The sequence below is a fragment of the Ambystoma mexicanum genome, chromosome 5q, assembly GCF_040938575.1.
Source record: "Ambystoma mexicanum isolate Mex_15411 chromosome 5q, UKY_AmexF1_1, whole genome shotgun sequence".
Classification (NCBI taxonomy): Eukaryota; Metazoa; Chordata; class Amphibia; order Caudata; family Ambystomatidae; genus Ambystoma; species Ambystoma mexicanum.
Window position 1 is genome coordinate 110,791,208 of NC_090933.1, and position 1,153,433 is coordinate 111,944,640.

Here is a 1,153,433-nt window from a genome sequence, read left to right on the forward strand (position 1 = left end):
ATATTTTTAACAACTGTATAGAATTGGTGACATCCAAGTACAAGAATATGGAGAAAGAAAGAATGGGGAGGAGGAGATCAGTAGGAGACTAGAATCTGAAGGAGTTGGATGTGCTGCAGCTGTACCTCCATATCCTTTACAAATAAAGAAGATAATTAAAAGGATGAGGCAAATCCAAACCCTTCAAGCTTCTAGTCTCCTACTGATCTCCGCCTCCCCATTCTATTCTTTCTCCATAATCTTGTACTTGGATGTCAACAATTCTATACATAACACCACATGTAGGATTCTGCAACTACCTCCATGTGCACTATAACCTTAACGTAATGAACTATACAGCAGCACACATGGTCAGTCTCTTCCAGAACTCTAGCAGTCTCCCGGCATCAGCTTTCCTGTGCTTGCTGGGCCTCATGGCATCCTGTATTTTCCTGGTGCCGCAGGCCAAGAGACTAGATGGGATCCCTTCAGTGACACATCAGGAGCCAGTGGTCGCAGTATTTATTTCACGTGCCACACTGGTGACTCTCTCCTTGGGAGGAAAAGCCTTCCCTTCCCGGGTGTCCAAGATTGCTCAGATGAACTGGAGCCTTTTCGTTGGGGATGTCTGATTTCTGTAAGTTCAGGGAGAACCCAAAGAGTCATGCAGTAGTGGACCGGTGTCCTTGAGATGGCTCAAAACCGGTTTTCCGGCAACTGTGCTTGGATCAGCCAATTGTGCAAGTATGAAAAACCAAAGCAGTTGGCTCTCCTGACGTAGGGCGCTACTACCATCAGCTTGCTTAGTAAAGATCCTGGGGCAGAGGTCAAGTCAAAAGGGAGCACTTTGAATTGGTAATGCGCTTCCTCAATGACAAACCTTGCGATTCCTGTGGATAGTCACTTGAAAATAGGTGTCCTGAAGGTCCAGTGTTAGGCAGAATCCTGTGCAGTGCCCTTAGGGACCACTACACACAATTAAGACTACAGGTGGCAATACAAGTTTTACCTTTGGTACAAGCCTGTACTACTATGTTAAAGTGGTAGCAGTAGCGGAGCAGCCAGGCTTATCTCAAGAGTATATGAGGAGTAGCAGAGATTACACAAAGGGACCACAATTACTGTGGCTCAAGCAAACACTGACTCAAGGTTTCAGGTAAAAAATATAAGTACATTTATTTTCAAACCATTTGTTATAACACGACACTTCTATTAATTCAAAAACCACACGTAAAATATACTACAACTAACCAATTCACTGTGTACGGTATAACTTCAAGGTAAGTACAATGTGTTTGAGCGGACCGGTGTTATGAAACAAACAACGTTACCGGGAGTACACTTGCGATCACTTTTTGACAGCAATGACAGTTTAGTCTTACTAAAGAAACGCGTACCCACGGCAAGAAATGTTACCGGGGCAAAAACACACTTAGCACCTGAGATACCCAGAGAGAGTTGGGGGCAAAAATCATAGGCAATACTTTTGTCAAGGCAGACAGAATCAGAGAACACTCAGACAGAAATTCAAAAGTCAATAGGCCGGAGCCAGTGTCAAGTTGAACCGGGTTCCTGTTGTCAAGAATCACACACTCGGATAGTTCACGATTCAACGTAGCCAGGAGTACTTAGATATTGTCAACAGAGGAAGCAAAAGTTTTAAGAAGGAGGGAAGACAAGGGCAAGCCTTGGAGGCGAAGAAAAGGGATTCACGCAAATTCCTCGGGCAAAACACAGTACCTTATTCAAGGAAGAAGCTGGTGCCACGGCCGTTGTTCCTGGTAGTTTCCTGCAGACCCTCGCTTCTTGGAGCTTCGATCCGAAGGAAGACGTCTGGAGGGGTCTGCCCCACACAGGGCTGAAGCCGGCAGCAGCGACGGTGAATAAAAGGTGCGCGCCTTAAAAACAGGAGAGGCTTTTCAGGTGGCTATCCGGACCACTACAGTAGTGTGCAGCGATTTCGACCACAAGGGGGATCCTCTGGCTCTAGACGACAAGCTGGTTATCCCCACCAAGCTCAAGGGAAGAAGACTCCAGACTGGATCTTCTCTGGTCGTTGAAGGGTAGATAGCTCAGGACTGCAGCAGGGCTTCACCGGGACGGATGGTTGCAGCAGTCGACTTCTTCTCCGCTTCTCGTCGGTTCCTTGTAGTTCCAGTGGCGGCTCTGACTTCTAGCCCAAGAGACCTGCCTTTTATGCGAAAATCCCCCATTCGCACAGCCTGGCTGTCAATCACGCAGCAGGGGGATTGTCCGGCCCAGACAACCACCTCAGCCAATCATGCAAAGGGCGACTTGAGTTTCCTAGGATACCCTGTGCAGGGGGTGACTAAACCCCTCCCTCACATTCAGCCCACCTAGACACAAAGGCACCTAGAGGAGGGCTTCTTGGCAGAAGCCCGCTAAAAGACAGTGAACAAAGAAGGCAAACCTGGTTTGTCGCTCAAAGTAAAACACAAGAAGGACTTTAACAAAAAGAAATGGCGAATAAACCCGACCGGAGCCAAAAGAAAAAGTATTTGGTCAAGCGGGTTTTAAGTTCGAGGCTAATATAATAGCCTAAAACAATACCACATTTATATAGTATAATCGCGGTAGAAATGTTACGGTAGATACCACTGCCACCAGCCAAGTCTAATTGTTAAAAGAGCGAAAATGCTCTAGGAGGTACAGATAAAAACGGCTAAGGATTAACCCTTTCCAGTACTCCATGTAAAATGGGGTGTACTGGATCTGTGGTTAAATGACTAAGTAAAGTTAATGGGAACTTTGCCCTTTTCTGGGGGACAGGAGTCAGCCCCAGAAATTGAGTTGGTGGGAAGTCTAAAAGACAACCCTGTGTCACTGTACTAAAGGTGCTGTGTAACACACAGTAGAAGGGGGCTACTGAAGTGGTGTACTCAAGAGCCCACAATCACAAAAACACAAGAAATACACATGGCAAAACATGGGTAGGAGTGGGGGAAAAGCTCACTCTCTTACCAAGTGGAAAAAATGAACTCCAGAAATCCAGCAAACCTGCTGAGGGACTCACTAGCTAAGGGAAATCAGCCATTGAATGAGAATTCTCTATAAGAATGATCAAACCTACAATTGCAATGTTATTTCAAAATTGCTATTACCAAAGTGGAAGCAATGTTACCCTTTTTTGGAGTCTAGAAAAAAACCAGAGAATACACATGAAAGTCATCAATTGAGGCAACACATGTGCCAATTTTTCCAAGTCAAACAAACAATAGTCTGATCAAACATTAAAACGCCAAAGATTTATTTACGTAGTAGAACATTTCAGATGTACAAAACTGTTCATTTAAAAGCTAACTGGTGCCTACGTTGTTGATTGAGATAAAAGTAAAATTATACATATGTTAAAATATAAAATATTAGACTAATGAATGGCTTGTCTTTTGTTAATATGTAGAGCAGTCTTTACGTAGCTTTCCATAATCTGAAGAAAGTTGATCACCCCCTTCGCTCAGTTGGTTCCTGAGCTTTTGGAAAACTCTGTTGGGTGAAAAAAAAGATCAATTGTTTACAATTGTTTTAGCGGACTAAATTAATCAGCATGACCAGTATCGAAGACGAACAAGTTACTTCTTACCTTGTAACGTTCTTTCGACGGGATGTTCCTCCGACGTATTCCTTATCTTTGATAATATGTTTCCAGCTTGCTGGCCTCGGAAATTTTTTCTGTAGAGGGCGCTGCGCGTCGATGTCCGCCGAGTCGATGTCCCTCGACGGCCACCGTATCGGCGCCGACGTCACCATGCCCATAAATAGCCAATGCGCTGCGTCCGTTGCTCAGTTCCGTTTTGTAGCATAAGAAAAGTCATGCCTGAATTGGTTATTGACCTTGGTTATTGACCTTAAACTGCAACCACAAGGAAAGTATTACTGCGGGGATGGATGGGAGGGGCGATAAGGAATACGTCGGAGGAACATCCCGTCGAAAGAACGTTACAAGGTAAGAAGTAAATTGTTCTTCGAAGGGATTGTGTCCTCCGACGTATTCCTTATCTTTGATAGACTCCGATAGCAGTGGCATGTAATTGGAGGTGGGAGTAAGAATGTTATGTATCCCTTTAGGGATGGACCGAATGTAATACGGCCTTGCCAAATCTGGTCTCTTGACTAGTGGAGGAATCCAGGTTGTAAAATTTTGTGAATGTATGTGCGGGCGACCATGTGGCAGCCGCACATATGCCTCTGACCGGTACCCCTCTTTGGAGAGCCAAAGAGGCTGCGATAACCCCGGTTGAATGAGCCCTAAGATTTTGGGGTGGCTCTTTCCCTGCCAGTTTGTAACATTCCAGAATGGCCAAAATAATCCACCTGGAAATGGTTTGTTTTTGTTATGGGTAGTCCCAACTTGTGACCTGAGTATCCTACAAACAGTTGGTCTGCTTGCCTGATCCTAGCCATTCTGCTGATGTAAAAGCTGAGAGCTCGCCTTGGGTCCAGCCTATGTAGCCTTTCTCCCTCTTTCCCCGAATGGGGAGGAGGGTAGAACGAAGGTAAGGTAATTTTCTGAGTAATATGAAATTCAGAAACCACCTTTGGGAGGAAATTAGGCTTCACCTGTAGGACAACTTTGTCCTTGTGGAAAATTGTATGTGGGGATTTACAGCAGAGAGCTTGTAGCTCGCTCACCCTCCTAGCAGATGTTAGTGCTACCAATAGGACAGTTTTAAGCGTGAGAAATCTCAGCGAACAAGAGTGAAGTGGTTCGAATGGAGTGCCCATTAGGAAGTTTAAGACTACATTTAAGTCCCATAAGGGAACCTGGAATGGTTTTGGAGGATAAACATTAGTTAATCCCTTGAGAAATTGTATCACTAGAGGTAATTTGAAATACGATGGTTCCTCCGCAGTGCGCTTGAAGATAGAAAGCGCTGCGAGATAGCCTTTTACACTGCCAACTTGAAGGCCTGAGTTTGCCAAGTAGAGTAGAAATGATAACACCGTTGGTGTACCACATGAAAAAGGGTCGATATTCTCTTCCCTACACCAGCTGCAAATTTTGTTCCAACGGCAGCGGTATAAAGACTTTGTTGCTGGCCTTCTGGCCGAAAGCAACACCTCCATGACGTCATCAGGGAGATCCCAATCCTTGTACCTCACCCTTTTAGAAGCCAAGCGTGAAGGTTGAGGGTTCTGGTGTCTGGATGGAGAAGATTCTCTCTGAGTGGAAGACGGATTGGAGGGCAGATGGACATATCTAGAAGGTCCAGGTACCACGTTCTCCTGGCCCAGTCCGGGGCAATTAGGATCATGGTTTTCCGGAATCTTCTCAACCTCCTGATCATTATTTGAGGAATAACAGGGACTGGTGAGAACGCGTAAAGGAGTGGAAACTCCCAGTCCACTACGAACGTGTCTCCTAGAGCTCCTCTCGGGGGAAATTCCCTTGGACAGAACAGATCGCACTTCCTGTTGGTGCTTGTGGCGAACATATCCACCTGAGGGGTTCCCCAAAAGGCGCAGATCTTTTGAAGGACTTCCTGAGCTAGCACCCACTCGTGGGAGACTGTGCTCTGCCTGCTCAGAGCGTCCGCTGTCAAGTTCTTCTCTCCGGCTAGGTGGACTGCCGATCGAGAGATTCCTTCCCGAATTGCCCAAAACCAAAGCTGCATTGCCTCTCTCCACAGTGGCAGTGATCCTACGCCTCCTCTTTTGTTGAGGTAGTGCCTGGCCACCGTGTTGTCTGTCATTATCAGGACACTTCTCCCCTGTACTGATGGCAGGAAAGCTCTCAGCGCTAGTCTGTTCGCTCTCAGCTCCAATAGGTTGATGTGTAGTTTGGACTCCGCTGGAGACCAACGACCGCTGAGGGTCAAGTCGTTGGCATGGGCTCCCCACCCCGTGAGTGAGGCGTCTGTGACTACTGTTATCTCTGGCCATGGTTGCCAAAACAGTTCTCCTTTCAAGATGTTCTCTGGATAGGCCCACCATTGAACGTTGCTGGCTACTTTGTCCGGAATCCGGAGGAGATCTGTCATTCTCCCTGAGAACTCCGACCACTGAGTTCTCAGTGCCCACTGAAGGGATCTCATTCTCAGGCGAGCCTCTGGCACAAGGAAGATGCAGGATGCCATGAGGCCTAGCAACCTCAAAAAGTCAAAGGCTGGGAGACGTTGGGCATTTTGAAACTTGTTGACCATCTGCAGAATATCTTGAGCCCTCACCTCTGGTGGCGAGGCTTTTCCCAGGGAAGTGTCCAAGACCGCTCCGATGAATTGGAGTCTCTGTGATGGTATCATCTGTGACTTCTTTAAATTGAGGGAGAAGCCCAGTTTGTGAAGGAAGTGGCAGACATAATCTAGCTGGATCTGAGCTTGGTCCGAAGATACAGCCCTGATCAGCCAATCGTCCAGGTAGGGATAGACGTGGATCCCTTCCCTCCTTAGACTCGCAGCCACTACCGCCATTAGCTTGGTGAAGACCCTCGGGCGGAGGTCAGCCCAAATGGCAGAACTCGAAATTGATAATGAGAGTCGCCAATTGCGAACCTCAGGTATTTCCTGTGTTTGAGATGGATAGGCAAATGAAAATAAGCATCCTGAAGGTCCAGGGATACCAGCCAGTCCTGGAGCTGGAGGGCCTGAAGGATCTGAGAGAGAGTTACCATCTTGAACTTGTCCTTCCTGAGGAACTTGTTCAATTCTCGTAAGTTCGGGATGGGTCTCAGTCCTCCGTCCTTCTTTGGTATGAGAAAGTAGGGGGGGGGGGGGGAGTACAAGCCCTTGTTCCTGTCCGCTACATGTACCGGTTCTATGGCACCTTTCTCTAGCAGGTCTATAATTTCCTGCAAGAGGAGCGGATCTGGAACTTTTAGAGGGCTGTGCCCCGGTGGATGACTCTGAGGGACGTGTAGAAAGCGTAGGCAGTAACCCTGCGCAACTGTCTCCAATGCCCAAGCATCTGACGTTATAGCCTGCAATTCCGTCAGATGGTGAGTTAACCTGCCCCCTACAGGTGTCTTGTGTGGAAAGACCTCAGAGTGCTTTGGGGGTGGCTGATGCAGATGCCGAGGATAAAGGGGCACCTGCTGCTGCGGCCTTAGTACCTTTGACCCGTCCACCTCGGGTGGATCTCCTTTGGCCTCTTTGAGCCGGCTGTCCTATGCCTTTCCCGAATGCGGAATAGCGAAAGGACTTTCCTCTTCCAGAAGTTCCTGAGGGGCGAAAATGAGTTTGGCGGATTGCACCTCCTAACGATTTTCCTGCTGCTTTAGATGTTTGCAATTTTTCCAGACTGTCATCAGCCTTCTTTCCGAATAATGAATAGCCGTCAAAGGGCATATTCAAAAGTCTGGCCTGTACATCTGGAGCAAAGCCAGACTTTCGCAACCACGCATGCCTGCGGATTGTTGTACTTGCCGCCATGGCCCTGCTGATACTGTCAGCGGAATCGATGCCAGTTTGAAGTGACTCGCAAATGGCATTCTTGCCATCTTTAATAATGTTAAGGAAGGCTTCCTTTTCCTCTCTTTCGGGTATGCAGTCAGCCGCTAATGAAGCACACTCCCACAGTGTGTGACTGAACCTGGCGAACGTACAGGTGGCGTTGATGGACTTCAACGCCATACAACAAGCAGAGAAGACTTTCTTCGCCATAAATCGTACCTCTTGTCATCTCTATCCTGTGGGACAGTAGGGTAAGCGTTCCTACTGCTAGATGAAGTTGCCGCTTGGACCACCAGTCTCTCTGGAGTCGGGTGTTTTGATAAGTATTCAGGGTCAGCAGCCGCTACCCTATACTTGGCTGGCAATCTTATTGACCGCAGCGATAACTTCAGGAGTTTCCTAATTAGATGTAATTTTCCTTGGTAAAGCTGCATGGAAGGGGACCACAGGATCCTCCTGTGGACCTTTGTCTAATATGTCTGTCAGGTCATCCTTTTGAAAAACAGGCAAAGGCGCAGACCAACCCATAAATTCAATAATTCTTGCCATAAGGGTTCTATAGGGTGTTTCGGCATATTCCCCTGGGTCTGGCTTAACAAATTCCACTTCTGGGGAAGTGTCCAGCCCACTTGCCTCATGTAGTGACTCCTGTAGGTCCTTCAACCTTCTTTCCTCAGTGGTGAAATCCTCTGAAACAGGCAGTGTGGTCCTCTGCAATCCAAAGGTTTCCTGGTCAGAATATTCCCCCTCTTCATAAATTGAAGATAGTCCAGGGTACTCTGACCTCTGAAATGGTGTAAAACCCATCTCTAAGGCAGAAGGAGCCAGACTTGTCATTATTGGGTGAGAAACAGTCGATGCCGATGTGACAGGCTTCGAAGGCGCCGAGAACGGTGTCGAGAAAACCGGAAGAGGTCTCGAAGAACTCGAGAGGATCGGGATCCTACTCAATGATGTTGACGACGGTCTCGGCATCGTCCCGGAGGCCCTTGGAATCACCGTTGGCGTAGCCTTGGTCTTTTCCACGACGATGGCGTTGGGTCGATCGACCGATGCGTCGAAGAACCCTTCGACAACGGTGTCGATGGCGCCGATCCATGCGTTGAAGGAATCTTTGACAACGGCGTCAAAGACGGTGCCTTCTTACCCGATGGCCCGTGGAGCTCTCGGGTGGAATGTTTTGCCGGGTGCTGCAACTCACGGCGTTTTGATTATTTGGGTTTTTCATCCAGGGTATCACCCTCAGCTGTCTTCGAGGGGGTCGAGGCGGCTTTCTCGAAGACGCTTAACATTTTCTTTCTGAATTCCTTCCACTCAGCCTGAGAGCTGTGTTTTGTGGGACAGGAGACCTTTTCTGGGGAAATAGAAGACGACGAGGAAGGGGATCTTCGACGTCTCTTCTTTGAGTGTCTTGATGAATGGTGGGAGCTACTTCGAGATCTAGAATGGAAATGTTTTAGACGGCGAGGAGACGAATGCCTCGACTCAGCCGAAGAAACCTTCGAGGAGGTTTTGACTGACTTACCTCTCTCGAGCTTCCCCTTGCGCTCCTTCAAGGCTTTCATCGTCATGGACATGCAGTCCTCACACTCCGAACAATGGTGCTCGGCTCCCAAGCACCACAAGCAGATCCTGTGTGGATCTGTTACCGACATTTTTTTATACTGCATTCTCGACATTTCTTGAAGCCGGATCGCGGCGTCGTCGGATCCGATGAAGATGCCATCGAGAACGAGTTGGTATTTATTCGAGTAGATATAGAGGGTTATCCTGACTGAACTGAGCAATGATGTTCCGAGGCCCCACGAAGCGCGGAAAAACAGAACTGAGCAACGGATGCAGCGCGTGGCTATTTATGGGCATGGTGACGTTGGTGCCGATACGGTGGCCGTCGAGGGAAATCGACTCGGCGGACGCCGATGCGCAGCGCACTCTACAGAAAAAATTTCTGAGGCCAGCAAGCTGGAAACGTATTATCAAAGATAAGGAATACGTCGGAGGACACAATCCCTTCGAAATTTGTTTACTTTATACAACACACTATACCTATTCAAAACTTTAAAAGGAAAGAATAAGTTAGCTATATTTGGTTATGTTGATTCGGATGCATAATTCATCTTCTGCAGACGTAAAATCTAAATAAGAGTGCCTTGAGTTTTTTCCTAAAAGATTTTCATAATTTCTTCAGTCTAATGGGAGGCCGTTAAATAATTTGGGGGTGAGGTAAAACAAAAAGGCTCAAACTCCTATGTTGGCCCTATTAAGAGAGAAATACTCAATGAGCAAGAAAGCTGAGACCCAAGTTGTTTTGTTGGATGGTAACAGTAAAGTTTCAGAGAATTAGTGGTCCTTTACTTACCATAAAAAGATTTAAGAAGTTAGGACATAGACGAGGATCAAATTATTTACCCCTCAGTAATATGTTTTCTGATGGATGGAACAAGTTACTTATCTGTAACTGTTGTTCTCCAGCATGGGTCTGGCATGGATTCACATGCTCAAGAATATTCCCCGTTGTCAGGCCGGGAATCCTCGGTATAGAAAAAAATCAGTATCAGTTTCATTTCTGATCTGTCTTTCTTAGTAGTAACCAATCACTGGTCTCTGGGTCATATTGCCCCCAGCCAATGACTGCCCTCTCCCTAAGCCCCGCCTCCGGCAGCCATCCTCAGATTTGGTAGCAGGTAAAGTGGCAGTTTGACCAAGTGAAGAGCCGCAGAGGGGTAGGCGGGAGGGTTCGCATGTGAATCCATGCCAGACCCATGCTGGAGAACAACAGTTAGAGGTAAGTAACTTGTTCCTTCTCCGGCATGGGGTCTGGCATGGATTCACATGCTCATGAATAAGACAATACATAGCAGTACACACATGCACAACCACGGGAGGTGGCAACAGGCTCAACATTAAGCAATACAACAACTCAACATTAAGTAACTCTCACCTCCTCACCAGGCTCACCTTAGGTGAACAGGTTGCGCAGCACTGCTTGGCCGATCTTGGACTCCTCCCTGGAGTCCCGATCGACCCAGTAGAATCTTGTGAAGGTGTGCGTCGACTTCCAAGTTGCAGCCCTGCAGATGTCCAGCAGGGGCACACCAGACAGGAACGCCGTGGTAGCAGTGATCGCTCTGGTCGAATGGGCTCTCGGACGCCCGGGCAGCTGTCGGTTTGCCAACTGATGACAGTGCATGATGCAGCCGGAGAGCCATCTGGAAATGGAATTCTTCGAGAGAGCCTTCCCTTGATTCACAGTCCCAAAGTTCACAAACAGCTGTGACGTATTCCGAAAACTCTTAGTGCGGTCCACGTAGAACTTCAGCGCTCTAGCTACATCCAGCGAGTGCAAAGTCCTCTCAGCCAGCGACGAAGACGACAGGAAGAAAACTGGCAACACGAAGGGCTCATTGAGGTTGAAGTCCGACGGCACCTTGGGCATAAAGGATGGGTGTGTCCTCAGCACCACCCTCGTGTCATGAAAAGTCAAGTATGGAGGCTTGCAAGATAAGGCCTGGATCTCTCCCACTCGTCGTGCGGAGGTGATGGCCACGAGGAAAGCTGTCTTCCATGAAAGGAACTTCAAAGGCGCCGAATGCATAGGCTCGAATGGGGCCCCCATGAGCTTGGTCAGCACCAAATTAAGCTCCCACGCCGGAGCAGGAGCATTCACCGGCGGGAATGATCGGAATAGTCCCTTCATTAATTCTTTCACCAGGCGATGAGACCACAAGGACGCCCGTCCCGTCGTCCTGGTATATCAGGAGATTGCAGCCAGATGTATTTTGATGGAGGTGTGAGCCAGTCCAGCTTTGGCCAGCGACAGTAGGTACGGCAGTACTTTAGGAGCCGTAATCCACAGAGGGTTAATCTTCGGTGCACGGCACCAGACAGAGAACCTCTTCCATATATGTCCGTAGCACTTAAGAGTTGAGGACGCCCTGGCCTTTGCAAGAATCTCTCTGCAGTCGGCCGGGATGTCGTACCCTCCAAACTCTAGTGCTGCAGGAGCCAGGCCTGCAAGTTCAGCGACTCCGGGTCGTGGTGAAGAATTGCGCCTCCTTCTCTGGAGAGAAGGTCTGCGTCCGTCGGCAGCTTGACTGGTGGGGACGTTGACAAGTCCAGAAGGTCCGGGAACCAGATCTGCCTCGGCCACGCCGGTGCAACGAGGATCATCCTGCACCAGGACCTCTTGAGCTGGTTGATGAGCCGGAGCAGCAACGGCAGCGGAGGGAACGCATAAAGAAATAGGCCGTCCCAGGGGTACGAGAAAGCATCGCCCATGCTCCTCGGCTGGGGGAACCTGCTGGCGAACCTCCGGTACTTGGAATTCGTCACCGTGGCGAAGAGATCGATTTGGGGTTCGCCCCATCGTTGGAAGAGTCGATCCACTTGATCCTGGTGTAGTTCCCACTCATGGCACGAGAGCAGCTCCCTGCTGAGTGAGTCGGCGATCGTGTTTTTTATTCCTGCCAGATGAAGAGGCACCAGAAACATCCCTTGGGCGACGGCCCAATGCCACAGATCCTGGGCTTCCTTGGACAGGGCCGGGGACCTGGTTCCGCCCTGCTTCCGGATGTAGAACATTGTGGTGGTGTTGTCGGTGAAGATCCTCACCACCTTGCCCTTGAGGGACGGAAGAAAGGACCTGAGGGCCCAGAACACCGCGCGGAACTCCAGTATGTTGATGTGGAGAGACTTCTCCTCCGGGAGCCAAAGGCCTCTCAGGGAGGCATCTGTCGTCATCATCACCTGGTGTGCTGGGGTCTGAAAGTCCGTGCCCACCACAAGATGCGCGCGGGTGCCCCACCACCGGATTGCTTGGCGGAAGACCTCGTTGAGCGAGATCCTGTCCTCGAAGGTGCCCGCTGCTAGCATCCAACAGGTGTCGAGGAACTCCTGTAGGGGACGCATCTGAAGCCTGCACAGGCGCACCAGATAGATGCTCGAGGACATCATTCCGAGAAGGGATTTGATGGACCTCACCCTAGCCATGTCCGTGGCCAGCAGACGTTGAACCTTGCCCAGGATGGCCTTCGTCCTTTCCTCCGACGGTGAGGCCAATCGCGCTACTGTGTCGAGCTTGGCTCCCAGAAACAGTGCGACCGGCGACGGAATCAGGTGGGATTTGGGGAAGTTGATGGAGAATCCCAGGTCCGTGAGCAGGCGGACGGTCTTCGCTGTGTGTTCGACGGCAAATTCCCTTGTCCTTGATTGGATGAGCCAGTCGTCCAGGTAGGGGTAGACGTGAATCCCTGCAGGCGCAGCCGCGCCGCCTCTGGTGCTAGGCACTTGGTGAATACCCTGGGCGCCGACTTCAATCCGAATGGGAGGGCCTTGAACTAGTAGTGCCGTCCTTGGACTACGAACCTGAGAAACCTTCGGTGACCATTTAGAATGGGGATTTGAATAACGCATCCACGAAAAATCAACGATGATAGGAAGTCGCCTTCCTCCAGCTGGAACAGCACGTGCTGGAGGGTAACCATCCCGAACTTCTGTGCCTTGATGCATTTGTTTAGTCGACGCAGGTCCAGGATGGGACGCCATCCTCCTGTCTTCTTTCTGACGAGGAAGTATCTTGAGTATACTCCGGAGCCTCCTTGGGACAAGCTTGATGGCTCCTTTCTTGAGCATCGCCCTTACCTCTAACAGCAGTTGAGGGACGTGGTTTCCCTTCAAGGCCACGGGAGGAATGCGGGGACACTTCTTTAGAAATTCGAGAGTGCGCCCGCGGGCCAGGGCATCCAGCACCCATCGGTCGGTGGAGATGGGCTCCCACACGCTGACGAACTTCGTCAGCTGGCATCCCACTGGGGTGCTCCAGTTGGGGCCCGACGCAACGGCCGGTTCAATCGTGCTTGGAAGCAGCCTTGTCGCCTTGGCCTCCCTGGCGACGACGGCGAGACCCACCTGACTTGCCTCGTCCCCTGTAGGCTTCCTGCGACGAGGAGCGGGCCGCATGACGGTATGTCGAGGAGCCGCCGCCGAATCCTTTGGAGGCACCTTGCTTGCCTCCGGAGTTCCGAAAGGGCGGCCATCGTTGCTGCAGAACTCCCAAAGCCCGAGCCGTCTGTCGATTCATCCACTGTCTTTCCAAACAGATTGTTCCCGTCAAAGGGCATGTCCAAAACCTTGGCTTGCAAGTCTTGACGGAAATCCGTCGCCTTGAGCCACCCCCGCCGTCGAAGGCAAACGCTGTTGCCCAACTGGCGGAAATCGGTGTCGGCAATGTCCGTGGCTACCGTTATGGCGTGGTCCGACGCCACCTCACCTTCCTCTAGGATCAACAGGGCCTCTGCCCACTTGGCGTCCAGTAGGAAGTCCAACAGGGGGGCGATCTTGTACCACAACTCCCTGTCGTAGTGGGCCACAATAGCTAGGGCGTTGGCCGCCTTGTCGTTGCCGCCGACGAGATGACTCGTCCCATGGCGTCTAGTTTCTTTCCCCTCGCCTTTCGGTGGGGAAGCAGAAGTTGAGGCCGACGCCCCTCATGCTTTCTTCTTGGCTTCTGCCGAGACGACCGAATCCGGGGTCGGTTGTGCCCTAAGGCACAAGGGGGCAGCCTCGGGGGCCCGGTACTTCTTCTCGTACTGGTCCCTCTTGGCAGGTGTCGTGGATGGGTTCTTCAGAAGAACAAGTCCCTCGTCCCTGATGTCATCCAGCAACGGCACCGCAAGGACCGTCTTCTTTTTGGCCTCACGCCGTTGGTAGAGGAATCCTTCCTTTTGTTCTTCAGGGCAGAGCTGGAAAAGCTCGGATTGCCCTGGCAATCATGGCATGAAAGGAGCCAATTGCGTCAGGCGGGGAGGCCCGAGGAGGTGGTGGTGGGAGGTCTGTCCCATCATCACCAACGTCGTCATCCGTCCCTGCTGTGTCTGTTCCTGTGTCATCCCTAGGGATGGAAAAGGAGAAAACGGCTGAGAAGGCCGTGAGGGCTGGAAGGGTAGGGGTGGATGAGCACTGTTGGGAGGGCTTCCCGACGGGCCCGGTTCCGCTGGGTCGTCCGTTGGGGGTAGGGGCAATCTCGTCCTCATCACCATGCATAAGGTTTGGATTGCCATCAAAATGGCCACCAAATTGTCTTGTGGCTCGGGTTGCGACGGGCGCGTTGGTTGCTCCTCCTCCACGGGAGCCTCGTCGGCGCCATCGTCACTTTCTGCACCCCCTGGCCGGGATTCTTCCCGTGGGACGGGGCCTCCCCAAACTTCTTGTTGAGGCCCTCCACGACTTATGTCCCTTCCTCGGAGGTTGTGTCCATAACGACCACCCCCCCTCTTTTTCCACCGGGGTCTTCACAGGGGTCTTCTCGATGGACTGAAAAGAGGATTCCCTCCGCGGTGGCAGGGAAACTCTGGGCCCCGAGGTCGCCTACACTGGGGTAGCCTCCACAGGCTTAGCCAGGGCCGTCGCGACTACCTCGGTAGAGGCCTTAGCCGGGTGAATCAAGGCCTTCACCACCCTGGGTGCGCTTGAGGCCTTCACGTGGGGGGGGGGTCACCACCTCGCTCACCGTCGGCTGGTTCCTTCGGGATCGACCGGGGCCTCTCCAGAAGCTTAGCCGGGTTCTCTGACTTTCTCTTCCCCGAGCCAGAGCGTTGGCTCGTGGTTGATGGCACCGGTGAAGGTGCGCCCTGCCTGGCAGCCGAGGAGCCTGAACGTTCGGCGCTCCCGGTGCCCGCAGACTCGCGGTGCTTTGCCTGCTGTTGGGCCCCCATCGCCAGAGCGCCCTCACAGGACTTAGAAGACCGCTCAGACTTCTTCTTCTCACCTGCTGGGCTTTTTCCTTCCAGCCAGCTGGCGAGACGGGTCCGACGATCCCTCATTTTCTGATCCGTCATGTTCATGCAAAACGCACAGACCTTCTCTACATGCGTTTTGTCTCCGTGAAGGCAGTAGAGGCATCTCGAATGCTCGGCCTCCTTGACACATTCTGTAATCCGCATCCAGGGCAGTTCATAAACAGCTTGGATCCGGGTATCGAGCTTCCTTTCTCCTGGGCAATGTCCACGAGGTAGGCCTCAGAAACTTCTGGAATCCTCCGAGAAGCGTAACTCGACGAAAACTTCGCCCTTGAGGGGCGTAGAAAATTCCGAAACGGGTCCCCCAGTCGATCGGAAGTAGAAACGGTGGAGCTTGAGGCTCGATTGACCGAAGAAAAATTAGATAAATCTCTTGAAAAAACGCAAAATGCAGTAAAAGCTCGAGAGCTATAGCACAAGGACTCCCAACACTTGAATGTGCGGTAAAAATCTGAGGATGGCTGCCAGGGGCGGGGCTTAGGGAGAGGGCAGTCATTGGCTGGATCATTCTGCACCTGGACTTCTTGAGCTGGTTGATGAGGCGGAGCAGCAACGGCAACAGAGGGAACGCGTATAGAAATAGGCCGTCCCAAGGGAACGAGAAAGCATCGCCCATGCTCCTCGGCTGCAGGAATCTGCTGGCGAACCTCTGGCACTTGGAGTTTGTCGCCGTAAGGTCGATCCGGGGTTTGCCCCTTGGTCGAAAGAGCCGATCCACCTGGTCCTGACGTAGTTCCCACTCGTGGCAGTCGGCGATGGTGTTTTATATTCCTGCCAAGTGGAAGGGAACCAGAAACATCCTCTGTGCGACGACCCAGTGCCACAGATCCTGGGCCTCCTTGGATAGGGTTGGGGATCTGGTGCCTCCCTGCTTCCGTATGTAGAACATCGTGGTGGTGTTGTCGGTGAAGATCCTCACCACCTTGTCCTTGAGGGACGGAAGGAACGACTTGAGCACCCAGAACACTGCTCGGAGCTCCAGACTGTTGATGTGGAGAGACCTCTCCTCCGGGAGCCAAAGGCCTCTTGCTTGGAGATCTCCGGTGTAGGCCCCCCAAGCCGCTAGAGAGGCGTCCGTCGTCACCGTCTCCTGAAACGCCGGGGTCTGAAAGCCTGTGCCTGTAGTGAGGTGCGCACGGGTACCCCGCCATAGGATCGCCCGACAGAACTCCTTGTCGAGAGGGATCCTGTCTTCGAAGCAGCCCGTTGCCTGAAACCAGCGGGCGTCGAGGAACTCCTGTAGCGGACGCATCCGAAGTCTGCAAAGGGGTACAAGATAGATGCATGAGGACATCATCCCGAGGAGGGACTTGATGGACCTCACCCTGGCCACGTCCGTGGCTAGCAGGCGTCGCACCTTGCCCAGAATGGCCTTCGTCCTCTCTTCCGACGGGGAGGCCAATTGCCCCACTGTATCGAGCTTCGCTCCCAGAAACAGTGCTACTTGCGACGGAACCAGGTGGGATTTGGGGTAGTTGATGACGAATCCCAGTTCCGTGAGCAGCCGGACGGTCCTCGCTGTGTGTTCGACGGCGAGTTCTCTTGTCCTTGCCCGGATTAGCCAGTCGTTCAGTTAGGGGTAGACGTGGATCCCCTGCAGGCGCAGCCGCGCCGCCACTTGCGCCAGGCACTTGGTGAATACCCTGGATGCCGACTTCAATCCGAACGGCAGGGCTCTGAATTGGTAGTGGCGTCCCTGAACCACGAACCTGAGGAACTTTGTGTCCTTTTAGAATGGGGATGTGGAAGTAAGCATCCTCCAGGTCCAACGACGATAGGAATTCGCCCTCCTCCAGCTGTCCCAGCACGTGCTGGAGGGTAACCATCCTGAATTTCTGCGCCTTGATATATTTGTTTAACCGACGCAGGTCCAGGTTGGGGCGCCAACCACCTGTCTTCTTCCTGATGAGGAAGTACCTTGAGTACACTCCGAGCCCCCTGGGGACGAGCTCGATGGCACCTTTCTTGAGCATTGCACTTACCTCCAACAGCAGTTGTGGGACGTGATTCTCCTTCCTGGCCACGGGAGGAATGCGAGGGCACTTCGTTTGGAATTCCAGCGAGTGCCCGTTGGCCAGGGTGTCCAGCACCTAACGGTCGGTGGAGATGGACTCCCACACGCTGACGAACTTCGTCAGCCGGCCTCCCTCCGGGGTGCTTCAGTGGGGGCCCGACGACACGGCCGGGTCAGTCTTGTTTGGAGGAGGCCTTGCCGCCTTGGCCTCCTGGACGACGACGGCGGGATCCCCCTTGCTTGCCGCGACCTCTGTAAGCCTCCTGGGAAGAGGAGCGGGCCGCCTGGTGGTATGTAGAAGAGCCACCGCTGGATCCCTTGGAGGCACCCTGTCTGCCTCCGGAGCTCCAAAAGGGCCGTCGTTGCTGAAGTACCCCTAGGGCCCGGGCCGTCTCCGAGTCGGTCTTGATGGCCTGGAGCGACTCATCCACCGCCTTACCAAAAAGGTTGTTACCATCGAACGGCATATCCAACACTCTGGTCTGGACATCCTGGCGAAAGTCCGTCGCCTTGAGTCATCCTCGTCGTCGGAGGCAAACTCGGTTGCCCAGTTGGCGAAAACCGGTTTCAGCAATGTCCGTTGCCACCGTTATGGCGTGATCCAACGCCACCTCGCCTTCCTGCAGAATTTGTAGGGCCTCCGCCCTCTTGTCATCCGGTAGGAAGTCTAGTAGGGGAGCTATCTTGAACCAAAGCACGATTGCTAAGCCATTGGCCGCCTTAATCGTCGTCGCCGACGAGATGTCTCGACGTCCCATGGAGTCCAACATCTTGCCCTCGCTGTCCAGCGGGGAAGTGGAAGTTGAAGCCACCGCACCCGCTGCTTTCTTCTTGGCCGCTGCCGAGACAACAGAGTCCGGCGTGGGCTGGGCCCTGAGGCACAAGGGGGCGGCATCGGGGACTCGGTATTTCTTCTCGTACCTGTCCCTCTTGGCGAGTATCGTGGAAGGGTTCTTGAGGATAGCAAGCCCCTCGTCCCAGATGTCGTCGAGCAACGGCACCGCGAGGACCGTCTTCCTCTTGGCCTCTTGTCGTTGGTAAAGAAACTGTTAGGCAGAAACCTGTGCAGTTCCCTTAGGGACCACTGCAAAATATTTAAGACTACAGGTGTTTGGCAGTAAACCCACTTGGTAGCAGTCTGTACCACACAGATTCACTTGGTAGCTGTGGCCGAGCAGTCAGACTTCCCTCAAGAAGAGTTGGGCAGTATACAGAGCATAAAAGATAGGTACAGAAATACAGTAGCACAAGCAAACACTGACCAGAGCTTGGGTGTAAAAGTATGTACTTATTTAACAAACTCTTATAAAACACACTAGCACTAAATTGGTAAGATAAGTTCAAAACACAATCACTATTATCATATGTACATCCCTGATTACTTGTTGGACAAGTCTTAGTTAACACCACTTATTTCCAGACAGAGGTGAGCGCTTAACGTTCGATGGCACTCCAACAAGTTAAATAAAAAGGGACGGAAAAGCAGAATTATGGAAGCATACACACTAAACACTTTTTAAAGAACCACGGCAAGTTTTAGGAAGGCACAGTCTACTGGTGAGCAAGGAAGTTTAGGCGCCAAGCCCACTTTCAATGGAGCCAGACGGAAGATGCCCAAGATCAGACAGTTACACAGAGTCTTCAAAGTTTGTGGAGGTAGTTCGAAAAAGGTTTAGTTCAGTGCAGAAAAGTTAGCTAAGGTGTCCCAGGCTAACCCAGGTTCGAGAGACGAGGATTTAATACACCCCGTTCAATTGGTTGCAAGCGAAGCCAGGCGGAACACGGTACCTTAAATGGAGAGGATCCTCCAGCGGGGGCAGTTGTTCCTGGCAGCGGGTGCAAGTGCAGCGTCGTCCAGAGGAAGAGAAGATCTCGTCGTGGAGGAAGAATGAAGGTCGTTGCACTGCCAAGGAAGAAACCAGCCGCGGAGTTCTCCGGTACAAAGGTACTACCCTTTCGGTTCGCGGTGGTGGTGAAAACGTGGTATCCCGGTTGCTAGGGTGCTTGGAACAGGCAAGGCAGCCACGAGATGCTCCAGGAAGGTGAAAAGAAGGTAGACTGATTATCCCCACCAGTCGAAGGAAGAAGACTCTCCGGGCTGGAGATCTCCTCTGTCGTTGGGAAAAGTGGTGAGACGGTTCAGCAGGGCTCCACCAGTGGTGTCGTCGTTGCAGGCCGGCTCAGCTTCTCCCTCCTCGGATTCTTAGGTCCTGTGGCGACTTCTGAAGTTCCAGTCCCCAAAGCCCTGCTTTTATGCAGCACATCCCAATTCACTCAGCCTAGCTGTCAATCAAACATGCTAAGTGGTGAGCCGGCCGGCTCACCACTTGGGCCAATTACACAAGAGTGCGACTTGAGTTACCAAGGTAACTCAGTCCAGGGTGCCTAAACCCCCTCCCACACCCCCTGTGGTACCCAGACAGAGTGGCACCACTTTTGGGGGCTTCTGTGGAGAAGCCCGCCAAAAAGTGGAACAAAGGGCTCGACTTGGGTTGGAGTCACAGAAGAGAACACAAACACCATTTTAGAATCGAGTCCTGGCAAAAAATACCAACCGGCGAATTAATATTAAATAAATAAATCGGCGGTATGTTCGAGGCTATGAGAATTAAATAATTAAAGTTGGTAGCCTCGAACAATGGGAAAATCCCATAGAGATATATTCGCGGTCGAATATAAAAAGTAGTATCCACTGCCACCAGCCAAAACTCGATCAGGGGGGACGGAGACGTGCCCCCTCGAACAAAAGACCCCGGGGCAATCGAATTGCCCCGACCAGTACGTCCACAATATGATGGTTTGTACTGGTTTCTCTTCATAATTTGGGACTAGCAAAGCCAATGGTGACTTTACATGCCTTGGGAGACAGTAGTCAGTCCCAGGGTATGGAGTCTATGTTGGGGGGTCGCTACGACACCCCTGGGTTACGGCACGGAGGGTGCTGTGTAACCCACATCAAAAAAAAAACATGAGACCCTATGGAGTAAAAGACTCCATACCCCATAAAACACATGGAAAGTTAAAGGAAGACCTCAAATCGTGTCTAAGAGTGGGAGCAAAAGAATCTCACTCTTAGCAGGAGAGAATAAAATAAACCCCAAAAATCCAACAAAGCTGCTGGGGGACTCACTAGGTTTGGGAAATTAACCTTACAGAGAATTCTCCCTAACAGAAACCCTTCCTTTTTCTGTTCTTCAGGGCAGAGCTGGAAGAGCTTGGTTGCCCTGGTTATCATGGCGTGAAAGGGGCCAATTTCGTCGGGTGGAGAAGCCCGAGAGGGGGGGGAGGGTGATGACGGGATGTCCGTTGTGTCATCGCCGCCGTCCGTCCCCGTCGCTGTATCCGTCGCCGTATCCTCTCCAGGGTCCGGCGAGGGGGATGAGGGGTCCACAGGCCTTGCAGGCACGAAGGGAGGAGCGGGGTGGACTCTCGCTTGTTCGGAGGGCTTCCGTCGGGGTCTGTGGTAATCTCGTCCTTATCTCAGTACATAAGGATTGGATCGCCAACAAAATGGCCACCAAGCTATCCTGGGGCTCGGGTAATGGCTGCGATGGACGGGATGGCCGCTCCACTGGGCCCTCTTCGTCGCCATCTTCGATCACATCAGCGGGGACCGTCCCCTGGGATCGAACCTTCTCGAACCTCTCGTTGAGGCCTATCAACCTCTAGTTGAGGCCCTTCTCGGTTTCCACCACATCCTCCTCAGAGGCTGATTCCGAGTCTGTAATGGCCACCGGCCCCCCCCCTCTTTTTCCGCCGGGGACTTCACGGGGGTCTTAACGATGGGCTGGAAAGAGGATTCACTCCGCGGTGGCAGGGATACTCTGGGCCCAGAGGCCGTTTCCAATGGCATAGTCTCAGCCGGCTTTGCCAGGGTCGCAGCGACCACTTCGATAGAGGTCTTTGCCAGCTGGATCAAAGCCCTCACCACCTTAGGTGCTTCCTGGGCCTTCGTCTTGGGTGGAGGGTCAGTGCCTCGCTCCCCCTTCAAGATCGACTGGGTCCGCTCCAGCAGCTTACCCGGGTTCTTGGACTTCCTCTTCCCCGAACCAGAGCGCTGGCTCGTGGTTGAACGTGCCGGGGAAGTAGCGCCCTGCCTGGCAGCCAAAGAGCCCAAACGTTCGGTGCCCGCGGTGCTTGGCCTTCTGTTGGGCCCCCGTCGCGCCATCACAGGACTTAGAAGCCCGCTCAGACTTTTTCTTCGCCTTCTCACCTGCTGTGCCCTTCTCCAGCCAGGCGGCGAGGCGGGAACAACGATGTTGTTTGGTCCGTTCCGAAAGGTTCTTGCAGAACGCACAGTCCTTCTCCACGTGCGTCTTGTCCTCATGAAGGCAGTAGAGACATCGCGAATGCTCGTCCTCCTTGAAAACGTTTTGCAATCCGCATCCATGGCATACAGCTTGGATCCGGGCGTCGAGCTTTCCTTGTCCTGGGCCATGTCCGTTGAGGTAGGCTGCGGATCTTCCGGAATCCTCCAAGAAGTGTAAACTCGACGAAAACTTGAGGGGTGTAGAAGAATTCCCAAATGGATCCCCGTTATCGGAAGTAGAAAAAATGAGAAAATCTCCTGAAAAAGCACGGAAACGCAGCAAAAACTCGAGAGCTAAAGCACGAGGACTCCCAACACTTGAGCGTGCGGAAAAAATCTGAGGATGGCTTCCAGGGGCGGGTCTTAGGGAGAGGGCAGTCATTGGCTGGGGGCAGTATGACCCAGAGATCAGTGATTGGTTACTACTAAGAAAGACAGATCAGAAACGAAACTGATAATGATTTTTTCTTTACCGAGGATTCCCAGCCTGACGACGGGGAATATTCATGAGCATGTGAATCCATGCCAGACCCCATGCTGGAGAACTGCGCTTTCTGCGATGGCGTTAAGCAGGCTGGCGGATAGTTGATGGAGAATCCCAGATCTGCCAATAGTCGGGACGGTCGCCTTCGTGTGTTCGTCGGCCAGCCCCTCGAATGGACGTGTATCAGCCAGTCATCCAGGTACGGGTATACGTGTGTACCCTGAAGATGGGCTGCCACTGGTGCCAGGCATTTTGCGAAAACTCTTTGGGCTGACTTCAAGTCGAATGCTAGGGCCTTGAACTGGTAGTGCTGGCCCTGCACCACGAAACAGACATTTTTGATGTTTCGTGTGAATGGGGACGTGGTAATAGGCATCCTCCAGGTCCAACAACATAAAGAAGACTCTTTTTTTCCCCAGTAGTCGGAGCACGTGTTGCAATGTGACCATCCTGAATTTTTGGGACTTTAAGTATTTGGTCAGATGCCGTAGATCCAGGATGGGTCTCCAGCCCCCTGTCTTCTTTCTGACAGGAAAGTATATGGAAATCACTCCAAAGCCCCAGAGCCTTTGGGGAACTAGCTTGATCGCCCCTTTTCGCAGCATGGCCCGTACCTCTTCCAGAAGCTGAGGGATGTGCTCCTCCTGACGGGTAACCGGCGGAATAAGAGGACACCTGCAATGGAACTCCAAGATGTGCCCCTGGCCGAGAGCATCCAGCACCCATCTGTCGTTCATGATCGTTCTCCACTTGCTGATGAACCACTTCAGCCGGCCTCCCACTGGGGTGCACCAAGTGGGGGCCCGATGTCTTGGCCGGTTCAGTCTTGCTTGGCCGCTGGCTTCCTGCCCTGCGCCGTCGTCGTCCTCCACGTCATCGTCCTCGTGGACAATATGCATCTGATCTTCGTTGTCCGTGGACGAGACCTCCATAGCTTTGGCGACAACCTGGGAGGGCGTCGGTGCCTCCTCGCCCCTACCCCCACATTTTTTCCTCCCCGAGGATTTTGAACTAGAGCTCGGGCCAGTATCTTCATCCCTTCTGGCGTGCCTGCAGACTTTGACAAAGTCTCTGCGGCGGTGTTGGCTGTGCGGGCAAGGACACTTTCTGCGCTATGGGAGCCACCCTCGTAGGATCAGCACCCGTAGCTGCTGTGGTAGTATTAGCCGTCGACAGGGTCGTAGACAAGGTCTTCACCTGTGCCGGTTGAGCCTGCTTGGGCTGTGCAGCCTTCTTGACCTCTGTCCTCGGCTTCTCGGATTTCTCCTGTAGCTTAGCTGTGGTAGATTTCCTCTTTGAAGAGGAGCTCGAAGGTAGGCTGACAATGGAGGCGGAAGGTGATGCTGATTGCGCCTATCCACTTAGGGACCTGCTTCCGCAGTGAACCCGGTGTACTTGGACTTGTGGATCTTGGCCTTATCTTGGCCCCCCCATGGGTGAGGTGCCCTCAAAGGACTTAGAAGACCACTTGGCCCTGGACGAGGCATGACCCTGCTCGAAGCACAGGTCAGAGGCCTTGTTCGTGTTAAGCCATGCCGCTAGCCTACTATGCCTGTCTTTTGTCGTCTTCTTAGAAAAACCTTGGAATATCTCACACTCTGCCTCCTTATGGTACGGGTGTAGGCAGTAGAGGCATTATAGGTGCTTGTCCTCCACAAACACATTCCATAGCCTGCATTTGGTGCAGGGCCTGAAGAGGGACCTTCCTCTCCTCCTCCTCCTCCTCCGTCATGGTCGGAGGGTGCGAAGTAGGCCGAAGATGGTCTTTAGAATCTTCGATGAATCTACGCCCCTGAGAGGCACAGAACTTAACCAACAATGGATCCCACTGTCAGCTGATGAAGAAAAGAGCAAACAGGCTCTTTGAAACAAAAATTGAACTTTTTCAGTCAAAAAAACATACAAATAGCTCTGAGAGCAACTCGAGGACTCCCAACAATGAAGCGTGTGGTAAAAATCTGAGGATGGCTGCCAGAGGCGGGGCTTAGGAAGAGGATTGTCATTGGATGGGGTCAGTATGACCCAGAGGACAGTGAGTGGTTTAGAGGAGGAATAAAGTTTTAAAGTGAAAGTGAAACAGTTTTTTCTTTTACCAAAGATTCACAGCCTGAAGACGGGGAATATTCATGAGCATGTGAATCCATGCCAGACCCCATGCTGGAGAAGGGGGAATTGATGCTGGACTCCTACTCACCACCAATAAAACCCAAGCTCTAGAGAGAAGTAAGAATCGTTACTGGGACACTATTACTCGTTCCTGGGGAGACCAATTGTAAAGATTGCAGGGTGTGTCTGTGGTACTACCCACTATAGGGTTGGGGTAGAGATACAGAGGCACTCTTGCCAAGGCTCTTAAAGGTTAGTAAAGGATAAGCAAGGAACAAGTTACTTACCTGTAACTGTTGTTCTCCAGCATGGGTCTGGCATGGATTCACATGCTCATGAATATTCCCCGTCGTCAGGCTGGGAATCCTCGGTAAAGAAAAAACCAGTATCAGTTTCGTTTCTGATCTGTCTGTCGTAGTAATAACCAATCACTGGTCTCTGCGTCATACTGACCACAGCCAATGACTGCCCTCTACCTAAGCACCGCCTCTGGCAGCCATCTTCAGATTTGGAAGCACGTGAAGTGGCAGTATGACCAAGTGAAGAGCCGCAGAGGGGTAGGCGGGAGGGTTCGCATGTGAATCCATGCCAGACCCATGCTGGAGAACAACAGTTACAGGTAAGTAACTTGTTCCTTCTCCAGCATGGGGTCTGGCATGGATTCACATGCTCATGAATAAAGAATACATAGCAGTATACACATGCACAACCACGGGAGGTGGCAAAGGCTCAACATTAAGCATAGCATCAAACTCAACATTAAGCATCTTACCTCCTCACCAGGCTCACCTCAGGCGAACAGGTTGCGCAGCACTGCTTGGCCGACCCTGGACTCCTCCCTGGAATCCCGATCGACGCAGTAGAACTTCGTGAAGGTGTGCGTCGACCTCCACGTAGCAGCCCTGCATATGTCCAGCAGGGGCACACCAGAAAGGAACGCCGTGGTAGCTGCGATCGCTCTGGTGGAATGGGCTCTCGGACGGCTGGGCAGAGGTCGGTTTGCCAACCGATGACAGTACATGATACAGCCGGAGAGCCATCTGGAAATGGAAGCCTTCGAGAGAGCCTTCCCCTGATTGACAGGTCCAAAGTTCACAAAGAGTTGTGACGTCTTCCGAAAACACTTCGTGCGGTCCACGTAGAACTTCAGCGCTCTAGCTACATCCAGCGAGTGCAAAGTCCTCTCAGCCGGCGACGAAGGCGACGGGAAGAATAAAGGCAACACCAAGGGTTCGTTGAGATGGAAGTCCGACGGTACCTTGGGCATGAAGGAGGGGTGCGTCCTGAGCACTACCCTCGTGTCGTGGAAAGTCAAGTACGGGGCCTTGCAGGAAAGGGCCTGGATCTCTCCCACTCGTCGTGCGGAGGTGATGGCCACAAGAAAAGCAGTTTTCCACGATAGAAACTTCAACGGAGCCGAGTGCAGAGGCTCGAACGGAGGTCCCATGAGCTTGGTCAGCACCACGTTGAGCTCCCACGCCGGGGCCGGAGCCTTCACCGGCGGGAACGATCTGAACAGTCCCTTCATGAACTCTTTCACCAGGCGATGAGACCACAAGGACGTCCGCCCCGTGGTTCTGGTGTATCGGGAGATCGCAGCAAGATGAATCTTGATGGACGCGTGTGCCAGGCCAGCTTTGGCCAGCGTCAGCAGGTACGGCAGTACTTGGGGAGCCGTAATCCGTAGAGGGTTAATCTTCTGTGCGTGGCACCAGACAGAGAACCTCTTCCATTTGTGTCCGTAGCATTTAAGAGTCGAGGACGCCCTGGCCTTTGCAAGAACCTCTCTGCAGTCGGCCGGTATGTCGTATCCTCCAAACTCTAGCGCTGCAGGAGCCAGGCCTGCAAGTTCAGCGACTTCGGGTCGTGGTGGAGGATGGCGCCTCCTTCCCTGGAGAGTAGATCCGCGTCCGCCGGCAGCTTGATCGGCGGGGACGCTGACAAGTCCAGAAGGTCCGGGAACCATATCTGCCTCGGCCACGAGGGTGCGACGAGGATCATCCTGCACCGTGACCTCTTGAGCAGGTTGACTAGCCGGATTAGCAGAGGCAAGGGAGGGAACGCGTAGAGGAACAGGCCCTCCCAGGGGAACGAGAAAGCATCGCCCATGCTCCTCGTCTGGGGAAACCTGCTGGCGAACCTCCGGCACTTGGTGTTCGTCGCCGTCGCGAACAGGTCGATCTGGGGTGTGCCCCACCGTCGGAAGAGGCGATCCACCAGATCCTGCCGTAGTTCCCACTCGTGGCACGAGCGCAGCTCCCTGCTGAGTGAGTCGGCGATGGTGTTTTTTATCCCTGCCAGATGAAACGGCACCAGAAAAATCCTTTGGGCGACGGCCCAATGCCACAGGTCCTGCGCCTCCTTGGACAGCGCTGGGGACCTGGTTCCTGATGTAAAACATGGTGGTGGTGTTGTCGGTGAAGATCCTCACCACCTTGCCCTTGAGGGACGGAAGGAAAGACCTGAGGGCCCAAAACACTGCACGGAGCTCCAGGACGTTGATATGCAGGGACTTCTCCGTCGGGAGCCAGAGTCCCTTTGCGTGCAGATTTTCGGTGTGCGCTCCCCACCCTTCCAGGGAGGCATCCGTAGTCACAGTCTCCTGGTGGGCTGGGGTCTGGAAGTCCATGCCCGCCGTCAGATGCGCGCGGGTGCCCCACCACCGTATCGCTCGTCGGAAGTTCTCGTCGAGCTTGATCCTTTCCTCGAAGCTGCCCGTCGTCTGGATCCAGCGCGCATCCAGGAATTCTTGCAACGGGCGCATCCGGAGCCTGCACATGGGAATGAGGTAGATGCAGGAAGACATCATCCCGAGGAGGGACTTGATGGACCTCACTTTGGCCGCGTCGGCCACCAACATCCGTTGCACCTTGCCCAAGATGGTCCTGGTCCTCTCCTCCGACGGGGAGGCCAGAAGGGACACTGTGTCGAGCCTCGCTCCCAGAAACAGTGCGACTTGCGCGGGCACCAGGTGGGATTTGGCGTAGTTCACGGAGAATCCCAGGTCCGTGAGGAGTTGGACGGTCCTTGCCGTGTGAACCACGGCGAGCTCCCTCGTCTTGGCGCGGATGAGCCAGTCGTCCAGGTAGGGGTAGACGTGGATCCCCTCGCGGCGCAGCTGCGCCGCCACCGGTGCGAGGCACTTGGTGAATACCCTGGGTGCCGACCGTAGTCCGAAGGGGAGGGCTCTGAACTGGTAATGACGCCCTTGGACCACGAACCTGAGGAATTTTCGGTGCCCCTTTAGGATGGGAATGTGGAAGTAGGCATCCTCCAAATCCAACGACGATAGGAAATCCCCTTCCTCCAGCTGGCCCAGGACGTGCTGGAGGGTGACCATCCGGAACTTCTGCGCCTTGATGAACTTGTTCAGACGTCGGAGGTCTAGGATGGGGCGCCATCCTCCCGTCTTCTTCTTCACGAGGAAGTATCTCGAGTAAACTCCGGAGCCCCGAAGCCTCTTTGGGACGATTTCGATGGCGCCCTTCCTGAGCATCGCCTTTACCTCCAGGAGAAGTTGAGGGACGTGAAGTTCTTTCCTGGCCACGGGGGGGGACACGCGGGCACCTTCTTTGAAACTCGAGCGCGTGGCCCCGGGCCAGGGCGTCCAGCACCCAACGGTCGGTGGAGATGGACTCCCACACGCTGACGAAGCCCGCCAGCCGGCCTCCCACCGGGGTGCTCCGGTGGGGGCCCGACCCCACAGCCGGTTCAATCCTGCTTGGACGCGGCCTTGCCGCCTTGACCTCCTGGGCGACGAACGGCGGGGTCCGCTAGACTTGCCTCGTCCTCTGTAGGCCTCTTGCGACGACGAGCGGGCCGCTTGACGGTAGGAAGCGAAACCGCCGCCGGAACCTCTGGAGGCGCCCTTGCCTCCGCTGCTCCGAAAGGGCGTCCGACGTTGCTGCAGAACTCCGAGGGCCCGGGCCGTCTCAGTATCCGCCTTGATGGCCTGAAGGGAATCGTCCACTGTCTTCCCAAACAGGTTGTTCCCGTCGAAGGGCATGTCCAGGACTCTGGTCTGGACGTCCTGCCGGAAGTCCGTAGCTTTGAGCCATCCACGACGTCGAAGGCAAACGCCGTTGCCCAGCTGGCGGAACCCAGTGTCGGCGATGTCCGTCGCCACGGTGATGGCGTGGTCCGAGGCCACCTCACCTTCCTGCAGGATCTCCAGGGCCTCCGCCCTCTTGTCGTCCGGCAGAAAATCCAGCAGGGGAGCTATCTTGTACCAGAGCTCCCTGTCGTAGCGAGCCACGATAGCCAAGGCGTTGGCCGCTTTAATCGTCGTCGCTGCCGACGAGATGACTCTACGTCCCATAGCATCCAATTTCTTTCCCTCGCCGTCCGGCGGGGAAGTCGATGTGGAGGCCGCACCCCCCCCGCTTTCTTCCTGGCTGCCGCGGAGACGACGGAATCCGGGGTAGGCTGCGCCCGGAGGCACAGGGGGGCCGTGTCCGGGACCCGGTACTTTTTCTCGTACCGGTCTCTTCTAGCTGGCGTCGTGGAAGGGTTCTTGAGGAGGGAAAGGCCCTCATCCCAAATGTCGTCCAACAGAGGCACTGCGAGGACCGTCTTCCTCTTGGCCTCGCGCCGCTGATAAAGGAAGCCTTCCTTTTTCTTCTCCTCAGGGCAGAGTTGGAAAAGCTCGGAAGCCCTGGAGATCATGGAGTGGAAAGATCCGATCTCGTCGGGCGGAGAAGCCCTGGCGGGAGGCGACGACGGAAAATCCTCGTCGTATGCCTCGTCGTCCGTACCCGTTGCTGCCGTGTCAGTCCCCGTATCATCCCCTCGGGTGGACGGGGAGGAGGGCTGGACGGGGCGCGACGGTTGAAAAGGAGGTGGTGGATGGATCCTTCTTTTCTTGGTAGGGGGAACACCAGAAGGTCCCGGTTCTGGATCCCCCGACAGGAGAGGTTCCTCCGTCGGTAACGGTAGCCTCGTCCTTATCTCGGAGCATAAGGACTGTATGGCCAACAAAATGGCCGCCGAGTTGTCTTGCGGCGCTGGCAGAGGGGAATCCGACGGGCGAGCAGGGGCCCCGTCGGTATCCTCGACGATGTCGTCGTCATCACCTGCGTCGGGGTCCATTCCGACGGGCTGGCCTTCTTCCACGCCTAGGCCGTGGCTTAAGACCTCGATCAGCTCCTCTTCTGAGGTTGAGGCCGAATCTACGACGACGCCCTGCCCCCCCTTCTTCTTCCCCACGGAGGGTTTCACGGGGGTCCTATCGATGGGCACAAAGGAAGACTCCCTCCGAGGAGGCAGGGAGATTCTGGGCCCTGAGGTCGCCACCACCGGTGCAGCCACCACAGGCTGAGCCAGGGCCGCCGCGACCGTTTCGATAGAGGGCTTGGTCGGATGGACCAAGGCCTTCACCACCTTAGGTGCGCTCACCGCCTTATCCTTGAGGGAGGGGGCACTGCCACGCTCCTCCTCTGCCTTAGAGCTCGACCGGGGCCTCTCCAGGAGCTTCGCCGGGTGCTCGGCCTTCCTCTTACCCGACCCAGAGCGTTGGCTCGTGGTTGATGGTGCCGGGGAGGGTGCGCCCTGCCTGGCGCCCGTAGAGCCCGACCGTTCGGCGCTCCCGGTGCCAGCGGACTCGCGGTGCTTGGCCTTATGTTGGGCCCCCGTCGCCGGGGCGCCCTCAAAGGTCTTAGAAGACCGCTCGGATTTCTTCTTCTTCTCGCCAGACGGGCTCTTACCCTCCAGCCAGTTGGCGAGACGTTGATGGCGGTCCTTCATGGTCCGTTCCGACATGTTGCCGCAAAACGCACAGTCCTTCTCCACGTGCGTCTTGTCCTCATGAAGGCAGTAAAGGCAGAAAGAGTGTTCGTCCTCCTTAAAGACGTTCTGCAGCTGGCATCCAGGGCAGACCCTGAACAGCTTTCCGGGCGTCGAGCTTCCCTTCTCCTGGGCCATCTCCGAGACCGGGCCTGAGAAGCTTCTGGAGTCCTCCGAAGTGTAGCTCGACGAAATCTTCACCCTTGAGGGGCGCAGACGAATCCGACACGGGTCCCCGTTGATCGGATGTAGGATCGGTGGAGCTTGAGGCTCTTTTGACCGAAAGAATCGAAGTTTTTGTGAAAAAAGCGCGAAAAATAGCACTAACGCTCGAGAGCAATAGCACGAGGATCCCAACACATGAACGTGCGGTAAAAATCTGAAGATGGCTGCCAGAGGCGGTGCTTAGGTAGAGGGCAGTCATTGGCTGTGGTCAGTATGACGCTGAGACCAGTGATTGGTTATTACTACGAAAGACAGATCAGAAACGAAACTGATACTGGTTTTTTTTCTTTACCGAGGATTCCCAGCCTGACGACGGGGAATATTCATGAGCATGTGAATCCATGCCAGACCCCATGCTGGAGAACAGTAGGGCCCATTCAGCCTGCAGTTCTTGGATGTGGATATCGGTCAAGTCGTACTGCAGAACGGCTTTGATGGTACGCCAAACCCCACAACATCCTTCTCGACCGCCTTACAGTACTGCGCATTAGGATGCATGTATGGGCTGCCTGTTGAAACTCGGTGCCCTGGGACATGTCCAGTCTGCTTACGTCGTGGAGACCCTCCTCCAGCTCCAGTAATCCCACCTGGTCCGCCATGAAATTAGGCAACAGGTCCAAGACTGAGCCCGCTAGTGGCTCCATCCCAAAAGGTATTGGGTTGCCTTCCTCGTTGAGGATAAATTTCATCAAAGCACTCAGCTTCGGTCCCGCAGTATATCCACTGGTTAAGGGGCTTCATGATCCGAGGTGAGTGTCAATGGTATCATCGTTGGTGCAGATCGAGCACAAGGGCATTTCACCTCCCCTGGCTGTCTTTGTGCCGTACAAACTCGGCGCAGACTGAGCTGAGTCCACCTGCATAATTTCTTTTTCACCTCACTGCCCTAAATCGACTTACTCGTCGCAGGGTAGGAATTTCCCCCTTTCATCTGACGAGTCGAAATCATATCTGCATCAGCACTTCTTTTTGTGCAACGATGAGTGGTGGGACTCAGTACGCAAGTGGAACTGTTTTTTTAAAATGTCTTCTGACACGTACCCTGCCGTTGTTTCTCACGAGTAGGCCAACAATGGCATGCCTTCAAGGATTTCGAGACTGAGTTAGCTGGAGATTTCAACAGGGGTCTACCGATAACCAGTTTTGCTTAGCGTTCCTTCACCACCTCCGTGTTCATGGCCAGACAAGAACCAAATTGCTCCATATCATGCCCGACACAGACACCACACAGGTAGTGCGTGGGCCCATAAGGAACATCTTGGAGTTGTGCTGTGCTTGCAGCGCTTTAAACTGGACGGTTTAGGCCCGACATTCGAGCATAGCAACAATTTTGAATCAAAGAATCGAGCCGTGTTCTGAATAGTGTTCGGAATGTGTAGAAAAATGGAATTGAGGCAAGGAGGGAGCGTAGTGCATCTCTTTAGTACATCGATCAACGTCATGTTCGGAGTCTGGGAGTGGCGCAGGAACAAAAAACGAGAGTTGAGAGAATGTCGAGTCACACCACCTGTCGAACATTTTATGAGCAGCTTACACTGGATGGGCATTTATCAAGATGTGGAATCTGTGGGAGAATGCAATCAATTGAACAGTATGTTCACAAACATATCCAGAAACAGCTGTTCAACATACACTGTACAAAATAAACTTAATTTGAGGGAAAATAACACTTACTTGGAAACAGAATTTTAGGATTTAGGGGTGTCTTGCAAATCGAAGTACATCTTTCACTCTGAAATAAAGATATTTTCAATAGAAAGAATATACATTAGGGTGAGTTTTTCACTTGTAAATGATAGTTAAGTCAACCCCATTTCTGGTTAGTTACCTATTGGTACTTTTCCAAAAATGTACTTCAAACTCTCTTGAAAATGGGACAGTTTATGAAACGACAAATGATTTATGATTTCTAAAGAAAAACACCACAAATCTTCTCCTTGTAATTGAGAGCAATCATTTTATTCTCATGGGGAAGTAGAGTTACAAGGTAAAATAGATATTTTTCTGTAGTTGCATAGTCTAAAATTCACACAACCAAAAAACAACCACATTGTAATTTAGAAGTGTTTGTTTAAAGTACAGTTAGAGAAAATACCCCCACAGCTAATACAACTTATAAACTATAATTTCTACCTAAAATGAAGACAATTAAAACTAAGAATGCACATTCATCACAGTGTTATTTTTGAAAAATTACTCTGGCTTAATGGGGTGAAAAGACCTATTTAAAAGGACATAAATCACATTGTAAAGAACATAAATTATAGGTAGGCAACAGGGTAAAAGCATCTGTTTACTATGCCTAAGTTAAGAGAAAGGACGCAGTTTAAAAGAAGGTAGCCAGTGTAAATACAAAAGTGCAAAAAAAATTGAAATGTCCAGTTGTTACTGTGGACATACATTAAACTTACTCACTATAGTGTAGTGACTAGGGCACTCAGTCTTTAGCCCCCTTTCCTCCATCCTTGTTGGCGTCCCCCAACATGGGGACGGTACTGGAACCTTTGGCAGCAAAAATGTAAGCTACCCCATGAAATTTAGTATAGCGCATGGGGCGTAGAAATGCCCCTGAGGCACCGCCCTGCGGCGCCTCGCCTCAGTCCCTTTTTGACATATCGGATGCTTGAATACCTAGCTATGCTGACAATTCTAGCCCCTGGCATATTACTCTCCACTAATCATTTTAGCAATATATAAATTAATTTTGAGGAAACAAACCAAGATCCTAATTTGTTAGAAATTTTAAAAAAGAAAACTAGAATCCCTAACATGATATCAAATCTTGACCTGTTAGTGCAAAATAAATTATACGATACATACAGTACACAGGGTTTTAAATTGAATTGCCCTAGATCATATTTGACTATATTATGCTCTGCCAAACTACAGCATTTTGTTAGATATTTACGTTTTAATATATTCCCATCAAGAGAGAACACAGGCAGATGGGTGAATGTGCCTTGAGGAGTGGACGTGCAGTCTTTGTAATTCGACAATTGAAACGACACTTCACCTGCTTACCAATTGCCCCAAATTGAAACCATATTTCTCGAGGAGCTACTCCAGACATGTACCTACCATCGATTGCATTACAAGGATTAAGTTACTTACCTTTAACTGTTGTTCTCCAGCATGGGTCTGGCATGGATTCACATGCTCATGAAAATTCTCCGTTGTCAGGCTGGGAATCCTCGGTAAAGAAAAAATCAGTTTCAGTTTAGTTTCTGAACTGTCTTTCTACTAGTAACCAATCACTGGTCTCTGGCTCATACTGCCCCCAGCCAATGACTGCCCTCTACCTAAGCCCCTCCTCTGGCAGCCATCTTCAGATTTGGTAGAACTTAAAGTGGCAGTAGGACCAACAGAAGAGCCACAGAGGGGTTGGAGGGAGGGTTCGCATGTGAATGCATGCCGGACCCATGCTGTAGAAGAACAAGTTACTTCTTACCCTGTAACGTTCTTTCGATGGGATGTTCCTCCGACTTATTCCTTATCTTGATAGATTACATTCCAGCTTGCTGGCCTCGGATATGTTTTCAGTAGAGGGCACTGCGCGTCGACGTCCCTCGAGCTGGTGTCCCTCGACAGCCAGTCTCGGTGCCGACGTCATCGTGCGTATAAATAGACTCGCATAGCGACCGTTGTTCAGTTCCGTTTTGAAGCTTGAAATTAGCTGTGCATGAATTGGTTAATGACCTTCAAGGAGCATAAGCTGCAACTATAAGGGAAGTTTTACTGCGGGGATGGATGGGAGGGGCGATAAGGAATACGTCGGAGGAACATCCCATTGAAAGAATGTTACAAGGTAAGAAGTAATTTGTTCTTCGAAGGGATTGTGTCCTCCGGCGTATTCCTCATCTTGCTAGACTCCCATAGCAGTGGTGTGAAAAAGGAGGTGGGAGTAAAATTGGAATATTTCCCTTTAAGAATGAACAGAATGTAACACAGCTTTGCCAAATCTTGTCTCCTGGCTAGAGAAGGAATCCAGACTGTAGAATTTTGTAAAAGGTATGTGCGGACGACCATGTGGCAGCCGCACATATGTCCCGAATCGGTACCCCTCTTTGGAGAGCCGAAAAGGCTTCCATACCCCTGGTGGAATGAGCCCTAAGATGTTGAGGGGGCTCTTTCCCTGCCAATTTGTAGCATTCTGGAATGGCTAAAACAATCCATCTTGAAATGGTCTGTTTTGTGATTGGCAATCCTAATTTGTGTCCTGCATAACCTATAAACAGTTGGTCTGCTTGCCTTATCCTAGCAAGTCTGTTGATATAAAAACTCAAGGCACGCCTTGGATCCACCCTATGTAGCCTCTCTTTCCCTTTTCCCTGGATGGGGAGTAGGATAGAATGAAGGTAAGGTTATTTTCTATGTGATGTGGAATTCAGAGACCACCTTTGGGAGGAAATTAGGCTTCACTTGCAAGACAACTTTGTCTTTTTGAAAAATTGTATGAGGAGGTTTGTAATTCGCTGACTGTTCTGGCAGACGTTCGAGCCACTAAGAACACTGGTTTAAGGGTGAGAAATCTTAATGAACAAGAATGGAGTGGTTCAAAAGGAGTACTCATCAGAAAATGTAAGACTAGATTTAAGTCCCACAAGGGAACAGCTTTGGGGGATAGACATTAGTTAACCCTTTCAGAAATTGGATTACTAGGGGTAATTTGAAATATGATGGCTCCTCCGCAGTGCGATTAAAGATTGACAGCGCTGCGAGGTAGCCCTTGATCGTACCAACTTGAAGACCTGAATTCGCCAAATAGAGCAAAAAAGATAACACCATTGGTGTACTGCATGAAAAGGGTTTGATATTCTTTTCTCTACACCAGCTGAAAAATCTGTTCCTACGGCAGCAGTATAAAGTCTTTGTTGCTGGCCTTCTAGCTGAAAGCAACACCTCCATGACGTCATCCGGGAGGTCCCAATCCTTGTATCTCAACCTTTCAGAAACCAAGCATGAAGGTTGAAGGTTCTGATGCCTGGATGGAGAACCTGACCTCCCTTCTGCGAGAGAAGATCCTCTCTTTGCGGAAGACGAATCAGAGGGCAGATGGACATGTCCAGAAGGTCTGGGTACGACGTTCTCCTGGCCCAATCCGGGGCAATTAGGATCAGTTTTCCGGAATCTTCTCAACCTCTTGATAATCTGAGGAATGACAGGGACTGGAGGAAACGCATATAGAAGTGGAAACTCCCAGTCTACTACGAACGCGTCCCCTAGAGCTTCTCTCGGGGGAAATTCCCTTGAAAAAAACGGATTGCATTTCCTGTTGATACTGGTGGCGAACAGATCCACTTGAGGGGTTCCCCAAAGGGCGAAGATCTCCTGAAGGACTTCCTGAGCTAGCTCCCACTCGTGGATGACTGTGCTCTGCCTGCTCAGAGCGTCTGCTGTCAAGTTCATCTCTCCGGCTAAGTGAACTGCCGATAGAGAGATTCCTTCTTGAATTGCCCAAAACCAGAGCTGCATCGCCTCTCTGCACAGTGGCAGTGATCCTACGCCTCATCTTTTGTTGAGGCAGTGCATGGCCACTTTGTTGTCCGTCATTATTAGGACATTTTCCCCCTGTAAAGATGGCAGAAAAGCATTCAGCGCTAGTCTGATTCCTCTCAGCTCCAATAGGTTGATATGTAGTCTGGACTCCAATGGAGACCAACGACCGCTGATGGTCAAGTCGTGGCATGGGCTCCCCAACCCTTGAGTGACACATCCGTGACTACTGTTATCTCCGGCCATGGTTGCCAAAACTGTTCTCCTTCCAAAATGTTCTCCCGACAGGCCCACCACTGAAGGTCTCGAGCCACTCTGTCCAGGACTTGAAGGAGATCTGTCATTCTTCCTGAGAATTGCAACCATTGAGTTCTCAGCGCTCACTGGAGAGATCTCATTCTCAGACGAGCCTCTGGCACTAGGAAGATGCAGGATGCCATGAGGCCTAGCAACCTCAAAAAGTCGAAGGCTGGAAAAAGTAGGGCATTTAGAAATTTGGTGACCATCTGCAGAATATCTTGGGCCCTCACCTCTGGTGGCGAGGCTCTCCCCAGGGAAGTGTCCAGGACCGCTCCAATAAACTGGAGTCTCTGTGATGGTATCATCTGTGACTTCTTAAAGTTGAGGGAGAAGCTCAGTTTGTGAAGAAAGTGGCAGACATAATATAGTTGGATCTGAGCTTGTTCCGATGATACTGCTCTGATCAACCAATCGTCTAAGTAGGGATACACATGGATCCCTTCCCTCCTTCAGCCCAAATGGCAGAACTCAAAATTGATAGTGAGAGTTGCCAATTGCGAACCGCAGGTATTTCTTGTGTTTGAGATGGATTGGCACATGGAAATAAGCATCCTGAAGGTCTAGAGCTGCCAACCAGTCCTGAAGCTGGAGGGCCTGGAGGATCTGAGAAAGAGTTATTATCTTGAACATGTCTTTCCTGAGGAATTTGTTCAATTCTCGCAAGTCCAAGATGGGTCTCAGTCCTCCGTCTTTCTTTGGAATGAGAAAGTAAGGGGAGTACCAGCCCTTGTTCCTCTTCGCTACGGGTACCGGCTCTAAGGCACCCTTCTGTAGCAGGTCTATAATTTCCTGCATAAGGAGCGGATCTGGAAACTTCAAAGAGTTGTTCCCCGGTGGATGACTCTGAGGGGTGTGTAGGAAGGGCAGGCAGTAACCATGGGCAACAGTCTCCAATGCCCAAGCATCTGACGTAATAGCCTGCCATTCTGCCAGATGTTGAGTTAACCTGCCCCCTACTGATGTCTTGTGAGGGGAGACACCAGAGGGGTTTTGAAGCGGCTGACACAGATGCCGAGGGTAGAGTGGCACCTGTTGCTGCGGCTTTTGTACCTTTTCCCCGTCCACCACGGGTGAATCGTTTCTGGCCCCTTTGAGCTGGCTGTCCTCTATCTTTTCCGAATGGGAAGTAAAAGTGAAAGGACCTACCCCTCCAGGAAGCTCCTCAGTGGTGATTCGGTGTCTGCCGGATTGCAGCCCCAAGAGATTTCGCCGCTGCCTTGGATATTTGTAATTTCTCCAGGCTGTCATCAGCCTTCTTACCAAACAAAGAAGTGCTGTCAAAGGGCATGTTCAAAAGTGTAGCTTGTACATCTGGAGCAAAACCAGACTTCCGCAAGCACGCAAATCTGCGGATTGTGGTACTTGCCGCCATGGCCCTGCTGATACTGTCTGCAGATTCAACGCCTGTTTGAAGGGACTCGCACATTGCATCTTTTCCATCTTTGATGATGTTTAAAAATGCTTCTCTTTCCTCTCCTTCTGGGAAACAGTCAGCCGCAGATGAAGCACACTCCCAAAGCGTATGGCTGAATCTTGCAAGCGTGCAAGTGCTGTTAATAGAGTTAAGCGATATGCTAAATGCCGAAAAGACTTTTTGACATAGCATTAAACCTTTTATCGTCCATGTCCTGTGGAATAGTAGGGTATGCAGATCTATTTGATGAAGTTGCGGCTTGTACAACCAAAGTCTCTGGAGTTGGATGTTTGCTCAAATATTCAGGATCTGTAGCAGATACCCTGTATTTGGTAGTTAATTTCTTGTTAACTGCAGGGATAACTTGAGGAGTTTCCCAAATAGCAGAGATCTTTCTTTGCAGAGCAGTATGAAAAGGAACAACAGGATCTTCGTGTGGACCTTTAACTAAAATGTCAGTAAGTTCATCCTGCTGAAAAGAAGATGTAGGTGTAGACCACCCCATGAATTCTATTATTCTAGCCATCAGAACCCTACAAGGGGTCTCAGCATGCACCCCAAGGTCTGGTTTAGCAAACTCTACTTCTGGAGAAGTATCTAAACTGCTTGCCTCATGTAAAGAGTCTTGAAGATCTTTTAACCTGTTCTCTTCAGAGATTAATTCCTCCGGTATGGGTGTTGTGGTCCTTTGTAAACCAAAAGGTCTCTCATGGTCGGAATCCTCCCCTTCCTCATATATAGAGGACAAAGCTCTAAAGTAATCAGTCTTATGGTAATGGTTTAAAACCCATTTCTAGAGCAGAAGGGGCCAAATTGGTTGTCGCTGGTTGAGAAAACGTCGAAGTTGTCGACGTGGAAGTCAAAGGCTTCGACAAACCCGAAAACTGCATCAAAAAAGTTTGAAGAGACCTCCAAGTACTCGAGAGGATCAGAATCCTACTCGGAGGCATCGAAGTTGTCAACGGCATCTTCGAGGTCATGGTCGAAGTCCTCGACACCTCTACTGTCTGAGATGTAGTGATAGTTGTAGGTGTGTCTTGTATCGCAGTCGACAGTGGCGTCGAAGACTGTGTTGATGCAACGGATTTATGCGTCGACAGACCCTTCGACAAAGGCGTTGATGATGCAGATTTATGAATCGAAGAAACCTTCGACGACGGCGTCGATGACGCGACCTTACTGCCTTTACTCGAGGGTTCATGACGCTCTCGGGTAGTTTCTTTCGCCGGGTGCAACGACTCGCGGCGTTTTGCTTTTTCGGGTGTTTCACCCAGGGTATCACCTTTAGCCGTCTTCGAGTGGGGGTCGAGGCCGCTTTCTCAAAGACGCTAAGCATTTTCTTACAGAATTCCTCCCACTTAGCTGGAGAGCTGTGTTTCGTGGGACAGGTACCCTTTCCGGGGAGACAGAAGACGAAGAAGAGGGAGAGCTACAACACCTCTTCTTAGAGTGTTTCTAACTCAAAGACTGATGGGAACCGCTTCGAGACCTTGAATGGGAATGTTTCCTGTGACGGCGAGGAGACGAATGTCTCGACTCTGCCGAAGAAACTTTCGAGGGAGTAGAAGTTTTAAGAGTCTTACCTCTTTCTAGCTTCCCCTTACGCTCCTTCAAGGCTTTCGCCGTCATGGACATACAGTCCTCGCATTCCGAACAGTGATGCTCCGATCCCAGGCACCACAAACAGATCCTGTGAGGCTCCGTCAGCGACATTTTCTTCCCACAATCACAACACTTTTTGAAGCCGGACCGTGGGGTTGACGGTTCGGATGAGGAAGCCATCGAATTAAGATGATATCTTCGAAGAATAAGTTGAATCGTCTTGAAGAAAGAACTGAGCAACACGATTCCAAGGCCCACAATACGTGGAAAAACAGAACTGAACAACGGTCGCTGCGCAAGTCTATTTATACGCACTATGACGTCAGCGCCGAGACGGAGACTGTCGAGGGACACCAGCTCGATGGACAGACGCACAGCGCCCTCTACTGAAAACATTTCCGAGGCCAGCAAGCTGGGATGTAATCTATCAAGATAAGGAATACGTCGAGGACACAATCCCTTCGAACAACAGTTACAGGTAAGTAACTTGGTCCTTCTCCAGAATGGGGTCTGGCATGGATTCACATGCTCATGAATGACAATGCCTTACTCACTGTAAAAGCATTTCTGATGGTTGTATCTGCTTATATTCACATGCTGTGCATAGTCCGACATCCAGTGGTCACTGCAGAGTATTGCATTTTGTTTTTCAAAGTCGAAAAGGGGACGTCAACAAGGCATGTCTGTAACACTATCCCTATAGTGACGTGCAGTGTACCCACAATCCCTCACTCGTCGAGGTTCCTCTGTATTTTTTCTGCCCTGAGGGATACTATTAGACGTGAGTGAGTACAGAAAAAAGAGAGAGATAAAGGATGTCTATGTTCCTTCCATCCGAGCGGGGAGGAAGGGTGGGCGCATGTGAATCTAAGAAGATACAACCATCAGAAATGCTTTTACGTTAAGTAATGGATTGTCTTCTGATGTTTGTTAATGTGCTTAGAATCACATGCTGTGCATAGACTAGTGAGCAGTACACGGAGTTGGAGGTGGGATGTGAGAAGGAACAGTAGAAAAGAGGTCTTAATACTGCTTTTCCCACCTGAGAATCAGATCTAGAGTGGGCATCTAGACAGTCGTGCTTTGTAAAGGTGTGTACAGAAATCCAGGTTGCCGCTTTGCAAATGGACTCAAGAGGGACATTTGTAATGAATGCTATGGAAGCCCCAGTGCCTCGAGTAGAATGTGCTCTCGGCTTGAAGGGTAGTTCTCTCTTAGCAAGAGGGTAACGGAGAGTGATGCATTGGACAATCCATCTAGATGAACAAGTTACTTTCTTACCTGGTAATGTTCTTTCGATGGGATGGTCCGACGACGTATTCCATATCTATGACAGGTAATGTCCACAGCTGTGCTGCTTTGGAAAATCTTCGGCGTCTGCGTCCTGCGCCGTCCCCGAGGACCTCCTCCGACGGCCAACGCCACCCGATGTGATAAGTAGGACGCACGACGCCCATAGCCTCAGTTGTAGTTTTTTCCCCCAGAACGTGTGCCACCAGTTTTCTGCCAGTCAGACACACAAGGCCTTGCGGAACACAAGCTGCAATCGCAAAAGAAATTCTGCAGCGGGGAAGGTAGGGAGGGAGCGATATGGAATACGTCGTCGGACCATCCCATCGAAAGAACGTTACCAGGTAAGAGAGTAACTTGTTCTTCGGGGGATTGGGTCCTCCGACGTATTCTATATCTATGACAGACTCCCAAAGCAGTACCAAGCAAGGCGGTGGGAAAAGAATTTAGAACACAAATTTAGTACGCCCAATCGAATTGTGGAATAAAGGACAGCCTTGCCAAAGGCCAGAATCTGCCCTCGGATGGAATCGAGGGAGTAGTGCCGTACAAAAGTATGTACTGAAGCCCAGGTGGCTGCATCACAGATGTGACGAATAGGAACACCCCTCTGCAGGGCAGTAGACGCAGTCACTCCCCTGGTAGAATGGGCCCACAAGCCAGCCGGAGGGTCCTTATCCGCCAAGCGGTAACACTCGGAGATAGCTAAAATAATCCAACGAGACAAAGTCTATTTCGTCACAGCTTGTCCCAAACGCTTTTCAGCGTAACCAATGAAAAGTTGATCGTCCACTCTGACCCAGGACATGCACGAAATATAAAAGCTCAACGCTCTCCTAGGACCGAGCCTATGGAGCCTCTCCTCTTCCTTACCAGAATGTGGAGGAGGATAGAACGCCGCAAGAACAACCTTCTGGCTCAAATGAAATTCTGAAACCACCTTTGGAAGAAAAGAAGGAAGAACTCTAAGGACAACCCTGTCCTTATGAAACACAGTGATGGGTGGCTTAACTGAAAGTGCCTGTAACTCACTCACTCTGCGAGCGGAAGTAACCGCAACCAAAAACACAGTTTTCAGAGTTAACAGTCTCAAAGGGCAAGAATGCAAAGGCTCAAACGGAGCACCCATAAGAAACTTAAGAACAAGGTTCAAATCCCAACCGGGCACCAGAAAAGGTGGCGGAGGGAACACATTAGTGAGCCCTTTCAAAAACTGAGAAATTAAAGGAATCTTAAAATAGGAACATTCTTCAGACGAGTGCTTAAATATGGACAGCGCAGCCAGGTAACCTTTAATGGTCCCCACTTGCCTGCCACTGTGGGCCAAGGAAAGCAAAAAAGACAGAACCATGGGAATGTCACATTCAAAAGGATCCACATTCTTAGCTCTGCACCAGTCGCAGAACTTTCTACAACGGCAATGGTACAGAGACTTTGTTGCCGGCCGCCTGGCCGAGAGCAACACCTACATGACGTCTTCAGGGAGGTCCCAATCCTTATACCTCAACCTTTCAGAAGCCAAGCGTGAAGGTTGAGGGATCTGCCCTCTGGATGGAGAACCTGACCCCCCCTCCCGTGAGAGCAGATTGTCTCGGTAAGGAAGACGACGTGGAGGGCAGATTGACAAGTCGAGAAGGTCCAGGTACTACGTCCTCCGGGCCCACGCCGGAGCAATGAGGATCATCCGGGAACCGAACCTCCATAACCTCTGCAGTACTTGCGGGATGACGGGGACTGGAGGAAACGCGTACAGCAGTGGGAATGACCACCCCACCACGAACGTGTCTCCTAAGGCTCCTTTTGGTGGAAATTCCTGCGAGCAGAACTTTTCGCACTTCCGGTTGACACTGGAGGCTAAGAGATCCACTTGAGGGGTCCCGCAAAGGGTGAAGATCTCCAAGAGAATCTCCTGAGCCAGCTCCCACTCGTGAGAGATCGTGCTCTGCCTGCTCAGAGCGTCCACCGTCTCGTTGTCGTCTCCGGCCAGATGAACAGCCGAGATCGAAACTTCCTGCTGGATGGCCCAGAACTCGAGCTGCATCGCCTCCCTGCACAGAGGAAGTGACCCTGCCCCCCCCTTTTGTTGAGGTAGTGCATGGCCACTGTGTTGTCCGTTAGAATCACGACACTCTTTCCTCGCACAGTCGGCAGAAAAGCCTTCAGGGCAAGCCTGACGGCCCTCAGCTCCAACAGATTGATATGGAGTCTGGACTCCGACGGAGACCAACGACCACTGACTGTCAACTCGTTGGCATGAGCTCCCCATCCCGTGAGGGATGCGTCTGTCACGATCGACACCTCCGGCCAGGGCAGCCAAAATGGGGCCCTGTTCATCAGATTGTCTTCGACGGCCCACCACAGAAGGTCCTGGGCGACCGAGGGCAGCACCTGAACAGGGTCCGACAGCCTGCCGGAGGACTGAGACCACTGGAGCTTGAGTGCCCACTGCAAAGATCTCATCCGCAGACGAGCCTCTGGCACCAGAAGAATGCAGGATGCCATGAGGCTGAGCAGTCTCAAGAACTCGGACGCTGGAAGATTCTGGGCAAGTTGAAACTTGTGCACCATCTGCTGAATATGAAGAGCCCTCACCTCGGGAGGAAAATACTGCCCCAGGGATGTGTCGAGCACTGCTCCGATGTACTGGAGCCGCTCCGTTGGTGTCAAACGGTACTTCTTTAAATTGAGGGAGAAGCCCAGCTTGTGAAGGGAGTGGCAGGTGACGGACAGATGATCCAGGACTTGCTCGGGAGAGCTCCCCCTGATAGACCAATCGTCCAGGTAGGGGTAGACGTGAATCCCCCCTTTCCTGAGACCACCACCATGAGCTTGGTGAAAACCCTCGGGCGGAGGTCAATCCGAACGGCAGGACCCGAAACTGAAAGTGCGAGTCGCCAACCGCAAACCGCAAACCTCAGGTACTTCTTGTGCTTGGGATGGATCGGCACATGGAAGTAAGCGTCCTTGAGGTCGAGAGACACCAACCAGTCCTGAAGTTGAAGGGCCTGGAGGACTTGAGAGAGAGTAACCATCTTGAACTTGTCCTTCCTGAAGAGTTTGTTAAAAACGCGCAAGTCCATGATGGGTCTCAATCTCCCGTCTTTCTTAGAAATCAAAAAATAAGGGGAATACCATCCCGTGTTCCTCTCCGCTACAGGCACCAGTTCTATGGCGCCTTTCTCCAGCAGGGCTTGAATTTCCTGCGCAAGGAGCGGATCCGGACTCTTCAAAGAGAGGTTCCCAGGTGGATTATCTTGAGGTCTCTGCCGAAAGGGAAGACAGCAGCCGTGGGGTATGATCTCCAGAACCCACACATCTGAGGTAATGGATCGCCACTCTACAAGATGCTGCGCCAGCCTTCCCCCAACCGGCGAACCATGGGACCTGGCCTCATGACTGAGTGGTAGCGGCTGCTGCGTTGCCTGAAGGCAAAGAGGCAACTGCCGCAGCGGCCTTGGCACCTCGAGTACCCTTGTTTCCACCTCTGGCACTCTTACGGTGGCCTCTTTGACTGCTAGCTCCTCTCGCTTTACTGAAGGACGAGTAATAGCGAAAGGAACCTCCCCTCCATTGCTGTCCCCTAGGACGAAAAGGCGGAGGTTGTCAAACTGCAGTGCCCAACGACTTCGCTGTGGCTTTGGAGGTCTGCAACCTCTCAAGGCTCTCGTCAGCCTTGCTGCCAAAAAGATGTTCACCGTCAAAGGGCCTGTTGAGGAGCCGGGACTGCACATCAGGAGTGAACCCAGACTTCCGCAACCACGCAAACCTGCATATTACGGTGCTCACCACCATGGACCGGCTGACACAATCTGCCATGTCCAAACCCGACTTAACTGCCTCACACATGGCATCCTTGCAATCCTGAACCATAGCAAGGAAACCATCCCGTTCGTCCCCTTCGGGAATATGTTCAGCCGCTAATGCAACACAGTTCCACAGAGTGTGTGTGAAACGAGACAAGGCACATATGGAGTTGGCCGCCTGAAGCGCCATACCCCCTGAAGAAAACACTTTCTTCGCCCAGCCGTCAAAACGTTTGTCGTCCCTATCCAGAGGGATGGTAGGATACGATGCCTGCTTTGCCAGGGCCGAAGCCGCCTGCATCACCAAACTCTCCGGAGTGGGGTGCCTGGACAAGTAGCAGGGGTCGCTACTGGCTGGGCGGTATTTTCGCGACAAAGACTTGCCCGCTGCCGGGAGACTCTCCAGAGCAGTCCAAGCCGCTGCCACCCTTCTCTGCAGAGCCATTTGAAACGGCAATGCCGGGTCAGTGGGGGGACCAAGATCAAGGATGTCCGTGAGATCATCCTGAACGAACTCCCCTGGGGGAGCCGACCAACCCAAGTACTCAGTGACCCGAGACATAAGGCGCCGATATGAAGAATCGGCATGAGTGCCAGGCTCCGGCCTACAAAACTCCACCTCCGGAGAGGTGACCAGTCTACTGGTATCATACAGTGACTGCCTCAGGTCATCAAACTGGCTACGGCCCGAGATAAGCTCATCTGGTACCGTAACCGGAACCAAGCCTTCATCAGAGCCTTCATCACCCTCTGAAATGTACTCCAGGCGGTGAGAGGAAGACATCTCGGGACCAAAGCTGTGCCTGACCTTAGCCAGAGCCTTTCTAGGGGCTAACACCGTGCCACGGGGCCCCTCCGACACCACCGCCTCGAAAGGCGGCGAGGGCGCCGAAAGAGTCAGCGTCGAGCGAATCGGCGTCGACGTCAGCTGCAGTGCCGCCAGCATTGACGGCGTCGATACAGGCCTCAAAGCCGGAGCTCCGAGCGTGTCTCGACGACCTAGGCGCAGACGACCCCCTCAGAGGCGGAGCCTCGAGAGAAATCGTCGACGACCTCGGCGCCACAGGCGTCGACGTCTTCTTTGAAGACGGCACAGGATCACGCGGTCTCGAGCACGTCGAGGACCGGGACCTGGAACGGGCATGGCGAGAACAGCTACCCTTGTCCGAGCGGGACCTCTCCCGCGAGCCGTGCCGACCACCCGAGCCCGAAGGCATATGAGCGGTGTCTCCCGACCGGTGCCGACCGACCCCACTCGGAGGCGCGGACGGACCAGTGCCCTGCGATTCAAGAATCGCTAGCATCTGCTTTCCGAAGGAAGCCCATTCCTCCGGTGTCGCTTGCATGGTGGGATAAGCGACCCCGAGTCCTCAGAAGAGGACGGGGAAGGCGACCGATGCTGCCGTTTCCCGGAATGCCTCGAAGAGGCAGAGGAGTGGCGAGACCGACTCCTGGAAGGAGACCCACTGGACTTCTGACAATGACGCGGAGAGTCGCCTCCCGAGTCATCCGGCGAAAGCCCCGTAGACCTCGACTTCCGGGGCTTAGACACCCGACCTACCGACAGCTTCTTCTTGCGTTCCCGCAAGGCCTTGGCTGTGAGCGATTGGCAGTCGACACAGTCGTCCGTATTGTGGGCCTCCCCGAGGCACCAGAGGCAGACGTCGTGCGAGTCTGTGACCGACATCTTGGACCCACAGTCCCTGCATTTCTTGAAGCCCGGACGCGGGGTTGAAGACGAAGTAGACATCGCCACGAACAGGTCTTCACAAAAAACCGAACAGGTTCAACGAACCGAGAAGAAAACAGCAAGGGTGCTGGGTTAGCTGTAGGAGGGTGTATCCTCTTTACTCCCTCCATGAAGGCTTTAATAACTGGGACTTTCCACCATGACACTTTGTGTTGAGAAGTGGTGTATGCGGAAAGTGCAGCTAGATGAACTTTAATAGAATTAAATACCAAACCTGAGTCTAATAAGTGAGTCAGGAAAAGAACAATCTGTGTGGGAGAGCAGTCAACGGGGTTGACGCTCTTATCTCTACACCAGATGACAAAGCTCTTCCACTTGCTAGAATAGCAGTAACGAGTGTTAGGTTTTCTAGTCCCCCTAAGAATGTCCATGCATCTTTGAGGGAGCTGTAAATGTTCAAATTCTATGACCTCAGGAGCCATGCTGCTAAGGTCATGGTCTGTGGGCATGGGTGTAGTGTCTTGCCCCTGTCCTGTGACAGTGACATGATATCTCCATTAGGTGAGCAAACCAGGGTTTGCCCGGGCCCACATTGGGGCCACTAGTATCATGGTAACTGGTTCCTGGTGCATCTTGTGCACTATTTTGTTGAGAAGGGGAGTCAGGGGAAAAGCGTAAACACATTTCCCTGACCATGTTATCCAGAGACCGTTCCCCTTGGATCGGTTCTGGGGGTACCTGGAGGCGTAATCTTGGCATTGGGAGTCCTCCAGAGTTGCAAACAGATCTATTTCTGGGAATCCCCATTGTGTTAAAACATTGAAGACTATGTCTTCTCGTAACCGCGATTCGTACTCTGAAGGCAGAGGAAAGTCTCTGCTGAGTTTGTCTGCTAGCAGATTGAGTTCCCCTGGTACATGTTGTGATAACAGGAATATGTTGTGTTTGAGAACCCACTTCCGTTCTGGGACAGCTTGGACAGTCCTGGAGAGTGAGTGCCCCTTGCTTGTTCAAGTAGTACATGGCTGTGGTGCTGTCTGTGAGGACCATCACCCTCTTCCTTAGCAGGTGTGTCTGGAATGCCTTCAGTGCCTTGAAGACCATTAGTAGTTCCAGCAAGTTTATGTGTTTGGACACTACACTCGGAGTCCAAAATCCATGTGCAGTCTGATGGGATAGGTGAACCCCCCCATCCTGTGAGGGATGCGTCTGTGGTTAGAGCGGCTTCCACTGCGTGGGTGGCGAATGGTTTCCCTATTACAAGGTTTTCCTTCGATCACCACCGCAGCGAGAGAACCAAGGTCTGCAAGACCACCACTAGATCGTCCCATTGCCCGCTGGCCTGACACCACTGGCTGTTGAGCCATTCTTGCATTGGGCGCATGCGCAGGCGTGCGTGAAGAACCAAATATATACATGACGCCATCATTCCTAGCAAGCGCATTGCATTGCGTACCGTCACCTCTGAACCGGCCACATATTGAGGGATCTGAAAGAGCATATTTTGGACCCTCTCATTGGAGGGGAAGAAGAGGCAGTCCTTTGTTCGAATTAGAGCCCCTAGGAATTGTTTGATCTGGCTGGGATCTAGACTGGACTTCTTCTCGTTGATGGATAAGCCCAGTTGGAACAAAAGGTCTACAGTCCTTTGGGTATTTGAGAAGCATGTTTTGTAAGAATCCCCTGTTATGAGCCAATCGTCGAGGTAAGGGTATATTGGGATGGACAACCTGCGCAGGTGGGCCGCTGCCACTGCCAGTACTTTCGTGAATACCCTCGGCGCTGACGATATGCCGAAGGGTAGCACGCTGAACTGGTAGTGTTTGCCCTCTATCATGAACCTGAGGTATTTCCTGTGCGCTGGCAACATTAAAATATGAAAGTATGCATCTTTCATGTCCAGTGTTGTCATGTAATCTCCCTGGGAAAGCAGGGTGATTACTTCCTGTAAGGTCACCATGCAAAATTTTTGAGGTTTGACAAATTTGTTCGCTGGGCGCAGATCTAATACAGGGCACATGGTTAGGTCCTTTTTGGGTACAAGGAAGTACACTGAATAAATACCTTCCGTTTCCTGTGATAGAGGCACGACCTCTATTGCTCCTTTTAGTAGCAGCAGTTCCACGTCTTGAAGGATGGCAAGGTGCTCCGGTGATAGGCGTCGTCTCCTTGGGGGTCTGTACGTGGGGGACCGACTCAATTCTATGCAGTAACCGCGGGCTATAGTTGACAATACCCAGCAGTCTGATGTTATTCCCTCCCATGCTGGTAGGAAAGATGTTAACTGTCCCCCGACCGGCGATGCATGGGAGGGGACCCGAACCTTCGGGTCATTTGGTGTTGGTAGCCGGGGAACCTCTGGGAGTGGGGCCCCGACCTCTACCCTTGCCACAGCGTTGACCTCTTTGATTGTTTTGGCCACTGGTTCCCTGAGTAGAGGACCAGTTGCCTGCAGTGTACTGCTGCTGCTGTTGTTGACGTTGGCCTCAAAAAAAGCGGTTGTTTCCGAATCCTCGCTTATTGGGAGACCTTGAGATCTGGTCTAAAGTCTTTAGGGTGTCGAAATCCTTCTTAGTGGTCTCCAGTGCGTCGTCCACTGCTTTCCCAAAGGGGTTAGACTCCTCGATTGGTTTGTTTATGAGGGACACCTGGCTCTCAGGCTTAAAAGCTGAGTTCCGGAGCCAGACACGACGCTTCAGAAGTATCCCCTGGACTAAAGAACGGCGAGCCGTTTCTGCAGCATCCAGTGTGTTTTTAATGATGCTCTGGTTAACCAGAGTTCCTTCTGTTACAGTAGTTAACAAGCAAGTTCGTAAGGGCTCAGGGACCTCCTCGAGGTCTTGGCGTAACTTTCCCCATTGGGCATCAGCATAACTTGCCAGTAAGGTATTGTTATTGCCAATTCTGGTGGAAAAAGCTGCCGAGGCTGTAATTCTCTTACCCAGGGCTTAGAGTTTCTTTCCTTCCTTGTCCGGGGGTGCTTCGCTAGTTGATAGCGGAACCTCTGCCCTTTTCCTTGTGGTAGTTACTACCAAGGAATCTGGTATTGAGTGGCCCCTAGTGAATAATGGGTCCGATGGAGAGGGAATAAATAGTTTTTCAATTCTTGGGTTGACCCCTCGAACCAACGCAGGTGTAGACAGCGATGGGATGATTCGTCTCTTAACTGAGGCGAGGACGGGAATGGTCTGAGTGAGAGGTTTCTCTTTTATGATTTTTTTCTACAAAATCAATATCGGGAGTAACTTCCCCAGTCTCAATTTCAAAGTGCGCTGCTGCTTTCCGTAGTAGTGCATTGAAAGTGGGTTGGTCGTCTATAGGTGACGGGTTCCTGACCGGTGTGGTTTGAGGAGCGGAAAGGTTCAGAATCTCAGGGTCTGTAGACGCTGTTGGGGACCTCCACAAAGCTGTGAGCCACCTTCATCTGGGTCTTCTTCGAAGCCCCCCCTCCCCTCCATGTCAGGGTTTTCCTCAAAACCTCCTTCTTCAAGGTTTTGTTGGTCTTCAGTATTTAAGAACTCCTCATCCTCTTGGAAGTGAGAGTCTTCTTCAGAGAGGTCATAAGTATTAACCTCCTCGTGAAGGGGGTTAAATAGTCTAGGATATTTAGCTCTGGGGTCCTCATGAAGTACCTCTCTTACCCTCTTGGGAGTTCTATGTTCAGGAGTGGACATACATCTATCCAGGTTGTCCATACATGATTGGAATCTTTCAAATGTCTAATGTGGTAACCAGAACGGTCTGGAGGCGTAAATGGAAGCTCCTCCGCCTGTAGCTGTCTACATCTGTCCCATAACGTTGAGGATAAACTCCCTTCGCCTTCTGAGAATCCTTCTCATAGGCTAAAGCCTTCCTTCGACGGAGGGAGCGGTCCCTGCCTCCCTTCTGGCATTCTCAGTGTATCCCTGGCCTTGTGAGCGGGGTTCGGCGTATCACTCGCCGTCCGTCTCTGGCCGTCAGTGGAAACTATACGAGCCAAGCTCTCGACGATTAATTTCTCCGTTGAGGGTTCGTCTGGCGTCGTGTTGGCCGGTGCCGAGTCTTTTTCAGCGACGGTCGCACTCTTACGAGGCGCGTCACCAGGCGTTTTGGTGGTAGCGCCCTTGTCTGCGGGTAGCCCAGTTGCTAGTCGAGTCTGCGGTGGCGGGGAGGGCTTGCGACCCTTACGGTCAGTGGAGGTTGCCGGTAGGCCCTGCATCTCCGTTGGCGCCAGGGCTTTCTTCGTCTTCGACGAAGAAGTGCCATGGATTGTGTGTTTATGTTTTCTGTGCTCGTCAGTGTCGTCGGGGTGTTCATCCCCATAAGTAGGGCGTGGGCGTGAGCTGAACTTGTCGGGGGCCGGGGACAGACCCAGAGGAGCGGGTACGCTCCCTAGAGAGGTCTACAACCTCGAAATGGAGGTCGGGTTATCACTGTCCTCGTCACACTCGGCGGCAGCGGGTGAGGAATCAGCTCTAGACGTAGCGTAGGCTGCCCACCTCTTGACCCTGCAGTCCTTTAAAGTCTTTGGGCAAAGAAGTTTACAGGCCGCACAGCTGTCCTCATTGTGGTCGATGGGGCAAGCAATGGTTACACCCCTTGTGCTTATCCTTCCATGTGAATTTGCCCTTACAGCGCAGGCAAAATCTAAAAGGAGTCCTCTCCATAGCTGAGGATACAATTAAAAGTGATAACTACCCTGAAGGAAAGGGGGTTGAAATCGAAAGGCATTCTTAGAAGAAAAAGAAATGTCCCATGGCCCTCACTCTCCGCTATTTTAGGCCGGCGAGGCCGGGCCACGTGATCGGCAGCGCTGAAGGATCTCCCCGTCTAAGTAACCACCGTCGAAGTTCTTAATCGGCGGTGAAACAGCTTCGCCTGCAAAGGAGGAATCCGATGTAATGTATAAGAAATAACGACCAAAGGGTCAAATAAATGTTTTGAAATTTCACTCTAACGAGCTCCGCGTTAAGGTGACCAATATCTGGGTGGAAAAAAACAATCCGAGGGACCTTGATGCGTGAGGGATTGTGGGTACACTGCACGTCACTATAGGGATAGTGTTACAGACACGCCTTGTCGACGTCCACTTTTCGACTACGAAAAACAAAATGCAATACTCCGCAGTGACCACTGGATGTCGTACTATGCACAGCATGTGATTCTAAGCAGATTAACAAACATCAGAAACAAGAATACATAGCAGTACGCACATGCACTACCACAGGAGGTGGCAAGGCTCAACATTAAGCATTTCAACAACTTGACATTAAGCATCTCTTATCTGTTCACCAGGCTCACCTTCAAGCGAACAGGTTGCACACACTGCTTGGCCGACTCTGGACTCCTCCCTGGAATCCCAGTTGACGCAGTAGAATCTCATGAAGGTGTGTGTCGACCTCCACGCAGCAGCCCTGCAGATGTCGTGGTAGCAGCGATCGCTCTGGTTGAATGGGCTCTCCGACGGCCGGGCAACGGTCGGTTTGCCAACCGGTGACAGTGCACGAAGCAGCCGGAGAGCCACCTGGAAATGGAAGCCTTCGAGAGGGCCTTCCCTTGGTTCACAGGTCCAAAGTTCACAAACAGTTGCGACGTCTTCCGAAGGCTCTTCGTGCGGTCCACGTAGAACTTCAGCGCTCTAGCTACATTCAGCGAGTGCAAAGTCCTCTCGGCTGGTGACAAAGGCGACGGGAAAAAAACAGGTAACACCAAGGGCTTTTTGAGATGGAAGTCCGACGGCACCTTGGGCATGAAGGAGGGGTGCGTCCTCAGCACCACCCTCGTCTCGTGGAATGTCAGGTATGGAGGCTTGCAGGAGAGGGCCCGGATATCCCCCACTCGTAGTGCTGAGGCGATCACCATAAGAAACGCTGCTTTCCACGACAGGAACTTCAACGGTGCTGAATGCAGTGGCTCGAATGGCGGCCCCATGAGCCTGGTCAGCACCACGTTGAGCTCCCACGCCGGGGCTGGAGCCTTCAACGGCGGGAACGATCGGAACAGTCCCTTCATGAACTCCTTCACCAAACTATGGAACCACAGAGATGAGCGCACCAGAGTTCTGGTGTAGCGGGAGATAGCCGCTAGATGGATCTTGATGGAGGCATGATCCAGCCCGGCCTTGGCCAGCAATAGCAAGTATGGCAGCACTTGAGGGGCCGTAATCCGCAGAGGGTTAAACTTCTGTGCAAGGCACCAGACAGAGAACCTCTTCCATTCCTGTCCATAGCACTTGAGGGTCGAGGACGCCCTGGCCTTTGCAAGCACCTCCTTGCAGTCCGCCGGGATATCGTACCCTCCAAATTCTAGTGCTGCAGGAGCCAGGCCTGCAAGTTCAGCGACCCCGGGTCGTGGTGGAAGATGGCACCTCCTTCTCTGGCGAGAAGATCCGTGTCCGTCGGCAGTTTCACTGGGGGGAACGCTGACATATCCAGAAGGTCAGGGAACCAGATCTGACTCAGCCACGCCAGTGCGACGAGCATCATCCTGCACCGGGACCGTCTGAATTGACTGATGAGTCGCAGCAGCAACGGCGGGAACGCATATAGAACAGGACGTCCCAGGGGAATGAGAAGGCATCGCCCATGCTCCCCGGCTGGGGAAGCCTGCTGGTGAACCTCGGGCACTTGGCGTTCGCCACCGTCGCAAATAGGTCGATCTGCGGATTGCCCCATCTTCAGAACAGGAGATCCACTTGATCCTACCACAGCTCCCACTCGTGGCACGTGCGCAGCTCCCTGCTGAGTGAGTCGGCGATGGTGTTCTTTATTCCTGCCAGATGGAAGGGTACCAGAAACATCCCTTGGCCGACGGCCCAGTGCCACAGACCCTGGGCTTCCTTGGATAGGGCTGGGGAACATCATGGTGGTGTTGTCGGTGAAGATCCTCCGGTGTGTGCTCCCCATCCCTCCAGGGAGGCATCCGTCGTCACCGTCTACTGATGCGCCGGGGTCTGGAAGTCCATGCCCGCTGCCAGATGCGCACGGGTGCCGCACCAGCGGATCGCTTGCGGGAAGTCTCGTTGAGCGAGATCCTGTCTTTGAAGTTGCCCGCCGCTTGCATCCAACGGCCGTTGTTAGGCAGAATCCTGTGCAGTGCCCTTAGGGACCACTATACACAGTTAAGACCACAGGTGGCAATACAAGTTTTACCTTTGGTACAAGCCTGTACTACTAAGTTATAGTGGTAGCAGTAGCAGAGCAGCCAGGCTTATCTCAAGGGTATATGAGCAGTAGCAGAGATTACACTGAGGGACCACAATTACTGTGGCTCAAGCAAACACTGACTCAAGGTTTCAGGTAAAAAATTATAAGTACATTTATTTTTCAACCATCAGTTATAAACACAACACTTCTATTAAACTTTAAACAAAACCACACGTTAAATATACTACAACTAACCAATTCACTTTGTACAGTATGTCTCAAGGTAAGTACCCTGTGTTTGAATGAACCGGTGTTATGAACAAAACAAGATACCGCGGATACGGTTGCGATCACTTTTTGACAGTTCGGTCTACTCAATAAACGTGTATCCGTGACATGAGATGCTACCGGGGAAAAAACACACTTAGCACCCGAGATACCAAGAGGGAGTTGGAGGCAAAAATCACAGGCAATATTTAGGTTAGGCAGACAGCATCGAGAAACACTCAGAAACAGGAGTTCAAAAGTGAAAGGGTCGGAGCCAGGGTTAAGTGACACCAGAGACCTGTTGCCAAAGATCACACCGTTAGACAGTTCACGATTCAGCGTAGCCCAAAAGTACTTTGATATTGTCAATGTTCGGAAGCAAAAGTTATAAGAAGGAGGGAAGACAAGGGCGAGCCTTGAGGATGAAGAAAAGGGATTCACCCAGTTTCCTCGAGTAGAGCACAGTACCTTATTCCAATGATGCAGCTGGTGCCCTGGCAGTTGTTCCTGTTGGTTTCCCGCAGACACACGATTCCTGGAGCTTCGTTGTGAAGGAAGACGTCTGAAGGGGGTCTGCACCACACAGGGGGATGAAGCCGGCCGCAGCGACAATGAAGAAAAGGTGCGCTCCTTAAAAAGACAGGAGAGGCTCGGCAGGTGGCTATCCGGACCACTACAGCAGTGTGCATCGAATCCGACCACAGCAGAGATCTCTAGCTGAAGAAGATGAGCTGGTTATCCCCACCAGGCTCAAGGGAAGAAGATTCCGGACTGGATCTCCTCTTAGTCATTGAAGGGTAGATAGCTCAGGACTGCAGCAGGGCTTCACCGGAACAGGGTAGTTGCAGCAGCCGTCGTTCTCTCCGCTTCTCTTCGGTTCCTTGTAGTTCAAGAGGCGACTGACTTCTAGCCCAAGAGACATGCCTTTTATACGCAAAACCCCCATTCACACAGCCTGGTTGTCAATCACGCAGCAGGGGGGTTGTCCAGCCGGGACAACCACCTCAGCCAATCATGGTAAAGTGCGACTTGGGTTTCCTAGGATACCCTGTGCAGGGGGTGACTACACCGCTTCCCCACATTCAGTCTACCTAGACACCCAGGCGCCAAGAGGAGGGCTTCTCTGCAGAAGCCCGCCAAAAGACGGTGAACAAAAAAGGCAAACCTAGTTTGCCGCGCAAAGTAAAACACAAGAAGGACTTTAACAAAAAGAAAAGGCGAATAAACCCAACCGGAGCCAAAATAAAGACGATTTGGTCAAGCAGGTTTATGCTTAAGGCTGCAAAAATAGCCAAAAGTATTACCACGTTTATCTAGTATAATCACGGTAGAAAAGTTAGGGTAGATACCACTGCCACAAGCCAAATCTAAATGTTAAACGAGCAAAACAATGCTCGGGGAGGTACAACCAGAAAAGGGGTACAGATTAGCCCTTTCCAGTACTCCATGAAAGATGGGGTGTACTGGGTCTGTGGTAAAAATGACTATGTAAAGTAAATGGCAACTTTACCTTTCTCTGGGGGACAGTAGTCAGCCCCAGCAAAATGGAGTCAGAGGGAAGTCTTAAAGACAACCAAGGGTTACTGCACTAAAGGTGCAGTGTAACCCCTACAAGAACAGGGGCATCTGGAGTGGTGTGCTCCAGTGCCCAAAATCACACAAGCAGTAAAAACACATAGGCCAAAACACACGTAAGAGTGAAAAAAGAATGTACACTCTTACCAGGTGGAAAACATACTCCAGAAATCCAGCAAAGCTGCTGGGGGACTCACTAGGTGATGGAAATTAGCCCTAGAAGGAGAATTCTCCCTAGCAGGCGTCGAGGAACTCCTGCAGGGGTCGCATCCGCAGTCTGCACAGGCGCACGAGGTTGATGCAGGTGGACATCATGCCGAGCAGGGACTTGATGGACCTCACCCTGGACACCTTCATGGTCGACATTCATTGTACCTTGCCCAGGATTGCCTTCGTCCTTTCCTCCGACGGAGAGGCCAAATATGCCACTGTGTCGAGTCTGGCTCCCAGGAACAGAGCGACGTGCGACGGCACCAAATGGGATTTCGCGAAGTTGATCGAGAATCCCAGATCCGTGAGCAGTTGGACGGTCTTCGCTGTGTGGTCGACGGCAAGTTCTCTTGACTTTGCTTGGATGAGCCATTGTCCAGGTAGGGGTAGACGTGGATCCCCTGCAGGCGCAGCTAGGCCGCCACCGGTGCAAGGCACTTGGTGAACACCCTGGGCGCCGACTTTAATCCGAAGGGCCTTGAACTGGTAGTGGCGCCCTTGGACCACGAAACGCAGGAACTTTCGATGTCCTTTTAGAATGGGGATGAAGTAGGCATCCTCCAAGTCCAGCGACAATAGGAAGTGCCCTTCCTCCAGCTGCCAGAGTACGTGCTGGAGGGTGACCATCCTGAACTTCTGGGACTTGATGTACTTGTTTAGACGATGAAGGTCCAGGGTGGGTCGCCAACCGCCGTTTTTCTTTCTTATGAGGAAGTAACGCAAGTACACTCTGGAGCCCCAGAGCCTCTTTGGGACAAACTCGATGGCTCGTTTCTTCAGCATCGCCCGCACGTCCAGCAGCAGTTGAGGGACGTTGTTTTCCTTCCTGGCCACCAGTGGAATGCGGGGGCACTTCTTTAGAAATTCTAGAGTGTTCCCGCGGGCCAGGTGATCCAGCACCCAACTGCCGGTGGAGATGGACTCCCACATGCTGATGAATTTTGCCAGCCGGCCTCCCACAGGGGTGCTCAGGTGGGGGCCCGATGCTACGGCCGGTTCAGTCCTGCTTGGAAGCGGCCTTTCCGCCTTGGCCACCTTGGCGACGATGAGATCCTCCTGTCTTGCTGCGTCCTCTGTAGGCCTCCTGCGACGAGGAACAGGCCGTCTGGCGGTACGACGAAGACCCGCCGCCGAATCCTTTGGAGGCACCTTGCTTGCCTCCGGAGTTCCGAAAGGGCGGCCGTCACTGTTGAACACCCAAGGCCCGAGCCGTCTCCGTCTTGATGGCCTGCAGTGACTCATCCACTGTCTTACCGAATATGTTGTTCCTGTCGGAAATCAATTGCCTTGAGCCAGCCGCGCCGACGAAGGCAAACGCTGTTGCCCATGTGGCAAAAACCGATGTCAGTAATGTCTGTGGCCACCTTTATGGCGTGGACCGACGCCACCTCGCCTTCCTGTAGGATCTCCAGGGCCTCAGCCCTCTTGTCATCCGGGATGAAGTCCAGCAGGGGAGCGATCTTAAACCACAGCTCCCCGTCGTAGCGTGACACAATCGCGAGGGCGTTGGCCACTTTAATCGTCATCGCCGCCGACGAGATGACCCGCCGTCCCATGGCATCCAGTTTCTTCCCCTCGCCGTCCAGCCGGGATGTTTGAAGTTGAAGTCGTCGCCCCCGCCGCCACCTCCCTGCCCGCCGCGGAGGCGACCGAATACGGGGACGGCTGTGCCCTAAGGTGCATGGGGGCGGAGTCAGGGACCCGGTACTTCTTCTCGTACCGGTCCCTCTTAGCAGCAGCCCTGGACGGGTTCTTCAGGAGCGTCAGCCTCTCGTCCCAGATGTCCCGCAGAGGAACTGAGAGGACAGTCTTCCTTTTGGCCTCACGCCGTTGGTAGAGGAACCCTTCCTTCTTCTGTTCTTCGGGGCAGAGCTGCAAAAGCTTGGATGCCATGGCAATCATGGCGTGGAAGGAGCCAATTTCGTCAGGTGGGGAGGCCCGAGAGGGTGGTGATGGAGGGTCCATTCCATCGTCACCACCGTCGTCATCCTTTCCTGTCGTAGCCGTCTCCGTTCCCGTATCATCCCTCGGTCCCGGGGAGGGGGATGACGGCTGTGAAGGCCGGAAGGGAGGAGGTTGATGAATTCTTCTCCGTTTGCCTGGAGAACTTTCCAACGGTCTGGGCTCCGTCAGGTCTCCGTACACAACGCCTGAATCGCCATCAAGAGTGCTCTAAAGTTGTCTTGTGGCATAGGCACCAGTTGCAACGGGAGCAACGGTTGGGGAGTAGAATCCTCTGTCACCTCCACGGCTCGTGGCTCCTCATCGGCACCGCCGTCGGTTTCTTCGTCCGCCTCGCCGGGATCCCTCCCGTGGGTCTGGACCTCCTCGAACTTCTTGTTCAGGATCCTTGCGATGCCAGCCAGCTCCTCTTCAGAGGCAGTATCTGTGTCTGTAATGGCCCGAGGTCACCTCCACTGGGGTAGCCTCCGCAGGCTTCGCCAGGGCCACCATGACTCCCTCGATTGAGGCATTAGCCGGGTAAATCAGGGCCTTCACGACCTTGGGTGCACCTGAGGCCTTCACTTTCGGGGAAGGGTCATTGCCTCACTCCCCCTCGGCTGTCTCCATCGGGATGGACCGGGACGTCTCCCGAAGTTTACCCGGGTTCTCAGATTTCCTCTTCCCCGAGCCAGAGCGTTGGCTCGTGGTTGATGGCGTCGGTGAAAGTGTGCCCTGCCTGGCAGCCTAGGAGCCCGACCGTTCGGGCGCTCCCGGTGCCCGCGGACTCGCGGTGCTTTGCCTTTTGTTGGGCACCCATCGCCAGAGCGCCCTCAAAGGTCTTAGAAGACCGCTCTGACTTCTTCTCACCTGCTGGGCTCTTTTCTTCCAGCCAGTTGGTGAGTCGGATCCGACGATCCCTCAGGAGTCCATTCCGACATGTTCTTGCAAAACGCACAGTCCTTTTTGACATGCGTTTTGTCCTCGTAAAGGCAGTAGAGGCATCGGGAATGCTCATCCTCCTTGAAAACATTCTGTAGTCCGCATCCAGGGCAGAGTTTCCTTTGTCCTGGGCCATGTCCACGCGGGGTAGGCCTCAAAGATCTTCCGGAATCCTCCAAGAAGCGAAACTTTGACGAAAACTTCGCCCTTGAGGGGCGTAGAAAATTCAGAATCGGGTCCCAGTTGATCAGAAGTAGAAACGGTGGAGCTTGAGGCTCGACTGACCGAAAAAATGAGGTTAAACTCTTTGAAAAATTTCAAAACGCAGTAAAAGCTCGAGAGCTATAGCACGAGGACTCCCAACACTTGAACGTGCGGCAAAAAATCTGAAGATGGCTGCCAGATGAGGGGCTTAGGTACAGGCAAGTCATTGGCTGGGGGCAGAATGACCCAGAGACCAGTGATTGGTTATTAGGAGAAAGACAGTTCAGAAAGGAAACTGAAACTGATTTTTTCTTTACCGAGGATTCCCAGCCTGACGACAGGGAATATTCATGAGCATTTGAATCCATGCCAGACCCCATGTTGGAGAATTGTGTTTTTTATTTTTTGCTGACATCGAAAGCCATACTTTTGGCATTGCAAAAATTGAATAAGCTTCTTCTTTGGTTTTATCATTCTCTGCCGATTGTTTTGGATCTTGAGGGAGCAAATGGATTTGTATTTCAAGCTTCCCCACTTCAGTTGACTTTCCAGCTACATTCTGTTTCATGTCGAGTGCAGAATGCTTACCTTTCCCTGTTCTTATTTCCTCTACCATTAGGACTTTCCTCTGTACTTTGTCCAATGGTTTTAGGTAAACTGGCGCCATTTTCACTTGTTCCCCTTGAATATCCAACCCCTGCACATTGATGGGTGGACTTGATGAGATCACTGGGCGTTTATTCATAAGGAAGATTGCTGCTACCGGAAGTTTAGTGACTTTTGATGACAAAGAGGGCTTTTGAAGCTTTTCCATTCCCACCTCGTTCTTGGGCAAATTCAACACTTTGCTTGAGTTTTTGCTGGGCTCTAAGTTAATGGTCTTCTTTTCCCACTCTTTACAGTCTGTTTGGAGACCCATGAAGATATTTCTGATTTCAATTTCCTGCCTTGAATCATCTTTGCGATCCAGACTTTTGGCTTTCCTGGTTTCTCCCTTTTTTTCTTGCCTCTTTTTTTGACACTGTCTCCTTGTCATTTCAACCAAAGGCAGCTGTTGAGTTCAGGGGTTCTTTTCCACCTGAATCAATCACTATTTAAGAAGGTATTTGTTTCTGACTTTTTGTGCTTTATGATATTTTGATTCTTTGTTTTCTTTCGCCCCTTCGATGTCTGAAGGGAATCTCTGTTCCTTCTCCTCTTCCTCACCTCTCCCTTTCTTTTCCTCTTTCTTCCCTTTTCACAGTAATGGTCAGTCTCTGTGCTGTCTTGCGGATCAGAGCCTGCGAGGGAACCTCCCCAGGGATTACTTCTAGATCATGTTCCTCCTCGAGGGCTCCTTCTACTACATTGGCCAATCTTCTGAATTCCTTGAGTACAGATTCCGAAAGAGGAGTATCATCGAAGGGGAAGTTTATATAATCTGCACTAACTTACCTTACCTCACCGTTTTGACCCTGCTGCACTGCTATCAGTAAATCCTGTAATATGAGTTTGTTTGCCTCCTCCTCTTTTCTCCTTGCAGCCATACTGAGTTGGATTGCTTATATATCCAACCCTTGTTTGGTCAACTCCATCCAAAGATCCTTCACTCCTGGCACGAGATCAGAATTAGTTATATTATTGAAACCCACTATAGATGAGTGCAGATTTGCAATTTCCTTAGTGAGTTCCAAAAGTATCCCTCTGCCTGTGATTGGACTTTGCTCTTTAATAGTTCTAATACAGAGACCAGTGAGTTCAGGATGTAATTTAGTGCCGGTAATGTGGCTTTGTTTGTATACGTCATTCCTTGCTGGGCATTGTCTGTCCTCGTGGAGGGTTTTCTAATGGACCATTTGACCTTTCTCTTCCCATTTCCACATCCTGAATGGGACTTCCAGGCCCCATTTCCTCCTACAGGGCGCCTGGAGCTTTCTTTTCCAATAACGCCTCAGGAAGACGTGCCGAAGCCCTTGGTTCCAGGCCAATTGAATTAACCTCCATTGCGGCCATGTGCTGTGATGTCGGGGCCTAGTCACCATACTTTAATTCCTGTTCATTTACACTTTTGATTCTTCTTTTACAAAAATGATCGTCAATTTTCTTTTGTATTTTTCTCTGTGTGACTGTGAACTCAAGCCCTAATTTCCAAGAACGTGTTATTGAGCTTTGCTCCATATCCAAAGGAGCTCCTCCCCCTGGGGTACATGGGGGAATTAAGTTCGTATGAATCTGAGCATGAGGCCTCCTTCAGCGGCCGACATAATTTTAGCAAATTGGACTACCTGAACCGACTGTTGTCCAGAAGCCTCCACACCATCAGTAGTCAATACAGATTCTGTATATGAGCCATCCTAATCAGGACAACCCAAATCATCCCTCATGATCGTACTCCTAAGTTTCATTTTGGTCTGTTCTCCTTGATGAATCCTTGAGGCTACTAGTTTATTAGGCAATCAGGTTCCAGCAAAGTGAACACTGCGTTCACACAGGGGAAAAGTACTGAAAATATAAGGTGGATAACGGAATGACTAGAACTTCTTTCTGTAGCAATCCACAATCCAGTGAATCCAAGTATTCAGCAGTCAGCAAAAACAACAGTGCGTGAAACAAAATGTACCACCTTTAACTTCGCTGCCGGGCTTCACCAACTCTCCCTTTTCTGCTCGTTGTGCCTCCAGTCACTCTTCCAGGCAGATTATCATCAAGGGGGAGACCTTACGCTTAACACTGTAAGCTCAAAAAATCTGCTCTGCTCAAAATGTAGTGAAGTTAATTCCGAGTAGCCGTGTGGCTCAAAGGCCCCAAGCCTGCAGTCGCCGCACTACAGGATTGCTTCATGGGAGGAAATAGCTTGGTGCTCCAAGTTCCAAAGACTCCAAAGACAGCGTTTTTCACAAAGCCGCTAAGTGATTCCAAAAATGCTGCCCTTATGTGGAGGCACTCTGAGTTTTGCTGACAGTAGGGTGTTAAGTTATGTGTAAAGAGCCCCCTCTAGTTGAAAATAGCAGTATCTTAATGGGTTATGATAAAGAAGAACAAGTTACTTTCCTACCAGGTAACGTTCTTTCGATGGGGTGTTCTGACGACATATTCCACATTTATTAAAGATAATCACCACAGCTGTGCTGCTTGGGAAAATGTTCGGCGTCTGCATCCTGCATCGATGATGTCAATACGCTGCCCTCGAGCCGACGACACCGGATGTGTTAGGGAGCATTCTCTGTTTAGACTGAATTTCCTAACCTAGTGAGTCCCCCAGCAGCTTTGCTGGATGTTTGGGGTTTATTTTTTTCTCCTGCCAAGAGTGAGACTCTTTTACCCTCACTCTTGGACATGATTTGAGGGTAACTCTTTGATTCTATATCTGTTTAATGGGCTATGGGGTCTTTTACTCCATAGGGCTTCATGTGTTTTTGTGATGTGTGTTACACAGCACCCTCAGTGCAGTAACACAGGAGTGTCATAGTGACACCCCAGTATAGACTCCATACCCTGGGACTGACTACTGTCTCCCAGGGCATGTAAAGTCACCAATGACCTTACTAGTCTCAAATTCTGAACAGAACCAGTACAAACCATCATATTGTGGATGTACTGGCCGGGCAATTCGATTGCCCCGGGGTCTGTTAGACGAGGGGGGCATGTCTCCGTCCCTCCTGATCGAGTTTTGGCTGGTAGCAGTGGATACTACTTTTTATATTCGACCGCGAATATATCCCTATGGGATTTCCCAATGTTCGAGGCTACCAACTTTAATTATTTAATTCCTATAGCCTCGAACATACCGCCTGTTTATTTATTTAATATGAATTCTCCGGTTGGTATTTTTTGCCAGAACTCGGTTCTAAAATGGCCTTTGTGTTCGCTTCTGTGACTCCAACCCAAGTTGAGCCCTTTGTTTCACTTTTTGGCGGGCTTCTCCACAGAAGCCCTCCAAAGTGGTGCCACTCTGTCTGGGGTACTTAGGAGGGGTGGAGGGGGATTTAGGCACCCTGGACTGAGTTGCCTAGGCAACTCAAGTCGCACTCCGTCCTGATTGGCCCAAGTGGTGAGCCGGCCGGCTCACCACTTAGCATGTTTGAGTGACAGCTAGGCTGAGTGAATGGGAGTTTTCTGCATAAAAGCAGGGCTTTTGGGGACTGAAACTTTAGAAGTCGCCACAAGCCCTAAGAATCCGACGAGGGAGAGGCTGAGCTGACCTGCTACGACGACACCACCGGTGGAGCCCTGCTGAACTGTCTCACCACTTTTCCCAACGACAGAGGAGATCTCCAGCCTGGAGAGTCTTCTTCCTTCGAATGGTGGGGATAACCAGTCTGCTTCCTTTTTCGCTTCCTGGAACATCTCGTGGCCGCCTTGCCTGTGCCAAGCACCCCAGCAACCGGGATACCACGTTTTACCACTACCGTGAATCAAAGGGTAGTACCTTTAACCGGAAAACTCTGCGGCTGGTTTCTTCCCTGGCAGTGCAACGACCTTCATCTTTCCTCCACGTCGAGATCTTCTCTTCCTCTGGACGACGCCGCGACTTGCACCCGCTGCCAGGAACAACTGCCCCCGCTGGAGGATCTTTTCCACATAAGGTACCGTGTTCCGCCTGGCTTCCCTTGCAAACGACTGTACGGGGTAGAATTAGCCCCCGGCTTTCGACCCTGGGTTAGCCTGGGACACCCTGGCTAAACTTTTTTGAGCCCAACTAAAACCTTTCTGAACTCCATGCAAGACTTTTTAAGCCTGTTGTCATTGTGTGATCTTGGGTGCATTTGAGCCCTGCTCTCTCCAAGAGTGGGCCCGGCCTATGGACTTTGGCTCACAAGTAACTTTTGACTTTCCTGCCTTGCTTAAGAGTTCCTAAGTATTAGTTTGGTGTATTTTCCTACATTCTGCCTTTTCCCCTCCCTTTTTCGTTAATTTATTGGAGTGCCATCTACAGTTAAGCGCTCACCTCTGTCTGGAAATAAGTGGTGTTAACTAAGACTTGTCTGATAAGGAATAAGGGGTGTATATATAATAATAGTAATTGTGTTTAGAGTGATTTACGATAATAGTGCTGGAGTGTTTCAAGAAGTGTGTTTTTAAATAAATAATGATATACTTTGATACCAAAGCTCTGGTCAGTGTTTTCTTGTGCTATTGTATCTGAATGCCTATTGTGTATACTTTGCATACTGCCTAACTCTTCTTGAGGGAAGTCTGACTGCTCAGCCACAGCTACCAGGTAAATCTGGGTGGTACAGACTGCTACCAAGTGGGTTAACACCTGTAGTCTTAAATCTTTTGCAGTGGTCCCCAAGGGAACTGCACAGGTTTCTGCCTAACAGGATGTTATAAGTAGGATGCACAACGTCCGTAGCCTCAGTTGTAGTTTTTTCCCCACAACGTGTTGCACCAATCTTCTGCCAGTATGACCACAGAAAGCCTTGCGGAAACGTAAGCTGCAATCGCATAAGAAATTCTGTAGCGGGGCAGGCTGGGAGGATACTATGGCATACGTTGTCAGAATATCCCATCGAAAGAACATTACCAGGTAAGAGGTTCCTCCGACGTATTCCACATCTATGACAGAGTCCCAAAGCAGTACCAACGTATCGAGGTGGGAAAAGAATTTAGAATTTTAGAAAGCCTAATTAAATTGCAGAATAGAGGACCGCCTTGCCAAAGGCCAAGTCCTGCCCATGGATAGAATCCAGGGAGTAGTGTTTTACAAAAGTATGGACAGAGGCCCATGTGGCTGCTTCACAAATGTTACGAATGGGAACACCCCTCTGCAGAGCAGTAGAGGCAGCCACACCTCTAGTAGATTGGGCCCGTAAACCTACCGGCGGGTCCTTACCCGCCAAGCGGTAACATTCAGAAATTGTCAAGATAATCCATCTAGACAGTCTGCTTAGTAACAGCGTGTCCCAAACGCCTTCCAGCGTATCCTACAAAGAGTTGATCGTCCACTCTGACCCGGGACATGCGTGAGATGTAGAAACTTAAAGCCCTCCTAGGATCCAACCTATGGAGTCTCTCCTCTTCCTTACCAGGATGTGGAGGAGGATAGAACGCTGGAAGAATGACCTTCTGGCTTAAATGAAATTCCGACAACTTCCGGAAGAAAAGAAGGACGAACCCTAAGGACAACCCTGTCCTTATGAAACACTGTGAAGGGTGGCTTAGCAGATAGTGCCTGAAACTGACTCACTCTGCCAGCGGAAGTAGCATCAACTAAAAATACAGTTTTAAAGGTCAACAGTCTCAAAGGACAAGAATGTAAATGCTCAAATGGAGCACCCATTAGGAATTTTAGAACCAGTTTCAAATCCCAACTGGGTACCTGGAAAGGTGACGGTGGGAACACAACACATTAGTGAGCCCTTTCAGAAACGGAGAAATCAAAAGGAATCTTAAAATAAGAACACTCCTCAGACGAGCACTTAAATATGGACAGCGCCGCCAGGTAACCTTTAATGGTACCTACTTGCAGGCCCTGGTGGGCTAACGAAAGCAAAAAGGACAGAACCATAGGAATGGCACATGAAAAAGGATCCACATTCTTAACCCTGCACCAGTCGCAGAACTTTCTCCAGCGGCAACAGTACAGGGACTTTGTTGCAGGCCTTCTGGCTGAAAGCAACACCTCCATCACATCTCCAGGGAGGTCCTGTTAGGCAGAATCCTGTGCAGTGCCCTTAGGGACCACTACACACGATTAAGACTACAGGTGGCAATACAAGTTTTACCTTTTTGCACAGGCCTGTACTACTATGTTAAAGTGGTAGCAGTAGCGGAGCAGCCAGGCTTATCTCAAGAGTATATGAGCAGCAGCAGAGATTACACAGAGGGACCACAATTGCTGTGGCTCAATGTCATGTCACGAGGTGGGTGGCGCTTGTGGAGCCGCTGGCGGAGCGGGAGATCATCGTCTTCCCGTTGCGCCGTGACGGTCTACCCGTCACGATCTTTCTATCACCGGTCTAGTTGTTGCACGTAGGCGCGGCCCGGAGTATTTATTCCACCTCTTCCGGGTTGCGGATGCGTCGCAACGCTTCCGGTTACTCCGCTTATTGCTATTGCTCCCTGTGTTTCCCGTCCTGCCTGCCGACTTTGTTTTCAGTGCCTTTTCTCTTGTTCCTGCTTTGTTTGGTTCATCTACACTTGTTTTCCTTTATTGATCTCTCTTCCTTTCCTTTCTTCTTGCCTTACCTCTCTTCCTGTCTTTCCTCCCTGTCCTCTTCCTTTTTCTGGCTTCGCCCAAGTTAGAATCTTCTTTCTACTTCTCGTGGGTTTTCTTTTCTCTGTTACTGCTCACACGTGTACCAGATCCCGACCTGCCTATTGGATTGCATTATTCTGCTCGTTCTACTTGCTGGTTGCCTGCTCCCCCGTGTACTGGGTCAAAGTTGCCTCTCTGACTTCACCCCTCCAGGATCTTAACCGCCATCTCTCCTTGGATTGATTTCTCCTTGCCCTGCATTCGTCACAAGAGTGTTCCGGCTGCGCATCTCTCCAGCTGACACCAAGGTCTCTCAGGGGTTTTTTGTGCCTTTGGGCTTTTTCCCCTCTCAGGAAGAAAGGAGACAAAGGGTTCCAGGAAGGAGGACGAAGGTGAGGAGCTAGGGGAGGGAGGAGATTCAGAGTCCACTTTGTCCAACGAGGATATCACTGATTCAGGTGACACTCAAGCAAACACTGACTCAAGGTTTCAGGTAAAAAAATTATAAGTACATTTATTTTTAAACCATTCTTATCAACACAACACTTCTATTAATTCAAAAACCACACGTAAAATATACTACAACTAACCAATTTACTTTGTACAGTAATATTCGAGGTAAGTACCCTGTGTTTGAATGGTCCGGTGTTATGAAACAGAACACGTTACCGTGAATACAATTGCGATCACTTTTTGACAGCTCGGTCTACTAGATAAACGCGTATCTGCGTCAAGAAATGCTACCGGGATAAAAACAGACTTAGCATCAAAAGTACCCAGAGAGAGAGTTTGGGGCAAAAATCACAGGCAATATGTTGGTTAGGCAGACAGAATCGAAGAACAGACAGGAATTCAAGAGTCAAAGGGCCGGAGCCAAGGTCAAGTGACACCGGGTGCCTGTTGTCGAGGATCACACAGTCGGACAGTTCGAGATTCAACGTTGCCAAGAGTACTTTGATATTGTCAAAGTTCGGAAGCACAAGTTATAAGAAGGAGGGAAAAGTAAAGACAAGCCTTAAAGTAGAGAAATAGGGATTTCACCCAAAATTCCTCAAACAGGACACAGCACCTTTCTCAAAGAACGAAGCTAGTGCGCAGCAGTTGTTCCTTTTGGTTTCCCGCAGACCCACGCTTTCCTGCAGCTTCAGCACGAAGGAGGACGATGAGGGGGTCTGCACCACACAGGGATGAGGCCGGCAGCAGCGATAATTAATAAAAGGTGCACTAAAAACAGGAGAGGTTCTTCAGGTGGCTATCCGGACCACTACAGCAGTGTGCAGCAATTTCGACCACAAAGGCGACCTCTGGCTGAAGATGAGCTGGTTATCCCCACCAGGCTCAAGGGAAGAAGACTCCGGACTGGACCTCCTCTTAGTCGTTGAAGGGTGGATCGCTCAAGACTGAAGCAGGGCTTCACCGGTACGGGGTAGTTGCAGCAGTCGACCTCTCCTCCATGTCTGATCAGTTCCTTGCAGTTCCAGTGGCGACTCTCTGACTTCCAGCCCAAGAGACCTGCCTTTTATGCGCAAAAACCCCATTCACATAGCCTGGCTGTCAATCACCCAGCAGGAGGGTTGTCCAGCCCAGACAACCACCTTGCCCAATCATGACAAAGTGCGACTTGGGTTTCCTAGGATACCCTGTGCAGGGGGTGGCTACACCCCTCCCTCACATTCAGCCCACCTAGACACCCAAGCAAGCCCAACAACCCCTGCTAGAGGCTATTTGGGTGCAGTCCTGGCGTCTATGGTGCCATGCTCATATGGAGAGTCAGTCCTGGCGCCAGAGGCGCCAGGCTCATAGATTAAAACTTACCTGATGCAGACCATGCTGCAAACTTACCTGATGCAGACCATGCTGCAAGAGCTCCAAGCCAAAAGAGGCTTGGAAGGGACTACTTTACCTAGGGACTATTTTTTACTCCGGTGGGGCTGGGGAGGAATACTTACCTGGGACTACTTTGGAGGCTATTTAAACCACTTCCGAAGAGCAGCACACGCTTCGCGTTATTCTGCATCCAGCATCGTAACGCTCACGGTGCCTGCAAGTCTGCATCCAGTCTTCTGCCACGCCCACCTCGAGCCTGGAGCTCCTAGAAAAAGGGAGAAAGAAGGAGAAAAGGTTAGAACAAGCAATACCTTTGATCCTTACCTGAATTCCCAATCCATCGCACCTTCAAGCTGGAAGAAAGAAGTTATTTTATGCGCGTCACCTCGCCTGCTGCAGCGCCGCGCTGAACTTACCGGCCTTTACAGCATCTTCACATTCCACCGCATCCTTCTGCATGTTCCCGCCGCACTCCGGCAACTAAGGGGAAGACAAGAACAGCAAGGTGAGCCAAGGGAATACACAGAGGCAATACAGATACCCCCGATAGACTTACCTGATTTTACCACCGGGGGTAATATTCCTCTTCACGGGTCGGCCCAGCTTCCACTGCATCCTCGCCGAATCCCGAGCCCCTAAGGGGAAACAAAAGGACAGCCAGGTGAAACAAAGGGACAAACAAGGGGAAACCTCCTCACCACAATAGACTTACCTGATTTTACCGCAAAAGGCATTATTCCCCGAGACTTCATACTTTCTCTCAGCGCCTGAATAAGGGAGAAAGCAACAGGTTACATATTGACATTTTATCGAACTGTGTTGGATAATACAAATCCTTACCTGAATATTACCGGTTGCCACGAGGAACTCTTCTCTAGGGTCAAGCTGCAACCTGCAAGGAATCGGACAAGAGTGAAAGTCAGACATTTGAACTCTTACGAACTACATACTTACGATGTCTTGACAGGAAGGAACAAGTTACTTACCTGTAACTGTTGTTCTCCAGCATGGGTCTGGCATGGATTCACATGCTGATGAATATTCCCCGTCGTCAGGCTGAGAATCCTAATCCTCGGTAAAGAAAAATCAGTATCAGTTTCGTTTCTGATCTGTCTTTCGTAGTAGTAACCAATCACTGATCTCTGCGTCATACTGACCACAGCCAATGATTGCCATCTCCCTAAGCCCCGCCTCTGGCAGCCATCTTCAGATTTGGTAGCACGTGAAGTGGCAGTATGACCAAGTGAAGAGCCGAGAGGGGTAGGCGGGAGGGTTCGCATGTGAATCCATGCCAGACCCATGCTGGAGAACAACAGTTACAGGTAAGTAACTTGTTCCTTCTCCAGCATGGGGTCTGGCATGGATTCACATGCTCATGAATAAAAGAATACATAGCAGTACACACATGCACAACCACAGAGGTGGCAACAGGCTCAACATTAAGCAATACAACAACTGAACATTAAGAATCTCTTACCTTCTCACCAGGCTCACCTTAGGCAAACAGGTTGCGCAGCACTGCTTGGCCGACCCTGGACTCCTCCCTGGAATCCCAGTCGACGCAGTAGAATTTCATGAAGGTGTGCGTCGACCTCTACGTAGCAGCCCTGCAGAAGTCCAGCAGGGCACACCAGATAGGAACGCCGTGGTAGCTGCAATCGCTCTGGTGGAATGGGCTCTCGGACAGCCGGGCAGCGGTCGGTTTTCCAACCGATGACAGTACATGATACAGCCGGAGAGCCATCTGGAAATGGAAGCCTTTGAGAGAGCCTTTCCCTGATTGACAGGTCCAAAGTTCACAAAAAGTTGTGACGTCTTCCGATAACTCTTTGCGCGGTCCACATAGAACGTCAGCGCTCTAGCCACATCCAGCGAGTGCAAAGTCCTTTCAGCCGGCGACGAAGGCGACGGGAAGAGAACAGGCAACACCAAGGGTTCGTTGAGGTGGAAGTCCGACGGCACCTTGGGCATGAAGGAGGGGTGCGTCCTGAGCACTACCCTCGTGTCGTGAAAAGTCAAGTACGGGGGCTTGCAGGAAAGGGCCTGGATCTCTCCCACCCGTCGTGCGGAGGTGATGGCCACAAGAAACGCTGTTTTCCATGACAAGAACTTCACGGAGTGCAGAGGCTCGAACAGAGGTCCCATGAGCTTGGTCAGCACCACGTTGAGCTCCCACGCCGGGGCCGGAGCCTTCACCGGCGGGAACGATCTGAACAGTCCCTTCAGGAATTCTTTCACCAGACGATGAGACCACAAAGACGTCCGTCCCGTGGTTCTGGTATATCGGGAGATCGCAGCAAGATGAATCTTGATGGAAGCGTGCACCAGTCCAGCCTTGGCCAGCGTCAGCAGGTACGGCAGTACTTGAGGACCCGTAATCCGTAGACAGAGAACCTCTTCCATTTGTGTCCATAGCATTTAAGAGTTGAGGATGCCCTGGCCTTTGCAAGAACCTCACTCGAGTCGGCCGGTATGTCGTAACCTCCAAACTAACGCTGCAGGAGCCAGGCCTGCAAGTTCAGCGACTTCGGGTCGTGATGGAGGATGGCGCCTCCTTCCATGGAGAGAAGATCCGCGTCCACTGGCAGCTTGATTGACGGGGACGCTGACAAGTCCAGAAGGTCCGGGAACCATATCTGCCTCGGCCACGCAGGTGCGACGAGGATCATCCTGCACCGTGACCTCTTGAGCTGGTTGATGAGCCGGATCAGCAACGGCAATGGAGGGAACGCGTAAAGAAACAGGCCCTCCCAGGGGAACGAGAAAGCATCGCCCATGCTCCTCGGCTGGGGAAACCTGCTGGCGAACCTCCGGCACTTGGAGTTCATCGCGAACAGATCGATCTGGGGAGTGCCCCACCATCGGAAGAGGCGGTCCACTAGATCCTGTCGTAGCTCCCACTCATGGCACGAGCGCAGCTCTCTGCTGAGAGAGTCGGCAATGGTGTTTTTTTATTCCTGCCAGATGAAACGGCACCAGAAACATCCCTTGGGCGACGGCCCAATGCCACAGCTCCGGCGCCTCCTTGGAAGGGCTGGGGATCTGGTACCGCCCTGCTTCCTGATGTAGAACATGGTGGTGGTGTTGTCGGTGAAGATCCTCACCACCTTGCCCTTTAGGGATGGAAGAAAGGACCTGAGGGCCCAAAACACTGCCCGGAGCTCCAGGACGTTGATATTGCCTCTCGCGTGCAGATTTTCGGTGTGCGCTCCCCACCCTTCCAGGGAGGCATCCGTGGTCACTGTCTTCTGGTGGCCCGTGGTCTGGAAGTCCATGCCCGCCGTCAGATGCGCGCGGGTGCCCCACCACCGGATCGCTCGTCGGAAGCCCTCGTCGAGTGTGATCCTGTCCTCGAAGCTACTCGTCGTCTGAATCCAGTGAGCGTCCAGGAACTCCGGTAACGGGCACATCCAATGCTTGCGCAGGCGGATGAGATAAATGCAGGAAGGCATAATTCCGAGGAGGGATTTGATGGACCTCACCCTGGCCGCGTCCGCAACCAGCATCCGCTGAACCTTGCCCAAGATGGCCCTCGTCCTTTCCTCCGACGGAGAGGCCAGAAGCGCCACTGTGTCGAGTTTTGCTCCCAGAAACAGCGCGTCTTGCGCGGGCACCAGGTGGGACTTGGCGTAGTTGATGGAGAATCCCAGTTCTGTGAGTAGTTGGACGGTCCTCGCCATGTGCTCCGCGGCGAGTTCCCTTGTCTTTGCTCGGATGAGCCAGTCGTCCAGGTAGGGGTAGACGTGGATCCCTCTAGACGCAGCCGCGCCGCCACCGGTGCAAGGCACTTGGTGAACACCCTGGGTGCCGACCTCAATCCGAAGGGAAGGGCTCTGAACTGGTAGTGACGCCCTTGGACCACGAATCTGAGAAACTCTCGGTGTCCCTTTAGGATGGGGATATGGAAGTAAGCATCCTCCAAATCCAACAACGTCAGGAAATTGCCCTCCTCCAGCTGACCCAGGACGTGCTGGAGGGTGACCATCTGGAACTTCTGTGCCTTGATGAATTTGTTCAGTCGTCGTAGGTCCAGGATGGGACGCCATCCTCCCGTCTTCTTCACGAGGAAGTATCTTGAGTAAACTCCAGAGCCCCGAAGCCTCTTTGGGACGAGCTCGATGGCGCCTTTCTTGAGCATCGCCTTTACCTCCAAGAGAAGTTGAGGGACGTGATGTTCCTTCCAGGCCACTGGGGGACGCGCGGGCACTTCTTTAGAAACCCGAGCGCTTGACCCTGGGCCAGGGCGTCCAGCACCCATCGGTCGGTGGAGATGGACTCCCACACGCTGACGAAGCTCGCCAGCCGGCCTCCCACCGGGGTGCTTCGGTGGGGGCCCGACCCCACGGCCGGTTCAGTCTTGCATAGATGAAGCTTTGCCGCCTTGTCCTCCCTGGCGACGACGGCGGTGTCCGCCCGACTTGCCTCGTCCCCTGTAGGCTTCCTGTGACGACGAACGGGCCGCTTGACGATAGGTGGAAAATCCACTGCTGGAACCTTTGGAGGCACCCTGCTTGCCTCCGCCTCTCCGAAAGGGCGGCCGTCGTTGCTGGAGAACACCAAGAGCCCGGGCCGTCTCTGTGTCCGTCTTGATTGCTTGTAGGGAATCGTTCACTGTTTTCCCAAACAGGTTGCTCCCGTCGAACGGCATGTCCAAGACTCTGGTCTGCACGTCCTGCCGGAAGTCCGTTGCCTTGAGCCATCCACGCAGTCTAAGGCACACGCCGTTGCCCAACTAGCGAAATCCAGTGTCAGCGATGTCCGTCGCTATCGTAATGGCGTGGTCCGACGCCACTTCTCCTCCCTGCAATATCTCTAGGGCCTCCGCCCTCTTGTCGTCTGGTAGGAAGTCCAGCAGGGGGGCGATTTTGTACCACAACTCCCTGTCGTAGCAGGCTACGATAGGCAAGGCGTTGGCAGCCTTAATCGTCGTCGCTGCCGATGAGATGACTCTGCGTCCCATCGTGTCCAATTTCTTTCCCTCGCCGTCCGGCGGGGAGGTTGACTTGGAGGCCGAGGCCCCCCCCCCGCTTTCTTCCTGGCCGCTGCCGAGACGACCGAGTCCGGGGTCGGCTGAGCCCGAAGGCACAAAGGGGCCGCATCCGGGACCCGGTACTTCTTCTCGTACCGATCCCTTCTCGCAGGCGCTGTGGATGGGTTCTTGAGGAGGGTGAGACCCTCATCCCAGATATCGTCCAGTAGAGGTACAGCGAGGACCGTCTTGCTCTTGGTCTCGCGCCGTTGATAAAGGAAACCTTCCTTCTTCTCTTCCGGGCAGAGCTGGAAAAGCTCGGATGCCCTGGCGATCATGGCATGAAACGATCCAATCTCGTCGGGCGGGGAAGACCGGGGAGGAGGTGACGACGGGAGATCCTCGTCGTAAACCTCGTTGTCTGTACCCGTTGCGGCCGTGTCCGTCCCCGTATCATCCCCACGGGTCGTGGACGGGGAGGAGGGCTGAGCAGGGCGCGAGGGCTGAAAAGGAGGTGGAGGATGAATCCTTCTTCTCTTAGGAGGAGGGCTCCCAGAAGGGCCTGGCTCCGGGTCCCCCGTCGGGAGCGGTTCCTCCGTTGGTGGTAACGGCAATCTTGTCCTTATCTCCGAGCATAAGGACTGTATAGCCAACAAAATGGCTGCCGAGTTGTCTTGCAGCACTGGTTGAGGGGATTCCGACGGGCGGTCAGGAGCCCCGTCGGCACCCTCGACGTCATCGTCATCTCCGACGTTGGGGTCCCTCCCGACGGGCTGGTCTTCTTCCACGCCAACGCCGTGGCTTAAGACTTCGATCAGCTCCTCTTCAGAGGCTGAGGCCGAATCCACGATGACCTGTTGCCCCCTCTTTTTCTTCTCCGTCGGAGGTTTCACGGGGGTCCTGTCGATGGGCATGAAAGTGGACTCCCTCCGCGGTGGCAGGGAGACTCTGGGCCCTGAGGTCGCCACCACTGGTGTAGCCTCCACAGGCTGAGCCAGGGCCGCCGCGACTGTCTCGATAGAGGCCTTGGCCGGGTGGATCAAGGCTTTCACCACCTTAGGTGCGCTCACCACCTTCTCCTTGGGGGGAGGGTCACCGTCTCGCCCCCCCCTCCAATGGGGCCTTCGAGCTCGACCGGGGTCCCTCCAGGAGCTTCGCCGGGTGCTCGGCCTTCCTCTTACCCGAGCCAGAGCGTTGGCTCGTGGTTGATGGCGCCGGGGAGGATGCGCCCTGCCTGGCACCCGTAGAGCCCGACCGTTCGGCGCTCCCGGTTCCAGCGGACTCGCAGTGCTTGGCCTTCTGTTGGGCCCCCGTCGCCGGGGCGCCCTCAAAGGTCTTAGAAGACCGCTCGGACGACTTCTTCTTTTTCTCGCCTGACGGGCTCTTCCCTTCCAGCCAGTTGGCGAGACGCAGATGGTGGTCCTTCATGCTCCGACATATTGCCGCAAAACGCACAGTCCTTCTCCACGTGCGTCTTGTCCTCATGCAGGCAGTAGAGGCAAAGGGAGTGTTCATCCTCCTTAAAGACATTCTGAAGCTGGCATCCAGGGCAGACCCTGAACAGCTTTCCGGGCGTCGAGCTTCCCTTCTCCTGGGCCATGTCCGAGATGGGCCTGAGAAACTTCTGGAGTCCTCCAAAAGCGTGGCTCGATGAAATCTTCACCCTTGAGGGGCGTAGAAGAATCTGACACGGGTCCCCGTTGATCGGATAAAGAAACAGTGGAGCTTGAGGCTCTTTTGACCGTAAAAAGAGAAAATGTTCCTATGAAAAAAGCGCGAAAAAAGCACTAAAGCTCGAGAGCAATAGCACAAGGATCCCAACACTTGAACTTGCGGTAAAAATCTGAAGATGGCTGCCAGAGGCGGGGCTTAGGGAGATGGCAGTCATTGGCTGTGGTCAGTATGACGCAGAGATCAGTGATTGGTTACTACTACGAAAGACAGATCAGAAACTAAACTGATACTGATTTTTCTTTACCAAGGATTCCCAGCCTGATGACGGGGAATATTCATGAGCATGTGAATCCATGCCAGACCCCATGCTGGAGAAACGCTTCTTTGCAAGGCCATATGGAATGGCAGTACCAGGTCAGTTGGTGGACCTTGCTCCAAGATATCTGTCAGGTCATTCTGCAGAAAATCCACTGGTGGCGCAGACCACCCCAAGTACTCCGTCACCTTCTACATGAGCCGCCGGTACGAGGACTCGGCGTGCGTGCCAGACTCAGGTCTACCGAACCCAACCTCCGGAGAGGTGTCCAGACCACTGGCATCGTGCAAAGACTGACGCAGGTCTTCCATCTGGCTATGACCAGATAATAGGTTGTCAGGACCCTCAAACCTTCCTCAGACCCTTCCTCCACCTCAGAAATATAATCCAGAGGCTAGAACAAATCCCTAGAAGAGAGCACAGAAAAAAGCTCAAATACAGGCCTCATTGACTTCTTCAGGGCCTTGCTCGGAGTTTCCACCAATGCATGGGGTACCTCTGGTAAAGCCTCCACAAAAGGCGCCGACAGAATCGGCATCGACATTGAGCGTGGCGCCGATGGCTTCGACACAGGCCTCGAGCGCGGTGCCCCGAGCGTGTCCTTCAATGGCCTCAGCGCCGATGACTTCCTCAAAGGCGGAGCCTCGAGAGAGTCCCTAGACGGACATGGCGCCGATGTCTTCTTCGAAGACCTCAAAGGCTCTGACGGTCTCGAGGGCATTGAGGACCGGGACCTGGAGCGGGCATGGCTAGAGCGATCCTCCTTGTCCGATCGGGACCTCGAAGGTTCCCGATGATCGCGCCGACCACCCGAGCCCCAAGGTGTGCGAGCGGTGGCCCTAGCACGTTCCCTGCAGGCTTCTTTCGAAAGTGCGGACGGAATGGAGCCCTGCGATTGGAAAATCGCCATCTCTGTACGAAATGCATCCCATTCCACGGGAGAAGAGTGCTTGTTGGGACAAGCAACCCTACCGACGGGCGGAGTCCTCGGACGGGGAAGGCGACCGGTGACGGTGCTTCCGCGAGTGCCTCGAAGAGGCAGAGGCATGGCAGGAACCACTCCGGGAACGAGACCCCTTGAACTTACGCCGATGACGCAGAGAGTCGCCCCTCGAATCTTCAGTCAAAAGCCCAGCGGATTTCCACTTTCGGGCTAGGAAACCCTACCGACAGAAAGCTGCTTCTTCCACTCCCGCAAGGCCTTCGATGTTAATGACTGGCAATCGTCACAGTCATCCGTGGCGTAGTCCTCACCGAGGCACCAGAGGCAGGCGTCGTACGGGTCCGTAAGTGACTTCTTAGAACCACAGTTCCGACACTTCTTGAATCCCGACCGCGGGGTAGAAGTAGACGAAGACACGATATCTTCACAAGCAAACACGTTCGAAGAACTGAAAGAATAACTCAGAACCGAGGCGCGCCGAGATCTCCGAACTGAATATGTTCGCAGAAAAAAGGGAACTGAGGCTAAGGGCGTCGTGCGTGCTACTTATAACATCCGGTGACGTCGGCTCAACGGAGGCCTTCGAGGACAGCGTATCGACGGCATCGACGCAGGACACCGAAAAGTTTCCGAAGCAGCACAGCTGTGGCGATTACCTGTCATACATGTGGAATACGTCGGAGGAACCAATCCCTTCCAACATATAATTAGTCAGTTTATATCAACAGTCTGTATCCACACCCCCTTTTTAGACCTGGGGAGGTCCAGAGTTAGGCACTGTATAGGCTTTGTGATGTCTGTAAAGTTTCCTGAGAGACCCTTTCGTGACACTTAACGTAATGAGGGTAATGGTAGTGTTGTATTGAAATAACTTCGGCATTCCAGATGATCCGTAGGTAAAGGACTTAAGCACACTTTCAAACGGGTCTCATTGTACCCAGCTTATGGGCAGACCCAACAACGTAACACAGTGCAAGCACAAGCAAGCAAAGCAGCGCCTGTGAAGTCCTTACCACAGTCAGGCTGTGGTTTATCGTCTATTTTCTCTAACCCCCCCAGTTCAGGCAGCCCGCTTTGCTCCAGTGGCTTGCCCCCCAGCGGCTGCCTTGCTCCTGGGGTCCTTGCGGGTTCACAGGAATCTCAAAACGAGCCGCCCAGGCTCCAAGGAAAGAACCTCAGTTCTCCAGAAACGCTTGACACGCTGCACTGACTCAAGCCGCACCTCGCACCTCAAAGGTAACCGGAAACAGAAAGAGGCTGCTTCTGATTCCTATTGTAAGGGTCTTATTTTCTTGTTTGAATTGAATTCTTTAAACATTTAATGTAGCATCCAATGCTTCCATACATTTAATCTATCTCCTAAGGATCATTTTTGCTGCTAATGAATATTATTTTGTTCATGATTTTTTCGGATACTGCCGTTGCCGTGTTGATGGTAAGTACTAGCCAATCCTGGGTTCACTTGTTGGCAATGTAGCTCCAGTCTTTTCTAAACTGGATCTGATCCAAAAAAATGTGCGTTCGATTTTGATAATGAGCCCATTAGGGGCAATATGCGACCTCATGTATTCGGTCATCATCGCTCCGTGGAGCTCAGTACTAATTAGTTTCTTACGCAGGACTTCTAGCTCATTCCACTCATCTCCTTTTGTCTGTAGGCCCACTTGTTGTTCCACTCCCAATATTAAGGGGTTGGCCAAGATGCCTTCCACCAACTCCTCTCCATATGCCAAATATGTCACCTCTGCAATGTTTTATATTCCAAGAGGTAGATTCTCAAGAGTCTAGTTCCTATCATGTTTTGCTTTAGAGTGTTGTCTTCGCTAAGTTGTAACCCGGACTAATGCTGTTGTGTTTGAGTCCTGAAGAAAGCTGACACATTGATATTGATTCCGCTGAAACCTGTCGACCTAAATAGCGGTTCTGGGTGATGACCAGAACCCCCAAGACTTCCAGATAGACTGCAAGCTCGGTTAAAACACAACAGTTCATTTAGCATATCAATTATGCGCAAGTTCCTGTGGAACTAGTCATATACTCAAAACTTCCCTTGTTTTTTTTAATTTTGGTTGGTTTGAATTTTATAAGACACACAAGAAGGAAGGATTAAAAATAGTATTGACTTCCCAACCTAACCTAGACAGGCAGCACAGCACCTCTGACTAGGGAGACTGCACTCAACTGACGGAGAGTTAGTCTCTTTTGCAGAAGGATATTCAGTAGGCTATAGGCTACTGTAGATATTGATAATAACTAACTCAAATCATTTCTGTCTGTGTTGTGTGAAAAAGTACTGAGCGTCAGGTAGAATTTGCAGCTCTTAGACTTCTGTGGTATTTAGATGGCTACAGTAGTGCCTGTCAGGAGCAGTACCAGCTTGCCTTTCGCACAGGGGAGGAAAGCCACCAGAGCCAGCCTGATTGCACCTACCCACTCCACCCCCCCAAGCTGTAGCATTGATGCACTCCTGTCACTCCGATTGGGGACCACAGTCCGCTCACCGAAAGGCCTTGGAGGGGAGCTCCCAACTCTTTAGGCATGCATCCGTGACTAGAGTCACTTGTAGCCAAGGTTGTCCAAAAAGCAACTCCCTTCAGAAGGCTGTCCTTCACGGACCACCACGGGACGTCTCCAGAATCTTCAAGATCAGAAGAATATCTTAAGTTCTTCCCTGAAATTGAGACCACTGCAAGCTCATGAACAACTGTAGTGACCTCATGCAGAGTCATGGCTCGGTTACCACCAAGATGCATGCAGCCAGAGGACATAGCAAGCACAGAAAAGCAGAGGCTGGAACTGTCATTTGCGGTTGGAAAACCTGGACCATCTTAAAGACGTCTGCTACTCTGTTTATGGGCCGGAAACCCCTGACCCAGACAAGTGTCCATGACCACACTGATAAATATGAGGGACTGGGACTGTGAAACACGAGACTTAGTGAAGTTCAGGTAGAAGCCCAAGCTGTATAATAGGCTGCACGTCCGGTACAGATGTGCTGACACTAGGTTTGGTGAGCGGGTTCGGACGAGCCAGTCATCCAGATGGAGAAAGACATTAATGCCTTCCCTCCTGAGCCAAGCCACCCCTACTACTAGCAGCTTGGTGAAACTGGAAATAACAGTTCCCCACTTTGAATCTCAGTTACTTCCTGTGTTTCCTGTGGATAGCCACAAGGAAATAGGCATCCGTAGGATACAGGGACACTTGTCCTTCATTTAAGTCAAGGGCATGCAGGATCTGGGTCAAAGTAACCATCTTCAACTTATCCTTTCTCAAGTACAGGTTTAGAAGCTGCAGACCCAGGATGGGTCTCAGACCGTGTTCCTTCTTCAGCACCAGACAGTATCTCGAGTACTAATCCCAACCTTGTTTGGAGCAGAGTACCATCTCTATGGCCTTTTTGCCAGAAGCGGACAGATCTCCTCCAGCAGGAAAGGTTCTGGAAGCAAGGGTTGTTGACGAGGAGGTTTGTCTGGAAGACGAGAGGCAAAAGGAAGGCAGTCTCCCAGCTGAACGACCTGTAATGCCCGGGCATGTGAGCTGGATTTTTTCCGTTCTTTGCCAAACAGAGCTATCCTTCCAACCACAAGGGATAAATGGCAGAAGTCTACTTCAGATGGGCTTCATGCTGGAGGCTGTGGAGGTGGAAGCATCTCCTCAAAGTGCACTGTACCCCTAACCTTGTAGGGATGACGTTCTTGCCTGCCCGATGGCCTCTACCTCTTCGCGTATAAGTGTCAAAGGGGCAAAAACCATGCCATTGAAGGCTGTGAACACGAGTCTCTTGGACATCAGTACCAAATCTTGACCTCCTTAGCCAAGAAAAAGACAGTGCTGGTGGCCATCATCCTTGTGACGCAGTCTGTGGTGGCCAAGACAGACAGAGAAATGACTTACCAGTAATGTTCTTTCTATGGATTCTTCTCCCACAGATTCCACATCTTGATAGATATTCATCCAGCATCAGCTGCTTGAAAAATCTGGACAGGGGAGGTAGTGCTTCTCGACATTGCAGCCGCGCTACTCGACAACAGATGTGACATCGATTACTGTATAAAAAGGAAGGAACAAGTTACTTACCTGTAACTGTTGTTCTCCAGCATGGGTCTGGCATGGATTCACATGCTCATGAATATTCCCCGTCGTCAGGCTGGGAATCCTCGGTAAAGAAAAAACTAGTATCAGTTTCGTTTCTGATCTGTCTTTCGTAGTAACAACCAATCACTGGTCTCTGCATCATACTGACCACAGCCAATGACTGCCCTCTACCTAAGCACCGCCTCTGGCAGCCATTTTCAGATTTGGAAGCACGAGAAGTGGCAGTATGACCAAGTGAAGAGCCGCAGAGGGGTAGGCGGGAGGGTTCGCATGTGAATCCATGCCAGACCCATGCTGGAGAACAACAGTTACAGGTAAGTAACTTGTTCCTTCTCCAGCATGGGGTCTGGCATGGATTCACATGCTCATGAATAAAGAATACATAGCAGTATACACATGCACAACCACGGGAGGTGGCAAAGGCTCAACATTAAGCATTACATCAAACCCAACATTAAGCATCTTACCTCCTCACCAGGCTCACCTCAGGCGAACAGGATGCGCAGCACTGCTTGGCCGACCCTGGACTCCTCCCTGGAATCCCGATCGACGCAGTAGAATTTCGTGAAGGTGTGCGTCGACCTCCACGTAGCAGCCCTGCATATGTCCAGCAGGGGCACACCAGAAAGGAACGCCGTGGTGGCTGCGATCGCTCTGGTGGAATGGGCTCTCGGACGGCCAAGCAGCGGTCGGTTTGCCAACCGATGACAGTACATGATACAGCCGGAGAGCCATCTGGAAATGGAAGCCTTCGAGAGAGCCTTCCCCTGATTGACAGGTCCAAAGTTCACAAAGAGTTGTGACGTCTTCCGAAAACACTTCGTGCGGTCCACGTAGAACTTCAGCGCTCTAGCCACATCCAGCGAGTGCAAAGTCCTCCCAGCCAGCGACGAAGGCGACGGGAAGAACACAGGCAACACCAAGGGTTCGTTGAGATGGAAGTCCGACGGTACCTTGGGCATGAAGGAGGGGTGCGTCCTGAGCACTACCCTCGTGTCGTGAAAAGTCAAGTACGGGGCCTTGCAGGAAAGGGCCTGGATCTCTCCCACCCGTCGTGCGGAGGTGATGGCCACAAGAAACGCTGTTTTCCACGACAGAAACTTCAACGGGGCCGAGTGCAGAGGCTCGAACGGGGGTCCCATGAGCTTGGTCAGCACCACGTTGAGCTCCCACGCCGGGGCCGGAGCCTTCACCGGCGGGAACGATCTGAACAGTCCCTTCATGAACTCTTTCACCAGACGATGAGATCACAAGGACGTCCGGCCCGTGGTCCTGGTGTAATCTTGATGGACGCGTGTGCCAGTCCAGCTTTGGCCAGCGTCAGCAGGTACGGCTGTAATCCGTAGAGGGTTAATCTTCTGTGCGTGGCACCAAACAGAGAACCTCTTCCATTTGTGTCCGTAACATTTAAGAGTCGAGGACGCCCTGGCCTTTGCAAGAACCTCTCTGCAGTCGGCGGTATGTTGTATCCTCCAAACTCTAGCGCTGCAGGAGCCAGGGCTGCAAGTTCAGCGATTTCGGGTCGTGGTGGAGGATGGCGCCTCCTTCCCTGGAGAGTAGATCCGCGTCCACCGGCAGCCTGATTGGCGGGGACGCTGATAAGTCCAGAAGGTCCGGGAACCATATCTGCCTCGGCCACGGAGGTGCAACGAGGATCATCCTGCACCGTGACCTCTTGAGCTGGTTGACGAGCCGGATTAGCAGTGGCAAAGGAGGGAACGCGTAGAGGAACAGGCCCTCCCAGGGGAACGAGAAAGCATCGCCCATGCTCCTCGCCTGGGGAAACCTGCTGGCGAACCTCCGGCACTTGGAGTTCGTCGCCGTCGCGAACAGGTCGATCTGGGGTGTGCCCCACTGTCGGAAGAGGCGATCCACTAGATCCTGCCGTAGTTCCCACTCGTGGCACGAGCGCAGCTCCCTGCTGAGTGAGTCGGCGATGGTGTTTTTTATCCCTGCCAGATGAAACGGCACCAGAAACATCCTTTGGGCGACGGCCCAATGCCACAGGTCCTGCGCCTCCTTGGACAGTGCTGGGGACCTGGTTCCGCCCTGTTTCCTGATGTAAAACATGGTGGTGGTGTTGTCGGTGAAGATCCTCACCACCTTGCCCTTGAGGGACGGAAGGAAGGACCTGAGGGCCCAGAACACTGCACGGAGCTCCAGGACGTTGATATGGAGGGACTTCTCCGTCGGGAGCCAGAGGCCTCTCGCGTGCAGATTTTCGGTGTGCGCTCCCCACCCTTCCAGGGAGGCATCCGTGGTCACTGTCTCCTGGTGGTCTGGGGTCTGGAAGTCCATGCCCGCCGTCAGATGCGCGCGGGTGCCCCACCACCGGACCGCTCGGCGGAAACTCTCGTCGAGTGTGATCCTCTCCTCGAAGCCGCCCGTCGTTTGGATCCAGCGCGCGTCCAGGAACTCCTGCAACGGGCGCATCCGGAGCCTGCACATGGGAATGAGGTAGATGCAAGAGGACATCATTCCGAGGAGGGACTTGATGGACCTCACCTTGGCCGCGTCGGAAACCAACATCCGCTGTACCTTGCCCAGGATGGACCTGGTCCTTTCCTCCGACGGGGAGGCCAGAAGGGACACTGTGTCGAGCTTCGCTCCCAGAAACAGTGCGTTTTGCGCGGGTACCAGGTGGGACTTGGCATAGTTCACAGAGAATCCCAGGTCCGTGAGAAGTTGGACGGTCCTTGCCGTGTGCTCCACGGCGAGCTCCCTCGTCTTGGCTCGGATGAGCCATTCACCCAGGTAGGGGTAGGCGTGGATCCCCTAGCGGCACAGCTGCGCCGCCACCGGTGCAAGGCACTTGGTAAATACCCTGGGTGCCGACCGTAGTCCGAAGGGGAGGGCTTTGAACTGGTAGTGACGCCCTTGGACCACAAACCTGAGGAATTTTCGGTGCCCCTTTAGGATGGGAATATGGAAGTAGGCATCCTCCAAATCCAACGACGACAGGAAGTCTCCTTCCTCCAGCTGACCCAGGACGTGCTGGAGGGTGACCATCCGGAACTTCTGCGCCTTGATGAACTGGTTCAGACATCGCAGGTCTAGGATGGGGCGCCATCCTCCCGTCTTCTTCTTCACGAGGAAGTATCTCGAGTAAACTCCGGAGCCCCGAAGCCTCTTTGGGACGAGTTCGATGGCGCCCTTCCTGAGCAACGCCTTTACCTCCAGGAGAAGCTGAGGGACGTGAAGCTCTTTCCTGGCCACGGGGGGGACGGCGGGCACCTTCTTTGAAACTCGAGCGCGTGGCCCCGGGCTAAGGCGTCCAGCACCCAACGGTCGGTGGAGATGGACTCCCACACGCTGACGAAGCTCGCCAGCCGGCCTCCCATCGGGGTGCTTCGGTGGGGGCCCGACCCCACGGCCGGTTCAATCCTGTTTCGTTGAGGCTTTGCCGCCTTGACCTCCTTGGCGACGACGGCGGGGTCCTCGCCTCGTCCTCTGTAGGCCTCCTGAGACGACAAGCGGGCCGCTTGACGGTAGGTAGAGAAACCGCCGCCGGAACCTTTGGAGGCGCCCTTGCCTCCGCTGCTCCGAAAGGGCATCCGTCGTAGCTGTAGAACCCCAAGGGCCCGGGCCGTCTCAGTGTCCGCTTTAATGGCCTGAAGGGAATCGTCCACTGTTTGTTCCCATCGAACGGCATGTCCAGGACTCTGGTCTGTACGTCTTGACGGAAGTCCGTAGCCTCGAGCCATCCACGCCGCCTAAGGCACACGCCGTTGCCCAACTGGCGAAACCCAGTGTCGGCGATGTCCGTCGCAATAGTGATGGCGTGGTCCGACGCCACCTCACCTTCCTGTAGGATCTCCAGGGCATCCGCCCTCTCGTCGTCCGGTAGGAAGTCCAGCAGGGGAGCCAGTTTGTACCATAGCACCCTGTCGTAGCGGGCCACGATAGCCAAAGCGTTGGCCGCTTTAATCGTCGTCGCTGCAGACGAGATGACCCTGCGTCCCATAGCGTCCAATTTCTTTCCCTCGCCGTCCGGTGGGGAAGTGGATGTGGAGGCCGCACCACCCCCGCTTTCTTCCTGGCCGCCGCGGAGACGACGGAGTCCGGGGTAGGCTGCGCCAGGAGGCACAGGGGGGCCGCGTCCGGGACCCGGTACTTCTTCTCGTACCGGTCTCTTCTAGCTGGCGTCGTGGAAGGGTTCTTGAGGAGGGCGAGGCCCTCATCCGAAATGTCGTACAGTAGAGGCACCGCGAGGACCGTCTTCCTCTTGGCCTCGCGCCGTTGATAAAGGAATCCTTCCTTTTTCTTCTCCTCAGGGCAGAGTTGGAAAAGCTCGGATGCCCTGGCGATCATGGAGTGGAACGATCCAATCTCGTAGGGCGGAGAAGCCCTGGTGGGAGGTGACGACGGGAGATCCTCGTCGTATACCTCGTCGTCTGTACCCGTCGCTGCCGTGTCAGTCCCCGTATCATCCCCTCGGGTGGACGGGGAGGAGGGCTGGACGGGTCGCGACGGCTGAAAAGGAGGTGGAGGGTGAATCCTTCTTTTCTTGGGAGGGGGAACACCAGAAGGTCCCGGTTCCGGATCCCCCGACGGGAGAGATTCCTCCGTCGGCAACGGTAGTCTCGTCCTTATCTCTGAGCATAAGGACTGTATAGCCAACAAAATGGCCGCCGAGTTGTCTTGCGGCGCTGGCAGAGGGGAATCCGACGGGCGATCAGGGGCCCCGTCGGCACCCTCGACGCTGTCGTCGTTACCTGCGTCGGGATCCATCCCGACGGGCCGGTCTTCATCCACGCCAAGGCCGTGGCTCAAGACCTCGATCAGCTCTTCCTCTGAAGCCGAATCTACGACAACGCCCTGCCCCCCCTTTTTCTTCCCCGCCGGGGATTTCACGGGGGTCCTATCGATGGGCACAAAAGAGGACTCCCTCCGAGGTGGCAGGGAGACTCTGAGCCCCGAGGTCGCCACCACTGGTGTAGCCTCCACAGGCTGAGCCAGAGCCGCCGCGACAGTATCGATAGAGGGCTTGGCCGGATGGATTAAGGCCTTCACCACCTTAGGTGCGCTCACCGCCTTATCCTTGAGGGGGGGGGACACTGCCTCGCTCCCCCTCCGATGGGGCCTTCGAGCTCGACCGGGGCCTCTCCAGGAGCTTCGCCGGGTGCTCGCCCTTCCTCTTACCTGACCCAGAGCGTTGGCTCGTGGCTGAAGGTGCCGGGGAGGGTGCGCCCTGCCTGGCGCCCGTGGAGCCCGACCGTTCGGCGCTCCCGGTGCCAGCGGACTCGCGGTGCTTGGCCTTGTGTTGGACCCCCGTCGCCGGGGCGTCCTCAAAGGTCTTAGAAGACCGCTCGGATTTCTTCCTTTTCTTCTCGCCTGACGGGCTCTTCCCTTCCAGCCAGTTGGCGAGGCGTTGGTGGCGGTCCTTCATGGTCCGCTCCGACATATTGCCGCAAAACGCACAGTCCTTCTCCACGTGCGTCTTGTCCTCATGTAAGCAGTAGAGACAAAAGGAGTGTTCGTCCTCCTTAAAGACGTTCTGCAGCTGGCATCCAGGGCAGACCCTGAAATGCTTTCCGGGCGTCGAGCTTCCCTTCTCCTGGGCCATGTCCGGGCCAGAGAAGCTTCTGGAGTCCTCCAAAACGTAGCTCGACGAAATCTTCACCCTTGAGGGGCGCAGACGAATCCGACACGGGTCCCCGTTGATCGGATGGAGAGTCGGTGGAGCTTGAGGCTCTTTTGACCGGAAAAAACGAAGTTTTGAGAAAAAAACGTGAAAAAATAGCACTAACGCCCAAGAGCAATAGCACGAGGATCCCAACACATGAATGTGCGGTAAAAATCTGAAGATGGCTGCCAGAGGCGGTGCTTAGGTAGAGGGCAGTCATTGGCTGTGGTCAGTATGACGCAGAGACCAGTGATTGGTTGTTACTACGAAATACAGATCAGAAACGAAACTGATACTGTTTTTTTCTTTACCGAGGATTCCCAGCCTGACGACGGGGAATATTCATGAGCATGTGAATCCATGCCAGACCCCATGCTGGAGAATGTACAGATTCCAATATGGCCGCCAGGGCAGGGAGACGTGTCTGAGTCTCCGTCCTGCCGGGCCGCTGCAAAGCACTGCAATAAATACGGATTAAACTTAAATGAAAAGACACACCAACCCATGGCTCCACCGATGTACCCAACGCATATGGCATGAAACCGCCGCCCCTGCAGGAGCGGACAAGAAAAGACACAGGAGCAGAGAAGTGTGGCCCGCCCCTCCGAAGAACACCGTAGGAGCCCGCTAGTGAGGAGGGCATCTGACGAGGAAGGCAGCGGACGTAGCAGGGAGCCCAGCATTGCGGAACACACGTGGCAGGCCTCGAGAGCACTGGAGCACCTCCCCTCCAGGCTGCGGAGAAGTCGCTTCCAAAGCGTAGTCCTGCAACGTGGCACAAATGGGGAGGAGAGAGGACACCGCATTGGAAGGAACGCAAGGCCCCACATCAAAGAGAGCAGAGCACTGGAGCCCGGACCGGGAGACAGAACGACAACAATCACCAGGCGGCGCAGAAGGTAAGTGGCTCCCCCCTCACAAAGAAGGCAAGGGGACATCCCCACGAGTGGCACCTCTCCCCCGCAATAACAAGGCTGCCCAACAACCAGTCCACACAGTGCGGGGGCAGGGCCGAAGGAGATCAAGTGAGGTACACCCCCCATTTCTCCCCAACACGGGCTGGGCGGGTCATACTGCTGCCCCCCGAACTCTATCACTGCCAAGGGGCAATAGAAACAGCACCTCTACCACCAAGACAAGGTCTCATCCCCCTCCCACCCTATTTTCATCAAACGGATGACAACAAACGGAGGGCACAGGCACAAAGGTGCCCCCTCCAACTGCAGAGCTACCCCACGGAGGCCATATCTAAGGCAAAGGGGAAAGGGAGGTCGACCCTAACTAACCCACAATCCACCAAACAAGACGCTAATCTAATGCAAATGTGGTCGTCGGATACCCCAGCAAACACTAGAGGAAGGGCACAAGAGGACCCTCCAGGTGACCGGAACCCACCCACTCCATATCAACGACCACCATCAAGGGATGACATGTATGCATGGTTCGTGGAGCTACAGGACAAGTTCATGTCAACGGTTCAGGACCAGTTTGCCACAATGAGGAATGATATGAAGCAGGTGGTCCAAGAGCTGAAGATGGATGTGGCCAAACTGGAAGAGAGGACCGATACGCTCGAGAGAATCCTCCAAAACACAGAAGAAGCAGCACAGCAAAACGCAGGAACACTTGGTGAGGTGTTGGGGAGAGTTCTCATTCTATGGCTAATTTCCCTTACCTATAGAGTCCCCAAGCAGCTTTGCTGGATTTGAAGGGTTTGTTTCTTTTTTCCTCCTAAGAGTGAGACTCTTTTTCCCACTCTTAGGCATTTTTGCTATGTGTGCTCTAGGCTAATTTTGTGTTCAATGTCTATGGGGTTTTCCTCACCTCCATAGGAACCATCTTTATTCACGTGTTAACCAGCACCCTCGGTGCAGTGACACGGGGGTGTCGTAGCGACCCCCAAACATAGACTCCATACCCTGGGACAGACTACTGTCTCCTAGGGCATGTAAAGTCCCAATTGACTTTACTAGTCAATTTTTATGAAATAAACCAGAACAACCTATCTTACTACAGAGGTACTGGAAAGGGTTGATAGTTTTTCCCTTATGTTCATTTTCGAGAGGGTGCCGTACAGTCCCTCTCTCAAATGTTTCTGGCTGGTGGCAGTGGTTACTACCGTAAATATTCGACCGCAAATATTTCCCTATGGGATTTTCCCATTGTTCGAGGCTACCACATTTTCTGACAGCCTCTAACATACCGCCGGTTTATTTTTATATTAACTTTACTCCGGTAGGTTTTATGTTCCAGAACTTTAATATAAATTCTTTCTCGTGTCTTCCTCTAAACTCCTAACCCAAGTCGGGGATCCTTTGTTTGCCCTTTTGGCGGGCTTCTGCCTGGGGTGGGCCCATTGTGTGGGAGGGGGAGTAGGACCCCTGGACAGGGTTGCCTCAGCAACCCATGTCGCACTCTATCCTGATAGGCTGGAGGGTCTCCCGCCAAGGATGACCACTCCACTGTGTGAGTGACAGCTAGGCTGTATGAATGGGGCTCTTTTTGCATAAAAGCAGGGTCCTGAGGACTGCAAGAGAAAGACATCGCCACTTGAACTAAGAAGCCGAAGAGGAGAGAAGCCAAAGACCCCTGCAACGACTGAACCACCGGTGAAGCCCTGCTGCAGAGTCTCACCATTTTTCTCCACACAGCAAGAGGAGATCTTCATCTAGAAGAGCCTTCTTCCCTTGAGCTGGTGGGGCTAACCAGGTTGCCAATCGCCTTCCTGGGCCTGCCTTGGTCGAATCGTCAGTACCCTGTACTCGGAGGCCGGATAGCCAGGCACCTGGCCACCCAGATCGCGATTTAAAGGAGAGTACTTTTTATTTGTCTGGCAGCACCGCGGCTGGTTTCCTCCATGGGTAGTGCAGTAACTCGAACCTTCCACCACGACGAGAGCCTCTCTTCCTCTGCTGGGTCCCCCGAACTGCAGGAACAACCGCCACCGCAGGAGCCACTTCTTCATTTTAAAGGTACATTGTTCCGCCAGGCTGCCCTTTGTTCGCGGTAGCACTGAAGGCGTTTTAAATCCGTTACCTGTCTGTTGGGTTGGCCGCCCCTTGTCTTTCATCTTCTGCATCCACCTTTTCTAAATCGTTAACCAAAGACTTGACTGCAGCTACAAGAACATTTTGCTCCTGGGCCCTTGCCCTGTGCCACTGACTGTGGCACAGGCCTACTGACTCTGGCTACATTTGTTAAAACAGCCTTCTTTAGATTGCTTCTCAACTAGAACTGTGTTGGTGCACCTACTTCTTATAACTAAACTTTTCTTCCCCTTTCTAAATCTTGTGAAATGCCATTTTGCTCAGTTTTCATTTAAGTATTTTCTATACTGATGCACTGTCTTGCTTACTCTGGTTCACAAACTTATGGGAAGTGTTGCTAGGGTGTGTAAGAAGATATTTCTGTATAACTTGTGCTTTCCCTCCCTTGTGAGAAATTGCTAGAGTATCCCCTGTGTGTGTTTTTTACTGTACCGTTTTGCTCAGTTTTCATGCTGGTTCACTTGGTCTACAATTTAACTAGGGAGTGTGCATATTTCTCCAGCATGGCGTCTGGCATGGATTCACATGCTCATGAATATTCCCCGTCGTCAGGCTGGGAATCCTCGGTAAAGAAAAAATCAGTATCAGTTTCTGATCTGTCTTTCTTAGTAGTAACTAATCACTTGTCTCTGGGTCATACTGCCCCCAGCCAATGACTCCCCTCTCCCTAAGCCCCGCCTCTGGCAGCCATCCTCAGAGTTTTACTGCACGTTCAAGTGTTGGGAGTCCTCGTGCTATAGCTCTCGAGCTTTTACTGCGTTTTGTCAGAGAGATTTATCTCATTTTTCGGGTCAAACGAGCCTCAAGCTCCACCGTTTCTACTTCTGATCAACGGGGACCCGTTTCGGATTTTCCTATGCCCCTCAAGGGCGAAGTTTTCGTCAAGTTTCGCTTCTTGGAGGATTCCAGAAGATCCGTGGCCTACCTCGTGGACATGGCCCAGGACAAGGGAAGCTCGACGCCCGGATCCAAGCTGTTCAGGAACTGCCCTGGATGCGGATTACAGAATGTTTTCAAGGAGGATGAGCATTAGAGATGCCTCTACTGCCTTCATGAGGACAAGACACACGTGGAGAAGGACTGTGCGTTCTGCAAGAACCTGTCGGAACGGACCATGAGGGATCATCGTTCCCGCCTCGCCAGCTGGCTGGAGAAGGGCCTAGCAGGTGAGAAGAAGAAAAGATCCGAGCGGTCTTTTAAGTCCTGTGAGGGTGCCCCGGCGACGGGGGTCCAACAGAAGGCTAAGCACCGCAAGTCCGCGGGCACCAGGAGCGCCGAAAGGTCGGGCTCTTCGGCTGCCAGGAAGGGCGCACCTTCCCCGGCACCATCAACCACGAGCCTACGCTCTGGTTCGGGGAAGAGGAAATCTGAGAACCCGGGTAAGCTTCTGGAGAGGCCCCGGTCGATCTCGAAAGGATCAGCCAATGGGGAGCGAGGCGGTGACCCTCCCCCCAAGCTGAAGGCCCCAAGCGCACCCAAGGTGGTGAGTGCTTTGATTCACCCGGCGAAGGCCTCTATTGAGGGAGTCGCAGCGGCCCTGGCGAAGCCTGTAGAGGCTATACCAGCGGAGGTGACCTCGGGGCCCAGAGTTTCCCTGCCACCGCAGAGGGAATCCTCTTTCCAGCCCATCGACACGACCCCCGTGAAGACCCCGGCGGAAAAAGAGGGGGTTGGGGGTGGTGGCCATTACGGACATAGATTCAGCCTCTGAGGAGGATGTGGTGGAAGCCGTGAAGAGCCTCAACGAGAGATTCGATTCCACTAGGGAGATCCCAGAGATGTAATCGAGGACAGCGATGGTGGCGCCGACGAGGCCCCAGTGGGGGAGCAGCCACCCCTCCCGTCGCAGCCATTGCCCGAGTCTCAGGACAGCTTGGTGGCCATTTTGATGGTGATCCAAACCTTGTGCACGGAGATAAGGACGAGATTGCCACAAACCCCGACTGACGATCCAGAACCGGGCCCGTCGGAAGTCCACCCCCCCCCCCGCTCTACATGCCCTCAAGGCCCGTGGTGCCTTCATCCCCCTCACCGAATCCCAGGGATGATAGGGCGACGGATACGATGGGGACGGATGACGACGGGACGGGCCTTCCATCACCACCCCCTCGGTCTTCCCCGCCCGACGAAATTGGCTCCTTCCACGCCATGAGCGCCAGGGCATCCGAGCTCTTCCAGCTCTGCCCTGAGGAACGGAAGAAGGAAGGCTTCCTCCATCAACGACGAGAGGTAAAGAGTACCGTTGCTCGACGATATCTGGGACAAAGGACTTGCTGTCCTGAAGAACCCGTCCACAACGCCTGCAAAAAGGGATCGGTACGAGAAGAAGTACCGAGTCCCCGATGCCGCCCCCTTGTGCCTCAGGGCCCAACAATCGCCGGACTCAGTCGTCTCCGCAGCGGGACTCAGTCGTCTCCGCAGCGGCCAAGAAGAAAGTGGCGGGAACGACGGCCTCAACCTCTACTTCCCCACCGGATGGCGAGGGAAAGAAGTTGGACGCCATGGGGCGACGGGTCATCTCGTCGGCGGCGACAATTAAGGCGGCCAACGCCTTAGAGATTGTGGCCCTTTACGACAGGGAGTTATGGTACAAGATAGCTCCCCCGCTGGACTTCCTACCAGATGACAAGAGGGCGGAGGCCCTAGAGATTCTGCAGGAAGGTGAGGTGGCGTCGGACAAGGCCATAACGGTGGCAACGGACATTGCCGACACCGGATATCGCCAGTTGGGCAACAGTGGTTGCCTTCGATGACGGGGCTGGCTGAAGGCGACAGACTTCCGTCAGGATGTACAGACTAGGGTGTTGGACATGCCGTTCGACGGCAACAACCTGTTTGGGAAGACGATAGATGAGTCGCTACAGGCCATCAAGGCCAACACGGAGACGGCCCGAGCCGTGAGAGTCCTTCAACAGCGACTGTCCTTTCGGAGCACCGGAGGCAGACAGGGGGCCTCCAAGGGATCCGGCAGAGACTCCTCCACGTGCCGCCAGGTGGCCCGCTCTTCATCCCAGAAGGCCTACAGAGGCTGTGGCAAGCAAGGAGGACCTCGTCGTCAAGGAGGCCAAGGCGGCAAGGACACTTCCAAGCAGGACTGAACCGGCCGTTGCGTCGGGCCCCCACCGAAGCGCCCCGGTGGGAGGCCGGCTGACGAAGTTCATCAGCGTGTGGGAGTCCATCTCCACTGACCGTTGGGTGCTGGATACCCCGGCCCACGGGCACACCCTCGAATTTCAAAGGAAGTTGTTAGGCAGAAACCCGTGCAGTTCCCTTGGGGACCACTGCAAAAGATTTAAGACTACAGGTATAGCAGTAAACCCACTTGGTAGCAGTCTGCACCACCCAGATTTACCTGGTAGCTGTGGCTGAGCAGTCAGACTTCCCTCAAGAAGAGTTAGGCAGTATGTAAAGTATACACAATATGTACCCAGGCACAATAGCACAAGCAAACACTGACCAGAGCTTGGTTTCAAAAGTATATAGTTATTTATTTATCAAACACACATAAGTTGAAATCACTCTAGCAAGATATAGTAAAAACACTTCAAACACAGTTATAATGAAAGCAGTTTCAACCCTTACTCCTATCTAGACAACTCTAGGTTAACACCACATAATTAAAACAGAGGTGAGCGCTTAACGTTAGATGACACTCTAGTAGGTTCAAGAAAGGGATAAAAAGAAACAGAAATGGGTTAAACACACCACTCTAAGGTCCAGAACACTTGCAATAGGCTCAAAGAAGCACAACGTCACAGGTGAGCAAAAGTCACTAGGCAGGGCCCACTCTTAGAGTAGCCGGAGCGAAAATGTGCCCAAGATCACACTGTTATTAGGGATTCAAAGTCTTGCAAAGAGTTAGAAAGAGTTTAGAGTGGCTTAGAAAGTTTAGCCAGGGTGTTCCAGGCACTCCCAGGTTCGAAAGCCGGGGGCTAAATCTACCCCGTACAGTCGGTGGCAAGGGAAGCCAGGCGGAACACGGTACCTTAAGCGGAAAGGATCCTCCAGCGGTGGCAGTTGTTCCAGGCAGTGGCAGCAAGGCTCGACTTCGGTCAGGGGAGAAGAAGTTCTCGCTGAAGAGCAGAAGAAGAGGGTCGTTGCACTGCCCGGGAAGAAACCAGCCGCGGAGTCCTCCGGTTAAAGGGTTGTACCGACTTTCGTGGTTGGGGTAAAAGTGGTGGGGTTCCGGTTGCCGGGGTGCTTGGCACTGGCAAGGCGGCCACGAGATACCTCGAGAAGCGGAAAGAAGGTGAAAACTGGTTGTCCCCACCAGTCAAGGGAAGGAGCCACTCCGTTAAGAGTTCTCCTCGGTCGCCGGGAAAAGTGGTGAGACGGTTCAGCAGGGCTCCACCGGGTGGTGTCGTCGAAGCAGGTCGGCTCAGCTCTTCCCTCGTCGGATTCTTGGTCCTGTGGCGACTTCTGAAGTTCCAGTCCCCAAAGCCCTGCTTTTATGCAGCAAACCCCCATTCACCCAGCCTAGCTGTCACTCAAACATGCTAAGTGGTGAGCCGGCCGGCTCACCACTTGGGCCAATCAGGACGGAGTGCTACTTGAGTTACCAAGGTAACTCAGTCCAGGGTGCCTAAATCCCCCTCCACCCCTCCTAAGTACCCCAGACAGAGTGGCACCACTTTGGAGGGCTTCTGTGGAGAAGCCCGCCAAAAGTGGAACAAAGGGCTCCACTTTGGGTCAGAGTTACAGAGGCGAACGCCAACGCCATTTTAGAATCAAGTTTTGGCAAAAAGTCCCAACCGGAGTTATAATAATAAATATATAAACCGGCGGTATGTTTAAGGCTACCGTAAATAAATAATTAAATGTGTTAGCCTAAAACAATGGGAAATCCCATAGGGAAATATTCGCGGTCGAATATAAAAAGTAGTTTCCACTGCCACCAGCCAAAACTCGATCAGGGGGGACGGAGACGTGCCCCCTCGACTAACAGACCCTGGGGCAATCGAATTGCCCCAGCCAGTACGTCCACAATATGATGGTTTGTACTGGTTCTGTTCAGGATTCAAGACTAGCAAAGTCTTTGGTGACTTTACATGCCCTGGGAGACAGTAGTCAGTCCCAGGGTATGGAGTCTATGTTGGGGAGTCCCTAGGACACCCCTGGGTCACGGCACAGAGGGTGCTGTGTAACCCACATCACAAAAATACATGAGGCCCTATGGAGTAAAAGACCCCATAGCCCATTCAACACAAGGTTTAACCAAGAAAACACACTTCAACATGTCCAAGAGTGAGGGTAAAAGAGTCTCACTCTTGGCAGGAGAAAAAAAGAAACCCCAGAAATCCAGCAAAGCTGCTGGGGGACTCACTAGGTAGGGAAATTCAGCCTAAACAGAGAATTCTCCCTAACAGAAGTGTCCCCACATTCCTCCCGTGGCCAGGAAGGAAAACCACGTCCCTCAGCCTCTGTTAGAGGTAAAGGCGATGCTCAAGAAAGGTGCCATCGAGCTGGTCCCCAAGAGGCTCCGGCGATCCGGAGCATACTCAAGATACTTCCTCGTCAGAAAGAAGACAGGTGGTTGGCGCCCCATCCTGGGCTTACGTCGGTTGAACAAATAAATCAAGGCACAGAAGTTCAGGATGGTCACCCTCCAGCACGTGCTGGGACAGCTGGAGGAAGGCGACTTCCTGTCGTCGTTGGATTTGCAGGATGCCTCTTCCACATCCCTATTCGAAAAGGACACCGAAAGTTCCTCAGATTCGTAGTCAAGGGACGACACTACCAATTCAGAGTTCTGCCTTTCGGATTAAGGTCGGCACCCAGGGTGTTCACCAAATGCCTAGCACCAGTGGCGGCGCGGTGCGCCTTCAGGGGATCCACGTCTACCCCTACCTGGATGACTGGCTCCGCCGGGCAAGGACAAGAGAACTCGCCGTCGAGCACACAGCGAGGACCGTCCACCTCCTCACGGAGCTGGGATTATCCATCAACTACCCGAAGTCCCATCTGGTCCCGTCGCAGGTGGCACTGTTTCTGGGAGCGAAGTTCGATACAGTGGAGCGATTGGCGTCCCCGTCGGGGACGTGGCCGAGTTGAGATCCATCAAGTCCCTACTCGGAATGATGTTGTCATGCATCTACCTGGTGCGCCTTTGCAGGCTGCGCATGCGTCCTCTACAAGAGTTCCTCGACGTCCGCTGGGTACAAGTGGCGGGCAACTTCGAAGACCTGATCCCGCTCGACGAGGAATTCCGTCGAGCCATTCGGTGGTGGGACACCCGCACGCATCTCGCGGCGGGCACGGATTTTCAGACCCTGGCACATCAGGAGCTGGGGACGACAGACTCCTCCCTGGAGGGATGGGGCGCACACACCAGAGATCTCCACGCAAGAGGCCTTTGGCTCCCAGAGGAGAGGTCTCTCCACATCAACATCCTGGAGCACCGAGCAGTGTTCTGGGCACTCAAGTCGTTCCACCCGTCCCTCAAGGGCAGGGCCGTGAGGATCTTCACCGACAACACCACCACGATGTTCTACATCCGGAAGCAGGGAGGTACCAGATCCCAGCCCTATCCAGGGAGGCCCAGGATCTGTGGCACTGGGTCGTCGCCCAGGGGATGTTTCTGGTTCCCTTCCATCTGGCAGGAATAAAGAACACCATCGCCGACTCACTCAGCAGGGAGCTGTGCTCGTGCCACAAGTGGGAGTTACGTCAGGATCAAGTGGATCAACTCTTCCAACGATGGGGCAGACCCCAGATCGACCTGTCCGCGACGGCGACGAACTCCAAATGCCAAAGGTTCGCCAGCAGGTTTCCCCAGCCGAGGAGCATGGGCGATGCCTTCTCGTTCCCCTGGGACAGCTTGTTCCTGTATGCGTTCCCCCCCGTTGCCGTTGCTGCTCCGACTCATCAACCAGCTCAAGAGGTCCCGGTGTAAGATGATCCTCGTCGCACCGAGGTGGCCGAGACAGATATGGTTCACAAACCTTCTGGACTTGTCAGAGTCCCCACCAGTCAAACTGTCGACAGACGCAGATCTTCTCTCCAGAGAAGGAGGCGCCATTCTTCATCATGACCCGGAGTCGCACAACTTGCAGGCCCGGCTCCTGCAGCACTAGAGTTTGGAGGGTACGATATCCCGGCTGATTGCAGAGAGGTTCTTGCAAAGGTCAGGGCGTCCTCAACTCTCAAGTGCTACGGACACAAGTTGAAGAGGTTCTCCGTTTGGTGCCGTGCACAAAAGATTAACCCTCTCCGGATTACAGCCCCTCAAGTGCAACCATACTTACTGTTGCAAGCCAAAGCCGGACTATCTCATGCTTCCATCAAGATACATCTGGCAGCGATCTCCCGATACACCAGAACTACAGGACGGTCGTCCCTGTGGTCTCATCGACTGGTGAAGGAGTTTATGAAAGGACTGTTTCGAACGTTCCCGCAGGTGAAGGCGCCAGCCCGTGGTGCTGACCAGGTTCATGGGCCCGCCATTCGAGCCTTTGCATTCGGCTCCGTTGAAGTTCCTGTCGTGGAAGACAGCGTTCCTTGTGGCCATCACCTCTGCACGACGCGTGGCAGAGATTCACAGGCCCTATCCTGCAAGCCTCCATACCTGACTTTTCACGATACGAGGGTAGTGCTGAGGACGCACCCCTCCTTCATGCCCAAGGTGCCGTCGGACTTCCATCTCAACGAGCCCTTGGTGTTACCTGTTTTTTTCCTGTCGCCTTCATCGCCGCCGAGAGGACTATGCACTCGCTGGATGTAGCTAGATCGCGGAAGTTCTACATGGACCGAACAAAGAGTTTTCGGAAGACATCACAGCTGTTTGTGAACTTTGGACCTGTGAACCAAGGAAAGGCTCTCTCAAAGGCTTCCATTTACAGATGGCTCTCCGGCTGCATCATGCACTGTCATCGGTTGGCAAACCGACCGTTGCCAGGCCGTCCGAGAGCCCATTCAACCAGAGCGATCGCTGCTACCACGGCGTTCTTGTCTGGTGTGCCCCTGCTGGACATCTGCAGGGCTGCTACTTGGAGGTCGACGCACACCTTCACGAGATTCTACTGCGTCGACCGGGATTCCATGGAGGAGTCCAGAGTCGGCCAAGCAGTGCTGCGCAACCTGTTCGCTTAAGTTGAGCCTGGCGAGGAGTTAAGAGATGCTTAATGTTGAGTTTTTGATGTAATGCTTAATGTTGCGCCTTTGCCACCTCCCGTGGTTGTACATGTGTGTACTTCTATGTATTCTTGTATTCATGAGCATGTGAATCCATGCCAGACCCCATGCTGGAGAAGGAACAAGTTACTTACCTGCGAACCCTCCCTCCTATCTCTCTGCGGCTCTTCACTTGGTCATACTGCCCCTTTCTGTGCTACCAAATCTGAGGATGGCTGCCAGAGGCGGGGCTTAGGGAGAGGGCAGTCATTGGCTGGGGGCAGTATGACCCAGAGATCAGTGATTGGTTACTACTAAGAAAGACAGATGAGAAACGATACTGATTTTTTCTTTACCGAGGATTTCCAGCCTGACGACAGAGAATATTCATGAGCATGTGAATCCATGCCAGACCCATGCTGGAGAAAAACAGTTATAGGTAAGTAACTTGTTCCTTTTCTTTGACTTATTTTAACTTGCTTGATGACTGTGATAAATGTGTTTTACTAGATGTGTATAAAATATATATATATATATATATATATATATATATATATATATATATATCTACTTTTTAATACAAAGCTTTCATCAGTGTTTCCTTGTGCCACAGTACTGTAGGCCTATTGTGTAAACCCTGAATACTGCTCATCTCACTCTTGAGATGATAAGTCTGACTGCTCAGCCACAGCTACCAACTAAATCTTTGTGGTACAGACTGATACCAAAGGGGATTTATTGCTCTCACCTGTAGTCCTAATCTTGTGTAGTGCTCCCTAAGGGAACTGCACAGGATTCTGTCTAACACCATGACACCCAAGATTGCGGGTCATGCACCCGAAGGCCTTCAGGAAAGGGTGGTGAAGAACTTCACTTTAGTCCACAAGGCGAAGGGTGAGGTTACGAGGTTGAGGTCTTGGTGCAGAATTTCACCCTGAGGAGGTGGCTCCGCAATAAGCAGCAGCAGCATTGGAAGAGGTCTCGTTCTCCGAATCAGTCCTGCGATGATTTGCTGGATTCAGTCACTTCTCCTCGGGGGAGCCTTTCCTTGTGAGGCTAGCGAGGTTAGCCTGCTACGCGATATTCCCCCTACGGGAGGCGGCAAGCTGGACCTCACAGGGAGAGAGACCTCCCTTGGCGACAAGGTCTCCAAAATCCCTCACTCTTGGACCAACAGTAACATCATGGCTTCAGAAAGGCCCAGTAGACCAAGCCACTGTTTACTACCTGCCTTTTATGCGCAAAGTGACCACTGGATGTCAGACTATGCACAGCATGTGATTCTAAGCAGATTAACAAACATCAGAAATGGCATACATTACTCACTGTAATCGTATTTCTGATGCTTGTATCTGCTTAGATTCACATGCTGTGTATAGGCCGACATCTAGTGGAAGCTGCAGAGTATTACAGTTTGTTTTTCGAAACTCGAAAATGGGTGTCGACACAGGACGTGCCAGTAATACTATCCCTAGTGTAACGTCCATTGTACCCATGATCCCTCACGCGTGTAGGACCCTCAGATTGTATTTTTTCTGACATGAGGTAGCATGAGGAGTAGCAGATAATCCAAACATGTGAGTGATGTATGCCTTCTGAGACTTGTGGAATCTGCTTAGATCACATGCTATGCATAGATTAGCGAGCAGTACCTGAAGAAGGAGGTGGGATGTGAGAAGGGTCATGAGCAAATAAATGTCTTAGAACCGCTTGTCCCACTTGTGTATCTGTCTTGGAATGTGTGTCAATGCAGTAGTGCTGAGTAAAAGTGTGAATAGAGCTCCAAGTAGCTGCTTTGCAAATGGTATCAAGGGGTACATTTGCAATGAAAGCCAGAGTGGCCCCAATGCCTCTTGTAGAGTGGGCTCTTGGCGTGAAAGGCAGAGTTTTTTCAGAAGTAAAAGTAACACAGCTGGATACAGTTAATAATCCACTTAGAGATGGCACCTTTAGAGACGTGATCCCTCTCTCTGCCTGTAGCTATGGAGACAAACAGTTGGTCTGTTTTCCTTAGCGGTCTGGTTTTGTTTACATAGTAGAGGACCGCCCTACGCACATCTAGGGTGTGTAGTTTCACCTCAGCCGAGCTTTGTGGGTTTTGGAAGAACGCCGGAAGCTCGATGGACTGGTTCACGTGGAATTTGGAAATAAACTTAGGTGAGAACCTAGGGTGTGTACGCAAAACCAGTTTATCCTTGTGAACTGTAAAGAAAGGATCTTGCACTGACATAGCCTGAATTTCACTAACCCTTCTTATGGATGTAATTGCTACTAAGAAGGCCGTTTTGTTAAGTCAGGTGTTTGAGACTGCTTTTATGCATGAGTTCGAATGGGGGGCCCATGAGTTTAGCTAGCACCACATTAAGGTCCCACCCTGGTGGTGGGTTTGAAATAGGAGGGTGAAGTCTCTTTACTCCTTCCATGAAGGCTTTAACCACTGGAAATTTCCACCACGACACCTTGTTATGTGAGGTGGTATATGCTGACAGAGCTGCCAGATGCACCTTCAGTGAGTTAAAAACCAGTCCTGCATCCAGCAGGTGGAGCATGTATGTAACAATAGTTGAAGGAGTGCAATCAACTGGGTTGATTTGTCTATTCTGGCACCAGATAACAAATCTCTTCCACTTGTCAAAGTAGCAGTGCCTCGTGTTAGGCTTCCTAGATTCTTTTAGGATGTCCATACATCTTTGAGGCAAATTTAGATGTCCAAACTCTATGACCTCAGGAGCCATGCTGCTAGGTTCATTGAGCTGGGTAGAGGATGTACTGTTTGACCTTGATGCTGGGACAATAGGTTGTACCAGCCCGGAGGTTTGATGGGCTCGCACGTCGCTAGTCTGCGTAAGTGTGGGAACCACGGTTGTCTCGCCCACATGGGAGCAACTAGGACGAGCGTCATCGATTCCCTGTTCATCTTGTTCACCACCTTCCTGATGAGGAGTTGGCGGAAAAGCGTATGCAAACATTCCTGACCAGTTCATCCACAGGGCGTTCCCCTGGGATCCTGGTTGTGGGAATCTGGACGCAATTCTTGGGCATTGTCTGTTTTCGCTTGTGGCGAATAGTTCTATGGTGTGGGAACCCCACTGAGAGAAAAGATCTTCTACGATTTCTCTGTGTAGACACCATTCGTGCTCCTCTGGGAGGGGATCTCTGCGTAGTGCATCTGCTAGAGAATTGAGATCCCCTGGAACATGTTGCGATGACAGGAAGATGTTCCGTTTGAGTGCACATGTCCACATTTTCTGGGCAAGCTTGGACAGATTTGTCGAACGAGTCCCTCCCTGCTTGTTTATGTAAAACATGGCTGTAGTGCTGTCCGTCCGGATCTGCACTGACAGATTTAGCAGGTAGGGTTCGAACGCCTGAAGCGCTCTGAATACTGCCAGAAGCTCTAGCAGGTTGATGTGATTCTTGGCCACTGAGTGAGACCAGAGCCCCTGAGCTCTTTGGTGGAGGAGGTGAGCGCCCCACCCTGTCAGGCATGCATCGGTTGTGACTACCGCCTGTATCTCTGGATCGTAAAAGGGTTTCCCCTTGGACAGATTTTCTCTTGTCCACCAGTGAAGGCTTTGTACTAGTGTTGGCGAAACGACCACTAGATCGTCCGACTGACCACTTGCCTGAGACCACTGTTTCGCCAACCATTCCTGCATGGGACGCATGCGCAGGCGCGCGTTGGGGACCAGGTAAATACATGACGCCATCATGCCTAGCAAACGCATTGCTTTGTGTACCGTTATCTGACGACCGGCCTGATATTGTGGAATTTGCAGTAGTATATTCCGAATTCTTTCCTCTGATGGAAAGGTCAACCCCTCTTGTGTGTCTAGGATAGCTCCTAGGAACTGTTTGGAGGTGCTTGGCACCAGACTTGACTTTTTCTCGTTTACTGAGAAACCCAATTCGAAGAGGAGGTTGATTGTTCTTTGAATGTTCGTTCTGCAAATCGCTGGGGTTTCCCCCAGGATGAGCCAGTCACCCAGGTAAGGGTACACTGGATTGCCTCCCTGTGTAGGTGTGCTGCCGCCATCGCCAGTACCTTGGTGAATACCCTTGGAGCCAAGGCTATTCCGAAGGGCAGTACTTTGAAATGGTAGTGTCGACTGTCCACCTTGAAGCGCAAGTACTTTCTGTGCGCTGGGAACATGGAAATATGAAAATAGGCATCTTTCATGTCCAATGTTGCCATGTAGTCCCCCTTTTTTAGGAGGAGGATTACCTCTTGGAGAGTAGTCATGCAAAACTTTTGGGGCTTGACATATTTGTTTGCAGGCCGTAAGTCTAATACTGGGTGCATTGTTAAATCTTTCTTTGGTACAAGGAAGTAAGTTGAATAAATACCCTTGTTTACCTGGTGTCCAGGGACGAGTTTGATTGCGTCCTTTGCTAAGAGATTGACGATCTCCTCGAGGAGGATTCTTTGGTGGTCTAGAGAATGTGTTCTTTGTCGTGGAGGGTGGTTCTGCGGACGCTCTAAAAGTTCTATGCAGTATCCTGCGGACACTGTTGACAGCACCCATCTGTCTGATGTGATCCCTTCCCAACCTTGGGTGAAGTTGGAAATGCGTCCTCCTACTGAGGATGCGTGAGAAGGGACCCTGAACGGAGTGTCACTGTTTTGGTGGAGGCGTGCCGCCGCGTCTACTGGGGCTGCCTCTACCTTTACCCCGTCCTCTCTTATTCCCTCTACTATAACCTTGGGTAGACTGTTGGTTATTGTTCCACTGCGTACCCTGGCCCTGGGAATAGTTAGAGCCTCTTTGGGAATTTTGTCCGCGTGTGCGGCGAAAATTGCCATCACCCCTTTGATTAGGGGGTTTGGTGGTTAGTTGACCTAAGGACTTGAGTGTTTCATACTCGTCCTTGGCATTATTTAGGGCGTCCTCGACCGCCTTACCGAACAATAGATCTGTCTCCACCGGTTTGTCTAACAATGATGCTTGTGTTTTGGCCTTGAATCCAGACTGCCGTAACCAAGCGTGTCTCTTGATAACAGTACCCTCTGCTATCAATCTACCAGCATTATCTGCGGCATCAAAGGTTGCCTTTAAAATGCAACCGGATACGGCTCTCCCTTCAACTGACACTCGTGCCAATTGGCTCTTTAGGGGCTCTGGGGCGGAATCTATGAGTGCCGCGACTTCTTCCCACTGGTGGCAGTTATAACTCGGCAGTAGGGTGGTGGAGTTGCCGATTCTTGCTTGGTAGGCGGAAGTGGAGGCAACCTTTCTGCCGAACCCATAGATTTTCTTGCTCTCCTTGTCGGGAGGAGCCTCCGATGATGACCAGGGGGTTCCCTGCCCTCTTGCGGGTGTTTGTAACGACTAGGGAGTCGTGTTTCAGATACCTCTTATATACAGTGGTTCTGATTGGGCTGCCCTGAATAGCTTCTCAATCCTGGGATTGAATGCCCTGTTGAGATTGGGGTTTACCAATGAAGGGTCTATTCTTCTTTGGATGGACTTGAGGATAGGGATGGCCTGCGCAACAGGTCTCCTTTTTCCCACCAACTCTTCGGCAAAATCTATTTCCTCTTGAGCACCCTGGGTGTCAATGTGGAAGTGGTTTGCTGCTCTAGAAAGGACCTCATTTAGGAGGGGTTGGTTGTCGACAGGGGAGTCGGTAACCGGTGGTTCCTTATCTACCGGGGAATCTACCCTGTATATTTCCGGGTCGTCCTCTTCCTCCTCTTGTTCCTCATTGTCCCGATAGTAGCCTGTCCCAGGCTGTTCCTCCAGCATGCCCAGATCTGTATCCTCACAAAGGGAAGGATCTTCTTGTTCCTGAGAATAAGGTTGCATGTGGAAGGGATCTGAAGACTGTGTTGTTTCGAGCCGGGACTTTTTACTTGGGGGGATAGGATCCTTGGAGCCTGAGGGTGCTGACCCATCGGGGTTATAAGTGAGAAAATGTTCGTGATTTTTAGAATAGAAATCTGCCAATTACGACATTCTTGACATGACTATGTGTCAGGAGTGGCACTCTATTAAGAGTGGCACAGGACACCCAGAAAGGATTTGGGTGGTTGTGCCAAATAAAGTGGACAGATAAGAACACACACAGCGGAAAGGAAAGAGAACGAAGAGTAAGCAAGAGTAGCTAGGGAAAAGATACAGAATGAATACCCTCTTGGGGTGTATGCAGATATAGGAAAAGAGTATTCCACGAACCTTGGAAATACTCTAGCCTTCTGCACAGTTTGCTATAACAGAGGCCCACGCCGATTGCTCATGACTTGGAACAGCAGCTCTGGGTGTCTGTAATGTAGAAACAAGGGAAGGGGCAGAGGTTGACTGATGGGAACCAACAGACAAGCTCTGTACAAAAGGGTCTACCAACAGTACAAGAGAAGATACTACAGACAAATCCAGTAAATGAGGTGATAGCAAACTAGCAGAAGGAAATTAAAGGAAAGTCGTGTAACAGGATAGGATAGCAGAGGACAGTAAGGAACAAGGTTGAGAGCTCAGAGGAGCAGGAAAGAAATGAGTAAGCCCACAGGGGTAGGACTGTAAGGTAGAACGCCCAGAGGAAAAGGGCTTAGGGCAGCAGAGTAAAGCAGACTGCCCGGCAAGGATCCCGTAAGGGCCGGGCAGTAAGGAGTGAACCCTGAGGGACAGGGCCGATGAACGTAGAAGGTAGCAGAGGACTGTAGAGAGCTGCTAGGCCGAGAATCCAGCGGAAAAGGTAGGTAGTAGGCAGCGAAGCGGGATAAGCTGCAAAGTAGGAAGGCCCAGAGGACAAGGGCTGTAGGTAGCCAGAGAGAGGTAGGCTGCAGAGCAGGGAGCCCCAGAGGACAAGGGCTGAAGGCAGCCGGAGTGAGGCAGGCTGCAGGGCAGGGAGCCCAGAGGGCAAGGGCGGAGGCTGGAAGGCAGCAGAGCGTGATCGGCTGCAATGTGGAGAGCCCGGCAGGGCAAGGGCGGAGGCTGGAAGGCAGCAGAGCGTGATCGGCTGCAATGTGGAGAGCCCGGCAGGGCAAGGGCGAAGGCTGGAAGGCAGCAGAGCGTGATCGGCTGCAATGTGGAGAGCCCGGCAGGGCAAGGGCGAAGGCTGGAAGGCAGCAGAGCGTGATCGGCTGCAATGTGGAGAGCCCGGCAGGGCAAGGGCGGAGAATGGAAGGCAGCAGAGCGTGATCGGCTGCAATGTGGAGAGCCCGGCAGGGCAAGGGCGAAGGCTGGAAGGCAGCAGAGTGTGATCCGCTGCAGTGTGGAGAGCCCGGCAGGGCAAGGGCGAAGGCTGGAAGGCAGCAGAGCATGATCCGCTGCAATGTGGAGAGCCCGGCAGGGCAAGGGCGAAGGCTGGAAGGCAGCAGAGCGTGATCCGCTGCAATGTGGAGAGCCCGGCAGGGCAAGGGCGGAGACTGGAAGGCAGCAGAGCGTGATCAGCTGCAGTGTGGAGAGCCCAGAGGAGCAGGGCTGTGAGGCAGGGAGCCTGGAAGGCTATGGCTGGAGGCAGCAGGGTGGAGCAAGCAACAAGGCAGGGTCCAAGCAGGAGTGAAGGTAAGCAGCATACAAGATCCGTAGGAAGATGCAAAAGGTGGAGGAAGGACTCTCAGATGCAAGAGGCTGAGCCACTGCAGGCAGCAGCCTTTATACTGCCTAGCCCAGCACAGAGGCAGGCTAATTGGTTGCACCTGGCTAAGCACACCTGCAGGCAATCGGCCACCTCCCTTTCTGTTCCTGGGCTGGTGGAAGCAGGGCAAGTCTCTAGGGCTTCTGGGGGGTGTAGTTCCATTGATAACCAATAGGAACAGCCAGGAATCAATGCTTGTAGCCAGGTGCATTATGGTATGCGTAGTTTGTTGGAAATAATTAAGCAGCAAAGTCTCGCAAATGGGAAATAAAGTTTCCAAAGTAAATATAGATAGATCCAAGAGTCTGTTGTAAATAAATGATAAACATATAGTCCAAATTGAGCGTAAATGGATGCGCCCATGGCGCAGGCATGACACTATGTCCTCACTGGACCACTCTTTTGAACTGGGAATGACTTTGCCTGGGGGATGTTTCCCTGACTCATCTATAATAGAGGAGTGGAACTTTGAGTGGAGTGGAATGTTTCTGAGGTGTGGAAGTAGGCTGAGACTGCTTCCTCTGTTGTTTTCCACCTTCCCCGTGGCTGGAAGAGTGTTTGCCCTGCTTCTTTGGGCCTTCGGAGCTTTTTGACGCCTGGCGTCGAGCTTCGGTAGTGGTGGTACTATCCTTCGACTGTGTAGGTTGGGATTCGGGAATGGGCGTAACTTGTACTGAAGCCGACTCCTGGAGTGCGGTCTGGGGGTAGAGGTCGGTTTCGTCTTCCGACGATCGAACCTCGGTTAACCTGGGGAGCAAGGCACTTTTGGCAATAGTGGATGATTGCCTGGCGCCATGCGGCGATCTAGATCGTGAACGCCCACAGGACGCCGATTCGAACCATTCCCTATATGCCTCTTTCCGAGAGCTCGACGTGCGCGTCGGGTCTCGGTGGGACTTTGTGTGTTTGGAAGTACTGTGGGTTGCGCTTATGTCGCCGGGGGTCTTCCCCGTAGCCGCCCTGCCGGACGATCTTCTGAGGTCGGGGACCTGCGCCTGGCTGTCTTTCGACGCCGTGTTGCCCTCGCGGTCCGAAAGTACGGCGTTGCTGCCGTCGCTGAAGGCATCCTCCGCGGCCATGGCCTCTTGACGCCGGGCGTGGTGGGCCCAACGCTTGTTGGAACAGTCTTTTAGTGTTTTAGGCTTGAACCTACTACACGCTCTGCAATTTGCCTCGGGGTGATCCCTCGGCAAGCAGAGATTGGACGTGGCATGTCTGTCAACCCAAGGATACTTGCGGTTGCACTTTGGGCAAAATTGGAAAGGGGTACCCTCCATACGCACCTTGAGGCAGCGGGCTGGTAAGTGTAGGAATATATATAAGGAACAAGTTACTTACCTGTAACTGTTGTTCTCCAGCATGGGTCTGGCATGGATTCACATGCTCATGAATATTCCCCGTCGTCAGGCTGGGAATCCTCGGTAAAGAAAAAACCAGTATCAGTTTCGTTTCTGATCTGTCTTTCGTAGTAATAACCAATCACTGGTCTCTGCGTCATACTGACCACAGCCAATGACTGCCCTCTACCTAAGCACCGCCTCTGGCAGCCATCTTCAGATTTGGAAGCACGTGAAGTGGCAGTATGACCAAGTGAAGAGCCGCAGAGGGGTAGGCGGGAGGGTTCGCATGTGAATCCATGCCAGACCCATGCTGGAGAACAACAGTTACAGGTAAGTAACTTGTTCCTTCTCCAGCATGGGGTCTGGCATGGATTCACATGCTCATGAATAAAGAATACATAGCAGTACACACATGCACAACCACGGGAGGTGGCAAAGGCTCAACATTAAGCATCACATCAACTCAACATTAAGCATCTTACCTCCTCACCAGGCTCACCTCAGGCGAACAGGTTGCGCAGCACTGCTTGGCCGACCCTGGACTCCTCCCTGGAATCCCGGTCGACGCAGTAGAATTTCGTGAAGGTGTGCGTCGACCTCCACGTAGCAGCCCTGCATATGTCCAGCAGGGGCACACCAGATAGGAACGCCGTGGTAGCTGCGATCGCTCTGGTGGAATGGGCTCTCGGACGGCCAGGCAGCGGTCGGTTTGCCAACCGGTGACAGCACATGATACAGCCGGAGAGCCATCTGGAGATGGAAGCCTTCGAGAGAGCCTTCCCCTGATTGACAGGTCCAAAGTTCACAAAGAGTTGTGATGTCTTCCGAAAACCCTTTGTGCGGTCCACGTAGAACTTCAGCGCTCTAGCTACATCCAGCGAGTGCAAAGTCCTTTCAGCCGGCGACGAAGGCGACGGGAAGAACACAGGTAACACCAAGGGTTCGTTGAGATGGAAGTCCGACGGTACCTTGGGCATGAAGGAGGGGTGCGTCCTGAGCACTACCCTCGTGTCGTGGAAAGTCAAGTACGGGGCCTTGCAGGAAAGGGCCTGGATCTCTCCCACTCGTCGTGCGGAGGTGATGGCCACAAGAAAAGCTGTTTTCCACGATAGAAACTTCAACGGGGCCGAGTGCAGAGGCTCGAACGGAGGTCCCATGAGCTTGGTCAGCACCACGTTGAGCTCCCACGCCGGGGCCGGAGCCTTCACCGGCGGGAACGATCTGAACAGTCCCTTCATGAACTCTTTCACCAGACGATGAGACCACAAGGACGTCCGCCCCGTGGTTCTGGTGTATCGGGAGATCGCAGCAAGATGAATCTTGATGGACGCGTGTGCCAGACCAGCTTTGGCCAGCGTCAGCAGGTACGGCAGTACTTGGGGAGCCGTAATCCTTAGAGGGTTAATCTTCTGTGCGCGGCACCAGACAGAGAACCTCTTCCATTTGTGACCGTAGCATTTAAGAGTCGAGGACGCCCTGGCCTTTGCAAGAACCTCTCTGCAATCGGCCGGTATGTCGTATCCTCCAAACTCTAGCGCTGCAGGAGCCAGGCCTGCAAGTTCAGCGACTTCGGGTCGTGGTGGAGGATGGCGCCTCCTTCCCTGGAGAGTAGATCCGCGTCCGCCGGCAGCTTGATCGGCGGGGGACGCTGACAAGTCCAGCAAGTCCGGGAACCATATCTGCCTCGGCCACGCAGGTGCGACGAGGATCATCCTGCACCGTGACCTCTTGAGCTGGTTGACGAGCCGGATTAGCAGAGGCAAGGGAGGGAACGCGTAGAGGAACAGGCCCTCCCAGGGGAACGAGAAAGCATCGCCCATGCTCCTCGTCTGGGGAAACCTGCTGGCGAACCTCCGGCACTTGGTGTTCGTCGCCGTCGCGAACAGGTCGATCTGGGGTGTGCCCCACCGTCGGAAGAGGCGATCCACCAGATCCTGCCGTAGTTCCCACTCGTGGCACGAGCGCAGCTCCCTGCTGAGTGAGTCGGCGATGGTGTTTTTTTATCCCTGCCAGATGAAACGGCACCAGAAAAAACCCTTGGGCGACGGCCCAATGCCACAGGTCCTGCGCCTCCTTGGACAGCGCTGGGGACCTGGTTCCGCCCTGTTTCCTGATGTAAAACATGGTGGTGGTGTTGTCGGTGAAGATCCTCACCACCTTGCCCTTGAGGGACGGAAGGAAGGACCGGAGGGCCCAAAACACTGCACGGAGCTCCAGGACGTTGATACGCAGGGACTTCTCCGTCGGGAGCCAGAGTCCCCTTGCGTGCAGATTTTCGGTGTGCGCTCCCCACCCTTCCAGGGAGGCATCCGTGGTCACAGTCTCCTGGTGGGCTGGGGTCTGGAAGTCCATGCCCGCCGTCAGATGCGCGCGGGTGCCCCACCACCGTATCGCTCGTCGGAAGCTCTCGTCGAGCTTGATCCTTTCCTCGAAGCTGCCCGTCGTCTGGATCCAGCGCGCATCCAGGAATTCTTGCAGCGGGCGCATCCGGAGCCTGCACATGGGAATGAGGTAGATGCAGGAAGACATCATCCCGAGGATGGACTTGATGGACCTCACTTTGGCCGCGTCGGCCACCAACATCCGTTGCACCTTGCCCAAGATGTTCCTGGTCCTCTCCTCCGACGGGGAGGCCAGAAGGGACACTGTGTCGAGCCTCGCTCCCAGAAACAGTGCGACTTGCGCGGGCACCAGGTGGGATTTGGCGTAGTTCACGGAGAATCCCAGGTCCGTGAGGAGTTGGACGGTCCTTGCCGTGTGGACCCCAGCGAGCTCCCTCGTCTTGGCGCGGATGAGCCAGTCGTCCAGGTAGGGGTAGACGTGAATCCCCTCGCGGCGCAGCTGCGCCGCCACCGGTGCGAGGCACTTGGTGAATACCCTGGGTGCCGACCGTAGTCCGAAGGGAAGGGCTTTGAACTGGTAATGACGCCCTTGGACCACGAACCTGAGGAATTTTCGGTGCCCCTTTAGGATGGGAATGTGGAAGTAGGCATCCTCCAAATCCAACGACGATAGGAAGTCTCCTTCCTCCAGCTGACCCAGGACGTGCTGGAGGGTGACCATCCGGAACTTCTGCGCCTTGATGAACTTGTTCAGACGTCGCAGGTCTAGGATGGGGCGCCATCCTCCCGTCTTCTTCTTCACGAGGAAGTATCTCGAGTAGACTCCGGAGCCCCGAAGCCTCTTTGGGACGAGTTCGATGGCGCCCTTCCTGAGCATCGCCTTTACCTCCAGGAGAAGTTGAGGGACGTGAAGTTCTTTCCTGGCCACGGGGGGGACGCGCGGACACCTTCTTTGAAACTCGAGCGCGTGGCCCCGGGCCAGGGCGTCCAGCACCCAGCGGTCGGTGGAGATGGACTCCCACACGCTGACGAAGCCCGCCAGCCGGCCTCCCACCGGGGTGCTTCGGTGGGGGCCCGACCCCGCGGCCGGTTCAATCCTGCTTGGACGCGGCCTTGCCGCCTTGACCTCCTTGGCGACGACGGCGGTGTCCGCTAGACTTGCCTCGTCCTCTGTAGGCCTCTTGCGACGACGAGCGGGCCGCTTGACGGTAGGAAGCGAAACCGCCGCCGGAACCTTCTGAGGCGCCCTTGCCTCCGCTGCTCCGAAAGGGCGTCCGTTGTTGCTGCAGAACTCCAAGGGCCCGGGCCGTCTCAGTATCCGCCTTGATGGCCTGAAGGGAATCGTCCACTGTCTTCCCAAACAGATTGTTCCCGTCGAAGGGCATGTCCAGGACTCTGGTCTGGACGTCCTGCCGGAAGTCCGTAGCTTTGAGCCATCCACGACGTCGAAGGCAAACGCTGTTGCCCAGCTGGCGGAACCCAGTGTCGGCGATGTCCGTCGCCACGGTGATGGCGTGGTCCGAGGCCACCTCACCTTCCTGCAGGATCTCCAGGGCCTCCGCCCTCTTGTCGTCCGGCAGAAAATCCAGCAGGGGAGCTATCTTGTACCAGCGCTCCCTGTCGTAGCGAGCCACGATAGCCAAGGCGTTGGCCGCTTTAATCGTCGTCACTGCCGACGAGATGACTCTACGTCCCATAGCATCCAATTTCTTTCCCTCGCCGTCCGGCGGGGAAGTCGATGTGGAGGCCGCACCCCCCCCCGCTTTCTTCCTGGCTGCCGCGGAGACGACGGAATCCGGGGTAGGCTGCGCCCGGAGGCACAGGGGGGCCGTGTCCGGGACCCGGTACTTTTTCTCGTACCGGTCTCTTCTAGCTGGCGTCGTGGAAGGGTTCTTGAGGAGGGAAAGGCCCTCATCCCAAATGTCGTCCAACAGAGGCACTGAGAGGACCGTCTTCCTCTTGGCCTCGCGCCGCTGATAAAGGAAGCCTTCCTTTTTCTTCTCCTCAGGGCAGAGTTGGAAAAGCTCGGAAGCCCTGGAGATCATGGAGTGGAAAGATCCGATCTCGTCGGGCGGAGAAGCCCTGGCGGGAGGCGACGACGGAAAATCCTCGTCGTATGCCTCGTCGTCCGTACCCGTCGCTGCCGTGTCAGTCCCCGTATCATCCCCTCGGGTGGACGGGGAGGAGGGCTGGACGGGGCGCGACGGTTGAAAAGGAGGTGGTGGATGGATCCTTCTTTTCTTGGTAGGGGGAACACCAGAAGGTCCCGGTTCTGGATCCCCCGACGGGAGAGGTTCCTCCTGTCTTGCGGCGCTGGCAGAGGGGAATCCGACGGGCGAGCAGGGGCCCCGTCGGTATCCTCGACGATGTCGTCGTCGTCACCTGCGTCGGGGTCCATTCCGACGGGCTGGCCTTCTTCCACGCCTAGGCCGTGGCTTAAGACCTCGATCAGCTCCTCTTCTGAGGTTGAGGCCGAATCTACGACGACGCCCTGCCCCCCCTTCTTCCCCACGGAGGGTTTCACGGGGGTCCTATCGATGGGCACAAAAGAAGACTCCCTCCGAGGAGGCAGGGAGATTCTGGGCCCCGAGGTCGCCACCACTGGTGCAGCCTCCACAGGCTGAGCCAGGGCCGCCGCGACCGTTTCGATAGAGGGCTTGGTCGGATGGATCAAGGCCTTCGCCACCCTAGGTGCGCTCACCGCCTTATCCTTGAGGGAGGGGGCACTGCCACGCTCCTCCTCTGCCTTAGAGATCGACCGGGGCCTTTCCAGGAGCTTCGCCGGGTGCTCGGCCTTCCTCTTACCCGACCCAGAGCGTTGGCTCGTGGTTGATGGTGCCGGGGAGGGTGCGCCCTGCCTGGCGCCCGTAGAGCCCGACCGTTCGGCGCTCCCGGTGCCAGCGGACTCGCGGTGCTTAGCCTTATGTTGGGCCCCCGTCGCCGGGGCGCCCTCAAAGGTCTTAGAAGACCGCTCGGATTTCTTCTTCTTCTCGCCAGACAGGCTCTTACCCTCCAGCCAGTTGGCGAGACGTTGATGGCGGTCCTTCATGGTCCGTTCCGACATGTTGCAGCAAAACGCACAGTCCTTCTCCACGTGCGTCTTGTCCTCATGAAGGCAGTAAAGGCAGAAAGAGTGTTCGTCCTCCTTAAAGACGTTCTGCAGCTGGCATCCAGGGCAGACCCTGAACAGCTTTCCGGGCGTCGAGCTTCCCTTCTCCTGGGCCATCTCCGAGACCGGGCCTGAGAAGCTTCTGGAGTCCTCCGAAGTGTAGCTCGACGAATCTTCACCCTTGAGGGGCGCAGACGAATCCGACACGGGTCCCCGTTGATCGGATGTAGGATCGGTGGAGCTTGAGGCTCTTTCGACCGAAAGAATAGAAGTTTTTTGTGAAAAAAGCGCGAAAAATAGCACTAACGCTCGAGAGCAATAGCACGAGGATCCCAACACATGAACGTGCGGTAAAAATCTGAAGATGGCTGCCAGAGGCGGTGCTTAGGTAGAGGGCAGTCATTGGCTGTGGTCAGTATGACGCAGAGACCAGTGATTGGTTATTACTACGAAAGACAGATCAGAAACGAAACTGATACTGGTTTTTTCTTTACCGAGGATTCCCAGCCTGACGACGGGGAATATTCATGAGCATGTGAATCCATGCCAGACCCCATGCTGGAGAAAAGAATATATAAGAGTGTAGAGTATGTCCACCCCCCACTCTCCCTATTTGTAGGGCCGAGGCCAGAGGCCTTCCTAGGCCCACTCCTTTGTGAAGCTCTCGATGGTCGCCTTCTTCTCCGGTTCGGTGTCTAGTGTCGAATCTCGGTGGCTCGACATTAGGATGGAGAAAAAGGGGGGTAAATATAACAATATTTTTACAAAGAATGGCTAATGCCAGGGGACTCCGCTGAATGCTTCCAACCAGTATGGCAGAAAAAACAATCTGAGGGTCCTACACGCGTGAGGGATCATGGGTACAGTGGACGTCACACTAGGGATAGTATTACTGACACGCCCTGTGTTGACGCCCATTTTTGAGTTTCGAAAAACAAACTGTAATACTTGCAACTTCCACTAGATGTCGGCCTATGCACAGCATGTGATCTAAGCAGATTCCACAAGCCTCAGAAATATATATATATATATATATATATATATATATATATATATATATATATATATATATGGATACATTACTCACCGTAATCGTATTTCTGATGCTTGTATCTGCTTACATTCACATGCTGTGCATAGGCCGTCATCTAGTGGAAGCTGCAGAGTATTACAGTTTGTTTTTCGAAATTCGCAAATGGGCGTCGACACAGGGCGTGCCAGTAATACTATCTCTAGTGTGACGTCCACTGTACCCAAGATCCCTCACGCGTCTAGGATCCTCAGATTGTATTTTTTCTGACATGAGGTAGCATGAGGAGTAGCGCGAGTACAGATAATCCAAGCAGATAGACAGAAAGGTAAGACTACAAGCAATCATGCGCCTTCTCTCGGAGGGGAGGAAGGGTGGGTCGCATGTGAATCTAAGCAGATACAAGCATCAGAAATACGATTACGGTGGGTAATGTATCCCTTCTGAGGCTTGTGGAATCTGCTTAAATCACATGCTGTGCATAGATTAGCGAGCAGTACCAGAAGAAGGAGGTGGGATGTGAGAAGGGTCATGAGCAAATAAGTGTCTTAGAACCGCTTGTCCCACTTGTGTATCTGCCTTGGAATGGGTGTCAATGCAGTAATGCTGAGTAAAAGTGTGAATAGAGCTCCAAGTAGCTGCTTTGCAAATGGTGTCAAGGGGTACATTTGCAATGAAAGCCAGAGTGGCCCCAATGCCTCTAGTAGAGTGGGCCCTTGGCGTAAAAGGCAGAGTCTTTTCAGAGAGTGAGTAACACAGCTGGATACAGTTAATAATCCACTTCGAGATGGCACCTTTAGAGACGTGATCCCTCTCTCTGCCTGTAGCTATGGAGACAAACAGTTGGTCTGTTTTCCTTAGCGGTCTGGTTTTGTTTACATAGTAGAGGACCGCCCTACGCACATCTAGGGTGTGTAGTTTCACCTCAGCCGAGCTTTGTGGGTTTTGGAAGAAAGCCGGAAGCTCGATGGACTGGTTCACGTGGAATTTGGAAATAAACTTAGGTGAGAACCTAGGGTGTGTACGCAAAACCAGTTTATCCTTGTGAACTGTAAAGAAAGGATCTTGCACTGACATAGCCTGAATTTCACTAACCCTTCTTATGGATGTAATTGCTACTAAGAAGGCCGTTTTGTTAAGTCAGGTGTTTGAGACTGCTTTTATGCATGGGTTCGAAAGGGGGGCCCAGGAGCTTGGCTAGCACCACATTAAGGTCCCATCCTGGTGGTGGGTTTGAAATAGGAGGGTGAAGTCTCTTTACTCCTTCCATGAAGGCTTTAACTACCGGTACTTTCCACCACGAAACCTTACTATGGGAAGTGGTGTAAACCGAGAGGGCTGCCAGGTGTACTTTCAGTGAGCTAAAAACCAATCCTGCATCTAGCAGGTGGAGCATGTATGTAACAATAGTGGAAGGAGTGCAATCAACTGGGTTGATTTGTCTACTCTGGCACCAGATAACGAACCTCTTCCACTTGTCAAAGTAACAGTGCCTTGTGTTTGGTTTCCTAGATTCCTTTAGGATGTCCATACACCTCTGTGGCAAATTGAGGTGTCCAAACTCTATGACCTCAGGAGCCATGCTGCCAGGTTCAATGAGTTGGGTTGCTGGTGCACTGTTTGACCTTGGTGCTGGGACAGTAGGTTGTACCAGGCTGGAAGTTTGATGGGCTCGCACACCGCCATCCTGCGTAAGTGTGGGAACCACGGTTGTCTTGCCCACATCGGAGCAACTAGGACGAGCGTCATTGATTCCCTGTTCATCTTGTTCACCACTTTCCTGATGAGAGGAGTTGGTGGAAAAGCGTACACAAACATCCCTGACCAGTTCATCCACAGGGCGTTCCCCTGGGAGTCTGGTTGGGGGAACCTGGATGCAAATTCTGGGCATTGTCGGTTTTCGCTTGTGGCGAACAAGTCTATAGTGGGGAAACCCCACTGAGAGAAGATATCTTCTACGACCTCTCTGTGCAGAACCCATTCGTGTTCCTCTGGGAGGGAGTCTCTGCTCAGAGCATCCGCTAGGGAATTGAGCTCTCCTGGAACATGTTGTGATGACAGGAAGATGTTCCGTCTGAGTGCCCATCTCCAGATTTTCTGGGCAAGCTTGGACAGATTTGGCGAGCGAGTCCCTCCGTGCTTGTTCAGGTAGAACATGGCCGTAGTGCTGTCCGTCCAGACTTGCACTGACAGGTTTAGTAGATGGGGCTCGAACGCCTGAAGCGCTCTGAATACTGCCAGGAGCTCTAGCAGGTTGATGTGGTTCTTGGCCACTGAGTGAGACCAGAGACCCTGAGCTGTGTGGTGGAGATGGTGAGCTCCCCACCCCGTCAGACATGCATCTGTAGTGACTACTGCCTGTACTTCAGGATCGTAAAAGGGTTTCCCCTGTGCAAGATTCGCTCTTGTCCACCAGTGAAGGCTTTGTACCAGTGTTGTTGAAACGACCACTAGATCGTCCCACTGACCAATTGCCTGAGACCACTGTTTCGCCAACCATTCCTGCATGGGACGCATGCGCAGGCGCGCGTGGGGGACCAGGTAAATGCATGACGCCATCATGCCCAGTAAACGCATTGCTTTGCGTACCGTTATTAGTTGACCGGACTGATAATGCGGAATTTGCAGTAGTATATTCCGAATTCTTTCTTCTGAAGGAAAGGTCAACCCCTCCTGGGTATCCAGGATTGCTCCTAGGAATTGTTTTGAGGTGTTTGGCGACTTTTTCTCATTGATTGAGAAGCCTCACTCGTGGAGGAGGTCGATAGTCGTTTGAATGTTTGTCCTGCAAATTCCTGGGGTTTCCCCCGTTATGAGCCAGTCGTCCAGATAAGGGTACACTGGGATTGCCTCCCTGCGTAGGTGTGCAGCCGCCACCGCCAGTATCTTGGTGAATACCCTTGGTGCTGAAGCTATCCCGAAGGGCAGTACCTTGAATTGGTAGTGGCGATTGTCCACCTTGAAGCGCAAGTACTTTCTGTGCGCTGGGAACATGGAAATATGAAAATAAGCATCTTTCATATCCAAGGTTGCCATGTAATCCCCCTTTTTTAGGAGGGGGATTACCTCTTGTAGCGTGGTCATACGAAATTTTTGGGGCTTGACATACTTGTTGGCAAGTCTTTCTTTGGCACAAGGAAGTAAGTTGAATAAATACCCTTGTTTACCTGGTGTCCCGGGACGAGTTCTATCGCGTCCTTTTGTAGAAGAATGGCGATCTCCTCGAGGAGAATCTTCTGATGTTCTAAGGAGTGTACTCTTTGTCGTGGAGGATGGTTCCGGGGACGCTGCAGTAGCTCTATACAATATCCTGTGGATACTGTTGACAGCATCCATCTGTCTGATGTGATCCCTTCCCAAGCCTGGGTGAAGTTTGAAATGCGCCCCCCTACTGGGGTTGCGTGAGAAGGGACCCTGAACTGAGCGTCACTGCTTTGGTGGAGGCGTGCCACCTCCCTTGCTGGGGCTGCCTCTGCCTTTACCATGACCTCTCCTATTACCTCTGCCGTAACCCTGGGTAGACTGTTGGTTGTTGTTCCATTGTGTACCCTGCCCCTGGGAATAGTTAGATCCTCTCTGAGAATTTTGGCCGTGTGGGCGACGAAAATTACTATTCCCTCTCTGGTTAGGGGGTTTATTGGTTAACTGGCCAAGGGATTTGAGTGTCTCGTATTCGTCCTTTGCATTTTTCAGTGCGTCTTCGACTGCCTTACCAAAAAACAGATCGGCTTCCACCGGTTTGTCCAACAATGATGCCTGTGTTTCTGCCTTAAAACCAGACTGCCGTAACCACGCATGTCTCTTGATAACAGTACCTTCTGCTATCAATCTGCCTGCGTTGTCCGCACCGTCGAAGGTTGCTTTCAAAATGCAACCAGACACGGCTCTACCCTCTGCGGAAATCCGAGCTAATTGGCCCTTTAACGGTTCAGGAGCAGAGGCTATGATAGCCGCAACTTCTTCCCACTGATGGCAGTTGTAGCTGGCCAACAGGGTGGTGGAGTTAGCAATCCTTGCTTGACAGGCGGACGTTGAGGCTACCTTCCTGCCGAAACCGTATAGTTTTTTGCTCTCCTTGTCAGGAGGAGCTTCTGACGAAGATAAGGGTGTCCCAGCCCTCTTACGAGTGTTGGTGACAACTAGGGAGTCTGGCTTCAGATGTCCTCTTATATAGAGAGGGTCAGACTGTGCCGCCCTGAAAAGTTTTTCAACCCTGGGATTGACTGCCCTGGTGAGGCTTGGGTTCAACAGGGACGGATCTATTCTCCGCTGAATGGATTTAAGGATAGGGATGGTCTGGGCAACAGGCCTCCTTTCTCCCACTAACTCTTCTGCGAAGTCCCTTTCCTCCTGTACACCGTGGGTGTCAATGTGGAAATGTTCTGCTGCGCGAGCGAGAACCTCATTTAGGAGGGGTTGGTTATCGACCGGGGAGTCGGTAACCGGGGCTTCATTCTCTACCAGGGAATCTACTCTGTATGTTTCCGGGTCATCCTCTTCTTCTTCCTGGTCCTCATCATCCCCATAGTAGCCCGTCCCGGTTTGCTCTTCTATAATACCAAATTCTTGGTCTTCACAAAAGGAAGCCTCACCTTGATACCGTGAGTATGGTCTTGCGTAAGGTTGTACCTCGAAGGGTTCAGACCTCATCGGAGTTTCAAACCGGGCCTTCTTACTCGGGGGGATAGGATCAGTAGAGCCTGAGGGTGTGGCCCCTTGTGGATCATACGAGAGGAAATGTTCTGGATTTTTATCATATAAATCCGCCAAAGAAGACATTCTTGACATGACCCTATCTATGTCTTCACTGGACCATTGTTTGGAACTGGGAATGACTCTCTCAGCAAGTCTATGGGATTTATCTTGAGTAGCTTTGCTGGTTGTGGACCTATCAGCAGACCTGGGCTTGTCTGTCTGTTTAGGAGGGGGGGGGGGGGGGGCGGAGTGTTTCACAGGTGTGGAAGAATGTACAGGTAGTTTCTTCTGCTGTTTCCCCCCCTCCCCGTGCGTAGAAAAATGTTTTCCCTGTCCCTTAGTGGCTCCGGAGTTTTTCGACGCCTGGCGTCGAGGATCGGGAGAGGTGTCCCTGTCCTTCGAGCGTGGGGCCTCGCTGGCTTTAATTGCGGGCTCCGACTCCTGGAGCGCGGCCTGGGGGTGGAAGTCGTCTTCCGACGATCGAACTTCTGTTAGCCTAGGGAGCGAGGCACTCTTGGCAAGAGTGGATGATTGCCTGGAGTCATGCGGCAATCTTGATCGAGAGCGCCCAGAGGACACCGAATCGGACCGTTCTGTCTGTGCCTCTTTCCGAGAACTCGACGTTGTCGAGTCTCGGTTGGACTTAGTGTGTTTAGTGTGTGTAGTATGTGAAGCGCTTGTGTCGCCGGGGGTCTTCCCCATAGCCACCCTGCCGGACGACCTTCCGAGGTCGGGGACCTGCGCTCGGCTGTCTTTCGACGCCGTAATGCCCTCGCCGTCCGAAAGTACGGCGTCGCTGCCATTGCTGAAGGCGCCCTCCGCTGCCATGGCCGCCTGCCTGGCGTGGTGGGCCCAACGCTTCGTCGAACGGTCCTTAAGTGTCTTAGGTTTAAACCTACTACACGCTCTGCAGTTCGCTTCGGGGTGGTCCCTCGGCAAGCAGAGATTGCATGTGGCGTGCCTGTCGACCCAAGGGTATTTGCGATTGCACTTGGGGCAGAATTGAAAAGGGGTACCCTCCATACGCACCTTGAGGCTGCGGGCTGGTAAGCGTAGGAAATGTATAAGGTGTACCTATATACCAAGAGTGTAGAGTATGTACCACCCCCCACTCTCCCTACTTGCAGGGCCGAGGCCAGCGGCCTACCAGGCCCGGGCCGAGGCCAGCAACCTTCCGAGGCCCAAATCCGTCGTGCAGCAGCCGACGGTCGATTTCTTCTCCAACCGGCGTCGAGTGTCCAAGTTCGACGTTGGGGTGGGGAAGGATGTCAATAGATTATTATTTTAAATTTTAGCAAAAGTATGGCTAAGGCCAGGGGACTCCGCAAAATGCTTCCGACGAGTATGGTGGAAAAAAACAATCTGAGGATCCTAGACGCGTGAGGGATCTTGGGTACAGTGGACGTCACACTAGGGATAGTATTACTGGCACGCCCTGTGTCGACGCCCATTTTCGAGTTTCGAAAAACAAACTGTAATACTCCGCAGCTTCCACTAGATGTCGGCCTATGCACAGCATGTGATCTAAGCAGATTCCACAAGCCTCAGAAATATATATACACACACACACACATATATATATATATATATATACACACACACTGGCCACGGCATTTTCAGTGCGGGGTGCGAAGAGGTCTCAGGCGGAGCCAATGTGGAGCTTAGGCAGAGCCACGCTGCGCTGCCTGGTGGTGAAGTTTCCAGGGAACAGCTGCACTTGGATAGGGATTTCATAGATGAGAAATCCGCGAGAGGAAACAATCCATTGGATTTATCAGTGGTGTTCAATTGTAACTGAAAATCAGAAAATACATGAATATGTACATATACCAATTGTAGTTCCATTAAAAAATAATGTTTAAAAACAGTTTTTAAGATGTTCCAAGCAGCAAAAGGTTGACCATCTAATGAAAGGAAGGGCAAAATGCAATAAAACACGGTGCTTAAATATGAATGACGTCAACAAACTTCATTGCATCAATTACTTGCAGTTTACAATCTCAAAGTACTCACCATTTTAAACAGCATATTTGGAGAGTTGCCAATGTAACATTCTTTTGAGGGACTTGCAGCATTCACAGGTAAACATTGCAGGATCTGTTTTTGAGGACACAAATGCGCTCCGTTGAACAAGTAGTCCTGTACATCAATAGAATTTAAATTGGAAGGCTCATTTTTCTGTCTTTTACAACTTGGCATCAAAGGGTCATCATCTTGATGAGCTTTATTTCGCTTTACTTTCTTATAGAAGGGAGAACTTATTAAAGGATTTGACTTTTCCAAGGAATTAAAGCTTTTTGAATTAAGAAATGTTCTTTCAAATTGAGGTTTTGCACTGTTTTCTAAACACAACCTCCTGTGAACTTCATTAAAAGCCCTTTCAGTATCAACTAATGGCATCTCTTTCAGATTTTCACAACTTGGCATCAAAGGGTCATCATCTTGATGAGCATTATTCCGCTTTACTTTCTTATAGAAGGGAGAACTTATTAGAGGATTTGACTTTTCCAAGGAATTAAAGCTTTTTGAATTAACAAATGTTCTTTCAAATTGAGGTTTTGCACTGTTTTCTAAACACAACCTCCTGTGAACTTCATCAAACGCTCTTTCAGTTTCAACTAATGGCATCTCTTTCAGAGGTTTCAAAGTTAATACTTTCCTTGTCTGTAAAGTACATCTCATTTTGAGGTCAGATGAGTCAACTTTATTATGCAGTTCTCCCCCAAGCAGGCCAGTTGGGCAACTTTGGTTATCTTCTCTTTGCCATTCCATTATGGAAGCAGCTTGATTGTCTTCTTTAGTTATGAAATCAGATTTGCAGGCCGAAAATGGCAGTTTTGTGAAGGTTTTGTTTAACACACTTTGCTGCAAAGATTTTAAGTACTTGCATCTCGGAATACCATTCCTTGAATTATCATAGAACTCTTTCCCTTCAAAAGCAACACTTGAAGTAATAGCAGCCATTTGGGATTTTTGGGTGACAGCAGAATTACATAGGGAGGACTGAACATTTGCAATCAGTGATTTTTCATTGTCCACCTTTTTACTTGCATACTGTAACCCAGACAACCCTTCTTCATATTTTTCCGTGGCTGCAAGACTTTGTACACTGTTGCAAAGTGTTACGCTTGAATCATCATTAGGGAATGTACAATTTTCTGTAAGAGAGACATCGTTGTTGACCAAACACGACCTTGATTCTTCAACTTTCTCTTTAATAGAATCACTGTGCGACACATCATTCACATTTTCAGTGTCACTAATGGAACTGCAAGACTTATTACGCAAACAATATCGTGAATATTTAAGCTTTTTTCTCCTTTTTATGTAACTATATTGAAAAGGAAGCCTATTGCGTGAAATATTTAATTTGGGTCTTTTACAGGACTGACCTTTTGTTTTATGAGTTTTTTCCCAAGTACTGGTTGTTTGCCTTGCAAACGAACTATGCAGTGAATTGTAGATTTGATCTACCAGTGCAGGATATAGATCCCCAAGTGAGCTCATGGATCTGTCAGATGCAGGTAAATCCTCATCTGCTGAATAAATAGAGTCATTTTCATTTTCCTCGACATTCAGAATCTCAAGGGACTTTTGGTCAGATGAACAGTATCCAGAAGAATTGCAAAGTGTTTCATGAAATCTAGTAGGTTTCTTTGTAGGTTTAGTTGGTGAAAAACTAAAGTAGAAGGCTCCGTTACTCTTTTGACAGTCAATATTATTCATAGTTTCATTCTGGAAATCTAAAAAAACAAGACATTTGGAATGTATTACCAATACACATCTAGCAAGTAACATGTTAATACTGCACGTTTTATACAAACCTACAAGGAAACTCTTACCTGACAGTTGTTTGGATAGAGAGAATTATATATGGGAAGAATTATGATTCAAACTTATAACAAAATAGCAACATAGTGTATTATGTCAGGAAACAGAAAACTGGTAAGGTGGTGGTACATTTTACCAGACCTTTAAACAAACTTTAGAATCAGAATAAAATAAAAAGATTGACATGATGATCAGGCACTTAATCGATCGCCCCTTCACAGAGGTTAAAAGGCACTGGTTTATTGTAGTGGTTTTATACGTGTGGGCCTGCAAGCACCCCAACATTAAAATTCTGTACAGTTAAAAGAATATTCTGTTCAAACTTCAACCTGAGGTTGCTGTTTTGTAACAGTTTTAAGAAGGTCAGTTACATTTGTATTCAGTAGAAACAAACATTTATTGAACACACAACACGTGCAGTTGGAAATGTTAATGTTAAAGGTATTCATATAGCGCACTGTCACCAACGGAGTTGGTCTCCAGGCGTTCAGGCAGATCTGTAAACAAAAAGGTGGGGGGGGGGTGGCTTGGTGGGTGAAGAGGGCGTAGGAAAGTGAGAGGTGGTGTACTGCTGGCAGCTTCAGTTCGGTTTTCACCATGCGCTGAGCTTGGGTGTGCATATAGGATCGAAGCGGGTCCTAGCGTGCTGTTGTTGCGATCTATGTTTTGATTGATTGTTGTTGAGGTGTCGTGAAGTCTGTGCTGTTTGCTGTGAGAGAAGGGAATAGTTTCTTACCTGTAACTCCATTTCTCCAGCATTGGCATCTTTCATGGATTCACATGCTTAGAATATTCCCCGTCGTCAGACTGGGACCCCTCGGTACACATATATAGCCTTTTCCAATCGGAAAACTTCTGACACTTTTGTGTCCTATCTATGTCCTTTTAGGACCCGCCTACGCATGCTCCGTAGAACGTCCCCGTATAAGAGGCCCGCCCCCGCGGTTCCCCTTCAGATTTCGGCCCCTCCAAAGTAGGAAGGGTTAAATTTATCAATTAAATACATTACATTCCGGGGAGGTTGGCGGGCGCATGTGAATCCATGAAAGATACCAATGCTGGAGAAATGGAGTTACAGGTAAGGACCTATTCCCTTCTCCAGCATTGGATCTTTCATGGATTCACATGCTTAGAATAGATTGTATAGCAGTAACACTTGAGACGGCGGTGAGAATGTAATGTAATATACCCTCAACATACTACACAATGCATATGTACAGTAGGAATAAGTTACCGCATATAACCTTACCCACCTAAAATAAACTGTCATTAAAAAAGGTAGACAACAGATTCTCCACAGCGTGGAGCTTACCTTACTGAAACAGATGGCGCAGGACAGCTCTTCCCACCTGCACCTCGTCAATCTACAGGATGCGACGATCCTCCAGGAAACTTCTTCCCTTGAGCTGGTGGGAACAACCAGTTCACCCAAACTGCAAGCCAGGACCCCTTGGGTTTTAAGGAGCGCACCTTTTATTTGTTGCTTTGCTGCTGGTTTCTTCCCTGGGTAGTGCAGGACCCTCCAGTCTTCCTACTTCTGATCAATCCGACAGTCGCTTCAGGAACCGCGAGCCTGCAGGAACTACCAGGAACTTCTGCCTCAGCTACAGCTCCCTCTCCGTTTTAAGGTACTGTGCAAATCCGGTTGTGCATTTCGTTCAGCCGTGTGAAAGTGTTTGAAATCTTTCTCCAATCCGGTGGCTTGTCCTTCTCTTCTCTTTGAACTAACTTTTCTACCAACCAATCTCATCTGGAAACCGTGCCACCAACTTTACCGCGAACTACCCTGAACTGTATTATCTTGAGCAAAAGACTTTTGAACCGTTGACTTTGGCCATAAGCCTTTTCTATCTGATTTTATTATTGTAGTCTCTTTTGTTCGCTTGCCTTGAGAATATACCTGTTAGTGTGGATCCATCTTTTAAATTGCTGGAGTGCCATTTTGCTACCACTTAATTTTGTGAGCTTAACTTGTCTGGAATTTCAGGGAAGTGGTGTGGTGTGGTGTATCAAGGGTGGCCTTGAGACTGTGGAACATATGTACGAGGGGAACGCGCCATGCACGTTCGAATGATGCAAGGAGAAGTTCCAACTTCAAGAAAAGGACAGATTTACCTACATACAGCTGCGCCACTGGTGCTCACAGCCCCAAATCCTACAAGCAGCAACGCGCGCCCCGACTTCACTGGAACTATCGCTCAAGGACCCCCCATCTCGAGGTAGGATATCTACCTTTTACAGACGCTTTTTGGGCGATTTCCTGGTCGAGAGAACCCGCTGCATGGCCCAGTGGGAGGCCAACCTGGGGCACCCGATAGAAGACCAAACATGGGTAGACATTTGGACCCGAGCACACTCCTCGTCCTCCTGTGTCACCAATAGGGAATGTGCATATAAAATCATGTTGAGGTGGTACTACCCCCCTCTTAGGCTCCATCACATGAATCCCAGGGTAGACCCCTCCTGCTGGAGAGGATGTGGCCACCCATGCTCCTTTTTCCACATGTGGTGGACATGCCCGAAAATCCAGCGATTTTGGAGACAATGCCTGGGGACAATTACACAAATCACGGGGGCAACGATTCCACTGGAGACGGGCCCCGTTCTGCTGGGGGTCTCAGTCCCGGCGATCTACCCACGCTTCGGGAATAAGGCGAAACTGTTGACCCAATGCCTTTTAGCCGGGAAATCGGTGCTGGCCCGCTACTGGAAGTCCCTGGACGGCCCCTGTTTAGCTCATTGGTGGACAAAACTATGGGACATACTGATAGCGGAAAAGATGACGGCAGCAAAGGCCGGGGTCCTTCACCGGTTCCAGAACATACTGTACTGGAATATGACCAGCGATTTCCCGCCCTGACCTATAAGCCTATCAATGCCCGATGGACCCTGGGAACCCGGGAGGAACCCAAAGGGGACACAAACTATGAGGCCGCAGAGAGGAGGGCACGGGGAGTGGAGGCCTGGCAGGGGAGTGGAGGGAGGGGGGACGGGCCCAAAGGGAGGGGGTTGGGGGTTAACACATCTTTGCTACCATTTACGATGTATGCTTGTCAACCTACCTTGATTTAAAATAAAAACATTTTTAAAAAGTGTGATTTTTAGAATGCTTATAATAGTGTAATAATATACAACTGAAGAGTGAAATAAATGTATATTCCTTTACTTGAAAACCTTGAGTCAGTGTTTGCCTGAATCATAGTAATTGCTGTCCTTTGTGTAACTATCTGATACTGCTCACTTACTTCTGAGATCAGTCTAGCTGCTCTGCTACTGCTACCACTTTAACTGTGTAGTACAGGCTTGTGCCAAAGGTGGAATTGTACTGTCAACTATAGTCTTAATTGTGTGTGGTGTTTCCAAAGGGTACTGCATATAATTCTGCCCAACACCCACGCCTCCAGCACAGGGGCTTCCACAGCCACATTGAAGGGCAGAAGCGTCTCATTTTTGGGTGCCTCATCCAGAATGTGACAGAGTTCATATTGCACTCTGGACGTGGATGCAGCAGACCAAAACCCAAATTACTGGCCACCTTTGCCATCAAGTGCTCGAACGCGGTTTGGGGCTTTCTCGGGGTGGAATCTGGCAAGAAATCTATTTCCGGGGAGGTGTCAACGACGCTTTTCTCCTTGAAGGTCCTCTGCCAGTGCCTACACATTCTCACCTTCCCTGTAAAATTGCTCTGGGAAATCCGTCACTTCCCTAAAGCCCAGAAGTTTCTGCCCAAAGGGGATCTGGTCCTCCTCAGTCATAGATCACATACATCTTAGACATAAAAGCTTCCATAGGGAGAGGGGCATATTCCTGTGGAACTGCAGTGTCCAAGGCACCAACGTCGGGCCGACAAAGTGACGCCCGAAGGCAAAGACTGTAGGCGATGAGCTATGACGGGTTCCTTTTGGGCCAGGCCCTAGCACCCATAGGCGTGCAAGGGTGGTCCCTTGAGGGTGCCCTGCCAGTCGCAACAGACGCAGTGGGCCCCTGCGGTGCTGCAGCCGAAGGCACCGTTGCCTGTGAGACCGGCGCTGAGGCTGTTTCTATCGGCGCCTGGGTGAAGCTGTCTAGCATCTTCAGGAGGACGTTTCCCCAATCCTCCGGAGTGGAGGATTTGGTTGGAAAAAGGTACCTCTGACGCACCCCTGGAGTGGGGTTTCCTCTTATTTTAAGACGACGAATACTGGTGCTTGAGACCCACTCAGGGAGCGTGACCTCTTGCAAATCTTTTTCTTGCGCGGAGCGTCTGATCTTCGGAGTGCAGATCTGCGCCTTGCGACCTTGACAAAGATCGCCGACATCTTCCTTTGCCTTGTGGATGAAGGTGAAAATCTTCACTGTCCTTTCCCAGAGGACATTCGGGTACATGGATTGGCACAACCCTCATACCTGGGTGTCGTGGTCCTTGCTCAAGCAGTATAGGCAGATATAGTGCCGATCTGAGAACGACATCTGTCAGCCGCATTCCACACACAGCTTAAAACTCATGGCCTTATTTGGATTAGGCATGGTGTTATTAGAAACATTCTATAAGCTTGACGAGCGTGTTCCCAATTATCAGAGTGCATGGAAAAAGGGAACTGAGGTCATGGGGCGCAGCGCTGCTATGTATACTGGCCCAGACGTCCTACCCGGCACAGGCACATAGAGGCGTCGTACGGAGCCGATGCAAACCAGCTTTGTGCCCCCTGTCGGTGGAAAAGTTTCCAGAAAGCAGCTGCTCTAAGGAGGTCATATATGTAGAATCCGTGGGAGGAAAGAATCCATTAGTAGCAGTCTTGAGGGATGCCCGATTTATGGTTCCCTGCATTAAGGCACTTATCACATCTAATTCAACTGTTGTCTAATTCATCCGTTGTGAAAAGGGGGCAACAGGGTGAACAGACAGACATTTCTTGTAACAAAGGGAGAAAGACGAGGCTGTGTAATTGCCTTGTATCTATTCTGTCCATTTATAAATGGACGAGACAAATCTTTATTGGGGATAAAAACAGATGATCCATTAATAAATAATTAATGTATTAACATCCTCTCATTTCCGGACGATGCAGTCCTCCGGTCTACGTCGCATCAAGAACTGCAAAATACCCTTTTCTGAATGTTTCTCTTTATGCAGTGAGAAACTTGTTATAAACGCTTCCAAAAGAACAAGTTACTTCTTACCTTGTAATATTCTTTCGAGGGGATGTTCTTCCGACGTATTCCTTATCTTTGATAATTCGTCTCCAGCTTGATGGCCTCGGAAAGTTTTTCTCTGTAGAGGGCGCTGCGCGTCGACGTCCGCCGAGTCGATGTCCCTCGACAGCCACCATATCGGCGCCGACGTCACCAGGCCCATAAATAGCCACGCGCGGCGTCCGTTGCTCAGTTCCGTTTTGTAGCATAAGATAACTCATGCCTGAATTGGTTATTAACTTTGAAGGAGCGAAAGCTGAAACCACAAGGGAAGTATTACTGCGGGGATGGAGGGGCGATAAGGAATACGTCAGAGGGACATCCCATCGAAAGAACGTTACAAGGTAAGAAGTAACTTGTTCTTCGAAGGGATTGTGTCCTCCGACGTATTCCTTATCTTTGATAGACTCCCATAGCAGTGGCATGTAATTGGAGGTGGGAGTAATGTCATGTATCCCTTTTAGGAATGAACCGAATGTAATACTGCTTTGCCAAATCTAGTCTCTTGACTAGTGGAGAAATCCAGGTTGTAAAATCTTGTGAATGTATGTGCGGACGACCATGTGGCAGCTGCACATATGTCTTGGACCGGTACCCCTCTTTGGTGGGCTGAAGAGGCTGCAATACCCCTGGTTGAATGAGCCCTAAGATTTTGGGGTGGCTCTTTCCCTGCCAGTTTGTAACATTCCAGAATGGCCAAAATAATGCACCTGGAAATGGTGTGTTTTGTTATGGGTAGTCCCAACTTGTGACCTAAGTATCCTACAAACAGTTGGTCCGTTTGCCTAATCCTAGCCAGTCTGCTGAAGTAAAAGCTTAGAGCTTGCCTTGGGTCCAACCTATGTAGCCTTTCTTCCTCTTTCCCCGGATGGGGAGGAGGGTAGAATGAAGGTAAGGTAATTTTCTGAGTGATGTGAAATTCAGAAACCACCTTTGGGAGGAAATTAGGCTTCACCTGTAGGAAAACTTTGTCCTTATGGAAAATTGTATGGGGGGGTTTACAAGAAAGAGCTTGTAATTCGCTCACCCTCCCAGCAGATGTTAGTGCTACCAATAGGACAGCTTTAAGTGTGAGAAATCTCAGCGAACAAGAGTGGAGTGGTTTGAAGGGAGTACCCACCCATTAGGAAATGTAAGACTAAATTTAAGTCCCATGAGGGAACTTGGAATGGTGTTGGAGGATAAACATTAGTTAATCCCTTGAGAAATTGTATTACTAGGGGTAGTTTGAAATACAATGGTTCCTCCGCAGTGCACTTGAAGATAGAAAGCGCTGCGAGATAGCCTTTTACAGTGCCAACTTGAAGGCCTGAGTTTGCCAAGTAGAGTAGAAACGATAGCACTGTTGGTGTACCGCATGAAAAAGGGTCAATATTCTCTTCCCTACACCAGCTGCAAAACTTGTTCCAACGGCAGCGGTATAAAGACTTTGTTGCTGGCCTTCTAGCCGAAAGCAACACCTCCATGACGTCATCAGGGAGGTCCCAATCCTTGTACCTCACCCTTTCAGAAGCCAAGCTTGAAGGTTGAGGGTTCTTATGTCTGGATGGAGAACCTGACCTCCCTTCTGTGAGAGAAGATTCTCTTTGAGTGGAAGACGGATGGGAGGGCAGACGGATATATCTAGAAGGTCCGGGTACCACATTCTCCTGGCCCAGCCCGGGGCAATTAGGATCATGGTTTTCCGGAATCTTTTCAACCTCCTGATCATTTGAGGAATAACAGGGACAGGTGGAAACGCGTAAAGGAGTGGGAACTCCCAGTCCACTACGAACGCGTCCCCTAGAGCTCCTCTCGGGGGAAATTCCCTTGAACAGAACAGATCGCACTTCCTGTTGGCACTGGTGGCGAACAGATCCACCTGTGGGGTTCCCCAAAGGACGAAGATCTCTTGAAGGACTTCCTGAGCTAGCTCCCACTCGTGGGAGACTGTGCTCTGCCTGCTCAGAGCGTCCGCTGTCAAGTTCTTCTCTCCGGCTAGGTGGACTGCCGATCGAGAGATTCCTTCCTGGATTGCCCAAAACCAGAGCTGCATTGCCTCTCTGCACAGTGGCAGTGACCCTACGCCTCCTCTTTTGTTGAGGTAGTGCATGGCCACCGTGTTGTCCGTCATTATCAGGACATTTCTCCCCTGTACTGATGGCAGGAAAGCTTTCAGCGCTAGTCTGCTCGCTCTCAGCTCCAATAGGTTTATGTGTAGTCTGGACTCCGATGGAGACCAACGACCGCTGATGGTCAAGTCGTTGGCATGGGCTCCCCACCCCGTGAGTGAGGCGTCTGTGACTACAGTTATCTCCGGCCATGGTTGCCAAAACAGTTCTCCTTTCAAGATGTTCTCTGGATAGGCCCACCATTGAAGGTCGTGGGCTACCTTGTCAGAAATCCGGAGGAGATCTGTCATTCTTCCTGAGTATTGTGACCACTGGGTCCTTAGTGCCCAATAGAGAGATCTCATTCTCAGGTGAGCCTCTGGCACAAGGAAGATGTAGAATATCTTGAGCCCTCACCTCTGGTGGCGAGGCTTTTCCCAGAGAAGTGTCCAGGACCGCTCCGATGAACTGGAGCCTCTGTGATGGTATCATCTGTGACTTCTTTAAATTGAGGGAGAAGCCCAGTTTGTGAAGGAAGTGACAGACATAATCTAGCTGGATCTGAGCTTGTTCCGAAGATACAGCCCTGATCAGCCAATCGTCCAGGTAGGGGTAGGAACAAGTTACTTACCTGTAACTGTTGTTCTCCAGCATGGGTCTGGCATGGATTCACATGCTCATGAATATTCCCCGTCGTCAGGCTGGGAATCCTCGGTAAAGAAAAAACCAGTATCAGTTTCGTTTCTGATCTGTCTTTCGTAGTAATAACCAATCACTGGTCTCTGCGTCATACTGACCACAGCCAAAGACTGCCCTCTACCTAAGCACCGCCTCTGGCAGCCATCTTCAGATTTGGAAGCACGTGAAGTGGCAGTATGACCAAGTGAAGAGCCGCAGAGGGGTAGGCGGGAGGGTTCGCATGTGAATCCATGCCAGACCCATGCTGGAGAACAACAGTTACAGGTAAGTAACTTGTTCCTTCTCCAGCATGGGGTCTGGCATGGATTCACATGCTCATGAATAAAGAATACATAGCAGTACACACATGCACAACCACGGGAGGTGGCAAAGGCTCAACATTAAGCATTACATCAAACTCAACATTAAGCATCTTACCTCCTCACCAGGCTCACCTCAGGCGAACAGGTTGCGCAGCACTGCTTGGCCGACCCTGGACTCCTCCCTGGAATCCCGGTCGACGCAGTAGAATTTCGTGAAGGTGTGCGTCGACCTCCACGTAGCAGCCCTGCATATGTCCAGCAGGGGCACACCAGATAGGAACGCCGTGGTAGCTGCGATCGCTCTGGTGGAATGGGCTCTCGGACGGCCAGGCAGCGGTCGGTTTGCCAACCGGTGACAGTACATGATACAGCCGGAGAGCCACCTGGAAATGGAAGCCTTCGAGAGAGCCTTCCCCTGATTGACAGGTCCAAAGTTCACAAAGAGTTGTGACGTCTTCCGAAAACACTTTGTGCGGTCTACGTAGAACTTCAGCGCTCTAGCCACATCCAGCGAGTGCAAAGTCCTCTCAGCCGGCGACGAAGGCGACGGGAAGAACACAGGCAACACCAAGGGTTCGTTGAGATGGAAGTCCAACGGTACCTTGGGCATGAAGGAGGGGTGCGTCCTGAGCACTACCCTCGTGTCGTGAAAAGTCAAGTACGGGGCCTTGCAGACAAGGGCCTGGATCTCTCCCACTCGTGCAGAGGTGATGGCCACAAGAAACGCTGTTTTCCACGACAGCAATTTCAACGGAGCCGAGTGCAGAGGCTTGAACGGAGGTCCCATGAGCTTGGTCAGCACCACGTTGAGCTCCCACGCCGGGGCCGGAGCCTTCACCGGCGGGAACGATCTGAACAGTCCCTTCATGAACTCTTTCACCAGACGATGAGACCACAGGGACGACCGGCCCGTGGTTCTGGTGTATCGGGAGATCGCAGCAAGATGAATCTTGATGGACGCGTGTGCCAGTCCAGCTTTGGCCAGCGTCAGCAGGTACGGCAGTACTTGGGGAGCCGTAATCCGTAGAGGGTTAATCTTCTGTGTGTGGCACCAGACAGAGAACCTCTTCCATTTGTGTCCGTAGCATTTAAGAGTCGAGGACGCCCTGGCCTTTGCAAGAACCTCTCTGCAGTCGGCCGGTATGTCGTATCCTCCAAACTCTAGCGCTGCAGGAGCCAGGCCTGCAAGTTCAGCGATTTCGGGTCGTGGTGGAGGATGGCGCCTCCTTCCCTGGAGAGTAGATCCGCGTCCACCGGCAGCTTGATTGGCGGGGACGCTGACAATTCCAGAGGGTCCGGGAACCATATCTGCCTCGGCCACGCAGGTGCGACGAGGATCATCCTGCACCGTGACCTCTTGAGCTGGTTGACGAGCCGGATTAGCAGTGGCAAAGGAGGGAACGCGTAGAGGAACAGGCCCTCCCAGGGGAACGAGAAAGCATCGCCCATGCTCCTCGCCTGGGGAAACCTGTTGGCGAACCTCAGGCACTTGGAGTTCGTCGCCGTCGCGAACAGGTCGATCTGGGGTGTGCCCCACCGTCGGAAGAGGCGATCCACTAGATCCTGCCGTAGTTCCCACTCGTGGCACGAGTGCAGCTCCCTGCTGAGTGAGTCGGCAATGGTGTTTTTTTATCCCTGCCAGATGAAACGGCACCAGAAACATCCTTTGGGCGACGGCCCAATGCCACAGGTCCTGCGCCTCCTTGGACAGTGCTGGGGACCTGGTTCCGCCCTGTTTCCTGATGTAAAACATGGTGGTGGTGTTGTCGGTGAAGATCCTCACCACCTTGCCCTTGAGGGACGGAAGGAAGGACCTGAGGGCCCAAAACACTGCACGGAGCTCCAGGACGTTGATATGTAGGGATTTCTCCGTCGGGAGCCAAAGGCCTCTTGCGTGCAGATTTTCGGTGTGCGCTCCCCACCCTTCCAGGGAGGCATCCGTGGTCACTGTCTCCTGGTGGGCTGGGGTCTGGAAGTCCATGCCCGCCGTCAGATGCGCGCGGGTGCCCCACCACCGGATCGCTCGTCGGAAACTCTCGTCGAGTATGATCCTTTCCTCGAAGCTGCCCGTCGTTTGGATCCAGCGCGCTTCCAGGAACTCCTGCAACGGGCGCATCCGGAGCCTGCACATGGGAATGAGGTAGATGCAGGAAGACATCATTCCGAGGAGGGACTTGATGGACCTCACCTTGGCCGCGTCGGCCACCAACATCCGCTGCACCTTGCCCAGGATGGTCCTGGTCCTCTCCTCCGACGGGGAGGCCAGAAGGGACACTGTGTTGAGCCTCGCTCCCAGAAACAGAGCGTCTTGCGCGGGTACCAGGTGGGATTTGGCATAGTTCACGGAGAATCCCAAGTCCGTGAGAAGTTGGACGGTCCTTGCCGTGTGAACCACGGCGAGCTCCCTCGTCTTGGCTCGGATGAGCCAGTCGTCCAGGTAGGGGTAGACGTGGATCCCCTCGCGGCGCAGCTGCGCCGCCACCGGTGCGAGGCACTTGGTGAACACCCTGGGTGCCGACCGTAGTCCGAAGGGGAGGGCTTTGAACTGGTAATGACGCCCTTGGACCACAAACCTGAGGAATTTTCGGTGCCCCTTTAGGATGGGAATATGGAAGTAGGCATCCTCCAAATCCAACGACGACAGGAAGTCTCCTTCCTCCAGCTGACCCAGGACGTGCTGGAGGGTGACCATCCGGAACTTTTGCGCCTTGATGAACTTGTTCAGACGTCGCAGGTCCAGGATGGGGCGCCATCCCCCCGTCTTCTTCTTCACGAGGAAGTATCTCGAGTAAACTCCGGAGCCCCGAAGCCTCTTTGGGACGAGTTCGATGGCGCCCTTCCTGAGCATCGCCTTTACCTCCAGGAGAAGTTGAGGGACGTGAAGTTCTTTCCTGGCCGCGGGGGGGACGCGCGGACACCTTCTTTGAAACTCGAGCGCGTGGCCCCGGGCCAAGGCGTCCAGCACCCAACGGTCGGTGGAGATGGACTCCCACACGTTGACGAAGCTCGCCAGCCGGCCTCCCACCGGGGTGCTTCGGTGGGGGCCCGACCCCACGGCCGGTTCAATCCTGCTTCGACGAGGCTTTGCCGCCTTGACCTCCTTGGCGACGACGGCGGGGTCCGCCAGACTTGCCTCGTCCTCTGTAGGCCTCCTGAGACGACGAGCGGGCCGCTTGACGGTAGGTGGAGAAACCGCCGCCGGAACCTTTGGAGGCGCCCTTGCCTCCGCTGCTCTGAAAGGGCGTCCGTCATTGTTGCAGAACTCCAAGGGCCCGGGCCGTCTCGGTGTCCGCTTTAATGGCCTGAAGGGAATCGTCCACTGTTTTCCCAAACAGGTTGTTCCCATCGAAGGGCATGTCCAGGACTCTGGTCTGAACGTCTTGACGGAAGTCCGTAGCCTTGAGCCATCCACGCCGCCTAAGGCAAACGCCGTTGCCCAACTGGCGGAACCCAGTGTCGGCGATGTCCGTCGCAATGGTAATGGCGTGGTCCGAAGCCACCTCACCTTCCTGCAGGATCTCCAGGGCCTCTGCCCTCTTGTCCGGCAAGAAGTCCAGCAGGGGAGCCAGTTTGTACCAGAGCTCCCTGTCGTAGCGGGCCACGATAGCCAAGGCGTTGGCCGCTTTAATCGTCGTCGCTGCAGACGAGATGAGACTGCGTCCCATAGCGTCCAATTTCTTTCCCTCGCCGTCCGGCGGGGAAGTCGATGTGGAGGCCGCACCCCCCCCCCTGCTTTTTTCCTGGCCGCCGCGGAGACGACGGAGTCCGGGGTAGGCTGCGCCCGGAGGCACAGGGGGGCCGTGTCCGGGACCCGGTACTTTTTCTCGTACCGGTCTCTTCTAGCTGGCGTCGTGGAAGGGTTCTTGAGGAGGGTGAGGCCCTCATCCCAAATGTCGTCCAATAGAGGCACTGCGAGGACCGTCTTCCTCTTGGCCTCGCGCCGCTGATAAAGGAAACCTTCTTCTTCTTCTCCTCAGGGCAGAGTTGGAAAAGCTCGGATGCCCTGGTGATCATGGAGTGGAACGATCCAATCTCGTCGGGCGGAGAAGCCCTGGTGGGAGGCGACGACGGTACATCCTCGTCGTCCGTACCCGTTGCTGCCGTGTCAGTCCCCGTATCATCCCCTCGGGCGGACGGGGAGGAGGGCTGGAAGGGGCGCGACGGCTGAAAAGGAGGCGGAGGGTGGATCCTGCTTTTCTTGGTAGGGGGAACACCAGAAGGTCCCGGTTCTGGGTCCCCCGACGGGAGAGGTTCCGTCGGCAACGGTAGTCTCGTCCTTATCTCTGAGCATAAGGACTGTATAGCCAACAAAATGGCCGCCGAGTTGTCTCGCGGCGCTGGCAGAGGGGAATCCGACGGGCGATCAGGGGCCCCGTCGGTACCCTCGACGATGTCGTCGTCACCTGCGTCGGGATCCATCCCGACGGGCCGGTCTTCTTCCACGCCGAGGCCGTGGCTTAAGACCTCGACCAGCTCCTCCTCCGAGGTTGAGGCCGAATCTACGACGACGCCCTGCCCCCCCTTTTTCTTCCCCACGGGTGTTAGGGAGAATTCTCTGTTTAGGCTGAATTTCCCTACCTAGTGAGTCCCCCAGCGGCTTTGCTGGATTTCTGGGGTTTCTTTTTTTCTCCTGCCAAGAGTGAGACTCTTTTACCCTCACTCTTGGACATGTTGAAGTGTGTTTTCTTGGTTAAACCTTGTGTTGAATGGGCTATGGGGTCTTTTACTCCATAGGGCCTCATGTATTTTTGTGATGTGGGTTACACAGCACCCTCTGTGCCGTGACCCAGGGGTGTCCTAGGGACTCCCCAACATAGACTCCATACCCTGGGACTGACTACTGTCTCCCAGGGCATGTAAAGTCACCAAAGACTTTGCTAGTCTTGAATCCTGAACAGAACCAGTACAAACCATCATATTGTGGACGTACTGGCTGGGGCAATTCGATTGCCCCAGGGTCTGTTAGTCGAGGGGGCACGTCTCCGTCCCCCCTGATCGAGTTTTGGCTGGTGGCAGTGGAAACTACTTTTTATATTCGACCGCGAATATTTCCCTATGGGATTTCCCATTGTTTTAGGCTAACACATTTAATTATTTATTTACGGTAGCCTTAAACATACCGCCGGTTTATATATTTATTATTATAAACTCCGGTTGGGACTTTTTGCCAAAACTTGATTCTAAAATGGCGTTGGCGTTCGCCTCTGTAACTCTGACCCAAAGTGGAGCCCTTTGTTCCACTTTTGGCGGGCTTCTCCACAGAAGCCCTCCAAAGTGGTGCCACTCTGTCTGGGGTACTTAGGAGGGGTGGAGGGGGATTTAGGCACCCTGGACTGAGTTACCTTGGTAACTCAAGTCGCACTCCGTCCTGATTGGCCCAAGTGGTGAGCCGGCCGGCTCACCACTTAGCATGTTTGAGTGACAGCTAGGCTGGGTGAATGGGGGTTTGCTGCATAAAAGCAGAGCTTTGGGGACTGGAACTTCAGAAGTCGCCACAGGACCAAGAATCCGACGAGGGAAGAGCTGAGCCGACCTGCTTCGACGACACCACCCGGTGGAGCCCTGCTGAACCGTCTCACCACTTTTCCCGACGACCGAGGAGAACTCTTAACGGAGTGGCTCCTTCCCTTGACTGGTGGGGACAACCAGTTTTCACCTTCTTTCCGCTTCTCGAGGTATCTCGTGGCCGCCTTGCCAGTGCCAAGCACCCCGGCAACCGGAACCCCACCACTTTTACCCCAACCACGAAAGTCGGTACAACCCTTTAACCGGAGGACTCCGCGGCTGGTTTCTTCCCGGGCAGTGCAACGACCCTCTTCTTCTGCTCTTCAGCGAGAACTTCTTCTCCCCTGACCGACGTCGAGCCTTGCTGCCACTGCCTGGAACAACTGCCACCGCTGGAGGATCCTTTCCGCTTAAGGTACCGTGTTCCGCCTGGCTTCCCTTGCCACCGACTGTACGGGGTAGATTTAGCCCCCGGCTTTCGAACCTGGGAGTGCCTGGAACACCCTGGCTAAACTTTCTAAGCCACTCTAAACTCTTTCTAACTCTTTGCAAGACTTTGAATCCCTAATAACAGTGTGATCTTGGGCACATTTTCGCTCCGGCTACTCTAAGAGTGGGCCCTGCCTAGTGACTTTTGCTCACCTGTGACGTTGTGCTTCTTTGAGCCTATTGCAAGTGTTCTGGACCTTAGAGTGGTGTGTTTAACCCATTTCTGTTTCTTTTTATCCCTTTCTTGAACCTACTAGAGTGTCATCTAACGTTAAGCGCTCACCTCTGTTTTAATTATGTGGTGTTAACCTAGAGTTGTCTAGATAGGAGTAAGGGTTGAAACTGCTTTCATTATAACTGTGTTTGAAGTGTTTTTACTATATCTTGCTAGAGTGATTTCAACTTATGTGTGTTTGATAAATAAATAACTATATACTTTTGAAACCAAGCTCTGGTCAGTGTTTGCTTGTGCTATTGTGCCTGGGTACATATTGTGTATACTTTGCATACTGCTTAACTCTTCTTGAGGGAAGTCTGACTGCTCAGCCACAGCTACCAGGTAAATCTGGGTGGTGCAGACTGCTACCAAGTGGGTTTACTGCTATACCTGTAGTCTTAAATCTTTTGCAGTGGTCCCCAAGGGAACTGCACAGGTTTCTGCCTAACAACGGGGGATTTCACGGGGGTCCTATCGATGGGCACAAAAGAGGACTCCCTCCGAGGTGGCAGGGAGACTCTGAGCCCCGAGGTCGCCACCACTGGTGTAGCCTCCACAGGCTGAGCCAGGGCCGCCGCGACAGTTTCGATAGAGGGCTTGGCCGGATGGATTAAGGCCTTCACCACCTTAGGTGCGCTCACCGCCTTATCCTTGAGGGGGGGGGACACTGCCTCGCTCCCCCTCCGCCTTCGAGCTCGACCGGGGCCTCTCCAGGAGCCTCGCCGGGTGCTCGCCCTTCCTCTTACCCGACCCAGAGCGTTGGCTTGTGGTTGATGGTGCCGGGGAGGGTGCGCCCAGCCTGGCGCCCGTAGAGCCCGACCATTCGGCGCTCCCGGTGCCAGCGGACTCGCGGTGCTTGGCCTTATGTTGGACCCCCCTCGCCGGGGCGTCCTCAAAGGTCTTAGAAGACCGCTCGGATTTCTTCCTCTTCTTCTCGCCAGACGGGCTCTTCCCTTCCAGCCAGTTGGCGAGACGTTGATGGCGGTCCTTCATGGTCCGCTCCGACATGTTGCCGCAAAACGCACAGTCCTTCTCCACGTGCGTCTTGTCCTCATGTAGGCAGTAAAGACAAAAAGAGTGTTCGTCCTCCTTGAAGACGTTCTGCAGCTGGCATCCAGGGCAGACCCTGAACAGCTTTCCGGGCGTCGAGCTTCCCTTCTCCTGGGCCATGACCGGGCCTGAGAAACTTCTGGAGTCCTCCAAAAGCGTAGCTCGACGAAATCTTCACCCCTGAGGGGCGCAGACGAATCCGACACGGGTCCCCGTTGATCGGATGGAGAGTCGGTGGAGCTTGAGGCTCTTTTGACCGAAAAAACGAAGTTTTTGAGAAAAAACGTGAAAAAAATAGCACTAACGCTCGAGAGCAATAGCACGAGGATCCCAACACATGAACGTGCGGTAAAAATCTGAAGATGGCTGCCAGAGGCGGTGCTTAGGTAGAGGGCAGTCATTGGCTGTGGTCAGTATGACGCAGAGACCAGTGATTGGTTATTACTACGAAAGACAGATCAGAAACGAAACTGATTTTTTCTTTACCGAGGATTCCCAGCCTGACGACGGGGAATATTCATGAGCATGTGAATCCATGCCAGACCCCATGCTGGAGAAGACGTGAATCCCTCCCTTCCTTAGACTTGCCGCCTAGACTAAGACTTTCTTAGACTAGACTAGCTTGGTGAAGACCCTCGGGGCCGAGGTCAGCCCAAATGGAAGAACTCGAAATTGATAATGAGAGCCGCCAATTACGAACCTCAGGTATTTCCTGTGCTTGAGATGGATTGGCACATGGAAATAAGCATACTGGAGGTCCAGAGATACCAGCCAGTCCTGGAGCTGGAGGGCCTGAAGGATCTGAGAGTTACCATCTTGAACTTGTCCTTCCTGTTCTTTCAATCCTCGTAAGTCCAAGATAGGTCTCAGTCCTCTGTCTTTCTTCGGGGTGAGAAAGTAGGGGAGGGGGGAGTACCAGCCCTTGTTCCTCTCCGCTACAGGTACCGGTTCTATGGCACCTTTCTCTAGCAGGTCTACAATTTCCTGCAAGAGGAGCGGATCTGGAACTTTTAGAGAGCTGTGCCCCGGTGGGTGACTCTGAGGGAGGGTGTCTTGTGTGGAAAGACCTCATAGTGGTTTGGGAGCGCTGATGCAGATGCCGAGGGTAAAGAGGCAACTGCTGCTGCTGCGGCCTTAGTACTTTTGACCCGTCCACCTCGGGCGGATCTCCTTTGGCCTCTTTGAGCAGGCTGTCCTTTGCCTTTCCCGAATGCGGAATAATAGCGAAAGGACTTTCCTCTCCCAGAGGTTCCTGAGGGGCGAAAAGGAGTTTGGCGGATTGCCGCTCCTAAAGATTTTGCTGCTGCTTTAGATGTTTGCTCCTTTTTCAGACTGTCATCAGCCTTTTTACCGGATAAAGAGCCGTCAAAGGGCATATTCAAAAGTCTGGCCTGTACATCTGGAGCAAAGCCAGACTTTCGCAACCACACATGCCTGCGGATTGTAGTACTTGCCGCCATGGCCCTGCTGATACTGTCAGCAGAATCAATGCCAATTTGGAGAGATTGGCACATGGCATCTTTGCCATCTTTAATGATATTAAGGAAGGCTTCCCTTTCCTCTCCTTCCGGTGATGAAGCACACTCCCACGGTGTGTGACTGAACCCGACGAGCGTACAAGTGGCGTGGATGGACTTTAACGCCATACTATAAGCAGAAAAGACTTTTTTGCCATAGAATCGTACCTTTTGTCATCTCTATCCTGTGGGACAGTAGGGTAAGCGGATCTGCTGCTTGATGAAGTTGCCGCTTGAACCACCAGGCTCTCTGGAGTCGGGTGTTTTGATAAATATTCAGGGTCTGCCACAGCTACCCTATACTTGGCTGACAATCTTTTATTGACTGCAGGGATAACCTCAGGAGTTTCCCAATTTGATGAAATCTTCCTTTGTAAGGCTGCATGGAAGGGGACCACAGGATCCTCCTGTGGACCTTTGTCTAGTAGGTCTGTAAGGTCATCCTGTTGAAAAACAGGTGAAGGCGCAGACCAACCCATGAATTCAATAATCCTTGCCATTAGGGTTCTACAGGGGGTTTCGGCATGTTCGCTTGGGTCTGGTTTGACAAATTCCACTTCTGGGGAAGTGTCCACCCCACTTGCCTCATGTAATGATTCCTGTAGGTCTTTCAACCTTCTCTCCTCAGAGGTAAAATCCTCTGAAACAGGTGGTGTGGTCCTCTGCAGCCCGAAAAGTCTTTCCTGGTCAGAATCCTCCGCTTCTTCATAGATAATCTGGGGTACTCGGACCTCGGAAATGGTGTAAAACCCATTTCTAAGGCAGAAGGATCCAAACTCGTCATTATTGGACGAGAAAACGTTGATGTCGTCGACGCCGATGTGAAAGGCTTTGAAGAACTAGAGAGGATCGGGATCCTACTCGAGGATGTCGACGACATTCTCTGCGTCGTGCCGGAGGCTCTTGGTATAACCGTTGGCTGTGAAGTAGCCGTGGTTTTCTCTTTTATCTGCGTCGATGTCGGCATCAACGATGGCGTCGATTCGATCGACCGATGCGTCGAAGAACCCTTCGACAACGGCGTCGAAGATGGTGCCTTCCTACCCGATGGCCCGTGGCGCTCTCAGGTTGACTCTTTCGCCGGGTGCAACGACTCGCGGCGTTTCGATTTTTTGGGTTTTTCACCCAGGGTATCACCCTCAGCTGTCTTCGAGGAGGTCGAGGCTGCTATCTCGAAGACGCTTAACATTTTCTTCCTGAATTCCTCCCACTCAGCCTGAGAGCTGTGTTTTGTGGGGCAGGAGACCCTTTCTGGGGAAGCAGAAGATGACGAGGAAGGGGATCTTCGACGTCTCTTATTTGAGTGTCTAGATCTCGACGAGTGGTGGGAGCTACTTCGAGATCTATAATGGGAATGCTTTCGACGGCGAGGAGACGAATGCCTCGACCGAAGAAACTTTCGAGGAGGTTTTGACTGACTTACCTTTCTCGAGCTTCCCCTTGCACTCCTTCAAGGCTTTCGCCGTCATGGACATGCAGTCCTCACACTCCGAACAATGGTGCTCGGCTCCCAAGCACCACAAGCAGATCTCCTGTGAGGATCCGTTATCAACATTTTCTTTCCGCAGTCGCGACATTTTTTGAAGACGGACCGCAGAGTCGTCGGTTCGGATGAAGAAGCCATCGAGACCGAGTTGGTTTAATCGAGTAAATATAAGAGGTTTATTCTGACTGAACTGAGCAACGATATTCCGTGGCCCCACGAAGCACGGAAAAACGGAACTGAGCAACGGACGCCGCGCATGGTTATTTATGGCCATGGTGACGTCGGCGCCGATACGGTGGCTGTCGAGGGACATCGACTTAGCGGACGTCGACACGCAGCGCCTTCTACAGAGAAAAAATTTCCGAGGCCAGCAAGCTGGAGACGGATTATCTAAATTACTGCCTTGTTGTAAAAAAAATTGCCTTTTTTATGATATGGAACTGGATGGCGTTCGAATAGAAAATGTCGATCACTATAATTATCAGGCAGTTTGCTTTAATAAGGAACAAGTTACTTACCTGTAACTGTTGTTCTCCAGCATTGGTCTGGCATGGATTCACATGCTCATGAATATTCCCCATCGTCAGGCTGGGAATCCTCGGTAAAGAAAAATCAGTATCAGTTTCGTTTCTGATCTGTCTTTCGTAGTAGTAACCAATCAACTGATCTCTGCGTCATAGTGACCACAGCCAATGACTGCCCTCTACCTAAGCCCCGCCTCTGGCAGCCATCTTCAGATTTGGTAGCACGTGAAGTGGCAGTATGACCAAGTGAAGAGCCGCAGAGGGGTAGGCGGGAGGGTTTGCATGTGAATCCAAGCCAGACCCATGCTGGAGAACAACAGTTACAGGTAAGTAACTTGTTCCTTCTCCAGCATGGGGTCTGGCATGGATTCACATGCTCATGAATATAAGAATAAATAGCAGTACACACATGCACAACCACGGGGGGGGGGGGGGTGGCAAAAGGCTCAACATTAAGCAATACAAAAAACTCAACATTAAGCATCTCTTACCTCCTCACCAGGCTCACCTTAAGCGAACAGGTTGCGCAGCACTGCTTGGCCGACCCTGGACTCCTCCCTGGAATCCCGATCGACGCAGTAGAATTTCGTGAAGGTGTGCGTCGACCTCCACGTAGCCGCCCTGCAGATGTCCAGCAGGGGCACACCAGATAGTAGCAACGATCGCTCTGGTCGAATGGGCTCTCGGACGGCCTGGCAGCGGTCGGTTAGCCAACCGGTGGCAGTGCATGATGCAGCCGGAGAGCCATCTGGAAATGGAAGACTTAGAGAGAGCCTTCCCTTGATTCACAGGTCCAAAGTTCACGAACAGCTGTGATGTCCTCCGGAAACTCTTCGTGCGGTCCACGTAGAACTTCAGGGCTCTAGCCACATCCAGCGAGTGCAAAGTCCTCTCGGCCGGCGACGAAGGAGACGGGAAGAAAACAGGTAACACCAGGGGCTTGTTAAGATGGAGGTCCGACGGCATCTTGGGCATAAAGGAGGGGTGCGTCCTAAGCACCACCCTCGAGGCATGGTAAGTCAAGTACGGTGCTTCGCAGGATAGGGCCTGGATCTCTCCCACTCGTCGTGCTGAGGTAATGGCCACCAGGAATGCAGTCTTCCACGACACAAACTTCATCGGTGCGGAGTGCATCGGCTCGAATGGGGGCCCCATGAGCCTGGTCAGCACCACGTTAAGTTCCCACGCCGGGGCCGGGCTTTCACCGGTGGGAACGACCGGAACAGTCCTTTCATAAACTCTTTTACCAGTCGATGGGACCACAGGGACGTCCTTCCTGTGGTTCTGGTATATCTGGAGATCGCCGCCAGATGAATCTTAATGGAGGCATGGGCTAGCCCAGCCTTTGCCAGCGATAGCAGGTACGGCAGCACTTGAGGGGCCGTAATCCGTAGGGGGTTGATCTTCTGTGCTCGGCACCAGATAGAGAACCTCTTCCACCTATGACCGTAGCATTTGAGAGTCGAGGACACCCTGGCCTTTGCAAGAACTTCTCTGCAATCGGCCGGTATATCGTAGCCTCCAAACATTAGCGCTGCAGGAGCCAAGCCTGCAGGTTCGGCGACGCCGGGTCGAGGTGGAAGATGGCGCCTTCTTCTCTGGAGAGAAAGTCCACGTCCGCCGACAGCTCGATGGGAGGGGACGTTGACAAGTCCAGAAGGTCCGGGAACCAGATCTGCCTCAGCCCCGCCGGTGCGACGAGGATCATCCTGCACCGGGACCTCTTGAGCTGGTTGATGAGTCGAAGCAGCAACGGCAACGGAGGGAACGCATACAGGTATAGGCCATCCCAGGGGAACGAGAACGCATCGCCCATGCTTCTCGGCTGGGGAAACCTGCTGGCGAACCTCTTGCACTTCGAGTTCGTCGCTGTTGCGAACAGGTCGATTTGGGGTTTGCCCCATCGTCGGAAGAGTTGATCCACCTGATCCTGGCGCAGTTCCCACTCGTGACACGCGCGCAGCTCCCTGCTGAGCGAGTCGGCGATGGTGTTTCTTTCTCCTGCCAGGTGGAAGGGAACCAGGAACATCCCCTGGGCGACCGCCCAGTGCCACAGATCCTGTGCCTCCTTGGATAGGGCTGGGGATCTGGTGCCTCCCTGCTTCCGTATGTAAAACATTGTCGTGGTGTTGTCCGTGAAGATCCGCACCACCTTGCCCTTGAGCGACGGGAGGAACGATTTGAGAGCCCAGAACACGGCTCGGAGTTCCAGGACGTTGATGTGCAGGAGCCTCTCCTCCGGGAGCCAGAGGCCTCTTGCGTGGAGATCTCCGGTGTGGGCGCCCCAACCTTCCAGGGAAGCGTCCGACGTCACCGTCTCCTGGTACGCCGGCGTCTGAAAGTCCTTGCCCGCCGTGAGGTGCGCTCGAATGCCCCACCACTGAATCGCCCGCCGGAACACCTCGTTGAGGGGGACCCTGTCTTCGAAGGTGCCCGTCGCCTGCATCCAACGGGCGTTGAGAAATTCTTGAAGAGGGCGCATCCGTAGTCTGCAGAGGCGCACCAAGTAGATGCAAGGGGACATCATCCCCAGGAGGGACTTGATGGACCTCACCCTGGCCACGTCCGTGACTAGCAGGCGCTGCACTTTGCCTAGAATGGTCTTCGTCCTTTCTTCCGACTGTGCCGCCAGGCGCCTCACTGTATCGAGCTTTGCTCCCAGAAACAGGGCCACCTGCGACGGCACCAGGTGGGACTTTGGGTAGTTTATGGCGAATCCCAGGTCTGAGTAGCTGGACGGTCCTCGCAGTGTGTTCGTCGGAGAGTTCCCTCGTCCTTGAGCGGATGAGCCAGTCGTCCAGGTAGGGGTAGACGTGAATCCCCTGCAGGCACAGCCGCGCCGCCACAGGTGCTAGGCACTTGGTAAAGACCCTGGGGGCCGACTTCAATCCGAACGGCAGTGCTCTGAATTGGTAGTGGCGTCCCTGGACGACAAACCTGAGGAACTTTCGGTGACTTTTGAGGATGGGAACGTGGAAGTATGCATCCTCCAGGTCCAACGAAGATAGAAAGTCGCCTTCCTCCAGCTGTCCCAGTACGTGCTGGAGGGTGACCATCCTGAACTTTTGTGACCTGATGTATTTGTTCAAACGACGAAGGTCCAGGATGGGGCGCCAGCCGCCCGTCTTCTTCCTGACGAGGAAGTACCTTGAGTACACCCCGGAGCCTCTTCGGGACAAGCTCAATGGCGCCTTTCCTGAGCATCACCTGTACTTCCAACAGCAGTTGCGGGACGTGATTTTCCTTCCTCGCCACAGGTGGAACGTGAGGGCACTTCTTCAGGAATTCGATAGTGTGTCCTCTTGCCAGGGTATCCAGCACCCAACGGTCGGTGGAGATGGACTTCGACACGCCGACGAAATTCGTCAGCCGGCCTCGGTGGGGGCCTGAGACCACGGCCGGTTCAGTCCTGCTTGGAGGTGGTGGCCTTGCCGCCCTGGCCACCTTGCCGACGGCGGCGAGGCGCACCCTGCTTGCCGCGACCCCTGTAGGCCTCCTGAGACGAGGAGCGTGCCGCCTGGCTGTATGTGGAGGAGCCACTGCCGGATCCCTTGGAGGCACCTTGTCTGCCGCCAGAGCTCCGAAAGGACGGCCGTCATTGTTGCAGCAAACACAGTGCCCGGGCAGTCTCCGTGTCTGTCTTGATGGCCTGAAGGGACTCATCAACCGCCTTCCCAAACAGGTTGTTCCCGTCGAAGGGCATGTCCAAAACCTTGGTTTGTACGTCCTGGCGGAAATCCGTCACCTTGAGCCATCCTCGTCGTCTCAGGCAAACGCCGTTGCCCAACTGACGGAAACCGGTGTCTGCGATGTCTGTTGCCACCGTGATGGCGTGGTCCGAAGCAATCTCACCTTCCTGTAGGATTTCAAGGGCCTCAGCCCTTTTGGCGTCCGGAAGGAAGCCCACAACTCCCTGTCGTAGTGGGCTACAATAGCCAGGGCGTTGGCTGCCTTGATAGTCGTCGCTGCGGATGAGATGAACCGCCGTCCCATCGTGTCCAGCTTCCTGCCATCGCCGTCCGGCGGGGAAGTTGATGTCGAGGCCGATGCCCCCCCGATTTCTTCTTTGCCGCCGCCGAAACAACCGAATCCGGGGTAGGTTGCGCCCGAAGGCACACTGGGGCAGCGTCGGGGACCCGGTACTTCTTCTCGTACCAGTCCCTCTTTGCCAGCGCCGTGGCAGGGTTCTTGAGGAGGGCAAGCCCCTCATCCCAGATGTCATCAAGAAGTGGTACGGCGAGGACCGTCTTCCTTTTAGCCTCGCGCCGTTGGTAAAGGAACCCTTCCTTCTTCTCTTCTGGGCAGAGCTCAAAGAGCTCGGATGCCCTGGAAATCATGGCATGAAAGGATCCAACCTCGTCGGGCGGGGACGCCCGGGCAGGGGGGTGACGGGGGACACGTCCCGTCGTCGCCTCCGTCGTCATCTGTACCTGTCGTAGCCGTGTCTGTGCCCGTATCATCCCTGTGGGTAGTAGACCGGGAGGAAGGCAGAGCCGGCCGCAGAGGTGGGAGAGGTGTCGTGGGATGCGTCCACCTTCTTTTATGCGGTGGACTTTGCGAAGGTCCTGGCTCCGGTTCCCCCGTCGGGTCTGGCTCAGGTACCTCTGTCGGGGGGAGGGGCAACCTTGTCCTTATCTACGAGCACAAGGACTTAATCGCTGACGAAATGGCCGGCGAAGTGTCCTGCGGAGCTGGAAACGACAGCGCGAGGGCTCTTGAGGAACCTCGTCGGCGACACCGTCGCTCTCGTCGTCGCCCTCACGGGATCCCTCCCGCAGGGACGACGAGCCACCGCTGGATCCCTTGGAGGCACCCTGTCTGCCTCCGGAGCTCCGAAAGGGCCGTCGTTGCTGAAGGGCTCTTAGGGCGCGGGACGTTTCCGTGTCCATCTTTATGGCTTGGAGGGATTCGTCCACCGCCTTCCCGAACAAGTTGCTGCCGTCGAACGGCATGTCCAACACCCTGGTCTGGACGTCCTGACGGAAGTCGGTCGCCCGGAGCCAACCCCGTCGTCGTAGGCAAACACCGTTGCCCAGCTGGCGGAACCCGGTATCGGCAATATCGTTTGCCACCGTTATGGCGTGGTCCGATGCCACCTCGCCTTCTTCAAGTATTTACAGGGCCTCAGACCTCTTGCCGTCCGGTAGGAAGTCCAATATGGGGGCCAGCTTAAACCAGAGCTCTCCCTGTCATAACGGGCCACGATCGCCAGGGCGTTGGCCGCTTTGATCGTCGTCGCCGAAATGACCCGCCGCCCCATGGCGTCCAACTTCTTTCCCTCGCCGTCCGAATTCGACGTTGAGGCTCCTGACCCCGCCGCTTTCTTCTTCGCCGCCGCCGAGACGACCAAGTCTGGCGTTGGCTGGGCCCTGAGGCACAGGGGAGCAGTTTCGGGGACCCGGTACTTCTTCTCGGTACCGTTTGGCTGGTGCCGTGGAGGGGTTCTTGAGAACCGACAGGCCCTCCTCTCAGATGTCATCGATTAGAGGCACCGCAATGACAGTCTTCCTCTTGGCCTCCCGGCGCTGATACAGGAAACCTTCCTTTTTCTGCTCCTCCGGGCAGAGCTGGAACAATTCGGACGCCCTGGCGATCATGGCGTGGAATGAGCCAATCTCGTTGAGCGGTGAGGCCTGTGCGACGGGAGACGGGAAACCCATTCCGTCGTCGTCACCCTCAGAACTCGTCGTCGAGCCCATCGCACCGTCATCTCCTGACTCGTGGGAGGATGAGGAGGGAACTGTAGGCCTTACGGGGGCGAGTGGAGGAGAGGGTTGGGTCCTCCGTCGTTTGTTCTGAGGACTTCCCGACGGGCCAGGTTGTGGGTCCTCCGGCCTGGGCCGTGGGAATCTCGTCCTTATCTCAGAGCAGAAGGACTGGATCTCAGACAAAATGGCCGCCAAGCCATCCTGAGGCCTAGGTTCCGGCTGCGCCGGAAGGGAAGGCTGCTCTTCCTCGCCATCGTCGTCTTCCTCGGTTATCTCCCGAGGATCTTCCTTATGGGATCGAACCTTCTCGAATTGGACTTCGAGGTTCCTCACGGCCTCGGTCAGGCTACCGTGCCCCCCCTCGCTTCTTCCATCATGGTGGCCATGACGATGGGCTGAAAAGAGGATTCCCTCCTTGGCGGCAGGGAAACTCTAGTCCCGGAGGCAGTCTCCGCTGGCGGGGTCTCTGCCGGCTTGGCCAGAGTCGCCGCGATCGCCTCGATAGAGGCCTTTGCCTGCTGGGTAGGGGCCTTCACCACCTTAGGTGCGTCCCGGGCCTTCTCCTTAGGGGGAGGGACGACGCCTCGCTCCCCCTCTTCCGAGATCGGACAGGGCTTCTCCCGAAGCTTACCCGGGGTCTCGGACTTCCTCTTCCCCGAACCGGAGCGCTGGCTCGTGGTTGACGGTCCCGGGGAAGGCGCACCCTGCCTGGACGCGCCCTGCCTCCCTGCCTGCCTGGACTCGTGCCGCTTGGCCTGGTGTTGGGCCCCCGTTGCCGGGGCGCCCGCACAGGACTTAGAAGCCCGCTCGGACCCTTTCTTCTTCTTCTCACCCGTTGAGCCCTTCTCCAACCAGCTGGCGCGATCGACAGTCCCTCATGGTCCGCTCCGACAAGTTCTTGCAGAACTGGCAGTCCTTCTCTACATGAGTCTTGTCCCCATGAAGACAATAGAGGCATCGCAAATGTTCGTCTTCCTTAAACACATTCTGCAGCCCGCATCCAGGGCAGCTGCGAAACAGCTTGGGTCCGGGTGATGAACTCGCGTCCTGGGCCATCTCGAAGTACGCCGCAAATCTTCTGGAATCCTCCAAGAAGTTGATTCGAGGAAATCTTCACCCTTGAGGGGCGTAGGAAAATCCCGTAACGGGTAGCCGTTAACGGGAGTAGAAACGGTGGAGCTTGAGGCTCGATTAAACGAAAAAATGTGAAAATTCTTCTGAAAAAGCGCGAAACACGCAGTAAAAGCTCGAGAGCTAAGCACGAGGACTCCCAACACTTGAACGTGCGGTAAAAATCTGAAGATGGCTGCCAGAGGTGGGGCTTAGGTAGAGGGCAGTCATTGGCTGGGGTCAGTATGACGCAGAGATCAGTGATTGGTTACTACTACGAAAGACAGATCAGAAACGAAACTGATACTGATTTTTCTTTACCGAGGATTCCCAGCTTGACGACGGGGAATATTCATGAGCATGTGAATCCATGCCAGACCCCATGCTGGAGAACAAAGGTGTTTGGAATTCACAACTGCAAAAGGGCAAATTGATTTTGAATAGACTAGCAGGAGCATTATTAAGCTTCTCTAACAAAAAAAGTTGAAAATGAAGCAATTGAAGCCGCTCTGGTGGTGTACAGGGCGCAAACCCTAACGGCGGCTCTGCATGCTGCCGAACTCAGGGGATGTTATGTAATTGCTGAACAAAGTAGGTGAAAAACACATTTTTCAAGAAGCTACTGCGGGGTTGCCACTTGGCACTCTAGGACTATGCAGTTAGGACAGACCAACACAGACTACCACGCCCAATTTAAAACCATTTTACTTTGGGTTAAGATATGGACATGCCCAGAACTGGATGTTTCTAAGGGGGCCATGTTGGAAGTTCTTGCTAATAATTATATCAAACCATGGGCATGGTTTAACCAGGTTTGAGCTGGAGGTAAATCTGTTGACTTTCTTCCAATTTTTGGTCGAAATACAGCGGCGGAAATACTGCCAGAGCCAAAAAATACCACATTGAGTCTTACGAACTAAAAAAAATGGGGCATTACAACACCACTTGTAATCCGGCGGTAATACCAGCAGACCAAGTGGCGGTAATGGTAGTGGTTTGGTGGCATCTGGTGGAATGAAAGTGCACAGGGGTGCAGGAGAGAGGGTTTTCTCTGTACATTAGCTGTTGCCATTTGTTGCTGCATAGCTGTGCACAGGTTGGGTAGGAGTGCTGGTGGCAGTGGAGTGTATGTGGATGGTCGTAGTTGGTGACATGGTGATATGCATGGTGGCATTACGTTGCTGTGGGTGTGTCAAGGCCTATGCTGTGTGCACATTTTTTGAAGTAGGCCTGTTAATGACTCCAATCAAGCATTCCCACTAAGTCAGTGCCTTGTCTGGGATTGCTCAAGGGAAGCCCTTATTTATATATTTTTATGACAAGTTATAATCTGGATGATGAACCCTTGTATAACGCCCCTCTCTTAGAATCCCCCTAACCCCACTGAGCCAAGAAGTAGGCTTGTTTTGGAAATTAAAAAGGTTTATTTGAAAAATTAAACAATAGATATATATCACACTTTTATAATAAATTAATATTTGATATCACACTTAGACATATGACAGTGATCAAGAATGGATGATGTTATACTAGCACACTGGTTTAATCACTTAGGAGTAGTATAGAGGATAAGGTAGCTGAGAATGCTTTATGGTTTCAAGGAGATGCAAAGATGAATAAAAGGCAGTACAGAAATAAACAGCTAAAGATAATATGATCACTTTTTCTCTGACAATTCACTCCCCCCGTATGCAATGTAAGGAGATGGAAGTAACACACAGAGTCTTCAGGAATACAATCACAGTACAATACAAATTCAGTTCCCCCCTAGCAAGCTAATAGCGCCAAGGATGATTTTGAAACACAGGCGAAAGACTTTGAGGTGATTTGCAAGGGAGTGAAATATGCTAAAATTGATTTTAATTCCCTCTAGAGGTTCAGGGTGAATGAGAGATACTTTAAATCAGTTCCGGTCCACACTAAAAATGATTAATGAGGGATTAACAGGTTGAAAACGGATTTTAGTAATGGAAGCAAAGGACAGATCTTTCTACACGTGGTTGAAATGAAGCAAAATGTCAAATCGCTGCACTTTTTTTCGAGTGCGTCAAGCGCAATTACAAAGGTGCTATAAGGAGTAGCAAGTCGGGTTAGAGCCTGTTTGAAAGCTTAGAATCTTAGCTTTCGAATAAAAGTTACATTTCGTTCCTAGGATGCACGGTTACAAAGATACGGGCGATTTTGTGAAGGTAGTTTTTCAGAAATGAAATTACAGTTTCAGAATGACAGATGCGCTTTGGAAGGTTTGAATCAACAGGATGGCCACATGATGCAGTTCTAAACAGGTTCAACTGTTTTGAATCAGATTATTTGAAGCTAAGAGATGGGTTCTGCACAGTTCTAGCTGGGCACTCACATTATTAATTTGAAAGGAATGGCCTCGTCACAGATCTGGTCAACAAGTTTAGCTGCGGTTCTCTCTGCTCGGCGGGTCAATCAGGCACCGGTTCTGTTCACAGCGGTCTGGTCTGGGTCTCTGGTTCTGCTGGTCTGGATCAAGTGGATTCTAGATACCACACTGCTTTCTGGGTACTAGTTCTGTTCTGGATACACAGGATTCTTAGCAAGCTTCAAACCGCACAGCCCGGCGGTTGAATAGTTTAGTTTGGTTGCTAGATTCTGAAGGCCTGCTGATGGGAGTTCAGCTTCTAGGTTCTGGAGTTCCTTGGAGTCTGATTCTGGAGTCAGACTGTATCTCTGGAGCTCTGGATTCTGGAGTTCTCTGTCAGAGTGCAGCGCAGGAATTCAGTTGAAGGTTGGAAAATGAATGTCCCTGTCTGGCTTCCAATGGCTCTTTTTATGTCTTTTGAAAATGGGTGTGGATGCTAACTTTCTATGCCAACCCACTCATGATTTGATAGGTCAAGGATTTCTCTTTGACCTGATTTGAGAAGGGAGCAATGAGTCATCCTATGTCATCAGGTGTCATGTTTATGGCTCCAAAGAAAGAACACTCCCCTTTGCTTTTACCTTAGAAAATCATTTTCATAACTAAACATATTTCCCAAATACACAAGTGGTTGACATTACATGTACATATCATATATTACTTCAGATAGGTCTCTGTTCCAACTCTGTTGTTTCTAAGAGCCAGGGTTATTTTCGTTTTTAGTTGGTTTACCAATATTGGATTTTTACCAAAAATTACACAGATGTACACCGTCTTTCTACATATATTCCAGTAAATTTTCATTTTTCTAGCGTGAACCCCGTGTCTGCAATATCCATAATTCATGGGGTTTTGCCTCAGAACATGGTACAGGGTCCTAACACCTCTTAAAAATGTGCACAGAGAAATCACAAGAATAGTTATATTAATTATATAATTTTGACAAGTCCGTACTATGAATTATCCATCTTTTTAAAATTATGCTCTGGCCCAGAGGGGTGTGGTTTCCCAAAGCACATGGTGGAATTTCTGGTTTGTCCACTTCCTCCAACTCAAGTTGCTCACAGACGCACTGCCCCTCCCAATTTCTCTCAAGAGGAAGCCATTTACGACCTCCTCACCCTAATTTAACATTTGCCTGAGCCAAGGAAGGCTCATTATTCTGTTTCCCTCCAGTCCTATGTGCTCCTCCCCTGATTCAATCAGGGAGGTGTCATCTCCTTTTGGTGGGGGCAGCAGAATGCAGCCAGGCCTGGGAAGAGTGGCTGAGCAAGTAAACTCCTGTCGGGGGTAGTTGCCGGGCAGAATTCACTCTCTTCAAGCCAGGCTTCAGCCAAATGTCACTTTTGTTCCCAGTTTTTCTTCATTCAAATCAAACTTACAATGTTAACACATGCAGCTAGAATGCTGATTATAAGTTCAAAACTGACATTTAACAGTTGCAAACTATGTGACACTCAACAGTAGGTCACTCATTTATTTTAAACATTTAGATTTTAGTGGCTTTCAGTCCAATTTAACTTAAGCTGCTGACATCCACAGCTCAGCCAGTTTCATTATGAACATTATTTTAGGCCCTTTCTTTTCCCAGATTTTGTATGCACACAAGAATACATTCTGCCAAATGTCTGCTGGTGTTCAGTGAGATTTTTGAATAGCTTGCAATGTTTAAAATAGGCATTTTTAGCTTGCATTTCAGAGAAACAAAGGTGATTTCAAAGCGCTTTCTGAGCTAACAGGCACTGCTGTTTTTTTCCTTTGGCACCACGTTTCACTCATGGCGCTTCTGGCCCATCACGCTCGCACTGGTGGGTGGCAGGTAAGGCAACCATTTTGGTGTGCGCAAAACTGCACAGTTTTCCTGGATTCTGACGCAAATGTGGGCTTTTTCGGCCATCTTGGATTTTCTGAGCCCACAGCCCCAAATGTTGCAGCATAATAACTTGAACATGGGTCAAAACCCCTGACAAGCCCCCCTGCCCGACTGCGCTTTGATTTCATGTCGAGGGGGAGTCGGGTGCAAAGGATGTTTTGGTCCACGCGCTGGGATGTCCGGTCCTGATGGGAGTATTCGGCGGTTCCCCGGGCCCCTCGGATCTTTGCTCCCTGTTTCCAGGTCGTCTTCCGTGGTCAGTCTCCGGGTTTTCTTTCTCCTAGGATGACAAAGCAAAGCGGCAATACACATTCCTAGACATTTTTCCACCACTATTAATGGTGTGGCGAACAGATACATTTTATACATCAGGATACATTTTGCAGTCTTATTTTAAAAACAGGATATAATTGGGAGACATTTACATTATGTTACTATATTTTTGATATGTGGAATATTTTAGGGTTGGAACCGAATTACTCTGGAGCAGCCCCCTCTGGTATTGCAGAGGACTCCTCCAGTTGTTGCAGAGCATGCTTGGGATAGCAACACTTTAGCTGATTAATATGGACCCACTTGTCTTCCCCCTCTACCAAACTACCTTTGGGGATGCAGATCTTGTAAGCGACTTGGGAGATCTTGTCCACGATTTCACAAGGTCCCTTCCATGTAGGCAAAAATGTTCGCTGTTTGGCCTGGTTCCTTTGGAAATTGTATAGATAGACCCGGTCTCCCACATTATATTCTTTCCTGGAAGTTTTCAAATTGTAATGGGTCTTCATGATATCAGCTGATCTTTCTAGATTTCGCTGAGCATAGGCAAAAGCATGTTGGAGGCGTTTCCTTAAATTCTCCACATACTCATGAGTTGTGGAGGCATTTATCAATGTTTGCTCTTGGGTTCTGTAGAGCAAATGCTGGGGAAGCACCATCTTGCGTCCAGTAATCAGCTCAAATGGTGACATTTTAGTTGCAGATGACGGGGTAGATCCGATGGCCATTAGGACCAGAGGTAATCGGATATCCCAATTTGGCCCAGAATCTGCCACAAACTTTTTTAATATGCTCACAATGGTCCGGTTGTAGCGTTCTACTGCCCCAGAAGAAGCTGGCTGGTAAGCAATATGTAGCTTCCTTTTGACCCCCAGTATCTCCCACATTTTAGTCATTACTTTGCTGGTAAAATGGCTACCTCTGTCTGACTCAATCCTTTGGGGTAGACCAAAACGCGAAAAGATGTGGTTGATCATCAGGGCGGCTGCTGTTTCTGCCTTGAAGTTTGGGGCCGGGAGACATTCCACCCACTTGGTAAACAAATATGTGACCGTCAACATGTACTTGTTTCCCCTAGAGGAGCGAATCTTCTGGAGCGGCGCACGGTGTGAGAGGGATGTTGGCTGAAATTGTGCACACACAAGACATCCCTTCAAGTATTGGTCGAGGTCCTGCCCCATGTGTGGCCAGTATGCAACCTCTCTTAAGATCTCAAGTGTTGTATGAAACCCCCTATGACCGGCGGAGGCCGCATCATGGGCGTGACTTAACATCAGGCTTCGGAATGAGGTAGGGACCACCCACTGATCATGGCCAGCTTGGTATTTCCTTACCAACAAACCGTCTTGGATTCAGAACATCTTTGGACATTTCATCAACACTCTAAGGTCCTCTTTCCCAATGTAATCGGTATCTGTCAGGGGAAAGTTCTCAGGGTCCTCAATGTGTTGGTAAAACTTACCAATTATTGGATCCCCCTTTTGAGCCGTAATAAAATCAGCAGCTGGGGTCTCCTTACTCCATTGTGCAGTTGAAAGATCATTGTGAGCATTTGTCTGGGACCTAGTAATAGCAGTGACCTGGATTTCCCCCAACAAGGACTCAATCTCTATTAGATTCCCTTGGATGGCCCCGGTTGTGTCGTTGTGGCAGGTCGGCTCAACTTCTCCCTCGTCGGATTCTTAGGTCCTGTGGCGACCTCTGAAGTTCCAATCCCCAAAGCCCTACTTTTATGTAGAAAACCCCCATTCACTCAGCCTAGCTGTCACTCAAACATGCTAAGTGGTGAGCCGGCCGGCTCACCACTTGGGCCAATCAGGACGGAGTGCGACTCGAGTTGCCTAGGCAACTCAGTCCAGGGTGCCTAAATCCCCCTCCACCCCTCATAAGTACCCCAGACAGAGTGGCACCACTTTGGAGGGCTTCTGTGGAGAAGCCTGCCAAAAAGTGGAACAAAGGGCTCGACTTGAGTCACAGAAGGGAACACAAACGCCATTTTAGAACCGAGTTTTGGCAAAAAATACCAACCGGAGAATTCATTTTAATTAAATAAACCAGCGGTATGTTCGAGGCTATCGTAATTAAATAAATAAAGATATTAGCCTCGAACAATGGTAAAATCCCATAGAGAAATATTCGTGGTTGAATATAAAAAGTAGTATCAACTGCCACCAGCCAAAACTCGATCAGGGGGGACGGAGACGTGCCCCCTCGACTAACAGACCCCGGGGCAATTGAATTGGCCCAGCCAGTACGTCCACAATATGATGGTTTGTACTGGTTCTGTTCAGAATTTAAGACTAGTAAAGTCAATGGTGACTTTACAGGCCCTGGGAGACAGTAGTCAGTCCCAGGGTATGGAGTCTATACTGGGGAGTCACTATGACACCCCTGTGTTACTGCACTGAGGGTGCTGTGTAACACGCATCACAAAAACCCATGAAGCCCTATGGAGTAAAATACCCCATAGCCCATTAAACACATCTAGAGTCAAAGAAAGACACTCAAATCATGTCCAAGAGTGAGGGTAAAAGAGTCTCACTCTTGGCAGGAGAAAAAAATAAACCCCAAAAATCCAGCAAAGCTGCTGGGGGACTCACTAGGTTAGGAAATTCAGCCTAAACAGAGAATTCTCCCTAACACTGGGGACTCCTTCACCCATGCATTCCCTACGGCGGCCACCAGTTCTTTCTCCCTATTGTTGTCAACATGGTAAGAGCATCCATCCCCATAGACAGTGGGCATTCCCTCACACTTGTCTTCTTCAAATACTTTGTGTGGGGGAATTGAGGTATGCCTCCATGTTGTCCTTGATTTTCTGAGTTTCGTCCTCGAGACAGTTTTCTCTGGCACAATCATGCAAGTCAGCCAGACCTTGCGCGAAGGGACTCTTCTTGTTTTGGCCATATTTGACCTCCACAGGAAAGCCTTGCATTGACAGAATCCAGGAAGTAATTCGGGAATTACTCACATTTCCGGCCCGGATTCTGTCACTTTGGAGGTATTGCAGAGGCTGGTGTGGAGTCTCCACTTTGATTTGTTCCCCCTGGATGAACGGGCGGTAATTCTTCAATGCCCACACCATTGCCAGGAGTGCCTTCTCACAATTGTTGAATTTTTCCTCCACAGAGGATAAAGTTTTGCTCGCATAAGAGATTACTTTATTGACCATGTCATGCTTTTGGTATAATACTGCCGTCAAGCACGTATTAAAGAACCCTGTCTCCAGGACGAACTCCCTGTTTCTGACAGGGTAAGCTAGGCAAGGCGCGTGAGAGGCTTCTTTTGAGTTGTCTTAATGCCTCAAATTGTTCTGGACCCCATTCCCACTTGACCCCCCCCCTTCAAAAGATGAATCTGGGGTCTAGTGATCTCTGCGTAGCCCTCAATGTACATTCTGCTGTCATTAGTCAGTCCAAGGAGGCTTCTTAGTTCCCGCAGAGTTGTGGGGTCTTTCAGTTTCGGAAGTGCTTCCACTTTCTTTTCTTGGGGACAGATCCCTGAGGAGTAATCTCATGCCCCAAGAAATTAACACGGGTTCTACACCACTGTGCTTTCTGAAAGGAAAGTTTTGCTCTGGCGGCCCTCAACTGGGTCAGAACATAATGGATCTCCGCTATATGTTCCTCCACAGTTGAACTTTTGATGAGGACATCATCTACATAAGCCAGGTTACCCCTCGCACCCAGGTCGGGCATGGCCTTGTGTAGGAAAATGTTGAACTCATTGCCGGAGTTGAGGTATCCGAAGGGAGTCCGGGTCCATGTGTACTGCTGGCCCCCAAAGGTAAAAGCCAGTTTGTATTGGTCCTCCCTACTGACAGGCACGGTCCAGTATCCATTGGTCAGGTCTATTGCAGTGAATACCTGTGACCCCTGAATCTGGGCCAGCCCTTGGTCAATGTAGGGCAGAGGCCATCGGGAAGTATGGACCCGTTTGTTGAGCTCCCTAAGGTCGGCGCACAGTCTCCACTGGCCGCTTGGCCTCAATATTCCCAGCACCGGATTATTGAAGGTGCTGTGTACTGGACGGATTATTCCCCGGGACTCAAAGTTCCTAATTATTTCAGTAAGGGACTCCATTGATGCAAGCTGCAAGCGATATTGCTTCACAAACACTGGAGTCATGCCAGGGTCCGTGAGAATTGTTGTTGTGTGGATGTCGGTGCGACCACAGTCATATGAGTCTACCGCAAAGAGATCTTGGAAATCCAAGAAAACTTGTTTCAACTTTTGCTTCTGTTCCAGAGTCACACAGGCATCAGCTAGGTTGACTCTCTCTTCCACCATCTGCCTGAAGCCTGGAAAGACTTCTGGTTTTGCTATCTCAGTGGCCTCCTCCAGCTGGGTGGAGAAGTCCCTGGTCAGAGTGCTGATTTAGACCGGATGCTTCAGGTGGGAAAGGCAGCCTTCATGGACCTGGAAAATCACCTCATCCCCTCTGAAGTCACAAGTCACATCTTCCTTACCATAAGGGCAAGAAGTGTACACCAGGAAGTTCCCCCCCATGCCGGGTAAAGATCCTGTCTGGTGTTGTATTGTTATCACTGTCACTGTCAAAACAGTCCTTGGGGATTGGTCCTAACAGTTCATTTCCTAAATCAATGGAGAAATGTCAGTCATCAACTGCCATTCCAATAATGGTGCCTGCGGCTAGAGTAATACTCTTTAAGTCGCATTTATCCACCTCTATTGGAATGGTTTCATGTTCTATGTTGACTAATGGTGTTGGGTTTACCCCTAACCCTTGCCGTTGGAAGGAAGCATTTAGATGAATATAAGCATCAGGGTTTTTCAATTTTTGCCCTCTCTTAACTTTCACTTCCAGGGAGAATTGTCGGGTCCTTTCTGGGATGGTGACTTCCTCTTTAATCTGAATTTCAAATGCATAAGGTAGCAATTGAGCTGACCTAAATGCTTTTTCTGGATCATCAAAGCCCATGGGATTATCCGCTAATCGGGACCAAGCTTTCAAGTTTAGTAGGTCCAAACTAATGGCAAAGCGATTGAGAATGTCACTGCCTAAGTAAAAGGCGGCAGTGACGTCTTGCACGACCCAACAATTATGGACTATGCTCTTGTTGCCAATGGATATTTTGAGCATACACCTGCTTGGCAGGAGATGTTTGGAATTGGGTGTTTCCAGATCCATTTCCCATTTGTCTATCAGTTTGAATGTGGGAATGGCTGGATCTTTTGAGAGTTGGCGGAACATGGCTTCGCTGATGAAGCTCTTACCGTTGTTCACACACACTCGGGTGAGAACAGAGTCCTTCCCATCATTTAACTGAACAGGGATGAACAACTGCTCTCCAATTTGCTGAATATCAGCCAAGCTCTGAGCTGATTTCACATCTTTCTGGACTATCAGAGTGGGACTGTCTGATTGTGGATTAGTAAAGAATTTCAGAGTGTTTCCTTCCAGTGTGGAATACCACCTTAAACTGGAAGGAAGGTTGATTTTCAGAAAGAGAGGACCCCCCATCTCCAGTCTGTTGTCCTACTGCTATTACTGTCACGCCTGGAATTTGGTTGTTCTGGAAGTGAAATTCTACTTGGTCAGATTTTTGTTCAACCATGTGGCAGGTGCCGTTTAAACTAATATGGTTGACACTCTGTTTTAATTTTATTGGTCGGCTAGTCTGAGTCCAGAGGACCTTGTTTATGCAATCTATTAGCGGTGACAACCTTCTCAGGAGGTCATTCCCTAGTAAACAAGGGGTGCCCTCTGGCGTCACTACTATGACCGGGTGTTTCACCTTGTGTCGCCCAATTTTAATGTCCAAATCTGCCGTCCCCAAGACGGGAATTTGCTTCCCGTCAAAGTTCTGAAGCTGTCCAGGAAGAGAGGTGAGAGGAATACGGTAATTCTCCCCCCTTCCTGCGTTTAGTTCGTCAAAGGCCTTTCTGGACAGAAGGGTAGCTTGGGATCCAGTGTCCACCAAGGCCAAACTTGTACCCTGCCCCTGTACTTGTACCGGGGCAAAATATCTTCCCTCCTTCTCCTCAAGGGGGCACAGATAATGCACATTTGTGGACAACTGGTGGGCCAACTTTCTGGTTTTGGACATTGAGAGAGAAGAAATTTGGGCAGAATTCTGTGGAGAGCCTTGGGGATCTGAAAGAAAAAGTTGGCAACTGGAAATGGTTTCAGGTTCCCCTGGTTCCGGCCCACCCCCCTCCCCTTTTGGAGGCAGTCATCAGGATGGGTTTGACCCATGGGATTTTGATGCTGTTGGATCTTCGATAGGATGATGGGTGGCGACAGCTCAATCCCCACATCTACCCAGTCTATTGATGCGGTTTTGGGTTCCCCTGGTTCCGGTCCCACGCCCCCCCCCCCCCATTTGGAGGCAGTCACGAGGATGGGTTTGAACCAGGGGCTTTCGGTATTGTTGGTTCTGGGATAGAATGATGGGCGGCGACAGCTCAATCCCCACATCTACCCAGTCTGGATTGGAATCCCTTGGGACCCATTTGTCTTTGGGAGGAGGTCCCCCATCTCTGAAGGCGCTCTAAGTGTGAAACACGCTCAGGCTGATACAGGGTTCTATTTTCTCCCCTGGGCTGATCCCGGGAAGGGTAGCTATCCCTTCTCTGGTAGTACCCCGGGTTGGGAAGATTTGGGTACCCCTCCACCCTTGGTCTCCCCTCTCCCGGATTCGGTTGTCTGGGCTCAGGGAATTGGGGAAAGGATGGATGATTTTGGGGCTGGAAGTTGGGTGGATACCTGGGGAACAAGTTCTGTCCAGGATTTGGTGAATTTCTGCCCCCCTGTGGGAAGTTCGCTGGGTCAGGTGCTTGGCTGGAACCCCCCCCCTTGGGCTGGAGGAGTCCACACGTAACCCAGGATGGGTCTGTTTCCCTTGCAGTGGGGGATTACCTCCTTGACTCCCTGTCTGTAACTGGCCCGAGGGCCTTCTGGGCTGTGAATTGTTCGGTGCAGGCAGGTTTTTAGGCCCCCCCCATATCCAAATCTAAAACGGGGGCAACCTTTACCAGTGCTGTTGGTTTTGGGGTGTTTGGGCTGATTCTTATTTTCCGCCGGTTTCTGCACCTCAGAGATGCGCGTGGCTTGATCAATGACCCAGTCTAAAGATCTTTTCTCGTGAAAATCTCTCACGAGCTGGGTCATTATGTATTTGGGTAAGGCATGGAAAAACGTATTAAATTCTTTACTGTCCGTGCACACCCTTTTTGTAGTCTGCGCAAAAGCATGCTTTAACTCCTGCACAAATTCTTGTGGGGCCTGATCCTCCCCACATTGCAAATTGTAGGCTGCCTTGAGAGCCTCTTGAGGATTTCTATGAACAGAAAAATGTTTTAAGATGGCCGCCCTATAGGTGGACCATCTTGAATGATTTTGGTCCTCCAGCCCCGCAAAGAAACTGGAGTATTCTGGGGAGAATGTCCATTTGACGTACTGGATGCAGCTACTGCTGTCCTTCAAATGGAAAGTCCCCATCATTTGCTCAAAGAGCTCCAAGTGTTCCCAAACAGAATACTTGCAGTTCTTGTGATAAGGAGTGATGACACTTCTGATTGCCTTAATCTGTTTTAAGGGGTCCTTAAGCAAGGCACTTTTTGCCTTATTGGCCTTTTTGGTTCTGGTAACCCTGGTCCATTCATCCTCTGACTCAGAAGCACTGCTCCCAGAGGTGCCCGTCTGGTCTTCCAGGTTTTCCCAGATTCTGCGAGCCTGGGAATGGCTGGCAGAATGTGGGGACCTAGTCTCCTGTGTCCTGGGCCGCTCAGAGGAGTCTCCAGATCCCTCCTTGCTGCCAGGATTTGATGGGTACCCCCCCCCCCCACTGACCTAGCTGGGCAGAGGTTTTCAGGATGCTCTTAGTGGGCCTACTCTCCTGGGGTTCCCCACTAAATTGCACTGTGCTTGGGTACCCATACCCGGATGCCCGCCCATCCATTCCTGGGAGGTACTGGCCTATGAACCCCATACTTTTGGCTGGATAGTAATCTGCCATCCCTGTGGCCCTGTGCTCATGTGTGCCAGGGGACATGGGGGTGGCAGAGTCCAAGGACAGAGAGATGAAGGCCTCTGGTACTAGGGCTCCTGAGGTTATGCTCAGGTGTTTCCCTTTCCCAGCGAACTTCATCTCTGTCAGCCCCTGCTCCATGTTGCAATGCAAGATCCTGCGCTTTCAGTTCCTCAGTTAAGGCCTTACTAGACTATCAGTCTCTCCTGCATGGCCACCTGTTGTTGGAGCCTATCATTGTGCTGACAGAGCGCCTCATTTTCTCTCTGCGCCTCCTGATTGGTCCTGGAATACTGGGCCAGTCTTTGCTGTAGGAGGGTTACCTCCTGAGTCCCATCCCTACTGGCCTGTTCCTTTCTTGCCAGAGCATCTTCCACCCTCCTGGTGTGCTTTAACAAGTTCTGGTGCTCTTTTTGGAGGTCACAAGCATGGGGTCTGGCATGGATTCACATGCTCATGAATATGAGAATACATAGCAGTATACACATGCACAACCACGGGAGGTGGCAACAGGCTCAACATTAAGCAATACAAAAAACTCAACATTAAGCATCTCTTACCTCCTCACCAGGCTCACCTTAAGCGAACAGGTTGCGCAGCACTGCTTGGCCGACATTAGACTCCTCCCTGGAGTCCCGATCGACGCAGTAGAATCTCGTGAAGGTGTGTGTCGACCTCCACGTCGCCGCCCTGCAGATGTCGAGCAGGGGCACACCAAAAAGGAACGCCGTGGTAGCAGCGATCGCTCTGGTCGAGTGGGCTCTCGGACGGCCGGGCAGCGGTCAGTTTGCCAACCGGTGATAGTGCATGATGCAGCCGGAGAGCCATCTGGAAATGGAAGCCTTCGAGAGAGCCTTCCCTTGATTCACAGGTCCAAAGTTTACAAACAGCTGTGATGTCTTCCGAAACCTCTTTGTGCGGTCCACGTAGAACTTCAGCGCTCTAGCTATGTCCAGCGAGTGCAGAGTCCTCTCAGCCGGCGACGAAGGCGACGGGAAGAAAACTGGCAACACCAAGGGTTCGTTGAGGTGGAAGTCCGACGGCACCTTGGGCATGAAGGAGGGGTGCGTCCTCAGCACCACCCTCGTGTCATGAAAAGTCAAGTATGGTGGCTTGCAAGATAGGGCCTGGATCTCTCCCACTCGTCGTGCGGAGGCGATGGCCACGAGAAAAGCTGTCTTCCACGACAGAAACGTCAACGGTGCCGAATGCATAGGCTCAAATGGGGCCTCCATGAGCCTGGTCAGCACCACGTTGAGCTCCCACGCTGCCTTCACCGGCGGGAATGATCGGAACAATCCTTTCATGAATTCCTTCACCAGCCGATGAGACCACAAGGACGCCCGTCCCGTAGTCCTGGTGTATCGTGAGATGGCAGCCAGATGTATTTTGATGGAAGCGTGAGCTAGTCCACCCTTGGCCAATGACAGTAGGTATGGCAATACTTGAGGGGCCATAATCCGCAGAGGGTTAATCTTCTGTGCACGGCACCAGACAGAGAACCTCTTCCGTTTATGTCCATAGCACTTGAGAGTTGAGGACGCCCTGGCCTTTGCAAGAACCTCTCTGCAGTCGGCTGGGATGTCGTACCCTCCAAACTCTACTGCTGCAGGAGCCAGGCCTGCAAGCTCAGCGACTCTGGGTTGTGATGAAGAATGGCGCCTCCTTCTCTGGAGAGAAGATCTGTGTCCGCTGGCAGCTTGACTGGTGTGGACACTGACTAGTCCAGAAGGTCCGGGAGCCAGATCTGTCTCGGCCACGCCGGTGCGACGAGGATCATCCTGCACCGGGACCTCTTGAGCTGGTTGATGAGCCGGAGCAGCAACGGCAACGGAGGGAACGCATAAAGAAATAGGCCGTCCCAGGGGAACAAGAAAGCATCGCCCATGCTCCTCGGCTGGGGGAACCTGCTGGTGAACCTCCGGCACTTGGAGTTTGTCGCAAAGAGATCGATCTGGGGTTCGCCCCATCGACGGAAGAGTCGATCCACTTGATCCTGGCGTAGTTCCCACTCGTGGTACGAGCGCAGCTCTCTGCTGAGTGAGTCGGCGATGGTGTTTTTTTATTCCTGCCAGATGAAAAGGCAACAAAAACATCCCTTGGGCGACGGGCCAATGCCACAGATCCTGGGCTTCCTTGGATAGGGCAGGGGATCTGGTTCCACCCTGCTTCCGGTTGCAGAACATCGTGGTGGTTTTGTCGGTGAAGATCCTCACCACCATGCTCTTTAGGGACGGAAGGAAAGACCTGAGGGCCCAAAACACTGCGCGGAGCTCCAAGATGTCGATGTGGAGTGACTTCTCCTCCGGGAGCCAAAGGCCTCTCGCGTGAAGATCTCCGGAGTGCGCTCCCCAACCTTCTAGGGAGGCATCCGTCGTCACTGTCACCTGGTGAGCTGGGGTCTGAAAGCCCGTGCCCACCGACAGATGAGTGGGTACCCCACCACCGGATCGCCTGACAGGACGTCTCGTTGAGTGGGATCCTGTCCTCGAAGCTGCCCGTCGACTGGACTCAGCGGGCGTCGAGGAACTCTTGTAAGGGGCGCATCCGAAGCCTGCAAAGACGCACCAGATAAATGCAGGAGGACATCATCCCGAGGAGGGACTTAATAGATCTTACCCTGGCCATGTCCGCGGCCAGCAGACGCTGCACCTTGCCCAGGATGGTCCTTTCCTCCGACAGCGAGGCCAGCCGCGCCACTGTGTCGAGCTTGGCTCCCAGAAACAGGGCGACTTGCGACGGGAACAGGTGGGATTTTGGAAAGTTGATGGAGAACCCCAGGTCCATGAGCAGCTGGACGGTCTTCGCAGTGTGCTCCACGGCGAGCTCCCTTCTCTTTGCCCGGATGAGCCAGTCCAGGTAGGGGTAGACGTGGATCCCCTGCAGGCGTAGCCGCTCCGCCACCGGTGCGAGGCACTTGGTGAACACCCTGGGTGCCGACTTCAATCCGAACGGGAGGGCCTTGAACTGGTAGTGCCGCCCTTGGACCACGAGCCTGAGGAACTTTCAGTGTTTTTTTAGAATGGGGATGTGGAAGTACGCTTCCTCCAAGTCCAACGACGACAGGAAATCGCCCTCCTCCAGCTGTCCCAGCACGTTCTGGAGGGTGACCATCCGGAACTTCTGAGCCTTGATGTACTTGTTCAGTCGTCGCAGGTCCAGGATGGGACACCATCCTCCTGTCTTCTTTACGAGGAAGTACCTTGAGTAAACTTCGGAGCCCCGAAGCCTCTTTGGGACGAGCTCGATGGCACTTTTCTTGAGCATCGCCCTTACTTCCAACAGTAGTTGAGGGACGTGATTTTCCTTCCTGGCCACGGGTCGAACGCGAGGGCACTTCTTCTGGAACTCGAGGGCGTGCCCTTGGGCCAGGCCGTCCAGCACCCAACGGTCGGTGTAGATGGACTCCCACACGCTGACGAACCTCGTCAGCCGGCCTCCCACCGGGGTGCTTCGGTGGGGGTCAGTTCAGTCTTGTTTGGAGGCCGCCGTGCCTCCTTGACCTCCCTGTCGACGACGACGGGCACCACCTGACTTGCTGCGTCCTCTGTAGGCCTCCTGAGACGAAGATCTTGCTGCTTGGCGGTACATCGAGAAGCCACTGCCGGATCCCTTGGATGCACCTTGTCTGCCTCCTGCGCTCTGAAAGGACGGCCGTCATTATTGGAGCACTCCCAGTGCCCGGGCAGTCTCCGTGTCTGTCTTGATAGCCTGAAGGGACTCATCAACCGCCTTTCCAAACAGGTTGTTCCCGTCGAAGGGCATGTCCAAAACTTTGGTTTGTACGTCCTGGCAGAAATCCGTCGCCTTGAGCAATCCTCGACGTCTCAGGCAAACTCTGTTGCACAACTGACGGAAACCGGTGTCGGCGATGTCCGATGCCACCGTGATGGCGTGGTCCGAAGCAATCTCACCTTCCTGTAAGATTTCAAGCATCTCAGCCCTTTTGGCGTCTGGAAGGACGTCCAATAGAGGGGCGATTTTGAACCACAACTCCCTGTCGTAGCGGGCTACGATAGCCAGGGCGTTGGCCGCCTTGATAGTCGTCGCTGCGGATGAGATGACCCGTCGTCCCATCGTGTCCAGCTTCCTGCCCTCGACGTCCGGCTGGGAAGTTGATGTCGAGGCCGATGCCCCCCAGCTTTCTTCTTTGCCGCTGCCGAGACGACCGAATCCGGGGTAGGTTGTGCCCGAAGGCAGAAGGGGGCAGTGTCGGGGACCCGGTACTTCTTCTCGTACCGGTCCCTCTTTGCAGGCGCCGTGGCAGGGTTCTTGAGGAGGGAGAGCCCCTCATCCCAGATGTCATCCAGAAGCGGTACGGCGAGCACCATCTTCCTTTTAGCCTCGCGCCGTTGGTAAAGGAACCCTTCCTTTTTCTTCTCTTCGGGGCAGAGCTGGAAGAGCTCGGATGCCCTGGAAATCATGGCATGGAAGGATCCAATCTCGTCAGGCGGGGAAGCCCGAGCAGGGGGCGACAAGGGACACTTCTCGTCGTCGCCTTCGTCGTCATCTGTACCTGTCGTAGCCTTGTCGGTGTCTGTATCATCCCCGTGGGTAGTTGACCGGGGGGGAAGGCAGAGCGGGCCGCAGAGGTGGCGGAGGATGCGTCCTCCTCTTGTTATGCGGTGGACTTTCCGAAGGTCCCGGCTCCGGTTCCCCCACCGGGTCTGGCTCAGGTACCTCCGTCGGGGGGAGGGGCAACCTTGTCCTTATCTCCGAGCATAAGGACTGAATTGCTGACAAAATGGCCGCCGAAGTGTCCTGCGGCACCGGAAACGACGGGCGCAAGGGCTCTTGAGGAACCTTGTCGGCGACACCGTCGCTCTAGTCATCGCCCATGTCGGGATCCCTCCCGATGGGCTGGGCCTCCTCCACGACTTCGATGAGCTCTTCTTCAGAGGTCGTGTGCTTATCCACGATGGCCACCTACCCCTCCCCCTCCTTTTCCAGCGGGGACTTCGTGGGGGTCTTCTCGATGGGCCTGAAAGATGACTCCCTCCGCGGTGGCAGGGAGACTCTGGATCCCGAGGTCGCCTCCACAGGCTGAGCCAGGGACGCTGGGACATCCTCAATAGAGGTCTTAGCAGGGTGAATTAAGGCCATCGTCACCTTCTGTACGCCTGGGGCCTTTACCTTGGGGCGAGGATCCGAGCCTTGCTCCCCCTCTGCCGGAATCTTCGAGATCGACCGGGGACTCTCCAGAAGCTTAGCCGGGTTCTCGGATTTCCTCTTACCTGAGCCAGAGCGTTCGCTCGTGGTTGATGGCGCCGGGGAGGATGCGCCCTGCCTGGCAGCCCAGGAGCCCGACCGTTCGGCGCTCCCGATGCCCGCGGACTCACGGTGCTTGGCCTTTTGTTGGGCCCCCATCGCCGGCGCGCCCTCACAGGACAAACAAGACCGCTCGGATTTCTTCTTCTTCTCGCCTGACAGGCTCCTACCTTCCAGCCAGTTGGCGAGACGGAGGTGGCGATCCTTCATGGTCCACTCCAACATGTTCCCACAAAACGCACAGTCCTTCTCCACGTGCGTCTTGTCCTCATGGAGACAGTAGAGGCATAACGAATGCTTGTCCTCCTTCAACAAATTCTGAAGCTGGCATCCAGGGCAGGTCCTGAACAGCTTCCCGGGCGTCGAGCTTCCTTTCTCCTGGGCCATGGCCGGGGTAGGTCTCGGAACTTCTGGAATCCTCCAAAAGCGTAACTCGACGAAATCTTCACCCTTGAGGGGTGTAGAAAACTCTGAAACGGGTCCCCATTGATCGGATGTAGAAACGGTGGAGTTGAGGCTCTTTTTAACCGAAAAATGAGAAAAAATCTCCTGAAAAAGCATGAAAACGCAGCAAAAGCTCGAGAGCTACAACACGAGGACTCCCAACACTTGAACGTGTGGTAAAAATCTGAGGATGGCTGCCAGAGGCGGGGCTTAGGGAGAGGGCAGTCATTGGCTGGGGGCAGTATGACCCAGAGACCAGTGATTGGTTACTACTAAGAAAGACAGATCAGAAACGAAACTGATACTGATTTTTTCTATACCGAGGATTCACGGCCTGACGATGGGGAATATTCATGAGCATGTCGGACCCCATGCTGGAGAAACTGTTGTACATCATACTCTGCGTACTGAGGATGGCTGACATGGCGAAACGCATTGTGTTGACTGTAGATGATCCCTGTCATAGATCTGTACAACTACGCCCTGCAAAGACACTTTGACAGCAATTTTGGTTTGGAAGGAGTGGACGCATTGTGGAGCGCTGTGTATGAGTGCAATTTCGCCAATATGCATGCACTTTGCAAAGACTTCGCCAGTTTTCCAGTAGTAGATGTCATTGTCATCCATTACGGCGGCATGCATATGGGTTACGTGGCTTGCTTAGATTTGTTCGGTAGACTGAGGAGTTTGCTGAATGTCGTGGGGGCGGTTTTTCCCACCACCAAGGTGCTTTTCTCATCCATAATACCACTAAGAGTATGGCCCACTGCTCATGGCTATTGTTCTGAGCCAGACGCAGGAAGGTGTCATCAACAGAAGCATGTATACTTTTTTGTCCGCTTGTGGAATGTTCTTCTGCAACAATGACCTCATTAGTTGTGGAAATGCAGAGTTTTTCCAAGAAAAAGGCATTTTGTTGTCACCCATTGGCAATGCAGTTTTGTTTGCTTGTCTACAGGATGCAGTGTACTAATGTACTAATGTGAGCACAAGAAAACACAAAAGCTAATAAAAACCTTAGAAAAAGTTACTCTCTTACCTGGCAACGTTCTTTCGATGGGATGGTCTGACAACGTATTCCATATCTATGACAGTAATCACCACAGCTGTGCTGCTTCGGAAAATCTTTCGGCGTCTGCGTTGATGACGTCGATATGCCGCCCTTGAGGGCCTTCGTCGAGCCGACAATCACTGGATGTTATAAGTAGGACGCACGACTCCCGTAGCCTCAGTTGTAGTTTTTTCCCAGAACGTGAGGCACCAATGTTCGTCCAGTAGGACCACAGAAAGCCTTGCGGAAACGTAAGCTGCAATCCCATAAGAAATTCTGTAGCGGAGAAAGCGATATGCAATACGTCGTCGGACCATCCCATCGAAAGAACGCTACCAGGTAAGAGAGTAACTTGTTCTTCTAGGGGATTGAGTCCTCCGACGTATTCCTTATCTATGACAGACTCCCAAAGCAGTACCAACGTAAGGAGGTGGGAAAAGGATTTAGAATATACAAATTTAGAATGCCTAATTGTTAGGGAGAATTCTCTGTTTAGGCTGAATTTCCTAACCTAGTGAGTCCCCCAGCAGCTTTGCTGGATTTTTGGGGTTTATTTTTTTCTCCTGCCAAGAGTGAGACTCTTTTACCCTCACTCTTGGACATGATTTGAGTGTATCTCTTTCATTTTATATGTGTTTAATGGGCTATGGGGTCTTTTACTCCATAGGGCTTCATGTGTTTTTGTGATGCGTGTTACACAGCACCCTCAGTGCAGTAACACAGGGGTGTCATAGTGACCCCCCAGTATAGACTCCATACCCTGGGACTGACTACTGTCTCCCAAAGCATGTAAAGTCACCATTGACTTTACTAGTCTCAAATTCTGAACAGAACCAGTACAAACCATCATATTGTGGACGTACTGGCCGGGGCAATTCGGTTGCCCCGGGGTCTGTTAGTCGAGGGGGTACGTCTCCGTCCCCCCTGATCGAGTTTTGGCTGGTGGCAGTGGATTCTACTTTTTATATTCGACCGCGAATATATCCCCATGGGATTTCCCATTGTTCGAGGCTACCAATTTTAATTATTTAATTCCCATAGCCTCGAACATACCGCCGGTTTATTTATTTAATATGAATTCTCCGGTTGGTATTTTTTGCCAGAACTCGGTTCTAAAATGGCGTTTGTGTTCGCTTCTGTGACTCCAACCCAAGTTGAGCCCTTTGTTCCACTTTTTGGTGGGCTTCTCCACAGAAGCCCTCCAAAGTGGTGCCACTCTGTCTGGGGTACTTAGGAGGGGTGGAGGGAGCTTTAGGCACCCTGGACTGAGTTGCCTAGGTAACTCAAGTCGCACTCCGTCCTGATTGGCCCAACTGGTGAGCCGGCCGGCTCACCACTTAGCATGTTTGCGTGACAGCTAGGCTGAGTGAATGGGGGTTTTCTGCATAAAAGCAGGGTTTTGGGGACTGGAACTTTAGAAGTCGCCACAGGACCTAAGAATCCGACGAGGGAGAAGCTGAGCCGACCTGCTATGACGACACCAACGGTGGAACCCTGCTGAACCGTCTCACCACTTTTCCCAATGACGGAGGAGATCTCCAGCCCGGAGAGTCTTCTTCCTTCGACTGGTGGGGATAACCAGTCTGCTTCCTTTTTCGCTTCCTGGAACATCTCGTGGCCGCCTTGCCTGTGCCAAGCACCCTGGCAACCGGGATACCACATTTTACCACTACCGTGAATCAAAGGGTAGTACCTTTAACCGGAAAACTCTGTGGCTGGTTTCTTCCCTGGCAGTGCAACGACCTTCATCTTTCCTCCAAGTCGAGATCTTCTCTTCCTCTGGACGACGCCGCGACTTGCACCCGCTGCCAGGAACAACTGCTCCCGCTGGAGGATCCTTTCCACATAAGGTACAGTTTTCCGCCTGGCTTCCCTTGCAACTGACTGTACGGGGTAGATTTAGCCCCCGGCTTTCGACCCTGGGTTAGCCTGGGACACCCTGGCGAAACTTTTCTGAGCCTAACTAAAACCTTTCCGAACTCCCTGCAAGACTTTTTAAGCCTGTTGTCATTGTGTGATCTTGGGTGCATTTGTGCCCTGCTCTCTCCAAGAGTGGGCCCGGCCTGTGGACTTTGGCTCACAAGTAACTTTTCACTTTCCTGCCTTGCTTAAGAGTTCCTAAGTATTACTGTAATGTATTTTCCTACATTCTGCCTTTTTCCCTCCCTTTTTCGTTAACTTATTGGAGGGCCATCTATAGTTAAGCGCTCACCTCTGTTTGGAAATAAGTGGTGTTAATTAAGACGTGTCTGATAAGGAATAAGGAGTGTATATATAATAATAGTAATTGTGTTTAGAGTGATTTACAATAATAGTGCTGGAGTGTTTCAATAAGTGTGTTTTTAAATAAATAATTATATACTTTGATACCAAAGCTCTGGTCAGGGTTTGCTTGTGCTATTGTAACTGAGTGCCTATTGTGTATACTTTGCATACTGCCTAACTCTTCTTGAGGGAAGTCTGACTGCTCAGCCACAGCTACCAGGTAAATCTGGGTGGTACAGACTGCTACCAAGTGGGTTTACTGCCAAAACCTGTAGTCTTAAATCTTTTGCAGTGGTCCCCAAGGGAACTGCACAGGTTTCTGCCTAACACTAATCAAATTGCAGAGTAAAGGACCGCCTTGCCAAAGGCCAGATCCTACCCATGGACAGAATCTAGGGAGTAGTGACGTACAAAGGTATGGACCGAAGCCCAAGTGGTTGCATCACAGATGTTGCGAATAGGAACACCCCTCTGCAGGGCAGTGGAGGCAGCCATACCCATAGTCTAATGGGCCCGTAAGCCTACAGGAGGGTCCTTACCCACCAGGCGGTACATTCAGCAATTTCCAAGATAATCCATCTAGACAAAGTCTGCTTAGTCACAGCTTGTCCCAAACGCCTTCCAGCGTAACCAATAAAGAGCTGATCGTCCACTCTGACCCAGGACATGCGTGAAATGTAGAAACTCAAAGCTCTCCTAGGATCTAACCTATGGAGCCTCTCCTCGTCCTTACCAGGCTGCAGAGGAGGATAAAATGCCGGAAGAACAACCTTCTGGCTTAAATGAAATTCCGACACCACCTTCGGAAGAAAGGAAGGACGAACTCGAAGGACAACCCTGTCCTTATGAAACACAGTGAAGGGTGGCTTAACTGAAAGTGCCTGTAACTCACTCACTCTGCGAGCGGAAGTGACCGCAATTAAAAATACAGTTTTAAGGGTTAACAGCCTCAAAGGACAAGAATGTAAAGGCTCAAAAGGAGCACCCATTAGAAACTTGAGAACAAGGTTTAAATCCCAACTGGGCACCTGGAAAGGTGACGGAGGGAACACATTAGTGAGCCCTTTCAGAAACTAAGAAATTAAAGGAATTTTAAAATAAGAACACTCTTCAGACGAGCGCTTAAATATGGACAGCGCCGCCAGGTATCCTTTAATGGTACCCACTTGCAAGCCCCTGTGGGCAAAAAAGACAGAACTACAGGAATGTTACATGAAAAAGGATCCACATTCTGAACCCTGCACCTGCGCAGAACTTTCTCCAACGGCAACGGTAGAGGGACTTAGTTGCCGGCTGTCTGGCCGAAAGCAACACCTCCATCACGTCTTCAGGGAGGTCCCAATCCTTGTACCTCAACCTTTCAGAAGCCAAGTGTGAAGGTTGAGGGATCTGACCTCTGGATGGAGAACCTGACCCCCCTCCCGAGAGAGCAGATCGTCTCGGTAGGGGAGAAGACTCAGAGGGCAGATGGACATGTCGAGAAGGTCCGGGTACCACGTCCTCCTGGCCCATGCCGGAGCAATGAGGATCATTCGGGAACCGAACCCCCGTAACCTCCGCAGCACTTGTGGGATGATGGGGACTAGAGGAAACGCGTACAGCACTTGGAATGACCACTCCACCACAAACGCGTCTCCTAAGACTCCTCTTGGAGGAAATTCCCACAAGCAGAACCTTTCGCACTTCCGGTTGACACTGGAGGTGAAGAGATCCACTTGAGGGGTCCCCCAAAGGGCGAAGATCTCCAGGAGAATCTCCTGAGCCAACTCCCACTCGCGAGAGATCGCGCTCTGCCTGCTCAGAGCCTCTGCCGTTTTGTTTTCGTCTCCGGCCAGATTAACTGCAGAGATCGAAATTCGCCGCTGGATGCCCAGAACCAGAGCTGCATTGCCTTCCTGCACAGAGGAAGTGACCCTGCCCCCCCTTTTTGTTGAGGTAGTGCATGGCCACTGTGTTGTCCGTCAGAATCGGGACATTCTCTCGCACAGTCGGTAGAAAAGCCTTAAGGGCAAGCCTGACGGCCCTCAGCTCCAACAGATTGATAAGGAATCTGGACTCCGACGGAGACCAACGACCGCTGACTGTCAACTCGTTGGCATGAGTTCCCCATCCCGTGAGGTATGCGTCCATCACGATCGTCACCTCCGGCCAGGGTAGCCAAAATGGAGCTCCCCTCATCAGATTGCCTTCGACGGCCCACCACAGAAGATCTTGGGCGACCGAGGGCGGCACCTGAACGGGGTCCGACATCCTGCCGGAGGACTGTGACCACTGCATTTTGAGAGCCCATTGCAGAGATCTCATCCGCAACCTGGCCTCTGGCACCAGAAGAATGCAGGATGCCATGAGGCCGAGTAACCTCAAGAACTCGAATGCTGGGAGACTCTGGGCAGGTTGAAACTTGTGCACCATCTGCTGAATGTGGTGAGCCCTCACCTGGGGAGGCAAACACTGCCCCAGGGTTGTGTTGAGCACCGCTCCGATGTACTGGAGCCGCTGTGTTGGCTTCAAGTGGGACTTCAAGTTGAGGGGAAGCCCAGCTTGTGAAGGGAGTGGCAGGTGACGGACGGATGATCCAAGACTTGCTCGGTAGAGTGTGCCCTGATCAACCAATCGTCCAGGTAGGGGTAGACGTGAATCCCCCCGTTCCTGAGATGCGCTGCCATAACCACCATGAGCTTGGTGAAGATCCTCAGGGCGGAGCAATCCGAACAGCAGGACCCGAAACTGAAAGTGTGAGTCGCCAACCGCGAACCTCAGGTACTTTTTGCGCTTTGGATGGATCGGCACATGAAAATAAGCGCCCTTGAGGTCGAGAGACACCAACCAATCCTGAAGTTGAAGGGCCTGGAGGACTTGAGAAAGAGTAACCATCTTGAACTTGTCCTTCCTGAGGAGCTTGTTCAAACCGCGCAAGTCCATGATGGGTCTCAATCCTCCGTCTTTCTTCGCAATCAAAAAATAATGGGAATACCAACCCTTTTCCTCTCCGCTACAGGCACCAGTTCTATAGCGCCTTTCTCCAGCAGGGATTGAATTTCCTGCGCAAGGAGCGGATCCAGACTCTTCAAAGAGAGGTTCCCTGGTGGATTGTGGTGAGGCCTCTGCCGGAAAGGAAGACAGTAGCCGTGGGCTATGATCTCCAGAACCCACACATCTGAAGTAATGGCACGCCATTCTACCAGATGCTGCACCAGCCTTCCCCCAACCGGAGAAGCATGGGCCTCATAAATGAGCTGAAGCCGCTGCGGCAGTGCCTGAGGGCAGAGGAAACTGCATGCGCGGCCTTGGCACCTCAAGTACCTTGTTTTCCACCTCTGGCACTGCTACGCCGCTCCTCTCGATTTACTAAAGGACGAGTAATATCAAAATGAACCACCCCTCCATTGCTGTCCCCTAGGACGAAAAGGCGGAGGTTGGCGAATTGCAGCGCCCAACGACTTTGCTGCAGCTTTGGAGGTCTGCAACTTCTCAAAACTCTCGTCAGCCTTGCTGCCAAAAAGATGGTCACCATCAAAGAGCATGTTGAGGAGCCTGGCTTGCACATCAGGAGCAAAACCCGACTTCCGCAACCACGCAAACCTGCGTATTACGGTGCTCGCCACCATGGACCGGCTGACACAATCAACCATGTCCAGATCCGACTGAACGGATTCACACATCGCATCCTTGCTATCCTGCACGATAGCAAGGAAACCATCCCGTTCCTCCCCTTCGGGGAAATGATCAGCCGCTACGGGAATACAGTTCCACAGAGTGTGCATTAAACGAGACAAGGCACAAACGGATTTGGCAGCCTGAAGCGCCATATCCCCAGAAGAAAATACCTTCTTCACCCAGCCGTCAAAACGTTTGTCGTCCCTATCAAGAGGGATGGTAGGATACAACGCCTGCTTTGCTGGGGCCGTAGCCGCCTGCACCACCAAACTCCCCGGAGTAGGGTGTGTATACAAGTAGCAGGGGTCACCACTGGCTGGGCGATATTTCCTCAGCAAGGACTTGCCCACTGCCGGCAGACTCTCCGGAGCAGTCCAAGCCGCAGCCACCCTTCTCTGCAAGGCCATATGGAATGGCAGCACCGGGTCAGTTGGAGGACCTTGGTCCAGGATATCAGTCAGGTCATCGTGCTGAAAATCCCTAGGGGGGTGAGGGGCAGACAACCCCAGGTAATCTGTGACCCTCAACCTCAGGCGTGATAAGAGGAGTCGGCATGCGTGCCAGGCTCAGGCCTACCAAATTCCACCTCCGGAGAGGTGTCGAGCCCACTGGCGTCATGCAATGACTGGCGCAGCTCCTCAAGCTGGCTATGACCAGAAACAATATCATCAGGGACCTCTGCAGGAACCACACCTTCCGCAGACCCCTCATCCACCTCAGAAATATAATCCAGAGGCTGGAAAGAAGGAACCGAAAAAGGAACAAAGACATGTTTTGCCTTAGCCAGAGCTTTTCTAGGGGGTTGCCCCGTACCACGAGGCATCCCCGACAAAACCGCCTCGAAAGGTGTCGAGGGCGTCGATGGAATCGGCGTCGAGCACGGCGCCGACAGTTTCGACAGGGTCGACACAGGCCTCGAGGGCGGAGCCCCGACCGTGTCTCTCGACAGCCTGGGCACCGATGGAGTCGACGACTTCCTTGGAGGTGGAGCCTCGAGAGAGTCAGTCGACGACCTTGGCGCCGCTGGCGTCGATGTCTTCCTCGAAGACTTCACAGGTTCACACGGTCTTGATGGCGTTGAGGCCCGGGACCTGGAACGGGCATGTCTAGAGCAATCATCCTTCTCTGACCGGAACCTCGAAGGCGCCTGCTGGTCGCAAACGACTGCTCGAGCCCAAAGGCGGACGAGCGGTGTCTCTAGCACGGCCACGACCGGCGTCAGACGGCGCGGACGGACTGGAGCCCATCGCCAACATCTCCTTTCGGAAGGAATCCCATTCCTCAGGAGTGGAATGCTTGTTGGGACAAGCAACACGCCGACGGGTGGAGTCCTCGGAAGAGGACGGGGAAGGCGACCGGTGACGGCACTTCCTGGAGTGCCTCGAAGAGGCAGAGGAATGGCGGGACTGACTCCCAGATGAGAACCCCCAGACTTCCTACGACGATGCGGAGAGTCGCCCCTCGAATCATCGGTAGAAAGACCAGTGGAACGTGACTTCCGGGGCTTGGCCACCTTACCGACTGCTTCTTCTTACGCTCCCGCAAGGCCTTCGATGTGAGCAATTGGCAGTCGACACAGTCGTCCGTATCTTGGTCCTCCCTGAGGCACTAGAGGCAAGCGTTGTGCGTATCCGTCAGCGACATCTTTGACCTGCACACCCGACACTTCTTAAACCCGGACCGCGGGGTGGAAGAAGCCGAAGACATCATATTCGATAGCAATGAAGAAACGGGTTTGAAGAACCGAAAGAACAGGATTCAGTAGAATAGAGGCACGCCGAGATCTCCGAAGCAAACACGTTCGTGGAAAAAACGGAACTGAGGCTACGGGCGTCGTGCGTCCTACATATAACATCCGGTGACGTCGGCTGGACGGAGGCCCTCGAGGACGGGGTATCGACGCAGGACGCCGAAAGATTTTCCGAAGCAGCACAGCTATGGTGATTACTGTCAGAGATATCGAATATGTCGGAGGACCCAATCCCCTAGAAAAAGTGTTTCTCTAGAAGCACCTAAACAAGAAACAAACAACAGGCTCTTTTAAGTGTCGCCCCTTACCACAAACTTCCCCCTACCCTGGTTGCAAGTTATTCCTCACATGCACACGCAGCAGGAAAGCCACATCCGGGCAGTTTGCGGGTGGCGGATACGAAAAAGGAACTGTGGGGATTGTCCAATCAGATGCTTAGGGTATGCAGCAATAGGAAGAGGGACTCCTGCTTCACTCCGGCCCAGCCCTCGACGTACTTGGGGACCTGCACGTGCCACATTCAGCGCTTCTCACCATGCTGGGCTATGTGAATGGGACTGTAGCGATTGTCATTTTAGGTGGTGATCAGGGTGTGCATCACAGTAAAGCGCGCCAATAGGAAGGAGGACTCCTCCTGCTTTACTGGGTCACGGCCCTTTCGGTTCTTGGAGAAAGGCACGTGCCACATTCTGCGCTTCTCAGCATGCTGGCCAATGGAAATGGGACTATGGCCTTTGGCTCAGGGTGTTCGTCATAGGAAAGAGCACCAATAGGGATAAGGAGCTGTTAGGGAGAATTCTCATTCTATGGCTATTTCCCTTACCTATAGAGTCCCCCAGCAGCTTTGCTGGATTTGAAGGGTTTCTTTTTTTCTCCCGCTAAGAGTGTGACTCTTTTTCCCACTCTTAGACATGTTTGCTATGTGTGTTCTAGGCTATTTTTTGTGTTTAATGTCTATGGGGTTTATCTCACCCTCATAGGAACCATCTTTATAAACATGTGTTACACAGCACCCTCCGTGCAGTGACACAGGGGTGTCGTAGCGACCCCCAAACACAGACTGCATACCCTGGGACTGACTACTGTCTCACAGGGCATGTAAAGTCCCCACTGACTTTACTAGTCAATTTTTATTAACTAAACCAGTACAACCCATCCTACTATGGAGGTACCTGGAAGGGTTAATAGTTTTTCCCTGGTGTTAATTTTCGAGAGGGTACCGTACAGTCCCTCTCGCAAAAGTTTCTGGCTGGTGGCAGTGGTTACTACCGAAAATATTCGACCGCAAATATTTCCCTATGGGATTTTCCCATTGTTCGAGGCTACCACTTCTTCTGACAGCCTCTAACATACCGCCGGTTTATTTTATTATTAACTTTACTGTGGTAGGTTTTATTTGCAAGAACTTTAATATAAATTCTTTCTCGTGTCTTTCTGCAAAACTCCTAACCCAGGCCGGGGATCCTTTGTTCGTCCTTTTGGCAGGCTTTTGCCAAGAAGCCCTCCTTTCGGCCTCATTAAGTCTGGGGTGAGTCCATTGTGTGGGAGGGGGAGTAAGACCCCTGGACAGGGTTGCCGCAGCAACCCATGTTGCACTCTAACCTGATAGGCTGGAGGGTCTCCCACCAAGATGACCACTCCACTGGGTGAGTGACAGCTAGGCTGTATGAATGGGGATCTTTTTGCATAAAAGCAGGGTCCTGAGGACTGGAAGAGCAAGACGTCGCCACTGGAACTGAGGAACCGAAGAGGAGAGAAGCCATAGACATCTGGAACGACTGAACCTTCGGTGAAGCCCTGCTGCAGCGTCTCACCACTTTTCTCCACACGACAAGAGGAGATCTTCATCTGAAAGAGCCTTCTTCCCTTGAGCTGGTGGGGCCAACCAGTTTGCCAATCGCCTTCTCAGACCTGCCTTGGTCGAATCGCCAGTGCCCAGCACTTGGAGGCTGGATAGCCAGGCAGCCATCCAACCGGACCGCGATTTAAAGGAGTGTACCTTTTATTCGTTTGGCAGCACCGCGGCAGGTTTCATCCCTGGGTAGTGCAGTCACTCGAACCTTCCTCCACGACGAGAGTCTCTCTTCCTCTGCTTGATCACCAGAACTGCAGGAACTACCAGGAACAACCGCCACGCAGGAGCCTCTTCTTCATTTTAAGGTACTTTGTTCCGCCAGGCCTCCCTTTTCGTGTGGTAGCGCTAAAGGTGTTTTAAATCCTTTACCTACCTGTTGGGTTGGCCGTCCCTTTCGTCTAACATTGTCTTTCGCCTTCTGCACCCACATTTTCGAATCATTAACCAAAGACTTGACTGCAGCTACAAGAACATTTTGCTCCTGGGCCCTTGCCCTGTACCATTGAATCTGGCACAGGCCTATTGACTCTAAATTTGTTAGAATTGCTTTCTCTAGATTGCTTCTCAACTAGAACTGTGTTGGTGCACCTACTTCTAATAACCACCTTTTCCTTCCCACTTTTAAAACTTGTGAAGTGCCATTTTGCTTGGTTTTCATTTAAGAATTCTCTATGCTAAAGTACTGCCTTGCCTAAACTTGTTCACAAACTTATTGGGAAGTGTTGCTAAGGTGCCTAAGAAGATATTCCTGTATGACTTGTCCTTTCCTTCCCTTGTGAGAAATTGCTAGAGTGCCATTTGTGTGTGGTTTTCACTGTGCCGTTTTGCTCAGTTTTCACTTTTGCTCAAACTTGTCTACAATTTAAGTAGCAAGTTGTGCATACTTTTCTTGACTGAATTTAACTTGCTTTATTAACTGTGATTAATGAGTTGAACTAGAAGTGTGTAAAATAAATATATATATATTCTTTTTAATACAAAGCTTTGGTCAGTGTTTCCTTGTGCCATAGCACTGTAGTCCTAGTGTAAAGCCTGAATACTGCTCATCTCCCTTTTGAGATAAGTCTGACTGCTTAGCCACAGCTACCAACTAAATTTTTGTGGTACAGACTGATACCAAAGGGGATTTATTGCTCATACCTGTAGTCTTAATCTTCTGTAGTGCTCCCTAGGGGAACTGCACAGGATTCTGCCTAACAGGAGGAGTCCTGCTTCACCGGGGCGCGGCCCTCGCGGTCATTGGGGAAGGCACATGGCACATTTTGCCTGTCTTACCATGGTGGCCAATGGGAATGGGACTATGGCCAATCGGGTGCTCTGGGTGTGCGTCACAGGAAAGGGCGGCATTCACTTTTTTTCATTACTTTGTGTACTGCGGCTGGCAAACATGGCGAGACGCACAGTTTTCGTTGTGGGTGATGGCTCTTTGGAAGATCTGTGCGTGTATGCCCTCCAAGAAGACTTGTCTGACATTTTTCAATTTTGGTTTGGAGGGAGTGGATGCTTTGTGGTGTAGTGTCGAATCGTGCTGTTTCGGCGGACTGTTTGTAGAATGTCGACACATGGCCTCTTCGGCAACTGTACATTTTCTGATTGTGCACTTTGGAGCCTTCTTTTTGGGTTACATGCCTTGTTTCCGTGTGTTCCGTCAAGATTATCATGAAAGCAGTGCAGCACATTTTTCCTACTGCCAAGGTGCTTTTCTCATGTATACCCCTGAGAATAGTGTGGAAGTATTCCAATGATTCCTGTCACCAGCCAGAGGTCGAAAGGGGTCTCATCAACAGAAGCATGTGCGACTTCTTGAGTGCTGCTGGGATGTTCTCCTGTGAGAATTAGAACATTGGTTTGCAATACATACACCTTTTCAAGGCAAACGGCATGTCTTTGTTGCAGTGGCAATTAAATGTTTCACAATCTACAAACTGTACTGAAGACCGTATTGTAAGAATGTGAGCTGACGTTCAAAACACACATTTACGTATGAAAACCGCACAAAATTATTTTCTAGGGAAACACCTAAAAAAAAAGAAAAAAAAGAAAAAAGAAAAAAAAGCCCCCCAAAGGCTCTTAAGAGCCGCCACAACTAACGACATCTGCCACAGCATGAAAAGTGCACGGATATTGCGATAGTTGCAGGGTGGCAGGTGTTACATAGGCCCCTTTTGAAGATGATGGCATAGAAATGGGCCTGCAGAGGCTACGGGTTTGGGCAATAAAGTTTGTGGGTGCGGTGTGTACGGACAGACTGTGCTACACAGTGTGTTTGTCGACAGAAATGCAGAGGGTGCAGTTATGGCTGTGTGTTTCACAAGGCAGAGCGTGCAGGTTTTAGGGGATTCCGACATACATTGACTGAAAGTGAATGGAAAACACTGGATGGTGGCTCATTTGCACTACTCATTTTGCAATTTATAATGTGCATCTGTAGTGCTATGGAGTAGCTACAATGAAGTGCCTGATTTTGGTTTCAGTGTGTGACTTTGGTGACAATCATTCCGATATTATAGTTGTACACTGTAGAGGGAAAATTGCACAACATGCTACAAGAGTTTCAGTACGTTTGCGATGGAGGAGGGACTTTCCCAGATAATGCTTTTGTTTCCGATCTCTTGCATAAGTTTCTATCGCATTATGCAGTCACCGATGTGGCAGTGTCATTTTCTATTTGGTCCGTGAATGCAGACAGCGCGGTACATTGCAAAGAAGTGTATTTGTGCCTTTGTTCGACATGTGCCTATGGCATACTTCGCCCATGGGAATAGGACATTTCACAGCACGAATACTTTTCCCCAGCTATAACGTTCATCTTACTAGGCCAGCCATCTCGATTTCTGCACACCCTATCTAAATTGCCTTGGTGCCCTTCTTGAAAATAGAGATAATTCTTTCTAGTACATGTTGCGCACTGACTCTCTTGAAAATGCTCTGCAACATGTAAAGAAAGGAACAAGTTACTTACCTGTAACTGTTGTTCTCCAGCATGGGTCTGGCATGGATTCACATGCTCATGAATATTCCCCGTCGTCAGGCTGGGAATCCTCGGTAAAGAAAAAACCAGTATCAGTTTCGTTTCTGATCTGTCTTTCGTAGTAATAACCAATCACTGGTCTCTGCGTCATACTGACCACAGCCAATGACTGCCCTCTACCTAAGCACCGCCTCTGGCAGCCATCTTCAGATTTGGAAGCACGTGAAGTGGCAGTATGACCAAGTGAAGAGCCGCAGAGGGGTAGGCGGGAGGGTTCGCATGTGAATCCATGCCAGACCCATGCTGGAGAACAACAGTTACAGGTAAGTAACTTGTTCCTTCTCCAGCATGGGGTCTGGCATGGATTCACATGCTCATGAATAAAGAATACATAGCAGTACACACATGCACAACCACGGGAGGTGGCAAAGGCTCAACATTAAGCATCACATCAACTCAACATTAAGCATCTTACCTCCTCACCAGGCTCACCTCAGGCGAACAGGTTGCGCAGCACTGCTTGGCCGACCCTGGACTCCTCCCTGGAATCCCGGTCGACGCAGTAGAATTTCGTGAAGGTGTGCGTCGACCTCCACGTAGCAGCCCTGCATATGTCCAGCAGGGGCACACCAGATAGGAACGCCGTGGTAGCTGCGATCGCTCTGGTGGAATGGGCTCTCGGACGGCCAGGCAGCGGTCGGTTTGCCAACTGGTGACAGTACATGATACAGCCGGAGAGCCATCTGGAGATGGAAGCCTTCGAGATAGCCTTCCCCTGATTGACAAGTCCAAAGTTCACAAAGAGTTGTGACGTCTTCCGAAAACCTTTCGTGCGGTCCACGTAGAACTTCAGCGCTCTAGCTACATCCAGCGAGTGCAAAGTCCTCTCAGCCGGCGACGAAGGCGACGGGAAGAACACAGGTAACACCAAGGGTTCGTTGAGATGAAAGTCCGACGGTACCTTGGGCATGAAGGAGGGGTGCGTCCTGAGCACTACCCTCGTGTCGTGGAAAGTCAAGTACGGGGCCTTGCAGGAAAGGGCCTGGATCTCTCCCACTCGTCGTGCGGAGGTGATGGCCACGAGAAAAGCTGTTTTCCACGATAGAAACTTCAACGGGGCCGAGTGCAGAGGCTCGAACGGAGGTCCCATAAGTTTGGTCAGCACCACGTTGAGCTCCCACGCCGGGGCCGGAGCCTTCACCGGCGGGAACGATCTGAACAGTCCCTTCATGAACTCTTTCACCAGACGATGAGACCACAAGGACGTCCGGCCCGTGGTTCTGGTGTATCGGGAGATCGCAGCAAGATGAATCTTGATGGACGCGTGTGCCAGACCAGCTTTGGCCAGCGTCAGCAGGTACGGCAGCACTTGGGGAGCCGTAATCCGTAGAGGGTTAATCTTCTGTGCGTGGCACCAGACAGAAAACCTCTTCCATTTGTGTCCGTAGCATTTAAGAGTCGAGGACGCCCTGGCCTTTGCAAGAACCTCTCTGCAATCGGCCGGTATGTCGTATCCTCCAAACTCTAGCGCTGCAGGAGCCAGGCCTGCAAGTTCAGCGACTTCGGGTCGTGGTGGAGGATGGCGCCTCCTTCCCTGGAGAGTAGAACCGCGTCCGCCGGCAGCTTGATTGGCGGGGACGCCGACAAGTCCAGAAGGTCCGGGAACCATATCTGCCTCGGCCACGCAGGTGCGACGAGGATCATCCTGCACCGTGACCTCTTGAGCTGGTTGACGAGCCGGATTAGCAGAGGCAAGGGAGGGAACGCGTAGAGGAACAGGCCCTCCCAGGGGAATGAGAAAGCATCGCCCATGCTCCTCGTCTGGGGAAACCTGCTGGCGAACCTCCGGCACTTGGTGTTCGTCGCCGTCGCGAACAGGTCGATCTGGGGTGTGCCCCACCGTCGGAAGAGGCGATCCACCAGATCCTGCCGTAGTTCCCACTCGTGGCACGAGCGCAGCTCCCTGCTGAGTGAGTCGGCGATGGTGTTTTTTATCCCTGCCAGATGAAACGGCACCAGAAGAATCCCTTGGGCGACGGCCCAATGCCACAGGTCCTGCGCCTCCTTGGACAGCGTTGGGGACCTGGTTCCGCCCTGTTTCCTGATGTAAAACATGGTGGTGGTGTTGTCGGTGAAGATCCTCACCACCTTGCCCTTGAGGGACGGAGGGAAGGACCTGAGGGCCCAAAACACTGCACGGAGCTCCAGGACGTTGATATGCAGGGACTTCTCCGTCGGGAGCCAGAGTCCCCTTGCGTGCAGGTTTTCGGTGTGCGCTCCCCACCCTTCTAGGGAGGCATCCGTGGTCACAGTCACCTGGTGGGCTGGGGTCTGGAAGTCCATGCCCGCCGTCAGATGCGCGCAGGTGCCCCACCACCGTATCGCTCGTCGGAAACTCTCGTCGAGCTTGATCCTTTCCTCGAAGCTGCCCGTCGTCTGGATCCAGCGCGCATCCAGGAACTCTTGCAACGGGCGCATCCGGAGCCTGCACATGGGAATGAGGTAGATGCAGGAAGACATCATCCCGAGGAGGGACTTGATGGACCTCACCTTGGCCGCGTCGGCCACCAACATCCGTTGCACCTTGCCCAGGATGGTCCTGGTCCTCTCCTCCGACGGGGAGGCCAGAAGGGACACTGTGTCGAGCCTCGCTCCCAGAAACAGTGCGACTTGCGCGGGCACCAGGTGGGATTTGGCGTAGTTCACGGAGAATCCCAGGTCCGTGAGGAGTTGGACGGTCCTTGCCGTGTGGACCACGGCGAGCTCCCTCGTCTTGGCGCGGATGAGCCAGTCGTCCAGGTAGGGGTAGACGTGAATCCCCTCGCGGCGCAGCTGCGCCGCCACCGGTGCGAGGCACTTGGTGAAAACCCTGGGTGCCGACCGCAGTCCGAAGGGAAGGGCTTTGAACTGGTAATGACGCCCTTGGACCACGAATCTGAGGAATTTTCGGTGCCCCTTTAGGATGGGAATGTGGAAGTAGGCATCCTCCAAATCCAACGACGATAGGAAGTCTCCTTCCTCCAGCTGACCCAGGACGTGCTGGAGGGTGACCATCCGGAACTTCTGCGCCTTGATGAACTTGTTCAGGCGTCGCAGGTCCAGGATGGGGCGCCATCCTCCCGTCTTCTTCTTCACGAGGAAGTAACGCGAGTAGACTCCGGAGCCCCGAAGCCTCTTTGGGACGAGTTCGATGGCGCCCTTTCTGAGCATCGCCTTTACCTCCAGGAGAAGTTGAGGGACGTGAAGTTCTTTCCTGGCCACGGGGGGGACGCGCGGGCACCTTCTTTGAAACTCGAGCGCGTGGCCCCGGGCCAGGGCGTCCAGCACCCAACGGTCGGTGGAGATGGACTCCCACACGCTGACGAAGCCCGCCAGCCGGCCTCCCACCGGGGTGCTTCGGTGGGGGCCCGACCCCACGGCCGGTTCAATCCTGCTTGGACGCGGCCTTGCCGCCTTGGCCTCCTTGGCGACGACGGCGGGGTCCGCCAGACTTGCCTCGTCCTCTGTAGGCCTCTTGCGACGACGAGCGGGCCGCTTGACGGTAGGAAGCGAAACCGCCGCCGGAACCTTTGGAGGCGCCCTTGCCTCCGCCGCTCCGAAAGGGCGTCCGCCGTTGCTGCAGTACTCCAAGGGCCCGGGCCGTCTCAGTATCCGCCTTGATGGCCTGAAGGGAATCGTCCACTGTCTTCCCAAACAGGTTGTTCCCGTCGAAGGGCATGTCCAGGACCCTGGTCTGGACGTCCTGCCGAAAGTCCGTAGCCTTGAGCCATCCGCGACGTCGAAGGCAAACGCCGTTGCCCATCTGGCGGAACCCAGTGTCGGCGATGTCCGTCGCCACGGTGATGGCGTGGTCCGAGGCCACCTCACCTTCCTGCAGGATCTCAAGGGCCTCCGCCCTCTTGTCGTCCGGCAGAAAATCCAGCAGGGGAGCTATCTTGTACCAGAGTTCCCTGTCGTAGCGGGCCACGATAGCCAAGGCGTTGGCCGCTTTAATCGTCGTCGCCGCCGACGAGATGACTCTGCGCCCCATGGCATCCAATTTCTTTCCCTCGCCGTCCGGCGGGGAAGTCGACGTGGAGGCCGCACCCCCCCCCGCTTTCTTCCTGGCTGCCGCGGAGACGACGGAGTCCGGGGTAGGCTGCGCCCGGAGGCATAGGGGGGCTGAGTCCGGGACCCGGTACTTTTTCTCGTACCGGTCTCTTTTCGCTGGCGTCGTGGAAGGGTTCTTGAGGAGGGAAAGGCCCTCATCCCAAATGTCGTCCAACAGAGGCACTGCGAGGACCGTCTTCCTCTTGGTCTCGCGCCGTTGGTAAAGGAAGCCTTCCTTTTTCTTCTCCTCAGGGCAGAGTTGGAAAAGCTCGGATGCCCTGGCGATCATTGAGTGGAACGATCCAATCTCGTCGGGCGGAGAAGCCCTGGTGGGAGGCGACGACGGAAAATCCTCGTCGTATGCCTCGTCGTCCGTACCCGTCGCTGCCGTGTCAGTCCCCGTATCATCCCCTCGGGTGGACGGGGAGGAGGGCTGGACGGGGCGCGACGGTTGAAAAGGAGGCGGTGGATGAATCCTTCTTTTCTTGGTAGGGGGAACACCAGAAGGTCCCGGTTCTGGATCCCCCGACGGGAGAGGTTCCTCCGTCGGTAACGGTAGTCTCGTCCTTATCTCGGAGCATAAGGACTGTATAGCCAACAAAATGGCCGCTGAGTTGTCTTGCGGCGCTGGCAGAGGGGAATCCGACGGGCGAGCAGGGGCCCCGTCGGTATCCTCGACGATGTCGTCGTCGTCACCTGCGTCGGGGCCCATTCCGACGGGCTGGTCTTGTTCCACGCCTAGGCCGTGGCTTAAGACCTCGATCAGTTCCTCTTCTGAGGTTGAGGCCGAATCTACGCCGACGCCCTGCCCCCCCTTCTTCCCCACGGAGGGTTTCACGGGGGTCCTATCGATGGGCACGAAAGAAGACTCCCTCCGAGGAGGCAGGGAGATTCTGGGCCCCGAGGCCGCCACCACTGGTGCAGCCTCCACAGGCTGGGCCAGGGCCGCCGCGACCGTTTCGATAGAGGGCTTGGTCGAATGGATCAAGGCCTTCACCACCTTAGGTGCGCTCACCGCCTTATCCTTGTGGGAGGGGGCACTGCCACGCTCCTCCTCTGCCTTAGAGCTCGACCGGGGTCTCTCCAGGAGCTTCGCCGGGTGCTCGGCCTTCCTCTTACCCGACCCAGAGCGTTGGCTCGTGGTTGATGGTGCCGGGGAGGGTGCGCCCTGCCTGGCGCCCGTAGAGCCCGACCGTTCGGCGCTCCCGGTGCCAGCGGACTCGCGGTGCTTGGCCTTATGTTGGGCCCCCGTCGCCGGGGCGCCCTCAAAGGTCTTAGAAGACCGCTCAGATTTCTTCTTCTTCTCGCCAGACGGGCTCTTACCCTCCAGCCAGCTGGCGAGACGTTGATGGCGGTCCTTCATGGTCCGTTCCGACATGTTGCCGCAAAACGCACAGTCCTTTTCCACGTGCGTCTTGTCCCCATGAAGGCAGTAAAGGCAGAAAGAGTGTTCGTCCTCCTTGAAGACGTTCTGCAGCTGGCATCCAGGGCAGGCCCTTAACAGCTTTCCGGGCGTCGAGCTTCCCTTCTCCTGGGCCATCTCCGAGACCGGGCCTGAGAAGCTTCTGGAGTCCTCCGAAGCGTAGCTCGACGAAATCTTCACCCTTGAGGGGCACAGATGAATCCGACACGGGTCCCCGTTGATCGGATGTAGGATCGGTGGAGCTTGAGGCTCTTTTGACCGAAAGAATCGAAGTTTTTGTGAAAAAGCGCGAAAAAATAGCACTAACGCTCGAGAGCAATAGCACGAGGATCCCAACACATGAACGTGCGGTAAAAATCTGAAGATGGCTGCCAGAGGCGGTGCTTAGGTAGAGGGCAGTCATTGGCTGTGGTCAGTATGACGCAGAGACCAGTGATTGGTTATTACTACGAAAGACAGATCAGAAACGAAACTGATACTGGTTTTTTCTTTACCGAGGATTCCCAGCCTGACGACGGGGAATATTCATGAGCATGTGAATCCATGCCAGACCCCATGCTGGAGAACCTCTTTGTACAGCGACCCCCTTTCTAACTGTTTACCACACTGCCACGCCTCCCGCCCTGCATGCGTGCATTGGCAATTCAGTTGTTGATCTGGGAAAGGTGCTTTCTTTATTTACCTTTTTTTCTTTCCCAGTTCATTTTCATTTATTATGGTGTTCTCACACAGGCCACAGGAGGAACGGAAGGAAAGGTCACGTACAGAAGGGGCAGCACCTGTAAGGATACTATAGGGGACGTGCCGGGAGACGGAATTATTGGGTGGTCCTCACCTACATAGGCGGCAGTCATTGTAATGCTCCTATAAGGAACGTTCTCACACATTTCCAAGTACCTTCCCTCTGCACAGAAGTTCCCTTTGCCGGGTAACGGTCTGTAGGGTGGCACATGGTTCGCAAAGGTTGCCCTACATGAGTGCCCCTCTTGTTGTGTGCAGCAGATGTGGCAAATTCTGTACATGAAAGTACCCTACGTAATTGTTTGAAGGGCGGTAACCTGCCACTGGTCCCTTGTGCTTTCATTTCAGTTGCCTTAACATGCAGTACAAACTGTTTATGCTACGCCATTAGTGTTAGGGGTAGCATTCATGGATATACATACATTGTGGAAGGAACAAGTTACTTACCTGTAACTGTTGTTCTCCAGCATGGGTCTGGCATGGATTCACATGCTCATGAATATTCCCCGTCATCAGGCTGGGAATCCTTGGTAAATAAAAAATCAGTTTGTTTTGTTTCTGAACTGTCTTCCTACTTATAACCAATCACTGGTCTCTGGGTCATACTGCCCCCAGCCAATGACTGCCCTCTACCTAGGCCCCTCCTCTGGCAGCCATCTTCAGATTTGGTCGCACGTAAAATGACAGTAGGACCAAGAGAAAAGCCGCAGAGTGATTGGAGGGAGGGTTCGCATGTGAATTCATGCCAGACCCATGCTGGAGAACAACAGTTACAGGTAAGTAACTTGTTCTTTCTCCAGCAAGGGGTCTGGCATGGATTCACATGCTCATTAATACAAGAATACATAGGAGTACACACATGCACAACCACAGGGGGTGGCAAGACTCAACATTAAGCATTTCAACAACTCAACATTAAGCATCTCTTACCTCCTCACCAGGCTCACCTTCAAACGAATAGGTGCGCAGCACTGCTTGGCCGACTCTGGACTCCTCCCTGGAATCCCGGTCGACGCAGTAGAATTTTATGAAGTTGTGAGTCGACCTCCACGTAGCAGCCCTGCAGAAGTCCAGCAGGGTACACCAGACAGGAACGCCGTAGTAGCAGTAATCGCTCTGGTCGAATGGGCTCTCAGACAGCCGTGCAACGGTCGGTTTGCCAACTGGTGACAGTGCATGATGCAGCCGAAGAGCCACCTGGAAATGGAAGCCTTGTAGAGGGCCTTCCATTGGTTTACAGCGGCTTAGTGCACAAATAGCTGCAATGTCTTCCGAAATCTCTTTGTGCGGTCCACGTAGAACTTCAGAGCTCTAGCCACATCAAGCGACTGCAAAGTCCTCTCAGCAGGCGACCAATGCCACAGGAAGAAAACGGGTAACACCAAGGGCTCGTTGAGATGGAAGTCCGACAGCACCTTGGGCATGAAGGAGGGGTGCGTCCTCAGCACTACCCTCGTCTTGTGGAATGTCAGATACACAGGCTTACAGGAGAGGGCCTGGATCTCTCCCACTCGTGGTGCGGTGGTGATGACCACATGAAACGCTGTCTTCCACGATAGAAATTTCAGCGGCGCTGAATGCAAAGGCTCGAATGTCGGCCCCATGAGCCTGGTGAGCACCACATTGAGCTCCCACGCCAAGGCCTGCACCGGCGGGAACGAGCGGAACAGTCCTTTCATGAACTCCTTCACTAGGCAGTGTGACCACATCGACGACCGCCCCGGAGTTCTGGTGTAGTGGGAGATAGCCGCCAGAAGAATTTTGATGGAGGCATGCGCCAGCCCCACCTTGGCTAGTGACAGCAAGTATGGCAGCACTTGAGGGGCCATAATCCGTAGAGGGTTGATCTTCTGTGCACGACACCAGACAGCGAACCTCTTCCATTTATGTCATAGCACTTAAGAGTCGAGGAAGCCCTGGCCTTGGCAAGCACCTCCTTGCAGTCCGTCGGGATATAATAGCCTCTGAACTCTAATGCTGCAGGGGCTAGGCTGTAGGTTCAGCAATCCAGGGTCGTGATGCAGGATCGCGCCGCCTTCCCTGGCGAGAAGATCTGTGTCCGGTGCGACTAGGATCATCCTGCCCCGGGACTGTCTGAATTGACGGATGAGTCGCCGAAGCAACGGAAGCGGTGGGAACACAGAGAAACAGGCCGTCCCAGGGGAAGGAGAATGCATCCCCCAAGCTCCCCAGGTGGGGAAACATGCTGGCGGACCTCCTGCACTTGGTGTTCGTCGCTGTCACGAACAGATCGACCTGGGGATTGCCCCATCTTCGGAATAGGAGATCTACTTGATCTTGTCGAAGCTCCCACTTGTGGCAAGAGTGCAGCTCCCTGCTGAGTGATTCAGCGATGGGGTTCTTCACTCCTGCCAGGTGAAAGGGTACCAGGAACATCTCCTGGGCGACGACCCAGTGCCACAGATGCTGCGCTTCCTTGGAGAGAGCCGGGGATATGGTGCCCCCCTGCTTCCAGATGTAGAACATCGTGGTGGTGTTGTCTGTGAAGACCTGTACCATTTTGCCCTTGAGGGACGGAAGGAAGGACTGGAGGGCTCAGAACAGGGCTCGGAGCTCCAGGACGTTGATGTGCAGCAACCTCTTCTCCAGGAGCCAGAGGCCTCTTGCGTGGAGATCTCTGATGTGTATGCCCCAACCCTCCAGGGAGGCGTCCGTCGTCGGCATTTCCTGATGCGTTGGGGTCGGGAAGGCCATGCCCGCCGCGAGGTGCGGGTGGGTGCCAGACCACCGGATCGCTTGTCGGAAAGCCACATTGAGGGAGAGCTTGTCTTCGAAGCTTCCCGCCACTTGTACCCACCGGGCAGCGAACTCCTGCAATGGCTGCATCCGCAACCTGCACAGACGCACAAGGTAGATGCAGGACAACATCATGCCGAGTAGGGACTTGATGGATCTCACCCTGGCAACTTCCATGGTCAACAGCCATTGTACCTTGCCCAGGATGGCTTTTATCCTCCCCTCTGACGGTGAAGGCAGCCGCGCCACCGTGTTGAGCCTGGCTCCCAGGAACAGGGCATCCTGCGATGGCACCAAGCAGGACTTTGCATAGTTTATCGAGAACCCCAGTTCCGTGAGCAGGACGACGGTCCTCGCTGTGTGGTCGACGTCGAGTTCACTTGACTTCACTCGGATGAGCCAATCGTCCAGATAGGGGTAGACGTGGATCCCCTGGAGGCGCAGCCGCGCCGCCACCGGTGCCAAGCACTTGGTGAAGATCCTTGGTGCAGACTTCAACCCGAAGGGCAGTGCCTTGAATTGACTGTGCCGTTGCTGGACCACGAAGAGCAGAAACTTTCGATGTCCTTTGTGTATGGTGAAGGGTGACCATCCGGAATTTTGAGATTTTATGTATTTGCTGAGGCAGCAGAGGTCTAAGATGGGTTGCCAGCCGCCGGTCTTCTTTCGGACGAGGAAGTACTGCGAGTATACTCGCGAGCCCTGGAGTCTCTTCGGGACGAGCTCTATCGCGCCCTTTTTCAGCATCGCTCGTACCTCTAGAAGTAGATGTGGAATGTAGTTTTCTTTCCTGGCCACCGGTGGAAAGTGTGGGCACTTCCTTTGGAACTCCAGAGAGTGCCTGTGGGCCAGGGCGTCCAGCACAAAACGGTCGGTGGAGATTGATTTCCACACGCTGATGAATTTCGCCAGCTGGCTTCCCACCGGGGTGCTCGGGTGGGGGCCCAATGTCACGGCCGGTTCAATCCTGCTTCGCCGAGGCCTTGCCACATTGGGCCCCTTGGTGACGACGCAAATGTCCACCGGCCCTGCTGCTGGCTCTGTAGGCTTCCTGCGACTGTTAGGCAGAATCATGTGCCGTGCCCTTAGGGACCACTACACACAATTAAGACCACAGGTGGCAATACAAGTTTTACCTTTGGTACAAGCCTGTACTACTAAGTTATAGTGGTAGCAGTAGCAGAGCAGCCAGGCTTATCTCAAGAGTATATGAGCAGTAGCAGAGATTACACAAAGGGACCACAATTACTGTGGCTCAAGCAAACACTGACTCGAGGTTTCAGGTAAAAAATATAAGTAAATTTATTTTTAAACCATCAGTTAGAAACACACACCTCTATTAAATTTTAAACAAAACCACACGTTAAATATACTACAAGTAACCAATTCACTTTGTACAGTACGTCTCAAGGTAAGTACCCTGTGTTTGAATGAACCGGTGTTATGAACAAAACAAGATACTGCGGATACGGTTGTGATCACTTTTTGACAGTTCGGTCTACTCAATAAACGTGTATCCGTGACATGAAATGCTACCGGGGCAAAAACACACTTAGCACCTGAGATACCCAGAGGGAGTTGGAGACAAAAATCACAGGCAATATTTTGGTTAGGCAGACAGCATCGAGAAACACTCAGAAACAGGGGTTCAAAAGTGAAAGGGTCAGAACCACGGTTAAAGTGACACCGGAGACCTGTTGCCGAAGATCACACCGTTAGACAGTTCAAGATTCAGTGTAGCCCAGAGTACTTTGATATTGTCAATGTTCGGAAGCAAAAGTTATAAGAAGGAGGGATGACAAGGACGAGCCTTAAAGATGAAGAAAAAAGGATTCACCCAGTTTCCTCAAGTAGAACACAGTACCTTATTCCAATGGTGCAGCTGGTGCCCTGGCAGTTGTTCCTGTTGGTTTCCCGCAGACCCACGACTCCTGGAGCTTCGTCGTGAAGGAGGACGCCTGAAGGGGGTCTGCACTACACAGGGATGAAGCCGGCAGCAGCGACAACGAATAAAAGGTGCGCTTCTTAAAAACAAGAGAGGCTCGGCAGGTGGCTATCCGGACCACTACAGCAGCGTGCAGCGATTTCGACCACGGCTGAGATCTCTGGCTGAAGAAGATGAGCTGGTTATCCCCACCAGGCTCAAGGGAGGAAGACTTCGGACTGGATCTCCTCTTAGTCATCGAAGGGTAGATAGCTCAGGACTGCAGCAGGGCTTCACCGGGACGGTGCAGCAGCTGTCTTTCTCTCCGCTTCTCTTCGGTTCTTTGTAGGTCCAGAGGCGACTCTGATTTCTAGCCCAAGAGACCTGCCTTTTATGCGCAAAACCCCCATTCACGCAGGCTGGCTGTCATTCACGCAGCAGGGGGGTTGTCCAGCTGGGGCAACTACCCTGGCCAATCATGACAAAGTGCGACTTGGGTTTCCTAGGATACCCTGTGCAGGGGGTGACTACACCCCTCCCTCACATTCAGCCCACCTAGACACCCAGGCGCCAAGAGGAGGGCTTCTCTGCAGAAGCTCGCCAAAAGACCTTGAACAAAGAAGGTGAACCTTGTTTGCCACGCAAAGTAAAACACAAGGAGGACTTTAACAAAAAGAAATGGCGAATAAACCCAACCGGAGCCAAAAGAAAGACGATTTGGTCAAGCGGGTTTATGTTCGAGGCTAATATAATAGCCAAGAACAGTACCACGTTCATCTAATATAATCGCGGTAGAAAAGTTAGGGTAGATACCACTGCCACCAGCCACGTCTAAATGTTAAAAGAGCGAAACAATGCTCAGGGAGGTACAGACAGAAAAGGGGTACAGATTAGCCCTATCCAGAACTCCATGTAAGATGGGGGTGTACTGGGTCTGTGGTAAAAATGAATATGTAAAGTAAATGGCAACTTTACCTTTCTCTGGGAGACAGTAGTCAGCCCCAGCGAAATGGAGTCAGAGGGAAGTCTTAAAGACTAAAGGTGCTGTGTAACCCATACAAGAACAGGGGTACCCGGAGTGGTGTGCTCCAGTGCCCAAGATCACACAATGAGTAAAAACACATAGGTCAAAACACATGTAAGAGTGGAAAAAGGATGTACACTCTTACCAGGTGGAAAAAATAAACTCCAGAAATACAGCAAAGCTGCTTGGGGACTCACTAGGTGAGGGAAATTAGCCCTAGAAGGAGAATTCTCCCTAACAGCGATGAAGAGCGGGGCGCTTAACGGTTCAACGAAGATCTGCCGCCGAATCCTTTGGAGGCACCTTGAGACTTGCCTCCGCAGGTCCGAAAGGACGGCTGTCACTGATGAAGCGTGCCCAAGGCACGGGCCGTCTTGGCGTATGCCTTGATAGCCTGCAGTGACTCGTCTACCGCCTTACCGAACATGTTGTTCCCGTCCAGTACCCTGGTCTGTACGTCCTGACGGAAGTCGGTGGCCCTGAGCTGACGCACCGGCAAAGGCAAACGCTGTTGCCCATCTGGCGAAACCCGGTGTCAGCGATGTCCGTGGCTACCATGATGCCGTGGTCCGAAGCCACCTCGCCCTCTTGTAGGATTTCAAGGGCTTGCGCCCTCTTGTCGTCTGGGAGGAAGTCCAGGAGAGGGCAATTTTAAACCACTGCTCACTATCGTAGTGGGCCACGATGGCGAGATCGCTGGCCGCCTTGATGGTCGTCGCTGCCGACGAGATGACAACGTCCCATGGCGTCTAGCTTCTTCCCCTCGACGTCCGGCAGGGAGGTGGAAGTCGATGCCATCGCCCCTGCTGATTTCTTCTTAGCCGCCGCAGAGACCACTGAGTCTGGGGACGGCTGTGCCTTTAGGCACATAAGAGCGGAGTCTGGGACCCAGTACTGGTCTCGCTTCACAGGGGCCATGGACGGGTTCTTCATCAAGGACAGTCCTTTGTCCCAAATATCATCCAACAGCGGCACTGAGAGTACGGTTTTCTTCTTGGCCTCTCGTCGTTGATAAAGGAATCAGTCCTCCTTCTGCACTTCGGGGCATTGCTGCTAAGGACGAGGACTCACCAAAACTTGAACGTGCGCTAAAAATCTGAAGATGGCTGCCAGAGGAGGAGCTTAGGTAGAGGACAGTCATTGGCTGGGGGCAGTATTACCCAGAGACCAGAGATTGGTTATTAGTAGAAAGACAGTTCAGAAACGAAACTGAAACTGATTTTCTTTCTTTACCGAGAATTACCAGCCTGACGACGGAGAATATTCATGAGCATGTGAATCCATGCCAGACCCCATGCTGGAGAATATAAGAATGTGTACAACAACACGAAACAGAGCTTCATTACGTGCAGCAGGAAGCCATTTATTGTGTGCAACCCATGCAGGTACAGCGCTTTTCTAACCACCACTAAGATTGTTTGTGCTCTGCATAACCTGCTGGTTCCTTACTTCTTACTTGCCTTTACATGCAATAGTTTGTGCCTGAGGAAGATGCACCAGCTTTGCCATTTTGTAGACTTACTACAAACTGTCCCACAAGCAGTTACATGTTTTCTTCAACTGTACGACCGGCAGGCGACCTCATGATACTTTCCGTTACACTGCTGAGTGCAGACAAAATGTATCTGTTAACGGTTCATGGAAAGGCAAACAGCAGATAAAGCAAAGTAATGTGACATTTAACACGCACACGTGACACTGCAGGTTGCTGTTCCCTGTGTAGCAGTGGCCGTTATACAGTTAGGCGTGCTTTAGCCACACATTGCTAAGCTTGCAGAGCCACCCACGAAGTCGGCAGCAGTTCTTTAAAAGCGATAGCCTAGGCGATTCCAAGATGGCCGCGATTCACTGAGGACTGCGGCTTCCGAGATCCCGACCTGCATAGCACCTGAAACGGCACTAAAACTGAAATAAGCCCTCCCCGGCTTTGGCAGGACCCAGCTAAAAGCACTGCAGCAGAGCGGGACAGCCAGGCCAGCGCTGAATGGCATTCTGAAGGGTGGCTGAAGAAAAACTGATTCCGGCGCAGGCACAGCACGACGTGACCCACAGCATGGAGCTCCCTGGGCACTTGGCCGGAGTAGGCACCGAGACGGATGCTCCTTCCTGCATCCTAAGAACGCCTGGCACCGGAGGTCGGGTCGCATAGGAAGAGGTTCAGGCATCATTGTTCGGAGCCCCGCAGGTACAGTGGGGGCAGACCCCGACGGGTAGGAGGAGCGGGGCCGGCGGGGAGCGCTCTCCCAGGCTTGAACATTGGATCTGCCCCCCGGCGGCTCCCATCTCGGCCCTGGGCGGGCACAGAGTTTAGTGGGGCAGAAGACCTGAGGGGGTGCCGCCGGGCCCCGTGCCATGGCCGGGTTGAAGAAGGCACCCGTTCACCTGCTCGGCCTGGGTCCGCCTGCATGCGGTGGCCATCCCCAGCAGCTTGACAAGTCGGGCAAGACCCCGGAACCAGGAATCCACCCCCCCGCAGTCAGGCACACCAGGGCCCGTTGGCACAGCCGGTCAAGTGGCACAGCGAGTAGAGCGCTTGCTTTGATATCTGTGCAGAGCTTGCTAACGCAGGTTCGAATCCCAGCAGGGCAAAACTCAGCCTTTCATCCTTCCGAAGTCGATAAATGAGCACCACACACCGTGGGTAATAATAAGCAGTGTTCAGATACCCGAGGGTTCGTAAGCGCTATATAAAATGCGAAATTATTATCATTAATTAAATTACTAACCGGGGCTTCCGTCCCTGGGGCTGCGTCAGAGTGCGCAGTCAAGTCCCCGGGCGTGAAGTCCGAGGGGCTGCCAAGCACGCACTGTGCCCGACCGGCAAAGGAGCATTTCGGGACCGCGTCTGCAAGACCGGACATTCAAGTCCCGAAGATGAGGGGGGGGGGCAGCGGCCCTCCGATCAGTAAGGGCCTCTCAGGAGAAGGAAATTGCGACCTGTACTGCCCGTGGGCGTAAGAGGGGCAGAGTAGAATGCGGGTTCCCAGCCCAGCTCCCATCGCCACAGGTGGACACAAGGGACAAGCCTCAAAAAGAGCCGGGCTAATGTAGAGATCCAGAAGCCAAACATCAGGCTGCACTAGGAGGCCCACCATTCCAGGGCGGGAACAAGCAGCTGGTCCCCGGGGCCACCGGGAAGATAAGTCCTCCAAGGCTAAATCCATATAAATGGGAAATTAGGGTCAGATCAATCAGAAGAATTCCCAAGACAGGCCTCACTCCATCTTGAGGGTCACAAGCAACACAGCCACCCAGGCACATCTGGTCCCCGGAGGGGCAGGAGGCACAGCAAGGTCAGTCTGGGGGCTACACAGAGAGAGAGCAAACTGGTACTCCCAGCATAGACACCATAACCAGACGCGGCGCAGGCCCCTCCAACTGGGACGCACCCTAGAAGAGCCATAACCGGTCGCCCAAGGATTCTCGGCCCCAGGCCAAACAAGGTTGCCTCGAGGAGAGAGTTAATACGGGCTGCTCGAGACTAAACTAATATAGGGGCCCCCTACCCTTCAACGGGAGGAGACTACTCACACCTCAATCACGATCCCGCTGGCAGCCAAATCGGCCCCAAAACGACAGTCTGCAGCGACCACCGGAAATGTCGAGAAACAGAGTGAAGGACACGCCGGCTGCCTTGAAAAGCACCAAAAAGGGAATGGAAGGCCCTCTACCAAAGATCTGGGCAAAGGATCCTGAGGTAACAGAGGATCAAGCGATGGGTGCCTGGTCCAACGAACAGGCCGCAGCCCCATGTCAGGAGGATCAAGACAGACCACTTTCTCAAGCCACTCTCAAACAATTCATGGGGGAATAGGTAGACAAGATTACAGCGGCTGGGCAGAAGCAGATGGACACGTTGCGAGACCACCTGGCAGAAGGAATAAGAGAAATGAAAAGGGATATCAACAAAATAGAAGAGAGTCGACACTAACGAGCAGGCCATCCAAGAGATGACGGAGGATGCAAGTCAACACTCTTCTGGAAACACTGGCCGTGGCTACACAAAATCTCGAGATGCAGGCCGAATTTTTAGAAAATAGTTCAAGGAGAGCAAATATAAGAGTCAAATCCCTCCCCAAGGACATACCATTTCAAGAGCTAACACGAACACTCAAATCAATATTTGTGGACCTCCTGGATTCAGATTCTGAGTCTGAGCTAGAATTCGACAGAATCCAGAGTGGGCACACGTACAGCAGAACCAGGATCGAGGCCGAGGGATGTCTTGGTGGCCTTCCACAACTACGCGATAAAAGAAAGTACTGGAAAATGTCAGGAAGGCCGAACGCATCACTTTCAGTGGCCACAAAATGTTCTTATACCAAGACCTGGCGCAAATAACTCTTGTCAAAAGGAGGCGAATGGGGCCCGTATTGACGTATCTGAGATCTCAACAAATTCGTTATAGATGGTGCCACCTGTTTGGTCTGACCTTTATCTGGCAAGGCACTCACCACAAGATCACAACATGCGACCAAGGGCTGGCCCGGCTGGGCCTGGAGTAACAGGCCGCAAAGGCTCCCACCGGCGCAGACTCACAACAATCATACGCGCGCAAACCGTGGGAATGGTTCACGGTAGGGTCCAAGCGAGCAAGGAAGGGGGAACCGGGTTCCACACCCAGGAAAGACCTCAACAAAGCGGCAACAGATCCCCAGGACCCCTGGAGGGGAACCCCCCCCCAACAGATCCGGAGGCAGTGAGGAGCATTTGAGTCCGTATACCGAGCCCGGAGGAGGGAACAACTACATATAGTGACATTTCAAGAGACCCACATACAAACCAGAGATAGGCATAGGATAAAATTCTGAGGATACTCAAGAATTAGCCAGGCCACACAAGCAAGCAAAAAAGGGGGAGTATTGATCGCCCTGAAAGATGGACTGGATTTGACAGTAACGGGGACGCAGTAAGATGACCAGGGGAGACATCTAGCCGTGACCTTAGAGGGAAGGGGGAGACCTCCACAATACAGACCCTCTATGCACCAAACCAAGCTCAGGACCCTTTCATTCAAAACACCCTCACGCAATTGGTGAAATTCGCTAGGGCCCATATTCTTTTAATGGGAGACTTCCACATGGCCTGGGACCCCTCGAAAGGTAGGAGCTCAATTACATGGGGCACACAGGGAAGACCCTCAGGAGACCTTTTAAAGAAAAGCCAAGATGTGGCCTTAGTTCCTCCAAGGAAACACAGAGGGCTACACCTTTTACTCGCACGCACATTCACAAATTGACTACATATGGTTGTCAAAACCCATGGTAGGTAGTGCAATGGACATGGCAATAGGGGATATCACTCTCTCCGATCACGCTCTATTAACCCTATCATCAGACCACAAGGTCCCCTGGGCATGTGGAGGTGGAGATATCCGGTTTCGCTTTTCAAAGATCCCATGCTTGCCCGGGAGATAGAGGGAGAGGTAGCGGACTAACAACTGGGACGACTCGGCACCGCAAGTATGGTGGGATGCCCTCTTTTTTTTTAAAGACTATTTATGCATTTTAATTTTACATTTACAAAACAAAAACTGGACTGCCCAACCATGGGTCAATCCACTTGCGCCGGTGTAGTCCATCATGTCCTCGCCCCACCCCGCCCTCGGATTGTGCGGAGTCTGTTTCCCCTGATGCTATACGTCGGTCTCCGTTTCTTGGTTTTGCACAGGTTTATGGTCTTTCTTGATCATCTGGATGCCTTGGGGTCGAGGAGGCGGAAGAGTCGCTCTTGCTGGAGATCAGATATGCTATGTAGGGGCCCCAAATGCAGGGGGAGGGGGCGTGCGTGTAGAGGCAATGCCTTAATAAACTCTGATTCCACGTCTTGGCAGTAGAGTACGTCTTTCTGCCATTTTGCTATTATCAGGACTGGGCCCTGACCCCATGACATGGCGGTTCTCTTGCGCACTAATACGAGTAACACATTTGCTAGTTTCCTTGTTGTGGGTGCTAGGTGTTTTGTCATTCCAAGTAAAGCTACTGTGGGGATGGGTCTTAGTTCTTCTCCGATTCTTGCTTCTATCTCTTGGAGTACCTGTGACAAGAACAGGGTTATTGCTGGGCAGCTCCAGGGGCAACATGGAGAAAGTCGGCTGCTGGCGTTCAGCATCTGTCGCACTTTGCCGCTGACTCTGGGCAATGCTTGGATCTTTTGGCTGGAGTGTAGTATGTTTGGTGCAAATAGTTAAAATGGATTTGCTTAAAGCACGAGTTCAATGCAACTTTTTGAGTCTGTTGTAGTATATACACCCATTCTTCATCTGGGATGAGGACCCATAGAGCTTTTTCCCCCACCTGTTTTGTGCATGCGTTTTCTGGTGCTGTGTCGGTTAGGAGAGATTTGTATATTGACGAGACCAGTCTTCCCTCTCCTTGAGCCTGTATCACTCCGTGAAGTATGTCACGTTGGTGGTTGTTGTGGGAATGAAGGGAAAAAAGCTTACATTGAATAGCGCAATCTAAGGAACAAGTTACTTACCTGTAACTGTTGTTCTCCAGCATGGGTCTGGCATGGATTCACATGCTCATGAATATTCCCCGTCGTCAGGCTGGGAATCCTCGGTAAAGAAAAAACCAGTATCAGTTTCGTTTCTGATCTGTCTTTCGTAGTAACAACCAATCACTGGTCTCTGCGTCATACTGACCACAGCCAATGACTGCCCTCTACCTAAGCACCGCCTCTGGCAGCCATCTTCAGATTTGGAAGCACGTGAAGTGGCAGTATGACCAAGTGAAGAGCCGCAGAAGGGTAGGCGGGAGGGTTCGCATGTGAATCCATGCCAGACCCATGCTGGAGAACAACAGTTACAGGTAAGTAACTTGTTCCTTCTCCAGCATGGGGTCTGGCATGGATTCACATGCTCATGAATAAAGAATACATAGCAGTACACACATGCACAACCACGGGAGGTGGCAAAGGCTCAACATTAAGCATTACATCAAACTCAACATTAAGCATCTTACCTCCTCACCAGGCTCACCTCAGGCGAACAGGTTGCGCAGCACTGCTTGGCCGACCCTGGACTCCTCCCTGGAATCCCGATCGACGCAGTAGAATTTCGTGAAGGTGTGCGTCGACCTCCACGTAGCAGCCCTGCATATGTCCAGCAGGGGCACACCAGAAAGGAACGCCGTGGTAGCTGCGATCGCTCTGGTGGAATGGGCTCTCGGACGGCCAGGCAGCGGTCGGTTTGCCAACCGATGACAGTACATGATACAGCCGGAGAGCCATCTGGAAATGGAAGCCTTCGAGAGAGCCTTCCCCTGATTGACAGGTCCAAAGTTCACAAAGAGTTGTGACGTCTTCCGAAAACACTTCGTGCGGTCCACGTAGAACTTCAGCGCTCTAACCACATCCAGCGAGTGCAAAGTCCTCTCAGCCGGCGACGAAGGCGACGGGAAGAACACAGGCAACACCAAGGGTTCGTTGAGATGGAAGTCCGACGGTACCTTGGGCATGAAGGAGGGGTGCGTCCTGAGCACTACCCTCGTGTCGTGAAAAGTCAAGTACGGGGCCTTGCAGGAAAGGGCCTGGATCTCTCCCACCCGTCGTGCGGAGGTGATGGCCACAAGAAACGCTGTTTTCCACGACAGAAACTTCAACGGGGCCGAGTGCAGAGGCTCGAACGGAGGTCCCATGAGCTTGGTCAGCACCACGTTGAGCTCCCACGCCGGGGCCGGCGCCTTCACCGGCGGGAACGATCTGAACAGTCCCTTCATGAACTCTTTCACCAGACGATGAGACCACAGGGACGACCGGCCCGTGGTTCTGGTGTATCGGGAGATCGCAGCAAGATGAATCTTGATGGACGCGTGTGCCAGTCCAGCTTTGGCCAGCGTCAGCAGGTACGGCAGTACCTGGGGAGCCGTAATCCGTAGAGGGTTAATCTTCTGTGCGTGGCACCAGACAGAAAACCTCTTCCATTTGTGTCCGTAGCATTTAAGAGTCGAGGACGCCCTGGCCTTTGCAAGAACCTCTCTGCAGTCGGCCGGTATGTCGTATCCTCCAAACTCTAGCGCTGCAGGAGCCAGGCCTGCAAGTTCAGCGATTTCGGGTCGTGGTGGAGGATGGCTCCTCCTTCCCTGGAGAGCAGATCCGCGGCCACCGGCAGCTTGATTGGCGGGGACGCTGACAAGTCCAGAAGGTCCGGGAACCATATCTGCCTCGGCCACGCAGGTGCGGCGAGGATCATCCTGCACCGTGACCTCTTGAGCTGGTTGACGAGCCGGATTAGCAGTGGCAAAGGAGGGAACGCGTAGAGGAACAGGCCCTCCCAGGGGAACGAGAAAGCATCGGCCATGCTCCTCGCCTGGGGAAACCTGCTGGCGAACCTCCGGCACTTGGAGTTCGTCGTCGTGAACAGGTCGATCTGGGGTGTGCCCCACCGTCGGAAGAGGCGATCCACTAGATCCTGCCGTAGTTCCCACTCGTGGCACGAGCGCAGCTCCCTGCTGATAGAGTCGGCGATGGTGTTTTTTATCCCTGCCAGATGAAACGGCACCAGAAACATCCCTTGGGCGACTGCCCAATGCCACAGGTCCTGCGCCTCCTTGGACAGTGCTGGGGACCTGGTTCCGCCCTGTTTCCTGATGTAAAACATGGTGGTGGTGTTGTCGGTGAAGATCCTCACCACCTTGCCCTTGAGGGACGGAAGGAAGGACCTGAGGGCCCAAAACACTGCACGGAGCTCCAGGACGTTGAAATGTAGGGATTTCTCCGTCGGGAGCCAAAGGCCTCTTGCGTGCAGATTTTCGGTGTGCGCTCCCCACCCTTCCAGGGAGGCATCCGTGGTCACTGTCTCCTGGTGGGCTGGGGTCTGGAAGTCCATGCCCGCCGTCAGATGCGCGCGGGTGCCCCACCACCGGATCGCTCGTCGGAAACTCTCATCGAGTGTGATCCTTTCCTCGAAGCTGCCCGTCGTTTGGATCCAGCGCGCGTCCAGGAACTCCTGCAACGGGCGCATCCGGAGCCTGCACATGGGAAGAGGTAGATGCAGGAAGACATCATTGCGAGGAGGGACTTGATGGACCTCACCTTGGCCGCGTCGGCCACCAACATCCGCTGCACCTTGCCCAGGATGGTCCTGGTCCTCTCCTCCGATGGGGAGGCCAGAAGGGACACTGTGTTGAGCCTCGCTCCCAGAAACAGAGCGTCTTGCGCGGGTACCATGTGGGATTTGGCGTAGTTCACGGAGAATCCCAAGTCCGTGAGAAGTTGGACGGTCCTTGCCGTGTGAACCACGGCGAGCTCCCTCGTCTTGGCTCAGATGAGCCAGTCGTCCAGGTAGGGGTAGACGTGGATCCCTTCGCGGCGCAGCTGCGCCGCCACCGGTGCGAGGCACTTGGTGAACACCCTGGGTGCCGACCGTAGTCCGAAGGGGAGGGCTTTGAACTGGTAATGACGCCCTTGGACCACAAACCTGAGGAATTTTCGGTGCCCCTTTAGGATGGGAATATGGAAGTAGGCATCCTCCAAATCCAACGACGACAGGAAGTCTCCTTCCTCCAGCTGACCCTTCTCCACGTGCGTCTTGTCCTCATGTAGGCAGTAAACACAAAAAGAGTGTTCGTCCTCCTTGAAGACGTTCTGCAGCTGGCATCCAGGGCAGACCCTGAACAGCTTTCCGGGCGTCGAGCTTCCCTTCTCCTGGGCCATGACCGGGCCTGAGAAACTTCTGGAGTCCTCCAAAAGCGTAGCTCGACGAAATCTTCAACCTTGAGGGGCGCAGACGAATCCGACACGGGTCCCCGTTGATCGGATGGAGAGTCGGTGGAGCTTGAGGCTCTTTTGACCGAAAAAACTAAGTTTTTGAGAAAAAACGTGAAAAAAATAGCACTAACGCTCGAGAGCAATAGCACGAGGATCCCAACACATGAACGTGCGGTAAAAATCTGAAGATGGCTGCCAGAGGCGGTGCTTAGGTAGAGGGCAGTCATTGGCTGTGGTCAGTATGACGCAGAGACCAGTGATTGGTTGTTACTACGAAAGACAGATCAGAAACGAAACTGATACTGGTTTTTTCTTTACCGAGGATTCCCAGCCTGACGACGGGGAATATTCATGAGCATGTGAATCCATGCCAGACCCCATGCTGGAGAAAGTATATAAATATGTCTAGGGACGTGGTGCTGCCTCTCTCTTTACCTTTCTGCAGTGTTATGAATGTCCCTTCGGCGAATAGATCACCTAGTGTGTGTATGTGTACTTTGTCAACCCACTGGTGAAAAACCTTTTCTGTAGTGAGGGGTAATCCAGTTATGAATTTAACGGGTAGGAGGGGAGAATATCTGGTTTGCACCCCGTATCTTTGGGCTATTTTTTTCCAGGTTACGTATATGGGGACAGCACCACATTTAGTGTGGTCAGGGGCACGGATTGTTGGCTAATGATGACCGCCCTGAGTAGGTTTGGTGATGCCAGAGCACGTTCTATTTGTGCACGTGGTCTGATAAAGTGGGTGCAATACCAGTAGCTCAAGAATTGTGCCTGAGCGGCCCAATCGTATCGCTCCAGCTCAGGCAGTGCCAGACCCCCCCTTGGACACCGGTAATATGAGTGTCGTGTAAGCTAGCCTCGCTGGTTTGCCGGCCCAAATTAATTCCAATATGAGGCTCTTTATTTTCCCTAGTTAACACTTTGGTATCGGAATTGGTATATTGGCGAACAGATAGGGGAGTTTAGGGAGGATAAACATCTTAAGCATTGATGCTCTCCCCCATAGAGTCAGTGGCAATGACTTCCATCTGTTCACTTTCTCCTGGAGCGATTTCAGTGCAGTCTTGTAGTTATCTTGGAAAATATCGTGGTAGCTCTGGGATAGTAGGATTCCCAAGGTACCGTACTTGAGAACTCTCCCACTTAAAGTTGTAGTCATCTGTGAATGTTCTGGTGTTGGAGGTTAGAGGAAATACAATCGATTTGGAGTGGTTAATTTTTAAGCCAGAGACCAAGCCAAATTTTAACTATTTCATGCATTTTTGGGTTCACATTTTTGTTGGGGTTTTGAATGAATAATACTACATCGTCGGCATAGAGAGATATAATCAATTTATGGGGCCCTATGGACAGACCTCTTTGGAGTTGTCAAGAACGCAAGCCTGATGCCAGGGGTTCCATCACTAGCGCGAAGATTTGGGCTGATAGTGGGCATCCCTGCCTGGTTCCACGTTGCAGATTTACATTTGCGGATTTCGTTGTGCCAAGACTAATGGCTGATTGGGGTTTATTATATAATAGGGACACTAATTTGACAAATTGGCTCCCTAGTCCGAGTTGCCTGAGTACAGCAAACAAAGGGCCATTCGACAGTCGAAGGCCTTCTCCGCGTCTAGAAGGACTGCGACTTCCTGGTGTGTGCGATCAAGTGCCTCCATGTCCCCAAACATTCTTCTTATGCCGAACGTCATGTTGCGGCCGGGCACAAAGCCTGCCTGGTCAGCGAGCACCAGCATCAGGTGAAGTAGTCTATTGGACAGGACTTTGGCTAGGATTTTATTACCTAGATTTATTAAGGAAATTGGTCTATATGATCCGCATTCCTCGGGAAGTTTGTCTTTTTTGTGCAGGAGGATTACGTTAGCTTCCCTTAGCGTTTGAGGGAGATTTCTGGCTTCAGACGCTTCCTCGTAGACTTTTAAAAGGAGGGGTGCCAGAATGGGGGTAAATGTTTTATAGAAATCCCCTATCAAGCCATCTGGCCCGGGGGCTTTGGTGTTAGGTAGACTCTTTATTGCTTGTAGGATCTACTCTAGTGTGATGGGGTCATGTAGGGGTTCACAGAGTTCTCTCTCTTACCCAGTACAATTTGGCATCAGCTAGGTAGTTGCGTAGGTTTCAGTGTCCATTGGGTGTTCTGCACTGTAAAGTTCTTGGTAGAAAGAACAAGTTACTTACCTGTAACTGTTGTTCTCCAGCATGGGTCTGGCATGGATTCACATGCTCATGAATATTCCCCGTTGTCAGGCTGGGAATCCTCTGTAAAGAAAAAATCAGTATCAGTTTCGTTTCTGATCTGTCTTTCATAGTAGTAACCAATCACTGATCTCTGGGTCATACTGCCCCCAGCCAATGACTCCCCTCTCCCGAAGCCCCGCCTCTGGCAGCCATCCTCAGATTTGGTAGCAAGCAAAGTGGCAGTATGACCAAGTGAAGAGCCGCAGAGGGGTAGGCGGGAGGGTTCGCATGTGAATTCATGCCAGACCCATGCTGGATAACAACAGTTACAGGTAAGTAACTTGTTCCTTCTCCAGCATGGGGTCTGGCATGGATTCACATGCTCATGAATAAAAGAATACATAGCAGTATACACATGCACAACCACGGGAGGTGGCAAAGGCTCAACATTAAGCATTACATCCAAAACTCAACATTAAGCAATTCTTACCTCCTCACCAGGCTCACCTTAGGCGAACAGGTTGCGCAGCACTGCTTGGCCGACCCTGGACTCCCGATCGACGCAGTAGAATCTTGTGAAGGTGTGCGTCGACCTCCACAGAGCAGCCCTGCAGATGACCAGCAGGGGCACACCAGACAGGAACGCCGTGGTAGCAGCGATCACTCTGGTCGAATGGGCTCTCGGACGGCCGGGCAGCAGTCAGTTTGCCATCCGGTGACAGTGCATGATGCAGCCGGAGAGCCATCGAGAGAGCATTCCCTTGATTCACAGACCCAAAGTTCACAAACAGCTGTGACATCTTCCGAAAACTCTTTGTGCGGTCCACGTAGAACTTCAGCGCTCTAGCTACATCCAGCGAGTGCAAAGTCCTCTCGGCCGGCGTCGAAGGCGACGGGAAGAAAACTGGTAACACCAAGGGCTCGTTGAGGTGGAAGTCCGACAGCACCTTGGGCATGAAGGAGGGGTGCGTCCTCAGCACCACCCTCGTGTCATGAAAAGTCAAGTATGGAGGCTTGCAAGTAGGGCCTGACTCTCTCCCACTCGTTGTGCGGAGGTGATGGCCACGAAGAATGCTGTCTTCCATGACAGGAACTTCAAAGGCGCCGAATGCCTAGGCTCGAATGAGGCCCCCATGAGCCTGGTCAGCACCACATTAAGCTCCCACGCCGGGGCAGGAGCCTTCACCGGCGGGAACGATCGGAATAGTCCCTTCATAATTTCCTTCACCAGGCGATGAGACCACAAGGACGCCCGTCCCGTAGTCCTGGTATATCGGGAGATGGCAGCCAGATGCATTTTGATGGAGGCGTGAGCCAGTCCAGCTTTAGCCAGCGACAGTAGGTACGGCACTACTTGAAGGGCCGTAATCCGCAGAGGGTTAATCTTCTGTGCACGGCACCAGACAGAGAACCTCTTCCACTTATGACCGTAACACTTGAGAGTTGACGACGCCCTGGCTTTTGCAAGAACCTCTCTGCAGTCTGCCGGGATATCGTACCCACCAAACTCTAGTGCTGCAGGAGCCAGGCCTGCAGGTTCAGCGACTCTGGGTCGTGATGAAGAATGGCGCCTCCTTCTCTGGAGAGAAGATCCGCGTCCGCCGGCAGCTTGATTGGTGGGGAGTTGACAAGTCCAGAAGGTCCGGGAACCAGATCTGCCTCGGTCACGCTGGCGCAACGAGGATCATTCTGTACCTGGACTTCTTGAGTTGGTTGATGAGGCGGAACAGCAACGGCGGGAATGCGTATAGAAACAGGCCGTCCCAAGGGAACGAGAAAGCATCGCCCATGCTCCTCGGCTGCGGGAACCTGCTGGGGAACCTCTGGCACTTAGAGTTTGTTGCCATCGCGAAAAGGTCGATCCGGGGTTTGCCCCATCGTCGAAAGGCGATGTTTTTTATTCCTGCCAAGTGGAAGGGAACCAGAAACATCCCCTGGGCAATCCTGGGCCTCCTTGGATAGGGCTGGGGATCTGGTGCCTCCCTGCTTCCGTATGTAGAACATCGTGGTGGTGTTGTCGGTGAAGATCCTCACCACTTTGTCCTTGAGGGACGGAAGGAACGACTTGAGCGCCCAGAACACTGCTCGGAGCTCCAGAATGTTGATGTGGAGGGACCTCTCCTCCGGGAGCCAAAGGCCTCTTGCGTGGAGATCTCCGGTGTGGGCCCCCCAACCCACCAGAGAGAAGTCCGTCATCACCGTCTCCTGAAACGCCGGAGTCTGAAGTCCGTGCCTGTAGTGAGGTGCGCACGGGTACCCCACCATAGGATCGCCCGACGGAACTCCTCGCCGAGAGGGATCCTGTCTTCGAAGCAGCCCGTCGCCTGAAACCAGCGGGCGTCGAGGAACTCCTGTAGCGGACGCATCCGAAGTCTGCAAAGGGGTACAAGATAGATGCATGAGGACAACATCCCGAGGAGGGACTTGATGGACCTCACCCTGGCCACGTCCGTGGCTAGCAGGCATCGCACCTTGCCCAGAATGGCCTTCGTCCTCTCCTCCGACGGGGAGGCCAATTGCCCCACTGTATCGAGCTTCGCTCCCAGAAACAGTGCTACTTGCGACGGAACCAGGTAGGATTTGGGGTAGTTGATGACGAATCCCAGTTTCGTGAGCAGCCGGACAGTCCTCGCTGTGTGTTCGACGGCGAGTTCTCTTGTCCTTGCCCGGATTAGCCAGTCGTCCAGGTGGGCGTAGACGTGGATCCCCTACAGGCGCAGCCGTGCCGCCACTGGTGCCAGGCACTTGGTGAATACCCTGGGTGCCGACTTTAATCCGAACTGCAGGGCTCTGAATTGGTAGTGGCATCCCTGAACCACGAACCTGAGAAACTTTGTGTCCTTTTAGAATGGGGATGTGGAAGTACGCATCCTCCAGGTCCAACGACGATAGGAAGTCGACCTCCTCCAGCTGTCCCAGCACGTGCTGGAGGGTGACCATCCTGAATTTCTGCGCCTTGATGTATTTGTTTAACCGACGCAGGTCCAGGATGGGGCGCCAACCGCCTGTCTTCTTTCGGACGAGGAAGTACCTCGAGTACACTCCTGAGCCCCAGAGCCTCCTGGGGACGTGCTCGATGACACCTTTCTTGAGCAGTTGAGGGACGCGATTCTCCTTCCTGGCCACGGGAGGAAGGCGAGGATACTTCTTTTGGAATTCCAGCGAGTGCCCGTTGGCCAGGGTGTCCAACACCCAACGGTCGGTGGAGATGGACTCCCACACGCTGACGAACTTTGTCAGCCGGCCTCCCACCGGGGTGCTTCGGTGGGGGCCCGACGCCACGGCCGGGTCAGTCTTGCTTGGAGGAGGCCTTGCCGCCTTGGCCTCCTTGACGACGACGGCGGGATCCCCCTTGCTTGCCGCAACCTCTGTAGGCCTCCCGGGACGAGGAGCGGGCCGCCTGGCGGTATGTAGAAGAGCCACCGCTGGATCCCTTGGAGGCCCCCTGTCTGCCTCTGGAGCTCCGAAAGGGCCGTCGTTGTTGAAGTACCCCTAGTGCCCGGGCCGTCTCCGAGTCAGTCTTGAGGGCCTGGAGCGACTCGTCCACTGTCTTCCCAAAAAGGTTGTTGCCGTCGAACGGCATATCCAACACTCTGGTCTGGACGTCCTGGCGAAAGCCCGTCGCCTTGAGCCATCCTCGTCGTCGGAGGCAAACCCTGTTGCCCAGTTGGCGAAATCCGGTATCGGCAATGTCCGTTGCTACCGTTATGGCGTGATCCGACGTCACCTCGCCTTCCTGCAGAATTTGTAGGGTCTCCGCCCTCTTGTCGTCCGGTAGGAAGTCTAGCAGGGGAGCCATCTTGAACCAAAGCTCCCTGTCGTAGCGGGCCACGATCGCTAAGGCACTGGCCGCCTTAATCGTCGTCGCCGCCGACGAGATGACTCGTCGTCCCATGGAGTCCAACTTCTTGCCCTCGCTGTCCGGCGGGGAAGTGGAAGCCGCCGCACCCGCTGCTTTCTTCTTGGCCGCTGCCGAGACGACAGAGTCCTGCGTGGGCTGGGTCCTGAGGCACAAGGGGGCGGCATCGGGGACTCAATACTTCTTCTCGTACCTGTCCCTCTTGGTGGGTGTCGTGGAAGGGTTCTTGAGGATAGCAAGCCCCTCGTCCCAGATGTCGTCAAGCAACGGCACCGCGAGGACCGTCTTCCTCTTGGCCTCTCGTCGTTGGTAAAGAAACCCTTCCCTTTTCTGTTCTTCAGGGCAGAGCTGGAAGAGCTCGGATGCCCTGGTTATCATGGCGTGAAAGGAGCCAATTTCGTCGGGTGGAGAAGCCCGAGAGGGGGGTGGTGACGGGATGTCCGTTGTGTCATCGCCGCCGTCGTCGTCCGTCCCCGTATCCTCTCTAGGGTCCGGCAAGGGGGATGAGGGGTCCACAGGCCTCGCGGGCACGAAGGGAGGAGCGGGGTGGACTCTCCTCCGCTTGTTCGGAGGGCTTCCCAACGGGCCTTGTTCTGGATGCTCCGTCGGGTCCGTGGTAATCTCGTCCTTTTCTCAGTACATAAGGATTGGATCACCAACAAAATGGCCGCCAAGCTATCCTGGGGCTCGGGTAATGGCTGCGACGGACGGGATGGCCGCTCCACTGGGCCCTCTTCGTCGCCATCGTCGCTATCTTCGATCACATCAGCGGGGAACGTCCCCTGGGATCAAACCATCTCTAACTTCTCGTTGAGGCCTATGAACCTCTCGTTGAGGCCCTTCCCGGTCTCCACCAGTTCCTCCTCAGAGGCTGATTCCGAGTCTGTAATGGCCACGCCCCCCCCCTCTTTTTCAGCCGGGGGCTTCACGGGGGTCTTAGCAATGAGCTGGAAAGAGGATTCCCTCCACGGCGGCAGGGATACTCTGGGCCCAGAGGCCGTTTCCATTGGCGTAGTCTCAGCCAGCTCCGCCAGGGACGCAGCGACCACTTCGGTAGAGGCCTTAGCCGGGTGGATCAGAGCCCTCACCACCTTAGGTGCGTCCTGGGCCTTCGCCTTGGGGGGAGGGTCAGTGCCTCGCTCCCCCTTCGAGATCGACCGGGTCCGCTCCAGTGTCCTACCCGGGTTCTCGGACTTCCTCTTCCCCGAACCAGAGCGCTGGCTGGGGAAGTCGCGCCCTGCCTGGCAGCCGAAGAGCCCGACCTTTCGGCGCTCCCGGAGCCCGCAGACTCGCGGTGCTTGGCCTTCTGTTGGGCCCCCGTCGCGCCCTCAAAGGACTTAGAAGCCCGCTCTGACTTCTTCTTCGCCTTCTCACTTGCTGTGCCCTTCTCCAGCCAGGTGGCGAGGCGGGAACGACGATCTTGTTTGGTCCGTTCCGAAAGGTTCTTGCAGAACGCACAGTCCTTCTCCACGTGCGTCTTGTCCCCATGGAGGCAGTAGAGGCATCGCGAATGCTCGTCCTCCTTAACAACGTTATATATTCCATATCCAGGGCAGCTCCTGAACAGCTTGGATCCGGGCGTCGAGCTCCCCTTGTCCTGGGCCATGTCCGTTGAGGTAGGCCGCAGATGTTCCAGAATCCTCCAAGAAGTGTAAATTCGACGAAAACTTCACCCTTAATGGGCGTAGAAGAATTCCGAAACAGGTCCCCCTTATCGGAAGCAGAAACGGTGGAGCTTGAGGCTCGATTAAACCGAAAAAATGAGAAATTCTCCTGAAAAAACATGAAAACGCAGTAAAAAACTCGAGAGCTAAACACGAGGACTCCCAACACTTGAGCGTGCGGTAAAAATCTGAGGATGGCTGCCAGAGGCGGGGCTTAGGGAGAGGACAGTCATTGGCTGGGGGCAGTATGACCCAGAGATCAGTGATTGGTTACTACTAAGAAAGACAGATCATAAACAAAACTGATACTGATTTTTTCTTTACCGAGGATTCCCAGCCTGACGACGGGGAATATTCATGAGCATGTGAATCCATGCCAGACCCCATGCTGGAGAATGAAGTTAATGTTGCTGGGCCTGGGGTGCTAGCGTTCTCCCAAGATTGGGGGCTCCTTTCTCAAACTGTGTATATTGTCCCGATGTTGGGCGTTGTTGAGCTGTGGTTCCGGTGGGTTGGTTATTTGTGGTTCATGGTGGTTTTCTTCCTGCTTGTTCTCTCTGGGGCGACACCAGGACATTATTAGGGGCCTTGCATCCATGTCGGTCGAGGAATAGATTGGCGTCCTTTGGTGAGTTGAAGAATTGGACTTTTCCTTCAAATTGGATTTGTAGTTTTGCGGGGAAGAGCATGGAGCATAGCATACTATTTGGTTGTCGCGTAGTCAGCATTTGACCGTTGCAAAGGATCTCCTTTGAGCCTGGATTGTTGGCGAGAAGTCTGGACATATTTGTATGGCGTCTGTCGTATTGAAGGCTGCCTTTGTCTCTAGCCAGTCTTAAAATTGTGTCCCGATCTTTGTAATTCATTAACTTGGCTATGATTGGGCGAGGGGGTGCTCCGAGGACGGGTCTGGTTGATGGGATCCTGTGTGCCCTCTCTACGACAAATCGTTGTGATAGCGCTGTGGCACTGAAGAGGTCTCTGCACATTTTTTCGATATGGTCCTCCACCTTGGTTTGCATTTGTTGTTCTCCGACTACCCTTATATTGTTTCGTTGGGAGCGCCCCTCTAAGTCCTCGTTCTTGGCAACAACTGCTTTTATTTGGCCTTCTAGCATTGACACTCTCAATGTTAGTGACGCTGTGCCATCGTGAAGGTCTGAGACCCTTTGTTCGACATTGTCCAGTCTATCTCTGCATTTGTCGAGGCGATGTTGGAGTAAGTCTACCTTAGACGATAGCGTGTCGATCTTGTTGTCAAGGTTGCCTATCCCTGTTTTTGGGTCCATTCGAATCTCTCGGATATCCATCTGTTGAGGATGTTCTTCCTCTAAGTATGCGTGATTTTGTGGGGAATCCGGGCGGCTTTCTATTCTTGGGGTTTTGGATGCAGGCCCTGCCTCGAAGTTGAGCTTCCGCTGTGACTTGTCGGATTTACCCATTTTGCTGCTTTGCTGCAGAGAGTCAATTTGGGTAGGTGTTGGAGGCCGCGGTGCGCTGAGTCTGGCACGCTCAAACTGGTGTGCCTTGTTACTCAGAGGGCCCAGAGTGGGCGGGCCGCCTGTGTTTTCTATGCGGCTCTGAGGAGTCGCTGGCAGCGCAGATTTGGGGTTCAGCCTCGTGGTCAGTTTGCCCAAGATGCTGTTCTGTGGGGAAATGTGCTAGTAGCAGTGTTGTCCAGCTACTTCCTCAGGGTCGGGTGTTATCTAGTACCACCTGTGAGGCTCAGGGTTGTGGGCAGTGTGAGCACTGTCCTTGCGTGGCGTTGTTTAAAGCGGGTCAATGCGGTATAATGTTGTCGTATAGGTGGTGCCTCTGACTTTCCCATGCGGCTACTGATCTATTTTCCCCCTAGTGGGTCGATCAGTTGCCCCCGACTACCTTGATGTGTGCTGTGAGCATACTGTGGGGTCTCAGACTTTGCTGGGTTGCCAGGTTTTTGTGGGGTTGGGGGATTTTGAGCGAACAGCGTCCGTGGCTTGCTCTGTTGTCCCGGTTCTCAGGAGCTTGCCTATGGTTGTTGCTTTCCGGGGAGGGTATCTTTATATTGGTCAACTGTTTATTGTGCAGTTCGCTTGTCCAACCTATTACTTTGGTTGTTGCGCCTTGGACAGGCTGGACTGTAGCCTACGCCGTGAGTGCCCCTCTTTCTGTTCGGGTGGGGGTCAAAACGCCCCGTGTCGTGGCGTTCCAGTCCCTACCGTCTGATAATGTTCTCCGGTTGTGGCTGGGGCTCCGTGAGAAGACCCCCGGGACCGGTCCCCCAACTGCAGTGCTTCTACGGCCCACTGAACCTATTCCCCTCGCCTCTCGGCGCCCAAACCGTGCCCCTCCGTGCACTGCTCACCTCACTGTTGTAGGCCTGGAGGGGGTCTGGCGCCGCGGGCTGGTACAATGTTCCTCCTCCTTCTGCCGCGTTGTTAATACGTCCGGGAGCCGTCTGCTAGCCTTGCGAGGCGCTGATGCAGAGACGCAGCCCCCACTCCCTGCACCTCTCCGGCTCTGCTGGTGAAGTGGACTCGCGGCTGTCACTGGGTCGTTGCTTCTGCGTGCTGGCCGGGGGACCACTCCAGCCTCGCGAACACGGCCCGCCAAGAGTCAGCCGTCTGTGCTGCGCGCCTCGTTGTCACGGGCCCTCAGATTCGATTTTCTCCAAGTTTTTGGGTGCCTTGTTAGTTCTAATTGTTAGCCGCTTTCCGCCTGCATACCAGGGTCAAATTAACATCGGGGTTGCTTAGACACGATCGATAAAGGAGCCTCCTGGGAGCTCGCATAGGAGCCGCCATCTTGGTTGGCCCTCCAGCGCCCTCTGGGATGCCCTCAAAGCCACGATTAGAGCAAGAATCATAGCCATCAAGGCTAGAAGAGATCGAGAGCTGAGGCTGGAAGAGCAACAACTAGAAGGTAAACTCAAAGTAATAATGTCCCAGATGAGCTCCAAACAGTCTGCAGCCATTAAAAGAGAATACAGGGCAGTAAGAGGGCAGTTGAATCTCATTCAGATGAGGGCAGCGAAGCATAACCTTCTCCGTCTACGCCAAAGATACTATATCAAAGCCAATAAATCCGACAGCGTTTGGGCAAGAATGCTGAGGAAGGAGGTAGACGACAAAACTATCCTAAAAATTAAGGTGGAGGGAGGCCAAATGTGCACCAACAACACGGACATAGAAAGGGAATTTCTTAAATTCTACACTACACTATATGGCTCTAATAATCCGGCTCTCTCCTATCAGGTGGCCTATCTAGACAAAATCAATCTCCAATAGATCTTGTTGGAGGACAGGGAGTTCCTGAAAGGCGAGATAACAACCGATGAGGTCAGAAGGTTAATTAACAACCTACCGCCTAATAAATCTCTGGGCCCAGGCGGGTTTGTGGCCGAATTTTACACTAAGTACACAAAGAAGTCATAATTCCCTACCTTACTAAACTATTTAACCATATTGGTACCACCAAGGCCCTTCCAAAATCAATGGAGGCGGCAAAGGTTATACTCATACAAGAAGGGCAGAGACCCGACTGAATGTGGGTCCTACCGCCCTATAGCCTTAATAAATATTGATGCCAAAATACATACCAAAATACTAGCTACTCGGCTCGACATGATTCTTCCCAAAATAATACAGCCAGACCAGTCAGGATTTATTAGAAGCAGACAAACATCAGATAATATAAGAAAAATAGCCCATCCTACCGAAAAGACCCAGAAAGAAAAATTCCGGCCCTCCTGCTAGCAATCAATGCAGAGAAGGCATTCGACCGGGTGGAGTGGGGCTTTCTTTTCGCCACCATGGTCAAGATGGGCTTCGGTCCCAACTGCTTCGATCGGGTGAAGGCCAACTACCAAAACCCGCTCATTCGACTAGCAATTAACGGCCGAATCTCAGCCCCGAAACACCTTATATATGCTCTTCACCTGGAATCATTTCTGGCAGCAATAAGGTCGGCTGAAGATATAAAGGTAATACCATTTGGAGGTTGCCGCCTTTGTAGATGACATGCTTCTGGCATTGACCTATCCCGTAACCTCTCTTAGGGCAGTGGACAGGGAACTGGACTGGTTCAGCCAGGTGGCAGGGCTACAAATTAACACGCACATAGTTCTCTCCCTCACCCTGTCAGAGAGTGCAGAGCAAGATCTTAGAAGGGCCTATAAATTTAGATGGGTCAACAAATCTATAAAGTACTTAGGGATACACCTGACTAAATCAGTAGGTGAGCTGTACATGGTAAGCTACACCCCTTTCTTAGAGAAGCTCAAACCAAAATGATCGACTGGGGTCCCCTTTCAATATCATGGCTGGGACGCATTAACGCCTTAAAGATGGCGATCTTACCTCAGCTGCTATATTACTTCACGGCTCTGCCCATAGCCATCCCAGCTTCCTTCTTTAGAGCCATCCAGAAAATAACCAACCGATTTGTCTGGAACCAGAAGCACCTGAGAGTAGCGGCTAAGCTAATGAGAACGCTGTCAGCCTGGGGGGGCATGGGAGAGCCGGATTTCAGGGCATATTATCTAGTGGCACAAATCCAGATCATCAGGGATTGGCAAAGGGACGATAGGGGGAAGGTTTGGAGGCCGATGGATAGAGCAGTGGTGGGAGGGAATTTAGAGGGGATGCCGTGGATACCGAGTTCTGACAGAACCAACCAAATGTATTGCAGCAAAATAACCTAGGCAACAGGAGATGCATGGGACCATGCAGTAAAAAGAGCGCACATCACCACCTATCCCACCCCGTACACTCCCGTTTGGCAACCCGCAGTTCACCCCAGGACACAAACAAGCAGCGGCTTTTGATCCCTGGCACCAAGGGGCGATGAAGTATGATACGAGACATGTTCGACGGAGATAAGGTCAAACAATTTGAGCAGTGCAAAAAATACTTCAATGTAGGGGAGATGCAGAGGTTTTCCTATGTCCAGATGAGGCACTGGCTCTCTCAACCATCAGCCGAGCAGAAACTACATGAAGAAATGGGAAGAGGACATGGGGAGCGAGATAAGGGAAGCAGAATGGGAAAAGCTGTGGGAACAGATCCCCAAACTAACAAGATCGATCCAAATTAGAGCGATGTGGCTGAAACTGATGCTCCAGTGGCACCTAACCCCCGATCAGGATAAACAAAATCTATACTAATACTTCGCGGCTATGCTGGAGAAACAAATCGAGCGGGCAGTCGCCCAAGTTCTGGGGATCACAGGGGGAAGTATGGAGGGGGGTGACAGAGGCCTAGAATTGATAGGTCTAAATGGGGTCCTGGAAAGCATCACAACTAAGCCAGGCTGAAAGTTAAACGTATTGATGATGTCGGCAGCTTTGGTTTTGGCATGTAAATGGAAATCGAAAGAACCACTTATGGAACACGAATGGATAGCTAAAATCTGGTTGTTAGTAGCCATGGCATGGCTCACTTACTCAATCCAAGGAGAACACTTGAGGTTCATTACCGACTGGTCCATCCTTCTGTCTTATCTAAAAGGTGGAGCTCGCTGGGCATGGTGCCCTAAGGCAATGGAAATTCAGGGAGTATTTGTGCCGCAGGATAAGTCTGATCTGTGAGGGGCATGCACAGCCGAAGTAACACTGCGGGCCTCCCAGGGAAATAGGCGAACAGAACATTACAGTAGTAGTGGCCGGACTAGACGCCACGGAACCAAGCAAGGATGGCTCTTGGATCAGGGGAGGGAGGGACGGGAGGAGGATTGGGGGTAGTCTCCGGAAAGGGAGGGTGGGGGGGGGTTGACTTTGTGTTCATGTTACCTGTTAAAAAATGCCAATAAAAAATACGGTAGCCTACTGCATGAATCCATAGGGATGGCGACAGGGGCAATGTTACCAGAATACAGTGGATGACCTATGCATGGGTCTAGGTGTGGAACAGAAACACGCACACTTCCACAACTACTTAAAAGTACATTTGAAGATGCAGACATGCAGTCACTAATGGAGTCCTACAGATACTTGCAGTGTGATTGTCCATACGACAACCAGGTGCAGTCTCCCTAGGAAACGTCCATATTGCTCATCTGTAGCGATTTCGGCCAGTAGTGCGTGGCACAGATTTATCATGCACTATTAACACTAAAAGAGAGCCTACTGACACACTAAACAACATTTACTATGTACATCTGTAATTGCTACGATACACCAAGAGTATTAGGAAAAGTAAGGGGTAGCGCAAATTGATAAATACACCAGACAATTTGCCCTTTCCATACATTTACCATGAGGGCAGCCAAGAAATCAGTAACAAACCGTTGTTAACGGGACAATATGGTTATGTTGCCATATTAAATACTTATCCTCTTTAAGGAAACGCTATGCTAAAGAACGTTCTGCTTACAGTGCCCTACCAAAGCAACCCAGAAGGGTGCCGAACACAAAACAAGAACCTTTTGAATGTTTGTTCACGACTATTAGCAAAGAAAAGCACCTGGCCTACTTATGGTAGTGAACAAAACAGAGAGAGCCACACATGTGATAGCATCAGTGATGACAAAAAAGAGATTTGTGAAGGCATTTTTGATGTCATGGGTGTTAGTCCTTGCAGTGCACACTGGTGGCACGAGTTATAGTTGCTTAGCTTACCATAACTGTTGAATTTCAAGGGGGGGGGGGGTGTTTTATATCACACGTATAAAATTCAACTTGCTTACCGGAGTATTTTTCTATCATTCTTTTTTTGTCCTGAAGTAACATCAAACCGTTCTGTTCTTCTTTAACTTGTAGCTAATATTGGGGAAAACATAGTAGAAAATATAATATACAAAAGAAACTGCAAGAGCACTTTTTTCTCTGGTTACAATTATTTTCATTTACCGGGTTCACAAATCCCTGAACACATGAATCAATCAGCACCGCAAAATACAGTTTATCACTTGCGCCTTCTCATCAACTCAATATTCTGTCAGAAGTTACTGGTCGATACCAATCCCTATGAAGGAGCATTAATAATCGGAAGGGTGGTGGCGCCAACTCCTCATTCCGTTACATTTTATCTGCAAACTGAATAGGAGCAGTCAGCAATCATAGTAACTCTGCTTCTTCTCCACATTACAAAAATATTGGAACCTTTATCTCAATTGTGAGGGTGAGAGAAATGAGGGTAGAGGGGGTCCATCCCCTGTTGCATAACTTCTCTCCTTAGTCAAACATCCTCTAACATGGTCAACACCTGGGAACATAGCCTCATTCCAGGCAGAACTGAAAATGGTGAGACACACTCTGCAGCACCTCCACCCTTTTGCAGACTCTCCAGAGGTTTAACTTCAAAATGTGCTGTTGATAAATACACTCAATTGCACCAGTCCCAAAAGTCATTTATTTGTGATTTTAAAAACACCAATAAGCATTTTTTTTTTAATTTTGATTTATAATTTTTACAATAGCAAGAAAAACGTCCTTGAATACATTGGATACTTCTTACACAAAAGAGAGGGATTCAGTCTAGTCTCTTACAGACTTTTGATGTCGTTTGTTTTTGCCTTCTTTGGAGTTGAGCAATTTGTCGAGCTCCTCATCCTTGTTTGTTTGTTGTCATCAATTTCTGTGGATCTTATTTATCTTCTCATGGGAAGATTTTAGTAAAAAACGAAACCACTGCTATCACAAAAGTTGCCCTGTCTCCGCTCATCAAAGCAGTGTACCAGTCTTCTGCGTTATGATTTGAACTTCCACAACTGCTGACCGAAGAAGGGTTTTCTCTCCTCCGTTAAGCCTGAACAGAAAAGTTATCTTAATGTTAAAGGATATTTGTACCACGTACTATCACCACAGGAGTGGTCCCCAGGCGCTCTGGCAGATCTGAAAGGGGGTGGGGAGTGAAGTTAGTGGGAACGAGCGGGATAAGTGCAAGAGAGCAGTGTTGTGCTGTTGGCAGCATCAGTCCGGTTAACACCGTTTGCTGAGCATGGGGGTGCTTTACTGGTCGGTAGCTGTTGCGTGCTGTTGTGCGAGGCTGTGCGTTTGTTTTGTTGTTGCGGTGTAGTGAGGTTTGCATGGTTTGTTGTGCTTTAGGGTTGTGGTTGGTTAGAGTTTGAGAGGTGTATGCAGAAGAACAAGTTACTTACCAACTGGTAACGTTCTTTCGATTGGATGTTCCTCCAACGTATTCCACATCTTTCACATGTAATGTCCACAGCTGTGTACTTAGGAAACATTTTCGGCAGAGGACGTCCTGCGTCGAGTCGATGTCCCTCGAAGGCCTCAGTCGAGGGCGACGTCACCAGATGTTATAAATAGGACGCACGGCGCCTGTAGCCTCAGTTTATGTTTTATCCTCCATAACGTGTGACAGGCACAGCCGAGCAGGGAAGGCCGTAAGGAAAGGCCTCCGGTGCTCTTTGCAGCTCCACTGCGAGCACAAATCATGCCGACCAGCTGAGCGCTGAATCAGCTGTTATCCTGCACTTCGGAGCGGCCGCGTGTTCCCCTTTGTCGACGCTACAAGCCGCGTGCACCGAAGCTCCAGACAAGATGGCCCCCGTTACCACGGCAGCAGAATCAACAAAATGTGCTCAGAAGCTCATTGCCGCGGGCCCGTGTCCCGATTCGCTGCCTCACCCCACCCGCCCCTCCCCTCATGCTTTATATGGAGGGGGAGAGGGCCGAGAGGCGAAGCCGAGCAGTGAAGGGCGTAAGGAAAGGCCTCCGGTGCTCTTTGCAGCTCTTTGCTGCTCGTCTGCCCAATGCCCTTGCAGCACCTACAAGGTAAGAAGCACTACCCGAGGAAGCTTCTTTCAGAACCATGTGCCTCTTCAAGGCTCCGCAGGCTGCGCGCCCGTACTCTGCAAGCCGCCTTCAGCTCACACCCCACACCCACGAGCACCCGTAATACACGGCTATGCTCACGTACTCTACACCCCTTTATATTTGCTGATAAGGACAGGCTCCCACGCACAACCTCAAAGGCTGCATCCACTACTAGTATTACCAACAGAGTACTTGACCCACCACATAACTGGCCTACCCCCATAACAAATGTGATTAATCATGTGTCCACTACTACCCCCAGTGTAAGATCTATGATGTGCAAATCTTCTACCGCCAGTTTGAATTCTATTGTGTCAAATGCTATGCCACATGTGTCCACCACCTGTGAAAATTAGCCCCCCAGTGGAAAATCTGTGATGTGCAAATCTTCTACCGCCATTTTGAATTCTATTGTGCCAAATGCTATGCCACATGTGTCCACCACTTCTGAAAATGAGCCCCCAGTGTAAAATCTGTGATGTGCAAATCTTCAACCGCCATTTTGAATTGTATTGTGGCAAATGCTATGCCACATGTGTCCACCACCTCTGAAAATGAGCCCCCCAGTGTAAAATCTGTGATGTGCAAATCTTCTACCGCCATTTTGAATTCTATTGTGCCAAATGCTATGCCACATGTGTCCACCACCTCAGAAAATTAGCCCCCCAGTGTAAAATCAGTGTTGTGCACCTCGCCCAACGCACCTAGCCCCTCCACACCACCGTCTCCCATCTCAAACCCCCCCACAGCCACTTCCGAACCCCACCTCAAATGCGCCATGATCAACACCAGGCCCATTAATGCTCACGCTCTAGACATCGACGATCTCCTAACCTCCCAAAACCTAGATCTACTCATGATCTCAGAAACTTGGCTACACCAGGCCTCAGGCCCTGCGCTCTCACTCGCCTTACCCCCTGGCTACTCCATCACTAGACAAGACCGCCTCTCCAAAGGTGGAGGTGTAGCAATCATCTCCAGAGACTGCCTCTCTGTCAGAAAGGTAGAGAAATCCCTTAATAACAACAGCGACTACCTCCAAGTCAAAATAACCCTCTCCCCCCACTGCACAATTACTGTGCACACTGTATATCGCCCACCAGGCCCAGCAGGAGACTTTCAGGCCTCTGTCATCCACCTCCTCTCTGACAACCTCAAAAAACAATCTAAAGCCATTCTCCTTGGGGATGTCAACCTAGGGCTCCGGGACAGTAAGGACGTAGCAACAAAATCCCTTGACTCTGCCCTTAATGCTCTAGGCTACAAGAACACCATACTTAGCTCAACTCACACCCAGGGCAGAACGCTTGACTGGATATCACAGCACAACTGTCCACTCATCATCACAGGAAACACTCCCACCCCATGGTCTGACCACCACATCATCACCTTTAGCATCCTCACCACTAGCTCCCCAGCTACCCCTTCACCTCAACCACTCCCTCCCTGCCTCGCCAGAAGCTCCCGCCAACTCACTAAGGAGAGACTACTGCCCTTCCTCCAGGGTCCAGCCTTCAGACAACCTTTCTCCTCAGACCCCGAAACACTCGCATCAACCTATGATACTGCCATCAAAGCAGCCATCAACGCCATTGCCCCGCTCAAACCTTGTAAATCCAAACCCACTACCCACTCCAACTCTTGGTTCACACCTGACCTCTTCGCACTCCGCATTGAGAAAAAAGCCTCACTCACACTGTGGCAAAAGTCCCACTCCGAAAAAGATAAGATGATCTTTAAAGCCCTCTCCACCAAATACAAAAGGGCAATCACCCAAGCCAAGGCCAAATCCTTTGAATCAAGAATCGCGGAAGCCCGATCTAGCACTAAAGAAATATTCGCCATTTTCAGAGAGCTCGAGACACCCACCCCCGCCCCCCAGAATTTCACCAAAGACAGACTGGTGTGATGAAATACAAAAGGCCATGCAATCCAAACTAAGTCTCCTCAAAAGTAAAATACTAGCCACTAAACACGCCCTACCGAACAAACAATCCCGGTCCCACCGCCTGCCCCTGATCCCCCCCCTACCCTTCTCCTTCAAACCCATTCAGCAAAAAGACATCATCAACATAATGAGGAACATCAAACCCTCTAACTGCAAAGGTGATGCATGCCCAGCCTCCATTATCAAAGACTGCGCGGAAACGCTAGCTCCCTTCCTAACAGCCTTTGTAAATTCCTCCTTCACCACAGGAAAAGTCCCTGCCTCCCTCAAGGAAGCCTGGGTCCGCCCTCTTCTAAAAAAGCCATCGCTCGATCCCACCTCCCCAACAACTACAGACCCATCCCCACTGTCCCCTTCCTCCTTAAAATACTGGACAGAGCAGCCTACCTGCAGGTCCAACACTTCATTGAAGAGATGAAGAGAACAAACTCCTTGGACTCCGCCAATCTGGCTTCCGCCCCAGACACGGAACCGAAACAGCCCTACTTGACTTGAAAAACCAGATGGACGATGCGAGAGACTTGGGTAAACCAGCACTTCTCCTACTCCTTGACCTCTCAGCGGCCTTTGATCTCGTGGATCATGGCGTCCTATGCCACCACCTCTCCACCACCGCCAAATTCTCCCCAGAAGCCACAGCGTGGATCACCTCCTTCCTACAAGACAGAACCATGCAAGTATTCTCGGACCTATCCGCCGCCTCACCAACCATTATACTCTGTGGGGTGCCCCAAGGCTCCTGCCTCTCCCCCACGCTATACAACATCTTTACACGTCCCCTCTTCCTCATCCTCGACGCCATGGGCATCTCCTACACCAATTATGCCGACGACACACAGATCCTCCACACTCTCACAGGCAACTACAACACTGACTCGCTGACCCTCAACAACCTCTACAACACCATCCAAGCCTGGATGGCAGACAACGGTCTATGCCTCAAGTCCGACAAGACGGAACTCCTCCTGGTAGGTTCTCCCGACACCCTAAAAAATCTAGATGCCCAATTCAGCCACTTCACCATTGACTCAAAATTCCAGTTTCCGACTCTGTCAAAACTCTGGGAGTTTACCTAGATTCCGGCCTATCCATGGACAGACAAATCAATGCAATAGCCTCTGCAGCTGCATATCATGCCAAACTTATCAATGCAGTCAGACCTTTTCTCTCCAAAGAGAACTGCACCAACATAGCCAGAGCCATCACCGGCTCTAGGCTAGACTACTGTAACGTACTCTTTCTAGGAACCTCCAACAAAAACTTAGAGATTACAAGTAATACAGAACAATGCGCTCCGGGCAGCCCAAGGCATTGCAAAAAGAGAACACATCTCAGAGGCCAGAAAGCTAGCCCACTGGCTCCCAATCAAAGAAAGGATCTTATTCAAAGCCCTGACACTGATCCACAAGTGCATCCACCTCACTGCTCCTGCATACCACTCACAAAGGATACACCCTGTCTCTTCCACAAGGCCAACAAGATCACCGTACACCAACATGCTCTTGGTGCCACTAGTTAAAAAAGCAAGAGCGGGCGGATCCAGCTTTCCTTACCTCGCACCCTCTCACTGGAATGCCCTACCACCCACTATTCATGGCGAGGCCTCCCTCACCACCTTCTGCAAAACGCTGAAGACTGCCCTCTTCACAGAAGACCTGACACACCAGCACGGTCACCTTCGTGTATACTGTACTATATGACCAAAATCAATAACTGTAACAACATTATGCTTCCCTGTAACATTCACAATATGTCAACAATCGCTATCCTGCCTGTACCATGTAACTAAGTTTATTGCAAGTAACAGCGCCTCAATGCCCCTGGGCTGCTTGTGCGCTATATAAATGTAAATAAATAAATAAATATCCAATGCCTGCTTGACTGCACATAGCCTTGCGGAAACGTAAGCTGCAATCGCATAGGAAATTCTCTAGAGGACAGGCTGGGAGGGCGATGTGGAATACGTTGGATGAGCATACAATTGAAAGAACGTTACCAGTTGGTAAGTAACCTGTTCTTCGAACGGATTGTGTCCTCCAACGTATTCCACATCTTTGACAGACTCCCAAAGCAGTACCAGACAATGGGGGAGGGAAAAGAATTTTAGAGTACCCAATCAGATGGCAGAATAAAGAACCGCCTTCCCAAAGGCCATATCTTGACCATGGATCATGTCCAGGGAGTAATGTTTAAGAAAGGTGTGGATAGAAGCCCATGTGGTTGTATCGTAAATATTCCGAATAGGAACTCCCCGCTGCAGGGCTGTGGAAGTAGCCACGCCCCTAGTGGAATGAGCTTGCAACCCTTCAGGAGGGTCCTTGCCCACCAAACGGTAACATTCAGTAATGGTGAGGATAATCGAACCGGACAAGGTCTGTTTTGTAACAGCCTGGCCCGGTGACCAGCATACCCCCACAAAGAGTTCACGGTCCACTCTAACCCTGGACATGTGTTAGGGAGAATTCTCATAAATGGCTGATTTCCCTTACCTAATGAGTCCCTCAGCAGCTTTGCCGGATTTCTAGTATTTATTTTTTTTCACCTTGTAAGATAGTGAGCCTTTTTGTCCCACTCTTACATGTGTTTTGCTGTGTGTGTTTTCACTTTTTGTGTGATCTTGAGCACTGGAGCCTCACCTACTCCAGGGCCTCATTTTTCAAGTGTGTTACACAGCACCTTCAATGCAGTTACACAGGGATGTCTTTGAGACTTCCCACTGAATCCATTTTTCTGGGGCTGACTACTGCCCCCCGTAAAGGTAAAGTTGCCATTAACTTTATTTTAGTCACTTTTAAGCCACAGACCCAGTACACCCCATCTTACATGGAAAATTGGAAAGGGTTAATTCTTATCCCTTTTTGTCTGTGTCTCTTGGAGCCTTGTTTGGCTGGTGGCAGTGGTAACTACCCTAACTTTTCTACCGCGGTTATCTTATATAAACGTGGTAATGTTTTAGGCTATTATATTAGCCTCGAACATAAACCCGCTTGAGCAAATACATTTTATTTTTGCTCCGGCTGGGTTTATTCACCATTTCTTTTTGTTAAAGTCTTTCTCGTGTTTTTCTCTGTGCACCAAACCGGGGACGATTCCTTTGTTCGCCGTCTTTTCGCGGGATTCTGCACAGAAGCCCTCCTTAAGGCATCTGAAAGTCTGGGTAGGCAGGATGTGAGGGAGGGATCTTCGGACCACTGCCATGGGTTCCCTTAGTAACCCAAGTCGCACTCATGTTTGAGTGGCTAAGGAGACTGTCCTTGCCAGGACAGCCATCCTGCTGTGTGATTGACTGCCAGGCTGTATGAATGGGGGAAAACTGCATAAAAAGCAGGACTCTGGGACTGGAAAGGCAGAGTCGCCACTGGAATGAAAGAACCAACAAAGAGCTGACAGAAGAGGACCCCTACAACGACTGAACCGCCCGGTGAAGCCCTGCTGCAGGTCCGAATATTCAGAATCCAACGACAGAGAAGATCCTTCAGGCAACTTCTTGCTTTGAGCTGGTGGGACCAACCAGTTCGCCCCAACTGTAAGCCAGGACCCCTCCTCTGGTCGAATTCGCTGTACAGAGCTACAGTGGGGCAGATAGCCAGAATAGCCAGGAAGGTCGGACCCTGCTTGGGTTTTAAGGAACGCATCTTTTATTTGTGGCTTTTCTCTGCTGCTGGTTTCTTCCCTGGGTTGTGCAGGACCCTCTAGTCTTCCTACTTCTTGTTAGTCCGACAGTTGCTTCAGGAACCGTGAGCCTGCAGGAACTACCAGGAACATCCGCCTCAGCTACAGCTCCCTCTCCATTTTAAGGTACTGCGCAAATTCGGTTGCTCGTTTCGTTCAACCGCGGTGAAAGTGTTTGAAATCTTTATCCAATCCGAGGGCTTGTCCTGCTCTTCTCTTTGAACTAACTTTTCTTTCAACCAACCTCGTCCCGAAACCGTGCCACGAACATGACCGCAAACTACCCTGAACTGTTTGATCTTGAGCAAAAGACTTTGGACCCATTGACTTTGGCCTTAAGTCTTTTCCAACTGATTTCATCACTGTAGTTCCTTTAGTTCAATTGCCCCGAGTACTTACCTCTTGGTTTGATTTAATTTCTAATAACTTTGTCTTTACCTCCCTTTTAAATTTTGCTCCCACTTCATTTTGTGAGCTTAACTTGTCTGGAATTTAAGGGAAGTGGTGTGGTGTATTAAGATTGTGATTTTTACCTTGCTTATAATAGTGTAATGTTATACAACTGAAGAGTGAAATAAATGTATATTCTTTTACTTGAAAACCTTGAGTCAGTGTTGGCCCGAATCATAGTAATTGCTGTCCTTTGTGTAACTATCTGATACTGCTCATTTACTCTTGAGATAAGTCTGGCTGCTCCGCTATTCCTACCACTTTAACTGTGTAGTACAGGCTTGTACCAAAGGTGAATTTGTACGGTAACTTGTAGTCTTATTTGTGGTGTTCCCAAAGGGTACTGCATATAAGGAACAAGTTACTTACCTGGAACTGTTGTTCTCCAGCATGGGTCTGGCATGGATTCACATGCTCATGAATATTCCCAGTCAGGCTGGGAATCCTCTGTAAAGAAAAAAATCAGTATCAGTTTCGTTTCTGATCTGTTGTTCTCAGTAGTAACCAATCACTGGTCTCTGGGTCATACTGTCCCCAGCCAATGACTGCCCTCTCCCTAAGCCCCGCCTCTGGCAGCCATCTTCAGATTTGGTAGCGCAAAGTGGCAGTATGACCAAATGAAAAGCCGTAGAGGGGCAGGAGGGAATCCATGCCAGACCCATGCTGGAGAACAACAGTTACAGGTAAGTAACTTGTTCCTTCTCCAGCATGGGGTCTGGCATGGATTCACATGCTCATGAATATAAGAATACATAGCAGTACACATGCACAACCACGGGAGGTGGCAAGGCTCAACATTAAGCATTACATAAAACTCAACATTAAGCATCTCTTACCTCCTCACCAGGCTCACCTTAAGCAAACAGGTTGGGCAGCACTGCCTGGCCGACTCTGGACTCCTCCCTGGAATCCCGGTCGACGCAGTAGAATCTCGTGAAGGTGTGCGTCGACCTCCACGTAGCAGCCCTGCAGATCTCCAGGAGAGGCACACCAGACAAGAACGCCGTGGTAGCAGCGATCGGTCAGGTCGAATGGGCTCTCGGACGGCCAGGCAACGGTCGGTTTGACAACCGATGACAATGCATGATGCATCTGGAGAGCCATCTGGAAATGGAAGCCTTCGAGAGAGCCTTCCCTTGGTTCACAGGTCCAAAGTTCACAAACAGCTGTGATGTCTTCCAAAAACTCTACGTTCGGTCCACGTAGAACTTCAGCGCTCTAGCCACATCCAGCGAGTGCAAAGTCCTCTCGGCCGGAGACGAAGGAAAGAAAACAGGTAGCACCAAGGGCTCGTTGAGGTGAAAGTCCGACGGCACCTTGGGCATAAACGAGGGGTGCGTCCTCAGCACCACCCTCGTGTCGTGAAAAGTCAAGTATGGAGGCTTGCAGGATAGGGCCTGGATCCCTCCCACTCACCGTGCGCAGGTGATGGACACAAGAAACGCAGTCTTCCACAACAGGAATTTCAGCGGTGCCGAATGCAGGGCCTCGAATGGCGCCCCCATGAGCCTGGTCAGCACCATGTTAAGTTTCCACGCCAGGGCGGGGGCCTTAACCGGCGGGAACGATCAGAACAGTCCCTTCATAAATTCCTTCACCAGGCGATGGGACCACAAGGACACCCGTCCTGTGGTTCTGGTGTATTGGGAGATCGCAGCCAGATGTATCTTGATGGAGGCGTGAGACAGTCCAGCCTTGGCCACCAACAGTAGGTACGGCAGCACTTGAGGGGCCGTAATCCGTAGAGGGTTAATCTTCTGTGCACGGCACCAGACAGAGAACCTCTTCCACTTATGTCCGTAGCACTTGAGAGTTGAGGACGCCCTGGCTTTTGCAAGGACCTCTCTGCAGTCAGCCGGGATATCGTACCCTCCAAATTCTAGCGCTGCAGGAGCCAGGCCTGCAAGTTCAGCGACTCCGGGTCGTGATGAAGTATGGCCCTTCCTTCTCTGGAGAGAAGATCTGTGTCCGTCGGCAGCTTGACTGGTGGGGACGCTGACAAGTCCAGAAGGTCCGGGAACCAGATCTGCCTCGTCCACGCCGGTGCGACCACGATCATCCTGCACCGGGACCTCTTGAGCTGGTTGACGAGTCGGAGCAGCAACGGCAACGTAGGGAACGCATAAAGGAACAGGCCTTCCCAGGGGCACGAGAAAGCATCGCCCATGCTCCTCGGCTGGGGAAACCTGCTGGCGAACCTCTGGCACTTGGAGTTCGTCGCGAACAGGTCGATCTGGGGTTTTCCCCATCGTCGGAAGAGTCGATCCACTTGATCCTGACGTAGTTCCCACTCGTGGCACGAGCGCAGCTCCCTGCTGAGTGAGTCAGCAATGGTGTTTTTTATCCTTGCCAGATGAAAGGGCACCAGAAACATCGCTTGGGCGACGGCCAATGCCACAGATCCTGGGATTCCTGGGCTGGGGATCTGGTTCCTCCCTGCTTCCGGATGTAGAACATCATGGTGGTATTGGCGGTGAAAACTCTCACCACCTTGCCCTTGAGGGACGGGAGAAAGGACCCAAGGGCCCAAAACACTGCTCGAAGCTCCAGGATGTTGATGTGGAGCTTCTTCTCCTCTGGGAGCCAAAGGCCTCTTGCGTGAAGATCTCCGGTGTGTGCTCCCCACCCTTACAAGGAGGCATCTGTCAGCACCGTTATCTGGTGGGATGGGGTCTGAAAGTCCGTGCCCGCCGTCAGATGAGCGCGGGAGCCCCACCACCAAGGTCTCGTCGAGCGGAATCCCGTCCTCGAAGCTGCCCGTCGATTGGATCCATCGGGAGTCGAGGAACTCTTGCAGAGGGCGCATCCGAAGCCTGCACAGGCGCATGAGATATATGCAGGAGGACATCTTCCCCAGGACGGACTTGATGGACCTCACCCTGGCCACATTCGTGGCCAGCAGGCGCTGCACCTTGCCCAGGATGGCCTTCGTCCTTTCTTCCGACGGTGAGGGCAGGTGCGCCACTGTGTCGAGCTTTGCTCCCAGAAACAGTGCGACTTGCAACGGGACCAGGTGGGATTTGGGAAAGTTGATGGAAAATCCCAGGTCCGAGAGCAGCTGGACGGTCTTTGCTGTGTGATCCACGGCGAGCTCCCTTGTCCCTGCTCGGATGAGCCAGTCCAGGTAGGGGTAGACGTGGATCCCCTGCAGGCGCAGCCGCGCCGCCACCGGTGCGAGGCACTTGGTGAACACCCTGGGTGCCGACTTCAATCCGAACGGGAGGGCCTTGAACTGGTAGTGCCGTCCTTGGACCACGAACCTGAGGAACTTTCGGTGACCTTTCAGAATGGGCATGTGGAAGTATGCATCCTCCAAATCCAACGACGACAGAAAATCACCCTCCTCCAGCTGTCCCAGCACGTGCTGGAGGGTGACCATCCGGAATTTCTGTGCCTTGATGTACTAGATCAGCCGTCGCAGGTCCAGGATGGGGCGCCATCCTCACTTCTTTTTTACTAGGAAGTACCTTGAGTGTACTCTTCGGGACGAGCTTGATGGCACCTTTTCTGAGCAACGCCCTCACCTCCAAGAGTAGTTGAGGGATGTGACTTTCCTAGCCGACCACGGGTGGAATGCGGGGGCACTTTTTTAGAAATTCGAGGGCGTGCCCCTGGGCCAGGGCGTCCAGCACCCAACGGTCGGTGGAGGTGGATTCCCACACGCTGGCGAACTTCGGCAGCCGGCCTCCCACCGGGGTGCTTCGGTGGGGGCCCGACCCCACTGTCGGTTCAATCTTGCTTGGCAGACGCCTTGCTGGCTTGGCCTACCTGGCGACGACGGTGGGCCCCCTCGACTTGCCTCGTCCTCTATAGGCTTCCTGCACCCAGGAGCGGGCCGCTTGGCGGTATGTAGAGGAGCCACCGCCAAATCCTTGGAAGCACTCTACTTGCCTCCGGCGCTCCGAAAGAACGGCCTCCGTTGCCGGAGAACGCCTAGGGCCCTAGCAGTCTCTGTGTCCGCCTTGATGGCTTGGAGGGACTCATCCACCGTTTTCCCAAACAGGTTGTTCCCGTCGAATGGCATGTCCAGTAACTTGGCTTGCACATCCTTGCGGAAATCTGTCGCCTTGAGCCAACCTCGTCGTCTAAGGCAAACGCTGTTGCCTAGCTGGCGGAAACCTGTGTCGGCAATGTCCGTTGCCACCGTAATGGCGTGGTCCGATGCCACTTCGACTTCTTGCAAGATCTCCAGGGCCTCCGCCCTCTTGTCATCCGGTAGGAAGTCCAACAGCGGGGCGATCTTGAACCATAACTCCCTGTCGCAGCGGGCCATGATCGCGAGGGCCTTGGCCGCCTTAATCGTTGTTGCCGCCGACGAGATAACTCGTTGTCCCATTGCGTCCAGCTTCTTCCCTTCGCTGTCCGACGGGGAAGTTGATGTTGAGACCGACGCACCCCCCCCGCTTTCTTCTTGGCCGCCGCTGAGACGACCGAGTCCGGGGTAGGTTGTGCCCTAAGGCAAGAGGGGCCGCGTCGGGGACCCGGTACTTCTTCTCGTACCGATCCTTCTTGGCAGGCGTCGTAGAAGGGTTCTTGAGAAGGGTGAGACCCTCGTCCCAGATGTCATCCAGCAGAGGCACGGCGAGGACTGACTTCCTCCTGGCCTCGCGTCGTTGGTAAAGGAAACCTTCCTCCTTCCCCTCGGGGCAGAGCTGAAAAAGCTTGGATGCCCTGGCGATCATTGCATGGAAAGATACGATCTCATCGGACGGGGAGGCCCAGGCTGGTGATGGTAGCTCCGTCCCATCATCACCGCCGTCGTCGTCGTCGGTACCCGTCGTGGCCGTGTCTGTTCCCGTGTCATCCCCAGGGACGGGGGACGTGGGTAAAGGCCGAGCAGGCCGCAAGATCTGAGAAGGCGGGGCTGGGTGGATCCGTCTTCTCTTGTTCGGGGGGGCTTCCTGCCGGCACCGGCTCTGGTTCCTCTGCCGGACCTGGCACCGGGTCCTCTGTCGGTGGTAAGGGCAATCTCGTCCTTATCTCTGAACATAAGGATTGTATCGCCAACAAAATGGCTGCTGAGTTATCCTGCGGCTCCGGAAGCGACGGCTGACTAGGACCCTCGCCAGTGCCGCCGTCACTCTCAACGTCAACCTCGTCGGGATCCCTCCCGTGGGGATGGGCCTCCTCAACGCCCTCGTCGAGGCCCTCTAGGACTTCTGCCAACTCCTCCTTGGATGTTGTGTCCGTATCCACAATGCCACCGCCCCCACCCCTCTTTTTCCTCGGGGTCTTCACGGGGGTCTTTTCGGTGGGTCTGAAAGAGGCTTCCCTCCGCGGAGGCAGGGAGACTCTGGGCCCTGAGGTCACCTCCACTGGTGTAGCCTCCACCTGGCTGCGCCAGGGCTGCCACGACTCCCTCGATAGAGGCCTTGGCCGGAAGAATCAAGGCCTTCACCGCCGTAGGCGCGCTTGAGGTCTTCACCTTGGGGGGAGGGTCACCGCCTCGCTCCCCCTCAGCCGAATCCTTCGAGATCGACCGAGGCCTCTCCAGAGGCTTACCCGGGTTCTCGGATTTCCTCTTCCCCGAACCAGAGCATTGGCTCGTGGCTGATGGTGCCGGGGAAGGGGTGCCCACCTGGCAGTCAAAGAGCCTGACCGTTCGGCGCTCCCAGTGCCCGCGGACTCGCAGTGCTTTGCCTTCTGTTGGGCCCCCGTCACCGGGGCGCCCTCACAGGACTTAGAAGACCGCTCGGACTTCTTCTACTTCTCACCTGATGGACTCCTTCCTTCCGGCCAGTTGGAGAGACGAAGGTGTCGGTCCCTGATGGTCCGTTCCAACATGTTCCTGCAAAACGCACAGTCCTTCTCCACGTGCATTTTGTCCTCCTGAAGGCAGTAGAGAAATTTTGAATGCTCGTCCTCCTTGAACACATTCTGTAGCTGGCACCCAGGGCACACCCTGAACAGCTTTCCGGACGTCGAGCTTCCTTTCTCCTGGGCCATGTTTGGGTAGGCCGCAGAAACTTCTGGAATCCTCCAAGTAGCGTAACTCGACAAAATCTTCACCCTTGAGGGGCGTAGAAAAATCCGACACGGATCCCCGTTAATCGGATGTAGAGACGGTGGGGCTTGAGGCTCTATTTGACCGAAAAATGAGAAATTCTCCTTGAAAAAGCGCAAAAACGCAGCAAAAGCTCGAGAGCTAAACATGAGGACTCCCAACACTTGAGCGTGCAGTAAAAATCTGAAGATGGTTGCCAGAGGCAGGGCTTAGGGAGAGGGCAGTCATTGGCTGGAGGCAGTATGACCCAGAGACCAGTGATTGGTTACTACTGAGAAAGACAGATCAGAATCGAAACTGATTTTTTCTTTACCGAAGATTCCCAGCCTGACGAAAGGGAATATTCATGAGCATTTGAATCCATGCCAGACCCCATGCTGGAGAATTCTGCCTAACAACATCCTAGAAATATAAAAGCTCAGAGCTCTCCTAGGGTCCAACCTATGGAGTCGCTCCTCTTCCTTACCAGGATGATGAGGAGGATAGAAAAAAGGAAGAACCACTTTCTGCTCAAATGAAAGTCACACACTACCTTAGTTAGAAAGGAAGGACGTACCCTCAGTACAATCCTATGCTTGTGGAACACAGAAAAGGGCGGCTTAGATGAAAGTGCCTGCAATTCACTCACTCTGTGAGTGGAAGTAACCGCAACCAAGAACACTGTCTTGAAGGACAATAATCTCAAAGGGCAAGAGTGCAAAGGTTCAAACGGAGCACCCATGAGGAATTTCAAAACCAAATTCAGATCCCAAACCGGCACCTGGAAAGGGGACAGCGGGAACACATTAGGGAGCCCTTTAAGAAACTGGGAAATCAAAGGAATCTTTAAGTAAGAACATTCTTCAGACGAGCGCTTGAAAAGGGACAGCGCAGCCAGGTAACTCTTAAAGGTTCTGTCACGCACTCACGGCTCCGTTCAAGTACGCCAGTCATACACCCCTCATCCTCACACAGCTCTCAGACACGCTCTCATGTCCGGGGGGTGTCACGTGAGCAGGCTCATCTCTGGGGTCGGAAGCACCAAACAACCAGGTACAATAGGAGCTTTCCATACCTCCACTGGCGGCTTCCATGGCGCTTACGGGACAGCAACTACAGACAAACGCCTCGGCATTCGTCAACACAGTTCCAGCGTGCACTTCCTGGTCCCGGGTCACGTGACACGCTCACTGGTCCCGCTCGCGGATCAGCTGACACAGGGACACACAGGATTTAAACGCTGGACTCCCGCGAAACAGCGCTTCACAGCTGTTCGCACCGGAGGACTCTGTTCAGCTATTCTGCTTCTTGGATTCACGGCTTTTGACACGGATTTCGACTCTGGACCTTGCTCTGCTCTTCTGCCCCTCCTGACTACTTGTTTGCTTTGGAACGTTATTCGGAATTGCCCCTTACGGATTTTGTGTCTCGGATCTGGCTTCTCGCCATTCCAGCTTGCGCATATATCTCTGCAGGTTGGTTGGGTGGACCCTCGCACGACATTGGTCTTGATACTACTGGGAGGCCAGCTCACTTGATCCACCCCCCCCCCTTCTCCACGAAGTACCCCAGCATAGGTATACGGCATACCACCTCTCCACATAGGTAAGACTCTGCCTTCTGTTTTCATCAGTGTGTTTTATTGTGCTCGCTTGGTAACTAATCAGACCTTTTTCTATAGCTGTCTGGGGTCAGCAGTTTCGTGGTACCAGACCGGCGAAGGAAACCCACCTGTGGCCCCAATAACCGCAGAGGGAGTGCTTTTACTCTTCCTCTGTGGTGCTTGGGGACGGAGGTTCCATACTCTGCACGACAATCAAGAACAGAACAGGTACCTACTTGAAGGCCCCTGTGGGCCAAAGAAAGAAAGAAAGAAAGAAAGAACCAATGGAATAAAACACTGAAAAGGATCAACATTTTGTCCTCTGCACCAGTCGCAAAACTTACGCCAAAAGGTACAGGGATTTCGTTGCTGGCCTCCTCGCCGATAGCAACAGCTCCATCACGTCATCCAGGAGGTCCCAATTCTTATACCTCAACCTTTCAGATACCAAGCGTGAAGGTTAAGAGTCCTGACCTCTGGATGGAGAACATCACACCCCACCCTCGCGTGCGAGAGCATATCCTCTCGGTAGGGAAGACAGCATGGAGGGAAGATGGACATTTCTAGAAGGTTCGGGAACCACACTCTCCTGGCCCAATCTTGAGCAATGAGGATCATGTGGGATCCGAACTTCCGCAACCTCCTTATCACTTGAGGAATGACGGGGACTGGAGGCAATGCGTACATCAGTGGGAATGACCGATTCAACAACAAACGCGCCTCCTAAGGCTTCTCTCAGAGGAAATTCCCTTGAGCAGAATCTCTAGCACTTCCTGTTGGCACTAGTGGCGAAGAGATCCGCTTGTGGGGTTCCCCAAAGAGCAAAGATCTCCAGAAGGACTTCCTGAGCCAACTCCCACTCGTGAGAGATCGTGCTCTGCCTACTCAGAGCGTCCGTCGCGACATTGTCATCTCCGGCCAGATGAACTGCTGAGAGCAAAATTCCCTGCTGGACTGCCCAGAACCAGAGCTGCATTGCCTCTCTGCACAACGGGAGTGAACCTACCCCCCACCTTTTTTGTTGAGGTAATGCATGGCCACTGTGTTGTCCGTCATGATCAGGACACTCTTCAACCGCACAGACGGCAGAAAAGCCTTCAGGGCCAGCCTGATGGCCCTCAGCTCTAACAGGTTGATGTGGAGTTTTGACTCCGAAGGAGACCAACGACCGCTGGCGGTCTAGTCTTCGGCATGAGCTCCCCATCCTGTGAGGGAAGCGTCCGTCACAAGTCACCTCCGGCCATGGTTGCCAAAACGGCTCCCACTTAATCAGGTTCCCCTCGTTGGCCCACCACAGAAAATCCTGGGAGACCGAGATTGGAATCAGAGGGGGATACGGCATCTTGCCTGAGAACTGCGACCACTGCATCTTGAGGACCCATCGCAGGGATCTCATCCTCAGCCTGGCCTCTGGCACCAGAAAAATGCAGGATGCCATGAGGCCGAGCAACCTTAAGAATTCGAAGGCCAGGAGACTATGGGCATGTTGAAACTTGTCCTCCACCTGCACAATGTGATGAGCCCTTACCTTGGGAGGCGAGCACTTCCGAGGACATGTCCAACACAGCCCCGATGTACTGGAGCTGTTGGGAAGGTGTCAGATGCGACTTCTTGAAATTGAGGGAGAAGCCCAGCCTGTGGAGGGAGCGGCAGGTGAGACCGAGGTGATCCAATGCTTGCTTGGGAGAATGCGCACAGATAAGCGAGTCGTCCAGGTAGGGGTAGACATGAACCCCCCCTCGCCTGAGATACGCTGCCGCCACCACCACCACCACCACCACCACCACCATTAGCTTGGTGAACACCCTCGAAGCGGAGATCAATCCGAATGGCAGGACCCGAAACTGAAAATGCGAATTCGCCAGCCGCAAACCTCAGGTACTTTCTGTGCTTGAGATGAATCGGCACATGAAAGTAAGCATCCTGTAGGTCCAGAGACCCCAACCAATCCTGAAGTTGAAGGGCCTGGAGGACTTGAGAAAGAGTGACCATCTTAAAATTGTCCTTCCTGAGAAGTTTGTTCAACCAACTCAAGTCCAGGATGGGTCTCAATCCCCAGTCTTTCTTTGGGATAAAAAAGGGGAATACCATCCCTTGTTCCTCTCCGCTACAGGCACCAGTTCTATAGCGCCTTTCTCTAGCAGGGTCAATATTTCCTGCAAAAGGAGCAGATCTGGAAGCTTCAAAGAGATTCCCATGTGGATTGTCGTGAGGCCGCTTTAGGAAGGGAAGGCAGTAGCCGTGGGCTATTGTATCCATAACCCACACATCCGAAGTAATAGCTCACCATTCTTCGAGATGCTGAGGCAGTCTGCCCCCAACCGGCAAACCATGGGACATGGCCTCATGACTGTTTTGGAGTGGCTGCGGCAGCGCCTGATGGCAAAAAGGCAGCTAGGAGTAGTAACGAGAAGAACCTCCCCTCCAATGCTGTCCCTTAGGACGAAAATGAGGAGGTTGACGCACAGCTACGCTTAAAGATTTCCCTGCAGATTTTAAGGTCTGAAACCTCTGAAGGCTCTCGTCAGCCTTGCTGCCAAACAAATGCATGCCATCAAAGGGCATGTTCAAAGACGGGCTTGCACATCCAGAGCAAAACCAGACTTCCGCAGCCACGCCAATCTGCGTATAACGGTGCTCACAGTCATGGACCGGCTAATACTGTTGGCCGTGTCCGAACTTGACTGAAGGGATTCACACATGGCATCCTTGCCATCTTGCAAGAGAGCAAGGAACCCATCCCTTTCTTCCCCTTCGGGTATATGCTCAGCCACAAGAGGAACCGTTCCACAGAGTGTATGAAAATCTTGCCAATGCACAAGCGGAGTTGGCAGATTTTAGCACCATAATCCCCTCAGAAAACACCTTGTGTGCCTAACTGTTGAACGATTTGTTAACTGCCGGAAGAGATTCCGGGGTCTGCCAAGCAGCCGCCACCCTTTTCTGTAAGGTCAAATGAAATGGCAACACCGGGTCAGAGGACGGACCTTGATCCAAAATATCTGTTAAGTCACCCTGAATAAAAGCTTCAGGAGGACTGGATCAACCAAGGTATTCAGTTACTCTAGCTATAAGTCTCCAGTATGACGACTCGGCATGAGCCCCAGGCCTGCCAAATTCCACCTCAGGAGAAGTATCCAAGCCACTAACATCATGAAGAGATTGTCTTAAATCTTCCAATTGGCTACCCCCTGAAAAGACATGTGTTCCATCAGGCTCAACAGAATACAGATCCAAATCTGACCTCTCCTCCTCCTCCTCATAGATATCATCCAGGGTGAGGTAAAAGTCCTTTCTTGGATCAGCCGAGGGTCTGGAGTCCATAACAGGCCGTACAGACTTGGAAGTAGCCTTCCTTGGAGGATCCACAGTACCAGGGATCTCTGACGAGAAATTTCCACGGAGGTCTTTGAGGGAAATCGACCCAACGCCATTGACGCAGGACGCCCTCTGCCGACAAAGTTTCCGAAGTACTCAGCTGTGAACATTACATGTCAAAGATGTGGAATACGCTGGAGGACACAATCCTTTTGAAGGGTGAGATTGTTAGTGGGTTGGTTATTGGCCTCGCTATCTAGAGGCGATATGTGCTAAATTTCCACGTTCTTTCCGAGTGTGGCTCGTGAATATCTTTGCATTTCTTATCTTGATCTGGCCCTGGTTAAATTCACAATCCTGTTTATATATGATGCATGTCAATATTCACTATTATATCTAGGTGTGGCACTGACCTACCTTCCAACCCGCAGGGTAATGTTCACGATTCTATCTAAATGTGGTACTTGCTATGATTCACAATTCTGTCTGGGTTTGGCGCAGAGTAACAGATGTTTCAAAGTTGCAGCCTTATCTAGTTCTTTACAGAATCAGCATTTATCTTTACGGAGTTCCCTCTTATTGCCATGATCTCGTTGGTGGGTATGTGGTTTAATCGCGTTAGGGATAACTCTCTGTTTAGGCTGAATTTCCTAACCTAGTGAGTCCCCCAGCAGCTTTGCTGGATTTTTGGGGTTTAATTTTTTTCTCCTGCCAAGAGTGAGACTCTTTTACCCTCACTCTTGGACATGATTTGAGTGTGTTCCTTTGACTCTAGATGTGTTTAATGGGCTATGGGGTCTTTTACTCCATAGGGCTTCATGTGTTTTTGTGATGTGTGTTACACAGCACCCTCAGTGCTGTAACACAGGGGTGTCATAGTGACCCCCAGTATAGAATCCATAACCTGGGACTGACTACTGTCTCCCAGGGCATGTAAAGTCACCATTGACTTTACTAGTCTTCAATTCTGAACAGAACCAGTACAAACCATCATATTGTGGACATACTGGCTGGGGCAATTCGATTGCCCCGGGGTCTGTTAATCGAGGGGGCACGTCTCCGTCCCCCCTGATCGAGTTTTGGCTGGTAGCAGTGGATACTACTTTTTATATTCAACCGCGAATATTTCTCTATGGGATTTTCCCATTGTTCGAGGCTACTATCTTTATTTATTTAATTACGATAGCCTCGAACATACCGCCGGTTTATTTAATTATTATTAATTCTCCGGTTGGTATTTTTTGCCAAAACTCGGTTCTAAAATGGCGTTTGTGTTCTCTTCTATGACTCCAACCCAAGTCGAGCCCTTTGTTCCACTTTTTGGCGGGCTTCTCCACAGAAGCCCCCCAAAGTGGTGCCACTCTGTCTGGGGTACTTAGGAGGGGTGGAGGGTAATTTAGGCACCCTGGACTGAGTTGCCTAGGCAACTCAAGTCGCACTCCGTCCTGATTGGCCCAAGTGGTGAGCCGGCCGGCTCACCACTTAGCATGTTTGAGTGACAGCTAGGCTGAGTGAATGGGGGTTTTCTGCATAAAAGCAGGGCTTTGGGAACTGGAACTTCAGAAGTCGCCACAGGACTCAAGAATCCGACGAGGGAGAAGCTGAGCCGACCTGCCACGACGACACCACCGGTGGAGCCCTGCTGGACCGCCTCACCACTTTTCCCAACGACAGAGGAGATCTCCCGCCAGAGAGTCTTCTTCCTTTGACTGGTGGGGATAACCAGTTTCACTGTCTTTTCGCCTTCCCGATGCATCTCGTGGCCGCCTTGTCTGTGCCAAGCACCCCGGCAACCTCAATACCACGTTTTACCACGACCGCGAAATAAAGGGTAATACCTTTAACCGGAAAACTCTGCGGCTGGTTTCTTCCCTGGCAGTGCAACGACCTTCATCTTTCCTCCAAGTCGAGATCTTCTCTTCCCCTGGACGACAACGAGACTTGCACCCGCTGCCAGGAACAACTGCCACTGCTGGAGGATCCTTCCCACTTAAGGTACCGTGTCCCGCCTGGCTTCCCTTGCCACCGACTGTACGGGGTAGATTTAGCCTGCGGCTTTTGAACCTGGGTAAGCCTGGGACACCCTGGCTAACCTTTTCTGAGCCTCTCTAAACTCTTTTCGAACTCTCTGCAAGACTTTCTAAGCCTAGTGTAACTGTGTGATCTTGGGCGCATTTGTGCTCTGCTCTCTCCAAGAGTGGGCCCAGCCTATGGACTTTGGCTCACCAGTGACTTTTGCTCTTCTGCCTTGCTAATAGTGTTCCTAAATCTTAGAGTGGTGTACCTGTCCATATTCTGTCTTTTCCCTCCCTTCTTCATAAACTTATTGGAGTGCCATCCATAGTTAAGCGCTCACCTCTGTATGGAAATAAGTGGTGTTAACTAAGACTTATCTGATAAGGAATAAGGGTTGTATATATTATAATAGTAACTTTGTTTAGAGTGTTTTACAATAAGAGTGCTGGAGTGTTTCAAACAGTGTGTTTTTAAATAAATAATTATATACTTTGATACCAAAGCTCTGGTCAGTGTTTGCTTGTATTATTGTGTCTGAGTGCCTATTGTGTATACTTTGCATACTGCCTAACTCTTCTTGAGGGACGTCTGACTGCTCAGCCACAGCTACCAGGTAAATCTGGGTGGTACAGACTGCTACCAAGTGGGTTTACTGCTAACACCTGTAGTCCTAAATCTTTTACAGTGTTCCCAAAGGGAACTGCACAGGTTTCTGCCTAACAAATCGCATCTTCAGAAACTTGATTCGATATGATCTGTTGGGGAACTTTATCAGGTAGCCTGGGGGTAGATTTAGTTTTCTTCAGATCGTTGGCAGGATCGCAGTGAGGTGATAGGTGGAAGCAACTCCAGATGTTTAACTTTAAACTGTGCCACTGGTAAATGCACTCAATCGCATCAGTACCAAAAGTCAGTTATTTGTGATTTAAAAAAAAAAACTAGTAAGCATTTTAATGTCTAACCGGACGGAGGGAATACCAAAATCGATATTTTTCAAAGTGAGGCCATGCTGGACAAAGAGCACAGAAGTAACAGCAACAGGTGATTGCAAACAGGTTATTTACATCTTTGGGGAAAAGTATCTGATGGATATAGTGTTCCTTCCACAGATTCATACTGTTTAGAAACAGGTAAATGCTGTGGCCACTCTTGGAGTCTTGGACCTTCAGCGCCCACTGGGTACCCTTACCCAGACATTGTCATCCATGCCAGCACCTTCAGCAGTATCCTACTACAATATGATAAGACTTGTGTTGCTTGGGAGAAGGAGCCGGAGAGACTAGTACTAGCAATGCAAAAGTAACTATGGTACTTGATCAGACGTCCAGTCCACATTCATCAATAATTGTGGAATGATTTCGGAGAAAGGAAAAAGAGGATGTAGGTCCAAACCTGCAAAAACAACCATGTTTTAAGCTTCTCTGGCCAAAATGCACACCAGCTACTAGCCTCATCTCTAATGCATAATGTTAGCAGAAAGTGTATAGAGTTGCCCACGTTGTTGAAGGAACAAGTTACTTACCTGTAACTGTTGTTCTCCAGCATGGGTCTGGCATGGATTCACACGCTCATGAATATTCCCCGTCGTCAGGCTGGGAATCCTCGGTAAAGAAAAAACCAGTATCAGTTTCGTTTCTGATCTGTCTTTCGTAGTAATAACCAATCACTGGTCTCTGCGTCATACTGACCACAGCCAATGACTGCCCTCTACCTAAGCACCGCCTCTGGCAGCCATCTTCAGATTTGGAAGCACGTGAAGTGGCAGTATGACCAAGTGAAGAGCCGCAGAGGGGTAGGCGGGAGGGTTCGCATGTGAATCCATGCCAGACCCATGCTGGAGAACAACAGTTACAGGTAAGTAACTTGTTCCTTCTCCAGCATGGGGTCTGGCATGGATTCACACGCTCATGAATAAAGAATACATAGCAGTACACACATGCACAACCACGGGAGGTGGCAAAGGCTCAACATTAAGCATCACATCAACTCAACATTAAGCATTTTACCTCCTCACCAGGCTCACCTCAGGCGAACAGGTTGCGCAGCACTGCTTGGCCGACCCTGGACTCCTCCCTGGAATCCCGGTCGACGCAGTAGAATTTCGTGAAGGTGTGCGTCGACCTCCACGTAGCAGCCCTGCACATGTCCAGCAGGGGCACACCAGATAGGAACGCCGTGGTAGCTGCGATCGCTCTGGTGGAATGGGCTCTCGGACGGCCAGGCAGCGGTCGGTTTGCCAACCGGTGACAGCACATGATACAGCCGGAGAGCCATCTGGAGATGGAAGCCTTCGAGAGAGCCTTCCCCTGATTGACAGGTCCAAAGTTCACAAAGAGTTGTGACGTCTTCCGAAAACCCTTCGTGCGGTCCACGTAGAACTTCAGCGCTCTAGCTACATCCAGCGAGTGCAAAGTCCTCTCAGCCGGCGACGAAGGCGACGGGAAGAACACAGGTAACACCAAGGGTTCGTTGAGATGGAAGTCCGACGGTACCTTGGGCATGAAGGAGGGGTGCGTCCTGAGCACTACCCTCGTGTCGTGGAAAGTCAAGTACGGGGCCTTGCAGGAAAGGGCCTGGATCTCTCCCACTCGTCGTGCGGAGGTGATGGCCACAAGAAAAGCTGTTTTCCACGATAGAAACTTCAACGGGGCCGAGTGCAGAGGCTCGAACGGAGGTCCCATGAGCTTGGTCAGCACCACGTTGAGCTCCCACGCCGGGGCCGGAGCCTTCACCGGCGGGAACGATCTGAACAGTCCCTTCATGAACTCTTTCACCAGACGATGAGACCACAAGGACGTCCGCCCCGTGGTTCTGGTGTATCGGGAGATCGCAGCAAGATGAATCTTGATGGACGCGTGTGCCAGACCAGCTTTGGCCAGCGTCAGCAGGTACGGCAGTACTTGGGGAGCCGTAATCCGTAGAGGGTTAATCTTCTGTGCGTGGCACCAGACAGAGAACCTCTTCCATTTGTGTCCGTAGCATTTAAGAGTCGAGGACGCCCTGGCCTTTGCAAGAACCTCTCTGCAATCGGCCGGTATGTCGTATCCTCCAAACTCTAGCGCTGCAGGAGCCAGGCCTGCAAGTTCAGCGACTTCGGGTCGTGGTGGAGGATGGCGCCTCCTTCCCTGGAGAGTAGATCCGCGTCCGCCGGCAGCTTGATCGGCGGGGACGCTGACAAGTCCAGAAGGTCCGGGAACCATATCTGCCTCGGCCACCCAGGTGCAACGAGGATCATCCTGCACCGTGACCTCTTGAGCTGGTTGACGAGCCGGATTAGCAGAGGCAAGGGAGGGAACGCGTAGAGGAACAGGCCCTCCCAGGGGAACGAGAAAGCATCGCCCATGCTCCTCGTCTGGGGAAACCTGCTGGCGAACCTCCGGCACTTGGTGTTCGTCGCCGTCGCGAACAGGTCGATCTGGGGTGTGCCCCACCGTCGGAAGAGGCGATCCACCAGATCCTGCCGTAGTTCCCACTCGTGGCACGAGCGCAGCTCCCTGCTGAGTGAGTCGGCGATGGTGTTTTTTATCCCTGCCAGATGAAACGGCACCAGAAAAATCCCTTGGGCGACGGCCCAATGCCACAGGTCCTGCGCCTCCTTGGACAGCGCTGGGGACCTGGTTCCGCCCTGTTTCCTGATGTAAAACATGGTGGTGGTGTTGTCGGTGAAGATCCTCACCACCTTGCCCTTGAGGGACGGAAGGAAGGACCTGAGGGCCCAAAACACTGCACGGAGCTCCAGGACGTTGATATGTAGGGACTTCTCCGTCGGGAGCCAGAGTCCCCTTGCGTGCAGATTTTCGGTGTGCGCTCCCCACCCTTCCAGGGAGGCATCCGTGGTCACAGTCTCCTGGTGGGCTGGGGTCTGGAAGTCCATGCCCGCCGTCAGATGCGCGCGGGTGCCCCACCACCGTATCGCTCGTCGGAAACTCTCGTCGAGCTTGATCCTTTCCTCGAAGCTGCCCGTCGTCTGGATCCAGCGCGCATCCAGGAATTCTTGCAACGGGCGCATCCGGAGCCTGCACATGGGAATGAGGTAGATGCAGGAAGACATCATCCCGAGGAGGGACTTGATGGACCTCACTTTGGCCGCGTCGGCCACCAACATCCGTTGCACCTTGCCCAAGATGGTCCTGGTCCTCTCCTCCGACGGGGAGGCCAGAAGGGACACTGTGTCGAGCCTCGCTCCCAGAAACAGTGCGACTTGCGCGGGCACCAGGTGGGATTTGGCGTAGTTCACGGAGAATCCCAGGTCCGTGAGGAGTTGGACGGTCCTTGCCGTGTGGACCACGGCGAGCTCCCTCATCTTGGCGCGGATGAGCCAGTCGTCCAGGTAGGGGTAGACGTGAATCCCCTCGCGGCGCAGCTGCGCCGCCACCGGTGCGAGGCACTTGGTGAATACCCTGGGTGCCGACCGTAGTCCGAAGGGAAGGGCTTTGAACTGGTAATGACGCCCTTGGACCACGAATCTGAGGAATTTGCGGTGCCCCTTTAGGATGGGAATGTGGAAGTAGGCATCCTCCAAATCCAACGACGATAGGAAGTCTCCTTCCTCCAGCTGACCCAGGACGTGCTGGAGGGTGACCATCCGGAACTTCTGCGCCTTGATGAACTTGTTCAGACGTCGCAGGTCTAGGATGGGGCGCCATCCTCCCGTCTTCTTCTTCACGAGGAAGTATCTCGAGTAGACTCCGGAGCCCCGAAGCCTCTTTGGGACGAGTTCGATGGCGCCCTTTCTGAGCATCGCCTTTACCTCCAGGAGAAGTTGAGGGACGTGAAGTTCTTTCCTGGCCACGGGGGGGACGCGCGGGCACCTTCTTTGAAACTCGAGCGCGTGGCCCCGGGCCAGGGCGTCCAGCACCCAACGGTCGGTGGAGATGGACTCCCACACGCTGACGAAGCCCGCCAGCCGGCCTCCCACCGGGGTGCTTCGGTGGGGGCCCGACCCCACGGCCGGTTCAATCCTGCTTGGACGCGGCCTTGCCGCCTTGACCTCCTTGGCGACGACGGCGGGGTCCGCTAGACTTGCCTCGTCCTCTGTAGGCCTCTTGCGACGACGAGCGGGCCGCTTGACGGTAGGAAGCGAAACCGCCGCCGGAACCTTTGGAGGCGCCCTTGCCTCCGCCGCTCCGAAAGGGCGTCCGTCGTTGCAGGACTCCAAGGGCCCGGGCCGTCTCAGTATCCGCCTTGATGGCCTGAAGGGAATCGTCCACTGTCTTCCCAAACAGGTTGTTCCCGTCGAAGGGCATGTCCAGGACTCTGGTCTGGACGTCCTGCCGGAAGTCCGTAGCTTTGAGCCATCCACGACGTCGAAGGCAAACGCCGTTGCCCAGCTGGCGGAACCCAGTGTCGGCGATGTCCGTCGCCACGGTGATGGCGTGGTCCGAGGCCACCTCACCTTCCTGCAGGATCTCAAGGGCCTCCGCCCTCTTGTCGTCCGGCAGAAAATCCAGCAGGGGAGCTATCTTGTACCAGAGCTCCCTGTCGTAGCGGGCCACGATAGCCAAGGCGTTGGCCGCTTTAATCGTCGTCGCTGCCGACGAGATGACTCTATGTCCCATAGTATCCAATTTCTTTCCCTCGCCATCCGGCGGGGAAGTCGATGTGGAGGCCGCACCCCCCCCCCCGCTTTCTTCCTGGCTGCCGCGGAGACGACGGAGTCCGGGGTAGGCTGCGCCCGGTGGCATAGGGGGGCCGTGTCCGGGACCCGGTACTTTTTCTCGTACCGGTCTCTTCTAGCTGGCGTCGTGGAAGGGTTCTTGAGGAGGGAAAGGCCCTCATCCCAAATGTCGTCCAACAGAGGCACTGCGAGGACCGTCTTCCTCTTGGCCTCGCGCCGCTGATAAAGGAAGCCTTCCTTTTTCTTCTCCTCAGGGCAGAGTTGGAAAAGCTCGGAAGCCCTGGAGATCATGGAGTGGAAAGATCCGATCTCGTCGGGCGGAGAGGCCCTGGTGGGAGGCGACGACGGAAAATCCTCGTCGTATGCCTCGTCGTCCGTACCCGTCGCTGCCGTGTCAGTCCCCGTATCATCCCCTCGGGTGGACGGGGAGGAGGGCTGGAAGGGGCGCGACGGTTGAAAAGGAGGTGGTGGATGGATCCTTCTTTTCTTGGTAGGGGGAACACCAGAAGGTCCCGGTTCTGGATCCCCCGACGGGAGAGGTTCCTCCGTCGGTAACGGTAGCCTCGTCCTTATCTCGGAGCATAAGGACTGTATGGCCAACAAAATGGCCGCCGAGTTGTCTTGCGGCGCTGGCAGAGGGGAATCCGACGGGCAAGCAGGGGCCCCGTCGGTATCCTCGACGATGTCGTCGTCGTCACCTGCGTCGGGGTCCATTCCGACGGGCTGGCCTTCTTCCACGCCTAGGCCGTGGCTTAAGACCTCGATCAGCTCCTCCTCTGAGGTTGAGGCCGACTCTACGACGACGCCCTGCCCCCCCTTCTTCCCCACGGAGGGTTTCACGGGGGTCCTATCGATGGGCACAAAGGAAGACTCCCTCCGAGGAGGCAGGGAGATTCTGGGCCCTGAGGTCGCCACCACTGGTGCAGCCACCACAGGCTGAGCCAGGGCCGCCGCGACCGTTTCGATAGAGGGCTTGGTCGGATGGATCAAGGCCTTCACCACCTTAGGTGCGCTCACCGCCTTATCCTTGAGGGAGGGGGCACTGCCACGCTCCTCCTCTGCCTTAGAGCTCGACCGGGGCCTCTCCAGGAGCTTCGCCGGGTGCTCGGCCTTCCTCTTACCCGACCCAGAGCGTTGGCTCGTGGTTGATGGTGCCGGGGAGGGTGCGCCCTGCCTGGCGCCCGTAGAGCCCGACCGTTCGGCGCTCCCGGTGCCAGCGGACTCGCGGTGCTTGGCCTTATGTTGGGCCCCCGTCGCCGGGGCGCCCTCAAAGGTCTTAGAAGACCGCTCGGATTTCTTCTTCTTCTCGCCAGACGGGCTCTTACCCTCCAGCCAGTTGGCGAGACGTTGATGGCGGTCCTTCATGGTCCGTTCCGACATGTTGCCGCAAAACGCACAGTCCTTCTCCACGTGCGTCTTGTCCTCATGAAGGCAGTAAAGGCAGAAAGAGTGTTCGTCCTCCTTGAAGACGTTCTGCAGCTGGCATCCAGGGCAGACCCTGAACAGCTTTCCGGGCGTCGAGCTTCCCTTCTCCTGGGCCATCTCCGAGACCGGGCCTGAGAAGCTTCTGGAGTCCTCCGAAGTGTAGCTCGACGAATCTTCACCCTTGAGGGGCACAGATGAATCCGACACGGGTCCCCGTTGATCGGATGTAGGATCGGTGGAGCTTGAGGCTCTTTTGACCGAAAGAATCGAAGTTTTTTGTGAAAAGCGCGAAAAAATAGCACTAACGCTCGAGAGCAATAGCACGAGGATCCCAACACATGAACGTGCGGTAAAAATCTGAAGATGGCTGCCAGAGGCGGTGCTTAGGTAGAGGGCAGTCATTGGCTGTGGTCAGTATGACGCAGAGACCAGTGATTGGTTATTACTACGAAAGACAGATCAGAAACGAAACTGATACTGGTTTTTTCTTTACAGAGGATTCCCAGCCTGACGACGGGGAATATTCATGAGCGTGTGAATCCATGCCAGACCCCATGCTGGAGAATTGCAGATGCAAATCGCAGATGCAGCTTTTCCTTGTAGAGCATTAAGTGACAGCCCAAAAATAAGTACATGCCTGGCCACCTAGTAAGCCTTCTCTAAGATGCAAGGCACCACACAGCAAGCTATTGACAGTATTGCTGCTGCGTTGCGACGGGAGGGAGCCCCCCTCGCCCCCTAAGTGCGCTCAAGGTAGTTGGCATGACAAGGCCATCCAACATGGCAGCTGCAAGGTGATGCAAATCTGTTGGGCCCCAAGTCGTCCCAGTTACCTGAGCGGTCCATCCTTAAAACATTTGACAAAAGGATGATACCCTGTGAATGGACGCATCAGGATAGGGCCTCAACACGTGGCGAGGGTCTTGGGCTTGCCCCTGGATGAAGTTCCAATGCTCCCTGATGTGATGGCGGCTGCCGCACTATTGCCCTTGGTTAAGTGAGCTAGTTCGGCACATTTTAACCGAATGTGGCAACAAGTGGACGCTAGCCAAGACCCCCAGGAGCAAATCAGCGTATTCGTCTGCACCTCCCCCAGTTGTATCTGGAGCAAGCCGTGCTGTGTTACACCGATGGATGAGAGCATAGGGTCGACCACGCGCCTTTCCCTCACATATTGAGTTTTGCTCTATGGCAAAACACAAGTACCCGCAACAGGGAATGCTGTGTCCAACTGGGGATGTTGGTCAAGCCTCTACACGATGCGGCTTGGAAAGGGTGAGGCTGGGGAGACAGCAGTGCTGACTGCCCTTTTCGCGTGAACATCAGATTCCCCCATCTCTGGAATCGCAAACTTGAGGGTGTGAAACCCGTACCTCTCATTAGCATTTTGTTAAAGACTGTGGGGCCCGCCATCACTCAAACAACAGCTGTTTGCTGTCAGCACTGATTACCGGGTCCTGATGCAGATATTATGGCTTCTGGGGGTGATGCCCAGTGGCACAAACTATGGCACAGGGAAATAATCGCAGTGGAGGCAGGGCAAGGGGGCAAGGGTACAGACAAGCGCTGCTGAGCAGCCCTTGCACACAGCAGGGAGGCAGCTCGGCACCACTACACCAACACCCCCTCCCACAACACTTGTCACATCACAGGGAGAAAGGGGTGGGGAGACAAAGGGATACCGTATGACAAAAGGCAGGCAGGAAGGGAGGCTAGGGACAGACACCTATGTGTAATGGCCGTCGGCGCCAGCCGGCCATGAGGCAGGAAGCCTCCAAGGTGCAATGCATGCCCGCAGGCAGGAAAAGGGAATATAAGGAGAGGACTGGCTGAGGAAGGCCAATTCGCCTTGATACTCTGTTTGGAGTACCAGCTGTCCTCTGCGCACGCAGAAGACTGATCTTCTTTGCCCCAAAACTCACCCACCCTAAGGAAAGGAAGAAGATAAGGAACACAGGGCAACGGACAGGGCCCACAAAGTCGTAGGAAGAAGGGGCGGCACAGGCCAGGTAGATGCACTTTGTTGCCCAAAAGATGACAGTTTTGTTTATCATTATGTTTGTATAAATAAATGTACCCAATTGTTATGATATTACTGTTCGCAATAAAACACCACAACCTTTTTATTGCCAACCACAAACATGACTCATTTCGTTTATTGCTTGCCACAGGGAACAGGTAGCCACCACAGCAAAAGGTAACAGGTCCAGACGGCTCTGCCTCCTCAGATTATGCTGAGCCTTCATTTATGATTTCCCAACAGAAATATCTCCTGGATTAAGCCATGCTTTACAACAATTATGATATGGCCTTCATAGCGCGCCTGTACACAAGTGTTTCTAGGCAACACAAGACAATACATAGGGAGGACAAGAAAAACTATCCTACTAGACCTTGCGTCATTCGGATCGTGTAAGTGCAAGCCCATGTTTTTTGCCTCTCAGGAAGGCAAGGGAAGAGGGCCCAAGGAGGGAGGCCAGAGTGAGAGGTAAAGCGGGAGCAAGGGTCCAATGAGAAGAATCTCTGTCTTACTGGCATTAAGGCAAAGATCGTTGGAGGCTTCCCAATCCTGAATTGCAGATAGACAGTCAGGAATGAGAAAAGGAGGAGAGGAGGCTGAGGAAAGTCTGAAAGAGAGCAGAGTGTAATCTGCATAACACTAAAAGTTAGAAGAGAAGGTGGAGATCAGGTGGGTCAAAGGGACCCGATAGACATTGAAGAGCCAGGGTGAGAGGATAGAGCCTTGGGGAACACCACATGTGGAGAGAAAGGTGGTAGAGAGAAAAGACCCAAGTTGGACCTGGGAGGGACGGTCCACGCCAGGGCCTGATCCGTGATGCCCAGGATCACACAGTGGATTGATCAGGGTGGTGTGATTGACCGTGTCGGACGAATTCTCATGACAGGGGCAAGGATGGCCAGAGTGTTGGAGATATAAAGATGCAGATTAGAGAGTGCTCTGTTAAGGTGCGAGTCAGCCACAGGAGTAGCAGAGAAAGTAGAGGCAAAGGTGTCCACTGACAATTGCTTCATGGGCCGAATGACAGAGAAGGAAGGTGGCAGTGCTGGGGTAGGCTTTGCTTGAGGTTCAAGACGTTTCAGGTGAGAGGAAAGCAGAGAGTGGTCAGTCCAAGAGAGAGGAGTGGTGAGAGGGTTAGAGAGGGGGATGTTTGAGGAGATGAGAACATCCAAGTGTGTCCAGCAGAGTGTGTTGGACCAGAGGGTAGCATGGAAACGGGGAGAGTCGCATAGGTTTCAGAATAGCTCAGAGGAGGGATTAGAAGCATACAAGCACCCAGGTGGATGTTGAGGTCTCGGAGGACGAGACATTGCGAGGTCGAGGCGAATAGAGATATGCCCATTCTGAGAGGAACAGGGTGGCCTGGCCAGATGGGCCTGTAGATGGTGGCCACGGTCAGAGAGAGGCCAGGAGAGATAGAGAGCATGCAGATTAGGCATTCAAATGAGGAGTAGGCCTGCGAATGAATGACAGAGGCAGGGAATCCCATTCCAAAAAGATCAGGGCCACACCACTCCCAGGCCAGTTTGTTCGGAGCTCGGAGAGGATCTTGTAGCCCTCTGGTAGGAGGGTGTAAAAATATGTGACTGAGCTGGACGTGAACCATGTCCCGGTGAGAGCGAGGAAATCCAGGTCAAGGTCTTCTAGGAGGTGGCAGATGTCAGAGAAATGTTGGACAGCAGAGCGAGAGTTGAGTGTAGCTATGTGGAGCAGGCTGCCACATTTGAAACACTTTCGGGGTGGGGTGCAGGGGTGAGGCAGTAGACAGAGGTGGCCTAGGTGCCAGAGAGGCATCAGAGGCGGAAGGAAGTGGCGGAGGGGCCAGAGGTGTTGGAGGGGAGTGGCAGGAAAAGGGAGGAAATTGATGAGACGCAGGAGATGGTTATCAAGAAGGAGATTTGGTCGAGAGCCCTGGGCCATGATGGTACCGTTTAGATAGAAAATTATAGTCTTGGGAGTGGAATGGGCCACGAGGACCGACCACCAGGAGACACCATTAATGGGGGATAAGGAGAAAGGAGAGCGAGAACAGAGACCATGGGGGGGGGGGTCCATAGGTCTGAAGAGGGAACTACAAAGAGTGTCAGTGAGATGGAGGAAGCGCTGATGAGGGTATCAGCGATAGGGAGGCCTGGGTTGGAGACCAGGATATACCTCTTGAACTCTTTCCTTCCAGACTTAATGAGGGGATATGAGTAGCAGATTGCGAATATGGGAGAGATTGAGAGCACCATAGGGGTGTGAGGAGGCAAGAGGGGAGAGCGAGGGAGGAGAAGAAGCACAGCCAACAGCCACACACCATAGGGAGCACAACCAAGAGGGGGAGGGTTCCAAGAGAAGGGTGGCACACAGGGCAACAGGCAGGTAACACCACAGGGGAATGCAGGAGCAGTATGGACAAAAACCCAGAGGGTTGGCGGGTGGCTTCAGTGGGAAGAGACAGCTCAAAAACACCCAGATTCGACTTTCCTAAAAGGAGGGAAAAAGTCCTAGTTTAAACAACAGCAATGCAAACACACCCAATTTCGACTTCCTAAAAGGAGGGGGAAAAGGCCTAGTTTTAACACAACAGCAATGCACGAAATGTGACTTTCCTGGCGAGACGCGGGAGATGGTTAAACAAACAGGTCACTGATAAGGGTGGTGTGATAGGAGAAATAAGAGTAATTGGAGGGGTGGGTCAGTTTAGTGGGGTGCAGTGATTGCTGCCCCGCCTGTCCGCACTGCTCCTACCTTATTAGTCACAGCAGGATGACGGCTGCAGGATTCATGCTTCTCCAGCTGTCCTTTGCCTCAGGGTCCTTCACCAAGGTGGCTGCCATGGCAGGGGCTGCCTAGCATAGATGTCTAGTAAGGGTCTGCTGTCCAATGGGAGGACGGTGGGCGGGAGGGAGGAGGGGAAGGAGAAAGCAGGGACGGGGAAGGAGGAAGAGCGGGTGAACACATGCTGGGGTGCCGACAAGGGATTCACATTTTAAGTTAAAAGTGCCTTAAGACCACGGCACAAACTCACCCCAGCATCAGAAAATGACAGATGGTGGTCAGGGTTGCAAGAGAGAAGACCCCCACTCGAGTCAGGCCTAATGGTCAATGGGAGCGCAGTGGGCGGGAAAGAGGAGGGGGATTATCGGGATAAACACCTGGTCGTGTGTTGAACCATCCCTGTTGGGTAATCCTTGTACAAAGAACCGCGTCTAACCAAATCCAGGGCCTTACAAGGTACGACAACACTGCCTAATCCCCCAGAAAATATATCAACTTTCCTACAACAAATATTTTGGGAGGGTTCTCTTCTGACAAAATGACAAAACACATCTAAGGTACCAAGAATGTGGACATAATGACAATGTGGTCACTAATAATGGGAGGTGTGTGGGGACAAGAGTGTTTTGTGTTAGAGTCAGAAGTGGAATTTTGGAGTTCCTGTTGATCGCTCGAGTTTGTCAGAAGCTGCTGATTTAATACAGAATACCTCACTGTGAAGACCTTGCTAGCCCTTAAACACTCAGAAGGAGGAATCTCTACATAACCTGAAGCACAGGTGTGAAGTGTGGGCACAAGTGTGTTTTGTGTTTGGTGTTCAGTTAGTGGTCACGGGTCGGCTGCGTCCTCACCCCTCCAGCTTCTACGGTGAGATAGTGAATGTAATTAATCTTTGCATTTCCTTTCCGGGGAAACATATGACGAGCAATTCCCACCGGGAGCTTATTGTAGAGGAAATTATTTTCATCTGAAAATACTGTAATTAATGTACAGCATATTGTAACAATATTGTTACAGCATATTAACATTTGTGACTGCTGCATATTGACGTGGGGACACACTGAAAAATCTGATACATATTATAAATCTGTGGTTTTCACAATGCCTCAGTTGCCATACAATACTGAGGTGCATTTTCTGTACTTTCTATGCAATTTTATTTTGAAAATGTAGTTTTTATTAAGGTTTTCATTTTCATAACAAATAATACAAGCTTGAGTTCAGCAAAGTATACATTACAGATGAAAGAAAAAGGAAAAATTTGTAATACAATTTATTCCCCTTTTGCTGCCTTTCTCCCCCCCCCCCACCCCCTCCCTCTCCCATACCATGGTTCGGAGAGCAGTAATAACAATGGAGTCTACTTCGGTGTCTGAAAAAGACGTGACACAGGCTTAGGGCGAAATCGGGATGGGCATGGGTGACTCAACACGTCAGGGCCCACACATCCGGAGGGCTGTTTCCAGTCTGGGCTATATCTTCACAGTTCTGGTGAGGTGGATGTTTTATGGTGTTTTCCCATACTTATCAAAAAAGGGAAGCCATAGGGACTCTATGTTCGACTTGGATTCATCGAGCAGATGGGTCAAAAATTCCATGTCATATATTGCCCGTGTTTTCGATACCCATTCCTTTTCCCCAGGGGGTTGGGGCGATTTCCACCTTTGGGCTCAGCAGCTTCTGGCGGCTACCAACATCACCTGTAGCATGTGGTCATGTTTAACGTTAGGACCCCCTTCCACTTCAATGCCAAACAACATTAGCTATGGGGATAGGGTCGTCTCCATCCCATCCACCTCCTTTATCGAGGACAGGACCTCATTCCAGTAAGTTTGTGCCACCCGACATTTCCACCACATATGTATATAGTCTCCCTTTTCGGTTTGACATTTCCAGCAGTGTGGGTTATATCCCTTTCTCATTTTGGCTATCCTCTGTGGGGGGTAGTGCCATCTATGGATTAGTTTGAGCGCCTTTTGGCGGTATTGAGGTGCAGTTGTGGAGTGGTTGGCCTGTCTACATATTTTGAGCCACCTTTTTTCGGTAATGGGTGCACCTAGGTCCCTCTCCCATTGGAGCTGGGCAGGCGTGAGGTCCCTGTTAGGGAGAATTCTCTGTTTAGGCTGAATTTCCTAACCTAGTGAGTCCCCCAGCAGCTTTGCTGGATTTTTGGGGTTTATTTTCTTCTCCTGCCAAGAGTGGGACTCTTTTACCCTCACTCTTGGACATGATTTGAGTGTATTCCTGTGACTTGGAATGTGCTTATGGGCTTTGGGGTATTTTTCCCCATAGGCTATCATTGGTTTTTGTATGTGTGTTACACAGCACCCCCAGTGCAGTAACACAGGGGTGTCAAAGTGACCCCCAAACATAGACTCCATACCCTGGAACTGACTACTGTCTCCCTGGGCATGTAAGTCACCATTGACTTTACTAGTCTTAAATTGTGAACAGAACCAGTACAAACCATCAGTACTGGTAGGGGCAATTAGATTGCCCCTGGGTTTGTTTGTCGAGGGGGTACTGTCCCGTCCCCCCTCGCCGAGTTTCTGGCTGGTGGCAGTGGATACCACAGAAATATTCCACCAGAATATTTCCCAATGGGATTTCCCATTGATTTTAATGCACCACTTTTTGGTGCAATGTTAAAGATACCGCTGGTTTATTTATTTAATATTAATTCACCGGTTGGGATTTTTTGCCAGAACTCGCTGCCAAATTGGCGTCTGGGTTCACTTCAGTAACTCTGAACCCGAGTCGAGCCTTTGTTCCACTTTTGGCGGGCTTCTGCACAGAAGCCCTCCAAAGTGGTGCCACTGTGTCTGGGTCTACAGGATGTGTGGGAGGGGGATTTAGGCACCCTGGACTGAGTTGCCTTGGCAACTCAAGTCGCACTCTTGTGTGATTGGCCTAGTGGTGAGCCCCCCGGCTCACCACTTAGCATGTTTGAGTGACAGCTAGGACTGGTGAATGGGGGTTTGCTGCATAAAAGCAGGGCTTTGGGGACTGGAACTTCAGAAGTCGCCACAGGACCTAAGAAGCCGAAGAGGGAGAAGCTGAGCCGACCTGCCACGACGACACCACCTGTGGAGCCCTGCGGAACCGTCTCACCACTTCCCAACGACATAGGAGATCTCCAGTCCGGAGAGCCTTCTTCCCTTGACTGGTGGGAACAACCAGTTTTTGCCTTCTTTTCGCCTCCCTGGAGCATCTCATGGCCGCCTTGCCTGTGTCAAGCACCCCGGCAACCGTAATACCACTTTTTACCTGTACCGCGAAAGAGGGGTAACATCCTTTTAACCGGAAAACTCCACGGCTGGTTTCTTCCCTGGTAGTGCAACGACCTTCAGCCTTCCTCCATGTCGAGATCTTCTCTTCCTCTGGACGACGCCGTGACTTGCACCCACTACCAGGAACAACTGCCACCGCTGGAGGATCCTTTCCATTTTGAAGGTACTGTGTTCCGCCCGGCTTCCCTTGCCATCGATTGTACGGGGTAGATTTAGCCCTCGGCTCTCGAACCTGGGTTAGCCTGGGACACCCTAACTAAACTTTTCTAAGCTTAACAGAACTTTCCTACTCACCTGTAAAGACTTTTGAGACTTTGTGACATTGTGTGATCTTGGGCATATTTGGCTCGGCTCTCCCTAAAGTGGGCCTGGCACTGAACTTCCTTGCTCCTCAATAGACTGCCTTCTGTAATACTTACTGTGGTTCTCTGAAAAGTGTTTTGCTGTATTGCTTTCTTAATTTTGCCTTTTTCCTCCCTTTTTAAACAACTTGTTGGAGTGCCATCTAACGTTAAGCGCTCACCTGTCTGGAAATAAGTGGTGTTAACTAAGACTTGTCCAACAAATAACTAGGGATGTACATATAGTAATTAGGACTGTGTTTTGAATTTACTTACCTTTTTCTGTGCTAGTGTAATTTTACAAGTGTGTCTTTTAAATAAATAATTATATACTTTTACACAAGCTCTGGTCAGTGTTTGCTTGTGCTACTGTGCCTCTGTACCTATTCTGTATGCTCTGTATACTGCCTAACCCTTCTTGAGGGAAGTCTGACTGCTCAGCCACAGCTACCAAGTGAATCTGTGTGGTACAGACTGCTACCAAGTGGGTTTACTGCCAAACACCTGTAGTCTTAAATCTTTTGCAGTGGTCCCAGAGGGAACTGCACAGGTTTCTGCCTAACACTGGTGTCAGCGGTGGGATTTGTATTGAGTATACACTTTAGTGTTCTTTTGAGATACCTTAGTGCAACTAACCACAAAGCTTAGCACTAAAGAAAAAGTTATTTTCTAACATGTCTACTATGGAAGTTTATAGTCAAGAGTCCCTTGCTACAAAAACTGCTGATTGTTTAAGAGTTCTCTGTAAGCATAAGAATCTCATGACTAAAGGCAAGACAATGGAGCTAATAGAAAGGTTGTTACAAAACCAAAGTCTGGATGATGGTTCAGAGGAACCTATCACTCCAGCAAATGTAGAGAACAGCAATGATATTGATACTGAACAAAGTATTGATGATCTCGCAAGAACAGACATGATAACCTGTTCAGTGGTTATTAACCACGAGAGTTCGCAGCCACTGCTTTTACTCACTGTGCCTTTCACAGATGGGAAATATCCATTTGCATATCAGTCTTTGTCCTGCCCAGGGGCAGTCCAGCACCGAAATACAATGGCAATTCCAATCTGAACGAGAGTACCACCAGCAACCCCATACACGTGTTTCACCCTTGTTGGGGATCATCAGTGAGGTGAAGCAGATGCCTCTCTAAGCACAGTGAGAGGGAGACCACGTCTGGTTGCCCCCAGGAGACCTAGGGTTACCAATCCCAGGTTCCTTAAAAAATAGTTTTACAAAGGTAGCGGGCGCCCCTCTCTCGCAAGAACAGACATGATAACCTGTTCAGTGGTTATTAACCACTTGAGAGTTCGCAGCCACTGCTTTTACTCACTGTGCCTTTCACAGATGGGAAATATCCATTTGCATATCAGTCTTTGTCCTGCCCAGGGGCAGTCCAGCACCGAAATACAATGGCAATTCCAATCTGATGATCTTGGGTCAGAACCAGAGGAGGAGGATGAAACTGTTGTAGATGTTCCCCTCTAGGCCTATGTCTGCTCTACCAGCTGTACCTACTGGGCCTTTGCCAGGTCCCACATTTAGTCCTCAATACTATGAACTGGAGAAAATGAAACTGGAATTAGAGTACAAGAAACTTAATGCTCAAACTGACAAAGAACTAAGGCTAAGAGAAATGGAGCTCAAGTATGAGCTAGAAATGAAGAAATTATCTGTTGAAAATGCTTCTCTCTCTGGCTCCTCTAGAAGTTCCAGTCCTAAAAGACCTTGGATGCCTAAAGAATTGATTGGTATGTATGAGCCTAGGTTGGATGTGTTGGATTGGTTGTCTATGTTTGAGTATAATCATGGGCTCCAGAACATCACAGGTAATAAGTTACTCACCTGGTTGTTCTCTAGGCTCCCCCCTGTTGCAAATGATGCGGTAATGGAGTTGGGGGAGGAGGATAGGAAAGAGTATGAATGTGTGAAACTAGCTTTAATAGCTAGGTTTGGGAAGACCCCTTCCCAGTATCTTAGGAGGTTTAGAAGCCTCAAAAAGCATGATGGTACCCCTTGGGCTACCTGGGTGTGTGAAGGGTTGAAAAACTTAGAGGGATGGATTAAGGGTTACAAAGTGAACACTTATGAAGGAATGAAGAATCTTGTAATGATGGAGTCAATTTATGATGCCTGCTCTCCTGAGCTCAGACAGCACTTGGCTGATTCACGGGAATTAGATCCTAGAAAGCTAGCTAAGGCTGCTGACTTGTGGGTTGCCAACCGGGCCACTCGCAAGGATTCTGGGGTAACTCAGAAGAAGGATGAGGGGAAGCAGCCTAAAAAGGACTCTAAAGAGAATTCTAATAATTCCAATTCCAAAGAGGGCCACAAACAAAACCATAAGGGTAAGCCACAAGGGAAACAAATCAGAGTAGTATACCTTCTGGTGCCAAACCAGAAGGAGGTCAGAACAAGCCTCCATTCCAAAAGGACCTTTGGATCCTGTTATGTTTGTAAGGCTACTGACCATGTGAAAGGAGATCCCAGATGTAAGGGTAAACCTTCAGGGATCCAACTTATCTCCTTAGCCTTCGCTCCAGAGGAGGAAGTCCCTATGGCAAGTGAAAACTTTCTACTACTGGCTGATGAACCCACTGGAGTCTCAGCCAGTGTTTCTTTAGTCTCTCTGGGGTTGTGGGAACAACAGAATTTAGATGTCTATAATTCTATCCCAGATAATACTCAAGAGTATTATAAGGACAGTGTCCAGGTGAATGGTCAGGAGACTCCTGCCATCCGGGACACTGGGGCCAGCATAACTGTGGTGGATGAATCATTTTTCAAGGCAGAGGATGTTGCTAAGGCACCCAAATGCCTCACCAAGTTAGCTGGAGGACCTGTGCAGATGTGTCCCCAGTTACCAGTTCTCATCCAGTGTGATGATATGGCTGTGAAGATACCCGTCAGTATACAATGTGAAGTACCAGGAAGGGTTCTGTTGGGTAATGATCTGAAAGCTCTTGGAGTTGTGTCACATACCCCCAGACCTCCTAGTAAAAGGTTACAGGAGCTCACCAAACCTGCAAGAGAGAAACCCTGCAAGGTTTATCTCAGGAGATGACAGAAATCACTCCTCCCCCACTGGAGCAACTTACTGCAGTCACTACCAGATCAGGAGAAAAGGGGCAACCCAAGACTCCTAGGAAAAAGCCTACAGCAAGCACTCCAGTGCTTCCAACAAGGACTTCCCCCAGGTTGTCCAAAGTTACACCTGTAACTCCACCTCCAGCTGAGGCTGAGAGGGAGGTGCCTCCCTGTATGGTTGAACTAGACTCTGAAGAAGAGCTAGTAGGAGGCTCAGAACTTCTTGGAGACCTGGACCCGGCTGACCATCCTGAGCTGCAGTCTTTACTGGCAGAAGGTGGACCCAGCAGGTCAGCTTTTCGTAAGGGACAAAGAGAATGTCCAACTCTGGAGGACCTTCGCCAACAGGCAGCTTCTCAGGCTGATGGGCAAGAGCCTGGGAAGTATAGGTTACACTGGGAAGATGGCCTCTTCTACAGTGAACCAACTGCATCTGAACCTAGAGACTACCAACGCCTGGTAGTACCCCAAGAGAACAGACAACAGTTCTTGCAACTAGCCCACGAGATTCCTTTGGCTGGTCACTTGAGTTTCAAGAAGACCAAGGAAAGGCTCTCTCTCTACTTTTATTGGCCAAAAATGGGGGCCGAAGTAGACAAGTATTGCAGGAGCTGCCATACCTGCCAGACTTCTGGTAAGGTTGGTTCCAAGAATGTGGCACCTTTAGTGCCTCTCCCAGTTGTGGGAGTCCCATTTGAGAGGGTAGGGATTGACATAGTTGGTCCCCTTGATCCCCCAACCTCCTCAGGCAACAGGTTTATCCTTGTTGTAGTAGACCATGCTACTAGGTACCTTGAGGCAATTCCTATGAGGACTGTTACTTCTCCGGCTGTAGCTAAGGCCCTCCTTGGTATTTTTACCAGGGTTGGGTTTCCTAAGGAAGTAATCTCTGACAGGGGGTCAAATGTCCCACTACATGAAGGCCATGTGGAAAACCTGCGGAGTTACTTACAAGTTCTCAACCGCATACCACCCCCAGACCAATGGGTTGGTAGAAAGGTTTAACAGAACCATGAAGAGCATGAAAGAAGTGGGACCTTCTACTGCCATGCCTTCTCTTTGCTTATAGAGAAGTCCCTCAGGAGGGAGTAGGTTATTCTCCCTTTGAACTTCTCTATGGCCATCCAGTCAGAGGCCCCTTGGCCCCGATTAAGGAGGGGGTTGGAGAGTGCTCCTTCCCCCAAGCCAGTCAGAGAGACTGACTATGTGATAGGTCTCCGGAGGAGAATGTCACACATGATGGCAGAAGCAAGTGACAACTTGAAAGCTGGACAAGCTCTGGTCAAGCATTGGCATGATCAGAAGGCTAACATGGTTGAGTTCACTCAAGACCAGCTAGTTCTTGTAATGCTTCCAACAAGGCAGAGGGCCTTGCAAGACAAATGGATGGGACCCTTCAAGGTTGTGGGAAAACTTGGAGAGGTCAACTATCTGGTGGATCTGGGCAAACCCAGGGAAGCTCCTAGAGTCTTCAACACCAACCGCCTCAAAGCCTATGTGTCTAGACCAGAAGCAGGAGCCTTACTTCTAGCTTCATCAGAAGAGGAGGAGGAGAGTGAAGCTCTACCTGATCTCCTGAGAGGCTTACCTTTGGACGAAAAGGTTGAAGGAGTTAATCTCTCTTCAGACCTGACACCTGAGCAACAGGAGGAGTGCAAATCTATGTTGAATCAGTTTGCCCCTGTTCTCACTTTCACCAGGCTTGACCCCTTGGGGACAGCATGACATACTCACTGGTGACTGCCTGCCAGTCAAAAGCAGAGGATACAGAACGTCGGAGAATGTCAGAACCCACATCAAAGGTGAGGTCAAGAAAATGCTTGATCTCGGGGTAATAGAGCCCTCTACTAGTCCATGGTCTAGCCCAGTTGTGTTAGTACCAAAGGCAGGATCCAAAGAATTGAGATTCTGCGTGGACTATAGAGCTCTTAATGCAGCCACCAAGACTGATGCCCACCCTTTGCCAAGGACAGATGAGTTGGTGGATAAACTTGGTGCAGCCAAGTACCTCAGCACCCTGGACCTTACGTCAGACTATTGGCAAATAGCCCTGACAGACCATGCCAAGGAGAAGAACTAGTTACTCTTACCTTGTAACGTTCTTTCGATGGGATGTTCCTCCGACGTATTCCTTATCTTAGATAGAAATCCTTCAGCTTTGCTGGCCTCGGAAAATTTTTTCGCCAGAGGGCGCTGCGCGTCGATGATCGCCGAGTCGATGACCCTCGACGGCCTCCGTGCCGACGTCGACGTCATCCTGCCTATAAAGGCCGCGCGCAGCGTCCGTTGCTCAGTTCCGTTTTGTAGTCCCCAGTAATGTTTTTGGATTAGACTAATCACCTTGAAGGAGCATAGGCTGCAAACCCACAGGAAGTCATACTGCGGGGATGGATGGGAGGGTCGATAAGGAATACGTCGGAGGAACATCCCATCGAAAGAACGTTACAAGGTAAGAGTAACTAGTTCTTCGAAGGGATTGTGTCCTCCGACGTATTCCTTATCTTAGATAGACTCCCATAGCAGTGGTATTGTGACTGGAGGCGGGAGTAATAAAAGTTATGTTACCCTTCCAGAATGGACAGAGTGTAACACAGCCTTGCCGAATCTAGTTTCTTGACTAGAGGAGGAATCCAGGCTATAGAATTTGGTAAATGTATGTGCGGACGACCATGTGGCAGCCGCACATATATCTCGAATTGGCACCCCTCTTTGAAGGGCTGAGGATGTTGCGATACCCCTGGTAGAATGAGCCCTTAGATTTTGAGGAGGCTCCTTTCCTGCCAATTTGTAGCACTCCAGAATGGCTAAAATAATCCATCTGGAGATGGTTTGTTTTGTTATTGGAAGGCCCAACTTATGTCCTGCATAACCTACAAAGAGTTGGTCTGCTTGTCTGATCTTAGCCAATCTGCTGATATAGAAGCTCAAGGCTCGCTTAGGGTCCAGCCTGTGCAGTCTCTCTTCCTCCTTCCCCGGATGAGGAGGAGGGTAGAAAGAAGGTAATATAATCTTCTGAGTGATGTGAAACTCCGAGACTACCTTCGGGAGGAAGTTAGGCTTCACCTGAAGAACAACTTTGTCCTTGTAAAAGATTGTATGTGGAGGTTTACACGATAAGGCTTGCAACTCGCTAACCCTTCTAGCAGATGTCAATGCTATTAGCAAAACAGTTTTGAGGGTGAGAAGCTTCAATGAACAAGAGTGTAGTGGTTCAAAAGGGGCACCCTTTAGGAAGTTTAAAATTAGGTTTAAATCCCATAAGGGAACTTGAAAAGGTTTCGGGGGATAAACATTAGTTAATCCTTTTAGGTATTGTATTACCAATGGAATTTTGAAGTATGAAGGCTCCTCTGCAGTGCGCTTAAAGATTGATAGCGCTGCGAGATAGCCCTTAATTGTGCCAACCTGTAGGCCTGAATTAGCCAGGTAAAGTAAGAATGACAACACCATAGGTGTACCACAAGAAAAGGGTTCAATATTCTTTTCTCTGCACCAGCTGCAAAATTTGTTCCAACGGCAGCGGTATAGAGTTTTAGTTGCCGGCCTTCTGGCCGAAAGCAACACCTCCATAACATCATCCGGAAGGTCCCAATCCTTGTACCTCAACCTTTCAGACACCAAGCGTGAAGGTTGAGGGTCTTGATGGCTGGATGGAGAACCTGACCTTCCTTCTGCGAGAGAAGATCCTCTCTGTATGGCAGTCGAATTGGAGGGCAGATGGACATGTCTAGAAGGTCCGGGTACCACGTTCTCCTGGCCCAATCCGGGGCAATTAGGATCATGGTCTTCCGAAACCTTCTCAACCTCCTGATCATTTGAGGAATGACAGGGACCGGAGGGAACGCGTACAGAAGTGGGAACTCCCAGTCCACTACGAACGCATCTCCTAGAGCTCCTCTCGGGGGAAATTCCCTTGAGCAAAATCTGTCGCACTTCCTGTTGATACTGGTGGCGAACAGATCCACTTGAGGGGTTCCCCAAAGGGCGAAGATCTCTTGAAGGACTTCCTGAGCTATCTCCCACTCGTGAGAGACTGTGCTCTGCCTGCTCAGAGCGTCCGCTGTCAAGTTCTTCTCTCCGGCTAGGTGAATTGCCGATAGAGAGATTCCTTCCTGAATTGCCCAAAACCAGAGCTGCATCGCCTCTCTGCACAGTGGTAGTGAGCCTACGCCTCCTCTTTTGTTGAGGTAGTGCATGGCCACTGTATTGTCCGTCATTATTAGGACGTTTCTTCCCCGTACAGACGGCAGAAAAGCCTTCAGCGCTAGTCTGATGGCTCTCAGCTCCAACAGGTTGATATGTAGTCTGGACTCCGATGGAGACCAACGACCGCTGATGGTCAAGTCGTTGGCGTGAGCTCCCCACCCCGTGAGTGAGGCATCCGTGACTACTGTTATCTCCGGCCATGGTTGCCAAAACATTTCTCCTTTCAGGATGTTCTCCCGACAGGCCCACCACTGAAGGTCTCGGGCTACTTTGACCGGGATCCGAAGGAGATCTGTCATCCTTCCTGAGAACTGTGACCACTGAGTTCTCAGTGCCCACTGGAGGGATCTCATTCTCAGGCGAGCCTCCGGCACGAGGAATATGCAGGATGCCATGAGGCCTAGCAACCTCAGAAAGTCGTAGGCTGGGAGATATTGGGCATTCTGAAATCTGATGACCATCTGCAGAATATCTCGAGCCCTCACCTCTGGTGGCAAGGCTTTTCCCAGGGAAGTGTCCAGGACTGCTCCAATGAATTGGAGTCTCTGTGATGGTATCATCTGTGACTTCTTTAAATTGAGGGAGAAGCCCAGCTTGTGAAGGAAGTGGCAAACATAATCTAGTTGTCTCTGAGCCTGTTCCGAAGATACAGCTCTGATCAACCAATCGTCTAGGTAAGGGTAGACATGAATCCCTTCCCTCCTTAGACTTGCAGCCACAACCGACATTAGCTTGGTAAAGACCCTCGGGGCGGAGGTTAGCCCAAATGGCAGAACTCGAAATTGATAATGAGAGCTGCCAATTGCGAACCTCAGGTATCTCCTGTGCCTGGGATGGATCGGCACATGGAAATAAGCGTCCTGGAGGTCTAGAGATACCAACCAGTCCTGAAGCTGGAGGGCCTGAAGGATCTGAGAGAGAGTCACCATCTTGAACTTGTCCTTTCGGAGGAATTTGTTCAATTCCCGTAAGTCTAAGATGGGTCTCAGTCCTCCGTCCTTCTTCGGTATTATGAAGTAGGGGGAGTACCAACCCTTGTTCCTTTCCGCTACAGGTACCAGTTCTATGGCACCTTTCTCTAGCAGGTCTAAAACCTCCTGCAAGAGGAGCGGATCTGGAAGCTTCAAAGGGTTGTTCCCCGGTGGATGACTCTGAGGGATATGTAGGAAGGGCAGGCAGTAACCTTGGGCCACTGTCTCCAGAGCCCAAGCATCTGACGTAATAGCCTGCCATTCCGTCAGATGGTGAGTTAACCTGCCCCCTACTGGTGTTCTGTGAGGGGAGACCTCAGAGTGGTTTTGAAGCGGCTGATGCAGTTGCCGAAGGTAAAGTGGCTCCTGCTCCTGCGGGTGCGGCTTTCTTTCCCCTACCCCGTCCACCACGGGTAAATCTTCCTTGGCCTCTTTGAGCCGGTCGTCCCCTGCCCCTTCCATATGAGGAATAGTAACGAAAGGACCGTCCTCTCCACGATGATCCCGAAGGACGAAAGGTATTCTGACGGATAGCAGCTCCCAATGACTTGGCTGCTGCCTTGGACGTTTGCAGTTTCTCCAAACTGTCATCCGCCTTCTTTCCAAAGAGGGTAGAACCGTCAAAGGGCATATTCAAAAGCCTGGTCTGCACGTCAGAGGCAAAACCAGACTTCCTCAACCACGCATGCCTGCGGATTGTGGTACTTGCCGCCATGGCCCTGCTGATACTGTCAGCAGAATCTAGGCCAGTTTGTAGGGTCTCGCACATCGCATCTTTACCATCCCTGATGATGTTTAAAAATGCGTCCCTTTCCTCTCCTTCTTGGAGGCAGTCAGCCGCTGATGAAGCGCACTCCCAAAGGGTGTGGCTGAACCTAGCGAGCGTACAGGTCGCGTTAATAGACTTTAACGCCATGCTACAGGCAGAAAAAACCTTCTTAGCCATGGCATCATACTTTTTGTCATCCCTATCCTGCGGAGCAGTGGGGTATGCAGATGTGCTGCCTGATGAGGTTGCAGCCTGTACAACCAAGCTCTCAGGAGTAGGGTGTTTTGACAAATATTCAGGGTCAGAACTAGCCACCCTGTATTTTGTTGACAGTTTTTTATTTACTGCCGGGATAATTTCTGGCGTTTCCCAGTTTGTCAAAATCCTTCTCTGTAGAGCAGAGTGAAATGGAACCACAGGATCCTCCTGTGGGCCCTTGTCCAGTATGTCAGTGAGGTCATCCTGCTGAAAGGCAGGAGAAGGTGCAGACCAACCCATAAATTCTATGATTCTAGACATCAGAGCTCTATATGGAGTCTCCGCATGTTCTCCTGGGTCTGGTTTGATAAATTCTGCTTCAGGAGAAGTGTCCAAGCCACTAGCTTCCTGAAGTGCATCCTGAAGATTTTTTAATCTTCCTTCCTCAGAGGCGAAAGTCTCTGGCTCTGGTGATGTGGTCCTCTGTAAATCAATATCTTGGTCTGAATCCTCCCTTTCCTCAAAAATCGAGGTTAAAGGGGGATACATTGGTTTTTGGAATGGTATAAACCCCATTTCCAATGCAGAAGGAGCCATCATCACAGGCCTTGAAAACGTCGATGTCGTCGACACCGACGTGAAAGTACTCGAAGGCGCCGTGAAAAGCGTCGAGAAATGTGTACTAGGCCTCGAAGAACTCGAAAGGATCGGAGTCCTGCTCGAGAACGACGTCGACGTTCTCGGCGTCGAGTCGGAGGTCTTTTGTCTAACCGTTGGCTGTGGAGTAGCCGTGGTTCTTTCCTTCACCGGCGTCGATATCGGCGTCGACGTCGGCGTCGACTCGATCGACTGATGCGCCGATGAATCCTTCGACAACGGCGTCGATGGCGCCGACCTCTGTTTCGAAGGAGTTTTCGACGATGGCGTCGATGATGCTTTATCTCCCGATGGCTCGAGGCGCTTTCGGGTTGACTTTTCCGCCGGGTACTGCGACTCGCGGCGTTTAGATTTTTTGGGTTTTTTACCCGGGGTATCACCCTCAGCTGTCTTCGAGGGGGACGAGGCCGCTTTCTCGAAGACGCTTAGCATCTTTTTCCTGAATTCCTCCCACTCAGCTTGCGAGCTGCGTTTTGTGGGGCAATGAACTCTCTCAGGAGAACTCGACGAAGATGACGAAGGGGATCTCCTACGTCTCTTCTTCGAGTGTCTCGATGTCGACGAGTGGTGGGAGCCACTTCGTGATCTAGATCGAGAGTGTTTTTTATGGTGAGGAGACGAACGTCTCGACTCTACCGAAGAAGCTTTCGAGGAAGTTAAAGTTGACCTACCTCTCTCGAGCTTCCCCCTACGCTCCTTCAAGGCTTTCGCCGTCATGGAAAGGCATTCCTCACACTCCGAACTCTGGTGCGTGATTCCCAGACACCACAAACAGACCCTGTGAGGGTCCGTCAACGACATTTTCTTCCCGCAGTCTCGGCACTTTTTGAAACCGGACCGAGGGGTCGTCGGGTCGGAGGAGGATGCCATCGATATCGAGGTAAATAGTAGTTATTATATACGTTATCTTGACGAGAACTGAGCAACGGTGTTCCGAGGCACAACGAAGCGCGGAAAAACGGAACTGAGCAACGGACGCTGCGCGCGGCCTTTATAGGCAGGATGACGTCGGCACGGAGGCCGTCGAGGGTCATCGACTCGGCGATCATCGACGCGCAGCGCCCTCTGGCGAAAAAATTTTCCGAGGCCAGCAAAGCTGAAGGATTTCTATCTAAGATAAGGAATACGTCGGAGGACACAATCCCTTCGAAAACTGCATTTTCTACCCCAGTTGGCTTATACCAATTCAAGGTTATGCCCTTTGGACTCAAAAATGTACCTGCTACATTCAAAAGGATGGTGAACCAAGTTCTAGCTGGGATGGAGGACTTCTGCATGGCATACTTGGATGACATTGCAGTCTTCAGTCAATCCTGGGAGGAACATGTGAACCACTTTGGACAGAGTAAAGTGGTCTACCTTGGGCATGAGGTAGGAGGTGGAGAAATAAGGCCTTTGCTCAGCAAGATTGAAGCTGTGCAAAATTGGACAACACCTACTACTCAAACCCAGGTGAGAGCCTTCCTAGGCCTCACTGGGTATTACAGGAATTTCATTGAGAACTATGGGAATATAGCTTCTCCACTGAATGTAATCTCCTCTCCAAAATTCCCCAAGAAGGTCAAATGGAATGAGGAATGCAATCAAACCTGAAGAAAGCTCTTTGCCAAGCTCCAGTACGCAGAGCCCCTGACTACCACCAAACTTTCATTGTACAAACTGATGCTTCCAATGCAGGTATAGGTGCAGTTCTTAGCCACCTGGATGAGAAGGAACAAGTTACTTATCTGTAACTGTTGTTTTCCAGCATGGGTCTGGCATGGATTCACATGCTCATGAATATTCCCCGTCGTCAGGCTGGGAATCCTCGGTAAAGAAAAAACCAGTATCAGTTTGGTTTCTGATCTGTCTTTCGTAGTAGTAACCAATCACTGATCTCTGCGTCATACTGACCACAGCCAATGACTGCCCTCTACCTAAGCCCCGCCTCTGGCAGCCATCTTCAGATTTGGTAGCACGTGAAGTGGCAGTATGACCAAGTGAAGAGCCGCAGAGGGGTAGGCGGGAGGGTTCGCATGTGAATCCATGCCAGACCCATGCTGGAGAACAACAGTTACAGGTAAGTAACTTGTTCCTTCTCCAGCATGGGGTCTGGCATGGATTCACATGCTCATGAATAAAGAATACATAGCAGTACACACATGCACAACCACGGGAGGTGGCAAAGGCTCAACATTAAGCATTACATCAAACTCAACATTAAGCAAATCTTACCTCCTCACCAGGCTCACCTTAGGCGAACAGGTTGCGCAGCACTGCTTGGCCGACCCTGGACTCCTCCCTGGAATCCCGATCGACGCAGTAGAATTTCGTGAAGGTGTGCGTCGACCTCCACGTAGCAGCCCTGCAGATGTCCAGCAAGGGCACACCAGATAGGAACGCCGTGGTAGCTGCGATCGCACTGGTGGAATGGGCTCTCGGACGGCCAGGCAGCGGTCGGTTTGCCAATCGATGACAGTACATGATACAGCCGGAGAGCCATCTGGAAATGGAAGTCTTCGAGAGAGCCTTCCCCTGATTGACAGGTCCAAAATTCACAAAGAGTTGTGACGTCTTCCGAAAACACTTTGTGCGGTCCACGTAGAACTTCAGCGCTCTATCCACATCCAGCGAGTGCAAAGTCCTTTCAGCCGGCGACAAAGGCGACGGGAAGAAAACAGGCAACACCAAGGGTTCGTTGAGGTGGAAGTCCGACGGCACCTTGGGCATGAAGGAGGGGTGCGTCCTGAGCACTACCCTCGTGTCGTGAAAAGTCAAGTACGGGGCTTGCAGGAAAGGGCCTGGATCTCTCCCACTCTTCGTGCGGAGGTGATGGCCACAAGAAACGCTGTTTTCCACAACAAGAACTTCAACGGAGCCGAGGGCAGAGGCTCGAACAGAGGTCCCATGAGCTTGGTCAGCACCACGTTGAGCTCCCACGCCGGGGCCAGAGCCTTCACCGGCAGGAACGATCTGAACAGTCCCTTCATGAATTCTTTCACCAGACGATGAGACCACAAAGACGTCCGCCCTGTGGTTCTGGTGTATCGGGAGATCGCAGCAAGATGAATCTAGATGGACGCGTGGGCCAGTCCAGCCTTGGCCAGCGTCAGAAGGTACAGCAGTACCTGGGGAGCCGTAATCCGTAGAGGGTTAATCTTCTGTGCGTGGCACCAGACAGAGAACCTCTTCCATTTGTGTCCATAGCATTTAAGAGTTGAGGACGCCCTGGCCTTTGCAAGAACCTCTCTGCAGTCGGCCGGTATGTCGTATCCTCCAAACTCTAACACTGCAGGAGCCAGGCCTGCAAGTTCAGCGACTTCGGGTCGTGATGGAGGATGGGCCTCCTTCCCTGGAGAGAAGATCCACGTCCACTGGCAGCTTGATTGATGGCGACGCTGACAAGTCCAGAAGGTCCGGGAACCATATCTGCCTCGGCCACGCAGGTGCGACGAGGATCATCCTGCACCGTGACCTCTTGAGCTGGTTGATGAGCCGGATCAGCAATGGCAATGGAGGGAACGCGTACAGAAACAGGCCCTCCCAGGGGAACGAGAAAGCATCGCCCATGCTCCTCGGCTGGGGAAACCTGCTGGCGAACCTCCGGCACTGGAGTTCGTCGCCGTCGCGAACAGATCGATCTGGGGTGTGCCCCACCGTCGGAAGAGGCGGTCCACTAGATCCTGTCGTAGTTCCCACTCGTGGCATGAGCGCAGCTCTCTGCTGAGCGAGTCGGCAATGGTGTTTTTTATCCCTGCCAGATGAAATGGCACCAGAAACATCCCTTGGGCGACGGCCCAATGCCACAGATCCTGCGCCTCCTTGGACAGGGCTGGGGATCTGGTACCGCCCTGCTTCCTGATGTAGAACATGGTGGTGGTTTTGTCGGTGAAGATCCTCACCACCGTGCCCTTGAGGGACGGAAGAAAGGACCTGAGGGCCCAAAACACTGCACGGAGCTCCAGGACGTTGATATGGAGGGACTTCTCAGTCGGAAGCCAAAGGCCTCTCGCGTGCAGATTTTCGGTGTGCGCTCCCCACCCTTACAGGGAGGAATCCGTGTTAACTGTCTCCTGGTGGCCGGGCGTCTGGAAGTCCATGCCCGCCGTCAGATGCGCGCGGGTGCCCCACCACCGGATCGCTCGTCGGAAACTCTGGTCGAGTGTGATCCTCTCCTCGAAGCTGCCCGTCGTCTGGATCCAACGCGCGTCCAGGAACTCCTGCAACGGGCGCATCCGGAGCCTGCACAGGCGAATGAGATAAATGCAAGAAGACATCATTCCGAGGAGGGACTTGATGGACCTCACCCTGGCCGCGTCCGCAGCCAGCATCCGCTGCACATTGCCCAAGATGGCCCTCGTCCTTTCCTCCGACGGAGAGGCCAGAAGCGACACTGTGTCGAGCTTCGCTCCCAGAAACAGTGCGTCTTGCGCGGGCACCAGGTGGGACTTGGCGTAGTTTATGGAGAATCCCAGGTCCGTGAGTAGTTGTGCCGTGTGCTCCACGGTGAGCTCCTTCGTCTTTGCTCGGATGAGCCAGTCGTCCAGGTAGGGGTAGACGTGGATCCCCTCTCGGCGCAGCTGCGCCGCCACCGGTGCAAGGCACTTGGTGAACACCCTGGGTGCCGACCTCAATCCGAAGGGAATGGCTTTGAACTGGTAGTGACGCCCTAGACCACGAACCTGAGAAACTTTCGGTGTCCCTTTAGGATGGGAATATGGAAGTAGGCATCCTCCAAATCCAACGACGACAGGAAATCGCCCTCCTCCAGTTGACCCAGGACGTGTTGGAGGGTGACCATCCGGAACTTCTGTGCCTTGATGAATTTGTTCAGTCGTCGTAGGTCCAGGATGGGACGCCATCCTCCCGTCTTATTCTTCACGAGGAAGTATCTTGAGTAAACTCCGGAGCCCCGAAGCCTCTTTGGGACGAGCTCGATGGCGCCCTTCTTGAGCATCGCCTTTACCTCCAAGAGAAGTTGAGGGACGTGACGTTCTTTCCTGGCCACAGGGGGGACGCGCGGGCACCTCTTTAGAAACTCGAGCGCGTGACCCTGAGCTAGGGCGTCCAGCACCCAACGGTCGGTGGAGATGGACTCCCACACGCTGACGAAGATCGCCAGCCGGCCTCCCACCGGGGTGCTTCGGTGGGAGCCCGACCCCACGGCCGGTTCAGTCCTGCTTCGACGAGGCTTTGCTGCCTTGTCCTCCTTGGCGACGACGGCGGGGTCCGCCTGACTTGCCTCGTCCCCTGTAAGCTTCCTGTGACGACGAACGGGCCGCTTGACGGTAGGTGGAAAATCCGCCGCTGGAACCTTTGGAGGCACCGTGTTTGCCTCCGCCGCTTCGAAAGGGCGGCCGCCGTTGCTGGAGAACCCCAAGAGCCCGGGCCGTCTCTGTGTCCGCCTTGATGGCTTGAAGGGAATCGTCCACTGTTTTCCCAAACAGGTTGTTTCCGTCGAACGGCATGTGCAAGACTCTGGTCTGCACGTCTTGACGGAAGTCAGTAGCCTTGAGCCATCCACGCCGCCTAAGGCACACGCCGTTGCCCAACTGGCGAAATCCAGTGTCAGCGATGTCCGTCGCAATCGTAATGGCGTGGTCCGACGCCACCTCTCCTTCCTGCAAGATCTCTAGGGCTTCCGCCCTCTTGTCGTCTGGTAGGAAGTCCAGCAGGGGGGCCAGTTTGTACCACAACTCCCTGTCGTAGCGGGCTACCATAGCCAAGGCGTTGGCCGCCTTAATCGTCGTCGCTGCCGACGAGATGACTCTGCGTCCCATCGTGTCTAATTTCTTTCCCTCGCCGTCCGGCGGGGAGGTCGACGTAGAGCCCCCCCCCCGCTTTCTTCCTGGCCGCCGCAGAGACGACCAAGTCCGGGGTCGGCTGTGCCAGAAGGCACAAGGGGGCCGTGTCCGGGACCCGGTACTTTTTCTCGTACCGATCCCTTCTAGCCGGCGTCGTGGATGGGTTCTTGAGGAGGGCGAGGCCCTCATCCCAAATATCGTCTAGTAGAGGTACAGCGAGGACCGTCTTCCTCTTGGTCTCACGCCGTTGATAAAGGAAATCTTCCTTCTTCTTTTAGGGGGAGGGCTCCCAGAAGGGCCTGGCTCCGGGTCCCCCGTGGGGAGCGGTTCATCCGTTGGTGGTAACAGCAGTCTCGTCCTTATCTCCGAGCATAAGGACTGTATAGCCAACAAAATGGCCGCCGAGTTGACTTGCGGCACTGGTTGAGGGGAGTCCGACGGGCGGTCAGGAGCCCCGTCGGTATCCTCGACGTTCTCGTCGTCTCCTACGTCGGGGTCCCTCCCGACGGGCTGGTCTTCTTCCACGCCAACACCGTGGCTTAAGACTTCGATCAGCTCCTCCTCAGAGGTTGAGGCCGAATCCACGACGACTTCCTGCCCCCCCTTTTTCTTCTCCGTCGGAGGTTTCACGGGGGTCCTGTCGATGGGCATAAAAGAGGACTCCCTCCGCGGTGGCAGGGAGACTCTGAGCCCTGAGGTCGCCACCACTGGTGTAGCCTCCACAGGCTGAGCCAGGGCCGCCGCGACTGTCTCGATAGAGGCCTTGGCCGGGTGGATTAAGGCTTTCACCACCTTAGGTGCGCTCACCGCCTTCTCCTTGGGGGAGGGTCACCGCCTCGCACCCCCTCCGATGGGGCCTTCGAGCTCGACCGGGGTCTCTCCAGGAGCTTCGCCGGGTGCTCGGCCTTCCTCTTACCCGAGCGTTGGCTCGTGGTTGATGGCGCCGGGGAGGATGTGCCCTACCTGGCGCCCGTAGAGCCCGACTGTTTGGCGCTCCCGGTGCCAGCGGACTCGCGGTGCTTGGCCTTCTGTTGGACCCCTGTCGCCGGGGCGCCCTCAAAGGTCTTAGAAGACCGCTCAGACTTCTTCTCGCCCGACGGGCTCTTTCCTTCCAGCCAGTTGGCGAGACGTTGATGGCGGTCCTTCATGGTCCGCTCCGACATATTGCCGCAAAACGAACAGTCCTTCTCCACGTGCGTCTTGTCCTCATGTAGGCAGTAAAGGCAAAGGGAGTGTTCGTCCTCCTTGAAGACATTCTGAAGCTGGCATCCAGGGCAGACCCTGAACAGCTTTCCGGGCGTCGAGCTTCCCTTCTCCTGGGCCATGTCCGAGATGGGCCTGAGAAACTTCTGGAGTCCTCCAAATGCGTGGCTCGACGTAATCCTCATCCTTGAGGGGCGTAGACGAATCCGACATGGGCCCCCGTTAATCGGATGAAGAAACGGTGGAGCTTGAGGCTCTTTTGACCGGAAAAAGAGAAATTTTTCTGAGAAAAAACGTGAAAAAAGCACTAACGCTCGAGAGCAATAGCACGAGGATCCCAACACTTGAACGTGCGGTAAAAATCTGAAGATGGCTGCCAGAGGCGGGGCTTAGGTAGAGGGCAGTCATTGGCTGTGGTCAGTATGACGCAGAGATCAGTGATTGGTTACTACTATGAAAGACAGATCAGAAACAAAACTGATACTGATTTTTTTCTTTACCGAGGATTCCCAGCCTGACGACAGGGAATATTCATGAGCATGTGAATCCATGCCAGACCCCATGCTGGAGAACATTGGTGATAATGTACAATCAAGTTTTTTTTTTTAAAAAGGGGTTGAAGTGGTCATGCAGAGGTTTATGTAAAATCCTTGCAGTTTCAAAAGTATTCAACAGTAAGAAGTTGGATAAAACAAAACGTGGGGCAGGGAACCCCACGAACTGAAAGTAGAGGGTTTAAGCCTGGCGTAGTGAGACCTATGTGAGAAATAAAATTTCAAACATATGTGAAAGGAAAGACCGGCTAAACCTTGGCGGAGGGAAACCAGTGCTGAACTGTGGTAAAGTAAAAGTCAATAGTAGAACTGTGTATTTGTGGCAAGACGAGCAAAGCCTAAAGAACTTATCAAACTGTCAAAAGCTTGAAGCCCAAGGCCTGAACTGTTGATTGTACCAGTAAGCCAAAGTGTGCAAGACTGATAGAACTGTGCCATCCACCTATCCTTTTAAGAAACCATCGAGACCCTGTGGTTCTGAACGTGGGGTAGGGAGTAGTTACCTGAGCCATTCTGACATTTCTTTTAAAACACCATTTTTCCTTTTTATATCCCCTTTGCACATTTGTCAAGTGAGGAGGGCATAGTTGGGTTTTTGTTAGTATAGGCCTTTTTATTTTGACTAGACTGACTTGGACTTGTTTGTTATTTGTTTAATGGTCGTGACTACTCCCATTCTAGAGTTAGGACCAGTTAGGAAATCTCAGAACCTAATCAAAATACAAAATCAAGGCTTTCGAAACTTGCATCTATTGCGTCTCTGTCTGCTATTGATACCATGCCTTCCTTACATGCATATATAAAAACATACATACTAGACAATATTTTGCTGACCACATACACTGCATTTAAAACCAATACATAAAATCATGGGTATAAAATCAAGCCTCTTCAGTGGTAGAGTGGGAGTACTGAGGATAGGGGGTGATGTAGCCTTTGGACGATCTTGAGACTCACCCCTTTGGGGAATGAAAGATAATCTTCTCTGCTGCAGGATCCCCACGGAGTGCGTAGTCTCTGTGTCGGTCTTAATGGACTGGAGAGTGACATGAACAGCTTTCACACATAGGTTGTCCCTCATCGAACTGCATGTGATGACCTTGGTCTGCACATCTGTGTGGAAATTCGTGGCCTTTAGCCAACCTTGGTGTCAGAGAGCCACACCATTCTCAAGCTGGTGGAAGCTTGAGTCTGCTATGTGGTGCGTGAGAGTGTTGGCCTGGTCCGAAGCTACTTCTCCTTCCTGGAATAGAGCCAAGGCTTCAGCCTTCTTGCCATCAGGGAGGAAATCATGGGCCCCAGCTTGTATCACAGGTCCTGTCTTACCTGGACAGGATGGCGAGGGCGTTGGTGGCCTTGATGTTGGAGGCTGTTGTGCTCTTTATGCGCTTGCCAGCCGCATTGAGCTACTTGCCTTCCTGGTCCAGAGGCACTATGGACGACGAAGAGGGGTTTGATGTCCTCTTGCTGGCGGCAGGCTGCTATCACTGAGTCCAGCGAAGGCTGAGACCTGAGACACTTGGCGGCCGAGACTGGAACCCGTTATTTCTTCTCGAGCCGCTCACGCTTAGCATGCATGGTATTTGGAGCCTTCATGATTGCCAAGCAATTTTCCACAATGGTATCCTTAGCTGACTCACTGCTGAAAAAGGAATCCTTCCATTTTCTCTTCTGGCATCAGGTTGAAGAGTTTAGCAGCTTTGGAGATAATGGAGTTGAAAGAGACAATTTTGCAACGGGGGATGGGGGGAACCCTGGCGGGCTTGTCGACATCCAAAGGTTCCTCATCCGTGGAAACCTAGTCATACTCATCTGTGTTAGTTCTGGTGGTGCCTGTGTCCGTGCCAGTATCTGTGTGAACTGAGTACTCTACCACAGAGAGCAGGCCCCTGCATTGGCCCAGGGGTAACGGGTGACTTATGAGGTGGTGTCGGCTGATGCCGAGGTGGCCTCGGATGACTCTTGGCTGGACAAGGCACAGCAGCAGTGAACAGCTGCTGCTGAATCTCCAATCAACCAAAGTAGCAGGGTGGTTAGGATGTCCAGGGGCGTCCTCAGTGCAGGAGCAGGTGCAGCAGGTGCCTGGCTTGAAGCTTTTGGAGGGCTAAAATGACTGGGAAGGCTCACAGGATGGTGACCCGCTTATGGTATGAGCCCATGGCCCCTTTCCTGATCCGAATATAAATCTTCAGGCTGACGGGGGAGCCGGATCCTTAGAAGATCTGCTCTCCGACAATCTCTGCTTGGACGGTGTCATCGATTGCCTCGTAGATGAGGTAGCCCTCCAGCCTGTAGGCTAACCGTCAACAGAGAAGAGACCAACCCTTTCCAGAACTTGGTCCCACAGAAGCAGAAACTGTTGACGAGGATGCCGATGGAGCGTGGGATCTCGCCTTCTTTTGGATCTTCGAAGAGGAAGCCTCCTCAAAGGACCTCAGCGACTTCTTAGAAGGACTACCCTCAGTGGACCTGCCAGCCCTGGAAGTAGCAGGACTGCGCACGGAGGGCATGTCAGGGACCTTCCCTTCTTCGATCCATGCCACTATACTCCAATGGCGGTTCTTCTTGTTCTTCGGCAAAAAGAATTGACAGATTGAGCATCTGTTCGCATTGCGGTTGCGATGAAGACAATAAAGGCAAGTGAGGTGCTGATCCTCGAGGAAGATGTTCTTCTGGCCGCAGCTTTCACAGGATGTGAAGAGGCTTTTCCTCAAAGCATCAGACGTGGCCGAGGTGTAGGCCAAGCCTGGGCCTGTAGGCTCCATGGGTTGTAGATCTTCACTAACAACTGTTTCCCGCTGCCGGTAGTCGCTGTCTGAAAGTCAACGATGAAGAGATGGAGGATTTCCTCCAAAAACATCAAAAAAACTACAATTTTCAAAGGAGCTTAAGCACGAGGACACCAACACTAGAAACGTGCAGTAAAATCTGAAGATGGCCACCAGGGATGGAGCTTAGGAATCTGTCAGGCATAAAGATTTGGCTGATGCATTAGAAGACAAGGTTGTGGAGAAACTCAGTAGCCTTTGCTTCTAGTAGTTGGCAGCCATCAAAGGGCATGTCCAGAAGCTTTCTTTGCACATGGGGCGAATCCAGAGTTCCTCATCTGTGTGTGCGTCCTAAGGACCAAATCAGCGTCCATCGCTGATGTCACACAATTGCCTGTATTGAGGCCAGACTGCAAAGCAGAAATGCTGCCTCCTTGTCACCCTTCACTAAGGGATTAAAGCCCTCCCTCATCTCCTAATTAGCAAACTCTCTGCTGCTCTGGAAAGGACACTCAAGAGCCAAAATGATTATTTGGCCAGGGTACAAGATGCATGAACGGCCCCTTAGGGTCTGGTTGCCTGATGGAAACACCTTGGTCAACAGGCATTCAGCTTTTTTGAAATCCCCGTCGGTCAGAAGGCGCTGGAGAAACAATATGAAAGGTTCAATATTCTGTTCGAGGAAAGAATCCATTAGAATCCAATTTTTAGTTACAACCAGTTAACTATACAAATCAGAATCATTGGTAAACAAAAAATGTATTTAAAACACTTTGTAACATTTCAGTAACTTACCTCATAGTATTGAGGCAGTGTCTCATCTTCAATCAGAAAATCCAGGTCTGCAGTGTACCTTTTACCGGTTTTCATTTCAAACAGGTTTTTTAGTGGATCACAGTCCTTTTAGATTGAAAGAAATTTGTTAGAATGCAAAATGTATCAATAAAATACAAAAATGTAAATACATGGGATATAGCACAGGCATATTGGGTAACTCTTTTTGAAGAAAAGCAGGAGAACAAATTGCTCATCTCTCGGTAATACTCTTTCTGATGGATGTTCCACCCATGGATTTATCTTCTATGAAACTATCTACAGCACAGCTGATCACTGGAAACCTTTGCACCACCTCGGGGGAGCAGTGTGGCCCTGCCTGACACCTCAATGCGACCCACCAGGAATGGATGTGAAGAGCAGTATATACATATATATTTTTTTTAAATGTTACTGTTCTGAAACATGTACAACAAAACTGGAGCACTTTACAAGGATAATGTCATAGGTCATAAAATACAACAAAAGCAGAGTTCTTCAACTTATCTAACCCCGCCCTCCTTCCTGAGTGGAGCACATGGAAGAAGGACCATATACCCCAACTTTTAAGGAGCAATATATATTGAGGCACTGCGCCCCTGATTCCACCCTTTTTCCCTAGCACTCTGACACTAAGGAACAGAAAATCCAAAGGTGTGCTAGCTATTCACCAAAAGGGGCAGGATGGGTGGTTGATGAAAAATCAATAGGAGGCAACATCCAACAGAACGAACATTACCGAGAGGTAAGTAATTTGTTCTTCTAATGGAATCCTTCCTCCAACGGATTCCTCATCCATGATAGACTTGTATGCCCAGTTTTCAAAGCAGCTACTTTATATGTTTGCATTTTAAACATGTAGTTTGCACTGCAGTCAAATTAAAAAAATATAAATGTGTGTCTGTGTTTGTGTGTGGGGGGGTAAGGTGAGGTGGTGGGGATGGGTTGGATAAGGGGTTGGAGGGTGCGGCGAGAGAGAATGCCCCCATAAAAAATTCACTGCAGTAAAAATTGCATGTTTAAAATGCAAACGTGTGAAGTGGCTGTAAAGAAAACGAGTGGAATCGATAGACTCCGATAGCAGTGAGCAGATCTGGAGGAAGAAGACAAATAAAGACAACACCTGTACCAGAAATCTATGGAGGACAATTCTATCAAAATGAGCACCCGGTCCTGACAGAGAATTGTGATGAATCCTGTGGAGTCATCACTGATCCCCAATCTAAAGTCTCCTCCCATGTGCCCAGGGAAAGGCAGTCGCTACCTGATCGTGACCCTGGTGGTTGTATTCTGAGAGCGGATCTTGTGGAAGCAGAAGGGTCGAAGCAGATGGTTTTCAGGGGAGAGTGGTGACTCCACAATGAGAGAGGCAGCATATTCTCTTCATTATGGGGAAGATCCCTTAATTTCAGAGTTTTTGATGGCTTGCTGCCATATTGAAAATCATCCGATTTTAAAACTCTGAGAACCACTTTGTATAGAGAAAAACCCTATTCAGTCTTCATGTGTATATGGTGAATCTAGAACATATGAAATATCTGATGTTTATGGGGATTGTAATTTTAATGCAACTGTTCAACAATGTAATTTAAAATCAATTGAAACATACTTGGACTCCAGTCCCAGAAAGCATCAAGTACTGTGACGAGGAAGAGGAGCAAGGAGTTCATGTGGAGGAAATGCGACCTTAGGAATAATATGCGGTTTGTTTTTCACAAACCTAATCATCTACACGGGACCTTTAAATATCCAAATCACCTGCAGCAAATGGAACGAAGGAGAGAGAAGGAACAAGTTACTTACCTGTAACTGTTGTTCTCCAGCATGGGTCTGGCATGGATTCACATGCTCATGAATATTCCCCGTCGTCAGGCTGGGAATCCTCGGTAAAGAAAAAACTCAGCATCAGTTTCGTTTCTGATCGGACTTTCGTAGTAGTAACCAATCACTGATTTCTGCGTCATACTGACCACAGCCAATGACTGCCCACTCCCTAAGCCCCGCCTCCGGCAGCCATCCTCAGATTTGGTAGCACGTGAAGTGGCAGTATGACCAAGTGAAGAGCCGCAGAGGGGTAGGAGGGAGGGTTCGCATGTGAATCCATGCCAGACCCATGCTGGAGAACAACAGTTACAGGCAAGTAACTTTTTCCTTCTCCAGCATGGGGTCTGGCATGGATTCACATGCTCATGAATAAGGGAATACATAGCAGTACACACATGCACAATCACGGGAGGTGGCAACAGGCTCAACATTAAGCAATACAAAAACTCAACATTAAGCGTCTCTTACCTCGTCACCAGGCTCACCTTAGACGAACAGGTTGCGCAGCACTGCTTGGCCGACCCTGGACTCCTCCCTGGAATCCCGGTCGACGCAGTAGAATTTCCTGAAGGTGTGCGTCGACCTCCACGTAGCTGCCCTCCAGATGTCCAGCAGGGGCACACCAGATAGGAACGCCGTGGTAGCTGCGATCGCTCTGGTGGAATGGGCTCTCGGACGGCCGGGCAGTGGTCGGTTTGCCAACCGATGACAGTACATGATACAGCCGGAGAGCCATCTGGAAATTGAAGCCTTTGAGAGCACATTCCCCTGATTGACAGGTCCAAAGTTCACAAAAAGTTGTGACGTCTTCCGAAAGCTCTTCGTGCGGTCCACGTAGAACTTCAGAGCTCTAGCCACATCCAGAGAGTGCAAAGTCCTTTCAGCCGGCGACGAAGGCGACGGGAAGAAAACAGGCAACACCAAGGGTTCGTTGAGGTGGAAGTCCGACGGTACCTTGGGCATGAAGGAGGGGTGCGTCAAGTACGGGGCCTTGCAGGAAAGGGCCTGGATCTCCCCCACTCGTCGTGCGGAGGTGATGGCCACAAGAAACTCTGTTTTCCACGACAGAAATTTCAACGGAGCCGAGTGCAGAGGCTCGAACGGAGGTCCCATGAGCTTGGTCAGCACCACGTTGAGCTCCCACGCCGGGGCCGGAGCCTTCACCGGCGGGAACGATCTGAACAGTCCCTTCATGAACTCTTTCACCAGACGATGAGACCACAAGGACGTCCGCCCCGTGGTTCTGGTGTATCGGGAGATCGCAGCAAGATGAATCTTGATGGACGCGTGTGCCAGTCCAGCTTTGGCCAGCGTCAGCAGGTACGGCAGTACTTGGAGAGCCGTAATCCGTAGAGGGTTAATCTTCTGTGCGTGGCACCAGACAGAGAACCTCTTCCATTTGTGTCCGTAGCATTTAAGAGTCGAGGACGCCCTGGCCTTTGCAAGAACCTCTCTGCAGTCGGCCGGTATGTCGTATCCTCCAAACTCTAGCGCTGCAGGAGCCAGGCCTGCAAGTTCAGCGATTTCGGGTCGTGGTGGAGGATGGCGCCTCCTTCCCTGGAGAGTAGATCCGCGTCCACCGGCAGCTTGATTGGCGGGGACGCTGACAAGTCCAGAAGGTCCGGGAACCATATCTGCCTCGGCCACGCAGGTGCGACGAGGATCATCCTGCACCGTGACCTCTTGAGCTGGTTGACGAGCCGGATTAGCAGTGGCAAAGGAGGGAACGCGTAGAGGAACAGGCCCTCCCAGGGGAACGAGAAAGCATCGCCCATGCTCCTCGCCTGGGGAAACCTGCTGGCGAACCTCCGGCACTTGGAGTTCGTCGCCGTCGCGAACAGGTCGATCTGGGGTGTGCCCCACCGTCGGAAGAGGCGATCCACTAGATCCTGCCGTAGCTCCCACTCGTGGCACGAGCGCAGCTCCCTGCTGAGTGAGTCGGCGATGGTGTTTTTTATCCCTGCCAGATGAAACGGCACCAGAAATATCCTTTGGGCGACGGCCCAATGCCACAGGTCCTGCGCCTCCTTGGACAGTGCTGGGGACCTGGTTCCGCCCTGTTTCCTGATGTAAAACATGGTGGTGGTGTTGTCGGTGAATATCCTCACCACCTTGCCCTTGAGGGATGGAAGGAAGGACCTGAGGGCCCAAAACACTGCACGGAGCTCCAGGACGTTGATATGTAGGGATTTCTCCGTCGGGAGCCAAAGGCCTCTTGCATGCAGATTTTGGGTATGCGCTCCCCACCCTTCCAGGGAGGCATCCGTGGTCACTGTCTCCTGGTGGGCTGGGGTCTGGAAGTCCATGCCCGCCGTCAGAGATGCGCGCGGGTGCCCCACCACCGGATCGCTCGTCGGAAACTCTCGTCGAGTGTGATCCTTTCCTCGAAGCTGCCCGTCGTTTGGATCCAGCTCGCGTCCAGGAACTCCTGCAACGGGCGCATTCGGAGCCTGCACATGGGAATGAGGTAGATGCAGGAAGACATCATTCCGAGGAGGGACTTGATGGACCTCACCTTGGCCGCGTCGGCCACCAACATCTGCTGCACCTTGCCCAGGATGGTCCTGGTCCTCTCCTCCGACGGGGAGGCCAGAAGGGACACTGTGTTGAGCCTCGCTCCCAGAAACAGAGCGTCTTGCGCGGGTACCAGGTGGGATTTGGCGTAGTTCACGGAGAATCCCAAGTCCGTGAGAAGTAGGACGGTCCTTGCCGTGTGAACCACGGCGAGCTCCCTCGTCTTGGCTCGGATGAGCCAGTCGTCCAGGTAGGGGTAGACGTGGATCCCCTCGCGGCGCAGCTGCGCCGCCACCGGCGCGATGCACTTGGTGAACACCCTGGGTGCCGACCGTAGTCCGAAGGGGAGGGCTTTGAACTGGTAATGACGCCCTTGGACCACAAACCTGAGGAATTTTCGGTGCCCCTTTAGGATGGGAATATGGAAGTAGGCATCCTCCAAATCCAACGACGACAGGAAGTCTCCTTCCTCCAGCTGACCCAGGACGTGCTGGAGGGTGACCATCCGGAACTTTTGCGCCTTGATGAACTTGTTCAGACGTCGCAGGTCCAGGATGGGGCGCCATCCCCCCGTCTTCTTCTTCACGGGGAAGTATCTCGAGTAAACTCCGGAGCCCCGAAGCCTCTTTGGGACGAGTTCGATGGCGCCTTTCCTGAGCATCGCCTTTACCTCCAGGAGAAGTTGAGGGACGTGAAGTTCTTTCCTGGCCACGGGGGGGACGCGCGGACACCTTCTTTGGAACTCGAGCGCGTGGCCCCGGGCCAAGGCGTCCAGCACCCAACGGTCGGTGGAGATGGACTCCCACACGCTGACGAAGCTCGCCAGCCGGCCTCCCACCGGGGTGCTTCGGTGGGGGCCCGACCCCACGGCCGGTTCAATCCTGCTTCGACGAGGCTTTGCCGCCTTGACCTCCTTGGCGACGACGGCGGGGTCCGCCAGACTTGCCTCGTCCTCTGTAGGCCTCCTGAGACGACGAGCGGGCCGCTTGACGGTAGGTGGAGAAACCGCCGCCGGAACCTTTGGAGGCGCCCTTGCCTCCGCTGCTCCGAAAGGGCGTCCGTCGTTGTTGCAGAACTCCAAGGGCATGGGCCGTCTCGGTGTCCGCTTTAATGGCCTGAAGGGAATCGTCCACTGTTTTCCCAAACAGGTTGTTCCCATCGAAGGGCATATCCAGGACTCTGGTCTGAACGTCTTGACGGAAGTCCGTAGCCTTGAGCCATCCACGCCACCTAAGGCAAACGCCGTTGCCCAACTGGCAGAACCCAGTGTCGGCGATGTCCGTCGCAACGGTAATGGCGTGGTCCGAAGCCACCTCACCTTCCTGCAGGATCTCCAGGGCCTCTGCCCTCTTGTCGTCCGGCAAGAAGTCCAGCAGGGGAGCCAGTTTGTACCAGAGCTCCCTGTCGTAGCGGGCCACGATAACCAAGGCGTTGGCCGCTTTAATCGTCGTCGCTGCAGACGAGATGACTCTGCGTCCCATAGCGTCCAATTTCTTTCCCTAGCCGTCCGGTGGGGAAGTCGATGTGGAGGCCGCACCCCCCCCCCGCTTTTTTCCTGGCCGCCGCGGAGACGACGGAGTCCGGGGTAGGCTGCGCCCAGAGGCACAGGGGGGCCGTGTCCGGGACCAGGTACTTTTTCTCGTACCGGTCTCTTCTGGCTGGCGTCGTGGAAGGGTTCTTGGGGAGGGTGAGGCCCTCATCCCAAATGTCGTCCAATAGAGGCACTGCGAGGACCGTCTTCCTCTTGGCCTCGCGCCGCTGATAAAGGAAACCTTCCTTCTTCTTCTCCTCAGGGCAGAGTTGGAAAAGCTCGGATGCCCTGGTGATCATGGAGTGGAACGATCCAATCTCGTCGGGCGGAGAAGCCCTGGTGGGAGGCGACGACGGTACATCCTCGTCGTATACCTCGTCGTCCGTTCCCGTCGCTGCCGTGTCAGTCCCCGTATCATCCCCACGGGTGGACGGGGAGGAGGGCTGGAAGGGGCGCGACGGCTGAAAAGGAGGCGGAGGGTGGATCCTTCTTTTCTTGGTAGGGGGAACACCAGAAGGTCCCGGTTCTGGGTCCCCCGACGGGAGAGGTTCCGTCGGCAACGGTAGTCTCGTCCTTATCTCTGAGCATAAGGACTGTATAGCCAACAAAATGGCCGCCGAGTTGTCTTGCGGCGCTGGCAGAGGGGAATCCGACGGGCGATCAGGGGCCCCGTCGGTACCCTCGACGATGTCGTCGTCACCTGCGTCGGGATCCATCCCGACGGGCCGGTCTTCTTCCACGCCGAGGCCGTGGCTTAAGACCTCGACCAGCTCCTCCTCCGAGGTTGAGGCCGAATCTACGACGACGCCCTACCCCCCCTTTTTCTTCCCCACGGGGGATTTCACGGGGGTCCTATCGATGGGCACAAAAGAGGACTCCCTCCGAGGTGGCAGGGAGACTCTGAGCCCCGAGGTCGCCACCACTGGTGTAGCCTCCACAGGCTGAGCCAGGGCCGCCGCGACAGTTTCGATAGAGGGCTTGGCCGGATGGATTAAGGCCTTCACCACCTTAGGTGCGCTCACCGCCTTATCCTTGAGGGGGGGGACACTGCCTCGCTCCCCCTCCGCCTTCGAGCTCGACCGGGGCCTCTCCAGGAGCTTCGCCGGGTGCTCAGCCTTCCTCTTACCCGACCCAGAGCGTTGGCTCGTGGTTGATGGTGCCGGGGAGGGTGCGCCCAGCCTGGCGCCCGTAGAGCCCGACCGTTCGGCGCTCCCGGTGCCAGCGGACTCGCGGTGCTTGGCATTATGTTGGACCCCCGTCGCCGGGGCGTCCTCAAAGGTCTTAGAAGACCGCTCGGATTTCTTCCTCTTCTTCTCGCCGGACGGGCTCTTCCCTTCCAGCCAGTTGGCGAGACGTTGATGGCGGTCCTTCATGGTCCGCTCCGACATGTTGCCGCAAAACGCACAGTCCTTCTCCACGTGCGTCTTGTCCTCATGTAGGCAGTAAAGACAAAAAGAGTGTTCGTCCTCCTTGAAGACGTTCTGCAGCTGGCATCCAGGGCAGACCCTGAACAGCTTTCCGGGCGTCGAGCTTCCCTTCTCCTGGGCCATGACCGGGCCTGAGAAACTTCTGGAGTCCTCCAAAAGCGTAGCTCGACGAAATCTTCACCCTTGAGGGGCGCAGACGAATCCGACACGGGTCCCCGTTGATCGGATCGAGAGTCGGTGGAGCTTGAGGCTCTTTTGACCGAAAAAACGATGTTTTTGAGAAAAAACGTGAAAAAAATAGCACTAACGCTCGAGAGCAATAGCACGAGGATCCCAACACATGAACGTGCGGTAAAAATCTGAAGATGGCTGCCAGAGGCGGGGCTTAGGTAGAGGGCAGTCATTGGCTGTGGTCAGTATGACGCAGAGATCAGTGATTGGTTATTACTACGAAATACAGATCAGAAACGAAACTGATACTGGTTTTTTCTTTACCGAGGATTCCCAGCCTGACGACGGGGAATATTCATGAGCATGTGAATCCATGCCAGACCCCATGCTGGAGAAATCCCACAAAGGGCCGTGGGGAAAACGAGAGACACTCGCCAGAAGCAGGTTGGCAGCATCGGGACCGGGGGAGAGGAACACTGGAAGAAAGAAAGCAGACAGTGTACAGCATGGCTGTGAGAGGAGAAGTGGTTTGTAGAGCTGAGCAGGTCTTGGCAGCGAAGGACAGGAGAAGCCGAAACAGAGACCTAAAGAAACTCTGCCCTGAAACGGAAGCTGGCCTCTCGCAAACACATCTCAGCAGCCGCACAGTGAACCAGTGAGTCAGCCCAGCATCGTAGGGGGCCCAGGGACGTGCAAATACGATTAAAATAATTTTTGAAGTATTTTTGAATACGGTCCAAATAGAACTGAAAGGAAAAGGCAAACATGGTGCAATTCTCCTGACATAAGTTGCCAGTTGGGAGAAACCTGGGACCTGTATTACCTAAGGCAAAAAACATCAACAAAAGAACCACAAGGGCAAAAATGGGATATTTCTCGTGACAGAACGGGCCAGTTGGGAGAAACCTAGAGCCAACATTGCCAAAAGAGGTTGTAAAAGAAATAAAGAGGCAACATTTCTACAATTCTCATGACATGAGACGTCAGTTGGGGGAAACCTAGAACAAGCATTGCCAAGATTCAAGCGAGATTGAAAGAATGTTTGACAGACTGGAACTTGAACAAGCCCTCTCAAGTGGGATGTCGGTATGGGGGGAAAGTGGCACAAGTAACAACTGAAGTCAACAAACGTGTGCTAGTTGTGAGAAGCCCGAGGGCGTCCTCACATCTTCTCCCTTTGGAGCCCCTTCTTAGGTGGCCAGGCAAAGGCCATCGCTTTTTTATATTGACCCTGGGGTTGGAGAAGCGAGGGAGGATCACCTGGGTGGCGGGTCCTCAGGGATTGGGAAGAGGACATCCCTGAGAGAGACCCGGTGTTCCCCCTTCCCATTCCATGATGAACCCATAATCTCAAAAGCTTTTGTAGGATGTTGTTACCCTTTTTCCTATGATCAGGGTAACATAAAAAAGAATAATAAAATGAGACAAAGAAGGGAGGTTAAGAGAAAGGAGGCGGCCCAAAGGTGAAACAAGGTATCCCCTTTCCCTGTTGAGAAACAACCTAGCCCTCCCTCTGCCTTTGTAGGCTACGGTAGAACAACTACCTGTCATGATCACTGCTTCCAAGGAGCCAGGACCAGCCCAACGTCCTTGGAAGCAGGCCCCTAACCCTAATCCTAGGCACCAGCCGGTCCCCACTGGGACCTTTTGGACCTTGTCCTGGCGCCGGTGGCACCAGGCTCATCAAAACCATTGGTCCCGGCACTGGAAGCGCCGGGCTCATAATAGGTGTAAGGATGCTTGGATGGACTTATCTGCAGCAGACCATGCTGCTTACTTACCAGTCACTTAGAAGCTATCTAAGAACAGGGACTACTTGCTTACCTGGGTGGGGCAGCTCCACTCCCTGGATACAGCACTGGAACTCTTCTGGAAACTGGAACTCTTTTCTTACCTAGGCGGGGCCGTGGAAGAAGACGCCTCATCACCCTAAGGCTATTTAAACCACACCCGATAGATGAAGCGTGCTTCGCGTTATTCTGCATCTGCAGCAGAACGCTCACCGAATCTGCTCTGGCTTTTCTTCTTCTGATCCTGGACCTGCAAGAATCTACTTACCATTTCAGTATCCAGACATCATCAGCACCTGCAAAGAAAAGAAACAACAGGTTAGCAAGGCGAACTTTACACGCAGCACTTACTCACCTGATCCATCGGCTGCGGCCGCTTCGTCACGACGCATCTCCACCTGCAAAGGCAAAAGTATTGCCATACTTACCGGCACGCTGTGGATTCCGGATTTCTTCATTCTGCATCGCCGCCTGTAAAGACAAAGCATCGTTAATAACTTACTGGCATTCCGCGGACTCCGGCGCTGCAAACCAACATCTGAAAGGCAAAAGAAAAGACATTAAGCAGGTATTTACTTACGTCCATCCCGCTCGCCGCAATAAAACGCCTGCAAATACTCCGGCGTCTCTTTAACACGAACTAAGCTGCAAGGAAAGAGACAATTAGAGCGCTTGCCATACTTACAAACTTCCAGGCGCTTTACTTCATCTTCCATCTCAAGAGCCCTGCAATACATAAGGGAAAAGCATTATATAGAGTCTGCAAAAAACGTGCCACGCATTTAAAGACTATACAGACAAAAGGTGTCCAGAAACTCACCGCTCGTGCAGTCAACGACGGTAACCATCCTCTGAATTCAAGAGGCCTATGTTTCACCAGTGAAGGAACTGGCAACGGCACCCTGCACCAGACGCAGATGGAGAGCCCAGCATTCACCTATATAAGGTGAGCACGTTGACCTGGGGGCTCTACGAAAAAGCTGGGAAGAGAGAGGGAGAGAGGGAGAGAGGGACATTCAACTACCCAGACCATTAACCCCCATATTCTTTCACCTGCAGAAACCTCACTCTTCGAGTCCGACACACAGTGCGAAGAGGTTCGACCCCAGAAGCCAATCGAGTCCTGCACATCACTTTTCGAGTCACAGACAGCTTCCTACCAAGACCCGCGCCTCCGTGGGAATCAGGTGAGCGTTACACTACCCTCACTTCCCCACATGTGACATTTTAAAGTATTGGGATGAAGAATAGGAGACAGAGTAATGTACACTACACCTTTATTTCACCACTTTGGTACTGGGACGAGGAAGGTGCCTGCAAAGAACTGTAAGGGTCAGGCATTTCCCTCCAACTATGGTCATGCAAGTCAGATGGTGAATCCACACCTGCAACCTGTTGCAGGGTTACAGGTGTATAATGAGACACCATTGAAACAACATGGAGAGAGACAGGGAGGCCTGTGTGGAAGCTGCCAGCAGAGAACCTGTGTTGTGAGGAGGCGGCCGTGGAGGGACCTGCGAGGAAGTCGGGACCCAAGCTGAATTCCAGGGAAGCTGGTGCCCCAGGCAAGATGAGTTGTTGGATTGCCACAAGAATGGGAGCCTCCATGCTGGGCTGCGTGTAGCAGCATCTGTGGGCGAGCAGGAAGAAAAGGACGCCGTCCGTGTCCAGGAAGCGGAGATGCCAGCGGGTGCTGCAGAAGCAAGAAGGCAGCCGGAGCTGCCAGACAGGAAGCAAGAGACCGGTGAGTGTCGGGGGAGTCACTCGGAGCCAGGGTGCCTCTAGAGTACTGTGTGCGAGAAACTTTGCCGGTTAAGACTTATTGAACGCTGAGCAGGGTGAAAACTTGAAAAAATGCTGAAACAAATATAATGAATTCCGAACTGAATGAAAATTGGAACTTAAGCCAAAGTAGGCATATTGAATACAGAACTTTATGTTTATCGGCAAAGCTAATGCTGTACAGAAGCCAAGAAGAAAGTACCCATTTGAAAAGCATTATGCAGAAAATAGTGCAAGTCTAAAGAAGTGTAACAAAAGGAGGGGTATGAACCAGGCCACCATAAAGTGAACTTTATAACTGAAAACAGTGCGACAAGGGCAAAGACGCAAGGGAGGTGCGACAAGTGGGGCCAGAGCCAAAAGGCTAACTGGGAGAAACCAGAAGTGTGAAGAAGGCCCTAAGCTCTATAGGCTGAGCCTTGGCAAATGAATGTGAATCTGTACACAGGAACAAGTGCAAATTAACTTGTGTGAACTGGGGAGCTTGGGGTTTCCTGGATGCGCGGCCTGTGATGGGTGGATGGTCCAACAACCGCATCTAGACCAATGAGCCCTAAATGAAGAAGACTAAAATACATTGTGAAAGAGACCAAGGAGAAGCACTATAAGCAGACTGGCAAGGCCAACCAGAGGATGCTACGTTGAAGTCTTGGGGAAGGGAACCCTGCGACTTGAGACTACAAGGGCTGTCTAGAGGACAAAGCCTCAAGGCCCCTTTGCCTTTAAACTGTGTTACTTGAGACTTGGGGAAGGGAACCCCGAGGATTGTGTGGAACTGTATTGTATTGAACTTAGAAAAGGGTAATCTTAAGATTTTGTGAACTTTCTTGCACTTCGGAAAGGGAAGCGGAAGAAGCAGCTAAGAGCTGGACAAAGCTCTGAACTTTATGTAGAACACTATATTTCTTGCATTATTGACATCCCAACACATTGTTTAGTTTTAGTTGTGAGGACAAGGATGGGTTTTGGATACAGACATACTTTTCAGTTTAACTCTTTGACTCAAGACTGTCCTTAGTTTTGTTCTGGTAGAGAATCCCACCTTAGCAGAGGGCAAGCTAGGCCTTCTACCATCCTGCCATTTCATTTAATACATTATCTTATTTTGAACTTTAAGTCTGTTGTATGCGTCTTATTTCATGTCATCTTCCCATAGTGAAGAAGCACATTTGTGATACGTAAGGAGAGTGAATGTTTCAGAGAAGACTGATAAAGGTACCACATAGTGAAATCTTTTTGGAAGAGATACCTGGCAGAAGAGTATACCAGGGGATCTATGTGAGTCAAAAGGGAGATATTCCTGGCAGGATGGTAAATCAGTATATCAATAGTTTTTCATTTGAGAAGTTTCCTGGCAGGAGAGTGTACCGGGAAACTTACTTTGAACTGGTTAGTTAGAAAGTGAATGTTGCAGAGAAGTCTGATAAGGTTATCAGGTAGCGAAACCTTTTTTGGGAAGAGATACCTGGCAGAAGAGTATACCAGGGGACCTATGTGAGACAAAAGTGGGATATTCCTGGCAGGCGAGTAAACCAGGATATCAAGGGTCTTCAGTTGAGAGGTTTTCTGGCACGAGAGCGTACTGGGAAACTCCCTTTGAATTGGTATGTTGAAGAAATACTTGGTCATATTAAGTTCTTGTTTCAAGTGGAAATTCTGTCAACCAGATGTTTTGAAAATACTTGCCTTTTGCTATACTTAAATCACGGTTATGGAAAAGCCATTTGCTTTGCCACCCTGAAAATTAGCATAGACTTTCCTCTGCCTTGTTTTAACCAGCGCTGTGGAAAAGACATTTTGTTTTAACAAATCTGAAAGACTAGGGGAAACTTCTTCTTTGTTACATTACAACGAGTCTTGTGGAGGAAATTGCTTTGCCACCCCGAGGAGAGTATTAGGTAAAAAAGACATTTGTAATGCCTTTAAGAGACTGGTCCTTGACATTGAAGACTGAACATTTATCTGAAGGAAGGGAACCAAACCCTGGATAACAAGGATTGTTTTGTTTTGGTTGAAGATATGTTAGAATTGTTGCACTTTTCTATTAAGTTGAAATTTGAAACTTTTACTTACGACCTTTTGCTTTGATATATTGGTGTGAGGGTCAGATTCAGTTTGGACACAAGACAGCCTACTTTAGTTTTAGTTACATAGAAAGGGATATTCATGTTAGGATAGGGTAAGGTAGGCCTCCATCCAAACCACTTTCTGTTAATTCAATTTATAACGTTGAGAATGTATCCTCTTTGAGTCCGCCCTCTCATTCCTGACCCCTCACAGATTCCAAGCAACAACGTTAAGAGAACATGTGCAGCAAGGCCCACTTAGCCACCTGGCAAATGTCCAGAACAGGAACTTTTCTCTGATGGACAGAGGTTGCTGCCAGTCCTCTGGTCGAATTAGCTCGGTGACCCTCACGCACATCCGTATTAGCCAGTCATAATATTCTGATTCATAGAGATGCAGAGGATGATCCACCTTGACAGGGTCAGTTTGGTCGTAGCCATCCCAGCACAGGCACCAGCATAACCAACAAAAAGATGGTAGTCTGTACCCGTTGCATATTGTCTGAGTGACTTAGTAGCTGAACGTCCGCACCGGATTCAACCAACAGAATCACTTCTCTGCGTTGGAAGGAAGTGGCAGAGGCAGAAAAACACTGGAAGATGGATCTTTAAAAAAAGAGAGATGAAAGTCTGAAACCACGTTCGGAATATTCAAAGCTCTCACTCTCAATATCACATTCTCTTGGGATAATACTAAATAGGGAGGTATAATTGAAGCACCTTAAGCTTACAAACAAGCAGTGCTGAAGTGATAGCGACCAGGAAATATCACATAAGGTTGAGCAATCTAAGAATATGAATGCAGAGGCTCAGAGTGCCCATAAGAAAGGTCAACGTTATCTTCAAATCCTGTTCTGCAACAACAAAATGGCACGGTGGAAGCTGATGCAGTCCCTGTAAAAATTGCATAACTGTGGAAAGTGTAAAGAAAGCACATTGCTCGTGAGTTCTTGAAAGAAAAAAATCCCAAACGGAGGATATGAAACAGGATAGGGGGTCCAGGTCCGTCTACAGGAACCAAGCAAAGAATGTATGCCATCTGCAGGCATTAAATAGACTTAGTGATGGGTCTCCAAGCTGAGAGGAGTACATTCAGGACATTGTCCTACAAGTATCACTCCTTGTATATCAGAAGTCAAGCATGAGGCTTTAGGCCACTGAGGTTTGTGTGGAGGAGCAGCTGCCGCTCTGTCTAAGAAAGCAGATCAACTCTCTTCGGGAAGGAGCCAGGGAAGGCAGATGGAGATGTCCACCAATTCCAGGTAACACTATCCGAGCCAAGCCATCTGCAGTCAAGATCAATATGGACCTGAATAGGTGCAGTCTCCTGAGAACCAGTGGAATCGCAGGGATCGTGGGTATGCATAGTGTAGGTTGACCGTCAAAGTGTCCCACAGAGGAGGGTTGCCACTCTTGGGAGGCCGAAGTGTCTGCTCAAAACATCCACTGCAATATTCTCCTTTCCGGCATGTATGATGATGCCAGACACTTCATTTTCCAGAGCCTTGAACTACAATCGCATTGCTTCTCAGCAGAGTGGCAAGTACCACATACCACCTCTCTTGTTGAGGTAGTCCACAGTCACTGTGTTTTACATTGGGACCACCACAGCCTAGCCTTGTACAGAGGAGGGCAAGGCAACCAGGGCTAGCCTGATTACCCTCAATTCTAGCAAGTTGATGTGTTTCTGGGACTCTGAGGGAGACCATAGTCTGCTCATTGTCAGGGCCCCAAATGTTCAGCGACAGATCACCGTTATTTGAGGCTAGAGATGCCGAAGCAAAGCACCCTTTAACAAGTTGTCTCCCATGGACCACTGTGCAAGGTCTCGAGAAACTTGGCTCGATATCTGCAAAAGATCCAACATGTTTCCCCAAATTGAAAGAGAAAACTGGCAACGGAGGAGCCACTAAACCTATGTCATGTGCAGTTGTGCCTCTTGGACCACCAGAATGCAGGAGCCCATCAGACCCAGCAAGCGCAGGAAGGCTGATACAGGAACGTATCCCTGGGGATGGAATACTTGTACCATCAAAGAGATATTCACCACTCAGTCTTCAGATGTAAAGTATCTACCCAGATGAGTGTTCAAGACTGCCTCAATAAACTGGAGGGACTGGGATGGCAACACATGAGACCTTTTGAAGTTCAGGGAAAAGCCCAAGCTGAGCAAAAGGCTAAATGTGCAAACAGATATGCCAACACCTGGTCTGGTGAGCAAGCTCGGAAGAGCCAGTCAACCAGGTAGTGAAAGACATGGACCCCTTTCGTACTGAGGTGAACCGCCACCATTGGCAGGCTGCTTGGTGAAAACCATGGGTTCTGAACAAAGAGAACGCAGGACACTGAACTGGTAACGACGTTGTCTCATGACTAATCTCAAGTACTACAACCAAAAAAAGTGGTGGGTGGAAGCTTTTTATTTTATAATTTCTTTTTATTATTTTAAATGGTTCATAATACAAAACTACTAACATTTCAACATAGATCACTTCACGCATTACAAATTTGGAGATTGTCATCGCTGGCACTTGTGCCCATCTCATACTCGTGTGACCCACTCATGAGTTCAGTTTGGCAGAACCACCAAATACTGCTCCCACTAGAGCTCAAATCGTTAGTTCGCATCTTGGGTAGTGAATCGCCTAGCAAACATTTACATCTGCCTCATCTTTGGGGGGTCAAGGGGGGGATCTACTGTTGTTCTCCCAAATGGGGGGGTGTCCGTCCCCGGTCCTTCGCTGCATCTCCCACTTCTCCATGCTGCACCTGTTGCTCTGTGTTGCATTCAGAGCTATCTGTGGCAAAGCCATTTCTGCTAAATGCCCCCCCTTACCACAATCTGACCAAATGTCCTAAGTCTCCCTCTCTGTTGGTGTCTGCCCTGGCTCATATCTCATGTGATTCTATAGGACTTATCTTACAACAAGAAACCATTACCCCTAACCTTCCCCCTCCCCCATCTACCCCTGCCTCTCCCACTCTCCCATGTCCACCTCCCATTTTTCCCTGGACCCCCTCCCGACCCTCAGTGCCTCCCTTTCCAAGTCACTTCCTGTTGCCTCCATCTCCCCATTCTTCCAGGTTAGGAACCCCTTTCCTCTAGTAAGGCCTATCCTTCCCCTCACCCCTTTATCTTGCGCTCTTGGCCCTGTTCAAGGAGGTTTTAGATGCTGGGTGGACGTCCGCTCACTCAACTGTCCCCAGTCTACCACTAACGTGCTTTCCCCATCCGTAGTGGATCTGGGCAGAAACTTTACAAACGTTGGCAGGGCGGAAGCTTTTGAATAAATCTGAACCACTGGCACTGCTCTGGGCAATCTTCAATACTACCGTTTTTTTAGCCCTTCTGTGCAATTGTAAAAGGAGTCCAGGCCACATGGTAATCATTCAGGCATTGCCACCAATGGTAGCAGCCCAGCCCAAACTGCGAGGCCAGGTCCCCTCTGCACTGAAACACAAGCAACCCTAGACATGTTTTGGTGATGCAAAATCTAAGGTACTTCCTGTGTTTCACATGAATAGGTACATGAAAGTAGGAATCCTGAAGGTCCAGTGACACCAACCAGTCGTGCAGGGACAGGGCTTGGAGCATCTGGGCTAGGGTTACCATCTTGAATTGGTCATTGCCGGGTACAAAAAATCCCCTCCCACCCGTTCTCCTTTGGAAACCAGAAAGTACCATCCTTTGAGTCATTCAGACCAGGGTCCGGAGGCAAAGCTGTGTTGGAAGAAGAATGGTCTACAGGCCATTGATTGAAAGTAAGACAATAACTGAACAATACGTTATAACCTAGCATTGGATGTAGTGTAGGGCCATTCCAAGCTGAAATCGGAAATTCTACCTCCAACTAGGTACTTGTGGAAAGAATACCCCTCACGGGTTTGGAGAGGGGACTGTGGATGTGGCTATTCCCCTCTCTGTAGTCTTCTGCCCAGAACCATGGGGAAGGAGAAATTACTCACCATAATGATTTTTTTATGAATTCTTCTCCCGCAGATTCCTCATCTTGATAGATATCCATCATCCAGCTCTGATGCTAGGTAACTTTCCACCAGGGGGCATAGTGGACCTCGAATCGGCCTGAGATCTGTCTTTTCTGGCTCTCGATCGTCAGCTCCGGAAGGGACGTCAGGCGTCGTATATATAGCACGTCTCTAAGCCCAATGCTTCAGTTCCTCCATTTATCCCCCCCTGTGCTTGAACGCTGCAGAAGGAACAACCACAGGAGGAGACTAATCAGCTAGTAAAAAACAAGGATAAATCAACAGGGTGATCCCACACAACAATCATTGAAAAACCTTTTTTTCTTTTCTTTTATGAAAGACGAAAGCAGTCATCTAAGAGCAATCACCGGGATGCCTTCTTGTTTGGACAGAAGCAACAAGCCACAGAACTTTCTGAGCGGGGATGGATAGGAGGGTCGATGAGGAATCTGCGGGAGAAGAATCCATAGAAAGATCATTACGGTGAGTAATTTCTGCTTCAATGGATTGCTTTTCTCCTGCAGATTCCTCATTCTGATAGACTCCCCTAGCAGTTAGAATAACAGGAGGAGCTTTAAACCAGTAGAATCTGTAGAACCGCCCTACCAAATCGTGCATCATCTCCCTGTGCAACATCCAAGGCATAGTGCTTGGTGAATGTATGCAAGGATGATCATGTGGATGCCCGATATTTGTCCCTAACAGGAAGCCCTCTTTGGGAGGCTGCAGAGGTCGAAACCCCTCGGGTTGAGTGAGCCCAAATACCCGCTGGAAGATCCCTGCCTGGCGATTGGTAACACTCAGATATGCACAAAACACTCCAACGAGACAGTTTGTTTTTTCATGGCAAGACCTTTTCGAGGTAAAGAATGGGCTACGAACAACTGGTCCGACGTCCGAAACTCAAATGTGCTCTCTTTGGGTTAAGGCGGTGGAACAGCTCTCCCTCTTTCGAGGGATGTGGAGGAGGGTAAAAGACAGGCAAATCGATAGACTGGGACAGGTGAACCTCAGAAACCACCTTAGGAAGGTACCCGGGCCTGACTTCGAGAGACTTTCTCACAAAAGAACCTTAGAAAATGAGGTTTGCAGCACAAAGTTTGCAGCTTGTTAACCCTAACAGAAAACAGCCGTAAAGAACATGAGTTCATAAACTGAGCCGCCATCAAGTAGGTCAAAACCAAATTAAGATCCCAATCTGGGACGACAAAGGCAGTTGGTGGAAACTTACTCAGAAGGCCCTTCAGGAATTGGGCCATGAACGGAATAGTAAAGAAGGAACCTTGATCTGGGGACCTCTTGAACAAAGACAGGGCCGCCAAATACCCTTTGACTGTGTTAACCTGAAGGCATGGTGAGGCCAGTGACAGAAGGAACTCCATCACTGTGGTGGTGGCGCAAGAGATCGGGTCAGTCACGCATTCCCTGCACCACGCCTCAAATCTTCTCCACCTGCACATGTACAGAGATCTTTGTGAAGGACTGCGTGCAGCCAGCAACACCTCAAGTACCTCCTCAGAGTTCCCAGTCATTATACCTCATCCTCTCAAGAGCCAAGCATGTAGGTTGAGGGATACCCGCTGGAAGATCCCTGTCTGGGTTGAGCACTTGACTCTCTGACTGGGTCAGGCAATTCAGACGCTGAGGCAACTGATGAGGCAGACAGATGGTCAGATCCAAGAGATTGCAGTACCACATCCTGCTCGCCCAATCTGGGGGGAGGATTAAGACTATGGTCGCTCGAAATCTCTTCAACCTCCTTAGAACCCATGGAATGACAGGAATCGAGCAGGGAATCATAGTGGAGAGGGAAGGTCCAATAAATCCACCAGAAACGTGTACCCCAATTCGCCGTTTGCTGGGGAGTCCCTCAAGCAAAACTGTTTCGCACTTCCTGTTGGATTCCGTGGTGAACAGATCCACTGCTGGGGTACCCCAAAGAGCGAAGACCTCCTCTGGCACACTTCTCACTTTTGTGAGACTGTACGCCAAGCTGTTTTCCGTCCCCACCAGATGAACTGCCAAGACCGTGATTTGGTTCTCCCGTAATCAGAACCCCAGCTTTATTGCCTCTGTGCAGAGGTGGTGGGAGTGTACACCACCCTGCTTTTTGAGTTAGTGCATGACCAGTGTTGTCTGTCAGGATGAGGACATGCTTTCCTCTGAGAGACGGGGCAAAGGCACTCAGGTCTAACATGACGGCCTGCAATTACAGCCTATGGATGGCCCACCTAACTTATGATGGAGACCAGAGGCCACTCACCTGCAAATCCTCCCAGCGAGCGCCCCAACCCTTCAGAGACACATCCTTAATCACTCTGGCCTGGGGCCAAGGAGGCCAGAAGGGTTACCCCACCATGAGATTGCTGCACGTGTTGTACCAGCTTAGTTGGCGGACTACCTGGCTCGACACAAAGGTGATCCGTGCATGCTCCCAGTTACTGAGACCATTGGTCCCTCAGGAGCCACTGAAGGGATATGATGCGCAGCCCGGCCTCTGACACCAGAAATATACAGGAGGCCATGAAACCCAAAAGGTGGAGGAAAGAAGCCGCTGGTAGGGTGGGATGGGTTCTGAAACAAATGCACCATCTGGGCTACATTGCTGACTCTCTCTTCGGGAGGAAATGCCTTCCCTACTCGAGCGTCTAGGACTGCTCCAATGAACTGGAGACGCTGCACTGGTGTCAAATAGGATTTCCTTAAGTTGAGGGAGAAGTCCAGCCTATGCAGTAGTAGACGGGTGTCTTCAAGATGAGAAAGAACTTGCCATGCTGACTTACCCTGGATCAGCTAGTTGTCCATGTACTGGGATACATGGACACCGGATATCGAGGTGAGCCACGACTACCACCATGAGCTGGGCGAATGACCTTAGAGCGGAGGTCAACCCAAAGGGCAGCACCTTGAATTGATAGCGGCTGTGCCCTATGAGGAGGAACTTCCTGTGCTTTTGGTGTATTGACACATGGAAATAATCGTCCTGCAGTTCTATCGACACCAGCCAGAAATGAAGAGAATTACTCTCAACGTCACCATCCTGAATTTGTCTTTCCTCAGAAACTTGTTTAGGGCTTCGCCGTCCAGAATAGGACAGAGACCTCCTTGCTTCTTAGATACCAGGAAATACCGGGAATAACAGCCCGATCCTCTCCGTTTGGGCGGTACCTCTTCCACAGCACCGTTTGACAACAGGGTTCTTCCTGGAGCTCCAGTCCTGGTTGGATTGGGGAAGGTGAGGGGGTGGGTCTGTCTGGTGGTCTCTTTAGAAAGGGCAAGCAATAACCCCACCTAATCAAGTACATGGCCCTCCGCTACATATCCGCTGTATAAATGCCTCGAGCCGGGCCCGTTGGCCTCAGTTCTGTTTTTTTGTAGATTGTAGCCAATGGATTGTAGATAATGGCATGCCTCTTTTGACCCAAGCTTTAAAGGAACTTTTGAGTGTAAACCACGTAAACTGTAATGTGGCGTAGGCTGGGAGGGTCGATGAGGAATACGTGGGAGGAGCATCCAATCGAAATAACGTTACAGTTGGTAGGTAACTTGTTCTTCAAATGGATTCTGTCCTCCCATGTATTCCTTATCTTGGATAGACTTGCAAAGCGGTTTTGTATTGGAGTATGGAGTACAGCGATATTAATCCGGTACATAACGAAGTACTGATTTAGCAAAGAGACCTACCTGTGAAGAAGTCGAATCTAGGGCATAGTGTTTTATAAATGTGTGCATGGATGACCAGTTGGCTGCTGCGCAAATAGCTTGAACTGGAACACCCCTTTGAAGTGCTGTTGAAGTCGCAATGCCCCTGGTTGAATGAGCTCAGCCCATCTGGAGGATCTTTCCCAGCTAGAACATTCAGTTATAGCCAAAATTATCCAACTGGACAATGTTTGCTTAGTCACTGCCAGCCCCAGTAATTTTGGCAGTCTTGAAATATAGAAACTAAGAGCCTTCCTAGGGTTTAATCTGTGTAGTCTTTCCTCCTCCTTATTTGCGTGAGGGGGAGGGTAAAAAGCAGGCAGTGCTATTTTTTGTGATAGGTGAAACTCTGAGACAACTTTTGGCAAAAAAGGGGTTTTTACCCTAAGAACAACCTTATCTTTGTAAAAGATGGTGTGAGGAGGTCTGCTAGAAAGTGCCTGTAACTCACTCATCCTGCGGACTGATGTAATTGCCATAGAAGTATGGTTTTTAAAGTAAGGAGCCTTAACGGACAAGAATGTAAAGGCTCAAACGGGATACATGTGAGGAACTTTAATACTAAGTTGAAGTCACACACAGGTATTTGAAAAGGTATTGGAGGAAACACATTATTAAGACCTGTTAAGAATTGTGTAATCAAGGGTATTTTGAAATAAGATTCTTCCTCTGAGGAGCACTTAAAAATGGATAGCGCTGCTAAATAACCCTTTATCGTGCCAACCTGGAGCCCCCGATTTGCCAAGTGTAGCACAAAAGACAATATTGTGGGAATATTACACTGAAAAGGGTCCACATTCTTATCTCTGCACCAGTTACTGAACTTGTTCCAACGACACTGGTACAGAGATTTAGTTGCTGGTCTTCTAGCCGAAAGCAAAATCTTCATAACGTCATCAGGAAGGTCCCAACCCTTGTATCTCAGCCCCTCAGAAGCCATGCGTGAAGGTGGAGTGTTTTGACCTCTGGATGGAGAACCCGACCTTCCTCTTTTGAGAGCACGTCCTCTCTTTGTGGAAGACGTGCTGGAGGGCAGATGGACATGTCCAGAAGATCTGGGTACCACGTTCTCCTGGCCCAATCGGGGGCAATTAGGATCATGGTTTTGCTGAACCTCCTTATCCTCCTGATTACTTGAAGGATCACAGGGACTAGAGGAAACGCGTACAGGAGTGGAAATTCCCAGTCCACCACAAACGCGTCTCCTAGAGCACCTCTCAGAGGAAATTTCCTTGAGCAGTACAGTTTGCACTTCCTGTTGACACTGGTCGCGAACAGATCCACTTGAGGGGTTCCCCGAAGGGCAAAGACCTCTTGAAGGACTTCCTGAGCTTGTTCCCACTCGTGGGAGACTGCTTTTCCTGCTCAGAGCGTCCGACGCTATGTTTTAATCTCCGGCTAGATGAACTGCCGACAGAGAGATCCCTTCTTGTATTGCCCAGAACCAGAGCTGCATTGCTTCTCTGCACAGTGGTAGTGACCCTACTCCTCCTCTCTTGTTGAGGTAGTACATGGCCCCTGTGTTGTCCGTCATTATCAGGACATTCTTTCCCCGTACAGAGGGTAGGAAGGCCTTCAGCGCTTATCTGATTGCCCTCAGCGCCAATAGGTTCATATGTAGTTTTTTACTCCGATGGAGATCAACGACCGCTGATTGTCAACTCGTTGGTGTGAGCTCTCCACCCTATGAGTGAGGCATCCGTCACTACCGTTATCTCCGGCCATAGTCGCTAAAAAGATTCTCCCTTGAGGATATGTTCTCTGCAAGCCCACCATCGAAGTTTCTGAGCTACTCTGGCTGGAACTTGCAAAAGGTATGACATATCCCCTGAAAATTGGGACCATTGAGTCCTGAGGGTTCAATGAAGGGATCTCATCCTCAATCTGGCACCAGAAAAATGCAGGATGCCATAAGACCGAGCAACCTGAGAAAATCGAAGGCCGGTAGATGCTGAGCATTCTGGATTTTTTTACCATCTGCAGAATGTGGTGAGCTCTCTTTGGGAGGAGAGGCTTTGCCCAAGCAAGTATCCAGGTCTGCTTCGATAAACTGGAGTTTCTGTGATGGTATCATGTTTTGACCTTTTTAAAATTCAGCGAAAAGTCCAGTCTGTGAAGGAAGTGGAAGGTCTTGGATAGATGCTCCTGGGCTTGTTCGGGAGAACGTGCCCTGGGTCATCCAATCGTCCAGGTAGGGGTAGATGTGAATTCCCTCTCTCCTGAGACTCGCTGCCACCACCGCCATCAACTTGGTGAAAACTCTCAGGGAGGAGGTCAACCCGAAAGGCAGAACTCGAAACTGATAGTGAGAATTGCCAATCACGAACCTCAGGTACTTCTGGTGTTTGAGATGTATTGCCACATGAAAGTTGGCATCCTGGAGGTCCAATGATACCAACTAGTCTTGGAGTTGAAGAGCCTGAAGGATCTGGTAGAGTGTGACCATCTTGAACTTGTCCTTCTTGAGGAACTTGTTCAAGTTTCTCAAGTCCAAGATGGGTCTCAATCCTCCATCCTTCTTTGGTATAAGGAAATATGGGGAATACCAACCCTTGTTCCTCTCCGCTACAGGTACATGTTCTATTGCAACTTTCTGTAGCAGGGTTAAGATTTACTGTAATAGGAACGGGTCTGGATGTTTGACAGAGTTGTATCCCGGCGTGTGATTCTGAGGATTCTTTTGAAAAGGAAGGCAGTAACCTTGGGATTCTGCCCAAGCATCTGAAGTAATGCCCCGCCATTCTCCCAGATGTTTCGAGATCCTGCCTCTCACCGGGGTCTTGTGGGTCAAAACCTCAGAGTGGCTTTGCGGCACCTGCAGCAGCGGCTGAAGGGACAGTTGCCATTGCTGGGGCAGATCTAGAAACTTTTGCTCGCCCCAGAGGAAATTTCCTTTGTCCCCTTTGGCTGGCCTGTCCCCTTCCCTTTCCAAATGAGGAATAAAATCGAAAGGGACGACCCCTCCAGGAAGATGAGCCTGTGTAGGGGCGTTGTTGAGGTTGTCGTATAGCGGCACTGAGTAATTTTGCTGCCGCTTTAGAGGTCTGCAGCCTCCCCAAACTTTCATCCGCCTTACTGCCGAACAACCTCGAGCCATCAAATGGCATATTGAGAAGACCTGCCTGCACATCTGGTGCAAAACCCAACATCCTCAGCCACGCAAGCCTACATATCACAATACTAGATGCCATGGACCTACTGATGCCGTCAGCCGTGTCCAAACCTGATTGAAGGCATTCCCCCGTAGCCTCCTTTCCATCCCTAAGGACGGGAAACCTTCCTGTTCCTCACCTACAGGGATGTGTTGAGCTGTCGCAGTCATACAGTAAATCTTGCAAGAGTGCTAGTTACATTTGTAGATTTTAATGCCATGTTCCCCGAAGAAAAAATCATCCTGGAAGATGCATCAATGTTCTTATCATCTCTATCTGGGGGAATTGTGGGATATGCCGCATTCCTAGTAGAAGTAGCCGCCTGAACTACAAGACTCTCAGGTGATGGGTGTTTACTCAAATATTCAGGATCTGAAGAACAGGGTCTGTATTTTCAAACATAGTTTTTTATTTACTGCCAGAGTAGACTCAGGGTTTTCCCATGTAGTGGTCACTTTACTTTGAAGAGCTATGTGAAAAGGAAATATGGGGGTCTTATTGAGGTCACCCCGGAAGGATGTCAGTCATATCCTCCAACTGATAAATAGGTGAATTTCTGTTGCACCCCATAAATTAATTTACCCTGTTCATTAACTTTCTGTATCCTGCATCAGCATGCTCAGCTTATCGAGTACTACTCCCGATTTTTGCACCGGTATGCGTTTTTTATGAGGTGTCGGGGAGGACTCCATGGACGACACCCTCGATGATTCCTTGCCGGATTTTCTTTTCTTACATCTTCCTCTGTCACTCTTTGTATGAGCAGGGGCATCTTAGCTAGACTTCTTTGAGGGGGTCTGGGTCCACATTCTCAAAGATCTTTAGCATAGATGTTCTGAAGGCTTCCCACTTTCTTGGGGAATCATGTTTCCACAGACATGTGATAACTTCCTCAGACGATGTCGAGGGAGAGGGAGACTGGTGTCGTCTTTTCTTCGCCTTATTTGGCGAAGAAGAAGAGGAGGACTTCCTGGATCTACTCCTCGACCTAGACTTTTTGGGTTTGTGGCATCTTAAAGAAGACTCGGCAGAGTCTCTTTTCCTCCAGAAGAAAACTTCGAGGACTCCTCCCCCACAGGCAGTTTACCTCTCTGATCCTTTAATAACTTTATGGGTCATCGGTTGACAGGAAATTCTAAGTTACTCACCGTAGTGACTAACGTACTCTTAGACCCCATTCCTCCATACTATATGGGCGTCCCTTCCAAGGGACAGGAGACGGAACCTTTTTCACCAGAAAAAACCTTCTTCCCCTTTAAATCTAGAGGCGCGTGGAGGTGTGGCCGAGGGAACATGCGCTGCTCTGACTCAACCCTCCTGCGCCACACCTCAGTCCCCATTGACGCGTCGACAATACATTTAACATTGCCAAATGACACGTATTATTAGGGGGGAGGTTGGTGGGACGTATGGAGGAAAGGGGACTAAGGACAAAGTATGTTAGTCACTACGGTGAGTAACTTCTAATTACTCTTACGTCCTGTCCACTTTCCTCCATACTGTATGAGCAATTACAACTGATTTCTGCCCCAGGGTGGAGAGGAGACCCTCCTTAAGCAAGACCTGACTATCAAACAGCCGCATCAGATCTGGAGCGGGCATACAAACAGTAATGCTTGCAGAAAGCCGAGGGAGAAGCCCAAGTGGCCGCCCTGCTTATGACTTGCCAAGGGACATGGCGTTGGAATGCGATGGCTGATGCCTTGGCCCTGACCGCGTGGGCATGCATGTTGGCCGGAAGCGGCTTGGTGCTGGCCGTCATATGCTTCTTTGATATTCTAAGGATTTCGGTGTGCCCAGGGTGACAGGTAGCAGACTCAGGCACAGAAAATACAAAAACAAAAGAAAGTAGAACTACTACCATCAAGGCTACTACCCAATTCTTGTCAGTGAGTGAAACAAAAATGGAAATCGGGGAGCCTGATTGGATTTTGCTAAGGGAATGAATCCCTAGGTTCGTAACCCAAGAGTATGTCCAGAAAGAAGAAAGATCGAATAAGGAGACTCACACGTGTCAAAAGTTGTGAATGTAAAAAGTTTGTATTGAAATCAAACTCAAAGGAACACATTTGGAAACAATATATATGAGACAAATTTGTAAGGGTTGTAAACATAGAAGGTTTAAGTCAAAGAAAAAAACATCAAGGAAATACATTTAAAGAAACAATGTGTCAGAGACAAATTTCAGTAATCTAGACAATGACTAACTAACTAGAATATTTGAGAATATCAGAATAACATCTGAAGACAATATGCGAAAATAAATTTCGATGATCTAGACAGCTAATGGTTCTAGATTTAGGTCATGCTCCATGTGTGGTGCATGTATGAGTCAAAAAAGTTTGTGGGACCTGTAAGTATCTAGGTCCTGGAGTTGCTTCTATTCATGGAAGCATCTCATCTTGCAGGTGCCGACAATATGCGAAAATAAATTTCGATGATCTAGACAGCTAATGGTTCTAGATTTAGGTCATGCTCCATGTGTGGTGCATGTATGAGTCAAAAAAGTTTGTGGGACCTGTAAGTATCTAGGTCCTGGAGTTGCTTCTATTCATGGAAGCATCTCATCTTGCAGGTGCCAACGTGACAGGGGGAACTCGGTCAGCTTATAAAGTCCAATTGCTGGCCTGTGAATGTCTGTTCAATAGATATTGGTCTAACATGTAAATCAATACAGCCCCCTTGCACATGGTACACGTTTCGGCGGGAGAGTTGTCCCATTAGGAAAAACTTCTGAGAGACACATTCTGTTCTACATGAACCGCCTTCATCAGGGCAAATAGAAGGCCCCACAGGCAACCTTGAAGAAAATCTCGCTGTAGGGCGGGCACTCCTTGTAGGTCGGGCCGGACAGGTCGCACTTGGGGTAGCCTGGTAAGGTGGAAGAGTGGCTGGATTCAGTTCACAATATTGAATTCTGCCAGAAACAAAATTCTGTGCAGTCTACAGTAACGCCCACAGCTGCCTGCAGCGAAGTCGTCTTGACCCGGTCAAACAAGCAATCTAGTCAGATCCGTACTCGGACGTTCTGGAGAAAAAAAAAAAAAAAAAAAAAAAAAAAAAATATGCTTCTTTGATGGCAGAGACCATCCAGCGGGATATGAAAGCCTTAGAAGCCTGATAGCCTGGTCTTGAGCCTCAAAATGTGACAAACAGGGCGTCCGATTTGCGGAAGCCCTCGGTCCTGTCCAAGTAGAATTTCAGAGCACGCCCGACATCCAGGCAGTGCAGCACTCTTTGTGCCTTGTCTTTAGGATCGGGAAAAACGTAGGAAGGAGTATTTCCTCGTACAGGTGGAAAGCAGACGGAACCTTGGGTAGAAATGCTGGGTGCGTCCGCATGACTACCTTGTCCTTGTGAAAGATGGTATACGGCTCAGAGGCAACCAGGGCCTGGATCTCGGTGACTCTACGAGCCAAGTTAAGGCCGACTAGTAAGGCTGTCTTGATGGTGACCAGCCTAATGTCCGCGGACGCCACTGGCTAGAATGGTTTGTGCGCCAGGGTGCCCAAGACTATGTTAAGGTCCCACAACGGGTGTGGTCTCTTGACGGGCGGGTAGAGCCTAGAGAGACCCGTCAGATGTTTCTTGACCATAGGGTTGGAGGAGGAGAAAATGCCTTCCTCCGAGTTCTTGTAAGCCCCAATGGCTGTGAGGTATGTGCGGCAGGTGTCAACCTGTACGCCTGAAAGAGCGAGGTGCGCCGAAAAGGAGAGCACGTCGTCCAAAGTGCATGCGAAGGGGTAAATTCCCTTGGAGTCTGCGCAGTGGCAGAACCTGGTCCATTTGCTCTTGTACTGGGCCCTGGTGGCTATGCTTCTGGCGCCTTGTATGATTTCCAGATTGGCCTGTGAGAGGCTAAGGTGCCGACACGTTACCTGCTCAGGTACCACGCTGTGAGGGCTAGTTTCCCTGTCACAGGATGGCAGACTCTGCCCCCCTGCTGCGCCAGAAGACGTGCTGGGCCCATCGACGGTGAATCGGGGGCACCTCTGAGAGGCTGAGTAGCTCCGGAAACCATTACCTGGCCGGCCACCATGGAGGTATCAGAATGATGAGGAGTCGGCGAGACTCCTTGATTTTGCAAATAACCCTGTGGATCAGCGGAGTGGATGGAAAGGCGTAGGCTTTCATGCCGGTCCACTGGAGGTGAAATGCGTCGCCCAGAGAGCCGAGGCCCTGACCTTGCCAGGATGCGCAACTGGGGGCACTTCTTGTTGTGCCAGGTGGCAAAGGAGATCCGCGTGGGGTTGACCCCACCTGTTGAAGATCTCCTGAACAACAAGGTCGTTTAGCTGCCACTCGTAATTGTCCGCTCCCAGCCTACTGAGCCTGTCCGCTTCCAGGTTAGATTCCACCAGGAGGAGGATTGCGGAGAGGTAAAATATTTTCCATACCATTGGCATCTTTGGGGAGGGGTCCCTTGCTTTCCTGTTTATCAGGTTGACAGGGTGTCTTCTAACCGCGGAAGACCATATCTCTTCACAAAAAAGAAATCAACAAAGAGAAGAGTGCGCAGACACAAAGCCTCATCGGAAGACAGAGGTGAGGAGGAGAGGGTTATGGAGACGGATATTGCTGATTTAGAGGTTTCCAGTGTTGAGTTTGACAGTGTGCTGGAAAGTATCAGCCCTACCTTGGGCCTTGTTCGATGCTTCACGAAGTTCTTGAGATTCTCTGGAGGCGACCTCTGGAAGAGCTCCCTCCACCTGGCTAGTCTGTTCTTCCGCGCCTTCGAGGACAGCGAGTCACACGCCGAACATGATTGCCAACGGTAGTCTGGGCCAAGGCAACGTAGGCAGAGGGTGTGGGGGTCAGAAGTTTGGAAGAGCCCATTGCAGGATTGACACCTGCTGAACCCTGTATAAGTCGACATGCGCCGGGGAGGAGCATGACACCGGAGGACCGAGTACCTGAATGATACATAAGACAAAAAAGACAATATCCACGCGTGGAATTACATGGCAGAAGCCAAACCCAGCGGCGCTGGTGAAATCGGCCCTTTCCCATCGACACGGAAAAGGGGACTGAGATGTGGCGCCGGAGGGCGGAGTCAGGGCAGCACATGCTCCTTGGGCCGCAACCCTTTCTGGTGAAAAAGGTTCCATCTACCGTCCCTTGGCAGGGAAGCCCATACAGTATGGAGGAAAGGGGACGGGACGTAAGAGTACCGCACTAGTCTATAGAGTGGTCGGAACCGAAGCACCAGAGGCAATTCCGATGGGGGTCAGTCAGTGACATCTTCCTACCACATTTCTGGCATTTTTTTAATCCAGTCCTCGGCGTGGAAGGATTTGATGATGACATTTTCACAAACTGACGCACTATTTTCTCGATCCGAAGCGAACGGAAAAACGGAACTGAGGCCAACGGGCGCAGCTCGAGGCAATTATACCGCGGATGATGTCGGCGCTCGACCGATGCCGCGAGAGACATAAGCGCTGCAGCCACGAACAGAGCACTCTCTGGGGGAGAGAAAAATGTTTTCCGAAGCAGCAAAGCTGAAGGTAAGGATATATCTAAGATGAGGAATATGTGGGAGGACACAATCCATTTGAAGCATAAGTTTTCAGGATCGGCCCGCTGCCTCATAACCACTACTGAATCCATTGGTCGGCCAACACAGTCAGCCATGTCCAGGCCCATCTGTAATGACTGCTTGGCCACCTCCTTCCCATCCTCTAACAGCTGTAAAAATCTGTCTTGCACGGCACCCTCAGGGACGTATTCAGCAGCATGTTCCACAGCTTTCCACAAGCCAAAAGGAGTATTTTGTGAATCCACAGGTTATTTTTGTTGCCTTGATCGCCATGCTACCAGAGGTGAACACCTTTCTGGCCAGAAGTCTGATTTCTTTCCCTCCCTGTCGGTAGGCTGATTGGAAGTGGATGCCTCTGGTCTGGTGGAAATAGTGGCAGCCTGTATAACCAAACCTTCTGGGGAAGGGTGCAGGCCTGCACTTCCCTGTAAAATTGGCGTTTACAGGGAGGATAGTGCAAGGGTGCTGCCATAAGGAGGAAAAAGTGTCCGCAGTAGCTGGGAATTGGCATGTTCTGCTCAAATGTGGGATCCTCGCCCAAGATATCAGTGAGCTCATACTCTGGAAGAGACGTGGTAGACGCCTTCAATCAAAGTGTGTCAATAACCCTGTCAACCAGTGCCCTGAACTTCATATTAGCAGGAGTATAGTGCTGGTTTTGCTGCAACTCAAGATCAGGAGAAGTATCCTGGCCACCAGCGTCCTGTAAACCTTGAGCCAAGGCCAATAAATCAGTCTGGTTTTCCAAATAATCGACGCCGCGAGATCTGGTGTAACCAGGGCCGACTTGCTCATCGGGGTCATCAATGCCAAAAATTGATTGCATCAAGTCAAAGAATCCCGATCTCGATAATGGCACAAAAGAACCATCGCCGGCTGTCGGCGCTGAGGGCTTGACCGTCGACGGAATATGCTTCAAAGCCAAAGTGGCCTTCAATGGCGATAGTTCCTTCAGCGCTGAGGCACACCTTGGGCCTTGGCCTTCTGGCGATTTATGCCTAGTAGGCGTGACGCCTGAAGGAGTTTTTTTTTATTTGTATATGGTTAAAAAGAATCTTTACAAAGAGATGATAAAAAAAATTATTCCCATTACAGTTCAAGTTCATTACTTCTAATTCAATAAACATTTTACACAACCAATGGTTAAAGCCGTTTCAAAAATAAAACACAATATACATTGATTACAAATACCATCTTCAAGTGATGGCCAGTTAACCCAACCTGAGCCCAAGGAGAACAGATGGAAAAAGAAAGAAGATGAAGATAAAGGGGCAGACAGAGAGGGATAACGATCTATCTTTAGGCGATAATTTTGATATTTTCAAGCACCTGTATCACTTATCGTCAGGCCAACCTCTCCCAAAAATGTCTGTTAGAATACCATCAAGTCTATCCACAAATCTTTGGAGGAGAGCTGCTCTTATGAGCCAGGTGCCCTCACATTCCATCAGAAGATGTATTAGTGTCTGCTTCTCTGGGTTCTCACATATCCTACACAGTTTATGGGCAGCCGCTCCCGTCTCCCATTTGAGAGAACCTCTCCAGTATGCACTAGATTTAAGCGGATTCTAAGAAAGTTTTTTCTGGCTCTCCAGTCGGGGAATTTCTCAAGATATCTTGAGATGCACCCCAATTACTTGTTTAACAGTAAGAATGAGTTAGCTAGGGCAGCGCCACACGTGGTTTCGATTGTAATAATCCAATCCATACGTTCTAATGCTCTTTTAGTCTTCAAGGAATTAGCCACCAGTGTCTCAAAATCCGTATCTGCCCTCGAGAGAATTTCAGTAACCCTCGAATTCAGATCAGAAAATATAATTGATTTAGAGAGTTTGTGTGGTCATTGATGTCTGCATACACGGTATGTGGTTTAGAGGTCTTGATCGACCGAAAGAGAGAAACCAACTTCCAATCCGCTAGGGATCACAAAGATTTCAGCCCCCATTTGTATCTTAAACAAATGGTAGAAAGGCTTTGCGTGAGTGCAAGGACACTCTTGCATATTAAACCCTCCCGATTTTGCCAGTTTGTCTTCCGGAGTAAGGGTTTAGGTTCTATCCCATACAGAATCACTGGGAGAACTTTGGCCACATAATATTTGATTAGGGGGTTGGGGAGGAGTGGTTATTGAGTTTTTACAGTATTTTGTAGAAACTTTTTTTCATTTGGAATACCAGCCACATGATCTTACCATCTACTTCCAATTCGACCTTCTCTATCGATGGTGATGCATACATTACATACCCCAGATAGACCACCTCCTCCACTCTTGGTATCATTCGGTCATCTAATGACCATTGCAGATTCTGCACCCTCCTTCTTGCTTGTCTCACCACCACTATTTTATTTTTGAAAACTTTTTTTATTGAATTTTGCAACATGCTTAACAGAAAAGCAAGAACCATTCCCTTCTCCATTCTACCCTCACTCACCCCCTCCCAGGCAACGAGCCTCCATCTCCCAAATCGCCATCCTGCTGTGTAGACGATCCATGTTCATTGTAGTTCCAACAGTCTAAGGCGCTGTGGGCACCTCATCACCCTAAAGTCATCTTTAAGAAACTCCAACATTTCGCCCCAGTCCGCCGCGAAGCTCTGCACTTTATTGTTCATGACATAAGTCGCCCACTCCATAGCTACTATTTCCCACATTTTCCGGAGCCAGTCCTGGCACATAGGGACCTCAGTGCGCTTCCATCCCTGTGCTATTAACATCATAGCTTCCAATGTCAGTATCGCTTTTGCTTTCTCCCTCCCTCTGGGTTCACCCGCCCCAGCTGTATTCCGAATGCCTAAGAGGATGTGCACCGGCGTTCTTTCATAACCCGGACCGAAGGCCTGATCTTGTGCTTTCCTTATCTCCCCCCAAAATGGTTTAATCTTTGGGCATGTCCACCATATATGTTCCGCTGTACCTACTAGTCCACATCCCCTCCAACACTTCCCCGAAATTGCTGGGTACATCCTATGGAGCCGGGCAGGGGTATAGTGCCACCCATACAATATCTTGTACCAGGTTGCTTGCAGTTGGGATGCCTTAGCCAATTTAGGTACTCTCCTCCATAGCCTCTCCCATTCTGCCCTATCAATCTCCCGCCCCAATACCCGTTCCCATTCCCGCATATAGGCCCATTTGGTGTCTGCGTTAGCACTATTCAGAATCATATATATATATATATATATATATATATATATATATATATATTCACATGCTGTGCATAGGTCCGACATCCAGTGGTCACTGCGGAGTATTGCATTTTGTTTTTCGTAGTCGAAAAGGGGACGTCGACAAGGCGTGTCTGTAACACTATCCCTATAGTGACGTGCGTTGTACCCACAATCCCTCACGCGTCGAGGTCCCTCCGTTTGTATTTTTTCTGCCCTGAGGGAGCCTTCTATACGTGAGTGAGTACAGAAAAGAGAGAGAGATGTAGAAAGGTGTCTATGTTCCTTCCATCCGAGCGGGGAGGAAGGGGGGGCGCATGTGAATCTAAGCAGATACAACCATCAGAAATGCTTTTACAGTAAGTAAGGAACAAGTTACTTACCTGTAACTGTTGTTCACCAGCATGGGTCTGGCATGGATTCACATGCTCATGAATATTCCCCGTCGTCAGGCTGGGAATCCTCGGTAAAGAAAAAACCAGTATCAGTTTTGTTTCTGATCTGTCTTTCGTAGTAGTAACCAATCACTGGTCTCTGCGTCATACTGACCACAGCCAATGACTGCCCTCTACCTAAGCACCGCCTCTGGCAGCCATCTTCAGATTTGGAAGCACGTGAAGTGGCAGTATGACCAAGTGAAGAGCCGCAGAGGGGTAGGCGGGAGGGTTCGCATGTGAATTCATGCCAGACCCATGCTGGAGAACAACAGTTACAGGTAAGTAACTTGTTCCTTCTCCAGCATGGGGTCTGGCATGGATTCGCATGCTCATGAATAAAGAATACATAGCAGTACACACATGCACAACCACGGGAGGTGGCAAAGGCTCAACATTAAGCATTACATCAAACTCAACATTAAGCATCTTACCTCCTCATCAGGCTCACCTCAGGCGAACAGGTTGCGCAGCACTGCTTGGCCGACCCTGGACTCCTCCCTGGAATCCCGATCGACGCAGTAGAATTTCGTGAAGGTGTGCGTCGACCTCCACGTAGCAGCCCTGCATATGTCCAGCAGGGGCACACCAGAAAGGAACGCTGTGGTAGCTGCGATCGCTCTGGTGGAATTGGCTCTCGGACGGCCAGGCAGCGGTCGGTTTGCCAACCGATGACAGTACATGATGCAGCCGGAGAGCCATCTGGAAATGGAAGCCTTCGAGAGCCTTCCCCTGATTGACAGGTCCAAAATTCACAAAGAGTTGTGACGTCTTCCGAAAACACTTTGTGCGGTCCACGTAGAACTTCAGCGCTCTAGCCACATCCAGCGAGTGCAAAGTCCTCTCAGCCGGCGACGAAGGCGACGGGAAGAACACAGGCAACACCAAGGGTTCGTTGAGATGGAAGTCCGACGGTACCTTGGGCATGAAGGAGGGGTGCGTCCTGAGCACTACCCTCGTGTCGTGAAAAGTCAAGTACAGGGCCTTGCAGGAAAGGGCCTGGATCTCTCCCACCCGTCGTGCGGAGGTGATGGCCACAAGAAACGCTGTTTTCCACGACAGAAACTTCAACGGGCCGAGTGCAGAGGCTCGAACGGAGGTCCCATGAGCTTGGTCAGCACCACGTTGAGCTCCCACGCCGGGGCCGGAGCCTTCACCGGCGGGAACGATCTGAACAGTCCCTTCATGAACTCTTTCACCAGACGATGAGACCACAAGGACGTCCGCCCTGTGGTTCTGGTGTATCGGGAGATCGCAGCAAGATGAATCTTGATGGATGCGTGTGCCAGTCCAGCTTTAGCCAGCGTCAGCAGGTACGGCAGTACCTGGGGAGCCGTAATCCGTAGAGGGTTAATCTTCTGTGCGTGGCACCAGACAGAGAACCTCTTCCATTTGTGTCCGTAGCATTTAAGAGTCGAGGACGCCCTGGCCTTTGCAAGAACCTCTCTGCAGTCGGCCGGTATGTCGTATCCTCCAAACTCTAGCGCTGCAGGAGCCAGGCCTGCAAGTTCAGCGATTTCGGATCGTGGTGGAGGATGGCGCCTCCTTCCCTGGAGAGTAGATCCGCCTCCACCGGCAGCTTGATTGGCGGGGACGTTGACAAGTCCAGAAGGTCCGGGAACCATATCTGCCTCGGCCACGCAGGTGCGACGAAGATCATCCTGCACCGTGACCTCTTGAGCTGGTTGACGAGCCGGATTAGCAGTGGCAAAGGAGGGAACGCGTAGAGGAACAGGCCCTCCCAGGGGAACGAGAAAGCATCGCCCATGCTCCTCGCCTGGGGAAACCTGCTGGCGAATCTCCGGCACTTGGAGTTCGTCGCCGTCGCGAACAGGTCGATCTGGGGTGTGCCCCACCGTCGGAAGAGGCGATCCACTAGATCCTGCCGTAGTTCCCACTCGTGGCACGAGCGCAGCTCCCTGCTGAGTGAGTCGGCGATGGTGTTTTTTATCCCTGCCAGATGAAACGGCACCAGAAACATCCTTTGGGCGACGGCCCAATGCCACAGGTCCTGCGCCTCCTTGGACAGTGCTGGGGACCTGGTTCCGCCCTGTTTCCTGATGTAAAACATGGTGGTGGTTTTGTCGGTGAAGATCCTCACCACCTTGCCCTTGAGGGACGGAAGGAAGGACCTTAGGGCCCAGAACACTGCACGGAGCTCCAGGACGTTGATATGGAGGGACTTCTCCGTCGGGAGCCAAAGGCCTCTCGCGTGCAGATTTTCGGTGTGCGCTCCCCACCCTTCCAGGGAGGCATCCGTGGTCACGGTCTCCTGGTGGTCTGGGGTCCGGAAGTCCTTGACCGCCGTCAGATGCGTGCGGGTGCCCCACCACCGGACCGCTTGGCAGAAACTCTCGTCGAGTGTGATCCTCTCCTCGAAGCCGCCCGTCGTTTGGATCCAGCGCGCGTCCAGGAACTCCTGCAACGGGCGCATCCGGAGCCTGCACATGGGAATGAGGTAGATGCAAGAAGACATCATTCCGAGGAGGGACTTAATGGACCTCACCTTGGCAGCGTCGGAAGCCAACATCCGCTGTACCTTGCCCAGGATGGACCTGGTCCTTTCCTCCGACGGGGAGGCCAGAAGGGACACTATGTCGAGCTTCGCTCCCAGAAACAGTGCGTTTTGCGTGGGTACCAGGTGGGACTTGGCGTAGTTCACGGAGAATCCCAGGTCCGTGAGAAGTTGGACGGTCCTTGCCGTGTGCTCCACGGCGAGCTCCCACGTCTTGGCTCGGATGAGCCAGTCGTCCAGGTAGGGGTAGACGTGGATCCCCTCACGGCGCAGCTGCGCCGCCACCGATGCAAGGCACTTGGTGAATACCCTGGGTGCCGACCGTAGTCCGAAGGGGAGGGCTTTGAACTGATAGTGACGCCCTTGGACCACAAACCTGAGGAATTTTCGGTGCCCCTTTAGGATGGGAATATGGAAGTAGGCATCCTCCAAATCCAACGACGACAGGAAGTCTCCTTCCTCCAGCTGACCCAGGACATGCTGGAGGGTGACCATCCGGAACTTCTGCGCCTTGATGAATTTGTTCAGACGTCGCAGGTCTAGGATGGGGCGCCATCCTCCCGTCTTCTTCTTCACGAGGAAGTATCTCGAGTAAACTCCGGAGCCCCGAAGCCTCTTTGGGACGAGTTCGATTGCGCCCTTCCTGAGCATCGCCCTTACCTCCAGGAGAAGCTGAGGGACGTGAAGCTCTTTCCTGGCCACGGGGGGGACGCGCGGGCACCTTCTTTGAAACTCTAGCGCGTGGCCCCGGGCTAAGGCGTCCAGCACCCAACGGTCGGTGGAGATGGACTCCCACACACAGACGAAGCTCGGCCTCCCACCGGGGTGCATCGGTGGGGGCCCGACCCCACGGTCGTTTCAATCCTGTTTCGACGAGGCTTTGCCGCCTTGACCTCCTTGGCGACGACGGCGGGGTCCGCCAGACTTGCCTCGTCCTCTGTAGGCCTCCTGAGACGACGAGCGGGCCGCTTGACGGTAGGTGGAGAAACCGCCGGCGGAACCTTTGGAGGCGCCCTTGCCTCCGCTACTCCGAAAGGGCGTCCGTCGTTGCTGCAGAACCCCAAGGGCCCGGGCCGTCTCAGTGTCCGCTTTAATGGCCTGAAGGGAATCGTCCACTTTTTTCCCAAACAGGTTGTTCCCATCGAACGGCATGTCCAGGACTCTGGTCTGTACGTCTTGACGGAAGTCCGTAGCCTTGAGCCATCCACGCCGCCTAAGGCACACGCCGTTGCCCAACTGGCGAAATCCAGTGTCGGCGATGTCCGTCGCAATAGTGATGGCGTGGTCCGACGCCACCTCACCTTCCTGTAGGATCTCCAGGGCATCCGCCCTCTTGTCGTCCGGTAGGAAGTCCAGCAGGGGAGCCAGTTTGTACCATAGCTCCCTGTCGTAGCGGGCCACGATAGCCAAGGCGTTGGCCGCTTTAATCGTCGTCGCTGCAGACGAGATGACCCTGCGTCCCTTAGTGTCCAATTTCTTTCCCTCGCCGTCCGGTGGGGAAGTCGATGTGGAGGCCGCACCCCCCCCCCGCTTTCTTCCTGGCCGCCGCGGAAACGACAGAGTCCGGGGTAGGCTGCGCCCGGAGGCACAGGGGGGCAGCGTCCGGGACCCGGTACTTCTTCTCGTAACGGTCTCTTCTAGCTGGCGTAGTGGAAGGGTTCTTGAGGAGGGCGAGGCCCTCATCCCAAATGTCGTCCACTAGAGGCACCGCGAGGACCGTCTTCCTCTTGGCCTCGCGCCGTTGATAAAGGAATCCTTCCTTTTTCTTCTCCTCAGGGCAGAGTTGGAAAAGCTCGGATGCCCTGGCGATCATGGAGTGGAACGAACCAATCTCGTCGGGCGGAGAAGCCCTGGTGGGAGGTGACGACGGTAGATCCTCGTCGTATACCTCGTCGTCCGTACCCGTCGCTGCCGTGTCAGCCCCCGTATCATCCCCTCAGGTGGACGGGGAGGAGGGCTGGACGGTGCGCGACGGCTGAAAAGGAGGTGGAGGGTGAATCCTTCTTTTCTTGGGCGGGGGAACGCCATAAGGTCCCGGTTCAGGATCCCCCGACAGGAGAGGTTCCTCCGTCGGCAACGGTAGTCTCGTCCTTATCTCTGAGCATAAGGACTGTATAGCCAACAAAATGGCCGCCGAGTTGTCCTGCGGCGCTGGCAGAGGGGAATCCGACGGGCGATCAGGGGCCCCGTCGGCACCCTCGACAATGTCGTCGTCACCCGCGTCGGGATCCATCCCGACGGGCCGGTCTTCTTCCACGCCAAGGCCGTGGCTTAAGACCTCGATCAGCTCTTCCTCCGAGGTTGAAGCCGAATCTACGACGATGCCCTGCCCCCCCTTTTTCTTCCCCGCCGGGGATTTCACGGGGGTCCTATCGATGGGCACAAAAGAGGACTCCTCCGAGGTGGCAGGGAGACTCTGAGCCCCGAGGTCGCCACCACTGGTGTAGCCTCCACAGGCTGAGCCAGGGTCGCCGCGACAGTATCGATAGAGGGCTTGGCCGGATGGATTAAGGCCTTCACCACCTTAGGTGCGCTCACCGCCTTATCCTTGAGGGGGGGGACACTGCCTCGCTCCCCCTCCGATGGGACCTTCGAGCTCGACCGGGGCCTCTCCAGGAGCTTTGCCGGGTGCTCGCCCTTCCTCTTACCCGACCCAGAGCGTTGGCTCGTGGTTGAAGGTGCCGGGGAGGGTGCGCCCTGCCTGGCGCCCGTAGAGCCCGACCGTTCGGCGCTCCCGGTGCCAGCGGACTCGCGGTGCTTGGCCTTGTGTTGGACCCCCGTCGCCGGGGCGTCCTCAAAGGTCTTAGAAGACCGCTCGGATTTCTTCCTCTTCTTCTCGCCTGACGGGCTCTTCCCTTCCAGCCAGTTGGCGAGACGTTGATGGCGGTCCTTCATGGTCCGCTCCGACATATTGCCGCAAAACGCAGTCCTTCTCCACGTGCGTCTTGTCCTCATGTAAGCAGTAGAGACAAAAGGAGTGATCGTCCTCCTTAAAGACGTTCTGCAGCTGGCATCCAGGGCAGACCCTGAACAGCTTTCCGGGCGTCGAGCTTCCCTTCTCCTGGGCCATGTCCGGGCCTGAGAAGCTTCTGGAGTCCTCCAAAGCGTAGCTCGACGAAATCTTCACCCTTGAGGGGCGCAGACGAATCCGACACGGGTCCCCGTTGATCGGATGGAGAGTCGGTGGAGCTTGAGGCTCTTTTGACCGAAAAAACGAAGTTTTTGAGCAAAAAACGTGAAAAAATAGCACTTACGCTCGAGAGCAATAGCACGAGGATCCCAACACATCAACGTGCGGTAAAAATCTGAAGATGGCTGCCAGAGGCGGTGCTTAGGTAGAGGGCAGTCATTGGCTGTGGTCAGTATGACGCAGAGACCAGTGATTGGTTACTACTACGAAAGACAGATCAGAAACGAAACTGATACTGTTTTTTTTCTTTACCGAGGATTCCCAGCCTGACGACGGGGAATATTCATGAGCATGTGAATCCATGCCAGACCCCATGCTGGAGAATGCATTGTCTTCTGATGTTTGTTAATCTGCTTAGAATCACATGCTGTGCATAGACTAGCGAGCAGTACCCAGAGTTGGCGGTGGGTTATGAGAAGGAACAGTAGAAAAAAGATCTCTTAATACTGCCTGTCCCACCTGGGAGTCAGATCTAGAGTGTGCATCTAGACAGTAGTGTTTTGTAAAGTTGTGCACAGAACTCCAGGTAGCCGCTTTGCAGATGGACTCAAGGGGAACATTTACAATGAACGCTATGGAAGCCCCAGTGCCTCGAGTAGAATGTGCTCTTGGCTTGAAGGGTAGTTCTCTCTTAGCAAGAGTGTAACAGAGAGTGATGCATTGAACAATCCATCTAGATATAGTGGACTTTGAGACTGCATCTCCTTCTCTTCCTGCTGCCACCGAGACAAAGAACCGATTAGCCTTTCTCAGTGGTCTGGTTCTTTCGATGTAGAACATGACAGCTCTGCGTACATCTAGTGTATGCAGACTTTTTTCTCCCAAGCTGGAAGGGTTTTGAAAGAACGTTGTTAGTTCTATTGACTGGTTTACATGGAATTTCGAGATGAATTTTGGTGCAAACCTTGGGTGTGTGCGTAGAACCACCTTATCCTTGTGAACTGTTACGAAGGGGTCTAGAACAGAAAGAGCCTGTAGTTCACTTACTCTCCTAATGGAGGTGATAGCTATTAGGAAAGCAGTCTTAAGAGTGAGGTCTTTAAGAGTTGCCTTGTGCATGGGTTCAAAAGGCGGGCCCATTAGTCTAGAAAGTACCACATTTAAGTCCCATCCGGGAGCTGGGTTAGCTATCGGAAGGTGTATTCTCTTTACCCCCTCCATGAAGGCCTTGATAACTGGTATCTTCCACACCGACACTTTAAGTTGGGAAGTGGTGTATGCAGAAAGTGCCGCCAGGTGGACTTTAATGGAATTGAACACTAGACCGGAATCCAGTAAATGGGTCAAGTACAGAACAATGTGTGTGGGAGAGCAGTCAACCGGGTTGATGCTCTTACCTCTACACCAGATGACAAATCTTTTCCACTTGCTAGAATAGCAGTGGCGAGTATTAGGTTTTCTGGCTTCCCTGAGGATGTCCATACATCTCTGCGGGAGTTGTAGATGTCCAAATTCTATGATCTCAGGAGCCAGGCTGCTAAGTTCATAGTCTGAGGGCATGGATGCAGTGTCCTGCCCTTGTCCTGTGACAGCACGTTGTACGGGCAGGGAAGTTTCACTGGGGGAGATAGGGACATCTCCATCAAGTGAGCGAACCATGGCTGCCGGGCCCACATTGGGGCCACTAGTATCATGGTAACCTGCTCCTGGTGCATCTTGTGCACCACTTTGTTGAGAAGGGGAGTCGGGGGAAAGGCGTAAACGAATTCCGTGGTTAGAGTGGCTTCTACCGCGGGTGTGGCAAAGGGTTTCCCTATTATCAGGTTTTCCTTTGTCCACCACCGTAGCGGGAGAACCAAGGCTTGCAAGACCACCACTAGATCGTCCCATTGTCCGCTGGCCTGACACCACTGGCTGTTGAGCCACTCTTGCATTGGGTGCATGCGCAGGCGCGCGTGAGGTACCAAATAAATACACGACACCATCATTCCGAGCAATCGCATTGCTTTGCGCACCGTCACCTCTCGACCTGCCACATATTGGGGGATCTGAAACAGCATGTTTTGGACCCTCTCGTTGGAGGGGAAGACGAGGCCGTCCTTTTTTCGAATTAGAGCCCCTAGGAATTGTTTGACTTGGCTGGGGTCTAAGCTGGACTTCTTCTCGTTGATGGAGAAGCCCAGTTGGAACAAAAGGTCTACAGTCTTTTGGGTGTTTGAGAAGCAGGTCTCGTAAGAATCCCCTGTTATGAGCCAGTCGTCGAGGTAAGGGTATACTGGGATGGATAACCTGCGCAGGTGGGCCGCTGCCACTGCCAGTACTTTCGTGAATACCCTTGGTGCAGATGCTATGCCGAAGGGTAGCACGCTGAACTGGTAGTGTTTGCCCTCTATCATGAACCTGAGGTATTTTCTGTGCGCTGGCAACATTAAAATATGAAAGTATGCATCTTTCATGTCCAGTGTTGTCATGTAATCTCCCTGTGATAGCAGTGGGATCACTTCCTGTAAGGTCACCATACGAAACTTTTGGGGTTTGACAAACTTGTTCGCTGGGCGCAGATCTAATACAGGGCGCATGATTAGATCCTTTTTGGGTACAAGGAAGTACACTGAATAAATACCTTCCATTACCTGAGATAGAGGCACGACCTCTATGGCTCCTTTTTCCAGCAGTTGGTCCACTTCTTGGAGAAGGATGGCGAGGTGTTCTGGTGTCATGCGGCGTCCCTTCGGGGGTCTGTATGTTGGGGAACTGTTGAACTCTATACAGTAGCCGCGGACTACGGTGGAAAGTACCCAGCGGTCTGATGTTATTCCCTCCCATGCTGGAAGAAAGGATGTTAACCGGCCCCCGACCGGCGTTGCATTGGAGGGGACGCGAATCTTCGCGTCACTTGGTGGTGTTGTTGGCTTGGGAGCCTCTGGGGGTGGAACCCCGGCCTTCGTCCCTTGCCACAACGTTGATTGTACTGGCCGCTATTACCCTGGTATTTGCTGGCAGAGTACTGTTGTTGTTGGTTTTGTTGCTGGCGTTGTCCACGAAAAAAGCGCTTATTACCAAATCCCCGCCTGTTAGGGGGGGTTTTGAAATTTGGTCTAAGGTCTTTAGTGTATCAAATTCTTTCTTTGCGTTCTCCAGCGTGTCATCCACTGCTCTCCCAAAGAGGTTGGACTCCTCTATGGGTTTATTAATAAGGGACGCTTGTGTTTCCGCCTTAAACACGGAATTGCGAAGCCAGACGTGACGCTTCAATAAAATTCCTTGTACCAAAGTGCGGCCAGCCGTCTCTGCTGCATCGAGGGTATTCTTGATGATGCTTTGATTGACCAGAGAGCCCTCGTTAACTGTAGCCAGTAAACGAGTCCTTAGGGGTTTCGGAACTTCTTTGATGTCCTGTTTGAGCTTAGCCCATTGAGCATCGGCGTAGCTTGCCAATAGGGTTTTATTGGCGATTCTGGTAGAGAATGCTGCAGAGGTGGTGATTCTCTTGGCTAGGGCGTACAGCTTCTTCCCCTCTTTATCTGGGGGTGCCTCGCTAGTAGATAGTGGGACTCCTGCCCTTTTCCTGGTGTTGGTCACGACCAGGGAGTCCGGGATTGAGTGACCCTTAATATATAATGGGTCTGATCGAGAGGGAGAGAACAGTTTCTCAATCCTCGGATTGACCCCTCTCACCAATGCAGGAGTGGAAAGAGAAGGTGTAATACGTCTCTTAACTGAGGCGAGGATAGGTATAATCTGGCTAGTAGGGGGTTTTTCTTTGATAATCCTCTCCACAAAATCGGTGTCTGGGGTGACCTCCCCAGTTTCGATTTCGAAATATGCTGCTGCCTTCTTCAGCAGTGCATTGAAGGTGGGTTGATCATCGACAGGCGAAGGGTTCCTCACTGGTGTAGTTTCAGTAGACCCGATGAATATACTGCTACTGCCTGTGTCAGTCGACCTAGCCGGTGACTGCCAGGGATTTGGGTCGCCCTCGCCTGTGTCTTCCTGGAATCCTTCCTCACATAGGTTAGTTTCCTCGTGAAAACCTTCCTCTTCTTGTTGGTCCTCAACATAGGTGAACTCATCTTCCTCTTGGAAGAAGGTGTCTTCCTCAGTGGGATTGTAAGAGTATATGTCCTCCTGTATGGGGTTATAAAACTTCTGGTACTTAGCCCTTGGACTCTCCAGGGGTGCCTCCCTTGGTCTCTTGGGTGCCCTGTCTTCTGGGATGGGCATGAACCTGTCTAGTTTGTCCATACAGGTCTGGAACCTTTCAAAGGTCCACTGAGGTCGGGCAGGACGGTCTGGGAAAGAAAAGGGGGTTTCATCCTCCTGTAACTGTCTGGTTCTGTCCCATAACGTCAAAGAAAGAGCCTTCGCCTTCTGAGTAGCCTTCTTGCTGGCTAGGGCCTTCTGTCGGCGTCGGGAACTGGCCTGATCTGTTTTCCGGCGCTTTCGGCGTATCTTTGGACTTGTGCGCGGTTTTTGGAGTTTCACTCGCCGTACGTCTCTGGCCGTCCTTAGATGCTATGCGCGCGAGGCTTTCGGCGATCATTCTCTCTTCCGAGAGATCGGTCGCCGTCGCGCAATGTAAAGTCGAGCCTTTGCTCGTCGAGTCCTTGCCCGTCGAATCCTTGTTGGCAACGTGAGCGCTCTTGCGATGCGTGTCGCCGGAAATTTTGGTGTTAGCGCACTTATTTTTAGAGTGCCCAGTCGCCTGTCGCGGAAGCGGTGGCGGGGAGGGCTGACGACCCTTACGGTCGGCGGAAGACGCTGGTGGGCCCGGCGTCCCCGTTGGCGCTATGGCTGCCTTCGTCTTCAACTAATGTGTGCCGGGGGGGTATGTGCTTTGGTGTTTTTCTGTGTGCGTCCTTGTCGCCGGGGTGTTCATCCCCATAAGCTGGGCGTGAGCCGGGCTTGACGGGGCCGGGGACGGACGACGAGGAGCGTGAACGCTCCTTTAAGAGGTCTACAGCCTCGGTTACGGGGGCCGTGTAGTCACTGTCCTCGTCACACTCGGCGGCTGCGGCAGCGGGCGAGCAGTCAGGCCCAGACATGGCATAGGCCGCCCACCTTTTGACCCTGCAGTCTTTTAGAGTTTTGGGCTTTAGTAATTTACAGGCCGCACAGCCGTCCTCCTGGTGATCGAGGGGTAAGCAACGGTTGCACCGTTTGTGCTTATCCTTCCAGGTATATTTACCCTTGCAAAGCGGGCAAAACCTAAATGGCGTCCTCTCCATAGCTGAGGGTAATAAGTGTGACTACGACCTCGAAAGAGGGAGGGGAAAGAGAAAGGCATTCTAAAAGAAAGAAAGACCACAAAACCCCACTCTCCCTACTGTGTATGGCCGGCGAGGCCAGGCCACGTGTTCGACAGCGCCGAAGGATCCCCTCCGCTCGTCCTTCCGTCGAAGATCTTGCTCGGCGGAGAAACGGCTCTGCGTCGAGGGAGGGATCTACGTTATTAATAACAAACTAACAAAGATCGAAGAAACTATTTGGCAATGTCTCAGGAGGAGCTCCGCATAAAGGCGACCAGTAGCTGGGCGGAAAAAAACAATCTGAGGGACCTTGACGCGTGAGCAATTGTGGGTACAACGCACTTCACTATAGGGATAGTGTTACAGACAAGCCTTGTCGACGTCCCCTTTTCGACTACGAAAAACAAAATGCAATACTCCGCAGTGACCACTGGATGTCGGACCTATACACAGCATGTGATTCTAAGCAGATTAACAAACATCAGAAATATATATATATTGGAAATTAGGCCTTTCGATCCATCATTAGTGAGGAGGAATCTCTCAAATTGCGTTGGGTCTCGAGTGGCCAGCTTTTTAACGCCTGGGTGAAGTACCCAATGCCGTATCTGCGCATACCGCAATCTCTCACTCTCATGGATTGCACATTCCCTCTTGCAGTCGTGAAATGACAATAATACCCCTCCCTGGAACATACAAGACATTTTCCTGCACCCCCCTACCTGCCATTTCACAAATGCCCCTTCTCCAAACCCGGGGTAAAATCCCCATTACCAAAAATGGGGATGAAGGGGGACGGAAATGTGGTTATTCCCCCAGGGCCAGTCAGCTTGTCCCAGGTATCAGCCATGCGTTTAGTAATAGCGCTCTCATAAAGATGCCGGGGCCTACTTGACTTGGGCAGCCATAATATTTCGGCTAGGTTACGGTGCGCCACCGTCCTATCCATCCTCACCCACAGTTTATCTTGCATGCTCTCCTCGCCCTTCAGCCATTCCCTGATGATGCGAAGCTGTGCAGCGTCATAATATCGCAGAAAATTCGGCAGTGCCAGCCCTCCCTATCCATTGGGAGCCATCAGGAGCCTAACAACCACCCTAGCCCTTTTCCCTTCCCAGATAAACCCCTTGGTCAGTGTTCCCAACTCTTTAAAGAAGCTTGACGGAACCGGCTGCAGGATCGCCTGGAATAGGTAAAGCAATCGTGGTAATATGACCATCTTGACCGCGGTTATCCGCCCGACCCAAGACACCCCTAGCCCTCTCCACCTTTGGAAGTCCTTTTTAACCGCCTTGAGAAGCGGGGGGAAGTTGGCTGCATACCACCCTGCCAAAGTTGCCGTAATTCTCACCCCCAAGTATCTAATCCCTGCCGGGCTCCACAAGAAACGAGTGCCCTCCTTTAGCCTGTCCCGTTCCTCTGCCCTTAACGTCAAATTCAGCACTTCTGACTTGTTAGTATTAATCTTTAGGCCCAACACTTCCCCTTATGTCTCCAACAGAGTCACACTCGCTTGTAGTGATTCCCTTGGTGCGGTCAACATCAGCAACATGTCGTCTGCGAAAGCAGCGACCTTCTGCTGCTCCCCTCCAAAGGGGATGCCCTGTATCTCCCCAGCCTCCCTTAGTGCTTGGAGCAGCGGTTCTAGGTAAATCGCATAGAGTATTGGGGAGAGTGGACAGCCTTGCTTAATTCCTCGTCGCAGATTTACTTGCCTCGTGGCCCTTCCGTTCACCATCATTCCGATGGTGGGGTCCCGGTAGTTAGCTCGAACCATCCTCATGAAGTCCCCCCCCAAAGCCCATCTTTTCCATTACCCGAAACAAAAAGGACCACTCCACGCGGTCAAAAGCCTTTTCCGTGTCCAGTGCCACCAAGACCGCAGGAGTGTTCGTTTTCTGCACTTTTTCAACTATATGGGCCACACCCCTGATATTATCAGCAGTTTGTCTACCCCTAATGAACCCGGCCTGATCGGGGTGGATCAAACCCGGGAGGAAGGTGTCGAGTCTGTTCGCCAGGATCTTTGTGAATATCTTCGCGTCAATATTAATCAAGGCTATAGGGCGTTAAGAAGATCTTTCCTCAGGGTTTTTATTAGGTTTGAGGATGAGGATGACCTTTGCCTCCTCCATGGATGGGGCGACTCTGCCCGTTTTCCTGATTGAGTTAAATAGTGATGTCATTTGCGGGGCCAGCTGCGTGATAAACAATTTATAAAATGCAGCAGTGTAGCCGTCTAGGCCGGGAGCTTTGTGAGCCGGGAGGGCCTTAATCACCCCTCGCACCTCCTCCTCCGAGATTTATTGGTTGAGGGCTTCCCTCGCGTCTCTACTAATTTCCCCCAGCTGCACCTTTTGTAGGAATTTCTCCTATGTGTCGATCCGGGGGTGCTGAGTGGCGTATAGGGAGTCATAATACTCCGCAATAGCCTCCTGTAAATCTTCTTGCCTTGTGACCTGAATACCCGATTCTGATTTAAACACCGCAATCGCGTTTCTCGCCCTTTTACCCATTAATAGGCGTGCGATGAGAGCGTCAGGTTTATTGGCTTTCGTGTAGTATGTTTGCCTCACAGCCAGCAGCGGTCCCTCTGCCTTTTTAGTGCGCAAAAGTTCCAGCTGACCCACCACTTTCCTATATTCCCGCATTACTACCGGGAGGTGGTACCACCCGCCACCTGTCTCGCTACTTCCACTTCGGCTTCTAACTGGGATTCCAATATTTTCAAATGCTTCATTCGGTGAGCAGACGCTGCAATCAGTTCCCCCCTAAGAGTGGCTTTTGAAAGCATCCCACCTTATACCCTTCTCCAGTGTCCTCCTTCCTATTGGTATTGAAAAAGAGCTTGAGCTTCTCCTCGATGTCCCCCCGTACCGCCGGGTCCCTCAATATGGCCTCTGAGAATTTCCAACCCCACACTCCCTTCACCCTCCGGCCTAGGGCTAGCACCATGGAAACCGTTTTATGGTCCGCTATTCCTATCGGTCCAGTATGTACCCTCCCGGATACCACCTACCAGACCTGCCGAGAACCATATATAATCAATTCTGGACTGCGATCCGTGGACCCCTGATAGAAACGTATGACCTTCCTCCTCTCCCTTTAATTCCCTCCAAACATCGCGCAGTCCCATCCTACCAATCTTATCTTTCAACTCTGCAGACATTACCAGTCCCCATCCCGCACGCCCGCTTTCCACCCCTGTCCCTTTCCCATTCTATATTGAGGTCGCCCATAAGGACGATCTGCCCCCATGCTTGGTCTTCTAGCACCTTCAGGACCCGACACAAAAATTGCTCCTGACCCGAGTTAGGGGCATACACTACTACAACTGTATAAGGCACCCCTCGGTACTTCCCCCTGGCCACTATATACCTTCCTTCTTTATCCCTAATGACATCGCAGATTTTGAAATCCACTGTATTTCGAATGGCCAGGGCCACCCCCCTTGCTTGACAAGGACCTGAGGCATGGAGGATTCGGTCAAAGCCACATAGTTTTAATCTGCCCTGGTTACTGTATACCAAGTGTGTTTCCTGAACACCCATAATGTCCGGCCCCTCCTTCTGCATAAAATGCTCCAACTTCTTCCTTTTAAGAGGGGTATTCAGCCCTCTTACGTTCTCATCGTGGTCGCCGCTACTTGGTAGCATCCTTTTGCCCCTCCCTCCAGTTGGTGCTCGTAGGCCGAACAGAAAGGTCCACTTGTATCGTATTGCTTTCTCATTCAGGACCTTCAGCAGCGGGCCCATTTGTCTACTCTTCAGAAGTGTACTGCTTGCCAGATCCTGAAATAGATCAATCTGTTGTCCCTGAAAAATAATGGGCTCACGTTGTCTCGCTGCTTTGAGGACCGTCTCTTTCTGGGCGTATCTAGCGAATGCTGCCAAAACATCTCTTGGCCTCGACGTCTGCCCTTTGGCCAATTGCCCTGTCCTGTGAACTCGATCTAGCTCTATCGCGTCGGGGCTACTCTCTTCCAGAATATCAGCGAAGATGCCTTGAAGTGCCGCTTTCCAGTCTTTATCAAGCACCGATTCCGGCAACATTTTCACCCCGATATTGATCCTGCGGGATCTATTTTCCAAATCTTCCATCTGGATTTTAAGATTCCTGGTAGCTGTATCCAACCTCTCTATTGCTTCGCGGTTAGCCGTTTATTTCTTGGAGGCCCCTCTCCAGGGTATCCGTTCTTTCCCCTAATTGCCGCATTTCTTGTTTCATCTCCCCTATAGCTTCATTTAGGTCTGCCTGCATCAGTTGGAACTGTTCCTGAAAAGTCTTTGCCAGGTTTGCTTGTAAGGCAAGCAATTCACCTAGGAATTCCTGTCTGGGCATTATCGCCAAGTTCTCTGATACCCCCTGGGCGCAGTCTTCTCCTGCCTTTCCCCCGGTGGCCCCAGGGTCTTCTTTCGGGTTTTGCGCCGGCCACATTGCGTGGAGGGTGCCCCGATTGTCCTCTGAAACTTGTGCCGCCTTTCCCCTTGAGTTTTGAAGACATGACGCTCACCCCCCTCCTCCTTGAGGTCGTTGGGGGCTGCCTGCGGCAGAGTTTTAGGTCCAGTGCGTTGATAAAAGCAGGGTTTGCCTTTTGCTTTCCCACTAGCCTCCACTGGTACCTCAGTGGAAGACTTGCGGCCCCTCAGTGCAGAGGATTGGCGCAATCCTTTCCATAGCCTTGGTGAAATTATTATGGTGGATGTGGTTACTAAAATCCAATAGCACTGCGCTCTGTGCACCCCTTTTCCAGTTGCCTCTACCTCCAAAGTGGTTGAGCCCCCCAGGGGCGATGGTATAGTCCGGGCCGGTGAGTGGGGGGGGGTGGTTTATCGGTAGGCTTCTCCCAGCCCGTCGGAACCCCCGCACCAATTGGGCCGCTCAGTCCGGCGAACCGGGGCCAAACGTGCTTCCTAACTTGTGTCCTGCTTGTAGCCACTCGACGCGTTGCTTCCCGCAAGCTGAGAGGGACCAACATGGAGCCGGCGCTTCTCTCCCGTAGCACCAGAGTGTCATCCGTCCCTCACAAATTCACTGATCCGCAGATCGCTTCACCGCAATGTGCCTCTTCCCTGCTGTAGGCTCCGTTACGACCCGCGTACGGGATGGGCTCCTGTGCGGCCCAGCAGCTTCCGGACCGCCTCCGTGGATCCTCTCTCCTCACCAGTGGGGAACCCAGTGTCTCCACTCCCCCACTCTCAGAAGGGCCTCACCATCGGGGGAGGTCAACTCACAGGGCCGCCTTCACTCGTGCACAGCTCCTGCACCTGGCAAATCCCGGTCTGCCACGACTCCTCCACTGCGGGGAGCCCTACGCCGACCGCACCCAGATCCGGTCACAAGCTTTGGCGGATCTTCGGTTTCTCCACCTCCGGGAACCGCGGCCTCACCCCCGCCAATGCCCCCGCTCTCATGATTGGCAGCTCGCAGTCTTCATAGATCCCAAGCCACGAAGCGCCCCACGCCAGCCGCCTGCCAGGTCACCTCTCCTTCCTCAGGGATTCTGTCGCACCGCATAGCCCTTCACTGCGGTGCGCCCCGTGCTGGCGGCGCACCAGGCCTCGGCTTCTTCGTCGGCAGTTTCTCTGCTCCGCACAGCCACAGACGTCGGGCAGCCCAAACTGCTTTTCGGGGTCCGAACAGCTCTCCCGGCACTCCGCCCTCTTCTCCTACCCCCTCGGGGGTTCCCGCGTAACCAATAGAGGGACCGCTGATGGGGTGGTGGGCACCTTTCACCAGTCGGGTCCAGGGAGCGCCGTCAGCACATCTAAACTGTGCCGGTGGCCATCATGGAATGAACACCACTATTTTTTACTTCTATGGGTTGATGGAAAGACGGTTGAGTTTTGCTTAGTCCCCTAGTCGATCCAATCGGCGTTGCAGCCCGACTGCTGTTTTATCAAGTAAGACAATGTCATCAGCATAGGCCAGCCAACAGATTTTACTATCATTCATTTTTGGGCTGGCCAATGCGTATGACTCTAGTGATGTTCCCATGTCTGCCAAATACAGATTGAGGAAAAGAGGAGCCCCATGCAGCCTTGTCTGACTCCTCTTTCCACCTTAATAAACTCTGACAAGTGGCCCTGCTCATCTAGTCTCACTCTCAATGATGCATCTCTGTGTAGGTTCTATCAGCATTGCCAGGAAGTGCTCTGGAACCCTCAGCTTGACAGTTTATTCCTTAGGCGATCTCTATTTACCTGATCAAATACCTTGGAGAGGTCGATCCAAGTCCCATACAATGGGGAATCTCCCTTTTCCCTGGCTTTCTCACTGATGAGATTTAGAGCTAACCCATTAAGCGCAGTTGAGAGACCACTCCTAAAGCCTGTGTGGAGCTTGGATAGAATGTTTGCCTCTTCAACCCAGCTTTCCAGTACTTTTAACAGCAGCTTCATGAACAGTTTGCTCTCACTATAGAGGAGGATTCACCCAATCGCACCCCTTGAAAAAAAGGGATAACTATAGCTGTTTTCGATGAGGGGGGAGGGGGTACGGGTGAGTCTTCCTTTTTAGGATATCGCTAAAGAGCCAGTTGAGAAGTCTGCCCCCAAAGGTCCACATTATTTTTCAGAACTTGGTAGGTCAGCCCATTTATAATGGTTGCTGGCAACAAGGATGATTTGGTAAAAAGATCTGCTATTTCGTATTCATCAAAATTCATTAGCCATGGACCATTTACACACTTGCTCAAAGTTCTGATATAGGGATTCTCGAAATGCTGTGAAAGATATTCTATACATTTAGATTCTGTGACAAGGTTGCAATGGACATTGCTATGATTTACTTATAGCCGATTGATAAGTGCCCAAAAGCACCCCGAATTATTCCTGCAAACTGTACTCCGCATCACCTCTCCATCTTTCTGAAGGTGCAGCATCTTTTGTTCCTTTGACCAGTACTTAAACCCATTTGGTAATTTCAAAGCCTCTATCCTATAGAGCTCAGGGCTCAAAGATGTTTTCCCCAGTTTTCTAAGACTTTGTATTGGGGTCTTCTTTTTTCTCCCAAGTTTCCTCGTCAAATACATGACAATGGGACTCACTGGACTTGGTGAGTTGATAAGACTATATAAACTATGAATGTGAGAGGTTGACACTTTTTTTCTAAACCCTTTTCATCAATAGTTCATAAATACTCATTTAAACAAATCCCTTTGTTTTTATATTTGGATAGCCTTTTTTAGATGTTATTACTTGTCTCGGTCTAGCCATTGGTGTAATGGTCAATCGGAGAACACCAGTTTTAACCGTGCCCAATCACTAGCGCCCCCATGTTTGACATTTAGCAAAGAAGAGCACAGAAATAAGTCCGGTGACAAGAAAATGTAGTCGATTGTGGAGGATGAGTCGCCTCGCTGCCAGGTTGTCGCTGGTGGAACATCCCCCGCAACCGAACCATTTGTCATTTTAAGGCCCCAATCATTTAGAAATTCCACCCATCTTCTTCCCTTATTAAAGAACCTTTGAATTTTCTTCACTTCCTCCCCAATTACATTCTAGACAGAGTTTTCGAAATCGACGCAGCGGCCGGCTAGGGGTCGGGAGCACCGGGTGCTGCTTTTGTCACCGGTAGGGGACCACAGGCACACCCTTTAAATATTTAGAGCATAGAAGTTTTAAAACGTTCCCACTCTTCCCGAGTGGTTGGGACCTCTGAAGGCTTACCTCGTTCCGACAACGAGCAGGACTCGCATCGATGGTGGTGGTGTTTTCCAGTTCTTCCACGAGGAAGACGTCAAGTAATTGCTCATGGAATGGGACCATTTCTTTGTCTTCTTGCAATGTTGTTTCAACAGGGGTGGGCTGCTCAGTCTCGCCTCTGAAGCCCGGATGAGAGACTGCGCCAGAGATTGGGGCGGACGGTCGGCCCAAAGCCAGTTCCTCTCATGTAGGGACTTCGGCTACATCTTTGCGCACAACGCGCAGACCTCTGTGTCATGACTAACACCCAGACACCACAGACAGATGTGGGGGTCGGTCACTGACATGGTGGACTTGCATTCGCGGCATTGTTTGGAGCCCAATATCCTGTCAGACGACATCACATCAAGGTTTTCGAGAATAAAACGTACAATTTGGTAAAAAAAAAAAAAATTGAGAAAACTTGAGTCTTGTTCCCGATGCAGCGTGGAAAAAAGGAACTGAAGCATGGGGCGTAGTGATGTGCTTTATATAGGACAACTGACGTCAATTCCGGAGTCAACGATCGAGAGCCAGACGAGACGGATCGCCGACAGCATCAAGGTTCACTACTCCCCCCCACCCCACCCCCAACACCCACCTCCCCACCCGCTATAAACCCACCCTACCCCCCCAAATCCCCCACACGCACCCCGCTTTCCCCTCCCACTCCACCCCCACCCCCCAGTTGAATTCTGTAGGAAAGGAAAGAGCATGAATTGAAGTCAGAGCAGGGCATTCCAAGAGTTTCAGATGACGACACTGTTACAAAAGTGACAGGTTAACTGAATCCTTTACATAGGAGCTCGCAACCAATGTTTGGTCCGTTCCTTGGTATGGATTTGATTCAGTTTGAATCGCAGATAGATGTTGTGAATCCGTCTACATGGAAAACACCTCAGGTACGCAGATAGGTAAGAATAATAAGCGGACATAGCTTCAAGAGTCACCCTCCAGTCATCCCTGAAAAGTTTGCCTTTGGTTGCCTCAAGGTTACCTATTAATTCTGGCTCCAGAAGACCATGCAGTGTCAGTGTATAGGCTGACTGATTTTACTGAAAGCTCTTCCCAAATCTGATGCAGATCTATGAACAGGGAGTTAGACATGGGAGACAGAATCCTGGAATAAATCAGTAATTGACACCATTGAAACCAAGCCTGCAGTGATGTCAGATTCAGTCCTTGGCGTATGATGGCATTAGGGATGGAACAGAGGACTGCAACACGTTCTTCCAAATGAGGTCCTGTAGAGAGTCAAGATATGGGCCCAGATTGACGGCCGCCATGTCTAGCCCATATAATAGTATGGACTCTATATTACCCAGGTAGTATTTAAGGGCAGGAAGGATTGAAAATATGCAAAGATTCCCAAAAATCTGCTTCATGTGCGCTAGAAGAAGTATAAGCTTGTCTTTTAAGGCTGCCTTCCACATACTTAACAAGGAGAAATTCATTAGATTGTAAACTAAGTATTGGAGAGACGCCACCAACTCAACCCATTCGGCTCCCAAATACGAACACATAGTTTTAAGGGTTTTTTTGTTTGGAAAAAAATAACCACCTTTGATTTACTGCCATTGGCAACCAAATTGTTACTTGCGGCGTAAGAATGAAATAGATTTTTATTGGAGGCCACAGGAGGTCCAAGCAAACAATATGATATCATCAACAAAGGCAACACAGTGCATCTTCAGGTGGCCCAACTTGACTGGTATCACATTGTAGATGTGATATATATGTTTTATGTCGCTTAAATATATGCTAAAAAGGGTTGGAGCCAAAATACAGCCCTGAAGGCCCAAGCTGAAAAGGATGGCTCTAGTAACCGCACCTTCACTAGTTGGCGGATTCGCAGTGTAGAATTTCGATACAGGAGGGCAATCAACTGAACTAGTTTCAGAGGGACATTGTCCCTAAACAGTGGCCCCCCATACATGTTCACGGAAGATGCAGTCAAATGCTGATGACATGTCCAGAGATGCCATATAGTTGCTGCCACCGTTGTTGCCCTTTGTATTTTGCATTACATGTTTTAGTAATGTGGCATTCAGGGAAGTGCCCATATTTTTACAAAAGTCCACCTGCTAGCGTGAAAAACATCTGTCTGACATCTTAAGTCTCTGAGCAACAGTGTGGCAAATACTTTGTTTACCTAATCTATTAAGGCAAAGGGTCTGTAACTGCCTAGGTCAGATGGATTTTTCCTTCTTGTGAATAGGGATAATGCTAGATTGGGATGTAATTATTAAACCCAAGTGAACCCAAAGTGAGATACCAGAAGTGTGGTGCGTCAGGTGGGTTAGATGGAACATTTGCGCATATGGAACAACATGGTAATACGGTACAATGGTCATTTTGATGTTCAATAGTATCAATTGGTATACATATTCAAGTGCTGGAGAAAAGGAGGTGAGATAAGGACCAGTATTGGTGTTAGTTAGCTGGTGAAAAAAGGGAGGCGGGAGGGGTTTTGTGGGACAGACCCGGTGTGCGACATGTGACAAACCAAAGGGTGTTAAGTTCACCTGGCTCCCACAGAGGCGTCGATCTGAACTGGACAGCTGCGGTCTCCACCAATGTGACACGTAGGGCCGAGATGACAGACTGGACTGGCCCACCCAGCTTCGTTTGCTTGTCCCGTAGGAATATTCTTCTGCAAATGGAAAAGGGAATTAACCAACCGTGGAGTTGAGCGTAAATCCCCCCCACCCCCGCTGTTCTCCCCACTGATCACCTTTGATGTCCCCTCTTATAGTCTCACCTGATGGTTTGAAAAGATGAGCTCTCCATCCTGCATTGAGCGCAGGGGCGCGTAGATAACCAGTTGCTTCACTGGCTCGAAGGAATTGGTGAGTTCCAGAACAATATTGACTCCGAGATTCCCGGCAAGACGCCGTAAGTATGTAGTTCATAAGAGTTCAAATGCCTGACTTTCACTCTTGTCAGATTCGTTGCAGGTTGCAGCTTGACCCTAGTGAAGAGTTCCTCGTGGCAACCGGTAATATTCTGGTAAGGATTTATATTATCCAACACAGTTCGAAAAAATAATGTCAATATGTTACCTGTTGCTTTCTCCCTTATTTAGGCGCTGAGAGAAAGTATGAAGTCTCGGGGAATAATACCTCCGGCGGTAAAATCAGGTAAGTCTATTGTGGTGAGGAGGGTTCCCCTTGTTAGTCCCTTTGTTTCACCTTGCTGTCCTTTTGTTTCCCCTTAGGGGCCGGGGTTCGGCAAAGATGCAGTGGAAGCTGCGCCGACCCGTGAAGAGGAATAGTACCCCCGGTGGTAAAATCAGGTAAGTCTATGGGGGGTAACTAATATTCCTCTGTGTATTCCCTTGGCTCACCTTGCTGTTCTTGTCTTCTCCTTAGGTGCCGGAGTGCGGAGGGAACATGCAGGAGGATGTGGTGGAATGTGAAGATGCTGCAAAGGCCGGTGAGTTCAGCGCGGCGCTGCAGCAGGCGAGGCAACGCGCATAAAATAACTTCTTTCTTCCAGCTCGAAGGCGCGATGGATTAGGAATTCAGGTTAGGATCAAAAGGTATTGCTCTTCTTCTAACCTTTTCTCCTTCTTTCTCCCTTTTTCTAGGAGCTCCAAACTCGAGGCGGGCGTGGCAGAAGGCTGGATGCAGACTTGCAGGCGCGGTGAGCGTTACGCTGCTGGATGCAGAATGACGCGAAGCGTGTGCTGCTCTTTGGGCGTGGTTTAAATAGCCTCCAAAGTAGTCCCAGGCAAGTATTCCTCCCCAGCCCTACCCGAGTAAAAAATAGTCCCTAGGTAAAGTAGTCCCTTCTAAGCCTCTTTTGGCTTGGAGCTCTTGCAGCATGGTCTGCATCAGGTAAGTTTGCAGCATGGTCTGCATCAGGTAAATTTTAATCTATGAGCCTGGCGCTGACTGCACCCAAATAGCCCCTAGCAGGGGTTGTTGGGCTTGCGTGGGATAACTTGATGCCTGCTTCCGGGGTTGCTGGACTTGGTCTGGGTCCCCGGGGGTAGGCATCATGACAAAGGGTGTCTCACCGGCTAGTCCACTGGGACTTGTCATCCAGGTCAACAGGACACAGCCATCGCTTTTTGACCCAGTTCCTGGGGGTGGGCCAGTGCGGGAGGATCACCTGGGTGAGGGGTCTTCGGGAAGTGGGGGTTAGGCAACCAATTGTGAGACATAGTATTCCCCCCCCTTTCCCGTACACATGACCCAATCTATTTTTTAGGATTCTCCAGTGTCCCAACCCCACCTCTTTTTTCCACAAACAATGGGCAGAGGAAAAGGGCGACAGACTAAAAGGGCTAACCTTACATAGCGCATTGGAAATGTCCCACTAATCAAGTCAGGCAAAGTCAGGCACTTGACTTTAAGTGCGAACATCTGATACCAATTAGCTCTCCTCACACGGATAAAAGGAGGAACATAGAGACACAATCTGAGCAAGGTGGAATACAAGTACTTCTGGGACGAGGGCGAACCTACTGGAGCAGAGTGACAGACGAAAGCAACGGGTCGAGGAACCCAAGAGTTCCCTGCAGGAGGTTGTTACCTCCAAAAGGCCACGAAAAAAATCCCAAACAAGAATGCTGCATTGTGTTTCAAAGTCTCCACAGACCCTCGCGGGTGAATGGCAGAGTTGGGGGGGGCGAGGCCAAGCCTGTGGTACTAACCTCAACTCCGAAATCGAAAATCTGTAAAGATAAGGAACCCCCACAGTCTGTGCGTAGGCAATAAATATGAAAGACGGGTGTGTATTAAGGGACTATTGAAGTTGCAACATTATATCGCACAAGTGAAGTCTGCACGCGTGTGGATGAGATGCGAAGAAAGGCAGACTTGTGAATGAACTTTGAAGTAAGGATAGATGTGGAACCAGCGATGCTGAGTAACAGAGTGGTCTGGCAGCAGGGAGTAGCCCAATTGAAGGTCTCTGTGAAAGGTGAAACGTTTGTAGCAATCAAGTGAATGAACTGTGTTAAGGTAAAGTGGACCTGTGGAGGTCTGTAGAGATAGCCACGCACATTCGAAAGTCTTCGACATCAGGGACCGGTCCGAGCCCAACCGAAGGAGGACAGAAGTGTAATAAGTTAGGGGAAGGGAACCCCAAAAGGATGTGAATTAAGCTTGGGCAAGGGAGCCCCTTTAAGTATTGTTGAACTTTTGCTTTCAAAAGTCTGAGCCCTAACAAGGGGGACCAACGAGAACTTTTGGTTTGAAAGGTCTGAGCACGACTGAAGGGGACCAACGTGAACTTTTTGGTCAACTGTGTTTTTTTTTATTTTTTCTTTCTTTATTAGATGGTCATGTCAAGTAACATTACATAGAAGTGAACATCAACAGCGTACAGCATTACTGATAGCAGTCATTTGGAACTTTGACATTAGGATGTAGGAGTTGGGGAAGTGTTATTGTCAGATTACATAAATAGCTTCTGAAGGGGGCCCAAATATCCTTAGGGCAGCTCGTAACAGACATTGACAGTACAAACTGTCCTTAACATTCATTTATTTATTTGCATTTTTAAAGCGCACAACTGCCGTTGGGCATCGTGGCGCTGTTACAGAAAGCTCACAGTATGATGACACAGTAGAAAAGACATTGGGTTAAAAAGGGACAGTGGTGTGGGTACAATATACAGTAAAGGATTGGTTACAGGATTGCTGTTGTTCCAAGGTTACATGGGAACAGTGGGGCAGATACAGGTTTACTTGAATAAGGTGGTTTTCAGTGCCTTTCTGAAGCCCATGAGGGATGTTTCAAATATCAATTTATCTGGCAGTGAGTTCCAGGATGTTGATGCTAGAACTTTAAAACTTGACCCTCCGGCTTTGGCTCTGTTGAAGGTAGCAATTGAGAGTTGGTGTGTGTACATGTCACGTTTGGGTCCGAGTGTCTATACTTGGTGCATTTGTTCAGTTAGATAGCTAGGAGCAGATTGGGATAGGCATCTATGGGTGATAGTAAGAGTTTATATATGTTAAATCTCAAAGAAAACCATCTATTTTGGGTGCATTTTTGGATTTCCAGCATTTCAATATACATCGCTTAGCCATGGCATTTGCCACATTGAAAAGCCTTCTCATGGTTTCAGCTGACTTACCAATATCATCGAACCGATACTTAAGGGGAGTGAGGAAGGCTGGGATCTGCGTAATATCTTGTTTATATCAGTAACATTGCCCCTGAAAACAGCTATCAAAGGGCAAGATCAATACATATGAAATGCATCTGCCTGAGGGCTGCCACACTTCCAAGATTCGCCAGTACAATTTTCAACAAATATAGCCATCTTTGCGGGTGTGTAATGCAGCGGATTCAGGATTTTAAACTGGATTAAACGTAACCCAGCATTTAAGGACACAGTGTTCATCAGTTGACAGCATTTGCGCCATTGTAGGTCTCCTATTGTAGCTCCCACATTTCTCTCCCATGTAGCTTTAATGGTGTTTTGGGATTGGGCATGTGATTGTATTAGACCATACAGTGTGGATATGCCTACTTTTGTGTCCCCGCAGGATGTTCCAGCCCGTATACACTCATGAGTATCTGGTTCTCTAGGAAATGTCGGCCATCTCCCGCTAAATGCAGCCCTCATGCAATGGTATGGGAAGAGTTTCAGCTGTCCGCCCCTGATAGTGTTAACAAAGGCCTCACGACTAACGTAGTTGCCTTCCGGGTACATGTCTTGCATTTTCAACTGCTTGTCTGGGTCCCAGGTTCTCTGTAATGCCTCAAAGATGGGGATGACTCAGGGGAAACACCATAACGGGGCTTCTGGGTCATATGGTGTCTATATATTAATACTTTCATAGATCTTTTCCCATGCATGCATAGTAACACTAACTGGGTCATATTTACAGGGGTCTTTGTGGCACACATTGAATATAACGGAGCGCAATTCAGTGGGGGAAGCTGCATATCGCTCCAGAGGTATGTGCGGGGCAGTGTCCCCTGGGTGATGCCAATGATTAGCGAATTGGGCCTGAGCTGCCAGATAATAGAGTTCGAAATTTGGTGGAGCAAGGCGTCCACTTGTGTACAGCTCTGTCAATTTATTCCAATTAATTCTTGCGGCTTCAGACCCCACACAAATGAAGTGACTAGGGATTGAAGCTTGGAGAAGAAAAATTTGCCCGACCACAGGGGGATTTTACAAAAGAAATCAAGAGTTTGGGAAGGACGACCATTTTCAAAAGTGATATCCACCCGTTCAGGGAGACAGGGAGTTTAGCCCCATAAGTGTAGTTTCACGGAAAGCTGCTGTAAGTATGTTTCGTGATTGTCAGCGTATAGCTTGGGTCGATCCCTCGAGGCAATGATACCCAAATATCAGACATGAACTGGTGCCCATCTGAACCCACTAATATTCAACGGGTATTCATTAGCTAGTGCAAGCGGGAATTACACTGTTTTGGATTTGTTTATTTTGTAACCAGAGTATTGTGAGAAGGAACAGGTTACTTACCTGTAACTGTTGTTCTCCAGCATGGGTCTGGCATGGATTCACATGCTCATGAATATTCCCCGTCGTCAGGCTGGGAATCCTCGGTAAAGAAAAAACCAGTATCAGTTTCGTTTCTGATCTGTTTTTCGTAGTAGTAACCAATCACTGGTCTCTGCGTCATACTGACCACAGCCAATGACTGCCCTCTACCTAAGCACCGCCTCCGGCAGCCATCTTCAGATTTGGAAGCACGTGAAGTGGCAGTATGACCAAGTGAAGAGCCGCAGAGGGGTAGGCGGGAGGGTTCGCATGTGAATCCATGCCAGACCCATGCTGGAGAACAACAGTTACAGGTAAGTAACTTGTTCCTTCTCCAGCATGGGGTCTGGCATGGATTCACATGATCATGAATAAAGAATACATAGCAGTACACACATGCACAACCACGGGAGGTGGCAAAGGCTCAACATTAAGCATTACATCAAACTCAACATTAAGCATCTTACCTCCTCACCGGCTCACCTCAGGCGAACAGGTTGCGCAGCACTGCTTGGCCGACCCTGGACTCCTCCCTGGAATCCCAATCGACGCAGTAGAATTTCGTGAAGGTGTGCGTCGACCTCCACGTAGCAGCCCTACATATGTCCAGCAGGGGCACACCAGAAAGGAACGCCGTGGTAGCTACGATCGCTCTGGTGGAATGGGCTCTCGGACGGCCAGGCAGCGGTCGGTTTGCCAACCGATGACAGTACATGATTCCAGCCATCTGGAAATGGAAGCCTTCGAGAGAGCCTTCCCCTGATTGACAGGTCCAAAGTTCACAAAGAGTTGACACGTTTCCGAAAACACTTCATGCGGTCCACGTAGAACTTCAGCGCTCTAGCCACATCCAGCGAGTGCAAAGTCCTCTCAGCCGGCGACGAAGGCGACGGGAAGAACACAGGCAACACCAAGGGTTCGTTGAGATGGAAGTCCGACGGTACCTTGGGCATGAAGGAGGGGTGCGTCCTGAGCACTACCCTCGTGTCGTGAAAAGTCAAGTACGGGGCCTTGCAGGAAAGGGCCTGGATCTCTCCCACCCGTCGTGCGGAGGTGATGGCCACAAGAAACGCTGTTTTCCACGACAGAAACTTCAACGGGCCGAGTGCAGAGGCTCGAACGGAGGTCCCATGAGCTTGGTCAGCACCAGGTTGAGCTCCCACGCCGGGGCCGGAGCCTTCACCGGCGGGAACGATCTGAACAGTCCCTTCATGAACTCTTTCACCAGACGATGAGATCACAAGGACGTCCGCCCCGTGGTTCTGGTGTATCGGGAGATCGCAGCAAGATGAATCTTGATGGACGTGTGTGCCAGTCCAGCTTTGGCCAGTGTCAGCAGGTACGGCAGTACCTGGGGAGCCGTAATCCGTAGAGGGTTAATCTTCTGTGCGTGGCACCAGACAGAGAACCTCTTCCATTTGTGTCCGTAGCATTTAAGAGTCGGACGCCCTGGCCTTTGCAAGAACCTCTCTGCAGTCGGCCGGTATGTCGTATCCTCCAAACTCTAGCGCTGCAGGAGCCAGGCCTGCAAGTTCAGCGATTTCGGGTCGTGGTGGAGGATGGCGCCTCCTTCCCTGGAGAGTAGATCTGCGTCCACCGGCAGCTTGATTGGCGAGGACGTTGACAAGTCCAGAAGGTCCGGGAACCATATCTGCCTCGGCCACGCAGGTGCGACGAGGATCATCCTGCACCGTGACCTCTTGAGCTGGTTGACGAGCCGGATTAGCAGTGGCAAATCCGGCTCCTCGCCTGGGGAAACCTGCTGGCGAACCTCCGGCACTTGGAGTTCGTCGCCGTCGCGAACAGGTCGATCTGGGGTGTGCCCCACCGTCGGAAGAGGCGATCCACTAGATGCTGCCGTAGTTCCCACTCGTGGCACGAGCGCAGCTCCCTGCTGAGTGAGTCGGCGATGGTGTTTTTTTATCCCTGCCAGATGAAACGGCACCAGAAACATCCTTTGGGCGACGGCCCAATGCCACAGGTCCTGCGCCTCCTTGGACAGTGCTGGGGACCTGGTTCCGCCCTGTTTCCTGATGTAAAACATGGTGGTGGTGTTGTCGGTGAAGATCCTCACCACCTTGCCCTTGAGGGACGGAAGGAAGGACCCGAAGGCCCAGAACACTGCACGGAGCTCCAGGACGTTGATATGGAGGGATTTCTCCGTCGGGAGCCAAAGGCCTCTCGCATGCAGATTTTCGGTGTGCGCTCCCCACCCTTCCAGGGAGGCATCCGTGGTCACTGTCTCCTGGTGGTCTGGGGTCTGAAGTCCATGCCCGCCGTCAGATGCGCGCGGGTGCCCCACCACCGGACCGCTCGGCGGAAACTCTCGTAGAGTGTGATCCTCTCCTCGAAGCCGCCCGTCGTTTGGATCCAGCGCGCGTCCAGGAACTCCTGCAACGGGCGCCTCCGGAGCCTGCACATGGGAATGAGGTAGATGCAAGAAGACATCATTCCGAGGAGGGACTTGATGGACCTCACCTTGGCCGCGTCAGAAGCCAACATCCGCTGTACCTTGCCCAGGATGGACCTGGTCCTTTCCTCCGACGGGGAGGCCAGAAGGGACACTGTGTCAAGCTTCGCTCCCAGAAACAGTGCGTTTTGCGCGGGTACCAGGTGGGACTTGGCATAGTTCACGGAGAATCCAAGGTCCGTGAGAAGTTGGACGGTCCTTGCCGTGTGCTCCACGGCGAGCTCCCTCGTCTTGGCTCGGATGAGCCAGTCGTCCAGGTAGGGGTAGACGTGGATCCCCTCGCGGCGCAGCTGCGCCGCCACCGGTGCAAGGCACTTGGTGAATACCCTGGGTGCCGACTGTAGTCCGAAGGGGAGGGCTTTGAACTGGTAGTGACGCCCTTGGACCACAAACCTGAGGAATTTTCGGTGCCCCTTTAGGATGGGAATATGGAAGTAGGCATCCTCCAAATCCAACGACGACAGGAAGTCTTCTTCCTCCAGCTGACCCAGGACGTGCTGGAGGGTGACCATCCGGAACTTCTGCGCCTTGATGAATTTGTTCAGACGTCGCAGGTCTAGGATGGGGCGCCATCCTCCCGTCTTCTTCTTCACGAGGAAGTATCTCGAGTAAACTCCGGAGCCCCGAAGCCTCTTTGGGACGAGTTCGATGGCGCCCTTCCTGAGCATCGCCCTTACCTCCAGGAGAAGCTGAGGGACGTGAAGCTCTTTCCTGGCCACGGGGGGGACGCGCGGGCACCTTCTTTGAAACTCGAGCACGTGGCCCCGGGCTAAGGCGTCCAGCACCCAACGGTCGGTGGAGATGGACTCCCACACGCTGACGAAGCTCGTCAGCCGGCCTCCCACCGGGGTGCATCGGTGGGGGCCCGACCCCCCGGTCGGTTCAATCCTGTTTCGACGAGGCTTTGCTGCCTTGACCTCCTTGGCGATGACGGCGGGGTCCGCCAGACTTGCCTCGTCCTCTGTAGGCCTCCTGAGACGACGAGCGGGCCGCTTGACGGTAGGTGGAGAAACCGCCGCCGGAACCTTTGGAGGCGCCCTTGCCTCCGCTGCTCCGAAAGGGCGTCCGTCGTTGCTGCAGAACTCCAAGGGCCCGGGCCGTCTCAGTGTCCGCTTTAATGGCCTGAAGGGAATTGTCCACGGTTTTCCCAAACAGGTTGTTCCCATCGAACGGCATGTCCAGGACTCTGGTCTGTACGTCTTGACGGAAGTCCGTAGCCTTGAGCCATCCACGCCGCCTAAGGCACACGCCGTTGCCCAACTGGCGAAATCCAGTGTCGGCGATGTCCGTCGCAATAGTGATGGCGTGGTCCGACGCCACCTCACCTTCCTGTAGGATCTCCAGGGCATCCGCCCTCTTGTCGTCCGGTAGGAAGTCCAGCAGGGGAGCCAGTTTGTACCATAGCTCCCTGTCGTAGCGGGCCACGATAGCCAAGGCGTTGGCCGCTTTAATCGTCGTCGCTGCAGACGAGATGACCCTGCGTCCCATAGTGTCCAATTTCTTTCCCTCGCCGTCCGGTGGGGAAGTCGATGTGGAGGCCGCACCCCCCCCGCTTTCTTCCTGGCCGCCGCGGAGACGACGGAGTCCGGGGTAGGCTGCGCCCGGAGGCACAGGGGGGCCGCGTCCGGGACCCGGTACTTCTTCTCGTACCGGTCTCTTCTAGCTGGCGTAGTGGAAGGGTTTTTGAGGAGGGCGAGTCCCTCATCCCAAATGTCGTCCAGTAGAGGCACCGCGAGGACCGTCTTCCTCTTGGCCTTGCGCCGTTGATAAAGGAATCCTTCCTTTTTCTTCTCCTCAGGGCAGAGTTGGAAAGGCTCGGATGCCCTGGCGATCATGGAGTGGAACGAACCAATCTCGTCGGGCGGAGAAGCCCTGGTGGGAGGTGACGACAGTAGATCCTCGTCGTATACCTCGTCGTCCGTGCCCGTCGCTGCCGTGTCAGTCCCCGTATCATCCCCTCGGGTGGACGGGGAGGAGGGCTGGACGGTGCGCGACGGCTGAAAAGGAGGTGGAGGGTGAATCCTTCTTTTCTTGGGCGGGTGAACGCCAGAAGGTCCCGGTTCAGGATCCCCCGACGGGAGAGGTTCCTCCGTCGGCAACGGTAGTCTCGTCCTTATCTCTGAGCATAAGGACTGTATAGCCAACAAAATGGCCGCCGAGTTGTCTTGCGGCGCTGGCAGAGGGGAATCCGACGGGCGATCAGGGGCCCCGTCGGCACCCTCGACGATGTCGTCGTCACCCGCGTCGGGATCCATCCCGACGGGCCGGTCTTCTTCCACGCCAAGGCCGTGGCTTAAGACCTCGATCAGCTCTTCCTCCGAGGTTGAAGCCGAATCTACGATGACGCCCTGCCCCCCCTTTTTCTTCCCCGCCGGGGATTTCACAGGGGTCCTATCGATGGGCACAAAAGAGGACTCCCTCCGAGGTGGCAGGGAGACTCTGAGCCCCGAGGTCGCCACCACTGGTGTAGCCTCCACAGGCTGAGCCAGGGCCGCCGCGACAGTATCGATAGAGGGCTTGGCCGGATGGATTAAGGCCTTCACCACCTTAGGTGCGCTCACCGCCTTATCCTTGAGGGGGGGGGGGAACACTGCCTCGCTCCCCCTCCGATGGGGCCTTCGAGCTCGACCGGGGCCTCTCCAGGAGCTTTGCCGGGTGCTCGCCCTTCCTCTTACCCGACCCAGAGCGTTGGCTCGTGGTTGAAGGTGCCGGGGAGGGTGCGCCCTGCCTGGCGCCCGTAGAGCCCGACCGTTCGGCGCTCCCGGTGCCAGCGGACTCGCGGTGCTTGGCCTTGTGTTGGACCCCCGTCGCCGGGGCGTCCTCAAAGGTCTTAGAAGACCGCTCGGATTTCTTCCTCTTCTTCTCGCCTGACGGGCTCTTCCCTTCCAGCCAGTTGGCGAGACGTTGATGGCGGTCCTTCATGGTCCGCTCCGACATATTGCCGCAAAACGCACAGTCCTTCTCCACGTGCGTCTTGTCCTCATGTAAGCAGTAGAGACAAAAGGAGTGTTCGTCCTCAAAGACGTTCTGCAGCTGGCATCCAGGGCAGACCCTGAACAGCTTTCCGGGCGTCGAGCTTCCCTTCTCCTGGGCCATGTCCGGGCCTGAGAAGCTTCTGGAGTCCTCCAAAGCGTAGCTCGACGAAATCTTCACCCTTGAGTGGCGCAGACGAATCCGACCCGGGTCCCCGTTGATCGGATGGAGAGTCGGTGGAGCTTGAGGCTCTTTTGACCGAAAAAACGAAGTTTTTGAGCAAAAAACGTGAAAAAATAGCACTAACGCTCGAGAGCAATAGCACGAGGATCCCAACACATGAACGTGCGGTAAAAATCTGAAGATGGCTGCCAGAGGCGGTGCTTAGGTAGAGGGCAGTCATTGGCTGTGGTCAGTATGACGCAGAGACCAGTGATTGGTTACTACTACGAAAGACAGATCAGAAACGAAACTGATACTGGTTTTTTCTTTACCGAGGATTCCCAGCCTGACGACGGGGAATATTCATGAGCATGTGAATCCATGCCAGACCCCATGCTGGAGAAGACATGGATATCCTTCATGATGGGCTTGAGGTTTTTATCAGGGTCACGGACACAAAGGAGTGTATCGTCCGCATATAGAGATTATTTGTGGCGGCCTGTCTTTCTATTGCTCCGGTGTCTGTGTACTTTACGTACAAAGGCGGCCATTGGTTCAATTGTTAGGGCGAAAAGTATTGGGGAGAAGGGCAGCCCTGTCTGGTTCCCCTACCAAAGAGAAATAATGTGGATAGCGTATGATTCGTGAGGACTCTCGCTCCCGGGTTGGTATAAAGGAGTCAAACACATTGTAGGAAGTATGGACCTATCCCAAAGCTGATTAGCACCAGGAAGAGGTATTCCCAGGATTCACCTGTGCCATCACCCCGAATAACTGCTGAAGATTGAGGGCTGTAGATCTTTTGGGATGAATCCAGATTGGTCTGTGTGTACTAATTTGGGCATGTGGGGGAGAAGCCTCGTCAGGAGGATTTTGGAAAATATGTTTGTGTCTGTGTTAATCAAGGACAGGGGCCTGTAACAGGCAACATCATGTGGGGGACATGTGGCTTCAGTAATCCTGATATGATGGCTTCTCGCATTGATTCAGGGAGTATACCACGCTCCAGTGCCTCCTTCCACACAGTCAATAGGATAGGGGCCAATTCCCATGGAATTCTTTTTACAACTCAATACCCAGGCCATCTAATCCCAGGGCTTTCTCAGATGTTAGTGATTTAATGGCGTCTACGATTTCCTCCTGCGTTATGGGTGAGTCTAGAGTCAGTTTAGCTTCTGGTGGGACCACAGGGAGACCCTGTCGGCTTAGGTATTCTGCAGTCTCATCCGCCGTCTTCTATTGTGATTGGAATACAACCTCGAATAGAACTGAGTGAATACATCGCTTATATCTATATTTTGGGTCACTACGGTGCTGTCTGGATCCCCGGTGATGGGGTTATGGCAATTTTCTGTTTTTAACAGATTAGCTACAGATTTGCCGGCTTTGTCTCCCGCACCTTATCGGTAGGCTCTTGCCGGGGCGGCCATGTATAACACTTCTCTATCCGCCAGCTTGTGAAATTCACTTAGTAGTTCATTAATATTCGCCTGGGTCTCTCTGCTATGTGTGTAACTGTAGCTATTTTTATAGTCATGTAGGCGGGATTCAACCTGGTCTAGTTCCCGCCAAGCGTTTTTAAGCAGTCCAATTACTGTATGCAGGGACTCAGTCACATTGGGGTCTCTCAGGATTGTGGAGGGCATCCTCAATCGTTTAGCATGTGCGGGGGAGTCTTGCAATTCTATGTGCAAGCAAACTAAGGAATGATCGGATAGTGTGCGTGGGAGTATGTCCCAGCTTTGTACCATGTTAGTAAGTGAGATGGTCACTAGCCAGTAATGTATGCGGGATTCTAAATCGTGCACCGTGGAGTAGTATGTATATTGCTTGTCTTGTGGGTGAAGAGTCCACCATACATTATTTAGGGATAGTTGCAGGATCATCTGGTGTAGGATATGAGCAGATTTCGTAAGCATCCGAGGGGCATCAGATGATCGATCCAATACAGTGTTTAGTATTGTGTTAAAGTCCCCTCCCCAGAACACTCATGTCTCATCCAGGGAAAAAAGCATATACACTATGGTCTGATAGAAGTCTGGGTCATCTATATTAGGCCTGTATGTGTTTACCAGTACAAACGGATGGCCTGTTATTTCACCCTATACCAGCACACATCTTCCCATCGGGACAACCTTGCTTTCCATATAGCGGAACCCCAGTGAAGGATGGATGAGTTTGAGGACCCCCTCTGGCCTGTGAGGCATACTCTTTGTAGTACCGCAGTGGTGCCTAACTAGTAAGGAGGTCTGCCGTCTTCAGTGCGTGAGTTTCTTGTAATATCAGGATTTGCGGGTTATGCCGAGACACACATGCACCCACGTTTTAAGCCTTGCCCGGGTTATTAAGACCCCTAATGTTCCAGGTCAATAGCTTAACTTTCAGCCCTTTTCTCATAGAGTCATATTTGCCATTTACAATTGTCCTGTTCACTTCTTCCATTATCTGTACTCTATTTCTCGCACCGTTTTTAGTGTCATGACCATGGTTTTCAAACTTTTCAACTTCCCAACCTTTGCTAGTCTCAATAAACTATACCTCCCGCCCTTCAGGTCCTTCGAGAGTTAATCATCGAACACCCTACTGCATCCCCCCCACCCGCACCATCAACCCCAACTTGATGAGGTTTACCCCAAAACTAAAGGAACCTTCCTGAGGTGCGTATGTTGGAGCTTCTTGACCACCACTGTTCGCCGCCGTCCAGGAGTTAATTTAGGTATATTCCGGTGCCACCCATTTATATTACCAAGCATCACATATAAAGGATATGATTGTCCACATCGTTCAGTCCGCCGGGTCTCCCCTCTCGTCGTTGAGTCGTGGGCTCCTATTCTGGTCTGCTTCACAGTCTCTGGGCGGAAGTAGGTTTGAGGCTTCAATACAGTCCATGGCAGCCACCGGGTTCTCAAAAAAGTGTGCTGTGCCGTTGTGTTGTTTATGCAGTTTGGCCAGGAAAATCAGTGTGCAAGGTATTTGGCGAATACAGAGTTGTCTTTTCACCTGTTCATAAGATCTTCTTTGGTCCTGCACGCCTGCAGCAAAGTCTGGATAAATGTGGGTGCTGTTTCCCACGTACTGTTGCGTTCCCCTTTCTCTGGACATTTTAAGGATTGCATCTCAGTCCCTATAATTGAGCAGCCTGGCTATGATGGTTTGGGTGGAGCCCCTAGTTTAGGCATCGGGGCCAGAGTGCGATGGCCCCTCTCCACCAAGAAGTGATCAGAAAATGATGCAGTGCCAAACAGGGATTTAAGAAGGGTCTCGGCAGACTTCCATGGGATCCTTGCATGAGGATTCCGAAACACCAACCATTCGCATGTTGTTCCTTCTGGATCTAGACTCCAGATCATCGCACTTGCCACGCTGCTTGGAGAGTTCTCCTTTAAGCTGAGTTCTATCGCGGCCGTGTTGCCCAATTGTATCTTCAGTCTCACTTATCATGGATTCGGTTTGTTATCTGGGCACTGATGTCATCCAACTTTACATTCACGGATAAAAATCCAGATTTCATAGTGGCCAGTAGATGGTCATCTGTGGGGTTCCCCGAGGATGTTGAGCGTGCTTCTCCAGCCGAAGACTATGCTATAGCTGCCGCTGCTGGTCTCTGAGCTTGCGAATGAGTCCACAGGGCCCTTCTTTTTGGCACCGGTGCCTTTTGTCATTATCGTTGAACCGGATCCCTGTGTGTGTCACACTGTGTGAGCCGCCCAAAGTGGGCAGTGGATCTCTGTGAGGGGAATTATAGCTCTCAGAGGGCGACTGTTTATCAAATGAGGCGATGTCGGTCCGTAGGTCTGTAATGGTAGTGTGTGCCACAGAGTGTTTGCTAGGTTCGCTCCTTCGTAAAGGGGGTGAAATCCTCCTGGTGCAGCAATCTGGGAGATTGGTATTGGAGAACCAGTGAATCCCGGTGGGAGGGTGCAAGGCGATTCTGCGTAGCCCGGCTATGCCTGTGTTGTCACCATCCACTGATGCAGTTCGGGGTGCTCTTACCGTGTGGGTCTGCTACTGCGTTGTGTATGTTCGCTGCATACTTTGGGGTGGATTTTGCTCTGCCTCGTAGCAGAGGAGGTGCCTCAAGCACATATGTCGTTCCTGGAATCTCTGCACTCCAAAATCGCTATAGATTGAGGTGTGACCTGAGCAGGCTGGTGTTTCTCACCCAGCATATTTATGGTGCCAGGGCTGTCCGGGTCGCGTGGACCACCCAGAGACCCTGGTGCCCGATGCGGCTTCTGTCCCCTTCACTCCGGCTGTCGAGGCAATTGGGTCGACTGCGTCAGGGCCGGACAAGCAACCGGCAACGGCTGTCAACCAGTGATGTTCGCAGGCAAAACGGGTTATGTTAGTCCGCTACAGGGTGCACTTCTGACGCTACGCCAGCTGAGCCCGTGTCGAGGCTCTAATGCCCCCCCAGAGCACTGGTGTCACTTGTTCAGTAAGGATACATATGAGGGGGCTTGATATTGTCACTGGCCCCAGTCAGAGCGTTGCCGATTGTTTCAATCTGCCCCCGCTGGCCCACTCTTACTGCGATTGCGGCCGCCTCCGAGCACGATGACCGAGCACAAGGAGGCGTCCGCGAATGTCGGGATTGCTCCGTGGCGTGGTCAGCCCAGTATCATTGCACAGCGGGAGCCAGACGCTGTTAAGCTGGGGCCGTGTGGGCTCTGAGAGGGTTATTTAGGTGCAGCGTTTAGCTGTGTTGGAGCTCTGGCGATGAGAGCTGGAGGCAGTAGTAAATTGATGGTGAAGCATATTGGGTGCTTGGGGTTGGAGATGTTCCGAAGGAGTGGCTGGTTTGGTTGATAAGGTCCAATGGTGGGTGGTTGTCTGGACCGATGGAGTGGGCAACTTGATAAGGTGAGTGGCAGTATTGAGCACCCAAGTGGGTAGCTGAGACCTGTTATTAGATAGTTGGGTTTGCGCGGCATGGCTGTTAGGGTGAATGGGCAAGCATTTGCCAGTTTGGATGTGATCCTTAATGACGAGAGAGGCCTGTGGCTGTCGTATGTGAAATTAGGAGTGTGGCCAATGTTAATGTGTAAGGCTTGGCGTCCTGTGTAGGAGCTGCTTAATTAAGATGAATAGGGGCAGATTAGCAATTTGAGCGAGGTAAGCTGTGTGGTTTATAAGGAGGCGGAGCATTCGCGCCTGCATGAGGAGCTGCCTTGTCATAATGGAAAAGGTGGATTGATGTGAGCCTGATTGAAGCAAGTCGTGATAATATACGGTGTTGCTTCGCGGGGCCTGACGGCAATATCGTAAGTGGAATTGGGCTGGGCCGTGCTGCTGCCTGGAAGCACTCAAATGTGAGGTTGCTGCCTGACTTCTTGATATCGTGTGCGGTCACAGCGATCTTTCGATTCTGGCCTCCCTGTTGGCCATACTAATCTATACGCGACATCCACGTCATGACATGTTAAGATAAGATGCAAGTATGACATTACGTTGACCTGGCTGGAGGCGCCATTGCTAATGCAGTCAATTGGCAAGAATATAGATAAGGTAGTAAGCATGAATGTAGGTTTGGTTAAATAAATAAAAGTATAAGCATGCTAGTGTCTCATTGCGTTGGCCTGGCTGTAGGCAACATGGGTCAGGCAATCATTGGCAGGAGATTAGGAATGGTTGTGAATATAAGTTCAGGGATGATGGGGTAGCTCTGAAGGGAGTTTTCATAGTCATTTTGAGCATAGATGCTGTGGTGTGATTGGTTGGATGGTCCCAGAGGGGCTGGGGTTAGGGGTGTGCTCCACCCTCGTATGTGTCATTGGGTGTGGCGCAACTGGGTTAGAGCGGTGTGTTCAATGGCTGCTTCTTCAGAGGATAGTTGCCGGCTGTGCAGGGGAGGTGAGAAGGATGTCCACATGTTCCTCTATGGGCATGGGGATCGGATAGTTGGAAATCATGCACATGAGTGTGGTCATGTGATTCTCCTTTACCAAGGCACTCACCTTGAGGAACATTCCAAGTCTTCTAATCAACTCTTTTGTTAGAGGAGTGGAAAAAATCCCCTCATTGGCAAGGGAGATCGAGGATGCACTCTGGACGTTTAGGTTACACTTCCTCATCCACGCGGAATGTCGTACATCCGTGACAATACAAATAGCTCTCCCCTAAGTGTCTATATGAAACACTGTTGACTCCATTATGTCCTGTGAGACCAACTTAGCCTCGGCTAAGCCCGACATCAAGGCTGCTTGCTTATGCACTGGCAGATCCGGCATGAATTCTGAAATCTTCATCTAATTCCCTTCGTTAGCTGCTGCAAGCATTGCATCAGCCTTAGCCTTCCTAAGGTGAAGTCCAGCATTTAAGTAAATCTTTTTGCTGTAGGCGTCGAGAATTCTGTTATCCTTGCCCAGCAATGTGGACGCTTGAGGAAGTGAAGATCTGTGGCATGAAATACATAGATGCAGCCGCTATGACAGAGGAATAGGGCTGCATATGAAAAAATAACAGCAAGCTTCTCTAGTACGGCACTGAGCTCTAACACGTTTATGTGTAGGAGTGACTCCGTTGGAGACCAGCGACCTTGCGTTTGGAGAGCACCCATGTGAGCTCCCCATCCGGTAAGGGATGCATCCGTGACTATGGTTCGCTGAAACTCCAGCTCCTGTAGGGGTACGCCGTTGTTCAGATTGTGGAAACTCTGCCACCACTGAAGGGTCCGAAGCAGCTTGTCGTCGTCGATGGTTATCTTGTCTGACCACGATCCTTGAGCCTGCGTCCATCGGTCCGCGAGGAATTCCTGGACTGGACTCATGAATAGGCAACAGTTTTCCACCAGATGGATGCAGGATGCCATGGCCCCTAGGACCGAAACATATTTTCTCACTGAGATCTTGGTGTTTCGCCGTAGTTGGCATGCTTGTTGATTGAGTCTTGAGGTTCTGTCGAGAGAAGGTTTCACTAGCCCTAACTGGGTCCCGAACTGTGCCCTCAGGAATACCAGCGATCTCGATGGCTGCAGAGAGGATTTTTCAAAGTTTATGGCGAATCCCAGCTGTTGTAGAAGCTGCATGGTGGCTTGTAAACTTGTGTTGGTCGACGCTGGGGAGGATCCCCTTACCAGCCAGTCGTCGAGGTATGGGTATACATGGTGGCCTTGCTTCCTTAGCCAGGCCGCTACTGGAGCCAGGCATTTCGTGAACGTTCTGGGGGGAGGTCTTGAGCCCAAAAGGAAGAACCGTGAATTGGTAGTGAGTCCGCCCTATTACAAATCTTAGGAATTTCCTGTGTTTCCGACACTTTGGAATATGGAAATATGCGTCCAGTAAATCCAGGGACGCTAGAAAATCCCCCTCTTGAACGGCGCAGATCACTTCCTGCAGAGTGAGCATCTTGAATTTTAGGCTCTTTAAAGACTTGTTGAGATCGCATAAGTCTAAAATGGGACGCCATTTGCCGTTCGGCTTTTTTACGACGAAATATCTTGAGTAGACTCCTTGACCTCTCTGTGATGTTGGAACTAATTCTATCACACCCTTTGCTAACATGAGTGTTACCTCTTGTTGCAGTATCTTCAGATGGGAATGAGCGGTGAACGCAGGTGGAATTTGCGGAGGGCTGTGTTTGAATTGTAGAGAGTGTCCGTTTCTTATAGTATCCAGCACCCACTGATCCGTCTTTATTCGTTCCCATTCGTCGACATATGCTGAAACTCTTCCCCCCAGAACGGTGTGTTGTATGTCACTACTGATCTTTATTTTGCTTGTCTCTAGACGACGACGGATATGATGGTCTCTTCCTGGAAGTCTGGAAGTTCCGGCGACGGTTTGCCGTTTGGGAGGCACGTCTGTATCCCTGGGAGGGGTAAGCTGATCTGCCAAAGGATCTGTCTCCAGATGCAGAGAATCTTGAATTACCTGAAGCCCCTCTAAAGGGACAAAAAGACTTGTAGTTTCTGCCACTCTGGAGGGCACCCAATGAACGTGCAGTGTCCGAGTCCTCTTTCATTCCCTTTAGGGCTTCGTCCACCTTCTCACCGAAAAGAAGGTCTCCCTTAAAGGGCATATCTAAAACTTTGTATTGTACATCTGGCCTGAAGTAGGTACACTTAAGCCATGACTGTCGACGTAATACGACCCCATTATTGACTTGCTTGAAGCCTGACTCAGCGAGGTCCACCGCAATGTTTATTACGTGATTTGATGCTTCCTCACCTTCTCGGACGAGTAACATCGCTGCCTTCCTATGCTCTTCCGGAAGATGATCAAGCAACGGAGCTAGCCTGTGCCACATCTCCCTATCGTATCTGGCAACAATTGCCAGAGAGTTTGCGGCCTTTACTGTGGTTGCTCCCATGGATAGCACTTTTTTTCCAAAGGCATCTTGGCGTCTCGCTTCGTTCTCAGGAGGAGTCGTGCACTTGTGCTGGGCCTTCACCTTCCTCGCCGCTGCCGCCGACACCACCGAGCATGGCGTTGGTTGGGAGGATAAACACTTGGGGGTAGACTCTGGAGCCTTAAACTTTTTTTCCAGGCGTCCTCTCACTGCCGGCTCTGAAAACGGGCGACGCATTGTCTGCAACCCCTCCTTCCATACATGGTCTCGTATTGGTATCGAGAACACCGACCTCCTTCTCTTGCCCATGTGGTCGAACAAAAAACAGTCCTTTTGCGGTTCTTTCTGGGACAAACTAAATTCTTTGCATGCCTTCTCCATCATAGAATGGAATGACGCAATGTCGTCCGGAGGGGACGGGTGAGCTGGACTTCTAGGGGTTTCCAACTCCACCTCTGACTCCCAGGTTGGATCCCTGGAGGGGGATGATGCGATATCCGACATGGCTCCCCTGTCAGACTCCGAATCTGGCAGCTCACCTTCCTCTTGTGCCAGTGCTGAGATTGGCGTGCGTAGGTGCGTCGGTTGACGGGACGGGCCCGGCTCGTCGACGGGTGACTGTGGCAGGTTTGCCTGAGGTAGTCTCTGGTCCAACGACTAACAACGATTGAAGCGTGGACAGAATTTCCAACGACAAAACAGATTGAGGATTGAGAAGAGGGGCAGACACCAGTATAACGGATCCCTTCGTCGACGACTTGTCAGCCATTCGCAGCCCTAGGTCTGCTGGGCCAGCTATTATCTCATTCTCGTCCTCTGAGGACAGCAACACAGCCTGTTCTTGTAGTAAAGTATCCGGGGGGGTCGGATCAAAAACTTCAGGCCTCCAGTAGAACCCCCGTCGACGAGGCCATCGTCGACGTCGTTGTCGGTGGGACGGTGGATGCCACCTGCGTAAGTGGCAGGGTGGAGGCCGATGACTGGGCTGCCGTTGAGGACGGTGACTTAGCAGGTGGTTTTGGCAGTCCCGCCTTTTCCACACTTGGCTTGCTTTTACTCGACTCTCGACTCATGGTCGATCTATGATGATCGCCCGAGGATGATTTCCTTTCCTTTTCATGCTTTTTTTATGAAGATGATTTCTTTGACGAGGAGTCTCTAGTTGAGTAACTTCCAGACAACTCTTTTTCCGTCGGTCGAGAAATCTTCGTCGGTGGTTCCAACGAGGTAGCGCGGCGTGATGTTTTCGCCGATTGTGTGGAGCCTACCTCCGAAGGGGGGTGTGCCCCCGCTCCATCATTCAGCCATGCCACCAGTCGTCGACTGCGGTCTTTGAGGGTTTTTTGAGAAAACCCTTTGCATATGTCGCAGTTATCCGCCGAATGATGAGGGTGGAGGCAATATACACAATCCATATGTCCGTCCCCCTCGTAAACTTTTTTCAAGCCACACGTCGCGCATGGGCGGAACAGCGCTTTTCCTGAAACGGAGGACATTTTCTGTACTCAAATTCCAGTAATGCAACCTTGTACAAAATAGTAAGACAACGCAAGGAGATCCCACTACTTTGGAGACGGTTGAAATCTGAAGGGGAACCGCGGGGGCGGGCCTCTTATACGGGGACGTCCTACGGAGCATGCGTAGGAGGGTCCTAAAAGGACATAGATAGGACACAAAAGTGTCGGAAGTTTTCCTATTGGAAAAGGCTATATATGTGTACCGAGGGGTCCCAGTCTGACGACGGGGAATATTCTAAGCATGTGAATCCATTCTAAGCATGTGAATCCATGAAAGATCTAATGCTGGAGAACTACAATGATAGAATCAGGTAAAAAAGCTTAGGGCCAAAGTCAATAGGTCAAAAGTCTTTTGCTTAAGAACACACGGTTCAGGGTAGTTCGCGGTAAAGTTTGTGCCACAGGTTCCCGACGAAGTTGGCGGCAGAAAAGTTAGTTCAAAGTGAAGAGTGTTAGGCAGAATCCTGTGCAGTGCCCTTAGGGACCACTACACACAATTAAGACCACAAGGGGTAATACAAGTTCACCTTTGGTACAAGCCTGTACTACTATGCTAAAGTGGTAGCAGTAGCGGAGCAGCCAGGCTTATCTCAAGCGTATATGAGCAGCAGCAGAGATTACACAAAGGGACAACAATTACTGTGACTCAAGCAAACAATGACTCAAGGTTTCAGGTAAAAAATTATAAGTACATTTATTTTTAAACCATCTGTTATAAAACACAACACTTCTATAGATTCAAAACCACACGTACAATACACTACAGACAACCAATTCTCTTGGCACAGAATAACCCAAGGTAAGTACCTTATGTTTTGGCAGACCAGTGTTGTGAAACAAAAGACGTTACAGAGAATACATATGCGATCACTTTTTTGACAGCTCGGTCGTATTAATGGAACGCGTATTCACGGCGAGAAATGTTACCGGGGCAAAAACGCACTTAGCACCTGGGCTAACCAGAGAGAGTTGGGGGGCAAAAATCATAGGTAATACTTTTGTCAGGGCAGACAGAATCAGAGAACACTTGTTGACAGAAATACAAGAGTTAACAGGACGGAGCCAGTGTCAAGTGGAACTGGGTTCCTGTTGTTGAGAATCACACAGTCGGACAGTTCAAGATTCAACGTTGCCAGGAGTACTTGGATATTGTCAACAGAGGAAGCAAAAGTTATAAGAAGGAGGGAAGACAAGGGCAAGCCTTGGATGAGGAGAAAAGTGAGTCACCCTAGTTCCTCGAAGCAGAACAATGTACCTTATTCACGGAAGAAGCTGGTGCCACAGCAGTTGTTCCTGGTAGTTTCCTGTAGACCCACAGTTCCTGGTGCTTCGGTCATGGTGACGAGAAGGAGGACGTCTGGAGGGGTCTGCACTACTCAGGGATGAAGCCAGCAGCAGCAAATGTGAATAAAAGGTGCGCTCCTTTAAAACAGGAGAGGCTCTTCAGATGGCTATCCGAACCACTACAGCAGTGTACAGCGATTTCGACCACGAAGAGGATCATCTGGGTGTGGAAGATGAGCTGGTTGACCCCACCAAGCTCAAGGGAAGAAGACTCCAGACTGGATCTCCTCTGGTCGTCGAAGGGTAGGTAGCTCAGGACTGCGGCAGGGCTTCACCGGGACGGGGTTGTTGCAGCAGCTGTCTTCTTCTCCACTTCGCTTCGGTTCCTTGTAGTTCCAGTGGCGACTGACTTCCAGCCCAAGAGTCCTGCCTTTTATGCAAAAATCCCCCATTCACACAGCCTGGCTGTCAATCACGCAGCAGGGGGGTTGTCAAGCCCAGACAACCACCTCAGCCAATCATGGCAAAGTGCGACTTGGTTTTCCTAGGATACCCTGTGCAGGGGGTGACTACACCCCTCCCTCACATTCAGCCCACCTAGACACCCAGGCGCCTAGAGGAGGGCTTCTTGGCAGAAGCCAGCCAAAAGACTGAACAAAGAAGGCAAACCTGGTTTGCCACGCGAAGTAAAACACAAGAAGGACTCTAACAAAAAGAAATGGTGAAAAAACCCGACCAGAGCCAAAAGAAAGTATTTGGTCAGGAGGGTTTATGTTCGAGGCTAATATAATAGCCTAAAACAGTACCACGTTTATGATAGTATAATCACGGTAGAAAAGTTAGGGTAGATACCACTGCCACCAGCCAAGTCTAAATGTCAAAAGAGCAAAACAAGGCTCTAGTAGGTACAGATAAAAAGGGCTAAGAATTAACCCTTTGCAATACTCCATGTAAGATGGAATGTACTGGATCTGTGGTTTAATGACTATGAAAAGTTAATGGCAACTTTACCCTTTTCTGGGGGACAGTAGTCAGCCCCAGAAACGGAGTCGGTGGGAAGTCTAAAAGACAACCCTGTGTCACTGCACTGACTGTGCTGTGTAACACACACAAGAGTGGGACTACTGAAGTGGTGTACTCCAGAGTCCACACTCACAAAAACAGATGAAATACACATGGCAAAACACAGGCAAGAGTGGGGGAAAAGCTCACACTCTTACCAAGTGAAAAAATAAACTCCAGAAATCCAGCAAAGCTGCTGGGGGCCTCACTAGGTAAAGGAAATTAGCCATTGAATGAGAAATCTCCCTAACAAAGAGAAGGACGAGTCCTCTGATTGTTGAAAGATTTCAGACACTTTCACGGCGGCTGAACGAAACGAACAACCGGATTTGCACAGTACCTTAAAACGGAGAGGGAGCTGTAGCCGAGGCGGACGTTCCTGGTAGTTCCTGCAGGCTCATGGTTCCTGAAGCGACTGTCGGACTGACAAGTAGTAGGAAGTCTGGAGGGTCCTGCACTACCCAGGTTGAGGAACCAGCAGCAGAGCAAGGCAACGAATTAAAGGTGCGCTCCTTAAAACCCAAGCAGGGTCCACATTCCTGGCTATCCGGACCACTGTAGCTCTGTACATCGAATTCGACCAGAGGAGGGGGTCCCGGCTTGAAGTTTGGGCGAACTGGTTGGTCCCACCAGCTCAAGGGAAGAAGATTCCTGGAGGATCTCGCTGTCGTCGGATTGTGAAGATTCGGACCGGCAGCAGGGCGTCACCGGGCGGTTCAGTAGTTGTAGGAGTCCGCTTCCGTCAGCTCCTCATCGGTTCGTTCATTCCAGTGGTGACTCTGCGTTTCCAGTGCCAGAGAACTGCTTTTTATGCAGTTTTCCCACATTCATACAGCCTTGCTGTCAATCACACATTAGGGCGGCTGTCCGGGCAAGGACAGTCACCCAGCCAAACAGGAGAGCAACTTGGGTTACCAAGGGAACCCATGGAAGGGGTCCTAAGACCCCTCCCTCACATCCTGCCTACCCAGACTTTCAGGCACCTTAAGGAGGGCTTCTGTGCAGAAGCCTGCGAAAAGACGGCAAACAAAGGAACCAAACAGAGTAAAACACGAGAAAGACTTTTACAAAAAGAAATGGCGAATAAACCCAGCCGGAGCCGAAATAAAATATATTTGGTCAAGCGGATTTATGTTCGAGGCGAAAATACCATGGTTATTTAAGATAACCGCACTATGAAAAATGGGGTAGTTACCACAGCCACCAGCCAAGTCTTGATGAAAAGGGAGCGAAACAGTGCTCCAAGAGAAACAGACAAAAAGAGATAAGAATTAACCCTTTCCAATACTCCATGTAAAATGGGGTGTACTGGGTCTGTGGTTTAAAGAGACCACTTAAAATTAATGGCAACTTTACATGTTTCTGGGAGACAGTAGTCAGTCCCAGGAAAACGGAGTCAGTGGCTGAAAGACAACCCTGTGTCACTGCACTGAAGGTGCTGTGTAACACACAAAAAGATGATGCCCATGGGGTAGGCGAGGCTCCAGAGCCCAAGATCACACAATTGGTAAAACCACACACAGCAAAATACATGTAAGAGTGGGGAAAAAGGCTCACACTCTTACCAGGTGAAAAACATAAACCCTAGAAATCCAGCAAAGCTGGTGAGGGACTCAGTAGGTAAAGGAAATTAGCCATTTTGGAGAATTCTCCATAACAATGGCCGAAACCATCCACCATGCTATGCAGGCCTTGAATGGCGAATAACCGGGCCTTGACCCCCCCCGAAGGTGACAAACAGAGCGTAAGAGTTGCGGAAGCCCTTAGTCCTATCCAGATAGAATTTTAACGTGCGTCTGACATCCAGACAGTGCAGGACCCTCTGAGCATCGTCCTTAGGGTCAGCAAAAAACATAGGTAGGACTATCTCCTCGTTCAGGTGAGAAGTGGAGGCTACCTTGGGTAGGAACGCAGGGTGTGTTCTCAGGGCCACCTTATCCTTGTGAAATGTAGTATAGAGTTCTGAAGCCACCAACGCCTGAATCTCGCTGGCTCTGCGAGGAGGGAAAATCAAGCTCGAGCCAAACTCAGTTCAGGTCTATTACTATCAAGAATGCTATCATCACCATCAATGAGAAAGTAAAAACACTTGGCCTGTTCTTAGAAGGCTCTCTGGGGACAGAATCACAGGTCGCGTATCTACACAGAAATTGCCAGTATTATCTCTGGTTACTCAAGAACATCCAACCCTACTTAAAAGAGGAAAAACAGTGCTACCATAGCTAGAGCACCAATCCTATCGCAATTGGATTATGGGAATGCACTGATGCTGGATGCAAGCCAATATCCAAAATAACGTGGTGAGAACCGTAAAGAGGAAATAAAATAGAGACCATATCACCAAAGATAGAATGGATCTCCACTGGCTCACCATCAAAGATAGGGTCTCTTTCAAAAGCCTGACATTGGCACACAGATGCTTGTTCGGACAGGCCCAAGCCTATCTTAAATAAAGGATCACCCTATATGTACCTTCAAGATCCATAAGATCAGAAACATTGACATGGCTTGGGCAGAGCTTTCCCTGTGAGAGTAACACGAAATTGGAATAACCTACCAACTGAGCGAAGGCTCGAAAGAAACCCTAACCGATTCAGGAGAAAGCCAAAAACTCACCTTTTTAAATCAATAGCACTAAGGGAACATCCTCGCATCCTTAGTTGAGCCTCTTTTTGTCTCGTTTTACATGTATAAATGTCTGTCATTTTGGGTGCCCTGATGCCTGCGGGCTGTGGCGCGGTACAATAAAAGAAATAGAATGGAAGGTCCAAGATGCATTCCTTGATGTCTTGGTTAAACTTAGTAGCCCGAAGCCAGGCAGTCCTTCTCATGTCCGTGGCGATGCAAATGGCCCGGTCAGAGGTGTCAATGTGGGCCACGGTGGACTCCATGATGTTTTGCGGCACCATTTCAGCCTCTGCCATTCCCGCTTTGAATTGTGACTGGCTCTGACCCTGAAGTTCTGGAAGGAAGTCGGCTATTTCCCATCAAAGCCTTCGATTAACGGCTGCCAGCATGGCATCCGCGTTGGATTGACGAAGATGCAGTGAAGCGCATCTTCCTGAAGCTTCTTCCTGTTCGCCTCCAAGATGATCTCCTCCTTGCCTAGCAGCGCCAAGGACGAGGTGGCAGAGGACAACTATGGCTTTGAATAGAGTGACGTTGCAGCAATAACTGAAGAGTGTGGTTGAGGGTGGGTTGACAGCAAGAGTGGATCCCCCCCCTTCATTTGCCTATACTTGGCGTCCAGGCGCAGATTGACAGGTTTGGCCGAATGGGGCTTGAGCCACCCTTTTTTGACGATGGGGTATCAGGGTCTTCTTCCTCGTCTGTGTCCACCAGGGCGTCCGGCTGGTGTGGTGCGGGTGGAGGGGTGCTGGGCGCAGAGGGCTGAGTTGTGGAGACCAGAGCCGGGGGCTGGTACGGGACTGCCTGAACTGTAGGAAGCAGGGGAGCCGGAATCGAAGGAGCTGGCGTGGGCAGCAGGGGCTGCACCTGTGCCGGCGGCGCTGGAGCCATAGAAGGAATGACTATACGTGCAGGCAGAGCGAGCATGTCCCTGATTCAATCCCTAAGGATGGACCCCATCTGAGGAGATCTCTTGAATGTGAGGAACTTTTCAAAGCACCTGTCCTGGCAGGCCGGTGGGGTGGCAAGTGATATTAATGGGGTAGCGGCCGGCTGATGGGGCAGGTGGGTACTCTGTCTAGCTGTTTGCGGTGTAAACCTGACCTGCACTGCTGATGGATAAGCTGTAGGCCACGTACCTGGTTGACACCAGTCCCACCTTGTAACTCGTTCACCCACCTACTTCGTTCCTCAGGGAGGTATCGGACGAGCAGCCATCTTGTTTGGCCCAGTGGCCATCTTGGCGAGCTGCATCCCACATGCCAAAGTCGTGGTGCTCGGCTCACTGGGACCGACCTCCTCCAGGACTCTTGGCGATGGAGCATGAGGTTAACCCTGCACCTCAGGCCGAGGCCTGGTAGGCGTGACGCCCTCGGCTGAGATGCCAGTGGTGCGGCGTGTAGGCACCCCCTCGGACATGTTGCCGGTACAAGGGCATAGCCCCTCGGGTGTACGTCTGGTAAAAGAACCTTGCGGCCCATCAGCACTGTCTCCGGTAGCTGAATTAGAGGTACCTCCCGTCTGTGCGTTTCCTTGGAAAGGAGTCGCCATTGCGGGGTGCGCTGGAAAAGAGTGGTCCTCCTTTGGGCCTTGACTTATGTCTGACAAAGTCCTTCAAGTCCTCTGTAGGCGACTTATGAAGAGGTCCCTCCACCTAGCTAGTATGTTCTTCAAAGTATGCGAAGAAAGTGCGTTGCATGCGGTGCAACCCTCCCACCCGTGGTCGGGGCCAAGGCAGCGGAGGCAAAGAGTGTAGGGATCAGATGTAGAGAAGAGCGCCTTGCAGGCTAGACACCTGCTGAAGCCCGCTAAAGTCGACATGCACCGGGGAGGAGCGTGGCGCCAGAGGACTGAGTACCTGAATGATAAAAGAAGACAAAAAAGACTGAAGAAAGTATCCGGGGAAGCATGTGGTATTACATGGCCGAAGCCAAACCCAAAATCGGCCCTTTCCCGTCAACACGGAAAAGGGGACTGGGGAGAGGTGCCGGTGGGCGGAGTCAGGGGAGCGCATGCAACCCCCTTTCCCGTACCCATGACCCACCCTATTTCATAGGATTCTCAGGAGGTCCCAACCCCCCCCCCCTTTCTACACAAACACTGGGCCGAGGAAGAGGGTGACAGAGTAACAAGACTAACCCTTACATATCTCATTGGACATTAATCGAGTCAGGCAAATTCAGCACTTGACTTTAATCACATACATCAGATATCCATTAGCTCTCACATGGATAAAAGGCGGAACATAGAGACACTCTGAGCAAGGTGGAACACGAGAAGCAGCAGAACTTCCGGGGTGAAGGCGGGCCTTCTTGAGCAGAGCGACCGATCGAAGGACGAGAACAAAAAGTAAAGGAAACCAGGAGCTCCCTGCAGGAGGTTGTTGCATCCAAAGAACCATAACAGATACATAAGGCGAAATCCAAGATAAGAAGAGTGCAATATGTTTCAAAGGCGTCCACAACCCTCCCGGGTGAACGACAGAGTTGGGGAGGCGAGGTCAAGCCTGTGGTATTAACCTTGACTCGGGAATTAAAACATCGAAGACAAGAAAGGAATGCGCACAGCCGATGAGTTGGCGAGCAAGATGAAAGACCAGTGTGTGTTAAGGAAAGACTGAAGTGACAACACTATACCTTACAATTGAAGGCTGCACGCTTGTGGATGAGATGTGAAGAAAGACAGATCTGAGGTGAACTTGAAAATTACCGATAACTGTGAATCCTGTGATACAGAGTAGAAGAGTGGTCCGGTGAAAGGAAGTAGACCAATCACAAGTCTCTGAGAAAGGTGAAATGTTTTGTTAGCCATGAAGTGAATAAACTTTAAAAAGTGTGATGATCAAGATTGAACCCTGCAAAAGGGGAAGTGGAAAGTGAACATCGAACTCTTGTGCTTATGATATTGAAATACGTAGACCAAGAAACACTGGGGCAAATAACACAAGAGTGTGGGCTGAAGGGAAAGTCGAAGCAGTCCTGCAGAGGTCGATAGTAAAATCCTTGCACAGTCGAAAGTCTTGGATGTCAGAGCCTGACTGAGGGAGACCGGAAGTGTGATAAGTTAGGGAAAGGGAACCCCTAACGAATGTGAAAAAAGCTTGGGGTTGGGAACCCCTACAAGTGCTGTGATCGAGTTCCGAGCTCGACAGAGACCTAACTCTGGAAAAGTGACTTTAACGTGGAAGCGCAGGCAGGCCTCGATCCACATTTTGAACTGCTTTGTTTTGAGAACCTGAGCCAGAGTATGTCATCCCGTCTACGGGGACCACCCTACTCCATGCTGTCCAACATGGGGAGGAGAGCTGACTCGCCCACTTTAATTCTTGATATTCTAACATTGATTTTACATTGCATACATATTGCCCTTTGCACACTATTTGTATACAAGATAGGGCAGGCATTACGTTTTGTTAGTATAGACCATTTTGATCTGACAGAGACTGACTAGGACTGGTATTCTTTATTATTTGACGGTAGAGCCTCCTCCCATCTTAGTTAACCCCGAGAATTGAATAAAGATTTTACAAACTACCTTTTCTTTCAGTGCATTTTCAAGGGTGCCTAGATACCTTTTGTATACAGTTGTGTCATTACAAAGGTTTGCCATTGTGCCCAATTACTTCCCATCAGCATACATGGAATGATTGTTCCTTTGTCATCAATAAGTGTCAGGATTCATGACCCAACAGCAAAAACTTACGGCCTTGTTGGTTAGTGGTTTCACCATTACTTCAGTATCACCTTGCTTGAGCTGGTCATCTGCAATTCCAATTAAGCACATTCAAAGTCATTATATAGGCAAAAGGAAACCATAGCCAGCAGAACACTACTTTCATTAAATGCAGATACACAAACTATTTTTTCTTTTTACTGGGCAACAAATGAGGTATCTTGATCCAGTTTTTGAAACAATAGATATTAAAATAGGACAATTTCGTTTCTGCTATTTTGCTGGGTAACCAGAATGTTTTGACATGTGTTTCAGAAAATGTAGTTTTCCTACATTACATTAGTTAAGTTGAACACTAGATTAGCCGTATTGTCAGATGCACATTATATGTGGTAGAACAAAGAATTAGCAATTGGCAGCAAATGTACAGTATTGCAACAAATAAACAAATTACTTACTTTAGATGGATTAATCTTTCCCGATACATATTCCTCATTTCAGAACAAAATTGTCCTTCTGACTTCGTACATTTCCTGCCACGTGGGGAGCGTGGGGGGGACACAATGCAGCCTCTGCACTGCGTTTTAAGTGCCCATGACTCAAACCAATGACAGTATACCCCCTCTGCAAAGCAGAAGTTGCCTCAGGCATCTGGTGGAATGACCCCCTCCACGACCTACAATCCCAACATTACTGGTCAGATCGTAGCATTCAGAAATCTAAAAGGACGATCTACCTAAACAGGGTCTGCTTATTAACAGCCCTGGCAGTCTGATCACCAGCAAAAGTGACAACAGCTGGTAATCTTTCCTGAGCCCACTTGGGGTCCAGACATTGAAACATCTCTCAATGGTCTCTGAGGGACAGAGACCTGTAGGCAGTCTGTCATGTTTGTCCAGAAACAGACTACAGACCGCACAGTAGCCACTGGAGCAACCGGGCCCTTTAGCACTAGGAACATGCATGAGGCTAGGAGATCCAGAATGCAGAGAAAGGCAGAGGCCGGGATGTAGCTCTTGGGTTGAAGTAGTTTTACCTTCTGAATGATGTGGAGGATGCAGTTCTCGTGGGGGAGACATGCCCAAACAGAAGACCAGGGACTGAAAGATCTGGAATAAAAGGACTATTTTGAACCTGTATTGTGGAGGAACAAGCTTAAATGCCTAAGAACCAAGATGGGCTGCAGGCTTCCATCCATCAGCACCAAAACATAATGGGAGTAAAAACCAACCCCCCCCTGCAGACTTAGGCACAAGTAAAATCTCTGCCTTTGCCAAGGGGTGGTTGATTTGTTCCAGGATTAAGGGCATCCAGGGGACGGCAACAAAGTGGCTTTGTTCGGAAGGGCAGTGCAACAAAGGAAACCGTAGCCCGAAGAAAAGACTTGAGACTCAGCAGTGTTGTGTAATCTGCACCCATTCCCCAACAACAGGGACAACCCCCACACAGCGCAGTGAAGAATTAAAGTGATAGTCGACCAGGGGTGGGTAGGGGGATGTGGAGGAACAATATTGCCTCTGGGTGCACCTCTGCCCAGTCTCTGATGGAGGAACCTTCTTCTAACCTATCTCAGAGGGGGGCTTAATCCTACCTCTGTGGACAGGGAGAGAGGCCTGCTGGTTTGCCAACCCAAGGATATTGGCCTTGGCGACTGACAACCCAAATGTTTTAAAGTGGCATCTGGTTTGGTGGCAAAAAGACTGGCACCATTAAAAGACATGTTGAGGAGATTTGACTGAACATCTGGAGCAAACTCGTGTGTATCCAGGAATGTTTCCAGAGCACAGTCCATGAGGCTATTAAGCAGGCTATATACATTGCAGTCTCCAGACACTTTTGAAGAATCTGCCTCAGAGGCAACATTCCGCCACAGGTGGGAGTATCTTGCTATAGCAAAAGACACACCAACAGTCCCACAGCCAGGTTTCCAAAGGTACCATAGAACATCAAGAGTTTTGCTCTTCCTGTCTGCGGGTAAGGAAGGAAAAGTAGCTGACTTTGGACCACCAAGGACTCTGGCGTGGGATAACATGAACAAGGCTAATAGGGAGCAGGATGGTGTGTTTTGACTGAGTCATTGTGCACGGGGGAGAGAGCGAGATGACCCCAACAGGGTTTGCAAGAGGTGGGTTAAAGGGGAGTAGTGCACTGATCTAGAATGTCCATGAGGTCATAGGGGAACTTGGATACTAAAGAAGCGTTCAAACACAGAAACTCAACAGCCCAGGCAATGGTCTTTTGAGGAGATGTGGTGGGCTCTACATTAGAAGATGCCTGCATGAATTCTAATTCAAGAAAAAAAGTGTCCAGGCCGGTGATGTCATGAAGTTCAGAAACGAAGGTGGCAAGAGTCTCACTCATCATAGAATATATCATGTGAAATCCTTCATATCGTTCCCTTGCATTTGCAACAAAAGGTTGGCCAATTCATGAGCATTTGACTGGTAGGCAGGGGCATAGCTCAGGTTTTCATGGATCTCTATATCACGGCCTGCGCCAAGTATAGAAAAAGCGCTGGTGCCAAAGCAACCGAAGGTGGAGCAATGAAGCATTTCGGAGGGACAGTCTTTGCCAGTAGTCTAAACCAAGCTGGCAAGATTGCGATTACCAGCCAATGAGGTTCCTCTACTGGTCTTAAAAAGGCACAATGGCACCACCAAGACTTGGCAAAAATCAAGCATTTCACACCTGAATTCCTTCCACTGTGACAACGTCGAAGGGTACCTAGACCAACACAGGGGGAGCTTACTCCAAGGAGTCAGCTTCCCTGGACCAGAAAAGGTAAGACTTCCTGGCAGAGCAAGAAACGTGACTCCTTCTGTAATTTTTCTCGTCTTTTTGTTGTTATCTACACAGGAGCGAGAATCCTCTTTATGTGGTTTCTCAGCTAGGTATGACCTCTCTAGGAGTGGAAGGTTTTTAATGATGCAGAGGATTGCAATGGAGTCTTGTGTAGAGCAGAGAAGAGCTAAGTGATATATTCCCATAAGGATTTACAGTGCATAGACATGCAGGACTCAACATGGTTGGTAACACTGTCAGGACCCAAGCATCAACGCAAGAATGGGTATGATAATAACATGTAACATAAGTTTGCGGCCCAGGGGGAAAAGAAGACAGGGCTGGAACCGCTTGTGGGTTTTAGTACTCCCCACAATGATAGCTCTGGGAAGGCAAGAGGGCCAGACGTGATGGACACCCCGTCTGAGCATTCATAGGAACCTGCTCCCTCCTCAGGTGACGGCAAGGGGGAGTTTGAGTTGGGTGTAGGGGGAACCAGAAGTGGTGTAAACTAATCAACGAACGGTAGATCGTAGGGGAGGGGACCAAGGTTTGCCAGATGAGGGATCTTAAAGTACTAACGTACAATGTGATGGGGCTCAATACCCCAGTCAAAAGGAAAAAGGGGATCCACCTCTAACAGGGCATGAAATCGGATATAATGATGTTCCAAGAAACGCACATAAAAAAGGCAGACAAATGGAAATACAAAATCAGGGGAAATACTCAAATATACCAAAGCGAACACGGGGGGAAAAAAGGTAGGATTGTTGATCGCATTACATGATAAGCTGGGAATACAAGTAAGGATGCCGATAAGGATGCAAGATGCATATTTCTGAATGCAGTCTTGAGGGGTCAAATAATTACTCTAGCGTCGTCTTGTGCGCCGAACACAGGACAAGATGGGTACCTAAGGGAAGACATGACAAAACTAGAGACCTTAGAGAAAGGGGCTATTATACTTCCTGGCAATTTCAATATATAATGTGTAATTACTATATTACATGACATGAGTGGTAACATATCACAGAAACACAAGCCCCATCCAAAGCGTTAAAAACGGAAGATGGCTACGCTGGCCTTCCATGATGTATGGCGAGTAGTGTTAGAACAGGGATTTGCACACTACTCCCACGTACACTCCTCCAATTCAAGGATAGACTACATCTGGACATCAACAGGGCTATTGGGGAAAAGCAGGGAAATTTAATTGGGAACAATGTCCCTATTGGACCATGCCCGACTGTGGATGAGGGTGGAGTGGGGAAATACGAAGGGGGGACTCTGGAATTGGGAACTCTCCAAAGGCCTCCTACACGAACCAGTTCTGAGTGTAACAAGAAGAGAAAAGATTGAGCTATACTTTAGAAAAAATGAATCAGAGGACGTCCCACAGGAAATAATATGGGATGCATTCAAGGCGGTAACGAGGGGGTACCTCATAGCACTCAAAAAAGGGAAAGAGAAATAGAGAAGATGGTGTGAAAAAGACCAGGGAGAGAAGTTAAGGGACATACAAGAGGAAATGGCAAAAACCACAAATAATAAGTTAAGAAAGGCCTTGAGACATACAGGGACAACTGAAGACATTTAGAACAAAGAGGGCTGAGAAAGCATTACTATACCTGAAAAAGTGGCACTATGTAAAAGCCAATAAAGCTGACAGACATTTAGCCAGACAATTAAAGGAAAAGAAAGGGACCCACACAATTATAAAACTTAAATAGCCAGGGTCAGGACAAAACAAAAAATGAAAATATAGGGGAAATCGTCAGGGAGCACTATCAGAGGTTGTATGCCTTAGATAATCCCTCAGAAGCACGACAAGAGGAATACATAGTGAGCCTCCCCATTCAGCAGATAACGAAAGAAGAACAGGCAGAACTAGATGAGGACATAAGGGAAAAAGATGTTAAAAAGGCAATAAAAGATCTACAAAAAAATTAAGTTACGGGTCTCGATGGACACCCGGCCAGCTTCTAAAAGAACTACAGTGATATACTGACCCTTATTCTTACAAGATTATTTAATATGTTTAAAACCAAGAGAAATATAATCCGCTCTATGAATGAAGCAAAACTAGTGGTATTCCACAAACAAGGGAAAGACCCAACACCACCAGGGTCATACCGACCAATAGCACTTATAAACTTAGATGCTAAACTATATACCAAAATACTCGCTAACAGACTGATTCATCTCCTGCCAAAGCTAATTGCCAAGTATCAATCAGGCTTCATACCATCCAGACAAACATTCGACAATACTCGAAGAATTTGTCATTTAATTAAAAGAAAATGTGAATAACCCAACGCACAGCAATCCTGGTGTTGCTAGATGCAGAAAAATCATTTGACAGTGTCGAGTGGTCAATGCTAATTAACATATGGAACAGGTTACTTACCTGTAACTGTTGTTCTCCAGCATGGATCTGGCATGGATTGACATGCTCATTAATATTCCCCGTCGTCAGGGAATCAGTATCAGTTTTGTTTCTGATCTGTCTTTCTCAGTAGTAACCAATCACTGGTCTCTGGGTCATACTGCCCCCAGCCAACGACTGCCCTCTCCCTAAGCCCCGCCTCTGGCAGCCATCTTCAGATTTGGTACCACCAAGTGGCAGTATGACCAAGTGAAGAGCCGTAGAGGGGCAGGAGGGAGGGTTCGCATGTGAATCCATGCCAGACCCATGCTGGAGAACAACAGTTACAGGCAAGTAACTTGTTCCTTCTCCAGCATGGGGTCTGGCATGGATTCACATTCTAATGAATACAAGAATACATAGAAGTACACATGCACAACCACAGGAGGTGGCAAGGCTCAACATTAAGCATTACATAAAACTCAACATTAAGCATCTCTTACCTCCTCACCAGGCTCACCTTAAGCGAACAGGTTCTGCAGCACTGCCTGGCCGACTCTGGACTCCTCCCTGGAATCCCAGTCGACGCAGTAGAATCTCGTAAAGGTCCACGTAGTAGCCCTGCATATGTCCAGCAGGGGCACACCAGACAAGAACGCCGTGGTAGCAGCGATCGCTCTGGTCGAGTGGGCTCTCGGACGGCCGGGCAACGGTCGGTTTGCCAACCGATGACAATGCATAATTCAGCCAGAGAGCCATCTGGAAATGGAAGCCTTCGAGAGAGCCTTCCCTTGGTTCACAGGTCCAAAGTTCACAAACAGCTGTAATGTCTTCCGAAAAATCTTTGTTCGGTCCACGTAGAACTCCAGCGCTCTAGCCACATCCAGCGAGTGCAAAGTCCTCTCAGCCGGAGACGAAGGCGACGGGAAGAAAACAGGTAACACCAAGGGCTCGTTGAGGTGGAAGTCCGACGGCACCTTGGGCATAAACGAGGGGTGCGTCCTCAGCACCACCCTCGTGTCGTGAAAAGTTAAGTATGGAGGCTTGCAGGATAGGGCCTGGATGTCTCCCATTCGCCGTGCGGAGGTGATGGCCACAAGAAACGCAGTCTTCCCTGACAGGAATTTCAGCGGCGCTGAATGCAGGGGCTCAAATGGCGCCCCCCATGAGCCTAGTCAGCACCACGTTGAGTTCCCACGCCGGGGCAGGGGCCTTCACCGGCGGGAACGATCGGAACAGTCCCTTCATAAATTCCTTCACCAGGCGATGGGACCACAAGGACGCCCGTCCTGTGGTTCTGGTGTATCGGGAGATCGCAGCCAGATGTACCTTGATGGAGGCGTGAGCCAGTCCAGCCTTGGCCAGCGACAGTAGGTACGGCAGCACTCGAGGGGCCGTAATCTGTAGAGGGTTAATCTTCTGTGCACGGCACCAGACAGAGACCCTCTTCCACTTATGCCCGTAGCACTTGAGAGTTGAGGATGCCCTGGCTTTTGCAAGTACCACTCTGCAGTCAGCTGGGATATCGTACCCTCCAAACTCTAGCGCTGCAGGAGCCAGGCCTGCAAGTTCAGCGACTCCGGGTCGTGATGAAGTATGGCGCCTCCTTCTCTGGAGAGAAGATCTGCATCCGTCGGCAGCTCGACTGCTGGGGACACTGACAAGTCCCGAAGGTCCGGGAACCAGATCTGCCTCGGCCACGCTGGTGCGACGAGGATCATCCTGCACCGGGACCTCTTGAGCTGGTTGACGAGTCGGAGCAGCAACGGCAACGGAGGGAACGCATAAAGGAACAGGCCTTCCCAGGGGAACGAGAAAGCATGGCCCATGCTCCTCTGGCAAACCTCTGGCACTTGGAGTTCGTTGCCGTCGCGAACATCGTCGGTACCCGTCGTGGCCGTGTCTGTTCCCGTGTCATCCCCAGGGACGTGGGATGTGGGTAAAGGCCGAGCAGGCCGCGAGGGCTGAGAAGGCGGGGCTGGGTGGATCCGTCTTCTCTTGTTCGGGGGGCTTCTGGTTCCTCCGTCGGATCTGGTACCGGGTCCTCTGTCGGTGGTAAGGGCAATCTCGTCCTTATCTCTGAACATAAAGATTGTATCGCCAACAAAATGGCCACCGAGTTATCCTGCGGCTCCGGAAGCGACAGCTGACTAGGAGCCTCGTGTCATGATGCCTAACCCCGGGCATCCGGATCAAGTCCATCAACCCCGGGAGCAGGCATCCAGATACTCATTAAAACCCCAACAGCCCCGGCTGGGGGCTGTTTGGATTCAGTCCTGGCGCCTTAGGCGCCAGGCTCATAGACTCTACTTACCTTATGCAGACTATGCTGTAAATGAGTCCAAGCCAACGTGAGGCCTGGATGGGAGTATTTTATTCCAGGGACTATTTTTTACTCAGGTGTGGTTCTGGAGAACTTCTTACCTGGGACTACTTTGCAGGCAATTTAAACCACCCAGGAACAGCAGCTCATGCTTCTTGTTATTCTGCATCCACCAGCGTAACACTCACCATGTCTGCAAGTCAGCATCCAGTCTTCTGCCACACCCGCCTCGAATCCGGAGCTCCTAGACAAAAGGAAAAGAAAGGAGAAGAGGTTAGATCATGGACATTATTTGATTCCTTACCCGATTCCGGACCCAGCACATCTCCGAGCCTGGAAAGGACATTATTTCAGCACGCGTTGCTTCGCCAGCAGCAGCGCCGCGCTATACTCACCAGTCCACTGCATCTTTCAACTCGGCGCTGCCTCCATCATTTATTTCGTCGAAACCCAGCACCTGGGGGGAAAACAAAAGGAATAACCAGGTGAGCTGAGAAAACCGACAAAGACAATCTCTTTGCCACCATAGGCTTACCTGCTTTACCACCGGAGGTATTATCCTTTAATTCGCTGTATCTTTCTATGCCGCACCTATAAAGGGAGAGAAAACAGCAAGTTAAACTCATGCAACTTTTACCGGACAGTGTTTGGCAGTACAGACTCTTACCGGAACGCCATCAGCTGCCTCCAGGCAATATTCTTTTGGACCCAGCTGCAACCTAACGAGGGAATGAAACAAGAGTGAACATCGGACATATTGAACTCTTTGAACTTAGATTAGGTGGGCCAGTCCAGACTGTCATCTCTTCACTACGCATCATGTTGGTGGAGACCGGAGCTGTCCGGGTCCGATCGACGCCCCTGTGGGAACCAGGTAAGTGTAACAGAACACAAAGCCTATCTACAAATCCCCACCCGGGCGTAATGGAGACCTCAGAAACCGACCAACTAGCCCAATTGTTAGGAGAACTTAGTGCAGAAGTGCACTCCGCGCGCCAAGAAACTAATGCCCTCAGGAGAGAACTGATTGTGTCAAAGGAGCGTACTGATGATCTTGCCAGACAACTGCTGCAAAACCAAGCCGGGCAAACACCACTACCTGGACTTGGGGAGAATTCAACCCCCGTTTCAACGAGCAGCCTTGGGCAAGTGGTTCTACCAGGGAGCATTCCTTTAGCTCCACCCGAACACTTTGCTGGGGACCCGAAAAGGTTTGCCGTGTTCATGAACCAATGTCGCTTGCACTTTTTATGCAGACCAGGAGCTTTTCCAAACGACCAAGCCAAAGTAGCCTTTCTACTGTCATACCTTAGTGGCAGTGCAGCGGATTGGTCAATTCCATTAGTCAACCAGGATGACCCTCTTCTTCGGAATTTTCAGGGTTTTCAATTGAGCATGGAAAGACTATTCGCCAGAAATTCACAGGGACAGGCCCTGGATAACGAACTTCTATGCCTACGACAAGGAAACCAGGACCTGCTAATTTATATCGCAACCTTCAATAGGTTGGTGGTGGAAACCGGATGGCCAGAGGTAAAGCGAATTACATTATTTCATCGTGGACTTCGGGGTGAACTCAAAGATGTTTTGGCCCAAGTTGTGAACCCACCTCAGGATTGCGCAGAATATATAGACTTAGTGGTCCAGCTAGACCACCGACTTTTGAATAGAAAAGCTGATCGAGCTAAATTCGAGAATCGGGTATTGGTTAAACCCAATGTTACTCCCAAAGGAACAGATGCATCAGAACCAATGCAGATGGGGGGGTTAAGGGACCCTTAATTCAAAAAGAAAGAGAAAGGAGACGACAGATGCAGTTGTGTCTGTACTGTGGGGCCGAAGGACATTTTCTACGGGATTGTCCTATAAAACCATCCAAGAAAGTAGTCGGAGTTGCTGATAGAAATCAAACAGAGCCCGATTCTGGAAACGACCACGCCCGACAAGCGTAGAGGTCCGCTTGCCGAGCTTAAAGAAGGACACTCAGACCTCGCACCTAATCATACCAATGGTCCTAATTGATCCAAGGCAGCCATCACGTATGCATGCAGTTAGGGCATACATTGATAGCGGGGCCGTAGGAAACTATGTGGACCACGAATTGGCTTCTAGGATGAATCTAACTCTCTGCAAAAAGACCACTTTGGATGTTATCACCACAGTCGATGGAACTGAAATGGCTTCTGGGCTGTAACTCATTCCACCACAGAGATGACACTGTTGGGTCAAGATGGGCATCGAGAGACTATTATGTTTGACTTAATCAAAGCCCCGCAGTTCCAAATAATACTGGGGATATCTTGGTTGGAAACACATAATCCTTGTATTGATTGGCGAGAGAAGAGAGTAAACTTCCCGGAGTATGCACACACCTGTTACCCGGAAAAAACCTTGAACAAAAGCCTGGCCACAGTCGCTAATCCAGTCATGCAGTTACCTCAGGAATATCAAGAATTCCAGGATGTTTTCCAAAAAGAACAGGCAAACACCTTACCACCTCATAGATCATATGATTGTCAAATCGACCTCATACCCGGTGCACAACCTCCATGCAGTAGGATCTACGCCCTTACGGAACCCGGAAAACCGTCACCTATGACAATACTAGGACCAATACCTTGCTAATGGCTTCATTCGTCTATCTAAGTCCCCCGCATCTTCAGCTTTATTCTTCGTGCCCAAAAAGGAAGGTGACCTCAGAACGTGCATAGACTACCGCGCATTAAACCAGATCACGGTGAAGAACCGATATCCATTGCCTCTGATCCCCGAACTACTAGACCAAGTAAAGGATGCTTGCATCTACACTAAATTAGATCTCTGAGGGGCATATCATCTGGTACGTGTAAAGAAGGGCGACGAATGGAAGACCGCTTTTCGCACCAATTACGGATTATTCGAATATCAGGTGATGCCCTTCGGGTTGTGCAATGCACCAGCAGCCTTCCAGTATTTTGTGAACGATGTCCTTCGTGAACTCATTGACGTCTGTGTTGTCGTATACATAGACGATATTCTAGTGTACTCCCCCTCAGAATCAGACCATGTTAAGCACGTTCATGCAGTCCTTGAGAAACTACGCCAGCACAAGTTATATGCAAAATTGGAAAAATTTGTTTTTCATGCTACAGAAGTTGAATTCCTTAGATTTATCCTGACTCCAAAAGGAGTCCGAATGGACTCTCGAAAGGTGGACGCAATTCTCAAGTGGCCATCACCCAGTTCAGTTAAAGGGGTGCAAAGCATGTTTGGATTTGCTAATTTCTACCGCAGATTTATTCCTGACTTCTCATATGTTGTACACCCCATCACAGCACTTTTGCGAAAAAACAAACGCTTCTTGTGGACCGAAGAGGCTGAAAAAGCCTTCCAAGAAATGAAATTGAAATTCACGTCGGCACCTGTCTTAAGCATCCACGCCCGAGCTCCCATACATAGTTGAAACCGATGCATCCAGTTTAGCCATGGGGGATGTCCTGTCCCAGAAGGATCCGGAAACGGGTCAACTTCATCCAGTAGCATTTTGGTCCAGAAAATTCTTGGCCCCCGAATTAAACTACGCAGTTACTGATAAAGAGTTGTTAGCCATCAAATCCGCCTTCAAGGCTTGGCGGCATTATCTTCTCGGTGCCAGGCATACCATTACTGTAATCACCGATCACAGGAACTTGCAGTATTTAAAAACAGCCAAGGCCCAATCATCGCGTCAACTTCGATGGGCATTATTCCTTGCCGAATTCGATTTCGTGATCACTTATCGACCAGGTTGTAAGAATGGTAAGGCAGACGCTTTATCGCAAATTGGGATGGGCGAAGCATATTCGAACCTGGAACCGGTACCTATAATTCCTGAACAAAGAATTCTTGGGAAAACTACTCTACAGACCATAGAAGATATTCATTTAAAGATCCAACAACTTTTCGATTCAGCAGCCCTGCAGGACTGGGTCAAAAAGGCCCGAGATTATTCAGTTGTCAATGACCTACCTTACTATCAAGGGCATCTATTTCTACCATACAAGGAACTACAAGAACAAGTCATCTCCAATTACCATGAAGCTCTGATGGAAGGGCACCCAGGTATTGCAAAAACTGAAGCTAAAATTAAAAGGCAATTCTGGTGGCCCACCTGGCGAAAAGATGTAAAGTCATTTGTACTGTCTTGTGGCATCTGCGCCCAGAACAAAAGTCAAAAGAAGAAACCAGCTGGTCTTTTACAACCCTTAGATATTCCACCCACACCATGGTACACTTTGTCTTTAGACTTTATTACAGATCTACCGCCATGTAATTAATTCAACACCATTCTAGTTATTGTGAATCTTTTTTCCAAGATGGCCCACTTTATTCCTTTAAAAGGATTACCTTCTGCTTCAATCTTGGCCAAGGAATTTCTCGAAAATATTGTTCGAATACATGGATTTCCTTCCGTATTGATCTCTGACCGAGGTAGTCAGTTCATTTCGCAATTTTGGCAGAAGTGTTGTCAATTAGCACAAATCGACGTAATGTTATCAACCAGTCACCATCCCCAAACCGATGGTCAGACGGAGAGAACCAACCAGACTCTTGAACAATACCTACATTGTATGCTCCAACTAACCGAAAGTAATTGGAAGGACATTTTATGGATTTATGAATACGCATACAATAACTCTGTACATTCAGGAACCGGACAAAGCCCCTTTTATACCATATATGGACATCATCCTCGAACCTCAGAATTCAATTCGCCCCAGCATTTATAAATGCCGGCAGTAACTCATCTGCATTCTACTATTACACAAGCTTTTAAAGAGGCAACAAAACATTTGAAACAAGCAAAAGAGAACTACAAGAAAAATGCTGATCAACATAGAAGTGAGACCCCACCATATCGAATCAGAGACCAGGTTTGGCTGGCTACCAGACATATACCTCTGAAAGGAACTCAGACTTTTAATCCTAGATATTTGGGACCTTACATCATTAAGGCCATTATCAACCCTGTGGCCGTCAAATTAGAATTACCCTATAATATGGGGCTTCATCCTGTCTTTCATGTTGCACTTCTAAAACCAGTTCAACCCGGGACAAGATTAACCAAACCACCTGACCCCATCCTAATAGATGGAGAACCTGAATTTGAGGTAAAAAACATCCTGGACTCTAAAATGGTCAAATCAGGACTTTATTTAATCGAATGGAAGGGTTACGGACCACAAGAAAGGTCATGGGAACCTAGTGACCACATTCATGCTCCTCGATTGGTGAAAAAGATTCCATCGGGACTTCCCAGACAAGCCAGGGCCAAGGGGAAGAACAACTTTAGGAGGGGCCTTGTGGGGGAGTGCTGCCTACCCCCGGGCATCCGGATCGAGTCCATCAGCCCCGGGAGCAGGCATCCAGATACTCATTAAAACCCCAACAGCCCCGGCTGGGGGCTGTTTGGATTCAGTCCTGGTGCCTTAGGCACCAGGCTCATAGACTTTACTTACCTTATACAGACCGTGCTGCAAATGAGTCCAAGCCAACGTGAGGCCTGGATGGGACTATTTTATTACAGGGACTATTTTTTTACTCGGGTGTGGTTCTGGAGAACTTCTTACCTGGGACTACTTTGCAGGCTATTTAAACCACGCCCGAACAGCAGCTCATGCTTCGTGTTATTCTGCATCCAGCAGCGTAACGCTCACCGTGTCTGCAAGTCAGCATCCAGTCTTCTGCCACGCCTGCCTCGAATCCGGAGCTCCTAGACAAAAGGAAAAGAAAGGAGAAGAGGTTAGATCACGGACATTATTTGATTCCTTACCCGATTCCAGACCCAGCACATCTCCGAGCCTGGAAAGGACATTATTTCAGCACGTGTCGCTTCGCCAGCAGCAGCGCCGCGTTATACTCACCAGTCCACTGCATCTTTCAACTCGGCGCTGCCTCCATCATTTTCTACGTCGAAACCCAGCACCTGGGGGGGAAAACAAAAGGAATAACAAGGTGAGCCGAGAAAACCGACAAAGACAATCTCTTTGCCACCATAGGCTTACCTGCTTTACCACCGGAGGTATTATCCTTTAATTCGCTGCATCTTTCAATGCCGCACCTATAAAGGGAGAGAAAACAGCATGTTAAACTCATGCAACTTTTACCAGACAGTGTTTGGTAGTACAGACTCTTACCTGAACACCATCAGCTGCCTCCAGGCAATATTCTTTTGGACCCAGCTGCAACCTAACGAGGGAATGGAACATGAGTGAACATCGGACATATTGAACTCTTTGAACTTTATAGACACTGGAGTAAATATTCCTCCAGAACTCCTCAAGTACCTTCAAACCAGTGAAGTAACTGGTATCTACGCGCCCCTGCATGCCATGCAGGATGGAGAGCTCATCATTTAAAAACATAAGGTGAGGTTACCAAGAGGGGATATCGGAGGTGATTATTGGGGAGAACGAGAACAGTTGGGGGGGCCATCACTAAAGTCCACGGGTGGCTAAATCCCTTTCTCCACTTGCAGGACAATACTTCTACGAGTCCAGCAGACAAGATTAGGCGGGCCAGTCCAGACTGTCATATCTTCACTACGCATCACGTTGGTGGAGACCGCAGCTGTCCGGCTCCGATCGACGCCCCTGTGGGAACCAGGTGAGCGTAACACCTGGCCAGCGCCGCCGTCACTTTCATCGTCACCCTCGTCGGGATCCCTCCCGTGGGGACGGGCCTCCTCGACGCCTTCGTCGAGGCCCTCTAGGACTTCTGCCAACTCCTCCTCGAATGTTGTGTCCGTGTCCACAATGGCCACCGCCCCCCCCCCCGTTTTTCTGCTGGGGTCTTCACGGGGGTCTTTTCGATGGGTCTGAAAGAGGCTTCCCTCCAGGGAGGCAGGGAGACTCTGGGCCCAGAGGTCACCTCCACTGGTGTAGCCTCCACAGGCTGCGCCAGGGCCGCCGCGACTCACTCGATAGAGGCCTTGGCCAGGTGAATCAAAGCCTTCACCGCCTTAGGCGCACTTGAGGCCTTCACCTTGGGGGGAGGTTCACCGCCTCGCTCCCCCTCGGCCGAATCCTTCGAGATCGACCGGGAACTCTCCAGAGGCTTAGTTCTCGGATTTCCTCTTCCCCGAACCAGAGCGTTTACTCGTGGTTGATGGTTCCGGAGAAGGCGCGGCCTGCCTGGCAGCCGAAGAGCCCGACCGTTCGGCACTCTCGGACTCGTGGTGCTTTGCCTTCTGTTGGGCCCCCGTCGCCGGGGCGCCCTCACAGGACTTAGAAGACTGCTCGGACTTCTTCTTTTTCTCACCTGACAGACTCCTTCCTTCCAGCCAGTTGGAGAGACGAAGGTGTCGGTCCCCGATGGTCCGTTCCGACATGTTCCTGCAAAACGCACAGTCCTTCTCCACATGCGTTTTGTCCTCATGAAGGCAGTAGAGACATTTCGAATGCTCGTCCTCCTTGAACACATTCTGTAGCATGCATCCAGGGCAGACCCTGAACAGCTTTCCGGGCGTCGAGCTTCCTTTCTCCTGGGCCATGTTCGGGTAGGCCGCAGAAACTTCTGGAATCCTCCAAGAAGCGTAACTCGACAAAATCTTCACCCTTGAGGGGCGTAGGAAAATCCGGCACGGTTCCCCGTTAATCGGATGTAGAGACGGTGGAGCTTGAGGCTCCATTTGACTGAAAAATGAGAAATTCTCTTTGAAAAAGCACGAAAAAGCAGCAAAAGCTCGAGAGCTAAACACGAGGACTCCCAACACTTGAGCGTGCAGTAAAAATCTGAAGATGGCTGCCAGAGGCGGGGCTTAGGGAGAGGGCAGTCATTGGCTGGGTGCAGTATGACCCAGAGACCAGCGATTGGTTACTACTGAGAAAGACAGATCAGAAACGAAACTGATACTGATTTTTCTTTACCGAGGATTCCCAGCCTGACGACGGGGAATATTCATGAGCATGTGAATCCATGCCAGACCCAATGCTGGAGAAGGAATTTGGGATAAAGTTTCTTAACATGATGCAGGTTAACTATGCAACACCTTTGATTTGTATAACTCTAAACAGCATCGTCTTTGGCAGAGTAGAACTGGGTCGAGGTACCAAACAAGGGTGCCCATTATCCCTGCTGCTCTACACCACATATTTAGAACCCTTGCTAAATTAAGATATGAACTAGATCAGCTGACGGGAATAGCAATGGCGGGAGAAGAACATAAAAAGATAGCATTCGCAGAGAATATGCTAGTAGCCCTATCAAATCAGTAAAGCTCACTGCCGTTATTAATGAGAGAACTGGAAGAAGGAACAAGTTACTTACCTGTAACTGTTGTTCTCCAGCATGGGTCTGGCATGGATTCACATGCTCATGAATATTCCCCGTCGTCAGGCTGGGAATCCTTGGTAAAGAAATATCAGTATCAGTTTCGTTTCTGATCTGTCTTTCGTAGTAGTAACCAATCACTGATCTCTGCGTCATACTGACCACAGCCAATGACTGCCCTCTCCCAAAGCCCCGCCTCTGGCAGCCATCCTCAGATTTGGTAGCACGTGAAGTGGCAGTATGACCAAGTGAAGAGCCGCAGAGGGGTAGGCGGGAGGGTTTGCATGTGAATCCATGCCAGACCCATTCTGGAGAACAACAGTTACAGGTAAGTAACTTGTTCCTTCTCCAGCATGGGGTCTGGCATGGATTCACATGCTCATGAATATAAGAATACATAGCAGTACACACATGCACAACCACGGGAGGTGGCAAAAGGCTCAACATTAAGCAATACAACGACTCAACATTAAGCATCTCTTACCTCCTCACCAGGCTCACTTTAAGCGAACAGGTTGCGCAGCACTGCTTGGCCGACCCTGGACTCCTCCCTGGAATCCCGATCGACGCAGTAGAATCTCGTGAAGGTGTGCGTCGACCTCCACGTAGCAGCCCTGCAGATGTCCAGCAGGGGCACACCAGATAGGAACGCCGTAGTAGCAGCGATCGCTCTGGTCGAATGGGCTCTCGGACGGCCTGGCAGTGGTCGGTTAGCCAACCGGTGGCAGTGCATGATGCAGCCGGAGAGCCATCTGGAAATAGAAGACTTCGAGAGAGCCTTCCCTTGATTGACAGGTCCAAAGTTCACAAACAGCTGTGATGTCCTCCGAAAACTCTCCGTGCGGTCCACGTAGAACTTCAGCGCTCTAGCCACATCCAGCGAGTGCAAAGTCCTCTCGGCCGGCGACGAAGGAGACGGGAAGAAAACAGGTAACACCAGGGGCTCGTTAAGATGGAAGTCAGATGGCACCTTGGGCATAAAGGAGGGGTGTGTCCTAAGCACCACCCTCGAGGCATGGAAAGTCAAGTACGGTGCTTTGCAGGATAGGGCCTGGATCTCTCCCAGTCGTCGTGCGGAGGTAATGGCCACCAGGAATGCAGTCTTCCACGACACAAACTTCATCAGTGCGGAGTGCATCGGCTCCAAGGGGGGCCCCATGAGCCTGGTCAGCACCACGTTAAGTTCCCACGCCGGGGCCGGGGCCTTCACCGGCGGGAACGACCGGAACAGTCCTTTCATAAACTTTTACCAGTCGATGGGACCACACGGACGTAAGTCCTGTGGTTCCGGTATATCTGGAGATCGCCGCCAGATGAATCTTAATGGAGGCATGGGCTAGCCCAGCCTTTGCCAGCGATAGCAGGTACGGCAGCACTCGAGGGGCCGTAATCCGTAGGGGGTGGATCTTCTGTGCTCGGCACCAGATAGAGAACCTCTTCCACTTGTGACCGTAGCATTTGAGAGACGAGGACGCCCTGGCCTTTGCAAGAACCTCTCTGCAGTCGGCCGGTATATCGTACCCTCCAAACTCTAGCGGTGCAGGAGCCAAGCCTGCAGGTTCAGCGACGCCGGGTCGTGGTGGAAGATGGCACCTCCTTCTCTGGAGAGAAGATCCGCGTCCGCCGACAGCTTGATGGATGGGGACGTTGACAAGTCCAGAAGGTCCAGGAACCAGATCTGCCTCGGCCACGCCGGTGCGACGAGGATCATCCTGCACCGGGACCTCTTGAGCTGGTTGATGAGTCGAAGCAGCAACGGCAACGGCGGGAATGCATACAGGTATAGGCCGTCCCAGTGGAACGAGAACGCATCGCCCATGCTTCTCGGCTGGGGAAACCTGCTGGCGAACCTCTGGCACTTCCGAGTTCGTCGCTGTTGCGAACAGGTCGATTTGGGGTTTGCCTCATCGTCGGAAGAGTTGATCCACCTGATCCTGGCGCAGCTCCCACTCGTTACACGCACGCAGCTCCCTGCTGAGCGAGTCGGCAATGGTGTTTTTTTCTCCTGCCAGGTGGAAGGGAACCACGAACATCCCCTGGGCGACCGCCCAGTGCCACAGATCCTGTGCCTCCTTGGATAGGGCTGGGGATCTGGTGCCTCCCTGCTTCCGTATGTAAAACATTGTCGTGGTGTTGTACGTGAAGCTCCGCACCACCTTGCCCTTGAGCGACGGGAGGAACGATTTGAGAGCCCAGAACACGGCTCGGAGTTCCAGGATGTTGATGTGCAGGAGCTTCTCCTCCGGGAGCCAGAGGCCTCTTGCGTGGAGATCTCCGGTGTGGGCGCCCCAACCTTCCAGGGAAGCGTCCGACGTCACCGTCTCCTGGTACGCCGGCGTCTGAAAGTCCTTGCCCGCCGTGAGGTGTGCTCGAATGCCCCACCACTGAATCGCCCGCCGGAACACCTCGTTGAGGGGGACCCTGTCTTCGAAGGTGCCCATCGCCTGCATCCAAGGGGCATTGAGAAATTCTTGAAGAGGGCGCATCAGTAGTCTGCATAGGCGCACCAGGTAGATGCAAGAGGACATCATCCCCAGGAGGGACTTGATGGACCTCACCCTGGCCACGTCCGTGGCTAGCAGGCGCTGCACTTTGCCCAGAATGGTCTTCGTCCGTTCTTCCGACGGTGCCGCCAGGCGCCTCACTGTATCGAGCTTCGCTCCCAGAAACAGGGCCACCTGCGACGGCACCAGGTGGACCTTTGGATAATTTATGGCGAATCCCAGGTCTGCGAGTAGCTGGACGGTCCTCACAGTGTGTTCGACGGCGAGTTCCCTCGTCCTTGAGCAGATGAGCCAGTCGTCCAGGTAGGGGTAGACGTGAATCCCCTGCAGGCGCAGCCACGCCGCCACAGGTGCTAGGCACTTGGTAAAGACCCTGGGGGCCGACTTCAATCCGAACGGCAGTGCTCTGAATTGGTAGTGGCGTCCCTGGACGACGAACCTGAGGAACTTTCGGTGACGTTTGAGGATGGGAACGTGGAAGTATGCATCCTCCAGGTCCAGCGACGATAGAAAGTCGCTTTCCTCCAGCTGTCCCAGCATGTGCTGGAGGGTGACCATCCTGAACTTTTGTGACCTGATGTATTTGTTCAAACGACGAAGGTCCAGGATGGGGCGCCAGCCGCCCCTCTTCTTCCTGACGAGGAAGTACCTTGAGTACACCCCGGAGCCTCTTCGGGACGGGCTCGATGGCGCCTTTCCTGAGCATCGCCCGTACTTCCAACAGCAGTTGCGGGACGTGATTTTCCTTCCTGGCCACAGGTGGAACGTGAGGGCACTTCTTCAGGAATTCGATAGTGTGTCCTCTTGCCAGGGTATCCAGCACCCATCGATCGGTGGAGATGGACTTCCACACGCCGACAAACTTCTTCAGCCGGCCTCCCACCGGAGTGCTTCGGAGGCCCCCCCCCTCCAATCCCCCCCCCCCCCCCCCCGAGTCCACGGCCGGTTCAGTCCTGCTTGGAGGGGGTGGCCTTGCCGTCCTGGCCACCTTGCCGACGGTGCCGAGGCGCTCCCTACTTGCCGCGACCCCTGTAGGCCTCCTGAGAGAATGAACGTGCCGCCTGGCAGTAGGACGACGAGCCACCGCTGGATCTCTTGGAGGCCCCCTGTCTGCCTTCGGAGCTCCGAAAGGGCCGTCATTGCTGAAGGGCTCCTAGGGCGCGGGCCGTCTCCGTGTCCGTCTTTATGTCTTGGAGGGATTCGTTCACCGCCTTCCCGAACAAGTTGCTGCCGTCGAACGGCATGTCCAACACCCTGGTCTGGACGTCCTGACGGAAATCAGTCGCCCGGAGCCAACCCCGTCGTCGTAGGCAAACTCTGTTGCCCTGCTGGCGGAACCCGGTATCGGCAATATCGGTTGCCACCGTTATGGCGTGGTCTGACGCCACCTCGCCTTCTTGAAGTATTTCCAGGGCCTCGGACATCTTGTTGTCCGGTAGGAAGTCCAATACCGGGGCCAGCTTAAACCAGAGTTCCCTGTTGTAGTGGGCCACGATCGCCAGGGCATTGGCCGCTTTGATCGTCGTCGCCGCCGACTAAATGACCTGTCGCCCCATGGCGTCCAACTTCTTTCCCTCGCCGTCCGGTGGGGAATTCGACGTTGAGGCTCCTGACCCCGCCGCTTTCTTCTTCGCCGAGACGACCGAGTCTGCGTTGGCTGGGCCCTGAGGCACAGAGGAGCGGTCTTGGTGACCCGGTACTTCTTCTCGTACCGGTCCCATTTGGCTGGTGCCGTGGAGGGGTTCTTGAGTACCGACAGGCCCGCCTCCCAGATGTCATCGATTAGAGGCACCGCGATGACAGTCTTCCTCTTGGCCTCCCGGCGCTGATAGAGGAAACCTTCCTTTTTCTGCTCCTCCGGGCAGAGCTGGAACAATTCGGACGCCCTGGCGATCATGGCGTGGAATGAGCCAATCTCGTCGGGTGGAGATGCCCGTGCGACGGGAGACAGGAGACCCGTTCCGTCGTCGTCGCCCTCAGAACCCGTCGTCGAGCCCACCGCACCATCATCTCCCGACTCGTGGGAGGATGAGGAGGGAACTGCAGGCCTTACGGGGGCGAGCGGAGGGGAGGGTTGGGTCCTCCGTCGTTTGTTCTGAGGACTTCCTGACGCGCCAGTTTGCGGGTCCTCCGGCCTGGGCCGTGGTAATCTCGTCCTTATCTCAGAGCACAAGGACTGGATCGCAAACAAAATGGCCGCCGAGCTATCCTTAGGCCTAGGTTCCGGCTGCGCCGGAAGGGAAGGCTGCTCTTCCTCACCATCGTCGTCTTCCTCGCGGGACTGAACCTTCTCAAATTGAACTTCGAGATTCCTCGCGACCTCGGTCAGTTCCCCCTCCGAGGCGGACTCCGAGCTCGAGGAGGCTACCGCCCCCCCCCTTTTTCCATCACGGGGGCCATGACGATGGGCTGAAAAGAGGATTCCCTCCTTGGCGGCAGGGAAACTCTAGTCCCGGAGGCAGTCTCCGCTGGCGGGGTCTCTGCCGTCTTGGCCAGAGTTGCCGCGATCGCCTCGATAGAGGTCTTTGCCTGCTGGGTAGGGGCCTTCACCACCTTAGGTGCGTCCTGGGCCTTCTCCTTAGGGGGAGGGGCGACGCCTCGCTCCCCCTCTCCCGAGATCGGACGGGGCTTCTCCCGAAGCTTACCCGGGGTCTCGGACTTCCTCTTCCCCGAACCGGAGCGCTGGCTTGTGGTTGACGGTGCCGGGGAAGGTGCGCCCTGCCTGGCGACCGAAGAGCCCGACCTTTCGGCGCTCCCGGAGCCAGTAGACTCGCGGCACTTGGCCTGGTGTTGAGCCCCCGTCGCCGGGGCGCCCGCACAGGACTTAGAAGCCCGCTCTGACTCTTTCTTCTTCTCCTCACCCGTTGAGCCCTTCTCCAACCAGCTGGCGAGACGGGATCGACGGTCCCTCATGGTCCGCTCCGACAAGTTCTTGCAGAACTGGCAGTCCTTCTCTACATGAGTTTTGTCCCCATGAAGACAGTAGAGGCATCGCAAATGTTCGCCCTCCTTAAACACATTCTGCAGCCCGCATCCAGGGCAGCTGCGAAACAGCTTGGGTCCGGGTGACGAACTCGCGTCCTGGGCCATCTCGAAGTAGGCCGCGAATCTTCTGGAATCCTCCAAGAGGTTGATATGACGAAATCTTCACCCTTGAGGGGCGTAGGAAAATCCCGCAACGGGTACCCGTTAACGGGAGTAGAAACGATGGAGCTTGAGGCTTGATAAACCAAAAAAATGTGAAAATTCACCTGAAAAAGCGCGAAACACGCAGCAAAAGCTCGAGAGCTAAGCACGAGGACTCCCAAAGCTTGAACGTGCGGTAAAAATCTGAGGATGGCTGCCAGAGGCGGGGCTTAGGGAGAGGGCAGTCATTGGCTGTGGTCAGTAGGATGCAGAGATCAGTGATTGGTTACTACTACGAAAGACAGATCAGAAACAAAACTGATACTGATTTTTCTTTACCGAGGATTCCCAGCCTGACGACGGGGAATATTCATGAGCATGTGAATCCATGCCAGACCCCATGCTGGAGAATTCGGGTTAATATCAGGATTAAAAATCAGTAGGCAAAAATCTGAGATGCTATATTTATCAGAGGTAATGAATATACTGGAATCCAGCACGCAGCTGAAACGAGATTGAAGGGCATAGCGTACCTGGGCATAACTCTTACAAAAAAGATAGAACATATGTATGGGGGGAATTATCCGCAGTAACTGGAAAAAATTATAACAGACCTGATGAAATGGAACCCGCTCACAATAACATGGTGGTGGAGAATGATGAGAGTAAAGATGGGAACACTACCATCACTAATGTATTACTTTCAGGCATTACCCATTACAGTCCCGAAAACCTTCTTTAGCTCCCTGAATAGGGCCATTATACATATGGAAGAGAAAGCCTCCAATGGTAGCACTTGCCACACTCACAGCGCTGAGGAATAAGGGGGGTCTTGGTATTCCTGCACTTCTCCAGATACTACGATGCAGCACAATTACGAGTCATGAGGGAATGGCTAAGTGGAGACCAACAATACATTAGGGCGGTTTCGGAACCCCCCCTCCAGGGAATCCTGTGGATCGACAAAAAGAAGAGATACCCGAATACCAGGATCAGTGAGATACTAGGGGTAGGAGTTCAGACCTGGGACAGGGCTATGGAAAGGAGAGCACTATTGGTAAAACCATCCCGTTTTGCCCAATGTTTGGAAACCCAGAATTCGACCAGGAATGGAAAAAGATGCGTTTTGGAAGTGGGAAAGAGTAGGATGCCAGAAAATAAGGGACATGTTCCAGGGCCAGTCTCTTAAAACAATCGGGGAATGCGTGCAGGAATTAGGTTTGAAAGAGGGAGACAGATTTAAATACACCCAATTGAAACACTGGCTAAGCTCTCCAACAATCATAGAGGCAGCCATAAGATGATTAATGCCATTTGAACAACATATAACCACAACCACAGGATCAAAAAGCATAGTATCCAATATTTACAAATGCTTGAACAATCAAGAAGAGTGGATTCAATGGAACTAACATGAGAAAATGGGGGAAAACACTGGGAGAAACAATACCAGGAAAACAGTGAGAATACTTCTGGGGATCTATCCCCAAACTAACCCGCTCCATACAACTAAGCGAGATGTGGATTACGTTTCTTCTGCAATGGCACTACACACCAGGGAGGATCCACGCAATGCATCCCCAAACATCCAACCAGTGTTGGAGGGGATGTAAGGCAGTGGGAGACTGGCGACACATATGGAAAGCCTGTCCAATAATACAACCATTCTGGGGGGAGGTCAAGAAGCAGATGCAAGAAATATACCAGATGACAGAACATATGGGAGACAAGATATGTTTGTTTGCAATGTGGGAACTGGGTTCAAAAACACCCAGAAAAATAAAGAAAAGAGGACTAACAACCCTGCTGATATAGCGGGTTGGCTGGTTATTGCACAGAAATGGAAACAGATCGCCCCCACGATACAGGACTGGCTAAAAAAAGTGTGGGACTGTGTGGCACTGGAATAGGTAACATACAAAATCTAAGGAGACAAGGAGAACTTCAAACAGGAATGGGGACCAGTCCTGACATACTTGAAGTGATTATATGGTACAATGGTGCCCGCACAAGATCAGAATCTTGACATATTGTGCTCTATCATACCCAAGCAAAGAAAGGGAAGAGACGGAAAGAGGAGAGGGTTTGTGAAATGAGCAGAGGGGATTGTGGGAACGTTAGTATGTTGACCAGGTAGACTGGGTGTTCGGGAATTAATTATCTGACGGAGAGGAATGATTGGGAGTATTCGGGTAAGAACCAGGACACAGGGATTCTGGGAGAGATGGTTTCTGAATGCAACAGGGTTTGAGATCCTAGGGGATTTGTTATAGATGGATGGGTCGGTATAGTTGGGCAACGGATATTCTTCAAGTGGAAGGGAGGTTGAGTTGGTGCAGCTTATAAAAGCTTCAAGAAGGTGGTCTTCCTCGTCCCAGTCTTCGGCAAAATGCCACGCCTCACCTTGCATATTCCCCCAAGCATAACCCTGGGATACCCTGCTCAGGTGATGGGATCTGAGAGCCTAAATAAGTGATTCTCGATGTCTACTTGGGAAAATACTCCCAGGTTTCTCACACCACCTCGAGATTTTCATACTGCTTTGGGATGAGGAATCAAGGGGAGGAAGGAATCCAATAGCACAGAATGTTCACCTCTCAATGGTCTTTCTATGGATTGAATTCTGCCACAGATTCCTCAACTTGATAGATGGCCATCAAGCATCTGTTGCTTTGAAAACATTTAGAAAGCGGCCATTGTCCCGCTCGATATTGTCATCGACTACTTCCTTGTTTACGCCCGCACCATTCCTCGATCGTACGTGATGTCTGACATTGTCTGAAATGATGCACTACATCCCCATACCTCAGTTCCTTTTATCTTCTTGCTCTGCACGCTATTCGGAACATGCTTGTTTTTCGACAACACAAAGCAGTGGTGGAATGCTGGTCGAAGTTGGCGCTTGATAAGAACGCAATCAAAATCCCCGGCAAAAGCGCTCCCGTGCTCATTGGAGCTAGGCACTAGGGGTCAGCATTAAAAATCAAATAAACATTCGTACTCTCGTAGCTAATCGCACCACTCGTCATTGTCACACAAGAAAAAGCACAGACGTGTTTTCGACTCATCAGACAACAATATTACACCGTACCCTGCGAAGGGTGGGTCTAGGGAGGAGTGGAAGGATTTTAAGTCTCAAATGCTTATTGCTGGTACCTCTGCTGGCCGTGATGGGAACCAACATGCCTGTCAAGGTGGTTCATCCTCTGCATCTTGGAATGCTACAATCTGGCTTGCAATGATGTGCCTGAATGTCTATGGGTTTATTGCACAGAGAGCTGGCTGCCACCTCGGCTCCGGAAAGTAAAGTCCATGTTATAGACATTTGCCTGGTGGCTACATGGGCTTCTCTGCACACACAAGCATAACTGCTTAATTTCTCTGCTGGGACAATATGCTCATTTAGGTAGAGCGGCCTTTAAGAGTTTATTGGTTTAAGTGTTTTTTTTGCCCTCCTCCTTCCACCAGATCAAAGTTCTGCTATGGGAGTCTATCATAGAAAGGAATCCCTGGGAGGAAGCAGTCCATTAGCAGAGCAGATTATTTAACTCTTACAAATGTTCTTTCTGGTGAATGTTTTTCCCACAGATTGCTCATCGCTCCCTCAACCTGCTTCTCTTGGCAAATAGCTAATACACTTTGGTTCTGCTGGTTTCAGTAGTGCATCAGTGTTATGTTGGGTTGATTTATGCCACACTCCGCTACCATTTGCATGGTCTCCAGGCGGAGACAACGTGGAACAGCTATGCACCCCTTGGCAGCAGAAAGGTTTCCGAAGAGCAGCTGTGCTGTGTGATAGATATCATAGATGAGGAATCCGTATGTAATTTGTTGAATGCCTACAAGATGTAGCATCGCCTGTGCTTTGCACCCTGCTATTTGTGAAATAGACACCTCCCTCTTAATTTCCTTTCACGATTTCTTTGCTACCTCTTACACATATTCACAAAGACTTACTTCATCCATCTGGTTTCTAATGATTTTCTTCTTCCGAGGGAATCTGCGTCTTAGAAATGCATCCTCTAGCTATTTCTATATTTGGAAATATTTCTGCTGCTAGGTGGTGCAATGAAGCTTCACTCACTGATGTTGGCATCCAGGACTCTGAATATGATGTCATGGCAGTTATGAACAGTGCTTGATGGGCCTCATGACCTTAGTTCCTTTTCTTTTAGCACGATCCTATCTCTCCTTTGCCACACCACTGCTAGTCAGCATTTTTGGCAACTGTCATGTCTCCCCACAGTCTTTTCGCATGGTTTATGGGAGGCCAATGTCAGTTTCGAGACTATTTTGTAAGCACTATTCTTCCTGGGTATTTTCAAAGTCCACATCTCCTCCTGTTCTTGTACCTTTTTGTCCTGCATGTTCGTGTTGTAACGGTCTTCTTCCACTCACTTCGATGCGTCTATGTCACACTTTTGCCTTTCCTTCTTAAAGTCTTCCATTCCCACGGTTTCCTGCGGGTTACCTCGCCTCTGTCGTTCTTTCATGTACCCTCCTTCTTTTCGCATTTTTAAGATCTGTTCGCCTTCCTCACATGTAATCCTGTGGGTTTGCCCCTCCCATGTGAACAGGGGGAAATTATAAGTTACTCACTGTAGTGACTGTCCTTAGTCCCCTTTCCTCCATACTGCATTGGCGTCCCTTCCTAGGGACGAGAGACGGAACCTTTTTCACCAGAAAAAACCCTCCCCATTAAATTTTAGCGGGGTGTTGCCCTGGGAGAAAGCGCTGCCCTGACTGCACCCTGCGGCGCCACACCTCAGTCCCCATAGACACGTAGCAAATAGATTCACATTGCCTAATGACACCAGTTTTATTAGGGGACTGGGGGGTGGTGGGATGTATGGAGGAAAGGGGACTAAGGACTACGTTAGTCACTGCGGTGAGTAACTTATAACTCTTATGTCCCGTCCCCTCCATACTGCATGGATGATTACAACTGAGTGTAACCCCAGGGTGGAGAGGAGACCCTCTTTAAGGAAATAGGTTTCTAAGAACCGTGTGTCCGAAAGCAGCGTCTGATTTAGAGCCGGCGTCCAAACAGTAGTGCTTGCAGAAAGCCGAAGGGGTGGCCCATGTGGCTGCCCTGCTTATGACTGCCAGGGGACATATCGCTGGAAGGCGGTGGCCATTGCCTTGGCTCGGACCTCGTATGCATGCATGTTGGCCGGCAGTGGCTTATGCTGTCCCTCGTAGCCTTTTTGATGGCAGAGACCATCCAAAAGGTTATGGAGACCTTGGAGGCCTGATACCCCAATCATGAGCCGCCAAAGGTGACAAACAATGCGTCCGACTTGCAGAAGCCAATGGTCCTGTCGAAGTAGAATTTCAGGGCACGCCCGACATCGAGGCAGTGCAGAACTCTCTGTGCCTCATCCATAGGCTCAGCAAAAAACGTAGGCAGCACTATTTGCTCATTCAGATGGAATGCGGAAGGCACCTTAGGTAGGAATGGTGGGTGTGTCAGCAGGACTACTTTATTCTTGTGAAACATAATATAGGGCTCCGAGGCGACCAGCACCTAGATTTCGCTGACGCTGCAAGCTGAGGTGAGGCCTACTATCAAGGCCGTCTTAATGGCGACCCGCCTAATGTCCGCGGACGCATTGGCTCCAATGGTTTGTGCGTCAGGGCCCCCAAAACTATGTTAAGGTCCCACACAGGGTGTGGCCTCTTGATGGGCGGGTAGAGTCTGGCGAGCCCGTCAAATGCTTCTTGACAATCGGGTTGGAAGAGGAGAACACCTTTTCCTCGGAGTTCCTGTAGGCCCCAATGGCTGCCAAGTACGTTCGGCAAGTGTCTACCTGTACGCACGAGTGGGCGAGGTGCACCAAGAAGGAGAGCACCATTGCCCTTCACCATTTTTGCCCCAAAGGGCAAATTGCGGTACCGTAATTAGCTCCCTGAGTCCCTTTGCGGGTTGGTTTTTAATGCCGGCAAAAAGCAGGCGTTAAATTCCCCAACCCGCAAAGGGACCTCGTAGTAAGGCGGTAAGGATTTACCGGTACCGGTAAAATCCCAGTACCGGTAAACCCTTACCGCCTACCGTGTAATGAGGCCCAGTGTCTTTAACAAAAAGAAATGGCAAATAAACCCAACCGGAGCCAAAAGAAAGACGATTTGGTCAAGCAGGTTTATGTTCGAGGCTAATATAATCGTAAGAACAGTACCACGTTAATCTAATATAATCGCGGTAGAAAAGTTAGGTTAGATACCACTGCCACCTGCCAAGTCTAAACGTTAAAAGAGCAAAACAATGCTCTAGGAGGTACAGATAAAAAAGGGATACGAGTTAACCCTTTGCAGTATTCCATGGAAGATGGGTTGCACTGGATCTGTGGTAGATTGACTAAGTAAAGTTAATGGTAACTTTACCCTTTTCTGGGGGACAGTAGTCGCCTCAGAAATGGAGTCGAGGAAAGTCTTAAAGACAACCCTGTGCCACGGCACTGAAGGTGCTGTGCGACACACAAAAAGAAGGGGGCTGCTTAAGTAGTGTGCTTTAGAGTCCACATTCACAAAAACAGATAGAAACACATAGCAAAACACAGGTAAGAGTGGGGGAAAAGCTCTCACTCTTACCAAGTGGTAACATTTAAACTCCAGAAGTCCAGCAAAACTGCTGGGGGACTCACTAGGTGAGGGAAATTAGCCAAAGATAAAAATTCTCCCCAACAGGTTCCATGATGCTGCGAAGTGCAGCTGTATCCTCCTCATCCTTAGTCTTGTGTGGGGGACGGCCAATAGGACCGCTGCAATGAGACCCAGTAGGTGTTGGTACCACCAGGCCGATGTCACTTCTCTGCTGAGGAAGTGCGCCATGGCCCTCTTGATGGCCGTGATCTTGTCCTCCAAAGGAAAAGCTTTCTCTGAGCACGTGTCTCAGATGAGGTCCAAGAAGGTCAGACTCTGCATGGGATGCAGCTGCGACTTCTTGAGATTGAGCGAAAAGCCCAGATTGTGCAGTGTGTTCATAAGAGCGTGGGAAGTGCGGTGCACTGCTTCCAGAGATGAAGCCCTGACGAGCCAGTCGTTAAGGTAAGGGTATATGTGGTAGCCCCGAGGAGGGACGCCACTGTATTCATCAGCCTGGTAAAGACCCTGGGGGCCGAATTGAGGCCAAAGGGAAGCACCCTGCATTGCAAATGGTAGCCCCATGAGGCTGTCAAATCGGGGAGTGTAAGTATGCGTCCTTCAGATCCAGGGAGCACATCCAATCTCCCTTGCACAATGTCTCTGCTATTAAAGCTGGCGTAAACATCTTCAATTTTTGTAAACTTAGGGAGAGGTTGAGGGTGGAAAGGTCCAACACAACTCTCAGGCCCGCCTGGTTCTCTTTCTGAATGGCGAAAATCCTGGAGTAGAAGCCAAAGCCTCGCTGTGAGCCTGGGACTTCCTCCACTGCCTGGCTCTCGACGAGCGACCGGATCTCCGCCAAAAGAGTTGCTGTCCCAATCTGTGGGAGTGGAGGGGAAGAGGGAGGAGAGGCTGGGATGGGTAGGCAGTACCCCGTGGATACTACAGAGAGGATCCAGGGGCCAGTGAAATTCTGGCACCAGAAGTGTGCATGGAGAGCCCGCCTGGCCCCCACTGAAGACACGTGGACCAGGAGGGAAGTGTCATCCCTTCTTTCCCCCTGAGGCTGTTGCGGAGGAGGGGGACTGGAAAAAGCCCTTACCCCCCGACCCCTTTTTGTTTCTTGCGCCAATGTTGGGTCAGCGAGCAGTCCGGCTGCTTGGACCTCTGCTCTTGAAAACCGAAGAACCCTCCGTATGTACGCCTCTTGTCAGAGCGCTGCTGTGACCGAGTATGTTTTGGGCGTGGTCTTTGTAAGGACGGATAAAGACTTGGCCGTTTGTGGGCTGTTTTTTTTTTTATACAGCTTCTAGTCTGTAGTGGAGTGGAAGAGGTCACCCCCTTCAAAACGGCAAGTCTAAGATACATTCCTGGACATCCGGGTTGAATTTCGTAGCACGGAGCCAGGCCGTTCCTTCTCATTTCCGTGGCGATGCAGATGGCCCGGCCAGAGGTGTCAATGCGGGCCACGGTGGACTCCATGATGTCTTGTGCCACCATCTTGGCCTCTGCCAGTCCCGCCTTGAATCGAGATTGGTTCTGCGCCGGAAGCTCTGGGAGGAAATCCGCAATTTCCCGCCAAAGCCTCTTGTTAACGGCAGCCAGCATGGCATCTGCGTTGGCATGATGAAGATGCAGGACACGTTGGAATACAGCTTCTTCCTATACACCTTCAAGATATTCTCCTTCTTGCCTAGCAGCGCCGCGGAGGAGGAGGACGAGGTTGACTGAGGCTTGGAGTATAGTGATGCCTCAGCGATCACCAAGGAATGTGGCTGAGGGTGGGCCGGTTGCTCGACCTCGGGTTCAGGAAGGCCCAAGTAGTCTGCCAGCCCTGCAAGGGTGTTCGTGGAAGGCCTTGGCTCACAACGGTGTGTCAGGGTCCTCTTCCTCATCTGTATCCACCTGAGGATCCGGTTGGTCCGGCACCGGTGGAGGGGTGCTGGGAGCTGAAGTCTGGGGTGTGGAGACTAGAGGTTGCAGCGGAGGCCAGTACAGAACCACCTGCACTATCGGTTGGGAGGCCGGAGCGGGCAGCAGAGGTTGAACAGGGGCTGTGGGTGCCTTTACTAGGGCCTGCGGCGCCAGAGCCATTGGCGGGACCATGTCCCTTATGGCGTCCCCGAGGATGACCGACGCCCATCCGAGGAGATTTTTTTAAAAAAAATCTGTCCGCACAGGCAAGAGGGGTGGTAGGTGATATGGACGGGGTAGCGGGCGGCTGGTAGAGCCGTTGCATACCATGTAGCGGGAACCTGCCCAGCGCAAATGAAGGGTAGGCTGTAGGCCACATACCTGGTTGGCACCAGTCCAACCTTGACACTCGTTCCTCCACCTGCTCCCTGCCTTGGTGCAGTATCGGGCGTGAGTCAGAAATGTCTGGCACAGCGGCCATCTTGTCAAGCTGCCTTCCACGTGCCTGCGTCGTGTTGCTTGGCTCACTAGGCCCAGCCTTGTCCAGGACTCGTGCATGTGGATCATGAGGCCTACCCTGTTCCTCAGGCCGGGACCTGGTAGAAGTTTTGCCCTCGTCGGATCTGCCGGTAGAACTGCATATGTGCACCCCCTCTGACATGTTGCTGGTACTAGGGTGTGGCCCCTCGGAGTATGTACTGACCCCTCGGTCTGCCGGCCGGTAGTTGACTTAGCCTCGGAGCTTGTGCTGGTATAAGAACCTGAGCAGTTCTTCCCACGCAGGCGAGTCCTTTGAAAGGAGTCTTCCTTGCGAGATGCACTGGAAAAGTGGCCCTACCTTGGGCCTGGATCGATGATTGACTAAGTCCTTCAGGTCCTCTGGAGGCGATCTCTGTAAGAGCTCCCTCCACCTGGATATTGTGTTCAGAGACCTCAGGGAAAGCGTGTTGCATGCAGTACAAGCTCGCCAGCCATGGTAGGGCCAAGGCAACGTAGGCAAAGGGCGTGGGAGTCTGCAGTTGGAAACAGTCTGTCGCAGGATGGACATCTTCTGAACCCTGTGGAAATTGACATGCGTCGGGGAAGAGCGTGACACCTGAAGACTGAGTACCTCAATGATAAAAAGACAAAGACAGAAGCGAAGAAGTATCTGCTCCTGGGATGACATAGCCAAAGCCAAACCCTGGAGCGCTGGTGAATTCGGCCCATTCCCGTTGACGCAGAAAAGGGGACTGGGGTGTAGATCCCAGGGTCGCACCCCCGCGAGCCTCTAAATTTAAAGGAGAAGGTTTTTTTCTGCTGAAAAAAAATTCCGTCTCCCGCCCATGCAGTATGGAGGAAAGGGGACAGGACGTAAGAGGGTGTCCAGTCATTTGGTCGACTGAAAACTGGTCGAATGACATTTGGTCGACGCAATTTGGTCGAAAACCAAATGGTCGAATTTTTTTTTATTCATATATTTATTTTTCGGGTTTTCGTTTTTTAAAAAAAGGGGTTTTTAGAGTAAAAAAGAGGGTTGGGGGGGACCCCCCCAAAAAAATAAAAAAAAGGGGTGAAAATAAAAAAAATAAAAAAATTCGACCATTTGGTTTTTCGACCAATTGTCTGGTCGACCAATTTTTTTCGACCAAATGTCTGGTAACCACGTAAGAGTACGTCCCTTTCTATTCTGACTTGAGTGTCGTGTAGACCGATGAGACCTCCGTCCCCAAGTGACGCACAGGGGAACAAATAGAAACCCGCTGTGCGACCCTTGAGGCCACAGGTGAGAGATGTCTTCCCAGATCCACGGAGCCTCTGGAACACCGATGCTGCTGTCAAGAAGGAAGGAGGTTAAGCACCAGGCAATCACAATACAGCAGGTAAACAAAAGAATCTAAAGGGTCTTACCTATCTGGTGTAAGGGAGACCCAGGTAACCTAGTAGGGAGGTTCGAGGCTCAACAGAATACAGCGGTCCCTGGAGTGGTAGAACCGCAGGTAAGCGTGGATACGGGTAGACCACCTGTAAGATAGGGCTTGACTTGGGCGTAGGAGTACAGCAAGATACTCAGGGATGATCCAAAGACAAGTCGATGTGCAGTCCAAAAATCCGGCAACAGGTAAACAGTTCCAAGCAAAGGTACAAAGGGGTGTCCAAGAGAGTCCAAGATAGAGTTCCGTGGTCGAGGTAGCAAGGAGCAAGTAGTAACACCAAACAGGGTCCGAAGCCAGCTGAGAAGCAATGATCGTCCTGCCTCTCAGTTCTTTATACTGTTAGTCCCTGGGTCATGTGACGTCTCTGGGTCATGTGACGTCCACCAAGATCACGTGAGGAACGCCACACTGTATCACATGACCGACGTGATGACGTAACGCCGCTCCTTCTGCGGTATATTCTCCAAGGCAGTTGCCAATGCAGGAAAGGTTGTAATCGAGCCCGTACACCAAAGGAGGTACGGTGTTTTCGGTTCTGTGGGTTCACCGAATCCCTTGAGCCTCGAAGCTGGGATGGAGAAGTTGGGGGAATGTGAGCAGTGTTCTGATGTGGGGAGGCCTGATGTGCCGAGGATCGCCTAACACTTTCTGCTTCAACATTGAGAATCTCACCACTGGCCCCATCTGTCTCCTTTTTTGGAGCGTGGTCTGTGCAAGGTCTTGGTAAAAGTGTACCTTGTTTACATTTATTCGCACCTGCCCCACCTCCCTTGCTTTCCTCAGGATCTGTTCCTTGTGGCATAACAAGTTAATGCTGCTAGGACATCTCCTGGGCAGGTTCCTGATTCTCCTATCCTTCTTGGTCCTACTCGATGAATTCTATCCACTAGGACTGGTTCCTCTTTGCCTATTTTCAGTACTTCTGCAAAGCGTTGTTGGGCTGTGCTTTTTAAGTCTTTGTCCTCCACCGCTTCTAAGAGATTTTTTATCCAAATGTTCGATCGCCTTGATCAGTTTTCCAGATCGTCGTTTTTGGATTTCAAGATTATATGTGTCAGGCGGTCCAGTGTTTCGTTATTTTTTTGTGCGTATTCCACTATGTTTTGTACAGCTTTTTCCAATGTGTTCATCCTTTCTTCTTGCTTGGCCACATCTAGTTTGAGTTCTTGTAGTGATTGTCTCATTTCATCTTTTAATGACTCAAGATTTTGTTTGAAAGGAAGACCTAAACAGAGTTTGAAATTCTTTGAACCCACCTAGCATATCTTCCTTAATTGCTATTGTGCCTTCTTCTCTTGTAGGCGGCATGGGTTGGCTTTGGGCGATTTCCCCTCTTCTGGGGTTTGTTATATTGCATGGGACCCACAGTTGTTTGATGCTTGGCTCTTGTCTTGGTTGGGGGGCTTTGTTAGGATATTTCAGCTGAGTTTGTCATTGTTTTGAAAACGTCGGTCTTTTATGCCTTCACTTTTTCCCCACCTTCGTGGCCAGTCTCCTCTTCCTCCTCCCTTGACACCCGGGGCGTCCCTTGTGGTTCACTCACTCACCAGTTACTTTATTCCCACCCCTCTCGGGCAGGGTTGGGGGACATAGTATCTTCTGAAGCTTTTGCTTCCCGGGCCTGGGGTTGTTCTTATGGTGCAGCAGCTGTGCCTCCAATCTGCTGGGCTTGTCCGCTCACCTTCAAGGCCCGCTGCGTATTACCGTTTTGCCTCTGGAATGCTCCCGCTTTCCCTCTGTGTTTTCGCTTCCCCTCCTGCTGCATCCGCTCCCCCGCCAAGCGTGCTTTTGTTGTGCCTCGGCTCCGGGGTCGCCTACTTCCCCTTCTGCTTACTTTTTACCAGCTTGTGTTGCCGCATTTCGCCGAGTTCCCTAGACCCGGGTTTGCTCCTTCCATGCTGCACCTCTGTGTGTTTCCTTATCAATCAGTGAGTTTCCTCCACCCTTACGAGCTTCCAATGTGCAGATGGGTGTGATGCTATATCACATAGCTTATATATTTTGCTTATGTTGCGGTCCGGTGCGGAGAGACGCTCACGCAAGTCCTCCTCTGCCAGACGCCATCTTGCAACTTCCCCCTCTCTTTCGACATGAACACTTTCCCATACAGTGAAAGACAACAGATTCACCACCAAGCCATTTAACTGACATGTCACAACACCAGAGTCAGGCAATTGAAAGGAATCACGCACACCTGACGGCCCTTTCTCTTCCCCACAGGGATAAAAAGTGGAGCAAGAGAGCATCCTATAAGCAAGGCAGACCGCGCGTCCAGGAAGCTAACTCAGCATGCCAGCTCAAGAGGAGGAGAAAGACGGCGCATATCGAGAGGGCGATAAGGAGAGAGGTGACCTTGCCCTTTTCGACCAAGGCCAGTGAAACCTCTGCAGAAGAAGGGAGTCGTTTCTTACCTGTAACTCCATTTTTGCAGCGTTGGTATCTTTCATGGATTCACATGCGAGTCAGTATCCCACGAAACATCTCTCCTGGGCGACAAGGAAACCGTTGACGTGTCTCAAGGCCTGCTCTCCCGATTCTTATCGACCAGCTCTCCTTCCTCTGGATGACTTATGGGAAAGCCCTACCCCACCAATGACTGCAATGTCAGCCGCACCAGAGGTGAATTCCTGGGGAGACTCGGGCGAGGGGCCTCAACAGGCACACTACGCATCATTGGAGGCACCGGGCTCGAATTCGCTGGAAGTCGTGCATCCAATTGTCCCAATAGCGACTGGAGCGTACTTAACACCTGCATAGACGGCAGAGAGTGAGGGTTCACCAACGGGTACAGGGGTGCCCTTGCCCCACTCAATGTAGACTGACCTGCCTCCTGCAGACCCAGGGCAGATGGATGGCCACCTAGCTCATGCTCCTCCTCCAGACCCGAGGAGAGTGAATACGAAGCCAGATCCTGTTTCAAAATGTCCACCGGAAGCAATGTCCCAAAACCAGCCCCAGATTGCAACGTGTCTCCCGTCAGCAACAAACCACCATCCGTCTCCAGCTGCATCGCCGACAGCAGTTGCGGAGCACTGACAGTCACGGCTATAGACAGAGCCGATGACACCCCCGTCGACGAAGGAAGAGAGGATTGTACCACAATCGTCGACGACTGAACCTCCGTCGACGACCTCGTTGACGACACCAAGGCCTCCACCAGCCTGGCCTTCTCCGGCAACACTGACCGCATGGTTGAAGTGCCGGAACGGTGTTTGGACGAGTCTCGGCTGGAAGAGGATCTATGCCTGTCCTTTGACGACAAGTGCTTCGAAGAGGACTCTCACCTTCTTCTCCAACGCGGACATAACTGCCGATTTCTCAGGCCTATCACTCGACCCTCGGACTTGGCCGGTCTTGCTGACCTGGAGAGCTTAGAGCTACTCGCACCACTAGACCGATGCAACTTGGATTCAGAGGAACCACCCCTCCCCACCTCTGATGCCGGCACCTCTGTGCGTTGCTTCTTGGCGGGGGATTCCATGGACATCGCCCTCCGCTGCGTGGACGTCTACATTGTCGGAGCCGAGGACTCGCTTCCCTGGGACGAAACCTCCCAACCTGGGTAAGTGCCCTCGTTTAGCCAAGCAATCGGCCAGCGGTCTTTCAGTGTTTTCTGCGAAAACCCACGACAGATTTCACAGTCATCCGCCGAATCGTTAGGGTAAAGACAATACAGGCAATCTGCATGGCCGTTCTCCTCGAAGACATTCTTTAGGCCGCAGGTAGAACAAGGCCTGAACAGCGATTTCTTCTGGTCCACAGATGACATACTGGCCTATCAGTAATGAAAAGGATGTGTAGAACACGAACAATAGACACAGGGTGATCCCAACTGTTTGGAGACGGTTGTAATCTGAAGGGAAGCTGCAGGGGAGGGGCAATTTATACCGTACTTCCCATTGGGTAGCCTAAAGTAGCCAAAAAGGATGTCGATAGGGCACCAAGGTGTCGAAGTTTTCCATAGGAAAATGCTAGGTTAAAGTTAACGAGGTTTCCCAGCCTGACGACGGGAAATATTCACAGCATGCGAATCCATGAAAGATTCAATGCTGGAGAAATAATAAGAACGCAAACAATAGCCAGCATGTGTTGCAACAGATGTGAATGGTACACAAGACCCTCCTCTGCTGATAACCAAGTGGGGGAGGGACGCTTGTCTCCGTGGTACCAACCTTGACCCCAAAGAGAAATTATAAGTTACTCACCGTAGTGACTAAAGTATTCTTAGTCCAAAGTCCCCTTTACGGGAGACGGAACCTTTTTCACCAGAAAAAACTTCTTCCCCTTTAAATTTAGAGGCGCGTGGGTGTGCAGCCAAGGGAGCATGAGCTGCCCTGACTCCGCCCTCCAGTGCCACCCCGCAGCCCCCATTGACACGTCGACAATAGATTTAACATTGCCTAATGACACCAGTATTATTAGGGGGGAGGTTGGTGGGACATATGGAGGAAAGGGACTATGGACTAAGAGTAGGTTAGTCACTACGGCGAGTAACTTATAATTACTATGACGTCCCGTCCCCTTTCCTCCATACTGGATGGGCGATTACAACTTAATGTAGCCCCAGGATGGAGGGCAAGTACGTTCCTGAGAACCGCCTGTCTGAAAGCCGCATCAGATCTAGAGCTGACATACAAACAGTAATGCTTGCAGAAAGTTTAAAGGGAGTGGCCTAAGTGGCCGCCCTACTTATGACTTGCCAAGGGACATGGCGCTGGAATGCAATGGCTGTTGTCTTGGCCCTGAAAGCGTGGATATGCATGTTGGCCGGCAGCGGCTTGTACTGGCCCTCTTATGCTTCTTGAATGGCCGCGACCCTCAAGCGGGATATGTAGGCCTTGGAGGACCGATAGCCTGGTCTTGAGCCCCCGAAATTGACGAACAGGGCGTCTGATTTCCCTAAGACCTTGATTCTGTCCAAGTAGAATTTCAAGGCACGCCTGACATTCAGGCAGTGCAGCACTCTGTGCATCGTTCTTAGGATCGGCAAAGAACGTAGGAAGGAACAAGTTACTTACCTGTAACTGTTGTTCTCCAGCATGGGTCTGGCATGGATTCACATGCTCATGAATATTCCCCGTCGTCAGGCTGGGAATCCTCGGTAAAGAAAAAACCAGTATCAGTTTCGTTTCTGATCTGTCTTTCGTAGTAATAACCAATCACTGGTCTCTGCGTCATACTGACCACAGCCAATGACTGCCCTCTACCTAAGCACCGCCTCTGGCAGCCATCTTCAGATTTGGAAGCACGTGAAGTGGCAGTATGACCAAGTGAAGAGCCGCAGAGGGGTAGGCGGGAGGGTTCGCATGTGAATCCATGCCAGACCCATGCTGGAGAACAACAGTTACAGGTAAGTAACTTGTTCCTTCTCCAGCATGGGGTCTGGCATGGATTCACATGCTCATGAATAAAGAATACATAGCAGTACACACATGCACAACCACGGGAGGTGGCAAAGGCTCAACATTAAGCATCACATAAACTCAACATTAAGCATCTTACCTCCTCACCAGGCTCACCTCAGGCGAACAGGTTGCGCAGCACTGCTTGGCCGACCCTGGACTCCTCCCTGGAATCCCGGTCGACGCAGTAGAATTTCGTGAAGGTGTGCGTCGACCTCCACGTAGCAGCCCTGCATATGTCCAGCAGGGGCACACCAGATAGGAACGCCGTGGTAGCTGCGATCGCTCTGGTGGAATGGGCTCTCGGACGGCCAGGCAGCGGTCGGTTTGCCAACCGGTGACAGCACATGATACAGCCGGAGAGCCATCTGGAGATGGAAGCCTTCGAGAGAGCCTTCCCCTGACTGACAGGTCCAAAGTTCACAAAGAGTTGTGACGTCTTCCGAAAACCCTTCGTGCGGTCCACGTAGAACTTCAGCGCTCTAGCTACATCCAGCGAGTGCAAAGTCCTCTCAGCCGGCGACGAAGGCGACGGGAAAAACACAGGTAACACCAAGGGTTCGTTGAGATGGAAGTCCGACGGTACCTTGGGCATGAAGGAGGGGTGCGTCCTGAGCACTACCCTCGTGTCGTGGAAAGTCAAGTACGGGGCCTTGCAGGAAAGGGCCTGGATCTCTCCCACTCGTCGTGCGGAGGTGATGGCCACAAGAAAAGCTGTTTTCCACGATAGAAACTTCAACGGGGCCGAGTGCAGAGGCTCGAACGGAGGTCCCATGAGCTTGGTCAGCACCACGTTGAGCTCCCACGCCGGGGCCGGAGCCCTCACCGGCGGGAACGATCTGAACAGTCCCTTCATGAACTCTTTCACCAGACGATGAGACCACAAGGACGTCCGGCCCGTGGTTCTGGTGTATCGGGAGATCGCAGCAAGATGAATCTTGATGGACGCGTGTGCCAGACCAGCTTTGGCCAGCGTCAGCAGGTACGGCAGTACTTGGGGAGCCGTAATCCGTAGAGGGTTAATCTTCTGTGCGTGGCACCAGACAGAGAACCTCTTCCATTTGTGTCCGTAGCATTTAAGAGTCGAGGACGCCCTGGCCTTTGCAAGAACCTCTCTGCAATCGGCCGGTATGTCGTATCCTCCAAACTCTAGCGCTGCAGGAGCCAGGCCTGCAAGTTCAGCGACTTCGGGTCGTGGTGGAGGATGGCGCCTCCTTCCCTGGAGAGTAGATCCGCGTCCGCCGGCAGCTTGATCGGCGGGGACGCTGACAAGTCCAGAAGGTCCGGGAACCATATCTGCCTCGGCCACGCAGGTGCGACGAGGATCATCCTGCACCGTGACCTCTTGAGCTGGTTGATGAGCCGGATTAGCAGAGGCAAGGGAGGGAACGCGTAGAGGAACAGGCCCTCCCAGGGGAACGAGAAAGCATCGCCCATGCTCCTCGTCTGGGGAAACCTGCTGGCGAACCTCCGGCACTTGGTGTTCGTCGCCGTCGCGAACAGGTCGATCTGGGGTGTGCCCCACCGTCGGAAGAGGCGATCCACCAGATCCTGCCGTAGCTCCCACTCGTGGCACGAGCGCAGCTCCCTGCTGAGTGAGTCGGCGATGGTGTTTTTTATCCCTGCCAGATGAAACGGCACCAGAAAAATCCGTTGGGCGACGGCCCAATGCCACAGGTCCTGCGCCTCCTTGGACAGCGCTGGGGACCTGGTTCCGCCCTGTTTCCTGATGTAAAACATGGTGGTGGTGTTGTCGGTGAAGATCCTCACCACCTTGCCCTTGAGGGACGGAAGGAAGGACCTGAGGGCCCAAAACACTGCACGGAGCTCCAGGACGTTGATATGTAGGGACTTCTCCGTCGGGAGCCAGAGTCCCCTTGCGTGCAGATTTTCGGTGTGCGCTCCCCACCCTTCCAGGGAGGCATCCGTGGTCACAGTCTCCTGGTGGGCTGGGGTCTGGAAGTCCATGCCCGCCGTCAGATGCGCGCGGGTGCCCCACCACCGTATCGCTCGTCGGAAACTCTCGTCGAGCTTGATCCTTTCCTCGAAGCTGCCCGTCGTCTGGATCCAGCGCGCATCCAGGAATTCTTGCAACGGGCGCATCCGGAGCCTGCACATGGGAATGAGGTAGATGCAGGAAGACATCATCCCGAGGAGGGACTTGATGGACCTCACTTTGGCCGCGTCGGCCACCAACATCCGTTGCACCTTGCCCAAGATGGTCCTGGTCCTCTCCTCCGACGGGGAGGCCAGAAGGGACACTGTGTCGAGCCTCGCTCCCAGAAACAGTGCGACTTGTGCGGGCACCAGGTGGGATTTGGCGTAGTTCACGGAGAATCCCAGGTCCGTGAGGAGTTGGACGGTCCTTGCCGTGTGGACCACGGCGAGCTCCCTCGTCTTGGCGCGGATGAGCCAGTCGTCCAGGTAGGGGTAGACGTGAATCCCCTCGCGGCGCAGCTGCGCCGCCACCGGTGCAAGGCACTTGGTGAATACCCTGGGTGCCGACCGTAGTCCGAAGGGAAGGGCTTTGAACTGGTAATGACGCCCTTGGACCACGAATCTGAGGAATTTGCGGTGCCCCTTTAGGATGGGAATGTGGAAGTAGGCATCCTCCAAATCCAACGACGATAGGAAGTCTCCTTCCTCCAGCTGACCCAGGACGTGCTGGAGGGTGACCATCCGGAACTTCTGCGCCTTGATGAACTTGTTCAGACGTCGCAGGTCTAGGATGGGGCGCCATCCTCCCGTCTTCTTCTTCACGAGGAAGTATCTCGAGTAGACTCCGGAGCCCCGAAGCCTCTTTGGGACGAGTTCGATGGCGCCCTTTCTGAGCATCGCCTTTACCTCCAGGAGAAGTTGAGGGACGTGAAGTTCTTTCCTGGCCACGGGGGGGGGACGCGCGGGCACCTTCTTTGAAACTCGAGCGCGTGGCCCCGGGCCAGGGCGTCCAGCACCCAACGGTCGGTGGAGATGGACTCCCACACGCTGACGAAGCCCGCCAGCCGGCCTCCCACCGGGGTGCTTCGGTGGGGGCCCGACCCCACGGCCGGTTCAATCCTGCTTGGACGCGGCCTTGCCGCCTTGACCTCCTTGGCGACGACGGCGGGGTCCGCTAGACTTGCCTCGTCCTCTGTAGGCCTCTTGCGACGACGAGCGGGCCGCTTGACGGTAGGAAGCGAAACCGCCGCCGGAACCTTTAGAGGCGCCCTTGCCTCCGCCGCTCCGAAAGGGCGTCCGTCGTTGCAGGACTCCAAGGGCCCGGGCCGTCTCCGTATCCGCCTTGATGGCCTGAAGGGAATCGTCCACCGTCTTCCCAAACAGGTTGTTCCCGTCGAAGGGCATGTCCAGGACTCTGGTCTGGACGTCCTGCCGGAAGTCCGTAGCTTTGAGCCATCCGCGACGTCGAAGGCAAACGCCGTTGCCCAGCTGGCGGAACCCAGTGTCGGCGATGTCCGTCGCCACGGTGATGGCGTGGTCCGAGGCCACCTCACCTTCCTGCAGGATCTCAAGGGCCTCCGCCCTCTTGTCGTCCGGCAGAAAATCCAGCAGGGGAGCCATCTTGTACCAGAGCTCCCTGTCGTAGCGGGCCACGATAGCCAAGGCGTTGGCCGCTTTAATCGCCGTCGCTGCCGACGAGATGACTCTACGCCCCATAGTATCCAATTTCTTTCCCTCGCCGTCCGGCGGGGAAGTCGATGTGGAGGCCGCACCCCCCCCCGCTTTCTTCCTGGCTGCCGCGGAGACGACGGAGTCCGGGGTAGGCTGCGCCCGGAGGCATAGGGGGGCCGTGTCCGGGACCCGGTACTTTTTCTCGTACCGGTCTCTTCTAGCTGGCGTCGTGGAAGGGTTCTTGAGGAGGGAAAGGCCCTCATCCCAAATGTCGTCCAACAGAGGCACTGCGAGGACCGTCTTCCTCTTGGCCTCGCGCCGCTGATAAAGGAAGCCTTCCTTTTTCTTCTCCTCAGGGCAGAGTTGGAAAAGCTCGGAAGCCCTGGAGATCATGGAGTGGAAAGATCCGATCTCGTCGGGCGGAGAGGCCCTGGTGGGAGGCGACGACGGAAAATCCTTGTCGTATGCCTCGACAGTACCCGTCGCTGCCGTGTCAGTCCCTGTATCATCCCCTCGGGTGGACGGGGAGGAGGGCTGGAAGGGGCGCGACGGTTGAAAAGGAGGTGGTGGATGGATCCTTCTTTTCTTGGTAGGGGGAACACCAGAAGGTCCCGGTTCTGGATCCCCCGACGGGAGAGGTTCCTCCGTCGGTAACGGTAGCCTCGTCCTTATCTCGGAGCATAAGGACTGTATGGCCAACAAAATGGCCGCCGAGTTGTCTTGCGGCGCTGGCAGAGGGGAATCCGACGGGCGAGCAGGGGCCCCGTCGGTATCCTCGACGATGTCGTCGTCGTCACCTGCGTCGGGGTCCATTCCGACGGGCTGGCCTTCTTCCACGCCTAAGCCGTGGCTTAAGACCTCGATCAGCTCCTCTTCTGAGGTTGAGGCCGACTCTACGACGACGCCCTGCCCCCCCTTCTTCCCCACGGGGGGTTTCACGGGGGTCCTATCGATGGGCACAAAGGAAGACTCCCTCCGAGGAGGCAGGGAGATTCTGGGCCCTGAGGTCGCCACCACTGGTGCAGCCACCACAGGCTGAGCCAGGGCCGCCGCGACCGTTTCGATAGAGGGCTTGGTCGGATGGATCAAGGCCTTCACCACCTTAGGTGCGCTCACCGCCTTATCCTTGAGGGAGGGGGCACTGCCACGCTCCTCCTCTGCCTTAGAGCTCGACCGGGGCCTCTCCAGGAGCTTCGCCGGGTGCTCGGCCTTCCTCTTACCCGACCCAGAGCGTTGGCTCGTGGTTGATGGTGCCGGGGAGGGTGCGCCCTGCCTGGCGCCCGTAGAGCCCGACCGTTCGGCGCTCCCGGTGCCAGCGGACTCGCGGTGCTTGGCCTTATGTTGGGCCCCCGTCGCCGGGGCGCCCTCAAAGGTCTTAGAAGACCGCTCGGATTTCTTCTTCTTCTCGCCAGACGGGCTCTTACCCTCCAGCCAGTTGGCGAGACGTTGATGGCGGTCCTTCATGGTCCGTTCCGACATGTTGCCGCAAAACGCACAGTCCTTCTCCACGTGCGTCTTGTCCTCATGAAGGCAGTAAAGGCAGAAAGAGTGTTCGTCCTCCTTGAAGACGTTCTGCAGCTGGCATCCAGGGCAGACCCTGAACAGCTTTCCGGGCGTCGAGCTTCCCTTCTCCTGGGCCATCTCCGAGACCGGGCCTGAGAAGCTTCTGGAGTCCTCCGAAGTGTAGCTCGACGAAATCTTCACCCTTGAGGGGCACAGATGAATCCGACACGGGTCCCCGTTGATCGGATGTAGAATCGGTGGAGCTTGAGGCTCTTTTGACCGAAAGAATCGAAGTTTTTTGTAAAAAGCGCGAAAAAATAGCACTAACGCTCGAGAGCAATAGCACGAGGATCCCAACACATGAACGTGCGGTAAAAATCTGAAGATGGCTGCCAGAGGCGGTGCTTAGGTAGAGGGCAGTCATTGGCTGTGGTCAGTATGACGCAGAGACCAGTGATTGGTTATTACTACGAAAGACAAATCAGAAACGAAACTGATACTGGTTTTTTCTTTACCGAGGATTCCCAGCCTGACGACGGGGAATATTCATGAGCATGTGAATCCATGCCAGACCCCATGCTGGAGAAGTACAATTTCTTCATTCAAGTGGAAAGCAGACGGCACCTTGGGCAGAAATGCTGGGTGTGTCCGCAGGACTACTGTTAGGTCTGCCATGTCTTCCTGCGGAAGTGACACTGGTCCACCAGACCCCCTAAGTCTGCCGGCCCAACAATCCCGTTTTAAAACAACTATCAAGCTGGCAAAACCAAGGGGGAAGGGGATGTGGAGACATTAAACGCAGAAATCTTCTACTGCATCTGCCTCCTGCTCTCTATATCGACTGGAATCTTCAGTAGAAGACCATGACAACAGATTACTCACGTATTTGCTGCTACTACCTCTTGAATCTAACTTTTAACCAGTTCCCCCTCAGTACCTGCTGCCTAAGCGGATATAGCTGTTAGGCTTGTATGAATATCCCAGACTGCTACACCTCTGAAGGAACGTGTGTTGCTGAGACTGCTCTGATCAGCTGCTTCTCCGCTGCTTCTTGCGGAAATAATTATGCCCGACTTCTCTCTTCGGTAAACGATAACTTAACTTTCGCTAGAAAAGTTTTCACAGCTGTTGGCAAGAAACTCAGCTCATTGCCGATCTTGTAAACTTACTTGCGTCACGCAATGAACTGCTGAGGTTCTTCTGCGGCCGCTACTTCCAACAAAAAAGAACGTTTCGGGTGGGCCGCCGGGGAAAAATGCATATTTCTGAATGCCCCAGTTGAAAGATTGTACGAGCGTGTGTTGCCTTCAGGAGACGCACACGCGACATCAGCAGGTGCCTTCCTCTAGCGTGCTCGGAATGCTGCACACTAAACGCGCAAGGCAGAACCGAAAAATCACTCGAAGTTCAGAGTGAATTTCTAGCGTTAGTTAGGTTAGTAACTGCCTCGATGCTACCGCCCACTAGTTAATGTTAATTAATTACACACGCAAAACAGAGCACGTTGACGTTTACTCATTAGTTACTACGAATATCCATAGGCTTCTAAACATGCACAATTAGCACTGTAGTACTTAACTTGTAACCTCTTCTTAGCACTTTTCTACTTTCTTTGAAGTCAATCTCTGATAACATTGGTTTAACTTCAGATTTAAAAATACTAAAGCACTTAGCTCAGTCTTTTGTTCTGCTTCCTTTCTCAGCAGACTGGATTCTTCTTTCTGTTTCAGTTCACAGGAAAGCCACTCTCTTATGACTCTTCACCGCCTTGAAGTTGAAAACTCTTCCTCACATAATAATTTCCTACAACTATGGGGATTTTTAGCTCTTTATTTTCAGGAACTACAAAAGGTGAGACCTGCTCAGCAACAAACTTTAATGAAAAATAGTTCAGAATTCTACTATGAATTCCAGGTTACATTATAAAGAGCCTTAACCAATCACTGCTGTAGATTCCCCCCTCCATCTTGGCCTGGGGAAACAAAGGCTTCCTGAGAAAGGAACATTAAGGAAACATTTTAGCAAACCAACTCAACCACCCATGTCCTACCTAAACCCTAGACCATTCCCCTTCCTAGACCTCCAAATAGAGAATGCTTAGAGCGCTGACTGTAACATGGACCCCTGACAGCCCTGAAATTATGGCAAAGGAAATGACAAACCGTGACAACTACTTTGTCCCTGTGAAAGGTAGTATATGGTGCTGAGGTGACCAGCGCCTCGATTTCGCTGACTCTACGAGGTAAGGCAGACCAGTAAGGTCGTCTCGATGGTGACCAGCCTGATGTTCGCGGACTCCATTGGCTCGAACCGTTTGTGCGCCAGGGCGCCCAAGACTATGTTGAGGTCCCATACAGGGTAAGGCCTCTTGACAGACGGATAGATCCTTGCAAGCCCAGTCAAATGTTTGACTATAGGATTGCAGGAGGAGAAGATCCCCTCCTCCGGGTTCCTGTAAGCTCCGATGGCTGCGAGATATGCACGCCAGAGTGGGCGAGGTGCGCCGAGAAGGACAGCACGTCGTCCAGAGTACATGCTAGGGGATCGATTCCCTTGGAGTGTGCCCAGTGGCAGAATCTGGTCCATTTGCTTTTATACTGGGCCCTGGTAGCCTTGCTCCTTGCACCCTGTATGATTTCCAGATTAGCCTGTGAAAGGCTGAGGTGCCGCAGCGTTACCTGCACAGGAACTACACTGTGAGGGCTAGTTTCTGTGGCGCGAAGTGGATGACCCTGCACCCCTGCTGCGCCAGAAGATGTGCTGGGCCCATCAGATCATCAAGCGGGGGCAGCTCCGAAAACCATGGCCTGGCCGGCCACCATGTATCTATCAGGATGATGTTGAGTTGGCCCTCCTGTCACACAGGGTCAAGAATAGGCATGGAAAAGACTGCATTCCTCCATATGATCGAATGGGAAGCAGTCCTTCGGATCCTCCTCTGGCACCAATCCAAACTCCACACATGCCTTAGCCATCATGGCGTGGAATACACCCATATCATCTGGTGGGGAAAGTTCTGCCGGACTCTGAGGTTGCTCCACCTCCACGTCCGTGTCCCACGCATCGTCCCTCGTTGGCGAAGACGAAACAGTAGACGAAGTGTCCGGCGGAACACACTCAGGCTCCAACTCTGGAAGCTCGCCTTCTTCCGGATGCGACTGTGGACGGCCTACCGGCAACGGAAATGACAATGCAACCGTGCCGTAGGAGACTTACTCAGTGTTACACCAGGCACTTCAACAACCGGCAGCGCCAGACTCACATTCGGAGGAGGCAACCTCACATCCAGCTGCCCCAACAACGACTGAAGCATGGACAGCACTTGTAATGACAAAAGAAACTGCGGGTTAACCAGCGGATAACCGGCCAGACAGGCTCCCATTCCACTTGACGTCGAGGGCCCCACACTTTTTACACCCAAAGCTGACGGGACCAGCAACTTTTCCTGGTCGTCTTCAACCTCTGATGAAACCGAAAAAGTCGCTGGATCTTGATGCAGAATGTTGTCAGGAAGAAGAGAATCGAAGGCGGCGGACTGCCACGCCCCCACGTCAACAACAACCCTTCCGTTTCCACTTGCATAGACAGGAACAGCATCGGTCGACTCTTAATCATTGTCGTGGACGGCGCCGACGACACCACCGTCAATGACAGGATCGGAGAATGCAGTCCAACCGTCCACGACGGAACCACTGTCGACAAGGTCATCGTCGGAAACACCTCCCTCTGCGTCGACTCCACCGGTGATCCGGATGTCTTGGAAGAACAGGACTGGTGTTTGGAAGACTCCCGGCTGGACGACGACAGGTGATGGTACCCAGATGACGAGCGCTTCGATGAAGATTCCTTCGGCTTGGCCAAGCCCTTCTCCTGCGCAGTCGACTTCTCTGGCCTACCACCAGACCCCCGGGAATGATCCGACCGACCATGCTTGGACAAAGAGGCAATTGCACCCTTCAATAGCTGCTTGCTCGAAGAAGACTTACTGCCTCTCCCCACCTCTGACGCTGGCAAAGCAGGACGATGTTTCTTTGCCAGAGGTTCGGCCGATGCAGCAAGGTGATGTTCCGCAGACTTCACAGCCTGCTCCGAAGACAGACTCTTGGCCGAACCCACCTCCGAAGCCGGGTACGTGCCCCTATTGAGCCAATATATCAGCCGCTGATTGGGTTCCATCAAAGTCTTCTGCAAGAACCCCTGACATATCTTGCAAGTCTCCGAGTGATGGGGGTAAAGGTATTAGAGGCAATCCATATGGCTGTCGCCCTCATACACCTTCAAGCCACAAGTAGCACAAGGCCGAAAAAGAGACTTCTTCCAAGCCCCCGATGCTATCGTAGCTCTCGATACCAAAAAAAGCATGTGCACAAACACGAAGAACACAAGGTGATCCCAACAGTTTGGAGACAGTTGAAATCTGAAGGGAAGCCGTGGGGGTGGGATTATTTACACCACACGTCCTATTGTGGGGGGCCTAAGGCACCCAAAAAGGACGTCGATTGCACACTAAAGCGTCAAAGTTTACCAGAGGAAAATGCCAAGTTAAAGTGACCGAGGTTTCCCAGCCTGATGACTAGAAATATTCACAGAATGTGAATTCATGAAAGATTCAATGCTGGAGAAGCTTGCCAACCGTGGTCTGGGCCAAGGCAACGTAGGTAGAGGGCGTGGGGGTCTGAAGTTGGGAAGAGCCCGTTGCAGGATGGACACCTGCTGAACCCTGTGGAAGACAACATGCGCCGGGGGCCTGGGGACCAAGTACCTGAATGATAAAAATACACAAAAGACAGAGAAGAAGGATCTGCGCGTGGAATTACATGGGAGACCTCAAGTATTGCATCCGGACTTGTCACTTGTGAACACTTCCTTGAGAATATTATCCAACACATCTTTTTTGTATTTAGCGTAAGGATTGGCAATAGGTGTTTCGAAGTATGGGCCCTTTTATTTGACATAACCCTAATTATTTGATGGTCGATGCTTGCTCCCATGTTAGATTTAGATTAGGTGTTTTTCCAACCTACCTTTGCAGTTTAATAAACACCCCTAAAGTGCGATCACTTGTGTCTGTCTTTACGGCTGCCACCATGAGTTCCTTACAGTGGGAAGAGAGGAAGGACACCACTTAGACCACAAAACTATGGAGAACCACCTGACCAAAGTGGCGTCCTGGCCTGAAAGGGAATCCAAACAGCAATGCTTAGCAAACGTATGCAAAGACAACCGAAATGCTGCCTGACCGATGTCTAGGACAGGGCCTCCTCTCTGCAGGGCCTGAGGTGGCAGCCTCTTCTCTGGTAGGCTGGACTATGAGACCTTCGGGAACATCCTTTCCAGCTAGATCATAGCATTCTGAGATGCAGAGAATGCTACACTTTGACAAGGTCTGTTAGATCACAGCCCTGCCAGCACGAGCACAAGTGTAACAAACAAAAAGCAAAAGTCTCTTGTCCAAGAGCATGTTCCGGGAACAGCCGATGGAATCGTTCTGCTGGCTTAGAACGATGAGGTGAAGGAAAAAACCCAGGAAGATAGATCTTTTGAGAAAGATGAAAGTCCTAGACCACATTTGGAAGAAAAGCAAGCTTCACTCTCAATGTAACCTTCTCTATGGAGAAAACCAAATGGGGGGGCTTGACAAAGCACAGAGCTCACTCACGGAAGGGCAGTCCACCAAGAAAATCACCTTCATAGTGAGGAATCAAATAGAACAGAAGGCGAAATTACTCACCATCATAATCTTTCTATGGATTCTTCTCCCACGGATTCCTCATGTTGATAGATATCCATCATCCAGCTCTGCTGTTTGGAAACATTTCGACATGGGGCGTGAGTGCAGCTAGACTCGGCTGTCGATCCGTCTTGTCAGGCTCTCTATCATCGGCTCCGGAAGCTCAGAGGTCCTGGAGATCGAGTGGAATGATCCTACCTCGTCCGGTGGAGAGGCTCTGTGAGGAACGTCTAGGTGCAGTGTTACGTCGTCCACCAGGACAAAGTCTTTGCCTTCGTCGGTCCCTGTGTCTGTACCAGTGTCTGTGTGTGCTTTGGGATCTACTGGCGGAGTCGGGTCACGACGTGGTGGAGGAGGCTGAAGCGGTGGTGTAGGATGATACTTCCTCTTCTTACGTGGAGGCTGGTCAGGGGCCTGCGGTACAACAGGTGCTGGTGTTGGAGGAAACCTTTGCTGAATTTCCCTTGGGTGGATGTGTCCCTCGGCTGGGGAGTGAATGAGGAGTGCTAGGTCCTGTGCCGTCTTCCTCTTATTGGACTGTATGAACGGAAGCTTGGTAGTCATCATCCGTGGAGTAGATGATCATTGGCTGATCATATGGAACCTTGGAGGGCTGCTTTGGGACCTCCTTACCCATCCACCCCTGTTTTCCCCTCCTGAAAGCCATGTAACGGGATATTAACCCGTGCCCCAGCCCCCCAGGGGTGCCCGCAGCCTTCGCTGCAGCTTTGGCGGCCGTGTCGCGCCTGGGAGGCAGGGCCACTCTTTGCACTGTAGGGACCACCCTCTCTGGTTCATTACCTCCCGCCAAAGCAGTCATTGCAGTGGATGTCGACAAAGTGGTCAACGGCGTCTTTGGTTGCGTCAAGTGAGCCTGCTTGGGCTGCAAGGCTTTTTTCTCTTCCTCCGGCCTTTGTTTCTATAATTTGTCCCATAACTTGGCCGGGGTGGAGGACTTCATCTTTGAGGAGGAACCTGTTGGCAGGCTGGCTGTGGTGGTGGACGGCGATTGAGATCTATCCGACCTGGGACCCGCATCAGCGGCGAACCAGGCAGAATCGGCCTTGCGGTTCTTGGCCTTATCTAAGACCCCCACGGATGGGGTGTCCTCAAAGGACTTAAACTTCCTTTTGGAGGGAGACCATTCCTCGGACCGACCAGTCCTGGGTGAGGCATGACCCTGCTCAGAGGAAGGGTCAGGGGCCTTGCTCTGCTTGAGCCATAATGCCAGCCTGCTATACCTGTCTTTCTTTGAGAAACTGAAGCATATCTCGCATCAATCCTCGCTGCGGTACGGGTGAAGGCAGTACAGACACATTTGATGCTTGTCCACCACGAAGACGTTCCTTAACCCGCATTAGGTTCAGGGTCTGTATTGGGTCTCTCCCTCCTTTTTCTCCTCGGTCATGGTCGGAGGACACTTATGAGGTTGTGGTTGGCCTTCCAGAAACTACGACGAACAACGGCCCTTGAGGGGCATGCAACTTCACCCGACAACGGATCCATGCTGTCGACCGATGTAGATAGGAGCAAAAGGGCTCTGATGGAACAAAAATAGAATTTTACTGTGAAAAACTTGGAAAAAGGTACAAAATAGATCAGAGAGCAACTTGCGGACTCCCAACACTGAAGCGTGCAGTAAAAATCTGAAGATGGCCGCCAGAGGCGGGGTTTAGGGAGAGGACTGTCATTGGATGGGGGCAGTATGACCCAGAGGCAGGCATTGGTTTAGAGGAGAAGGGAATAGTTCCTTACCTGTAACTCCATTTCTCCAGAATTGGTATCTTTCATGGATTCACATGCTTAGAATATTCCCCGTCGTCAGGCTGGGAATCCTCGGTAAATTATATAGACCTTTTCCATAGGAAAACTTCGACACTTTTGTGTCCTATCTACGTCGTTTTGGGCCACGTACGCCTGCGCCACTAGGACGTAGAGGTATAAGTAGCCCTGCCCCTGCGGCTCCCTCAGATTTCGACCCCTAAAGTAGTATGGGGGGACATCTGGTTTGCATGCCAGGAGAGGCCGGCAGGCGCATGTGAATCCATGAAAGATACCAATGCTGGAGAAATGGAGGTACAGGTAAGAAACTATTCCCTTCACCCGCATTGGATCTTTCATGGATTCACATGCTTAGAATAGATTGTACAGCAGTATCCCCCATAGATGGAGGTGTGTATGCAAACCAATATCACCATAACCATAATGCATATTTATCATGGCAAAACATCACCTTATAGTATGTTAACAGTGAAAACATCACACTTCAAAGTATGTTAGCCGAAGGATGTGACCCTTAATTGGGGCTTACCTTATTTAAATAGGTGCCATAGGACTGCACGACCCATCTGTGTATCCTCAGCATGTTGCTGTTCGAGGCAATAATGCCAGGTAAACGTGTGTGGTACCGACCAGGAAGCCGCCTGTCAGATGTCTCCCAGTGGAATTCCGGACCACAATGCCGTCGACGAAGAAGTGGATCTCGTCGAATGGGCCCTTGGATGCTTCTCCAGCGGTTTTCCGGCTTTTGAGTGACAAAAGCAAATAGTAGATGACACCCATCGGGCTAGTCCTTGTTTCGAGATCAGTTTACCTTTAGCCGAAGGGCCATAAGCCACAAGGAACAAGTTACTTACCTGTAACTGTTGTTCTCCAGCATGGGTCTGGCATGGATTCACATGCTCATGAATATTCCCCGTCGTCAGGCTGGGAATCCTCGGTAAAGAAAAAATCAGTATCAGTTTCGTTTCTGATCTGTCTTTCGTAGTAGTAACCAATCACTGATCTCTGCGTCCTACTGACCACAGCCAATGACTGCCCTCTACCTAAGCCCCGCCTCTGGCAGCCATCTTCAGATTTGGTAGCACGTGAAGTGGCAGTATGACCAAGTGAATAGCCGCAGAGGGGTAGACGGGAGGGTTCGCATGTGAATCCATGCCAGACCCATGCTGGAGAACAACAGTTACAGGTAAGTAACTTGTTCCTTCTCCAGCATGGGGTCTGGCATGGATTCACATGCTCATGAATAAAGAATACATAGCAGTACACACATGCACAACCACGGGAGGTGGCAAAGGCTCAACATTAAGCATTACATCAAACTCAACATTAAGCAATTCTTACCTCCTCACCCGGCTCACCTTAGGCGAACAGATTGCGCAGCACTGCTTGACCGACCCTGGACTCCTCCCTGGAATCCCGATCGACGCAGTAGAATTTCATGAAGGGGTGCGTCTACCTCCACGTAGCAGCCCTGCAGATGTCCAGCAAGGGCACACCAGATAGAAACGCCGTGGTAGCTGCGATCGCTCTGGTGGAATGGGCTCTCGGACGGCCAGACAGCGGTCGGTTTGCCAACCGATGACAGTACATGATAAAGCCGGAGAGCCATCTGGAAATGGAGGCCTTTGAGAGAGCCTTCCCCTGATTGACAGGTCCAAAGTTCACAAAAAGTTGTGACGTCTTCCGAAAACACTTTGTGCAGTCCACGTAAAACTTCAGCGCTCTAGCCACATCCAGCGAGTGCAAAGTCCTTTCGGCCGGCGACGAAGGCGACGGGAAGAAAACAGGCAACACCAAGGGTTCGTTGTGGTGGAAGTCCGACGGAACCTTGGGCATGAAGGAGGGGTGCGTCCTGAGCACTACCCTCGTGTCGTGAAAAGTCAAGTACGGGGGCTTGCAGGAAAGGGCCTGGATCTCTCCCACTCTTCGTGCGGAGGTGATGGCCACAAGAAACGCTGTTTTCCACGACAAGAACTTCAACGGAGCCGAGTGCAGAGGCTCGAACGGAGGTCCCATGAGCTTGGTCAGCACCACGTTGAGCTCCCACGCCGGGGCCGGAGCCTTCACCGGCGGGAACGATCTGAACAGTCCCTTCATGAATTCTTTCACCAGATGATGAGACCACAAAGACGTCCGCCCCGTGGTTCTGGTGTATCGGGAGATCGCAGCAAGATGAATCTTGAGGGACGCGTGCGCCAGTCCAGCCTTGGCCAGCGTCAGAAGGTACGGCAGTACCTGGGGAGCCGTAATCCGTAGAGGGTTAATCTTCTGTGCGTGGCACCAGACAGAGAACCTCTTCCATTTGTGTCCATAGCATTTAAGAGTTGAGGACGCCCTGGCCTTTGCAAGAACCTCTCTGCAGTCGGCCGGTATGTCGTATCCTCCAAACTCTAACGCTGCAGGAGCCAGGCCTGCAAGTTCAGCGACTTCGGGTCGTGATGGAGGATGGCGCCTCCTTCCCTGGAGAGAAGATCCGCGTCCACTGGCAGCTTGATTGACGGGGACGCTGACAAGTCCAGAAGGTCCGGGAACCATATCTGCCTCGGCCACGCAGGTGCGACGAGGATCATCCTGCACCGTGACCTCTTGAGCTGGTTGATGAGCCGGATCAGCAATGGCAATGGAGGGAACGCGTAAAGAAACAGGCCCACCCAGGGGAACGAGAAAGCATCGCCCATGGTCCTCGGCTGGGGAAACCTGCTGGCGAACCTCCGGCACTTGGAGTTTGTCGCCGTCGCGAACAGTTCGATCTGGGGTGTTCCCCACCGTCGGAAGAGGCGGTCCACTAGATCCTGTCGTAGTTCCCACTCGTGGCACGAGCGCAGCTCTCTGCTGAGCGAGTCGGCGATGGTGTTTTTTATCCCTGCCAGATGAAACGGCACCAGAAACATCCCTTGGGCGACAGCCCAATGCCACAGATCCTGCGCCTCCTTGGACAGGGCTGGGGATCTGGTACCGCCCTGCTTCCCGATGTAGAACATGGTGGTGGTGTTGTCGGTGAAGATCCTCACCACCTTGTCCTTGAGGGACGGAAGAAAAGACCGGAGGGCCCAAAACACTGCACAGAGCTCCAGGACGTTGATATGGAGGGACTTCTCCGTCGGAAGCCAAAGGCCTCTCGCGTGCAGATTTTCGGTGTGCGCTCCCCACCCTTCCAGGGAGGCATCCGTGGTCACTGTCTCCTGGTGGCCGGGGGTCTGGAAGTCTATGCCCGCCGTCAGATGCGCGCGGGTGCCCCACCACCGGATCGCTCGTCGGAAACTCTCGTCGAGTGTGATCCTCTCCTCGAAGCTGCCCGTCGTATGGATCCAACGCGCGTCCAGGAACTCCTGCAACAGGCGCATCCGGAGCCTGCACAGGCGGATGAGATAAATGCAAGAAGACATCATTCCGAGGAGGGACTTGATGGACCTCACCCTGGCCGCGTCCGCAGCCAGCATCCGCTGCACCTTGCCCAAGATGGCCCTCGTGCTTTCCTCCGACGGAGAGGCCAGAAGCGACACTGTGTCGAGCTTCGCTCCCAGAAACAGTGCCTCTTGCGCGGGCACCAGGTGGGACTTGGCGTAGTTTATGGAGAATCCCAGGTCCGTGAGTAGTTGGACGGTCCTTGCCGTGTGCTCCACGGCGAGCTCCTTCGTCTTTGCTCGGATGAGCCAGTCGTCCAGGTAGGGGTAGACGTGGATCCCCTCTCGGCGCAGCTGCGCCGCCACCGGTGCGAGGCACTTGGTGAACACCCTGGGTGCCGACCTCAATCCGAAGGGAAGGGCTTTGAACTGGTAGTGACGCCCTTGGACCACGAACCTGAGAAACTTTCGGTGTCCCTTTAGGATGGGAATATGGAAGTAGGCATCCTCCAAATCCAACGACGACAGGAAATCGCCCTCCTCCAGTTGACCCAGGACGTGTTGGAGGTGACCATCCGAAACTTCTGTGCCTTGATGAATTTGTTCAGTCATCGTAGGTCCAGGATGGGACGCCATTCTCCCGTCTTCTTCACGAGGAAGTATCTTGAGTAAACTCCGGAGCCCCGAAGGCTCTTTGGGACGACCTCGATGGCGCCCTTCTTGAGCATCGCCTTTACCTCCAAGAGAAGTTGAGGGACGTGATGTTCTTTCCTGGCCACAGGGGGGACGCGCGGGCACCTCTTTAGAAACTCGAGCGCGTGACCCTGAGCTAGGGCGTCCAGCACCCAACGGTCGGTGGAGATGGACTCCCACACGCTGACGAAGCTCGCCAGCCGGCCTCCCACCGGGGTGCTTCAGTGGGGGCCTGACCCCACGGCCGGTTCAGTCCTGCTTCGACGAGGCTTTGCCGCCTTGTCCTCCTTGCCGACGACGGCGGGGTCCGCCTGACTTGCCTCGTCCCCTGTAAGCTTCCTGTGACGACGAACGGGCCGCTTGACGGTAGGTGGAAAATCCGCCGCTGGAACCTTTGGAGGCACCCTGTTTGCCTCCGCCGCTCCGAAAGGGCGGCCGCCGTTGCTGGAGAACCCCAAGAGCCCGGTCCGTCTCCGTGTCCGCCTTGATGGCTTGAAGGGAATCGTCCACTGTTTTCCCAAACAGGTTGTTTTCATCGAACGGCATGTCCAAGACTCTGGTCTGCACGTCTTGACGGAAGTCAGTAGCCTTGAGCCATCCACGTCGCCTAAGGCACACACCGTTGCCCAACTGGCGAAATCCAGTGTCAGCGATGTCCGTCGCAATCGTAATGGCGTGGTCCGACGCCACCTCTCCTTCCTGCAAGATCTCTAGGGCTTCCGCCCTCTTGTCATCTGGTAGGAAGTCCAGCAGGGGGGCCAGTTTGTACCACAACTCCCTGTCGTAGCGGGCTACGATAGCCAAGGCGTTGGCCGCCTTAATCGTCGTCGCTGCCGACGAGATGACTCTGCGTCCCATCGTGTCTGATTTCTTTCCCCCTTGCCGTCAGGCGGGGAGGTCGCCGTAGAGGCCGTGCCCCCTCCCCCGCTTTCTTCCTGGCCGCCGCGGAGACGACCGAGTCCGGGGTCGGCTGTGCCCGATCCCTTCTAGCCGGCGTCGTGGATGGGTTCTTGAGGAGGGCGAGGCCCTGATCCCAAATATCGTCTAGTAGAGGTACAGCGAGGACCGTCTTCCTCTTGGTCTCGCGCCGTTGATAAAGGAAACATTCCTTCTTCTTCTCTTCCGGGCAGAGCTGGAAAAGCTCGGATGCCCTGGCGATCATGGAGTGAAATGATCCAATCTCGTCGGGAGGGGAAGCCCGGGTGGGAGGTGACGACGGGAGATCCTCGTCGCAAACCTCGTCGTCTGTACCCGTCGCGGCCGTGTCAGTCCCCGTATCATCCCCACGTGTCTTGGACGGGGAGGAGGGCTGAACAGGGCGCGATGGCTGAAAAGGAGGTGGAGGATGAATCCTTCTTCTCTTAGGGGGAGGGCTCCCAGAAGGGCCTGGCTCCGGGTCCCCTGTCGGGAGAGGTTCCTCCATTGGTGGTAACGGCAGTCTCGTCCTTATCTCCGAGCATAAGGACTGTATAGCCAACAAAATGGCCGCCGAGTTGTCTTGCGGCAGAGGTTGAGGGGAGTCCGACGGGCGGTCAGGAGCCCCGTCGGCACCTTCGACGTTCTCGTCGTCTCCTACGTCGGGGTCCCTCCCGACGGGCTGGTCTTCTTCCACAGCAACGCCGTGGCTTAAGACTTCGATCAGCTCCTCCTCAGAGGTTGAGGCCGAATCCACCACGACCTCCTGCCCCCCCTTTTTCTTCTCCGTCGGAGGTTTCACGGGGGTCCTGTCGATGGGCATGAAAGAGGACTCCCTCCGCGGTGGCAGGGAGACTCTGGGCCCTGAGGTCGCCACCACTGGTGTAGCCTCCACAGGCTGAGCCAGGGTTGCCGCGACTGTCTCGATAGAGGCCTTGGCCGGGTGGATTAAGGCTTTCACCACCTTAGGTGCGCTCACCGCCTTCTCCTTGGGGGGAGGGTCACCGCCTCGCTCCCCCTCCGATGGGGCCTTCGAGCTCGACCGGGGTCTCTCCAGGAGCTTCGCCGGGTGCTCGGCCTGCCTCTTACCCGAGCCAGAGCGTTGGCTCGTAGTTGATGGTGCCGGGGAGGATGCGACCTGCCTGGCGCCCATAGAGCCCGACCGTTCGGCGCTCCCGGTGCCAGCGGACTCGCAGTGCTTGGCCTTCTGTTGGACCCCCATCGCCGGGGCGCCCTTAAAGGTCTTAGAAGACCGCTCGGACTTCTTCTTCTCGCCTGACGGGCTCTTTCCTTCCAGCCAGTTGGCGAGACGTTGATTGCGGTCCTTCATGGTCCGCTCCGACATATTGCCGCAAAACGCACAGTCCTTCTCCACGTGCGTCTTGTCCTCATGTAGGCAGTAAAGGCAAAGGGAGTGTTCATCCTCCTTAAAGACATTCTGAAGCTGGCATCCAGGGCAGACCCTGAACAGCTTTCCGGGCGTCGAGCTTCCCTTCTCCTGGGCCATGTCCGAGATGGGCCTGAGAAACTTCTGGAGTCCACCAAAAGCATGGCTTGACAAAATCTTCACCCTTGAGGGGCGTAGACGAATCTGACACGGGTCCCCGTTAATCAGATGAAGAAACGGTGGAGCTTGAGGCTCTTTTGACCGAAAAAAAGAGAAATCTTTCTGAGAAAAAACGTGAAAAAAGCACTAACGCTCGAGAGCAATAGCACGAGGATCCCAACACTTGAACGTGCGGTAAAAATCTGAAGATGGCTGCCAGAGGCGGGGCTTAGGTAGAGGGCAGTCATTGGCTGTGGTCAGTATGACGCAGAGATCAGTGATTGGTTACTACTACGAAAGACAGATCAGAAACAAAACCGATACTAATTTTTTTTTTATCGAGGATTCCCAGCCTGACGACAGGGAATATTCATAAGCATGTGAATCCATGCCGGACCCCATGCTGGAGAAATAGCGGTCTCGTGTCTCTGAAGCTTTGAGTGTGATGGAGGTAAAGTTTTAAAGCTCTTTTCACGTCCAATGCATGGAGAGTCTTCTCCGCAACCGACGAACGTGTTGGAAAAAACGTCGGCAGCACTATAGAAGAGTGCTTATGGAACATGGTAAGTACTTTAGGAATGAAATGAGGATTAGTAGCCAACACGACTTTATTACTGAAAAATCTCAAGTACGGTGGATCGATCACTAAAGCTTGTATTTCTAACAGTCGTCAAGCTGAAGTAATAGCCACCAGAAAAGCCAATTTCCACGACAAAAATTTCAATGATGACGATTACATCGGCTCAAAAGTGGGCTTAATCAGCGCTGCCAGAACCAGGTTAAGACTCCAGCTTGGAGGAAACTTTTTCGCGGGAGGAAAGGTTCGGAACAATCCGTTAAGGAAATGTTTAATCAGCCGGTCACTAAATAACGGAGTTGAATGTCTCTTCCGAGTAAATCTCGAAATGGCAACCAGATGCACTTTTATGGATGAAACAGACCAGCCTTTTTGAGCTAGGAGTAGCAAGTATGGTAGAAGCTGTTCCGGTGTGATATCAAGCAGGACCAAACCTGGTTGGCCTGCGCACCATATACAGAATCTCTACCATTTGTATGAATATGAAGCGTTCGTGGACGGCGCCCTCGCCGCTTGCAAAATGCGACGACAGTCCGCTGGAATCTCCAACGTACCAAACTCGGAGAAATCAGGAGCCAGGCTGTCAGACTGAGGCTGTCGGGGTCGTGATGCCAAATAACCCCTTTCTCCTGAGACAGAAGGTTCGGGATTTTCTGGAACCTCATTGGTTCTGCTGCTGAAAGATGGAGTAGATCGGAGAACCACACTTGTCTGGCCCAGTACGGGCCACCAGGATCACCCGACATGGATATCTGTGGATCCATTGCAGCATCAGACGTATGAGCGGAAACGGGGGAAAGGCATACAGAAACTTGTCCGTCCACGGGAAAGAGAACGCTTCCCCTAGTGAGTCTTGCTGTGGCCACCTGCTCGCGTATTGTGGGCATTTCTTGTTGTCTCTCTTTGCAAAGAGATCGAGGGCCGGACGACCCCATTTCTCGAAGACACGGTATACTTGTTGGTCGTTCAGTTCCCATTCGTGTAGTCGGCTCATCTCCCTGCAGAGAGAGTCTGCTTGCACGTTTTTGACTCCTGGCAAGTGGAACGCCAATAGATATATCTTCTGCTGAAGGACCCAATGCCAGATTTCCTGGGCTTCGGTCGACAGAGTTCTGGAGCGAGTTCCTCCCTGTTTAAATAGATAAAACATTGTTGTTCTGTTGTCTGTCATAATCCGTACAACCGATCCCTTTATCCGTGGAAGAAAGGATTTCAGGGCCCAACGCACCGCCCTTAGTTCCAGCACACTGATATGAAGGCCGGACTCCTCCGATGACCAACGCCCCTGAACCTGTAGGGAATCCAGATGAGCTCCCCATCCAGTTAGGGAAGCATCCGTCACCACTGTCATCTGGAACACCGCTTCCAGCAAGGGCATTCCCTTTGTCAGATTTATGGAAACTCTCCACCATTGAAGTGCCTGCACGAGTTTGCTGTTGATGGTCAATTTGTCCGACCAACGCCCTTGACTCTGTGCCCATCGATCCGCCAGGAATTCCTGAATCAGTCTCATGAAGCGAAGACAATTGTTGATTAAGGGCATGCAGGACGACATGGTCCCGGGTAGGGACATGTACCTTCGCACTGACACTCTGGTGTTGACTTTCCAATCCGATGCTTTTTGCTGCAGTTTCAGAACCCTTTCGATGGATGGCTTTACCAGTCCTGACTGCGTCTGGAACTCTGCCCCCAGAAAGACCAAGGTCCTTGATGGCAGTAAGGAGGACTTTTCGAAGTTTATTGCGAAGCCCAAACGTTGTAGGAGGCACATGATGGCATTCAGACTTTCCTGCGCCCTTTCCGGAGACAATCCCTCACCAGCCAATCGTCTAGATAAGGGTACAAATGATGACCTTCTTTCCTTAACCAGGCTGCTACTGGAGCCAGACATTTCGTGAACGTCCTGGGAGACGATTTTAGTCCGAATGGGAGGACCTTGAACTGATAGTGGGTTCGTCCGACGACGAACCGTAGAAATGTTTTGTGTTGTCGACGCATCGGGATATGGACGTATGCGTCCTGAAGGTCTAGCGACGACAAATCTCCCGGTTGTATCGAACAGATCACTTCTTGGAGTGTAAGCATCTTGAATTTTAGATTCTTGAACAGTTTGTTGAGAGCTCGTAGATCTAGAATGGGATGCCATTTTCCATTGGGTTTCTTGACGACAAAGTAACGGGAGTACACTCCCTGTCTTCTCTCTGCCACCGGGACCAGTTCTATAGCCCCTTTCTTCAGCATAGGCATTACCTCTTGCATTAGTATTTGAAGGTGGGGCTGCGTCGAGAACACCGGTGGAATGCGTGGTGGCTTGTCCTTGAACTGCAGAGAATGGCCCAGATGTATCGTGTCCAAAACCCATTGGTCTGTTATGCGCGCCCACTCGTCGACGTGACAAGACACTCTGCCCCCCAGCACGCTCTGCAAGTTGTCATTGCTGGCTTTTGGCCTGTTTATCCTTCGTCGACGAGGATAGGCGCCTCGTCGTCTGGAGGTTTGGTAATCTCTGCATTTTCGAGTAGCTTGGGCTGCACGTCTGTAGCCTTGGGAAGAATAGGAGGGCCTGCTGTCTAGATGATCCAAACCGGGAGTTGCCTGATGCTCCTCTGAAGGGACGAAAGGAACGAAAATTCCTACCACTCTGGAGGGCTCCAAGGGAACGAACCGTGTCAGAATCTTCTTTCATGCCCTTCAAGGCTTCATCCACTTTCTCCCCAAACAGGTGTTCTCCTTTGCACGGCATATCCATTACCTTATATTGTACCTCTGGTCTGAACGTCGTGCACTTAAGCCAGGCTTGTCTTCGTAACACTACGCCATTGTTGATTTGCTTAAAGCCTGATTCCGCCAGGTCGACAGCAATGTTAATGGAATGATTGGAGGCCTCTTCTCCCTCAAGTACGAGCAGCATTGCAGACTTCCTGTGTTCCTCCGGCAGATGGTCCAAGATAGGAGCTAGTCGATGCCACATCTCCCTATCTTACCTGGCCATAATAGCCAGGGAGTTGGCTGCTTTAACTGTAGTCGCTCCAACCGATAGCATTTTCTTCCCAAAAGCATCTTGTCTCCTGGCTCCATTGTCTGGCGGGGTCGTGCATTTGTGTTGCGTGTTAGGGAGAATTCTCTGTTTAGGCTGAATTTCCTAACCTAGTGAGTCCCCCAGTAGCTTTGCTGGATTTTTGGGGTTTATTTTTTTCTCCTGCCAAGAGTGAGACTCTTTTACCCTCACTCTTGGGCATGATTTGAGTGTGTTTCTTTGAATCTAGATGTGTTTAATGGGCTATGGGGTCTTTTACCCCATAGGGCTTCATGTGTTTTTGTGATGTGTGTTACACAGCACCCTCAGTGCAGTGACACAGGGGTGTCATAGTGACCCCCCAGTATAGACTCCATACCCTGGGACTGACTACTGTCTCCCAGGGCATGTAAAGTCACCATTGACTTTACTAGTCTTAAATTCTGAAACAGAACCAGTACAAACCATCATAGTGTGGACGTATTGGCTGCGGCAATTCAATTGCCCCAGGGTCTGTTAGTCGAGGGGGCACGTCTCCGTCCCCCCTGATCGAGTTTTGGCTGGTGGCAGTGGATACTACTTTTTATATTCAACCGCAAATATTTTCCTATGGGATTTCCCATTGTTTTAGGCTACTATCTTTATTTAATTATTTACGGTAGCCTCGAACATACCGCCGGTTTATTTAATGAATATTAATTCTCCGGTTGGTATTTTTTTCCAAAACTTGATTCTAAAATGGCGGTTGTGTTCTCTTCTGTGACTCCAACCCAAGTCAAGCCCTTTGTTCCACTTTTTGGCAGGCTTCTCCACAGAAGCCCTCCAAAGTGGTGCCACTGTGTCTGGGGTACTTAGGAGGGGTGGAGGGGAATTTAGGCACCCTGGACTGAGTTGCCTAGGCAACTCAAGTCGCACTCCGTCCTGGTTGGCCCAAGTGGTGAGCCCGCCGGCTCACCACTTAGCATGTTTGAGTAACAGCTAGGCTGAGTGAATGGGGGTTTGCTGCATAAAAGCAGGGCTTTGGGGACTGGAACTTCAGAAGTTGCCACAGGACCTAAGAATCCGACGAGGGAGAAGCTGAGCCGACCTGCCACGACATCACCACCAGTGGAGCCCTGCTGGACTGCCTCACCACTTTTCCCAACGACAGAGATCTCCCGCCGGAGAGTCTTCTTCCTTTGACTGGTGGGGATAACCAGTTTCACCGTCTTTTCGCTTTCCAGACGTAACTCGTGGCCGCCTTGCCCGTACCAAGCACTCCGGCAACCGGGATACCACGTTTTACCACGACCGCGAAACAAAGGTACCACCTTTAACCGGAAAACTCTGTGGCTGGTTTCTGCTGTGGTAGTGCAACGACCTTCATCTTTCCTCCAAGTCGAGATCTTCTCTTCCCCTGGACGACGACGCAACTTGCACCCACTACCAGGAACAACTGCCACCGCTGGAGGATCCTTCCCACTTAAGGTACCGTGTCCCGCCTGGCTTCCCTTGCTACCGACTGTATGGGGTAGATTTAGTCCCCGGCTTTGGAACCTGGGTTAGCCTGGGACACCTTGGCTAAACTTTTCTAAGTCTCTCCCAACGCTTTTCTGAACCCTCTGCAAGACTTTCTAAGCCTAGTGTAACTGTGTGATCTTGGGCGAATTTGTGCTCTGCTCTCTCTAAGAGTGGGCCCAGCCTTTGGACATTGACTCACCAGTGACTTTTTGCTCTCTGCCTTGCTAACAGTGTTCTGGAATCGTAGAGTGGTGTGCCTCTTCCTATTCTGTCTTTTTCCCTCCCTTTTTCACAAACTTATTAGAGTGCCAGCTAGTTAAGCGCTCACCTCTGTATGAAAATAAGTGGTGTTTTACTGTGATTTTCTAATAGGGAAAAAGGGGTGTATATATCATAATAGTAACTGTGTTTAGAATATTTTACAATAAGAGTGCTGGAGTGTTTCAACTGTGTGTTTTTAAATAAATAATTATATACTTTGATACCAAAGCTCTGGTCAGTGTTTGCTTGTATTATTGTATCTGAGTGCCTATTGAGTATACTTTGCATACTGCCTAACTCTTGAGGGAAGTCTGACAGCTCAGCCACAGCGACCAGGTAAATCTGGGTGGTACAGACTGCTACCAAGTGGGTTTACTGCCAACACCTGTAGTCTTAAATCTTTTGCAGTGTTCCCTAAGGGAACTGCACAGGTTTCTGCCTAACATGGCGCCCTTGCCTTTCTGGCCGCCGTGGCGGATACCACTGATTCCGGCGAAGGTTGAGACGTCAAGCACTTGGGAGTCGATTCTGGAGCCTTGAATTTCTTTTCCAATTGACCTTTTACTGTCTGTTCTGAAAAAGGGTGACGCATGGTTTAGTCCCTCCTGCCAGACATGGTCTAAAATGGGGATAGCAAATATCGCCTTTCTTCTCTTGCCCATATGATCGAACAGAAAACAATCTTTTTTATCTTCTTCTGGGACTAGGCCAAACTCTGCACATGCCTTACCCATCATGGCATGTAAAGCACCCACATCATCAGGTGGTGATGGCTGCGCCGGACTCTTCGGAGTGTCCATCTCCGCTTCAGAGTCCCATGTAGGGTCCCTTGAGGGGGATAACGAGATGTCTGAACCCGACCCTTCACGTTCCGACTCTGACAGTTCTCCTTCTTCCTGTGGACGAGAACGATCTTCCTCAACCGGGTAAGCGGTAGGAATTCTGGATGGAGGGCGAGGAGCCGGGCATTGCTCGTACACGACTGGCGAGGCCTGTAACACTGTCGGGACAAGCCGAGGTAACCTAGTGTCCAACCGCTCCAACAGCTTCTGTAATGTGTTCAACACCTCCAGGGACAGAAAAGCCTGGGGATTCAGTAAGGAAGAGTTAACTGGAATGGCACTTCCACTAAAGAGCGACCCCGAACCAGTTGGTTGTATTCCCAGATCGGTTGGATGTGCGACCGGATCACGGTCGTCCTCTGCCGACGAGATGGAGAAAGCCGCTTCTGGTTGCAGCAAGGCCTCAGGCGGGATCGGGTCAAAAACCTCCATCGACGATGACATCTTTTCCATAGTAGCCGTTTGACCTGACGAAATAGCCGTTGGAAGAGCCGTCGCCGAAGACAGAGCAGGCGTCGATGACCGGATCGTCGTCGATGAAGTCTGTGGAGCAGGACCTTGAGGGACGAGGACTCTCGACTCGAGGTAGACTTATGACGGTCTCCTGAGGAGGATTTCAATGAGTCTTTTCTCTCCTTTTTAGATGAGGAGAAAGAAGACAAATCCTTATGTGAAGAGGACTTCGCAGGATGTTTCTCCGAGGGGTGTTTTTCAGATGAGCGCGATTTCTTCGCCGGAGGCTCTACCGACCCTGATCGACGAGGGGGGACCGGAGACTTAGATCTCGAGGCTGTAGAGCCTACCTCCGATACCGGGATCGCACCCGCTCCGTCATTGAGCCAAGTAACCAGGCGTCTGTTGCGGTCTTTTAGGGTCTTTTGTGAGAAGCCTTGACAGATCTCACATGTGTCCGCCGTATGAGGGTGAAGGCAGTAAATACAGTCCATATGCCGTCTCCTTCATATACTTTATGACCGCATGTAGCACACGGACGAAATAACGCCTTTCCAGACATTCTTCGAAAAGAAACAGTCGAAGAAGAAGAACGCACAACCTAATAAAATAGTAGATACTCGAGGTAATCCCGCTACTTTGGAAGACGGTTGAAATCTGAGGGAGGCGCGGGGGCGGGGCTACTTATACCTCTATGTCCTAGTGGCGCAGGCGTACGCGGCCCAAAACAACGTAGATAGGACACAAAAGTGTCAAAGTTTTCCCATGGAAAAGGTCTATATAATTTACCGAGGATTCCCAGCCTGACGACGGGGAATATTCTTGTGAATCCAATGCCAGACTCCATGCTGGAGAAGTGTGTTTAGTGCAAAATGCATGTGGCAACGCATATGCCTTTCCCATCGTTCATAGCAACAAGTTACAAACCTGTGCCAGATGACTTAAACACGGAGGCTCAATTAGAATAACCCATAAGGCATATCAGGTGCGAGATAACCTGCCATTCTGTACTCACTTTAATGTTCTTCATATTGGATTATGATATTTGTAGTCCTTCAGCTATAATTTGAACAAACTATAGGGACTATACAAAAAGGAAAAAATTAGACGTGCTTAAAGCTAGGACTGTGTAATATGGTGTGTACTCTTTTCTGCGCAATGTTGCATCACCATCTGCTTCCGTCTAGTGATGTTAAGTGAGAAATATGCGCAGTAGCTTTTTGCAATTACCAACTTTTGTGGACTTTTTCATTTTTATACTCAGAGGCTATGTTATGCTACTTCGTATGCAGATTACTGTGGCAAATTATGGAGATATGACATGCATTACTTACCGTGATAGCATTTCTGATGATTGTATCTGCTTAGATTCACATGCTGTGCATATGGTCCGACATCCTGTGGTAACCGCGGAGTATTGAATCGTGTCTTTCGGGGAACGAAAGGAGACGTCGGCATAGGCGTGTCTGTAACACTATCCCTATCGTGACGTGTAGTGTACCCAAAATCCCTCATGCGCCGAGGTCCCTCCGATTGTATTTTTTCTATCATGAGGGAGCCCAAGGCTATAGTGAGTGAGTACATAAAGAGAGAAAGTAATAAGACGTCTATGTTCCTTCCACCCCGAGCGGGGCGGTAGGCGGGCGCATGTGAATCTAAGCAGATACAATCATCAGAAATGCTATTACGGTAAGTAATTCATGTCTTAAAATGCTTGTTAATCTGCTTAGAATCACATGCTGTGCATAGACTAGCGAGCAGTATCCAGAGTTGGAGGTGGGTTGTGAGAAGGAACAGAAGAGAAAAGATGTCTTAGTACTGCTTGTCCCACCTGAAAAATCAGACCTAGAATGAGTGTCTAGGCAATAGTGTTTTGTAAAGGTGTGTAAAGAACTCCATGTTGCCGTTTTGCAAATGGACTCGAACGGAACGTTTGCAATGAATGCTATGGATGCCCCAGAGCCTCGAGTAGAGTGTGCTCTAGGCTTCAAGGGCAGTTCGCTCTTAGCAAGAGTAACATAGTGTGATGCATTTGACAATCCACCTTGGGATTGCTGATTTAGAGACAGGATACCCTTCTCTACAAGCTGCCAATGAGACAAAGAATTGCTTAGTCTTCCTTAGTGGTTTAGTTCTTTCCAGGTAAAACATGACTGCCATGCACACGTCTAGTGTGTGAAGGCTTCTTTCGGCCATGTTAGTAGGGTTCTGGAAGAAAGTGGGTAGTTCGATTGACTGGTTCACATGGAACTTTGAGATGATGTAGGCGCAAATCTGGGATGTGTGTGCAGAACTACCTTATCTTTGTGGACTGTAACAAAGGGGTCTAGAAGGAACAAGTTACTTACCTGTAACTGTTGTTCTCCAGCATGGGTCTGGCATGGATTCACATGCTCATGAATATTCCCCGTCGTCAGGCTGGGAATCCTCGGTAAAGAAAAAACCAGTATCAGTTTCGTTTCTGATCTGTCTTTCGTAGTAACAACCAATCACTGGTCTCTGCGTCATACTGACCACAGCCAATGACTGCCCTCTACCTAAGCACCGCCTCTGGCAGCCATCTTCAGATTTGGAAGCACGTGAAGTGGCAGTATGACCAAGTGAAGAGCCGCAGAGGGGTAGGCGGGAGGGTTCGCATGTGAATCCATGCCAGACCCATGCTGGAGAACAACAGTTACAGGTAAGGAACTTGTTCCTTCTCCAGCATGGGGTCTGGCATGGATTCACATGCTCATGAATAAAGAATACATAGCAGTACACACATGCACAACCACGGGAGGTGGCAAAGGCTCAACATTAAGCATTACATCAAACTCAACATTAAGCATCTTACCTCCTCACCAGGCTCACCTCAGGCGAACAGGTTGCGCAGCACTGCTTGGCCGACCCTGGACTCCTCCCTGGAATCCCGATCGACGCAGTAGAATTTCGTGAAGGTGTGCGTCGACCTCCACGTAGCAGCCCTGCATATGTCCAGCAGGGGCACACCAGAAAGGAACGCCGTGGTAGCTGCGATCGCTCTGGTGGAATGGGCTCTCGGACGGCCAGGCAGCGGTCGGTTTGCCAACCGATGACAGTACATGATACAGCCGGAGAGCCATCTGGAAATGGAAGCCTTCGAGAGAGCCTTCCCCTGATTGACAGGTCCAAAGTTCACAAAGAGTTGTGACGTCTTCCGAAAACACTTCGTGCGGTCCACGTAGAACTTCAGCGCTCTAGCCACATCCAGCGAATGCAAAGTCCTCTCAGCCAGCGACGAAGGCGACAGGAAGAACACAGGCAACACCAAGGGTTCGTTGAGATGGAAGTCCGACAGTACCTTGGGCATGAAGGAGGGGTGCGTCCTGAGCACTACCCTCGTGTCATGAAAAGTCAAGTACGGGGCCTTGCAGGAAAGGGCCTGGATCTCTCCCACCCGTCGTGCGGAGGTGATGGCCACAAGAAACGCTGTTTTCCACGACAGAAACTTCAACGGGGCCGAGTGCAGAGGCTCGAACGGAGGTCCCATGAGCTTGGTCAGCACCACGTTGAGCTCCCACGCCGGGGCCGGCGCCTTCACCGGCGGGAACGATCTGAACAGTCCCTTCATGAACTCTTTCACCAGACGATGAGACCACAGGGACGACCGGCCGTGGTTCTGGTGTATCGGGAGATCGCAGCAAGATGAATCTTGATGGAAGCGTGTGCCAGTCCAGCTTTGGCCAGCGTCAGCAGGTACGGCAGTACCTGGGGAGCCGTAATCCGTAGAGGGTTAATCTTCTGTGCGTGGCACCAGACAGAAAACCTCTTCCATTTGTGTCCGTAGCATTTAAGAGTCGAGGACGCCCTGACCTTTGCAAGAACCTCTCTGCAGTCGGCCGGTATGTCGTATCCTCCAAACTCTAGCGCTGCAGGAGCCAGGCCTGCAAGTTCAGCGATTTCGGGTCGTGGTGGAGGATGGCGCCTCCTTCCCTGGAGAGCAGATCCGCGTCCACCGGCAGCTTGATTGGCGGGGACGCTGACAAGTCCAGAAGGTCCGGGAACCATATCTGCCTCGGCCACGCAGGTGCGACGAGGATCATCCTGCACCGTGACCTCTTGAGCTGGTTGACGAGCCGGATTAGCAGTGGCAAAGGAGGGAACGCGTAGAGGAACAGGCCCTCCAAGGGGAACGAGAAAGCATCGCCCATGCTCCTCGCCTGGGGAAACCTGCTGGCGAACCTCCGGCACTTGGAGTTCGTCGCCGTCGCGAACAGGTCGATCTGGGGTGTGCCCCACCGTCGGAAGAGGCGATCCACTAGATCCTGCCGTAGTTCCCACTCGTGGCACAAGCGCAGCTCCCTGCTGAGTGAGTCGGCGATGGTGTTTTTTATCCCTGCCAGATGAAACGGCACCAGAAACATCCCTTGGGCGACTGCCCAATGCCACAGGTCCTGCGCCTCCTTGGACAGTGCTGGGGACCTGGTTCCGCCCTGTTTCCTGATGTAAAACATGGTGGTGGTGTTGTCGGTGAAGATCCTCACCACCTTGCCCTTGAGGGACGGAAGGAAAGACCTGAGGGCCCAAAACACTGCACGGAGCTCCAGGACGTTGATATGTAGGGATTTCTCCGTCGGGAGCCAAAGGCCTCTTGCGTGCAGATTTTCGGTGTGCGCTCCCCACCCTTCCAGGGAGGCATCCGTGGTCACTGTCTCCTGGTGGGCTGGGGTCTGGAAGTCCATGCCCGCCGTCAGATGCGCGCGGGTGCCCCACCACCGGATCGCTCGTCAGAAACTCTCGTCGAGTGTGATCCTTTCCTCGAAGCTGCCCGTCGTTTGGATCCAGCGCGCGTCCAGGAACTCCTGCAACGGGCGCATCCGGAGCCTGCACATGGGAATGAGGTAGATGCAGGAAGACGTCATTCCGAGGAGGGACTTGATGGACCTCACCATGGCCGCGTCGGCCACCAACATCCGCTGCACCTTGCCCAGGATGGTCCTGGTCCTCTCCTCCGACGGGGAGGCCAGAAGGGACACTGTGTTGAGCCTCGCTCCCAGAAACAGAGCGTCTTGCGCGGGTACCAGGTGGGATTTGGCGTAGTTCACGGAGAATCCCAAGTCCGTGAGAAGTTGGACGGTCCTTGCCGTGTGAACCACGGCGAGCTCCCTCGTCTTGGCTCAGATGAGCCAGTCGTCCAGGTAGGGGTAGACGTGGATCCCTTCACGGCGCAACTGCGCCGCCACCGGTGCGAGGCACTTGGTGAACACCCTGGGTGCCGACCGTAGTCCGAAGGGGAGGGCTTTGAACTGGTAATGACGCCCTTGGACCACAAACCTGAGGAATTTTCGCTGCCCCTTTAGGATGGGAATATGGAAGTAGGCATCCTCCAAATCCAACGACGACAGGAAGTCTCCTTCCTCCAGCTGACCCAGGACATGCTGGAGGGTGACCATCCGGAACTTCTGCGCCTTGATGAACTTGTTCAGACGTCGCAGGTCCAGGATGGGGCGCCATCCCCCCGTCTTCTTCTTCACGAGGAAGTATCTCGAGTAAACTCCGGAGCCCCGAAGCCTCTTTGGGACGAGTTCGATGGCGCCCTTCCTGAGCATCGCCTTTACCTCCAGGAGAAGTTGAGGGACGTGAAGTTCTTTCCTGGCCAAGGGGGGGACGCGCGGGCACCTTCTTTGAAACTCGAGCGCGTGGCCCCGGGCCAAGGCGTCCAGCACCCAACGGTCGGTGGAGATGGACTCCCACACGCTGACGAAGCTCGCCAGCCGGCCTCCCACCGGGGTGCTTCGGTGGGGGCCCGACCCCACGGCCGGTTCAATCCTGCTTCGACGAGGCTTTGCCGCCTTGACCTCCTTGGCGACGACGGCGGGGTCCGCCAGACTTGCCTCGTCCTCTGTAGGCCTCCTGAGACGACGAGCGGGCCGCTTGACGGTAGGTGGAGAAACCGCCGCCGGAACCTTTGGAGGCGCCCTTGCCTCCGCTGCTCCGAAAGGGCGTCCGTCGTTGTTGCAGAACTCCATGGGCATGGGCCGTCTCGGTGTCCGCTTTAATGGCCTGAAGGGAATCGTCCACTGTTTTACCAAACAGGTTGTTCCCATCAAAGGGCATGTCCAGGACTCTGGTCTGAACGTCTTGACGGAAGTCCGTAGCCTTGAGCCATCCACGCCGCCTAAGGCAAACGCCGTTGCCCAACTGGCGGAACCCAGTGTCGGCGATGTCCGTCGCAACGGTAATGGCGTGGTCCGAAGCCACCTCACCTTCCTGGAGGATCTCCAGGGCCTCTGCCCTCTTGTCGTCCGGCAAGAAGTCCAGCAGGGGAGCCAGTTTGTACCAGAGCTCCCTGTCGTAGCGGGCCACGATAGCCAAGGCGTTGGCCGCTTTAATCGTCGTCGCTGCAGACGAGATGAGACTGCGTCCCATAGCGTCCAATTTCTTTCCCTCGCCGTCCGGTGGGGAAATCGATGTGGAGGCCGCAACCCCCCCCGCTTTTTTCCTGGCCGCCGCGGAGACGACGGAGTCCGGGGTAGGCTGCGCCCGGAGGCACAGGGGGGCCGTATCCGGGACCCGGTACTTTTTCTCGTACCGGTCTCTTCTAGCTGGCGTCGTGGAAGGGTTCTTGAGGAGGGTGAGGCCCTCATCCCAAATGTCGTCCAATAGAGGCACTGCGAGGACCGTCTTCCTCTTGGCCTCGCGCCGCTGATAAAGGAAACCTTCCTTCTTCTTCTCCTCAGGGCAGAGTTGGAAAAGCTCGGATGCCCTGGCGATCATGGAGTGGAACGATCCAATCTCGTCGGGCGGAGAAGCCCTGGTGGGAGGCGACGACGGTACATCCTCGTCGTATACCTCGTCGTCCGTACCCGTCGCTGCCGTGTCAGTCCCCGTATCATCCCCTCGGGTGGACGGGGAGGAGGGCTGGAAGGGGCGCGACGGCTGAAAAGGAGGCGGAGGGTGGATCCTTCTTTTCTTGGTAGGGGGAACACCAGAAGGACCCGGTTCTGGGTCCCCCGACGGGAGAGGTTCCGTCGGCAACGGTAGTCTCGTCCTTATCTCTGAGCATAAGGACTGTATAGCCAACAAAATGGCCGCCGAGTTGTCTCGCGGCGCTGGCAGAGGGGAATCCGACGGGCGATCAGGGGCCCCATCGGTACCCTTGACGATGTCGTCGTCACCTGCGTCGGGATCCATCCCGACGGGCCGGTCTTCTTCCACGCCGAGGCCGTGGCTTAAGACCTCGACCAGCTCCTCCTCCGAGGTTGAGGCCGAATCTACGACGACGCCCTGCCCGCCCTTTTTCTTCCCCACGGGGGATTTCACAGGGGTCCTATCGATGGGCACAAAAGAGGACTCCCTCCGAGGTGGCAGGCAGACTCTGAGCCCCGAGGTCGCCACCACTGGTGTAGCCTCCACAGGCTGAGCCAGGGCCGCCGCGACAGTTTCGATAGAGGGCTTGGCCGGATGGATTAAGGCCTTCACCACCTTAGGTGCGCTCACCGCCTTATACTTGAGGGGGGGGACACTGCCTCGCTCCCCCTCCGTCTTCGAGCTCGACCGGGGCCTCTCCAGGAGCCTCGCCGGGTGCTCTGCCTTCCTCTTACCCGACCCAGAGCGTTGGCTCGTGGTTGATGGTGCCGGGGAGGGTGCGCCCAGCCTGGCGCCCGTAGAGCCCGACCGTTCGGCGCTCCCGGTGCCAGCGGACTCGCGGTGCTTGGCCTTATGTTGGACCCCCGTCGCCGGGGCGTCCTCAAAGGTCTTAGAAGACCGCTCGGATTTCCTCTTCTTCTCGCCGGACCGGCTGTTGTCTTCCAGCCAGTTGGCGAGACGTTGATGGCGGTCCTTCATGGTCCGCTCCGACATGTTGCCGCAAAACGCAGTCCTTCTCCACGTGCGTCTTGTCCTCATGTAGGCAGTAAAGACAAAAAGAGTGTTCATCCTCCTTGAAGACGTTCTGCAGCTGGCATCCAGGGCAGACCCTGAACAGCTTTCCGGGCGTCAAGCTTCCCTTCTCCTGGGCAATGACCGGGCCTGAGAAACTTCTGGAGTCCTCCAAAAGCGTAGCTCGACGAAATCTTCACCCTTGAGGGGCGCAGACGAATCCGACACGGCTCCCCGTTGATCGGATGGAGAGTCGGTGGAGCTTGAGGCTCTTTTGACCGAAAAAATGAAGTTTTTGAGAAAAAACGTGAAAAAAATAGCACTAACGCTCGAGAGCAATAGCACGAGGATCCCAACACATGAACGTGCGGTAAAAATCTGAAGATGGCTGCCAGAGGCGGTGCTTAGGTAGAGGGCAGTCATTGGCTGTGGTCAGTATGACGCAGAGACCAGTGATTGGTTGTTACTACGAAAGACAGATCAGAAACGAAACTGATACTGGTTTTTTCTTTACCGAGGATTCCCAGCCTGACGACGGGGAATATTCATGAGCATGTGAATCCATGCCAGACCCCATGCTGGAGAACAGAAAGTGCCTGCAGTTCGCTAACCCTTCTGATAGAAGTGATAGCCACTAGGAAGGCTGTCTTATAAGGCAGGTCTTTCAGACTTGCTTTATGCATAGGCTCAAAGGGAGCGCCCATGAGCCTGGTCAAAACCACATTCAGATCCCATCCAGGGGCTGGGTGAGTGATGGGAGGAATAATCCTCTTGACGCCTTCCATAAAGGCATTGATCACTGGTATTTTCCACCACAATATCTTTTGTTGTGATGTTGTGTAGGCTGACAGAGCAGCCAGAGGAACCCTTAGGGAATTGAAGACGAACCCAGTGTCCAACAGGTGGGTTAGATACAGCACAATGTGGGAGGGTGAGCATTCGATAGGATTGGTGCCCTTGGAATTGCACCAGATGACAAAACGTTTCCATTTGTTGGCATAGAAATCACGTGTAATAGGCTTTCTCGCTTCCCTGAGTATGTCCATGCATCTCTGAGGGAGTTGCAGGTGTCCAAACTCTATGATCTCAGGAGCCAGGCTGCTAAATTTAGAGTTTGTGGGCACGGGTGTAGGGTCTCCCCCCTGTCCTGAGGCAACAAGTTGTACGGGCAGGGTAGCTTGACTGGTGGGGAGAGGGACATTTCCATCCAGTGAGCGAACCAGGGTTGGCGGGCCCACATGGGGGCCACCAGTATCATGGTAATTGATTCCTGGTGCATCTTGTGCACTATCCTGTTGAGAAGTCAAGTCGGGGGGAAAAGCGTAGACAAATTTCCCCGACCATGTTATCCAGAGACAGTTCCCCTTGGATCGGTTCTGGGGGTACCTGGAGGCGTAGTCTTGGCATTGGACGTTCTCCTCAGTAGCGAACAGGTCGATCTCTGGGAAACCCCATTCTGGGAAGACATTGGACACAATGTCTTTGTGCAGTCGCCATTCGTATTCTTCGGGCAGAGGGAAGTCTCTGCTGAGTACATCTGCTAGAAGATTGAGTTTCCCTGGAGCATGTTGGGACAACAGAAACATCTTGTGTTTTAGAGCCCATATCCAAATGTTCTGGGACAGCTTGGATGGCCTTGGAGAGCGAGTTCTCCCGGTTGTTCAGGTAATACATAGCTGTAGTGCTGTCTTTTAGGATCAGCACTGTCTTTCCTTGCATTTGCACTTGAAAGGCTTTCAAAGCTTTGAACACTGGTAACAGCTCCAGTAAGTTTATATGGTTGGACACTACTTGTGGAGACCAAACTCTGTGTGCTGTCTGTTGAAGCAGATGAGCACCCCACCCTGAGAGATGCCTCTGTCGTGAGAGTGGCTTCCACTGCAGGGGTGGTGAAGGTCTTCCCCTTCAAGACGTTTTCTCTTGACCACCACTGCAGAGAGAGAACGAGGGCTGGCGAGACAACTACCAGATCTTCCCATTGTCCGCTGGCCTGACACCACTGGCTGTTGAGCCACTCTTGCATGGGAGGCATGCACAGCCGCGCGTGGGGAACCAAGAATATGCATGACGCCATCATACCTAGCAAACGCATGGCTTTGCGCACCGTCACCTCCCGACTGGCTACATACTAAGGAATCTAAGAAAGCATGTTCTGAACCCTCTCGTTGGAGGGGAAGACGACACCGTCTTCCGTCTGAATTAGAGCTCCCAGAAATTGTTTTACTTGGCTGGGGACTAAACTGGATTTCTTTTTGTTGATCGAAAAACCCAGGCTGAAGAGGAGATGTACTGTTTTTTGGGTGTTCGAAAAACAAGCCTTATAAGAGTCCCCCGTGATGAGCCAGTCGTCGAGATAGCGGTAAACTGGGAATGATAGCCTGGGCAGGTGTGCTGCTGCCACTGCCAGGACTTTGGTAAACACCCTTGTCACCGAGGCAATGCCGAAGGGGAGTACCTTGTATTGGTAATGTTTGTCCTGGATCATGAACCTTATATATTTCCTGTGCGCTGGCAACATTGAAATATGAAAGTATGCATCTTTCATGTCCAATGTTGCCACGAAGTCCCCCTGTTTCAGCAATGCGATCACCTCCTGCAGTGTTACCATGCGAAACTTCTGGGGTTTGATAAACCTGTACGCTGGATGCAGGTCTAGAACAGGGCGCATGGTGAGATCCTTTTTGGGTAAAAGGAAGTACACTGAATAAATACCCTTGTTTACCTTAAGAATAGGGATGGCTCTATGGCTACTTTGCCCAGCAGTGCTTCCACCTCTTGGATCAGGATCACAAGATGATCCGGTGAAAGGCGCCGTGAGCGCGGCGGTCTGAACTGTGGAGGTTGGGCGAATTCCACGGAGTAACCGTGAGCGACCGTCTTTAAGACCCACTGGTCGGACGTTATCCCCTCCCATGCCTTGAGGAAAGATGTTAATCGCCCCCTGACGTGGTGACATGGTAGGGGACCTGGACTTTGTGGTCATTTTTGACCAGAGGCTGTGGCTCCTCTGGGATTGGGGCCTCTGACTCTACCCTTGCCCCGTTTCTGACCACTTGAGGGGCAGTAAGTGGGGCTTCCAGATGTTTGATTTGTTTTGAAATTACCTGTGCCGTAGTTGTTTTGACCCGCACGGGCTTGCCCTCGAAAGGACCACCGAGAGTTATTACCCCTCTGGGAGGAGGGTTTCTGTGTAATTTGATGCAGAGACCTTACAGTCTCATGCTCCTTCTTGGCTGTTTCCAAAGCCTCATCCACTGCTTTCGCAAAGAGGTTAGTCTCTTCAATGGGTTTATTAATGAGGGAGGCCTGAGTCTCAGGTCTTTTCAGTAGGGTTCCTTGAGCAAGAGACCTGCCTGCAGTTTCCGCACTATCCAGGGTGTTCTTCACCACATTCTGGTTAACTATTCTTCCCTCCGTTACAATGGAGAGAAGCTTTGACTTGGCGGGTTCGGGAACCTCTTGGAGGCCTTGCTGGAGCAAATTCCATTGGGCATCAGCATATGTAGTATTTTTAGCAACCCGTATAGTGTATGCGGCTGCTGACGTGACACGTTTGCCCAGGGTATACAGCCACTTAGATTCCTTGTCCAGTGGTTATTCTCCCGTGGCAAGAGGTACCCCTGCCCTCTTTCGAGTGGTAGTCACTACCAGTGAATCTGGGATGGCGTGCCCTTTGATGTATAGAGGGTCGGAAGGGGAAGGGCAAAATAATTTTTCGACTCTCGGGTTCACTGCCTGTGTTTGAGCAGGTGACACCAATGAGGGAGCTACCCTTCTTTTAACAGAGTTAAGGAGGGGGATGGATTGACTCGCCGGAGGTTTTTCCTTAATGATATCCTCCATGAAATCCTGCTCATGGACTGCCTCTTGAGTGGCAATTTTAAGAATCCGGCTGCTTTTTCAACATGGAGTTGGAGTTGAATGCCATTTGATTATCCAGAGGAGAGGCCTGGCAAGCCGGGGTGGACGGAGGAGTGTCTAGGCACAAAACATCAGAGTCCTGATCTTGCTGTGTCCATGGGTCCTGACCTTCCTGCTGGGTTTCCTTCCCGTTGTCTGTAATATCCTGTTGGTCCTCCACATAGTTTTGCAGAAAATAAGCTTCGTCACTATAGGTGTCTCTATATGTGTCCATCTGGACCATGTCTTCCTGTTGGAAAACATGAGACTGATCTTCCTGAATTTGAAGGTTAGGGTCTACCCTTTGCGGGGGAGGATGACCAGAAGAACTGATAATCTGCTCTGGCCGATCCATACACCCATTGAATTTTTCTGTATTCCATTTAGAGGACCTAAACGGGCCTACGTGAGGGGAAACAACGTTCTCCGCACTGCGGTGTCTAAATGAGTCTCTCAGGGTGTCAGAAAGAGGCTCTCGACTATCCTAGTAAGCGTCATCAGGATCGGGAAACCAATCCGCCGAATTTTTTTTCTGCGGCTTGTCCCATAACCTTAGGCGGAACCGGTGCCCTAATCCTTCCGATGCTACTTTCGATAGTCGCCTAATCGTCGTGAGACAAAAGTTTCAATGATTTATCGGCAGGAGTAATACCTTCCGTGGCGCTAGAGGGCCTAGCGGTCGGTTTTACGGGCCTACTGAGGCCTTAGAGACCGTCGAAGCGTCGGATTCCCGCACTTCGACATGTGTAGATTTCGGAGTAGCGCCCTTAGCTGATTTGGATTGCCCAGTCGCAAAAGGCTGCTGCGGATGCGGGGAAGGCTTTGGATCTGAACGATCCAAGGGAACCGGCTAAGTTTTCGGCAGCCGTGTTGGCGCTTTTGCTTTTTTCGACAAAGACGGCGAAATTGGTGTAGGGGTTGTGTGCTTAGTGCGGTGCGCTTGTATGCCCCTTTGGCCGGGTGTGGTCCCTGTAGCAAGACCAGAGTCGAGCCTTAAAGGGTCGGGGATGGGTGTGGCGGACCTAGAAGCGTCTGCCTCAAGGTCTATAACATCCAAATCAGACGTTTGGTCATCCGAAGTACCCCCGTCAGTTTCAGCGGGTGTGGCGGTGGGGGATCCACGTGTGACATACCGTACGCGGCCCACGGCTTTAAACGGCGCTCCTTAAGGGTCTTAGGCCGAAGGAGTTTACACGTCGCACACCGCTTCTTGTCATGCTCTAGGCAGAGACAGGCATTCCACGTCCTGTGTTCGTCCTTCCAAGGATATCTGACCCTACACTTAGGGCAGAATCTAAAAGGAGTCCTTTCCATAGCCAAAGGAAAGGATGACCAGACCAACAGGGAAAAGAGGGTAAAGGAGGAAAGACATACTAAACAATATGGCCACCCCAACCCCACTCTCCCTACTGTATAGGTCGGCCAGAGGGCTCGACCACGTGGAAAATACAGCCGCCGGATCTTAGGCGCCGAAATCCACAGCTGCAGACGGATCCCCCGTAGTCTTCGTCGAAGATGTTCTTGTTGGGCGAAGTAACTTAACGTGGAATGAACCGACAATTCGTTAAAGATAAACAATGTCTCTAGTAAGAGCTCCGCTATAGGGCGAACAGTTATCTGGGCGGTAAAAAACAATCTGAGGGACCTCGGTGCGCGAAGGATTTTGGGTTCACTACACGTCACAATAGGGATAGTGTTACAGACACGCCTATGCCGACGTCCCCTGTGGGTCCCGAAAGACAAGATGCAATACTCTGCGGTTACCACTGGATGTCAGACCATATGCACAGCATGTGATTCTAAGCAGATTAACACGCATCAGAAATAGAGTATATGGCAATGCAAACATTAAAGACACTGAGGGGCACAAGGAGCAGTGTGATAACCCTTTCAAGTTGTCCTTTAAGCCCCCAAAATAGGTGACTGCCCCTTACTTGAATACAACACACACACCTCAAAATTTGCACTTGCCACAGGTTACTGATAATTCACTTTTGCAAGTAAGAAAGGGTGTGCTTTAAGAACTGAGGTGGCAAGTGACTTTTTTTATAGCTGGCTAGAAGGTTGAAACTTGAAATGTTTCCCCCTATATAGACATATGCACTGAACATCATGTTAAAACAGACCAATTGACTAAAGTGCTGTACTTACTTGATACAATAAAGGTTGTATTATTGATATCCGAAGCAGCAGGTTTCGTCTGTTCCTAAAAATGTGACAAAACAAATTGTGAAACACTAACATTGAAAGCAACATTAAAATACTGAGCATATTACAATGGTGAATGGCTGGGTGATGCCTAATTGAACTGGCTTTTGATGAAAACTAATGTGCAATTATCAGTCAGATTTACATTCCATCCACCTAGTCTACTGAGCCCCGGGCCCACTCTTAACCTTCGATGAGGACATATCACAATATCTCGAACCCTGACCCAACATCACATCTCCCCCTTCCTCCTACAGCTACCAGAAGCTCAAAAAACATCACTAAAGCCTGCATCCTGCCATTTCTGGACAAATTAGTCCAAGCCCCCACTGGCATTTTCAAACCAAACACACTATTGGATAACTATAATTACTCACGCCATCAACACCATGGCACCACTGACACAGAAGAAAGCTAAAGTAACCCTACATCACAAGGCATGGTTTTCCCCCAAACTCAAAACTCTCCACCTGATCAGGCAGAAAAGCAAGTGGACCATGATCGCACTGCTCTGAACAAAGCCAGCTTCTCGAAGGCAGCGAATGTGTACAAAAAGGCTGTCATTCTAGGGAATTAAACAGCCTACAATTGCAGGATTGAGAAAGCCAAATATGGCCCCAAAGAACTATTTGCCATCAAACCTCCCGATGCCAGGGAGACATCCCCGCCCCGGCACCCGTCATCAAGTAAAGTGCAGAAGCCCTTGCACCTTTCAGTGCAGCCGTAATCAACTCTTCGTTCTTCTCCTGCTCAGTCCCATCCAGGTTGGGGGGAGGGAAATGGAGAGGTCCGAGCCCGACAGAGGGAGACCTACATTAACATTTTGTTTATAGTTTTTGTTAGGGAGAATTCTCAGAAATGTGCTAATTCCCTTCTACCTCGGAGATCTCCAGGTCTTTTTGCTGGACTTTTAATTTTTATCCTGAAGAGAGAGACCTTTTTACCCACTCTCATATATACTTCTGTAATTTGGACACTGTTTCCTTTGGTTTTGGAGTCAGACAAACTCCATAGGCATCATCTTTTTTACATTGTGACACACAGCACCTTCAGTGCAGTGGCACGGGGTAGTCTTCCAGATTTCTCAAAGGTTAAAAAACCTTCTCTTGGTTAAACTACTGTTTCCAAGAGTAGTGAAGTGAAATTGACTTTACTTACATTTGTAACTTTCTAGCCGCAGCACAAACCATCTTACAATAGGGTGCTGGGAGGAGGGAGGGTTACTTAGTATCCCCTTTGCCTAGTTTCTCATGTAACATGTGTATGTTACCCTTTCTACAATTAATGGCTGGTGGCAGTGGTTTACTTTTTACTACCATTGTTTCTACCACAGGATGCAATTGCAGCTGCACCAAAGCACCCATGGGTGCCCATTAAGTCAAAATGGCCCGGTCTTTTTTCGCCATTTCTTGTTGTAAAAGGCCTTCTTGAGATTTACTCTGCACGCCAAACCAGGTTTGGTCCCTTTGTAAGTTTCGTCTTTGGCTGGAATCCCTGCTGAACCCAGCCTCTGGCTCCAGCGTGTCTGGCAAGGCAGGAAGCGAGGGAGGTGCCAGAAACTCCCTGTGCTTAGTCTCCTTGGTTACAGGAATGCACCCAAAGGTGATTGGCTGGCTGGCTGTCCTTGGAGGACAGTCACCCTGCTGCGTGAGTGATAGCTTGGATGCGAATGAATGGAGAAACCTGAATAAAAGGCGAGGTCTTTTGGACAGAAGGCAGAGTCGACCACTGGAATCCGAATAAGAACTTGGAAGAGACACGTGTTGCAATTCCTGGACCGTTGGTTTGCCGCGTGAAGCCCTGCAGCATTGCTGAAGCTCCAAATTCGCCTAGACTAGAGAAGCCCTGCAAAGGACAACTTCTTCTATCGGGTTGGTGGGACCAATGGACACCAAGCCAAACTCATCTGGAAATCCTCTCAGAGCTGGCTGTACTTCCATTGCTGCTGCAGGAACCGATTGCCAGGGAGAGTAACACCAGAGTAGAGTGCATCGTCTTTTAAGTCGGACACGAGCTCCAGGACGATCCTCCGGACTCCCATGAAGCAGGGCTGACCAACATGAGCAACCTCAACAGAGTGCTGGACCCCAGATGCAAGGAAAGTCCATAAGGTATCTGAGATCCACGGTGGTGCTATTCGCGAGAAGCTGAAACCGCGAAGTGCCGCTGATCCGAGGTTTGCCCATTGCTGCCGCCGACCTTCAAGCCCAGATGTCCTCCCTCTTGTCCCCACAACTGAGGCCTATGAACAACAAGAACTGCAGCACCTACAACAGGAACAGAAGCCAGCTCTAACCAATATCTTCAAACCTAAGGTACTGTGAACTAAGAGGTACTTACCTATTGTCGTGTAGCCTTGCTAGTTCTCAGTTGAGACTTGTCTTGGTTGCCTTTTGCAGAGCTGCTTGCAGCTTTGCCCTTCACAAGCCTCCCAGCTTGTGGCCCAACAGTGATTTCATTTTCTACAAAGATTTCTAAAACATTGTGCAAGACCTTTAACTTACCTTCAAGAAGTGCTTCAGCTCCCTTAGACTTTGCTCAAGTGGCACTGGCAGTCCGGGCTCCCTGAATGACTAACCTCTGACTTTGTGTTTTAACTATCCCTCCAAAAAGTCATACATTCTCCACTTGTATAGCTGGGAAAGGGTTAATCGACATTGCAATGGGAGGTTCAAAAGTACTTACCTGCTTAACAATATTTGTTAACCATTGTTGTATTCCCTAAACCTTTCCTTTTGACATAAAACTCAGTATTGCTCTGAATGTGCCAGTGATATACCAATGTCCAGTGTCCTAGTTATTTAAGTCACCTCACGGTGTAAAAGGTGTCTGTGTGCAATCCCAAATGGGTACATACTGATTTATTGAAACTGAGAGTGTGCATTTTTAAAGTATATTTTAAGTGTTACATATTTGCTCCCTTCTAAAGAAGACTTATTCAAACTGACAGTTAATTTAATTAATAAATAACTGTTTATCAAGAAACCTTGAGTGTAAGTGTTTATTTGGATACTTGTCACAGTGAAACTCTATGCTACAACTTTACAGCTCACATGGACCCCTCTTGAGATAAGCCTGGCTGCTCAGTCACTCCTAATTTGTGTAGTACATGTTTATACCAAAGGTTGGGTTAACTATTGCCAAGAGTACATGGCTGGTGCAGTCTCCCACAGGGTACTGCATACAATCTTGCTGAACACTTTGAGAGGTCCGAGTCCGACATAGCTAGACCTGCATGAACTTTTGATTGAACTGTGAACCCCTTTGATGAACTCTGAAAGAATTTTGTAATGCTGGAAAAGTGATTTTAACGTGGCAGGCCAGGCGGGCCTCGATCCAAGTTTTGAACTGCTCCAGAACTGCACCAGAAGTACGCCCGAAGTACAGGGCTGTTTGGCTGGGGACGTTGGATGCTTGTGACGACTTACTAAAAACCCAGTGTATGCTGCATACACAAGTGGAAGATACTGCACTTGACGAAACACGTTAAGGATTGGTGAAACAGAAATTAGCCCGCCTTCACTACCATCGCTCGGCCTGCCCTCCATTCCCAGCAATCTGTTTTACCATTGTGTGTGCGCACCAGAAGTACGCCCAAGTACAGAGCTGTTTGGCTGTTCGGGTGGGAGGGTGTCAGTGCTGCCTCAAAAGGGTGTTGTCAATCTGACACACACTAAAGGTATTTGTACTTACTGCTGCAATTTCACACACTATTGACGAATGTGCTGGCAAGCGCAGGTTATGATGTGGTAGTTTGGACAGATCTTGATGGTACTTCGTTATGCTCCATGTGGGCAAAATTGTAAGAAATTTGATTTATTAGCAGAAGGCGGGAATAGGAGGAAAGTAGAAAGGGAGGAAGGAGTAAGAGATTTTAAAAAACGGTGTTCCTTGTTCCGTGCTAGTCAAACACCATGTCCTCACACTTGTGCAGTGGGCAGTTGGATAATGAACCTCTGCAAAAATCAAAGCGGCATGCTTGAAGGACACTAAATTTGATGTACAGAAGCGGAACCTTCTTGGCTAAGTTAATACGGGAGAAATATTCCCTCTTATGGTTTCTGTTGATTCAAACACACATCCCAATTGGTCATCAAACCCAGAGACCATATGTCACGAAGTTGCTTTTGCCTGTGTGAAATTTTGCAACAACCAACATAGCCCATCAGTTAGACAGGCTTTGCCTTTCACTACTATAACTCTAAAGGAAACCGTAATCAATTCTGAGCATGCGAGAGTGTGGGGAGTTCGTGCAGACTGAAAACGCAGAGGATGTTTCCTTAAATTCTTCCTCTGATAGCTCCAACTTGAAAAGCAGGTTCAATTATCTGACGGTCCTTCCACTCCTGTTACGGTTCCTCTAGGGCGGATTGCTGATGTTCATTTACACAGTAGTGATCAAGTTTCCCCAACAAGATCCTCGAACGAGTCTTACGTGGTTGAAGAGATTCCAACAAAGGAACCAATTCCAATGGTTTGTGACAGTGATATGGATGATGAGAAATACACGACTAACGATACTGCACCGGTGAGGGCTACCAATTACAATCCATAAAAACATCCTACTGCAGATGGTATTCCTCCCCTGGGTGCTGATTTATTAAATCCAGCTGACAATTTGCATACGTTAGAATCCTGATATCCTGTTCTTTCTAGAATCCTTAATTTATTGGATAGGGGACATGATTACACACATTACGAACTCAGGGATTTGAAAGCTTTTCAAATACAAAAACTATCCAAATTAAATAAACTAGAAGGATATATTTTCTCTGAGAACTATAAACGTGAAGGTTGTTGTAAATTACCCTTGCTCAATGTTATGCACACCACTGCTGATGCAGGTACTCAAACGGGTATATGTAAATTAAATGAAAAACAGCTCTCTAATCAGGATGGTGCCCCCACCCACCATGTTTATTTTTCCGCAATCCTTTGCACAAACGGTAGCAGAATCAGGATCTGCTGAAACGATCCAAATTTTCCACCTATTCCCAACTGTGTCAAATGGTTTCTGCCAACGCTGAAAAAAAAGATCAGTTGCTATTTTTTACTCTGAATAATGATTCAGAGCAAAAGATGGTTTCCATCAAGGAACCAGTAAGCATCCAGTCAGGGGAAAACGATCACCCCGATAGTCCCTCAGCACTAACCGCTTTAACAGATGCTGAACCTACCATTAAAAATTACAACTGGAGTGTGAAGTACTTAATGAGAAAATTCAATCTAACGCCAATGAACAATACTTTACTTCCAGGGGGAAAAAAAAGGCTCTATATGCGGGCACTAAAAAGGAAGAATGACCGCCTAGCTGCTCAAACAGAAATAGACAATAAAACAAAAAAATGTGATAAAAAGAAACAAAACAATAAGAAGGAAATCTCCATCGTAACTTTGGAACAGACTAAGAAGGCACAAGCCAACCAAGGAGTTGTGCCTTCCCTCTCCACTGAACACAGAATTAATTTGGATGAACTTTCTGCGGAAAGTAAGTTGGCGCTGCACCTTTACCACAGGGTGATCCAAAACCTACCCCCTTTAGGGAATGCCCATACGCGTCATGATAATACTGATGTAATGGAGCTGATCCTTGTACCCAAAAACGTATACCGAAAAGGAGAGACTGAACTAATTCTAGAAAAGCAAAGTGAATTTACCTCCACTCTTAAATTGCCTCAACAAACTCTGTTATCAATGTACTATAAACCCATCGCGAACAACAGTTTATAAGTGTTAACAATGGGAACATTCTAATTCCTGGGTATGATTTGCGATGTCTTAACTCTGAGATGGAAGGGAACTCTGAGGGGAGTCTTGGTTTTGATGGGGAGGCTTCAATTTCCACGAGCTTTCGCTGTCGCTCCTCTAACGCCCTTTTCGGTGGCTGCTTTGAACCAGGCAAAGTCACCCAGGAAGCATTCCACCAAAGAGAATAGTTCACACCTACATGGTGAACAAGTGAACAGCAAATTTGCTATTAAATATAAATCTAAATTTGGCTTGCCAAAGGACAAGGTGGTCAAAGTACTAGAGGGTGTGGACTCCATCACCCGAGTGTTCCCATAATCTGTTAAGGACAGCTACCTTATAATATCTCTCTATCACAATCCACTCCAAAACCCGATTGAATCCATGTTTGTGAAAATTGCCAGAATGTTTGATGTTTGATGAGGTGATCACTCTGTGGACGAATTGTAAGATCTTATTGAGAGGTGATTTTAATGCAGAATGTATAATTACTCAAAAGTGTGGGTTATACTCTGACAGCATCTCTAAATCCACGTCCACGAGACGGCGAGGTGTAATTTTTTGGCTAATTGTTATTTTTTGTTATATCCTTTCAAGCTAGTGGACTTAACACGTTGAAGCGGGAGCATAAGAATTCTTGCATTGATTACTATGCTGCATCTGCTTTTCTTATTCAAAATTGTAGTGAGACTAATCATTTACCCGGGCTTTAGTGACCACTCGATGTAGGACTGTCAATAGAAGTCATGAGCTTACAGATGGAGAGATTTCACACAATGCCTATTGGAAAGTGACCGTCCGAGCATGTCCATGAGGTGGAGCATCTACTTATGTGACAAGATGAACTCCCTCATTGAAATCGAACTACATACAATTTGGTCTGATCGACCAATTTACAGTACTTTACATTTGAGAATAAGTCAAATCTCTATGATAATGCGCACTGCAATTGAAAAATTGGTAAAGTTCCAAAACTCTAAAAAAAGAAAATCATGTTCATTCTTACAGTAGACTAAACTGGCTAAAGCAAATAAAAACACCGAGTTAAGACATCTAAAAACAATGTCCCTGGGAAATGTGGAATTCCATAAACGTAAGACAATAATATGTGATTTATATAGAAACAAATGCAAAAACCATAGACTTTACTTACATCATATAACCAATCAGGTGATGTTGTTCAACTTGTGTCTCAATGATAGACACTCCACATGCGCTCCGCTACGTTCAAATGAACCAAGAGCTACCTTAGAACAGATTTCGGGTATTACAGCAGATGTGTGGATACAATTTTTAAGTCAAAAATTCGAACTACCTGAGTGATTTCGTAAACAACTCTAAATCTACAGCCATGACATCTGTGGACTTTGTTGGGTGGTCTAAAGAAGAAATTATGATAGCCATTGGGTCATTGATAATCTCAAAAGCGCCCGGGCCGGACTGTAATCATCCTTGTGTCATCAAGAGGAATCCTTCCTTGTGGGCTGCATTGCTAAAAGTTCAGTTTCACTACATCTTTGATACTGACAGAATCCCTGCTTCTTGGTTGAAATCAATAGTGGTCTCGATTTACAAAAAGGGCAATAAAACAGACCCTGAACATTTTAGGCCCATTGCATTGATTGATGCGGGAGCAAAGGTACTTGCAATCTTGCTATTACAAGATCTTCAAGCCCATATTGGTTTTCACAAAAGCTTGCCACGATTCCAAATTGGATTTCGTGCCCAAATGGGCAAGTGGATCTATTTTGGCCCACTTTCTTGTAAAAACTAAAAACGCTAATACGAGCCCGATTCACATGGCATCAGTCGATATTTCTGCAGCCTTCAATTGTGTGATCTGAGCAAAACTATGGGAGAAGTTGGAATGTTTGGGTGTTCCCGAATATCTTATTACCCTGATAGCAAAATTGCATCATAACACTTCATACCTGGTCAGGATCAACACTTCGGGTGCTACAACGCAGCAGAACAGAGCTGCAATTTGGCAGTAACCATGTTTAACCTCTACCTCTGTGACATTGATGAGATCTGGACAAAGGAGATCACTTATCCTGCAAGGCTGGGCCATTTAAAGATCGAATGGCTCGCCGTTTCGGACGACATTCTAATATTTGACCTACACCGTTTGGACTGCAAATAAAACTCAATATATTTGCTGATTATCTGTTCAACTATAATGTTCAATGTAATGTCCAAAAATCAAGGGTCTTTATATTTGGGAATTTGAAGAGAACTCCATTTATAGAATGGACTATAAATCGTATTTCTATTCCTAAAGCTATGACCCTAAAATATCTAGCTTACGATACTACGGACACCAATTAATTAAAAATGTGGAAGAGTGGGTTGAATGAAAAGGTCACTGTCTTGGCTACGAAAATGCAGATTGTGTATGCTAAGTTTTGTACATTTTCAAGGTCCCGTTGTTTGAATTTTATATGCTAATAGTGGAAGCGATTATTCTATATGGATTGGACATGTTCCTCTTAAACATTTACAAGGTCCTTGACCAGATACAGGGTGCTCTTTGGAAGGGCACTCTGCACCTGGCCAAGTCACTTCCCAACTCTGTTCTTCGCCAGGAATTGGGGCTGACTTCCTGGTCCACTAGGCTCCACTGGTGGTGTTTGACTAACTTATCAAAAATGCTGTATCCTCTGCCTAATTCATTATATGAAGAGCAGGGACGAATGATTATAGAGAGAAATCCACCATCAGTAGCAACGTTTTATGACTCCATGGTTAAACTGTTAGATGATTGCTCAATCACTCAAGCTGATTTGGAATTTCGCTTGCAACATGTGAAGAAATGTTTATTTGAAAATGATTGGTTGAGAACTTTCAAAGTGATTTTTGCAAGGAGACTGTATTGTGAAGCGGCTTTGTTTGAATCTAAGTAGATGCCCTGCAGAATGTATTTGTTGAAGTTTCCCTGCTGTCTATTGAAGGATGTTTACCTACGATTCAAGTTAAATCAGTTGTACACTCTAGAAAGAACTATGAAATGGGGTAATATACCTGTAATTGAGGGGAGTATGAGGTGTCGTTTTTGTAACAATGCAGTACAGAAAGAAACCTTAAAACATCTTGTAATCTACTACAAATATTTTGAGAACAAGCAGGTAGAATTTTTGGGGTGTAACATAGTGGGCTCAACAATGGGTGCTGGGGAATGGTGCTGGATGTCACTCATGTGGGGATAGTCAACATGTCCTTAACATTTTTGGTAGTGCTTTCTGCTGAATTAGAACAAATGCATGTTCAAAGCCAATAGTGATACTTGTATCTATTTAAATCTACAAAATAGGACTAACTTATGAAAATGTAAATAGTAATTGTTTTATGTAGGATTTGTGTTATTCTTATATTAGAGAGAAGAATTTTTTTGTTTTTTTGTTAATGAAGTCAGGGTGTGCTGGTAATACACCGCCTTTACGGTTTTTAAAGAACTTTTTTTGCTAGTATGGGGTGCTGAGTTAACTGTAATTAAGAATGATGAACATGGAAAGATTCTTTTTATATGTTATGTGAATGTTGTAAAAGTTTGAACAAACTAATAAACAACTTAATAATACAAAAATAAAAAAACTGCTTTGTTTTGAGAACCTGAGCCAGAGTGTGTCATCCTGTCTACGGGTGCCGCCTTACCTATTGCTGTCCAACGTGGGAAGGAGCCACTTTGATTCTCTATATTCTAACATAGATTTTCCTTTGCATACATATTCCCCTTTACACACTATTTGTATAAGAGATAGGGCAGGCATTAGGTTTTGTTAGTATAGGCCATTTCGATTTGACAGAGACGGACTAGGACTCTGTTTTCTTTATTATTTGAAGGAAGAGCCTACCCCCATCTTAGCCATAGGGCAAAGTAGGAGTTTTTCAAAACCCTGAGAATTGAATAAAGGTTTTACAAATTGTACCTTGTGTCAGTGTCATACTTGTGATAACATGCCTCACTTACAGCATCCTTTGTAATTGTAATTGCTTATTTGTAAAGCGTGTATGCACAGGTGAAGTGCTTCAAAGCGCTTCAGGGCATGAAAGGAAACAAGGTATTACAGTCACCATTCTTAAGCCTTGAAGATTCCGAATCAAACAACAACTAGCATACCAGGCCAGAGGCATATCTACTAGTGTAAGTGCATGGCAAAGAGTGAGGAGAAGGGGGAGATTTAAAGGAAAGTACAGTACAATAAGCAAGAGTACAAGGGCCTGGCTAGAGAGGGGAGACAGAGGGAAGAAAGGACAGACAGATTTGCAAGGTGTAGTACATTTAGGGTCGTGAAGTGCACAGGGACAGGAAGTGCAAGGTTGGGGGAGGAGTGAGGGAGTTTTCAGAAAAATCACTAACCTTTTTTCCCAGTTGCAGTCTAGCACATGGGGGTATTTCGACATATGAAATCTGTAGGGAAAGGTACCCAAAACAGTATAATTTTAAGATATTTACTTATTTGTGGAAGTCAAGTTTTCATTCATGTAACCGATATAAACCTAATTTTATTCCGTCAGTGCATTTTCAAGGGTGCCTAGATACCTTGTAGAGGAGGAGCCAAATAACCTTACTCCACCTGCCCCGCCTACATTACCTAAGAAGTATGAACCAAAGTATGTGACATATACTACACCAATCAGAAGGCAAGAAGAAGAGCAACAACTCTATGCAGTACCCATAAGAATGCCTATACCTAAGAGAATATGGGAAATAAAGTATCCATTAAGGAAATAATACCTACACCCAAGACATTAGGATGGTCATTTGAATGTGATTCCTGATGAAACAAAGAAACTGAATGACCAGCATGAATGGTGACATCATACGAAAACCGAATCGATTCTATAGATAGAAGATAATCTGACGTGAGAGGCAGACTATTTATGAAGACGAATGAAGAAGTACTATGCATCACTGACATTTTGGGATCAAGATGAATGTTAATGGATATTTGTAAAGCGCACTATTACCAACGGAGTGGAACCCTGGTGCTCTGGCGGCTCTGAAAAGAAGGGGGGGTTGAGTTAGTGGGAGGAAGCAGGAAAAGTGCAGGAGAGCAGTGATGTGCTGTTGGCGGCCTCAGCCTGGTGGTTCCGTTGGCTGCGCCTGGGTTGTTTTGCGGCCGGTAGTCGTCGTGTACTGTTGTGCGAGTCTGTGTCTTTTTTTTGTTTTTGTTGCAGTGTAGTGAAGTTTGTGCGGTTTGTTGTACTGTAGGTTTTGGTTGTATTGGTTTGGAATATGAGAGGTGTATGCAGAGCTGAAATTGTTAGTGGAGTTGGTTAGTTGGATTCTCTATCCTGAATTGAGGCGCTGGGCTTGTGTAGTCTCCCCTGATGTGCCAGTCCTGATCTGGGTCCCTCTGACATTCAAGGTTCCTTACTCCTCTGGTCCCCGCCTCCATCAGTCTTTCTCATAGCCCACCTGCCCTCCCTTCACACTCCTGTGGCCAGTGCACCTGCTAATGTCAACAAGTCAGGTTGTGTGCCGATTGCCAATATCTCAGCAATTCCACAACACTGTGGTACCTGGTGGTAACTAAGTGGCGGGTGGAGTAATTGGCTCGGTCTCTGTGCGTGTCGTCTGAGTTTGTCTATCCAGTGTCACCCGTCCCGGTGTCGTGGGCGCTTCCCCGTCATTTCTGGGGCTGTCTGTGTTTTTTCCTGTTTTGTCGTCCTATTCTCTGTTTCTGTTTTCAGTTGGAATAAGTGGTGTTGAAGAGCCAGGTTTTTAGTGATTTCCTGAATTTCAGGTGATCTTGGGTGTTTCTTATTTCTTTTGGGATGTTGTTCCAAGTTTTTGCGGCTGAGTGGTAGAAGGAGGTGCCTCCAAGTTTTTTCTTAAGGTATGGTTTGATTTCCAGGCGGATTTCGTTGCTTGATCGGAGGGGTCTGGTTGGTTTATAGATTGATATTTTCTTTTGTAAGAATTCTGCGCCTTGTCCACCGATTGCCCTGTGCATAATGCACATTGTTTTGAAGGTGATGCGATGTTTGACTGGGAGCCAGTGTAGTGTTTTTAGGGCTGGGGTGATGTGGTCTCTTCTGGATAGTTAGAGGACTAGTCTTGCTGCTGCATTTTGGATCCACTGCAGTTTCTTCAGGAGGTGTTCTGGTAGCCCGAGGTAGAGGCTGTTTGCATAGTCAATTATTGACATGATTAGTGTGTTGCCCCTTTGACTAGTTGTCGTGGTTTCATGGTGGTGAGTTGTTCAATCAGTGAGTTTTGGGAGTTGGCGTGATTGTCTTCAAACCAGATGTTGAAGTCCCCCCAGGATGATTAGGTGTTCGTGGTTGATGGCTAAGTTAGTGATGGCTTCTATGAAGTTGTCAACGAATGTTCCATCATATGTCGGGGGTCTGTACACCAGGATGAATGTGATGTTGGTTTTTGGGTTCGCCGTTAAGTGTATTACCATTGTTTCGCAGTTGAGGATGTCGAGTGGTTCATCGCTCTTTATTTTCAGGTGTTCGTTGAATGCTATTGCGATGCCTCCTCCTTTTTTGTTTTTCCTGCTTATTTGCAGGCATTTGAAGTTGGTTGGAAGGCAGCTTTGGAGTGTGATTTTGTAGTTGTGTCCAGCCATGTTTCTGTGATGAACAGGATGTCAATGCTGTTGTCGTCGAGTAGGTCGAAGATCTCTGTTGAGGGTTTTGACATGGATCTTGCGTTTATTAGATTGCAGTGAAGTTTGGAGGTGTTGTTTGGTTTGGACTTTCCTGTTGAGGTAGTCTCATGATCGGTGTTGAGGTTTCCTTCCTGGTCGATTTCTTGTTGATCTGTGGGTTTTGGAGTGTCAGCGTCTTCGAAGAGTTCTTCTAGGTTCTGTCTTGGGTTGTTTTTGTTTCCGTCGTGTTCATCTTCCAGATGTTTTGGTTGATGATTGGAATTTCCTTTTGCTTTGGTGATGTAGGGTGTTATCGCATAGGTCGTGTGCTGCTTGTTTTTTGTGTTCTTCATCCTTCTTCTGCTTGCATGTGTTAGGCCGTTTGATGTTGCTGATTCTAACATTGGGTTAGATTGCTGTGGTTGCCAGTTGTCAGCGAGGTATGGAGTTAGGTAGAGGGATTTGTCTCTTCTCTCAGTGTTGGTTCGATTTGTGTTCCTTTCTGTGGGGTTGTTAGGGAGAATTCTCCTTCTAGGGCTAATTTCCCTCACCTAGTGAGTCCCCCAGCAGCTTGGCTGGATTTCTGGAGTTTATTTTTTCCACCTGGTAAGAATGTACATCCTTTTTCCACTCTTACATGTGTTTTGGCCTATGTGTTGTTACTCATTGTGTGATCTTGGGCACTGGAGCACACCACTTAACCCAGGGTTGTCTTTAAGACTTCCCTTTGACTCCATTTCGCTGGGGCTGACTACAGTCCCCCAGAGAAAGGTAAAGTTGCCATTTACTTTACATAGTCATTTTTACCACAGACCCAGTACACCCCATCTTACATGGAGTACTGGAAAGGGCTAATCTGTACCGCTTTTCTGTCTGTACCTCCCAGAGCACTGTTTCACTCCTTTAACATTTAGACTTGGCTGGTGGCAGTGGTATCTACCCTAACTTTTCTACCGCGATCATATTAGATGAACGTGGTACTGTTCTTGGCTATTATATTAGCCTTGAACATAAACCCGCTTGACCAAATTGTCTTTCTTTTGGCTCCGGTTGGGTTTATTCGACATTTCTTTTTGTTAAAGTCCTTCTTGTGTTTTATTTTGCGCGGCAAACTAGGTTCGCCTTCTTTGTTCATCGTCTTTTGTAAGCCCTCCTCTTGGCGCCTGGGTGTCTAGGTGGGCTGAATGTGAGGGAGGGGTGTAGTCACCCCCTGCACACGGTATCCTAGGAAACCCAAGTCGGACTTTGCCATGATTGGCTGTGGTGGTTGTCCCGGCTGGACAACCCCCCCTGCTGCGTGATTGACAGCCAGGCTATGTGAATGGGGGTTTTGCGCATAAAAGGCAGGTCTCTTGGGCTAGAAGTCAGAGTCGCCTCTGGAACTACACGGAACCGAAGAGAAGCGGAGAGAACGATGGCTGCTGTAACTACCTCTTCCCGGTGAAGCCCTGCTGCAGTCCTGCGCTATCTACCCTTCGACGACTAAGAGGAGATCCAGTCCGGAGTCTTCTTCCCTTGAGCCTGGTGGGGATAACCAGCTCATCTTCTTCAGCCAGAGATCTCCGCCGTGGTCGAAATCGCTGCACACTGCTGTAGTGGTCCGGATAGCCACTTGCTGAGCCTCTCCCGTTTTTAAGGAGTGCACCTTTTATTCGTTGTCGCTGCTGCCGGCTTCATCACTGTGTGGTGCAGACCCCCTTTAGACGTCCTCCTTCACAACGAAGCTCCAGGAATCGTGGGTCTGCAGGAAACCAACAGGAACAACTGCCAGGGCACCAGCTGCACCATTGGAATAAGGTACTGTGTTCTACTCGAGGAAACTGGGTGAATCCCTTTTTCTTCATCTTCAAGGCTCGCCCTTTTCTTCCCTCCTTCTTATAACTTTTGCTTCCAAACATTGACAATATCAAAGTACTTTTGGCTACACTAAATCGTGAACTGTCTAACAGTGTGATCTTCGGCAAAAGGTCTCCGGTATCACTTAACCCTGGCTTCGAACCTTTGATTTTTGAACTTATGTTTCTGAGTGTTTCTCGATGCTGTCTGCCTAACCTAACTATTGCCTGTGATTTTTGCCACCAACTCCCTCTAGGTATCTCAGGTGCTAAGTGTGTTTTTGCCCGAGTAGCATTGCATGTCACGGACACACGTTTAGTTATTAGACCGAACTGTCAAAAAGTGATCGCAATCGTATTCACGGTAACATGTTTTGTTCGCAACACCGGTCCATTCAAACACAGGGTATTTATCTTGAGACTTACTATACAAAGTGATTTGGTTAGGTATATATTTTTCAGGTGGTTTTAATCTAATAGAAGTGTCGTGTTTACAGCAAATGGTTTAAAAATAAATGTACTTATATTTTTCTACCTGAAACCTTGAGTCAGTGTTTGCTTGAGTCACAGTAATTGTGGTCCCTTTGTGTAATCTCTGCTACTGCTCATAAACTCTTGAGATAAGCCTGGCTGCTCCGCCACTGCTACCAATCTGACATAGTAGTACAGGCTTGTACCAAAGGTAACACTTGTATTGCCACCTGTAGTCCTAATTGTGTGTAGTGGTCCCTAAGGGCACTGCACAGGATTCTGCCTAACACTGGTGTACAGCGGTGAGGATTTGGAAGTAGAGTGATTACACTTAGAGTGCTGCTATTGCTTGGGTTCAACTAACCCCAAGGCTAACACCACTAATTCTATTTAACTGAGAAATCATGTCAAATATGGAAAGCTACACTGAAGAGAGTATTTTACTCTATACTGCTGAGGTTCTCAGAACTATGTGTAGGGATAAGAATCTCTCTGGTAAAGGAAATAAATCTGAACTGGTTGCAAAGTTAATGGAAAAAAGTCTGGAGAGTGGGCCAGAAGGGCCTACCACTCCAGCCAATGTGGATTTTGAGGTTTCTGATTCTGAGAGTGTTACTTTATAAGAAGAAGATGAGTCCTTGTTAAGAAACCCTACAACTCCTTTGCCTGCTCAGAATGCACAACCTCTGTCCACAGGGACCCCCACAGGTCCTACACTTACTCCTGAGTTTATTGCACTGGAAGAAATGAGACTTGAATTGGAAGTGAAACGTATTGATGCACAAACTGCCATGAAACATCAGGAGTTAAGGCTCAGAGAAATGGAGCTGAACCATGAACTAGAAATGTAGAAACTGTCTCTAGAAAATGCTTCTCTCCCAGAGTCGTCTAGGTCTTCCAGCCCTAAGAGACCCCATCTGCCAAAGGAAATGATTGGTATGTATGAGCCTAAACTTGATGTTTTGGATTGGTTAGCAATGTTTGAGTACAATCATGGGATTCAAGGTATCTCAGGGAATCAGTTGATTCCTTGGTTTTTTTCTAGGCTCCCCCCTGTTGCAAGTGATGCTGTAATGGAGTTGGAGGATGAGGGTAAACAGGATTATGAGTGTGTGAAACTAGAATAGCTAGATTTGGGAAGACCCCTTTCAAGTATCTTAAGAGGTTTAGAACCCTCAAAAAGCATGATGGTACCCCTTGGGCTACCTGGGTGTGTGAATGTTTGAAAAACTTAGATGGTTGGGTTAAGTTACAAAGTGAACACTTATGAAGGTTTGAGGAATCTTGTAATGTTGGAGTCTATTTTTGATGTTTCCATCAAGATTCATCTTGCTGCGATCTCCCGATACACCAGAACCACGGGACGGACGTCTTTGTGGTCTCATCGTCTGGTGAAAGAATTCATGAAGGGACTATTCAGATCGGTCCCGCCGGTGAAGGCTCCGGCCCCGGCGTGGGAGCTCAACGTGGTGCTGACCAAGCTCATGGGACCTCCGTTCGAGCCTCTGCACTCAGCTCCGTTGAAGTTCTTGTCGTGGAAAACAGCATTTCTTGTGGCCATCACCTCCGCACGACGGGTGGGAGAGATCCAGGCCCTTTCCTGCAAGCCCCCGTACTTGACTTTTCACAACACGAGGGTAGTGCTCGGGACGCACCCCTCCTTCATGCCCAAGGTGCCGTCGGACTTCCACCTCAACGAACCCTTGGTGTTGCCTGTTTTCTTCCCGTCGCCTTCGTCGCCGGCTGAAAGGACTTTGCACTCGCTGGATGTGGCTAGAGCGCCGAAGTTCTACGTGGACTGCACAAAGAGTTTTCGGAAGACGTCACAGCTTTTTGTGAACTTTGGACCTGTCATTCAGGGGAAGGCTCTCTCAAGGGGCTTCCATTTCTAGATGGCTCTCCGGCTGTATCATGTACTGTCATCGGTTGGCAAACCGACTGCTGCGCGGCCGTCCGAGAGCCCATTCCAAAGAGCGATCGCAGCTACCAGGGCGTTCCTATCTGGTGTGCCCCTGCTGGACATCTGCAGGGCTGCTACGTGGAGGTCGACGCACACCTTCACGAAATTCTACTGCGCCGACCGGGATTCCAGGGAGGAGTCCAGGGTCGGCCAAGCAGTGCTGCGCAACCTGTACGCCTAAGGTGAGCCTGGTGAGAAGGTAAGAGATGCTTATGTTGAGTTGTTGTATTGCTTAATGTTGAGCCTGTTGCCACCTCCCGTGGTTGTGCATGTGTGTACTGCTACGTATTCTTTTATTCATGAGCATGTGAATCCATGCCAGACCCCATGCTGGAGAAGGAACAAGTTACTTACCTGTAACTGTTGTTCTCCAGCATGGGTCTGGCATGGATTCACATGCGAACCCTCCCGCCTACCCCTCTGCGGCTCTTCACTTGGTCATACTGCCACTTCACATGCTACCAAATCTGAAGATGGCTGCCAGAGGCGGGGCTTAGGGAGATGGCAGTCATTGGCTGTGGTCAGTATGACGCAGAGATCATTGATTAGTTACTACTACGAAAGACAGATCAGAAACGAAACTGATACTGATTTTTCTTTACCGAGGATTCCCAGCCTGACGACAGGAATATTCATGAGCATGTGAATCCATGCCAGACCCCATGCTGGAGAAACTAGCTAAGGCTGCTGATTTATGGGTTGCCAACAGGGCTACTCACAAGGCTTCTGGGGCTACTTGTCACGCCACTTACCTGAAGACCGGGATTCTCTGCACCCGCTTTCCCCTCCACCTCTTGGCATGTCTACCCACGCTTTCGCGCATGGGGATCCGCCACGGGGTGAGCTTCGGGGGTCCGCGCTGGAACTCCACTGCGCATGCGTGGGAGACCGCGGTCATGGTTCCGCGCATGCGCCGTGGATTGGGCCCTCGCGATCAGAAGGGCTTGCCTTTAAAGCCTCGCTCTGGGTCTGCCGGCGCCCGGCGACGGAACAGCTTGCGTTCCAAGCCTCGCGGGTGCCGGCGACCCATAAAAGGGAGCAGTGATCAGGAGCAAGTCGCGTCTCAACGCTGGTTTGTTCCGGATCGTGTTGCCCGCTCACTCGGCTTCCAAGTTACCTGCTTGCTCCTGCCTTCTGCCCTGGTCCGAGTTACCTGCTTGCTCCTGCCTTCTGCCCTGGTCCGAGTTACCTGCTTGCTCCTGCCTTCTGCCCTGACTCCAGTTACCTGCTTGCTCCTGCCTTCTGCCCTGGCCCCGTTTCTCCCCTCCTTAACCATTCTTCCTCTCCAGCGGGTCCCTGGGCCATTTTGCCAGTTTAGCTCTAGCTTTGCTGTGGGTTCCCCTGGGTTCCCATCCCAGTCCTTAGGTTCCCTCCTTGATACTTGGTTCTTCCTACTCCTGGATCAGTTCCCCTCCTCCAGTCTGAGTCCTCACCTGTTTGCTCTGGATTTTTTGGACTATCTGGTGTTCACCTGTCTGGCCAGTCTCTCCCAGACCAGTTTCCTATTGCCTGCAAGATCCTCGCCTTCCTGTGGACAGTGTTCTACCCGCCCCGTCTTCTCCTCGTAATCATCTTTGGCCAACCTTGGACTTGAATCTGCCACAGCATCAGTTTAATTTCTCCTGGGATTGGCTCTTTTGGATTTCACACTTTGGCAAGAATCTTCAGACTAAGGACTTTGAACTTCCGCCTCTCCTGCCTGTGCCTGCCCGCTCCCAACGTCACTCTAATCAGGAGAGTGCATCCCGTGACGTTGGGAGTCGGTCCATCTTCCACCCAGTATCAATCTTGGGTGGTGGAGAGGATGGTTCCTCGTGTCACTTGCTCATCTAGCAACTGGTGTCAGTCTGGCTGCCTCATCAAGATCAACTACCAAGCAGACAGGTACGCAGCATTCTCGTGATACACACTTTAACACTACTCAGAAGAAGGATGAGGGGAAGCAGCCAAAGAAAGACAACAAAGAGAATTCCTATAATTCCAATCCAAAAGAGGGCAACAAACATAACCAGGGTAAGCCACAAGGTAAACCGAATCAGGCTAGTGTACCACCTGGTTCCACACAAGATGGAGGTCAGAGCAAACCCCCATTCCAAAAAGCATTTGGAAAATGCTTTGTTTGTGGGTTACCTGGCCATGTGAAAGGAGATCCCAAGTGTAAGGGTAAACCTTCAGGGATCAACACTGTCTCCTTAGCCTTCTGACAGGTGGATGAAGTACCTATAGCCATTTTAAACTTTCAACTAATAGCTGATGAACCCATGAGAGTCTCAGCTAGTGTTTCTTTAGTGTCCTTGGGTCTTTGGGAACAACCGAATGTATATGTCTATAACTCAATCCCAGATAATACTAAAGAGTATTACAAAGATGGTGTTCTTGTGAAAGGTCAGGAAACCACTGCCATCAGAGACCCTGGAGACAGCATAACTGTGGTTGATGAATGTTTTTTCAAGGTACAGGATTGTTGCTAAGACACCCAAACACCTAACCAAGTTAGGTGGAGGCCCTGTGCAAATGGTTCCCCAGTTACCAGCTCTCATCCAGTGTAATGACATGACTGTCAGAATACCTGCAAGTGTGCAGAATAACGTACCTGGGAGGGTCCTGTTGGGTAATGACCTTAAACCTCTTGGAGTTGTGTCTAGTACCCCCAGCAGAAGGAAACAGGAGCTCAAAGGTAAAACTTATATTGCCACCTGTAGTCTTAATTGTGTGCGGTGGTCCCTAAGAGCACTGCAAAGGATTCTGCCTAACAGAAACGTAAACTGCAATCGCATAAGAAATTCTGTAGCGGGGTTTGCAGGGAGGGAGCGATATGGCATACGTTGTCGGACCATCCCATCGAAAGAACGTTACCAGGTAAGAGAGTAACTTGTTCTTCGAGCGGATTGGGTCCTCCGACGTATTCCATATCTATGACAGACTCCCAAAGCAGTACCAATGTAAGGAGGTGGGAAAATAATTTAGAATACAGAAATTTAGAATGCCCAATCAAATTGCAGAGTAAAGGACCGCCTTGCCAAAGGCCAGATCCTGCCTATGGATAGAATCTAGGGAGTAGTGTCGTACAAAAGTATGGACCGAAGCCCACGTGGCTGCTTCACAGATGTTGCGAATAGGAACACCCCTCTGCAGGGCAGTAGAGGCAGCCATACCCCTAGTAGAATGGGCCTGCAAGCCTACCAGAGGGTCCTTACCCGCCAAGCAGTAACATTCAGAAATTGCCAAGATAATCCATCTAGACAGTCTGCTTAGTAACAGCTTGTCCCAAACGCCTTCCAGCGTAACTAATAAAGAGCTGATCGTCCACTCTCACCCGGGACATGCGTGAAATGTAGAAGCTTAAAGCTCTCCTAGGATCCAACCTATGGAGCCTCTCCTCTTCCTTGCCAGGATGTGGAGGAGGATAAAATGCCGGAAGAATAACCTTCTGGCTTAAATGAAATTCTGACACCACCTTCGGAAGAAAGGAAGGATGAACTCTAGGACAACCCTGTCCTTATGAAACACAGTGAAGGGTGGCTTAACTGAAAGTGCCTGCAACTCACTCTGCGAGCGGAAGTGACCGCAACTAAAAATACAGTTTTAAGTGTTAACAGTCTCAAAGGACAAGAATGTAAAGGCTCAAACGGAGCACCCATTAGGAATTTTAGAATAAGGTTCAAATCCCAACCCGGCACCTATAAAGGTGACTGCGGGAACACGTTAGTGAGCCCTTTGAGAAACTGAGAAATTAAAGGAATTTTGAAATAAGAACACTCCTCAGACGAGCGCTTAAAGATGGACAGCACCGGCAAGTAACCTTTAATGGTACCCACTTGCAAGCCCTTGTGGGCTAACGAAAGCAAGAAAGACAAAACCACAGGAATGTCACATGAAAAAGGATCCACATTCTTAACCCTGCATCAGTCGCAGAACTTTCTCAAACGGCAACGGTACAGGGACTTTGTTGCCGGCCGTCTGGCTGAAAGCAACACCTCCATCACGTCTTCAGGGAGGTCCCAATATTTGTACCTCAACCTTTCAGAAGCCAAGCGTGAAGGTTGAGGGATCTGACCTCTGGATGGAGAACCTGACCCCGCCCCTCCCGTGAGAACAGATCGTCTCGGTAGGGAAGACGACGTGGAGGGCAGATGGACAAGTCGAGAAGGTCTGAGTACCACATCCTCCGGGCCCATGCCGGAGCAATGAGGATCATCCGGGAACCGAACCTCCGCAGCACTTGTGGGATGACGGGGACGGGAGGAAACGCGTACAGCAGTTTGAAGGAACACTCCACCACGAACGCGTCACCTAAGGCTCCTTTTGGAGGAAATTCCTGCGAGCATAACCTTTCGCACTTCCGGTTGACACTGGAGGTGAAGAGATCCACTTGAGGAGTCCCCCAAAGGGCAAAGATCTCCAGGAGAATCTCCTGAGCCAGCTCGCACTCGTGAGAGATTGCGCTCTGCCTGCTCAGAGCGCCCGCCGTCTTGTTTTCGTCTCCGGCCAGATGAACTGCTGAGATCGAAATTTCCTGCTGGATGGCCCAGAACCAGAGCTGCATCGCCTCCCTGCACAGAGGAAGTGACCCTGCCCCCCCCTTTTTGTTGAGGTACTGCATGGCCACTGTGTTGTCCGTCAGAATCAGTACATTCTTCCCTCTCACAGTCGGCATAAAAGCCTTCAGAGCAAGCCTGACGGCCCTCAGCTCCAACAGATTGATATGGGATCTGGACTCCGACGGAGACCAACGACCGCTGACTGTCAGCTCGTTGGCATGAGCTCCCCATCCCGTGAGGGACGCGTCCGTCACGATCGTCAAATCCGGCCAGGGTAGCCAAAATGGAGCCCCCCTCATCAGATTGCCTTCGATGGCCCACCACAGAAGGTCCTGGGTGACCGAGGTCGGCACCTGAACGGGGTCCGACATCCTGCCGGAGGACTGTGACCACTGCATCTTGAGAGCCCATTGCAGAGATATCATCCGCAACCTGGCCTCTGGCACCAGAAGAATGCAGGATGCAATGAGGCCGAGCAACCTCAACAACTCGAACGCTGGGAGAGACTGGGCATGTTGAAACTTGTGAACCATCTGCTGAATGTGACGAGCCCTCACCTGGGGAGGAAAACACTGCCCCAGGGACGTGTCGAGCACTGCTCCGATGTACTGGAGCCGCTGAGTTGGCGTCAAGTGGGACTTCTTTAAGATGAGGGAGAAGCCCAGCTTGTGAAGGGAGTGGCAGGTGACGGACAGATGATCCAGGACTTGCTCGGGAGAGCGCGCCCTTATCAACCAATCGTCCAGGTAGGGGTAGACGTGAATCCCCCCTTTCCTGAGATACGCTGCCACCACCACCATGAGCTTGGTGAAGACCCTCTGGGCGGAGGTCAATCCGAACGGCAAGACCCGAAACTGACTGAAAGTGCGAGTCACCAACCGAGAACCTCAGGTACTTCTTGTGCTTGGGATGGATAGACAAATGAAAATAAGCGTCCTTGAGGTCTAGAGACACCAACCAGTCCTGCAGTTGAAGGGCCTGGAGGACTTGAGAAAGAGTAACCATCTTGAACCTGTCCTTCCTGAAAAGCTTGTTCAAACCGCCCAGGTCCATGATGGGTCTCAATCCCCCGTCTTTCTTCGAAATCAAAAAATAAGGGAAAACCACCCCTTGTTCCTCTCCGCTATAGGGACCAGTTCTACGGCGCCTTTCTCCAGCAGGGATTGTATTTCCTGCGCAAGGAGCATATCCGGACTCTTCAAAGAGAGATTCCCTGGTGGATTGTCGTGAGGCCTCTGCCGGAAAGGAAGACAGTAGCCATGGGCTATGACCTCCAGAACCCACACATCTGAAGGGTTGCCAGACATTTGGTCGAAAAAAATTGGTCGACCAGACAAATGGTCGAACCAATTTGGTCGAATTTTTTTTTTTTATTTTAACCCTTTTTTTTGGGGGGTCCCCCCCAACCCCCTTTTTTTCTCTAAAAACCCTTTTTTTTACTAAACGAAAACCCGAAAAATAAATATATAAATAAAAAAAAATTCGACCATTTGGTTTTAGACCAAATTGCGTCGACCAAATTGCAGTCGACCAGTTTTTTTTCGACCAGTTGACTGGACACCCATCTGAAGTAATGGCACGCCACTCTACAAGATGCTGCGCCAGCCTTCCCCCCCAACCGGCGAACCATGGGACATGGCCTCATGACTGAGCTGAAGCGGCTGCGGCAGTGCCTGACGGCAAAGAGGCAACTGCCCGAGCGGCCTTGGCACCTCGAGTACCCTGTTTTCCACCTCTGGCACTCCTACGGTGGCCCCTTTGACTTGCAGCTCCTCTCGATTTACTAAAGGATGAGTGATATCGAGAGGAACCTCCCCTCCATTGCTATCCCCTAGGATGAAAAGGCAGAGGTTGGCGAACTGCAGCGCTCAATGACTTTGCTGCAGCTTTGGAGGTCTGCAAGCTCTCAAAGCTTGCGTCAGTTTTGCTGCCAACAAGATGTGCAACATCAAAGGGCATGTTGAGGAGCCGGGCTTGCACATCAGGAGCAAACCCCGACTTCCGCAACCACGCAAACCTGCGTATTACGGTGCTCGCCGCCATGGACCGGCTGACGCAATCTACCATGTCCAGACACGACTGAACGGACTCACACATGGCATCCTTGCCATCCTGCACGATAGCAAGAAAACCATCCCGTTCCTCCCCTTCGAGAATATGTTCAGCCACTAAGGAAATACAGTTCCACAGAGTGTGCGTGAAACGTGACAAGGCACATACGGATTTGGTTGCCTGAAGCGCCATACCCCCTGAAGAAAACACTTTCTTAGCCCAGCCGTCAAAACGTTTGTCGCCCCTATCAGGAGGAATGGTAGGGTACGATGCCTGCTCTGCTGGGGCCGTAGCTGCCTGCACCACCAAACTCTCCGGAGTGTGGGGCGTAGTCAAGTAGCATGGGTCGCCACTGGCTGGGCGGTATTTCTTCGGCAAGGACTTGCTCACTGCCAGGAGACTCTCTGGAGAAGTCCAAGCTGCAGCCACCCTTCTCTGCAAGGACATATGGAATGGCAACACCGGGTCAGTCGGTGGACCTTGGTCGAGGAGATCAGTCAGGTCATCCTGCTGAAAATCCCCAGGTGGCGCAGACCACCCCAAGTAATCCATCACCCTCGACATAAGGCGCCGGTACGATGACTCGGCGTGCGTGCCAGGCTCAGGCATACCGAACTCCACCTCCGGAGAGGCGTCCAGACCACTGGCGTTGTGCAAAGACTGACGCAGGTCTTCAAGCTGGCTATCACCAGAAAGGAGGTCATCAGGAACCTCTACAGGAACCTTACCTTCCTCAGACCCTTCATCCACCTCAGAAATATAATCCAGAGGCTGGAAAGAGGGCACAGAAAAAGGGACAAAGACATTTTTTGCCTTGGCCAGAACCTTTCTGGGGGTAGCACCGTGCCACGGGGTAAATCTGACAAAGGAGCCTCGGAAGGCGTCGACGGAATCGGCGTCGAGCGTGGCGCCGACAGCTTTGACTGCGTCTACACAGGCCTCGAGGGCAGAGCCCCGAGTGTGTCCTTTGACAGCCTGGGCACCGATGGCGTCGACTGCTTCCTCAGAGGCAGAGCCTCCGAGAGAGTCCCTCGAAGACCTCGGCGCCGAAGGCGTCGACGTCTTCCTCGAAGACTTCACAGGCTCTTGCAGTCTCGAGGGCGTCGAGGACCGGGACCTGGAACGGGCATGACTAGAGCAACCAACCTTGTCCGACCGGGAACTCGAAGGCGCCCGTTGGCCGGGACGACCGCTCGAGCCCGAAGGCATACGAGTGGCGTCTTTAGCACGGTCACGGTCGGCGTCTTTGGACGGAGGACGGACCGGAGCCCTGCGACTGAAAAATCGCCACCATCTCCTTTTCGGAAGGAATCCCATTCCTCAGGAGTGGATTGCTTGTTGGGACAAGCAACCCGCTGATGGGTGGAGGCCTCAGACGAGGACGGGGAAGGCGACCGGTGCCAGCGCTTCCGTGAGTGCCTCGAAGAGGCAGAAGAATGGTGGGACAGACTCCTGGACCGAGACTCTTCCCCCCCCCCCCGGATTTACGCTGACGATGTGGAGAGACACCCCTCGAATCGTCAGTCGAAAGGCTGGCGGATCTAGACTTCCTGGGCTTGGCCACCTTACCTACAGAAAGCTTCTTCTTACGCACCTGCAAGGCCTTTGAAGTAAGCGACTGGCAGTCCACACAGTCATCTGTATCGTGGTCCTCCCCGAGGCACCAGAGGCAAGCGGTGTGCGTGTCCGTCAGCGACATCTTGGACCCCAGTCCTGACACTTCTTAAAACCCGGCCGCGGGGTAGAAGAAGATGAAGACATGATGAGATATACTTCACAAACGAACAGGTTCGAGGAACTGAAAGAACAGAACTCAGAAGAGTCGAGTCGCGCTGAGATCTCCGAAGCGAACACGTTCGAGGAAAACACGGAACTGAGGCTACGGGCGTTGTCCGTCCTACTTATAGCACCCGGTGACGTCGGCTCGACGGAGGCCCTCAAGGACAGCGTATCAACGTCATCGATACAGGACGCAGAAAGATTTTCCGAAGCAGCACAGCTGTGGTGATTACTGTCATAGATATGGAATACGTCGGAGGACCCAAACCCTCGAAAAACTTTTTGCCAAGCTCTTTGTGTCGTAGCAATTATTGATGTTTGATTAAAATCTGCATCCCCATCCATCTCAAGGGTATTGCTACTCATCTTAAAAGAGCTGGTAGTCCCAATTTCAACTGTTTTTATACAATTGTGTCAATATAAAGGTTTGCTACTGTGACCAATTACTTCCCATCAGCATAAATGGACCACCTGTTCCTTTTTCATCAATAAGTGAAACGATTCATGCATCAACAGCTACACTTACGGCCTTGTTCGTTAGTGGTTTCACCATTACTTCAGTGCCACCTTGCTCGTGCTGGTCATCTGCAATTCCAAGTAACCAAATTCAACAGTTATTATATAGGTAAGAGGAATCCATAGCAAGCAGAACACTACTTTAATAAATGCAGATACAAAAAACATTTTTCCATTTTTTGCTGGACAACCAATAAGGTATCTTGATCTAGTTTTTGAAACGATAAATATCAAAATAGGACAATTTCCTTTCTGCAATGTTGCCTCAGTAACCAGAATGTTTTGTCAAACGCATTTAGGAAAAAGTTCTTTTCCGACATTACATTAGTTAAGTTGAACACTAGATCAGCCGCATGGTCAGATGCACATTATATGCGGAGAACAAGGAAATAGCAATTGGCACTGAAATAAAGTAAATGTACAGTATTGCAACAAATAAATTACTTTCTTCAATGTTCTGTTTGATGGATTACTCCTTCCCGACACATATTACTTATATCTTAGAACTACAATATCTCCTCTTCTGACTTCGTATATTTTCTGTCACTGGTAGTGGGGGGGCGCAATACAGCCTCTGCACTGCCTTATAAGTGCCCATGACTCAGATCTGGATGTCATGGGTGGTGAAGATAGATCGCATCAAACTGGGCTCCATGACCTGAGTTCCACCCAGTTTCACCCACACTCAACTGGTGAAGAACCACAGAACTACAAGACTTTACGATCCCACCACAAGGGGGTGGAGATGGTTGCAATGTAGAATTGGTAGGGGTGAAGGACTATGCCATCAAAAATTGCATTACTGAAAAGTAAACAATTTGTGCTTATAATGGATTCTTTCCTCCCACAAATTCCTGGTCTTAGAATGACTCACTAAGAAGTACAGAAATTGGAGGAGGGTGGAGATCGACGAACCATCAGCTACACCACAAACCTTTGGAACACTTCTGGGCAAAGCAAGCTTCCTGAACAAAGAAGCTGTTCATGCAGTAATGCTTGGAGAACATGTGCATGGTCGCCAATTTAGTGGCCTGACAGATCTCATGTTAAGTTATTGGGCATTTGTAAAGCACCTTTCACCATTGGCATGATCTTAACGCAATGTGGGTTGAACGTCCTTGTAAACCGTAAGCAAGGCCAGCAGAGAAAATATGAGTAGTATGCGTGTGCAATTAGTATATGTGCAGCTAGATCAAATTTCGTGTTGGGTAGCTGCATTCTATAGCTAGGAGTACTGTGAAGGTGTGAGAACAGGAATGTGTGTGCAGCTAGGCCGAACTGTCTTGAGGGAAGCTGCATTTTAGCAGAGGTTGTACTGTATGTTAGATTATGTGTGCAGCTAAAATGATTTTATCGTGGGGGATAGCTAAATTCTAAAGATTGCTGAGGTGTGAATGGTGGTGTAGAATTGTGTGAGGCTAGGCTGAAATTGATCATGAGGGATAACCACATTCTATTGTTTTATGGTGCAAAGGAGAGTCAGCATATTGGTAGGTTTGTGAGTATTTGTGCAGTTGGATGAGGTCCTCTGTTCCAGATTACTTCCTGTGAAGTTCCATCCAGTTCAGTGGGAAATAAGAGTACTTCCTAAATACGAGGTTGGTACTCAAAGACATGAAATGTCCAGCGTCAAAACCAAGCTGTTCTATCAATGACAGTGATACCCGCGCTGCAAAACAGAAGTTGCCACGCATCTGGTGGAATGAGCTTCTACTACCATTTCCGCGACCTACAACCGCAACATTACTGGCCAGATCCTAGCATTCCAAAATCTAAAAGGAGAATCTACCTAAACAGGGTCTACTTGGTAACAGCCCCGACAGTCTGAGCACGAGCAAAACTGACAACAGCTTGTCAACTTTCCTGATGTCGCACATCTGAGCGGTATAGTATCCCAGAGCCTGCTTGGGGTCCAGGCATTGACACATCTATCAAAGTTCTCTGAGGGATAGAGATGTACAGGCAGTCAGTCATGCTTGCCATAAAACAGACCACAGACAGCACAGCAGCCACTGGAGCAACCAGGAGCATTAGGAGCATGCATGAGGTTACAAGATGGAGAATGCAGAGAAAGGCAGAGGCCGGGATGTAGGTCTTGGGTTGAAAATGTTGTACCTTCTGAATTATGAGGAGGATGCAGCCCATGTGGGGAAGACATGCCCAAACAGGAGTCCAGAGACTGAAGGATCTTGGATAAAGGGACTATTTTGAACCTGTATTGTGGACGAACGAGGTTGCAAGCCTTGGAACCAAGATGGGCTGAAGGTTTCCATCCATCAGCACCAAAACATAACGGGAGTAAAAAGAAATCCCCCACTGCAGACGTAGGCACAAGTAAAATCTTTGACTTCGGCAGAAGGTGGTTGATTTGTTCCAGGATGAAGGGCATCCAGGAGACAGCAAAAAAGTGCCTTCGTTTGGAGGGGAGGTGCAACAAAGGAAACCATAGCACAGAGAAAAGACTTAAGACTCAGCAGTTTGGCATAATCTGCACCCATGCCCCGACAATTGGTACAATCCCTGCTCAGTGCAGTGAAGAATTTAAGTGGTATTCGACCTGGGGTGGGAGGGTGATGTGGAGGAACAATATTGCCTCTGGCTGCATCTCTACCCAGTCTCTGATGGAGGAACATTCTTCTGACCTATATCAGCGGGGGCTTAATCCTACCTCTGTGGACAAAGGAGGGGAAGTGACAAAAAGAAGGCTGCTTTGCAGAAGGGAAGAGAGGCCTGCTAGTTTGCCAACCCAAAGATATTGGCCTTGCAGAATGACACTTTAAATGTTTTAAAGTGGCGTCTGGTTTGTTGCCAAAAAGACTTGCGCCATTAAAAGACATATCGAGGAGATTTGACTGAACATCTGGGGCAAACTCATGTGTACATCCAGGAATATTTCCAGAGCACAGACCATGAGCCCATTAAGCAGGCTATATAAATTGCAGTCTCCAGACACTTTTGAAGGATCTGCCTCGGCGGCAACATTCCACCACAGATGGGCGTATCTTGCTAGAGCACAAGACACGCTGACAGTCCCACAGTCAGGCTACGAGATGCACTATAGGGCATCAAGAGTTTTGCTCCTCCCGTCTACAGGTAAGGAAGGAAAAGTCCTGACTTAGGACAACCAAGGTCTCTGGCATGGGATAGTACGAAGGAGGCTTAGAGGGAGCAGGGTGGTGCTTTTTGACTGAGTTATTGTCCACTGGCGGGGACAGAGCCAGATGACCCCGACAGGGTTTGTAAGAGGTGGGTTAAAAGGGAGTAGTGCACTGATCTAGAATGTCTGTGAGGTCATAGGGGACCTTGGACACTAAAGAAGCGTTCAAACCCAGAAACTCCAGGCGTTGTTCTTTTGAAGACATAAGGTGGGCTCCACATAAAATGCCTGCATGAATTATAATTCAGGAAAAGAGTACAGGCCGGTGATGTCATGAAAATCAGAAGTGAAGGTAGCAAGAGTCTCACTCATCATAGAATACCTTACGTGAAATCCTTCATATCATTCCCCGCAATTTGCAACAAAACGTTGGCCAATTCATGAGCGTTTGACTTGTAGGCAGAGGCAAACCTCAAGCTTTAGTGGATCTCCACATCACGGCCTGCGCCAAGTATAGAAAAAGCGCTGGTGCCAAAGTTACCTAAGGTTGAGCAATGAAGCATTTAGGAGGGACAGTCTTTGACATAAGTCTAAACCAAGCTGGCAAGACTGCAATTACCAGCCAATGAGGTTCCTCTGCTGGTCTTAAAAGCAACAGCACCAACAGGACTTGGCAAAACCCGAGCATTTTACACCTGAATTCCTTCCACTGTGACAACCTAGAAGGGTACCTAGACCAATGCAGGGGGGGGGATTCCTCCAAGAAGTCAGCTTCCCTGGACCAGAAATGGTAAGACTTCTTGGAGGAAGAAGAATTGTGACTCTTTCTGTCCTTTTTCTAGTCTTTTTGTCGTTATGCACATGGGCGCAAGAATCCTCTTTCTGTGGTTTCTAAACTGGGCATGACATCTCTCGAGGAGAGAAAGGTTTTAATGGTGTTGAGGACTACCTGTAAATCTTCTCCAGGATGGGTCTGGAATGGATTCACATGCTCATGAATATTCCCCGTCAGGCTGGGAATCCTCGGTAAAGAAAAAATCAGTTTCAGTTTAGTTTTTGAACTGTCTTTCTACTAATAACCAATACCTGGTCTCTGGGTCATACTGCCCCCAGCCAATGACTGCCCTCTACCTGAGCCCCCCCTCTGGCAGCCATCTTCAGATTTGGTAGCATGTCAAGTGGCAGTAGGACCAAGAGAAGAGCCGCAGATGGGTTGGAGGGAGGGTTTGCATGTGAATCCATGCCAGACCCATGCTGGAGAACAACAGTTACAGGTAAGTAACTTGTTCCTTCTCCAGCATGGGGTCTGGCATGGATTCACACGCTCATGAATATAAGAATACATAGCAGTACACACATGCACAACCAACAGGAGGTGGAAAAAAGGGTCAACATTAAGCATTACATCAAAACTCAACATTAAGCAGTTCTTAACTCCTCGCCAGGCTCACCTTAAGCAAACCAGCTGCGCAGCACTGCCTGGCCGACTCTAGACTCCTCCCTGGAATACCGGTCGACGCAGTAGAATCTCGTGAAGGTGTGCGTCGACCTCCACGTAGCAGCCCTGCAGATTTCCAGCAGCGGCACACCAGACAAGAACGCCGTGGTAGCAGCGATCACTCTGGTCGAGTGGGCTCTCGGACGGCCGGGCAACGGACTGTTTGCCAACCAATGACAATGCATGATGCAGCCGGAGTGTCATCTGGAAATGGAAGCCTTTGAGAGAGCCTTCCCTTGGTTCACAGGTCCAAAGTTCACAAACCGCTGTGATATCTTCCGAAAACTCTTCGTTCGGTCCATGTACAACTTCAGCGCTCTAGCCACATCCAGCGAGTGCAAAGTCCTCTCGGCCGGAGACGAAGGCGACGGGAAGAAAACAGGTAACACCAAGGGCTTGAGGTGGAAGTCCGAAGGCACCTTGGGCATAATAGAGGGGTGCGTCCTAAGCACCACCCTTGTGTTGTAAAAAGTCAAGTATGGAGGCTTGCAGGATAGGGCCTGGATCTCTCCCACTCGCCGTACGGAGGTGATGGCCACAAGAAACGCAGTCTTCTACGACAGGAATTTCAGCGGCGCCGAATGCAGGGGCTCGAATGGCACCCCATGAGTCTGGTCAGCACCACGTTGAGTTCCCACGCGGGGGCAGGGGCCTTCACCGGCGGGAACGATCGGAACCTTCCCTTCATAAATTCCTTCACCAGGCGATGGGACAACAAGGACGCCCGTCCTGTGGTTCTGGTGTATCAGGAGATCGTGAGCCGGTCCAGCCTTGGCCAGCGACAGTAGGTACGGCAGCACTTGAGGGGCCGTAATCCGTAGAGGGTTAATCTTCTGTGCACGGCACCAGACAGAGAACCTCTTCCACTTATGTCCGTAGCACTTATGAGTTGAGGACGCCCTGGCTTTTGCAAGGACCTCTCTGCAGTCAGCCGGGATATCATACCCTCCAAACTCTAGCTCTGCAGGAGCCAGGCCTGCAAGTTCAGCAACTCCGGGTCGTGATGAAGTATGGTGCCTCCTTCTCTGGAGAGAATATCTGCATCCGTCGGCAGCTTGACTGGTGGGGACGCTGACAAGTTCAGAAGGTCTGGGAACCAGATCTGCCTCGGCCACACCGGTGCGATCAGGATCATCCTGCACCTGGAGCTCTTGAGCTGGTTGACGAGTCGGAGCAGCAACGGCAATGGAGGGAACGCATAAAGGAACAGGCCTTCCCAAGGGAACGAGAAAGCATCGCCCATGCTCCTCGGCTGGGGAAACCTGCTGGTGAACCTCTGGCACTTGGAGTTCGTCGCCGTCGCGAACAGGTAGATCTGGGGTTTTCCCCATTGTCGGAGGAGTCGATCCACTTTATCCTGACGTAGTTCCCACTCGTGGCACGAACGCAGCTCACTGCTGAGTGAGTCGGCGATGGTGTTTTTTATCCCTACCAGATGAAAGGGCACCAGAAACATCCCTTGGGCGACGGCCCAATGCCACAGGCTTCCTTGGAGAGGGCTGGGGAACTGGTTCCTCCCTGCTTCCGGATGTAAAACATCGTGGTGGTGTTGTCAGTGAAAATTCTCACCATCTTGCCCTTGAGGGACAGGAGAAAGGACCTGAGGGCCCAGAACACTGCTCGGAGCTCCAGGATGTTGATGTGGAGCTTCTTCTCCTCTGGGAGCCAAAGGCCTCTTGTGTGAAGATCTCCGGTGTATGCTCCCCACCCTTCCAGGGAGGCATCCGTCGTCACCGTTATCTGGTGGGATGCGGTCTGAAAGTCTGTGCCTGCCGTCAGATGAGCGCGGATGCCCCACCACCGGATCGCTTGTCGGAAGGTCTCGTCGAGCGGAATCCTGTCCTCAAAGCTGCCCGTCGCTTGAATCCAGCGGGAGTCAAGGAACTCAGGCGCACGAGATATATGCAGGAGGACATCATCCCGACGAGGGACTTGATGGACCTCACCCTGGCCACGTCCGTGGCCAGCAGGCGCTGCACCTTGCCCAGGATGGCCTTCGTTCTTTCTTCCGACGGTGAGGCCAGGCGCGCCATTGTGTCGAGCTTTGCTCCCAGAAACAGTGCGACTTGCGACGGGACCAGGTGGGATTTGGGAAAGTTGATGGAGAATCCAAGGTCCGAGAGCAGCTGGACGGTCTTTGCTGTGTGATCCACGGCGAGCTCCCTTGTCCCTGCTCGGATGAGCCAGTCGTCCAGGTAGGGGTAGACGTGGATCCCCTGCAGGCGCAGCCGCGCCGCCACCGCTGCGAGGCACTTGGTGAACACCCTGGGTGCCGACTTCAATCCGAACGGGAGGGCCTTGAACTGGTAGTGTCCTTGGACCACGAACCTGAGGAACTCGGTGACCTTTCAGAATGGGGATGTGGAAGTACGCATCCTCCAAATCCAACGACGACAGGAAATCGTCCTCCTCCAGCTTTTCCAGCACGTGCCTTGATGTATTTGTTCAACCGTTGCAGGTCCAGGATGGGGCGCCATCCTCCTGTCTTCTTTTTTACTAGGAAGTACCTTGAGCATACTCCGGAGCCCCGAAGCCTCTTCGGGACGAGCTCGATGCCACTTTTTCTAAGCAACGCCCTCGCCTCAAAGAGTAGTTGAGGGACGTGATTTTCCTTCCTGACCACAGGTGGAATGCGGGGGCACTTTTTTAGAAATTCAAGGGCGTGCCCCTGGGCCAGGGCGTCCAGCACCCAACGGTCGGTGGAGATTGACTCCCACACGCTGATGAACTTCGTCAGCCGGCCTCCCACCGGGGTGCTTCGGTGGGGGCCCGACCCCGCTGTCGGTTCAATCTTGCTTGGCGGACGCCTTGCCGCCTTCGCCTCCCTGGCGACGACGGCGGGCCTCCCCCGACTTGCTTCGTCCTCTATAGGCTTCCTGCGACGAGGAGCGAGCCGCTTGGCGGTACGTAGAGGAGCCACCGCTGAATCCCTTGGAGGCACCCTGCTTGCCTCCGGCGCTCCGAAAGGACGGCCTCAGTTGTCGGAGAACGCCTAGGGCCCTAGCAGTCTCTGTGTCCGCCTTGATGGCTTGGAGGGACTTATCCACCGTTTTCCCAAACAGGTTGTTCCCGTCGAACGGCATGTCCAGCACCTTGAGGGGGGCGATCTTGAACCATAACTCCCTGTCGTAGCGGCCCACGATCGCGAGGGTGTTGGCCGCCTTAATCGTCGTCCCATTGCATCCAGCTTCTTCCCTTCGCTACCCGGCGGGGAAGTTGACGTTGAGACCGATGCGGCCCCCCCACACTCTCTCCCGCTTTCTTCTTGGCCACCGCTGAGATGACAGAGTCTGGGGTAGGTTGTGCCCTAAGGCACAGAGGGGCCGCCTCGGGACCCCATACTTCCTCTCGTACCGATCCTTCTCGGCAGGCGTCGTAGAAGGGTTCTTGAGAAGGGTGAGACCCTCGTCCCAGATGTCATCCAGCAGAGGCACGGCGAGGACTGACTTCCTCCTGGCCTTGCGCCGTTGGTAAAGGAAACCTTCCTTCTCCTTGGGGCTCAGCTGAAAAAGCTCGGATGCCCTGGCGATCATTGCGTGGAAAGATCCGATCTCATGGGACGGGGAGGCCCGGGAAGGTGATGGGAGCTCCGTCCCGCCGTCGGTACCCGTCGTGGCCATGTCTGTTCCCGTGTCATCACCAGGTACGGGGGACGTGGGTAAAGGCCGAGCAGGCCGCGAGGGCTGCTGAGAAGGCGGGGCTGGGTGGATCCGTCTTCTCTTGTTCGGGGGGCTTCGGGACCGGCTCTGGTTTCTCCGCCGGACCTGGTACCGGGTCCTCTGTCGGTGGTAAGGGCAATCTCGTCCTTATCTCTGAACATAAGGATTGTATCACCAACAAAATGGCCGCCGAGTTATCCTGAGGCTCCGGAAGCGACAGCTGACTAGGACCCTCGCCAGTGCCGCCGTCACTCTCATCGTCACCCTCGTCGAGGCCCTCTAGGACTTCTGCCAACTCCTCCTCGGATGTTGTGTCCGTGTCTACAATGGCCACCGGCCCCCACACTCTTTTTCCGCCGGGGTCTTTTCAATGGGTATGAAAGAGGCTTCCCTCCACGGAGGTAGGGAGACTCTGGGCCCTGAGGTCGCCTCCACTGGTGTAGCCTCCACAGGCTGCGCCAGGGCCGCCGTGTCAGGATTGCCTTCTTGGGTTGCCCTCGTAGTGTAGACGAAGAATTCTACCCTACAATGTAACCCTGTGTCTGGATATAAAATAAACCAGCACCAGGGATCTATTGTTTGGAAGAATGGACCCAAACGGCGCGTGGCAGCAGACTCCCTCGTGTGCGACAGTATGCCAGTTGAAAACAGAAAAGCCTTTTTGTGTCGATGTCACAAGGAGCAGAAATAGCTGTTATAACATACAAGAAAAACAATCCTTAACACTTATACCAGGGACATCAAGAAAAGAAACATGAAAATAGGACAGACACTCTTACCATGGGATTGTTGACAAGAATTCCATGGGCAACCAATGCTCCAGTAAGACCGCCAATGTACAGGGATGTAGGACTATTCCCGCCGGCACGCGTACGCCTAAGGGTCGGCAGTACAATCCCCGACGAAACAAAGACGCTCCTACCTCCGGCCCTGATGGTACCACGGCAGTCTCTATTCCGTACCGGGGAACGGGGAGGAGTAGTGTACCGGCAGTCTTCATGAGGAGCACTGGTCAGGTGGATCCAAAGCGGGAGGTATTCCTAATGTCCAGGCGCGAGGATAAACCAGGTGGATGAAATCGAGAGGCAGTGGCAATCCATAAGACAATCCAGGTCGGTAGTTGAGATAAGTTCCGAAGGCAAAAACATGAGACAAAGGCAAATCCTGGGCGAGGTCCGGTCCGGCAAAAAGTAGCAGTGAGGCAGAACGGGGTTAGTTCCGTAGGAGGGCTGGAAAGAAGACAGGAGCGGGTAAGCAGAAAGCGAGGGGGGATTGCCCCGACAAGAGGTACTCGGAGTGCAAGGTAGTAGGGCCAGACAGGAAAACAGGGGTACAGAGAACAGGGAGACAAGAATTTTCGCAAGGCACGTAGCAGACTCCAAATTCAAAATCAGAAGCAACGAGTTTACTGCAGGCTAGATTTTATCAAGTCGTGATCACATGACCTGTACGTGCGGCGGCCGTGGTGCGGGTCGACGTTGCTGCCCTAATCTCCATGATAACCGCCAATGCAAAAACCCTGGAGGACGAGGTTGTACCGAATTCTTGTGGCCCTGGATTAAGCCTTTAATACGAGGTAACCGAATGGATCGCGACCGCTGATGCAATGTAGCCTGGTACCGTTTTCTGTGAGACGGCGAGGGCGGCGCTAGCCTATTTAGACCCCTGCGGCTCCCGGGCCTATTCCTGACAGTACCCCACCTCAAAGAATGCCTCCCTCTACTGGAAGCCCAAAAATCCCGCAAACAGGCCGGAGCGTGTATATTCTCCAAAGGCTCCCAAGTCCGGTCTTCCGGCACATAACCCTTCCAATCAATAAGAAAGAGGCGGACACCCGGACGGACCTTGGTGTCCACAATCTGCTGAACCTCGTACTCGTCTGAGCCAATAGCAGGCCAGGGACGTTTCGGGGCTAGTAACCGTGAACCCCCTTGAACAGGTTTCAGGAGCGAAACATGGAAGACAGGATGGATTTTCCAAGTGGGGGGACGCTGTAAACGGACAGCCACTGGGTTAATTACTCCAGAGACCATGAAAGGGCCTGAGAACCGAGGCATGAGGGAACTGCGACCAGGTAAGCGCAAATTCCGTGTGGATAACCAGACCTGCATACCTGGGGAGAAAACTGGAGATGCCGAACGATGAACATCCACACGCTGTTTACTAAGCCTTTGAGCCTCCAACAGATGTTTTCTCACTTGGGTATGCAGAACCGTAGGCGACTGGAAACAGGAATTAGCAGCCGGGTTACTGGTTCCAACAGACAAAGGCAATGGCAAGGTACGTGGATGATGTCCATAAAGAGCAAAAAACGGGGTGACCCCTGTGGCAGTATGCAAGGAATTATTATACGCGAATTCAGCCATGGCCAAACAAGATATCCAAGAACCCTGATAATGGAGCAGAAGACAACGTAGGTATTGTTCTAAAGTTGCATTGATTCTCTCCGTTTGCCCGTCAGTCTGAGGGTGATAGGCGCTGGAATACCTGTCTTCTATGCCCAAAGACGTAGTGATAGCCCTCCAAAAACGTGAAGTGAATTGCGACCCCCGATCCGTGACAATGATACTGGGAAGACCAAAACGCCGAAACACATGGGAAATGAACAACTCAGCTAAGGCTGGGGCAGAAGGCAATCCCGAACAGGGTATAAACAGGGTAGACTTCGTCAAATAATCGACAACAACCCAGATGGTATTTTGGCCATCGATTGGAGGTAACTATACAATGAAATCCATAGATATCATAGTCCATGGTAACCTGGGAATGGGCAAGGGATGCAATAACCCCATGGGTTTTGCGTGAGATGATTTGCCCTGAGCACAGACAGCGCAGGTTTTGATGTACTGGGCAGTGTCGGACCTCATGGTAGGCCACCATGCCCATCTCTCTAGTAATTCCATGGTTTTTCTAATCCCCGGGTGAGCAGAAAACTTAGAAACATGGCATCAATTCAATGCCACGGAACGAGTTGTGTCGGTGGGAAGGAACAAGTTACTTACCTGTACCTGTTGTTCTCCAGCATGGGTCTGGCATGGATTCACATGCTCATGAATATTCCCCGTCGTCAGGCTGGGAATCCTCGGTAAAGAAAAAACCAGTATCAGTTTCGTTTCTGATCTGTCTTTCGTAGTAGTAACCAATCACTGGTCTCTGCGTCATACTGACCACAGCCAATGACTGCCCTCTACCTAAGCCCCGCCTCTGGCAGCCATCTTCAGATTTGGAAGCACGTGAAGTGGCAGTATGACCAAGTGAAGAGCCGCAGAGGTGTAGGCGGGAGGGTTCGCATGTGAATCCATGCCAGACCCATGCTGGAGAACAACAGTTACAGGTAAGTAACTTGTTCCTTCTCCAGCATGGGGTCTGGCATGGATTCACATGCTCATGAATAAAGAATACATAGCAGTACACACATGCACAACCACGGGAGGTGGCAAAGGCTCAACATTAAGCATTACATCAAACTCAACATTAAGCAATCTTACCTCCTCACCAGGCTCACCTCAGGCGAACAGGTTGCGCAGCACTGCTTGGCCGACCCTGGACTCCTCCCTGGAATCCCGATCGACGCAGTAGAATTTCGTGAAGGTGTGCGTCGACCTCCACGTAGCAGCCCTGCATATGTCCAGCAGGGGCACACCAGATAGGAACGCCGTGGTAGCTGCGATCGCTCTGGTGGAATGGGCTCTCGGACGGCCAGGCAGCGGTCGGTTTGCCAACCGATGAGAGTACATGATACAGCCGGAGAGCCATCTGGAAATGGAAGCCTTCGAGAGAGCCTTCCCCTGATTGACAGGTCCAAAGTTCACAAAGAGTTGTGACGTCTTCCGAAAACACTTAGTGCGGTCCACGTAGAACTTCAGCGCTCTAGCCACATCCAGCGAGTGCAAAGTCCTCTCAGCCGGCGACGAAGGCGACGGGAAGAACACAGGCAACACCAAGGGTTCGTTGAGATGGAAGTCCGACGGTACCTTGGGCATGAAGGAGGGGTGCGTCCTGAGCAATACCCTCGTGTCGTGAAAAGTCAAGTACGGGGCCTTGCAGGAAAGGGCCTGGATCTCTCCCACCCATCGTGCGGAGGTGATGGCCACAAGAAACGCTGTTTTCCATGACAGAAATTTCAACGGGGCCGAGTGCAGAGGCTCGAACGGAGGTCCCATGAGCTTGGTCAGCACCACGTTGAGCTCCCACGCCGGGGCCGGAGCCTTCACCGGCGGGAACGATCTGAACAGTCCCTTCAGGAACTCTTTCACCAGACGATGAGACCACAAGGAGGTCCGCCACGTGGTTCTGGTGTATCGGGAGATCGCAGCAAGATGAATCTTGATGGACACGTGTGCCAGTCCAGCTTTGGCCAGCGTCAGTAGGTACGGCAGTACCTGAGGAGCCGTAATCCTTAGAGGGTTAATCTTCTGTGCGTGGCACCAGACAGAGAACCTCTTCCATTTGTGTCCGTAGCATTTAAGAGTCGAGGACGCCCTGGCCTTTGCAAGAACCTCTCTGCAGTCGGCCGGTATGTCGTATCCTCCAAACTCTAGCGCTGCAGGAGCCAGGCCTGCAAGTTCAGCGATTTCGGGTCGTGGTGGAGGATGGCGCCTCCTTCCCTGGAGAGTAGATCCGCGTCCACCGGCAGCTTGATTGGCGGGGATGTTGACAAGTCCAGAAGGTCCGGGAACCATATCTGCCTCGGCCGGCACCGTGACCTCTTGAGCTGGTTGACGAGCCGGGTTAGCAGTGGCAAAGGAGGGAACGCGTAGAGGAACAGGCCCTCCCAGGGGAACGAGAAAGCATCGCCCATGCTCCTCGCCTGGGGAAACCTGCTGGCGAACCTCCGGCACTTGGAGTTCGTCGCCGTCGCGAACAGGTCGATCTGGGGTGTGCCCCACCGTCGGAAGAGGCGATCCATAAGATCCTGGCGTAGTTCCCACTCGTGGCACGAGCGCAGCTCCCTGCTGAGTGAGTCGGCGATGGTGTTTTTTATCCCTGCCAGATGAAACGGCACCAGAAACATCCTTTGGGCGAAGGCCCAATGCCACAGGTCCTGCGCCTCCTTGGCCAGTGCTGGGGACCTGGTTCCGCCCTGTTTCCTGATGTAAAACATGGTGGTGGTGTTGTCGGTGAAGATCCTCACCACCTTGCCCTTGAGGGACGGAAGGAAGGACCTAGGGCCCAGAACACTTCACGGAGCTCCAGGACATTGATATGGAGGGACTTCTCCGTCGGGAGCCAAAGGCCTCTAGCGTGCAGCTTTTTGGTGTGCGCTCCCCACCCTTCCAGGGAGGCATCCGTGGTCACTGTCTCCTGGTGGTCTGGGGTCTGGAAGTCCATGCCCGCCGTCAGATGCGCGCGGGTGCCCCACCACCGGACCGCTCGGCGGAAACTCTCGTCGAGTGTGATCCTCTCCTCGAAGCCGCCCGTCGTTTGGATCCAGCGCGCGTCCAGGAACTCCTGCAACGGGCGCATCCGGAGCCTGCACATGGGAATGAGGTAGATGCAAGAAGACATCATTCCGAGGAGGGACTTGATGGACCTCACCTTGGCCGCGTCGGAAGCCAACATCCGCTGTACCTTGCCCAGGATGGACCTGGTCCTTTCCTCCGACGGGGAGGCCAGAAGGGACACTGTGTCGAGCTTTGCTCCCAGAAACAGTGCGTTTTGCGCGGGTACCAGGTGGGACTTGGCGTAGTTCACGGATTATACCAGGTCCGTGAGAAGTTGGACGGTCTTTGCCGTGTGCTCCACGGCGAGCTCCCTCGTCTTGGCTCGGATGAGCCAGTCGTCCAGGTAGGGGTAGACGTGGATCCCCTCGCGGCGCAGCTGCGCCGCCACCGGTGCAAGGCATGGTGAATACCCTCGGTGCCGACCGTAGTCCGAAGGGGAGGGCTTTGAACTGGTAGTGACGCCCTTGGACCACAAACCTGAGGAATTTTCGGTGCCCCTTTAGGATGGGAATATGGAAGTAGGCATCCTCCAAATCCAACGAAGACAGGAAGTCTCCTTTCTCCAGCTGACCCAGGACGTGCTGGAGGGTGACCATCCGGAACTTCTGCGCCTTGATGAATTTGTTCAGACGTCGCAGGTCTAGGATGGGGCGCCATCCTCCCGTCTTCTTCTTCACGAGGAAGTATCTCGAGTAAACTCCGGAGCCCCGAAGCCTCTTTGGGACGAGTTCGATGGTGCCCTTCCTGAGCATCGCCCTTACCTCCAGGAGAAGCTGAGGGACATGAAGCTCTTTCCTGGCCACTGGGGGGACGCGCGGGCACCTTCTTTGAAACTCGAGCACGTGGCCCCGGGCTAAGGCGTCCAGCACCCAACGGTCTGTGGAGATGGACTCCCACACGCCGACGAAGCTCGCCAGCCGGCCTCCCACCGGGGTGCATCGGTGGGGGCCCGACCCCACGGTCGGTTCAATCCTGTTTCGACGAGGCTTTGCCGCCTTGACCTCCTTGGCGACGACGGCGGGGTCCGCCAGACTTGCCTCGTCCTCTGTAGGCCTCCTGAGACGAGGAGCGGGCCGCTTGACGGTAGGTGGAGAAACTGCCGCCGGAACCTTTGGAGGCGCCCTTGCCTCCGCTGCTCCGAAAGGGCGTCCGTCGTTGCTGCAGAACCCCAAGGGCCCGGGCCGTCTCAGTGTCCGCTCTAATGGCCTGAAGGGAATCGTCCACTGTTTTCCCAAACAGGTTGTTCCCATCGAACGGCATGTCCAGGACTCTGGTCTGTACGTCTTGATGAAAGTCCGTAGCCTTGAGCCATCCACGCCACCTAAGGCACACGCCGTTGCCCAACTGGCGAAACCCAGTTTCGGCGATGTCCGTCGCAATAGTGATGGCGTGGTCCGACGCCACCTCACCTTCCTGTAGGATCTCCAGGGCATCCGCCCTCTTGTCGTCCGGTAGGAAGTCCAGCAGGGGAGCCAGTTTGTACCATAGCTCCCTGTCGTAGCGGGCCACGATAGCCAAGGGGTTGGCCGCTTTAATCGTCGTCGCTGCAGACGAGAGGACCCTGCGTCCCATAGTGTCCAATTTCTTTCCCTCGCCGTCCGGTGGGGAAGTCGATGTGGGGGCCGCAGCCCCCCCGCTTTCTTCCTGGCCGCCGCCGAGATGACAGAGTCCGGGGTAGGCTGCGCCCGGAGGCACAGGGGGGCCGCGTCCGGGTCCCGGTACTTCTTCTTGTACCGGTCTCTTCTAGCTGGCGTAGTGGAAGGGTTCTTGAGGAGGGCGAGGCCCTCATCCCAAATGTCGTCCAGTAGAGGCACCGCGAGGACCGTCTTCCTCTTGGCCTCGCGCCGTTGATAAAGGAATCCTTCCTTTTTCTTCTCCTCAGGGCAGAGTTGGAAAAGCTCGGATGCCCTGGCGATCATGGAGTGGAACGAACCAATCTCTTCAGGCGGAGAAGCCCTGGTGGGAGGTCACGACGGTAGATCCTCGTCGTATACCTCGTCGTCCGTACCCGTCGCTGCCGTGTCAGTCCCCGTATCATCCCCTCGTGTGGACGGGGAGGAGGGCTGGACGGTGCGCGACGGCTGAAAAGGAGGTGGAGGATGAATCCTTCTTTTCTTGGGTGGGGGAACGCCAGAAGGTCCCGGTTCAGGATCCCCCGACGGGAGAGGTTCCTCCGTCGGCAACGGTAGTCTCGTCCTTATCTCTGAGCATAAGGACTGTATAGCCAACAAAATGGCCGCCGAGTTGTCTTGCGGCGCTGGCAGAGGGGAATCCGACGGGCGATCAGGAGCCCCGTCGGCACCCTCGACGATGTCGTCGTCACCTGCGTCGGGATCCATCCCGACGGGCCGGTCTTCTTCCACGCCAAGGCCGTGGCTTAAGACCTCGATCAGCTCTTCCTCCGAGGTTGAAGCCGAATCTACGACGACGCCCTGCCCCCCCCCTTTTTCTTCCCCGCCGGGGATTTCACGGGGGTCCTATCGATGGGCACAAAAGAGGACTCCCTCCTCCGAGGTGGCAGGGAGACTGAGCCCCGAGGTCGCCACCACTGGTGTAGCCTCCACAGGCTGAGCCAGGGTCGCCGCGACAGTATCGATAGAGGGCTTGTCCGGATGGATTAAGGCCTTCACCACCTTAGGTGCGCTCACCGCCTTATCCTTGAGGGGGGGAGACACTGCCTCGCTCCCCCTCCGATGGGGCCTTCGAGCTTGACCGGGGCCTCTCCAGGAGCTTTGCCGGGTGCTCACCCTTCCTCTTACCCGACCCAGAGCGTTGGCTCGTGGTTGAAGGTGCCGGGGAGGGTGCGCCCTGCCTGGCGCCCGTAGAGCCCGACCGTTCGGCGCTCCCGGTGCCAGCGGACTCGCGGTGCTTGGCCTTGTGTTGGACCCCCGTCGCCGGGGCGTCCTCAAAGGTCTTAGAAGACCGCTCGGATTTCTTCCTCTTCTTCTCGCCTGACGGGCTCTTCCCTTCCAGCCAGTTGGCGAGAAGTTGATGGCGGTCCTTCATGGTCCGCTCCGACATATTGCCGCAAAACGCACAGTCCTTCTCCACGTGCGTCTTGTCCTCATGTAAGCAGTAGAGACAAAAGGAGTGTTCGTCCTCCTTAAAGACGTTCTGCAGCTGGCATCCAGGGCAGACCCTGAACAGCTTTCCGGGCGTCGAGCTTCCGTTCTCCTGGGCCATGTCCGGGCCTGAGAAGCTTCTGGAGTCCTCCAAAGCTTAGCTCGACGAAATCTTCACCCTTGAGGGGCGCAGACGAATCCGACACGGGTCCCCGTTGAGCGGATGGAGAGTCGGTGGAGCTTGAGGCTCTTTTGACCGAAAAAACGAAGTTTTTGAGCAAAAAACGTGAAAAAATAGCACTAACGCTCGAGAGCAATAGCACGAGGATCCCAGCACATGAACGTGCGGTAAAAATCTGAAGATGGCTGCCAGAGGCGGGGCTTAGGTAGAGGGCAGTCATTGGCTGTGGTCAGTATGACGCAGAGACCAGTGATTGGTTACTACTACGAAAGACAGATCAGAAACGAAACTGATACTGGTTTTTTCTTTACCGAGGATTCCCAGCCTGACGACGGGGAATATTCATGAGCATGTGAATCCATGCCAGACCACATGCTGGAGAAGATACAGTTTTTCTTGAAGATAGGGTAGCATATTCATGACCCTGATTTTCCCATCCTTAATGACCTGTGGGTGTTGCTTAACCCAGTTCTCCAGGAGAGCCCTTAACATAGGATCGACCGTACAACCACAAATTACCTGAGTAGAGAGTAATACTGGAATAGGAACCGGTTTTGATACGTCGGTTCCCGGAATATGTGATAGAGCGTCTGCCTTGGTGTTACAAGAACCCGGCCGATAAGTGATTGTGAAATACAAAGCAGAAAAGAACTGCGGGCTAGTCTGGCCGTGGTACATTTCACAGAGCGAATGGCAACTAGATTGCGATGATCAGTGTATACCTGGACAGGGAGCTGGGTACCAAGCAAATGATGCCTCCAGACGGTGAACGCGTCTTTTACGGCCAAGAGTTCTCGCTCAGTGATAGTATAATTCCGTTCATGAACGGAGAGTTTCCTGGAGTGTTAGGCAACAGGATGTAAGGCCGTAGAGTCACGACAAGCTTGTGATAGAACGGCTCCTACTGCCGTATCAGAGGCATCCGCCTCGACCACAAACTGCTGAAGTGGGTTAGGATGTTGGAGTAGTGGGGCCATAGTGAAAGCTACTTTGAGGGAATCAAAAGCGTCTTGAGCCTTTTGATCCCAAGCAAAAACCTTTTTGTTGCTAGTCAAGGACGTCAATGGAGCGACGATTTCAGAGAATGATCGGACAAAGCGCCGGTAAAAATTGGCAAAACCCAAGAACGATTCTAACGTTTTAGATCTTTTGGAACCGGCCAATCCAAAACTGCTTTTACTTTGTTTCTACACATCTGTATTCCATGGTCTGTTATGCCATACCCAAGGAATTCCACAGATTTCACGTGAAAGATGCATTTTTCTCGTTTAGCATACAGGGAATGCTCCCTCAACCTTTGTAAAACTTGACGAACATGTTGTACAAGGTTTTCATAGGAGTCTGAATATATGAGAATATCCTCAAGATACAGAACAGGAAATCGATCACTCATATCTCTGAATATGTCGTTAACGAAATGTTGAAATGTAGCCGGAGCGTTACACAACCCAAAAGGCATTACGCAATATTCAAAAAGACCATACTTGGTCTTAAAAGCTGTTTTTCATTCGTCCCCATCCCTTATTCTGACTAAATTGTAAGCCCCTCGTAGGTCTAGTTTGGTAAAGATCTTAGAAGACCCGAGTTGGTCAAGAAGGACAGATATTAGGGGAATTGGATATTGATTTCTGATGGTAATGGCGTTAAGAGCACGATAGTCTATACATGGCCCGAGATCCCCTTCCTTTTTGGGTACAAAAAACATCCGAGAAGCAGCCGGTGAACGTGAGTGACGGATAAATCCATTTTTCAGGGATTTATCGATATATTCCTTTAGAATGCCCTCCTCCTTTTGCGTCAATGAGTAAATACGACCTACAGGTATTTTGGCCCCAGGAATCAGATCAATAGGACAATCATATGGCCTATGAGGAGAGAGAATGTCAGCTCCTTTTGCATCAAATACATCCCCAAAGGCAGCATATTCTTCGGGTAATGGTGTAGTAACAATGGCTCCGATAGTGGAAACGCCATGCAACAATGGTCGACACAGATTTTTTGACTCGGAATTCGAGGAAAACATGAGGACTCGCAATAGTCGGACACAAATTCCAGTTCCCCGGAGTTCCAATCTACCACCGGATTGTGACGTCTCAGCCAGGGTAGACCCAAGATTAGTCGATATTGTGGTGCAGCGATCAAATCGAAACTAATAGTCTCTTCATGACCTTGGCAGGTGGTTAGCACCAAATCCACCGTTTGTTCCGTGACTAATCCAGAAAGCAGTATCGAACCATCCACAGTATTAACCATTTCTGGTTGTGACTTGGTAACTACTGGAATGCCTAGTTTCTTAGAAAACGCCTCATCAACATAATTACCGGTGGCTCCAGAATCCAAAACCGCATCAATAAACCATTCCTGGTCCGAGTCAAGGGCGCAACGGGTAGGAACAAGGAAAGGTCTCTTAGTCATGGAGTCAAGGAACGGTGAGCTCGGCAGAGTGACTCCCTCTACTGCTGGGCTTTGGCGTTTCCCTGACGCTTGGGCTTGTTAGTGCAGCTTTTTAACAGATGTTCTGATGAACCACAATAGAAGCAAAGATTGTTCTTCTTTCGGATCTCCCTTTCTTCAGGAGTTAAAGGACCCCGGATAGCCCCAATCTGCATGGGTTCCGGTCCCCCCTGAACGGGAACTGGAGGTAACATAGCCAAGGGTGTAGAAGCCCTTTTCTCTCCTTTCCTTTCGGCTCTCCTTGAGTCAATCTGAAGAACCATATCTAAGAGTTCCGGAAAGGTTGTGGGTACAATAGGTACCGTAGACAAGGTATCTTTCAGGGAGTCGGATAATCCATGATAGAACATAGAGGCCTTCTTGTCCTCAGGCCACCCGGTTTCAGCCACGAGTTCATTAAACCGGGCCAAATATGCCAACAACGGGGAATCGCCCTGATGTAGCTTCAAAAGTTCAATATCAGTTGCTTGGGTCTTGTACCGGGTATCAAATACCCGACTCATTTCCGCAATCAAAGCATCACAGTCGAACAACAATGGACTACCCTGTTCAAGTAAAGGGTTAGCCCATGATGCAGCAGTCCCTCCAAGAGGAGACAAGAGAAAAGCCGCCTTGGTTTTGGAATCAGGAAACGAGGCAGGTCTACATAAAAAATGCAGACAACACTGATTCAAGAAGGTACGATAAGTACGGGGGTCTCCAGTGAACCTTTCTGGTTGGGCTAGAGGGAAATGAGCTGTCATAAACACAGGACCTGCTTCCTGTCCAGACCCAGCCATTCCTGAACCTGAGGGGACCATGGGGTCGACTACAGGAGGGGCGGTAGAAACCATTCCTGCCTGTATCTCATTGATGCGCTGTTGGGTAGCGGTATGAGCTGCAGTCATATCCGCCCTTAAATCAGTAACCATTTGCATAATCTGGGTCAGAGCATCATTTGGGTCCATGGGGGTGTTTTATTAGGCTTCTGATTATGTCAGGATTGCCTTCTTGGGTTGCCCTCGTAGTGTAGACGAAGAATTCTACCCTACAATGTAACCCTGTGTCTGGATATAAAATAAACCAGCATCAGGGATCTATTGTTTGGAAGAATGGACCCAAACGGCGCATGGCAGCAGACTCCCTCGTGTGCGACAGTATGCCAGTTGAAAACAGAAAAGCCTTTTTGTGTCGACGTCACAAGGAGCAGAAGAACAAGTCACTTTTTACCTTGTAACGTTCTTTCGACGGGATGTTCCTCCGACGTATTCCTCATCTTAGATATCTCCTTCCAGCTCTGCTGGCCTCGGAACATTTTTTCTCTCTCTAGAGGGCGCTGCGCGTCGACGTCCTCCGAGTCGATGTCCCTCGACAGCCGCCGTATCGACGTCGAAGTCATCCTGCCTATAAAGGCCGCGCGCAACGTCCGTTGCTCAGTTCCGTTTTGTAGCCCACAATAATACTTTCTGGACTAAACTAATCACCCTGAAGGAGCGTAAGCTGCAACAACAAGGGTAGTAGAACTGTGGGGATGGATGGGAGGGTCGATGAGGAATACGTCGGAGGAACATCCCCGTCGAAAGAACGTTACAAGGTAAGAAGTAACTTGTTCTTCGAAGGGATTGTGTCCTCCGACGTATTCCTCATCTTAGATAGGCTCCCATAGCAGTATTCTATTATCGGAGGAGGGAGTACTGACTTCACGCTGTCTTCTATTGATGAATAGAATGCAGAACAGCCCTTCCAAACCTAGTCTCTTGACTGGAGGAGGAATCCAAATTGTAAAAACGTGTAAAGGTATGGACAGACGACCATGTAGCGGCCGCACAGATGTCTTTAACCGGCACGCCTCTTTTGAGGGCCGATGAAGCTGCAATACCTCTGGTCGAATGAGCCCTAAGGTTTTGAGGGGGCTCTTTCCCTGCCAGTTTATAACATTCCAGAATGGCTAGAATGATCCATCTGGAAATGGTCTGCTTAGTTATTGGTAACCCCAGCTTGTGACCTGCGTAACCTACAAACAGCTGGTCTGCCTGTTTTATCCTGGCTAGTCTACTGATGTAAAAACTTAAAGCCCTCCTAGGGTCTAGCCTGTGTAACCTCTCTTCCTCTTTCCCCGGGTGAGGAGGAGGATAGAAAGATGGTAGGGTAATCTTCTCAGTGATATGTAATTCAGAAACCACCTTTGGGAGGAAATTAGGCTTCACTTGCAGGACAACTTTGTCTTTGTGAAATATTGTGTGAGGGGGTTTACAAGAAAGAGCTTGTAATTCGCTCACCCTTCTAGCAGATGTAAGTGCTATTAATAAAACAGTTTTAAGGGTAAGGAATCTTAACAAACAAGAATGGAGAGGTTCGAAAGGTGTGCCCATCAGGAAAGTTAGTACTAAGTTTAAATCCCATAGGGGAACTTGGAATGGTCTTGGGGGATAAACATTGGTTAACCCCTTTAGAAACTGAATTACCAAGGGTAATTTGAAATAGGATGGTTCTTCCGCAGTACGCTTAAAGATGGATAGCGCTGCGAGATAGCCCTTAATGGTGCCAACTTGAAGGCCTGAATTTGCCAAATATAGTAGGAAGGACAAAACCATTGGTGTACCACATGAAAAAGGGTCGATATTCTGTTCTCTACACCAGCTGCAAAATCTGTTCCAACGGCAGCGGTATAAAGACTTTGTTGCTGGCCTCCTTGCCGAAAGCAACACCTCCATAACATCAGGGAGGTCCCAATCCTTGTACCTCAGCCTTTCAGAAGCCAAGCGTGAAGGTTGAGGGTTTTGATGTCTGGATGGAGAACCTGACCTCCCTTCTGTGAGAGTAGGTTCTCTCTGAGTGGAAGTCGAATTGCAGGGCAAATGGACAAGTCTAGAAGGTCCGGGTACCACGTTCTCCTGGCCCAATCCGGGGCAATTAGGATCATGGTTCGCCGGAATCTACTTAACCTCCTGATCATTTGAGGAATGACAGGGACCGGTGGGAACGCGTACAGAAGCGGAAACTCCCAGTCCACTATGAACGCGTCTCCCAGAGCTCCTCTCGGGGGAAATCCCCTTGAGCAGAACAGGTCGCATTTCCTGTTTAGGCTGGTGGCGAACAGATCTACCTGAGGGGTTCCCCAAAAGGCGAAGATCTCTTGAAGGACTTTCTGAGCTAGCTCCCACTCGTGGGAGACTGTGTTCTGCCTGCTCAGAGCGTCCGCTGTCAAGTTCTTCTCTCCGGCTAGGTGAACTGCCGATAGAGAGATTCCTTCTTGGATTGCCCAAAACCAGAGCTGCATCGCCTCTCTGCACCGGGGTAGCGATCCTACGCCTCCTCTTTTGTTGAGGTAATGCATGGCCACCGTGTTGTCCGTCATTATCAGGACGTTCTTCCCTTGTACAGATGGCAGGAACGCCTTCAGCGCAAGTCTGATGGCTCTCAGCTCTAACAGGTTGATGTGTAGTCTGGACTCCGATGGAGACCAACGACCGCTGAGGGTCAAGTCGTTGGCGTGAGCTCCCCACCCCGTGAGTGAGGCATCCGTGACTACTGTTATCTCCGGCCAGAGTTGCCAAAACTGTTCTCCTTTCAGAATGTTCTCCTGACAGGCCCACCACTGAAGGTCTCGAGCCACCCTGCCAGGAACCTGAAGAAGATCTGTCATTCTCCCTGAGAATTGTGACCACTGAGTCCTCAGTGCCCACTGGAGGAATCTCATTCTCAGGCGAGCCTCTGGCACTAGGAAAATGCAGGATGCCATGAGGCCTAGCAACCTCAAAAAGTCGAAGGCTGGGAGACGTTGGGCATGTTGGAACTTGGTAACCATCTGTAGAATATCTTGAACCCTCACCTCTGGTGGCGAGGCTTTTCCCAGGGAAGTGTCCAGGATCGCTCCTTTGAACTGGAGTCTCTGCGATGGTATCATTTGTGACTTCTTTAAATTGAGGGAGAAGCCCAGTCTGTGAAGGAAGTGGCAAACGTGATTTAGCTGGATCTGAGCTTGTTCCGAAGAATCAGCCATGATCAACCAATCGTCCAGGTAGGGGTAGACGTGAATCCCTTCCCTCCTTAGACTTGCAGCCACTACCAACATTAACTTGGTGAAGACCCTCGGGGCGGAGGTCAGCCCAAATGGCAGCACTCGAAATTGATAGTGAGAGTTGCCAATTGCGAACCTCAGGTATTTCCTGTGTTTGAGATAGATAGGCACATGGAAATAAGCGTCCTGAAGGTCCAGAGATACCAACCAGTCCTGGAACTGAAGGGCCTGGAGGATCTGAGAAAGAGTGACCATCTTGAATTTGTCTTTTCTGAGGAATTTGTTCAATTCTCGCAAGTCCAAGATGGGTCTCAGTCCTCCGTCTTTCTTTGGAATGAGAAAGTAAGGGGAGTACCAGCCCCTGTTCCTCTCCGCTACAGGTACCGGTTTTATGGCACCTTTCTCTAGCAGGTCCAAAATTTCCTGCAAGAGGAGCGGATCTGGAGCTTTCTGAGAGCTGATCCCCGGTGGATGACTGAGGTATACGTAGGAAAGGCAGGCAGTAACCTTGGGCAACTGTTTCCAATGCCCAAGCATCTGACGTGATAGCCTGCCATACCGCCAGATGTTGAGTCAACCTGCCTCCTACAGGTGTCCTGTGAGGGAAGTCCTCAGAGTGGTTTTGGGGCGGCTGATGCAGATGCCGATGGTAAAGAGGCACCTGCTGTTGCTGCGGCTTTTGAATATCTACCCCGTCCACCTCGGGTAGTTCTTCTTTGTCCCCTTTGAGCCGGTCGTCCTCTACCTCTTCCGAATGCAGAGTAGAAGCGAAAGGACTTGCCCCTCATAGAGGTTCCTGTGGGACGAAAGGGAGTCTGACGGATTGCAGCCCCTAGGGATTTTGCTGCTGCTTTTGAAGTTTGCAGTTTCTCTAAACTGTCATCCGCCTTTTTCCCGAACAAAGAAGAGCCATCGAATGGCATGTTCAAGAGCCTGGCTTGCACATCTGGGGCAAAACCAGACTTTCTCAACCAAGCGAATCTCCTGGTTGATGTACTTGCCGCCATTGCTCTGCTGATACTGTCAGCCGAATCAATGCCCGTCTGGAGGGATTCGCACATAGCGTCTTTACCGTCCTGTATAATATTCAGGAACGCATCCCTTTCTTCTCCCTCCGGGATGCAGTCAGCCGCTGTAGAAGCACACTCCCAAAGTGTATGGCTGAACCTAGCAAGGGTGCAAGTAGCATTAACAGATTTTAACGCCATGCTACATGCTGAAAAGACTTTCTTTGCCATAGCATCATATTTTTTATCGTCCCTGTCCTGTGGGACGGTAGGATAAGCCGTCTTGACATCGGTAGAGGATGCTGCTTGTACCACCAGACTTTCTGGGGATGGGTGTTTAGACAAAAACTCCGGATCTGTAGAAGATACCCTGTACTTTGTAGACAGTTTTTTATTTAAAGCTGGTACGACATCTGAGGTTTCCCAGTTGTTAGGGAGAATTCTCTGTTTAGGCTGAATTTCCCTACCTAGTGAGTCCCCCAGCAGCTTTGCTGGATTTCTGGGGTTTAATTTTTTTTCTCCTGCCAAGAGTGAGACTCTTTTACCCTCACTCTTGGACATGTTGAAGTGTGTTTTCTTGGTTAAACCTTGTGTTGAATGGGCTATGGGGTCTCTTACTCCATAGGGCCTCATGTATTTTTGTGATGTGGGTCACACAGCACCCTCTGTGCCGTGACCCAGGGGTGTCCTAGGGACTCCCCAACATAGACTCCATACCCTGGGACTGACTACTGTCTCCCAGGGCATGTAAAGTCACCAAAGACTTTGCTAGTCTTGAATCCTGAACAGAACCAGTACAAACCATCATATTGTGGACGTACTGGCTGGGGCAATTCGATTGCCCCAGGGTCTGTTAGTCGAGGGGGCACGTCTCCGTCCCCCCTGATCGAGTTTTGGCTGGTGGCAGTGGAAACTACTTTTTATATTCGACCGCGAATATTTCCCTATGGGATTTCCCATTGTTTTAGGCTAACACATTTAATTATTTATTTACGGTAGCCTTAAACATACCGCCGGTTTATATATTTATTTTTATAACTCCGGTTGGGACTTTTTGCCAAAACTTGATTCTAAAATGGCGTTGGTGTTCGCCTCTGTAACTCTGACCCAAAGTGGAGCCCTTTGTTCCACTTTTGGCGGGCTTCTCCACAGAAGCCCTCCAAAGTGGTGCCACTCTGTCTGGGGTACTTAGGAGGGGTGGAGGGGGATTTAGGCACCCTGGACTGAGTTACCTTGGTAACTCAAGTCGCACTCCGTCCTGATTGGCCCAAGTGGTGAGCCGCCCGGCTCACCACTTAGCATGGTTGAGTGACAGCTAGGCTGGGTGAATGGGGGTTTGCTGCATAAAAGCAGGGCTTTGGGGACTGGGACTTCAGAAGTCGCCACAGGACCAAGAATCCGACGAGGGAAGAGCTGAGCCGACCTGCTTCGACGACACCACCCGGTGGAGCCCTGCTGAACCGTCTCACCACTTTTTTTCCCGACGACCGAGGAGAACTCTTAACGGAGTGGCTCCTTCCCTTGACTGGTGGGGACAACCAGTTTTCGCCTTCTTTCCGTTCTTTGAGGTATCTCGTGGCCGCCTTGCCTGTGCCAAGCACCCCGGCAACCGGAATACCACACTTTACCCCCATACCGCGAAAGTCGGTACCAACCCTTTAACCGGAGGACTCCGCGGCTGGTTTCTTCCCGGGCAGTGCAACGACCCTCTTCTTCTGCTCTTCAGCGAGAACTTCTTCTCCCCTGACCGACGTCGAGCCCTGCTGCCACTGCCTGGAACAACTGCCACCGCTGGAGGATCCTTTCCGCTTAAGGTACTGTGTTCTGCCTGGCTTCCCTTGCTACCGACTGTACGGGGTAGATTTAGTCCCCGGCTTTCGAACCTGGGAGTGCCTGGGACACTTTGGCTAAACTTTCTGAGCCACTCTAACCTCTTTTTGACTCTTTGCAAGACTTTGAATCTCTAACTAACAGTGTGATCTTGGGCACATTTTCGCTCCGGCTACTCTAAGAGTGGGCCCTGCCTAGTGACTTTTGCTCACCTGTGACTTTATTCTTCTTTAAGCCTATTGCAAGTGCTCTGGACCTTAGAGTGGTGTGTCTAACCCATTTCTGCTTTTTCTCTCCCTTTCTTGGAAACTACTAGAGTGTCATCTAACGTTAAGCACTCACCTCTGTTTTAATTAAGTGGTGTTTACTTAGAGTTGTCTAGATAGGAGAAAGGATTGAATCTACTTTCATTATAACTGTGTTGAAGTGCTTTTACTATATTTTTGCTAGAGTGTTTTTAACTTATGTGTATTTTAAATAAATAACTATATACTTTTGAAACCAAGCTCTGGTCAGTGTTTGCTTGTGCTATTGTGTTTTGGTACATATTGTGTATACTTTACATACTGCCTAACTCTTCTTGAGAGAAGTCTGACTGCTCAGCCACAGCTACCAGGTAAATCTGGGTGGTACAGACTGCTACCAAAGGGGTTTACTGCTCTACCTGTAGTCTTAAATCTTTTGCAGTGTTCCCCAAGGGAACTGCACAGGTTTCTGCCTAACACTGGTGTACAGCGGTGGGATTTGTATTGAGTATACATTTTATTGTGCTTTAGATACCTTAGTGCAACTAACCACAAAGCTTAGCACTGAAAAAGTAAAACCTCTAACATGTCAGTTATAGAAAGCTATAGTCAAGAGTCCCTTGCAGCCAAAACTGCTGATTGTTTAAGAGTGCTCTGTAAACATAAGGATCTCCTGACTAAGGGCAAGAAAATGGAGCTGATTGAAAGATTGTTAGCTAACCAAAGTCTGGGTGATGGTTCAGAGGAACCTACCACTCCAGCGACTGTAGATGACAGTGTTGAAGTTAACATGGAGCAAAATGTTGATGTTTCTGAGGAAGAGTCAGAAGAGGAGGGTGAGGCTGTTGTACCTGTCCCCCCTAGGCCTCTGCCTGCTCTACCTGCTGTGCCTACTGGACCTTTACCAGGTCCCACCTTTAGTCCTCAGTACTTTGAACTAGAGAAAATGAAGCTAGAATTGGAGTATAAGAAACTGAATGCTCAAACTGACAAAGAACTAAGGCTAAGGGAAATGGAGCTCAAGTATGACTTAGAAATGAAGAAATTATCTGTTGAGAATGTTTCTCTCTCTGGCTCCTCTAGAAGTTCCAGTCCTAAAAGACCCCGGATGCCTAAAGAATTGGTTGGTATGTATGAGCCTAAGTTGGATGTGTTGGATTGGTTGTCTCTGTTTGAATATAATCATGGGCTCCAGAACATCACAGGAAATGACTTACTCACCTGGTTGTTCTCTAGGCTTCCCCCTGTTGCAACTGATGTAGTAATGGAGATGGGGGAGGAGGATAGGAAGGACTATGAATGTGTGAAACTAGCTTTGATAGCTAGGTTTGGGAAGACCCCTTCCCAGTATCTTAAGAGGTTTAGGAGCCTCAAAAAGCATGATGGTACCCCTTGGGCTACCTGGGTGAGTGAATGTTTGAAAAACTTAGAGGGATGGATTAAGGGTTACAAGGTGAACACTTATGAAGGTATGAAGAATTTGTTTATGTTGGAGACTATTTATGATGCCTGCTCTCCTGAGCTCAGACAACACTTGGCTGATTCCAAGGAATTGGATTCCCGGAAGCTAGCTAAGGCTGCTGACTTGTGGGTTGCCAACAGGGCCACTCACAAGGATTCTGGGGTAACTCAGAAGAAGGATGGGGAGAAACAGCCAAAAAAAGACTCCAAAGAGAATTCTAATAATTCCTATCCCAAAGAGGGCCCCAAACCACAAAATAACCAGGGTAAGCCACATGGGAAACCTAGTCAGGCTACTGTACCTTCTGGCCACAAGCCAGAAGGAGGTCAGAACAAGCCACCCTTCCAGAGAGCATTTGGACAATGCTATGTCTGTCAGGGTACTGACCATATCAAAGGAGATCCCAAGTGCAAGGGTAAACCTGCAGGGATCAGCACAGTCTCCTTAGCCTTCACTCCTGAGGATGAAGTACAGATGGCTAGTGCCCACTTTGAACTCTTTGCTGAAGAACCCTTGGGTCTTCAAGCAACTGTAAACTTAGAGCCTATGGGTCTGGTTAGTCCCCAGAATAGGGTTGTGTATAACTCCCTACCTGTTAACTCTAAGGTGTATTATGTGGACAGTGTTCTTGTCAATGGCCAGGATACTCCTGCTAGGAGAGACACTGGGGCCAGCAGAACAGTAGTGGATGAAAGCTTCTTTCAACCTGAGGATGTGGCCAAAGCACCCAAAGGTCCCACTAAGATGTCTGGAGGCCCTGTCCAAATGGTTCCTATTCTACCAGCCCTCATTCAGTGTAACAACATGACAGTGAGGATCCCTGTCAGTGTTCAGACTGAGGTACCTGGGAAGGTCCTGTTGGGGAATGACCTAAGAACTCTAGGAGTAGTGTCACATACCCCCAGGCCTCCCAGTATGGAGAAGCAGAACTTAACCAAATTGGCTAGACAGGCTACCTTGAAGGACCCTTCTAAGCCTGTGGGACCCTCTACTGAGAACCCCACTACAAGCCCTGGTGTTAGTAAGTTGACCTCTAACCCAGGCACATTTCCGGATAGTATGCTAGGAACATGGGCGCCCCAACCAAGCTCCAACATTGTTCCCCTAGTCTCAGAGTCTCTGACTCCCCCTGCTTCTGAGGAAGAGGTGGATAGACCAACTAGGCCCCTATCTGGACCTGAGAGAACTGGTAATTCTCAGTGCTGGTGGAAAACCAGAAAAGAAAAGTCTAAGGCCAAAAACCTTCAGACTGTTGGACCTTCTACTGAAGACCCCAACTCAAATCCTAATATTAGGGGGGAAACTCCTAAAATAGGTAAGGGTAGATCTAAGAGGAAGGGGAAGCAGGTACATTGCCTAACCCCAACCCCTCCAACCAAGAGGCCTAAGACCCAACCTGCTCCCACAAGAGAGGTGGTGAGGAACCTTGGAGGCCCCTCTAGATCTAAGGGAATCCTTTATAAGGACCCCTTCAAAAAGCCTAACATAGGTTCAGAAGTTGTCCCAACTTCTGAGGGACTGGTCAACCAGATCCCCTATAACAAAAAGACTGATGTTCCTCAAAGGGTTTGTAGGTCCTTTAGCTTGCAAAAGAAAACCTTTGAGTTCTCCCTTAAGCATAGGTCAAGGTGTCACCATCAAAATGCTGATGGACTCTCTAGGATGTATATCATCGACTAGAGGTATGAGGTTCATCCAGGAGTGGATTAAATCCTCCTGTCCCTTAGTCTGGGGGGGGCGAGTGTTAGGGAGAATTCTCTGTTTAGGCTGAATTTCCCTACCTAGTGAGTCCCCCAGCAGCTTTGCTGGATTTCTGGGGTTTAATTTTTTTTCTCCTGCCAAGAGTGAGACTCTTTTACCCTCACTCTTGGACATGTTGAAGTGTGTTTTCTTGGTTAAACCTTGTGTTGAATGGGCTATGGGGTCTCTTACTCCATAGGGCCTCATGTATTTTTGTGATGTGGGTCACACAGCACCCTCTGTGCCGTGACCCAGGGGTGTCCTAGGGACTCCCCAACATAGACTCCATACCCTGGGACTGACTACTGTCTCCCAGGGCATGTAAAGTCACCAAAGACTTTGCTAGTCTTGAATCCTGAACAGAACCAGTACAAACCATCATATTGTGGACGTACTGGCTGGGGCAATTCGATTGCCCCAGGGTCTGTTAGTCGAGGGGGCACGTCTCCGTCCCCCCTGATCGAGTTTTGGCTGGTGGCAGTGGAAACTACTTTTTATATTCGACCGCGAATATTTCCCTATGGGATTTCCCATTGTTTTAGGCTAACACATTTAATTATTTATTTACGGTAGCCTTAAACATACCGCCGGTTTATATATTTATTTTTATAACTCCGGTTGGGACTTTTTGCCAAAACTTGATTCTAAAATGGCGTTGGTGTTCGCCTCTGTAACTCTGACCCAAAGTGGAGCCCTTTGTTCCACTTTTGGCGGGCTTCTCCACAGAAGCCCTCCAAAGTGGTGCCACTCTGTCTGGGGTACTTAGGAGGGGTGGAGGGGGATTTAGGCACCCTGGACTGAGTTACCTTGGTAACTCAAGTCGCACTCCGTCCTGATTGGCCCAAGTGGTGAGCCGCCCGGCTCACCACTTAGCATGGTTGAGTGACAGCTAGGCTGGGTGAATGGGGGTTTGCTGCATAAAAGCAGGGCTTTGGGGACTGGGACTTCAGAAGTCGCCACAGGACCAAGAATCCGACGAGGGAAGAGCTGAGCCGACCTGCTTCGACGACACCACCCGGTGGAGCCCTGCTGAACCGTCTCACCACTTTTTTTCCCGACGACCGAGGAGAACTCTTAACGGAGTGGCTCCTTCCCTTGACTGGTGGGGACAACCAGTTTTCGCCTTCTTTCCGTTCTTTGAGGTATCTCGTGGCCGCCTTGCCTGTGCCAAGCACCCCGGCAACCGGAATACCACACTTTACCCCCATACCGCGAAAGTCGGTACCAACCCTTTAACCGGAGGACTCCGCGGCTGGTTTCTTCCCGGGCAGTGCAACGACCCTCTTCTTCTGCTCTTCAGCGAGAACTTCTTCTCCCCTGACCGACGTCGAGCCCTGCTGCCACTGCCTGGAACAACTGCCACCGCTGGAGGATCCTTTCCGCTTAAGGTACTGTGTTCTGCCTGGCTTCCCTTGCTACCGACTGTACGGGGTAGATTTAGTCCCCGGCTTTCGAACCTGGGAGTGCCTGGGACACTTTGGCTAAACTTTCTGAGCCACTCTAACCTCTTTTTGACTCTTTGCAAGACTTTGAATCTCTAACTAACAGTGTGATCTTGGGCACATTTTCGCTCCGGCTACTCTAAGAGTGGGCCCTGCCTAGTGACTTTTGCTCACCTGTGACTTTATTCTTCTTTAAGCCTATTGCAAGTGCTCTGGACCTTAGAGTGGTGTGTCTAACCCATTTCTGCTTTTTCTCTCCCTTTCTTGGAAACTACTAGAGTGTCATCTAACGTTAAGCACTCACCTCTGTTTTAATTAAGTGGTGTTTACTTAGAGTTGTCTAGATAGGAGAAAGGATTGAATCTACTTTCATTATAACTGTGTTGAAGTGCTTTTACTATATTTTTGCTAGAGTGTTTTTAACTTATGTGTATTTTAAATAAATAACTATATACTTTTGAAACCAAGCTCTGGTCAGTGTTTGCTTGTGCTATTGTGTTTTGGTACATATTGTGTATACTTTACATACTGCCTAACTCTTCTTGAGAGAAGTCTGACTGCTCAGCCACAGCTACCAGGTAAATCTGGGTGGTACAGACTGCTACCAAAGGGGTTTACTGCTCTACCTGTAGTCTTAAATCTTTTGCAGTGTTCCCCAAGGGAACTGCACAGGTTTCTGCCTAACACCAGTTTGTCATGATCTTCCTCTGAAGAGCTTCATGAAAAGGCACCACAGGATCCTCCTGTGGGCCTTTGTCAAGAATATCCGTGAGGTCATCTTGTTGGAAAGATTGTGAAGGTGCAGACCACCCCATGAATTCTGTGATCCTGGCCATTAAGGCTCTATAGGGGGTTTCAGCATGCTCCCCCGGGTCTGGCCTAGCAATCTCCACCTCGGGGGAAGTGTCTAACCCACTTGCCTCATGTAAGGAATCATGAAGATCCTTTAACCTGCGTTCTTCAGAGGAAAATTCCTCTCTAATTGGGGTTACAGGTCCCTGCAACTCAAATGTGTCTTCCTGTTCAGACAATTCACCCTCTTCCAAAATGGAGGACATAGTTCTCAATTGTTCTGAACTCATAAAGGGAGTAAATCCCATTTCCAAGGCAGAGGGTGCCGAACTTGTCATTATCGGCCTCGAAAACATCGATGTCGTCGACGCCGACGTCGAAGGCTTCGAACGTGGCGTCGAAAACAAAGGCGGACTCTCGATAGAGGCCTTGGTCGCTCCCCCTCGGCCGAATCCTTCGAGATCGACGGGGCCTCTCCAGAGGCTTACTCGGGTTCTTGGATTTCCTCTTCCCCGAACCAGAGCGTTGGCTCGTGGTTGGTGGTGCCGGGGAAGGCGCGCCCTGCCTGGCAGCTGAAGAGCCCGACCGTTCACCGCTCCTGGTGCCCGCAGACTTGCAGTGCTTTGCCTTCTGTTGGGCCCCCGTCGCCGGGGCGCCCTCACAGGACTTAGAAGACCGCTCGGACTTCTTCTTCTTCTTCTCACCTGACGGACTCCTTCCTTCCAGCCAGTTGGAGAGACGAAGGTGTCGGTCCCTGATGGTCGTTTCCGACATGTTGCTGCAAAACGCACAGTCCTTCTCCACGTGCGTTTTGTCCTCATGAAGGCAGTAGACACATTTTGAATGCTCGTCCTCCTTGAACACATTCTGTAGCTGGCATCCAGGGCAAACCCTGAACAGCTTTCCGGGCGTCGAGCTTCCTTTCTCCTGGGCCATGTTCGGGTAGGCCGCAGAAACTTCTGGAATCCTCCAAGAAGCGTAACTCGACAAAATCTTCACCCTTGAGGGGCGTAGAAAAATCCGACACGGATCCCCGTTAATCGGATGTAGAGACAGTGGAGCTTGAGGATCTATTTGACCGAAAAATTAGAAATTCTCTTTGAGAAAGCGCAAAAACGGAGCAAAAGCTTGAGAGCTAAACACGAGGACTCCCAACACTTGAGCGTGCGGTAAAAATCTGAAGATGGCTGCCAAAGGCGGGGCTTAGGGAGAGGGCAGTCATTGGCTGGGGGCAGTATGACCCAGAGACCAGTGATTGGTTACTACTGAGAAAGACAGATCAGAAACAAAACGGATACTGATTTTTTCTTTACCGAGGATTCCCGGCCTGACGACGGGGAATATTCATGAGCATGTGAATCCATGCCAGACCCCATGCTGGAGAAGGGAGTAGTTTCTTACCTGTAACTCCATTTCTCCAGCGTTGGTATCTTTCATGGATTCACATGCTTAGAATATTCCCCGTCGTCAGACTGGGAACCCTCGGTACACATATATAGTTGTTTCCAATAGGAAAAAACTTCCGACAGTTGTGTGTCCTATCCCCGTCTACGTCCTCTCCGGGGCCGCCCACGCACGCCCCGTTGGACGCAATGGTATACAAGCCACGCCCCCGCGGGTCCCGTCAGATTTCGGCCCCTCCAAAGAGAAAAGGGGGGGGGGGGGGTGGCTTACATACATATCTTGCACATTGCATTCCGGGGAGGCCGGTGGGCGCATGTGAATCCATGAAAGATACCAACGCTGGAGAAATGGAGTTACAGGTAAGAAACTACTCCCTTCTCCAAGATTTGGATCGTTCATGGATTCACATGCTTAGAATAGATTGTATAGCAGTATCATCGAAGAAGGAGGTGAGAGTGCAATGTAATTTATATTCACAAAGACAAAAAAAACACCCCCAGTTCGAATATGTATGTAAGCCGCAACTTATTTTCTGATATAAGCATTTCCATAATACATAGTTATGCATCTATACACAATTATCTACCCACATATATATATATATATATATATATATATATATATAATAGGCAAAGTAAGCGACAACAGTTTCACCGTACTTGGCTTACCTCATTGAAACAGATGGCTTAGCACTGCCCGTCCCTTCTGTACCTCATCCGCGTGCTGCCTTTCCAGGCAGTAATGGCGTGTAAACGTGTGTGGGACAGACCATGCCGCCGCCTGGCAGATGTCTGTCAGAGGAATTCCTGCCCATAGAGCCGCGGAGGAGGCTGTCGATCTCGTGGAATGGGCTCTAGGGCGTCCTTGTAGGGGTCTCCCAGCCTTGGAGTGACTAAAAGTAATTGCCGAAGAGACCCAACGAGCCAGGCCTTGCTTGGAGATTGCCCTTCCTCTCGTCGACGGACCGTAGGCAATGAACAACTGTCTGGTAGTTCTGATATCTTGCGTCCTTTGCAGGTAAAATTTTAACGCCCTTTTGACATCCAGAGTATGAAGGGCTTTTTCTGCCGCCGCCGACGGGGACGCAAAGAAAGTAGGAAGGACCAGGGTCGAGTGCTTGTGATAGACTGTCGGTACTTTCGGGATGAAAGCAGGGTTAGTTCATAAAATTACTTTGTCCTTAAAGAATCTCATATATGGAGGATCTATGACCAATGCCTGTAATTCTGACATTCTTCTAGCCAATGTAATGGCAATTAAGAAAACCAGTTTCCAAGATAGGAACTGCATGGATGAAGAGGACATTGGCTCAAATGGAGGCTTCATTAAGGCAGCCAACACCACATTTAAACTCCACGACGGTGGGAACCGTTTCGTTGGGGGGAAAGTTCTAAAGAGACCCCTCATGAAATGTTTCACCAGTCTGTCACTGAATAATGGTGAAGACTGTCTCCTCCTCGTAAACCTTGAAATGGCCGCCAAGTGCACTTTGATGGACGATGACAGCCCACTCTCAGCTAGGTGAAGAAGATACGGAAGAATTTGCTCAGGGGTTACTTCTAAAGGCTGAATTTCGTGCTGTGTTTGACACCACATACAGAACCTTCGCCATTTGCATATGTATGATTTGTTAGTCGAAGGGGCCCTAGCCGCCTGCAGAATTCTCCGGCAATCCGACGAGACTTTCAAGCTGCCAAACTCTGAAAAGTCAGGAGCCATGCTGTTAAGTTGAGGCTGTCCGGATTGTGGTGCCACACCGTTCCCTTGTCCCTGGACAGTAGGTTCGGCACTTTCTGGAGAGTTATAGGCTGTTCCAACGACAGATGTAGGAGGTCGGAAAACCATGGTTGTCTCGGCCAATACGGTGCCACTAGAATGACCCGGCATTTGTACCTGCGAATCCCCTGGATTGTCCTCCATATAAGGGGGAACGGAGGGAAAGCGTACAGGAATTTGTCCGTCCAAGGAAACGAGAACGCTTCCCCCAGGGATCCTGCGAAGAGGTCGATTGAGGGGGTCCCCCACCTTTCGAAGATTATTTGAAGCTGACCGGTGTCCAGCTCCCACTCGTGTATTTGAGCCATTGTCCTGCTCAGGGAATCTGCTTGCACATTCTTCACACCCGGGAGATGGTAAGCCACTAAGGATATGTTGTGTTTCAACGCCCAGTGCCAGATCTTTTGAGCTTCCGCCGAAAGGGTCCTGGATCTGGTGCCGCCTTGCTTTATCAAGTAGAACATGGCTGTCGTGTTGTCTGTCAGCACTCTTACTTTTGATCCTTTGATATGTGGAAGGAATGATTTCAAGGCCCATCTCACTGCCCTCAGTTCCAGCACGTTGATGTGTAGGTGCGATTCGGTCGAAGACCATCTGCCCTGGGTTTGATGATCGTTCATGTGTGCTCCCCAGCCCGTCAGGGAGGCGTCCGTGATGATGGTGTTCTGAAATTCCGGCTCTTGTAGAGGAACCCCTCTGTCCAGGTTGAGAAAGATTTTTTCCACCATTGGAGGGATCTGATGACACCCTCGTCGTCGACGGTTATCCTGTCTGACCACCGGCCCGTGGCCTGCTTCCATCTGTCCGACAGGAACTCCTGTAGAGGCCTCATGAACAATCGGCAGTTTGCTACTAGGTGGATGCACAAAGCCATGGAACCCAGGATTGCCACATATTTTCTCACGGAAAATGTGCTCTGTAGGCGAAGTTGACTCGTCAGTTGTTCGATCTTCAATATTCTGTCTAGGGACGGTTTCACTATTCCCGAGTGGGTTTCGAATTGAGCTCCCAAGAACTTCAAGCTCCTTGAGGGCTTTAGAGAAGACTTTTCGAAGTTCACTGCGAACCCCAGTCGTTGCAGAAGTTGTAAGGTGGCTTGTACGTTGTCGTTGGTCGACGCTGGGGAGGATCCCCTCACAAGCCAGTCGTCGAGGTACGGGTATACATGATGCCCTCCCTTTCGCAGGCAGGCTGCCACAGGTGCCAAACATTTTGTAAACGTTCTTGGGGAGGACTTTAGACCAAATGGGAGCACTGCAAATTGGTAGTGTGTCTGACCTACCATGAACCTCAGAAACCTCCTGTGTTTTTGACACACCGGAATGTGGAAGTACGCGTCCTGTAGATCTAGTGTCGCCAAAAAATCGTCCCTTTGGACGGATCTGATCACCTCCTGCAGTGTAAGCATTTTGAATTTTTGACTCTGTAGGGTCTTGAGGTCTCGCAGGTCGAGAATAGGGCGCCATTTTCCGTTTGGCTTCTTTACCACAAAACACCGTGAGTATACCCCTAGGCCTTTCTGCGATGCAGGGACTAATTCGATGGCGCCTTTCTGTAACATGAGTGTTACTTCCTGCCGCAAGATGTTTAGATGTGGCTGGGATAGGTGTATTGGTGGACATTTTGGAGGTTTGCATTTGAATAGTAGGGAATGTCCGTACCTCACAGTGTCCAAAACCCACTGATCTGTTGTGATGGTCTCCCATTCCTCGATGCAGCTTGACACTCTTCCTCCCAGAACGGTACGCTTCCCGTCATTGCTGGTCTTTCTGTTTGCTCGTCGACGACGAATAAGTTGGTCGTCTCTTGGAAGACTGGAAGTTTCTGCGCCGGCTTGAGGTCTGAGAGGCGCGTCTATATCCTTGGGAAGGATACGCTGATCTACCAAAAGATCTATCCCTGGTTGCTGAGAATCTTGAGTTTCCAGATGCTCCTCTAAAGGGACGAAAAGAACGAAAGGGCTTACCACTCTGGAGAGAACCCAACGAGCGTGCTGTATCTGAGTCCTCCTTCATGCCCTTCAAGGCCTCGTCCACCTTTTCTCCGAAAAGAAGATCACCTTCGAAGGGCATGTCCAAAACTTTATACTGTACTTCGGGTCTGAAGTTGGTGCACTTAAGCCAAGCCTGGCGTCTTAGAACAACTCGTTATTTATTTGTTTAAAACCCGAATCTGCCAGGTCCACCGCTATGTTAATAGCATAATTCGATGCCTCTTCGCCTTCTCGAACCAGGGACATCGCCGTTCTTCTATGTTCTTCCAGGAGGTGGTCCAGGATAGGTGCCAGTCTGTGCCACATCTCCCTGTCATATCTGGCCACAATCGCCAGGGAGTTAGCTGCTTTCACCGTTGAGGCCCCCACAGAAAGAACCTTCTTACCAAACACGTCTTGGCGCCTCGCCTCATTATCTGGAGGGGTAGAGCATTTATGTTGGGCCTTTGCTTTTCTCGTTGCCGCCGACACCACCGAGTCCGGTGTAGGTTGAGCCGAAAGACACTTCGGTGTAGAGTCTGGTACTTTAAATTTCTTTTCAATGCGGCCTTTGACAGCCGGCTCAGAAAATGGGTGACGCATGGTTTGGACACCTTCTTTCCAGACATGGTCTAAAATGGGTATTGAGAATATTGAGCGTCTACTCTTGCCCATATGGTCAAAAAGAAAACAGTCCTTTTTCTCCTCCTGTTGGACCAGGCCAAACTCCTTGCACGCTTTTTCCATCATAGAATGAAAGGCACCTATATCGTCCGGTGGTGACGGGTGAGTGGGACTCTTTGGTGTTTCAATTTCCACATCCGACACCCAGGATGGATCCCTAGATGGTGAGAGGGATATATCTGACGCTGACCTGTGGTCAGATAGGGAGTCCGAAAGCTCACCTTCCTCCTGGACTGCTGGAGTAGTTGGAACACCGATCGATCTGGTCGGGCGGTGTGAAGGGCCGGGCTCGTCGACGGGGGGTGTCAACGGTACAGGTGGAAGCCTTTCGTCCAGCGATTTCAGCAGCGAGTGTAAGGAGGACAGTACCTCCATGGACAGGGTCGCCTGAGAGCTTGGAGGTTGGGTAAACACCTGAGAGCAGGTTGCTCCTGATGGAAACCTGGCTCGTAGACCGAGGTCCTCCGGGCTCACAATTCTGAAGCCGTCGTCTTCTTTCGAGGCAATTGACGCTGCCTGTTCCTGTAGCAATGTGTCATGCAACCCCATATCAAATACCTCCGGTCTCCAGGCCAGAACTTCCGTCGACGAGGACATCGTCGCCGAGGTCGTCGCTGGGTTGATGACGGGTGAAATCGACTGCGTCAGCGGCAGTGAGGACACCGACTGGTTTGTCGTCGTCGACGTTGGGCCTGCAGGTGGTTTAGGCGGTCCCGCCTTCAGAGCGCTCTCCCTGCGTTTATCCGAATCTCTACTCGTGGCTGATCTGTGTTGATCGCCCGAGGAGGATTTAGGCCTCTCCTTTCCTTTCTTCGACGAAGTGGACAAAGATGTCTTTCTTGCAGAGTCTTTAGAAGAGTCCTTAGAAGAGTGACTTCGTGGAACGTCCTTTTCCGCAGGTCGTGACTTCTTAGCCGGGGGTTCCGACGAAGTTGAGCGTCGAGGGGCTCCTGATGTTTTCGCAGAGGCCACGCTGCGCACAGAGCCCACCTCTGACTGAGGGTACGCTCCCGCACCGTCATTTAACCAGGATACCAGCCGTCGGTTTCGATCCTTCAGGGTTTTCTGGGAAAAACCTTTACATATTACACACTGGTCTGCCGAGTGGTGAGGGTGGAGGCAATAAATACAGTCTAAATGGCCGTCCCCCTCGTAAACCTTCAATCCACACGTGGCACACGGGCGAAATAGAGGTTTTCCCGACATTCCGATAAAATTAACTCACAGGAGTTCGACAATTCGAAAAATCTAGCAGTAGAGACTACGCGAGGAGATCCCACTATCTTTGGAGACGGTTGAAATCTGACGGGACCCGCGGGGGCGTGGCTTGTATACCATTGCGTCCAACGGGGCGTGCGTGGGCAGCCCCGGAGAGGACGTAGACGGGGATAGGACACACAAGTGTCGTAAGTTTTTTCCTATTGGAAACGACTATATATGTGTACCGAGGGTTCCCAGTCTGACGACGGGGAATATTCTAAGCATGTGAATCCATGAAAGATCCAATGCTGGAGAAATGTACTTATATTTTATACCTGAAACCTTGAGTCTGTGTTTACTTGAGTCACAGTAATTGTGGTCCTTTGTATAATCTCTACTACTGCTCATTTTCTCTTGAGATAAGTTTGGCTGCTCCGCTACTGCTACCACTTTAACGGTGTAATACAGGCTTGTACCAAAGGTGAACTTGTATTACCACTTGTAGTCTTAATTGTGTGTAGTGGTCCCTAAGGGCACTGCACAGGATTCTGCCTAACACTCTCCACTCCTCTCTCTTGGAGTGATCACTTTCTCCTCTCCTCCCACCTCACCCTCCCTACCCCTCAGGCAAAGCCACCTCCATCACTGCCACCCACCTTCTCGGTCATCCGACCGATGAATCGCGAGTCAGTTGATGCTTTCGCCGCCACTTTCTCTCCCCCTCCTCCACCTTTCGCAAGCTCTCACTCTGACACAGTCCTCTGTACGCTCCACTCTGCTATATCGGATACCCTTGATATCCTTGCTCCTGTCAAGAGAATCCGCCTGAAGTCCAAGGCCAAGTGCAACTCCTGGTACGACTCAGACCTCATCACCCTAAAACGCAAGTGCAGGGTGGCCAAGAGGAAATGGCTTGCTTCATGTACACCCTCTGACAAACTGGCCTGCCGCCTGCTCCAAAGGCAATACTGTCTCTGCCCTAACCAAGAAGAGAGCCCATATCCACACCCGCGTCTCAGCGGCATCCAACAACTCGGCTGAAATCTTTAAAATCTGCAAGGAACTGGACAATCCTGCCGCAGTCTCTACCTCTCCGGTCCCTTCGTAGGCCCTCTGCACAGCACTGGCTCCCCACTTCATTTCTATAACTCAGGACATCCTGTCCTCACTCTCCTCCCATCGCCCCACTCCCTCCATTTCCTGCTCTTCCTCTGGCCCTTCTGCAGCCCCCCCCCTCCGTCTCTGCCTTTCCCCATTTCTCTGCAGATGAGGTTCCTAGACAAGTCCGATCTATGAAAGTCTTGTCGAAACAGGTCCACCCCTGTTCCTCCAAAACTATCAAGGACCACATTGACTCCCTGGCTCCTGCCCGGGCTGATTTCTGCAATCACCCCTTCGCCACTGGAGTCTTCCCATCCCCCTGAAGCACTCCCTTGTGCACCCTCTTCTTAAGAAACCCTCTGCCGATCCCTCCTACCCGGCTAACTATCGCCCAATCTCCATCACTCCCTTTCTGGGTAAGCTCCTGGAAAACTTGCCATCTCCCAGCTTAATCTCCCCGCTGAATGTGCTGGGTGTCTTCATGATCATCATTCTGGCTTCAGAGCTGCCAGAAGCACGGAAACTACTCTCCTGAACATCTGTGAAGACCTGCTCTTCAACCTTGATTCCAACACCCCTTGCGTTTTCATCTTGCTTGATCTCGCTTCTCCCTTTGACACGGTCAACCATGCCATCCTGCTCAACCGTCTCCGTGATAACCTGGGTATCACTGGTCAGACTTTGGCGTGGCTGACTTCTTTCCACTCCGACCGACCCTCCCAGGTCCAACTTGGGTACTTCCTCTCTGATATCTTTTTCTCTACCGGTGGTGTCCTCCAGGGATCTAACCTCTCTCCCTGGCTGTTCAACTAGTACCTGGCACTCCTTGCCCACTGCATCGCCTCTCTGCCCCAACTTTCAGTGCTATGCGGATGATACCCAGCTCATTTTCAGGCTACCCTCGGCCTCCTCCTCTCCTTACCTCATCTCTGACTGTCTGCCATCCAGGAGTGGTGTGCCACCAATGACCTCTGCCTTAATGCCAGTAAAACAGATTCTACTCATCGGCGCACCTACTCCGTCCTTCCCTGCAGTTCTCTGGCTGGCTTGTCTTGGCCCAATTCCTGCTCCCACCTGCAAGGCCAAAAACCTTGGGGTCATCATCGACTCCACACACTCCTTCTCTCCTCACATCTCTGACGCCTCTTAGAAGTCACACTAGCAGCTGCACCTCCTCAGAGGTATTCTTCCTTTCCTCTCCTTCCCCCAGAAGCTCACTGTCTCCAGAGACCTGGTTCTCTCTAGGCTAGACTATTGTAACAGCCTCTATCTAAATGTGCCTGCCTCTACTCTCCGCCTCTGCAACCTATCCAGAACAGGACTGCAAGACTTGTCCTTGGCCTCAAGCCCAGGGATCGTATCTCTTCAGGACTGAAATCTCTGCACTGGCTCCCAGTTGCCTGCAAGGATTAAGTTCAAAATCCTCTGCATTGTCCACAAGGCCTTCTGGGACCGCAAACCCTTCAACTCTCTCTTCCTAAATATCTTCCTTCTCGAGCTCTTCGCTCATCCGCCTCTAACTTCCTCAGGGTCAGTCGCTTCTCCAAGCAATGAGTTGGTGGTAGATCTCTCTCTTTGGCAGGGGCCTCCCTCTGGAACAGCCTTCCTGCCTCCCTGAAACTTGAGGAGAACCATCTCTGGTTCCGGAAGCACCTCAAAACCTTCCTCTTTGCTTCTGCTTTCTCTCTCCCGCTCCCCTGCTGAATTCTTGACAGAAACTGCACTGGTTACCTGGCCACCCTTCTGATCCCGGGCTCAGGCCCCGCTTGTTGCCCACCTGCACTGCCTCACGGCAACCCCTGCACTTGGTGACTATTTTCTGTATCCCCACAGTCCCCCCACCAGCACCTATGTCTACACTTACCTTGCACTTGCCACCTGCTGGCCGTTTTATTATTTATTCTACGATACCATGTACTGCACTTTCCCCTCTCCCTTCCCCCTTACACTTTTCCCTTTCCCCCTTCCCATGCACGATCTGAATGACACCTGGCCTAGTAGGATCGTTGTCTGTTTTCCCTTGTTCCCCCTCCCTTGCCTCGTCGCGCCTTGCAACACTTGTGTATAGGTGCATTATAAATATCATATCATTGCAAGCCAGATTGTAGCATTCCAAAGATGCAGAGGATGATCCACCTTGACGGGGCTTGCTTGGTCACAGCTCTGCCACCATGGGTACCAGCATTTGAGACTTAAAATCCCTCTACTCCTCCCTAGATCCACCCTTCGCAGGGTATAGTGTAATATTATCATCCGACGAGTCGAAAACATGTCTGTGCCTTTTCTTGTGCGACAATGACGAGTGGTGAGATTTGCTACGAAAGTGCAGACGTTTCTTCGATTTTTAATGGCAACCCTTGAGTGTCTGCTTCGCCAAGCGTTCCCCCACCGCTTTTGGGTTCATTAAAAGGCAGGAAGCACATACCCTACTCAAAAACACCACACACATGTAGTGCATGGGTCCGTGAGGGACATTTTTGGAGTTGCACTCCATGCAACATTGGAACCCGGAGGGTTTAGGCCCTGCAACACTGCCATAGTTATTTAATTGAAATTGAAAACAAGCGTGTTCCGAATAGCATGCACAGCTAGCGGATAAAAGGAACTGAGGTGTGGGGATGTAATGCATCATTTCAGACAATACCAAATGTCACGTACGAGCGAGGAATGGTGCGGCCGGAAACAAGGAAGTAGTCGATTACAATATCGAGCAGGACTACGTGCGCTGTCTAAACGTTTTCAGAGAACTGATACTTGATAGACATCTATAAAGTTAAGGAATCTGTGGGAGAATGCACTCCAAAGAAAGAACATTAATGAGAGGTGAGCATTCTGTTCAATTGGATTCCTTCCTCCCATTGATTACCCATCTATGATAGACTCCCAAAGCAGTATGAAAATCTGAAGGCGGGAAGAGAGCAAGGACACCACTTAGACAAGACAATTATGCAGCACCACCCGACCAAAGTGGGCGTCCTGGCATGAAAGGGAATTCAAACAGCAACACTTAGCAAACGTGGGCAAAGACAACCACATTGCCGCCTGACAGATGTCTAGGACAGGGAACTCCTCTGTGCAGGGCAGGGGTGGCAGCCTCTTCTCTGGTAGAATGGGTTAGGACACCTTCAGGAACATCCTTTCCAGCTAGATAACAGCATTCTGAAATGCAGAGAATGATCCACTTTGACAAGGTCTGTTAGATGACAGCCCTGCCAGCACAAGCACAAGTGTAACTAACAAAAAGAGAGAGTCTCTCGTCCAAGAGCACGTACCGGGTCCAGCTGATGGAATCGTTCCGCTGCCTTAGAATGATGAAGTGGAGAAAAAACACAGGATCTTTTGAGAAAGATAAAAGTACTAGACCACATTTGGAAGAAAAGCAAGCATCAATCTCAATGTCACCCTGTCTTTGAAGAAAACCAAATTGGGCTGGGGAGTGACGGACAACGCCTGAAGCTCACTCACCCATCTCATGGAAGGGCAGTCCACCAGGAAAATCACCTTCATAGTGAGGAATCAAATAGAACAGAATGATCTTTCTATGGATTTGTCTACTGCAGAGTCCTCATCTTGATAGATATTAATCATCCAGATCTGCTGTTCTGAAGCTTTTCAACAGCGGGCGTTAGTGGACCTCGATACGGCAGTCGATCATCGATCCAGCCAGTCAGGATCTCGATCCTCAGCTCCAGAAAATCAAAGGCCCTGGAGATCGAGTGGAAGGATCCTACCTCGTCTGGTGGAGAGGCTCTGTGAGGAGCGTCCGGGTCCGGTGTTTTGTTGTCCTCCAGGACGACGTTTTTGTCGGTTCCCTTGGCTGTGTCCATACCAGTGTCTGTGTGTGCATCCGGATCTACTGGTGGAGTCGGGTCCAGACATGGTGGAGGAGGCTGAAGCGGTGGTGTCGGATGACACTTCCTCTTACGTGGAGGCCAGTCAGGGGCCTGCGGTACAACAGGAGCCTGAGTTGGAGGTAACCTTTGCTGTATCTCTGTCACTAGGGTGTGGAGTGTTGACAGAATGTCCATGTATGTGTCCATCGGATGGGGAGTGAATGATGAGTTCTAGGCCCTGCGCTGTCTTCCTTCTAGTGGCTTGTAAGAATGGATGCTTGGTCGTCGTCCATGGAGTAGATGTCCATTGGCTGATTGTATGGAACCTTGGAGGGTTGCTTTGGGGCCTCTTTGCCTCCCTCTTTTTCCCTCCTGAGGGCCATGTAACGGAATATTAACTGATGCCTCCACTCCCCCAGGGGTGCCTGCAGCCTTCTCTGCTGCATCTGCAGCTGTGTCACGCCTGGGAGGCAGGGTGACTCACTGCGCTGTAGGGACCACCCTCTCTGAATCGGAACCTCCGGCCATAGTGGACGTTGCAGAGGATGTCGACAAAGTAGTTGACAAGGTCTTTGTCTGCTTCGGGTGAGCCTGCTTGGGCTGTGAAGCTTTCTGATCTTCCTCCGGCCTTTGTTTCTACCATTTGTCCCGTAACTTGGCGATAGTGGAGGACTTCCTCTGAGGGGGAACCCATTGGCAGCCTGTCTAAGTGTGGACGGCAATGGCGATCTATCCAACCTGGGACCCACATCAGCGGCGAACCCGGCGGAATCGGCCTCGCCATTCTTGGCCTTATCTTGGACCCCCTCGGATGGAGCATCCTCAAAGAATTTTGACCTCCTCTTGGGAGACTAATTGTCGGACCGACCAGTCCTGGGTGAGACATGACCCTGCTCGGAGGAGGGGTCAGTGGCCTTGCTCTACTTGAGCAATGGCGCCAGCCTCCTATACCGGTCTTTCTTTGAGAAACTCTGGCATATCCCCCACCCATCCACGCTGTGCAGGCAGTACAGACACTTTTGATGCTTGTCCTCCACAAAGACGTTCTTTAGACTGCATTGGGTGCAGGGTCTGAATTGGGTTGCTCGATCCCTTTTCTCCTCCATTGTTAGGAAAGATTTCCATTTAATTTTCCCTCCAGTTGTGTACCCCCCCCAACTTTTTTGCTGCTGTTTAACACCATAGTCCAGAGGTCTTCAAGCGGTGGGGCGCCGGCGAAGCCGCATCCCAGGGCGGTGGTAAGGGAGGGGGGTGCGAGAGCCCAGCATGAAATGTGTTAAAACAAAAAAAATGTTTTCTTTTTTTTTTTAGATTGAAGGAAATGGGCAGGGTCGGCACACATGGTCAGACTGGACCATAAACTTTCTCAGGCACCAATGAAAAAGTGGGCCGCAGTTGAAAATGGATATTCATTCCTCAAGTCACAGACTGTTTGAATAGTACCCAAGGGGGAGTTTTTGGTTAAAATGTAAGCAAATTGTGATATTTAAAGAATATTTATTCAGCAATAATGGTCAAAACTATTAGCTGCATAGTGAAGTAACTCAACAAACTGGCCCACATTGGCCAAACAAGTGGCCCATTGGACAGTCCGAGCCTGGCGGCTCATCCATAATGGGCGAGGGGGTGTCCATCCAGTGGCCCCCTCACCCTCACCCATTATGCAGTGAGCTGAGGAGCCAGCCCAGTGAAACACTGAGCACTCTCTTGTTGAGCCAGAGCGGGTTCGAGCGGTCGCCCGTAGCCTCGTGTGCCTTGCTGCTGAGGCTGTCATCCTAGCCCCGTTGGGCTCCAGTCAGATTCCATTGTGTTTGCACTGAATTGTTGTGTTGAGCTCTGTGTGCGTTTGTGCGGCCCGCTGCCCCCTCCCTCCTCCTCACTTCCTGGTCCTCCTCTCCCCTCTCCCTTCCCGCCTCCATGCCCACCCACACCCCCCTCTGATTGGTTGTCCTCGCAGCCGCTCTGGGACTACGTGACGACTGCTCACCATGCTCGCTTCTTGTTGAGCCAGAGCGGGTTCGAGCTGTCGCCCGTAGCCTCGTGTGCCCTGCTGCTGAGGCTGCCATCCTAGCCCCGTTGGGCTCCAGTAAGATTCCATTGTGTTTGCACTGAATTGTTGTGTTGCGCTCCGTGCGTGTTTCTGCTGCCCCCTCCCTCCTCCTCATTTCCTGGTCCTCCTCTCCCCTCCTCCTTCTCGCCTCCCAGAGCGCCCACACCCCCCTCCCCTTCCTCTCCCCTGCCTTAAATTCCCACCCCCGTGGGCAGCCCCCGTGCCCGGCAGCCCCCTCGGCTAAGGGCCCCTTAGGCAAAGGGTGGCTCCTACGCTGCGGCTCCCTGTGTGTCTGCAGGTGTCCGCAGGGGACACCAGTTACCAGTTTTTTCACCTCAAACTCCACCTTCTGCCGGCCCACCCCCCCTACACCTGTTCACCTCATGCGCATGGTGCCTTCACCTCACTGTGTTCCACAGTTGTGGCTACTAGGGTTTTTTATCCCCTCGCAGGTCTCTCAAACTTAGGTGGCCTCTCCACTGGGTACCAAATACGCATTTACTGTTGTTCTCTAAAATGTGGTAAACTAGGGTTTTTCGTTTTTTTTCTCCCCTCGCAGGTCTCTCAAACTTAGGTGGCCTCTCCACTGGGTACGAAATACGCATTTACTGTTGTTCTCTAAAATGTGGTAAACTAGGGTTTTTCTCCCCTCGCAGGTCTCTCAAACTTAGGTGGCCTCTCCACTGGGTACCAAATACGCATTTACTGTTGTTTTCTGATATGTGGTAAACTTGGCGTTGCCACTCACTTCTGTCTGCGTGCTCTCGTATCGTCTGTCTTCCCCCCCACTCCCTCCTACTCCATGGTGCTCTCCATCTCGCCTATCTTCTCTAACTGCTTCTCTATTGACTATCCTGCTCTCCTCACTAAATCTGGTAGGAAAAAGTTTAAAAAGAACACCCTGGTCTCCAACCCAAGCCTCCCTATCGCTGACACCTACACTACTGCCTGCTCCAAGGAAACTCTTACTGACATCCTCTTTTTTGTGCCTTCGCCTGACCTATGGACCCTTCATATGGTCTCTGTGCTCTCTCCTTTTTCCTCATCTCCCATTAATGGTGGCACCCGTTGGGATTTCCTCTTGGCCCCCTTCCGCTCCTCTTTAATGGGACCGTCTTGGTCCAAGGCCCTCAGGCCAACCTTCACCTCTTTGATAGACGCTTCCCATGCCTCATCAACTTCCTTTCCTCTCCTGCTGTCCCCCCTCCTCTGTCCTCGGCTACCTTGCCTCGACCCTCCCTCCCTGCCCCCTCTCGTGCTCCTTCTTCACCTCCTTATTCTACACCTCCGCAGGGCGTACCTTTGATCTGTACCCCTCCCCGGAAGTCCTTCAAGGATGGCAACCTTCTCCACATTGCCACTCTTAACTCTCGCTCGGCCATCAAACATTCCTCTGATATCTGTCGCCTTCTTGAGGAACTGGACCTGGATGTCCTCAGTCTCACTGAGACATGGTTCACGGCCAACTCTGTCACCAGCTTTGACACACTCCTACCCGACGGTTACAAGATCCTCTCCGTGCCCAGGCCCAACCGTGCAGGGGGGTGTGGCCTTTATCTTCCCTGAGTGGATTCCTGAAACTGTCACTCCTACGCAGACCTACTCCTCTTTTGAGTGTCTTGTCTGCCGACTCTCTCTCTCTCTCTCTCTCTCTCTCTCTCTCCTAGCCATTCCCTTACAGTGGCTACTATCTATCGGCCACCTGGTCAAATTTCCTCCTTCCTCTATGAGTGGGCTGACCTCTCCTCCTCACTCCTGGCCTCAAACACTCAACTCCTCTTTCTTGGTGATTTCAACATCCACCTGGATGCCTCCTGCCCCCCCACCCCCCCTCTGGACTCTTTCGTGACCTCTGCGACTCTCCCTCACTCACTCTCTATTCTCCAGTCTGGGCCTACCCACTCTGCAGGGCACACTCTTGATGCTCTGATCTCTTCTGACCTTCCCCTCTCCATCCCGCTCTCCACTCCTCTCTCCTGGAGTGATCACTTTCTCCTATCATCCCACCTCACCCTCCCCACCCCACAGGCAAAGCCACCCTCATCACTGCAACCCACCTTCTCGGTCATCCGACCCATGAAGCGCGTGTCAGTTGAGGCTTTCGCTGCCACATTCTCGCCCCCTCCTCCCCCTTCGGCTGACTCCCCCTCTGACACAACCCTCTCCACGCTCCACTCTGCTATATTTGATACTCTTGATATCCTTGCCCATGTCATGAGAATCCGCCTGAAGACCAAAGCCAAATGCAACTCCTGGTATGACTCGGATCTCGTCACCCTAAAACGCAAGTGCAGGGTGGCAGAGAGGAAATGGCGTGCTTCATGTACATCCTCTGACAAACTGGCCTGCCGCCTGCTCCAAAGGCAATACCGTCTCTCCGTCCTCACCAAGAAGAGAGCCCTTATCCAAGCCTGCATCTCTGCGGCATCTAACAACTCGGCCGAACTCTTTAAAATCTGCAAGGAGCTAGCCAACCCTTCTGCAGTCTACCTCTCCTGTCCCCTCCCAGGCCCTCTGCACTGCACTGGCCTCTCACTTCATCTCTAAAACTCAGGACATCTCGTCTTCACTCTCCTCCTATCACCTCCCTCCCTCTCTTCCTGGCTCTTCCTCTGGCCCTTCTGCAGCCACCCCTCCTCCTGCCTTTTCTCTGCCTTTCCCCTCTTTTCCGTTGACGAGGTTTCCAGACAAGTCCGATCTATGAAAGTCTCATCTAAACAGGTTCACCCCTGCTCCTCCAAAACTATCAAGGACCACATCGACTCCCTGGCTCCTGCCTTGGCTGACTTTTGAAACCACTCCTTCGCTTCTGGAGTCTTCCCATCCCCCCTTAAGCACTCCCTTGTGCACCCTCTTTTTAAGAAACCCTATTCCGACCCCTCCTGCCCGACTATCGCTCAATCTCCATCACTCCCTTCCTGGGCAGGCTTCTGGAGAAAGTGGCCATCTCCCAGCTTAACCTCCATGCTGAATCTGTTGGTAGTCTTCATGACCATCAATCTGGCTTCAGGGCTGGCAGAAGCATGGAAACTGCTCCCCTGAACATCCATGAGGACCTGCTCTCGAACCTCGACTCCAACACTCTGTGTTCTCATTCTGCTCGATCTCTCTTCTGCCTTTGACACTGTCAACCATGCCATCCTGCTCAACCGTCTCTGTGATAACCTGGGTATCACTGGTCAGGCTCTGGCATGGCTGACCTCTTTCCTTTCCAATCGACCCTCCCAGGTCCAGCTGGGGTCCTTCCTCTCTGACATCTTTTTCTCTACCTGTGGTGTCCCCCAGGGATCTAATCTCTCTCCCTGGCTGTTCAACCAGTATCTGGCACTCCTTGCCCACCGCATCGCCACTCTCTGCCCCAACTTTCAGTGCTATGCGGACGATACCCAGCTCATTTTCAGGCTACCCTCGGCCTTCTCCTCACCTTCCCTCATCTCCGATTGTCTGCTATCCAGGAATGGTGTGCCGCCAATGACCTCTGCCTTAATGCCAGTAAGGCAGAGATTCTACTCATCGGCACACCCACTCCCTCCTTCCCTGCAGCTCTCTGGCCAGCCTCTCTTGGCCCACTTCCTGCTCCTACGTGCAAGGCAAAAAACCTCGGGGTCATCTTCGACTCCACACTCTCCTTCTCTCCTCATATATCTGACGTCTCTAAGAAGTCACAATACCAGCTGCACCTCCTCAGAGGTATTCTTCCCTTCCTCTCCTTCGCCCAGAAGCTCACGGTCTCCAGAGCCCTGGTTCTCTTGAAGCTGGACTACTGTAACAGCCTCTATCTTAATCTGCCTGCCTCCACTCTCCGCCCTCTGCAACTCATCCAGAACAGGACTGCGAGACTTGTCCTTGGCCTCAAGCCCAGGGACCGAATCTCTCCAGGACTGAAATCTCTACACTGGCTCCCAGTGGCTGCGAGGATTAAGTTCAAAACCCTCTGCATTGTCCACAAGGCCTTCTGGGGCCTGGGGCCTAAATACCTTCAACTCTCTCTTCCTAAATATCTTCCTTCCCGAGCCCTTTGCTCATCTGTCTCCAACTCCCTCAGGGTCAGCCGCTTCTCGAAGCAACGAGCTGGGGGTCGATTTCTCTCTGTGGCAGGGGCCTCCCTCTGGAACAGCCTTCCTGCCTCCCTGAAACTTGAGGAGAACCCTCTCCGGTTCCGGAAGCACCTCAAAACCTTCCTCTTTGCTTCTGCTTTCTCTCTCCCTCTCCCCTGCTAAATTCTTCACTGAAACTGCACCTGGGTCACTCTCACCGACCTCGGTCCTTGGCCCAGCCACTCTCCACTTGCACTGCCTCCCTGGCAACCCCTGCACTGCAGGACTGTCTCTTTATCCGTACAGCCCCCCCCCCCCTCCCTGCACTTGTTTGCACTTACCTTGCACTTGCCACCAGCTGGCCCTATTTATTTATTTTGTATTCTACTTACCCTGTTCTGCACTCCCCCCCCTCCCCCTTGCACTTTTCCCTTCCCCATACCCCTGCACTTGCGCAATCTGTATGACACCTGGCCTAGCAGGATCGTTGTCTGTCTTCCCCTTGTTCCCCCCCTCCCCGCCTCGTCACGCCTTGAAACCCCTGTGTATAGGCGCGTTACAAATGCCATATCTTATCATATCATATCCCTCAGCTGCTTTTTCCAACTGAGGGAGTGCTCCTGGGCTGGCTGAACTGTGAAAGGGAAACAACCCTTTGAGTGTTCACTTCCCCAGGCGCACATTCTCACTGAGCCATGCAAGGCTGGGGGCGTTTTGCTTTGCCAGCCTTTGCAAAGCTCATTGGAAATGCTGGCTGGGGCACTGCATGTCTGTATGTGCGAGGGGGAGCTCCTGCGCTTACTCACCATATGGACAGAGCAACCGGGAGCCTTTCAGCACCTATGTGCAGGCCCTTACCGAAGGTACATTTATGTTCATTTATTTTATATTTAAATATGTGTATGGATGTGTGTATGCTTGTGTTATGAGTGAGTGTATGGTGCTGGTGGGGGGGGTGTGTGTGTGTGTGTGTGTGTGTGTGTGTGTGTTTTAGTCCGTTGAGCGGATTTTGGGGGGTGGGGGGTACAGGAGGGAAGGATGGTTGTACAACAAAGGCATTTAAAAAATGCCTTTGTTGAACAATCCACCTGCCAAAAATCAGCTCTCCTTTTGAGGCGCTGTGGAGCCCAGAGGACAGAGATGGTAGCAGGTTGCGATGACAGCACGTAATAGTTCATAGCCATTTGTACATACTGTCCATTTTGCATTTTGGGGGGGGGGGGGCACAGCCTGCCAGATTTTGCTCAGGGGGGGCCCAGGCCAAAAAAGTTTGAAGACCACTGCCATAGTCTGACTTTGCCAGGGGAGCCCAGCCTTCTGCTGCACTCCTCTGGGCTTTCGCTCACTTTTTATGGGGAAACAGACATGCCCTTAAGACAGTCAGTACTGGCAGACTTTGTTTCCCTTAGTCCTTTTTCAATGTTGCAACTTTTCTGCAACATTTAACAAGTGCACAATGTATCTTCCAGTACAGTACACTTGAGTCTCTTAAGGCCCTAGATACTCTCGAAGGATTTTTTAGGAGATGTGCACGTGTCACGGACAGGGCTGGTGGCAGCTTATCTTTTCATGTAATTTGAACCCTTTCCTGCCAGTTAAACCTTGATTACCGCGTTTGGCACGAATAGGTGGCCTGGCTCCAAAATGGCCATGCCACAAGGTTCTTTGTCCTGTCCATTTTCCTGCGAAACGCCAAGCTTATGCAGGCTTCTGCATGCCTTGTGTGTGTGCCTCCAGGATGTGGGCTGGGGTGTCTGTCCCCAATACACCTTCTGGGTGCCAGAGAGTCTGGAGGGCTGAGAATGCCTGGGACCACCGTGGTCCGTGATTGGTCCACGTTTGGTTTGCCTGTATGCAAGCAGATCTCCCATTGGGTCTTCTTCGTTTTAGCTCAAAGGAGATTCTGGATAAGAGAAGCCCCAAATACCCATACCATGTCGATCTCTGGAGTTTTCACTAAACGCAGGATAGAATCCAAGTATCCTGAAGCTAAGAAGCTGAGTCAAGGAACCGCTGGTGACCCGCTGGAAGGTTTGGCACCCTGAGCCCGCTGTCGTCCAGTGGGACCACTCTGCATCTGGTTGTCCTAGAAGGTCTGCGAAGACGCTCCAACCCATTGGAATAGTGGGACCAACTTTTCTCGGCACCTTCAACAAACCCTTTAAGTAAGATTTCTCGGAAGAGTCCCTGGGCCAACCAGTGGGCTGACCAGCGTACGCAGGACCTTTGTTCTGTCTACACCGCCGTTTGGAGGAGGCCCTCAAAACTTGGTATATTGCTAGCTATGTTCGCGGCACCCACACACCGAATTACGTACACTTGGCGTTCCCAGGTCTGAAGTGAGACGATTTCGCCCGAACCGAAGCATACAGGGTTACCGTGTCGCCCAGCTGTGGTGACGACCTTTCCAAGTGCATTGCATTTGTGCGCCCCCCTATACCTGAAGCCTGCTGCAGTGGAACTGGCCTGATCCCGCCACCAGGAGCTAAGAAATCGCCACTGTCCAGTTTGGGAATCATCGCTGTATCTTCGTTGCTGAAAGCCGCAGAGCCAACAACTTGCTGCAACCGAAGTGGACTTGACTGACGAAGTTTGGACTTGAGTGCTCCGGGGGTCAGTGATTAATCGCAACTCTAGCCGGTGGCCTCTAGCGCCTCCATTAAATTTTACGCATGAGTGGCCCTGGGGGCCCCTCTCCTTTTCACTGCTAGTGCGAACTAGCGAACTATTCCCAACTCTTAGAATCGACTCTGCCCTCAAGTGGAGAGATCCTCCTCGAATAGTGGGAACCTATTCTTCATCGCCTCACCCACCTTCCTGAGCTGCAAGAGACCCTTCATGGAACTACAGCGTGCGCTTGCATTGCCTATACCTTTCAGCGTTAGGCTACCCTCTCTTCTTAGGGATCGGACTGCCTCTTAGTTAGGAGTATGTTGGATGTAGAAGGGGCTAAAGACTATTTGCACTGCCCGTTTCCTTCCCCTTTTAGGTTGTGGACCCATTTCGTGCATTAACCCTTTAAACCCCCATTGGTCTTGTATATATGTATTTAGATAGTATTGTGTTGGCTTCATAAGTATTACTGATTTGATGTGTGTGTTTGAAACTCAGAGGCCTTGAAATAAATGTATATGTATTTTTAATATATCTACACCTGACTGGGCGTGATTTGTAAGTGTCCCTTACTCTGTGTGCTCATTGAGGTCTTTCAGTCACCCTCACCCCTCCTGAGACCTAGTCTTGACCACCGCCAAGCTACCTTGATTGGTCTGGCTTGTCCAGAAGGTTACCCTGTTCCAAGAAACTAGGCTGGCCTCCTGAACCTCTGCCCACCAGGTCAGAGTTCAGAAAGGAACAAGTTACTTACCTGTAACTGTTGTTCTCCAGCATGGGTCTGGCATGGATTCACATGCTCATGAATATTGCCAGTCGTCAGGCTGGGAATCCTCGGTAAAGAAAAAATCAGTATCAGTTTCGTTTCTGATCTGTCTTTCGTAGTAGTAACCAATCACTGATCACTGCGTCATATTGACCACAGCCAATGACTGCCCTCTACCTAAGCCCCGCCTCTGGTAGCCATTTTCAGATTTGGTAGCACGTGAAGTGGCAGTATGACCAAGTGAAGAGCCGCAGAGGGGAAGGCGGGAGGGTTCGCATGTGAATCCATGCCAGACCCATGCTGGAGAACAACAGTTACAGGTAAGTAACTTGTTCCTTCTCCAGCATGGGGTCTGGCATGGATTCACATGCTCATGAATAAAGAATACATAGCAGTACACACATGCACAACCACGGGAGGTGGCAAAGGCTCAACATTAAGCATTACATCAAACTCAATATTAAGCAATTCTTACCTCCTCACCAGGCTCACCTTAGGCGAACAGGTTGCGCAGCACTGCTTGGCCGACCCTGGACTCCCGATCGACGCAGTAGAATTTCGTGAAGGTGTGCGTCAACCTCCACGTAGCAGCCCTGCAGATGTCCAGCAAGGGCACACCAGATAGGAACGCCGTGGTAACTGCGATCGCTCTGGTGGAATGGGCTCTCGGACGGCCAGGCAGCGGTCGGTTTGCCAACCGATGACAGTACATGATACAGCCGGAGAGCCATCTGGAAATGGAAGCCTTCGAGAGAGCCTTCCCCTGATTGACAGGTCCAAAGTTCACAAAGAGTTGTGACGTCTTCCGAAAACACTTTGTGCGGTCCACGTAGAACTTCAGCGCTCTAGCCACATCCAGCGAGTGCAAAGTCCTTTCAGCCGGCGACGAAGGCGACGGGAAGAAAACAGGCAACACCAAGGGTTCGTTGAGGTGGAAGTCCGACGGCACCTTGGGCATGAAGGATGGGTGCGTCCTGAGCACTACCCTCGTGTCGTGAAAAGTCAAGTATGGGGCCTAGCAGGAAAGGGCCTGGATCTCTCCCACCCGTCGTGCGGAGGTGATGGCCACAAGAAACGTTGTTTTCCACGACAAGAACTTCAACGGAGCCGAGTGCAGAGGCTCGAACGGAGGTCCCTTGAGCTTGGTCAGCACCACGTTGAGCTCCCACGCCGGGGCCGGAGCCTTCACCGGCGGGAACGATCTGTACAGTCCCTTCATGAACTCTTTCACCAGACGATGAGACCACAAAGACGTCCGCCCCGTGGTTCTGGTGTATCGGGAGATCGCAGCAAGATGAATCTTGATGGACACGTGCGCCAGTCCAGCCTTGGCCAGCGTCAGTAGGTACGGCAGTACTTGGGGAGCCGTAATCCGTAGAGGGTTAATCTTCTGTGCGTGGCACCATACAGAGAACCACTTCCATTTGTGTCCGTAGCATTTAAGAGTTGAGGACGCCCTGGCCTTTGCAAGAACCTCTCTGCAGTCGGCCGGTATGTCGTATCCTCCAAACTCTAGCGCTGCAGGAGCCAGGCCTGCAAGCTCAGCGACTTCGGGTCGTGATGGAGGATGGTGCCTCCTTCCCTGGAGAGAAGATCCGCGTCCACTGGCAGCTTGATTGACGGGGACGCTGACAAGTCCAGAAGGTCCGGGAACCATATCTGCCTCGGCCACGCAGGTGCGACGAGGATCATACTGCACCGTGACCTCTTGAGCTGGTTGATAAGCCGGATCAGCAATGGCAATGGAGGGAACGCGTATAGAAACAGGCCCTCCCAGGGGAACGAGAAAGCATCGCCCATGCTCCTCGGCTGGGGAAACCTGCTGGCGAACCTCCGGCACTTGGAGTTTGTCGCCGTCGCGAACAGATCGATCTGGGGTGTGCCCCACCGTCGGAAGAGGCAGTCCACTAGATCCTGTCGTAGTTCCCACTCGTGGCACGAGCGCAGCTCTCTGCTGAGCGAGTCGGCGATGGTGTTTTTTATCCCTGCCAAATGAAATGGCACCAGAAACATCCCTTGGGCGACGGCCCAATGCCACAGATCCTGCGCCTCCTTGGACAGGGCTGGGGACCTGGTTCCGCCCTGTTTCCTGATGTAGAACATGGTGGTGGTGTTGTCGGTGAAGATCCTCACCACCTTGTCCTTGAGGGACGGAAGAAAAGACCTGAGGGCCCAAAACACTGCACAGAGCTCCAGGACGTTGATATGGAGGGACTTCTCCGTCGGAAGCCAAAGGCCTCTCGCGTGCAGATTTTCGGTGTGCGCTCCCCACCCTTCCAGGGAGGCATCCGTGGTCACTGTCTCCTGGTGGCCGGGGGTCTGGAAGTCCATGCCCGCCGTCAGATGCGCGCAGGTGCCCCACCACCGGATCGCTCGTCGGAAACTCTCGTCGAGTGTGATCCTCTCCTCGAAGCTGCCCGTCGTCTGGATCCAGCGCGCGTCCAGGAACTCCTGCAACGGGTGCATCCGGAGCCTGCACAGGCGGATGAGGTAAATGCAAGAAGACATCATTCCGAGGAGGGACTTGATGGACCTCACTCTGGCCGCGTCCGCAACCAGCATCCGCTGCACCTTGTCCAAGATGGCCCTCGTCCTTTCCTCCGACGGAGAGGCCAGAAGCGACACTGTGTCGAGCTTCGCTCCCAGAAACAGTGCGTCTTGCGCGGGCACCAGGTGGGACTTGGTGTAGTTTATGGAGAATCCCAGGTCCGTGAGTAGTTGGACGGTCCTTGCCGTGTGCTCCACGGCGAGCTCCTTCGTCTTCGCTCGGATGAGGCAGTCATCCAGGTAGGGGTAGACGTGGATCCCCTGTCGGCGCAGCTGCGCCACCACCGGTGTGAGGCACTTGGTGAACACCCTGGGTGCCGACCTCAATCCGAAGGGAAGGGCTCTGAACTGGTAGTGACGCCCTTGGACCACGAACCTGAGAAACTTTCGGTGCCCCTTTAGGATGGGAATATGGAAGTAGGCATCCTCCAAATCCAACGACGACAGGAAATCGCCCTCCTCCAGCTGACCCAGGACGTGTTAGAGGGAGACCATCCGGAACTTCTGTGCCTTGATGAATTTGTTCAGTCGTCGTAGGACCAGGATGGGACGCCATCCTCCCATCTTCTTCTTCACGAGGAAGTATCTTGAGTAAACTCCGGAGCCCCGAAGCCTCTTTGGGACGACCTCGATGGCGCCCTTCTTGAGCATCGCCTTTACCACCAAGAGAAGTTGAGGGACGTGATGTTCTTTCCTGGCCACAGGGGGGACGCGCGGGCACCTCTTTAGAAACTTGAGCGCGTGGCCCTGAGCTAGGGCTTCCAGCACCCAACGGTCGGTGGAGATGGACTCCCACACACTGACGAAGCTCGCCAGCCGGCCTACCACCGGGGTGCTTTGGTGGGGGCCCGATCCCACGGCCGGTTCAGTCCTGCTTCGACGAAGCTTTGGCGCCTTGTCCTCCTTGGCGACGACGGCGGAGTCCGCCTGACTTGCCTCGTCCCCTGTAAGCTTCCTGTGACGACGAACAGGCCGCTTGACGGTAGGCTGAAAATCTGCCGCTGGAACCTTTGGAGGCACCCTGTTTGCCCCCGTCGCTCCGAAAGGGCGGCCGCCGTTGCTGGAGAACCCCAAGAGCCCGGGCCGTCTCCGTGTCTGCCTTGATGGCTTGAAGGGAATCATCCACTGTTTTCCCAAACAGGTTGTTTCCGTCGAACGGCATGTCCAAGACTCTGGTCTGCACGTCCTGACGGAAGTCAGTAGCCTTGAGCCATCCACGCCGCCTAAGGCACACGCCGTTGCCCAACTGGCGAAATCCAGTGTCAGCGATGTCGGTCGCAATCGTAATGGAGTGGTCCGACGCCACCTCTCCTTCCTGCAAGCTCTCTAGGGCTTCCGCCCTCTTGTCGTCTGGTAGGAAGTCCAGCAGGGGGGCCAGTTTGTACCAAAACTCCCTGTCGTAGTGGGCTACGATAGCCAAGGCGTTGGCCGCCTTAATCTGCGTCCCATCGTGTCTGATTTCTTTCCCTCGCCGTCCGGCGGGGAGGTCGACGTAGAGGCCGTGCCCCCTCCCCGCTTTCTTCCTGGCCGCCGTGGAGACGACCGAGTCCGGGGTCGGCTGTGCCCAAAGGCACAAGGGGGCCGCGTCCGGGACCCGGTACTTCTTCTCGTACCGATCCCTTCTAGCTGGCGTCGTGGATGGGTTCTTGAGGAGGGTGAGGCCCTCATCCCAAATATCGTCTAGTAGAGGTACAGCGAGGACCGTCTTCCTCTTGGTCTCGCGCCGTTGATAAAGGAAACTTCCTTCTTCTTCTCTTCCGGGCAGAGCTGGAAAAGCTCGGATGCCCTGGCGATCATGGAGTGAAATGATCCAATCTCGTTGGGCGGGGAAGCCCGGGTGGGAGGTGACGACGGGAGATCCTCGTCGTCTGTACCCGTCGCGGCCGTGTCAGTCCCCGTATCATCCCCACGTGTCGTGGACGGGGAGGAGGGCTGAATAGGGCGCGATGGCTGAAAAGGAGGTGGAGGATGAATCCTTCTTCTCTTAGGGGGAGGGCTCCCAGAAGGGCCTGGCCCTGGTCCCCCGTCGGGAGCGGTTCCTCTGTTGGTGGTAACGGCAGTCTTGTCCTTATCTCCGAGCATAAGGACTGTATAGCCAACAAAATGGCCTCCGAGTTGTCTTGCGGCACTGGTTGAGGGGAGTCCGACGGGCGGTCAGGAGCCCCGTCGGCACCCTCGACGTTATTGTCGTCTCCTACGTCGGGGTCCCTCCCGACGGGCTGGTCTTCTTCCACGCCAACGCCGTGGCTCAAGACTTCGATCAGCTCTTCCTCATAGGTTGAGGCCGAATCGACGACTACCTCCTGCCCCCCCTTTTTCTTCTCCATCGGAGGTTTCACGGGGGTCCTGTCGATGGGCATAAAAGAGGACTCCCTCCGCGGTGGCAGGGAGACTCTGAGCCCCGAGGTCGCCACCACAGGTGTAGCCTCCACAGGCTGAGCCAGGGCCGCCGGAACTGTCTCGATAGAGGCCTTGGCCGGATGGATTAAGGCTTTCACCACCTTAGGTGCGCTCACCGCCTTCTCCTTGGGGGGAGGGTCACTGCCTCGCTCCCCCTCCGATGGGGCCTTCGAGCTCGACCGGGGTCTCTCCAGGAGCTTCGCCGGGTGCTCGGCCTTCCTCTTACCAGAACCAGAGCGTTGGCTTGTGGTTGATGGCGCCGGGGAGGATGCGCCCTGCCTGGCGCCCATAGAGCCCGACTGTTCGGCGCTCCCGGTGCCAGCGGACTCGCGGTGCTTGGCCTTGTGTTGGACACCCGTCGCTGGGGCGTCCTCAAAGGTCTTAGAAGACCGCTCGCACTTCTTCTTCTTCTCGCCTGACGGGCTCTTCCCCTCCAGCCAGTTGGCGAGACGTTGATGGCGGTCCTTCATGGTCCGCTCCGACACATTGCCGCAAAACGCACAGTCCTTCTCCACGTGCGTCTTGTCCTCATGTAGGCAGTAAAGACAAAGGGAGTGTTCGTCCTCCTTAAAGACATTCTGAAGCTGGCATCCAGGGCAGTCGAGTTTCTCTTCTCCTGGGCCATGCCCGAGATGGGCCTGAGAAACTTCTGGAGTCCTCCAAAAGCGTGGCTCGAAGAAATCTTCACCCTTGGGGGGCGTAGACGAATCCGACACGGGTCCGCGTTGATCGGATGAAGAAACGGTGGAGCTTGAGGCTCTTTTGACCGAAAAAGAGAAATTTTTTGAGAAAAAACGTGAAAAAATAGCACTAACGCTCGAGAGCAATAGCACGAGGATCCCAACACTTGAACGTGCGGTAAAAATCTGAAGATGGCTGCCAGAGGCGGGGCTTAGGTAGAGGGCAGTCATTGGCTGTGGTCAGTATGACGCAGAGATCAGTGATTGGTTACTACTACGAAAGACAGATCAGAAACAAAACTGATACTGATTTTTTCTTTACCGAGGATTCCCAGCCTGACGGGGAATATTCATGAGCATGTGAATCCATGCCAGACCCCATGCTGGAGAATCCATCTTAACATCCATCATGGTCGGAGGGCGCGAAGTAGTCCGAAGTCGGCCTACCAGAAACTTCGGCGAACAACAGCACTTGAGGGGAGCCCTACTTCAACAATAGATCCCCGTTGCCGACCAATGAAGATAGGAGCAGAATAGCTATGATGGAACAAAAATGACAATGCATTACTTACCGTAAAAGCATTTCTGATGGTTGTATCTGCTTAGATTCACATGCTGTGCATAGGTCCGACATCCAGTGGTCACTGCGGAGTATTGCATTTTGTTTTTCGTAGTCGAAAAGGGGACGTCAACAAGGCGTGTCTGTAACACTATCCCTATAGTGACGTGCGGTGTACCCACAATCCCTCACGCGTTGAGGTCCCTCTGTATTTTTTCTGCCCTGAGGAAGCCTTCTAGATGAGAGTACAGAAAAGAGAGATATAAAAGGATGTCCATGTTCCTTCCATCCGAGTGGGCGCATATGAATCTAAGCAGATACAACCATCAGAAATGCTTTTACGATAAGTAATGCATTGTCTTCTGATGTTTGTTAATCTGCTTAGAATCACATGCTGTGCATAGACTAGCGAGCAGTACCCGGAGTTGGAGGTGGGTTGTGAGAAGGAACAGTAGAGAAAAGGTGTCTTAATACTGCTTGTCCCACCTGGGAATCAGCTCTAGAGTGGGCATCTAGACAGTAATGTTTTGTAAAGGTGTGTACAGAACTCCAGGTTGCCGCTTTGCAGATGGACTCAAGGGGAACATTTGCAATGAATGCTATGGATGCCCCAGTGCCACGAGTAGAGTGTGCTCTTGGCTTGAAGGGTAGTTCTCTCTTAGCAAGAGTATAACAGAGAGTGATGCATTGAACACTCAATCTAGATATAGTGGACTTTGATACTGCATCTCCTTCTCTTCCTGCTGCCACCGAGACAAAGAACTGATTAGTCTTTCTCAGTGGTCTAGTTCTTTCAATATAAAACATGACAGCTCTGCGCACATCAAGTGTATGCATGCTCTTTTCTCCTAGGTTTGAAGGATTTTGAAAGAACGTTGGTAGTTCTATTGACTGGTTGACATGGAATTTCGAGATGAATTTCGGTGCAAACCTTGGGTGTGTGCGTACAACCACCTTATCTCTGTGAACCGTTACAAAGGGGTCTAGAACAGAAAGAGCCTGTAGTTCACTTACTCTCCTAATGGAGGTGATAGCTATTAGAAAAGCAGTCTTAAGAGTGAGGTCTTTAAGAGTTGCCTTGTGCATGGGTTCAAAGGCTGAACCCATGAGCCTGGTGAGTACCACATTTAGGTCCCAGCCGGGAGCTGGGTTTGTTATTGGAGGGTGTATCCTTTTTACCCCTTCCATGAAGGCTTTGATCACTGGGACTTTCCACCATGACACTGAGTTGGGAAATGGTGTATGCAGAAAGTGCCGCTAGGTGGACTTTAATAGAATTGAATACTAGACCTGAGTCCAGCAAGTGGGTCAGGTACAGAACAATTTGTGTGGGAGAGCAGTCAACCGGGTTGATGCTTCTTCCTCTACACCAAATGACAAATCTCTTCCATTTGCTAGAATAACAGTGACGAGTGTTAGGTTTTCTAGCTTCCCTGGGGATGTCCATGCACCTTTGTGGAAGTTGTAAATGTCCAAATTCTATGACCTCAGGAGCCAGGCTGCTAAGTTCATGGTTTGAGGGCATGGATGCAGTGTCCTGCCCTTGTCCTATGACAGCATGTTGTATGGGCTGGGCGGTTTCACTGGTGGAGACAGAGACATCTCCATCAGATGAGCGAACCATGGATGCCGGGCCCACATAGGGGCCACTAGTATCATGGTGGCTTGTTCCCGGTGCATCTTGTGCACAATCCTGTTGAGAAGGGGAGTCGGGGGGGAAAAGCGTAAACAAATTTCCCTGACCATGGAATCGATAGACCGTTCCCCTTGGACTGGTTCTGAGGGTACCTGGAGGCGTAATCTTGGCATTGTGAGTCCTCCAGAGTTGCAAACAGTTCTATTTCTGGGAAACCCCACTGTGTGAAGACGTCGAAGACGATGTCTTTGTGTAACCGCCATTCGTACTCTGCAGGCAGGGGGAAATCTCTGCTGAGTTTGTCTGCTAGCAGATTGAGTTCCCCTGGTACATGTTGTGACAGTAGGAACATGTGTCTGAGAGCCCACTTCCAGATGTTCTGGGACAGCTTGGACAGTCCTGGAGAGTGGGTTCCCCCTTGCTTGTTGAGGTAGTACATGGCTGTGGTGCTGTCCGTGAGGACCATCACCGTCTTTGCTTGTAGGTGTTCCTGGAAGGCTTTCAGTGCCTTGAACACCACCAGTAACTCCAGTAGATTTATGTGCTTGGATGCTACGCTCGGAGTCCACACTCCGTGAGCAGTCTGGTGGGATAGGTGAGCCACCCATCCTGTGAGGGATGTGTCTGTGGTTAGAATGGCTTCCACTGCGGGTGTGGCAAAAGGTTTCCCTATTAGCAGGTTTTCCTTTGTCCACCACCGTAGTGAGAGAACCAAGGCCTGCGAGACCACCATTAGATCGTCCCATTGTCTGCTGGCCTGACACCACTGGCTGTTGAGCCACTCTTGGCGCGCGTGAGGTACCAAATAAATACATGACGCCATCATTCCTAGCAAGCGCATTGCTTTGCGTACCGTCACCTCTCGACCTGCCACATATTGGGGGATCTGAAACAGCATGTTTTGGACCCTCTCGTTGGAGGGGAAGATGAGACCGTCCTTTGTTCGAATTAGAGCCCTTAGGAATTCTTTGATCTGGCTGGGGTCTAAGCTGGACTTCTTCTCGTTGATGGAGAAGCCCAGTTGGAACAAAAGGTCTACAGTGTTTTGGGTATTGGAGAAGAATGTTTCGTAAGAATCCCCTGTTATGAGCCAATCGTCGAGGTAAGGGTATACTGGGATGGACAACCTGCGCAGATGGGCCGCTGCCACTGCCAGTACTTTCGTAAATACCCTTGGTGCTGATGCTATCCCGAAGGGTAGCACTCTGAACTGATAGTGTTTGTTCTCTATCATGAACCTGAGGTATTTTCTGTGCGCTAGCAAAATTAAAATATGAAAGTATGCATCTTTCATGTCCAGTGTCGTCATGTAATCCCCTTGTGATATAGCAAGGGGATTACTTCCTGTAAGGTTACCATGCAAAACGTTTTGGGGCTTGACAAATTTGTTCGCTGGGCGCAGATCTAATACAGGGCGCATGGTTAGGTCCTTTTTGGGTACAAGGAAGTACACTGAATAAATACCTTACGTTACCTGAGATAGAGGCACGACTTCTATAGCTCCTTTTTCCAGTAGTTGTTCCACTTCCCGTAGAAGGATGGCGAGGTGTTCTTGTGTCATGCGTGGTCCCCGTGGGGGTTTGTATGTTGGGGAACTGTTGAATTCTATACAGTAGCCACGGGCTATGGTTGATAGTACCCAACGGTCTGATGTTATTCCCTCCCATGCCCGAAGAAACAATGTTAACCGGCCCCCGACCGGCGATGCATGGGAGGGGTCCCGAATCTTCGGGTCATTTGCTGTTATTGGCCTAGGAGCCCCTAGGGGTAGAGACCCAACCTCTCCCCTTGCCACGGCGTTGGCCTCTCTGATTGTACTGGCCACCATTACCCTGGTTAGAGGACCAGTTGTTGGCAGAGTATTGTTGTTGTTGATTCTGCTGCTGGCATTGGCCACGAAAAAAGCGCTTATTGCCATAGCCGCGTCTGTTAGGGGGCCTAGAAATCTGGTAAAGGGTGTTAATTGTGTCAAACTCCTTTTTAGCATTTTCTAGAGCCTCATCAACTGCCTTACCAAAGAGATTGGTATCCTCTATAGGTTTGTTGATCAGGGAAGCCTGTGTTTCAGGTTAAAACCCCGAATTGCGCAGCCAGACATGGCGTTTGAGGAGTATCCCTTGGACTAGGGAACGTCCAGCAGTCTCTGCAGCATCTAAAGTGTTTTTAACGATGCTTTGGTTCACTAGTGTCCCTGCTGTGATTGTGGCCAGAAGGCGTGTACGCAGGGGTTCTGGTGCCTCTTCAGCGTCACTACGTAGCTTGCGCCACTATGCGTCTGCGTAGCTTGCTAGTAAAGAGTTGTTATTAGCGATCCTTGCTGAGAAAGCGGCGGAAGCTGTGATTCTTTTCCCCAGGGCATACAGCTTTTTCCCCTCCTTGTCTGGAGGTGCCTCGCTGGTGGACAGTGGCACCCCTGCCCTCTTCCTTGTATTTGTTACTACAAGGGAGTCTGGTACGGAGTGGCCCCTGACGTACAAAGGGTTAGAAGGAGATGGACTGAAGAGTTTTTCTATTCGAGGGTTGACCCCTCTGACCAAAGCAGGAGTGGATAGAGAAGGGGTGATTCTTCTTTTTACTGAGACAAGGAGTGGAATGGTTTGACTGACAGGGGGTTTCTCCTTAATTACTTTTTCCACAAAGTCAATGTCAGGAGAGGTCTCCCGTGTGTCCAATTCGGAATGCGCTGCTGCTTTGTGCAACAGTGCATTAAACGTAGGCTGGTCATCTATAGGAGATCTGTTCCTAATAGGCGAGTCTTTGGGAGGAGATGGGGTTACGGCATCAGGGTCAGAGTACGCTGATGGGGACTGCCAGGGGTGAGAGGTAACTACCTCTAGTTCTTCTCCGAAGCCCCCTGCACCTATATCTGGATCTTCTTGAAAACCCTCCTCCTCTAGGTTTCGTTCTTCCTCTACACCCAAAAAATCATCCTCTTCCTGAAAATGTTGTTACTCTTCAGTGAGGTCACACACATCTAATTCCTCATGTGAAGGATTAAACAGCCTAGGAAATTTGACCCTGGGGTCCTCCTGGGGTCCTTCCATTGGTCTTGGGTGTTGGTAGGTTTTGGTTTTCCATAAACCTTTCCATTTTCTCCATACAGAAATGGAGTCTCTCCAGAGTTTCATGGGGTACCCCTGGGTGGGGATGGGGGTTGGGGAATTAGTGTTTTGTTTTCTGCCTGGAAACGCTTTGACCTCTCCCACAACGTCGAAGAAAGGTTTCCGTCGCCGTCTGAAAAGCCTTCCGGTAGGCCAGGAGTCCCTCTAGATTAAGGGGGCAGTTCCTGGCTCCCCTCTGGCTTTTTCGGCGTGTCTTTAGCCCTTTGCTCGGTATTCGACGTGTCTTTCGTCGTCCGCTTATGGGTATCGGCGGAAACAATCCTCGCTAGGCTCTCGTCAAGTAAATTGTCTGTGGAGGTTTCTGGTCTCGACGTTACGGGCGTTGCGTGTTGTACTGCGACAGGCGCTCTTACATGGAGCGTTACGTTGGATGGTTTGGGGGTAGCGCCTTTATCTGTGGAAAGCCCAGTCGCTGGTCGCGGCTGCGTTTGCGAGTGGGGCTTTAGACTCTTACGGTCTGAGGTAGACGCCGGGGGTGCCCTGCGTCTCCTTTGGCGCTGATGGATTCTTCGTCTCCGTCCTTCTTTGGTATGAGAAAGTAGGGGGAGTACCAGCCCTTGTTCCTGTCCGCTACAGGTACCGGTTCTATGGCACCTTTCTCTAGCAGGTCTATAATTTCCTGCAAGAGGACCGGATCTGGAACTTTTAGAGAACTGTGCCCCGGTGGATGACTCTGAGGGACGTGTAGAAAGGGTAGGCAGTAACCCTGGGCAACTGTCTCCAATGCCCAAGCATCTGACGTTATAGCCTGCCATTCCGTCAGATGGCGAGTTAACCTGCCCCCTACAGGTGTCTTGTGTGGAAAAACCTCAGAGTGGTTTGTGGGCGACTGATGCAGATGCCGAGGGTAAAGAGGCACCTGCTGCTGCTGTGGCTTTAGTACTTTTGACCCATCTACCTCGGGCCTTTCCCGAATGCAGATAATAGCGAAAGGACTTTCCTCTTCCAGAGGTTCCTGAGGGGCGAAAAAAGGAGTTTGGCGGATTGCAGCTCCTAACGATTTTGCCACTGCTTCAGAGATCTGCAACTTTTCCAGACTGTCATCAGCCTTTTTTCCGAATAATGAAGAGCCGTCAAAGGGCATATTCAAAAGTCTGGCCTGTACATCTGGAGCAAAGCCAGACTTTCGCAACCACGCATGCCTGCGGATTGTTGTACTTGCCGCCATGACCCTGCTGATACTGTCAGCGGAATCGATGCACGTTTAAAGTGACTTGCACATGGCATCTTTGCCATCTTTAATAATGTTAAGGAAGAATTCCCTTTCCTCTCCTTCGGGTATGCAGTCAGCCGCTGATGAAGCACACTCCCACAGTGTGTGACTGAACCTGGCGAGCGTACAGTTGGGGTTGATGAACTTCAACGCCATACTACAAGCAGAGAAGACTTTCTTTGCCATAGAATCGTACCTCTTGTCATCTCTATCCTGTGGGACAGTAGGGTAAGCGGTCCTGCTGCTTGATGAAGTTGCCGCTTGGACCACCATGCTCTCTGGAGTCGGGTGTTTTGATAAGTGTTCAGGGTCAGCAGCAGCTACCCTATACTTGGCTGACAATCTTTTATTGACAGCAGGGATAACTTCAGGGGTTTCCCAATTAGATGTCATCTTTCTTTGTAAAGCTGCACGGAAGGGGATCACAGGATCCTCCTGTGGACCTTTGTTGAATACGTCTGTCAGGTCACCCTGTTGAAAAACAGGCAAAGGCGCAGACCAACCCATAAATTCAATAATTCTTGCCATCAGGGTTCTATAGGGTGTTTCGGCATGTTCCCCTGGGTCTGGCTTAACAAATTCCACTTCTGGGGAAGTGTCCAGCACACTTGCCTCATGTAATGACTCCTGTAGGTCTTTCAACCTTCTTTCCTCAGAGGTGAAATCCTCTGAAACAGGTAGTGTGGTCCTCTGCAACCCAAAGGTTTAATGGTCAGAATCTTCCCCTTCTTCATAAATTGAAGATAATCCAGGGTACTCTGACCTCTGAAATGGTGTAAAACCCATTTCTAAGGCAGAAGGAGCCAAACTCGTCATTATTGGGCGAGAAAACGTCGATGTCGTCGACGCCGATGTGACAGGATTCGAAGGCGCCGAGAACGGCGTCGAGAAAACTGGAAGAGGCCGGGAAGAACTCGAGAGGATCGGGATCCTACTCGAGGATGTCGACGACGGTCTCAGCGTCGTACCAGAGGCTCTTGGAATCACCGTTGGCTGCGGAGTAGCCGTGGTCTTCTCTTTCATCGGCGTGGAGTCGATCGACCAACCGATGCGTCGAAGACAATTCGACAACGGCGTCGATGGCGCCGTTCCATGCGTCGAAGGGATCTTCGACGACGGCGTTGAAGACGGTGCCTTCTTACCCAAAGGCCCGTGGCGCTCTCAGGTGTAATGTTTCGCCAGGTGCAGCGACTCGCAGTGTTTTGATTTTTTGGGTTTTTTACCCAGGGTATCACCCTCAGCTGTCTTCGAGGGGGTCGAGGCCGCTTTCTCAAAGACGCTTAACATTTTCTTCCTGAATTCCTCCCACTCAGCCTGAGAGCTGTGTTTTGTGGGGCAGGAGACCCTTTCTGGGGAAACAGAAGACGACGAGGAAGGGGATCTTCGACATCTCTTCTTTGAGTGCCTTGATCTCGACAAATGGTGGGAGCTACTTCGAGATCGAAAATGGGAATGTTTTTGACGGCGAGGAGACAAATGCCTCGACTCATCCGAAGAAACTTTCGAGGAGGTTTTGATTGACTTGCCTCTCTCGAGCTTCCCCTTGCGCTCCTACAAGGCTTTCGCCGTCATGGACATGCAGTCCTCACACTCCGAACAATGGTGCTCGGCTCCCAAGCACCACAAGCAGATCCTGTGTGGATCCGTTATCGACATTTTTTTACTGCAGTCTTGACATTTTTTTTAAGCCAGATCGCGGCGTAGTCGGTTCCAATGAAGATGCCATCGAGAACGAGTTGGTATATTCGAGTAGATGTAGAAAGTTTATCTGACTGAACTGAGCAACGATGTTCCGAGGCCCCACAAAGCGTGGAAAAACGGAACTGAGCAACGGACGCCGTGCGTGGCTATTTATGGACATGGTGACGTCGGCGCCGATATGGTAGCCGTCGAGGGACATCGACTCGGCAGACGTCGACGCGCAGCGCCCTCTACAGAAAAAATGTCCGAGGCCAGCAAGCTGGAGACGAATTATTAAAGATAAGGAATACATCGGAGGACACAATCCCTTCGAAATACAGTTTTAAATGTGAAACCGCTTTCTTTTACTGAGGAATCCCAGCCTGACGACGGGGAATATTCATGTGAATCCATGCCAGATTCCATGCTGGAGAATAGTGCGTTTAGCGCAAAATGCATGTGGCTATGCATATGCCTTTCCCATCATTCATAGTAACAGGTTACAAACCTTTGCCAGATTACGATAGGCTTAATTAGAATAACCCATAACGCAGTTTTTACAGCAATCGCAAGGCTTCCCATAACAGATGCGAGATAACATGACATTCTGTACTCCCTTTAAGGCTCTTCATACTGGATTATACTTCTAGTCCTGCAGCTATAATTTAAACAAACTATAGGGACTATACAAAAAAGGTAAAAATGAGACGTGCTTGATGCTAGGACTGTGTAATATGGTGTGTACTTTTTTTATGCATGCTGTTGCATCACCATCTGCTTCCGTCTAGTGATGTCGGGTGAGAAATATGGGCAGTAGTTTACTGAAATTACTAACTTTTATGGACTTTCATTTTTATACTCCGCAGTGAAGTTATGCTACTTTATATGCTGATTGCTGTGTGGCAAATTATGGAGATATTAAGGGGTATATGGGAATGCAGACATTAAAGACACAAAGGGGCACAAGGAGCAGTGTGATCACCCTTTAAAGTTGTCCTCTAAGTCCCCAAAATAGGTGACTGCCACTTATTTGTATACAACACACACACACGCCTTTTACTGAGGATTCACAGCCTGACGACAGGAAATATTCATCATGCTAGACTCCATGCTGGAGAATAGTGTTTAGTGCAAAATGCATGTGAAGATGTATATGCCTTTCCCATCATTCATAGCAACAAGTTACAAACCTGTGCCAGATCACTTAATCACGGGGGCTCACTTAGGATAACCCATAAGGCAGTTACAGCCATCTCAAGGTTTCCCATAACAGGTGCGGGATAACCTGCCATTGTGTACTCACTTTAAGGCTCTTCATATTGATTATGATACTTCTAGTCCTGCAACTAAAATTTGAACAAACTATAGGGACTATACAAAAAGGAAAAATTATGTGCTTGAAGCTGGGACCGTGTAATATGATGGGTACTCTTTTCCGCACACTGTTGCATCGCCATCTGCTTCCGTCTAGTGATGTTAGGTGAGAAATATGGACAGTAGTTTGTTGCAATTGCTAACTTTTGTAGACTTTTTCATTTTTATACTCCGAGGTTAGGTTATGATAATTCATATGCAGATTGCTGTGTAGCAAATTATGGAGATATTATGGGGTATATGTCAATGCAGACATTAACGACTTAGTGGCACAAGGAGCAGTCTGATCGCCTTTTAAAGTTGTCCTCTAAGCCCCCCAAAATAGGTGACTGCCCTTTATTTGTATACAACACACACGCCTCAAAATGTGCACTCGCCACAGGCTAATGATAATTCACTGTTGCAAGTAAGAAATGGTGTGCTTTAAGGATTGTGGTGGCGAGTGACTTTCTATAGCTGGTTAGTGGGTTGAAACTTGAAATGTTTCCCCCTACACATAGACATATACACTGAAAATCATGTTAAAACAGACCAATTAACTAAAGGGCTGTACTTACTTGATAAAATAAAGGTTGTATTATTGATATCTGAAGCAATAGGTTTCGTCTGTTCCTAAAAATGGGACAAAACAAACTGTGAAACACTAACAGTGAAAGCAATATTAAAATAAAAATACTGAGCATGTTACAATGGTGAATGACTGGGTGATGCCTAATCGAACTGGCTTTTGATGAAAACGAATGTGCAATTATCAGTCAGATGTACATTCCATCCTCCTAGTCTACCGAGCCCACTCCTATCCTTCGATGAGGACATCCTCCATCTTCTCTCGGACTCCAAGCCTAGATCTAAGACTCTTCTCGTGGGAGACCTTAATCTTGGTTTAAATGATCCAGATGATCTCAATGCACTATCCCTTCCCAACGCAATAACCGATTTTGGCCTTAACTAGCAAATTATTAACCCCACACTTATCAAAGGAAGAACCTTGTACTGGCTCGCTGATCTGAACAGCAACCTCACACTTACAGCCACTCACTACTGCCCTTGGACAGATCACACTCTCAAACCCTCACCCAACAGCACCTCTCCCCTCCCACAACAGCTACCAGAAGCTAAATAAACATCAATAAAGCCTGCATTCTGCCATCTCTGGATGAATGAATCCAAGCCCCCACTGGTATTTTTGACTCTAACACACTAGTGGATAACTATAATTTGACTTTGGCTCACACCATCAACACCATTGCACCACTGACACAGAGGAAAGCTCAAGTAACCCTACATCACTAGCCCTAAAGAACTCTTTGCCATCAAACCTCCCGATGCCAGAGGAGACATCTGCCTGGCACTTGTCATCAATGACTGTTCGGAAGCGCTTGCACCTTTCAGTGCAACCGGAATCAACTCTTCGTTCTCCGCCTGCTCGGTCCCATCCAGCTTGGGGAAGGGAATCGCTACAAGTGCTGTAATTGAGAGGTCCGAATCCGAAAGAGGAGACCTGTGTGATCTTTTGGTTAAACTGTGAAAGAATTTCAGAATGCTGGAAAAGTGACTAACATGGAAAGCCAGGCGGTCCTAGATTCACGTTTTGAAGTGCTTTGTTTTGAGAACCTAAGCCAGAGTGTGTCAGCCTGTCTACAGCGACTACCTTACTCAGTGCTGTCAAACGTGGGGAGTCGAGCTGACTCAGCCACTTGGATTCTTTATATTCTAACATTGATTTTCCTTTGCATACATATTCCCCTTTGCACACTATTTGTATAAGAGAGAGGGCAGGCATTAGGTTTTGTTAATATAGGCCCTATCGATTTGACAGAGACGGACTAAGACTGTTTTCTTTATTATTTGATGGTAGAGCCTACTCCCATCTTAGCTATAGAGCAAAGTAGGAGTTTTTCCAAACCGGAGAATTGAATGAAGGTTTTAGAAATTGTACCTTTTGTGTCAGTGTCATACTTGTGATACCATGCCTCCCTTACAGCATCCTTTCTGAAAAATCACTGACCTTTTGCCTCAGATGCAGTGTGGCACATGGGGGTATTTCGACATGTGAAATCTGTAAGGAAAGGTACCCAAGAGTATCATTAAGATATTTACTGATTTGTCGAAGCCAACTTTGCATTCATGTAACCAATATAAACCTCATTTTATTCAGTCAGTGCATTTTCAAGGGTGCCCAATTACTTTTTGTATACAGTTGTGTCAATATACAGGTTTGCTATTGTGCCCAATTACTTCCCATCAGCATAAATGGAACGATTATTCCCTTTTCATCAATATGTGTCACGATTGATGCCTCAACAGAAAAACTTACAGCCTTGTTTGGTAGTGGTTTCACCATTACTTCAGTGCCACCTTGCTTGTGCTGGTCATCTGAAATTCCAAGTAACCACATTCAATGGTTATTATACAGGTAAGAGTAAATCATATCAAGCGGAACACTAGTTTATTAAATGCAGATACACAAATTTCCTTTTTGCTGGGCAACCAATTAGGTAGCTTGATCCAGTTTTTGAAACGATAGATACACAAATAGGAGGATTTCCTTTCTGCAATTTTGCCTCAGTAACCAGATTGTTTTGACAAATGCATTTAGGAAAAAGTAGTTTTCCTACATTACATTAGTTAAATTGAACACTAGATTAGCCGCATGGTCAGATGCACATTATAAGTGGTAGAACATGGAAATAGAAATTGGCACCACAATACAGCAAATGTACAGTATTGCAACAAATGAACAAATTACTTACTTTAGACAATATTCTGTATCATGGATTAATCGTTCCTGATACATATTCCTCATCTTGGATTAATCCTTCCCAATACATATTCCTCATCTTAGAACTACAACATCTCCTCGTGTCCTTCCGACTTTGTATATTTTTTGCCACTGGTGGGGGGGCGCAATGCAGCCTCAAAAATGCATTGTAAGTGTCCATGGCTCAGATCGGGATGTCATGGGTGGTGAAGACAGAGCCTAGGAAGCTGGGCCTCATGACCTCGGTTCCACCTAGTTTCACCCGGACTCAACTGCTGAAGAACAAGAAGAATTTAAGATACCCTCCACAAGAGGGCAGAGATAGGTTGCAATGCAGATTTGGTGGGGGTGAAGGACTTTTCCATCAGAAATTGCGTTACTAAAAAAGTTTGTGTGTATTGTAATGGTTTCCTTCTACTCACAAATGCCTGGTTTTACAATGACTCACAAAGAAGTACAGAACCTGGAGGAGGGTGGAGATCGACGAACCATCACCTACATCACAAATCATTGGAACACAACGAGGCAAATCGGGCTTCCTGAACAAAGAAGCCGTCCATGCAGTAATGCTTGGTGAACATGTGCACGGTAGCCAACTTAGTGACCTGACAGATCTCAATGTTATGTTATTGGGCATTTGTATAGCACGTTTCACCATTGGTATGATCTCAACGCGTTGTGGGTTGAACGCCCTTGGGAACGGTAGTCCAGGTCACTAGAGAAAGTAGGGAAGTAAGTAGTGCGTGTGTGCACTCGGCATGTGTGCAGCTAGACTGAATTTTGTGTTGGGTAGCTGCATTCTAAAGTTAGGAATAGTGTCATGTCTCGGCGAGGGTGGCGGGTTTGGAACCGCTGGCGCTATGGTCCACCATAGCATTTCCATCACGTTCTCCCTCTTGCGGGTGTTACCGGTCTAGTTCTTGCACGCGCACGTAACCGGAGGTATTTATTCAGCCACTTCCGGGTTGCGGACGCGTTGCAACGTTGCCTGGTTACCCACCCGTGTTGCCGTCGCTCTCGCTGTGTGTTCCCGCTTTCAGACCTCGCATCCATCCTTCCCCTCTCCTCTCCCGTTTTCCTCCGGGAGCCCTTCCTAGCTTCTGTTCCGCCCGCTTGCTCCTTCTACTTTCTCGCCTTCTGACTCTCTCTCTCTCTCTCTCCTTCGTTCCTATTCTTCCTTCTCTCCCCTGTTAGCCTCCTTCTCCTTTTGTCCCTTCCCCTTTTCTCTTCCTATTTTTCAGCTTGCTTCTACCTTCTCTTCGGATTATTTTTCTTACTATCCTGTTTTATTATCTCGACCTTCCTTTTTGTTTGCCCATGTCTTTCGCCTTGTATTCCTCAGCCAGCCCGTCTACCAGACCTCTGCCTGCCTTTTCAGATTGTCTCCGCCACACGCCTTGTACTCAACAGCCCGCCAGTGAACCGGGGCTCAGCCTACCTTTCGGATTGCCTTTCCGCCTTGATACTACCGTCTGCTCCGCGTTCTCCACTTCTACCGGTCCACTCAAGCCTGCTCCACGATCACTGTGTGGAAGTCTCTCCGGGGTTTTTTTGTGCCGTTGGCTTTTTCCCCTATCTTGACGTTCACGGAGGGTTAACCCCCGTCAGACCTGTTACGGTGACACGGTGGCATCCTTCCGTGGATGTCTCTATCTTCACAAAAAAAAGGAGACCCAGAAGCAACGAGAAAAGGAAAACCAAGAAGAAGGACGAAGGTGAGGGAGCTTGGGGAGGGTGGTGAAACGGAGTCTTCTTGTGAAGAAGAGGATATTACCGACCCTAGTGACAAGTAGTGTGATGGTTGTGTGAGAACATGAATGTGTGTGCAGCTAAGCCGAACTGTTGAGGGAAGCTGCATTTTAGCAGAGGTTGTGCTGTATATTACATTTTGTGAGCAGCTAAGATGATTTTATCATGGGGGATAGCTGCGTTCTAAAGATTGCTGAGGTGTGCATGGTGGTGCATAATGGTGGGCAGCTAGGTCGAAATTGATCATGGGGGATAACAGCACTCTATTGTTTAATGGTGTAAAGGAGAGAGTCAGCAGGTTTGTGTGAGTATTCGTGCAGTTACAGGAGGTCCTCTGTTCCAGATTACCTTCCAGTGCCTGCCAAATTACGATGGTTAACACCTTCTCAATGACATGCATTACTTACTGTAATAGCATTTCTGATGATTGTATCTGCTTAGATTCCCATGCTGTGCATATGGTCCGACATCCAGTGGTAACCGCAGAGTATTGCATCTCGACATTCGGGGATCGAAAGGGGACGTCCGCATAGGCATGTCTGTAACACTATCCCTATTGTGATGTGCAGTGTACCCAAAACCCCTCATGTGCCGAGGTCCCACCAATTGTATTTTTCCTGCCATGAGGGAGCCCAAGGCTATAGTAAGTGAGTACATGAAGAGAGAAAGTAGTAAGATGTCTATGTTCCTTCCACTCCAAGCGGGGAGGTAGGGAGGGCGCATGTGAACCTAAGCAGATACAATCATCAGAAATGCTATTACGGTAAGTAATGCATGTCTTCTGATGCTTGTTAATCTGCTTAGAATCACATGCTGTGCATAGACTAGCGAGCAGTACCCGGAATTGGAGGTGGGTTGTGAGAAGAAACAGTAGAGAAAAGATGTCTTAGTACTGCTTGTCCCACCTGAGAATCAGACCTAGAATGAGTGTCTAGGCAATAATGTTTTGTAAAGATGTGTACAGAACTCCAGGTTGCTGCTTTGCAAATGGACTCAAGGGGACCATTTTCAATGAATGCTATGGATGCCCCAGTGCCTCGAGTAGAATGTGCTCTAGGCTTGAAGGGCAGTTCTCTCTTAGCAAGAGTGTAACATACTGTGATGCATTTGACAATCGACCTTGAGATAGCTGATTTAGAGACAGGATCCCCTTCTCTACCAGCTGCCACTGAAACGAAAAATTGGTTCGTTTTTCTCAGTGGTTTAGTTCTTTCCAGATAGAACAAGCCATCGGTTGGATTCAGTCGTTCCTGAGCAACAGATCTATGCATGTCTTTTCTACTTCAGCTTCCGCCAACCCCATGACATGTGGGGTCCCTCAGGGCTCATGCGTCATCCCCACACTGTATAACGTGTTCACGAAGCCCCCGTTTGATGATCTTGACAGACTGGGTATCACCTACACTAATTACGCCGATGATACCCAGATCCTCATCCCGTTGACGGGAGATTACAAGGATTTGGCCTTGGTGAACAGGGTATACCTCATCATCCAGGCATGGATGGCCTCCCACAGTCTATGCCTGAATGATGACACCCCTAATCTAAATAAACTGGACCACAACTACACCAGCTTCATTATAGACGGCAATCCCATCAAGGTAGCCAAAAAGTGAAAACCCTAGGAATCTACCTAGACTCCGCCCTCTCTTTCCATAAACAGGTTAGCTCCATGGCCACTTCCACAGCCTACACATGTAAGCTTATAAGAGCAGCCAAACTTTTCCTATCCACTCAGAACTGCATTACCCTAGCCAGAGCCCTTGTACTATCAAAACTGGACTATTGTAACTCTCTTTATGTAGGAGCCAAACAGGGTACCAATAAAATACAGACCATGCAAAACAATGCTCTCAGAGCAGCGCTCAGCATCCCCAAGAGAGAACACATCTCTAACATCAGGAGAATTCACAATTGGCTTACCACCACCGACAAAATCCTGCTCAAAGTAGCCTCCTTAACACACAAATGCCTCAATAATGCAGCCCCCCGCTACTTAGCCGACTGAATAAAAAGATACATCCCTAACAGGCCCACCAGATCCACCAATGCTAACCTACTTACAGTTCCCAGGTTCAATCGAACCAAAATGGGCGGCAACAGCTTCCAGGTGAAAGCAGCCCAACACTGGAACTCCTTACCACTCTCCCTTAGGACACCTCAAACCTATCCCCACTTTAGGCGTAGCAACATTCAATGGTTAAAGAATAATGACCAATAACTGACCTTGCCTTTGCTAATTATGTAAATATGTGTACCTGTAAACTGTATATCACTGTATCCATCGCAACTCAACTGTATCAACCTATGTACACACTGTAAATTACTGTACAGCACTGTAACCAAGCAGAGAATAACCTTGCTGCTCCTGCGCCCTCATACCTTCGGGTCTGGCGGGCAATATAAATGAATAAAAATAAACATGACTGCGCGGCGCAAATCTAGTGTGTGTAGGCTTCTTTCGGCCATGCTAGTGGGATTCTGGAAAAAAGTAGGTAGTTCAATCGATTGGTTCACATGGAACTTGGAGATGAATTTAAGTGCAAATCTGGGGTGAGTGCGCAGAACTACCTTATCCCTGTGGACTGTGACAAAAGGGACTAGAACAGAAAGAGCCTGTAGTTCGCTAACTCTTTGTCATGACCACAGGCCAGGCTTCAGGTTAAGTTCTATGGGAAAACCTTGAAGGGTTAATCTTGGTGGGGAATAATACCCAATTCCCCACCAAGCAATAGCTTTAGGTTAGACAGATTCCATAAATTCCCAGTGAACTAATAGGGATTCCTGGTTCTCTAATTGGCCGCCTGTATGTGCCTTTGAAAGACTAACCTTACAGGTCTAGTCATTTGCTTTGTTTACCTATATTAGCCCTGCCTTCCTGGAGACTCGTGCTTCGCGTCATAGACTGCTCTGCAGTGCTAACGCTTACTGCGGTAATAACGCTTACTACGGTCTTTCCGTTTCCACAGCTGATTCCTGTCAAAGCAAAATTAACCTACTTTGCCCTTTTTCTTTAGCCTATTATTGTTCCCATTTGCTGCCCCTTCCTGGAGTCTTAGTTCGTGTGCCCTTCCTTCCCATTTTCTCCTCAGTTTGTTTCATTTCATCATGGACAGTTTTCCCATCAGAGTTCATGAAAGAAGTTTTACAGCGCACACGCAAGTACCGTTTGGTGGCTTGTTGCCACATGTGTTTACATATTTTCTCAGTCTTATGTGAGGTTAGCTTAGAGTTGTAGAACACCGTTAGTGGCACTCTTCATGCCGCTGTTTTTGTTGGTGATTTCCAAAGAGTAGCCTTTTCCGCTTGTGCGTTGCTCTGTGATAATGTGTGACTAAGCGTTATACGGTCTTCGCTATTTTTTCTTGATAGGCGAATTGGGAATAACACACTACTACATTATATTCGTCAGTCCTCTTATTTGCTTCTTGAGGTGTTTGGGAAGTGAATGTTGTTCACCTTATACGACCGTCAGTTAGGGTTGTTATCTCATTTGGCCATTGATGCATTTTACATAGGTATTTATTCTGGTCAATTCACGTCAGTTCTTTCATACCCTATGCATTTCATTATAAACATATTTAAGAGAATTCTAATGCCAATCCATTTAATTGCAAGTCCCCTCATTTTCTTCATTAGTACCCTCTTGCATTAGTAGTCATATTTTTCTAAATTATTCCTTCCTCTATGAATACCACCATCTTCAGGAATAGCGCCGCTGGGTAGAATAGGATGGATAGCTCTCTAAATTAAAATATCAGGTGAGCTTACTGGGTTACAAGAGAATCATTCCCATATTGTCCTTGTGGAATAGAATTTACAAATGGACACTTTACTAAGGGTAGTTTTTTTTGTTGTTTTCTACAGAAACCACTTGCCACATTTAGTGAGGGGTTGAAATAGCAAGAGCTCCAGGGTGTCCCGGTAGAGTTCAGGTAAGCGTTACACTCTTCTAATAGAAGTGATAGCCACTAGGAAGGCTGTTTTATAAGTCATGTCTTTTAGACTTGCTTTATGCATAGGCTCAAAGGGAGCTCCCATGAGCCTGGTAAAAACCACATTTAGATCCCACCCAGGAGCTGGGTGAGAAATGGGAGGGTAAATTCTCTTAACCCTTTCCATAAAGGCCTTAATCACTGGTTTCCTCCACCACAACACTTTTTGGTGTGAAGTGGTGTAGGCTGACAAGAGCAGCCAGATGAACCTTCAGAGAATTGAAGACCAACCCTGTGTCCAACAAATGTGTTAGGTAAAGTACAATGTGTGTGGGTGAGCAATCCATGGGATTGACGCCTTGGTATTACACCAGATAACAAAATGTTTCCATTTGCTGGCATAGCAATAACGGGTGTTAGGTTTTCTAGCTTCCCTGAGTATGTCCATGCACATCTGAGGGAGCTGCAGTTGTCCAAACTCTATGACCACAGGAGCCAGGCTGCTAAATTCAGAGTTTGTGGGCATGGGTGTATAGTCCCCCCCCCTGTCCTGGGACAACATGTTGTACAGGCAGGGTAGTTTTACTGGTGGGGAGAGGGACATTTCCATCAGATGAGCGAACCAGGGTTGGCAAGCCCACATGGAGGCCACCAATATCATGGAAACTGGTTCCTGGTGCACCTTGTGCACTATTTTGTTGCAAAGCAGTATCGGGGGTGAGGGTGGGGGTCATTTAAGCGTAAACAAATTTCCCTGACCATGTTATCCAGAGACCGTTCCCCTTGGAGCAGTTCTCGGTTCTGGGGTTACCTGGAGGCGTAGTCTTGGCATTGGGCGTTCTGCTGAGTTGCAAACAGGTCGATCTCTGGGAAGCCCGATTCTGCAAAGACATTGGACACGAGGTCTTCGTGCAGACGCCATTCATATTCTTCGGGCAGAGGAAAATCTCTGCTGAGCACGTCTGCCAGAAGATTGAGTTCCCTTGGAACATGTTGGGACAGCAGAAACATCTTGTGTCTGAGAGCCCATATCCAAATGTTTTGGGACAGCTTGGATAGCCCTGGAGAGTGAGTGCCCCTGTTTGTTCAGGTAATACATGGCTCTAGTGCTGTCGGTTAGAATCAGCACTGTCTTCCTTGCAATTACATCTGAAAGGCCTTTAATGCCTTGAACACTGCTAATAGCTCCAGTAAATTTATATGGTTGGACGGTACTCGAGGGGACCACAATCCATGTGCTGTCTGCTGAAGCAAGTGAGCTCCCCACCCCGTGAGAGATGTGTCTGTTGTGAGAGTGGCTTCCACTACAGGGGTGGTGAAGGTTTTCCCCTTCAAGAGATTTTCTCTTGACCACCACTGCAGAGAGAGAACGAGGGTCGGCGAGACAACTACCAGATCTTCCCATTGTCCGCTGGCCTGACACCACTGGCTGTGGAGCCACTCTTGCATGGGACGCATGCGCAGCCGCGCGTGGGGAACCAAGTATATGCACAACGCCATCATTCCTAGCAAGCACATGGCCTTAGCACCGTCACCTCCCGACTGGCTACATATTGAGGAATCTGAAAAAGCATGTTCTGAACCCTCTGGTTGGAGGGGAAGACGAGATCGTCCTCCGTCCGAATTAGGGCCCCCAGAAATTGTTATGTTTGACTGGGGACTAGACTGGATTTCTTCTCGTCGATCGAGAAACCCAGGCTGAAGAGAAGATCTACTGTTTTTTGGGTGTTCAAAAATGTGTTGTAAGAGTCCCCTGTGATGAGCCAGTCGTCGAGGTAAGGGTAAACTGGGACGGATAGCCTGCGAAGGTGTGGTGCAGCCCCTGCCAGGACCTTGGTAAACACACTTGTTGCCGAGGCGATGCCGGAGGGGAGTACCTTGAATTGGTAATGCCTGTCCTCTATCATGAACCTTAGATATTTTCTGTGCGCTGGCAACATTGAAATATGAAAGTATGCATCTTTCATGTCCAATGTTGTCATATGGTCGCCCTGTTTCAACAGTAGGATCACCTCCTGTAGTGTTACCATGCAAAACTTTTGAGGTTTTATGAACTTGTTCGCTGGGCGCAGGTCTAGAACAGGGCGCATGATGAGGTCCTTTTTGAGTACAAGGAAGTACAGTGAATAAGGAACAAGTTACTTACCTGTAACTGTTGTTCTCCAGCATGGGTCTGGCATGGATTCACATGCTCATGAATATTCCCCGTCGTCAGGCTGGGAATCCTCGGTAAAGAAAAAACCAGTATCAGTTTCGTTTCTGATCTGTCTTTCGTAGTAATAACCAATCACTGGTCTCTGCGTCATACTGACCACAGCCAATGACTGCCCTCTACCTAAGCACCGCCTCTGGCAGCCATCTTCAGATTTGGAAGCACGTGAAGTGGCAGTATGACCAAGTGAAGAGCCGCAGAGGGGTAGGCGGGAGGGTTCGCATGTGAATCCATGCCAGACCCATGCTGGAGAACAACAGTTACAGGTAAGTAACTTGTTCCTTCTCCAGCATGGGGTCTGGCATGGATTCACATGCTCATGAATAAAGAATACATAGCAGTACACACATGCACAACCACGGGAGGTGGCAAAGGCTCAACATTAAGCATCACATCAACTCAACATTAAGCATCTTACCTCCTCACCAGGCTCACCTCAGGCGAACAGGTTGCGCAGCACTGCTTGGCCGACCCTGGACTCCTCCCTGGAATCCCGGTCGACGCAGTAGAATTTCGTGAAGGTGTGCGTCGACCTCCACGTAGCAGCCCTGCATATGTCCAGCAGGGGCACACCAGATAGGAACGCCGTGGTAGCTGCGATCGCTCTGGTGGAATGGGCTCTCGGACGGCCAGGCAGCGGTCGGTTTGCCAACCGGTGACAGTACATGACAGCCGGAGAGCCATCTGGAGATGGAAGCCTTCGAGAGAGCCTTCCCCTGATTGACAGGTCCAAAGTTCACAAAGAGTTGTGACGTCTTCCGAAAACCTTTCGTGCGGTCCACGTAGAACTTCAGCGCTCTAGCTACATCCAGCGAGTGCAAAGTCCTCTCAGCCGGCGACGAAGGCGACGGGAAGAACACAGGTAACACCAAGGGTTCGTTGAGATGAAAGTCCGACGGTACCTTGGGCATGAAGGAGGGGTGCGTCCTGAGCACTACCCTCGTGTCGTGGAAAGTCAAGTACGGGGCCTTGCAGGAAAGGGCCTGGATCTCTCCCACTCGTCGTGCGGAGGTGATGGCCACGAGAAAAGCTGTTTTCCACGATAGAAACTTCAACGGGGCCGAGTGCAGAGGCTCGAACGGAGGTCCCATAAGTTTGGTCAGCACCACGTTGAGCTCCCACGCCGGGGCCGGAGCCTTCACCGGCGGGAACGATCTGAACAGTCCCTTCATGAACTCTTTCACCAGACGATGAGACCACAAGGACGTCCGGCCCGTGGTTCTGGTGTATCAGGAGATCGCAGCAAGATGAATCTTGATGGACGCGTGTGCCAGACCAGCTTTGGCCAGCGTCAGCAGGTACGGCAGCACTTGGGGAGCCGTAATCCGTAGAGGGTTAATCTTCTGTGCGTGGCACCAGACAGAAAACCTCTTCCATTTGTGTCCGTAGCATTTAAGAGTCGAGGACGCCCTGGCCTTTGCAAGAACCTCTCTGCAATCGGCCGGTATGTCGTATCCTCCAAACTCTAGCGCTGCAGGAGCCAGGCCTGCAAGTTCAGCGACTTCGGGTCGTGGTGGAGGATCATCCTGCACCGTGACCTCTTGAGCTGGTTGACGAGCCGGATTAGCAGAGGCAAGGGAGGGAACGCGTAGAGGAACAGGCCCTCCCAGGGGAACGAGAAAGCATCGCCCATGCTCCTCGTCTGGGGAAACCTGCTGGCGAACCTCCGGCACTTGGTGTTCGTCGCCGTCGCGAACAGGTCGATCTGGGGTGTGCCCCACCGTCGGAAGAGGCGATCCACCAGATCCTGCCGTAGTTCCCACTCGGGGCACGAGCGCAGCTCCCTGCTGAGTGAGTCGGCGATGGTGTTTTTTATCCCTGCCAGATGAAACGGCACCAGAAGAATCCCTTGGGCGACGGCCCAATGCCACAGGTCCTGCGCCTCCTTGGACAGCGCTGGGGACCTGGTTCCGCCCTGTTTCCTGATGTAAAACATGGTGGTGGAGTTGTCGGTGAAGATCCTCACCACCTTGCCCTTGAGGGACGGAAGGAAGGACCTGAGGGCCCAAAACACTGCACGGAGCTCCAGGACGTTGATATGCAGGGACTTCTCCGTCGGGAGCCAGAGTCCCCTTGCGTGCAGATTTTCGGTGTGCGCTCCCCACCCTTCTAGGGAGGCATCCGTGGTCACAGTCACCTGGTGGGCTGGGGTCTGGAAGTCCATGCCCGCCGTCAGATGCGCGCGGGTGCCCCACCACCGTATCGCTCGTCGGAAACTCTCGTCGAGCTTGATCCTTTCCTCGAAGCTGCCCGTCGTCTGGATCCAGCGCGCATCCAGGAACTCTTGCAACGGGCGCATCCGGAGCCTGCACATGGGAATGAGGTAGATGCAGGAAGACATCATCCCGAGGAGGGACTTGATGGACCTCACCTTGGCCGCGTCGGCCACCAACATCCGTTGCACCTTGCCCAGGATGGTCCTGGTCCTCTCCTCCGACGGGGAGGCCAGAAGGGACACTGTCGAGCCTCGCTCCCAGAAACAGTGCGACTTGCGCGGGCACCGGGTGGGATTTGGCGTAGTTCACGGAGAATCCCAGGTCCGTGAGGAGTTGGACGGTCCTTGCCGTGTGGACCACGGCGAGCTCCCTCGTCTTGGCGCGGATGAGCCAGTCGTCCAGGTAGGGGTAGACGTGAATCCCCTCGCGGCGCAGCTGCGCCGCCACCGGTGCGAGGCACTTGGTGAAAACCCTGGGTGCCGACCGCAGTCCGAAGGGAAGGGCTTTGAACTGGTAATGACGCCCTTGGACCACGAATCTGAGGAATTTTCGGTGCCCCTTTAGGATGGGAATGTGGAAGTAGGCATCCTCCAAATCCAACGACGATAGGAAGTCTCCTTCCTCCAGCTGACCCAGGACGTGCTGGAGGGTGACCATCCGGAACTTCTGCGCCTTGATGAACTTGTTCAGGCGTCGCAGGTCCAGGATGGGGCGCCATCCTCCCGTCTTCTTCTTCACGAGGAAGTAACGGGAGTAGACTCCGGAGCCCCGAAGCCTCTTTGGGACGAGTTCGATGGCGCCCTTTCTGAGCATCGCCTTTACCTCCAGGAGAAGTTGAGGGACGTGAAGTTCTTTCCTGGCCACGGGGGCGACGCGCGGGCACCTTCTTTGAAACTCGAGCGCGTGGCCCCGGGCCAGGGCGTCCAGCACCCAACGGTCGGTGGAGATGGACTCCCACACGCTGACGAAGCCCGCCAGCCGGCCTCCCACCGGGGTGCTTCGGTGGGGGCCCGACCCCACGGCCGGTTCAATCCTGCTTGGACGCGGCCTTGCCGCCTTGGCCTCCTTGGCGACTACGGCGGGGTCCGCCAGACTTGCCTCGTCCTCTGTAGGCCTCTTGCGACGACGAGCGGGCCGCTTGACGGTAGGAAGCGAAACCGCCGCCGGAACCTTTGGAGGCGCCCTTGCCTCCGCCGCTCCGAAAGGGCGTCCGCCGTTGCTGCAGTACTCCAAGGGCCCGGGCCGTCTCAGTATCCGCCTTGATGGCCTGAAGGGAATCGTCCACTGTCTTCCCAAACAGGTTGTTCCCGTCGAAGGGCATGTCCAGGACCCTGGTCTGGACGTCCTGCCGAAAGTCCGTAGCCTTGAGCCATCCGCGACGTCGAAGGCAAACGCCGTTGCCCATCTGGCGGAACCCAGTGTCGGCGATGTCCGTCGCCACGGTGATGGCGTGGTCCGAGGCCACCTCACCTTCCTGCAGGATCTCAAGGGCCTCCGCCCTCTTGTCGTCCGGCAGAAAATCCAGCAGGGGCGCTATCTTGTACCAGAGTTCCCTGTCGTAGCGGGCCACGATAGCCAAGGCGTTGGCCGCTTTAATCGTCGTCGCCGCCGACGAGATGACTCTGCGCCCCATGGCATCCAATTTCTTTCCCTCGCCGTCCGGCGGGGAAGTCGACGTGGAGGCCGCACCCCCCCCCGCTTTCTTCCTGGCTGCCGCGGAGACGACGGAGTCCGGGGTAGGCTGCGCCCGGAGGCATAGGGGGGCCGAGTCCGGGACCCGGTACTTTTTCTCGTACCGGTCTCTTTTCGCTGGCGTCGTGGAAGGGTTCTTGAGGAGGGAAAGGCCCTCATCCCAAATGTCGTCCAACAGAGGCACTGCGAGGACCGTCTTCCTCTTGGTCTCGCGCCGTTGGTAAAGGAAGCCTTCCTTTTTCTTCTCCTCAGGGCAGAGTTGGAAAAGCTCGGATGCCCTGGCGATCATTGAGTGGAACGATCCAATCTCGTCGGGCGGAGAAGCCCTGGTGGGAGGCGACGACGGAAAATCCTCGTCGTATGCCTCGTCGTCCGTACCCGTCGCTGCCGTGTCAGTCCCCGTATCATCCCCTCGGGTGGACGGGGAGGAGGGCTGGACGGGGCGCGACGGTTGAAAAGGAGGCGGTGGATGAATCCTTCTTTTCTTGGTAGGGGGAACACCAGAAGGTCCCGGTTCTGGATCCCCCGACGGGAGAGGTTCCTCCGTCGGTAACGGTAGTCTCGTCCTTATCTCGGAGCATAAGGACTGTATAGCCAACAAAATGGCCGCTGAGTTGTCTTGCGGCGCTGGCAGAGGGGAATCCGACGGGCGAGCAGGGGCCCCGTCGGTATCCTCGACGATGTCGTCGTCGTCACCTGCGTCGGGGCCCATTCCGACGGGCTGGTCTTGTTCCACGCCTAGGCCGTGGCTTAAGACCTCGATCAGTTCCTCTTCTGAGGTTGAGGCCGAATCTACGACGACGCCCTGCCCCCCCTTCTTCCCCACGGAGGGTTTCACGGGGGTCCTATCGATGGGCACGAAAGAAGACTCCCTCCGAGGAGGCAGGGAGATTCTGGGCCCCGAGGCCGCCACCACTGGTGCAGCCTCCACAGGCTGGGCCAGGGCCGCCGCGACCGTTTCGATAGAGGGCTTGGTCGAATGGATCAAGGCCTTCACCACCTTAGGTGCGCTCACCGCCTTATCCTTGAGGGAGGGGGCACTGCCACGCTCCTCCTCTGCCTTAGAGCTCGACCGGGGTCTCTCCAGGAGCTTCGCCGGGTGCTCGGCCTTCCTCTTACCCGACCCAGAGCGTTGGCTCGTGGTTGATGGTGCCGGGGAGGGTGCGCCCTGCCTGGCGCCCGTAGAGCCCGACCGTTCGGCGCTCCCGGTGCCAGCGGACTCGCGGTGCTTGGCCTTATGTTGGGCCCCCGTCGCCGGGGCGCCCTCAAAGGTCTTAGAAGACCGCTCAGATTTCTTCTTCTTCTCGCCAGACGGGCTCTTACCCTCCAGCCAGCTGGCGAGACGTTGATGGCGGTCCTTCATGGTCCGTTCCGACATGTTGCCGCAAAACGCACAGTCCTTCTCCACGTGCGTCTTGTCCCCATGAAGGCAGTAAAGGCAGAAAGAGTGTTCGTCCTCCTTGAAGACGTTCTGCAGCTGGCATCCAGGGCAGGCCCTGAACAGCTTTCCGGGCGTCGAGCTTCCCTTCTCCTGGGCCATCTCCGAGACCGGGCCTGAGAAGCTTCTGGAGTCCTCCGAAGCGTAGCTCGACGAAATCTTCACCCTTGAGGGGCACAGATGAATCCGACACGGGTCCCCGTTGATCGGATGTAGGATCGGTGGAGCTTGAGGCTCTTTTGACCGAAAGAATCGAAGTTTTTGTGAAAAAGCGCGAAAAAATAGCACTAACGCTCGAGAGCAATAGCACGAGGATCCCAACACATGAACGTGCGGTAAAAATCTGAAGATGGCTGCCAGAGGCGGTGCTTAGGTAGAGGGCAGTCATTGGCTGTGGTCAGTATGACGCAGAGACCAGTGATTGGTTATTACTACGAAAGACAGATCAGAAACGAAACTGATACTGGTTTTTTCTTTACCGAGGATTCCCAGCCTGACGACGGGGAATATTCATGAGCATGTGAATCCATGCCAGACCCCATGCTGGAGAAATACCCTTGTTTACCTGAAGAATGGGGACGGCTTCTATGGCATCCTTTCCCAGCAGCGCTTCCACTTCTCTATTCAGGCTCTCCAGATGGTCCCTTGAAAGGCGCCATGAGCGCAGCGGTCCAAATTGTGGAGGTCGGGCAAATTCCAAGCAATACCCGTAGGCGACAGTCTTTATGACCCACCGGTCTGAAGTTATCCCCTCTCCTGCCGTGAGGAAAGATGTTTTTTGCCCCCCCCCTCGACCGGGTAACATGGGAGGGGACCTGGATGCAGTGGTCATTTCTGACCAGAGGCTGCAGCTCCTCTAGGATTGTGGCCTCTACCTCTGCCTTTGCCGCATCGCTGACCCCTTAAAGGGAAGTATGCGAGACTTCCTGAAGTTTGTCCTGTGTTGAAATTCCCCGTGCCATAGTTGTTTTGATTAGCACGGGCTTGCCCTCGAAAGGACCGCCGAGAGTTATTACCTCTCTGGGGGGAAGGTTTTTGTGTGATCTGCTGCAGAGACTTAAGAGTCTCATGCTCTTTTTTAGCTGTGTCCAAGGCCTCATCAAGGCCTCATCAACCGCTTTTCCGAAGAGGTTATACTCCTCAATGGGCTTATTGATTAGAGAGGTTTGGGTTTCAGGTTTAAGTAGGGTCCCTTGGGCCAGAGACCTGTCTGCTGTTTCTGCCGTGTCCAGGGTGTTCCTGATCACATTCTAGTTAACTTGTCTTCCCTCGATTACAATGGAGAGAAGCTTGGATTTGGCGGGTTCAGGAACCTCTTGGAGGCTTTCCTGGAGCAGGTTCCACTGCGCGTCAGCATAGATTGCCAATAGTGTGGTATTATTAGCAATTCGCCTAGTGTATGCGGCAGCAGAAGTGACTTGTTTGCCTAGAGAATACAGTCTTTTGGATTCCTTGTCCGGAGGTGCTTCTCCAGTGGCAAGGGGTACCCCCTTCCCTTTTCCAGGTGGTAATGACTACGAGGCTGGGTACTCTATGAACATTAAAGGTCCAACGTCAAAACCATGCTGTGCTTCAATGACAGTGATACCCCCTCTGCAAAGCAGAAGTAGCCCCAGGCATCTGGTGGATTGAGCCCCTCTGACCCCCTCCGCGACCTACAATCCAAGATCTGATCAGATCGAAGCATTCAGAAATTTAATCTACCTAAACAGGGTCTGCTTGGTAACAGCCCTGACAGTCTGAGTACCAGCAAAACTGACAACAGCTGGTAATCTTTCCTGATGTCCCAAATCTGAGAGATATAGTAGCAGAGAGACAACCTGGGGTCCAGGCATTTAAACATCTCTCAATGGTGTCTAGGCAGTCTGTCATGTGTGCCCTGAAACAGACCACCGACAGCAAAGTAGCCACTGGAGCAAACAGGCCCTTTAGCACTAGGAACATGGATGAGGCTAGGAGATCCAGAATGCAGAGAAAGGCAGAGGCTGGGATCTAGCTCTTGGGTTGGAAAAGTTGTACCTTCTGAATGATGTGGAGGATGTAGTCCACGTGGGGGAGACCTTGCCCAAACAGGAGTCCAGGGACTGAAGGATCTGGGATAAAGGGACTATTTTGAACCTGTATTGTGGAGGAACAAGGTTACAAGCCATAGATCCAAGATGGGCTGCAGGCTTCCATCCATCAGCACCAAAACATAATGGGAGTAAAAACCAATCCCCGACTGCAGACGTAGGCACAAGTAAAATCTCTGCTTTCGCCAAGAGGTGGTTGATTTGTTCCAGGATGAAGGGCATCCAGGGGACGGCAGCAAAGAGGCTTTGTTGGGAGGGGTGGTGCAACAAAGGAAACCGTAGCCCGGAGAATAGATTTGAGACTCAGCATTTTGGCATAATCTGCACCCATTCCCCCGACAACAGGGACAACCCCCGCAACAGCGCAGTGAACAATACAAGTGGTATTCAACCTGGTGTTTGTGCGGGGGCCGTGAAGGCACAATATTGATTCTAACTGCACCTCAGCCCAGTCTCTGATGGAGTAACATTCTTCTGACCTATATCAGAGGGGGCTTATCCTACCCTTGACAAATGAGGGGAAATGACAAAAGGAATGCTGTTTTGCTGAAGGGAAGACTGGTCTGCTGGTTTGCCCAACCAAGGATATTGGCCCTGGCGACTGACACCTTAAATGTTTTAAAGTGGCCTCTGGTTTGGTGCCAAAAAGAAGGATGCCATTAAAAGACATTGAGGAGATTTGACTGAACATCTGGAGCAAACCCATATGTGTGCATCCAGGAATGTCTCTAGAGCACTGTCCATGAGCCCATTAAGCAGGCTATATAAATTGCAGTCTCCAGACACCTTAGAAGGGTCTGCCTCAGAGGCAACATTTCACCACAGGTGGGAATATCTTGCTAGAGCACAAGGCACACTCACAGTCCCATAGCCAGGCTACAAGATGCAGTATAGGGCATCAAGAGGTTTGCTCTTCCTGTCTGTGCGTAAGGAAGGAAAAGTGGCGGACATTGGACCACCAAAGTCTGTGGCGTGGGATAACATTAAGGAGGCTCAGAGGGAGCAGGGTGGTGCTTTTTGACCGAGTCATTGTCCACTTGCAAAAACAGCCAGATAACCCTAAGAGGGTCTGCAAGAGGTGGGTTAAATGGGAGAAGTGCACTGACCTAATATGTCAGTGAGGTCATAGGGGACCTTGGACACTAAAGAAGCGTTCAAACCCAGAAACTCAACAGCCCAGGCGATGGTCTTGTGAAGAGATGTGGTGGGCTTCACATAAGAATTTATCCCTGCATGAATTCTAATTCAGGAAAAGTGGCCAGGCCAGCAGTGTCATGCAGATCAGAAATGAAGGTGGCAAGAGTCTCACTCATCATAGAATACCTCATGTGAAATCCTTCATATGGTTCCCTTGCATTTGCAACAAAAGGTTGGCCTATTCATGAGCATTTGACCTGTAGGCAGAGGCATAGCTCAAGCTTTAGTGGATCTCCATCTAGTCCATTTAGCCCATCTCCTGCGCCAAGTGTAGAAAAAGCACTGGTGCCAAAGTTACCGAAGGTGGAGCAATGAAGCATTTAGGAGGGACAGTCTTTGCCAGACGTCTAAACCAAGCTGGCAAGATTGCGATTACCAACCAATGAGGTTCCTATACTGGTCTTAAAAGGCACAACGGGACCAATGGGACTTGGCAAACCCTAAGCATTTTACACCTGAATTCCTTCCACTGTGACAACCTAGAAGGGTACCTAGACCAGCGCAAGGGGAGATTCCTCCAAGGAGTCAGCTTCCCTGGACCAGAAATGGTAAGACTTCCTAGGAGAAGGAAGAAACAGGACTATTTCTGTGCTTTTTCTAGTCTTTTTGTTGTTATATACATGGGAACGAGAATCCTCTTTATGTGGTTTCTCAGCTGGGCATGACATCTATCTAGGAGTGGTAGGTTTCAATCGTGTCAAGGAATGCAATGGAATCGTGGCGAGAGAAGAGCTAAGTGGTATATTCACATAGGGACTTCCAATGCACGGACTTAACATTGTTGGTAACACTGTCAGGACCCAAGCATCAACGTAAGCACTTATGAGAGCGAAACCGACATTGGTGTCACATAATCCATGCCAAAAGACTGTGGGGGAGCCATGACAGTTACCAAAAATGCTGACTAGCAGTGGTGTGGCATCCCAAAAAAAGAAATAAGGTTGTGGGGCCCAACCAGCCCTGTTTATATCAGCCATTACATTATATTCAGAGTCCTGGAGGCCACCATCAGTGAGTGAGGCCTCAGTGCACCACCTGGCAGCGGAAACATTTCCAAAGCCAGACTATCGCTAGAGGATGCATTTCTAAGACGAAGATTCCCTTGTGTTAGGGAGAATTCTCCGTTTAGGCTGAATTTCCTAACCTAGTGAGTCCCCCAGTAACTCTTTGATTCTATATGTGTTTAATGGGCTATGGGGTCTTTTACTCCATAGGGCTTCATGTGTTTTTGTGATGTGTGTTACACAGCACCCTCAGTGCAGTAACACAGGGGTGTCATAGTGACCCCCCAGTATAGACTCCATACCCTGGGACTGACTACTGTCTCCCAGGGCATGTAAAGTCACCATTGACTTTACTAGTCTCAAATTCTGAACAGAACCAGTACAAACCATCATATTGTGGACGTACTGGCCGGGGCAATTCGATTGCCCCGGGGTCTGTTAATCGAGGGGGCACGTCTCCGTCCCCCCTGATCGAGTTTTGGCTGGTGGCAATGGATACTACTTTTTATATTCAACCGCAAATATATCCCTATGGGATTTCCCATTGTTCGAGTCTACCAACTTTAATTATTTAATTCCTATAGCCTCGAACATACCGCCGGTTTATTTATTTAATATTAATTCTCCGGTTGGTATTTTTTGCCAGAACTCGGTCCTAAAATGGCGTTTGTGTTCGCTTCTGTGACTCCAACCCAAGTTGAGCCCTTTGTTTTTTGGCGGGCTTCTCCACAGAAGCCCCCCAAAGTGGTGCCACTCTGTCTGGGGTACTTAGGTGGGGTGGAGGGGGATTTAGGCACCCTGGACTGAGTTGCCTAGGCAACTCAAATCGAACTCCGTCCAGATTGGCCCCAAGTGGCGAGTGTTTGAGTGACAGCTAGGCTGAGTGAATGGGGGTTTTCTGCATAAAAGCAGGGCTTTTGGGGACTGGAACTTTATAAGCCGCCACAGGACCAAAGAATCTGACGAGGGAGAAGCTGAGCCGACCTGCTACGACGACACCACCGGTGGAGCCCTGCTGAACCGTCTCACCACTTTTCCCAACGACAGAGGAGATCTCCAGCCCGGAGAGTCTTCTTCCTTCGACTGCTGGGGATAACCAGTCTGCTTCCTTTTTCGCTTCCTGGAACATCTCGTGGCCGCCTTGCCTGTGCCAAGCACCGCGGCAACCGGGATACCACGTCTTACCACTACCGCGAATCAAAGGGTAGTACCTTTAACCGGAAAACTCTGTGGCTGGTTTCTTCCCTGGCAGTGCAACGACCTTCATCTTTCCTCCACATCGAGATCTTATCTTCCTCTGGATGACGCCGCGACTTGCACCCGCTGCCAGGAACAACTGCCCCCGCTGGAGTATCCTTTCCACATAAGGTACCGTGTTCGCCTGGCTTCCCTTGCAACCGAATGTACGGGGTAGATTTAGCCCCCTGCTTTCAACCCTGACTTAGCCTGGAACAGCCTGGCTAAACTTTTCTGAGCCTAACTAAAACCTTTCTGAACTCCCTGCAAGACTTTTTAAGCCTTTTGTCATTGTGTGATTAGGTGTATTTGTGCCCTGCTCTCTCCAAGAGTGGGCCCGGCCTATGGACTTTGGCTCACAAGTAACTTTTGACTTTCCAGCCTTGCTTAAGAGTTCCTAAGTATTAGTGTGGTGTATTTTCCTACATTCTGCCTTTTTCCCTCCCTTTTTCGTTAACTTATTGGAGTGCCATCTATAGTTCAGCGCTCACCTCTGTCTGGAAATAAGTGGTGTTAACTAAGAATTGTCTGATAAGGAATAAGGAGTGTATACATAATAATAGTAATTGTGTTTAGAGTGATTTACAATAATGCTGCAGTGTTTCAATAAGTGTGTTTTTAAATAAATAATTATATACTTTGATACCAAAGCTCTGGTCAGCGTTTGCTTGTGTTATTGTATCTGAGTGCCTATTGTGTATACTTTGCATACTGCCCAACTCTTCTCGAGGGAAGTCTGACAGCTACCAGGTAAATCTGGGTGGTACAGACTGCTACCAAGTGGGTTTACTGCCAACACCTGTAGTCTTAAATCTTTTGCAGTGGTCCCCAAGGGAACTGCACAGGTTTCTGACTAACACCTTGGAGGAAGATTAGAGGCCAGATGGATGAGGTAAATACTTGTGTAAGAGGTAGCAAAGAAACTGCAAACTGCTTGTGAAAGGAAATTAAGAGGCAGGTTCCTATGGTACAAAAAGAGTGCAAAGCACAGGCGATGCTATATCTTGCAAGCATTTAACAATTTGCTTACCGTAATGTCTGTTCTTTTCAATGCTCCTCCCACGGACTTCTCATCTAGGATATCTAGCTCCTAGCACAGCTATTCTTTGGAAACATTTCTGCTGCCAGGGGATGCAAAGCTCTTCCACGTTGGTTCCGCCTGACTCATCTATGAACCGGACAGGGCATGCAGGCCAAAATACATCGAGGCAATGCACCCCGTGCCCTTAGTGCCAACCCTTTTTCCTAGAACTCTAGTGCCGGGAGACCATGCAAATGGTAGCGCGGTGCGGTATGAATAAACTTAACATAGCACTCTGATGCTGAGGGAAACCAGCAGAACCAACGTGTATTAGCTATCTGCCAAGAGAAGCAGGTTGAGACAACGATAAGCAATCAGTGGGGACCACATTTACCAGAAAGAGTTAAATAATTTGCTCTGCTAATGGACTGCTTCCTTCCAGGGATTCCTATCTACGATAGACTCCCATAGCAGTACTTCGATCTGGTGGAAGGAGGACAGCAAGAAAAACCAGAAAAAAAAACCCAGAAAACTCTAAAGGGCCGCTCTACCAAAATGAGCATCCTATCCGACTGAGAATTTAAGCAGTTATGCTTTACAAGTGTGCGAGAGAAGCCCATTTAGCCACCAGGCAAATGTCTAGTACATGGATTTTATGTTGCAGAGTCAAGGTGACAGCCAGCCCTCTGTGGAATAAGCCCATAGACATTTAGGCACATCATTGCCAGCCAGATTGTGGCATTCCGAAGATACAGAGGAGGATCCACCTTGACAGGGCTTGTTTGGTCAGAGCCGGGCCAGCAAAGGTAGCATTTGAGACTTAAAATCCTCCCACTCCTCGCTAGATCCACCCTTCGCAGAGTATGGTGTAATCTTATCGTCCGACGAGTCGGAAACACATCTGTGCTTTTTCTTGTGCGACAATGACAAGTGGTGTGATTAGCTACGAGAGAGCTTACGTTTCTTCGATTTTTTAATTGCCATGCTCAGTGTACTGCTCTCCAATGAGCATGCAATCGCTTTTGCTGGGGATTTTGATGGCGGTCTGCAAAGCACCAGCTTCGCCGAGCATTCTCCCAACACTTTTGGGTTAATCTTTTGGGTTCATCAAAAGGCAGGAGGCACACTGCTTCGTGTCATGCCCCACAAGACACCACACACATATATGGTGCATGGGTTCGTGAGGGACATTCTTGTAGTTGCAATTCTTGCAATGTTTGAAAACGGATGGTTTGGGCCCTGCCATACTGACATTTGATTGAAATCGAAAACAAGCATGTTTCCGAATAGCATACAGATCGAGCGGATAAAAAGAATTGGAGGGAACAAGTTACTTACCTGTAACTGTTGTTCTCCAGCATGGGTCTGGCATGGATTCACATGCTCATGAATATTCCCCGTCGTCAGGCCGGGAATCCTCGGTATAGAAAAAAAAAAAAAATCAGTATCAGTTTTGTTTCTGATCTGTCTTTCTTAGTAGTAACCAATCACTGGTCTATGGGTCATACTGCCCCCAGCCAATGACTGCCCTCTCCCTAAGCCCCGCCTCTGGCAGCCATCCCCATATTTGGTAGCACGTAAAGTGGCAGTATGACCAAGTGAAGAGCCGCAGAGGGGTAGGCGGGAGGGTTCGAATGCGAATCCATGCCAGACCCATGCTGGAGAACAACAGTTAACTTGTTCCTTCTCGAGCATGGGGTCTGGCATGGATTCACATGCTCATGAATAAGAGAATACATAGCAGTACACACATGCACAACCACGGGAGGTGGCAAGGCTAAACATTAATAGGCCGATTCATGGAATAATTAGCGCGGCGCAAGTGGGCAAAAACGTGCGAATCGCAGTGGAATAGCGAAAATCGCAGTGCAAGTGCGAAAATCGCACGAAAAGCAGCGCACATCGATTCATGGAAGTCCGTGCGCGAGAAAACCAGCGGATGTGCGATAAAAAAGTGCGCGGCGCACGTTGGCGCACAGGCCATCTAACAGCGTGCGCCAGGTCACAGCGAAAATCGCACAGGCCACAGCGAAAATCTCACATAGCGTGGCGCACGCAACAAAAGTAGGCGGCACACGGGCGTAACACTCGGAATGGGGAACAACTTGCCAAAACGTGGGCGTCACGGGGGAAGTACAGGGCACAAGTGCGCGGAACGCCCAGACGCTCGCCTACAACACGTATTCATGGAAAAGAATAGGGCAAAAAAGCGCACGCTCAAACCAGAGCACAGGCACAAACACGACCGCCACAAGAAAGCAGGCGGTAGCGTCTCTGCGGCTGTAAGAAATGTGCGCCAAAAGGTGCGCCAACAAATAGCACCTATATACTGCCATGATGAATGTCCTATACTGTGGCCCTCCAGGACAAATGACATGCAATGGGGTAGCCACAAACACGGACCCGCTGACAAAAAATACGTGTGCGTGTATACCGGGGTGCGCGGGAAGTGTCACACGCGATTTGGCCGGGTATGTGGATTTCAGGGGTGCGCGGGAAGTTCCACACGCGATTTCAGCAGGGTACGTGTATTTCAGGGGTGCGCGGGAAGTTCCACACGCGAATTCTGCAGGGTACGTGTATTTCAGGGGTGCGCGGGAAGTTCCACACGCGAATTCTGCAGGGTACGTGCATTTCAGGGGTGCGCAGGAAGTTCCACATGCGAATGGGCCAGTGCGAGCAGGGTACGTGTATTACATGGGTGCGCGGGAAGTTCCACACGCGATTCCATCAGGGTACGTGTATTCCAGGGGTGCGCTGGAAGTTACACACGCGATAGTCCCAGTGCGAGCAGGGTACGTGTATTTCAGGGGTGCGCGGGAAGTTACACACGCGAATGGGCCAGTGCGAGCAGGGTACGTGTATTACATGGGTGCGCGGGAAATTCCACACGCGATTCCATCAGGGTACGTGTATTCCAGGGGTGCGCGGGAAGTTACACACGCGATAGTCCCAGTGCGAGCAGGGTACGTGTATTTCAGGGGTGCGCGGGAAGTTCCACACGCGATTCCATCAAGGTACGTGTATTTCAGGGGTGCGCGGGAAGTTACACACGCGAATGGGCCAGTGCGAGCAGGGTACGTGTATTACATGGGTGCGCGGGAAGTTCCACACGCTGTGAGGTCCCAGCTGCCCCTTCTGCTGCCGAGGAGTCCAACTGCAACCTCCGCCTCTTGGACCTCCCCCCGGCAGCTGCGGCCTGGGACGCGGCACCGGACTCCTCACTCCCCGACGAGATGACAACACGGGAGGGGAGCCGGGCCTTGCGTCTCCGGCTGGCGGTCGGATCCCCGCCGCTGTGCTCCACAGCACCTTCTCCGCCCTCTTCATCAGTTGACGCTTCAGACAGGGAGAAACAAAACACAGGCATCAGGGCACTGTACAATGGACACATACACGCATGACAGTTGCACATGAGTGGCATTGGCAAACCTCAGACATGTCATCACAATCCCCAACACACATGTCATTGCAACTGGCACACATGAGCCATACCACAGGCATATTGCAACTGCCACCACCATCCCTACACATACAACAGCATCAGCAGCCAAAGGGGAGCCAGACATCACATGCAACACAGGAAGTGCACCACACATGTACACACACCACCACACTTGCATGCATGTCTACACCTCTCCCAAGTGTCGCACTGTTCAGACGGGCATCCATGTCACATCTGCCAATCAGGCTTCCACATACCGCTGTCACATGCATCCATGTTGCATCACTGTTGCACCCTTGACAAATACACACACATGCACATGTACACAGTGCTCATACATGCAGCCGAAAAGAACATACATGCCTGACATCACGGACATGTCTACTTACATACACATTCATCCAAACATGTGTGCACGCACAACTGCATTTGCCATGCAAGCCCACACACACAAGCACCATCCATGTCTCACACATTACAGCCCTCGCATGTGTCAGCCCCACGGCCCTGTACACCCCGACCCATACTCGACCCCATACAAACAGATGTGCAACCGGCACAATGGCGAATGATCACCACACGCACTGCTCACAACCAGGATGCATGTACACTCACCGCTCGACTCCAGACGGGTCTGCTTCTCTAGGACCTGGACGTGGAGCGCTGGGGATATGCGTTCCAGGACCCCCATCTGTTCTTCCGACAAGTGGCCCCGGCGCCCCTTGGCATCCGCTGCCTCCAAGAGGCGCCAGGCCTTGTTCAGGGTCCTGGACCTGAAGTCCTCCCAGCGCTTCCTGACATGTAAGTCCCGGACTGCCACCCCCTCCGCGTTGATGGCAGTCACGATGTCAGTCCAGATCCGAGTCCGTCCTTCCTTGTCGGCGCGGGAACTTCCAAAGAGGGCATCATACTGCCCCAGGACTTGCGCCACCAGGACACCAACTTCGGTGGCACTGAAGCTGGTGCGCCTCTGCCTCTCTGGCCGGGGGTTGTCAGTGGTCACAGATGGTGTATGCCCCGACATGACAACCCCAGAGGCAGGAGTGTGTGGGCAACTGGGTCCTGGGGCTGGGCTGTTGAGCGATGGAATTCCAGTCGGGAGTCTTCGGTTCCAGCAGGGGTGGTCACAGCAACAGCACCCCTGGCTGATGTGCAGGCAGCAAATGGCAGTGCACGTGGGCAGCAGGCAGTCAGGCAGCAGCAGATGGCAGGTGGGAGCGTGCTCGGGGCTCTGGGGGGCAGTAGTTCGGCCTTCTGGGCAGGAGCGTGGTCTTCCGTGTGCTTACGCGTGGCCAGCTTGGTACGGAGTGATTTGGCACGTGAAAATCCTGCACGTCAGCGTGAAAACCGAGGAAAGGCCCTTAGTGCGTAAGCGCGTCAGCACGCATACGCGAATCCATTGGACCAAAGGCCCTCAGCGCGTAAGCGCGTCTGTGACGTGACCCGCACGGGTGTTTCCCACACAGCACGTGATGACAGAGCACACGTGGAAATACTGCACGTCAGAGTCTCATCGCGTGTTATTGGACGCACGTCAGAGTCTCATCGCGTGTAATTGGACAAAAGTGCGTGTACACGCGATTGGCCTATGTACGTGTATATCAGGTGTGCGCGGACACTTACACACGCAAGTACGTCAGCGCACCTGTATCCCGGTGTGCGCGCCAATTTCCACACGCTATTGGACTGGGCACTGGATTTGAGGGGTGCGCGGGTCACACGCTCGCCTACAACACGCGCAACGCATTAATTTGCGCGCTAACAAAATAACTAGCTCAGACCCAGGATGAACATACCGTTCCTAGCAGCAGTGGGCGTGGCCTACCAAAGGAGGAAGAGGAGGATAGTCAGGGCCAGAATATTCACACCCAGAACCAGCCTTTTCGGGATGCCTGATGACCAGGTGCATGGGAGGTACAGGTTTCCACCACACATCATACTGGACCTGGTGAGTGAGTGGGAGGACGACCTCACATCACCCACCCTGTGCTCCCAAGCACTCAGCCCCCTGGAGAAGGTCCTCAATGTACTGCACTTCTTAGCCACTGGATCATTTCAGCGGACAAGTGCCATTGTGGGTGGTGTATCACAGGCCACCCAGTCTCGCTGCCTACACCAGGTCTTGAACATCATCACTGCACGGCCATCAGTCCGCAGGCACATATACCTGCCCAGAACCCCTGCAGAAAGGCATGCTGCCGCCCTGGATTTCTACGCTGTGGCACGATTCCCCAAAGTGCTAGGTGCCATTGACTGCACCCATGTGGCTCTACGTCCCCCCAGGGCATCTGAGCACATCTATAGGAACCGCAAGCACTTGCATTCCATCAACGTGCAGGTAGTATGTGATGCCAAGGGAATCATCACCTCAGTATATGCCAACTATCCTGGGTCAACCCACGACAGCTTCATTTACCGAATGTCCACCCTAAGCCGGGACCTAGAAGCTGGCCGGCATGGCGATACATGGCTGCTTGGTGAGTATGAATGCCACTGCACATGCATGCATGTCAGATACTGAGCAAGGTCATAACCCCACCAATGATACCAATCACCACCTCCACAGGGGACAGTGCCTACCCTCTCAGTCCCCACATGATGACGCCAATCCGGAACCCCACCACGCCACCCCAGGTAAGATATAACGCAGCCCACATTACAACCCGGGGCATAGTGGAGCGCACATTTGGAGTGCTGAAGTCACGCTTTCGCTCCCTTGACCGTTCTGGCGGGCAGCTGTTCTACACTCCCCCAGTAGTGTGCAGGATCATAGTGGCAGCATGTGTCCTGCACAACGTTGCAACACACCGGGGCCTGGCCGTGGACATGGTGGTGCCCCCCCATCCCCAACCACATGCACAGCCGCTGTGCATGGGAGGGGAAAGGGCACGGGGGGAGGCAGCCCGTACACAGCTAGTGGCTAATTACTTCACATAGAAATCACACCCCTGTGGAGTGCACACTGCCCTGGCACATTCCATCTGACAATCAATGATGACTCAACCTGACACTGATCCTGAATGTCTGGAGAAAGAACCGTGAAAACCATATCAGCCTGAGATTGTTCACCTGGAAGTGTCACAATGTGTGCATCCCTACCCACACTGACACCACCAATGCAGTTTTGTGAAGTTACACATTCAAGCAGCTGAAATGAATACCCACTTGCAAAATGCAACAAGAGGACAGTGCCATGTCAGCCAACGCAACCCCAGCACCGCCACACGACACACCGTGCCATGTCATGCTATTTGCACGTAAACAAAGTAATCCCCACAACATGACACTAGTGTCACAATGTATAGTGTCCCTATTAGAAACTTGCAACACCTGAAATGCTCACATTAATGCCGGACCAACAACAAACTTGAGCACGTACTACCATTAACATGACATCACTAATGTATAATATTAGTAGTCTCACCACCTGGAAATGCCTGCACTCCCACCACTACCAACTGTGCAGTGTTGGCGCCTGTAGAGTTGTAGGTGCACTGCTGCCAACATGTACCACATCTTCAGACTAGAGGTCCTTGTGTAGACATGAGGAAGGGACCTGCAAATTGGGAGGTAGACACAGAAGATGAGTTACACATCAATGCAACATGCAGTGTACAACACAACAGCAATATGCACTAGGAATGTATACACAGTATTGACTACAGACTGCCCACACAGCTCATGGGAGTCCAACGTCACTGTGTAATTCACTGTCACTTGGGCACACCCTTAGCAAGCCCATGGAAACGGGAAGCAGGAGGGGTGTGTGTGACTCAAACCCAAGCATCTGAACCAAATACATTACAAGCCTGCATGTGCCCAGCCACAATGCAGCGTATGCCCACAGGAACCACGGAAGCCAACAAATCGTCCCAAAAAAATTGGGAATAAAAGAAATAAAAATAAAAAAAAATAAAAAATAAACAAAAATGGCCATTGAAGGGCCCGGGGGGGTTGGGGAGGCCACCCAGGAGGTCCGAGGACAGGATGCACACCAGAACCCACCTGCGTGGATCCTGGGAAAAAAAAAACACCTCTATGGGCTCATGGCCCACACGGCTACCCTATTGTGGGAGTATCACTGCTTTCGCTATTATCACCCTGTGCAGCTGCATCCGGAGGTGGTTGCACTATGGGAGGCAGCCCACGCAAGGCCCTAGTCTGCTCCTCCATGGCTGCAAGCATGCGGGTGTGGTAGGTCTGGTTCTGGAGGATGAGTGTGCGGAGGTCCCCATGCAACAACTCACGGGATGCCCGGATCTCCGCCCTCGTTGCCTGCATCTCAGCTGAGAGCGTACGGGTGAGACGCTCCAGCTGCTGTTCTGTCCTTTGGTGTGTAGAAGCCTCAAGCTCAACAAGAGTCGTCCTGAGGTGAAGGAGCTCCTGCCTCAGGGCTTCCCTGTGGCCCTGGGACTCAATGGCGACGGCCTCCTGCAGAGTCGCCAGTGCCGCCCGCCTGTCCCTGTTGGACCCCAACATGTCCTCCCTGTGTGACTGGCAGATGGTGTCGGTTGCCTGCTGTAGTCGCTCCATCAGCCTTTCAGTGGGGACAATGGAAGTGGCCACCCTATCCATGGCCTGAGCCATCATCTCGGATGATGCTGCCTGTTGGGTTGCCATACCGTAAATGGATTGCTCCCATGCAGTATTGCCAGGTGCCGTACGGCCACCACGTCGGCGGGCACCACACCTGTCTGGGGCAAGGCGAACTGCGCCTTGCTGTGCCGGCACTGCCTGAGGCTGCAGGACTGCATTCCCCCTCTGATCTGCTGGCCCAGGAACAGGATCAGATGTCGCGGAGTGTGACCCTGCATCCGTAACCACCAAAGGCGTAGCTGCCAACACTGACATCCCCATTGAGGGTTCTGACCCTGGTGCAGATGGGTGAGACAGAACAGAATCCCTCCCTGGAACACTCACCTGCGACGGCACGTAGGTCTCATCCGAATCAACACCTGAGTACAGCTCGGGGGAGGTGCAGCCAGAGACACCCCTTGAGAGCAGGACCTGCAGCACTTGTGGGTTCTAACCCCCACCACCCCACGTCCCTCACTGGTGGTTGGTCGGCCCTCGGGCCCCTCCTGGGTCTGCACCATCTCCACAACCCCAGCAGTATCAGGTGCGTCTTCCCCTGCAAAGACATAAAAACAAAGAAATGGAAACAGGCATTAGCACCATGGCACACAATGAGGGCTGAGAAGCAAGAGAAACAGTACTTGTTTGACACATGTCCCACATGACTAAAACCCTCCCATGCATGCACCCTCACTGCGTATGAAGGGCAGGCAAATGGCACACACTGATGACACCAAGATTGAAGATGAACACATTTTCTGCATGCTGCCTGGCAGTGGCATCACACATTGGCCTGTGATTGGCAGGTGAAACACACATGCCATCACACAGATGGCATCTACCATTGCTATTGAGTGAAGATGGAGAGGAGGGCAGCACCTATGCATACTGTCCAGTTCCCGCATGTAATAGCTTTTCTAATTCTAACAGGTCAGATTCTTCACCTGGAGCTGCCAGTCCGAAATGGTGCAATTGCACAGGGACATGTTTGAACAAATGATATCCAGGTAACAAAGTCACTCAACTTTACCATAGCCATGTCAGACATGCGACTAGAGGACTGCGACATGCCTAGTAAAAGTGGTGGAATGGAAAATATATGACTAAATGAACAGTGCTAAATTTTGCAACAATGTTGTGGCAAGGTGACACTTCAAGGGCAACTGGCGTGCAGTTGGACTACATGTCTACTGTTGGCAGAAGGGATACAGCTATGGCCAAATGCAGCTGCGCAGGATGTATTGCATGAAGCACATGGCTGACCCATACGACTCAGGCGCACACACTCTCACCTGGCACACAAACAGAAGCCTCACACACACCATGCACATGGATGACACACATGCATGTGCACTCACCGGACAATGCCTCGTAATCAGGGAGATCTCCCACGCCTTGGATCTGTTCCTCCGTGACGTAGGTCCCAGCGACTGACTCATGTGGAGTGAGTTCCATGTCTACTACTGGAGACCCACCTCCAGTCACTAGAGTTGCGGCATGACTTGAGGCCAGCTAACTCTTTGCCCTGCGCTTTAGGTCATTCCAGCGCTTATAGCAATCATTGGCTGTGCGCCTCACGATTCCAAGGGCACTTACGATGTCCGCAACGGTCGGCCAGTGTGCCTGGCGTTGTGCAGGTGTGGTCTTGGATCCTGCAACAATGACCATCTCGTTGTCATGTGCGGACACATACTCGACAAGTGCATTCAGTTCGTCATCCGTGAAGCTGGGCTTCCTGGACGGGCCGGACTGTGTAGCCGTGTCTGGGGCATCAGCCTGTGCCGGACGAGCACTCTTCCTCTTCCGCTTGGAAGGTGGTGGTGATCCTGAGTGTCCTGCGCCGCTCTGGACACTAGGGGCAGGAGCCCTGGTGGACTCTGTATCAGGAGTGTGGGATTGCACACTCAGCATGGGAGTTGGTGCAGGCATTGGCTCTAGTGTGATGGTGTCAGGGGGAATATCAGCAGCATGGACTAGGACCGACACTGTCCGGGCTGGGTGTGTGAGGGCTGGGGTGGATGGAGCCGCAGCTGCCCCTGCAGCCTCTCCGCCCTGCCTACTTGGTGCAGCAGATAACCTTGCTGCCCCAGATGCACGTGGCATGGTGACATCAACGTGCACCAGCGCACGTGTCATAGGCCTGCTGACCTGGAAGTCAGCCAGGTCTGGTGCCACAATGGGCTGGTCCAACAAGGGCTGAGCATGGATGGTGTCAGCCACATCAGCCTCAACCGGAGGGGCGCGGGGGGATAATGGGTGCCCTTGACTGGTCCTCCACACATGGGGGGACAGGCTCACCCTGCAAGTAACGACCACGTCCCCTACCGGATCCACCACGGCCACCACTTGTGGCTCTTCCACCTTTGCCACCCTTACGGAATCCTCGCCTCCCAACCATGGCACTGATGTTGATGTGCGTATGGGAGTGGCTGTAAAATATTGTCCTGGGCAATTGGGGGTCAAAGGGGTTGGGTACCAGATGGTAATTGTACCCTAGTGCTCTTGCAAGGCTCATTGTAACCCCTGGGGAAAGATGACGGGTCACGCTACGCACAGGAGCCCCAAAAAAGGGAGATGACGTGCACGCAACCCCTCCTAGACCACGTGTGCAGAAAGAAAAACCTGCACTACGCTGTGGCACCCAGTAACACAAGAATGAACGTATGCGTGTCACACGCAGCCTATAATGACCTCTGAAGGGGTAGGCTACACACGGGGCAAGCACAGATGTTAGATACGTGCGTGACTCACCGTCTGCCAGGTAAAAGAGCGTGAAAAAGGAGCGCGTTTGGTTGGCAACACCCCCGCCAAAAGATTTGTACGCTGTCTGAGACAGGACAACAGTAGAAGGGAACACTGTTTGAGGGAACAGGCCCAGGTAAACCAGTAAAAGAGAAAAAAGAGAAAAATCTGTCAGAGGTAACAGGGAATACGAACTTGAAACGCCGTGAAGTAAGTCGCGTGTGAACCGACAAGAAGTACAGAATTCACCCACTCGCTCTCCACGAAAAGCACGTACAAGAAAATGGTGTTCTACGCGTACCTTTTATACAGGCCCACACGTCCAACGTCACTTACGCGGCGTGTACGCGCTAGGGCCATTTCCACCAATTACACGCTTTGTGACTTCTGCGTGTACGGCCATTTCCACCAATTACACGCTTTGTGACTTCTGCGTGTACGGCCATTTCCACCAATTACACGCTTTGTCACTTCTGCGTGTACGGCCATTTCCACCAATCACACGCGATGAGACTCTGACGTGCAGTCTTTCCACGTGTGCTCTGTCATCACGTGCTGTGTGGGAAACACCCGTGCGGGTCACGTCACAAACGCGCTTACGCGCTGAGGGCCTTTGGTCCAATAGAATAGCTAAGGGACTTTCCTCGGTTTTCACGCTGACTTGCAGGATTTTCACGTGCCAAATCACTCCGTACCAAGCTGGCCACGCGTAAGCACACGGAAGACCACGCTCCTGCCCAGAAGGCCGAACTACTGCCCCCCCAGAGCCTCGAGCACGCTCCCACCTGCCATCTGCTGCTGCCTGACTGCCTGCTGCCCACGTGCACTGCCATTTGCTGCCTGCACATCAGCCAGGGGTGCTGTTGCTGTGACCACCCCTGCTGGAACCGAAGACTCCCGACTGGAATTCCATCGCTCCACAGCCCAGCCCCAGGAACCAGTTGCCCACCCACTCCTGCCTCTGGGGTTGTCATGTCGGGGCAAACACCATCTGTGACCACTGACAACCCCCGGCCAGAGAGGCAGAGGGGCACCAGCTTCAGTGCCACCGAAGTTGGTGTCCTGGTGGAGCAAGTCCTGGGGCAGTATGATACCCTCTTCGGAAGTTCCCGCGCCGACAAGGAAGGACGGACTCAGATCTGGACTGACATCGTGACTGCCATCAACACAGAGGGGGTGGCAGTCCGGGACTTACAACATGTCAGGAAGCGCTGGGAGGACTTCAGGTCCAGGACCCTGAACAAGGCCCGGCGCCTCTTTAAGGCAGCGGATGCCAAGGGGCGCCGGGGCCACTTGTCGGAAGAACAGATGGGGGTCCTGGAACGCATATCCCCAGCGCTCCACGTCCAGGTCCTAGAGAAGCAGACCCGTCTGGAGTCGAGCGGTGAGTGTACATGCATCCTGGTTGTGAGCAGTGCGTGTGGTGATCATTCGCCATTGTGCCGGTTGCACATCTGTTTGTATGGGGTCGAGTATGGGTGGGGGTGTACAGGGCCGTGGGGCTGACACATGCGAGGGTTGTAATGTGTGAGACATGGATGGTGCTTGTGTGTGTGGGCTTGCATGGCAAATGCAGTTGTGCGTGCACACGTTTGGATGAATGTGTATGTAAGTAGACATGTCTGTGATGTCAGGCATGTATGTTCTTTTCGGCTGCATGTATGAGCACTGTGTACATGTGCATGTGTATTTGACAAGGGTGCAACAGTGATGCAACATGGATGCAGGTGACAGCGGTATGTGGAAGCCTGATTGGCAGATGTGACATGGATGCCCGTCTGAACAGTGCGACACTTGGCAGAGGTGTAGACATGCATGCAAGTGTGGTGGTGTGTGTACATGTGTGGTGCACTTCCTGTGTTGCATGTGATGTCTGGCTCCCCTTTGGCTGCTGATGGGTTTGTATGTGTAGGGATGGTGCTGGCAGTTGCGATATGGCTGTGGTATGGCTCATGTGTGCCAGTTGCAATGACATGTGTGTTGGGGATTGTGATGACATGTCTGAGGTTTGCCAATGCCACTCATGTGCAACTGCCATGCGTGTATGTGTCCATTGTACAGTGCCCTGATGCCTGTGTTTTGTTTCTCCCTGTCTGCAGCGTCAACTGATGAAGAGGGCGGAGAAGGTGCTGTGGAGCACAGCGGCGGGGATCCGACCGCCAGCCGGAGACGCAAGGCCCGGCTCCCCTCCCGTGTTGTCATCTCGTCGGGGAGTGAGGAGTCCGGTGCCGCGTCCCAGGCCGCAGCTGCCGGGGGGAGGTCCAAGAGGCGGAGGTTGCAGTTGGACTCCTCGGCAGCAGAAGGGGCAGCTGGGACCCCACAGGGCCCAACAGGGGAAGATGGCACAGAGTCATCCAGGTTGGTGGGGGGTTTGGTGGAGGAGGGGGCCGCGCAAGCACCAGAGACGGGGTCTGGAGGTGGGGATCCCACTGGTGCTAGTGGTGCAGTGCAGGACCAGGGACAGGAGGCAGCACAGGCGGCCGCGGAGGTGCCTGTGTGCAATCCTGTCCCCGATCGTGTCCCTGCATCATCTTGCACCAGCAGGGATGCCTACGTCCAGACCCGTTTTCAGGCAGGGGATGAGCTGACGTCAACTGGCCTTCCTCTGCCTGCGGACGTGGCCATCCAGGTCCGGGTTGAGCCTGTCCTGGCTGGTGTGGCGTTGCGTCAACGGGCCATGCGAGGTGACCTGCAGTCTTTTCATGGAGAGACTGCACGTCATCTCGAATGGCTCGTTGACCACGTCAGCCTGCTGGGACAGGTCACCCAGGCCGGATTCCGCTGTCTGATGGGGCTTGCTCCGACCCCCTCCTCAACTGGACCCACTACGCGCCAGTCGTCCTCTGTGCCATCTTCCCACCCATCAGTCACCTGGGTGCCCTGTGGAGCTGCCTCTGACGGTGCGGCCAGGCTGGTGGAGGAGGCATCCCTGCCACAGTCGGGAGTCGGAGGTCCAGCAGGGGTGGCCACATCAACAAGTGCGCCCCAGCCGGCGGAGGATGTGCAGGCAGCAGGAGGCAGTGCACGGGCAGAGGCAGAGCAGCAGCAACATGGTGGGAGACATGAAGGCTCGGGGCTTTCGACATCGGAGGGGCAGGCATCGGCCGGAGGGCAGGGGGACCCAGGACAGAGTGTCTTCCGTGTGGCAGCGGTTGGGCCACGCCATAGGTGCGGAGCGGCGGCGGGCGGAAGAGGCGCGGCTCACAATGGTCAGGGTGGAGAACTCCATGCGGAGGGCCCTGAGGCGGGCCGAGTGCCTCGAGGCAATCCGCAGGGGGTTGGAGGAGGACACAGCGTCGTCCCTGCGGACCCTCGGGGCCATGGAACTGGACCGCCTCCGGGACATCGAACAGGAGTTCGATGATGCCCTGGCCCGGGACACCACAGAGTGAGCCGCTGGACTTGCCCGCCGCCTTTGTATATAGTTCTTTAGTTTTAGGTTTCCTTTCGTTCTTATTATGATTTGGAGTCGACGGACACCGCTCCACTTTTTGTATATAGTTGATATTTAGGTAGGTTTTTTAGGAGGTTTCCTTAGTTCAGTTGGGCTCATGGACCCTTGTTATTTTTGAACATAGTTCTTTGTTGCATGGAGATTTTTTTACATTTGACTTTGGACAAAATTTTTTAGGATTTGGATTTCCAGTTTTGTGTTTTTATGCGGACATGCAGCTTATTTTTTCACATTTACATTGTAGTTAGTTTTCTTTCTTTAGCATTCTTTATTTTTTTTCAATACAATTTTGTTGGCATAGTTCACTGTGTGGTATCATCTCATTGGTTTCATGCATGTCATATTGTGTGTTTTCCCATTCAATTGCAAAAAATGTGTGTGACGGACATGGGTTCATTAGCTTCATGAACATTGGGGGTGTAACATGTGATTTCCATTTCCATGTGGGTGAATGGGTTACTTGGTAGGGCTTTTTGGCTGTGGAGGCTGACCATTACGCACATGATTGGGGATTGTGAGGACCTGGTGGGGGCTGCCCATGGTGGCAGGGGGGTGGGGGTGGTGGGAGACATGAGTGGGGGCCTGGTGGAGGGTGACCCTGGATGCTGGGGGGTGGGGGTGCAGGGGGACATGAGTGGGGGCCTGGTGGAGGCTGCCCCTGCACTGCCGGGGGTTGGGGTGGTTGGAGACATGAGTGGGGGCCTGGTGGAGGCTGCCCATGGTGGCTGGGGGGTGGGGGTGGTGGGAGACATGAGTGGGGGCCTGGTGGAGGGTGACCCTGGATGCTGGGGTGTGGGGGTGCAGGGGGACATGAGTGGGGGCCTGGTGGAGGCTGCCCCTGCACTGCCGGGGGGTGGGGGGAGACATGAGTGGGGGCCTGGTGGAGGCTGCCCATGGTGGCTGGGGGGTGGGGGTGGTGGGAGACATGAGTGGGGGCCTGGTGGAGGGTGACCCTGGATGCTGGGGGTGCAGGGGAAATGAGTGGGGGCCTGGTGGGGGCTGCCCATGGTGGCAGGGGGGTGGGGGTGGTGCGAGACATGAGTGGGGGCCTGGTGGAGGGTGACCCTGGATGCTGGGGGGTGGGTGTGCAGGGGGACATGAGTGGGGGCCTGGTGGAGGGTGACCCTGGATGCTGGGGGGTGGGGGTGCAGGGGGACATGAGTGGGGGCCTGTTGGAGGCTGCCCCTGCACTGCCGGGGGGTGGGGGTGGTGGGAGACATGAGTGGGGGCCTGGTGGAGGGTGACCCTGCACTGCCAGGGGGTGGGGGTGGTGGGAGACATGAGTGGGGGCCTGGTGGGGGCTGCCCATGGTGGCAGGGGGGTGGGGGTGGTGGGAGACATGAGTGGGGGCCTGGTGGAGGGTGACCCTGGATGCTGGGGGGTGGGGGTGCAGGGGGACATGAGTGGGGGCCTGGTGGAGGCTGCCCCTGCACTGCCGGGGGTTGGGGTGGTGGGAGACATGAGTGGGGGCCTGGTGGAGGCTGCCCATGGTGGCTGGGGGGTGGTGGGAGACATGAGTGGGGGCCTGGTGGAGGGTGACCCTGGATGCTGGGGTGTGGGGGTGCAGGGGGACATGAGTGGGGGCCTGGTGGAGGCTGCCCCTGCACTGCCGGGGGGTGGGGGGAGACATGAGTGGGGGCCTGGTGGAGGCTGCCCATGGTGGCTGGGGGGTGGGGGTGGTGGGAGACATGAGTGGGGGCCTGGTGGAGGGTGACCCTGGATGCTGGGGGTGCAGGGGAAATGAGTGGGGGCCTGGTGGGGGCTGCCCATGGTGGCAGGGGGGTGGGGGTGGTGCGAGACATGAGTGGGGGCCTGGTGGAGGGCGACCCTGGATGCTGGGGGGTGGGTGTGCAGGGGGACATGAGTGGGGGCCTGGTGGAGGGTGACCCTGGATGCTGGGGGGTGGGGGTGCAGGGGGACATGAGTGGGGGCCTGTTGGAGGCTGCCCCTGCACTGCCGGGGGGTGGGGGTGGTGGGAGACATGAGTGGGGGCCTGGTGGAGGGTGACCCTGCACTGCCAGGGGGTGGGGGTGGTGGGAGACATGAGTGGGGGCCTGGTGGGGGCTGCCCATGGTGGCCGGGGGGTGGGGGTGGTGGGAGACATGAGTGGGGGCCTGGTGGAGGGTGACCCTGGATGCTGGGGGGTGGGGGTGCAGGGGGACATGAGTGGGGGCCTGGTGGAGGGTGACCCTGCACTGCCGGGGGTTGGGGTGGTGGGAGACATGAGTGGGGGCCTGGTGGAGGGTGACCATGGATGCTGGGGGGTGGGGGTGCAGGGGGACATGAGTGGGGGCCTGGTGGAGGGTGACCCTGCACTGCCGGGGAGTGGGGGTGGTGGGAGACATGAGTGGGGGCCTCGTGGGGGCTGCCCATGGTGGCTGGGGGGTGGGGGTGGTGGGAGACATGAGTGGGGGCCTGGTGGAGGCTGCCCCTGCACTGCCGGGGGGTGGGGGTGGTGGGAGACATGAGTGGGGGCCTGGTGGAGGCTGCCCATGGTGGCTGGGGGTGGTGGGAGACATGAGTGGGGGCCTGGTGGAGGGTGACCCTGGATGCTGGGGGGTGGGGGTGCAGGGGGACATGAGTGGGGGCCTGCCCATGGTGGCAGGGGGCTGGGGGTGGTGGGAGACATGAGTGGGGGTCTGGTGGAGGGTGACCCTGGATGCTGGGGGGTGGGGGTGCAGGGGGACATGAGTGGGGGCCTGGTGGGGGCTGCCCATGGTGGCAGAGGGGTGGGGGTGGTGGGAGACATGAGTGGGGGCCTGGTGGAGGCTGCCCCTGCACTGCCGGGGGTTGGGGTGGTGGGAGACATGAGTGGGGGCCTGGTGGGGGCTGCCCATGGTGGCTGGGGGTGGTGGGAGACATGAGTGGGGGCCTGGTGGAGGCTGCCCCTGCACTGCCGGGAGGGGGTGGTGGGAGACATGAGTGGGGGCCTGGTGGAGGCTGCCCCTGCACTGCCGGGGGGTGGGGGTGGTGGGAGACATGAGTGGGGGCCTGGTGGAGGCTGCCCATGGTGGCTGGGGGTGGGGGTGGTGGGAGACATGAGTGGGGGCCTGGTGGAGGGTGACCCTGGATGCTGGGGGGTGGGGGTGCAGGGGGACATGAGTGGGGGCCTGGTGGGGGCTGCCCATGGTGGCAGGGGGGTGGGGGTGGTGGGAGACATAAGTGGGGGCCTGGTGGAGGCTGCCCATGGTGGGTGGGGGTGGTGGGAGACATGAACGGGGGCCTAGTGGAGGGTGACCCTGGGGGGTGGGGGTACAGGGGGACATGAGTGGGGGCCTGGTGGGGGCTGCCCATGGTGGCAGGGGGGTGGGGGTGGTGGGAGACATGAGTGGGGGCCTGGTGGAGGCTGCCCATGGTGGCTGGGGGGTGGGGGTGGTGGGAGACATGAGTGGGGGCCTGGTGGAGGCTGCCCCTGCACTGCCGGGGGGTGGGGGTGGTGGGAGACATGAGTGGGGGCCTGGTGGAGGGTGACCCTGGATGCTGGGGGTGCAGGGGGGCATGAGTGGGGGCCTGGTGGGGGCTGCACATGGTGGCAGGGGGGTGGAGGTGGTGGGAGACATGAGTGGGGGCCTGGTGGAGGCTGCCCATGGTGGCTGGGGGGTGAGGGTGGTGGGAGACATGAGTGGGGGCCTGGTGGAGGGTGACCCTGGATGCTGGGGGGTGGGGTGCAGGGGGACATGAGTGGGGGCCTGGTGGAGGCTGCCCCTGCACTGCTGGGGGGTGGGGGTGGTGGGAGACATGCATTGTTGATCAGTAGTGCAAGGTGACATGTGGGTTGGCTGGGGGGCATGCCCATGGTGAATGGGCTGCCTGCGGGACATGGGCAGGGGTGCAGGGTAGTCCCCCGTGGTGTGGGCTGCCTGCAGAGGCCGTGGAGGTTGTGGAGCGTACACCTGGGAGGACCCACACGGCCAATTCACGTGTAGTACTCCCCAGAACCCCTGAAATACACATTCCCTGCTGGTATCGCGTGTGGAACTTCCCGCGCACCCCTGAAATACACGTACCCTGCTCGCACTGGGACTATCGCGTGTGGAACTTCCCGCACACCCCTGAAATACACGTACCCCGCTCGCACTGGGACAATCGCGTGTGCAACTTCACGCTAACCCCTGAAATACACGTAGGCCGCTCCCCCAGGCCCGATCGTGTGAGAAAGTTCACGCGAACCCCTGAAATACACGTAGCCCGCTCCCCCAGACCCGATCGCGTGAAAAAATTCACGCCAACACCTGAAATACACGTAGCCCGCTCCCCCAGGCCCGATCGCGTGAGAAAGTTCACGCGAACCCCTGTAATACACGTAGCCCGCTCCCCCAGGCCCGATCGCGTGAGTAAGTTCACGCGAACCCCTGTAATACACGTAGCCCGCTCCCCCAGGCCCGATCGCGTGAGAAAGTTCACGCGAACCCCTGTAATACACGTAGCCCGCTCCACCAGCCCCGATCGCGTGAGAAAGTTCACGCGAACCCCTGTAATACACGTAGCCCGCTCCCCTAGGCCCGATCGCGTGAGAAAGTTCACGCGAACCCCTGTAATACACGTAGCCCGCTCCCCCAGGCCCGATCGCGTGAGAAACTTCCCGCGAACCCCTGAAATACACGTACCCTGCTGAAATCGCGTGTGGAACTTCCCACGCACCCCTGAAATTCACATACTTTGCTCGCACTGGGCCAATCGCGTGTGGAACTTCCCGCGCACCCCTGAAATACACGTTCCCCGCTTGCCGTTTGCTGTTTGCCAGCCCGGTGAACTGGTCCAGTTTTAGCGCAGCCCTTTGCGATGATTTAGCGATTTTGATGGCTTTTCCTTGCGCGAGGGCGTTCTTCGGGGCGTTACTGGCGCTGCTGCAGGGTCGCTGCGATTCTCTGCGCCACGGCTGGTTTGGGAGCCTAAAATCCATGAATACGCTGTGCGCGGAAATCGGTTTTAGCGCACGTGCCTGGCGCAGACAATCGCACGCGGACACTCTGCGCCAGCCGCTTGCGACACTTTTCTGCGAATTTCTATGAATTACCCTCTAAGTATTACATAAAACTTAACATTAAGCATCTCTTACCTCCTCACCAGGCTCACCTTAAGCGAACAGGTTGCGCAGCACTGCTTGGCCGACCCTGGACTCCTCCCTGGAGTCCTGATCGACGCAGTAGAATCTCGTGAAGGTGTGTGTTGACCTCCACGTCGCAGCCCTGCATATGTCGAGCAGGGGCACACCAGACGGGAACGCCATGGTAGGAGCCATCGTTCTGGTCGAATGGGCTCTCGGACGGCCGGGCAGCGGTCGGTTTGCCAACCGGTGATAGTGCATGATGCAGCCAGAGAGCCATCTGGAAATGGAAGTCTTCGAGAGCCTTCCCTTGATTCACAGTCCCAAAGTTCACGAACAGCTGTGATGTCTTCTGAAAACTCTTTGTGCGGTCCACGTAGAACTTCAGCGCTCTAACTACGTCCAGCGAGTGCAGAGTCCTTTCAGCCGGCGACAAAGGAGACAGGAAGAAAACTGGCAACACCAAGGGTTCGTTAAGGTGGAAGTCCGACGGCACCTTGGGCATGAAGGAGGGGTGCGTCCTCAGCACCACACTCGTGTCGTGAAACGTCAAGTATGGCAGCTTGCAAGATAGGGCCTGGATCTCTCCCACTTGTCGTATGGAGGTGATGGCCACGAGAAACGCTGTCTCAACGGTGCCGAATGCATAGGCTCAAATGGGGGCCCCATGAGCCTGGTCAGCACCACGTTGAGCTCCCACGCCGGGGATGGGGCCTGCACCGGCGGGAATGATCGGAACAATCCTTTCATAAATTCCTTCACCAGTCGATGAGACCACAAGGACGCCCGTCCGGTAGTTCTGGTGTATCGTGAGATGGCGGCCAGATGAATCTTGATGGAAGCGCGAGTTAGTCCAGCCTTGGCCAATGACAGTAGGTAAGGCAATACTTGAGGGGCCGTAATCCGCAGAGGGTTAATCTTCTGTGCACGGCACCAGAGAGAACCTCTTCCATTTATGTCCGTAGCACTTGAGAGTTGAGGACGCCCTGGCCTTTGCAAGAACCTCTCTGCAGTCGGCCGGGATGTCGTACCCTCCAAACTCTAGTGCTGCAGGAGCCAGACCTGCAAGTTCAGCGACTCCGGGTTGTGGTGAAGAATGGCGCCTCCTTCTCTGGAGAGAAGATCTGCGCCCGTCGGCAGCTTGACTGGTGTGGACGTTGACAAGTCCAGAAGGCCGGGAACCAGATCTGTCACGGCCACGCCGGTGCGACGAGGATCATCCTGCACCAGGACCTCTTGAGCTGGTTGATAAGCCAGAGCAGCAACAGCAGCGGAGGGAACGCATAAAGAAATAGGCCGTCCCAAGGGAACGAGAAAGCATCGCCCATGCTCCTCGGCTGGAGGAACCTGCTGGCGAACCTCCGGCACTTGGAATTCGTCGCCGCCGCGAAGAGATCGATTTGGGGTTCGCCCCATCGTGGGAAGAGTCGATCCACTTGATCCTGGCGTAGTTCCCACTCATGGCACGAGCGCAGCTCTCTGCTGAGTGAGTCGGCGATCATGTTTTTTATTCCTGCCAGATGAAGAGGCACCAGAAACATCCCTTGGGCGACGGCCCAATGCCACAGATCCTGGGCTTCCTTGGATAGGGCAGGGGATCTGGTTCCGCCCTGCTTCCGGATGTAGAACATCGTGGTGGTGTTGTCGGTGAAGATCCTCACTACCTTGCCCCTAAGGGACGGAAGAAAAGACCTGAGGGCCCAGAACACTGCGCAGAGCTCCAAGATGTTGATGTGGAGTGACTTCTCTGGGAGCCAAAGGCCTCTCGCGTGTAGATCTCCGGAGTGCGCTCCCCAACCTTCCAGGGAGGCATCCGTCGTCACCGTCACCTGGTGAGCTGGGGTCTGAAAGTCTGTGCCCGCCGACAGATGAGCGGGTACCCCACCACCGGATCGCCTGACGGAAAGTCTCGTTGAGAGGGATCCTGTCCTCGAAGCTGCCCCTCGACTGGACCCAGCAGACGTCGAGGAACTCTTGTAAAGGGCGCATCCGAAGCCTGCAAAGGCGCACCAGATAAATGCAGGAGGACATCATCCTGAGGAGGGACTATATAGATCTTATCCTGGCCATGTCCATGGCCAGCAGACGCTGCACCTTGCCCAGAATGGTCCTGGTCCTTTCCTCCGACGGCGAGGCCAGCCGCGCCACTGTGTCGAGCTTGGCTCCCAGAAACAGGGCGACTTGCGACGGAACCAGGTGGGATTTTAGAAAGTTGATGGAGAATCCCAGGTCCGTGAGCAGCTGGACGGTCTTTGCAGTGTGCTCCACGGCGAGCTCGCTTGTCCTTGCCCGGATCAACCAGTCGTCCAGGTAGGGGTAGACGTGGATACCGTGTAGGCGCAGCCGCGCCGCCACCGGTGCGAGGCCCTTGGTGAACACCCTGGGTGCCGACTTCAATCCGAACGGGAGGGCCTTGAACTGGTAGTGCCGCCCTTGGACCACGAACCTGAGGAACTTTTGGTGTCTTTTTAGAATGGGGATGTGGAAGTACGCATCCTCCAAGTCCAACGACGACAGGAAATCGCCCTCCTCCAGCTGTCCCAGCACGTGCTGGAGGGTGACCATCCGGAACTTCTGACTCGAGGGCCTGCCCTTGGGCCAGGGCGTTCAGCACCCAACGGTCGGTGGAGATGGACTCCCACACGCGGACGAACCTCGCCAGCCAGCCTCCCACCGGGGTGCTTCGGCGGGGGCCCGACCCCACGGTCGGTTCAATCTTGTTTGGAGGCCGCCTTGCCTCTTTGACCTCCCCGTCGACGACGACGGGCACAACCTGACTTGCCGCGTCCCCTGTAGGCTTCCTGGGACGAAGATCTTGGCGCTTGGCTGTATGTGGAGGAGCCACTGCCGGATCCCTTGGAGGCACCTTGTCTGCCGCCAGAGCTCCGAAAGGACGGCCGTCGTTGTTGCAGCAAACACAGTGCCCGGGCAGTCTCCGTGTCTGTCTTGATGGCCTGAAGGGACTCATCAACCGCCTTCCCAAACAGGTTGTTCCCGTCGAAGGGCATGTCCAAAACCTTGGTTTGTACGTCCTGGCGGAAATCCGTCACCTTGAGCCATCCTCGTCGTCTCAGGCAAACGCCGTTGCCCAACTGACGGAAACCGGTGTCTGCGATGTCTGTTGCCACCTTGATGGCGTGGTCCGAAGCAATCTCACCTTCCTGTAGGATTTCAAGGGCCTCAGCCCTTTTGGCGTCCGGAAGGAAGTCCACAACTCCCTGTCGTAGCGGGCTACAATAGCCAGGGCGTTGGCTGCCTTGATAGTCGTCGCTGCGGATGAGATGAACCGCCGTCCCATCGTGTCCAGCTTCCTGCCATCGCCGTCCGGCGGGGAAGTTGATGTCGAGGCCGATGCCCCCCCGATTTCTTCTTTGCCGCCGCCGAAACAACCGAATCCGGGGTAGGTTGCGCCCGAAGGCACACGGGGGCAGCGTCGGGGACCCGGTAATTCTTCTCGTACCGGTCCCTCTTTGCCAGCGCCGTGGCAGGGTTCTTGAGGAGGGCAAGCCCCTCATCCCAGATGTCATCAAGAAGTGGTACGGCGAGGACCGTCTTCCTTTTAGCCTCGCGCCGTTGGTAAAGGAACACTTCCTTCTTCTCTTCTGGGCAGAGCTGAAAGAGCTCGGATGCCCTGGAAATCATGGCATGAAAGGATCCAACCTCGTCGGGCGGGGACGCCCGGGCAGGGGGGCGACGGGGGACACGTCCCGTCGTCGCCTCCGTCGTCATCTATACCTGTCGTAGCCGTGTCTGTGCCTGTATCATCCCTGTGGGTAGTAGACCGGGAGGAAGGCAGAGCCGGCCGCAGAGGTGGGAGAGGTGGCGTGGGATGCGTCCACCTTCTCTTATGCGGTGGACTTTGCGAAAGGTCCTGGCTCCGGTTCCCCCGTCGGGTCTGGCTCAGGTACCTCTGTCGGGGGGAGGGGCAACCTTGTCCTTATCTACGAGCACAAGGACTTAATCGCTGACGAAATGGCCGCCGAAGTGTCCTGCGGAGCTGGAAACGACAGCGCGAGGGCTCTTGAGGAACCTAGTCGGCGACACCGTCGCTCTCGTCGTCGCCCTCACGGGATCCCTCCCGATGGGCTAGGCCTCTTCCACGACTTCGATGAGCTCTTCTTCAGAGGTCGTGTCCGTATCCACGATGGCCACCTGCCCCTCCCCCACCTTTTCCAACAAGGACTTCGTGGGGGTCTTCTCAATGGGCCTGAAATTATGACTCCCTCTGCGGTGGCAGGGAGACTCTGGGTCCTGAGGTCGCCTCCACTGGCGTAGCCTCCACAGGCTGAGCCAGGGCCGCTGCGACATCCTCAATCGAGATCTTAGAAGGGTGAATTAAGGCCATCGTCACCTTCTGTACGCCTGGGGCCTTCACCTTGGAGGGAGGGTCCGAGCTTCGCTCCCCCCTCTGCCGGAATCTTCAAAATCGACCGGGGCCTCTCCAGGAGCTTCGCCGGGTTCTCGGACTTCCTCTTACCCGAGCCAGAGCGTTGGCGCGTGGCTGATGGCGCCGGGGAGGATGCGCCCTGCCTGGCAGCCAAGGAGCCTGGCCGTTCGGCACACCCGGTGCCCGCGGACTCGCGGTGCTTGGCCTTTTGTTGGGCCCCCGTCGCCGGAGCCCCCTCACAGGATTTAGAAGACCGCTCGGACTTTTTTCTTCTTCTCGCCTGACGGGCTCTTCCCTTCCAGCCAGTTGGCTAGACGGAGGTGGCGATCCTTCATGGTCCGCTCCGACATGTTCCCACAAAACGCACAGTCCTTCTCCGTGTGCGTCTTGTCCTCATGGAGACAGTAGAGGCATAACAAATGCTCGTCCTCCTTGAAAACATTCTGAAGCTGGCATCTAGGCCAGGTCCTGAACAACTTCTCAGGCATCGATCTTCCTTTCTCCTGGGCCATGTCCGGGGTAGGCCTCGGAACTTCTGGAATCCTCCAAAAGCACAACTTGACAAAATCCTCACCCTTGAGGGGTGTAGAAAACTCTGAAACGGATCCCTGTAGATCGGATGTAGAAACGGTGGAGCTTGAGGCTCTATTTAACCGAAAAATGAGAAAAATCTCCTGAAAAACGCGAAAACGCAGCAAAAGCTGGAGAGCTACAGCACGAGGACTCCCAACACTTGAACGTGCGGTGAACATCTGAGGATGGCTGCCAGAGGAGGGGCTTAAGGAGAGGGCAGTCATTGGCTGGGGGCAGTATAACCCAGAGACCAGTGATTGGTTACTACTAAGAAAGACAGATCAGAAACGAAACTGATACCGATTTCTTTTTTCTATACCGAGGATTCCCGGCCTGACGACAAGGAATATTCATGAGCATGTGAATCCATGCCAGACCCCATGCTGGAGAAGTATGGGGAAGTAGTGCATCATTTCAGACCATGTCAGACGTCACGTACGATCGAAGAGTAGTCTAGGACAATATTGAGCGGGACTCCGCCCGCCGTCTATAGGTTTTCAGAGCAACTTATGCTTGATAGCCATCTATCAAGTTGAGAAATCTCTGGGGGAATGCAATCCATAGAAAGAACATTAATGAGAGGTGAGCATTCTGTACTATTGAGTTCCTTCCTCCCATTGATTCCACATCTATGATAGACTCCCAAAGCAGTATGAACATCTGGAGGAGGGAAGTGTCAGGTTCCTGGGTACTGGAGGGTTTATGTTGTGGCTTTAGGTTGAGTGTAGGGTGCATTCACAATAATTTCCTTGACCTTCATCTTAGCCAGCTGTTATCCTCCCAGTTCAAGATGGTGAACTTCCTGATCAGCAATGATTGGCTAAAGACTATGAGGATGCAGTTTGGGACCTCAGGAGAGGTTCTAAACTGCCTTTCATTCCAGACCAGCTTTGGAGAGGTCACAGTGCTCAAGAGCTCCATAGAAGACTGAAGAAACCAAGTTTGAAAACTATTCAACTAAGAAGACAATCCAGCAGGAAAATGTCAGAGAGTGAAGTTCAGATAAGTGACCCTTAAAGAAATTGCTAATATAATTTGCCAAGAGAAATTTGCATGAAAATATATAAAAGGAGATCTGTAAATTGAAAGTCTGAAATGGGAGTCTGTAATTAATGGACTGCTAGTTAATTTGGAAACTAAATAAGTCATAAAAACTGTATGAGATTTAATGTTGCGCGTGATTACAGGAGTGCGTGTAAAGGAAACTTTTACCTTGGTGCGCGCGGGTGAGTTAATACGAGCATTGCAATGTCAGATTCCTCGCGTCATGAAGTAACACAAGCGCGTTAGAAAAGAGGACCCATCGGCATGAAGGAGAGCGTCGGTTGAGTGACGAAAGCGCCGCGTATTGCAATCGTGGAATCAGCTGTGTGGCGCAGAGAGTTTCAGTCAGCTGAGAAGTAAAACAAATTAACAGAGGAGCGCGGTACGAGAGATGAGCTGCATCGAGTCGTGTCCCCGAGTAAGAGCAGGTGCGGCTAGTCGGCTGTTCGCGAGTGCGCGTTTGGCGATGTTTTCAATAGTTCATGGCAAGTCAGTGAAAGCTGAAGTTTTGGTTTACTTTTTTCATTTTTAAAGACATCACATTCAATTGTGAAGCCGAATTTAATTTATATGAAAAGAAGCAGCAGACTGAAGTGGCAAGGAATTTACAAATACAGTAGAGCAGCAATTCAAAAGAGATCAGTAGTTTTAAGTGCAAGCTGCAGAAAGAGACATTGAAAGTCTACCAGTTCAGTGAGCAGTAATGCTTAAGTTGAACAGTTAGTTTGTGTTTTTAAAGTTGAAGTAGCAGATCAGAGAATGTATTACATACCATTGAAAGGAACAGAGAGTTATCAGTATTCAGCAAAAAAGACAGAAGAATAAAACCGTAAGGAATTCCATCCTCCAAAATTGCCTCTCAGCAGGGAACAGAAGCAGACAGGTAAAAGGGAGGTTGGGGAAAAAAATAAGAATAGTTCCGAGACCGAGTATAAGGAAGTGCTTTTGAAATACAAAATGATTGCTGAATTTTACAGGGTTTCCTATGTTCCGAGTCGTTGGAAGCAGAAGGAAACCAGAAGAACCTTATCCGTTTGTTATTTTCTCCACTTCCCCCTTTTCCCCTGGTCTGGTCAACTCAGTTGTTCAATTTGACTGTTGGGTGTACCGGTTGAGGGATCTGGTGGGCCATTCGTCAGCTCCTGCAGGATTCGGCGCTGGGACCTCACAGAATGAAAGGCCGACGTTAAATACCTGCCCGAGCAGAGATGGAGCCCGAAGCTGAGGTATCTTTGGGCTCATTAGCAAGGATGCTAGCAGAGGTGAGGGAAGAGATTTTGGAGTCTAGGAAAGAGGCATCCAAGCTGAGTGTAAGAAAAAAGGAGTTACGCTTGTTGGTATGTAGGGCAGGTGTGGAGGAGATATTGATATTAATATTTTATTTCTATTGTGCCTGTACACAAGTGTTTCAGAGTGCGACAAGGCAAGGGAGGGGAACAGGGGAGAACAAAACAGCATTCTTACTAGGCCCAGTGACATTAAGAACGTGCAAGTGCATGGGAGAGGGGGACGGGAAAAGTGTATGGAAGGGGGGAGAAGTGGTAAGTGTGAAGCAGAGGAGAAACAGATAAATAATAATAAATAAATAATAAAGGCAACAAACTGTGATAATGCAACCAGCAATTTGCAAGTGCTAGGTTTAAGGCAGCAAGCAGGCAGGGTAGGTCTGATAAGTGCAGGAAGAAAAGGGGGGTGGGGGTCGTCTGTATGGGTACAGATCAGTGGTCGAAGTGGGCGGGAGCGGTGCTCCTCTACTTCTTTTAATTAAGTTTGACAGTTCCTATACTTTTATTTAAAAAAGAAACCGTTCCGGAAAGGTTTAGTTTTAAAATAAAAAAGTGTAGAAAGAAGGTGAAACTTGTACTTTCAGTGCAGTGCACTGGACGTGCCCTTAAACAGCAGGTGCATGTTTTTTGGGGTTTGTATTGTGTATCGGAAAAGGCACGGAGATGGGTTTGTGGGGAGTGGTGCAGGCCAGTAGGGAACATAGTTACACTACTTCGACCACTGGTACAGATACAGACCCCAGTGCAAGGAGTGGCACGGAGGCAGTGCGGGAGGGTGGCAGGGATAGGCAAGTACCTGGGCCCGGAGGACAGAGGGTGGCAGGTGCACAGTGCCAAGAGAACAGATCAGCAGGGGAGAGGAGGAGCGAAAGCAGAAGAAAAGAGGAAGGTCTCGAGGTGCTTCCGGAACTGAAGATGGTTCTCCTCAAGTTTTAGAGTGGCTGGGAGGCTGTTCCAGAGGGAGGCCTCAGCCGAAGACAGATCTACCCCAAGCTCGTTTCTTTGAAAAAGGACTGACCCTGAGGGAGTTAGAGGTACAGTACCGAAGAGCTCGAGAGGCGAGGTATTTGCGGAGGGATAGCTGACTGTATCTTGGACACATGCCCCAGAAAGCCTTGTGGACAATGCAGACGTTTTGAATGTAATCCTTGCATTCACTGGGAGCCAATGGAGAGATTTCAGAGCTGGAGATATACGATCCCAGGGCTTGACGCCAATGACAGGTCTCGCAGTCCTGTTCTGGATTAGTTGCAGAGGGCGGAGAGTAGAGGCAGGTAGATTTAGAAAGAGGCTGTTACAAAAGTCCAACCTAGAGAACCAGAGCTTGGGATACCATGAGCTTCAGGAGGAAGGAGAGGAAAGGCAGAGTACCTCTGAGGAGGTGCAGTAGGAAGTTTGACTTTTTAGAGACCTCAGAAATGTGGGTGGAGAAGTAAAGGGTGGAGTCAAAGATGACCCCAAGGTTCTTAGCCAAGGTAAGCCAGCCAGAGAGTGAGGGCAAAGGATGTTGAAGGTGTGCCGATGAGGAGGATCTCAGTCTTGCTGGCATTTAGACAAAGATCATTGGCAGCACAGCAATCTTGAATGGCAGTTAGGCAATCAGAGAAGAGAGAGGAAGAGGTGGTGGCCGAGGGCAGCCTGAAAATTAGTTGAGTGTCATCAGCGTAGCACTGGAAATTTGAGCAGAAAGTGGCAATGCAGTGGGCGAGAGTTTCCAGGTATTGGTTGAAAAGCCTCACATATTTGAAAAGAAGTATCCAATGGAACATAAAGTGGGAGCTCTGGAATGATCTTTCGTCTCAACGCTAAAGAAATTAAACATGTGTAAACCCTTAGTAGTGAGAGGAGTAACGCTAAGCAGAGAGAAGAGAAGCAAAGTCTCTACTTACAACAAGTTAAAAAGTCCTGACGGACGGATCCATGCAAGATAAAGAGGGATCTTTCAAAAGATAACACTCAGTAGACGGTACTTCAAATGAGTAAAGTCATCTGAAAGAGGAGAGAAGGATAAGCAAAACTTATTAAGAAGAAGAGAACGTACTGGTAAGACTGACAGAATCTGTCATTGCACTTACTTGATACTGTTCAGAGAGTCCGTGCAAGCGATCATGGTGCGCCGCGTCCCACCGGAAATCTCCTACTTTACTCGTCATATTCCACGCATGAGCGGTGATTTTGTATACATAAATTCAGACGATAGCCTTGCCGTGTCGTCATATTCATGACGTATCACTATTTTTACGCATATTTTTATGTTGATTTACACGCATCTTCTCTCATTGTTAAAAATATGTCTTTACATTTTCCTTACTCCAAATTCAGTCTATTCTCCATCCCGCGCATGCGCGGTTATTTTGTTGTCATGGAATTCTGACGCCGACTTTTCCGTGTCGTCAGATCCATTACGTGGCCCAATCATTTAGTCTTGGTGTTACGCATGCGCGTAGAGACGGTTCCCTACGCGCATGTTTTGAGCATACGTCATTCAAGTATCAGGTACTTAAGAAGGCGCTCATTGAGTGTACGGCATCCTCCTCCGGTGGGACGCGGCGCACCATGATCGCTTGCATGGACTCTCTGAACAGTATCAAGTAAGTGCAATGACTGATTCTGTCAGTCTTACCAGTACGTTCTCTTCATCTTAATAAGCTTTGCTTATCCTTCTCTCCTCTTTTAGATGACTTTCATCATTTGAAGTTCCGTCTACTGAGTGTTATCTTTTGAAAGATCCCTCTTTATCTTGCATGGATCCGTTCGTCAGGACTTTTTCTGAACTTATTGTAAGTAGAGACTTTGCTTCTCTTCTCTCTCCTTAGCGGTACTCTCCCTACTTAGGGTTTACACAGGTTTCATTTCTTTAGCATTGAGACAAAAGATCATTCCAGAGCTTCCACTTTATGTTCCATTGGATACTTCTTTTCAACTAGGTGACCACTGTTAGGCAGAAACCTGTGCAGTTCCCTTAGGGACCACTGCAAAAGATTTAAGACTACAGGTGTTGGCAGTAAACCCACTTGGTAGCAGTCTGCACCACCCAGATTTACCTGGTAGCTGTGGCTGAGCAGTCAGATTTCCCTCAAGAAGAGTTAGGCAGTATGCAAAGTATACACAATAGGCACTCAGATACAATAATACAAGCAAACACTGACCAGAGCTTTGGTGTCAACGTATATAATTATTTATTTAAAAACACACAGTTTGAAACACTCCAGCACTCTTATTGTAAAATATTCTAGGCACAGTTACTATTGTAATATATACACCCCTTTTTCCTTATCAGATAAATCACACTAAAACACCACTTATTTTCATACAGAGGTGAGCGCTTAACTAGATAGCACTCCAATAAGTTTGTGAGAAAGGGAGGGAAAAAGGCAGAATATGGAAAGGTACACCACTCTAAGATTCAGGAACACTATAAGCAAGGCAGAAGAGCAAAAGTCACTGGTGAGCCAAAGTCCAAAGGCTGGGCCCACTCTTAGAGAGAGCAGAGCACAAATGCGCCCAAGATCGCTCAGTTACACTAGGCTTAGAAAGTCTTGCAGAGGGTTCAAAAAGAGTTTAGAGAGGCTTAGGAAAGTTTAGCCAGGGTGTCCCAGGCTAACCCAGGTTCGAAAGCCGGGGGCTAAATCTACCCCGTACAGTCGGTAGCAAGGGAAGCCAGGCGGGACACGGTACCTTAAGTGGGAAGGATCCTCCAGCGGTGGCAGTTGTTCCTGGTAGTGGGTGCAAGTTGCGTCGTCGTCCAGGGGAAGAGAAGATCTCAACTTGGAGGAAAGATGAAGGTTGTTGCACTACCAGGGCAGAAACCAGCCGCGGAGTTTTCCGGTTAAAGGTGGTACCTTGGTTTCGCGGTCGTGGTAAAACGTGGTATCCCGGTTGCCGGGGTGCTTGGCACAGGCATGGAGGCCACGAGGTACGTCGGGAAGGCGAAAAGACGGTGAAACTGGTTATCCCCACCAGTCAAAGGAAGAAGACTCTTCGGCGGGAGATCTCCTCTGTCGTTGGGAAAAGTGGTGAGGCAGTCCAGCAGGACTCCACCGGTGGTGGTGTCGTGGCAGGTCGGCTCATCTTCTCCCTCGTCGGATTCTTAGGTCCTGTGGCGACTTCTGAAGTTCCAGTCCCCAAAGCCCTGCTTTTATGCAGCAAACCCCCATTCACTCAGCCTAGCTGTCACTCAAACATGCTAAGTGGTGAGCCGGCCGGCTCACCACTTGGGCCAATCAGGACGGAGTGCGACTTGAGTTGCCTAGGCAACTCAGTCCAGGATGCCTAAATTCCCCTCCACCCCTCCTAAGTACCCCAGACAGAGTGGCACCACTTTGGAGGGCTTCTGTGGAGAAGCCCGCCAAAAAGTGGAACAAAGGGCTCGACTTGGGTTGGAGTCACAGAAGAGAACACAAACGCCATTTTAGAATCAAGTTTTGGCAAAAAATACCAACCGGAGAATTAATATTAATTAAATAAACCGGCGGTATGTTCGAGGCTACCGTAAATAATTAAATAAAGATAGTAGCCTAAAACAATGGGAAATCCCATAGGAAAATATTTGCGGTTGAATATAAAAAGTAGTATCCACTGCCACCAGCCAAAACTCGATCAGGGGGGACAGAGACGTGCCCCCTCGACTAACAGACCCCGGGGCAATTGAATTACCCCAGCCGGTGCATCCACAATATGATGGTTTGTACTGGTTCTGTTCAGAATTTAAGACTAGTAAAGTCAATGGTGACTTTACATGCCCTGGGAGACAGTAGTCAGTCCCAGGGTATGGAGTCTATACTGGGGGGTCACTAGGACACCCCTGTGTTACTGCACGGAGGGTGCTGTGTAACACACATCACAAAAACACATGAAGCCCTATGGAGTAAAAGACCCCATAGCCCATTAAACACATCTAGATTCAAAGAAACACACTCAAATCATGCCCAAGAGTGAGGGTGAAAGAGTCTCACTCTTGGCAGGAGAAAAAAATAAACCCCAAAAATCCAGCAAAGCTGCTGGGGGACTCACTAGGTTAGGAAATTCAGCCTAAACAGAGAATTCTCCCTAACAACCACTATAGTTGGTAAGTTACATTGTTCAATCTTTCCTCCATTTTGTCAAATTGCTCTTTCTGCCTTCCTAGGACCCCTCTTTTTTACAGACTAGATTGGTAAGAAGCCATGTCTAAAATCCTCTTAGCAGGATTATCTAATCCTACTGCAGTTAGAAATAGCTGACTATATCTCACTAGCTTTACCATACTTGTTGAATACATCTGACATTTAATTAGTTGTTGTTTTGTATTGAATAAATAATGATCGTAATTAAAATTGTAACGCACACTACATATGCAGCTATACTAAAATGCACTTTTTTCTATCTTTTTCTAGAATTTTGTGAAATACGATTCTGCCCCTGAAGAAGAGTTTATACTCGAAACGCCTTGGGCCTAAAAACACTGTATAAATAAATGTATGAATTGTTTTTTACATGAAATCTTGTGAGCTGGGTATTTACTCCTACTGCCCCACCAACTGAACTATGGACTGCATTTGATGCATCAAATTGTTAATGTGAAATTATATATAAAATAACACTGAATTACTGATCTGCTCCAAAGATACTAGATAGTGTGCAGGGGACGGGAGTTCCTACATCTATAGGAACAACCACTTTTGGTTCTCTCATTTATCCAACCTAGTTGCCAAGGTGGAGTTTTGCTCCCCCGCACCTCAAACAAACCCTAATCTCTAAAAGGTTACCATAAAAACCAATCTTGTGAGTTTTTTCCAAAACATTGGTGTGCCCTGGTGTTTGTGCTTATTTGCTTATTGAAAAGCCTAGTGTCTCAGGTTGGAATGCAGATAGGGAGCTGCCAGTGCTGTCTCCCGAAGTAGAAATGCGGAGACCAGCAGGAATTAGAGAAGTGGTGAAGGATGGAGGGAGTGGGCCAGAGATTTCTTTAGTCACTACTCCGTTGGCTCCACCTGAGCATTTCTCTGGAGACCAACAAAGGTTTAGGTCATTTCTCATGCAATGTGAATTGCATTATATGTACAGCCATGACTCGTTCCCTAATGAGAAGGTGTTAGGGAGAATTCTCGTTTATGGCTACTTTCCCTCACCTAGTGAGTCCCCCAGCAGCTTTGCTGGACTTCTGGAGTTTATTTCTTTCCACTTGGTAAGAGTGAGCTTTTCCCCCACTCTTACCTGTGTTTTGCTATGTGTTTCTATCCGTTTTTATGATTGTGGACTCTGAAGTACACCACTTCAGTAGCCCCGTTCTTGGTGTGTGTCACCCAGCACCTTCAGTGCCGTGGCACAGGGTTGTCTTTAAGACTTCCCTCGACTCCATTTCTGAGGAGATTAACTTTCCTTAGTCAATCTACCACAGATCAAGTACACCCCATCTTCCATGGAGTACTGGAAAGGGTTAACTCATATCCTTTTTTATCTGTACCTCCTAGAGCATTGTTTCGCTCTTTTAACATTTAGACTTGGCTGGTGGCAGTGGTATCTACCCTAACTTTTCTACCGCAATTATATTAGATAAAAGTGGTACTGTTCTTGGCTATTATATTAGCCTCGAACATAAACTTGCTTGACCAAATCTTCTTTCTTTTGGCCCCGGTTGGGTTTATTCGCCATTTCTTTTTGTTAATGTCCTTCGTGTGTTTTACTTTGCGCGGCAAACTAGGTACGCCTTCTTTGTTCACCGTCTTTTGGCGCGCTTTCTGTTCGGAAGCCCTTCACCAGGCGCTTGGGTGTCTAGATGGGCTGAATGTGAGGGAGGGGTGTAGTCACCCCCTGCACAGGATATCTTAGGAAACCCAAGTCGCACTTTGTCATGATTGGCCAGGGTAGTTGTCCGGACTGGACAACCTCCTTGCTGGGTGATTGACAGCCAGGCTGTGTGAATGGGGGTTTTTCGCATAAAAGGCAGGTCTCTTGGGCTAGAAGTCAGAGAGTCGCCACTGGAACTACAAGGAACCGAAGAGAAGCGGAGAGAACGTCGGCTGCTGTAACTACCCCGTCTCAGTGAAGCCCTGCTGCAGTCCCGAGCTATCTTCCCTTCAACGACTTAGAGAAGATCCAGTCCGGAGTCTATTTCCCTTCAGCGTGGTGGGGATAACCAGCTCATCTTCTACAGCCAGAGGATCCTCTTCCTTGGTAGAAATAGCTGCACACCGCTGTAGTGGTCCGGATAGCCACCTGAAGAGCCTCTCCTGTTTTTAAGGAGCGCACCTTTTATTCCTCATCGCTGCTGCCGGCTTCATCCCTGTGTGGTGCAGACCCCCTTCAGACGTCCTCCCTCACAACAAAGCTCCAGGAATCGTGGGTCTGCAGGAAACCAATAGGAACAACTGCCAGGGCACCAGCTGCACCACTGGAACAAGGTACTGTGTTCTGTTGAGGAAACTGGGTGAATCCCTTTTTCTTCATTCCCAAGGCTTGCCCTTGTCTTCACTCCTTCTTATAACTTTTGTTTCCGAACATTGACAATATCGAAGTACTTTTGGCTACGTTGAATCTTGAACTGTCTGACTGTGTGATCTTCGGCAACTGGCCCCGGTGTCTTTCGACCCTGGCTCCGGCCCTTTGACTTTTGAACTCCTGTCTTTCAGTGTTTCTGGATTCTGCCTGCCTAACTAAAATATTACCTGTGATTTTTGCCTCCAACTCCCTCTGGGTATCTCAAGTGCTAAGTGTGTTTTTGCCCCGGTCGCGTTTCATGTCACGGATACACGTTTGTTTATTAGACCGAACTGTCAAAAAGTGATCGCAATCGTATTCGCGGTAACGTGTTTTTGTGCCTAACACCGGTTCATTCCAACACAGGGTACTTACCTTGAGACTTACTGTACAAAGTGAATTGGTTAGTTGTAGTATATTTAACGTATGGTTTTTATTGAAGTTTCATAGAAGTGCTGTGTTTATAGCGAATGGCTTAAAAATAAATATACTTATATTTTTATACCTGAAACCTTGAGTCAGTGTTTGCTCGAGTCACAGTAATTGTGGTCCCTTTGTGTAATATCTGCTACTGCTCATATACTCTTGAGATAAGCCTGGCTGCTCCGCCACTGCTACCACTCTGACATAGTAGTACAGCCTTGTACCAAAGGTAAAACTTGTATTGCCACTTGTAGTCTTAATTGTGTGTAGTGGTCCCTAAGGGCACTGCACAGGATTCTGCCTAACACAAGGCTAAGGTGGCTTTCTTGATTTCTTATTTGTCTGGAGAAGCGGCTGCTTGGTCGGTACATTTAGTTGGAGCTGGGGCTAGGGAGCTAGAGAACTGGGAAGTATTCAAGGTCGAATAAAGTAAAATGTTTGACAGATGAACTCTGACCCAGAGTGTAGATAATGAGTTAATGGAATTGAAGCAAGGCAATAGGGATTTATCCGTCTATATAAAAATTCCGAGCACTGGTTTTGGAGTGCTTGGCCGGAGGAGAAGGAACAAGTTACTTACCTGTAACTGTTGTTCTCCAGCATGGGTCTGGCATGGATTCACATGCTCATGAATATTCCCTGTCGTCAGGCTGGGAATCCTCGGTAAAGAAAAAATCAATATCAGTTTCGTTTCTGATCTGTCTTTCGTAGTAGTAACCAATCACTGATCTCTGCGTCATACTGACCACAGCCAATGACTGCCCTCTACCTAAGCCCCGCCTCTGGCAGCCATCTTCAGATTTGGTAGCACGTGAAGTGGCAGTATGACCAAGTGAAGAGCCGCAGAGGGGAAGGCGGGAGGGTTCACATGTGAATCCATGCCAGACCCATGCTGGAGAACAACAGTTACAGGCAAGTAGCTTGTTCCTTCTCCAGCATGGGGTCTGGCATGGATTCACATGCTCATGAATAAAGAATACATAGCAGTACGCACATGCACAACCACGGGAGGTGGCAAAGGCTCAACATTAAGCATTACATCAAACTCAACATTAAGCAATTCTTACCTCCTCACCAGGCTCACCTTAGGCGAACAGGTTGCGCAGCATTGCTTGGCCGAGCCTGGACTCCTCCCTGGAATCCCGATCGACGCAGTAGAATTTCGTGAAGGTGTGCGCCGACCTCCACGTAGCAGCCCTGCAGATGTCCAGCAAGGGCACACCAGATAGGAACGTCATGGTAGCTGCGATCGCTCTGGTGGAATGGGCTCTCGGACGGCCAGGCAGAAGTCGGTTTGCCAACCGATGACAGTACATGATACAGCAGGAGAGCCATCTGGAAATGGAAGCCTTCGAGAGAGCCTTCCCCTGATTGACAGGTCCAAAGTTCACAAAGAGTTGTGACGTCTTCCGAAAACACTTCGTGCGGTCCACGCTCTAGCCACATCCAGCGAGTGCAAAGTCCTTTCAGCCGGCGACGAAGGCGACGGGAAGAAAACAGGCAACACCAAGGGTTCGTTGAGGTGGAAGTCCGACGGCACCTTGGGCATGAAGGAGGGGTGCGTCCTGAGCACTACCCTCGTGTCGTGAAAAGTCAAGTACGGGGCCTTGCAGGAAAGGGCCTGGATCTCTCCCACCCGTAGTGCGGAGGTGATGGCCACAAGAAACGCTGTTTTCCACGACAAGAACTTCAACGGAGCCGAGTGCAGAGGCTCGAACGGAGGTCGCATGAGCTTGGTCAGCACCACGTTGAGCTCCCACGCCGGAGCCTTCACCGGCGGGAACAATCTGAACAGTCCCTTCATGAACTCTTTCACCAGACGATGAGACCACAAAGACGTCCGCCCTGTGGTTCTGGTGTATCGGGAGATCGCAGCAAGATGAATCTTGATGGACGCGTGCGCCAGCCCAGCCTTGGCCAGCGTCAGTAGGTACGGCAGTACTTGGGGAGCCGTAATCCGTAGAGGGTTAATCTTCTGTGCGTGGCACCAGACAGAGAACCTCTTCCATTTATGTCCATAGCATTTAAGAGTTGAGGACCCCCCGGCCTTTGCAAGAACCTCTCTGCAGTCGGCCGGTATGTCGTATCCTCCAAACTCTAACGCTGCAGGAGCCAGCCCTGCAAGCTCAGCGACTTCGGGTCGTGATGGAGGATGGCGCCTCCTTCCCTGGAGAGAAGATCCGCATCCACTGGCAGCTTGATTGACGGGGACGCTGACAAGTCCAGAAGGTCCGGGAACCATATCTGCCTCGGCCACGCAGGTGCGACGAGGATCATCCTGCACCGTGACCTCTTGAGCTGGTTGCTGAGCCGGATCAGCAATGGCAATGGAGGGAACGCGTATAGAAACAGGCCCTCCCAGGGGAACGAGAAAGCATCGCCCATGCTCCTTGGCTGGGGAAACCTGCTGGCGAACCTCCGGCACTTGGAGTTCGTCGCCGTCGCGAACAGATCGATCTGGGGTGTGCCCCACCGTCGGAAGAGGCGGTCCTCTAGATCATGTCGTAGTTCCCACTCGTGGCACGAGCGCAGCTCGCTGCTGAGCGAGTCGGCGATGGTGTTTTTTTTATCCCTGCCAGATGAAACGGCACCAGAAACATCCCTTGGGCGACGGCCCAATGCCACAGATCCTGCGCCTCCTTGGACAGGGCTGGGGACCTGGTTCCGCCCTGTTTCCTGATGTAGAACATGGTGGTGGTGTTGTCGGCGAAGATCCTCACCACCTTGCCCTTGAGGGACGGAAGAAAGGACCTGAGGGCCCAAAACACTGCACGGAGCTCCAGGGCGTTGATACGGAGGGACTTCTCCGTCGGAAGCCAAAGGCCTCTCGCGTGCAGTTTTTTGGTGTGCGCTCCCCACCCTTCCAGGGAGGCATCCGTGGTCACGGTCTCCTGGTGGCCGGGGGTCTGGAAGTCCATGCCCGCCGTCAGGTGCACGCGGGTGCCGCACCACCGGATCACTCGTCGGAAACTCTCGTCGACTGTGATCCTCTCCTCGAAACTGCCGGTCATCTGGATCCAGCGGGCGTCCAGGAACTCCTGCAACGGGCGCATCCGGATGAGGTAAATGCAAGAAGACATCATTCCGAGGAGGGACTTGATGGACCTCACTCTGGCCGCGTCCGCAACCAGCATCCGCTGCACCTTGCCCAAGATGGCTCTCGTCCTTTCCTCCGACGCAGAGGCCAGAAGCGACACTGTGTCGAGCTTCGCTCCCAGAAACAGTGCGTCTTGCGCGGGCACCAGGTGGGACTTGGCGTAGTTTATGGAGAATCCCAGGTCCGTGAGTAGTTGGACGGTCCTTGCCGTGTGCTCCACGGCGAGCTCCTTCGTCTTCGCTCGGATGAGCCAGTCGTCCAGGTAGGGGTAGACGTGGATCCCCTCTCGGCGCAGCTGCGCCGCCACCGGTGCGAGGCACTTGAACACCCTGGGTGCCGACCTCAATCCGAAGGGAAGGGCTCTGAGCTGGTAGTGACGCCCTTGGACCACGAACCTGAGAAACTTTCGGTGTCCCTTTAGGATGGGAATATGGAAGTAGGCATCCTCCAAATCCAACGACGACAGGAAATCGCCCCCCTCCAGCTGACCCAGGACGTGTTGGAGGGTGACCATCCAGAACTTCTGTGCCTTGATGAATTTGCTCAGTCGTCGTAGGTCCAGGATGGGACGCCATCCTCCCGTCTTATTCTTCACGAGGAAGTATATTGAGTAAACTCCGGAGCCCCGGAGCCTCTTTGGGACGAGATCGATGGCGCCCTTCTTGAGAATCGCCTTTACCTCCAAGAGAAGTTGAGGGACGTGATGTTCTTTCCTGGCCACAGGGGGGACGCGCGGGCACCTCTTTAGAAACTCAAGCGCGTGACCCTGAGCTAGGGCGTCCAGCACCCAACGGTCGGTGGAGATGGACTCCCACACGCTGACGAAGCTCACCAGCCGGCCTCCCACCGGGGTGCTTCGGAGGGGGCCCGACCCACGGCCGGTTCAGTCCTGCTTCGACGAGGCTTTGCCGCTTTGTCCTCCTTGGCGACGACGGCGGGGTCCGCCTGACTTGCCTCGTCCCCTGTAAGCTTCCTATGACGACGAACGGGCCGCTTGACGGTAGGTGGAAAATCCGCCGCTGGAACCTTTGGAGGCACCCTGTTTGCCTCTGCTGCTCCGAAAGGGTGGTCACCGTTGCTGGAGAACCCCAAGAGCCCGGGCCGTCTCTGTGTCTGCCTTGATGGCTTGAAGGGAATCGTCCACTGTTTTCCCAAACAGGTTGTTTCCGTCGAACGGCATGTCCAAGACTCTGGTCTGCACGTCCTGACGGAAGTCAGTAGCCTTGAGCCATCCACGCCGCCTGAGGCCCACGCCGTTGCCCAACTGGTGAAATCCAGTGTCAGCTATGTCCGTCGCAATCGTAATGGCGTGGTCCGACGCCACCTCTCCTTCCTGCAAGATCTCTAGGGCATCCGCCCTCTTGTCGTCCGGTAGGAAGTCCAGCAGGGGGGCCAGTTTGTACCACAACTCCCTGTCGTAGCGGGCTACGATAGCCAAGGCATTGGCCGCCTTAATCGTCGTCGCTGCAGACGAGATGACTCTGCGTCCCATCGTATCTAATTTATTTCCTTCGCCGTCCGGCGGGGAGGTCGACGTAGAGGCCGCGCCCCCCCCACCGCTTTCTTCCTGGCCGCCGCGGAGACGACCGAGTCCGGGTTCGGCTGTGCCCGAAGGCACAAGGGGGCCGCGCCCGGGACCCGGTACTTCTTCACGTACCGATCCCTTCTAGCCGGCGTCGTGAATGGGTTCTTGAGGAGGGCGAGGCCCTCATCCCAAATATCGTCCAGTAGAGGAACAGAGAGGACCGTCTTCCTCTTGGCCTTGCGCCGTTGATAAAGCAAACCTTCCTTCTTCTCTTCCGGGCAGAGCTGGAAAAGCTTGGATGCCCTGGCGATCATGGAGTGAAACGATCATATCTCGTCGGGCGGGGAAGCCCGGGTGGGAGATGACAACGGCAGATCCTCGTCGTAAACCTCGTCGTCTGTACCTGTCGCGGCCGTGTCAGTCCCCGTATCATCCCCACGTGTCGTGGACGGGGAGGAGGGCTGAACAGGGCGCGAGGGCTGAAAAGGAGGTGGAGGATGAATCCTTCTTCTCTTAGGGGGAGGGCTCCCAGAAGGGCCTGGCTCCGGGTCCCCCGTCGGGAGCGGTTCCTCCGCTGGTGGTAACGGCAGTCTCGCCCTTATCTCCGAGCATAAGGACTGTATAGCCAACAAAATGGCCGCTGAGTTGTCTTGCGGCACTGGTTGAGGGGAGTCCGACGGGCGGTCAGGAGCCCCGTTGGCACCCTCGACGTTATCGTCGTCTCCTACGTCAGGGTCCCTCCCGACGGGCTGGTCTTCTTCCACGCCAACGCCGTGGCTTAAGACTTCGATCAGCTCTTCCTCAGAGGTTGAGGCCGAATCCACGACGACCTCCTGCCCCACTTTTTCTTCTCCGTCGGAGGTTTCTCGGGGGTCCTGTCGATGGGCATAAAAGAGGACTCCCTCTGCGGTGGCAGGGAGACTGAGCCCCGAGGTCGCCACCACTGGTGTAGCCTCCACAGGCTGAGCCAGGGCCGCCGCGACTGTCTCGATAGAGGCCTTGGCCGGATGGATTAAGGCTTTCACCACCTTAGGTGCGCTCACTGCCTTCTCCTTGGGGGGAGGGTCACTGCCTCGCTCCCCCACCGATGGGGCCTTCGAGCTCGACCGGGGTCTCTCCAGGAGCTTCGCCGGGTGCTCGGCCTTCCTCTTACCCGAACCAGAGCGTTGGCTCGTGGTTGATGGCGCCGGGGAGGATGCGCCCTGCCTGGCGCCCGTAGAGCCCGACCGTTCGGCGCTCCCGGTGCCAGCGGACTCGCGGTGCTTGGCCTTGTGTTGGACCCCCGTCGCCGGGGCGTCCTCAAAGGTCTTAGAAGACCGCTCGGACTTCTTCTTCTCGCCTGACGGGCTCTTCCCTTCCAGCCAGTTGGCGAGACGTTGATGGCGGTCCTTCATGGTCCGCTCCGACATATTGCTGCAAAACGCACAGTCCTTCTCCACGTGCGTCTTGTCCTCATGTAGGCAGTAAAGACAAAGGGAGTGTTCGTCCTCCTTAAAGACATTCTGAAGCTAGCATCCAGGGCAGACCCTGAACAGCTTTCCGGGCGTCAAGCTTCCCTTCTCCTGGGCCATGTCCGAGATGGGCCTGAGAAACTTCTGGAGTCCTCCAAAAGCATGGCTCGACGAAATCTTCACCCATGAGGGGCGTAGACGAATCCGACACGGGTCTCCGTTGATCGGATGAATAAACGGTGGAGCTTGAGGCTCTTTTGACCGAAAAAGAGAAATTTTTGTTTGAGAAAAAACGTGCAAAAATAGCACTAAGCTCGAAAGCAATAGCACGAAGATCCCAACACTTGAACGTGCAGTAAAAATCTGAAGATGGCTGCCAGAGGCGGGGCTTAGGTAGAGGGCCGTCATTGGCTGTGGTCAGTAAGACGCAGAGATCAGTGATTGGTTACTACTACGAAAGACAGATCAGAAACGAAACTGATACTGATTTTTTCTTTACCAAGGATTCCCAGCCTGACGATGGGAATATTCATGAGCATGTGAATCCATGCCAGACCCCATGCTGGAGAAAAGGTCCTTCCTTTTCTATAGGGGTTTACGAGAAGATTTAAAGGACGCAATGGCAACAGTAGTAGAGAGACCAGTCCTTTGTGAGGAGGTAATCACTTTGGTGTTGAAATTAGATGCCAGGTTGATTGAGAGATGTCAGGAGCGTAGGAGGTCAGTCTCTGAAGGAAGGCCTTGAGTTCGTAGTAAGTGACCTAGAGGGGATAGTGTTCAGAGTGACGTTAAGGGTTCGGTGAGAGAAAGACAGTTTAGACCCCCATTGATCAGACCCTCCAGCTTATAGCGATTTTGCAATCCCGTAAAATGCTGCGAAAAACTGCCGTTTTTGCAAAAAAGCGCAAAACAGCAATTTTTGCAAAAACACCAACAAAAATGTCTTGAAAATTATATTTTTTTTTTAAAAAAACTCAAGGGGCCCAACTCTTATATTTTGGACTCAAGAAGTGAAATACGCATGCATTTCATCAATTGAGCAAAAAATAAATAAAAAAAACACAAAAAGGAGCAGTCCGATCCACAAAGGACATCTGAATGGACGCTTCTTATATGCGCCGATTCAGTTGTCCTTTTTCATCCCTTTGCGCAAATCAGGGGGTGTTTCTGCGCATTTAGAAGCGCATCCCAAATTGACAAGCAAGATGCGCTTTTAAATTTACAGAAATTGTAGGCCACTCTATGCGCCACTTTAAATACGTGCACGAAGGGTGCCACTGCTTTACAGGGTCTTTACTGACTCTAGCGACTCATGCAAAACTTTTTAAAAAAAAAAATCATTTTTAAGTGTGACAACTGCTGTCTCACTTGCATTTCTGTTCCCCAAATGGGAAAGAAATGTGTTTTTTTGGGTTGCATTTTACAGTGGCGGGACCCTTAAAGGCCAGTCACAGTGAAATGCATGGGGAGCCTATAGACCATTGTCAGGAGAGTGTTTCCAACACAAACGTATTCAAGGTGGCTGGCCAGCGCATCATTTGCGCTTCAGCTCTGCCCCGTGGAAATGTGCTGGTCACCTTTTGAGATTAAGGTGGCCTGCTCATTTCCAAAAAAGGCTCATCTAAAAACAGCACGGCTTCTGCTCTATTTTTAGATGCCCCATTTTTTGAGGACAAAATCTACAGTTCTCTTCAAAAATTGAAAAATGGTCACAATATGTGAGAGAAAGGAGTGAGAGGGGAGTGATGGGTGAGCTGTGGCGTGGTAGGCAAGAAAGCGAAGGGAGATCAGAGGGACAGCAGTGGGCAGAGGGGGAAGCAGTGGGCAAGAGTGCAGAGCAGATGCAGTAGGGCGGTGGGTCAGAAATCAGAGAGTGGAGGTACAGAATGATGAAGGAACATGGGCGCAGGGGTAGTAGTGGGCTGCATATTGGGAGAAAGGATGAGGGAAGAGTGTGATAGAATGGGAGAAAGGATGAAAGATGCAGAAGTAGCATGCAAGCATGAAGGACTGTATACTGCGGGTGGAATTGTGGAGCGTACAGTGTGAGTTGGGAGTATGATTTGGAGTTTAGCAGGGACTAGAGAGCGCAAATTGTGAGTTGGCAGTGTGACAGAGCATGTGAGTATGTGTATGACTGAGCGTGAGGTTCAAAAATACAAGCTGTGATGGTGAATTGGTGAGACGTGTGAGGTGTGTTGGGTGAGAGAGGTGTGGGAGTGTTTGCGGGATTGGGGAACATAGAAGGGGAATATTTTCAGCATTACAACTGACAATGATTAATAATGTTAATATTAAATAGGCATGCACATTAAACCAAAAAACGTAGCCAAAACAAACACTTTTCTGCCAAACTAGAGACATCTAGGACTCTTCCCATTTGATATAAAATATACATATATTGACACTCTGGCTCTCTTGTAGCCTTGCACACAGCCTCTTTCCTGCAATGTACCAATCTTGCACCATCAAGTGAATAAAAATTGTGCTGCAAAAATGCAGCCATAAATAAAGGTTTGTGCCGCAAAATTTGACATTTCATGCCGCAGAATGCTGGAGGGTCCGATTGACCAAGGAAGAAAAGGAGATAGGACGAAAGGAGAATCTCTGTCTATACTGCGGGGATAGTGCCCATTTTGTCGGAAATTGCCGTACAACTCCCTGGAGATTTCAGAATTCAGCTGGAAGAGGTCAGATGGTGGCGAACACAATGCAAGCCTCGGTACCTCACATAGCAATTAACGTATCCTTATATTGGAAGGGTGGAATGAAATGTGGGGGTCCTAGTGTGCTTGACTCTGCAGGAATATCTAGATGTTTTCGTCATAGTTTACATCATAGATATTTTAATATTATCCCGAGAGGAGCATCAGCAGCATGTCCGAAAAGTACTATTGAAGTTACGAGAGAACCATCTATTTGACAAGCTGGAAAAGAGTCAATTTCACACGACAAAGGTGGAAGTTTTAGGATTTCACTGGCTGGCCTGGAGATGGATTCCAGTAAGATTAAGGCAGTATTGGATTGGCCAACTCCTTCCTGTCTGAAAGATGTGCAAAGTTTCATCGGGTTCGCAAATTTCTATCGGCGGTTCATTCAAGACTTCTCGTCCGTTTGATTGTGATTGTTTTTTGATGCCGAAAAGGCGTTTGATTGTGTCAATTGGTCTTTCCTAAATTACACGCTGATTCGGGTGGGTTTTGACCCACAATTTCTGAATATGGTAGGTGCTATACAATATAATATCACAGCTAGAATATGGGTTAATGGGGTAATGTCTAATTCCTTCAAATTGTTTAGGGGAACTTGACAGGGTTGTCCACTTTCCCCCTTCTTGTTCAACTTAGTGCTTGAGCCATTGTTGTCATATTAGGCAGGTAAGGAATATTCGTGGATGGAAATTAAACAATGGTGAGGTAAAGGTGTTAGCATATGCTGATGATTTAACAGTAGTGTTGTCGAATCCGGTAGAAGGGGGAACTTTACTTCGGAGTATGATACAAGAGGTGGAAAGGCTATCGGGTTATAAGGATAATTGGGGAAAATGAATCCACTAAGTAGAAAGTTGTTGGACTGGGATTGTCAATGGGCAGAGGTTTCGGTAAAGTATTTGGGTGTCTATTTGGTACGAGATATAAGAAGGACAGTGGATTTTAATGTAGATAAATTAAAGGAAACTATTGAAAGATATACGTAGATGGGATTGATTAACTTTGAATCTGTGGGTGAAAATAAATGCTGTTAAAATGGTGTTGCTTCCAAAAGTATTATATTATATACAATCACTTCCCCTAAAATTCACTAAAAAAGTGTTGAAACGCATTGCTAAGATTTTTATGGAATTTCTCTGGGGAGTGGGAAGAAAACCGAAGATACCAAGATTTATTTTGGCGCGCAGTGTTAGGGATGGGGGTTTTGGATACCCATTATTGGAAAATTACTACAAGGGGTTCCTTTTAAAAAAAAAGCTTATTCTTTTAAGAAAGATGGATATCCAGATCCATTTTGTCTTCGGATGGAAACGGAAAAGTTGAAGCCTTTACCCATTGATTGTTTATATTCGTATGTAAAGTTACGGAAACCCAAGTTAAAGATTGCGGCGTTAGAAGTTACACTTTGGTCTCGATGATTGAAGGATGTGGTGAGACTGTATTTCTTTATAGCACTGCTTTCATTTGGTTGAATCAGAGTTCGCAGTTTGAGAACAAAAAGTTGTATTGGAAAGGATGGGCTAACTAAGGAATTTTGAGGATAGGAGATGTGTGGGAGAATGATCGAATGGTTGCATTTGAGGTACTAGTACTCCGAGTTGGATTGAGTAATAGGGAAATTGAAAGGTATAAATGTTTGAAGCAGTTAATGTCATAAAGGTATCAAATGCTCAGTGAACCATTGAGTGTCAAACCACAAATGCGTATACTGTATGGTACTGCTCCAAATGTAGTTTCCACGTTTATTAAATTGATACCTGTACAGGAATGTATGCAGGTTCCTTGGGAGACTCTACGAATGGAATGGGTGACTGAATTGGGAAGTGATTTATCAGAGAAGGATTGGGATAATGCTTGGAGGGTGACTGTGAGAAATAAAATAGATTTGAATTCAAGATATGTTCATCAGCAAATCTTAGGGTGCATTTATTGGACTCCAATGAAGATGGAGGCGAGGGGCTTGATAGATTTGGATGAGGTTTCATTGCTACATGGTTGATGTGTTTGTATTTAAAAGAATTGTTAGTATATTGTTACTTCTGTGATTCTCACGAATATAATTACTGTTATATATGAATACCAATTAAATAAAGATGTTAAAAAATGTTTAAAAAAAACAACAAAAAAAAACATCTCGTCTGTGGTGACACCAATCACACGTTTATTGAAGAAGGGTGTAAAATTCTGCTGGGGAAAGGAAGCTGAGGAGGCCTTTCATTTCTTAAAGAAGAAGTTAATCACTGCACCAGTACTTTTGCAACCTGACGTGGAACAACAGTTTTTTGTCAAAGCAGATGCTTCAGATATGGCTTTAGGGGATGTGCTTTCTCAGACATTCAACTACAGGCCAATTACATCCGGTAGCCTTCTTTTCCAAGAAGTACTCAAGCGCGGAAAGGAATTAAACTATTTCGGACAGGATCTCCTGGCAATTAAGGGTGCTTTTGGGTAATGGAGGCATTATTTACTTGGAGCTCGACATAAAGTAACAGTACTCACAGATCACAGAAATGTGACGACCTTGCGCTCAGCCAAGACGTTAACGCTGCGTCAATTAAGATGGTCTCTCTTCCCCACCCCTCCCCCGAGTTTGACTTTGTGATTACTTTTAAACCCGGCCGACAGAACGGAAAAGCAGAGGCCTTGTCCCGATGCAATCCTGGAAGCCTTAAGGAGATTCTCTGACATCGGTGCCGCTGCTTAAGGATTCAAATTTTGTGATAGCAGAGGTGCAAAAGGGATTGAGTATGAGTGAACAGGTGCAGAAAGAAATGACTATTGAGCAGATGAATGAATGGGCAAGAGTGGATCCCGCTAGGGTGGTTAAGAAGGGTCTGCCGTTTATGGATGCAAAATTATTCTTGCCCACAGTAGAATTGAGGGAGGAGGCTCTGCGCCAAAGTCATGATTCTCCCTTAGCAGGACATCCAGGTTTCAGAAAAACCTTAGAACTTGTCACAGGAAATTTTGGTGGGACGGAATGCGTAAGGATGCATGGAATTATGTAAAAACGTGCGAGGTTTGTGCGAGAGCTAAATCTGAAAATCAGAGACCTGCAGGTTTGACTCCTTTGCCCATTCCTCCACGTCCATGGCATACCATCTCATTGGATTACATTGTAGATTTACCACTGGATCAAAGTTAGACCACAATTTTAGTGGTGGTAGATGTTCTTTCAAAGGCCAGTCATTTCATTCCAATAAAGGGTTCTGGAACAGCAACTAATTTAGCTCAAGCATTCCTTCAACATGTAGTCAGGTTACATGGCCTCCCTACACAAATAATTTCTGATTGGGGGTCTCAGTTTGTGTCCACATTTTGGCGGGCCTTTTGTAAAGAATTAAACATTGAGGTTAACCTAACTACCAGTTTTCACCCAGAAGCCAATGGCCAGACAGAGAGGGTGAATCAGGAGCTTGAGAAAAACCTGCATTGTTACCTAAAAGCTGATAAGCGTTGGGTGGAGTTGATTTGGCTAGCAGAGTTTTGATATAACGCATCTAAAGATTCCACTACAATGTCTCCTTTTTACTTAAATCAAGGGTTTCATCCTAGATTTCTCAGAGAAATTAATGTAGAGGAGGATGAGGTTCTGGATGTTGAAGGTAGATTGAGAGCAATGGTTGAAAATGTTAAAAAGGCAGTTAAGGCTCTGCAAGTGAGTGAAGCAAGATATAAGAGGTTTGCAGATCAAAGGGGTAGACATCCCCAAGATAGCAATAGTGATTTGGTTTTGTAGCAAATATATAGCTCTCAAAGACAAGAGTAATTTTAGTCCACATTTTTTGGGGCCATTTGAAGTTGAGAAGGTTGTATCCCCTTTGACAATAAAATTAAAGTTACCTTCTAGTCTAAAAGGTGCATCCCACTTTCCACGTTAATCTTCTAAAACCTTGCATAAAGGGAACTAGGCTGGGTAGGGCACCGGGTCCAGTCAGTGTTGAAGCCTCGGGAGTGGAATATGAGGTGAGCAGCAAAGCTTAAGTTGAACGGTTACTTTTTGTTTTTAAAGTTGAAGTAGCAGATCAGAGGAGTTAGGAATTTATTGCATACCATTGTAAGGAACAGAGAGAGAGAGTTCTTCGTATTCAGGAAGAGAGTAAGGACACCACTTAGACCACAAAACCATGGAGGACCACCCGACCAAAGCGAGTGTCCTGGCCTGAAAGGGAATCCAAACAGCAATGCTTAGCAAACGTGTGCAAAGTCAACCACATTGCCAACTGATAGATGTCTAGGACAGGTACTCCTCTCTGCAGGACAGGGGTGGCAGCCTCTTCTCTGGTAGAATGGGCTCCGAGACCTTCAGGAACATCCTTTCCAGCTAGATCATAGCATTCTGAGATGCAGAGACTGCATCCGTTAGAGGACAGCCCTGCCAGCACAAGTGTAACAAACAAAACGCAAGACTCTCTCGTCCAAGAGCACGTACCAGGTCCAGCCGATGGCCTGGTTCCGCTGCCTTAGAACGATGAGGTGGAGGAAAAAACACAGGAAGAAGGATCTTTTGAGAAAGATGAAGGCCCTAGACCACATTTGGGAGAAAAGCAGGCCCCACTCTCAATGTCACCGTCTCTTTGGAGAAAACCAAATGGGGGAACTTGACAGACAATGCCCGGAGCTCACTCAGCAGTCTCACGGAAGGGCAACCAACATGGAAAAATCACCTTCACAGTGAGGAACCAAATACAACTGAAGGAAAAATTAGTCACCGTAATGATCCTTCTATGGATTCAACTCCTGCAGATTCCTCATTTTGATAGATATCCATCACCCAGCTCGTCTGTTCGGAAACTTTGACAGGGGGGTGGGGGGGTGCGCCTTAGTGGACCTTGACTCGCCTGATTATCGTCGTCCGTCTCGTCAGACTCCCGATCGTCGGCTCCAGAATCTGGGAAGCCCTGCAGATAGAGTGTAATGTTCCTACCTCATCTGGTGGAGAGGCTCTGTTAGGAGCGTCCGAGGCTTTCTGATGTCCTCCGCGACGACGTTTTTGTCGGTTCCCATGGCCGTGTCCATACCAGTGTCCGTGTGTGCATCCGGATCTACTGGTGGAGTAGGTCCCGAAGTGAAGGAGGCTGAAACAGTGGTGTCAAATGACGCTTCCTTTTCTTAGGTGGAGACTGGTCAGGGGCCTGTGGTACAACAGGTGCCGTAGTTGGAGGCAACCTTTGTTGAATCTCCGTCACTAGGGTGTGGCGAGTTGACAGGATGTCCATGGATATGTCCCTCGGCTGGGGAGTGATTAATTGAGTGCTAGGTCCTGTGCAATCTTCTTCCTGTGAACTGTATGAGTGGACGCTTGGTTGACATCCGTGAAGTAGATGTCCATTGGCAGATCGTATCGAACCTTGGAGGGCTGCTTTGGGGCTTGTCCCCCCCCCCTTTTCCCTCTTAAGGGCTTTGTAACAGGATATTAACCAGCGCCTCCCTCATCCCTCCCACAAAGGTTCCCGGAGCTGTCACTTCTGCCTCGGCAGCCGTGTCGCGCCTGAGCGGCAGGGTCACTCTCTGAGCTGTAGGGACCACCCTTTCTGGGTCAGTACCTCCCGCCATAGCGGTCGTCACAGAGGATGTTGATGAAGTGTTCGACTGGGGCTTTGGATGCGTTGGGTGAGCCTGTTTGGGCTGTGAGGCTTTCTTCTCTCGATGATATGTACCGCAACTTGGCCGGGGTGGAGGACTTCCTCTTTGAGGAGAAACCCATTGGCAGGCTGACAGATAGTGGCCGGCAATAGCGATCTATCCGACCTGGTACCTGCACCTGCAGCGAACACAGCGGAATCAGCCTTGCTGTCCTTGGCCTTATCTTGGACCCCCACAGAAGGGGCGTCCTCAAAGGACTTTGACCTCCTCTTGGAGGGAGACCACTCCTCGGACTGACCAGTCCTGGGTGAGGAATAACCCTGCTCGGAGGAGCAGTGAGGGGCCTTGCTGTACTTGAGCAATGCCGCCAGCCTGCTTTTCTTGTCTTTCTTTGAGAAACTCGGGCATATCTCGCACCCATCCTCGCTGTCTTCCGGGTGCAGGCAGTACAGACAGGTTTGATGCTTGTCCTCCACGAAGACATTCCTTAGCCTGCACTGGCTGTAGGGTCTGAATTGGGTCCCTCCCTCCTTTTTCTCCTCCGTCATGGTCGAAGGGAATGAAGTAGGCCGAAGACAGCCTTCCAGAATCTTCTACGAACAACAGCCTTTGAGGGGCGCTCAACTTCACCCGACAATGGATCCCCTTTGCTGGCCGATTTAGATAGGAGCAAAAGGGCTCTGATGGAACAAAAATAGAACGTTACAGTGAAAAACTTTGAAGTACAAAATAGCTCAGAGAGCAACTCCAAGACTCGCAACACTGAGCCTGCGGTACAAATCTGAAGATGGCTGCCAGGGGAAGGGCTTACGGAGAAGACTGTCATTGGAAGGGGGGCAAGTATGACCCAGAAGACAGTGATTGGTTCAGAGGAGAAGAACAAGTTAGTTATCACTGTAACGTTCTTTCGACTGCATGTTCCTCCCACGTATTCCTCATCTTATGATAACTCGTCGTCCTCAGCTTTGCTGCTTCGGAAAAATGTTTTCTCTTGGCAGAGGGCACTGTGCTCGAGGTCATGGCGTCGATTGTCCCTCGACGGACTCCATACTCTGTCGACGTCACCTATGGTATAAATAGCTCGCGCATCGCCCGTTGCTTCAGTTCTGTTTTTTCCATGAAACATAGGAGGAAAACCCAGGCGTGCCCCATGACAGATACATTCTTCGTGAGAGGAAAGTGTAAGAAAACGTAAACTGTACTGTGGGGTAGGATGGGAGGATCGATGAGGAATACGTGGGAGGAACATCCAGTCGAAAGAACGTTATAGTTGGTAAGTAACTTCTTCTTCGAATGGATTGTGTCCTCCCATGTATTCCTCATCTTATGATAGACTCCCATAGCAGTGGCAATTTTGGAGGCGGGAGTACTAGTTTCAGTTTTCATGGACAGAATGCAGAACTGCCTTGGCAAATAATCCCTCATTGGAGGAGGCAGTATCCAAGCAGTAATGCTTGACAAAAGTATGCATTGTTTTCCAAGTTGCAGCTGCACAAATATCTGCTGCCGGGACTCCCCTCTTTAGAGCCGCAGAAGTAGCCATTCCCCTTGTAGAATGGGCACAAAGCCCATTTGGTGGGTCTTTTCCCGCTAATCTTTAGCATTCAATTATGGCTAAGATGATCCAGCGGGATATGGTCCGTTTTGTTACAGATAAGCCTAGTTTATGACCAGTATAACCCACGAATAATTGGTCATCTTGTCTCAATTTAGACATCTTCGAGATGTAAAAACTAAGAGCCCTCTTGGGATCTAGTCTGTGCAGTCTCTCCTCTTCCTTGCCCAAATGAGGAGGAGGATAAAAGTTGGTAGTACTATTTTTTGTGACAAATGGAAGTCCGAAACTACCTTTGGTAAGAATGAAGGTTTAACTTTAAGGACTACCTTATCCTTATAAAAAGTAGTATATGGTGGTTTGCATGAGAGAGCCTGAAGTTCACTAACCCTGAGGGCTGTTGATAGGGCCAAAAGGACAGTTTTTAGTGTTAAAAGCCTCAATGGACATGAGTGCAGAGGCTCAAAAGGTATGCAAGTCAAGAATTTTAATACTAAATTTAACTCCCAAGCTGGGACATGAAAAGGTATTAGAGGGTATACGTTAGTAAGTCCTTTTAAGAATTGAATTATTAGTGGTATTTTGAAATATGAAACCTCTTCCGAGGTGCGCTTGAAAATGGACAGCGCAGCAAGGTATCCTTTGATTGTTCCTATCTGGAGCACCAGATCGGCTAGATGTAATAGAAAAGAGAGCACTACTGGAGTGCCACATTGAAAAGGGTCCACATCCTTATCTTTGCACCAGTTACTAAACCTGTTCCAGCGACATTGATACAAAGATTTTGTTGCTGGCCCTCTGGCCGAAAGCAAGACTTCCATTACATCCGGAAGATCCCAATCCTTGTAATCCCAAACCTCTCAGAAACCAAGCGTGACGGTTGAGTGGCTTGACCTCTGATGGAGAACCCGACCTTCCTCTTGCGAGAGAAGATCCTCTCTTTGAGGAAGACATATTGGAGGGCAGATGGACATGTCTAGAAGGTCTGGGTACCACGTCCTCCTGACCCAATCCGGGGCAATTAGGATCATGGTTTTCCTGAACTTTCTCAACCTCCTGATTACTTGAGGAATCACGGGGACTGGGGGAAACGCATACAGCAGTGGAAACTTCCACTCCACTACGAATGCGTCTCCCAGAGCTCCTCTTTGAGGAAATTACCTTGAGCAGTATTGATCGCACTTCCGGTTGATCGCGGTGGCGAACAGATCCACTTGAGGGGTTCCCCAAAGGGTAAAGATCTCCAGAAGGACTTCCTGAGCCAGCTCCCACTCGTGAGAGACCGTGCTCTGCCTGCTCAGAGAGTCTGCTGCCGTGTTCTTCTCTCCGGCTCGGTGAATTGCCGATAGACAGATTCCTTCTCGTATTGCCCAGAACCATAGCTGCATCGCCTCTCTGCACAGTGGTAGTGACCCTACTCCTCCTCTTTTGTTGAGGTAGTACATGGCCACCATGTTGTCCGTCATTATCAGGACATTATTTCCCTGTACAGAGGGCAGAAAGGCCTTCAGTGCTAGTCTGATTGCCCTCAGCTCCAAAAGGTTGATGTGTAGTTTGGACTCCGATGGAGACCAACGACCGCTGATTGTCAGATCGGTGGTGTGTGTGCTCCCCACCCTGTGAGTGAGGCGTCCGTCACTACTGATATCTCCGGCCATGGTTGCCAAAAAGACTCTCCCTTGAGAATGTTGTCGTTGTAAGCCCACCATAGAAGATCCTGAGCAACTGCGCTCAGAACTTGCAGAAGATCCGACATATTCCCTTAGAACTGGGACCACTGAGTTCTGAGTGCCCATTGAAGGGATCTCATTCTCAACCTGGCCTCTGGTACTAGGAAAATTCAGGATGCCATGATGCCGAGCAACCTGAGAAAATCGAAGGCCGGTAGACGTTGGGCATTCTGGAATTTTGTTACCATCTGCTGGATGTGGAGAGCTCTCACTTCAGGCGAGGCTTTTCCCGAGGAAGTGTCCAAGACTGCTCCGATAAACTGGAGCTTCTGGGATGGTATCATGTGGGACTTCTTGAAATTGAGGGAGAAGCCCAATTTGTGGAGGAAGTGGCAGGTGATCGAAAGATGTTCCTGAGCTTGTTCTGGAGAACTTGCTCTGATCAACCAGTCGTCCAGGTAGGGATATATGTGAATACCTCCTCTCCTGAGACTCGCTGTCACAACCGCCAACAGTTTGGTGAAAACCCTCGGGCGGAGGTCAACCCGAATGGCAGAACTCGAAACTGATAATGAGAATTGCCAATCGCGAACCTCAGGTACTTTCTGTGGTTTGGATGGATTCGCACATGAAAGTAAGCATCCTGAAGGTCCAATGATACCAACCAATCTTAGAGTTGGAGAGCCTGAAGGATCTGAGAAAGAGTCGCCATCTTGAACTTGTCCTTCCTGAGAAACTTGTTCAAGGTTCTCAAGTCCAAGATGGGTCTCAGTCCTCCGTCCTTTTTTGGAACGAGAAAATATGGGGAGTACCAACCCCTGTTCCTCTCCGCTACAGGTACCAGTTCTATGGCACCTTTCTCTTGCAGGCTTAAAATTTCCTGCAACAGGAACGGATCTGGAATTTTGACGGAGTTGGCACCCGGTGGATGATTCTGAGGCCTTTTTAGAAAGGGGAGACAGTAACCTTGGGCTACTGTTTCCAGTGCCCAAGCATCTGAGGTAATGCCCCGCCATTCCTTCAGATGCTGAGAGATCCTGCCTCCCACTGGTGTTTTGTGCAACAAGGTCTCAGAGGGATTTGGAGGCGGCTGCAGGAGTGGCTGAGGGTACAGATGCCGCTGCTGAGGCTGATTTTGCACCTCTTCCTCATGCTCCACGACGGAAGTTTCTTTTGCCCCTTTGAGAAGCCTGTCCTCTTCCTCTACCAAAAGAGTAGTATCGAAAATAATGACCCCTCCAGGAAGATGAGCCGGAATAGGGTTTTAAAAGGCTGGCGCATAGAGGCGCTAAGCGATTTATTTGCCCCTTTCGAGGACTGAAGTTTTTCTAGGCTTTCATCAGCCTTGCTGCCAAACAGCTTCAAGCCATCAAAGGGCATGTTAAGGAGTCTGGCTTGCACATCTGGTGCAAACCCCGACTTCCTCAACCACGCAAATCTGCATAGCACAACGCTTGCAGCCATGGACCTGCTGATACTATCAGCAGTATCCAGTCCAGACTGGAGACATTCCCCCATTGCCTCCTTCCCATCTTGGACTATATTCAGGAAGCCTTCCCTTTCCTCGCCTTCCGGAATATGATCAGCCGCCGCCGAAATACAGTCCCACATGATATGGGTAAACCTGGCCAGGGTACAGGTGACATTTGTCGATTTAAGGGCCATACTGCCCGACGTGAAAACTTCACGTGCCCATGCGTCAACTTTTTTATCCTCTCTATCTGGAGGAATAGTGGGATATGCAGTTTGTTTTGATGTAGATGCTGCTTGAATGACTAGACTTTCTGGAGTCGGATGCTTATTTAAGTATTCAGGATCCGTTCCAGCTGGTCTACATTTTTTTGGAAAAGTGCTATCTGCAGCAGCAATACTCTCGGGTTTATCCCAGTTTTTCTCCACCCTCCTCTTAAGGTCCCTGTGAAAGGGGAGAACTGGATCTTTTTGAGGCGCTCTGACAATTATATCTGTCATGTCATCCTGTTCAGAAACGGGTGAAGTGTTACCCCAACCCATATAGTCTATTACTCTGGTCATAAGACCCCTGTACCGAGGATCTGCATGCTCTGCAGGATCAGGTCTGGCAAATTCTAATTCTGGGGAGGGGTCAATTCCACTGGCAGAATGTAGAGTATCACTCAAGTCTCTCATTCTAGATTCCTCGTCAATAAGTTCCTCAGGAGCTTGCTTTGTGCCATAAGAAACTCCAAAAGGAGTAACTTTGTCTTCTTCTGAGCCAGATTCCTCATAAATTGAGGACATGGACTTAAAAAAGTCTGACCTGGGCAAAGGAGTGAATCTCCTTTCTTCTTCTACCATACGCGTCGAAGGGATTGACACAGGCGTCGAGGACGTTTTTGGTTTTGGTGCCGAAATGGTCGATGCCAACAGCGTCGATGAAGTCGTCGAACCCTTCGACGACTTATTTTTTTGTATGGCACCGGAGAAGTGCTTGACTCCCGAAGACTCTTCGACGGCTTGGCGTCGACTCGAGTTTTTTTAGTATCCTCGACACTACTGGTCTTTACCATGGTAGTCTTGGACTTCCCTTTGTCGTCCAATGGAGCGACCTTAGGGGTATGGCTTTTTCGAGGTTCTTTCGAGGGGGTCGGGCCGCGTTCTCGAAAACCTCCATCTTTTTACGGAATTCTTCCCATTTACTGGGAGAATCAGATTTTGTCGGACATCGAATTTCTTCGGTCGACTCTGAAGATAATGATGAGGGAGATCCATGTCTCTTCTTCATTTTTTTAGGTGATGACGAAGAGTGTCTCGATCCACTCCTAGATCGAGATCTCTTGGAGTGCCTATGACGATCCAATTCCTTCGAATCAGTCGCTTTCTTATGTTTTTTAGACATAGCCTTCTTAGAGGCTTCCCTCCCCACCGACAGTTTACCTCTCCTCTCACGAGACACCAGAGACAAACCCGGTGGGGATCCGTGATCGACATTTTTGATCCACACTCTACACACTTCTTGAACCCAGTCTTGGGTGTCTAAGGAGTTGAAGATGACGACATTTTCTTCACAGAAAATCTGAAGCGCGCCGTTTTCGATAGCGAAGCGATCGGAAAAACGGAACTGAAGCAAAGGGCGCGGCTCGAGCTATTTATACCATCGGCGACTTCGACAGAGTACGGAGTCCGTCGAGGGACAATCGACGGCAAGACCTCGAGCACAGCGCCCTCTGCCGAGAGAAAATGTTTTTCCGAAGCAGCGAAGCGGAGGAAGACGAGTTATCATAAGATGAGGAATACGTGGGAGGACACAATCCATTCGAAATACAGTTTTAGAAGTGAAAGTGAACCTGCTTTCTTTTACTGAAAGAAACTATCGTACTACGCCTGACGACATTTCAGAGGAAGGAAGGAAGGAAGGAAGGAAGGAAGGAAGGAAGGAAGGAAGGAAGGAAGGAAGGAAGGAAGGAAGGAAGGAAGGAAGGAAGGAAGGAAGGAAGGAAGGAAGGAAGGAAGGAAGGAAGGAAGGAAAACAAACAACTATCCTACTAGGCCTGACGACATTTCTGAAAGGGCAAGGGCATAGACAATAGGTGAGGGGAGGGAGGGGGAGGAGAGGAACAAACAGTGACTATCGTACTAGGCAGATGACATTTCAGATAGTGCAAGAGCTTTGACAATGAATGCAGGGAGGGAGGCGGGTGGGAACGGAGAGGAACATGCAACGACTATCATACTAGGCCGATGACATTTTTGACAGTGCAAGGCAAGGGAATTGACAATAGGCGAGGGAGGGGAGGGGAAGTGACTTTTTATAGCTGGCTAGTAGGTTGAAAATTGAAATGTTTCTCCTCTACATAGACTTATACACAGAAAATCATGTTAAAACAAACCAATTAAATAAAGTGCTGTACTTACTTGATACAATAAAGGTTGTATTATTAATATCTGAAGCAGCAGGTTTCGTCTGTTCCTAAAAATGGGACAAAATAAATTGTCAAACACTAACAATGAAAGCAACATTAAAATATGGAGCATGTTACAATTTTGAATGGCTGGGTGATGCCTAATTGAACTGGCTTTTGATAAAAAAACAATTATGCAATTACCAGTCAGATGTACATTCCACCCATCTAGTCTACAGAGCCCCAGGACCATTCCTATCCTTAGATGAGGAAATAATCTTCTATCTGACTCAAAGCCTATATCCAAGACTCCTCTCCTGGGAGACCTTAATCTTGTTTTAAATGATCCAGATGATCTCAATGCACTATCCCTTGCCAACTCAACTGATTTTGGCCTTATACAGCAAATACTTAACCCCACACTTACCAAAGGAAGAACCTTGGCCTATGTCACTGTTCTTAATTGCAACATCACAGTTACAGCCACTCACTACTGCCCTTTTACAGATCACAATATCTCAAACTCTCACCCAACAACACCCCTCCCTCTGCCCCCTACAGCTACCAGAAGCTCAAAAAACACCACTAAAGTGTGCATCCTGCCATTTCTGGATGAACTAGTCCAAGCCCCACTGGAATTTTTGACCCAAACACACTACTGGATAAGACATGCATTACCTACCGTAATAGCATTTCTGATGACTGTATCTGCTTAGATTCACATGCTGTGCATATGGTCCGACATCCAGTGGTAACCGCGGAGTATTGTATCTGGTCTTTCGGGGACGTATAGTGTACGTAAAACCCCTCATGCGCCGAGGTACCTCCGATTGTATTTTATTCTGCCATGAGGGAGCCCAAGGCTATAGTGAGTGAGTACATAAAGAGAGAAAGTAGTAAGACGTCTATGTTCCTTCCACCCCGAGCGGGGAGGTAGGGAGGGCGCATGTGAATCTAAGCAGATACAATCATCAGAAATGCTATTACAGTAAGTAATGCATGTCTTATGATGCTTGTTAATCTGCTTAGAATCACATGCTGTGCATAGACTAGCGAGCAGTACCCACAGTTGGAGGTGGGTTGTGAGAAGGAACAGTAGAGAAAAGAGGTCTTAGTACTGCTTGTCCCACCTGAGAATCAGACCTAGAATGAGTGTCTAGGCAATGTTTTGTAAAGGTGTGTACAGAACTCCAGGTTGCCGCTTTGCAAATGGACTCAAGGGGAACATTTGCAATGAATGCTATGGAAGCCCTAGTGCCCCGAGTAGAATGTGCTCTAGGCTTGAAGGGCAGTTCTCTCTTAGCAAGAGAGAAACATAGTGTTGTGCATTTGACAATCCACCTTGAGATAGCCGATTTAGAGACAGGATCCCCTTCTCTACCAGCTGCCAGTGAGACCAAGAATTGCTTAGTCTTCCTTAGTGGTTTAGTTCTTTCCAGGTAAAAAAAAAAAAAGACTGCCCTGCACATGTCTAGTGTGTGAAGGCTTCTTTCGGCCATGTTATTAGGGTTCTGGAAGAAATTTGGTAGTTCGATTGACTGGTTCACATGGAACTTTGAGATGAATTTAGGCGTAAATCTGGGATGTGTGCGCAGAACTACCTTATCTTTGTGGACTGTATCAAAGGGGTCTAGAACAGAAAGTTCCTTTTTGATCAAAGTGATAGCCACTAGGAAGGCTGTCTTATAAGTCAGGTCTTTCAGACTTGCTTCATGCATAGACTCAAAGGGAGCTCCCATGAGCCTAGTCAAAACCACATTCAGATCCCATCCAGGGGCTGGGTGAGAGATGGGAGGGTAAATCCTCTTAAGCCCTTCCATAAAGGCTTTGATCACCGGTATTTTCCACCACGATACCTTTTGTTCTGATGTGGTGTAGGCTGACAGAGCAACCAGATGAACCTTTAGGGAATTGAAGACTAACCCAGTGTCCAACAGGTGGGTTAGATAAAGCACAATGTGTGAGAGTGAGCAATCGATGGGATTGACGCCCTTGGAATTGCACCAGATGACAAAACGTTTCCATTTGCTGGCATAGCAATAACGTGTATTAGGCTTTCTCGCTTCCCTGAGTGTGTCCATGCACCTCCGAGGGAGTTGCAGGTGTCCAAACTCTATGATCTCAGGAGCCAGGCTGCTAAATTCAGAGTTTGTGGGCACGGGTGTAGGATCTCCCCCCTGTCCCGAGGCATGTTGTACGGGCAGGGTAGCTTGACTGGTGGGGAGAGGGACATTTCCATCCAGTGAGCGAACCAGGGATGGCGGGCCCACATGGGGGGCCACCAGTATCATGGTAACTGGTTCCTGGTGCATCTTGTGCACTATCTTGATGAGAAGGAGAGTCAGGGGAAAAGCGCAGACAAATTTCCCCGACCAGGTTATCCAGAGACCGTTCCCCTTGGATCAGTTCTGGCGGTACCTGGAGGCATAGTCTTGGCATTGGGCGGTCTCCTGAGTAGCGAACAGGTCGATCTCTGGGAAACCCCATTCTGCGAAGAAGTTGGACACAATGTCTTCGAGTCGCCATTCATATTCTTCGGGCAGAGGGAAATCTCTGCTGAGTACGTCTGCTAGAAGATTGAGTTCCCCTGGAACATGTTGGGACAACAGAAACATCTTGTGTTTGAGAGCCCATATCCAAAAGTTCTGGGACAGCTTGGATAGCCCTGGAGAGTGAGTGCCTCCCTATTTGTTCAGGTAATACATAGCTGTAGTGCTGTCTGTTAGGATCAGCACTGTCTTCCCTTGCAGTTGTACTTGAAAGGCTTTCAAAGCTTTGAACACCACTACCAGCTCCAGCGAGTTTATAGGGTTGGACGGTACTTGAGACCAAACTCTGTGTGCTGTCTGTTCAAGCAGATGGGCTCCCCACCCTGTGAGAGATGTGTCTGTCGTGAGAGTGGCTTCCACTGTAGGGGTGGTGAAGGTCTTCCCCCTTCAAGAGGTTTTATCTTGACCACCACTGTAGACAGAGAATGAGGGCTGGCGAGACAACTACCAGAACTTCCCATTGTCCGCTGGCCTGACACCACTGGCTGTTGAGCCACTCTTGCATGGGAGGCATGTGCAGCCGCGTGTAGGGAACCAAATATATGCATGACACCATCATCCCTGGCAAACGCATGGCTTTGCGCATCGTCACCTCCCGTCTGGCTACATACTGAGGAATCTGAGAAAGCATGTTCTGAACCCTCTCGTTGAAGGGGAAGACGACCCTGTCTTCCGTCTGAATTAGAGCTCCCAGAAATTGTTTTACTTGGCTGGGGACTAAATTGGATTTCTTTTCGTTGATCGAGAAACTCAGGCTGAAGAGGAGATCTACCGTTTTTTGGGTGTTCAAAAAACAAGCCTCGATCGAGTCCACCGCGATGAAACAGTCTCCGAGGTAAGGGTAAACTGGGACTGATAGTCTGCACAGGTGTGCTGCTGCCACTGCCAGGACTTTGGTAAACACCTTTGGCGCCGAGGCGATGCCGAAGGGGAGTACCTTGAATTGGTAATGTTCGTCCTGGATCATGAACCATAGATATTTCCTGTGCGCTGGCAACATTGAAATATGAAAGTATGCATCTTTCATGTCCAATCTTGCCATGAAGTCCCCGTTTCAGCAATGGGATCCCCTCCTGCAGTGGTACCATGCAAAACTTCTGGAGTTTGATAAACATGTTTGCTGGTTGCAGGTCTAGAACAGGGCGCATGGCGAGATCCTTTTTGGGTACAAGGAAGTACACTGAAGAAATACCCTCGTTACCTGAAGAATAGGCACGGCTTCTATGGCTACCTTGCCCAGCAGTGCTTCCACCTCTTGGATCAGGATCGCCAGATCTGGTGAAAGGCGCCGTGAGCGCGGCGGTCTGAACTTTGGAGGTCGGGCGAATTCCAAGCAGTAACCGTGGGCGACCGTCTTTAAGACCCACTGGTCGGAAGTGATCCCCTCCCATGCCTCGAGGAAAGATGTTAATCGCCCCCCGACCGGGGTGACATGGGAGGGGACCTGGACTTTGTGGTCATTTCTGACCAGACGTTGTGGCTCTTCTGGTATTGGGGCCTTTGCCTCTACCCTTGCCCTGTTTGTGACCCCTTGAGGGGTAGTAAGTGGTGCTTCCAGATGTTTGATTTGTGTTGAAATGACCCGTGCCGTAGTTGTTTTGACCAGCAGGGGCTTTCCCTCGAAAGGACCGCCGAGAGTTATTACCCCTCTGGGAGGAGGGTTTCTGTGTAAATTGATGCAGAGACCTTATAGTCTCATGCTCCTTCTTGGCTGTTTCCAAAGCCTTGTCCACTGCTTTCCCAAAGAGGTTAGTCTCCTCAATGAGTTTTATTAATGAGGGAGGCCTGAGTCTCAGGTCTAAATCCAGAAGTGCGCAGCCAAGCGTATCTTTTCAGTAGGGTTCCTTGAGCAACAGAATTGCCTGAAGTTTCCGCAGTGTCCAGGGTGTTCTTCACCACATTCTGGTTAAGTAGTCTTCCCTCCATTACAATGGAGAGAAGCTTTGACTTGGCGGTTTCGGGAACCTCTTGGAGGCCTTCCTGGAGCAAATTCCATTGGGCGTCAGCATAGCTTGCTAATAGAGTAGTATTATTAGCGACCCGTATAGTGTATGCGGCTGCTGACGTGACACGTTTACCCAGGGCATACAGCCACTTTGATTCCTTGTCCGGTGGTGATTTTCCCGTGGCTGGCGAGCCGGGGTGGACGAGGGAGAGTCTAGGCACAAAACATCAGAGTCCTGATCTTGCCGTTTCCATGGGTCCTGACCTTCCTGCTGAGTTTCGTCCCAGTTGTCTGTAGTATCCTGTTGGTCATCCTCATGGTTTTGCGGAAAAGAAGCTTCTTCTTCACTATAGATGTCTCTATATGTGTCCATCTGGACAACGTCTTCCTGTTGGAAACCATGAGACTGGTATGCCTGAATTTGAAGGTTAGGGTCTACCCGAGCCCTTTTCGGGGGTGTATGACCAGAAGAACTGATAATCTGCTCCCGCCGATCCAAACACCCTTCAAATGTTTCTGTATTCCATTTAGAAGACCCAAATGGGCCTACGTAAGAGTAAACTACGTTCTCCGCACTGCAGCGTCGAAAGGAGTCTCTCAGGGTGTCGGAAAGAGGCTCTCGAATATCCTCATAAGCGTCATCAGAATCGGGAACCCAATCCGCTGAAATTCTTTTGGCGGCTTGTCCCATAACCTTAGGCGGAACAGGGGTAAGACCCACCACCGCCGTAATTCTCCCGATGCTACTTTCGATTGTCGCTGAATCGTCGTGAGACAAAGGCTCCGATGATCTATCGGCAAGTGTAATACCTTCTGCGGCGGTAGAGGGTCTAGCGGTCGGTTTTCCGGGTAGAGGCCTAGCCGTAGTTTTCGGGCCTACTGAGGCCTTAGAGACCGTTGAAGCGTCAGACTCCCGCACTTCGACGCATGTAGGTTTCTGAGTAGCTCCCTTAGCTGATTTGGCTTGCCCTGTCGCAAAACGCTGCTGCGGATGCGGGGGAAGGCTTTGCATCTTAACGATCCGAGGGTAGCGGCAAAGTTTTCGGCGGCCCGGTTGGTGCTTTTGCTTTTTTTGACGAAGATGTTGAAATTGGCATAGGGGTTGTGTGCTTAGTGCGAAGCGCTTGTACGCCCCCGTCGCCGGGTGTGGTCCCTGTAGCAAGACCATAGTCGAGCCTTAAATGGTCGTGGACGCGCGTGGCGGACATACAAGCATCCGCCTGAAGGTCTATAACATCCGAAATGGACGTTTGGTCATCCGAAGTACCCCCGTCACTTTCAGCGGGTGTGGCGGTGGGGGAAGGGGGTTCCGCACGTGACATACCGTACGCGGCCCACCGCTTTACACGGCGCTCATTAAGGGTCTTAGGCCAAAAGGAGTTTTCACGCTGCACACCGCTTCTCGTCGTGCTCTAGGAGGAGACAACGTTACACGTCCTGTGTTTGTCCTTCCAAGGATATCTGACCCTACACATAGGGCAGAATCTGTTAGGCAGAATCCTGTGCAGTGCCCTTAGGGAACACTACACACAATTAAGACTACAGGTGGCAATACAAGTTTTACCTTCGGTACAAGCCTGTACTGCTATGTTAAAGTGGTAGCAGTAGCAGAGAACCAGGCTTATCTCAACAGTATATGAGCAGTAGCAAAGATTACACAAAGGAACCACAATTACTGTGACTCAAGCAAACATTGACTCAAGGTTTCAGATAAAAAATAGAAGTACATTTATTTTTTAAACCATTTGTTATAAACACGACACTTGTATTAATTCAAAAACCACACGTAAAATACCCAACAAGTAACCAATTCACTTTGTACGGTATACTTCAAGGTAAGTACCCTGTGTTTTAGCGGACCGGTCTTATGAAACAAAAGATGTTACCGGGAATACACTTGCGATCACCTTTTGACAGTAATGACAGTTCAGTCTTACTAAAGAAACGCGTATCCGTGGCAAGAAATTTTACAGGGGCAAAAACACACTTAGCACCCGAGATACCCAGAGAGAGTTGGGGCAAAAATCATAGGCAATACTTTTGTCAAGGCAGACAGAATCAGAGAACACTCTTAGACCGAGATTTTAAAAAAGTCAATAGGCCGGAGCCAGTGTCAAATGGAACCGGGTTCCTGTTGTCGAGGATCACACAGTCAAGATAGTTAACGATTCAGCGTAGCCAGGAGTACTTCGATATTGTCAACAGAGGAAGCAAAAGTTATAAGAAGGAGGGAAGACCAGGGCAAGCCTTGGAGGCGAAGAAAAGGGATTCACCCAAATTCCTCGAGCAGAACACAGTACCATATTCAAGGAAGAAGCTAGTGCCACGGCACGTTTCCTGGTAGTTTCCTGCAGATCGTCGGTTCCTGGAGCTTCTATCCGAAGGAGGACGTCTGGAGGTGTCTGCACCACACAGGGCTGAAGCCGGCAGCAGCGATGGTGAATAAAAGGTGCACGCCTTAAAAACAGGAGAGGCTCTTCAGATGGATATCCGGACCACTACAGCAGGGTGCAGCGATTTCGACCACGGAGAGGATCCTCTGGCTGTAGAAGATGAGCTGGTTATCTCCACCAAGCTCAAGGGCAGAAGACTCCAGACTGTATGTTCTCTGGTTGTTGAAGGGGAGATAGCTCAGAACTGCAGCAGAGCTTCACCGGGACGGATAGTTGCAGCAGTCAACTTCTTCTCTGCTTCTCTTCGGTTCCTTGTAGTTCCAGTGGCGACTCTCTGACTTGCAGACCAAGAGACCTGCCTTTTATGCGAAAATCCCCCATTCACACAGCCTGGCTGTCAATCACGCAGCAGGGGGGTTGTCCGGTCCGGACAACCACCTCAGCCAATCATGGCAAAGTGCAACTTGGTTTTCCTAGGATACCCTGTGCAGGGGGTGACTACAACCTTCCCTCACATTCAGCCCACCTACACACCCAGGCGCCTAGAGGAGGGCTTCTGGGCAGAAGCCCGCCAAAAGACAGTGAACAAAGGAGGCAAACCTGGTTTGCGACGCAAAGTAAAAAACAAGAAGGATTTTAACAAAAAGAAATGGTGAATAAACCCAACCGGAGCCAAATGAAAAAGTATTTGGTCAAGCGGGTTTAAGTTTGAGGCTAATATAATAGCCTAAAACAATACCACAGTTATATAGTATAATCGTGGTAGAAAAGTTAGGGTAGATACCGCTGCCACCAGCCAAGTCTAAATGTTGAAAGAGCGAGACAATGCTCTAGGAGGTACAGATAAAAAAGGGCTAAGGATTAACCCTTTCCCGTACTCCATGTAAAATGAGGTGTACCGGATCTGTGTTTAAATGACTAAGGCCCTCATTACAAGTCAGGCGGTGGCCCATGGTGCTATTAGCACCATGGTCCATGTCGGATTCCGCCATGGTGGATGGCGGAATTACCGCCCCATTCCAAGGAGAGTGGGGCGGTAATTCCCCATTCACCATTTGCCCTTCCCCATTCCCATCTTTGCCCCATAGGGCATAATGGGGATGGGGAAGGCGCTAATTACGGCACTGTAAATTACGGTGCCGTAATTAGCACCAAGGTCGCTTAGCGCCTTGGACTTTAACGCCTGCAAAAAGCAGGCGTTAAAGTGTGAATCAGACGTTAAGGGTTAACGGCGCCGTTAAACCCTTAACGCCTGACTTGTAATGAGGGCCTAAGTAAAGTTAATGGCAACTTTACCCTTTTCTGGGGGACAGTAGTCAGCCTCAGAAATTGAGTCGGTGGGAAATCTAAAAGACAGCCCTGTGTCACTGCACTGAAGGTGCTGTGTAACACACAAAAGAAGGGGGCTCTGGTGTACTCCAGAGTCCACAATCACAAAAACAGCTGAAATACAAATGGCAAAACACAGGTAAGAGTGGAAAGAAAGGGGTACACTCTTACCAAGTGGAAAAATAAACTCCAGAGATCCAGCAAAGCTGCTGGGGGTCTCACTAGGTAAGGGAAATTAGCCACTGAATGAGAATTCTCCCTAAAAGAATCTAAAAGGAGTCCTTTCCATAGCCAAATGGAAGTATGACAAGACCAACAGGGAAAAGAGGGGAAAGGAAGAAAGACATACTAAACAATATGGCCACCCCGACCCCACTCTACTGTATAGGTCGGCCAGAGGGCCAGAGGGCCCGACCACGTGGAAAATCCAGCCGCCGGATTTTAGGCGCCGAAATCCACAGCCGTAGACGGATCCCCCGTAGTCTTCGTCGAAGATGTTCTTGTTGGGCGAAGTAACTTAACGTGGAATAAAGCGACAATTCGGTAAAGATGAACAATGTCTCTAGTAAGAGCTCTGCTATAGGGCGACCAGTTATCCGGGCGGAACAATCTGTCACGATAGGGATAGTGTTACAGAAACACCAATGCCGATGTCCTCTTTGGGTCCCCGAAAGACAAGATGCAATACTCTGCGGTTACCACTGGATGTCGGACCATATGCACACATGTGATTCTAAGCAGATTAACAAGCATCAGAACTATAATTAGACTTTGACGCACACCATCAATACCATGGTACCACTGAGAGGAAAGGTAAAGTAACCCTAATCACAACACATGGTTTTCGCTCGAACTCAAAACCCTCTGCCTTCTCAAACGTCAGGCAGAAGCAAGTTGAACTATGATCCCACCGCTCTGAATAAAGCCAGCTTCTCGCAGGCAGCCAATGCATACACAAAGGCTGTCATTCTAGGGGAAAAAAATAGCCTACAACTGCAGGATTGAGAAAGCCAGCCCTAAAGCACTCTTTTACATCAAACCTTCCGATGCCAGGGAGACATCTGCGGGCACCTGGCATCAAGGACTGTGTGGAAGCCCTTGCACCTTTCTGTGCAACCGTAATCAACTCTTCATTCTCCTCCTGCTCAGTCCCATCCAGTTTGAGGAAAGGAACCTCTACAAGGACTATGATGAGTGGTCCGAGCCAGACAGCAGGAGACCTCAGTGAATTTTTGGTTGAACTGTGAACCCTTTTGTTGAACTGTGAAAGCATGTTGGAATGCTGGAAAAGTGATTTTAATGTGGAAAGCCAGGCGGGCCTCGATCCACGTTTTGAACTGCTTTGTTTTGAGAACCTGAACCATCTACGGGGACTGCCTCACTCCATGCTGTCCAATGTGGGGAGGAGAGCTGACTAAGTCACTCTGATTCTTGATATTCTAACACTGATATTCCTTTGCATACATATTCCCCTTTGCACACTATTTGCATACGAGATAGGGTAGGCATTAGGTTTTGTTGGTATAGACCATTTTGATTTGACAGAGGCTGACTAGGACTGTGTTTACTTTATGGTAGAGCCTACTCCCATCTTAGCTATATGGCAAGATGGGAGTTTTTCCAAACCCTGAAAATTGAATAAAGATTTTACAAAATGTACCTTTTGTGTCAGTGTCATACTTGTTATACCATGCCTCCCTTACAGCATCCTTTCTGAAAAATCACTGACCTTTTTCCTCAGATGCAGACTGGCACATGGGGGTATTTCAACATGTGAAATCTTTAGGGAAAGGTAACCAAAAGAGTAGAATTTTAAGATAGTTACTAATTTGTTGAAGCCAAGATTCCACTCATGTTACCGATATAAACCTCATTTTATTCAGTCAGTGCATTTTCAAGGGTGCCTAGATACCTTTTGTATACAGTTGTGTCAATATGAAGGTTTGCTATTGTGCCCAATTACTTCCCATCAGCATAAACAGAATGATGGTTCCTTTTTCCATCAATAAGTATCACGATTCATGCTTCACCAGCAAAACTTACGGCCTTGTTGGTTAGTGGGTTCACCCTTACTTCAGTGTCGCATTGCATGTGCTGGTCATCTGCAATTCCAAATAACCAAATTCAAAGGTTATTATATAGGTAAGAGGAAACCATAGCAAGTGGAACACTACTTTCATTAAATGCAGATACACAAACATTTTTCCTTTTTGCTCGGCAACAAATTAGGTACCTTGATGCAGTTTTTCAGACGATAGCTAGAAAAATAGGACAACTTCCATTCTGCAATTTTGCCTACATAACCAGAATGTTTTGACAAATGTGTTTAGGAAAATGTGGTTTTCTACATTCCATTAGTTAAGTTGAACACTAAATGAGCCGCATGGTCAGATGCACATTATATGCGGAAGAACAAGGAAATAGCAATTGGCACCGGAATACAGCAAATGTACAGTATTGCAACAAATAAACAAATGACTTACTTTAGACAATGTTCTGCCTGATGGATTAATCCATCCATCCATCCTGATATATATTCCTCATCCTGGATTAATCCTTCCTGATACATATTCTTCATCTTCGAAATATATCGCCTCGTGTGCTTCTGACTTCGGATTAAATTCTGCCACAGGCTGGGGTGGAGGTGGGATGGTGTCGGCACTATGCAACAAACTCCGCACTGCGTTATCAGTTCCCATGACCCAGATTGGGATGTCAAGGGTGGTGAAGACACAGCATAGCAAACTGGGACCTCATGACCTCGATTCCACCCAGTTTCACCCACACTCAACTGCTGAAGAACCACAGAACTACAAGACTTTACGATCCCTCCACAAGGGGCAGAGAAAGGTTGCAATGCAGAATCGGTGGGGTTGAAGGACTATTCCATCAGAAGAAGAAGTTACTTACCAAGTTACTTAGTCATCGACGCAGGACGCCACCTCCCGAAAAAGTTTCCACACTGCACAGCTGTGGACATTACATGTCAAAGATGTGGAATACGTTGGAGGAACATCCAGTCGAAAGAACGTTACCACTAGGTAGGTAACTTGTTCATCGAATGGATTGGGTCCTCGAACGTATTCCACATGTTTGAAAGACTCACAAAGCAGTACCAGAACATGGAGGAATAAAGAACCGCCTTACCAAAGGCCATATCCCAACCATGGATCATATCCAGGGAGTAATGTTTAACAAAGATGTGGATAGAAGCCCATGTGGCTGCATCACAAATATTCCTAATAGGAACTCCCCGTTGAAGGCTGTTGCAGTAGCCACGCCACTAATCGAATGAGCTTGCAACCCTTCAGGAGGGTCCTAACCCGCCAATCGGTAACACTCCGTAATAGTGAGGATACTCCACCTGGACAGGGTCTGTTTGGTAACAGCCTGACCCCAATCAGTGTCCAGCATATCCCACAAAGAGTTGATCGTCCACTCTGACCCTGGACATCCTAGAAATATAAAAGCTCAAGAGCTCTCCTAGGATCCAACCTACGGAGCCGCTCCACTTCCTTACCATGATGAAGAGGAGGATAGAAAGAAGGGAGTAACCGTAACCAAGAACACGGTCTTGAATAAGAAAAATCTCAAAGGACAAGAGTGCAAAGGTTCAAATGGAGCACCCATTAGAAATTTCAAAAACAAATTCTAATCCAAAACCAGCACCTGGAAAGGGGACGACGGTAACACATTAGTCAGTGCTTTAAAAAAAAAGAGAAATCAAAGGAATCTTAAAGTAACAACATTCTTCAGACGAGCGCTTAAATATAGACAGCCCCGCCAGGTAACCCTTAATGGTACCTACTTGAAGGCCCCTGTGGGCCAAAGAAAGTAAGAAAGACAAAACCATAGGAGTGGAGCACTGAAAAGGACCAACATTTTGTCCTCGGCACCAGTCGCAAAACTTACGCCAATGGCAACGGTACAAGGATTTTGTTGCTGGCCTTCTGGCCGAAAGCAACACCTCCATTACATCATCCAGGAGGTCCCAATCCTTATAGCACAACCTTTCAGAATCCATGCATGAAGTTTGAGAGTTCTGACATCTGGATGGAGAACCGGACCCCTCTCTCTATAGAGCAGATCCTCTCGGCATGGAAGACGGCGTGGAGGGAAGATGGACATTTCGAGAAGGTGTTAGGGAGAATTCTCATTATCTGGCTAATTCATCATCACTGCACAGGAAGCAGGCCAAGGCGAATTTGCCCCCAGATGCCCTTACAACTATTCCAAACATTGTAAAAGTGTTTAAAATGGCATCTTTGCGCGCTCGGCGCTCCAGTCCCCTTCCTCCTTCCCCCCCGTCTTCTCCAGCCCAAACCCGCCTCCCAACCCTCCCCCTGCACCCTGATTGGTGTCTTGGCCACATATGAACCCTCCTAGGGCAGCCCTCTGCCCGGCAGCCCCTGTGGCTAAGGGCCCCAAGGCAAAGGGCGGCTCCAACAGAGATGGCCCCAAGACGTGTCTGCAGGGGAAGCCAAGGAAGTCAGCAGACACCAACAAAACTATGAGTGTGGCTTGGGTGGGGTGTAGAGAACTTACTCTACTCCAGAAAGCCACTGTCACTCTACCTTACCTTCCATAGCGCAGACTGCAATAGACTTAGACAATACATACTTACAGACTTGGTGACCCGAATGAAAATGTTTGCACTACAAGGAGCAAAATTGCATGCAGCTTACGGCAAATTTACTCTAAAACCGGTTTTATCATTTTACCTTCAAAAAGTAGTTCCCGCAATAACTTTTGGGAGTGAAACATGTTGGAATCTTCCAAAAGACCTATGGGACAAGCTCGAAGGTAGCTTTTGGCGTAAAGTGTTGAGACTACCAAATAACTCATCAATTGTGGCAATACGATATGAGCTATGTATTGAGGCCTTATATGGAACTGTTCTGTGGAAATCAATCTCCATGTTTAGGAAAATGCGGATGGAGACGGTAGTAAAACCTTATGAAATTCTACACACTGTTTCTGAACATTCATCTGCACTGTTAATAAAGGAGTGGGAGAAAAAACTACTTCTTGTATTAGAAGATGCTGGAGTTTCTGTAGAAACTGTACTACTTCGCCCCCAAATTGCGAAGAAAAAAATTCGTCATCATAATTGGCTAAGAAATGAAGAACGCCGGAACAAAATGATAACTTCCGTAGACCTTGGATCTGCGCTAAATAAACTGGATGCAATTCCAAGATACTTGGAGAAATTCCCATCACAATATCATCGTAACATGTTCCTGCGGATGAGACTTAACTTATACAAAACTAGGGAGTTACAGCTCCTGAGAAATGACCCACTGGTGCAGACGGCAAAATGTAGATTCTGCAAATTTGGCCAAGAATCGGTGAGACATCTAATATTGGACTGTGGTGCCATTGCAGCGCAGCGTAGTCTGCATTTGGATCGTTTTGCCCCCTCGTCAGGAAACATGGATTCCTGGTGGTGTTACCTGATCGCAGGTCTAAATACTCAGTTAACCTGCGCAATAATAAACTTTATGGACGCACTACAGTTAAACACTTGATACATAATTAGTGATTTTAGCCAGTAAAAGCCTTGAGGAGATGTGGCGCAAATGTAACAAAAAGTTTTTCTTTCTGTTGTAATAAAATAATGTTACAAAAAAAAAAAAAAAAAAAAATTACATACTTAGTAAGACCTGTGACCACTGAAAATGGATTGTAAATGTTGCCTTGTCATGCATATTAACTTACTTGTCAATTTTAGCTAGTGTCACACCTGTAAGGAACTGAACTTCCGCCTGCGTCGCACAGAGATAGAAATGTGACTCTTAACATGCACCACGGTTAGAATTCTGAACTTTAGCTTGCGTCGCATCTAGATAGAAATGTGATTGGTAGCATGGGCCACACTCGTATGGAATTCTGAACTTTAGCTTGTGCTGCATCTAGATAGAAATGTGATTACTAGCATACACCAAATTTAGAATTCTGAACTTTAGCTTGCGCCGTATCTAGATAGAAATGTGAATCTCGGCATGTGCCACACCTACACGGAATCATATAATTGCAATGACAGCAAAGCCAACTAACCAACCCACTAACAATTTCAACCCTCTGCATACACCTCTCAAACTCTAACCAAACAACCACAATCCTTTAAACGCAGCAATCCGCACAAACTTCACAACACCGCAACAACAAAACAAACCACACATAGACTTGCCCAACAGCACACGATGACTACCAACCGTAAAATGCCCAGCCAATGGACCCACCGGGATGAGGCTGCCAACAGCACATCACTGCTCTCTTGCACTTTTCCAGCTTGTTAACACTAACCCACCCCCCTTCCTCCCTTTTTTAAAGCCACCAGAGGACCACTCCAGTGGTGATAGTTCGCGGTACAAATATCCTTTAACTTTAACATGGAGTCCCCCAGCAGCTTTTCTGGATTTGAAGGCTTTGTTTTTTCTCCTGTTAAGAGTGAGGCTCTTCTTCCCCATTTTTGAGCATTTTTGCTATGTGTGTTCTAGGCTATTTTTCTGTGTTTAATGTCTGTGGGGTTTTTCTCACCCCCATAGGAACCATCTTTGTTCACATGTGTTACACAGCACCCTCCGTACAGTGACACAGGGGTGTCGTAGCGATCCCCAAACATAGACTCCATACTCTGGGAATGACTATTGTCTCCCAGGGCATGTAAATTCCCCATTGACTTTACTAGTCAATTTTTTGAACTAAACCAGTACAACCCATCTTACTATGGAGGTACTGGGAAAGATTAATAGTTTTTCCCTTATGTTCATTTTCAAGAGGGTACCGTACAGTCCATCTCTCCAAAGTTTCTGGCTGGTGGCAGTGGTTACTACCATAAATATTCGACAGCAAATATTTTCCTATGGGATTTTCCCATTGTTCGAGGCTACGAAATTTTCTGACAGCCTCTAACATACCGCCGGCGTATTTTAATATTACCTTACTCCGGTAGGTTTTATTTGCCAGAACTTTTATATAACTTCTTTCTCGTGTCTTTCTCTAAAACTCCTAACCCAGGTCGGGATTCTTTTTTTTGTCCTTTTGGCGAGTTTCTGCCAAGAAGCCCTCCTTTCGGCGCCACTGAGTCTGGGGTGTTTAGGCAGAATCCCGTGCAGTGCCCTTAGGGACCACTACACACAATTAAGACTACAGGAGGCAATACAAGTTTTACCTTTGGTACAAGCCTGTACTACTACTAAGTTATAGTGGTAGCAGTAGCAGAGCAGCCAGGCTTATCTCAACAGTATATGAGCAGTAGCAGAGATTACACAAAAGGACCACAATTACTGTGACTCAAGCAAACACTGACTCAAGGTTTCAGGTAAGAAATATAAGTACATTTATTTTTAAACCATCAGTTATAAACACAACACTTCAAGTAAACTTTAAACAATACCACACGTTAAATATACTACAACTAACCACTTCACTTTGTACAGTATGTCTCAAGGTAAGTACCCTGTGTTTCAATGAACCGTTTGTTATGAACAAAACACGCTACCGCGGATACGGTTGCAATCACTTTTTAACAGTTCGGTCTACTCAATAAATGTGTATCCGTGATATGAAATGCTACTGGGGCAAAAACACACTTAGCACCCGAGACACCCAGAGGGAGTTGGAGGAAAAAAACCACAGGCAATATTTAGGTTAGGTAGACAGTATCGAGAAACACTCAAACAGGAGTTCAAAAGTCAAAGGTTCGGAGCCAGGTTTAAGTGACACCGGAGACCTGTTGCCGAAGATCACACCGTTAGACAGTTCACGATCCAGCATAGCCCACAAGTACTTGAATATTGTCAATGTTCGGAAGCAAAAGTTATAAGAAGGAGGGAAGACTAGGACGAGCCTTGAAGATGAAGAAAAGGGATTCACCCAGTTTCCTCGAGTAGAACACAGTACCTTATTCTCACGATGCAGCTGGAGACCTGGCAGTTGTTCCTGTTGGTTTCCCACAGACCCACGATTCCTGGAGCTTCGTTGTGAAGGAGGACGTCTGAAGTAGGTCTGCACCACACAGGGATGAAGGCAGCAACAGCGACAATGAATAAAAGATGCACTGCTTAAAAGGAACAAGTTACTTACCTGTAACTGTTGTTCTCCAGCATGGGTCTGGCATGGATTCACATGCTCATGAATATTCCCCGTCGTCAGGCTGGGAATCCTCGGTAAAGAAAAAACCAGTATCAGTTTCGTTTCTGATCTGTATTTCGTAGTAATAACCAATCACTGATCTCTGCGTCATACTGACCACAGCCAATGACTGCCCTCTACCTAAGCCCCGCCTCTGGCAGCCATCTTCAGATTTGGAAGCACGTGAAGTGGCAGTATGACCAAGTGAAGAGCCGCAGAGGGGTAGGCGGGAGGGTTCGCATGTGAATCCATTCCAGACCCATGCTGGAGAACAACAGTTACAGGTAAGTAACTTGTTCCTTCTCCAGCATGGGGTCTGGCATGGATTCACATGCTCATGAATAAAGAATACATAGCAGTACACACATGCACAACCACGGGAGGTGGCAAAGGCTCAACATTAAGCATTACATCAAACTCAACATTAAGCATCTTACCTCCTCACCAGGCTCACCTCAGGCGAACAGGTTGCGCAGCACTGCTTGGCCGACCCTGGACTCCTCCCTGGAATCCCGAACGACGCAGTAGAATTTCGTGAAGGTGTGCGTCGACCTCCACGTAGCAGCCCTGCATATGTCCAGCAGGGGCACACCAGAAAGGAACGCCGTGGTAGCTGCGATCGCTCTGGTGGAATGGGCTCTCGGACGGCCAGGCAGCGGTCGGTTTGCCAACCGATGACAGTACATGATACAGCCGGAGAGCCATCTGGAAATGGAAGCCTTCGAGAGAGCCTTCCCCTGATTGACAGGTCCAAAGTTCACAAAGAGTTGTGACGTCTTCCGAAAACACTTTGTGCGGTCCACCTAGAACTTCAGCGCTCTAGCCACATCCAGCGAGTGCAAAGTCCTCTCAGCCGGCGACGAAGGCGACGGGAAGAACACAGGCAACACCAAGGGTTCGTTGAGATGGAAGTCCGACGGTACCTTGGGCATGAAGGAGGGGTGCGTCCTGAGCACTACCCTCGTGTCGTGAAAAGTCAAGTACGGGGCCTTGCAGGAAAGGGCCTGGATCTCTCCCACCCGTCGTGCGGAGGTGATGGCCACAAGAAACGCTGTTTTCCACGACAGAAACTTCAACGGGGCCGAGTGCAGAGGCTCGAACGGAGGTCCCATGAGCTTGGTCAGCACCACGTTGAGCTCCCACGCCGGGGCCGGAGCCTTCACCGGCGGGAACGATCTGAACAGTCCCTTCATGAACTCTTTCACCAGACGATGAGACCACAGGGACGTCCGCCCCGTGGTTCTGGTGTATCGGGAGATCGCCGCAAGATGAATCTTGATGGACGCGTGTGCCAGTCCAGCTTTGGCCAGCGTCAGCAGGTACGGCAGTACCTGGGGAGCCGTAATCCGTAGAGGGTTAATCTTCTAAGCGTGGCACCAGACAGAGAACCTCTTCCATTTGTGTCAGTAGCATTTAAGAGTCGAGGACGCCCTGGCCTTTGCAAGAACCTCTCTGCAGTCGGCCGGTATGTCGTATCCTCCAAACGTTAGCGCTGCAGGAGCCAGGCCTGCAAGTTCAGCGATTTCGGATCGTGGTGGAGGATGGCACCTCCTTCCCTGGAGAGTAGATCCGCGTCCACCGGCAGCTTGATTGGCGGGGACGTTGACAAGTCCAGAAGGTCCGGGAACCATATCTGCCTCGGCCACGCAGGTGCGACGAGGATCATCCTGCACCGTGACCTCTTGAGCTGGTTGACGAGCCGGATTAGCAGTGGCAAAGGAGGGAACGCGTAGAGGAACAGGCCCTCCCAGGGTAACGAGAAAGCATCGTCCATGCTCCTCGCCTGGGGAAACCTGCTGGCGAATCTCCGGCACTTGGAGTTCGTCGCCGTCGGGAACAGGTCGATCTGGGGTGTGCCCCACCGTCGGAAGAGGCGATCCAATAGATCCTGCCTTAGTTCCCACTCGTGGCACGAGCGCAGCTCCCTGCTGAGTGAGTCGGCGATGGTGTTTTTTATCCCTGCCAGATGAAACGGCACCAGAAACATCCTTTGGGCGACGGCCCAATGCCACAGGTCCTGCGCCTCCTTGGACAGTGCTGGGGACCTGGTTCCGCCCTGTTTCATGATGTAAAACATGGTGGTGGTGTTGTCGGTGAAGATCCTCACCACCTTGCCCTTGAGGGACGGAAGGAAGGACCTGAGGGCCCAGAACACTGCACGGGGCTCCAGGACGTTGATATGGAGGGACTTCTCCGTCGGGAGCCAGAGGCCTCTCGCGTGCAGATTTTCGGTGTGCGCTCCCCACCCTTCCAGGGAGGCATCCGTGGTCACTGTCTCCTGGTGGTCTGGGGTCCGGAAGTCCATGCCCGCCGTCAGATGCGCGCGAGTGCCCCACCACCGGACCGCTCGGCGGAAACTCTCGTCGAGTGTGATCCTCTCCTCGAAGCCGCCCGTCGTTTGGATCCAGCGCGCGTCCAGGAACTCGTGCAACGGGCGCATCCGGAGCCTGCACATGGGAATGAGGTAGATGCAAGAAGACATCATTCCGAGGAGGGACTTGATGGACCTCACCTTGGCCGCGTCGGAAGCCAACATCCGCTGTACCTTGCCCAGGATGGACCTGGTCCTTTCCTCCGACGGGGAGGCCAGAAGGGACACTGTTTCGAGCTTCGCTCCCAGAAACAGTGCGTTTTGCGCGGGTACCAGGTGGGACTTGGCGTAGTTCATGGAGAATCCCAGGTCCGTGAGAAGTTGGACGGTCCTTGCCGTGTGCTCCACGGCGAGCTCCCTCGTCTTGGCTCGGATGAGCCAGTCGTCCAGGTAGGGGTAGACGTGGACCCCCTCGCGGCGCAGCTGCGCCGCCACCGGTGCAAGGCACTTGGTAAATACCCTGGGTGCCGACCATAGTCCGAAGGGGAGGGCTTTGAACTGGTAGTGACGCCCTTGGACCACAAATCTGAGGAATTTTCGGTGCCCCTTTAGGATGGGAATATGGAAGTAGGCATCCTCCAAATCCAACGACGACAGGAAGTCTCCTTCCTCCAGCTGACCCAGGACGTGCTGGAGGGTGACCATCCGTAACTTCTGTGCCTTGATGAACTTGTTCAGACGTCGCAGGTCTAGGATGGGGCGCCATCCTCCCGTCTTCTTCTTCACGAGGAAGTATCTCGAGTAAACTCCGGAGCCCCGAATCCTCTTTGGGACGAGTTCGATGGCGCCCTTCCTGAGCAACGCCTTTACCTCCAGGAGAAGCTGAGGGACGTGAAGCTCTCTCCTGGCCACGGGGGGGGACGCGCGGGTACCTTCTTTGAAACTCGAGCGCGCGGCCCCGGGCAAAGGCGTCCAGCACCCAACGGTCGGTGGAGATGGACTCCCACACGCTGACGAAGCTCGCCAACCGGCCTCCCACCGGGGTGCTTCCGTGGGGGCCCGACCCCACGGCCGGTTCAATCCTGTTTCGACGAGGCTTTGCCGCCTTGACCTCCTTGGCGACGACGGCAGTGTCCTCCAGACTTGCCTCGTCCTCTGTAGGCCTCTTGAGACGATGAGCGGGCCGCTTGACGGTAGGTAGAGAAACCGCCGCCGGAACCTTTGGAGGCGCCCTTGCCTCCGCTGCTCCGAAAGGGCGTCCGTCGTTGCTGTAGAACCCCAAGGGTTCGGGCCGTCTCAGTGTCCGCTTTAATGGCCTGAAGGGAATCGTCCACTGTTTACACAAACAGGTTGTTCCCATCGAACGGCATGTCCAGGACTCTGGTCTGTACGTCTTGACGGAAGTCCGTAGCCTTGAGCCATCCACGCCGCCTAAGGCACACGCCGTTGCCCAACTGGCGAAACCCAGTGTCGGCGATGTCCGTCGCAATAGTGATGGCGTGGTCCGACGCCACCTCACCTTCCTGTAGGATCTCCAGGGCATCCGCCCTCTTGTCGTCCGGTAGGAAGTCCAGCAGGGGAGCCAGTTTGTACCATAGCTCCCTGTCGTAGCGGGCCACGATAGCCAAGGCGTTGGCCGCTTTAATCGTCGTCGCTGCAGACGAGATGACCCTGCGTCCCATAGCGTCCAATTTCTTTCCCTCGCCGTCCGGTGGGGAAGTCGAAGTGGAGGCCGCACCCCCCCCCGGCTTTCTTCCTGGCCGCCGCGGAGACGACGGAGTCCGGGGTAGGCTGCGCCCGGAGGCACAGGGGGGCCGCGTCCGGTACCCGGTACTTCTTTTCATACCGGTCTCTTCTAGCTGGCGTCGTGGAAGGGTTCTTGAGGAGGGCGAGGCCCTCATCCCAAATGTCGTCCAGTAGAGGCACCGCGAGGACCGTCTTCCTCTTGGCCTCGCGCCGTTGATAAAGGAATCCTTCCTTTTTCTTCTCCTCAGGGCAGAGTTGGAAAAGCTTGGATGCCCTGGCGATCATGGAGTGGAACGATCCAATCTCGTCGGGCGGAGAGGCCCTGGTGGGAGGTGACGACGGGAGATCCTCATCGTATACCTCGTCGTCCGTACCCGTCGCTGCCGTGTCAGTCCCCGTATCATCCCCTCGGGTGGACGGGGAGGAGGGCTGGACGAGTCGCGACGGCTGAAAAGGAGGTGGAGGGTGAATCCTTTTCTTGGGAGGGGGAACACCCGAAGGTCCCGGTTCAGGATCCCCCGACGGGAGAGGCTCCTCCGTCGGCAACGGTAGTCTCGTCCTTATCTCTGAGCATAAGGACTGTATAGCCAACAAAATGGCTGCGGAGTTGTCTTGCGGCGCTGGCAGAGGGGAATCCGACGGGCGATCAGGGGCCCCGTCGGCACCCTCGACGCTGTCGTCGTCACCTGCGTTGGGCTCCATCCCGACGGGCCGGTCTTCATCCACGCCAAGGCCGTGGCTTAAGACCTCGATCAGCTCTTCCTCTGAAGCCGAATCTACGACGACGCCCTGCCCCCCCTTTTTCTTCCCCGCCGGGGATTTCACGGGGGTCCTATCGATGGGCACAAAAGAGGACTCCCTCCGAGGTGGCAGGGAGACTCTGAGCCCCGAGGTCGCCACCACTGGTGTAGCCTCCACAGGCTGAGCCAGGGCCGCCGCGACAGTATCGATAGAGGGCTTGGCCGGATGGATTAAGGCCTTCACCACCTTAGGTGCACTCACCGCCTTATCCTTGAGGGGGGGGACACTGCCTCGCTCCCCCTCCGATGGGGCCTTCGAGCTCGACCGGGGCCTCTCCAGGAGCTTCGCCGGGTGCTCGCCCTTCCTCTTACCCGACCCAGAGCGTTGGCTCGTGGCTGAAGGTGCCGGGGAGGGTGCGCCCTGCCTGGCGCCCGTAGAGCCCGACCGTTCGGCGCTCCCGGTGCCAGCGGACTCGCGGTGCTTGGCCTTGTGTTGGACCCCCGTCGCCGGGGCGTCCTCAAAGGTCTTAGAAGACCGCTCGGATTTCTTCCTTTTCTTCTCGCCTGACGGGCTCTTCCCTTCCAGCCAGTTGGCGAGGCGTTGGTGGCGGTCCTTCATGGTCCGCTCCGACATATTGCCGCAAAACGCACAGTCCTTCTCCACATGCGTCTTGTCCTCATGTAAGCAGTAGAGACAAAAGGAGTGTTCGTCCTCCTTAAAGACGTTCTGCAGCTGGCATCCAGGGCAGACCCTGAACAGCTTTCCGGGCGTCGAGCTTACCTTCTCCTGGGCCATGTCCGGGCCTGAGAAGCTTCTGGAGTCCTCCAAAACGTAGCTCGACGAAATCTTCACCCTTGAGGGGCGCAGACGAATCCGACACAGGTCCCCGTTGATCGGATGGAGAGTCGGTGGAGCTTGAGGCTCTTTTGACCGGAAAAAACGAAGTTTTGAGAAAAAAACGTGAAAAATTAGCACCAACGCTCGAGAGCAATAGCACGAGGATCCCAACACATGAACGTGCGGTAAAAATCTGAAGATGGCTGCCAGAGGCGGTGCTTAGGTAGAGGGCAGTCATTGGCTGTGGTCAGTATGACGCAGAGACCAGTGATTGGTTATTACTACGAAAGACAGATCAGAAACGAAACTGATACTGGTTTTTTCTTTACCGAGGATTCCCAGCCTGACGACGGGGAATATTCATGAGCATGTGAATCCATGCCAGACCCCATGCTGGAGAACTCCTCTGTCGTTGGGAAAAGTGGTGAGACGGTTCAGCAGGGCTCCACCGATGGTGTCGTCGTTGCAGGCCGGCTCAGCTTCTCCCTCCTCAGATTCTTTGGGTCCAGTGGCGACGTCTGAAGTTACAGTCCCCAAAGCCCTGCTTTTATGCAGCACACCCCCAGTCACTCAGCCAAGCTGTTAATCAAACATGCTAAGTAGTGAGCCGGCCGGCTCACCACTTGGGCCAATCACACAAGAGTGCGACTTGAGTTACCAAGGTAACTCAGTCCAGGGTGCCTAAACCCCCTCACGCGCCCCCTGTGGTACCCAGACAGAGTGGCACCACTTTTGGGGGCTTCTGTGGAGAAGCCCACCAAAAAGTGGAACAAAGGGCTTGACTTGGGTTGGAGTCACAGAAGAGAACACAACCGCCATTTTAGACTCGAGTTCTGGCAAAAAATACCAACCGGAGAATTAATATTAAATAAATAAACCGGCGGTATTTTCGAGGCTATAAGAATTAAATAATTAAAGTTGATAGCCTCGAACAATGGGAAAATCCCATAGAGATATATTCGCGGTCGAATATAAAAAGGACTATCCACTGCCACCAGCCAAAACTCGATCAGGGGGGACGGAGACGTGCCCCCTCGAACAACAGACCCCGGGGCAATCAAACTGCCCCAACCAGTATGTCCACAATATGATGGTTTGTACTGGTTTCTGTTCATAATTTGGGACTAGCAAAGCCAATGGTGACTTTACATGCCCTGGGAGACAGTAGTCAGTCCCAGGGTATGGATTCTATGTTGGGGGGTCGCTACGACACCCCTGGGTTACGGCACGGAGGGTGCTGTGTAACCCACATCAAAAAAACACATGAGACCCTATGGAGTAAAAGACCCCATAGCCCATAAAACACATGGAAAGTTAAAGGAACACCTCAAATCATGTCTAAGAGTGGGAGCAAAAGAATCTCACTATTAGCAGGAGAGAAAAAAAATAAACCCCAAAAATCCAGCAAAGCTGCTGGGAGACTCACTAGGTTTGGGAAATTAGCCTTACAGAGAATTCTCCCCAACACTGGCAACTTTACCTTTCTCTGGGGGACAGTAGTCAGCCCCAGTGAAATGGAGTCAGGGGGAAGTCTTAAAGACAACCCTGGGTTACTACACTGAGGGTGCGGTGTAACCCATACTAGAACAGGGGCACCTGGAGGGTGTGCTCCAGTGCCTAAGATCACACAATGTGTAAAAACACATAGGCCAAAACACATGTAAGAGTGGAACAAGATGTACACTCTTACCAGGTGGAAAAATAAACTCCAGAAATCCAGCAAAGCTGCTGGGGGACTCACTAGGTGAGGGAAATTAGCCGTAGAAGGAAAATCTTACCTAATATGGGGTGGGTCCTTTGTGTGGGAGGGGGAGTAGGACCCCTGGACAGGGTTGCCTCAGCAACCCATGTCGCCCTCTATCATGATAGGCTGGAGGGTCTCCCGCCAAGATGACCACTCCACTGTGTGAGTGACTGTTAGGCAGAATCCTGTGCAGTTCCCTTAGGGAGCACTGCAAAAAGATTAAGACTACAGGTGTTGGCAGTAAACCCAACTGGTAGCAGTCTGCACCACCCAGATTTACCTGGTAGAAGTGGCTGAGCAGTCAGATCTCTCTCAAGAAGAGTTAGGCAGTATATAGAGTATACACTTTAGGTACACAAAGACAGTAGCACAAGCAAACACTGACCAGAGCTTTGGTATAAAAGTATATAATTATTTATTTAAAAACACACTTGTAAAAATACACTGGCACTAATATGTCAAGCAAGTTCAAACACAGTTACTGGAAGTATATACACCTCCCTAATTAAATTATTCGACAAGTCTAAGTTAAGACACCACTTATTTGCAAAACAGAGGTGAGCGTGTAACATTAGATGGCACTCCAATAATTCAGTTAAAAAGGGATAGAAAAGGCAGAATATGGAAATAACACAATACCAACACTTAAGAAACCCCCAGCAAGTCAAGAAAGGCAGGGTCTACTGTAGAGCAAAAAGTTCATAGGCCAGACCCACTCTTGGAGAGAGCCAGGCGGATGTGCCCAAGATCACACAGTGGAAATGCACTTAAAGTCTTTGCAGAAAAGACAAAAAGGAGTAGGCATAGTTCAGAAAGGCAAAGTTTAGCAGGTCTGGGGCCAACCCAGTATAGAGGAAAAGGATTTAGGGGGCAAATTGAGCACTCTGTAGAAAGGGAGGCCAGGCAGGACACAGTACCTTAAATGGGAAGAAAGCTCCAGCGGGGGCAGTTGTTCCTGGCAGTGGTTGCAGCTCGGTGTTCCAGTCAGAGGAAGAGAGGATCTCGTCGTAGAGGAAGTTTGGAGTCGTTGCACTGCCCAGAGATGAAACCAGCCGCGGAGTTCCCCATTAAAAGGTGCAGTCAAGAGTGGTGAGCTTGGTTATCCGGCCGCCGGGGTGCTTGGCACGGGCGATTCGACCAAGGAACGCTTCTGGGAGTGAAAAAAGGCAAACTGGTTATTCTTACCAGCTCAAAGGGGGACAGACTCTCCAGATGAAGATCTTCCCTGTCGTTGGAAAGTGGTGAGTTTGTGCAGCAGTGCTTCACCAGTGGTGTCGTCGGGTTGCAGGTGGCTCAGCTTCTTCCTCGTCGGATTTCTGGGTCCTGTGGCGACTTCTGAAGTTCCAGTCACAAAGGCCCTGCTTCTATGCAGCAAAATCCCCATTCATCAGCCTAGCTGTTAATCACACATGCTAAGTGCACTGGGCCAATCAGAAGAGAGTGCGACTTGGTTGCCGAGGCAACGCAGTCCAGGGTGCCTAATCCCCCCTCCACCCTCCTAAGGAACCCAGACAGAGTGGCACCTCTTGGAGGGCTTCTCTGGAGAAGCCCGCCAAAATAGTGGAACAAAGGGCTCGACCTTTGTTGGAGTCACAGAGACGGGCACAAACGCCATTTTAGAACAGAGTTCTGGAAAAAAGACCCAACTGGGGAATTAATATTAAATAAACAACCCGGCGGTATCTTTAACATTGCACCAAAAAGTGGTGCGTTTAAAATCAATGGGAAAATCCCATTGGAAATATTCCGGTGGAATATTTTGCGTGGTATCCACTGCCACCAGCCAGAAACTCGACAAGGGGGAACGGGACAGTGCCCCCTTGGAAAACAGACCCCGGGGCAATGGAATTACCCCTTCCAGTACTTCCACAATATGATGGTTTGTACTGGTTCTGTTAATAATTTAAGACTAGTAAAGCCAATGGTGACTTTACATGCCCTGGGAGACAGTAGTCAGTCCCAGGGTATGGAGTCTATGTTTGGGGGTCACTATGACACCCCTGTGTTAGTGCACTGAGGGTGCTGTGTAACACACATCAAAAACACATGAAGCCCTATGGAGTAAATGACCCCATAGCCCATAAAACACATTAACAGTCAAAACACACTCTCAAATCATGTCTAAGAGTGGGAGTAAAAGAGTCTCACTCTTAGCAGGAGAAAAAACAAACCCCAAAAATCCAGCAAAGCTGCTGGGGGACTCACTAGGTTTTGGGAAATTAGCCTTAACAGAGAATTCTCCCCAACAGTGACAGCTAAGCTGTATGAATGGGGATCTTTTTGCATAAAAGCAGGGTCCTGAGGACTGGAAGGGCAAGAAGTCGCCACTGGAACCAAGAAGCCGAAGAGGAGAGAAGCCAAAGACATCTGCAACAACTACCTACCAGTGAAGCCCTGCTGCAGCGTCCAACAACTTTTCTCCACACAACGAGAGAAGACCTTCATCTGCAAGAGTCTTCTTCCCTTGACCTGGTGGGGCCAACCAGTTTGCCAATCGCCTTCCCGGACCGGCCTTGGTCGAATCGCCAGTACCCTGTACTCGAAGGCCGGAGATCCAGGCCCCAGTCCACCCGGACTGCGATTTAAAGGAGCATACCTTTTATTCGTCAGGCAGCACCGCGGCTGGTTTCATCCCTGGGTAGTGCAGTAACTCGAACCTTCCTCCACGACGAGAGCCTCTCTTCCTCTGCTGGACCCCCCGAACTGCAGGAACTACCAGGAACAAAATCCACCACAGGAGCCACTTCTTCATTTTAAAGGTATTTTTTTACGCCAGCCCGCCCTTTCTGCGTGGTAGAGCTAAAGGTGTTTTAAATCCTTTACCTACCCGTTAGGTTGGCCGCCGCTCTCTTAACATTGTCTTTCACCTTCTGCATCCACCTTTTTGAATTGTTAACCAAAGACTTGACTGCAGCTATAAGAACATTTTGCTCCTGGGCCCTTGCCCTGTACCACTGACTCTGGGACAGGCCTATTGACTCTGGCTAAAATTTGTTATAACTGCCTTCTCTAGATTGCTTCTCAACTAGAACTGTATTGGTGCACCTTTTCCTTTGATTTTGATTTGATTTTGATGAATTTTTAACACGCACCAGACAGAATGAACAATATTCGGGCGCAGGTGGCAACTAAAGTTAGAATTAAACAGCCGGAAGAACGAATTAGCATTGCAGTTCTAAATCAGTCAGTTTCCTCCTTTATTTAAATAGGAACATTTTCAATTTCTTCCTGAAGATGTCAAGGGTTTCACACATTCTAATTTCCAATGGGAGTTTATTCCAAACTCTGGGGCCAGAGGCTACGGAGCTTCTGTCTCCTCTAGATACGAACTTAGTTCGTGGACTACAGATGAGGCATTTATCCTCGAGCGTAGGTTCGTTTTAGGATGATATGGTATAATCTTATCAGCAAAATACACGGGTGCTAGCCCCTTCAAGCATTTGAAAACCAGACATGCCATCTTGATTTTAACTCCACCCTCAACCAGTGGATGGATCTCCGCATTGATGAAACATGATCCTGTTTCCGAAGGTTCCCAATTACTCTGATTGCTGCATTCGGTGCTCTTTGCAGTCGGTCCATTTGTTTTTTTCGGATTCCTGCTAACAAACTGTTGCAGTAATCCAAATGGGGATTGGTCATTGCCCCCACCACAACCGCCCTGTCTTCCGTTGGAATGTAGGGTAATATACTCCATAGGGAGCGCAATTCGAAGTAAACTGTTTTTACCTTCACTCCCACCTGACTCTCGCTCCCCAGATTCTCCTGCCACCAGCAGCCTAGATTTTTTACTTTTTTGGCATACTGCAATTGTTCACTTAGAATCAGTGGTGGTGGATTTTGTCTTTCCTGTGACCTTTTACTTTTTGGATCAACAGTATGATTTTTGTTTTTGCAGGATTTAACTGTAAGTCAGTCATCCACTCCTTGACATCTTTCATACATTGATTTATTCGTTCAAAGGCATACTGACTATCCTGAAGTTCTATATATATCTGTGTGTCATCAGCGTATGAATGAAACAGGCCATACTTTTTAAATATTCTAAAAACTGGACGGAAGTACAGATTAAAGATGAGAGGGGATAGGGAGGAGCCCTGGGGAACCCCACATTCCAGCTCCACCATCTGGGAAGTAAATCCATCTAGTATAACCTTCGTGATCTGCCTTTGAGAAATGATTCAAACCATCTCACCACTTCCTTAGATGCTTTTCCCACTTCCCCAATACGTGGAGCCATTGTCTGGTGGTTCATAATATCAAAAGCCGCGGACACTTTTATAACCTGTGAAGTGCCATTTTGCTTGGTTTTCATTTAAGTATTCCTTATGCTAAATTACTGCCTTGCCTAAACTGATTCACAAACTTATGGGAAGTGTTGCTAGGGTTTGTAAGAAGATATTTCTCTACAACTTGTGCTTTCCCACCCTTGTGAGAAATTGTTAGAGTGCCGTTTGTGTTTGGTTTTCACTGTGCCGTTTTGCTCAGTTTTCACTCTTACACAAACTTGTCTAGAATTTAACTAGGGAGTTGTGTATACTTTCATCGACTAAATTTAACTTGCTTAATAACTGTGATAAATGTGTTTAACTGGAAGTGTGTAAAATAAATATATATATATTATTTTTAATACAAAGCTTTGTGCCATAGTACTGAAGGCCTATTGTGTAAACCCTGAATACTGCTCATCTACCTCTTGAGATAAGTCTGACTGCTTAACCACAGCTACCAACTAAAATCGTTGTGGTACAGACTGATACCAAAGGGGATTTATTGCTCATACCTGTAGTCTTAATCTTCTGTAGTGCTCCCGAAGGGAACTGCACATGATTCTGCCTAACAGAAGGTCCGGATCCCACGCTCTTCTGGCCCAATCCGGAGCAGTGAGGATAATGTGGGCACCGAACCTCCATAACCTCTGTAACACTTGAGGAATGACAGGGACTGGCGGAAACGCGTACAGCAGTGGGAATGACCAAACCACCATGAACCCACCCTAGGGCTCCTCTTGGAGGAAATTACCTTGAGCAGAATCTCTCGCACTTCCGGTTGGCACTGGTGGCGAAGAGATCCACTTGTGCGGTTACCCAAAGGGCGAAGATCTCCTGAAGGACTTCCTGAGCCAACTCCCACTCGTAAGAGACCGTACACTGCCTGCTCAGAGCGTCCGCCGTTGCATTTTTGTCTCCGGCCAGATGAACTGCCGAGATTGAAATTCCCTACTGGATGGCCCAGAACCAGAGCTGCATTAGCTCTCTGCACAACGGGAGTGACTCTACCCGCCCCCCCTTTTTTGTTGAGGTAATGCATGGCCACTGTGTTGTCCGTCATGATCAGGACACTCCTCCCCCGCACAGACGGCAGAAAAGCCTTCAGGGACAGCCTGGTGGCCCGGAGCTATAACAGATTGATGTGGAGTTTGGACTCCGATGGAGACCAACGACCATTGGCAGTCAAGTCGCTGGCATGAGCGCTCACCTGTGAGGAAAGTATCCGTCACTACAGTCACCTCCGGGCACGGTTGCCAAAACGGCTCCCCTCTCATCAAGTTCCCTTTGTTGGCCCACCACAGAAGATCCTGGGGGACCGAGAGTGGAATCTGAACGGGATCCAACATCTTGCCTGAGAACTGCGACCACTGCATCTTGAGGACCCATGGCAGGGATATCATCCTCTGCCTGGCCTCTGGCACCAGAAAAATGCAGGATGCCATGAGGCTGAGTGTTAGGGAGAATTCTCTCTTTAGGCTGAATTTCCTAACCTAGTGAGTCCCCCAGCGGATTTGCTGGATTTCTGGAGTTTGCTTTTTTCCTCCTGCCAAGAGTGAGACTCTTTTTCTTCCACTCTTGGACATGATGTATGGTATTCCTTTGACTGGTAATGTGTTTTATGGGCTATGGGGTCCTTTACTCCATAGGGTCTCATGTGTTTTTCCTATGTGTGTTACACAGAACCCTCCGTGCAGTAACACAAGGGTGTCATAGTGACACCCCAACATAGACTCCATACCCTGGGGCTGACTACTGTCTCCCAGGGCATGTAAAGTCACCATTGGCTTTACTAGTCCCAAATTATTAACAGAAACCAGTACAAACCATCATATTGTGGACGTACTGGTCGGGGCAATTCGATTGCCCCGGCGTCTGTTAGTCGAGGGGGTACGTCCCCGTCCCGCCTGATCGAGTTTTGGCTGGTGGCAGTGGAAACTACTTTTTATATTCGACCGCGAATATTTTCCTATGGGATTTTCCCATTGTTCGAGGCTACCAACTTTAATTATTTAATTCTCATAGCCTCGAACATACCGCCGGTTTATTTAATTAATATTAATTCTCTGGTTGAAATTTTTTGCCAAGACTCTATTCTAAAATGGCGTTTGAGTTCTCTTCTGTGACTCCAACCCAAGTCGAGCCCTTTGTTCCACTTTTTGGCGGGCTTGTCCACAGAAGCCTCCAAAAGTGGTGCCACTCTGTCTGGGTACCACGGGGGTGTGGCAGGGGGTTTAGGCACCCTGGACTGAGTTACCTTGGTAACTCAAGTCACACTCTTGTGTGATTGGCCCAAGTGGTGAGCCGGCCGGCTCACCACTTAGCATGTTTGAGTGACAGCTAGGCTGAGTGAATGGGGGTTTTCTGCATAAAAGCAGGGCTTTGGGGACTGGAACTTCAGAAGTCGCCACAAGACCTGAGAATCCAACGAGGGAGAAGCCGAGCCGACCTACCACGATGACACCACCGGTGGAGCCCTGCAGAACCGACTCACCACTTCCCGACGACAGAGAAGATCTCCCGGCTGGAGAGGCTTCTTCCCCTGACTGGTGGGCACAACCAGTTTACCTTCCTTTCTTCGCACCCCAGCCCGGTTTGTGGTCGAACTGCCCGTGCCAAGCACCCCGGCAGCCGGATAGCCACTCACCACTGAAACGCGAAACACCGGACCGCTCCTTGTACCTGAGAATCTCTGCGGCTGGTTTCTTCCCTGGCAGTGCAACGGGCTCCTGTCTTCCTCCACGACGAGATCCTCTCTTCCCCCGGACGAAGCACCAACTTGCATCCACTGCCAGGAACAACTGCCCCCGCTGGAGCGTTCTCACCACTTTAAGGTACCGTGTCCGCCAGGCCTCCCTTTCTAAAGATTGCTACAAGGTAATAATAACCCCTTAACCTTCTGGACTGGGCTGGCCCACCTTGACCCTCTGACTGGTCCCTTTCTTTGGTCCAACTCCTTTTTGAACCTTTACAAGACTTTTGTGCACTGCAACCGTGTGACCTTGGACACATTTCGTTTGGATCCTCTGAAAGTGGATCCGGGCTATTGAACTCTAACTTCACGGTTTTACTTTGCCTTCCACTCTTGTTATGTTCTGATAAAAGTGTTGGGATCTGTTTCAACTTGTTCTCTGCTCTTCTCTCCCTTTTTAAAACAAATTATTAGAGTGCCATCTACGTTAAGCGCTCGCCGCTGTCTGAAAATAAGTGGGGCTTTACTTAAGACTTGTCTAATATTCTTTTAAGGGAGTGTATATCATTTAGTGACCGTGTTTTTGAATTGCTTACTATTAGTGCCTGTGTGTTTTTCTAGATGTGGTTTTAAATAAATAATTATATCTCTTTTACACCAAGCCCTGGGCAGTGTTTACTTGTTCTACTGTGTTCTCTTGACCTATTGTGAATACTCTGTATACTGTCTAACTCTTCTTGAGGGAAGTCTGACTGCTCAGCCACAGCTACCAAGTGAATCTGTGTGGTACAGACTGCTACCAAGTGGGTTTACTGCCAAACACCTGTGGTCCTAAATCTTTTGCAGTGGTCCCAGAGGGAACTGCACAGGTTTCTGCCTAACACCGAGCAACCTTAAGAATTCAAAAGCAGGGAGACTCTGGGCACGTTGAAACCTGTCCACCATCTGCACAATGTGATAAGCCCTCATATTGGGAGGCGAGCACTCCCAAGGACGTGTCCAACACAGCCTGATGTACTGGAGCTGTTGGGAAGGTGTCAGATGCTACTTCTTGAAATTGAGGGAGAATCCCAGCCTGTGCAGGGAGCGGCAGGTGAGACCGAGGTGAGCCAATGCTTGCTCGGGAGAGCGCGCACGGATCAGCCAGTCGTCCAGGTAGGGGTAGACGTGACCGCCCCCCCCCCCTCGCCTGAGAAATGCTGCCACCACGACCATTAGCTTGGTGAAGACCCTCGGGCGGAGGTCAATCCTAAGGGCAGGACCTGAAACTGAGTGCGTATCTCCAGCTGCAAACCTCAGGTACTTCCTGTGCTTTGGATGAATCGGCACGTGAAAGTAAGCATGCTGTAGGTCCAGAGACACCAACCAATCCCGAAGTTGAAGGGCCTGGAGGACCTGAGAAAGAGTGACCATCTTGAACTTGTCCTTCCTGAGAAGTTTGTTCAACCAACGCAAGTCCAGAATGGGTCACAATACTCCGTCTTTCTTTTTGATCAATAAATAAGGGGAATACCAACCATTGTTCCTCTTCGCTACAGGGACCAGTTCTATAGCGCCTTTCTCTAGCAGGGTCAAGATTTCCTGCACAAGGAGCGGATCTGGAAGCTTCAAAGAGAGATTCCCCGGTGGATTGTCGTGAGGCCGCTTTAGGAAGAGAAGGCAGTAGCCGTGGGCTATTGTATCCAGAACATATGCAGCCGAAGTAATGGCTTGTCAATCTTCGAGATGCTGAGACAGTCTGCCCCCAACCGGCGAAACATGGGACATGGCCTCATGAATGTTTTGGAGGGGCTGTGGCAGCGCCTGAAGGCAAAGAGGCAGGTGCCTGAGCGGCTTTGGCATCTCTATTCCCTCGACCACGACAGGTACTTTTATGGTCACCCCTTTGACTGGCGGATCCCCTCGTTCTACCAACGGAGGAGTAGTAACGAAAAGAACCTCTCCTCCACTGCTGTCCCCTAGGACGAAAAGGCAGAGGTTGACGCAAGGCTGTGCTTAAAGATTTTGCTGCATTCTTTGAGGTCTGCAACCTCTCAAGGCTCTCGTCAACCTTGCTTCCAAACAAATGCGCGCCATCAAAGGGCATGTTCAAAAGACGGGCTTGCACATCGAGTGGCAAAACCCGACTTCCGCAACCAAGCAAACCTGCGTATAGCGGTGCTCGCAGCCATGGACCGGCTAACACTGTGGGTCGTGTCAAAACCCGACTGAAGGGATTCTCACATGGATCCTTGCCACCCTGCACGTGAGCAAGGAACCCATCCCTTTGTTCCCCCTCGGGAATATGCTTAGCCGCTAGAGAAACAGTTCCACAGAGTGTGTGAAAACTTTGCTAAGGCACAAGTGGAGTTGGCTGATTTCAACACCATACTCCCCGCAGAAAATATCTTGCGAGCCCAACCATCAAAGCGTTTGTCATCCCTATCAGGAGGGATGCTAGGGTACGCCGCCTGCCTCGAGGTGGCCGTGGCCGCCTGAACCACCAAACTCTCAGGAGTGGGGTGAGTTGATAAGTAATGGAAGGGCAGTACTTCTTTGTCAAAGATTTGTTAACAGCCGGAAGAGATTCCGGTGACTGCCAAGCAGCTGCCACCCTTTTCTGTAAAGTGAGATGAAAAGGTAACACCGGGTCAGAGGACGGACCTTGATCCAAAATGTCAGTTGGATCGTCTTGTACAAAATCTTCAGGAGGACTGAACCAGCCCAGATACTCTGTGACCCTAGCCATGAGCCACCTGTTTGACGACTCAGCATGAGCCCCAGGCCTGCCAAATTTCACTTCCAGGGAAGTGTCCAACCCACTGGCATCATGAAGGGTTTTGCCTCAACTCCTCCAATTGACTGTCTCCAGAAAAGACAAGAGCCACATCGTGCTCAATAGGCTCCTCAAAGTCAGACCTTTCTTCCCCCTCATATATGTCGTACAGAGGGAGGTGAAAACCAGGCCTGGGGACAGAAGAGGGCCTGGGGACAGAAGAGGGCCTGGAGTCCACCACTGGCCTCACAGACTTAGCAGTAGCCTTCCTTGGAGAATCCACCAGATCAAGGAACTCCAATGGTACATTTTGGGCAAAAATCCCTGAAGGCGTCGAGGGCGTCGACAGCTTCGGCGTCGAAAGCTCGACAATGGTGCCAACGGCGCCGTGGGCTGATAAGAAGGCAAAGCCTCGACGTCTGAGTCGGACAGACACTGCGCCGACCGAGTCGACGCAGGCTTCGAGCCCTTAGCAGGTTGCAGCTGTCTCGCTGGGGACGAGGACTGAGACCTGTAAACATGTCTCCTGCGACTATCCGAAGCCTTGTCGGAACGGGACTTCCAAGGTTCCCGATGCGAGTCGTGGACCCGAGCCCAAAGGCGTGTGAGCCACGGTACAATGGATTCCTTCCTCCCACAAATTCCTGCTTTTAGAATGACTGACCAAGAAGGAACAAGTTACTTAGCTGTAACTGTTCTCCAGCATGAGTGTGGCATGGATTCACATGCTCATGAATTTTCCCCGTCGTCAGGCTGGGAATCCTCGGTAAAGAAAAAATCAGTTTCGTTTCTGAACTGTCTTTCTTAGTAGTAACCAATCACTGGTCTCTGGGTCATACTGCCCCCAGCCAATGACTACTCTCTCCCTTAGCCCTTCCCCTGGCAGCCATCCTCAGATTTGGTAGCACGTAAAGTGGCAGTACGACCAAGTGAAGAGCTGCAGAGGAGTAGGAGGGAGGGTTCGCATGTGAATCCATGCCAGACCAATGCTGGAGAAGAACAGTTACAGGTAATTAACTTGTTCCTTCTCCAGCATGGGTTCTGGCATGGATTCACATGCTCATGAATATAAGAATACATAGCAGTACACACATGCACAACCACAGGAGGTGGCAAGGCTCAACATTAAGCATTTTAACAACTCAACATTAAGCATCTCTTACGTCCTCACCATGCCCACCTTCAGGAGAACAGATTGCGCAGCAGTGACACCACTTGGGCCAATCAGGATGGAGTGCGACTTGCGTTGTCTAGGCAACTCAGTCCAGGGTGCCTAAATTCCCCTCCACCCCTCCTAAGTACCCCAGACACAGTGGCACCACTTTGGAGGGCTTCTGTAGAGAAGCCCGCCAAAAAGTGAAACAAAGGGCTCGACTTGGGTTGGAGTCACAAAAGAGAACACAAACGCCATTTTAGAATCAAGTTTTGGCAAAAAATACCAACCGGAGAATTAATATTAATTAAATAAACCGGCGGTATGTTCGAGGCTACCGTAAATAATTAAATAAATAAAGTTAGTAGGCTAAAACAATGGGAAATCCCATAGGAAAATATTCGCGGTTGAATATAAAAAGTAGTATCCACTGCCACCAGCCAAAACTCGATCGGGGGGACGGAGACGTGCCCCCTCAACTAACAGACCCCGGGGCAATTGAATTGCCCCAGCCAGTACGTCCACAATATGATGGTTTGTACTGGTTCTGTTCAGAATTTAAGACTAGTAAAGTCAATGGTGACTTTACATGCCCTGGGAGACAGTAGTCAGTCCCAGGGTATGGAGTCTATACTGGGGCGTCACTATGACACCCCTGTGTCACTGCACTGAGGGTGCTGTGTAACACACATCACAAAAACACATGAAGCCCTATGGAGTAAAAGACCCCATAGCCCATTAAACACATCTAGATTCAAAGAAACACACTCAAATCATGCCCAAGAGTGAGGGTAAAAGAGTCTCACTCTTGGCAGGAGAAAAAAATAAACCCCAAAAATCCAGCAAAGCTGCTGGGGGACTCACTAGGTTAGGAAATTCAGCCTAAACAGAGAATTCTCCCTAACACCGACATGTTCTTGCAAAACACCCAGTCCTTCTCCACGTGCGTTTTGTCTTAGTTCAGGCAGTAAAGGCATCTAACATGCTCGTCCTCCTTGAAGACATTTTGGAATCCGCATCCAGGGCAGTTGCTGAACAGCTTGGATCCGCGCGTCTAGTTTCCTTTGTCCTGGGCCATGTCCACTGAGTAGGCCTCAAGGTCTTCTGGAATCCTCCAAGAAGCGTAACTCGACGAGAACTTCACCCTTGAGTAGAAAATTCTGAAACGGGTCCCTGTTGATCAGAAGTATAAACGGTGGAGCTTAAGGCTCGAGTGACTGAAAAAATTAGATTAAACTCTTTGAAAAATCACAAAACGCAGTAAAAGCTCGAGAGCTATAGCACGAGGACTCCCAACACTTAAACGTGCAGTAAAAATCTGAAGATGGCTGCCAGGGGAGGGGCTTAGGGAGAATGCAGTCATTGGCTGGGGGCAGTATGACCCAGAGACCAGTGATTGGTTACTACTAAGAAAGACAGTTCAGAAACGAAACTGAAACTGATTTTTCTTTACTGAGGATTCCCAGTCTGACGACGGGGAATATTCATGAGCATGTGACTCCATGCCAGACCCCATGCTGGAGAAGGGAATAGTTTCTTACCTGTAACTCAATTTCTCCAGCATTGGTATCTTTCATGGATTCACATGCTTAGAATATTCCCCGTCGTCAGACTGGGACCCCTCGGTACACATATATAGCCTTTTCCAATAGGAAAACTTCCGACACTTTTGTGTCCTATCTACGTCCTTTTAGGACCCGCCTAAGCATGCTCCGTAGGGCGTCCCCGTATAAGAGGCCCGCCCCCGCGGTTCCCCTTCAGATTTCGGCCCCTCCAAAGTAGGAAGGGTTAAACTTATCAATCAAATACATTACATTCCGGGGAGGTTGGCGGGCGCATGTGAATCCATGAAAGATACCAATGCTGGAGAAATGGAGTTACAGGTAAGAAACTATTCCCTTCTCCAGCATTGGATCTTTCATGGATTCACATGCTTAGAATAGATTGTATAGCAGTAACACTTGAGACGGCGGTGAGAATGTAATGTAATATACCCTCAACATACTACACAATGCATATGTACAGTAGGAATAAGTTACCTCATATAACCTTACCCACATAAAATAAACTGTCATTAAGAAGGTAGACAACAGATTCTCCACAGCGTGGAGCTTACCTTACTGAAACAGATGGCGCAGGACAGCTCTTTCCATCTGCACCTCGTCCGCATGCTGCCTGGCAAGGCAGTAGTGGCGGGTAAACGTGTGGGGCACTGACCATGCCGCAGCTTGGCATATGTCCGTCAACGGAATTCCTGCCAGTAAAGCTGTTGAGGAGGACATCGATCTTGTAGAATGGGCTCTAGGATGTCCTTGCAGTGGCCTTCCGGCCTTAGAGTGACAAAACGCAATCGTCGATGAGACCCATCGAGCCAATCCTTGTTTAGAGATTGCTTTTCCTCTCGTCGACGGACCATATGCGACGAACAGTTGTCTAGTAGACCTGAGTTCCTGTGTACGATGTAGGTATAATTTCAGAGCCCTCTTAACGTCCAGGGTATGAAGAGCTTTTTCTGCTGCCGATGATGGTGTGGCGAAGAAAGTAGGGAGAACAATGGACGAGTGTTTGTGATACACTGTCGGAACTTTTGGGACGAACATAGGATTAGTTGCCAGGACTACTTTATCCTTAAAGAATCTTAAGTATGGCGGGTCTCCGACCAGCGCTTGCAGTTCCGAGATTCTTCTAGCTGATGTGATAACAATCAAGAATGCCAACTTCCACGAAATTAATTTTATGTCGGACGTGGCCATAGGCTCAAAAGGCGGTTTCATTAAGCCTGCCAACACTGTGCTGAGACTCCAAGTCGGGGGGAAACGTTTTTCCGGGGGAAAAGCTCGAAATAAACCCCTCATGAAGTGTTTTACAAGTCTGTCGCTGAATAGAGGAGACGACTGCCTTTTCCTTGTGAACCTCGAGATGGCCGCCAGGTGCACCTTTATCGATGTGAAGGATAATCCCCTCTCCGCCAAGAGGAGCAGGTAAGGTAGAACTTGTTCCGGCATCACCGACAACGGTTGTAGGCCCTGTTGTCCCCTACACCATTCACAGAACCTCCACCACTTATAGGAGTAGGATTTGTTTGTAGAAGGGGCTCTAGCCGCCTGCAGAATGTTTTGACAATCCTCCGAAACGTCTAAAGCACCGAACTCCGAAAAGTCAGGAGCCAGGCTGTACGGTTGAGACTGTCCGGGTCGTGATGCCACACCGTGCCTTTGTCCCGGGATAGTAGGTTCGGGACTTTCGGAAACCCTATGGGGTGTTCCAGCGACAGGTGAAGCAGGTCGGAGAACCACGGTTGCCTTGGCCAGTATGGTGTCACTAGAATTACCCGGCAATTGTATCTGCGTATCCACTGTATTGTCCTCCGTATGAGGGGAAACTGGGGAAAAGCATAGAGGAACATGTCTGTCCATGGGAAGGAGAATGCCTCCCCCCTGGAGCCCTCTTGAGGCCATCTGCTTGCAAATTGCTCGCATTTCTTGTTGTCTTTGGTCACGAAGGTGTCCAGAGGGGGGTGACCCCATTTCTAGAACACTTTCATCAGGTGAACTGTGTCCATTTCCCACTCGTGTATCTGGGCCATGCTTCTGCTGAGGGAGTCTGCTTGGGAGTTCCTCACTCCTGGAAGTTGATGAGCCACGATGGAAATTTCGTGCTTTAATGCCTAATGCCATGTTTTCTGGGCTTCTATGGAAAGAGTTCTTGATCGCGTCCCTCCTTGTTTCCTCAGATAAAACATGGCCGTTGTATTGTCGGTCAGTATTCATACTCGCGAACCCTTGATGTGTGGTAGGAATGCCTTCAAGGCCCATCGTACTGCTCTGAGCTCTAACACGTTTATGTGTAGGAGTGACTCCGTTGGAGACCAGCGACCTTGCGTTTGGAGAGCACCCATGTGAGCTCCCCATCCGGTTAGGGACGCATCCGTGACTATGGTTCGCTGAAACTCCGGCTCCTGTAGGGGTACGCCGTTGTTCAGATTGTGGAAACTGCCACCACTGAAGGGTCCGAAGCAGCTTGTCATCGTCGATGGTTATCTTGTCTGACCACGATCCTTGAGCCTGCGTCCATCGGTCCGTGAGGAATTCCTGGACTGGCCTCATGAATAGGTGACAGTTTTCCACCAGATGGATGCAGGATGCCATTGCCCCTATGACTGAAACGTATTTTCTCACTGAGATCTTGGTGTTTCGCCGTAGTCGGCATGCTTGTTGATTGAGTCTTGAGGTTCTGTCGAGAGAAGGTTTCACTAGCCCTAACTGGGTCTAGAACTGTGCCCCCAGGAATACCAGCGATCTCGATGGCTGCAGAGAGGATTTTTCGAAGTTTATGGCGAATCCCAGCTGTTGTAGAAGCTGCATGGTGGCTTGTAAACTTGTGTTGGTCGACGCTGGGGAGGATCCCCTTACCAGCCAGTCGTCGAGGTATGGGTATACATGGTGGCCTTGCTTCCTTAGCCAGGCCGCTATTGGAGCCAGGCATTTTGTGAACGTTCTGGGGGAGGTCTTGAGCCCAAAAGGAAGAACCGTGAATTGGTAGTGAGTCCGCCCGATTACAAATCTTAGGAATTTCCTGTGTTTCCGACATATTGGAATATGGAAATACGCGTCCTGTAAATCCAGGGACGCTAGAAAACCCCCCTCTTGAACGGCGCGGATCACTTCCTGCAGAGTGAGCATCTTGAATTTTAGGCTCTTTAAAGACTTGAGATCGCGTAAGTCTAAAATGGGACGCCATTTGCCGTTCAGCTTTTTTACGACGAAATATCTTGAGTAGACTCCGTGACCTCTCTGTGATGTTGGAACTAATTCTATCACGCCCTTTGCTAACATGAGTGTTACCTCTTGTTGCAGTATCTTCAGATGGGAATGAGCGGTGAACGCAGGTGGAATTTGCGGAGGGCTGTGTTGAATTGTAGAGAGTGTCCGTTTCTTATAGTATCCAGCACCCATTGATCCGTCGTTATTCGTTCCCATTCGTCAACATATGCTGAAACTCTTCCCCCCAGAACGGTGTGTTGTATGTCACTGCTGATCTTTATTTTGCTTGTCTCTCGACGACGACGGATATGATGGTCTTTTCCTGGAAGTCTGGAAGTTCCGGCGACGGTTCGTCGTTTGGGAGGCACGTCTGTATCCCTGGGAGGGGTAAGCTGATCTGCCAAAGGATCTGTCTCCAGACGCAGAGAATCTTGAATTACCTGAAGCCCCTCTAAAGGGACGAAAAGACTTGTAGTTTCTGCCACTCTGGAGGGCACCCAATGAACGTGCCGTGTCCCCTTTCATTCCCTTTAGGGCTGGTCCACCTTCTCCCCGAAAAGAAGGTCTCCCTCAAAGGGCATATCTAAAACTTTGTATTGTACTTCTGGCCTGAAGTAGGTACACTTAAGCCACGACTGTCGACGTAATTCGACCCCATTATTGACTTGCTTGAAGCCTGACTCAGCGAGGTCCACCGCAATGTTTATTGCGTGATTTGAGGCTTCCTCACCTTCTCGGACGAGTAACATCGCTGCCTTCCTATGCTCTTCCGGAAGATGATCAAGCAACGGAGCTAGCCTGTGCCACATCTCCCTATCGTATCTGGCAACATTTGCCAGAGAGTTTGCGGCCTTTACTGTGGTCGCTCCCACGGATAGCACTTTTTTTTGCCAAAGGCATCTTGGCGTCTCGCTTCATTCTCAGGAGGAGTCGTGCACTTGTGCTGGGCCTTCGCCTTCCTCGCCGCTGCCGCCGACACCACCAAGTCTGGCTTTGTTTGGGAGGATAAACACTTGGGGGTAGACTCTGGAGCCTTAAACTTTTTTTCCAGGCGTCCTTTCACTGCCGGCTCTGAAAACGGGCGACGCATTGTCAGCAACCCCTCCTTCCACACATGGTCTAGTATTGGTATCGAGAACACAGACCTCCTTCTCTTACCCATGTGGTCGAACAAAAAAAAAAAGTCCTTTTTCTGTTCTTCCTGGGACAAAGAAATTCTTTGCATGCCGTCTCCATCATAGAATGGAATGACGCACTGTCGTCCGGAGGGGACGGGTGAGCTGGGCTTCTAGGGGTTTCCAACTCCACCTCTGACTCCCAGGTTGAATCCCTGGAGGCGGATGATGCGATATCCGACATGGCTCCCCTGTCAGACTCCGAATCTGGCAGCTCACCTTCCTCTTGTGCCAGTGCTGAGATTGGCGTGCGTAGGTGCGTCGGTTGACGGGACGGGCCCGGCTCGTCGACGGGTGACTGTGGCAGGTTTCTGGTCCAACGACTGTAACGACTGAAGCGTGGACAGAATTTCCAACGACAAAATAGATTGAGGATTGAGAAGAGGGGCAGATACCGGTATAACGGATCCCCTCGTCGACGACTTGTCAGCCACTCGTAGCCCTAGGTCTGCTGGGCCAGCTATTCTCTCATTCTCGTCCTCCGAGGACAGCAACACAGCCTGTTCTTGTAGTAAAGTATCCGGGGGGATCGGATCAAAAACTTCAGGCCTCCAGGCCTCCTGTACAACCCCCGTCGACGAGGCCATCGTCGACGTCGTTGTCGGTGGATGCCACCTGCGTAAGTGGCAGGGTGGAGGCCGATGACTGGACCGCCGTCGACGACGGTGACTTAGCAGGTGGTTTTGGCGGTCCCGCCTTTTCCACACTTGGTTTGCTTTTACTCGACTCTCGACTTGTGGTCGATCTATGATGATCGCCCGAGGAGGATTTCCTTTCCTTTTCATGCTTTTTTGATGAAGTTGATTTCTTTGACGAGGAGTCTCTAGTTGAGTGACTTCCAGACGACTCTTTTTCCGTCGGTCGAGATTTCTTCGCCGGTGTTTCCGACGAGGTAGCGCGGCGTGATGTTTTCGCCGATTGTGTGGAGCCTACCTCCGAAGGGGGGTATGCCCCCGCTCCATCATTCAGCCATGCCACCAGTCGTCAACTGTGGTCTTTGAGGGTTTTTTGAGAAAACCCTTTGCATATGTCGCAGTTATCCACTGAATGATGAGGGTGGAGGCAATATATACAATTCATATGTCCGTCCCCCTCGTAAACTTTTTTCAAGCCGCACGTTGCGCATGGGCGGAACAGCGCTTTTCCTGACACGGAGGACATTTTCTGTACTCAACTTCCAGTAATGCAACCTTGTACAAAATAGTAAGACAACGCGAGGAGATCCCGCTACTTTGGAGACGGTTGAAATCTGAAGGGGAACCGCGGGGGCGGGCCTCTTATACGGGGACGCCCTACGGAGCATGCATAGGCGGGTCCTAAAAGGACGTAGATAGGACACAAAAGTGTCGGAAGTTTTCCTATTGGAAAAGGCTATATATGTGTACCGAGGGGTCCCAGTCTGACGACGGGGAATATTCTAAGCATGTGAATCCATGAAAGATCCAATGCTGGAGAAGTACAGAACTTGGAGGAGGGTGAAGATCGACAAACCATCACCTACACCACAAATTTTTGGAACACTACTGGGCAAATTGGGCTTCCTAAACAAAGAAGCAGTCCACACAATAATACTTGGTGAACATGTGCATGGTAGCCAACTTAGTGACCTGACAGATCTCAATGTTATGTTATTGGGCATTTGTATAGTACCTTTCACCACTGGTATGATCTCAACGCGCTGTGTGTTGAACGCCCTTGGGAACAGTAGTCCAGATCAGTAGAGAAAGTAGGGTATTAAGTAGTGTGTGTGTGCACTCAGTATGTGTGCAGCTAGACTGAATTTTGCTTTGGGTAGCTGCATTCTAAAGCTAGGAGTAGTGTGAAGGTTGTGTGAGAACAGTAATGTGTGTGCAGCTAGGCCAAATTGCATTTCAATAAAGTTGCTGTATGGGAGATTATGTGTGCAGCTAAGATTATTTTATCGTGAGGGATGGCTGCGTTCTAAAGATTTTGGAGGGGTGCATGGTGGTGTATAACTCTGTGCGGCTCGGCCAGAATTGTTCATGGGGGATAAATTACAAGTTACTCACCATAGTGACTTACGTGCTCTTAGTCCTTAGTCCCCTTTCCTCCATACTGCATGGATGATTACAACTCAGTGTAGCCCCAGGGTGGAGAGGAGACCCACATTAAGCAAACAGGTTCCTAAGAACCGCCTGTCCGAGAGCCCGCGTCCAAACAGTAATGCTTTCAGAAAGCCGAAGGGGTGGCCCAGGTGCCCATCCTGCTGAGGATTTGCCAGGGGACATGCTGCTGGAATGTGATGGCCGTTGCCTTGGCTCTGAACGCGTGGGCGTGCATGTTGACCGGAAGCAGCTTATGCTGTCCCTCGTATGCTTCCTTGAGGGCTGAGACCATCCAACGGGCTATGGAGACCTTGAGGCCGGATATCCTGGACTTGGTCCGCCAAAGGTGACAAACAGTGCGTCCGACTTGCTGAAGCCCTTGGTCCTGTCCAAGTAGAATTTCATGGCACGCCTGACATTGAGGCAGTGCAGAACTCTCTGTGCCTCATCTTTAGGTTCGGCAAACAACGTAGGCAGCACTATTTATTTGTTTATTTATCATTTATTTCATTTTTATTTCTATAGCGCATCAAGACCCTGAGGCAACTGAGCGCTTGTTATACATGTTATAAGGTTCACAATTTACAGAAAGATTTGCAGAAAGATAAGTACAAAGAGACAATTTACAGTAGTATACAGTGGAAATACATAAACAATAGCAGTGAATATACAGATATACCAATGCAGGGGCGTATATACAATAATGTCCTTGCCGGTGGTGGATATATCACAACTCAGTTATGGTCCTGGTCCCAGAGCCAAGCTTTAACCTTATTACTGAATATCATGAACGAGGGCTCAGCTCCAATAGTGATAGGGAGCACATTCCATTTTTTAGCAGCAAGGACTGCAAAACTAACTCCACCCGCCCGTTGTTGGTTAAAGCACGGAATGATGACACAACGTGTTTGAGCTGTTCTGCTCGGTCATAGTGATTGAGTTCAATTCTATGCTTGATGTTTAGCAAGTTTAGATTCTGTCTAGCTGTAGAGATATGGTGTTTCCTTGGGATGTTACAAGCTGATCTAACTGCGTTATTCTGCATGACTTGCATTTTGTTTATATTCGGTTGGGACATTAGACAAAGAGCGTTAAAATAGTCAAGCTTAGATAACACTAAGGCTCTTGCTACTGATATGCAATTAGTTGTAGATAGATGAGGACGACAGGCTGTAATAAGCTTAAATGTGTAGGCTGTGGCCGATGCTAGGGCATTAGTTTGTCTCGTGAGAGATTGCGACAAGTCGATGTATATACCCAGTGTTTTCACATCATTTGCTACATTGATTGTGTTACCATTGATAATGAAGGTTTCAAAGGATGTATCTAGTTTAGTCTAGTTTAGTTTAGTCAATTGCGACATGTTGCCGCAAAACGCACAGTCCTTCTCCACGTGCGTCTTGTCCTCATGAAGGCAGTAAAGGCAGAAAGAGTGTTCGTCCTCCTTGAAGACGTTCTGCAGCTGGCATCCAGGGCAGACCCTGAACAGCTTTCCGGGCGTCGAGCTTCCCTTCTCCTGGGCCATCTCCGAGACCGGGCCTGAGAAGCTTCTGGAGTCCTCCGAAGTGTAGCTCGACGAAATCTTCACCCTTGAGGGGCACAGATGAATCCGACACGGGTCCCCGTTGATCGGATGTAGGATCGGTGGAGCTTGAGGCTCTTTTGACCGAAAGAATCGAAGTTTTTTGTGAAAAAGCGCGAAAAAATAGCACTAACGCTCGAGAGCAATAGCACGAGGATCCCAACACATGAATGTGCGGTAAAAATCTGAAGATGGCTGCCAGAGGCGGTGCTTAGGTAGAGGGCAGTCATTGGCTGTGGTCAGTATGACGCAGAGACCAGTGATTGGTTATTACTACGAAAGACAGATCAGAAACGAAACTGATACTGGTTTTTTCTTTACCGAGGATTCCCAGCCTGACGACGGGGAATATTCATGAGCATGTGAATCCATGCCAGACCCCATGCTGGAGAAACATAAACCGTATTTAGCTATCCATATTTGTATAACACTATAGATGTCATTCAACGTTTTACTATCTGCAGCGTAATCACCAGTGATAGGGATGAGTATCTGGGTGTCATCCGCATAATTAGTATACGCGACACCCAGATGGTCAAGTATATTGAATAAAGCCTTGGTGAATACGTTGTAGATGGTCGGTGACATGCATGATCCCTGTGGGACACCACAGGAAACTAGCGAGGGGAAGGCTGAGGCGGTAGGCGCAAAGACCCTCATGGATCTATTACTGAGGAACAATTTGATCCAAGAGTTAGCTTGGTCGGAGAAATGTCCAGCAGATGACAGATGCTTGCATAGTATATCATGGTTCAACAGGTCGAATGCCGCTGATAGGTCAAGTAGTAAAAGGAGGGCAGATTTACCTTTGTCTTATAAAGCCTGGATTTGGTTCTTTAGGTCAATAAGTGCTGTCTCTGTCCCGTGTCTGGGTCTGAAGCCTGACTTTCTTAGACCTAGTAAATTATTTGTTTCCAGATATTGCTGAATTTGGAGGTAGGCTGCTCAATCCAGTATTTTCAACAAGAAACGGACAGTAGTAATCGGGCGGTAGTTAGATGGGTTGTTAGGGTCCAGTGTAGTGATTTTTTTTTTTTTGGTAGTACCCATGCATCTTTCAAACTGGTGGGCACGGTACTAGAGGCAAATGAGGCATTAATGAATGCAGTAATAAATGGAGCGAGAGCAGTTGCAGCTTCTTTAACTTAATTGGGCAGACATCACCTTTGCAGTTGGATGGTTTGAGCTTGAGAATGATCAGCTCTACTTCTTTGGTAGATAATGGTTTAAAGTTGAATTGAGGCAATACCATGATGGGGGGAGATGGGAGATTCTGTGGTTTGGTATTATTAATGAGGTTTCTTTTAAAATTTATTTTATTGAGTAGCAGCGTAATTTTGTCTTGAAGCACATTTTGTATGTTGGGACACCATTGGATGTCCTTAATACACGGGTCATGTATAGCGACCGGGCGACTTAAGTTCTTTAAGAATGGTGGAACAATTCCTTAGTTTTCGAATTCGCTTTGGCTATACGGTCATTGAAGTTATCTTTTTTAGCTTGGACAATGGCTGTCGTATAAGTGAATGAAGCCGCAGTGAAAATATCTTTGTTTTGAATAGAAGGGGAGTTTTTCCAATTAGTTTCTGCTGTGCCTTTCTCTTTCCTAAGAGTCTTTAGGTGAGGTGTATACCATTTGTTGAAATGGGCACGTGGTTTGAATTTCTGTAGTCTGAGAGGGACTATTGTATTGATAGCATTAAGGATAGTCTCATGGTATAGATTCACCAAGTCTGAAGGGTCCGAAAGAGTAGTATTAGGATGAGTGATTGGGAGTAGTAAAGGTAACAGATTTTCTAAGGTAAGGTTACGTTTACTTCTTGTCATTGACGCCGGCGCTTTAATCGAAATGACAAAGGGCACGGCCTTGTCAATAGTGAATGTAATTAGGTGATGGTCAGTCCAGGCACATGGTGTATTGGCCAGTATCTTGATAGTACAGTTAAAGTCTGCTAACCAAAATAAAGTGCGGCCTTTGTTGTGTGTTGGGCTAGTTATGCTATGTGTAAACCCAAGCTCAGACAGGGTATCATTAAGGGTGGGAGCTTTCACATCTTTCGTATCATCAAGGCACAGGTTAAAGTCTCCTAGGATTATAACTTGGGACTTACATTTCATATTATTGGACAGTAGTTGAGATGACATGCATTACTTACCAAAATAGCATTTCTGATGATTGTATCTGCTTAGATTCACATGCTGTGTATATGGTCCGACATCCAGTGGTAACCGCAGAGGATTGCATCTTGTCTTCGGGGACCGAAAGGGGACGTCGGCATAGGCGTGTCTGTAACACTATCCCTATCGCGACGTATGTAGTAGCCAAAATCCCTCAAGCGCCGAGGTCCCTCCGATTGTATTTTTTCTGCCATGAGGGAGCCCAAGGCTATAGTGAGTGAGTACATAAAGGGAGAAAGTAGTAAGACATCTATGTTCTTTCCACACCGAGCGGGGAGATAGGGAGGGCGCATGTGAATCTAAGCAAATACAATAATCATAAATGCTATTACGGTAAGTAATGCATGTCTTATGATGCTTGTTAATCTGCTTGGAATCACATGCTGTGCATAGACTAGCGAGCAGTACCCGGAGTTGGAGGTGGGTTGTGAGAAGGAACAATAGAGAAAATATGTCTTTTTTACTGCTTGTCCCAACTGAGAATCAGACCTAGAATGAGTGTCCAGGCAATAGTGTTTTGTAAAGGTGTGTACAGAACACCAGGTTGCCGCTTTGCAAATGGACTCAAGAGGGACATTTGCAATGAATGCTATGGATGCCTCAGTGCCTCGAGTAGAGTGTGCTCTAGGCATGAAGGGCAGTTCTCTCTTCGCAAGTGTGTAACATAGTGTGATGCATTTCACAATCCACCTTGAAATCGCTGATTTAGAGACAGGATCCCCTTCTCTACCAGCTGCCACTGAAATGAAGAACTGTTTAGTCTTCCTTAGTGGTTTAGTTTTTTCCAGATAAAACATGACTGCCCTGCACACGTTTAGTGTGTAAAGGCTTCTTTCGGCCATGTTAGTGGGGTTCTGCAAGAAAGTGGGTAGTTCGATTGACTGGTTCACATGGAACTTTGAAATGAATTTAGGCGCAAACCTGGGATGTGTGCGCAGAACTACCTTATCTTTGTGGACTGTAACAAAGGGGTCTAATACAGACAGGGCCTGTAGTTCGCTAACTCTTGATAGAAGTGATAGCCAAAAGGAAGGCAGTTTTATAAGTCAGATCCTTCAGACTTGCTTTATGCATAGGCTCGAAGGGAGCTCCCATGAGCCTGGTCAAAACCACATTCAGGTCACACCCACAGGCTGGATGAGAGATTGGAGGATAAATCCTCATGACCCCTTCCATAAGGAACAAGTTAATTACCTGTAACTGTTGTTCTCCAGCATGGGTCTAGCATGGATTCACATGCTCATGAATATTCCCCGTCGTCAGGCTGGGATTCCTTGGTAAAGAAAAAATCAGCATCAGTTTCGTTTCTGATCTGTCTTTCTTAGTAGTAACCAATCACTGATCTCTGGGTCATATTGCCCCCAGCCAATGACTGCCCTCTGCCTAAGCCCCTCCCCTGGGAGCCATCCTCAGATTTGGTGGCACGTAAAGTGGCAGTATGACCAAGTGAAGAGCCGCAGAGGGGAAGGAGGGAGGGTTCGCATGTGAATCCATGCCAGACCCATGCTGGAGAACAGTTACAGGTAAGTAACTTGTTCCTTCTCCAGCATGGGGTCTGGCATGGATTCACATGCTCATGAATATAAGAATACATAGCAGTATACACATGCACAACCACGGGAGGTGGCAACAGGCTCAAAATTAAGCAATACAATAACTCAACATTAAGCATCTCTTACCTCCTCACCAGGATCACCTTAAGCGAACAGGTTGCGCAGCACTGCTTGGCCGTCCCTGGACTCCTCCCCGGAGTCCCGATCGACGCTGCAGAATCTTGTGAAGGTGTGCGTCGACCTCCACGTAGCAGCCCTGCAGATGTCCAGCAGGGGCACACCAGACAGGAACGCCGTGGTAGCAGCAATCGCTCTGGTCGAATGGACTCTCGGTCGGCCGGGCAGCGGTCGGTTTGCCAACCGGTAACAGTGCAGGATGCAGCCAGAGAGCCATCTGGAAATGGAAACCTTCGAGAGAGCCTTCCCTTGATTCACAGGTCCAAAGTTCACAAACAGCTGTGATGTCTTCCGAAAACTCTTTGTGCGGTCCACGTAGAACTTCAGCGCTCTAGCTACGTCCAGTGAGTGCAGAGTTCTCTCAGCCTGCGATGAAGGCGACGGGAAGAAAACAGGCAACACCAAGGGCTCGTTGAGGTGGAAGTCCAACGGCACCTTGGGCATAAAGGAGGGGTGCGTCCTCAACACCACCTTCGTGTCGTGAAAAGGCAAGTATGGAGGCTTGCAAGATAGGGCCTGGATCTCTCCCACTCGTCATGCAGAGGTGATGACCATGAGAAATGCTGTCTTCCACGACAGGAACTTCAACAGCGCCGAATGCATAGGCTCGAATGGGGCCCCCATGAGCCTGGTCAGCACCACGTTGAGCTCCCACGCCGGGGCAGGGGCCTTCACCGGCGGGAACGATCGTAATAGTCCCTTCATAAATTCCTTCACCAGGCGATGAGACCACAAGGACGCCCGTCCTGTAGTTCTGTTGTATCGGGAGATGGCAACCAGCTGTATCTTGAGGCGTGAGCCAGTCCAGCTTTGGCCAGCGACAGTAGGTGCAGCAATACTTGAGGGGCCGTAATTCGCAGAGGGCTAATCTGTGCACGGCACCAGACAGAGAACCTCTTCCACTTATGTCCATAGCACTTGAGGGTTGAGGACGCCCTGGCTTTTGCAAGAACCTCTCTGCAGTCAGCCGGGATACCGTATCCTCCAAACTCTAGTGCTGCAGGAGCCAAGCCTTCAAGTTCAGTGACTCTGGGTCGTGATGAAGAATGGCGCCTCCTTCTCTGGAGAGAAGATTGGCGTCCGTCGCCAGCTTGATAGGTGGGGACGTCGACAAGTCCAGAAGGTCCGGGAACCAGATCTGTCTCGGACAACTTTATTCCTGCCAAGTTGAAGGGAACCAGAAACATCCCCTGGGCGACGGCCCAGTGCCATAGATCCTGGGCCTCCTTGGATAGGGCTGGGGATCTGGTGGCTCCCTGCTTCCGGATGTAGAACATCGTGGTGGTGTTGTCGGTGAAGATCCTCACCACTTTGTCCTTGAGGGACGGAAGGAACGATTTGACTGCCCAGAATACGGCTCGTAGCTCCAGGGTGTTGACTTGGAGAGACCTCTCCTCCGGGGGCCAGAGGCCTCTTGCGTGAGATCTCCGGTGTGGGCCCCCCATCCCTCCAGGGAGGCGTCCGTCGTCACCGTCTCCTGATACGCCAGGGTATGAAAGTCTGTGCCTGCCCGAAGGTGCGCACAGGTACCCCACCACAGAATCGCCCAACGGAACTCCTCGAGCGGAATCCTGTCTTCGAAGCTGCCCGCCGCTTAAATCCAGCGGGCGTCGAGGAACTCTTGTAGCAGACGCATCCAAAGTCTGCAAAGGGGCACAAGGTATATGCATGAGGACATCATCCCGAGCAGGGACTTGATGGACCTCACTCTGGCCACATCCATGGCTAACAGGCGCTGCACCTTGCCCAAAATGGCCTTCGTCCTTTCTTCCGACGGAGATGCCAATCGCTCCACTGTATCGAGCTTCGCTCCCAGAAACAGTGCTACCTGCGACGGAACCAAGTGGGATTTGGGGTAGTTGATGGCAAATCCCAATTCCGTGGGCAGGCGGACGGTCCTCACTGTGTGTTCGACGGCGAGTTCTCTTGACCTTGCACGGATTAGCCAGTCGTCCAGGTAGAGGTAGACGTGGATCCCCTGCAGGGGCAGCCGCGCTGCCACTGGTGCGAGGCACTTGGTGAACGCCCTGGGTGCCGACTTTAATCCGAACGGCAGGGTTCTGAATTGGTAGTGACGCCCCGGGACTACAAATCTGAGGAACTTTGTGTCCTTTTAGAATGGGGATGTGGCAGTAAGCATCCTCCAGGTCCAACGACAATAGGAAGTCGCCCTCCTCCAACTGTCCCAGCACGTGCTGGAGGGTGACCATCCTGAATTTCTGTGCCTTGATGTACTTGTTTAACCGACGCAGGTCCAGGATGGGGCGCCAACCGCCTGTCTTCTTTCTGACGAGGAAGTACCTTGAATATACTCCGGAGCCTCTTGGGGACGAGCTTGATGGCACCTTTCTTGAGCATTGCCCTTACCTCCAACAGCAGTTGAGGGACTTGATCCTCCTTCCTGGCCACGGGAGGAATGCAAGGACACTTCTTTTGAATTTCTAGCGAGTGTCCGCGGGCCAGGGTGTCCAGCACCCAACGGTCGGTGGAGATGGACTCCCACACGCTGACAAACTTCATCAGCCGGCCTCCCACCGGGGTGCTTCGGTGGGGGCCCGACGCTATGGCCGATTCAGTCCTGCTTGGAAGAGGCCTTGCCGCCTTGGCCTCCTCGACGACGGCGGCGAGACCCTCCTTGTTTGCCGCAACCTCTGTAGGCCTCCTGGGACAAGGAACGTGCCCCTGGCGGTACGTAGAAGAGCCACCGCTGGATCCCTTGGAGGCTCCCTGTCTGCCTCCAGAGCTCCAAAAGGGCTGCCGTTGCTGAAGGACTCCTAGGGCTCGGGCTGTCTCTGTGTCGGTCTTGATGGCCTGGAGGGACTCATCAACCGTCTTCCCAAACAGGTTGTTGCCATCGAACGGCATATCCAACACTCTGGTCTGGACGTCCTGGCGAAAGTCCGTAGCCCGGAGCCATCCTCGTCGAAGACAAACCCTGTTGCCCAGCTGGCGAAATCCGGTATCGGCAATGACCGTTGCCACCGTTATGGCGTTATCTGACGCCACCTCACCATCCTGCAGAATCTGTAGGGCCTCCGCCCTCTTGTCGTCCGGTACGAAGTCTAGCAGGGGAGCTATCTTGAACCAAAGCTCCCTGTCGTAACAGGCCACAATCGCTAAGGCATTGGCCGCCTTAATCGTCATCGCCGCCGACGAGATGACTCGTCGTCCCATGGAGTCCAACTTCTTGCCCTCGCTGTGCGGCGGGGAAGTGGAAGCCGCCGCAGCCGCCGCTTTCTTCTTGGCCGCTGCCGAGACGACCGAATTCGGCGTAGGCTGGGCCATGAGGCACAAGGTGGCGGCGTCAGGGACCCGGTACTTCTTCTCGTACCTGTCCCTTTTGGCGGGTGTCGTGAAAGGGTTCTTCAGGATAGCCAGCTCTTCGTCCCAGATGTCGTTGAGCAACGGTACTGCGAGGACCGTCTTTCTCTTGGCCTCTGTCGTTGGTAAAGAAAGCCTTCCTTTTTCTGTTCCTCAGGACAGAGCTGCAACAGCTCGGATGCCCTGGCTATCCTGGGGTGGAAAGAGCCAATTTCGTCGGGTGGAGAGGCCCGAGGGAGGAGGGGGGTGATGAATGAATATCCGTTGTATCATCGCCACCGTCGTCGTCCGTCCCCGTCGCTGTATCCGTCGCTGTATCATCCCGAGGGTCCAGCGAGGGGGATGAGGGGTCCACAAGCCTTGTGGACACTAAGGGCGGTGCAGGGTGGACTCTTCTCTGCTTGTTTGGAGGGCTTCCCGACGGTCCAGGTTCTGGATCCTTTGTCGAGGTCCATGGTAACCTCGTCCTTATCTCAGTACATAAGGATTGGATCGCCAATTAAATGGCCGCTGAGCTATCCTGGGGTTTGGGCAATAGCTGCGACGGGCGGGATGGCTGCTCCACTGGGCCCTCGTCGTCGCCATCTTCGATCACCTCAGCAGGGTCCTTCCACCTTCTCAAACCTCTCGTTGAGGCCTTTCACGGTTTCCACCAGATCCTCCTCGGAGGATGAATCCGAGTCCGTAATGGCCACCGCCCCCCCCTCTTTTTCCACCGGGGTCTTCACAGGGGTCTTAACGATGGGCTGGAAAGAGGATTGCCTCCGCAGTGACAGGGAAACTCTGGGCCCTGAGGCCGCCTCCCCTGGCGTAATCTCTGCCGGCTTCGCCAGGGCCGCTGCGACAACCTCGATAGAGGCCTTTGCCGGGTGGATCAAGGCCCTCACCACCTTAGGTGCGTCCTGGGCCTTCGCTTTGGAGGGGAGGGGGGTCATCGCCTCGCTCCCCCTCGGCTCCCTTCGAGATCGACTGGGGTCTCTCCAGAAGCTTACCCGGGTTCTCGGACTTCCTCTTCCCCGAACCAGAGCGCTGGCTCGCGGTTGATCGTGCCGGGGAAGTCGCGCCCTGCTTGGCAGCCGAAGAGCCCGACCTTTCGGCACTCCCGGTGCCCTCGGTGCTTGGCCTTCTGTTGGGCCCCCGTAGCCGGGGCGCCCTCACAGGACTTAGAAGACCGCTCAGACTTTTTCTTCGCCTTCTCACCTGCTGTGCCCTTCAGCCAGGCGGCGAGACGGGAACGACGATCTTGCTTGGTCCATTCCGACAGGTTCTTGCAGAACGCACAGTCCTTGTCCACGTGCGTCTTGTCCTCATGAAGGCAGTAGAGACATCTCAAATGCTCGTCGTCCTTGAAAACAATTTTGCAATCGGCATCCCGGGCAACTCCTGAACAGCTTGGATCTGGGAGTCGAGCTTCCCTTGTCCTGGGCCATGTCCATTGAGGTAGGCCTCAGATCTTCTGGAACCTCCAAGAAGCGTAACTTGACGAAAACTTCACCCTTGAGGGGCGTAGAAGAATTCCGAAACGGGTTCCCGTTATCGGAAGTGGAAACGGTGGAGCTTGAGGCTCGATTAAAGCGAAATAATGAGAAAATCTCATGCAAAAGCGCGAAAACGCAGTAAAAGCTCGAGAGCTAAAGCACGAAGACTCCCAACACTTGAACGTGCGGTATAAATCTGAGGATGGCTGCCAGGGGAGGGGCTTAGGGAGAGGGCAGTATGACCCAGAGATCAGTGATTGGTTATTACTAAGAAAGACAGATCAGAAACTAATCTGATACTGATTCTTTCTTTACCGAGGATTCCCAGCCTGACGACGGGGAGTATTCATGAGCATGTGAATCAATGCCAGACCCCATGCTGGAGAAAGGCTTTAATTACTGGTATTTTCCACCACTACACTTTTTGTTGTGATGTGGTGTAGGCTGACAGAGCAGCCAGATGAACCTTTAGGGAATTGAAGACTAACCCCGAGTCCAGCAGGTGGGTTAGACACAACACAATGTGTGAGGGTGAGCAATCTATGGGATTGACGCCCTTGGAATTGCACCAGAAGACAAAACGTTTCCATTTGCTGGTATAGCAATAAAGTGTGTTAGGCTTTCTCGCTTCCCTGAGTGTGTCCATGCACCTCTGAAGGAGTTGCAGGTGTCCTAACTCCATGATCTCAGGAGCCAGGCTGCTAAATTCAGAGTTTGTGGGCATGGGTGTAGGGTCTCCCCTCTGTCCTGAGACAACATGTTGTACGGGCAGGCAGCTTGAGTGGTGGGAAGAGGGACATTTCCATCAGGTGAGCGAACCAGGGTTGGCGGGCCCACATGGGGGCCACCAGTATCATGGTAACTGGTTCCTGGTGCATCTTGTGCACTATCTTGATGAGAAGGGGAGTCTGGGGAAAAGCGTAGACAAATTTCCCCGACCAAGTTATCCAGAGACTGTTCCCCTTGGATCGGTTCTGGGGGTACCTGGAGGCGTACTCTTGGCATTGGGCGTTCTCCTGAGTAGCGAACAGGTCGATCTCTGGGAAACCCCATTCTGCAAAGACGCTGGACACAATGTCTTCATGCAGTCGCCATTTATATTCCTCTGGCAGAGGAAAATCTCTGCTGAGTACGTCTGCCAGAAGGAACAAGTTACTTACCTGTAACTGTTGTTCTCCAGCATGGGTCTGGCATGGATTCACATGCTCATGAATATTCCCCGTCGTCAGGCTGGGAATCCTCGGTAAAGAAAAAACCAGTATCAGTTTCGTTTCTGATCTGTCTTTCGTAGTAATAACCAATCACTGGTCTCTGCGTCATACTGACCACAGCCAATGACTGCCCTCTACCTAAGCACCGCCTCTGGCAGCCATCTTCAGATTTGGAAGCACGTGAAGTGGCAGTATGACCAAGTGAAGAGCCGCAGAGGGGTAGGCGGGAGGGTTCGCATGTGAATCCATGCCAGACCCATGCTGGAGAACAACAGTTACAGGTAAGTAACTTGTTCCTTCTCCAGCATGGGGTCTGGCATGGATTCACATGCTCATGAATAAAGAATACATAGCAGTACACACATGCACAACCACGGGAGGTGGCAAAGGCTCAACATTAAGCATCACATCAACTCAACATTAAGCATCTTACCTCCTCACCAGGCTCACCTCAGGCGAACAGGTTGCGCAGCACTGCTTGGCCGACCCTGGACTCCTCCCTGGAATCCCGGTCGACGCAGTAGAATTTCGTGAAGGTGTGCGTCGACCTCCACGTAGCAGCCCTGCATATGTCCAGCAGGGGCACACCAGATAGGAACGCCGTGGTAGCTGCGATCGCTCTGGTGGAATGGGCTCTCGGACGGCCAGGCAGCGGTCGGTTTGCCAACCGGTGACAGTACATGATACAGCCGGAGAGCCATCTGGAGATGGAAGCCTTCGAGAGAGCCTTCCCCTGATTGACAGGTCCAAAGTTCACAAAGAGTTGTGACGTCTTCCGAAACCCCTTCGTGCGGTCCACGTAGAACTTCAGCGCTCTAGCTACATCCAGCGAGTGCAAAGTCCTTTCAGCCGGCGACGAAGGCGACGTGAAGAACACAGGTAACACCAAGGGTTCGTTGAGATGGAAGTCCGACGGTACCTTGGGCATGAAGGAGGGGTGCGTCCTGAGCACTACCCTCGTGTCGTGGAAAGTCAAGTACGGGGCCTTGCAGGAAAGGGCCTGGATCTCTCCCACTCGTCGTGCGGAGGTGATGGCCACAAGAAAAGCTGTTTTCCACGATAGAAACTTCAACGGGGCCGAGTGCAGAGGCTCGAACGGAGGTCCCATGAGCTTGGTCAGCACCACGTTGAGCTCCCACGCCGGGGCCGGAGCCTTCACCGGCGGGAACGATCTGAACAGTCCCTTCATGAACTCTTTCACCAGACGATGAGACCACAAGGACGTCCGCCACGTGGTTCTGGTGTATCGGGAGATCGCAGCAAGATGAATCTTGATGGACGCGTGTGCCAAACCAGCTTTGGCCAGCGTCAGCAGGTACGGCAGTACTTGGGGAGCCGTAATCCGTAGAGGGTTAATCTTCTGTGCGTGGCACCAGACAGAGAACCTCTTCCATTTGTGTCCGTAGCATTTAAGAGTCGAGGACGCCCTGGCCTTTGCAAGAACCTCTCTGCAATCGGCCGGTATGTCGTATCCTCCAAACTCTAGCGCTGCAGGAGCCAGGCCTGCAAGTTCAGCGACTTCGGGTCGTGGTGGAGGATGGCGCCTCCTTCCCTGGAGAGTAGATCCGCGTCCGCCGGCAGCTTGATCGGCGGGGACGCTGACAAGTCCAGAAGGTCCGGGAACCATATCTGCCTCGGCCACGCAGGTGCGACGAGGATCATCCTGCACCGTGACCTCTTGAGCTGGTTGACGAGCCGGATTAGCAGAGGCAAGGGAGGGAACGCGTAGAGGAACAGGCCCTCCCAGGGGAACGAGAAAGCATCGCCCATGCTCCTCGTCTGGGGAAACCTGCTGGCGAACCTCCGGCACTTGGTGTTCGTCGCCGTCGCGAACAGGTCGATCTGGGGTGTGCCCCACCGTCGGAAGAGGCGATCCACCAGATCCTGCCGTAGTTCCCACTCGTGGCACGAGCGCAGCTCCCTGCTGAGTGAGTCGGCGATGGTGTTTTTTATCCCTGCCAGATGAAACGGCACCAGAAAAATCCCTTGGGCGACGGCCCAATGCCACAGGTCCTGCGCCTCCTTGGACAGCGCTGGGGACCTGGTTCCGCCCTGTTTCCTGATGTAAAACATGGTGGTGGTGTTGTCGGTGAAGATCCTCACCACCTTGCCCTTGAGGGACGGAAGGAAGGACCTGAGGGCCCAAAACACTGCACGGAGCTCCAGGACGTTGATATGCAGGGACTTCTCCGTCGGGAGCCAGAGTCCCCTCGCGTGCAGATTTTCGGTGTGCGCTCCCCACCCTTCCAGGGAGGCATCCGTGGTCACAGTCTCCTGGTGGGCTGGGGTCTGGAAGTCCATGCCCGCCGTCAGATGCGCGCGGGTGCCCCACCACCGTATCGCTCGTCGGAAACTCTCGTCGAGCTTGATCCTTTCCTCGAAGCTGCCCGTCGTCTGGATCCAGCGCGCATCCAGGAATTCTTGCAACGGGCGCATCCGGAGCCTGCACATGGGAATGAGGTAGATGCAGGAAGACATCATCCCGAGGAGGGACTTGATGGATCTCACTTTGGCCGCGTCGGCCACCAACATCCGTTGCACCTTGCCCAAGATGGTCCTGGTCCTCTCCTCCGACGGGGAGGCCAGAAGGGACACTGTGTCGAGCCTCGCTCCCAGAAACAGTGCGACTTGCGCGGGCACCAGGTGGGATTTGGCGTAGTTCACGGAGAATCCCAGGTCCGTGAGGAGTTGGACGGTCCTTGCCGTGTGGACCACGGCAAGCTCCTTCGTCTTGGCGCGGATGAGCCAGTCGTCCAGGTAGGGGTAGACGTGAATCCCATCGCGGCGCAGCTGCGCCGCCACCGGTGCGAGGCACTTGGTGAATACCCTGGGTGCCGACCGTAGTCCGAAGGGAAGGGCTTTGAACTGGTAATGACGCCCTTGGACCACGAACCTGAGGAATTTTCGGTGCCCCTTTAGGATGGGAATGTGGAAGTAGGCATCCTCCAAATCCAACGACGATAGGAAGTCTCCTTCCTCCAGTTGACCCAGGACGTGCTGGAGGGTGACCATCCGGAACTTCTGCGCCTTGATGAACTTGTTCAGCCGTCGCAGGTCCAGGATGGGGCGCCATCCTCCCGTCTTCTTCACGAGGAAGTATCGCGAGTAGACTCCGGAGCCCCGAAGCCTCTTTGGGACGAGTTCGATGGCGCCCTTTCTGAGCATCGCCTTTACCTCCAGGAGAAGTTGAGGGACGTGAAGTTCTTTCCTGGCCACGGGGGGGACGCGCGGGCACCTTCTTTGAAACTCGAGCGCGTGGCCCCGGGCCAGGGCGTCCAGCACCCAACGGTCGGTGGAGATGGACTCCCACACGCTGACGAAGCCCGCCAGCCGGCCTCCCACCGGGGTGCTTCGGTGGGGGCCCGACCCCACGGCCGGTTCAATCCTGCTTGGACGCGGCCTTGCCGCCTTGACCTCCTTGGCGACGACGGCGGGGTCCGCTAGACTTGCCTCGTCCTCTGTAGGCCTCTTGCGACGACGAGCGGGCCGCTTGACGGTAGGAAGCGAAACCGCCGCCGGAACCTTTGGAGGCGCCCTTGCCTCCGCCGCTCCGAAAGGGCGTCCGTCGTTGCTGCAGGACTCCAAGGGCCCGGGCCGTCTCAGTATCCGCCTTGATGGCCTGAAGGGAATCGTCCACTGTCTTCCCAAACAGGTTGTTCCCGTCGAAGGGCATGTCCAGGACTCTGGTCTGGACGTCCTGCCGAAAGTCCGTAGCTTTGAGCCATCCACGACGTCGAAGGCAAACGCCGTTGCCCAGCTGGCGGAACCCAGTGTCGGCGATGTCCGTCGCCACGGTGATGGCGTGGTCCGAAGCCACTTCACCTTCCTGGAGGATCTCAAGGGCCTCCGCCCTCTTGTCGTCCGGCAGAAAATCCAGCAGGGGAGCTATCTTGTACCAGAGCTCCCTGTCGTAGCGGGCCACGATAGCCAAGGCGTTGGCCGCTTTAATCGTCGTCGCTGCCGACGAGATGACACTACGTCCCATAGCATCCAATTTCTTTCCCTCGCCGTCCGGAGGGGAAGTCGATGTGGAGGCCGCACCCCCCCCCGCTTTCTTCCTGGCTGCCGCGGAGACGACGGAGTCCGGGGTAGGCTGCGCCCGGAGGCATAGGGGGGCCGTGTCCGGGACCCGGTACTTTTTCTCGTACCGGTCTCTTTTAGCTGGCGTAGTGGAAGGGTTCTTGAGGAGGGAAAGGCCCTCATCCCAAATGTCGTCCAACAGAGGCACTGCGAGGACCGTCTTCCTCTTGGCCTCGCGCCGCTGATAAAGGAAGCCTTCCTTTTTCTTCTCCTCAGGGCAGAGTTGGAAAAGCTCGGAAGCCCTGGAGATCATGGAGTGGAAAGATCCGATCTCGTCGGGCGGAGAAGCCCTGGTGGGGGGCGACGACGGAAAATCCTCGTCGTATGCCTCGTCGTCCGTACCCGTCGCTGCCGTGTCAGTCCCCGTATCATCCCCTCGGGTGGACGGGGAGGAGGGCTGGACGGGGCGCGACGGTTGAAAAGGAGGTGGAGGATGGATCCTTCTTTTCTTGGTAGGGGGAACACCAGAAGGTCCCGGTTCTGGATCCCCCGACGGGAGAGGTTCCTCCGTCGGTAACGGTAGCCTCGTCCTTATCTCGGTGCATAAGGACTGTATGGCCAACAAAATGGCCGCCGAGTTGTCTCGCGGCGCTGGCAGAGGGGAATCCGTCACCCGCGTCGGGGTCCATTCCGACGGGCTGGCCTTGTTCCACGCCTAGGCCGTGGCTTAAGACCTCGATCAGCTCCTCTTCTGAGGTAGAGGCCGACTCTACGACGACGCCCTGCCCCCCCTTCTTCTTCCCCACGGAGGGTTTCACGGGGGTCCTATCGATGGGCACAAAAGAAGACTCCCTCCGAGGAGGCAGGGAGATTCTGGGCCCTGAGGTCGCCACCACTGGCGCAGCCTCCACAGGCTGAGCCAGGGCCGCCGCGACCGTTTCGATAGAGGGCTTGGTCGGATGAATCAAGGCCTTCACCACCTTAGGTGCGCTCACCGCCTTATCCTTGAGGAAGGGGGCACTGCCACGCTCCTCCTCTGCCTTAGAGCTCGACCGGGGCCTCTCCAGGAGCTTCGCCGGGTGATCGGCCTTCCTCTTACCCGACCCAGAGCGTTGGCTCGTGGTTGATGGAGCCGGGGAGGGTGCGCCCTGCCTGGCGCCCGTAGAGCCCGACCGTTCGGCGCTCCCGGTGCCAGCGGACTCGCGGTGCTTGGCCTTATGTTGGGCCCCCGTCGCCGGGGCGCCCTCAAAGGTCTTAGAAGACCGCTCGGATTTCTTCTTCTTCTCGCCAGACGGGCTCTTACCCTCCAGCCAGTTGGCGAGACGTTGATGACGGTCCTTCATGGTCCGTTCCGACATGTTGCCGCAAAACGCACAGTCCTTCTCCACGTGCGTTTTGTCCTCATGAAGGCAGTAAAGGCAGAAAGAGTGTTCGTCTTCCTTAAAGACGTTCTGCAGCTGGCATCCAGGGCAGACCCTGAACAGCTTTCCGGGCGTCGAGCTTCCCTTCTCCTGGGCCATCTCCGAGACCGGGCCTGAGAAGCTTCTGGAGTCCTCCGAAGTGTAGCTCGACGAAATCTTCACCCTTGAGGGGCACAGACGAATCCGACACGGGTCCCCGTTGATCGGATGTAGGATCGGTGGAGCTTGAGGCTCTTTTGACCGAAAGAATTGAAGTTTTTTGAAAAAAGCGCGAAAAATAGCACTAACGCTCGAGAGCAATAGCACGAGGATCCCAACACATGAACGTGCGGTAAAAATCTGAAGATGGCTGCCAGAGGCGGTGCTTAGGTAGAGGGCAGTCATTGGCTGTGGTCAGTATGACGCAGAGACCAGTGATTGGTTATTACTACGAAAGACAGATCAGAAACGAAACTGATACTGGTTTTTTCTTTACCGAGGATTCCCAGCCTGACGACGGGGAATATTCATGAGCATGTGAATCCATGCCAGACCCCATGCTGGAGAAGATTGAGTTCCCCTGGAACATGTTGGAACAACAAAAACATCTTGTGTTTGAGAGCCCATATCCAAATGTTTTGGGACAGCTTGGATAGCCCTGGAGAGTGAGTACCCCCCGTTTGTTCAGGTAATACATTGCTGTAGTGCTGTCTGTTAGGATCAGTACTGTCTTCCCCTGTAGGTGCACCTGAAAGGCTTTCAATGATTTGAACACCACTAGTAGTTCCAGTAAGTTTATATGGTTGGACTCTACTTGAGGGGACCACACTCCGTGCGCTGTCTGCTGAAGCAGGTGAGCCCCCCAACCCGTGAGAGATGCATCTGTCGTGAGAGTGGCTTCCACTGCAGGGGTGGTGAAGGTTTACCCCTTCAAGAGGTTTTCTCTTGACCACCACTGCAGAGAGAGAACGAGGGCTGGCAAGACAACTAACAGATCTTCCCATTGTCCGCTGGCCTGACTCCAGTGGCTGTTGAGCCACTCTTGTGTGGGACGCATGCGCAGCCGGCGTGGGGACCAAGTATATACATGACGCCATCATCCTTAGCAAACACATCGCTTTGCGTGCCGTCACCTCACGACTGTCTATATATTGAGGAATCTGAGAGAGCAAGTTCTGAACCCTCTTGCTGGAGGGGAAGACAAGGCCGTCTTCCGTCCGAATTAGCGCTCCCAGAAATTGTTTTACTTGGCTGGGGACTAAGCTGGATTTCTTCTCGTTGATTGAAAAACCCAGGCTGAAGAGGAGATCTACTGTTTTTTGGGTGTTTGAAAAACAAGCGTTGAACGAGTCCCCCGTAATGAGCCAGTCGTCAAGGTAGGGGGTAACCTGGGACTGATAGTCTGCGCAGGTGTGCTGGTGCCACTGCCAGGACTTGGTAAACACCCTTGGCGCCGAGGCGATGCCCAAGGGGAGTACCTTGAACTGGTAGTGTTTGTCCTCGATCATGAACCTTAGGTATTTTCTGTGCGCTGGCAATATTGAAATATGAAAGTATGCATCTTTCATATCCAATGTCACCATGAAGTCCCCTTTTTCGCAATGGGATCACCTCCTGCAGTGTTACCATGCAAAACTTCTGGGGTTTTATAATTTGTTCACTGGGTGCAGATCCAGAACAGGACGCATGGTGAGATCCCTTTTGGGTAAAAGGAAGTAGACTGAATAAATACCCTTGTTTACCTGAAGAATAGGGACGGCTTCTATGGCGTCCTTTCCCAGCAGTGCTTCCACCTCTTGGATCAGGATCTCCAGATGGTCCGGTGAGAGGCGCGGTGAGCGTGGCGGTCTGAACTGTGGAGGTCGGGCGAATTCCATGCAATAACTGTGGGCGACCCTCTTTAAGACACACTGGTCAGAAGTTATCCCCTCCCATGCATGAGGAAAGATGTTAATCGCCCCCTGACCGGAGAGACATGGGAGGGGACCTGGACTTGGTGGTAATTTCTGACCCGAGGCTGTGGCTCCTCTGGGATTGGGGCCTCTGCCTCTACCTTTGCCGCGTTTCTGACCCCTTGAGGGGTAGTAAGTAGGGCTTCCGGATGTTTGATTCGTGTTGAAGTTACACGTGCCGAGTTGTTCTGACCGGCACAGGCTTGTCCTCTAAAGGATCGCCGAGAATTGTTCCCCCTCTGGGAGGAGGGTTTTTGCGTAATTTGGTGCAAAGACTTAATAGTCTTGTGCCTCTTCTTGGCCGTCTCCAACGCTTCATCAACTGTTTTCCCGAAGAGGTTAGTCTCCTCAATGGGTTTATTAATGAGGAAGAAGCGAGTCTCAGGTCTGAAGCCTGATGTACGCAGCCATGCATGTCTTTTCAGAAGAGTACCTTGTGCTACTGTTTCTGCAGTGTCCAGGGTGTTCTTCACCACATTCTGGATAACCAGTTTTCCCTCCGAAACAATGACGAGAAGCTTTGTTCTGGCGGGTTCAGGAACCTCCTGGAGGCCTTCTTGAAGTAAGTTCCATTGGACATCAGCATAGCTTGCTAATAACGTAGTATTATTAGCAACCCGAATGGTGTATGCAGCTGCTAATGTGACACGTTTGCCCGGGGGATACAACCTTTTAGACGCCTTGTCCGGTGGTGATTCTCCCGTGGCAAGGGGTACCTCTGCCCTCTTTCGCGTGGTAGTCACTACCGGTGAGTCCGGGATGGCGTGCCCTTTAATATATAGAGGGTCGGTAGGGGAAGGTCGAAATAATTTTTCGACTCTCGAGTTCACTGCCCGTCTATGAGCAGGTGTGACCAAAGAAGGAGCCACCCGTCTTTTAACAGAGTTAAGAAGGGGGATGGATTGACTTGCCAGAGGTTTTTCTTTAATAATATCCTTCACGAAATCCTGCTCCGGTACCGCCTCTAGAGTGGCTATTTTGAAGAATTCTGCTGCTTTTCTTAACATGGAGTTGAAAGACACTTGGTCATCCACAGGGGAGGCCTGGCGAGCAGGGGTGGACAGAGGAGAATCTAGGCACAAAATATCAGAGTCCTGATCTTGTTGTGTCCAAGGGTTTTCACCTTCCTGCTGGGTTTTCCTCTCAGTTGTCCGTCGTATCCTGTTGACCCTCCTCATAGTTTGAGAAAGGAAGCTTCCTCTTCTTCATTATAGATGTCTCTATAAGTATCCATATGGATCATGTCTTCTTGTTGGAAACACTGAGACAGATCTACCTGAATATGTGGGTTAGGGTCTACCCGAGCCCTATTCGGGGCGGAGGATCAGAAGAACGGATAATCGGCTCCAGCTGTCCATACAACCCTCGAATTGTTCTGTAGTCCATTTAGAGGACCCAAACGGGCATACGCGAGGAGAAGTGACATTCTCTGCGCGACGGGAACTTCTAAGGGTGTCGGAGAGAGGCTCTTGACTATCTACTTATGCCTAATCGGAATCGGGAAACCCATCCGCCGAAAACCTTTTCCGCGGATTGACCCATAACCTTAGGCGGAACCGCAATAAGGCCCACCGCCGCTGCGATTCTTCCGATGCTTCGTTGGATAGTAACCGAATCGTCGTGAGACAAAAGCTCGATGATTTGCCGGCAGTAGAAATACCGTCCGTGCCCCCAGGAGGCTTTACGGTCGGTTTTCCGGGTAGAGGCCTAGCCGTAGTTTTCGGGCCCACCGAGGCCTTGGCAATAGTCGAGACGTCGGGTTCCCGACTTTCGACGCGTGTAAGTTTTGGAGTAGCCCTTGGTTAGTTTTGATTGCCCAGTAGCAATATGCTGCTGCGGATGCGGGGAAGGCTTTGGATCAGATCGATCTGGGGGAACCGACGATGGCGTCGAAATTGGCGTAGGGGTTGTGTGCTTAGTGTGATGCACTTGTACGCCCCTGTCGCCGGGTGTGGTCCCTGTAGCAAGACCAGAATGGAGCCTGGAAGGGTAGCGGACGGGCGTGGCGGCTCTAGAAGTGTCCACCTCAAGGTCTATATCATCCGCGTTGGATGTTTGGTCTTCCGAAGTATCCCCGTAATTTTCGGCTGGTGTGGCGGTGGGGGAGGAGTGCTCCACGCGTGACATACCATACGCGGCACACCGCTTTACACGGCGCTCCTTAAAGGTCTTAGGCCGTAGGAGTTTGCACGCCGCATACCGCTTCTCTTCCTGCTGTATGGGGGAGACAGGCGTTACACGTCCTGTGTTCGTCCTTCCAAGGATATCTGACCCTACACTTAGGGCAGAATCTAAAAGGAGTCCTTTCCATAGCAAAAGGGAAGGATGACCAGACCGAAATGGAAAAGAGGGGAAAGGAGGAAAGACATACTAACAATATGGCCACCCCAACCCCACTCTCCCTACTGTATAGGTTGGCCAGAGGGCCGACCAGGTGGACAAACTGGCCGCCGGATCTAGGTGCCGAAATCCACAGCAGTAGGCGATTCCCCCGTAGTCTTCGTCGAAGATGTAGTTATCGGCGAAGTGACTTAAACGGGGACTAAACCGACAATTCGGTAAAGATAAACAATGTCTCTAGTAAGAGCTCCGCTATAGGCCGCCCAGTTATCTGGGCGGAAAAAACAATCTGAGGGACCTCGGCGCGTGAGGGATTTTGGGTACTACACACGTCACGATAGGGATAGTGTTACAGACACGCCTATGCCGACATGCCCTTTCGGTTCCCGAAAGACAAGATGCAATACTCCGCGGTTACCACTGGATGTCGGACCATATGCACAGCATGTGAGTCTAAGCAGATTAACAAGCATCAGAAGAACTAGTTACTCTTACCTTGTAACGTTCTTTCGATGGGATGTTCCTCCGACGTATTCCTTATCTTATCTTAGATAGAAATCCTTCAGCTTTGCTGGCCTCGGAAAATTTTTTCGCCAGAGGGCGCTGCGCGTCGATGATCGCCGAGTCGATGACCCTCGACGGCCTCCGTGCCGACGTCGACGTCATCCTGCCTATAAAGGCCGCGCGCAGCGTCCGTTGCTCAGTTCCGTTTTGTAGTCCCCAGTAATGTTTTTGGATTAGACTAATCACCTTGAAGGAGCATAGGCTGCAAACCCACAGGAAGTCATACTGCGGGGATGGATGGGAGGGTCGATAAGGAATACGTCGGAGGAACATCCCATCGAAAGAACGTTACAAGGTAAGAGTAACTAGTTCTTCGAAGGGATTGTGTCCTCCGACGTATTCCTTATCTTAGATAGACTCCCATAGCAGTGGTATTGTGACTGGAGGCGGGAGTAATAAAAGTTATGTTACCCTTCCAGAATGGACAGAGTGTAACACAGCCTTGCCGAATCTAGTTTCTTGACTAGAGGAGGAATCCAGGCTATAGAATTTGGTAAATGTATGTGCGGACGACCATGTGGCAGCCGCACATATATCTCGAATTGGCACCCCTCTTTGAAGGGCTGAGGATGTTGCGATACCCCTGGTAGAATGAGCCCTTAGATTTTGAGGAGGCTCCTTTCCTGCCAATTTGTAGCACTCCAGAATGGCTAAAATAATCCATCTGGAGATGGTTTGTTTTGTTATTGGAAGGCCCAACTTATGTCCTGCATAACCTACAAAGAGTTGGTCTGCTTGTCTGATCTTAGCCAATCTGCTGATATAGAAGCTCAAGGCTCGCTTAGGGTCCAGCCTGTGCAGTCTCTCTTCCTCCTTCCCCGGATGAGGAGGAGGGTAGAAAGAAGGTAATATAATCTTCTGAGTGATGTGAAACTCCGAGACTACCTTCGGGAGGAAGTTAGGCTTCACCTGAAGAACAACTTTGTCCTTGTAAAAGATTGTATGTGGAGGTTTACACGATAAGGCTTGCAACTTGCTAACCCTTCTAGCAGATGTCAATGCTATTAGCAAAACAGTTTTGAGGGTGAGAAGCTTCAATGAACAAGAGTGTAGTGGTTCAAAAGGGGCACCCTTTAGGAAGTTTAAAATTAGGTTTAAATCCCATAAGGGAACTTGAAAAGGTTTCGGGGGATAAACATTAGTTAATCCTTTTAGGTATTGTATTACCAATGGAATTTTGAAGTATGAAGGCTCCTCTGCAGTGCGCTTAAAGATTGATAGCGCTGCGAGATAGCCCTTAATTGTGCCAACCTGTAGGCCTGAATTAGCCAGGTAAAGTAAGAATGACAACACCATAGGTGTACCACAAGAAAAGGGTTCAATATTCTTTTCTCTGCACCAGCTGCAAAATTTGTTCCAACGGCAGCGGTATAGAGTTTTAGTTGCCGGCCTTCTGGCCGAAAGCAACACCTCCATAACATCATCCGGAAGGTCCCAATCCTTGTACCTCAACCTTTCAGACACGAAGCGTGAAGGTTGAGGGTCTTGATGGCTGGATGGAGAACCTGACCTTCCTTCTGCGAGAGAAGATCCTCTCTGTATGGCAGTCGAATTGGAGGGCAGATGGACATGTCTAGAAGGTCCGGGTACCACGTTCTCCTGGCCCAATCCGGGGCAATTAGGATCATGGTCTTCCGAAACCTTCTCAACCTCCTGATCATTTGAGGAATGACAGGGACCGGAGGGAACGCGTACAGAAGTGGGAACTCCCAGTCCACTACGAACGCATCTCCTAGAGCTCCTCTCGGGGGAAATTCCCTTGAGCAAAATCTGTCGCACTTCCTGTTGATACTGGTGGCGAACAGATCCACTTGAGGGGTTCCCCAAAGGGCGAAGATCTCTTGAAGGACTTCCTGAGCTATCTCCCACTCGTGAGAGACTGTGCTCTGCCTGCTCAGAGCGTCCGCTGTCAAGTTCTTCTCTCCGGCTAGGTGAATTGCCGATAGAGAGATTCCTTCCTGAATTGCCCAAAACCAGAGCTGCATCGCCTCTCTGCACAGTGGTAGTGAGCCTACGCCTCCTCTTTTGTTGAGGTAGTGCATGGCCACTGTATTGTCCGTCATTATTAGGACGTTTCTTCCCCGTACAGACGGCAGAAAAGCCTTCAGCGCTAGTCTGATGGCTCTCAGCTCCAACAGGTTGATATGTAGTCTGGACTCCGATGGAGACCAACGACCGCTGATGGTCAAGTCGTTGGCGTGAGCTCCCCACCCCGTGAGTGAGGCATCCGTGACTACTGTTATCTCCGGCCATGGTTGCCAAAACATTTCTCCTTTCAGGATGTTCTCCCGACAGGCCCACCACTGAAGGTCTCGGGCTACTTTGACCGGGATCCGAAGGAGATCTGTCATCCTTCCTGAGAACTGTGACCACTGAGTTCTCAGTGCCCACTGGAGGGATCTCATTCTCAGGCGAGCCTCCGGCACGAGGAATATGCAGGATGCCATGAGGCCTAGCAACCTCAGAAAGTCGTAGGCTGGGAGATATTGGGCATTCTGAAATCTGATGACCATCTGCAGAATATCTCGAGCCCTCACCTCTGGTGGCAAGGCTTTTCCCAGGGAAGTGTCCAGGACTGCTCCAATGAATTGGAGTCTCTGTGATGGTATCATCTGTGACTTCTTTAAATTGAGGGAGAAGCCCAGCTTGTGAAGGAAGTGGCAAACATAATCTAGTTGTCTCTGAGCCTGTTCCGAAGATACAGCTCTGATCAACCAATCGTCTAGGTAAGGGTAGACATGAATCCCTTCCCTCCTTAGACTTGCAGCCACAACCGACATTAGCTTGGTAAAGACCCTCGGGGCGGAGGTTAGCCCAAATGGCAGAACTCGAAATTGATAATGAGAGCTGCCAATTGCGAACCTCAGGTATCTCCTGTGCCTGGGATGGATCGGCACATGGAAATAAGCGTCCTGGAGGTCTAGAGATACCAACCAGTCCTGAAGCTGGAGGGCCTGAAGGATCTGAGAGAGAGTCACCATCTTGAACTTGTCCTTTCGGAGGAATTTGTTCAATTCCCGTAAGTCTAAGATGGGTCTCAGTCCTCCGTCCTTCTTCGGTATTATGAAGTAGGGGGAGTACCAACCCTTGTTCCTTTCCGCTACAGGTACCAGTTCTATGGCACCTTTCTCTAGCAGGTCTAAAACCTCCTGCAAGAGGAGCGGATCTGGAAGCTTCAAAGGGTTGTTCCCCGGTGGATGACTCTGAGGGATATGTAGGAAGGGCAGGCAGTAACCTTGGGCTACTGTCTCCAGAGCCCAAGCATCTGACGTAATAGCCTGCCATTCCGTCAGATGGTGAGTTAACCTGCCCCCTACTGGTGTTCTGTGAGGGGAGACCTCAGAGTGGTTTTGAAGCGGCTGATGCAGTTGCCGAAGGTAAAGTGGCTCCTGCTCCTGCGGGTGCGGCTTTCTTTCCCCTACCCCGTCCACCACGGGTAAATCTTCCTTGGCCTCTTTGAGCCGGTCGTCCCCTGCCCCTTCCATATGAGGAATAGTAACGAAAGGACCGTCCTCTCCACGATGATCCCGAAGGACGAAAGGTATTCTGACGGATAGCAGCTCCCAATGACTTGGCTGCTGCCTTGGACGTTTGCAGTTTCTCCAAACTGTCATCCGCCTTCTTTCCAAAGAGGGTAGAACCGTCAAAGGGCATATTCAAAAGCCTGGTCTGCACGTCAGAGGCAAAACCAGACTTCCTCAACCACGCATGCCTGCGGATTGTGGTACTTGCCGCCATGGCCCTGCTGATACTGTCAGCAGAATCTAGGCCAGTTTGTAGGGTCTCGCACATCGCATCTTTACCATCCCTGATGATGTTTAAAAATGCGTCCCTTTCTTCTCCTTCTTGGAGGCAGTCAGCCGCTGATGAAGCGCACTCCCAAAGGGTGTGGCTGAACCTAGCGAGCGTACAGGTCGCGTTAATAGACTTTAACGCCATGCTACAGGCAGAAAAAACCTTCTTAGCCATGGCATCATATTTTTTGTCATCCCTATCCTGCGGAGCAGTGGGGTATGCAGATGTGCTGCCTGATGAGGTTGCAGCCTGTACAACCAAGCTCTCAGGAGTAGGGTGTTTTGACAAATATTCAGGGTCAGAACTAGCCACCCTGTATTTTGTTGACAGTTTTTTATTTACTGCCGGGATAATTTCTGGCGTTTCCCAGTTTGTCAAAATCCTTCTCTGTAGAGCAGAGTGAAATGGAACCACAGGATCCTCCTGTGGGCCCTTGTCCAGTATGTCAGTGAGGTCATCCTGCTGAAAGGCAGGAGAAGGTGCAGACCAACCCATAAATTCTATGATTCTAGACATCAGAGCTCTATATGGAGTCTCCGCATGTTCTCCTGGGTCTGGTTTGATAAATTCTGCTTCAGGAGAAGTGTCCAAGCCACTAGCTTCCTGAAGTGCATCCTGAAGATTTTTTAATCTTCCTTCCTCAGAGGCGAAAGTCTCTGGCTCTGGTGATGTGGTCCTCTGTAAATCAATATCTTGGTCTGAATCCTCCCTTTCCTCAAAAATCGAGGTTAAAGGGGGATACATTGGTTTTTGGAATGGTATAAACCCCATTTCCAATGCAGAAGGAGCCATCATCACAGGCCTTGAAAACGTCGATGTCGTCGACACCGACGTGAAAGTACTCGAAGGCGCCGTGAAAAGCGTCGAGAAATGTGTACTAGGCCTCGAAGAACTCGAAAGGATCGGAGTCTTGCTCGAGAACGACGTCGACGTTCTCGGCGTCGAGTCGGAGGTCTTTTGTCTAACCGTTGGCTGTGGAGTAGCCGTGGTTCTTTCCTTCACCGGCGTCGATATCGGCGTCGACGTCGGCGTCGACTCGATCGACTGATGCGCCGATGAATCCTTCGACAACGGCGTCGATGGCGCCGACCTCTGTTTCGAAGGAGTTTTCGACGATGGCGTCGATGATGCTTTATCTCCCGATGGCTCGAGGCGCTTTCGGGTTGACTTTTCCGCCGGGTACTGCGACTCGCGGCGTTTAGATTTTTTGGGTTTTTTACCCGGGGTATCACCCTCAGCTGTCTTCGAGGGGGACGAGGCCGCTTTCTCGAAGACGCTTAGCATCTTTTTCCTGAATTCCTCCCACTCAGCTTGCGAGCTGCGTTTTGTGGGGCAATGAACTCTCTCAGGAGAACTCGACGAAGATGACGAAGGGGATCTCCTACGTCTCTTCTTCGAGTGTCTCGATGTCGACGAGTGGTGGGAGCCACTTCGTGATCTAGATCGAGAGTGTTTTTTATGGTGAGGAGACGAACGTCTCGACTCTACCGAAGAAGCTTTCGAGGAAGTTAAAGTTGACCTACCTCTCTCGAGCTTCCCCCTACGCTCCTTCAAGGCTTTCGCCGTCATGGAAAGGCATTCCTCACACTCCGAACTCTGGTGCGTGATTCCCAGACACCACAAACAGACCCTGTGAGGGTCCGTCAACGACATTTTCTTCCCGCAGTCTCGGCACTTTTTGAAACCGGACCGAGGGGTCGTCGGGTCGGAGGAGGATGCCATCGATATCGAGTTATCTTGACGAGAACTGAGCAACGGTGTTCCGAGGCACAACGAAGCGCGGAAAAACGGAACTGAGCAACGGACGCTGCGCGCGGCCTTTATAGGCAGGATGACGTCGACGTCGGCACGGAGGCCGTCGAGGGTCATCGACTCGGCGATCATCGACGCGCAGCGCCCTCTGGCGAAAAAATTTTCCGAGGCCAGCAAAGCTGAAGGATTTCTATCTAAGATAAGATAAGGAATACGTCGGAGGACACAATCCCTTCGAAATGTAATTTTCGAATGTGGTGGTGCCACCGGGAGGATGGTAGATCAAGCGCATGGTAATGGTGGTTGTGGCAGATGTAGATAATTTGACAGTGAGTATTTCAGCAGATGGTAGGTGGTGGTTGTTGATCATTCTTAATTCTAGCACCGTTTTATAGATGAGTGCTACGCCACTTCCTTTGGTTAGGTTAAAATCTCTGTCTGCACGTAAAATGGAATAGCTGTCAGGTAGGATTAAAGCTAGAGCATGGCCTGACTAGTATTCAACCAAGTTTCTGTTATAGCAATGATGTCCAGGTAATGGACTGTCAAGTATGTCCAAGGCATGTGCTTGGATAGACCTTGGGTTAATGAGCCCTACTTTAATACCATTAGGGGCGTTGTTAGCAGAAGGTGCTAACATTTTACATTTGTTTATAGTTTTGTGGATTTTGTCTGGGGCTGAGTTTGGCCCCGCCGGGATTCGATCCTGCGTTAACAGGCTCTGCACGGATGTCAAAGCTATCTCTCTACTCGCTGTGCCACTTGACCGGGATAACCAATCACTGGTCTCTGGGTCATACTGCCCACAGCCAATGACTGCCATCTACCTAAGCCTCTCCTCTGGCAGCCATCCTCAGATTTGGTAGCACGTACAGTGGCAGTAGGACCAAGTGAAGAGCCACAGAGGGGTAAGAGGGAGGGTTTGCATGTGAATCCATGCCAGACCCATGCTGGAGAACAACAGTTACAGGTATGTAACTTATTCCTTCTCCAGCATGGGATCTGGCATGGATTCATATGCTCATGAATACAAGAATACATAGCAGTACACACATGCACAACCACGGGAGGTGGCAAGGCTCAACATTAAGCATTTCATCAACTCAACATTAAGCATCTCTTACCTCCTCACCAGGCCCACCTTCAGGCGAACAGGTTGCGCAGCACTGCCTGGCCGACTCTGGACTCCTCCCGGGAATCCCAGTCGACGCAGTGGAATCTCGTGAAGGTGTGCGTCGACCTCCACGAAGCAGCCCTGCAGATGTCCAGCAGGGGCACACCAGATAGGAACGCCGTGGTAGCAGCGATCGCTCTGGTCAAGTGGGCTCTCGGACGGCCGGGCAACCGACGGTTTGCCAACCAATGACAATGCATGATGCAGCCGGAGAGCCATCTGGAAATGGAAGCCTTCAAGAGAGCCTTCCCTTGGTTCACAGGTCCAAAGTTCAAACAGCTGTGATGTCTTCCGAAAACTCTTCGATCGGTCCACGTAGAACGTCAGTGCTCTAGCCACATCCAGCGAGTGCCGGAGACAAAGGCGACGGGAAGAAAACAGGTAACACCAAGGGCTCGTTGAGGTGGAAGTCCAACTGCACCTTGGGCATAAACAAGAGGTGCGTCCTAAGCATCACCCTTGTGTCGTGAAAAGTCAAGTATGGAGGCTTGCAGGATAGGGCCTGGATCTCTCCCACTCGCCGTGCGGAGGTGATGGCCACAAGAAACGCAGTCTTCCACGACAGGAATTTCAGCGGCGCCGAATGCAGGGGCTCGAATGGAGCCCCCATGAGCCTGGTTAGCACCACGTTGAGTTCCCACGCCGGGGCAGGGGCCTTCACCGGCAGGAACGATCGGTACTGTCCCTTCATAAATTCCTTAACCAGGCGATGGGACCACAAGGACGCCTGTCCTGTGGTTCTGGTGCATCGGGAGATCGCAGCCAGATGTATCTTGATCGAGGCGTGAGCCAGTCCAGCCTTGGCCAGCGACAGTAGGTACGGAAGCAGTTGAGGGACCGTAATCCGTAGAGGGTTAATCTTCTGTGCACGGCACCAGACAGAGAACCTCTTCCACTTATGTCTGTAGCACTTGAGAGTTGAGGACGCCCTGGCTTTTGCAAGTACCACTCTGCAGTCAGCTGGGATATCGTACCCTCCAAACTCTAGCGCTGCAGGAGCCAGGCCTGCAAGTTCAGCGACTCCGGGTCGTGATGAAGTATGGCGCCTCCTTCTCTGGAGAGAAATCTGCGTCCGTCGGCAGCTTGACTGGTGGGGCTGCTGACAAGTCCAGAAGGTCCGGGAACCAGATCTGCCTCGGCCACACCGGTGCGACCAGGATCATCCTGCCCCGGGACCTCTTGAGCTGGTTGACGAGTCAGAGCAGCAACGGCAACGGAGGGAACGCATAAAGGAACAGGCCTTCCCAAGGGAACGAGAAAGCATCGCCCATGCTCCTCGGCTGGGGAAACCTGCTGGCGAACCTATGGCACTTGGAGTTCGTCGCCGCCGCGAACAGGTCGATCTGGGGTTTTCCCCATCGTCGGAAGAGTCGATCCACTTGATCCTGACGTAGTTCCCACTCGTAGCACGAGCGCAGCTCCCTGCTGAGTGAGTCGGCAATGGTGTTTTTTTTAATCCTGCCAGATGAAAGGGCACCAGAAACATCCCTTGGGCGACGGCCCAATGCCACAGATCCTGGGCTTCCTTGGAGAGGGCTGGGGATCTGGTTCCTCCCTGCTTCCGGATGTAGAACATTGTGGTGGTGTTGTCGGTGAAAATTCTCACCACCTTGCCCTTGAGGGACGGGAGAAAGGACCCGAGGGCCCAGAACACTGCTCGGAGCTCCAGGATGTTGATGTGGAGCTTCTTCTCCTCTGCGAGCCAAAGGCCTCTTGAGTGAAGATCTCCAGTGTGTGCTCCCCACCGTTCCAGGGAGGCATCCGTCGTCACGGTTATCTGGTGGGATGGGGTCTGAAAGTATGTGCCCGCCGTCAGATGAGCGCGGGTGCCCCACCACCGGATCGCTCGTCAGAAGGTCTCGTCGAGTGAAATCCCGTCGTCGAAGCTCCCCGTCGCTTGGATCCAGCGGAAGTCGAGGAACTCTTGCAGAGGGCGCATCCGAAGCCTGCACAGGCGCACAAGATATATGCAGGAGGATATCATCCCGAGGAGGGACTTGATGGACCTCACCCTGGCCACGTCCGTGGCCAGCAGGCGCTGCACCTTGCCCAGGATGTCCTTTCTTCCGACGGTGAGGCCAGGCGCCCACTGTGTCAAGCTTTGCTCCTAGAAACAGTGAGACTTGCGATGGAACCAGGTGGGATTTGGGAAAGTTGGAGAATCCCAGGTCCCAGAGCAGCTGGACGGTCTTTGCTGTGTGATCCACGGCGAGCTCCCTTGTCCCTGTTCGGATGAGCCAGTCGTCCACATAGGGGTAGACGTGGATCCCCTGCAGGCGCAGCCGCGCCGCCACCGGTGCGAGGCACTTGGTGAACACCCTGGGTGCCGACTTCAATCCGAACGGGAGGGCCTTGAACTGGTAGTGCCGTCCTTGGACCATAAACCTGAGGAACTTTCGGTGACCTTTCAGTATGGGGATGTGGAAGTACGCATCCTCCAAATACAACGACGACAGGAAATCGCCCTCCTCCAGCTGTCCCAGCACGTGCTGGAGGGTGACCATCCGGAATTTCTGTGCCTTGATGTATTTGTTCAGCCGTCGCAGGTCCAGGATGGGGCGCCATCCTCCTGTCTTCTTTTTTACTAGGAAGTACCTTGAGTATACTTCAGAGCCCCGGAGCCTCTTCAGGACGAGCTCAATGGCACGTTTACTGAGCAACGCCCTCACCTCCAAGAGTAGTTGAGGACGAATTTTTAGAAATTCGAGGGTGTGCCCCTGGGCCAGGGCATCCAGCACCCAAAGGTCGGTGGAGATAGACTCCCACACGCTGACGAACTCCGCCAGCCGGGCTCCCACCGGGATGCTTCGGTGGGGGCACGACCCCACTGTCGGTTCAATCTTGCTTGGCAGATGCCTTGCCGCCTTGGCCTCCCTGGCGACGACGGCAGGGCCCCCCGACTTGCCTCGTCCTCTATAGGCTTCCTGCGACGAGGAGCGGGCCGCTATGCGGTACGTAGATGAACCACCGCCGAATCCCTTGGAGGCACCCTGCTTGCCTCTGGCGCTCTGAAAGGACGGCCTCCGTTGCCGGAGAACGCCTAGGGTACTAGCAGTCTCTGTGTCCGCCTTGATGGCTTGGATGGAGTCATCCATCGTTTTCCCAAACAGGTTGTTCCCGTTGAGCGGCATGTCCAGCACCTTGGCTTGCACATCCTGGCGGAAATCTGTCGCCTTGAACCAACATCGTCGTCTAAGGCAAACACCGTTGCCTAGCTGGCGGAAACCGGTGTCGGCAATGTCCGTTGCCACCGTAATGGCGTGGTCCGACGCCACTTTGCCTTCTTGCAAGATCTCCAGGGCCTCGGCCCTCTTGTTATCTGGTAGGAAGTCCAGCAGGGGGCGATCTTGAACCATAACTCCCTGTCGTAGCGGGCCATGATCACAAGGGCGTTGGCCTTAATCGTTGATGCCACCGATGAGATAACTCGTCATCCCATTGCGTCCAGCTTCTTCCCTTCGCCATCCGGCGGGGAAGTTGACGTTGATACCAACGCTCCCACCCCCCCGCTTTCTTCTTGGTCGCCGCTGAGATGACCGAGTCAGGGGTAGGTTGTGCCCTAAGGCACAGAGGGGCCGCGTCGGGGACCCGGTACTTCTTCTCATACCGATCCTTCTTGGCAGGCGTCGTAGAAGGGTTCTTGAGAAGGGCGAGACCCTCGTCCCAGGTGTCATCCAGCAGAGGCACGGTGAGGACTGACTTCCTCCTGGCCTCGCGCTGTTGGTAAAGGAAACCGTCCTCCTTCTCCTCGGGGCAGAGCTGAAAAAGCTTGGATGCCCTGACAATCATTGCGTGGTAAGATCCGATCTCATCGGACGGGGAGGCCCGGGCTGGTGATGGGAGCTCCGTCCCGTCGTCACCACCGTCGTCGTCGGTATCCGTTGTGGCCGTGTCTGTTCCCGTGTCATCCCCAGGGACGGGGGACGTGGGTAAAGGCTGAGCAGGCCGCGAGGGCTGAGAAGGCGGGGCAGGGTGGATCCGTCTTCTCTTGTTTGGGGGGCTTCCTGCCGGGACCAGCTCTGGTTCCTCTGCCGGACCTGGTACCGGGTCCTGTCGGTGGTAAGGGCAATCACGTCCTTATCTCTGAACATAAGTATTGTACCGCCAACAAAATGGCCGCCGAGCTGTACTGCGGCTCTGGAAGCGACGGCTGACTAGTACCCTCGCCAGTGCCGCCGTCACTCTCATCGTCACCCTAGTCGGGATCCCTCCCTTGGGGACGGGCCTCCTCGACGCCCTTGTCGAGGCCTTCTAGGACTTCTGCCAACTTCTCCTCAGATGTTGTGTCCGTGTCCACAATGGCCACTGGCTCCCCCCTTTTTTTCCGCCGGGGTCTTCACGGGGGTCTTTTCGATGGGTCTGAAAGAGGCTTCCCTCTGCGGAGGCAGGGAGACTCTGGGCCCTGAGGTCGCCTCCACAGGCTGCACCAGGGACGCCGCGACTCCCTCGATAGAGGCCTTGGGTGGGAGAATGAAGACCTTTACCGCCTTAGGCACGCTTGAGGCCTTCACCTTGGTTGGAGGGTCACTGCCTCGCTCCCCCTCGGCCAAATCCTTTGAGATCGACCGGGGCCTCTCCAGAGGCTTACCCGGGTTCTCGAATTTCCTCTTCCCCGAACCAGAGCGTTGGCTCGTGGTTGATGGTGCCGGGGAAGGCGCGCCCTGCCTGGCAGCCGAAGAGCCCGACCGTTCGGCGCTTCCGGTGCCCGCAGACTCGCTGTGCTTTGCCTTCTGTTGGGCCCCCGTCGCCGGGGCGCCATCACAGGACTTAGAAGACCGCTCGGACTTCTTCTTCTTCTCACCAGACGGACTCCTTCCTTCCAGCCTGTTGGAGAGACGAAGGCGTCAGTCCCTGATGGTCCGTTCCAACATGTTTCTGCACAATGCACAGTCCTTCTCCACGTGCGTTTTGTCCTCATGAAGGCAGTATAGACATTTTGAATGCTCGTCCTACTTGAACACATTCTGTAGCTGGCATCCAGGGCAGACCCTGAACAGCTTTCCGAGGGTCGAGCTTCCTTTCTCCTGGGCCATGTTCGGGTAGGCCGCAGAAACTTCTGGAATCCTCCAAGAAGCGTAACTCGACAAAATCTTCACCCTTGAGGGGCGTAGAAAAATCCGACACGGATCCCCGTTAATCGGATGTAGAGACGGTGGACCTTGAGGCTCTATTTGACCGAAAAATGAGAAATTCTCTTTGAAAAAGCGCACAATTGCAGCAAAAGTTCGAGAGCTAAACACGAGGACTCCCAACACTTGAGCATGCGGTAAAAATCTAAAGATGGCTGCCAGAGGCGGGGCTTAGGGAGGGGGCAGTCATTGGCTGGGGGCAGTATGACCCAGAGACCAGTGATTGGTTACTACTGAGAAAGAGATCAGAAATGAAACTGATACTGATTTTTTCTTTACCGAGAATTCCCGGCCTGACGACAGGGAATATTCATGAGCATGTGAATCCATGCCAGACCCCATGCTGGAGAAGGACATTTTATCTGCTAATAGCAAGTATGTTATGCCCTAAGATTTAGGCATACATTGGAGAGCCTTAAAATGTGGTGAAGGCTGCTTAAATCACAACAGTTTAGAAGAACAAGTTACTTCTTACCTTGTAACGTTCTTTCGACGGGATGTTCCTCCGACGTATTCCTCATCTTAGATATCTCCTTCCAGCTCTGCTGGCCTCGGAAAAATTTTTCTCTAGAGGGCGCTGCGCGTCGACGTCCTCCGAGTCGATGTCCCTCGACAGCCGCCGTATCGACGTCATCCTGCCTATAAAGGCCGCGCGCAGCGTCCGTTGCTCAGTTCCGTTTGGTATTCCACAATAATACTTTCTGGACTAGACTAATCACCCTGAAGGAGCGTAAGCTGCAACAAAACGGAAAGTAGAACTGCGGGGATGGATGGGAGGGCCGATGAGGAATACGTCGGAGGAACATCCCGTCGAAAGAACGTTACAAGGTAAGAAGTAACTTGTTCTTCGAAGGGATTGTGTCCTCCGACGTATTCCTCATCTTAGATAGGCTCCCATAGCAGTATTCTATTATTGGAGGAGGGAGTACTGACTTCACACTGTCTTCTATTGATGAATAGAATGCAGTACAGCCCTTCCAAACCTAGTCTCTTGACTGGAGGAGGAATCCAAATTGTAAAACCGTGTAAAGGTATGGACAGACGACCATGTAGCGGCCGCACAGATGTCTTTAACCGGCACGCCTCTTTTGAGGGCCGATGAAGCTGCAATACCTCTGGTCGAAAGAGCCCTAAGGTTTTGATGGGGCTCTTTCCCTGCCAGTTTATAGCATTCCAGAATGGCTAGAATGATCCATCTGGAAATGGTCTGCTTAGTTATTGGTAACCCCAGCTTGTGACCTGTGTAACCTACAAACAGCTGGTCTGCCTGTCTTATCCTGGCTAGTCTACTGATGTAAAAACTTAAAGCCCTTCTAGGGTCTAGCCTGTGTAACCTCTCTTCCTCTTTCCCCGGGTGAGGAGGAGGATAGAAAGATGGTAGGGTAATCTTCTGAGTGATATGGAATTCAGAAACCACCTTTGGGAGGAAATTAGGCTTCACTTGCAGGACAACTTTGTCTTTGTGAAATATTGTGTGAGGGGGTTTACAAGAAAGAGCTTGTAATTCGCTCACCCTTCTAGCAGATGTAAGTGCTATTAATAAAACAGTTTTAAGGGTAAGGAATCGTAACGAACAAGAATGGAGTGGTTCGAAAGGTGTGCCCATCAGGAAAGTTAGTACTAAGTTTAAATCCCATAGGGGAACTTGGAATGGTCTTGGGGGATAAACATTGGTTAACCCCTTTAGAAACTGTATTACCAAGGGTAATTTGAAATAGGATGGTTCTTCCGCAGTGCGCTTAAAGATGGATAGCGCTGCGAGATAGCCCTTAATGGTGCCAACTTGAAGGCCTGAATTCGCCAAATATAGAAGGAAGGACAAAACCATTGGTGTACCACATGAAAAAGGGTTGATATTCTGTTCTCTACACCAGCTGCAAAATCTGTTCCAACGGCAGCGGTATAAAGACTTTGTTGCTGGCCTCCTTGCCGAAAGCAACACCTCCATAACATCATCAGGGAGGTCCCAATCCTTGTACCTCAACCTTTCAGAAGCTAAGCGTGAAGGTTGAGGGTTTTGATGTCTGGATGGAGAACCTGACCTCCCTTCTGTGAGAGTAGGTTCTCTCTGAGTGGAAGTCGAATTGGAGGGCAGATGGACAAGTCTAGAAGGTCCGGGTACCACCTTCTCCTGGCCCAATCCGGGGCAATTAGGATCATGGTTCTCCAGAATCTTCTCAACCTCCTGATCATTTGAGGAATGACAGGGACCGGTGGGAACGCGTACAGAAGCGGAAACTCCCAGTCCACTATGAACGCGTCTCCCAGAGCTCCTCTCGGGGGAAATTCCCTTGAGCAGAACAGATCGCATTTCCTGTTGACGCTGGTGGCGAACAGATCCACCTCAGGGGTTCCCCAAAGGGCGAAGATCTCTTGAAGGACTTCCTGAGCTAGTTCCCACTCGTGGGAGACTGTGCTCTGCCTGCTCAGAGCATCCGCTGTCAAGTTCTTCTCTCCGGCTAGGTGAACTGCCGATAGAGAGATTCCTTCTTGGATTGCCCAAAACCAGAGCTGCATCGCCTCTCTGCATAGGGGTAGTGATCCTACGCCTCCTCTTTTGTTGAGGTAATGCATGGGCACTGTGTTGTCCGTCATTATCAGGACGTTTTTCCCTTGTAAAGCTGGCAGGAACGCCTTCAGCGCAAGTCTGATGGCACTCAGCTCTAACAGGTTGATATGTACTCTGGACTCCGATGGAGACCAACGACCGCTGATGGTCAAGTCGTTGGCGTGGGCTCCCCACCCCGTGAGTGAGGCATCCGTGACTACTGTTATCTCCGGCCAGGGTTGCCAAAAATGTTCTCCTTTCAGAATGTTCTCCTGACAGGCCCACCACTGAAGATCTCGAGCCACCCTGTCGGGAACCTGAAGAAGATCTGTCATTCTCCCTGAGAATTGTGACCACTGAGTCCTCAGTGCCCACTGGAGGGATCTCATTCTCAGGCGAGCCTCTGGCACTAGGAAAATGCAGGATGCCATGAGGCCTAGCAACCTCAAAAAGTCGAAGGCTGGGAGACGTTGGGCATTTTGAAACTTGGTAACCATCTGTAGAATATCTTGAGCCCTCACCTCTGGTGGCGAGGCTTTTCCCAGGGAAGTGTCCAGGATCGCTCCTATGAACTGGAGTCTCTGCGATGGTATCATTTGTGACTTCTTTAAATTGAGGGAGAAGCCCAGTCTGTGAAGGGAGTGGCACACGTGATTTAGTTGGATCTGAGATTGTTCCGAAGAGACAGCCCTGATCAACCAATCGTCCAGGTGGGGGTAGACATGAATCCCTTCCCTCCTTAGACTTGCCGCCACTACCGACATTAACTTGGTGAAGACCCTCGGGGCGGAGGTCAGCCCAAATGGCAGCACTCGAAATTGATAGTGAGAGTTGCCAATTGCGAACCTCAGGTATTTCCTGTGTTTGAGATGGATAGGCACATGGAAATAAGCGTCCTGAAGGTCCAGAGATACCAACCAGTCCTGGAACTGAAGGGCATGGAGGATCTGAGAAAGAGTGACCATCTTGAATTTGTCTTTTCTGAGGAATTTGTTCAATTCTCACAAGTCCAAGATGGGTCTCAGTCCTCCGTCTTTCTTTGGAATGAGAAAGTAAGGGGAGTACCAGCCCTTGTTCCTCTCCGCTACAGGTACCGGTTCTATGGCACCTTTCTCTAGCAGGTCCAAAATTTCCTGCAAGAGGAGCGGATCTGGAGCTTTCTGAGAACTGATCCCCGGTGGATGACTCTGAGGTATGCGTAGGAGAGGCAGGCAGTAACCTTGGGCAACTGTTTCCAATGCCCAAGCATCTGACGTGATAGCCTGCCATTCCGCCAGATGTTGAGTCAACCTGCCTCCTACAGGTGTCCTGTGAGGGAAGTCCTCAGAGTGGTTTTGGGGCGGCTGATACAGATGCCGATGGTAAAGAGGCACCTGCTGTTGCTGCGGCCTTTGAATATCTACCCCGTCCACCTCGGGTAGTTCTTCTTTGTCCCCTTTGAGCCGGTCGTCCTCTACCTCTTCCGAATGCGGAGTAGAAGCGAAAGGACTTGCCTCTCGCAGAGGTTCCTGTGGGACGAAAAGGTGTCTGACGGATTGCAGCGCCTAGGGATTTTGCTGCTGCTTTTGAAGTTTGCAGTTTTTCTAAACTGTCATCCGCCTTTTTCCCAAACAAAGAAGAGCCATCGAATGGCATGTTCAAGAGCCTGGCTTGCACATCTGGGGCAAAACCAGACTTTCTCAACCAAGCAAATCTCCTGGTTGTTGTACTTGCCGCCATTGCTCTGCTGATACTGTCAGCCGAATCAATGCCCGTCTAGAGGGATTCGCACATAGCGTCTTTACCGTCCTGTATGATATTCAGGAACGCCTCCCTTTCTTCTCCCTCCGGGATGCAGTCAGCCGCTGTAGAAGTACACTCCCAAAGGGTATGGCTGAATCTAGCAAGGGTGCAAGTAGCATTCACAGATTTTAACACCATGCTACATGCCGAAAAAAACTTTCTTTGCCATAGCATCATATTTTTTATCGTCCCTGTCCTGTGGGACGGTAGGATAAGCCGTCTTGACATTGGTAGAAGATGCTGCCTGTACCACCAGACTTTCTGGGGATGGGTGTTTTGACAAAAACTCCGGGTCTGTAGAGGATACCCTGTATTTTGTAGACAGTTTTTTATTTACTGCCGGGACGACATCTGGGGTTTCCCAGTTCGTCATAATCTTCCTCTGAAGAGCTTTATGGAAAGGCACCGCAGGATCCTCCTGTGGGCCTTTATCAAGAATATCCGTGAGGCCATCTTGTTGGAAAGATTGTGAAGATGCAGACCACCCCATAAACTCTGTGATCCTGGCCATTAAGGCTCTATAGGGGGTTTCAGCATGCTCCCCCGGGTCTGGCCTAGCAAACTCCACCTCAGGGGAAGTGTCTAACCCACTTGCCTCATGTAAGGAATCATGAAGATCCTTTAACCTGCGTTCTTCAGAGGAAAATTCCTCTCTAATTGGGGTTACAGGTCCCTGCAACTCAAATTTGTCTTCCTGTTCAGACAATTCACCCTCTTCCAAAATTGAGGACTTAGTTCTCAATTGTTCTGAACTCATAAAGGGAGTAAATCCCATTTCCAAGGCAGAGGGTGCCGAACTTGTCATTATCGGCTTCGAGCGTGGCGTCGAAAACAAAGGCGGAGGCCTCGATGACCTCGACAGAATTGGGATTCTACTCGACAATCTCGAAGCCATCGTCATCGAGGACCTGGGGATAGTCACTGGGTGTGTCGGGACCGTGACTTTTCTTGGCGTCGACGCAGGTGTCGAAGTTGGCGTCGAGTCGACAGACCCGTGTGTCGAAGGTCCCTTCGACAACGGCGTCGAAGACACCGACCTCGGCGTCGACGGAACCTTCGAGGAAGGTTTGGAGGTCATAGTCCTACTCGAGGGTTCGAGACGCGCTCGAGAGGTTTCCTTCGCCGGGTATTGCGACTCGCGGCGTTTTTGACCTTCGGGTCTTTCGACCAGAGCATTGCTCTCGGCAGTCTTCGAGGGGGCGAGGCCGCTTTCTCGAAGACGCTCATCATATTTTTGCGGAATTCCTCCCATTCAGCCCGGGAACTATGTTTCGTGGGGCAAGGGATTCTTTTTGGCGAAACAGAGGAAGACGGAGAAGGGGGATCTTCGACGTCTCCTCTTCGAGTGCTTCGATCTCGAGGAGTGATGGGACCCACTCTTAGACCTGGAGCGCGAATGGTGACGAGGAGACGAGTGTCTCGACTTCGTCGACGAAGAAGCAGCTTTAAAAGTCTTACCTTTCTCCAGCTTCCCCCTACGCTCCTTCAGGGCCTTAGCTGTCATGGACATACAGTCCTCGCACTCCGAACAATGGTGTTCAGCTCCCAAACACCACAGACAAACTCTATGAGGGTCAGTCAGTGACATCTTTTTTCCACAATCTCGGCATTTTTTGAAGCCGGATCGAGGAGTTGTCGGTTCCGACGAGGAAGCCATCGAGTACGGATCGAATAACTTGAGGTAAATAGGTTTAATCTGACAAGAACTGAGCAACGGTATTCCGAGGCACTGAGTAAGCGCGGAAAAACGGAACTGAGCAACGGACGCTGCGGGCGGCCTTTATAGGCAGGATGACGTCGACGTCGATACGGCGGCTGTCGAGGGACATCGACTCGGAGGACGTCGACGCGCAGCCCCCTCTAGAGAAAAAAATTTCCGAGGCCAGCAGAGCTGGAAGGAGATATCTAAGATGAGGAATACGTCGGAGGACACAATCCCTTCGAAAGACTCAGTACTAATACCGATCTAGTGTACAATAATACTAACTAGTGCTGGTGTAGTATACAGCCCTAGGGTGAGGCCGTTGATTTAGAATGGTAGTACAGTACGTAAATTCAGATTACAGGGCTAGGGTGGCTAGGACTGTGAGGCAGTACCATAATGAGGATTATTATCAATGGACAATTTCACAATATAATGCTGCTATGGCTTAGTCGAGTTAACATAAGTTTGTGCTTGGTGGCGCAGTAGGCTAGACAGAAAGCCACATTAAAGATAAGTAGTCTGCAAATAATCTATGTATCATGATAAGCTAGTCCCAGGAGGGGAATCGTAAAATATTAAGGCAGATACCATTCATTGACACAGTAGGGTAGTCCAATAAACCAGCAGTGATGTGTGAGGCTAGTAGATTAAATCACGCAGTAGGCAGATCCAGTAAGCAGTAGTATACAACAGGACTGAAATGCGGCTTCATGACATGGTAGGCTAGTCCCAAAGGTAACATACTATATAGTAGAGGTATCACAAAAGTAGCTACCTAGGGTGTATGGGCTGATGGGGCATAGTAATACAAAAGGGCTAATGCAGTAGAGAGATAGCCAAATCTAACATGAATTAACTTGCATGCAAAGTATGCCAATTAAGCAAAATATTGCTCGTTAGTTCAACAAAGGCAAGCAAAGGCTGATATGTTCTTTAGATACATAGTGCGGTGTGGCTTGGAAGTGGAGTAGTGAGCAGAATAAGATAGGATTGGGGATAGAGGGCTCCTGGATCAATTAGACAAAGTTTTGGAGAATCGAGCTGGGAATTTAATGATGTCCATGGGTTGCTTACTAGCGGAGGTACTGATGACAAAGGGTCCGCGCTCTGCGGCTGCGATGCGGCAAGACAGGCGAAGACAGGATCCTTAGTGCGATCCCTTGTGTGCATCCGGCTATCGTCTTCCAGGTCAGAGGGAGCCCGTAAATCAGCTGGGAGGCTGTACAGGCAGCCAATCTCCTACTGAAATGTGGTTGCTAGGCAACAAGAAGCAGCGTTGCGAACGCTCGGGCCGCACCATTTTGGCGTGCACGAAACGCAGAGCCCGATTTCTGGGCAAATATTCAAGGTAAGGCGTCGGAATGAGGCACAGGTCATCTGAGGGCACTGTTCAGGGTGCGTGACGAGCAGGAGGGTTGTATTCTTACCCCAAGCAGGTCCATGGTGGGGGTATGGATCCGCTTCTCCTCCGGCGAGTTGGATGAGCAGCTGCAGGGGCTCCTGCCCTCATTTAGATGGAATGCGGAAGGCACCTTAGGTAGGAATGCTGGGTGTGTCCGGAGAACTACTTTATCCTTGTGAAAAGTAGTATAAGGCTCAGAGGCGACCAGCGCCTGGATTTCGCTGACTCTGCGAGCCGAGGTCAGGCAGACTAGCAAGGCCGTCTTAGTGACCAGCCCGATGTCCGCCGAAGCCATCGGTTCGAATGGCTTGCGCACCAGGGCCCACAAGACTATGTTGAGGTCCCATACCGGGTGTGGCCTCTTGATGGGTGGGTAAAGTCTGGAGAGTCCCATCAAAATCTTCTTGACAATCGGGTTGGAGGAGGAGAACACCTCCTCCTCCGAGTTTCTATAGGCCCCAATGGCTGCGAAGTACGTGCAGCAAGTATCTACCTGAACGCCCAAGAGGGCGAGGTGCGCTTAGAAGGAGAGCATGTCGTCCAACGTACATGCAAGGGGGGTCGAATCTGCCCAGTGACTGGACCTGGTCCACTTGCTCTTATACTGGGCCCTGGTAGCCTTGCTCCTTGCGCCCTGTATGATCTCTAGATTAGCCTGGGAAAGGCTGAGGTGCCCTAGCATGACCTGATCAGGAACCACGCTGTGAGGGCTAGTTTCTGTGGTGCGGGATGGATAACCCTGCCCCCCTGCTGCGCCAGAAGCTGTGCTGGGCCCGTCAGAAGGTGAATGGGTGGTCTCTCCGAGAGGCTGAACAGTTCCGAGAACCAAGGCCAGGCTGACTACCATGGAGCTATTAGAATGATGCTGATGTGGCAAGACTCCTTGATCATGCATATCACCCAGTGTACCAGCAGTGTGGTCGGGAAGGCATATGCTATCATGGAGTTCCACTGAATCTGAAATGTGTCACCCAGGGAGCCAGGGCTTTACCCCTGCCGAGAGGCTAACTGTTGGCACTTCTTGTTGTCCCAGGTGGCAAAGAGGTACACCTGTGGGTGTCCCCATCTGCAGAAGATCTTCTGTAGCACAAGGTTGTTCAGTTGCCACTCATAATTGTCTGCTCCCAGTCTGCTGAGCCTGTCCGCATCCAGGTGGCATTCCCCCGGGAGGTGGACGGCCCCGAGTAAGATGTTTTCCAGGGCCCATTCCCACATGTTGACTGTCAGTCAGCACAGTGGAGGGGATCTGGTGCCTCCCTGCTTGTTAACATAGAACATGCTGGTCGAGTTGTCCGTATGAATGAGTACGACCTTGCCCTCGATAACCGGAAGGAAGGCTCTGAGCGCCAGCCAGATGGCCTTCAGTTCCAACCAATTGATGTGGTTCTCTCCTGCCGGGTCCAGGTGTCATGGACGCAGTGGTTGTCCAGGCTGGGACCCCATCCCTCGAGGGAGGAGTCCGTAGTGATAGTGACTTGTGGGTACATTGCCGGAAGGCCTTGCCCCTCCGCAGGTTGCAGTCCCTGGACCACCATGTGAGGTCCGGATGAAGAGAAGGAGGAACGTTGATCATCTTCGCCTAAGAGCCCCGCTCCTGGTTCCACGATGCTGCAAAATGCAGCTGTATCCTCCTCATCCTGAGTCTCATGTGGGGGACGGCCAATCGGACCGCTGTCATGAGACCTAGTAGGTGTTGGTACCACCAGGCTGACGTCACTTCTCTGCTGAGAAAGGCGCAGTGACCCTCCTGATGGCCATGATCTTGTCCTCCGAAGGAAAAACTCTCTTGGAGCACATGTCCCAGATGAGCCCCAAGAAGGTCAGTCTCTGCGTGGGCAGCAGCTGTGACTTCTTGAGATTGAGCGAAAAGCCCAGATCGTGCAGTGTGGTCATAAGAGCATGGGAAGTGTGGCGCATAGCTTCCGGAGATGAAGCCCTGACGAGCCAGTCGTCGAGGTATGGGTAGACGTGATGCCCCTGAGGAGGGCTGCCACTGTGTTCATCGGCCTGGTAAAGACCCTGAGGTCGAAGGGGAGCACGTTGTATTGTAAATGGTAGCCCATGATCCTGAATCGTAGAAAAGAACCATGCAGCTGCCAAATCGGGACATGTAAGTAGGCGTTCTTCAGATCCAGGGAGCCCATCCAATCTTCCCTTGCACAATGTCTCCGCTATTAAAGCTGGCGTAACCATCTTGAATTTTTGTAGAGGAAGGGAGAGGTTGAGAGTGGAAAGGTCAAGCACAACTCTCAGGCCTGCCTAGTTCTTTTTCTGAATGGTGAAAATCCTGGAGTATAAGGCAAGGCTGGGACTTCCTCCACTGCCTGGCTGTCGATGAGCGACCGGATGGGTAAGTGGTACCCTGTGGATACTATGGAGAGGATCAAGGGGTCCGCAAAATTCTGGCACCAGAAGTGTGCATGGGGAGCAAGCCTGTCCCCCACTCGAGACGCGTGGACCCGGAGGGGCGTGTCATTCCTTCTCTCCCTCTGAGGCTTTTGCAAAGGAGGAGGACTGGAAGCCCTTACTCCCACCCCCCCCACACACTTTGTTGCTTGTGCCTTTGTCGGGTCTGCGAGCGATCCGACTGCATAGACCTTCGCTTTTGGAAGCCGCGGAACCCTCCGTATGTACGCTCTTTGTCCGAGCGCTGCTGTGACTGGTGTACGTTTTGGGTTTTGGCTTTGTAAGGATGGATAAAGACTTTGCTGTTTGCAAGCTGTTTTTCTTTTTATCCAGCTCCTTGTCCGTGGTGGAATGAAAGAGGTCACCCCTCTCGAACAGCAGGTCTGAATTTAGTAGCACAGAGCCAGGCTGTTCTTATGACCGTGGTAATGCAGATGGCCCGGCCAGAGGTGTCAATGTGGGACACGGTGGACTCCATGATGTCTTGCGCCACCATCTTGGCCTCTGTCAGTCCCGTCTTGAGTCAGGATTGTCTTGGCGCCGGAAGCTCTGGAAGGAAATACGCAGTTTCCCCGACAAAGCCTCTGGTTACGGCTGCCAACATGGCATCCGCATTATCTTGACGAAGATGCAGGGATGCGTTGGAATACAGCTTCTTCCTGTACGCCTCTAAGATCTTCTCCTCCTTGTCTAGCAGTGCCGCAGACGAAGAGGCCGAGGACGACTGAAGCTTGGAGTAGAGTGATGCCGCAGCAGTCACTGAGGAGTGCGGTTGAGGATGGGCCGATAGCAAGAGTGTATTCCCCTCCATTTGCCTGTACTTGGCATCCAGGCGTCGATTGACCGGCTGGATCCAAGTGGGGCTTGAGCCCCCCTTTTTGGCCAAGGCGACAACGTCCTTCTGCATTGGGATTCCCTGTTCTAATTGCGGGACGTAGCTTGAGGACTTCGGCGAGAACCCTCTCTGCTGGTTGCTCAACCTCGGGTTGAGAAAGGCCCAAGTACTCTGCCAGCCCTGCAAGATGCTTGTGGAAGGCCTTGGCTGATGACTGTGTGTCTGGGTCCTCTTCTTTGCACCTGGGCGTTCGGTTGGTCCGGCACCGATGGAGGAGTGCTGGGAGCCGAAGGCTGAGGTGTGGAGACCGGAGGCTGGTACGGAACCGCCTGCAAAATCAGTTGGGGGGCAGAGCGGTCTGCAGAGCCTGCACAGAAACCAGGGGTGCCTGTAGTGGGGCCTGTGGCACAGGGGCCATTGGCGGGAGCACATCCCTAATGGCGCCCCTGAGGATGACCCCCCCCCCCCCAATCCGAGGAGATTTCATGACCTGAGGAAATCTTAAAAAAAAACCTGCCCTCACAGGTCGGAGGGGTGGTAGGCGATATTGACGGGGTAGCGGGCGGCTGCTGAAGCCGTTGCATGCCCTGCCCATACGGACGCAGCGGGAACCTGCACCCCCGCAAATGAAGGATATGCTGTTGGCCACGTACCTGGTTGACACCAGTCCCACCTTGACACTCTTTCCTCCGCCCGCTCCCTTGTTTGGTGGGATATCGGACGGGTGTCCCTAATGTCTGGCACAGCGGCCATCTTGTCGAGTTGCCTTCCACGTGCCTACGTCGTGTTGCTTGGCTCACTGGGCCCAGCTTCGTCCAGGACTCTTGCGTGTGGGTCATGAGGTGTACCCTGTTCTCCAGGTCGAGGCCTGGTAGGCATTTCGCCCTCGGCGGATCTGCCAATAGTTTTGCGTATAGTCGCCCCCTATGACATGTTGCCGGTACTAGTGTGTGGCCCCTCGGCTAAAGACTCGGTAAAAGAATCTTCCAGGCCACCAGGGGGCGCACAGGCAATGGCTGCCTGAGTGCACAGCTCCCGCCGAAGCCCGGGAATCCGAGGGGATTGAGCCCCCCCCCCAGGACCCCCCTGCTAGTTCAACCCGAGAGATCGACTCGGCACCCCCCCGGCCCCACAACGAGCGAAAGAGCGGAGCTTGAGCTCCCCGGGGAGCCGGAGTTTGCAACCCGCAGCGCCTGGGCGGGTGACGCAGCAGGACCAGAACGGCCTCGGTGCCGCGAGTGAGGCGGTCTCTCCCCGGGCGCACACGGCATCCCCGCCCGACTAGCCCTCACTCCCCCTACAACCGCCCCCCCCCTCTCGGAGTGCGGGGAGCGACCCGGTCGGGGACGCGGACGCGGGACGGCTCTCTCCGCCCCTCCCCCCGCAGCCCGAACCAGAGCATACCGCGCCGGGATCACCAGCGCAGCGAGGAGGCGGCATCCGGGGGCCTGGAGCGGTGCGCCCGGGGACTCGGCGTCCTCCCCCCAGGGAGTGAGAGGAAGGAGCGGGGCGCCCCCCCCCCGGAGACATCATCGCGGGCGTTCGCAGCCCGCCGGAGCCCAGTGCAGCAGAGGAGGCGGCATCCGGGGGCCTGTAGCGGCGTCCCCGGGGACTCGGCGTCCCCCCCCCGGGATTGAGAGGAAGGAGCGGGGCGGTCCCCCCCCGGGAGACATCATCGCGGGCGTTCGCGGCCCGCCGGAGCCCAGTGCAGCAGAGTTGGCAGAGCCCCGGTGGGCCTGGGACTCGCCCCCCCACGGGTGAGCGGCTCGGAGCCCCAGGAGCAAGAGGGCCAATAGTGTGGACTATGGGCCAGGGGCTACAGACCCCCCCCTTTTTTTTTGGGACACAGACAGCACGGCCTGAAGCGGGGGTGACCCGGGTGCGAGGCCCCCGCCTGCCGCTGGTGGGGCGTGTGCCTGCCCAGAGGTGCCTCCCCCCCCCCCCCCCCAAGACCTGCGGCGTGAGCCACGACATCCCTTCCCCCCCCGGCTCTGCGGGAAGGGCCCCTTTGGCCTGGAAGGTCGGGCCCCCTTGAATCACCACCTCAAGGAGACCAGAGGAGGCCCCAGATTGCCACGAAGCGCTTGAAAAGGGTGAGAGGCCCCCGCCTGGGAACAGGTGGGGCGTGTGCCTGCCCCCCCGGACTGTGACACCCCATTCGGGACATCTGAGGAGTGCACAACCCAAGCAAGGAGGACTGGCCAGCTGGGGACCCCCCGCCCCCCGCCGGGGCCGCGGGGATCCGGACGACAGGAAAGAACCACATGAGCTGGAGGGAAGCCTTACAGAGATACCGCTTCCAGGAGGTTGTAAGAGGTGACAAAGGCTTAAACTGTGAAGGGACCATGGCCCAATCTGGGGATGCTACCCCCTCCTCGGCGGCAATGGAAACGGGCTTCACCTCGATCTTACAGGAAATCAGGGACATGCCCTCCAACATTGCCCAGAAATTTGAAAAAATTGACCAAAGGGTGGATAAGATCGAGGACAGACTGATACAGGTTGAAAACAGAAAGGCTAGGGAAATCACCTATAACAACGCCCAGGTCTTCATATACCAAGACCTCTCCGCCTACACGCTGGCTAGGCGTAGGATGTGCCGCCCTCTTACACAGGTGCTTAAGGAAAAGGGAGTGCGCTACAGATGGGGCTACCCTTTCTCCCTGACTTTCGAATACATGAGCCAAAGATCGACCCTGATCACGGAAGAGGACATAAGGGGAGCCATACAAGAGTATACAGTGGACACGAACCCCCGGAGGGGCCCGTCGGGGCCAGAGCATGGGAGACCCGGTGGCCCTGGACCGTCCGGTGAGAGGAGAAAGTGCACCGGCGCGAGGAAATTCAAGAAAATTAACACCCCCTCCCCATCAAAGGACGGAGAACGTAACGACTCCGAATACTGAGCAGGGGGGCACCCTGGTGTGCCCTGGTCGGGTGCGGTCCGCAGAGGGGTCACAGCCGCGGGGGATCTTAGGGGGCTCAAAGAGATGAGCTTCTTATGCAGATTGCCTGGCTGAGGTGGGCAGGCTGGTGGTTCGGCCAAAAGCCAGCGATGGCAGAACTACTTGGCTGGACGCCGGGGCAGGGGGTGGGGGGAACACGCAAGTTGGGGAAGTTCAGTTACGGTTCGGGGAGGGGGGGTAGTTGGGGTTTTGTTTTAGGCCCACCCGGGGGGAGGGGGCAGGGGGAGAAGGGGAACACAGAGCTGAAATAACGGAGCATGCGGAGAAGAGCCCTGGGAAGACGTTGACCGAGAGAGAGGAACATAGAGACCATGGCTGACAGGCTGCCCGCCCTGGGTGTGGGCTCATTTAATGTTCGTGGCTTAAATACCCGCACTAAGAGGTCCCTGGTCTGTAGGGAATTTAGAAGGGCACACCTGGATTTTCACTTCGTGCAAGAGACTCACTGGCCACGGGAGAAGGAGCCCAAACTGCGGGGAGGGGGAATTGGCGAGGTTTATAGTGAATCCCACAAGTGCAAAAAGAGAGGGGTTGCCATCGTAGTAGCGAAGCATGTGGGCTTCGAGAATGAAGCCACGCTGAAAGACCCAGGGGGACGCTACCTGCTGGTGCGGGGGTCCCTGCAGGGGGCCCCACTGACCCTAGCCGCCATTTATGGCCCAAACGAAGGCCAAGCCCAATTCTGGGAGGAGGTGGGGGACAAACTTAAGTACTTCATCCATGGCACGGTGGTTGTGGGGGGGGGACTTCAACATGGTTCTGGACCCCGCCCTGGACAGGAAACGTGCAGGTCTGCAGTCCTCTAGGGCAGCGGACGAGATCATGGCGCGCACTTTCCAAAAATTCAACCTAGAACTGGGTCTGCTGGACACGATCCCCGTCCCCAGAACAGACTCCCCCTCTTTTACATATTACTCAGCCATCCACACGTCGTTCTCCAGGATAGACTACATCCTGGTGGACGAGACCGTACACCCATTTACCTCAGGCCACAGGGTCGACCCCGCCCCTGGTCTGACCACGATTTGGTCCGAGTCACTATAGCAAGGGGAGGTCTATGCGAACGCAGAGGGAGATGGAAGTGCAACAACTCCCTGTTAAAGGACGAAGCCCTAGCCCAGGAGGTCCTCGAGGCCATCACGGAATTCTTTGAACTCAATGACAACGGGGAGGTGGGTTCACATACCCTCTGGGACGCCTTTAAGGCGACCTTACGGGGAATCTTGATCAAAATGGGAGCCCAGAAAAAAAGGGAAAGGGAGGCCCAGGAAAGGTATCTCAGGGAGAAAATCGCCCCACTCCAACCTGGGGGTCTTCCCACGGTTCCCCTAGACCGCGATCAGGTGACCGCACTGGACGACTATAGACTCCAATTGAAGGATCTCCTCCTCCACAAGACAGAGAGGAGTCTTCAACTGGTCAAACAGAAGTACTACGAAAAAGGGGACAGGGCGGATAGGATTCTGGCTTGGAAACTGAGGGAGGTGCAGAGAAGCCGATTAGTGAAAGCGGTTAAGAATGCGGCGGGAAAGGTAGGCTATGACAGACCCCACATTGGCGAGGCATTCCGCCGATATTATGAGAAACTATATTCGTCTGAATATAATGGGGAGGAGGCGGAGATGGAGGGGTTCCTGAATTCAATCCAGATCCCGGCCCTGACCATGGAGATGACGGAGGGGTTGGAGGGCCATGTGACCGAGGACGAGGTGGAGCGCGCGATTAGAGGGATGAAGGCGGCCACTTCCCCGGGCGAGGACGGTTACTCGGTTTACTTCTACAAAAGGTTCCGCTCGACCCTTTCCCCCCACTTGGTAAAAGTGTTCAACGTGTGGTGCTGGAGGGGGGGTCCCTCCCGGACTCCATGATGGAGGCAATTATTGTGGTGCTCCCCAAGGACGGCAGGGACCCCAGGGAATGCTCCTCCTACAGACCCATCTCCCTATTGAATGTCGATGTAAAGATTCTGGCCAAGGTGCTTGGGGGGCGGTTGGAGGGGGTCTTGCCGAAGCTGGTCCACGGCGACCAGGTGGGGTTCATTAGGGGGAGACAGGGCTCAGACAACATCCGGAAGACTATAGATCTGTTGCACTATGCCCAGGGGTCGGATTTGGACGCGAGCGTCCTGTCCCTAGATTCGGAAAAGGCGTTCAACAGGGTGGAGTGGAGATTCATGGAACTTACCCTCCAGAAAATGGGCTTTGGACCACACATCAAGGATTGGGTGGCGGCTTTATACAGGGCCCCTAAGGCCAGAGTCCAAGTGAATGGCGGGTTGTCGGAGCCCTTCCCCCTTTCGCAGGGGACAAGGCAGGGATGCCCACTCTCCCCTTTAATCTATGTCCTCTCCATGGAACCCCTGGCCATAGCAGTCAGAGCTCACTCAGAGATTAAGGGGATTAAGAGGGGGGAGGTGGAATTTAAGCTCTCCCTGTTCGCAGATGATATCCTGGCTTATTTGGTAGACCCGAGATCCTCGCTCCCCCCGCTCCTCTCCCCGATGACTGCCTTTTGGGCGCTTCTCTGGTCTCAAGATCAATGCGTCCAAATCAGCCCTGCTCCCCATGAGAACCCGGGACCCGGGCTTGGACCCTCTTGCCAGCCTGGAAGGAATAACAGTGGGGAAGGCCTCCATTCGATAACTGGGAGTCCTCCTCACCCGGGACTTATCCAATCTTGCCCCTGCCAACTACGACCCCGTTGTGTCAGGATTTACTGCAGATTTAAGGAGGTGGAGATCAATGATCCTGTCCTGGTACGGCCGCATGACGGCTGTGAAGATGAACATTCTCCCGCGACTATTATATCATTTCACCGCCCTCCCAACTGTAGTCCCCGACCGGACCTTCAGGGTCCTCCAGAATGTGATGCAGGAGTTCATATGGCAGGGCAAGACCCCGAGGACCGCAAATAGGGTCTTGACCTTACCGAGGGAGGAGGGAGGAGGGAGGGTTCGGGTTGCCAGACTCAACTTTACTTCCGGGCCGCCCAGCTGCGCGTCCTCCTAGAACACATGAAAGAGGGGATGGGCACTTACTGGTCATATCTGGAGGACATGGACGCTCACCCACTAAAGATTCGAGACCTCCTGTGGGCCCCTAGCAGGTTCATCCCGAACAGACTCAAATCTCACCCAACCTTGGGAGTCCTCTGGACAATCTGGAGGGAAAGCCCCCAGACGGCACACCTAACATCGTGGCCGTCACCGATGTCATCGCTCTGGGGTCACCCCCTCAAACTGGGAAGCAGGGGGTTCCGCAACGCCCAGTCGTGGTTCGACTTGGGAATGGAGTGGGCGGGGCAAATGTTTAGGGAGGGGGAATTCCGACCATATGAGGAACTGAGAGACGCCCTTGGTGAGGGGTCCCTCTCCATATTTGAATACATCCGCCTGAAGGGAATCCTATGTGACCAGGCCTGGGGCCAGAACCTGACAAGACAGCTGACCCCCTTCGAGAAACTCCTGGACTCTGCAACCTCCAGGAAGGGTGCGGCATCAGGGATGTATAGGCTACTGAACATGGTTAACTTGGGCGAGAGAAGGGGGTTCCGCACTTTCTGGAATGACTTAGCGGGGGATGAGATCTCGGAGGACGCCTGGTCGAGAATATTTAAAATAGCCTTCCATGGGAACTTATTCACGGCGGACATGGAACACAACTTCAAGATCCTACAGGGGTGGCATAGAGACCCTGTGAAGTTGGCTAAAATGTACACAGGAGTGTCCCCCGCATGCCCAAGGGGATGTGGCCAGGTCGGTACGAGAGGGCACATGTGGTGGCACTGCCCGAAAGCTCAGGCATACTGGGAGAAGGTGAGGGGCTGGATCGCCGAAGTTTCTGAAGAGCTTCTCCCCCAGAACCCCCTGACAATGCTGCTGGGCCTCCCTCCGGAGGACACGGACATACCCCGATACCCTAGAATGTGGGAAACAATTTTTGAGGGCGGGAAGGGTTGCACTGGCCCAGAAATGGAAGAGCCTGGAGACCCCTTCGAAGGAGGACTGGTTAAAAAAGGTAAAAAACATGTTCCTGATGGATAAATTGACGGCAATGATGAAGAATGACTTGGGCTCTTTCCAAGCAAACTGGTACGGGGTACAGCAGACATGGGTTTGGGATGTGCATTAATCCACAGGGGGGAACAAGGAGTGGACAGGGCCCACGGCCCAGGGGACGATGGTAGTTAATCAGCCATTCATGTAGTCAACGCTCTCGCTCTTTCTTGAGCTCCAGACTTTCGGAGCTTTCATAGCGGCTCCCCAGCAAAATGTTTCTATGGGGACTAAGTTTTTTGGGGGGGTGGGTGCGTTTGCGGAGGGTGAGGGGGGGGGAATCTTTGGGCCAGTTACTTGCACAATTCGTGAAAATGTCTTGCGCCTTTCTGTTATATTATGAAAATGCCAATAAAACAAAGTTTAAAAAAAAAGAAAAAATTCTTCCGATCCCTCAGCACTGTCACCGGGAGGATCCATTGACCCCTCTGCCTGCCGTCCGGTAGCTGAATTAGCCTCGGTACTCATGCTGGTATGAAAACGTGAGAGGATCCAACCACGCAGGCGAGTCCTTGGAAAGGAGTCTCCCTTCCGGGGTGCGCTGAAAAAGAGTGGTCTTTTCAGGACCTCTGGAGGTTATCTCTGGAAGAGCTCCCTCCACCTGGCTAGTCTGTTCTTCAGAGACCTCAAAGAAAGCGCGTCTCGCATAGTACAAGATTGCCAGCCGTGGTCTGGGCCAAGGCAAAGTAGGCACAGGGCGTGGGGGTCAAGTTGGAAAGAGTCCTTCGCAGGATGGACACCTTCTGAACCCTGTTGAAGTCAACATTCGCCGGGGAGGAGCGTGACGTCTGAGGACCGAGTACCTGAATGAAAAAAGACAAAAAGACAGAAGTATCCGTGCGTGGAATTACATGGCCGAAGCCAAACCCAGCAGCGCTGGTGAATTCAGCCCGTCCCCGTCGATGCAGAAAAGGGGACTGAGGTGTGGCAGCGGAGTCAGGGCAGCGCATGTTCCCAGGGCCGCACCCCCACGCGCCTCTAAATTTAAAAAAGGGGAAGAAGGTTTTTTCTGGTGAAAAAGGTTCCGTCACACATCCCTTGGAAGGGAAGCCCAGGCAGTACGGAGGAAAGGGGACGGGACGTAAGAGTACTGCATTCCATTTTTTTATGGTGCAAAGGAGAGTCAGCATATTAGTAGGTTTGTGTGAGTATTCGTACAGTTGGAGGACGTCTTCTGTTCCAGATCACCTTCCTGTGCGTGCCAAATTACATTGGTTAACACCTTCGAGAATCAGTTCAATCCAGTTCTGTGGGAAATACAAGTACTTCCTAAATACGAGGTAGGGTACTCTATGAACATGAAAGGTCCAGTGTCAAAAGCAGGCTGTGCTATCAATGACAGTGATTACCCCCCCCTGCAAAGCAGAAGTAGCCCCAGGCATCTGGTGGAATTAGCCCCTCCCACTCCCTCCACGATATACAATCCCAACATTACTGGTCAGATCGTAGCATTCAGAAATCTAAAGGACGATCTACCTAAACAGGGTCTGCTTGGTAACAGCCCCGACATTCTGAGCACCAGCAAAACTGACAACAGCTGGTAATCTTTCCTGATGTTCTACATCTGAGATATATAGTAGCGCAGAGCCCACTTGGGGTCCAGGCATTGAAACATCTCACAATTGTCTCTGAGGGACAGAGACCTGTCGGCAGTCTGTCATGTTTGCCCTGAAACAGACCACCGACCGCCTAGTAGCCACTGGAGCAACCAGGCCCTTTAGCACTAGGAACATGCATGAGTCTAGGAGATCCAGAAAACAGAGAAAGGCAGAGTCCGGGATCTAGCTCTTGGATTGAAACTGTTGTACCTTCTGAATGCTGTGGATTATCTAGTCATCGTGGGGCAGACCTTGCCCAAACAGAGTCCAAGGACTGAAGAATCTGGGACAAAGGGACTATTTTCTACTTATAATGTACAGGAACAAGGCTACAAGCCTTAGAACCAAGATGGGCTGCTGGCTTCCATCCATCAGCACTGTTAGGGATAATTCTCAGAAATGTGCCAATTCCTTCTACCTTATTCCCTCTACCTTACAGACCCCCCAGCAACTTTGCTGGATTTTGAAGACTTGACTTTTTTAACCTGGAGAGAATGAGACCCTTTTCCCCCACTCTCTAATGTATTTTTAGTGATTTAAAATGCATGCCGGTCTGATAGCACATCAGTGCAGACCCTGCTGATGCAGGTTTGAATCCCGGCAGGGTCAAACTCAGCCTTTCATCGTTCTGAGGTCGATAAATGAGCACCACACAGCGTCAGTAATAATAAGCAGCGCTCAGATACCTGAAGGTTCGTAGCACTATATAAATGCTAAATTATTATTATTATTATTATTATTATTATTATTTCTGAGCTTTGCATTTCTTTTTGGTTATGGAGCCTGACAAACTCCATAGGCATCATCTTTTACATTGTGTCACACAGCACCTTCAGTGCAGTGGCACAGGGAAGTCTTTCAGATTTCCCAAGGTTTAAATACCTTCTCTGGGATAAACTACTTTTTTCCAGAGCAGTAAAGTAAAATTGACTTTACTTACATTTGTAACTCTAGACCCAGCACACACTATCTTACAATAGGGTGCTGGAGAGGTTACCTAGTATTCCCTTTAGTCTAGCTTCTCATGTAATATTTTTATGTTACCCTTTCTTCACTGAATGACTGGTGGCAGTGGTTTTGTTTTTACTACCATGGTGTGCATTTACTGCGGGCTGCGTTCGCAGCTGCAGTAAAGCACCCAAGGGTGCCAATTTTGTCAAAATGGCCCAGTCTTCTTTTTTTACCATTTCTTTGTGCAAAGGTCCTTCTTGAAATGTACTCTCCGCACCAAACCAGGTTTGGCCCCTTTGTTATTTTTTTTTCTTTGGCTGGATTCACGAGTGAAGCCCGCCTCTGGCTCCAGGGTTTCTGGGGTAGGCAGGAAGTAAGGGAGGTGCTCGGAAATCCCTGCGCTTAGTCTCCTAGGAGACCCAAATGCACTCTGTGATGATTGGCTGGCTGACTGGTCAGCAAGGACAGCCACCCTGCTGGGTGACAGATAGGCTGGAATGAAGGGAGAGAACTGAATAAAAGGCAAGTCTCTTGGCTTGGTTTGCCCGGTGAAGCCCTGCTGCAGTGCCGAAACGCCAAATTCGCATTGACAGAGAAGCCCCTTCTGCCCTTGAGTTGGTGGGACCAATCAACTCCAAGGTAAGAACCTGGACATTCATCTCGGAGCTGGTTGAATTTCCACAAAGTTGCTGCTGGAAACCATACAGAAAGGGAGAGGAACACCAAATTGTGTGTGTTGCTTTTAAGTTGGCCAAGAGCTCCAGGAAGATCCTCAGGACTCCCAGGAAGCAGTACTGACCGAGCCTGAGTCCCCTCAACAGAGTGCAGGGCCCCAGAAGCAAGGAAAGTCCATCTCGACAGCCAGGAATCACGGTGTTGCTATTGGCGGTAGACACGAGTAGCTGAAACGCCGAACAGCCACTGAAAGTGAAGTTTGCTTGTTGCAAGTTTTGACCGTCCCAGCAGGAGTCCCCCGACGTCCTCCCTCTTGTCCCCACGACTGAGGCCCAGGAACAGTGAGATCTGCAGAGCTGCAGAGGAACAGGTGTCATATGCTGCATCTTTTCTTCCTTTTAAAGGTACTGTAGAAACTCTAAGAGAACTTAACTCTTGCTGTAGAGTTGCTTGCATCTTATACTACTCACAAGTCTAACAGCTTGTGGCCCTACATTGATTCATCTTTTTGTTCAAAGACTTCTAAAACATTATGCAAAGACTTTTCTACTTACCTGCAAAGAAGTGCTTCAGCTCATATAGACATCTGCCTATTGACTTTGGTTTAGCCTGTTTCACTGAATGACTCTTATTGGGGGGGAGGGGGATCTGCCTGCTTAAGAATACTTGTGATATCTTGTGTGCTCTAATAGCCTTTTCCTTTGACTTACTCTTACACCAATTCTGAATACCAGACAGTAATACATTAATGTCAACAGCACCCTAGCTATTGAAGTCACCTGTGGGTGTAGGTCTCTGCTGTATGTCATCGCAAATGCGTATTTATTGATTCTGAACGAGAGTGTATAGATTTAAAGTATAGTTGTGTGGTGTTTTACAGTGCTCCCTTCTGAAGGATTATATTAACTGACTGGGACATAAATTAATAATTGTTTTATACAGAAACCCTGTGTGTAAGTGTTTGCTTGGATACTTGTCACTGTGAATCTCTGTGTAACTCCCCTACAGCTCACATTGACCCCTCTTGAGAAAAGCCTGGCTACTCGTCCACACTACCAACCTGTATAGTACAGACCTATACCAAAGGTTGGGTTTCTATTGCCAGAAGGTCAGGGTTGTTGTAGTGCACCCTAATGGTACTGCATACAATCTTGCCTAACAAGCACCAAAACATAATGGAAATAAAAACCAATCCCCCAGTGCAGAAATAGGCACAAGTGAAATCTCTGCCTTCACCAAGCGGTGGTTGATTTGATCCAGGATAAAAGGCAGCCAGGGGACAGCAACAAAGGGGCTTTGTTTGGAGGGGTGGTGCAATAAAGGAACCCGTAGCCCGGAGAAAAGACTTAGACTCAGCAGTTTGGTGTGATCTGCACAGATTTCCCAACAGGGACAACCCCCACACAGCGCAGTGAACAATTAAAGTGGTATTCGACTTGGGGCTGGGAGGGGGGGATGTGGAGGAACAATATTGCCTCTGACTGCACCTCTGCACAGTCTCTGATGGAGGAAGATTCTTCTGACCTATATCAGAGGGGGCTTAATCCTACCTCTGTGGACAAAGGAGGTGAAGCGACAAAAAGAAGGCTGCTTTGCAGAAGGGGAGAGAGGGCTGCTGGTTTGCCAACCCAAGGATACTAGCCTTAGCGACTGACACCTTAAATGTTTTAAATTGGCCTCTGGTTTGGTGCCAAAAAGACTGGCACCATTAAAGACATATTGAGGCGATTCAACTGAACATCTGGAGCAAACTCATGTGTGCATCCAGGAATGTTTCCAGAGCACAGTCCATGAGCTCATTAAGCAGGCTTTTTAAATTGCAGTCTCTAGAAACTTTTGAAGGATCTGCCTCAGAGGCAACATTCCACCAAAGGTGGCAGTCTCTTGCTAGAGCACAAGACAAACTGACAGTCCCACAGTCAGGCTACAAGGTGCACGATAGGGCATCAAGAGTTTTGCTCTTCCTGTCTGCGGGTAAGGAAGGAAAAGTAGTTGACATTTGACCACCCAGCTCTCTAGTGTGGGATAACATGAAGGAGTTTTAGAGGGAGCAGGGTGGCACTTTTTTGAGTGAGTCATTGTCCACTGGCAGGGACAGAGCCAGATGAACCCTGCAGGGTCTGCAAGAGGTGAGTGAAAGGGGAGAAGTGCACTGATCTAGAATGTCCGTGAGGTCATGGGGACCTTGGACACTAAAGAAGCAGTCAAACCCAGAACAGCCCAGGCAATGATTTTTTTGAAGAGATGTGGTGGGCTTCACATAAGAAAATGTCTGCATGAATTCTAATTCAGGGAAAGTATCCAGGCCGGTGGTGCCATGAAGATCAAAAGTGAAGGATACCTCATGTGAAATCCTTCATATCGTTCCCCTGCATTAGTGTTAGGCAGAATTATATGCAGTACCCTTTGGGAACACCAGACACAATTAAGACTTCAAGTGACAGTACAAATTCACCTTTGGTACAAGCCTGTACTACACAGTAAAAGTGGTAGCGATGGCTGAGCAGCCAGACTTATCTCAAGAGCAAGTGAGCAGTATCAAATAGGACAGCAATTGCTATGATACAAACAAACACTGACTCAAGGTTTCCAAATAAAAGAATATACATTTGTTCACTCAGTTATATAACATTTCACTAAAGTAAAACAGTTTAAAAATCACACTCTTAATACACCACACCACTCCCAATAAGTTCCAGACAAGTTAAGCTCACAAAATGAAGTGAGAGCAAAATGGCACTCCAGCAATTTAAAAGGGAGGTAAAGAAAGTTAATAGAAATTGAACCACACCAACAGGTAAGTAATCCGGTCAATTGAGCAAGAGGAACTACAGTGATCGAATCAGACAGATAAGGCTTAGGGCCAAAGTCAATAGGACAAAAGCCTTTAGCTCAAGATCACACGGTTTAGGGTAGTTCGCAATAATGTTTGTGCCACGGGTTCCGGACGAGATTGGTTGGTAGAAAAGTTAGTTCAAAGAGAAGAGAAGGACAAGCCCTCGGAAACACTGTCACCGCGGCTGAACGAAACTAACAACCGGATTTGCACAGTACCTTAAAACGGAGATGGAGCTGTAGCTGAGGCGGACGTTCCTGGTAGTTCCTGAAGGCTCACGGTTCCTGAAGAGACGGTCGGACTGACAAGAAGTAGGAAGACTGGAGGGCCCTGCACTACCCAGAGAAGAAACCAGCAGCAGAGCAAAACAACGAATAAAAGGTGCGCACCTTAAAACCTCTGTACAGCAAATTCGACCAGAGGAGGGGTCCTGACTTGAAGTTTGGGCAAACTGGTTGGTCCCACCAGCTCAAGGGAAGAAGATTCCGGGAGGATCTTCTCAGTCGTGGGATTCTGAAGATTCAGACCTGGCGGTTCAGTCGTTGTCGGGGCCCTCTTCCATCAGCTCCTCTTTAGTTCTTTCGTTCCAGTGGCGACTCTGCCTTTCCAGTCCCAGAGACCTGCTTTTTATGCAGCTTTCCCCCATTCACACAGCCTGGCTGTCAATCACACAGCGGGGTGGCTGTCCTGGCAAGGACAGTCACCCAGCCAATCAAACAGAAGTGCGACTTGGGTTACCAAGGGAACCCATGGCAGGGTTCTGAGACCCCCTCCCCTCAAATCCTGCCTACCCAGACTTTCAGGCACCTTAAGGAGGGCTTCTGTGCAGAAGCCTGCGAAAAGGTGGCGAACAAAGGGACCAAACCTGGTTTGGCGCGCAGAGTAAAACACGAGAAACACGAGAAAGACTAACAAAAAGAAATGGCGAATAAACCCAGCCGGAGCCAAAAGAAAATATATTTGGTCAAGCTGGTTTATTGTTCGATGCTAATAAAATAGCCTAAAACAATACCATGGTTATATAAGATAACCGCGGTAAGAAAAATAGGGTAGTTACCACTCCCACCAGCCAAGTCTTGATGAAAAGGGAGCAAAACAGTGCTCCAAGAGAAACAGACAAAAAAGGGTTTAGAATTAACCCTTTCCAATACTCCATTTGAAATGGCTTGGCAACTTTACATGTTTCTGGGAGACAGTAGTCAGTCCCAGAAAAATTGAGTCAGTGGGAAGTCTAACAGACAATCCTGTGTCACTGCACTGAAGGTGCTGTGTAACACACAAAAATATGATGCAAATGGTAAAAATAAACACAGCAAAACACATGTACGAGTGGGGAAAAGGCTCACACTCTTACCAGGTGAAAAAAATAAACCATAGAAATCCAGTAAAGTTGCTGGGGGACTCATTAGGTAAGGGAAATTGCCCATTTATGAGAATTCTCCCTAACAATTAGCAAAAGGAACAGGTTACTTACCTGTAACTGTTGTTCTCCAGCATGGGTCTGGCATGGATTCACATGCTCATGAATATTCCCCGTCGTCAGGCTGGGAATCCTCGGTAAAGAAAAAATCAGTATCAGTTTCGTTTCTGATCTGACTTTCGTAGTAGTAACCAATCACTGATTTCTGCGTCATACTGACTACAGCCAATGACTGCCCTCTCTCTAAGCCCCGCCTCTGGCAACCATCCTCAGATTTGGTAGCACGTGAAGTGGCAGTATGACCAAGTGAAGAGCTGCAGAGGGGTAGGAGGGAGGGAGGGGTCGCATGTGAATCCATGCCAGACCCATGCTGGAGAACAACAGTTACAGGTAAGCAAATTGTTCCTTCTCCAGCATGGGGTCCGGCATGGATGCACATGCTCATGAATAAGAGAATACATAGCAGTACACACATGCACAACCACGGGAGGTGGCAACAGGCTCAACATTAAGCAATACAACAACTCAACATTAAGCATCTCTTACCTCCTCACCAGGCTCACCTTAGGCGAACAGGTTGCGCAGCACTGCTTGGCCGACCCTGGACTCCTCCCTGGAATCCCGGTCGACACAGTAGAATTTCGTGAATGTGTGCGTCGACCTCCACGTAGCAGCCCTGCAGATGTCCAGAAGAGGCACACCAGATAGTAACGCCATGGTAGCTGCGATCGCTCTGGTGGAATGGGCTCTCGGACGGCCGGGCAGCGGTCGGTTTGCCAACCGATGACAGTATATGATACAGCCGGAGAGCCATCTGGAAATGGAAGCCTTTGAGAGAGCCTTCCCCTGATTGACAGGTCCAAAGTTCACAAAAAGTTGTGACGTCTCCCGAAAGCTCTTTGTGCGGTCCACGTAGAACTTCAGCGCTCTAGCCACATCCAGTGAGTGCAAATTCCTTTCAGCCAGCGACGAAGGCGACGGGAAGAAAACAGGCAACACCAAGGGTTGAGGTGGAAGTCCGACGGCACCTTGGGCATGAAGGAGGGGTGCGTCCTGAGCACTACCCTCGTGTTGTGAAAAGTCAAGCATTGGGGCTTGCAGGAAAGGGCCTGGATCCCTCCCACTCGTCGTGCGGAGGTGATGGCCACAAGGAACGCTGTTTTCCACAAGAACTTCAACGAAGCTGAGTGCAGAGGCTCGAACGGAGGTCCCATAAGCTTGGTCAGCACCACGTTGAGCTCCCACGCCGGGGCCGGCGCCTTCACCGGCGGGAACGATCTGAACAGTCCCTTCATGAATTCCTTCACCAGACGATGAGACCACAAGGACGTCCGTCCCCTGGTTCAGGTGTATCGGGAGATCGCAGCAAGATGAATCTTGATGGAAGTGTGCGCTAGTCCAGCCTTTGCCAGCGTCAGTAGGTACGGCAGTACTTGCGGAGCCGTAATCCGTAGAGGGTTAATCTTCTGTGCGTGGCACCAGACAGAGAACCTCTTCCATTTGTGTCCGTAGCATTTAAGAGTTGAGGATGCCCTGGCCTTTGCAAGAACCTCTCTGCAGTCGGCCGGTATGTCGTAACCTCCAAACTCTAGCGCTGCAGGAGCCAGGCCTGCAAGTTCAGCGACTTTGGGTCGTGATGGAGGATGGCGCCTCCTTTCCTAGAGAGAAGATCCACGTCCACTGGCAGCTTGATTGACGGGGACGCCGACAAGTCGAGAGGTCCGGGCACCATATTTGCCTCGGCCACGCAGGTGCGACGAGTATCATCCTGCACCGTGACCTCTTGAGCTGGTTGATGAGCCAGATCAGCAACGGCAAAGGAGGGAACGCGTACAGAAATAGGCCCTCCCAGGGGAACGAGAAAGCATCGCCCATGCTCCCCAGCTGGGGAAACCTGCTGGCGAACCTCAGGCACTTGGCGTTCGCTGTCGTCGCGAATAGGTCGATCTGGGAATTGCACCATCGTTGGAAAAGGAGATCCACTTGATCCCGCCGCAGCTCCCACTCGTGGCACGAGCGTAGCTCCCTGCTGAGTGAGTTGGCGATGGTGTTCTTTATTCCTGCCAGATGGAAGGGTCCCAGAAACATCCCTTGGGCGACAGCCCAGAGCCACAGATCTTGCGCTTCCTTGGATAGGGCTGGGGATCTGGTGCCCCCCCTGCTTCCGGATGTAGAACATTGTGGTGCCAAAGGCCTCTTGCGTGGAGATCTCCGGTATGCGCTTCCCATCCTTCTAGGTAGGCGTCCGTCGTCGCCGTTTCCTGATGTGCCGGGGTCTGGAAGTCCATGCCCGCAGCTAGATGCGCGCGGGTGCTCCACCACCGGATCGCTTGGCGGAAAGTCTCGTTGAGCGAGATCCTGTCCTCGAAGTTGCCCGCCGCTTGCATCCAATGGGCGTCGAGGAACTCCTGCAGTGGTCGCATCCGCAGCCTGCATAGGCGCACGAGGTAGATGCACAATGACATCATGCTGAGTAGGTACTTAATGGACCTCTCCCTGGCCACGTCCATGGTCAACAGCCGTTGTACCTTGCCCAGGATGGCCTTTGTCCTTTCCTCCGACAGAGAAGCCAATCGCGCCACTGGGTCGAGTCTGGCTCCCGGGAACAGGGCAGGGCGACTTGCGACAGTACCAAGTGGGATTTTGCAAAGTGTATCGAGAATCCCAGATCCTTGAGCAGTTGGACAGTCTTTGCTGTGTGCTCGACGACGAGTTCTCTTGACTTTGCTCGGGTGAACCAGTCGTCCAAGTAGGGGTAGACATGGACCCCCAGCAGGCACAGCCGCACCGCCACTGGTGCCAGGCACTTGATGAACGCTATAACACTATGGGCTCCGACTTCAATCTGAAGGGAAGGGCTTTGAACTTGTAGTGCCGCCCCTGGACCACGAATAGTAGGAACTTGCAATGTCCCTTTAGAATGGGGATGTGGAAGTAGGCATCCTCCAAGTCCAGCGACGATAGGAAATCACCTCCCTTCAGCTGTCCCAGAATGTGCTGGAGGGTCACCATCTGGAATTTCTGAGACTTGATGTACTTGTTTAGACGACGAAGGTCCAGGATTGGTTGCCAACCGCTGGTTTTCTTCTGGACAAGGAAGTACTGCGAGTACACTCCGGAGCCTCGTAGCCTCTTTGGGATGAGTTCTATGGCTCCCTTTCTTAGCATCGCTCGTACCTCCAGAAGTAGTTGTGGGACGTGGTTTTCCTTCCTGCCACGGGTGGTACACGGGGACACCTGAAATTTCAGGGTGTGCCCGCGGGCCGGTGCATCCAGCACCCAACGGTCGGTGGAGACTCCCACACGCTGACGAATTTCGCCAGCCGGCCTCCCACCGGAGCTCTTGGGTGGGGGGCCCGACGCCACGGCCGGTTCAGTCCTGCTTGACCGCGGTCTTGCCGCCTTGTCCTCCTTGGCGACGACGACAAGATCCTCCTGTCTTACAGCGTTCTCTGTAGGCTTCCTGTGACGAAGAGCGGGCCGCTTAGCAGTACGATGAGGAACCGCTGCCGAATCCTTTGGCGGCACCTTGCTTGCCTCCGGAGTTCCAAAAGGACGGCCGTCGTTGTTGAAGAACACCCAAGGCCCGAGCCGTCTCGGTGTCCACCTTGATGGCCTGCAGTGACTCGTCCACTGTCTTGCCGGACAGGTTGTTCCCGTCGAAGGGCATGTCCAGAACCCTGGTCTGCACGTCCTGGTGGAAGTCGGTGGCCTTGACCCAGCCTTGCCGGAGAAGGCAAACGCTGTTGGCCCATCTGGCAAAAGCCGGTGTCAGTAATGTCTGTCGCCACTGTAATGGCGTGGTCCGAAGACACCTCGCCTTCCTGTAGGATTTCCAGGGCCTCAGCCCTCTTGTCGTCCGGGACGAAGTCCAGCAGGGGAGCGAACTTAAACCACAGATCCCTGTCGTAGCGTGCCGCAATCGCGAGGGCGTTGGCCGCTTCAATAGTCGTTGCCGCCGACGAGATGACCCGTTCTCCCATAGTGTCCAGTTTCTTCCCCTCACCGTCTGACGGGGAAGTTGAAGCCGCCGCCCCTGCCGCTTTCTTCTTGGCTGCCGCAGAGACGACTGAATCCGGGGACGGCTGTGCCGTGAGGCACATGGAGGCGGAGTACGGGACCCGGTAGTTCTTCTCATACCGGTCTCTCTTAGCAGGAGCCGTGGACGGGTTCTTTCTCGTCCCAGATGTCGTCCAGTAACGGGACTGAGAGGACAGTCTCTCTCTTGGCCTCCCGCCGTTGATAGAGGAAACCTTCCTTCTTCTGTTCTTCGGGGAAGAGCTGGAAGAGCTCAGATGCCCTGGCGATCATGGCGTGGAAGGAGCCAATTTCCTCGGGAGGGGAGGCCCGAGTGGATGGTGATGGAAAGTCCATTCCGTCACCACCGTCGTTATCTGCCCCAGTCGTCGCCGTCTCCGTTCCATCTCATACCTCGGAGAGGGGGAAGGAGATGAAGGCTGTGAAGGCTGTAAAGGCTGGAAGGGAGGAGGGGGACGAGTTCTCCGATTGCTCGGTGGGCTTCCAGACGGTCCAGGCTCCGCTGGATCGTCCGCTGGGGGTAAGGGCAACCTTGTCCTTATCTCTGTACACAAGGCCTGATTAGCCATCAAGATCGCTCCCGAGTTGTCTTGTGGCATAGGCACGGGTTGCGACGGTTGGGGAGTAGGATCCTCCGTCCCCTCCACGGCCCACCATTCCTCGTCGGCACCGCCGTCGCTTTCTTCATCCGCCTCGTCGGGATCCCTCCCGTAGGACTGGACCTCCTCGAACTTCTTGTCCAGGATCTTTGCGACGCCAGCCAGCTCATCTTCAGAGGTGGTATCTGTGTCTGTAATGGCTACCGCCCCCATCCCCCCTCTTTCTCCGCCCCGGGGTTTCACAGGGTCTTATCGATAGGCTGAAAGGAACAAGTTACTTACCTGTAACTGTTGTTCTCCGGCATGGGTCTGGCATGGATTCACATCCTCATGAATATTCCCCGTCGTCAGGCTGGGAATCCTCGGTAAAGAAAAAATCAGTATCAGTTTTGTTTCTGATCTGTCTTTCGTACTAGTAACCAATCACTGATCTCTGCGTCATACTGACCACAGCCAATGACTGATCTCTACCTAAGCCCCGCCTCTGGCAGCCATCTTCAGATTTGGTAGCACGTGAAGTGGCAGTATGACCAAGTGAAGAGCCTTAGAGGGGTAGGCGGGAGGGTTCGCATGTGAACCCATGCCAGACCCATGCTGGAGAACAACAGTTAGAGGTAAGTAACTTGTTCCTTCTCCAACATGGGGTCTGGCATGGATTCACATGCTCATGAATAAAGAATACATAGCAGTACACACATGCACAACCACGGGAGGTGGCAAAGGCTCAAGATTAAGCATTACATCAAACTCAACATTAAGCAATTCTTACCTCCGCACCCGGCTCACCTTAGGCGAACAGATCGCGCAGGAAAGGGCCTGGATCTCTCCCACTCGTCGTGCGGAGGTGATGGCCACATGAAACGCTGTTTTCCACGACAAGAACTTCAACGGAGCCGAGTGCAGAGGCTCGAACAGAGGTCCCATGAGCTTGGGCAGCACCACGTTGAGCTCCCACGCCGGGGCCGGAGCCTTCACTGGCTGGAACGATCTGAACAGTCCCTTCATGAATTCTTTCACCAGACGATGAGACCACAAAGACGTCCGCCCCGTGGTTCTGGTGTATCGGGAGATCGCAGCAATATGAATCTTGATGGACGCGTGCGCCAGTCCAGCCTTGGCCAGCGTCAGAAGGTACGGCAGTACCTTGGGAGCCGTAATCCGTAGAGGGTTAATCTTCTGTGCGTGGCACCAGACAGAGAACCTCTTCCATTTGTGTCCGTAGCATTTAAGAGTTGAGGATGCCCTGGCCTTTGCAAGAACCTCTGCAGTCGGCCGGTATGTCGTAACCTCCAAACTCTAGCGCTGCAGGAGCCAGGCCTGCAAGTTCAGCGACTTTGGGTCGTGATGGAGGATGGCGCCTCCTTCCCTAGAGAGAAGATCCGCGTCCACTGGCAGCTTGATTGACGGGGACGCCGACAAGTCCAGAGGTCCGGGCACCATATCTGCCTCGGCCACGCGGGTGCGACGAGTATCATCCTGCACCGTGACCTCTTGAGCTGGTTGATGAGCCGGATCAGCAACGGCAAAGGAGGGAACGCGTACAGAAATAGGCCCTCCCAGGGGAACGAGAAAGCATCGCCCATGCTCCACGGCTGGGGAAACCTGCTTTCGATCCTCTGGCATTTGGAGTTCGTCGCCAACAGATCGATATGGGGGGTGCCCCAGCATCGGAAGAGGCGGTCCACTAGATCCTGTCGTAGTTCCCACTCATGGCACGAGCGCAGCTCTCTGCTCAGCGAGTTGGCGATGGTGTTTTTTATTCCTGCCAGATGAAACGGCACCAGAAACATCCCTTGGGCGACGGCCCAATGCCACAGATCCTGCGCCTCCTTGGACAGGGCTGGGGATCTGGTACCGCCCTGCTTCCTGATGTAGAACATGGTGGTGGTGTTGTCGGTGAAGATCCTCACCACCTTGCCCTTGAGGGACGGAAGGAAGGGCCTGAGAGCCCAAAACACTGCACGGAGCTCCAGGACGTTGATATGGAGGGATTTCTCCATCGGAAGCCAAAGGCCTCTCGCGTGCAGATTTTCGGTGTGCGCTCCCCACCCTTTCAGGGAGGCATCCGTGGTCACTCTTCTGGTGGCCCGGAAGTCCATGCCCGCCGTCAGATGCGCGCGGGTGCCCCACCACTGTTTTCCCAAACAGCTTGTTTCCGTCAAACGGCATGTCCAAGACTCTGGTCTGCATGTCCTGACGGAAGTCAGTAGCCTTGAGCCATCCACGTCGCCCGAGGCACACGCCGTTGCCCAACTGGCGAAATCCAGTGTCAGCGATGTCCGTCGCAATCGTAATGGCGTGGTCCGACGCCACCTCTCCATCCTGCAAGATCTCTAGGGCTTCCGCCCTCTTGTCGTCCGGTAGGAAGTCCAGCAGGGGGGCCAGTTTGTACCACAACTCCCTGTCGTAGCGGGCTACGATAGCCAAGGCGTTGGCCGCCTTAATCATCGTCGCTGCAGACGAGATGACTCTGCGTCCCATCGTATCTAATTTCTTTCCTTCGCCGTCCGGCGGGGAGGTCGACGTAGAGGCCGCGCCCCCCCCCCGCTTTCTTCCTGGCCGCCGCGGAGACGACCGAGTCCGGGGTCGGCTGTGCCCGAAGGCACAAGGGGGCTGCGTCCGGGACCCGGCACTTCTTCTCGTACCAATCCCTTCTAGCCGGCGTCGTGGATGGGTTCTTGAGGAGGGCGAGGCCCTCATCCCAAATATCGTCCAGTAGAGGTACAGAGAGGACCGTCTTCCTCTTGGCCTCGCGCCGTTGATAAAGGAAACCTTCCTTCTTCTCTTCCGGGCAGAGCTGGAAAAGCTTGGATGCCCTGGCGATCAATCTCGTCGGCCGGGGAAGCCCGGGTGGGAGGTGACGACGGCAGATCCTCGTCGTAAACCTCGTCGTCTGTACCCGTCGCGGCCGTGTCAGTCCCTGTATCATCCCCACGTGTCGTGGACGGGGAGGAGGGCTGAATAGGGCGCGATGGCTGAAAAGGAGGTGGAGGATGAATCCTTCTTCTCTTAGGGGGAGGGCTTCCAGAAGGGCCTGGCTCCGGGTCCCCCGTCGGGAGCGGTTCCTCCGCTGGTGGTAATGGCAGTCTCGTCCTTATCTCCGAGCATAAGGACTGTATAGCCAACAAAATGGCCGCCGAGTTGTCTTGCGGCACTGGTTGAGGGGAGTCCGACTGGCGGTCAGGAGCCCCGTCGGCACCCTCTACGTTATCGTCGTCTCCTACGTCGGGGTCCCTCCCGACGGGCTGGTCTTCTTCTATGCCAACGCCGTGGCTTAAGACTTCGATCAGCTCTTCCTCAGAGGTTGAGGCCGAATCCACGACGACCTCCTGCCCCCCCCCCTTTTTCTTCTCCGTCGGAGGTTTCACGGGGGTCCCGTCGATGGGCATAAAAGAGGACTCCGTCCGCGGTGGCAGGGAGACTCTGAGCCCCGAGGTCGCCATCACTGGTGTAGCCTCCACAGGGTGAGCCAGGGCCGCCGCGACTGTCTCGATAGAGGCCTTGGCCGGATGGATTAAGGCTTTCACCACCTTAGGTGCGCTCACCGCCTTCTCCTTGGGGGGAGGGTCACTGCCTTGCTCCCCCTCCGATGGGGCCTTCGAGCTCGACCGGGGTCTCTCCAGGAGCTTCGCCGGGTGTTCGGCCTTCCTCTTACCCGAACCAGAGCGTTGACTCGTGGTTGATGGCACCGGGGAGGATGCGCCCTGCCTGGCGCCCGTAGAGCCCGACCGTTCGGCGCTCCCGGTGCCAGCGGACTCGCGGTGCTTGGCCTTGTGTTGGACCCCCGTCGCCGGGGCGTCCTCTAAGGTCTTAGAAGAACGCTCGGACTTCTTCTTCTTCTTCTCGCCGGACGGCTCTTCCCTTCCAGCCAGTTGGCGAGACGTTGATGGCGGTCCTTCATGGTCCGCTCCGACATATTGACGCAAAACGCACAGTCCTTCTCCACGTGCGTCTTGTCCTCATGTAGGCAGTAAAGACAAAGGGAGTGTTCGTCCTCCTTAAAGACATTCTGAAGCTGGCATCCAGGGCAGACCCTGAACAGCTTTCCGGGCGTCGAGCTTCCCTTCTCCTGGGCCATGTCCGAGATGGGCCTGAGAACTTCTGGAGTCCTCCAAAAGCGTGGCTCGATGAAATCTTCACCCTTGAGGGGCGTAGACGAATCCGACACGGGTCCCCGTTGATCGGATGAAGAAACGGTGGAGCTTGAGGCTCTTTTGACCGAAAAAGAGACATTTATTTTTTTGAGAAAAAACGTGAAAAAATAGCACTAACGCTCGAGAGCAATAGCACGAGGATCCCAACACTTGAACGTGCGGTAAAAATCTGAAGATGGCTGCCAGAGGCGGGGCTTAGGTAGAGGGCAGTCATTGGCTGTGGTCAGTATGACGCAGAGATCAGTGATTGGTTACTACTACGAAAGACAGATCAGAAACGAAACTGATACTGATTTTTTCTTTACCGATGATTCTCAGCCTGACGACGGGGAATATTCATGAGCATGTGAATCCATGCCAGACCCCATGCTGGAGAACTGTTGGTATCTCACCCGTCCGTTCTGTCTTCCACCATGGACTGCCACTTGTCCTTTCTTGTGGCCCTTCTTTATTCTCACCGTTGGTTACTGGCTGCTCTCGTGGTCACCACCATATGCTATGTGGTGCAGGTATGCGTTATCTCTCCTGGTCTCGGCTTACAAGGTCCGCACTGGGCTGCCCCGACCCAGGGGTGCTAACCAGCCATCACTGCCCCTGATACATGTGTACTCCTCCAAGGGTCAACTGGGGCCGTACAGCTACCAGGCGCCCACGCGCTACACCACCTTGCATGTATCCTGGCTTCCTGTATTGGTGTAATGTTACCGGCCATTTCCACAGAGTTAAAAGCGCTCCGGGTGTGAATGCGGCCAGTGCAGTTAAGTCAAATGATTGTGAGCTCTTATAGCTAGTCATATGGAGGTGTAGGCCCTAGCAGGTCCAGGTACCATTGTACAATATAAAAATCCCTTACTTCACCTAGGTGCATACAAAACGTTGCTTCGTTCCCTGTGCTGGCCGCACTCCAACTGCCTCAGGCCGTGCTGCTCTGTTCTGGAGCCGAGTGGTCGGTGTACCGTTTGCTGCACTTTCCTTTGTTGCTTACAACCTCACCAAAGTTCTTAGTTGCTTATCCGGCTTCTTCTACACATGATCTGGGCCCCCACGTTTCGCTCGACTCCTTTCCGCCCGCTCCTTGGTTCAGCTCCAGTCTGCTTTGAACCCACTATGCTTATAGTACCTTAGTAAACGTGCATCCAAGCGAGTGTCTGGTGTCTTCACAGGTCGCAAAGTATTCCTTTTATATGGCAGACCTGCCCGTGTTGTGCCGCCACGCTGTATCCGCCGTGTGCACAAATTCCTTTCGTTCTAATCCTCTGTCAGTTTCCTGTTTCGGAAGGCCTGATCACTGCCTTTCCAGCGCTTGCCATTGTATCCTCTCACTCAGCATCAGTTTTTCGGTTCTCAATGCTGTCTGTAGGGTTCCGCCTCAGCGCCGTATGCATTCACTGACACACGCTACTCCCCAGGTTGCCTTCGTTACTATTCTTTATTGCACCGGTCTCCGATTTCACGCAATTCACCTGTGCACAGGAGGCCGTACATGCAATTCCACCATCACTTTCTTCCGATTAGCTGTGTGGTATTGCAAATCCATCCCATCACTCATCTACTTAATTCCTTGTAATGGTCACCGTGCTCGATACTCCTGTGCGCCTGTTTTGATCTCCCAGACTTCCTGCACACTCGTTGCTACTTCGTAGCATTTAATCAGCTGTCCGCTGCGCTACTGCTGGGGATACGGTGCTCCAGAGCATCATACAATGCTGCTGCTTCTCTGTTCTCCCCTTCCAGTCCTTTGTACGCCGGTCGGGGTCCGCTCTTGTTGACCTGCGGCATAACCCTTCTGCCTTCGGTGTTGCTGTCCTATGGCGAATTCCTTTGTTCTCCATCAGCCGCCATCTTGTTTGTTGCCGCAGCTCAGGTCCTACACACTTCTACAGGTTGCGGCTTGAAACCCGTGCTTCGATCAGCTCCAGCATTTTGATCAAGGTGCAAACCCCTGCATTTATGCTTCTGCAGTTCTGGAATTGCGTCTTGCAATCGGCTCGGATCGCCTTTATTCGCCAGGAGCATTGAAGGATCTAAAGGAGCACCTCAGAAACACGTTTTATCCCGTGGCCATGTAGCCACGCCCCCACTCAGCAGTCATGTTATGCTACTTTATATGCAGATTGGTGTGTGGCAAATTATGGAGATATTATGGGGTATATGGTAATGCAGGTATTAAAGACACAAAGGGGCACAAGGAGCAGTGTGATCACCCTTTAAAGTTGTCTGTAAACCCCCTAAAATAGGTGACTGCACCTTATTTGTATACAACACAAACGCCTTATTATGTGCACTCGCCACAGGCTAGAGATAATTCACTCTTGCAAGTAAAAAATGGTGTGCTTTAAGAATTGTGGTGGCAAGTGACTTTTTCTTCAAATTCGTGTTTATTAAACATTTTGGTACAAGTGTCAGTTCAACTTTATGAAGCATACATTTAGACAGTTTTGACCCCACAAAGGAAAGTACCTGTACTCTGCCTCAACAATGAACAAACCCCGCTCCCCCTGACCCTCCCGGTACCATCCACCTCCATAAGACCCCTTATTTTACCCGTTATTCCCCTCCATTTAAAGCAATAACCATTGGCGTTTGTTCTCTGCCCTGGCATCCCTTATTCTCCTGCTTCCTCAGTACTGCTGGCTAAGGAACAAGTTACTTACCTGTAACTGCTGTTCTCGAGCATGGGTCTGGCATGGATTCACATGCTCATGAATATTCCCTGTCATCAGGCTGGGAATCCTCGGTAAAGAAAAAAAAAATCAGTTTCTGTTTCGTTTCTGAACTGTCTTTCTACTAGTAACCAATCACTGGTCTCTGGGTCATACTGCCCCCAGCCAATGACTGCCCTCTACCTAAGACCCTCCTCTGGCAGACATCTTCAGATTTGGTAGCACGTAAAGTGGCAGTAGGAGCAAGAGAAGAGTCAGAGGGGTACGAGGGAGGGTTCGCATGTGAATCCATGCCAGACCCATGCTGGAGAACAACTGCTACAGGTAAGGAACGTGTTCCTTCTACAGCATGGGGTCTGGCATAGATTCACATGCTCATGAATACAAGAATGCATAGCAGTACACAAATGCACAACCACGGGAGGTGGTAAGGCTCAACATTAGCATTTCATCAACTCAAAATTAAGCAACTCTTACCTCCTCACCAGGCCCACCTTCAGACGAACAGGTTGCGCAGCAATGCCTGGACGACCCTGGACTCCTCCCTGGAATCCCCTCCCTGGAATCCCAGTCGACGCAGTAGAATATCGTGAAGGTGCGCGTCGACCTCCACGTAGCAGCCCTGCAGATGTCCAGCAGGGGCACACCAGACAAGAACGCCGTTGTAGCAGCGATCGCTCTGGTCGAATGGGCTCTCGGCCGGACTGGCAACGGTCGGTTTGACAGTGCACGATGCAGCCGGAGAGTCATCTGGAAATGGAAGCCTTCGAGAGGGCCTTCCCTTGGTTTACAGGTCCAAAGTCCACAAACAGTTGTGATGTCTTCCAAAGGCTCTTTGTGCGGTCCACGTAGAACTTCAGGCTCTAGCTACATCCAGCGAGTGCAAAGTCTTCTCGGCCGGCGACGAAGGCAACAGGAAGAAAACGGGTAACACCAAGGGCTCGTTGAGATGGAAGTCCGATGGCACCTTAGGCATGAAGGAGGGGTGCATCCTCAGCACCACCCTTGTTTCATGGAATGTCAGGTATGGAGGTTTACATGAGAGGGCCTGGATCTCTCCCACTCGTCGTGCGGAGGTGATAGCCACAAGAAACGCTGTCTTCCACGACAGGAACTTCAACAGTGCCGAATGCAGCGGCTCGAATGGCGGCCCCATGAGCCTGGTCAGCACCACGTTCAGCTCCCACGCCGGGGCCGGGGACTTCACCGGCAGGAACGATCGGAACAGTCCTTTCATGAACTCCTTCAACAGGCGATGGGACCATAGCGACGAGCGCTCCGGAGTTCTGGTGTAGCGGGAGATAGCCGCCAGATGGATCTTGATGGAGGCATGAGCCAGCCCCGCCTTTGCTAGCGATAGAAAGTTCGGCAGCACTTGAGGGGCCGTAATCCGCAGAGGGTTAATCTTCTCTGCACGGCACCAGACAGAAAACCTCTGCCATTTGTGTCCATAACACTTGAGAGTCAAGGACACCCTGACCTTTGCATGCACCTCCTTGCAGTCCGCCGGGATATCATACCCTCCGAACCCTAGTGCTGCAGGAGCCAGGCCTGCAGGTTCAGCCACCCCGGGGCGTGATGGAGGATGGCACCTCCGTATCCGCCGAGAAGATCCGCGTCCGTCAGCAGTTTGACTGGGGGGGGACGCTGACATGTCCAGAAGGTCCGGGAACCAAATCTGCCTCGGCCACGCCAGTGCGACGAGGATCACCCTGCAAAGGGACCGTCTGAGTTTACTGATGAGTCGCAGCAGCAATGGCAACGGTGAGAACGCATACAGGAACAGGCCGTCCCAGGGTAATGAGAAGGCATCGCCCATGCTCCCCAGCTGGGGAAACCTGCTGGCGAACCTCAGGCACTTGGCGTTCGCTGTCGTCGCGAATAGGTCGATCTGGGAATTGCACCATCGTTGGAAAAGGAGAACCACTTGATCCCGCCGCAGCTCCCACTCGTGGCACGAGCGCAGCTCCCTGCTGAGTGAGTTGGCGATGGTGTTCTTTATTCCTGCCAGATGGAAGGGTACCAGAAACATCCCTTGGGCGACAGCCAAGAGCCACAGATCCTGCGCTTCCTTGGATAGGGCTGGGGATCTGGTGCCCCCCCTGCTTCCGGATGTAGAACATTGTGGTGCCAAAGGCCTCTTGCGTGGAGATCTCCGGTATGTGCTTCCCATCCTTCTAGGTAGGCGTCCGTCGTCGCCGTTTCCTGATGTGCCGGGGTCTGGAAGTCCATGCCCGCAGCTAGATGCGCGCGGGTGCTCCACCACTGGATCGCTTGGCGGAAAGTCTCGTTGAGCGAGATCCTGTCCTCGAAGTTGCCCGCCGCTTGCATCCAATGGGCGTCGAGGAACTCCTGCAGTGGTCGCATCCGCAGCCTGCATAGGCGCACGAGGTAGATGCACAATGACATCATGCTGAGTAGGTACTTAATGGACCTCTCCCTGGCCACGTCCATGGTCAACAGCCGTTGTACCTTGCCCAGGATGGCCTTTGTCCTTTCCTCCGACAGAGAAGCCAATCGCGCCACTGGGTCGAGTCTGGCTCCCGGGAACAGGGCGACTTGCGACAGTACCAAGTGGGATTTTGCAAAGTGTATCGAGAATCCCAGATCCGTGAGCAGTTAGACAGTCTTTGCTGTGTGCTCGACGACGAGTTCTCTTGACTTTGCTCGGGTGAACCGGTCGTCCAAGTAGGGGTAGACATGGACCCCCAGCAGGCACAGCCGCACCGCCACTGGTGCCAGGCACTTGATGAACACTAAAACACTATGGGCTCCGACTTCAATCTGAAGGGAAGGGCTTTGAACTTGTAGTGCCGTCCCTGGACCACGAATAGTAGGAACTTGCAATGTCCCTTTAGAATGGGGATGTGGAAGTAGGCATCCTCCAAGTCCAGCGACGATAGGAAATCACCTCCCTTCAGCTGTCCCAGAATGTGCTGGAGGGTCACCATCTGGAATTTCTTAGACTTGATGTACTTGTTTAGACGACGAAGGTCCAGGATTGGTTGCCAACCGCTGGTTTTCTTCTGGACAAGGAAGTACTGCGAGTACACTCCGGAGCCCCGTAGCCTCTTTGGGATGAGTTCTATGGCTCCCTTTCTTAGCATCGCTCGTACCTCCAAAAGTAGTTGTGGGACGTGGTTTTCCTTCCTGCCACGGGTGGTACACGGGGACACCTGAAATTTCAGGGTGTGCCCGCGGGCCGGTGCATCCAGCACCCAACGGTCAGTGGAGACTCCCACACGCTGACGAATTTCGCCAGCCGGCCTCCCACCGGAGCTCTTGGGTGGGGGGCCCGACGCCACGGCCGGTTCAGTCCTGCTTGACCGCGGTCTTGCCGCCTTGTCCTCCTTGGCGACGACGACAAGATCCTCTTGTCTTGCAGCGTTCTCTGTAGGCTTCCTGTGACGAAGAGCGGGCTGCTTAGCAGTACGATGAGGAACCGCTGCCGAATCCTTTGGCGGCACCTTGCTTGCCTCCGGAGTTCCAAAAGGACGGCCGTCGTTGTTGAAGAACACATAAGGCCCGAGCCGTCTCGGTGTCCACCTTGATGGCCTGCAGTGACTCGTCCACTGTCTTGCCGGACAGGTTGTTCCCGTCGAAGGGCATGTCCAGAACCCTGGTCTGCACGTCCTGGTGGAAGTCGGTGGCCTTGACCCAGCCTTGCCGGCGAAGGCAAACGCTGTTGGCCCATCTGGCAAAAGCCGGTGTCAGTAATGTCTGTCGCCACTGTAATGGCGTGGTCCGAAGACACCTCGCCTTCCTGTAGGATTTCCAGGGCCTCAGCCCTCTTGTCGTCCGGGACGAAGTCCAGCAGGGGAGCGATCTTAAACCACAGATCCCTGTCGTAGCGTGCCGCAATCGCGAGGGCGTTGGCCGCTTCAATAGTCGTTGCCGCCGACGAGATGACCCGTTCTCCCATAGTGTCCAGTTTCTTCCCCTCACCGTCTGACGGGGAAGTTGAAGCCGCCGCCCCTGCCGCTTTCTTCTTGGCTGCCGCAGAGACGACTGAATCCGGGGACGGCTGTGCCGTGAGGCACATGGAGGCGGAGTACGGGACCCGGTAGTTCTTCTCATACCGGTCTCTCTTAGCAGGAGCCGTGGAGAGGTTCTTTCTCGTCCCAGATGTCGTCCAGTAACGGGACTGAGAGGACAGTCTTCCTCTTGGCCTCCCGCCGTTGATAGAGGAAACCTTCCTTCTTCTGTTCTTCGGGGAAGAGCTGGAAGAGCTCAGATGCCCTGGCGATCATGGCATGGAAGGAGCCAATTTCCTCGGGAGGGGAGGCCCGAGTGGATGGTGATGGAAAGTCCATTCCGCCACCACCGTCGTTATCTGCCCCAGTCGTCGCCGTCTCCGTTCCATCTCATCCCTCGGAGAGGGGGAAGGAGATGAAGGCTGTGAAGGCTGTAAAGGCTGGAAGGGAGGAGGGGGACGAGTTCTCCGATTGCTCGGTGGGCTTCCAGACGGTCCAGGCTCCGCTGGATCGTCCGCTGGGGGTAAGGGCAACCTTGTCCTTATCTCTGTACACAAGGCCCGATTAGCCATCAAGATCGCTCCCGAGTTGTCTTGTGGCATAGGCACGGGTTGCGACGGTTGGGGAGTAGGATCCTCCGTCCCCTCCACGGCCCACCATTCCTCGTCGGCACCGCCGTCGCTTTCTTCATCCGCCTCGTCGGGATCCCTCCCGTAGGACTGGACCTCCTCGAACTTCTTGTCCAGGATCTTTGCGACGCCAGCCAGCTCATCTTCAGAGGTGGTATCTGTGTCTGTAATGGCTACCGCCCACCCCCCCTATTTCTCCGCCCCGGGGTTTCACAGGGTCTTATCGATAGGCTGAAAGGAACAAGTTACTTACCTGTAACTGTTGTTCTCCGGCATGGGTCTGGCATGGATTCACATGCTCATGAATATTCCCCGTCGTCAGGCTGGGAATCCTCGGTAAAGAAAAAAATCAGTATCAGTTTTGTTTCTGATCTGTCTTTCGTAGTAGTAACCAATCACTGATCTCTGCGTCATACTGACCACAGCCAATGACTGATCTCTACCTAAGCCCCGCCTCTGACAGCCATCTTCAGATTTGGTAGCACGTGAAGTGGCAGTATTACCAAGTGAAGAGCCGCAGAGGGGTAGGCGGGAGGGTTCGCATGTGAACCCATGCCAGACCCATTCTGGAGAACAACAGTTACAGGTAAGTAACTTGTTCCTTCTCCAGCATGGGGTCTGGCATGGATTCACATGCTCATGAATAAAGAATACATAGCAGTACACACATGCACAACCACGGGAGGTGGCAAAGGCTCAAGATTAAGCATTAAATCAAACTCAACATTAAGCAATTCTTACCTCCGCACCCGGCTCACCTTAGGCGAACAGATCGCGCAGGAAAGGGCCTGGATCTCTCCCACTCGTCGTGCGGAGGTGATGGCCACAAGAAACGCTGTTTTCCACGACAAGAACTTCAACGGAGCCGAGTGCAGAGGCTCGAATGGAGGTCCCATGAGCTTGGGCAGCACCACGTTGAGCTCCCACGCCGGGGCCGGAGCCTTCACTGGCGGGAACGATCTGAACAGTCCCTTCATGAATTCTTTCACCAGACGATGAGACCACAAAGACGTCCGCCCCGTGGTTCTGGTGTATCGGGAGATCGCAGCAATATGAATCTTGATGGACGCGTGCGCCAGTCCAGCCTTGGCCAGCGTCAGAAGGTACGGCAGTACCTGGGGAGCCGTAATCCGTAGAGGGTTAATCTTCTGTGCGTGGCACCAGACAGAGAACCTCTTCCATTTGTGTCCATAGCATTTAAGAGTTGAGGACGCCCTGGCCTTTGCAAGAACCTCTCTGCAGTCAGCCGGTATGCCGTATCCTCCAGACTCCAACGCTGCAGGAGCCAGGCCTGCAAGTTCAGCGACTTCGGGTCGTGATGGAGGATGGCGCCTCCTTCCCTGGAGAGAAGATCCGCGTCCACTGGCAGCTTGATTGACGGGGACGCTGACAAGTCCAGAAGATCCGGGAACCATATCTGCCTCGGCCACGCAGGTGCGACGAGGATCATCTTGCACTGTGACCTCTTGAGCTGGTTGATGAGCCGGATCAGCAATGGCAATGGAGGGAATGCGTATAGAAACAGGCCCTCCCAGGGGAACGAGAAAGCATCGCCCATACTCCTCGGCTGGGGAAACCTGCTGGCGAACCTCCGGCTCTTGGAGTTCGTCGCCGTCGCGAACAGATCGATCTGGGGTGTGCCCCTCCGTCGGAAGAGGCGGTCCACTAGATCCTGTCGTAGTTCCCACTCGTGGCACGAGCGCAGCTCTCTGCTGAGCGAGTCGGCGATGGTGTTTTTTATCCCTGCCAGATGAAACGGCACCAGAAACATCCCTTGGGCGACGGGCCAATGCCACAGATCCTGCGCCTCCTTGGACAGGGCTGGGGATCTGGTACCGCCCTGCTTCATGATGTAGAACATGGTGGTGGGGTTGTCGGTGAAGATCCTCACCACCTTGCCCTTGAGGGACGGAAGAAAGGACCGGAGGGCCCAAAACACTGCACAGAGCTCCAGGACGTTGATATGGAGGGACTTCTCCGTCGGAAGCCAAAGGCCTCTCGCGTACAGATTTTCGGTGTGCGCTCCCCACCCTTCCAGGGAGGCATCCGTGGTCACTGTCTCCTGGTGGCCGGGGATCTGGAAGTCCATGCGCGCGGGTACCCCACCACCGGATCGCTCGTCGGAAACTCTCTTCGAGTGTGATCCTCTCCTCGAAGCTGCCCGTCTGGATCCAACGCGCGTCCAGGAACTCCTGCAACGGGCGCATCCGGAGCCTGCACAGGCGGATGAGATAAATGCAAGAAGACATCATTCCGAGGAGGGACTTGATGGACTTCACCCTGGCCACGTCCGCAGCCAGCATCCGCTGCACCTTGCCCAAGATGGCCCTCGTCCTTTCCTCCGACGGAGAGGCCAGAAGCGACACTGTGTCGAGCTTCGCTCCCAGAAACAGTGCGTCTTGCGCGGGCACCAGGTGGGACTTGGCGTAGTTTATGGAGAATCCCAGGTCTGTGAGTAGTTGGACGGTCCTTGCCGTGTGCTCCACGGCGAGCTCCTTCGTCTTTGCTCGGATGAGCCAGTCGTCCAGGTAGGGGTAGACGTGGATCCCCTCTCGGCGCAGCTGCGCCGCCACCGGTGCGAGGCACTTGGTGAACACCCTGGGTGCCGACCTCAATCCGAAGGGAAGGGCTTTGAACTGGTAGTGACACCTTTGGACCACGAACCTGAGAAACTTTCGGTGTCCCTTTAGGATGGGAATATGGAAGTAGGCATCCTCCAAATCCAACGACGACAGGAAATCGCCCTCCTCCAGTTGACCGAGGACATGTCGGAGGGTGACCATCCGGAACTTCTGTGCCTTGATGAATTTGTTCAGTCGTCGTAGGTCCAGGATGGGACGCCAACCTCCCGTCTTCTTCACGAGGAAGTATCTCGAGTAGACTCCGGAGCCCCGAAGCCTCTTTGGGACGAGCTCGATGGCGCCCTTCTTGAGCATCGCCTTTACCTCCAAGAGAAGTTGAGGGACGTGATGTTCTTTCCTGGCCACAGGGGGGACGCGCAGGCACCTCTTTAGAAACACGAGCGCGTGACCCTGAGCTAGGGCATCCAGCACCCAACGGTCGGTGGAGATGGACTCCCACACGCTGACGAAGCTCGCCAGCCGGCCTCCCACCGGGGTGCTTCGGTGGGGGCCCGACCCCACGGCCGGTTCAGTCCTGCTTCGATGAGGCTTTGCCGCCTTGTCCTCCTTGGCGACGACGGCGGGGTCTGCCTGACTTGCCTCGTCCCCTGTAAGCTTCCTGTGACGACGAACGGGCCGCTTTACGGTAGGTGGAAAATCCGCCGCTGGAACCTTTGAAGGCACCCTGTTTGCCTCTGCCTCTCCGAAAGGGCGGCCGCCGTTGCTGGAGAACCGCAAGAGCCCGGGCCATGTCCGTGTCCGCCTTGATGGCTTGAAGGGAATCGTCCACTGTTTTCCCAAACAGAATGTTTCCGTCGAACGGCATGTCCAAGACTCTGGTCTGCACGTCCTGACGGAAGTCAGTAGCCTTGAGCCATCCATGTCGCCTAAGGCACACGCCGTTGCCCAACTGGCGAAATCCAGTGTCAGCGATGTCCATCGCAATCGTAATGGTGTGGTCCGGCGCCACCTCTCCTTCCTGCAAGATCTCTAGGGCTTCCGCCCTCATGTCGACTTGTAGGAAGTCCAGCAGGGGGGCCAGTTTGTACCACAACTCCCTGTCGTAACGGGCTACGATAGCCAAGACGTTGGCCGTCTTAATCGTCGTCGCTGCCGACGAGATGACTCTGCGTACCATCGGGTCTAATTTCTTTCCCTCGCCGTCCGGCGGGGAGGTCGACGTAGAGGCCACGCCCCCCCGCTTTCTTCCTGGCCGCCGCGGAGACGACCGAGTCCAGGGTTGGCTGTGCCCGAAGGCACAAGGGGGCCGCGTCCGGGACCCGGTACTACTTCTCGTACCGATCCTTTCTAGCCGGCGTCGTGGATGGGTTCTTGAGGAGGGCGAGGCCCTCATCCCAAATATCGTCTAGTAGAGGTATAGCGAGGACCGTCTTCCTCTTGGTCTCGCGCCGTTGATAAAGGAAACCTTCCTTCTTCTCTTCCGCGCAGAGCTGGAAAAGCTTGGATGCCCTGGCGATCATGGAGTGAAACAATCCAATCTCGTCGGGCGGGGAAGCCCGGGTGGGAGGTGACGACGGGAGATCCTCGTCGTAAACCTCGTCGTCTGTACCCGTCGCGGCCGTGTCAGTTCCCGTATCATCCCCACGTGTCTTGGACGGGGAGGAGGGCTGAACAGGGCGCGATGGCTGAAAAGGAGGTGGAGGATGAATCCTTCTTCTCTTAGGGGGAGGGCTCCCAGAAGGGCCTGGCTCCGGGTCCCCCGTCGGGAGCGGTTCCTCCGTTGGTGGTAACGGCAGTCTCGTCCTTATCTCCGAGCATAAGGACTGTATAGCCAACAAAATGGCCGCCGAGTTGTCTTGCGGCACTGGTTGAGGGGGAGTCCGACGGGAACCCTCGACGTTCTCGTCGTCTCCTACGTCGGGGTCCCTCCCGACGGGCTGGTCTTCTTCCACGCCAACGCCGTGGCTTAAGACTTCGATCAGCTCCTCCTCAGAGGTTGAGACCGAATCCACGACGACCTCCTGCCCCCCCTTTTTCTTCTCCGTCGGAGGTTTCACAGGGGTCCTGTCGATGGGCATGAAAGAGGACTCCCTCCGCGGTGGCAGGGAGACTCTGGGCCCCGAGGTCGCCACCACTGGTGTAGCCTCCACAGGCTGAGCCAGGGCCGCCGCGACTGTCTCGATAGAGGCCTTGGCCGTGTGGATCAAGACTTTCACCACCCTAGGTGCGCTCACCGCCTTCTCCTTGGGGGAAGGGGAGGGTCACCGCCTTGCTCCCCCTCCGATGGGGCCTTCGAGCTCGACCGGGGTCTCTCCAGGAGCTTCGCCGGATGCTCGGCCTTCCTCTCACCCGAGCCAGAGCGTTGGCTCGTGGTTGATGACGCCGGGGAGGATCTGCCCTGCCTGGCGCCCGTAGAGCCCGACCGTTCGGCGCTCCCGGTGCCAGCGGACTGGCGGTGCTTGGCCTTCTGTTGGACTCCCATCGCCGGGGCGCCCTCAAAGGTCTTAGAAGACTGCTCGGACTTCTTCTTCTCGCCTGACAGGCTCTTTCCTTCCAGCCAGTTGGTGAGACGTTGATGGCGGTCCTTCATGGTCCGCTCCGACATATTGCCGCAAAACGCAGTCCTTCTCCACGTGCGTCTTGTCCTCATGTAGGCAGTAAAGGCAAAGGGAGTGTTCGTCCTCCTTAAAGACATTCTGAAGCTGGCATCCAGGGCAGACCCTGAACAGCTTTCCGGGCGTCGAGCTTCCCTTCTCCTGGGCCATGTCTGAGATGGGCCTGAGAAACTTCTGGAGTCCTCCAAAAGCGTGGCTCGACGAAATCTTCACCCTTGAGGGGCGTAGACGAATCCGACACGGGTCCCCGTTAATCGGATGAAGAAACGGTGGAGCTTGAGGCTCTTTTGACCGAAAAAAGAGAAATTTTTCCTGAGAAAAACGTGAAAAAAGCACTAACGCTCGAGAGCAATAGCACGAGGATCCCAACACTTGAACGTGCGGTAAACATCTGAAGATGGCTGCCAGAGGCGGGGCTTAGGTAGAGGGCAGTCATTGGATGTGGTCAGTATGACGCAGAGATCAGTGATTGGTTACTACTACGAAAGACAGATCAGAAACGAAACTGATACGGATTTTTTCTTTACCGAGGATTCCCAGCCTGACGACGGGGAATATTCATGAGCATGTGAATCCATGCCAGACGACGCTCCCGGTGCCTGAGGACTCGCGGTGCTTTGCCTTATGTTGGGGCCACGTCGCCAGAGCGCCCTCAAAGGTCTTAGAAGACCGCTCCGACTTCTTCTTCTTCACACCTGCTGCTGGGCTCTTCCCCCTCCAGCCAGTTGGCGAGTCGAGTACGACAATCCCTCATTGTCCGTTCGGACATGTTCTTACAAAACGCAATCCTTCTCCACGTGCGATTTGTCGTCGTGAAGACAGTAGAGGCACAGAGAGTGCTCATCCTCCTTAAAGACGTTCTGTAGCCCACATCCAGGGCAGCTCCTGAAAAGCTTGGGTCCAACGGGCGTCATGCTTCCTTTGTCCTGGGCCATGACCACGCAGGGTAGGCCTCAAAGATCTTCTGGAATCCTCCGAGAAGTGGAAACTCGACGAAAAGATGCCCTTGAGGGGCGTAGAAAATTCTGAAAACGGGTCCCCGTTGATCGGAAGTAGAATCGGTGGAGCTTGAGGCTCGATTGGCTGAGAATATAAGAGTAAACTCTTTGAAAAAACACAAAATGCAGTAAAAGCTCGAGAGCTAAAGCAGGAGGACTCCCAACACTTGAACGTACGGTAAAAATCTGAAGATGGCTGCCAGAGGAGGGGCTTAGGTAGAGGGCAGTCATTGGCTGGGGGCAGTATGTCCCAGAGACCAGTGATTTGTTACTAGTAGACACTTCAGAAACGAAACTGAAACTAATTTTTTCTTTACCGAGGATTCCCAGCCTGACGACGGAATATTCATGAGCATGTGAATCCATGCCAGGCCCCATTCTGGAGAAACACACTGTTTAGTTTATTGGCATGTATGGTTCCTCATTCCATCTCCAGTGGGCCCGCCTGGCCATGCAATCCCGCTGTTATCCGTTCCATCACGTATAGATTATTTGCCACATTTGTCCACTCCTTTTTGTCCGGTGTTTGGGGGCTTTTCCATTTCGTGGCAAGGCATGCTCTCGCTGCCATTAGTAAGCCAGAGGACATCCCCGACAGTCTGCAGTATTCCCCTTCTTGCCCCTCTACACCAAACAAGACTAACAAGGGGGACTTGGCCTGGATGATCCCATTCACCTCCTTAATCCATCCCAAGACTTTATACCAGTAAAATTGCACCCTTGGGCAGCCCCACCACATGGGCCAGTAGTCGGCCCTATTTCCACACTCCTGCAAATAAAGTGGGTGGACATCTTGGTACATTTGGGCCACTCTGACTGGGTTGAGCTGCCACCTATGTAGGAGCTTGATCTTGTGTTGTTTATATTGACTTGAAATCGAGGTCTGGTAGGAACCATTACAGGGACATCCCCACAGTGTGAATTTTATTCTCCCATCCATATCCCGCTCGCACCTCTCCCTCAGTTGCTCTTTAGGCGCCCCCGGATTCAACAAGGGCCCCATACATCGCTGAGATCAGTCCCTTCATCTCCGTCCTAGTGTCCAGATGTCTTTCAAAGGGGGTCAGGCCGTGCTGTATTTGTTTGCTCCAGGCCCTATCGGTGAGGACCCCATTCAGTTGTAAGTACAGGAAAACAGATACTTTCCCTATGCCCAGGGCCTCCTCCAACTCCAAGGATATCTATGAACGTGTCCCCGCTCCATAGCTGGCCTATCCTCCCAAGTCCAGCTTCAAACCATGTCTGGAATCTGTGCGGATTCAGAATCGCATTTCTGACTCCTGGGACTCATTGGTGTTCCAGTGGGAAGGCCAGGTTGTGACTCCACTCATTTCTGCCCCTTTTCTCCAAATGGTCCAAATGGTCCCAAGTATAGGGTGTTCCCGGATTCTACAGGGGATTCAGTCTCCGAGTACCCATAAACATTTCCCCACCGTAGCTGGCCGAAGTTGATGGTTGTCCAATTCGATCCACTGGAGCTGCCCCTGGGCCCCAAGGTGATATGATATGATATGGCATTTGTAACGCGCCTATACACAAGTGTTTCAAGGCGCGACGAGGCAGGGAGGGGGAACAAGGGGCAGACAGACAACGATACTACTAGGCCAGGTCTCATTTAGATCGCGCAAGTGCAGCGGTAGGGGGGGAGGGAAAAGTGCAAGGGGGAGGGGGGAAGTGCAGTACAGGGTAAGTAGAATAAAAAATAAATAATAGGGCCAGCTGGTGGCAAATGCAAGGTAAGTGCAGACAAGTGCTGGGGGGGGAGGGGGGCTGTGGGGATACAGAGACAGTCCCGCAGTGCAGGGGTTGCCAGGGAGGTAGTGCAAGTGGAGAGTGGCTGGGCCAAGGACCGAGGTCGGAGAGAGTGGCCCAGTTGCAGATTCAGTGCAGTTTCAGTGAAGAATTTAGCAAGGGAGAGGGATAGAGAAAGCAGAAGCAAAGAGGAAGGTTTTGAGGTGCTTCGGGACCAGAGATGGTTCTCCTCAAGTTTCAGGGAGGCAGGAAGGCTGTTCCAGAGGGAGGCCCCTGCCGCGGAGAGAGATCTACCCCCAGCTTGTTGCTTCAAGAAGCGGCTGACCCTGAGGGAGTTGGGGACGGATGAGCGAAGGGCTCGGGAAGGAAGATATTTAGGAAGAGAGAGTTGAAGGTATTTAGGCCCCAGGCCCCAGAAGGCCTTGTGGACAATGCAGAGGGTTTTTAACTTAATCCTCGCAGCCACTGGGAGCCAGTGTAGAGATTTCAGTCCTGGAGAGATACGGTCCCTGGGCTTGAGGCCAAGGACAAGTTTCGCAGTCCTGTTCTGGATGAGTTGCAGAGGGCGGAGAGTGGAGGCAGGCAGATTAAGATAGAGGCTGTTACAGTAGTCCAGCTTCGAGAGAACCAGGGCTCGGGAGACAGTGAGCTTCTGGGGGAAGGAGAGGAAGGGAAGAATACCGCTGAGGAGGTGCAGCTGGTAGTGTGACTTCTTAGAGACGTCAGAGATATGAGGAGAGAAGGAGTGTGGAGTCGAAGATGACCCTGAGGTTTTTTGCCTTGCAGGTAGGAGCAGGAAGAGGGCCAAGAGAGGCTGGCCAGAGAGCTGCAGGGAAGGAGGGAGTGGGTGTGCCAATGAGTAGAATCTCAGTCTTACTGGCATTAAGGCAGAAGTCATTGGCGGCACACCATTCCTGGATAGCAGACAGACAGTCAGAGATGAGGGAAGGAGAGGAGGAGGCCGAGGGTAGCCTGAAAATGAGCTGGGTATCGTCCGCATAGCACTGAAAGTTGGGGCAGAGAGCGACGATGCGGTGGGCAAGGAGTTCCAGTTACTGGTTGAAAAGCCAGGGAGAGAGATTAGATCCCTGGGGGACACCACAGGTAGAGAAAAGGATGTCAGAGAGGAAGGACCCCAGTTGGACCTGGGAGGGACGATTGGAAAGGAAAGAGGTCAGCCACGCCAGAGCCTGACCAGTGATACCCAGGTTATCACGGAGACGGTTGAGCAGGATGGCATGGTTGACAGTGTTAAAGGCAGAAGAGAGATCGAGCAGAACGAGAACACACAGAGTGTTCGAGTCGAGGTTCGAGAGCAGGTCCTCACGGATTTTCAGGAGAGCAGGTTCTGTGCTTCTGGTAGCTCTGAAGCCGGATTGATGGTCATGAAGACTACCAACTGATTCAGCATGGAAGTTAAGCTGGGAGATGGCCAGTTTCTCCAGGAGCTTGCCCAGGAAGGGAGTGATGGAGATTGGGCGATAGTCGGGCAGGAGGGGTTGGTAGAGGGTTTCTTAAGAAGAGGGTGCACAAGGGAGTGCTTGTACCAGGACCCCAAGTTGGGCTGTCTTGTAATACCGTTTCACGTCTGGGAGACCCACCCCACCTGTTATGAGCCAATCATCGAGGTAAGGATATACTGGGATGGACAACTTGCGCAGGTGGGCCGCTGCCACTACCTTCGTGAATACTCTCGGTGCTGATGCTATGCCGAAGGGTAGCACTCTGAACTGGTAGTGTTTGCCCTCCATCATGAACCTGAGGTATTTTCTGTGAGCTGGCAACATTAAAATATGAAAGTATGCATCTTTCATGTCCAGTGTTGTCATGTAATCTCCCTGTGAAAGCAGGGGTACCTCCTGTAGAGTCACCAATACAAACCTTTGAGGTTTGACAAATTTGTTTGCTGGGTGCAGATCTAGTACAGGGCGCATGGTTAAGTCCTTTTTGGGTACAAGGAAGTACACTGAATAAAAACCTTCCATTACCCGAGATAGAAGCACAACCTCTACAGCTCCTTTTTCTAGTAGTTGGTCCACTTCTTGAAGAAGGATGGCAAGGTGCTCTGGTGACATGCGTCATCCCCCCTTGGGGTTCTGTACGTAGGGGGAACTGTTGAATTCTATACAGTAACCGCGGGCTATGGTTGATCGTGGCCAGCAGTCTGAGGTTATACCCTCCCATGCTGGAAGAAAGGATGTTAACCGGCCCCCGACCAGCGATGCATGGGAGCGGACCCGAATCTTCGCGTCATTTGGTGTTGGTGGCTTGGGAACCTCTAGGGGTGGGACCCCGACCTCTTCCCTTGCCACGACCTTGTCCTCTTTGGTTGTATTGTCCACTGGTGCCTTGGTTAGAGGACCAGTTACCTGCAGAGTATTGCTGCTGCTGTTGTTGTTGCTGCTGGCGTTGGCCTCGAAAAAAACGTCTGTTGCATAGCCACGTTTGTTGGGAGGCCTTGAAATTTGGTCTAGGGTTTTGATGGTGTCAAATTCCTTCTTTGCGGTCTCTAATGCCTCATCCACCGCCTTCCCAAAGAGGTTGCTATCCCCTATAGGTTTGTTAATTAGGGATGCTTGTGTTTCAGGTTTAAAACATGAATTACATAGCCATACATGGCGTTTGCGGAGGATTCCTTGGACTAGGGAACGGCCAGCCGTTTCTGCAGCATCCAGAGTATTTTTAATGATCCTCTGGTTGACTAAGGTCCCTTCAGTAACCGTGGCCAGAAGCCGAGTACGTAGGGGTTCCGGTACCTCCTCGATGTCCTTCCGTAGTTTGCTCCATTTTGCATCTGCGTAACTTGCCAGCAAAGAGTTGTTGTTGGCAATTCTTGCGGAAAAGGCAGCCGAGGCTGTAATCCTCTTTCCTAGGACATACAATTTTTTACCCTCTTTATCTGGTGGTGCCTCGCTGGTTGACGGCGGGACCCCTGCTCTTTTTCTTGTATTTGTCACCACTAAGGAGTCTGGTACCGAGTGGCCCCTGATGTATAACTGGTACGATGGGGAAGGACTAAATAATTTTTCTATCCTCGGGTTGACCCCTCTGACCAACGCGGATGTAGATAGTGAAGGAATAATTCGTCTCTTTACTGAGGCGAGGAGGGGAATGGTTTGGCTGACAGGGGGTTTCTCCTTGATGATCTTTTCTACAAAGTCTATGTCAGGAGAAATTTCCACGGTCTCAATTTCGAAATGTGCTGCTGCCTTGCGTAGTAGTGCATTAAAGGTAGGTTGATCATCTATAGGTGACGTATTCCTAATAGGTGAGTCCTTGGGGGGTGGGGGAAAGGGGACAGGTTTAGAGCGTCAGGGTCTGAAAACGCTGATGGGGACTGGCACGGCTGTGAAGCACCTTCTTCTGGGTCTTCTCCGAAGCCCCCACCACCCATATCTGGGTTATCTTCAAAATCTTCCACCTCTAGGTTTTGTGCCCCTTCGTTGCCTAAGAATTCGTCACCCTACTGAAAGTGGGTGGTCCTCTCCAGTGAGGTCATATAAATCTACATCCTCTTGGAGGGGATCAAAACAACCGAGGGTACTTGGCCCTGGGATCCTCCTGAGGTCCCTCTCTTAATCTCTTGGGTGTTGGAAGGTTCTGAATCTCCATAAACCTCTCCATTTTGCCCATACAAAACTGGAGTCTCTCTAGGGTTTCTTGAGATACCCCAGAGCAGTCAGGGGGGAAAAGGGAGGGCCTTCAGTTTGAAAACGCTTCAACCTATCCCATAACGAAGAAAGGTACCACTTGCCTTCTGAAAAGCCATCTGGTAGGCTAGGAGTCCCTCTCGACAGAGGGGGCAGTTCCTGCCTTCCTTCTGACCTTTTCGGCATCTCCCGGGCCTTGTGAGCGGTGATCGACGTTTCTTTCGCCGTCCGTCTCTGGCTATCGGTGGAAATAATCCACGCCAGGCTCTCGACAATTAAGCTGTCTGTCGAGGATACCTCTGGCGTCGACGTTACAGGCGTTGCTTGCTCTACGCCAACGGACGCTCTCTGACAGTGCGCATCGTCTGGCGATTTAGTGATAGCGCCCTTATCTGGGGGAAGCCCAGTCGCGTTTGCCGTTGCGAGGGGGGCTTAAGACTTACGGTCTGAGAAGGCCGCCAGTAGGACCTGCGTCTCCGTTGGCGCTAATGCTCTCTTCGTCTTCGACGAGGAAGAGCCGTGGGCCGTGTGTTTATGGGAGTGTTTTTTGTGTGCGTCAGTGTCGCCGGGGTGTTCATCCCCATAAGCAGGGCGTGAGCTGAGCTTGTCGGGGCTGGGGACAGACGACGAGGAGCGTGAACGCTCCTTAGAGAGGTCTACGACTTCCGAAACGGACGTCGGGTTATCGCATTCCTCGTCACTTTCGCCGGCGCGGGTGAGGAATCAGACCTAGACATGGCGTAGGCTGCCCACCTTTAGACCCTGCGGTCCTTTAAAGTCTTAGGCTTAAGAAGCTGACAGGCCGCACAGCCGTCTTCTTTGTGGTCGAGGGGCAAGCAACGGTTACACCGTTTATGCTGGTCTTTCCAGGTAAACTTGCGCATGCAACGCGGGCAAAACATAAAGGGTGTCCTCTCCATAGCTGAGGGAACGATTGCATATGACAAAAAACCCCGAAGGAAAGGGAGGGGAAAGGGAAAGGCATTCTCAAAGAGAAAATAATAAATGTCCCACGACCCCACTCTCCCTACTGTATTTGGCTGGCGAGACTAGGCCACGTGTTCGGCGAACGCCGAAACAGCCTCCACCGTCGAAGGCACCACTGTCGAAGATCTTGATAGGCGGTGAAACAACTTCGCAGCTACGACGCCGAAGGAGGGATTTAAAGTAATAATATATTTTATAAGTTAATAACGACCAACGGTCGATAAATGTTTTTGCAATGTCTCTCGAGGAGCTCGGCGTAAAGGCGACCAATATCTGGGTGGAAAAAAACAATCTGAGGGACCTCGACGCGTGAGGGATTGTGGGTACACTGCACGTCACTATAGGGATAGTGTTACAGACACGACTTGCCGACGTCCCCTTTTCGACTACGAAAAACAAAATGCAATACTCTGCAGTGACCACTGGATGTCAGACTATGCGCAGCATGTGATTCTAAGCAGATTAACAAACATCAGAAATGGATATTATTACCCGATACCTCATAGACTTCGTTAGGGGTGAACACAGACAACTCCTTGCGAGCATTAGCAAGGACAGGTCTTGAAGAATTAATACTCTGTCGTTATCATACATCACTGGGCCCTTCTTCCTCGCCTTCTCAAGGATCCTGTGCTTATCCGGGTAGTTATGAAATCAGACGAGTACCGATCTGGGACCTCCTGCTGGTCCCCCAGCCCTGTGGGTCCTTTCAATTTTGGCTTCATCAATGGTGTCCTCCTCGAAAATGAGCTTAGTGACAAGGTAGCGGATTCTCCTCATGTCTAACTCGTTTCCCCCTCATTCTCCGGGATCCCAAAGAGACTCTGATTTTTCTGCCTCCCTCTAATCTCAATGTCATCCATTTTCAGTGTGATCTCCCCCTCTCTCCTTTCCATCTCCGACATTCTCACGTCCATTTGAATCTCCATGGCATCCCGTTAGGATTGATTGTACTCCATTTTTTCGAGTCCATCTTCCATCTTGTCCATCCTCGAAGTTATTCTGTTGCCCCTTCCCCGATGTCGGCCCGCATGCTCTGGATCTCGTCCATCAATGCTGCAACGTGTTTTTTTGTCGCTGCCGATTCTCCCCCCCGCATCCTCTTCCTGGCCGCCATGGCAGAGCCGTCTCTCTCTCTGGTTCTCCCTCTGTGTCTACTCAAAGTCAGCTAGCTTAGGTTTTACGTTCATGTGATTTCCCTCACTGCCAGTCGTGTTGTCCCTTGTCTGATCGTACCCTATTGGGAGGAGCTGACCTGCTTCCAAGTATGATTCACAAGAGGCCCCACAAGCCCTATGGATTGTCCAGCGTGTCAGTGGGCCTCTTTCTAGAGACTCATCGTGGGAACCAATGCTCGCGGGAAGTCGGCCTGGAGGTGGTCAGCCGTTTCCAGCACATTGTGGCCCTCTTTCTGGTGCTCACATGTTCTTCTCTTCTCGGGGTGCAGATCCTAGTGGGCTGGGCGTAGTTAATGTGGTGCCTGAGAGGCAGGCACACGCCCCTGGGTAGAGGGCCCTCGCCACCAGCTGGTCTCCTTTAGCGTCACCACGTGGCCCCCAGGGTCTCCTATCCTTTGCACTCCAGCTCCCATGTTCTTCCCCCGCTGCTTAATGGGGGAGCAGGGAGTGGCCAAATCAGGGGCTGGCCCCACAAGATTCACCAGATCCCACAACCTCCAGGGGGTGGGGGGAACCCCTCTGTCCTTTCTGCTGCGGTGGGGAGAGGAGGCGGCCGGGTGGTATGGGCACACGCCCCAGAGATGGGGGTTCACACATCCACCTGGCCTTCACTGACTCCACGTGGTCCCCTCTGGGAACATTATGCTCAGCTCCTCCACTTCCCAGCACCCCCACCCCCACTGTTCCAGATGGGCTGGGATTGGGCTGCCCCTGATGTCGGTCCACCAAAAGATCTCTGGTCCCTCAGCCCCCTGGGGTCGCTGGAGCACTCCGTCGGCTCTGCGCGAGCGGAGGGGTTTAGGAGGGAACCAGACAACCACCATTGTGCTTCACGCCACACTGCGTGGGCCGTGGTCCTCCCCCGGCCTGGTGTTCCTCTCTTCTATGGACCCTTCGGGCCGCTCCTGCATGCCCCGGATCACTGGTGCCCCCCTCTCACACTGTCGGACCCTCTGCGATGTGGGGCGGGGGAGTATATGCCTCGACTGTAGGTGGGCCAAGCGCCCCTGGGTTCAAGTGGCGGCCTGGCCCGGCGTCACTGTCTGCAGCCGCGGGCCAACTGTCTTCAGCCTGAGGCCTCCTTCTTAAATCCCCGGGCTGCCACCTGTGCACCGTATCTCGGCTTCCAGGGGGCCCTTGCTCTCCCCATTTCTCTGGATTGTGCCCTGGGTGCTCCCACAAATGTTGCTCCTGCTTCAGTGAGTGACTAACTTTTTACAGCTGGCTAGTAGGTTGAAACTGGAAGTGTCTCCCCCATAAATAGACATACACACTGAAAATAATGTTAAAACAGACCAATTAACTAAAGTGATGTACTTACTTGATATAATAAAGGTTGTATTATGGATATCCGAAGCAGCAGGTTTTGTCAGTTCCTAAAAATGGGACAAAACAAATTGTGAAACACTAACATTGAAAGCAACATTAAAATACTGAGCATGTTACAATGGTGAATGGCTGGGTGATGCCTATTTGAACTGGCTTTTGATTAAAACGAATTTGCAATTATCAGTCAGGTGTACAATGCATTCACCTAGTCTACCAAGCCCCGGGCCCACTCCTATCCTTCAATGAGAACATCCTCCATCTTCTCTCTGACTCCAAGCTAATATCTAAGACTCTTCTCCTGGGAGACTTATCTTGGTTTAAATGATCCAGATGATCGCAATGCACTATCCGTTGCCAACTCAATAACTCATTTTGGCCTTATAAAGCAAATAATTAACCCCACACTTATCAAAGGAAAAACCTTGTACTGGCTCGCTGATCTGAACAACATCACAGTTACAGCCACTCACTACTGCCCTTGTACAGATCACAATATCTCGAACTCTCACCCAACAGCACCTCTCCCCCTTACAGCTACCAGTAGCTCAAATAAAATGACTAAAGCCTGCATCCTGCCATTTATGGACAAACTAGTCCAAGGCACCCCCCTAACTCCCTGGCATTTTTGACCCAAACACACTAGTGGATAAGGAACAAGTTACTTACCTGTAACTGTTGTTCTCCAGCATGGGTCTGGCATTGATTCACATGCTCATGAATATTCCCCGTCGTCAGGCTGGGAATCCTCGGTCAAGAAAAAACCAGTAAAACCAGTATCAGTTTCGTTTCTGATCTGTCTTTCGTAGTAATAACCAATCACTGGTCGTGTCGTGAAAAGTCAAGTACGGGGCCTTGCAAGAAAGGGCCTGGATCTCTCCCACCCGTCGTGCGGAGGTGATGGCCACAAGAAACGCTGTTTTCCACAACAGAAACTTCAACGGGGCCGAGTGCAGAGGCTCGAACGGAGGTCCCATGAGCTTGGTCAGCACCACCCGGCCCGTGGTTCTGGTGTATCGGGAGATCGCAGCAAGATGAATCTTGATGGACGCGTGTGCCAGTCCAGCTTTGGCCAGCGTCAGCAGGTACGGCAGTACCTGGGGAGCCGTAATCCGTAGAGGGTTAATCTTCTGTGCGTGGCACCAGACAGGCACCAGACAGAGAACCTCTTCCATTTGTGTCCATAGCATTTAAGAGTCGAGGACGCCCTGGCCTTTGCAAGAACCTCTCTGCAGTCGGCCGGTATGTCGTATCCTCCAAACTCTAGCGCTGCAGGAGCCAGGCCTGCAAGTTCAGCGATTTTGGGTCATGGTGGAGGATGGCGCCTCCTTCCCTGGAGAGTAGATCCGCGTCCACCGGCAGCTTGATTGGCGGGGACGCTGATAAATCCAGAAGGTCCGGGAACCATATCTGCCTCGGCCACGCAGGTGCGACGAGGATCATCTGCACCGTGACCTCATGAGCTGGTTGACGAGCCGGATTAGCAGTGGCAAAGGAGGGAACGCGTAGAGGAACAGGCCCTCCCAGGGGAACGAGAAAGCATCACCCATGCTCCTCGCCTGGGGAAACCTGCTGGCGAACCTCCGGCACTTGGAGTTCGTCGCCGTCGCGAACAGGTCGATCTGGGGTGTGCCCCACCGTCGGAAGAGGCGATCCACTAGATCCTGCCGTAGTTCCCACATCCCTTGGGCGGCGGCCCAATGCCACAGGTCCTGCGCCTCCTTGGACAGTGCTGGGGACCTGGGGACCTGGTTCCGCCCTGTTTCCTGATGTAAAACATGGTGGTGGTGTTGTCGGTGAAGATCCTCACCACCTTGCCCTTGAGGGACGGAAGGAAGGACCTGAGGGCCCAGAACACTGCACGGAGCTCCAGGACGTTGATATGGAGGGATTTCTCCGTCGGGAGCCAAAGGCCTCTTGCGTGCACATTTTCGGTGTGCGCTCCCCACCCTTCCAGGGAGGCATCCGTGGTCACTGTCACCTGGTGGTCTGGGGTCTGGAAGTCCATGCCCGCCGTCAGATGCGCGCGGGTGCCCCACGGACCGCTCGGCGGAAACTCTCGTCCAGTGTGATCCTCTCCTCGAAGCCGCCCGTCGTTTGGATCCAGCGCGCGTCCAGGAACTCCTGTAACGGGCACATCCGGAGCCTGCACATGGGAATGAGGTAGATGCAAGAAGACATCATTCCGAGGAGGGACTTCATGGACCTCACCTTGGCCGCGTCGGAAACCAACATCCGCTGTACCTTGCCCAGGATGGACCTGGTCCTTTCCTCCGACGGGGAGGCCAGAAGGGACACTGTGTCGAGCTTCGCTCCCAGAAACAGTGCATTTTGCGCGGGTACCAGGTGGGACTTGGCGTAGTTCACAGAGAATCCCAGGTCCGTGAGAAGTTGGACGGTCCTTGCCGTGTGCTCCACGGCGAGCTCCCTCGTCTTGGCTCGGATGAGCCAGTCGTCCAGGTAGGGGTAGACGTGGATCCCCTCGCGCCGCAGTTGCGCCGCCACCGGTGCCAGGCACTTGGTAAATACCCTGGGTGCCGACCGTAGTCCGAAGGGGAGGGCTTTGAACTGGTAGTGACGCCCTTGGACCACAAACCTGAGGAATTTTCGGTGCCCCTTTAGGATGGGAATATGGAAGTAGGCATCCTCCAAATCCAACGACGACAGGAAGTCTCCTTCCTCCAGCTGACCCAGGACGTGCTGGAGGGTGACCATCCGGAACTTCTGCGCCTTGATGAACTTGTTCAGACGTCGCAGGTCTAGGATGGGGCGCCATCCTCCCGTCTTCTTCTTCACGAGGAAGTATCTCGAGTAAACTCCGGACCCCCGAAGCCTCTTTGGGACGAGTTCGATGGCGCCCTTCCTGAGCATCGCCTTTACCTCCAGGAGAAGCTGAGGGACGTGAAGCTCTTTCCTGGCCACGGGGGGGACGCGCGGGCACTTTCTTTGAAACTCGAGCGCGTGGCCCCGGGCTAAGGCGTCCAGCACCCAACGGTCGGTGGAGATGGACTCCCACACGCTGACGAAGCTCGCCAGCCGGCCTCCCACCGGGGTGCTTCGGTGGGGGCCCGACCCCACGGCCGGTTCAATTCTGTTTCGACGAGGCTTTGCCGCCTTGACCTCCTTGGCGACGACGGCGGGGTCCGCCAGACTTGCCTCGTCCTCTGTAGGCCTCCTGAGACGACGAGCGGGCCGCTTGACGGTAGGAGGAGAAACCGCCGCCGGAACCTTTGGAGGCGCCCTTGCCTCCGCTGCTCCGAAAGGGCGTCCGTCGTTGCTGCAGAACCCCAAGGGCCCGGGCCGTCTCAGTGTCCGCTTTAATGGCCTGAAGGGAATCGTCCACTGTTTTCCCAAACAGGTTGTTCCCATCGAACGGCATGTCCAGGACTCTGGTCTGTACGTCTTGACGGAAGTCCGTAGCCTTGAGCCATCCATGCCGCCTAAGGCACACGCCGTTGCCCAACTGGCGAAACCCAGTGTCGGCGATGTCCGTCGCAATAGTGATGGCGTGGTCCGACGCCACCTCACCTTCCTGTAGGATCTCCAGGGCATCGGCCCTCTTGTCGTCCGGTAGGAAGTCCAGCAGGGGAGCCAGTTTGTACCACAGCTCCCTGTCGTAGCGGGCCACGATAGCCAAGGCGTTGGCCGCTTTAATCGTCGTCGCTGCAGACGAGATGACCCTGCGTCCCATAGCGTCCAATTTCTTTCCCTCGCCGTCCGGTGGGGAAGTCGATGTGGAGGCCGCACCCCCCCCCCCGCTTTCTTCATGGCCGCCGCGGAGACGACGGAGTCCGGGGTAGGCTGCGCCCAGAGGCACAGGGGGGCCGCGTCCGGGACCCGGTACTTCTTCTCGTACCGGTCTCTTCTAACTGGCATCGTGGAAGGGTTCTTGAGGAGGGAGAGGCCCTCATCCCAAATGTCGTCCAGTAGAGGCACCGCGAGGACCGTCTTCCTCTTGGCCTCGCGCCGTTGATAAAGGAATCCTTCCTTTTTCTTCTCCTCAGGGCAGAGTTGGAAAAGCTCGGATGCCCTGGCGATCATGGAGTGGAACGATCCAATCTCGTCGGGCGGAGAAGCCCTGGTGGGAGGTGACGACGGTAGATCCTCATCGTATACCTCGTCGTCCGTACCCGTCGCTGCCGTGTCAGTCCCCGTATCATCCCCTCGGGTGGACGGGGAGGAGGGCTGGACGGGGTGCGACGGCTGAAAAGGAGGTGGAGGGTGAATCCTTCTTTTCTTGGGCGGGGGAACACCAGAAGGTCCCGGTTCAGGATCCCCCGACGGGAGAGGTTCCTCCGTCGGCAACGGTAGTCTCGTCCTTATCTCTGAACGTAAGGACTGTATAGCCAACAAAATGGCCGCCGAGTTGTCTTGCGGCGCTGGCAGAGGGGGATCCGACGGGCGATCAGGGTCGTCGTCACCTGCGTCGGGATCCATCCCGACGGGCCGGTCTTCTTCCACGCCAAGGCCGTGGCTTAAGACCTCAATCAGCTCTTCCTCCGAGGCTGAGGCCGAATCTACGACGACGCCCTGCCCCCCTTTTTCTTCCCCGCCGGGGATTTCACGGGGGTCCTATCGATGGGCACAAAAGAGGACTCCCTCTGAGGTGGCAGGGAGACTCTGAGCCCCGAGGTCGCCACCACTGGTGTAGCCTCCACAGGCTGAGCCAGGGCTGCCGCGAAGGTATCGATAGAGGGCTTGGCAGGATGGATTAAGGCCTTCACCACCTTAGGTGCGCTCACGCCTTATCCTTGAGGGGGGGGGGACACTGCCTCGCTCCCCCTCCGATGGGGCCTTCGAGCTCGACCGGGGCCTCTCCAGGAGCTTCGCCGGGTGCTCGCCCTTCCTCTTACCCGACCCAGAGCGTTGGCTCGTGGCTGAAGGTGCCGGGGAGGGTGCGCCCTGCCTGGCGCCCGTAGAGCCCGACCGTTCGGCGCTCCCGGTTCCAGCGGACTCGCGGTGCTTGGCCTTGTGTTGGACCCCCGTCGCCGGGGCGTCCTCAAAGGTCTTAGAAGACCGCTCGGATTTCTTCCTCTTCTTCTCGCCTGACGGGCTCTTCCCTTCCAGCCAGTTGGCGAGACGTTGATGGCGGTCCTTCATGGTCCGCTCCGACATATTGCCGCAAAACGCACAGTCCTTCTCCACGTGCGTCTTGTCCTCATGTAAGCAGTAGAGACAAAAGGAGTGTTCGTCCTCCTTAAAGACGTTCTGCAGCTGGCATCCAGGGCAGATCCTGAACAGCTTTCCGGGCGTCGGGCTTCCCTTCTCCTGGGCCATGTCCGGGCCTGAGAAGCTTCTGGAGTCCTCCAAAAGCGTAGCTCGACGAAATCTTCACCCTTGAGGGGCGCAGCACGAATCCGACACGGGTCCCCGTTGATCGGATGGAGAGTCGGTGGAGCTTGAGGCTCTTTTGACCGAAAAAAACAAAGTTTTTGAGAAAAAACGTGAAAAAATAGCACTAACGCTCGAGAGCAATAGCAGGAGGATCCCAACACATGAACGTACGGTAAAAATCTGAAGATGGCTGCCAGAGGCGGTGCTAAGGTAGAGGGCAGTCATTGGCTGTGGTCAGTATGACGCAGAGACCAGTGATTGGTTATTACTACGAAAGACAGATCAGAAACGAAACGGATACTGGTTTTTTCTTTACCGAGGATTCCCAGCCTGACAACGGGGAATATTCATGAGCATGTGAATCCATGCCAGACCCCATGCTGGAGAACTATAATTCGACTTTGACTCACACCATCAACGCCATGCCACCACTGACACAGAGGAAAGCTAAAGTAACCCTACATCACAACGCATGGTTTTTGCCCGAACTCAAAACTCTGCCTTCTCAAAAGTCAGGCAGAAGCAAATTGAACCATGATCCCACTGCTCTGAACAAAGCCAGCTTCTCGCAAACGACAGCCAATGTATACAAAAACACTGTCATTCTAGGGAGAAAACAGCCTACAACTGCAGGATTGAGAAAGCCAAATCTAGCCCTAAAGAACTCTTTGCCATCAAACTTCCCGATGCCAAGGAGACATCTTCACGGCACCGGTCATCAAGGACTGTGCATAAGCCCTTGCAACTTCCCATGCAACCGTAATCAACTCTTCGTTCTCCTCCTGCTCAGTCCCATCCAGCCTCAATGACGCCTGGGTCCTTCCGCTCTTAAAAAAACCAACTCTAGACCCCAACATTACTACGGACTACTGGCCTATAACCACTGTCCCCTTACTGCTAAAAATCGTGCACCGGGCGGCATACCCCGAGATCCAGAACTTTCTGGAAACCCATAACCTTCTAGGCTTACGGCAATCCGGCTTACGCCCGGCCATGGCACTGAATCAGCCCTTCTGGACCTAAAGAGCCAATTAGATGATATCAAAGATGCTGGTAAATCAGCCCTCATCCTGCTACTTGACTTGTCCACTGCCTTTGACTGAGTGGATCACCAAACCTGTGCCATCATGTGATTTCAGTGGCACATTTTTCACCTGATGCCATCTCTTGGATACCTTCCTTCCTCTCCGAGAGAACTAGGAGGGTGTTGTCCTCAAGTGCTGCAGCCTCTGCCCCCGGACAAGAGACCCTGTTTTGCATATTAAAAAGTAACTTTGGGTCTCACCCTAAATTACTAGGGCAATCCAGACGTGGACCCCTTGTTCGCTGTTCTTAGAGAGGCAAAGGTTCACCTCACTGATGAGGCCCAGCCAGGCCGAAACATGTGTCTGGGGTTGCTGTTGGTACTCTTGTTCAGAAGTGAATTGCTTTGCATTTCTGTGCTGGACTGCCCTTGGGCAGGACAAAGACTGATATGTTGTGGATATTTCTCTTCTGTGAAAGGGATAATGTGCTAAAACATCTGGTTGACACTCCCCGTGACTGAGGTCGGTAGAGAGACTCCCAGAACCCCCCTGTTTTGCATATTTAAAAGTAACTTTGGGTCTCACTCTAAATTACAAGGGTAATCGAGATGTGGACTGCTTGCTCACCGTTCTTAGAAAGGCACAGCGTCCCAGCCAGGCCAAAACAAGTGTCTGGGGTTGCTGTTGGTACTCGTGTTCAGAAGAAAATTACCTGGCATTTTGGTGCCGGACTGCCCTCGGGCAGAACAAAGAATTATATGTTGTGGCTATTTCTCTTCTGTGAAAGGGATGGCGAGCTAAATCTGGTTGAGACTTCCCCGCGACTGAGGCCGGTAGAGAGACTCACAGATCCCCCATGTTTTGCACCACAAAGCTCATGCGTCTGACATTTTACCATATATTCAACACACTATTCGACATGCTTGACGATAAAGGAATTTCCTACACAAACTATGTTGATGATACGCAGATCATGCACCCCCTCAAAGGGAATTAAGACAAAGACTCTAGCAAACTTCACTCCATCTACCACACCGTCCAGGTTTGGATGGCCTCCCATCATCTCAGTCTTAATGGTAAAACAGAAATCCTGCTGGTAGGATCGCACACTTCTCCCAAGAAGCTTAAGCCTGCCTACAAATCCTTTTACCATTGACGGCATCTGTAATCCAAGTCTCCAGCTGCGTTAAGACCCTAGCCGTACACCGGAGTACTACGCTCTCCCTCTCTAGACAAGTAATTGGCTCCTCAGCAGCTCACACTTCGAAACGTATCAACGCATGCAGAGCCTTTTTGACTTCAGAAAGCTGTGTCACCATGACTAGAGCACTTATAGGATCCAGGTTTGACTATTGCAATGCCCTATTTGCGGGGACCTCCTCACCAAACATTAAAAACGTTGAATCGTCAAGAACAATGCACTCAGAACGGCTCTCAAAATATCTAAGCATGATGACATGTCTGCAGAAAGAAGAGAGTTCCACTGACTCCCCATCCAAGAGCGTATCAACTTTCAATCCGTTGCCCTCACGCACATGTGTCTTACTAACAAAGCTCCAATTTATCTCTCCCAACAATTCTCCAAACCTCGTTCGACAAGACCAATCCGAGTGGCCTACACCAATTTGCGGACCATCCCCAGATTCACAAGCAACAAAATCGGGTGGTTACATTCGCTAAGAGATCGGAACAATCCTACTGCACCTTCAGAAAACACCTTAATACTTTACTATTAGCTAGCTGATCGGGGTTGTTTTCATCCTGAGTACCTGATTTGCCTGTAACCTTTATGCTCTTACCTGTAACTAGCGCCTTCATGCCCCCGGGTTTAGTGCGCTTAATAAATGCAAAATAAATAAATAGAAACAGGATTTGAAATCCTCTTTGGCAGATCTTTCTGTTTACTTTTAAAATTGGCTTATGCAATTCTATGTCATGTTGATTTATACCATGCACTGCTACCACCCAGGTGCTCAGCAATCACACTGTTCTCATTTAACAATAAAAACATTAGCGCCAAGCAATGGTGACCAATATTTTACAAGTTAGTCACCATAATAACACAAATTCTTCGTCCTTTAGTCCTACTCATTTGATGCCTTTTTGCTTAAAGTGCAGAAAGCACATGCTTCACAATTAAAAAAAAAACCCTATCAAATTAGTTCCATTCGGTTCTGATAGACAGGAGCGTCAAGCCTGACGATGGAGCAGCAGAGGGAATTACAGGAAGGGGGAATTACTAAAGGAGGCAACAGACTAAGAGCATAGAATTAACTGTGATGCTGGACTTGTTAATTCTCCTACCCTAAATTCATCTTCAATGTAATGGGACTATTTCCAGGCATATGCCATCATGGGAAGAGGAAACTAACATTCAGAGATTTAGATTAAATGATTCTGCATTCTTGTAGCTATCGAACATTTGTTGACATTTAAACTGTGTTTTCAGAATAGGCTATTTTATATAATGTAGGTTTCAAATTTCAAGGATGTTTCATCGAGCATACTGGACAAACACAATGTTCTTCTAATGTTGGATTATGAAACTAATGGGTTGAGGGTGTGTGGAGTTAAAGATTAGTTTTCTAAACCAATAATACACCTTAAAACAAGATGAGCCTAATCAGAAGTGGAACGCTCACATAAATCCTATATTTACTATTCCGACTTGCACAGGAAGCGTGGCTACCCAATTTGCTAAGGTAATGCATTGGGTTGGTACTTTTCATCACAACCTGCAGGAGCATCCTGTGGATGCTCGGGAAGTAACAAGCAAGGGAAGGTTTGAAAGGCTCCTTAAACAGAAAGGTATGCCTATCACAAGTGTCGGCTGTTGCCATAGCTGACTTAATTGCGCTCTGTGATGAATGGATGGTGATGCCCACGGGAGTAGATTTAAATTTTCCCTCCAGGACCCTTCATCGTTCATGTAAAACTTAACTAAAGCTGGTACTGCCGCAAGCCATTTGCAGGAACCTTCTCCGCAGCTTCATGTCTGGTACAAGAAAGACTCAAAGGTAATAAGTCAGAGGAAGAGAGTCTAAATTGAACATTAGTCTCAAGACTCTCAAGAAGTGGTAAGGTCTTGCAAGCCAGACTGTCCAGGCCCACTCCTGTGAACTGATCCTGTTCAATGGACACTGTTAGGCAGAATCCAGGGCAGTTCCCTTAGGGAGCACTACCCCAGATTAGGACTACACCTGAGAGCAATAAATCCCCTTTGGTATCAGTATGTACCGCAAAGATTTAGTTGGTAGCTGTGGCTGAGCAGTCAGACTTATCTCAAGAGGGAGATAAGCAGTATTCAGGGTTGACACAATAGGTAGTACAGTACTATGGAGCAAGGAAACACTGACCAAAGTTTTGTATTAAAAAGAGAATATATATTTATTTTATACACTTTTAAGTCAACACATAGATCACAGTTAAGGAACATCATTAGCAGCAGCATCTTACCTGCAGTCTTCATCTTTTTGCAGCTACTGAGAACAGCTTCCTCGAATCTGCACGCCTACCGGACAGAACGACCTGAAAGAGGAAGAGAGGCAACATTAAAGAAAGCAGTAGAGACATTTACAAATTACGAACTGCTCAAAAGGCTTACCTGGCTGGTCGTCTGTCGGCTGGCACCACTCCGGACATTCCACTCGCGCTGAAGAACAATATGACCTACAAGGAAGGAAAACGCAGGTTAGAAAAAGGCAAGACTTTGCAGCGCTGCGCTTAGCGCTTACTTACAGCATCATAGCACTCTTAATGCGCCATCATTTACCAGCAGGGTTCAACCAAGCCAGTTTGCCGCGCTGAAGCTCCACATACCCAAGGGAGAAAAAAAAGAGACATTTTAAACAAAAAAAAGGCATGCAGGATAGCAACAAAACTAAAGAACAACAATAAGACCTACCTGAACAATATCAAACGGGCCGGCGTCAGTGAAGTAACTGGACCGCACTCACCCAAGAAAGACAACGTGCCCCTGCAATGAAGGCAAGACGGAGAGCACGCCTAATTCTACCACAAGGCAGAACCTTCCCCGCAGACCACATCAGGGCAAAGCTGAGAAGCATACCAGCGAGTAACCCGGCTGGGTGGCGTCCCTGTGGATACCAGGTAAGCGTAACAGAACGCAAAGCCTACCATAACAAATCCACCTGGGCGCCATGGAGACATCAGAAATGGACCAATTCTCCCATTTACTAGGAGAGCTTCGTGCTGAGGTTCATTCTGCCCGACAAGAGACTAATGCCCTCCGGAGAGACCCAATAGTGACCAAAGAACGCACTGAAGAGATTAGCAGGGAATACTTGCAATCACAGGCAGGACAGGCGCCTCTACCTGGAAGCAATCCAACGATGCAAAACCCCGCCATACCTCCCACTGCGGTACAGATAACGTTACCTGGAACAGTGCCCCTGGCACCACCAGAAAGGTTCTCGGGCGACCCACGGAAGTATGTGGCATTCATCAACAATGCCGCCTTCCTTTTCTTTGTAGGCCTGGAGCATTTCCAAACGACCAAGCTCGGGTAACTTTTGTCTTATACCCGAGTGGTAGTGCAGCAGATTGGTCGGTGCCATTGGTAACCCATGACGATCCTCTATTACATGACTTTGGGAGGTTCCAGAGAGAAATGGAAAAACTTTTTGCTCGCCATACCCAGGAACAAACAGTAGACAATTAACTCTTGTCCCTCCGACAGGGGAATCAGGACTTGTTAACGTACATTGCTACCTTCAACAGACTGGTTGCCGAAGCTAGGTGGCCAGAAAACAAAAGAACCACGTTATTCCATCGAGGCTTATGAGGCGAATTAAAGGACGTCTTAGCCCAGGTGGTTGATCCACCCAGAGACTGTGCAGAATTCATAAATCTGGTTGTGCAGCTAGACCACCGGCTGCAGGACAGAAAGGCAGCCCGGTCTAAGACGGACCCTCAGACCGTGTATGTTCGACCAAGGGAAAACACACCCCGTGTACCTGAAAATGCTGTAGAACCCATGCAGATTGGAGGGATACGGCCTCCATTAACAAAACAAGAGCCGGACAAAAGAAGACAACAGCAGCTTTGTTTGTATTGTGGGAAACCAGGACATTTCCTGAAGGACTGTCCAGTAAAACCCCCAAGAAGAACAGTCGGGGCCACAGAGAAGGATGAAGCTAAGGAATCGGAAAACTACCAAGCTTGACAAACGTAGAGGTCAGTTTGTCGAGTGAGAAGAAAGAGTTGCTGACCTCGCACTTTGCAATACCAGAGATCTTAATTAACCACCAACAGTCGTCAAGAATGCATGCCATTGAAGCATACATCGATAGCGGAGCAGTTGGAAATTATAATGATCAAGAACTGGCAGCAGAGATGGGGCTTCCTTTGTGTTCTAAGCCAACTATGGACAAGGTAACCACCGTGGATGGTACAGAAATCGCTTCCGGACCAGTAACCCAGTGCACATCCAGGGTCACCTTGCTGTGCCAGGACAGACATCGGGAGTCTATTTCATTCGATCTCATCAAGGCACCTCAGTTCAGGCTAACACTAGGGATGCCATGGTCGGTTGCTCACAAACCTTTGATAGACTGGCGGGCATGAAAATTAACCTTCCCCGGTGACTGCTCCCCTACCTGCTATTACCAAGAGGAGAAACCCGACATCTGTATCCCCATGACTCCCAGAGCGACAGTATCAACCCTGGGAGCAAATAATACCTTGCCAAGTGAATACCATGATTTCCAGGATGTTTTCCGAAAGGACCAAGCCAATACATTGCCACCGCACAGGCCCCATGACTGTTCCTGGTGCACAAATCCCTTGCGGCAGGATCTACGCTCTCACAGAACCAGAAAACCTTCATTTGAAATCCTATTTAGACCAGTACCTTGCAAACGGATTTATCCGTCCTTCGAAGTCCCCCGCAGCCAGTCCTTTGTTCTTCGTACGGAAAAAGGAAGGAGACTTGAGAACCTGTATTGACTACCGCGCATTGAACCAGATTTCTGTGAAGAACCGCTACCCCTTGCCACTTATCCCTGAGATGCTAGACCAAGTTAAAGATGCCCAGATTTACACCAAATTGGACCTTCGAGGAGCGTACCACCTGGTCCGAGTTAGAAAAGGAGTTGAATCGAAAACCTCCTTCCGTGCTAAGTACGGCTTGTTTGAATATCAAGGCATACCCTTCGGGTTATGCAACGCTCCTTCGGCATTCCAGTATTTCATGAATGACGTCTTAAGGGAGTTAATTGATGCGTGCGCCTTCGTGTACATAGACGACATCTTAGTATGCTCAGCCTCGGAACAAGATCATGTAATGCACGTTCGTTCAGTCCTCAGCAACATCGCTTGTTTGCAAAGCTTGAAAAATGCTTTTTTCATGTCACCGAAGTAGAATTTCTTGGTTTTATCCTTACTCCAGGAGAACCTGCAAGGAGACAAAAAGATCATCATTAGCAGCAGCATCTTACCTGCAGTCTTCATCTTTAAACACTCGCAGCTACTGAGAACATCTTCCTCAAATCTGCACGCCTCCCGGACAGAACGACCTGAAAGAGGAAGATAGAGGCAGCATTAAAGAAAGCAGTAGAGACATTTACAAATTACGAACTGCTCAAAAGGCTTTCCTGGCTGGTCGCCTCTCGGCTGGCACCACTCCTGACATTCCACTCGCGCTGAAGAACACCGCAACCTACAAGGAAGGGAAACACAGGTTAGCAAAGGCAAGACTTTGCAGCGCTGCACATAGCGCTTACTTACCGCATCATAGCGCTCTTAATGCGCCGTCATTTACCAGCGGGGCTCAACCAAGCCAGTTCGCTGCGCTGAAGCTCTGCATACCTAAGGGAGAAAAAAGAGACTTTTTAAATAAAGAAAGGCATGCAGGATAGCAACAAAACTAAACAACAGCAAGAAGAACTACCTGAACAATATCAAACAGGCCGGCGTCAGTGAACTAACTGGACCGCACTCGCCCAAGAAAGACAACGCGCCCCTGCAAAGAAGGCAGGACGGAGAGCACGCCTAATTCTACCACAAGGCAGAACCTTCCCCGCAGACCACATCAGGACAAAGCTGAGAAGCATACCAGCGAGTAAACCGGCTGGGTGGCGTCCCTGTGGATACCAGGTGAGCGTAACACCTACAGTGGGGAGGGTCCTCTGAGAAATGTTGAGGGCTCTACCAAAGGGCGTAATGTTGACAGGTAAATTAATGTGCCATTTATCATGTTGGCCCCTACCCAGTCCAGATGCTACAGAAACGGAAGGTGTAAATTGGTTATGGCATCTGACTCCTCCCCACCACCATACCGCAGGGGAGAGATGGTACTCACGGAGGCAACCCTACCGACCCTACCCCCGAGGGATTGCAGAAGAGCTGGATCTGCAAACTATCCCCAAAAGGAGGAAAGCAAATGACGTCACTGCTGAACGCTGACAAAAGTAGGTGCATTAGACACAAAACAAATACAAATCCACCACGAAGAAACACGAACAATAGATCATACTACACTTAGACATGAAGAATATGCTTGCATCCAATAGGCTAGAAAACATATACTCCAAATATATACGCTGAAACGCAAGAAGCTCAATATATATAAAGCTTCCTTAACGCAGAAACATAATAAGGATGAGTGGCCATTGTAAACAAGATGGACGGTATAGCCAGGTTCGAAGGAACAGAGGCATCACAAAACCTCGAACCTGCAGGGGGAACGGACCTGGCTTGCTGAGTCGGCAGAGCATTCAGACCTGGGCAGCCCAGACAATAGTCGCTAGTGCCAAGGTTATATTGGACAAGGAAGGTACAGATCAGCAAGCAATTGCACAAACAATAACCGTTCCCAGATGCGAGACACATTTCTATTAAATTAAGCAAAGAAACAAATAACGCTGGAAGGTCAGATTTCCATTAACCAAGACTTAATTTTGAGGGGAAAGTAGCTCGAACAAGTCTCTAGCAGTCAGGAAAGGTAAATAAACTCGCTTCATAAGGGCTAAAATCCTTGTAAATGCTGAGCCGAATAATCCAAACCGTGGTCTCCACACACCTGACCTGCAAGTGGAGAATAGCCATTTACTAGTTTCAGGGACAGACAAGCTAAGGCTTTCATTCCCATCGAGTCTTCAAGACAGATTCAAAATGTGCCAACTCCTGGCTTGGGGCCTAGGGAATCAGAGATGGTAACTTATTGTGAGAAGCAGCACCTTGGTACTGCTCCCCTAGCTACTATCTATTGTTGCTCATGTGCTGATAACCTTCCAAATTGACATGGCTGAGAAAGCCAACACTGACCAATCCCTGCCCACCAAGGCAGAGATTGGTCTCAGAAATGCTGTCCTATAAATGTTGAGGTGGATAATCATATTGTATTACGATGACATGCCTTCACCTGTTTAAATGTTATCTGACAGACCCTAACCAATGAATAGGCACCCCCACATAACCTATATCTAAATAATTCCCATAACCAAATCCCCACACACCGTAGGTTTTTGTGATACGGAAGACTAATGTGACATCAGTTATGACGCGTTTCTTGTTTATAACCCTTTGGCAAGCCTAAGACAAGTACACGCTTGGAGATTTTTTCTGTTCATTGTTGCCCCTGTTTTATATGGTTTGTTAATAAAAATAGATCTTTGTCAAATTGTTGGACTTGTCCGTTATTGGGCGTGGGATTTCCCGCAGCCTGTGCTGTTTGCTTACACAGGTTTTTCACCCAAGGTTTTTCACCCCACCTTAACACCTATAAAGGAAAGTCTTTTGATTTTATTCTTAAATTGGATTAGGTAGGGAGGGTGAGATCCAAAATCCCACTACCAGCTAGAATTTATCAAAACTACCAGAAGACTAGCCCTGCAGTACCTTTGCAAATGGTGGTCCGGGGACTCTCAATCTAGTTTGAATGATGGGAGTGGATGCTGCCCAAGGTTCAGCGTCTCTTAGTGCTTTATTACATGCATGCTTGTTGTGGGCGCCTGATCAGGTAACTGTGACCCGTAGATCCCTTTACTGGTTTAACTAAAAGTAAGTGAAATATGTTGTCTGGCTCATAACCGAAAATAACACAATGAGCAATGTACTGGGGTAATACAAGAGACAGACAGACAATCACTACACCAAAGACACAATGAGCAGACTGCCTCCTATGCCCAAGTCCAAAATAAAACCACTCTGAATCCAATGTTATCAAAGCCACTTATTCCGTTACAGACTGAGCTGTGCCTCACAAAGCAAACTGATATTGGCAACATCAGACTCAAAAACCTATCAAAATTGGGATCATTTCAAGGGATGTATTTCCCAAAATATAACAATGTGGTTTCGAATTGTTGGATTGTAATGTGCACAACATTTCAAGGAAACTTGCAGGACAGCAGCAGAACTGAGTTGATTGCCCAAGGGGCAGAAATAGTATAGCTCACCCAACACAGCCAAATTAAAAAGGTCTGAAGTTAGGATGTCTCCAATGTGACCAACCATGGATCCTGAATCCATCGATTACAGAGGGGGCATAGTCATTGGGGTACAAAGCATTTAGGTTTATAGTCCCCTATGAAATGAGGATCTTTTACCACACTCTTTTGATAAACCTTAGTGAGTGGACAAGTAAGGGGCCTAATGAATTTAGAGTGTAATGGCTTGTTATCTAATCTACCAACAATAGATCCTTTTTACATACTTCCTTCGGTGCACACCCCTCGGGCAACGTATTCTTTCATCTCTAGGGCCTATCACAAAGTAATCGGTTTACAGGTTAGGAAGGTCCTCACAGTCAGAAATTCATACTACAATCCGAAGAACTTAGATAACTCCAGCCCTAAATCATAAAATAGCTGTAGCCCACTCTGCCATCTGCCAAAGGGCCTTAAGGAGGAGGCATTATCTATACTTTTATATTGCCACGCTCAGTGGTTGCGACTCCCCCCTCACGTAGGCCTGAAGTGTGCTTCATAGCATCATACCTAGGGAAAAGGACAAAAATCGGTCAAGAGGTTTATATTGCTGTGTTGTTTAGTAGTGAAAAGACTAACTGTGATGCCTTGGCTATTCCCCACTGCCAAACGGCACACTACATAGTTAAGGCATGTGGAAGGATAGGCCTCTAGGTGGCATGTAGAGAATGATGGAGCATCGCTGGAATGGGGCACACTTTACAATTCCCTGTTTTCCCACCCAACACACCCCCTTGTGTATCACTTCACATGTGTGGGCTTGTTACTTTATATAAGGTTATTTCTGGTGCACACCAAGGTCATCACTAGGAATATTCTGTCTCTTAAAGTAGGGAATCATCAGACATTAATTTGGGGTATACACCCAGTCCCATTCTGCTGCAGCATAATAATATTAAGGAACAAGTTACTTACCTGTAACTGTTGTTCTCCAGCAAGGGTCTGGCATGGATTTGCATGCTCATGAATATTCCCTATCGTCAGGCTGGGAATCCTCGGTAAAGAAAAAAAATCAGTATCAGTTTCGTTTCTGTTCTGTCTTTCTTAGTAGTAACCAATCACTGGTCTCTGGGTCATACTGCCCCCTGCCAATGACTGCCCTCTCCCTAAGCCACGTCCCTGGCAGCCATCCTCAGATTTGGTAGCACGTAAAGTGGCAGTATGACCAAGTGAAGAGCCACAGAGGGGTAGGAGGGAGGGTTCGCATGTGAATCTATGCCAGACCCATGCTGGAGAACAACAGTTACAGGTAAGTAACTTGTTCCTTCTCCAGCATGGGGTCTGGCATGGATTCACATGCTCATGAATACAAGAATACATAGCAGTACACACATGCACAACCACGGGAGGTGGCAAGGCTCAACATTAAGCATTCCATAAACTCAACATTAAGCATCTCTTACCTCCTCACCAAGCTCACCTTAAGCGAACAGGTTGCGCAGCACTGCCTGGCCGACTCTGGACTCCTCCCTGGAATCCCAGTCGACGCAGTAGAATCTTGTGAAGGTGTGCGTCGACCTCCACGTAGCAGCCCTGCAAATGTACAGCAGGGGCAGACCAGACAAGAACGCCGTGGTAGCAGCGATCGCTCTGGTCGAATGGGCTCTCGACGGCCGGGCAACGGTCGGTTTGCCAACCGATGACGGTGCATGACGCAGCCGAAAAGCCATCTGGAAATGGAAGCCTTCGAGAGCCCTCCCTTGGCTCACAGGTTCAAAGTTCACAAACAGTTGTGAGGTATTCCAAAAACTCTTTGTTCGGTCCACTTAGAACTTCAGCGCTCTAGCTACATCCAGCAAGTGCAAAGTCCTCTCGGCCGGCGACGAAGGAGACGGGAAAAAGACTGGTAACATCAATGGCTCCTTGAGATGGAAGTCCGACGGAACCTTGGGCATGAAGGAGGGGTGCGTCATCAGCACCACCCTCGTCTCGTGGAAAGTCAAGCATGGAGGCTTGCAGGATAGGGCCTAAATCTCTCCCACGTGTCGTGCAGAGGTGATGGACATAAGGAACGCTGTCTTCCACGAAAGGAACTTCAACTGAGCCGAATGCAAAGGCTCCAATGGCGGGCCATTGAGCCTGGTCAGCACCACTTTGAGCTCCCACACCGGGGCTAGAGTCTTCACGGGCGGGAACCATCGGAACAGTCCTTTCATAAACTCCTTCACCAGGCGATGAGACTACAGGGACGACCGTCCTGCAGTTCTGGTGTATCGGGAAATCGCTGCCAGATGTATCTTGATGGAAGCATGAGCTAGTCCAGCTTTGGCCAGCGACATTAAGTACGGTAGCACTTGAGGGTCTGTAATCCTTAGAGGGTTAATCTTCTGTGCACGGCACCAGACAGAGAACCTCTTCCATTTGTGTCTGTAGCACTTGAGAGTTGAGGACGCCCTTTACAAGAACCTCTCTGCAGTCAGCCGGGATATCGTACCCTCCCAACTCTAGTGCTGCAGGAGCCAGGCCTGCAAGTTCAGCGACTCCGGGTCGTGATGAAGACTGGCGCCTCCTTTTCTGGAGAGAAGATATGCGTCGGTCGACAGTTTGACTGGTGGGAACGCTGACAAGTCCAGAAGGTCCGGGAACCATATCTGTCTCCGCCACGCCTGTGCGACGAGAATCATCCTGCACCGGGATCTCTTGAGTTGGTTGATGAGCCTGAGCAGCAACGGCAACGGAGGGAACGCATACAGGAACAGGCCGTCCCAGGGGAGCAAGAAAGCATCGTCCATGCTCTTCGGCTGGGAGAACCTGCTGGCGAATCTCTGGCACTTGGAGTTCGTCGCCGTCGCGAACAGGTCGATTTGGGGTTTGCCCCATCGCCGGAAGAGTTGATCCACTTGATCCTGGCGTAGTTCCTACTCGTGGCACGAGCGGAGCTCCCTGCTGAGTGAGTCGGAAATGGTGTTTTTTTTTTTTTTTATCCCTGCTAGATGAAAAGGCACCAAAACATCCCCTGGGCAACAGCCCAGTGCCACAGATCCTGGGCTTCCTTGGACGGGAGGAATGACTTGAGGGCCCAGAACACTGCTCGGAGCTCCAGTATATTGATGTGAAGCGGCCTCTCCTCCGGGAGCCACAGGCCTCTCACGTGAAGATCTCCAGTGCGCGCTCCCCACCTCTCCAGGGAGGCATCCGTCGTCACCGTCACCTGGTATGCTGGGGTCTGAAAGTCTGTGCCCGCTGCGAGATGCGCACGGGTGCCCCACCATCAAATTGCTTGGCGGAATACTTCGTTGAGCGAGATCTTGTCCTCGAAGCTGCCCGTCGCTTTCATCCAACGGGCGTCGAGGAACTCCTGCAGAGGACGCATCCGAAGCCTGCATAGGCGCACCAGATAGATGCAAGAGGACATCATCCCGAGAAGGGACTTGATGGACCTTACTCTGGCCACGTCCGTGGCCAGCAGACGCTGTACCTTACCCAGAATGGCCTGCGTCCTTTCCTCCGACGGCGAGGCCAACTGCGCTACTGTATAGAGTTTGGCTCCCAGAAACAGCGCGACCTGCGACGGAACCAGGTGGGATTTGGGGAGGTTGATGGAGAATCCCAGTTCCGTGAGCAGCCGGACGGTCTTCGCTGTGTGCTCGACGGAGAGTTCCCTTGTCCCTGCTCGGATAAGACAGTCGTCCAGGTAGGGGTAGACGTGGATCCCCTGCAGGTGCACCGCCACTGGTGCTAGACACTTGATGAACACCCTGGGCGCCGACTTCAATCCGAATGGGAGGGCATTGAACTGGTTGTGCCATCCTTGGACTACGAACCTGAGAAACTTTCGGTGTCCTTTTAGGATGGAGATGTGAAAGTATGCATCCTCCAAATCCAACGACGATAGGAAGTCGCCTTCCTCCAGCTGGCCCAGCACGTGCTGGAGGGCGACCATCCGGAACTTCTGTGCCTTGATGCATTTGTTTAGCCGACGCAAGTCCAGTATGGGACGCCAACCTCCCGGCTTCTTTCTGACGAGGAAGTATCTCGAGTATACTCCGGAGCCCCAGAGCCTCTTTTGGGACGAGCTGAATGGCTCCTTTCTTGAGCATCGCCCTTAGCTCTAACAGCAGTGGAGGGACATGGTTTTCCTTCCTGGCCATGGGAGGAATTCGGGGGCACTTCTTTAGAAATTCCAGAATTTGCCCGTGGGCCAGGGCATCCAGCACCCAACGGTCGGTGGAGATGGACTCCCACACACTGACGAACTTCGTCAGCCGGCCTCCCACCGGGTGCTTCGGTGGGGGCCCGACGCGACGGCCAGTTCAGTCTTGCTTGGAAGCGGTCTTACCGCATTGGCCTCCATGGCAACGACGGCGAGATCCACCTGGCTTGCCTCGTCCCCTGTAAGCTTCTTGCGACGAGGAGCGGGCCACCCGACGGAGCTGCCGCCGAATCCTTTGGAGGCACCTTGCTTACCTCCGGAGTTCCGAAAGGGCGGGCGCCGTTGCTGCAGAACTCCCAAGGCCCGAGCCGTGTCCGTGACGATCTTGATGGCCTGCAGTGACTCATCCACCGTCTTTCCAAACAGATTGTTCCCGTCGAAGGGCATGTCCAAAACCTTGGCTTGCGCGTCTTGGTGGAAATCCATCGCCTTGAGCCACCCCCGCCGTCGAAGGCAAATGCCGTTGCCCAACTGGCGGAAACCGGTGTCGGCAATGTCCATGGCCACTGTTATGGCGTGGTCCGACACCACCTCACCCTCCTGTAGGATCGCCAGGGCCACTGCCCTCTTGCCGTCCGGGAGGAAGTCCAACAGGGGGGTGATCTTGCACCACAACTCCCTGTCGTAGCGGGCCACAATCGCTAGGGCATTGGCTGCCTTAATCGTCGTCGCCACCGAGATGACTCGACGTCCCATGGCATCTAGTTTCTTTCCCTCGCCGTCCGGTCGAAGCCGAAGCCCCCCCCCCCTGCTTTCTTCTTGGCCGCTGCGGAGACGGCCGATTCCGGGGTCGGTTGTGCTCTAAGGCACAAAGGGCGCCGTCAGGGACCCAGTACTTCTTCGGTGGATGAGTTCTTCAAGAGAGCAAGTCCCTCGTCCCAGATGTCATCCAGCAACGGCACAGTCTTCCTCTTGACCTCGCGCCGTTGGTAGAGGAAGCCTTCCTTCTTTTCTTCGGAGCAGAGCTGAAAAAGCTCGGACGTCCTGGCAATCATGGCGTGGAAGGAGCCAATTTGGTCGGGCAGAGACGCCTGAGGAATCGGAGACGGGAGGTCAGACCCGTCATCGCCGCCGTCGTCATACGTCCCCGTCGTGGCCGTGTCTGGTCCCGTGTCATCCCTCAGGACCGGGGAAGGCGACAAAGGCTGAGAAGGCCGTGAGGGCTGAAGGGGAGCCGGATGAATTCTCCTCCTCTTGTTTGGAGGGCTTCCCGACGGACCCGGTTCAGCTGGGTCATCCGTCGGGGGTAGGGGCAGTCTCGACCTTATCTCCGTGCATAAGTCTTGGATTGCCATCAAAATGGCCGCCAAGTTGTCTTGTGGCTCGAGCTGTAACGGGCGTGCCGGGAGCAACGGTTGTTCCTCCTCCATGGGAATCTAGTCATCGCCACCCTCGCTCTCGTCGTCCCCCTCGTCGGGAGTCCACCCGTGGGACCCAGCCTCTTCCAAATTCTTGGTCAGTTCCTCCTCGGAGGTTGTGTCTGTGACCGTAACGGCCACAGGCCCCCCCCTCTTTTTCCACTGGGGTCTTCACGGGGGACTTCTCAATGCGCTTAAAAGAGGATTCCCTCCGCAGAGGCAGGGAAACTCTGGGCCCCGAGATCGCCTCCACTGGCCTTCACCAGGGCCGCAGCGACTCCCTCAATCGAGGCCTTGGCCGGGATCAAGGCCCTCACAACCTTGGGCGCGCTTGAGGCCTTCACCTTAGGGGGAGGGTCACCGCCTCGCTCCCCTTCGGACTGTTCCTTCGAGATCGAATGGGGCCTCTGCAGAATATTAGCCGGGTTCTCGGATTTTCTCTTTCCTGTGCCAGAGCGTTGGCTCGCAGTTGATGGCGTTGGTGAAGGTGCGACCTGCCTGGCAGCTGAGGAGCCCGACCGTTCGGCGCTCCCGGTGCCCGTGGACGTCACCGGGGTGCCCTCACAGGACTTAGAAGCCCGCTCAGACTTCTTCTTCTCACCTGCTGGGCTCTTGCCTTCCAGCACGTTGGAGAGACGGGTCCGACGATCCCTCATAGTCCGATCCGACATGTTCATGGAAAACGCACAGTCCTTCTCCACGTGCGTTTTGTCCTCGTGGAGGCAGTAAAGGCATTTCAAATGCTCGTCCTCCTTGAACACATTTTGTAGGTTGCATCCAGGGCAGATCCTGAACAGTTTGCCGGGAGTCGAGCTTCCCTTCGCCTGGGCCATTTTCCTCTCGTCCGCGAGGTAGGCCTCAGAAACTTCTGGAAGCCTCCAAGAAGCGAAACTCGCCGAAAACTTCACCATTGAGGGGCGTAGATAAATCTGAAATGGGTCCCTGTTGATCGGAAGTAGAAACGGTGGAGCTTGAGGCTCGATAAATCTCTTTGAAAAAGCGTAAAACGCAATAAAAGCTCGAGAGCTATAGCACGAGGACGCCCAACACTTGAACGTGCTGTAAAAATCTGAGGATGGCTGCCAGGGGTGGGGCTTAGGGAGAGGGCAGTCATTGGCTGGTGGCAGTATGACCCAGAGGCCAGTGATTGGTTAGTAAAAGAAAGACAGATCAGAAACGAAACTGATGTTTTCTTTACCGAGGATTCCCAGCCTGACGACTGGGAATATTCATGAGCATGTGAATCCATGCCAGACACCATATCTAGTTTTATATAGCCCAACTAACCCAGAGGTATCTACGCGCTGGAATAACATGTTTCATAACATGGCTTATCTTTCTCATTTGTTTCTAGACTGGTGGTTATTGCAATTGTCCTAAAGTTGGATGTACAATAAGGTATCTTTTTGTGAAATATTACATTATTCGGTGTAGTGAGCCACTACACAGAAGAGACACAAAGGCGACTGCAGTTAATTAACTTTGAGCACTAGATGTTCTGTTGTTTTGCTTTGCCGTCACACCTGAGAGCTCTCGACTGTAGCTCTTTGGAGGCTTTCCCGCTCCGTTGCTGGCACAGCCTATATCGCCTGTGCTTTGATGACGCCTTGCTCGATCCTTACCTCCTCCTCTTTCTGCTTTGAGCGGCTGGTGCGTAGCGCAGAGGAGTTTTGTGGCGCCTGGGACTTTGAACTAACATAGCGTCTTTCCCCAGTATCCTGCCGACCACATTCATTTACTTGCCATCTCCACGCCTGCATCTGTTGCATGTCTAAATAGCGCAGCAGGAGGAAGTGGGAGCGTGAATATTGTGGAGTGAGGAAAATGTATGAAAATCAACACATTTCCAAGAAACTTCCTTTAAGCTTGAACGCTAACGCAAGACCATATAACTAAGCCACAAAATATTTCAAAAATGTTACTAGATGGTATGAGTACTCAACTGAAGAATCTAGAGAACTCATACTTAATTGACGTTCTGGTTAACTCAGTATTAAGCAAGGAGAAAAGTCTGGCCATAAAAGGAGGGGATTGAGTATCTTTGTGGAAATGCAGATGCCAAATAGCATCTCTCCCCTGCAGAAAACTCATAACAATTGCCTAGAACCAGGCGGGGGACCAGATGAATACATTAAGCAATAAATTAAGCAGCAAAACCCGGTTGCCCAGCTCCTCATCTTCACCCAAGGGAACTGAATTAACGTTTGCTACACTAGAAAAGATGCGAGAGCCAGGTAAGAAAAACAGGACCTGAGAGCATATGCACCCTCGCCCTCAATGGATATTAACATTTCAAATGGTCTGAAAGTGGGCGCCACCATAGCCCAAGTATGCTCAGCACACATCTGCCCTCCCTCCTCCACCCCAGTGTGAACCTTGCATCTTTGGGAATAAATCAGAGGAATATGAAATACTTCTTTCTAACACTAGGGGCAAGATCTACAACTGAAATGAATGCTGTAAAGAAAAGAGCCAGTCCTAGTGTAATGGAAGCCTTCCTACTGATGGAAAAAGAAAGATCAACTGATAGACCAGAATATAAATGTAACTGTAGATCTTAGTGACATTAAGCTGTTGGAAGAGACATGATGGGTGACCTGGCTTCTTTTCTAACCAAACATTTCACTTTTCGACTCAGTGGAAGGACAGAGTAACCTACATATGGAGATACTGCATGAAACATTGAAAGATGGATGAAAAGGTAAAGCTCTAAGCACCATCGATATCCGCCCTGAACGTAGTACTGTGATCCTTTGTCAACGTATATGAAAATATAAAAAGGTAGTCTCTCAACAATAGTGTATCAATTGGGCAAAATAAAGTTGGTTGTAGAAATGGTGGGCGATTTGATTGGAAAACAGTGGAGTAAAAAATATTCTGCATGAAACCAAGACGTCAACCTCTGTAGAGAGCTTAAATAAAAAATGGAAAACCTTTCAAATATACTGGAAAAACAGTACTTCAGTCTCTAATAAATTGTCATCGCAGGAAACAAAAATAGATTTAATCAGTGACAAAATTAAAAACTTACTGGAGAATATCTTAGAAATGTCACAGGAAAAATACTAGAGAAAGACAAAATGATAATAAAGGACAGAAGCATTGCAATTACCCAAATTGAACAACGGTATAAGGATATCGGTTAAGTGTTGGGAAATGGGGATGATACTGATTTTATTATAAACATCCCTGAGATGGAAGTGACGGGATGTAACATTCTTAAGGCTATTGAGAGGAAATGGAGGGAGGGTGGGGGGGTTAAAAATAAGGAAAGGAATAATAAACAAGGGAAAAATCTTAAGGAATCGAGAAAGTATGAGATTTATGAATCTGTCAGAGGATATGAGATTGGAAGAGGAACCGCCACTCTAGGGAGAAGAAAATGAAATGATTGGAAAATGTGTGGAAAGAGTGACAAGTAACTGTAGTATCTTAAGGAAAAGCCTGGAGACAATTGCCTGCCTGGAGGTTGCAAATGGCGAAACTCCAGAGAATAACCGAGTATCTGAACCCAATCAACTCTGAAATAAATTAGACAGCAAGGGATGTCGAGAAAGTAAGGAGACCATAAGGAAAAAAGTCAAATACGATTAAAAAAGGAAGACCTGTGAAAAAGGTACAAATGCAGGAAGACTGTAAACAGTTGGATTCAGAGCAAGCACAGAAAGGACAGACATCGACAAAACGTACACTACCTCGAGAACAACAATGGGCCCTGATTTTTCTAATTTGGAACCATAAAGAAAATGCAAATTCAGCTAGAGATGGTCAATTGCCTCAAAATCAAAAAAAACTGTTGGTACCCGAGCAGACCCAGGCAGAGGCATTTTCGCTTCATACTAATGCAGTGCCAACAACAGTGCTGGAAAGTGAGACGGAAAGGATTGCGATGGACTCACCTGGAAATTAAGTCAGTCAAAAAGGAAAAGAAACAACTAGCATAGATGACTTTTTGAATTCCCTTTTTGAGCGCCCACATTTGTGGCTAGAACATACTATAATCACTGATGAACAAATTATATTGAATTGTGTGAGAAACCCGAAGGTGTCTCCGCGGATCTCTCAGATGGCCAGGGCGTGGCTGTCGCTGTTAGGGAGAATTCTCATTCAATGGCTAATTTCCCTTACCTAGTGAGTCCCCCAACAGCTTTGCTGGATCTCTGGAGTTTATTTTTCCACTTGGTAAGAGTGTACCCCTTTCTTTCCACTCTTACCTGTGTTTTGCCATGTGGATTTCACCTGTTTTTGTGATTGTGGACTCTGGAGTACACCACTTCAGTAGCCCCCTTCTTTTGTGTGTTACACAGCACCTTCAGTGCAGTGACACAGGGATGTCTTTTAGACTTCCCACCAACTCCATTTCTGAGGCTGACTACTGTCCCCCAGAAAAGAGTAAAGTTGCCATTAACTTTACTCACAGATCCGATACACCCCATCTTACATGGAGTACTGGAAAGGGTTAATCCTTAGCCCTTTTTATATCTGTACCTCCTAAAGCATTGTTTTGCTCTTTTAACATTTAGACTTGGCTGGTGGCAGTGCCATCTACCCTAACTTTTCTACCGCGATTATACTATAAAAACGTGGTATTGTTTTAGGCTATTATATTAGCCTCGGACTTAAACCCGCTTGACCAGATACTTTTTCTTTTGGCTCCGGTTGGGTTTATTCGCCATTTCTTCTTGTTAAAGTCCTTCTTGTGTTTTACTTTGAGCGGCAAACCAGGTTTGCCTCCTTTGTTCACTATCTTTTGAAGCCCTCCTATAGGCACCTGGGTGTCGTAGGTGGGCTGAATGCGAGGGAAGGGTGTAGTCACCCCCTGCACAGGGTATCCTAGGAAACCCAAGTCGCACTTTGCGATGATTGGCTGAGGTGGTTGTCCGGGCCGGACAACCCCCCTGCTGCGTGATTGACAGCCAGGCTGTGTGAATGGGGGATTTTCGCATAAAAGGCAGGTCTCTTGGTCTGGAAGTCACAGTCGCCACTGGAACTACAAGGAACCGAAGAGAAGCGGAGAAGAAGTCGACTGGTGCAACTATCCCGTCCCGGTGAAGCCTTGCTGCAGTCCTGAGCTATCTACTCTTCGACGACCAGAGAAGATCCAGTCCGGATTCTTCCCTTGAGCTTGGTGGGGATAACCAGCTCATCTTCTACAGCCAGAGGATCCTCTCCGTGGTCGAAATCCTGCACCCTGCTGTAGTGGTCCGGATAGCCATCTGAAGATCCTCTCCTGTTTTTAAGGAGCGCACCTTTTATTCACCGTCGCTGCTGCCGGCTTCAGCCCTGTGTGGTGCAGACCCCTCCAGACGTCCTCCTTCGGATCGAAGCTCCAGGAACCGAGGGTCTGCAGGAAACTACCAGGAACAACTGCTGTGGCACCAGCTTCTTCCTTGAATAAGGTACTGTGTTCTGACCGAAGAATTTGGGTGAATCCCTTTTCTCTGCCTCCAAGGCTTGCCCTGGTCTTCCCTCCTTCTTATAACTTTTGCTTCCTCTGTTGACAATATCTAAGTACTCCTGGCTACGCCGAATCGTGAACTATCTGACTGTGTGATCCTCAACAACAGGAACCCGGTTCCGACACTGGCTCCGACCTATTGACTTTTGAATTTATGTCTAAGAGTGGTCCCTGATTCTGTCTTCCTTGACAAAAAAGTATTGCCTATGATTTTTGGCCCCAACTCTCTCTGGGTATCTCAGGTGCTAAGTGTGTTTTTGCCCCGGTAACATTTCTTGCCGCGTATATGCGTTTCTTTAGTAATACCGAACGGTCATTACTGTCAAAAAGTGATCGCAAGTGTATTCCCGGTAACTTCTTTTGTTTCATAACACCGGTCCGCTAAAACACAGGGTACTTACCTTGAAGTATAGCGTAAAAAGTGAATTGGTTAGTTGTAGTGTACTTTACGTGTGGTTTTCTAATTAATATAAGTGTCGTGTTTATAATAAATGGTTTAAAAATAAATACTTTTTTTTACCTGAAACCTTGAGTCAGTGTTTGCTTGAGTCACAGTAATTGTGGTCCCTTTGTGTAATCTCTGCTACTACTCATATACTCTTGAGATAAGCCTGGCTGCTCCGCCACTGCTACCACTCTGACATAGTAGTACAGGCTTGTACCAAAGGTAAAACTTATATTGCCACCTGTAGTCTTAATTGTGTGTAGTGGTCCATAAGGGAACCGTACAGGATTCTGCCTAACAGTCGCCTTTGGATCCAGACCCTGGGGGTGGACCAGTGCGGGAAGATCACCTGGGTGAGGGGTCCTCATGGAGTGGCAGACCGGATGGTGAGACGCGGTATCCCTCTATTCCCTGTAACACCTTTATGCTTCCTCCCCATGGAATATTTTGAAACTGAACCCCTCTAGTCCCCCACTTTTAATTGCACAAATACATTTACAATGCAGCCCGCTCTGGGAGAAAAGGGACTCACATCCGAGCCGTGTACATGACATATCCAAATACTATGGTCAGGCGAGGTCAGGCAACTATTGACAATCACTCACACCTGACTTCCATTATGCTTTCCCGCATGGATAAAAGGCGGAGCACGAGAGCACACTCGAAGCGAGGCAAATCACACAAAGGAACAGCAGTTTGGCAGTTGAATGGGAGGAGAGAAAGACGTCCAGGCACGAGAGGTTCGTGAGAGGGGCAACACCCTTGACCTCGTGGGCAGAAAGCTGTTACTTTCAAGAAACCTTCAAGGCAGAAAACGCGAGACCAGGAAACAATGCTAAAGAATCCTGCATTGTGTGTCGATAACTGACCAGGGCAGGGAGGAGCAGTAGACGCTGTGGTAACGTCCTTGGCTCCAAAAACAAAGAAGCTACAGAGAACAACACAGCCTGTGAGTTGGGAAGACCGGTCTGTGTTGAAGACAAGATTGCAAGCGGCAACATTGTAAATTGAGCGCTGGAAGGAACATTGTTAAACGTGTGTGATGAAAGACGCGAGTGAAGCTAAATTGCTGGTGAATATTTTAACATTAGAAGAAAAGATACAATACCGTTGACAGAGTGTCCAGCACTGTTAATGTGCCCAATCGAAGGTCTCTGCACGGTATCTTGACGAAAGGAAAATAAAGCAGAAGATCGATGTGAAGTGTAAATTGTGTGAAGTAAATCAAAGGGGTCCTGCGACGGTTTAAGCAAAACCCACTGCACATTCGAAAGTCTTCGGTTCTGGTATCAAAAGGGGATCTGAGCCCGAACGAGGGGGATCTGTGGTCCGAGCCCCGAAGGAGGGAGACCAGTCTTGAACTTGTGAAAGTGAAACCCTGACAAAGGAAAGGAACTTTGCTGAATACAGCCCTCTGCAGAAAGAGTGTCATTGCAAAAGAGACTATCAGAAGGCCCTGATGCCTATGTGTTGAACTGTTACCTCGTGGCCAAGAAGCTAGAGTGCGCACAAAACCAGCACGCGTCACCTTGCCCCGTGCTGAAAACGTGTGGAAGGGAAGCCAACTGCTCAACTATCCCAACATATCATTTCTTGAACACTTTTTTTTTGCATAAATTTTTATCCCACGCCATTCTGTATTTAGAAGTAAGGATTGGAAATATGTTTATTAGTATAGGCCCTTTTATTTTGACAGGGATCTACTAGAACTGCATTATTATTATTTGATGGTCGTAGCTTGCTCCCATGCTTAGATTTAGGTTTAGATAGGCATTTTACCAACCCATTGAAGTTCAATAAACACCCATGAACTGCGATCACTTGCGTCTGTCTTCACTGTTTGATACCATGCCTTCCTTACAATGGGCAGTCCATTTTAAAAATTGTCCTTTCTCCACATATGGCAAACTATATACACTTCTCATACAAAAATATAACCGATATAGTGGAAAAGGGTTTACAGTCACGTTTGGGGTGAACGCTCTACTGTTGGCAGCAGGCTCCTTTTTGGAAAAAGTGCTTGAAGATCCCGACAATTAAACCTAAAGAGAGGAAAAATGTGATTAGGGGGATACTAGGTGGGAGTCAGAAAAGGTTGGAGAAAAAGACTGAGGGGCCAAGCCCAGAAGTAACACAAGTAAATGGGAGTGAAGAAGTTGTGACCTCCCGGAGAAGGATGTGGGTACTACTACCGGAATCCTGACACAAGTCTTCCAGAAAATGGATGAAAGTGAAGCTTTACTTTAACGAATAATGGATTTAAAGTATTGAGCTGGAACAAACAGGGATATAGAAGCTTCATGACAGAAAACGCTTGCGATGAAATCTTTAGTCGATATGATTTAATCCTATCACAAGAAACATGGTTGCTTTCGTAAGTTGTGATTGACGGCTTTACCACCACATGCAGTTGAAAACTACTTAAGTGGTGGACGTCCGTCTGGCGGACTACTAATTGTCAGCAGGAACTCAGGGATTGTGAAAGTAAAAACAATACCAAATTCGAATTATGGAAATCTTGCTAGAAAATTGGATCATCATATAATTAATATAAAGACGAGAATTTCTAGAGTTGATTTCAGAGGTCCTACCAAACTTTCTAAGTCAGGAGGGAGGTATGGATTATCTTAATAGCAAATGATTTAAACTCACATAGTCTGGCCCAGAAGGAGGATGCCACTGGCTGAAGTCCTGCGGAAGAAAGGGGTAGGAAGTGGCTAAGATTTTGCACTGTTTGGGACCTCAGTAATGGGAATTTAGAGGGCGATCTCCAACAGCGATACACTTGGGAAGGAAGTCAGGCAAAATCTGTTCAAGGAAGTAAGGCAAAATATGTTATGGACTATATAATTCTATCAAGAAACCTATTTGAATGTTGTACTGGGTTGTGGATAAAAGCAACAGAGAGAAGAGACCATAATATGTTAACCCTCAAAATGCTAGATGGGATGCATCCGGACAGAGGTGGGCATCACATAGATATGATTGTCAATGAGGGGAAAATCACCAAGTTAAATTCAATCGAAATGGGAAAGACTTGAATAAAAATGTGAAGAATTCAATAAAAGACATACCATGGGAAAAGTGAAATCTAGACTGCCAACCTAACAATTTTAGACACTTCTTGTGGAATCTGGACAAACCTCAATGGGGTGGGGAAAAAAATAAAAAAGGGAACATGCATAAATCTGATTTTGATGAAGCAACGTGGAATCACGAGAGAGAACCAACGAGAAAATTGTGATCTCAAGAATGCTATTGTTCCTAATAAAGAAAGAGGCATTGTTAGCTTCCTATCCAAATTGGAATAGATCGAATAGACATCTTAGATAACAAGGACAGTGGAGATAGTGGTGGAAACCCTTTTCACAAATAACAGCCGTAATCTTTGGTCACTGGTGAATGGTGGGAAGACAACACAAACTTCTATCGAAAGTAACTGTCGGAGGACTTGTGGTGCTCATTTTGGATCACTATTCAGTAGAGATCCGAAGGGAAGAGACCATCATACTGGATGTTCCTTGGGCTCGATGTGTTTCACCATATATCGTATGAAATCTGAGAAAGAAGGCATCCTGCTCAAGAGCAACATGCCTGAAAGGCCTATCAAACTCTATTCTAAAGGCTGACTTAGAGATTTGGACCACAGTACTATATCTGCTCTTTGAGAGTTGTATCAAGAGGAGACAGTGCCCTGTGAGTTGGAAGTCTGCGGTAGTAGTTCCGATCTTCAAGAAGGGGCGATCGAGCGAACCCCCACAACTATCGCCCAGTCGCCTGGCTTGAAGCAGACAGTAAAATCTTCGCTGGGGCAGTCCTGCGCGAGCTGGAAAGCTAGGCAGCTAGGAAGGCTATATTTGATAAAGCAAAGATTGACTTCAGACGCAGCCTGTCAACTTTAAATGGGCTGATAGTGAATGTGCTCAGGGACAAAGCATGTCAGGCTGCAACACTACACTCTATGTAGTCCTAATTGATCTCACAGAAGCCTTTGACACTGTGAATAGGACTTGGCTCGGGGAAAGCTAAAAGAATGGGGTATACCTCCTGGGCTTCTGGCTATCTTGATATATTTGCATCAAGATACGAATAAGGTGGTCAGATTGGATGGGCATGGCCACGTAACTAAATGAATACCCACAGAAAGAGGAGTGAGGCAGGCATGCATATTTGCTCCATGCCTCTTCAACCTATATCTGGCAGATCTAAAAATACACACTGAATAAGCATTCTCTGGCAAGTCCCAAGATTGGTAAGCAGAAGGTGAGCAGGCTTGCCTATGCCGATGACATCTTACTCATGGATTTTACCCATCAGGGAAACCAGCAATTGCTGGAAGCCATGAGTGAGTATGCATCGGCGAATGATTTGGAAATCAATCCTGGAAAGACCCACATACTGAGGATGGGTAATCGGACCAAAAAAGGAAATGCATATAGGTGGACTATGGAGATACAAATTATCAAGCCTGTCTTGGAAACTCAATACGTGAGTTTTAGATCAACAGTTTATGAAAATGTAGTCACAACAGAGTATAAGTTGCAAGCTAAAATAGATCAATTAGCCGCTCAAATGAAGAATATTAAAACTAACATTTGTAAATTCTCACTGTCACCTCTGATTAAATTGTATACGGGTAAAGTTATTTCCTATCTCTTATATGGTATGGACACTGGATCCCAAGTGTGGGAAGTTGATTGGGGCTACCTGGAGAGAAGGCTATGAAAAAGGTTTTGGCGCTACCGCTCTCCCTCCAGATAGTCTCAGTGTGATACGAGCTGGGACTAAAGTCACTTAACTAGCCTATATAGTTGCATGGCTTAAGTGACCTCAAGAAAACGCACTGTATGTAGACCTCTTTCAAGAAGAACTAAAAAATATGAATATCTTCATGAAAAGGCTAGTAGCAAAGGTGTCTTCCATTTTGTTGCATATTTTTTTAACAGCAGATGATTTAAAGACTAACATGAAGGAGTGTAGATGAACGTTAAATTAAATGGATTGGATAAGCACCATAGAGACAATGAGGAGACTAAAACTACACAGTAACCCGTCTATTCAGGATAAGTCCCTGGGAGACCTCCATCGATATTTGAAGTGGTTCCCGGATAGCAGTGAGAGAGACGGAACAAGTTACTTACCTGTAACTGTTGTTCTCCAGCATGGGTCTGGCATGGATTCACATGCTCATGAATATTCCCCGTCGTCAGGCTGGGAATCCTCGGTAAAGAAAAAACCAGTATCAGTTTCGTTCCTGATCTGTCTTTCGTAGTAATAACCAATCACTGGTCTCTGCGTCATACTGACCGCAGCCAATGACTGCCCTCTACCTAAGCACCGCCTCTGGCAGCCATCTTCAGATTTGGAAGCACGTGAAGTGGCAGTATGACCAAGTGAAGAGCCGCAGAGGGGTAGGCGGGAGGGTTCGCATGTGAATCCATGCCAGACCCATGCTGGAGAACAACAGTTACAGGTAAGTAACTTGTTCCTTCTCCAGCATGGGGTCTGGCATGGATTCACATGCTCATGAATAAAGAATACATAGCAGTACACACATGCACAACCACGGGAGGTGGCAAAGGCTCAACATTAAGCATCACATAAACTCAACATTAAGCATCTTACCTCCTCACCAGGCTCACCTCAGGCGAACAGGTTGCGCAGCACTGCTTGGCCGACCCTGGACTCCTCCCTGGAATCCCGGTCGACGCAGTAGAATTTCGTGAAGGTGTGCGTCGACCTCCATGTAGCAGCCCTGCATATGTCCAGCAGGGGCACACCAGATAGGAACGCCGTGGTAGCTGCGATCGCTCTGGTTGAATGGGCTCTCGGACGGCCAGGCAGCGGTCGGTTTGCCAACCGATGACAGTACATGATACAGCCGGAGAGCCATCTGGAAATGGAAGCCTTCGAGAGAGCCTTCCCCTGATTGACAGGTCCAAAGTTCACAAAGAGTTGTGACGTCTTCCGAAAACACTTTGTGCGGTCTACGTAGAACTTCAGCGCTCTAGCCACATCCAGCGAGTGCAAAGTCCTCTCAGCCGGCGACGAAGGCGACGGGAAGAACACAGGCAACACCAAGGGTTCGTTGAGATGGAAGTCCGACGGCACCTTGGGCATGAAGGAGGGGTGCGTCCTGAGCACTACCCTCGTGTCGTGGAAAGTCAAGTACGGGGCCTTGCAGGAAAGGGCCTGGATCTCTCCCACTCGTCGTGCGGAGGTGATGGCCACAAGAAAAGCTGTTTTCCACGATAGAAACTTCAACGGGGCCGAGTGCAGAGGCTCGAACGGAGGTCCCATGAGCTTGGTCAGCACCACGTTGAGCTCCCACGCCGGGGCCGGAGCCTTCACCGGCGGGAACGATCTGAACAGTCCCTTCATGAACTCTTTCACCAGACGATGAGACCACAAGGACGTCCGCCCCGTGGTTCTGGTGTATCGGGAGATCGCAGCAAGATGAATCTTGATGGACGCGTGTGCCAGACCAGCTTTGGCCAGCGTCAGCAGGTACGGCAGTACTTGGGGAGCCGTAATCCGTAGAGGGTTAATCTTCTGTGCGTGGCACCAGACAGAGAACCTCTTCCATTTGTGTCCGTAGCATTTAAGAGTCGAGGACGCCCTGGCCTTTGCAAGAACCTCTCTGCAATCGGCCGGTATGTCGTATCCTCCAAACTCTAGCGCTGCAGGAGCCAGGCCTGCAAGTTCAGCGACTTCGGGTCGTGGTGGAGGATGGCGCCTCCTTCCCTGGAGAGTAGATCCGCGTCCGCCGGCAGCTTGATCGGCGGGGACGCTGACAAGTCCAGAAGGTCCGGGAACCATATCTGCCTCGGCCACGAAGGTGCAACGAGGATCATCCTGCACCGTGACCTCTTGAGCTGGTTGACGAGCCGGATTAGCAGAGGCAAGGGAGGGAACGCGTAGAGGAACAGGCCCTCCCAGGGGAACGAGAAAGCATCGCCCATGCTCCTCGTCTGGGGAAACCTGCTGGCGAACCTCCGGCACTTGGTGTTCGTCGCCGTCGCGAACAGGTCGATCTGGGGTGTGCCCCACCGTCGGAAGAGGCGATCCACCAGATCCTGCCGTAGTTCCCACTCGTGGCACGAGCGCAGCTCCCTGCTGAGTGAGTCGGCGATGGTGTTTTTTATCCCTGCCAGATGAAACGGCACCAGAAAAATCCCTTGGGCGACGGCCCAATGCCACAGGTCCTGCGCCTCCTTGGACAGCGCTGGGGACCTGGTTCCGCCCTGTTTCCTGATGTAAAACATGGTGGTGGTGTTGTCGGTGAAGATCCTCACCACCTTGCCCTTGAGGGACGGAAGGAAGGACCTGAGGGCCCAAAACACTGCACGGAGCTCCAGGACGTTGATATGTAGGGACTTCTCCGTCGGGAGCCAGAGTCCCCTTGCGTGCAGATTTTCGGTGTGCGCTCCCCACCCTTCCAGGGAGGCATCCGTGGTCACAGTCTCCTGGTGGGCTGGGGTCTGGAAGTCCATGCCCGCCGTCAGATGCGCGCGGGTGCCCCACCACCGTATCGCTCGTCGGAAACTCTCGTCGAGCTTGATCCTTTCCTCGAAGCTGCCCGTCGTCTGGATCCAGCGCGCATCCAGGAATTCTTGCAACGGGCGCATCCGGAGCCTGCACATGGGAATGAGGTAGATGCAGGAAGACATCATCCCGAGGAGGGACTTGATGGACCTCACTTTGGCCGCGTCGGCTGTTAGGGAGAATTCTCTGGTTAGGCTGAATTTCCCTACCTAGTGAGTCCCCCAGCAGCTTTGCTGGATTTCTGGGGTTTAATTTTTTTTCTCCTGCCAAGAGTGAGACTCTTTTACCCTCACTCTTGGACATGTTGAAGTGTGTTTTCTTGGTTAAACCTTGTGTTGAATGGGCTATGGGGTCTTTTACTCCATAGGGCCTCATGTATTTTTGTGATGTGGGTCACACAGCACCCTCTGTGCCGTGACCCAGGGGTGTCCTAGGGACTCCCCAACATAGACTCCATACCCTGGGACTGACTACTGTCTCCCAGGGCATGTAAAGTCACCAAAGACTTTGCTAGTCTTGAATCCTGAACAGAACCAGTACAAACCATCATATTGTGGACGTACTGGCTGGGGCAATTCGATTGCCCCAGGGTCTGTTAGTCGAGGGGGCACGTCTCCGTCCCCCCTGATCGAGTTTTGGCTGGTGGCAGTGGAAACTACTTTTTATATTCGACCGCGAATATTTCCCTATGGGATTTCCCATTGTTTTAGGCTAACACATTTAATTATTTATTTACGGTAGCCTTAAACATACCGCCGGTTTATATATTTATTTTTATAACTCCGGTTGGGACTTTTTGCCAAAACTTGATTCTAAAATGGCGTTGGTGTTCGCCTCTGTAACTCTGACCCAAAGTGGAGCCCTTTGTTCCACTTTTGGCGGGCTTCTCCACAGAAGCCCTCCAAAGTGGTGCCACTCTGTCTGGGGTACTTAGGAGGGGTAGAGGGGGATTTAGGCACCCTGGACTGAGTTACCTTGGTAACTCAAGTCGCACTCCGTCCTGATTGGCCCAAGTGGTGAGCCGCCCGGCTCACCACTTAGCATGTTTGAGTGACAGCTAGGCTGGGTGAATGGGGGTTTGCTGCATAAAAGCAGGGCTTTGGGGACTGGGACTTCAGAAGTCGCCACAGGACCAAGAATCCGACGAGGGAAGAGCTGAGCCGACCTGCTTCGACGACACCACCCGGTGGAGCCCTGCTGAACCGTCTCACCACTTTTTCCCGACGACCGAGGAGAACTCTTAACGGAGTGGCTCCTTCCCTTGACTGGTGGGGACAACCAGTTTTCGCCTTCTTTCCGTCCTTTTGAGGTATCTCGTGGCCGCCTTGCCTGTGCCAAGCACCCCGGCATCCGGAATACCACACTTTACCCCCATACCGCGAAAGTCGGTACCAACCCTTTAACCGGAGGACTCCGCGGCTGGTTTCTTCCCGGGCAGTGCTACGACCTTTCTCTTCTGCTCTTCAGCGAGATATTCTTCTCCCCTGACCGACGTCGAGCCTTGCTGTCGCTGCCTGGAACAACTGCCCCCGCTGGAGGATCCGTTCCGCTTAAGGTACTGTGTTCCGCCTGGCTTCCCTTGCTACCGACTGTACGGGGTAGATTTAGTCCCCGGCTTTCGAACCTGGGAGTGCCTGGGACACTTTGGCTAAACTTTCTGAGCCACTCTAAACTCTTTTTGACTCTTTGCAAGACTTTGAATCTCTAACTAACAGTGTGATCTTGGGCACATTTTCGCTCCGGCTACTCTAAGAGTGGGCCCTGCCTAGTGACTTTTGCTCACCTGTGACTTTATTCTTCTTTAAGCCTATTGCAAGAGTTCTGGACCTTAGAGTGGTGTGTCTAACCTATTTCTGCTTTTTCTCTCCCTTTCTTGGAAACTACTAGAGTGTCATCTAACGTTAAGCACTCACCTCTGTTTTAATTAAGTGGTGTTAACCTAGAGTTGTCTAGATAGGAGAAAGGATTGAATTTACTTTCAGTATAACTGTGTTGAAGTGCTTTTACTATATCTTTGCTAGAGTGTTTTTAACTTATGTGTATTTTAAATAAATAACTATATACTTTTGAAACCAAGCTCTGGTCAGTGTTTGCTTGTGCTATTGTGTTTTGGTACATATTGTGTATACTTTACATACTGCCTAACTCTTCTTGAGAGAAGTCTGACTGCTCAGCCACAGCTACCAGGTAAATCTGGGTGGTACAGACTGCTACCAAAGGGGTTTACTGCTCTACCTGTAGTCTTAAATCTTTTGCAGTGTTCCCCAAGGGAACTGCACAGGTTTCTGCCTAACACTGGTGTACAGCGGTGGGATTTGTATTGAGTATACATTTTATTGTGCTTTAGATACCTTAGTGCAACTAACCACAAAGCTTAGCACTGAAAAAGTAAAACCTCTAACATGTCAGTTATAGAAAGCTATAGTCAAGAGTCCCTTGCAGCCAAAACTGCTGATCGTTTAAGAGTGCTCTGTAAACATAAGGATCTCCTGACTAAGGGCAAGAAAATGGAGCTGATTGAAAGATTGTTAGCTAACCAAAGTCTGGGTGATGGTTCAGAGGAGCCTACCACTCCAGCAACTGTAGATGACAGTATTGAAGTTAACATGGAGCAAAATGTTGATGTTTCTGAGGAAGAGTCAGAAGAGGAGGGTGAGGCTGTTGTAACTGTCCCCCCTAGGCCTCTGCCTGCTCTACCTGCTGTGCCTACTGGACCTTTACCAGGTCCCACATTTAGTCCTCAGTACTTTGAACTGGAGAAAATGAAGCTAGAATTGGAGTATAAGAAACTTAATGCTCAAACTGACAAAGAACTAAGGCTAAGGGAAATGGAGCTCAAGTATGACTTAGAAATGAAGAAATTATCTGTTGAGAATGTTTCTCTCTCTGGCTCCTCTAGAAGTTCCAGTCCTAAAAGACCCCGGATGCCTAAAGAATTGGTTGGTATGTATGAGCCTAAGTTGGATGTGTTGGATTGGTTGTCTCTGTTTGAATATAATCATGGGCTCCAGAACATCACAGGAAATGACTTACTCACCTGGTTGTTCTCTAGGCTTCCCCCTGTTGCAACTGATGTGGTAATGGAGATGGGGGAGGAGGATAGGAAGGACTATGAATGTGTGAAACTAGCTTTGATAGCTAGGTTTGGGAAGACCCCTTCCCAGTATCTTAAGAGGTTTAGGAGCCTCAAAAAGCATGATGGTACCCCTTGGGCTACCTGGGTGAATGAATGTTTGAAAAACTTAGAGGGATGGATTAAGGGTTACAAGGTGAACACTTATGAAGGTATGAAGAATTTGTTTATGTTGGAGACTATTTATGATGCCTGCTCTCCTGAGCTCAGACAACACTTGGCTGATTCCAGGGAATTAGATTCCCGGAAGCTAGCTAAGGCTGCTGACTTGTGGGTTGCCAACAGGGCCACTCACAAGGATTCTGGGGTAACTCAGAAGAAGGATGGGGAAAAACAGTCTAAGAAGGACTCCAAAGAGAATTCTAATACTACAAATTCCAAAGAGGGCCCCAAACAAAACTATAAGGGTAAGCCACAAGGGAAACCAAATCAGGCTAGTGTACCTTCTGGTCCCAGACCAGAAGGAGGTCAGAACAAGCCTCCATTCCAGCGAGCCTTTGGCTCATGCTTTGTTTGTAAGGCTACTGACCATGTGAAAGGAGATCCCAGATGTAAGGGTAAACCTTCAGGGGTCCAGCTTGCCTCCTTAGCCTTCGCTCCAGAAGAGGAAGTACATATGGCAAGTGGAAACTTTCTATTACTAGCTGATGAACCCACTGGAGTCTCAGCTAGTGTTTCTTTAGTCTCTCTGGGGTTGTGGGAGCAACAGAATTTAGATGTCTATAACTCTATCCCAGATAATACTAAAGAGTATTATAAGGACAGTGTCCAGGTGAATGGTCAGGAGACTCCTGCCATTAGGGACACTGGAGCCAGCATAACTGTGGTGGATGAATCATTTTTCAAGGCAGAGGATGTTGCTAAGGCACCCAAATGCCTCACCAAGTTAGCTGGTGGGCCTGTGCAGATGTGTCCCCAGTTACCAGTTCTCATCCAATGTAATGATATGGCTGTAAAAATACCTGTCAGTGTACAATGTGAAGTGCCAGGTAGGGTTCTGTTGGGTAATGACCTCAAAGCTCTTGGAGTTGTATCTCATACCCCCAGACCTCCTAGCAAAAGGTTTCAGGAACTCACAAAACCTGCAAGGGAGAAAACCCTGAGAGGGTTATCTCAGGAGATGATGACAGAAATCACTCCTCTACCACTGGAGCAACTTACTGCAGTAACTACCAGATCAGGAGCAAAGGGGCAACCCAAGACTCCTAGGAAAAAGCCAGCAGCAAGCACTCCAGTGCTTCCAACAAGGACTTCCCCTAGGTTGTCCAAAGTTACACCTGTAACTCCCCCTCCAGCTGAGGCTGAGAGAGAGGTACAACCCTGTGTGGTTGAGCTAGACTCTGAGGAAGAGCTAGAAGGAGGCCCCAACCTTATTGGAGATTTGGACCCTGAGGACCATCCTGAGCTGCAGTCTTTACTGGCAGAAGGTGGGCCTAGCAGGGCAGCTTTTCGTAAGGGGCAAAGAGAATGTCCAACTCTGGAGGGTCTCCGCCACCAGGCAGCTTCTCAAGCTGATGGGCAAGAGCCTGGGAAGTATAGGTTGCACTGGGAAGATGGCCTCTTCTACAGTGAACCCACTGAGTCTGAACCTGGAGACTACAAACGCCTTGTAGTCCCACAAGAAAACAGACAACAGTTCTTACAACTAGCCCATGAGATACCTTTGGCTGGCCACTTGAGTTTCAAGAAGACCAAGGAAAGGCTCTCACTCTACTTTTATTGGCCAAGGATGGGGGCTGAAGTAGATAGATATTGTAAGAGCTGCCATACCTGCCAGACTTCTGGTAAGGTTGGTTCCAAGAATGTGGCACCTTTAGTGCCTCTCCCAGTTGTGGGAGTCCCATTTGAGAGGGTAGGGATTGACATTGTTGGTCCCCTTGATCCTCCAACCTCCTCAGGCAACAGGTTTATCCTTGTTGTAGTAGACCATGCTACTAGATACCCTGAGGCCATTCCTATGAGGACTGTTACAGCTCCGGCTGTGGCTAAGGCCCTCCTTGGTATTTTTACCAGGGTTGGGTTTCCTAAGGAGGTAATCTCTGACAGGGGGTCAAACTTTATGTCCCACTACATGAAGGCCATGTGGAAAACCTGTGGAGTTACCTACAAGTTCTCAACCGCCTACCACCCTCAGACAAACGGGTTGGTTGAAAGGTTTAACAGAACCATGAAGAGCATGATAGGTGCTTTAGAAGAACCCCTTAAGAAAAAGTGGGACCTTCTACTGCCATGCCTTCTCTTTGCTTATAGAGAAGTCCCTCAGGAGGGAGTAGGTTATTCTCCCTTTGAGCTTCTCTATGGCCATCCAGTCAGAGGTCCATTGGCCCTGATTAAGGAGGGGTTGGAAGGTGCTCCTCCCCTCAAGCCAGTCAGAGTGACTGACTATGTGATAGGTCTCCGGAGGAGAATGTCACACATGATGGCAGAAGCAAGTGACAACTTGAAAGCTGGTCAAGCCCTGGTCAAACATTGGCACGACCAGAAGGCTAACATGGTTGAGTTTACTCAAGACCAGCTAGTTCTAGTTATGCTCCCAACAAGGCAGAGGGCCTTGCAAGACAAATGGATGGGACCCTTCAAGGTTGTGGGAAAACTTGGAGAGGTCAACTATCTGGTGGATCTGGGCAGACCCAGGGAAGCTCCTAGAGTCTTCCACACCAACCGACTAAAAGCCTACATCTCCAGACCTGATGTAGGAGCCTTGCTCCTAGCTTCAGCTGCAGAGGAGGAAGAGAGTGAATCTCTCCCTGATCTCCTCAGAGGTGTACCTTTAGATGAAAAAGTTGAAGGAGTCAATCTCTCTTCAGACCTGACACCTGAGCAACAAGAGGAGTGCAAATCTATGTTAAATCAGTTTGCCTCCCTGTTCTCACTGTCACCAGGCTTGACCCCTTGGGGCCAGCATGAGATACTCACTGGTGACTGTCTGCCAGTCAAAAGCAGAGGATACAGAATGTCGGAACATATCAGAGCCCACATCAAAGGAGAGGTCAAGAAGATGCTTGATCTCGGGGTAATAGAGCCCTCTACTAGTCCATGGTCTAGCCCAGTTGTGTTAGTACCAAAGGCAGGATCCAAAGACTTGAGATTCTGTGTGGACTATAGAGCTCTAAATGCAGTCACCAAGACTGATGCCCACCCTTTGCCCAGGACAGATGAGTTGGTGGATAAACTTGGTGCAGCCAAGTACCTCAGCACATTTGACCTGACGTCAGGCTATTGGCAAATAGCCCTGACAGACCATGCCAAGGAGAAAACTGCATTTTCGACCCCAGTTGGCTTGTACCAGTTTAAGGTCATGCCTTTTGGACTAAAAAATGCACCTGCCACATTCCAAAGGATGGTGAACCAGGTTCTGGCTGGGATGGAAGATTTCTGCATGGCATACTTGGATGACATTGCAGTCTTCAGCCACTCCTGGGAAGAACATGTGAACCACCTAGGACATGTGTTGCAGGCTCTGAAACAGGCCCATTTGACAATCAAAGCCAGTAAGTGCCAGATTGGTCAAAGTAAAGTGGTCTACCTTGGACATGAGGTAGGAGGTGGAGAAATAAGGCCTTTGCCCAGCAAGATTGAAGCTGTGCAAAATTGGACAACACCAACTACTCAAACCCAAGTGAGAGCTTTTCTAGGCCTCACTGGGTATTACAGGAATTTCATTGAGAACTATGGGACCATAGCTTCTCCACTGAATGTAATCTCCTCTCCCAAATTCCCTAAGAAGGTAAAATGGAATGAGGAGTGCAATCAGGCCTTTGAAAAACTGAAGAGAGCTCTTTGCCAGGCTCCAGTATTGAGAGCTCCTGACTACCACCAACCTTTCATTGTACAAACTGATGCTTCCAATGTAGGTATAGGTGCAGTTCTAAGCCAACTGGATGAGAAGGGTAGGGAGCACCCCATTTGCTTCATCAGTAGGAAACTGAAGGATCCTGAGACAAGGTGGGCAACTATCGAAAGAGAATGCTTTGCTATTGTGTGGGCACTGAAGAAGTTTAGGCCATACTTGTATGGTTCTACTTTTGTTATTCAGACTGACCACCAACCCTTGAGATGGTTAATGCAAATGAAAGGGGAAAATCCAAAACTATTGAGATGGTCAATCTGCCTGCAAGGGTTTGATTTCACCATTGAGCACAGGTCAGGGTGTCACCATCAAAATGCTGATGGACTCTCTAGGATGTATATCATCGACTAGAGGTATGAGGTTCATCCAGGAGTGGATTAAATCCTCCTGTCCCTTAGTCTGGGGGGGGCGAGTGTTAGGGAGAATTCTCTGGTTAGGCTGAATTTCCCTACCTAGTGAGTCCCCCAGCAGCTTTGCTGGATTTCTGGGGTTTAATTTTTTTTCTCCTGCCAAGAGTGAGACTCTTTTACCCTCACTCTTGGACATGTTGAAGTGTGTTTTCTTGGTTAAACCTTGTGTTGAATGGGCTATGGGGTCTTTTACTCCATAGGGCCTCATGTATTTTTGTGATGTGGGTCACACAGCACCCTCTGTGCCGTGACCCAGGGGTGTCCTAGGGACTCCCCAACATAGACTCCATACCCTGGGACTGACTACTGTCTCCCAGGGCATGTAAAGTCACCAAAGACTTTGCTAGTCTTGAATCCTGAACAGAACCAGTACAAACCATCATATTGTGGACGTACTGGCTGGGGCAATTCGATTGCCCCAGGGTCTGTTAGTCGAGGGGGCACGTCTCCGTCCCCCCTGATCGAGTTTTGGCTGGTGGCAGTGGAAACTACTTTTTATATTCGACCGCGAATATTTCCCTATGGGATTTCCCATTGTTTTAGGCTAACACATTTAATTATTTATTTACGGTAGCCTTAAACATACCGCCGGTTTATATATTTATTTTTATAACTCCGGTTGGGACTTTTTGCCAAAACTTGATTCTAAAATGGCGTTGGTGTTCGCCTCTGTAACTCTGACCCAAAGTGGAGCCCTTTGTTCCACTTTTGGCGGGCTTCTCCACAGAAGCCCTCCAAAGTGGTGCCACTCTGTCTGGGGTACTTAGGAGGGGTAGAGGGGGATTTAGGCACCCTGGACTGAGTTACCTTGGTAACTCAAGTCGCACTCCGTCCTGATTGGCCCAAGTGGTGAGCCGCCCGGCTCACCACTTAGCATGTTTGAGTGACAGCTAGGCTGGGTGAATGGGGGTTTGCTGCATAAAAGCAGGGCTTTGGGGACTGGGACTTCAGAAGTCGCCACAGGACCAAGAATCCGACGAGGGAAGAGCTGAGCCGACCTGCTTCGACGACACCACCCGGTGGAGCCCTGCTGAACCGTCTCACCACTTTTTCCCGACGACCGAGGAGAACTCTTAACGGAGTGGCTCCTTCCCTTGACTGGTGGGGACAACCAGTTTTCGCCTTCTTTCCGTCCTTTTGAGGTATCTCGTGGCCGCCTTGCCTGTGCCAAGCACCCCGGCATCCGGAATACCACACTTTACCCCCATACCGCGAAAGTCGGTACCAACCCTTTAACCGGAGGACTCCGCGGCTGGTTTCTTCCCGGGCAGTGCTACGACCTTTCTCTTCTGCTCTTCAGCGAGATATTCTTCTCCCCTGACCGACGTCGAGCCTTGCTGTCGCTGCCTGGAACAACTGCCCCCGCTGGAGGATCCGTTCCGCTTAAGGTACTGTGTTCCGCCTGGCTTCCCTTGCTACCGACTGTACGGGGTAGATTTAGTCCCCGGCTTTCGAACCTGGGAGTGCCTGGGACACTTTGGCTAAACTTTCTGAGCCACTCTAAACTCTTTTTGACTCTTTGCAAGACTTTGAATCTCTAACTAACAGTGTGATCTTGGGCACATTTTCGCTCCGGCTACTCTAAGAGTGGGCCCTGCCTAGTGACTTTTGCTCACCTGTGACTTTATTCTTCTTTAAGCCTATTGCAAGAGTTCTGGACCTTAGAGTGGTGTGTCTAACCTATTTCTGCTTTTTCTCTCCCTTTCTTGGAAACTACTAGAGTGTCATCTAACGTTAAGCACTCACCTCTGTTTTAATTAAGTGGTGTTAACCTAGAGTTGTCTAGATAGGAGAAAGGATTGAATTTACTTTCAGTATAACTGTGTTGAAGTGCTTTTACTATATCTTTGCTAGAGTGTTTTTAACTTATGTGTATTTTAAATAAATAACTATATACTTTTGAAACCAAGCTCTGGTCAGTGTTTGCTTGTGCTATTGTGTTTTGGTACATATTGTGTATACTTTACATACTGCCTAACTCTTCTTGAGAGAAGTCTGACTGCTCAGCCACAGCTACCAGGTAAATCTGGGTGGTACAGACTGCTACCAAAGGGGTTTACTGCTCTACCTGTAGTCTTAAATCTTTTGCAGTGTTCCCCAAGGGAACTGCACAGGTTTCTGCCTAACATCGGCCACCAACATCCGTTGCACCTTGCCCAAGATGGTCCTGGTCCTCTCCTCCGACGGGGAGGCCAGAAGGGACACTGTGTCGAGCCTCGCTCCCAGAAACAGTGCGACTTGCGCGGGCACCAGGTGGGATTTGGCGTAGTTCACGGAGAATCCCAGGTCCGTGAGGAGTTGGACGGTCCTTGCCGTGTGGACCACGGCGAGCTCCCTCATCTTGGCGCGGATGAGCCAGTCGTCCAGGTAGGGGTAGACGTGAATCCCCTCGCGGCGCAGCTGCGCCGCCACCGGTGCGAGGCACTTGGTGAATACCCTGGGTGCCGACCGTAGTCCGAAGGGAAGGGCTTTGAACTGGTAATGACGCCCTTGGACCACGAATCTGAGGAATTTTCGGTGCCCCTTTAGGATGGGAATGTGGAAGTAGGCATCCTCCAAATCCAACGACGATAGGAAGTCTCCTTCCTCCAGCTGACCCAGGACGTGCTGGAGGGTGACCATCCGGAACTTCTGCGCCTTGATGAACTTGTTCAGACGTCGCAGGTCTAGGATGGGGCGCCATCCTCCCGTCTTCTTCTTCACGAGGAAGTATCGCGAGTAGACTCCGGAGCCCCGAAGCCTCTTCGGGACGAGTTCGATGGCGCCCTTTCTGAGCATCGCCTTTACCTCCAGGAGAAGTTGAGGGACGTGAAGTTCTTTCCTGGCCACGGGGGGGACGCGCGGGCACCTTCTTTGAAACTCGAGCGCGTGGCCCCGGGCCAGGGCGTCCAGCACCCAACGGTCGGTGGAGATGGACTCCCACACGCTGACGAAGCCCGAGCCCGGCCTCCCACCGGGGTGCTTCGGTGGGGGCCCGACCCCACGGCCGGTTCAATCCTGCTTGGACGCGGCCTTGCCGCCTTGACCTCCTTGGCGACGACGGCGGGGTCCGCTAAACTTGCCTCGTCCTCTGTAGGCCTCTTGCGACGACGAGCGGGCCGCTTGACGGTAGGAAGCGAAACCGCCGCCGGAACCTTTGGAGGCGCCCTTGCCTCCGCCGCTCCGAAAGGGCGTTCGTCGTTGCTGCAGGACTCCAAGGGCCCTGGCCGTCTCAGTATCCGCCTTGATGGCCTGAAGGGAATCGTCCACTGTCTTCCCAAACAGGTTGTTCCCGTCGAAGGGCATGTCCAGGACTCTGGTCTGGACGTCCTGCCGAAAGTCCGTAGCTTTGAGCCATCCACGACGTCGAAGGCAAACGCCGTTGCCCAGCTGGCGGAACCCAGTGTCGGCGATGTCCGTCGCCACGGTGATGGCGTGGTCCGACGCCACCTCACCTTCCTGCAGGATCTCCAGGGCCTCCGCCCTCTTGTCGTCCGGCAGAAAATCCAGCAGGGGAGCTATCTTGTACCAGAGCTCCCTGTCGTAGCGGGCCACGATAGCCAAGGCGTTGGCCGCTTTAATCGTCGTCACTGCCGACGAGATGACTCTACGTCCCATAGCATCCAATTTCTTTCCCTCGCCGTCCGGCGGGGAAGTTGATGTGGAGGCCGCACCCCCCCCCCCCGCTTTCTTCCTGGCTGCCGCGGAGACGACGGAGTCCGGGGTAGGCTGCGCCCGGAGGCATAGGGGGGCCGTGTCCGGGACCCGGTACTTTTTCTCGTACCGGTCTCTTCTAGCTGGCGTCGTGGAAGGGTTCTTGAGGAGGGAAAGGCCCTCATCCCAAATGTCGTCCAACAGAGGCACTGCGAGGACCGTCTTCCTCTTGGCCTCGCGCCGCTGATAAGGAAAGCCTTCCTTTTTCTTCTCCTCAGGGCAGAGTTGGAAAAGCTCGGAAGCCCTGGAGATCATGGAGTGGAAAGATCCGATCTCGTCGGGCGGAGAAGCCCTGGTGGGAGGCGACGACGGAAAATCCTCGTCGTATGCCTCGTCGTCCGTACCCGTCGCTGCCGTGTCAGTCCCCGTATCATCCCCTCGGGTGGACGGGGAGGAGGGCTGGACGGGGCGCGACGGTTGAAAAGGAGGTGGTGGATGGATCCTCCTTCTCTTGGTGGGGGGGAACACCAGAAGGTCCCGGTTCTGGATCCCCCGACGGGAGAGGTTCCTCTGTCGGTAACGGTAGCCTTGTCCTTATCTCGGAGCATAAGGACTGTATGGCCAACAAAATGGCCGCCGAGTTGTCTTGCGGCGCTGGCAGAGGGGAATCCGACGGGCGAGCAGGGGCCCCGTCGGTATCCTCGACGATGTCGTCGTCGTCACCTGCGTCGGGGTCCATTCCGACGGGCAGGCCTTCTTCCACGCCTAGGCCGTGGCTTAAGACCTCGATCAGCTCCTCTTCTGAGGTTGAGGCCGAATCTACGACGACGCCCTGCCCCCCCTTCTTCTTCCCCACGGAGGGTTTCACGGGGGTCCTATCGATGGGCACAAAGGAAGACTCCCTCCGCGGAGGCAGGGAGATTCTGGGCCCTGAGGTCGCCACCACTGGTGTAGCCACCACAGGCTGAGCCAGGGCCGCCGCGACCGTTTCGATAGAGGGCTTGGTCGGATGGATCAAGGCCTTCACCACCTTCGGTGCGCTCACCGCCTTATCCTTGAGGGAGGGGGCACTGCCACGCTCCTCCTCTGCCTTAGAGCTCGACCGGGGCCTCTCCAGGAGCTTAGCCGGGTGCTCGGCCTTCCTCTTACCCGACCCAGAGCGTTGGCTCGTGGTTGATGGTGCCGGGGAGGGTGCGCCCTGCCTGGCGCCCGTAGAGCCCGACCGTTCGGCGCTCCCGGTGCCAGCGGACTCGCGGTGCTTGGCCTTATGTTGGGCCCCCGTCGCCGGGGCGCCCTCAAAGGTCTTAGAAGACCGCTCGGATTTCTTCTTCTTCTCGCCAGACGGGCTCTTACCCTCCAGCCAGTTGGCGAGACGTTGATGGCGGTCCTTCATGGTCCGTTCCGACATGTTGCCGCAAAACGCACAGTCCTTCTCCACGTGCGTCTTGTCCTCATGAAGGCAGTAAAGGCAGAAAGAGTGTTCGTCCTCCTTGAAGACGTTCTGCAGCTGGCATCCAGGGCAGACCCTGAACAGCTTTCCGGGCGTCGAGCTTCCCTTCTCCTGGGCCATCTCCGAGACCGGGCCTGAGAAGCTTCTGGAGTCCTCCGAAGTGTAGCTCGACGAAATCTTCACCCTTGAGGGGCACAGATGAATCCGACACGGGTCCCCGTTGATCGGATGTAGGATAGGTGGAGCTTGAGGCTCTTTTGACCGAAAGAATCGAAGTTTTTTGTGAAAAAGCGCGAAAAAATAGCACTAACGCTCGAGAGCAATAGCACGAGGATCCCAACACATGAACGTGCGGTAAAAATCTGAAGATGGCTGCCAGAGGCGGTGCTTAGGTAGAGGGCAGTCATTGGCTGTGGTCAGTATGACGCAGAGACCAGTGATTGGTTATTACTACGAAAGACAGATCAGGAACGAAACTGATACTGGTTTTTTCTTTACCGAGGATTCCCAGCCTGACGACGGGGAATATTCATGAGCATGTGAATCCATGCCAGACCCCATGCTGGAGAAACTCTAATATTCTGCTTAAATCTACTGCCTACTGGAGAAATTCTATCGAGTAGACTGGGGAGAAGACCAATGATAGAATTCTGCCCGCTATGCAAGCTGAAAATACAACAATCTCTGTTCCACATCTTGATTGAAGGCCGAGGGACAAGAGACTTAATAATTCATTCTCGCGATTTGTGAACAATCTGCAATGGCTGTAGACTATCGTCTGAGCATGAAGCTTTTCTATCCATATGACAAAAAGCCCAGAGTACTGGTTGGTAAAATTTGTAAATATATTTCTTACTTATTTTAACTAACATGTTTATATGATTTATTATTACTTTTAAATGCTTTGTATTACGTGAAAAGTCAAATAAATGACTAACAGAAAAAATTCAAACTAAGAAAAGGAACAAGCAAAAAATGTGTGGAACAGCCATGTTGGGACACTAGCCATGGTTAGTAGCCAAACACAGTAAATGCAGTAGGGCTAAAGAAAGGTATTGCAAAAATAGTCAAAATGCAACCCGCTGCCACCAGCTCGTCTTTTAGGCCCATCCAAAGGAACCAAAAATCCCTTTGAGTGTAGTCTAGGGTCATACAAAAATAAGCACTGCATTGGAAGATGCATTGTGCAATGATAAAAAGCTACTCAAAAGTAACAACACAGTCAAAAGACTAAGGGAAAATGTTCCCCAATACAGACAGCCTTAAGGGTTAGTCAGTTTCCCCATAACAATTGGCAAACGTGCAGTAAAGTGAAGCGAAAGGCTTCACTTCACAGTAAAAAGTTAGGAGTTCAAAAACAAAAGTACAAAGGTTGGTGGTCCAGAGAAATGGAGGGAAAGTTGCTAAATAAAAAAAAACGTGCCCAACAGTAGTCCCATCATATTTACTTTGAAACGACAGCTACATCTAAAAAGAAGGGATTCGAAAAGCTAAATTATAGGAGAACGTGTAAGAGTTTTATCCCTGGATAAAATCGAATTGCTGAAGAGAGAATATTTATTTTGAAACAAAGAACACCAGATAAAAAGGAAGTAAACATCTACTGAATTATGACATTTGATTCTGCTAGCACATAGGTCGGGTAAATAATAACCCAAAACTGGAATTATATTAGAACACCTTCGTATCTGCCAACGGGTCTCCATAATAAGTTCTCCATTACATTCAGCAGATGCAGGTATGCAAAGGACTCACTTACACACATCCTTACATAGAGTAATGTTGGTGTTAAATATGGAAATTTTAGTACCTGGTGTAAGGAAAACGTGTTTTCCTTTTGCTTGTGACAAGCATTTTATTTGTAATTTAGGTTTAAATAAGGCAGCAATGTAGAAAACGAATTATAAATAAAAGTACAAGTGCAGTGTCAAGATGACTACCCTCTCTTCATCCCTAAGGTGCTACATAATTCACAAACAAACTAGGCTTCCCAGTGGTTTATAAAGGAAGGTACCAACGCTGATATAGCACACTGAATCAACTACTTACATCCGGTGATGAATAGACTTTGTAGATGGCAGAGGGTAGTACTTACCAGGTTGTCATTTTGAGGCAGGGCTACTGACAAATGTGAATTATTCCCTTTTTCTGATGGATCCTTAAAGAAAGAAAATCCGAATAAGCATAAATGGTTCCATAGATTAGACTAAACTGGAAAATGTCATTAAATGTACTTATTCGTTATAGCAAAATCAGCTTTAAAACAATTATTTCTTACCACAACACTCCCCTATTTCACAATCTAATAGTTCCTAAAAGATGGTCACACATGGATGTATCTGGCACACATTTAAAATGGTAATTTACAAACTACTCACAATGACGACTTCTGGATAGGCAATCCGCGATTCCTCCTTAAATTCTGGATGTGTCTTCTGCAAAGAAAAACAGATCTATGCTGTTAAAGGTGTGGGAGAGGTGAATTATTTGAATACTGAAACCCCCTGAATGGAAACGGATACCAATTGACCACAAAATGACTAGCCCCTGATGTGTGTGTGTGTGTGTGTACACACACACACACACATCACATCACATGAACGGAGTGATTGATAAAACGCACATGAAATGTCCATGTATTTTGAAGATGTTAGTTTTGTTGCTGTGATATACACAAGTAGATTTGTTTATAGTTGGTCATCATTTGTGTACGTTAAGATTTGTATTTAGCGATGAACGTTTGATGATATACAATATATGTCAGTTTGGGGTACTCACATGTTTCATGGATTTTTATCAATTGATGTGTATTATTGGACAATTTAAATTACTATTACAAATGTCAAACGTTATGTATCCATACTTTATCTGTTTTCATTGGACATACCATTTCAAACTATCATTGAATGTGCATTCAATATCCTTTTATGACCTTTATCGTGTTGTCTAGATAAGGGAAAGGATAACAGCATCTTCTTTGCACAATTGCTGTTATTTCACCTCCATAACTGAAGACCAAGCAGACATGAAGGCCGTCCGCAAAATGCCAATCAATCAGCTTCCTAAATCTTCTGTCGTAGACGCCCTGTCTACACAAAAGACCTACTGTATCAATGGCCAGGCAAGGGCATGTTGGGGAAAGGGGAAACTACTGAATCCAAGTACAGTATTAGTTATGGTAAGTAACCTTTACTTACACTGATGTTCTGTCCCGGTTCATAGAGCTAGAAGTTAAAAAGAATGTCTGTTCACATTGGGAGCATGTAGCAAAATGAGGACAACTATATGGCCAGAGGCTGTTTAACATGTTTGCCAAACTATATATCCACCGTACAGTTTTCATCCAATACACATTGCACAAATAATGTGGGAATGCAAAAAAGTGGGTCCTCTGTAAGTCTGTAAAGTGGTGCTGAAATATCACAAAGCCAAGTTGACCCTTACTATTACGTCTGCCATTTATTTGGAGACGAAGGAAAAGCCAGACAGAGCAACAATCAAGGATGCATTAAATTACACACATTGAGGCTTTAAAGCGTGCTCGTCTGTGGTAGGGTCGATGTAACCATATCAAAGTATCTGGTGGCCTTCACTTGAACCAAGACAAAACTTCAGCATCTTCAATACTTCCAGGCCAGCATCAGGAGGATGTGAAAATATGGGAAAACATATCAGAAACCATCTTTAGTAAAGGTGAAAGGCTAATTCAAAGGAGAACCTAACGAGAAGACCTCCTTCAATAGCATGTGGCAAGTGTTTCAAAAACAATTATTGCACTGTGTATATCTGGTTCAAGCCACTTTGATATCAAAGATGTCTTTTCCAGTTAGCTATGCACCTTTTTTCAGCATCTATTGTTCAACTCATTTCACAGAAATTAATGGACTTTCTGCATCATCACTGGAGCATAATCCGCTACAGTTCGGATGACGAATCTGCTTTTCACAGTCACGCTTGCATGCCAGTCAGGTATATCGTGGTCTTGAATTATGCCCAGAGATTGAAACATGGGCAAGTGATCAGAGGTTGTCAGCCACTGAGTGTTCGGAGATAGTTATTCTCCTTAGTACATAGGTCCTGAAGTAGAAAGTTTGGTAGCAATCAGCCCTTTGCTCATCCAGTGCCAAAGATTTTCCAGTATTGTGCACAGAAATTAGGCATGTAACTTTCGAGAGATACAAGTGACAGTCCTGAATCTTGTTGTCTAAAGACACCAAATATGCAAAATATGACCTTAAGTGTTGACACTTGTGGCTTCGATGTACAGAGTCTGCAGCATGCCATTCCAGACTACAGCCGACACCTGCAGAATCGGTCTCGGTATGTCATTCCCACAGAGATGGACTCCCCATTAAGTTATTTTTGTATCTGGTGCTGGTTGTGTATTCCCAGATATTTGGCACACGCTGCTCCTGTGAAGACCCTGGCGTCACCAACAAGCATGCATGGTTCAGCAGTGACACTAGCAAAGGGTTCACATTGCATAAATAATTACCCCTGTGCCTGCTGTCCTCGTATGATATTCCATTAACCTACAGTGATCCACTGTTACTTAAGCTCACATAAAATGAGGAATTAACTTGACGGCATGCGGTTTGTCTGCGCCCTGTGGACTGTGCTAAGCAATGTGGAGGTTCAGCGTTTGCCCATCAGTGGCGCACCTGCGGATTTTCCCTCATGGCCAATGCTGCTGCTCTCTAGCCACCTGGTTGGCCTGCAAAGGAAGCAGAGAGGAGTATATTGCTTTCGTCATCACATTGCTGTGCCACCGTGTTTATCATTAACGTTCGGAGTGAGCTCACCTTACCGCAGAAACGTTTCTGGGCAAAATTACGCCAACATCTTATTTTTCAAAAGTGCTTGCTTCCAAGGCGCATGAACGGAGAACGTTTGTTGTCAATCCATGGAGGACATAGTGCATCATAGATGTCTGGTCCTCCCACGCGCTCACGAACAGAGGGATAAGGCGCCACGACAGCAAACAGTGCCTCTCGCCTGACAGCATTAAACAGTGAAAAAAGGTTCATCACGCACCAGTGAAAGAAAACAGACGAATAGGGAGGGTTGCGAAGGAGAGGCCTTCCGATGAACCGAAACACTTTTCACTGAGCCTTGCCCATGGCAGGCAAATTCATGTAACATAGTTTTTAAAAAGTAGTGTCAATAATTAGGCTTGTTGGGGGCAACGTTCCAACACATTTATATAGAATTACCAGATTCCTCCCACAGTGCTAAAACCTGCTCACTGGAGTGGCTCTGCTATTTCCTCTCAATAACACGTTCTTCCATAAATATGAGGGGGTCATCTGTGCAGCAAAGGATAAAAGGGACAGGATGGGGCCCATGCACGCTAGTACTAAAGCACAGCTACCCAGAATCCCCTTTAGAATCGACCTGAAAATCACTCTACACCGCAAAATAAAATGCTACTTGGCACCAGCAATTAAAAAAAAAATAGAGAAAAGTCAGGAGTTACACTTTGCTCAGCAGGGCAAACATGTTTTAAGCATTTATAGAAAGTCAAAAAGTTTGACACGGACCTAATGTCCATTGGCAGGGAATTTCACAGGCAGGTGGCTTAGACAACATCCTACTTCCTCGGGTGGCACATGTGATCTTAGCAAGAGTTAACAAATCAGGAGAAGCACGGCCAAGCTGTTGGGAACACGGGAAGCATTAATATGGAGCTAAAACGGCGCTGACCTATGAAGACACAAAAGTCAGATATAGGATTTGGAAATTAATACAATTAACAGGGAGCCAGTGGCAGGGGCATTGGAGATCGAATAAATGCCTCGACGACAAAAGACACAAATCAGACGGACTGCAGCGTTTTGAACGCCGAGCAGCTGTTTCTGCTGGTACGGGTCCACATCGTCCAGTCGGGAATTCACCAAGGTCCTGACAATCATACGGTGATGTTTGGGAATGAATGGTAAAATTCAGCGGTGCTGGACGAGTCAAATAGGCAAATCCTTCAGGGCCACTGACCTGCATGAATAACAGAGTATCATCCGCATATAAATGAAACAGCAGCCGACCCTTCTACTAAAAGTAGAAGTGGCCTAAGGTAGATGTTAAATTGAACCAGACAAAGCGGGGCTCCTTCGGGGGACCACAATTCAGGTTAACAGGAGCTTCCCAGCTTTACACTCTGCTACCCAACAAGAAAAGAAAAAGACCGAAACCATTTAAACACCAATTCCAATACCCTTGCAATAGGGGAAAGCTGCAGAAGAAGGAGCTGGTGATTAAGTTTCAAATACGGTGGACAAGTCTAAAATCATTCAAGTTAAAAGTTACCCTTTGTTGGCTACGTCCAACACGTCATTCCAGACGAAGGTCAAGGCAGACTCTTGACGGAGGTCATAGGGTGGCACCGTGCACCTGGCCACCCTCTGTCCTCCGGGCCCAGGTACCTGTTCACCCTGCCACCCTCTTCCATGCCACCTCTTGCACTGGGGTCTGTATCAATAGCCATACAGTACCCCCACCCCTTTTACTTACTGCACTTATGGAACAAGTTACTTACCTGTAACTGTTTTTCTCCAGCATGGGTCTGGCATGGATTCACATGCTCATGAATATTCCCCGTCGTCAGGCTGGGAATCCTTGGTAAAGAAAAAACCAGTATCAGTTTCGTTTCTGATCTGTCTTTCGTAGTAGTAACCAATCACTGATCTCTGCGTCATACTGACCACAGCCAATGACTGCCCTCTACCTAAGCCCCGCCTCTGACAGCCATCTTCAAATTTGGTAGCACGTGAAGTGGCAGTATGACCAAGTGAAGAGCCGCAGAGGGGTAGGCGGGAGGGTTCGCATGTGAATCCATGCCAGACCCATGCTGGAGAACAACAGTTACAGGTAAGTAACTTGTTCCTTCTCCAGCATGGGGCCTGGCATGGATTCACATGCTCATGAATAAAGAATACATAGCAGTACACACATGCACAACCACGGAAGGTGGCAAAGGCTCAACATTAAGCATTACATCAAACTCAACATTAAGCAAATCTTACCTCCTCACCAGGCTCACATTAGGCGAACAGGTTGCGCAGCACTGCTTGGCCGACTCTGGACTCCTCCCTGGAATCCCGATCGACGCAGTAGAATTTCGTGAAGGTGTGCGTCGACCTCCACGTAGCAGCCCTGCAGATGTCCAGCAAGGGCAAACCAGATAGGAACGCCGTGGTAGCTGCGATCGCTCTGGTGGAATGGGCTCTCGGACGGCCAGGCAGCGGTCCGTTTGCCAACCGATGACAGTACATGATACAGCCGGAGAGCCATCTAGAAATGGAAGCCTTCGAGAGAGCCTTCCCCTGATTGACAGGTCCAAAGTTCACAAAGAGTTGTGACGTCTTCCGAAAACACTTCGTGCAGTCCACGTAGAACTTCAGCGCTCTAGCCACATCCAGCGAGTGCAAAGTCCTTTCAGCCGGCGACGAAGGCGACGGGAAGAAAACAGGCAACACCAAGGTTTCGTTGAGGTGGAAGTCTGACGGCACCTTGGGCATGAAGGAGGGGTGCGTCCTGAGCACTACCCTCGTGTCGTGAAAAGTCAAGTACGGGGCCTTGCAGGAAAGGGCCTGGATCTCTCCCACCCGTCATGCAGAGGTGATGGCCACAAGAAACGCTGTTTTCCACGACAAGAACTTAAACGGAGCCGAGTGCAGAGGCTCGAACGGAGGTCCCATGAGCTTGGTCAGCACCACGTTGAGCTCCCACGCCGGGGCCGGAGCCTTCACCGGCGGGAACGATCTGAACAGTCCCTTCATGAACTCTTTCACCAGACGATGAGACCACAAAGACGTCCGCCCCGTGGTTCTGGTGTATCGGGAGATCGCAGCAAGATGAATCTTGATGGACGCGTGGGCCAGTCCAGCTTTGGCCAGCGTCAGTAGGTACGGCAGTACTTGGGGAGCCGTAATCTGTAGAGGATTATTCTTCTGTGCGTGGCACCAGACAGAGAACCTCTTCCATTTGTGTCCGTAGCATTTAAGAGTTGAGGACGCCCTGGCCTTTGCAAGAACCTCTCTGCAGTCGGCCGGTATGTCGTATCTTCCAAACTCTAACGCTGCAGGAGCCAGGCCTGCAAGTTCAGCGACTTCGGGTCGTGATGGAGGATGGCGCCTCCTTCCCTGGAGAGAAGATCCGCGTCCACTGGCAGCTTGATTGACGGGGACGCTGACAAGTCCAGAAGGTCCGGGAACCATATCTGCCTCGGACACGCAGGTGCGACGAGGATCATCCTGCACCGTGACCTCTTGAGCTGGTTGATGAGCCGGATCAGCAATGGCAATGGAGGGAACGCGTATAGAAACAGGCCCTCCCAGGGGAACGAGAAAGCATCGCCCATGCTCCTCGGCTGGGGAAACCTGCTGGCGAACCTCCGGCACTTGGCAAACGTCGCCGTCGCAAACAGATCCATCTGGGGTGTGCCCCACCGTCGGAAGAGGCGGTCCACTAGATCCTGTCGTAGTTCCCACTCGTGGCACGAGCGCAGCTCCCTGCTGAGTGAGTCGGCGGTGGTGTTTTTTATCCCTGCCAGATGAAACGGCACCAGAAACATCCCTTGGGCGACGACGCAATGCCACAGATCCTGCGCCTCCCTGGACAGGGCTGGGACCTGGTTCCGCCCCGTTTCCTGATGTAGAACATGGTGGTGGTGTTGTCGGTGAATATCCTCACCACCTTGCCCTTGAGGGACGGAAGGAAGGACCTGAGGGCCCAAAACACTGCACGGAGCTCCAGGACGTTGATATGGAGGGACTTCTCCGTCGGGAGCCAAAGGCCTCTCGCGTGCAGATTTTCGGTGTGCGCTCCCCACCCTTCCAGGGAGGCATCCGTGGTCACTGTCTCCTGGTGGTCGGGGGTCTGGAAGTCCATGCCCGCCGTCAGATGCGCGCAGGTGCCCCACCACCGTATCGTTCGTCGGAAACTCTCGTCGCGTGTGATCCTCTCCTCGAAGCTGCCCGTCGTCTGGATCCAGCGCGCGTCCAGGAACTCCTGTAACGGGCGCATCCGGAGCCTGCACAGGGGGATGAGGTAAATGCAAGAAGACATCATTCCGAGGAGGGACTTGATGGACCTCACTCTGGCCGCGTCCGCAACCAGCATCCGCTGCACCTTGCCCAAAATGGGCCTCGTCCTTTCCTCCGACGGAGAGGCCAGAAGCGACACTGTGTCGAGCTTCGCTCCCAGAAACAGTGCGTCTTGCGCGGGCACCAGGTGGGACTTGGCGTAGTTTATGGAGAATCCCAGATGCGTGAGAAGTTGGACGGTCCTTGCCGTGTGCTCCACGGCGAACTCCTTAGTCTTCGCTCGGATGAGCCAGTCGTCCAGGTAGGGGTAGACGTGGATCCCCTCTCGGCGCAGCTGCGCCGCGACCGGTGCGAGACACTTGGTGAACACCCTGGGTGCCGACCTCAGTCCGAAGGGAAGGGCTCTGAACTGATAGTGACGCCCTTGGACCACGAACCTGAGAAACTTTCGGTGTCCCTTTAGGATGGGAATATGGAAGTAGGCATCCTCCAAATCCAACAACGACAGGAAATCGCCCTCCTCCAGCTGACCCAGGACGTGTTGGAGGGTGACCATCCGGAACTTCTGTGCCTTGATGAATTTCTTCAGTCGTCGTAGGTCCAGGATGGGACGCCATCCTCCCGTCTTCTTCTTCACGAGGAAGTATCTAGAGTAAACTCCGGAGCCCCGAAGCCTCTTTGGGACGAGCTCGATGGCGCCCTTCTTGAGCATCGCCTTTACCTCCAAGAGAAGTTGAGGGACGTGATGTTCTTTCCTGGCCACAGGGGGGACCCGCGGGCACCTCTTTAGAAACTCGAGCGCGTGACCCTGAGCTAGGGCGTCCAGCACCCAACGGTTGGTGGAGATGGACTCCCACACGCTGACGAAGCTCGCCAGCCGGCCTCCCACCGGGGTGCTTCGGTGGGGGCCCGACCCCACGGCCGGTTCAGTCCTGCTTCGACGAGGCTTTGCCGCCTTGACCTCCTTGGCGACGACGGCGGGGTCCGCCTGACTTGCCTCGTCCCCTGTAAGCTTCCTGCGACGACGAACGGGCCGCTTAACGGTAGGTGGAAAATCCGCCGCCGGAACCTTTGGAGGCACCCTGTTTGCCTCTGCCGCTCCGAAAGGGCGGCCGCCGTTGCTGGAGAACCCCAAGAGCCCGGGCCGTCTCCGTGTCTGCCTTGATGGCTTGAAGGGAATCGTCCACTGTTTTCCCAAACAGGTTATTTCCGTCGAACGGCATGTCCAAGACTCTGGTCTGCACGTACTGACGGAAGTCAGTAGCCTTGAGCCATCCACGCCGCCTAAGGCACGCGCCGTTTCCCAACTGGCGAAATCCAGTGTCAGCGATGTCCGTCGCAATCGTAATGGTGTGGTCCGACGCCACCTCTCCTTCCTGCAAGATCTCTAGGGCATCCGCCCTCTTGTCGTCCGGTAGGAAGACCAGCAGGGGGGCCAGTTTGTACCACAACTCCCTGTCGTAGCGGGCTACGATAGCCAAGGTGTTGGCCGCCTTAATCGTCGTCGCTGCAGACGAGATGACCCTGCGTCCCATCGTATCCAATTTCTTTCCCTCGCCGTCCGGCGGGGAGGTTGACGTAGAGGCCGTGCTCCCCCCGCTTTCTTCCTGGCCGCCGCGGAGACGACCGAGTCCGGGGTCGGCTGTGCCCGAAGGCACAAGGGGGCCGCGTCCGGGACCTGGTACTTCTTCTCGTACCGATCCCTTCTAGCCGGCGTCGTGGATGGGTTCTTGAGGAAGGTGAGGCCCTCATCCCAAATATCGTCCAGTAGAGGTACGGAGAGGAAGACGTCTTCCTCTTGGCTTCGCGCCGTTGATAAAGGAAACCTTCCTTCTTCTTCTCTTCCGGGCACAGCTGGAAAAGCTCGGACGCCCTGGCGATCATGGAGTGAAACGATCCAATCTCGTCGGGCGGGGAAGCCCGGGTGGGAGGTGACGACGGCAGATCCTCGTCGTAAACCTCGTCGTCCGTACCAGTCGCGGCCGTGTCAGTCCCCGTATCATCCCCACGAGTCGTGGACGGGGAGGAGGGCTGAACAGGGCGCGATGGCTGAAAAGGAGGTGGAGGGTGAATCCTTCTTCTCTTAGGCAGAGGGCTCCCAGAAGGGCCTGGCTCCGGGTCCCCCGTCGGGAGCGGTTCCTCCGCTGGTGGTAATGGCAGTCTCGTCCTTATCTTCGAGCATAAGGATTGTATAGCCAACAAAATGGCCGCTGAGTTGTCTTGCGGCACTGGTTGAGGGGAGTCTGACGGGCGGTCAGGGGCCCCGTCGGCACCCTCGACGTTATCGTCGTCTCCTACGTCAGGGTCCCTCCCGACGGGCTGGTCTTCTTCCGCGCCAACGCCGTGGCTTAAGACTTCGATCAGCTCTTCCTCAGAGGTTGAGGCCGAATCCACGACGACCTCCTGCCCCCCTTTTTCTTCTCCGTCGGAGGTTTCACGCGGGTCCTGTCGATGGGCATAAAAGAGGACTCCCTCCGCGGTGGCAGGGAGACTCTGAGCCCCGAGGTCGCCACCACTGGTGTAGCCTCCACAGGCTGAGCCAGGGCCGCCGCGACTGTCTCGATAGAGGCCTTGGCCGGATGGATTAAGGCTTTCACCACCTTAGGTGCGCTCACCGCCTTCTCCTTGGGGGGAGGGTCACTGCCTCGCTCTCCCTCCGATGGGGCCTTAGAGCACGACCGGGGCCTCTCCAGGCGCTTCGCCGGGTGCTCGGCCTTCCTCTTACCCGAACCAGAGCGTTGGCTCATGGTTGATGGTGCCGGGGACGATGCGCCCTGCCTGGCGCCCGTAGAGCCCGACCGTTCGGCGCTCCCGGTGCCAGCGGACTCGCGGTGCTTGGCCTTGTGTTGGACCCCCGTTGCCGGGGCGTCCTCAAAGGTCTTAGAAGACCGCTCGGATTTCTTCTTCTTCTTCTCGCCTGACGGGCTCTTCCCTTCCAGCCAGTTGGCGAGACGTTGATGGTGGTCCTTGATGGTCCGCTCCGACATATTGACGCAAAACGCAGTCCTTCTCCACGTGCGTCTTGTCCTCATGTAGGCAGTAAAGACAAAAGGAGTGTTCGTCCTCCTTAAAGACATTCTGAAGCTGGCATCCAGGGCAGACCCTGAACAGCTTTCCGGGCGTCGAGGTTCCCTTCTCCTGGGCCATGTCCGAGATGGGTCTGAGAAACTTCTGGAGTCCTCCAAAAGCGTCGCTCGACGAAATCTTCACCCTTGAGGGGCGTAGACGAATCCGACACGGGTCCCCGTTGATCGGATGAAGAAACGGTGGAGCTTGAGGCTCTTTTGACCGAAAAATCGAAGTTTTTGAGGAAAAAACGTGAAAAAATAGCACTAACGCTCGAGAGCAATAGCACGAGGATCCCAACACTTGAACGTGCGGTAAAAATCTGAAGATGGCTGCCAGAGGCGGGGCTTAGGTAGAGGGCAGTCATTGGCTGTGGTCAGTATGACGCAGAGATCAGTGATTGGTTACTACTACGAAAGACAGATCAGAAACGAAACTGATACTGGTTTTTTTCTTTACCGAGGATTCCCAGCCTGACGACGGGGAATATTCATGAGCATGTGAATCCATGCCAGACCCCATGCTGGAGAACAAGACCTACCCCTGTCTGCTGCCTTAAACCCAGCACTTGCCGGCTGCACTACCACTGTCTGTTGCCTTTATTATTTATCTGTTTCTCCTTTGCTCCTCACTTTCCACTCCTCCCCCTTCCATGCACTTCCCCCCCCCCCTCTACCATGTACTTGCGCGTTCTCAATGTCACTGGGCCTAGTAAGATTATTGTTTTTTTCTCCCCAGTTCCCCTCTCTTGCCTTGTCTCGCTCTGAAAACACTTGTGTATGAGCACGATAGATATAAAATATCAATTCAATTCCATATCTGTAAAAGAGGGAGGGTTTGGGTACCCGGATCTGAGAAAATACTGTATTGGTTTTGTCCTGAAAAAATCAACTTTTTATCTCTCTGAAGCGAGCAGCTATGTACCTAATTGGCATGTCATTGAAAACTCAAGTTTCGCCTTATGCTCTAGGTACTGTCTACTCTATGTCAAAGCTGCCAACCTTGGGAGTGAAACTACCAACTATGGGTGCTACTAGGGAGGCATTGCAAAACTTTGTGATAAATAGTGGTGACGATGTTTGGATGCATTATGATGCTTCTCTGTGGCATAGTATGGGACTGCAATTAGCTAACAGGCCTTTGTGCTGGCAAAGTTGGATTAATAAGGGTATACTCAAAATCCGCGATGTATGGCACAATGATTCCCTTTGATCAACTGATGGTGTCTTTCGGGATTGGGGGTAGGGAACGGGAGCATTATAGGTCTTTGAAAGCTCTTTTGATTGAACAGACTGCTATGGTGAATGGTGCTATGATAGAGAGACCATCAGTGTGCGAGATTGTTCGCTCCTGCCAGTGTACTGTATCCACATATATAAAATTGATGCCAATGGATGATCGGGAGTTGGTAGCGTGGGATAAGCTTCGCGAGGTGTGGTAGAGGACCTTGATATCGATATACCTGTAAAGGAATGGGAGTATTTGCTCCGTGTAGAGGTGCAATCAAAATTGGATTTGGGGCTACGTTACATTAGGCAGCAGATCCTTAACAGATTGTATTGGACGCCGTCTAGGATGGCTAGGTTGGGTCTTTTATAAAATTATTCCTGTTGGGGTTGTGGATGTGGAGGGGGTACTTTAATGCATATGTTGTGGGTATGTTCGAGAGTGTCAGTTTTTTGGTCTGAGGTATTGGATACATTGGCCATTGTGGTGGAGGAGCAGCTTCCGCGTACCCTTTGCTCCACTATTCTGTTGTCGAACAGGGGAAGGGGATATAGGGCAAGGGACAAAGCTGATTGGATAAATAGAGTTTTGGTGTTGGCAACTAAGCAGATACTGCGGGTTTGGAAGTCAGAAACCAAAGGTGGAGGATTGGTTGTTGGATGTGAAAACTCTGTTCAATTATGAAAAGGTTATGTTTTTAAAACAGGAAAGAGAAGATTGTTATTCACGATTGTGGGGGTCCTTTAATGAATTGCATGTCTAGATTTCCTATATTTTATATACAATTGTTAGTGTACATTGGTCGGGGGGTTGGATTGAATGATTTATACATCATTGTTTGTTGAGGTTTTTCATGTGGTCTTGACTTGATGGTTGTGTGTTCGGAAATTGTTAACTGGTTAGGTTGTAAAATAGTATTTTATGATTCGCTTGATTTATCGGTTTTATTAATTGTTATGTATGTTTTATGGCTATTGTTAATGTTCTACATTTTATGATCTATACAATGTACTGATTTTGCACTTGTGTTTTGCTTTTGTTTTTTGTATGTTTCATTAAAATTGAAATAAAGTGATAAAAAAAAAAAAGGCATACTGAAGGTCTGAAGCCACACAGTTACCACCTTCGCCAACATTTTTGATAGCCAAGACAAGCCAGCAATGCTGGGTCAAATGCAAGTTTCTGCGAAAGGGGTTTCAGCGCTGTTTAAAAAAATACATTTATTATTATTATGTGTTCCAACCGTCTTATCACAGTACAGTATTCTGTTGAACATATTACATATCAATCATAAATTTCACCCTCCCTTCCCACCCTTTCCCAACATCCCATCTAACCCCCCCAACCAAACTAAAACTGTAACCACAGCCATGATCTACGGAGAGTCCACAGGCATTTCCTTCCCACTGATGATTAACTTCCTCAACTGAGTTCTTTACAACCCCTCCCATCTCCCAAATCCCTCCCCTCTGCCTTCTCATCTCGCAAAGTCAGGGAGGTTTGCCATTGGGTGAGGTGAAAAGAGTATGTACCAAGGCATTCCAGGATGTTATGTCATCTAAGCTTTCTCTTCCCCCTCCCCATTTGGATCGTGTCATACCACACTGCAGCTTCTGCCATAGACCACCATTTTAGATCCTCCAACCATCTGTCTATGTTTGGACCCTCATGCAACTTCAATGCCCATGCGATCCTTCTTTTTGCCAGTAACCAGGCTAGATCTATCATCATATTTCTTTCCGGCTTATCGCTCCTGGAGCGCACAAACATCCTGAGGAGGCAAGCTTCAGGCACCCATTTGTATCCTGTTATGCCTCCTTTTCTAAGCCTTAATTCCATGTCCTGCCAGAACACCCAGATAACCAAGCGGGACCAGAACATGTGTTCCATTCCCGCCCCACCTGCACCACACCTCGGGCACCCCCTGTCTTCCGAGCCCAGGCAGCACGATAATAGCTGTGGGGTCATGTATGCTCTGTGGAGTGTGTAAAATTGGTCAATTTCTTGTCTGCATTTCTTGGGATCTTCTTTGGGTACAACAGCGCTCTGGACGATACTGCTGTCGTAAGCTCTTTGCCCCCCTCTGATTCCCATGTGCTCTTCCCTCTGGTTAGTTCTTTGGGTAGCGCTAGTAACCCCTGGTACAGTCTGGACACCCCGTGCCCGTCATCCGACACATCATAGAACAACGCCAGTACCCCATGCTCTTCATACTGGCCTGGAAAGTCTGCCATTTCTTTTTAACCACATATATTACCCTGGAGCACGTAATGAACTCCCTTTGTGTATCCCAAATGCTTCCTGTAACTCCTGGAACGCCAAGAGCTTGTCTGAGGAGAGCAAATCTCCAATTGTCACTATGCCTTTCTCCTCCCAGTGTGACCTACTCTGTGCCAGGTCTTCCTTGTTCTCCCCATGAATGGCTGTGAAGAGTATCTGGGGGAGTGAAGGGGGGTGACAAGTAGGGTTCTTTAAGTTTTAGTATATGCTTGGTCCTGACCCATATCTACTTATGCAACTGCAACAGCCCCGGGGATCTATAATCCTATCTTTCCACAACCACAATACTTCTTTTAATAAGTACGGGGCTATTCTAGCACTCAGCAGAGCATGTTCAACCGTTTCCAAGTCCGCCAAGCACCTTGACACATGCTTCAACTCTCTAGCCAAGTAATTGAGCTTATTCTCTATACAACACCTCCAGAGTAACCCTTCCTCTAGCGCTTCCCCATATGAAACCGCCTATTATCGAAGTCAGCTCTCTGACGAAGGCTCTCAGGATGGGATACGGGATGTGCCCAAAGTGGTATAATAAGCAGGTGAGGGCGACCATCTTCAGGAGGGCTACCATGCCCATTACTGAGGGGCAGTTTCCCCCCCATAACTTGATAGAGCCTTCTAGACCAGACTTTCCCTTCAATGTATTGTGCTGATGACTATCCTTGGTATCATGATAACTATCGACCCCCTAGGTGCCCAAAAGTTTTGACTTTCCATTGCAATCCCAGACAAGGAAGTTGTTTCTCCTCTACTCCAGCCCACCCCGTGAGTGGAAATAAGTAGGACTTTGCCCTACTAATCGAGATCCCTGACAATTCAGCAAAATTCGCCATCACCTATGGGTATGATTCCAGGATTCCTCCGGGTGTTGCATATATAGCAGCACATCGGCTGCATAAAGCGATATCACATGGTGCACACCATCCACGCAAAGCCCTCTGTCTTTGAATTCCTTCCTTAGGAAAATCGCCAGAGGTTCTAAGGCCAACATATATGGCATACGGGATAAGGGGGATCCCCGTTTCATGCCTCTTCCTATCAGGAACTGCTCCGATATACATTTGCCAGTTTGCACCCTAGCGACTGTCTGGAATAGAACATCTGGACCCATCTCATGACCTTCTCTGCTATCCCAAAGCTTCTAAAATAGGCTGTTACACTTCAGGCTTCCCCGCCGGCCTCCTTGCAGAATACGACTTCTTTGCAGGCTCCTCTATGGTCCAGGTACAAGCTACCATGGCGTCTGTACAAACGTCGACGCACTCCGGTTCACCAGACACGTCTTGTACGTGGAAGACGTACAGCAAGCCACGCCCCACTTACGACTATAAAACCACCGTCTTCCAAGGGGCTCGTTGCTGCTAATTAGCGTTACCAGCTACACGTGGTTTCGTCCGTTTCCTCTTTGTGTCTCCCTACACAATTCCTCATCTGAACTCCTGGTTTTGACCTTTGCCTGACTTTTGGATTGCCTTGTCTCCTCCTTTGTTCCTGTCGTGCTTGTCTGGTTGTTGGACTCGGAACGCTACTGGATCCGGCTATCTTCTGTGTCTTGCGGTTCTTATTCCTGGTTGCCGCTCTGCACACCAAATTGCTGTCTACTATCCGGATCATCTCAACGGCTACTCAACTATAATCGTGACCTCAGGTACATATTTGATTGACAATCCTCATCTTTGCTATTTATTACCTTCACGACTAGTTTGGATATTTGTCTTCTGTTGGATTCTGGGACATTGAGTGACTTTCCTGTGAGATTGCTCTTACGTGCATATAAACGCTTTCCTGAACTGCACCAACCCGGCACTAGTGCGTCCCTCGTGCCGTTCGGGGTTACTTCCCCATTCTAACTTCCCTGTTTGTTATTTTCTCCTGTCGTCTTCAGAATCCTGGACTCCTCTTCCTCCATTTATCTTTACTCAGGTCAGTTGTTATCAATTCTATAGCTATAGTTGGAACCGATACTGATTTTGATCATTTCCACTCATTGGTGTTATTCTTTGTAGATCATCCCGGGGAACCTCCACTCCAATATCTATCTAGGTAGTTGCCCAATTATTTCAACTGTTCTAATCACTTGCATAATCTCAACACTGTCGAATATCTTTGTATTCCTTTGCAGCATTGGTATTGGCGGTGTGTGTTCTCCCCGCTCTTTTATTCAATTGACACCTCTGTCTGTCCCAACTGAAACAGCAGAGAGGTACATTGTGGAAAAGAGCCCCTCTTTGAGGAAGCCTGAGTCTTGTACTCAGGGGAGCTGGGATGCAAGGCTGAATTTTGAATCTTATACCACCAACACCTCCAAGGTCATTTCCTCTGCATCTTCGGCCTATTTCGGAGTGGTGAGTAACATAGGCAAACAGCCATTCCCACCTGACAATCAAAGGCTTTGATGACATTGAGTGCCAGTACCACACAGCCCTCTGGCCAGTTCTGCGTCTTATCTATTATTGCATGCACCTTTCTCAGGTTTTCAGTTGTCGCCCTCCCGGGGACATAGCCAGTTTGGTCCAGGTGTATCAGTGTACCAATCACCCTCTTCAGTCTTAAATTGAACCAGATAAAGCGGGGCTCCTTCTGGGGGCCCACAATTCAGGTTAACAGGAGCTTCCCAGCTTTACACTCTGCTACCTAACAAGAAAAGAAAAAGAGCGAAACCATTTAACTACCAATTCCAATACCTCTGCAATAGGGGAAAGCTGCACAAGAAGGAGCTGGTGATTAAGTTTCAAATACGGTGAAAAAGTCTAAAATCATTCAATTTAAAAGTTAGCCTTTGTCGGCTACGTCCAACGCGTCATTCCAGACGGAGGCCAAAGCAGTTTGATAGAGGACAGAGGGTGGCTCCTAGCCCCCACTTGACAAAATCCATTCAGACAGGAAAGTGTATATTAGATATCACTAATTTTTTTAGACCTATATTTTGGTTGTTTAAAACAAAAAAAACTACTGGACGGATTTTCACCAAATTACAAAAGCACGCTTTCGGAACCAGGCCGCGTCTCCTACCGCACATCTGGTGAAAATCCGTCCAGCGGTTTGGGCTGTAGGCGCGACAGACATTTTTTCTCCATTCAGTCTATCGGGAAAAAAAGACATTGTGGGAGCCCCCCTTATAACTTTGCCCCACCTTGACCAAACCACACCAAACAAAACAATTCAGAGTGGGCCATATACTTTGTTTGCAAAGTCTGGTGATTATTTGTCCAGGGGGAGCAAAGTTATAAGCCGCCCAAAAAGTGCTCTTCCTATGAGATGAGCAACTTAACCATAACTACATGGCCGCTATTGCAGGCCATGTAAAATTGTATATATATATATATCTTTCTTGAGTGCGTAGTAAATATTCAAGTCCTCTGGGAGTCTCTGTGGTCTGGCCCCTGTCCTTGCACGGCTGTCCCCTCGTAGCAGCCCTGCTGACCACCACAATATATGGTGCCCGCCACTCGCCAAACCCACCCTTTCAGTTCGCCACCGGCGTGCCGCACTTCCTGTTTGAAAGTTGAACCGGGCCAGTACCCAGCTCTCTCGTGAGCACAACGGGTCACCCAATCCCCTCCTCCCAAACTGTTGGGCGCCGTGCACGATCACGATGGGCTGCACGAACAACGTGAGCCAGCTTCTGCAAGGGCTACCGCAAATGTCTTCGTACTCAGCGAGTCTCACCGGCCATTTTGCCGGCAACGAGCACTGACTTTCCACTGCAGATTTCTCTCTGTACGGGCGCCTGTGGCTGTCGATTGCTGGTCAGAGGGCACCGCTGTGGGTGCACAATATTGGTGCTTGCGAATTGGAGCACTTCCAAGCAATTTGAAGCTTGGAAATATCTTGATTTTCAGTATCTGGTAGTGAACTCAAGAGGGACACGTCTTCCTCACTTTGGCGCTGGCAACGCCCCCCAGGGTTTCACTGCTTATCCCTTCATTTCTAGTGGAATCTCTTCAGCAGTTTAATAGATGGAAAGATGTTTGCAACTTATTCCTTAGCTACTAGCACAGCAAAGCCATCTTCCTGATAGCAGGTTGTGCTAGACGATAAAGGCAAAAAGAACATCAGTCTCCTCCACTTTGTGGAAAGCAAACCGTCTCAAAGCGGATGGGGACTGAGGTAGCAAGTCGAAATTGAAGGACCTTGGTTTTAATTTACTTTACCTTTTGGTACACTGTATTTAGTTTCAAAGAAATGGTTCAAATGCAAGCTAAAACAACCACTTCATTAAAATATCATACAATAATATCAATTTTTTACACTTACAACCTTCAATTCATTACATCATATTTTTCTAAAATTCTTCTAAAATTAATACACAGCAATAAAATTTGGATAGTTGTCCACTAAAACATTATCAAATCCATTTTATCCTAAAAAGAATGCAATACCTGAAAAACTGAAGATGAACAGCCCATTCTAGGCCGTGTGATCCCTGAACCAGGGTGCCCGGCCGTGCCCCAGTCGACCCGCCTCATGGCCAGCGAAGCGGGCCCCTTCTAAAAACTCCCTGGTCGGGCCAGCCAGTTGGCTGTAAAGGAGGTGAAGAACGTTAAGTCGGGCGAGCAGTGAAGTGGAAGGCCAAGGCTGTCTTGCAGGCCAGCCCAGTTGGGGAGCTGGATGCCTAGTCGTGGCAGCCCAGGTGTCAAGTCCTGGGTTGCTAGGAGGAGGTAAGCCCTGATGAAGATTCGGCGGCCCGCCCTCTCTGTCTCTGTGATGCATTGTAGATGAAGCAAGCCAGAAGAGGAGCGGGCCGCGCAAGGGAGGCAATCAATGGCAGTGTCCTCGTTGTCATGGGGATGACGCAGAACATAAAATGACGACCGGGGCGTGAAAGTGACATACAGAATCTAAATTCTTGTGTTGTGTCCCATTTGTTGAAGGTTTGTGCAATACCAGAAGCAAGATACAGCTCTTAAAAACCTTTAAGTAAGATTCTGTAAGTCAGATAGACATTTGTGAGCAATAACTCCTAATTTGAACATTTTGTTGAAATGTATGTATTTATAATACTAGCTAAAAGAATTCTGCAAGTCACATTTTTTTGGTAGCACAAGTCACTTTACAGAAACTATTTTTGTATTGTTACAATGAGTATATATATTTTTTACACTTGTTTTTTATCAAATTGTATATTAATAAAAATTGTTAATAGAAGAGGACTCTTCTGGTAAGGTCATCTTAATTGTTGAACGAGCCTAGAAATTATTTTCAGTCATCTAAACAGTGCATAGTTGTCTAGGGTTCCTTTTTCCAAATAGTTTGTATAATTCCAAGCGGACCCTTCTAGATTTTCAACCCTGGTGTCTCCCTTGTTTTGCTAGTGTGGACCGGGGCCACCCAGAAGAAAGAGGAAGTGGGCATCGGCCCCATATATCATCAGCGGACAGGACCCCAATCATATTACCACCAAGGACAGCACCAAAAGTACTGTGAAGGGGTTGATAGACTGCAGCAAGAATATATTCCATGTTTTAAATGTGGTATGTCAGTGTAAATATGTATGTATATTTATGTATGTAATAAATGTTAAATAGGGTAAATGCCAAGTATGGGAAAAATAGAGTGGAGGATCGTTTAGAGGGAATGGCAAGTATGACTGTTAAGTAGGTATAGGATGTTAAGTATACATAATGGGGCATAGGAGGGAGGTACCATGGTGTGAGGTAGCGGGATGATGTGGAAGCCTGCATACTTAGGTGGGACCACCCACAGAAGCAGTCCTCTGGCCTCCCACTTCAGGTGGCTTGTACTTTGAGTTAGGGAAGGATTGGTTGCGTCAGAGAGACACACACTAAAGGTCCCCAAGACCCCTCCAAGGAAGGGTGGGCTGACGTAGCAGATCCCCATTTAGATGGTACTCGCGTCAGGGGGTTGTTAGGGAGGGGATTATAAATGTTTAATAAAGTTAAGTGTTTTTTTTAGAAATAAAGAGGGGTCCCTGTTGGGATCCCTATAAAGTTCACCTTGGTGTCTGTCTATTAATGAGATAAGAACTATGGGTGTAGCCCATCTCCTTTTAGCAGCAATTTTATTTTACAGGTGCATCACCCCTCCCGATTCAGCTCGTCTGTAGGGTGGGGGTGGTTGTTTCCATGGGGACAGGCCCTGTTTAGGGGTAAGGAAGGTACAAACCCTTGCCTCGTGTGGTAGGTCAGAAGGATACAGACTCCGATTAGACATTTCACTGATATGTTTTTTAAAGAATATATATAAAACCCCTTTTTCCCCTATTCTACAAGACGTCCCAACCTAACAAAACTGGCTACGGTGTTCTTCTGTCAGACAGTGGACCGTTTCATTTATAGATATTCACTAACTCTAACAGTACCACTATTTTTAACAACTTAAAGTCAGCAAAATGTCTCTTCTCCTGAGGTTTTTTGAGCCACCACTCAGCCACTTTTCAATAGATGATCTTTAGTCTCTAATGATCACTCTTAAAAGTCCAAGGCAATAATAGATGAACTGTACAGACTGATGTCTTTTCTAGAAGGAATGATTCCCCCCCCTGTAAACTTATCTCACAAGTATTGTTTCCCTCTGTACTATTTCCTATTTTATTGAATAGATCAAAGTCCTTCACTTACCTTTTCTTCTGGTCTGGATATATTTTTACAACGTCCAGCTTGTTCTCAGGACTTTCTTTTATAACTTGCACTTTTACTTCTCATAATATTTCTCTTCACTTCTCTTTGTACTATCTTTGCAATACTTCCTTCTTGACTGAGATGAAGATGAGCATTCCAATAATGATTCTCATTCACTCTTGTTATGTTAACTCTCTTGATTGTGACCAACAATGCTTAGCATTCATTCTTGTGATAGTATCTATTCCATAACTTGGATGAGTAAGTGTGTTCCAATAATACTTCTCATTCACTGCCTTTTATGGATTTATAATCTTGTCTTTATCATAACTGTGACGAGTAGGAGTGACACAATAATACTTTGTATCCAGTCCGCTTTCTGATCTTGTCCTACGGTTTCTTATTCACTCGCCCGATGACCTTTACCCCAATTACCTTTCTTTCTTAGAGTTAAATGTGACCAGGGTATTCGTTTGTTGAGGATCATCTTTCTTTCCTCCTAATCTGGCACTTCATGTCCTTCCACCAACTTCTCGTTCCTCAGTCCACCTTGTATGGCACTCCGGTACCTTGGGTACTGGCTTGTTTCAGGTTTGCTGTAGGAGAATGGTTTCGGTGTCGTTATTAGGACCCTTGGACCACCACAAACCTCTCGTGGTCACGCCACCGGTCTCAAATTCATTCTTTCTCTCTCTCTCTCTCTCTCTCTAAGTCGTCTTCTTCGTACCACTGGAATGGGAACTTAGAAGGAGGTTTTCCAATTCGGTTTGACAAGAACACATATTGGCCTTCTCTTCAGGTAAATTGTCATCAATTAGGGGCTTCATATCATTTAGGCTGATCTGCTCTACAGCGTGTTTGAGGTTGTGGGGAACCATCTCCAGAAACCCATGCAGTGGCATAGAGATTGCACTATGTGTGCATTGACCTGCCTGTAGCAATCCCTTTTCTCCCACTCTCTTAAAAACGACAAAGTCTAGTACTAGGAGTGGCAACAGTCTGCCCGAATGTCCAGTACATACATGGGATACATTACTCACCGTAATCGTATTTCTGATGCTTGTATCTGCTTAGATTCACATGCTGTGCATAGGCCGACATCTAGTGGAAGCTGCAGAGTATTACAGTTTGTTTTTCGAAAATCGAAAATGGGCGTCGACACAGGGCGTGCCAGTAATACTATCCCTAGTGTGACGTCCCATGTACCCAAGATCCCTCACGCGTCTAGGATCCTCAGATTGTATTTTTTCTGACATGAGGTAGCATGAGGAGTAGCGTGAGTACAGATAATCCAAGCAGATAGATAGAAAGGTAAGACTACAAGCAACCATGCGCCTTCTCTCAGAGGGGAGGAAGGGTGGGTCGCATGTGAATCTAAGCAGATACAAGCATCAGAAATACGATTACGGTGAGTAATGTATCCCTTCTGAGGCTTGTGGAATCTGCTTAGATCACATGCTGTGCATAGATTAGCGAGCAGTACCTGAAGAAGGAGGTGGGATTTGAGAAGGGTCATGAGCAAATAAGTGTCTTAGAACCGCTTGTCCCACTTGTGTATCTGCCTTGGAATGGGTGTCAATGCAGTAATGCTGAGTAAAAGTGTGAATAGAGCTCCAAGTAGCTGCTTTGCAAATGGTGTCAAGGGGTACATTTGCAATGAAAGCCAGAGTGGCCCCAATGCCTCTAGTAGAGTGGGCTCTTGGCGTGAAAGGCAGAGTACTTTCAGAGAGTGAGTAACACAGCTGGATACAGTTAATAATCCACTTCGAGATGGCACTTTTAGAGACGCGATCCCCCTCTCTGCCTGTAGCTACGGAGACAAACAGTTGATCTGTTTTTCTTAGCGGTCTGGTCTTATTTACATAGTAGAGGACCGCCCTATGCACATCTAGGGTGTGTAGTTTCACCTCAGCCGAGCTTTGAGGGTCCTGGAAGAAAGCCGGACGCTCGAGGGACTGGTTTACATGGAATTTAGATATAAACTTAGGTGAGAACCTAGGGTGTGTGCGTTTGTTTGTTTGTTTATTTATTTGTATAGCGCTCTTGACCCAGGGGTATATGTGCGCTTTGAGCATCAGGTTACAGGCAACAATAGGGATCAATAGTACAACAATAGTGTGGCATAAAAGGTTGACAAGAAGGCAGTTAGTGCATAGATAGTGATAGGCAAACACAATAAGAAGCATTTGAACATTGGGTGTGCATACATACATGGTTAGTTATTTGTTGAGTAACCAGGTGATGACCTTAGTTCTGAAGGGTTGGAAGGTAGGTGTGGATTTGATATCCAGTGGAATGGTGTTCCAGAGTTGTGAGGACAGAACTGGGAAGCTGGATCCACCAGCTCTTTTGAGGGAGTATTTGGGCACCGTCAGTTGTAGTGTGTTAGATGATCTAGTGGTTCTAGTGTTCTGTCTTAATGTGAATTTGTTAGTGAGATAGGGCGGGGCTAAGTGGTTAAGAGCTTTGTATGTAAGGCATATGGTTTTTAAATCTATTTTTTGTTGGATGGAGAGCCATTTACAAGCAATTCTTGTGGTGGAGATATGTTCTCTTCTGGGAAGATTTAGGGCTGCACGGAGTGCGTTATTTTGTAAGACTTGCAATTTATTGATTACTGTTTTATTGGCACCTACATAGAGGCTATTACAGTAGTCCAGTTTGGATTGAATGAGTGCTCTGGCTAAAGTAAGGCAGTTGTTGGGGGAGATCAATGGTCTGCAGGCCCTAATTAATTTACCAGTATAGGCAGTGGCTGAGGCAGTCATATTAACTTGTTTGGCTAGGTTGGTATTCATGTCTAAGTGGAAACCGAGGGTTTTTACACTTTGGGCGATGGGTATGGTGTTGCCGTCGATGGTAATGCTGGTGTAACCGGGACAGAGTTTACGGATGGTGTTAGGTGAGCCGACCAGAAGCAGTTCAGTCTTATCATCATTCAGGCAGAGCCCATGTGTGGCCATCCACGCCTGAATGATGGAGAAGACATCATTGATCCATTTGGCGTCCGCGTTGTGGTTCCCGGATAGAGTGAGGAGTATCTGGGTGTCATCTGCGTAGTTCGTGTAGGTGACACCCAGATTGTCCAGCTTGTCAAATAGGGGCTTTGTAAATATATTATACAAAGTAGGTGAGACACAAGATCCTTGTGGGACACCGCAGGTAATAGGGATAGGGTCAGCCGCTGCTACGGGTGAGAAGACCCGCATAGTCCTATTGTCCAGGAAGGATTGGATCCATGTGACCGCAGAGTGGGAGAAGTGTGCTGCCGATGACAGATGGTTGCACAGGATTTTGTGGTCGACCAGGTCAAAGGCAGCGGAAAGGTCGAGGAGAAGAAGGATGGCAGCCTTACCTTTATCTTTGAGTTCGTCTATCTGGCATTTGAGGTCAACAAGGGCTGTTTCTGTCCCGTGTTGAGGTCGAAAGCCAGATTGGCGAGTTCCTAGTAAATGATTTGTCTCGAGGTAATCCTGGATTTGTAAATATGCCACTCTATCAAGAATTTTTAGTAAGAATGGGACGGTGGTGATGGGTCTGTATTTCGTGGGTATGTCAGGGTCGAGAGTTTTTTTTTTAGTAGTGGTAGGACCCAGGATTGTTTCAGATTACTAGGGACCAAGTTATTGGAGAAAGACAGGTTTATTAGTTTAGTGATGAAGGGGGAGAGATCCCTAGCTGCATCTTTTATGATCTGAGCGGGGCAGCTATCCCCCTTGCAGTTCGAGGGTTTCATGGATGCTATAATTTTCTGTACCTCCGGTATGGATACCTTTTTGAAGGTAAAGCCTGAGCTAGTGACGGTAGGTGGAGGGGGGGGGGGTGTGACTGGAGGTAGGAGCGTGAGTAAATTGTCGTCGTTTGTTGTCGATTTTAGTTTGGAGCCCTGAGATTTTATTAGCGAGGGCATTCTGGATCCCTGTGCACCAGGGTTTATCCTTAGTGTAAGCGTCCGTGGGAGGAGTGGGGTTTTCTAGTTCCTTTAGTATGTTAAAGAGCTCCTTAGTGCTGGAGCTTGCCTGGGAGATCCTGGAGTTGAGAGATTCTCTTTTAGCGCATGTGATCTCATTTTTGTAGAGAGTGGAGATGTTTGTAAGATTAGTTCTGTTATTTTCTGACGGCACCGATTTCCATAGTGCTTCGAGTTTACTTTTTTGTTGACTGAGAGTTTTAAGCTCCGGGGTGTACCATGTATTCAGGTGCGCTTTAGGTTTCCCTTTACGCAATTTCAGTGGGACAATGATGTCGATGGCTTTGGCCATGGAATCGTTGTAGACGTTGACCAGTTGGTTCAAGTCAGTTGTGGCTGGTAATGCGTTCAGAGTAGGGATCACCAAGGGTATTAAGGCTTCCGCTGTGATGTTAATCTTTTTCCTAGTTGCGCAGGTAGGTGCAATAATAGGTCTTTTATGCGCTAAGTTACTGGTATTAATGTCAAATGGGAGGAGGTAGTGGTCGGTCCAGATGAGCTGTGTGGGATCTTTCAAGGTAATGTTGCAGTTAAGGGCGGTGATCCAGTCAAGGATTCTGCCTTTCGAGTGGGTCGGTTTGGAGCAGAGTTGTTGGAGGCCATACTCCTATAATGCCATGGCCAGGGCAGTGGCTGGGGTGTCGAGAGGGTCATTAAACCCAAGGTTGATGTCTCCAAGTATAATCATTTGTGCTGATGGTTTGGAGCTTTCGGCAATTAGTGAGGTGATGTCTTCCTCAAACGAGCCGGGTGGGCCCAGGGGTCTGTAGATTAAATGCAGCGTGATAGTGCTTTTAGGGGATGTTTGTAGTTTGACTGTGAGATACTCACATGATTTAAGTGGCGGAGAGGAGGCTAGTCTGATATCAAGCGAGGACTTAAAAATAATAGCTACACCACCTCCTCGAGCGTTGGGTCTATCTGCTCTGAGGATGGTGTAGTTATCAGGTATGGCTAGGGTGAGAGATGGTCCTGCAGCATCATGCAACCAGGTTTCGGTTACAGTAAGGAAGTTCAGGTGGTTGGTTAGAATAATGTCTGCGACTTCTATGGAGTGGGCGACTAATGATCTAACATTTAGAAGAGCTCCTTTAGGAGTATGGGGGGTGGAGTTGATAGGTGTTACAGTACGAGTGTTAGTCATATTAGGTGTTTTGGCTGGGCAATTGCTGGATCTATGGTGGGTTCTGGCACTCAGTCTAATGTTTCGATCAGTAGGGGTGGGGGTAATGGTTCGAGAGACAGTAGGGTTGGCAGTTATGGAGGTGCTGTGGTCGAGGGTGGGGCATAATACTCTTGAGTCAGCGGGGTTCCACTTGGAGGCAGCTGAGTGCATAATAGTTGGGGAATCAGAAGAATGTGCATGGCTAAGGGTGGGAGAGGCGGATTGTGATACCGGGAGGAAGGCCGGTGTGGTAGGCAGGAATGGTGTGGGGCAGGTGATAGGGTAATGTCTTGGGCAGGCAGGTCTGACGAGACCATTATTATGGGCAATGTAGCTATTGCCAGTGCAGGGTGTGTAGCTTTGCATGACACAGAAAGGGAACATAATCGCGATAAGGCAGAGAAGCATGCTAAGGCTAGGGTGACGTGCAGAGCAGTGGCGCGTAGGGGGCATTGGTGACATAAGGTGGGCACAATACAGTTCAAATATGGACAGGTAGCGATCACGGGGCACAACACAAAATCAGATGTGGTCTGGAAGCAACCATAGGGCACCGCACAGTGTGTAAAACCAGATGTGGTCTGGAAGCAACCATAGGGCACCGCACACTGCGTAAAACCAGTTTGTCTTTATGGACAGTAAAGAAGGGATCCTGCACTGACAGAGCCTGAATTTCACTTTCACTTAGCGGCAGGGAAACTCTAGTCCCAGAGGCAGTCTCTGCTAGCAGGGTCTCTGCCGGCTTGGCCAGAGTCGCCACGATCGCCTCGATAGAGGCCTTTGCCTGCTGGGTAGGGGCCTTCACCACCTTAGGTGCGTCCCGGGCCTTCTCCTTAGGAGGAGGGTCGACGCCTCGCTCCCCCTCTCCCGAGATCGGACAGGGCTTCTCCCGAAGCTTACCCGGGGTCTCGGACTTCCTCTTCCCTTAACCGGAGCGCTGGCTCGTGGTTGACGGTCCCGAGAAAGGCGCGCCCTCCCTGGCGACCGAAGAGCCTGACCTTTCGGCGCTCCCGGAGCCAGCGGACTTGCGGCGCTTGGCCTGGTGTTGGGCCCCCGTTGCCGGGGCGCCCGCACAGGACTTAAAAGCCCGCTCGGACCCTTTCTTCTTCTTCTCACCCGTTGAACCCTTCTCCAACCAGCTGGCGAGACGGGATCGACGGTCCCTCATGGTCCGCTCCGACAAGTTCTTGCAGAACTGGCAGTCCTTCTCTACATGAGTCTTGTCCCCATGAAGACAGTAGAGGCATCGCGAATGTTCGTCCTCCTTAAACACATTCTGCAGCCCGCATCCAGGGCAGCTGCGAAACAGCTTGGGTCCGGGTGACGAACTCGCGTCCTGGGCCATCTCGAAGTAGGCCGCAAATCTTCTGGAATCCTCCAAAAGGTTGATTCGATGAAATCTTCACCCTTGAGGGGCGTAGGAAAATCCCGCAATGGGTACCTGTTAACGGGAGTAGAAACGGTGGAGCTTGAAGCTCGATTAACCGAAAAATGTGAAAATTCACCTGAAAAAGCACGAAAACGCAGCAAAAGCTCGAGAGCTAAGCAAGAGGACTCCCAACACTTGAACGTGCGGTAAAAATCTGAAGATGGCTGCCAGGGGCGGGGCTTAGGGAGAGGGCAGTCATTGGCTGTGGTCAGTATGACGCAGAGATCAGTGATTGGTTACTACTACGAAAGACAGATCAGAAACGAAACTGATACTGATTTTTTCTTTACCGAGGATTCCCAGCCCGACGACGGGGAATATTCATGAGCATGTGAATCCATGCCAGACCCCATGCTGGAGAAAGTGGTGTATGCCGACAGGGCCGCCAGGTGTACTTTCAGTGATTTAAAAACCAATCCTGCGTCTAGCAGGTGGAGCATGTATGTAACAATAGTGGAAGGAGTGCAATCAACTGGGTTGATTTGTCTACTCTGGCACCAGATAACGAATCTCTTCCACTTGTCAAAGTAACAGTGCCTTGTGTTTGGTTTCCTAGATTCCTTTAGGATGTCCATACACCTCTGTGGTAAATTGAGATGTCCAAACTCTATGACCTCAGGAGCCATGCTGCCAGGTTCATTGAGTTGGGTTGCTGATGCACTGTTTGACCTTGGTGCTGGGACAGTAGGTTGTACCAGGCTGGAAGTTTGATGGGCTCGCACACCGCCATCCTGCGTAGGTGTGGGAACCACGGTTGTCTTGCCCACATGGGAGCAACTAGGACGAGTGTCATCGACTCTCTGTTCATCTTGTTCACCACCTTCCTGATGAGAGGAGTTGGTGGAAAAGCGTACGCAAACATCCCTGACCAGTTCATCCACAGGGCGTTCCCTTGGGAGCCTGGTTGGGGGAACCTGGATGCAAATCCTGGGCATCGTTTGTTTTCGCTTGTGGCAAATGAGTCTATAGTGGGGAAACCCCACTGAGAGAAGATATTTTCTACGACCTCTCTGTGTAGAACCCATTCGTGTTCCTCTGGGAGGGAGTCTCTGCTCAGAGCATCCGCTAGGGAATTGAGCTCCCCTGGAACATGTTGTGATGACAGGAAGTCTGAGTGCCCATATCCAGATTTTCTGGGCAAGCTTGGACAGATTTGGCGAACGAGTCCCTCCTTGCTTGTTCAGGTAGAACATGGCTGTTGTGCTGTCCGTCCGGATCTGCACTGACAGGTTTAGTAGGTGGGGCTCGAACGCTTGAAGCGCTTTCAATACTGCCAGAAGCTCTAGCAGGTTGATGTGGTTCTTGGCCACTGAGGGAGACCATAGACCCTGAGCTGTGTGGTGGAGATGGTGAGCTCCCCACCCCGTCAGACATGCATCGGTAGCGACTACTGCCTGTACTTCTGGATCGTAAAAGGGTTTTCCCTGTGCAAGATTCTCTCTTGTCCACCAGTGAAGGCTTTGTACTAGTGTTGGCGAAACGACCACTAGATCGTCCCACTGACCACTTGCCTGAGACCACTGTTTCGCCAACCATTCCTGCATGGGACGCATGCGCAGGCGCGCGTGGGGGACCAGGTAAATACATGACGCCATCATGCCCAGTAAACGCATTGCTTTGCGTACCGTTATTTGGTGTCCGGACTGATATTGCGGAATTTGCAGTAGTATATTCCGAATTCTTTCCTCTGAAGGAAATGTCAACCCCTCTTGAGTATCTAGGATTGCTCCTAGGAACTGTTTGGAGGTGCTTGGCACCAGGCTTGACTTTTTCTCGTTGATTGAGAAGCCTAATTCGTGGAGGAGGTCGATAGTCCTTTGAATGTTTGTCCTGCAAATTACTGGGGTTTCCCCCGTTATGAGCCAGTCGCCCAGATAAGGGTACACCGGGATTGCCTCCCTGCGTAGGTGTGCAGCCGCCAGTACCTTGGTGAATACCCTTGGTGCCGAAGCTATCCCGAAGGGCAGTACCGACTGTCCACCTTGAAGCGCAAGTACCTTCTGTGCGCTGGGAACATGGAAATATGAAAATAGGCATCTTTCATATCCAAGGTTGCTATGTAATCCCCCTTTTTTAGGAGGGGGATTACCTCTTGTAGCGTAGTCATACAAAACATTTGGGGCTTGACATACTTGTTGGCAGGCCGTAAATCCAATACTGGGCGCATTGTCAAATCTTTCTTTGGCGCAAGGAAGTAAGTTGAATAAATACCCTTGTTTACCTGGTGTCCCGGGACGAGTTCCATCGCGTCCTTTCCTAGCAGAATGGCGATCTCCTCGAGGAGAATCTTCTGATGTTCTAAAGAGTGTACTCTCTGTCGTGGAGGATGGTTCCGGGGACGCTGCAGTAGTTCTATACAGTACCCTGTGGATACTGTTGACAGCACCCATCTGTCTGATGTGATCCCTTCCCAAGCCTGGGTGAAGTTGGAAATGCGTCCCCCTACTGGGGTTACGTGAGAAGGGACCCTGAACTGAGCGTCACTGCTTTGGTGGAGGCGTGCCGCCTCCTTTGCTGGGGCTGCCTCTGCCTTTACCACGACCTCTCCTATTACCCCTGCCGTAACCCTGGGTAGACTGTTGGCTGTTGTTCCACTGTGTACCCTCCCCCTGGGAATAGTTAGATCCTCTCTGGGAATTTTGGCCGCGTGGGCGACGAAAATTACTATTCCCTCTCTGGTTAGGGGGTTTATTGGTTAACTGGCCAATGGACTTGAGTGTCTCGTATTCGTCCTTGGCATTCTTCAGTGCGTCCTCGACCGCCTTAACAAACAACAGATCGGCTTCCACCGGTTTGTCCAACAATGATGCCTGGGTTTCTGCCTTAAAACCAGACTGCCGTAACCACGCATGTCTCTTGATAACAGTGCCTTCTGCTATCAATCTGCCTGCGTTGTCCGCGGCGTCAAAGGTTGCTTTCAAAATGCAACCAGACACGGTTCTACCCTCAGCGGAAATCCGAGCTAACTGGCCCTTTAAAGGTTCCGTGGCAGAGGCTACGAGTACCGCGACTTCTTCCCACTGATGGCAGTTGTAGCTGGCCAACAGGGTGGTGGAGTTGGCAATCCTTGCCCGATAGGCGGACGTTGAGGCTACTTTCCTGCCGAAACCATATAGTTTTTTGCTCTCCTTGTCTGGAGGAGCTTCGGACGATGACAAGGGTGTTCCAGCTCTCTTACGAGTGTTAGTGACAACTAGGGAGTCTGGCTTCAGATGTCCTCTTATATAGAGAGTCAGACTGGGCTGCCCTGAAAAGTTTTTCAACCCTGGGATTGACTGCTCTGGTGAGGTTCGGGTTCACCAGGGACGGGTCTATTCTTCGCTGAATGGACTTAAGGATAGGGATGGTCTGGGCAACAGGCCTCCTTTCTCCCACTAACTCCTCCTGGACACCATAGGTGTCAATATGGAAATGTTCTGCTGCACGTGCGAGAACCTCGTTTAGGAGGGGTTGGTTATCGACAGGGGAGTCAGTAACCGGGGCTTCGTTTTCTACCGGGGAATCTACTCTGTAGGTTTCAGTGTATTCCTCTTCTTGGTCCTCATCCCCATAGTAGCCCGTCCCGGTTTGCTCTTCTACCATGCCAAATTCTTGGTCCTCACCAAAGGAAGCCTCTCCTTGATACAGTGAGTATGGTCTTGAGTATGGTTGTACCTCGAAGGGGTCTGTAGACCTCATCGGTGTCTCAAACCGGGGCTTCTTACTCGGGGGGATAGGATCGCTAGAGCCTGAGGGTGTCGCCCCTTGTGGATCATACGAAAGGAAATGGTCTGGATTTTTATCGTAAAAGTCAGCCAAAGAAGACATCGTTGACATGACCCTATCTATGTCTTCACTCAACCACTTTTTGGAACTGGGAATGACTCTCTCAGCAAGTCTCGGAGATTTATCTTGAGTAGATTTGCTGGTTTAGGCATATCAGCAGACTTGGTCTTGTCTGTCTGTTTAGGGGAGTGGCGTGTTTTACAGGTGTGGAAGAGTGCAAAGGCTGCTTCTTCTGCTGTTTTCCCCCCCTCCCCGTGAGTGGAAAAGTGTTTTCCCTGTCCTTTTGTGGCTCCGGAGGTTTTCGATGCCTGGTGTCGAGGATCCGGGGTAGAGTCCCTGTCCTTCGAGCGTGGGGCCTCGCTGATCTTGTCTGCGGGCTCCGACTCCTGGAGCGCAGCCTGGGGGTGGAAGTCGTCTTCGTCCTCCGACGATTGAACTTCTGTTAGCCTAGGGAGCAAGGCACTCTTGGCAAGAGTGGATGATTGTCTGGAGTCATGCGGCGATCTCGATCGAGAACGCCCAGAGGACACCGAATCGGACCGTTCTGTTTGTGCCTCTTTCCGAGAACTCAACGTCGTCGAGTCTCGGTTGGACTTCGTGTGTTTAGTGTGAGTGGTGTGTGAAGCGCTTGTGTCGCCGGGGGTCTTCCCCATAGCCGCCCTGCCGGACGACCTTCAGAGGTCGGGGACCTGCGCTCGGCTGTCTTTCGACGCCGTAATGCCCTCGCCGTCCGAAAGTACGGCGTCGCTGCCGTCGCTGCAGGCGCGCTCCGCTGCCATGGCCGCCTGCCTGGCGTGGTGGGCCCAACGCTTCATCGAACGGTCCTTAAGTGTCTTAGGTTTAAACCTACTACACGCTCTGCAGTTCGCTTCGGGGTGGTCCCTCGGCAAGCAGAGATTGCACGTGGCGTGCCCGTCGACCCAAGGGTATTTGCGATTGCACTTGGGGCAGAATTGAAAAGGGGTACCCTCCATACACACCTTGAGGCAGCGGGCTGTTAAGTGTAGGAAATGTATAAGGTGTACCTATATACCAAGAGTGTAGAGTATGTCCAACCCCTCACTCTCCCTACTTGCAGGGCCGAGGCCAGAGGCCTTTTAAGGCCCGGGCCGAGGCCAGAGGCCTCGTGCAGCAGCCGACGGACGATTTCTTCTCCAGCCGGCGTCGAGTGTCGAAGTTCGACGTTGGGATGGGGAAGGATGTAAATAATTTAATATTTTAGCAAAAGTATGCCTAAGGCCAGGGGACTCCGCAAAATGCTTCCAACCAGTATGGCGGAAAAAAACAATCTGAGGATCCTAGACGCGCGAGGGATCTTGGGTACAGGAGATGTCACACTAGGGATAGTATTACTGGCACGCCCTGTGTCGACGCCCATTTTCGAGTTCAACTACCCCAAATCCCACCTGGTTCCCTCGCAAGTAGCACTGTTTCTGGGAGCGAAGTTCGATATAATGGGGCAATTGGCCTCCCCGTCGGAAGAGAGGACAAAGGCCATTCTGGGCAAGGTGCGGCGCCTGCTAGCCACAGACGTGGCCTGGGTGAGGTCCATCACATCCCTCCTCGGGATGATGTCCTCATGCATCTATCTTGTGCCCCTTTGCAGACTTCGGATGCGTCTGCTACAGGAGTTCCTCGACGCCCGCTGGTTTCAGGCGACGGGCTGCTTGGAAGACAGGATCCCTGACGTAGACAGGATCCCTCTCGACGAGGAGTTCCGTCGGGCGATCCTATGGTGGGGTACCCGTGCGCACCTCACTACAGGCACGGGCTTTCAGACCCCGGCGTTTCAGGAGACGGTGACGACGGACGCCTCTCTAGAGGGTTGGGGGGCCCACACCGGAGATCTCCACGCAAGAGGCCTTTGGCTCCCGGAGGAGAGGTCCCTCCACATCAACATTCTGGAGCTCCGAGCAGTGTTCTGGGCGCTCAAGTCGTTCCTTCCGTCCCTCAAGGACAAGGTGGTGAGGATCTTCACCGACAACACCACCACAATGTTCTACATACGGAAGCAGGGAGGCACCAGATCCCCAGCCCTATCCAAGGAGGCCCAGGATCTGTGGCACTGGGCCGTCGCCCAGAGGACGTTTCTGGTTCCCTTCCACTTGGCAGGAATAAAAAAACACCATTGCAGACTCACTCAGCAGGGAGCTGCGCTCTTGCCACGAGTGGGAACTACGTCAGGACATGGTGGATCGGCTCTTTCGACGATGGGGCAAACCCCGGATTGACCTTTTTGCGACGGCGACGACCTCCCAAGTGCCAGAGGTTCGCCAGCAGGTTCCCGCAGCCGAGGAGCATGGGCAATGCTTTCTCGTTCCCTTGGGACGGCCTGTTTCTATACGCGTTCCCTCCGTTGCCGTTGCTGCTCCGCCTCATCAACCAGCTCAAGAAGTCCAGGTGCAGAATGATCCTCTTCGCACTGGCGTGGCCGAGGCAGATCTGGTTCACGGACCTTCTGGACTTGTCAACATCCCCACCAGTCAAGCTGCCAGCAGACGCGGATCTTCTCTCCAGAGAAGGAGGCGCCCTTCTTCATCACGACCCAGAGTCGCTGAACTTGCAGGCCTGGCTCCTGCAGCACTAGAGTTTGGAGGGTACGATATCCCGGCTGACTGCAGAGAGGTTCTTGCAAAAGCCAGGCCGTCCTTAACTCTCAAGTGTTACGGTCATAAGTGGAAGAGGTTCTCTGTCTGGTGCTGTGCACAGAAGATTAACCCTCTGCGGATTACGGCCCCTCAAGTACTGCCGTACATACTGTCTCTGGCCAAAGCTGGACTGGCTTCATGCGTCCCATCAAAATACATCTGGCTGCCATCTCCCGATATACCAGGACTACGGGACGGGCGTCCTTGTGGTCTCATCGCCTGGTGAAGGAATTTATGAAGGGACTATTCCGATCGTTCCGCCGGTGAAGGCTCCTGCCCCAGCGTGGGAGCTTAATGTGGTGCTGACCAGGCTCATGGGGGCCCCCATTCGAGCCTATGCATTCGGCGCCTTTGAAGTTCCTGTCCTGGAAGACAGCGTTCCTCGTGGCCATCACCTACGCACGACGAGTGGGAGAAATCCAGGCCCTATCTTGCAAGCCTCCACACTTGACTTTTCATGACACGAAGGTGGTGCTGAGGATGCACCCCTCCTTCATGCCCAAGGTTCCGTTTGACTTCCACCTCAACGAGCCCTTGGTGTTACCAGTTTTCTTCCCGTTGCCTTCGACGCCGGCCGAGAGGACTTTGCACTCGCTGGATGTAGCTAGAGCGCTGAAGTTCTACGTGGACCGCACGAAGAGTTTTCGGAAGACGTCACAGCTGTTTGTGAACTTTGGGTCTGTGAATCAAGGGAAGGCTCTCTCGAAGACTTCCATTTCCAGATGGGTCTCCGGCTGCATCATGCACTGTCACCGGGTGGCAAACCTACCGCTGCCCGGCCGTCCGAGAGCCCATTCGACCAGAGTGATCGCTGCTAACACGGCGCTCCTGTCTGGTTTTCCCCTGCTGGACATCTGCAGGGCTGCTACGTGGAGGTCGACGCACACCTTCACAAGATTCTACTGCGTCGATCGGGACTCCAGTGAGGAGTCCAGGGTCGGCCAAGCAGTGCTGCGCAACCTGTTCGCCTAAGGTGAGCCTGGTGAGGAGGTAACAATTGCTTAATGTTGAGTTTTGGATGTAATGCTTAATGTTGAGCCTTTGCCACCTCCCGTGGTTGTGCATGTGTGTACTGCTATGTATTCTTTTATTCATGAGCATGTGAATCCATGCCCATGCTGGAGAAGGAACAAGTTACTTACCTGTAACTGTTGTTCTGCAGCATGGATCTGGCATGGATTCACATGCGAACCCTCCCGCCTACCCCTCTGCGGCTCTTCACTTGGTCATACTGCCACTTTGCGTGCTACCAAATCTGAGGATGGCTGCCAGAGGCGGGGCTTAGGGAGAGGGCAGTCATTGGCTGGGGGCAGTATGACCCAGAGATCAATGATTGGTTACTACTAAGAAAGACAGAAACGAAACTGATACTGATTTTTTCTTTACCGAGGATTCCCAGCCTGATGACGGGGAATATTCATGAGCATGTGAATCCATGCCAGACCCATGCTGGAGAACAGTTAAAGGTAAGTAACTTGTTCTTTCTATTAAAGGACGCCATAGACGTGGTCCCAGCCAACCAGGTAAACAGGGGTATTTATTCAACTTACTTCCTTGTGCCAAAGAAAGATCTAACCATGCGTCAAGTATTAGATTTATGCCCTGCAAACAATTATATCAAGCCACAAAAGTTCTGCATGACTACGCTATAAGAGTTAATCCCGATACTAAAAAAGGGGGATTACATGGCAACACTGGATATGAAAGATGCCTATTTTCATATTTCAGTGTTCCCAGAGCAGAGATTCTTTTGTTTCAAGATAGCGAACAAGCACTACCAATTCTCCAAGGGTATTCACAAAGGTACTGGCGGTAGTGGCAGCGCACCTGTTCAGGGAGGCATTCTAAGTGTACCCTTACCTGGACGACTGGCTCATAACGGGGAATCGCCTCTGATTTGCAGACAAAACATCCAAAGAACAACCTCCTCTTTCAATTGAGCTTCTCCTTCAACAATAAAAAATCAAGCCTAGTGCCAAGCACTTCAAGACAGTTCCTAGGAGCTGTTTTAAACACAGAGGAAGGATTGGTCTTTCCTTCAGAGGAAAGAGTAACAAATGTGTTAATGCAAATACAATATTATCAGGCCGGCAACCAGATAAGGGTGCGCAAAGCAATGCGTTTAATAGGCATGATGGCAACTTGCATTTACTTGGTTCCTCATGCGCACCTGTGCATGTGTCCCATACAGGAGTGGTTGGCGAAACAGTGGTCTCAGGCAAGCTGTCAGTGGGACGATCTAGTGGTCGTTTCGCCAACACTTATACAAAATCTTTGCTGGTGGACAAGAGAAAACCTAACGAAAGGGAAACCTTTCTGCAGCCCAGAGGTACAGGCAGTGGTCACAACGGACGCCTCACTGGCAGGGTGGGGGGGGGGGCTCACTACCTTCACCACACAGCTCAGAACCACATCAGTGTGCTGGAGCTTCTGGCAGTATTCAAAGCCCTTCAGGCATTCAAACCCCATTTAACAAACCTGATAAAACAGACAGCACTACAGCGTTGTTTTATATCAACAAACAAGGGGGGTACAAGTTCTCCAAACCTGTCCAGACTTGCACAAATAAATCTGGTAATGGGCATTCAAACGGAAGATGTTCTTGACATCACAACATGTTCCAGGGGAACTCAACCCTCTAGCAGACTCATTGAGCAGAGATCCCCTACCAGAGGAACACGAGTCGTGTCTACACGAAGGAGTCGTAGAACACCTCTTCTCTCAATGGGGTTTCCCAACTATAGACTTATTCGCGAAAATCGTCAATGCGCAGACTTCGCGTCCAGGTTCCCACAGCCAGGCTCCAAGGGGAACACCCTATGGATGAACTGGTCAGGGAAATTTGCTTACACCCCTCGCCAACTCCTCTCATGAGGAAGGTGGTGAAGAAGTTACCGATGACGCTTATCCTAGTTGCTTCTATGTGGGCAAGACAACCATGGTATCCACATCTGCTCAAAATGGCGATGTGCGATCCCATCAAACTCCCGTGTCAGTACAACCTACTCACCCAGCACGAGGGACTAACGGTGCACCCACAACCACACTCGAATTTGGCAGCATGGCTCCTGAGGTCATAGAGTTCGGGCATCTCAATCTACCCCAAAGATGCATGGATATCTTGAAAGAATCAAGAAAACCAAACACTAGGCCCTGTTATTTTGACAAATGGAGAAGATTCATCATTTGGTGCCAGACTAAGCAGATCAACCCTGTAGATTGTACTCCATATAACATTCTAACCTATATGCTCCATTTGCTAGATGCAAGGTTAGTGTTCAACTCCCTAAAAGTCCACCTGGCGGCCTTGTCTGCCTAAACCACTTCCCATAATAAGGTCTCATGGTGGAAGGTACCGGTCATCAAAGCATTTATGGAAGGGGTAAAGAGACTCCACCCTCCAATTTCTAACCCACCGCCAGGTTGGGACCTCGATGTGGTATTCGCTAAGCTCAGGGGACCCCCTTTAGAGCCTATGCACAAGTCTAGTCTCAAACACCTGACTTATAAGAATGCCTTCTTAGTAGCTATCACTTCCATAAGAAGGGTTAGTGAAATCCAAGCATTGTCAGTGCAGGATCCTTTTTACTATACATAAGGACAAGCTGGTTTTACGCACTCACCCTAGGTTCTCACCTAAATTAATCTCCAGATTTCATGTAAACCAGTCTATTGAGCTACGGGTTTTCTTCCAGGAGCCCAAGAGCTCTGCTGGGGTAAAACTCCACACACTAGATGTGAGGAGAGCGGTTCTCTACTACGTCGACAAGACAAGACCGCTAAGAAAGACAGATAAACTGTTTGTTTCCATAGCGCCAGGCAGAGAAGGTGACCGCATCTCTAAGAATACCATCTCTAGGTGGATAGTCGGATGTATCCAACTGAGCTATTCCCTATCAGATAAAACTCTGCCTTTTTTTAATTTTATTTTTATTGTTGTTTTTGATGTGAACATCTTTACAACACTTACATTACAAATTTTAAAAAAATTCTTAAAATAGCAGTTAATTCTTAAAATCGATGCAATTATTTACAACGTCAAAGAAGTCAACTGGTCTCTTTGCCAGCGTCCAGTATCTAGTGCGTTTACACGTCATTAGATCTCATGTCTTAGTTAATGCATCCTGGTCCCTGATTATTTTTATATTCCCCACTTCGAGGGGTTAGTTGAATGACAAACATTGTGTCCGTATAGCTGTTATATACATTATCTCGTACCAATCAAGAGCTCAACAAACCAGTCAATTTTCCACCATTTTACAATTTTAGACAACAAGGCTTCATTCCTCTAATCAGAACATTCTAAAGCTTCATTATTTCCCAAATTCCTATCTATGATTGACAAAAAGTGATACTCAAGGATTGCCTATAGCCCCCCATACATTGTATCCATAACAATTCTAGGTCATAAGCAACAGCAAGATTCACATACATTCCCATGTATTTTTGCCTATCATTGGAAAAAAAGCACAGTATAACAAGAGATGTTTCAAAGTTTTGTTTACAGAGTCTTTGCAAAATCTACGACGGTCATCTAATGTGTCACTAGCATTTTGCCAATGTTTTGTGCAGGCTCTATTTGCCAGAAGATTGAATTTAAAGTGCATGTATATTGTGCGCACATTCTGGCATGGAACTTGCCTGATGTATGGCAGATAGGGTTTCTGTTTGTGACGAAACTTCGCGTATTCCATATACGCTTTATAGTTCCCAATCATGTCGGCCATGCTTGCCCAATCATATTGATATAATTTCATTTTCACAATTAGGGGCCGCTTGATCAAGTCATCTGTCTCCATTGCAATCAGTCCAAGACTGTTTGCCCAGTTGGCCCGCTGAGTACAGTGATTTTGGGATGCCATTCTTTAACATGGTGGCCAGATCTTCATATAGAGAGTTGGGTGTTGGGTTTATCATTTTAGCATAATTGGCCATAAACATTTTGAAGTGAGTGATGAAAGCCCTAATTCATGGATGATAACGGAATTAAAGTCAATGTAATCAGTGAACTGCGCCAATTTACAATAATACATCAATCATTTGAGTTATATTTTTAATTCCATTCCACAGCCTGACACGTGTTTCGAGCAGAGCTCTTCTTCAAAGGCGTTGATGCTTGTCGAAGGCGAATAATCTAGGGTACAATTCCAGGACTTAATATAAATTGTAATTGCAACGACTAATTATAGTAGACAGCCTTCCGGCAACAACTGTATCCAAGGATAAATTGGCGCAGTTCACTGATTATATTGACTTTGTTTCTTAGAGAGGGCACTTGGTCTAGGTACCCTCAAAAATTCATGTTGAACGCTGCCTTTTATATTTATAACTATTGGCATTAGCGCTGGTCGTTCTTAGTGGCCTTCTGGACCACCTTGCTCTACTGATAACGGAATTAGGCAATGAAGTTGGTAAGTGCAAAACCTTTTTTCATATCCTACCTTGAATTATGTTCAAAACTAGCCCAATAGCCAAAGTGCATAAATCTAAGCCATAAAGAATAATTGCTTCCACCTTGAGAGTATGAAATAAATTCAATAAGTGGGATTAAGGAGAATCTGCAGACCTTCAAGTGTAATAGCTTCATTTGTGCAATCAATGGAGTAGTTTTGATGGAAATTGCCGACTGCCAATTCGCTATCGAGTCAGTGTTGGTCAGGTTGTAACCCAACTATAGCATCCCCAACGCACGAGGGATTGCCAACCCCTTGATGTACCATTGATAAGGGATGAACATTCTTTAGTTCGTAAACACGAGAATGTTTGATTTTGCTGGGTTTAACTTCAAATTGTGTTTGTCACAAAATTCAACAAGGTGCACCAATTTATTTTGAAAGCCAAACGGAGTCCGGTCAAACAGGATCAGATCGTCCGCAAAAGCTAACCAGTTAATAAGCAGGACTCCGGGTTTGACTGGAAAGGAATTACAATTGGGCCATAAATTGTCAATCTCAGTCAAATACAAATTAAATTGCATCCTTGTTTGACTCCTATAAAGGTAGGTGGAAATAGGGTCTGTTAATAGCCTAGTTTGGTCTATTCTTACCCTGTAATTTGTGTTGTTATGCAGGAGGGCTATCATGGCTATGAGATGTGCTGAGATATGGAGATATTGCATTCTCCGCCATAGAATTTCTCTAATAACGCTATTAAAGGCAGCAGAGAGGTCTAAAAGGGCCATATAAATTGGACCATGCTCTTTCTGCTGCGAGACCTGTAGTAGGTGCGCTAGGATGGTAGCATTCAGTTGTGTGCCCATTTCTTTCCGGAATCCTGTCAGTAACCGTGAAAGGATGTGCTGTGATGAAATAAATTCATTGAGTTCTATAAGAATTAATGCAGCAAAAATCTTCACAGACACTAAGTGCAATGGGTCTAAAATTGCCTAGGTCGCTGAGCGAGCCCTTTTTATGCAAGGGAATCACGGTTGCAGATAGCCAAGAAGATGGCAGAATTTTTGTTTGAAACAAGCAGTTGAAGCGATGTTTCAGTCAAGCTGCCCATAGCTTTGGATCGTCTTTTAAGACGCAGGGCGGGATGCCGTCTGGACCGGCAGCTTTTGAGGCTTTCAGGTTCCTTATTATTATCTCAATGTCATCTACCCCTCAGGGGCAACATGTTGGAAGGTCTGTCATTGTGACTTGGGTTTGACTAAACCTGAATTTCTGTGGCGGAGCATATTTATTCCAGACATCCCCGCTCACAGCAGAGCACAGTGCAGGGGGTGGGGCTTTCATTACGGGAACTCTTAATGTCGCCCAAACTTCCCGCTTGTTTTTGTATATTAAATCAGCGATCATTTTTTGATTGTTTTTGATGTAGTTACCAAATCTTAGAATTTTAATATCATTTTTATACTTTGTCAAGATTGCCTTTTTTTCCATTACATTTGCACTTCTGTCCATAGAGTTCCTTTGCATGGTACGAATTGCAATGTTTTTCTGATTTTTTTCTTCTCGTAATTGCTGCAATATATATTACAGGGAAATCGGTATATTGTTAGTTTATTTTTTTTTGAAACATTTTTTTGGAGCTGCCAGCATATCTAGATGCCCACGAATCATAATTAATTCATCCACCAGGTTGCATGACTTGCATTCGCTTGCAGACATCAGGCTAGGATTGATTTTTACAACATCTCGATTAACTAAAAAGTTCAGTTGCCTGCATAAACCTGGATTCCACCTGATGGATAGAGCATGCCTGTCAACTTCGGGTAATGACAATGATGTGATGGATTTGTACACCGGAAATATGATCTCAGTACAACACTCCAATAGGCAATGATCACTCAGGTGGGGAATCAAGATACTACACAAGGATGTCATATTAGCTAGGCTCCTTGACAACACAATATAATCGATTGTCGAAGATTTGGGTCCACGAGACCATGTGAATAATGGATCTTTACAGACAAAGGGTACTATTTGCATGTTCCATTGTTCCAAAAAATGTGCCCTAATTGACCTCTTTCATACGAAGACATGGCATATGCATAATTAGATGTTTCGTACCCAAGATTACTTGTCATTAGATTAGAATTAAAATTGCCACCTAGGATAATTTGCACATTTGGAGTTTCAACAACATCCATCAACAGATGATTTCGTTTCTCAATTATACCATCCATATGAATAGTAGAAGGATGTCAGTGTAAAGAGATGATTAATATGTGAGCACTCACAAGAGTGCATGGAGCCACTTCAATTGCAAGCATTTCAGGTGCAGAGTACACTTGATGCACTTTAACAATATACATTCTTGACAAGAATAGCAAGACCGCCCGATGGACGCCCAAGTGCGCCTCTCTCAGCGTGGGTAAAAAAAGAACAATACCCTTCAAAGTGAATATTCTGCATTGACATAGTTTCTTGTACCAAGATTATCGCGGGCTGCTTGTCATGAGGCAGTTTACTAAACCATAAACAAAGATTTTTAAATCCACAGCAGTTCCATGAATTTACCACAAAGACATTTTTTTATAGGTTTTGCTTAGCTGGTATATCATTAATTATTGATTTCATCAAAGGTTCCAACCATGAAAGACTTGATGCAGTTTGTACAACTGACTCTGATTGAACTCAAACTTGCCATTTGAGAGTCCCTCGAGTCAGCATTCAAATCATGTGAGAGCATTGGGGCCTGATATTCAATAAACTTTGTAGCCTCGTCCATTGAGTAACAGGCAGCTAAATTATAACCTAGCATCTCAAAGTCTTTCTGATTATTCCAAATTAGTGAGGCAATCATTGTGGTTTGAAATGTACAAATCATTCGAAAATTTGGTGCATGGGGGAAGTCTGATCCAGTCAATGTCATCAGACAGCAGATTGCGCAATGCTGGTATCTGATGAAAGACTTTCATCAGAGAGGCACGGTTTAACACTCTGGTCTGGACGTCCTGGCGGAAGTCCGTCGCCTTGAGCCATCCTCGTCGTCGGAGGCAAACTCCGTTGCCCAGTTGGCGAAAAGCGGTATCGGCAATGTCCGTTGCCACTGTTATGGCGTGATCCGACGCCACCTCGCCTTCCTGCAGAATTTGTAGGGCCTCCGCCCTCTTGTCATCCGGTAGGAAGTCTAGCAGGGGAGCTATCTTGAACCAAAGGCTCCCTGTCGTATCGGGCCACGATTGCTAAGGCATTGGCTGCCTTAATCGTCGTCGCCGCCGACGAGATGACTCGTCGTCCCATGGAGTCCAACTTCTTGCCCTCGCTGTCCGGCGGGGAAGTGGAAGTTGAAGCCGCCGCACCCGCTGCTTTCTTCTTGGCCGCTGGCGAGACTACAGAGTCCGGCGTGGGCTGGGCCCTGAGGCACAAGGGGGCGGCATCGGGGACTCGGTACTTCTTGTACCTGTCCCTCTTGGCGGGTGTCGTGGAAGGGTTCTTGAGGATAGCAAGACCCTCGTCCCAGATGTCGTCGAGCAACGGCACCGCGAGGACCGTCTTCCTCTTGGCCTCTCGTCGCTGGTAAAGAAACCCTTCCTTTTTTTGTTCTTCAGGGCAGACCTGGAAGAGCTCGGATGCCCTGGTTATCATCGCGTGGAAAGAGCCAATTTCGTCGGCTGGAGAAGCCCGAGGGGGGGAGGGGAGGGGTGGGTGGGTAATGACGAGATGTCCATTGAGTCATCGCTGCTGTCGTCATCCGTCCCCGTTGCTGTATCCGTTGCCGTATCCTCTCTAGGGTCCGGCGAGGGGGATGAGGGATCCACAGGCACGAATGGAGGCGAGGGGTGGACTCTCCTCCGCTTGAGCAGAGGGCTTCCCGACGGGCCTGGTTCCGGATCCTCCGTCGGGGTCCGTGGTAATCTCGTCCTTATCTCAGTACATAAGGATTGGATCGCCAACAAAATGGCCGCCAAGCTATCCTGGGGCTCGGTAATGGCTGCGACGGACGGGATGGCCGCTCCACTGGGCCCTCTTCGTCACCATCTTCGATCACATCAGCGGGGACCGTCCCCTGGGATCGAACCTTCTCGAACCTCTCCTTGAGGCCTATGAACCTCTCGTTGAGGCCCTTCTCGGTTTCCACCAGATCCTCCTCAGAGGCTCATTCCGAGTCTGTAATGGCCACCGCCCCCGCCCCCACCTCTTTTTCCACCGGGACTTCCGCGGTGGCAGGGATACTCTGGGCCCAGAGGCCGTTTCCACTGAGGTAGTCTCAGCCGGCTTCGCCAGGGTCGCAGCGACCACTTCGATAGAGGCCTTTGCCGGCTGGATCAAAGCACTCACCACCTTAGGTGCGTCCTGGGCCTTCGCCTTGGGGGGAGGGTCAGTGCCTTGCTCCCCCTTCGAGATCGACCGGGTCCGCTCCAGCAGCTTACCCGGGTTCGCAGACTTTCTACTTCCCCGAACCAGAGCGCTGGCTCGTGGTTGAACGTGCCGGGGAAGTAGCGCCCTGCCTGGCAGCCCAAGAGCCCGACCTTTCGGCGCTCCCGGTGCCCGCGGACTCGCGGTGCTTGGCCTTCTGTTGGGCCCCCGTCGCCGGGGCGCCCTCACAGGACTTAGAAGCCCGCTCAGACTTTTTCTTCACCTTCTCACCTGCTGTGCCCTTCTCCAGCCAGGCGGCGAGGCGGGAACGGCGATCTTGTTTGGTCCATTCCGAAAGGTTCTTGCAGAACGCACAGTCCTTCTCCAAGTGCGTCTTGTCCTCATGAAGGCAGTAGAGACATCGCGAATGCTCGTCCTCCTTGAAAACGTTTTGCTATCCGCATCCAGGGCAGCACCTTAACAGCTTGGATCCGGGCGTCGAGCTTCCCTTGTCCTGGGCAATGTCCGTTGAGGTAGGCCGCAGATCTTCCGGAATCCTCCAAGAAGTTTAAACTCGATGAAAACTTCCCCGCTTGAGGGGCGTAGAAGAATTCCGAAACGGGTCCCCGTTATCGTAAGTAGAAACGGTGGAGCTTGAGGCTCGATTAAACTGAAAAAATGAGAAAATCTCCTGAAAAAGCGCGAAAACGCAGAAAAAATTCGAGAGCTAAAGCACGAGGACTCCCAACACTTGAGCGTGCGGTAAAAATCTGAGGATGGCTGCCAGAGGCGGAGCTTAGGGAGAGGACAGTCATTGGCTGGGGGCAGTATGACCCAGAGATCAGTGATTGGTTACTACTAAGAAAGACAGATCAGAAACAAAACCGATACTGATTATTTCTTTACCGAGGATTCCCAGCCTGACGACGGGGAATATTCATGAGCATGTGAATCCATGCCAGACCCCATGCTGGAGAAGTGTAGTCATCTCTTCTAGAAGGATCTGCTGATGTTCTTCCGAGTGGATTTTCTGTCGTGGGGGGGTGGTTGCGAGGATGTTGAAGTAGTTCTATACAGTAGCCCACTGCTATCGTGGACAGCACCCATATGTCCGAGGTGATACCCTCCCATGCGTGGGTGAAGTTGGAAATGCGTCCTACTGTAGATGCATGGGAGGGTACCTGGAGTGGAACGTCACTTGCTCCTAGGTGGAGTGCCACCTCGAGCAGAACCTCCAAGTTGTCCTCTGGGATAGCCTTGGATGGCTTGTAATGGATAATTTCCTCAGGAGGAGCCTTGGCCCTGATTGTAGCCAGACACTCTGAGAATTCCGGCCCAGAAAAAGGCTAAAATTACAGTTACCTCTCTGACCAGTAGGCTGGATTGTCCCCCAGTATTTGTTTGGTTAAGTCTATATCCTCCTGTACCTCCTGTGTGTCAATTTGGAAGTGTTCCGACGCCTTGGTGAATACTTCATTGGGGAAGGGTTGATTATCGACAGAGGAATCGACAACTGGAGTGTCTTGATTAAGAGGGGAATCTATGGAGTACATGTTAGCCTCTTGGTCTGCCTCTGGGTCCTCGTCATCCCCATAATAAGTTTCATCTGCATCTTCTTCAATAAGCTGAGGGTCAGATGCCTCCACAAAGGAGAGATTTTCTTGGTGTTCCTGGTCTAATTCAGATTCATATAAATCTATAACCGTACTTTGTAAGGGGACATTAGAGCAAGACCTCTTAGAAGGGGGTTGAGTAGGTAAGGCAGAGGCTTGAGAGCCGGAAGGGGCTGTGGTGGGAGGAGTGGAGTGGAAACTCTGATAATCTGGGTTTTTCTCGTAAAAATTGCCCATGAAGGTCATTCTTCGCATTACTCAATATCTTGGGAAGACAATTGCTTGGAACCATTGCTTGGAACTTGGGATCACAATAGATTGTGGGGAAAGACCCAAGTCCTCATTAGTGGGAGGCATTACCTTAGGCCTAGAATCCTTAGGTTTTTCGATGGGCTTGGATAATATAGGCTTTCCCTTCTGTGGCGTCTTCTCCCTAGGAGGGCTCTTGTCCCTATGAGGGGTTTTGGAGGTCTTTTTGTGATATGTTTTCCCACACCCTGGGGCCCAGATGAGTGTTTTACAGACTTCTTGGGGTCTGCCGCTTTATCCGACGTCGAGCGTTTAATTTTGGATGTGGGAGCCGAGGCTTCGTCCGCGGACAATCGACCTTTGGAAGGAGTTTTTCGAGCAACATCCTTGCGTCCTTCGACGGTTGAACCCTGTCATGTGGCGATCTTGATCGAGATTGCCCAGAGGACCGGGACTCGGTAGACCTTTCTCGGGGTGTCGAACGTTGTCCAGTGTTCAACTCATTTGTTGTTACGCTCACCTGGTCTCTGCGGAGGCGTTGGGGCACAGTGCAGCCCTCCCAGGAATGTGATCACCCCCGTCGGATCTCTCCCCTTGCGGATAGGCTGTGGACTGTGATAATTGGCAGCTCTGCTCCTGCGGGGATATGAGAAAAGGTGAGTGCGCCTCTCAGTGATTATGGTACCTCTCAAACCCTTCTACCCAAGGTGCGACTTCTGTGGGCATGTACCTGCCCATAAGGCTCACCTGGTATTTATTGATGGTGAGCTCTCCGTCCTGCTGCTTCTGGCAGGGGCGCTTGTTGATGGGACCTAGTTCCTTCACTGATCCGTGGTGAGTAACGGTCCAGTCCAGCTGCGACTATCCTGCTCTTGATTGGTAGTAAGCAATTCTCAATGTCTCTTGTCTTTTCCTCTGTTTTTCCCCTTTCCACTTTGTCTTGTATTATTGCTCTCGGTTTTGTTATGTCCTGAATAACGTTTTCTCTTCTGCTTCCTTCCCAATACATGGAATTGCGGCTCAACAGCAGCTGTGGAGGTGCGGAACGCGGCCGGGAGTATGATAGATGAAACCGCAATGTCCGACAACAGGTGAGTGTTGGTTTAAGGGGAAGCGCGAGATGGGATGGAAGCGCAACCTTAAACTCATTGTCTTTTTAATGTCTAACCTTTTGGCTTTTTTCTTGCAGGTGCTGCGGTCACGGACGAAGCGCGTAGTGCTGCGGTGTCCAGAAGAATTCAGCGTCCCTGAAGTCATGAAGGTGAGCTGCGGTGCCAAGATGAAGAGTTTGATGCTCCGGAAGATGTGAAAACGTGCATAGGTGAGAGCCGATTCCCCAGATGGTAAGTATGGAGGCAGGAAGCAGGATTTTCAAGATAAGTTCAGATCCCAGGCGGCGGTGAGCGTTACGCTGCATGGATGTGCAGAATAACGCGAAGCGTCTGCCTTTGGATTGGAGAAGCTTATATAGCTGTGAGTGTGGGCGCACCCACTAGGCCTAGCTTGCCTGCTACATCCTGCCCCTCCTAGTGAGTCAGCACTTGCCAGGAAACCCAGTGAATAGCAGCCCCACCCCAGAGTACACATAGGGCTGCTTTAAGTGATGAAAGGGTCCATGTTAAATGCATTTTGCACCCAGAATGAGGTGCTATGCTTACAATAAAAGCATTTTGTCCCCAATAAATGTTTCTTGTTGTCTGTTATTTATGAGCCTGGCACCAAAGGCGCCAGGACTGTGTCCAAACAAGCCCTGTCTGTGTTCTTGCCCTGATGACCATGACATTTGTCGAATCTCGACTGGGACTTATGTGCTTGGTGGTGTGTGCTTTTGTAGCGCTGCTGCCACCAGGTGTTGTCCACACATGGCCGCCGGCCTGTCCTACGGGGTCGGGGTTCTGCGCTTGAGTAGCTGAATCTACTCAGTCGCCCTTGCCTTACGAAAGTACGGCGTCGCTGGCATCGCTAAAGGTTCCCTCTGCCTCCATGGCCTCGAGTTGCCTGGCATAGTGGGCCCAGCGTTTTGTGGAGCGGTCCTTCAAGCCAAAGACGTTAAAGAGCCTGCACGCTCGACACGACGTTTCAACGTTGTCTCTTGGAAGACACAAATTACAAACTAAGTGTTTTTCAAACCACAGGAATTTGCGGTTAGACTTGGGGCAAAATTTTAACTGTGTATGTTCCATAATTATAGGTTATGGGTATGGCAGCTGGGCGAATAAAGTGTAGAACGGGGAGAATATGCATTCTAAAATGGCCTCCCCCCCTCTCTCCCTTCTGTCTGGGCCGAGGCCTGGAGCGGCGGCCTTCCAAGGCTGAACGGTCTGATGCGGTGGTCTCCGATGGGCAGTTTTCTTTCCTCACCGGCGTGGTATATCGGAGGTCGACGAAAGGATAGAAAGAAATACTATCGTAATTGTGAAAAGTCAATGGATTAGCGCAGAAACGCCGCTATACACGTCCGTCTAGCATGACAGAAAAAAAATATCTGAGGGACCTCGACGCGTGAGGGATCATGGTTACAGTCAACGTCACACTGGGGATAGTATTACTGGCACGCCCTGTCAATGTCCCTTTCCGAGTTTCAAAAACAACTATAATACTCGCAGCTTCGACTAGATGTCGGCCTATGCACAGCATGTGACCTAAGCAGATTCCACAAGCCTCAGAAATATATACACACACACCCCTCTAAAGTTTTTGAACTTTGTGATTTGTGGGTAAACTTATACTGAAAAACTATGGTCTTTATTATACTGGTGTAGTGTCCTAATTTGTGTAATCTATAGGTCCTAACCGTGTCCAACCGCAGCCTTCTGCCCTCAATGGGCAGAGATTGGATTCCCTTTGATGGACATCCTGTATACACGAGAGTTGTTCCCACAACCTTCACCAGAAGGCTGTGTGAAAACCTCCTTGACAATGGCTATGGAGACTTTCTGTGGTTTCTGGAGAAAGCAGAGTATTCCGTTGTGGCAGCTTTGAGGTACTCATGGTGACACAAATGATCACAGTTCAAGGGTGTTTATTGAACAATGAAAATGGTGTGCGGGTGGTTGGAAAAATACCTAATCTAAACCTAAATCTAAGATGGGGACAGGTGCCAACCATCAAATGAAAATAAAGCAGCCCAGGTGGTGGCAAGTCAAATAAAAGGGCCTATACAAAGAAAGGAACAAGTTACTTACCTGTAACTGTTGCTCTCCAGCATGGGTCTGGCATGGATTCACATGCTCATGAATATTCCCCGTCGTCAGGCCGGGAATCCTCGGTATAGAAAAAATCTGTATCAGTTTTGTTTCTGATCTGTCTTTCTTAGTAGTAACCAATCACTGGTCTCTGGGTCACACTGCCCCCTCCCTAAGCCCCGCCTCTGGCAGCCATCCTCAGATTTGGTAGCACGTAAAGTGGCAGTATGACCAAGTGAAGAGCCGCAGAGGGGTAGGCGGGAGGGTTCGCATGTGAATCCATGCTAGACCCATGCTGGAGAACAACAGTTACAGGTAAGTAACTTGTTCCTTCTCCAGCATGGGGTCTGGCATGGATTCACGTGCTCATGAATATAAGAATACATAGCAGTATACACATGCACAACCACAGGAGATGGCAATAGGCTCAACATTAAGCAATACAAAAACTCAACATTAATCATCTCTTACCTCCTCACCAGGCTCACCTTAAGCGAACAGGTTGCGCAGCACTGCTTGGCCGACCCTGGAGTCCCGATCGATGCAGTAGAATCTCGTGAAGGTGTGTGTCGACCTCCACGTAGCAGCCCTGCAGATGTCGAGCAGGGGCACACCAGACAGGAACGCCGTGGTAGCAGCGATTGCTCCGGTCGAATGGGCTCTCGGACGGCCGGGCAGTGGTCGGTTTGCCAACTGGTGACAGTGCATGATGCAGCCGGAGAGTCATCTGGAAATCGAAGCCTTCGAGAGAGCTTTCACTTGATTCACAGGTCCAAAGTTTACAAACAGCTGTGATGTCTTCCGAAAAACTCTTTGTGCGGTCCACGTAGAACTTCAGCGCTCTAGCTACGTCCAGCGAGTGCAGAGTCCTCTCAGCCGGCGAAGAAGGCGACAGGAAGAAAACTGGCAACACCAAGGGCTCGTTGAGGTGCAAGTCCGACGGCACCTTGGGCATGAGGGAGGGGTGCATCCTCAGCCCCACCCTCGTGTCGTGAAACGTCAGTATGGGGGTTTGCAAGATAGGGCCTGGATCACTCCCACTCGTCGTGCGGAGTTGATGGCCACGAGAAATGCTGTCTTCCACGACAGAAACTTCAACAGTGCCGAATGCATAGGCTCAAATAGGGCCCCCATGAGCCTGGTCAGCACCACATTGAGCTTCCCACGCCGGGGTAGGGGCCTTCACCGGCGGGAACGATCGGAACAATCCTTTCATAAATTCCTTCACCAGCGGATGAGACCACAAGGACGCCCATCCTGTAGTTCTGGTGTATCGTGAGATGGCGGCCAGATGTATCTTGATGGAAGCGTGAGTTAGTCCAGCCTTGGCCAATGACAGTAGGCAATACTTGAGGGGCCGTAATCCACAGAGGGTTAATCTTCTGTGCACCGCACCAGAGAACCTCTTCCATTTATGTCCGTAGCACTTGAGAGTTGAGGACGCCCTTGCCTTTGCAAGAACGTCTCTGCAGTCAGCTGGGATGTCGTACCCTCCATACTCTAGTGCTGCAGGAGCCAGGCCTGCAAGTTCAGCGACTCTGGGTTATGATGAAGAATGGCGCCTCCATCTCTGGAGAGAAGATCTGCGTCCGTCGGCAGCTTGACTGGTGTGGACGCTGACAAGTCCAGATGGTCCGGGAACCAGATCTGTCTCGGCCACGCCGGTGCGACGAGGATCATCCTGCACCGGGACCTCTTGAGCTGGTTGAGGAGCCGGAGCAGCATGGGCTACTGAGGGAACGCATAAAGAAATAGGCCGTCCAAGGGGAACGAGAAAGCATCGCCCATGCTCCTCGGCTGGGGGAACCTGCTGGCGAACCTCCGGCACTTGGAGTTCGTCGCCGTCGCGAAGAGATCGATCTGGGGTTCGCCCCATCGTCAGAAGAGTCGATCCACTTGATCCTGGCGTAGTTCCCACTCGTGGCACGAGCGCAGCTCTCTGCTGAGTGAGTCGGCGATGGTGTTTTTTTATTCCAGCCAGATGAAAAGGCACCAGAAACATCCCTTGGGCGACGGCCCAATGCCACAGATCCTGGGCTTCCTTGGATAGGGCAGGGGATCTGGTTCCGCCCTGCTTCCGGATGTAGAACATCGTGGTGGTGTTGTCGGTGAAGATCCTCACCACCTTGCCCTTGAGGGACGGAAGAAAAGACCTGAGGGCCCAGAACACTGCACGCAGCTCCAAGATGTTGATGTGGAGTGGCTTCTCCTCCGGGAGCCAAAGGCCTCTCGCGTGAAGATCTCCGGAGTGCGCTCCCCAACCTTCCAAGGATCATCCGTCGTCACCGTCACCTGGTGAGCTGGGGTCTGAAAGTCCGTGCCCGCCGATAGATGAGAGCGGGTACCCCACCACTGGATCGCCTGACGGAACGTCTCGTTGAGTGGGATCCTGTCCTCAAAGCTGCCCGTCGACTGGATCCAGCGGACGTCGAGGAACTCTTGTAAGGGACGCATCCAAAGTCAGCAAAGGCGCACCAGATAAATGCAGGAGGACATCATCCCGAGGAGGGACTTCATAGATCTTACCCTGGCCATGTCCGCGGCCAGCAGACGCTGCACCTTGCCCAGGATGGTCCTGGTCCTTTCCTCTGACGGCGAGGCCAGCCGCGCCAATGTGTCGAGCTTGGCTCCCAGAAACAGGGCGACTTGCGACGGGACCAGATGGGATTTTGGAAAGTTGATGGAGAACCCCAGGTCCGTGAGCAGCTGGACGGTCTTTGCAGTGTGCTCCACGGCGAGCTCCCTTGTCTTTGCCTGGATGAGCCAGTCGTCCAGGTAGGGGTAGATGTGGATCCCCTGCAGGCGCAGCCGCGCCGCCACCGGTGCGAGGCACTTGGTGAACACCCTGGGTGCTGACTTCAATCCGAACGGAAGGGCCTTGAACTGGTAGTGCCGCCCTTGGACCACAAACCTGAGGAACTTTCGATGTCTTTTTAGAATGGGGATGTGGAAGTACGCATCCTCCAAGTCCAACGACGACAGGAAATCGCCCTCCTCCAGCTGTCCCAGCGCGTGCTGGAGGGGGACCATCCGGAACTTCTGTGCCTTGATGTACTTGTTCAGTCGTCGCAGGTCCAGGATGGGACGCCATCCTCCTGTCTTCTTTACGAGGAAGTACCTTGAGTAAACTCCAGAGCCCCGAAGCCTCTTTCTTGAGCATCGCCCTTACTTCCAACAGTAGTTGAGGGACGTGATTTTCCTTCCTGGCCACGGGTGGAACGCAAGGGCACTTCTTCTGGAACTCGAGGGCGTTCCCTTGGGCCAGGGCGTCCAGCACCCAACGGTCGGTGTAGATGGACTCCCACACGCTGACGAACCTCGTCAGCAGGCCTCCCACCGGGGTGCTTCGGCGGGGGCCCGACCCCACGGTCAGTTCAATCTTGTTTGAGGCCGCCTTGCCTCCTTGACCTCCCTGTCGACGACGATGGGCACCACCTGACTTGCCGCGTCCCCTGTAGGCCTCCTGAGACGAAGATCTTGTCGAGGAGCCACTGCCGGATCCCTTGGAGGCACCTTGTCTGCCTCCGAAGCTCCGAAAGGACGGCCGTCGTTGTTGGAGCACTCCCAGTGCCCGGGCAGTCTACGTGTCCATCTTGATAGCCTGAAGGGACTCATCAACCGCCTTCCCAAACAGGTTGTTCCCGTCGAAGGGCATGTCCAAAACCTTGGTTTGTACGTTCTGGCGGAAATCCATCGCCTTGAGCCATCCTCGTCGTCTCAGGCAAACGCCGTTGCCCAACTGACGGAAACTGGTGTTGGTGATGTCCTTTGCCACCGTTATGGCATGGTCCGAAGCAATCTCATCTTCCTGTAAGATTTCATGGGCCTCAGCCTTTTTGGCGCCCGGAAGGAAGTCCAATAGAGGGGCGATTTTGAAGCACAACTCCCTGTCGTAGCGGGCTACGATAGCCAGGGTGTTGGCCGCCGTGATAGTCATCGCTGCGGATGAGATGACCCGTCGTCCCATGGCATCCATCTTCCTGCCCTCGCCGTCCGGCGGGAAAGTTGATGTTGAGGCCGATACCCCCCAGCTTTCTTCTTGGCCGCCGCCGAGACGACCAAATCCGGGGTAGGTTGCGCCCGAAGGCACAAGGGGGCAACGTCGGGGACCCAGTACTTCTTCTCGTACCGGTCCCTCTTTGCAGGCGCCATGGCAGGGTTCTTGAGGAGGGAGAGCCCCTCATCCCAGATGTCATCAAGTAGTGGTACGGCGAGGACAGTCTTCCTTTTAGCCTCGCGCCATTGGTAAAGGAACCCTTCCTTCTTCTCTTCGGGGCAGAGCTGGAAGAGCTTGGATGCCCTGGAAATCATGGCTTGGAAGGATCCAATCTCGTCGGGCGGGGACGCCCGAGCAGGGGGCGACGGGGGACACGTCCCGTCGTCATCTGTACCTGTCGTAGCCGTATCCGTGCCTGTATCATCCCCGTGGGTAGTTGACCGGGGGGGAAGGCAGAGCAGGCCGCAGAGGTGGGAGAGGTGGCGTAGGATGCGCCCTCCTCTTCTTATGCGGTGGACTTTCCGAAGGTCCCGGCTCCGGTTCCCCCCGTCGGGTCTGGCTCAGGTACCTCTGTCTGGGGGAGGGGCAACCTTGTCCTTATCTCCGAGCATAAGGACTGAATCGCTGACAAAATGGCCAACGAAGTGTCCTGCGGCACCGGAAACGGCAGGCGCGAGGGCTCTTCCGGAACCTCGTCGGCGCCACAGTCGCTCTCGTCGTCGCCCTCGTCGGGATCCCTCCCAATGGGCTGGGATTCCTCCACGACTTCGATGAGCTCTTCTTCAGAGGTCGTGTCCATATCCACGATGGCCACCGCCCCCCTCTTTTTCCAACGGGGACTTCGTGGGGGTCTTCTTGATGGGCCTGAAAGACAACTCCCTCCGCGGTGGCAGGGAGACTCTGGATCCTGAGGTCGCCTCCACTGGCGTAGCCTCCACAGGCTGAGCCAGGGCCGCTCTGACATCCTCAATCGAGGTCTTAGCAGGGTGAATTAAGGCCATCGTCACCTTCTGCATGCCTGGGGCCTTCACCTTGGGGGGAGGGTCCGAGCCTCGCTCCCCCTCTGCCGGAATCTTTGAGATCGACCGGGGCCTCTCCAGAAGCTTCGCCGGGTTCTCAGACTTCCTCTTACCCGAGCCTGAGCGTTGGCTCGTGGTTGATGGCACCGGGGAGGATGCGCCCTGCCTGGCAGCCAAGGAGCCCGACCGTTCTGCGCTCCCGGTACCCGCGGACTCACGGTGCTTGGCCTTTTGTTGGGCCCCCGTCGCCAGGGTGCCCTCACAGGACTTAGAAGACCGCTCGGACTTCTTCTCGCCTGACGGGCTCTTCCCTGCCAGCCAGTTGGCGAGACGGAGGTGGCGATCCTTCATGGTCCGCTCTGACATGTTCCCACAAAACGCACAGTCCTTCTCTACGTGCGTCTTGTCCTCATGGAGACAGTAGAGGCATAATGAATGCTCGTCCTCCTTGAACACATTCTGAAGCTGGCATCCAGGGCAGGTCCTGAACAGCTTTCCGTGCGTCCAGCTTCCTTTTTCCTGGGCCATGTCCAGGGTAGGCCTCGGAACTTCTGGAATCCTCCAAAAGCGTAACTCGACAAAATCTTCACCCTTGAGGGGCGTAGAAAACTCCGAAACGAGTCCCCGTTGATCGGATGTAGAAACGGTGGAGCTTGAGGCTATTTAACCGAAAAATCTCCTGAAAAAGCGTGAAAACGCAGCAAAAGCTCGAGAGCTACAGCAAGTGTACTTCCAACACTTGAACGTGCGGTAAAAACCGAGGATGGCTGCCAGAGGCGGGGCTTAGGGAGAGGGCAGTCATTGGCTGGGGGCAGTATGACCCAGAGACCAGTGATTGGTTACTACTAAGAAAGACAGATCAGAAACGAAACCGATACTGATTTTTTCTATAAGGAACAAGTTACTTACCTGTAACTGTTGTTCTCCAGCATGGGTCTGGCATGGATTCACATGCTCATGAATATTCCCCGTCGTCAGGCTGGGAATCCTCGGTAAAGAAAAAAAAAAACAGTATCAGTTTCGTTTCTGATCTGTCTTTCGTAGTAATAGCCAATCACTGGTCTCTGCGTCATACTGACCACTGCCAATGACTGCCCTCTACCTAAGCACCGCCTCTGGCAGCCATCTTCAGATTTGGAAGCACGTGAAGTGACAGTATGACCAAGTGAAGAGCCGCAGAGGGGTAGGCGGGAGGGTTCGCATGTGAATCCATGCCAGACCCATGCTGGAAAACAACAGTTACAGGTAAGTAACTTGTTCCTTCTCCAGCATGGGGTCTGGCATGGATTCACATGCTCATGAATAAAGAATACATAGCAGTACACACATGCACAACCACGGGAGGTGGCAAAGGCTCAACATTAAGAATTACATCAAACTCAACATTAAGCATCTTACCTCCTCACCAGGCTCACCTCAGGCGAACAGGTTGCGCAGCACTGCTTGGCCGACCCTGGACTCCTCCCTGGAATCCCGATCGACGCAGTAGAATTTCGTGAAGGTGTGCGTCGACCTCCACGTAGCAGCCCTACTTATGTCCAGCAGGGGCACACCAGAAAGGAACGCCATGGTAGCTGCGATCGCTCTGGTGGAATGGGCTCTCAGACGGCCAGGCAGCGGTCGGTTTGCCAACCGATTACAGTAGATGATACAGCCTTCGAGAGAGCCTTCCCCTGATTGACAGGTCCAAAGTTCACAAAGAGTTGTGACGTCTTCCGAAAACACTTCGTGCGGTCCACGTAGAACTTCAGCGCTCTAGCCACATCCAGCGAGTGCAAAGTCCTCTCAGCCGGCGACGAAGGCGACGGGAAGAACACAGGCAACACCAAGGGTTCGTTGAGATGGAATTCCGACGGTACCTAGGGCATGAAGGAGGGGTGCGTCCTGAGCACTACCCTTGTGTCGTGAAAAGTCAAGTACGGGGCCTTGCAGGAAAGGGCCTGGATCTCTCCCACCCGTCGTGCGCAGGTGATAGCCACAAGAAACGCTGTTTTCCACGACAGAAACTTCAACGGGGCCGAGTGCAGAGGCTTGAACGGAGGTCCCATGAGCTTGGTCAGCACCACGTTGAGCTCCCACGGCGGGGCCGGAGCCTTCACCGGCGGGAACGATCTGAACAGTCCCTTCATGAACTCTTTCACCAGACGATGAGACAACAAGGACGTCCGCCCCGTGGTTCTGGTGTATCGGGAGATCGCAGCAAGATGAATCTTGATGGACGCGTGTGCCAGACCAGCTTTGGCCAGCGTCAGCAGGTACGGCAGTACCTGGGGAGCCGTAATCCGTAGAGGGTTAATCTTCTGTGCGTGGCACCAGACAGAGAACCTCTTCCATTTGTGTCCGTAGCATTTAAGAGTCGAGGACGCCCTGGCCTTTGCAAGAACCTCTCTGCAGTCGGCCGGTATGTCGTATCCCCCAAACTCTAGCGCTGCAGGAGCCAGGCCTGCAAGTTCAGCGATTTCGGGTCGTGGTGGAGGATGGCGCCTCCTTCCCTGGAGAGTAGATCCGCGTCCACCGCCAGCTTGATTGGCGGGGACGCTGACAAATCAGAAAGGTCCGGGAACCTTATCTGCCTCGGCCACGCAGGTGCGACGAGGATCATCCTGCACCGTGACCTCTTGAGCTGGTTGACGAGCCGGATTAGCAGTGGCAAAGGAGGGAACGCGTAGAGGAACAGGCCCTCCCAGGGGAACGAGAAAGCATCGCCCATGCTCCTCGCCTGGGGAAACCTGCTGGCGAACCTCCGGCACTTGGAGTTCGTCGCCGTCGCGAACAGGTCGATCTGGGGTGTGCCCCACCGTCGGAAGAGGCGATCCACTAGATCCTGCCGTAGTTCCCACTCGTGGCACGAGCGCAGCTCCCTGCCGAGTGAGTCGGCGATGGTGTTTTTTATCCCTGCCAGATGAAACGGCACCAGAAACATCCTTTGGGCGACGGCCCAATGCCACAGGTCCTGCGCCTCCTTGGACAGTGCTGGAGACCTGGTTCCGCCCCGTTTCCTGATGTAAAACATGGTGGTGGTGTTGTCGGTGAAGAACCTCACCACCTTGCCCTTGAGGGACGGAAGGAAGGACCTGAGGGCCCAGAACACTGCACGGAGCTCCAGGACGTTGATATGGAGGGACTTCTCCGTCGGGAGCCAAAGGCCTCTCGCGTGCAGATTTTCGGTGTGCGCTCCCCACCCTTCCAGGGAGGCATCCGTGGTCACTGTCTCCTGGTGGTCTGGGGTCTGGAAGTCCATGCCCGCCGTCAGATGCGCGCGAGTGCCCCACCACCGGACCGCTCGGCGGAAACTCTCGTCGAGTGTGATCCTCTCCTCGAAGCCGCCCGCCGTTTGGATCCAGCGCGCGTCCAGGAACTCCTGCAACGGGCGCATCCGGAGCCTGCACATGGGAATGAGGTAGATGCAAGAAGACATCATTCCGAGGGGGGACTTGATGGACCTCACCTTGGCCGCGTCGGAAACCAACATCCGCTGTACCTTGCCCAGGATGGACCTGGTCCTTTCCTCCGACGGGGAGGCCAGAAGGGACACTGTCGAGCTTCGCTCCCAGAAACAGTGCGTTTTGCGCGGGTACCAGGTGGGACTTGGCGTAGTTCACGGAGAATCCCAGGTCCGTGAGAAGGTGGACGGTCCTTGCCGTGTGCTCCACGGCGAGCTCCCTCGTCTTGGCTCGGATGAGCCAGTCGTCCAGGTAGGGGTAGACGTGGATCCCCTCGCGGCGCAGCTGCGCCGCCACCGGTGCAAGGCACTTGGTGAATACCCTGGGTGCCGACCGTAGTCCGAAGGGGAGGGCTTTGAACTGGTAGTGACGCCCTTGGACCACAAACCTGAGGAATTTTCGGTTCCCCTTTAGGATGGGAATATGGAAGTAGGCATCCTCCAATTCCAACGACGACAGGAAGTCTCCCTCCTCCAGCTGACCCAGGACGTGCTGGAGGGTGACCATCCAGAACTTCTGCGCCTTGATGAACTTGTTCAGACGTCGCAGGTCTAGGATGGGGCGCCATCCTCCCGTCTTCTTCTTCACGAGGAAGTATCTCGAGTAAACTCCGGAGCCCCGAAGCCTCTTTGGGACGAGTTCGATGGCGCCCTTCCTGAGCATCGCCCTTACCTCCAGGAGAAGCTGAGGGACGTGAAGCTCTTTCCTGGCCACGGGGGGGACGCGCGGGCACCTTCTTTGAAACTCGAGCGCGTGGCCCCGGGCTAAGGCGTCCAGCACCCAACGGTCGGTGGAGATGGACTCCCACACGCTGACGAAGCTCGCCAGCCAGCCTCCCACCGGGGTGCTTCGGTGGGGGCCCGACCCCACGGCCGGTTCAATCCTGTTTCGACGAGGCTTTGCCGCCTTGACCTCCTTGGCGACGACGGCGGGGTCCGCCAGACTTGCCTCGTCCTCTGTAGGCCTCCTGAGACGACGAGCGGGCCGCTTGACGGTAGGTGGAGAAACCGCCGCCGGAACCTTTGGAGGCGCCCTTGCCTCCGCTGCTCCGAAAGGGCATCCGTCGTTGCTGCAGAACCCCAAGGGCCCGGGCCGTCTCAGTGTCCGCTTTAATGGCCTGAAGGGAATCGTCCACTGTTTTCCCAAACAGGTTGTTCCCATCGAACGGCATGTCCAGGACTCTGGTCTGTACGTCTTAACGGAAGTCCGTAGCCTTGAGCCATCCACGCCGCCTAAGGCACACGCCGTTGCCCAACTGGCGAAACCCAGTGTCGGCGATGTCCGTCGCAATAGTGATGGCGTGGTCCGACGCCACCTCACCTTCCTGTAGGATCTCCAGGGCATCCGCCCTCTTGTCGTCCGGTAGGAAGACCAGCAGGGGAGCCAGTTTGTACCATCGCTGCAGACGAGATGACCCTGCGTCCCATAGCGTCCAATTTCTTTCCCTCGCCGTCCGGTGGGGAAGTCGATGTGGAGGCCGCACCCCCCCCCCCGCTTTCTTCCTGGCCGCCGCGGAGACGACGGAGTCCGGGGTAGGCTGCGCCCGGAGGCACAGGGGGGCCGCATCCGGGACCCGGTACTTCTTCTCGTACCGGTCTCTTCTAGCTGGCGTCGTGGAAGGGTTCTTGAGGAGGGCGAGGCCCTCATCCCAAATGTCGTCGAGTAGAGGCACCGCGAGGACCGTCTTCCTCTTGGCCTCGCGCCGTTGATAAAGGAATCCTTCCTTTTTCTTCTCCTCAGGGCAGAGTTGGAAAAGCTCAGATGCCCTGGTGATCATGGAGTGGAACGATCCAATCTCGTCGGGCGGAGAAGCCCTGGTGGGAGGTGACGACGGTAGATCCTCGTCGTATACCTCGTCGTCCGTGCCCGTCGCTGCCGTATCAGTCCCCGTATCATCCCCTCGGGTGGACGGGGAGGAGGGCTGGACGGGGCGCGACGGCTGAAAAGGAGGTGGAGGGTGAATACTTCTTTTCTTGGGCGGGGGAACACCAGAAGGTCCCGGTTCAGGATCCCCCGACGGGAGAGGTTCCTCCGTCGGCAACGGTAGTCTCGTCCTTATCTCTGAGCATAAGGACTGTATAGCCAACAAAATGGCCGCCGAGTTGTCTTGCGGTGCTGGCAGAGGGGAATCCGACGGGCGATCAGTGGCCCCTCGACGATGTCGTCGTCACCTGCGTCGGGATCCATCCCTACGGGCCGGTTTTCTTTCACGCCAAGGCCCTGGCTTAAGACCTCGATCAGCTCTTCCTCCGAGGTTGAAGCCGAATCTACGACGACGCCCTGCCCCCCCTTTTTCTTCCCCGCCGGGGATTTCACGGGGGTCCTATCGATGGGTACAAAAGAGGACTCCCTCCGAGGTGGCAGGGAGACTCTGAGCCCCGAGGTCGCCACCACTGGTGTAGCCTCCACAGGCTGAGCCAGGGCCGCCGTGACAGCTTCGATAGAGGGCTTGGCCGGATGGATTAAGGCCTTCACCACCTTAGGTGCGCTCACCGCCTTATCCTTGAGGGGGGGACACTGCCTCGCTCCCCCTCCGATGGGGCCTTCGAGCTCGACCGGGGCCTCTCCAGGAGCTTCGCCGGGTGCTCGCCCTTCCTCTTACCCGACCCAGAGCGTTGGCTCGTGGCTGAAGGTGCCGGGAAGGGTGCGCCCTGCCTGGCGCCCGTAGAGCCCGACCGTTCGGCGCTCCCGGTGCCAGCGGACTCGCGGTGCTTGGCCTTGTGTTGGACCCCCGTCGCCAGGGCGTCCTCAAAGGTCTTAGAAGACCGCTCGGATTTCTTCCTCTTCTTCTCGCCTGACGGGCTCTTGCCTTCCAGCCAGTTGGCGAGACGTTGATGGCGGTCCTTCATGGTCCGCTCCGACATATTGCCGCAAAACGCACAGTCCTTCTCCACGTGCGTCTTGTCCTCATGTAAGCAGTAGAGACAAAAGGAGTGTTCGTCCTCCTTAAAGACGTTCTGCAGCTGGCATCCAGGGCAGACCCTGAACAGCTTTCCGAGCGTCGAGCTTCCCTTCTCCTGGGCCATGTCCGGGCCTGAGAAGCTTCTGGAGTCCTCCAAAAGCGTAGCTCGACGAATTCTTCACCCTTGAGGGGCGCAGACGAATCCGACACGGGTCCCCGTTGATCGGATGGAGAGTCGGTGGAGCTTGAGGCTCTTTTGACCGAACAAAACGAAGTTTTTGAGAAAAAACGTGAAAAAAAAGCACTAACGCTCGAGAGCAATAGCACGAGGATCCCAACACATGAACGTGCGGTAAAAATCTGAAGATGGCTGCCAGAGGCGGTGCTTAGGTAGAGGGCAGTCATTGGCTGTGGTCAGTATGACGCAGAGACCAGTGATTGGTTATTACTACGAAAGACAGATCAGAAACGAAACTGATACTGTTTTTTTTTCTTTACAGAGGATTCCCAGCCTGACGACGGGGAATATTCATGAGTATGTGAATCCATGCCAGACCCCATGCTGGAGAACGAGGATTCCCGGCCTGACGACGGGAAATATTCCTGAGCATGTGAATCCATGCCAGACCCCATGCTGGAGAAAACCTATTTCCAATTCCTTACGCTAAATTCAAGGATGTGGGGGTTGAGTTTCAAAAAAAGAAAGAAGCCTTTTCATATGATAAGTCAGGAGGTGGTAGCCTGGGTCTCCCTTCCCCATATTTTGAGCACGGGCTAAGGTGGATTTGGTGGAGCACAATACAGTATCAGGCTTCTCTAACGCGAGACAACAGTTCCAATGGCAGTTCTCAGGACCATTAACGGCCAAGTCTCGTTTCCTTAGAAAGTCTCTTGCCTTCGGGCCGGACGTGTTCAGATTAACAAAAGTTCCTTTAACAAATGATAGTTTGTTCCCAATATTCGCTGGGTGATGGATTCATCCCAGGGTCCCCCTCTTCTGGGCTGACCCTTCTCAATTGTATCCACAAAATCTTAATGTCTTTTTAAACCATTCCAAAACGTGTGTGCGTGTGCGTGCGCGTGCGTTGTTTTCCCCATCAATTGCCTGATCCTGGTAATGGATCTGTCAGGTAAACGGCTCTAGTGTTACTCCCTTGTTTTGTGCGAAAGTGTGAGAGGCAGTGGTTTGGAATGTCCTACGTGAGAAGATGGGGAAAAGGGGATAAAAAGGTAGGGGGATACCACATCTCACCCGTCAGTGTCCTCCCACTCCCCGAGGACCACCCCCCCCCCCCCCCCCCAAGATGATCCTCCCACACTGGTCCACCCCCAGGAACTGGATCCAATCGCAATGGCTGTGTCCTGGCAACATGGATGACAGATCCCAGGGGACTAGCTAGGGAGACACCTTCAGGTTTCTCAAATAGCACAGATGAATGACAATTCTTAAAAAAATTCACTTGAGCGTCAAATTAGAGGTTGCTGTAAAATATCCATACCAAACTGCATACTATCTGGATGGGAGTGGCAAGTTTGCAAAATGGAACAAGCCAAACAAAGGATAGTAATGATGGATCAGTTTGGACCAAAGAGCAACGTTTACACTTTTTCCACGCTTTAGGTATAACCAGTTCTACTGCATCCAATGCTGCACTAGCATCAGACAATTTGGAATCCGATGTCAAATTCTTTGTCCTGTTTAAGGTGAAGGAGGGTCTACATGCACATGTGGGGGAAATAAAGTGTGCTTTATTGTGTGTAGCCACGTAGACCTTAAACGTACAGGACAGCAGGCTGATAATGGAACTGCATTGGTGAAATTTGAAGAACCGGAGAGTTATCACCAGTTTGACTTGAGTATGGTTTTAGAGAAAAGGATGCAAGCCCTTTTACAATCAAACAGTTATTTGTGATCAATGGAATAACATGCTGCTGAAAGGGCAATACATAGGAGGGATCGGATTTTGTTACAGAATGTAAGAGTAGCTAATGTGGCCAATCTGGTGGTCATTCAATTGGTCGCTTGATTCCACAAATGTAGATAGTTGCATGGTAACCACGGTTTCCAGAGCCTTGCAAAACAAGAGTTGGGATCCAACATAAGGAACAGTGATCTGGGCAGGAATTAAAGGGAAAATAAGCCAGCATTTTAGGGAAGGATCTAATCCATATAACATGGTTTATTTTTGCTCTGGGTGCCCGTTTCACTTCAGGATCTAGGCAAATGGCTGCAAAGATGTGGGCCAGTCTCAAAAGGACAGTGAGACTCCATGTCTGAACCATTTTCTCGCCCAGTGTCAGGGTCTACTGAGACCCCTTGTAGCCAATGGAACCAAAAGTATTCTGTGACGTATCTGTGGTTGTCGTTTCTTCACCCCTGGGGGGAGACCTTTCCCATGGTGCAAGGCGGTACATCCACAGTACAATAGTCCCCCGGGGGGGGGGGTGCACAGATGAAGATTACAAGATTACATGGGAGAGGAAGCCCCTTATGGGATTCGAGATGACCATCCCCCGAGAACTGCTTTGTTACACCATCCCTCTTTCCCAAAGCTAAACTCTCCGTCCCACTCTCCAAGCAGTGCCAATATTTTTTATTGTAAAGTCAGCCAATGTTAGACCTGACTAAGGCATCAGAGAACGCAATTTGCTTTCCATATAATTCCAAAGCAAGTACTGTGAAGAAGAGGACCAGGACTATGACGATCAATCCAGAGAACCGGAGTGAACGGTCTAGTCTGTCACCGCACTTGACTGGTCAAAGGCAATACAAAATGGCAGAGGGAAAGCAACATAGAGCGAGCTACCATAGAGGGGGAAAGCGGGGAGACACCAACCCGGCGAACAGGAGCGCAAATGTAGTCCAGGACAAAGGAACTACGCCGACCGCTTCCCAAGAAACCCTCTGGGAGTCCTAAAGTCTGGGGAGCTGCTAGCGACCAAAACCACAGCCCAAGGAGGAAGCAGCGGCCTGCGGAGCAACCACTGACAAGAGGGGAGCTGCTGGAGACCAACAGAGATGCTACAGATCTGGGAAGAACCGGGGAACAACTACAGAACCTGAGATAAGAGGGACTGTGAGTATGAGAGTAACGGGGAGAGAAAGAAAGAATTGTATGCTTTCCAGGAGAGTAAACCAAGCAGGCAAGATATTATTGAGAGTCTGGCACTGCATCTATATGAGAGGCGGAGAATAAGAAGGTCTGGGACCCTGAGAGAAAGACAGTCCAGAAAGAAATATATGCTTGGCAGTAGAGTAGGGACTCGCACCCAAATGAAGGTCTAAGAATAAGGTGAAGCTCATTCAAGAAGTAACGGGGTCTGGGACCCAAGGAGACAAAATAAATAGATTAACAGAGACTATCCATTTTAATATCCCGAGGTGTGAGTGAACCAGACATAAACCCTTTGTTAACAAAGAAGAGGCGTTCACAGGAAAGCTGAAAACATCTGTTGTGCATCTTTGGGAACGCTTGAAAAGTCCAGGAAAATGGAGGCAAGTCCCCTGGCTGAATGAATTCTGTGCTTTCCTTTTGTTATTTTTGCAAAGTAAAGGAAGCCACATAAGGAGGAAACCAGCTCCTAACGTGTCAAGTACAACAAGAAGGAATCCAGGGGAAAGAAGCCAATACCTGACATTGTGTAAAAGGAACTTTTGTTTTTTGACAACACGAAACATTGGGAACTTTCTGTTGGCAATAAATGTCATCATCACTTTAGTACTGAATATAGCCTCCTTGCACATTAGATTTAAATTAATAGTGTAGGTTCAGAAGCAAGTTTTTTTGGCATGACAGTGACTGACCATTTGATATCCTGGCATTTTCCTTTCTTTGAAGCAGGGAAACCCCCCTTAGCTTTAGGGACAGATGTTTTTCCATCCCTCTTACTGGTTAATAAAAGTGTATAACCAAAACGATGCACCTTTGTGTCCGAGCCTAAATTCTGCACCCTTACAATTCCTTAACTGGGCCTGATCTGCTCTACTGCTCAACCTGCAAAGTGATTTAGATGGGAAAGCATCGACAAAGAAGCAGCAAAGGGCAGATGAAAACAAGAGCTGTGTTTAAGCCCAACACCTGAAGCAGACAGGTACACACAGCCGGTTTAGTCTTTCAGGTTCCCACTAAGAGCCATGCCAGCCATCCTAACCGTTCAACAGCACAATATAGTTTATAAAGGAATGGCTCCTCTCAAACACCTAAGTCTACACAAACACTTAGGTCCACTCCCCACCCCACCCTACCCTACCCTACCCTACCCGAGACTGGGTGATCTGGTCTGATCCCCCACTGTTTCCTCCCCTGGCAGTTTGTAGATTCATTGCTGACAAATTGTCCACATTCCCCCTGCCCCCAATAGCTCCCCACTCCATTATTTCTCTGCTCCCCTCGCCTTCTTCTCGCCCCTCTGCTTGTAAATCGTGCCATTGTTTCTCGATGCTAGGTCTGCGCTCAATAAATACCCTAATGATAATAATAATATATATCTATTTCTGACTTGTGCAGTCACTCACTAGCGCACAGGGGAGCATCAGTTCTTCAGAAGCAAATCGCGCTTTATGAACTTGAGCCCACTCCCAGGAGCAAGGTAAAAAGAGTACTGTGGCATACAGGAAAAAACGAATCCACAAGCACCAAACCTTAAATGGCTTCCCCTTTTTGATAAACACTTACAGAGGATCCTTTGTATTTATATTTGACAAATCAAATGTGAAAAACAAGTGAGAAGAAAAAAACGAAATTATTCAAGAAAATATGGTCCATGTCTGGCACGTGGCCAAGCAGTAATATTACAAAACATACCATCGCCAATACATACCTTTATTGGTGGCATAATTTCTTGTCCTTTCCATTTTCTTGGTCCTTTGAAAGCAGAATGGAAAAGGATGAAAAGATTAAATAGGTTCATGGAAGAAAACCGCAAATACACAATCCTATTCTAATTAATGTACATTATATGCAATAATCTACGTGAAAGATCAAAAACCTCGAGAACATTTTATACAAGACATTTTTTAAAAGGTTTAAAAAAAATTTAGTTCTAGGTTTTTGTTTTAACCTTTTGATGGTTGACATTTGCGTGCCCCTCGGGGCCCACTGCAATGACTTTCACACACACAAAAAAAAACTAGATGGGTATATAAACACCCTAAGAGTAGTCAAAAGATGAAGTCTCACTGTGGGCAAATTGGTGCATGTAAAGATAATGCAATCAATTTAAAACATGTTTGAGAGACTCAAATATGGACTATGAAAAACCCATTTTAATTGGGATCACAACGAGATGCTGCAATGAAAATAGGGCAGATGCAGCCAATCAACGCACCTAGAACTACTGTCCATGGCTCACGCTGCTTTAAAACCTCTGTGTTGTCAATTTGTGTGACAGGGTCAGTATGCAGACCTCTTGCAGCCTGGAGTGGGAGACCTACCAGGGTGGAAGGCAGGTCTGTCCTACACCAGGAAGGTGGCAGTTGTCAGAGCCCCAGTCACGTCACTGTCTCTTCTTACAGTGCCACCCCCCAAGGAATTTTTGAACAGCTTGAAGGGAAGGCCCCCTGGATGATTTTTGCTGAAAGAAAGGTCGATTCTTTGTACGTCCGGTTCCATTGAAGGGAAAGGATGAGTAACTATCACCAGAGAAACTGGATTATACTGCTGTTATTTCACTGAAAGAGAATACAGAGTTTAACCTACGGGGACAGACAAAGCTGGAATGTTAAACAATGTGGTAAAGTGTTATGATTTTCAGTCCTGAGGGACATGCGGGGGTGTTGGAAAAAACCAGCTTAGATGATCCTGCTGGTGCCAGAACCCCTCTGGACCGTTTTGTGAGAAACCAAGTGACAGGCATCCTTTGAGTGGGCCAGACACAGACAGACAGACAGACAGACAGACAGACAGACACACACACACTTTAGTGTAACAGGAAGTGGTAGACACCAAGCAAGATATTTTAACAGTGCTCTTCAAATTAAAGCATTAAGGGCGGATGTCTGTCTATTAATGAGCTGGAAGGCAGGATTGAAATGGGGGGAAGACTATGTGGCGCAAGAGAGAGAGACTCAAAAGTAACAGTTTGAAAACCTTTATTATGAAGCTTGGCTGGATTGGTGTAATGCCCAACTGGCCCTAGCTCTAATGGGGTTGTTCCCTCAAGTGATGCTTCCAAGGTCCGTCTATGACCGTGAGTCCAAAACCATAGTCTGCCTGTGTCAAAACCTATGCTTGCCCTCACTCTTAAAAACAAATGTGATGTTAGGTCTTCTTAAAGAAAAATGGTGGTTAAAAAAGAAATGCAAACCAAGGCTTATCGTCAGGTTTAGTTCTGCCAGTTTAAGAGTCCAATGCAAAAGAAGTGCCCTTGGGATCTTCCAGGTAGGACTCTTGCAGCAGGACAATACAGTTTACAATATCTCTGGGTCTCTTGGGGTTCCCTTCCCCCAAGCTCTGACCACTCTTGTTCCCAAAATGAAGAGTCACAATTCTTGTAAGCGCTCTCAGCAGCCCCCCCATAAACCGCCCCCTCCCCTCCAAGCTCAGCCCTCTCTGGCTCAAAATGATTCACATTTTCTTGCTTTATAATTCCTTTGGGTTCCGTAGGGTTCGCTTCCCCCAAGCTTAGGCCCCTTCTCGTCTTAAATTAAGATGCACAGTTCCTTTTAAGCCTCTCTGGGTTCCCTTCCCCAAGCCTCAGCCTTTTCTACCTACAACAATGTCTTTCACAGTGTCCTTTGGGCCTCTCAGGGTGCCCTTCCTCAAGCATAGGCCCCTCTTGTATCAATAAGTTCACTTACAAGTTCACAAACACAAAAACACCAAAGGTTCACCTGGTCAGGATGCACCTCTCATAGCACAGTTCCTTCTGGTGAGGTTGCAACAGCATTCCCCACACTTTGGAAGATTTTGCTCCACTTCACTCAGTGTAGCTCCCCATTTTCCCACCTATCAAGTGGCGCTGTGCACCTCCTTTGGTCAACACCAGGGCAGTACCAGAGACTTTTGAGAACCCAGGACTTTTGCTCCTCCCCACACGCGACCACCGATACCTGGCTCCTTTCCTTACTCTATCTTGCACACTTACCTTTTTCACCTTCTGCCTTTCTGTGCCGCTAGCACACTTTCTTTGTCTTGCTGTGCCTCTTGCACTCTTTGTGTACCTTGCCATGCCACTTGCACTCTTCCTCTCTGCTTGCTTCGTGCTGCCCGCAACTTTCTCACTTTTCATTCTTTCTTTTGGGTCGCTTGCGCCCTCTTTTCTTTCTGTTCTTCACAACCCAATGTTTCTGCTTACGTGCCACTCGTGCACCTTTTTCCTCTTGCTTTCCAATTATCAAGCCGCTTGCACCATCCGCTGCTACTGCTCCCACTCTAGTCACGTGCACGCTTCACAGTTTCTCTCTCTCCCTCTCCCTCTCATGAAACTCACCAAGTAGCGCAGCACTGGCAGGCAGTTTCCTCAGGATGTGTGTATGTGTGTGGTTCGAGGTAAGGGTCTTACTACCTGCTCCTCAGTAGCCCTGGGACCTGCAAGCGTCCCGGGGGAACGAACACTGGCCTGGACTCGGCCAACGGGTCACAGCTTCCCCCAATCCGGCTCCATAGAGACACTGCTCCCTCACCACCCTGCAACCCCTCTGACACACCGGGTCAGCATCTTGGCATCAAGTGCCTGACGCTGCCGGACTCTATTAAGGGTAGAATGTAGGCGTTGCCATTCATCTTCCTCTTCACATTACTTTTCACACAAGTAATCTCTCCAACTCTCGGCTGCCTCTTCCTCGTCCCATTACAGGTTGGAAATGGGGAGGGGCAAGCAGGACAAAAAATGGAAACCGATTTATAGGCTCACTAATCATAGGGCGATTGAAAGATGAGAGAGGGGAAGCCCCTGGCCCAGTTTTTATACAACTGGGGGGGATTCCTCTTTTGTTAGGTTACTCTCTACCCCTGGTGCCCTGCCATAAAGTACTTGGTCTTGACAACACGCCCTGTGGTCTGAAATGGGGGGGAAGGTAAATAGGTGTGGAGATCAAAGGCATGCTTTTGTCTCATCTCACCCTCTTCCTGCTTGTGTTCTGGTACGATATTTCCACTTCCCTCTTGGATCAGGGACAGTGGGACCTGCATATCCCATTAAGTCTTCAGGGACTTCTTCCTCCTCACCCATCGTACCGTTGAGGTACCACGTCTCACCTGGGATTTTCCCATAGGCATAACCCCGGAATCCCCTACACAGGTGGTCCTCACTCGTCCACCACCAAGGTCGGGATCCAAGCACGGTGGCCCTATGCCAGGCCACCTGAGAGGGGGAAAATGTGAGGACGCCCTCTTGGTTCTCACAACTATCTAGAGGCTCTTGTAGCAAACTATCTACTGACAGAGTTCAAACATGATTCTAGAATAAAAAGGAGTTGGAAACAAAGGCTGCTGAACTAGAACTTTAGGTGGACCAAAATAAAAATAAAGTTTTTTTTTTTTTTAAACACAAGAATCCCTATGTAACCTGCGAATACTGGGAGTCCCGGAGAAGGAAGACTAATCCTTGACACAAGTGGAATTGCTGGTTAAAGACATTGATGGATCCATATTTCAAGAGGAAGAAAGGTCACTGGATAGAGCTTTTAACCAGCTGAGTTGGCTCAGGCCCTCGTTCCATTGTAGCAAGATGTCATTACTACAAAGACAGATTGAATTCTGGCAAAGCGCAGGGCAAGAGAACACAGAATATAAAAGTCACAAAGTATGTAGCTTTACCGCAGCGGAAAGGGAAGATGCTTACAATGTGTCTCAGAAAAATAATACACATTGATAGGGTTTCCCAAATTTGCCTTGATTTTTTAAGTCGATGAGGGCAAATATTGCCTAAAACATTTCAAACACATTGCAGACACTACTACGGCAAGAGGCAAGGGGGTGTAAGGGAATGATGCAAACAATGGAGGACAAGTGGAGTCCCACGTGTTTCTCAACAGTGGAAGATCAGACATGCAGAAAAATCACAGGTACCAGTAAATTCCATACACAGAATGCCATGCCTGGCGGAAGCAAGAAAGCAGGCAAATGGTTTACATAATGTCCAAAGACCAGTATGTTTCTCATCTTGAGATGATTGAATAATTTAATGAAATATCAGGTTACTGATGGGATTAAAAATATAAAATTGGTTCAATGGGAATTATTCTAAAACTGTAAAAATCAATTAAGGGAGTGAATGAGACTCAAGTCCCATTCATATTTTCTTTAGTTTGGGACTCCTCTACATTACATAAATGGGGGTACCAATGATTTGCCATACAGCTGCAATGATAAGCAACAGAAGTGAAGCAAGCAAAGAAAGAGTTGGTGAGTAAATCACATGGATGGTAACATTTAATAGTTAGAAGAGGAGGCGATGGAAGATAAACATTTGGTTTGCCCCCCCCCTTTTGTTTTCTGTTTTGGTGGGTATTGCATTGCAATATAGCAAGAAAGGTTATTGGCCATTTGTGAATCTTGGAGCAAGACCCATGGAAGTGAAAGGAGAAGTTTAATTTATTGCAGGAAAAATAATTTCAAAATTATGAGTTTTATCAAGCTGTGATGCACATAACATAGATCTAATATCCTAAAAAAAAGAAGAGAAACAATCTGACGAGATAAAGTGGTAAAAAGATTATATACTTTGAAGATGGAAGATGATTTCGAAGAGTGACCAGTAGCCATCCTAAATACTAAAGGTCTGAACGCCCCTTAAAAAACGCTCTTTAGTAATTAGACAGTTCAACAACTCTCATCTGAAGAGAACCTTCTTGCAAGAGTGGGGAGGAAATATATAGGTGAGGGAGTAACTCAAGTCATTTGAGCATCGGTGTATCTGAAAAAAATCTGGGGTACGGTTCCTGCTCTCTAAATAATTTAACATCGAGCAGGTAACTACCAAGAGGAATTTTGAGGGCCGATTGCTTATGATGAAGGGTATGAGAAATCATATATTGGTAAGGGATATGTGCATGTGCAAAAGGGCTTATTGTGGTAGGAGAAGCTCTGAATTGGGTACCCAATCCAAATTAAGAAAAGTGTGGAACCACTGACATTACAGAAGACGATGGGCGAGTTGCATCAATTCAAAAGGCTGTTAAAAACACATATGGATTTGACGACGGCTGAAGATTGGTTCATCCCAGACAAACAGCATATACCTTTTTTCATTCACACACACTCCCTTTTCTAGTTTAGATTATATTCTAGTAGACAATACTCCTGCCGCACTTATAACAAGATACCCTGGCCGGATCAAAAATGGTAGTCCGTGCTTCGGATGTGTCCTTGCCGTCCACGGGAAAGAGTCATTGTCAATGCAATGATACTTTGTTGAAGAATTTAGTTTTTAAAGTGTTTTAATTAAATAAAGCAATACTTTATAGATAGTTAAGGGAAAGGAGTGCCGCCTGCGATTGTACAGGGCGCAGCCAAGGTGACATTCTGAGGACTATAAATGAGGGAAGGAGGTACAAGGAAACAGGAAAACACCAGAATGGAAAATTATCTACAGCTAAATTAAGGATATGAAGAAAAAAACAAAAAGGAAGCCTAGTGGTGTAGATCATGATTTGTTAGATTAAATTAATCAAATCAGATTAATTTATAAACAAAGCAATTAAATGATCAGGTTCAAAAGAAGCTATGCTTCCTTAATATGACAAGGGGATAAACCAAGTAGTCTGATGGCGAAGAGGCTTTGGAAGCAAAGACAGGAATGTATAGTAATCCAAATAAAAGAGGAACCAGGAGAGTTGCAAAGGGACAACATGAAGATTGCTGAATCTTGTTACTATGAAAACGTTTATTCAAAAGGAGGACCAAAGGTTTACGGGAGTAAGAAGGCAATATTTAGCCAACTGAAGTCTTCCAAAAGTACTCACAAAAGATCTAGAAGCCCCAATAACTGGAAAAGAAGTTAGAATGACCATAATAAGACTGAAAATAGGTAAGTTCCCAGGAAACAAAGGATTCTCGATTGTATTTTATAGACGATTTGTCAAGGGGTTAGCCCCAACATTAGTGAAACTTTACAATAGTGTTTGTTTGAAGGTGAGTGTTAGGCAGAAACCTGTGCAGTTCCCTTAGGGACCACTGCAAAAGATTTAGGACTACAGGTGTTGGCAGTAAACCCACTCGGTAGCAGTCTGTACCACCGAGATTTACCTGGTAGCTGTGGCTGAGCAGTCAGACTTCCCTCAAGAAGAGTTAGACAGTATGCAAAGTATACACAATAGGTACCCAGATACAATAATACAAGCAAACACTGACCAGAGTTTTGGTATCAAAGTATATAATTATTTATTTAAAAACACACGGTTTGAAACACTCCTGCACTCTTATTGTAAAATATTCTAAACACAGTTACTATTGCAATATATATACTCATTTTCCTTATCAGATAAGTCACAGTAAAACACCACTTATTTTCATACAGAGGTGAGCGCTTAACTAGATGGCACTCCAATAAGTTTGTGAGAAAAGGGAGGGAAAAAGACAGAATATGGAAAGGTACACCACTCTAAGATTCAGGAACACTGTTAGCAAGGCAGAAGAGCAAAAAGTCACTGGTGAGCCAAAGTCCAAAGGCTGGGCCCACTCTTAGAGAGAGCAGAGCACGAATGCGCCCAAGATCACACAGTTAGACTAGGCTTAGAAAGTCTTGCAGAGGGTTCAAAAAGAGTTTAGAGAGGCTTAGGAAAGTTTAGCCAGGGTGTCCCAGGCTAACCCAGGTTCGAAAGCCGGGGGCTAAATCTACCCCGTACAGTCGGTAGCAAGGGAAGCCAGGCGGGACACGGTACCTTAAGTGGGAAGGATCCTCCAGCGGTGGCAGTTGTTCCTGGTAGTGGGTGCAAGTTGTGTCGTCGTCCAGGGGAAGAGAAGATCTCGACTTGGAGGAAAGATGAAGGTCGTTGCACTACCAGGGAAGAAACCAGCCGTGGAGTTTTCCAGTTAAAGGTGGTACCGTTTTTTCGCGGTCGTGGTAAAACGTGGTATCCCGGTTGACGGGCGGCTTGGCACAGGCAAGGCGGCCACGAGGTACATCGGGAAGGCGAAAAGACGGTGAAACTGGTTAACCCCACCAGTCAAAGGAAGAAGACTCTCCGGCGGGAGATCTCCTCTGTCGTTGGGAAAAGTGGTGAGGCAGTCCAGCAGGGCTCCACCGGTGGTGGTGTTGTGGCAGGTCGGCTCAGCTTCTCCCTCGTCAGATTCTTAGGTCCTGTGGCGACTTCTGAAGTTCCAGACCCCAAAGCCCTGCTTTTATGCAGCAAACCCCCATTCACTCAGCCTAGCTGTCACTCAAACATGCTAAGTGGTGAGCCGGCCGGCCAATCAGGATGGAGTGCCACTTGAGTTGCCTAGGCAACTCAGTCCAGGGTGCCTAAATTCCCCTCCACCCCTCCTAAGTACCCCAGACAGAGTGGCACCACTTTGGAGGGCTTCTGTGGAGAAGCCCGCCAAAAAGTGGAACAAAGGGCTCGACTTGGGTTGGAGTCACAGAAGAGACACAAACGCCATTTTAGAATCAAGTTTTGGCAAAAAATACCAACTGGAGAATTAATATTAATTAAATAAACCAGCGGTATATTCGAGGCTACCGTAAATAATTAAATAAAGATAGTAGCCTAAAACAATGGGAAATCCCATAGGAAAATATTCGCGGTTGAAAATAAAAACTAGTATCCACTGCCACCAGCCAAAACTCGATCAGGGGGGACGGAGACGTGCCCCCTCGACTAACAGACCCCGGGGCAATCGAATTGCCCCAGCCAGTACGTCCACAATATGATGGTTTATACTGGTTCTGTTCAAAATTTAAGACTAGTAAAGTCAATGGTGACTTTACATGCCCTGGGAGACAGTAGTCAGTCCCACGGTATGGAGTCTATACTGGGGGGTCACTATGACACCCCTGTGTTACTGCACTGAGGGTGCTGTGTAACACACATCACAAAAACACATGAAGCCCTATAGGGTAAAATACCCCATAGCCCATTAAACACATCTAGATCCAAAGAAACACACTCAAATCATGTCCAAGAGTGAGGGTAAAAGATTCTCACTCTTGGCAGGAGAAAAAAATAAACCCCAAAAATCCAGCAAAGCTGCTGGGGGACTCACTAGGTTAGGAAATTCAGCCTAAACAGAGAATTCTCCCTAACAGTGAGATCCTTCCAGCATCTTTATGGATGGTACCATCTTGGTGGTTTATAAAACAGGCAAATAAACATTGGAATGAGAGTCGTATAGACCAATTTCCCATGTTTCAAATGTTGATTTGAAGATTTCTAGTAGAGCATTGGCTTCCAGGTTGGATGTGCGTTTACCCTATTTGGCTCATCTTGATCAGGTAGGCTTTGTGATGAGCAGGCAAGGGACTGAGGACATCAGGAGAATGATAGATTTGACACATGCAGTGAGGGAACTCCCAACTGCCCCGAAGCTCGAAAAAAAGCTTTTGATCGGGTCAGTCGGAGGTTTCTTTTTGAAGTCCTAAGGGCCTATGAGTTTGGCCAACATTGGTTTCTCTGGCTTAGAAATTTTTATTCAGAGCCAAAGGCAGAAATGAGAGAAAAGGGAATTCTCTCTAGCCCAATCGGGCTACAAAGGGAAACTCGTCCGGTATGCTCACTTTCCTCTTTGATATTTGCGCTCATGGTGGAACCTTTAGTAGAACATACCAGCGAAGAAAGCGACTGTGCTGGGTCAGAAATGCAAGGCGGACAACTTGGTAAAGTTTTTTCACAAGAAGTCATTTTATTAAATGAAAAGGGTGTGATAAAAGCATCGCTTTCCCTAACCCAACATGGATGTCCCTGCCTATGAAACCAAGACTAAAGGAAAAAACCTCTAATATGCAAGGATATCTGACCCTCACACTTATTACATAGAACAAAAGCAATTCAGGTATGGCTGTTCAAGTTCACAAAATAACAGTTAGAACCAAATAGTCTTTTATCCAGGGTCAGATTTCCCTTCCCCAGAATTAAGGCAGAGTTCCAAAATTAATGTTCCACTGAATAAAGTTAATTCTAATAGTCAGATTCTTTCTCTCAAAAGTCAAGTAAGTTCTTTCACTTCTGTATATTTTCCCTTGGCATTGTGATAGTCTTGGAAGCAAGGAGAGTTCATTATACATCCAATGAATAGATCAATAGGATTTCTGTTCTCTTGAGAAAGACAACTAATACACACTCCTTTAGGTATACACAACAATGTTTTCCGCAGGATGGTTTTTGCACAGTACAATCCAGTCCCTGGTGCACTCTCGTGTCAGGATTCATCTTCTATTACTATAAGTACTCTACTTTGTGGTTCTTCATTACACACAACTAAGTTTTTGTTAGAATTGTTCCCGAACAATTTGTCAAACACACAGGTGGCGTTGCCACTTTCTTTCCACCTCAACCTTACATTACAATGGAGTACCTCATGCATTTTTCCTGGTTCACTAACCTGCCAGGACTACTACCAACAATCAATTCCTGGTGTACTCTCTTGCCAGGATAATTTTTCTACCACTACTACCAGTGCTCGGAAATGTAGGTTGAACATCGGTAAAGTCTTTGACTTTCAACAATATAATCCACAACCTCTTTCACAAGGCTGCAACACCGATTGGTGTGGTTTGTTCCAACAATTAATTGGCCACATGCAATTCAGGTTATGTTCCTCGACCCCTTGATCTTCTCCCCAAGATGGGTAACCTTCCAGCCCACTCTGGGTTTCCACCATTACATCTGGTAATGAATAATTCAAGTGTCCATCTCCAAGAAAGTTGTTCCCTTTTGCTTTCTAATGACTTTGTTTTGGTTGGGGCAATGCTGGTTATCTGATTTTCTCATTGCCTCTTCTTGTCTTTTGCACTGGTCACCTGGCTACCCTCTGATCTCGGGCCTAGGTCCCCTCCCCCACCAGCTGCACACCTGCACTGCCTCCCAGGCAACCCCTTCCCTTGGGGGCCATTTCTGTATACCTACAGTCCCCACCAGCTCTTGACTTTTGATGTCTGCACATGCCACTAGCTGGCCGCACTTTTACCTGCTGTTTTATTTATTCAATTGTTTTTTTTACTGTTGATCCTATGCCCCCTCCCCCTACATGCACTTTCCCTTCCCCCCCCCTCCCCTGCACTTGCGCAATCTCAATGTCACCTGGCCTAGTAAGATCGGTGTCACCGTCTTCCCTCTGTTGCCCCTCCCTTGCCTCGTCGCACTTTGAAACACTTGTGTATAAGCGCGTTATAAAAATGCCAAAGCATATCAATACTGGCTAAATTTTTGTTCGATTTCAGCGTCCTCTTTACTTTGCCAATGGTGGTCACTCTGTGGGTTTACAATTGTCCCCTCCTTTCTTGGGCAATGATAATTATAGCTTTCTTTAAATACGACTCCTTTAATTAGAAAATTACAGTTAAAAACCTTCTTGTTTCGATTTCTCTTAGTGTGTGAATTGCGCCAAAATTGCTTTTTTATTATTAGTTTGGTATTCAAAAGGTAATACGGTTCACAATGGAGCGCCCCGGGGTCACCTCTGCAAGGCCAACTCGATGGTCTCTCATAGTGCCTCTGCGTGTCCTGCTGCTGCCACTTCTGCTGCTCTTGCCAGACTGGAGTGTCCGACAGCTCCAGTTGCCGCGGAATGCCTCACGACTTCCTCAACAGAATCTTCTGTTGCTCCCGTCTCGGTACTCGCCAGCCACAAGAGACAAACATACTGTGCAGAGAGCTCCTCTCTCCCACAAGGCAGCCTGCAACCACAGCGTTTCCTGGTGCGCGACCTCCGCAGTCCTGACTCGTTCAGCTTCCGACCCTCTCAGCACAATTAAACACCAAAGGCACGGCGGTGGTCTGGTGTTTACGCTATGCCCCGGCTGCACACACGGCCACGTAAAACTACTTCTACTGTGACTGCTACTATTTCCCTCCATGCCCAGCATCTGCACCTTGGGGGATTTAAATATAAATAACCCAAATTCCAACTCAGGTCGAGATTGCTTAGGACACTAGACTGTGCATTGCATTTCTGTGCCTCTAAGCTTCTCTTCCTCGTCCCAGTACCTGTGGGATTATGGAAGTTGAAGTCCCCAACACCTTCATTCTTTATTTCCTTACATATTTCAGTTTTACTTACTTTGTCTGTACAAAATGTCTCTAGATAAGGACTGGAAGATATTGACATTTGTGTCTTATTTTCACAGTTTAAACCAGGGGAGAGATTATACTTCTACAAAGGAAGCATATTACTGCCATGATCCCTATATTGACCCTAATGGTTTTTCTTACTAACAGGTCGATTACCTTTAGGTAGGGAGTTTGTTTCTTACAACACGCCATTATATATTCTGGTATTTCATCCTTTATAGAAGATGAATACTACATCTCTCCTAGAGGAACCCTCCTGTTCCCTTGGGGGCCTTCTCCTCCCAGGTTATTCACCTGGCTAATACCACCCGCAGGGTTAGGATAAGTTATGTTATGTTATTTTGCATTTATATAGCGCCTTATATACCATTGGTATGGTCTGAAGGCGCTGGTAGGTTAAACGCCCTTGGGAACCGAAGTTCGGTCCAGTAGAGAGAGTAGAGAGAGTGTCAAAAGTGCGTGTGAGCACCGGGTATGTGTGCAGCTGGTGTGGTATTCGTGTAACAGCTGCTTCTTAGTGGTAGGTGTGGTGGTTGAGAGATCAGGAGTATGTGTTCGTTCTGGCAGGATTTATCCAGACCGAGTGTGGCTGCGTTAGGCCTGAGGAGAACACCTGGCTGGGGGTGTGTAACCAGCAGTGTTTACTTAGAATGATGGGAAGTGAGCGGGAGATGTTGATATGAGAACAGTTATACCGAATGGTGTCATGTATATCTGTGTTCTAGTTGAGTGGTGGTGTAAAGAAGAGAGTAAGCGTGGGGTGTGATATGTTGGGTTATATGCTCTTTCAAATGTTCCCTGCATTCCAAACCATACTATGTACGTCACGCAATTCTATGCGCTCTGGTCCGTTCTATGCACTTTTATTCATTCCATGCATCCCAGTTTGCCCTACACACTCTGGTCTGCTCGACACACTCACGCACTCCAGTCCGCCCCGCGTGCTCTAGTCCACCCCTCGCGCTCCAGTGTGCCCCAATCATGCACTCCTTTCCACCACACGCGCTCCATTCCGCCACACGTGCTCCATTCTGCCACACGCGCTCCTATCCGTCACACGCGCTCCTATCCGCCACATTTACTCCGATCCGTTTCGTGTATTCCAAGTTGTTTTATGCACTCCATCCACATGTTTCAATAGTAAAATTACGTGTATTCTGATTTGTTTTATGCACTCCGTCCACAAATTTCGCCCGTAACATCTTCATAATTCATCCGTTCCATCCACTTATTTCGCACGTTCCATCCACTTACGTCACCCGATTCATCCACATACGGCACGCGATCCATCCACCTACGGCACCAGTTCTATCCACATATGTCAGCCATTCTATCAACGTTCCATCCACGTCCGGCACCCGTTACATACATATATGTGATCGATTCCATTCACATATATCATTTGTTCTATCCTTATAGAATCCATCTACATTACTCTTTCCGTCCGCTCTACGCGTTCAGGAGCTCCACGTACTTATCCATTCTACGCACTCATTAATATTGCATGCAATATGCGCTCATTCGTTCTACATACTCGTCCGCTCTACGCAACATGTCTGTGCCACTCTAGGCACTCTTTCGCTCCCCTCTGCGCACTCATCCCCTCTGTGCACTCATCCCCTCTGCGCACTCATCCCCACCGCGCACTCATCCCCACCGCGCACTCGTCCCCACCGCGCACTCGTCCCCACCGCGCACTCGTCTGCTCTATATACTTGTCGGCTCTACCCAGTAGTCTGTTCTATGCAGTCCTCCACTCTACACATTCTTCCGCTCAGCTCATCAATCTCGCTCTGCTCATCCATCCGTTCCCCGCACTCATCCGTTCTACGATTTCATCAGCTCTGCATGCATTCCGTACTCATCCGTTCTTCATACTTATCCATTCTACGCACTCATCCGGTCTATGTAACTCATCCGCTCTCGGTTTTTGTCTGCCTTATGCCCTCCGATGCACTACGCAGTCACCCGCTCCCCGCACTCACCCGCTCCCCTCACTCCTCCGCTCCCCTCACTCCTCTGCTCTATGCACTCATCCGCTCTATGCACTCATGCTTTCCACGCATTCAACTCATCCGGTCTCCTGACTCATCTATTCCCCTTAATCATCTGCTCCCCGCACACATCCGCTTTATGCACTCATCCGCTCTATGCACTCGTGCTTTCCATGCATTCGACACGTCTGCTCCCCGCACTCATCACTCCACACAGTCATCCGTTCTATGCATTTGTGCTTGCCACGCATTCAACAGCAATATGCACTCATCAGCCCTATAAAGTCATTCGCTAATACGCAGTAATCCTGTACTATGTATTCATCTGCTCTCTACACTCATCCGCCCTCTACACTCATCCGCTCTGTGCGCTCATCCGATCTACACTCTCCGCACTTCCGTACTCATCCTCTCTACACGCTCGTCCCCTCTACACACCCAACCACTCTTCTCACACTCATCCGCTTCACATTTTCATCTATTCTATACACTCATCTGATCTACATACTCATTCGATCTAGTCATCTATTCTTCCACTCATGCATTCTTCCACTCAGTGCATTCATCTGTTCAACACGCTTCATCCATTCTAACTATTTCATCCACGCCATCCACTTCGTTCCCTCCTGATGCATTATGTCCATTTCAGCAGTTTAGATCTCCTTACTGTTTCCCTATGATTTATTCTTATTATCCACTTCACTGTTTTGATCTACTTTGCTCGTTTAATTTTGTTTGTCTTTCTAGTTTATATTCGGGGTTACTAGCTGTCAATTTCTCGCATCAGGTAATTTGTTGGATCGGTGTCATTGAGATGCTGTTGGTCTGTTTGGGTTTGTTTGGTACCGGTGGGTTTTTAGGGGAAGAGCCAGGTTTTCAGCAGTTTGCGGAAAGATGTTAAATCCTCAGGCGGATGTGGGGTGGGAGCGAGTTCCACAGGGTGGGGGCCAGGGCTGAGAATGATGATCCGCCTAACCTGACTGAGTTTGTCTTAGGTATTACTAGGTATAAGTAAGAGTCTGCCTTCCCCTGGCCACCTGGTAGACTTTATGCAGGCATTTTGTGAGGATTCATCACACAACGCAATGGGGACTCCAGTGGGAACGTAAACTAAAAACTAAAAGCGTTCAAGGAGATCTATGTTCCACATCAGAGGCATTCCTTGACAGTTTCGCTAACAATATCTTTGATAATTTTAGGTCCCCGTCGGGCTTTACGACAAATATACATACATCAATTATCCAGCCATCAGTCAATTCCCACCTACCGTAGTGAATAAACGTACAGCCTACCATTTAGGTTATCGAGGGAAACATTTAAACATCTGGAAGTGTGGTTAAGTGAATGAAGACTTAGACGCCCTTTTTCTGTTGAATTGACCATCCCTTTGGACAGAAGTACAGAGGGATTGAGAGATGATCTCCCCAGGATTGCCTCATCTGTGACTATCGGCAATAAAGATAAATGTATCACAAAGAATACTATTTTTAGTCTCTATGTTGCTGATCGTACTCCAGAGGAAATATTTGGGCGAGATTAAAAGTGCCCTCTTATAAACTTTATGGGAGAACAGGAAACCCAAAATCCATTGTCATCATCTCATTCTTCCTCCTGAAAGCAGAAGAGTTGGGTTCCCAGATTTAGAATCCCGTTATGTTGCGATTGAAATTAGAAGCCATTTAAGAACATTTGAAGTATAGAAAGGAAAAACAATGAGTTCAAATTGAAAACTACCTTTTCCATCCAGAACAATTTAGCAGAGTGGCTATGGGCCTGAAATCGGCCATCCCACGATCAGCATTAAAACATCCATATTTAGCCACAAAATGGGAGCCAAGTAAAAATCAGGGTATTGTGGCCAACTTGACATCTTGGCTATGCCCTTTGAGTTGCATTTTGTGTCCCCTTTTTGAGGTGATAAGGTGATATTAAAGAGTCGGAACAAGTTACTTACCTGTAACTCTTGTTCTCCAGCATGGGTCTGGTATGGATTCACATGCTCATGAATATTCCCCGTCGTCAGGCTGGGAATCCTCGTTAAAGAAAAAACCAGTATCAGTTTCGTTTCTGATCTGTCTTTCGTAGTAGTAACCAATCATTGATCTCTGCGTCATACTGACCACAGCCAATGACTGCCCTCTACCTAAGCCCCGCCTCTTGCAGCCATCTTCAGATTTGGTAGCACGTGAAGTGGCAGTATGACCAAGTGAAGAGCCGCAGAGGGGTAGGCGGGAGGGTTCGCATGTGAATCCATGCCAGACCCATGCTGGAGAACAACAGTTACAGGTAAGTAACTTGTTCCTTCTCCAGCATGGGGTCTGGCATGGATTCACATGCTCATGAATAAAGAATACATAGCAGTACACACATGCACAACCACGGGAGGTGGCAAAGGCTCAACATTAAGCATTACATCAAACTCAACATTAAGCAAATCTTACCTCCTCACCAGGCTCACCTTAGGCGAACAGGTTGCGCAGCACTGCTTGGCCGACCCTGGACTCCTCCCTGGAATCCCGATCGACGCAGTAGAATTTCGTGAAGGTGTGCGTCGACCTCCACGTAGCAGCCCTGCAGATGTCCAGCAAGGGCACACCAGATAGGAACGCCGTGGTAGCTGCGATCGCTCTGGTGGAATGGGCTCTCGGACGGCCAGGCAGCGGTCGGTTTGCCAACCGATGACAGTACATGATACAGCCGGAGAGCCATCTGGAAATGGAAGCCTTCGAGAGAGCCTTCCCCTGATTGACAGGTCCAAAATTCACAAAGAGTTGTGACGTCTTCCGAAAACACTTTGTGCGGTCCACGTAGAACTTCAGCGCTCTAGCCACATCCAGCGAGTGCAAAGTCCTTTCAGCCGGCGACGAAGGCGACGGGAAGAAAACAGGCAACACCAAGGGTTCGTTGAGGTGGAAGCCCGACGGCACCCTGGGCATGAAGGAGGGGTGCGTCCTGAGCACTACCCTTGTGTCGTGAAAAGTCAAGTACGGGGCCTTGCAGGAAAGGGCCTGGATCCCTCCCACCTGTCGTGCGGAGTTGATGGCCACAAGAAACGCTGTTTTCCACGACAAGAACTTCAACGGAGCCGAGTGCAGAGGCTCGAACGGAGGTCCCATGAGCTTGGTCAGCACCACGTTGAGCTCCCACGCCGGGGCCGGAGCCTTCACCGGCGGGAACGATCTGAACAGCCCCTTCATGAACTCTTTCACCAGACGATGAGACCACAAAGACGTCCGCCCCGTGGTTCTGGTGTATCGGGAGATCGCAGCAAGATGAATCTTGATGGACGCGTGCGCCAGTCCAGCTTTGGCCAGCGTCAGTAGGTACGGCAGTACTTGGGGGCCGTAATCCGTAGAGGGTTAATCTTCTGTGCGTGGCACCAGACAGAGAACCTCTTCCATTTGTGTCCGTAGCATTTAAGAGTTGAGGACGCCCTGGCCTTTGCAAGAACCTCTCTGTAGTCGGCCGGTATGTCGTATCCTCCAAACTCTAGCGCTGCAGGAGCCAGGCCTGCAAGTTCAGCGACTTCGGGTCGTGATGGAGGATGGCGCCTCCTTCCCTGGAGAGAAGATCCGCGTCCACTGGCAGCTTGATTGGCGGGGACGCTGACAAGTCCAGAAGGTCTGGGAACCATATCTGCCTCGGCCACGCAGGTGCGACGAGGATCATCCTACACTGTGACCTCTTGAGCTGGTTGATGAGCCGGATCAGTAATGGCAATGGAGGGAACGCGTATAGAAACAGGCCCTTCCAGGGGAACGAGAAAGCATTGCCCATGCTCCTCAGCTGGGGAAACCTGCTGGCGAACCTCCGGCACTTGGAGTTCGTCGCCGTCGCAAACAGATCGATCTGGGGTGTGCCCCACCGTCGGAAGAGGCGGTCCACTAGATCCTGTCATAGTTCCCACTCGTGGCACGAGCGCAGCTCCCTGCTGAGTGAGTCGGCGATGGTGTTTTTTATCCCTGCCAGATGAAACGGCACCAGAAACATCCCTTGGGCGACGGCCCAATGCCACAGATCCTGCGCCTCCCTGGACAGGGTTGGGGACCTGGTTCCGCCCCGTTTCCTGATGTAGAACATGGTGGTGGTGTTGTCGGTGAAGATCCTCACCACCTTGCCCTTGAGGGACGGAAGGAAGGACCTGAGGGCCCAAAATACTGCACGGAGCTCCAGGACGTTGATATGGAGGGACTTCTCCGTCGGGAGCCAAAGGCCTCTCGCGTGCAGATTTTCGGTGTGCGCTCCCCACCCTTCCAGGGAGGCATCCGTGGTCACTGTCTCCTGGTGGCCGGGGGTCTGGAAGTCCATGCCCGCCGTCAGATGCGCGCGGGCGCCCCACCACCAGATCGCTCATCAGAAACTCTCGTCGAGTGTGAACCTCTCCTCGAAGCTGCCGTTCGTCTGGATCCAGCGCGCGTCCAGGAACTCCTGCAACGGGCGCATCCGGAGCCTGCACAGGTGGATGAGGTAAATGCAAGAAGACATCATTCCGAGGAGGGACTTGATGGACCTCACTTTGGCCGCGTCCGCAACCAGCATCCGCTGCACCTTGCCCAGAATGGCCCTCGTCCTTTCCTCCGACGGGGAGGCCAGATGCGACACTGTGTTGAGCTTCGCTCCCAGAAACAGTGCGTCTTGCGCGGGCACCAGGTGGGACTTGGCGTAGTTTACGGAGAATCCAGGTCCGTGAGAAGTTGGACGGTCCTTGCCGTGTGCTCCACGGCGAGCTCCCTCGTCTTGGCTCGGATGAGCCAGTCGTCCAGGTAGGGGTAGACGTGGATCCCCTCTCGGCGCAGCTGCGCCGCCACCGGTGCGAGGCACTTGGTGAACACCCTGGGTGCCGACCTTAGTCCGAAGGGAAGGGCTCTGAACTGATAGTGAAGCCCTTGGACCACGAACCTGAGAAACTTTCGGTGTCCCTTTAGGATGGGAATATGGAAGTAGGCATCCTCCAAATCCAACGACGACAGGAAATCGCCCTCCTCCAGCTGACCCAGGACGTGTTGGAGGGTGACCATCCGCAACTTCTCTGCCTTGATGAATTTGTTCAGTCGTCGTAGGTCCAGGATAGGACGCCATCCTCCCGTCTTCTTCTTCACGAGGAAGTATCTTGAGTAAACTCCGGAGCCCCGAAGCCTCTTTGGGACGAGCTTGATGGCGCCCTTCCTGAGCATCGCCTTTACCTCTAAGAGAAGTTGAGGGACGTGAAGTTCTTTCCTGGCCACAGGGGGGACGCGCGGGCACCTTCTTTGAAACTCGAGCGCGTGACCCTGGGCTAGGGCGTCCAGCACCCAACGGTCGGTGGAGATGGACTCCCACACGCTGACAAAGCTCGCCAGCCGGCCTCCCACAGGGGTGCTTTGGTGGGGGCCCGACCCCACGGCCGGTTCAGTCCTGCTTCGATGAGGCTTTGCCGCCTTGACCTCCTTGGCGACGACAGCGGGGTCCGCCTGACTTGCCTCGTCCCCTGTAAGCTTCCTGCGATGACGAACGGGCCGCTTGACGGTAGGTGGAAAATCCGCCGCCGGAACCTTTGGAGGCACCCTTGCCTCCGCCGCTCCGAAAGGGCGGCCGCCGTTGCTGGAGAACCCCAAGAGCCCGGGCCGTCTCCGTGTCTGCTTTGATGGCTTGAAGGGAATCGTCCACTGTTTTCCCAAACAGGTTGTTTCCATCGAACGGCATGTCCAAGACTCTGGTCTGCACGTCTTTACGGAAGTCAGTAGCCTTGAGCCATCCACGCCGCCTAAGGCACACGCCGTGTCCCAACTGGCGGAATCCAGAGTCGGCGATGTCCGTCGCAATCGTAATGGCGTGGTCCAACGCCACCTCACCTTCCTGCAAGATCTCTAGGGCATCCGCCCTCTTGTCGTCCGGTAGGAAGTCCAGCAGGGGGGCCAGTTTGTACCACAGCTCCCTGTCGTAGCGGGCTACGATAGCCAAGGCGTTGGCCGCCTTAATCGTCGTCGCTGCAGACGAGATGACCCTGCGTCCCATCGTATCCAATTTCTTTCCCTCGCCGTCCGGCGGGGAAGTCGACGTGGAGGCCGCACCCCCCCCCCGCTTTCTTCCTGGCCGCCGCGGAGACGACGGAGTCCGGGGTCGGCTGTGCCCGGAGGCACAAGGGGGCCGCGTCCGGGACCCGGTACTTCTTCTCGTATCGATCCCTTCTAGCCGGCGTCGTGGATGGGTTCTTGAGGAGGGCAAGGCCCTCATCCCAAATATCGTCCAGTAGAGGCACGGAGAGGACCGTCTTCCTCTTGGCCTCGCGCCGTTGATAAAGGAAACCTTCCTTCTTCTTCTCCTCCGGGCAGAGCTGGAAGAGCTTGGATGCCCTGGCGATCATGGAGTGAAACGATCCAATCTCGTTGGGCGGGGAAGCCCGGGTGGGAGGTGACGACGGCAGATCCTCGTCGTAAACCTCGTCGTCCGTACCCGTCGCGGCCGTGTCAGGCCCATTATCATCCCCACGAGTCGTGGACGGGGAGGAGGGCTGAACAGGGCGCGATGGCTGAAAAGGGGGTGGAGGGTGAATCCTTCTTCTCTTAGGGGGAGGGCTCCCAGAAGGGCCTGGCTCCGGGTCCCTCGTCGGGAGCGGTTCCTCCGCTGGTGGTAACGGCAGTCTCGTCCTTATCTCCGAGCATAAGGACTGTATAGCCAACAAAATGGCCGCCGAGTTGTCTTGCGGCGCTGGTTGAGGGGAGTCCGACGGGCGGTCATGGCCCCCGTCGGCACCCTGGACGATATCGTTGTCTCCTACGTCGGGATCCCTCCCGACGGGCTGGTCTTTTTCCACGCCAACGCCGTGGCTTAAGACCTCGATCAGCTCTTCCTCAGAGGTTGAGGCCGAATCCACGACGACCTCCTGCCCCCACTTTTTCTTCTCCGTCGGAGGTTTCACGGGGGTCCTGTCGATGGGCATAAAAGAGGACTCCCTCCGCGGTGGCAGGGAGACTCTGAGCCCCGAGGTCGCCACCACTGGTGTAGCCTCCACAGGCTGAGCCAGGGCCGCCGCAACTGTCTCGATAGAGGCCTTGGCCAGATGGATTAAGGCTTTCACCACCTTAGGTGCGCTCACCGCCTTCTCCTGGGGGGGGGGGGGGGGGGGGGGGACACTGCCTCGCTCTCCCTCCGATGGGGCCTTCGAGCTCGACCGGGGCCTCTCCAGGAGCTTCGCCGGGTGCTCGGCCTTCCTCTTACCCGAACCAGAGCGTTGGCTCGTGGTTGATGGTGCCGGGGAGGATGCGCCCTGCCTGGCGCCCGTAGAGCCCGACCGTTCGACGCTCCCGGTGCCAGCGGACTCGCGGTGCTTGGCCTTGTGTTGGACCCCCGTCGCCGGGGCGTCCTCAAAGGTCTTAGAAGACTGCTCGGATTTCTTCCTCTTCTTCTCGCCTGATGGGCTCTTCCCTTCCAGCCAGTTGGCGAGACGTTGATGGCGGTCCTTCATGGTCCGCTCCGACATATTGCCGCAAAAAGCACAGTCCTTCTCCACGTGCGTCTTGTCCTCATGTAGGCAGTAAAGACAAAAGGAGTGTTCGTCCTCCTTAAAGACATTCTGAAGCTGGCATCCAGGGCAGACCCTGAACAGCTTTCCGGGCGTCGAGCTTCCCTTCTCCTGGGCCATGTCCGAGATGGGCCTGAGAACTTCTGGAGTCCTCCAAAAGCGTAGCTCGACGAAATCTTCACCCTTGAGGGGCGTAGACTAATCCGACACGGGTCCCCGTTGATCGGATGAAGAATCGGTGGAGCTTGAGGCTCTTTTTGACCGAAAAAATCGAAGTTTTTGAGAAAAAACGTGAAAAAATAGCACTAACGCTCGAGAGCAATAGCACGAGGATCCCAACACATGAACGTGCGGTAAAAATCTGAATGGCTGCCAGAGGCGGGGCTTAGGTAGAGGGCAGTCATTGGCTGTGGTCAGTATGACGCAGAGATCAGTGATTGGTTACTACTACGAAAGACAGATCAGAAACGAAACTGATACTGGTTTTTTCTTTACCGAGGATTCCCAGCCTGACGACGGGGAATATTCATGAGCATGTGAATCCATGCCAGACCCCATGCTGGAGAATTTAAGGTTTCTTAATCTCCCCACCGCCCCTCCAGCCCCTCCAACCCCCTCCGAGGTCTCCCGTTTGGCACCTCTAGACATCTCCCATTTTGCCACCTCGGGAGATCTTGTCTCCAGCCACTTCTGCTCTTCCATCTTTCTCAACAATCTCTTTGCAAAGCCTCCTTCCTGAATGGCTAACTTGCGTCAAACTCCTGCCCATTAGAGGACAGGCCCTGCAACGTGCTTACACACAACGCTGTGATGGTGAGAGGAATAGATCTCACGAGGACTACGAGATCTACACACACATGCGCACACACATCTGGTCCGGAAGCAGTGGGGAGCGGGCGTACGTGTGACGAGCAACCTGGCTGCTGATTGCCTGTCGAGTTCATGCTGCTCCGGGACGGTGTTGTGGAGGTGGAATCACGGTCTATTACAACAGAGGATGGCTCGCGATGTGCGTTTTCTTTGAATCGGTTAGTGAGGGACTTGGTAATGAGTACTCCTGTCGCACGTTTACACCGGGGCTTTTTCTGACCTTTGGCAAAGTTGAAATGAGCAGGAGGAATGGCATGCTTGGAAACATTTCTTGGCGTTCTCTGGATATGTATTGTATCAGGAGGATAGTAGAACTATGTGCCACTTTGAGTTAAGAATTTTCCAGTTTATTTTGTCCAAGTTGGCAATCACTTGCAACTTTCTTTTAGCCTCAAATTTGGAAATGACGGTGACGTGGTATAGGGTAATCCTAGAGCAATTGGTGATATTTGCCAATAGTGGAGGCAGTGGGCTGTACCCTGGGACAGCTGTGGGGCAATGAGAGTCTGGTTGGCAAATCTGAGAGCAAACAGCATGAGGAGGGTGTTGGGGCAGTTGAAGAAACAAAGGGTAATTTTAGGGTAGTGTACAAAGGCACGACATTGTTGAAATGGGCAGTGCAGGGTTATGGTGCCGATGTTGATCCGTCTACATTGGCACCAAATAAAGTCGATGCCTGTCCAAATAATGGTATGTAGCTGTTGCCTCACCTAACACGTGTAGATGTGATCATGTGCTTTATTGCAGACACTCGGTCACGGCTTTGTTGACTGAAACTTTTCTGGGGCAATTTAGAGGTCTCTTCATTGCCTAGAAAACTGTGACGCGTTTAAGAAATGCCATGCCATTTTTTTTGCACCAGTGAAATCCATGTTCACATATACATGATAACGTGGTTTACATTGGGAACATTACCATAGTTCTGATTAATCTGGTGTTGCAGTTTTGTAGATGCCTCTGGGATAATGTTACTGCAGCAACACTGGCGTGCATGGTCCCGTTGAAGCTGGCATGGCATTGAAAGGTGATTAAATGGGGCAGTTTGAAAAGGATGACTTGGGAATGTGGAAATTAACCTTGCGATGTGTAAACTAACAGGCTGACTAGTCCATGAGATGCCCTTGCCATATTTAGTAATGTGGCATTTGGGGGGAAATGCTTGCAGCTTAATTTGGTGTCATTACATACAGCCAGACTATTGTTAGGCGCAGGGTATACTATAGAAAGTATAGTGTATTTGTTTAAGATTATTACATGCAGCCAATTTCCTGCTAAGCGCACTCTGTGCTATGACATAATATATTCACTCAAGATTACTATGTAAAACCAGTTATTTGTTGAAAGCACTCTATTGCATAATGTATCCACCCAAGAATGTTACACATAACTAACCTCTTATTGTGGGCAGAACGTATCCTACAGCCTAATTTATATACTCAAGATCATTACATACAACCAGACGCTTGTTAAAAGGGATGACAGTAGAGTAAAAGGAAGGAGGTTGGATAACGATGGTTGTATTTTGTTGCACCTCTTCCTTATGACCCTACAGCATGGGCTCATGCTTCCATATGCACTGTTAAGTAATAACTTTTATACAAATACTGCTGTTGTTACGGACCTCTTTTTCTCTGAATTTTATGTCCAGGAAAATGCTGTCACGTGTAAAAAAGCATGAGTGAAAATTATTTGGAAATGTTTTATTAAAGGTACTTTAGTCTGGGCAAAGTAATTTTTACTGTTACTGTTATACAAACCAGCCCAATTACAAATGTATTGAATTGCTCCATCTTGCTAAATCTGCTTTGAGTTGGCAGCGGAAGGGTGGATATTGGCGTACAATAATGATTAACACTAGCAGTGTGGTTGGTGGGCTGGCTGTTCTTGAATACAATGCGTTTACTATGGGCCTCATCACGACCCAGGCGGTAAGTTACCGCCTGGGCCGTGACTTTACCACCATGGCGTAAACGTAGTTTACGCCATGGTGGTTGGCGGACTTACCGCCCCATTCGGACCTTGGCGGGGCAGTAAGTCCCCAATCCCCATTTACCCTTCCCCATTCCCATTTTTGCCCCATAGGGCATAATGGGAGTGGGGAAGGCGTTAATTACGCCACCGTAAATTACGGTGGCGTAATTAACTCCATGGTCCCTTAGCGCCATGGATTTTAACACCTGCTAAAAGCAGGTGTTAAATTCGCCATGGCGCTAAGGGACCTCGTACTCAGGCGGTAAGGGTCGGCGCTGTTTACGGCGCCGTAAACCCCTTACCGCCTGGGTCGTGATGAGGCCCTATGTGTTATTAGTATGGCTTTAGGCATGTTATCATATAGGGGGTTGCTCTATGTTACCTGGACTTGGTTTTTAGCGCATATTCAGTCGGGAAGTTTTTCTCTTTCACCGACCTAGGTTGATACATTTTCAGTCGCAGGGTCACGAGCAAGGTGCAGTACTGAGTTGTGCTCAGGCACCGAGTTCGCAGAATTATCGTGAGGGCATGGCCTTCATGCTTTATGGGGGATGTGATAAATGGTATGAACGGAAATGTAATTGCTAAAGCAATTGCTAAGATCTAACTACCTACAAGGGATTGAATGGACTGTTATAGTGTTGCATTGCTTTTGGTAAATGGGAAAGTGAAATAGACAATGGCTATGGCTGCAGATGTTTGGCTTAAGCAATGCTGTCATGACATGTTGGGGAGGATGACTTTTGGAGTCTTAGCGTCTAATTGGTTCTAATGCTGCTCTGCATACCCTAACTAAACGAATGATGTAGAGTGGTGACAGGTACTGTTGAAATGCGGAAATATAGGTGCAAACTTTGGAGTAACTATAGTTTGGAATAGCAACAATCTTGTACATACTGTGACTCAGAAGCACTTCGCTGGATTGCAGAGTGTTGTGCTTTATATACATTTGATGTGTCAATGTGGTTTGTGTGTTTGTTCTTGTTGTGTTTTGTCTTCTGTATGCCGTTTTGAGACATAGCCTCCCAATGGGTCAGTATTTGGTTAAGGTTGGACATGGCGGCATAGTTGCTCCTCTGTCTCAGTCTGGTATCTCTGAGAATGCAATTAAGGTAGGCCCTTCTGATCGTCATCTAGATTCTCGAATACTGGCTCGAATGATAAATATTGAAATGGAAGGTGGATTATGTTTGGTGTGTTGACACAAAATGGGCGATTTAACCATCTGTTCGTCGAATGTTAAGGGCCTTAATATCCCCAGAAAAAGGAGGGAAGGGCTGACTAAATTAACGAGGGAGAAAATTGCCATAGCTCTTTTACAAGTGACTAGAGGAGTCCAAGCACCTCCTTAAAAAGCAATCTTTTCAATAGGGTTTTATTAATTGCCATACTTCTAAATCAAGGGGCGTGGGTATATTATTACGCAGAGGACTTAAATAATTTCAGTATGGAGGACGTAGTAATAGATGAGGACGGGAGGGCGATTCTGATGAATGCCCGATTTGAAGGTAGATTAATAACAATAGGATCAGTTTATGGCCGATGTGGTGGGGGTAGAGAGTTCTTTTCGAAGATATTGTCACTTCTAAGTGAGATGAATGGGGAATATACAGTCCCAGGGGGTGATTTCAATTACGTTCTTGATGGTGGGATGGATCGCTCCGCCGATTGCAGGTACACAGCAGAAAGCGTGAGCAAAGTGTTCAATGAGTTCTTACACAGCTTTGCCTTGGTTGATGCTCGGAGGTTCATGCATCCAGGGGAGAGGGAATTTTCCTTCTACTCGCCAGTCCATGATTCGTATTCAAGGATTGATTTTCTAATAAGCTTGCTCAGAAGGTCTTTAGTGTAGACATTAAGGAGAGAGGTATTTCGGACCATTCCATGTTAAAAATGTGGCTAAATATAGGTTTCGAACAGACCGGAACTCCCAAGTGGCGTCTGAAAACGTATATATTACAGGAAAAGGGGAGGATTCGGTCTCTACAAGATTTCACAAAAAACTTCTTTGAGCTAAATGAGGGTTCTGCATCAGATATAATGGTCTGGGACAGCTTCAAAGCAACAGTTAGGGGTGTATTGATGAACATCACGGCCCGCATGAGGCAAAGGGAGCATCTGAGATGAGGAGATTTGAGAGTGCTTTGGGGACATGCCAGAAGAAGTATCAGATGACAAGAAGTAGTGAAGATAAAGAGGATATGGAGAGAATGAGGGAGCATTATAAGCACGAGATGGACATGCAATATGAGAAAGACATGCTTTTCATGAAACAGAAATTCTGGGAGCAGGGGGACAGAATGGCAGGTTGCTGGCAAATAGGCTACGTGATTTGATTGATAGCCCCTTTGTTAGGAGGGTAGAAGGTGAAGGTGGGGAATATAAAGTCAAGAAAGAGGAGATTTGTGAAAGTTTTAGGAAATTGTATTACTCATTATATAGGGAGGATCCGTTCCCAACGCCTGTGGATATGGATGGATTCTTTGATAAAATTACTTTACCAAGGTTGTCTGAGGACCAGGCTGTAGCTGTTGATAGACCCATTACAGCGGAAGAAATATTGGCTGCCATTGATCAGCTCAATGTGGTAAGTCGCCTGGTTTAGACGGTCTTCCGGTAGAGTTCTACAGAGCATTGGGTCCGCTATTAACACCAGTATTGTGCAACCTGTACAATAGTTTCATGTCAAATGGAGTGGCATGTCCTACGATGAAAGAGGCTTGCATTGTGGTGATCCCGAAGCCAGGTAAAGACCACAAAAAATGCGAAAACTATAGGCCAATATCGTTATTAAATGTTGATCTTAAAATGTTCACTAGAATTATGACTAATAGGTTGGATAGGTGTATTGGTGATCTGATTAGCCGTTCTCAGGTTGGCTTTATGCGGGGCAGATATGGGTATGACCATATCAGGACACAAATAGATATAAACGGGGCTTCCGAAGGAAAAGGTCTAGAATGCACTCCTAATTTTTAAGGACGCAGAAAAGGCTGTTGACCGTGTTAATTGGTCCTTCTTGGATCATACACTTAGAAAGATGGGTTTTGGGCATACCTTTTTAAGAGTTATTAGAATGCTTAACTCATCTATCTGTGCTAGAGTTTGGGTCAATTGCGTTTCGTTGCCCCATTTTTCCCTGTCAAGAGGTACAAAGCAAGGCTGTCCGTTGTCACCATACCTTTTTAATCTTGCAATAGAGCCATTGATTGCATACATAAAGCAGGAGCATAGTCTCCATGGACTAAAATTCGGGCATAGTGAAATTAAGATCCTGTGTTATGCGGATGATATGACTATTGTCTTGACCAATACACTGGAAAAGCTAATACGTATGTTCAATGGGGGGTATAGGGGGGCAGTTGTTGTCTGGACATAAGGTTAACTGGGAAAAGACGGTGGTCTTTCCTCTAGATGTTTCGCAACCGGGGGGGGATATGGGTTTGTGGGATTGCCAGTGGGAGACGGGAGCTATGAAATATTTGGGAATATACCTAGTCCGTGACCTGAGGAAAATGGCGGAGTTCAATGTTTCCAAAATTTTCGATAAGATACAGAGGGACATATTAAAATGGGGATGTTTACCGCTGGGGCTCTGGGCAAAAATAAATGGCATAAAGATTATTCTCCTACCAAATGGGCTCTACATTGTCCAATCTATTCCTTTGAAATTCACTAAGAAGATCATTTCAGGAGCTCCTTTGGGGGGGGGGGGCAGGCAACAGACCTAAGATTCCTAGGTATATTTTGATGCGGTCTGTGAAGAAAGGGGGCTTTGGCTATCCAAATTTAATGAATTATTGTGTGGTTTGTTATAAAGAAGTCAGCGTTCTATGTTTCAGATGTGGGTAGTGATGTGCGCCACTGACAGATTGTTCAAAGTGAGCAATTTTCGCCTTATGCTTTACGTGACATGTACTCGATATCTAAATTGACAAATTGGAAATCAAGGAAAAAGCTAGTTGTGGATGAATGGCCGATAGATGTCCGCACTTTGTCTGATAATGAGAAAATAATGCTGGGGGCGTGGCCAGCACGCATGCCACGAGCAAATACACCGCTGACACACCCCCTCACGGAAAGTGCAGGTCAAATGCCTACACACTACCCGCACCGAAAGGCCTGGAGAGGCCCAGAAGGCTCGGGAGCCCCCGAGCGCTGCAAGTTAGAAGCAACTGCTGGGGGCAGATTGCAGTTAAACGTTTTTGGTTATTCATTCGTTCGTTCGTTCGTTCGTTCGTTCGTTCGGATGAAAGTTATAACAGTTGGTAAGTCTCCAGAAAACATCGACACGGAAGAGGGGGAAAGGGCTGGGGAGGAAGACACTATGTGGGTAACCTCCCTACAGGACAGCGTAACCAGCAACTCACAACCTAAAGTAACATGGCAGGGGAAGTAAAAATAATGACATGGAATGTGAGGGGCCTCGGCATCTACCTTCGAAGGAATAGAATCAAGTCATACTTACACAGGAAAAAGGTGGGAATAGCGCTCTTACAAGAAACGCACTGCACGGCGATATCTATGGGCAAACTTCAGGAACATTGGGGGGGACAGGGGTTTGGAACTGCTTACTCGAAATATGCTAGAGGGGTATATACATGGATTCACCCCAACTCCCTTTCCGACTATCCAAATTTGTTAGCGATCCAGAGGGCAGATATGCGATTGTATGGGGTCACATCGAACAGCAAGAGCTATGCATAGTGAACACTTATCTACCTAACAACAGCATCCCCGCCTACTTGGCCTCGATGTACGACATAACCACTCCACACAGAGACAGCCTCTTCATCTGGGGTGGGGATTTCAATTGCATGCGAGACCCCACGCTGGACAGGTCGTTACCGCCGCCTACCACCACTATGGCTGCCACGACAGCGCTAAACACGCTGATAGACAGGCTAGACTTGGCTGATATATGGAGGGAGCTTCATCCCCAAATGGCCTCCATACGAGGCTAGAATACATCTTTGTTGGTAGAGAACACCTACCTCAGATGGAGGGAGCAGAATACCTGGGAAGGACAATCTCGGACCACTCCCCCCTAATAGTAAATTGGAACCACACTGGCCCCAAGCCCCCCATCCCTATGTGGCGCATGCCAACAACGGCCCCTTTTGACCAAGCATTCAGAGATGAGCTGCAGGACACGATAGACGACTACATAGAACTAAACAAAGGGAAGCGTAGACTATGTAAGCACGGTATGGGAGGCTTTAAAGATAGTGACCAGGGGAGAGGTCATGGCAAAAGCAGGGGGCATCAGAAGATCGCTACGCGAAGAATTAGAGCAGGGTGAGTCAGAGATTGAGAGGCTTAGTACGGAACTCACAGACCCACAAAGACAGACTTGGAGCACTCCGCGAGGAATGCTCGACCGCTTGGGGCAGGCTTGCTAAGTTTGATTTTGCCACCAGAACAAACAGGGAACACACAGAAGCAGACAGACCTAGTAGGCTCCTGGCCTGGCTCTGCAGGAAGGAACATCCCAGACACACCATTACCCTGATCCAAGAGGAACAGGGCAACACATACCAGACCCAACAGGAAATAAATGATACCTTTAAGAACTATTACAAGCACTTATACTCTCACGAAATAGAAATATCTGGGGACCAAATAGCGGATACCTTAGAAGAGATAGGGCTACCCAGGCTCTCTCCAACACAGGCCGAAAGCACAAGAGGCAGATATTACCACAGAAGACATTGCTGAAGCGATTAAAACACAAGCTACGGCCAAGGCTCCCGGGAGCGATGGGTTACCCTCGGAATTTTACAAAACTTATAGTTCCTCCCTGATACCACTCTTACATGAGGTCTTCCAGCAAATATACGAACGAGGCATCTTACCTGACATGATGAGGGAAACCCTAGTAATCCCAGTCCTTAAGCCAAACAAGCCGGCGGAGCAATGCGACTCATATCGCCCGCTGGCTATGCTCAATCATGATGTTAAATTGCTAACCACAATCCTAGCCCAGAGACTGTCCAGACAGATAGGGGATTTTATACACTCGGATCAATGTGGGTTTGTCCCAGGCCGGAACACGACCATGAACTTACGCAGACTTCAACACATCATTGCACAAACAGACTCGAGCACTGAACCCTACGCCCTGTTATCACTAGACGCATCAAGGCATTCGATTCCATATTTTGGGAGTGGCTATTAGCGGTCCTGAAAGAATTTGGGTTTGGCCCACGATTTATCAGGTGGATCCGAATACTCTACACTGAACCAAGGGCACAGGTAAAAACTGGGAGACACGCGTCAGAAGTTTGGGAGATATGCAGAGGTACCCGGCAAGGCTGCCCGCAATCCCCCATGCTTTATATATAGGGGCTAGAACCCATAGCTATTTATTTTCGTAAACAATTTTTTGATGCCGGAATAAGGCTAGGGGAGATCGACCACATAATTGCACTTTCCGCAGACAATGTGCTTCTGTACGTCAGAGACCCGCATCTCAATGTCAAAACTATGCTGGAGGTTCTTGACATCTTTTCCAAAGTCTCAGGCATAAAATTCAACAAGGCAAAGTCCTGCCTATTCCCACTAGCAGGCCTTGAAGACAGATGCTCGGAGGAGCTCCCAACACTAGAGATACAGTGGCAGACCACCAAGTTCCGCTATTTGGGCATCCAGATTATGCACACTCCCCAACTGATGCACGAGCATAACACAAATGCAGCAATACCCGCACTGCGCAGATCAATGTCCTTCTGGGCAAAACTTCCACTGTCTGCAATGGGGAGAATTTCGATAACCAAAATGATTGTCCTCCCTAGGCTCCTGTATAGGTTCCAAAATGTACAGTATTACATTAAGAGCCCGTTCTTCTGCCTATTAGGGTCAATAACTCGAGAATTCATTTGGGGGCAGGGCAGGCATAGAATAGCACACTCCACGCTAGTCCTACAATATACTCAGGGCGGAATCCAACTCCCACATTTCGAAAAATATTATCTAGCAGCCCAACTCAGCTTTGTGTCCAAATGGCTAACCGACGAGAACACATCTGAAACTCCCCTGCTACAGTCCCTGATCTCTCCACTGCAACTGAAAGAACGTATTTGGGCGCCACAACACCAAATGAGCGACACACCCTTTATAGCCTCCCTGGGGAAACAAATTTGGCAAAGAACGAAATCACTAAGAAACCTAACACACCTGTACTCCCCAGAAATACCAATGATTTGGGACCTGTGCAGGTCAGACACAGACTTGTTACACCTCAGGGTCTGGGAGGTGAAGGGAGTTTACATGTGGGGAGATCTATACGAAGAAGGCTCCTTTAAAGAGTTCAGCACACTACAGAGCATGGACGGGATACCCACTAGTCAATACTTGTGGTATCAGAAGGTACGTGAAATAGCAAGACACAAATGGGACACCTGGCCAGAACAACCCGAACCTGATCCCCTCACAACTCTATTATACAACCTGGGCGAGGGACAGAAACTGGTCGCCCAAATATACGGACATCTCAATGATAACCCCAATCCAAACGGAGAGACCCTGAAAAGTAAATGGGAAACAGACACTGGCAGAGAACTCTAGGAGGGAGAATGGAGCAGGGCGCTAGCATTTCCCAAGGCCGTATCAAGGAACCACAGATTCCGCTTTATACAACTAAACGTCCTGCACCGGACATACCTCACTCCACACAGGTTTGCGACATTTAACAAGAATGCAAGCCCTAACTGCCCGTGGGGCAAAGCGGACAGGGCTGATCTCATACATATGTTCTGGGAGTGCAACACAGTGCAATCCCTATGGGCAAAAGTCAAGTTGACATACGAGAAGGCGGGAACCTCCAATTACAGATGGACTCCCGAAGAATGCCTTTTAGGTACGTACCCCAGACCGGCCAAACTTAAACATCGGGTGAAATTAATGGACCCATTGTGCCTCCTGGCCAAAAGACATATCGCCATGTCCTGGAAAAAGTCAGCGGGGCCCAGACATTACGCCTGGCACAGCGAGCTTATCAGATGGATTAACGCAGAAACTAGGGCGTGGGAAGATAGCGTTGCCAGATCCACCGACGAGTCCAGCTCCACCCTAGAAGCATGGAGGGAGATAGTTAAAACAGTAATCTACCCCTCAGACGATAAACCCCCATGAGCAAACACTAACTGGACCATGCAGAACTGCAGAAACCTAGAAACCCACGAGGGAGGCCCCTAAACACCTAAGGAAATTGCTGCACTCAAGAATCCCCCCTTCCCTATAGCACCCCCTACTGCATACTCGGTAAATCGATGATGAAGACTGGATAAGGAGACAGTTTATGTTAATGTTATCAGGTTATTGTTTACTGTTCAGAAGTTCTTTCTTCTCCTATCTCTTACCTCCTCTCTCCCCCTCCACTCCTTCTTGCCCCCTCTTTTTTTCTTTCTTTTCTTCCCCTTCTTTCCTCTTCCTTTCCCTCTTCCTCTTTGTTTTCTCTCCCCCCTCACCTTTGTTCATTATTATACTATTCCAAAGAGTTTGCATTGTATGGCATGATTGACCTGCCAAGTGTCACTGTTTTTATGATAAATGCCAATAAACAAACTTGAAAATAATGCAAACCAAACAGAAGAGGTAGGAGCATTAGCTTAGAATTTGGGGCTCTTTCAATGAATTATACAGCAGATGTTCATTGACCGCATATATTATTTTCTGAATGGGATAAATGGGGGGTTATTATAATCGTACTTGATGTTGTGTGTCGTGGTTGTTAATGTCGTTTTATCTGTTTTGGGAGATTTGATTTCCTACTGTTGAATAGAGATTTCTGGTAGCGTGTTAAGGCTTTGAATCTGTAAATTCGAGTTTGTTAAGATTAGTTATTTAGTTATTATATGTATTACACTAATCTCTAATGTAATGGATACATACATACATGTTACCTTTCTTTGTATGTTTTACTTTCAAAATGATAAATAAAATGATAAAACATTTTTTTTTTAAATCCCATCTGAACACCAACATCTTTCTTTCCTGGGAGGTCCATTTTTCCTGGGAGGTCCATTTTTTATGTACAAGAGTGCGTCCCTTCTGCCAAACAAGTCATCAGGGCCTGCAGGTGTATGCCCTTATTGGGGATGCTGCATGATTGGTTGCTGTGGATCTACTTTCTCCCCCACAGGTATTTGTCTTTGTGTGGAAATTGAGCAGCAGCAGGACTGTGGCTTTAGGAAGCTGGTCTGCCATTGTGCATTTCTTGCCTGTATCAAACTGATCATATGTGCAGGCATTAGCAGACTGCAGGGGTGTTGAGGCCTGAATCTTGTTCAGAATTGTTTGTTTGGGGGTTCATTGCAAGGCTATGTGGGAGGTCCAGGTCTCCCAGCAAGGCCATTAAAGAGCCAGTATCAAACAAATGACTTACCTCTCGGTAATGTTCTTTCTGATGGATATTCCTGCCACACATTCCTCATCTAGGATAACCCAATCCCAGCACAGCTCTGGAATCTTTCCGCCACCAGGGGGAGCAGCGCAGCTCCACGTCGGTTCCATGTGGCGCCTCTACGCGCCCGTGCCGGATACGTCAGGGCCAGCATATTTAGCGGCGCAGAGCACCCAGGACCTCGGTTCAACCCTTTTCCCTAGCACTCTGAAGCAGAGGGACTGTCAAACCGGTGCTAGATTAGCTTGCTGCAAGAGGGGCAGGTAGGGAGGGGGATGAGGAATCAGTGGCAGGAACATCTATCAGAAATATGATTACTGCGATGTTAGTTATTTGTTCTTCTAATGGATTCTTTCCTGCCACAGATTCCTCATCTATGATAGACTCCTAAAGCAGCAGTGAGGAAGCAAGGACAAGACCTAAACCAGAAAACTCTGGAGGACTGCCCTAGCAAAATGGGCACCCTGGCCACCAAGGGAATCCAAGCAGTAATGCTTAGCCAACATGTGCAGTGATGCCCAAGTAGCGCCTGGTAAATGTCCTAGACAGGGACTCTTGCAGGGCATAGGGGACAGCCACTCCCCTGGTAGAATGAGCTCCGAGACCTTTTGGCATATCCTTCTCAGCCAGATCGTAGCATTCCGAGATGCAGAGAATTATCCACCTGGACAGAGTCTGTTTGGTTACTGCCCTGCCAGCATGAGCCCCAGCGTAACCAACGAAAAGCTGGTCATCCTTCATAGCCTCTCTAGTACAAGAGAAATAGAACTTCAGGGCCATTATGGGGTCCAGCCGATGGAATTGTTACTCGGCCTTGCGAGGGGGAAAATAAAAAAAAAACAGGAAGATTGATCTTCTGACAGGGATTGAAATCCAAAACCAACTTCGGCTGAAAGGAGGGCCGCACTCTCATTGTCCCCTTCTCTTTGGAGAAAAATAAATAGGGTGGTAAAACAGAAAATGCCTGGAGCTCACTCACTCGGCTCGCAGAATTGATGGCAAGCAGGGACATCACCTTAAGGGTGAGCAATCTAAGAACAGGAATGAAGGGCTCTAACTGAGCATCCATAAGAAATGGTAAAACTAAATGCAAATCCCACGCCAGAACTACAAACTCTCGGGGAGAAAATGTGTTACACAAATCCCTCAAGAACTGCATAACAGTGGAGATTCTGAAAAACAAGCCCTGTTCTGGGAACTTCTAACACAGAAAATATCAATATCCACAAGTTCACTGGTAGGGCTCACTTGTGATTCATGAGATGCTTTACGGTAGACCTTTGTTATGATGTATATAGTTATAACGTGTACATAGTTCTTTACTCTTGTGCACATGCATTTGTGTATGGTTCTGGAATGCTCATACCATTACCATACACAGAGACTAACAGCTGTGAGAGGTTGCCCTCCCGGGGACTTCTTTACTTAATAAACCAGCATGTAATACATTTCATTTGAAGCAATGAACTCCTTATTTATTACAATTGGCGACGAGAAGTTTACTTATCGAGAAGTCCCTGGCCGCGATCCTGCTTATCGGCCTTATGAACCCAGCTGGTGTGCAAAAAGAATCGAACTGAAGTATCAAATGTCGTGTTAACCTTACGGCACAGAAGACAGACACAAGTAAGTGCGGCAGCAGAAACTGAAAGGAAAAGAAAGTGGAAAAGTACCTTTACAGTACGTTTCATGGATGCTGCATCTTTTAGATGGTGCGCGAGCTGCAGGGGCCAACCGGCACAATATTAGAGTAAGGCACCCAGGAACGTGAGGTACGTGCCACCATGTTGTGATCAGTAACAATCAATGGGAATTTATTAAAGTAAAGCACCCGAGAAACATGCTATACGGCCGCCATTTTGAAGAGATACATCACACTGATGTTACCATGCCAACCTTATAAACAATGCAATGTCTACAATGTAACCAAGTATCAGTTGCGCGCAACGAGCAACCAACGAAAGTAGTAAGCGTATAGCAAAGCTGAATGTCTGTCAGTCAGACACGACGAAAGAGCAACATACCAAAAGGCTGGTGAACAATGTATTAAGTATATGCAACAAGGAAGTGAATGATAATAAAAAGGTCAGATAACAAAGCCGTGTTCATTATATTGGCAGCTTGTGTTCAATTCAAAAGGAAAAAGAAAACCACATTTAAAACATTATTGAAAGGATGATGACATTAATGTCACAATAAGGGATTCCAGCCACAGCAAGAGATTCCAAGAAAATTGAATTAATATAGACAGGAATTGTATAAATGCAACATGCAGAATATTACAGCCCCAATACAATTCTTAGCTCAACCTGGAAATCCCATCTGCTCATGGGAACAATGGCAGGACAGTTTCCAAGTGTTTTTGAGGGCAATTGGAGGTGCTAAATACAATGATTTAAAGGAGGCCACGTTGCTTAATTGTGTGGGTGTAGAAGCCCTAAGGATCTTCAGGACACTACCTGAGCTAACAGATAGAGAGGAAGGCTCTGGAGACTCTGCAGGCAATGTTAGAAAATATGAGACTGCAATGATAAAACTAACCAGACATTTTGATAATAAGACCAACATTGTTTTGGAACGATATAGGTTTTTCTCCAGAAAACAATGTAAGGGAGAAAGTGTTGACACCTATATAGCTGCATTGAGGGGTCTCACAGCATCATGCAATTTTACCGGAGTTGCAGATGAATATTTAAGGGATCAATTAGTTTTACATGTATCGGATCCCCGCATTCAACAACGCTTATGGCAGGCCAAAGATCCAACACTAGAACAAACTGTTGAAATAGCCACATCAATGGAACTCGGTGAGAAATGCATGAGAGAAATACAAAATAAGTCAGAGTGTGGTGAAGTGAAGTCTGTTCAAGATGTATATGTTGGGGAACATGATCAAGATGAAGAAGCTTTAATAGCTATTGTAAAACAAATGGTTAAATCTGACTTTAGCATAAGCAGCAGGAAAGATAAAGAAACCACGAACAGGATGCCAGGCAGGTGCTACAAATGTGGTTGGTACAGACACACGAATACAGAAAAGGAATGTGCTGCGGTTTTGCCGGAATGCTACAGATGTGGACAAATGGGTCATTTTGGCAAGGTTTGCCGGAACAACAGAGGAAGGGGAAAGTTCAACGCACGCTACATGAACAGTGCACAGAGGAATGGTGGATGTTTTGGAAGAGGCAAGATGACAAGCATAAAAGCATTAGAAGAGATAGGTGGTCCTAGTAGCTTACTGGCTGTTACTAATGGATTTGAAGAAGAAGTACACATCCCAGCTTTCACACCAACTGAAGGTATTGTGGGTCCATGGGTACCTATGTCCATCAATTGCATAACATTACAAGTAATGGTTGATACCAGTTCTCCTTATACTATGGTGGATGTGGAGACATTTCTTAAAGAGTTGAAAGGGAAAATGGAGGATTTACAATAAGAGCAACTGTGTATGGCAAGACACCCATTAATATTATAGGGTACACATGGGTGCATTTGGATTTTGAAGGTAGGAGAACTTACTGCAGGTTGTATGTGGCTGAAAATGGATTCTCCATTGTTGGATGGTGGGGACAGGCATCGCTGAGGATTAGGATACATCCTGGTGAAAGTGTCCCCATTTTAAGTATTATAGAAAAAAGTTGTGACACCTCTGAAAATTTGGCTAGAAGCTTCCCGAAAGTATTCAATAACAACATTGGCATGTTAAAATAATTTAAGCATTGCATTATACTTAAGAGAGGTGCCAAGCCTGTTGTTCATAAGCTAAGAAATATACAGATTGGTACCAGGGAGGCGTTATAAGAGGAGTTAACGAAGTTATGCGAACAAGACATAATAGAACCGATTGAGAGTTCTGAATGGTTATCCCCAATTGTCATTGTGCAAAAACCAAATGGATCGATCAGGATGTGTGTCGATTTAAGAGACCTGAACAGCAGTGTGTGGGGAGATCGTTATCCGCTGCCCAACATTGGAGAAATGCTCACCACGATGAAGCCAGCAAAGTTTTTTACGACATTAGACTTATCTTCTGCGTATCATCAAGTGGTATTGGATGAAGAATCCAGGCATCTAACATCATTTATTACACCATTAGGAGCATTTAGGTATAAAAGGAGACCATTTGGACTAGCATCAGCCACGGCTGTGTTTCAAAGACTGATGCATCATCTGTTTAATGGCCTTCAAGGGTTGCACTATTTTCAAGATGTCAGTCTTGTATCTGCGATGTCAGAAGATGAACATGACGCAAAATGACTGGGTGTTCTGCAAGTTATTCAACAGAAAGGCCTCACGCTCAAGATCGAGAAATGTAAAGTAAAAAGAAATTAGGTAACTTACCTCGGCCATTGTATAAATGCTGATGGCATAAAACCTAAGGAGACATTGGTGGACACCATCCTAAAGATACCAAACCCAATCAATAAAGATCATCTCCGGAGTTTCTTGGGCCTGACGGAGTACTATTCCAAGTTTGTAGATCATTATTCAGACAGGACAAAGCAGACGAGGGATTTGATGTGCAAAGGCACGACATTCTCATGGTCGGATGAATGCAGGAAAGAGTTCAGTATGATCAAAAAGTTGATAAACAAAGCACCAACTCTTAAAATGTTTGATTATAGTGCCAAGGCTATGATATCAGTAGATGGCAGCAACATCGGATTGGGAGGTGTTTTGGAGCAAGTACAGGGAAAAGGAAGCATTAGGTGTCAAATGGATACTGGAACATTTTAAATGACTTATTTGGGGTATCCCTGTAGCCCTCAAGGCGGTCATAAACCACTTATACATGTGTTGTATTTTAAAAACCCACATATGACATCACCACGTATAAGAAGATGAGCATCATGCAATACAATGTTAGAGGGAAGTATACCCCTGGAAGAACTAATGTTGTAGATGACTGTTTTTCTCGGTTACCATGTAGTTCTGATTGTGATGATTACATTAATACTGAGGAGCGGAATGTGTTATAGCACACATACATCCCAGTTTCTCAAAGGAAGAATGGATCAAGACTACGAAGGAGGAGGATGAGGAACAAGAACATCTGAGGAGAGCAATTGTGTAACGGTTGGAAAGATGTGGATGTGTGCGTTAAGTCATGGGAGAAGATAAAAGATGAGATTTCATGTGACAATACATGCATTTATCGAGGCGATCGCATAATCCCACCAGTTGTGTTGAGAGGGAGGATAATGGAAATTGCCGTTGAGGGCCATGTGGGAAGAGGTTTGACAAAGAGAAGGGTGAGAGAAGCGTATGGGTGGCCAAATATGTGGGGTGAGCTAGAAGATTTGATTAAAGAATGTTCTGCATGTGCAGTAAGTGATAAAGGAAAGCTGACTCGACACACCATTACATCCTGTAGAAATACCCAGTTCTGTATGGACTAAATTGGCCATTGATCTAACGGGTCCTTACGAAATGCTTGGATCTCAAAGAGTATATTTCATTGTATTAGTAGACTATACGTCCAAATGGTTAGAGTGTGGAGTGGTGGAAGGGACTGCGACGGCAGTTAAAGTGATGACGTTTTTAGAGGAAATATTAAATAGAGAAGGTGAACCACAAGAACTAATATCTGATAATGGAGTTCAATTTTTATCATTAGAAGTTCAGAATTTCTTGAAAGAGCGAGCTATCAAACACAGTACAACAGCTTTGTACCATCCAATGGGAAATGGTTTAGTAGAAAGAATGAACCGGTTTATAAAAGCAATCATCCATTTGGCGATTGTCAACAAATTACCTTGGAAAGAGACACTTAAAGAAGCACTCAACACATATAGAGTGACTCCACATTCTGTAACAGAGGAAGAGCCTTTTACCCTTATGAGAGGAAGAATAGCCACCAATAGACTCAGACCCATTTGGTTGATATTGAAAAAGAATAAGGAAATCAACTTGGAACAAATTTTAAGGAAAGTAAAAAAAAAAGACAAGAGGAGTATAATAAATATTATAAGCAGAAACATGTGTTGGAAAGCAGGATTGAGAAAGGAGATTGGATTAGGATAAAGGAACCCAAGAAAATAATGAAGGGAGAGTCAAAATATCAGGCTCCTCTTAGCATGTGTGTCTGCTGTAAACCTCTGCCAATAAAAATAAAAGTTTAAAAAAATAAAAATATCGGGCTCCTCAAAAAGTTCAGGCAAGTCAATAATTTTAGAAGATGACAAAAAGTGGTCTTGTGATGATTTTGTTCTTGCAAGGAATGGAGAAATACTGGAGACTGAAGTAAATAAAAGAACCAATGGAGATTTGATGAAGGACAATTTTCCATTTTCAAAAAATGTAAGAGATGACATTATAATTCCAAGAAGTGGTGATGCAGTAGAGGAAGAAACAACCCAAAAGTCTAAAGGGGAGATCTTTGGGAATGAATATGTGTCTTCTAGAAGCAGGAGAAGCGTGCAGAACTGCAAGCAAAATTTTATCACTGAACATTGAACATTAGCACCGTCAATGTAGCTGGGTGCGTCGAGTGAAAACCATCCACATCGTGAGAGTATCAACACACCGATAATATCCTTTAAAAAAAAAAATGTTGAGATTTTATCTTTAATGTTGGATTTTATATTATAAAACCAAATGTCACAGTTTCTTTTAATTTCTCAGCTCCTTAGGCTTTAATGAGATGAACGACGCGTTTCGCGGTATGCAAACTGCTTGATCACGTAGGTTTACAAACAACACAGATGATGGACTGCAATTAAACCCCTTACAACTCTCTGATTGCGCATAGAGAGTGTCTCCCTGCTAGAAGCCGCTGGTTCAGCATGTTTTGTCAGGCAGCCATCTTGGAACAATTGGATGGTATACATTTCTCATAGGAAAATGCAGACAACTTCCTCTAACATATACGACATGGATGACAGCACTACCATGATTTTAAATGAGTTCACAATTTCAAAATCCATGCCGAAAGAGCAAAAATAATGCCGCTTAGAATAAAGCAGCTACACAAAAAAAACATTTGTTTCTCAAATTCCGTTTTTTTGTGTGTCCATTATACGTTAACATTGCATGAAAGGAGAAAGTAATCAAATAATGCTCCTGGCTGCCTAGTGACAATCAGAGGCAGTGGTAGCCTTTGCAGAGTGCAGATCGGCTCTGATGCCTTTGACCTGCTGAAGCATGGATGTGCTTCGCTATATGTATGATACCCGATTGTTAAATGCTGTGATTGTGTATATCATGCAGCAGGCTAGGGTAATGCTTAAACGGAATGCATGTAGGGAATAATACCTATTTGTTGGGGCTTGTGCAAAAATGCAAAAGGTAAAGATTTTAGATATATGTGCAAATAGCATTTTAGCAGCAAAAATATGTATTTACATAGCAGCAATTGAATAAAGTGCATAGTGCTCTCTGTCCATGCATGTACCTCTCCTATGAATATAGGGCTCTGTAGTCAGTTGTTTAGTATCTGGATTTTAGTATCCTATTTGTATAAAATAAAGAATATCTCTATTAATTTATATTTCTCACAGAGTCCGGGGTAGATGCATGGGCTACTAATTTGTTTTAAAAAAAACTAGTGCGGAAAGAGTTTCCTTTTATAAAGTGAAAAGTGCGTACAAAATGTGCTTAATTGTAAAGTGCTAAGTGCATAAAGCTTTCAAATTCCTAAAATGACCTATAAGTCATATTAAGTTAGCCCATATACATGCATCCTAATGTTTAAAAGAAGGAAAGTATTACAAATGCAGTCTAAAACCCTAGCTATTCAGTCCATATAGAATGGTCACAGATTTAACACAGTGAAGCAGGTAAAATCCAGTCCAAAAGTCTCTGTGTTGTAAGAGCCACTTAAAATAAGTACCAAAACCTATACAGCTACAAGTTAAAAAAAATGGTTTAAAAACACACCAAAACTGTGAGAACAGAACCCCAGACCGTTATTATATAAATATACGTATAATAACACCATTATCATCAAAAAAAATTTGAGGAGTATAAAAGTGATAAGTATGTAATAATCAGAGACACATAGTACATTCCATTGCTCAGGGCATGGCACGTGCTGTTTATGTAACCTAGTCTGTACTTGGAAAGAAAAAGGTAAGCCTGTGAGACATACAAGACCTGGTCAGAGCAAATCTGAAACAATATCTGCTAAAACCTCATGTGCCCAGGAAGGTATATAGTTCCTCATCGAGGTTTTGACCCCGGGGCTTTTTTGTCTCTAGGTCTAAAATACATCTGGTTTCCAACTGTTGTAATGTTAATTCACGATTACCTCCTCTAAGTGGTTTGGTGATGGTATGTATACCAAAGAAGGTAAAACCCTCTAATTTGCCTCCATGTTGATTCTTAAAATGAAGGGCCATGGGGTAAGTCGGGTCGGCATTCTTGATTGCCCTAATGTGCTGTAGCACCCTTAATTTAAGTTTTCCTTTGGTGCTACCGACATACCACTTGTTGCATGGGCAGTTTAACACATATACCACATATTCAGTTTTCATATATATATTATAATGTTTTATAAAAAGGAAAATGGAGGGGAAGATGTTATGATGTGACAATGCATTACTTACCGTAAAAGCATTTCTGATGGTTGTATCTGCTTAGATTCACATGCTGTGCATAGGTCCGACATCCAGTGGTCACTGCGGAGTATTGCATTTTGTTTTTCGTAGTCGAAAAGGGGACGTCGACAAGGCGTGTCTGTAACACTATCCCTATAGTGACGTGCGTTGTACCCACAATCCCTCACGCGTCGAGGTCCCTCTGTTTGTATTTTTCTGCCCTGAGGGAGCCTTATAGACGTGAGTGAGTACAGAAAAGAGAGATATAAAAGGAAGTCTATGTTCCTTCCATCCGAGCGGGGAGGAAGGGTGGGCGCATGTGAATCTAAGCAGATACAACCATCAGAAATGCTTTTACGGTAAGTAATGCATTGTCTTCTGACGTTTGTTAATCTGCTTAGAATCACATGCTGTGCATAGACTAGCGAGCAGTACCCGGAGTTGGCGGTGGGTTATGAGATGGAACAGTAGAGAAAAGATGTCTTAATACTGCCTGTCCCACCTGGGAGTCAGATCTAGAGTGTGCATCTAGACAGTAGTGTTTTGTAAAGGTGTGCACAGAACTCCAGGTAGCCGCTTTGCAGATGGACTCAAGTGGAACATTTGCAATGAATGCTATGGAAGCCCCAGTGCCTCAAGTGGAATGTGCTCTTGGCTTGAAGGGTAGTTCTCTCTTAGCAAGAGTGTAACAGAGAGTGATGCATTGAACAATCCATCTAGATATAGTGGATTTTGAGACCGCATCTCCTTCTCTTCCTGCTGCCACCGAGACAAAGAACTGATTAGTCTTTCTCAGTGGTCTGGTTCTTTCCATGTAGAACATAACAGCTCTGCGTACATCTAGTGTATGCAGACTTTTTTCTCCCGAGCTGGAAGGGTTTTGAAAGAACGTTGGTAGTTCTATAGTTTGGTTTACATGAAATTTCAAGATGAATTTAGGTGCAAACCTTGGGTGTGTGCGTAGAACCACCTTATCTTTGTGAACTGTTACGAAGAGGTCTAGTACAGAAAGAGCCTGTAGTTCACTTACTCTCCTAATGGAGGTGATAGCTATTAGGAAAGCAGTCTTAAGGGTGATATCTTTAAGAGTTGCCTTGTGCATGGGTTCGAAGGGAGGGCCCATGAGTCTGGAAAGTACCACATTTAAGTCCCATCCGGGAGCTGGGTTAGCTATCGGAGGGTGTATCCTCTTTACCCCCTCCATGAAGGCTTTGATAACTGGTATCTTCCACCACGACACTTTAAGTTGGGAAGTGGTGTATGGAGAAAGTGCCGCTAGGTGGACTTTAATGGAATTGAACACTAAACCTGAATCCAGTAAATGGGTCAAGTATAGAATAATGTCAGTAGGAGAGCAGTCAACTGGGTTGATGCTAGTACCTCTACACCAGATAACGAATCTTTTCCATTTGCTAGAATAGCAGTGTCGAGTATTAGGTTTTCTGGCTTCCCTGAGGATGTCCATACATCTCTGTGGGAGTTGTAAATGTCCAAATTCTATGATCTCAGGAGCCAGGCTGCTAAGTTCATGGTCTGAGGGCATGGATGCAGTGTCCTGCCCTTGTCTTGTGACAGCATGTTGTACGGGCAGGGAAGTTTCATTGGGGGAGATAGGGACATCTCCATCAAGTGAGCGAACCATGGCTGCCGGGCCCACATTGGGGCCACTAGTATCATGGTAACCTGCTCCTGGTGCATCTTGTGCACCACTTTGTTGAGAAGGGGAGTCGGGGGAAAGGCGTAAACAAATTTCCCTGACCATTGAATCGACAGACCGTTCCCCTTGGACTGGTTCTGGGGGTACCTGGAGGCGTAACTTTGGCATTGTGAGTTCTCCAGGGTTGCGAACAGGTCTATTTCCGGGAATCCCCATTGCGTGAAGACGTCTAAGACGATGTCTTCGTGCAATTGCCATTCGTACTCTTCGGGCAGGGGGAAGCCTCTGCTGAGTTTGTCTGCTAGCAGATTGAGTTCCCCTGGTACATGTTGTGATAGTAGGAACATGTTGTGTTTGAGAGCCCACTTCCATATATTCTGGGACAGCTTGGACAGTCCTGGAGAGTGAGTGCCCCCTTGCTTGTTGAGGTAGTACATGGCTGTGGTGCTGTCTGTGAGGACCATCACTGTCTTTCCATGTAAGTGTTCCTGAAAGGCTTTCAGTGCTTTGAACACCGCTAGTAGTTCCAGCAGGTTTATATGCTTGGATGCTAAACTCGGAGTCCACACTCCGTGTGCCGTCTGATGGGATAGGTGAGCCCCCCATCCTGTAAGGGATGCGTCTGTGGTTAGAGTGGCTTCCACTGCGGGTGTGGCAAAAGTTTTCCCTAATAACAGGTTTTCTTTTGTCCACCACCGTAGCGAGAGAACCAAGGCCTGCGAGACCACCACTAGATCGTCCCATTGTCCGCTGGCCTGACACCACTGGCTGTAGAGCCACTCTTGCATTGGGCGCATGCGCAGGCGCGCGTGAGGTACCAAATAAATACATGACGCCATCATCCCTAGCAAGCGCATTGCTTTGCGTACCGTCACCTCTCGGCCTGGTACATAATGGGGAATTTGAAACAGCATGTTTTGGACCCTCTCGTTGGAGGGGAATACGAGGCCGTCCTTTGTTCGAATTAGAGCCCCTAGGAATTGTTTGGTTTGGCTGGGGTCTAAGCTGGACTTCTTTCCGTTGATGGAGAAGCCCAGTTGGGACAAAAGGTCTACGGTCTTTTGGGTATTGGAGAAGCATGTTTCGTAAGAATCCCCTGTTATGAGCCAGTCGTCGAGGTAAGGGTATACCGGGATGGATAATCTGCGCAGGTGGGCCGCTGCCACTGCCAGTACTTTCGTGAATACCCTTGGTGCAGATGCTATCCCGAAGGGTAGTACTCTGAACTGGTAGTGTTTGTCCTCTATTTTGAACCTGAGGTATTTTCTGTGCGATGTCAACATTAAAATATGAAAGTATGCATCTTTCATGTCCAGTGTTGTCATGTAATCCCCTTGTGATAACAGTGGGATTACCTCCTGTAAGGTCACCATACGAAACTTTTGGGGTTTGACAAATATGTTCGCTGGGCGCAGATCTAATACAGGGCGCATGGTTCAGTCCTTTTTGGGTACAAGGAAGTACACTGAATAAATACCTTCTGTTACCTGTGATAGGGGGACGGGCTCTATAGCTTCTTTCTTCAGTAGTTCTTCCACCTCTTGAAGAAGAATGGAGAGGTGTTGCGGTGTCATGCGCCGGTTCCGTGGGGGTTTGTACTTCGGGGAACCGTTGAACTCGATGCAGTATCCGTGGGCTATGGTGGATAATACCCAACGGTCTGACGTGATTCCCTCCCATGCTGAAAGGAACGATGTTAGCCGGCCCCCGACCGGTGATGCATGGGAGGGGACCCGAATTTTCGGGTCATTTGCTGGTATTGGGCGTGGAACCTCTGGGGCTGGAGCCACGACCTCTTCCTTTGCCACGGCGTTGGCCTCTTTGACTGAACTGGGTGTTACCCTGGTTAGTGGGCCAGTTGGAGCCAGAGTAATATTGTTGTTGTTGGTTCTGCTGCTGTCTTTGGCCACGAAAGGAGCGTTTATTACCATAGCCTCGCCTGTTAGGGGGCCTAGAAATTTGATCCAGAGTTTTGATGGTATCAAACTCTTTTTTAGCATGTTCTAGGGCCACATCTACTGCTTTCTTAAACAGATGTGTCTGTTCAATGGGTTTATTTATGAGGGAGGCTTGGGTTTCGGGCTTAAAACCTGAATTGCGTAGCCAAACGTGGCGCTTGAGAAGTATTCCCTGCACTAGGGAGCGGCCAGCAGTCTCAGCGGCATCTAGGGAGTTTTTAACGATGCCCTGGTTTACCAGTGTGCCCTCTGATATTATAGCTAGCAGGCGAGAACGCAGAGGTTCAGGTGCTTCCTCTGCTTCGCTGCGCAGCTTGCTCCACTGTGCATCTGCGTAGCTAGCTAAAAGTGAGTTGTTATTAGCAATTCTAGTAGAGAAGGCGGCGGAGGTCGTGATTCTCTTCCCCAGTGCGTAGAGTTTTTTGCCTTCTTTGTCTGGAGGTGCTTCACTAGTGGATAGTGGCACCCCTGCTCTTTTTCTTGTGTTGGTAACCACAAGGGAGTCCGGAATAGAGTGTCCTCTGATGTATAAAGGGTCAGGGGATGAAGGGCTGAAGAGCTTTTCTATTCTAGGGTTGACCCCTCTTACTAAAGCTGGGTTAGTAAGGGAAGGAGAAATTCTTCTTTTAATAGAAGCCAGGAGTGGAATAGATTGGCTAACAGGGGCTTTTTCTTTGATGACTTTTTCTACAAAGTCAATGTCTGGAAGCGTTTCCCCTGTATCAATCTCAAAATGCGCTGCTGCCTTGCGCAATAGTGCATTGAGGGAAGGTTGGTCATCTATGGGAGAGGAGTTCCCATGTGAATCCTTGAGAGGAGAAGGGAGAAAGGCATCAGGGTCTGAATGTACTGATGGGGATTGCCAAGGCTGCACTGACGGTGAATGCCAGGGCTGCGAGGTAGCTGTATCCTCTTCAAACCCTGTAGCAGTGGTGTAAGGATCTTCTTCGAACCCCTCTTCCTCAAGTTCTACCTCTTCTTCTCCACCCAAACACTCCTCATCTTCTTGGAGGTATTGCTCCTCCTCAGTGAGGTCAACCAGCCTAGGAAACTTGACTCTAGGGTCATCCTGTGGCCATTCTCTTTGTCTTTTGTGAGTGGGTGGGTCTTGGTTTCCTAGAAACCTTTCCATTTTCTCCATGCAAGAATGGAGTCTTTCAAGGGTCTCATGGGGTACCCCTGAATAGTCTAGAGGGGGGAAATTAGTGTTTTCGCCTTCGAATCGTTTCGAACGCTCCCACAACGTCGACGAGAGGTTCCCGTCTCCTTCTGAAAAGCCTTCAGGTAGTTCGGAAGCGTCCTTTGGAGAAAGGGGCAGTTCCTGGCTACTTTTGTGTTTTTTCAACGCGGTATTCGACGTTTGTTTCGTCGTCCGCGTACGTTTGTCCTCGGCGACAATTCTCGCTAGGCTCTCGGCCACGATTTTGTCCGTCGAGGGCTCTGGTGTCGTCGTTGTGTGCGTTGCGCGTTGTACCTCGACGGTCGCTCTATGGAGCGTTGCGTCGGATGTTTTTGGGGTAGCGCCCGTGTTAGATGGAAGCCCAATCGCTGGTCGCGGCTGCGTTTGCGGGTGGGGCTTGTGACCTTTACGGTCTGCGGTAGACGCCGGAGTGCCCTGCGTCCCCTTCGGCGCTGATGGATCCTTCGTTCTCAACGAAGAAGAGCCGTGGGTAGTGTGTTTAGCCTTATGGGGTTTGTGTGCGTCCTTGTCGCCGGGGTGTTCATCCCCATAAGCAGGGCGTGAGCCGAGCCCGTCGGGGCCGGGGACGGACGACGAGGAGCGGGAGCGCTCCTTCTGGGGGTTCATGACTTCCGTAACGGACGTCGAGTTATCGCACTCCTCGTCACTTTCAGTAACAGCGGCAGCGGGTGAGGAAACTGACTTCGACATCGCGTAGTCCGCCCACCTCTTAACCCTACGTTCTTGAAGAGTCCTGGGTTTTAAGAGCTTGCAGGCTGCGCAGCTGTTCTCTATGTGATCGAGGGGTAAGCAACGATTACAGAGCTTGTGCTTATCTTTCCAAGTATATTTGCCCCTGCAGCGCGGGCAAAACTTAAATGGTGTCCTCTCCATAGCTGAGGCAATAATAGCTGGCGATAACAACCCCAAGGGAAAGAAAAGGGAGAAAGAAAGACATTCTCAAAGAGAAGAGACAAAGTTCTAACCCCCACTCTCCCTACTGTAAGTTGGCCGTCGAGGCCAGGCCACGTGTTCGGCAGCGCCGAAGGATCTCCTCCGCTCTTCCTCTCCGTCGAAAATCAGTTCGGCGGAGAAACAGCTTCACAGCTAACGTCGAGGGGGAGGGATCGTTATCAGTATATTAAGTTATGACAAAAGGACCGAGGTCCGTGGTAAGTATAGCAATGTCTCTCTAGGAGCTCCGCGAAAGGCGACCAGAAACTGGGCGGAAAAAAACAATCTGAGGGACCTCGACGCGCGAGGGATTGTGGGTACAACGCACGTCACTATAGGGATAGTGTTACAGACACGCCTTGTCGACGTCCCCTTTTCGACTACGAAAAACAAAATGCAATACTCCGCAGTGACCACTGGATGTCAGACCTATGCACAGCATGTGATTCTAAGCAGATTAACAAACATCAGAAATATAGTTATGACGTGAACATAGTTCTTTACTCTTGTGCACATGCATTCGTGTATGGTTCTGGAATACTCATTCCATATCCATACACGGAGACTAACAGCTGTGAGAGGTTGGCCCTCCCGGGGACTTCTTTACTTAATAAAGCAGCATGTAATACATAAACCAGCATGTAATACATATCAACCTTTACCTTTTGCTTCTTTAGTTTTGTTATGATGATATGAAGAAATGGGCGAGCCTCCCCAGACGCCACCCTGCCTGGAGGATGCGCTCAGGCTGGGTGACCTCCTGAGAGACTGCCTAAGGTGCACAGGACAAAAAACCTTCGAGAAGGAAGAAAAAACCAGTGATCGGTTAACAGTTCAGCAAAGAAGCACCGGAACTAGTCACCACGCTGCAGCAGCAAAACGAACAAGGATTACCAAGGAACGTAGAGATATCACGTAAGGAAAACTACAGAAGGCAGCAGCAGGAAGAAAAGGCAAGCAAAGGGGAAGGAACAAGACCAGGGAGGGAGGACAAACAAGGAGCACAAGAAAGGTACATGCATACCAAGCGTTGAGACGCATAGCTGTAGCGCTTGGTCCATATAAGTAAACGTTATTCACCTACTGCAGCTACAGGGATTCCAAGCCGAACACTAGAACGTGCATGTCAGTCCTGAACGGAGTAACATTCCACCATGTTGGAAGGAAAAACGCTGCAGTCCAGGATGACAGCCTCCAAGAGGACGACAGGGACCAAGGTAGCCGTTCATGACAGAAATGGAAGCAAGGTAACCTTTCAAAGTGCTATCCGCAGGCCTGCTTGGGCCAAAGAAAGTAGACAATCCAGCACATGCGACAGAGGACAGGATAAAGGCTCCAGGTCCCTTTCCGGCACCAGATCAAAAAATGTACGTCACCTGCAGGCATAAATGGATTTTGTAGCGGGCATCTAAAAGAAGCACATTAGGAAGTCGTCCAACAAGTCCCATTCCATGCATCTCAGCCCCTCAGTAGCCAAGCATGAAGGTTCAGGCTGCTGGGTTTTGGATTGAGGACCCGCCTCCTTGTTTGGGAGAGCAAGTCCACTCTCTTGGAAGACGCCAGGGAGGGCAGATGACCATGTCCAGCAACTCCAGATACCACGTTCTACGGGCCCAGTCTGACGGGCGATCATGATCATCGAACAGTGGCAATCTTCTGAGAACCAGCGGGACGACAGATTGGCTGGCATGCATAAAAAAAGTCAAACTCGACCATCAGTGCATCCCCCAAAGCAACCTGATGAGGAAATTCCCTGGAGTAGAACAACTCGCACTTCCTGTTGGCACTGGAAGCGAAGAGGTTTACTTAAGGAGTTCCCCAAAGAGATGATCTCTTCCAGAACCTCCTGACATAACTCCCACTTGTGGCAGGCAGGAGCCAGTCTGCTCAAGGCATCTGCTGTGACATTCTCTCCTCCGGGCAGATGAGACGCCATCAGAGAGACCCTGTTCTCCAGATCCCAGAACCAAAGTCCCATTGCTTCTTGTAAGGAAGGCATGGATCGGAGGCAAGACAGACAAGTGACCACAGTTCAAGTGTGTTTATTGAACTTTCAACAAGGGTGTGATGAACGCTGTCCTAAACCTAAAACTAAGATGGGAGCAAGCTACGACAATCGAATAACAACAACGTAGTCCTAGTGGTGCCTTGTCAAAATAACAGGGCCTATACTAAAAAACCTATTGCCAAGACTTACCTCCAATTTCCATATAGTGTGGATTGATGTTCAAGAAAAATAAAGGAGTGTGCACAAAGAATAAGTCAGTTCATAGCCTTTGCACTCTCGGGTGAATACCTAGCAGAGACTTTCAAATGAGCACCCACGTGGTGCCGGACCACTCGGTTCAGTATTTGTTTCAGAAGTTCACTCACGCATTAAATATTCAATTACATTCACGTTGCTCATCACATGGATCTTATGCTTTACAGATTTCTTCGTGCAACGTTGTCACTTGCAACTTTGAGTTTTACAGAGTCCAGTCTGCTATCGGTCTTGTAAAGATGGCATGGTATCATAGTAAGACAGACACAAGTGATCAAGAGTTCAAGGGTTATTATTGAACGACATCAGGCGTGTGAAAATAGTCCATCTAAACCTAAATATTAGATGGGAACAAGCTAGGACCATTAAATAATAAGACTGTCCTAGTGGAGTCTAGTTTAGGGCCTATTCTAAAAACAAAACGGTTGCCAATCCTTACTGTTATGCTACAAAATAGTGTAGGATAATGTTCACAAAAAGAAATGTGTTCACAAAATGGTAAGTCAGGATGTTAGGCCGTTGGCATTGCTTCCCCATGTTTTTAGCATGGGACAAGGCGAGTCACTCCAGCACAGCACACTCCTGGGCTTAGCTGGCACGAGGTCACAGTTCCTTTCACCAATATCGGCCTTCTGTGCCCAAGTCTCTTTTGTGCAAAGACTCCTGCCTCAGAGGACCTTATGTATCACAAACAAAGAAAAGTTCCTTTCTCAATATTAACATTGGGCGATTTACTTTTCATCCTGGATCCCCCTCAGTCAGGCTCCGATCCTGCTTTCCCCTTTAGCCTCCCTCAGTAGGGTTCAGACCAACTTCAATTTTTAGGCATCCCTCAGTCGGGTTTACATTTACCATCACAATCTTCTCGGGTGTGTTACTTTTCACCCAGGATCCCCCTCTTCCCGGCTCAGACCCCTTTTCTACAATTGGTCCCACTATTCCGTGCTGAGACCCCTTTTCTATAATTAGTCCCATCCGCCAGGCTCAGACAAATTCCAGTTTACAAACAATCGAAGACTTTTGCATGTGCACAGGATTTCACAATACCACCTGGATTTCACAGTTCATTAATTCGTCCCCGTCTGGGGGAGGAAGGCAACAAACAGAGACCTTCTAGTGAGCACGCACATGGCCCCATACCTTGAGCATAAACACAGTCCGGTCAGCTATCAGTTTCTCCATCTCACCAGCTGTGCTGAACTCATTGGCGTTGCTTTGCTGTCCGAGTCAAGGACAGTACCACAGTGGCAATCACATCTCCCCGACTTGGCCATCAATGCAGGAGGGCCTTGTGTACCTTTGACACACTCTACACCGTTCGTCATCTGCAGTTCCCGGTCTTATGTTCCTTTGCCTAGAGGCTTCTTGAAAGGCGTGGTTCTGTGTGGAAAAGGGCGAGGGCATTTCCCTCCTTGTCGCCTTCTCCAATCTCGCCGCCTTTCTCCTCGGTTTGAACTGCCAATCCCAAATTGCTGCTTCCTCATGCATTTTGCCTTGCTCCGACAGTGCCTTCGTGCTCTGTCTTTTATCCGCGTGGGGAAGTGGGATGGAAGTCAAGTGTGTATAATTAGCAGAAATAGCCTGACTCTGCCTGATCCTTATGTTGAGACATATCAGGTATACGGTTCTAGTGTTAGCCCACTGTCGCTCACAATGAACTGCCCATGAGAAAGTGTTTGTGTTGGATAAAGGAGGGTTTGGGGGGCGGCAAGTTCCTAGGGATCGTACCTGGTAGGAGGGGGAAAGGTGTCATGAGGAAGGGAATACTGCGTCCCACCCTTCAGTGTCCCACTCCCACTCGCCAAAGACCCCCCAATCCAGGTGACCCTCCCGCACTGGTCCACACCCAGGAACTGGATCAAGCAGCGATGGCCGTGTCCTGGCCACCTGGATGACAGATCTATGGGGACAAGAGTGAGAAACCCTCAGGTTTCTCCATCTCCCCCGACTCACCAGCTGTGCTGACTTTACTGGAGCGGCTTTGTTGTAGGAGCCAATACAACGGTGGCAATCTCTCTTCCCCGTCTCTGCTATCAATGCAGGAGAGCCCTGTGTACCTTCGACACACAATGCACCCTTCTTCAGCATTAGTTCCTGGCCTTAGGTTTTCTATCTTTGAGGATTCTTGAAAGTAACGGTTTCCCTCTCTCAATGAAAAGGCCTAGGGCGATTCCCTCCTTGCAACCCTTTCTGGTTTCGCCGTCTCTCCTCGTGTTAAACTGCCATTTCGGTACTAAACCGCCTTTTTCCGGAACTGCTGCTTCCTCAGGTGTTTTGCCTCGCTCACAGTGTGCTTTCGTGCTCCGCCTTTTATCCGTGTGGGGAAGTGTGATGAAGTCAGGTGTGTGTAATAGTCAGTAATTGCCTGACCCTTGTGTTGGGATATGTCGAGTATACGGCTCGGGTGTTAGTCCGTTCTCTGTCTTGTTGGGCTGTCCGTGAAAAAGTGTTTGTGTCGGAAAGGGGGTCGGGGGTTTGAATCCCTAGGTATCGTAACTGGTAGGATACAGAAAGGTTGTTATTAGGAAGGGGATACTGTGTCTCAACCTTCGGTGTCCCACTTCCACTCCCCGAGGACCACTGATCGAGATGATCCTCCATCACTAATCCACCGCCAGGAACTGGATCCAAAAAGTGATGGCTGTGTCCTGGCCACCTGGATGACAGATCCCTGGGGACTTGTACGTGAGACACCTACAGGTTTCTCACATACCCTTCCCCTATGCAAGGGGGATATGCCTGTTCTTTGTCCAGGTTCTCAGTTGTTAAGTCCTTGGAGAGAACAGGGAGGAGCGATATCCAAGAACGCTCGCATATATCCATTGATTTTATTTGGCCGGGGTAAGTAGAGGTGAAGTGGTTTTATTGGTCTCTCTAAAGTAACCTATGAACTGGTCTTCGAGGGTTGCATTGGGCTTCATAGTTTCAGATTTTTCCCAGTCCCATATTAGATAGTTTTGGAAGTAGTAATTTGATTGCCAGCAATCCTGGGGTAGAAAATCTCCAAAGGGAGGTGGAGTTTCCTGTAAGAGATTAGAGAAGCTAGGGAAATCCCGACCAAAATAACTTTCTCGGGGAGTCCAGGAATGATGGCTGAAGATTTTAAACAGGACTCGCCACAGATGTTAATCTGTTCGGGTATTTTGGGGTATACTTCATTGTCCCCCATGTATGCAGGTAACTCCAACTAAAGGCAGCATTCTCTGAGTCCTTTGTTGTGACAAAGTCAGCTTGTATAGTGATTTGCTTACTACCAGAGTTGATTAATGTCTTTACTTGCTTTCCATTCACCCAAGCCTTTTCATGTGTGAAGTCAGCAGAAGACTGACATACACATATGCTGAAGGTCTTGAACTTTCTTCGGGTTCTTTCCAGTCTTCTCCCTTTAAACAGCCAATTTCCATAGGTTCGTCCCTTATATTCTTCGGGCAGCGTCTAGCTAAATGCCAAGTTTCCCTACAGGATAAGCAGATAAGAGGGGGTGGTCTGCTTCCTTTATTTTCCTCCCTTCTCCTTTCCTCTTTGGTTTTAGGGTCAGATCTTTTGATCTCTATTCTATCTTTTAGTATCCCTTCCTTGACTCTATACCCTCCCAACCCTTGATTGTCTACTCCCAGAGGTTGAGGTCGGTGGATAGGTTTGTAGCCTTTCCGTTCTTCCCCTCGATGTGCTGAGTGGAAGTATTTGGCTGCCTCCAAGTGGTTTTGTGCAGTTTCAATGGCACTGGTTAGGGTAGGTGGTCTTGTAAGACAGCATTTTGCAAAAAAGGGGATAGAGAATTGGTGAATTGTTCCAGGGTGATCACATTGCCGTCAGCTCTAAGGATTTGCCATTGATCCAAAGGGCTGCAGTGTTTCCGACACATTCACCCATTCCTGGGGGGGGGTGGGGGGGGGGTTTCTCCTTGGTTTAATCTAATGACCTCCAATTTCTGCCAATAAAAATTGCAGGTTTGCCTCACTCTTTCCAACTACCCTTTTTTGATGTATATAAAAGGTGGCTCCCTGGGCAAGATTAAGTAGTTGATAGGCGGTTTGTAGTTCACCTTTCAACAGAGGAGCCAAATAGCACCTTTTAAGGTTCTCTTCCCATCCTAGTTGTTCGGCTAGGCGTTCGAAATTCAAGAAGAAATGTACTAGATCTTCGCCTTCTAGGTATGGGTGGAGTACCCCCTGTGGTAGGAAGGGTCTAGCCTGCAACTCAACCAATTTAGTAAAACTTTCTTGGATTCTAACTTCAGCCTGTATTTGATGGACTGCGAACTAGGCTATGACATTGGCTAAGTCGGCCATTTCTTCCGGTGGGGGTAAGGGACCCTTTTGTGCGTTTTTCTGAATCAGAAAAACAGGTCTCAACTCCCTCGGATAAGGTTTCAAAGTTTGTCAGATGCTTCTAATTCCGTTTCTGCCGATGGAATTGATTTTGGTAGGTTGGTCTCCAACCCTGATGGCCTCGCGATGGATGCCAATTGGGTACCAACAAAAAAGAAAAAGTCGTAGATGGTTTAAGGCACTAGCTCTAATAAACGTAAAGTCTGGTCAAACTTTCAGTATTATTCGATCCCACTGTTGTATGTTATAATGGGAGAGAGGAAGGGTGTCTAATAGTACTTGAGTTTTGAAGAACAGATCTTGTTGACCAGTCGGGGTACATAGTTGAGAGAGCAAAACCTCTTTTAGCGTGCATATGCGGTCGGAGTCAAGGAGTTCAACGATTCTATTTTCCCCTTCTGGTGGTACATCAATTATCAGTGTCAGGCATAGGGGCTACAGTACAAAGAGGTGTGCTGTGCACTGTTAAAGCATGCTGAGTAAGGAAACAACCGTTCCTAGCAGCCCTTGCGCTAATCTGTAGTCATTACACTTTGCGCGCACAAACAACTGCGTCTCCATATGAAAGGACTATTTAACCACCAGCGCTCAGGTGTAGCTTATTAACGAATATGAGGCACGGGCGGACAGCAGTTCGCATGAAGAATTCTCAGCAACTCAGAGATGCCGGAGGAACGTTTCCCCACTCATCCCGTGCCCTGTGGATTCAAGGCTCTGCAGCATCTGGTCCGGGTCGTCCCTCGGGAGGCCCGGGCCCTCGGTTAAGTGCTTGGGGGGAAAACCTTTTTGGTACGTGTGGGCAGTTATCTGCATAGCGTTACTCGCACCGTAGCCCTGTGAGAAAATGGGACAATTACTGGGTGAAGCAAAACCCTAATTGCACACGCAACTTACTAATGGAGTATTTAAGAAACATTAATGCTCACAAGGAGATTACACACATGCTTGCCACGGGTGCAAAGCTCACAGAAATCAACTCCCATAGAAAAGACTACAAGTTCCATGTTCAGTTAGGCAGCATTACATGAATTCAAAGGTTGTCCTTTCAATGTCATGATTGTCAAGTTTACTTTTGCGTGCCCAACGGGCCATGTGTTTATGTCTTTCATGAAGGGGATAATTCCCATGCGTGTTACATTCCGCTTGCTCTTGGGCAGATATGTGTTTCATATGCTACAGTTCAATCTCCGATTTATATGCAAGTCAACAGAGGTTCAGCTATTAAGTGTTGTCATATGCTAAATGTACTGGTGGCAGGCTTCATGTTATGTATGTTTGCTGTGCTAGGTCTTTGGTCGAGTACCATTCTGCCACAGCTTACATGAGGACTCTCCCACATGGGAATAGGTAGGACACAGGTTAAGGTAGGAGATTATGAGCATGTCAGGTGCTAGGGTAAACAGGTTGGCAGGCAGGATTGTGTTAGGATATCAATTGCTATGTGTGCTCTACGTTTTCCCTGAGAATCCCCAATACCCATCCAAGTTACGTTTTCCTTACCCTCTTTCCGGTGTTCCTACTACCCCTTCACTATCCACAACCTCTCTCCCTCTTCCTCCCATTGGCTGCCACATGGTCACCTGTATTTCTAACATCAGGAACGCATGCCAACCATGGCAGGGGGGGGGGGGGCGATCCATTTACCTTCCGTGGTTCAGGGGAGGGGGTGGGGGGGTCGAACCCTCACCCTTTGTGTATTTCTGACAATCAGCATGGATATCAATTTTTATCAGTTGAATTACATCCCACCGCTGCCACCACATGTAAGTAAGGCATGGTATAGGAAGCAAGACTCACTCATTACATAGTCAATTACATTTGCGACGCTCATCACATGGATCTTATGCTTTGTTCTTTACAGGTTTCTTCGTACAATGTTGCTGCTTGCGACTTTGGGTCTAACAGAGCCCGGTCTTCTATCGGCCTCTGCCGACTCACCGGCTGTGCAGACTTAACTGGAACGGCTTTGTTGTAGGAGCCAAGTAGTACCACAGCGTTAATCTCTTGCCCGCCTCTACTATCAATGTGGGAGAGCCCGGTGTACCTTCGACACACAATGCACCTTTCTTCAGCATTAGTCCCTGGCCTTAGGTTTAGGTTTTCTATCTTTGAGGATTCTTGAAAGTACTGGTTTCCCTCTCTCAATGAAAAGGCCAAGGGCAATTCCCTCCTTGCAACCCTTTCTGGTCTCGCCGTCTTTCTCCTGGTGTTAAACCACCATTTCAGAACTGCTGCTTCCTCAGGTGTTTTGCCTCGCTCAGAGTGTGCTTTCATGCTCTGCCTTTTTGTGTGTGGGGCAGTGTGATGGAAGTCAGGTGTAATTGTCCCGACTCTGCCGGAACTTGTGTTGGGAGAGGTATATGGCTCGGTGTTAGTTTGTTCTGTCTTTTTTGGGCTGTCAGTGAAAATGTGTTTGTGTCGGAAAAGGAGTGGGTGGGTTTGAATCCCTAGGTATCCTACCTGATAGGATGTGGAAAGGTGTTATTAGGAAGGGGATACTGTGTCTCAACCTTCGGTGTCCCACTTCCACTCGCTAGCGACACCTCATCCAGGTGATCCTCCAGCACTAGGCCACCCCCAGGAACTAGATCCAAAAGCGATGGCCGTGTCCTGGTCAACTGGATGACAGATCCCCGGGGACTAGTACATGAGACATGTTTCTCATTCTCTGTACAGAAGCAAGAGCCCCATGCCATCATGTTTGATGAGTTAGTGCATGGTCACTGTGTTGTCCGTTGGATTCAGCAGTCTTGCGTTTCACAGTGAGAAGGAAAGCAACCAGGGTCAGCCTGATCGCCCTCAACTCCAGCAAGTTGTTATGTTCCCGAGACTCTGCAGGGTCTGACAGATGAGCACCCCAGCCAGCCAGAGATTCGCACGTGACTAGTCACCTGGGGCCAAAGTTGACAAAATGAAGCTCGTTTCAGCAAGTTGTCCCGCACTACCCACCATGTGAGATCCCGAGTCACCTGACTGGAGACCTGTAGACGGTACAACATGTGGCCTTGGAAATGCAACCATTGGCAATGGAGAAGCCACTGAAGCGACCTCATGCGCGTCGTCGTCTCCGGCACCACTTGTATTCAGAAAAGCAGAGGCATGGAATTGTTCCTATAATTGGTGCACATGTACCATCCGAAAGATATTCGCTACTCAATCCTCGGGCAGGAAAACCCTACTCAGGCGAATATCCAAGACTGCCCCGATAAGTCAGAGATATTGGGACCACATTACCTGAGACTTTTTGAAGTTATGGGAAAATCCCAAACTCTGCAAAAGAGAGCATGTGCGGAGCAGATGCTCTGACACTAGCTCGGCTGAGCGAGCGAGGACGAGCCAGTCGTCCTGGTATGGAAAGACATGGATGCCTTCCCACCTAAGGCGAGCTGTTACCACTGCTAGCAGTTTGCCGAAACTCCTGGGTACCTGTCACAAGTCTCTCCCCTTCTCACCTGTTTCTCTTTGCATGCGACCTTCTTGGAAGTGGCTTCCTTCTTTCGCACTGTCCAGGATTTATACAAGCCCATGCGCGGGTCTTCGGATTCCAGAGTGAGGTTTACGAGTGTCCTTTGCTGGGTAGCGTTCAAACATCCAGGACTGGGAACCAGGAAGGAAACAGTGTCTGGGCTCGTAGGTGCGGAAGCGTCGTAGGACCGAGCACAGAAAGGGTCCAGGAATGAAGCGCGTAAGTAGGTAAGGAAAGGAAAGGGAACGAACGGGAAATACAATTAGGAAGATGAGAACAAGGACTCGGAAGAGAGCACCGAGCGGACTCCGGCAACGCACGTCTAACTACTCCAAGCAGTAGCATTGAGACACGCAGAGCTGCCGGGGGCGTGGCTGTTTAGTAGCAAATTGAACGTAACACGCAAGGGCTGGTAAGCAGCGTTTCGAAATTGACGGCCATGTTGGAAGGATCACAGAGTTCAGACCAGGATGCATCATGGACCACGAAGTCCAGAATGGACGTAATCGGCGGTTCATGACAGCATGTCTCCTCCTAAGCCCCGGACCTCTGGGTTTGCCCGAGTGGATATGATGATATCTTCGTATCAATCGGGGGGCATTCATGTTTGAGACGGGTTCCCAGGTACGCTCACTGGGAGGATATCCTTTCCATTCGACCAAATACTTGGTCGAATACGAGGAGTTGACCTCGTCTGTATCTGGAGTTACGTATTCTGGAGACCTCGAATTCAAGTTGGTTATTGATAATTACTGGAGTAGGTCCTGGAGCGGTTCGAGTGGATTGTACAAATGGTTATAACAAAGAAGTGTGGAAGACTGGATGAATCCTTTTCCACGACTCAGGAAGTGGAGTCGAAAAGGCCATTGGATTAATAATTTCCTTTATGGAGAAAGGTCCATAATACCGGAGAGCATGTCGAGGAAGGAGTTTTGAAGACAGCCAAACCTTATCTCTAACAGCATAAGAAGGACTAGGCCTCCTTTTGGTGTCTGTATATTGTTTGACATCTTTTCTGGCCTTTTCCAGGCGTTCCTTGGCGTCCTTGTGTACGTTGATCAGTGTTTCAATCCAGGAATCGACCGCTGGAACTGGGGTAGGACGTGGAAGAACGGATGGTAGAACTGAAGGGTGAAATCTTTGACTGCAAAAGAATGGACTGGTCTTGTTAGCTGAATGATCCGAATGGTTGTAAACAAATTCAGCTACAGGAATCAAGAGCGAACAATCATCCTGGACTTTGGTGGCGAAGCAACAAAAGGTACTGTTCTAGAGTCTGATTGACTCGTTCAGTTGCTCCATTGGTCTGTGGATGATACCCTTAGGACAATGCGCACTGGTTTCCCAATATTTGACATAGTTGTTTCCAAAACTGGGATATGTACTGGGGCCCTCTGTCGGAAATGATTTAGGAAGGTAGTCCATGAAACCTGAATATATGTTCCAGAAAAATCCCTGCCAATTCAGATGATGATGGTAGCTTGAACAAAGGTGTAAAGTGAGCCATATGTTGTCAAATCCTGAGGGCCACGTGGATTAGTATACCTCCGTCCCCAAGCACCAGTACTTGCTGACCGGTTATTGGAGCCACAGATGGGGGGAAAACGGGAAACTCCAGGTTCCGGGTGGCTGCAAAGAAAATACCAGGTTAGCTAATGGCTACACGGTATTCACAACAAGCACAAACAAATAATAATTAAGACCTACCCTGGAGGTGAATGATTGTGAGTTTTCCCCCCAAGGGTCAGATGAGTAGTGCAGAAGGGATAACGGGACCACGGGATCTGAAGGGGAGAGGATTTGATTGAAGGTGCACAGTTCTTGACAAAGTTCCAAGAGTTCAAAAGTAACTGAAGTTGTATCAAGCGCCAAATCCAAAGGTCAATCCATAAACAATGCCAGAAAACAGTTCAAAGTTCAGATAATCCAGTTATACAGGTCAGAAGAAATCCAAGCGCCAGAGTTTTAAGGGCAATCCAGAAGAAAAACGAAGTCCAAAATCCAAGAAATTCGATAAGCATGAAGTTCAAAACACATGAAATCGCTACACGCCGAAAGATCAGCTGAGAAGCAATGTGTGCAAAGGCCAAGCCCCTTTTATTGCAGTCTTCCTGATTCGTTGGCCAATCGGGGACGATTTCCTGGTCACATGATCCATTTTCCTGGTCACGTTATCTTTCACTTGGTCACATGATCCAGTGGTTCATGTGATGCCTGTTTCCTGAAAGCCATGTCACATGACCCCTTCTTCGTGGCGATCCGCGTCGAGCGGAGGACCGCAGTATGGAATGGTGATCCCCTCTACGCTTGCAGTCTCCAATGCAATCCCCACTGCAGGCGTGGAAATCGACGCCAGGGATGCCGTAGAGTGTAGCGTCCCACTAACGATCGAGCAGAGGTGATCGCGGGAGGGTTCCATGTTTCTCTCCGCCGCCTGCATATCACCCGGTCTTGATTCGATGAGTCCGAAAGCATGACATATGTGTAAACAAATCGATGGTAACCATTATGGTCGTGTATCCTCTGGATGGGGGTAATTCCACGATAAAATCTGTGGCAATGGTTTCCCAAGGTCGTGTCGGTATTTCTGGTTGGTGTAAGAGACCCGCTGGTCTTCTGTTATCATATTTATTCCGATTGCTCACTGCACAGGATAGGACATAGGTTCTTACGTCGTCTTTCATCCTTGGCCACCAAAACTGCCTCTGTATAAGACGGAGGGTGTTGGTGATTCCTCGGTGTCCTGAATGGAGGGTATCATGGTATAGATTTGTGATCCTTTGTCTCAGCTCTTGTGTGGGAATAGCCAGCCGTGTTTCCTTGAACAGATATCCGTCCTTCATCAAGAGATTCCTTAGATTGCCTTCTTTATATTCCTTCCACAGTTCAGAAGGTGTCTTGGCTCGAATATCCTCCAGGAGAGTAATGGCTTGAGCTACGAACCCTGTGTTAGGAAACATCTTGGGGAAGATCCAGGCTTCAAGGGGTTCATAATCAGGACTTCTGGACAAGGCATCAGCTATGAGGTTATGTATTCCAGGAAAATGTTGGATTTGAAATTGATATTGGCCAAAAAAGAAGGCCCAACGGACCTGACGGCTATTTCTGCATTCCATGGACTGTAGGATTTGTAGGTTTCGGTGATCCGTGCGAACTTGTACTGGGTGTTTGGCACCCAAAAGGAGATGACGCCAGTCGGTGAAGGCTTGTCGGATAGCTAATGGTTCCTTCTCCAGGACGGAATAATGAGTCTCACTGGGAGTCAAGGTACGGGATAGGTATACAATAGGATGCTCCATCTTGTCCTCAAGTACCTGTTTTAACACTGCTCCAATGGCATAGTCGGATGCATCTGTCTCTACCAAAAAGGGTTGATCTATATCAGGTTGAGCTAGGATTGGAGCACGTGTGAATTCCAGTTTCAGTTGTTGGAAGGCCTTCTCTTGAGTCAGACCAATGGAATGGAGTGCCTTTCTTTAAGAGCGTTACAATGGGATGTACTATGTCAGAAAACGTGGGAATGAATTTCCTGTAAAAATTAGCAAGTCCCAGGAAGGATTGGATCCGTTTTATTGAAGTGGGAGCAGGCCAAGACAGGACAGAATAAACCTTGGATGGATCCATTCCGATACCTTTGGAACTAAGCACGAAGCCAAGATAATGAACGGTTGATACATGGAAAATGCATTTTTCAGGCTTGGCCAGGAGCTTGTGTTCACGTAGGCGTTGTAAAACTGCTTGTACATGTCCTTGATGGGCCTGAGTTTCTTTGGAGTAAATTAGAATATCGTCCAGATAGACTATGACAAAAGGGAACGAACAGCATGTCAGAAAAGACCCGATCCATGAAGTGTTGAAATACTGCAGGGGCATTGGCGAGACCAAAGGGCATCACCAGATACTCAAAGTGGCCAAAGGGAGTCCTGAAGGCAGTTTTCCACTCATTGCCTTTTCTTATGCGAATGAGATGGTAAGCACCCCGAGATCGAGTTTAGTGAAAATGACAGCACCTCTCACTGCCTCCAGAATGTCTGAAATAAGTGGTAATGGATAGCAGTCTTTGAGTGTGCATTGGCTAAGGCCACTGTAATCCAGACAAGGTTGAAGTTCCTTAGTGTCTTTTTTAGGAAGAAGAAGAGCGAAGCACCAGCTGGAGACTTGGAAGGTCGGATAGTGCCGTTTGTCAAATTGGTGTCCAGATACTCTCGAAGGGCTTTCTTCTCAGGTTCAGACAAAATGAACATTCTTCCGAAGGGAATTACCACAGCTGGGTCTGTATCAATGGCACAATCCTCGGGTCTATGAGGTGGAAGAGCTTGAACAATGGCTGTTGAAAACACATCTGAGTAAGCTTGGTATATCTGAGGAATCTTGATAATGTTGGATACAGTTATGACTGGTTGCTTGGGCTCCTGGAAGTCAGCTGAAGGACTTTGCAATGTGGCAAGAGATAAACAATGGGACATACAATGTTCTGAACCAAGAACAAAGACCCTGCTGACCAATTGATATATGGATTGTGTTTCTGTAACCAAGGCATGCCTAAAACCGTGGGGTAGTGGGCAGACTTTATGATGTGAAATCTAATCATTTCTTGATGGTTGTTTATCGAAAGTAGTATCTCCTTGGTTTGATGAGTAATGGGTCCAGAAGACAAAGGTCTGCCATAGATGGCTTCAACAGTTTGCATTATCTCTTTGGTTTCCCGGGGTATGTGATGGCTGACGGCCCAATCATGATCTATGAAAATGTCCATGGCTCTGTAGTCCACTAAAGCCAGGATGGGGTAGGATTCTTTTTTGGAAGGTGACAGAAATGTCTATAGAATCACGAGATTGTTCTGTCCTGGGGATTTCAAGGAAGGAATAGATGAGGAGCTGACATCTTTCTCCTGAAACTGTGCTCCACTTAGGATCGGGAGCTGGCGTTTCCCAAACGCCAAGGCGGCACTATAGGACACTCTCTCACAAGGTGTTTATCAGAGGCACAGTACATGCACAGTCCTGTATTAATCCGACGGATCCTTTCTTGGGGAGAAATTGGTCCTCGGAAGGCACATAGTTGCATGGGTTCTGGATCGGAGGCTTGAGATGCACGGTTTCTTTTTGGCAGGGGTAACCTGTTGCTGCCTTTGGGGATGTTGACTTATACTTCCTTTTCTCTGCTTTTCTTTCCTGGATCCGGAAATCCATCTGTAGGGAGAGGTCCATGAGAGCTTGGAAGGAGCTTGGGCGAGCTACCCTAGCTAATTCATGCTTCATCATCATTCAGACCTCTTCGAAAGAGGGTAAAGCTGGCTTCTTGGGACCAATCGCCTTCTTTTACTAGCTGTTTAAAGCGAGTCACATAAGTGAGCATATCCTGAGTTCCTTGTTGGAATTCGAGTAGTCTTTCTTGTGCACTGTAAACGAGTTCTGGGCGATCAAACATGGCCTTAAGGGCTTCCACAAAGCCATTGTAATCATCCAGGAGGGCATCACCCACATTGACTAAGGGGGTTGCCCAGGTTAAGGCATTGCCCGTGAGATGAGAGATCATAAATCCCACCTTTGCTCTTGGGGTGGAAAAATAGTGCGGTTTGAAGGTAAAATGTACCAAACAAGAATCAAGGAAGGCACGGAGGGTTTTTGATGAACCATCGTATTTGTCCACCACCCCTCCCAACAGGACAATTTCTTTGGCTGCAGAATCATGAGATAAGACTAACTGCTTTAATGCCGCGTTCTCAGCTTTGAGGTTCTGGACTTCATTAATTCTTGCATACCTCGCATGAGGTCTTGAACTGCGGCTTCCATATATGCCTTAGTATCAGGTTTGAGGTGTCTCAATCTGTCACAAGTCTATCCCCTTCTCACCTGTTTCTCTTTACTTGCGACCTTCTTGGAAGTGGCTTCCTACTTTCGCACTGTCCGGGATTTATACAAGCCCGTGCGCGGGTCTTCGGATTCCAGTGTGAGGTTTACAAGTGTCCTTTGCTGGGTAGCGTTCAAACATCCAGGACTGGGAACCAGGAAGCAAACAGTGTCCGGGCTCTGAGGTACGGAAGCGTCGTAGGACCGAGCACAGAAAGGATCCAGGAATGAAGCGCGGAAGTAGGTAAGGGAAGGAAAGGGAACGAATGGGAAATACAATTAGGAAGATGAGAACAAGGACTCGGAAGAGAGCACCGAGCTGACTCCGGCAACGCACGTCTAACTACTCCAAGCAGTAGCGTTGAGAGGCGCAGAGCCGCAGGGGTGTGGCTGTTTAGTAGGAAGTTGAACGGAAAGCGCAAGGGCTGTAAGCAGCGTTTCGAAACCGACGGCCATGTTGGAAGGATCACAGAGTTTAGACCACGATGCATCATGGACCACGATGTCCAGAATGGACGTAATCGGAGGTTCATGACAGTACTGACGAAAGACCGAACCGGAGGACCTTGAACTGGTAATGCAGTTGACCCACTATGAACCTCAGGTACTTCCTGTGCTTTAAAATCAATCTGCATATGGAAGTAGCTGTCCTGAAGATCAAGGGCAAACCAACCAGTCCTGCAAATCGAGCGCATGCAGGATCTGGGCTAGAGTAACCATCTTGAGCAGATTCAGTTCATTCAAGTTCAGCAGCCACAGATCCAGAATGGGGCACAAGCCTCCGTCCTCCTTTGGTACTAGAAAATATATGTAATTCCACCCCCTTCCACGCTCGAGCACGGAACCAGTTTGATCACGCTTTTCGATGGAAGGGGACAGACCTCCTCTAGATGGATGGGATCCGGAGACAAGGGGGTGGCCAGATGACCGTGAGTACTAGAGAAACGGGAGGGAATAACTCTGATGGATGGCCTGCAAGACACCAAGCATCGGACATGGTCGCCGACCATTCCGTGCTGAACAAGGAAAGCCACCCTCCCAGCAGTGAAGAGTGACGAAACCTGTAACGAAGGTTTGGCGCCCTGTGAAATGGAGGGGCCACCGGTCGTTGCAACACCTCCCCACTAGGTGCATCTTCCTCAATCTTCCCGGAAGCACCTGCCCTGCCCCCTTCCCGGGGCAGGTTATCCATGGTCCCTCTGGGCAAAGGCAGGAAAGGGGCGAAAACCCCAGTTTCAAGGAAAGGACTGTGTGGAAGGCTGCTGGATTGCAAGCCCGTAAGACTTAGCAGCTGCCTTAGACAACTGGGTCTTCTGGAGGCCATCTTCAGCCTTAGATCCAAAATGGTTTGGTCCGTCAAAAGGCAGATCTTAGAGCCTCAACTAAACATCGGCTGCAAAATCTGACATCTGTAGCTAAGAAGGACACCTGACCACCGTGCTATTGAACATGGGCTTGCCCATGAATGCTGTGTCCACTCCAGGTTGCAGCATCTGTTGTGCTGCCTCCTTGCCACCTGAGACCATGCACAAAAACCCATCCCTCAGCTCTTCCTCTGGGACGTACCTGACTGCACTGGCTACTGGTGACCAGAGGCCAAAGGAGAATTTCACCATGGCAGAAGAGGTGGTCACACTCCAGAGTGCTGGACTGGCTGACGCAAACACCTTTTTGCCGTACGCTTCAAACCTCTTATTCTCCCTGTCCGGTGGAAGAGACATAAAGGTAGAGGTCTTCAGACACGATGTCGTGGCCTGAGCCACCAAGCTTTCAGGTGAAGCGTGGGCGGAAAGGAAAGCTGGATCCGACGAAGCGGGGCAGTGCGTCCTCGCCAGGTCCTGGTCCACTGCCAAAACAGATGCAGGTTATTCCCACACTTCTAATATCGGGGGCCTCCACAGCCACATTCAACAGCAGGAGAGTTTCCTTCTTGGGGCATCGTCCAGAATGTCACAGAGCTGGATGAGAAGGGAGTCCCAGAGTATTAGCCACCTTAGCCATCAAACGCTGGAAGGCAGACTAAGGTTTAACTGGGTGGGAGCAGGTAAAACGTCCAATTCAGCAGAAAAGTGTCTAGGCCGCTGGCTCCTTGCAGGTCGGCTGCCAGGTCAAGCACGTCCTCACTTCCCCCATAAAATTCTTCCGGGAAGTCTTGCACATCCCTAGAACACAGGAGTTCAAGCCGAAAAGAGACCTGGTTGCGCTCCTCATCATAGAGGTCATACATCTTAGACATAAAGACATCCCTGGGGAATAAGACGTATTCCTGCAGAGCCACAGAGTCCACAATGCTGCTGCCGGCCCCATGGCTGCGTCACACGGGGGCAGGTCCTGACAGCACCGAAGACCTTGGTTTCGTTCTGAACCAGGTCAGAGCCCTTCGGCGTGTGGGAGTGGTCTTCTGAGTGCACCCTGCCTGTCGAGGAAGAAGCTGTGGGACCCACCACCACCACAGCCGAAGCAGACAGCAACGGTGCCAGTGCCTTTGGCGAAGATGTCAAGCATCTTCAGGCGGAGGCTCACACATTTGTTCTGCGTGGAGGAATGGGTTGGAAAAGGCTCATGTGCAGGCGCTCAGTGGTACCCTTAGAGCAGTGGCTCTATCTTTAAGGAGGAAGAAGTGCGACTGTGAGAGGACTCACTTTGGAGCATGACCTCTTACGATGCGTAGAGCCGCCTGCGTCACACCATGCGACCTAGACCGAGTAATTTCACCCTTTACCTTGTAGACAAACGTGAAGATCTTCGCTGACGGTTCCCAGAGGGTTTTCGGGTGCATGGACAGACATGACCCGCAATTGTGGGTGTTGTGGTCCTTGCACAAGCATATTCGGTGCAGATCAGAGACCAAAACATGCTGGCCGCAATCCGCACACGGCTTTAATCCAGAAGACTTCGACAGTCGGCATGCCATTTTCAAAAATAAGAAGCTCAACGAGCATGTTCCCACATAGCGAACAGAGTGCGCAGAAAAAAGGAACTGAGGTCATGGGCGCTGCACCATTATATATGCGGACCCCGACATCATATCCGGCGCAGGGTGCGTAGAGGCGTTGGACGGAACAGACGTGGATGTGAGCTGTGCCCCCCAGTGGCTGAAGGTTTCCAGAAAACAGCTGCGGTGGCATAGGAATATCATAGATGAGGAATCCCGGTGCATGAAGGGCGGTGTCCGTTACTGCGAGGTGCTTTGTGTGTCATGCCACATGCCTAATCCTGGGCCGATCGCTTCATAAAACAAAGTATCCCAACACAGCAGCAGTGAAGCCCGGTGCTTGAAGGGCGGTGTCTGTTACCGTGAGGTGTCCGTTAGCCGTGAGAAGGCCTTGCAGTTATCCCTGCACTATCGTTTATCACACCCTATTCCCTTCCTGGCTTTTACATCGAGACAGCTCGACCGGGTAACCCTGAACGGACTGAACGGCTTGAATGGCAGTGTGTCATTTTCTTGTTCGTAAAGTTAGATCAAGCTGAACCGATTCCTAGGAGGTGGAATTGACACAAGGTGGCTTCTGTATTTCAGGCACGTGGTGACATTTGACTGCGACTGTGTTGCTTATCGACTATTTGCTTCAATTATTTAAACACAAACAGTGCAGATCAGAGACACAGGCATGGGGGAGGAGACGGACTCTGGCTTCCTCTCCAGCAGTCGAGGCGGACGCTTTATAAGCGTGAATGGATTTATTTCTGCACAGGAGGCGGATTGCTACATTTTTGTTTCATTAGACTTCATTCAGCAGTATCTTTGGCAATTTGTCCTGGCAAAACGTAAGACTGAATCTCTATTTCACCTGTGGGCAAGAACAGAAAATTGTTAAGGATGATCAAGCCCATCACTGATATTAATCTTCTGATTTCAGAAATCCAAGGGTAATTATCAGATATTAAGGATATAGAGCCCCCAGCCGGGAGCATGTTGAGTACTACAGTGCATGGAAATTAAGAGCGGGCGGGTTTATATGCCCCACAGTGAGCATTTGCTGTCCTTAAAGCAACACACCAACCGTGCTGTGAATAGTATTACTGAGGACACTTTAGGTCCCCGTGAACCTCAGGCCCAAGCTCAGCACCCCCGTAATAAAATGACCCATATACACAAAAACGAAAATGCTGACCCATCTGCGCCCTTTGAACTAACTTAAGGTCAGACCAAGAAGGGGGGAAAAGAACTATGCTATTCCAGTTAATGGTGCAGGGGCCAATAAAGCCAAACATGGAATCGATACTGTGGACATATACGAGATGAATGATAGCAACAGGGGGGGGTCCCTTTCCAGCATTTCACCCCCCAATCGAGCATCCACCTGCAGATTCCACGTTCAACTAGTTTTGCAGCCTTGGCAGTAGCAGACGAGTTGGCTGACACATCTATGCCCCCAGATACAAATTACAAAGAACCTCTATTAAAAAAAAAAAACTCCCTTAAAAAAAAGGAAGTGGGTGTGATGCTGGAAATGCATCTGGGGGACAGGGCCTCTGAATCCTTGTCCTGTTTCTGTTTTTACCGTGTGTTCTGTCGTGTTTTCTGCCCAGGAGTCCATGTGGGACTCCTGGCAGTGCAGCTCTCTTTTGGTTTGGTGAACAGACCCATGGGATACCCTTATGGCACCCATGGGTAGGGGTACAACCCTGTGCCCCTAGTGCATGTTTTTGGGCACCCGTGGGTGGCCCACAGAGAGGGTATGGGCTGGTGGCAGCTCCATGCTGAATTTGACAGGTGCTCTGGGTGTCCTCCATTTTGGGATACCCAGGCCCTGCCATTGGGATCAGTTGATTCCTGATAGAAAACAAGGTGGCCCCTGTGGCCTCTTGCTTTCTATTGCCTGTTATCTTGTTTTCCCAAAGTCCTGGGAAGCCCTGCCTCTGTCCCTTCCCCCTGACTGGCTGTTGGGTGGAAGTTCCATATATGGTGTTGTGAAGGCCCAGCTAGACTGGCTGGAGCCTTCCCAGTGACTGTATGTTGTGGGTACCTCCTGTGGGTGGGACCTGGGTGAATGGAGTGTGTGACCAATATACACTTCTTGTTGTGGTTGTCTGGTTTCTGGCATGAGAGACAAAGACTGAGACAGCCCTGCCCGAAACTGGCCTGAATGCAGTGTGTAGTGTTGAATGGCTGGGTACTTGTCCCAATCCACATTCCTTGTTGTGAGTGTCTGAGAGGGAGGAGGATGGCCTGAATGCACTGTGTGCCTGATTGGCTGACTGACTGCATGAATGCCCTGCAGTATGATTGGCTGCTGAGTGTGTGCCAGCAGTGTGGATGAGAGAGAGGATAGTATATCTGGGGACCTCTCACCACTGTTCAGGGGTTCAGGAACGTTCAGAAGCATCCTGGAGCTGAGTCTCCACTCTACGAGTAACTGGAACTGCTGATCCTCGACGTCCAGCTGGAAGAAGAAGACTTGCTGTGGCATTTGCTTCGACCGATCTGAAGGCTGACGAAATCGTCGAGGGCTGACCCGAGAGAGGACCTGGTAAGGCGCCCTCTTCCCGTGCTCCGAGGGACCATCGAGCACCACTCCATCTTCGCCGAAGCGCCCTGGAAGACAGACCCTCGAAAGGCTGCCGACCCGAGACGGGACCGCTGAGGAGATCGAAGTGAAGCACCCGGACATCGACGCCGTCGACGTCCATTGCCGTCGACCAGGGTTCGCAGGTTTGTGAAACCACTGGAGGCCCGTCGAAGTTGTGTTGCCCAGCCGTGGGAACCACTTGACGCCGTGCCGCCGACGACCGGAGCCGTCCACTCCTTTGCCTAAGAACATTCAATCGAAGGACTCTCTCGACCGCATCGTCGACCGCTTATCCTGCCGGAGAAAGTCGAGGCCGACCAACGCGCCGAGGAGAAACCTGCCGGTGGGTTTCCCGCCACCCGACGACCTCAAAGACTCGGACGACTCGACGCCCTTGCTGGGCTTCCGTCTCTACAATCTTTGCGGTCCAGAACTATTGTCATCGTGGTGCCCCGCACACCTCCGCCTTGCAGGACGCCGACGCCCCGACGCCGACGAGCACCGCTCGGATGAAGCTGCCGCCTCTTCGACATCGTTCTACCTCGTTTGTCGACGGACGTTCGACGCCCCGTGCCTCCCGCTTGAAAGGGAAGGCATTCAAGAAGGGCCGTCGATTCCCCGTCGCCGAACAGCGAGTCCCTCGACGTTTGTCGACGCCTCTTCGAGGAACTCGACTCCACCAGGTACATTGGGGGGTAAAAACATTATAGGAGAGAATAAGACTTGCAGAGCAATATATGGACTGGGCTGGTACTATATCCTTCTTTACAGGTTGCCCAGGTGGGGGGATCTCCACACAGAACTGTGCCTAGTGGTAGGGGTCAGTATTCTGCCTATTGCTCAACCATCTTATTTTCTCTCCTCTCTCTATTGCTGGTTTCACTCTATTGGTCTGTGTGATATTGTACAGTATTGTTCATGCACTTCAATGAGATCTAGGGTGGTACCACTTTAGGATTGTAAATATTTGTCATTATAGATTTTGCCAGAGTACAAAGTGAGTTATCATGATAAATGTACATAACCTTAACTTTTGATTATATAAAGACTGTGTCCTAACCAATACAGAGTGTGGATATTCCTTTGTGGGGGCTTGGGGGATACACTGTACTTAAGAACCAGCCTGCATCACCTCCTGAGAAGCTAGGCCTTGATTGCTCGACCATTGCTACCGAATAGAGAATCTTGGCTGGGGTCTCCTGTGCCTCTCCTCCACCATATAGGGAGCGGAAGTACAGACACCCCCCACCGGTCGTTGAGGCCCGTCTCTCACAGTGGGTAATCGCCAAACATGGGAAACCAAAAAAAAAATAAAGGGTGGCATATATATCATGGTTACCGTTAGAAGATCTTGTGACGCTGATGTTCAAATTGAAGCACTTGGCATTATTGGATGATGAAAGTCAGGGATCCGCGGGTTTACTCATTACTCCTGCAATACTGGACATGGCAGCAAACGACAGTATTAAAGACTTGCTAAAAATTATTCTAGAAGGGATAACTGAAATCTAGGGGAGGGTTGTATCTTTGGGTTTGATTAATGGTGTAGGGAGCACAAGTGAAACTGAGGACATGTGTAGCTACGAGTAGTGAACGCCGATGCATCGCTCCCACTGGGTACATTTAAAATGACCGAAGGTGGGGTGAGGGTGGGAAGGTCTACTGCAACTGTCCTCATGAACAGCAGAGAATACGGGAAAGGAGCACAGGTTGGTTCCCTGGGCTCGAGTCGCCATGCCCAGCTATTACGTGGAGTAGAGCGACCTAGTTTACGAAATTAGGATTACGACTCTGGGCACCTGAACACCTTTAAACATGGTCCATATAGGGGTTCCAGCCGCCAATCAGACAGTAGTACATCCCAGCCCTTGTGTACCTATTCCTCTTGTTCCCCCCTAGGTAGAAGAGACCTCCCTTCTAAGAATTTTACATCCGCAGTAATACCAATTTTCCTAGTGGCCTGTTCTCATGGCCAATGTGCCCTGTCTAAAACCTAGTACATATGAACATCAAGACTCCCTGAAAAATAAATGTTTACATTGGTTGAGGGGGACCAAGGGATGCCTTTCGATAATCACAGACGATATCTCTACTTGTGTTCGGGGGCCGCAACTGAACTCCACTACCGATTATATACAGTTGGTTGATGGAATCTCGAGCATTGATCTCCGAGCTCTTCCATCTAATGACGTCAAGATCCCAGCAATTTTTTAAAGTTAATATTGGGTATACCCATCTAACACGGTATGGCCTGGTTTGTCAAAATGCCCAGGGGAACCTATGGGTGTGGAGGGAGAGCAGATCCAACAACAAGAACTGTGTCAATGTACTTACATCTGATTTGGACTTGGTGGACTGACTAGAGAACCAGGAGTGTGATTTTAGGGGTTCCACGTCATAAAATCCTTTGGAATATAGCAGGGCTAAATAGGTCACCAGCTGACCCCGAATGGCGCGCCTGTATTAGAAGGCACCATGCAATACCTCTCCAATAAACCTGGGCACTGGAACTAGTAGAATTCCAGGGCTATAGACATTTTTCAATTCCAGCAACAAACAAAAAAAAAGGGGACTCGAGGGAAGACCTATGGGAGGCCTTCAGGCCTGGTTTGATGTCACCCTGGGCTGGAGCTGATCTCCAGCTGCTATCTATGACTACCAACAGAGGAATACAATTCTTGCTGTTAAATCTTTATAATAGACCCCTGGGGACCACATGGATGAGCACATTTTGTCAATTACACCTTCCTCTAATGCTGATAACTCGATTTCAAAATCCCCCTCTTCCTCCTCACCCGATAAACTTGGGTCTGACGATGGGATCTTCTTTTTTCTCCTTGTCAGTATCTCCCTTTTTTTTATTTTTTTTTAAGGTAAGGTCTGCTACAGAAAGAAGCCACCGTGCCTGCTTTATCAGACAGGCAAGGTACTTCGCTCCCGGAACAACCGAATGCATAGGGGGGGGGGGGGGGGGGGGGGGGGAAGCCTTCCGGCATAAAAAAAAAACCAGGAGAGTAGTAGGATGGATAAGCTTGTGCACTGTCAAAAGTCCACCGCAAGACTGAGCCCAGAGGATAAGGGATGATACCAAAACTGTAGCAATCCGGGATCCAGAAACTATTGTTCCCAGAAATTCCTATATGGATGCAAGGAACACAGTACTAAAAAAAAAAAAGAGAATAGCCCTAGGATAGGACCAAAAACAATCCCAAGAGGTGGGAGAGTACACAAGGAGTACCGGAACACAGGACTCCACATCGTAGAAGGACCGGTGCATGGAGGAGAAAACCACCAGAAAAGTCCTGAGAAAGGGAGCGTGGACTGCCGCACTGGAAGTGGCAGAAAGCAGAGAGCCCACGAAAAGCATGCAAGAGAAGACAGAAAACCAGAGCGGATCTGAAGTAAGAGAGTGAAGGCTGAAGGCACTGAAAGCGAGGTGGAAAGCCGGGAGCCTGCAGGGAAGCAGAGGGTGAGAGATCGGAGCTAGGCAGGACAGAAAAGAAACCGGAGCGAGATCTGTAGCAAACTGAATAAAAGCTTTGAAAAGGAAATTAGCAATCTGTGGCAGGAAAGAATCCATTAGAAACTTTTATTCGGCATGTGGGTGCCCAGTAATTAGGCGTGTGGACGGGGTAAAAGCAGGGAGACCAGGGGGATCATCCTACCACAACCCCCAAACCCATTATCCACTATATCAGGAAGATCCCTGGCAACTGATCGCCCAACTAGAACCCCTCAGAATAAAGCTAGGGACTTTGTCACACTGGTTATAAACCATGTACATGTAAAGGATTTGTATTTAACATTAACACTTGAGCCCGGCTCCTCAGTTGTAGGTTGGACATCCCGTTATGCCTGCTGAGGTAGCCTGGGGTTCCTTTTATTTCTCAATTGTTGGGGTTTATGGGAAGAGAAAACACTGCAAAGTTAGCCATATTTCCGAGCTTTGGTTACTGTGTTCTGCTCACCTATTCTTGCTGTGCGCCTTTATCATTGCTCGGTTTAGATGGTGATGTACATATGGTCACTCTGCCTGTAAACTGCAGCTGCTCAGAGTCACTGGCCAGGACCAGGTACAGTTTGGTTTATCCTTGCAGCTTCACACTCTTTTCCTCTCCCAGTGGGTCCATACCTCTCCACAACCTATAGTGTGAATACAGTTTCCCTCAGTTTGCGGCCCCTAATTCAGATCAGGTATGTTCAGTTTAACTCACTCTGCCCACCCCGTTCACTGAAGAAACAATCCCTCTATTCCCCTCCCAGAGCAATTGAGTTAGCAAATGATACTTAGAGCCTGGTTGTGGGTGTGCAGCATGTGACCAAGGTGGTGGGTGCAGGAATGGGTAAGGTAGGGACATTTGCAGGTGACGGAACAGACAAGTGTAGGGTGCAAGTAAAGTATCTGTTATCCACAAGGCTCTTTTCAATGCCATATTAGGTGTGCTGGTTGATGTGGATGCTGGCTACTAAAAATACAACTCCAAACAGCATGGTTGTCTACCATTTTCAACTCTGATCTCATCAAATTAGAATATAAAGGCAAGCTAAGAGATGTTGTTACATATAATATTGGTTCTCAGAGAAGGGATCCAAGAACACACAAACCGCATTTCCTTTGCGGTTTGAAATAGTTTTCTTTAAGCTTTATTGCATCAATAAACTTGCGTACTAACATAAATCTTGGCTGATCAAATGCGATTCTTCCGATGAAACCATGGCAGCTACAAATTAGGACAATGTCTCATAACACCAATCAGCACTCTGCCATACTGTTCTCTTCCCCCTTCTGCCCTGGGACCAAACGGCTGTGGGTTTACATGCTGCTGGCATTTTTCTTTCTGTATGCTCTTTTCAGGGGGTTGGACGTAGCGGAGTTCCGATTCAAGTCCCTTTCCACCCCCTCACTAGTCTCCAGCTTTACTCTGCCACTGCCAGCTCAATGGCCGCTCCCCTTCCCAGCGGCACTTCAGAGTTTCATGTTCTCTGTGCCAGCACGCCACGCAATGCAGCATTAATACTGCCAACCTATTTGGTATCCATCATATTGACATCAGTGATTCACCAAATAAGTTATTGGCACCAAAGTAGAAAATGGTTAGTTATGGCACAATGAAATTAAAGAGAAGATGGCCCTGCTGGAGAAGAAATATTAGTAGACACTGCGACTTTATCAAATCAACAATACTTTGAAAGTAAAGTCTGGCCAGCACATGGAAAACGGCAAACTTGTGATCTTGTGGGGGACATCACTGGTGGGGGATGACTGGGGAACATAATGACAGGATGGAGCAAAAATACGATCTCTTAACATGCCTCAAGATCTTCCAACTTGTCTGCAGGTCAGATATTTTTCAAATTCTTTTAATTCTGCAGATTGTTGCTCATAACCAAAAAAAAACACACATTCCAGGGGCTTTGTGACAAGGCCAAAAAATGTCAAGGCGCTGCCTTGTCCACTTTTTCAGCAACCAACGTCTTGGCGGCAGGGTGGGGGTGCAAATGATACAGATGGCCGGTATTCTCTCCAGAGCCAGTCCATCGTGATAAAGAGAGAATCCTCTATCAGCAAGAGGTGGGGGAGAGGACTACCAGCCTTCACATGGCTCCTCTGCTCAAAAGGGAAAACTGAAGGACTAGGATCAGGAGGAGCCGCTCAGAGTGGGTGCATCCCTCGGAACAGGAAACACTAATATTTAGGGATTTTTCATTCAGCAATCAATTGATACTCTATTTCGCAGACTCTACTTCTGTGAAGACAATTTATGTTCTTTAAGAAAGAGCCAAATGTTTCACATACTAGTATTTTTAACATTTGCAAATACTAGATTTCTTTGGTGGGATGGCGGGGTCAGTACTTAACACCTTTCATAAATGAGCAGAGGCACTAATTTTGTATTTGTATTTTGTTGAATTTATATAGCCCTTTAATCCAAAGCGCTTTACATGAGAACAAGCAAAATACAACAAGCATAAGATGGCAATTGAATCACAACTCGAAAACAGTATAAAGAACAATTTACAATATTGCAGAGGTGAAGAGGTAGTAGGGAGGGGCAGAGGTGTGTGAGGGAATGGTAGGTGTTAGTGGAGGTAAGAGCGGGAATAAGAGGGAATGCAAGAATGTGTGAGGAAAAAGAGAGGAAAGAGTAGGACTAGATGAGAGCAGGGGGTGGGGAGGAAGGAGGTACAGAGGATGGAGAGGGTAAGGAAGCGCAGTAGTAGGAGGTTATGAATGAGGGGGAGGGAGAAGAACTAGAGGAAACAAAGGGTGCTAGGGAGGTGAGTGAAAAAGATAAGATTTTAGAGAAGAGCGAAAGGAAGGGTAGGAGGGGGAAGAGCAGATGTGAAGGGGGAGGTGGTTCCAGTGGAATGGGAGCAAGGAGTTTGAAAGAGCGGAAGCGGGAGGGGGTGCAGGGAGGTGGAGGAGAGAGTAGGAAATGATTAGCAGAGCGGAGAGAACGAGATAATTGCAATAGTGGAATCATTGCTTTTTTTTTTTAAAACTTCTCTTTAACACAGACAACAGAAACAACCCACCCCAATCCATGCCCCCGCCACCCTCTCCAGAAGAGCATGGAACGTCTAAAGGAAAGACACATTATAGCATTGCTGTATTGACTATCATACGATTGCCTAGTCCTCCCTAAACCCACCCCGCAAACAGCCTGCAAAGATTATCCCAAATCCCATAGCCATAGAGAAGAAAAGAATCAGCATTTCCGCATTCCTGCCCAGACCTCCCTCTCGACACCCACCATGTATCCTTAGCCCTCCCACCAAAAATTCCACTGCCACAACCGGGCAGACACATCTTCGCCCGACTTTCAGCTACTCCCCGTCAGTATCAGAATTCGGAAGGTCTCTGTGCATTAAAGAACGCAGAGGGGCCCATATGTCCAGTGGCCTGCTCCAGCTATGCAACGTAGAGGCAAACATTGTTCCACGTGTTTTGCAAAAGAGATCAAACAAGCCAACCATTCATGCACATTGGGCGCCCGGCACTTGACCCAGGTCTTTGCCACTAATGACTGTGTAACCATGGAAGCCATTCCCAACAGGTTCCTGTCCACCTTAGGAATATCCAACCAAGCCAGAAGCAAGGCTTCAGGGGAGCTTGAGGGTTAGCGGGCAGGCAATCGGGAAGCATCACACCCATCATCCCATGTATCTGTTCCCAGAAGGGCCGTTTGTGTACACATTCCCAGACTATATGCGTAGTCTGCAGGGTCAACAGGACATCTGTATCATGCAGACCTTTCTGTGTAGTACCTCTTCAATTGGGCCGGGGAATGGTATACCTGGTGCAGAAACTTGAAGTGTATCAACCAGTACCTGTTATTTAGAGAAACTGTCCGGGATAGCATACAGATCTGCCTCCACTGTGAATCTGATAGGACCTTCCGTAGAGATGAACTCCCGCTTTGCTCTGAACGTAGTGACTCACCCCGCGCCTTGGTGAGTTTGTATAGTGAAGACACTGCTTTGGTAAGCCCAGGTGGGTCAACTACAAGTGAACTATGGGAGAGTTTGCAGGGGTTTCCGGAAATTGCGGCCACAGGCTACGCAGTGTTTTCCTCAGGTCGGAAGTAGAGCATCACTGTCATTGCATCCCAGGGACCCTACCTTTCAGTACATCACATGAGGAATAATTGCTTTACTGATCTACACTTTCTTGCATGTGGAAAGGCTAGTTCAACTAATAGGCAATTTGTTTATATTGTGTTTTATGAGATTCATTTATGTAAAAAGGGAGGTGGTCTTGCATTTTGATTTTGTTCATAATTATAGCAAAAAGCCCTTGAAGAAACAAACTCTAGAAAAATAAGCTTTTAATGTAACGTCCTTTTACTCACAAAAAATACTTATAAACAGCACAATAAAACATATATCAATAGTGAATAACAGAAATTGAAAGTTAAAGCAATTGTTTTATTAAGCGTGATACAGTTTAACTTTCCACACTAGAGAAGTGCAATAACATTACAATTGCATATACTGAACATAACAAATCAATTAAATCATTCAATATAATATCCCATTTTAACATTTTACTTTGTAAGAAATGTATCCTCAATTAGTTCCCATAATTGCGTTATAGCAATCATTAGGGAGAGTTGCATGCCCAAAATACATGTTATCCAGAAATCAAAGGAATTAATACAATCATATGAATGACCAAGTTTCTCAAAATACAAACATTGAAAACTCACCAATTCATTATTCAGTTAAAAGATACCTAGCATTTTCCAATTCATCAACAGTATTACATATTCTACAATAATGCTGGTGTTCTGGCAGTGCTCCAGATAAGATTTGGAAGTGGGAGTATTTTACTCCCTCCTTTTTAAAGTTGGGAGTAAAATTATATATATATATGTTAAGTACAATTCCTAAGGGAAGTATTATAAGAGTGTAAACGTGTTTTAATTGGAAAACGGATATATTTTTGTAATAATTATTTCTTTGCACCTAGTTATTCATACACATTAAAAGATACAGGTTTACTTCTTTCGATCAGGCAGTTATAATAGTAGTTTGTTCCTTTGGTAGTACGTTCACTATTGGTCCAAACAGATCCATGGAGCTGCGCGAGTGAAAACAGGGCCTCATGGTTCCACGTGTTGGTTTTCTATTTTATGATGGCAGTAATTTTACTCCCCATTTTAATTTTTGGGGAGTTTTTGCCTATTTTTAGTAAGTAAAAGTGGCCGATACCCCTTATTTGCAGGGCTGTGTCTTGGTATTCCAAATCTAGCTCAATATGCAACACATGGCACTACATTTGTATGAAATAAAAATTTGTGGGTTAAGCTTTACTGAAGGAAAATTAAGTACATATTGTTGAAGATTCCCATATAAGGGACGGTAATCATTTCTTGCAGATTTTTTACTTCTTTTACACCCCACTGTTTAACTTTCCCCAAAAGTTATTTTTTTAAGAAATCAAACTGTACTTCTCACAATACTTGGGTGAATCAGTATAATCAGTATATCTTTAAGCCACTTCAAGCACTTCTAGTAACTGAATTCTGTTTTGTATTAATGATATCTTCCAAGAATGTAGTCTGTGGTTTCTCCATGTTAATAATTTTAGAAACAAAAAGCATTTAGCAAGTGTGCTCAGTGAGGCAATACCCATTTCCAGTCGTAAAACATTGAAAAAGGGACGCTGTTCGGTATACCATGGGTCGTTCGCCAGAATTGACCCTCAAATTTATCAAGCTACTCCAGTTTATCAGCAAACTTACTTTCCATACCATAGAGAAGAGACTATATAGAAATGTGTTTGTATATTAATAGCATTCTCTTGTACTATTTGTGGGGGGAAAGGTGTGATCCTTCGCTACAGCCTGTGGCATATTGGCAATTTATAGGTTATAAAGCAGGAGTGCAAGGACACCACCCTGCTTCAGACCCACGCTGGTCGATATTTCCTTCGACATATGTCCCATACAATCCACATTAATTTGGACCGTATTAGAATAGAGCTGATATATCGGGTTTAGTAGTCCGGAAGGGAATGCCCAATTTACAATTTTAGCCCATAACCGGCTTCAATCTACAGAATCAAAAGCAGAACCATAGTCAATAAAAGCTGCATAAAACCGTGCACTATCTTCTGCAGTTGCTCTATTGGTAAGTGTCCTTATGAATACTATGCAATGTGGAACAACGTTTCTGAGAGCCTGTTTGAAAAATATTCAATAAACTACTACTAGGGGGGCCTTGCAAACATTTATGGCTGCCAGAGGGGAAAACATCTGGATACACTATGATGCTTCTCTATGGCACAATGAGGGGGTGCAAATAGCGAATAAGACCTTATGCTGGCAAAGCTGGATCAAAAAAGGCGTTCTCAGTATACGTGATGTCTGGTAGGGTGACCATATGATATCTTTCGAACGCCTCAGAGAATCTTTCGGGATTGGGGCTAGGGAGCATGCACGTTATCGAGACCTGAAGTTTCTTTTGGCTGAACAGCTAGGAATGTTAGGGGATCCAATGAGAGAGAGACCCACGGTCTGAAGTTATCCGTTTTCTTCCATGTACAGTGTCAATTTACATGAAACTAATACCGATGGATAGCTTGCATGTAGAATCATGGGGGAAACTACGTTGGGCTTGGGTGGAGGAGCTTGGTATGGATATTCCCAATGAGGAATGGGAAAGCCTGCATCGTATAGGTGTACAGTCAAAAATTGATCTAGGACTAAGGTATATTAGACAGAGAATCCTCTGTAGATTGTATTGGACCCCTGCTCGAATGGCCAAGCTAAGACTGTTGGACAATGAGATCTGTTGGGGCTGTGGTCTTAACATAGGCAGCTTGCTCCATATGCTATGGACATGCTCAAGGGTATCTACCTATTGGAGTGACATCTTCAATAGTTTAAACTTTATGCTGGGGGACTCACTACCACATACACCTTACTCAACGATTTTGTTATCAAGCAGAGAGAGGAGACATGGCTAGCGTGAGAAAAGAATGGATAAACAGGGTATTGGTAGTAGCGGCTAAACAAATATTTAAAGTCTGGAAATCAAGGAAAAAGCTGACTGTCGATAATTGGCTGTTAGATGTCCGTACCTTGTCTGACTATGAGAAAATAACGCTGATGAAACAGAAGCGAGAAGAGCAGTCCCTTAGAATTTGGGGTTCCTTCAATTAATTATACAGCTGATTTTTATTTCGCCGCATGCATCATTTTCTGAAAGGGATGAATGGGGAGGGTTGTTGAGATTCTACTTGATGTTGTGTGTTGAGCTTGTTGGTGTTGTATTGTCTGTTGTTGGATGTTTGAATTTCCACTGTAGAATAGAGGTTGTAATAGTGAATTATGGCTCTATGGTTGTGAATTTTAGTTATTTTAGGAATGGTTAGCTACTATATGTCTTAGACAATTTGAATGCAATTCTCTGATGTAATGAATATGTATATGTTACCTTATTCTTTGTATATTTCATTTTTCAAATGGTAAATAAAGTGATCCATAAAAATAAAACTACATTTGGTAGCCTAGTTAGACAACTATGTGTAGAAAGGATGCAAATTTACTAGGAACATCTAGCAATGCCAATAAGCGATAAAACTATCTAATTCTTTGTGTATAGGAACGAGTATACATTTCTTCCAAGATACAGGAATAATACCTTTGTCTATCACTTTATTAAATAAATCCTCCAAAATTGGTGGGCACACACCAACATTGGCTTTTATCGCTGCGTTAAAGAGTGCATCAGGCCCAGGAGTCCTAGAATTTTTTTGACACATAATGCATCTTGCAGTGTTGGGGTTGACAATGTCTATTGTATGTGTCGATTCACAGCCAACTAATGCTTTGAGTAACTTTAGAACGTGACCTTCAAAAGAATTCAACCAGGTATTTTTAATTATAGAATTAAACTAAAATGTTTCGACATTAGTAAAATGTTTATTGGTTACATACCAACATGTTTGCCTTTCACTACTATTTAAGGTTTGAATCATAATCTGCAATCTACATTTAAAATAGATTGGCGGAAAGGCCACCAGGGGGCGCACAGGCAATGGCTGCCTGATTCGCGAGCTTGTCCCGAGACCAGGTCAAAATGGGGTCTGACCCCCCCCCCCCCCCAAAAGTCCCCCCCACGGTGCGAAAGTGGACCGGAGCGTGCTACGACCCCCCTGGGCCCCCATCGAGCGAAACAACAGGGTCGGAAGACCACGGGAAGGCAGAGAACCAGGGACGCGGCTGCCACAGCAGGAAGAAGGGACCGCGAGACCGGGGACAGGACCGCGGCCCGCACAGTGCGGGTGTCGGAGACGGGTGATCAGGACCGCCGGCGGGGGAGACAGCCTCCCTTCACTACCTGCTCAGGGCAGCACAGGCCACGGGAGAAGCGCGCCGCCACTGGGGGAGGAGACGCTCACCTGGAGCGGTCCCCGGAGAGGCGCCCCCCCCGCCACAGCAAGATCGCCGCAAGAGTCCGCGAGACCTGACACAGGGCCGCGGCCCGCCCAGTACAGGACTCGGAGCGGGGCGATCGGGCCCGCCCGGGCCGACGGAGGAAGCTAACTCCTTTCACTTCCCGCTCAGGACAGCACAGGCCGCGGGTGAAGCGCGCCACCACTGGGGGAGGAGACGCTCACCCGGAGCGTTCCCCGGAGAGGCCCCCCCGCCTGCAAGAGAGGTACTCACTCCCCCTCCTCCCCTGCCGGACCGCAGGGGGGGCGATTCCTGTGGGGGGGAAAGTGAGACCTGCCAAGAGGGGCCTTCAACAACACGAAAAGGACAGCAGTCCACCACCCCGTGGTGGCAAAAGCACCCCTCCCCACCCCAAAGGATAAAAGGGACACCGGAGGCACTGCAGTTGCCGCCCTGGGTGCGAGGACCCCCCCTGAGGCTGGCGGGGCGTGTGCCTGCCCGGGGGCAACCATTAACACCCAGCAGAGACACACTGAAGTGTTAGGGGGTGGCCACCGCTTCCCGCCTCCATCCCCTGAAGAGCCCTTCCACCGAAGTGTCACCAACGGACCCGCGAGGTGAGCTTGTAGCCCACTAGGAATTGAGGCACACCTGGCAGAGAGCCCGGGGGGCAACCTGATGGACTGGCAAAGGAATTTGCAAAAATATCGCTACCAAGACCCGCACCCCCCCGTAAAAGAACCGCCCCACGGTGAGGTAATGGCCCATCCAGAAACCTCAGCACCCTCAACGACCGCAATGGAACGGTGCTTTGCTACCATCTTGCAAGAAATACGAGATATGCGCGCGGACATTGACCAGAAATTTGAAAAAAATGGACCAACGGGTCGACAAAGTTGAGGACAGACTCCTTCAGGTCGAGTCCAATCAATCTTCATCGGCAACTTTTGAGGTACAGACAAACATGAGGTTAGTCGCCCTTGAAAAAAGCGAGGAGGAGAGGTCGAGACAGATGGATGATTTTGAGAACAGGGAGCGGAGAAACAACCTCAGGATTTTTGGGGTCCCGGAGACGGAGGGGGGAGACGGAGAGAGAGAGCTGACCCGAGTGGTGCGGAACATAATCACCTTCCTCTTTGAAGAAGAGATGACCACTGAACTCATATTTGATCGGGTCCATAGAGCGGGAGGACGGGCAGGGGGCCTCCGATCGATCCTAGTCCGGTTCCATTACTATCTGGAAAAGACACGGGTGTTGGAGGCCTCCAGGAAAACTCAGGAGATTACGTATAACAACTCCCAAATCTCCATTTTCCAGGACCTTTCGGCATACACCCTGGCCAAACGCAGGATGTGCCGCCCCCTCACACAGCTGCTGAAAGAGAAGGGAGTGCGATACAGATGGGGCTACCCCTTCTCCTTAACATTTGAATACTTAGGCCAACGAACGACACTGATCTCGGAGGAAGATATCAAGGGAGCCATCCAGGACTATGTGTCTGACCCAACTCCCTGACGGGAACCGTTGGGGCCGGCCAGGAGTGGATCGGGTGGCCCAGGCCCGTCGGGCGAAAGAAGGAAGAAATCAGGAGCAAGGAAATTTAGGAGGATGAACACGCCCTCCTCAGCAAAAGAGGGGGAACGGAATGACTCTGAGGGATGATCACCAGGGAGTCCCAGAGTGAGAATGGATTTTTGAGTTTACTAAGGATTATGGATCGCCCGCGGGGTGGTGAGTCGGCAAAGACAGGAGGTAAAGTTGAAGCCAGAATCCCCATGAATAGCAAACTTAGCGGGTTCAAATGCAGGGATGAGGTTGAGGGGGGGGCTCACGATAATGTGATTGGTAACGATCGCCTGGCCGAGAGGGGCAGGCTGGTGGTCCGGCCAAAGTGCCAGCGATGGCTGAACTATCTGGCTGGACGCCGGGGCAAGGGGCGGGGGGGCACGAACGAGTTGGGGATTGTTTGCTAGGGAAGGTGCTTGGGGGTCAGTTGGGGAAACGTTATAATAGAGTCCAAAAGTTGATTCAGGTGGAGCGCGAAGGGAGAATTGTTGCGATGATGTTGTTGACCATCAGACCGGGAAGCACAGACTATGGCTGATAGCTTGCCGGCCTTGGGCGTGGGTAACCTTAACGTGCGGGGGCTGAATACCCCTACGAAACGATCCCTGATCTGCAGGGAGTTTAGGAGGGCGAAACTAGACCTGCTGTTCGTGCAAGAAACACACTGGGCAAGGGGAAAGGAGCCCAGGTTGCGAGGAGGGGGAATCGAGGAGGTCTTTCATGCATCCCACAGGACCAAAAAACGAGGGGTGGCCATCCTGGTGGCAAGGGACATGGGGTTTGAGAAGGTAGACATCTTGAAAGACCCGGAGGGCCGATATTTGTTGGTGCGGGGCACCCTACAGGGCTCCCCCCTTACTCTTGCTGTAGTGTATGGCCCGAACGAAGGACAGGCCCATTTCTGGGAAGAAGTAAGAGATAGGCTCAGACTATTCATGCAAGGTCCGCTGGTGGCAGGGGGAGATTTCAACATGGTCCTCGACCCATCCATGGACAGGAAGAGGGTAGACCCCCCTTAATCCCAGATCCGCAGAAGCAGCCATGGCACAGTCTTTCCAGAGGGTAAACGAGGACCTGGGACTAATAGATACAATTCCTTCTCCCAGAGTGGGGATCCCATCCTTCACCCATTACTCAGCGATACACAACTCGTTCTCCAGAATAGACTATATCCTGGTAGACGAAACACTCGGACCATATGTGTCAGGCTATAGGATAGACCCAGTCCCCTGGTCAGACCACGACATGGCCCGAGTCACCATAGCGATGGGTTGGTGCAGGGAACGTAGAGGGCGCTGGAAATTTAACAATGCCCTATTAAAAGATGAGGTCCTTGCTCAGGAGGTCTTGGACTCCATAACAGAGTTCTTTGAGCTGAATGATAACGGGGAGGTGGCCACTCACACGCTCGGACGCCTTTAAGGCTACCCTATGAGGGGTCCTCATAAAAATAGGGGCCCAAAAGAAAAGGGAGAGGGAGATCCAGGAGAAAGCTCTGAGAGAAAGAATAGCCCGTCTCCATCCGGAGAGCTCCCCGGGGCAACCATTAGAGCGCGATCGGGTGGCCGGTCTGGAACACTGCAGGCTACAGCTAAAAGATCTACTTTTAAACAAAACAGAAAGGAGCCTCCAAATGGTAAACAAAAATATTATGAGAAAGGGGACAGGGCAGATCGGATCTTAGCCTGGAAGTTGAGGGAGGTCCAGAGAAGCAGGAGGGTGAAGGAGGTGAGGGACGCTCAGGGGCTCCTTGGCAATGACTCTCCCTATATCGGCGAGGTTTTCCGCCAATATTATAAAACCCTCTACTGTTCTGAATATGACAGAGATGACGCCCAGATAGAAAGCTTCTTGAACTCGATACAGATCCCATCCCTCTCGAGGGAAATGGCAGAGTGGATAGAGGGCCCGGTAACCGAAGATGAAGTGGACAGGGTGATTAGTGGAATGAAGGTGGGAACTTCCCCCGGGGAGGATGGCTTCACAGTCTTCTTTTACAAAACATTTCGCTCCTCCCTGGTCCCATACTTGGTAAGGGTCTTTAATGGGGTACTGGAGGGGGGCATACTCCCAGAGTCCATGCGGTCTTGCCCAAAGAGGGAAAGGATCCATCGGAATGTTCCTCCTATCGGCCCATATCATTGTTAAACATGGATGTTAAGATCCTGGCAAAGGTGGTGGGGAAGCGGCTGGAAGGAATAATGCCGAAATTAATCCATGGGGACCAGGTGGGCTTCATTAGCGGAAGACAGGGGTCTGATAATATCCGTAAAACACTAGACCTGCTCCACTTTTGCCCAAACATCAGAGCTCGACGCATGTGTCCTCTCACTGGACTCGGAGAAGGCCTTTGACAGGGTCGAGTGGCGCTACATGGAGCTTCTCCTTCAAAGAATGGGCTTTGGGACTCACATCACGAGCTGCGTAACTGCACTCTACAGAGCTCCCACGGCTAGGGTACAGGTGAACGGGACGCTGTCCGGGTCGTTCCCCCTCTCCCGAGGGACAAGGCAGGGGTGCCCACTCTCCCCCGATATATGTCCTCACAATGGAGGCTTTGGCAATAGCGGTCAGAGCTCACCCAGACATCAAGGGAATAAGGAAATCGAATTCAAGCTTTCCCTGTTTGCGGATGACATTCTGGCCTACCTGGTGGACCCGGGCTCCTCACTCCCCCCCACTCCTGACCCTTGTGTCATCATTTGGTCGCTTCTCTGGCCTGAAAATAAACACGGCAAAATCTGTCTTGCTCCCAATGCGAACAATAGACCCAGTGCTTGACCCTCTGAATAGGTTCCATGGGATTGAAGTGGAGAGGGTCGCCATACGATACTTAGGGGTACTCCTCACCAGAAACATTTCTAACTTGGGCCCCGCCAATTACGGCCCCATGATGGCGGAGATCACTTCTGATATGAGGAGATGGGGCAAAATGATCCTCTCGTGGTATGGACGAATGACGGCAGTCAAAATGAACATTCTGCCACGACTCCTGTACCTATTCAAGGCTCTCCCGTCCAGAGTCCCAGTGCAGAACTTCAGAGACTTACAAAATGGGGTCCGTGACTTTGTATGGCAAGGGAAAACCCCGAGAACTGGAAAGGCCACCTTGACCCTACCAAGGGAGGAGGGGGGATTTGGGCTGCCGGACTTTCACCTTTATTTCTGTGCTGCCCAACTGCGCGTCCTTCCTCCTGGAGCACATGAAAGAGGGCCTGAGAACATATTGGTCTTACCTGGAGGATATGGATGTCCACCCCCGGAAGGTCCGCAACCTCCTATGGGCGCCTCGCAGGGAGATCCCAACACACTTACGATCCCATCCGACCCTGGGAGTCCTCTGGGACATTTGGAAAGAAGGACCCCAAAACGCTCACCTCACCACATGGCCGTCTCCAATGTCATCTCTCTGGAGCCATCCCATCAACCTGGGAGGGAGAGGGTTCAGACACTCCCAGAACTGGTCAGACATGGGGATGGAGTCGGCTGGGCAGATGTTCAGGGAAGGCGAATTCCTATCTTACGAAGACCTCAAAGATGCTCTAGGTCGTGAATCTATATCCATCTTCAAATACCTCCACCTAAAGGGCATCCTTTGCGACCAATCATGGGGCACTAACCAGAGAAGACAGTTGACCCCGTTCGAGAAACTCCTCGACTCGGCGGCCTCCAGGAAAGGGGCGGTTTCAAGTATGTACAGTGTTCTAAATACTTACAACCTTCAAGGTAGGAGGAGCTTCCGCTTGTTCTGGGATGACCTGGCAGGTGCTGAAATCTCAGAGGATGACTGGGCCAGAATATTCAAAATCGCATTTCACGGAAACCTTTTTACCTCAGACATGAAGCACAACTTTAAGATATTACAGGGGTGGCACAGAGATCCCGTAAAACTGTCAAAGATGTTCCCGGGGGTGTCGCCAAGGTGCCCGAGAGGATGCGGGCAGATGGGATCCAGAGGCCACATGTGGTGGCACTGCCCGAAGGTGCAAGCATACTGGGAACTAGTGAGGGACTGGATAGCGGAAGTAACTGAAGACCGTTTACCACTTAATCCCTTGACGATGCTGTTGGGCCTCCCCCCGGAGGACGCGGAGTTGCACCGATATCCAAGGATGTGGGAAACCATGCTAAGGGCGGGCAGAGTAGCATTGGCCCAGAAATGGAAGAGTCCTGAGGCCCCCTCAAAGAAGGACTGGCTGAAAAAAGTGAAAAACATGTTTTTGATGGATAAATTGACAGCCATGGTGAATAACGATACTAGCTCTTTCCTCACAGATTGGTTTGGAGTACAGCAATCCTGGGGATGGGACATTCACTGAACCCACAGAATGAATCCCGCCCCGAAGATGACGGGATTAACCCCACTATGCAGGTCAGCCCGACCGGGGACCCCACGACCTGGGAAACGGCGGCAAGTCAACTGATGACACGGTCACGTATCGCAACATCTCCGAGACACGGGAGACAGAGGCAACATCGTGAGTCTCCCATGGTAGATACACTGAACTGGACACGGGGTAGGGGGGGTGGGACTCAGGGGGGGTGGGTATGTGGGGAGGGGGGCAAGGGGTTTCGCAGCTTTTTCTTATGTTTGTAAAGTTAAAAATGCCAATAAAAACTACAGTTAAAAAAAAAAATAGATTGGCAATATCTGTCATGCCTGTACCACTGGCGCACCCATTGGCAACCATCATGGACTATTTGGAACTCATTTATCTTCATAATACTCTTTGAACAATCCCTATTCACACTTTGATCCTTAATTTCCATTTGCACGACTTTGGTACTCTTATTTAATTCAGCTAACTACATGTGCCATAATGCACCTTGCTACAGTTATCAATTCCTGGCTATTCCCATTCATCAGTATTGGAACCACAATCCCCAGAAGCCCTAGCGATCAGTGTTGCTTCCACCTTCTCAGGACCAGAGAGGGAGGTGCCAGATTACCTTCAGGTGTGCTGCTCCAGGTGCTGCCAATTAGCCTGCCTCCGTACAGGGCAGGGCTGTATTTAAGCAGCTGCCTGCAGGGGCTCAGTCTCTTGCATTAAGAGTTCTCCCAGCACCTTTTTTTGCCTTGAGCCACAATTTGAATGCTGTTCCTGTTGCCGTATCATCCTGCTTCTGATTCCAGCGCTCCTTGCTGCCCTGCTCCTCTGGGCTTCCTGCCTTGCAGCCTGTTACACTCTTCTGCCTGCAGTACTGCTCCTCTGGGCTCCCTGCCCCGCTGCCCTGCTCCTGTAGGCTCGCTCCTTGCTGCCCTGCTCCTCTGGGCTCGCTGCCCTGCTCCTCTGGGCTCCCTGCCTCGCAGCCTGCTACACTCCTCTGCCTGCAGCCCTGGTCCTCTGGGCTCCCTGCCTCGCTGCCCTGCTCCTCTGGGCTCGCTCCTTGCTGCCCTGCTCCTCTGGGCTCGCTCCTTGCTGCCCTGCTCCTCTGGGCTCTCGGTCCGCAGCCTACTACAGCTCTCTGTCCTGCTCCTCTGGACTCCCTGCCTTGCAGCCTACTACAGTTCCCTGCAGTCCTCAACAGTTTGCCTGCACCTTGTGCCATCCGTTACTTCAGCCCTGCTTCCTTTTTTGCAACCCCCGTTTCCTGGCTACTGCTCCCTTACTCTCTTCCTTGTTTGCAACCCCCTGTTCTTGATCCCTGTCCATCTCTTCCTTGAGTCTTTGGTTCTCCCTTAAGTTATCCATTTCAGTTATACTGTTTCTGTACAGACACCCACAGCTGTTGTTCCCAGCCATGAGCATACAGAGTGGGCTCCTGTAATAGCAATCTGTGCAGAAGGCTGGAGTTTCCAAAGGTCCGTGGAACACTTTCCCATTTTCTGCATACACCCCAAGAGGGAATCCAGTTTGTTTGTACCATTGTATTCTCTGCCCCTTTTTGTTCACAGCTACCGTTACCTATTCTTTCTTGTTGAGCTTCCTGCTGTGTGTGCTTATCTGTCACCTTACATCAGCACAGCCACCCAAAACCTACCTGGGTGCCCGGTGCCACTCTTGACAGAGTGCCATCCTTGACAATCTCGTTTAAGACAATTTCTATATTCGGCTTTTGAGGTTCTTAATTTGAGTTTTGTTTGCATTTGCAAAAGTGTGCTTAGAAATACCTGAGCTTTTGCATTAGTATGCACGTTTTTACTGCAATCTCGGCATCATAAGTATTACAATTACCACAAAGAGTGTCCATACATACATTTTGAGCTCCAATCGGGCCAAAGGGTTGTGCAATGCATTATATCCATTCATATATACCTTTGATGGTCCCACTGTCATTTGGGCATTCCCTGTTCATACCGTAAGGGCAGTGTCAATGGATTGAGGGGGTTCTAGATGTTCCATTAGGAAAGGGGCATAACCTACTCTCCCTGCATTGACCATCGCTGACAGAGAAATGTGTTGTACTGTTTTACTGCTTCTGATGAGGAGCAGGCAGGGACAGCTAGAAGAGTTAAGAGGGTTAACAGTTTCCAGTGGCCCACATGACCGGATCTGCCAGAGGTGTGAATCACCAACGCATGTGTGAAGGGACTGGAAAGGGAAAGAACCCCTGGTTATAGTCAACATAGAAGCAATGAGAACCATCAAAGGAATAACTAAAGCCAAGGGCTGTCAGCAGCATGAGTGGATGCATGGGGACTCCATGAAAACAAAGTTGTTCCACACTGGCAGCAACAGCTTCCCTTTTACTACAAATGTAAACCAGGAGGAGACTGGCTTTAGAGCCAGAAATTAGGCAATGTACATGGCTAAAGAGGGTAACTATGTACAAATAATCCTATTATGGGTGGTGTCCCGGCCCCTTTTACAAAGGCAAAGGGTTAGTCCAGAATGTCAGTAACCTTCAGTGATGCACCTTACCACACCATCTTCCTACCACAGCACATAGCCAGCACACCACCACAGCAGATCTCCAATACCAGGTACACTTGGCTGTAATCTATTAATACACAATTTATTTCAAACACACCAAACATCAAAGAGTTCATATGAGAGGGGAGGAACAGGACATTGAGATGAAACGGCACACGTCCCACTTTATACCACCACATGTTCAGAGAATATTAAATTGATGCTCTTACCGTTTGGTGTGTCGTATTCCATAGTGTTCAGGTTCAATATTATGTCATTTGAAAATTCTCTTTCATACTGTTGAAAAAGTACATGTACAAGATATGAAAATAATTTTAGAATATCTGCAACAGTTTCAATTTAAAAACCGAAGCCAAGAATTGTTCAAGTGAAATCTACTACCAGGACATAACAGACAAGGCAACTAAAGACAACTATACCCGCCTATGAAAATGTACAGAAAAACATTAAAATCCAAAGTGAACATTTCTTGATTCTTTAATTCCTGACCAACCACAAACCCGTCCAGTGTGGTGCCCCACAAGGTTCTTCTCTACCTATGGATCTTTAAGGCTTCCATCCACCTCCTGGGCTTTGTGGAGGACCAGAAGAACACAGAGGCTGTGAAGAAATTTTAAGGTTGATATTTATACTAAAGTAAAATGATTGCCGAATGCAAATGTCAAAACCTATTCTTTAAAAGCCCACCCCTGAAAGCTATACTCGATCTGGCCACTGCCCAGTGCTCTCTGGTTTCAGCAGTCTCTCAGGTTTCTCATTGTGGCTTGGCTATGCAGACGGTTCCCAGTCTCGGATTCGACCCATGGCTCCTAAAACAGAATAGCTTCTCTCTCAGACACCTCTGTGGGTCAAGGATTATCTTCTTACAAATCTCTCACCACCCTATGCACACCCCTATGCCCCACTGTTCTAGCTTTCCTGAGTTTGTATGGTGCCTAGATGACAAGAGAAACACGCAATGACGTGTTTCAGAAACCCTGTGACGTATATATGGCATTCCTCCTGCCATCAACAAGAAATAAGATGGAGGATAACTTTGAACTATATATAGGCTCCATGAAGAGGACAGTAGCACTGGATATCCAACCCTCACCATCTCCGAGATGAAAAATGTTCAAGTCTGTAGCATATTTCACAGGACTTGAACTCCTGCTGTTACGTTTGTGCAGATCTCAGAGGCAGTGAGGATTTAGAGGAGCACCATCCGTAAAGCCAGCTAAACAGGCTTTCTCCACCATCACCATACGACAGAGAAACCGAGGGTGGAGGTAATCGGGGAAAGAATAAAGTCTATACTCAAAAATAATGGGGTCTTGCAGCTCTAGCCTGTGGTATAGTTGGTCAGACGGAATATATTATAAAAATGAAAGTTGGAATCCTGAGGTATACAATTTAATTGGGCGCTAATGCCCTCATCAAGTACGCTCAGACCCAGGTGTTTCAAGTGGAATGCTCTTCCAGGTACACTGCAGGAAGCTATTTGAGGAACTTCATTCTCCTCAGACGGGCTGGCACTGCGGGAGCTTCAGGCGTTTAGATGACTGCTGCAATGTTTTACAGGGTACTGGTGACTCACCAGCCAGACCAGTGTGGCCATACAAAGCACAATTCCTTGAGTAATAGTACTTGGATTGGACAGGCTACCTGCAGATACTTCCTCAAAGGGGAGTTGTCTGGTGGACGGCTGGACCCAGGTAGGGAGTTCAAGGAGGACCCTTGGCCTGTGAGGACTTCACATGGGCTGCACACTCCCATCAGTTTGCTGTGCCTCGATCACCAACTGTCACCTCGCGTGTTCTCAGAGAATTAGTCAGATTAGAACGTTCTATTAGCAACCATGTTAGAAATAGGGACTATAGCTTAAGCCCTTTCCCATACATATAGGATCAAATAATTTTCAGTAATATGCTTTGCCCATAATTCCAGAAAAACAGTATGCAATTTAATATTATAAATTCCCATTCTCCTAATCCCTCTTCACAGATTTTTGTAAACATGGTGTAAATTGCATTTAGTCCGCAACTGTGACAGCCCCTCTGGTTGGCTCGCTGAGGTGCTATATCCCTTTCTCATTATTTGCCTCACAACTTTATCCATAATTCTTACACAACTGGATTACACATTTGGTACCAACATGACATTATTATGCCTGCGCAGAGGCAGCTCTTCTGCTGTGGGTATCACATGCAGACTCGCTAGAGATTTTTGGCGACCACAGAATAAGGCAATTGACCAGGAGGTGTCATTGTGGTTGGTAAAGACTTATTAAATTAATAAATCTAGCTATCCTTAACTCCAAGACGGGTTCCCTGCCTCAAAATAAAAAATAAATTTAAAAAAAGAGTCCGTCAGAATGTCCTTAACTGTAAAAGCACCGTCCTGAATCAAAACCTTACCTCTGTCCCTTACACTACAACTAATGAGTCTTTAACAAAAGTAAAGTTCTCTCAACAGGACAATGACTCCCTTCTCCTGGAGTCTTTAATCGATACCAGGAGGAATGACTCCCTTCCCCTAGTCTTGGTTTACACACAATTAGCCAGGAGGGAGGATTCCCTTTCCCAGTCTTCATGGGTAACTTTCTCAACAGTTCCAGGCTCTTAGCCATCGAGTGGTATGTTCTGTACCGCTGTTGGAGGGTTCCACCCTCCGATATTTACCCTGTCCTTATTTGGGTTTCAGACCCTGTTCGCTCTCCCTTTCTTGTCAGGCCCACTTGTTTCACTCTCCTGTATGTCATGAACCACCAAATTCACCCCTTTTGGACTTCATGGTCCATGATGCACCGCGGTATGAATTCAGTGATCCTTCCAACATGGCCGACGGGCTTGAAACGCTGCGTTTTAGCCTTCGCGTGCAATACTAGACTTCCTAGAAAACAGACACGCCCCCGTAGCTCTGCGCATCTCAACGCAACTACTTGGAGTTGCTAGACTTGTGTTCCGAGTCCGCTTCCCGTGCTTTCTCCAGTTCCTTACCTTTCCCTTTTTTCTTTCGCTGGTTTCCTGGAATCCTGTCCGATTCTCTCCTTACCCGCTAGCCCGTATCCTCCATCCGGGTTCGTCTTGTGCTCGGTCCTGCGGGGTCCCGAACACTCTCAGAGCGTGGGACTCTCAATCCTTCCTGGATTCACGACTACATTTCCTGGATACTGAACGCCATCCGGCTAAGGACAGCCGGCAACCTCACGCTGGAACCCAAAGACTTGCGAGAGAGAAACTTGTGACACTGTCAAGCACTGCCACGAGGAGGCCAACTTATATGCTTGTATCGGTTTCTTTGGTTTGGGTTCCAGACCATGGTTTCTATTCTTCTTTCATTAGGCCAACTTGGTTCACTACATTGACAATTACGGCCATGAGGAAGATGACTCGTATCAATGTAGGCTTCATCTCGGTTCAGGTCCCAGACCCTTGGTTCTCTTCCTTTCTCACTAGGCCCTCTTGGTTGACTCTCTTCCAAAGTACTGCCACGAGGAAGATGCTCATCATCGCTATACCTGTTCGGTTTATCACTCTCCTGCACCTCCAAGACCCCATCATTCCCTGTGATGTGACCTTTGTTGACTCTGGGCCAGTTCTTCCTGGGTGCTTGCGTCTTCCCGCCGGGATGCATGGGCGCCTCTGGCTTCTGCTGCTCTCGCTCATCGTACCTTCTTCCTGGTCTCTTCATCAACGATGTAGGCTCTATTACTGGACCGCTCAGTCCACCTCTCAGAGACTGCGCCACCGTCTTCCAGGCTGCAGTCACATCCTTGACTTTCTCCACAACACTCCCTTTGGGAGTGAACTGCTCTTGGCTTTCCCACTGCGTCCTCCACGTCTCCTTTGAACTTCCTGGGCTGGACTGTCATTGTTGCTGGTCTGCAGCTCTCTGTCAGTTTTTATGTATTCCTCAGGATGTCTTACCGGCAGAAGTCTATACCGTTCCTGTAGCTTCTCTGTGCCATTCTTCAGGGCTCATGGTGGCCACCTTGTACCAATACCGGCCTTGCTGGTAATCTTAATGCAGTGTGTGATCTTTGAAGTGCCAGTAATGGAGTTAGTCATACCATCTGTATTGTTGGCAATCTTCTTCGTCTCAGTAGAAATAACAACTGGTATAATGTTACAATAATAGATAGAAGTGCTATCAAGGCGAGTTTGGTGGAAAGGTGATAACGGCCTTAAGAGGGTTAGGTTTGGGGTTTTGTGCCGACTTTTACCCAAGTGGTCGTCCTTCTCCCTCCTGCATTAAACCAGCCCTAGGGAGATATTTGGTAGAGGCATCACCTCTCTAGCCTCATGAGAAAGGGCATCCCCCTGGGGAGAGGTTACGACACCTAGTGAATCATCACACTGCAGATTAATATGGGGGTTACACTTAGGTCCCGGTTTGGATTCTGGTGAAGCTTCCCCCCTTGCATCAGGGTCTTGTACCAGACCTTCTTATGGATCTTCCAATGTAGCCCTTAAAATAAATAGTTCTTCTGATGTGGCATCAAGTACGACCTGGCCCCATCCTGCTGGTGATCAGCAGTATTCCTCGTGCCACTGACCTGTTTGTGCCGCTGGTGGCGGACAAAGTGTATTCCTTTACGCGAGATGTGGGTCTTGAGATTTTGCTTTCGGCCTCTTGCCAGGCCTCTACGTAAATAAGTTCCTCAACAGCTGTTCTCAGACATGGGCCAGGCTAGACTGCTTGTTTGGCATGTGGTCTTCCTTGAGGGTACCTCTGGATCAAATGAGCTGGACCCTCCAGCATTATCCCCTCACAGACCTAGTCTTCAATGGTGTTCCTTTATATCAGGGTCAACAGGCACAGAAGATGAGTTTCCTCCATAGCTCTGTCTTAGACTGAGCTTCTCTCACCCTGTTTCTAATTCAGGGAGACTCCATTCCTCTCCCTTTGTTTCACATAGGTTGCTGCCTAACCAAATCGAAAAATGGAGCTTTGATTGGCTTAGGGGTGAGCTCCCTTGATTAGGGTGCAGCGGTTTTAGCAAAATAAAGCTAGGTGTAAGGGTCAGCCCCATCTTGAATTGTTTGCCCGAGTGGATCACGAGCCCCTGCGGTTCTACTTCCTCATTGCGTGTTCCTGTGAGAACATTCTCCACTCTTCTCGGCAAAGTAATTGGTTTGACAGATGAATAGTCACAGACTATCCATCTCACTACGGTTGTGTGTGAAAACTGCAGCACTGCAAGGTCACATGGGTTCTCATGTACTGGAGTATGTGCGGGTCTGCAATCATGATTTTGGAGCTTTTCTCAAATCCATACAGTGTACCTAGAGTGGCAATTGCACACTAGTCTCTGCATCATGGATCCTATAGTCTGTTCTCCCAGATTGGACCTTACTTTGAAGAGGATGGGATGTACCGGGCTTGTGAGAATTTAATCTGCGGGATTCTTCATCTGCCACCCTCAAAGAGAAAATCGGAAGGTGGAGGGTGCTGCCCATTCCTAGAGGCACGCTACCCTCAAAACGTAAAGCTAGGAAGGGGTGATTATTCACCACATAGCATGGAGATTTAAAATTTTGTAAAATATGACAGAGCCTCCCTCAATGTTAAAGCCAAGCAATTCCTGGAGAGAGGAAAATTACTGTAGAAAATAAATCCCCTCGCAGCCCCGACTCCTGCCTCCCCACCCTAGGAAATACATGACTAGTTAAAACAGGGTTGTTCGTGTGGAAATCAGTCTCCTTATTTCCTTGGTCACTGGTCCCCCACCATATTGTAAATTGCAATTCATAAGCAGTAAGTGAACCAAAATCTCCAATGGGAGGAAACATTTCACCCAACCCACCTGGCGAGCTTGGAGAGAAAGTTGCATGAGCCACCAAATAAAATTCAAAGATCTGCTCTCGGTGCTATTAGCCCCTCCACATGCCCAAAAGACAGATTTCCCCAATAAACAAGGTCTGCCTCCTGGACCCCTACATCCACTCCACCGGTCTAACCTAGGAAGTGTGAGTTGTTTGTAAACTCCAAATGTCAAGACACCCGGAGGGGCAAAGGAAATGAATGTGGGGTGGTGAAAGCGCAAGAAACTTTCCCTATAAAATGTCAAGAAAGCTATTCACCAGTGGTAGAGTAACATATATGCTCAAAAATCACCTCCCCTGTCCCTGCCTGTGGGCATCACATATTCTCCATGTCTCTCTCTGAATGCATTGTCTATTAGAAACGTGGCATCCCGGGATCCTCACCAGAATCAATATGCCTATGTAGCACTTTGCTAGGCCAGCTTCAATTGCCTGAATTATTTGAAAAAATGATAATAATTTAATAATTTTTTTAACATAATTAAGCGTGACAACAGAGGTATACAATAAAAATCAAAGGTGAGACATGGAATTAGAAATGTAATTAATTGCAAAGCAGTCCTGAGCAATATAGTGAAGGTGCCATCTCCGCTAACTTGCATACAACTTGTCCCCCCTGTGCAAACTAGTTATCCTATTATGCTCCCAGTGGAGAGCAAGCAGATAAGGAGGATTGGCGTAACTAACCTAGTTCCAGTGTCAACCAAGTGGTGTTTATTAGAGAATATTCATGTGTGACGAGATATCATTAGGTGTCACGGAATGTAGAATAGTCTGATAATATGCATCAACCATCTGATTACAAAAATCAATCCCCTTTAACTAGGTTTGGACTGTTGGGGATTCGGGGTGGGTGAGGGGAAATACATCCCTGATCCATCAATGTTACCCTCCTCCTTGCAAGCACAAAAAGAGTGAACTGCAACACTATCATGATAGATTTCGGTATACCCATGTTCATTCACAGTAAACGCATTTGAGGGAAGAGCAGTACATTTTCAATAATTTGGATAATCGTTGTGAAAGCGCCTATACGGAAGATAGGAACTGAAGCAATAAGGAAAGTGTAAAATAAATCTGCAATTGAAGCTCCACATTACCAACACGCTTCAGAATGTTATGAAAATATTTTATGGAAATTGAAGAGAATACAGTATACTCAACGTACACTGTGCTTTTATCTAAGTAAATTACTCTGTGGCAATTTCCTTCGGCAATCATTCCATGGGGAAGTAAATATATATGTTAAGATTAAGAGGGTGTAGGGTTGGGTATGAAGGGGCACCATTCATTTTTTTAAAAATTATTATTATTTCTTTTTTTTTAAATCAAAGCAATTCTGGCGAACTAAATCACCGCGGAGAAATGTACTTTGATAAAAACAAGTAGAACGAGATTTGAAATGCTCCTGCTATTTTAGGGAGACCCTGCTCTTCCAATACCATTTATGCAGTCTCTAGTAGGAGAGCGAAATAGAAGCACGATGAGCATCATCAAATGCAAGAATAACTGACTGTAGAGACTGAGTCCAAGACCTCAATCCCCTTTTCTTTACACTTCTTGAATGCCCACCCAACAGGAATCTGACTGGGGTATTTTTTATACAAATAAAAACCTGCTAACTCAGTGAAACCAGTGTACATACACACTACTCCTGCCCACGGCGCCATTCGTTTCCCCATCTGCCCAGGTCCCTCCTTACGGGGGAAAACTGATTAGGGGTACAGTAGTCACTATGCTGAGTAACTTTTACATACAGATACGGCTTGTCCACTTTCCTCCATACATAAAGCAGATTCCAATCGAAGCTCTACACTGAAGTTTACCCTGAACCAAAAATATTTTGGGCATCAGCTTGGCCAAACTAGGCATCATCAGCACTTGCACCAACATCCATAGAGTAAGCAGAGGAGAAACTTGAGGAAATAACTCAATGCTAATTACATCAATGGGTACTTGCTTTTAAAAGGATAGATTGGATGCCGTAGTGCATGTGTGAACATGCATACTATTTAGAATTGGCAACCAATATACTTTGCAAGCCTCATTGCTTCAAAGCCCCTATAGAGGACTAACCACCTATAGAGGTCTGGAAGTATAGAGGTCTGTAGATCGAATGGACTTGGTCTTGTTTGAATAAAGCTTTAGGGTGTGGGTCGCGCAGGGTGCTCGAGAGCCTGAGCAAGATGGCAGTACTGTGCCGAGGCTCTGCAGAGGGCAGGAAGCATATCGATCAATCTAGCCGTTTCGCCCGTCGGTTATCAGATGGGGCTGTGGTGAGGGATAGCGTGTGCTCCGGTATCAGACACGTGTCCTCCCTGCAGCCTCTGCCGTTTCATGAGGCGAGAACGCTATCCATGCAGGGTTCGAGACAGCCCAGTCAGAGTGTAATGGCGGACGCAGGTCCTCAAGTGGGGTAGGTGCCGGATTGACTGGCGGCCCTAAGGCAGAGGCGAATCACCATTCCTGGGGAAATGGCTTGCGGAGCCAGCAATCCGAGACTAGACTGACAGCAAGAGACTGCAGAGGAGAGTTATACATTCCACCTTGCTCCCCCCCATAGTGCTTGTTGCCCAACAACTGCTGCACACGTAGGTCGCTGCACCGAGAAAGAACATGCTCCCCATTTGCATAGATCCTGGTCCCGCTGACACGTTGGACTGCTTGGCACCCATGAGGTGAGCGGCGCAGGAAGCAGGTTTCCTCCCCCTTATCTGGGGAACAGCGAGGGACCGCGCAGTACAGTGACGGACCGCAGCCACTGATCAGAATAATTAAGGGCCACTCACCTCCATACTGCGTAGGGTGCCATATATCGAGATAAGTGTGCTACGCAACTGGGATGATGGAGCATAACGCTGCCTGCCAACGTTCCGCAGACAAAGGTACAAGACAAGGCACAGCAACAGCCTAATAGCGCGGGATGCTCGTTTCAAAGGAATACCTATTGCCTGATTTAATAGCAGAGGTCTAAGAACATGTTGGGCGGACACCGGCTGAAGTGCCCTTTATATCTCCCTACTTCTGAGGCACATTACCAGGGGCCGCACACAGACTCTGCTATTCGGTGTGGGCACCACTCTAGGCGAAATGTCACCCTACCTGGGGCTGAGAACCACTCTACAGTTAAGCCTCTGACACCAGATGATGTAGGCACTGCACCCTGGGGTGCACCAGTAGCGGACACCTTCCCTTGCTGCCCGGTGGTGATCCCCATCGGGAGCCTGCACAAACAAGGCCACACATTTTCTTCCCTGCCACGCTCATACCGGCCCCATGTAGCGCAGCAGTGATGACCAAGAGAACTGCAAATCACATCCGGATGCAACACGAACGGGTCAACTATACCCTCGGCATGCGAAACAAGGCCAGTCTTCGCCACAATCTGCAAGCCTAACATTGTCTACCGCACCGGCGCCGGAAGGGGTGGTATCTAACAGGTGGTGCTGAAAGAACTTCTGTCCGCCCGGGAGACTCCCAATAACCAAGGGAACTGCAACCGCCTACCGACACATCAAACCCCATCGCCCTCTCAGTGGCCCGGAGTGGGGTATGGCAGAGAACCCCTCCGGCATCATCAACAACAAAAGCGATAGTGGGCCAAGCTCCACTAAACCACCCAAACGACAATCAACACGGCAGCACAAGAAAATGGATGTGCAAAATAATCTGCAGACACTCCTAACCGAAATGAGGGCAATTAGCCACAGCATGGAAGAAACCAATGTCACAGTGCTGGAGATTAAGCAGACATCCAGGACATGCAAACCCACCTCAACGCTCAAGCTGAATGCACTACAGACAAGGAGCAGAGAATGAGTGCACTCAAAGAGAACAGCGCAGTAGCCACAACCAACCTCGATGGCCTCATTAGAGAAGTGCAGCACCTCAGGGATAAGGTTGACTACCAAGAGAATCGCTCTCAACGTAATAACCTTCGAATCATCGGCCTCCCTGAGCATGCAGAGGGCGTGTACCTCGAGACGTTCGCATATCAACTGTTCCAAGACCACTTGCACATCCAGGACATTCAACAAATTCACACAGCACCAATTCGGAAGCCTGCAGCCGGAGACCGCCCAAGACCTATTACAATGAGACTTCTCAATCTCCAGCACAAAGTAGCCACACTCCATGCTTGCAGAACGGTGGGCACAATCCGTGTGGAGGGGTCCGAGAGCTGCATCTTCAACAACTACTCCGTGGAAGTATCCCGGCAAAGGACAAGTTTTTCTCCTCTTTTCACCGCGTTGAGAGGCACATCCCTCAAGTTTTATCTAAGATTCCCTGCAGTCTGGTGTATGCTCCTAGACAAGACATGGCATTCGTTCGACGACCCTGAAGACGCATGGCACCTCCTAAGACAACGTGGCCTGGTCTAAACAGACTTCCCCCACAGATATTGGAGGAAGGAGGACCTACCCACCAAAGAGTCAACCCACAACGGTGACTCCAATGAGGACGACCAAGGGGCAAAAGACAGCGTGCAGACAGACGGCCAAATGGCTCCGTTCGTAATGACCCCCTGCCCCATCACCAACCTGATGAGACCACTCCTTTACTGCCTGTTCCCAACGTGGGGTGCCCAGGTGCAGACGCCACAACCTACTCTACACTGCAGCTTCCCCCATCTCTGGAGAACTTTTTCAGCCATTAATTCTAACCTCCCTCCCAAAAAGCACCTCAACTCAACGACGGCAAGCGCACCATCCTGTCTGGATCCAGCCCATCCCTCATCCCCCACATCAGGGCCACCAGATTCACTGGTGGCCGCTGATGGGTTCTATCATCATGCCCAGGAGATGGAAGAGATATGTCTCTTCTCTTTCATATATCTCTGTGCATGGGCTGTTACAAGATGGTAGTGAGATACTGTTTGTTTGTCCCAATGTTAATGTTATGGTCTATGTGTTCACGGCCATGATTGTTATGATATGGTACTACTTATACACATATCATGCTTCGACTTGTTACAATCTTCCCTGACATGGCTACACCCCGATCTACCACATTTTGATCACAGTACATACCCACCCCATGCTTATGGCTGACCTACGCTTGGTAACTCTGAATCTCCAGGGCCTGGGGCACCCAGTCAAGAGACGGTGCGTTCTCAATCATTTGCGAGATACACCATGTGATATTGCATATCTCCAAGAGACCACCTAGATGCCCACGAATCAGAGAAATTAAATAAATAGAGGATGGGTTGGGGCATCAGCCCACTCACCCCACCAGGGTAATAGAGGCATCTCTATCATAATACACAAACGTGTCCAATTCCATACCTTACACGCCATCTCTGATGGAGATGGAAGATACGTTCTCATCCAGGATCTGATTCGCCAACAACCAATCACTCTCAACATCTATGCCCCGACGGGAGACACACCCATGTTTGTTTGTTTATTTTTTTTTATTTTTTTTTTTACACAGGTAATGGCAAAATGTACGCTCCTCATAGCGAAGTCCCTGATAGGTGGGGACTGGAACACAATCCTAGACATGGCATTAGACCGCCATGGTACAACACTATTGCCCCCCCCACCCTCGCAAATGTGCTGCCCTACTCACACTTATGGCGGATCTGAAATGTACCAATGTATGGCGACACCGCCGCCCCCCCCCCCCATACACCAAGACTGTACATTCTTCTCGAACTGACACAAATCATATTCGACTTGATTGCTGGTTGGCCCCCCGACTACCATTCTAACCTGCGTCAGTCAATGCACGATACTTCCTATGACAGGATCAGATCATGCACCTGTGCTTCTCCTTATTAGGATAGCAGGTACGCCCCAGGCCAGACCACCCTGGCGATTGAATTTAAGGGCACTTGCATACCCAGACAATGAAACTGGGCGAAGACATTGACCTGTTTTAGCGTACTAGCCTGACTAAAGGCTACTCCCCGGCCACCTGGTGGGATGCCTTCAAAGCTTTCCTTAGAGGACAGTGTATAGTGCTATGGGCCCATAAACTAAAGGGTTGGAGGGAGCGAGAAAAACAAATTGAGGCAGTTATCTCTGTTGCAGAATCCCAACATAAATAGACCCGTGACCCCACCATATACTAACGGCTCAAAATGCTTATGGAAGAACTTAAACAGGTTACTACCCAGAGGGTGCAAAACTCATTCTCTAGTTGGTCACAAGGCCTACTATCAGGACGCCGACAGACCCCTTCACCTAATGGCGCTTGCCCTTCGCACCAGATAGGCCTCTCAACAAACATGATATGGATGGCTTCTTTCATAGCATGCTCCCCGAGCCTTTGGATTGCCTCTCTCAATGTGTACCACCTTTTCTCCTCACTAGGCCAGTCCAATATAATTCGATACTTGTGATTACATCCTTGAGCAGCTAACTATAACAAAGACACTTGCAGATCTCTCCCTTGACCATCCGGAGGAGGCCCTGCACGTAATACTTCTTGCATATGGGTTTCATGGGACAATGGCAGGAACCTCTCAGAATCAGTCGATTCTTCCAAAAGACCTGCTGCACCTCCGTCAAATAATCTGACCATCCATGTTAACAGAGGCTCACCAGCCCTCGGTTTTAATCGATTAATTATCTCCCCAACTTCTTGTTGATAATAATCCTCCAACGTTGTTAAATCCATTAAACCACCCCCAGGATTATTCGGATGTGGCCCAGTTCGTCTATGCTCAACTGGTTGAATGGTCACCTCCTTCCTGTCAGGCTCTGGTTTGGACGGCATTTCCCTGTCCAAACCATTCTCTGAACTGGTACTGTTGAATACATCCCTGTCCCATTGGTCGGGGTCCCAATCAACCCCTGTGGAGGCAATTACTGTTGCCACCTTGCAGGTATTCACTCTCCCTCTTCTCTTTTGATATTTGCATCGGGAAACTCTCACAGCAGCTAGCTCGGCTACTGCTTGATACTTATCGGCCTGATCATGATACAATTTCATCTGAAGCTGCTGCATTAACACAACCTGTTTCTCGGCAGTCAGCTCCTTTTCCAATTTCAAGACACTCGCCGGCAATACTACCTTCTGCTGATGCACCTTTCGGAACGCATGCAACAAAATCCAACCTTGTCTGGCCAAAGCTGAGCACTCCTTCCCCTTTTCCACAAGCACCTGTTGCAACCAAGCCGCCATCTTGGTCGGCCTCGCCTTTCCTATACTCGTGTCTCAAGTCTCACTCAAACCTGCACCACACGCCCAAGTCTGTGCAAGTTTGTCATAAGAACTCTTTGTCCACCATGTGACCATCACTTCGGGACAATCTCTGCCTGCGGCGCTTCTCCTTTTCCTAAATAAGGAACTCATCTTATCGATGGATGTTTCACGTCCCTTCCCAAAAATACCTCAAACACAATTGTGCAATTCACAAATGTAGAGAAATTGCCTTTCTGTGTCCAAGCTTCAGATTTGTATGGTCTCTGGCATCAATTTCTGCACAAAGACTCTGCTAACAGCGCCATTATGCTTTGCTTTTCGGACACATGTAATAACCTCAGAAGTACTCACCCTATCACATGGACCAAAAGTTTTTGGACTCAGGAAGGCACTGAAGTACACTTAGACTGAGGGTTGAATTATAATAATGGGCTTGTTACAGGCCCCTTTATTCATAATCACACAGATAACTATGGTGATAACTATGGTTAAATGCAATTGGTTATACATAAGCACACAAACAAGAATAGCTACAAAGGATATACATCAATGTTAGTGTAGTTGCAGGAGACAACTTCATCTCAGCCATTACAACACTACCCAGTCCCGAGGCAGGTAGGCAGAGAGATCACATGTAGTAACGGGATCTGTAGGGGAGCATCCTCCCTCTCAGCGAGACTTCATCACAATGGGCTCCAATTCTGTCTCCTCATCGGGATAACTCTCTTCCTAAGGGGGACAAATCCCTGCCCCTCATAATTTGCAAACTGTCCCCAGCCAAAGGACAGACAGCAAGCATGGGAGGCAAAGAGTGGAAAGAAATCCAGACAGTAGTGGAAAAAACCAGCCTGTCTCTTGCGCGCTCGTTCCCAGCACCCTTTATCAATGCACCTGCACATCTCTGACTCCCCTCTCAGCCCGTCCTTGAGCGAACAATACAACTATCCTTCATAGTAAGCTCATCTACTTCATAATAGAATATTACAACCGTTGCAGAACTAGTGTCTGCCTTCTAACGGCGCTCACATGAAACAGACTTTCATTGCGGTTTGGAATTGAATGTCCAAAATGCTGCGCACCGGTGCCATGTTTTAGCTCATTTTGGCACACGCATTACACACCGACATCAGGGCCTTCTGTGCCCAAGTCTCTTTAGTGCAAAAAGTCTCTTGACAGAAAACCTGAGGGGGCACCAAACAAACAAAGACCTTTGAGTGAGCACCCATGCAGCGCCGGACTACTCTGTGTCTGGTACCAATCTTAGTTTCACAAAGTTCAATTATATTCAAGTTCTCTTTCTTCATACAATGTTGCCGCTTGCAACCTTGAGCATAACACAGTCCGGTCTGCTATCAGTTTCTCAAACTCACCGGCTGTGCTGAACTCATTGGCATTGCTTTGCGGTTGAAGTCAAGGATGGTACCACAGTGGCAATCACTTCTCCCCGCCCTGGCTATCAGGGCGGGAGGGCCCCGTGTACAAATGACACACTACACCATTCGTCAGCTGCAATTCCCAGCCCTATGTTTCTTTTCCTTGAGGCTTCTTGAAAGTTGCGGTTCTGGGTTGAAAAGGGCAAGGTTAATTCCCTTGTCATTCTCTCCGATCTCGGCGCCTTTCTCCTGTTTTAACTGCAGTCTCCGGATAGCTGCATCCTCGTGCGTTGGGCCTTGCTCAGAGTGTGCTTTCGTGCTCCGCCTTTTATCCATGTGGGGGAAGTGTAATGGGAGTCAGGTGTGTGTAGTTATCAGTAATTGCCTGACCGTTGTGTTGGGACATTTCAGGTATATAGCTCTGGTGTTAGTCCGTTGGCGCTCACAATGAACTATCTGTGAAAAGGTGTTTGTGTCGGAAAAGGGGGGCGGGGTTTGAGTTGCTAGATAGCCTACCTGGTAGGATGGGGGGGGAGGGTGCTATAAGGAAGGGCATACTGCATCTCACCTTTCTGTGTCCCACTTCCACTCCCCGAAGACCCCCCCCTTCCAGGTGATCCTTCAGCACTGGTCCACCCCCAGTAACTGGATCCAATAGCGATGACCATGTCCTGGCCACCTGGATGACAGGGAAAACCCTCAAGTATAGGGTGGATCTAACTAACAAAACTAACTAGGGTGCTCGTCGTCAGGGTAGTCTGTCCAAAGCAAAAACATCCGTCCTCGGTCCAAAAACGATCCTATTCTGGCCCTTACCACCAATAAAAAGGGATTCAGCAAAACAAAACAAAAAGGGGGCTCAGGAGAATTACTCCCTTCTCCTGGCCCGGCTTACTCAGCCTTTGTGACTGATCTTATAGTTTCTTGCAAGAGCTATGATTAGCCCCAGCAGCTCCTCAAGGAGGGTTCTTTATCAAGTGTCCAAGGATTATTTCTCGCTAATGTCCAACTAGACTCTTTCCCCCAATGGTGGGGCTATTATTCCATAAACGCAACCACTGTGATGAGGGCGACCACTCCCACACTCCTCTTGGCTTTTCTTAGGGTTTTCATGATCACTGGTACAAGGGGGATTACTCCTGTAGCATTCTTGGGTTTTCTTACAGTCACTGTTACTCCTGTGGCACTTTTGGACTTCTCTTATTCTGTTTGCAATCACTGTGATGAAGGAGATTACTCCTGTTGCTCTCTTGGCTTTTCTTATTCCCAGGACCTCTGCGGGGTCTCTGGCCACCTGTATCTTAGAGGGTGCGCGTCACCGGTTCATCTTGGGGTCGTGGGTTGACTCTGCTTCAGAAAATGTCCCTGGCGTCTTCCTTTCCACCTTATTCTTTCTCGACGCGGCTCCACTGAGCCCTTGCCTTAACGTTTCTGGTGTTTGCGGACCACCCTGTCCACCTCCTAGAGATCACGCCACCACCAGGGTTTCCCCATTGTTCAAGTGATTCGGTCCTGGTGGTTTGCTTCTTTGATCGTTCAAGGTCGTGCCTTCGACTAGGGACCAACTTCTCTGTACGGTGTTCTCTTTCCTAAGCTTGAAGTTTCCGGGGCTGTGCTGGCTTGACGCTGGTTTCTCTCCTCAGCAATTCTTTTGTTCGTTTTTATCGTCAGTAGCTGGATCCTGAGTCCTTCCTCTGTTTCCAATAGGTATTCTTTATGCATCCTTAAAGCTAACTGTTCCCAGTATTGTATCTCTAATGAAGGTGCAGTTGTTACTCCTTCACTTTTCTTCTTCTCAGTACTATTGGGTTTCCAGCTATTGCCATTCTGCATGCCTCTTTTACTCTTCCTATTTAGAGTAGATTTAGGACTTGGTTGAGTAAAAGAAGAGGTACTACAATAGCAAACAGTAGTGTGTTCAGGTTGAACTTCTGGGGACACTGAGTTTCTCAGGATCTCACAGAAAAAAGGACTAGAAGTTCCTTCATGGGAGTCCCTATCCCAAAGATGGGAGTCTGTCGCTGTGAGGTCCTGCATACCACCAGCCCTAGGGGGGAATGTGGCATAGCGCTAGTTAACATCGCTAGCCTCACAGGGAAGTGATCCACCCTGGGGAGACTTGAAGAGATCCCAGGAATTGTCACAATATGGTGGCTTGGGCTTCACTAGCTATCGGTCCCTGGTTAACCAGGTAATGTACAGTCTAGCCTGGTCATATTCCAATGAAGACCCACTTAGCTCCACCTACCACCCCCTGTTGCACCCTCTCTACAGGTTCTCCTTCCATTCTTCACCTCAGTCATCATCCTCCCTGCGTTTGCCCTCCTTCCTCTTCAACCTCTCCTTCTTTGGTCGTCTTTTGCTCTTCTCACACTTCACATCCACTTTTCACTGTACCTTCTTCATACCACTCACAGGTCGGTAATTGTGGCCTGTCCTGGGGAAGTGGGAGAACATGGCCAGGGAACTGGATCTGGACTTTATTGGCAGAGGCCCAATCAAACTACAGCTCTCTCATGTGTACCTAATCCTGTGGTTGGGCAGGTAGAGGGCCTTAAATGGCAATCCATCATCCTGGAATCAGGTGGTCCCGTCCTGCCGTCTGCCCAACTCCTAACAAGGCACCACAGATGGATAACTATGAGGTGGTTCACTGCCTGTATGTTACCACATCCCATGAGCCTCATCTTGTGAATGCATGCAAGTCTCACAGTCTGTTCACCAAACTGCCTGTCACAATATATCTTGCCTTCTTCTCTCTTACTATCTAATGTGAGAGTATATGATTATCACCAATATCTGCTGTACTATCTGATATATATTCAATTAATGTCTGAATTTCTGATTGTGATAGTGTGTGAAACAAATGACTTCTTGTAGCAAAAATGGGAAGTAGAATTTGGACACATGTAAGTACACCTATGTAATAAAAATGGTTCTGTTCATATGATTTTCAGGTTGCTTGTAATGCATGCAAACTATGGTTTCACTGTACCTATGTGGATGAAAAACAAAGGCCAGTAGATGTGGACAAGACAAAAGAAGTTGTCAAGCATCTGATTTTCATGACTTCACCACAGAGGAGCATTAAAATAAACTCTTGAATCATGTGTTATGTCTTAAACCAGTTACATTAATTTGACAATGCCTCTGCATTTAAAGTTTAATAGCTTTTTTTTTTTTTGTTAACAGTTTCTAATTAAAACAAATTCTGTATTTTCTCCCTCTCTCTCTTTGGCAATAATTTATGTAAAAACTGAAAACATGTGAAATGTAAACATTTTTTTTGTGCAGGCAAACCTATGCAGCTATCTGTTGCCTCCATGTCACTGTAGAACGGGACTTATGTAACTCTCTGGGGCGTCCCAGGGAGGAGCTGGATGTACATTGGTTGGGACCAGATTAAACAAAGAAAAGATGACCACTGGGGGGGGCGTGGCTTGGAGCCGACGCGATGCAGTCGCTCCTCTAAAACCGCCCGTGAACGGCCACTGCTTCAGCTAAAATTGCGCAGTTCCTGTGGCCTATACGATCCACCGACGCCAGCTATGTGGATCGGAACCGATGGAGCACTAGCGGCTCAAAGATGAAAGCTGGGAGAGGGAGCACTATGTCCGTAATCGTCGCCTGAATCCTGATCCCCCCCCTCTGCGGCTCAGAGAATCCAAGATGGCGGGCGCACGTATGATGGCGGCCGCAGTCACGAGTCGAGGGCGATCCTCCCCGTAACACTTGAGCCGGAGGGGACGGTCGGACATCCGGATATCCAGACAAACGGGGACCATTTCCATCAGCCGGCGAGGGCCCCCCCCTGGAACCGGCAGGGAGCCCCGCATACATCAGCCCCGTTTTGCGCACCCTCTCCCTTTTCTTCCTGGGGCGCCCAGGCCCACGCCGCCTACACACTTCCAGCAGACAGAGATCTACGCGGCTGCGTTAGTGGCCCACCTGGATGCTCGGTGGGGCCTACTTTCCGGCTCATGGACACAGATATCGGCCCCAAGAAGCGATTAAATTCCTGGAGCGAAGATGAGACCCTCCCCCCAACGGTTGGCGGCAGAAGCCTTCAGCGGGAGCCCCCTGTGAGATTTAAGGTGGGCCTAGCTTGCATGCGCTTCCTGGGGCGCCCCGGCCCACAGTCCGGCTCCTCCTCACCACTACATCGCTCCCGGCGGCCACTGTCCTGCCTCTAACAACTGGCGCGATGTCCAAGCAACAAAAGACCACCAAGTCTTCGGACATAGCAACTCTGCTGACCGCTTCTGACAAAGCTAAAAAACAAGATTCCGGCACCTCTATCCCACGGGAATCCCTAGATAGCAAGGGACCTTTGGCAACCAAAGAAGATATTCGTGAATTCATGGCGGATATCAAATCAGAATTCCGGTCTTGTATGGCAGAACTCACAACTAAACTGGAAAGCACAGACAAAAAGGTCTTGGAGGTTGAACAAAGAATAGGAGTTGTTGAGGATCATATCCAAGACCATGCCTCCGCGCTAACAGAGGTCCAAAGCTCAATCGGACTACTGCAGGACAGGTGCGACATCCTGGAATACAAGCAAGAAGACCTCGAAAATAGGGCCCGGCGCAACAACCTCCGCATTCGGGGGGGTTCCCACCGCGATCCCAGACAAGGGGTTAGCTGAATATGTGGGCCTCTTTTTCCAATCTCTTCTCCCCGACTTCGAAGATTCACTGCTTCTCCTGGATCACACTCACAGGCTGAACCCCCGACGCAGAGTGGAATCGGATGGCCCCCCCAACGTCATTACTAGGGTGCATTTCTTTACTATGAACGAAGCCATCTCGGCAATAAGCCGCTCCAAAGACGAAATTACATTTCAAGGGACTTCTCTCCAGATCTTCCAGGACCTTTCTCCGCTTACTCTTCAAAAGAGGAGAGCCCTTCGCCCTTTAACCGCCCTTCTTCAGGCTCAAAAAATCTGCTACAGATGGCGCTTTCCCACAGCTTTGCAATTTTCCTATAAGGGCTAGCTCAGGAAAATTAGCCACCTGGAAGATGCTACCGACATCCTACGTCCAGATGCTTCCAACCCCTCATCTCTCCCGCCCTCCGAAGCAGCGGCTGATTCAAACCTGGTGGCCTCCCCTAATCCCACACAAAACTCTTGGTCGAGGGTTCCCAGATTCCGGAAGAGGAAATAGCCAGATGCGGCCCCACGGTGGAGCTTCCACCTCGATCCCAGCTCACAGTCCGGCACCATGATCCGATCTACACCCTCAGGAACACAGATAAGCTTTATTCTTTAAGCAGCGGGCATTATTCCACGGCCCATGTCCGGTTCCAAGGCACAATCCATCTACGAGTCCTTGGAACAAACCACTACGATTGCTCATAAAAAGTTAGCCATGTTGGCTACACACTGTTCGATGGCCCCGTTGGCCAAGGGAGGCATTAGACCCGCAAAAGGTCAGCCACCCTCAGTTAAAACTCGGTCCCCCCGTTGGTGGCCTGAGAAAAAAACCCACAGGCAGGTTGGGGAATGGCTACACACTCCGCGACATGATGGCTGATTCCTCTATATCTCCCCCATGACTCGTCAACCTCCCCGGTCCTGGCCCCGGAGCATCGAACTTTAAGGTTCGTCTCCCTGAATGTCAAGGGACTAAATTCACCCCCCACACGCAAGTCTATCCTACAGAAGCTTCAGAACGACGGTGCAGCTGTGGCTATGCTACAAGAAACCCATCTGCTGCCGGCAGACCACAGCCGCCTGCGCTCCCGAGACTTTCCGAAGCAACTTTTCGCGTCTGGGAACTCCAAGAGGAGTGGCACAGCTATCCTATTCGGGAGGGGCCTGAACCCTCAGATTCTGGACTCTATAAGCTGCCCGGAGGGGCGATACATGGCGGTGAAATGCCTATTACTAGGACAACTCTACTCTATAATCTCTGTATACGCACCCAACTCAGGCCAGGGCGCCGTTCTATGAATCCCTGTGTACAACCCTCTCCCCGTTTTTGGAAGGCCAGATAGTGATCGGAAGGGACTTCAATGGGGTCCCGGACCCCTCGAAAGACAAGTCACACCCACCCAGCGCTGGAGACCTCGCCATAGCCCTGGCTCTCTTACAACTATTTAGAACCTTGGGGGTGGTGGATTCATGTAGAGTTCTCCACCCATCCGAAAGAGACGTTTCCTTTTATTCCTATGTCCACCGGACCTTCTCCAGGATAGATCTTCTCCTAGTGTCCCCACAAATCTTTACGTTTACAAACGATGTGACGATTGGCTCCAGAATCTTGTCTGATCATGCTCCGGTGACCCTGGAGATCCGAGTGCAGGAACCAGCTAACGCCCAACAGCGCAGATGGACCCTATATGATCCGATTCTCAACGAGATGCCACTCAGGGACGCAATCGCAACCACGATCTCCAACTTCTTTAAGGAAAACCCCAGTGAGGACACCTCTACCGCCAACACTTGGGACACAATGAAGGCAGTAGTGCGGGGTGAACTGATTGCGCAAGGAGCGGCCTATCATAGACACAAGCGTCAAACTCGCCAGAGACTTGAGGAAGATCTTAAAAATGCAGAAAGGACCCAGGCCCACTATGCTGAACACATTGCCCACCAAATGACAAAAGCAAAACAGTTTTATTATGCTAAAAACAACAAAGTAAATAAGCTACTAGTGGCCAAACTTGCCAAAGCAAAGAGAAACAATACAATTGTGGGCCTGCGGGACCAACGAGGCAAGGTCCATTACGCTGACCAGGACAAACTGCGGCTCGCTGCAGCCCACCTAACTCAGGTGATGACCGCTCCAGCGCGGGACATGGAGGAACAGAAGGAATACTTGCGGGGTGTGGCACTTCCCCGGCTAAAAAGAACAGCCCGTGACTCTCTGGAGGCGCCGATCACTGACGAAGAAGTGGACGAGGCAATAAAAACTCTCAAATCCAGAGCCCCTGGCACTGATGGCTATACAACCAGGTTCTACAAGATTTTTAAACCCCAGCTATTAGCTCCTTTGGAACAGTTGTTTAACTCGTTCAGGACCACGGGCACTGTAACATGCAGGAGTCAATTACGGTCTTACTACCTAAACCGGGGGGCGACCCGAAGAACCCTGCATCATATAGACCCATTGTCCTGCTCAATATAGATGCCAACATTTACTCTAAAATCCTGGCGTCTCGTCTGTCTCGATTCTTGCCGGAGATAATCAGTGCGGATCAGAGTGGCTTCCTCAGACACCGCTCCACGGCCGACAACATTCGCAGAGCCTTGGATCTGGTGGAACTCGCTTCCCGAGATTCTCAGGAGTTGGTGCTCCTGGCCCTGGACGCGACCAAGGCGTTTGACAAAGTGGATTGGACTTTCATGAGGCTTACCCTGGAGGCTTTTGGATTTGGCCCGGAGTTCTGCACCATGACGCTGGCAAATTCCAAAGCCCCCAAAACCCTTCTTAGAGTTAACGGCACCCTCTCCTCCCCCATCAACCTAACTTGCGGAACCCGACAGGGATGCCCGCTGTCGCCACTTCTCTTCGCTTTAATTATGGAACCGTTTGCCCAGCGGATCAGGTTGAATCCTGCAGTCGAAGGCTTTCAATCAGGCTTGGCGCACCACAAGCTGGCCCTCTATGCAGATGATGTCGTCCTGACTATCACAAAACCCCACTCCTCCCTCCCTCAAGCCCTGGCTGAGATAACGAGCTATGGCAGGGTCACAGGCTTCACAGTTAACTACCGGAAATCAGTCGCCATGGGAGTGGGCTTGACCCGAGAAGCCCTGGTTCCGCTGTGCCCAATACACTGGTCGACCAAAGAACTTAGCTACTTGGGAGTTCAGATCCCGGCCAGTCCAAGCGAAACGTATCGGGCTAATTTTCCCCCATTATTTACGAACTTGGAGGCAGATTTGAGACGCTGAGCAACAGAGGAGATATCGCCGATGGGCCGTATTACAGCCTGTTAGATGAACTTACTGCCGATATTTCTGTATGCATGCTCCACACTCACGGTGCCGGTCCCGGCGCCAGCCCTTCAATGCTTACAGAAGAAAATGCTGCAGTTTATTTGGAGGGGGAAAAAACCCAGGATCCCTAAATCCACAATGCTGGGCAACGCGGAACTGGGTGGGCTCGGGGTCCCTGACTTGCAGAAATACCAAATGGCGGCTCACCTGTCTTGTATCCAATCATGGCAAGTCCTTACCAACCGCCCTAGATGGGTAGACCTCGAACAAGCGCAGCTGCCCCTCCCACTACGCTTTCTCCCACATGTCCCCCCTCCGGAACGGCGACAGAGGGGGAATCTCCTGGCATCCACCAAACACACCATTTCGGTGTGGGACAAGGCATTGAAACAGAAGAAGATCCCGACGGGGCTCAGCCCCCTCTCCCCAGTGTTCATGAACCCGACCTTCTCTCCTGGTCTGTCTCCCCGGAATTTTAAGGCCTGGATTGCAGGAGGCCTAGAGACCCTGGGTCAACTTTTTGAAGGGGGCCAACCCTGCACCTTTGAGCGATGCAAAGAACTTTTTGGGATCCAGGAACGAGATAGGTTCACATATACCCAGCTACGCCCCTGGTGCACCCACCCTCAGACTCGCCAGGCGGCTTCTCGTCCCCCCACAGCCATCGAATTGACCCTTAAGGAGCTTCCGCCCCGAGGAAGAATCTGCACTCTGTACAAGCACCTCCAAACGGACTTCCTAATATCCAAGACCCGGTATATGGCCCTATGGGAGGCGGACTTGGGCCATCCGATTGAAGACCAACAGTGGGTCGGCATCTGGTCCCGGGCTCACACCTCCTCATCATGCATCACGAATAGAGAGTGCGCCTACAAGATCCTCCTCCGGTGGTACTACCCTCCCCTAAGACTCCACCACATGAACTCCACAATCAACCCTCAATGCTGGAGGCCGTGCGGCCAAATAGGCTCCTCCTTCCACATGTGGTGGTCCTGCCCCCAGGCCCAAGACTTTTGGAAACAATGCCTGGCGACGATAGCGGACATCACTCGGGTGCGACTGCCCTTGGCCCCCGAGCCTATCCTCCTTGGAGCACCGGTCCCCGGGATCTACCCCAGGTCTGGCCCCAAGGCCAAACTATTGTCACAATGCCTTCTTGCGGGTAGGAACGTGATAGCCCGCACCTGGAAAACGACAGAAGGCCCTCTCATGTCTTTCTGGTGGATGAAGGTCTGGGACATCCCGATCGCCGAGAAGGTGACGGCTGCTGGAGCAGGCACCTTGCATCGCTTTCGCAACATCTGGGGTCCGGTATTGGAGTTTGACCAAAGGTTCCCAGCCCTGACTTTCAATCCCCAACTGGCCAGGAGAACTATTTGGGATGGAGACCCCCTACAGGGAAGCGAAGAAGGAACTTGAGCCCGAGGGGTGGGGTGGGAGGCGCGTCAAATGGGATTACTGTATGCTACATGTCGCAAGTGATTAAGCTTTGTATTGCCATAACCTGCCTGTTTAAAATAAACACGTTTTAAAAAAAAAAGAAAGAAAAGATGACCACTCTTGTCAGTGGGGGCTAAACCCAGAAAAACAGTGAATGCGAATTACCATAAGCGTGTCCAAGCCATGATATCTTGAACCCCACAATCAAAGGGTATGGGGTGTCCAGGGAAGGGCTAGATGGTGCCTATACAAATCGGTTGGGAGCAAAGTAAATAGAAAACAGAATCACCACTTGTATTACTGCAAGGCCTCAGGCCCAGCTATTTCCCTAGCCCTCCTGGAGTGTTTCACCATACTTGACATGATAGAACTGAAGCCAGAGGCAGAGGGGTCTCCCTCATCTATAGGCTCCTTACAAATGAGACCCACTAAAACATCCATGGTAGCAAACTGTGAGTTCCTGTCAGCTAAGTTCACCTCCTGCCCTGCGGATTATGTTACCTTAAACAGTATCTACAGGCACCCTGGCCTACCCATGACCGTCGAGGAAAAATAAATTGGGAATCTTATCAAACCCTCCTCCAGAGTCCTACATCTGGGGGATGGGGAGGAGGGGGATTTCAACCCAGGCCTCCGTGACCCCTTAGACACAGCATTAGCGAATGCCCTCACAGAGCTAGGCTTCATACAGCGGGTCTCGGAACCTACCCATATCAAAGTAAGATCCTTGGACTGGGAAGCAGACCTGAATAGTCAGATCACTATCATGTCAGATCACTATCATGTCTAATGCCCCTTGGCATTGGTCAGACCATCACATCCTTTGCTTCACGCTCCCCTTGCAGAAAAACCAACTTTCAGCCACTCCAAGCCGACGACCTACACTCGCCCAGAGTTCCAGGAACTTATCGAAATAATCTATCTCTCCCCTTCTTGCACCTTTGGCCTCGGAACACCTAGCCTCAACAGACCTCAAGTTCTTAGCAGACCTTTACTCTTCTACCCTTATTAATACAGTGAACTTGGTAGTGTCTCTCCTCCCAAGAAAGGCTAAATAAATAGGCCACATTAACTTGTGGTTTACTGCAGACCTTCGGCCTTGTGCTCCAAAAAGAGACAGGCGGAAACCACTTGGAAGAAAAAACCCACACCCCGTACTAAATCTACCTTCACTACCATAGCTAAGGAATATAAACAGGTCATCACTGCAGTCTACAAATCAAGTATAGCCAAGGCCAATTCCAACTCGCAAGTTATTTAAAATTCTCAGAACTAGAGACCCTGTCATCACTGCTGAGTACTAGTACCAAGGGTGAGCCCTGGTGCACTAGCATTCAGAATGCAATGCAAGCTAAAATAACCTCCCTGCAGCAATAAATACATTTAAAAAAGGAAAATAAACGAGTCCTTCCAAGTTGCCTGCCTTTTCAACGACATCCCACTCCACCCCATCGTTTAAATTTAGAAAAGCATCTCAAGTAGAAACAGCCAATATTCTCAAAACCTTAAAACCATCTAGGTGCAAAGGGGAAATATGTCAGGTGACAATAATCAAAGGGTGCACACCAACAGAGGTTCCCATTCATAACTAGATTCATCGATGCCTCATTCACGCCCAGACTAGTCCCAATTAGTCTAAAAGAATCCTGGGTACTTCCACTGTTAAAAAAAAAACTTTTAAACATCCTTAGATCCACTATCTGCCAACAACTATAGACCTATCACTACAGTACAATTCCTCATAAAGAGTCTAGATAGGACAGCATACATCCAAATACAGTCCTACCTCGAAACTAATCACATCCAACAGATGCGTCAATCCGGCTTTCGCCCTGGTCACGGCACAGAATCTGCACTCAGACTTATAAATGCAACTTGGTGCATTTGAATACAAGGGTAAACCAGCGCTCCTCCTCCTCATGGACCTATCCGCTGCTTTTGACCTGGTGGACCACAACACACTATGCCCCCAGCTCATAGCATCAGCCAACTTCTGCCATGAAGCCACCTCGTGGTTAGCCTCCTTGGACAACAGGTCCATGAGAGTCTACTCGGACACCGCAAGCACCTCCCCATCCCCCTACCCTGCAGCGACCTCCAAAGTTCCTGTGTCTCTCACTCACTCTACAATATATTCACCAAACCCCTATTCGACCTCCTTGACACCATCAGCATCTCTTACGCCAACTACGCCGAAGACCTCCAAATCCTCCTCCCACTGATTGGCTCCTACCAAGAAGACACCCTGACCATCAACAAAATATACTCCACCATCCAGACCTGGATGGCTTCTAGCCACCTATGCTTGAACGATGAATGACAAGATGTAGTTTTTACTAGTGGGCTACCCTACTTTGCTTAAGAAACTCAGCAGTGAATTCACCTCCTCCACCATAGATGGAATCCAGATAACCGTCTCTTCCATTGTAAAAACAATGGGGTACATTTAGATGCCACCCTCTTATTTACCAAGCAAGTAAAGGCGATTGCCTCCTCTACGCATACACAACAAAACTGTCAGCGTGGGTAGACACTTCCTCTCACCGACAAGCTGCTTAACCCTTGCCACAGCAATTATTGAGCAAGACTGGACTATCGCAATGTCCTCTTCGAAGGAGCTTCTGAACAAAAACTTGACAAACTACAGGCCATTCAACACAATGCCCTGCGAGCAGACCTGAACATTTCTAAAAGAGAACACATCTCAGCCACAAGGAGAAAAGTTCAATGGCTTCCCATTCGTAAAAGGATCATTTTCAAAACTCTATCCATCACACACAAGTGTCTATCGAACCTACGCCCCCCCCAATACCTAACACAGAAAATTGAAAGAGCTAAGGCCACCAGACCGGTAAGATCCGCCCATGCACATGGCCTAGCCATACCTAAAGTGAAAAGAGTAAGAGGTGGAGGGACTAGCTTCCCCTCAGTAGCGGCTAACCACTGCAAAGCGCTCCCTCCCAGCCTAAAAGCGGAAACCTCCAACTGGCCCTTACGAAAGTCCCTAAAAACTTTGCTTTTTTCCCCCCAAGGTGGCTCTCAGGATACAACTCCAAACCAGAAGCAATAACAAACCTGCTGCCTCGACAACTCAGACAATGACTTTGACCATTACCACCATGAATGTAGGAGTCTGCAGCCTCTATGTTGTCCTCCTATTCTGTATATTTAACTTCAGTATAACCAGCGTTGCCCATGTTTGACAAAGTTCAGTGTAACCGGATTGCAACAGTGCCCTGATGCAATGGGGCTTGGGTGCTTTACAGATGTAAAAAATAAAAACAAATAAAATAAGTAAATAAATACAGAGGGGTGGTCAAAATTACCATGAGTGCGTTCAGGCCAAGATATCTTGCACCCCCACCCGCCCCCACAGTCAAAAGCTGTGGGTTGACCAGAGAGGGGCTAGCTGGTGCCTAAACATCGGTTGGGACCAGAGAAAATCTAAAACAGGATTACCACTTGCGTTAATGTGAATTACCCCCAGAAGAACAAGGGATGTGAATTATCATAGGTGCGTTCCGGCCATGATTTCTTGTATCCCCACAATCAAAAAGGTATAGGGGTGTCCAGGGAGAGGCTAGATTGTGCCTCTACATTGGTTGGGACCACATTAAACATAAAACAGGATGACCACTTGTGTTAGTGTGAATTTTCCCCAGCGAGGCAGGGAATGCCAATTACCATAGGTGCGTTCAGGCCATGATATCTTGCACCCCCACTATCAAAATTGTTTGTACTGTTTTTAGAAGTGTATGAATCCTGTACCTCTGGTACATGCATGTGCATAGTTTTCAACTATGTGACGTACAGTATGAGCCATGATTTGCCAGGGCACCATTTAGATTTAGTGGTGCATATAGGTCAGATACAATGTCCTCTCTAAACATAATGGAATGTCTCTGCAGTTCCTGGTGAAGATGTGTAGGGAACCATTTCAACATGATGGTTGGGGGCTCCCTTTGCTTAGAGCAGAAAGCTGTCTGAGGCACCTGCGGGGAGGAGGGCATACATTATAATGGAGATACGGTTAATAGCCACTAATTATCACGAGCTAGCAGGGAGCTGAAACACTGAATGCCTGCTGAAAAGTTGGGAATGGTCCTTTTTATAAGAAAATGACTGGCGTGGAGGAAACAGTGTTGAAAGTAGGTGATAATGTGTAGTTTAGTGCTTCCTCCGCTCCGGCACTACCGCGCGGGCACACTGTGCAGGCATCCTTCAGCTGACTACAGAGGATTCCAGGAGAGAACGGAGGGGGCGAGCGGAAACAGTTGGAGACGATGGGGAGAAGAGGCTGGCGGGACTCTGCACCACATTTACTTATTAAATTACTTATACATAACCATAACTAAGGCATCAGTGTTCCCCTCATTACATACATTGCTACGAGGATGGGATCTAAGGTTAAAAAATGTTTTTGCAGGGCCTATAGTCAATATAATCTCTTGAATGTTGGGTAATGGGCGTCCCTCCGGGATTATGCATTTATTGAGTGCTCTCATGTCACACAAATCATGAGTTTTCCTGAGCTCTTCCATAAAACAACCAAAGGCAATACCCAGTCCGCTGCATCTATGCTCTCTATGTCTTGGTCTTCTAATTTCTTTAGTTCTCGTTCAACTTCTTCTCTCTTAGACAAAAGGCATTGCGCATATACAGGTATACAGTAACAGGTATACAGTCTTTCATCTTTATATTATGCATAAAATCACAAAAGCAGACTATTTTATCCTGGAACACTTAGGGCCTCATTACATGGTAGGCAGTAAGGGTTTACCGGTACCAGTAAATCCTTACCGCCTTACTACGCGGTCCCTTTGCGGGTTGGGGAATTTAACGCCTGCTTTTTGCAGGCGTTAAAAACCAATCCGCAAAAGGGACCCAGGGAGCTAATTACGGTACCGCACTTTGCGGTACCGTAATTAGCGCCTTTCCCATTCCCATTATGCCCTATGGGGCAAAAATTGGGAAGGGCAATGGTGGAAGGGGGAATTACCGCCCCGCCAATCTTGGAATGGGGCGGTAATTCCCCTTTCCACCAAGGTGGTGCCGGTATTTTACCAGCATGAACCATGGCGCTAATAGCACCATGGTTCTCCGCCTACCGTGTAATGAGGCTCTTGATCTATTATTTTCTCCCCGTCTTTAACATTTTCAATGGCAAGTACTGTCTCCTCTGCATTGGGGTCTAATTTTACTTTAAGCTTTCTTTGGTGTGTCCAACTCAAAGCGGTTTTGCCCTTTTTTGTTACATATACTTTTCCTTTTGCTTCTCTATTTTAGAATTTTTAAGTGGCCCAGAACCACCCAATTAACTCAATTTTGGCTGCTCCTTATGCTCTGGGATTGATAACAACTTCATCAAGATAGTTGCGACCCATTCTCTCCCATTAATTCTGTGGTAGGAGTGTATATCTGGTATCGTGTCCTTTTGCCGACACCTGTTTTTCAAACAAGAGTTTTGCCGAAAATTCCCATTGAAATGTTTTGGGGGGGTGGTGAGGCGGAAGATAAATTTTAAAAAAAATTAAAAGGGGTGATGGGGGAAAACCCCACCAAAAATAAATGTTTTAAAGATTTTGAACTTTTTCAGCAAAACTCCTGTGGCAAAACAGTTGTATATTTATATTTAGCACTTTAGTCAATCATCACGGATGTTGAAACTGTCAATATGTAGAGGGGCTTTAGGACTGTCTATTTCTTCTTCATCTACTTCGGCTTTGTACCATATTTACTTATTAAATTACTCAATACATAACCGTAACTAAGCATTCTGTGTTCCCCTCATTACATAATACTTCTGTTTTCCTCAATGAAGTGACGCCAGGACAGGCTCCAGCGGCAGTTTGTAAGGCGAGCACTGCAAAGCGCACACTAAAACCCAGAAAGTGTCAAGCACTGCAAAGCGCACACTGCAAGACCCAGAAAGTAAGCAATATATAAAGGAATATATTGCTGTTATTACACTGCTGAGTGGCAATATGGGGCTGTTGCTGGGGGGGGGGGGCCTGAGGCCCCTTTCATTTTATGAGTTTAAAGGCCCTGCCGCCGTCCCCGATTCTCTGGTCATGTGCTGTCCTTAATGCTTACTATCAAAGTACACAGCAAACATGGCTGGGAAGACCTGTAGCAGCTAAGCACCAGGGCTATACAGCCGTAGAGCCCTGTTAACATAAAACAATTAGTTCGGAACTGTTTTATACACATGTACAAACTGAGCTAAATACAACTCTTCCATTGACCTGGGTGTGGGTGTTTGACAGTAGATTGTGTTGCAGAGCTTGCTTGGGGCCCCCATCTTTCCTCCAAGACTAGCTTGCAGAGTTTAAGTAAAAGGGTATGACGTGCAGATATAACGTTCTAGTCCCTGCACACTAGTTTTAGAAGGGCCATTCCCGGCACCTTTCCTCCCAATGCCTGGTCCAACTCTTAGAGGCAATTCATGTTTTAAACGGTCTCAAAGTACGCAGACTCAGATGTGTGTGCAAAAGCAGTTTAATGTTCACGTCAGCAGAGCAACAGGCTTGCAGTTCAGAGGTAGTGCAGCCATCTCCATATAGCGCAGCCTGCCGCCCTCCCGCCCTTAGCCTTGGGACAAGTGTGGTCCTGAAACTTACAACGGCAACGCATAGAAAAAGCAGTCACCAGTTCCCTCACTAACATGGGAAGCCCTATATTATACCATATGGCATGATATTCGGCTTCCTCTGACAGAGTGAAGGGCCTGAGGCCACACCCACCTGGTAGCTCCAAGGGCGGGCGTGACTCCGAAGATTGCTGAAAGCCCCACCATCACCAGTACCCCCGGATGCAACGGACCTACCCATACCTGCCTAACCTCCGGGTTTGTCCTGGAGACTCAGGGTTCTCACGCTCTTCTCTGGGTCTCCGGGGAAGAGCTTGGAGTCTACGGGTTTTTGCAGCAGGGCCAGAGTTGCTGCTGCTCTGAGGCTCGGAAAGACTGGAGCAGTCAACAATGAAGTGGCTATGGTAGCACTTGTTGCACCTGCATCCCTGAAAAGGGTGTTTTTTTTAAATTGTCCATGAATTTCTAATTATGGGTTACTTTTATTTGTTCCTGCCAGGGAAGCTCTGATCAAGGGCTTGCTAAAATGTTAATGAGATGTCTCAGCAGGACTATACAGGCTGCAGGCATTTCCCCATCATTCTCTTTGTTTCTTTTAAGTAACCCACTTGGCACGTCTAGTGTGTGGGAATGGCCATGGGATGGGCTGCTTAGCATTTAAAAGCCCCATAATCTGCATCTGTGCTAAAGTAAATACCAGACTAACAATGCATACTACTAGCCTGTGCCACGTGTGCTTGGTTGACATGAAAACAATGTTTTTACCCTTTATGAGGCATTGCACATTTCAATTACAACCTGCATAACAACATGCACGCCAGTGTAACATGACAACTGCATTCTGGGACTCGAAGTTATGCGGGGAAACCAGTGGTATATTCCCAGATTCAATTTAAAGAGGCTGGAAAGCCATCTGCGAATGGATTGGGTTGTGGGTGCGCATTTCAAAATGTTTGGAGGTCCCCTTGCTTACAGCTGAAAAGGCCTGCCTGCACATGTTAGAAAAAGTGCCTTTATCTGGATAAGTATTTTGCTTCAAAACTGTAAAAATGGTAATTGCGTTTTTGATGGCAGTTACATTTGGTGCAGTTTTGTGCACATAGCCGATCACACATTCAATACATTTCAAGTTTATGCCATGTGGGCGGAGCCTTGTGTAACTGGGCGGAGTCTTTTATGGCTATTGGCGTGGCATAATTCTCAGGGTTTTCGATTTTCAAATGTAGGCAGGCATCTATGGCCCCACCATGCCTGCCCAACGCAGTGCACAGTTACTGCGCCGCGCGGCCAAAATGGAAAGAAATGCCCATATATGAAAAACAATAAACACGACCTTGGGTGCCGAGAGGGCATCAGAGCCACATTTCTTTTTTCACAGTTGACCTTTTTTCCCCCCATTTTGCCTACGCCGCGCGGACAAAATGGAAAGAAATAGTTTTTTTTTTACATTTGACTATTTCTTTCCATTTTGCCTGCGACGCCCGTCAAAAATGCAAAGAAACGCCCATATATGAAAACAAAATAATCGTGGCCTTGATGGTGACTCGCCAGCTACGCGTTTTTCCCTTTTTTTCTGGGGGACCCGCCTACCCACGAAATCCCTGTCTCCCCCAGCTGTACTTTAAACTGAGAGTGCCACCGGGGCGTGCTCAAAAGTCGCTCATAAAAACGATTACAACAAGCCGGATGGAGGCGTTACTCTTCCCGCCCCTTTCCACCCCTTCAGCTGAACATTCTCGAGGAGTAGCATAACATTTAAAGCAACGCAGTTACTCCGTTACATTCGCCGCAGTAACCCGAATGACGGCACAGTACCGCTTCTTACCTTTTCAAAAATACTTGCCAATGCCCTTTGGAAACGTGCCATGTTCGCAGTCGGCGACAGGTCCTCGACTGAGAACGTCTCCATTGCGGGCGACTGTTTGAAAAGCAGTACAGGGGAGCAACCACGGGTGCTAACACACGACCCATTAACCATGTTGCAACATCGGACACTATTCGCAATATGAAGACCAGCCAGCTACCCCAATAATCTTTCGTTTTCGTGGCAATTAAATTCAAAGTTGGCAGAGCGCAGGTTCGGAGCATCCTATTGGTCAGCCTTTCGGTGACGACATCAGTGGGGCGTTTCATGGGCGTATACAGCTGCCAGACAGTTCTAGAATAGAAGAACGCCTGAGCCACACGTGGTAACCAACATTGGGCCGTTCTCTATAAACCGCGCACGGACTCTCGCCCCACTAGAGTTCTAACACATAATTGCGAAACCGCCGAGTTCTCATAGCTCAGTGTAGTTGCCTTTTGTTTACGACGAGTCGTAAAGAGATTCCAGGTAATTTAACTAACGTGTAAACACAATTCATTGAACTGGAAAACCTATTGAAGACAACTAAAAACAAGCACACCAAATTGTGTACGTTCACACCACCAAACAGCTGCTAAACCCAGCCTTGCTCTGAAACTTTTTTGAAGCACTCTTATTTTTGATTATTATTTTACGATTTACGTTCTTTCCCAATTCTTGTCTCGCGGCACTCCACATTTGCCTTCTGTCACATCTAAGTGTTGCATCAGTAGGGGTAGGAGCCGACTACCACGTGCCACTGACACGTGCTGCTGCATGTCACTACTACAAGCCTAGCTCTCAACTCCCACGTTTTTGGCGGGTGTCACCCGCCTTGTAAACAGCGGACTCACCCGCCAAGCCGCCACGCCCATTCGTTTCAATGGGCCCCTCACCCGCCAAAAATAAAATCGGGTGTTTTTACCCGCCTTTGCGACATAAATGGTTGATAGCTATGCTACAAATCACACCTGACGTTCCATGTCATAATTGGGAACAAATCTCAGATGCAAAGCTCCCAACCTTTTTTGTCACCAAGGCGGGTGAAAACACCCTATTTTCTTTTTGGCGGGTGAGAGGCCCATAGAAGTGAATGGGCGCATGAGGGACTTGGCGGGTGATTCATCTGCTTTCAAGGCGGGTGAGTTGCGAGACATGCCAGACAATGTCATAAAATAAAAGACAACCCAGATGTGTCATTTTAAAATGGATATGAAAAGCCTTAGTGGGTATTCGAAGAGTTGCTGGACGAGTCCCATTCTCCTTAACCACTCGGCTACCATAGTTTTTAAAGCAAATGATCTGTAAAAAGGCAAGTAGGTGCGTTGGGGATTATACTCTTGTTTATTCGCAGCAACCACGGACCCAGCAGGCAGCTCCCACCGGCAGCCTCATCAACCACCCCACAATAGAACCTGGAACCCTGGACGTAGGTAAACAGACTGAGCCCAAGGAACAAAAGAAAACGGAAACATTATGAAATGGAAGGCTAGATCCACACAGGCACACACTACGCACCCCACCCACACACACACACACACAGAACCGCTGTAGTAAAATGCAGTAGCATAAGACAGGAGACTTGCTGGTTAGCTGGAAGGGCTTTATTTACGAATTGCCAGCCAGTCCCAAATACACGCAAACTGCGTGTCTCTATGAATTAAGGCCAACGGGCCTGAAGTGGCTGGGGTTTGCTGAGTGCAGCTCACGTCCTCAACTGAGCTGCGGGCCCCGTTCTCAGAGGAGCCGGCAGGGCGCTTCTCTCCGTGTCCTCGGCCCGGCTCGTAATGCGCGCGGAGCGCGCGGGGGCGGGACTTCCGGTTCCGCGAGATCTCGCGAGAGCGGGGCTCTCGCGACTTCTCTACACACCTCCCTTTTTCCGACTGATAATAGAGTCACTGTATAACATAGTCATTGTATCTCACCGGTCTTCTGTGCTCTCTTCTGGGCCGCTCCCTGGTTCCAGCGCACTCTTCTTGCTGCTCTGGTTCCGGGTCCGCATCGAGTTCTTCCGGTTCGATCTCAGGTTCTAACCTTTCTCTGTCGTCTCCCTCGTGTTCACGTTCCTCGCTTCTCCCATAGTTCTTCTCAGTCTCTACTAGTGGTCTCTCCGGAGACCTCTCTCTTTCTTGCCTCCTCTGGTACAGTGCTACTCTTTCAACGTTCCATGTGCGCCCGTCTTCCGTGCGAATGTAGTTTGTTCCTTTGTGAATTACTTGGCAGGGTCGACTGTATCGGGACCCTGTGATTTGATCTTTCTTTGGTAGTCTGATCTTGACCAGGTCTCCCTTTCTTATGTCTGGCGCTTGTTTGGCCCTCCTTCTCTCATCACTCCATGACTTCATATGTGCCTTACTGCTTTGGATTCGCCACACTACTTCTGACATGTCCACAGCCTCATCTTCTCATACTTTTGATAGCCATGGTGGACTCAGCGTGGACGCCGCACTCCTCCCTCTCAACATTTTGAACGGGGAAACCTGCGTGATGCCGTTTGGAGTGAGTCTGTGGGCCGCTATGGCCTCTTTGGTGGTTTTGAGCGGGTCCATTCCTGAAGCTGTTGCCAATTGGATGGCGCCCTTTATGAACCTGTTTGCCCTTTCTACAAGCCCATTGGCCTGAGGGTGATACAGGGAAGCTTTCTTTTGAATGATATGATTTCTTTTCAGAAAATCTTCCATGTCTTTAGAGACCAATTGCACCCCATTGTCCGTAACCACCTCCTTGGGGAGGCCTTCCCTTTGAAACATTTCTGTGAGTACTTCTATGACCGTCTTGGTGGTTATATTAGGGACAAACTCTGCCTCCACCCATTTCGATAAGTAGTCCACCAGCACTATGCCATACCTGTGTTCCGGCGACATAGCCTCCAGGGGTCCCATGAAGTCGATGCCTATTTTGGACCATACTGCTTCGGGTATTTCTGTGGGTATCAGGGGTGCCTGGCGGACCTTAAGTCTTTTGTCGCTATTTAGGCATTCATGACACCGTTCTATCATGGTGCGAATTTCTTGGTCCATGGACGGACACCAGTAGGCCTCTCTCACTCTGCGGCGAGTCATCGTGTTTCCGAGGTGTCCCGCGTGAGCCCGGCAGAGAATGGTTTTTCTCATACCTATTGGGGGAATGATTTGATCATTTTTCATGACGATCCCTTCGATTTCGGACAGCTCATCCGACACTTTCCAATATGGCCTCATGCCTTCGGGCAGCACTTTTTCACTGGGCCAACCTTCTTTGATGCATTCTCGAATCCTGGTCATGGTGGGGTCTTTCCCGTCCTCTTCCTCCCAGTGCCTTTCACTGAGTTCCAGGTAGTCGGGTGCTCTTAAGTCCATGACGGATGCCACGATGCATTCCCCATGTAGGAATGTGGTTGCTTTGTCCTTATCTTCCGGCAGCCGCGACATGCAGTCGGCCTGCGTATTTTTCCAACCTGAAATGTGTTGGACTTCGAAAGTGTACTCTTGCAGTTTGGCTGCAATGCGTGCTAATCTGGGTGTGGATGTTTTGGTCCCTCCAGGGCTGAGCATGTGGATGAGCGGTTTATGGTCCGTCAGTAGCTTGAACTTTGTGCCCCACACGTATGTTCTGAAATGTTCCACTGCCCATGCACACGCCAGCATTTCCTTTTCAATGGTGGAGTAATTCTGTTCCGCTTCCGATAACGCCTTCGACGCAAAGGCTACCACATGTTCCGTGTCACCTTTCTTTTGAGTTAATACTGCTCCCAGTCCATACGCACTGGCGTCTGTGGTGATGACTGTCTCCCACGTTGGATTAAATGGTTGCAGACATGGGGCATCCATGATGTGCTGTTTTATGCTTCCCATCGCAATCTTTTGCGGTTCTTGCCACGTAAACTCCGACCCTTTTTTGAGTAAGTCGCGGAGGGGTGCTGTGGTTTCTGAGAACTTTGGTATGAATTTGGCATAGTACTCAGCGAGTCCAAGAAATGACCTCACTTCTTCTTTGCAGGTGGGTTCTGGAGCTCTACTGATGGCCTGCATGAGGTTCCGTTTTGGACTGATGCCTTTTTCCGAGATCAGGTACCCTAAGTATTCGACCTCTTTCACCTTGAACATGCATTTTTCATGGCGTAAGCGGATGCCTGCTTCTTGTAGCTTGTTGAGGACTTTTCTCAACGTGGAGTCGTGGGTCTGCTCATCCCCTGCATACACCAGGATGTCGTCCTGGAAATACACTACGTTTTTAACATTGCGTAGCAGGACATCCATCATCCTTTGGAAAGCCGATGCTGCTGATGACAACCCAAACGGCATTTTGGTGAATTGGTATGTCCCAAACGGAGTGATGAATGCCGTGAGGGGTTTTGAATCTTCATGGAGCTGTATTTGGTGGTATGCATTTCTCATGTCGAGTTTTGAAAATATCTTGGCCTCTTTCATTAGTAGAATGAGTTCGTTGATGCTTGGAAGAGGGTAATTGTCCGTGATGACTTCCAAGTTTAAGCTGCGCAGGTCTATGCAGACCCTCAATTCCTGGGATTGGGGCTTCTTTATGAGAACCACCGGGCTCAACCACTCGGATGCTTCGATTTCTTCTATGGCCCCCTCCCTCTTCATCTTGTCTAACTGTCCTCTGAGGGTATCTCTGGCTGTGGCAGGTACCGGCCTCACCCGATGCTTGACTGGGACAGCATTTCTTTTGAGCACAATTTTGTGGAGAAAACCCTTAATGTGCCCCGGCTCCTCTGAGAATAGTGTAGGATAATCGTTTTTGACCACAGGTCCGTCCTTTGCACTGACTGACAGTACCTGATCCTCTGTGCTGGGATCCAGTCTAATTTTCAGTTTGTCTTGGTCGTCCCAACCTAACACTGCTGGACCTTCATGGCTGAAGTAAACTCTAGTGATTGCCACTCTCCCTTTGAATTCGACTTTGCCCTTTATGTACCCCAAGAGTTCAATCAACGCTCCCCCAAAAACTGTGGGCTTGTGCCGCGTAGTCAGCACTTGTACTTTTTCTTTTCCCACCATTTCTTTGTAAGTCCTCAGGGGAATGATGGTTAGATCCGAACCTGAGTCTGCCATGACCCTAGTTTCATTGCCGTCTATTTTAATCGTGCAATGGGGCTTCTCTCTCCTGGCTCTTGTGCTGTTCACCATTATAACTGTGGGCCTACCTTCATCTTCTGAGGATGATTCTCTCTCCATGATGCGCTCTGCGTTGAGACTGGTGACTTTCCTGTTTCTCCATCGACACACGATTGAGAAGTGGCCAATGCGTTTGCATACGGAGCACTCCTTATCTCTGGCTGGGCACTCTCTGTCAAACGCTAAGTGCTTCGTACTGGTGCACCTGTGGCACTTGAGGGGTTCTTTCCTGTTTCCTTTCACATCCCTCATGTCCGATGTCGGCTTTTCTTTTTTTGAATGGAAGCCCACTGCCTGTATTTCAGCGGAGCTCTGGGCTCCTGTGAGCTCCTTCCGTCTTCCCGCCGTTTCTTCGACTGCTCTGGCAATTTCGATTGCTTTCTCCAGCTGCAGTTCCTTTTCGATGATAAATTTATCTTGGACTTTCCTGCTGTTCGTGTGAACGGTCAACATGTCACAAATGAGGTTTTCCGCATTGTTGCCAAAGTTACATAATGCCGTAGTTCCCTCAGCTTAGTGACGTAATCATCCACTGGTTCCGACATTTCCTGCTTCCGACCGTAGAACCGTATTCTGTGCAGCACTGTGTTTTCTTTGCTGGCAAACCTCTTAATGATTCTCCTCACCGCCTCCTTGAACACGTCGTCGTTGTCGCCAGCAACCGGGATCGGGGTCAGACTTTCGAAAATTCTTTGTCCCTCTACCCCCAGGGCATTGAGTAACATGGCCCTGCGCCTTGCCGCCGAGAACCCTGCCCCACCCAGTGCTTCCACGTAGGTCATGAATAGGGGCTGCCATTGTGGCCACGGAATGGCAGGCCAACCTGGAGTTTGGAGGAAGGGTGGCGGTGGCGTTGCTCCTTGCATGCTTCTTCGTGGGTTGTGGTGATCCTCGTCGCCAATTTATGTAGTAAAATGCAGTAACATAAGACAGGAGACTTGCTGGTTAGCTGGAAGGGCTTTATTTACGAATTGCCAGCCAGTCCCAAATACACGCAAACTGCGTGTCTCTATGAATTAAGGCCAACGGGCCTGAAGTGGCTGGGGTTTGCTGAGTGCAGCTCACGTCCTCAACTGAGCTGCGGGCCCCGTTCTCAGAGGAGCCGGCAGGGCGCTTCTCTCCGCGTCCTCGGCCCGGCTCGTAATGCGCGCGGAGCGCGCGGGGGCGGGACTTCCGGTTCCGCGAGATCTCGCGAGAGCGGGGCTCTCGCGACTTCTCTACAACCGCCAAGACAGTTCAAATCACGTAATCACTGAACTTGACAGGCATCCTCCTTCTATGCACAGGATAGCCCCCATCGCAAACGGGCACCTGTTCACCAGTCTCAGACCACGGCTGCACATCCATTCCCAAATCATCACCTCTCTCTGGCCCAGTTTGCCTCTCACTGCCACAGCCATCGCGCCTCCTCTCACTCTCACACTCAAACGTGTCAAGGATATTTTCCATGTTCCCCAAGCTACACGGCTTCACCTCCCTCTCCCTATCTACAACAACAACTCGCCTTTTGCTCCACCTGGACCCGTCATCCAACACCACATACCCCCGGCGCACCTTCACGACACACCGTGGAGCCATATACACACTGGCCCCCTTGGGCATATGTCTGGGATTTTTGATCTGCACACTGTCGCCCAAAGACACTGCGAGAGCTTTCCCACCTCCACACGCCTGACTGACTTTCCTGTCTCTGACGAACTCTTGTTAGCACCTTCTGCATGTCTACATCAGAACGTACGCCTCCACCCATATCAGGTACCCTCAATTTAGAACCCAGCTTCCTGCCCCTCATCAAAATTAATCATTGCAACTCAGGTCTACTTTTAGCTTAACCCAGTATTGTTATTTTTTTAAGTCCCCTGTATTTCCCTCCTGGGTCTTGGTTCTCTCTGAATGACACGTAAGGGACTGCGAAGTCAAACAGCTATGGAGGCCTCAATGGCTTCGACTCCGTCTGCTTTTGGTAATTTACCCTCTGCTTCATCAGTTACTACTCTGCTAGATGCCCCCTCCCCGGCTATACTGGGGAATCTACATCATGTTCCAGTAGATGCCCCATATAACCCTTTACTTCTCAAAACCCTGGCCCAGGCTCAAATTCATGTCAGCGATAGGTCTGAGGTACTTAATGCTATGGGTATTATTCCATGCAATACAGCTTGTAATAGCTGTATCTTTAACGGAACTTATGATATCTCGATAGATACACAGGAAGAACGTCTAGCAGCTACCTTAGCCTCTAATCTTGCGGAAGGTGCTACTCTTCAAAAGGATAAGGGCCATTTGGATTACTCTAACAACAATATGGTTAATACTGTCCTTTCAACACCTGCCTACCCTCATCCCAGGACGCCTATATTATCTGTTATTGCGGCTGACTCTGTAGCTAATGCCTCTGCATTACCAACGGTGACGGTCAATGGGAACACTGTTTCTCTTCCCACTGAACCTTCGCCAGAGGTTATCTCCGCAGCTAGGGGCATTAATCATACTTCGACTATTCATGTTAATCTGTCTACTAATGTGGCTGGAACTCCATACACTCCTACAGGGAAGTCTATACCTATTTTGTTCAAAACTCCATTCAACAAAACCCAAAATTCTACCCTTAAAGCAAAATCCAATCTGGGTACCCAAGGGAAACCAATTAAAGGGAAAAATATTTCACACTTTTTTGGAAAGAGGACTACATCCAGTACCCTTGTTAAATCTCTACACTCACTTCCAACAGTGTCTTCATTTGATCATACTAATCTAGTCGGTGTAGTTAAGAAATTGGAGATTGAAGACCCTTCAGCTCAGGATATTGACGACATCAGCATTATAGAATGTGCAGACAAGGCAATTGCTGATAGTCACCTGGGCCCCAATGGTAATAATACAAACAATGTAACCCAGCAAATCTGTGATGATTCCTTTACAGGCTCTCCTTCTGATCTCATCAACTTTATTGATGAATACACAGAGAAACAAAATTGGTTGAAAGAAAGGGGTCTACTCTCAGACTCAAAAAAGGATCAGGGCAGCAAATCTATCTTACATCATACTCTTAAAGAGGCAGATGAAAAAATTAAACTTTCTCAACCCACTATCTCGGCTCTGAATATGGTTCTGAGTTCCTTTGTGAGTTTGTATGACAATATATGGTCTGAGGTCAGATCTCACTCCTCCTATCGGAAATCTATTCTAGGTTAGAGGGCCTTGACAGATTTGAAGAGTTAGTTAAAATTATTAAGGAAGAACATCCACTTTTGTCCACACACGGTCCTGACCCAATCCCTCCTAATCAACTTCCGTCTGAAGCCCATACTGTACATAAAGGGCTTACAGCGACCATGCCAAGTATACAAGAGGTAGTTTTAGTTAAGGGCCAGGCTCATACGGTCCCTCAAGGTTCGGCTTTGGATTTATGTAGCCATCCTTCTATGATTTCGACAACTATTTCCGAGGGTCTGCGAGAGATCACAGGATCGAAGGCAGTACATCTTATCCCTCACACCAAACTTAATATGGTACTAATGGAGAAGAAAGTCCAAGAGGAATCGGTTGGTTCGCTTCCTAATCCTATTGTTCAAGGTCTTCCCCTTGTGGGAAGGTCTTTAGAACCGGTAGATACTTCTAAGGGTGCCCTTATCGCCTCTTCATTGGACTTTATATCCATTCCGACTTTAGGGAATCCATCTGTTTCCATTGAACCCGTCAAAGAAATTTTACATCAAAAAGTCTTGTCCTGTATAGGAAGGAAAAGGAAAATTACTCAGCAAATGAAGAAAACTAAAAATCAAAAGAACGTGAAAAATCTAAATCCATATACGAACCAATTTTTTAAAAATCTCTTCCTGGCAAATACTATAGCCTCTTCATCTACTACTCACGTTCCGAAGGGGACGGGAATTCTGTTGAACCAGTGGTTTCTCTGAGCCCTATTCCTACTACGGTGGCTACTGCAGCCACGGTTGACTTACTTCCCACTACAGTAGCTCTATCTCCCTTACCGGTTGGTTTGGTTGATGGTCCCTCGTCTAATAACATTCCTTCTTTAGTAATGGGACCTAATATTGAGGGGACAGTGGACTCTGTGGCTTCTAGTAACTTAATAACAGCTCCAACTCCATTAGAGCCGACCTCCATCAATGCCCCTACGGTGCTAACTACCAATATCATTGTTAAACCAAAGGATTCCTCTTCTGCTGCAGTATTCCCTATTATTCCATATAACTGCACATCAGGGATAGATCACAGCCATTCAGAAATTACTCTGCCAACGATTACAGCAAACTTGGTTAACATTGATATGGTTAAACACTTATTCCGGGAGATACTGGTTCCTAAAACTGTATGTGGGGCAGTGTCTAAGTCTAATATATGCCCGTCCCGGGATGGAGCTTCTTCTATCCCGCCCCTACCTTTGGACGCATCGCTCATTTCTGTTAGTGAGGGTCTTCCTGCTAATATTGAGCTTATAACGAGGGACGGTGATACGGGTGCTCGATTAGAGAGGGATTCGTCTGCCCCGCTCTCTTCTAACCCATCCTTTTCAAGTTTGCCTATTACTGGCCCGACTATGGGCCGTGAAGGTGTCCCCTCTGGGCCCGACTTGGCTCATTACAATACCTCTTTCAAATTAGGTGAAAGATTTCCTATGGGTCCAAATGTTATTCAAAATAAGACTATACTAAGAGGTGCTAGGGGCCCCGACTTGGCGGTCGATTCTTTAACTCAATTTACTAAAAAGATCTCTGATTCTCTATCTGATTTATCAGAATCGAAAGTTCCTCGTGACATTATACAGCTTACCAGCCTTTGGGGCCAAGATATGCCAATCTGTTTAAATCGTGGTAATATTTTAAAGATCTTTCATCAACTTCCTTCACTCTCGCTCATCTCTAGCTATGATATGGATAGCATTTTTTCCCCATTCAAGATCGGGTAGATGTAAGTAATATCATTCTTAAACCAAGAGTGGTTCTGGACCTGATCATGGGGCATAGGGAAGGGTTAAAGCAACTTGGCTTTGAAGCAAATTTACTGGAACCCACTCAGGTCTCCAGCAATACTGGAGGGGGTGCAGAATATAGGGGTATTCTCACTATGGTATTTCATCCGGAAAGAACCCCACAGCCCCTACGCAGGCAATTTATGCCCAAATCAAATGGAAACTTTCGCAATTGGGCACAGGTTACCGCAGGTCTGTGGAAATGAGTACCCTCTGATTAATTCAGAACTCTCTCCAGATGTTCTTCCCATGAATAGCTTTGGTTTCCTCTCCTGGAATTCTAGAGGTAATTCTCACCTCTTTACGAATTTAGACACTGTTACTCTGATTAGGACTTCACACTGTTTCTTTCTCCAAGAAACCTGGATGCTCTCAACCCCCGTTTTAGATGGGTTTGATACCTTTTCTCAAAATGCTAAACCCAGCTTGGGAGGGAGGCCGTCGGGCGGTCTTCTTATAGGATTAAGAACTTCTTTAGGTTTTAGGACTAAGGTGCTTTTAGACACGCCTTTTGGTATTCTGGCCCTTGAGGTGTTCTCTCTTGATCTAACGGTTATTCTACTTTTGGTTAATGTATACTGGCACAAGGGAATCTCCCTTCTTGAGCCGTTTTTGCAAAAGTTAACGGATATGCTTCTTTCTTGGAGATCTTTGTACCCTAGGGGTAAACTGATCCTGGCAGGGGATCTTAATTCGGATTGCTCTGTCTCTTCCGAATCCAAATATGACGACTTGGGATTGGCTATGGAGGATGATTCTCGCCTAGGCTTGAAATTCGTACGGGGTCGTCGTTGGAATTTCGCCTTGGATTCAGTGGGTCTAACTTGTCTCAATGGTTTTTATGACGCTATTAATTTACCTCGTCCCACATGGCGTAGATCCTCATCAATATCTACCTTAGACTACGTGTTTGTAGATCACTCTCTTATTCCTTTCTCGTCTAATGTTGAGGTTTCTTTCAATTCATGGAGTGAACATGGTATCCTCCGGGTCTCATTTCTCTGTCCCTTTCCTAGTAAGTTTTTGCCTGTGGGGGGTCCTACCCATCTCCAAACTGTGGGACAAGGGACAGGGGTATGTTGGACTCCTCTTAACATCAGTATACTTAATCGTAAACTGATTCTTTCTTTTAATCATACTTCTTTCTGTTGGAAACTAGCAGTTTTCAATACAGTTCATTTTGATAGTTTTCTTAATGCTCTTCAGTGTAGCATTCATGGCCAGCTTAGGAAAGGTGTTTGTCAAATATCTCACCCTCATAGATTTGACCAAGACTTTGCCAATGTAAAGAGTCTCACTAGGAAACTCATTAGAGATGTACAAGCCCTAGATATTGAATGGGCCGACAAAAAACAAAAATTAAAACTATCCGCCAAAAATATAAAAATTATTGTAAGTCTAGAAAAGCTATTATGCTACAAAATGACGCGGATCATATGCTTGCAGTGCTCATAAAACGAGATCTGAGGGCATTTTGGGTTACGGTATCCAGCTTAGACAATGCGGCGGTGTCATGCATGCTGGACGTGGTCCTACCTCCTACGCTCGTAGAACAGCTAGACCGTTCTATTCCAAATGGCGGTTGTTCGATACGTTGCCAGGAAAACGACGTTTGCACTTTTCACGTCGCTAACTTCACGTGTATTCTGCTTCGTCACGTGAACTACGGCATTACGTATTTAAGCAGCGTGGAAACATCACTCGCTGCTTCTGATCGAATCATTTGGCGTTGTGTAGCTGAACCTCCGGTCTGCATCCTTGCAGGTTACTACAGCTACTTTTTGGGCCTTCTATAGCGTGTTTTCCGCCACACGCTGATTCCTGGAGCTGTTTGGTTGCGTGTAAATCCACACGCGCACGTTGTCTTCAAACGCGGCTGGCCTGGGCTGCGTGAATCCTGTTCGCGTGTAAATCCACACGCGCACGCTATCTTCAAGCGCTGCTGGCCTGGGCTGCGTGAATCCTGTTCGCGTGTAAATCCACACGCGCACGTTGTCTTCAAACGCGGCTGGCCTGGGCTGCGTGAATCCTGCTCGCGTGTAAATCCACACGCGCACACTATCTTCAAGCGCTGCTGGCCTGGACTGCGTGAATCCTGCTCGCGTGTAAATCCACACGCGCACGCTATCTTCAAGCGCTGCTGGCCTGGACTGCGTGAATCCTGCTCGCGTGTAAATCCACACGCGCACACTATCTTCAAGCGCTGCTGGCCTGGACTGCGTGAATCCTGCTCGCGTGTAAATCCACACGCGCACGCTATCTTCAAGTACGGCTGGCCTGGACTGTGTGAATCCTGCTCGCGTGTAAATTCCACATGCATATATATTGTCTTCAAACGCTGCTGGCCTGGACTGCGTGAATCCTAATCGCGTGTAAATCCACACGCACACGCTCTTTTCTTCGCGGCTGTACAGAACCGCGTGTACTTGTTTCTACCTTAAAAGGAGCGCTATTTCCAACTCCTGCACCTGTGATATTAACAGGGGGATTGATTCATTTCTATACTTTACTCTACGTGGGAAGGAAGCTTTTCAAGGATAATTGGAAGGTGACAGTGAACAGTACTTTGGACGCTATCCTGTGGTGCATCAACCCGGTATCTAGCGTGAGCCTCGTTCCGTTCGGGATAAGTCTCCCTTACTAATCTTCCCTTCCTTGTCGTTTGTTCTACCTTGGATTCCTCAAGAGACTCTGCTGGATTCATCTGCCCTAGACTCAAGGTCAGTGTGTGCATTCATGACATTTTCTATTCCATCATACCCAGGTTGGGGCAGTTATTCATGATACTTTATTTTGTTCTAGGCTGACTTCCTATACCTTACCCACGCCCTTTCCAGTGATCCATCACTCTGCCTGTTTTACCAGTCAGAGAGTTGTATCATTTGGAAGGTCTTAACTTGACTTCACAACTATCAAAACGCGTGAACAGGGATCCGGAAGACCCTACCACCTGTATCCTTTTGAGTACCGTATCCTTTTCAGTTAATACTTTGGTGCTCTCTGACAGAATCAGAAGCCATGGAGGGTACGGATCCTTTAGCTGTTTTGACTCAGTTGATCAGCGATTTGAGAAATGAAATGGTTACGGCACAGGACATGTTACGGCATCGTATGGACGTTATGCAAGACGCCATGCACGGTAGTCCTCAGGGAGCACAGGTTCCAATGGCCACTGCATCTGGATCTGGAACTATGACACCCCCACAGGAAACTATTAATGTGGTTATGCCCACTCAGTTTCCCTTGGCCCCTCCGGAACGGTTCACTGGTGATCCCAAAACCTATAGAACCTTCGTTAATCAGTGACGACTCCATTTTCTTTGCCGTCCTACATCTTTTCCTGACCTAACCACAAAAGCAGCATTCGTGCTTTCCCATTTAGGGGGCACAGCTGCTGCTTGGGCTAACCCTTTGTTGGAAACAAATAGCCCTTTGTTGTACGACTGTGACGATCTCTTGGCTGCTATGAGTAAAGTCTTTGACATGCGTTATGATACTCAAGCCATGGATCTGGAGTTACTTAATCTACAACAAGGCAATCAGCCTCTTTTGCCTTACATTGCCCGGTTCAATCAACTAACAGCCGAAACTCAATGGCCTGACGGCAAGAAAACGGCTGTTTTCTACAAGGGTCTTTCAGAAGAACTGAAAGATGCCTTATCTACAGTTGTCAGATAAACTCTTACCTTCTTCTAGCTTCACTCCTGTCCCCTGTATTTCTTTACCTCCTTCCTGTTCACTTTGAGATGTCCCTTCCGGTTCTGCTCCGAATCTCCTTTTCCAGACAGCTTGCTCTCTGGTCTGATGACAAGATCTACCCCGAGAGGAAGCCACCCTGCCCCTCGAACTCAGGGCAAAGGGGGCCCCCGAACCGGGGTAAACCGTTGTAGAGGAAAAAGCCCAGAAGGCACAAAAAACCCCTCTTTTTGCAGGTCTCTGTAGAAGGATGTGGCAGGACTGCAGGGCAGGACAGAGGTAAGCCGGTAGCGAAGCTTGGAAGGTCCGCTAAACAGAACAAGGCAGGAGAGCCTGCATCGGAAGGTCGGAGCGACCAAGCAAATATGGAAGCCAGCAGGAAGCGAGGCACAATGGGAAAAGACACAAGTAGCTTAAGCGAGGAATAGGAAAACAAAGAGAAGGACTAGGAGGACAAAAACAGGAGCGGAAGGAAAGCACCAGGGAAGCGAATCGATGCACAAGGGGAAAATGTGGTGGCAGAAGCCACGGAAAGGAAACACTTCAGCGTACCAACCCGGAGCCTGACGCGAGGGTTGCAACGCGCGGGCTTCCGGGTTGGATGACGCTAAATAGGCTCCACAGAGGCGGGGCGAAAGAAACTAGACCGCTGCAAGCGGACGTCGGCAGCGTGACGGCCAAATCAATGGCCGTCCCATCGCCAGCGTCTCCACAGCCGCCAACGGCGGCCGAGCGTGACAGTATGCCCCCCTCCAAGGCTGAACCCCCCGGGCTTACCCGGATGAGCCCGGTGAAAACTCCTGACTAGCCTGGGAGCACGAATATAGGAGTTAGGCTCCCAAGAGTCCTCCGAACTGGAGTAGTTCTTCCAGGAAACCAGGTATTCCAACCTGAACCTGCCCTTGCGATATCTGGATCCCGGATAGCAGATACCTCATATTCTTCGGGCAGGGCCTTGGCTTTACTCGACAATCCAGAAGCCTTCTTAACTGAAACATGGGGATCAACAGGTCGAAGGAGGGAGGAGTGAAAAACCGGGTGTACCCGGTGCAGGGACTTAGGAAGCTGTAATTTATAAGCAACCGGATTGATCTTCTTGATGATCTTATAGGGCCCTACAAATCGGGGGGTCAATTTAGTCGAATGCACCCATCTGGGCAAGAATCGGGTTGATAACCAAACTCGATCACCCTCCTTCCAATCAGGGCAGGGCAAGCGAGACCGATCAGAAGAAACCTTATACTTATGCCTAGCGGAAGCCAAACTCCGTTGAGCTGTAGAGTGTGCGGCAGTTATGTGATCCAAGGTAGATTTAATAGTAGGTATATTTGAGGGTGAGGAAACTACAGGAAGTATACCACGAGGGTGAAACCCATAGGAACAGAAAAAAGGGCTAAGACTCGTCGCCGAATGCACTGCGTTGTTGTATGCAAACTCTGCTGTGGGCAGAAGGCCAACCCAATTGTCCTGATTCTTGTTGATGTAACACCTAAGGTATTGTTCGAGGGAGGCGTTAAGTCGCTCCGTCTGACCATTGGTCTGGGGGTGAAAGCCAGACGATAAGGCCCTTTCTATCCCTAGTCGATGGCACAGGGCTCCCCAAAATCGAGATGTATATTGAGTACCTCTGTCAGAGATGATTTTATCGGGAAGACCATGGAGTCTGAATATGTCCTTAAGAAAAACTTCCGACATCTGGGTGGCCGACGGTATTCCCGGTAATGCAGAAAAATGCGCCAATTTAGTAAATGTGTCTATGGTAACCATGAGACAAGTCGACCCCTGGGATACGGGCAAGTCTACAATGAAGTCTGTAGAGATTTGCGACCACGGTCTGTCGGGTAATTCCGGTTGTGTCAGTAACCCATATGGTTTGCAGGTTGTAGTCTTATTTTGTGCGCACACCATACATGTTCTGCAGTGATGTCTCACATCCTGAGAGAGCGATGGCCAAAAGAATGAGCGAGAGATCAATTCTGTGGTTCCTTTAACTCCTCTATGTCCAGCGGTCACGTGGTTATGGCCCCAGACCAGGACCTTCCGCTGTAGGGTCTTGGAGGGAACATATAAACGTTGTCCCACTAGCAAAAGTCCTTTCGACCAACTGATCTGTGGACGCAGACTCCCGGGTACTGAGGTGACTAAGTCCGGTCTGGTTACCATCTTGATTTCTTGCAGAAAGGAAGAAACTATTCCCACAATCCTGTTTCGGGGAAACAGAGGGCTACCGACAGGATGTATGAGGTACTCGGAAGACTGACTTCTGGATAAGGCATCGGCCAGGCGATTCTGAGTGCCTGGTATATATGTTATTCTGAAATCATACTGGCTAAAGAAATGTGCCCACCGGGCCTGCCTGGAGTTGACACAATCCATACTTCCGAGTACCTTCAGGTTTTTATGGTCAGTGCGTAACACAAAAGGATGGGTACCGCCTTGAAGTAGGTGTCTCCATTCTTCACAAGCGACCTTGAGAGCTAAAAGTTCTTTTTCTATTACCGAGTAATTCCTTTGGCTAGTTGAAAGGGTTTTAGAGAGATAGGCGATAGGATGTTCCTTGCCATCCTTAAGTTGAAGAAGAACCGCTCCCAATGCGTTGGCCGAAGCGTCGGCCTCAACAATGAAAGGCTGATCCTGATCCGGTTGAGACAGGATCGGCGCTGAACAAAATCTTCCTTTCAGATCCATAAAGGCGTGATTGGCCGATTCCGACCAAAAGAAAGGCTTGGCATCCTTCTTCAGGAGGGCGGTGATGGGAAGCACAATCTGAGAGAAGTGATTGATAAATTTTCTATAGAAATTGGCTAACCCCAGAAACCGTTGGACGTCCTTGAGGGATGCTGGAACTGGCCAATCCAAGATGGCAGATACCTTCCTTGGATCCATAGTGACCCCTTCCTGAGAGAGGATATATCCTAAGTATGGAATAGAAGGCTGGTAGAAGAGGCATTTCTCAAGCTTGACTAATAGCTGTTGCGACCGTAACCGCTGGAATACTGTCCGAAGATGCCACACATGTTCAGTGTGGGTCTTTGAAAACACCAAGATGTCATCCAAATATATTATGACACTACAATACAACAGATCGGAAAACATGCGATCCATAAAGCGTTGGAAAACAGCGGGTGCGTTTACCAGGCCGAATGGCATCACCCGATACTCAAAAAGGCCAAACGGGGTCCGAAAGGCAGTCTTCCATTCATCCCCATTCCTAATTCGTAGGAGATGATAGGCACTACGGAGGTCCAGCTTGGAAAATATTGTGGAACCCTGGACTGCTTCCAATATGTCTGCTATCAAGGGCATCGGGTATCGGTCTCGAACCGTGACCTTGTTCAGGCCACGGTAATCTATACAGGGTCTTAGCTCCGAGGAGTCCTTCTTAGGTATGAAGAAGAGAGAGGCACCGGCCGGGGATTTGGAATGTCGAATAAGGCCATTAACTAAGTGGGAATCCAAATATTTGCGAAGGGCCCTCTTTTCCATAAGAGACAAGGAGAACATGCGACTGAATGGCACCAGGGCAACAGGCAGCAACTCGATGGCACAGTCTTCCGGCCGATGTGGGGGTAGTTCCAAAACTGAGTTGTCCTTGAAGAGGTTTGAGAATTCGGCCAAATCGTGAGGAACCTTACAAATCTCGTTTACCCCTTCCTGTAGAGGAGTAAGGACCTGTACCGGCTCTTCTGCGGAATGGTTACCACACTTTTGTTTACAATACGAGGAAGTGAAGGCCAAAGTGTTCTGTGTCCAATCTATGAGCGGATTATGCATCCTCAGCCAGGAAATTCCAAGAATTATTGGAAAATGTGCTGCTCGGATTAAGTCGAACTGTAGCTGTTCCGAATGGTGAAAGATGCGAACCGTCATGGTTTCTGTGGAGTGGGTGATAGGACCTGATGAAAGCGGGGAACCATCGACTCCTTCCACCTTCTGGACTTCTTCCCTTTGTACAAGCGTGAGCCCTTGTTTGTGTGTCCACATAGTATCCATAAACACTCCTGCAGCGCCACAATCCAACAGGGCCATGGTGGTAAGGACCTCCTTCGAGGTAGTCAATTGGATGGGAACTGCCATCAGACGTGTGTCCAGCGTGGTTGGGTGAGAAGCCACCGTCACTGTAAGATAGGGACTAATAGTCCGACCTCGTTCACTCGTCCCCTTTAGTTCCGAGGTCGTTCGTTTCCCGACCGTCTCGGCGGTACTTCTGGACAATTTCGAAGCAGGTGGGAATCCGAGCCACAATACATACAAAGCCCCAATTCCCTACGGCGTCTTCTCTCTTCGGATGACAAAGGGGTTCTGGTAGACCCTACTTGCATTGGTTCTTCTTTGTTGCTGGAGTGAGCTAGAGAAGGTAAAGAATGGGTGCCTTGAGGCAGGGAGACAGGGAACTTATACTTCTTTCTTTCTGCCTTGCGTTCGCTCAAGCGGTAGTCAATCTGGGTGACAATGGAGAATAAATCCGACAGTGTTGTGGGACGAGCTATTCTTGCCAGTTCGTCCTTTATCTCCTCCTTGAGTCCACGACGGAATACAGTATACTGTGCCTGTTCGGGCCATCCTGCGGTGGAAGCCAAACGCTTAAAGGTGGATATGTATGTCAAAAGGTCGCTGGAACCCTGGTGAACGTCCAATAGCTCTTCTGCTGCCACATGAGTAATCTCAGCTTGTTCAAAGATCTGGCGCAATAAGGTCACAAATCCACCGTAATTATTTATCACAGGATCATTGTTTGACAGCAAGGGAGTGACCCATGCTAAGGCGTTCCCTGTCATGTTGGAAACCATAAACCCCACCTTGGTGTGATCAGTTGAAAACAAACTAGGTCTGAACGTGAAATACATCGAACATGCTTCCAGAAATTCTTTGAGGCGCTTTGGGGTCCCATCAAACTTGCCAGTAGACAAGGCCATGGGAGGCAAATCATGATCCCTGGGTTCACGAGAAGTGATCAATTGTCTCAATGTTAGAATATCAGCCTTAACGTTCTGTAGTTCGACGTTCAAGGTCTGGACTGCGGCCACTAACTCTTGTACTTGTTCAGGGGTGGCCATAGTTACTTTCGGGCGTTGCAATCTGTCAGATAAACTCTTACCTTCTTCTAGCTTCACTCCTGTCCCCCGTATTTCTTTACCTCCTTCCTGTTCACTTTGAGATGTCCCTTCCGGTTCTGCTCCGAATCTCCTTTTCCAGACAGCTTGCTCTCTGGTCTGATGACAAGATCTACCCCGAGAGGAAGCCACCCTGCCCCTCGAACTCGGGGCAAAGGGGGCCCCCGAACCGGGGTAAACCGGTGCAGGGGAAAAAGCCCAGAAGGCACAAAAAAACCCTCTTTTTGCAGGTCTCTGTAGAAGGATGTGGCAGGACTGCAGGGCAGGACAGAGGTAAGCCGGTAGCGAAGCTTGGAAGGTCCGCTAAACAGAACAAGGCAGGAGAGCCTGCATCGGAAGGTCGGAGCGACCAAGCAAATATGGAAGCCAGCAGGAAGCGAGGCACAATTGGAAAAGACACAAGTAGCTTAAGCGAGGAAGAGGAAAACAAAGAGAAGGACTAGGAGGACAAAAACAGGAGCGGAAGGAAAGCACCAGGGAAGCGAAGCGATGCACAAGGGGAAAATGTGGTGGCAGAAGCCACGGAAAGGAAACACTTCAGCGTACCAACCCGGAGCCTAACGCGAGGGTTGCAACGCGCGGGCTTCCGGGTTGGATGACGCTAAATAGGCTCCACAGAGGCGGGGCGAAAGAAACTAGACCGCTGCAAGCGGACGTCGGCAGCGTGACGGCCAAATCAATGGCCGCCCCATCGCCAGCGTCTCCACAGCCGCCAACGGCGGCCGAGCGTGACAACAGTTCCGGTGGTTCCTACGGGATTCACAGAGTTGCTCGATTTGGTTTTACAAATCGATGCCCGAAGGAATGCTCGGAAAGGAGAGAAAAAGCCTTTCATGCAAGCCTCGGGGCGTTCAGAGACACCGGCAGTCCTCTCGAACGACCCCGAACCCATGCAGATTGGCGCCGTGAGAGGCCGGTTGTCCAATGCAGAACGAGAGAACCGAAGAAAGAACCATTTATGTATGTATTGCGGTTCATCCGAGCATTTATTGGCGACATGTCCTAAAAAACCCATCAAGCGTTCGGGAAACGCCAAAACTCGACAATAGCAGGAGTCCCTATGTCGAGTGTTTCATCGGACTCCAGTACCATTCCTAAACACGCACCCGTAATTGTTGAGGTGACGTTACATTGTGGTGAACGAGAATTGGTTTCCAAGGCCATGGTTGATTCCGGAGACACCAACAATTACATAGACCTCACATATGCCAAGAACTGTTCCATACCCCTTGTAAACAAAAACAAACCTGAAACGGTTAATACCGTGGACGGATCTGTTTTGACTTCTGGTATGGTAACCCAGGAGACGGTATCTGTTCAGATGACATTATCGAATAATCATTCGGAAGAAATCATCTTCGATGTCATAGCTGCTCCGCAGTACGAGATCATACTTGGTCTTGCATGGTTAACCCTTCATAATCCCGCCGTTGACTGGGTTTCGGGATTGCTCCAGTATCCTTCGATTCACTGCAATGAACATTGCTTTACCAGTCAGGAGGTGTCAAACAAGCAACACATATTGGCCTCTATGGTGGGAGCTTCAACTATCAGCGTGGTACATCAAAGCGACACTACAATACCATGCGAATACGCTGAGTATGCTGATGTCTTTGACAAGGGCCAGGCAGAACAATTGCCTCCCCATCGACAGTACGACTGTCCTATTGAATTGATTCCTGGTGCCAAAATCCCTACAGGTCGTTTATATTCACTAACCCCAAAAGAAGACGTTGTGTTGAAAGAATACATCGACAAAGCTTTAGCGATGGGTTTCATACGGCCATCACAATCACCTGCTGCGTCTCCTCTATTCTTTGTTCCGAAGAAAGAGGGAGATCTAAGGCCTTGTATTGATTACAGGGCACTTAACGACATCACCATAAAAAACCAATACCCTTTACCACTGATAAACGTTCTATTGGATCAATTAGGCACTTCCAGTTACTTCACCAAATTGGACTTGCGAGGAGCATACAATTTAGTTCGCATTCGTGAAGGCGACGAATGGAAGACCGCTTTCAAGACACGGTATGGTCTTTACGAGTATTTGGTGATGCCTTTTGGTCTGTGCAACGCTCCCGCCACTTTTCAATTCTTCATGAATGATATATTCAGGGACATAATGGACCAGTTTGTGGTGATTTATCTGGATGACATTCTGATCTATTCATCATCTTTTTCAGAACACGTCAAACACGTTTCTACAGTCCTACAAAGACTCAGGGAGAACCTTCTTTATGTGAAAGCCGAGAAATGCGTCTTTCATTCACAGGAAGTGGAATTCCTGGGCTATGACATTACCAATCTAGGTGCTCGAATGAGCCGTTCCAAGGTGAAGGCCATATTGAATTGGCCGATTCCGCACAATGTCAAGTCATTACAGTCTTTCTTAGGCTTTGCGAATTTTTATCACAGATTTATTCATTCCTTCTCCAAAACAGTAGCTCCTTTGACGGCCTTAACTAGTTCTAAAGTTCCTTTCTGTTGGAACCCAAATGCCCAAGCATCATTCGAAAAGTTGAAAGAAGCATTTACCACTGCACCCGTGCTTCAACATCCAGATCCAGATCGCCAGTTTATCGTTGAAGCGGATGCATCCAGTGTCGCTACTGGAGCGGTACTCTCACAAGTTTGCACAGAAACCAAGGAGGAGCACCCAGTGGCTTTCTTCTCTCGCAAACTTACCCCATATGAACGAAACTACACCGTCACTGAGCGGGAACTGCTGGCTATCAAGGATGCTTTCCGAGAATGGCGTCATCATCTTCTTGGGGCCAAGCATCAGGTGTTAGTGTACTCTGACCATAGAAATCTTCAAGCATTCAAATCCATGAAATGCCTTACGGCCCGACAGGCCAGATGGCTTGTCTTTTTTGCCCAATACGATTTCCAGGTCACATACCGTCCTGCCCGAGAACACGTCAAGTCGGACGCGTTGTCCCGTATGAGTGAAGAGGCGAAGGAAGAAGCACAAGTACAGAATCAGTTGTTGGCAGATCATGTAATATGTAGTTGTTCTGTTCAACCATCCTTAAAAACCGAAGTACAAGAGTGGGTGACAAATCATCCACAAGTTATCCAGGATATGAATCTGGACGTACATAACGGTTTACCATTCACACAAGGAGTGCTCTATCTACCGACGTCTTCAACGCGGAATAAAGCCCTCAAGTGGAATCATGATTCCTTGATCGCAGCCCATCCTGGACGGAAGAAAACACTAGAACTACTCAAAACATGGTGCTGGTGGCCGTCCATGTCAAAAGATGTCATAGATCATGTATCAACTTGTTCTGTATGCATCCAATGTAAAAACACTCCTGGTAAACCAGTGGGCTTACTCCAGTCCCTACCTGTCCCTAACAAACCATGGGACATGATATCTATGGACTTTGTGGTAGAACTCCCACCAAACCAGGAGTACGATACCATATGGGTTGTAGTGGATTATTTCACTAAATTGGCTCTTTATATTCCCTGTATCGGTTTACCAACCGCTGCTGTTCTGGCTGACCTATTCATCCACCATGTATTTCGTTTCTTTGGTCTACCGTCAGTAATCATTACGGACAGGGGCTCACAGTTTGCGTCACGCTTTTGGAGAGCACTAACCTCTGCATTACTGATTGATGATAGAATGTCCAGTGCTTACCACCCTCAAACTGATGGACAGACCGAAAGAGTCAACTGCACTATGGAACAATATCTGCGGTGTCTGTGTCTGCAGTACCAATCGGATTGGCTTACGGTCCTGCCGGCAGCTGAATTCGCCTATAACAACTCCTATCATAGTGCCATAGGCACTTCACCGTTCTATGCGCTTTATGGACAGCACCCCCGATCAATACCTTTAGATTCCAGCTTGTCTTTGGATACTCCTGCCGCAGGCCGTACCTTTCGTGATCTGAAGAAATTACAGAGGAAAGTGAAGCAGCAATTAGAGCAGGCTAAAAGACGCGACAAGTTCTATGCCGATGCTCATAGAATACCCGCACCCGTCTACAAGGCTGGTATGAAAGTATGGCTGTCCACTAAGAACTTGAGAATTCCAGGCAAAAAGAAATTATTGGCTAAATACATTGGTCCGTATGTAGTGCTCCAAGTAATTAATCCGGCTGCTGTCCGTCTGGCTTTGCCACAACGATGGCGAGTGCATCCCGTATTCCACGTGTCACTCATTAAGCCATGTTCTGAAGCTACTAGATTGCCTGTACGGCCTGTTGCTATTTCTGTGCGGGGTTCAGATGAATACGAGGTACAGGACATACTGGATATGAGACTACGTTCTGGTAGGCCGTTTTATCTGGTGGACTGGAAGGGCTATGGGCCCGAAGATAGGTCCTGGGAACCTCTTTCTAATATTCATGCTCCTGCTTTATTGAAGCGTTTTCACACGAGAAGGGGAGAGGTTGCCCCTTTGGGGGATGGCACTGTCATGCATGCTGGACGTGGTCCTACCTCCTACGCTCGTAAAACAGCTAGACCGTTCTATTCCAAATGGCGGTTGTTCGATACGTTGCCCGGGAAAACGACGTTTGCACTTTTCACGTCGCTAACTTCACGTGTATTCTGCTTCGTCACGTGAACTACGGCATTACGTATTTAAGCAGCGTGGAAACATCACTCGCTGCTTCTGATCGAATCATTTGGCGTTGTGTAGCTGAACCTCCGGTCTGCATCCTTGCAGGTTACTACAGCTACTTTTGGGCCTTCTATAGCGTGTTTTCCGCCACACGCTGATTCCTGGAGCTGTTTGGTTGCGTGTAAATCCACACGCGCACGTTGTCTTCAAACGCGGCTGGCCTGGGCTGCGTGAATCCTGTTCGCGTGTAAATCCACACGCGCACGCTATCTTCAAGCGCTGCTGGCCTGGGCTGCGTGAATCCTGTTCGCGTGTAAATCCACACGCGCACGTTGTCTTCAAACGCGGCTGGCCTGGGCTGCGTGAATCCTGCTCGCGTGTAAATCCACACGCGCACACTATCTTCAAGCGCTGCTGGCCTGGACTGCGTGAATCCTGTTCGCGTGTAAATCCACACGCGCACGCTATCTTCAAGCGCTGCTGGCCTGGACTGCGTGAATCCTGCTCGCGTGTAAATCCACACGCGCACGCTATCTTCAAGCGCTGCTGGCCTGGACTGCGTGAATCCTGCTCGCGTGTAAATCCACACGCGCACGCTATCTTCAAGTACGGCTGGCCTGGACTGTGTGAATCTTGCTCGCGTGTAAATTCCACACGCATATATATTGTCTTCAAACGCTGCTGGCCTGGACTGCGTGAATCCTAATCGCGTGTAAATCCACACGCACACGCTCTTTTCTTCGCGGCTGTACAGAACCGCGTGTACTTGTTTCTACCTTAAAAGGAGCGCTATTTCCAACTCCTGCACCTGTGATATTAACAGGGGGATTGATTCATTTCTATACTTTACTCTACGTGGGAAGGAAGCTTTTCAAGGATAATTGGAAGGTGACAGTGAACAGTACTTTGGACGCTATCCTGTGTTGCATCAACCCGGTATCTAGCGTGAGCCTCGTTCCGTTCGGGATAAGTCTCCCTTACTAATATTCCCTTCCTTGTCGTTTGTTCTACCTTGGATTCCTCAAGAGACTCTGCTGGATTCATCTGCCCTAGACTCAAGGTCAGTGTGTGCATTCATGACATTTTCTATTCCATCATACCCAGGTTGGGGCAGTTATTCATGATACTTTATTTTGTTCTAGGCTGACTTCCTATACCTTACCCACACCCTTTCCAGTGATCCATCACTCTGCCTGTTTTACCAGTCAGAGAGTTGTATCATTTGGAAGGTCTTAACTTGACTTCACAACTATCAAAACGCGTGAACAGGGATCCGGAAGACCCTAGCACCTGTATCCTTTTGAGTACCGTATCCTTTTCAGTTAATACTTTGGTGCTCTCTGACAGGCGGTGGCCGACCAGTTGAATGCCATCCCTGAGGTTCAATGGGCTGAGCATTATACTAAACTCTTTGATATTGGGGATGAGGGATTAGTTTCCTGTCTTCTGGGGAACAACCCCTCTAAGGACTCATGGAAGCCTCCTACTGACTCCGAGACAGTACTAGGACTCATCTCCAAAGCCAAGAAATCTAGGGCTCCGGGGCCTAATGGCCTCACTAACAATACATTTAAAGCTGAGCCGGATCTCTGGGCCAACCTTCTTTCTTTGCTCTTTCAAGATGTTGTTAAGTTTGGGAAGGTACCCATTAGTTGGCAAACTGCTCATATTGTTCCAATTTTTAAAAGAGGCTTGCGTAACAAGGTCAAAAATTATAGGCCTATTTCACTTATTGATGCGGATTGTAAGATTTTTGCCTCTTTGTTGCTCTCCCATCTTAACGTTTGGATCGGGGAAAATCATATTCTCCCCAAACAACAAACAGGCTTTAGGACAGGCCACTCAACTAATCTCAATGGTCTTATTCTCAGCGCCCTGCAGACTTCTACTTGGGGTAAATATGATGGTCCTCTTTACGTTGCATCTATCGACCTGTGAAATGCTTTTGACCTGGTTATCAGGTCAAGACTATGGGAAACATTAGCCAAATGGGGCATTCCAGCCGGGCTTTTAACTCTTATTATGGCTATGTATGAAAACTCTGGGGTCCATATCAGGCTTGACTTGGCAGGAACCCTCTCCAGAAGGATAAGGACACGTATTGGGCTGAGAAAGGGTTGCTCGTTAGCTCCATGTCTCTTTATCCTCTATATGGCTGACGTTGATGACTATCTGAGAAATGCAGGCATGGTGAGTGCTAAACTAGGGGATTTGAGGCTCTCATGGCTGGCTTATGCTGACGATTTTCTTCTTTTCGATCAAACTAAAGTGGGCCTGCAGAGGCTCATCTGCAAATTTGAAGAATACGCCACTCTTAATGGGCTTAAGATTAACCCGAGCAAAACCCGTACTATGGTCTTCTCAAAGGGGAGAATGGGGAATAACAAAGTATGGAAAATAGGTGGTGAAAATATAATTAGAGCAAATAAAATCGTCTATCTTGGTTATCTGATTCTGGCCCAACCCTCGGCGATCAAACTTAGATGATTTCTTAGACACAAATTGCTCCCACTCATCTCCCAATCCCTTAGACTAGACAATGAATATGGCATGTTCTCCCTTAAGCCTGTAGTAGATTTATTTAAGGGTAAGGTTACTCCAAAGCTTATGTATGGAATGGAACTCCACTGCTCGGCACTTTTGATTTTCTGGGACTCTCTTGAGGGTATCTATTGGAGGAAAATTTTAAAACTGTCAAATTCCATTCCAACTGCGGCTATTAGGTATGAACTAGGGTTAGTCTCATTCCGAGCCAGGATTCTCTGGAGGGTTCTTTCACTTTTTTCAGCTCTGCTCTCTCCCAAACCTGATACCCTTTATGCTGATGTGGGCCATATGATTTCTTCTCAGGGACCTTTAGTCCAGAATCTATATCTTAACGCTTTTAGTGATCTCTGTGACAAGACCTTGTTGGATATTTCGTCTGATAGGGATACCCTACTAACGAATCCCAACAAGGTCAAGGAGTGTCTTCTCAGTCATGACTGGAGTAACACTATTGATAAACTACATTCGTATTCCTCCCTGAGAGATTTACAATTTGACCATAAGAAAAGAGGCCTGTTGTCTTTTATTCTGAATCAATTTCCCAACAGATATTATCGCTCCCTTCTCATTAAACTCAGATGGAATCTCCTTCCGACTCGAGACGTTCTACATAAAAGGAAGGAGTTTTCTGATGTGGATCCCATCTGTCGTTTTTGCAAAACTCTGGGGGTGATTGAAACTGCTCGGCATCTCTTTTTAGACTGTACTGCCTTGATATCTTTAAGGGACAAATATTTAGGTCGTTTTAATGTAATGGGGCAAATGGGGGCGGACAATCTGATCTGGTCACAGTGTCTCTCCATTTCAAATATTAAGGATGGACTTGCTGTGGCTGGTTTTATCAAAGCTTTAGATCTATATGCTCCATGGTTATGATTATGCCTGTTATGATTATGCCTGTTTTTTTATGAAATTATTTTTAGAACTACGAACATTTTAGAAAATTTTTTAATGTCGGTATATTCTCTAATGTTGCACTGTACTTTGCACTGAACCTTTCAAATCTAAATTTAAATCTGTCCCGTATTCTCTGGAAATTTTAACTGGAAATTGGATCTATGTTTTAATGTTTGTTAGTATAATTGAAAATTTAAATGTAATGAATGTCTTTTTACTTCTTAAAGTCTTTTATTTTGTAAAGGTTTCTTGTAAACCATATACAATAAAAAAAAATAAAAAAATGCAACCACGCCTAGGTGCGTCTCTAACCTTCACCAAAGTGACATCAGCAGCACACTGCTTATCACACTCCTGTTTATCTATAGCAGGAAACACACCAGCTATCATCGTACACTCTTCCTCCTCTACTTGTCCACCCTTCACTTTGCTCGCTGAGCTCCTTAAACGCGACAAACAGTCAGTGACAGAATTCTTGGTCCCTAGAATATACTCAACCCTAAAGTTGTACTCTTGCATGTCAACCACCCACCTCGAAATTCTTGGAGAGGCACTGGATAAACCCCTAGGGGTCAAAACATAGATAAGGGGTTTATGATCCATTCGCAATACGTAGGGAACACCCCACAAGAAGGTTCTGAAATGTTTGGAAGCCCATACCGCAGCCAATGCTTCCCTCTCAATCACTGCATACCTTTGTTCGGCATTCCCTCAACACTCTCGAGACGAATGCTATGGGATGATAACCTCCATTGTCCCATTGCTCAAGTACCGCCCCTATGCCCACCTCACTGGCATCCACAGTCAACACAGTCTTGCTCCTCTGTAAAAATGATCCCAAAGACGGAGTATGCCCTACTTCCTCCTTCAACCTCTCATACTCCTCCTGACAACTCTCAGACCACACGAAACTGACATTCTTCTTTAACAGAGCCCTCATATTTACCGTCTTCTCGGCATAGGAGGCGATAAACCAACCGTAATATTCGGTCAGACCCACAAAGGACCTAAGATGTTCCTTGTTAAGCTGTCATGTCCACTACCCCTATTCCTGGCAATCAGCCCCCCCGGGCCGCACGACCGTGTCTCATCATGGCCTCAAGGGTCCAGTCATGCCCCCCAAGACTCTCTTGGAGTCAGTCCTGGTGCCTTTGGTGCCAGGCTCATATGGCAGAAAGGGTAGCTGTAGCTCTCAACGGCAGTGGCACAACATGGATGCCCCCACATGGTTCAGTTCCAGAACTGAACCATAGGGTCTAGCACTTAGGGTGTGGTCTGGCCTGAAGGCTCCTGGGATACCTGCAGGCTATATAAACCACGCCCAAGCCGGAGAACACGCTTTGCATTGCTCTGCTCTCGCAGCGTGACGTTCACCACGACCTGTCAGATCATCTTCAGCATTCCGGGCCGACACCTGCAAGAAGAAGAAGATCATTAGTACTCTTACCTGTTAGCGAGCCAGCTCCTGTCATCTGCTCCTGTGTCCAGAACTTCCAGCTTCTGGGCGAATACTCGCTCTCTTCCTTGAAAGCCGTACCCTGGAGGGAAAATAGAAAAGCAACATTAGTAAGCGTTTATTCTTCACATTTCAACAATCATCGGCAGTCTCACGCTTACCTGAGTTAAACTTGCTTCTGGTTCAAGGCCATTTCGGTCTTCCGTCTACCTGCAAGAGAAAAGGCAAGACTTATTAACATGCATAATTACTCGTAGGCAATTCAAACAATACCTACTCACCGCTCCGGATCCTCGCAGCAGCTACCATCCGGAACATCACAGCGGCCTGCAAGAGAGGGACAACACAGGTCAGCAAACGGCAAGAAAAGCACAAAGCGCCGCGCTCCTCGCTTTCACATCTCGAGCACAGCCCCAGCCAGCATGGCTTCCTCAGAACTCCTTCTGCACCTGAAAGAGAAGGAAAGACATTAACAGGGGCAATTGCAATTAAAGACAAGCTGTCAAAACAGCAGACTTACCTGAAAAAGGAGTCGCAGCAGGACTGGACTCACAGGGCCCGCACCAGTGAAGCAACTCGATTGCGGCGCGCCCATTTACAAAGCACCCCTGCACGGAACAGCAGGACGGAGAGCGCACCATATCGAAAACTAGGGTGAGGAAAACACTCAGGGGGCCGTTGGGTCCACAAGGGAGGTGGGCTCAAGGGAAAAGAGACTATAAGCTAAAATCAGTACTCCTGTATTCCAGACTAGGTCCTCGGCAGAACAAGAACCTGAGGCAGTGGGTCCAGGCCAGAAGCAGTCAAGCCAGATTGGGTGGCGTCCCTGTGGATACCAGGTGAGCGTTACAGAATCGGAGCAGGTGCCTCCTTCACCACCTTTATTAGGCCTTCCTTAGGATGAATACCTTTCTCATCCAAAGTGTGTCCCAAATAGGCCACCCTCGGGACCCCTACATAACACTTGGCCCAATGCACTGTCAAACCACTCTCCTTCAAGATTTCCATTACCTTCAACACCCTTCCGTCATGCTCACTGCGGCCCTTTCCCCAGACTACGATGTCATCTTGAAAATATTCGACACCCGATATTCCCCCAAACAGTTTCTGCACGAGCCTTTGGAATACAGCTGATGCCGAGGCCAGGCCGAAGGGCATCCGACAGAAACGGAAAGCACCAAAAGGTGTCACAAATGATGTCAACGGCCGTGATTCCTCATGAAGCTCTATCTGGTGGTAAACTGAGGACAAGTCAAACGTGGAGAAGCATGTGGCCTTCCCCACATACGCCAGTAACTCATTTATGTTCGGCAAAGGGTGTCTGTCCACCCATATGTTGGCATTAAGGTCCCTTAAGTCCACACACATTCTCATGCCTCCATCTGCTTTGTGAGCCAACACTACAGGAGCCAAACACTTGGAACTTTCTACCTCCTCATTTATTCCAGGCGCTTGGAGCTTTACCAACTCATCCTTGAGCCACTCCCGGCCAGCACAGGCACCCTCCTCACCTTGTGCACACCCGGTACTGCAGCTCTCTTGAGTATAATTCTATGTGAAAATCCCTTTAACTTTTCTAGCTCTGTTGAGAATATGGTGGGAAAGGCCTCCTTAATATACTCAGCTGTTACCATCCCTTCCTTTGGCACGCTCTTCCCGGCGCCCACACTCAGAATGGGTACAGGCTTCCCTGGGCGTATTTCAATTTCGAGGGCCGCTTGCTCATCCCAACCTACCACAGAGTCCCCCTTGTGGGCAACATACAAATTACCCCGGGTGGAACGCCCCTCAAATTCAACTATGGCGTCTCATAACCTAACACTTTGATGGGGACGCAACCATATGCGCATGGGTTAATGTCGGGCTGTAAAAGAGTGGACACGTCCTTATGGTAACTCCTGTGTACAACTCCGGGGAAATCATGGTGTAGGGGGACCCGTGTCTACCATCATTTGCATTTGCACACCGTTCACTGATAACATGGCCCACGGACCTTTCTTCCTTTGTGCCGTACTCACACTCAACAACACCCCCTCACAAGTGCCCTTACACACTGGATAATGGGCCTCATAACCCACATAACCACAACCGTCACATTGTCTTCATCCGGTTCCACCATCTTGATGGTCTGTTTGTTCTCAATGGTGCTTCTACACACCCGGGCAAAATGCCCTCTCCCTCTGCATTTCCTGCACTCAGCATTGTTCATGGGACACTCCCTTGCCCCTGTGGTATGCCCCCGCCAACCACATCTTCTGCATGCTTCTCTTTGACTGAATGTCCCTCTGTTGTCCTTGACTCATCCCTTGTAGTCTCCCAGTTCATTCTTATCTACTATAGCATGCACAGTCTCACTTTTGTCGGTCATCTCCTGTACGCTCCTCTTGGACTCTTCAATAGCTCTCGCTATTTCAAGTACTTTATCTAGGGGAGGGTCCTTTTCAATCCAAAGTCTTTCCCTCACTCTGGAGTCACTGGTCTTCATCATTATTTGGTCACGGATATATTCATCCAACACGCTGGTAAACTTGCACGATGAGATGAGTGTACGCAACGCAGTTATGTAGGCATCGATTCCCTCCCCTACAGCCTGGGCTCGGGAAAAGAAGTGATATCTCTCCAACACTACGTTCGCCCTCTTTCCAAACCGTGCCTCCAGTTTCTTTAAGGCAGTCTCATACGCCCTCACCGCACCCTCGCCTCCTTCTCCATCGCCATCACCAGGCACGCGTACCTCTTCCTCCGGAAAGGTGCCTGAAGACTCTCAGACCCTCAGTGCCAAGGCAATTCAGCAGAGCTGCCTCTTTGTCGTCATCCGTGTACCTGGTGCCACCTCCGCCCTCTGGTAGACTTTGAATGTGTCTGCCCAAAGGTCCCATGGAATTGGGGGCTACCCAGGACTGGGGAGAAACGCTGGGGGTGGGCTGGCATTGTTCTGTTGCATTCCTGGTGGTTCCCCTTAAAGGTAGGGAAACAGATGTGTGGAAAAGTCTTGAGAGAGTTTATTTTCTTTTCTTGTTTTGGGGGTTGACCTTTTCTTCCCCCTCTGTGTGCTTTACCCTTGTTAACACCAATTGTACAGGATCATGTGTGTGTGCCTCCTCTTTAGCTTACTATTACCCTTATCCACCTCAGCCTGTACAAGGAAGATAAGAGAGGCGTGACTGTCTCTGCTCTGCAGATGAGAGAGGTGTGACTGTCTCTGCTCTCCCCTTATGCCATCAGACACTTCGTTGCCACTGTGTTGCTCTCTTCGATCCTAAGCATGTTGCTAGGCAGCACTTTCCTTCGATTTAGGTTGATGCCGCTCGGGGCCGCTAGGCCTCTCCCCCGGGAAGTCTCAAAAGCGGCAGTCCTTCCCTCTGTGGCGAGGCACGGGGAACATCCGCGGCAGCCCCTCTTACCTTTGGAGGCTCGCCGTTCTCCTTCATTGTTGCGCAGCCTGGGGCACGCAGGGCCGGCCCACCCGCAAATCAACCACTGGGGACACTGGGTAGGAATGCAGGCGGCCCTCCGTGTTGCTGGGCTGTACTTCCTTCAGCGGGTGCAGCCACAACAGAGCGCGTCCGCTGCCGGCTGCAGCATCGCCGCCGATGTCTTGCTGGGTCAATCTTCTCCCTCACCAGCTCCAAAGACATGCACGAATGTATGCACACGGGGTCTGCTGCCCGAAATCCTTGTTGCCACTGTAAAAAGGCAAGTAGGCGCGTTGGGAAATATACTCTGTTTATTCGCAGCAACCCCAGACCCAGCAGGCAGCTCCCACTGGCAGCCTCATCAAATGCCCCATAATAGAACCTGGAACCCTGGACGTAGGTAAACAGACTGAGCCCACGTCCAGGGTTCCACAGCAGAATTACAACATCATCCTTCAATTTTGTCTCAGCCGGCGAAGTTCTGATTGCATCCTTCCAGTTATACTAGTCACCTAAGCCTCAGCTACTCGATGTCCGCCCCACCTCTCCAGCACCCTGCTGCTTGAGAAGCCACAATCCTGTAACATCAACCTCCTCCCTACCAGCCCAGCCTGTCTACAAAGGTAAGCCCAACTGCTATACTGAAACTGTGCGAGAAGGCTATATTCGTATCTACCCTGTCTCTGGAACTGACAAAAGTTTTTGATAACCTCCCCTATCACCTTTCCTCCCTCCTCTGCACTTCCTCGGCTCACACAGCAGTCCGCTCTTGACAACCACCCCGCCTGCTTTCAGCCTGCCAGCCGCCCAACCTCTCCTTACCCTCCTCGCCAGTGCCCACAAACTCTCTCCAGCCTCCCACGGAGTCATGCCTTCGCTCATCCTAAAAGGCCCTGTCAACCCTATCCCGCCATGCCTCCTCAGCACCCTTCCACCACCTACATCCCTGCCACGGCGCAAACCCATGATAACAACAAGCCTCTCCACCAACACCTGCCTCCCTCAAGCAATGCCGTTCCTTCCCTCACTTAAGCCCCTCATACACACATAACTGCCACCACCATACCTGACCTAACGCCCGCAACCCCACCCTCCCCCACCAGAGATCAGTAACCCCCTGCCATGCACATCACCTTACACCCACCAGCCCCCACCAACCACCTGCCCGCATGCCAAACAATCCATCCTCCTGCACACACCACCGCACCCTCAGTGAGCGAGTCGCACACCTGGCTTCTCGCACCTCCCATCCCACCATTGATTCCTGGCCACCCACCACACTGAACCGCAAAACCCATCTCCAATATCGCACACGCCCAGGCAGCAAGCCACCACCTGATGCACCCACCCCCAACACTACCATCCCCCTGTCCACTACAGCCCCCTCAGCTACACATCTCCGCTGTGCCCTGCTGAACACCAAATGTCTCACTGCCCACGCTAACAAAATCCTCGACCTCATCATAGCAGAAGACTGTGACCATCTAGCTCTAACTGAAACCTGGCTCACCCCTGCTTCAAGACCTTCTATCCATAGCCATCCCAGATGGCTAGACCCTGGTTCGCTGCAATAGGACCTGCATAAAAGGTGGCAGAGTCACCATCATCCATGAGGTCTCCCTCCCACTGCACACCATCCAGCCCGCTCCCCTAGCAAATGGTGAACTGTTGTCTGCCAAGCTGAAACGCTTGACCACTATCCACCTCATCTACCGCCCACCAGGCCCTATTCTCACCTTTGAGGATGATCTGACACAAATCATCTCATCGAACCTCAAACCTTCCACGCAACTACTCCTCCTCAGCGACTTTAACCTGGGCTTCAAAGACTCTGCAGACACAGATGCCACCTCACTATCCAAGTCACTTAATGCCCTTGGATGCACCCAACTCAACAGCCAACCTGCTCATTCCCATGGTCACATCCTTGACTGGCTTGTGGACCACAACAGCAATATTACTACCATCTCCAACCACCCATGCCCCTGGTCAGGTCACCACACATGGCTCGCAACCACCGACACCTCACCAGTGATAAAACGATCCCCCTCCTCAACCACCCCCCCTCACTGGACACTACAGCCAATGTGGAGCAGTACAATACCCTGCTACGCAACACTGTCAACCACCTGGCCCCCCTTAAAGCTAAGAAAGCCAAAGATCTGAAACACCTGAACTCTTGGTTCACCACCAGCGTCCATTCCATTAGAGCCTCCAAAAGAGAAGCAGAAGCAGCTTGGTTCAAAACGCCATCAGCTGCCAACAAAGCCCTCCTTTCTAGTGCCTCACACCTCTACAAACAAGCCATCTTGACTTCCAAAGCATGCGCCTGTATCAAACAAATCACTAAAGCCTCCTACAACTCCCACAAACTCTTTGCCATACTCAAGGAACTTGAGTCCCCCAATGTCCCTTCTGTCTCCTACATAAAAGATGATGCCTGATGCAACACCATCCAAAACACCCTCTTAGGAAAAATCTCTCTCCTACAAGCCAAAATCAGAGCCAAACAGGCATCCGTATCTGTTCTGCCCCCTCCTCTCTCACCCACAAAGGACCCCTCCGCCATCCCTCCCTTCCAGTTCCAACCGGTCTCCACCTCTACCTTTGCTAACATCATCAACTGCCTCAAGCCCTCTCTCACAAAAGGAGACGTTTGCCCAGCTTCGCTGGTCAAAGAATGTGCAGAACCCCTTCTACTCCTCATAGCCGCCATCATTAACACCTTGTTCACCTCCTGTATGGTCCCTTCCTCCCTCAAAGAAATCTGTATTGCCCCGCTGCTAAAAAAAAACAATCTCGACCCAGCTATTCCTACCAACTACCAACCCATCACAACACTACACTTCCTCCTAAAAATCATGGACATAGTCGCCTACTTGCAGATCCAACCCCACCTCGAACAGTATCACGTCCTGGGCTCACTTCAATCAGGCTTCCACCCCAAACATGGGACATAAACAGCCCTGCTTGACCTCAAGAATTAGCTAGATGTCTCCATTGACCAAGACTCCCTCTCTATCCTCCTATTGCTCGACCTCTCAGCTGCCTTTGACCTTGTTGATCACAACATTCTCTGCCAAGCTCTCTCCTCCTCTGCCCACTTTTCCAAAGAGGCCTCCAAATGGATTTCCTCTTTCCTTTCTTGGCTGACAGACCTTTCAGAGTCTTCACCAGCGAGGCCACCGCCACTCCCACGCCCACCACCATCGGTCTCCCACAAATATCCTGCATCTTGCCTTCAATATACAAGGTATATCACAAACTCCTCTTCGACCTCCTGAATATTCTGGGCATCCCATACACCAACTATGTGGACAACATGCAGATCCTCACGCCCCTCACAGGCGACCACCCTACTGACACCCTCCGAATCAATGCCATCTACAAAAGCATCCAGTCCTGGATGGCCGCACACAGCCTATGCCTCAATGAGGAGAAAATAGAGCTCCTCCTCATTGGCCTCCCAGGCTGCCTACACAAACTTCACGATTCTTATAAAACCTTCATCATCAACAGTCACATAATACCTGTTGCTTCTTGCGTCAAAACCCTAGGTGTCTATCTGGACTCCTTGCTCTGCATGGAGCGTCATGTCAACCACATTGCCTCCTCCTATGGATATGCCACCAAACTCATCAATGCTAGCAAACCGTTCCTCACCATTGTAAGAAAGGCATTGTATCAAAGGAAGACGGACACAAGTGATCACAGTTCAAGGGTGTTTATTAAAGATCCTCCCGCAATGGTCCACCCCCACGAACTGGATCCAATAGCGTTGGCCGTGTCCTGGCCACCTGGATGACAGATCCCGGGGACTATTAAGTGAGACACCTTCAGTTTTCTCACATACCCTTCCCCTATGCGAGGTGGATATGCCTGTTCTTTGTCCAGGTTCTACTTTGTTAAGATCTGGAAGAGAACAGGGACGAGAGATGTCGCAGAACTCTTGCATATTCCATTGATTTGTCATGGCCGGTGTTGGTAGCGGTTTAGTGATTTTACTACTCTCTTTATAGTAGCCTACAAATTGGTTTTTAAGGGCTGTTTGAGGTTTCCTAGGCTCAGAGTTTTCGCAGTCCCATATTGGTGAGATTTGGGGGTAGTAGTCTGCTTGCCAACAACTATGGTGTAGAAAATCTCCAAATGGAGGTGGAGTTTCCTGTAAGAGAGTAGAGAATGTAGGAAAATCCCACCCCAGAATAACTTCTTTGGGGAGTCTATGAATTATGGCTGACGATATTTCACAGGATTCGCACCAGATATGAATGTGTACAGGTATTTTGGGGTACACTGCATTGTTCCCGTACACACATGTAACCCTAACTAGGGCTGCATTTTCCAGGTCCTTTGTTGTAACTAACCCAGCCTGTATAGCAGTTTGCTTAACATCGGAGTCAATTAAGGCTCTTACTTGCTTCCCATTTACCTAGGCCTTTTCATATGTAAAGTCAGTAGAAGTTTGACATACAGATACTAAAGGTCTCTAGTTCTTCTTCAGACTCTTCCCATTCGTCACCCTTTAAACAGCCTATTTCCATAGGTTTGTTCCTTTAATAATTTGGACAGTGTCTAGCTAAATGTCCTGTTTCTGTACAAGAAAAACAGACAGCAGGAGGTGGTCTGCTTCCTTTTACTTCCTCCCTTTTGCTTTCATCTTTGGTTTTAGGATCAGATCTTCTAATTTCTATTTTGTCTCATGGCATCCCTTCTTTAATTCTATACGACCCCCCCCCTGGTTTATCTATTCCCTGTGGTTGAGGTCGCCGTATAGGCTTATGATCCTTCCGTTCCTCCCAACGATGGGATGAGTGGAATTGTTTAGCTGCATCTGAGTGGTTTTGTGCAGTCTCAATGGTCGTGGCCAAGGTAGGTCAATTTAATTGTAGAATGGCTTTCTGCAAAAAAAGAGGTAAGGAATTAGTGAATTTTTCTAGGCTTAACATCTCTGTCAGTTCTTCTAAGGATTTGTTATTGATCCACAGGTCCACAGCGTTTTTGACACGTTCACCCATTTCTAAGCGGGTGTCTCCTGGATTTAATCTAATGGCTTTCAACTTCTGCTGATAAAAATTGCGGGTTTGCCCCACTCCTTTTAACAGCCCCTCTTTGATGGATAGAAAGGTGGCGCCCTGTGCAAGATTAAGTAGTTGATAGGAGGTTTGTAGTTTGCCTTTCAACAAAGGGCCCAAATAGCATCTTTTGAGGTTCTCTTCCCATCCTAGTTGGTCAGCTAGATGTTTGATGCTCAAGAAACATTTTCCTAAATCTTCACCTTCAAGATATGGCTGAAGTACTCTCTCTGGTAGTAGGGGTCTCCCTTGCAATTCAATCAATTTAGTTATATTTTCTTGGAGTTTAGCTTCAGCCTGCATTTGATAGGCTGCTAACTGAGTGATGACATTGGCTAGGTTGGCCATTTCTTCTGGGGGTGTAAGGTTCCCTCAGTAGAGGGTTCCGAATCAGAAAAGAAACAACTCTCGACTCCCTTGCATAAGGTCCCGAAGTCTTCCGATTCCTCTGATTTTAAGTCTGCCAAAGGAATGGGTTTTGGTCAATTAATCTCTCCCCCTGATGGCCCTGTGATGGATGACAATTGGGTACCAAAAAAAAGGACAGAAAGGCGAGTGTTCAGAGCACTAGGTCTAATAAAAGTAAAGATGGGTCAAATTTCAGTATTATTCAATCCCACTGTTGTATATTATAATGTGAGAGAGGAAGGGTGTCCAATAATACTTGAGTCTAAAAGAACAGATCCTGTTGACGAGTTGGGACCCGAAGATGGGAGAACAACACCTATTTTAGTGTGGATACGCGGTCAGAGTCAAGGAGTTCAACAATTCTTTTTTCCCCTTCTGTTGGTACAACAATTATTGGCATGGATTTCAATTTTTATCAGTTGAATCAAATCCTACTCCTGACACCAAATGTAAGAAAGGTATGGTATCAAAGTAAGACAGACAAAAGTGATCACAGTTCAAGGGTGTTTATTAAACTGTAAAATGGGGGAGATGAACACCTAATCTAAACCTAAATCTAAGAATGGAGCAAGCTATGACCATCTAATAATAATAATACAGTCCTAGTGGAGTCTAGTCAAATAAAAAGGGCCTATACTAAAAAAAAAAGGTTGCCAATCCTTACTGCTATGCTACAAAATAATGTGGGATAATGTTCACAAGAAAAGGAAGAAGTGTTCACAAAATGATAAGTCGGGATGTTATGGCCAGGGTCTTCCTTCTCCAAGTTTTTAGCATGGGACAAGGCAGGACTCTTTAGCAAGCACACTCTTGGGCTTCTCTGGAACAAGCTCACAGTTCCTTTTCTCTATATCAGGGCATTCTGGGCCCAAGTCTCTTCTCATGCAAAATCTATTGCTTCAGAGGGCCTGATGTGCCAGAACAACAAAACAAAAGTTCCTTCTGTTAACCTTCACATCAGGTGATTACGCTTCACCCTTGCATCCCCCTCATCCGGGCTCTGATCCTTCTCTAACTCGTTTGCCTCCCTCAATGGGGCTCAGACCAACTACTCACTGTGGACATCCCTCAGTCGGGTTCATACTTGCCACAATGTTGTTCACTTAGCTTCTTCACAACTTTTCTCTTGACATCCCTCAGTCGGGTTCACTACTGCCTTTCAATCACAATCTCCTTATTTGTAATATTCAAAAGTCTCAATGTCTTTTAAACAACCACCTGGGTTTAGTTAGGTCCCCCTCATTTGGGCTCAGGACTTCCACAGCATTTGCCATTTTTAAACAAAGACTTCCGAAGGGCTATCATGTCTTGCTGGATCACTCTGTTAGATTATGGCAAGTGTGTGTTTATTCACAAAATCACAATTTGTACAGGGTTCCCCTTCGTGGGCGCAAACGTCTGTTTCACAATTCCCTCAGCCGGGTTCACAATTTCACAATCGTCAAAACTTCTGCAACGTGTCAAGGACGTTCGATTGTACAAGGGGTTTGGCTTGACCCTTGTATGACCACCTTGACGCCTTACGCCAGCCTTCCCTATGGCGTCTTGGTGCTTGTAGTTTCAATACTCTTCGAGTTCAACACAGTCTCTTTGTTCAGGAGAGGGGTACCAGTCAGAGACCTCTGAACGAGCACCCACGTGGCACCGGACCACTCTTTCTCTGGTACCAAGTTAGTTCACAAAAAACCTCTGCATCTTAATCTTCTTAATGTTGCCACTGCAACCTTGAGCCTAACATAGTCCGGACCACTATCAGATTCTCCCGACTCACCGGCCATGCTGAACTTGCTGGCGTTTCTTTTGCCGCTGGAGTCAAGGATGGTACCACGATGGCAACCCGTCTCCCCACCCAGCCTATCAGTGGGAGAGGGTTCCATGTACCGCTGACATCCGTCCACAATTCACCAGCTGCGATTCTTGGTCTTATGTTTCTTTTGTCTGAGGCTTCGCGGGACTGGGTTGAAAAGGGCAAGGGCAACTCCCTCCTTGACGTTCTTCCAGGTCTCGTCGCCTTTCTCCTCCATTTGTATTTGTATTTGTATTTATTGTGTTTATATAGCGCTTTCATCCAAAGTGCTTTACATTATAAACTGTCATTATTTGAACTGTCGTCCTGGAATAGTTGCTTCCTCATGCTTTTGGCCTTTCTCAGAGTGTCTTCTTGTGCTCCGCCTTTTATCCCTATGGGGAAGGGAAAGGGCAGTCAGGTGTGTGTAGTTGTCAGCAATTGCCTGACTCTGCCTGACCCTTGCGTTGGGACATGTCAGGTAAACAGCTCTGGTATAAGTCCATTGTCGCTCACAGCATGAGAAAGTGTTCGTGTTGGAAACAGGGGGTGGTGGGGGGAAAGAGTTTCTAAATATCCTACTGGGCAGGATGGGGAAATGGTGTCATAAGGAAGGGGGTACTGTGTCTCAACCTTCGGTGTCCCACTTCCACTCCCCGAAGACCACTTATCCAGGTGATCCTCCCGCACTGGTACACCCCCAGGAACTGGATCCAATAACGATCGCCGTGTCCTGGCCACCTGGGTGACAGATGCGTGGGGACTAGTAAGTGAGACACCTTCAGGTTTCTCACAGTTGGTAATGGAGTAGTTTCTGTTGGAGGTATTCTGGGCCTGTCTTGTGGAGGGCACGGTGGCTGATGCACATGGCTCTGAAAGTGCTCCTTTGCCCGACAGGGAGCCAGTGGAGGACACGGTGGGTGGGTGTATTGTGCTCTCTGGGGCCAAGGTCCAGGAAGAGCCTAGTTTCAGTGTTTTGGACCCACTGTTGCTTTCTGAGTTGATATGCAGGAGCGCCCAGGTAACAGGAATTGCCCTAGTCAAGGCGGGAGAGGACAATGGCCATGATTGTGATGACTCTTTGAGGGTACGAGAGGTAAGGGAAGATGCATCTGAGAATGTGGAGGTGAAGATAGCAAGATTTGGGCACAGAGTTAATGTGGTGAGAGAGTGTCAGATCTGTGTCCATGGTGCATCGCACATTCTTTAGTGCATTGGAGGCAGCAGGGGGGGGGCCTAGGGAGGATGGCCACATAGGCGTCAACAGGGTAGGGCCTGAGTGGGCAAGGCCCACCTGAAATCTGTAAATGCCCACTCAGCAGCACTGTGTGAGCATTTACAGATGTTAATGCCACTGTGGTTGGCCCAACTACCTTAGCTTCAGTCCCCACTTGTTAGATAATCCTGGCTATGCCTTTGGATGGCCACGGGGTGGGATGGGGGAAGAGCTGTCTTCCCGCAGATCAATATTTCAGTTTTTCCAGGGTTGCAGAGGAGGTAGTTGCCGCGAGGTCTTTAGATGAATAAAAAGCTGTGGGTAAGAAATGGGTTGATAAGACATTTCACAAGGAACGATTCGAAGTCTGTGTTGAAGGCTTGTTCCTCGAAGTGTGAGATGGAGAGGGGTGATCTGTGGAGGATCATGATCCCGCCTGCTCTGCAAGTTCAGGGTTGGGTGATGAGTGTGTAGTCTGAGGGGAGTGCCTCGTGTGCAATGGGTCGGAAGTCATCAGAGAATATGGTTTTTGTGATGAAAGGGATGTCTGGGCTTTCTGAGGAAATTAGGTTGTATATGTTGTGTCGCTTTTTGGTGACAGATCCAATGTTAATGAAGATGCATGAGAGTAAGGAGGAGGGCAGTTTTGTTTTCTCTGGACAGCTGGGCGATGGAGGGCCTGTGGGGGTGGAGGTGGAGGTCAGGGAAGGGAAGGGGCTCCCCTGGTGGTGTCCCCATGGTGCGGTGCAGTGTGAATAAGGGAGCAGGTATGGAGTATGGGGAGGGTGAGAGAGGGCAGAAGTAGAAGGGGAGTGGTAGTTAGGGGAGGGTGAGGTGTATCTGATGTAAAGGTGGGATGGGGAGGCTCTGAGCATACTTTGAGTGTGAGAAAAGAGTGCTCATGATGTATGGTTCCTAAGCAGGAGGACTGGACTGGGGAGGGAGGAAGGTAAAGGGAAAGTATGAGAGGGGATTGCAGGTGTGGAGTCAGGAGGGTAGGGGGGCAGGAGAAGGTGAATAGGGTTGCTGGATAGGGTCCATCGATAATGAGGATGCATGAGAGTAAGGAGGGGGGCAGTTTTGTTTGCCCTGGACAGCTGGGCGAAGGAGGGCCTGTGGAGGTGGAAGAAAGTACGGGTCTGACATGAAGCTGTTTGCTGATTTCCAGGGGATTGTCGAGCGGGCTGGAGGGGGTTAGTGTTGAGGGAGTTGAAGGAAGTGTTGAAGATGGATTTCACTGGGTTGAGAGAGGTGGCGGAATTTGTAATAATGTAGGTGAGGGGTGCATGCAAGGAACTTGGGGAGAAATAGGGAGAGGTGTGCAGAGATGAGAGCATCTGGGTGTTGCAAATTCTATGTTTGATTGGGTTCTTGTGTACCTGTGGTGTGTGTGTGAAGGTTGGCGGGTGGCCGACCAATGGGTGTTGGTAAGGGAAGCATGAGCGGCGCTAAGGGATGCCAAGACTGAGTAGTGAAGTGCTTAGGGGGAGGGTGGTCACAAGGGGGTTAAAGGTCAGTGTGGGAATGTTAGGGCTACGGTTTGTGAGGGGGCAGAGGGAGGTCTCTGAGGGGGGCAATTCTCACAAGGGCTGGATGTGTGGAGGGTGCAGAAGGCTCGCAAAGTATTTGGCCATATTTTTGGTGCGCCAAAATGCCCCCCTGATCTGTGAGTTGGTTTTCATGGTGCATAGCATGTTGCGTCTGCCCTGGTGGCTAGAAAGGTTAATGGGGCGGAGTGGGGGGAACTTCCCCACTATCAGTGTAATCCAAGCAGGCTTGATTAGGGAAGGAGGCAACGCTTGAGGCATCGTTGCAATCAAGTTCATGGCTAAAGTCAGATTAAATGCAATGGCAATTCCCTGAACACACCTAGATTTAACACAGTGGCGTACTACAAAGCGCTACTAGTGTGGGAATGCTGGAGAAATTCAAGCATAGCTAGAGTTATACAGTGACTGCACTGAGAATGCAGCTAGCTTCAATGCAGCTTGGAGGCAATTAGGTTCAACACAGTCTCAGGGTCCAAGCACTGCTATAAATAAAGCAAAGGCTACCCTCAAATTAAAGCTAGCTTCAGTGCTGGGGCTATACCCAAAGAAAACCAGAAATAATGCAGTGGTAGATTGAAAGTGCAGCTGAATTCAATGCAGCTAAGGTCAACATAGTGGCAATACTAAAGAAATCAGTTCATATATTTCATACAGTGGCTATTGTAGATTCGGGACACAAAGGTGGCATGCTTGTTACTTTTATTGTACTGAAAATAAGGAAGAATCCTACCTGTTCCTATGACTAAGAGGGGTTTCCCTGCCTCAACCAAAACTAAGGATAATGTCAGAATGTCTGTCAAAAGTATAAAGTAGACTGTCCTGTGTCCTAAACCTATTTCTGTCCCTTACACTTCAACAGAAAACCTATAACTATACTACACCCTGTTTAGAACAGAATGAGTCCCTTCTTCGGGCCTGCTGGTTCTTTTTTAGATACTCTTGACACCTATTTGGGCTCTGAAGCAGTATTATGGGCCTCCATACCAGGTTCCAGGACCGGGTTCCTTCAATGAGGAATTACCGGGTCATTCTAACCTTGGAGGACTCGGTAATTCCTCATTGAAAAAACCCATCCCCATTTCCATTTGAGCCCCCATAGGGCTCAATGGGAATGGGGAGAGAGCTAATAACGGGCCGGTTAATAACAGGCCTATTATTAGCTCCCTGGTCCCCTTGAGGGACCCGCTAAGGACGTCTGGGGACCTCGTAATAGGGCGTCCCGTAATGAATGGTGCCGGTCCCGTACCAGCACCCTTCATTACGGGAGCGCCAGGGTCAGAATGAGGCCCAATGTCACTCAAAGTTGATTATTTTAGGCGGTTTTAATCATGGTGTAATGAACCTGGAGAAACAGATTTCAGACATCTTAATGATATCCAGCAATCCCATGATCTCCATTTACTTGCTAATTTATCAAAGCATATAGGTGGTCACTGTGTGGATCCCATATAATCCAGAGGTCTAAGTTTAACCCACTATGAAAACACGCCTGTCAGTTGGTCTGACAATTTAATGGTGCGCTTTACTGTGGCTCTTAATTGCACTCAATGTCAATAGAATATGAGTACTAATTCAGAGTTCCAACCCTGAAAGAAAGACCTTAATCACATATCCAGCAATTAATTATTGGGTGATCTAACAGTTACTTAACCTGCCATGACTTGTACTGCTTTGCACACTAAACTGAAGGCAATTGTGACACTATTGCCCCCTGCAAAATTGTCAATAAATCTCCCACAAGGAATAATCAGTGGTGCAATGATAAACTGAAAAAAAACTTTAAGGGTCTCTACCGAAAAATTGAAAAAAGATGGTTTAAGACTAGGAACACAAGTGATCATATTGAAGCTAAACTTGCCTTGAAGACATATAGGGATGAGATTTTGAAAGCTAAATACCTATGTCTTCGAAAGCAAATTAACCTAGCCAATAACATGCCTCAAGCCCTGTTCAAGGTTATTAGACACTTTACCAATCACTTGTGTGCATTAATGGCAGTCTTCGGCATCTCAAAAAATGGCCAACGATTTTACTGCATTTATTCGAGAGAAAACCGAACTGATCAGGGTCAATATAGATGCCCAACATGCTACTTTACAACCTAATGTGACTGTTAAGGCAGCATCTTTAGATAATCAATTGTTATCACCCAAATGTGTCTTCTCATTAGTTAGTTTAGAACGTATGACCAACCTGATCAACAATTTGAAACCAACCAATTTTAGTTACGACCCTGTTCCTGCTTTCCTTGCTAAACAGCATGCATCAGCCCTTAGCAGGATTATTGAGGCTTTGGTTAAGGCCTCGATAATGCATTGATGTGTCCCACTGGAATTGAAGAAATCTTACCTCACTCCTCTTTTAAAAAAGCCAACTCTGGACTATAAAATACTTTCTAACTATCACGGTATTGCGGGTCTTTTGTGGTCTGCAAAAATCCTGTAAAAAGCTGTGACTATTCAACTACAGAATATTTTGGAAGAAAATAATATCCTTGACTCATATTCAGTCAGGATTCAGACTGGGTTGTGGCATTGAGACAGCATTGACTGCTGTTAGGAAAGATTGCATCAATGTGTCATTTTCATTCCATTTGTGGACACCCGCCAAACTCTTTGCTTTTGTTTGGCTATCCTATCCTGACTTTTTACCAGTGGAGCACAGCCTTCAGTTGCGCACCACTGGGCTTTTGCTCACTTGTTATGGGGAAACTGACACGTCCTTCAGACTGTCAGTACTGGGAAACTATGTTTCCCTTAGTCTTTGACTATGTTGCCACTTCTTGGTAACTTTTTAATAGTGCACAATGTTCCTTCCAGTACCGTGCGCTGGGGTCCTTTTTGTTTTATGGCCCTAGACACCCTCAAAGGATTTTTTGGTGATTGTACGAGTGTGCCTGGGACGAACTGGTGGCAGCAGTTACTTTTTATAATTGTTTTACTTCTTTTTACGGCATCATATTGCGTTTACCGCGGTTGTTCAAGGCTCTGGCCAGGTCCGTAAAATGGCTGAGCCACAAAGTCTTTTGTTCTGTCCCATGGCCATTGTGTACAGGTTGAGTAACCTGGGTTTTCCTTATTTGGGCATGACCACTGCAGCGAAAACCGGTCTCTTTCGCAGGCTTCTGCCTGTTATGTGTGTGTGCCCAGGAAGCAGGTTTGGACTGTCTGGTCCCAATCCACACTACTGGTGTCAGAATGCCTGGAGTGCATGAATAACTGGGACCACTGTGGGCTGTGATTGGTCCACGACTGGGATGCCTGCATGACAGTAGATCTTCCATTGGAAATCCTCAATTTTGGCACAAAGCTAATCTTGGATAAGAGTAGGGGCTCTGCACCCATTTCAGGTGGATCACCAGAATTCTCCCCGAACTACAGAAGGAGCCAAGTATCCTACCTGAAAAAACAGACTTGTAAAATCGCTGGAGATGCATTGGAAGGTTTTGGCACCTTTCCCTCTCTGCTGTCCCATTGGACCCCTGTTTTCTTCATCGATCAAGAAGGCCTGCCAAGGCGCTTGGCCCCTTTGGAGAAGTGGGAACAACTACTCTCGGTGCCCCCTGCTTACCCACCAAATGAGCCCCTTCGGAAGTGTTCCTGGGCTATACAGTGAACTGTCCAGCTCTACCATAGGGTATCCCGCAGAACCGCCACCGTCTCAAGTTGAAACCCGAGACTTGGGACATCGCTTGCTTGTTGTCCCATGCCCTTTCCTGTCGAAATTCGCAGACCTAGCTCCTCTGGGTCCTGAATTAGGAGAGCGCATAATTCTGCCCGCATTTGTGATTCCCGTGTCACCACCTGTGGGTGACGGTCGCTGTAGGTGCCTTGCTGTTCTGCTCTCCTGTACCCTGAACCCTGCTGCACTGGAACATTCTTCATACCTCCTTCGGAAGCTGAGAAAAGGCAACTGTCCTGTCAAAGATGATCGTTCTATCCGGCAGCCGTTGAGAGCCAGAGCCCTGCGAAACTGCAGGACTCGAACCTACTAGCAACAGCGACTAACCTGGCAAAGTTTGGTCCAGACTGTGCTGAGGGTTGGTGAGTACTTACATCACTTACCGGTGGTCCCCTAGCACAACCAATCTGTTTTACGCACGAATATCCCTTAAAAGATATAAGATCTTGGCTGGGTTAGCCTGCGCTCCCTAGCTATTCTCACATTTTGAAAATTGCTCTGCCACCAAGGGCAGATCCTACTCGAATCGTGGGAACCAATTCTTCATTGCCTAAAGCTCCTTCCTGACTTGCTTCAACCCTCCCAAGAAGACCCACTTTTTGCTTTGCCTGCGCGATTGTGCGTCCTTATGCACAACTGTACTGTTGAGCACAAGGCTCCCCTCTTCTTAGGGCTGAACTCGAAAGTTAGGGAACAACTCCGAAGAATTGTCTAATGCTCCTAGTGTGTTAACTCAACCCTCTCTTTATAGGTTGTGGATTTGTTTTACAGCTGTGTCACATTAGGAAACGTAATGTATATATGTTATCTAGTATAAGGATTTTGTGTGATGACTGTTTTTGAGATAATTAAAGTTTACTTGTGTCTATTGGTCCGGCCGACAATAAATGTATATATATTTTTCATATACACTTATCTAAGAGTAATTTGTGGTTAATTGCTGTGTGTGCTCATTGTGGGCTTCCAATCACTCTCACCCCTCCTGAGACTTACAGGCCGATTCATGGAATTAATGTGCGCGGAAAATTCCCGCGCAAGCATGCAAAAGCGTGCGAATCGCAGCGCAAGTGTGAAAATCGCAGCGAAACCCGCGCATAGCGATTCATGGAAGTCCGTGCGCGTGTCAATCCCTGGATGTGCGCTAAAATCCTGCGTGGCACACGCTGGCGCACACGTCTCCAAACAGCGTGCGCTACGCGCACAGCGAAAGTGCACATAGCGCAGCGCACACAACTAAAGTAGGCGGATCAGGGGGCGTAACACGCGGAATGGGGAACAACGTAGTGAAAATGTGGGCGTCACGGGGGAAGTACACGAGCCAAATGCGCGGAACGCCCACACGCGCGTTTACAACACGTATTCATGGAATCGAACGGGGCCAATGCATGAAGCCAAAAAAAACGCGCTAATCCGGAAACACGTACGCCAGCACGAAGAAGGCGTACGTGGATCCGCGCAGCATAAAAGTGCGCGCAAACAACAAACAAGCTCAAACGCCAAGATGAATATACCGTTCCTCCCAGGAGTGGTCATGGGATACCGAAGGAGGAGGAGGAGGATAGTCAGGCCCAGAATTTTTACACCCAGAACCAACCTTTTTGGGATGCCTGATGACCAGGTGTATGGGAGGTACAGGTTTCCACCTCACATAATACTCGACCTGGTGAGTGAGTGGGAGGATGACCTCACATCACCCACCCTGTCCTCCCAAGCACTGAGCCCCTTGGAAAAGGTGCTCAATGTACTGCACTTCTTGGCCAATGGTTAATTCCAGCGGACAACTGCCATAGTGGGGGGGTCTCACAAGCCACGCAGTCACGCTGCCTGCACCAGGTTTTGGCCATCATGACTGCACGCCCATCAGTCCGCAGGCACATGTACCTGCCCAGAACACCTGCAGAAAGGCAGGCTGTCGTCCAGGATTTTTACGGGGTGGCACACTTCCCCAAAGTGCTAGGTGCCATTGACTGCACCCATGTGGCTCTACATCCTCCCAGGGCAACTGAGTACATCTACAGAAACCGCAAGCACTGGCATTCAATCAACGTGCAGGTAGTATGTGATGCCAAGGGAATCATCACCTCAGTATATGCCAACTATCCAGGGTCCACCCAAGATAGTTTCATTTACAGAATGTCAACCCTAAACCGGGACCTAGAAGCTGGGCGGCATGGTGATACATGGCTGCTTGGTGAGTATAAATGCCCCTGCACATGCATGTATGTCAGATACTGAGTAATGTCACAACCCCACTAATGATACCCATCATCACCTCCACAGGGGACAGTGCCTACCCACTGAGCACTCACATGATGATGCCAATTCGGAACCCCACCACACCACCCGAGGTAAGATACAACACAGCCCATATTGCAACCCTGGGCATAGTGGAGCGCACATTCGGAGTGCTCAGGTCACGCTTTGGCTCCCTTGACCGCTCTAGTGGGCAGCTGCTATACGTGCCCCCAGTAGTGTGCAGGATCATAGTGGCAGCATGTGTCCTGCACAATGTTGCAACACGCCGGGGCCTGCCCGTGGACATGGTGGTGCCCCCACATCCCCAACCACAAGCACGGCCTCTGCGCATTTGAGGGGAAAGGGCACATGGTGAGGCAACCCGTACTTAGCTGCTGGCTAATTACTTCACCTAAAATGACACCCCTGTGGAGTGCACACAGCCCTGTCACATACAAGCTGACAATCAATGATGATGACAAAAGGGACAGTCAACTGTCACAACCATACCAGCCTGAGATTGGTCACCTGGAATTGTTACATTGTGTGTATTCCTACCTGCTGAAAGACAACCAATGCTGTGTCACCAAAAAAACACACATTTATGCTGCATGAATGACTACCCCCTTGCAAAATACAACGTGAAAATAGCGCCATGTCACCCAAACCCTCCCCAGCTCCGCCACCCAACACACCATGGCATGTCATGCAATGTGAAAGCAAACAAAGCAATGCACAAGACCTGACACAAGTGTCACAAAGTGCACTCTCCCAAATGGAAACTACCCACAGACAATATGCTCCCAGTAATGAATAACAAACAGCATACACGAACAAATACTTACCACCAACACAATACAGCAACACACCATGAAACATTTAAAAAACATGACAGTTCTAAGTCAAAGTAGTGATAGCCTTACAACCTGAATAAGCCAGCACATTGACCCCTTCCAACTGTAGAGTGTTGCTGCCACGCAAATGTGTCAGTGTACTGCATACAACATGAACTCCATCTGCAAAGGAGACGGCCTTGTGAAGACATGAGGAAGGAACCTGCAAATTAGGAGGAAGACATGGATGCACAAGCACATATCAATACACCATGCAGTGTACAATACAACAACAATACCCACTAGGGATGTACACACAGTATTGACTACAGACTGCCCACACATCTCATGGGAGCCCAATGTCACTGTGTAAGTCACTGTCACTTGGTCACACCCTTTGCAAGCCCATGGAAACGGGAAGCAGGAGGGGTGTGTGTGTCACGAACTCAAGCATCTAACCCAAACTCAGGACAAGCCTGCATGTGCCCAGCCGGAATACAGTGAATGCCCAAGGGAGCCACACAAGGCAACACATTGGTGTAAAAAAAAAAAAATCAAAAATGGCCATGTGGGGGGAGAGGGGGGCACCAAGGAAGTTCGAGGACAGGGTGCACACCAACACCCACCTGCGTGGATATTGCGAGAAAAAAAAATACCTCCATGGGCTCATGGCCTGCACGGCTATGCCATTGTGGGAGAACTGCTGTTGCTCTCTTTACCCTCTGCTGCTGCATCAGGAGGTGGTGGCACTATGGGAGGCAGTCCACTCAAAACCCTGGTATGGTCCTCCATGGCAGCAAGCATGCAGGTCTGGAAGGTCTGATTCTGGAGGATTAAAGTGCGGAGATCCCCATGCAGCACGTCATGGGTTGCCTGCACTTCTGCACGCATGGCATCGCGGGATGCCCGGATCTCCTCACGTGTTGCCTGCAGCTCAGCTGAGAGCAAACGTGTGAGCTGCTCCAGCTACTGTTCTGCCCTAACATTTCGGGAAGCCTCAAGTTCAAGCAGACTCTGCCTGAGGTTATGGAGTTCCACCCTCAGGGCTTCCTTGTGGCCCTGTGAGTCTATTGATATGGATTCGCGCAGATTTTCCAGTGCCGCCCGTCGGTCCCTGTTGGACGCCAACATGTCTTCCCTGTGTGATTGGCAAATGGAGTCTGTTGCCTGCTGTTGTTGCTCCATCTGCCTTTCAGGGGGGATAATGGAAGTGGCCACCCTCTCCATTGCCTGAGCCATCATTTCTACTGATGCTGCCTGTTGGGTTGCCATACTGTACATGGAATTTTCCTATACAGTATTGCCTGGTGGCGCACGGCCACTGCTTCGGCGGGCACCACACCTGTTTGGGGCAAGGCGATCTGCACCTTGCTGTGCTGGCACTGCCTGAGGCTGCAGGACTGCATTCCCCCTCTGATCCCCTGGCCCAGGAACAGGATCAGATGCTGTGGAGTGTGACCCTGCATCCGTAACCGCCAAAGGCGGACTTACCAAGACTGACATCCCCATATAGGGTTCTACTCCTGCTCCAGGTGTTTGGACAGAACAGAATCGCTGCCAGAAGCACTGACCTGCGACAGCACATAAGTCTCATCATCCGACTCAGCACCTGAATAGATGTCTGGGGAGCTGCACCCAGAGGCACCCCTCAACAGTATGGTCTGCAGTACCAAAATGTTTTCACCCACCACCACACCACGTCCCCCACTGGTGCCTGGTCGTGGCTGATAATCCTCCTGGGTCTGCACCATCTCCTGAACCTCACCAGCATCAAGTGCGTTGTCACCTGCAAAAACATGAAACACAAGAAATGGAAACAGGCATGAGCACCATAGCATACACATAGGCCTGACAAGACAGAGATCCTGTACATGGTTAACACATGTCCCACATGACTATAACGCTGGCATGCATGCACTGTCAATGATTCTGAAGGGGAGTCAAAAAAGCAGACAATGAGTACACCACGTTGAAAAAGCAACACATTCGCAGCATGTCGTGTAGCACTGGTATCACACAACAGCCTGTGAGTGGCATGTCCAATACACATACATGACACATGCCAGCACACAGATGTCATGTCGCATAGCCATGGTAAATTAGACAACTACAGCGATAAGTCATTGAATGAGTACTGTCACACATCCATGTCACATGGACATGATGAGAAGATTAATGCAGAATAGTGTTGCAAAATATGCATGTGCGGCACACTGCAACACATCCAGTGTACAATTAGACAGTGATTGTAGGAAGATGTACACATCAATGGTTGCTCACTTCAAAATGACAGGAAACAAATACCATGTTCCACATGCAAACAGGCCCTAAAAATAAATTTCAGCAGGCCAATACTCCCTCGCCCTGAATGGTTTAAACAGTCACATAACCAGGTAACTAAAGTGGCACAATGTGGGGTGTAAACAATGACAGAAGCATGTCACATATGTGGCATTAGGGATGAAAAAAGCATATGAAAAATGGGATAATCTAAACAATCAGCCAGAATGAACACAGAAATAAATTCAGCACAATGTTGTTGCAAAATGATAGTTCAAGTGCAAAAGCAGTAATGTGGAGCTGATTGGCTACTGTGGGCAGAAGGGATACTGTCATACCCAAATCAAAGGCACATGAATGGATTGGAGGAAGCACATGGGTGACCCATTACACTCAGGAGTACACCCCCTCACCTGGCACTCAATCAGAACCCGTCACCCAAACAACATACACATGGATTACACACACATTCATGGGCACTCACCGGACAATGTCTCGAACTCACCGGACAATGTCTCTCCCACGCCTTGGATCTGTTCCTCTGTGACGAAGGTCCCAGCAACAGACTCATGTTCAGTGAGTTTGTTGTCCTCTGGTGGAGACCCACCGCCAGTCACCAGTCACCAGAGTAGCGGCATGATTTGGCATGATTTGAGGCCATCTTATTCTTTGCTCTGCGTTTCAGGTCATTCCAGCACTTGTAGCAATCATCAGCTGTGTGCCTCACAAATCCAAGGGCACTTATGCGGTCCGCGATGGTCTGCCAGTGTGCCCTACGTTGACCAGGTGCCGACACATAGGTCACAAGTACATCAAGTTCGGGGTCATTAAAGCTAGGCTTCCTTGACGTGCCGGACTGTGTAGCCGTGTCTGGGGTCTCAGCCTGTAGTGCCAGAGCACCCTTCTTCCTCTTCTTCAAAGGTGGAGCAGAGCCTGAGTGGCTTGCGCCGCTCTGGTCAGTAGTGGCAGAAGCGCAGATGGACTGGGTACTGGGAGTGTGCGAATGCACAACGACCATAGGTCTTGGTGCAGGCATTGGCTGAAGTGTGATGTTGGCAGGGGCAACGTCAGTTTGATGGACCAGGACCGACACTGTCCCGGCTGGGAGACTCAGAGCTGGGGTGGATAGAGCTGCAGCTGCCCCTGCAGCCTCCCCACCCTGCCTACTTGGGGCAGCAGATGACATTGCTGCCCCAGATCCACATGGCCTGGTGACACCAACTTGCACCGGCACACGTGGCTTAGACTTGCTGACCTGGAATTCAGCCTGGGAGCCATCCTGTGCTGGGTTAGGTGCCACAATGGGCTGGTCCAACAAGGGCTGAGCTGGGATGGTGTCAGCCACGTTTCCCTCAACCATGGGGGGGCATGGGTGTCCCTGATTGGTCCTCCACACATGGGAGTCTAGGGGCACCCTGCAAATCATGGCCACGTCCCCTACCCCGGCCACCACGCCCACCGTTTGGAGGTCGGCCATCTTTGCTTCCTTTACCGCTTGGTCGCCTCCCAACCATGGCACTGATGTTGTTGTGCGTATGGGAGTTGCAGTAAACAATTGTCCTGGGCAATTGGGGGTGAAAGGGGTAGGGTACTAGATGGAATTCCTGCCCTAGTGCTCTAGCAAGGCTGTCTGTGACCCCTGGGTGAAGATGATGGGTCACGCAACGCACAGGCACCCCAAAAACAAAAAGTAACTTGCACGCAACCTCTTGTAGACCACGTGCATGGAAAAAGGAACCCTCACTACGCTGTGGCACACAGAAACACAAAAACAAGCGTACGCGTGTTACACGCAGCCTACAATGACCTCTGAAGGGGTACGCAACACACGGGGCAAGCAGAGTTGGTAAATGCGTGCGCGACTCACCGTCTGCCTGGAAAAATAACGTGAAAAAAACGCACGTGTGCGCGTAGGCAACACCCCCGCCAAAAGAAGAACTGTACGCTGTCTGAGGAGACAGGACAAAATAAGAAGTGAACGCTGTTTGAGGAAACAGGCCCAAAAAAAATAAAGAACGCTGTCAGAGGTAACAGGGAGTACGAACTTGAAACGCTGTGAAGTAATCGCGTGTGAACTGACAAGAAGTACAGAATTCACCCACTCGCTCTCCACGAAAAAAGCACGTACAAGGGAATGGGGTCCTACACGTACCTTTTAAAGCGGCCCACACGTACAGCGTCACTTATGCGTGTATGCGCTAAGGCCTTTCCTCCAATTACACGAGGTGACACTTGGATGTGCAGTTTTTGGATGTGTACGATGAACATGTTGATGGAAACGCCTGCGCGCGTCACGTCACTTACGCACGTAGGCCCTTTCCTCGGATTACACGCATTCACACGCGGACATGCAGTTTTTTCACGCGCGCTGAACCACTATGCCCACGTCACGAGGAAAACGTCCGCGCGAGTTACGTCACAGAAGCGCTTACGCGCTAAGGGCCTTTGGTCCAATGAAACCGTGTACATGTGCTGACGCGCTTACGCGCGAAGGGCCTTTCCTCGAATTACACGCTGAGGTGCAAGATTTTCACGTGCCAAATCACTCCATATCAAGCTGGCCACGCAACAACACACAGAAGACCACGCTCCTGCCCAGAAGGCCGAATTACTGCCCCACAGAGCCCCGAGCACGCTCCCACCTGCCATCTGCTGCTGCGTGACTGCCTGCTGTCTATGTGCCCTGCTATTTGCTGCCTGCACGTCAGCCAGGGGTGCAGTTGCTGTGACCACCCCTGCTGGAACCGAAGACTCCCGACTGGGATACCATCGCTCCACAGCCCAGCCCCAGGACCCAGTTGCCCACCCACTCCTGCCTCTGGGGTTGCCATGTCGGGCACAACACCATCTGGCACCACTGGCAACCCCCAGCCAGAGAGGCAGAGGGCCACCAGCTTCAGTGCCAGGGAAGTTGGTGTCCTGGTGGAGCAAGTCCTGGGGCAGTATGATGCCCTCTTTGGAAGTTTGCGCGCTGACAATGAAGGACGGACCAGGAGCTGGATGGACATTGTGACTGCCATCAACGCGGAGGGATAGCAGTCCGTGACTTACAACATGTCAAGAAGCACTGGGAGGACTTCAGGTCCAGGACCCTCAACAAGGCCCGGCGCCTCTTGAAGGCAGCGGATGCCAAGGGGCGCCGGGGCCACCTGTCTGACCACCAAATGAGGGTCCTGGAACACATATACCCAGCGCTCCACGTCCATGTCCTTGAGAGGCAGACCCGTCTGGAGTCGAGCGGTAAGTGTACATGCATACTGATTGGACGCTGTGCGTGTGGTGGTGTGCCAGTAGTGTTCAGGTTGCACATGTGTTTTCATAGGGCCATGTAGGGATGTGTATGAACAGGGGCGTGAGTCTGCCACATGTGAGTCCTCTTAGGTGTGAGACACATCGATGGTGTATGTGTTGGTAAGTATGCTGTGCAAATGCAGGTGTGGGAGCACACATGTTTGAATTTCTGTGTATGTACGTTGGCATGGTTGTGGTGTCACACATGGATGGTGGTTCCTGCTGCATGTATGTGCACTGTGTACATGTGCATGTGTGTTTATTTGACAAGTGTGCAACTGTGATGCAACATGGATGCACGTGACACTGATATGTAGAAGGCTGAATGCCAGATGTGACATGTATGGCGATCGCATCACTGCGACAGTTGTAGGAGATGTAGACATGCATGTAAGTGTGGTGGCGTGTGTGCATGTCTAGTGCACTCCCTTTGTTTCATGTGATGTCAGGCTCACCTTCGGCTGTTCATGCTGTTGTATGTGTATGGATGGTGCTGCCTGGTGCAATATTGCTGTGGAAATGCTCATGTGTGTGAGTTGAAATGACATGTGTGTCGTGGAGTGTGATGCCATGTCTGAAGTTTGACACTGCCACTCATGTGCAACTGTCATGTGTGTATCAGTCCATTGTACAGTGCCCTGATGTCTGTGTTTTATCTCGCCCTGTCTGCAGCGTCAACTGATGAAGAGGGCGGAGAGGGTGCTGTGGAGCAGAGCGGCAGGGATCGCACCACCAGCCAGAGACGCAAGGCCCGGCTCCCCTCCCAGATTGTCATCTCATCGGGAAGTGAGGAGTCTGGTGCCGCGTCCCAAGCCGCAGCTGCCGAGGGTAGCCTGTGTGCAATCCTGTCCCTGATCCTGACACTGCATCATCGGGCACCAGCAGGGATGCCTACGTCCAGACCGGTTTTCAGGGAGGGGATGAGCACACAACAACTGGCCTTCCTCTCCCTGCGGACGTGGCTATTCGGGACCGTGTTGAGCCTGTCCTGGCCAGGATAGCGTTGCGTCAACGGGGCATGCGAGGTGACCTGCGGTCTTTTCGTGAAGAGACTGCACGTCATCTCGGATGCCTCTTTGACCATGTTGACCTGCTGGGACGGGTCACCGGTGCTGGATTCCTCCGTGTGCTGGACCTTCTTGCGACCCCCTACTCACCTGAACCCCCTACGCACCAGTCGTCCTCCATGCCATCTTCCTACCCATGTATCACCTGGGTACCCTGTGGAGCTGCCTCTGACCCAGCGGCCAGGCTGGTGGAGGACACATCCCTGCCACAGTCGGGAGTCGGACATCCAGCAGGGGTGGCCACTACAACAACTGCACCCCAGCCGAAGGAGGACGTGCAGGCAGCAAGAGCCAGGGCGCAGGCACAGGCACAGCAGCAGCAGCAACATGGTGGGAGCAATGATGGCTCTGGGCCTTCAACATCGGAGGGGCAGGCATCGGCCAGAGGGCAGGAGGACCCAGGATTCCAAGTGTCTTCCGTGTGGCAGCGGTTGGGCCATGCCATAGATGCGGAGCGGCAGCGGGCGGAAGAGGCACGGCTCACAATGGTCAGGGCATAGAACTCCATGCGGAGGGCACTGAGGCAGGCCCAGTGCCTCGAGGCAATTTGCAGGGAGTTGGAGGTGAACATGTCATTGTCCCTGCGAACCCTCTGGGCCATGAGCGGGAGTTCGATGATGCCCTGGCCCGGGACATCAAAAAGTGAGCCGTCGGACTAGCCCGCTGCCATTGTAAATAGTTTTTAGAGTTAGGTTTCCTTTTACTTTTTCTTTGATTTGTGGTGAATGGACTATGCCACACACATTTGTATATAGTTTTTTTATTAGATAGTTTATTAGGTAGGTTTCATTTCTTTCGTTGGGCTCATGGACCCTTGACAATGGATTGTACATAGTTGGACAATGGATTATTTTGACCTTTTTCATTTGATTTCACCATGGATCAATGGATTATTCTTTTTACGTTTCCTTTGGATTTGCGTTTTTGGAGGGAGAGTTTGGACTATTTTTCTTTCGGATTTGTTTGGATTGGTTATACTTTTCATTTACTCATCTTTTGCACATGCTTTTCATTTCATGTTTGCTGTTTTGTTGTGCTTTCATGTCATTGATTTTTTTTTTGTAAATAATACATTTTCATATTTTAGTTTCATGTGTGGGATTTGCTCATTGGGTTGATGCATGTGAAAATGTGGGTTTACACAATCAATGCCAACCAGTGTGTGTGTGTGACGGACATGTGTTGATGTACATAGTTGACTATTGGTTTGTGTCTTGAGATAGGCATGTCAGTGTGGGGTGGATTGGGAAATCATTGCGTCTCAAGAATGGGGTGGCGTGCTGTGGTATTTTGGTGTAGAAGTGGGACATGATTGTGTATCTGTATTTCATGTGGGGGGGACATGAGTGGGGGCCTGCTGGCAGGTGCCCCTGACTGCTGGGGGGTGGGGGTGCTGGGGGACATGAGTGGGACATGAGTGGGGGCCTGCTGGCAGGTGGCCCTGACTGCTGGGGGGTGGGGGTGCTGGGGACATGAGTGGGACATGAGTGGGGGCCTGCTGGCAGGTGCCCCTGACTGCTGGGGGGTGGGTGTGCTGGGGGACATGAGTGGGGGCCTGCTGGCAGGTGGCCCTGACTGCTGGGGGGTGGGGGTGCTGGGGGACATGAGTGGGGGCCTGCTGGCAGATGCCCCTGACTGCTGGGAGGTGGGGGTGCTGGGGGACATGAGTGGGACATGAGTGGGGGCCTGCTGGCAGGTGCCCCTGACTGCTGGGGAGTGGGGGTGCTGGAGGACATGAGCTGGGGCCTGCTGACAGGTGGCCCTGACTGCTGGGGGGTGGGGGTGCTTGGGGACATGAGTGGGGGCCTGCTGGCAGGTGCCCCTGACTGCTGGGGCGTGGGGGAGCTGGGGGACATGAGTGGGACATGAGTGGGGGCCTGCTGGCAGGTGCCCCTGACTGCTGGGGGGTGGAGGTGCTGAGGGACATGAGTGGGGGCCTGCTGGCAGGTGGCCCTGACTGCTGGGGGCTGGGGGTGCTGGGGGACATGAGTGGGGGCCTGCTGGCAGGTGCCCCTAACTGCTGGGGGGTGGGGGTGCTGGGGGACATGAGTGGGGGCCTGCTGGGAGGTGGCCCTGACTGCTGGGGGTGGGGGTGCTGGGGGACATGAGTGGGGCCTGCTGGCAGGTGCCCCTGACTGCTGGATGGTGGGGGTGCTGGGGGACATGAGTGGGACATGAGTGGGGGCCTGCTGGCAGGTGCCCCTGACTGCTTGGGGGTGGGGGTGCTGGGGGACATGAGTGAGGGCCTGCTGGCAGGTGCCCCTGACTGCTGGGGGTGCTCGGGGACATGAGTGGGGGCCTGCTGGCAGGTGACCCTGACTGCTGGGGAGTGGGGGTGCTGGGGGACATGAGTGGGACATGAGTGGGGGCCTGCTGGCAGGTGCCCCAGACTGCTGGGGGGTGGGGATGCTGGGGGACATGAGTGGGGGCCTGCTGGCAGGTGGCCCTGACTGCTAGGGGGTGGGGGTGCTGGGGGACATGAGTTGGTGGTCACTAGTGCAAGGTGACATGTGGCCTGGCTGGGGGGCATACCCATGGTGGATGGACTGGCTGCGGCACATGACCAGGGGTGCAGGGTGTGGGCTGCCTGCAGGGGCAGTGGAGTGGAGGGGGTAGAGGGAACACCTGGGAGGACCTACAGTGCTAATTCATGTGTGGGATTCCACGCGCACCCCACTGGATACAGGTACCCTGCTCTGACAGCGTAATCGCTTGTGAAACTTCCAGCGCACCCCCATAATACATGTACCCCGCTCGCACTGGGCCAATCGCGTGTGAAACTTCCTGCGCACCCCCGAAATACATGTACCCCGCTTGCACTGGGCCAATCGCATGTCAAACTTCCCGCGCACCCCCGAAATACACGTACCCCGCTCGCACTGGGCCAATCGCGTGTGAAACTTCCCGTGCACCCCCGAAATACACGTACCCCGCTCGCACTGTGCCAATCGCGTGTGAAACTTCCCACGCACCCCGTAATGCAAGCACCCCGCTCGCACTGGGCCAATCGCGTGTGAAACTTCCCACGCACCCCAGTAATACACGTACCCCGCTTGCACTGGGCCAATCGCATTTGACACTTCCCGTGCACCCCCGAAATACACGTACCCCGCTCGCACTGGGCCAATCGCGTGTGAAACTTCCCACGCACCCCGTAATGCAAGCACCCCGCTCGCACTGGGCCAATCGCGTGTGAAACTTCCCACGCACCCCAGTAATACACGTACCCCGCTTGCACTGGGCCAATCGCATTTGACACTTCCCGCGCACTGCCGTAATACACGTACCCGGCTCGCACTGGGCCAATCGCATGTGAAACTTCCCGCACACCCCCGAAATACACGTACCCCGCTCGCACTGGGCCAATCGTGTGTGACACTTCCCGCGCACCCCCGTAATACACGTACCCCGCTCGCACTGGGCCAATCGCGTGTGAAACTTCCCGCGCACCCCAGTAATACACATACCCCACTCGCACAGGGCCTATCGCGTGTGAAACTTCCAGCGCACCCACGAAATACATGTAGCCCAACTCCAATCTCGTGTGAGACTCCCCGTGCAGTGGGGTACGTGTATTCGGAGGGGTGCGCGGGGAGTTTTACATGCGTTTTCGTGTTTGGGGCCCTGTGCGCCATGTACGGGATTGGTGCACTGTGCATGGTGCACGGTGAGGGGTTGGGGCGTAACTGGCGCGGCTGCAGGGTTGCTGCGCCACTCTGTGCCACGGCTGGCTTTGGAAGCTAAAATCCATGAATACGCTGTGCGCGGAAATGGATTTTAGCGCACGCGGTTGGCGCAGAAAGTCGCACGCGCACACTGTGCGCCAGCCGCGTGCACCACTTGTGCGCTGAATTGTATGAATTACCCTGTTAGTCTTGACCGCCTGCCAAGCTACCTAGATTGGTCTGACTTGTCCAGAAGGTTCCCCAGTTTCAGTAATCTAAGGGTGGCCTCCTAAACCTTTGCCCACCAGGTCCGAGTTTAGAAATCCATCTTAACAACTGCCATCTGGACGATCTACTCGAGACTGCCGAAGATGGTAACATTAGCAAGCTTGTCATACTGGACCTGTCGGTAGCCTTCGATACAATCGATTTTGACATTCTTAGGTCAAGACTGTCACCAGTGGCACACGTATCTGATGATGCAATCAAATGGTTTACGTTCTATCTGCCGGACTGTGTCCAGCAGGTCAAAGGAGGCCCATATCTGTCTGATTCTTTCCTGTCAAATTCCGGAGAGCCAAGGCTCTCTGTCGCTGTTATTGTTTAACATGTACAGTCGCCCACTGCTTAACATCTTTACCCAGTTTGATATTTGCTATTACTCATATGCTGACAATAGTCAGATCTGTGTCCATTTAAAGCAACCACTGGAGGCAATGGAGCTAGTTCTAACATGTGCAGACAAAATCCAAAGCTGGATGCTGGAGAATAAGCTTCAGTTGAACCCGTCAAAAACAGAGATTATCGTCTTTGTTTCTAAAACAAAAGAAGCTAATGTTTTACATTCTGTTCCCTGCCCAACCACTGCATATGGCAGTCTAGCCTGAACTGTAATTTACATATCAACCAGATTGTAAAGTCTGTTTATTTTCAGGGAACTCTTCTGAAGCCTTTGCTGCCTCTTATCTCTGAGAAATACCGATCCATCGTGGTGGGAACATTAACCAATGCCAAGATAGACTATTGCAATGCCCTTTTGATGCGCATAATATTGTTGGGCTGTATCTTCTTAGACATAATTATTGAAACCTTTGACTTCCTACATTGTAGTGAGTTAGTATGTCTTAAGAACAGAGAAACATACATAATAAATCAATATAATGATCCTATTAGTACATTTCAGGTGACTACACCAAGTAATTATTTTGAAGTACCTGCAGTACTCAAGTGAGTGAGTGTTTTTTGATGTCTTCTTAAAAATATGGTTTGCTGCACATTGCCAAATTACTCTGTTACTTTTATGTGATTGTTTAATGAATATTTCTTTATACAGACTCCTTAAAATGAATTGTACGCTGAAGGAGTAATTGATGATGGATTGCAATTGTTTCTCCAACCTCAATTTAACATCCCAAAGTCTGCAGCCTTCTTTTGGACTGATCCTGTTTATTTTTTTTAACTATCCGGATTAGCCTTTGAGTGGCGGACCTAGATCTTGATATATTCATACATACTATAACCAAAATATGTGAGGGGTGGAATTTAGGAAATAATTTTAACCACTGACATTGCTCTTTGCAACCTTCCACACCATATTTTAAGCACGTGTTCACCGTTGCAAAAAGGAACAAGCCATGTTTACATCAGTTTTAGTCCTACCATCAATGTAAGCAGCCCAGCCTCAATTGCATACCACCCCTTCTGCATAGAAATACAAGCAATCCCACACAGGTTTCAGCCCAGATGTGGGTCCAGAACATGCCGTGCCTAGAGACCCATGCTATACTTTACTGTTGATGTAGAATGAGTCTGAAATATGTCTGTGTTTGCTTGTTGTCTAACGTAGAATGGATTTTAATAATGTGTCTGGGATGGACTTCCCCTTTTTTTTCAGGAGAAAGCTTTATTTGTACATTATTTCTTTCCCCTTCTGGAAAAGCTTGACAGATGAGGAATGAAGGCATAGAGTGTTGCCTAGAGCAATGCCAGAGGTTACAATTAATTCAATCACCTTCTAGCAAAAACATGATCATATTTTAACATAATGGTTGCTAGGGCTACACATGCATTTTGCACTAGCTGAAGTGTCCTTTGTAATATGTACTCCTAATTCTAACTAGCACTTGTCCACAAGGTTAAATGGCTAGAAACGTAGGCACATTCAATATGGGTCGTTTTTCTTTGGCACATAGTAGAACAATTATTACATTTCAAAATGGCAGTTTTCATGACAGAATCACTTTGGTATTCAACATTTAACCCTATTTCTGCTCTTTGTGCAGATGCAAAGTAGTGTTGCTACCGCATGACAAAATAACACCACCAAAGGTAAAGGTCTCTCTCCCTCTGTTTTTGAAAATGCTAATTCAATCCAACCAGGTGATGCAGATACACAGAAGCACAGGTTCGGTTGTTACACATACCATGCTCCTTGCTTCCTAAATCATCTATTTGTTATACAGAACATATGTGACTAGAGTATTTCTGTAGTTCATCTGAAAGAAAGGATAGCTTTATATAACTCCGTCCTAATGTGCTGTCGAGATTATAGAGGAACAGTCACAGAGTTTTTCAAGGCTAAACTGAGAACTTGACAATAGGCTAATTGTTTGTGGGAAGTAATTATTAATGAATGTCTCTCATAGGAGGATAGATGACACTAAATATCTCATACTATATTTCATACTTTTTATGTCTTTCTTTGCATGCCAAATGAGGCTTACAACACCATCAATGCCTCTATCAGTCTTCACAAGGCTGATTGTTGTTAATAATACAATGCTTCCTAGTGTGTTCCTTTTTGTGGTTTTGCAAAGGTAGAAAGGAAACGTCAGATCGGTATGCCATATGAACTCTGGTTTAAATGTTATTTAGATTTTCATTCATGGTGACTTTTTTCATTTGTTATTTCATTATATTTGAAAATCTACTCAATGAATTTACACATAACCATGATTTTATGTAATACATATTGCATGCCATTCACAGAACAACGGATGAACAAAATAAACATGAGGTTTGGATTTTCAGACCAACATGATTTCATCTTCATCTGTAGCAGAATAAACTTATGCACATTTTGGAAGAAGAAAGTACAATGCACTGAGCAAAATCTTTTTAGTAAACCTTGAAAATCAGCAGTCCTCTTTACTAATGGTTCAGAAGGCATAGCATTGCAACACAAAATGTTCTTAACTTTTATTGTGGCTCTGTTACTACATCACACTTTATTGACTATTACAGTTACTTTGAAAAAATAATACAGATCCATGGCTGACCTTCCTCTGCTCCTTCCACTCTTCCCCCCTCCTGGAGACTAAGCTCTGTAGATTCCAGACTTGTGTGCAGTACGCCATTTCGGATGAAGTCTTTAGCATTGTTTTATATCAGTACTTAGATCATTGTTGTAGTACATTGTTGTAGTACCAAAACTCTATAAATAACATAACACATTGAGCACAGGATCAAGATGTTTTCTTTATTACTGTTTGCATATTTGTATATCACATTATACCCTTTACTATCTCATGACGTCCACTGCTAAGTCTATGGGGGTATTGTTACCCCTCCCACTATGTGATGCTTAGCATGGAAGAGGTGTTTGGTGAATCTAATGCCCTAACCCACCACTCCCAAGCACCCTGGTATGACAGCAAATATCACAGCACCCTTGTGATATGGTAGTCCACATTAGGCATACCATACCTTCGTAATGGGTCACCTATCTCCCACAGAGTAGGACAGTCATAACTCTAGGCAAGATAGCACTAAACAATGTATCTCTTTCCAGGGCTCTCCAAATACCTTTTGTTCTCCAATAGACCTGCGATAGTGGGGCCTCTGCTGGACATCTGTCCGTCCGATTTTTCCTGGTACCTGTAACCGTTTAGGCTTTCCCAGCCTTGAATGCAGCTGTTTTCCCCTCTCAGAGGCATTACCTCATCAGGAAAATCTTCTTTCCTTGCTCTCCCCTGCTCGGCAGCTCATGCACCTCTCAGGCAGAGATTGGGGAACCAATCTCTGTGCTGCGGTCTGGTCTCAGCATCTGTAACGGTCTACAGGCCCACCACGGCTTCCGTGTGGTTGCCCTACCAGGCGAGACGGCTGCTTCAACATCTCCGTCCATCTCTCTCTCTACTTCAGCTTTATTTTCATTCAGGACGCAAGCTTTCCGGGATCTTGCTAGTGATCAGCTCACTTGCCACGCTACTGCTGGCTCAAGGATTATCTCTCTTTCCAATGTTCCTCATTGTTTTATGTATGTCATCACAAACAAAAGGGGTTTGTTGCTGCTCTTTCACTGTTGAGTTCATGCAAGATCCAGCATTACATGAAGCTAAAGAGATAAAAGAAATGTCACTATTTGGAGAGTCCAAAACAGAAGTAACAACAGTCTTTCCGATTCACATGTAGGCAGACAATGTTCTCTGGACAGGGAATTCCTTACAGTTATGGGAGTCCTTGTCGTCAAAAGGGGAGTCACTCTCAGTGTGAACCCACTTTCCCTGATCCCTAGAGAGGATCTTGCTAAGTGGGCTTGCCTCCCTAGCCCCAAAGGGGGTGGCTCCCCTCTGGAGAGAAGGGACAAATAGTCCAGATTTGTCACAGCAGGTGCTTTCTTTGATTTTGTCTTGTGTGTGTGTGTTTACATGTTGTGTCACAGTGGTATAATTCTGTTGTATATGTGCCTGACTGTTACTGTGTCCATGGTCATTTATGAATGACTAATTTCTGTATATATGCACATTTTGTGCCTGCATCAAGTAGACACCTTTGGCCTGTGTGCCATATATGCTGGCTTTTTGCCATGGGCTTGTCAACTGCATTTGTCGCACACACAAGTATCATGACCCCACCTCTAAGCCAGTCAAACGTTCCACTTCAATAATTGGCTGCACTTTTTCATCCTCTGCTATTAACATAATGGCTGGTTCCCGACTGGCATAATTCAGTTAGTTCAGTTAATCTTGGCCCATTTAAATATGCTATCCCATCGTGTCATGGTGCCACCACAGTTACAGCTGCTACAAGTTTGGCCGACATGTGCCTCTTCTGGAAAATGTGTATATAGGTGCATCCGACCCTATGAGCTGTGTCTCCACCGCTATCTTCTTCTCCAATATCATGCTAAGTGTTCAGTCTGCTAAATGTGGGGCATATCACCTGACATGATTTCTTGCTCTTGAACAATGCTCTGTATTCCGGTCCACTTGTTGACTGTCTCGTGACTTATCTGCTATTGCTCTGATGCAGGAAAATATGGTGATATGTGCAATTTTAAGGGTTTGCACAGACTTTTGCCAAGAAGGCATGAAGATAACATCAGAGGCAATAAGGACAAACATTGGCTCTATGCTGGAGCGCCCCCAGCAATATTAAGTAAAGACAGAGGAAGGACTAGATGTATTGTGGAGCTGGAAGAGCCCTGAGCGAAGCTGGTGTCTGTCCTGTGCAGCCCGGGAACGTCAAACCCGAGCCGTCAGAAACATTGAGAGAAAGTCAGTCTCTGCAGAAGGACCTGAGAGGAACTACGCAAGCAAGAACAGCTCAGACTCGCTGCTGAAACAGGAAGAGACTAGCGTTGGCATGTCTTCTCAAAGGAGGACCGGCTTGTCCATAAAACTTGCTGAGACCAATACAGCAACCGAGCTGCAGTGACAGAAGAGAACGAGAACAAGAATATGCAGTGAGCGCGTGTAGCCATATGAGACCCTGGGAAGAACCGGTAACACTCCCTAGTCAAGACGTAGGTAACAGGAGTTGCAGGAAAACCGGGTGGGGTCTTGGGACCATAAGAGTCATGTGTTCTTCGGGAGTGATCTCCCTCATCACAGTAGTGATACGCTAAGAATCAAGAGTCAAGCAGTCCTCAGGAGTTATCTACCTCATCACAGTGGTGACCTTCACACGATCAAGAGTCAAGTATTACTCATGAGTGATCTCCCTCATCACAGTGGTGACAACCCAGAGAACTAAGAGTCAATTCTCCCTTACTCCAGTGGTGATATCCAAAGAAACAAGAGTCAAGGAAGTTCTGACAATGGTCTCTGTGACTACAATAGTAACAATCCTTAAAACAAGAAGACTGGCGAAAGATGGCCACAGTGCTAGGCTCCGGGTACATGAGGAAGATATGGCAGGTACTGGGGGCGGCAGAAGAAAGCCTGGGTGATAAAATTATGAACCCTGTGAGCAAAGCTCAGTGGATTGCCCAGATTGAGACAACCCCAATGACACAGAACTATGCAGAGATAGGGAACTGGCAAGAGGGCCGATTTAAGATCCCCCAGGAAGCAATCTCTCTTAAGATTGCAAAGCTTAAATCATCTAAATCTCCTGGCCATGATGAGTTGGCTGCAGTGGTGTTAAAAAAAGCCCCTGAGTACTGTGCGACAAACCTTGAAATATTATTTGAAAAGGTGATGAAGGAAGGAAGGGTCCCGGCCTCATGGCTGTTGGCAATCCTTATCTCGGTGTTTAAGAAAGGAGATCAGATGCTCCCAGGTAACTGTCGCCTACTGGCCATGTTAGATGTTCCGGGAAAGCTGTTTGCCTCCTTCCTGTTAGATCGCTTACAGACATGGTCGGACGCCAATAAGATCGGGCACCGTTTTCAGACCGGTTTCCGCCCGGTTTCCTCCACCACCCATAATCTCAGAGCTATCAATTTTCTAATTGAGGGCACTAGAACCAAGGGCGGACACGGCCTGTATACGTAGTTTGTAGACTTTATGTCCACTTTCGACTTAGTCCCCGGGGAGAGACTATGGGCAAAACTTGCAGCCAGGGGCTGTCCACCGGTGCTACTACATTTTATAAAACTGCTCCACTCTGACAACATGGTGCACGTTAGGTTGGACTATGAGGGGACTCTGTCAAGGCCCGTGTTAGTTCTAAAGGGGCCAAACAGGGTTGCAGACTGGCATGGACTCATTCTCGTTCAATATGTACCTGGCAGACCCCCTGGAATATTTGGAGAAGTTGGTAGCTGTCCGCCTAGTATCGTCTCCGAGCACGTTAAATATCTTGCCTATGCTGATGACCTGGTCCTTATGGATGTGACTTTTTCAGGCTTGAGAAAGTTAGCAGAGGGGCTGTGGAGCTATGCAAGGGAGAACAAGCTTGTCATCAACAGGCAAAAGACCCAGGTCATGCTCTTTAACCAGAAAAGAGTGGCCAGCCCAGTCCTGCTGATGAGGGGACCAGAGTTGACTACACCGATAGCTACAGGTACCTGGGGGTGGAGCTGGAGAGTAGAGGGAACTAGCCCTCATGTCAAGCCTCCAGAGAAAGGAAAGCTATGCAATTAACCTCGCTGATTGCTGCCTTTAGTAAGAACTCTGCAGGGTTTAGCCTTAAAGGCATATTGAAACTGAATAAACAGTGTTTCTGCCCGGCTATCTTGTATGGCCTTCAATCTCTTACCCTGGTGGATCTGTCCTGGGTGGCCAGAGCAGAGGCGTGTTTCTGGCGCTGAATACTGGGACTTCCTCCATGTGACACGATGGAAATCATCTGCCTGGAACTGGGCATCTGCTCGATGGCCTCTATGCTCCTATTGAAACATGGCCTACTATATCCGAAGGCCATCACAAACCCACAGTGCAGACTATTAAGAGTATTGGGTACGGACATGACAAATAAAGTAAATGCTGGGTTTGTCGAGTCCACCCTTAGCCTATTCAGCTGTATTGATTGGTCGCTGACAGGGGTCTTGGCTATTGGGAGCTTCGGAGAGAACTTAAAGAAAAAATGCTGGACTGGGATAGGTAAAAAGACCATTCACACCTTCAGAGCCTGAAGTCATATATATTTACATCTTATGTGTTGTATACCCCAGGGAGAGTGCAGCTCTATTTATTTTAAATAAAATAAAAATGTTTAAACAGGTTTTATTATTGTACATATGCATAGTGAAAGCATCATGTACATTCGTGTGCATCTTCCTTAACAGTTACAGAGCTAACATAATAAAATAACAAACTGTTTATACTTAACCCCCAACATTTCCTCCCTCCCTTCCCTTGAACTCCCTCCCCCCAGTGTTGCCTGTTGTACTGGTATTTAGTTCACTACTTACATGTTGCACAAGGGTTGGTCTGTTTGTGTGGTCATTAGGGTTATGCGTGCTGACTCCGTTTCTTGCGTAGCTGGTGCAAACAGCAATTGAGTGAGTGTGTTCCATGCCGCTATATCCGCGTTAGCGTCAGAGGAGATTACGTGTGCTGCCTGCCGCCTGGCAGTTGTTTCGGCAAGTACCAATTTTATTTATTTTTTTTATTCAATTTTATTGGTTTTTAGAGACAACAGAGAGCATATTCAAATCAACAACTTTGGGCATATGCCCTCAATAACTCCAAAAGGAAGCCATAATTCCCTGATGTATTCACCCGCCCCCCCCCCCCAAACCCAAAGTCTCGGGACCCAGGATTCGCTTGTCCATGGTAAACCTCTTTGGGCAGCTCCGACCGGGCTCAAAACCGTCGGTGGCTGCCCGACTCCCCTAAATCAAGGGCAAAGTGTTCTGTAGTAAGGCGGGTGTCAGGCCGGGTCGAGGGCCCATGTGGTCCTCAGGGCGAGTCCTCAGTGTTGACAAACACCTCCATGAACTGTAGCCAACCAGTCTCTATCTGTACACTTGAGCCCTCTATTGCTGCTGTAAATCTTTCCATAAAGTAGATGTCCTTGGCCACTGCCACCCATTCTCTCCTCGTAGGAAGGGCGGCCCTCTTCCATGTTCTAGCCCGAGCGGCTCTGGCAGCCAAAAGTAATGAGTGTGTCAAGTCCGGGAGTTTTTCCCAGTGTTCATCCCTTTGTTGTAGCCCAAATATTAACAGGATTGGGTCTCATGGGTAAACCCCCTCTCCCGCCTCCTTGAGCCAGCTGAGCTCTTCTGATCAGTAAGCTTGGACTTTTTTGCATGACCACCACATGTGCCAATAAACAGGGACGACATCTGGGAACATCCTAGAGTGTGTGATCGGGTCGTACTGCCACGTGTGGAGGAGTTTGATGGCATGCGTCTTATATTGGCAAGAGATCGATGTCTTAAAAGCCCTGCTACAGAGTCACCCCCAAAGACTCTCACCAATACCACAGCCCAAGTCCCTCTCCCATTGTCTTCTAAGGCTTTTGGTTGTTCCCTCCCTGGGGATCATGAGCGCTCCATAAAGGAGGGAGATGAGTCCTTTCATTTCTACATGTGTGTCTAGGATTTTTTCGACCGGGGTGAGCTTTCTTTGTATGCATGACTTTAGTTTTGACTTCATTAGGACTCCCTTAAGCCGTAGATATAGGAGCGGAGAGAGCCTGCCAATTCCCAATGCCTCCTCGAACTCCTGGATGCTTATGAAGGTGACCTCCCTCACCAGCTGGCCGACCCTACTAAGTCCAGCGTCGAACCAGGACTGGTAATGTTCATGGCCTGGGATTTCTTCTAGCACTGGCGTGGATCAAATGTGGCTCAGTGGCGAGGGCCACATGGTCACCTTTTCTCTATTTCCCTTCCCTGCTAACGCTTTCCACATTGTTCCCAGTATTGGGTGGTCCCTGATTCTTTTTGGGAGCTTTTTCAATGGAACCCACAACCATTCGCCTACTGTGACTGGGCGCAGGTGAAAGTTTTCGAGGTAGACCCATTGTTTGTTGGGGTCCTCTCTAAGGTGGGGGGGCAGTGCCCTTAGTTGGGCCGCCCTGTGATAGGTCTGCAGATCTGGGAGGGTGACCCCCCCTCTTTCTTTGGGGAGGGTGAGAGTCTTGTATCCTATTCTGGGTCTTTGGCCTTGCCACATGAATTTCGTTATGCGATTTTTGGCTTCTCTAAGGTAGGTTTCTGGGGCCTCCAGTGGGTGCATCTGAAAGACGTATAGCACCCTGGGGAGAAGATTCATCTTTATGGTGTTTATCCTTCCCATCCATGATATTTGCCCCTTCCCCCAGCCCTCCATGTCCCTGAATAATTTTTCAAACAGTGGGGGGTAGTTTGCAAAGCTCAGATCCTTGTTGGGTCTAACAATGTTGATACCCAGGTATTTTATCCCCTCAGTGCAGATTTGAAGGCCCAAGGGAGTCAGTTCAGCAAGGTTTCTATCCGTATCTGGACCATTGACTTGCCTACGTTTACCCTGAAGCCTGAGAAACGTCCAAACTGTTCAATAACCTGCAAGGCGGCTGGGGCCGACCTAGAGGGCTCCCTCAGATGTAACAAAATATCATCTGCGTAAAGGCCAAGTTTAAAGGTACAGTCTCCCACTTCAATGCCCCTTACCATCGGGGATCCTCTAAGGTATTCTGTGAGTATATACATGGTCATGGCAAACAAGAGCGGGGAGACAGCCATGCCTAGTCCCTCTTTGAAGGCTTAAGTTGCGTGACAAGTGCCCATTCACCGTGACTCTGGTTGATGGGGCAGTGTATAGGGCCTTAATAGCTTGCCGGATCCCCTTTCCAAAACCCAGTTTCTCAAGTACCCCATGTAGGAACCCCCAGTCTACCCGATCGAACGCCTTTTCAGCATCGATAGACACCAGGACGAGGTTATCCCCCCTCGGTGTTGCCTCCCTCATAAGGTGCAGAGTTTTACGAAGGGTATCCGCCCCCTGCCTCCCCTGTATAAAACCCACCTGGTCAGAGTGGATAATCCCCAGCATATGGCCGCCCAGCCTCGTAGCAATGAACCTGTTGAATAGCTTTGCATCCACATTCAGGAGAGAGATTGTTCTGTAGGACCGGCAGTCTGCCGGGTCCTTCCCCTCCTTCGGGATCACCGTGATTAGTGCTTTGCCAAATGAAGGGGGAGCCCTTCCCATCGTCATTATGTTAGAAAATAGACTGGCTAGTAACCCCGCCAGTTGGCCCAAGAAGGCCTTCCTTGTAAAAGCCTGCAGTAAACCCATCCTCTCCTGGGGCCCTACCCAGCTTCAGACCCGATATTGCCTTAAGCACCTCCTCCTCTGTTATCGGGGCATCCAGGGCGGACGCCTCTGGGATTCCAAGGACGGGAAGGGTGACCCCATTGAGATATGCCTCTAGTGTTTCCTTCTCTGCCTCCCTTCCCTCCCGTATAAGGTCTCATAGAAACCGGCAAATTTCTCTGCTATGCCTTCCGGATCCGATCTTTCCCCCTCTGCCCCACTCACAATTTTTGCCACCCACCTGTCCGCTTGCTGGCCTCGAAGTTTAGCTGCCAGCATGGCGTCGGCTTTGTCACCTTTTTCGTAATATTTTTGACGCAGATGTTGGAGTCCCGCTACAATTTTGCCCATCTTCAATTCCCTCAGTTCTTGTCTCTTCCCTCTTGCAATGCCCAGGTCCCTCTCCTTCTCTTCCTCCTCTTTCCCTTCTGACCTCTCCAGTAAAAGTATCTCTGACCTCAACCTGTCAGCCAGGAGGGTCCTAACCCTCTTTTTGGATGCCCCTTCACTAATCAACCTACCCCTCCAGGTTGCCTTCGCCGCCTCCCATACTATCTCCCGATTAACTTCTCCAGTATCATTCAGTATCATTCAGCTCAAAATATTCTCTGATAGCCGTTGTCATCTCCTCCTTAAAAACCGCGTCCCTAAGTAGGAAATAATTGCATTTCCATAGGGATTCCCTGGGTTTCAGGCCTGATATGCTAATGTCTGACCAGAGAAGGTTGTGGTCCGACCAGCTGACCGGGCGGACCTCACAAGCGTCTATTCTACTCATATACTGGTTCTCTGTGAAAACATAATCTATTCTCGTCCTAGTGCCATGGACTGCAGAGTAGAAAGTGTAACCTTTTCTGATTGGGTGTAGCTCCCTCCATATGTCCACCAACCCATGCTCCCACATTAGGTCCCGGAACCCCCCCATGCAATCGTCCTCCTCTACTGCCTAGCGGGATGGAGTTCCCACTGTGGTCCAACTCCTGGTCAGCCCACATGTTGAAATCCCCACCCAAAAGAAGGAGCCCTTCCGCTTTGGCCATCACCTCTCCCAGGGCTTCTTGAATGAATTCCATCTGACCCACGTTGGGGCAGTATATGGCCGCCAGGGTGACTCTGGAGTTGTGCAAATTGCCCGATAGCACCATGGCCCTCCCATCCGCCCTTCCCCACCAAGTTACTTCAGTGAGCTTTTTGTTCCTGTGTAGTATGATTCCGACTCCACCTCTCTTTGTGAGGCCGGATGCCCAAAAGGTCTGGCCCACATGAGGTCCTGGGATGGCCCTCTCCTCCCCATTCACTGTTCTAGTTTCTTGCACGAAGAGAACATCTACTCCCGCATTCTTCACTTCCCTCCCCAGAAGGGAGCGCTTAGCTGGGGAGTTAACCCCCTTAACATTGAGAGAGCCCATCCTAAGTGTCGGCCCTTCCTCTCATTGTCTACCATTGGGTCTTTGCCTTGTGTTCATCATCCTCCTGGTCCTGTGGGAGCTGCTCTGTTCCCTTTTGAAGCTGGATCCATACCGAGCCAGAGAACCCCTACACCCAACTCCATACACTTCCCCCTTCCTCCCCCCTCCCTCCCATGTTCACGACGCTTGCCAATGGGCAAGCCAACAGGGTGGATGTACGTCCGTCCACTGCAGCTCCCCTGGTGAACTCTGTGTCCCCGGCCGGGATTGCTTGACTATTGCCCATGCACGCCCTGAGTGTCTTTATTCACCTAGTCCTCTCCTTCTTTCCAGGTTGGGGTGTTTGGTTTCTTGAATTTTCTCCTGCTCTTTGTATTCTTCTTTCTTCTCTCCTGGTTTCTGGTAATGCCTGTGTGCCCTCCTCATTTCCTTCCTCCGGGGCGTCTCCCTTGAGCACTTGCAGTACACTTGTGAGGCCTCCTTGCCACTAATCACTCTGTAGTCTACACCGGCTCGTTCGAAGGAAAGGGCAAATGGGAATGACCATCTGTATCTTATGTCCTGGCTGGTGAGCCACTGGGTGAGCGGGCGGCGCTCTCTTGTGCGGGTGAGCATGAGAGTGGACAGGTCTTGGTAGATCCTGATTGTATCCCCTTCAAAGATGAAGCTCCCCAGCCTTTTTTCCTTCTCCATAACCTCCATTTCTCTCTATAGCGAAGGAACCGCATCATAATGGTCCTAGGGCCTCCCCCTCCTCCACCTCGATGTGCTCTTTCCAGCTGGACTTCTTTGCCCCCCAGCAATGTGAACAGTTGATTTATCAGACCTTGGACTTTCCTCCCCACATCGGCCGCTGTTTCCCCTCTTTGCTGGGTCACGCCCATAATGCGCAGATTAATCCGGCTTTCCCTATTTTCAAGGTCGTCCATCTTCAGGATTATGTCCTCCTCCCTTATTTCTAAGTCTGTTAGCCTCGCCTCGTATTTCATGTCCAACAGGTCTGCCTGGAGGTGGTTGTTTTCCATATCTTCCATTTTTTCTTCCAGGGTATCCACTCTCCCTCTGAGGTCCACTATTGAGGCCTGTATATCGGTGCTGATTGCTTTGATCTCCTGGAGAATGTCCTTAAGGTCGTCCTTAGTGTGCGCTGCGGAGGGGGGGGGTCACTACCTGCGGGTATGGTGGCTCTGTGAGCCTCGCTCGGGGCCATGTGCGACCTGCGAAAGCGTTGGAGTGAGAGGATCGCTCCGGTGGATGGGGCCTGCTCCAGGATCTTGCTCTTTAGAAGCACCTTGGTGCGGCACTGCTATTGGGACCCTCTTGGCCGAGTCCCAATGGTCCACTTGGCGGCCCGGCCCCTTTTCGCTTTAAGGGTACGGTGTTCCCATTTGTGGGCCTTAATGTTAGCCCAAAGCTCTGTGACGGTTCCAAAACCTAGGCCCGGGGCCTGCTTTTCAGGATAGGCCTCTGCTGTCAGGGCCGGAGGAAACGTGGAGCTTTTAACAGAGACAAGGCTGCGTTGTCCCTCTTCTTGGGTGGGTGGTTCGCCGTGATATAGCCCTGTGGGGGTCGAGCGGAGGGGGAGGAAGGCCCTCACCGCCGTGTCCTCTCTGTCCCACTTCCTCCCCGCAGTCTCCTCACCTCTTCTTGGTTGCTGCCTCCATGTCGGGCCCCGCTGGGTGACTGCCGGGGCCTGGTGTGCGTATTTTGTGCCCGCAGAGCCGACGCTCTGGGCCCGGGCTCCTCCTCTGTGGACACTGCCATATGTGGGTCGCCGTTCGGGCTTTCCAGCTCTAGAGGCAGTGTAGGGGGCCCCTATCACAGCTCGGGGGGAGGGTTCATGATGACCTGTGGGGTGCACACCTCCACTCTCCTGCTCCGGCATGCTGTTCATAGTGGGGGCCCCCTGCTGGGCTCCTCTTCGCACCTGAGCCCGTGCGGCACTTCATCTTGGCTGGGTCTGTGTCACGGCGCCCTCTGCTCAGGATTACATGCGTTGGGACACCACCCCCCACGGCCGACTTCTGGATGTGTTCTGTGGGTGCGGGGGGGGGACCTCCGTATTTCAGGCATCTCTGAGGCCCTCAGGGGGTCCGATGGTGCCATGGAGCGAGTTGCCACCGCGATCCTGGGCACGTATTAAGCTCCATTGCGGGTGTCTTCCCGATAGCCCTCTTAGGGCGCTTCTCTACGAATCCGTGCAGGGGTGGGCCCCTGGGCCTGCTCCAATTGTGGGGCAGACTACGCGGGCATGGGTCTTCTTCAGCTCGGTTTCATACTCCCGGCCGGGGATTGAAATGGCACACTAGGCCCTGCGATGCTGGCGGAGCACGAGCTTCACATGCCCGTCATGCTCCGCGCCCCCTGGCGGTCTCTTTGTGCCAATTTTTAAGGTCCCACCACCAATCATCTATGTGGAGCCCCCGGGGGACTTCCATGTCATCGCTATCCTGCGTTTAGCTAGTATAAACACTAACTGCCTCATTACGACCCTGGCGGTATGGGTTTAACGGCGCCGGTAGAGCTGCCGGCGCCGTTAAACCCATACCGCCCTATTACGAGGTCCCCTTGCGGGACCCTCTCTGGACGTAACAACGGGCCCGTCATTAACGGGCCCGTTGTTAGCATGCTCCCCATTCCCATTGAGCCCTATGGGGGCTCCAATGGGAATGGGGATGGTCCGGGTTCCCTGAATGGAGAAATACCGGCCCTCCAAGGTCGGAATGGTCCGGTATTTCCCCATTCAGGGAACCCGGACCCGAGTTTGGAGGCAGCCATGTCCTTATGAAGGGCATGGCTGCCTCCAAACTCTTAATGAGGCCCTAAGTCTTTCATCTTGGAGACATGACGTAAGTGTTTGGGGCGTGTAAAGTGACCAAGCATGCAAGCTGCGGGTGATAGTAGGTATATATTAAGGATTCCTTTGTTCAATCTGTCTGCTATACCCTCCCAGTACTGCTGTATTTTAGGACAGGACCAGAACATGTGCAATATGCCAGCATCGGAGTCAGCACATCTAGGGCAGTATTGTGCAGCCGCTCCGGGGAATTTGGATATCGTTAGAGGAGTCAAGTATGCTCCATGCGTTACATACAGTTGGATCAATTGCAATCTCGCATTGCGGGAAACTTTCTTATGGTGTCCAGTATCTGTGTCCAGTGCGTATCTTAGAGCAGAGTTCCCAGTTCCTCCTCCCACCTAGCCCTAATGATTGCATCTGCGGAGGGTCTGCTCGTTAGGAGAAATCCATACAACCAGAGATTGTCTGTGTACCTTCAGCAATGTCATACAGGGTGTCAATAATGGAGTGTGCTTCTGCTATCTCTCCGTACGTTGGCCATCTCTGTACAATCATGTTTTTTATGGCCGTGATGTAGGCTCGTGTTATCAGCTAACTCTTGAAAGGGTGTGAAGGAGGTGTCTGTAAGCAGGTCCCCTACTGTGGCAATGCCCTTAGGTTCCCAATGTATCCAGATTTTCCCAGATCCGCCTGAGTCGCTTTTGGGGCTAGAGAGGCCTAGGGAATCTGTACGGAAAACAGGCCCTTCAGTTTAATTAATGCTAATGCCCTGTCCCACAATTGGATGCCCAGCATTACTAAGTATGAGTGACGGCCTGATTGTGGCTGTTTGCTCCACAACATTTCTTTCAGGAAGATGCGTGGCGCTGCAGGATGGAGTAGCTTTGTGTATGAGGTAGGTTCATCCGCTAACCATCCTACCTAAATTGCAGCTGCCTTGCAATGTAATACAGCTCAAAGTGGGGCCCCCTGATGCCTCCTTCTTCATAGGGTCTTTGTAGTGAAGCTACCACTATCCTGCATCTACCATTATGCCACAGGAATTCTCTGCACAAAGAGTCAATAGTTTTAAAGAAGGCTTTGGGTATGTTATATGGGACGTTTTCAAAGTAATGTAGGAGCCTTGGGAGGGAGACCATTTTTTACAGTGCAGCTTTTCCCATCAAAGAAAGGGGTAATTTGGTTCAGAATGTCATAGAGTTCTTTACCCCCTCTATGGCTTTTTGTGTGTTATTGTCATGTTCCTTAGACGGGTCATGGAATATGTCAACACCTAAGTAGCGAAATGTAATGGTGCTCCAGTTTAGGGCCAGCACTGCAAGTTTGTTTGGTTGTGTTTTAGTTAGTCTGGCCAATGGAAACAGGGATGACTTTTCCATACTGACTGTAATGCCCGAGATCTGAGCAAAGTTAGCGAGGGATTCAATTATAAGTTCTAAATTGTCTTCTGGGTTTTGCACATATATGAGTGTGTCATCAGCGTACATAGAGATCAGGTGGTGAGTCCCTAGGACCGGTATGCCCGCTGTCATGTATTCAGTTCGTAGATATGTGGCCACCGGCTCCATAGCCAAAATATACAGCAGTGGGGATAACGGGCAGCCTTGCCTAGTGCCTTTCTCTAGCACCTAGGGCTTTGAAAAGTGCTTTCCTGTCCTGACTCTCGCTACTTGGTCCTTGTATATTATTTCCACCCATCGTTGATAGTACGAGAGTACGGGCAGAAGCCTAACCTGCGTAAAGTGGTGTGCAGCTAGTCCCATTTAATAGAATCAAATGCTTTTATAGCGTCCAAAGCTGCTATGGTGCACGGTGTATCCCAAGAGGCTGTGCTGTACATCATATTTTGAGGGTAATTCATAGAAATTCGCACAAAAGTGGCGCACGGGGCTGGCACACAGCGTGCCCGTGCGAATGTCTGAGCCAGCCGCGTGCGCTAAAATCGATTTCCGCGCACAGCGTATTCATGGATTTTCGCATCCAAAACCAGCCGTGGCGCAGCGTGGCGCAGCGACCCTGCAGCAGCGCCAGTTACTCCCCCAAGAACGCCCTCGCGCAAGGAAAAGCCTCCAAAATCCCCAAATAATCGCAAAGGGCTGCGCTAACCCTGGACCAGTTCACAGGGCTGGCAAACAGCAAACGCCAAGCGGGGAACGTGTATTTCAGTGGTTCGCGGGAAGTTCCACACACGATTGTCCTGTGTACGTGTGCATCAGGGGTGCGTGGGAAGTAACACATGCAAAAGCAGCAGGGTACGTGTATTTCAGGGGTGTGCGGGAAGTATCACACGCAAAAGCAGCATGGTACGTGTATTTCAGGGGTGAGCGGGAAGTATCACACGCAAAAGCAGCAGGGTACGTGTATCTCAGGGGTGCGCGGGAAGTATCACACGCGATTCCATCAGGGTACGTGTATTCCAGGGGTGCGCGGGAAGTATCACACGCAAAAACAGCAGGCTACGTGTATTTCAGGGGTGCGCGGGAAGTATCACACGCAAAAGCAGCAGGGTACGTGTATCTCAGGGGTGCGCGGGAAGTATCACATGCGATTCCATCAGGGTACGTGTATTCCAGGGGTGCGTGGGAAGTATCACACGCAAAAACAGCAGGGTACGTGTATTCCAGGGGTGCGTGGGAAGTATCACACGCAAAAGCAGCAGGGTACATATATGTCAGGGGTGCGCGGGAAGTATCACACGCGATTCCATCAGGGTACGTGTATTCCAGGGGTGCGCGGGAAGTATCACACGCAAAAACAGCAGGGTACGTGTATTTCAGGGGTGCGCGGGAAGTATCACACGCAAAAGCAGCAGGGTACGTGTATCTTAGGGGTGCGCGGGAAGTATCACACGCGATTCCATCAGGGTACGTGTATTCCAGGGGTGCGTGGGAAGTATCACATGCAAACACAGCAGGGTACGTGTATTCCAGGGGTACACGGGAAGTATCACACGCAAAAGCAGCAGGGTACATGTATTTCAGGGGTGCGCGGGAAGTATCACACGTAAGATCAGCAGGCTACGCGATTCCATCAGGGCACGTGTATTACAGGGGTGCGCAGGGAGCACCACACGTGAATTGCACGTGTGGGTCCTCCCAGGTGTTCCCTCTACACCCTCCACGGCCCCTGCAGGTGGCCCACACCACAGGGGCCTACCCTGCACATGTCCTGCAGGCACCCCATCCACCATGGCCATGCCCCCCAGCCAACCCACATGTCACCTTGCACTACTGCCCACCAATGCATGTCCCCCTGCACCCCCAGCCACCAGGGGCAGCCTCCACCAGGCCCCCACTCATGTCTCCCATCACCCCCACCCCCAGCCACCAGGGGCAGCCTCCACCAGGCCACCACTCATGTCTCCCACCACCCCCACCCCCCAGCAGTGCAGGGGCAGCCTCCACCAGGCTCCCACACATGTCCCCCTGCACCCCCACCCCCCAGCAGTGCAGGGGCAGCCTCCACCAGGCCCCCACCCATGTCTACCACCACCCCCACCCCCCAGCAGTGCAGGGGCAGCCTCCACCAGGCCCCCACTCATGTCCAACTCATGTCCCCCTGCACCCCCACCCCCCAGCCACCAGGGGCAGCCTCCACCAGGCCCCCACTCATGTCTACCACCCCCCCCACCCCCCTGCAGTGCAGGGGCAGCCTCCACCAGGCCCCCATCCATGTCTACCACCACCCCCACCCCCCAGCCACCAGGGGCAGCCTCCACCAGGCCCCCACGCATGTCTCCCTGTACCCCCACCCCCCAGCAGTGCAGGGGCAGCCTCCACCAGGCCCCCACACATGTCCAACTCATGTCTCCCTGCACCCACACCCCCCAGCCACCAGGGGCAGCCTCCACCAGGCCCCCACTCATGTCTACCACCACCCCCACCCCCCTGCAGTGCAGGGGCAGCCTCCACCAGGCCCCCATCCATGTCTACACCACCCCCACCCCCCAGCCACCAGGGGCAGCCTCCACCAGGCCCCCACGCATGTCTCCCTGCACCCCCACCCCCCAGCAGTGCAGGGGCAGCCTCCACCAGGCCCCCACTCATGTCCAACTCATGTCTCCCTGCACCCCCACCCCCCAGCCACCAGGGGCAGTCTCCACCAGGCCCCCACTCATGTCTACCACCACCCCCACCCCCCAGCAGTGCAGGGGCAGCCTCCACCAGGCCCCCATCCATGTCTACCACCACCCCCACCCCCCAGCCACTAGGGGCAGCCTCCACCAGGCCCCCATGCATGTCTCCCTGCACCCCCACTCCCCAGCAGTGCAGGGGCAGCCTCCACCAGGCCCCCACTCATGTCCAACTCATGTCTCCCTGCACCCCCACCCCCAGCCACCAGGGGCAGCCTCCACCAGGCCCCCACTCATGTCTACCACCACCCCCACCCCCCAGCAGTGCAGGGGCAGCCTCCAACAGGCCCCCACTCATGTCTCCCATCACCCCCACCCCCAGCAGTGCAGGGGCAGCCTCCACCAGGCTCCCACACATGTCCCTCTGCAACCCCACCACCCAGCCACCAGGGGCAGCCTCCATCAGGCCCCCACTCATGTCTACCACCACCCCCACCCCCCAGCCACCAGGGGCAGCCTCCACCAGGCCCCCACCCATGTCTACCACCACCCCCACCCCAGCAGTGCAGGGGCAGCCTCCACCAGGCCCCCATTCATGTCTTGCTCATGTCTCCCTGCACCCCCACCCCCCAGCCACCAGGGGCAGCCTCCACCAGGCCCCCACGCATGTCTCCAATCACCCCCACCCCCCAGCAGTGCAGGGGCAGCCTCCACCAGGCTTCCACACATGTCCCCCTGCACCCCCACTCCCCAGCCACCAGGGGCAGCCTCCACCAGGCCCCCACCCATGTCTACCATCACCCCCACCCCCCAGCAGTGCAGGGGCAGCCTCCACCAGGCCCCCACTCATGTCTCCCATCACCCCCACCCCCCAGCAGTGCACGGGCAGCCTCCACCAGGCCCCCACTTATGTCTCCCTGCACCCCCACCCCCCAGCAGTGCAGGGGCAGCCTCCACCAGGCCCCCACTCATGTCCAACTCATGTTTTCCTGCACCCCCACCCCCCAGCCACCAGGGGCAGCCTCCACCAGGCCCCCACTCATGTCTACCACCACCCCACCCCCAGCAGTGCAGGGGCAGCCTCCACCAGGCCCCCACTCATGTCCAACTCATGTCTCCCTGTACCCCCACCCCCGGCCACCAGGGGCAGCCTCCACCAGGCCCCCACTCATGTCTACCACCACCCCCACCCTCCAGCAGTGCAGGGGCAGCCTCCACCAGGCCCCCACCGATGTCTACCACCACCCCACCCCCCAGCAGTTCAGGGGCAGCCTCCACCAGGCCCCCACTCATGTCTCCCATCACCCCCACCCCCAGCAGTGCAGGGGCAGCCTCCACCAGGCCCCCACTCATGTCCAACTCATGTCTCCCTGCACCCCACCCCCCAGCCACCAGGGGCAGCCTCCACCAGGCCCCCACCCATGTCTACCACCACCCCCACCCCCGAGCCACCAGGGGCAGCCTCCACCAGGCCCCCACTCATGTCTCCCTGCACCCCCACTCCCCAGCAGTGCAGGGGCAGCCTCCACCAGACCCCCACTCATGTCCAACTCATGCCTCCCTGCACCCCCACCCCCAGCCACCAGGGGCAGCCTCCACCAGGCCCCCACTCATGTCTACCACCACCCCCACCCCCCAGCAGTGCAGGGGCAGCCTCCACCAGGCCCCCACCCATGTCTACCACCACCCCCACCCCCCAGCAGTGCAGGGGCAGCCTCCACCAGGTCCCCACTCATGTCTCCCATCACCCCCACCCCCCAGCAGTGCAGGGGCAGCCTCCACCAGGCTCCCACACATGTCCCCCTGCACCCCCACCCCCCAGCCACCAGGGGCAGCCTCCACCAGGCCCCCACCCATGTCTACCACCACCCCCAACCCCCAGCAGTGCAGGGGCTGCCTCCACCAGGCCCCCACCCATGTCTACCACCACCCCCACCCCCAGCAGTGCAGGGGCAGCCTCCACCAGGCCCCCAATCATGTCTCCCATCACCCCCACCCCCCAGCAGTGCAGGGGCAGCCTCCACCAGGCCCCCACTCATGTCCCCTATCACCCCCACCCCCCAGCCACCAGGGGCAGCCTCCACCAGGCCCCCACTCATTTCTCCCTGCACCCCACCCCCCAGCAGTGCAGGGGCAGCCTCCACCAGGCCCCCACTCATGTCTCCCTGCACCCCCACCCCCCAGCCACCAGGGGCAGCCTCCACCAGTCCCCCACTCATGTCTACCACCACCCCTACCCCCCAGCAGTGCAGGGGCAGCCTCCACCAGGCCCCCACCCATGTCTACCACCACCCCTACCCCCAGCAGTGCAGGGGCAGCCTCCACCAGGCCCCCACCCATGTCTACCACCACCCCTACCCCCAGCAGTGCAGGGGCAGCCTCCACCAGGCCCCCACTGATGTCCAACTCATGTCTCCCTGCACCCCCACCCCCCAGCCACCAGGGGCAGCCTCCACCAGGCCCCCACTCATGTCTCCCATCACCCCCACCCCTCAGCAGTGCAGGGGCAGCCTCCACCAGGCTCCCACACATGTCCCCCTGCACCCCCACCCCCCAGCCACCAGGGGCAGCCTCCACCAGGCCCCCACTCATGTCTTCCATCACCCCACCCCCCAGCAGTGCAGGGGCAGCCTCCACCAGGCCCCCACTCATGTCTACCACCACCCCCACCCCCCAGCAGTGCAGGGGCAGCCTCCACCAGGCCCCCACCCATGTCTACCACCACCCCCACCCCCCAGCCACCAGGGGCAGCCTCCACCAGGCCCCCACTCATGTCTCCCTGCACCCCCACCCCCCAGCAGTGCAGGGGCAGCCTGCCCCCACTCATGTCCAACTCATGTCTCCCTGCACCCCCACCCCCCAGCCACCAGGGGCAGCCTCCACCAGGCCACCACTCATGTCTACCACCCCCCCACCCCCCAGCAGTGCAGGGGCAGCCTCCACCAGGCCCCCACCCATGTCTACCACCACCCCCACCCCCCAGCCACCAGGGCAGCCTCCAGCAGGCCCCCACTCATGTCTCCCTGCACCCCCACCCACCCAGCAGTGCAGGGGCAGCCTCCACCAGGCCCCCACTCATGTCTCCCATCACCCCACCCCCCAGCAGTGCAGGGGCAGCCTCCACCAGGCCCCCACTCATGTCCAACTCATGTCTCCCTGCACCCCCACCCCCAGCCACCAGGGGCAGCCTCCACCAGGCCCCCACTCATGTCTACCACCTCCCCCACCCCCCCAGCAGTGCAGGGGCAGCCTCCACCAGGCCCCCACCCATGTCTACCACCACCCCCACCCCCCAGCCACCAGGGGCAGCCTCCACCAGGCCCCCACTCATGTCTCCCTGCACCCCCACCCCCCAGCAGTGCAGGGGCAGCCTCCACCAGGCCCCCACTCATGTCTCCCATCACCCCCACCCCCCAGCAGTGCAGGGGCAGCCTCCACCAGGCCCCCACTCATGTCTACCACCACCCCCCAGCAGTGCAGGGGCAGCCTCCACCAGGCCCCCACCCATGTCTACCACCTCCCCCACCCCCCAGCCACCAGGGCCAGCCTCCACCAGGCCCCCACTCATGTCTCCCTGCACCCCCACCCCCCAGCAGTGCAGGGGCAGCCTCCACCAGGCCCCCACTCATGTCCAACTCATGTCTCCCTGCACCCCCACCCCCCAGCCACCAGGGGCAGCCTCCACCAGGCCCCCACTCATGTCTACCACCACCCCCACCCCCAGCAGTGCAGGGGCAGCCTCCACCAGGCCCCCACACATGTCTCCCATCACCCCCACCCCCCAGCAGTGCAGGGACAGCCTCCACCAGGCTCCCACACATATCCCCCTGCACCCCCACCCCCCAGCCACCAGGGGCAGCCTCCACCAGGTCCCCACTCATGTCTCCCAGCCAACATTTCACCACAATGTAGATCCCTGGCCCTTAAGGTCAGCCTCCAAATGGCAAACACCCACCCGAGTATTGCATCCACCCACTTGTCATTTCACCCACAGTGCAGTGACAGGATCAGGGACAGGATTGCACACAGGCACCTCAGCGGCGACCTGTGCTGCCTCCTGTCCCTGGTCCTGCACTGCACCACTAGCACCAGTGGAATCCCCACCTCCAGACCCCGTCTCTGTTGCTTGCACGGCCTCCTCCTCCACCAAACCCCCCACCAACCTGGATGACTCCGTGCCATCTTCCCCCGTTGGGCCCTGTGGGGTCCCAGCTGCCCCTTCTGCTGCCGAGGAATCCAACTCCGACCTCCGCCTCTTGGACCTCCCCCCGGCAGCTGCGGCCTGGGACGCGGCACTGGACTCCTCACTCCCCGATGAGATCACAACCTGGGAGGGGAGCCGGGCCTTGCATCTCCGGCTGGCGGTGCGATCCCCGCCGCTGTGCTCCACAGCACCTTCTCCGCCCTCTTCATCAGTTGATGCTGCAGACAGGGAGAAATAAAACACAGGCATCAGGGCACTGTACAATGGACACATACACACATGACAGTTGCACATGAGTGGCATTGGCAAACCTCAGACGTGACATCACAATCGGCAACACACATGTCATTTCAACTTGCACACATGAGCCATACCACAGCCTCATCGCAACTGCCAGCACCATCCATACACATACAACAGCATGAGCAGGCAAAGGTGAGCCAGACATCACATGCAACACAGGGAGTGCACTACACATGCACGAACACCACCACACTTGCATGCATGTGTACTCCTCAGCCAACTGTCGCAGTGTTCCGATGGGCATCCATGTCACATCTGCCAATCAGGCTTCCACATCCCGCTGTCACATGCAGCCATGTTGCCTCACTGTTGCACCCTTGTCAAATACACACACATGCACATGTACAGAGTGCTGATACATGCAGATGAAAACAACATACATGTGTGACATCACGAACATGCCCACTTGCATACACATTCATCCAAACATGTGTGCCCACACAACTGCATTTGGCATGCAAGCCTACACACAATAGCACCATCCATGTCTCACACATGACAGCCCTCGCATGTGTTAGCCTCACGGGCCTGTACACCCCCACCCATACTCGGCCCCATACAAACAGATGTTCAACCGGCACACTACTGGCACATCACCACACGCACAGCTTACAATCATGATGCATGTACACTTACCGCTCGACTCCAGATGGGTCTGCCTCTCAAGGACCTGGACGTGGAGCGCTGGGGATATGCGTTCCAGGACCCTCCTCTGATCTTCCGACAAGTGGCTCCGGCGCCCCTTAGCATCCGCTGCCTTCAAGAGGCGCCGGGCCTTGTTCAGGGTCCTGGACCTGAAGTCCTCCCAGCGCTTCTTGACATGTTGGAAGTCGCGGACTGCCACCCCCTCCGCGTTGATGGCAGTCACGATGTCCGTCCAGATCCGAGTCCGTCCTTCCTTGTCGGCGCGCACACTTCCGTAGAGGGCATCATACTGCCCCAGGACTTGCTCCACCAGGACACCAACTTCCCTGGCACTGAAGCTGGTGCCCCTCTGCCTCTCTGGCCGGGGGTTGTCAGTGGTGCCAGATGTTGCAGTGCCCGACATGACAACCCCAGAGGCAGGAGTGGGTGGGCAACTGGGTCCTGGGGCTGGGCTGTGGAGCGATGGAATCCCAGTCGGGAGTCTTCGGTTCCAGCAGGGGTGGTCACAGCAACAGCACCCCTGTCTGATGTGCAGGCAGCAAATGGCAGGGCACGTGGGCAGCAGGCAGTCAGGCAGCAGCAGATGGCAGGTGGGAGCGTGCTCGGGGCTCTGGGGGGCAGTAATTCGGCCTTCTGGGCAGGAGCGTGGTCTTCCGTGTGCTTACGCGTGGCCAGCTTGATACGGAGTGATTTGGCACGTGAAAATCCTGCATGTCTGCGTGTAAATCGAGGAAAGGCCCTTAGCGCGTATGCATGTCAGCACGCATATGCGATTTCATTGGACCAAAGGCCCTTAGGCGTAAGCGCGTCTGTGACGTGACGCGCGCGGGTGTTTCCCTCATTACATGTGATTACAGAGCACACGTGGATTTCCACCAATCACGTGTGAAACTTCCTGCGCACCCCAGGAAATACACGTACCCAGGCCAATCGCGTGTACGCTCAATTCCCTCCGATTACACGCGATGACACTCGGACGTGCAGTTTTACCACGTGTGCTCGCATATGCGATTTCATTGGCCCAAAGGCCACCATGCGCAGCTGTGACGTCACGCGCATGGCCGTAGAGAATGGCGCGTGTAAAAATGAAGTGATACACGTCCGAATGTCAAAGCGCGTAATTGGTGGAAATGGCCTCATCGCGTATGCGCGTCTGTGACGTGTGTATAAAAGATACGTGTAGAACGCCATTTCCTTGTACGTGCTTTTCGTGGAGAGCGAGTGGGTGAAATCTGTACTTCTTGTCGGTTCACACGCGATTTACTTCACAGCGTTTCCAGTTCATACTCCCTGTTACCTCTGACAGCTTTTTCTCTTTTCCTCTTTTTCCTGGGCCTGTTTCCTCAAACAGCGTTCCCTTCTACTGTTGTCCTGTCTCCTCAGACAGCGTACAATTCTTCTTTTGGCGGGGGTGTTGCCAACGCGCACACAGGCATATTTTGCACGCTTTTGTTCCTGGCAGACGGTGAGTCGCGCACGTATTTAACATCTGTGCTTGCCCTGTGTGTCGCGTACCCCTTCAGAGGTCATTCTAGGTTGTGTGTGGCACGCATACGTTCATTCTTGTGTTTCTGGGTGCCACAGCGTAGTGCAGGTTTATTTTTCCATGCACGTGGTCTAGGATGGGTTGCGTGCACCTTACTTCCCTTTTTTGGGGTGCCTGTCTGTTGCGTGACCCGTCATCTTTCCCCAGGGGTGACATACAGCCTTGCTAGAGCAGTAGGGTACGATTACCATCTGGTCCCCAACCCCTTTGACCCCCAATTGCCCAGGACAATAGTTCACATCGACTCCTATACGCACAATAACATCAGTGCCATGGCTGGGAGGCGACCAAGCCGTAAGGGTGGCAAAGGTGGCCGAGCCCCAAGTGGTGGCCGTGGCTTGCAGGGTGCCCTAGCCCCCCATGTGTGGAGGAGCAGTCAGGGACACCCATGCCCCCCCCCCCGGTTGAGGTTAACGTGGCTGACACCATCCATGCTCAGCCTTTGTTGGACCAGCCCACTCTGGAACCAGACCTGGCACAGGGTGACTCCATGGCTGACTTCCAGGTCAGCAGGTCTAGACCACGTGTATCAGGGGCAGCTAGGTCATCTGCTGCCCCACGTAGGCAGGCTGGGGAGGCTGCAGGGGCAGCTGCGGCTCCATCCATCCCACCTCTCACACACCCAGCCAGGACAGTGTCGGTCCAAGTCCATCATGCTGACATTCCCCCTGACACCATCACACTTGAGCTAATGCCTGCACCAACTCCCATGCTAAGTGCGCAATCCCACGCTCCTGCCCCTAGTGTCTAGAGAGGCGTAGGACACTCAGGATCCCCACCACCTTCCAAGCGGAAGAGGAAGAGTGCTCGTCCAGTAGAGGCTGATGCCCCAGACACGGCTACACAGTCCGGCCCGTCAAGGAAGCACAGCTTCAATGAGGCCGAACTGAATGCACTTGTAGAGTATGTGTCCGCACATGACCGCAAAATGGTGATTGTTGCAGGATCCAAGACCACACCTGCACAACGTCAGGCACACTGGCAGACCATTGCGGACATCATAAGTGCCCTTGGAATCGTGAGGCGCACAGCTAATGAATGCTACAAGCGCTGGAATGACCTGAAGCGCAGGGCAAAGAATAAGCTGGCCTCAAGTCATGCCGCAACTCTAGTGACTGGAGGTGGGTCTCCAGCAGACGACCTAGAACTCACTCCACATGAGCAGGTTGCTGAGACCTACGTCACAGAGGAACAGATCCAAGGCGTGGGAGAACTGGCAGATTACGAGGCATTGTCCGATGAGTGCACATGCATGTGTGTGTCATCCATGTGCATGGTGTGTGTGGGAGGGCTTTTGTTTGGGTGCCAGGTGAGGGTGTGTGTGCCTGAGTGGTTCGGGTCACCCATGTGCCTCTTCCTATACATTCTTGGCACCAGTATTTGGGTATAGCAGCATCCCTTCTGCCAACATTAGACATCCAGCCCAACACCACACCAGTTGCCCTTGGAGTGTCATCTTGCCACAACATTGTTGCTTATTTACCTCTGTTTATTCAGGCAGATTGTTTGCATACCACCACTTTTACTCAGGATTTCTCAGTCCTATTGTCACATGTATGACATGGCTATGGTACAGTGGACTGGCTTAGTTTCCTGAACATGATTAGTTTAGACATGTCCCTGTGCTATAGGACCATTTTGGACTGGCAGCTGCAGGTTAAACATTTGAACCATTTCAATGAAAAAATCAATTATATGAGCAAACTGGACTGAATGAACAATTGGTGACCTCCTCTCCCTCTTCACTTCATGGCTAGGGTACATGCCATCTGTGTGATGGCATGTGTATTTGACCTGCCAATCACTGGCCAATGTGTGATGCCACTACTAGGCAGCATGCAGCAAATGTGTTCATCTTCCATCTTGGTGTCATCAATGTGTGCCATCTGCCTCCCCATCACACGCAGTGACGATGCATGCATGGGAGGGTTTTAGTCATGTGGGACATGTGTCAATCAAGTACTGTTTCTGTAGCCTCTCAGCCCTAATTGTGTGCCATAGTGCTAATGCCTGTTTCCATTTGTTTTCTTTTATGTCTTTGCAGGGGATGACGCACTTGATACTGCTGGGGTTGTGGAGATGGGTCAGACCCAGGAGGGGTCTGAGGGCCGACCGACCACCAGTGAGGGACATGGTGTGGTGGGTGAGAACCCACAACTGCTGCAGGTCGTGCTCTCAAGGGGTGTCTCTGGCTGCACCTCCCCCGAGCTGTATTCAGGTGTCGATTCGGATGATGAGACCTATGTGCCGTCGCAGGTGAGTGTTCCTGGGAGGGATTCTGTTCTGTCCGACCCACCTGCACCAGGGTTAGAACCCTCAATGGGGATGTGTCATGCATGCTGGACGTGGTCCTACCTCCTACGCTCGTAGAACAGCTAGACCGTTCTATTCCAAATGGCGGTTGTTCGATACGTTGCCGGGAAAACGACATTTGCACTTTTCACGTTGCTAACTTCACGTGTATACTGCTTCGTCACGTGAACTACGGCATTACGTATTTAAGCAGCGTGGAAACTTCACTCGCTGCTTCTGATCGAATCATTTGGCGTTGTGTAGCTGAACCTCCGGTCTGCATCCTTGCAGGTAACTACAGCTACTTTTGGACCTTCTATAGCGTGTTTTCCGCCACACGCTGATTCCTGGAGCTGTTTGGTCGCGTGTAAATCCACACGCGCACGCTATCTTCAAACTCTGCGGGCCTGGACTGCGTGAATCCTACTCGCGTGTAAATCCACACGCGCACGCTATCTTCAAGCGCTGCTGGTCTGGGCTGCGTGAATCCTGCTCGCGTGTAAATCCACACGCGCACGCTATCATCAAGCACTGCTGGTCTGGGCTGCGTGAATCCTGTTCGCGTGTAAATCCACACGCGCACCCTATCATCAAGCACTGCTGGTCTGGGCTGCGTGAATCCTGTTCGCGTGTAAATCCACACGCGCACGCTATCTTCAAGCGCTGCTGGCCTGGACTGCGTGAATCCTGCTCGCGTGTAAATCCACACGCGCACAATATCTTCAAGCGCTGCTGGCCTGGACTGCGTGAATCCTGCTCGCGTGTAAATCCCACACGCACACGCTCTTTTCTTCGCGGCTGTACAGAACCGCGTGTACTTGTTTATACCTTAAAAGGAACGCTATTTCCAACTCCTGCACCTGTGATATTAACAGGGGATTGATTTCATTTCTATACTTTACTCTACGTGGGAAGGAAGCTTTTCAAGGATAACGGGAAGGTGACAGTGAACAGTACTTTGGACGCTATCCTGTGGTGATTCAACCCGGTATCTAGCGTGAGCCTCGTTCCGTTCGGGATAAGTCTCCCTTACTAATCTTCCCTTCCTTGTCGTTTGTTCTATCTTGGATTCCTCAAGAGACTCTGCTGGATTCATCTACCCTAGACTCAAGGTCAGTGTGTGCATTCATGACATTCTCTATTCCGTCATACCCAGGTTGGGGCAATTATTCATGATACTTTATTTTGTTCTAGGTTGACTTCCTATACCTTACCCACGCCCTTTCCAGTGATCCATCACTCTGCCTGTTTTACCAGTCAGAGAGTTGTATCATTTGGAAGGTCTTAACTTGACTTCACAACTATCAAAACGCGTGAACAGGGATCCGGAAGACCCTACCTCCTGTATCCTTTTAAGTACCGTATCCTTTTCAGTTAATACTTTGGTGCTTTCTGACAGAATCAGAAGCCATGGAGGGTACGGATCCTTTAGCTGTTTTGACTCAGTTGATCAGCGATTTGAGAAATGAAATGGTTACGGCACAGGACATGTTACGGCATCGTATGGATGTTATGCAAGACGCCATGCACGGTAGTCCTCAGGGAGCACAGGTTCCAATGGCCACTGCATCCGGATCTGGGACTATGACACCCCCGCAGGAAACTATTAATGTGGTTATGCCCACTCAGTTTCCCTTGGCCCCTCCGGAACGGCTCACTGGTGATCCCAAAACCTATAGAACCTTCGTTAATCAGTGCCGACTCCATTTCCTTTGCCATCCTACATCTTTTCCTGACCTAACCACAAAAGCAGCATTCGTGCTTTCCCATTTAGGGGGTACAGCTGCTGCTTGGGCTAACCCGTTGTTGGAAACAAATAGCCCTTTGTTGTACGACTGTGACGATCTCTTGGCTGCTATGAGTAAAGTCTTTGACATGCGTTATGCTACTCAAGCCATGGATCTGGAGTTACTCAATCTACAACAAGGCAATCAGCCTCTTTTGCCTTACATTGCCCGGTTCAATCAACTAACAGCCGAAACTCAATGGCCTGACGGCAAGAAAACGGCTGTTTTCTACAAGGGTCTTTCAGAAGAACTGAAAGATGCCTTATCTACAGTTCCGGTGGTTCCTATGGGATTCACAGAGTTGCTCGATTTGGTTTTACAAATCGATGCCCGAAGGAATGCTCGGAAAGGAGAGAAAAAGCCTTTCATGCAAGCCTCGGGGCGTTCAGAGACACCGGCAGTCCTCTCGAACGACCCCGAACCCATGCAGATTGGCGTCGTGAGAGGCCGGTTGTCCAATGCAGAACGAGAGAACCGAAGAAAGAACCATTTATGTATGTATTGCGGTTCATCCGAGCATTTATTGGCGACATGTCCTAAAAGACCTATCAAGCGTTCGGGAAACGCCAAAACTCGACAATAGCAGGAGTCCCTATGTCGAGTGTTTCATCGGACTCCAGTACCATTCCTAAACATGCACCCGTAATTGTTGAGGTGACGTTACGTTGTGGTGAACGAGAATTGGTTTCCAAGGCCATGGTTGATTCCGGAGCCACCAACAATTACATAGACATCACATATGCCAAGCATTGTTCCATACCCCTTGTAAACAAAAACAAACCTGAAACGGTTAATACCGTGGACGGATCTGTTTTGACTTCTGGTATGGTAACCCAGGAGACGGTATCTGTTCAGATGACATTATCGAATAATCATTCGGAAGAAATCATCTTCGATGTCATAGCTGCTCCGCAGTACGAGATCATACTTGGTCTTGCATGGTTAACCCTTCATAATCCCGCCGTTGACTGGGTTTCGGGATTGCTCCAGTATCCTTCGATTCATTGCAATGAACATTGCTTTACCAGTCAGGAGGTGTCAAACAAGCAACACATATTGGCCTCTATGGTGGGAGCTTCAACTATCAGCGTGGTACATCAAAGCAAAACCACCATACCATGCGAATACAATAAGTATGCTGATGTCTTTGACAAGGGCCAGGCAGAACAACTGCCTCCCCATCGACAGTACGACTGTCCTATTGAATTGATTCCTGGTGCCAAAATCCCTACAGGGCGTTTATATTCACTAACCCCAAAAGAAGACGTTGTGTTGAAAGAATACATTGACAAAGCTTTAGCGATGGGTTTCATCCGGCCTTCACAATCACCTGCTGCGTCTCCTCTATTCTTTGTTCCGAAGAAAGAGGGAGATCTAAGGCCTTGTATTGATTACAGGGCACTTAACGACATCACCATAAAAAAACAATACCCTTTACCACTGATAAACGTTCTATTGGATCAATTAGGTACTTCCAGTTACTTCACCAAATTGGACTTGCGAGGAGCATACAATTTAGTTCGCATTCGTGAAGGCGACGAATGGAAGACCGCTTTCAAGACACGGTATGGTCTTTACGAGTATTTGGTGATGCCTTTTGGTCTGTGCAACGCTCCCGCCACTTTTCAATTCTTCATGAATGATATATTCAGGGACATAATGGACCAGTTTGTGGTGATTTATCTGGATGACATTCTGATCTATTCATCATCTTTGTCGGAACACGTCAAACACGTTTCTACAGTCCTACAAAGACTCAGGGAGAACCTTCTATATGTGAAAGCCGAGAAATGCGTCTTTCATTCACAGGAAGTGGAATTCCTGGGCTATGACATTACCAATCTAGGTGCTCGAATGAGCCGTTCCAAGGTGAAGGCCATATTGAATTGGCCGATTCCGCACAATGTCAAGTCATTACAGTCTTTCTTAGGCTTTGCGAATTTTTATCGCAGATTTATTCATTCTTTCTCCAAAACAGTAGCTCCTTTGACGGCCTTAACTAGTGCTAAAGTTCCTTTCTGTTGGAACCCGAATACCCAAGCATCATTCGAAAAGTTGAAAGAAGCATTTACCACTGCACCCGTGCTTCAACATCCAGATCCAGATCGCCAGTTTATCGTTGAAGCGGATGCATCCAGTGTCGCTACTGGAGCGGTACTCTCACAAGTTTGCACAGAAACCAAGGAGGAGCACCCAGTGGCTTTCTTCTCTCGCAAACTTACCCCATATGAACGTAACTACACCGTCACTGAGCGGGAACTGCTGGCTATCAAGGATGCCTTCCGAGAATGGCGTCATCATCTTCTTGGGGCCAAACATCAGGTGTTAGTGTACTCTGACCATAGAAATCTTCAAGCATTCAAATCCATGAAATGCCTTACGGCCCGACAGGCCAGATGGCATGTCTTTTTTGCCCAATACGATTTCCGGGTCACATACCGTCCTGCCCGAGAACACGTTAAGTCGGACGCGTTGTCCCGTATGAGTGAAGAGGCGAAGGAAGAAGCACAAGTACAGAATCAGTTGTTGGCAGATCATGTAATATGTAGTTGTTCTGTTCAACCATCCTTAAAAACCGAAGTACAAGAGTGGGTGAGAAATCATCCACAAGCTATCCAGGATATGAATCTGGACGTACATAACGGTTTACCATTCACACAAGGAGTGTTCTACCTACCGACGTCTTCAACGCGGAATAAAGCCCTCAAGTGGAATCACGATTCCTTGATCGCAGCCCATCCTGGACGGAAGAAAACAATAGAACTACTCAAGAGATGGTGCTGGTGGCCGTCCATGTCAAAAGATGTCATAGATCATGTATCCACTTGTTCTGTCTGCATCCAATGTAAAAACACCCCTGGTAAACCAGTGGGCTTACTCCAGTCCCTACCTGTCCCTAACAAACCATGGGACATGATATCTATGGACTTTGTGGTAGAACTCCCACCAAACCAGGAGTACGATACCATATGGGTTGTAGTGGATTATTTCACTAAATTGGCTCTTTATATTCCCTGTATCGGTTTACCAACCGCTGCTGTTCTGGCCGACCTATTCATCCACCATGTATTTCGTTTCTTTGGTCTACCGTCAGTAATCATTACGGACAGGGGCTCACAGTTTGCGTCACGCTTTTGGAGAGCACTAACCTCTGCATTACTGATTGATGATAGAATGTCCAGTGCTTACCACCCTCAAACTGATGGACAGACCGAAAGAGTCAACTGCACTATGGAACAATATCTGCGGTGTCTGTGTCTGCAGTACCAATCGGATTGGCTCACGGTCCTGCCGGCAGCTGAATTCGCCTATAACAACTCCTTTCATAGTGCCATAGGCACTTCACCGTTCTATGCGCTTTATGGACAGCACCCCCGGTCTATACCTTTGGATTCCAGCTTGTCTTTGGATACTCCTGCCGCAGGCCGTACCTTTCGTGATCTGAAGAAATTACAGAGGAAAGTGAAGCAGCAATTAGAGCAGGCTAAAAGACGCGACAAGTTCTATGCTGATGCTCATAGAACACCCGCACCCATCTACAAGGCTGGCATGAAAGTATGGCTGTCCACTAAGAACTTGAGAATTCCAGGAAAAAAGAAATTATTGCCTAAATACATTGGTCCGTATGTAGTGCTCCAAGTAATTAATCCGGCTGCTGTCCGTCTGGCTTTGCCACAACGATGGCGAGTGCATCCCGTATTCCACGTGTCACTCATTAAGCCGTGTTCTGAAGCTACTAGATTGCCTGTACGGCCTGTTGCTATTTCTGTGCGGGGTTCAGATGAATACGAGGTACAGGACATACTGGATATGAGACTACGTTCTGGTAGGCCATTTTATCTGGTGGACTGGAAGGGTTATGGGCCCGAAGATAGGTCCTGGGAACCTCTTTCTAATATTCATGCTCCTGCTTTATTGAAGCGTTTTCACACGAGAAGGGGAGAGGTTGCCCCTTTGGGGGATGGCACTGTCATGCATGCTGGACGTGGTCCTACCTCCTACGCTCGTAGAACAGCTAGACCGTTCTATTCCAAATGGCGGTTGTTCGATAGGTTGCCTGGAAAACGACGTTTGCACTTTTCACGTCGCTAACTTCACGTGTATACTGCTTCGTCACGTGAACTACGGCATTACGTATTTAAGCAGCGTGGAAACTTCACTCGCTGCTTCTGATCGAATCATTTGGCGTTGTGTAGCTGAACCTCCGGTCTGCATCCTTGCAGGTTACTACAGCTACTTTTGGACCTTCTATAGCGTGTTTTCCGCCACACGCTGATTCCTGGAGCTGTTTGGTCGCGTGTAAATCCACACGCGCACGCTATCTTCAAACTCTGCGGGCCTGGACTGCGTGAATCCTACTCGCGTGTAAATCCACACGCGCACGCTATCTTCAAGCGCTGCTGGTCTGGGCTGCGTGAATCCTGCTCGCGTGTAAATCCACACGCGCACGCTATCATCAAGCACTGCTGGTCTGGGCTGCGTGAATCCTGTTCGCGTGTAAATCCACACGCGCACGCTATCATCAAGCACTGCTGGTCTGGGCTGTGTGAATCCTGTTCGCGTGTAAATCCACACGCGCACGCTATCTTCAAGCGCTGCTGGCCTGGACTGCGTGAATCCTGCTCGCGTGTAAATCCACACGCGCACAATATCTTCAAGCGCTGCTGGCCTGGACTGCGTGAATCCTGCTCGCGTGTAAATCCCACACGCACACGCTCTTTTCTTCGCGGCTGTACAGAACCGCGTGTACTTGTTTATACCTTAAAAGGAACGCTATTTCCAACTCCTGCACCTGTGATATTAACAGGGGATTGATTTCATTTCTATACTTTACTCTACGTGGGAAGGAAGCTTTTCAAGGATAACGGGAAGGTGACAGTGAACAGTACTTTGGACGCTATCCTGTGGTGATTCAACCCGGTATCTAGCGTGAGCCTCGTTCCGTTCGGGATAAGTCTCCCTTACTAATCTTCCCTTCCTTGTCGTTTGTTCTATCTTGGATTCCTCAAGAGACTCTGCTGGATTCATCTACCCTAGACTCAAGGTCAGTGTGTGCATTCATGACATTCTCTATTCCGTCATACCCAGGTTGGGGCAATTATTCATGATACTTTATTTTGTTCTAGGTTGACTTCCTATACCTTACCCACGCCCTTTCCAGTGATCCATCACTCTGCCTGTTTTACCAGTCAGAGAGTTGTATCATTTGGAAGGTCTTAACTTGACTTCACAACTATCAAAACGCGTGAACAGGGATCCGGAAGACCCTACCTCCTGTATCCTTTTAAGTACCGTATCCTTTTCAGTTAATACTTTGGTGCTTTCTGACAGGATGTCAGTGTTGGCAGGTACGCCTTTGGTGGTTACGGATGCAGGGTCACACTCCGCGAAATCTGATCCTGTTCCTGGGCCAGCAGATCAGAGGGGGAATGCAGTCCTGCAGCCTCAGGCAGTGCCGGCACAGCAAGGCGCAGTTCACCTTTCCCCAGACAGGTGTGGTGCCCGCCGACGTGGTGGCCGTCAGCCATGGGAGCAATCCATATACGGTATGGTAACCCAACAGGCAGCATCATCAGAGATGATGGCTCAGGCCATGGATAGGGTGGCCACTTCCATTGTCCCCCCCGAAAGGCTGATGGAGCGACTACAGCAGGCAACCGACTCCATCTGCCAGTCACACAGGGAGGACATGTTGGCGTCCGACAGGGACAGGCGGGCGGCACTGGCGACTCGGCAGGAAGCCATCTCCATAGAGTCCCAGGGCCACAGGGAAGCCCTGAGGTTGGAACTCCTTCACCTCAGGACGACTCTTGTTGAGCTTGAGGCTTCAACAAACAGAAGGACAGAACAGCAGCTGGAGCGTCTCACCCGTACGCTCTCAGCTGAGATGCAGGCAACTAGGGCGGAGGTCCGGGCATCCCGTGAGTTGTTGCATGGGGACCTCCGCACACTTATCCTCCAGAACGAGACCTACCACACCCGCATGCTTGCAGCCATGGAGGAACAGACTAGGGCTTTGCGTGGGCTGCCTCCCATAGTGCCACCACCTCCTGATGCAGCTGCAGAGGGTGAGGAGAGCGACAGCAGTGATACTCCCACAATAGGGTAGCCGTGTAGGCCATGAGCCCATGGAGGTGTTTTTTTTTCGCAAGATCCACACAGGTGGGTTTTGGTGTGCACCCTGTCCTCGGACCTCCTGGGTGGCCTCCCACACCCCCCGGGCCCATTAATGGCCATTTTTGATTTTTTTTTTTTTGTTGGGACAGTGTGTTGCCTTGTGTGGCTCCCGTGGGCATACGCTGCATTGTGGCTGGGCACATGCAGGCTTGTCATGGATTTGGTTCAGATGCTTGGGTTTTTGTCACACACACCCCTCCTGCTTCCCGTTTCCATGGGCTTGCAAAGGGTGTGCCCAAGTGACATTGACGTACATGGTGACATTGTACTCCCATGAGCTGTGTGGGCAGTCTGTAGTCAATACTGTGTATATATTCATAGTGCATATTGTTGTTGTATTGTACACTGCATGTTGTATTGATATGTGCCTCTGCATCCATCTCATCCTCCTAATTTGCAGGTCCATTCCTCATGTCTTCACAATGCGGTCCACCTTGGAACTGGAGTCCATGTTGTAAGCAGTGCACCTACACTCTTGCGTGGCGCTAATACTGTATACTTGGAAGTGTTCGGAGGGCTGTCATCATCAGGTAGTGAGGCTAGCAAATTTTTAGGTCTGTAATGTCATGTTTAAGGTAGGTTGGAGGTTGTGTAGGTGATTGGTATTCTTGGTAAGTATTTGGTAATGTGGGTTGTAGTTCCTGCATTACTGTGACCATTTCATGTGTGGACATGTTTCCATTAGGGACACTGTAGCTGGTGACACTTGGGGCATGTTGTGGGGATTAATTTCTTTCCTCTCACATTGCATGACATGCCATGGTGTGTTGTGTGGCCGTGCCGGGGAGGGGTTGGGTGACATGGCACTGTTTTCATGTAGTATTTTGCGAGTGGGTATTCATTTCTGCAGCATGGAAGTGTCTTTTGATGACACTGCATTGGTGGTGTTTGTGTAGGTAGGGATGCACACATTGTGACACTTCCACATGAACAATCTCAGGCTGCTATGGTTCTGACAGTTGACTGTCCCTTTGTTCGTCTTAATTGTCAGGTCGAGTCCCAAACATTCCCAAAAAGGCTGGTTCTGGGAGTGAAAATTCGGGCCCTCACTATCCTCCTCCTCCTCCTTTGGTAACCCACCTAGGAACGGTATATTCATCCTGGCGTATGAGCTTGTTTGTTGTTTGTGCGCACTTTTATGCTGCGCAGGTCGACGTACGCCTGCTTCATGCTGGCATACGTGTTTCAGGATTGGACCATTTATTTTTTGGCACGTCGTAGGCGAACGTGTAAATCTTCCCGCCCACCCCAGGAATACACGTAGCACGCTCTCCCAGGCCCAGTCGCGGGTAAATATTCCCGCCCACCCCTGGAATACATGTACCCCACTCTCACAGGCCCAGTCGCGTGTGGAACCTCCCGCGCACCCCGTAGTACACGTATCCAGGCCAATCGCGTGTGGAAGTTCACGCGCACCCCGAAGTACACGTACCCAGGCCAATCGCGTGTGGAACTTCCTGCGCACCCCGTAGTACACGTATCCAGGCCAATCGCGTGTGGAAGTTCACGCGCACCCCGAAGTACATGTACCCAGGCCATTCGCGTGTGGAACCTCCCGCACACCCCGTAGTACACGTACCCAGGCCAATCGCGTGTGGCACTTCCCGCGCACCCCGTAGTACACGTACCCATGCCAATCGCGTGTGGAAGTTCACGCGCACCCCGAAGTACACATACCCAGGCCATTCGCGTGTGGAACCTCCCGCGCACCCCGTAGTACACGTACCCAGGCCAATCGCGTGTGGAACCTCCCGCGCACCCCGTAGTACACGTACACAGGCCAATCGCGTGTGGAAGTTCCCGCGCACCCCGAAGTACACGTACCCAGGCAAATCGCACGTCTGGGGGGTGGGGGCGATGGGAGACATGAGTGGGGGCCTGGTGGAGGCTGCCCCTGCACTGCTGGGGGGTGGGGGTGGTGGTAGACATGGGTGGGGGCCTGGTGGAGGCTGCCCCTGGTGGCTGGGGGGTGGGGGTGATGGGAGACATGAGTGGGGGCCTGGTGGAGGCTGCCCCTGGTGGCTGGGGGTGGGGGTGCAGGGAGACATGAGTGGGGGCCTGGTGGGGGCTGCCCCTGGTGGCTGGGGGGTGGTGGTGATGGGAGGCATGAGTGGGGGCCTGGTGGATGCTGCCCCTGGACTGCTGGGGGGTGGGGTGCAGGGAGACATGAGTGGGGGCCTGGTGGAGGCTGCCCCTGCACTGCTGGGGGTGGGGGGTGATGGGAGACATGAGTGGGGGCCTGGTGGAGGCTGCCCCTGGTGGCTGGCGGGTGGGGGTGATGGGAGACATGAGTGGGGGCCTGGTGGAGGCTGCCCCTGGTGGCTGGGGGGTGGGGGTGATGGGAGACATGAGTGGGGGCCTGGTGGAGGCTGCCCCTGGTGGCCGGGGGTTGGGGGTGCAGGGGGACATGTGTGGGAGCCTGGTGGAGGCAACCCCTGCACTGCTGGGGGGTGGGGGTGATGGGAGACATGAGTGGGGGCCTGGTGGAGGCTGCCCCTGGTGGCTGGGGGGTGGGGGTGGTGGTAAACATGAGGGGGGGCTGGTGGAGGCTGCCCCTGCATTGCTGGGGGGTGGGGGTGATAGGGGACATGAGTGGGGGCCTGGTGGAGGCTGCCCCTGCACTGCTGGGGGGTGGGGGTAGTGGGAGACATGAGTGGGGGCCTGGTGGAGGCTGCCCCTGGTGGCTGGGGGTGGGGGTGATGGGAGACATGTGTTGGTGATCAGTAGTGCAAGGTGACATGTGGGTTGGCTGGTGGGCATGGCCATGGTGGATGGGTTGCCTGTGGGACATGAGCAGGGGTGCAGGGTAGTACCCTGTGGTGTGGGCTGCCTGCAGGGGCCGTGGAGGGTGTAGAGGGAACACCTGGGAGGACCCACATGGCCAAATCACGTGTAGCATTCCCCGGCACCGAAATACACGTACCCTGCTGAAATCGCGTGTGAATCTTCCCGCGCACCTCGGAATACACGTACCCAGGCCAATCGCGTGTGGAACTTCCCGCGCACCCCGAAGTACACGTACCCAGGCCTATCGTGTGTGGAACTTCCCGTGCACCCCGAAGTACACCTACCCAGGCCAATCGCGTGTGGAACTTCCCACGCACCCCGTAGTACACGTACCCAGGCTAATCGCGTGTGGAATTTCCCGCGCACCCCGAAGTGCACGTACCCAGGCCAATCGCGTGTGGAACTTCCAGTGCACCCAGGAACACGCGCACACGCTATTTTTCACACAGCGGGTGTCCGTGTTTGTCGGTGCCCCTTTGCACCTCATTTGTCCTAGAGGGCCACTGTATGGCCCATTCATCATGGCTGTATATGGGTGCTTTTTGTTAGCGCACATTTTGGTGCACATTTTTTTCAGTCGCAGGGGCGCTACCGCCTGCTTTCTTGTGGCGTACTTGTTTGGCCCTGTGCGCGTCTTTGACCGTGCGCTGGTTTGCCCTATTCAATTCCATGAATACGGGTTGTAGGAGAGCGTGTGGGCGTTCCGCGCACTTGCCTCCTGTACTTCCCCTGTGACGCCCATATTTTCACGCGTTGTTCCCCATTCCGAGTGTTACGCCCCGTGTTCCGCCTACTTTTGTGATGTGTGCCGCGCTATGTGCGATTTCGCAGTGGCCGTGGCGCACGCTGTTGGATGACCTGTGCGCCGGCATGCGCGGCGCACATTTTTAGCGCACATCCAATGTTTTTCTCACGCACGGACTTCCATGAATCGATGTGCGCTGGTTTCCCTGCGATTTTCGCACTTGCACTGCGATTTTTGCACTTTTACTGCGATTCGCACGTTTTGGCACCTCTGCGCGGGAATTTTCGGCGCACATTATTTCCATGAATCGACCCCTTAATCTTCTCAAGTTCCAGGACATATTTCTACCTGGCAGATATCCTGTTTGATAGGGGTGTACCAGTGTATGTATTACCTTTTTTAGTCTGTTGGCTAGCGTTGCCATTAGGATTTTGCTGTCCTGGTTAAGCATGGACAAAGGTCTGTCTATATGAGCTACATTCCTGTGGCGGCTTATTGGGTTTCAGCAGGGGTACTATTGTTGATTCTCTTAGGCTAAGCGGGAGGAGGCCGGAATCATACATCTTGGTCAGGGCATTCAGAAGTTGGGGGGCTAATTCAGTGGCAGATTCCTTATAGAACTCGCCAGGCAGACCATCTGAGCCTCGGGTTTTTCCCGTAGGTAGCAACCTTATTGTGTTTATCAATTACTCGGCCGTGATCGGGGTGTCTAGGTCGCCAACAGCAGCCTCATGCAATCTTGGGAGATCTATTTCGCTTAATACCTCTTCTGTAATTATGTGAGTGGTCCTGGGTGTTTCCTGATACAGACTGCAGTAAAAGTCATAAAAAACAGCATTGATGCCCTCTTGTGAGTTGCATGTGGTGCCCTGTTGTGTTTGTATTCAATAGATGGATGTGTATTGTTCTTTTTTTATACATAGCCATGCTAGTAGTCTGCCCGGCATGTCCCCTCTGCGCGTTGCCTCTTTATGTATTTGGTGTAGCTATGCCTGCCCAGACGTTCCGAGCAGCTCAGACATTGTTGACACAAAGCTGTTTCTTTTGCCACCCTGTCCCTCTGGTTGATGTGGGATTGTGTCAGTGCTTGCAGTGTGTCTTCAGCGGAAGACAGTTCCCTACAAAGCATGGCTTAAATGCCCCCTGACTTGGCAATTGCTTTGCCTCTAATGACCACTTTTAGGGCTTCCCATAGGGTACCCGCGCTGGTCACACTGCCGTTTTTATGCAGGAAGTATTCTGTGATGCTGTCTTTAATGTGGTCTGGGAAAGCAATGTCCAGTAAGGCCTCACTTCTCAGTTTCCAAGTTGGGATAGGGGGGCTCAAGGGTGCGTATTACCACTGCAGCAGCAGAGGGACGTGGTCGGACAGAACCATGCTCTTATATTTTGATGTCATTGATTTGTCCATCAGATCCTTGCCTGCAAAGAAATAATCGAGCCTGGTGTGGACTGCGTGTGAGGAGGAGGCATGGGAGTAATGTCTAGAGTGTGGGTGGAGCGTTCACCAAATATCGACCGGCTTGAATAATGTTAGTAGCGTCTGTAGGGACCTGGCTGGTGGGGCAGGTTTTAGAAACTTAGAGTCTGACCTGTCCATGCAAGGATTCATGACGCAATTAAAGTCACCACCCCATATGACGTTACCGTTTATGTATGGACCAATCCTTGGGTAAAATGTCTGAAAGAAAGCCGCCATGTTATGATTGGTGCGTATGTATTTACTAGGCAGGTGTCCACGTTCTATAAGAGCCCCTGTATGAGCACCATTCTGCCCTCATTGTCCGTCTTAAACTAGGTCACTTTAAAGGGTGTCAGTACTCCGCAAGCATACACTGAGCATGAGGAGTCTATAATTCGTCCTCCCCATTTTCTGGCAAGTAGTGCTTGCTTCTCTGTCATAAGGTGAGTCTCCCGTAGTAGGGCTATGTCAATGTTATGTCTACAGAGGTAAGTGTACACTCTATTCCTTTTCACATAATTATTCAGGCCCCAGACATTGCAGGTTAACAGTTTTATATCCCTAACAATCATCAAATACTTGCAGCAAATAAGACATGTCCTCAAGACCCCTCGACCATCTTTTCCCTTTACTCATGGAAAGTGTTCTGGCTCCATGGAAATGGTTTTCAATACAGTGGCTAATACAGGCAACACAAATTCCGGTGTTACCCATGCTCAGGCATGTCCGCTCTTTGCATCTGCCTCCGGGAGATCGTCCCGAGGTTTGTGCGCAGCAGTTGGGCGCAAAAACATGCGCCCAAGGAAGGAAAAAATAAAACTCTGTGTGTGGGTCAGCCATGGGAGGGGTCTCCTCATTCGGGATTACAAATTGCGTCTATGATGTAGATCATGCCGCTTGAGCAATGTAGGCAAAGACTATGGTCCCAAGGGAAGGTCAGCTACTACTGTTTACATTCTTGGTCCAGGGGTCGCTAGCCTGCATCTGCATTTGACGTGTCCTTGTGCTTAGTTGGGGTGGCACTGTCCTCTGTCCATGTGTTACTCACCACACTGGCCGGGGTGTCGGAAGAAGTAGCTGAAGACAGCCTGAGGCAATGACGACGATCAGCAATCCCTTGAGACTCCAACTATTAGTCTGGTTTCTCCCAGAACCACAGCCTCCTCAACTTGAGGGAACTCTTTACTATGATACACCCCTCTGCTGGATGGTATGGCCAGATAGAGGAGTAAATCAAATTAAAGAGCGGGGAACACTTGCACCTGCCAAACTAACGCTGTGGGAAGAAAGAACAACAGTTTAAGGGTGGCGAATTTGGAAGATGACAAATTAGCCTAATATCTCCCTACAATACCTTGTGAGAGAAACAACAACCAGTATTACTGCTTGCTACCAAGAAAGGAGAGAAGTAAGGAGGATGGGCTGCTGTAATCCTACCACCAGAGGGCGAGGAGGAGTCCTGGAACAAGTACTTAGTCCGATGACAATGACAGGACAAAATAACAAACAGAACCGTTAGTATAGGGAAAATAAACGCGGGCAGCACGAGGGTCGCACTAGGTCCAGGTTGGTGCATTGGGTCAGCAAAGCGTTCAGGCTTGCACGTAATGGAGTGATCTGCACACAGTGAAGCAATCCCTTAGTGAACCAATGAGACGGATGAATAATCCTATTGCTGGAGTGAAATGGATGGCAGTGAATGCTGAGTGTCGCAAGAGCGTGAATCCCTGATGAGGAAAGTACAATACAATATCAGGGTAGTGCTTGCACAGGACACTACTGATGCTGTCTCCTATGCTGACTCGCAATGAAGAGACTAGCAGTATACAAGTTAGCCTTACCTAATGCTTGGAGGGAATTCCAGGTCGTAATCCAAGTCGGCAACGTTCCGGGAATAATAGTAGACAAGACTTCAAACCAGAGGAGTCCAGTAGGCACTCTGTAGTTCGGCAACAGGAAGATCAATCGGTTTAAGACGGCAGGCAGCGGGAGTCCAAGTAAGCAGTCTGGGTCGGTAGCGGGAAAGCAAGGTACCAAGACATGAGGAAAAAGGAGTCTGTTCAACAAGCTGTGATCAGATCAGGATTCGAAACCAAAAAGTATACAGGAGTGTAACGCTACGAAATAGAAGCTGCGTTTAGAGAAACAATGCCAGATTTAAACGTTGCAGAGGTGGATCCTGCAAGTCTGCATCGCGGACAAAGACAGCTGACCCGTCATGTGACGCGACGCAGCCTTTCACAGCTGCACAGCTGAGACAGCCACCGAAGCCTGTCGCTATGGCAAACGCCAATGCTGCCAGAGAGGCGCGGCCATGCGGCGAGAAGAGAGGTATGCATGCCTACCGGAGCAACAAATGCAGGGGGCCCAACACCCCTTAGATATAACAGCACCCTCCCCCAAAGACAGCGGCAACCCCCTGGAGGCAGGTCTGGGGAATTAATGTGAACCAAAGGCTCCCATGTCCAGTCCTCAGGGCTGTAGCCCTTCCAGTCTACAAGATAATAAGGGGAACCCCTGCGGATTTTGACATCCAGGATACGGGCCACCTCGTATTCCTTCTCACTGTCCACCAGAACAGAGTCCGGATGCGAAGGCAGGCGGGTAGCAGAAAGACAGGGCTTGATCAGGGAGACGTGAAACACAGGATGTATACACCAGAAAGCAGGAAGCGGGAACATAACCGTCACCGGATTAACAAGAGATACAATCGTGTAAGGACCCACAAAATGCTGTAGCAAGGACTTCCTGCTGCAAATCCATAAATTGCAAGTAGACAACCATACTTGCATGCCAGCGTGATAGTCTGGGGCTGGGTGCGACGGGCATCAGCGTACTTCTTGGCCCGTACCTGGGCACGCAGTTGGTATGAGCGGATATCCCGATGCAACTAATCCATGTCGCAAACACAGGAGAGGGCAGCAGGACTGTCAGAAGGAAGCAACGGGTCCAGTGGCAAGGAACATGGGTGTAGGCCATATAATGTGTAGAAAGGTGAGACCCCTGTAGCCGAATGCGCTGAGTTGTTGTAAGCGAATTCGGCAGTGTACAAAATGGTCAGCCAACATGTGTGGAATTGGAGGCATAAGCACCTGAGATACTATTCCATTGTAGCATTAGTCCGCTCTGTCTGCCTGTCCATTTGATGATGCTGAGATGACGAATACCCGTCATCAATCAGAAGCGAGGTAGTCAGGGCCTTCCAGAATCGAGACGTAAACTGGGTACCCCGGTCCGACACAATGATGGAGGGTAAACCGTAATGCAGGAACACGTTCTCAAGGAAGAGTTTGGCCAGTACTGGTGCTGTTGGTAGACCTGAGGATAGAACAAATATGGCCATTTTAGAGAAATAGTCGACCACAACCCATATGGTATTGTACCCATCGACTTTGGGGAGTTCGACTACGAAGTACATCAATATCATCTGCCAAGGTTTGAAAGAGAGAAATAGAACCAATAAGGGTAAGTAATACAAAATAATTCATTCAATTACGAAAATACTACAGAAAGAAGAAGCTTATTGGCTTAAAGAACTACCCACCCATTCCTCATCTTCTAGGGGGGGTAAATCTTTATAAGAAGTGCATGTATAATAAGTCTGTCAGAACATGTTGCAATAAGATGACATAAATACAAGAGTCCTTCTTTATGACCCTAGGACACAAAGCGGAGTCTGCATATCTGTTATATACGGTCCTGGAATATATGTATCTAAAGAATACGATATTGTGCGACAGATGCATGGATTTGTACTGTGATCTGTGATTATATTTTGAAATTACTAGTAATATTGGCCATAATCGTGAACATGCCAGAGAATGAACGGGTTTCTCCTGTGTTATTGTGTCTCACAGGACCTGCTCGAACAGGCTACTACTAGGTACCAGTGAAGGATTTATTCCACCACATCTTTCTACATCTCTGAATATGAAATACGGGGGTGAGTAAGATGGTCGCATCTATTTTTAGAATTGCTTGTGTGACATTAATAGTTATTATAAAGTGATATTTTTAAATGTTTTTTATAGAATCGAATTGGCTTACTCCAGTCCATGCAAGACGAGACATTTGATCTTCACTTTACGTCCTGAGGAAGGTCTAGAGAAGAGAGGGACAGTATTGGTGGTCCCATGCTGAAACACGTGTCGACTATATGAACTGTTTGGAAATTATAACAAACTATGAATGACACCATTACCAAGGACAGGGTAAAAAATACATGCTATATAAGTACATGTAAACTATAGGTGTAACATCAAGTTGTGTTTACACTGTAAAATAAGCCATTGCTGTTTTATGAGTGTGTGTATGAATGAGTGACAGAGAGTATCTGAGTATGAGCCCGATTGAGTAGAATTGTGATCATGAATATTGATGTGATTTTATTTTTATGATCAAGTATGGTTTAACATACAATATATGATTATTTTTTGGATTGAATTGATTAAATACATTTAGTATAATGTATTAAATTAGTGAAGTGAGTTAGTCTTGTCATCCTTTATCCACTGGTTCACCCCATGTTTTATTGCCATCAATATCATCTGCCAAAGCTTGTATGGAACTAGAAGCGGCTGCAAAAGACCCATGGGTGTCATGATCCCAGTAAATGAGCACAGTTCCCATTCAGGCATACTGGAGAAGCAAAGGACAACACATCAGTCAGCAGGTTTACAGTGGCTACAAGCCTGGCACAAATGGCATTTGTATCATTCATATTATTGCACCCATAGGCTATCATAGAGCTTACATTGGGTTTCATACATTAAACATGGCCACCGCCAGGTCCACGGATAACTTACAGCACATTCTATGCCTTTTCCAGAGGGAGCTACTTAAGCCCCGCTTCCACTGGAGCGCTCACTTCGCATCTGCTCCGCTGACAGAGGGTAATGCTACCGACGTCTCTCCTCACAGAACCTCTGAAAGGAAAAAGACGAAGATATTAGTTTCCTTAGAAAAACAACAGAATTTCATTGTTATTTCAAAGACTTTATGAACCGAAGTATTTCCGAAGCGTTTCTTCAGTCAGCTGTTGTTCCCTCAAAGCCACAGCATCTTCTTTGCAGCAGTCATCATTCGCGGTCGCAGTATCTTCATACAGAGGTTTTCCTCAGCAGACTCTGAATATTCCGAAGGTATTTCTTCTACAGCTTTCCGAAAACCTGTAAAACCAAAAGATATTTCATTGACGAATGAACTTAATAGAAATAAGAAAGAAAAAGTTTAAATAAGTTACGTACCTGAAGTGTCTTCAAGTGTTCACCGTTTAGTTATTTCTGCGCTCTTCCCTGAAGGCTGCAGTCTTGCGCATAGTGTGTTAAATGTTTCTTCAAACAAAGTTAGTCACTGTCATTCCGCAGCCACAAACTTTTCCCGACATCCAAGAACCTGTTAAAATAAGGAAAAATATTAGAAAGAGAGATCTCTCCAAAGTAGGGACAACTCAGAAATTAACGAACTATAATATTTTAGTGAGGCGTCCTAGTTACCTTGCAAGTAGAGTATTGAATAAGAAGGATCTTTACGCATTTTTAGCTGTGGTTTTTACAGGTGTGTTTTTATTTGCATTGATCCGACCCAACGGAACGAACATTTACCGTAAGAATCAGCCTGAATGAACCATTAGCATGTTGGATGACTCCTGTCATTGGCCTGTGACAATCTCACGGAATTGGTTCCTTTATCCTTACCAATCTGCCTTGATAAAGACCCTTCGGGGTTGAAACACGTGTCAGCTGACCCTCTCTCTACAGACAATGGGCCTCATTACTAGTGAGGCGGAACGGGTTAACGGGACCCGCTAAAAGAGGCAGACCCATTAAACCCGTTCCGCCTCATTACAAGCTCGCCTCGCGGGACCGGTAAGTAACGCCTGGTCAAACCAGGCGTGCTTACCGGGTCCCGCGAGTGGAAGAGGGAGCAAACAACGGGCCGCTCCTAATCGGTCCGGGCCCGGGTTCCTGGAGGGAGGAATTACCGGGCCCTCTGAACTCGGAATGGCCCGGTAATTCCCGATTCTGGGAACCCGGACCCGATTTTGGCGGCAGCCATGCCGCAAATAGCGGCATGGCTACCGCCAAAATCGTAATGTGGCCCAATGCGTCTAGACTATGTTACAATGCAAATAAAAACACACCTGTAAAAACCACAGCTAAAAACACGTAAAGATCCTTCTTATTTGAAAGGGTGCCAATACTCTACTTGCAAGGTAACCAGGACGTCTCACTAAACTTCTTTCTCAAGAGGTACTGGGTTTACCTCTTCCAACCTGTGACCTTGCAGAACCTAATAGACTCTAAACAAACTACTCACTGAGCCCAGCACAGGAGTGTTCAGTACCTAGAACCCAACTTTCTTCTCTGCAGAACTATAATATTTGTTTCAAATACTTACCCAAGAAATTTTGGAAACGCAAAGACATTATTAAAGACAAGAGTCCTTTGAACACTGCAGCCTTCCAAGCTACAACCTCTCATACCAACGCACTCCTGTAGACTACAGGATGGAGAGCTCCACAAAACATACACACAGGTGAAAAGGGAGTGAGTAGGGAGGGAATACCAAAGGCACACTACTACACAGTATTTTCCCCAGAAAAAAGGTGTTACAGCAGTTCTATTGTATGTATTGGGCCTCATTACGACCCTGGCGGAAATGGAAAAATGATGGCGGAAATGCAATACCGCCATCGAACACCGCTCGTTGCGATTATGACCCGTCACCGTAAAGTACGATGCCATTAGCGACACCGCAGTGAACGGCAACGCTAACTGCACCAAGTACGCGCACGCGCGCCTTGCAAAACCGGAATCACCGCCATGGCGCAACGGTACGCGAATTCTGACCCTAGCGGACATGTACTGAACGCCATCAAGCACGTCGTAAAGTACCATTCCGCCATGGCGAGAAATACGGCATCGTGAACCAACCGTAAATGGCCCACTGAGTGCCTGTACTCCACTCCCTGGCCACATTGCACAACTCCTGGCAGGCGCAATGTACTCACACTATGCAACCAGTGAAATCTACAATTCACCCATGCATGCCAACGTAGAAATGCATGCAGGGGCTCAAAGCGCCCCGTGAGTGGGCATCCATGTACGGCATGTCACCATAGCCGTACTGATGCAGCACAGGCATGTGAAGGTACAATACATCAAAATGAAAATCAAGAACACATGACACAAAACAACAGTAGTCCCCCATCGCTTGCCACCAGCGCAAGGCAACATCCAAAACAGCATCCTGAGGGGGATTGCACCAGCCCTGTACTCTTGCCAGTAAACAAACCAACCATCAGCAGAAGCATGTACCACACAAGTTGGCAGAGTGACTGAGCAGCCAGGCTCATCCCAAGAGGGGCCGATGGGAGCTGCAGGGCACAGATGGCATGAATACAGAAGCTATTCCAATGGACATGACCCCAGTCCCCCTCCAACAAACGCACGCAAACACAGGCACCTGTGACCAGCCACATTCTGAACATCCCATCATTCCACCAATCGACCTGGCTGACAGGCACCAGTCGGCCAAAAGCCAATCCCCCGCCCCTGAACAGCACATCATGTAAACAGTCACAATGGCAGCCCCTATCCGTGACCATACTGTGCTACGTAGGCAAACGCGGCCAGTACTGTACCACACAACTCAACTCAGAAGGCGGAACACAATGCAGATCATCTCGCAATACATACCGCCACAAATCGAAAATCGCCACATCACCTGCAAAGAATAACGCAACACGACAAATATCGGAATACAATTTAAATGCACATCCAAATGACAAAGGCCCCACAGCAATTTGCAAAATAACACCAAAACATCCATCATCACCGAGGGCTGCATCTGCAATAATTGACCAGCTTCCACTTGTGTGACGCCCTGTACCATCATGGCACACAGGGCCTACATCAACGTTCCAAAAGGCAACATGGAAGCGGCAAGAACCGCAGGTCCGTCCCATGAGGCAGGCACTAGTCGAGCTGAAAGGCCGAAATGTTGCACCTAGCCACCAGTACAGCGTAAGGGCATGTGGCCCATTGGCGATCGTCCCATAAGATCGAAATGGTGCTCCACTGATTCACCCGAAGCTGCAGGTGTCGAGAGTAAAACCCATCTGGAGGAGTGGCGTAGAGATGGCATCTGCAATAGGGCAGGAGATACCTGTCACCCAAATGAAACACAAATTAACCGATTGCATTACGGGACTCATGATGCATTACAATCTTCATTCAACACACCAAATCCACACCCATATGCATGCTAGCCCACTCCAAAGGAATATACAGACCCCTAAATCAGTATCGATTCTTAACGAAATCAATCGAGGTAAATACACCATTGGCAACGTCGGTTACTGTGCATGCGTCCGTCAAGATAGAACCCATGACATGGGATTAGTAACGTGCCTAGACACAAGTGTATGAAGGCGCGTCGAGACAGGGAGGATCCGACAAGGGCAGATAGACGTAAGTCCCACTATGGCAGCCTTGCATCACATAGCGCAGGGGAAGGGGAGTGATTCAAAAAACCCATGTACATGGCAGACCCTAAACGGAATCATCTGTCCATGCATCCATTCATCATTCCCTCATCCCGCAATGAAAACGCATGAATATTCACTCACATAATATGTGAAACTTCCATCGCGTCTGTGCGTAATGCAGTCTGCAAAAACCACTGTGCTCCTGGCCGGATCTGTAGTGTTGTGAAGCAAGATGGATTTGGGAACGTCCTGCCTTATCGTCCACTACGCTATTGCGCATCCCATTCAATTCATATCATTCATTGCTTGCTCGTTATGGGCCATGTCCCAAGGACATTCTACAATAGAACGTTACATTTCCAGCCAGACCTGTGGGCGTATCCTCGCCGCTACTTCAAAACCAAAAATGCTGGCCTTCGAATTCCTCACTTGCAACATTACGTCGAAAAGGCTTCTGTGAACGCTTGCATTCACAATTACATCAATGTAGTGCGGCTGTGTGTCATAATGCTAACTGGCTGCAATCACAAATGGGACGCCACGCCCGTCGGTGAAGTACGTTACTGTGCTGCATGAGGGTCGGCCATCGATCGAGCCCTACATACCACTGACTCTTCACAGGTATGTAAGCGGCTGCAATCATAGCATGTGTAACAATGGGAGCATAGCATGAAAATCAGTCAAAGTACATCACACTGCCACCGGGATTTGATACATGATTCCAATCCCAAGATGCCATGCGGCCAAATGCAGCCTTACGTGCGGGACGTGCTCGGCCAGAAGGGATTGCATCTGCCACAGATTCATTCAATCAGCACAGGTGGAGGCCATACAGGCCGACAGCACATATATAGCAGACCCAAACCCCTCCCACAACCACTCCCACTCCAAAATGCTACCGGCAGGACTAGCGATGTTGGGCCTGGGGGACCAGATAGCACTGCAAGTGCTACAACTACAAGAAGACGACGAACAACAACAGGTACAACAACCGGGCGCACAGGGGAGACGGAGGAGAAGGAGGAGGAGGAGGGCAAGGCAGGGTCAGCAAGGCCCACAAGCACTGCCACTACCACCACGCAGGCGGCCCGCAATCCCACGCCTCCGAGCTGATCCGTTCAACCTCACTGCTGAGCAGATCCACACCCTCTACCGTTTGGACCGGGACACCATAATCGCCATTGTGGACATGACACATGCTGACCTCGTGAGCATGATAGATAGCCCAACCGCCATCCCACCCCTACTGAAGGTGGTGTCTGTACTCCACTTCCTGGCCACAGGCACCTACCAGCACACAGTGGGACAGTTGCATGGCATTTCACAGCCACTGTTCTCACGGACACTCTTCCAAGTGCACGATGCCCTCCTGAAGCACGCCGACGACCACATCACACTACCACGCACGTACCAGGAGATTACCAACGCAAAAGTGGGATTCCATGCACTTGGCGGCATCCCGGGTTGCATTGGTGCCATCGACTGCACCCATGTTGAATTGGTTGTCCCACATGCCATGGAGGTCCAGTACCGCAACCGGAAACAATTTCATTCAATCAATGTGCAAATGGTGTGTGACTCCAACAAGATCTTTACGCATTGTTGTGCCAGATTTCCAGGATCTACCCATGATTCTATGGTCCTGAGGAACACAAGAATACCACGCTACATGGAGCGACACGCAGGGCACAGATCCTGGCTACTCGGTGAGTCTCATTCCATGCATGACATCGTGGCCCATTTGATGCGTCAATGACCTTGCAGGAGGGGGGGGGGGCTACTTAGCACTATCATTCCACTGACACCCTTTATTCGTCTCATACAGGTGATGCCGGGTATCCACTGAAGAGATGGCTCCTTACACCAATCCGGAACCCACAGAACGAGCATGAGGAGGACTACAACCATGCCCACTCACGTACCCGTGTGGTCATTGAACAGGCATTCGGCCTACTGAAGGCTCGTTTCCGCAGCCTCAGCAGGTCTGGCGGGGCACTCATGTACAGCCATGAGAAGGTTTCTAAGATGGTCATGGCATGTGTCATGCTGCACAACATGTGCATACGTAGGAATGTGCCCATGCCCCCTGACGCTGTACTGCATGCACCTGAAGATGATGATGATGATGAGGGTGGGGATGTGGAGGCACCTCAAGGAGTCCATGAGGCACAGGATGCACGTGCAATCCGACAGAGCATCATAGATGCATGCTTCTAGCAACCACGCATGGTGCCTATTACACGGAAAGGGGACCTGTGGCACTGTGTGTGTGTAGTACAGGCACATTGTGGACTGTACGCCTATGAAGGCCTCATACGCAAATATCAATGTCCACACATGTCATTGGATGATAATGAGGTGCTGTATTGTTAATGTGATTTGATTTATACACCCTATGGACCCGCCACCCAGTGAAGCCCAACACACCCCCTCCACCCTACTACCTCCCCCCCCAACACCAGTGTCCAAATATGCATGCTGTCCGTGGGTAGACGCTATTGCAAGCCCCCTCTACGGGTATCAGGGGCACCCCTGCCCGTGGAGCGCAGGTTCCTGCCAGATCTGCGTTGGGGGCTGCCCTGGACGGAACTTGCCACGGATGATGTCTCTGCCTGCTCGCGTCCATGCATGTCTCTGAGGGTTTGTGAGAGCTCCGAGAGCACACGGCGCACAGCAGCAAGTTCAGCACAAACGTCTTTGGACGTCGCATGCAGTTCCCCCCTCAGGCTCTCGGTGCTTTTCTCCATTTGTGCTCTCAGGCTCTCGGTGCTTTTCTCCATTTGTGCTCTCAGGCTCTCGGTGCTTCTCTCCATTTCTCCCCTGAGGCTCTCACTACTTTTCTCTATTTGTGCCCTGAGTGTCTCGGTGGATGTTTCCATGGCTGCCCTGGAACCCCCGCATTCATTTGCATGGTCCTTGAGTAGCGTGGACACTTCCTGCTGTTGCTCGATCAGCAGGTCGAGGGACTGTTGCCTCTGCTGGGCCATGGACATTTGCGGTGGTGTGACAGGGGGGCTGCTCAACACATGTTGCCTTGGCACAGGACTTGTGGGGGTTGGCCAGTCGTCGTCTTCAGGGTGCCCCTGCGTGGTTTCGTCATGGTGTAGGGGATGGAACATGCAGGGGGATTGGGAAAGGTCATGGATGGTACCTACGTCGCCAGCACTGTTTTCCGTGTCGGAGCATGCTGGCATGACAGCTGTGTCACCTATGGTGCTGCTACCACCAGAGGCAGTGCCATCAGATACGTTCTTTGGGGGGACCTGTGGTGCTGGGGTTGTGGACTTGCTGGCTGCTGGGGTGCCTGTTGCAGTCCCCTCCAGTGTGCTGCCACTTGATTCCTGCTGCTGCCGTGTCTTGATCCTTGCACCTGAGGTGGAGGCTCTTGGGACGTTGGTCCTGGCCCTCTTTGCAGGCGTGCTGGTAGGGGTGTCCTGCAGCTCGTCGTTGGTATCGGACCCTGTGGTGGAGTAAAGAGGGGCGAGCGTTAGTTATGGGTCTGTCGGATTTGGAATGGCAACGTATCAAATGCATTGGGGTGGTACATGAGGCTGATTTGGGACTGGGCCTTGGAGGTGGTCTCATTTTCGTGTGGATTGAGGATGCATTCATTTGGCTGCCTGCAGTTAGGGGGTGCATGCTGCACATGTAGGGGTTGTTTATGGCATCTTGATTGATTTGTTTATTCATTCTGACTTTTAGAGGGCGCTGTCAGGGCAAAGTATGTATTGCACTATGGGGTCACATGGTACTGCACATGTTCGTGTTTTGTGGATTTCGCATTGTTTCTCTTGGCCAACCTACCTGATTCTCCGGATGTCGGCACTCCTTTCTCCATCCCTCCGACTCCCTCTATGCTCTCCATTCCTATGGTGGAGGCGCAGATATCCTCCCAGGGGGTCAACTTGATGGGCGACTCTGAACCCCCCCCGGTAGCTGTGGCGATGTTCCTGTTCGCAGAAAGTATGCTGCGTACGCGGATCCGCAGGTCGTCCCACCGCTTGCGACATTGCTGTGGCGTGCGGGGTGTTGTCCCCACCGCACTTACGCGCTGTGCCACCAGGGCCCATATGGCCTTCTTGTTGGCAAGGGCCGTCCTGGTCATTTGACTGGAGAAGACGACGGCGGCATTTTCCTGGAGGGTCTCGGTGAGCACGGTCAGTTCCTCTCGGGAGAAGTGTACCTGCCGCTTGCGATCACACGCTTTCTTGGCTAGCTTTCCCATATTTATTTTTTTAACTGGGGTTGCTAACGGGTTGGGATGTGTGTCAGGGTCGGATTTTTAATGGTTGTGTTGGGATTCGGATTTTATAGTTGTGCGGCGTGCTGTTTCCCGTTCCGGCCACATGCTTTTACTTCCGTTTCCGTATATTTACGGTGCCCGTAATTTGCGGTGCCCGCTCGTTACGGTGACCGCTCATTACGGTGACCGCTAAGATGGGTGGCGGTATTGCACCTGGTGCAGCGTACGGCGGCGGTAAGGGCCGTTTTGGGGTCATTTCCGCCATCGCAGCCTTTCGGATTCCGCCATGGCGTAATGCTCGTGCCCGATGGGTCGTAATTAGCCGCACTTTGCTCCTTCGTGCAATGGCGGAAACGCTATTTACGCTGTTGCGGTCCGGTCAGTCACTTTCCGCCAGGGTCGTAATGAGGCCCATTGTCATTTACACAGGAGAAGAATCCTAAAGGTGCCCAAGTTTCATATCCACTGGCTGAGAGAGACATTACGCTCCTGAGGAGTCCAGTTAAGCTTTACAATGGGATTTGTTTGAGCAGATTTGCATTAAGCGCACACAGAGCAGGTTGAGAGGTAGTCGCTGACGTCCCTTGACATCGACTGCCACCATGCCCAGCGTCGCAGGGTCTCCAGGGTTTTCTGCTGTCTGGGATGCGCGGCTATGATAGAGTTGTGAGCCCATCTTAGAGCATGGTCACGCGCTTGCCCGGGTGGTATAAAGATAGGGTCCTGTATGTAAGGCAAACCCTGGACAATGTTCAGGTTGAGTTCCAGAACCTGCATTGGATGAGAAGAGACTGAGTCCGCCATTAGGGATCGCAAGGAGGGTTGTATTATACAACCATAGACCACTCTGTTGGGCAAGAGCAGAGGAGGGTCTTCATGCAAAGGAGGATCCTGTCAGTGCAAACGGGAAAGAGCATCGGCTGACGCCTGAAGTCTGGCCAGACAATACATGATAGAGAACTGGAATTGTGAGAAGAAGAGATGCCAGCGAGCCTGCCTGGCTGTTAAGCATTTCATAGACTGAAAGGCCAGGAGACTCCGATGGTCAGAGTAGACAGTAACCGGGTGCCGGTCACCTAACAGATGATGTCTCCATTCAGCAAAAGCATTCCTAATGGCCAGTAGTTCACGTTCCGTGATGGTATAATTACGTTTGTAGGCAGTCAACCTCCTCGAATAGTAGGCAAAGGGATGGATCTCACCAGAATATGGAAAAGCCTGAGAGAGTATCTCTCCTACAGCGAACCCAGATGCGTTGGCCTTAACAAAGAAGGGTAGATCAGGATTGGGGTGTTGCAAAACCGGTGCCAATGAAAAAGCTGCTTTTAGTGCTTCAAAAGCAGTCTGAGCTTCTGGAGACCAGTGAAAGGGTGTTTTGGCACTAGTCGAGGCCATGAGGGGTGCTGAAATGGATGAAAATGAGTGAATAAAACACCAATAAAAATTGGCAAATCCTAGGAAGGACTGTAGGGACTACACTGACTTGGGCACAGGCCATTCCATGACCGTTGTAACCTTAGATTTGCTCATACGGATCCCATGGTTGGTTAAATTGTAGCCTAAGAATTCCACCTCGTTTACATGGAAAACGCATTTTTCTGCCTTCACAAATAAGTGATGTTCTCTGAGGTGTTGCAAGAAGGAGCGGACGTGTTGGATATGGTCTGATAGTGAAGGTGAGTATATCATTGAGGTAGACCACGACATATTGATCAAGAATGTCGTGAAACAGGTAATTCATGAAGGCCTGGAAGGTTGCTGGCACATTACAGAGCCCAAAAGGCATCACAAGATACTCATATAGGCCGAATTGGGTCTTAAAGGCCGTCTTCCACTCATCGCCCTCCCTAATACACACAAGATTGTAGGCACCTCTGAGATCTAACTTCGTAAACACCTGAGAAGATCCCAACTGATCAAGGAGCACCGAAATGAGAGGAAGCAGGTATTGTTTTTTAATCGTAACAGCGTTTAAGGCCCTATAGTCTATGTAAGGTCTTAGGTCACCTTCTTTTTTGGCACAAAGAAGAGTAGAGAGGCTGCTGGTGATTTAGATGGACTGATAAACCCCATATCAAGAGCTTTGTCTATATACTCTTTTATTATTTGGTCCTCCTTGAGTGTCAGGGAATATACACAACCAGACGGTATTTTTGCCCCAGTACAAGGTCTATTGGACAAACGTAGACCCTATGTGGAGCTAGCATTTCTACCATCCCTTTATCAAAGACGTCCTCGAAATCGGAATAGTTAGGAGATATACTGTTGGCCAAAGCGGCAGAAACGGCTCCAATGGATGAGGAGGTTGCTACCAGGGCTTGTCAAGGTGTTCTTGCAATGATGCCATGTGAAAGTAGACACTGGCTATTACACATCGCCGAAGGAAACAGGACCAGACACAGTGCCCAGTCGATGACGAGGTTGTGATGCGGAAGCCAGGATAGTCCCAGTATTATTTTATACAGGAGGGCTTTAATGAGGACAAAAGAGAGTGCCTCGGTATGGCCCTCAGAGGTACACATCGAGATAGGCGCTGTCTGTTGTGTGACTAGACCAGAAACAAGGGCGGAGCCATCCACCACATTAACAGTCTCCGGTTGAGTGTTGAAAATGGTTGTATTACCGAGGCTGATACACTTTTTTGGAAAAATACCATGTATGATACCGAAACAATTTTTTACCAACCTCCAGAGCATTTGCAGAGGTTTTATCTGGCACAACACTAGAAATAGGATAGCCCTGTGGAAATTACAAAACACATATGACAAAGGGGGCATAAAACTCCCCAATTTTGAGGTTTATTACTGGGCCAGCCAGTTACAATATGTGGCTAAATGGCTAGCGGAAGACTCAACAGCGGAGTCCAGATTACTGAGGTCAGAGTGCTCCCCATACTTTTTGAGAGAATGGATATGGTTGCCCAAATTGGAGATAAAGGGGGGCATGAGAATGTTAGTACTGGGATGGCAGATGTGGCGGAAAGCTTGCCAGGCCATGGAGAACCCAGACCCCGTGTTCCCTGTGGATACCACTAATAGCACTAACTAAAGGGGATGTGCAACTGAGGAAAACAATACCCATGCATTGGGAATTGGTGGGCATTGCAACAATGGGCGACATATGGCAAGATGGGAAAATACTGGAGTTTGACGCATTGGTAGAGGAAACAGGCCTACATCAAGGGCAATACATCACATATGCTAGACTGGTGCGACGAGTCAAAGAAACATGGTCTGAAATAGTGCTGGAAGACCAACCAGATGCAACCATTGACACAATCTATGACATCACAGAGGTAGGACACGAGGTCTCCTGAATTTATGAACTATTGATGAGCAGGGTGGAGAAAGAGGTAACACAGTTAAGAGGGGAGTGGGAAGAGGAAGTGGGAGAATGCATGAATGACGGGCTGTGGGAGAGAGCTCAACGATATCATAAGAAGGTGTCCAGAAACGCAAGGTTACAACAAATCCAGCTATACGTAACTCATAGAGCATACATGACCCCAAAGAGGATAGCCCGATTAAAAAACACAGGAACACAATCATGCCCCAAATGCAGAGAAGTGAATGCGGAAATGACCCACATGTTCTGGGCATGCCCAGAAATTAGCAAAGTCTGGCAAGAAGTAGCCCACCGCTTGACAGAAAAGGGGATCACGCTGGAAGTGGATTCGGTGTGGGCATGTATTTTGGGGGGGTTCTCCAAGCCACGCAAGTTAAAGCATGTGAGCAAGCTCAAAGATTTGGACTACATACTGGCCAAGCGTAGGATTGCTATGGGCTGGAAAGCATGTGGTAGGCCAAAGATAGAGGTGTGGTGGAATGACCTCAAGAAGTGGGCTGAAACCGAAACAGTGGTATGGACGAAGTAGCCAGTAGAGGGGGGAAAGGGAGGCAGACACACTGACGGATTGGAAGCACTTAGTGGCCACATTGGTCGGGTCCACCCAGGTATGTTTAAGCAAGGACGACAGCTCCCAGGGGATGGAAGAGGGAACAACCCTAGAAGAGATAACGGCAGAAGGAGAAACGGAGTAGGCTCAAGTTAAGGGGGGGGTGGAGGGTGGGAAGCGGCTGTTGCATAACGAGAAGAGAAGCGCAATATTCAATAATATATAACATGCACCAATAAGTTTGTTTTTGTATGTTGTTTGATTGTTGTAAAATTAATAAAATAAATAATAATAAAAAAAAATAGTCTCCGGTTGAGCCTTGGGCACGGTTGGGATTCTGACAGAAAGGGCATATTGTTGGTCCATATAATTGCCGGTAGCCATGGAGTCTATTATAGCCGAGGCAGAAAAAGAGACTCCAGATGTAACCGTGAAGGTAACTGGAAGATAAAAGATCAATGTTTGATCAGATACATGTGAGTCCAGGCATGACTTTCCCGACGCAGGGACTCTATTTACTGTCGGTTTTTGGCGTTTCCCGCCTTTCTCTTGGGTTCCTTGGTGCATTCTTGTAGCAGATGCTCAGATGAGCCACAATACATACACAGGTTATGGGATCTGCGGTATTCCCTTTGTGCCGGAGTCAGAGGACCCTGTACGGCCCGTAGTGGAGCAGGTACGGGTGATGCCGCGGAGTCCAGCAGCACAGGAACCGGGATTGATTTCTTCTCTCCACATCTCTCAGCCCTGCGGGCATCAATTTGCAAAACCAAATTGAGTAGGTTCCCAAATGCAGTAGGGACCACAGGGACAGTAGAGAAGGTGTCCTTAAGCACTTCAGATAAGCCCTGATAAAACACAGCTGACTTCTTTTCTTCAGGCCAGTCAGTCTGAGCAGCCAACTGATTAAACTTCGCCAAATAGGTCAAAAGAGAAGTGTTCCCTTATCTAAGCTTCAGAAACTCTAGGTCTGTGGCTTGGGTGGTATACCTTGTGTCAAATACTCGGTTCATGGCCATGATAAGGGCATCGCAATTGTATAGTACATAACTATTTGACTCTAATAAGGGATTTGCCCAGGCAGCGGCAGTACCCCCAAGATATGATAAGACAAAAGTCGCCTTTGTAGGGGAGGTGGGAAAAGAGGATGGATGGCAGAGAAAATGCAACTTGCACTGGTTTATAAACCACATATAAGCCTTCGGATCGCCCATAAAACGTTCGGGAGGTGCCAGTGGGAACTGTGTGGACATCAACACGGGGGTAGGTTCCTGACGAGGAAGAGGAAACCCAGAATCAGATGCGGTACTCCCTGAAGCCTCAGCCCCTTGTGAACAGGGCAGGGACATCATATCCTGAAGGGAGTCAATGCGTTGTCGTAACACGTCATGAGCAGAGGTCAGATCAGAACGTAAATCGGTGACCATATGCATAATAGCCGTTAAAGCATCAATGGACTCCATCAGGACTTTTCAGGCTTCTATTTCTGTTACTCACCACACTGGCCGGGGCGTCAGAAGAAGTACCTGAAGATAGCCTGAGGCAAGGACGACAATCAGCAATCCCTTGAGACTGCAACCGTTAGCCTGGGTTCTCCCAGAATTGGGGCCTCCTCAACTTGAGGGAACTCTTTACTATGATACGCCCCTCTGCTGGATGGTATGGACAGACAGAGGAGTAAATCAAATTAAAGATCGGGGAACACATGCTCCACCAAACCAACACTGTGGGAAGTAAAAATAACAGGTTAAGGTTGGCAAATTTGGAAGATGACAAATTAGCCTAATATCTACCTAACAATACCTTGTAAGAAAATTGCCGTAACTTGGAGTGGATAGGGTCCTAAACAGAGAAACAACAAACAGTATTACTACTTGCTACCAAGAAAGGAGAGGAGTAAGGAGGAAGGGCTGCTGTAATCTAACCACCAGAGGGAGAGGAGGAGTCCTGGAACAAGTACTTAGTCCGATGTCAACGACAGGACAAAATAACAAACAGGACCGTTAGTATAGGGAAAATAAACCCAGATAGCACAGGGGTGCACTATGTCCAGGTTGGTGCACTGGGCCAGCAAAGCGTTTGGATGTGCATGTAATGGAGTGATCTGTACACAGTGAAGCAATCCCTTAGTGAACCCATGAGAAGGATGAATAATCCTATTGCTGGATTGAAATGGATGGCAGTGAATGCTGGGTGTCAGGAGAGCGTGAATCCCTGATAGCCTTACCAGATGCTTGGAGGGAATTCCAGGTTGTAATCCAAGTAATCCAAGTCGGCAATGTTCCGGGAATAATAGTAGACAAGACGTCAAACCAGAGGAGTCCAGTAGGCACTCTGTAGTTTGGCAACGGGAAGATCAATTGTTTTAAGACGTCAGGCAGCAGGAGTCTGAGTAAGTAGTCCGTGTAGGTAGCGGGAAAGCAAGGTACTAAGACGTGAGGCAAACAGAGTCCGTTCAACAAGCCGTGATCAGATCAGGATTCGGAAGCAAGAAGTATAGTAAGTGACAGGCAAACAGTCACCAGTGTGTATGCCATGCTGGCCCCAAGGGGTCAAGCCTGGTGAACGTGAGAACAGGGAGGCAAACCGATTCAACAGTAACTTGCACTCCTCCTGCTGGTCAGATGTGAGACTGGAAGAGAGATTAACTCCTTCCACTTGCTCATCTACAGGTAAGCCTCTGAGGAGGTCAGGTAGAGGTTCACTCTCCTCCTCCTCCTGAGCTGAAGTTAGAAGCAAAGCTCCTATGTCAGGTCTAGAGACATAAGCCTTTAAACGGTTGGTGTGAAAGACTCTGGGAGCCTCCTTAGGATTGCCTAAGTCCACCAGATAGTTCACCTCTCCAAGTTTACCCACAACCTTGAAGGGTCCTATCCATTTGTCCTGCAAGGCCCTCTGCCTTGTGGGGACCATAACAAGAAAAAACTGGTCTTGAATAAACTCTAAACTCAACCATGTTAGCCTTCTGGTCATGCCAATGTTTGAGAGCTTGACCAGCCTTCAAGTTATCACTTGCCTCTGCCATCATGTGTGACATTCTCCTCCGGAGACCTATCACATAGTCAGTCACTCTGACTGGCTTGGGGGAAGGAGCACTCTCCAACCCCTCCTTAATCAGGGCCAATGGACCTCTGACTGGATGGCCATAGAGAAGTTCGAAGGGACTGAATCCTACTCCCTCCTGAGGGACTTCTCTATATGCAAAGAGAAGGCATGGCAGTAGAAGGTCCCACTTTCTTCTAAGGGGTTCTTCTAAAGCACCTATCATGTTCTTCATAGTTCTGTTAAACCTCTCTACCAGTCCATTGGTTTGGGGGTGGTAGGTAGTTGAGAACTTGTAGGTGACTCCACAGGTTTTCCACATGGTTTGCATGTAGTGGGACATAAATATGATCCCCTGTCAGATATCACCTCCTTAGGAAAACCTACTCTGGTAAAAATACCAAGTAGGGCCTTAGCTACAGCCGGACCCGTAACAGTCCTCATAGGTATGGCTTCAGGAAATCTAGTGCCATGGTCCACTACAACCAGGATAACCCTGTTGCCTGAAGTTGTGTGAGGGTCAATAGGACCAACAATGCCAATCCCGACCCTCTCAAAAGGAATTCCCACCACTGGGAGAGGCACTAAGGGTGCCATATTCTCGGATCCACTCTTACCAGAGGTTTGGCAAGTGTGGCAGTTTCTGCAGAATTTGTCTACTTCTGTACCCATCTTAGGCCAGTAGAAGTGCAGAGATAGCCTTTCTTTGGTCTTCTTAAAACTTAAGTGACCAGCCAAAGGTACTTCATGGGCCAACTACAGAAACTGGAGTCGGTTCACTAGAGGCACTACACGTCTTCTGTAGTCTCCAGGGGTTGACTCAGTTGGTTCACTGTAGAAGAGGCCATCTTCCCAGTGCAACCTATACTTCCCAGGCTTAGTCTGATTGAGCTGAGAAGCTGCCTGTTGGCGAAGACCTTCCAAAGTAGGACACTCTCTTTGACCCTTACTGAAATCTTCTCTGTTGGGTCCACCTTCTGCCAGTAAAGACTGCAGCTCAGGATGGTCAACAGGGTCAAGATCTCCTACCAAGGTAAGATCCTCTTTTAGATCAGATTCCTCAGTATCTAGTTTGACCATACAGGGTTGAACCTCACACTCATCCTCAGCTGGTGTGGGAGTCACAAGTGTGACTTTGGATAGTCTCAGAGATGTCCTTCTGGGCACAGGAGTGCTTGCTGGTTTCTTGCTGGCAGACTTAGGTTTCCCCTTTGTCTTTTCTTGTCCTGCAATGGCAGTAAGTAGATCCTGTGGACTTGGGGGTGATAGCTTCCTCTATCATGTCCCCAGGACAGCCTCTTAAGGTTCTCTCCCTTGCAGACGCTGTGAGCTCCTTCTTCCTTCTGCTGGGGGGCCTGAGGTTGCTAGACATAACTCCAAGATTTTTAAGGTCATTACCCAACAGGACCCTCCCAGGTACGTTATTTTGCACACTTACAGGTATTCTGACATTAATGTCACTACACTGGATGAGAGCTGGTAACTGGGGAACCATTTGTACAGGGCCTCCAGCTAACTTGGTTAAGTGTTTGGGTGCCTTAGCAACATCCTCCACCTTGAATAAACATTCATCAACCACAGTTATGCTGGCTCCAGTGTCTCTGATGGCAGGAGTCTCCTGACCATTCATAAGAACACTATCTTTATAATAATCTTTAGTATTATCTGGGATTGAGTTATAGACATCTAAGTTCTGTTGTTCCCAAAGACCCAAGGACACTAAAGAAACACTAGCTGAGACTCTCATGGGCTCATCAGCTAGTAGCTGAAAGTATCCACTGGTCATAGGTACTTCATCCACCTGGGAGAAGGCTAAGGAGACAGTTTGATCCCTGAAGGTTTACCCTTAGACTTGGGATCTCCTTTCACATGACCAGGCAACCCACAAACAAAGCATTTTCCAAATGCTCTCTGGAATGGGGGTTTGCACTGGCCTCCATGTGGTGTGGAACCAGGTGGTACCCTAGCCTGATTCGGTTTACCTTGTGGCTTACCCTGGTTATGTTTGGGGCCCTCTTTTGGATTGGAATTATTGGTATTCTCTTTGTTGTCTTTCTTTGGCTTCTTCCCCTCATCCTTCTTCTGAGTAGCCCCAGACTCCTTGTGAATGGCCCTGTTGGCAACCCACAAGTCAGCAGCCTTAGCTAGCTTCTTAGGATCTATCACCTTTGAATCAGCCAAGTGCTGTCTAAGTTCAGGAGAGCAGACATCAAAAATAGACTCCAACATTACAAGATTCCTCAAAACTTCATAAGTGTTCACTTTGTAACCCTTAACGCAACCATCTAAGTTTTTCAAACATTCACACACCCAGGTAGCCGAAGGGGTACCATCATGCTTTTTGAGGGTTCTAAACCTCTTAAGATACTGGGAAGGGGTCTTCCCAAACCTAGCTATTAATGCTAGTTTCACACACTCATAATCCTGTTTATCCTCCTCCCCCAACTCCATTACAGCATCACTTGCAACAGGGGGGAGCCTAGAGAAAAGCCAAGGAATCAACTGATTCCCTGATATACCTTGAATCCCATGATTGTACTCAAACATTGCTAACCAATCCAAAATATCAAGTTTAGTCTCATACATACCAATCATTTCCGTTGGCACACGGGGTCTCTTAGGGCTTGAAGACCTAGAGGACTCTGGGAGAGAAGCATTTTCTAGAGACAGTTTCTTCATTTCTAGTTCATGGTTCAGCTCCATTTCTCTGAGCCTTAACTCTTGATGTTTCATGGCAGTTTGTGCATCAATACGTTTCACTTCTAATTCAAGTCTCATTTTCTCAAGTGCAATAAACTCAGCAGTAAGTGTAGGACCTGTGGGGGTTCCTGTGGACAGAGGTTGTGCATTCCGAGCAGGCAAGGGAGTTGCAGGGTTTCCTAGCAGGACTCATCTACTTCTTCACAATTAGCACTCTCAGAATCAGAAACATCAATATTCACATTTGCTGGAGTGGTAGGTCCTTCTGACCCACTCTCCAGGCTTTTTCCCATTAACTTTGCAATCAGTTCAGATTTCTTTCCTTTAGCAGAGATATTCTTATCCCTACACATGGTTCTCAGAACCTCAGCAGTATAGAGTAAAAGACTCTCTTCAGTGTAGTTTTCCATATGTCAAAAAGAAGTATCTATCAGAGCACACCTAATTACTCAAAAACTAAATAACTATTTAGAGAGATTTTATTACAATTCTGGGTGCTGGGGAGGAATACACGCCCTGACACTGGAGCATGTGTTAAACATAAAACAAAAAGTGTCTAAACTTAAAGACACTCCCGTCCCCTGCACACCTTACAAGCTGAAATAAATCAGTCAAATTTCATAACATTTGCACTTTTATATATAGAAAGAATTGTCAATTTAGAACATAGGTAACAAAATATCTTCATAAAAGTACAGAAAAAAGCTATCAACTGACTTCCAATATGGCCAGCATGAAAAACAAATCAAACCAGACAAAGAAATAAGCTCCCAATTTTGAACTGCAGCTTCAAGCTCTACGCGTTTCGGGGACTATCCCCTTCTTCAGGAGCAAAAATATCTGCAAGTATAGATATATATACAATTAGAGGACATCTCACATATCATTAAAAGTTTGGACAAACTAAACACATTAAATAAAGAGAATACATTAAATAATTATGTACACATAAATCGAACCACAATTCTACATAGCATACACAAGTGTATGCAGTTCAAAATTGGGAGCTTATTTCTTTGTCTGGTTTGATTTGTTTTTCATGCTGGCCATATTGGAGGTCAGTTGATAGCTTTTTTCTGTACTTTTATGAAGATATTTTGTTACCTATGTTCTAAATTGACAATTATTTCTATATATAAAAGTGCAAATGTTATGAAATTTGACTGATTTATTTCAGCTTGTAAGGTGTGCAGGGGACGGGAGTGTCTTTAAGTTTAGACACTTTTTGTTTTTAGTTTTCCATATGTGACATGTTTTCTTAGTTAAATAGAATTAGTGGTGTTAGCCTTGTGGTTAGTTGAACCCAAGCAACAGCAGCACTCTAAGTGTAATCACTCTACTTCCAAATCCCACCGCTGCCACCAGTGTTAGGCAGAATCCCGTGCAGTGCCCTTAGGGACCACTACACACAATTAAGACTACAGGTGGCAATACAAATTTTACCTTTGGTACAAGCCTGCACTACTATGTCAGAATGGTAGCAGTGGCGGAGCAGCCAGGCTTATCTCAAGAGTATATGAGCAGTAGCAGAGATTACACAAAGGTACCACAATTACTGTGACTCAAGCAAACACTGACTCAAGGTTTCAGGTAGAAAAATATAAGTACATTTATTTTTAAACCATTAGCTATAAACACAACACTTCTATTAAACTTCAATAAAAACCACACGTTAAATATACTACAATTAACCAATTCACTTTGTACAGTAAGTCTCAAGGTAAGTACCCTGTGTTTGAAATAGCCAGTGTTATGAACAAAACACGTTACCGCAAATACGATTGCGATCACTTTTTGACAGTTCGGTCTACTAAACAAACACGTATCCGTGACATGAAATGCTACTGGGGCAACAACACACTTAGCACCTGAGATACCCAGAGGGAGTTCGAAGCAAAAATCACAGGCAATATTTTGGTTAGGCAGGCAGAATCAAGAAACACTCAGAGACAGGAGGTCAAAAGTCAAAGGGCCAGAGCCAGGGTCGAAAGACACCGGGGCCAGTTGCCGAATATCACACGGTCAGACAGTTCACGATTCAACGTAGCCAAAAGTACTTCGATATTGTCAATGTTCGGAAGAAAAAGTTATAAGAAGGAGGGAAGACAAGGGCAAGCTTTGGAAATGAAGAAAAAGGGATTCACCCAGTTTCCTCAACAGAACACAGTGCCTTGTTCCAGTGGTGCAGCTAGTGTCCTGGCAGTTGTTCCTGTTGGTTTCCCGCAGACCCACGATTTCTGGAGCTTTGTTGTGAAGGAGGACGTCTGAAGGGGGTCTGCACCACACAGGGATGAAGCCGGTAGCAGCGACAAGGAATAAACGGTGCGCTCCTTAAAAACAGGAGAGGCTCTTCAGGTGGCTATCCGGACCACTACAGCAGTGTGCAGCGATTTCGACCATGGAAGAGGATCCTCTGGCTGTAGAAGATGAGCTGGTTATCCCCACCAAGCTCAAGAGAAGAAGACTCCGGACTGGATCTTCTCTGAGTCGTTGAAGGGCAGATAGTTCAGGACTGCAGCAGGGCTTCACCGGGATGGGGTAGTTGCAGCAGCCGTCGTTCTCGCCGCTTCTCTTCGGTTCCTTGTAGTTCCAGTGGCGACTCTCTGACTTATAGCCCAAGAGACCTGCCTTTTAAGGGAAAAACCCCTATTCACACAGCCTGACTGTCAATCACCCAGCATGGGGGTTGTCCAGCCCGGAAAAATACCCTGGCCAATCATGACAAAGTGCGACTTGGGTTTCCTAGGATACCCTGTGCATGGGGTGACTAGACCCCTCCCTCACATTCAGCTCACCTAAACACCCAGGCGCCTTGAGGAGGGCTTCTGGGCAAAAGCCCGCCAAAAGACAGTGAACAAAGAAGGTGAACCTAGTTTGCCGCGCAAAGTAAAACACAAGAAGGACTTTAACAAAAAGAAATGGCGAATAAACCCAACCGGAGCCAAGCGAAAGACGATTTGGTCAAGCGGGTTTATGTTAAAGGCTAATAGTCTGTTTTATGAGGCATTCCGCTTGTTTGATGTGTTCTGGTGTTGTTCCTTAAGTGGTGGGTATTTTAGCTGCATTACTGACAGCAGCACTCAGGGATCGTCATAAAATTGTGATGTGCCCTACTGTTCTCTCTTTGGCTTTGCTTCTGTTGGCTTTTCTCAGTTATGGAGTATAGGGAGTAGGATGGGGGTGTGGGTTATCCAGGGGACGCCCCTCCTAGGTGGTTTCAGGTACTCTCCCAGTGGGGAGCAAGCAGGGGATGCACAACCTTGGCTCCTTCTATTTTAGCGTTGGGCAAGGATATGTGTGCCCCATTGGGGCAGTGTGCTTTTCTGTGGCAGGGTGAGGAGGCTGAGGCTGTCCTGGGGTCAAAACTGTCAAAAAGTGAATGCAATCGTATTTGCGGTAACATGTTTTGTTCATAACACCGGTTCATTCAAAAACAGGGTACTTACCTTGAGACTTACTGTACAAAGTGAATTGGTTAGTTGTAGTATATTTAACGTGTGGTTTTTATTGAAGTTTAATAGAAGTGTTGTGTTTATAACGAATGGTTTAAAAATAAATGTACTTATATTTTTCTACCTGAAACCTTGAGTCAGTGTTTGCTTGAGTCACGGTAATTGTGGTCCCTTTGTGTAATCTCTGCTACTGCTAATATACTCTTGAGATAAGCCTGGCTGCTCCACCACTGCTACCACTCTGACATAGTAGTGCAGGCTTGTACCAAAGGGAAAACTTGTATTGCCACCTGTAGTCTTAATTGTGTGTAGTGGTCCCTAAGGGCACTGCACGGGATTCTGCCTAACAGCAGTCTCCTTAATAGTCCAGATACAAGAAGCCCTGAAGAGGGGCCAGGCATCAGAAGAAAAGTTGGTGAAGCCTTAACCTTGTTGGTCATAGGTCCTTGGAAGGAACTAAAACAACTTTTAAAGAACTGTGCAAACGACTGTCCCGGAATAGTCTTCAAGATTGCTCCGGATAGACCAGAACAAGGGAGAAAGTCTCCTGGTATTCATGTATTCGGTAAATCAAACTCTGCTGCAAGAAACTGCGGATAAATCAGCTTAAGACTGGATTGTTTTCACCAAGAGAAGGGAGTCATTCTCCTGGTGCATGTGGCAAGAAGCTCAGTGGATCCCTTTTTGGTTTATTTCTTAGTGGTATGGATAGAGTAGTTGGTTTGGACAGACAACAGTATTTTGGTTTTGATTTACATCCTGACGAGCACCCGAGTTATTATTTGTTGAGGCAGGGATAACCCTTTTAGAAATAGGGAGATGCAAGTTCTTCACTTTATTTCTTGAATAAAAGTCAATAGCCAAAATGATAACTGCTTGTCAGCTTCCTTACTCTTCCTCACCACATCTCTCACACTGTAAGTGGTATGAGGTCACATCCGCCAGCATTTACTACAATGCCCGAAGTGTTAGGACGTAATACATGCCAATGGATGTTGGGATAGCATTGTTGCCTTCAGTGACATAAACATGTCTGTTGTTGTAATACATGTCAGCTTTCCACTGGTGTGGCGTACATGTGATTATACGGCAGGTTCTTTGCATGCGTCGAAAGCCTTTCCTTGCATCCTTGGTTGTTCTGCCAGGTCAACTGCCATACTGTAAATGGGCCTTGTATTAGGGTACCACAAGGAAGGACAGCACTGGCATACAATATTTATTTTGAAGAACATACTACAAAATTAACATTGGGGTTATTCACACCTGCTACAACATTGTTATTTGCACTAGTTACATTTAGTTACTGGTGATAGGAGAGATGGTGGAACATTGTAGGATGATAACATCAGATAACTATGTTCCCCTTGCATTCAAAGGATGTGCTTATTTGTATCACACTTAGTGCTTAATAAATTGTACTGGACTCCATTTCATTGTGTAGTGATTTCCAATGAATAGAGGAAGCAGCAGCATGGGGTGAAAGTAAGAAGTGGAACAGAGGGTCTTGGGACAGAGGGATTGAAGCGTGCTTGAGATTTAAGAGTGTGAGTGGATGAGTAGCTAGAGACTTAATCAAGGTAAGTATTGAACATGCAGTGTCATCCTGCATGTAGCATTATCCAGATGTTTGTTTAGTTCCAGGGGTGAAGAGGGTATGGCTACTTAATCTAAGTTCCTTTTACAGCGGGGCAAAGGAGCACAGAGAGAGAATAATGATGGGGCTTCATCAGTAGCTCCACTACCCTAACATCGCTAATCATCTATTTTTTAGCATGATACTTAACGCTAATGGTTTCTGCCACCTTCAATTTCGTTGCTGTAGACACTGTTCCACAGGAATGGGTATGATTGACATTTCTGACTTTCTCTCCTGTGCTGATAACTCCAAGCTCCACTCCATCCTCATTCTCTGGTAGCTATCCATTGCCTTAAATACACTCCACTCAACTCTGCTCCCAGCCCTCTCTAACCTTGCAACCAAGTCTTCCACTCTGACTTAAGTTTAACACTTCCTCTCAAACCATTAATTCTTTATTCCATTAACATGGCCATCTCTGAACATATGCACCCCCAGCATATGTCCCTTAATGACCTGCCCTAATCACTCCTCTTTTCATGCTCTACGCCTCTTCCCTTGGCAAACTAATTTCATTCTTTGGTTGTCCATGAACTCTTGGATGCACACAGTTGTCCATGTATATGTAACCCTTGACTATTCTGTCCCTGTCTAGCTGGCTGGTCTATGCTACAAGTTTAGAGAGGCAGCACTACATACCCACCCCTCTCACTCTGCCTAAAAGTGAAAGAATCATGTTAGGCAACCTGCATTCATAGACATAATGGGGTTTATGTTGATGTTCTACACATCTGTCACAGCTGGAAAGGATTAAGATTATATGCAGAAATAAAGCTCATGATGCAGATGGTAGATCTTTCCCCTCTCAAAAGGAGGCTTCTTTATAACATATAATATGATGAATCTGTGAACAACAAGGTATGAAAGCATTCTTATACCGCATGTCTCTTCCCATAGTTTTTGTCAGTCTCAAGAGGGCTACAAAGAGGATCCCTAGGTGAAGAAGTCAGAGCATTTCATAACTCTGACCATGTCCACCTCACCAGGTTAAAAAGAGGGTGAGTTTGAACAACCCACATATTAACCCAGTGGATCCGGTAGACTAAGTGCAAGGGTAATCAAAGGACCCCGTGAGCACTCTCAGCAGGAATAAACACACCAGTATAAGTGCTATAATATAAGTAGATCTTTACTACAACCACAGTTAAAGAAATATGTAACAAATGCTGCAGACAGCCATAATCACTTTAGGCTATGTATTGTGCCACATTGTGGCCCCATTGCCCTCTGAAAAACCTCTGGTTCTCTCCTCAATGGCTTGCAGTTTTTTCTTCTTCCGTGTCACAGCGATAATTTTTCCACACCACACCAAACTCCATGCTCTCTGACCTGGCCTCCTCCCCCCTGGGGTGGAATCAGCAGTGCATGATGCTGACAATTGTGACTACGGATGGGCCCACCCATCATTCTACTACACACCTAAGTATTGTTTTCACGGGTGGGTCTGCAACTGGGGAGTCCGGGCTGCACTGTCACTCCTCAGTGTGGATTGCCACATTACTGGACCTGAGCCTGGGCAATGGTTCATACCTGGAGCCAGTATGCCCCGATTGCCCCATACCCTATGTGTATGCAACCAACGATCATGGTCTCCAATGTAGCAGGGTTACTCACATACAGGTTAGAAATGGGATGTACAAATGTGCCAGACTATCTACACATTTAGGTCTTTCCATGGTTCTTCATGATTCATCAATCTTCAGTATCAGCATGGTGCCATGAGGGATGGGTATGCCCAGATGTGGGCCCCGTGCCTGCTGGGCCTAGCGACCTAAGCTACTCCTCACTGATGACCCCCAATGAGTCTGAACAAATGTCTGGGGATGCTTGTGGTCTCGTGCAGAAGGGATGTGACCAAGCAGTTGGGGCTGCACTGCCCCTTTTGGGGTGGGTCCAAGCAAGATTTGTATATGGTCTTTCTCTTTCTGTAATGCCTTAGCAGGTGAAATATGATGGTCTGGAGGGTTGCCCAGAGAAATGGCAGAGTTTAATATTAATTCTAAACCTTCCAGTCATCGCCTCTTTTGTTTTACCATGTTAGCATGCACAACATTAGACAATGGTTATCAGTGTCTGTCCTTGAGACAGTTACCATCTGTGGTTATTAATGGTTAACCATGGTTAAAATCATGGGCACTCCATGGTCTTTTTCTATGTTTGACCATCATATAAACAATACAAACCATGGTTTGGGCATGAACTTAAAAATGGCCTACTATCTCTTTGTTTATCATATCCACACGTGCATCTAATTTTCTCCTCCCGGCGGAGGCACTCTCAGTCTAAGGTTGTACCCATGCTCGACTCCATTATTTCAAAACACCTCCTTTCCTTGTTTTCAACATTCATTTTAAACAACCCTTATTCCTGAAATCAAGGCTCTGGAAAACAATTACAACACTGTCATAGCGCCACGCTATTCCATGTGGAAACAGTGAAAATGGCTGCACACGTTGGTTCCATCATGTTGCTTTTGCAACATTACAGTTCAGGTCCAGTGTTCTTTCAAGATGGCCCCTGCCATCCTTTTACTTCTCCGGATCACAGTGCTCAGAGCTTTGCATCCCGGCAAATCCCTGTCGGAAAGATGCTAGTTTCCCCGTGAGGTTCTGTTACCTCTTCTCTCCTGTCTATTGCCACACTGCCTCTGTGTCCCTGTTTGAGGGGGGTTCTTCTCTCCACACTGGGCCTCATTCCGAGCCTGGAGGTAAGGGTTAACGGTCACCGTTAATGGCAACGGTGACCGTTAACACTTACCACCATATTCCGAGTTCCCTTTTGCGGGTTGGCATTTAACGCCTGCTTTTAGCAGGCGTTAAAAATCCAAGCCGCAAAGGGACCTTGGAGTAAATTACGGCACCGTAATTTACGGTGCCGTAATTTACTCCTTCCCATTCCCATTGAGCCCTATGGGGGCAGGAATGGGGATGGGGAACCGGTATGGTGAATGGGGAATTACCGGTCCCTCCAACCTTGGAATGGACCGGTAATTACTCCATTCACCATGCCGGATTTCCATGGAGTAAATAGCTCCATGGTTGCTTACCATGGTGCTCTTTACTCCATGGATAGCGCCAGCCTCGGAATGAGGCCCACTGTTCCCCTTCCAGTGTGTCTCCTTTTGCCTTCCTCGCATCCTGCTTACCGGTTACCGCTCCTGTGGAACTGATCCTCCTTACCTCTCTGGTTCCTTTTGCCTTGCGTTGCTCCTCCTGGCTCCATTCTGTATTCCGCATTGTAATCCCTCTAGTCTATCTATCCAGCTTCTGCCTTTCTGAAGTGCTCTTTGATATCAATACGGCCAGGATACTGTAAGGAAGGCATGGCATCAAACATTGAAGGCAGACACAAGTGATTACAGTTCAAGGGTGTTTTCTGAACTTCAATGGGTTGGATGAATGCTAACACTAAATCTAAGGATGGGAGAAAGCTACAACCATCAAAGTAAAAATAACACAGTCCTAGTGGAGTCATGTCAAAATAAAAAGGGCCTATACTAATAAACCTATTGCCAATCCTTACTTCTAAATACAAATGGTGTGGGAAAATGATGTATGCAAAAGAAAAAGGGCCTCATTCCGAGGCTGGCGCTATCCATGGAGTAAATAGCACCATGGTAAGCAACCATGGAGCTATTTACTCCATGGAAATCCGGCATGGTGAATGGAGTAATTACCGGTCCATTCCAAGGTTGGAGGGACCGGTAATTCCCCATTCACCATACCGGTTCCCCATCCCCATTCCTGCCCCCATAGGGCTCAATGGGAATGGGGAAGGAGTAAATTACGGCACCGTAAATTACGGTGCCGTAATTTACTCCAAGGTCCCTTTGCGGGTTGGATTTTTAACGCCTGCTAAAAGCAGGCGTTAAATGCCAACCCGCAAAAGGGAACTCGGAATATGGTGGTAAGTGTTAACGGTCACCGTTGCCATTAACGGTGACCGTTAACCCTTACCGCCAGCCTCGGAATGAGGCCCAAAGTGTTCAAAAAAACAATATGTCATGACAGCTGGATAATTAGATTCCCTTCCTCACGTTTTCAGCATGGGGCACCGTGGCAAACTCGAGCTTAGCACAGACTCTATCTTCTCCAGCATGAGGATGCAGTTCAGGATACGAATATACGGGTCATCTGCACTAAAGTCTCTTTCCCTTCAAAAGTCTCTTATTCACAGAATGCTTGGAGTAACAAACAAAATATCACAGTTCTCTTCAAGATTTTCTCCTTAACCAAGTCTTTGGGTGCACTGTTCACACTGGGTCTCCCTTTGTCGGGCTCTGACCCCTTTTTTCAGTTCATAACGGGTTTCCCTCCGTTGGGCTCGGACCCCCTTTTATACACTTACGCCATTGATCTCCTTCAGTCAGCTCGGGCAACACACTATAATGTTTCAGTTATTCTCATGGAATCAAAGACTTTCGATTGTGCGAAGGATTTTGCCATAGACCCTTGCATGACCACTCTGATTCTCTTGCTTCACAATTTCCTCTACTTTACTTTGATTCCCACCACCTCTCTGAGGCTTAAAGCCCAACTAGAGACTTTTAATTGAGCACCTACGCAATGCAGGACCACTTTGTTGTCTAGGGCTTTACTGCAACAATTCACATCAAAGTTCAAAGAGTCATCAGCAGTTAAGCTTTACTCGCGTCTTTCATCACACGTGCCAAGGTTCATCTCTCTGTATACAATGTTGTCGCTTGCAACCTTCGCTTCAACACAATCCAGTCTGGCATCGGTTTCCCCAACTCACCGGCTGTGTTGATTTCTTTGATCCAAGAGCCAAGGACGATACCACAGTGGCTGCTACTCCTCCCCGACTCGGTCAGTCCTGTAGGAGGGCCACGGATATCTTTGACACACGATGCAGGGTTCTTCAGTCGTATTTCCTTGCTTCATACAAATGGCTTTGAAGCCCTCTGGAGACTTACACTTTCTTGCCGAAAGGGTCAAGGGCCTTTCCCTCCTCGATTTCCCTTCTCGGTCTCCTGTATTTCTCCTCTGACTCAGCTGCTGCCTGGAAAATACTGCTCCTCCGTGTGCTTTTCCTCGCTCAGAGCATGCTCTTTTGCTCTGCCTTTTATCTGTGTGGGGAAGCTTAATGGAAATCAGGTGTCAGTTGTCAAAAGTAATTGCCTGACTTTGCCTGACCATAGTAATGGGACGTGTCAGGTGCATTGCTTGGGTATGAGTCTGTTTTCTTCCAGAGCGAGCTGTCTGTGTGAAAGTGTTTGTGTAGGGAAGGGGGGAGGGGTAAAGTTCCCAGGTATTCTACCTGGTAGGAAGAGGTGAAGGTGTTACAGGGGGGATACCACGTCTCACCATCAGTTGTCCCACTTCCACTCTCCGCAGACCCCTCACCCAGTGATCCTTCCACACTGGTCCACCCCCAGGGTCTGGATGCAAATGTGATGGCCGTGCCCTGGCCACCAGAGAGAGATCCCGGGGTACTAGCGGGTGAGACACCTTCTGGTTTCTCACATACTCTTCCCATATGCAATGTAACCGCATCTGTTTGACAGGGAAACCGGGAAAGGAAATTGACGTTCCCCTGTTCTTGACCTTTTTGGTGTTCCACAGTGAAACAGTAGGGTTGTAGGTCTAAGAACCATCGCATGACTTGAGGGTTAGTGTCCTTTTGTTGACCTATCCATACTAAAGGTGAGTGGTATGAGAAATCTGAAGTTGTCTCACTTATTAGTCCCCGGGGATCCATCATCCAGTTGGCCAGGACATAGCCATCGCTATTGGATCAGGTTCCTGGGGGTGGATCAGTGCGGGAGGATCACTTGGATGGGGAGTGATCGGGGAGTGGAAGTGGGACTCTGAAGGGTGAGACGAGTATCCCCTTCCTTATGACACTATGACACCTTTTCCCCATCCTGTCCAGTAGGATACTTCCAAACTCTACCCTCTCCCTTTTCCGACACAAACACTTTCTCACTGCGTGATTGACAACGGACTAATATCAGAGCCGTTTACCTGACATGTCCCAATACAAGGGTCGGGCAGAGTCAGGCAATTGCCGACAACTACACACACCTGATTGCCCTTTCCCTTCGCGACTGGGATAAAAGGCGGAGCATGACAGAACACTTTGAGCAAGGCCGAATGCATGAGGAAACCACTATTTCAGGATGGCAGATCAAACGGAGGAGAAAGGCAGCAAGACCTGAAAGGACATCAAGGAGGGAGTTGCCCTTGCCCTTTTCAATCCAGACACGCAAAGCCTCAGATGAAAGAAGCATAAAACTGGGAATCGCAGCTGGCGAGTGGTGTGACGGATGTCAGCGGTACATGGAACCCTCCCGCACTGATAGCCAGGGCGGGAAGACGCGGTTTCCATCGTGGTACAGTCCTAGACTCCAACAGCAAAAAAAACGCCAGTGAGTTTAGCAAAGCCGGTGAGTCAGACAACCTGATAGCGGGGCAGTTTGTGTTAGACTCAAGGTTGCAGTGGCAACATTAAGAGGATTAAGAGACATAGGTCTTTCTTGAATGAACCTGGTACCCCTCTCCTGATCAAAGATATTGAGCGTTATTACAACCATGGCGGTCTGGGAACTACGGTACCGGTAAGCATGCCGGTACCGTAGTTCCCGGACCACCATACTACGTGCTCTGCTCGCGGGTGCCCTTTCACCTGCCAGGTTTTTCCTAGCGGGTGTAACGGCACCCGCGAGCAGAGCACGTCGTATGCACCGGCACAACTCTGAATGTGCCGGTGCATCCGACATCCCCATCCCCATTCAGCCCTATGGGGCAGAATGGGGATCGGGACACCCTTCATTCTGGCACCCGCAAATGGGCAATTACCGGGTCCGCCGAGCTCGCCATGACCCGGTTCTTGCCCATTCGCGGTTGCTGGAAAAAATGCAACTCTGGCGGCAGCCGTGCTGTTTTTAATGGCACAGCTAACACCAGAGTTGTAATTAGGCCCACTGTGTCGAACAAAAAGGGGTAAAGAAACTATAAATACCAAGAGGTCTTAGGGAAGGCTGATGTGAGGTGTCAAGGTGGTCATTCACGGGTCAAGCAAAACCCCCTTGTACAATCGAAAGTTCTTGACATGTTTAGAAGTTTTTGACGATAATATAATTGTGAAACTGACGTTTGCACCCGACTGAGGAAATTGTGAGTCAGGTGTTTTCACATGGCGCAGGGGAGCGCAGTGCGAACTGGTTATTGTGAATAAGTACACCCTTGCCATAGGGTAACAAAGTGACCCAGCGAGACGTGATCGCCCTTCGGAAGTCTGTTTAAAGTTGGAAAGTGCTGTGGAAGGCCTGAGCCCAGATGAGGTGGACCTAATGAAAAGGTGGTTGTTTAAAAAGACATTGAGACTCTTGAATATTACAAATAAGGAAATTGTGATTAGAAGGCGATAGTGAACCTGACTGAGGGACGTCAAAAGAAAAGTTGTGAAGAAGCTAAGTGTACAACATTGTGACGACAAGCATGAACCCGACTGAGTGTTACGCTCACCTGGTCACTGCGGAGGCGTTGGGGCACGGTTGTAGCCCTCCCAGGAGTTAGATCACCCCCGTCAGGTCTCTCCCCCTGCTGATAAGCTGTGGACGGCGACAATTGGTGGCACTGCTCCTGTGTCGATATGAGAAAACGTGAGTGCGCTGGTCAGTGACTGTTGTACCTCTCTAACCTTTCAACCCAAGGTTTGATTTCTGTGGGCAAGTATCGGCCCATAAGGCTCACCTGTTAAGTATTGATAATGAGCTCTCCGTCCTGCTACTTCCGGCAGGGGCGCTTGTTGATGGGATCTAGTTCCTTCACTGATCCCTGGTAAGTAATAGTCCAGTCCAGCTGCGACTATGCTTTCCCCTGGTTGATGGTAAGTGTCTCTCAATGTCTCTTGCCTTTTCCCCTTTCTGTTTTTCTGTCTTGGTATTACTGCTCTCAATAGTGTTGTTAGTTCCTGAATAACTTTTTTCTCTTCTGTTTTCTTCCCAATCGGGGGAAATGCGGCCCAAAAGCAGCTGTGGAAGCGCACAGCGGGCCAGGAGGAAGATGGATGAAACCGCAATGTCCGACAACAGTTGAGTGATGGTTTAAGGAAAAGCGCAAGGTTCGGTGGTAGCGCAACCTTAAACTTAATGGGCCTCATTATGAGGTTGGAGGCAGCCATGGCGCTATTAGCGCCATGGCTGCCTCCAAAACCCTTCCGAGTCCGGCCTGGTGAATGGAGCAATTACCGGTCCATTCCGAGGTCGGCGGGACCGGTAATTCCCCATTCACCAGGGCCATTCCCCATTCCCATTTGAGCCCCCTAGGGCTCAATGGGAAGGGGGAAGGCGGTAATTGCGGTACCGTTATTGACCCCGGTATCCCTTTGTGGTTCCTGTCCTTAATGCCTGCTAAAACCAGGCATTCAGGAAGGACCCGCAAAGGGAACTCGTAGTGGGGCGGTAAGGGATTACCGGCACCGGTGCCCTTACCGGTGCCGGTAATCCCTAACCGCCCACCTCGTAATGAGGCCCAATGTCTGTTAAGTGTCTAACTTTGCCTTTTGTTTTTACTTGCAGGTGCTGCGGTCACAGGTGGAGCGCGTCATGCTGCAGTGTTAAGATGAAGGTTTCAGCGTCCCGGAGGGTTTGAAGTTGAGCTGCGGCAGCAAGGTGAAGATTTCAGCATTCCAGAAGGTTTGAAGCTGAGCTGCAGTGCCAAGATGAAGATGTCTGCATTCTGGAAGGTTTGAAGACGCGCACAGGTGGGAGCAGGTTTACTGGATTTCCAAAGGTAAGTTTAACCCCAGGCAGCGGTGAGTGTTATGCTGCATGGAATTGCAGAATAACACGAAGCGTCTGCCTCGGGGTTTGGAGCATCTTATATAGCTGCGATCGTGGGCACGCCCACTAGGCCTGGCTTGCCTACCACACCCTGCCACTCCCAAAGAGTCAGCACGTGCAAGGCAGTCCAATAGCAGAAGCCCCACCCAAGAGTACACGTGGGGCTACTGTAGTAATGAAAGTTTCCTATGTTAAAAATACTTGGCACCCAAAATGAGGTGCCATGTTCATAATAAAAGTATTATTGACCCAAATACATGTTCCTGCTTATTGTTTTTCATGAGCCTGGCGCAATGGTGCCAGGACTGTGTCCATCCGGGCCCCCTGTGTAAGTGGCCCTGTAATGTTTGTGTCCTAGGCCGATGGCCATGACAGCACTCCCCTTCAAGGCCCCTCTCAAGGGTGGTCCCCCTCCTGGTCCTGGCTTGGTGGGATTATTGTGATGGAATTGCCTGATTAAACGTGGAGCATGGATGTGTTCACTGGGTTACCATGTTCAGTCTTGAGGTCCGTAACCTTTCCACTCTATAAGGTAATACAATTTGGACCGAACCACCTTGGAGTCCAGGATGGATTTAACATCATACTCCGGTTCCCCATCTAGTAATTTAGGCTCTGGTGGAGGTCTATCTGGTTTCACTGGTTTGAGGAGAGAGACATGAAATACTGGGTGAATCTTCATGTGAGATGGTAATTCCAATTTCATGGCGGCAGGGTTGATAGTATAGGAGCCCAAATATCTGGGGCGGAAGGCCCTTGGCCCTTTCAATGGTATGTATCTGGATGCTAACCAAACTTTATCCCCAATCTGGTAATCGGGAACTTCTTTTCGGTGCCGGTCAGCAAATAGTTTTTGTCTTTCTTTGGCCTTAGTCAAGTGTTCTGTCGCTTCCTCAAGAACCTGAGTGATGGTTTTATGCAAGGTTTTTATTGCTGCCATTTCCAGAGTATCGAGTGGATCAAACATTGATGTCTGCGGATGTCTTCCGTGCATAGAATAGAACAGGGTTTGCCCCGTACTTGTGTGAACAGAGTTGTTGTATGCATACTTGGCTACCCAGAGTATGTTTTTCCAGGAGTCTTCGGAGTGTTGTAGCATACAACTTAAATACTACTCTAGTATCTGATTAGTTCTCTCGGTTTGCCCATCCGTTTGAGGGTGATGGCTTGTGGACAACCAGAGGTCAATTTTGACAATTGTACAACACCTTCTCCAAAAGCCGGAAACAAATTGAGTTCGACGATCCGATATTGATATTGACGGGAATCCATGCAATCAGACAATTTGTTCTAAGAACACAGTAGCGAGAGTTGATGCAGTTGGAAGTCCCTTCAGAGGGATGAAATGGGCCATTTTGGAGAATAAATCCACAATCACTAAGATGGTGTTGTAACCATTGTAGGGAGGAAGATCCATGATAAAGTCCATTGATAGAGTATGCCACGGCACACCTCAGGTTTCAATAAACTGGCCAATATCTTTTCTTCAAGTTGGCCACCAGTAGTTTTGTTTTATCTTATCCTGTGTTTTTTCGCTATTTCTGGATGTCCTTCCACTAATGAATCATGATAGTTTGTGATGATTTGATTTTGCAGTTTCTTGTCCTGGATATATAAATGTCCTTGAAAATATGGTAGATTGTTTTTGATGGTGTACCGGTCTCTCTTTGAAAGCCATTCCTGTTTTGACTGATTCATCTGGGACTGCAAACAGGTTTTTAAGTTATCTACACAAGTGGCGGCAGCGATCTTGGTTTGGATTCATTCTTCGGGAATGATGGCCACGGGATCGAATGTTGTAAAAGCCTCTTTTTCTTCACTCATGCGTGATAGTGCGTCTGCTTTTCCATTCCGTACTCCAGGTCTATAGGTGATAATAAAGTCGTAATATGTGAAAAAGAGCACCCAACGAAGTTGACGCGAGGATTGTGCTTTAGCAGTCTTCAAGTATTGTAAGTTACGGTGGTCCGTGATGACGGTGACTGTGTGTCTCGCCCCAAGAAGGTAGTTTCTCCATGCCTTGAATGCTGCTTTAATCGCCAGTAATTCTTTATCCGTGATCACGTAGTTCAATTAGGGGGCAGAACATTTGCGGGGCCAGAATGTGATGGGATGTAACTGTCCTTTTTCCGGGTCCTGTTGGGACAATACTGCTCCCATTGCTACGTTTGAAGCGTCTTTTTCAACTATGTATGGCAGGTCGAGGGTGTCGAAGAACTGGTGCTGTTGTAAATGCTAGTGTCAAAACTTGCACCCTGGTTCCCCTTTCCAACTCCTCCTCACCTGAATCTCTGTCGGATTCTTCTCAGACTTCTGTCTTCTCTTTGCTTTGTGTCTTTCTGATTTCTTTACTCCTTCTTTGATGCAAGTACAGGCGTGACTCCCCGGAGGCCACCATGACCGAATAGGAACCAAATCCCAGGAGCCTCCCAGGATCCAACCCGCTGTTCCAGGGAAAAAGCCGTAAGCTGAAAAAACCCGGTGAGAATGGTCTTCTTCAGGTTGGATAGAAGAGTAGAGGCGAGTCCAGTTCCTTCTTTGGTGTAGTATGATCGAGGAAACTGAGAAATAGTGTCCAAAAGCAGTTTATAGTAGCCGGTGGTGCCGAAGGAACTGAGGCACAATAGAAGCACAGGAAACTGCCAGAAGGTAGAAGAACGCCAAGGCAGTGATTCAACGAACTGAAGATCAGTAGTCTAGAGTAGCATTGAAGGTTAGACTTTAACAAGAGAGAAGAATCTCCAGGCGGAAGAAACGGAGTAAGTAGAAAAGAAACGGTGGACAAGAAGATAGTTAAACAAGGTACTTAGCAGGAAGGAAAAATACAGGGACTGAGGAGTTTAAGAACAAACCTCAAAGTGCGATTAAGGGGGATCAAACCGTATAAATAAAAAGCTACCCAAAATAGAATGTTTACCTCTGTGTAAGATAGTGGAAGAAGAGAGAGGTAAAAGCATCAGGAAGCAATAATAGGTAGCGAGATATTCAGCAACACAACGCTGGTAAGATATGAAAGTACTTAGATACAACGCATCGGAGCACTGGTGCGTAGTGCGTAAATACGTGCTGGCGGCCATCTTGGATGATGCATAGACCGCAACACAAAGCTTCCAGAATCCATGTTAGGTGTACTTCCATCGGTTCCAAACCTTCCAAGGTCGATGCATTACAGTATGCCCCCTTCGATGTCGGACACCACCTGGCTTACTCGGGTACAACCTGTGAAATTTCTGAACAAGTCTTGGAGCACTTATATGGGTTTTGGGCTCCCAGGTTCTCTCTGATCTGGGATATCCCTTCCAGTGTACCAGGTACTGCAAGATACCCTGTCGATAATGTGAATCGACCAATCTGTCCACTTCATACTCCTTGGTTTCTTTGGGATCTACAACACTCGTCTTCTTAATACTCCTCTGATAGGGATCTTCCACATAAGCCTTTAATAAGGAAGTATGGAATACCGGGTGTATTCTCTTGAATCGAGGTGGTAGCTTCAACTTGTAAGCGACAGGATTGATCTTAGCCTCGATCTTGTATGGACGGATAAATCTTGGAGAAAATGTGCCCATACGTGTCCAGCGAGGTAGGTACCTGGTGGATAGCCATACCATTGAACCAGGACCCCATTGAGGATTGTGTCTTCTCTTAGCATTGGCTAATCTCTTGTAGTTCCTTCTGCTCTCCTCTAGAGTCTGCAAAGCCAATTGATGGGTTTGTTGGATTTTGAACACTGCCTCGTCTACTGCCGGAGCCTTGGTACTTCCGGCTGTATTGGGAGGTAGAAAATGCGGATGATAACCATAGGTACACTGAAAAGGACTCATTCCAATAGCTGTATGTACCGTGTTGTTATATGTGAACTCCGCCATGGGTAACAATGATGCCCAATTGTCTTGTTCCTTGTTACAGAAACACTGCAGATACTCCTCCAGTGTGGCATTTAGTCTCTCCGTTTGTCCATTGGATTGAGGGTGGTATCCTGATGATAATGCTCTATGGATACCTAGTTCCTTACACAAAATGGACCAGAATTTAGAGGTGAATTGTACTCCTCTGTCCGAGACGATCACTCGAGGAAACCCGTGAAGTCTTATTATGTCTCGTAGAAACACAGAAGCTGTCTCAGAAACGGAAGGCACTCCTGTTAAAGAGGAAAAATGAGCCTGCTTGGAAAAGGAATCAACCGTAACCATAATAGCTGTCTTCCCTTGGGAAGGAGGTAGATCTACAATAAAGTCCATAGATAGATTCTCCCAGGGTCGAGAAGGTAAATCAGCTTGCTGGAGGAGTCCTAAAGGTCTCTGTCTAGAAACCTTTGCACTAGCACATACCGAAAAGGAGTTAACGTATGAGTTAACATCAGCTCTCATCGAAGGCCACCAAAAACATCTGGCCAATAGTTCGTAGGTGGCCTTTTGTCCCCTATGACCAGCTAATGGGAGATCATGACAAAAATGTAGCGCCTTGGCTTGAAGGTGTGAAGAAGGGAGAAAGAGAGACGAATTGTAGAACCATAATCCATCTCTTTCTTGAAGACCTTTAGACATTAGCTTCTGTCTAGTCCATGTCTTGTATTCCTTCCTAACCTTCTGAAGAAAGCAGTTTATAACTGCTATAAATCTTGTGGTAGGCAACATCCTTTCCTTCTCAATAGGTTTAGCCTCTATACCTTGATCTTCCGACCAGCTTCTAGAAAGGGCGTCAGCTACTCCATTTTGTGAGCCTGGTAAATATGTAATCTGGAAATCAAAGTTGGAGAAATAGTATGCCCATCTGGCATGACGGGAATTGCGGCATTCCATCTGCTGGAGAACCCGCAGATTCCTGTGGTCAGTGCAAATCAGAAATGGATGTGTGGCCCCTTGTAGTAAATGTCTCCACTCCTCGCAAGCTCTTCTCATCGCTAAAAGCTCTTGCTCAAGTACAGAATAGTTTTGTTCACTGACTGTAAGAGTACGTGAGTAGTAGATGATGGGATGTTCTACTCCTTCATTATCTTCTTGTAGCAACACAGCTCCGAGGGTTCCGCCTGAAGCATCGGCTTCCACAATAAAGGGTTTTGACTGATCCGGTTTAATAAGTACCAGAGCTGTGGTAAACAGTCTCTTGAGGTCCGAAAAGGCTGATTGTGCGGTAGAATTCAATTCGAAAACAAACCCTTCTTGAGAAGCAATGTCAGAGGAAGTACCATCTCCGAGAAGTGAGGAATGAAACGACGGTAGAAATTAGCCAGACCAAGAAATCTTTGAATATCCTTAGGAGAAGATGGTTCAGGCCACCTGAGAATGGCTTTTACATTGTCCGGATCCATCCGTATTCCATTAGAGGATAAGATGAAGCCGAGGTAAGATACTTCGGTAGCCTCAAAGATACACTTTATCGACCTTAGCGTACAGACGATTGTCCTTTATGTCTCTGCAGTACTTCCTTAACAAGGTTTCGATGTTCAGTTAGAGTGGAAGAGTAGACCAAAATATCATCTAAGTACACTACTACGGATGTTCCTAGCATGTCAGCGAAAATGAGGTCCATGAACCACTGGAACACTGATGGGGCGTTGACTAATCCAAACGGCATCACACAATACTCGAACAACCCCATCGTGTTCGGAAAGCAGTCTTCCATTCATCGCCTGCATGGATCCTGAGTAGGTGGTAGGCCCCGCGTAGATCGATCTTAGTGAAAATCTTGGAGTCCTTAACAGCTTCAAGAATGTCCCTTATCAAGGGCATGGGATAACGATCCCGGACAGTAATTCTGTTTAGTTCTCGATAGTCTATACATGGACGTAGTTCTTTCGTTCCCTTCTTTGCGACAAAGAAAAGTGATGCACCTCCGGAGGATCTAGACTTCCGGATCAGACCGTTCTGAAGATTGGAGTCCAGATATTCTTGCAAGACCGTCCTTTCCTGCTGGGACAATGGATACATCCTACCGAAAGGTAGTGAGACTTCTTCCTTTAAGTCTATCCTGCAATCTTCAGGTCGGTGAGGTGGGAGGAGTTTGGGAACAAAATCTTCAAAAACCTCTTTGTACTCTTGGTATTGAACAGGAATGGCAGAAATAGAAACGGTAGACTGGTTGATAGGGCAAGCAGAGACTTCAACCCGTTGCTCCTTGATGCAATTCCTTCCACAGAAATCGGAGTTAAAACTCAGTCAATTAGCACTCCAGTCAATAGAAGGGTTGTGAAGTCTCAACCAAGAAATGCCAAGTATTACTGGAAAATGAGCAGCCCTGATAGTGTCAAAGATAATCTCTTCAGTATGATTCTTCATGGTTATCTTTAAGGGTAATGTTTCCATGGTAACAGGTCCTGACAACAATGGACGTCCATCTACACCTTCCACAGAAATGGGCTTCCTCTTCTGTCTGAGCGGAATACCCTTGTCTTGTGCCCATGAGGAGTCCATAAAGTTTCCTGCAGCACCGCAGTCCAACATGGCTAATACTGGAATTGAGGTTCCATTAGTAGAGTTCAATGATACTTGAAATATCATCAGTCGGTTGTCTTCTCCTGTGTTAGTGGTGTTGCAAGGGTTTGTGCCACCTTCCCCATAGACTCCCTTGAGTAGACTCGGGGTTGCGTGTTTCCCGAACGCCGAGATGGAATCACTGTACAATCTTTCAACTGATGATCTGAAGACCCACAATACATGCACAAATTGTGTTCTCTCCTTCGTCTTCTCTCATTAGAAGACAGTGGTCCTCTGGTAGCACCAATCTGCATTGGTTCCTCTGCAGAAACACGATCCTTAAGTTGTGCTCCAGCTTGGTGCTTCCATTGGAGTCCTCGACCCTTCCGTTTCTCCTGGCGTCTCTCATGCAACCTGAAGTCTATCCGGAGTACCAAGGAAACCAGATCGGAGAACGTCTCGGGTCTTTCGACCCGTGCCAACTCATCCTTTATATCTTCGTGCAACCCTCTTCAAAATATAGTCTGTTGAGCAGTGTCTAGCCATCCTGCTAAACTTGCCAAACCTTGGAAGTGAGAAATATAAGTCTGTACATCTTGGTTCCCTTGCTTTACGTCCATAAGGGCTTCATATGTAGAATACTGAACCTCAGGTCTTTCCAACCTAGTCTTGAAATTGCGAACAAATAAGTCGTAATCATTTACCGAAGGATCATCAGAGGTAACTAGAGGTGTTGCCCATTTTAATGCGCTACTCGTTAGGTTAGCTATCAGGAATACAACCCGTGATCTACCTGACTCAAAATTCCTCCTTCTGAAAGAGAAATACACAGTACAAGCGTCGAGAAATTCCTTCATTCCCTTAGGGTCACCATCATATTTGTTAATGGACAGGGGCATCGGTGGTAGTTCACCTCTTCCTTCATCTCGAGTAGCTACTTGCTGACGAAGAGCTTGATTTTCAGCCTGTAGATTCTGCATATCGAATCGTAATGCTTGAATGGCGTTACATATTTCTTGAACCTGTTCTGGAGTAGCCATTCTCTTTGTCCTTGGGCGTTGTATACTGTCAAAACTTGCAACCCTGGTTCCCCTTTCCAACTCCTCCTCACCTGAATCTCCGTCGTATTCTTCTCAGACTTCCGTTTTCTCTTTCCTTCGTGTCTTTCTGATTTCTTTACTCCTTCTTTGATGCAAGTACGGGCGTGACTCCCCGGAGGCCACCGTGACCAGATAGAAACCAAATCACAGGAGCCTCCCAGGAGCCAACCGGCTGTTCCAGGGAAAAAGCCGTAAACTGAAAAAACCCTGTGAGAATGGTCTTCTTCAGGTTGGATAGAAGAGTAGAGGCGAGTCCAGTTCCTTCTTTGGTGTAGTATGATCGAGGAAACTGAGAAATAGTGTCCAAAAGCAGTTTATAGTAGCCGGTGGTGCCGAAGGAACTGAGGCACAATAGAAGCACAGGAAACTGCTGGAAGGTAGAAGAACGCCAAGGCAGCGATACAACGAACTGAAGATTAGTAATCTAGAGTAGCCTTGAAGGTTAGAATTTAACAAGAGAGATGAAACTCCAGGCGGAAGAAACGGAGTAAGTAGAAAAGAAACGGTAGACAAGAAGATAGTTAAACAAGGTAATTAGTAGGAAGGAAAAATACAGGAACTGAGGAGTTTAAGAACAAACCTCAAAGTGCGATTAACAGGGATCAAACCGTATAAAGAAAAAGCTACCCAAAATAGAACGGTTACCTCTGTCTAAGATAGTGGAAGAAGAGAGAGGTAAAAGCAACAGGAAGCAATAATAGGTAGCGAGATTTTCAGCAACACAGCGCTGGTAAGATACGAAAGTACTTAGATACAACGCATCGGAGCACTGGTGCGTAGTGCGTAAATACGTGCTGGCAGCCATCTTGGATGATGCATAGACCGCAACACGAAGCTTCCAGCATCCATGTTAGGTGTACTTCCATCGGTTCCAAACCTTCCAAGGTCGATGCATTACAGCTAGTTTCAGCTTCCGAAAGGCTTCTTCAGCTTCTGTGGACCAACCAATGGAATTTCTTATTCTTTCTCAGCAGGGAGGTAATTGGGTTTACAATTTGTGAGAACCCAGGTATAAATCGGCGATAGAAATTTGTGAAGCCGAGCACGCTTTCTACTCCTTTCGTGTATGTTGGTGAGGGCCATTGGAGGATTGCGTCCACCTTTCATGTATCCATATGTACGCCCTGTCGTGTAAGCATGAAACTGAGAAATTCGACCTCGGTCACGTGGAAGAAACCTTTTTCCAGCTAGGCATACAACTGGTGTTGTCGAAGATTCTCTAAGACTGCCTGGACATGACCGATATGTTCTTCCTTGGAATTTAAGTAGATGAGAATGTCATCTATGTAGACAAGTGCGCAAACGTCCAATATCTCACAGATTACGTCATTCATAAAGAATTGGAACGCCGCACGGGTGTTACATAACCCGAAGGGCATGACCTGGTATTCAAAGAGGCCACACTGTGTGCGAAAGGCCGTCTTCCACTCGTTTCCTTCTTTGACTCTCACAAGATGCAAATCCAACTTGATGTAAATCTGAGCGTGCTTCACCTGATCTAGGAGCTCTGGTATAAGTGGTAAGGGGTATCGTTTTTTTTACTGTGATCTGATTGATTGCTCTGTAGTCAATACAGGTTCTTAAGTCCCCCTCCTTCTTAGGCACGAAGAAGAGGGGCGAGGAAGCAGGGGACTTGGATGGGCGGATAAAACTATTTGCCAGATACTGATCCAGGTAAGTTCTAAGATGTTGGTTTTCCTGCTCTGTTAGAGCGTAAATCCGACTGCAGGTAATTTGAGCTCCGGGCATGAGGTCTATTTGGCAATCATAGGGTCTATGCGGGGGCAAAATGTTGGCTTGCTCCTTTTTAAAGACATCCTGGTAATTCATGTATTCAAGTGGTAAAGAGCCAGTGAGGCGCAGCACGATTCCTTTCTTTGGTTTCAGGTTGACAACAACAGGTGTCGGAACAGTCTTGAGGAAAGGTCAGAACTCGTTTTCGCCAGTCGATCCTAGGATTATGGGTCTCCAGCCAAGGCATTCCCAATATCATCTGGAACTGAGGAGCTCCGATGAGATCGAAGGTAATGTCCTCTTGATGCCCATCCTGCAACAGAAGCTTGACTTTCTCTGTGTATTGTGTCACCGGGCCGGATGATAGCGGAGACACTGCAGTGACATTTTCTGATTTCTGCTTTTGCTGGAGAGGAAGGCCTATTCGGATAGCCAGATCTTAGTCAATGTAGTTTCCCACCGCTACACTGTCAATGTACGCCTCCAAGGCATGTATCTTTGACGGTTGCTTGTGATTCACCAAAAGTACCAGAAGGATTAGATGTAAGGTCTGCACGGATTCCTTTTTCTCGCTCGACACGTGGACCCCTACGCTTGACGGGTATTGGCGTTTCCAGAGTCCTGTACTTCTTCTTCATCATCATTTTTGTCCGTTGCTCCAACTATTTTCTTGGGTGGTTTTACCGGGCATTCACAGAGGAAGTGACCTGCTTTACCACAATATAAGCAGAGCTGTTACTGTCTTCTTTTCTCTCTTTCCACCTTGGTAAGAGGACTCCGTAACCCACCGATTTGCATTGGTTCCGACTGTTCGAATGGTTTGGTCTGGTTCTCACGGGGTCGCACATAAACTGACTTTCCCTCTGTTCTGGCTCGATCCATTTTCCTATTCTGCAACCTATGATTGTGTTGTACTGTCAGGTCTATGAAGTCCGCACACCCCTCAGGTGGGTTCACAACTTGAGCCGACACATCTTTAAGTTCTCCACGTAACCCTCGATAAAAGAGCGTAGTTCTCTTTTCCTCTGGCCAGTTGGTTTGGGCTATGAGACGATTGAAGTTTGCAATGTAGGTTAATAGATCTTGATTCCCCTGTCTGAGCGACAATAATTAGTTGTCCAGAGCTTGTCCTTGAGTATGTCGGGCAAACAATTTCTCCATCTCGTGCTGGAAATCCCCAAAGTTCCAAAGCAAAGGATTATCTTGAGTTACCAATGGTATTGACCAGTCCGCCGCATTGCCTCCTAGGTATGAGAGTACAAATGCAACTTTGGCTTGATCATTAGGAAAGGCTCCTGGTCTGCATAAGAAATGAAGACGACATTGGTTCATGAATATGGCAAACTTGTTTGGGTCGCCGTTGAAGCGTTCGGGTGGGGGTAGGGGCACTGCCCCTGGAAGAACCACCTGAACCGGTGTTGATTGTGGTGGCGTGGAAGAAGGGGCTATCCCAGGCAAGGGAACTTAGGGCATAATGGGAATGGTGAAGGAGCTAATTACGGTACTGCAAATTGCGGTACCGTAATTAGCACCAAGGTCCCTTTGTGGCACCCTACTTTAACAGCTGGTAAAACCAGCCGTTAAGGTCGGGTCCCGCAAAGGGAACTCGTAGTAAGGCGGTAAGGGTTTACCGGTACCGGTGTCCTTACCGGTACCGGTAAACCCTTACCGCTTAACATGCAATGAGGCCCAATGTCTCTTGTCTCTTCCCCTTTCTGTTTTTCTGTCTTGATATTACTGCTCTCAATAGTGTTGTTAATTCCTTAATAACGTTTTTCTCTTCTGTTTTCTTCCCAATAGGTGGAAATGTGGCCCAAAAGCAGCTGTGGAGGCGCGTAGCCCGGCCGGGAGAAAGATGGATGAAACTGCGATGTCCGACAACAGGTGAGTGATGGTTTAAGGAAAAGCGCGAGTTTCGGTGATACCGCAACCTTAAACTTAATGGGGGTCATTATGACTTGGGCGGTAAGGGGTTAACGGCGCTGGTAAAGGTGCCGGAGCCGTGAACCCCTTACCGTCCCATTACAAGTCTGCTCGCTGGAACCCGCTAAGGACACCTGGTTTTACCAGGCGCCCTTAGCGGGTCCCGCAAGCAGACCAGGGTGCTAACAACGGGCCCGCTATTAACAGGCCCGTTGTTAGCACCCTTCCGATTCCCATTGAGCCATATGGGGGCTCGAATTGGAATGGGGATGGGTTCCATGAATGAGGAATTACCGGGCACTCCAAGATCGGAATGGCCCGGTCATTCCTCATTAAAGGAACCCAGACCCGGTACCCGGTAAGGGGGTAGCCATGCCACAAATAGCGGCATGGTTACCTCCTACCTCGTAATGACCCCCTATGTTTGTTAAGTGTCTAACCTTGCCTTTTGTTTTTACTTGCAGGTGCGGCAGTCGTGGGTGGAGCCCGTCGTGCTGCGGTGTCAAGATGAAGGTTTCAGCATCCTGGAAGGTTTGAAGGGGAGCTGCGGTGCCAAGGTGAAAATGTCAGCGTTCCGGAAGGTTTGAAGACGCGCACAGGTGGGAGCAGGTTCCTCATATGGTAAGTATGGAGACAGGTAACAGGATTTCCAAAGGTAAGTTTAACCCCAGGCGGCGGTGAGCGTTATGCTGCATGGAAGTGCAGAATAACCCGAAGCATCGGCCTCGGGGATTGGAGCAGCTTATATAGCTGCGATCGTGGGCACGCCCACTAGGCCTGGCTTGCCTACCACACCCTGCAACTCCTAGAGAGTCAGCACGTGCAAAGCAACCCAATAGCAGCAGCCCCACCCAAGAGTACACGTGGGGCTGCTGTAGTAATGTGTTTCCTATGTTAAATACACTTGGCACCCAAAATGAGGTGCCATGTTCATAATAAAAGTATTCTTGACCCAAATACATGTTCCTGCTTATTGTTTTTCATGCGCCTGGCACCAAAGGCGCCAGGACTGTGTCCATCTGGGCACCCTGTGTAAGTGGCCCTGTAATGTTTGTGTCCTTGGACGGATGGCCATGACACTGAGGGATGTCCACAGTGAATGGTTGGTCTGAGCCCGTTTGAAGGAGGCTAATCATTGAAAGGAGGATCGGAGCCCGGCTGAGGGGATCCAAGCGTGAAGTGTAATCACCGGACGAGAAAGTTATCCAAAGGAACTTTTGTTTTGTTGTTTTGGCATATCAGGCCTCTAAAGCAAGAGACATTGCATGAGAAGAGACTTAGGTACAGAAGACCATGATATAGAGAAAAGGAACTGTGAGCTTGTGCCAGAGAAGCCCAGGAGTGTGCTGTGCTCAAGAGTCCCGCCTTGTCCCGTGCTAAAACCGTGGTTAAGAGATACGCCGGCCGTAAGATCCTGACTTATCATTTTGTGAACACATCTTTCTTTTCTTGTGAACATTATCCCACACTATTTTGTAACATAGCAGTAAGGATTGGCAATAGGGTTTCTTAGTATAGGCCCTTTTTATTTGACTAGACTCCACTTGGACTGTATTCTTATTATTTGATGGTCGTAGCTTTCTTCCATCTTAGATTTAAGTTTAGATTAGGCATTTATCTCATCCACTTTACAGTTTAATAAACACCCTTGAACTGTGATCACTTGTGTCTGTCTTGCTTTGATACCATGCCATTCTTTCAGTGGTCGGTGAGAAGTATGAACTTCCTCCCTAGAAAATAGTATCTTAGATGGACGATTGCCCATTTGGTGGCAAGGGTCTCTAATTACAACACAGAGTAGTTCCTTTTCACGTGTGAAGAGTTTACTAATAGTGAATAGGATGGGATGTCTAACCCATCATGTATTTGTGATAAAACTGCTCCTGACCCTGTGAGAGAGGCATCCGTTTTTAACACAAAGGGCCTCATTACACGGTAGGCGGTAAGGGTTTACCGGTACCAGTATTTTACCAGTACCGGTAAACCCTTACCGCCTCACTATGAGGTCCCTTTGCGGGTTGGGGAATTTAACGCCTGCTTTTTGCAGGCGTTAAAAACCAACCCGCAAAGGCACCAGGGAGCTAATTACGGTACCGCAATTTGCGGTGCCGTAATTAGCATCGTCCCCATTCCCATTATGCCCTATGGGGCAAAAATGGGAATGGGGAAGGGCAATGGGGGAAGGGGGAATTACCGCCCCACCAACCTTGGAATAGGGCGGTAATTCCCCTTTCCACCAAGGCGGTGCCGGTATTTTACCGGCATGGACCAAGGTGCTAGCTAATAGCACCTTGGTCCACCGCCATCCGTGTAATGAGGCCCAAATTATTTTGAAAAGTCTACTACTTTTAGGATTGGGTTCTGACACAAGGTTTGTTTTAGGTTGTTGTAATAAGCATCATCCTCATCAATCCAATGAATCTTCTGGGGTTCAGCATTCCTTAGTTTGTCTGTTAACCTGGCTGTTCTATCTGCAAAATTTGGGAGAAACCTACGGTAATAACCAATCAGTCCTAGGAATGCTCTGAGGTCTCTTTTTGTCTTGGGCGTGGGGGTGTCTAGGACGACTTTCACTTTTTCTTGCTGGGGCTGAACACTCCCATCCCCTACAAAGAAGCCGAGGTATTTCACGGCGGATTGAGCCAGCTTACATTTGGATGGAATGGCAGTTAAGATGGCTTCTCTGAGGGTTCTCATAATAGTAGAAAGATGAAAAAGATGGTCTTCCCAAGTTTTACTATAAATGACAATGTTGTCAATATAAGCCCCACAGAAATCAGAGTAGGGCTGTAATATCCTGTCCTTAAGTCGTTGGAAAGTGGCTGTGGCCCCATGCATGCCAAAAGGGAGAACTTTGAACTGGAATAGTCCATGAGGTGTTGCGAAAGCTGTCTTTTCCTTATCAGATCCATATACTGGGACCTGCCAATATGCTTGGTTAAATCTAGGGTAGATAGGAATGTGGTATTTCCAAGTTTATCTATTAACTCATCGATGCGTGGCAAAGGATAGGCATCGAAGGCGGAGATGGCGTTGGCCTGCCTTAAGTCTTAGCAAAACCTGAAAGAATTATGGGGTTTAGTTACCAACACAATAGGGGAGGACCATGGACTTGAAGTGGCCTCGATAATATTTGCCTTCAGCATTTTTCTCATTTCCTCAACCACTATTTGTTTTTGTGCTTCTGGGAGTCTATATGGTTTCAAATGGACCACTTTTCCCTTTGGAGTTGTGATATAATGGTAAGTACCATATGCTCTCCCTGGTTTCTCGCAGAATACATCAGGGAATGCCATGATACGGTCACTCAAATGTTATTGTTTCTGTCTCGATAGTTCTTGGGGAATAAGCTCAGAGTTGTCTATCTCCTCCAGTACCACAGAAGACAACATCGAGGCGGTGGCAGCGGCAGGATTTTCTTTCCACTCCTTTAGGAGATTAACGTGGTAAAGATGGGTCTTTTTCTTTCTATGAGGTTGGGCTATTTTATAGGTACATGTTCCTGTTTGGTCTAGTACCTCATATGGCCCATGCCAATTTGAGATAAGTTTATTTTCAGAGGTAGGTAAGAGAACTAATACCTTCTGTCCTACTAAAATAGATCTTAAATTCACCTTATTGTCATAGGTGGTCTTCTGTTTGGCTATGTCAGGAATCAAGGGTGCCCACGTCCCAGTTCAGGTAAAAGTACCTGCAACAGACCTCAATCCAAGCCTGCAGGTCATTATGTTTGCTCTCGGCTGCAGCAGCGTTCTCCATTCCTGGCGCAATACAGATTGCCATGGAAACGAGGAACGCATGCCGCGTCATACCGTGCACCTGGACCATTGCCATGGAGACGAAGAACACGTGCTGCGTCATAACGTGCACCTGGAAGACGTTCTCCAATCACGGGTCGCGTTGTTCAATGACGCTCACCCCTCGGCATATAAGCCGCCTCCTGAAATCATTCGGTGCTTTTGATTGAAGTTCTGGGACTTTGTGTTGCTTCGTTCTCGTTCCGCCTGAATTATCCTCACCTGATATTCCGGACCTGCTTCTGTTTCGTTACCCTGATTCTTCGTTCTCGCTCCGGCTTTTCTTTTGCTTCCCTGAATATTCCGCCTCCATCTGCCAGATTGTCCAGCTGCTGGCAGGGTCTGTCTAGACTGTTGATTCCTTGATCAGCCCCTCTGTTATGCTTGATCTAAAATGGTGCTGGTGCGCAAGGCATTCTGGGAGCGCTCGGAGCCATGATGGATATTTACCTCATGCCGCAGTGAAAAGCTGCACACATTTTGCTGAGTGTTAGATTCACGGTGTCGAGAAAAACATGCTTTCCAAACCTGGTATGCGGTCAAGGACATTTCTGCTGGGAAAGCTCACTTTGTTATGGTTTGCTACTGTTCTCCGTGGAGCATGTTTTTAGAGAATGGAGGCCCTGCGCTTCTTGGGGGGAGCTCTCGATTGACCCAGCTGGCAACCGACGGCTGTTCCTCAACTGTGCAAGTGCAATTTCCAGAAGGTTTGAGAATTGACTCCCCTTTGTGGAGTGCGTATATATGCGGAAGCCTGGAGGTGGTCAGGTTAGACTTCAGCCGGAGAAAGGATGCTTCCGTCCGGCCTTCCTGTGAGCTGTGGTGCTCTCGGCATGGCTGTTCCCGGGGTCTTCCAGCCACTTCTGGACGAGATGAGGAATCCTGTTACGCTCACGGTGATGTATTTCCTTTTGACTTCTTTACTTCTTCTGTGATCTATGTCCATATTATTCTTGTGAGTTATTTCTATGAACTTCTAAGATTTTAATAAATAGCCGTATAAGAGCTGATTATCTTCTAAGAGTGCGCGGCTGTGAGTTATTGTGTCTGTCTACATTCAAAGTATTTGCTCCATAATTGCATTGATGATTTATGGTTGTTCCGTGCACTTTTGGGGGAGAGCAATACATTTTTGGAGTCACGAACAGGATGCTTGTGATGAGTTGTTGCGAGTATTCAAGAATCTGTTGAAACGTAGATAGGATTTGGTTGTTTTGTAAGTGAAGTTTTTGAATAGTGAAGTTTTGTTTTTCTCTTTTGTAAGTGTGTGAGTGCCTGTGGGAGTGATCGTAGTGTGGAGAAGAAAATATATAGATTCAACGAGGTTTTGTTTTGTTTGTGATAATGAGTAGTTTGTTCAGGAAGAAGAACGTAACCGCTGGCGGTGACTGTTCTGATGTTGTTATTCCAGGATGGACTAAGGGTCCATATGATAAGTTGGCTCAGGTGTGGGCATGTGGTGCCGGTTTAAGTGAAACATGGGATAAAGGATTGGGAGATGCCGATCCGGCTGATGTAATGGCATGCTTGCAACAAGTTCCAGTAGAAAGTGGCAAAGAATGTGCGGAATTAGTAGGCGAGGTCTTAAGAGCAGGACCACCCTCTGATGCAAATGGTCAAGATACGCAGGTGTCTTTGTTGCACCTGGTAGCCCAAGCATGTAACCGTAAATACCCTATTACCACAGATTGGCCCAGTGAAGAAACAAAATGGTATACGTTGAGAGAAGCAATTCAAAAAGTCAGAGAGCATGCAATGAAAGAGGCGATTCACATAGATGCTCCTAATCACATGGGAGCCGTGCCGCTCTCAGTTTCAACTCGAAACATGGTGATTAGAACTGCGTCACCCGCATACAAAAGTGCCATTATGACTTTGCTCGTAGGTATGACCTGCAAGGCCACTGATGAGGTAGCAAATGCCAATCGGAAACTTGCAGACTTGGGAGAGTGGGATAAGAGTGATAACAAGCCACAGGAGAGAGAGGGGCATAGTGAGAGAAGAACCGAAGGCAGGCGGCAAGATAGCAGAGACTCCCAAGTATCCCGAAAATACATATTTTTGGCTTTGTTAAAAGATGGCGTTCCACACGAGGAAATTGAAGGCATTGAAACCAGAGTAATGTATGAATTATACAAAAAACAAGGACTTGCAGCCAAAGAGTGCTATAAACAGGTTAAGAAACAAGTAGTCACCACGCCACAGGGGGACACCTCGCCTTCTGCTCCCCCTGCGGAAGAACAAGACGAAGGGTCTATGGGGACACCTTCCCCGTACCAGCCAACATACGCTGATTTGAGAAAGGTGGTGAGTGCGATGCTAGAGGCGGAGTCGAGTCACATTTATTCGAAGTTTGACTTGGGCTTCGGCCAAGCTCCTGCAGCGTCTGCCCGCATAAAAGTGGATAGGCGGCCTCATGTTGGTGTTAAGATTTTTTGGGGGCCAGGAAATACACAAGGGGCCTCATTACGACCCAGGCGGAGGACCATGGTGTTAATAGCACCATGGTCCATGCCGGTGTCTGCCATGGCGGAATGGGGAATTACCACCCCATTACGAGGTTGGTGGGGCGGTAATTCCCGATGCCGCCATGGCCCTTCCCCATTCCCATTTTTGCCCCATAGGGCATAATGGGAATGGGGAAGGCGCTAATAACGGTACCGCAAATTGCGGTACCATAATTAGCACCAAAGTCCCTTTGCGTGTCCCTACTTTAACGGCTGGAAAAACCAGCCGTTAAGGTCGGGTCCCGCAAAGGGACCTCGTAATCAGGCGTTAAAGGTTTAACGGCGCCGACACCTATTACGACGTCATTAAACCCTTAACGCCAGGGTCGTAATGAGGCCCAAGGGGTGCGAGCATTGATAGATACCGGGGCGGAGGCCTCTTTGATTGATGGTATTCCAATACGATTTAAAGGCAAACAGTTTACTATTACAGGTTTAGGGGGAAAGGAGACCCCAGCAGTGCAAACGAACGTGGAGATGAGAATAGGCAATTTGAAGAGGCAGAAATATCAAGTGTTGATTGTCCCGATACCCGAATACATAATTGGCTTTGACATTTTGGAAGGGTTAACCTTGGGACTTGGCAGTAAAACGTACCAGTTTGGGGTGAGTGCATTAATCTGTACACCCATTACCGTAGGCAAATTGAAGATGCCCCCAGTGCAAGTGCCAGTGGCAACCAAGCGGGTAGCAATGAAACAATACCGCATTCCTGGGGGGCACAAAGAAATTTCAGACACCATTTAAGAGTACGTGGAGGCGGGTGTATTACGCCCTATTACCACCTCATGGAACAATCCTCTCTGGCCTATTAAAAAGGGATATGGGTCGTGGAGGATGACGGTGGATTACAGGGAGTTGAATAAACATACTCCTCCCTTATTGCCCGCAGTCCCAGACGTTATTACCTTGATTTAAAATGTCCAAAAGTTTGAGGGGACTTGGTATGCAGTGATCGATTTAGCTAATGCATTTTTCTCCGTGCCAATTGCTGACGAGTGTCAAGAACAGTTTGCATTTTCGTGCAGTGGTCGGCAGTACACTTTCACAAGGCTACCTATGGGATACATGCACAGCCCGACTATCTGTCACCGGCTGGTGGCAGAGCATTTAGACAAGATACCATGTAAACCTGACATACAAATCTCTCATTACATTGATGATATTTTGATCCAGGGCAAGGACGAGCACAGTGTGCAAAGTCAGTTAGATGTCCTTATGGAAGGATTGAAAAAGGAAGGGTGGGAGATTAATCAGAGTAAAATTAAAGGCCCAGCTGAAACAGTGATATTCCTAGGAATTCAGTGGCATTATGGGCATCGAGAAATGGTGCCAAAAGCCTGACAGAAAATACTTGAATTTACCACTCCAATGAACAAAAAGCAAGCTCAGCAGTTTATCGGACTGTTTGGGTTTTGGAGACAGCACATTCCTCATTTAGGGCACATATTGGCTCCCCTCTACAAGGTGACACGAAAGAAATATGAGTTTCAGTGGGGGGAAGAGCAGCAGAAAGCCTTTGAAAAGGCAAAGACACCGTGCAGCAGGTGCTTGATTTATGGCCCTTGAAGGAAGGCGAAGTGGAATTAAATGTGTCTGTACAAGACAATTATGCTAACTGGAGTGTGTGGTAGAAACAAGACAGGAAACGTGTGCCATTAGGGTTTTGGAGTCGTAAATTGGCCGACTCTGGTAACTCATATACTCAGTTTGAGAAGCAATTGCTGGCATGTTATTGGGCTCTTGTTGATACCGAGCAGATGACGGTGGGCCATGATGTTTTCATGAGACCAGAAATACCAATCATGCAATGGCTATTGGTCTCTCCTAAAACGCATCGAATAGGACATGCTCAAGAAGCCAGTATAATTAAGTGGAAATGGTATATCCAAGACAGAGCCAAATCAGGAAAGGGTGGAGTGGCAAAATTACATGAGCAAGTAGCCAACATACCACCCTCAGATTGCATACCACCGGAAGTGCCTGAAAAACGTAAGTCTCCCGTGAAATGGGGAGTACCTTACAGCGATTTGACCGTGGAGCAAACAGAGGATGCTTGGTTCACGGATGGTTCATCTCGATATGTGGCAACTGAGCGGTACTGGAAAGCAGTGTCGTACAATCCCAAAACAAAAAAGATGTTGACAACGACAGGGAAAGGAAAGAGCAGTCAGTTTGCAGAACCTTACGCAGTTTACCAGGCATTGGAACAAGAGACCCCTGGTCAGTGTTATGTGTACCCAGATTCATGGTCAGTGGCGAATGGATTGGCAGTGTGGTTGCCAACTTGGCAAAAGAATGGGTGGAAGATTCATTCAAAAGAGTTGTGGGGAAAGGAACTGTGGCAAGATATTGCAGAAATGTTGTTACAAAGTGAAGTCACTGTATATCATGTGGACGTGCTTTGTGCCACAGACTCATAAGAACGTTGGTTTAATTCTGTTGCAGATGAACAAACCAAAATTTCATCAGTGGACGCAGAGGCTCAGGAAGACGATTTGGAGGGTTTGGCCAAATGAGCCCATCAGAAATGTGGGCACCTTGAGAAAAGGCTACTATCAGGTGGGCACAAGCTCGAGGAATCAGTCTTCCTTTAGAAGTAGTGAAAACAATAATTTTGCAATGTCCCGTGTGCCAACATCAATTACATAGACCCATACCTCAAATTGTTCGAGGCACATTGAGAAGAGGAAAATTACCAGGTCAAATTTGGCAGATTGATTATATCGGTCCCATGCCAATCAGCAGAGGTTGTCAGTATGCATGCACTATGTGGATACATACTCAGGATATTTGATGGTTTTGCCGTGCAAACGTGCAACCCAATTGAACACCATCAGGTTGTTAGATCAGATCATATTACATTATGGAGTGCCTTTACAGATTCAAAGTGACAATGGGTCACATTTCAAAGGCAAATTAATCCAAGAATTTTGTCAGGAAAAGAGCATTGAGTGGATCTATCACGTGCCCTACCATTCAGCTGCTGCAGGGTTAATTGAACGAATTAATGGGTTATTGAAAGAACAGTTGCGCAAATCTGGAGACGGCAGTTTGGCAGGCTGGCGTGATCGTGTGTTTGATGCTGTGCAAGTATTAAACAATAGGCCTGTGTATGAACATGAAACTCCTTTGATGCGATTAATGACTCCTACTTTACAGGTTCAACCCAATTCAGTCAGAGAAACACTATTGTACTGGGAAATTACTCCAGGTTCTTTAGCTCCCTATCGAGCAACTCCAGAGTCAGCAGGGGTAGACTTGCATTCCCATGAAGAAATCAGATTAGATCCAAGAGGAATAGTTGTAATTGAAACAGGAATTGGAGTACAGATTCCCCCAGAGCATATGGGATGGATTGCCCCTAGATCTGGCCTAGCATTGAAAGGAGTTCAAGTGTTGGGAGGGGTGATTGATGCTGATTACCAGGTTGAGATTAAAGTCATCCTAATGAATAGTGGGGATCAATTGTTATCATTCCACAAGAGTGATCGAGTAGCCCAATTGATAGTCATTCCCATTAAGTTGTCCATGGTTAAGAAGGAGGAGCCTCCTACAGTGTTAACTACCCGTGGGGATCGCGGTTTTGGCTCTTCAGACAGTGTGGGTGGAAAAGCCAAGTGGCCCACCAGTGCCCGCAGATGTCATTGCATCAGGCAAAGATCAAGTCGTTTTAGTTATGGAACCTGGTAGAAAGAAATGGCAATATGTACCCGCAGACAAATGTTACCTGAGAGAGGTGCAACACTGATATTTCTTTTATGGGTTTGCTTTGTAGATCCTGTGTCTGGTTGGTGTAACTGTGGCACTAAATGGACTCCATTTGGGAGAGTTAAACAGTCTGCTACTACCAACGAAAAAAATGTCACATCTGTGCCAGTGATCAAGGGGATTCTGATAGTGATGAATAATGTTATCCCCAAGCAGCCTTATGCCAGTGCCGAAAAGCCAGCCAGACCGAAGACATGGATTTGTGAAATGCGACAAACACATCAGGAGCAAGTGAAAACAACCTTGATGCCAGTCGTGCCAGACACGTTCGTAGGAAGGCAGAAACACTCTCCTATGATTACACAAGAGGAGAATATGTGGATATATCTGGCACAGCAAGTACTGAACATATCACACTTTTGTCTTACTGATGTGCCCATTGCTGAAGCTTTATTGACTATGGGCCTCATTACGACCCAGGCGGTAACTTACCGCCTGGGCCGTGACTTTACCACCATGGCGTAAACTACGTTTACGCCATGGTGGTTGGCGGACTTACCGCCCCATTCCGAGTTTGGCGGGGCGGTAAGTCCCCAATCCCCATTTACCTTTCCCCATTCCCATTTTTGCCCCATAGGGCATAATGGGAGTGGGGAAGGCGTTAATTACGCCACCGTAAATTACGGTGGCGTAATTAACTCCAAGGTCCTTTAGCGCCATGGATTTTAACACCTGCTAAAAGCAGGTGTTAAATCCGCCATGGCGCTAAGGGACCTCGTACTCAGGCGGTAAGGGTCGGCGCTGTTTACGGCGCCGTAAACCCCTTACCGCCTGAGTTGTAATGAGGCCCTATGTGTTTAGTAGCGGTGCCGACGCCTGTTCCGGTTTTAAAGCATATCTTCGGCATCACACATAATGATTCTTTAGTTCAAGACTCCGACATTAGACAATCTTTTTCAGTTTATGAATATTGTCGGTTCTGCCAAGAGACTGACAGGAAATGGAGGAATTTGACACGTGTTATTACTTACAATATAACTCAAGGTGATGTGTGTTATATTATGACGTGCAAGGCATAAGAAATTGGCAAATGCCGACAAATAGAGTTGACCAATCAGTACAATCATGCTATGTTCGAGAGGCGACTATGTTCGTGAATGTCACGCAAATGCACCAGTGTAAATAACACTATGTCCTGCAATCATACAGTGGTAACTGCTAGTCATTTGAATCATGTGAAACTTCCAACAGGATGGCTCTTTTCATGTGGTAACATTACATATACTTATATTCGAGCTAACATTTCTGGAGGTCCATGTGCTTTAACTCGATTAGGGCTAATGATGTTTCCTTTACACCCAGCGATAACTCGAGGTAAAAGGTCAACTTTTGAATCTGTAGGTCTATCTCCTGACTGTGATTCACATGTACATTTGTTATCAGAAGCTGAGGTTCTAGCATTAACCTTTTCATTAGTTTGAGTCTGGGGTTTAGCTGCTGGAGGTTACAAATCTTTGATGAAATTAGCATGTTTAGTAGTTAAAAGCCTAAATCATACTTCACAGGCTTTGGAAGAGTTACTCCTTGATAGTCAAGTTATTAGAAAAGCAACTTTGCAGAACAGAGCTGCTGTTGATTATCTATTTCTGAAACATAATTTAAGGTGTAACGCATTTGAAGGTATGTGTTGTTTCAATTCAAGTGACCATTCACAATCTATTGAAAGTCATATTCGAGGTTTGAGGGATCTCATTTCTCAAGTGTCTCAAGATCGTAATAGAAATTGGTGGGATTGGTTATTTTCATGGATACCTGATATTGGGGGTACACTGCGTTACGTTTTTGCTTGCATTTTTATTATATTATTGATCATAATTGCTTGTTGTTGTTGTAGTCAATGTATTCCCAGTTTAGTTTTAACATTTCATAGGTTTCAGAGACCGGTTCCTGTGCCACTGGGTTATGGAAGATAAACATCCAAGGGTGGAATTGTTCTGCTTGATCTAAAATGGCGCTGGTGCGCAAGGCATTCTGGGAGCGCTCGGAGCCATGATGGATATTTACTTCATGCAGCAGTGAAAAGCTGCACACATTTTGCTGAGTGTTAGATTCACAGTGTCGAGAAAAACATGCTTTCCAAACCTGCTATGCGGTCAAGGACATTTCTGCTGGGAAAGCTCACTTTGTTATGGTTTGCTACTGTTCTCCGTGGAGCGTGTTTTTAGAGAAGGGAGGCCCTGCGCTTCTTGGGGGGAGCTCTCGATTGACCCAACTGGCAACCGACAGCTGTTCCTCAACTGCGCAAGTGCAATTTCCAGAAGGTTCGAGAATTGACTCCCCTTTGTGGAGTGTGTATATATGCGGAAGCCTGGAGGTGGTCAGGTGAGACTTCAGCCGGAGAAAGGACGCTTACGTCCGGCCTTCCTGTGAGCTGTGGTGCTCTTGGTCTGGCTGTTCCCGGGGTCTTCCAGCCGCTTCTGGACGAGATGAGGAATCCTGTTACGCTCACGGTGATGTATTTCCTTTTGACTTCTTTACTTCTTCTGTGATCTATGTCCATATTATTCTTGTGAGTTATTTCTATGTACGTCTAAGATTTTAATAAATAGCCGTATAAGAGCTGATTATCTTCTAAGAGTGCGTGGCTGTGAGTTACTGTGTCTGTCTACGTTCAAGGTATTTGCTCTATAATTGCATTGATGATTTATGGTTGTTCCGTGCACTTTTTGGGGAGAGCAATACACCCTTGCTGTCCCTTCCTTATTCCTTTTCCCTTGCTGTTTTCCCTGCTCTCCTGTTGACAAACCCCGGAGTGTGCTAACAGACTGCTGACACCTCACGTATGGTACCTTCACTGCTCGCCTATTGACAGACCCGGATTGCCCAACGGACTACGCCTGCCTAACGCTTGGTGCCTCTAATACCCGCCCGTTATTGGACCCGGATTGCCTAACGGACTGCTTCTGCCTCACGCTCTGTACTTCTACAGTCAGCCTGTTATTAGACCCAGACTTGTACATCGGATTGCCTTCCTTTGTTGCTCTCCCATCGTTGTGTTCACAAGGCACTAGGACTAGAGACGCTTTGCAGAAAGTGCCTTAGGCGTCCTTGTGCCGTCGGGGTAGGTTTGAGACTCGAGGTACTTACTAGGCGTCCTTGTGCCATCGAGGTAGGTTTCCTTGGAATGTGACTCCCCTTCATTCAAGGAGAACTGTTGGAACTTTCGAGAACAGCTTCTGGCTATAAGGGACGCTTTCAAGGAATGGCGGCATCATTTACTCGGTGCTACCCATCCAATCCCGGTTTTTACGGACCATAGGAATCTTTTGGCCATGAAATCAGTGAAATGTCCTACCTCAAGGCATGCTAGATGGCACACATTCTTTACCATGTTTGATTTTATTGTGACATACAGGCTTGGTCTTCTGCATTCAAAGGCTCATGCCCTTTCTCATATGCATAGTGATGTACCCATCTCGGAGGGAGTGGAAACACTAGTGCTACCCAACGAGCTGGTCTGTGGTTGTACTCCGCAGCCGTCATTGAAAACAAGCATGCAGACGTGGGTTTCAAGTAATCTCCCCCGAGATCACGGAGTACAACCTCGATGTGATCAATTCACTGCCCTACTTCCAGGGCGTTTGTTTTTGCCTGATCCGAAGACCCGCTACTCTGCCATGACCTGGTGTCACGATGCTAAATTCTCAGCTCATCCGGGCATAAGGAAAACTCTCAACCTCATACAAAGATGGTGCTGGTTGCCCGGGATGCGCAAAGATATACATGAGTATGTCCAAGCCTGTGCCATCTGTGCACAAGGTAAATCCACACCCGCCAAACCCATGGGTCTCCTTCTACCCCTGCCCGTACCACAGCAACCCTGGGCTATGATATCAATGGATTTTATAGTGGAACTTCCCATGATACAGGGTTATAATACCATCTGGGTAGTGGTGGATTTCCTTACCAAAATGGTGGTTTTTGCTCCCTGTCAAGGCCTACATAGCGCTCCAGTGCTCGCAGACTTATTTTTAAAACATGTGTTTCGATTCTTTGGTCTCCCTTCTGTTATTGTATTGGATCGAGGTTCACAGTTTACGTCGCATTTCTGGGTTTCCTTTGGCATCCAGGACCATTTCTCCAGTTCTTATCATCCACAGACGGATGGTGAAACCGAGAGGTTAAACGCCACTTTGGAACAATACCTTTGTTGTCTTCTGGTACAACACCAGGAGAACTGGCTTTCAGTATTAGGTGCTGCGGAGTTCGCATACAACAATTCCTTGCACACCTCAACTGGTACCACCCCTTTCTATGCTCTCTATGGCCAAAATCGGCAGGCATTGCCATTGGTTCCTCCGTTGCCAGACAACTATCCTGCAGTGGCTGACTGTGTCAAAGAGCTCCTTGCTGTGCAAGAAAACGTCAGGAGCCGTTTGCACGATGCCCATGTGTCCGCCAAGATTTATGCTGACCGTCACCGATCATCAGCTCCCGATTATGTGGCCGGTATGCAGGTACGGTTGTCAACAAAAAACCTGCGCATTCCTGGGCGTAGACCCTTGCTTACACATTTTGTGGGTCCTTTTGTGATTGATCGCGTGATCAATCCCCTGGCTGTGAAACTGGTTCTGCCTCCTCGTTGGAAGATCCATCCAGTTTTTCATGTCTCTCTAGTGAAACCTTTCCATCTTGGTACCCGCCTCTTGCCTCGTCCGGCTCCTGTGGATGTACAGGGCTCAGAGGAATTCAGACACCTGAGTTAGGGGTGGGGTGCGCTATTATCTCATTGACTGGAAGGGCTACGGTCCCGAAGATCGTACATGTGAACCTGGGGTAAATGTGAATGCCCCCCATGCTCTTGGGTCATTTTCACGCTGCCCGGGCACTGGATGCACCTTTTGGGGGAGAAAACTGTCAGGAATCAAGGGTGCCCACGTCCCCGTTCAGGTAAAAGTACCTGCAACATACCTCAAACCAAGCCTGCAGGTCATTATGTTTGCTCTCGTCTGCAGCAGCGTTCTCCATTCCTGGCGTGATGCAGATTGCCATGGAAACGAGGAACGCATGCCGCGTCATGCCGTGCACCCGGAACATTGCCATGGAGACGAAGAACGCGTGCTGCGTCATACCGTGCACCCGGAAGACGTTCTGCAATCATGGGTCATGTTGTTCAATGACGCTCACCCCTCTGCATATAAGCCGCCTCCTGAAATCATCCGGTGCTTCTGATTGAAGTTCTGGGACTTTGTTTTGCTTCGTCCTTGTTCCACCAGAATGATCCTCGCCTGATATTCCAGACCTGCTTCTGTTTCGTTACCCTCATTCTTCCTTCTTGCTCCGGCTTTTCTTTTGCTTCCCTGAATATTCCGCCTCCATTTGCCAGATTGTCCAGTTGCCGGCTGGGTCTCTCTGGACTGTTGGTTCCTTGATCAGCCCCTCTTTGTCCCTTCCTTATTCCTTTTCCCTTGCTGTTTTCCCTGCTCTCCTTTTGACAAACCTTGAGTTTGCCAATGGACTGCTGACGTCTCATGTATGGTACCTTCACTGCTCGCCTATTGACAGACCCGGATTGCCCAAAGGACTACGCCTGCCTAACGCTTGGTGCCTCTAATTCCCGCCCGTTATTGGACCCGGATTGCCTAACGGACTGCTTCTGCCTCACGCTCCGTACTTCTACAGTCAGCCTATTATTAGAACCGCACTTGTACATCGGATTGCCTTCCTTTGTTGCTCTCCAATTGTTGTGTTCACAAGGCACTAGGACTAGAGACGCTTTGCAGAAAGCGCCTTAGGTGTCCTTGTGCCGGCGGGGTAGGTTTGAAACTCAAGGGACTTACTAGGCGTCCTTGTGCCGTCGGGGTAGGTTTCCTTGGAATCTCACTCCCCTTCATTCAAGGAGAACTGTTGGAACTATCGAAAACATTTCGGACACCATCTGCAATAGGAATTGCTAAGAGCATTACCTTCACCTTCTTTCTTGTCTTAGTCCCTTCTGTTTCATATATTGATATTCTGGTATTCATTTTAGAACCCTGTATTGGTTTAAGGAGATATTCCAGCAACACCCCTGACTGACCTGCACCTTCCTGAGTTACCTGAAGGTGGGGCATCTACAGTGAGAGTTTCCCTGTCTTTCCAATAGTGTACCTCGTACTGACACTGTGTCTTGTCTCCCTGCAGCCGGTGAGTCGTGGGTGGTCTCCTCTTCCAACTGCTCGATCTCTCTGTCTGTTTCTCTTTTGAACAGCAGTGAGGTATAACAGTGGGAAATTCTTCTTCTGCTACTGTTCGGCCTTCTTAACTGTATCACGTCCTGTCAAGAACATCCTGGTGCTCTTGGGGTCTTGACAGGCTAGAGCTTTCTCCATGTGAGTGTGGACTAGATTCCGGACGAGTTTCATGTGCTCTGGCAATCAGGTAGCTGTTTGTGAGAGGGGAATAGGTGCCTCTTCTCTCTCTTCTCAGGTCTCCTGGAGCATGTCTAAGACATTTCTTAGTTCTCCACCGTAAAGTAGTGTCAACCCCTTGCGACTGTTCTTCCCAGATTCACCGACTTTCCTCCTCCTCCTCACCTGATAGACTGAAGTCTGTAGAAGCAGATGTCAGGGGTCTTCGAGCATGATAATCCTTCTTCTTCTTTCTTCCTTTTTTTTCATAGAATAGGTCTCGCTCTCGGAAGGAAGCCACAGTGAAAAGCTACTTGGCAACACAACCTGTGACTTCTCTCCCGGAAGGGACTAATTGGGGAAAAGGCCTGTCTAGGCACAAAAAAAACAAGCAGCATTATAGCTGATGCAGATGATAAACTTCACAAATGCAGAGTGGAAAATGGGCTCCGCAGACTCAGCATCGGAGAGGCAGGAGAGTGTGTAACAAAGGTGAGTATCCAGTACCGCAGCACGAGAAAAGGAGAGTACCAGTAGGAAGAGAGAGAGAGCGACCACTCTCAAAGGGGGAAGCCAGAAAGAGAAACCGGCGGTTCCCGAAAGAACACAGCGAGCCAAAAGAGAGCGGCGTACCAAGGGATACACCGAGAGAAACTAAGAGAACAGGAAAGCCTTCAGAAAGGGAAAGCAAGAAACTAGCGTTGTAGTAACAAAGGAAAACACAGCAACAACAGGGCTGACCAAGCTAGTTTGCAATGCACAGCGCTCAGGGAGGGCATGGCTAATAAGCCTCCCTGGAGGCTGTGGCCGCAACACTAGACCGCTGAAGCCGTGGCCAGTGAAAACGTGATGGAACCACTAATGTCCGCCATGCAGCTGCATCCGTGACCACAGGATCCAAGGCATGCGACGCATGACAAGTACTTCAAGAGGAGAGAATCCAGTAGATGCCTGAGGGGTCTTTCTTACTGCAAATAGGGCCCATGGAATCATGCGATCCCAGTCCTTCCCATCCTTATCTACCAATTTTCTCAAAATCATTTTAAGGGTTTTGTTAAATCTCTCTACCAGTCCGTCCATTTGCGGTGGGAAACAGAGGTTCTTAAGGTGGGTTTGTGTAGTAATTCCTCTACTTCACCCATAGGTGTACTCATAAAATGTGATCCCTGATCTGTTAGAATTTCCTTCGGGAAACCAACCCTAGAAAAGAATGGTAGTAGGTGTTTTAAAGTTTTCTGGGTTGTGTTGTTCCACATGGGGAAAGCCTCTGGGTATGGGGTAGCGCAATCAACGATTATGAGAACATATTTATTACCCAGTCTAGAGGTTTCCAACGGTCCAATGATATCCATCCCAATTTGGGAAACAGGAACTTATATTATTGGTAAGGGTAAGGGAATATGTGCGTTTGTTTTCTGGCATATTTCACATGTCTGAATGAAGTTATTCATGTCAGCATGGATACCTGGCCAGTATAATTTCCCACTGATGTGAGCTTGGGTTTTAGACTGTCCTAAATGACCCCTTGTCAAATGAGAATGTGCAATCTCTAGCTTGATCTCGCAATGGGTTTTGGGTATTACTTACTGAGTTTTTCTTAGGTCTTCTCTGGTGGTTTCCTTCCTATATAGTAATCTCTGTTTCAGGAAGAAAAAGGGGCTCCCCTTTTCTTGTCTTTTCCCCTCAGGAATCACTTGTAAGAAAGCCTCTGCGAGTGCTGGATGATTTTGCTGGGCGAAGGCTAGATCGGGAAAGGTGGTAGGTTCTTCTTCCCACTTTGCCTCAGTAATAGGTGTTTCATCAGCCTCTCCAAAGTCTAATCTACCTCTCTTGGTTTTCTCTGGTTCACTTTCTTCCTTACAATGGGGAAATAGAGCCTTCTCAAAAATTCCCTGTACAATTTTGTTCCCACAGTGTATTTCAAATGGAGTTTCGCCATGGTTCTGTAGGAGAACCTTTATTTCTCCCTGAAAGTCTGGATCTATGACGCCTGCGAGGACATCTCGACCAAACCTTCAGGCCCGTTCAGATTTTGTGGCCAATCTTGTATAACAACAAACAGTGGGAATTAGGACTAAGTCTGTGGGAATCATCCCTCTTTTCCCAGGAGGGATAGTGGCTTCTCTACTGCTACAAATATCAAAGCCTATGGGTTCTTTTTTTGGTGATAGAGGGGTCTAAGGCTCTGTGACTAAGTTTCTGGAATTTTAGGGTCCCCCAATTTGTCTCAATTGAGTCGTATCCCACTTCTGACACCACATCTAAGGAAGGCATGCTATCAAACAGTGAACACAGACACAAGTGATCACAGTTCAAGGGTGTTTTTTTAAACTTCACTGGGTTGGATGAACGCCTATTTAACCGTAAATCTAAGGATGGGAGCAAGCTACAACCATTAAAGTAAAAATAACACAGTCCTAGTGGAATCTTGTAAAAATAAAAAGGGCCTTCACTAATAAACCTATTGCCAATCCTTACTTCTAAATACAAATATGTGGGAAAATAATGTATGCATAAGAAAAAGTGTTCAAAAAACAATATGTCAGGACAGCTGGATAATTAGCTTCCCCTCCTCTCATTTTCAGCACAGGCCAAGGTGGCACACTCGAGCTTAGCACAGACTCTAGCTTCTCCAGCACGAGGATGGAGTTCAGGATACAAATATCCGGGCCTTCTGCACCAAAGTCTCTTTCCCTTAAAAAGTCTCTTATTCGCAGAATTCTTGGAGTAACAAAGAAAATATCACGGTTCTCTTCTCTTCAAGATTTCCTCCTTCACCAAGTCTTTGGGTGTACTGTTCACCCCGGGTCTACCTCAGTCAGGCTCAGACTCCCTTTTTTCAGCTCACAGCAGGTCTCCCTCAGTTGGGCCCAGACCCCCTTATATACACTTTTGCCATTGGTCTCCCTCAGACGGGCTCGGGCCAAACACTATTACTTTTCCGTTATTCTCATGGAATCAAAGACTTTCAATTGTGCGAAGGATTTTGCCATATGTCCTTGCATGCCCAGTTTCGATTCAATTGCTTCACAATTTCTTCTACTTTACTTTCCTTTGATTCCCGCCACTTCTCCATTGCTTAAACCCCCACTGGAGATTTTCGATTGAGCGCCTTCGCGGTGCCGGACCACTCTGTTGTCTGATGCTTTACTGCAACAATTCACATCAAAGTTCAAACAGTCATCAGCAATTAAGCTTTACTCGCTTCTTTCATCACACGCGCCAAGGTCCATCTCTCTGTATACAATGTTGCTACTTGCAACCTTCGCTTCAACACAGTCCGGTCTGGCATCGATTTCCCCAACTCACAGGCTGTGTTGATTTCTTTGATCCTGGAGCTGAGGACGATACAATGGCGGCTGCTGCTCCTCCCCGACTCGGTCAGTCCTGAAGGGGGGCCGCGGGTATCTTTGACACACAATGCAGGATTCTTCAGTCGTATTTCCTTGCTTCATGCAAATGGCTTTGATGTCCTCTGGAGAATAACACTTTCTCACCGAAAGGGCCAAGGGCCTTTCCCGCCTCGATTTCACCTTCTCTGTCTCCCGTATTTCTCCTCTGACTCAGCTGCTGCCTGGAAAATTCTGCTTCTACATGTGCTTTGCCTCGCTCAGGGTGTGCTCTCGTGCTGTGCCTTTTATCAGTGTTGGGAAGCTTAATGGAAGTCAGGTGTGAGTTGTCAAAAGTAATTGACTTTGCCCAGAGAGGGTTGTCTGTGTGAAAGTGTTTGTGTAGGGAAGGGGGAGGTTAGGGTTCCCAGGCATCCTACCTTGTAGGATGGGGTGAAGGTGACAGGGGGGGGCATCGCATCTCGCCGTTAAATGTTCCACTCCCGCAGACCACTCACACAGGTGATCCTCCTGCACTGGTCCACCCCAAGGGTCTCAATCCAAAGGCAATGGCCGTGCCCTGGCACTGGTCCACCCCCAGGGTCTAAATCCAAAGGCAATGGCCGTGCCCTGGCCACCTGAGAGAGAGATCCTGGGGACTAGCAGGTGAGACACCTTCTGGTTTCTCACAATACCTACACTGTAATCCCTGCAATCTCTGTCTGCAATCAGAATCTACAATACATGGATTAAAGTCTCAAGTCTACAGATCAAACCAGGTGGACATTGTGGTTACAAAGGACAAACCGTCCTTTTTCCTTCAAAGAAAGCCTTTTTTTCCAAGAAGAAAAAGAAGTCAGAGAGAAGGACTTCTGAAGATTCTACTGGCACACCAAGATCAGTAAAAGGTGAGAGTGCTCGCCATACGGTAGAATCAGAGAAACACCCTGATGCAAAGCATTTTCTAACCTGCACAAGACAACCAGACACCAGTTTGTTGCCCTTCTTGTCTTCACATTACAGAATGTTTTCACACAAGCATCTTCTGAATGAAATGTGCAGGTGTGCTTGCATTACTACCTCGCTGTTTTCATGTCAACTCAGACACATCACAGACTAGCTAGAAAACAATCAGGCTTATGTGGTGCAGCAATTTACTGTGGCATATATACAGATTGAGGGGCTTAGGGTGCTTATGGCCCCTTCCCAGTGAGCTGTGAATTGTCAGGGAAAGGGGCCATTAGCATTCTCCATTTCACACTTGTGTCTGCCCCAGCCCAGTAATAAAAGACAAGACGTAAAAGAAATATGCACAAAAAACAACCTTTATCAGGATTTAACAGAGCCAAACCTCCATGTTTTAGACTTTAAAAAGCACCCTTTTCCTTGTTTTCAGAAAAGGGGATGTATACCACAGAGCAGTTTAAGTGGCACCACAGGGTTTCTCCTACACCTCTGGCCTATCTCTTAGAATCTCAAACTGCCCCTCTGTCATGAGTGGCAGGTTTCGCTGATCATTGTGGCATAGGTGGAGGCAGGTTGGTTGTGTATGGAAAGGAACCCACAAGATGGCGCCTGCACTCTGCTGTAACATTGCAGTTTCTCGGTACCCACACGACTCTTTGGCTCCGCCCCCTGATGTCAGGACTGTTCACGAGTCTATCCGGACCGTAGCACCCTGCGTTGTTTCAATTCTTAGCGAACGCTCGTAAGTGTCAACCCCTTTCTATCCTTAAACTACTACGCTCCCCTGAGCATTCTTTGTGTTCCTTACATGTGCTTCTCTGCTTATAGATCACACGCATTGCCGTTTCAGTCTTCCCGATCCTTATCGCTTGCATCTGACTTCCGCGTTCTTCCGAGTGGGAACGCTACGAATTGTTTCCATAGTAAACAGTTGGTCTTTCGTTCTGAAGTCTGTTTACTTACCTATCTTTACTCCGTAGACGCCCGACGTTCTACGGCTAAGCTGCAGCCCTCCAGACTAGTGTCAAAATCGTGGAGAGGGCATTCGACACCCCCTCCCGAACCACAGAAGCCGAATGAAAGTCGACCCTCCACCCGTGGTTAGCACAGGCGCCTGATAGTATAAACAGGACACCACGTGGCAGCCAGTGGGGGGAAGAGGAGTTAGGGAGAGGTTGTGGATGGGTAAAGGAGTATAGGAACACCGGAAAAAGGTTGAGGAAACACCTAATGTGGATGAGATGAGGGGACACAACAGGGAAAACACCCTACCTGCCTCTACTTGTATAACTCTGTACTTTAGTAGTCATAACAATCCATACATATCTTTCCCTACAACTTGACAACTCTTAATACGTATCAAAACCAGAGGGTACTAGCAACATAAGCATACATACACCTTTTCTGTATCTCTGATTCTATGATGCCAGACTGTCAGCATTAGTCTCATATCAACATATCAACATAACAATGATAGACAAGGACACATGGCCATCAGGCACGTATAAGCAATGAACATAGAACATGACATGCAACGTGAACGTGATAACATGGATGAATGCACCCTATTCCCTTTGGAATACAAGTTTCCTACACCCCCAGCCGAGCCCTTCTGGGTTCTGAACGGGTTAACATCCGACCCGCACTTAGATCTGAACACAGGTAATGACGTGCAAAAAATCCAACATTATATTGAAAAGCAAAAATGAGTTCCTAACGAACTCGTGTAACACTTATCTGAAGTCCGGGAGACCCGCAGGTCGCCCTGGACACCACAGTAATCCACCCGTAACTGGCAGCAAAGGAAACCTCCGCCCGCCGCCGCCCAGTGTTGTCCCAGTACTTATCTCATGTCCAGGAGGCCTTGAGAGCCGTCCCGGACGCAATGATCACTGCGTTCTCCGTCCACTCGCGGACGCTGGAAATCAACTGAACTCCCTCATAGAACGTGCTGCAGCTGCCGGCTCTGGAAGTCCGTACACACCAGTCTCCTCCTGCTACCGATACAAAATAAGCCACACCTGCCGTATGTCGCTTGCTCCTTTATTGTGAGGCTGATGCTGATTGTTCACAGCTGTTCCAACGGCTGCACGGCTAGGGCAACACCCTTCCCAGCGCACGGCTAAGACTACACCATTCCCAAGTGCTGCTGGGAGTTGTAGTTTCTCCAGATTTTCCCATTTTCTACGTGTTTTTACACACGCCTTTCTTGCTCCAGCCCTTAATCCTAACAACTAGCTTCAAACTCATTCTTCCACGCACCACAGAGCAGATCGAAATGGCTAGCGATTCAGCCGGATTGGAGCTATTATAGTTGCCAAGCTCTGTTGCTCAGCAACAGGTAGGCAGGGACTTTTTCTTTCTACCTCTTCTTCCTTCGCTCCTCATTAACTCCTATTCCTTATACTGCAGACGCACGCCACTACCAGTCCTCTCCACCTTCAGCCATCACGTTGTCCATACTCTACCAGTCACATCACATTGGGTGTTTACATAATATTCAATAGTTCTCCTACATACTGTGACTCCACAGCTTGTCGTCTTTCATTCAGTAATCACTATTATTCTATCATTCCGTGCAGTGCTCCACTTCCTTGCTGCAACAACTCTAAGGACCACAGCCTTCAGAATCCTCCTGTATCCCAGCCTCTCACAGAAGGAATCCGAAACATCCTGAGAAGACACACATGGTTTTCTTCTCCAGAGGGTTTCCCTGGAAATCCTGCTTCCCATGCGTCCATTACAGGAGCAGATGAGCAGGGTTGTTGCCGAGGTCGCGGCACAAAGAAAGGACGCACACACGGAGGCACGAAGGAAACCTCTTTATTCTCTTTCCACTCGTAGTAACTGGCGCCCTACGCGCCCTTTCCCACAAACCCCTACTTCCCCGCTCCCACGTCACACTAACACTCCGCCTCCCCAACGGAGGGGGCCAAGTGCCCTTAACTCGTGGAGTGCCGGGTAACACTACCCCCGAACATTATATCCTGACATCAGCTCAACATTCCTCAACAAGTCTCATTGGTTTCTTGATCACTCGTCGGGGCCTCTCATCTTGAGCTGTCGCCTCTAGGACAAATGGATTGTCCACTCCCTGGCTCGTCCCTCCCGGATCCCCGACCGGAGGGGTCCACAGGTCATCTCTCTGCATGCGAGGTTCTGGGGAAACAGACCTCCTCGGCTCTTCCGAGCCCTCTCTCTTGACATAGTGTCTAAATTGTTGACAGTTCCTGGTGATGGCTCTATTCTGATCTTCAGCCGTCACCATAGTACCTTTTACTGCGACTACCCTCATGGGACTTGGGGCAAATCGCGGATCTGTCTTCCTGGTTATTTGTTGTTGCACAAGGACGTCGTCTCCTACCTGGAAATCTTTTGTTTCAGCGTGGCGCCTCGCATCAGTGTCACATCTTGCCTTCTCCTTTGCTTCAGCATCACGTTGGAGCGTCTCAGTGTCAAGCGGTTCTTCACTTGACGGATTGCGTGGGATGCGGGTTCGCACCTCATAGCGAAACATTAGTTCAGCAGGAGTCTTGTTCGTTACTTCATGCGGGGTATTCCTGTAAGCTCTCAGGAGGCGGCACAGTGCTTGATGCGGGTTAACGGCCTCCACCTTGGCTCTTTGTATTGCTTTCTTGATGGAGGCCATGAAGCGTTCCGCCATCCCATTTGCTTGCGGGTGTCGAGGGGTTATCTTCATGTGCTTGAAACCCAAATGCATCGCTAGTTCTCCGAACTCGTGCCCGCAGAATGGTGGTCCATTGTCAGACTTGATGGTTTTGGGAACCCCCCACTCGCTGAATACTTCCTCTAGCACCTCTGCCACCTGGGGAAACGCTGTGGTGGAGACCGACTTGACTATGGGGAACCTTGAATGTTCATCTATTAGCAGCAGGAGGTAGTCGCCAGTTTCGGTCGGTCCGTAGAAATCCACGGCTACTCGTTCCCAGGGGCGATCTGGTATCTGTGTGTGTTGCAGCGGGGGTGGACGTTCCATTGAGGCGGTGCACTGGCACGCGTGACAGTTTTTCACCCATTCATCGACCGCCACATCTAGGAAGGGAAACCAGACGTAGCATCTCAACTGTTTCTTGGTGTTCTCCGCCCCTCTGTGACCTTCGTGGGCCGTGCGGACCACCTCGTTTCGTAGTGTGGCGGGAATAACAATCCTGCAGCCACGTAGAAGAATGTTGTTGTCCTTCACAGCCAGTTCACCCTGCACTCTGGCCAATCTCGCGATTTCCTGTTTGTTGACGCCCGGATGGGCTAGCATTGCCCTGTGGTGGTCTTTCCATTTGTTGGTTAAAGTCAAACTGATTGCAAGGGCTGTCGTCGGGTCAGCGGCAGATGCGGCGGCCACCCTTTCGAGGGACAACGCCGGTGGTAGCGATCGATCTGCTATATACTGCACATAGGCCACATCTCCTTTCCGCGTCAGCGGGGGCCCCACAGGGTGTCGTGATAGATAATCGGCTGGGTTTAGCTCACCTCCGGGGCGATGGATGATGTCGTAGTTGTACTCTTGAAGCCGGATGCCCCACCGCTCAATCCTTGGTGGCATCTTGGTGTGCGGGTTCCCGAACAGGGATAGGAGTGCCTGGTGGTCGGTAATCAGTGTGAACTTCTTCCCGATGAGGAAATTGTGGAAGTGTTCACATGCCCATACTGCGGCCAAACTCTCCTTCTCGGCTTGCGAATAAGCCAGCTCCGGCGTGGATAGCGCTCTGCTCGCATAAGCGACCACATGTCTCGGGTTGATGTCCGCCCCACTGGTTTGAGCTAATATGGCCCCAAGGCCGACTGGGCTTGCGTCCACCACCACCTCGGTGTGCCACGCGGGGTTGAAGTAGGCCAAACGGTGAGCCTCCGTGAGGGCCCGCTTGATGGCAGTGAATGCCTGCTGGCATGCGGGAGTCCACTCGAACACTGTCTCCTTCTGCAGGAGCCTCCTCAGCGGGTCGGTGAGGGAGGCAAAGTGGGGAATGTATCTCGCGCAGTACCCCGCCATGCCAAGGAAGGAGCGGACGTCTGCAACCTGCAGCGGTTCGCCAAGGCCAGTGATTGTGGCAACTTTGTCGGGATCCGGCATCATCCCTTCCCCGGAGAAGATGTGACCAAAAAATTTAAGTTTCGTCTTGCTGAATCTGCACTTGGAGATGTTGAGCGTGAGACCAGCAGCTTGAAGAGCTTCACACGTGGCGTGCAGCGCTGTGTCGTGGGACTCCTTGGAAGCGCCGAACACAAGTATGTCGTCACTGTAATTCAGAGCACCCTTAACGGGTCTGATAATTTGACGTATGGCTTCCTGAAAGATCTCCGCAGCGGACGAGATTCCGAAATTCAGTCTGCGGTACCGGAATAGGCCATCATGTGTCGCAAATGTTGTGATTACTCGGGAGTCAGGGTGTAGCTCCAGCTGATGATAGCCCTGAACTAGGTCGAGCTTGGAAAACATCTGGGCGTTGTTCAACTGCACGATCATGTCTTCTATGCACGGACCCGGGTGCCTCTCCCGCTGGATAGCCATGTTGGCCACCCTCATGTCCACACATAGACGGATTTTTCCACCTTCTTTGGGTACGACCACCAGGGGGGAGACCCATGGGGTTGGGCCCGTTGCTGGTTCAATAATGCCGTCGGAGAGCAATTGCTGGAGAGCCTCGGACACTGCCTCTTGGAGGTGAAACCCGACCCGTCTGGGGTGTTGCGGCACTGGGCGTACCAGCGGGTCGATGTGTAGCTTGATGGGAGGGGCTATGAGTTTACCCAATCCGGTACACAGCCTTGGGAATCTTTCCATTATGTCATCTTGTGTTATTAGGTTCTGGTTTCGAACGCATGCCATTGTGCTAATTGAGTCCTTCGGGTTGTCTGAAGTTGCGGTAATGGTATCACCAGCTTTCACGTGGATCTCGATCAGACTCAGGCGGGATGCTGTGTGGTAGCTGATAAGGCATCTACTCCTGGTGAGCGAGCGAATGACATGGATGGTGGTGTCCACCTGTCGTCCATTCAGGAGAAACCGCCGAGCGAATTGACCCACCGTCTGCAAAGGGGTAGCAGCGCCCCACTGGAAGATTCTTGAATGTGACGGGGCCAGCTGTGGTGGGTCTGACATCCTGCCGTAGTCCTGCTCGCCCATGATGTTCACAGTGGCGCCAGAGTCGATCATGAACTGAAATTGGTAATTTCCCATCTTGATCGGGATTTTTGGGGCTTCCCGCGCCTCTTCGTTATCAAGAATGAGATTGACAAACTCGTCCTGATCATATGGATCATGCGGCGCATTGTAGGCCGCCTCTTGATCTTCATAATAGAATGCCTCAGGCCTTTGTTCCATGGGGGGTTTATCGTATTCATCCACGAAATGCCTGGGCTGGTCCACCTGGTCTGGTTGCACGTAGTATCCCTGCACTTGGTACTCATCAATTGCTCTGACATATCGTCTCTGGTTTTGCCCTTGTTGGTACTGCCTCGGTTGATTGTATTGTGGGGGTGGCGGCCGAAACGGCGTTCTGGCGGGTGCTTGTGGACGCATCAGGGGAAATGGTATGCCCTCCCTACATACAGAGTGGAAGTGCCCCTCTCTTCCGCAGTTCGTGCACCGTTGAGATAATGCTGGGCACGACCCGGAGTGTGGGAAGGACATCCCGCACCGATAGCACTGTCTTTGCTGGCGCGGGTTTGGTGTCCCTGGTGCTCTATATTGTTGTGGTCCTCTGTCGCCTTGTCGAGGCGGCTGTATGGCGCCTATGAGTTCATTGGTGTCTTGTTTGGGGAGATTTGTATTGCTCATGGATGAAGCTTGTGCATCAACTCTCTCGTGTATGCGAGCGAGTTCGCTCACTTCGGGGATGGTGAGAGGCTTTTTTAAAAGTTGTTTCTTGAGCGCAGGAGAGAGACAACCTTCTATCACTCTCAACCGTATTGCTTCTTCCAGGGAGAAAGCGTCGAACTGGCAGTTAGCACCTTTCACTCTTAGGCGAGTTATGAACTCATCAACAGTCTCGTGTGGCAGCTGGGTGCATTTGTTGAATAGGTATCTCTCATAGTCTCGGTTGACTTCGATGATGAGTAGCTTGTCCAGGGCCTTAATCAGGTTGGGGAAGGAGTCTTGTTCTGCCGTCGGGATTGTTTTTACTACCATCTTGATTTCACCCCCCACGAGGTTGAGAAAAATGTCCCTGATGTTGGGGGAATCACCATCGCCGGACCCCCGCACAAAATGGTGGAAGTCGTCCATCCAGTCAGTCCACCTGGGTCCTTTCGTCTCTTGTGGCGTCATGGTGAATGGCGGGGGCAGCCTCAGCTGTATTGATTTGGCTGCGCGCACAGGCTGGGGGGACCCAGGATTGGATCCCTGGACACTCATGTCGTCAGGAGATGATACCTCTGCGATCGCGTGGACAGCAGGGACCGCCTGGAGTGGAGGATGCGGTTCACACGCTTTGATTTACATAAACGAGAAAGAGAAAAAAAAAAATTTTTTTTTTTTTTTTTTTTTTCTACTTTTCCTTTCTTTTTTTTTTTTTCTTTCAGCTGCAGCCTTGCATGCGGAGGATGAGGAGGCGCGGCGGGTCGGCAGCCGCCCGCGCGAGCACTGGCGGGTTCCTGGGCCCAGCGCCACGGAAGGAGGAGCAGGAGGAGGAGGCTCCGCGTGATACCTTGCACGCGAGCCAGGACGCGGCGGACTGCCGCTGGAGGACTCCGGTGTGCGAGGAACAGCCTCGTCGCCAATGTTGCCGAGGTCGCGGCACAAAGAAAGGACGCACACACGGAGGCACGAAGGAAACCTCTTTATTCTCTTTCCACTCGTAGTAACTGGCGCCCTACGCGCCCTTTCCCACAAACCCCTACTTCCCCGCTCCCACGTCACACTAACACTCCGCCTCCCCAACGGAGGGGGCCAAGTGCCCTTAACTCGTGGAGTGCCGGGTAACAAGGGTGACCAGGAGGATCCTTATATCTTCAAACTACTGCCTCAGGTTCAGGTCAGTGGCATTCTATTGTAACTATTGTGACTTGATATGGCCAGCTCAAATTTGACTCCTCACATCATTAGCCCCGTGGAAGGGGGCTCTGGCGATTCAGGATGTTCAGAACGCGGACTGTATTGTATGGTACGATCTGGGTCCCGTTTCTGGTTCGGATTTTTAACAATGTAATACACTACTAATGTTTCGGATTCAAGGGAAAGTGTAGTAATCATACCCATTTAGAAAAAAGGGGGCCGTGATGACCATTGCAATTTTCAACCAATATCAATATTGGATGCTACAGGAAAGATCAGACCAATTTACACCATGGAGACACAATAACAATCAAATCAGCCACCTCCAGGCCAGCTTCCAGGAGGGGCTTTCAAGAAGGGATCAGTACTTCTGATCAAGTCTTCTGTCTCAATCTCCTGATACAAAAGTATGTCATACTCAGGAAGATGAGGCTTAATACTATGTTTATTGACTTGCAGAAAGCGTTTGATGAGGTTCCTCGATTGAAACTATGTGAAAGGCTAGAATGCATTGCTATTCCATCTTCCCTCTGTAATGCTATAAAAGTACTCTATACAGGGAACAGGGAAGAAAATGGAGCTTTAGCAGAAGCATAACCGCAGCCTTTGATGCACAAATAGAGGTACATCTGGGCTGTGTCTTGGAGCCTGAACTGTTTTCTCTATATATCAATGGGGCTATCGAGTTACTGGCACCTGCCAAGACAATGCACCATCCATGGGCAAAGATAAGTTTTATGTATTAATGTATGCCGAAAACGCAGTGGTATCTCCCTGACTCCATCAGGACTACATAAACAATTTGATTTATATTTGATGGCCATGGACTGATGCTGAATCGTTCTAAAACAAAGTGCACAGTATTTAGGCTTCCTAGAAGCAAGTATGTGAAGCAAACAATTCAGATCAAGGGAACTACCATCAACCAGGTCACATCTTTTGATTATTTGGGGATGAGGCTCACACACAGGAAACTACTTCTATCAGGCTGAGAAAGTAATTTTTACTTAAGGCAGATACAGCTCAGCCATAACAAGGGTTCTGGATGGGAGGCCTTAGGCCTGTAATATATATCTATAAGCTCTAAGCGTGCCAAGTTGCAATTTATGAAACTGAGATATGGGGCCATGCAAGGACTAAAACATGAGAAAGCACAGAGAATTTTTTTTTAAAATGTTCTTAAACTCCCTGGGGGTACAACGTCAAACACACTGCATGAATAGACATGTCTTGGATATATTGGATGGCTGGTGGCCTCAGGAGCTCTGCTCCACTGGATTAGAATCTGGAGTTCCCCTCCCCTGGGCAAGTGCAGAGAGATCCCGCAGGAGGTACTTGGGCTGGAGGGGTAAAGAGCTGATGAGATTCCATTTTCATGAGCTCAATGCCAAAACCATAGTGTGTATCTGTGCCTTGCTGCATCAGTATCTTGATCTGCAGTGCTTGCTCTACCAGTAGGAGTGAGCAGGTCGAGATTTGGCAGGTGCCGATTTGACAGCTGCAATGAAAGCCAAGTATCTGCTGCACAGGGGATTGTGAGAAACCAGAAGGTGTCTCAGCCACTAATCCCTTGGGATATGTCATCCAGGTGGCCAGGACATGCCCACCGCTTGTGGATCCAGTTCCTGGGGATGGACCAGTGCAGGAGGATCACCTGGGTGAGGGGTCTTCGGGGAGTGGGACACCGGATAGTGAGACGCGTTATACTCTTCCCTATAACACCTTTTCCTCACCCTACAAGGTATGATATTTAGGAACTCAACACCCCCTCCGCCTTTTACAACATGAACACTTTCTCACGGACAGCACACTATGAGAGAAAACGCACTAACACCCGAGCCGTCTACCTGACTTGTTCCAATACTATGGTCAGGCGAGGTCAGGCAATTACTAACCATCACACACACCTGACTTCCATTAAACATACCCACACGGATAAAGAGAGGAGCACGAGAGCACACTCTGACCAAGGCAAAGCACACAAGAAAACAGCAGTTCCAAATTGTCAGTTGAACGAGAGACGAAAGACGGCTTAACAGAAGGGGTTCCCAAGGAGGGAAGTTCCCTTTACCCTTTCGACAAAGGACTGTATCTTTCCAGAGACCTGGAGAATAGAAAACTTAAAACCAGGAAAACAGGCTGAAGAATCCTGCAAAGTGTGTCGGAGGTACCCGGGACCCTCCCGAGTCGATAGTCAAGGCGAGGAGAATGTACAGCCACCGTGGTACTGTTCTTGGGTCTAAGAACAAAGAAACGCCACAGCAAAATCAACACAGGTGGTGAGTTGGGGAGACAGATACAGGACCGGTCTGTGTTGAAGCCAAGGTTGCAAGCAGCAACATTGTATGGAGAACGATAGAACGAACATTGTTTGAAACGCGTGTGATAACTGACATGAGTAAAGTTGAACTGCAGATGAGTGATTGAACTTTAAAACCAAGATACGATACCTTTGACCTTTGATACCTTTGACAGAATGGTCCGGTACCGCGTGTATGCTCAATCAAAGGTCTCTGTAAAAGTGAAAGAGAATGAATAATTGTGAATCGAAGTGGTCCTGGAACGGGTCAAGCAAAATCCTGCGCACATTGGAAAGTCTTCGATGTTGATACAAGTAAAGAAAGTTTATGGCAAAGTAGATAAAGTTGGTCCAAGCCTGGCGGAGGGAGATTAATTGAAAGTGTTGTGTTAAAGCAAGATGTGTTAAAGTAGATAAATCAGTCCAAGCCCGACAGAGGGAGATTGATTGAAGATTTTGTGTTAAACTGGATCTGAGCCCTGCAGAGGGGTTCCGAGGTAATAAATCACCCAAGAAAATGGTGTATGAGGGAAATACTAAAAGGAAAGGAACTTTATTGTTTGTTTGCTATATCAGGCCCTCTGAAAGAAGAGACTTTGAATGGCAGAGACTTTGGCACAGAAGGCCATGATGTTGAAGTTCTGAACTGCACCCTTGTGCTAGAGAAGCCAGAGACTGTGCTAAGCTTGAGTGTGCCAACTTGTGCCTTGCTGAAAACATGGGGAAGGGAAGCCAACGGCTTGAATATCCTGACATATCATTTATTGAATCATTTCTTGCATAAAATAGTTTCCCACACTATTTGTATTTAGAGGTTATTATTATTTGATGGTTGTAGCTTACTCCCATCTTTAGATTTAAGGTTACATAGGTGTTTTTCCAACCAAATTGAAGTTCAATAAACACCCTTGAACTGTGGCCACTTGTGTCTGTCTGACTGTTGATACTGTCCCAGGTCCAACTTGGGTCCTTTCTCTCTTCCACCTCTCTCTGCACATGTGGTGTCCCTCAGGGTTCTATCCTCTCCCCCTGGCTCTTCAATGTCTATCTGGCTCCTTTGGACCACTTGCTCTCCACCTTCTCCTCCTCCTTCTCCTCTAACTTTCAGTGTTTTCAGTGTTATACGAATGACACTCAGCTTTCCTTGAGGCTCCCTGAACCTCCTCTCCTCCCTCGCTCATTCCTGACTGTCTTTCCACAATTTCGGATTGGTGCACCTCTAATGATCTCCGCCTTAATGGCAGTAAGACAGAGATCCTTCTCATTGGGACCCCTGCTCTCACTTTCCATCTCTCACTCTGGCTGTCCTCCTTGGACCCTCTTCCTTCGCCTTCCTTTGAGGCAAAAAACCTTGGTATCATATTCGACTCCACTCTCTCCTTCTCTCCTCACATCACGGACCTCGCCAAGAAGTCACACTTCCGGCTTCACCTCCTCAGAGGTATTCTACCTTTTCTAACATTCCCCTAGAAGCTCACTGTCTCCAGAGCCCTGGTTCTCTCTGGGCTGGATCACTGCAACAGCCTCTTTCTCAATGTGCCTGCCTCCACTCTGCACCCTATGCAACTAATACAGAACAGTACTGCAATACTTATCCTTGTACTCAAGCCTTGAAATCCCTCCACTGGATCCTGGTGGCTGCAAAGATCAAGTCCAAGTCCCTCTGCATTGTCCACAAGGCTTTCTTGGGCCAGCGCCCGCACTACATCCAACTCTCTCTTCCAAAATACCTTCCTTCTAGAGCCCTTCGCTCTGCTACCTCCAACTCTCTGATGGTCAGACACTTCTCCAGGCAGAGAGTGGGGGGGGGTGATCTCTCTCCTCTACAGGTGCCTACCTCTGGAATGGCCTCACTGCCCGGACCAACTGAAGTTCCAGAAGCAGTCCAAGACCATCTTTTTCTCCACTGACTTCTCTCTCTTGCTTCCCTGCTAGCCTTCTGTCTGCTGTGCCGACTGGTTGCTTGGTACCATCAGAGGCTCGCCGGGTACCAGGCTCCTCCATGACCAGTCCCCCTTGGACTGCCTCCGGGCCCATCACTCTCAGGGGCTGTAACTCAACGGCACAGCCCCATGCCTCCTAGCACTTACCCAGAGCTGCGCTGCCCTGGCTACACTACTCAGAGGGTGCTGCATTGATCGCACTCCCCCTACCCCACACTTCCCCCTGCCCTTCCCCCTGCATTTCATGCTGCTGCACTTGCACAATCTAAATGGCAAAAGGCCTAGTAAGATTGCTGTCTTGTCTTCCCTTTGTTTCTCTCCCTTGTCTTGTTGTGCCTAGAAACACTTGTGTACAGGCACGTTATAAATGACATATCATATAATATCATATCATGTTGATAGAACCCCTTAACTCTCCTGGGTTTACAGCTGAACGCATCGTGGAACAAATTCAAAAGATCTTGGAGATTGTTCTGTTGTGGTAGAGGAAGGTCATTAGGTCCAGGAGGAAGGAGGTCGGAAACGCCAGGGCCTTATCCGTGATGCCCAGGTTCTCACAGAGTCGATTGATCAGGGTGGCATGATTGACCACATCGAAAGCAGAGCAAAGATCAAGGAGGACGAGGACAGAGGGAGAGCTGGAGTCATGATTAGAAAACAGATCTTCACAAGTGTTCAGAAGAGCGGTTTCTGCGCCTCTGACTGATCTGAAGCCAAACTGATGGTCATGGAGACAGGCAACAGATTCAGTGTGTTGGGTAAGCTGGGAGATGGCCAGCTTTTCCAGGAGTTTGCCCAGGAAAGGAGTGATAGAAATCGGGTGATAGTTTGCCAGACAGGTAGGATCGACTGAAGGCTTTTTTAAGAGGGGGTGCACAAGGGAGTGTTTGAGGAGAGAGGGGAAAGAACCAGTAGCAGAAGAGTGTTTGCTTAAATCGGCCAAGACTGGAGCAAGGGTGGCATTGTGGTCCTTGATGGTTCTGGAGGAGTACAGGAGCACCTGTTTGGACAACACTTTCATAGATCGGACTTGCCTAGAAACATCCTCAGGTGTTGTAAGAGAGAAGGAGGAAAAAGGAGGAGGAGAAGGAGAGGCTGCTTGAGGGGGCCTGAGGGAGATAAAGGGAGAGAAAGAGGAGTGCGAGGAGAGGATGTCCTGAGTTTTAGTGGTGAAATGAGAAGCCAGAGACATACAGAGGACCTGGGAGGAAACAGGAGAGGAGAAGACTGCAGTAGGATTGGCCAGTTCCTTGCAGATTCTAAAGAGTTCAGCCATGTTATTAGAGCCCGCAGAGATGCAGGCTTGGATATGGACCCTCTTCTTGGAATGGACAGATAGTCTATATTGCATTTGGAGCAGGGGGCAGGCTAGTCTGTCAGAGGATGCGGCCGAAGCCCTCCACTTCCTCTCAGCCACCCTGCACTTGTGCTTCAGGGGTGTCCTGAGTTTTAGTGGTGATGTCACACTCTGCCTCTTGCCTCACCTGGTTGTCCTTTGAAGTTTTCTTTCTTGGAGTTCTTTCTTTCTTTCTGGTCGTTCAGGACTTGTACAAATACGGACGAGTATCCTCTGTCGCCAGTGTGCAGACCGGATACTAGCCTCAAAGAGATGGTAGACGTTCAGAATTCCAGGAAGGATCAGGTGAGTATTGATCTAAAGTCCAGGAAGGGTCTGGGAACCAGGAAGTAATCAGGGAACTCACACAGTGCCGAAAGCAGAATGCGAGAACGGTACAGATCAGGGCCGAAGGCCCGGGAAGGAAGAACTTTGAATAATTCCACAAGCGGGAACCGTGAGGGGCAGTACTGAGGGATACCAGGAAGGAAATGGGGTACCGCTGACAAAAAAGGGGTTAGCACGGGAGTAGAGGAAAAAGCTAGGTACGCACTTGCCGGTAACTCTGAAAAGTAGCATTGAGACGCGCAGAGCAGCGGGGGCGTGTCTGTTTTCTAGGAAGTGGCAGGTCTAGCTGAAACACTACACAGCGGACTTCTCAACGGCTCCGGCCATGTTAGGAGTATTCCGGACACGATATTGCGGCGCTTGATGGGCCGTGTAGTCCAGAAAGGGGCGGAAACGGTGAATCATGACAGGTCGCCCCCTCTGAAGAATCGCCTATCCTGGAAACCTCAAATTCGATTTGATAATTGACAAGCACAAGGGTAGATCGAAGAGCTGTCCTGGTGGATTGAGAATAGGGTTTGAGCAAGGAAGTGTGAAAAACTGG

At 50.7% G+C, this 1,153,433-nt stretch overlaps 1 protein-coding gene across 2 annotated transcripts; it reads right to left on the reverse strand.

Moving 5' to 3' along the window:
• Window positions 1-3,225: 3,225 nt before the first annotated feature.
• Window positions 3,226-971,102, reverse strand: HJURP (Holliday junction recognition protein). Of its 2 annotated transcripts, XM_069620625.1 has the most exons (20): window positions 970,748-971,102; window positions 938,820-938,886; window positions 849,460-849,503; window positions 785,691-785,747; window positions 785,408-785,470; window positions 736,065-736,119; window positions 613,777-613,835; window positions 603,531-603,585; window positions 527,413-527,471; window positions 527,104-527,154; window positions 525,653-525,707; window positions 456,546-456,604; window positions 441,137-441,187; window positions 430,975-431,029; window positions 354,141-354,199; window positions 270,901-271,005; window positions 213,370-213,442; window positions 117,852-119,581; window positions 31,775-31,832; window positions 3,226-3,483 (listed from the first exon to the last, which is right to left on the reverse strand). In XM_069620625.1, the coding sequence occupies exons 1-20, from the start codon at window positions 970,898-970,900 to the stop codon at window positions 3,455-3,457; spliced, it is 2,937 nt and encodes a 978-aa protein (XP_069476726.1). In that variant the 5' UTR covers window positions 970,901-971,102; the 3' UTR covers window positions 3,226-3,454. The 2 variants fall into 2 exon arrangements, with proteins under 2 accessions (XP_069476726.1, XP_069476727.1); XM_069620626.1 differs by lacking the exon at window positions 441,137-441,187 and having other exon boundaries at window positions 970,748-971,100.
• Between the last annotated feature and the right edge of the window lie 182,331 nt (window positions 971,103-1,153,433).

Bases quoted from the DNA above. Each gene is read 5' to 3' on its own strand.
- HJURP (XM_069620625.1), bottom strand. From the start codon at position 970,900: ATGGTTAATGGGTCGTGTGTTAGCACCCGTGGTTGCTCCCCTGTACTG. The intron at 441,188-456,545 runs GTAAGTGTAGCT...CTTTCCCTACAG, and splicing joins AACCACTAACGAACAAGGCC to ATTTCATATGTCGAAATACC. The intron at 354,200-430,974 runs GTAAGTACAGCA...TTGGAATTGCAG, and splicing joins TACAACCTTTATTGTATCAA to ATGACCAGCTCAAGCAAGGT.